At 44.4% G+C, this 1,153,433-nt stretch overlaps 33 protein-coding genes, 10 long non-coding RNA genes, 4 other non-coding genes and 3 pseudogenes across 55 annotated transcripts; 28 read left to right on the forward strand and 22 right to left on the reverse strand.

The window, feature by feature from the left end:
• Positions 1 to 89,628: 89,628 nt before the first annotated feature.
• LOC137312434 (uncharacterized) lies at positions 89,629 to 93,342 on the reverse strand. Its single transcript, XR_010960732.1, has 2 exons — positions 92,928 to 93,342; positions 89,629 to 91,245 (listed from the first exon to the last, which is right to left on the reverse strand). It is a non-coding gene; the product is annotated as an uncharacterized lncRNA (long non-coding RNA).
• Positions 93,343 to 99,637: 6,295 nt separating this feature from the next.
• Positions 99,638 to 104,378, forward strand: LOC137312435 (uncharacterized). The gene is made up of 2 exons (XR_010960733.1): positions 99,638 to 99,815; positions 100,790 to 104,378. It is a non-coding gene; the product is annotated as an uncharacterized lncRNA (long non-coding RNA).
• A 3,609-nt stretch (positions 104,379 to 107,987) lies between these two features.
• On the reverse strand, positions 107,988 to 108,377 carry LOC137312424 (histone H2A.J-like). Its single transcript, XM_067978987.1, has one exon. It carries the CDS (start codon positions 108,375 to 108,377, stop codon positions 107,988 to 107,990), a length of 390 nt encoding a protein of 129 aa, XP_067835088.1.
• Positions 108,378 to 128,922: 20,545 nt separating this feature from the next.
• Positions 128,923 to 129,543, forward strand: LOC137312479 (histone H1-like). Its single transcript, XM_067979023.1, has one exon. The coding sequence runs from the start codon at positions 128,923 to 128,925 to the stop codon at positions 129,541 to 129,543; it is 621 nt and encodes a 206-aa protein (XP_067835124.1).
• Positions 129,544 to 131,666: 2,123 nt separating this feature from the next.
• LOC137312420 (histone H3) lies at positions 131,667 to 132,077 on the forward strand. Its single transcript, XM_067978982.1, has one exon. It carries the CDS (start codon positions 131,667 to 131,669, stop codon positions 132,075 to 132,077), a length of 411 nt encoding a protein of 136 aa, XP_067835083.1.
• A 646-nt stretch (positions 132,078 to 132,723) lies between these two features.
• On the reverse strand, positions 132,724 to 133,113 carry LOC137312421 (histone H2A.J-like). Its single transcript, XM_067978983.1, has one exon. It carries the CDS (start codon positions 133,111 to 133,113, stop codon positions 132,724 to 132,726), a length of 390 nt encoding a protein of 129 aa, XP_067835084.1.
• A 1,023-nt stretch (positions 133,114 to 134,136) lies between these two features.
• On the reverse strand, positions 134,137 to 134,542 carry LOC137312429 (histone H2B 1/2-like). The gene has a single exon (XM_067978993.1). The coding sequence runs from the start codon at positions 134,509 to 134,511 to the stop codon at positions 134,137 to 134,139; it is 375 nt and encodes a 124-aa protein (XP_067835094.1). The 5' UTR covers positions 134,512 to 134,542.
• A 2,210-nt stretch (positions 134,543 to 136,752) lies between these two features.
• Positions 136,753 to 146,130, reverse strand: LOC137312432 (uncharacterized). Its single transcript, XR_010960730.1, has 3 exons — positions 145,893 to 146,130; positions 145,439 to 145,529; positions 136,753 to 139,251 (listed from the first exon to the last, which is right to left on the reverse strand). It is a non-coding gene; the product is annotated as an uncharacterized lncRNA (long non-coding RNA).
• Positions 146,131 to 153,029: 6,899 nt separating this feature from the next.
• Positions 153,030 to 157,814, reverse strand: LOC137312418 (zinc finger protein 271-like). Of its 2 annotated transcripts, none has more exons than XM_067978978.1 (2): positions 157,730 to 157,814; positions 153,030 to 154,638 (listed from the first exon to the last, which is right to left on the reverse strand). In XM_067978978.1, exon 2 carries the CDS (start codon positions 154,277 to 154,279, stop codon positions 153,185 to 153,187), a length of 1,095 nt encoding a protein of 364 aa, XP_067835079.1. In that variant the 5' UTR covers positions 154,280 to 154,638; positions 157,730 to 157,814; the 3' UTR covers positions 153,030 to 153,184. The 2 variants fall into 2 exon arrangements, with proteins under 2 accessions (XP_067835079.1, XP_067835080.1); XM_067978979.1 differs by lacking the exon at positions 157,730 to 157,814 and adding an exon at positions 157,474 to 157,712.
• Positions 157,815 to 158,946: 1,132 nt separating this feature from the next.
• LOC137312480 (histone H2A-like) lies at positions 158,947 to 162,983 on the forward strand. Its single transcript, XM_067979024.1, has 3 exons — positions 158,947 to 158,957; positions 159,956 to 160,064; positions 162,618 to 162,983. Exons 1-3 carry the CDS (start codon positions 158,947 to 158,949, stop codon positions 162,981 to 162,983), a joined length of 486 nt encoding a protein of 161 aa, XP_067835125.1.
• Positions 161,907 to 161,978, reverse strand: trnag-ucc (transfer RNA glycine (anticodon UCC)). Its single transcript has one exon. It is a non-coding gene; the product is annotated as a tRNA-Gly (tRNA).
• A 1,930-nt stretch (positions 162,984 to 164,913) lies between the features above and the next one.
• LOC137312436 (uncharacterized) lies at positions 164,914 to 171,559 on the forward strand. Of its 2 annotated transcripts, XR_010960735.1 has the most exons (4): positions 164,914 to 165,132; positions 165,491 to 165,576; positions 168,722 to 168,784; positions 169,144 to 171,559. It is a non-coding gene; the product is annotated as an uncharacterized lncRNA (long non-coding RNA). The 2 variants fall into 2 exon arrangements; XR_010960734.1 differs by lacking the exon at positions 168,722 to 168,784 and having other exon boundaries at positions 164,916 to 165,132.
• Positions 171,560 to 173,748: 2,189 nt separating this feature from the next.
• Positions 173,749 to 174,385, forward strand: LOC137312426 (histone H2B 1/2-like). Its single transcript, XM_067978989.1, has one exon. It carries the CDS (start codon positions 173,764 to 173,766, stop codon positions 174,136 to 174,138), a length of 375 nt encoding a protein of 124 aa, XP_067835090.1. The 5' UTR covers positions 173,749 to 173,763; the 3' UTR covers positions 174,139 to 174,385.
• Positions 174,386 to 174,933: 548 nt separating this feature from the next.
• Positions 174,934 to 175,323, forward strand: LOC137312422 (histone H2A-like). The gene has a single exon (XM_067978984.1). The coding sequence runs from the start codon at positions 174,934 to 174,936 to the stop codon at positions 175,321 to 175,323; it is 390 nt and encodes a 129-aa protein (XP_067835085.1).
• Positions 175,324 to 175,971: 648 nt separating this feature from the next.
• Positions 175,972 to 176,382, reverse strand: LOC137312419 (histone H3). The gene has a single exon (XM_067978981.1). The coding sequence runs from the start codon at positions 176,380 to 176,382 to the stop codon at positions 175,972 to 175,974; it is 411 nt and encodes a 136-aa protein (XP_067835082.1).
• A 2,221-nt stretch (positions 176,383 to 178,603) lies between these two features.
• LOC137312481 (histone H1-like) lies at positions 178,604 to 179,427 on the reverse strand. The gene has a single exon (XM_067979026.1). It carries the CDS (start codon positions 179,425 to 179,427, stop codon positions 178,792 to 178,794), a length of 636 nt encoding a protein of 211 aa, XP_067835127.1. The 3' UTR covers positions 178,604 to 178,791.
• A 13,355-nt stretch (positions 179,428 to 192,782) lies between these two features.
• On the forward strand, positions 192,783 to 193,294 carry LOC137312427 (histone H2B 1/2-like). The gene has a single exon (XM_067978990.1). It carries the CDS (start codon positions 192,783 to 192,785, stop codon positions 193,155 to 193,157), a length of 375 nt encoding a protein of 124 aa, XP_067835091.1. The 3' UTR covers positions 193,158 to 193,294.
• An 888-nt stretch (positions 193,295 to 194,182) lies between these two features.
• On the forward strand, positions 194,183 to 194,572 carry LOC137312425 (histone H2A-like). The gene has a single exon (XM_067978988.1). It carries the CDS (start codon positions 194,183 to 194,185, stop codon positions 194,570 to 194,572), a length of 390 nt encoding a protein of 129 aa, XP_067835089.1.
• A 6,328-nt stretch (positions 194,573 to 200,900) lies between these two features.
• On the reverse strand, positions 200,901 to 201,290 carry LOC137312482 (histone H2A.J-like). The gene has a single exon (XM_067979027.1). It carries the CDS (start codon positions 201,288 to 201,290, stop codon positions 200,901 to 200,903), a length of 390 nt encoding a protein of 129 aa, XP_067835128.1.
• Positions 201,291 to 201,857: 567 nt separating this feature from the next.
• On the reverse strand, positions 201,858 to 202,755 carry LOC137312428 (histone H2B 1/2-like). Its single transcript, XM_067978991.1, has one exon. It carries the CDS (start codon positions 202,567 to 202,569, stop codon positions 202,195 to 202,197), a length of 375 nt encoding a protein of 124 aa, XP_067835092.1. The 5' UTR covers positions 202,570 to 202,755; the 3' UTR covers positions 201,858 to 202,194.
• A 9,137-nt stretch (positions 202,756 to 211,892) lies between these two features.
• LOC137312483 (histone H2A.J-like) lies at positions 211,893 to 212,331 on the reverse strand (annotated as a pseudogene).
• A 2,871-nt stretch (positions 212,332 to 215,202) lies between these two features.
• LOC137312417 (zinc finger protein 271-like) lies at positions 215,203 to 224,435 on the forward strand. Of its 4 annotated transcripts, XM_067978974.1 has the most exons (3): positions 215,221 to 215,284; positions 216,200 to 216,406; positions 222,833 to 224,435. In XM_067978974.1, exon 3 carries the CDS (start codon positions 223,186 to 223,188, stop codon positions 224,278 to 224,280), a length of 1,095 nt encoding a protein of 364 aa, XP_067835075.1. In that variant the 5' UTR covers positions 215,221 to 215,284; positions 216,200 to 216,406; positions 222,833 to 223,185; the 3' UTR covers positions 224,281 to 224,435. The 4 variants fall into 4 exon arrangements, with proteins under 4 accessions (XP_067835077.1, XP_067835078.1, XP_067835075.1 ...); XM_067978976.1 differs by lacking the exon at positions 216,200 to 216,406 and having other exon boundaries at positions 215,203 to 215,284; XM_067978977.1 differs by lacking the exon at positions 216,200 to 216,406 and having other exon boundaries at positions 215,206 to 215,294.
• Positions 224,436 to 231,057: 6,622 nt separating this feature from the next.
• LOC137312433 (uncharacterized) lies at positions 231,058 to 240,278 on the forward strand. Its single transcript, XR_010960731.1, has 3 exons — positions 231,058 to 231,532; positions 231,896 to 231,986; positions 237,779 to 240,278. It is a non-coding gene; the product is annotated as an uncharacterized lncRNA (long non-coding RNA).
• Positions 240,279 to 242,523: 2,245 nt separating this feature from the next.
• Positions 242,524 to 242,979, forward strand: LOC137312430 (histone H2B 1/2-like). Its single transcript, XM_067978994.1, has one exon. The coding sequence runs from the start codon at positions 242,524 to 242,526 to the stop codon at positions 242,896 to 242,898; it is 375 nt and encodes a 124-aa protein (XP_067835095.1). The 3' UTR covers positions 242,899 to 242,979.
• Positions 242,980 to 243,911: 932 nt separating this feature from the next.
• Positions 243,912 to 244,301, forward strand: LOC137312423 (histone H2A.J). The gene has a single exon (XM_067978986.1). The coding sequence runs from the start codon at positions 243,912 to 243,914 to the stop codon at positions 244,299 to 244,301; it is 390 nt and encodes a 129-aa protein (XP_067835087.1).
• Positions 244,302 to 247,471: 3,170 nt separating this feature from the next.
• On the reverse strand, positions 247,472 to 248,086 carry LOC137312484 (histone H1-like). Its single transcript, XM_067979028.1, has one exon. It carries the CDS (start codon positions 248,084 to 248,086, stop codon positions 247,472 to 247,474), a length of 615 nt encoding a protein of 204 aa, XP_067835129.1.
• Positions 248,087 to 250,321: 2,235 nt separating this feature from the next.
• LOC137312431 (uncharacterized) lies at positions 250,322 to 872,069 on the forward strand. 4 transcript variants are annotated; one of them, XR_010960727.1, is made up of 5 exons: positions 250,322 to 250,805; positions 251,182 to 251,268; positions 255,819 to 255,904; positions 261,459 to 261,545; positions 870,460 to 872,069. It is a non-coding gene; the product is annotated as an uncharacterized lncRNA (long non-coding RNA). The 4 variants fall into 4 exon arrangements; XR_010960729.1 differs by lacking the exon at positions 870,460 to 872,069 and adding an exon at positions 275,211 to 275,232; XR_010960726.1 differs by lacking the exon at positions 870,460 to 872,069 and adding an exon at positions 270,520 to 271,375.
• On the reverse strand, positions 263,036 to 263,857 carry LOC137312648 (histone H2B 1.2-like; annotated as a pseudogene).
• Positions 264,158 to 268,582, reverse strand: LOC137312437 (uncharacterized). The gene is made up of 2 exons (XR_010960736.1): positions 268,494 to 268,582; positions 264,158 to 264,541 (listed from the first exon to the last, which is right to left on the reverse strand). It is a non-coding gene; the product is annotated as an uncharacterized lncRNA (long non-coding RNA).
• Positions 275,282 to 311,592, forward strand: LOC137312457 (leukocyte immunoglobulin-like receptor subfamily A member 2). The gene is made up of 10 exons (XM_067979009.1): positions 275,282 to 275,415; positions 279,093 to 279,210; positions 286,823 to 286,895; positions 288,940 to 289,089; positions 295,567 to 295,599; positions 298,930 to 299,241; positions 300,505 to 300,804; positions 303,618 to 303,917; positions 307,476 to 307,526; positions 311,495 to 311,592. The coding sequence occupies exons 1-10, from the start codon at positions 275,282 to 275,284 to the stop codon at positions 311,590 to 311,592; spliced, it is 1,569 nt and encodes a 522-aa protein (XP_067835110.1).
• LOC137312458 (EEF1A lysine methyltransferase 3-like) lies at positions 460,187 to 469,336 on the reverse strand. Its single transcript, XM_067979010.1, has 3 exons — positions 469,181 to 469,336; positions 464,619 to 464,730; positions 460,187 to 460,584 (listed from the first exon to the last, which is right to left on the reverse strand). The coding sequence occupies exons 1-3, from the start codon at positions 469,334 to 469,336 to the stop codon at positions 460,187 to 460,189; spliced, it is 666 nt and encodes a 221-aa protein (XP_067835111.1).
• Positions 542,886 to 542,957, forward strand: trnaa-ugc (transfer RNA alanine (anticodon UGC)). The gene has a single exon. It is a non-coding gene; the product is annotated as a tRNA-Ala (tRNA).
• On the forward strand, positions 647,665 to 647,736 carry trnaa-ugc (transfer RNA alanine (anticodon UGC)). Its single transcript has one exon. It is a non-coding gene; the product is annotated as a tRNA-Ala (tRNA).
• LOC137312459 (histone H2A-like) lies at positions 675,604 to 676,062 on the forward strand (annotated as a pseudogene).
• On the forward strand, positions 720,477 to 729,520 carry LOC137312460 (EEF1A lysine methyltransferase 3-like). Its single transcript, XM_067979011.1, has 3 exons — positions 720,477 to 720,632; positions 724,904 to 725,015; positions 729,123 to 729,520. The coding sequence occupies exons 1-3, from the start codon at positions 720,477 to 720,479 to the stop codon at positions 729,518 to 729,520; spliced, it is 666 nt and encodes a 221-aa protein (XP_067835112.1).
• Positions 839,749 to 840,384, forward strand: LOC137312461 (histone H1-like). Its single transcript, XM_067979012.1, has one exon. The coding sequence runs from the start codon at positions 839,749 to 839,751 to the stop codon at positions 840,382 to 840,384; it is 636 nt and encodes a 211-aa protein (XP_067835113.1).
• LOC137312528 (histone H4) lies at positions 841,375 to 841,686 on the forward strand. Its single transcript, XM_067979065.1, has one exon. The coding sequence runs from the start codon at positions 841,375 to 841,377 to the stop codon at positions 841,684 to 841,686; it is 312 nt and encodes a 103-aa protein (XP_067835166.1).
• On the reverse strand, positions 849,833 to 850,742 carry LOC137312530 (histone H2B 1/2-like). Its single transcript, XM_067979068.1, has one exon. It carries the CDS (start codon positions 850,462 to 850,464, stop codon positions 850,090 to 850,092), a length of 375 nt encoding a protein of 124 aa, XP_067835169.1. The 5' UTR covers positions 850,465 to 850,742; the 3' UTR covers positions 849,833 to 850,089.
• Positions 852,676 to 859,865, reverse strand: LOC137312626 (uncharacterized). Its single transcript, XR_010960760.1, has 3 exons — positions 859,542 to 859,865; positions 858,920 to 859,005; positions 852,676 to 855,408 (listed from the first exon to the last, which is right to left on the reverse strand). It is a non-coding gene; the product is annotated as an uncharacterized lncRNA (long non-coding RNA).
• On the forward strand, positions 863,133 to 863,204 carry trnag-ucc (transfer RNA glycine (anticodon UCC)). The gene has a single exon. It is a non-coding gene; the product is annotated as a tRNA-Gly (tRNA).
• A 12,079-nt stretch (positions 872,070 to 884,148) lies between the features above and the next one.
• Positions 884,149 to 884,652, forward strand: LOC137312385 (histone H2B 1/2-like). The gene has a single exon (XM_067978955.1). The coding sequence runs from the start codon at positions 884,259 to 884,261 to the stop codon at positions 884,631 to 884,633; it is 375 nt and encodes a 124-aa protein (XP_067835056.1). The 5' UTR covers positions 884,149 to 884,258; the 3' UTR covers positions 884,634 to 884,652.
• An 842-nt stretch (positions 884,653 to 885,494) lies between these two features.
• On the forward strand, positions 885,495 to 886,016 carry LOC137312384 (histone H2A-like). Its single transcript, XM_067978954.1, has one exon. The coding sequence runs from the start codon at positions 885,544 to 885,546 to the stop codon at positions 885,931 to 885,933; it is 390 nt and encodes a 129-aa protein (XP_067835055.1). The 5' UTR covers positions 885,495 to 885,543; the 3' UTR covers positions 885,934 to 886,016.
• Positions 886,017 to 888,556: 2,540 nt separating this feature from the next.
• LOC137312527 (histone H4) lies at positions 888,557 to 888,868 on the reverse strand. Its single transcript, XM_067979064.1, has one exon. The coding sequence runs from the start codon at positions 888,866 to 888,868 to the stop codon at positions 888,557 to 888,559; it is 312 nt and encodes a 103-aa protein (XP_067835165.1).
• A 900-nt stretch (positions 888,869 to 889,768) lies between these two features.
• Positions 889,769 to 890,398, reverse strand: LOC137312485 (histone H1-like). The gene has a single exon (XM_067979029.1). It carries the CDS (start codon positions 890,396 to 890,398, stop codon positions 889,769 to 889,771), a length of 630 nt encoding a protein of 209 aa, XP_067835130.1.
• A 2,950-nt stretch (positions 890,399 to 893,348) lies between these two features.
• LOC137312657 (uncharacterized) lies at positions 893,349 to 898,453 on the forward strand. The gene is made up of 3 exons (XR_010960777.1): positions 893,349 to 893,427; positions 893,791 to 893,877; positions 898,046 to 898,453. It is a non-coding gene; the product is annotated as an uncharacterized lncRNA (long non-coding RNA).
• Positions 898,454 to 903,533: 5,080 nt separating this feature from the next.
• LOC137312440 (histone H2B type 1-B-like) lies at positions 903,534 to 903,981 on the forward strand. The gene has a single exon (XM_067978997.1). The coding sequence runs from the start codon at positions 903,534 to 903,536 to the stop codon at positions 903,906 to 903,908; it is 375 nt and encodes a 124-aa protein (XP_067835098.1). The 3' UTR covers positions 903,909 to 903,981.
• A 3,034-nt stretch (positions 903,982 to 907,015) lies between these two features.
• LOC137312529 (histone H4) lies at positions 907,016 to 907,327 on the forward strand. The gene has a single exon (XM_067979067.1). The coding sequence runs from the start codon at positions 907,016 to 907,018 to the stop codon at positions 907,325 to 907,327; it is 312 nt and encodes a 103-aa protein (XP_067835168.1).
• A 1,174-nt stretch (positions 907,328 to 908,501) lies between these two features.
• On the reverse strand, positions 908,502 to 912,824 carry LOC137312438 (uncharacterized). The gene is made up of 2 exons (XR_010960737.1): positions 912,582 to 912,824; positions 908,502 to 911,934 (listed from the first exon to the last, which is right to left on the reverse strand). It is a non-coding gene; the product is annotated as an uncharacterized lncRNA (long non-coding RNA).
• A 146,347-nt stretch (positions 912,825 to 1,059,171) lies between these two features.
• On the forward strand, positions 1,059,172 to 1,075,264 carry LOC137312486 (probable G-protein coupled receptor 139). The gene is made up of 4 exons (XM_067979030.1): positions 1,059,172 to 1,059,294; positions 1,059,380 to 1,059,556; positions 1,071,674 to 1,071,797; positions 1,074,333 to 1,075,264. The coding sequence occupies exons 1-4, from the start codon at positions 1,059,172 to 1,059,174 to the stop codon at positions 1,075,262 to 1,075,264; spliced, it is 1,356 nt and encodes a 451-aa protein (XP_067835131.1).
• An 18,814-nt stretch (positions 1,075,265 to 1,094,078) lies between these two features.
• LOC137312487 (probable G-protein coupled receptor 139) lies at positions 1,094,079 to 1,097,590 on the reverse strand. The gene is made up of 2 exons (XM_067979031.1): positions 1,097,521 to 1,097,590; positions 1,094,079 to 1,094,977 (listed from the first exon to the last, which is right to left on the reverse strand). Exons 1-2 carry the CDS (start codon positions 1,097,588 to 1,097,590, stop codon positions 1,094,079 to 1,094,081), a joined length of 969 nt encoding a protein of 322 aa, XP_067835132.1.
• Between the last annotated feature and the right edge of the window lie 55,843 nt (positions 1,097,591 to 1,153,433).

The following is a 1,153,433-nucleotide window of genomic DNA, read 5'->3' on the forward strand; positions in this document are numbered from 1 at the left end:
AATTTTTAATTCTTCCCAGCTCGCAGTAAAAATATAACACCGGCAGTGTGTAAACTCTGGAGAGAATTGATGAGGTAACGTTTCAGGAGTGGAACTTGGTCAGAACTCACCTGCTCTCTGCACAGAGGCTGACTGATTATTACAACATTTGATTTTTTTTTCGTGTTTTGCTTAATAGGTTAAATTAGTTCTTGTTAAAGACCGCAGTGTGGATGTCGTTTTCTCAGCTTCACTGGGGGGCAACCCTGGGCTATTAGCGGATTGGTAAGGAACTGCAGGACAAAACGAGCGAATCAAACTTCTCATCAGAATTTGAAAAATTAACTCATTCAACGTTTCATGCTGTAGTTTTTTCCTCAGTAACACGATAAATGGCGAACATTTAATGAAATAAGCGTTAAAATGCTTTTTGATAAAATTTCCACGCTACTTTTACGCGTTAAATACCACACTGGATGAGGCCCAAAATGGAAAATAAACACATTTTACTGGTGTCGGATGAACACAAGTTAACAAAGCATTGGGGTTTATTTCCAGCGGAATATAATCGGAAAGCAGCATTTTTTGTTAAAGTGGTATAGAACCTTGGTTCCACCACATTGAGAGTACTGTGTACAGTTCTGGCCTCCAGATTACAAAAAGGGTATCGAAGCACTGTCGAAAGTGGGAAGAAGATTTGCAAGGATGTCACCAAAACTGAAAGGGTACAACTATCAGAAAAGACTGAACAGGCCGGTCTCTTTTCTCCAGAAAAGAGCTGATCTGATGGAGGTTTTGAAATTATGAAGGGGTTCGATAAGTTCGATAAGAAGTATGTGCTTGTGTGGAGTCCAAAGCTCGGGGCATTAGATAAAATATAGTCACAAATAAACCCATAAGGAATTCAGGAGAGACTTATTTACCCTGATCGTGGTTAAAATACACAACTCGCTGCCACATGGAGTGAGTGAGGCAAATAGCTTAACTGCATTTAAGGGCAAGCTAGATAAGTACACGAAGGAGAAAGGAATAGAAGGACATGTTGATCGCGTGAGATGAAGTAAGGTGGCAGGAGGTTCGTGTGGAGCATAAAGACCGCCATCGATCCGATGGGCTGAATGTCCAATTTCTGAGCTGTTGAAACACCCATGATCCATTTGAATGGCGGAATATGCTCGAAGGGCTGGATGGCCTAATTTTATGTCAGTAAAATTTTATAGAATTCTAAGTGATACAGTCACCGTGGGAATCTCACTCACCTCTTACAGTTATGTGTACAGGGTCACTCAGAGCTGACGTTCGCAGCTTTCTCTTCCCATTTGCTTCATACAAACAGATGTAATTTCCTCCATCGTCATGATCTATATTCGTGAGCGTGAAGGTGACATAATTTCGCCGTGCAGCAGCAAACTGGATATCCGAGTAATTCGCTTCTCCTTGTCTGTATAAGTAAAATGTGGAGCAAGGAAGCTTCTGGGGATTTGTACAGTTAAAGATGACTTTTCCACCCTTCACAGCAATACTAGAATCCACTGATATATTTGGTTTGGGTAGGTCTGTAATTCGAATGGAACAAGTAGTGACAATCGATTCAAATGCAAAGAACAGACGTATTTTTGTGAGCCAAACTGTAGTGCAGAAGGTCCATCAGTCCCGACTAATGTCACCGGATTCCGCACATTGCTGCCAATCGTGCAGCTGAACAATTAATGGTTCAACCAACTTTACAGCATTTTGGTTTACTTTATATTCAGGATCCGAGCGCCAGGGCAGTCATCTCAGGCACGATAGAGTCGACGAAAAGGGAGAGCAGTGGGCGAGGGAAATGCACGATTGGAAAACAGACATCTTGTATTCACTGGAGTTTTGTGTGTGTGAAAATTATAGAAAGAAAAAGGTGGCCTAAAATCTCGAGGGTAGTTTGAAATCCTTCCTTTCACTGGCTTACACTTTGTGATATGTAATTGTACCACTCACCCTGGAATTATCACATACACAATGTAAAAGGCATATTGAACATTGCTCTTCGTAATTAAATATTTTGTACCCTGTGAAACATTTATCAGAAAGTGCGATTTCTTATCATAACTTCCTGTTATGTATCTACTTTAGTTCATGGAACAGCGTTTACTCGACATTTCTCTTCATTATAAGGTCAGAAGTGTGGCTGTTCGCTAATGATTGCACAGTGTTCAGCTCCATTCGCAAATCATCAGATAATGAAGAAGTCCATACCCGCATGCAGCAAGACCCGGCCAACATCAGACTTCGGCTGATAAGTGGCAAGTAACATTCGCACCACACAAGTGCCAAACAATGACCATCTCCAACAAGCGAAAGTCTAACCACCCCTTTGACATTCAGTGGCATTACCATCGCCGAATCCCCGACCATCAACATTTATCGGAAACTCAACTGGACCAACCACATAAATGGTGTGATTATCAGAGTAGATTCGACGCTGGTTATTCTGCGGTAAGTGGCTCACCTACTGATTCCCCAAAGCCTATCTGCTGTAAGGAAATATTGGTTAAGGTATTTAGGGGAACCAGGCGCGAAAGGGTGAATTAGTCAAGGCTTTAAATGAAACTACTGCACCATAACATAGACTGCTTTTAAATTAACGTACTGCAGCTGCAGGCACTAACAGTCATGAAAACCATGTTATTGCAAACTAAGGGATGGACATAACGGCACCCCCACTCCTTCAGACTTACTGGAATGCTGAAGTTAACCAGTTACCTTAAAGGCCTATAGAGGGATTTATCAACTGCAGGGATTGAGGAACATTGTGTTAAAGATAAGGGGCTGGAGGGTGCACAAGACGCAATCCTTTCTTGGCAATTACGTGTTGTCTATACGATTTGGTAAATTAAAGGGAGTATTTTGGAAAAGACCTGATTGGGTGTATGCTCCCGCAGTTCCGTTTATTGGAGTATAATTGTTAGTCTGGGCCTTTGTTAAGTGCAGGGAACAGTATAGAAAGTACAAGGCGGTAAACGAGAACGAGAGTACGTGAAGGAACGAACAGGGAACGAGGTCGCAGCTTCTACCCAAAATAATTCTCAATTGTGTTTTGTAAACTACTGCTGAAACACTGTGATGTATTGATTCTTGCTTGTGCTCAGTAAAGTCACAAGGCTATTAACCATTATTGTGTCAGTCTCGAAGAATTGAGCAGAGAGTCAAATTGACTACACTGCCACCAACAAGGTGGCAGGAGTGTGATGGAATTCTCTTCACTTGCCTGGGCGGGTAGAGCTGCAAATAGACTCAAGAAGCTCGACAGCATCCAGCACAACGCGGACCGCTTGATCGACAGTCCATTCACTACCTCAACCATCCACTCCCTGCATCACTGGTGCACCGTGGCTGCAGTATGTACTATCGACAGGATGGACTGCAGCACCTTCCTAACTCGCGACCTCCACCATCAGTCAAGACAAGTGTAGAATCGCTATGGGAACACCATCACCTCCAAGTTCCCCTCCAAGTCAAACACCCTTCCGAACTCCCTACCAAACAGCACTGCGGGAATACCTTGTCAACATGGACTGCATGGTTCAAGAAGAAGGCTCACCACCACCTTCTCAATGGCTACTATAAATGGGCAATAAACGCCGGCGTTTCAAGCGATACACACATCCTGAAGAATGATCAAAAATTCAAGTCCACAAGCCTGTAACTCATTCATCTGAAATGTGAATCCCCATGGATTAGCAGAGATTTTCACTCTTTTTAATCACGTTTGCAACTCAGATAAATTAGCGGAATTGTGAATGTGGGACAAACGCATTTTCCTTGTTCCATTCATATCCTGGTGTGAATTTTTTGGGCTGTATCCTTTCTTTGGGACTGGAATCCCTGATTTCTTTTGTTTCTTATTTCCGTTTCAGTCAGCTCATGAAATTGTGAATTCCCCTTTTGTAGAATCTCAGTTCCCGATGCAAACACTTCCCTTCAACACAATCGGTATTGAGTTACCAACCTTCCACGACATGTGGCAATTCACAGCTCTTGGCCTTATTTTTCTTTCCATTAATTTTACCACAGACCCGATTTATCTAATGGGCTCTGCATTAGCAAGTTACATATTATCTGGTCCCCTGGCATCTCTCTCGCTACTGAGTTCGAAGGCGGTGGGTATAAGGTCAACTCCAAGACTTTAGTACCTAAGCCACGTTGAATATTGATTGTAGTGGAAGGCCAGGCTGCAGTGTGAAAGTAAACGTTAAATCGAGGCACTACCTGCCCGTTTAGCCGAACAGGAAAGAACCGGTGGGCAACATTTAGCCCTCAACCAATACGGTCAAAATGAATGAACCGATTATTCTCTCATTGCTGTTCGTGTTAACTGGGTACCGCGTTTACAACAGTGACCACACTTCACCGGCTGTGACATGCTTTGGCACATTTTGAAGAAGGAAAAGCCGCTATCTGATTATCTTTCTATTTACACTGCTGATTTCTGGTTAGAAAATACTTGGGGTTACCTAAATATCTGCATGAAATGCTTCGGCCGTCAAATTTCGTCTGAAATTTGTCCTGGTTGGTATCGTAAGATGGGCGATAACTATCGGCAGCCAATTTTACACTCCGCCCAATTTTGCACTCCGCCCAATTTTCATTTCAAGTCACTTCAATGCTGGATAATAGGGGACAATTTCGACTCCCGTATAAGACTAAGTTCACCGCACACATGGATATAAATTAACATCGGAGTTACAGTGAATGCTGATCTCTATAAATGAGACTAATCCCACCCTACACTTGGATATATATTAGCATAGAGGTGACAGTGAGTGCTGGTCTCCAGTAACGATACCATTCTCACCCTACACTTGGATCTATATTAACATTGGGGTGACAGTGAATGCTGGTCTCTCTTAATGGGACTAATCTCACCCTACACTTGGATATATATTAGCATAGGGGTTACAGTGAGTGCGGGTCTTTATTAACGATACTATTCTCACCCTACACTTGGATATATCGTAACATCGGTGTTACAGTGAATGCTATAAATGCTTTCACCGGCAGTAAACGGTCAGCCTATGTGTTCAGGTCTGTTTGTTACAGAGACCATGAGCTGAGCGCCGAGACGTTGAACATGCAACACTGAGACATTTATACAAAGATTATTTTTTGAAAATATAAAGAGCGTTGAACAGATATATTAACAATCTCTCGTCTCCTTCCCTCACCTGCTATAGTGACTGTCACAGCCTCACTCAGCAGGGACCAGAATCGCCTTCTTTTGACGACGGTTCTATATTTGCATTGGTACCGCCCTCCTTGGTTTGAACTGGTAACCGTGAATGTTCCAATGTTGCCCTTGGTGAAGAATTGGCGAGATGTCAGCAGTTGATTATTTCTGTAAAAGTAGATTTTACCGCGATATTCTCTGTTGACGTTGCAGGTAATGGTAACCGTCCCTCCTTTCAAATACACCCCAATCGATTGATCAAGAGACATCCGCGGCCGTGTGATTGGATCTGTGGTAAAATAGATAGAACCAGCAATGAGAAATTGACCTGTTGATATTTTCGTACGCGGGAATGTTGGTATCACAATAACGATTCCGCGATGATCAAGGGAAATGTTACATCGGGGCCTGGGGTTCCACAAAAGAGTAATTCGCGTCTTCATCAGTGGAATGAAATGGATGCGTGACTAAAAAGAAATCAGCTGGGGTTTCTATTTGTAAAATCAGATTTTATCCCAGAAATTGCTCTCTGTGATACAAGCGGAACAAGCGTTGATTTCAATTCCCATTGATGCTGATATAGCAGCATCTCAAACGCAATTAACAAGAGTACACGCCAACGCTAAACTGTGGGAAGTCACATTTCAAATAAAGCTTGGAAATGTTGGTGGGCTAGAATTTTAATTCTCATGTTTCGGTGTGTTTGTTATGCTGTAAAAGTCGGCATTTACTGCCCATCCTTAGGTGCCCTTGAGAAGGTGATCGTCGACCCTCTTCTTGCACCGCTTTAGCCCGAGTGGCAAAGGTACTCCCTCACTGTTGTTAGATAGTGTGTTCCACGATTTTGAATGGCGATATATGTCCAAGTCAGGATGGTGAGTGACTTGGAAGGCAACGGCAGTGATGGTGTTCCCATGCCCCTGCTGCCCTTCTCAGTGATGGAAGTCACGGATTTAAGAGGTGCTGCCGAAATGCAATCAAGTGAGAGATATGGAAAACTACAACATAACTGATTTGAAGTATTCTGCAAAGCAGTATCACGGCGAAAGTCTCAGCAGGCAGTTTCGGTTAACTGTCAGAGAAATTGGTAATATGTCAAGACCAGCCAGTCTGGCGGTACCTCGTGAGGTGACGCTACAGTCGGTGGAGCTAAAAGACTGGCGACGTGCTGTCATTGTGGCATTAAACATTTCGCCCTGCTAGTTCAGATATGTAAGGCATAAAATTGGAAATCATGACCATAGATGTGTAATAACATCACATCACCTCCATTTACACATTAAGGAGGGCGGATGTTGACATTGTGCCTTATCAGGGACCTTGGACCAACGGCTAAAAGGAAGACTCATTTCTGGGATGCAGTTTTTCCTCAGTACTGAACTAAAGGGGACATGTTAACCGGAACCGCCCAGTGGGAATGGGACGGGATCGAACGGCCGGTCATTTTACACTCTGCCCATTAAAGTTAACGGAGGGTAAAATCGGGCGAAGTGTAAAACGGGTGGCCGACCCGAACCTGCCCCCTTTCCCGTCTTTGAGAGTTAGTTAAAAATAACCCTCCATCCCTTCTTGGGAACTGAGCTCAAGACTTGGTTGAGATTGAAGACACAAAATTCTGCCTTAGGCGGTGACATTGCGTCAATGAAAAAGAACATTCGGCGAAGTGTAACATGCTTCTGCATACCCTGGCACCAGTTTTGCGCTACCACTTAAGATGGATTTCATCCCACACTTGGATACAATAACATGGTGGTCAAAGTGACTGCTTCCCTCTGTTGATGCTTTCACAGGCGGCTAGCCTGTGTGTTCTGGACCCATTGTTACAGAGACCCTGTCAAGGGATGAACTCAGAAACACTCTCTACCAATAATAAACACTGTTAAATTGAAAGAAGTATATAATTCTGGAAATACCAAGAATGTTGAATAGACAGCCCTAAAATCTTTGTTCCCATTCACTCACCTGTTATAGTTACCGTCACAGACTCGCTGAGCTGGGATTCTAACCATCTTGTTTTGGCATAGATTCCATACTTGCATTGGTACATCCCTCCTAGGGTTGGACCGGTAACGGTGAAGGTTACAGTATTGTCCTTTGCGAAGAGCTGACGAGACGACAGCAGTTGATTATCTCTGTAAAAGTAGATTTGACCACGACATTCTCCGGCCACGGTGCAGGTTATTGTGACCGTTTCTCCTTCTAAATACACCCCAGTCGGTTGATCAAGTGATATCTCTGGCGGTGTTAGCGGATCTGTGGTAAAATCAATGGAAATAACAATTCGAAATGGAACTGTGTATTTTCATGTACAGTTCAAGATTGGTGACTCAGTAAGGATGGCGGTTTGTTGAAGGGAAGTGTTTGCATAATTTCTGAGATTCCACAAAAAAAGGGAATTCGCGATTTCCTTTCCTCAATCAGTGGAAGTGCGAAAGTAAAGAAATCAGCTGGTGGTTCTATTTCGAAAATCAGCGCTTGGCCCAGAAATTGCTCTTTGCGATACGAGCAGAACACGGAAAATGCATTGATTTGAATTCCCCTGTTCTGTTAATTTAGCCGAGCTGCAAACTCGATTAGAGACAGTGAATGGAGTAGATTTAGATATTGTGCGATTGTGTAAGATGAATGCTAACGGGACGGCATTCAATTTTACATCTCGGCCGATTTGACTGCAATGGGAATGAAAATCGGGAGTGATGTAAAACAGGATTGATGATTCGCTTTCACCCGTTTTACAATATCGCGCAAAATCAAAATCTCCCCCAATGTATCCGCTAAGCCGTGGTGATTCGCTCTTAAAATAAAGGAGTTAAGTGTTGGTGGACTCGAAATTAATTTTAGATAATTGTTTCCGATGTGGGCGTTTCCGCTGCCCATCCCGAGTTGCCTTTGTGAAGATAGTGGTGGGTCTTCTTCATGAGACGCTGCAGCCTGTGTAGTGAGGAGGCTCCCACAATGCTGTTTGGGAGAGAGTCTCAGGATATTGATCCAGCAATAATAATGGAACGGTTATTTAAGTCCAAGTCGGGATGTTGCTTGATAACGTTCCTGTGAAGCGATTCGGGACATTATTACTCCGTTAAAGGCGGTGTATAAATGCAAGTTTTTTTATTGTTGTGAAGCTACGTTCAGCGCAGTTGAGATCTTGGCGATGTGCCATCATTGTGGCATTGAACTGTTCTGTCTGCTAGTTCGGGCATGTAAGGAGTAAAATTGGAAATTAGGAACATAGATGTGTAATAATATCACACAATCTGCTTTTATCCTTCAACAAGGTCTTACGTTGCACTTCATCAGGTGTCTCCTGCCAATGGCTGTCAGGAAGATTCATCTCTGGAATGCAGCATTTCTTCAGTACTCACCAAAATGGGGCAATTTTAACTTAAACCACCCGGCGGAAACAGAGTCGGTTCAGTCGGCCGACGATTTTGCACTTGGCCCGATTTTATGCACCACTAGAATGGTTGGAGGGTAAAATCGAGCGGAGCGTAAAACTGGTGACCAACCTGAATAGGGCTCCAGGTTCGGATAATAACCACCGAAGGATAATTAAAGAGATGGGGCAGGCGCTCTGTGAGCTCCGTGAACCTGTCTTCAGTAGTTCAATAAAGTTAGGGAAAGTTGCCTTAGACTGGAAGTTAGCCCATGTATTTCATGTTTTCAAAAAATGGGTCAAATGAGAGCCAGCGAACAACAGGCCCATCGGCCTGGCATCCATTATCAGGAAAATACTAGAAGGAATCGTAAGAGGTGTCCTTCGTGATCACTGGGAAAGAGAAGGGGCCATTAGACATCTACAACACGGCTTCCTGGAAAGTAAGTCGTGCCTTACAAATTTGATTGAGTTTTTTGAGGATGTTACCAGGGTATTGGATGAGGGAAATCCAGTACGCATTATCTATCTGGATTTTCAGAAAGCCTTTGTTCAGCACTCCTGATATGAAGTTACTTCACAAGATAGGATCTTGTCATATCAGTTGGAATTTGAAACGGTGGATCAGCAATTGGCTCCTGGAGGCAAGTTACAAGTTTGGTTTCCAAGGGATCGCTACTATGCCCGCTACTGTTCACGGTCTTCCTTAATGACCTGGGCAGCGGTGTTGCGATTATGGTCAGTAAGTTTGCAAATAATACAAAATCTGTAAAATGGTTAAGGCAGTACAGGAATGCAATCAACTGAAAAGAGATTTAGATGCGCTTGTGGACTCGGTCACACAATGACAAATGATATTTATTAATAGGACCACAGCTCTTTTTGATATATATATTAATGACCTGGACTTGGGTAAACAGGGTATAATTTAAGATTTTCAGGAGACACGAAAGACAGGAAATGTAGTAAACAATTTGGAGGGTTGTAACAGACTTCAGGAGGTCATAGGCAGACTGGTGAAATGAGCAGACCCATGGCAGATGAAATTTAACGCAGAGAAGTGTGAAGTGATACATTTTGGGAGGAAGAATGAGGAAAGGCAACATAAACTAGATGGTACAATTTTAAAGGGGATGCAGGAAAGGAGAGACCTGGGGATGCACATTAACAAATCTTTCAGAGTGGTAGGACAAGTTGAGATGGCTGCTAAAAAAGCATATGTTTATACTGGGCTTTATTAATAGAGACATAGAGTACAAGAACAAGGAAATTATGCTAAACCTTTCTAAAATACTGGCTAGGCCTCAGTTTGAGTACTATGTTCAATTCTGGGCACCACACATTAGGAAGGATGTCAAAGCCTTCGAGCGGGTAAAGAAGAGTTTTACTAGAATTCTACCAGGGATGAGGGACTTCAGTTATGTGGAGAGATTGGAATAGCTGTGGTTCTTCTCCTTAGATCAGAGAAGGTTAAGAGGAGATTTGAAAGAGGTTTTCAAAATCATGAATGGCTTTGCTGGAGTAAATAAAGAGGAGATGCTTCTATTGGCAGGATGGTCGGTAACCAGAGCACACAGATTTAAGGTGATCGGCAAAGAGCCAGAGCGAGATAAGGAATATTGTTTTACACAGCGAGTTATAAAAATCTACAATGCACTGCCAGAAAGGGCGGTGGAAGCACATTCAATTGTAACATTCAAAATGGAATTAGTTAAATACTTGAAGAGAAAAAAAATATGCGATGGTGAAAGAGCAGAGAATGTGATTAATGGACAGCTCTTTCTAAGAGCCGGGAGAGGGACGATGTACCTACTATGATAAAATGCACGGTGCTCTACCTATTATGATACTATGAACGCAGATCAATGTGATGTCCTGAACGTTCGTACGTCCAACACAGAATAAGCGCATCATTTGCAGGGAACAATACTGAAAGAGGTTGAGAGAGAAAAGTATCTAGGTGTCATTGTATACAGATCACTGAAGGTTAATGACCAATGTAGAGAATCTGTAGCTAAAGCTAAAATGGTATTGGGTTCTGTTAATACCACACAACTCCATATTTGTGGATAAACCTCTCCAAAATAATTCAAGGGCTGAATAGCGTGCCTATTAATAGATTATTCCAGCTTAACAGATTGGGGATGACCAGGGGATATGAAATGAAACTACGCAAGTGTAGAAATAGATAGGATGTCAGGCAGTTCTATTTCCATAGTTTAGTGAGCCCCTGGTGAGGTGGTTGTTGACTCTTTGCACGACATAAAGCAAGCTGGACCGCTTCTTGACTCGGGCAGAAATCGCACCTATATAAGGTAAGTGACTTTATCGATACCATTTGGTCCATGTGATCTCCAGGCTGGTTTCGACCGCCTCACTGGATCAAAGAGGAATTTTTTAGAGTATTTTTCCCTTATCGGCCCTGAATATTCATCTGTTTTTGTCTCTCCCCGGAGATTACACAGCTGCAAGGGCGGGATCGTAATGTTCCAGCCATAATGAATGTGGGTCAGGCATGATGGACCAGCTGGTCTTTCCTGTGTAGGTTCGAATGCTGATAGAGTTTGGTGAATAGACTGGGGGGAGGCTAGTGAGGAGCATAAACATGGACACATAGAAACATAGAAAATAGGAGCAAGAGCAGGCCGTTCGGCCCTTATGACCTATTCCGCCTTTCAAAATGATCATTGCTGATTGTCTAACTCAGTATCCTGTTCCCGATTTTTCCCCATATCCCTTGATCCCTTTAGCATTAAGGCGTATATCTATCTCCTTCTTGAATACATCTAATGAATTGGCCTCCAATGCCTACTGTGATAGAGAATTCCACAGGTTCGCGACGCACTGAGTGAAGAAATTTCTCCTTATCGCTGTTCTAAATGGAATACCCCGTATCCTGAGACTGTGACCCCTGGTTCTGGACTCCACAGCCATCGGGAACATCCTCCCTGCGTCTAGTCTGTCTAGTCCTGTCAGAATTTGGTATGTTTCAATGAGATCACCTCTCATTCTTCTAAACTCTAGTGAATACAGGTCTAGTCGATCCAATCTCTCCTCATACGTCAGTTCTGACATTCCAGGAATCAATCTGGTAAACCTTCGTTGCACTCCCTCCATGGCAAGGACATCCTTCCTCGGATGAGGAGACCAAAACTGCACACAATACTCCAGATGTGGTCTCACCAAGGCCCTGTATAACTGCAGTAAGACATACCTGCTCCTGCACACAATCCTCTTGCAATGAAGGCCATCGCCCATTTCGGCCGAATGTCCTTTCTCTATGCTTTACTTTCTATGTAATTCTATGTCGTTCAATATCATTCCATCTAAGTTGTAAGCTGCCCCTTTTTTGCCTTTGCCAGTTATCCAAAATAACATTATTTGTCTCCTTGTGATCTGAGCCCAAGACTTGGCTGGGATGGAATTCACATAATTCTGCCTTAGTGGGGTATAAATTGATCTTGACTGGTAGCGTGAGTTAATTAGAAAGTTAAATCAGGCAGAGTGTAATATGGGCTGCAATCCGCAACCACACGGTTTGCACTACAGCCGAAGCCAAATATCACCCTACACTTGGATATAGTAAGAAAGGAGTCAATGAGAATGCTTGTTTCTATTAATGTTTTCGGAGGCAGTAAACGGTCAGCCTGTGTGTTCAGGACCCATTGTTACAGGGACCCTGTCAGGAGCTGAGCTCAAGGACCTTCTCTGTGAGTATTAAACACTATTATATCAAAACAATATGAAATTTTGAAAATAACAAGTGTATTGAACAGATATATTAACAATCTCTGTCCCCTTCACTTACGTGCTATAGTGACCGTCACAGCCTTGCTGAACTGGGATTCCAACCACCTTGTTTTGACAGAGGTTCCATATTTGCATTGGTACCGTCCTCCTTGTTTTTTACTGGTAACCGTCAATATTCCAACGTTGTCCTTTGCGAAGAATTGGCGAGAGGACAGCAGTTCATTATTTCTGTAAAAGTAGATTTTACCGCCATATTCTTTGTTCACGGTGCAGGTAATGGTGACCGTCTCTCCTTCTAAATATACGCCAGTCGATTGATCAAGGGATATCTCTGGTGGTATCAGCGGATCTGTGGTAAAATCAATGGAAAGAACAGTTAGGAATGGATCTGAGGATTTTCATGTACAGTGAAAGGTTGATAACTCAATAACGGTTGCGTTGTGTCGAAGGAATTTGTTTGCATCGGGAATAAAATTCTACCAAGGGGGAATTCACGATTTCATTCGCGCAATCAGCGGAATTGCGAAAGTAAAAAAAAAAACCGCCGGGATATCTATTTCCAACATCTGGGTTTCGGCCTGAAATTGCACTCTGGGATACGAGCAAAATAAGGAAAATGTGTTGATTTCAAATTGCAATTTCTGCTGATTTAGCCGAGCTGCAAACCCAATTAAAAAGAACGAATGGGGTAGATTTTGATTTTGTGCGGTGCTGTAAAGCGGGAGATGGCGAGTCAGAAACCCATTTTACATCTCTCCCCATTTGAACAGTGCAAAGTTGGTGATGGCGAGTCGGAAGCCCATTTTACACCTCTCCCCATTTCTATAGTGTAAAGCGGGTGATGGCGAGTCGGAAGTCCATTTTACATCTCTCCCATTTGTACAGTGTAAAGCGGGTAATTACGAGTCGGAAGCCGATTTTACATCTATCCCCATTGGTGCAGTGCACAGCGGGAGATGGCGAGTCAGAAGCACATTTTACATCTATCCCCATTTGTGCAGTGTAAAGCGGGAGATGGCGAGTCAGAAGCCCATTTTATATCTCTCCCCATTTGTATGGTGTAAAGCGGGTGATGGCGAGTCGGAAGTCAATTTTACATCTCTCCCCATTTGTACAGTGTGAAGCGGGTAATTGCGAGTCGCAAGCCCATTTTACATCTCTCCCCATTTGTACAGTGTAAAGCGGGTAATTGCGAGTCGGAAGCCCATTTTACATCTCTCCCCATTTGTACAGTGTAAAGCGGGTGATGGTGAGTCGGAAGCCCATTTTACATCACTCCCATTTGTACAGTGTAAAGCGGGTGATGGTGAGTCGGAAGCCGATTTTACATCTTTCCCCATTTGTACAGTGTAAAGCGGGTGATGGCGAGTCGGAAGCCCATTTTACTTCGTTCCCCATGTGTACAGTGTAAAGCGGGTGATGGCGAGGCGGAAGCCCATTTTACATCTCTCCCCATTTGACTTCAATGGAAATAGAAATAGAGAGTTATGTCAAACGGGATTGCTGATTGGCTTTCACCCGTTTTACTTTGTCGCACAAAGTCTAGATCGACCCCAATATCTCCGTTAAACCGTGGAGACTCGCTTTAAAAATAAATGTTAAATGTTGGTGCAATTGAAATTACTTTTAAAAAATCATTCAATGGGATGTGGGCGTTGCTGGAAAGGCCGCAATTTTGTCCATCATCGGATGCTCTTGACAAGGTGGTGGTGGGCCTTATTCTTTATATGCAGGCTTCTGAAAAGTGAAGGTGCTCCCACAATGATGTCACGTAGGGAGTTCCAGGATTTTGACCCAGCGACCATGAAGGGATGATGATATATGTCCAAGTCAGGATGGTGTGAGACTTGGAGCGGGACTCGAGGGTGATGGTCTTCCCACGCACATGCTGCACTTGTCCATCTTGTTAGTGCAGGTCGCGGGTTTGGGAGGAGCTGCCGGACAGCAATCCAGTCAGAGACATGGAAAGTCGCAATATAATTAAGTTTAAATATTCCGCATTAAGGACTATTTTGAAAATCTCCGCATGCAGATCTAATAGAAAAATGTGAAGCGACAAGGCCAGTCAATCTGAGAGGGTGACGCGACAGTCAGTGGATTTAAAATACTGACGATTTGCTATCATTGTGGCATTAAACTGTTCAGTCTGATAGTTCAGATACATGAGAGATAACACTGGAAATCAGGAAGATGGATGAGCATCAATATCACACAGCCTGCAGTTATCTTTTGAAGTTCTTGTATTCACATCGCTCCTGATCGGGTATCTCGGGCCAACGGCAGAAAGGAGGACTCATCTCTGGAATGTAGAATTCCCTCAGTAATGAGCTAAAATGGGCAATTTTAACCTGACCTTTCCGGAAGGAACGGCACGATTTCAGTCGACGGCTGGTATTAAACTCCGCATAAATCTCAGCTCCATTAAAGAAAATGGAGTTTAAAATTGGGCGAACTGTAAATTAGATGGCTGACCGAAGCGGTCCTTTTATCACCGGGGGGGCCTAAGTAATCAAACCAATTGTTACATTGGGGTCTGACCTCAAGGTTTGTTTGGGGTTGGAGCAAAAAATTGTGACAATGGGGTAGAAACCCGTCTTTGGTGTTGGGCTATTCGGGCGGTAGCGTTTCAGCAGCCCAATGGAAAAAGCAATGGGGTGGAATGTAACACGTGCTGCTGATATATTAACATCTATGTTCCTATTCACTTACCTGCTACAGTTAACCAAACAGCCTCACTGGGATGGGACAGGAATCGTCTTGTTGTGACAGAGGTTCCATATTGGCATTGGTACAGCCCTCCTTGTTTTGTACTGGTAAGCAGCAATGTACCAATATTGTCCTTTGTGAAGAGTTGACGAGAGGACAGTGGTTGATTTTCTTTGTAAAAGTAGACTTGACCGCGATACTCTCTTTTCACGGTGCAGGTAATAGTGACCGTCTCTCCTTCTAAATACACTCCAGTCGATTGATCAAAAGTTATCGCTGGCTTTGTAAGCGGGTCTGTGGTAAAATAAATGGATCGAACAATTAGAAATGGATCTGTGGATTTTCATGTGTCGTGAAAGGTCTGTAACACAATATCGATTGTGCTATGTTCAAGGAAATTGGTTGCATCGGGGACGGAGATTCTACAAATGGGGAATTCGCAACGTCATGAGCGAAAACAAATAGAAATGGGAAAGAAAATAAATTAGCTGGGGTTCTATTTCCAAAATCAGTTTTCGTCCCAGATATTTCTCTCATAAGGTGAGGATAAAGTGATTGAAGTTAAAAACCTGTCCACGTGCTGTCATTGCGGCATTAAATATTTCGCCCTGATAGTTCAGACATACAGGGGATAAAATCGGTCTTTGATGGTAGCGTAAAATGCACGGCAATGTAACGGCAGCCTGTTCCACACTCCTACTTGTATGATAAGGAAAATTGGCCCTGCCTAAAACGTGAGGCCGATTTGCTATGGCCGTTTTTCCGCTACCAGCGAGGATGAATTTCACTTATATTTTCAAGGCGTGAGCGGCCATCAAGTAACATCCGATTATCTTAGAGTGATAGGAATTGAAACTTACCCACTACCGTGAGCTTCACTGTGTCACTTCGCTCTGACATCATCTCCCGCTCTGACACTGTATTTTTATATACACAGAAGTAATCTTCTGAACCGGCCCCCAAATGGTTCGTGATGTCAAAGGTGACAGCGGATTGCGATGACTGGGCTGTGTCCGTTTCGACTGGTGTATTTTGGCCTCTTCTGTACAAATAGAAACTGCTGCCTAAATATGGAGACCGTGATTCACAAGTAACCGTGGCCATTTCTCCTGTCACAAATACTTTATCCCGACGGTTAAGAGATAGTGACGGTTTGAGAGGGTAAGCTGTAAACACAAAAAGGGAACACATTATTGTTAAATACACGAAAACATACGGGACTAATTATAACCTATCCCGCCGCCTTGAAATGTGTTAGTTCGGGCCGGGCACCCGTTTTACAGTTCGCACCATCTGTTAGCACAGATTAGAATCGGTCGGGTGTAAAACGATCGATCCACCCGATCCTGTTAGCTTTCGGCCTCGCTGGAAAGGGCAAAACAGCGTTACGAGACAGCAACTGTACCCATTCCTACATCCGGACTGCAGGTCCAATATTTGAATGTAATTCCTTTCCTTCCTACATTCCGGACTGCAGGTCCAATATTAGAATGTAATTCCATTCCTTCCTACATTCCGGACTGCAGGTCCAATATTAGTATGTAATTCCTTTCCTCCCTACATTCTGATCTGCAGGTCCAATATTAGAATGTAATTCCTTTCCTCCCTACATTCTGATCTGCAGGTCCAATATTAGAATGTAATTCCTTTCCTTCCTACATTCCGGACTGCAGGTCCAATACTAGAATGCAATTCCTTTCCTTCCTACATTCCGGACTGCAGGTCCAATATTAGAATGTAATTCCTTTCCTTCCTACATTCTGATCAGAAGGTCCAATATTAGAATGTAATTCCTTTCCTTCCTACATTCTGATCTGCAGGTCCAATATTAGAATGTGATTCCTTTCCTTCCTACATTCCGGACTGCAGGCCCAATATTAGAATGTAATTCCTATCCTTCCTACATTCTGATCTGCAGCTCCAATATTAGAATGTAATGCCTTTCCTTCCTACACTTCGGACGGCAGGTCCAATATTAGAATGTAATCCCTTTCCTTTCTACATTCCGGACTGCAGGTCCAATACTAGAATGTAATTCCTTTCCTTCCTACTTTCCGGACTGCAGGTCCAATCTCACAATGTAATTCCTTTCCTTCCTACATTCCGGACTGCAGTTCCAATATTAGAATGTAATTCCTTTCCTTTCTACATTCCGGACTGCAGGTCCAATCTTACAATGTAATTCATTTCCTTCCCACATTCCGTACTGCAGGTCCAATATTAGAATGTAATTCCTCTCCTTCCTGCATTCCGGACTGCAAGTCCAATATTAGAATCTAAAAAGTTTCCTTCCTACATTCCGGACTGCAGTTCCAATATTGCAGATACCAAAGTATCTGAAACAAGCACTTAAAGAGGAATAGTTTGAATATTAGAATTTGATATCTTCACGTAAGCGAGAAAAGTCAAACCGTTAACTCCAGTAATGATCTGGTGGGCAGTCGATGCGCAATTGAGCAATGAGATCAAAAGCCATTCGGTTATATTCCTCTCTCGTAATATTAAACGTTCAATTTTGTTGCAGTGAATAGAGCGTGTTTTTAAAAATATATGTTAAGAGCTTGAACAGGCATATTAAAAATCTCTGTTCCATATCACTCACCTGCTATCGTTACCGACACAGCCTCGCTGAGCTGGGACCACAGCCACCTTCTGTTGACGGATCTTCCATATCGGCATTGGTACCGCCCTCCCTGGTTTGTACCTGTTACCGTGAATGTTCCAATGTTGTTCTTTGTGACGATTTGACTAGAGTACAGAATTTCGCTATTTCCGTAAAAGTAGAATACTTCGCCGAGATAGTCCCTCGTCACGGTGCAGGTAATGGTGACTGCCTCTCCTTCCAAATAAACACCAGTCGATTGATCAAGTGATACCTCTGGCAGTGTTAGCGAATCTGTGGTAAATAAATGGAAAGACCAATTAGAAATCGATCTTTGGGTTTACTTGTGCTGTGGAAGTTTAGAAACTCAATATAGATTCTGCTGTTCGATCGGGGACTGAGATGTCAAAAAGGGGAATTCGTGGTCTCATCAGGAGAATGATAGAAAAGTGCGAAATAACAAGAAATAAATCAACTGCGTGTGGTATTTCCAAAGTTGAGTTTTAGCTCAGAAATTGCACCGTGGAAGCGAGTGGAGTCAGGGGAATGCATTAATCTGCAATTCTTATTTCTGATCATTTATCAGAGGAGCAGACTGGATTATACAACAAATACTTGCATAGCGCCTTTATCGTAGTAAAACGTCCGACGGTGCTTCACAGGTGCGATACCAAACAAAATTTGATACCGAACAATATGAGGAGATATTGAGGTCGGTGACCAAAAGCTTGGACAGATAGGTTTTTAGAAGGAGAGAGGGGAAGAGAGGCCGAGAGGTTTCGCGAGGGAATGCCAGCGGTTGGAGCCCAGGCAGCTGAAGGCTTGGCCGCCAATTGTGGAGCAATGAAAATCATGGATGCGGAAGAGGCCAGAATTGGATGAGCGCAGAGATCTCAGGAGGATTGTGGGGCTGGAGGAGATTACGGAAATAGGGAGTGGTGAGGCCATGGAGGGTTTTGAAAACAAGGATGAGAATTTTAAAATCGAAGCGTTGCAGGACCGTAAGCCAATGCAGGTCAGTGAGCACAAGAGGAGATGGGTTTTCGGAAATTGGTGAGAGTTAAGAGAAGTGCAGCAGAGTTTTTTTCATTTGCTCAATTTCGTGGAGGGTAGAAGATGGGAGACCGGCTCGGAGAGCACTGGAAAAGTCGAGTCTAGAGGTAAAAAAGGCAAGGATGAGGGTTTCAGCAGCATATAAACCAAGGGTGGAGATGGGCAATGTTAGGTGGAAGTAGGCACTCTTGGTGATGGAGCGGATATGTGGTCAGAAGCTCATCTTCGCGTCACATCGGACGTCAATTTACATTTTTTCTAATTTGACAGTTTGCAATTAATCCACAGTAAGATTTGTAGATGGCGGTGGGCCTGGCGGTGTCTGCCAGCGGTTACTAATATCGGCGTCACCACCATAACGTGCACATGTAATAACTATTATCAAGTTAACCAGTTCCTTGAGTTTTGCAACGTATACGGCCGGTTGAACTGAGTGAGTGCTGCATTGTCGGAGGTACCGTCGTCTGCACTCTCAGGTGGACGTAAAAGATGGCATGATTTCAAAGAAGAGCAGTGGTGTTCTCTCTGGAGTTCTGTCCACTATTTCTCCCTCAACCAACAGGAGGGGGAAAAAAGCATATTATCTGTCCGTTATCTCATTGTTTTTTGTGGGATCTTCCTATGATCAAATTAGCTGGCGCGTTTCCTACATTACAGCAGTGACTACACTTTAAAACTACGTCATTGGTTGCTAAGCTCTTTAGGACATCCTGAGGTCGTGAAAGGCGCTATATATTAATGCAAGTCTTTCTTTCTTTTCATTTACCTGTAACAGTTATTTCAACAGAGTTGCTGTACTGTGATTGCACCTCTCTTCCTGAAACAGTTTTCGTGTCCCGGCAAGTGTACGATCCTCTGTCCCCATCAGAGATCTGGTCAATGCGGAGCCTGGCCCAACGTCGATCTACATCTGTGCGGGTCAGTAACTCACTGTTTCTGTAGAAAGTGAAAGGGCTCCCGCTGTGGAGCCCGAGACTGGTACATGTTAGAGTGGCCGCATCTCCTTTTATGTACACACCCGACTGTTGGTCCAGAGCAATTCTTGGAATCACAAGAGAATCTGAAACAAAAGTTAAAGATTAATTTTACCTAAGCTACACTTTGCCAGACTTGCACGCATTATGTAGGTGAATATTAATACTTATTAATGCTTTGCTGCCACCAGTATTTATAATAAATGTAAGCCCACAACTCAGAGTTGAGTTGAAAAGAGTCGGTGCGCAGTGAAACTAACCATCAGTTAGATGAGCCTCATCTTTCTCTCCAATCAAAAATCCAGCTGCATTCATTGTAGCAGAGGAAACTCCAGGGTTTGGATCATGGTAAATAGGAACAGGAGTAGGCAATTCAGCATTTCGAGCCTGCTCCGCCATGCAATTGGATCATGGCTGATCTGCACCTCAACCGCATTTGCTCACCTTTAATCCAGCCAGTATTAAAATCTATCCATCTCAGTATTGAAAATTGTATTTGTCCCAGCATGCACAGCCTTTTTGGGGAGGGAGTTCTCGGTTATTACTGGACTTCGTGTGAAAAAGTGCGACCAACGTTCACTCCTAAATGGCTCAGTTCTATTTTTAATATTCTTCTGGATTCCCTGACGAGAGGAAATAGTTTCTGCCTTTCTACCGTATCGAATATCTTTATCGATTGGATAACCCCTGAAATTTCAATTCTCAAGGAAATATCCCTCCAAGGCCAATATATCCTTCCTGAGTTTCGGTGCCCAAAACTGAATGCAGTACTCCAGAGGTGGTCCAGCCAAGGCTGTACACAAATGAAGCATATCTTTCTCCCCATTGTATTACAGTCCCTTTGAGATAAAGGCCAGAGTTCCATTCGCCACTTTGATTGTTCTTTTATGTGTCTACTAGCTTTTATTGATTTATGTAAATAGACACCCATTTTCCACAGTTCCTAGTTTCTCACCAGTTAGAAAATAGTGCAATTCATCTTTCTTGGGTTCTAAGAGGATGATCCCTCACTTGTCCACATTGAACACTCATTTAATCTCTCTTTGCCCACTCATTTAATCTCTCTTTGTCCGTCTGTAAGTTACTGCTCCCATCTGCGCGACTTGTATTTAAAAATTCGGAGGAGTTGATTGGGGAATGTAAAACAAATGGATATAGATAGAGATCAAATGTAAGCGATTTAGTGCAGTGAACAGGAGAAACAATTTTAAACCGAGAGTTGTGAGGCTGGTGATTGACACAGAGACCATGTTAACATTGAACAATAGTTTAGATAAATGGTTGAAGGAAAGGAGGATAAAGGGGTTGTGGAAACAAGATGAGGAATGGGATTAGGTCTACTTCTCTTGTGGGCCAACACGAACTTATTGGGCCTAACAGCGTTTCTCCGTGCTGTAATTTCTCTGTAATTCTATCTGTCTGATATCCTTGTATTCCAACAGAAAATCCGACTGGAGTCAGACAAGCAGCATTGCAGTTGTCTTTTTGATTTTATTTTAATGATCTATGTGAGTGGTGGAAACCGAATCTTGTCAATTATTTCATACAGTCTTCCCATTGGAACAGAAGTAGGCCATTCACCACCTCGACCCTGTTCCGCCACTGAATTAGATAATAGCTGCTCTGTATCTCAACTCCATTGACCTGTCTTGGCTCCATATCGCTTCCCTGATAAAAACCTACCAATCTCTGTTTTGAATTTTTCAATTGATCCAGCTTCTCTCCATCCACCCGGTCAACTCATTTGATCTTTCAAAACATCTCAATTAGATTTAACACTTAATCTTTTATATTCAAGGGACTATAAGCCTAGTCTATGCAATCTGTCCTCATAATTTACCCTTTTCGCCCCGGTATCATTCTGGTGAATCTGCGTTGCACTCCTTCCAAGGCCCATATATTCTTCCAGAGGAGCAGTGCCCAGAGCTAAAAACAATACTCTAAATGTGGTCTGACTGGAGCTCTGCACATCTGTAACATAACTTCCACCGCTTTGTATTCTAGTCCACCTGAGATAAAGGCCAACACTACATTCGCCTTTCAATTAATTTCTGTACCAAGCTTTTATTGATTTCTGTACTTTGAACCCGAAATCTCTCTGCTTTCTAGCTTCTCGCCATTTTTAAAATACTCTGATGGCAAAAGTGGATGACCTCACAGTTTTCCACATTGAACTCCATCTGCCACTGTTTTTGCACACTCACTTAATCTATTAATGTCTCTTTGCAAATTTCTGCTCCAGTCTGCAGCATTTACTGTGCCCCCTAAATTAGTGTCATGATCAAACTTAGATATACAGCTCCCGATTCCTTGATGCAAGTTCTTTATAAATATCGTGAAAAGCTGAGGTCACAGCATAGATCCCTTGGAGGAACCACTAGTCATATCCCGCCAGTTTGAGTATCCCGACATTCTGTCTCCTACCTCCTAACCAATTCCATATCCAAGCCAATAATATGTCTCCTATTCCCTGCATTCCCGTTTTTGTTAACAGTCTCTTATGTGGAAACTTGTCGAATAGAAAAATAACATCCAGAGACATTCCCTTATCGACCACGTTAGTTACCTCCTCAAAAACTCAACTGGGTTCGTTAGACATGACTTACCCATTACATATCCTTGCTGGGTCTCTCTGATCAGCTCAAATTTGTACAATGCTCAGTCACTCTGTCCCTAATAACAGGGTCTAGTAACTTCCCGACAACTGACGCTAGACTAAAAGCTATGGAATTTACTCGTTTATCTCTCCTTCCTTTCCTAAATAATGCAGTGACATTGGCAGTTTGCCAATCCTATGGGACAATTTCTGAGTCGAGATTGCCTCTTGATTATTCCATTCTGTTGATACTGTAGTTAACTGTGTTTCACGCATCATTCCCAGATATGTGTTTGTAAAACAATCAGTTGTTCCTTTCACTATGCAATAAATTATATAATTATTTACTTTCAGTTGTGCAGATTTTACCGACTAAAACGAGACCAATGAAAGTGTAATGTTCGGCCGGGCATCTTCAGCGAATTGGATGTTCCGTTCTGCTTTGTTTCTGTCCATTTAACTTTCCACTCCTTGTAATGTTGCAAAACCACTGCCTCATCTCACTCATCTGTTACCGTTACTTGCATTGAGTCACTGCGGGAGGACCATATCCATTCCCCATTGCACTCATTTTCATCCCTGCACTTGTAATCTCTTGATCATTTCTGCCAGTTGTTGCATTGTTAGACACGGTGCTGGGAATAGAACCTGGCATTAATAGCTTAAATTGTAAAATGTATGATCGCCACCCAGGTAATTTCTGTCTCCACTGCAGTTAATATCGATGATCAAAGAGATAGATATAAGGGAGGCGGGGGGCGGTAAACAACTATGATTTAATGGAAAGCCCAGACATGTGGATCAAGGTAAGCTGCTGGCAAAAGCAGACGGTTCAAGAAGAGAAAATGTGTGATTTGGTGATCAGGGCTACAATGCATCCACGACGGATATTAATGGGTCAGATGGTGGAATGTAAAACCTGGTGAGGAGGCGTCAGTCAGGTTCAAGGTATTGCCATTTTCATTCAAAAAAAAGTACGGTCAAGGCAACCCCTCAATCATCCACATGGATGACAAGGGCTTTATTAGTGAGTGAACCTTCATTCTGGATGGAATGTGTTGGACGGTGATTGATCCGCTGAAGATTCCAATGGTGTAGTCGAGGGTGAGGTGAGTGAGAGAGTGCAGAACATTTTGAAGGGGGAAGAGGAACAGCCATAATTCGCGGTACAAGTGGGAACCAGTGACACAGAAAGGAAAAGAGTTGAGGGCCTGCAGTCAGAGTTTTAGGAGGCACGGGGGAGGATAAAAAGCAGAATCTCAATGGTAGTAATCGTTGGGACCAATAATGGCATTGGAGGGATCTACTCAAGAAGGAGGGGTTGCACCTCAAAAGAGCTCGGACCAATCCCATTGCGGGGAGATTAACTGGAGCTGTGGGTGAGCGTTGAATTTAATTTGGTCGAGGGATGGCACAAGGATGTAACATCGGAGAGCAGAAACAAGATGCACAGAGGAATCGGAGAGGAAAATAGCACTAGAGTAAAGAATAGTTCAAACGTAGAAACATAGGAGCATAGAAACAAAGAAAATCGGAGCAAGAGTCGGCCATTCGGCCCTTCAGGCCTGCTCCGCCATTCAAAATGATCATCGCTGATCGTCTAACTCAGTACCCCGTTCCCTCTCTTTCCCCATATCCCTTGATCCCTTTACCATTAAGAAATATATCTATCTCCTTCTAGAATACATCTAATGAATTGACCTCCACTGCCATCTGCGGTACAGAATTCCACAGGTTCACCACCCTCTGAGTAAAGAAATTTCTCCTCATCTCGGTTCTGAATGGCATACGCCGTATCCGGAGAATGTGGCACTTGGTTCTGGACTCCTCGGCCATCGGGAACATCCTCCCTGCATCTAGTCTGTCTAGTCCTGTTAGAATTTTATATGTTTCGATGGAATCACCTCTCATTCTTCTAAACTGTCGTGAATATACGCCTAGCCGACCCAATCTCTCCTCATACGTTGGTCCTGCCATCCCAGGAACCAGTCTGGTAAACCTTCGCTGCACTCCCTCCATGGCAAGGACATACTTCCTCAATTTAGGAGAACAAAACTGCACACATTACTCAAGATGTGGTCCCACATAGGAGTGATCATACAGGGTGCAAATGCGAATCAGTCTAAGGTGAGTTCGGAGAGAACATAGCATGGTAAATAAAGTTGGTGATTTTCACTGACAAGTCGCCATGTGGGACTATGATATGGTGGCCATAACTGAGATCTGGCTCAAAGAAGGAAGGATTCCGAACTTAATATTCTTGGCTATCAAATAATCAGGAAAGATAGGGATGGAAAGAAGGGTTGAGGGGAGGGATTGTGACGGTATTGAGCAGATAAACTATTATGGTACTGGAAGGAGATGATGTAGTTGAGGGGTGAAATACATAATCTATTTGGTTGGAAGTAAGGAACAATAGCGGAGCTATTACGCTACTGGGATTACACTATTAGCTAACAAAATGTGGGAAGGAGATAGAGGAGCAAATTTTCAGGCAAATTACAGAAACATGCAAGAACTAGCGAGTAATGTGATTAGGGGACATCAATTATCCCAATATAGACTGGGGTAATTACAGTAATAAAGGGCAAAGAGTGGCAGGAATTATTGAAATGTGTGCAAGAGAACTTTATTGATCAGTATGTTTTCAGACAAACGAGCAAGGAAGCAGTGCTGGATCTAATTCTGGTGAATGAATTGGGGCAACTGGAGAATGTGTCAGTGGGGGAGCAGTGGGGAACAGTGATCATAATATCGTCAGGTTTGGAAAATAGTTATGGGAAAATAAAAGGAACAATCAGCATTAAATACTTAACTGGAGGAGGGCTAACTTCAGTGAGTTAAAAATAAATCTGGCCAAGGTAGATTGAAATCAGAAATTGTTCGGCAAAACAGTAATTGCACAATGGGAGGACTTCAAGGAGGAGATGGATCGGATACAGAGTAGGTGTATTCCCACCAGGGGAAATGAAAGGCATCCAAAGCTAGAACTTCCTGGATGACGAAAGATATATCAATTAAAATGAAACGCAAAAGGGAAGTTTATGATAAATGTAAGAGTCATAATATAGTAGAGAACCAAGCTGAAAACAAAAAATGCGGAGGAGATTCATGAAAGGAAATAAGAGGGGCAAAGAGAGAGTATGCGAATAGAGCGGTTAGCATAAAAGGGAATCCAAAAGCATGTTTTAAATAATTACATAGCAGAAGCATAATCAATGTTGGGGTCGGACTGATTGGCACATAACGGGCGGCCTTCTTGTCGAGGCAGGGCGTATTGCTGAGGTAATAAATGAATACTTCGCATCGATTTTCACTGGTGAAGAGGATGTTGTCAATGTAGCAGTAAAGGAGGAGAGAGCAGCGATATGAGATAGGATAAATTTCGATAAAGAGGAGGTATTTAAAAGTTTGGAATTACCCTAAGTCGAAAAGTCACTCGATCCAGATGGGATATGTCTTGGTTAGTGAGGAAAGTAAGGTTGGAAATTGCAGAGGATCTCGCCAAAATCATTCAATCCTCCTTAGATATGGGAGTGATGCAAGAGGACTGGAGGATTGCAAATGTTGCACCATTCTTCAAAAAAGTGGAGAGGGATCAATCCGGCAATCATAGGCCAGTCAGCCTAACGTCGCTGGTGGGAAAACTTTTAAAGACAATAATCTGAGACAAAAATAATTGTTACTTGGAAAATGTATGGGCTAATAAATTACATTACATAGAATGAACAGCAGAGAAACAGGCCATTCGGCCCAACAGGTCCATACCAGCGGTTATGCTCCACACGAGCGTTCTCCTTCCCTCCTTCATCAAACTCTGATGAAAGTTAGCACGGATTGGTTAAAGCAAAATCGTGTTTGACTAATTTAATTGAGTTCGTTGATGAAGTAACGGAGAGGGTTGATGAGGGGAGTGCGGTTGATGCTGTGGATATGGACTTTCAAAAGGCAGTTGCTAAAGTACCACATTGAAGCTTTGTTAGAAATATTGAAGCCCACTGCATTAAAGGTTCGGTAGTAGCGTGGATATAAAATTGGCCCGGGGACAATTGTGAGAGTAGTGGTGAACAGTTCATTGTCAGACTGGAAAGATGTATAGAGTGCTGTTCCCCAGGGGTCGACATTAGGTCCACTGCTCCTTTTGATTATATTAATGACCTATCCTTGGGTATGCAACGTATAATTTCAAAGTTTGCAGATGACGAAACTCGAAAATGTAGTAAATAATGTCGTGGAAAGTAACAGATTAGAGGAGGAGATAGACACGGTGGTGAAATGGGCAGACACATGAGTGATTGCATTTAATGCAGCGAAGTGTAAAGTAATATATTTTGGGAGGAAGAACGAGGAGAGACAATATAAACTAAATGGTACAATTCTAAATGGAGTGCAGCAACAGAGTGACCTGGGGGTATGTGCACAAATCTTTGAATGTGGCAAGATCATTTGAGAATGCCGTTAAAAAAGAGTATGGGGAACTTTGTATTATTAATAGAGGCTTAGATACAAAAGTAAGGACGATATGTTAAACATGTATAAAACACTGGTTAGGTCTCAGCTGAAGTATTGTGTTCAATTCAGGGCACCACGCTTTAGCAAGGATGTCACGGCCTTAAAGAGAATTATTAGAATGGTTCCAGCGGTGAGTACTTCAGTTACGTGGATAGATGGGAGAAGCTGGGATTGTTCTCCTGAGAGTGGGGAATGTTATGGGGAGATTTAATAGAGTTGTTCAAAATCATGAACGGTTTTGAAAGCGGAAATAGGGAGAAACTGTTTTCTATGACAGAAGGGTCAGTATCATAGTATCATAGGAGAATACAACGCAGAAGGAGTCAATTCGGTCCTATTCGGTAATTGCCTCTTCTAATTCTTACTCCCAAAATGTATCATTTCACACTGCTCAGAGTTAACATTCATCTGCCATGTGTCTACCCATTTCACCAGACTGTCTATGTCCTCCTGAAGACTGTTATTATTCTAAACATTGTTCACCACATATCCGAGTTTCGTATCATCTGCAAACATTGAAATTAAATCCAGTATGCCCAAGTCGAGGCCAGTAATATACATCAAAAAGCGGTGGTCCTAATGCCGATCACTGGGGAACAGTACTGTATACTTGCCTCCAGTTGGAAAACCACTGCTCTCTGCTTTCTGCCCCTTCGCCAATTTTGCATCCACGCTTCCACTCTCCCTTTAATCCGATGGGCTTCAATTTTTCTTGCAAGTCTATTATTTGGGGCTTCATCAAATGCGTTTTGAGAGTCCATATGCACATCATCGACCGCATTGCCCTCATCAACCCACTCCGTCATTTCAACAAAGTCACCAGATGACATAGATTTAAGGTGATTAGCAAAACAACCAGAGGCGACATGAGGAAAGATTTCTTATGCATCCAGTTGTTATGATTTGGAATGCGCTGCTTGACAGAGTGATGGTAACCGATTCAACAGTAACTTTCAAAAGGTAATTGGATAAATATTTGAAGGGAAACATTTACAGGGCTATGGGGAAAGAGCAAGGGAGTCGGCACAGGCACGACGAGCCGAATGGCCTCCTTCTGTGCAGTACAACGTTATGATACTATATGGTACCATGAGTCGGACGGGAAGGAGGCTGATGAGATTAGGCGTCAGCAGGCACGCTGGCCATTCGGGTTGCTGCTCCTATGAAGCGAGCGGCAGGGCCTTCGATAGGCTGTTCAGAGAATACCAAGAAAGGCACAAAGGCGGCTGCGGCTTGTTCAAGGTATTCAAACAGGGAACATAGAAAGTAAGAAGGAAGGCGGAGGAGGAGTGATGCTTTGGGTTATTGGACTGAGAGCGGGAGGCACCCAAGAGGAAAAGGGGAAAATAAAGAACACAGAGAAGCAGGAGAGCGATCTGGGGTGGAGACGGATTGAACCTTCAATTCATGCAGCCAATATATGACTGATGCCAAGTGCTGGGATTGGCCAACAAAGCGGAATACAGATTAGGTCGAATGAAGTAATGTTAACGTTAAATGGAGCATTGGTCCGGGCCCACCTAGATTGATGTGTGCAGATGTTTAATTCACACCAGAGAAAGGATCTGGTAAAGCGTCAGTAACACCGACTTCTCCCCTGCTGCCTTCGCAATAACAGCTGCTGAGATGCAGACTTGCATTCCCGCTACCAATAGGACAACACGATCGGTTACAGCAATCAACTTCATTTACATCAAATCAAAATCAATAATGTAGCAGTGTAGAATATTAACTGTTCGATGTCATTATTTTAAGGAGAAATGTCGACACTAACCTTGAGAAACGCTCCGCTGAGTTCCAAAAAACACTAAAAGGAGAAACAATGAATCAGTTATTTGAGTCCGCTCCGTGATGCGCCTCAGCTCTGCGCCACTTCTGAAAAAGCGTCCAGTTTTCCTGGACCTGGATCGGGCCGGCGACTAACAGGCAGCCGATGCGATCCGACTTGTTTTGAGTCCCCGTCAATGTCCAATTTAAACCCCAGAATGACTTCGATATAACCCAGATGAATTTGGCCTTCGCCAGTAACACTCGCTCATAGCGAATCGCAGCCCGTTTTACACCGCGCCGAATGCGCTTTTCCACATCGGGTACATTCCTGCCGTGTGCTGCAAATTTAACATTTGCTTTTTAGAAGAAATAGTGGAAAATATGCTAAACTTCAACCCTCATGAGCATAAATCGTGCATTATCAGAAAAAAAACTGTGACTTTTCATGCCTTTTCACCATTCTTTCTCTGTTCTTTTATTAACGAGGCGACTCGTCCAGGAACACGATGTTAAGGGCGGCACCTATCTGTTTTACCCTTCGGCAGAGCGGATACTTTTCATGTCTGAGCTCAGACACTATTTGTCCGCGAACAATTTGACTCGGGGAGGGTGTGAGCACGGACCCTGATTATGTCCTTAGCGGACATCCACGAATCAACACTTTATAACGGGGCCACGAGTTAACGATCAACAAAGGGCACTCTCTCTGTTTCTGTCTACGCCTTATACCGTTCACTTTTCCCGGAAACTAATACCAGTTGCACTCCCTCACCGTTACCCACCGAGAATTGAGAACAAGCAAGTAACCGCTCCTGTAGCTTTCCAGTCTAAAGGGCTGCACACCAAACTACGAGTTGCTTCTCTCCATTGAGCTGCCGGAGATCGGACAGCGTTGGGCTCAGTCCCAGTCTCCCGCTTACATCTGTCCACTCTGCTGCACCACAGTCAAGGAATCCTGTACTTTTGGTATAAAATAGTTTCACGACTCACCAAACAGCAGTAAAACAGAGACAGTATCCATTTTCTAAGAGGCGCTACGTTGAGACGTGAGAAGTGTAAGGAACGGCGACTCGGTCACTTGTTCGACCTCGCAGCAGAAGGAATCCGGAAGTGTTTAAATCATGAGACCGGAAACAGAGGCTGGAGAAAGTAAGGTGGTCCCCATAATTAAAGCAACAGTACAGAATTTTGTACAACCTGGAATAAAATCTGGATTGGAACTATCGAAGGGTCCAACATGGCAACCTTTCAATATTATACAACGATCACAGGGTGGAGATATTAGAATGGACTGTGAACCCAGAACAACACCGTAAATCACTTGTGATCGATTAGAATTTTTACTCCTCGTGGTCAAGAACTCCAGTGCTGGGAAGGGATCTTTTCCCACTTCAGGCACTCAGTAATAGCAACAAACAACCAAACGCCAGGTGCAGTGCAGTAAAATGCACCAACAAAGTGCCTCAACACAAACCCTATTTCCCAAAACAGCCAACCTGTGGGCTCTTTCTGTGAGATGCTGTTAGAGCAGGGTCATAGTCAGGGTTGTGACCCAGCCGAATAAAATAAATTAGATCATCTAAAACTGATAACTATTTAGTTACGTGGAAGTCTAGTATAATGAATTTACGCGGATATGTTTAACCTGACTCCGATAATTGAGTTGGTTTACAGTTGGTCATACTTATTTGAATTCTACCCTTTTCAATTCGGTCGTGATTGTGTGAGGAAATCACTTAATTGAGGAGACGTTTTGATTGTGTAGCGCCAGTGTCCATAAATGGGTTGTGTCGGTAAAGATCATTTGAATGAGAAACAGGTTTACCTTTGTGCGAAAACATTAGATTCTCGAGCAACAACGAAAGGTAGGTGAACAGATGTCCTTTGTTTAAGAAAATGGAAGCTAGGTTGTAGCTGAGTCGAGATAGTGGAGGAATGCAGGGTAATGCAGGCTGTGGGGTAATGACAATGCACAGCAATACATCCAAAACTCAGTTGCCCGTATCCTGACCCAAACCTCCACCTGCTCAGCCAACACACCCGTGCTCGCTGACCTTCAGTGGCTCTTTGTCCACCAACGCCTCGATTTTAAAATTTTAATCGTCGTGTTGAAATCCCCCCAAGGCCTCGCCTCTCCCTATCCCTGTAATCTCTCCGCGCTTAAGCAACTCCATCTCCCTTCGCCCCAACATTGGCGACGATGTCTTCTGCAGTCTAGGCCCTCAGCTCTTGAATTCGCTCCCCAAACATTTCATTATCTCTGCCTCCATTATTGCACTACTGTTGCACTTATGCTATATTTTAACACTAATATACACGTTACTTTACGTTGGTCACGAAAAGATTTTCATAGTCTTTTCTGCGACAACTGTTAACTAAGGGTTCTTTTTAGACATAAACACATACAGTTTTCTAGACATATTTCAAACAGCTCACTCTATGTACCAACTGTAACACTGTACTAACTGAAAGTAAACCACACTTTAGAAAGGATGTCAAGGCCTTAGATAGGGTTTAGAAGAGATTTACCAGAATGGTAGGAGGGATGAGGGACTTCAGTTATGTGGAGAGACTGGAGAAGCTGGTGTTGTTCTCCGTGGAACAGAAAAGGTAAAGGGGAGATTTGTTAGAGGTGTTCAAGATCATGAACGATTCTGATAGAGTAAATAAGGAGAAACGATTTCCAGTGGCAGAAGGGTCGGTAACCAAAGGACAGAGATTTAAGGTGGTCGAAAAAAGAGCTAGAGGCGACATGAGGAAAAATGTTTTTATGCAGGGAGTTGTAATGATCTGGAATGCACTACCTGAAAGGGCGGTGGAAGCAGATTCAATGGTAACTTTGAGAAGGGAATTCGATAAATGCTTGAAGGGAAAAATACAGGACTATGGGGACAGTGCAGGGGAATGGGGCTAATTGGATGACTCTTTCAAAGAGCCGGCAGAAGCAAAATGGGCCGAATGGCCTCCTTCTATGCTGTACCTACTACGATACTATGAATGAAAGGCGTGTTGTTTGTTAATGATGTGAAGATAAGCTCTATTCATCTGCAGTGAAAAAGTATCAATAGTTGTTACGATTGGAGGTATCGCTAAATCAAACCACACAGAAAGCCTCAACCTTGAAAGTAACTGACCGATCACACTCCCAATCACCAGCTGAAATTTTCTGTTCTTTAGTCTCCATTGACGTATTTCATCTGATGGCTGAATACAATGTTCCCCAGATTGTAAAGACGCTTATTTAAAGAGATTGCAGCATGTTTAGAGGGGTGGTGGTTAGTGAAAGGTATTTTGACAGTTGAACCCAGTTCGCTGAAGGGAAGTGGTAAAATTTACCGAATCATGACGGCCGACGAAAACTGCAACATCGACAGAACATTCAGCATCACAGAGGAATGGCCTTGGATCTGCCCGTCACAATCTTTTGTTCCAGATCTTATCTCGTGTCTGAAATACAAGATTCTGCTACTGTTCTTTATTGTGGGACAGGCAAGAACAGTAACTTGCATTGATGTAGCGCCTTGAATTTAAGAAAATGTCCAACGACACTTCACAGGAGTAGTATTTAGACAACAATTACACAGAACCATGAAGGTGTATAGGGCTGAAGGAGACTGCAGGGATTGGGAGGGGCGAGGCCATGGCGAGATTTGAACCGGAGGATGAGAATTCTAAATTGGAGGAGTTGGTGGTAACTATAGTGAGTACATGGATGATGTGTGAACGGGAGTTGATATGGGTTCGGACACGGGCAGCAGAGTTTTGGATGTATTGGCGTGTATTGTCATTATTTTACAACCTAAATGTTCTGTACAATGAACATAACACGACTTTAGTGGAAATACGATGCAGTGTTTGAATTCAGTTTGACTTATCTCTCACCGTGCCTATTTTAACTCTTGTGGAATCATCCGGAATTTGCGAAAATTGAAAGACCCTATGAGATAATTGGAGGAAATCACTAATAATTAGTTGATTAACTCACACAACTATGTCCTAATTAAAGAGGGTCGGTTTCAACTTATCATTCCCAAATGTAAGCCAACTGAATATCCCTGTCAGATTAAACATACCTGTTTACATTCATTATATTAGACTTCCCTGTGACTAAATTGCTGCCAGTTTCTGGATATTCCGGTTTTTTTAATGGATTGGACCATAAATCTGACAGAGGACCCGGCACTATCAATGTCTCCCTGAAAGAGCCGAAAGTTTGGTTGTTCTGGGAAACAAAAAAAACTGATCGACGCAGTAGGGGGCGCTCTTCAGAGGTTTGGGTTGAGGCACTTGGTTGTTGCATTTGTCTCTGCTGCGCCTGATATTTGAGAGTTTGATGCTGGCACGGAGGTCCTGAAGTGGGAAAAGGCTCATTCGCAGCATTGGAGTTCCTGACCATGATGTGAGCCAAAATTCCATTCCAAGCAAATGATTTACGGTGTTGTTCTGGGTATGTATTCCATTCTAGCCCCTTAATTCTGAATTCACTATGTAAGATTCAAACGTTGCCATGTTGGACCCTTGCAACATTCCAATCCATATGTTATTCCAGGTTGTATAAAACTCAGTGTTGTTGCTTTCATTGTGGAGACCGACTGATTTGCTCCCAGCCTCTTTTTCCGTTCTCAGTCTTTGAATGATTCCGGGTTCCTCTTGAATGGCGGAGCATGTGACTCATTTGCCGTTCCTCACAGTTCTAGGGTGTCAAAGTATTCCTTTTAGAAAATTGATAAATCGCTTTTTTACTGTTGTTTGCTGAGTCGTGAAACAGTTTTACATGAAAAGTATAGGATTCCCGGACTGTGGTGCAGCTGAATGGACAACTGTTAAGCGGGAGAGTGGGACTGAATCTGGTGGTATCCGATATCAGGTCGCTCAGTGGATAAAATCAACTCGTGGTTTGATGTGGAGCCCTCTGAATTTGAAAGCTATCAGAGCGGTTACTTATGTGTGATGAATTCTCAGTGGTAACGGTGAGGGAGTGCAACTCGTGCATGTTTATGGAAAAGGTGAGCGATTGGCGGGGAGAGAGAAGCAGAGAGAGTCGCCGGTGCTTATCGCTACCCCGTGGCTCCGATTGCAAAGTGCCGAGTAGTGGATGTTGGCTGAGGACACTATCAAGTTCCGTGCTCACACCTTCTGTTGTTGAACTGTTCGCGGACAAACAACGTCTGAGCTCAGAGATGGAAAGTGTCCACTCTGCCGAAGGGTAAAAGGCGCCGCCGTTAGAACCGTGTTCCAGGGTGAGTCGCCTTTTTCATAGAAGGAAAATGAAAGAGAGATAAAGCGCACAAGCTTTTTCTGCTAATGCACGATTTAAGATCATGAGGTTTCACCGTTTTTTTTTTACTATTTATAACTCACTGTTAAATGCACTGAACAGGGCAGGAATGGAAAGGAAATCCGGCGCCGTGTAAAACGGGCTGCGACTTCCTATTAACCCATTTTGTTATATCAATGAACCAATTTCATTCCAGTTATGGCGAAGGCATTCTGGGGGTAAAATTAGGCGGGTACATGAAACAGGCGGAATCCAATCGGCTCCAGAGAGCTTTGGGAAATTATGACTAATGCATCTGCAATTTCCCCACCCGTTTCCGTTAATACCCTAGAGTGGAAACAATCAGGTCCGGGAGATTTTATTATTTGTTTGCAGTTATTTATTTATCGGACTGTGTGTATAACAGGACTGAGTGTCCCAGCACTGACTGTGTGCACAATAGGACTGACAGTCCCAGCACTGACTGTGTGTTTAAAAAGACTGATGTGCCTTAGCGCTGACAGTGTGTATAACAGGACTGAGTGTCCCAGCACTGACAGTGTGTATAACAGGACTGAGTGTCCCAGCATTGACTGTGTGAGTAACAGGGCTGAGTGCCCCAGCGCTGACAGTGTGTATAACAGGACTGAGTGTCCCAGCATTGAATGTGTGAGCAACAGGGCTGAGTGCCCCAGCGCTGACAGTATGTATAACAGGACTGAGTGTCCCAGCATTGACTGTGTGAGTAACAGGACTGAGTGTCCCAGCACTGACAGTGTGTATAACAGGACTGAGTGTCCCAGCATTGACTGTGTGAGTAACAGGGCTGAGTGTCCCAGCGCTAACAGTGTGTATAACAGGACTGAGTGTCCCAGCACTGACGGTTCTTAGAATGCACATGGGGTGTGGAGGAGATAAATGGGTGGGGTCGATTCGATGATAGGGTGGAGTGACATGGGTTTGTCAGAAGTGATGAAAAACAGTTGGAGGAGGTTACAGAGATAGGGAGGGGGCGACGACCATGGAGGGTTTTGAACACAAGGATGCGGATTATAAAATCGAGGCATTGCCGGAACGGGAGCCAATGTAGTAACACACGAACAGAAACTTACGGTTCACTGCCCGGCAGACAGGTGGAGAAGACATTGATGTCCGCGGGGGAACAGTCAGGGTCACAGCAGCAGTCGAGTTCACTGACTCCGACAGCCAGGTCACAGGTACAAACGGGAACTGCGAAAGAAGACACACACAGAGATCGTACAACAGAGCACGGACCGTCTCAAAGTCCACCTCCCTCCCTTGTCTGAATCCACGATCGCCGTCTTCTCCATCTCCCAAAATCAATCTGCAGACTGATCCTCCCACTGCTTTCTACTCACCGAATTACAGCTTCCAGATACCCAGCACAACACACTTAATAAAAAATAATAATTATGTGGAGAGAATAGAGAAGCTGAGATTACTCTCTTTAGACCAGAGAAGGTTAAGGGGGGATTGACCAGTGTGGTACCGTGGATGAGGGACTTCAGTTACGTGGAGAGACTGGAGAAGCTGGGATTGTTCTCCTTGGAGCAGAGACAGTAAAGGGGAGATTAAATAGAGGGGTTCAAAATGAGGAGGGGTTTCGATGTATTAGATGGGGAGAAACTGTTGCCACTGGCGAGAGGGTCGGTAACCAGAGGACACAGATTGAAGGGAATTGGGAAAAGAGCCAGAGGGAGATGAGGAGAATGTTTTTAGCCAGCGAGTTGTTCTGATCTGGAATTCATTGCGTGAAAGGGCGGTGGGAACAGTTTCAATAATAACTTTCAAAAGGGAATCGGATCAATCCTTGAAGGGGGGAAATTTGCGGGACTGTGGGGAAAGAGCAGGGGAGTGGGACTGATGGGGTCGCTCTTTCACTGAGCCGGCACGGTCGCGCTGGGCCGAGCGGCCACTTACACAGAGCCGGCACAGGCGCAATGGGCCGTGCGGCCTCTTTCACAGAGCCGGCACAGGCGCGATAGGCCGAGCGGCCTCTCTATGTGCTGTTTGATTCTCGCTCACTTTTGTCTCCGACCCACGGCCCGTTTGACTTGGAGGCGGCAGAGTGACTACCCCCGGAGCCCAGCTGGACATCGGGCGCTGCCAGAGTGGAGATTCACGAGGCCCGCAGGAAGGCGCGAGTAACTCCGCCCGTCTCCCTATTACCACCCCCCCCCCCCGCTCTCTCCTCTCAGCACACTCCCCGGGTGCGGGCCCTCCCTCTGTCGGCCTCGCCTCGCCAAAAGCAGCCCCCGCCCGCCCGCCGGCCCGAGACCGCCATCATCATCCGCCCGGCGCCGTCCTGTTGCTAAGGGAACGCGGCACAGAAAAAGCGCGGCGCATGCGCGGCTTCCCTCGGACCGTAGCGTCACGTACGCGCCGTGACGTCAGCGCGCAAAGGGGAGAAACGCTGTCGCGTGTCGCGTGATGGGAAGAGGGGCGTCGAAGATGAGAGCTGTTCATCAGAGGGCCAGGATATCGCACTCACTGCGCACAGGGTTTGGAGAATTTGTTTGGCATGCATAATGTGCAAGAATGAAATAAAAATAGAAATCTACAAAACAAAGGAATAAACTGCAAATACAATAATCTGAATTTAAAACGGAAATGTCTAAACTCACATGAGGCTGATGGTCTGGGTCCTCCTGCCACTATTAGTCTTCTCTACCTGGGGATTAGGATGAGCAGAATGATTGAATGTAACTTTTTTAATGCAGAGGCTGCTGGATGTATGGAATGCAGCAGCAAGGGAGGCAGTGGGGCCTGATTGTATCAGCAATTTCCAGAAAGATGGCGAAGTACCTGACAGCGATACCTTGGGAGACGACAGCCTCGAAATTTACCGTTATTTTTGGTACATGTGCACTAGTTTTTAGTGATTGCTGTACCGAGACACCTAAGCCCCTTTGCTTCTCTACCGTCCCTAGTTTCTCACCATTAAGAAAATTCTCCTATTTCTCACTTGGTACCAACAATAGAATTACAGAGAATGTACGGAAGGCCGGTGTTTATGCTCCACATGAACCTCCTGTCACCCTTCTTCATCTAACCCTATCAGCATATCTTTCTGTTCCTTGGAATATGACAGCCTCGAAATTGGGGTGTTCAATGTTATTTTTGGTACATGTGCACTAGCTTTCCACTCTTCACCATCCAATAATAACAGACTTTTACTGATTTGTGTACCGACACACCAAAGCCCCTTTGCTCCTCTACAGTCCCTATAGATGCTCTTTGTATTACTCCCCACATCTTTAGTCTGGTCGTATTTACTCTGTTCACTGTCCAATAACAACAGAGGCTGTGAGACTGGAATTTTTTTTGTATTTCAAAATATAGTTTATTTCATAAAATTTTTGGACACACACAGTTCAATGTAAATATCACAGTTACAATTCAAAACAATAGAATAAGAATCGTACGCACTACGGATTCCATTTTTACAATTCAAAACACAGTACATATTTTAGAAGACATGATGTACAATAGAAGGTGAAATGGCCTTACACAGTGACATTTCCCCATAGAGCCTTTGTGTGAGCCGCACCTCGCTTCAGTGTGTCCCACAGCTGCTGGGGGCTGATTCCCTCTCCAACTCCATGGTATAGGGAGTCCTGTCTCTATGGAGGGGGGTTATCAGCTTTTACCTGAATACACGGGTCCATTCGCCTACATTCATGTTAGTGTTTGGCAAACACCGTCTGATGTCGTTCACACACCTGTCGAACCTAAGGGTCAGAGACGTGGAAGGTAATTTCATCTTCTCTGCTTGGCCACTAAACTGAAGGAGCAGAAATTAAAATCGGGCCGGTTCGATAAGGGGCGGATGCTCCGCTCTACCAGTTCAGCCCCCGGCGATGGTGAAAATTTCCCTCCACGTGTTGTGAACTGATGCAGTTTGCACAACGGACCATCTTGTGGGCGTCGAAGATTGATACTCCTGCATAGGTCAGGAAAGATGTGGCCAATTTGAAGCATCATCGCCAGGCGGAAATGGGGTGGATGAGGCTAGTAAATGGTGTCAGGTCAATTAACGCCCCTTTAACACTCTGGTTCCTGCCTCCACCATCGTGGGGAGGGTCCTGAGAAGAGCGGCCGGAGCAACACGCACCTGTTTCCGGTCAGGCCACGTGTAATATGTAAATCAGAGCTTTATGACGTGCACTGGAAACCATTTAATGTTGGGCAAAAATGGGTGGAGGAGCCGCCCTTTCGATGGGTATTGAGTGGTCCAGAACACTGAGAAGTTTATTTTTAACATATATTTTGTGGGGCAAGGAGGAGAAGGAGAGCTTTCCCTTGGCTTGATGCGGCTGTGAGAAATCTTCCGGCCCCTGATCGTCTCGGAAATGTATCAAGAGGTTTCCTTATAGATCTGTGTAACCAGTCCCAGCCTCATGTCCCATTAAACTCCCTGCAGTGAGTAAACATTGCTGCACAGCAGCTCAGAGAGGAAACGATCTCCGGAACTGCCCACTGGAGTTTGAAATTACATTAATATTTTACCAGTTAGTAACGGTCCGGGTGTTGGTCATTATTCTTCTGTTCTGGTCAAAACAAATGTCCCAATGAACAGGACGCTGTCTGACTCTGACAGCTCACCCTCAGTCCATCCCACCGGGCAGTGTGTGTGATGGGAAATAATCATCAACCGAAAAGGAGGATTTGATTTTATTCATTTCAGGATTAAACATTTAATATTGAAATCATATTATTTCCAAACTAAAACAGCAAAACATTTCATGTTAGAATCACATCTTTTATCATTTCACAACACCGCATTTGTCGGGTAAAATATTATTCCTGTCTGGTGTTCACAAATTTATTTGAATTATTGGATTGATATCAGTTACTTTAGTGAACACATTGATGTCAATGGATCGGAAAATCAGTGGCAGTGAATAACGGGCTCAGGATCCGCTACCGTCCGTCTTACACCACCGCCAAACATGAAAATCTACTCTCATTGACGTTTTATATAATTTTGAATGAAATGTAATTAGATGTTTCGATGATTTAACGAATCTAACAATTAGATTCAGTGGGTATTTCACCCCGTTCTTCAGCTCCTCTCTGAATTTAGTCTGTGTCACAGCATAAATACACGTGTTGGTGCAGGAACTGAGAAGTTGAAGCATGAATCCGGCTGACTCAATGTCACTGACCGTATAATACTGGGCGTTTGTTGTATGCAGAGAAATAACATAAAACACGTCTGTGCTCCATAACAATATAAAACTGCCGGATATACTGAAGAGTAAAATGATGGATTTCCTTCGGTTCTGCGTCTCTGGATCCTTGTGATTCCCCACACTGCTGCGGCCCTGGAGTCCTCTGCGGATTCTATTTGCCGCTAAAATGTGCCTGGCGGTCAGAACATTGAACAGAAAAATCAAAATGAACGGGAGGCAAGGAGTTAACACAAGATTAAACAAGTCAAACGCTGCCCATGCGGGTGAAGTGAAAAAGGTCGGTTTCAAGATACAACCCCGGGGTACATTGTCCATTATATATTCCGGATCAAATACAAAGTACCAGGGAATGTTGCGGAAAAAGCTCAGCGCACTCACCACCCCGATAACAACAGCCGCCGTTTTCTCGGTGCAATATTTTGTTTTCAGCTTCTGACAACAAATGGCCCCAAATCGATCAAAGGTGAAAACAACTGTGAACCAGACAGAGGCTGCTGTGTTAATTAAACTCAGTATTTCAATGAGACGGCACACGGGGGTAATGCTCAAGAATGAAACTGGGAAATAAATATCAACAATGCGCCGCATTATGACATCAGTGATAACGACCAGGAGATCGGCCGCCGCCATTCCCACCAGGTAGCGAGTGATACATTTGGAGAGTCCGCACTTTCCTCGGGACAGGATCACAATCGCCATCAAGTTAACTGTAAGAGAGAGAAACGGAAGCAGAGAAATTACTGATCAGACCTGGAGCCAAAGCAGCAGTTTGAGAGGATCTGGGGTAAAATTTCCAGATTTGTTGTTGCTTCAAACGGTGGGAACTGATTCACTGACCTGGGCAGCACCTTCGGGCAGAGAAATGTTTTTAAACACAATTATCAATAATGAATTGGGAAATTGACACAGGAAGTGAATAAAGTGAGCACCGGATCCACTGGAAGGGCCGAGTGAGGGCGCAGTGCCGGTCGGGAAGAGAGAAGGTATTTCAAGGCCGTGAATCCAATGGGTTAAATCAGTATTTGCGCTCCAAATGGATAAGAAAGTGAGCGAAGGGCCGCGAAGATTAGGGGAGAGGGGAAGATGCGGCTAATTTGTTGCTCTGGGTTAAGAGAGCCGACAGTGGCTGGCGCTGAACGGGAAAGACCGAGATCCGTGGTGGTGTGTTTGAGGTTTCAGATCGGATTGGAGGCAGCTGGATGCCGAGCCAGTGAGTGAGATTCGGAGGGCGACAAGGAAAAGGACATGTAGGAGCTGGCGGGGAGTCAGGAGCAGATGATTTGGGAAAACGAATAAACTGATGCAACGGATGAGGAGACAGAGGATTCAATGCAGTGGGAGGAGAGGTTCGGATTCACAGGGAGAGACTGCTGATTGTAAGAGGAAATCTAATCTATAGGTCCCAGTAACACAACGCAAAAAATGAATTCAACCTTTAATTTCTATCGTTATTGGCTTCAGGGAACATTTCGTTGTTTATATAATGTTTTCAATAAATTTACCTTGCACATTCAATTAAAATTTAATTAAAATGCATTGATTGAATTAGCTTAATTCTTTATTGAATTAAGCTGACACATAGCTTCTAGAATTCAGTATCTCAATAATTCAATGCGATAAAGAAATCAATGATGTATTTCTTTATATAGATTCTAATTATATTTATGCATCCAGTCAGTAAACAAGTAAACGGAACATTCACATAAACAAATGTAAGGAATCTTACAACACCAGGTTATAGTCCAAAAGTTTTATTTGAAAACCACAAGCTTTCGGAGGCTTTCTCCTTTGTCAGGTGAGTGTGGGATTCCATGAAATGTACCGCACATATAGTCAGAGAACAATGCCTGGTGATTACAGATAATCTTTCCAACTGCCCGTTATCAAGGCAATCAAAGGAGTGTTCAGACAGAGAGACATTACATAAAGGACCACTGAATATAAAAACGATCAGAACCCAAAGACAGAGAGAGAGAGAGAAACATCAATGTCTCTCTGTCTGAACACTCCTTTGATTGCCTTGATAACGGACAGTTGGAAAGATTATCTGTAACCACTAGGCATTGTTCACTGACTATATATGCAGTACCTTCCATGGAATCCCATACTCACCTGACGAAGGAGAAAGCCTCCGAAAGCTTGTGATTTTCAAATAAAACTGTTGGAATATAACCTGGTGTTGTAAGATTCCTTCAATTTGTCCACCCCAGTCCATCACCGGCATCTCCACATCATTCACATAAACAGACTGAGGACCTCATGGTGATAAACACACAGGGAGAGAGTACAATAAAACTTTCACAACCTGACAACATCCTAGTAACACCGTCAATTCACATTTCCTCTTCAAAATTGTCGTGGAAGTTTCAGCAGTTCATTCCGATGAATTATTCACACCACTGCCGCTCTGCCTCTTCCTCTCTCTCCTCGTTCTGTGTGCGTGTCTTTCTCTCTCTGTCACTTTGTCTCGTTCCTTCTCCCCTCTCTCTCCTTTTCCTTCTCAGTCTCTTTCTCTATCTCTCCTCTCTATCTCTCCGCACTCTCTCTACTCTCTTTCTCAATGCCGCTTTTCACATCCGAGTAAATCCTAACACCCTGGGCCTGCTTTCTCTCCACCAGCCCCGTATTCCAACGATCCTATTCTTAGTGTCAGTTTGTTAAATGGTGAAGCCCCTGTGAAGAGTTTAATGCTTCTACAGATCATTCAATTCTCCACCTGTTCACCGACACTGTTTACTTCATGTACAATGCATGGAATAAACAGAATCAATTGTCTCTTCCGGACACCTCACAATAATTGAAATTCCTTCTCCTGTAATTACAAAGTACAGCGTTAGATGGCGGCATTGTTCAATTAACAAAACGCCAACATGACCGCTGCAACTTATAATCTACAGATAAATCAAAGGGCTCATGATTCCAACAGATAAAGTCCAAACTGATCCAAAATAAACTCAAAACATTGCATTTTACAGTGAATTCATCCACAGTGAAGCAGAGAATGAGATGTGAAAGAATCAGCAGCAAAATCAGTTCAGTCACCAGACCTCCGGCGCTGCGTCAGATATTCATACAATGAAATAATATTTATTAACAGTGATAACCAATAAATACATTGAAATCCTAGTTGAATTGAACCATTTTAATTTGGAGTGAGGACATTGCGCTGCGTCCTTGGAACACAGAGTCCGTGAGATGTCTCATTATCAATCACTGAAAACACATTTATAGAAAAATATTCCAGGACAGGTTGGTTTCACAACATGAAACTGTTAACAACTTCTGATAGTCTGATACCAGCTCTTAGCCCAGACACCTGATTCCAATACATTCAGTACAGAGAATAATCCAGTAACAATGCCAGGGTTGGATAAATACAGTTGACTACAGATATAATGCCATTGCAACCCGACCGAACGTTTAAAAGTTAAAGACATAGCATTATTCCACAATACATTCAGTACAGAGAATAATCCATTAATAATGCCAGCGATGGATCTGCAAAGATCATAACAGATAAAATGCAGCTGCTACAAGACCGACGGTTTTGAAGTTAACGACATATGATTATTCAACAATGTATTCAGTACAGGGAATAATCGAGTCGCAATACCAGCTTTGGATATACAGCATTCATTACAGATATATTGCAGCTCCTACAAGACCGAAAGAGCAGAGACTTTAAACATTCCATCATTCAACTGATAGAACAGAAGAGGTGGCTGTGTAAAACATGGTGGAAGAAAAAAATTGCCAAGTACAGCAGCACAGTTAACAGCGATTTACAATATTCACAGATGAAATAACGGCTTACCTGGAACTCCAATGGCTGCAAGGATAGGATAGTAAAGGCGTTCTATCTGAATTATTACTGGATATCCCATTTCTGTGAGAACCAGTGACTTCTGTTGACCTGCAAACCGCAGCTCCGGCAGGCACGCTGAGCTGATACATTGCAACAAGCTCTGATTTATACAGAGGATAAATCTCCACTGACACGGTTATACCCCTGATCATTGTTATTAGTTACAGTCATTTGAACAAACACATTACATCAGCAGTGTAACCCAGGGATGTAACAGGAACTGGATATTCGTGTTTCTTTACATGTGTCACATGCCTTACCAATCTTTCAATATTCGGACACAGGAAACACTTGTTAAGATGAAACAGATCCCAATCGATAAACTGCTTCACTTCACACCAGGCATACTCACAAACCAATCGGTATTATTGGCTTGTAAAATTCAATCAGTTCAACTTAAATGAAACTAATAATATAAAATAAAGGATATGCAGCACTTCCCCACATCAGCGGATCATTTTGCTAGCCCTAAACAAAATGTCGTCTGCCTGTCCTCCTGTTGTCTAACCTTTTGAGTCTGTGAAAGTTTGTCCTCCCCGGAGAACACTCTGACCCTGATAATTCTATGCAGTACCCATCTTTTGGACGAGGTGATCTCCGCCCCAGCCAGAAACAGGTCCAGCTCTCGCTTGAATGAATTCAGCGAATCGACGTCCACTGCACGAACCGGCAGCCTGTTCCAGAGGTTCACGATCCTCTGGGAAAAGAATCACTTCCTGACATCTAACCTCATCTGGCTTTGTACAACTTAAAATTATGACCCCTGGTCCTCCCTAACCTATTTAGTTGGCACAAACTGTCTTATTCATCTGGATCAAATCACCCCAAATTCTACGCTTCTCTAAAGTCTAGTGTCCGAGGTCTTTTACCCTATCTTGACAACTAAGAGGTTTCAAACTGGGAATTAATCTAGTGGACATCCTCTGCACCCTTTCCAAAGCCTCAATATCATCAACCATGTGGAGAGACCACAACTGCACAAAGTAGTCAACTGAATACTGATCAAGGTCCTGTTCAAAGTCAAAATAATAGGCGTTTTGTTGTAACCAACTGGAGTTCAATGTGGGAAAGTGAGAGCTCATCCACTTTGGACCTAAGAAAAATATATCAGAGTATTTTCTAAATGGCGAGAAGCTAGGAACTGTGGAGGAGCAGAGAGATTTAGGTGTTCAAGTACAGGAATCAATAAAATCTAGCGGATATAGGTAAGAAAATTAATTAAAAAGCCTTTTTCTCAAGAGGGCTGGATACAAGGGGGTGGAAGTTATGTTACAGTTGTACAGCGCTCTGGTGCGACCCCATGTGGAACACTGCGTTCAGTAGTGGGCACCAAAGCTCAGGAAGGACATATTGGCAATTTGAGGGGGTGCAGCGCAGATTCACGAGAAAGATACCGGGGCTAAAGGGTTAAATTATGAGGACAGGTTGCATAGACCAGGCTTGTATTCAATTGAATGTAGAAGATTAAGGGGAGATGGAATTGAGTTGTTTAAGAGCATCAAAGAAAGTGATAGGTTAGATAGACATGAACTATTTCCTCTGCTGGGGTGGTCCAGAACAAGGGGGCATAACCTTACAACTCGAGCTCGGCCTTTCAGGGGTGATGTGAGGAAACACTTGTTCACAAGAAGGGTAGTGGAAATCAGGAAAACTCTCCCCCGAAAAGTTGTTGGGGCTGGGGGTGAATTGAAAATTTGAAAGCTCAGATTGATAGCATTTTGTTAGGCAGGATATTAAGGGTTACAGTACCAACGTGGCAGATGGAGTTAAGATACAGATCAGCCATGATCTAATTGAACGACGAATCAGTCTTGCCGGGCTGAATGGGCTACTCTGGTTCCTCTGTCCCTATGATCCTATGTCCTATAAATGGACCCTGGCACCCTTTTCTCTGTACCTATCACATCATGGCATTGCTCATGAATCAATAGAGCTCTTTATAAACGAAAAAGATTAGTGAAGACAAATGTAGGTCACTTACATTCAGAAAAGGGAGAACTTATAATAGGGAGCAAGGAAATGCCAGAGCAATTAAATAAATACTTTGGTCCTGTCTTCATGGAAGAGGACACACATAACTTGCCAGCAAGGCTAGGGAACGAAGGGGCTAGTGGGAAGGAGGAATGAAACGAAATTAGTATTAGTGAAAAAATAGCGCTCGAAAAATTAATGGGACTGAAAGCCGATAAATCCTCAGGACTTGATAATCTGTTGCAGCCAGAGTACTTAAAGAGGTAGCCATGGAAATAGTGGATGCATTGGTTGTCATCTTCCAAAATTCTATAGATTATGGAATAGTACCTGCAGATTGGAGGATGGCAAATGTAACACCACTATTTAAAAATGGAGGGAGAGAGAAAACAGAGAACTACAGACCGGTTAGTCTAACATCAGCAGTAGAGAAAATGCTCGAGTCTATTATAAAGGATGTGATAACAGGACACAAAGGCAAAGTCAACATGGGTTTATGAAAGGAAAATCGTGTTTGACAAACCTACTGGAGTTTTTTGAGGATTTAACTGGTAGAATAGATTACGGAGAACCAGTGGATGTGGTTTATTTGGATTTTCAGGAGGCCTTTGATAAAGTTGCACATAAGAGGTTCGTGTGAAAATTGAAGTCCATGGGATTGGGGGTAATATGCTGGCATGGATTGAAAATTGGTTAACAGATAGGAAACAGAGAGTAGGAATGAATGGGTCTTTTTCGTGGTGCCACGCAGTGACTAGGGGGGTAACGCAGGGATCAGTGTTCCGGCCCCAGCTATTCACAATATATATCAATGATTTGGATGAGGGAACCAAATGTAATATTTCCAAGTTTGCTGACGATACAAAACTAGGTGGGATCGTGAGTTGTGAGGAGGATGCAAAGAGGCTTCAAGGCGATTTCGACAATTTTGAGTGTGTGGGCAAATACATGGCAATTGCAGTATAATGTGGATAAATGTGAAGTTATTCACTTCGGAAGGAAAAACAGAAAGGCAGAGTATTATTAAAATGGTGATAGATTGGGGAATGTTGATGTACAAAGGGACCTCGGTGTTCTTGTACACCAGTCACTGAAAGCAAAAATGCAGGTGCAGCAAGCAGTTAGGAAGGCAAATGGTATTTTGGCCTTCATTACAAGAGGATTTGAGTACAGGAGCAAGGATGTCTTAATGTAGTTATACAGGGCCTTGGTGAGACCACACCTGGAGTATTGTGTGCAGTTTTGATCTCCTTACCTCAGAAAGGATATACTTGCCATAGAGAGAATTCAGCGAAGGTTCACCAGACTGATCCCTGGGATGGCAGGACTGTCGTACGAGGAGAGATTGTGTCGACTCTGCCTGTATTCACTCGAGTTGAGAAGAATGAGAGGGGATCTCATTGAACCATATATAATTCTGACGGGGATAGACAGACTGGATGCATGGAGGATATTTCCCCTGGCTGGGGGGTCCAGAATGAGGGGTGACAGTCTCAACATACGAGGTAGGACATTTAGGACTGAGATGAGGAGAAATTTCTTCACTCAGAGGGTGATGAAACTGTGGATTTCTCTACCACACAAGGCTGTGGAGGCCAATTCACTGAATATATTTAAGAAGGAGCTAGATAGCTTTCGAGACACAAAAGGCATCAAGGGGTATGGGGAATGAGCAGGAATATGGTATTTAGATAGAGTATTAGCCATAATCATATTGAATGGCGGAGCAGGCTCGAAGGGCAGAATGGCCGACTCCTGCTCCTATTTTCTATGTTTTAATGCTTCTATTTAGAGCCAGTAACGAGCCCATCCCACAACGCATCAATATCCGCCTGAAACAGTCGAGAATCCTGACACTCGTACAAATCACAGTATCATCTGCAAATCCTGCCGCCAACACCTCCATCTGGATCATTAATTAAAATAGTTTAATGCAATGGTCCAAACACCAATCCCGGCGGGACACCACTGTTGAGCGGACTCCAAACAGCTCCAAATCCATCGATAACTACTTTCTGCCAACGGCCTTCTAGTCAGTTCTCAATCCAGCTCAATATTTTACCACTAATATCGGACGCTTCGATCTTGTAGAGAAGCCTCTTGTGTGGTACATTGTCCAAAGTTTATGGAAGTCTAAGTAGAAAGCATCTACTGGGCTTCCCTCATCCACCATGTTAGTGACTTCTTCAAAAAATAAAATCAAATTTGTAAGACATGACCGCCTATTTTTGAAGCCATGTTGGGTGGCCCTACCATGTCCTCCTCTATCTAAATCGTCATAGATTGCATCGCTAACGATTCCCTCAATACTGACGTTAAATTAATGGGTGTTATAGTTACACGGGTCCGTCTTACCTCATTTTTTAAAGATGGGGACTGCATTAAGCTCCTCCCAGTATAAGAACACCATCCCTGAGTGCAGCGAGCTATTCAAGATAGGGAAAAGGGGCTCGTACAACACGAGCCCCATCTCCCTAAGGACTAACGGATGAATATCATCCAGACCGGCTGTCCTAGCTATTTTAAGCTTTGTAATTATTTCTAAAGCAATATATTCATCTATGTTAATATTAACATTTTTATTATTAACATCATTAAAATATGACAGACGAACATCTCCTTCAAGTGTGAAGACCAATGCAAAGTCCTCATTTAATATTTCCGCCTCACTCGGTGAGTCCTTCTTAAACTGTCCTTGATCATCCTTCAATGGCCCCATACAGTCTTTGACAGTTCTCTGACTCTTCACTTAACTGAAAACGCTTTTCCCAAAACATCCACAATTCTCTCCAATTCTCTTTTCCATTATCCTTTTAGCTGATCTAACAGCAGCCTTAGTTTTCTTTTTCTGTTCCCGGTACCTAACTCTGTTCAGTTGAGTATTCGATTCCTTTAGTTTGTAGAAACACTTTAGTTTACATCTTATTTCTCTTTGTTCATGACCAGTCAGCCATCTTGCCTTTTCTTACCAGAATTCCCTTTTTTCGACTTTTGGCACGTATTTATCTTCCACGTTTTTTGTCTTGTTTTAAAAAACTTCCCATTTATAGTCTTCATCGGTTTCATCACCGGTTTCAGTAGTGTTAGCCAATTAACCTGTTCCAAATCTTCTGCCATTTTATTGAATTTTGCCAGAATGAAACTTGGATTGAGCTGGACATTTTCAGTAACTTTCGTTCTGCCAGCCGATCGAAAGCTTATAATATTGTTATGTGGAGATGCCGGTGATGGACTGGGGTTGACAATTGTTAACAATTTTACAACAGCAAGTTATAGTCCAACAATTTTATTTGAAATTCACAAGCTTTCGGAGGCTCCCTCCTTCCTCAGGTGAATGTGGAAATGAAATCCTCGAACCCTTCGCATTCATAAATCACAGAACAATACCTGGTGATTATAGATAATCTTTCCAACTGCCCGTTGCCAGGGCAATCACAGTGTGCAGACAGAGAGGTGTTACCGACAGGGCCACCGAATATACAAACAACCAAAAAAAAACAGAGTGAGAGAGAGGCAGAAACATAGAAACATCCGGAAGGAAGAGAAAGACAGCAAATGACCCGGTATATTAAAAACAGATAACTTTTGTTCGCTGTTAGGGTTACGTGTAGCGTGACATGAACCCAAGATCCCGGTTGAGGCCGTCCTCATGGGTGCGGAACTTGGCTATCAATTTCTGCTCGACGATTTTGCGTTGTCGTGTGTCTCGAAGGCCGCCTTGGAGCACGCTTACCCGAAGGTCGGTGGCTGAATGCCCGTGACTGCTGACGTGATCCCCGACTGGGGGGGGGGGGGGGGGGGGGCGGGAAATCCTCCTCTCTGGCGATTGTTGCGCGGTGTCCGTTCATCCGTTGTCGCAGCGTCTGCATGGTCTCGCCAATGTAACATGCTCTGGGGCATCCTTTCCTGCAACGTATGAGGTAGACAACGTTGGCCGAGTCACAGGAGTATGAACCTTGCACCTGGTTGGTGGTGTCCTCTCGTGTGATGGTGGTATCTGTGTCGATGATCTGGCATATCTTGCAGATGTTACCGTGGCAGTTCTCCTGAAAGCTGGGTAATTTTCTGCGAACGATGGTCTGTTTGAGGTTGGGTGGCTGTTTAAAGGCGAGTAGTGGAGGTGTGGGGATGGCCATAGCGAGGTGGTCGTCGTCATTGGTGACATGGTGAAGGCTGCGGAGAACATGGCGTAGTTTCTCCGCTCCGCGGAAGTACTGGACGACGAAGGGTACTCTGTTGGTTGCGTCCCGAGTTAGTCTTCTGAGGAGGTCTATGCGATTTTTCGCTGTGGCCCGTCGGAACTGTCGATCGATGAGTCGAGCGTCATATCCCGTTCTTACTAGGGCGTCTTTCAGCGTTTGTAGGTGTCCATCGCGTTCCTCCTCGTCTGAGCAGCCCCTGTGTATTCGCAGGGCCTGTCCATAGGGGATGGCCTCTTTGACGTGGTTAGGGTGGGAGCTGGAAAAGTGGAGCATCGTGAGGTTGTCTGTATGCTTGCGGTAGAGTGAGGTGCTGAGGTGCCCGTCTTTGATGGAGATTCGTGTGTCCAAGAAAGAAACCGATTCTGAGGAGTAGTCCATGGTGAGCTTGATGATGGGATGGAACTTGTTGATGTCATCGTGTAGTCTCTTCAGTGATTCTTCGCCATGGGTCCATAGGAAGAAAATGTCGTCGATGTATCTGGTGTATAGCGTTGGTTGGAGTTCCTGTGCAGTGATGAAGTCCTGCTCGAACTTGAGCATGAAAATGTTGGCGTATTGGGGTGAGAGTTTGGTCCCCATGGTTGTTCCGTGTGTTTGGGCAAAGAACTGGTTATCGAAGGTGAAGACATTGTGATCCAGGATGAAGCGGATGAGTTGTAGGATGGCGTCTGGAGATTGGCTGTTGTCGGTGTTGAGTACTGATGCTGTTGCAGCGATGCCGTCATTGTGGGGGATACTGGTGTAGATTGCCGAGACGTCCATCGTGGTGAGATGGACGTCTCGGCACTCTCGCCACTCTCATGAAGACAGTACCAAAGTATTGGTTAATTGCTCTGCCATTTCCTTGTTCCCCATTATAAATTCTCCCCTTTACGACTGTACGGGACCTTTATTTGTCTTCACTTATACTTTTCTTTTTACGTCTTTATAGAAGCTTTACAGCCCACTTTTATGTCCCTTGCAAGTTCACTCTCATACTCTATTTTTCCCCTCTTAATCAATATCTTGGTCCATTTTTGCTGAATTCTAAACTGCTCCCAATCCTCAGTCTTACTGCTTTTTCTTACAACTTTATATGACTCCTCTTTGGATCTAATACTATCCTTAATTTATTTTGTTAGCCAAGGTTGGGCCGCTTTTCATTTTGTGTTTTTGCGGCAGAAAGGATTATATCACTTTTGTAATTCATGCATTCATTCCTTCAATGTTAGCCATTGCCTATCCACCGTCATACCTTTTAATGAAGCTTCCCAATCTATCATAGTCAACTCACTCCTCATACCTTCGTAGTTTCCTGGTTTAGGGCGCTGGTTTCGGATTGGACTACTTCACTTTCCTACTTAATGAAGAATTCTATCATGTTATAGTCACTCTTCCCGAAAGGACCACACGCAACAAGATTATTAATTAACCCCTTCTCATTGCAGAATACACAATCTAGGATAGCCTGTTCCCGAGTTGGCTCCTCACCGTACTGGTCTATAATTCCATCTCGTACACACTCCAGGAATTCATCCTCCACAGTACTATTGCTGATTTGGTTTGGCCAATCCATATGCAAATTAAAGTCGTCCATGATTACTGTAATACCCTTGTTACATGCATCTCCAATTTCCTTTTTGATCCCATCCCCTCCATTACCACTACTGTTTGGAGGCCTATCGACAACTCCCATCAGTGTTTCCTGCCACTTGATGCTGCTTAACTACACCAAGACTGATTCTGCATCTTGATTTTCTGAGCCAATATCTTATCTCACTATTGCTCTGATTTCATCCTTTACCAACAACGCCACACCGCCTTATTATCCTTTTTGCCTGTCCTTCCTAAATATCGAAACCCTTGGATAATCAGCTCCCAGCCTTGGTCACCCTGCAGCCATGTCTGTGCAATTGCAATTATATCGTGTCCGTCTACATCAATTTGCGCTGTTAATTCGTCTACCTTATTATGAATGCTTCGTGCATTCAGATACAGTGCCTTTACACCTGTCTTTTTAAAATTTTGAGACATCTTCACATTTTTTGTCCTATGGCCCTGTTTGTCTTATTACCGTTTTTTCATACACAGACCCTATTTTTAGTGCACTCGTTTGTTTGTACGTACTGTCCCTTCCTGACACAATCTGGTTATCCTTACCCCAATCAGTTTCCTGTACTGCTTCCTTGTCTTTTCCATTTAACATTCTAGATTCCTCTCCACCGGGACACCACCCCCCCCCACCCCCCCCCGCCACCCCCACGATATAATTTAAAGCCCTATCTACAAAATTATGAGGGGCATAGATAGGATGGATACAAAGGAGCTTTTTCCCTTCGTTGAGGGTTCTATAACAATGGGGCATAGATTCAAGGTAAAAGGCGGGAGGTTTAGAGGGGATTTGAGAAAGAACTTTTTCACCCAGAGGGTGATTGGAGTCTGGAACTCACTGCCTGAGGGGGTTGTGGAGGCAGGAACCCTCACAACATTCAAGAAGCATTTGGATGAGCACTTGAAATGCCATAGCATACAAGGCTACGGACGAAATGCTGGAATATGGGATTAGATTAGACTGGGCTTGATGGCCGGCGCGGACATGATAGGCCGAAGGGCCTCTATCCGTGCTGTATAACTCTATGACTCTATCTACCTCCCATTTTTTCGATTGTCTCGAACTCTGGTCCCAGAATGGTTCAGGTGTAATCCGTCCCAATGGAACAGCTCTCTCTTTCCCCATTTCTGGTACCATTGCCCCACGAATCGAAACCCACTTCCCCCACACCAATCTTTGAGCCACGCATTCATCTCTCTGATCCTCTGTTGACCCTTTGCCAATTTGCTCATGTCTCAGGTAATAATCCAGTGATTATTACCTTTCTGGTTCTGCTTTTTCCTTTAGTCCTTAGCTGCTCAAAATCTGTCAGCAGAACCTTTCTCTTAGTCCTACCTATATCTTTGGTACCTACATGGACCACGACAACTGGATACTCCCCCTCGCACTCCAAGTTCTTTGTTAGCCCGGAGGAGATATCCTTAACCATGGCATCGGGTAGGCAACATAGCCTTATGAACTCATGCTCATGCCTGCAGAGAACAGTGTCTATCCTCCCTAACTATAATGTTGCCGACTACAATCACCTTCCTTTTTACTCCCCCTACTTGAAAGGTTTCCTGTAGCACGGTGCCATGGTCAGTTTGCTCGTCCTACCTGCAGCTCACGCACTTGTCTACGAGGGTTGCAACAACCTCGAATCTATTGAACAAGGGCAGGGACTGAGGCTCCTGCAATACTACCTCCTGGATCCCCGTACCTGCCTCACTCGCAGCCACACCCTCCTGTCCCTACCACGTGTCAATTCTAAAGTATTTAATCTAAGGGGTGTGGCTGACTCCTGGAGCAAAAGGTCCAGATATCTTTCTCCCTCCCTGATGTCTCACAACGTCTACAGCTCGGACTCCAGCTCCTAATCTCAGAGCCGAAGTCCCTCGAACCACAGACACTTACCGAAGATGTAGTTGCCCTGGACAAAAATGTCCACAAGATCCCACATATTGCAACAGCAACACATCTCCCGTTCATCCAATATTTTATTTATTTATTGAATTAATTTAATGTTATTCAAATTATTTACCTCGTTTAATTTATTAGATTAATTTAATTAAGCTTGGATTTTTAAAATGTTGTTATCTGCTATATGTTAATTTATAACTTAGCCCACATTCACTAACAATCACGTACCTGCCTCACCTGTAATATCACACTGCAGTTTTCTCTTGTTGCAGGTCTGCTGCTGCTCAGGTCCGCCGCCGCTCTGCAGGAAAAGTTAGGAAAAGCAAAGCAAAAGAGCACCTCCTTCTCCCACTTTACCAAACTCTAGCACTTACCAAACTCTCAAGTTGCTCACTCCGTGCCCGCTCCACTCAGTTCCGGTTGCACTCACAGGCCCCCGTATTTCGACTATTTCTGACTCAGAGCAGTAAGCCCTGCTCTGTTACTGTGTCAGCTAACCATTGAACTAACCACAGCAGCTCTCCAGTCGAAGAGCTTGCTTGTTTGTCTCTGCTTAGCCAAACAGAAACTTAAAAGAATTAAGTTTAAAATTGAACTTAAACAGTTAATCTTATTTAAAAGTTAACAGCATTAATACTAGATTTTAAAAGAGATTAACCCTTAAGCTCCCACACTTACAAAACTCTCAAATTGCTCACTCTGCAGCACTCAAACAGGCAGAAGACATTTTGTTTAGCACAATCAAAACGACCCGCTGATTTGGGGAAGTGTTGCATATACTTTATTTTACTTTAATAGGTACCGTTAAGTCGAAATGATTGAATTTGTGTAGCCAATAATAACAATTGCTTTGTAAGTTTGTTTGATGTAAAATGAAGCAGTTTATCGATTTGGCACTGCGTCATCTTAACAAGAGTTTCCGGTGACCGAATATTGAAAGGTGTTTGAGGCATGTGACACATGTACAGAAACACGACTATCCAGTTCCTGTAACATCCCTGCGTTACACTATCGCATTGTTGGACATTGGATAGTGCAGAAACACGAATATCTAGTTCTATAAGGTGGAACTACTGTTAAATCCCTGGGTTACATTATCGCATTGCCAGTTATTGGACAATGAAGAAGCAAGATTGTCCAGTTCAGTTTATAAGGGGAACTATTGATGCATCCCGGGGTTAAAATGTCATATTTATGTCATAAAGAGGTACTATTTTTATATCCTTGGATTATAGTGTCGTAATGTTAGATGTGGGGCAGTGCAGAAGCAAAAGTATCCAGTTAATTATGAGGCTGAACTTTTGTTACATTAATGTGTTCCACTTTCGAATTGTTAGAACTTGCTGAGTACAGAAACATGAATATCCAGGACAGATTATAAAGGGGAACTATTGGTGCATCCCTGGGTTGGACAGTAGTATTGGTAGATGTTACAAAGTGCAGAAACACGAACATCCAGTTCAGATTGTGGGGGAACTATTGCTCCGTCCCTGGTTCACTCTTTCATGTTGTTAGATATTGGGCAATGCAGAAACATGAATATCAAGTTCAGATTTTAGAGTGGAACTGTTTTTACAGCGTTTGGTTAGACTGTGCTATTTTTTTTATTTGTTCACTGGATGTGGGCGTCTCTGGTGAGGCCAGCATTTATTGCCCATCCCTAATTGCCCTTGAGAAGGTGGTAGTGGGCCGCCTTCTTGAACCGCTGCAGTCCGTGCGGTGAAGGTTCTCCCACAGTGCTGTTAGGAAGGGAGTTCCAGGATTTGACCCAGCGACGATGAAGGAACGGCGATATATTTCCAAGTCGGGATGGTGTGTGACTTGGAGAGGAACGTGCAGGTGGTGTTGTTCCCACGTGCCTGCTGCTCTTGTCCTTCTTGGTGTAGAGGCCACGGGTTTGGGAGATGATGTCGAAGAAGCCTTGGCGAGTTGCTGCAGTGCATCCTGTGGATGGTACACACTGCAGTCACAGTGCGCCGGTGCTGAAGGGAGTGAACGTTTAGGGTGGTGGATGGGGTGCCAATCAAGCGGGTTGCTTTATCCTGGATGCTGTCGAGCTTCTTGAGTCTTGCTGGAGCTGCACTCATCCAGGCAAGTGGATAGTATTTCATCAGACTCCTGACTTGTGCTTTGTAGATGGTGGAAAGGTTTTGGGGAGTCAGGAGGTGAGTCACTCGCCACAGAATGCCAAGCCTCTGACCTGCTCTAACAGCCACACTATTTATGTGGCTGGTCCAGTCAAGGGTGACCCCCAGGATGTTGATGGTGGGGGATTCGGCGACAGTAATGCCGTTGAATGTCAAAGGGAGGTGGTTAGACTCTCTCTTGTTGGATATAGTCATTGCATGGCACTTGTCTGGCGCGAATGTTACTTGCTACTTATCAGCCCAGGCATGGATGTTGTCCAGGTCTTGCTGCATGGGGCACAGGCTGCAACATTATCTGAGGGGTTGCGAATGCAAATGAACACTGGGCAATCATCAGTGAACATTCCCATTTCTGACCTTATGGAGGCAAGGTCATTGATGAAAAAGCTGAGGATGGTTGGGCCGAGGAAACTGCCCTGAGCAACTCCTGCAGCAATGTCCTGGGGCTGAGATGATTGGCCTCGTACAACCACTACCATCTACTTGGTATGACTCCCGCCACTGGAGAGTTTTTCCCCTGATTACCATTGGCTTCAATTTTACAAGGGCTCCTTGGTGCCACACTAGGTCAAATGCTGCTTGATGTCAAGGGCAGTCACTCTCACCTCACCTCTGGAATTCAACGCTTTTGTACATGTTTGGACCAAGGCTGTAATGAGGTCTGGAGCCGAGTGGTCCTGGTGGAAAAGAAACTTAGCATCGGTGAGCAGGTTATTGGTGAGTAAGTGCCGCTTGATAGCACTGTCGACGACACCTTCCATCACTTTGCTGATGATAGAGGATAGACTGATGGGGCGGTAATTGGCCAGATTGGATTTGTCCTGCTTTTTGTGGACAGGACATGCCTGCGCAATTTTCCACATTGTCCGATAGATGCCAGTGTTGTAGCTGGACTGGAACAGCTTGGCTGGAGGCGCGGATAGTTCTGAAGCACAAGTCTTCAGCACTACAGCCGGGATGTTGTCGGTGCCCATCGCCTTTGCTGTATCCAGTGCATTCAGCCGTTTCTTGATATCACGTGGAGTGAATCGAATAGGTTGAAGACTGTCTTCTGTGATGCTGGTGATATCGGCAGGAGATCGAGATGGAACATCTATTCGGCACTTCTGGCTGAAGATGGTTGCAAACGCTTCAGCCTTGTCTTTTGCACTCACGTGCTGGACTCTGCCATCATTGAGGATGGGGATGTTTACAGAGCCTCCGCCTCCCGTTCGTTTTTTAATTGTCCACCACCATTCAGAACTGGATGTGGCTGGCCTGCAGAGCTTTGATCTGATCCTTTGGTTGTGGAATCTTGTTGCTCTGCCTGTAGCATTTTGATTCCGCTGTTTAGCATTCATGTAGTCTTGAGTTGTAGCTTCACCAGGTTGTGGCGTTATTTTTAGGTACGCCTGCTGCTGCTGCTGGCATGCTCTTCTACGCTCCTCATTGAACCAGGGTTGATCCCCTGGCTTGTTCGTAATGGTAGTGTTGTGGGAAAATCACCACTCGGAGTCAGACTTAAAGATTCAACATGCAGTTTATTGGACAAAGTACTTTGGGAGAAGAACTGGACGCTCCGCAGCGTTCGCAACTAACTTCTCAACTTCAAAATGGTTGTCATGCTTTTTTATACCTTTGAAATACAGATTTTCAGTAGCTATTACATCATTAGTCTTTATTAGTGTATACATTAGCACAGCAACCACGGACCTCCAATCATATTAAAACAACTGTTATCACCTTAAGACAGTATGGTCTTTGTCGATTCAGTCTGGTTCTGTAGTTTTTATCAGCTCGTTGTGAAATGTCTTTTGTATTCCCAGACTGTAAGTCAGTTTTTGGAATATACAAACTCAGCACTTTAACTGCCTTTCCCACAGTCACAGAATCCATTTTGTTTAGTAGAGTCCAATTTGTTAGTAGTCAAGTGTTATGTTTAAGCTTTTAATTAGGGTTAGTCTGGTCTGCACAAAGCGCATTTCAGTGTGCTCTTGGGGCAATGACCGCAGCCATGCACACAATAGTCACTTCATCTTTGCCTTTAACCCAACAGCCCAAATTTTACCCTAACAGTAGAGTGAGGAATATGCCGGGCCATGAGGTTACAGATTGTGCTGGAATACAATTCTGCTGCTGCTGATGGCGCCTCGTCGATGCCCAGTTTTGATCTGCGAGATCTGTTCTGAATCTATCCCATTCAGCACGGTGATAGTGCCATACAACACGTTGGATGGTGCCCTCAGTGCGAAGACGGGACTTCGTCTCCACGAGGAGTGTGCGGTGGTCATTCCTACCAATACTTTCATGGACAGATGCATCTGCGACAGATAGATTGGTGAGACGAGGTCAACTAGGTTTTTCCCCTCGTGTTGTTTCGCTCCCCACCTTCTGCAAGCCCAGTCAGGTAGCTATGTCCTTCAGGACTCGGCCAGCTCGGTCAGTAGTGGTGCTACCGAGCCACCCTTGGTGATGGACTTCGAAGTCCCGCACCCAGACTACATTCTGTGCCCTTGTTGCCCTCATTGCTTCCTCCAAGTGGCGCTCAACGTGGAGGAGGACCGATTCATTAGCTGAGGGAGGGCGGTCGGTGGTAATGAGCAGGAGGTTTCCCTGTCCATGTTTGACCTGATGCTATCAGATTTCATGGGGTCCAGAGACAATGTTAACGACTACCAGGGCCACTCCCTCTTGACTGTATATCACTGTACCGCCACCTCTGATTGGTCTGTCCTGCCGGTGGGACAGGCAATACCAAGGGATGGTGATGGAAGAGACTGGGACGTTGGCTGAAAGGTATGATTCTGTGAGTATGGCTATGTCAGGCTGTTGCTTGACTAGCCTGTGGGACAGCTCTCTCAATTTTGGCACAAGTCCCCAGATGTTCGTGAGGTTGACTTTGCAGGGTTGACTGGGCATGGTATGCCTTTGTCGTGTCTGGTGCCTAGTGGTCCGATGCCGGGTGGTCCTTCGGGTTTTATTCTTATTATGACTTTTATTGAGCGAGATTTTACAACTGAGTGGGTTGCTAGACAATTTCAGAGTGCAATTAAGAATCAACCAAATTGCTGTGGGTCTGGAGTCACATGTAGACGAGACCCGGCAAGGACGGCAGGTTTCCATCCCGAAAGGGCATTATTCATAGATATTGGACAGTGCAGAAGCACGAATATCCAGTTCAGATTATGAGAGGGAAACGATTGTTACATTCCTGGATTACACTCTAGTTTTGTTAGATATTGGGCAGTGCAGTTATATGAATATTTAATGACGATAATAAATAGAAACTTTATTTACAGCGATGGGTTACAGTCCCGTATCGTTAGATAAGGAGCAGCACATCGGCCTCCGGAATCATTCATGCACATCAAAAATCTCAATCTAGGAGAAACATACAGCACAGTGGTTTACAGAACAGGGGGAGGCCATTTGGCCCATCATGTCAATGCCAGTTCACGGTTAAAGCAATTCAATCCGTATGTCATGGCAAACTTTCTTCCAAATGCCCTTTATCTTCGATTTCAAATATGTGTTCAATTTTCGCTTAAGTGATGCAATGGTAAAAGTTACAATTCTCTCTATTCTGGTTTTGCCATTCCCTGTTGCAAAGCATTCTATGTTAGAAAAAGAATTTACACTTAAACGATTTGATGATGAGTTGGTATTGGTAACCCCTTGTCACTGATCCTCATCGCCAGAGGATACAGTAATTCTCCATTAATCTATATCTGATCCTCACAACCAGAGGATACAGTAATTCTCTATTACTCTATCACTGATCCTCACAACCAGAGGATACAGTAATTCTCTATTACTCTATCACTGATCCTCACAACCAGAGGATACAGTAATTCTCTATTACTCTATCACTGATCCTCAAACCAGAGGACACAGTATTTCTCTATTACTCTTTCACTGATCCTCACAATTGAGGATATAATAATTCTCTATCAATTTTTCATTGATCCTCATCGCCAGAGAATACAATAATTCTCTATCATTCTATCACTGATCCTCACAACCAGCGGATGCAGTAATTCTCTATTACTCTATCAAACACCTTCATATTTTACAATTTAAGTCTCCTCTTCCCCATTTCCTGGAAATAATCCCAATATTTCAAATCTTTCCTCGTACAGTTTCCCTTCTCTGGCCTCATTCGAGAGAATCTAGTTCGTCCTCTGTGGGTTTAAAGTTGTTTCTATAATGAGGCGCCCAAACTGCACATTATGCTCTGGAACTACGGGCTTTAACGAAGGAGAATAAATGATAAAGTTACATCCTTTTCATCAGCCCCTGTGAGCAGTAAAACGGGTTATAACCAAAGAGAAAGAAGGCAAATAACAAATAAACATTCACCCTATTCACTGTAGCTGGTCTAATCCTAGATAGTGGACTCCCTAAAGGCTGCTTCCGCAGTCCATTTGCCCCACTTTTCACAACAATGCCTTCAGCCATATCCACGTTCCAGAATGCCCTCTATTTCGATGTCTGTAGATTAACCAAGTTACGTTGTTCAAACAAAACAATGTCCGCGAGTAGATGCTCATGTTACTTTATCTCAACAATTCCGTCTATTATATAAATCTCTTTCTGGTACAAGAATATTAGCCCAGGAATTACTTTTGCTCATACAGTGGACAACTAATGAATACATTCCAATGAAAGTCAACAACAACTCGCGTTCACAGACCGCCTTTAATGTAGTAAACATTACCAAGAGGCTTCACGGAGGAGTGAGGAAAAAAGAGCACGAAAGGAATAAGAAGATATCAGGGGGACTGGCGAAAACCTTGGGTAACGAGTGGGTCTATGGAGGGGTAAAAGGAGGAGAAGGAAATGGAGAGACAGAGGGGATCAGGTTGGATTTCGAGAGTCGAATTCAGATGTCTGAAGGAATGGCCACCAATGTTGGGATGAAGAGAGTGGAGGATGATAAAATATAGTAATAACTACTTGTATTTATAAAGCGCATTTAACATAGATAATTAGCCTATGCCGATTTATCAAGGTAGAATCAGAGAAAAAATGGATCCCCGGCTGAAGAAGGAGATATTAGGAGAGATGACAAAAGCATGAAGCAAGAGATGGCTTTCATAGAAGTTCTGAAAGAAGAAACAAACTTGCCTTTATATAGCGCCTTTCAAGACCTCAGGACTCCCTAAACTGCTTTCCAGTCCTTGAAGTACATTTTGAAGTGTAGTCACTAAGGTAACGTAGGAAACGTGCGAGCCAATTTGCCCACAGCCAATTCACAGAAACCCATAAGATAAATGACCAGATCAACGGTTTTAGTCATGTTGGTTGAGGGATAAATATTGCCCAGGATACCAGGGAGAACTCCCCAGCTCTTTTTCGAATATTGTCCTGGGATCTTTTACATCTACAGGAGAAGTCATACGGGCCCTCGGTTTAACGTGTCCTATGAAAGTCAGCACCACCGACACTACAGTGCTCCCTCCGTACCACACGACAGTGTCAGCCTGGATCATGTGTTTGAGTCTCATGGAGTAGGACTTGAACTCACAACCTTCTGACCCAAAAGTGAAACTGCTACCACTGAGCCACATTTGAAAAAGAACAGGGAGATGGACTGGCATAGGGAGGACACTCTGGAGTGTGCATATGGCTCAAGGCACGGCTGTCAAAAGAAGGGCAAATGGGCAGTGGATGCACAAACGGCCAGAGGCGGATAAGTGCACTGTTAGGCAGGGGCTACCGGGCTGAAGACGGATTCAGAAATAGCGAGGGGTGAGGTCCTGGTGGATTTCAGTGTAAAAAACAATAAAATAAACTACATGCTGAGGAGACTGGAAGCCAATGGAGTTCAAAAAGGACTTGGGACTCATGAAACAAAAAGAGAGGGGTGGGGATAGAATCAGTGGCCAGGATGTGGAGATTGTGGAGTCAAAGGTCATGACTTCCCGATTTTTAACTGGAGCAAATTGTGGCTCATCGAAAACAGAAGGTCGGCCTGACAACACAAATGCATTCGAAGGGTCAAGAGAGGCTATGGTTTTGTCAGCGTACATCTGAAAGCTGGTCCACGCCATGGGCAGCATGTAGATGACGAAGAGGAGGGAGCCAAGGATTGAACCTTTAGAGACATCAGGTATAAAGGTGATAGGGTGGGAAGAGAAGCTTCTCCTGGCTATGATCAGATTGGTGAGGAGAAACAAGCGAGTATAGTCCTAACAAAAAAGGCCAATGATCGATGAATGAGGAGGTCACGGTTGGTTTCCTGTAGGTGTGATGAAGAGGGCGGAGATGGGGAGGGGTGGGCCATGGAGGGATTAAACTCCAGGATGAAAATTTTAAATGTTAGGCGAAGGAGAACTGGCAGCCAATGAGGGATGGTGAGGCCGAGCAGGACCTGGTGCTGGTTGGAAGGTGGAGGTTGGATTGCCGGCCAGGAGTGTATTGGAGAATGGAGTCTGGAGGGGACAGATGCATTGATGAGGGTTTTAATGGCAATGGGCTGAGGAAGGAATGGAGTCAAGTGAGGGAAGCACAGGGCCTTTGTGATGGAGGTCAAATCGGGGCATGAGCTCATTTCAGGGTTACACGGGAGCAATTTTATTGGTGCCGTCAACCGATGTAAAATAAATGGGTAACATCTGCAATAAAATAACGGAGCGAGGAATTGCAATGAAGCTCATTCAGTGTCCGCCTCCTAATATCACCCACAGACATTTCTCGGCTGCAATCCTCAACGTGGCCTTTAACTGTCCCCGTGTCAGAGGCTCAAAATTCTTACTTTAACTGGGAAACTACAGGGACAGAGTGAAACGGGTCTGTTTGTGTCCCTGCATTCACTGTGCACGCGTTGAAATCGGTAACATTTAGAAATGAATCGGCAGGAGTGAACATGGTGAATACAATTATATGAAAACTGTAAATGAAGCCGCTCATTGTTGTTAGACCAGTCCTTTCTCAGCACAGTTTTCAGCTTTATTCCTGAGAGAGGTTTCATTAAGATAATTTCCTGGACTTTGAAATGTTTGTGAAATATCCACGTCATTGTTTACATCGGAGTCAAAGCTGCTGATGTAATGTTTTGTTCAGGTGACTGTAACTAATAGCAATGATCAGGGGTATAACCGTGTCAGTGGAGATGTATCCCCTGTATAAATCAGGCTCGTTGAAATGTATCAGCTCAGAATGCCTGTCGGAGCTGCGGTTTTCAGATCACCAGAAGTCACTGCTTCTCACAGAAATGGGATATTCAGTAATAATTCAGATAGAACGCATTTACTATCCTGTCCTTGCAGCCATTGGAGTTCCGGGTAAGCAATTATCTCATCTGCGAATATTATAATTGGTGTTAACTCTGCTGCTGTTCTTGGCAAATAATTTTTCTCCCACCATTCTTTACTCAGTTGCCTGTTAAGTTCTATCAGTTGAACGATGGAATATTTAAAGTCTCTGCTTTTTCAGCCTTGTATGAGTTGCCTATATCTGTAATGCATTTTATTAATCCTACCCTGGCATTTTTCCTGGATTATTCCCTGTATTGAATGTATTGTTGAAATATGGTCTGTCCTTAAGCTCTGATAGTTTGGTCTTGTAGCAGCTGCATTATATCTGTAGTGAACTTTGTTTATCCGACCCTGGCAATGTTATTAACTTATTCTCTGTACTGAATGTATTGGAATCAGGTGTCTGGGCTAAGAGCCGGTATCAGACCATCAGGAGCTGTTAACACTTTCATGTTGTGGAACGAACCTGTCCTGGAATATTGTTCATATATGTGTTTTCAGTGATTGATAATGAGACAGCTCACGGCCTCTGTGTTACAAGGAGGCAGCGCAATGTCCTCCCTCCACAATAAATTAGTTCATTTTAACTTGGATTTCAATGTATTCATTGGTTATCACTGTTACGAAAGATTATTTAATTACCTCTGTATCTGACGCAGCTCCAGAGGTCAGGTTACTGAATTGATTTTGCTGCTGATTCTTTCACATCTCATTCTCTGCTTCACAGTGGATGAATTCACTGTAAAATGCAATGTTTTGATGTTATGTTGCATCAGTTTGCACTTTATCTGTTGGAATCATGAGCCCTTCTATTCACCTGTGGATTATCAGTCGCAGCGGTGATGTTGGCGTTTTGTTAATTGAACAATGCCGCCATCTAACGCTGAATGTTTTAATTACAGTAGAAGGAATTTCAATTATTGTGAGGTGCATCTGGAAGAGGCATTCGACTCTGTTTATTCCATGCATTGTAGATGAAGTGAACAGTGTGGGTGAACAGGTGGAGACTTGGATGATCTGTAGAAACATTAAACTGTTCACAGAAGCTTCACCATTTAACAGACTGACACTGAGAATAGAATCATTGGAACACGGGGCTGGTGAAGGGAAAGCAGGCGCAGGATGTTAGGATTTACTCGGATGTGAAAAGTGGCATCGAGCAAGAGAGTAGAGAGAGTGCGGAGAAATAGAGAGGAGCGATAGAGAACGGGACTGAGACATAGACCGAGAGAAGGGGAGAAGGAGAGCGGCAGCGGTGTGAATAATTCATCGCAATGAAATGCCGGAACTTCTAATACAATTATGAAGAGGAAATGTGACTTCAACGTGTTATTAGGATGTTGTCAGATTGTGAGAGTTTTATTGTACTCACGCCGGGTGTGTTTATCGCTATCAGGTCCTGAGTCTGTTTAGATCAATGTTCCTTTTACTTGTTCACTGACTGAAGAAACAAACAAAACTGAAATGTATTTACCGAATAAAATCAGTGATTTCTTGATCGCATTGAATTATTAGGATAATGTTTTCTAGAAGCTATGTGTCAGCTTAATTCAATAAAAAATTAGGTTAATTTAATAAATGCATTTTAATCTAATTTTAATTGAATGTGCAAAGTTAATTTATTGAATACATTATGTAACCAACGAACTGTTCCCTGACACTAATAACCACAGAAATTAAAGGTTGAATTCATTCATTGCGTTATGTTACTGGGACCTATAGATTAGATTTCAACTAACACTTTGCTGTCGTCTCACCCTTTGAATCCCAGCCTCTCCTCCCGCTGCATCGAATCCTCTTTTAACTTATTGATTGCTTCATTTTATCCGCTTTCCGAAACCATTCGTCCCTCACTCCCATCCAACTCCTACATGTCCTTTTGTTTGTCTCGCTCCCAATCTCACTCACTGGCTCAGCCTCCAGCTGCCTCTTCCAAACAGATCCGAAACCACAAACTCACCGCCGCGGATCTCGGTCTTTCCCGTCTTATGTCAGTCCCTTTCGGCTCTCTTAACTTCGATCAACAAACCAGGGTCACCTCCGTCTGTCTCCTCACCTTCCCGGACCTCGCTCACTTTCCCGTCCATCTGGTGCCCAAATTTGGATTTAACCCGTTGGCTTCCAGCTCAGTAAAACACTTCTCCCTTCCCCACCGGCAATGCGCCCTCACTCGGCCCTTCCATTGGATACAGTACAAACTCTCTGTATCAATTTCTCAATTCATTCTTGATAACTGTGTTTTAAAACACTTCTCTGCTCGAAAGCGCTGCCCAGGTCAGTGAATCAGCTTCCATGTTTGATGCGGCAATAAAGCTGATAAATTCACCTCACATCCTGTCAAACTGCTCCTTTGCCCAGGTCTGATCAGTAATTTCTCTGCTTCCGTTTCTCTCTCTTACAGTTAACTTGGAGGCGATTGTGATCCTGTCCCGAGGAAAGTGCGGACTCTCCAAATGTATCAGTCGCTACCTGGTGGGAATGGCGGCGGCCGATCTCCTGGTCGTTATCACCGATGTCATAATGTGGCGCATTGTTGTTATTTATTTCCAAGTTTCATTCTTGACCATTACCCCCGTGTGCCGTCTCATTGACATCCTGAGATTAGCAGCCACATCGGCCTCTGTCTGGTTCACGGTGATTTTCACCTTTGATCGATTTGTGGCCATTGGTTGTCAGAAGCTGAAAACAAAATATTGCACCGAGAAAACGGCGGCTGCTGTTATCGGGGTGGTGAGTGCGCTGAGCTGTTTACTAAACATTCCCTGGTACTTTGTATTTGACCCGGAATATATAATGGACAATGTACCCCGGGGTTGTGTCTTGAAACCGACCTTCATCACTTCACCCGCATGGGCAGCGTTTGACTCGTTTAATCTTGTGTTCATACCTTGTCTCCCATTCATTCTGATTTTGCTGTTCAATGTTCTCACCGCCAGGAATATTTTAGCGGCCAGTCGAGTCCGCAGGGGACTCCGGGGCCGCAGCAATGGAGAGAATCACAAGGATCCAGAGATGGAGAACCGAAGGAAATCCATCATTTTACTCTTCAGTATATCAGGCAGTTTTATATTGTTATGGAGCACATTCGTTTTTTATTTTATATCTCTGCGTATTACAAATGTCCAGTTCAATACGGTCAGTGACATCGAGTCGGCCGGATTCATGCTTCAACTTCTCAGTTCCTGCACCAACACGTGTATTTATGCTGTGACCCAGACTAAATTCAGAGAGGAGCTGAAGAACGCGGTGAAATACCCAATGAATCTAATTGTTACATTAATTAAATTATAGAAACAACTGAAGAGTTTTCATCCTAAATTAAATAAAATGTCAATGAGAGTAGATTTTCAGGTTTGGTGGTGGTGTGAGACGGGCGGCAGCGGATCCGTCGCCCGTTATTCACCGCGCCTGATTTTACCATCCATTGACATCAATGAGTTCACTAAAGTAACTGATATCAATCCAATAATTTAAATAAATTTCGAAATTCCAGACAGGAATTATATTTTAGACAATAAATGCGGCGTTGTGAAATGATACAAGATGTGATTCTAACATGAAATTGTTTGCTGTTATTAGTCTGGAAATAATATGATTTCAATATTGAATGTTTAATTCTGAAATGAATAAACTCAAATCCTCCTTTTCGATTGATGATTATTTCCCATCACACAAAATGGTGGTGGACAATTAAACAACTAACGGGAGTGGAAGGCTTTGTAAACAACCCCATCCTCAATGATGGCAGAGACCAGGACGTGAATGCAAGAGGCAAGGCTGAAGTTTTTGCATGCTCTCCACTTGCCTAGATGAGTGCACCCAAGAACCTGAACACCATCCAGGACAAAGCCTCCCGCTTGATTGGTAACCCATTCCCCATCCTAAACATTCACTCCCTTCACCACTGGTGCACAGTGGCTGCAGTGTGGACCATCCACAGGATGCACTGCAGCAACTCGCCAAGGATTCTTCGACAGCACCTCCCAAACCCGCGATCTCTACCACCTAGAAGGACAAGGGCAGCCGGCACATGAGAACAACACCACCTGCAAGTTCCCCTCCAAGTCTCACACCATCCCGACTTGGAAATACATCGCCTTTCCTTCATCGTCGCTGGGTCAAAATCCTGGAACTCCCTTCCGAACAGCACTGTGGGAGAACCTTCACCACACGGACTGCAGCGGTTCAAGAAGGCGGATCACCACCACCTTCTCAAGGGCAATTGATGATGGGCAATAAAGGCTGACGTTGCCAGCGACGCCTAAATCCCATAAACGAATAAAGAAAACGAGCACTGCGCGGTGGGTTGGACTGAGGGTGAGCTGTCAGGGTCAAACAGCGTCCTGTTCATTGGGACATTTGTTTTGACCAGAACAGAATAGTGATTGACCAAGACCCGGACCGTTACTAACTGGTAAAATATTAATGTAATTTCCATCTCCAGTGGGGAGTTCTGGAGCTTGTTTCCTCTCTGAGCTGCTGTGCAGCAATGTTTACTCACTGCAGGGTGTTTAATGGGACATGAAGCTGGGCCTGGTTACACAGATCTATGAGGAAACCCCCTGATACATTTCTGAGACGATCAGGGGCCGGGAGATTTCTCACGGCCGCAGCAGGCCAAGGGAAAGCTCTTCTGCCCCTCCTTGCCCACAAAATATAAGTTGAAAAGGAAACTTCTCAGTGTTCTGGATCATTCGATGCCCATCGAAACTGCGGCTTCTCCATCCATTTGTGCCCAACATTAAATTGTGTTCCACTTACGTGATAATGCTCTGATTTACATATTACACGTGGCCTGACCGGAAACAGATAGGTGTTGCTCCGCTAATCTTCTCAGGACACCCCACACGATTGCGGAGGCAGGAACGTCAGCGTTAAAGGAGCGGTAAGTGACCTGACACCATTTAATCGCCTCAACCACCCCATTTCCGACAGGAGGGGATACTTAAAATCGGCCACACCTTTCATGAGCTACGCCCTAGTATCAATCATCGAAGCCCACAAGCTGGTCCATTGTCTCAAAATTCATCTGTTCACAACACTTGGAGGGAAATTTTCACCATCGCTGAGGGCTGAACTGGTAGAGGGGATCACCCGCCCCTTATAGAACCGGCCTGATTTTAATTTCTGCTCCGTCCGTGTACCGCGGAAGCAGTGAAGGTGAAATTATCCCTCTGTCTATGACCCCAAGATTCTACTTATGTGTGAAAGACACCAGACAGTGTCTGCCAAACACTTACATGGATGTCTGCGAATGCATCCGCGTATTTAGTTAAAAGGTGATAACCTACCTTCAATATTACAGGACCCCTATACCGTGGAGGCAAAGAGTGTTTCACTCCCAACAGCTCGGCAACACAGAACGCTGTGCTCCACATGCAGTTCCCCGGGATGCACACCGAGACGGTTATCAACTGCTGCTGGAAGACCATCAACTGGGTGAAGGAAGCCCTTTGGTCCACCCGATACCTGCTAGTCTTCCAGCTGAAGGAGCTGTCCATGACTGAGTGTTGCCAACTGGCACACTCCAAGGTCCAGGAGCACGTGCTGACGGGCACACTGAAGGGAGGTGCGGTCTACGGAAAGGATCTATGTGGAAAGGCCACCGTGTAAGGCCATTTCACCTTGTATTGTCCAGCAGGTATTGGAAGATATTTACTCTGTTTTGAATTGTAATAATGGAGTCGTAGTGTGTACGATCTGTATTGTATTAATTTGATCTGTAACTGTGAAATGTACATTGAACTGTGTGAATGCATAAATTTTATGAAATAAACTATATTTTGAAATATAAAAAAAAATCCAGTCTCACCGTGTTTATTTTTATTGGACAGTGAAGAGTGGACACAGAGCCGGACAGTAAAGATGTGGGTGGAACAAAGAGCATCTATTGCAGGCACAAGGTGAGAAATAGCAGTATTTTCGAAATGGTGAGAAAGTAGGGACTGTAGATGAGCAAAGGGATTTGGTGTCTGGGTGCACTGACCACGAAAAGCTAATGCACATGTCCAAAAATAATTTTATTGATCCCAATTTCTGGTCTGCCATATCCCAAGTTACCACTATCAGGTACTTCGCCGACTCTCTGGAATTCGCTGATACAATCAGGCCCCACTACCTCCCTCGCTGGTCCATTCCATACATCCAGCGCCCTCTGCATTAAAATAGTTACATTCAAGCACTCAGCTCATCCTGTGCCCCAGGTAGAGAAGACTATCGTGGCAGGAGGACCCAGACCATCAGCCATATGTGAGTTTGGACATTTCTAGTTTTAATTCAGATTATTGTATTTACAGTTTTTTACTTTTTCTGTAAATTTCTACTTTTATTTCATTGTTGCAGATTTTGAATTTTTGAACAAATTCTCCAAACCCTGAGCGCAGTGAGTGCTGACTCAGGGCCCTTTGATTGACAGCTCTCACATCCCAACGCCACCCCCCCCCCCCCACCCCACCCTCCTGGGCTGACTCCTCCCATCAAGTGACACGCGGCAGCGTCGTTCCCTTTTGCGCGCTGAAGTCATGACGCGTACGTGCATCCCTGGCCCGAGGGACGCCGCGCATTTGCCACACAATCGCTGTGCCGCCTTCCCTCAGCAACACGCCGGCGCCAGGAGGACGCTCCTATGGGCGGGCGAGAGGGTGACAGAGGGAGGGCCCGCACCCAAGAGTGGCCTGGGCCTAGGGCCTTGGAATGGTGCGGGGAGAGCTGCCCGAGCTGCAGCTCCTCCGACTCCAGGCCCGAGCGGCATGAATGGGGCTGCAACCCCAGGACGAAGGACCGCGACGCCCGGGAAGGAGAGCCCGCGACCCCGGGACGGAGGGACCGCGAGACGAGACAGAGAAACCTCGACCCATGGAAGGAGGGACCGCGACCAGGGACGGAGAGACCGCGACCCTTGGATGTAAGGACCGCGACCCGGGGCCGAGAGGCCGAGACCCCAACTCCAGCCGATGCAAAAAGCACGACTCAGGTCAGGTAAGGAATTCCTCACTACCATTACCAACAAGTCGGGGATCAACCCTGGCTCAATGAGGAGAGTAGAAGAGCATGCCAGGAGCAGCACCAGACGATCCTAAATATGAATTGCAAACTGGTGAAGCGACAACTCAGGACTACATGCATGATTAAACAGCGGAAGCAACTTGCTACAGGTAGAGCTAAGCGATTCCACAACCAACGGATCAAATCAAAACTCTGCAGTCCTGCCACATCCAGTCGCGAACGATGGTGGACAATTAAACAACTAAAGGGAGGAGGAGGCTCAGTGAACAACCCCATCCTCAATGATGGCAGAATCCAGTGCGTGAGTGCAAAAGACAAGGCTGAAGCATTTGCATCCATCTTCAGCCAGAAGTGCCAAGTGGATGATCCATTTCGGCCTCCTCCCGATATCCCCACCATCACAGAAGCCAGTCTTCAGCCAATTCGATTCACTCGACGCGATATCAAGAAACGGCTGGGTGCACTGAATACAACAAAGGCTAATGGCCCAGACAACATCTCGGCTGCAGTGCTGAAGATTTGTGCTCCAGAACTAGCCGCGCCTCAAGCCAAACTGCTCCAGTACAGTTAAAACACTGGCATCTACCCGACAATGTGGAAAATTGCCCAGATATGTCGTGTACACAAAAAGCAGGGCAAATCCAATCCGGCCAATTACCGCCCCATCAGTCTACTCTCAATCATCAGCAAAGTGATGGAAGGTGTCGTCGATAGTGCTATCAAGCGGCACTTACTCACCATAAACCTGCTCACCAAAGCTAAGTTTGGGTTCCGCCAGGACCACTCGGCTCCAGACTCATTACAGCCTTGTTCCACACATGGACAAAAGAGCTGAATTCCAGAGGTGAGGTGAGAGTGACTGCCCTTGACATCAAGGCAGCATTTGACCGAGTGTGGCACCAAGGAGCCCTAGTAAAATTGAAGTCAATGGGAATCAGGTGGAAAACTCTCCAGTGGCTGGTGTCATACCTAGCATAACAGAAGATGGTAGTTGTTTTTGGAGGCCAATCATCTCAGCCCCAGGATATTGTTGCAGGAGTTGCTCAAGGAAGTGTCCTCGGCCCAACCATCGTCAGCTAGTTCATCAACGGCTTTCTCTCCACCGTAAGGTCAGAAATGGGGATGTTCGCTGATAATTGCACAGTGTTCAGTTCCATTCACAACCCCTCATATAATGAAGCACTCCGTGCCCGGATGCAGCACAGCCTGGACAACATCCAGGCTTGGGCTGATAAGTGGCAAGTAACATTCGCGCCAGACAAGTGCCAGGCAATTACCATCTCCAACAAGAGAGAGTCTAACCACCTCCCCTTCACATTCAACGCCATTACCATCGCCGAATCCTCCACCATCAACATCATGGTGGTCACCATTGACCAGAAACTTAACTGAACCAGCCACATAAATACTGTGGCTACAAGAGCAGGTCAGAGGCTGGGTATTCTGCGACGAGTGTTTCACCTGCTGACTCCCGAAAGCCTTTCCACCATCTACAAGGCACAAGTCAGGAGTGTGATGGAATACTCTCCACTTGCCTGGATGAGTGCAGGTCCAACAACACTCAAGAAGCTCGACATCATACAGGACAAAGCAGCCCGCTTGATTGGCACCCCATCCACCACCCTAAACATTCACTCCCTTCACCACTGGTGCACAGTGGCTGCAGTGTGCACCATCCACAGGATGCAATGCAGCAACTCGCCAAGGCTTCTTCGACAGCACCTCACAAACCATCGACCTCTACCACCTAGAAGGACAAGGGCAGCAGGCATATGAGAACAACAACACCTGCACGTTCCCCTCCAAGTCACACACCATCCCGACTTGGAAATATATCGCCGTTCCTTCATCGTCACTGGGTCAAAGTCCTGAAACTCCCTTCCTAACAGCACTGTGGGAGAACCTTCACCACACGGACTGCGGCGATTCAAGAAGGCGGCTCACCACCACCTTCTCAAGGGCAATTGATGATGGGCAATAAATTCTGGCCTCGCCAGCGACGCCCACATCCCATGAACGTGTCTAAAAAATGCCTCTACACAGAACTATCGAGCTCCCACACATTCCCATACAGTTCCAATGCAGACCGAGAAAGCTCCTACAAAGAAACGGAAAGCTCCTACATAGATTCAGACGATCCATACGCAGAACCAGACAGATCCTACACAGACCCAGGCAGCTCCTGCTAAGACCCAGACATCTCCTGAAAAGAACCAGACAGCTCCTACATAGACCATTACCTCTCCTGCACAGACCCAGACAGCACCTACACAAACCCAGACAACTCCTGACATGAACCAGAGAGCTGCTATACGGAAGCAGGCAGTTCTTGCACAGAACCAGACAGATCCTAATTACACCCAGATAGCTCCGACACTAATCAGGACAGTTCGTACATAGGCAATTGAGCGGCTAAACAGACCCAGGCTGCTCCTCGCCAGACCTAGTCAAATCCCACAAAGACCCATTCAGTACCTACACCGACCCAGCCTGCTCCTGCACAGATCTAAGGAACACCCACACAGTCCCAGACAGCTCCTGCACAGAACTATGGAGCTCCCACACAGATCTAGAAAGCTCCGAACTCGACCAACACAGATCCTACACAGGTCTACGTGGCACCAACAAAGACCCAGAAAGCACCTACCCAGACACATACGGATGAAAAGAGTTCCTGCACAGACGCAGATCGAACCAACCCAGGGAGACAACTCCTATCCAGGTACGAACAGCCCTTACACAGACCGTGGGAACTCCGACACAAACCGAGACAGGTCCTACACACACACAGATTGAGCTCCGACGCAGACACAGACAGCTCCTACACAGACCCAGACAGTTCCTGCACAGAACTATGGATCGCCCACACAGACACAGAGAGCTCCTAACGAGACCAACACAGCTCCAGGGTGCACCTACATAGACCCAGACTGGTCCTACCTAGACATAGACAGCAACTACGCAGGTTCGGACAGCTCACATTTTGATCCAGACAGTTCCTACACAGATATACGTGTGTACGTTAGCATAGTAGTTATGTTACTGAACTGGTAATCCAAAGGCCTGGACTAACAATTCGTGAATCGTAAGTTCAAATTCTACCAGAGCGGTTGGCCCGCGATCTCTCCCACCCAGAAGGACAAGAGCAGCAGGTACCTGAGGATAACACCACCTGCACGTTCCCCTCCAAGTCGCACACCATCCCGACTTGGAAATACATCGCCGTTCCTTCATCGTTGCTGTGTAAAAATCCTGGAATTCCCTAACTAATATCACTGTGGGAGAACTTTCACCACATGGACTGCAGCGGTTCCAGAAGATGGTTCACCACCACCTTCTCAAGGTCAATTAGGAATGGGCAATAAATACTGGCCTTGCCAGGGACGCCCACATCCCACGAACGAATAAAAATAAATGTCGAGTTTTTAATATTGAGCCTGAGCTCATGTCAGGCCTTCATGTGGGGGAAACCTGAGAAACAGAGACCTCAATATTAAATGGTTCCAATTGGCTGATAGAACCAAAAGTACTGAAAATTCACAACTCATTCCAGATTTCATTATGGCAAACTTCACTAAAATAACAAAAGATTTGGAACAGGTTAATTGGTTAAAACTATGGGTGGTGATGAAACCGATGTAGAATATAAATGGGAAGTTGTTTTTTTTAAACACGCTGCCACTGTCCCTTTAATCCCATGGGTGACTACTGTTAGATTCATGGGTTACACGATCGTATAATTAGATATTGGGCAGTGCAGAACACGAATATCCAGTTCAGATTATATGGGGAATTATTGTCACATCCCTGGGTTATACTGTGGTATTATTATTTACGTGACAGTTCAGAAACACAAATGTGCAGTTAAATTTAAAACGGAATCAGGTGATGCATCCATGCGTTGCATCGTCGTAATGTTAGAAATTGGACGGTGCAAAAACACGATTATCCTGTTCAGATTATAAGGAGGAACTGTTGTTACATCCCTGGGCGACACTGTAGCATTGTTAGATATTGGGCAATGCAGAAACACGAATATCCCGTTCAAATTATAAGGGGAACTATTGTTATACCCCTGGGTTACACTATCATATTGTTAGATATTGGGCAGTGCAGAAACAGGAATATCCAGCTCATATTACAGGGGGAACTTTTGTTACACCCCCGAGATACTCTCTCGTATTGTTAGACATGGGGAAGTACAGCAACAGGAATATCACGTTCAGATTATTAGGGCAACTTTTGTTCCATAAATGGGCTACACGATCATATTGATAGATATTGGGGGTTGCAGGCACATGAATATCCAATTCAGAAAATAACGGGGAACTATCGTTACATCCATTGTTTTCACTGTCGTATTATTAGAGATGTGACAACGCAGAAGCGAATATCCAGTTCAGATTATACGGGGAACTATTACTACATCCCTGGGTTACATTATCATAGTGTTAGATATTGGGCAGTGCAGAAACATGAATATCCAGTTCAGATCATATAGGGAATTATTAATACAGCAGTAAGTTACACAATCGTTTTGTTAGATATTGGGCAACACATTCAAGCAGGATCATCCAAGCACATCACAAATCTCAATCTTGGAGAAACATGAAGTAAAGTCGTTTTCAGAAGAGGGGGAGGCCATTTGACCCATCGTGTCAGTGCCAGTTCATGGTTAAAGTATTTCAAAACGTATGTCATGGTAAATATTCATCCAAATGCCCTGTCTCTTCATCAATTTGAAACATGTATTCAATTTTCTCATAAATGATACAATGGTAAAAGTTGCAATTGCCTCTTTTCTGTTTTTTTCCATTCCCTGTGGTAAAACATTCCATTCTCCAAAAAAATCTCAGCGTGTAGAATTTACACGTAAACTCTTTCATGATGAGCTGAAATTGATGACCCCTTATCATTGATCCTCACAACCAGAAGATACAGTAATTCTCTATTACTGTATCACTGATCCTCACAACCAGAGGATACAGTAATTCTCTGTTACTCCATCACTGATCCTCACAACCAGAGGATACAGTAATTCTCTATTACTCTATCACTAATCCTCACAACCAGAGGATACAGTAATTCTCTATTACTCTATCACTGATCATCACAAACAGAGGATGCAGTAATTCTCTATTACTCTGTCACTGATCATCACAAACAGAGGATGCAGTCATTCTCTATTCGTCTATCACTGATCCTCACAACCAGAGGATACAGTAATTCTCTATTACTCCATCACTGATCCTCACAACCAGAGGATACAGTAATTCTCTATTACTCTATCACTAATCCTCACAACCAGATGATACAGTAATTCTCTATTACTCTATCACTAATCCTCACAACCGGAGGATACATTAATTCTCTATTACTCTATCACTGATCATCACAACCAGAGGATGCAGTCATTCTCTATTCCTCTATCACTAATCCTCACAAACAGAGGATACAGTAATTCTCTGTTACTCCATCACTGATCCTCACAACCAGAGGATACAGTAATTCTCTATTACTCTATCACTAATCCTCACAACCAGAGGATACAGTAGTTCTCTATTACTCTATCACTGATCATCACAAACAGAGGATGCAGTAATTCTCTATTACTCTGTCACTGATCATCACAAACAGAGGATGCAGTCATTCTCTATTCGTCTATCACTGATCCTCACTACCGGAGGATACAGTAATTCTATATTACTCCATCACTGATCCTCACAACCAGAGGATACAGTAATTCTCTATTACTCTATCACTAATCCTCACAACCAGAGGATACAGTAATTCTCTATTACTCTATCACTAATCCTCACAACCGGAGGATACATTAATTCTCTATTACTCTATCACTGATCATCACAACCAGAGGATGCAGTCATTCTCTATTACTCTATCACTGATCCTCACAGCCAGAGGATACAGTAATTCTCTATTTCTTGTCACTGATCCTCACAATCAGAGGATACACTCAATCTCTATTAGTCTATCACTGATCTTCGCAATCAGAGGATACAGTAATTCTCTATTACTCTGTCACTGATCCTCACAACCAGAGGATACAGTAATTCTCTATTACTCTGTCACTGATCATCACAAACAGAGGATGCAGTCATTCTCTATTACTCTATCACTAATCCTCACAACCAGACGATACAGTAATTCTCTATTACTCTGTCACTGATCATCACAAACAGAGGATACAGTAATTCTCTATTACTCTGTCACTAATCCTCACAACCAGAGGATACAGTAATTCTCTATTACTCTATCACTAATCCTCACAACCAGAGGATACAGTAATTCTCTATTACTCTATCACTGATCCTCACAATCAGAGGATGCAGTCGTTCTCTATTACTCTATCACTGATCCTCACAAACAGAGGATGCAGTCATTCTCTATTACTCTATCACTGATCCTCACAAACAGAGGATGCAGTCATTCTCTATTAGTCTATCACTGATCATCGCAATCAGAGGATACAATCATTCTCTATTACTCTGTCACTGATCCTCACAACCAGAGGATACAGTAATTCTCTATTACTCTGTCACTGATCCTCACAAGCAGAGGATACAGTAATTCTCTATTACTCTGTCACTAATCCTAACAACCAGAAGATACAGTCATTCTCTATTAGTCTATCACTGATCCTCACAACCAGAGGATACAGTAATTCTCTATTACTCTGTCACTGATCCTCACAACCAGAGGATACAGTAATTCTCTATTACTCGATCAAACAACTTCATGGTTTGAAATGTAAATCTCCTCATATCCATTTCCATAGAAAAATTCCCGGAATTTTACATCTTTCCTCATAAACTGCACCTTTCCTGGCCTCATTCGAGAGAATCTATATTGTGCTCTCTGTGGGTTTAATGTTCTTTGTATAATGAGGCTTCACCGAGGAGTGGGTAAAAGCGGGCACGAAGGGCATAAGAAGATATCAGGAGGACTGGCGTAAACCTTGGTCAACGAGTGAGTTTAAGGAGGGTGTAAAAGGAGGAGAAGCAAATGGAGAGACGGAGGGGATAAGGTGGTATTCGAGAGTAGAATTTAGATGCTTGAAGGAATGGCCACCAAAGGTGGGATGAAGAGAGTGGAGGATGGTAAAATATAACTATTTGGATTTATATAGCGGATTTAACATAGATAATTATCTGAAGACCATTTACTGATGTATAATCAGACAAAAATTGACCCCAGACCAAAGAAGGAGATATTAGGAGGGATGTCAAAATCATAAAGCAAGAGATGGCTTTCATGGAAGATCGAAAAGAAGGAAATAACTTACTTTTATATAGGGCCTTTCAAGATCTCAGGACGTTCCAAAGCGCTTTGCAATAAATTAAGTACATTTTGAAGTGCTGTGTCTGTGGTAATGTAAGAAAATGTGGCCGGCTAATTTGCACACTATAAGTTCCCACAAACTGCACTGAGATAAATGACCAGAAAATCAGTTTACAGTAATGTTGGTCGAGGGTTAAATGAAGCCCAAGACACCAGGGAGAACTCCTCTGCCATTTTTCGAATATTGCCGTGGGATCTTTTACCCGAGAGGGCTGATGGGCCCTCGGTTTATCGTGTGCTCTCAAAGTTGGCACCTCCGACAATAAAGTTCGCCCTCAGTACTGGACTGCAGTGTCAGCCTGGATTATGTGTTCAAGTCTCTGATTTGCGACTTGAAATCACAACTTTCCAACCTCAGAAGCGAGACTGCTACCACTGAGACACGGCTGGCGCCTGAAAGAGGGAGAGGGAGATGGAGGGGCATCGGGAGGGAATTCTGGAGCGTGGCTATGGCTGAAGGCACGGCTGTCAAAAGTGGGGCAAATGGGCTGAGGAGGCACAAGCGGCCAGAGGTGGAGGAGCAGAGCATTTGGCAGGGACTGCAGGAGGAGGAGAAAGAGATAGCGAGGCGTGAGGCCCGGGTGGATTTAAGTGCAAGAAAGAATAAAAATGAACTACAGGCTTAGGAGACTGGAAGTCAATGAAGGTCAGTAGGACCTGGATGATTGGTGAGGGACTCACCAATCGGAAAGAGAGGGGTGCGGATGGATCCTGTGGCAAGTATGTGGAGTTCGTGGGGTCAAAGATCATGACTTCCCAATTTTTAACTGGATGAAATTGTGGCTCATCTAAAGCCGAATATCGCTCTGACAACTCAAAGACATTGGATGGGTGAAGAAAGGCGGTGGTTTTGTCAGTGTACATCTGAAAGCTGATCCATGTCTGCGGACAATGTCACCAAAGGGCAGCATGTAGATGAGGAAGAGGAGGGGGCCAAGGATTGAACCTTTAGAGACATCAGAGATAACGGTGATAGGGTGGGAAGAGAAGCTTCTCCTGGCTCTGATCAGATTGGTGAGTGGAACCAAGAGAGAGTGGTCCCACCACCAAAGGCCCAGGATCAATGAATGAGGAGGTCATGGGTGGGTTTCCTGCAGGTGTGGAGGAGTGGGCGGAGATGGGGAGGGGAAGGCCATGCAGGGATTTAAACCACAGGATGAAAATGAATCGTCAGGAGTGAACTTGGTCAATACAATGATATGAAAACTGTAAATGAAGCCGCTCATTTGTTGTTGGACCAGTCCTTTCTGAGCACAGCTTTTAACTTTATTCCTGAGTGAGGTCTCATTAAGACAAGGTTCTGAACTTTGAGATGTTTGTGATATGTCCATGTCATTATTTACACTAAAGACAAAGCTGCAGATGTAATGTGTTTGTTTAGGCGACTGTAACTAACAGCAATGATCAGGGGTATAACCGTGTCAGTGGAGATTTACCCCCTGTATAAATCAGAGCTTGTTGCAATGTATCAGCTCAGAATGCCTGCCGGAACTGCGGTTTTCAGATCAACAGAAGTCACTGCTTCTCACAGAAATGGGATATCCAGTAATGTCCCAGATAGAACGCGTTTACTATCCTGTTCTTGCAGCCATTGGAGTCCCGGGTAAGCCGTTATCTCATCTGCGAATATTGTGAATCGCTGTTAACTATGCTGCTATACTTGGCGAATTATTTTTCTCCCACCATCTTTTAAACAGCCGCCTGTTCTGTTCCATCAGTTGGATGCTGGAATATTGAAAGTTTCTGCTCTTTTGGTTTTGCATTATATCTCTAATGAACTTTTATATCCAACCCTGGCATTGTTAGCAGATTATTCTCTGTACTGAATGTGTTGAATAAAAGTATGTTCTTAACATCTGAAAGTTCGGTCTTGTTGCAGCTGCAGAATATCTGTTATAATTTTGTATATCCAACCCTGGCATTGTTATTGGATTATTCTCTGTACTGAATCTGGTGTCTTGGCTAAGAGCTGGTATCAGACTATCTGGAGCCATTAACTGTTTCATGTTGTGGAACAAACCTGTCATGGAATATTTTTTTCATAAATGTTTTTTCAGTGATTGATAATGAGACAGCTCACGGTGTCAGTGTTACAAGGAGGCAGCGGAATCTCCTCCCTCTTCAATAACATGGTTCAGTTGAACTGGGATTTCAATGTATTTATTGGTTATCACTGTTATGAATTATTATTTTATTTTGTGTATATCCCACGCAGCTCCAGAGGTCTGGATACTGAACTGAATTTGCTGCTGATTCTTTCACATCTCATTCTCTGCTTCACTGTTGAAGAATTCACTGTAAAACGCAATATTTTGAGGTTATGTTATATCAGTTTACACTTTATCTGTTGGTATGATGAGCCCTTCTATTTATCTGTAGATTATAAGCAGCAGCGGTGATGTTGGCGTTTTGTTAATTGAACAATGCCGCCATCTAACGCTGTACTTTATGATTACAGGAGAAGGAATTTCAATTATTGCGGTGAGTTTCTGGAGCATGCATTGTTGATGAAGTGAGCAGTGTAAGTTAACAGGTGGAGACTCGAATGATCTGTAGAAACATTAAACTGTTCACAGAGGATTCACCATTTAACAAAATGACAATAAGAATAGGATCGTTAGAACACGGGGCTGGTGGAGAGAAAGCAGGCGCAGGATGTTAGGATTTACTCGGAAGGGAAAAGGGGCATTGAGAAAGAGAGTCAAGGGAGTGCAGCGAGATAGAGAGGAGCGATAGAGAACGCGACTGAGAAGGAAAACGAGAGGGAGGGGGAGAAGGAACGAGAGAAAGAGAGAGACAGATAAAGACAGAGAGAGAGAGAAAGAGAGCGAGCGGCCGCGTTGTGAAAAAATTATCGGAATGAACTGCTGAAACTTGCAGTACAATTATGCAGAGGAAATGAGACTTGAAGGTGTTATCAGGATGTCGTCAGATTGTGTGAATTTAATTTTACTCGCGCCGGATATTTTTAACCCTATCAGGTCCTCAGTCATTTTATGTGAATGTTCCACTTACTTGTTTAATGACTGAATACATGAACATAATTGAAATGTAATTGAAAAATAAAATCAGCCATTCGTTGATCGTTATGGATTATTCGGATACTGTATTCTAAAAACTATGTGTCAGCTTAATTCAATAAAGAACGAGGCTAATTTATTGAATGTATTTTTATTTAATTTTAAATAAATGTGCAAATTAAATGTATTGACCACGTTATATATAAAACGAGATTTGTTTTACATAACCATAAAAATTAAAGGTTGAATTCCTTACTTGCGTTGTGTTACTGCGACCTATAGATTAGATTTCCTCCAACACTCTGCTGCAGTCTCTCCCTGTGAATCCCAGCCTCTCCTCCCACTGCATTGAATCCTCTGTCTCCTCATCCCTTGCTTCAGTTTATCCGCTTTTCCAAATCATCTGCTCCTCACTCCCCTCCAGCTCCTACATGGAATTTTCATAAGAACAAAAGAACATAAGAAATAGGAGCAGGAGTAGGCCAATCGGACCCTCGAGCCTGCTCTGCCATTCAATAGGATCATGGCTGATCTGATCCTAACCTCAAATTTAAATTCATGTCCAATTTCCTGCCCGCCCCCCGTAACCCCTAATTCCCTTTACTTCTAGGAAACTGTCTATTTCTGTTTTAAATTTATTTAATGATGTAGCTTCCACAGCTTCCTGGGGCAGCAAATTCCACAGACCTACTACCCTCTGAGTGACGAAGTTTCTCCTCATCTCAGTTTTGAAAGAGGAGCTCCTTATTTTAAGATTATGCCCCCTAGTTCTAGTTTCACCCATCCTTGGGAACATCCTTACCGCATCCACCCGATCAAGCCCGTTCACAATCTTATAAGTTTCATTCTTCTGAACTCCAATGAGTAGAGTCCCAATCTACTCAACCTCTCCTCATATGTCCACCCCCTCATCCCCGGGATTAACTGCCTCGAGAGCAAGTATGTAATTTCTTAAGTATGGACACCAAAACTGTATGCAGTATTCCTTGTCTTCCTCCCAATCTCACTCACTGGCTCGGCCTCCAGCTGTATTTTCCAATCCGACCAGAAGCCTCAAACACACCACCGCGGATCTCGTCCTTTCCCGTTTTGTGCCAGCCCGTCAGCTCTCCGAACCCTGAGCAACAAACCAGCAGCACTTACGCCTGTCCCCTCACCTTCCCGGCCCGCGCTCTCTCCCCCCTTCGTCTGGAGCCCAAATCCGTCTTCAATACTTTACATTCCTCCGTAAAACACCTTCTCCCTTCCCCACCGGCACTGCGTCCTCATTCGGCCCTTCCAGTGGATCCGGTGCTCACTTTATTCAATTTCTTTATCAATTTCCCAATTCATTATTGATCAGTGTGTTTAAAAACATTTCTCTGCCCGAAAGCGCTGCCCAGATCAGTGAATCAGTTTCCACCGTTTGAGGCAGCAACGAAGCTGGAAATTTCACCCCTGATCCGGTCAAACTGCTGCTTTGGCTCCAGGTCTGATCAGTAATTATTCTGCTTCCGTTTCTCTCTCCTACAGTTAACTTGGTGGCGATTGTGATCCTGTCCCGAGGAAAGTGCGGACTCTCCAAATGTATCACTCGCTACCTGGTAGGAATGGCGGCGGCCGATCTCCTGGTCGTTACCACTGATGTCCTAATGTGGCGCATTGTTCTTATTTATTTCCCAGTTTCATTCTTGACCATTACCCCCGTGTGCCGTCTCATTGCCAGCCTGAGTTCAGCAGCCATAGCGGCCTCTGTCTGGTTCACAGTGGTTTTCACCTTTGATCGATTTGTGGCCATTTCTTGTCAGAAGCTGAAAACAAAATATTGCACCGAGAAAACGGCGGGTGTTGTTATCGGGGTGGTGAGTGCGCTGAGCTGTTTACTAAACATTCCCTGGTACTTTGCAATTGGCCCGGAATATATAATGGACAATGTACCCCGGGGTTGTGTCTGGAAACCAACCTTTTTCACTTCAACTGCATGGGCAGCGTTTGACTTGTTTAATCTTGTTTAATCTTGTGTTAACGTCTTGTCTCCCATTCATTCTGATTTTGCTGTTCAATGTTCTCACCGCCAGGCACATTTTAACGGCCAGCAGAGTCCGCAGGGGACTCCGGGGCCGCAGCAAAGGAGGGGGTTTGTTCGAGCTGTCAATCAAATGGCCCGGAATCAGCACTCACTGCGTAAAGGGATGAAGATTTTGTTTAAAAATGCTAAATCTGCAAGAATGAATTTAAAATATAAAGCTACAAAAAAGGCAAGAAATTGCAAATACAACAATCTGAATTAAAAACAGAAACGTCCAAATTCATATCAGGCTGATGGCCTGGGTCCTCCTGGGTCCTCCTGGGTCCTCCTGCCACTATTAGTCTTCTCTCCCTCGGACAGAGGATGAGCAGATTGATGTAATGTAACCTTTTTAATGCATAGGGTGCTGGATGCATGGAATGGCCCAGCAAGGGAGGCAATGGGGCCTGATTGTATCAACAAATTCCAGAGAGTTGGCGAATTACCTGATAGCGGTACCTTGGAATATGACAGCCTAGAAATTGGGACTTTAATTAATTTTTCTACATATGCAATAACTTTTAGTGAATGTTGTACCTGGACACCCAAACCCCTTTGCTCCTCTACGGTCATTAGTTTCTCATCATTAAGGAATTAATCCTATTTCTCACCTGGTGCCTGAAGTAGATGCTCTTTGTTTATCTTCCCATATTTTTCCTGTCCGGCTGTATTTCCACAATTCACTGTCCAATGACAACAGACACGATGAGAATGGAACTTTTAAAAAATATTTCAAGACATACTTTATTTCATACAATTTATGGATACAGACAGTTCAATGTAAATATCACAGTTACAATTCAAAATAAGACAATATAGATCGTACACATTACGAATCCATTATTACAATTCAACACACTGTACATATCTTAGAATCATTGAATTATAGAATCATAGAAGTTACAACATGGAAACAGGCCCTTCGGCCCAACATGTCCATGTCGCCCAGTTTATACCACTAAGCTAGTCCCAATTTCCTGCAATTGGCCCATATCCCTCTTTTCCCATCTTACCCATGTAACTGTCCAAATGCTTTTTAAGAGACAAAATTGTACCTGCCTCTACTACTGCCTCTGGCAGCTCGTTCCGGACACTCACCACCCTTTGAGTGAAAAAATTGCCCCTCTGGACCCTTTTGTATCTCTCCCCTCTCACCTTAAATCTATGCACCCTCGTTATAGACTCCCCTACCTTTGGGAAAAGATTTTGACTATCTACCTTATCTATGCCCCTCATTATTTTATAGAGTTCTATAAGATCACCCCTTAACCTCCTACTCTCCAGGGAAAAAAGTCCCAGTCTGTCTAACCTCTCCCTATAAGTCAAACCATCAAGTCCCGGTAGCATCCTAGTAAATCTTTTCTGCATTCTTTCTAGTTTAATAATATCCTTTCTATAATAGGGTGACCAGAACTGTACACAGTATTCCAAGTGTGGCCTCACCAATGCCCTGTACAACTTCAACAAGACATCCCAACGACTGCATTCAATGTTCTGACCAAAGAAACCAAGCATGCCGAATGCCATCTTCACCACCCTATCCACCTGTGACTCCACTTTCAAGGAGCTATGAACCTGTACTCCTCGATCTCTTTGTTCTATAACTCTCCCCAACGCCCTACCATTAACGGAGTAGGTCCTGGCCCGATTCGATCTACCAAAATGCATCACCTCACATTTATCTAAATTAAACTCCATCTGCCATTCATCGGCCCACTGGCCCAATTTATCAAGATCCCGTTGCAATCCTAGATAACCTTCTTCACTGTCCACAATGCCACCAATCTTGGTGTCATCTGCAAACTTACTAACCATGCCTCCTAAATTATCATCCAAATCATTAATATAAATAACAAATAACAGCGGACCCAGCACCGATCCCTGAGGCACACCGCTGGACACAGGCATCCAGTTTGAAAATCAACCCTCTACAACCACCCTCTGTCTTCTGTCGTCAAGCCAACTTTGTATCCAATTGGCTACCTCACCTTGGATCCCATGAGATTTAACCTTATGTAACAACCTACCATGCGGTACCTTGTCAAAGGCTTTGCTGAAGTCCATGTAAACCACGTCTACTGCACAGCCCTCATCTATCTTCTTGGTTACCCCTTCAAAAAACTCAATCAAATTCGTGAGACATGATTTTCCTCTCACAAAACCATGCTGACTGTTCCTAATTAGTCCCTGCCTCTCCAAATGCCTGTAGATCCTGTCCCTCAGAATACCCTCTAACAACTTACCCACTACAGATGTCATGCTCACTGGTCTGTAGTTCCCAGGCTTTTCCCTGCCTCCCTTCTTAAACAAAGGCACAACATTTGCTACCCTCCAATCTTCATACACCTCACCTGTAGCGGTGGATGATTCAAATATCTCTGCTAGGGGACCCGCAATTTCCTCCATAACTTCCCATAACGTCCTGAGATACATTTCATCAGGTCCCGGAGATTTATCTACCTTGATGCGCGTTAATACTTCCAGCACCTCCCTCTCTGTAATATGTGCACTCCTCAAGACATCACTATTTATTTCCCCTAGTTCCCTAACATCCATGCCTTTCTCAACCGTAAATACCGATGTGAAATATTCATTCAGGATCTTACCCATCTCTTGTGGTTCCGCACATAGATGACCTTGTTGATCCTTAAGAGGCCATACTCTCTCCCTAGTTACTCTTTTGCCCTTTATGTATTTGTAGAAGCTCTTTGGATTCTCCTTTGCCTTACCTGCCAAAGCAATCTCATGTCCCCTTTTTGCCCTCCTGATTTCTCACTTAACTCTACTCCATGCTGTACAATACAAAGTGAAATGTCCTTACATGGTGGCCTTGCCCCATACAGACTTTGCGTAGGCTGCATCTCGCTTCAATATGTCCCACAGCACGTACTCTTCGACCATGGTGTGTGCCAGTCAGCAACACTCGGTCGTGGGCAGGTCCTTCAGCAGGAAGACCAGCAGGTATCGGGTGCACCAAAGGGCCTCCTTCACTGAGTTGATGGTCTTCCAGCAGCAGTTGATATCTGTCTCGGTGTGCACCCCAGGGAACTGCCCTTACAACACAGCGGGAATGGGGTGATAGAGGTGTCGGTTACTTATGTAAATCGGAGTAGTATGACGTACGCGGGACACCATTCAATGTTGGTTCCAAATGGGTGGAGGAGCCGCCCTTTCGATGGGCATTGAGTGGTCCAGAATACTGAGAAGTTTGTTCTTAATTTGTAATTTGTGGGGCAAGGAGGAGCCGGAGAGATTTTCCTTGGCCTGCTGCGGCCGTGAGAAATCTCCCGATCCCTGATCGTTTCAGGAATCTATCAGGAGGTTTCCTTCTACTTCTGTGTAAACAGGCCCACCCTCAGGTCCCATTAAACTCCCTGCAGTGAGTAAACATTGCTGCACAGCAGCTCAGAGAGGAAACGATCTCCGGAACGCCCCACTGGAGTTTGAAATTACATTAATATTTTACCAGTTCGTAACGGTCCGGGTGTTGGTCCATTATTATTCTGTTCTGGTCAAAACAAATATCCCAATGAACAGGATGCTGTCTGACCCTGACAGCTCACCCTCAGTCCATCCCACCAGGCAGTGTGTGTGATGGGAAATAATCATCAACCGATAACGAGGATTTGTGTTTATTCATTTCAGGATTAAACGTTTAATATTGAAATTATATTATTTCCAGACTCATAACAGCAAACAATTTCATGTTAGAATCACAGCTTGTATCATTTCACAACACTACATATGTCACGTAAAATATAATTCGTGTCTTGTATTTCCAAATTTATTTGAACTATTGGATTGATATCAGTTACTTTATTGAACTCATTGATGTCAATGGATAGCAAAATCAGGCGCGGCGAAAAGAGGGCGCCCGATCCGCTACCGCCCGTCTTACGCCACCGCCAAACGTGAAAATCCACTCGAACTTGCACTTTATTTAATTTCGGATGAAAAGTCTTGAGACGTTTCTATGAGTTAACTAATGTAACAATTAGATTCAGTGGGTATTTCACTCCGTTTATCAGCTCCTCTCTGAACTTACTCTGGGTCACAGCATAAATACCCGTGTTGGTGCAGGAACTGAGAAGTTGAAGCATGAATGCGGCTGACTCAATGTCACTGGTTATATAGTTCTGGACGTTTGATATACGCACAGAGATAACATAAAAAGCTTCTGCGCTCCATAACAATATAAAACTGCCTGATATGCTGAAGAGTAAAATGATGGATTTCCTTCGGTTCTCCATCTCTGGGTCCCCTAGCAGAGATATTTGAATCATCCACCGCTACAGGTGAGGTGTATGAAGATTGGAGGGTAGCAAATGTTGTGCCTTTGTTTAAGAAGGGAGGCAGGGAAAAGCCTGGGAACTACAGACCAGTGAGCATGACATCTGTAGTGGGTAAGTTGTTAGAGGGTATTCTGAGGGACAGGATCTACAGGCATTTGGAGAGGCAGGGACTAATTAGGAACAGTCAGCATGGTTTTGTGAGAGGAAAATCATGTCTCACGAATTTGATTGAGTTTTTTGAAGGGGTAACCAAGAAGATAGATGAGGGCTGTGCAGTAGACGTGGTTTACATGGACTTCAGCAAAGCCTTTGACAAGGTACCGCATGGTAGGTTGTTACATAAGGTTAAATCTCATGGGATCCAAGGTGAGGTAGCCAATTGGATACAAAGTTGGCTTGACGACAGAAGACAGAGGGTGGTTGTAGAGGGTTGATTTTCAAACTGGATGCCTGTGTCCAGCGGTGTGCCTCAGGGATCGGTGCTGGGTCCGCTGTTATTTGTTATTTATATTAATGATTTGGATGATAATTTAGGAGGCATGGTTAGTAAGTTTGCAGATGACACCAAGATTGGTGGCATTGTGGACAGTGAAGAAGGTTATCTAGGATTGCAACGGGATCTTGATAAATTGGGCCAGTGGGCCGATGAATGGCAGATGGAGTTTAATTTAGATAAATGTGAGGTGATGCATTTTGGTAGATCGAATCGGGCCAGGACCTACTCCGTTAATGGTAGGGCGTTGGGGAGAGTTATAGAACAAAGAGATCGAGGAGTACAGGTTCATAGCTCCTTGAAAGTGGAGTCACAGGTGGATAGGGTGGTGAAGATGGCATTCGGCATGCTTGGTTTCTTTGGTCAGAACATTGAATGCAGTCGTTGGGATGTCTTGTTGAAGTTGTACAGGGCATTGGTGAGGCCACACTTGGAATACTGTGTACAGTTCTGGTCACCCTATTATAGAAAGGATATTATTAAACTAGAAAGAATGCAGAAAAGATTTACTAGGATGCTACCGGGACTTGATGGTTTGACTTATAGGGAGAGGTTAGACAGACTGGGACTTTTTTCCCTGGAGAGTAGGAGGTTAAGGGGTGATCTTATAGAACTCTATAAAATAATGAGGGGCATAGATAAGGTAGATAGTCAAAATCTTTTCCCAAAGGTAGGGGAGTCTATAACGAGGGTGCATAGATTTAAGGTGAGAGGGGAGAGATACAAAAGGGTCCAGAGGGGCAATTTTTTCACTCAAAGGGTGGTGAGTGTCCGGAACGAGCTGCCAGAGGCAGTAGTAGAGGCAGGTACAATTTTGTCTCTTAAAAAGCATTTGGACAGTTACATGGGTAAGATGGGAATAGAGGGATATGGGCCAATTGCAGGAAATTGGGACTAGCTTAGTGGTATAAACTGGGCGACATGGACATGTTGGGCCGAAGGGCCTGTTTCCATGTTGTAACTTCTATGATTCTATAATTCAATGATTCTAAGATATGTACAGTGTGTTGAATTGTAATAATGGATTCGTAATGTGTACGATCTATATTGTCTTATTTTGAATTGTAACTGTGATATTTACATTGAACTGTCTGTATCCATAAATTGTATGAAATAAAGTATGTCTTGAAATATTTTTTAAAAGTTCCATTCTCATCGTGTCTGTTGTCATTGGACAGTGAATTGTGGAAATACAGCCGGACAGGAAAAATATGGGAAGATAAACAAAGAGCATCTACTTCAGGCACCAGGTGAGAAATAGGATTAATTCCTTAATGATGAGAAACTAATGACCGTAGAGGAGCAAAGGGGTTTGGGTGTCCAGGTACAACATTCACTAAAAGTTATTGCATATGTAGAAAAATTAATTAAAGTCCCAATTTCTAGGCTGTCATATTCCAAGGTACCGCTATCAGGTAATTCGCCAACTCTCTGGAATTTGTTGATACAATCAGGCCCCATTGCCTCCCTTGCTGGGCCATTCCATGCATCCAGCACCCTATGCATTAAAAAGGTTACATTACATCAATCTGCTCATCCTCTGTCCGAGGGAGAGAAGACTAATAGTGGCAGGAGGACCCAGGAGGACCCAGGAGGACCCAGGCCATCAGCCTGATATGAATTTGGACGTTTCTGTTTTTAATTCAGATTGTTGTATTTGCAATTTCTTGCCTTTTTTGTAGCTTTATATTTTAAATTCATTCTTGCAGATTTAGCATTTTTAAACAAAATCTTCATCCCTTTACGCAGTGAGTGCTGATTCCGGGCCATTTGATTGACAGCTCGAACAAACCCCCTCCCGGACCCCGGACTGACTCCTCCCATCAAGTGACACGGGTGAGCGTCACTCACCTCCGCGCGTTGACGTCAAGACGCGGTCCTTGATCCGGGGCCAGGAGGAAGATGATGCGGGCCCTCGCCCGCCAAAGGGAGGGCCCGCACCCGGGAATGGCCTGAGATGGGAGAGCGGGCTTGGCGGGAGTCGGGCTGACGGCTCCTGTGCCGGCTCTTTGAAAGAGGCCGCTCGGCCCATCGCGCCTGTGCCGGCTCTGTGAAAGAGGCCGCTCGGCCCATCGCGCCCGTGCCGGCCCTGTGAAAGTGCGATTCGATTAGTCCCACTCCCCTGCTCTTTCCCCACAGTCCCGCAAATTTCTCCCCTTCAAGGATTGACCCGATTCCCTTTTGAAAGTTATTATTGAATCTGATCCCACCGCCCTTTCAGGCAGTGAATTCCAGATCAGAACAACTCGCTGCCGAAAAACATTCTCCTCATCTCCCTCTGCCTCTTTTCCCAATTCCCTTCAATCTGTGCCCTCTGGTTACGGACCCTCCAGCCAGTGGCAACAGTTTCTCCCCATCGACTCCATCAAAACCCCTCCTCATTTTCAACCCCTCGACTGCTGTTGTGACCCTGACTGTTCCTCCGCGGACATCAATGTCTTCTCCACCTGTCTGCCGGGCAGTGACCCGTAAGTTTCTGTTCGTGTGTTACTACACTGGCCCCCGGTCGGCAACGTCTCGATTTTAAGATCCTCATCCTCGTGTTCAAATCCCTCCATGGTCCTCTCCCCTTCCCCATCTCTGTAACCTCCTCCAACCGATTTAATCTCCTCGGACAACCCCATGCCACTCCACCCTATCATAGATTCTACCCCACCCATTTATCTCCGCCCACAGCCCATGTACACTCGACGCACGATCATTGCTGGGACACTCTGCCCTGTCATACACACAGTCAGTGTTGGGACACTCTGTCCTTTCATACACACAGTCAGTGTTGGGACACTCAGTCCTGTCATACACACAGTCAGTGCTGGGACACTCTGTCCTGTCATACACACAGTCAGTGCTGGGACAGTCTGTACTGTCATACACACAGTCAGTGCTGTGACAGTCTGCCCTGCCATACACCCAGTCAGTGCTGTGACATTCTGTCCTGCCATACACACAGTCAGTGCTGGGACACTCTGTCCTGTCATACACACAGTCAGTGCTGGGACAGTCTGTCCTGTCATACACACAGTCAGTGCTGGGACACTCTGTCCTGTCATACACACAGTCAGTGCTGTGACACTCTGTCCTGTCATACACACAGTCAGTGCTGGGACAGTCTGTCCTGCCATACACACAGTCAGTGCTGGAACACTCTGTCCTGTCATACACACAGTCATTGCTGTGACAGTCTGTCCTGCCGTACACACAGTCAGTGCTGGGACAATCTGTCCTGTCATACACACAATCAGTGCTGGGACAGTCTGTCCTGCCATACACACAGTCAGTGCTGGGACACTCTGTCCTGTCATACACACAGTCAGTGCTGGGACAGTCTGTCCTGTCATACACACAGTCAGTGCTGGGACAATCTGTCCTGTCCGACTTGGACGTCTTGTGTATCCATCTTTTAAAAGGTATAGGAACCCAGTTATAAGATGGATTCTACTCACTTCATAATAATCTACAATCAGCTTGTCTTTTCATCAAGATATCAAGCACTAGACACACTGTCTTTAAAGGAACGCTGATTTATTTGACTCTTGTACAGAATACTAAACTCCAGCCTAGTTAAAGGGGTTATTAACATCAGAAACAAACCCCAAGTGTCAGAATGAACATGGTTCAGTCCTGGATGTGATTAACAGCAGCGATAGCAGCAGAATCCAACCCCTGCAGTCACATGTGAACTCGCTGGTGTTTCAGCAGGTGGGATGATTGAGTGAATCCATTCCCACACACAGAGCAGGTGAATGGCCTCTCCCCAGTGTGAATACGTTCGTGTGTGAGCAGATTCCACTTTGTTTTAAAGCTCTTCTCACAGACAGAACATTTCAGGGATCTCTTATCAGTGTGAACAAGTTGATGTTTAATGAGGCTGGATAACTGAGTGAATCCTTTCCCACACAGCGAGCAAGTGAACGGCCTCTCCCCAGTGTGAGTCCTTGGTGTGTCAGCAGTTCTTTTTTTCTCTTAAAGTTCTTCTCACAGTCAGAACATTTGAAAAGTCTCTTATCAGTGTGAACAAGTTGATGTTCAATGAGTTTGGATGAACGAGTGAATCCCTTCCCACACACGGAGCAGGTGAACGGCCTCTCCCAGTGTGAACACGCTGGTGTATCAGTAGGCTGGATGACTGAGTGAATTCCTTCCCACACACGGAGCAGGTGAACGGCCTCTCCCAGTGTGAACACGCTGGTGTATCAGTCGGCTGGATGAACGAGTGAATCCCTTCCCACACACGGAGCAGGTGAACGGCCTCTCCCAGTGTGAACACGCTGGTGTGTCAGCAGATCACTTGTTCCTTTAAAGCTCTTCTCACAGTTGGAACATTTAAAGGGTCTCTTATCAATGTGAACAAGTTGGTGTTCAGTGAGGCTGGGTGACAGAGTGAAACCCGTCCCACACACAGAGCAGGTGAACGGCCTCTCCCCAGTGTGAACTCGTTGGTGTGTTAGCAGATGGGATGACTGGGTGAATCTCTTCCCACACTCAGTGCAGGTGAACGGCCTCTCCCCAGTGTGAGTCCGTTGGTGTGCAAGTAGTTCCGTTTTACTTTTAAAGCTCTTCTCACAGTCAGAACATTTGAAAGGTCTCTTATCAGTGTGAACCAGTTGATGTGTCAGAAGACTGGATGACTGAATGAATCACTTCCCACACATGGAGCAGGTGAACGGCCTCTCCCCGGTGTGACTGCGTCGATGAGTTTCCAGGAGGGACGGGAATCTGAATCCTTTCCCACAGTCCCCACATTTCCACGGTTTCTCCGTGGTTCGGGTGTCCTTGTGTCTCTCCAGGTTGGATGATCAGTTGAAGCCTCGTCCACACACAGAACACGTGTACGGTTTCTCCCCACTGTGAATGGTGCGATGTTTTTTCAGGCTATGTGACTGGTTAAAGCTCTTTCCACAGTCAGTGCACTGGAACACTCTCACTCGGGTGTGTGTGTCTCGGTGTTTTTCCAGTTAAACTGATGTTTGAAATCTCTTCTCAGAGACGGAACAGACAAACATTCCTCCTTCTATATTCAAAGGCAGATGATCTTCAGGTGCTGGTGAATCGAGTGACTGTCAGATCTTGATGTGATGTTTGGTTTGAGTTTCCCATCTGCAAATCCTCCCCTTCTAATACCCTGTAAAAGGAGATGACAAAAGTCCTCACTGTGAATACAGGGAATACAGGATAGAAATTCAGAACAGGCAATTCCAGTTTCTATGCAACATTCTTCCCGCTCATTCCCCCAGACTGTAAATCCCCGCCCCTCACACTCACCCTCCTCCCTCTGCTGAAATCCAAACCCATCGCACCATCTCCAACATTTTTCCTTCTATTTATGTTTTCACTCCCCCTGAAGGTCCTGACTCTGACTGGGTTCAGTTCTACACTCACCGGTTCCCCTCCCTCTCCTCCCCTGAAAGTCCTGACTCCGACTGAGTTCAGTTCTATACTCACTTGTTCCCCTCCCTCTCCTCCCCTGAAGGTCCTGACTCTGACTGGGTTCAGTTCTACACTCACTTGTTCCCCTCCCTCTCCTCCCCTGAAGTGCGTGACTCTGACTGGGTTCAGTTCTACACTCACTGGTTCCCCTCCCTCTCCTCCCCTGATGGTCCTGACTCTGTAGAACTGAACCGAGCCAGAGTCGGAACCTTCGGGGGAGGAGAAGGAGGGGAACCAGTGAGTGTGGAACTAAACCCAGCCACTCACTGGTTCCCCACCCTGTCCTCCACTGAAGGTGCTGACTCTGGCTGGGTGTTTATGCTCTCATCCTCTTTTCTACAATGTGTCGCTCCCTATAGCTGCCTGTCAGTTGTCCATCTGTGATATCTCCCACTTTTGGTGATTTTGGCTCCCTGACCAGTCACCATCTCTCCCTGACCAATCACCATTTCTACTTCAATTATAGACTCTCCCTGACCCGTAACCATTTCTCCTTCATGTACAGATATTCCCTGAGCAGTCATCCTTTCTGCTTCGTTTGCAGACACTCCCTGACCCATCATCATTTATCCTTCATTTAGAGATACTCCCTACCTCGTCACCATTTCTACTCCATTTACAGACACTCCCTGATCAGTCACCTCCTCTCTGCACATCTCCCTCCAGATGTCCTTTCAACTGTGAACAAGGCCCTTGCCATCCACAACCTTATTACTGATGGCTGCATTTAGCAATATAGGAACAAGAGTCAGCCATTCAGCTCCACGAGCCTGTTCCGTCCATCAATTAGGTTATGGCTGATCTGTATCTTAACTCCATCCACCCGCCTTGATACCATAACCCTTAATATCCTTGTCAAACAAAAATATATCAATCTCAGTTTTGAAATTATCAATTGACCCCCAGCCTCAACAGCTTTCAGGGGAAGAGAGTTCCAGATTTCAACTACCCTTTGTGTGAAAAATTGCTTCCTGACTTCACCCCTGAAAGGCCTAGCTCCAATTTGAAGTGATTCCCCTTGTGCTAGACTCCCCCACCAGAGGAAATAGTTTCTCTCTATCTACCCCATAAAATCCTTTAATCTTCTCCAACACCTCAATTAGATCACAGCGTAATCTTGTACATTCAAGACAATACAAGGCTAGTCTATGCATCTGTCCTCATCATTTACAAAAATCATCAGTGCAAGTACAGATTAGAAATGCACAACAGACAGTTCTGGTTTCTCTGGAACATTCTTTCCGCTCTTGCACCTCCTAAGCTGTAAATCCCGCGACCCACACTCTCCCTCCTTGCCTCTATTAAGCTGTAAATTCCCCGTCCAACACACTCTCCCTCCTTGCCCCTATTAAGCTGTATAGCCGCCGTCCCACACACTCCATCCTTGACACGTCCTCGCTGTTTGAAATCCAGATTCATCGCAGCCTCTATTTTTCTCCTTTCTCTCCTGAAGGTGCTGCGTGATGGTGGGGTTCGGGCCCAGTCACTGTTTGCCCTCCAGTACCCGGCCAAGTGGTAATTCTGTACTTGTGAGCCGATATACCGAGCTGTCAGCATTTCTAGCATGGGGAGCAGCACAGCCACCGTCCCTGGCTGATTCTGTCCGGTAACGCGGAGGCCAACGGGAGCAGCTCAACAACAACCTGCATTTACACTGAGCGGAGTCTCAGCAACACCGAGTGGGGCTCGGGGCCCGACAGGCGGCATCCCACGTCCGACCCGCCGCTTCCCGGTTTCTTCTCCAGTTTCCACCGAGTCCGACTCGAGACAAACCACAGGAGCGACGCGCTCCCAAAATACAATGCGGGCCTGGGCAGCATGCGCAGCCTGACCAGGAAATCACCGCGTTGGAGAGATAGAGGGGTTTCTGGGGCGCGGGGGATTGTGGGGCCTGCGGCCGCCATTGCTCGCCGAGTGTCGATCAGTGTTTTATTGCCAAGTTGCGCACAGAACCGTATCGAGAAATAGAGACTGAGGAATTCAGAGCCGTTTTGCTGAACAGACACTCACGGTACAATGTGGAACAGTGTTTCTCAAACTATTTTTCTCGTTATCCAGTGGAAGAAAAACACTTCCCCCAGGGACCCAAAACAATAATATCCTCTGACTGGAGCTTTCATCAAATCCCAAGAAAGGTCAGTCCATGCTCACTCTGCATTTCACTTCAAGTGATAACTAAAATTAGACTTCGACGTTCCTTGAAAAATATTTTAAGTACAGTATAAATACAATAAGAAAACGGTCAGGTTGAGTTGCACTTACTTAATGTGACGGATGGGTCTGCCTGTTGTTCATGATCTCGTTCCAATCTGGATCACAAGATGAAAGCGCTGCACGCATATCAGGTTTCCTCCTCTTGTTTTTATTCTTGTTAAAGTCGAAAATTCCAGTTCGCACATGTAGGTTGTTGTGAACGGCAGCAACAACATAACACTAATCTTACTTAACAGAGCATATTCTTTGAAAGCACTGATCGAAAAAGATGACAAACTGAATGACTTGTGGCGTGTTTTCAGTGCGTATCACAGGTAAGTCGCACCAGCTCGTTTTCTTGCTCAGGCATCAAGTTTAGCTTCTTTATTGATTCAGGATTTTAGAAACCAAAAGGATCTTTCACCTAACGCTTTTCCATCAAATTTTCAAATCCCTCTCCAGGGAAGTAGCGATCAAAATGGTCAGACAGAGCAGCGAGATGTAACTGTATGACACATTTCATTTCATTCGCATTATCTTAATTGATGCTGTTCTCTCCACCCCAGAGAGCTGTGGATGTTCAGTCGTTTAGTGTATTCAATATTGAGTTTGATAGATTTTTGGACCAGGAAATCAAGGGATATGGGGATAGACCGGTAAAGTGGAGATGAGCTTCAAGATCAGCCATGATCTATTGAATGGCGGAGCAGGCTCGAGGGGCCGTATGGCCTACACCTGCTGATATTTCATATGTTCATATCCGACCAGAGATGCAGTACCCAAAACTAAATGAGGTCTAACCAGAGCTCTGTATAACTATGACATAACTTCCATTCCTTTTTATTTCATGTCCATTGAGATAAACATCAAAATACCATTCCCATTTTAACTTATTTTTGCACCTTTTCGTGAATTCTGTACTTGGTCTCATAAATCCCTCTGCTCACCCACAGTTCCTAGTTTCTTCCCATTTAGAAAATACTCTGATCTATCTTTTCATGGTCCAAAGTGGATGACCTCACACTTCCCCACGTTGAACTCCATCTGCCACAGTTTTGCCCACTCACTTAATCTGTCAATGTCCCTTTGCAACTTTCTGCTCCCATCTATAATGCTTACGGTGCCACCTAACTTAGTTTCATCAGCAGACTTGGATATAAGGCTCTCTACATAAGAACATAAGAAATTGGAGGAGGAGTAGGCCATACGGCCCCTCGAGCCTGCTCCGCCATTCAATCAGATGATGGCTGATCTTCGACCTCAACTCCACTTTCCCGCCCGATCCACATATCCCTTGATTCCATTAGCGTCCAAAAATCTATCGATCTCAGCTTTGAAAACATTCAACGACTGAGCATCGACAGCCCTCTGGGGTGGAGAATTCCAAAGATTCACAACCCTTTGAGTGATGAAATTTTTCCTCATGTCGATGCTAAATGGCCAACCCCTTATCTTGATTCTCTGACCTCAAGTTCTTGACTCTCCAGCCAGGGAATCAGCCTCTCCGCATCTACCCTTTCAAGCCGTCGAAAAATTGTATACTTTTCAATGCGATCATCTCTCATTCTTCTAAACTCCAGCGAATACAGGCCAATTTTACACAATATCTCCTCATTGTACAATTGCAGCAAGTCCTCATTACTCTTATATTGCAACACCCTTGCAATAAAAGCTAACATATCATTTGCCTTTCTCACTCTCAGAAGACCCTTGGTAGCTCACTATTTCCAGTATGTTTGTCCTCTATTCCTTCTATAGGGAAAATAAATTAACGTTGAAAAAATTTTGCTATAATTCTAACAGTTTATATTTTTGAAACAATATCCAGCTGAACGCCAACAAATTCGCTGGCAATCTTAATGAAGGATATAAATTAATAAAAACACTGAAATGCGATGGCTGGGAATCGAACCCGAGTCAATTGCTTGGAAGGCAGCTATGTTCACTACTATAGCACCATCGCTGGCAATCAAAGACAAGCAAATTGCTCCGAAACCTCAGACCCTGAACAGACACTGCAGGCTGTTGAATTTTGTTCTTCATTTCAACTGGTTTCTGACGGATCCTTTCTCGCTCTGTTGCAGTTCCCGTTTTCGCCCAGTAGATGTCGCCAACCCCCAATCGACGAAAATTACACAACAGCCATTGATTCTTCACCTGATATCGGACTGAAGAGACAGTCGATACCTGCAATACTTGACCAGTTGGAAATACATTTTCCCGCAGCTCACATCAGCCATTGAGTAAAATTAAATAATTACATTAAATCATTACAGAGACCTGATTACCAGCTGGGCACGAATGGCAGCTTAATATTAAAGTCTATAAGATATTTAGGAAGGACAGGGAAATAGGGAAAGGAGGAGGAGTAGCAATATTACTAAAGGACAATATTACAGCAGTTCAAAGATAGAATGTCAGTGAGGGTGAGCGGGCAGTGTAAACACTCTGAAAGACCCATGGAGAGCAAGGTTCATGTCGTAGATGCAGTATATTTGGATTTTCCGAAGGCCTTTGATAGGTACCGCGTTGGAGACTCATGGCTAAGTTCAGAGCACGCGGAGTCAGGGGACAGGTGGAAGAATGGTTTGCAAGCTGGCAACAAAAAAGAAAACAGAGAATAGAGGTTAAGGGTAGTTACTCAGATTGGCAAAAAGGTGGGAAGTGGATTTCCACAGCGATCGGTGTTGGGACCACTGTTCACAATTTACATTAAAAATTCGGGACTCGAGAATCGGAAGTACAATTTCAAAATTAGTGGACGACAACAAATTGGGGGATATAGTTAATACAAAGGAAGAATGCATCAAAATGCAAGAGAACATTAATAAAGTTGCAGAATGAAGAATAAGGAAGTCACATACTGCTTGGACAATAAGGGAAATAGGGAAAGGAGGAGGAGTAGCAACATTAATAAAGGACAATATTACAGCAGTTCAACGATAGAATGTCAGTGAGGGTGAGCGGGATAGAGGAGCAAATGGATCTAGTGGTACATATATACAAATTACTGAAAGTAGCGACGCAAGTTAATATGGTCATAAAAAGGCAAATCAAACACTAGGATACATTTATAGATGGATAGAATTGAAAAGAAAATAAGTTATGTTAAAATTGTATGGGACCTTGGTTAGACCACACTCGGAGTATTGTGCACAGTTCTGGTCTCCATATTATATAAAGGGCTTAGAAGGTGCAAAAGAAATTCTCATGATTCGAGAAATGAGAGGATATTCTCATTCGGAAAAGCTGAACAGACTGGGGGTGTTTTCTCTAGAAAAGAGAAGGCTGAGGGGTGACCTGATAGAGGTCTTCCGATGGGGTTTCGTAGGGTAGACATCGAGAAAATGTTTCCACTTGCATGGAGTCCAAAACTAGAGGTAATAAATATAAAATAGTCGCTAATAAATCCAATAGGGAATTCAGGAGAAACTGCTTTACCCAAAGAGTGGTTAGAATGTGGAAAATGCTACCAAAAGGAGTAGCTCAGGCAAATAGCACAGGTGCATTTAAGGGGCAGCTCGATTAACACATGAGGAAGGAAGGAATCGAAGGGTATTCTGATGGAGTTAGATGAATTAGGGAGGGAGGAGCCTCGTGTGGAGAATAAACACTGGCATCGACCAGTTGGGCCGAATTGCCTGTTTCTGCGCCGTAGTTCCGAAGTAACTCGATGTAAAGGCTCTTTTCAGAGCCACCCACTGTATCTGTGAAAGTGGTGGTTACTGGCTGAACGGAGACGCTGATATGCTCCTGGTGTGGCTTTGAGCTGCTTTATTCTCGTTGTAGGCGAGGTGAGGAATTAATGGGACTGGAGTCGGGGCACCGACCACAGTCCGGTACTTTAAACGGTGACCTTTAGAACCAGTCCACGCATCACCAAATTTATTTTATTTATTTAAACTACTTGCCATGTTGGGCTCTTAAAGCATCACCAGAACTGCTCGACTAACCTTTCCACATCTGTGGAATTCAGCGCTTGGCTCCGTTTCTCTTCTATTTTGTTGGATCATTTACATCACGCATCAAACTCACTGGGGAATCACTGAGATGTAAATTTGTACAGATACAAATAACAGTGAATTGTCTGGTGCCGAGGAGATCAGACACATTACTCACCTTTCGTCCTGTTAACAAGTAAACCGTGTTTCGAGTCCATCAACCCGCTTTGATTCCATATGGGGGATTAAACAGGGAAAGCGGGCGGGGCCAGAGTAACAGACAGAGCAGATGGCGGACACTGATCTTCCAGCTCCACCTCCAGTTCTCTCCGACAACCGATTTCTAACGATAATCGAACCGAAACACAGCGCTCCGCACAAACACTTACAAACTCGGGCTTCATATTGTAGAATCATAGACTTATAGAAGTTTACAACATGGAAACAGGCCCTTCGGGCCAACATGTCCATGTCGCCCAGTTTATACCACGAAGCTAGTCCCAATTGCCTGCACTTGGCCCATATCGCTCTATACCCATCTTACCCATGTAACTGTCCAAATGCATATTCAAGGATTCCAACACACCCGGAGCTTTTAAATAAGCCACGTTACAATGCAAAGTCAATAATGTTCCTGCCTGAATACATTGCATTCAATAACAATCAACTCGGCTCCTCCACTTCAGTCTGTTTCCCTGTTCTAACTCCCCACATCCCCACCCAGACGGGTTCAGCAGTTTACAAACACCTTACAAACATTTGGAGAGTCTAATGTGTTCCGGTTTGAGTTATGACGCGGAATTTCTCCGCCAGTGTTACCGTCCCACAGAGACTCTCACCCTGAATCTGTCAAAAGATTTTGTCCATGCACTGGGACTGGAGCCGAACACATCCCCAGTTGGAGTGAGGTCTGGCCCGGACATCTCATTCTCTCTCTTTTATATCAGACAGTATCCCACCTTCATGTCCGCACTAGCGAGAGAGAGAGAGACACTGTCAGACTTACACTTCCTATCAGTGTGTTCATATCACGCTCAATAGCAGTATCCAACCTTCACATAAAGCACCAGAGAGAGCGAGAGGGAGAGAGAAGGCGACAGACACGGTGAGAGAGAGAGCGGAGAGATACAGTGCCACAGTATCAGTTGCAGACTGACCTGTAAAGTTCCGTTTTTTTCCAGAAAGATCCCATTGGAGAGACAGACGATGAAATCTCATCTCTCACTGATATTATACCAGAGGCAGACACATTATTAATCCCACCCTCAGTGACAGTGCAGAGAGTATCAAAAACAATGGGCCACATTTAATCTTCTTCTGCCTGTTGCACTATATTCGGTTTTGCAGCTCAAGGTCGTTCGGTATTCCAATCAGTAATCGAGAGTTTTACTCTGATTAAATTAATCTGGGACGGTTGCTGTCAGATATTAATCCTACACCGTCCCAGAAAATGCACCGACTCACTCTTTCCTCCTGCTTTCTCCAAGAATGGTTTGAGAAATCCTCCCTCCAGTTTCTTCCTCAAGCGTCAGTTTTATCAGTAAAAAGTTCAAGAATGAACAGAATAAATAGGCTCATTTCACAGCCCGCCACTTTATCTCTGAAAGGCTCTTTACCATCAAAAGATTCCGAGAGAAACAGCAGGGATGGAAACATCTCGATTAATAGTTAGAGATTGTAAAGTCAGTCTGGATTCCAGCGTTAGGCACTGGTGGAATCCCAACTCTTTCCCATTCTGGTGCCTGTTCCTGCACTGCCTGTGGACCCCATTCCCTCTGACCTTTCCCCCAGCCCCACTTCCTTTGATCAGACTCTGAAAAATTCCAACTGGGGAAAGTTTCCATCGATTTTTATTGGGAATTCAACCAGATACCTGCGCATGCGTGACTCAGTCCCGCCCCCAGCGCTGATTGTTGGCGAGCAGAAGAGCGCATGCGCGATCCCCTCCCCCAGCTCGGCCTGTGGGCGCCATTCCCTCAGTGAGCGGAAGAAGATGGTTCAAAACAGCCGGGAATGGAGAGATCACGGCCCCCGGGGGAAGGGAGCAAAGAGCAGCCTCGTTACAGCAGCTCATCGCTTCGGGACCGTGTCCGCAGATGGGCTCAGAGATCGGCATTGAGTCCGGGGGAAGGTCAGGGGGAGTCCGGGGGTTTGTTTGTAAGAGGCGGAGTGGATCAGGAACTGGTCCCGGAACATTGAGTGAGCGGGGGAAGGGAGAGGTCATTCTCGGGTTGTGTGTGTACAGCGTGTGTCCAGGGTAAGGGAGACAGAATGGGAAGAACCTGCTATTTAAAATCAATGCTGCTTTCTCTCCCCAAACCAGTAGTGAATGGTCCTGGTTTAGGTCCAGTCTCACCCTGTTTATTGTTATTGGACAGTGAAGAGTTGTACCAGAGCCGGACAGTAAGGATGTGGGGAGTTATACAAAGAGCATCTATTGCAGGGATCAGGTGGGAAGTGTGAACGACACATTTTAAACAGCGGCTGTTTGGTTTCGGTTGAACGGTTGAACCCATGGGAGAGGGGATTAGAAACCAGGCCTGTACAAAGGTCCCTGTCCCATCCGGTAGTCCCATTCATGGATCAGTGCAGGGGATGTGTTTTGTTGTGTCTGGATGTGACGAAATTGTTTTAAAACAGCCCAACACACCTGGCACCTTTAGAACCGAGATGAGAAATGTCTTCACTCACTCAGATGGTGGTGAACCTGTGGAATTCGCGACCAGAGGAGGCAGTGGAGGCCTCGTCCTCAGATGTATTCAATAAGAAAATCGTTATATGTTTTAATGCAAAAGGTATTAAGGGATATGGGGTAAAAGCAGGAACGGGATATTGAGTTAGACGATCAGCCATGATCATTTTGAATGGTGGAGCAGGCCCGAAGGGCCGAATGGCCTACTCTTGCTCCTATTTTCTATGTTTCTATGGTGTGCAGAAGCTGCATGCTGCAGTATTGCAGTGGAGTCAGACACTGACACTGTTTGTATCGCTGGTTTTCATTTGTGGATATTCAAAATGATCATTAACAGACCATTAAACTGATCACTTTTGTATTTTCTACCTCACCTGTTCTTGAGTTACAAGAGATACTTTGTCTTTCTACAGGCAAATTTTTGAAGGAGCCAGAAAAAATGTGATTTTCCTCCACCCGAGGCACAAGGAAGAGTGCAGCCAGCTTCTCACACACAGTAGGTACATTATCACACACAGAGCACAGAGACACAGACAGGTCATCAGTTCCTCAGTCTCAGACAGTAGAAGTAGTCAGTCCCACACTGATGCCAAGTACCACAGACACACTTTCAAATAAACAGTCAGAGGAGGAGAGGCAGACGTTGTTTCCATTTCACCCCAACTCAGTACAACTGCCAGGTAGATCCACAAATCCCAGTCCAATATCACACCCACCATCAGATTGAAAGGTAATGTGTCAATTTCACAATAGTGCAGCCTAAGCTAGAAATTAAATCACAGATAGAACTGACACACGGTGCCCGATTGAAAGATACAGCAATAGCCCCAATAATGTAAACCAAGATTCATCTCAAATAATGAGTAGAACTCACACACATTGTGATATTAAAAGATGCAGTATCCATCCAAATTCTGTAACCTGAGATACAAATTACATACAAGTCCAAAACTCACATATAGTATCAGAGTGAGAGATGCTGAAAGATAGTATAACCTGAGAAACAAAATCAGTTACCAGTTCAAAACTCACCCATTTTATGAACCTGAAAGTTACAATTCGATTAGACCCAGAGCAACACATTACATAGAAGTGCTAAAGTCTCATACAGTGACACCCTGAAAGATACAATATCAATTCCATTAGTGCAGACTGAGCTGCACATTGTATAGCAATCCAAAAATCTCAAAGTTTGAGACTGAGATCCAGGATCAATTGCGTTAGTGTTCATTGTGATACAGGTTTAATATTGGTCCAAAGGGCACACAGCTTGTCTCATTAAAACCTGCAACAAGAAATTCGAATGTGCACGGTATTTTCAAAATTAACTACTATGGGGAAAACTATTTATAGGTTTAGATATACACACGATAGAGTTTCAAACACCAAACTGTAAGCTGATCTCCAATTAAAAGACAGATATGGAATTAATCCTGACTTTTGGACTGTTCCAGAAACTGATAGATACAGAATGAATCCCAGATACTCAAACAGTACCAGAAATTGGCAGATACAGAATGAATCCATCACACACAGTACCAGAGGCTGAGAGATACAGAATGAATCCCACACCCACACACAGTACCAGAGACTGACAGATACAGAATGAATCCCACACCCACATACAGCACCAGAGACTGACAGATACAGAATGAATCCCACACCCACATACAGCACCAGAGACTGACAGATACAGAATGAATCCCACACTCACACAGAGTACCATGGAATGACAGGTACAGAATGAATCCCACACTCACACACAGTACCAGAGACTGAAAGATACAGAATGATTCCGACACTCACACACAGCACCAGAGACTGACAGATACAGAATGATTCCGACACGCACACACAGTTCACACAGACTGAGAGATACAGAATGAATCCCACACACACAGACAGTACCAGAGACTGACAGATGCGGAATGAATTCTACACTCAAATAGAGTATCAGAGGCTGACAGATACAGAATGAATCTCACACTCACGCATAACCAGAGACTGAATATATAGAATGAATCCCACACACACAAAGTGCACAAAAGACGACAGATAAATGATTAATCTCACACTCACACACAGTGCCAGAGACTTATAGTTACAGATTCAATTCCGCAAACACTTACAGTACCAGAGACTGAGAAATACAGCATGTATCCCACACTCACACACAGTACCAGATAAAGAATGAATCCCACACTCACATACAGTACCAGATAAAGAATGAATCCCACATTCATATGGAGCACCAGATACAGAATGAATCCCACAATCACATACCGTACCAGATACAGAATGAATCCCAAATTCACATACAGTACCAGATACAGAATGAATCCCACATTCACATACAGTACCAGATACAGAATGAATCCCAAATTCACATACAGTACCAGATACAGAATGAATCCCATATTCACATACAGTACAAGATACAGAATGAATCCCACATTCACACACAGTACCAGATACAGAATGAATCCCACATTCACATACAGTACCAGATACAGAATGAATCCCACATTCACATACAGTACCAGATACAGAATGAATTACACATTCACACACAGTACCAGATACAGAATGAATCCCACACTCACACACAGTCCCAGATACAGAATGAATCCCACACTCACACACAGTACCAGATACAGAATGAATCCCACATTCACATACAGTACAAGATACAGAATAAATCCCACATTCACACACAGTACCAGATACAGAATGAATCCCACATTCACATACAGTACCAGATACAGAATGAATCCCACACTCACATACAGTACCAGATACAGAATGAATCCCACACTCACATACAGTACCAGATACAGAATGAATCCCACATTCACATACAGTACCAGATACAGAATGAATCCCTCACTCACACACATTACCAGATACAGAATGAATCCCACACTCACATACAGTAACAGATACAGAATTAATCCCTCATTCACATACAGTAACAGATACAGAATTAATCCCTCATTCACATACAGCAACAGATACAGAATTAATCCCACACTCACACAGTACCAGATACAGAATTAATCCCACATTCATACACAGTTCCAGATACTGAATGAATCCCACACTCACACACAGTACCAGATAGAGAATGAATCCCACATTCACATACAGTACTAGATACAGAATCAATCCCACATTCTCATACAGTACCAGATACAGAATGAATCCCACTCTCAAATACAATACCAGATACAGAATCAATCCCACATTCTCATACAGTACCAGATACAGAATGACTCTCACACTCACACATAGTACCAGATACAGAATGAATCCCACACTCACACACAGTACTCGAAACTAACAGATGCAGAATAAATTGGCAGAATGAAAGGGCTGCCCGTATAATCTGAACTCGGAGCGGATTTTGGTTGATGCTGTGTCTGAAATTGAATTTGAAAATGTCGGTGAAGAAAACACTTCCTAAGAAGGGCAACAAAAAACGGTGAATAAATCGCCATCAAAGGCAGCAAGAAGCGAAGAAAGTCGAGGAAGGAGAGTTACTCCATCTGCATCTACAAAGTGATGAAGCAGGTTCACCCCGACACCGGCATCTCCTCCAAGGCCATGAGCATCATGAACTCCTTTGTGAACGATATTTTCCAGCGCTTCGCGGGTGAGGCTTCCCGCCTGGCCCATTATAATAAACGCCACACTATTAGCTCCCGGGAGATCCAGACCGCCGTGCGCCTGCTGCTGCCCGGGGAACTGGCCAAACACGCCGTGTCGGAAGGGACAAAGGCGGTGACCAAGAACACCAGCTCCAAGTAAAACTCCACAACGTACTGAAAAAAAACAACGGCTATTTTAAGAGCCGCCCACAGCACTTATGTCGTCAATTTATTCATTCCGATCATCATCCTTTGAATCTGGTGGGGAAATTGAAAGAAAGTCAGTGAAACTCCCCCATTTTAATGTTTGTCTCTGTAGAATATACTGCCCAATAAAGTGAACACGGGTCCGGGATTCGTTCAATTCCCTTTTGCTTTGCTCTCGCTCTCATTCAGATTTACACCGCCCCCGGATTTCCCGTTAACCACCACTTTCAGGGCTGAGAATCAGAATTTAGTTACTTCCTCTTTCTCACTGTGGAGCGCGTCTCTGAAATGATAAATTACTGATCTTAATATCCCGCATATAAGCAACACGTTCCCTGCAGTGTAACAATCCGGAATGAACGCCTTGGGGAAAAGAATCGGCTCATTTTAAGGCTTCGTCAATGATTCCGTTTTCAGGACACACGGTTCCTGTTCAGTCCCTGCAACGGAATCAATCGATAACCTGTGATTTGTTACTTTTACAGGTAGAAGTGAAATTTGGGGTTTAATTCCGAAGTTAGAGACAATATATTTTTGAAACAGGGCCAGGAATTTGGGACGTGTAATACGGAATAACATTATTACAAAGAGATTTTAAGTCTTTGTGTAAAAACGACATGGCCGAGTAAATTCACTTCTTTCATACACTGAAATTGGCGGACTTTTTCAAAATTTAAAAAAATCGGTCAATTGAGGCCACTCATTTGCTCCGTTTCTTAATTTCGTCTCTCCGATTGGTTAAGGAAATTAGTTTTCAAGCAAAGCAACCAAAGAGAAGTAGTCTGTTTACAGCTGGTTTCGACAGTTGGGCCTGTGGTAATTCCAGGTCCCCAATGACTGAGCTCAAACGGTTCAATTTCACAAACCCTCTCAGTATCAGTGTCAGAAGCAACCGTCAGAGGGAAAATCCATATCACAAGCTGGGCCCTTATCACAGCGGCTCAGCTCAACCTGTTCTCCCATGGAAACCCCCGGTCCCACATCACAACATCTGACTGATAAATAGAACCAAAACAGAGCGAATGGAGTGAAGGAACAATTCACTGAGTGGGGAATTCGGCTCGGGGTAAACTCACTTGTAACGTTCCCTGGACAATTCAGTGCACTCAATGAGGGAAATTTTCCTCAGTAACCGGTGCAGCTCGCCGCCGATACCACGTTACGTTACTGTGTGTTCCAGAAAACTCCTTATAATAAAAAAACGAATCCGTAGCCCCATTTAACTCCGCACCAGTTCCCAAGTCATTGCTCTCTCTGTGAGGCCGTGGGTGGCTCTTAGAAGAGCCTTTGTTTTGTGTCCGGTTGGAAATGGTCGAGTCGTTCAGCCACCGAATCCATAGAGAGTGCGGCCCTGCCGTTTCAGAGCGTACACCACATCCATGGCAGTGACCGTCTTGCGCTTGGCGTGTTCAGTGTAGGTGACGGCGTCCCTGATCACATTCTCCAGGAAAACCTTCAGCACCCCGCGGGTTTCCTCGTAGATCAGACCCGAGATCCGCTTGACACCGCCACGGCGAGCCAGGCGGCGGATGGCTGGTTTGGTGATCCCCTGGATGTTATCACGAAGCACTTTACGGTGCCGCTTGGCTCCGCCTTTCCCCAGTCCTTTGCCTCCTTTACCTCTGCCAGACATGATGATTCTTCACTCAGATCGCTGCTGAATGAAAAACCCTCGCCTTTCTTCTGTATTTATAAAGCCCGCCCCGACCTGGTTGAGAAAGGCACATTATCGGAGAGGGCGGGGAAGAGTGTTTGAATGACAGACAGAGCATGAAGTGCGGGAGGGGAGGAGACTGGCTCAGAATGACGGACAAGCGGACGTGCAACTTTTAGCTCCGCCTCCAGCAATTAGTTACCGTCCTTTTTAAAATTTTCACCAGTATCAAATGCGTAACATAAATTCGGACACAATCATTACAGACTCCGGCTCGATATTCAAGGATTGCTCGAAAAAAAAGGCGGAAAATACAATTTAAATTCAATAATTGAGGCACACTACAGTTCCAATACAATCACTATCATAACAGAATCAATCAGTGCCGCTCCGGGACCGTTGGAAGAGGGAGTTTTAGTTTTCAGATTTGTAGCTGACAGGAGGCGCCCAATAGTTCAATAAACATAAATCGGTGTGGAAAGCACTCTATACCTTTCCGTGCTTGGGTCAGTATGGGACTGGATAGAATCAGGCAATGGGATGGATGGAGACTGGTCCTGTGTGGGGACTGGATAGAATCAGGCACTGGGATGGATGGAGAATGATCCTGTGTGGGGACTGGATAGAATCAGGCACTGGGATGGATGGAGACTGGTCCTGTGTGGGGACTGGATAGAATCAGGCACTGGGATGGATGGAGACTGGTCCTGTGTGGGGACTGGATAGATTCAGGTACTGGGATGGATGGAGACTGGTCCTGTGTGGGGACTGGATAGATTCAGGTACTGGGATGGATGGAGACTGGTTCTGTGTGGGGACTGGATAGATTCAGGCACTGGGATGGATGCAGACTGGTCCTGTGTGGGGACTGGATAGATTCAGGCACCGGGATGGATGGAGACTGGTCCTGTGTGGGGACTGGATAGATTCAGGGACCTGGATGGATGGAGACTGGTCCTGTGTGGGGACTGGATAGATTCAGGCACTGGGATGGATGGAGACTGGTCCTGTGTGGGGACTGGATAGATTCAGGGACCTGGATGGATGGAGACTGGTCCTGTGTGGGGACTGGATAGATTCAGGCACCGGGATGGATGCAGACTGGTCCTGTGTGGGGACTGGATAGATTCAGGTACTGGGATGGATGGAGACTGGTCCTGTGAGGGGACTGGATAGATTCAGGTACTGGGATGGATGGAGACTGGTCCTGTGAGGGGACTGGATAGATTCAGGTACTGGGATGGATGGAGACTGGTCCTGTGTGGGGACTGGATAGATTCAGGCACTGGGATGGATGGAGACTGGTCCTGTGTGGGGACTGGATAGATTCAGGGACCTGGATGGATGGAGACTGGTCCTGTGTGGGGACTGGATAGATTCAGGCACCGGGATGGATGCAGACTGGTCCTGTGTGGGGACTGGATAGATTCAGGTACTGGGATGGATGGAGACTGGTCCTGTGAGGGGACTGGATAGATTCAGGTACTGGGATGGATGGAGACTGGTCCCGTGTGGGGACTGGATAGATTCAGGTACTGGGATGGACAGAGACAGTTCCTGTGTGGGGACTGGATTCAAGGACTGAGATGGACAGAGACTTGTCCTTGGCCACTTTGTGAAGCGGAATCATAAAACTTCGCAACCTCAGCGTCCAATTTACCCTGAGATAAGCATCTGACCCCATTTCCGCTCCACCACCAAGACCGCCAACTTCCACCTCCGAAACATCGCGCGTCTACACCCCTGCCTCAGCTGATCTGGTGCTGAAACCCTCATCCACGCCCTTGTTACCTCCAGACTTGGCTCTTCCAATGCTCTCCTGGTCAGCCTCCTATCTGACGCCCTCTGCAAACTTCAACTCCTCCAAAACTCCGTTCCCCTATCCTAACTCCTACCAAGACCCGTTCACCTATCACCCATGTGCTCGGTAACTTACATTACCTCCCATAAGTTTAACCGCTGTAGCGATGTAATATATTAACGTAGACCGTGGATAACTGTAATCAATAGGTCAGTCTCTTCAGACAGTAACCAGCCCTTTCATAGATACAGTGGGTGGCTCTGAAAAGAGCCTTTGGGTTATCAGATTAAATCTTAGCTGCTTTATTTGCTCTTGGTGCTCACAGTGCTGGTTTTCTTCGGCAGCAGCACGGCCTGGATATTAGGCAGCACCCCGCCCTGAGCGATGGTCACCCGTCCCAGAAGCTTGTTGAGCTCCTCGTCGTTGCGGATGGCCAGCTGCAGGTGTCTGGGGATGATACGGGTCTTCTTATTGTCCCGGGCCGCGTTGCCGGCCAGCTCGAGGATTTCAGCCGTCAGATACTCGAGCACAGCAGCCAGATAGACCGGGGCTCCGGCACCCACACGTTCAGCGTAGTTCCCCTTTCGCAGGAGCCTGTGAACACGGCCCACAGGGAACTGCAGTCCGGCCCGGGATGAGCGAGACTTGGCCTTGGCCCGTGCTTTACCGCCGGTTTTTCCTCTTCCAGACATTTCCACAATCTCACAAACACTTTCACAAAGAATGAAGAAATCTTCCCGCACTCGCCCTTCTTGTACCTTCTGGATGAGTGCAGTGGGGGCACTTGTGATTGGTTCATCTGTTCTCAATCTCATTGGTTCAACGAACAGCCAAATGAGAGAGCTGTTTTATTCACCAATCAATAGCCGGCAATGAGAAAAAGGCGGAAAATACCGAACTGAAGCGTTTTATTGAAATTTGAAAAGCCCGCCAATATATTTGTAACACAAGAAGCGGATTAAGTTAATTATGTCGCCTTAAGACAAAGATTTAAAAATCTCTCTCCTTTTACTCTGTTATTCCACATTTCCAGTCACAACTTCCAGAATCTTTTACATTCCGGTTAGAAGTCGCTTCATTCACCGGTCGCTTTCAATCCGGCGGGAATAAAGTCCCATTTTGTAACGGGACAGATCCCAGCTCAATCTTTGTAAAAGTAACAAACCACAGATTGTGGATTGATCCCTGTTCACAGGAGCTGCAGCGCGATCGAAACCGGAGCCGAGACTCCTGGTGTCAGAAGTCGAACAGTGACAGAGCCTTTAGACTATTCTGTAGTCGGTGTGAAGTCCCTTTCATGGTTGTTGCTTTAAAGAGGATTGCGGTTCTGAAAGTGATATTCCCGAATAATGAACAAAAAAACGTGAAAAGGAGAAATAAATGACCTTAAAACGGCTCTGAAGGGGCAGATGCGGGGGAAGGGGCGGAATATGACCGGGAACGAGAGGATCAGGGACACGTTTTTGGTTATTGAAACTAAATAAAACAACGACAGAGATTATACCGGGCAGTGATTATGAGAATCTACCAGATTTCAAGTGAAATTACAAAAGCACAAGTTAGAGAGACAGTGAGTATCAAACTATCGACAGTAAAATGATTCCATAGAGGTGTTGGTACAGTTTTTCAGAGAGACTGTGGGTGGCTCTGAAAAGAGCCTTTGTGTTTATTTTCTTTTCAGTATATTGAGGAGTTTTACTTGGAGCTGGTGTACTTGGTCACCGCTTTTGTCCCTTCCGACACGGCGTGTTTGGCCAGTTCCCCGGGCAGCAGCAGGCGCACGGCGGTCTGGATCTCCCGGGAGCTGATGGTGCGGCGTTTATTATAATGGGCCAGGCGGGAAGCCTCACCCGCGATGCGCTCGAAAATATCGTTCACAAAGGAGTTCATGATGCTCATGGCCTTGGAGGAGATGCCGGTGTCGGGGTGAACCTGCTTCATCACTTTGTAGACGTAGATGGAGTAACTCTCCTTCCTCGACTTTCTCCGCTTCTTGCCGCCCTTGGCTGGTGCTTTACTCAAGGTTTTCTTGGCGCCCTTCTTGGAAGCTGCTTTCTTGTCCTCAGGCATTTTCAAACTCAATTTCAGACTCAGAAATGACCCAAATCCGCTCCGAGCTCGGATTAAATAGGCAGCCCCACAGCCCTATGCTAATAAGGGATGGAGGAAGGCAATGATTGTGATTGGGTCATTCGTAGTGAGGTCACAATAATTAACTGTAACTCTCTGATTGGTTTCTTCAAATATCCAATCAGATTTAATACCTGCCACCAATCACAAACACGCTCACACTGCACATTTGTCCGGTTTCATCAATTTGTTCCGAACTGTTGCAGTTCTGCTTCCGGCCAGTAGATGTCCCCAAACCCCGGGTCATTGAAGTTTGCAGATGAGAGAGGGACAGAAGATAAACTCATTCTTCACATTATATTGTACGGGTGGGATTTCGAAAAACTGGGAATGGAAAACAGTTTGTTCGACAAAACATGAGTTGTAATGCTGTATTAAATGCTTGTAATTAATGTTGAGGGTATAGCTTATACTGAGGAAGACTACGACAAAATACAAGAAGACTTTAATAAGCTTGCTGAAAGGCGGTGTAAATGGCCATTGAATTTCCATATAGAAAGGTGTGAGGTGGTGCATTTTGCTCGGGGGAATAAGGAGGCCAAACACTGCTTTGAAAATAAGAGTCTAAATGGGGTAGAAGAGCAATGGGATTTAGGGGTACAGATTGACAAATCTTTAAAAGTAGCAACACAGGTTGATAAGGCCATGAAATGCAAACACAGAGGTTTATTTCTAGAGGAATATATTTGAAAAGCAGATAAGTTATGTTGAACTGTAATTTTAACTGTCAAACCTTCTGTCAAACTATTAAATCTTCCCTTTCTGAAATCCGTGCTGACTATTCTTTATTATATTTTCGGTTTCTGGATGTTTTTCTGTTGCTTCATTGAGTAAAAGATTCCATGATCATTCCTACCACTGACCTTTAGTTAACTGGTCCACAGTTCCCTGGACTTGTTCTATTTCCTGTTTCAAAATATAAGAATCACATCAACTGTCATCCAGTCCTCTGGCACTATTCCTTTCTGTAATGATTTTTTCTATATATGTAACAATGCCTCTGCTATCTCTTCCTTTGCTTCATTTAATAAGTGCAGATGCAATCCATCAGGATCAGGAGATTAACCACCCTTTCTAACTTAAATGCCTTGATATCTTTATTGACCTCTTCCTCTATATCATATTCACCCTGTTAATCGCCCGGTTAAATACTGAGGGAAAGTAATAATTCAATATTTCTGCCATTTCGCTGACGTTACCTGTGAGTTTATCTTGTCAATCCCTTAGTGGCCCTCAAGATATTCTTATTTTCCTTCTGTTATTTCTGGCTCTGTACAATAATTTACGATTTTTTAAAATATACCTTGATAATTTGATTTCGTGATTCCTGTTTGCTTCCCTAATTGTTTTTGTGACTTCTTCCTAACCTCTTCCTATTCGCTTTTGTCATCCTCTTATTTAATATCTATGAATGAGAAATTCTACCAGCTTGTTGTGTCTGTTCAGGGGCTGATGTTTGGGAACTGTTTATTGTCTTTGATTAAAGTGCCAGTAACCCAAAGGGAGCAATTCAGTCCGAAACTCCACAGAAACGCTCTATTTCTCCCTCCCAGTGAACTAAGGTGCCATGATGGTGAGTATCGCTCCATTCCAAACAATTAATTCCAACAGGTTTGAATCCCAGCACGCTGAATTCAGAAACACCAAGACTGGAACCGAATTTGATGATGTTCAGTGGGATAGTGTTTTCAAAACACAAACGAGTCTAATTTATATAAAAAAGTATTTTTAAAATTCATTTATTTCCCCCATATCGTTGAATTGAACTCTGTTCTTTTGTATTATTATTTGTCCTGATCTGTACAGTGGATACGGGACACAATTGCTCGGATTCAGTGAAATTAATTGATTTTCTGAAGTTTTTCCCTCTGCTGATTCCCGTTCCTTATTTAAATTATGTCGGATTAACCTTTCTGATCTATAGAAGGGTCATAGTCCTGAACCGTTAACCCGAGCTTCCATTCTCCACAGATGGTGCCGGACCTGCTGAGCCTTTCCAGCATTTTCGGTTTGATTTTTTTCTATATTTTATCCCTTTCACTTTTGACGGTCGCCGTTGAAACTTGCAGATTTGCACTCAGTTTTTATTTGTGTTTCAGTTCGGTTTATTTGAATTAATATAAATCGTCTCCTGAGAATTCAGACAGAAATATTGCGCAATGTAGAGTGAAATATAATGGGGCAACTTTCGAATGAGGAAAACAAAAACTTTATTCGAAATCAATTGTCTAATTTTTAACTGACAAAATTAGAAAAAATACGGGAGTAGAAGTTACAGAGAGAAACTATTTCCTCACATTGCACATTGTCCTGAATCTGGAACAACGACAGAGAATGTGAATTTGTTCCACTCAGTTACAGTTCTCACTTATGGCCAGTAGATGTCAGACTGCATGTGAGTGTGGCATTAATTCTATGTCTGTCATTCTCTGGTACTGTATGTGAGTGTGATATTCATTCTGTATCCGTCAGTCTCCAATACAGTCTGTGAGTGTGGTATTCATTCTGTATCTGTCAGTCTCTGGTACTGTGTGTGAGTGTGTGATTCGTTTTGTATCTCTCAATCTCTGGTGCGATCTGTGAGTGTGGGATTCATTCTGTGACTGTCAGTCTCTGGTATTCTATTTCAGTGTGGGATTCATTCTGTAACTCAGTCTCTGGGCAAAGTGCAAGTCTGGATTTGTTCTGTATTCTTATTTCAGGTTAGAGTATGGTACTTGAAACTGTATGTTTAATTCATTAATGTATGCAAATCTTTCGTGCTGCATTAATTTGTAAATATTGATACACTTTTGGATTTTGTTTTAATCAAACAATGTGTGCGAGTTTTGTTGAATGATTACATCTTAATCTCCGTGAAGATAATGTGTATTTCAATCTTTTACTGTGAAATTATTGGACTGGTATTTATTTTGTAGCTCAGTCTGGGCTAATAGAATAATTATTGTATCTTTCAGTCTGACACTGTATGAGATTTTTGGACTGGTATGTAATGTGTGGTTCAGTCTGTACTAATGGAATTCATACTGTACCTTTCAGTCTGATACTGTGTAATATACTTAGACAGGTTTGTAAGGTGTAGTTCAGTCTGCACGAAAGGAATTGATACTGTATCTTTCATTTTGACACTGAATGTGACTTTTGGACTGGTATCTAATGTAGACCTCAGTCTGCACTAATGGGATTGATACTGTATCTTCCATTCTGAAACTGTGTGAGATTTTTGTACTGGTATGTAACGTGTAGGTCAGTCTGTACTAATTAAATCAATACTATTTCTTTCAGTATGGTACTGTACGTGATTTCTGGACAGGTATCTAATGTGAACCTCCGCCTGCAGTAAGGGAATTGATACCCTGCCTTTCAGTTTGATAAATATGATTTTTGGACAGGTGACTAATGTGTACCTCAGTCTAATGGGATTGATACTGTATCTTCCAGTATGATACTTTATGCAAATTTTGGACTGGTATATAATGTGTAGCTCAATCTGCAACAATAGGATTGAAACTGTACATTTCATTCTGACACTATGAGGTTTTTGGACATATATGTGAGTCAAATATGGGTAACATCTGAACTGGTATCTAATTTGTATCTCAGTGTATAATATTGGCATGAATACTGCATCTTTAAACTCATAATGTGGTGTGAATCTCGGGGTACACTATTTTGATTCATTCTGTACCTATCAATCAGTACCATGTGTCAGTTCTATCTGGTATTTAATTTGTAGCTAATTCTGATCTAATGTGAGATTAACACAATGCCTTTCAATCTGATACTGGGTGTGATTTTGGACTGGGAATTATTTATCTGCCAGTCAGCGGTATTGAGTCATTGTGAAACAGAAATTCCGTCAGTCTCTCCTGCTCTGTTTGACTGTTGGATTGGGATCAGTTTGGGATTGACTATTTCTGCTGTGTGAGAATGTGGGATTGATGACCTGTCTGTGTCTCTGTGCTCTGTGAGTGATAATATACTCACAGAGTATATTAAGAAAGATTGGTAGGGTGGTAAATAGCGAGGAGGATAGCCTCAGTCTGCAGGACGATATAGATGGGTTGGTCAGATGGGCGGAACAGTGGCAAATGGAATTTAACCCGGAAAAGTGCGAGGTGATGCACTTTGGAGGGACTAACAAGGCAAGGGAATACACAATGAATGGGAGGACCCTAGGCAAGACAGAGGGTCAGAGGGATCTTGGTGTGCAAGTTCACAGATCCCTGAAGGCGGCGGAACAGGTAGATAAGGTGGTAAAGAAGGCATATGGGATACTTGCCTTTATTAGCCGAGGCATAGAATATAAGAGCAAGGAGGCTATGATGGAGCTGTATAAAACACTGGTTAGGCCACAGCTGGAGTACTGTGTGCAGTTCTGGTCGCCGCACTACAGGAAGGATGTGATCGCTTTGGAGAGGGTGCAGAGGAGATTCACCAGGATGTTACCAGGGCTGGAGCGCTTCAGCTATGAAGAGAGACTGGGAAAATTGGGTTTGTTTCCTTGGAGCAGAGGAGGCTGAGGGGGGACATGATTGAGGTGTACAAAATTATGAGGGGCACAGATAGGATGGATACTAAGGAGCTTTTTCCCTTCGTTGAGGGTTCTATTATAAGTGGACATAGATTCAAGGTAAAAGGCGGGAGGTTTAGAGGGGAATTGAGAAAGAACTTTTTCACCCAGAGGGTGGTTGGAGTCTGGAACTCACTGTCTGAAAGGGTTGTGGAGGCAGGAACCCTCACAACATTCAAGAAGCATTTGGATGAGCACTTGAAATGCCATAGCATACAAGGCTATGGACCAAATGCTGGAATATGGGATTAGAGTAGACAGGGCTGATGGCCGGCGCGGACACGATGGGCCGAAGGGCCTCTATCCGTGCTGTATAACTCTATGACTCTATGACTCTATACATACTGTGTGTGAGAAGGAGCTGGCTGCACTGTTCCTTGTGCCCCGGGTGGAGGAAATATCACACGAATTCTGGGCCCTTCAAGGATTTGCCTGTAGGAAGAAAAATTATCTCTTGTAACTCAAGAACAGGTGAGGTAGAAAATACAAAAGTGATCAATTGAATCTCTCTGTTAATAATCATTGTAATATCCACAAATGAAAACCAGCGATACAAACAGTGTCAGTGTCTGACTCCACTGCAGTACTGCAGCACTCAGCTTCTGCACACCAGGTATGTTGGGCTGTTTTACAACAATTTAGTGACATCCAGACACAACCCAACCCCTGCACTGTTCCATGAATGGGACTACCCGATGGGGCGGAGACCTTTGCACATATCAGATTTCTAATCCCCTCTCCCATGGGACTAACCGTTCAACCAAAACTAAACAGCCGCTGTTAAAAATGTGTCCTTCAAACTTCTCACCTGATGCCTGCCATAGATGCTTTTTTATAACTCTCCATATCCTTACTGTCCGGCTCTGTTTACTGTTCTATAACAAACACTAAAGGTTAATGGGCAGGTTTTAAAAAATCAGATTTAATACCTGCCACCAATCAAAAAACACGCTCACACTGCACATTGTCCGGTTTCAGCAATTTGTTCTGAACTGTTGCAGTTCTGCTTCCGGCCAGTAGATGTCCGCAAACCCCGGGTCATTGAAGTTTGCAGATGAGCGAGGGACAGAAGATAAACTCATTCTTCACATTATATTGCACGAGTGGCATTTAGAAAAACTGGGGATGGAGACGAGCTGCAAGTACATTTTGTTAGAGCAAACACTAGTTGTGATACTGCGTTAAATTCTTGTAATTTGTTTCGGAGATATAGTCAATACTGATCAAGACTGGGACAAAATAAACATGCAGAACGGCCTTGTAAATGGCCATTGAATTTCAATATAGAAAGGTGTGAGGTGATGCATTTCGCCAAGGGGAATAAGGAGGCCACATACTGCATGGAAAATAAGAGTCTAAATGGGGTAGAGGAGCAATGTAAATCATCCTGAGAAATCAGCGAGAAATACTGTGCAATGTACAGTGATATATAATGGGGCAAATTCACAACTATGGAACGAGTGAAACAAAAACTTTATTATGAATCATTGTCTTCATTTTTCACCGTCAAAAAGTGCAAAAATACGACAGTAAAAGTTACAGACAGAAACATCCCTCACATTGCACATTGTCCTGTTTCTGGAACCACGACAGAGAATGTGAATTTGTTGCCTTATTATAGTTGTCGCTTCCCGTCAGTCGAGGTCAGTCTCTGGTACTGGATATGAGACTGGGGTTTATTCTTTATCTGTCAGTCTCTGTAACTGAGTGTGAGCATGGGGTATATTCTGCATCCATCAGTCGCTGGTACTGTCTGTGTGTGGAATACATTCTGTATCTGCCATTCTCTGCTACTTTATCTCAGTGTGGGATTCATTCTGCAATTCAATCTCTGTGACAATGTGCATTCTATACTCTTATTTCAGTTTCCACTATTGTATTGAAACTTTAAAGTATATACATGTCTTCATCGAGCATTTAATTTGTTTACACAGATACACTTTTTGATTTTGTTTAATCAAACAACGTGTGAGAGTTTTGGAGTCGTGTTACATCTTAATCTCTGAACTCTATTGTGAATGATAATATACCTTTCAATCTGTTCACGTTGAAATTACTGGACTGGTGTGCAATGTGTAGTTCAGTCTGCAATAATGGGATTAATTCTGCATCTGAGTCTAACACTTTATGTGATTTTTGGACTGGTATGTAATATGTAGCTCATCACGCACTAAAGGAATTGATACTGTATCGATCATTCTTATACTGTATGAAATTTTTGGACTGGAATGCAATGTATAGCTCAGGCTGCACGAATGAAATTGATAGAGTGTCACATTGAAAGATTCAGTATGAGATTTTTGGACTGGTGAGTAACGTGTAGCTCAGTCTGTGCTAATGGAATTCATATTGTATCTTTGAGTCTGATACGGTATGAGATTCTTGGATTGCTATATAATGTGTGGCTCAGTTTTCACTAATTGAATCGATTCTGTATCTTTCAGTCTAATATTGTATGAGATTGTTGGACTGATATATAATGTTCAGCTCAGGCAGTGCGAATAGAATTTAAATTGTATCTTCCAATCTGATCATTTGTGATTTTTGGACTAGTACGTAATGTGTAGCTCAGTCTGTACCAATGGTATTGATAATGTTTATTTCAGCAAACACGAGTATTTACCACTATATCCAATATGTAGCTCAGTCTGCACCAATAGAATTTAGACTGCATCTTTCAATCTGCCACTATGAGATCTTTGGACTGGTCTGTAAAGTGTAACTCAGTCTGCAGTAATGTGACTGTGACATTCATTCTATATCTGTCGTCTCCAGTACAGTCTGTGAGTGTGGAGATTCATTCTGTATCTGTCAGTCTCTGGTGCTGTGTGTGAGTGTGGGATTTATTCTGTATCTGTCATTCTCTGCTGCATTATCTCAATGTGCAAGTCTGGATTCATTCTGTATTCTTATTTCAGTTTACAGTATCGTATTTGAAACTGTATCTTTAATACTTTAAATTATATACAATTCTTCGTCCAGTGTTTAATTTGTAAATATGGATACACTTTTCAATTTTCTTTAATCAAACAACGTGTGTGAGCTTTGGAGTGTGATTGCATCTTAATCTCTGAACTCTATTGTGAATGATAATGTACCTTTCAATCTGTTCGTGGTGAAATTATTGGATTGGTATGTAATGTATAGCTCAGTCAGCAATAATGGGATTAATTCTGCATCTCAATCTAATATTGTATGAGATTTTTGGACTGGTATGTAATATGTAGCTCAGCCTGCACTAAAGGAATTGATACTGTATCTATCAGTCTGATACTGTATGAGATTTTTGGACTGGAATGTGATGTGTAGCTCATTCTGCACAAATGGAAGTGATACTGAATCTTTCAATCTGATATTCTATGAGATTTTTGGACTCGTCATCTGTGCTAATGGAATTGTTATTGTATCTTTGAGTCTGATAGGGTATGAAATTCTTGGACTGCTATATAATGTGTGGCTCAGTCTGCACTCATGGAATTGATACTGTTTATTTCAGTCGAAGATTTTATGGGATTTTCAGTCTGGTATGTAATGTACAGGTCAGGCAGTGCTAATAGAATTGATACTGTATCTTCCAGTCTGATCATTTATGAGGTTTTTGGACTGGTATATAATGTGTAGCTCAGTCTGAAACAATGGTATTGATACTGTTTATTTCAGTATAATACTCTATGAGTATTTACTAATATTTCTACTATGTAGCTCAGTCTGCACTAATGGAATTCATACCGTCGCTTTCAATCTGACACTATGATATCTTTGAACTGGTATGTAAAATGTAACTCAGTCTCCAGTTGTGTGACTGTGAGATTCATTCTGTGATTGTCAGTTCCTGATACTCTATGTGAATGTGGTATTCATTCTGGATCTATCAGTCTCTGGTACTGTGTGTGAGTTTGGGATTCATTCCATATCTCTCAGTCTCTGATTTTGTATGTGTGAGCGATTCGTTCTGTTCCTGTCAGTCTCTGGTGCTATATGTGAGTGAGACATTCATTCTATACCTATCAATTTCTGAACTGTATGTGAGTGATATAAATTCTGTATCTGTCAGTCTGTGCTACAGTGTGTGAGTGTGGGATTCATTTTGAATCTGTCAGTCGCTGGTACATTGTATGAGTTTGGGATTCATTCTACATATCAGTCTCTGGCACTCTATCGGAGTGAGAGATTCATTCTTTATCTGTATCTAATTTATATCTTCATTTACAGGATGGCGTTCACATCTGTATCTTTAATACTTAAATGTATGAATAATTTTTCCCAGTTTTAATTGGTAGATAATGACATTTTAAAAAATGTAATAAGATAATGTGGGCATCTATTTTTGGACTTCTATTAAATCTACATTGGGAACACAATTGTGAATTTGTGCATCTTCCAATTGATATGGTGACATTTTTGAACTTGTATATAATGTGTAGCTCAGTCTGCATGAAAGAAATGCTGTATATTTCAGTCTGAATCTGTATCAGTTTTGTTGTCGTGGTTTCTAATGTGCAGCTCAGTCTGCACTAATGGAATTGATACTGTATCTTTCAATCTGACACTGAGATTTTTGGACTGGAACGTAATTTATAACTCAGCCTGCACTAATGTAGGTGACTGTGAGATTCACCTTGTATCTCTCAGTCTCTGGTACTGTGTGTGAGTGTGGGATTCATTTTGTATCTGTCAGTCTCGGGTGCTGTGAGTGAGTGTGGGATTCATTCTGTATCTGTCATTCTCTGGTACTGTGTGTGAGTGTGTGATTCATTCTGTGTCTGTCAGTCTCTGCTGCTGTGTGTGAGTTTGCGATTCATACTTTAACTTTCAGTCTCTAGTGCTTTATTAGAATGTGGGATGAACTCGGTATCTGTCTGTCCTTGGTACTGTATGCCTCAGTGGGATTCATTCTGTTTCTGTCATCTCTGGTACCATACTTGAGTATGGGATTCACTCTGTGTCTGGCAACTTCTAGTACTGTATGCGAGTTTGGGATTCCTTCTGCATGTCTGTCTCTGTACTGTATCGGAGTGTGAGATTCATTCTGTTTCTGTCCATAATTATTCTCTCAGATTACATTATGATGTTCAATACTGTAGCTTTAATATGTTCATGTTTGAATAGCTTTTCTCATTATTTAATTGGTAAATATGGATACACTTTCGGATTTGAAGCTGGAGGCTTTAATCAGATAATTTGTGTGCTTTTTGGACTACTATTAAATCTGTAAATCTGTGAGTAATATTGTGAATGATAATTTATCTTTCAAATTGATATGGTGACATTTCTGAATTGGTAAATAATGTGCATCTCAGTCTGTGCTAAGAGAATTGATACTGTATCTTTAAATCCCTTACTGTGAGTATATTATAAACTGATATCGAATTTGTTTCTCTGGTTACACTGTCACAGCATTTCTCAATCTGATATTGTACATGAGTTTCGGCCTTCATTTTGTATTTGAATGATACACTATTCGAATGGATACTGCATGTATTAAACTCACGTGTGTTAGAGAGTTCTGGGCTAGTATTCAATTTGAATCTCGGGATATCTGGTATTTAATTCATGGCTAATGTTGCCCTTTTGTGAAATTGACAATCTGATAGTGTGATTTTGGGCTGGGATTTTTGAATCCACCTGTCAGCGGGACTGAGTTCGGGAGAAATGGAACAGTGTTTTTTTTTAATTCGTTCAAGGGATGTGGGCGTCGCTGGCAAGGCCGGCATTTATTGCCCATCCCAAATTGCCCTTGAGAAGGTGGTGGTGAGCCGCCTTCTTGAACCGCTGCAGTCCGTGTGGTGACGGTTCTCCCACAGTGCTGTTAGGAAGGGAGTTCCAGGATTTTGACCCAGCGACAATGAAGGAACGGCGATATATTTCCAAGTCGGGATGGTGTGTGACTTGGAGGGGAACGTGCAGGTGGTGTTGTTCCCATGCGCCTGCTGCCCTTGTCATTCTAGGTGGTAGAGGTCGCGGGTTTGGGAGGTGCTGTCGAAGAAGCCTTGGCGAGTTGCTGCAGTGCATCCTGTGGATGGTACACACTGCAGCCACAGTGCGCCGGTGGTGAAGGGAGTGAATGTTTAGGGTGGTGGATGGGGTGCCAATCAAGCGGGCTGCTTTATCTTGGATGGTGTCGAGCTTCTTGAGTGTTGTTGGAGCTGCGCTCATCCAGGCAAGTGGAGAGTATTCCATCACACTCCTGAGTTGTGCCTTGTAGATGGTGGAAAGGCTTTGGGGAGTCAGGAGGTGAGTCACTCGCCGCAGAATACCCAGCCTCTGACCTGCTCTCGTAGCCACGGTATTTATATGGCTGGTCCAGTTAAGTTTCTGGTCAATGGTGACCACCAGGATGTTGATGGTGGGGGATTCGGCGATGGTAATGCCGTTGAATGTCAAGGGGAGGTGGTTAGACTCTCTCTTGTTGGAGATGGTCATTGCCTGGCACTTATCTGGCGCGAATGTTACTTGCCACTTATGAGCCCAAGCCTGGATGTTGTCCAGGTCTTGCTGCATGCAGGCTCGGACTGCTTCATTATCTGAGGGGTTGCGAATGGAACTGAACACTGTGCAGTCATCAGCGAACATCCCCATTTCTGACCTTATGATGGAGGGAAGGTCATTGATGAAGCAGCTGAAGATGGTTGGGCCTAGGACACTGCCCTGAGGAACTCCTGCAGCAATGCCCTGGGGCTGAGATGATTGGCCTCCAACAACCACTACCATCTTCCTTTGTGCTAGGTGTGACTCCAGCCACTGGAGAGTTTTCCCCTTGATTCCCATTGACTTCAATTTTACTAGGGCCCCTTGGTGCCACACTCGGTCAAAAGCTGCCTTGATGTCAAGGGCAGTCACGCTCACCTCACCTCTGGAATTCAGCTCTTTTGTCCATGTTTGGACCAAGGCTGTAATGAGGTCTGGAGCCGAGTGGTCCTGGCGGAACCCAAACTGAGCATTGGTGAGCAGGTTATTGGTGAGTAAGTGCCGCTTGATAGCACTGTCGACGACACCTTCCATCACTTTGCTGATGATTGAGAGTAGACTGATGGGGCGGTAATTGGCCGGATTGGATTTGTCCTGCTTTTTGTGGACAGGACATACCTGGGCAATTTTCCACATTGTCGGGTGGATGCCAGTGTTGTAGCTGTACTGGAACAGCTTGGCTAGAGGCGCAGCTAGTTCTGGAGCACAAGTCTACAGCACTACAGCTGGGATGTTGTCGGGGCCCATAGTCTTTGCTGTATCCAGTGCACTCAACCGTTTCTTGATATCACGTGGAGTGAATCGAATTGGCCGAAGACTGGCTTCCGTGATGGTGGGGATATCGGGAGGAGGCTGAGATGGATTATCCACTCGGCACTTCTGGCTGAAGATGGTTGCAGTGTCTGCCTCACCTGCTCTGTTTGACTGTTGGATTGAAAATGTGTCTCTGGAACTTGGGATCAGTGTGGGACTGACTACTTCTGCTGTGTGGGACTGTGGAACTGATGACCTGTCTGTGTCTCTGTGCTCTGCGAGTGAGAATATACCTACTGTGTGTGAGAAGGAGCTGGCTGCACTGTTCCTTTGCCTCGGGTGGAGGAAATTTCACATTCATTCTGGCTCCTTCAAGTATTTGCCTGTAGAAAGAAACGTATCTCTTGTAAATCAAGAACAGGTGATGTAGAAAATGCAGAAGTGATCAGATTAATATCTGTTAATAATAATATTGAATATCCACAAATGAAAATCAGCGATACAAACAGTGTCAGTGTCTGACTCCACTGCAGTACTGCAGCACTCAGCTTCTGCACACCAGGTGTGTTGGGCTGTTTTACAACAGTTTAGTGACATTCAGACAAAACCCAACCCCTGGACTGATCCATGAATGGGACTACCCGATGGGGCGGGGAGCTTTGCACATATCAGATTTCTAATCCCCTCCACCATGGGACTAACCGTTCAACCGAAACAAAACAGCCACTGTTTAAAATGTGTCCTTCAAACTTCTCACCTGATGCCTGCAATAGATACTCTTTGTTTAACTCCCCACATCCTTACTGTCCGGCTCTGTTTCCTCTTCAATAACAAACACTAAAGGTTAATGGTCAGGTTTAAAAAATCAGATTTAATACCTGCCACCAATCACAAACACGCTCACACTGCACATTGTCCGGTTTCAGCAATTTGTTCCGAACTGTTGCAGTTCTGCTTCCGACCAGTAGATGTCCCCAAACCCCAGGTCATTGAAGTTTGCAGATGAGAGAGGGACAGAAGATAAACTCATTCTTCACATTATATTGTACGGGTGGGATTTAGAAAAACTGGGAATGGAGAACATTTTTTCGTTAAAACTTTGGTTGTAATGCTGTATTAAATGATTGTAATTAATTTAGGGGGTGTAGTCAATACTGAGGAAGACTACGACAAAATAAGCTTGCAGAACGGCCGTGTAAATGGCCATTGAATTTCAATATAGAAAGGTGTGTGGTGGTGCATTTTGCAGGGGGAATAAGGAGGCCTCATACTGCATGGAAAATAAGAGTCTAAATGGGGTAAAGGAGCAATGCAAATCGTGTCCTGAGAAATCAGAGAGAAATACTGCGCAATGTACATTCTATGTCTGTCAGTCCCTTGTAATGTGTGTGAGTGTAGGATTCATTCTGTATCTGTCAGACCCTTGTAATGTGTGTGAGTGTAGGATTCATTCTGTATCTGTCAGTCACTGTTACATTGTTTGAGTGCTGTTTTCAATTTGCATGTCAGTCTCTGGCCCTCTATCTGAGTGTGAGATTCATTCTTTATCTGTATGTAATTTGTGTCTCTGTTTCCAGTATGGTGTTCAAAACTCTCTCATTAATACCTCAATGTATCAATAATTTTCCCAGTGTTTAATTGGTAGATAATGATACATTTTAAAATATAATGTTTTCGTTTATAATCAGAGAATGTGGGCACTTTTTGGACTTCGATTAAATCTGTATCGATGGGAAAACAATTGTGAATTAGTTTATCTTCCAAAATGATATGGTGACATTTTTGAACTTGTATATGATGTGTAGCTCAGTCTGCTTGAAAGGTATACTGTATATTTCAGTCTGAATCTTTATCAGTTTTTTGTAGTGCTTTATAATATGTAGATCAGTCTGCACTAATGGAATTGATACTGTATCTTTCAATCTGATACTATGAGATTTTTGGACTGATGTGTAATGTGTAACTCAGACTGCATTAATGTGTGTGACTGTGAGATTCATTCTGTATCTGTCAGTCCCTAGTACTGTCTGTGAGTGTGGGATTCATTCTATATCTGTCAGTCCCTAGTACTGTCTGTGCGTGTGGGATTCATTCTGTATCTGTCAGGCTCTGGTACTGTGGGTGTGTGTGATTCATTCTATATCTGTCAGTCCCTTTTACTGTGTGTGAATGTAGGATTCATTCGGTATCTGTCAGTCACTGTTACATTGTGTGATTGCTGGTTTCATTCTGTGTGTCACTCTCTGGCCCTCTATCTGAGTGTGAGATTCATTCCTTATCTGTATGTAATTTGTATCTCCGTTTACAGTATGGTGTTCAAAACTTTATCTTTAATACCTCAATGAATGCATATTTTTCCCAGTGTTTAATTGGTTGATAATGAAATGCTTTAGAATATATTCAGAGAATGTGGGCACTTTTTGGACTACTATTAAATCTGTATCGATGGGAACACAATTGTGAATTAGTTTATCTTCCAAACTGATATGGTGACATTTTTGAACTTGTATATGATGTGCAGCTCAGTCTGCATGAATGGAATACTGTATATTTCAGTCTGAATCTGCATCAGTTTTTTTAGTGGGAAATAATGTGTAGATCAATCTGCACTAATGGAATTGATACTGTATCTTTCAATCTGATACTTCTTGGACTGGTAAATAATGTTACTCAGCCTGCACTAATGTGTGATTCATTTTGTATCTCTCAGTATCTGGAAAAGTGTGTTAGTGTGGGATTCATTCTGTATCTTGTCAGTCGTGTGTGTGAGTTTGCGATTTAATCGATATATGCAGTCTCTGATACTGTGAGTGTGGGATTTATTCTGTGTCTTTCAGTCTCCAGTCTTGTATGTGGGTGTTGAATTCTTTCTGTATATGCAGCCTCTCAGACTGCATGTTGGTGTGGGATGCATTCTCTATCTGTCAGTCTCTGGTACTTTGTGTGAGTGTGTGATTCATTCTGTATCTCTCAGGCTCTGGTACTGTGTGAATGTGGGAGTCATTATCTTTCTGTCAGTCTCTAGTACTTTATGAGAGTGAGTAATTAACTAGATATCTATCAGCCCTTGGTACTGTATGCCAGTGTGGGATTCATTCTATATCTGTCATCTCTGGTACCATATGTGAGTGTAGGATTCGCTCTGTGTCTGTCAGTCTCCATTATTGTATATGAGTTTGGGATTCCTTCTGCATCTGTAAGTCTCTGGTACTATATCTGAGTGTGAGATTCATTCTGTTTCTGTATGTAATTATTCTCTCAGATTGTATTATGGCATAAAAAATTTTAGCTTTAATATCTTCATGTTTAGATCATATTTCTCATTATTTAATTGGTAAATGTGGATACACTTTAGGATTTGACACTGTAGGTTTTAATCAGATAATTTGTGTGCTTTTTGAACTACTATTAAATCTGTATCTCTGTGAGTACTATTGTGAAAGATAATGTATCTTTCAAATTGATATGGTGACACTTTTCAAATGGCGTATAATGTATAGCTCACTCTGTACTAATAGAATTGATACTGTATCTTTACATCTCACAATATGAGTCCATTATAAACTGATATCTAATTTGTTTCTCAGATTAAACTCTCACAGCATTTTTAATCTGATACTGTACATGAGATTTGGACTCGTATGCAATTTGTATCACATGATACATGCAATATCCATTCGCATAGTGTATCAACTCACATGTGTGTGAGTTCTGGGCGAGTAATCAATTTTGAATCTCAGGGTACATTATTGGGATTCATTCTGCACCTTTAAATCGGGTACCATGTGTGATTTCGATCTGGTATTTAATTCGTAGCTAATGTTGCCCTATTGTGAGATTGATACAGTGCCTTTCAATCTGATAGTGTGATCTTGGACTGGGATTTTTGTATCTACCTGTCAGCGGGACTCAGCTCGGGGGAAATGGAACAGTGTCTGCCTCACCTGCTCTGTTTGACTGTTGGATTGAAAATGTGTCTCTGGATCTTGGGATCAGTGTGGGACTGACGACTTCTGCTGTCTGAGACTGTGGAACTGATGACCTGTCTGTGTCTCTGTGCGCTGTGTGTGATAATGTACTTACTGTGTGGGAGAAGGAGTTGGCTGCACTGTTCCTTGTGCCTCGAGTGGAGGAAACATAACACTGATTCTGGGTCCTTTAGGGATTTGCCTGCAGGAAGAAATTTATCTCTTGTAACTCAAGAACCAGTGAGGTAGAAAATACAAAAGTGTTCGAATTAATATCTATGTTAATGATTATTTTGAATATCCACAAATGAGAACCAGTGATACAAACAGTGTCAGTGTCTGACTCCACTGCAGTACTGCAGTACTCAGCTTCTGCACACCAGATGTGTTGGGCAATTTTACAACGATTTAGTGACATCCAGACACAACCCAACCTCTGCACTGATCCATGAATGGGACGACCCGATGGGGCGGGGACCTTTGCACACGTCAGGTTTCTAATCCCCTCTCCCATGGGACTAACCGTTCAACCGAAATCAAACAGCCGCTGTTTAAAATGTGCCCTTCACACTTCTCACCTGGTGCCTGCAATAGATGCTCTTTGTATAACTCCCCACATCCTTCCTGTCCGGCTCTGTTTCCACTCTTCACTGTCCAATAACAATAAACAGGGTGAGACTGGAACTAAACCAGGAACATTCACTACTGGTTTGGGGAGAGAAAGCAGCAATGATTTTAAATAGTAGGTTCTTCCCATTCTGTCTCCCTTCCCCTGGACACACCCTGTACACACACAGCCCGAGAATGGCCTCTCCCTTCCCCCGCTCACTCCATGTTCCGGGACCAGTTCCTGATCCACTCCGCCTCTTACAAACAGCCCCCGGACTCCCCCTGACCTTCACTCGGACTCAATGCCGATCTCTGAGCCCATCTGCGGACACGGTCCCGGAGCGATGAGCTGCTGTAACGAGGCTGCTCTTTGCTCCCTTCCCCCGGGGGCCGTGATCTCTCCATTCCCGGCTGTTTTAAACCAAATTCTTCCGCTCACTGAGTGAATGGCGCCCACAAGCCGAGCTGGGGGAGGGGAGAGCGCATGCGCTCTTCCGCTCACCAACAACCAGCGCTGGGGGCGGGGCTGAGTCGCGCATGCGCAGCAATCTGGTTTAATTCTCAATACAAAAATCGATGGAAACTTTCCCCAATTGGAATTTTTCAGAGTCTGAGCAAAGGAAGTGGGTCTGGGGGAAAGGTCAGAGGGAATGGGGTCCACAGGCTGTGCAGGAACAGGCACCAGAATGGGAAACAGATGGGATTCCACCAGTGCCTAACGCTGGAATCCAGACTGACTTTACAATCTCTTACTATTAAACTAGATGTTTCCATCCCTGCTGTTTCTCTCGGTATCTTTTGATGGAAAAGAGTCTTTCAGAGATAAAGTGGGCGGCTGTGAAATGAGCCAATGGGTTCTATTCATTCTTGGTCCGTTTACTGATGAAGAAACTTGTGACTCCGTAACTGGAGGCCGGATTCCTCGAACCAATCCTGGAGAAACATGGGAGGAAAGTGGGTGTCGGTGTATTTGCTGGGACCGTGTAGGATTAATATTTGACGGCTACAGTCCCAGTTTATTTCAATCGGAGTGAAGCTCTCGGTCACTGAGAGAAATACAGAAGGGCCCTGAGCTGCAAAATTGCAGAGGGTACAACATGCAAGAGAGGGTTAAATGCGTGACACTGTCCCTGAGAGTGGGATTAATAATGTGTCTGTCTCTGAAATAATATCAGTGAGAGATGAGACTGCATCTTCCGTCACTCCAGCTTGGAATGGCAATTGGAATGGAGAATTTTCCAATTTGTTACTGGGTGAAAACGGGACATTGCAGGTCAGTTTCTCTCTCTCTTATGTACAACATATGAAGGTGGAATACTGCTGCTGAGCGTGATACAGAGAGACTGATGGGAAGCGTATGGCTGATACTCTGCCTGTCTGTATCTCTCTAGCGCTGTACACGAAGGTGGGATACTGTTTGCTGAGTATGAAACGGACACACTGAGAGGAAGTGTGAGAATGATACTTTGTCTGTGTGCCTGTCTCTGTCTGTCTCTTTATCTGTCCGTCTGTATTTCTCTCCCTCCAGCGCTGTACATGAAAGCGGGATAGTGTTATTGAGCGTAATATGAACACCCTGTTGGAAGGTAAAGACTAATTCTGTGTCTGTGAACAGACCTCCGGTGCTGTTGGTGAGACGGTCACTGTCCCTTCTATTATGTATGAGCCGGTCTGACGGTGCATTTATCAGTCTCCAGTCCAATAAGGAAAGGTGGGGAGAAACAGCCTGTAACGGCCTGACACTGGACTGCCTATGAATGTTGAATTTATTCAGCAACTGGCCGTCTCTGGGTGTTGAGAATGGGACGGATAGGACACCAGTTACTGTTGTCTGTCAGTCAGTTTAGGAGGAGGGAGAGAAAGACAGAGAGACTGGAGGAGCCCAGAGAGGAGAATTTGTATTATCGTCTCAACCAAACATATTGCTGAGTGTGAATAATATAATCATGTAAAACCAGATATGGATAATCACATCCACAGCTGTGATTGGCTGCTGCCCCTGAATCTGGGGACCAGACACTGTGAGGAGCGCTGGCCTCAGAGTGTTTAACAGTTACTGAGCTGGGAAACGACAACTCACCTCCGAGAATCTGCAGCACAGGCCGAGCGGTGAGGAAAGCCTGTCACGGGAATTGTCAATCTGGCGAACAGTTTGTCCTGTGAATGTGAAGATGTGAACATTGTGTCAGAGAGAGTGTGTTAAAGGGGCGGATGGGTTAGATTAATGTCACTGTGTTTGTGTGGCCGGACTCATCGCCAGATTTCCGAGTCCCTTTTGAGTAAAATTTTAAAAAATCCCTGTCAAAGGATCGCCCTCCTCCCCTGCCGAGCTCCGAAGTCGAAATTTAAGGTAAAGTTTCAGATCAATTCAAGATTTCAGGTGAAAAACGGAGATCATGTCAGCGATCGGGTGAGAGAGCGCGATCAGTGCAGCAATGAAACGGGTTTAAATCGAAACTGGTGCTTTTAATTCCGGTGAAAGTTTTTCGACAGCAAACATTCCGGTGTGAGATATAGGAAGGGGCTAGTCTGGGACTCTGGAGTGCCCGATTTGAATTGGAATCGGGGAGTTTAAGAGGAGAGAGAAACACAGAGAGGCTGGAGGGGCCGGGAGCTGACAGCAGGATGTCTCCGCCCCGTCCGCTCTGTGCCTTTAAGTTGCTCTGTGCCGCCGCCTCTCGTTTCATTTCTGACCCAGCTCTGACTGTCAGAGAGATTTTCGACAGAGTCCCGGACATGACAGACACTGCAGCCGCCGAAACGGCTCCTCCTGCCGCCTCCGCTCCACCCAAGGCTCCGAATAAGAAGAAGGCGGTTCCCCGACCCAAGACCACCGGTCCTCCGTTGGGCGAACAGATCCTCAAGATTGTGGCGGATTGCAAGGATCGCAAGGGGATATCCCTGGCCGCGATAAAGAAGGTTCTGGCTGCCAAAGGCCTGGATGTGGAGAAGCACCGGTCCCAGATCAAATTAAGTATCAAGAGAAATGTGGAAAAAGGCTCCCTGGTGCAGATCAAGGGCACGGGCGCCTCGGGCTCCTTCAGAGTCGCTAAGAAGGAAACCCAGGCAAAAGTGGGAATGAAGGTGAAGAAACAAGTGACCAAGAAATCTCCCGGAAAGAAACCAGCGGCCAAAAAAGCAGCCGTCAAGAAATTAACGGCCAAGAAACCAGCGGTCAAGAAATCGACCACGAAAAAGGCGGCGAAATCACCAATTAAGAAGAAAGCGGCGGCGAAGAAGCCCAAGACCCCCAAGTCAGTGAAGGCGAAGGCGAAGAAGGTGGAAAAACCGAGGGCGAGGGCCAAGCCCAAGCCGAAGTCAGCAAAGCCTAAGAAAGCAGCGGGCAAAAAGAAGTAAAAAATCAAGTGCAACTTGTGACCATCTGAACCCAACGGCTCTTCTCAGAGCCACCCACGTCTATCAGAAGAGAGCTGATCCCAGAATCAGATGATTCCTGTCCCGGGGCCGGGCTCAGATTTCAGATAGAAATCATTTCAAATAAACCCAGGGTCCTGGTGACTCGCTGACATTCGCTATCCCCGCCCGACCCCCAATGTCTGTAATAAAATAGAGAGAATGGGATGTCCGGGCCGGGCCTCACTGGAACTGGCGTGTGTTCGGCTCCAGTCCCAGTTCATTTTTTTCTCACAGATTCAGGGCGACAGTCCGTAACAGGGTAAAACTGGCGGAGATCGGCAGCGATCACAATTCAAACCCCAACACATGAGATTCTTCAAATCAGCTGGAATAAAGTGTTTATAAACTGCTGAACCCGTCTGGGAGGGAATGTGCGGGGAGATAGAATCGGGTCTGGGACTGAAATGGAAGGAGGCGGGTTGACTTGTTATAGAAGGGACTGTATTTAGGCAGGAATATTACTGACTATTGATTGTAACGGGGCTTATTGAAAAGCTCCGGGATTCTATGAAGCCCGAGTCTGCAAGGGTTTGTGCGGAGCGCTGTGTTTCGGTTCTATTATCGATAAACGGTTTGAAATTGGCGGGTGGAGAAAGCTGGAGGTGGAGCTGGAAGATCAGAGGCCGCTCTCCGCTCTGTCCGTCTCTCTGATTGTCTCCTCCCCTCTCTGTTTAATATCACACTCTGTCTCCTCCCCTCACTGTTTAATATTTATCTCTGTCTCCTCCCCTCCCTCTCTCACCCTGTGTCTGTTTCAGTCAGGTCAGGGCAGGCTGCATAAAAACGGAACCAACATCAGTTTGCTGTTCATTCAGCAGCGATTTGAGTGAAGAATAATCATGTCTGGCAGAGGTAAAGGAGGCAAAGGACTGGGCAAAGGCGGAGCCAAGCGGCACCGGAAAGTGCTTCGTGATAACATCCAGGGGATCACCAAACCAGCCATCCGCCGCCTGGCTCGCCGTGGCGGTGTCAAGCGGATCTCGGGTCTGATCTACGAGGAAACCCGCGGGGTGCTGAAGGTTTTCCTGGAGAATGTGATCAGGGACGCGGTCACCTACACTGAACACGCCAAGCGCAAGACGGTCACTGCCATGGATGTGGTGTACGCTCTGAAACGGCAGGGCCGCACTCTCTATGGATTCGGCGGCTGAACAACTCGACCCTTTCTAACCGGACACAAAACAAAGGCTCTTCTAAGAGCCACCCACCGCCTCACAGAGAGAGCACTGACCTGGGAACGGGGAGAGGAAAGATCTCGGGCTGGGGAATCAGTTTCCGATATTTAATTAGTATGGGGAGATTCCCCAACACTCGGTACAGGGAGATCAGAAACAACGGCCCGGGTTCTCGGCCATCCCGAGAGAAGGAGCGGAATTCCCGGTTTCACGGTATAAATGAACAGGCGGTGATACAGAGTCTTTCCCCAGACATTACCTTCTCCGCTCAGAGTAAAATCCCTCCTCACTCCCTCTCCCGCTGTGTCCTCTCTGCTATGTGTTTATTTCCTGCCCTCATTCAATTATCAGTTCGATGTGAAGTTTCTGTTTGAGGAGCGGTTCACCGGGCCGGAACTGGTGGGATTTTTGAAATTGAAGCTGGAAAGCAATTCCCGTTACGGAAAGCAATGACCGGGGATTTATTCCCGCCCGTTTACAGACAGATCAGAGAATGAACCGGAATGTGAAACAGCCTGAGATTTGAGATGAGGAGAAGGAAATAACGAAGATTATAAAGAGAGAGTTTCTTAAATTGCTGGAGGGAAATGAAATTTTCTTGAAACTGTTATTAGATGCTCTGAAATTGGCGGGCTTTTTGAAATTGAAGATTAATTTCAGCTCAGCCAATTGGGACCCAATACCTCCCGCCGTTTTGGTCTGACTGACAGATCTCGGATCAAACCTGCCAATCACAGTCCCGGGGCAGTCCCTCCTTGTCTGGGGGTGAAACCTCAGCCAATCACAGGCCAGGGGCGGATAGCCTTAGACGCTTTAAAAGGCGGCCCCAGAGCGCACTCCGTATTCACAGTCTCTGTGTCTCAGGTTGTGTTGAGATCTGTTTAGAAAATGGCCAGGACCAAGCAGACAGCGCGCAAATCGACCGGCGGGAAAGCTCCTCGCAAACAGTTGGCGACCAAAGCGGCCAGGAAGAGCGCTCCAGCCACGGGCGGAGTTAAGAAGCCTCATCGCTACAGACCCGGCACTGTGGCTCTGAGGGAGATCCGCCGCTACCAGAAATCCACCGAGCTGCTGATCCGCAAACTGCCCTTCCAGCGTCTGGTGCGAGAGATCGCTCAGGATTTCAAGACAGACCTGCGCTTCCAGAGCTCGGCCGTCATGGCCCTGCAGGAGGCCAGCGAGGCTTATCTGGTGGGGCTGTTTGAGGACACCAACCTGTGCGCCATCCACGCCAAGCGAGTCACCATCATGCCCAAAGACATCCAGCTGGCCCGCCGCATCCGCGGGGAGCGCGCCTAAATCCGACCCGGCTTCAGCACCAAGTGCAACAAAGGCTCTTTTCAGAGCCACCAAATCGGCGATGGAAAGAGCTGTGATCTACTGGGTTGAAATGGCAGGGTCGTGAGAAATTTGCTTAAATGGGAAACGTATAAAGGGGAGGGAGCAGATATCAGACGGACAGGGACAGAATAAATACCTCACTCACATCCAAACACAAATTTCACTCACATTCTTAATTCAGTAATCGCTGATACAATAACAGCACATCAGTCAGCATCCGTTGTACAAATCTGGGTAAAATAACACAGACTGAGCCAGTGTTGTCCGAGGATGGGACGGTAAATAATATTAAGCGTCCCTGGTATTTCTGTATCCCACCCGCCCAGTTGGCAATTCTAACGGTTCTGGTATTTTGTCTCATTCACCAGACAAACTGCAAATTATAATCGATTGGACGTTGGCGATATCTGCGGTCCTGAAGCGAGTACTGCAACAGACCGATATGGATGATTTGTGCATAACAAGTTATTGTTAGTTTCTCGAATCGGAATCAAGTCCTTTTGAAGTTAATTCCTGATCACACAGACAGTGACCAGCCCTTTCATAGATACCGTGGGTGGCTCTGAAAAGAGCCTTTGGGTTATCAGGTTAAATCTTGACCGCTTTACTTGCTCTTGGTGCACACACTGCTGGTTTTCTTCGGCAGCAGCACGGCCTGGATATTAGGCAGCACCCCGCCCTGAGCGATGGTCACCCGTCCCAGCAGCTTGTTGAGCTCCTCGTCGTTGCGGATAGCCAGCTGCAGGTGTCTGGGGATGATGCGGGTTTTCTTATTGTCGCGGGCCGCGTTGCCGGCCAGCTCGAGGATTTCAGCCGTCAGATACTCGAGCACAGCAGCCAAATAGACCGGTGCTCCGGCACCCACACGTTCAGCGTAGTTCCCCTTTCGCAGGAGCCTGTGAACACGGCCCACAGGGAACTGCAGTCCGGCCCGGGATGAGCGAGACTTGGCCTTGGCCCGAGCTTTACCGCCGGTTTTTCCTCTTCCAGACATTTCCACAATCTCACAAACACTTTCACAAAGAATGAAGAAATCTTTCCGCACTCGCCCTTCTTCTCCCTTCTGGAGGAGTGCAGTGGGGGCACTTGTGATTGGTCCATCTATTCTCAATCTCATTGGTTCAACGAACAGCCCAATCAGAGAGCTGTTTATTCACCAATCAATAGCCGAATGAGAAAAGACGGAAAATACCGAACTGAACCGTTTTTTTGAAATTTGAAAAGCCCGCCAATATTTCTGTAACACAAGAATCGGATTTCGTAAATAATGTCGCGAAAGACAAAAATTTAAATATCTCTCTCCTTTTACTCTGTTGTTCCACATTTCCCGTCACAACTTCCAGAACCTTATACATTCCGGTTAAAATCCGGCTTCATTAACCGTTCATGTTCAATCGGGCGGGAATAAAGACCCATTTTGTAACGAGACAGATTCCAGCTCAATCTTTGTGAAAGGAACAAACGACAGATTGTGGATTGATCCCTGTTCGCAGGAGCTGCATCGCGATCGAAACCGGAGCCGGGACTCCTGGTGCAAGGAGTCGAACAGTAACAGATCCTTTAGACTATTCTGTACTCAGTGTGAAGTCTCTTTCAAGGCTGTTGCTTTACAAAGGATTGCGGTTCTGAAAGTGATATTCCCGAATAATGAACAAAGAAACGTGAAAATGAGAAAAAAATGACTGAAGTCGAATCCACCCCCTTAAAACGGCTCTTAATGGGCAGTAGCCGGGAAGGGTCGGAATATGAACGAGAACGAGAGGATCAGTGACACGTTTTTGGTTATTGGGACTAAATAAAAAAGCAACACACAGATTATAACCGGCAGTGATGATGAGAATCTACTAGATTTCAAGAGAAATTAGAAAAGCACAAGAGTTAGAGAAAAACACTTAGTATCAAACATTCTACAGTAAAATGATTCCACACAGAGGGGTCGTTACAGCGTCTTCAGAGAGACTGTGGGTGGCTCTTAAAAGAGCCGTTGTGTTCATTTTTTTCAGTGCATTGTGGAGTTTTACTTGGAGCTGGTGTACTTGGTCACCGCCTTCGTCCCTTCCGATACGGCGTGTTTGGCCAGTTCCCCGGGCAGCAGCAGGCGCACGGCGGTCTGGATCTCCCGGGAGCTGATGGTCGCCCGCTTGTTGTAATGGGCCAGGCGGGAAGCCTCACCCGCGATGCGCTCGAAAATATCGTTCACAAAGGAGTTCATGATGCTCATGGCCTTGGAGGAGATGCCGGTGTCGGGGTGAACCTGCTTCATCACTTTGTAGATGTAGATGGAGTAACTCTCCTTCCTCGACTTTCTCCGCTTCTTGCCGCCCTTGGCTGGTGCTTTACTCAAGGTTTTCTTGGCGCCCTTCTTGGGAGCTGCTTTCTTGTCCTCAGGCATTTTCAAACTCAATTTCAGACCCAGAAATGACCCAAATCCGCTCCGAACTCGGATTAAATAGGCAGCCCCACAGCCCTATGGTAATGAGGGATGGAGGAAGGCATTGATTGTGATTGGGTCATTCGGAGTGATACAACGTCACCTTTTCCATTCACTCTCTGATTGGAGATCTGAAGAAACCAATCAGATTTAATACCTGCCACCAATCACAAACACGCTCACACTGCACATTGTCCGGTTTGAGCAATTTGTTCCGTACTGTTGCAGTTCTGCTTCCGGCCAGTAGATGTCCCCAAACCCCGGGACATTGAAGTTCACAGATGATGGAGGGACAGAAGATAAACTCATTCTTCACATTATGTTGCACGAGTGGGATTTAGAAAAACTGGGAATTGGAAACATTTGGTTGGACCAAATGTTGGTTGCATGCTGTCTTAAATTCTTGTAATTAATTTAGGGTGTATAGTCTATACTGACGAAGAATCCAACAAAATACAAGAAGACTTTAATAAGCTTGATGAAAGGCGGTGTAAATGGCCATTGAATTTCAATGTAGAAAGGTGTGAGATGGTGCATTTTGCTCGGGGGAATAAGGAGGCCTCATACTGCTTGGAAAATAAGAGTCTAAATGTGGTAGAAGAGCGAAGGGATTTCGGGGTACAGATTGACAAATCATTAAAAGTAGCAACACAGGTTGATGAGGCCACAGAAAGCAAACACAGCACTGGGGTTTATTTCTCGAGGAATAGAATTGAAAAGCAGATAAGTTATGTTGAACTGTAATTTAAACTTTCAAACCTTCTGTCAAACTGTTAAACATTCCCTTTCTGAAATCCGTGCTGACTATTCTTTATTATATTTTCGGTTTCTAGATGTTTTTCGATTGCTTCATTGAGTAAAAGATTCCATGATCATTCCTGCCACCGACCTTTTGTTAACTGGCCTATAGTTCCCTGGACTTGTTCTATCTCCTGTTTCAAAATATATGAATCACATTAACTATCATCCTGCCCTTTGGCACTATTCGTTTTTGAGATGATTTTTTTTCTATATATGTAACAGTGCCTCTGCTATCTCTTCCCTTGCTTCATTTAATATGTGCGGATGCAATCCATCTGGACCAGTTTAACCACCCTTTCTAACTTAAATGTCTTGATATCTTTATTGACCTCTTCCTCTATATCATATTTACCCTGTTAATCTGCCTGGTAAATACTGAGGCAAAGTAACAATTCAATATTTCTGCCATTTCGCTGACATTACCTGTGAGTTTATCTTGTGCATCCCTTAGTGGCACTCAAACTATTCTGGTTTTCCTTTTGTTATTTTTGTGTCTGTGGAATAATTTACTATTTCTTTATATATTCCTTGATAATTTGATTTCGTAGTTCCTGTTTGCTTCCCTAATTGTTTTTGTGACTTCTTCCTAACCTCTTCCTATTCGCTTTTGCCATCCTCTTATTTAATATATATGAATGAGAAATTCCACCAGCTTGTTGTGTCTGTTCAGGGGCTGATGATTGGAAACTATTTATTGTCTATGATTAAAGTACCAGATACCCCAAACCCAAACTCCACAGAAACACTCGATTTTTCCCTCCTAGTGAAATATATAATGGTGAGCAGAGCTGCCTTCCAAACAGTTCATTCCAACAGGTTTGAATCCCAGCACGCTGAATTCAGAATCACCAAGACTGGAACCGAATTTGATGATGTTCAGAGGGATAGTGTTTCGAAAACACAAACGGGTCTTATTTATATTAAAAAAAATACTTTGAAAGGTCATTTCTTTCCCCCAAAACTTTGAATTTAACTCTTTCCCTTTGTGTTATTATTTGCACTGATCTGTACAGTGGATACGGGAAACAATTGCCCGGATTCAGTGAAATTAATAGATTTTCTGAAGTTTTTTATCTCTGCTGATTCCCGTCCCTTATTTAAATTATGTCGGATTAACCTTTCTGATCTATTGAAGGGTCATAGTCCTGAACCGTTAACCCGAGCTTCCCTTCTCCACATATGCTGCCGGACCTGCTGAGTCTTTCCAGCATTTTTGGTATTTTTTTCTCTCTATTTCATCCCTTTCACTTTTGACGGTCGCCATTAAAACTTCCAGCTTTGTGCTCAGTTTTTATTTGTGTTTTAGTTCGATTTATTTGAATTAATCTAATTCATGTCCTGAGAAATCAGACAGAAATATTGCGCAATGTAGAGTGAAATATAATGGGGCAAATTCACAACTTTTCAATCAACAAAACAAAAACTTTATTGTGAGTCAGTTGTCTTAATTTTTCACTGTCAAAATATTTTTTAAAAAACAGAGTAGAAGTTACAGAGAGAAACTATTTCCTCACATTGCACTTTGTCCTGTTTCTGTAACGACAGAAAATGTGAATTTGTTCCACTCTGTTAGAGTTCTCGCTTACGGCCAGTCGATGTCAGACTGTATATTCATTCTGTATCTGTCAGCCTCCAGTACTGTCTGTGAGTGTGAGATTAATTCTCTATCTGTCATTCTCTGGTACTGTATGTGAGTGTGGGATTCTTTCTGAATTTGTCAGTCTCTGGTACTTTGTGTGAGTGTGGGATTCATTCTGTATCTGTCAGTCTCTGGTTCTTTGTGTGAGTGTGGGATTCATTCTGAACCTGTCAGTCTCTGGTACTTTGTGTGAGTGTGGGATTAATAGTGAATTTGTCAGTCTCTGGTACTGTGTGTGAGTGTGGGATTCATTCTGTATCTGTCAGTCTCTGGTACTGTGTGTGAGTGTGGGATTCATTCTGTATCTGTCAGTCTCTGGAGCCACCTGTGAGTGTGGGATTCATTCTGTGACTGGAAGTCTCTGGAATTTTATCTCAGTGTGGGATTCATTCTGTAACTCAGTCTCTGGGACAAAGTGCAAGTCTGGATTCGTTCTGTATTCTTATTTCAGGATACAGCATGTTACTTGAAACTGTATCTTTAATTCATTAATGTTTGCACGGTCCTTTGTCTCGCATTATTTTTTAAATATGGATGCACTTCTGTATTTTGTTTCAATCAAACAATGTGTGAGGTTTGGTGTAGGATTACATCTTAATCTCTTGAAAGACTATTGTAAATGATAATGTATATTTCAATATTTTACCGTGAAATTATTGGTCTGGTATTTATTGTGCAGCTCAGTCTGCGCTAATGGAATTGATACTTTATCTTTCAGGCTGACACTTTGTGCTATATTTGGACTGGTATGTCAGGAATAACTCAGTCCGCAATAATGGAATTGATGCCATACCTTTCAGCATGAGTTTGAAGTAATTATTGGAATCGTTTGCAATGTGTAGCTTCGTCTACACTAATAGGATTCAGACTGTATGTTTCAATATGATAATATGTATATACGAATTTTGGACTGCATACAATATGTAGCTGGGTCTGTACTAATGGAATTCGTACTGTGCCTTTCAGTCTAATACCGTGTAATATATTTAGATTGGTTTGTAAGGTGTGGCTCAGTCTGCAATACTGGGATTGATACTGTATCTTTCAGCATGACCCTGAATGTGATTTTTGGACTGTATGTAATGTGTAGCTCAGTCTGCACTAATGGAATTGATAATGCATCTTTCAATCTGATACTGTATGAGAATTTTGGACTGGTAACAAATGTGTACCTCAGTCTGCAGTAATGAAATTGATACTGTATCTTTCATTACGATACTGTATTCGAATTTTGGACCATATATAATGTGTTGCTCAATCTGCACTGTTGGAATTAATACTGTATCTTTCAACCTGTCACTGAGATTTTTAGACCAGTATATGATGTGTCGCTCAGTCTGCACTAATGGGATTGATACTGTATCTTTCAGTCTGATACTGTGTGAGATTTGTATATTGGCATGTAACGTGTGGGTCAGTCTATACGAGTCAAATCGAAACTGTGTCTTTCAGTCTGACACTGAATGTGATTTTTGGACTGGCATCTACTGTGTACCTCAGTCTGCAGTAAAGGAATTGAAACTGTATATTTCAGTACGATACTGCATGTGAATTTTGCACTGGTATATAATGAGCAGCTCAATCTGTATTAATGGAATTGATATTGTATCTTTCAATCTGATACTGTATGAGAATTTTGGACTGGTATCTAATGTGTATCTCAGTCTGCAGTAAAGGAATTGACACTGTACATTTCATTCTGACACTATGAAGTTTGTGGACATATATGTGAGTCAAATATGGGTAACATCTGAACTGGTATCTAATTTGTATCTCAGTGTACACTATTGGCATGAATACTGCATCTTTAAACTCATAATGTGTGTGAGTTGTGGGCTGGTATTTAATTTGAATCTCGGGGTACACTATTGTGATTCATTCTGTATCTATCAATCGGTCCCATGTGTCAGTTCTAACTGGTATTTAATTTGTAGCTAATGCTGAACTAATGTGAGATTAACACAGTGCCTTTCAATCTGATAGTGGGTGTGATTTTGGACTGGGAATTATTTATCTGCCGGTCAGCGGTACTGAGTTGTTTAGAAATGGAAATTCCATCTGTATCTCCTGCTCTGTTTGACTGTTGGATTGGGATCAGTGTGGGATTGACTATTTCTGAAGTGTGAGACTGTGGAACTGATGACTTGTCTGTGTCTCTGTGCTCTGAGTGATAATGTACATACTGTGTGTGAGAAGGAGCTGGCTGCACTGTTCCTTGCGGAGGAAACATCACACTGATTCTGGGTCCTTCAAGTATTTGCCTGTAGAAAGAGAAATTAAGTCTTGTAACTCAAGAACAGGTGAGGTAGAAAATACAAAAGTGATCAATTGAATCTCTCTGTTAATAATCATTGTAATATCCACAAATGAAAACCAGTGATACAAACAGTGTCAGTGTCTGACTCCACTGCAGTACTGCAGCACTCAGCTTCTGCACACCAGGTGTGTTGGGCTGTTTTACAACAATTTAGTGACATCCAGACACAATCCAACACCTTCGCTGATCCATGAATGGGACGACCCGATGGGGCGGGGACCTTTGCACAGGTCAGGCTTCTAATCCCCTCTCCGATGTGGCTAACAGTTCAACCAAAACCACAGAGCCGCTGTTTAAAATGTGTCCTTCATATTTCTCACATGATGCCTGCAATAGATGCTCTTTGTATAACTCCCCACATCCTTACTGTCCGGCTCTGTTTACTGTTCAATCACAAACAGGGCAGGTAGAAAAAAAATCAGATTGAGTACCTGGCACCAATCACAAACACGCTCACACTGCACATTGTCCGGTTTCAGCAATTTGTTCCGAACTGTTGCAGTTCTGATTCCGGCCAGTAGATGTCCCCAAATCCCGGATCATTGAAGTTTATCAGATGAGAGAGGGACAGAAGATCAACTCATTCTTCACATTATATTGCACGAGTGGGATTTAGAAAAACTGGGAATGGAGACGAGCTGTTGGACCAAACACTACTTGCAACGCTGTTTTAAATTCTTGTAATTAATTTCGGGTATATTGTCTATATCGAGGAAGACTACGACAAAATCAGCTTGCAGAACGGCCGTGTAAATGGCCATTGAATTTGCCAGGGGGATTAAGGAGGCCACATACTGCTTGGAAATTAAGAGTCTAAACGGGACAGAGGAGCAATGTAAATCATCCTGAGAAATTAGAGAGAAATACTGCGCAATGTAAGTGAAAAATAATGGTGCAAATTCACAAATATCGAATGAGTAAAACAAAAAAATTATTATGAATCAATTGACTTCATTTTTCACTATCAAAATGTGCAAAAATACGAGAATAAAAGTTACAGACAGAAACTTTCCTCACATTGCAGATTGTCCTGTTTCTGCAACCACGACAGGAAATGTGAATTGGTTCCGCTCTTTTACAGTTCTCGCTTACGTCCAGTAGAAGTCAGTCTCTGGTACTGTGTCTGGTGGGGTTTATTCTGTATCTGTCAGACTCTGTTATTGAGTGTGAGCATGGGGTATATTCTGCATCTGTCAGTTTCAGGTACTATATATAAGTGATGGGTTCATTCTGTATCTGTCAGTCTCTGGTACGTTGGGATTCATTCTGCATCTGTCAGACTCTGTTTTTGAGTTTGAGCATGGGGTATATTCTGCATCTGTCAGTTTCAGGTACTGCATATAAGTGATGGGTTCATTCTGTATCAGTCAGTCTCTGGTACTATGTGTGAGTGTGGAATTAACTCTGCAACTGTCAATCTCTGGTGTTGTATCTGAGTGTGGGATACATTATGTATCTGTCAATCTCTGGTGTTGTATCTGAGTGTGGGATACATTCTGTATCTGCCATTCTCTGCTGCTTTATCTCAGTTTGGGATTCATTCTGTAATTCAGTCTCTGAGACAATGTGCAAGTCTGGATTCATTCTGTATTCTTCTTTCAGTTTACAGCATTGTATTTGAAACTGTATCTTTAACACTTTAAATGATATAGTTCTTCATCGTGTATTTAATCTGTAAATATTAATTTTCTTCAATCAAACAACGTGTGTGAGTTTTGGAGTGGGATCACATCTTAATCTCTGAACTCTATTGTGAATGATAATGTAGCTTTCAATCTGTTCACAGTGAAATTATTGGACTGGTATGTAGTGTGCAGCTCAGTCTGCACTGATGGAATTAATTCTGTATCTGAGTCGAACACTGTATGAGATTTTTGAACTGGTATGCAATATGTAGCTCATCCTGCACTAAAGGAGTGGATACTGTCTCTATCAGTCTGATACTGTATGAGATTTTTGGCCTGGAATGTGAGATGTAGCTCAGTCTGCACTAATGGAAGTGATACTGAATCTTTCAATGTGATATTCTATGAGATTTTTGGACTGGTGTGTCACATGTACCTCAGTCTGTGCTAATGGAATTGATATTGTATCTTTGAGTCTGATAATCTTTGAGATTCTTGGACTGCTATATCATGTGTGTTTCAGTCTGCACTAATGAAATTGATACTGTATCTTTCAGCCTAATATTGTATGAGATTTTCGGACTGATATGTAATGTGTAGTTCAGTCTGTGCTAATAGAATTGATACTGTATCTTCCAGTCATCATTTATGAGATTGTTGGACTGCCATGTAATCTGTGTCTCAGTCTGTGATAATAGAATTGAAACTACATCTTCCAGTCTGATCATTTATGAGGCTTTTGGACTTGTGTGTAACGTGTAGCTCAGTCTGTACCAATGGTATTGATACTGTATGTTTCAGTATAATACTGTATGAGTATTTTGCAATGTATATAAAATGTAGCTCAGTCTGCACTAATGGAATTGATACTGCATCTTTCAATCAGACACGATGAGGTTTTTGGACTGGTATCTGATGTGCAACTCAGTCTGCAGTAACATGACTGTGAGATTAATTCTGTATCTGTCAATCGGTGGTACTGTGTGTGAGTGTGTGATTAATTCTTTATCTCTCAGTCCCTGGTATTGTGTGTGAGTGTGGGATTCATCCTGTATCTGTCATTCTCTGGTACTGTGTGTGAGTGTGGGATTCAGTCTGTATCTGTCAATCTCTGGTACTGTGTGTGGGTGTGGGGTTCATTCTGTATCTGTCAGTCTCTGGTTCTGTGTTTGAGTGTGGGATTCATTCTGTATCTGTCAGTCTCTGGTACTGTGTGCGAGTGTGGGATTCATTCTGTATCTCTCAATCACTGGTACTGTATGTGAGTGTGGGATTAATTGTGTTCCTATCAGTCTCTGGTTGTGTGTGTGTGTGTGTGTGTGTGTGTGTGTGTGTGTGCGCGCGCGCGCGCGCGTGTATGAGTGATTCATTCTGTTTCTGTTTGTATCTGGTGCTGTAAGTGAGTGAGATATTCATTCCATACCTCTTAATTTCTGATACAGTATGTGAGTGATATAAATTCTGTATCTGTCATTCTGTACCACAGTGTGTGAGTGCGGCATTCACTCTGGATCTGCCAGTCACTGGTACATTGTGTGAGCATGGGATTCATTGTACATGTCAGTCTCTGGCACTGTATCTGAGTGTGAGATTCATTCATTATATTTAAGTAAATTGTATCTCCGTTTATTGTACGGCATTCAAAACTGTACTTTAATACCTTAATGTATGAATATTTTCCCCAGTCTTTTATTGGTAGATACTGATACACTTCAAAATGTAATGTTGCAGGTTATAATCAGAGCATGTGGGCACTTTTTGGAATTCTATTAAATCTGTATCGATGGAAACACAATTCTGATTTGGTGTGTCTTCCAAACTGATATGGTGACATTTTTGAACTTGTATATAATGTGTAGCTCAGTCTGTGTGAATGGAATACTGTATATTTCAGTCTGAATCTGTGTCAGTTTTTTTGTAGTGATATGTAATGTGTAGATCAGTCTGCACCAATGGAATTGATAATGTATCTTTCAATCTGACATTATGAGATATTTGGTCTGGTATGTTAAGTGTAAATCAGCCTGCACTAATGTAGGTGACTGTGAGATTCATTTGGGATCTCTCAGTCTCTGGTACTGTGTGTGATTGTGGGATAGATTCTGTATCTGTCACACTCTGGTACTCTATGTGAGTGCGGGATTCACTCTGTATATACCTTCTCTAGTACTGTGTGTGGGATTCATTCTGTATATACCTTCTCTAGTACTGTGTGTGGGATTCATTCTGTATATACCTTCTCTAGTACTGTGTGTGGGATTCACTCTGTATATACCTTCTCTGGTACTGTGTGTGGCATTCAGTCTGTATATACCTTCTCTGGTACTGTGTGTGGAAATTATACTGTATATACCTTCTCTGGTACTGTGTGCAGGATTCACTCTGTATATACCTTCTCTGGTACGATGTGTGGGATTCACTCTGTATATACCTTCTCTGGTACTGTGTGTGGGATTCATTCTGTATATACCTTCTCCAGTATTGTGTGTGGGATTCACGCTGTATATACCTTCTCTGGTACTGTGTGTGGGATTCATTCTGTATATACCTTCTCTCGTACTGTGTGTGGGATTCACTCTGTATATACCTTCTCCAGTACTGTGTGTGGGATTCACGCTGTATATACCTTCTCTAGTACTGTGTGTGGCATTCAGTCTGTATATACCTTCTCTTGTGCTGTGTGTGGGATTCACTCTGTATATACCTTCTCTGGTACTGTGTGTGGAATTCACTCTGTATATACCTTCTCTAGTACTGTGTGTGGGATTCATTCTGTATATACCTTCTCTAGTACTGTGTGTGTGATTCACTCTGTATATACCTTCTCTAGCACTGTGTGTGGGATTCATTCTGTATATACCTTCTCTAGTACTGTGTGTGGGATTCATTCTGTATATACCTTCTCTAGTACTGTGTGTGGGATTCATTCTGTATATACCTTCTCTCGTAATGTGTGTGGGATTCACTCTGTGTATACCTTCTCTGGTACTGTGTGTGGCATTCAGTCTATATATACCTTCTCTGGTACTGTGTGTGGAAATTATACTGTATATACCTTCTCTGGTACTGTGTGCAGGATTCACTCTGTATATACCTTCTCTGGTACTATGTGTGGGATTCACTCTGTATATACCTTCTCTGGTACTGTGTGTGGGATTCACTCTGTATATACCTTCTCTGGTACTGTGTGTGGCATTCATTCTGTACATACCTTCTCTATTACTGTGTGTGGCATTCACTCTGTATATACCTTCTCTATTACTGTGTGTGGGATTCACTCTGTATATACCTTCACTAGAACTGTGTGTGGGATTCACTCTGTATATACCTTCTCCAGTACTGTGTGTGGGATTCACTCTCTATATACCTTCTCCAGTACTGTGTGTGGGATTCATTCTGTATATACCTTCTCTTGTGCTGTGTGTGGGATTCACTCTGTATATACCTTCTCCAGTACTGTGTGTGGGATTCACTCTCTATATACCTTCTCCAGTACTGTGTGTGGGATTCATTCTGTATATACCTTCTCTTGTGCTGTGTGTGGGATTCACTCTGTATATACCTTCTCTAGTACTGTGTGTGGGATTCACTCTGTCTATACCTTCTCTGGTACTGTGTGTGGGATTCACTCTGTATATACCTTCTCTGGTACTGTGTGTGGGTTTCGGTCCATATAAACCTTCTCTAGTGCTGTGTGTGTGTGTTGTATTATTTCCACATATGCAGTTTCTCATACTGGAGGTTAGTTTTGGATTCTTTCTGTATCTCAGTCTCAGGTAGCTTGTGTGAGTGTGGGATTCATACTTTACCTGTCAGTCTCTGGTGCTGTGTGTGAGTGTGGGATTCACTTTTTGTATCTGTCAGTCTCTGGTATTGTATGTGAGTTTGAGATTCCTTCTGCATGTCTCAGTCTCTGGTACGGTATGCGAGTGTGGGATTCATTCTGTGTCTGTAAAATTATTCTCTCTGTTTATATTATAGCGTTCAAAAATTTAGCTTTAATATCTTAATGTTTAAATAGTTTTTCTCATTATTTAATTTGTAAATATGGATGCACTTTCGGATAAGATGCTGGAGGTTTTTAATCAGATAATTTGTGTGCTTTTTGGACTATGATTAAATCTGTATCTCTGAACACAAATTTGTATGATAATGTATCTTTCAAACTGATTTGATAACATTTTTGGACTGCTGTGTAATGTGTATCTCAGTCTGCACTAATAGAATTGATACTGTATCTTTAAATCTCATACCATGAGTGTATTATAAACTGATATCTAATTTGTTTCTCATGTTACGCTGTCACAGCATTTCTCAATCTGTCACTGTATGAGAGTTTTGGACCTGTATGCAATTTGTATCTCATGCTACACTATTCAAATGGATACGACATGTATTAAACTCACATGTGTGTGAGAGTTCTGGTCAAGTATTCAATTTGAATCTCGGGTTATATTATTGCAATTCATTCCGTACCTGTCTGTGTCTCTGTGAATGATAACGTACCTACTGTGTGTGAGGAGGAGCTGGCTGCACTGTTCCTTGTGCCTAGGATGGAGGAAGCATCACATTTATTCTTGGCCCTTCAAGTATTTTTCTGTCAGAAGAAAAAAGTAACTGTTGTAACTCCAGAACCAGTGAGGTAGAAAATACAAAAGTGATAAGTTCAATAGCTCTGTTAATGATAATTATGTAAATCAGCGATACAAAGAGTGTCAGTGTCTGACTCCACTGCAGGACTGCAGCACTCAGCTTCTGCACACCAGGTGTGTTGGGCTGTTTTACAACAATTTAGTGACATCCAGACTCAACCCAACCCCCGCACTGATCTATGAATGGGACTACCCGATGGGGCGGGGACTTTGTACAGGTCAGGTTTCTAATTCCCTCTCCCAGGAGAATAACCTTTCAACAGAAATATAACAGCAGTTGTTTAAATTGTGTCCTTCACACTTCTCACCTGGTGCCTTCAATAGATGCTCTTTGTATAAGTCCACACATCATTACTGTCCGGCTCTGTTTCCACTCTTCACTCTCCAAAAACAACAAACAGGGTGAGACTGGAACAAAACCTGGAACATTCACTACTGGTCTGGAGAGAGAAAGCAGCAATGATTTTAAATAGCAGTTTCTTCCCATTCTGTCTCCCTTCCCCTGGACACACCCTGTACACCCACAGCCCGAGAATGACCTCTCCCTTCCCCCTCTCACTCCATGTTCCGGGACAAGTTCCTGATCCACTCCGCCTCTTACGAAAAGCCCCCGGACTTCCCCTGACCTTCCCCCGGACTCAATGCCGATCTCTGAGCCCATCTGCGGACACGGTCCCGAAGCGATGAGCTGCTGTAACTATGCTGCTCTTTGCTCCCTTCCCCCGGGGGCCGTGATCTCTCCATTCCCGGCTGTTTTAAACCATCCTCTTCCGCTCACTGAGGGAATGGCCCCAATATGCCGAGGAGGGGGAGGGGAGCGCGCATGCGCTCTTCCACTCACCAACAAGCAGCGCGGGGGGCGGGGCTGAGTCACGCATGCGCAGATATCTGGTTTAATTCCCAATACAAAAATCGATGGAAACTTTCCCCAATTGGAATTTTTCAGAGTCTGAGCAAAGGAAGTGGGGCAGGGGGAAAGGTCAGAGGGAATGGGGTCCACAGGCAGTGCAGGAACAGGCACCAGAATGGGAAACAGATGGGATTCCACCAGTGACTAACGCTGGAATCCAGACTGACTTTACAATCTCTAACTATTAAACTAGATGTTTCCATCCCTGCTGTTTCTCTCGGTATCTTTTGATGGTAAAGGGCCTTTCATCGATAAAATGGGCGGGTGTGAAATGAGCCAATGGATTCTGTTCATTCTTGGCCCCATTAACCATTAATTAACGTGTGACTCCGAAACTGGATGCAGGATTTCTCAAAACAATCCTGGAGAAAAATGGGATGAAAGTCGGAGTCCGTGTATTTGCTGGGAGCGTGTAGGATTAATATCTGACAGCAACAGTCCCATATTAATATAATCAGATTGAAACTCTCGGTCACTGAGAGTAATAGCGAACGGCCCTGATCTGCAAAACCGAATGTAGTACAACAGGCAAGAGAGGGTTAAATTCGGCCCACATTGTTTTGGTCACTCTCTGCACTGTCCCTGAGTGTGGGATTAATAGTGTGTCCGTCTCTTGTATATCAGTGAGAGATAAGACTACATCTTCTGTCTCTACAACGGGAATTTCTGGATGAAACGCAACTTTACAAGTCAGTCTGGATCTGATACTGTTGAACTGTGCCTCTCCGCTCGCTCTGTCATAGTATCTGTCTCCCTTTCTCTCTCACTCTCCGGTGCTGTATCTGAAGGTTGGATACTGCTATTGAGCGTGATATGAACATACTGATAGGAAGTGTAAGACTGACGGTGTGTGTCTTGCTTTCTCTCTCGAGTGCTGTTTTTGAAGGTGGAATACTGTCTGATATAAAACAGAGAGAATGGGGTGTCCAGGCCACACCGTAACTGGGGATGTGTTCGGCTCCAGTCCCAGTTCATGGTCATAACCTTTTCACAGATTCAGGGTGAGAGTCTCTGTGAGACGGTAAAACTGGCGGAGAAAATCCGCTTCACAATTCAAACCCCAACACATGAGATTCGACAAATCAGCTGGAATAAGAACTTTGTAAACTGCTAATTAAGAGAGTGGATTTTCCGCTTTGGCGGTGGAGTAAGTCGGCGATAGCGGATCGGGCCCCTATTGTTCACTACGCCTGATTTTACTATCCATTGCCACCAATGAGTTCACTGAAGTAACTGATATCAATCCAATACTTCAAATAAATTTGGAAATAACAGACAGGAATTATATTTTATCCAAAAAATGCTTTTTTGAGAAATAATACAAGATGTGATTCGAACATGAAATGGTTTGCTGTTATTAGTCGGGAAATAATATGATTTCAATATTAAATGTTTAATCCTGTAATGAATAAAATCAAATGCTCCATTTCGGTTGATGATTATTTCCCATCACACACACTGCCTGGTGGGATGGACTGAGGGTGAGCTGTCAGGGTCAGACAGCGTCCTGTTCATTGGGACATTTGTTTTGACCAGAACAGAATAACAATGGACCAACACCCGGACCGTTACTAACTGGTAAAATATTAATGTAATTTCAAACTCCAGTGGGGAGTTCCGGAGATCGTTTCCTCTCTGAGCTGCTATGCAGCAATGTTTACTCACTGCAGGGAGTTTAATGGGACATGAAGCTGGGCCTGGTTACAGAGATCTATAAGGAAACCTCCTGATACATTTCTGAGACGATCAGGGGTCGGGAGATTTCACACGGCCGCGGCAGGCCATGGGAAAGCTCTCCTGCTCCTCCTTGCCCCACAAAATATGAGTTAAAAAGAAACTTCTCAGTGTTCTGGACCACTCAATGCCCATCGAAAGGGCGGCTCCTCCAACCATTTTTAGCCAGCATTAAATGGTTTCCCGTGTACGTCATAATACTCTGATTTACATATTACAATTGGCCAGACCGGAAACAGGTGGGTGTTGCTCGGGCCGCTCTTCTCAGGACATGACCCACGATGGTGGAGGCAGGAACGCCACCGTTAAAGGGGCGGTAATGACCTGACACCATTTACAAGCCTCGACCACCCTATTTCCGCCAGGCGAGGATACTTAAAATCGGCCACACCTTTCCTGACCTACGCCCTAGAATGAATCTTCGAAGCCCACAAGCTGGTCCATTTTCTCAAATTGCATCGGTTCATAACACGTGGAGGGAAATTTTCAGCATCGCTGGGGACTGAACTGGTAGAGCCGATCACCCGCCCCTTACAGAACCGGCCCGATTTTAATTCTTGCTCCGTCAGTTTACCTCCCAAGATGTGAAGGTGAAATTACCCCCTACGTCTCTGACCCCAAGGTTCGACAGGTGTGTGAAAGACATCAGACAGTGTTTGCCAAACACTAACATGAATGTGGGCGAATGGATCCTTGTATTCGGGTAAAACCTGATAACCCACCCAACGGAGACTGGACCCCTATACCGTGGTGTCGAAGAGGAGTTCATCCCCAACAGCTCGGTAACACAGGTCGCTGTCCTCTATGGGCAGTTGTCCAAGATGCACAACGAGACAGATATCAACAGCTGCTGGAAGACCATCAATTCGGTCAAGGAGGCCCTTTGTTCCCCCGAAACTTGCTGGTCTTCCTGCCGAGGGAACTGTCCGCGGCCAAGTGTTGGCCACTGGCACAATCCAAGGTCCAGTATTTCATGCTGAGGTGCAAACTGAAGCGAGGTGCGGCCGACACAAAGGCTTTATTGGGAAAGGCAAACGTGTAAGGCTATCCCACCTTGTATTGTACAGCATGTGTTAGAAGATATTTACTGTGTTTTGACTTGTAATAATGGAATCGTATGATGTGTATTGTATTTGTTTTGAATTGTAATTGTAATATTTACATTGAACTGTGTGTATTCATGAATTTTATGAAATAAAGTATATTTTGAAATATTAAATAAAGTTCCAGTCTCACTATTTCTCTTCTTATTGGACACTGAAGAGTGGAAACCGACCCGAATCGTAAAGATGTTGGAAGTTATGCAAATATCATTTATTGCAGGCATCAGGTGAGAAATAGGGAGTGTTTTCTTCAGGGTGAGAAACTAGGGACTGTGGAGGAGCAGAGGGGTTTGGGTGTCCAGGTACAGCAATCAATAAAAATAAGTGCACAAGTGTAAAAAATGAATGAAAGATCCCAATTTCTAGGCTGTCATATCCCAAGGTAGCGCTATCAGGTACTTTCCCAACTCTGTGGAATTTGCTGATACAATCAGGCCCCACTGCCTCCCTTGCTGGTCCATTCCATACATCCAGCGCACTCTGCATTAAAAAATATAGATTCAAGCATTCTGCTCATCCTGTGCCCCAGGTAGAGAAGACTGAGAGAGGCAGGAGGACCCAGACCATTAGCCTTATGTGACTTTGGACATTTCTGTTTTTAATTCAGCTTATTGAATTTGCAATTTATCCACTTTTTTGTACATTTCTATTTTTATTTTTTGAACAAATTCTCCAAACCCTGTGCGCAGTGAGTGCTGACTCCGGGCCCTTTGATTGACAGCCCTCACCTCCGCCCGCCTTCGTCCTGGGCTGACGCCTCCTATCACGTGACACGCGGCACCGTCTCTCACCTTTGCGCGCTGACATCGCGATGAGCACAGACATCTCCGGCCCGAGGGGCGCCGCGCATGCGCCGCGCGGTCCCTATGCCGCGTTCCTTTAGCAACAGGCGCGTCCCGGGAGGATGATGATGGCGGCCTCGGGTCGGAGGGCGGGCGGCCGCTGCTGTGGGCGGGGTCGAGACCGACAGAGGGAGGGTCGGCATCTGGAAGTGGCCTGGGCCCCGGGGCCTTGGAATGGCGCCGTGAGGCCGGCCCGGGCAACAGCTCCTCCGACTTCAGGCCCGATCGGCGTTAATGGGGTCGCAACCCCCGGGACGGAGGGACCGAGACCCCGGGACGGTAGGACTGAGACCCCGTGATGGAGGGACGGAGACCCCGGGATGGAGGGACCGAGACCCTGGAACGGTGGGACTGAGACCCCGGGACGGAGGGACCGCGACCCCGGGATGGTGGGACCGAGACCCCGGGATGGAGGGACCGAGACCCTGGAACGGTGGGACTGAGACCCCGGGATGGAGGGACCGAGACCCTCGAACGGTGGGACTGAGACCCGGGGATGGAGGGACCGCGACCCCGGGATGGTGGGACCGCGATCCTGGGACAGCGGGGCGTCGACCCCGGGATGGAGGAACTGCGATCCCAGGGATGGAGGGACTGTTACCCCGCGGACGGAGGGAACGCGACCCCGGGAGGGAGGGGCCGTGAACCCGGGATGGAGGGACTGCGACCCCAGGGACGGAGGTACCGCGACCCCAGGGACGGAGGGACCGCGACCCCGGGATGGTGTGACCACGAACCCGCGATGGAGGTATCGTGACCCCTGGAGGGAGGTGGTCCTTGAGACCGTCCATGCTCTGTTGTGAGGCCTCTGTGTGTGTCTTGCTCAGTTCGTGTTCTATTACATTGGCTCCCGGTGTGGCAATGCCTCGACTTTAAAATTGTCATCCTCGTGTTCAAATCCCTCTATGGCCCTCACCCCCTCCCTATCTCTGCAACCTATTCCAGCCCTACAATCCTCGTGTTCAAATCCCTCCATGGCCCTCACCCTCTCCCTATCTCTGTAATCCCCTGCAACCGATTTAATCTCCACCGACAACCGCATGTCTCGCCACCATCATTGCTCGGACTCTCAGTCCTGTATAACACACAGTCAGTGCTGGGACACTCAGTCCTGTTATATACAGAGTCAGTGCTAAGACACTCAGTCCTGTTATAGACACAGTCAGTGCTGGGACATTTAATCCTGTTGTAGACACATTCAGTGTTGGGACACTCAGTCCTGTTATAGACACAGTCAGTGCTGGGACATTCAGTCCTGTTGTAGACACAGTCAGTGGTGGGACACTCAGTCCTGTTATACACACACTCAGTGCTGGGACACTCAGTCCTGTTATACACAGTCAGATAAATAAATAACTGCAAACTAAGAATGAAATCTCCAGGATGTGACGCTTTCCACCCCAGAGTTTTAAAGGAAACAGGTGGGGAAATTGCAGATGCATTCGTCATAATTTCCCAAAGCTCTCCAGACTCAGGAATTGTGCCTTTGGATATGAATGTTGAAAATGTCATTCCGTTTATTTAAGAAAGGAAGGAGGGAGAAACCAGGACAATACAGACCTGTCATTTTAACGTCGGTTGTGGGGAACTAACTGAAATCTATCATGAGAAAAAAAATGAGCTGGTCAAAGAGAGTCAACTTTGATTTGTGAAGGGCAGGTCATATCTGACTAATTTCGTTGGATTTTTTGAGGAAACTAACAAGGTGGACAGGGGATTGTCTATGAAGGTTTTCTATATGGACTTACAGAATGCATTTGAAAAGGTTCAGCACAAGAGATTAATGGAATAAATAAAAGGCACAAAATTGAAAGTGACCTTGTGACTTGGGTTGCAATTGGTTGGGAGGTCGGAGAAAAGAGTAAGGAGAAAGGGAATTTTCTTTGATTGGCGGGATATGACTAGTGGTGTCCCCATGGATCTGTACTGGGTCCTCAGCTTTTCACCATATTTATCAATAACTTGGATGAAGGAATAGAGAGTTGTAGATCCAAGTTTCCAGATGACACTAAGTTATGAGGCACAGTAAGTTGTGTAGATGGGAGCAGAAAGTTACAAAGGGAAATATTAAGTGAATGGACAAACTGTGGCAGATGGAGTTCAATGTGGGGAAGTGTGAGATCATTCACTTTGGATGCAAAAAGGTAACATTGGAGTATTTTCTTAAAGTGAGAGACTGCGAATGGTGAAGGAGCAAAGGGATTTGGGTGTCCATGGACACAAATCACTAAATGCTAGTGCACAGATGCAAAAAGCAACCACAGACTAATGGCATTTATCTCCAGTGTTGGAATACAAAGGGAAGGAAGTGATGCTTCAGTTCTACAGAGCCTTGGTCAGAGCCCATCTGTAGTACTGATCCTCACCAAGGATATATTGGCCTTGGAGGGGGGACAGTGCAAATTCACCACAATGATACTGGGCATTGAAGTGTTCAATTATGAGGACCGGTTGCATAAACTTGGTTTTACATTCCTTTCAGTTTAGTAGTTTGAAGGGTGATCTGATCCAGGGATTTAAAATGATAAAGGGATTAGAAGTGGTAGAAACAGAAACTATTTTCTATGGTGGGGGAATCCAGAACAAGAGGACATAACCTTAAATTTAGAGCTAGGGCTTCTAGGATTGAAATCAGGAAGCTCTTTTTCACACAAGGAGAGTGGAAACCTGCTCAGGCTGATTGAACTGGACCCTGTGATAAAATAGAATTTTATGTCCTGTCAGACTTGGATATCTTGAAGATCCATCTTTTAAAAAGGTGGAGGAGCTCAGTACGAAGATGTATTCCACTCACGTCGTCATATGTCCTCCAACTGTTTCTTTTATCATCGAGATATGAACGTCAAAAACACTGTGTTTAAAAGAAAGCTGATTTATTTGACACTTGTACAGAATACTAAACTGCAGCCCAGTTAAAGGGGGTCATTAACATCAGAAACAAACTCCAACTGTCAGAATGAACGTGGTTTAGTCCTGGATACAGCAATAACAGCAGAATCCAACTCCTGCAGTCACATGTGAACTCGCTGGTGACTCAGCAGGTGGGATGACTGAGTGAATCCCATCCCACACACGGAACAGGTGATCGGCCTCTCCCCAGTGTGAATACGTTCATGTCTCATCAGATCCCATGTTCTTTTAAAGCTCTTCTCACAGTTAGAACATTTAAAGGGTCTCTTATCAGTGTGAACAAGTTGGTGTTCAATGTGGCCGGATGAACAAGTGAATTCCTTCCCACACACGGAGCAGGTGAATGGCCTCTCCCCAGTGTGAACTCGTTGGTGTGTCAGCAGGGTGGATGACTGAGTGAAGCTCTTCCCACACACGGAGCAGGTGAACGGCCTCTCCCCAGTGTGAACTCGCTGGTGTGTCAGCAGGGTGGATGACTGAGCGAATCCCTTCCCGCAAAGGGAGCAGGTGAACGGCCTCTCCTTGATGTGAACTTGCTGATGTCTCAGGAGGTGGGATGATCGAGTGAATCGCTTCCCACACACAGAGCAGGTGAACGGCATCTCCCCAGTGTGGACTCGCTGGTGTGTCAGTAGGCTGGATGACCGAGTAAATCCCTTCCCACACACGGAGCAGGTGAACGGCCTCTCCCCAGTGTGAGTACGTTGGTGTGTCAGCAGATCATTTTTTCTTTTAAAGCTCTTCTCACAGACAGAACATTTAAAAAGACACTTATCAGTGTGAACAAGTTGATGTTCAATGAGGTGGGAAGATTGAGAGAATCCGCTCCCACACACGGAGCAGGTGAACGGCCTCTCCCCAGTGTGAATTCGCTGGTGTGTCAGCAGGTTGGATGACTGAATGAATCCCTTCCCACACACGGAGCAGGTGAACGGCCTCTCCCCACTGTGAATGCGTTGGTGTGTCAGCAGATCACTTTTTCTTTTAAAGCTCTTCTCACAGACAGAACATTTAAAAAGTCTCTTATCAGTGTGAACAAGTTGATGTTCAATGAGGTGGGATGACTGAGTGAATCCCTTCCCACACACGGAGCAGGTGAACGGCCTCTCCCCTGTGTGTCTGTGTCGATGAGTTTCCAGCCGGGACGAGTAACTGAATCCCCTCCCACAATCCCCACATTTCCACGGTTTCTCCATGGTACGGGCGTCCTCGTGTTGCTCCAGGTTGGACGATCAGTACAAGTCTCGTCTGCACAGAGTACATTTGTCTGGTTTCTCCCCACTGTGAATGGTACGATTTTTTTTCAGGCTGTGTAACTGGTTAAAATTCTTTCCACAGTCAGTGCACTGGAACACTCTCACTCGGGTGTGCGTGTCTCGCTGCTATTCCAGTCAGAGTGATGTTTGAAATCTATTCCCACAGATGGAACAGATCAACATTTCTCCTATATTTTAAGGCCGATAATCTTCAGGTGCTGGTGAATAGAGTGACTGTCAGATCTTGACGTGATATTTGGTTTGAGTTTCCCGTCTGCAAATCCTCCCCTTCTAATACCCTGTAAAAGGAGGTAACAAAAGTGCTCACTGTGAATACGGAATAGAAATTCAGAACAGGCAATTCTAGTTTCGATGGAACATTCTACCCGCTCATTCCCCAAGACAGTAAATCCCCGTCCCACACAATCACCCTCCTCCCTCTGCTGAAACCCATATCCATCGCACCACTTCCAACAATTTTCCTTCCATTTAATTTTTCTGTATTTAAGATCCCGACTAGGACTGGTTGCAGTTCCACACTCACATTCCCTCGCCTCTTCTGAAGGTGTTAGTTCTGGCTAGGTTCAGTTCTGCACTCACTGCTCCCAACCCTCTCCTCCCCTGAAGGTGCTGACTCTGGTTGGATTCTGTTCTACACTCACTGGTTCCCCTCTCCTCTCCTGAAGATGCTCACTCTTGCTGTGTGTATATGGTCTGCCCCTCCTTTCGAGACTATGTCCCTCCCTGTAGCTGCCTGTAAGCAGTCCATATGTAATACCTCCCAAATTTTGCGACGGAATCTCCCTGACCATTCACCATTTCTCCTTCATTTCAAGACTATCCCTGACCTATCACAATTTATCCTTTATTTGCAGACAGTCCCTGACCAGTCAGCATTTCAGCTTCATTGACAGACACTCCCTGACCAAACATCATTTCTCCTTCATTTATAAACGCTCCCTGACCCTTCGCCATTGCTCCTTCATTTACAAACTCTCTCTGACCAGTCAGCATTTTCCTTCATTAATAGACGCTCCCTGGCCCATCACTATTTATTCTTCATTTATAGACATTACCTGACCTGTCAACATTTCTCCTGCATTCACAGACACTGCCGGACCAATCACCGTTCCTCCTTCATTTACACACACTCCTTGACCAGTTACCATTTCTTCTTCATTAACAAACGCTGCCTGACAAGTCACCATTTCTCCATCATTTATAGATACTCCCTAACCCGTCACAGTTTCTCCTTCATTTATAGACACTCCCTGACCTGTCACCATGTCCTCTCCCATTTATAGATACTCCCTTACCAGACGCCATTTCACCTGCATTTATAAACGCTCCCTGACCCGTCACCATTCCTCCTTCATTTATCGACACGCCCTGACCTGTCACCATTTCGATTTCATTTATAGACACTCCCTAACCAGACACTACTTTTCCTTCATTTACAGACACTCCCTAATCAGACAATTTTTCCTTCATTTACAGACACTCCCTGACCGATCACCATTTCTTCTTCATTTACAGACATTCACTGTCCCGTCCCCATTACTCTTTCATTTATAGGCACTCCCTGACCCTTCACCGCTTCTCCTTCATATATAGACACTCCCTCACCTGGCACCATTTATCCTTCATTTAGAGACAATCCCTGTCCAGTCACCATTTATCCTTCATTTACAGACACTCCCTAACTAGTCAGCATTTCTCCTTCATTTACAGACACCCCCTGACCTGTCACCAGCTCTCCTTCATTTACAGACACTCCATGACCAGTCACCATTTATCCTTCATTTACGGACACTCCATGACCAGTCACAATTTCTCCTTCATTTAGAGACACTTCCTGACCAATCACTATTTCTCCTTCATTGACAGACGCTCCCTGAACGTCCCCATTTCTACTTCATTTGGACACACTTCCTAACCAATCACCATTTCTCCTTCATTGACAGACGCTCCCTGGCCGTCCCCATTTCTACTTTATTTACAGACACTCCCTGAACAATCACATTTCTCCTTCATTTGCAGACACTCCCTGACCTGTTATCATTTCTGCTTCATTTACTGACACTCCCTGACCAGTCACCTCCTCTCACCGCATCTCCCTCCAGATGTCCGTTCACTTGTGAGCAAGGCCCTTGCCATCCACAATCTTATTGCGGATGGCTGCATTTAGGAACATTGGAACAGGAGTTGGCCATTCAGCCCCACGAGCCGGTTCCGCCATTCAATTAGATCATGGCTGATTTATATCTTAACTTTATCTACCCTACTTAGTATCATAGCCCTTAATACTTTGGCCAAACAAAAATCTATCAATCTCCATTTTCAAATTTACAATTGACCCTCAGCCTCAAAAGCTTTTTGAAGTGAAGAGAGTTCCAGATTTCCACTCCCCTTTGTGTGAAGAATTGCACCCTGACGTCACCCCTCAATGGCCGAGCTCTAATTTTAAGATGATTCCCGCTTGTTCTGGACTCTCCCAGCAGAGGAAATAGTTTATCTCCATCGACTCTATCAAAACCTCTCATCATCTTAAACACCTCAATTCGATCAATCCTGTGCTCATCATTTACATAATTCATCACCATAAGTACAGAATAGAAATTCAGAACACACAGTTTTAGTTTCTATGGAACATTCTTTTCTCCCTTGCCCCTCCTAAGCTGTGAATGCCCCGTCTAACACACTCTCCCTCCTTGCCCCTATTAAGCGGTCAATCCCCGTCCCACACGATCTCCCTCCCTGCCCCTATTAAGCTGTAAATCAACCGTCCCACACTCTCCCTCCTTGCCCCTATTGAGCTGTAAATCCCCCGTCCCACACTCTCTCCATTCTTGCCCCTTTAAAGCTGTAAATCCCCCGTCCCACACACTGTCCCTCCTTGCTCTCATTAAGCTGTAAATCCCCCGTCCCACACTATCCCTCCTTGCCCCAATTAAACTGTGAATTCCCCCATCCCACACACTCTCCCTCCGTGACACTTCCTCGCTGTTTGAAATCCAGATTCATTGCAGGATCTATTTTTCCTCCTTTTCTCTCCTGAAGGTTCTGCGTGATGTTTGGTTTCGGCCCCACTCACTGTTTCCCCTCCAGTACCCGGCCAAGTGGTAATTCTGCACCTGTGAGCCTGTACATCGAGCTGCCGGCGTTTCAACTACGGGGAGCAGCACAGTCACCGTCCCTGGCTGATTCCGTCCGGCAAAGCTGAGGCCAACGGGAGCAGATCAACAACAACCTGCATTTATAATGAGCGGAGTCTCAGCAACACCGAGTGCGGCTCAGGCCCCGAATCAGAGCCGGGGGACCCGGGGGATCGGGCGGGCGGGGGTCCCGGGACTCCATTACACCTATCACCCAGCGCCTGCCCCGTCCTACCCGCCGCTTCACGGTTTATTCTCCGGTTTCCACCAAGTCCGACTCGCGAACAAAGGAAAGGAGCGATGCCTTCCCAGAATGCACGGCGGGCCTGGGGAGCATGCGCAGTCTGAGCGGGAAGTCAGCGCGTTCGAGAGATAGAGGGGTTTCTGGGGCATGGCGGATTGTGGGGCCTCCGGCAGCCATTAGTCTCCATGCGTGGGTCAGTGTTTTATTGCCCGCGTGGCGCACAGAACCGTTTCCCGAAATACAGACTGAGGAATTCAGAGCCGGTTTGCTAAACAGACACTGACCGTACAATGTAGAACATTTATTTTCAATTTTTTTTCTCGTGACTCAGTGGAAGAAAAATACTTTCCCTCGGGACCCAAAACAATAATATCTTCTGACTGGAGTTTTCATGAGATCCCAATAAAGGTCAATACATGCTCGCTCTTCACTTCACTTCAATTAATAAATAAAATTAGACATCGACGTTACTTGAAAAAGATTTTAATTACAGTATAAATACAGTAAATAAAAGATCAGGTTGAGTTTCACTTAAATAATGTGACGAATGGGTCTGCCTGTTGTTCATGACCTCATTCCAATCTGGATCACAAGATGAAAGCTCGACACGCATATCAGGTGCGCTGTTGAGTCGGTTTCTTTCTCTTGTTTTTAACATTCTCAAAGTCGAAAATCCCATTTCGCACATGTAGGCTGTTGTGAATGGCAGCAAAACCGAACACTAATCTTAGTCAACAGAGGATATTCTTTGAAAGCACTGAGGCAAAAAGAAGATACACTGAATGACTTGTGGCGTGTTTTCAGTGTGCTCACATGTGAGTCGCACCAGTTCGTTTTCTTGCTCAGGCATCAAGTTTAGTTTAATTTTCTATTCAGGATTTTCGAAAGCAAAAAGGATCTTTCACCCAACGTTTTTCCTTCAAATTTTCAAATCCATCTGTAGGGAAGTAGCGACTAAAATTGTCAGACAGAGCAGCGAGATGTAACTGTATGACACATTTCCTTTCATTCCCTTTATCTTCATTGAAGCTGTTCTCCGCAATTTGTTGTAACAGCATTGGGAACATGGAATATCTCGGGTGATTACTTTTCAATCGGACTTGCACAGTTTTAATGACTTTTGGAATGTTTCTATTTGTTCACAATGTTGAAACAAATCATTGCCTCTTCCTTGTAACTTCAAATTCAGTTCCTTTAAAATTGAGAACATGTCAGCCAAGTAAGACAACTTCATTAACCAACTGTCATCATAAAATACATTTGCCAAATTAAATGTTTCTCTCCCAGAAAAATGTGAATCTCTTTACTGAGGTCGTAAACCCTTGTAAGCATCCTGCCCCGTTACAGCCATCGTACTTCAGTGTGAAACAGTAAATGAGTAAGCTCAGCTCCCAATTCTGAGCATAACGCTTCAAAAAGCCTGCAGTTCAGTGAACTTCCTTTATTGAAATTAACAATTTTCACTACATCCTTCAGCACTGCGATAAGATCAGGGGGAACAGCCTTGGACGCCAAAGCCTCGTGGTGAATGAAACAGTGATTCTAAACATCATTACCAGCTGCCTCAGATATTCTTCTCACAATTCCGCTATTTCTACCTCTCATATTTGCTGCTCCATCACTTGGAATTTCTTTGCAATTAGCCCAGTCCAATTTGTATTTTCCATCTGCACAGTGATGCAGTGCTTCGAATATCTCTGCTCCTGTTTTATTTGTTGATAAAGTTAGACAAGGCAACCAAAATTCCATAAAGTCTTCTTGCCCGACATATCTCACATAAACTAACAGTGTTGCACAATTTGAAATATCAGCACTTTCGACAAGTTGGATAGCAAAATCCCCGGCTGCTTGGCTTCTAAATGCTCAGCAATAGAACATATTCGCCGAGACATTGTGTTATCACTGAGAGGAATGCTTCTCAATTTTTCAGCAGGCTTCTCGACAAAGATTGTACGCACCATATCCAGAGATGCTGGAAGAATAAGTTTTTCGCAAAATGTATGGGCCATTTTCTCTCTTTCCACACGATATGCGACTAAATATGACACCAGTTGTGCCTTATCATTCAGAGCAGTTGACCGACTAAGAACTTGTGCTGATAACTTTAATCCCCGTTTCTTCCTTTAAAAATATTCAAGCGTGTGATCAACGAGTTCCCCATGTTTTGTCAATAAATGACTTTTTAATTCTGACGAGTTTTAAACTCTTGTTTCCAAGCACCTCGTTACAAAGAACACACTGGGGCTTTCGATCTTTGTTTGCGTTTGCACAATTGATGAAACCACATTTCAAAAAAGCCTCACTATACTGCTTCATCCTCGATGTGGTAGGTGGTTCAGAGGTCGTTCAGACCCGGTCGATATGGCAGAAGAGCGTCCATCATTAATTGAACTTTCTGTTGCAGAAGAACTTCTTTCTCTTCTTACAAAACGATTCATTTTTGGGAAATAAAGTTTGATGATTAAGCCGCCCCCGACTTCTTTCCCCTTGATACTGGACTTACACCAGCACCACATACCGTGACTTTGTCGGCGAGGAAGAGCGTGTCTTGGCTGTTGCTCCGGAAAAACTAATCATAACTGAAAGTGTATTCCACCAGAAAAAGGCCATCGCTCCACAGAATGAAATGACTGCCTCTCATCTTCCTAACGGAAATTACCTGTGAAATGATTGCCTGCCATCTGCCCAACGGAAATTACCTGTGAAATGATTGCCTGCCATCTGCCTAACTGGAAATTACCTGTGAAATGACTGCCTGCCATCTGCCTAACCGGATATTACCTGTTAAATGATTGCCTGCTATTTGCCCAACGGAAATTACCTAATACAGATGTGAAAGTAAACTTCAGTCCAACATTCAACCAATCAATTTCACGCAATCACAAGTTTTGACGACAAGACTGCCTGTGACATATCATCTACTTATGAAATAAATGTTTGCCTCTTTCTTATTTGATGTCCAGTTTTGATTCATTTTATTTTCCTGTGTTTGTATTGTGACCGTACCCATTTAATGGCAGTGAGCTGATATTGTCAATCGGGCTCAGCATTCTCTGGCGAGCAGCTACCGGCCTTATAAGCTCCGCTGATAACCTGATATCTGACGAATTTCCTTTCCATGTCTCATTATATTTATACTTTTCTATTTAGGGTAAAACGAGGGGGCACAATGTTAAAAACAAAGCAATTTGGCAACATACAGGTCTCCCCAGTAAACGCAAGAGCACGCAGAATGAATCTCAATGGAACAAACCTCTTCTCTTTCACTCCCACTGGAAAAAATCCGAAAAGACCAAACCCTTTCCTATTCCCTCCCATTGCATAGAATCCCAAAGAGAAAAACTCCTTCTCATTCCAAGCCATTATAGAGAGTGCGGTGCCCAGAACTGAACACAGTACTCTAAATGAGGACGAACCAGAGCTCTGTATAACTGTGACAAAACTTCCAGTCCTTTTTATTCCCGTTCCCTTGAGCTAAAGATCAAAATTTCATCTCCATTTTAACTTCTTTTTAGTGATTTAGTAATCACTGTTAGTGATTTCTGTACTTGGATCCCCATATGCCTCGATTCCCCGAGAGTGCAAAAATCTATCGATCTCAGCTTTGAATATATTCAACGACTGAGCATCCACAGCCCTCTGGGGTTGAGAATTCCAAAGATTCACAACACTTTCAGTGAAGAAATTCTTCCTAATTTCGATCCGAAATGTCCGGCCCCTTATCTTGAGACTATGACCTCTAGTTCTTGGTTCTCCAGCAGGGTAATCATCCTCTCCTCACCGACCCTGTCAAACCACCTAAGAATTTTATACTTTTCAATGCGATCACCGACCATTCTTCAAAACTCCAGCGAATATAAGCCAATATTACACAATATTTCAACATAGTACAATTGCAGCAAGAATTCCTTCCTCTTATATTCCAACACCCTTGCAATAAAGGCTGACATATCATTTGCCTTCCTCACTCTCATTCGACCCTTGGTAACTCACCATTCCCAGTATGTTTTTCCTCTGTTCCTTCTATAGGGAAAAGAAATGAACATTGAAAACATTTTAATATAATTACAGCGGTTTATATTTTGGAAACAATATCCAGCTGAACTGCATCAAATTCGATTGCAAACTTCCAGTTTCAAAAGGAAGTGAAATAATAAGAATAACTAATTGCGATGGCCGGGAATCGAACCCGAGTCAACTGCTTGGAAGGCAGCTATGCTCACCACTATACCACCATCGCTGACAATTTGCCGCCATAAAATAGTTCCTAAACATTAAACCCTAAACAGACACTGCAGGCTTTTGGATTTTGTCCTTCATTGAAACTGGTTTCTGACGGATCCTTTCTCGCTCTGTTGCAGTTCCCGTTTCCGCCCAGTAGATGTCGCCAACCCCCAATCAATGGAAATTACAGAACAGCCAGTAATTCTTCACCTTTTCTCGGACTGAAGAGACAGTCGATATCTGCAATACTTGACCAGTTGGAAATACATTTTGCCACAGCTCACATCAGCCATTGAGTAAAGTTAAATAGTTATATTAAATCATTACAGAGACCGGACGACCAGCTGGGCACGAGTGGCAGCTTAATATTCAAGCCGATAAGATCTTTTGAAAGGACAGGGAAATAGGGAATGAAGGCAGAGTTGCAATATTAGTAAAGGACAATATTACAGCAGTTGAAAGATGCAATATCAGTGAGGGTGAGCGGGCAGTGTAAACACTCTGAGAGACACCCATCACAAGTGGCCCCACTGTACTCCTCCAGAAGGTATAAGAAGGGCGAGTGGGGGAGGATTTCTTCATTCTTTGTGGAAGTATTTGTGAGATTGTGGAAATGTCTGGAAGATGAAAAACCGGCGGTAAAGCTCGGTCCAAGGCCAAGTCTCGCTCATCCCGGGCCGGACTGCAGTTCCCTTTGGACCGTGTTCACAGCCTCCTGCGAAAGGGGAACTACGTTGAACGTGTGGGTGCCGGAGCCCCGGTCTATCTGGCTGCTTTGTTCGAGCATCTGACGGCTGAAATCCTCGAGCTGGCCGGCAACGCGGCCCGGGACAACAAGAAGACCCGCATCATCCCCAGACAGTTGCAGCTGGCCATTCGTAACGACGAGGAGCTCAACAAGCTGCTGGGACTGGTGACCATCGCTCAGGGCGGGGAGCTGCCTAATATCCAGGCCGTGCTGTTGCCGAAGAAAAGCGCTGGGAGCATCAAGAACAAGCGAAGCGGCCAAAATTTAATCTAATAACAGGACAAGGACAGGACCAATCTTATTAAATCATTTGACTAATTAACAGAAAGAGTAAATAAGGGTGACCTGGTAGATGTAATACATTTGGATTTTCAGAAAGCCTTATGTAAGGTACCGCATTGTGGACTCATGGCAAAGTTTAGTGTCCGTGGAGTCAGGGGACAGGTCGCAGAATGGAAAGCAAGCTGGCGACAAAACAGAAAACAGAGAATAGGGGTTACGGTTAGTTGCTTGGAGTGGCAAAAAGTGGGAAGTGGTTTAACACAGGGATCAGTGCGGGGACCACTGCTGTTCACAATTAACATTAACGATTTGGATTCGGGAATCGGAAGTACAATTTCAAAATTTGACTTTGACACCAAATTGGGGGGTACAGTTAATACAAAGGAAGAATGTGTCAAAATGCAAGAGGACATTAATAAACTTGCAGAATGAAGAATAAGGAGCTCACATATTGTTTGGATAATAAGTCTGAACAGGATAGAGGAGCAAAGGGATCGAGGGGTACAGACACACAAATTACTAAAAGTCGCAACTAAATTAGCTTCGCCAGCGTTACCGTCTGACAAAGACACTCGCCCTGAATCTGTGAAAAGATAATGACCATTAACTTGGACTGATGCCGAACACATCCCCAGTTATAGTGCGGCCCGGCCCGGACATCTCATTCTCTCTGTTTTATATCAGACAGTATCCCACCTTCATGTGAGCACTAGAGAGAGAGAAACAGTATCAGTCTTAGACTTCGTATCAGTGTCTAAATCACGCACAATAGCAATATCCACCTTCAGAAACAGCGCCAGAGAGAGAGAAAGGGAAGCAGACACGGTGAGAGAGACAGAGAGAGCGGTGAGAGAACCGGTAAAGTTCTGTTTTATCCAGAAAGATCGCGTTGGAGAGACAGAAGATGCAATCTCATCTCTCACTGATATTGTACAAGGGACAGAAACACTATTAATCCCACACTCAGGGACAGTGCAGAGAGTGACAAAAACAATAAGCCACATTTAACCCTCTTTTGCCTATTGCACCATCTGAAGTTTTGCAGCTCAAGGCTGTTCGATATTACTCTTAGTGACCGAGAATTTCACTCCGGTTAAATTAATCTGGGTCTGTTGCTGTCAGATATTAATTCTACACGGTCCCAGCAAATACACCAACTCCCACTTTCCTCCCATGTTTCTCCAGGATTGGTCTGAGAAATCCACCCTCCAGTTTCGGAGTCACACGTTCATTTATCAGTAGAGGGGCCAAAAATGAACAGAATCCTTTGGCTCATTCCACAGCCGCCCACTTAATCTATGAAAGGCTCTTTACCATCACAAGATATGGACAGGAACAGCAAGGATGGAAACATCAAGTTTAATAGTTAGAGATTGTAAAGTCAGTCTGGATTCCAGCGTTCGGCACTGGTGGAATCCCATCTGTTTCCCATTCTGGTGCCTGTTCCTGCACTGCCTGTGGACCCCATTCCCTCTGACCTTTCCCCCAGCCCCACTTCCTTTGCTCAGACTCTGAAAAATTCCAATTGGGGAAAGTTTCCATCGATTTTTGTATTGGGAATTAAACCAGATATCTGCGCATGCGTGATTCAGCCCCGCCCCCAGGGCTGCTTGTTGGTGAGCGGAAGAGCGCATGCGCGCTCCCCTCCCCCAGCTCGGCCTGTGGGCGCCATTCCCTCAGTGAGCGGAAGAAGATGGTTTAAAACAGCCGGGAATGGAGAGATTACGGCCCCCGGGGGAAGGGAGCAAAGAGCAGCCTCGTTACAGCAGCTCATCGCTTCGGGACCGTGTCCGCAGATGGGCTCAGAGATCGGCATTGAGTCCGGGGGAAGGTCAGGGGGAGTCCGGGGACTGTTTGTAAGAGGCGGAGTGGATCAGGAACTGGTCCCGGAACATGGAGTGAGCGGGGGAAGGGAGAGGTCATGCTCGGGCTGTTTGTGCACAGGGTGTGTCCAGGGTAAGGGAGACAGAATGGGAAGAAACTGCTATTTAAAATCATTGCTGCGTTCTCTCCCCAAACCAGCAGTGAATGGTCCTGGTTTAGTTCCAGTCTCATCCTGTTTGTTGTTGCTGGACAGTGAAGAGTGGAAACAGAGCCGGACAGTAAGGATGTGGGGAGTTATTCAAAGAGCAGGCACCAGGTGAGAAGTTGAAGGACACATTTTAAACAACGGCTGTTTGCTTTCAGTTGAACGGTTAGTCCCCTGGGTGAGGGGTTTAGAAACCTGACCCGAACATCGGGTCGTCCCATTCATGGACCAGTGCAGTGGTTGGGTTGTGTCTGAATGCCTCTAAATTGTTATAAAACAGCCCAACACACCTGCTCTGCAGAAGCTGAGTGCTGCAGTATTGCAGTGGAGTCAGATACTGATATTGTTTGTATCGCTGATTTTCAATTGTGGATGTTCAAAATAATTATTAACAGATATTAAACTGATCACTTTTGTATTTTCCACCTCACCTGTTCTTGAGTTGCAAGAGATACGTTTCTTTTTCCAGGCAAACCCTTGAAGGAGCCAGATTAAATGTATAATTTCGTCCACCCGAGGCAAAGGAACAGTGCTGCCAACTCCTTCTCACACACAGTATGTATATTAGCACTCACAGAGCACGGAGACACAGACAGCTCATCAGTTCCACAGTCTCAGTCAGCAGAAGTAGTCAGTCCCACACTGATCCCAAAGTTCCAGAGACACATTTTCAATCCAACATTCAAACAGAGCAGGTGAGGCAGACACTGTTCCATTTCTCCCGAACTCAGTCCCGCTGACAGGTCGATACAAAAATCCCAGTCCAAAGTCTCGCTTTCAGATTGTCAATTTCACAAAAGGGCAACATCAGCCATGAATTAAATACCAGATACCCCGAGATTCAAATTGAATACCAGCCCAGAACTCTCACACACACGTGAGTGTAATCATGCAGTATCCATTCGAATAGTGTATCATTCGAATACAAATTGCCAGTCTAAAACTCATGTACAGTATCAGATTGAGAAATGCTGTGACAGTGTAACCTAAGTAACATATTAGATACCAGTTTATAATATACTCATAGTATGAGATTTAAAAATACAGTATCAATTCTATTAGCACAGACTGAGATACACATTACATACCAGTCCAAAAATGTTATAAAATAAAATGTAATAATGCAGTATCAATTCATTTAGTGCAGACTGATCTACACATTATATAGCAATTCAAAAATGTCACCATGTCAGTTTGAAAGATATATTAACATTCACAATATTACTCAAAGAGATATAGATTTAATAGTAGTCCAAAAGCACACAAATTATCTGATTAAAACCTCCAGCATCAAATCCTGAAGTTTATCCAAATTTACCAATTAAATAATGAGAAAAATTATTTAAACATTATGATATTAAAGTACAGTATTGAATACCATAATGTAATCGGAGAAAATAATTAGATACAGATAAAGAATGAATCTCACACTCAGATACAGTACAGAGACACACAGATAAAGAATGAATCCCACATTCACACACAGTACCAGAGATGGCAGATACAGAACGAATCTCATACTCACACACAGTACAAGAAATTGACAGATACAGAATGAATCCCATACTCACATAGATTACCAGGAACAGAATGAATCTCACTCACACAGTACCACAAACTGACAGATACAGAATGAATGTCACAGTCACATTACTGAAGACTGAGTTATACATTGCATACCTGTCCAAAGATCTCATAGTGTCAGATTGAAAGATACTGTATCAATTCCATTAGTTCAGACTGAGTTACATATTAGATATATTGGTAAATACTCATAGAGTATTATACTGAAATATACATTATCAATACCTTTGGTACAGACTGAGCTACACATTACATACTAGTCCAAAAACCTCATAAATGTTCAGACTGGAAGATACAGCTTCAATTCTATTAGCACTGTCTGACCTGTACATTGCATCCCAGACTGAAAAACCCATAAAATATTAGACTGAAAGAGAGATTATCGATTCCATGAGTGCAGACTGAGCCACACATTATATAGCAGTCCAAGAATCTCATAATGTAACAGACTCAAATATACAACATCAAATTCATCAGCACAGACTGAACTATATGATACTCACCAGTCCAAAAATCTCATAGAGTAACAGATTGAATGATTCAATATCACTTCCATTATTGAAGACTGAGCTGCACATCACATTCCAGTCCAAAAATCTCATACAATATCAGACTTAAAGATACAGTATCAATTCCTTTAGTGCAAGATGAGCTACATATTACATACCAGTCCAAAAACCTCATAGTGTTAGACTCAGATATAGACTTAATCCCATTATTGCAGACTGAGCTACACATTACATACCAGTCCAGTAATTTCAACATAAACAGACTGAAAAGTACATTATCATTCATAATAAAGTTCAGAGATTAAGATGTAACATTACTCCAAAACTCACACACGTTGTTTGATTAAAGAAAACCGATAATTGTATCCATATTAACAAATTAAATACTCGAAGAACTGTATATACTTTAAAGTATTAAAAATATAGTTTCAAATCCGATACTGTAATCTGAAATAAGAATACAGAATGAATCCAGACTTGCACATTGTCTCAGAGACTGAATTACAGAATGAATCCCACACTGAGATAAAATAGCAGAAAATGGCAGATACAGAATGTATCCAACACTCACAGACAGTACCAGAGACTGACAGGTACTAGAGATAGACAGATACAGAATGAATCCATCACTTATATGTAGTACCTTCGACTGACAGATGCAGAATATACCCTACGCTCACACTCAGTAGTGGAGACTGATAGATACAGAATGAATCCCAAACTCGCGCACAGTACCAGAGACAGACAGGTAGAGAATAAACCCCATTCTCACACACAGTCCCAGAGACAGACAGACACAGAAGAAACCCCACTCTCATACACAGTACCAGAGACTGACCTCTACTGGACGTAAGCGAGAACTGTAGAAGAGTGGAACAAATTCACATCATCTGTCATGGTGACAGAAACAGGACAATCTGCAATGTGAGGAAAGTCTCTGTCTGTAACAATTATTCTCGCATTTTTGCACATTATGACAGTGAAAAATGAAGACAATTGATTTATAATAAGGTTTTTGTTTTACTCATTCGATAGTTGTGAATTTACCGCATTATATTTCACTGTACATTGCACAGTATTTCTCTCTGGTTTCTCAGGACACGATTTACATTGCTCCTCCACCCAATTTAGACTCTTCTTTTCCAAGCAGTATGTGGCCTCCTTATTCCCCCAAGTGAAACGCACCACCTCGCACCTTTCTATATTGAAATTCAATGGGCATTTACACGGCCGTTCTCCTAGCTTCACAGTCTTCCTCAGAATAGATAATACCCCCTAAATTGATTAGAAGAATTTAACACAGCATTACAAATAGTGTTTGGTCTAACAAAATGTACTTGCAGCACGTCTCCATTACTAGTTTTTCTAAATCTCACTCGTGCAATATAATGTGAAGAATGAGTTTATCTTCTGTCCCTCTCTCATCTGCAAACTTCAATGTCCCGGGGTTTGGGGACATCAACTGGCCGGAAGCAGAACCGCAACAATTCGGTACAAATTGGTGAAACCGGATAATGTGCAGTGTGAACGTGTTTGTGATTGGTGGCAGGAATTAAATCTGATTTTTCATATCTGCCCATTAACCTTTAGTGTTTGTTATTGAACAGTGAACAGAGCCGTACAGTAAGGATATGGGGAGTTATAAAAAGACCATCTATTGCAGGCATCAGGTGAGCTGTTTGAAGGACAAATTTTAAACAGTGGCTGTTTTGTTTCGGTTTTATGGTTAGTCCCATGGGAGAGGGGATTAGAAACCTGACCTGTACAAGGTTCCCGCCCCATGGATCAGTGCAGGGGTTGGGTTGTATCTGGATGTCACTAATTTTTTGTAAAACAGCCCAACACACCTGGTGTGCAGAAGCTGAGTGCTGCAGTACTGCAGTGGAGTCAGACACTGACACTGTTTGTATCACTGGTTTTCTATTTGTAGATATTACAATGATTATTAACAGAGAGATTCAATTGATCACGTTTGTATTTTCTACTTCACCTGTTGTTAAGTTACAAGCGATATTTTTTCTTCCTGCAGGCAAATCCTTGAAGGACCCACAATCAATGTGATGTTGACTCCACCCGAGGCACGTGGAGCAGTCAATGCAGCCAGCTGCTTCTCACACACAGTAGGTACATTAACACTCACAGAGCACAGAGACAAGGATAGGTCACCAGTCCCACAATCTCAGACAGCAGAAATAGCCAGTCGCATACTGATCCCAATCCAACAGTCAAACAGAGCAGGAGAGACAGACGGAATTTCCATTTCACAATGACTCAGTACCGCTGACCGGCAGATAAATAATTCCCAGTCCAAAATCACACCCAGTATCAGATTGAAAGGCACCGTGTCAATCTCACGTTAGTTCAGCCTTAGCTACAAATTAAATACCAGATAGAACTGACACATGGGACTGATTGATAGATACAGAATGAATCACAATAGTGTACCCGAGATTCAAATTAAGTACCAGCCCACAACTCTCACACATTATGAGTTTAAAGATGCAGTATTCATGACCACATTGTACACTGAGATACACATTAGATACCAGTTCAGATGTTACCCAAATTTGACTCACATATTTGTCCAAAAACCTCATAGTGTCAGAATGCAATGTCCATTTCAATTCCTTTACTGCAGACTGAGGTACACATTAGATACCAGTCCAAAATTATCATAAAGTATGAGACTGAAAGATACAGTATCAATCCCATTGGTGCAGACTGAGCTACACGTCACATACAAGTCCAAAAATCTCAGTGTCAGGTTGAAAGATACAGAATCAATTCCATCAGTGCGGATTGAGCTACACATTATATACAAGTCCAAAATTCACATAGAGTCTCGTACTGGAAGATACAGTATCAATCCCATTAGTGCAGGCTGAGGTACACATTAGTTACCTGTCCAAAAATCACATTGTGTCAAACTGAAAGGCACAGTATCAATTCCTTGACTGCAGACAGAGATTCACATTAGATACCTGTCCAAAAATCAAGTACAGTATCATAATGGAATATATAGTATCGATTTGATTAGTACAGACTGATCTACACGTAACATACCAGTAGAAAAACCTCACACGGTATCAGACTGGAAGATACAGTATCAAACCCATTAGTGCAGACTGAGGTTCACATTAGATACCAGTCCAAAAGTGTCAAACTGAAAGATACAGTATCAATTCCATTGGTGCAGAGTGAACGACACCTTACAAACCAGCCTAAATATATGACACAGTATCAGACTGGAAGGTTCAGTATGAATTCCATCAGTGCAGACTGAGCTACACATTACAAACCAGTCCAAAAATCTCTTGCAGTGTCTGACTGAAAGTTAGAGTGTCAATTCCATTTGTACAGACAGAACAACAGATGACATACCAGGTCAAAAATCTCATACAGTGTCAGCCTGAAAGATACAATATCAATTCCATTAGTCCAGACTGAGCTACGCATTAAATACGAGTCCAAAAAATTCACAGCAAAAGATTGACATGTACATTATCTTCAGAGATTAAGATATAATCCTACAACAAAACTCACACACGTTGTTAGATGAAAACAAAATCCAATAGTGTATCCATATTTACAAATTAATGCCAGACAAAAGATTTGTACATATTAATGAATTTAAGAAACAGTTTCAAGCACTATACTGCAACCTGAAATAAGAATGCAGAACGAATCCAGACTTGCACTTTTCCCATAGACTGAGTTACAGGATGAATCCCCCACTGAGATAAAATACCAGAGACTGACAGTCACAGAATGAAACCCACACTCACAGATAGAACCAGAGACTGACAGATACAGAATGAATCCCACATTCACAGACAGTATCAGAGACTGACAGATACAGAATGAATCCCACCCTCACACACAGAACCAGAGACTGACAGATACAGAATGAATCCCACACTCACATATAGTACCAGAGATTGACAGATACAGAATGAATCCCACATTCACAGACAGTACCAGAGACTGACAGATACAGAATGAATCCCACACTCACATTCAGTGCCAGAGACTGACAGATACAGAATGAATCCCAAACTCACACACGGTACCAGAGAATGACAGATACAGAATGAATCCCACACTCACAGACTGTACTGGAGACTGACAGATACAGAATGAATCCCACACTCACAGACTGTACTGGAGACTGACGGATACAGAATTAATCTCACACTCACATACTGACTGACAGACAGAGAATTAATCCCACACTCTCATACAGTCTGACATCTATTGGACATTAGTAAGAACTGTAACAGAGTGGAATAAATTCACATCATCTGTCGTTGTTACAGATTCAGCACAATGTGCAATGTGAGGAAATAGTTTCTCCCCGTAACTTCTACTCTCGTATTTTTTCATATTTTGTCAGTGAAAAATTAGACAATTGATTCATAATAAAGTTTTGTTTTGATCGTTCGAAAGTTGCCCCATTATATTTCCCTCTACATTGCGCAAAATTTCTGTCTGATTTCTTATGACACGATTTATATTAATTCAAATATACCGAACTGCAACACAAATAAAAACTGAGCGCAAATCTGGAAGTTTCAACGGCGACCGTCAAAAGTGAAAGGGATAAAATATAGAAAAAATTAAAACCGAAAATGCTGGAAAGACTCAGCAGGTCCGGCAGCATCTGTGGAGAAGGGAAGCTCGGGTTAACGATTCAGGTCAATGATCCTTCGATAGATCAGAAAGGTTAATCCGACATAATTTAAATAAGGAACGGGAATCAGCAGAGGGAAAAACTTCAGACAATCAATTAATTTCACAGATCCGTGCAATTGTGTCCTTTATCCACCGTACAGATCAGGGCAAATAATAATACAAAGGAACAGTTAAATTCAACGTTATGGTGGAAGAAATGAATTTTAAAATATTTTTTATATAAATTGGACCCGTTTGGAAACATTATCGCTCTGAACATCATCAAATTCGGTTCCAGTCTTGGTGTTTCTGAATTCAGCGTGCTGGGATTCAAACCTGTTGGAATTAACTGCTGGGAAGGCAGCTATACTCACCATTATAGCACCTTATTTCACTTGGATGGAGAAATAGAGAGTTTCTGTGGAATTTCGGACTGAATTGTTCCCTTTGGGTTTCTGGCAGTTTAATCACAGACAATAAATCGTTACAAAAAATCATCCCCTGAACAGACACAACAAGCTGGTGGAATTTCTAATTCATAGATATTAAATAAGGGGATGGCAAAAGCGAATAGGAAGAGGTTAGGAAGAAGTCACAAAAACAATTAGGGAAGCAAACAGGAACCACGAAATCAAATTATCAAGGAATATAAAAAGTAACAGTAAATTATTCTACAGACACAAAAATAACAAAAGGAAAATCAGAATATCTTGAGTGCCACTCAGGGATTCACAAGATAAACTCACAGGTAACGTCAGCGAAATGGCAGAAATATTGAATTATTACTTTCCCTCATTATTTACGCGGGAGATTAACAGGGTGAACATGATATTAAAGGAAGAGGTCAATAGAGATATCAAGACATTTATGTTAAAATGGTGGTAGAACTCCTGGTCCAGATGGATTGCATCCGCACATAGTAAGTGAAGCAAGGGAAGAGATAGCAGAGGCACCGTTACATATATCGGAAAAATCATTACATAAAGGAATAGTGCCAGAGGACTGGATTACAGTTAATGTGATTCTTCTATTTTGAAACAGGAGATAGAACAAATCCAGTTCACCAAACATCGGTGGTAGGAATGATCATGGAATCATTTAATCACTGATGCAACAGAAAAAATCCAGAGACCGAAAATATAATAAAGAATAGTTATCACGGATTTCAGAAAGGGATGGTTTAATAGTTTGGCAGAAGGTTTGACAGTTTAAATCACAGTTCAAAATAACGTATCTGCTTTTAAATTCTATTCCTCGAGAATGTGCTGTGTTTGCTTTTTTATGGTCTGAACAACCTGTGTTGCTACTTTCAATGATTTGTCAAACTGTACCCCTAAATCCCTTTGCTCTTCGACCTCATTTAGACTCGTATTTTCCAATCAGTATGTGGCCTCGTTATTCCCCCAGCAAAATGCACCACCTCACACCTTTCTATATGGAAATTCAATGGCCATTGACACGGACTTTCAGCAAGCTTATTAAACTCTTTTTTTTATTTTTTGCATTTTTCCTCAGTGTAGGCTATACCCCCTAAATTAATTACAAACATTTAATACAGCATTACAACTAATGCTTTGTATAATACAATGTTCTCCATTCCCAGTTTTTCTAAATCCCACTCGTGCAATATAATGTGAAGAATGAGTTTATCTTCTGTCCCTCTCTCATCTGCAAACTTCAATAACCCGGGGTTTGGGGACATCTACTGGCCGGAAGCAGAACTGCAACAGTTCGGAACAAATTGCTCAAACCGGACAATGTGCAGTGTGAGCGTGTTTGTGATTGGTGGCAGGTATTAAATCTGATTGGTTTCTTCAGATATCCAATCAGATCGATAAAGGAAAAATGTTGTGACATCAGTCCCAATCACAATCATTATATTTCCCATCCCTCATTAGCATAGGGCTGTGGGGCTGCCTATTCAATCCGAGCTCGGAGCGGATTTCGGTCATTTCTGAGTTTGAAATTGAGTTTGAAAATGCCTGAGGACAAGAAAGCAGCTCCCAAGAAGGGCGCCAAGAAAACCTTGAGTAAAGTACCAGCCAAGGGCGGCAAGAAGCGGAGAAAGGCGAGGAAGGAAAGTTACTCCATCTACGTCTACAAAGTGATGAAGCAGGTTCATCCCGACACCGGCATCTCCTCAAAGGCCATGAGCATCATGAACTCCTTTGTGAACGATATTTTCGAGCGCATCGCGGGTGAGGCTTCCCGCCTGGCCCATTATAATAAACGCCGCACCATCAGCTCTCGGGAGATCCAGACCGCCGTTCGCCTGCTGCTGCCCGGGGAACTGGCCAAGCACGCCGTGTCGGAAGGGACAAAGGCGGTGACCAAATACACCAGCTCCAAGTAAAACTCCACAATGTACTGAAAAAAATGAACACAAAGGCTCTTTTAAGAGCCACCCACAGTCTCTCTGAAGACGCTGTACCGACACCTCTGGATGGAATCATTTTACGGTAGATAGTTTGACACTAACTGTCTCTCTATAACTTGTCCTTTTGTGATTTCTCTTGATATCGGACAGATTCTCATAATCACTGCCGGGTATAATCTGTGTGTCGATGTTCAATTTACAGCCAATAAACAAAAACGTGTCCCTGAACCTCTCGTTTCAGTTCATTTTCCGCCCGTTCCCCCGCGTCTGACACTTCAGCGCTGTTTCAAGGCGGTGGATTCGAGTTCGGTCATTTCTTTCTCCTTCTCACGTTTGTTTGTTAATTATTCGGGACAAAACGAGGCTTTATTCCCGCCCGATTGAAAGGGAACGGAGAATGAAGCGGTTTGTAACAGATTCTGGAAGTTGTGACGACAAATGTGGAATAACAGAGTAAAAGATGAGATGTTTAAATATTTGTTTTTACGCGACATTATTTACTAAATCCGCTTCTTGTGTTACAAATATATTGGCGGGCTTTTCAAATTTCAAAAAAACGGTTCTGGTCTGTATTTTCCGCCCTTTTCTCATTGCCGGCTATTGAGTGGTGAATGAAACAACCCTCTGATTGGTTTAACGAACAGCTCAATGAGGTTGAGAACACATGGACCAATCACAAGTGCCCCCACTGCAGTCCTCCAGAAAGTATAAGTAGGGCGAGTGCGGGAGGATTTCTTCATTCTTTGTGAAAGTGTTTGTGAGATTGTGGAAATGTCTGGAAGAGGAAAAACCGGCGGGAAAGCTCGGGCCAAGGCCAAGTCTCGCTCATCCCGGGCCGGACTGCAGTTCCCTGTGGGCCGTGTTCACAGGCACCTGCGGAAGGGGAACTACGCTGAACGTGTGGGTGCCGGAGCCCCGGTCTATCTGGCTGCTGTGCTCGAGTATCTGACGGCTGAAATCCTCGAGCTGGCCGGCAACGCGGCCCGCGACAACAAGAAGACCCGCATCATCCCCAGACACCTGCAGCTGGCCATCCGCAACGACGAGGAACTCAACAAGCTTCTGGGAGGGGTGACCATCGCCCAGGGTGGGGTGCTGCCTAATATCCAGGCCGTGCTGCTGCCGAAGAAAACCAGCAATGTGAGCGCCAAGAGCAAGTGAAGCGGACACGATTTGATCTGATAACCCAAAGGCTCTTTTCAGAGCCACCCACTGTATCGGTGAAAGGGCTGGTTACTGTCGAAGCGAGTCATGAATCAATTTAATAGGGACTTGATTCCGATCCGAGAAACTAACAATAACTTGTTCAATACATATGATCCAGATCGGTCTGTTGCAGTACTCGCTTCCGGACAGCAGATGTCGCCAATCTCCCATAGATTGATCATTGCAGATTGTGTGGTGAATGAGACAAAAAATAACAAAATCATCAGAATTGTCAATTGGGCGGGTGGGATACAGAAATACCAGGGACGCATATGATTATTTTCTGTCTCATTCTCGGACAACACTGGCTCAGTCTTGAGTTATTTTGCCCAGATTTGAACAGATGCTGACTGATATGCTGATTATTGTGTCAGCGATTGCTGAATTAAGAATGTGAGTGAAATTTCTTTTTGGATGTGAGTGAGGGAATTATTCTGTCCCTGTCCGTCCCACATATGCTCCCTCCCTTTTATGCATTTCCCATTCAAACAAGTTTCTCAAGGCCATGCGATTTCAACCCAGGCGATAACAGCTCTTTCCATCGCCGATTTGGTGGCTCTGAAAAGAGCCTTTGTTGAACTTGGTGCTGAAGCCGGGTCGGGTTTAGGCGCGCTCCCCGCGGATGCGGCGGGCCAGCTGGATGTCTTTGGGCATGATGGTGACTCGCTTGGCGTGGATAGCGCACAGGTTGGTGTCCTCAAACAGCCCCACCAGGTAAGCCTCGCTGGCCTCCTGCAGGGCCATGACGGCCGAGCTCTGGAAGCGCAGGTCTGTCTTGAAATCCTGAGCGATCTCTCGCACCAGGCGCTGGAAGGGCAGTTTGCGGATCAGCAGTTCGGTGGATTTCTGGTAGCGGCGGATCTCCCTCAGAGCCACAGTGCCGGGTCTGTAGCGATGAGGCTTCTTCACTCCGCCAGTGGCTGGAGCGCTCTTCCTGGCCGCTTTGGTAGCCAACTGTTTGCGAGGGGCTTTCCCGCCAGTCGATTTGCGCGCTGTCTGCTTGGTTCTGGCCATTTTCTCAACAAATCTCAAAACAACCTGAGACCCAGAGAGTGTTAATACGGAGTCAGCTCTGGGGCCGCCTTTTAACGGGTCTAATTTGATCCGCCCCTGGCATGTGATTGGCTGAAGTCCCACACCCTATCAGGGAGGGACCGCCCCGGGACTGTGATTGGCACATTTGAACCGAGCTCTGTCAGTCAGACCGAAACGGCGGGAGGTATTGTGCCCCAATTGGCTGAGCTGAAATTTAACATGAATTTTAAAAGCCCGCCAATTTCAGGTCATCAAATAACAGTTTCAAGAAAATCTCATTTCCCTCAAGCAATTTAAGAATCCCTCTCTTTATAATGTCCATTATTTCCAACTCCTCAGCTCACATCTCAAGCTGTTTCACATTCCGGTTCATTCTCTGATCTGCCTGTGAACGAGCGGGAATTAAGCCCCGGTCATTGTTTTCCTGAACCGGACAAATTCCAGTTTCAATTTCAAAAATCCCGCTAGTTCCAGCCCGGTGAACCGCTCCTCAAACAGAAACTTCACATCGACCTGATAATTGAATGAAACACCGAGCAGAGAGGACACAGCGGGAGAGGTTGTGAGGCGGGATTTTACTCTGAACGGAGAATGTAATGTCTGCGGAAAGACTCTGTATCACCACCTGTTCATTTATACCGTGAAACCGGGAATTCCGCTTTCTCTCGGGATGGCTGATCTCCCTTTACTGAATGTTGGGGAATCTCCCCATCTTAATTAAATATCGGAAACTGCTTCCCCACTCCTAAATCTTTCCTCTCCCCGTTCCCAGGTCAGTGCTCTCTCTGTGAGGCGGTGGGTGGCTCTTAGAAGAGCCTTTGTTTTGTGTTCGGTTAGAAAGGGTCGAGTCGTTCAGCCGCCGAATCCATAGAGAGTGCGGCCCTGCCGTTTCAGAGCGTACACCACATCCATGGCAGTGACCGTCTTGCGCTTGGCGTGTTCAGTGTAGGTGACCGCGTCCCTGATCACATTCTCCAGGAAAACCTTCAGCACCCCGCGGGTTTCCTCGTAGATCAGACCCGAGATCCGCTTGACACCGCCACGGCGAGCCAGGCGGCGGATGGCTGGTTTGGTGATCCCCTGGATGTTATCACGAAGCACTTTCCGGTGCCGCTTGGCTCCGCCTTTGCCCAGTTCTTTGCCTCCTTTACCTCTTGTAAACAATTTTACAACACCAAGTTATAGTCCAGCAATTTTATTTTAAATTCACAAGCTTTCGGAGGCTACCTCCTTCCTCAGGTGAACGATGCGGAAATTCCGCATCGTTCACCTGAGGAAGGAGGTAGCCTCCGAAAGCTTGTGAATTTAAAATAAAATTGCTGGACTATAACTTGGTGTTGTAAAATTGTTTACAATTGTCAACCCCAGTCCATCACCGGCATCTCCACATCCTTTACCTCTGCCAGACATGATGATTCTTCACTGAGATCGCTGCTGAATGAACAGAGAACTTATGCTGGTTCCCTTTTTATGCAGCCTGTCCCGACCTGACTGAAACATTCACAGGATGATAGAGGGAGGGGAGGAGACAAAGTGAGACATTGAACAAAGAGGAGAGGAGACAGAGTGAGATATTAAACAGAGAGGGGAGGAGAGAGTCAGAGTAACGGACAGAGCAGAGAGCGGCGTCTGATCTTCCAGCTCCACCTCCAGCTTTCTCCACCCGCCAATTTCAAACCGTTTATCGATAACTGAACCGAAACACAGCGCTCCGCACATACCCTTATAGACTCGGGCTTCATATTCAAGGATTTCCAGAAACTCGGAGCTTTTAAATAAGCCCCATTACAATTAAGAGTCAGTGATATTCCTGCCCAAATACAGTCCCTTCTATAACATATCTACCCGTCTCCTTCCATTTCAGTGGCAGACCCGATTCTATCTCCCCACACATCCCCTCCCAGACGGGTTCAGCAGTTTACAAACACTTATTCCAGCTGATTTGGAGAATCTCATGTGTTGGGGTTTGAATTGTGATAGCGGCGGATCTCCGCCAGTTTTACCCTGTCACGGACTCTCGCCCTGAATCTGTGAGAAAAATGAACTGGGACTGGAGCCGAACACACGCCAGTTCGAGTGAGGCCCGGCCCGGACATATCGGAAACTGCTTCCCCAGCCCGAGATCGTTCCCAGGTCTGTGAGGCGGTGGGTGGCTCTTGGAAGAGCCTTTGTTTTGTGTTCTCTCTATTTTATTTCAGACAGTGGGGTTGGGGCGTGGGTAGTGAGTCACCAGGACCCTGGGTTTATTTTCAATGATTTCCATCTGAAATCTGAGCCCGGCCCCGGGACAGGAATCATCTGATTCCGGGGTCAGCTCTTTTCTGAGAGACGTGGGTGGCTCTGAGAAGAGCCGTTGGGTTCAGATGTTCACAAGTTGCACTTGATTTTTTACTTCTTTTTGCCCGCTGCTTTCTTTGGCTTTGCTGACTTCGGCTTGGGCTTGGCCCTCGCTTTTTCTACCTTCTTCGCCTTCACCGGCTTGGGGGTCTTGGGCTTCTTAGCCGCCGCTTTCTTCTTAATTGGTGATTTCGCCGCCTTTTTCGTGATCGATTTCTTGGCAACAGGTTTCTTGACCGCTGATTTCTTGGCGGCCGGTTTCTTGGCCGTTAATTTCTTGACGGCTGTTTTTTTGTTCGCTGGTTTCTTTCCGGGAGATTTCTTGGTTACTTGTTTCTTCACCTTCTTTAGCACTTTTGCCTGAGTTTCCTTCTTAGCGACTCTGAAGGAGCCCGAGGCGCCCGTGCCCTTGATCTGCACCAGGGAGCCTTTTTCCACATTTCTCTTGATACTTAATTTAATCTGGGACCGGTGCTTCTCCACATCCAGGCCTTTGGCAGCCAGAACCTTCTTTATCGCGGCCAGAGATATCCCCTTGCGATCCTTGCAATCCGCCACAATCTTGAGGATCTGTTCGCCCAACGGGGGACCGGTGGGTCGGGGAACCGCCTTCTTCTTATTCGGAGCATTGGTTCGAGCGGCGGCGGCGGCAGGAGGAGCCGTTTCGGCGGCTGCAGTGTCTGTCATGTCCGGGACTCTGTCGAAAATCTCTCTGACAGTCAGAGCTGGGTCAGAAATGAAACGAGAGGCGGCGGCACAGAGCAACTTAAAGGCACAGAGCGGACGGGGCGGAGACATCCTGCTGTCAGCTCCCGGACCCTCCAGCCTCTCTGTGTTTCTCTCTCCTCTTAAACTCGTTGGTTACAATTAAAAGCGGGCACTCCAGAGTCCCAGACTAGCCCCTTCCTATATCTCACACCGGAATGTTTGCTGTCGAAAAACTTTCACCGGAATTGAAAGCACCAGTTTCGATTTAAACCCGTTTCATTGCTGCACTGATCGCGCTCTCTCACCCGATCGCTGACACGATCTCCGTTTTTCGTCTGAAATCTTGAATTGATCTGAAACTTTACCATAATTTTTCACTTCGGAGCTCGGCAGGGGAGGAGGGCGATCCTTTGAAAGGGATTTTTTTTAATTTTACTGTAAAGCGACCCGGAAATACGGCGATGTGACCGGCCACACAAACACAGTGACATTAATCTAATCCGCCCGCCCCTTTAACACACTCTCTCTGACACAATGTTCACATCTTCACATTCACAGGACAAACTGGTCGCCAGATTGACAATTCCCGGGACAGGCTTTCCTCCCCGCTCGGCCTGTGCTGCAGATTCTCGGGTGTTAGTTGTAGTTTCCCAGCTCAGTAACTGTTAAACACTCTGAGGCCGGCGCTCCTCACAGTGTCTGGTCCCCAGATTCAGTGGCAGGAGTCAATCACAGCTGTTGGTGTGATAATTCACATCTGGTTTTAAAATATTATACTGTTCGTACACAGAAATATGTTTGGTTAAGACGATAATACAAATTATCCGCTCTGGGCTCTTCCAGTCTCTCTGTGTTTCTCTCTCCTCCTAAACTGACTGACAGACAATAGTAACTGGTGTCCTATCCGTCCCATTCTCAACACCCAGAGACGGCTCGTTACAGAATAAATTCAACACTAACAGGCAGTCCAGTGTCAGGCCGTTCCAGGCTGTTTCTCCCCACCTTTCCTTACTGGACTGGAGACTGATAAATGCAGCGTCAATCCGGCTCATACATAATAGAAGGGACAGTGACTATCTCACCAACAGCACCGGAGGTCTGTTCACAAACACTGAATCAGTCTTTACCTTCCACCAGGGTGTCGATATTAAGCTCAGTAACAGTATTTCGCTTTCATTTACAGCGCTGGAGAGAGAGAAAGACAGACCGACAGATAAACAGACAGACAGAGACACACACACAGACAATGTATCAGTCTCACACTTCCTATCAGTATGTCCGTTTCACGCTCAGTAACAGTATCCCACATTCATATGCTGTGCAAAAGAGAGAGAGAGAAACTGACCTGTAATGTCCAGCATTCACCCAGTAACAAATTGGAAAAAATATTCCATTCCAATTGCTATTCCAAGGTGGAGTGACAGAAGATGCAGTCTCATCTCTCACTAAAATTATTTCAGAGACAGACACATTATTAATCCCATTCTCAGGGACAGTGTCACACATTTAACCCTCTCTTGCATGTTTCACCCTTTGTAATCTTGCAGCTCAGGCCCATTCAGTATTTCTCTCAGTGACCGAGAGTTTCATTCCGATTGAAATAATCTGGGACTGTTGCTGTCAGATGTTAATCCCACACGATCGAAGCCAATATACGGACTGCCACTTTCCTCCGCTGTTTCTCCAGGATTGGTTTGAGAAATCGTCCCTCCAGTTTCGGAGTCACGCGTTGCTTTATCAGTCAGGGAGCCAAGAATGAACAGAACCCATTGGCTCATTTCACAGCCGCCCATTTTATCTATGAAAGGCCGTTTACCATCAAAAGATACCGAGAGAAACAGCAGGGATGGAAACATCGAGTTTAATAGTGAGAGATTGTAAAGTCAGTCTGGATTCCAGCGTTAGGCACTGGTGGAATCCCATCTGTTTCCATTCTGGTGCCTGTTCCTGCACTGCCTGTGGACCCCATTCCCTCTGACCTTTCTGAGAGTGATAATATACATACTGTGTGTGAGAAGGAGTTGGCTGCACTGTTCTTTTATCTCGGGGGGAGGAAACTTCACATTCATTCTGGATCCTTCTCGGATTTGCTCAGACTCTGAAAAATTCCAATTGGGGAAAGTTTCCATCGATTTTTGTATTGGGAATTAAACCAGATATCTGCGCATGCGTGACTCAGCCCCGCCCCCAGCGCTGATTGTTGGTGAGCAGAAGAGCGCATGCGCGCTCCCCTCCCCCAGCTCGGCCTGTGGGCGCCATTCCCTCAGTGAGCGGAAGAAGATGGTTTGAAACAGCCGGGAATGGAGAGATCACGGCCCCCGGGGGAAGGGAGCAAAGAGCAGCCTCGTTACAGCAGCTCATCGCTTCGGGACCGTGTCCGCAGATGGGCTCAGAGATCGGCATTGAGTCCGGGGGAAGGTCAGGGGGAGTCAGGGGTCTGTTTGTAAGAGGCGGAGTGGATCAGGAAATGGTCCCGGAACATGGAGTGAGAGGGGGAAGGGAGAGTTCATTCTCGGGCTGTGTGTGTACAGGGTGTGTCCAGGGGAAGGGAGAGAGAATGGGAAGAACCTGCTATTTAAAATCATTGCTGCTTTCTCTCCCCAAACCAGTAGTGAATGGTCCTGGTTTAGTTCCAGTCTCACCCTGTTTATTGTTATTGGACAGTGAAGAGTGGAAACAGAGCCGGACAGTCAGGATGTGGGGAGTTATACAAAGAGCATCTATTGAAAGCACCAGGTGACAAGTGTGAAGGACACATTTCTAACAGCGGCTGTTTGCTTTCAGTTGAACGGTTAGTCCCATGGGAGAGGGGATTTGAAACCCGACCTGTACAAAGGTCCCTGCCCCATCCGGTAGTCCCACTCATGGATCAGTGCAGGGGTTGCATTTTGTCTGGATGTCACTAAATTGTTCTAAAACAGCCTAACACACCTGGTATGCTGAAGCTGAGTGCTGCAGTACTGCAGTCGAGTCAGACACTGACACTGTATCACTGGTTTTCATTTGTCGAAGCACAAAATAATTATTAACAGAGGTTTTAAACTGATCACTTTTGTATTTTCTACCACACCTGTTATTGAGTAACAAGAGATAATTTTCTTTCTACAGGCAAATCCGAGAAGGATCCAGAATGAATGTGAAGTTTCCTCCCCCCGAGACAAAGGAACAGTGCAGCCAGCTCCTTCTCACACACAGTATGTATATTATCACTCACAGAGACACAGACAGGTCATCAGTTCCACAGTCTCAGACAGCAGAAGTAGTCAGTCCCACACTGATCCCAAGTTCCAGAGACACATTTTCAATCCAACAGTCAAACAGAGCAGGTGAGGCAGACGCTGTTCCATTGCACCCGAACTCAGTCCCGCTGACAGGTAGATACAAAAATCCCAGTCCAAAGTCACACGATCAGATTGTCAATTTCCAAGAAGTGCAGCATTCGCCATGAATTAAAAACCAGATACCCCGAGATTCCAATTGAATACCAGACAAGAAGTCTCACACCCACACGTGAGTTTAATACATGCAGTATCCATTCGAATAGTGTACCATTCGAATACAAATTGCAAGTCCAAAAATCATGTACAATATCAGATTGAGAAATGCTGTGACAGTGTAACCTGAGAAACAAATTAGATACCAGTTTATAATATACTCATAGCATGAGATTTAAAGAGACAGTATCAATTCCTTTACTGCAGGCTGATCGACACAATATATAGCAATTCAAAAATGTCACCATTTCAGTTTGAAAGAAATATTATCATTCACAATAGTACTCACAGAGATACTGATATGATACTAGTCCAAAAAACACAAATCTTCTGATTAAAACCTCCAGCATCAAATCCTAAAGTGTATCCATGTTTACCAATTAAATACTGGGAAAAACTGTTGAAACATTAAGATAGTAAAGCGACAGTATTGAACACCATAATGTAATCTGAGAGAATAATTATATACAGATACAGAATGAATCTCACACTCAGATACAGTACAGAGACACACAAACACAGAATGAATCCCACACTCACATACAGTACTAGGGTTTGCCAGACACAGAGTGAATCCAACACTCAAGTATGGTACTAGAGATGTCAGATACAGAATGTATCCCACACTGAAATACAGTACCAAGGACTGACAGATAGCAAAACCATCCCACACTCTCATAAAGCACTGGAGAATGAGAGATACAAAATAAATCCCAAACTCAAACACAGTACCTGAGATTGGCAGATACAGAATGAAGGCCACACTCACGTACAGTACCAGAGTCTGACAGAGTACAGAATGAATCTCACACTCACACACAGCACCAGAGACTGACAGATACAGAATGAATCCCACACTCACACGCAGTACCTGAGTTTGGCAGATACAGAATAAATCCCACACTCACACACAGTACCAGAGACTGACAGATACAGAATGAATCCCACACTCACACACAGTACCTGAGATTGGCAGATACAGAATGAATCTCACACACAGCACCAGAGACTGACAGATACAGAATGAATCCCACACTCACACACAGTACCAGAGACTGAGAGATACAGAATGAATGCCACACTCACACGCAGTACCTGAGATTGGCAGATACAGAATTAATCTCACACTCACACACAGTACCTGAGACTGACAGATACAGAGTGAATCCCACACTCACACACAGTACCAGAGACTGACAGATACAGTATGAATCTCACACCAACATACATTATGAGAAACTGCATATATGGAAATAATTCAACACCCACACACAGTACTAGAGAATGTATATACAGAATGAATCCCACAGTCAAATAGAGTACCAGAGAGTGACAGTTACAGCATGAATCCCACACTCACAGTCAGTACCAGAGACTGAGAGATACAAAGTGAATCTCACAGTCACCTACATTAGTGCAGGCTGAGTTACACATTACGTACCAGAGCAAAAATCTCACAGTCGCAGATCGAAAGATACCTCATCAATTCCATCAATGCTGGCTTAGTGACACATTACATACCAGTCCAAAAATCTCATAGTGTCAGTTTTAAAGGTGCAGTATCAATTCTATTAGCGCAGACTGAGCTACATATTAGATATATTGGTAAATACTCATGGAGTATTATACTGAAATAAACAGTATCAATACAATTGGTACAGACTGAACTACACATTACATACGAGTCCAAAAAACACATAAATGATTCGACTGGAAAATAGAGTTTCAATTCTATGAGCACTGCCTGAGCTGTACATTACATACCAGACTGGAAATCCCATAAAATATTAGACTAAAAGATGTATTATCGATTTCATGAGTGCAGACTGAGCCACACATTATATAGCAGTCCAAGAATCTCATACCTTATCAGACTCAAAGATACAATATCAATTCCATTAGCACAGACTGAGCTACATGTTACACACCAGTCCAAAAATCTCATACAGTTTAGACTGAGATACAGAATTAATCCCATTATTGCAGAATAAACTAAACATTACATAAGGGTCCAATAATTTCACAGGGAACAGATTGAAAGGTACATTATCATTCACAATAAAGTTCATAGATTAAGATGTAATACTACTCCAAAACTCACACACATAGTTTGATTAAAGAAAATTGAAAAGTGTATCCATATTAACAAATTAAATACTCGATGAAGAACTGTATATAATTTAAACTATTAAATCTACAGTTTCAAAAACGATACTGTAAACTGAAATAAGGACACCGAATGAATCCAGACTTGCACATTGTCTCAGAGACTGAATTACAGAATGAATCCCACACTGAGATAAAGTAGCAGAGAATGGCAGATACAGAATGAATCCCACACACACAGACAGCACTAGAGACTGACAGATACAGAATGAATCCATCACTTATATATAATACCCCTGAGACTGAGAGATGCAGAATATTCCCCATGCTCACACTCAGTACTAGAGAATGACAGATATATAATGAATCCTACAATCACATACAGTATCCGGAACAGAATGAATCTCACTCACGCACAGTACCAGGGACTGACAGATACAGAATGAATCTCTCACTCAAAAAGAACCAGAGACTGACGGATACAGAATGAATGTCACAGTCACATTACTGCTGACTGAGTTACACTTTACAGACCAGTCCAAAGATCTCATAGTATCAGATTTAAAGATAAAGTATAAATTCCATTAGTGCAGACTGAGCTACATATTAGATATATTGGTAAATACTCAGTATTATACAGATATAAATATTATCAATACCATTGGTGCAGACTGAGCTACACATTACATACGAGTCCAAAAATCACATCAATGATCAGACTGAAAGATATAGTTTAAATTCTTCTTGCACCGCCTGAACTAAACATTATATAACAGTCCAACAATCTCATACAATGTTAGACTGAAAGGTACAGTATCGATTTCATTAGTGCAGACTGAGCCACACATTATATAGCAATCCAAGAATCTCATACCTTATCAGACTCAAAGATACAATATCAATTCCATTAGCACAGACTGAACTACATGTTACTCACCAGTCCAAAAACTTCACACAGTATAAGACTGCTAGATACAGTATCAATTCGTTTAGTGCAGGATGAGCTACATATTAGATATCGTGTCCAAAAATCACATGTCGTGTTAGACTCAGATACAGAATTAATCCCATTATTGCAGACTGAGCTACTCATTACATACCAGTCCAACAATTTCACCGGGAACAGATTGAAAGGTACATTATCATTCAAAATACAGTTCAGAGATTAAGATATAATACTACTCCAAAACTCTCACACATTGTTTGAATAAAGAAAATCGAAAAATGTATCCATATTAACAACGTAAATAATCGACGAAGAACTATATATATATAATTTAAAGCATTAAAGATACAGTTTCAAATACGATACTGTAAACTGAAATAAGAACACAGAATGAATCCAGACTTGCACATTGTCTCAGAGACTGAATGACAGAATGAATCCCTCACTGAGATAAAGTAGGAGAGAATGGCAGATACAGAATGAATCCCACACTCACATACAGCACCAGAAAATGACAGATACAGAATTAATCCCACACTCACATAAAGTACCAGAGACTGAAAGATACAGAATGAATCCATCACTTATATATAGTACCTGAGACTGAAAGATGCAGAACATACCCCATGCTCACACTCAGTACCAGAGATTTACAGATACTGAATGAATCCCAAACTCATGCACAGCCCCAGAGACTGACAATGACAGAATCAACCCCACTCTCATGTACAGTGCTAGAGACTGACATCTACTGGCCGTAAGCGAGAACTGTAACGAGGGAACAAATTCACATTAACTGTCGTGGTTACAGAAACAGGATAATGTGCAATGTGATGGAAGTTTCGGTCTGCAACTTTTACTCTCGTGTTTTTGCACTCTTTGACGGTGAAAAATGAAGACAATTGATTCATAATAAAGTTTTTGTTTCACTCATTCGATAGTTGTGAATTTACTCCATTATATTTCACTTTACATTGCGAAGTATTTCTCGCTGATATCTCAGGATGATTTACATTGCACCTCTACCCCATTTAGACTCTTATTTTTCATGCAGTATGTGGCCTCCTTATTCCCCCGAGCGAAATGCACCACCTCACACTTTTCTATATTGAAATTCAATGGCCATTTCCACGGCCGTTCTGCAAGTTTATTTTGTCCCAGTCTTCCTCAATATTGACTATACGCCCGAAATCGATTACAAGAATTTAACACAGCATTACAAGTAGTTTTTGGTCCAAAAAAAATGTACTTGCAGCTCGTCTCCATTGCCAGTTTTTTCTAAATGCCACTCGTGCAATATAATGTGAAGAATGAGTTGATCTTCTGTCCCTCTCTCATCTGCAAACTTCAATGTCCCGGGGTTTGGGGACATCTACTGGCCGAAAGCAGAACTGCAACAGTTCGGAACAAATTGCTGAAACCGGACAATGTGCAGTGTGAGCGTGTTTGTGATTGGTGGCAGGTACTAAATCTGATTTTTTAAACCTGCCCATTAACCTTTAGTGTTTGTTATTGAACAGTAAACAGAGCCGGACAGTAAGGATATGGGGTGTTATACAAAGAGCATCTATTGCAGGCATCAGGTGAGAAGTGTGAAGGTCACATTTTAAACAGCGGCTGTTTTGTTTCGGTTGAACGGTTAGTCCCATGAGAAAGGGGAGTAGAAATCTGATATGTACAAAGGTCCCTGCCCAATCGGGTAGACCCATTCATGGATCAGTGCAGGGGTTGGGTTGTGTCTGGATGTCACAAAATTGTAAAATTGCCCAACACACCTGGTGTGCAGAAGCTGAGTGCTGCAGTACTGCAGTGGAATCAGACACTGACACTGTTTGTATCGCTGTTTTTCCTTTGTGGATATTACAATGATTATTAACAGAGAGATTCAATTGATCACTTTTGCTTTTTTCTACCTCACCTGTTCTTGAGTTACAAGAGACAGTTTTTTTTCCATCAGTCAATTCGTTGAAGGACCCAGAATCAGTGTGATGTTTACTCCACCCGAGGCACAAGGAGCAGTCAGTGCAGCCAGCTCCTTCTCACACACAGTATGTACATTAACACTCAGAGCATAGAGACACAGACAGGTCATCAGTTCCACATTCTCAGATAGCAGAAATGGTCAATACCACGCTGATCCCAATCCAACAGTCAAACAGAGCAGGAGAGACAGACGGAATTTCTATTTCACAATGACTCAGTACCGCTGACTGGCAAATAAATAATTCCCAGTCCAAAATCACATCCAGTTTCAGATTGAAAGGCACTGTTTCAATTCTCACATTATTTCAGCCTTAGCTACAAATTAAATACCAGATAGAACTGACACATGGTACTGATTGATTGATACAGAGTGAATAACAATAGTGTACTCCAAGATTAAAATTAAATACCAGCCCTCAACTCACACACATTTTGAGTTTAAATGTGCAGTATTCATGCCAATAGTGCACCCTGAGATACAAATTAGATACCAATTCAGATGTTACCCATTTTTGATTCACATATATGTTCAAAAAGCTCATGGTGTCAGAATGAAATGTACAGTTTTAATTCCTTTACTGCAGATTGAGGTACACGTTAGGTACCAGTCCAAAATTCTCATACAGTATAAAACTGAAAGATATAGTATTGATTTGATTAGTACAGACTGACGTACACATTACATACCAGTACAAAAATCTCTCACAGTATGAGACTGAAAGATGCAGTATCATCCCATTAGTGCAGACTGAGCTACACATTATATACCAGTCCAAAAATCACATTCAGGGTCAAACTGAAAGCCACAGTATGAATTCCATTACAGCAGACTGAGCTACACATTATATACCAGTTCAAAAAACAGATTCAGGGTCATGCCGAATGATGCAGTATCAATCCCATTAGTGCAGAATGAGTTACACATTACACACCAGTCTAAATATATTCCGCAGCATCAGACTGAAAGATACAGTATCAATTCCATTAGTGCAGACTGAGCTACACATTATATACAGTCCAAAATTCGCATGCAGTGTCGTACTGAAATATACAGTATGAATCCTATTAGTGTGGACTAAGCCACACATTACAAACCAGTCCAAAAATCTCTCTCAGTGTCTGACTGAAAGCTAGAGTTTCAATTCCATTCGTACAGACTGAACGACACAGTACATATCAGTCCAAAAATCACTTCAAGCTCATGCTGAAATGTACAGCATCAATTCCATTAGTGTTGACTGAGCCACACATTGCATACTAGAACAAAAAAAATCACAGTGTCAGATTGACAGAAAACGTATCAATTCCATCAATGCTGAATGAGCTACAAATTACATACAACCCATAAATCTCATACAGTGTCAGACTGAAAGATACTTTATCAATTGCATTAGTGCAGGCTGAGCTACACATTATATATAGTCCAACATTTGCATAGTGTATCCTACTGAAAGATACAGTAACAATTCCTTTACTGCAAACTGAGCTACACATTACCTACCAGTACAAAAATCACATTCTTGGCCATGCTGAAAGATACAGTATCAATCCCATTAGTGCAGACTGAGCTACACCTTACACACCAGTCTAAATATATTACAAGGTAGCAGACTAAAAGGTACAGCATCAATTCCATTAGTGCAGACTAAGCTACACATTACATACCGGTCCAAAAACCTCACACGGTATCGGACTGAAAGATACAGTATCATTCTTATTATAGCTGATTGAGCCCCAGTATCAATTTGATTTGTACAGACTGAGCTACACATTCCATACCAGTTCAAAAACCTCATACTTCATCTTTAAGTCAATTCCATTATAGCTGACTGAGCTACATCTTACAGACTAATCTAAATATATTACACAGAATCAGACTGAAAGATACAGTATCAATTCCATTCGCGCAGACTGAGCTGCACAAGAAATACCAGTCCAATAATTTCACAGTAAAAGATGAAATGTAAATTATCATTTACAATAGTCTTCAGAGATTAAAGTGTAATCCTACACCAAAACTCACACACGTTGTTTGATTAAAAGAAAATCCAAAAGTGTATCCATAATTACAAATTAATGCTAGACAAAAGATTGTGCATACATTAATGAATTAAACATACAGTTTCAAGCAATATACTGTAACATGAAATAAGAATACAGAATGAATCCAGACTTGCACTTTGTCCCAGAGCCGCAGTTACAGAATGAATCCCACACTCACACGCAGTACCAGAGACTGACAAGAATAGAATGAATCCTACATTCACATAAAGCACCAGAGACTGACAGATAAAGAATAAATCCCACACACACACATACACACACACAGTACCAGAGACTGACAGACACAGAATGAATCTCACACTCACATACAGTCCCAGAAACTGACAGAGAATTAATCCCAAACTCACATACAGTCTGACATCTACTGGCTGTAAGGGAGAACTGTAACAGAGTGGAACAAATTCACATCATCTGTCGTTGATACAGATTCAGGACAATGTGCAATGGGAGGAAATAGTTTCTCTCTGTAACTTCTGCTCTCGTATTTCTTCATATTTTGTCAGTGAAAATGAAGACAATTGATTCATAATAAAGTTCTTGTTTTGCTTATTCGAAAGTTGCCCCATCATATTTCACTCTACATTGCGCAATATTTCTGTCTGATTTCTCAGGACACGATTTATATTAATTCAAATAAACAGAACTGAAACACAAATAAAAACTGAGCGCAAATCTGGAAGTTCCAATGACCGTCAAAAGTGAAAGGGATAAAACATAGAAAAAATTAAAACCGAAAATGCTGGAAAGACTCAGCAGGTCCGGCAGCATCTGTGGAGAAGGGAAGCTCGGGTTAACGGTTCAGGTCAATGACCCTTCTATAGATCAGAAAGGTTAATCCGACATAATTTAAATAAGGAACTGGAATCTGCAGAGGGAAAAACTTCAGAAAATCAATTAATTTCACTGAATCCGGGCAATTGTGTTCTGTATCCACTGTACAGATCAGGAGAAATAATAATAAATAGGAACAAAGTTAAATTAGACCCGTTTGTGTTTTGGAAACACGATCCCTCTGAACATCATCAAATTTGATTCCAGTCTTTGTGTTTCTGAATTCAGCGTGCTGGGATTCAAACCTGTTGGAATTAACTGTTTGGAAGGCAGCTATACTCACCATTATAGCGCCTTATTTCACGAGGAGAGAGAAGTAGAGTGTTTCTGTGGAGTTTCACACTGAATTGCGCCCTTTGGTTTTTTGGTACTTTAATCACAGACAATAAATAGTTCCCAAACATCAGCCCCTGAACAGACACAACAAGCTGGTGGAATTTCTCATTCATAGATATTAACTAAAAGGATGACAAAAGCAAATAGGAAGAGGTTAGGAAGAAGTCACAAAAACAATTAGGGAAGAAAACAGGAACCACGAAATCAAATTATCAAGGAATATGAAAAGAAATAATAAATTATTCGACAGACACAAAAATAACAAAATGAAAATCAGAATAGTTTGAGTGCCACTGAGGGATGCACAAGATAAACTAACAGGTAACGTCAGCGAAATAGCAGAAATATTGAATTGTTACTTTGCTCATATTTACCCGGGAGTTTAACAGGGTGAACATAATATTAAAGGAAGAGGTCAATAAAGATATCAAGACATTTAAGTTAGAAAGGGTGGTTAAACTGGTCCTGATGGATTGTATCCGTGCATATTAAATGAAGCAAGGGAAGAGATAGCAGAGGCACTGTTACATATATAGACAAAATCATCACATAGTGGAATAGTGCCAAAGGACTGGATGACAGCTAATGGGATTGTTATATTTTAAAACAGGAGATAGAACAAGTGCAGGGAACTATAGACCAGTTAACGAAAGGTCGGTGGTGGGGATGATCATGGAATCCTTCACTCAATGATGCAGTCGATAAACATCTAGAAACCGAAAATATAATAAGGAATAGTCAGCACGGATTTCAAAAAGGGAAGGTTTAATAGTTTGACAGAAGGTTTGACAGTTTAATTTACAGTTCAACAGAACTTATCTCCTTTTCAATTCTGTTCCTTTAGAAATAAACCTCTGTGTTTGTTTTCTATGACATTGTCAACCTGTGTTGCCACTTTAATGATTTGTCAATCTGTACCCCTAAATTCCTTTGCTCTTCGACCCCATTTAGACTCTTGTTTTCAAAGCAGTGTGTGGCCTCCTTATTCCCCCGAGCAAAATGCACCACGTCACAACTTTCTATATGGAAATTCAATGGCCATTTACACCGCCTTTCAGCAAGTTTATTAAAAGTCTTCTTGAATTTTGTTTGATTCTTCCTCAATATAGGCTATACCCACTAAATAATTACAAGCATTTCACACGACATTACAACAAATGTTTGCTCCAACAAAATGTTCTCCATTCCCAGTTTCTCTGAATCCCACTCGTGCAACATAATGTGAAGAATGAGTTTATCTTCTGTCCCTCTCTCAACTGCAAACTTCAATGTCAGGGGTTTGGGGACATCTACTGGCCGGAAGCAGAACTGCAACAGTTCGGAACAAATTGCTGAAACCGGACAATGTGCAGTGTGAGCGTGTTTGTGATTGGTGGCAGATACTGAATCTGATTGGATATCTGAAGAAACCTATCAGAGAGTGAAAGGAAAAGGTGACGTTTATCACTCCCAATGACCCAATCACAATCATTGCCTTCCACCATCCCTTATTAGCATAGGGTTGTGGGGCTGCCTATTTAATCCGAGCTCGGAGTGGATTTGTGTCATTTCTGGGTCTGAAATTGAGTTTTGAGATGCCTGTGGACATGAAAGCAGCTCCCAAGAAGGGCGCCAAGAAAACCTTGAGTAAAGCACCAGCCAAGGGCGGCAAGAAGCGGAGAAAGTCGAGGAAGGAGAGTTACTCCATTTACGTCTACAAAGTGATGAAGCAGGTTCACCCCGACACCGGCATCTCCTCCAAGGCCATGAGCATCATGAACTCCTTTGTGAACGATATTTTCGAGCGCATCGCGGGTGAGGCTTCCCGCCTGGCCCATTATAATAAACGCCACACCATCAGCTCCCGGGAGATCCAGACCGCTGTGCGCCTGTTGCTGCCCGGAGAACTGGCCAAACACGCCGTGTCGGAAGGGACAAAGGCGGTGACCAAGTACACCAGCTCCAAGTAAAACTCCACAATCAACTGAAAAAAAATAAACACAAAGGCTCTTTCAAGAGCCACCCACAGTCTCTCTGAAGACGCTGTACCGACCCCTCTGTATGGAATCATTTTACTGTAGATAGTTTGATACTAACTGTCTCTCTATAACTCTTGTGCTTTTCTAATTTCTCTTGAAATCTGGAAGATTCTCATAATCACTGCCAGGTATAATCTATGTGTCGCTTTCTATTTAGTTCCAATAACCAAAAACGTGTCCCTGATCCTCTCATTCCCGTTCATATTCCGCCCCTTCCCCCGCGTCTGCCCCTTCATAGCCGTCTTAAGGCGATGGATTAGACTTCATTTCTTTCTCCTTTTCACGTTTGTTTGTTCATTATTCGGGAATATCACTTTGAGAACCGCAATCCTTTGAAATGCAGCAACCCTGAAAGGGACGTCACACCGAGTACAGAAAAGTCGAAAGGCTCTGTCACTGTTCGACTTCTTACACCAGGAGTCTCGGCTCCGGTTTCGATCGCGCTGCAGCTCCAGTGAACAGGGATCAATCCACAATCTGTGGTTTGTTACTTTTACAAAGATTGAGCTGGAATCTGTCCCGTTACAAAATGGGACTTTATTCCCGCCGGATTGAAAGCGAACGATGAAGGGAGCCGGATTTTAAACGGATTGTAAAAGATTCTGGAAGTTGTGACGGCAAATGAGCAATAACAGAGTAAAAGGAGAGAGATTTTTAAATCTTTGTCTTAAGGCGACATTATTTACTAAATCCGCTTCTTGTGTTACAAATATTTTGGCGGGCTTTTCAAATTTCAAAAAAACGGTTCAGTTCGGTATTTTCCGCACTTTTCTCATTGCCGGCTATTGATTGGCGAATAAAACAGCTCTCTGATTGGGCTGTTCGCTAAACCAATGAGATTGACAACAGATTGACCAATTACAAGTGGCCCCACTTTATACCTCCAGAAGGTATAAGAAGGGCGAGTGCGGGAGGATTTATTCATTCTTTGTGAAAGTGTTTGTGAGATTGTGGAAATGTCTGGAAGAGGAAAAACCGGCGGGAAAGCTCGGGCCAAGGCCAAGTCTCGCTCATCCCGGGCCGGACTGCAGTTCCCTGTGGGCCGTGTTCACAGGCTCCTGCGAAAGGGGAACTATGCTGAACGTGTGGGTGCCGGAGCCCCGGTCTATCTGGCTGCTGTGCTCGAGTATCTGACGGCTGAAATCCTCGAGCTGGCCGGCAACGCGGCCCGCGACAATAAGAAGACCCGTATCATCCCCAGACACCTGCAGCTGGCCATCCGCAACGACGAGGAGCTCAACAAGCTGCTGGGACGGGTGACCATCGCTCAGGGCGGGGTGCTGCCGAATATCCAGGCCGTGCTGCTGCCGAAGAAAACCAGCAATGTGAGCTCCAAGAGCAAGTAAATCGGCCGAGATTTAATCTGATAAACCCAAAGGCTCTTTTCAGAGCCACCCACTGTATCTGTGAAAGGGCTGGTTACTGTCTGAAGAGACTGACCTATTGATCACAGTTGTCCCCGGTCCACGTTGATATATTACATCGCTACAGCGGTTGAAGGAATGTGAGCCAATGTAATTCACCGAACACATGGGTGACAGGTGAACGGGAGTTGGAGGGAGTTAGAATAGGCCAACGGAGATTTGGAGGAGTTCATATTTACAGAGCGTGGAAGATCGGAGGCTGACCAGGAGAGCATTGGAATAGCAAAGTCTGGAGGTAACAAGGGAATGGATGAGGGTTTCAGAACCAGATCAGCTGAGGTAGGGGCGGAGACGCGCGATGTTTCAAAGGTGGAATTAGGTCTTGGTGATGGAGCGGTTATGTGGTCGGATGCTCATCTCAGGGTCAGATAGTACACAAAGGTTGCGAACGGTCATATTCCGGCTCACACAGTGGCCAGGGAGAAGTCTCTGTCCATCCCGGTCCCTGAATCTATCCAGTCCCCAAACAGGACCTGGGTCTGCCTATCCCGACCACTGAATCTATCCAGTCCCCACATCGGATCTGCGTCTGTCCATCCCGGTCCCTGAATCTATCCAGTCCCGACACAGGACCTGGGTATGTCCATCCCGGTACCTGAATCTATCCAATTTCACTCTGACTCCAGCTCTAATTCAATTCATAATAGCCACACATGACAAATCTCCATCCATCCCGGTCTCTGAATCTATCCAGTCCTCAATGACCTCAGCTCTAATTAAACTCATTTTACCCACACAGGAACTGTCTCTGTCCATCCCGGTCCCTGAATATATGCAGTCCACACACAGGACCTGGGTCTGTCCATCCAATACCTGAATCTATCCAGTCCCCACACAGGACCTGGGTCTGTCCATCCTGGTCCCTGAATCTATGCAGTCCCCACACAGGACCTGGGTCTGTCCATTCCGTTCCCTGATTCTGTCCAGTTCCCAATGACTTCAGCTCTAATAAACACATTGTACCCACACAGGAACTGTCTCTGTCCATCCCAGGACCTGAATCTATCCAGTCCGCACACAGGATCATTCTCCATTCATCCCAGTGCCTGATTCTATCCAGTCCCATACTGACCCAAGCACGGAAAGGTACAGATTGCCTTCCACACCGATTTATGTTTATTAAACTATTGGGCGCCTCCTGTCAGCTACAAATCTGAAACTAAAACTATCCCTCTTCCAACGGTTCCGTAGCGGCATTGATTGATTTTATTATGATAGTGATTGTGTTGGAACTGTAGTGTGCCTCATTTATTGAATTTAAATTATATATTCCGCCTTTTTTTCTGGAAACCCTTGAATATCATGCCGGAGTCTGTAAGGATTGTGTCTGAATTTGAATTTCCTATTTGATGCTGGTGAAAATTTTATAAAGGACGGTAACTAATTCCTGGAGGCGGAGCTTGAAGTTGCACGTCCGCTTGTCCGTCATTCTGAGCCAGTCTCCTCCCCTCCCGCACTTCATGCTCTGTCTTTCATTCAAAAACTCTTCCCCGGCCTCTCCGATAATGTGCCTTTCTCAACCAGGTCGGGGCGAGCTTTATAAATACAGAAGAAAGGCGAGAGTCTTTCATTCAGCAGCGATCTGAGTGAAGAATCATCATGTCTGGCAGAGGTAAAGGAGGCAAAGGACTGGGCAAAGGCGGAGCCAAGCGGCACCGGAAAGTGCTTCGTGATAACATCCAGGGGATCACCAAACCAGCCATCCGCCGCCTGGCTCGCCGTGGCGGTGTCAAGCGGATCTCGGGTCTGATCTACGAGGAAACCCGCGGGGTGCTGAAGGTTTTCCTGGAGAATGTGATCAGGGACGCAGTCACCTACACTGAACACGCCAAGCGCAAGACGGTCACTGCCATGGATGTGGTGTATGCTCTGAAACGGCAGGGCCGCACTCTCTATGGATTCGGCGGCTGAACAACTCGATCCTTTCTAACCGGACACAAAACAAAGGCTCTTCTAAGAGCCACCCACCGCCTCACAGAGAGAGCACTGACCTGGGAACTGGTGCGGGGTTATATGGGGCTAGGGATTAGTTTTATAATTAAAGAGTTTTCTGTGACACACAGTACGGTGAGGTGGGATCGGCGGCGTGCTGCACCGGTTACTGAGAGGGAACTTTCCCTTATTGAATGCACTGAATTGTCCAGGAAACGTTATAAGTGAGTTTACCCGGAGCTGAATTCCCCCCCCCCCCCCCCCCCCCTCGCTGAAATGCTCCTTCACTCCATTCGCTCTGTTTTGGTTCTATTTATCAGTCAGATGTTGTGATGTGTGACCGGGGGTTTCCATGGGAGAACAGGTTGAGCTGAGCCGCTGTGATAAGGGCCCAGCTTGTGATATGGATTTTCCCTCTGACGGTTGTTTCTGACACTGATACTGAGAGGGTTTGTGAAATTGAACCGTTTGAGCTCAGTCATTGGGGACCTGGAATTACCACAGGCCCAACTGGCAAACCCCGCTCAAAACCGAGACTACTTCTCATTGGTTGCTTTGCTTGAAAACTAATTTCCTTAACCAATCGGAGAGACGACAATAAGAAAACGGAGCAAATTGTTGGCCACAATTGACCGATTTTTTTAAATTTGAAAAAGGCCGCCAATTTCAGTGTATGAAATAAGTGAATTACTCGGACATGTCGTTTTTACACAAAGACTTAAAATCTCTTTGTAATAATGTTATTCCGTATTACACGTCCCAAATTCCGAGCGCTGTTTCAAAAACACATTGTCTATAACTTGCGGAATATAATCCCAATCATAGATTGCTGATATGGACAAATTTCACTTCTACCTGTAAAAATAACAAACTCCAGGTTATCAATTGATTCCGTTGCAGGGACTGAACAGGAACCGTGTGTCCTGAAAACGGAATCATGGACGAAGCCTGAAAATGAGCCAATTCTTTTCTCCAATCGTTCATTCTGGATTGTTACACTGCGGGGAACGTGCTGCTAATATGCGGGATATTAAGATCAGTAATTAATTATTTCAGAGATTGGCTCCACAGTGAGAAAGAGGAAGGAACTAAATTCTGATTCATAGCCCTGAAAGTGGTGGTTCACGGGAAAACCGGGGGCGGTGTAAATCTGAATGAGAGCGAGAGCAAAGCAAAAGGGAATTGAACGGACCCCGGACCCGTGTTCACTTTATTGGGCAGTAAATTCTACAGAGACAAACATTAAAATGGAGTAGTTTCACTGACTTTCTTTCAATTTATCTACCAGATTCAAAGGATGATGACCGAGTAAAGCAGCAATTCTGTATCTGTCAGTCTCTGGTCCCGTATGTGAGTCGGATTCATTCTGAATCTGTCAGTCTCTGGTACTGTGTGTGAGTATCGGATTCATTCTGTATCTGTCAGTCTATGGTACTGTGTGTGAGTGTGGGATTCATTCTGTATCTATCAGACTCTAGTACTGTGTGTGAGTGTGGGATTCATTCTGTATCTATCAGTCTCTGGTACTGTGTGTGAGTGTGGGATTCATTCTGTATCTGTCAGTCTCGGGTACTGTGTGTGAGTGTGGGATTCATTCGAGATCTGTCAGTCTCTGGTACTGTGTGCGAGTGTGGGATTCATTCTGTATCTGTCATTCTCTGGTACTGTGTGTGAGTGTGGGAATCATCCTGTATCTGTCAGTCTCTGGTACTATGTGTGAGTGTGGGTTTCATTCTGTATCTGTCAGTCTCTGGTACTGTATTTGAATGTGGAATTAATTCTAAATCTCTCTGTCTCTTGTCCTGTGTGTGAGTGTGGGGTACATTCTGTATTCGTCAGTTTCTGGTACTGTGTGTGAGAGAGGGATTTATTCTGTATCTGTCAGTCTCTTGGCCTGTGTGTGAATGTTGGATTCATTCTGGATCTGTCCGTCTCTGGTACTGTGTGTGAGTGTGGGATTCATTCTGTATCTGTCAGTTTCTGGTACTGTCTGTGAGTGTGGGATTCATTCTGTATCTGTCAGTCTCTTGGCCTGTGTGTGAGTGTGGGATTCATTCTGGATCTGTCCCTCTCCCGTACTGTGTGTGAGTGTGGGATTCATTCTGTATCTGTCCGTCTCTGGTACTGTATTTGAATGTAGGATTCAATCTAAATCTGTCAGTCTCTTGTCCTGTGTGTGAGTGTGGGGTGCATTCTGTATTTGTTCGTCTCTGGTACTGTGTGTGAATGTGGGATACATTCTGTATCTGTCAGTCTCTGGTACTGTGTGTGAGTGAGGGATTTATTCTGTATCTGTCAGTCTCTGGTACTGTGTGTGAGTGTGGGATTCACTCTGTATCTGTCAGTCTCCAGTACTGTATGTGAGTTTCGGATTCCTTCTGCATGTCAGTCTCTGTACTGTATCTGAGTGTGAGATTCATTCTGTGTCTATATTTATTCTCTCAGATTACATTATGGTGTTCAATATTGTAGCTTTAATATCTCAATGTTTAAATAGTTTTTATCAATATGGATACACTTTAGGATTTGATGCTGGAGGTTTTAATCAGATAATTTGTGTGCTTTTTGGACAACTATTAAATCTGTATCTCTGAGTAATATTGTGAATGATAATGTATCTTTCAAACTGACATTTTTGAATTGGTATATAATGTGCAGATCAGTCTGCATGAAATGAATTGATACTGCATCTTTAATTTTTGTTTTGTAAGATTTTTGGACTTGTGTGTCTGTGATACTGTATCATTAAATCTCTTAACATGAGTATATTATAAACTGGTATCTAATGTGTTTCTCAGGTTATACTGTCACAGCATTTCTCAATCTGATATTGTACATGAGTTTTGGACTTGCAATTTGTATCCGAATGATGCACTATTCGAATGAATAAGGCATGTATTGAACTCACGTGTGTGTGAGAGTTCTGGGCTCGTATTCAATTTGAATCTCGGGGTATCTGGTATTTAATTCACGGCTAATATTGCCATTTTGTGAAATTGACAATCTGAAAACGAGACTTTGGACTGGAATTTTTGTATCTACCTGTCAGCGGGACTGAGTTCGGGAGAAATTGAACAGAGTCTGCCTCACCTCCTCTGTTTGGCTGTTGGATTGAAAATGTGTCTCTGGAACTTGAGATCAGTGTGGGACTGACTACTTCTGCTGTCTGAGACTGTGGAACTGATGAGCTGTCTGTGTCTCTGTGCTCTGAGAGTGATAATGGACATACTGTGTGTGAGAAGGCGCTGGCTGCACTGTTCCTTTGCCTCGGGTGGAGGAAACGTCACATTCACTCTGGCTCGTTCAAGGGTTTGCCTGTAGAAAGAAACGTATCGCATGTAACTCAAGAACAGGTGAGGTAGAAAATACGTAAGTGATCAGTTTAATAACTGTTAACCCATCAACACATCCAGTGGCACATTTGGACAGGGAAACTACTGGCAAACAGGTACAGAATGGTCTGATTCCGGTCCTACACTTTCACGTGAGGCATCTACACCCCCAGTGTCAATCTAACTCGGACATCGATACAGGGAGAGGCTCGGGCACGCGTGCAAAGTACAAGAGATGCAAGTTTTCATTTCCGATATAGTATCAGCTTGGCACTGTTGGAAATATTTTCATCTCTAATGAACCAGACTTGGATCAAATAAAGTTTGTCTATTTTTCCTCTCCAGTTATTGTGACAGAGGCTGTTTCACTGTAACTCGCACGAATAGAACTTAAGTGTTTTCGCTCAGCGCTAGAATCAGAAGCAGTGTAAAACTTAGTGTCACATTCACTGCGGTACTCGTCACTGACACAGGAACAGACTGACAGGGACAGAATAAATCCCTCACTCAGCCAATAATAGACAAATTTCATTCATTGATTCAGCAATCGCTGACACAATAATCAACACATCCGTCACCTTCTGGAGGACAAATCTGGGTATTGGAAGTCAGACCGAGTAAGTGTTCTGGGAGGATGAGACTGTAAATAACACTTACTATAATGGCCGCAACACAATAGAGTGCCTCTTGTTGCCGATGATCAAACTCACCTGTAATTTCTGTATTCCACCCTCCCAGTTCAATGAACTGATTATTTTGTGCCTCATTTCCTATTCAATCTGTAAATTTCAACCTATTGGAGGTTGGCGACATCTACTGTCCAGAAGCGAGTATTGAACAGATCATTTGTATTCAACAACATATCGTTAGTTTCTAACTAAGCGATTTATTATTAAATTAAGCTCTGACTCGCTTCAGCCCTTTCATAGATACAGTGGGTGTCTCTGAAAAGAGCCTTTGGGTTACCAGATTAAATCTTGACCGGTTTACTTGCTCTTGGTGCTCACACTGCTGGTTTTCTTCGGCAGCAGCACGGCCTGGATATTCGGCAGCACCCCGCCCTGAGCGATGGTCACCAGTCCCAGCAGCTTGTTGAGCTCCTCGTCGTTGCGGATGGCCAGCTGCAGGTGTCTGGGGATGATGCGGGTCTTCTTGTTGTCGCGGGCCGCGTTGCCGGCCAGCTCGAGGATTTCAGCCGTCAGATACTCGAGCACAGCAGCCAGATAGACCGGGGCTCCGGCACCCACACGTTCAGCATAGTTCCCCTTTCGCAGGTGCCTGTGAACACGGCCCACAGGGAACTGCAGTCCGGCCCGGGATGAGCGAGACTTGGCCTTGGCCCGAGCTTTACCGCCGGTTTTTCCTCTTCCAGACATTTCCACAATCTCACAAACACTTTCACAAAGAATGAAGAATGACGGCTGTATTAACCCTTTTTATTGACTGAAAGATCATCTGATTGGTTGGGCATTATTATACCTCATTTGCCTATTTCAATAACCAATCAGATAGCTGGAAATTAGATGAGGGCGGGATTTAACGGCCTCAACGGACAGATCAGGAATTTTATGAATTTCAAAAAACCCGCCAGTGTCGTAAAGGACCGGATTTAGATCAATGTCGCCCTGAGCACAAGATTTTAAACCCGTTCAATTTATCTTGTCTTATTCAGCGCTACCCGTCACCAATCGCTGGCGCTGTTTTAAAATCTGCTTTAATTTATGGCTCATTCTATTATCGCTTACAAACTGTACCGGACGGGACTAAAGCCCCATTCACAGCATTCCGTGAAGTGACACGTTTCAATTCAGTCTTTCTGAAAGTGACACGTTATAGTTTGTTCCCTTCTCACAGAGCCGGGAGTGCTTCTATGAAACGAGGGACCCGGACGGAATTCTCATTCTGCCCCTATTCCGCTGTGTTACTGCAAGGGGTGCGTTTGCTTTTAATATGGGGATTTTCACCTCAGACATTAAACATTTCTGAGATTGAATTCATAGAGATAATGGAATTGCTCCCGGGGTCATTCAGGGTGTGTTCGTGGCTGGAATAGTAACGCTTTAAGAACAAAACGAATGGGAAGGAGCGGATCAGAAACTCGCGTTCAGTTTATGGGTCAGAAATTTCAACGGTGCAGTTACAGTATCAGTTTTGGATTGGAATAATATCGCGGTATTAAAAGATACTAAGCAATTATATAGGAAATGCAGCTCTTTCAGAGAGGTTGTGGGTGGCTCTTAAAAGAGCCGTTGTGGTTTTTTTTCAGTACATTGTGGAGTTTTACTTGGAGCTGGTGTACTTGGTCACCGCCTTTGTCCCTTCCGACACAGCGTGCTTGGCCAGTTCCCCGGGCAGCAGCAGGCGCACGGCGGTCTGGATCTCCCGGGAGCTGATGGTCGCCCGCTTGTTGTAATGGGCCAGGCGGGAAGCCTCACCCGCGATGCGCTCGAAAATATCGTTCACAAAGGAGTTCATGATGCCCATGGCCTTGGAGGAGATGCCGGTGTCGGGGTGAACCTGCTTCATCACTTTGTAGATATAGATGGAGTAACTCTCCTTCCTCGACTTTCTCCGCTTCTTGCCGCCCTTGGCTGGTGCTTTACTCAAGGTTTTCTTGGCGCCCTTCTTGGGAGCTGCTTTCTTGTCCTCAGGCATTTTCAAACTCAATTTCAGACCCAGAAATGACCCAAATCCGCACCGAGCTCGGATTAAATAGGCAGCCCCACAACCCTATGGTAATGAGGGATGGGGGAAGGCAATGATTGTGATTGGGTCACTGAGAGTGATGTCGCAATAATTATTCACTGTAACTCTCTGATTGGATACCTGAAGAAACCAATCAGATTTAGAACCTGCCACCAATCACAAACACGCTCACACTGCACATTGTTCGGTTTCAGCAATTTGTTCCGAACTGTTGCAGTTCTGCTTCCGGCCAGTAGATGTCCCCAAACCCCGGGTCAATGAAGTTTGCCGATGAGAGAGGGACAGAAGATAAACTCATTCTTCACAATATCTTGCACGAGTGTGATTTAGAAAAACTGGGAATGGAGACGAGATGCAAATACATTTTGTTAGACCAAGCATTGGCTTTAATGCTGTGTTAAATTCTTGTAATTGATTTTGGGATTATAGCCAATACTTCGACAAAATATACTTGCAGAACGGCCGTGTAAATGTGTATTGAATTTCAATATAGAAAGTTGTGAGCTGGTGCATTTTGTTAGGGGGAATAAAGGAGGCCACATACTGCTTGGAAAATATGATTTTAAATGGGGTAGAGGAGCAATGTAAATCGTGTCCTGAGAAATCAGAGAGAAATACTGCGCAATGTAAGTGAAAAATAACGGGGTAAATTCACAACTATCGAATGAGTGAAACAAAAACTTTATTTTGAATCAATTGTCTTCATTTTGCAATCACAAAACGTGCAAAATTACGAGAGTAGAAGTGACAGACAGAAACTTTCCTCACATTGCACATTGTCCTGTTTCTGCAACCACGACAGATAATGTGAATTTGTTTTCCGCTCTTTCACAGTTCTCGCCTACGTCCAGTAGAGGTCAGTGTCTTGTACTGTGCATGAGAGCGGGATTTCATCTGTATCTGTCAATCTCTGATACTGTGTGTGTGGGATTCATTCTGCATCTGTCATTCTCTGGTACTGAGTATGAGCATGGTATTTATTCTGTATCTCTCAGTCTCTGGCACTACATATGAGTTTAGGATCGTTCTGTATCTGCCAGTCTCTTTCACTGTATATGAGAGAGGGATTAATTCTGTATCTGCCAGTCTCAGGTACTGTGCATAAGTGTGGAATTAACTCTGTTACTGTCAGTCTCTTGTGCTATCTGTGAGTGTGGGATTCATTCTGCATCTGCCATTCTCAGCTACTTTATCTCAGTGTGGCATTCATTCTGTAATTCAGTCCCTGAGACAAAGTGCAAATCTGGATTCACTCTGTATTCTTATTTCAGTTCCTAGTATTTTACTTGAAACTGTATCTTTAATACTTTAAAGTATATGCAGTTTTTCGTCAAGTATTTAATTTGTAAATATGGATATATTTTTCGATTTTCTTTAATCAAACATAGTGTGTGGGTTTTGGAGTAGTGTTTCATCTTAATCTCTAAACTCATATGTGAATGATAATGTACCTTTCAATCTGTTCATGGTGAAATTATTGGACTGGTATGTAATGTGTAGCTCAGATCTGCAATAATGTCTGTGAGTACTGTCTGTGAGTGTGGGATTCATTGTGTTCCTGTCAGTTTCTGGTACTGGGTGTGAGTGAGCTTAATTTTGTATCTGTCAGTCTCTGGTGCTGTATGTGAATGTGGGATTCATTCTGTATCTGTCAGTCTCTGGTACTGTGTGTGAATGTGGGATTCATTCTGTATCTGTCAGTCTCTGGTGCTGTGTGTGAGTGTGGGTTTCATTCTGTATCGATCAGTCTCTGGTATTGCATGTGAGTATGAGATTCATTCTGTGTATGTCAGTCCCTGGTACTGAATGTGAGTGTGGGATTCATTCTGTATCTGTCAGTCCCTGGTACTGAATGTGAGTGTGGGAATCATTCTGTATCTGTCAGTCCCTGGTACTGTGTGTGAGTGTGGGATTCATTCTGTATCTGTCAGTCTCTGGTACAGTCTGTGAGTGTGGGATTCATTCAATATCTGTTAGACCCTGGTATTGTGTGTGAATGAGGGTTTCATTCTGTTCCCCTCAGTGTCAGGCGATATATGTGAGGGAGTCATTCATTCTGCATCTATCATTTTCTAGTACTGTTTGTGAGTGATATGAATGTTGTCTCCGTCAGTCCGTGCTACAGTGTGCGAGTGTGGGTTTCATTCTGTTTTTCAGTCTCTGGTACTGTGGAAGTGTGTGATTCATTCTATCTCTGTCAGTCCCTTGTACTGTGTGTGAGTGTCGGATTCATTCGGTATCTGTCAGTCACTGTTACGTTGTGTGAGTGTAGGATTCATTCTGTATCTGTCAATCACTGGTATATTGTGCGAGTGTGGGTTTCATTCTATTTGTCAGCCTCTGGTACTGTGGGAGTGTGTGATTCATTCCATGTCTGTCAGTCCCTTGTGCTGTGTGTGAGTGTCGGATTCATTCGGTATCTGTCAGTCAATGTTACATTGTTTGAGTGTTGGTTTCAATCTGCATCTCAGTATCTGGCCCTCTATCTGAGTGTGAGATTCATTCTTTATCTGTATGTAATTTGCATCTCCGTTTACACTATGGTGGTCAAAACTATCTTTAATCCCTCAATGTATCAATATTTTTTCCCAGTGTTTAATTGGTAGATAATGATACATTTTAAAATGTAATGTAGGTTATAATCAGAGAATGTGGGCACTTTTTGGACTTCAATTAAATCTGTATCGATGGGAAAACAATTGTGAATTAGTTTATCTACCAAAATGATATGGTGACATTTTTGAACTTTTATATCATGTGGAGCTCAGTCTGCATGAATGGAACACAGTGTATTTCAGTCTGAATCCGTATCAGTTTTTTGTAGTGGTTTATAATGTGTAGATCAGTCTGCACTAATGCAATTGATAATGTATCTTTCAATCTGACACTGTGAGATTTTTGGACTGATAAGTATTGTGTAACTCAGACTGCATTAATGTGTGTGACTGTGAGATTCATTCTGTATCTGTCAGTCCCAAGTACTGTCTGTGAATGTGTGATTCATTCTGTATCTGTCAGGCTCTGGTACTTTGGAAGTATGTGATTCATTCTATATCTGTCAGTCCCTTGTACTGTGTGTGAATGTAGGATTCATTCTGTATCTGTCAGTCACTGTTACATTGTGTGAGCGCTGCTTTCCTTCAGGTTGTCAGTCTCTGGCCCTCTATCTGAGTGTGAGATTCATTCTTTATCTCTATGTAATTTGTATCTCCATTTACAGTATGGTGTTCAAATCTGTATCTTTAATACCTCAATGTATGCATATTTTTCCCAGTGTTTAATTGGCTGATAATGAAATTCTGTAGAATATAGTCAGAGAATGTGTGCACTTTTGAGAATACTATTAAATCTGTATCGATGTGAACACAATTGTGCATTAGTTTATCTTCCAAACTGATAAAGTGACATTTTTGAACTTGTATATGACGTGTAGCTTAGTCTGCATGAATGGAATACTGTATATTTCAGAGTGAATTTGCATCAGTTTTTTGTCGTGGTTTATAATGTGTAGATCAGTCTGCACGAATGGAATTGATACTGTTTCTTTCAATCTGATACTTCTTGGACTGGTAAGTAATGTGTTACTCAGCCTGCACTAATGTGTGATTCATTTTGTATCTCCCAGTCTCTGGAACAGTGTGTGAGTGTGAGATTCATTCTGTATCTTGTCAGTAGTGTGTGTGAGTTTGTGATTTATTCCATATATGCAGTCTCTGATACTGTGAGTGTGGGATTTATTCTATGTCTTTCAGTCTCCAGTCTTGTATGTGGGTGTTGAATTCATTCTATATATGCAGCCTCTCAGACTGCATGTTGGTGTGGGATGCATTCTCTATCTGTCAGTCTCTGGTACTTTGTGTGAGTGTGTGATTCATTCTCTATCTGTCAGACTCTGGTACTGTGTGAATGTGGGTGTCATTATTTATCTGTCAGTCTCTAGTACTTTATGAGAGTGAGTAATTAACCAGATATCTAGCAGTCCTTGGTACTGTATGCCAGTGTGGGATTCAATCTGTATCTGTCATCTCTGGTACCATATGTGAGTGTAGGATTCGCTCTGTGTCTGTCAGTCTCTAGTATTGTATGTGAGTTTGGGATTCCTTCTGCATCTGTCAGTCTCTGGTACTGTATCTCAGTGTGAGATTCATTCTGTATTTGTATGTAATTATTCTCTCAGATTGCATTATTGGGTTCAAAATTGTAGCTTTAATATCTTCATGTTTAGGTCATATTTCTCATTATCTAACTGGTAAATATGGGTACACTTTAGGATTTGACGCTGTAGGTTTTAATCAGATAATTTGTGTTCTTTTTGAACTACTATTAAATCTGTATCTCTGTAAGTACAATTGTGAATGATAATGTACATTTCAAATTGATATGGTGACACTTTTCAAATGGTATTTTATGTGCATCTCAGTCTGCACTAATAGAATTGATACTGTATCTATAAATCTCATACTATGAGTGTATTATAAACTGATATCTAATTTGTTTCTCAGGTTACACTGTCACAGCATTTCTCAATCTGATACTGTACATGAGTTTTGGACTGGTATGGAATTTGTATCACATGATACATGCAATATCCATTCGAATAGTGTATTAAACTCACATGTGTGTGTGAGTTCTGGGCTAGTATTCAATTGGAATCTCAGGGTATATTATTGGGATACATTCTATACCTTCCAATCGGGTGCCATGTGTGATTTCGATCTGTGATTTAATTCGTACCTAATGTTGCCCTATTGTGAGATTGACACAGTGCCTTTCAATCTGATAGTGTGAACTTCGACTGGGATTTTTGTATCTGCCTGTCAACGTGACTCAGCTCGGGGGAAATAGAACAGCGTCTGCCTCACCTGCTCTGTTTGAATGTTGGATTGAAAAAGTGCCGGTGGAACTTGGGATCAGTGTGGGACTGAGTGCTTCTACTGTCTGAGACTGTGGAACTGATGACCTGTCTGTGCCTCTGTGTCTCTGTGCGCTGTGTGTGATAATGTACTTACTGTGTGGGAGAAGGAGTTGGCTGCACTGTTCCTTGTGCCTCGAGTGGAGGAAACATAACACTGATTCTGGGTCCTTCAAGGATTTGCCTGTCGGAAGAAATTTATCTCTTGTAACTCAAGAACCAGTGAGGTAGAAAATACAAAAGTGTTCGAATTAATATCCATGTCAATGATTATTTTGAATATCCACAAATGAAAACCAGTGATACAAACAGTGTCAGTGTCTGACTCCACTGCAGTACTGCAGCACTCAGCTTCTGCACACCACGTGTGTTGGGCAATTTTACAACGATTTAGTGACATCCAGACACAACCCAACCCCTGCACTGATCCATGAATGGGACAACCCGATGGGGCAGGGACCTTTGTGCAGGTCAGGTTTCTAATCCCCTCTCCCATGGGACTTACCGTTCAAATGAAAGCAAACAGCCGTTGTTTAAAATGTGTCCTTCACACTTCTCACCTGGTGCCTGCAATAGATGCTCTTTGTATAACTCCCCGCATCCTTACTGCCCGGCACTGTTTCCACTCTTCACTGTCCAATAACAACAAACAGGGTGAGACTGGAACGAAACCAGGAACATTCACGACTGGTTTGGGGAGAGAAAGCAGCAATGATTTGAAATAGCAGGTTCTTCCCATTCTGTCTCCCTTACCCTGGACACACCCTGTACATACACAGCCCGAGAATGGCCTCTCCCTTCCCCCGCTCACTCCATGTTCCGGGACCAGTTCCTGATCCACTCCGCCTCTTACAAACAGCCCCCGGACTTCCCCTGCCCTTGCTCCGGACTCAATGCCGATCTCTGAGCCCATCTGCGGACACGGTCCCGAAGCGATGAGCTGCTGTAACGAGGCTGCTCTTTGCTCCCTTCCTCCGGAGGCCGTGATCTCTGCAGTCCCGGCTGTTTTGAACGATCTTCTTCCGCTCACTGAGTGAATGGCGCCCACAGGCCGAGCTGGGGGAGGGAACGCGCATGCGCTCTTCTGCTCACCAACAACCAGCCCTGGGGGCGAGGCTGAGCCGCGCATGCGCAGATATCTGGTTTAATTCCCAATGCACAAATCGATGGAAACTTTCCCCAATTTGAATTTTTCAGAGTCTGAGCAAAGGAAGTGGGGCTGGGGGAAAGGTCAGAGGGAATGGGGTCCACAGGCAGTGCAGGAACAGGCACCAGAATGGGAAAGAGATGGGATTCCACCAGTGCCTCACGCTGGAATCCAGACTGACTTTACAATCTCTAACTATTAAACTAGATGTTTCCATCCCTGCTGTTTCTCTCGGTATCTTTTGATGGTAAAGAGCCTTTCATAGATAAAGTGGGCGGGTGATAAATGGCTTTGATTAATTCTTGCACTCTTTACTGATAAAACTGAAGCGTGAGGAAGAAACTGGGTCTTGGGGAGGATTTCTCAAACCAATCCTGGGGAAAAAAGGAGGAAAGAGTGAGTCGATGTGTTTGTTGGGATCGTGTAGGATTAATATCTGACAGCACTGGTCCCAGATTAATTTATTCAGAATGCAACTCTCGATTACTGAGAGTAATACTGAACGTCCCTGAGCTGCAAAACAGAATAAAGTACAACAGGCAAGAGAGGGTTAAATGTGGCCCATTGTTTTTGTCACTCTCTGAACTGAGTGTGGGATTAATAGTGTGTCTGCCTCTGGTGCAATATCAGTGAGAGATGAGAATGCATCTTTTGTCTCTCCAATGGGATCTTTCTGGATAAAACGAAACTTTACAGGTTAGTCTGCAACTGATACTGTGGCACTTTGTCTCTCCGTGTTCTCTCTCACCGTGTCTGTCTCCCTGTCTCCCTCTCTCTGTCTCTCTCTGGTGCTGTATATGAATGTGGGATGCTGTTATTGAGCTTGATATGAACACACTGATAGGAAGTGTACGACTGTCAGTGTGTGTTTGTCTCTCTGTTGTGCTGGACATGAAGGTGGGATACTGTCTGACATAAAACAGAGAGAATGGGTTGTCCGGGCCGGGCCGCAGTGTAACCGGGGATGTGTTCGTCTTCAGTCCCAGTTCATGGTCATTTCTTTTTCACAGATTCAGGGTGAGAGTCTCTGTGAGACGGTACCACTAGCGGAGAAACATCGCGTCTCAACTCAAACCCCAACACATGAGATTCTCGAAATCAGCTAGAATGAAGTGTTTGTAAACTGCTGAACCCGTCCGGGAGGGGATGTGTGGGGAGATAGAATCGGGGGACTCTGGGACTGAAATGGAAGGAGGCGGGTTGACTTGTAATAGAAGGGACTGTATTTAGGCAGGAATATGACTGACTGTTAATTGTAACGGGGCTTATTTAAAAGCTCCGGGTTTCTGGAAATCCTTGAATATGAAGTCCGAGTCTGTAAGGGTTTGTCCAGAGCGCTGTGTTTCGGTTCTATTATCGATAAACGGTTTGAAATTGGCGGGTGGAGAAAGCTGGAGGTGGAGCTGGAAGATCAGAGGCCGCTCTCTGCTCTGTCTGTCACTCTTTCTCCTCCACTCCCGCCCTCTCTGTTTAATCCCTTACATGGAAGCAACGCGGGTAGTTGGACTCTAAACACGGTTGACAAGTCAACAAGACGATAGGCGAGTAATGTTTCTGATCTCCTGGGCATCAGGTAATTCACTGTCATTTGTTTCTGTACAGAGTTACATTTCAGTGATTCCCCAGTGTGTTTGATGCCTTATTTAAATAATCCAACAAAATATAACAGAAACGGAGCGAAGCGCTGAATCCCACAGATGTAGAAAGGTTAGTCGAACAGTTCTGGTGATGCCTTACGAGCCCAGCATGGCAACTATTTGAAATAAATACAAGAAATCTGGTGATGTGTGGGCTGGGGTTCATAAGTCACCCTTTAAAGTACCGGACTGTGGTCGGTTCCCCGACTCCAGTCCCATTAATACCCCATCTCGTCTACACCGAGACAAAAGAAGCTCAAAGTAACACTGGTCGCATGATATCAGCGTCTCCTTCAGTCAGTAACCAGTCTTTTTACACATTCAGTGGGTGGATCTGAACATGAGCCTTTACATCGAGTTACATCGAAACCAAGGTACAGAAACAGGCCATTCGGCCGAATTGGTCTGTGACGGTGTTCATGCTCCACGTGAGCCTCCTCCTTCCTTACTTCATCTAACTCTATCACAACACCCTTCTATTCCTTTCTCCCTCATGTCCTTGTCTATCTTCCCCTTAAATGCCCCTATGTTATTTTCCTCAACGACTCCTTGGGTAGCGAGTTCCACATTCTTCCCAATCTTTGGGTAAAGCAGTTTCTCCTGAATTCCCTATTGGATTTATTAGCGACTATTTTATATTTATTACCTGAAGTGTTGGACTCCCCACAAGTGGAATCATTTTCCCTGCGTCTCCCCTTTCAAACCTTATCATTATCTTAAAGACTTCTATCAGGTCAACCCTCAGCCTTCTCTTTTCTAGTGAAATGAGCCCCAGCCTGTTCAACATTTCCTGATAAGAATATCCTCTCATTTCTGGTATCATCTTTTTGAATCTTTTTTGCACCTTCTCCGATCCCTCTACGTCCTTTCTATAACATGGAGACCAGAACTGTGCATGATACTCCAAGTGTGGTCTAACCAAGGTCCCATACAATTTAACATAACTTCTTTGTTTTCAAATCTATCCCTCTCGAAATGAATCTTAGTGTTTGATTTGTCTTTTATGACCTTATTGAGCTGCGTCGCTACTTCTTGTAATTTTTATATCTGTACCCCTAGATCCATTTGCCACTCTATCCCGTTGTGACTCCTATTACCAAATCAGTGTGTGACCTCCTTATTCTTCATTCTGCAAGTTTATTAATGTCCTCTTGCAATTTGCTACATTCTTCATTTGTATCAAATACATCCCCCAATTAGGTGTCGTCCACAAATTTTGAAATTGTACTTCCGATTCCCGTATCCAAATTGTTGATGTAAATTGTGAAGAACAATGGTCCCAGCAACCGGAACACCACTTCCCACCTTTTGCCAATCTGAGTAGCGACCCTTCACCTCTATTCTCGGTTTTCTGCTTTGTAGCCAGCTGACTATCCATTCTACCACCTGTCCCCTGACTCCACGTCCTCTGAAATTAGTCATGAGTTTACAATGCGGTACCTTATCGAAGGCCTTCGGAAAATCCAAATATATTCAATCTACTGCTTTAAACTTTTATTCACTTTCTGTTCCTTCTTCAAAGATTTCAATAAGGTTGGTCCTGTCCTTTCTGTTATCAGTTTAAATCTTGGCCGCTTTACTTGCTCTTAACGCTGATAATGCTGGTTTTCTTCGGCAGCAGCACGGCCTGGATATCTGGCGATACCCTGAGCGATGGTCACCCGTCCCAGAAGCTTGTTGAGCTCCTCGTCGTTGCGGATGGCCAGCTGCAGGTGTCTGGGGATGATGCGGGTCTTCTTGTTGTCGCGGGCGATGTTGGCGGCCAGCTCGAGGATTTCAGCCGTCAGATACTCGAGCACAGCAACCAGATAGACCGGGGCTCCGGCACGCACATTCAGCGTATTTCTCCTTTCGCAGGAGCATGTGAACACGGTCCACAGGGAACGACAGTACCGGCCCGGGATGAGCGAGGCTTGGCCTTGGCCCGAGCTTTAACGCCGGTTTTTCCTCTTCCAGACATTTCCACAATCTCACAAATACGTTCATGCAGAATAAAGAACTCTCCTGCTCTCGCCCTTCTTATACCTTCTGGAGGAGTACAGTGGGGGCATTTGTAGTGGGTCTCTCTCAGAGTGTTTACACTGTCCGCTCACCCTCACTGATATTCTATCTTTCAACTGCTGTAATATTGTCCTTTATCAATATTGCTGCTCTCCCTCCTTTCCCTACTTCTCTGTCCTTTCTAAAGATCTTATAGACTTGAATATTAAGCAGCCAGTCGTGCCCAGCTGGTAGTCCGGTCTCCGTAATCATTTAATGTAATTATTCAACCTCACGAAATGGGTGATGCGGCCGAAAAACGTGAAGGATTACTGGATAGTGTGTCACTTCCATTGGTTGGGGGGTTTGCGACATCTACTGGGCGGAGACGTGAACTGCAAAAGAGCGAGAAATGGTCAGTCAGAAACCGGTTCAAATAAAGAACAAAATCCAACAGCTTGCAGTGTCTGTTCAGGGTCTGATGTTTATCAACTATTTTATGATGATGGATGGTCAGCGATGGTGGTATATAGGTGAGCATAGTTGCCTTCCAAGAAATTGATTCGGGTTCGATTCCCGGCCATCGCAATTAAGTGTTCTCATTACTTTATTTCGTTCAGAAACTCTTAAGTTTGCAATTGAATTTGATGCAGTTCAGTTGGATATTGTTTCCAAAACATCAACGAGTGTAGTTATAGTAAAATGATTTCAGCCTTCATTTATTTTCCCTATAGAAGGAATAGAGGAAAAACATGCCGGAAATAGTGAGCTGTAAAGGGTCCAATGAGAGTTAGGAAGGCAAATGATATGGTAGCCTTTATTGTAAGGGTTTTGGAATATAAGATTAAGGAGGTCTTGCTGCAATTTCAGTATGAGAAAATATTGTGCAAAATTGGCCTGTATTCTGTGGAGTTTAGAAGAATGAGAGGTGATCTCATTGAAATGTGTAACATTCTTAGACGGCTTGACAGGGTAGATGCTGAGAGTCTGAATCCCCTGGCTGGAGAGTCAAGAACTGGAACTCAGTCACAAGATAAGGGGTCGGCCATTTAGGACCGACATGAGAAAAATTTCTGCACTCAAAGGGTTGTGAATCTTTGGAATTCTCTACCCCAGAGGGCTGTGGATGCTCAGTTGTTGAGCATATTCAAAGCTGAGATCGATAGATTTTTGGACCCGAGGGGAATCAAGGGATATGGGGATCGGGAGGGAAAGTGGAGTTGAGGTCGAAGATCAGCCCTGATCTGATTGAATGGCGGAGTGGGCTCCTGGGGCCGTATGGCCGACACCTGCTCCTATTTCATACGTTCTTATGTAGAGAGCCTTATATCCAAGTGTGCTAATGACACTAAGTTAGGTGGCATAATTAACATTGTAGATAGGAGCAGAAAGTTGCAAAGGGACATTGATAGATTCAGTGAGTGGGTGAAACTGTGGCAGATGGAGTTCAACGTGGGTAAGTGTGAGATCATCCACTTTGGACCATAAAAAGATAGATCAGAGTATTTTCTAAATGCGGAAAATCTAGGAACTGTGAGGGAGGAGAGAGATTTGGGGAACATGTACAGAATTCACTAAAAATGCAAAAAAAAGTTAAAATGGTAATGGAATTTTGATTTTTATCTCAAGGGATCCGGAATAAAAAGGAGTGGAAGTTATGTCACAGTTATACAGAGCTCTGGTTAGACCTCATTTAAAGTAATGTATTCAGTTCAGGGCACCGCACCTCTGGCAGGATAAGAACAGATGAAATATGAGCCGCAGTAGGCCTTACGGCCCCTCGAGCCTGCTCCGCCATTCAATAGATCATGGCTGATTTTCTACCTCCACACCACTTTACTGCCCGATCCCCATATCCCTTGATTTCCTTGTCCAAAAATCTATCAAACTCAATCTTGAATACACTAAACGACTGAACATCCACAACCTCTGGGGTGGAGAAAACAGCATCAATAAAGATAAAGGGAATGAAGTGAAATGTGTCATACAGTTACATCTCGCTGCTCTGTCTGAACATTTTGATCACTACTTCCCTGCAGAGGGATTTGAAAATTTGATGGAGAAGCGTTGGATGAAAGATCCTTTTGCTTTCGAAAATCCTGAATCAATAATGAAGCTAAACTTGATGCTTGAGCAAGAAAACGAGCTGATGCGACTCACCTGTGAGCACACTGAAAACACGCCACAAGTCATTCAGTTTGTCATCTTTTTCGATCAGTGTTTTCAAAGAATATCCTCTGTTAAGTTAGATTAGTGTTCTGTTTTTGCTGCCGTTCAAAACAACCTACATCTCCGAACTGGGATTTTCGACTCTGACAAGGTTAAAAACAAGAGAAAGAAACCCACTCAACAGAGCACCTGATATGCGTGGAGCGCTTTCATCTTGTGATCCAGATTGGAACGAGATCGTGAACAACCGGCGGACCCATCCGCCACATTAAATAAGTGAAACTCAAACTGACCGTTTTATTATTGTACTTAAACTGTATTTAAAATGATTTTCAAGGAACGTCGATGTCTAATTTTAGTTATTACTTGAAGTGAAGTGAAGAGCGAGCATGTATTGACCTTTATTGGGATTTGGTGAAAACTCCAGTCAGAAGGTATTATTGTTTTGGGTCCCTGGGGGAAGAGTTTTTCTTCCACTGGGTCACGAGAAAAAAAGTTTGAAAAACACTGATCTTCATTGTACGGTCAGTGTCTGTTCAGCAAACCGGCTCTGAATTTCTCAGTCTGTATTTCGAGAAATGGTTCTGTGCGCGACGCGGGCAATACAAACGGTGACCGACGCACTGCGACTAATGGCGGCCGGAGGCCCCACAATCCCCCGCGGCCGAGAAACCCCTCTATCTATCCTAGATGCTGATTTTTCCGCTCGGACTGCGCATGCTCCCGTGGCCCGCCGTGCATTCTGGGAACGCATCGCTCCTTTCCTTTGTTCCCGAGTCGGACTCGGTGGAAACGGGAGAAGAAACCGGGAAGTGGCGGGTAGGACGGGGTAGGCGCTGGATGATGGGTGTAATGGAGTCCGGGGACCCCCGCCCGCCCGATCCCCCGGGACCCCCGACTCTGATTCAGGGCCTGATCCGCACTCGATGTTGCTGAGACTCCGCTCAGTGTAAATTCAGGTTGTTGATCTGCTTTCCTTTGGCCTCAGCTTTGCCGGACAGAATCAGCCAGGGACGGTGACTGTGCTGCTCTCCATGGTTGAAATGCCGGCAGCTCGCTGTACAGGCTCACAAGTGCAGAATTACCATTTGGCCGGGTACTGGAGGGCAAACAGTGACTGGGGCCGAAACCCAACATCACGCAGAACCTTCAGGAGCGAAAAGGAGGAAAAATAGATCCTGCGATGAATCTGGATTTCAAATAGCGAGGACATGTCACGGAGGCAGAGTGTGTGGGACGGGGGAATTCATAGCTTAATAGGGGCAAGGAGGGAGAGTGTGTGGGACGGGGGATTTAAGCTTAATTGGGGCAAGGAGGGAGAGTGTGGGACAGGGGTTTTACAGCTTAATGATGGCAAGGAGGGAGAGTGTAGGTCGGGTGATTTACAGCTTAATAGGGGCAAGAATGGATAGTGTGTGGGACGGGGGATTTACAGCTTAATAGGAGCAAGGAGGGAGAGTGTGGGACGGGGGATTTACAGCTTAATAGGGGCAAGGAGGGAGAGTGTCTGGGACGGGGCATTCACAGCTTATGATGGGCAAGGGAGAAAAGAATGTTCCGGGGAAACGAGAACTGTGTGTTCTGAATTTCTATTCTGTATTTATGGTGATGAATTATGTAAATGATGTGCACAGATGCGTCGACTAGGCTTGTATTCTCTTGAATAAACAAGATTAAGGACTGATCTAATTGAGGTGTTTAAGATGATTAGAGGTTTTGATAGAATAGATGGAGATAAACTATTTCCTCTGGTGGGAGAGTCCAGAACAAGGGGGAATCATCTGAAAATTAGAGCTCGGCCATTGAGGGGTGATGGCCGGAAGCAAGTCTTCCGAACTTTTCCCGCAGAGCGGCAGTGGACCTGAGAGTAGAAGATTGAGATTGTGGAATAAAAGCAGCAGCAGACCTGCAACAAGAGACAACTACTGTGCGACATCACAGGTGAGGCAGGAGAGTCCGAGAGGTGAGCCGAGTATAAAAGGGGAGACCTAGAGCGGGAAGAGAGTCTAAGAGTCGAAGGCACGTCATGGCAGCACAGCTCGCACCCGTTATATGCTCCTCCTGCACGATGTGGGAAGTCATGGACACTACCAGTGTCCCTGGCGACCATGTGTGCTGGAAGTGTGTCCAGCTGCAGCTACTGGCTAACCGTCTTTCGGAGCTGGAGCTGCGGGTGGATTCACTGTGGAGCATCCGCGATGCTGAGACTATCGTGGATAGCACGTTCAGTGAGGTGGTCACACCGCAGGTAAAGAAAACGCAGGCAGAAAGGAAATGGGTGACCGCCAGGCAGAGTAAAAGGACTAGGCAGGTAGAGCCGGAGTCCCCTGGGGCCGTCTCCCTCTCAAACAGATATTCTGCTTTGGATACTGTTGAGGGAGATGGCTTATCAGGGGAAAGCAGCAAGAGCCAGGTTCGGGGCACCACGGGTGGCTCTGCTGCACAGGAGGGGAGGAAGAAGAGTGGCAGGGCTTTTGTGATAGGGGATTCAATTGTAAGGGGAACAGATAGGCGTTTCTGCGGCCGCAAACGTGACTCCAGGATGGTATGTTGCCTCCCTGGTGCTAGGGTCAAGGATGTCACCGAGCGGCTACAGGGCATTCTGGAGGGGGAGGGTGAACAGCCAATAGTCGTGGTCCATATTGGTACCAACGACATTGGTAAAAAAAAGGGATGAGGTCCTGCAGGGTGAATTTAAGGAGTTAGGAGATAAATTAAAAAGCAGGACTTCAAAGGTAGTGATCTCAGGATTACTACCGGTGCCACGTGCTAGTGAGTATAGGAACAGGAGAATAGACAGGATGAATGCGTGGCTGCAGGGAAGGTGTAGGAGGGAGGGATTTAGATTCCTGGAACATTGGGACCGGTTCTGGGGAAGGTGGGACCTGTACAAGCGTGACGGGTTAGACCCGAGCAGGACCGGGACCAATGTCCTCGCGGGGGTGTTTGCTAGTGGTGTTGTGGAAGGTTTAAACTTGAGTGGCAGGGGGATGGGAACCTCAGCGGGGAGTCAGAAGGGAATAAAGAAGAGAGCAGCAAGAGAGGGGAAGACCCAGGGGAAATCTACAATACAAATAGTACAAACAGTTGTTCAAGAACAAGTGAAAGGCAAAAGCATACAGCAGCGGAAAGAAAGTGTACTTTAGGCACTTTAGGCACGACAGATAAAATGAAAACTAGAAGGCGTAAGGCGATTAACCCAGCATCAAAGCTGTGGCAGGGGTTTGGGAACCTGAGCAGGGAGACAGAGGAAAGCGTATCAGGAAGCGACAGAAGGTATGGAGTAAAAGCTAAAGTGTTAAAAAAGGAAAAAGCAGGAACTAAGTGTCACAAAACATATTTGAAAGTTTTTTATCTGAATGCACGTAGCATTCGTAACAAAATGGACGAGTTAAAGGCACGAATAACGACGTATGGGTATGATCTTGTGGCCATTACAGAAACATGGCTGCAGGGTGACAACGACTGGGAATTAAATATGCCAGGGTATTTAACAATTAGGAAGGACAGGCAGGAAGGAAGGGGAGGTGGGGTGGCTATGTTAATAAGGGAAGGAATCACTGTAATACAGAGAAAAGATATTGGGACAAAGGATCAGGATAATGAAACAGTTTGGGGAGAGATAAGGAATAATAAGGCGAAAAAAACACTCGTGGGCGCGATATATAGGCCTCCTAATAGTTGCAACTCTGCTGGAAGAAGGGCATGTAATAAGGGAACAGCTATAATTATGGGGGATTTTAACTATCATATTAACTGGACAAATCAATTTGGGCAGGGTAGCCTTGAGGAAGAGTTTATTGAGTGTGTTAGGGATGGATATGTTGAGCAGTATGTAACTGAACCTACAAGGGGGCAAGCAACCTTGGACCTGGTCCTGTGTAATGAGACAGGATTACTTAATAATGTCCTCGTTAAGGATCCCCTTGGAATGAGTGACCACAACATGGTTACATTCCATACGCAATTAGAGGTTGAGAATGTTGGTTCTCAAACAAGCGTACTGGGCTTGAATAAAGGAGACCATGATGGTATGAGAGCGGAATTGATTAAAGTGGACTGGGAAAATGGTTTAAAGGGTAAGACGGTACATGAACAGTGGTGTTCATTTCAGGAGTTATTTTACAACTTTCAAAAAATATATATTCCACTGAGGAAAAAAGGGTGTAAAAGAAATGACAGCCATGCGTGGCTAAGTAAAGAAATTAAGGATAGTATCCGACTAAAAACAAGGACATATAAGGTAGCCAAACTAAGTGGAGGATAGAAGATTGGGAAGTCTTCAAAAGACAGCAAAAAGTAACGAAAGGATTGATTAAGAAAGGGAAGATAGATTATGAAAATAAATTAGCAAAAAATATAAAAACAGATAGCAAGAGTTTCTACACTGATATAAAAAGAAAAAGGGTGGCGAAGGCAAACAGAGGTCCTTTAGAGGATGAGACCGGGAAACATGGAGATGGCAAAAATGCTGAATACATATTTTGTTTCAGTCTTTACGGTAGAGGACACTAAGAATATCCCAACACTGGACAAACAGGGGGCTCTCGGGGGGGAGGAGCTAAATACGATTAAAATCACTAAGGAATTGGTACTCAGTAAATTAATGGGACTCAAGGCGGATAAATCCCCTGGACCTGATGGCTTACATCCAAGGGGCTTGAGGGAAGTGGCAGTAGGGATTGTGGATGCTTTGGTAATAATTTTACAAAATTCTCTGGACTCGGCAAAGGTCCCGGCAGATTGGAAAACTGCTAATGTAACACCCTTATTTAAAAAGGGTATTAGGTAGAAGGCTGGAAATTATAGACCAGTTAGCCTAACATCTGTGGTGGTTAAAATTTTGGAGTCCATTATTAAGGAGACAGTAGCGGAACATTTGGATAAACATAATTTAATAGGACAAAGTCAGCATGGCTTTACGAAGGGGAAGTCACGTCTGACGAATATGCTTGAGTTCTTTGAGGATATAACGTACAGGGTGGATAAAGAGGAACCAGTGGACGGAGTGTATTTGGACTTCCAGAAGGCATTCGACAAGGTGCCACATAAAAGATTATTGCTCAAGATAAAGAATCACTGGATTGGGGGTAATATTCTGGCATGGGTGGAGGATAGGTTATGTAACAGGAAGCAGAGAGTTGGGATAAATGGTGCATTCTCGGACTGGCAACCTGTAGCCAGTGGTGTTCCGCAGGGGTAGGTGCTGGGTCCCCAACTCTTTACAATCGATATTAACGATTTGGAGGAGGGGGCCGAGTGTAACATATCAAAGTTTGCAGATGATACAAAGATGGGAGGGAAAGTAGAGTGTGAGGAGGACATAAAAAACCTACAAGTGGAGAGAGACAGGCTGGGTGAGATATGGCAGATGCAATACAATATTGGAAAATGTGAGGTTATGCACTTTGGCAGGAAAAATCGGAGAGCAAGTTATTATCTTAATGGCGAGAAATTGGAAAGTACTGAAGTACAAAGGGATTTGCCGGTCCCAGTGCAAGAACATCAAAAAGTTAGTCTGCAGGTACAGCAGGTGATCAAGAAGGCCAACGGAATGTTGGCTTTTCTTGTTAGGGGGATAGAATATAAAAACAGGGAGGTATTGCTGCAGTTATATAAGGTATTGGTGAGACCGCACCTGGAATACTGCATACATTTTTGGTCTCCATACTGAAGAAAAGACAAACTTGCTCTCGAGGCAGTACAAAGAAGGTTCACTCGGTTAATCCCGGGGATGAGGGGGCGGACATATGGGGAAAGGTTGAGTAGATTGGGACTCTACTCATTGGAGTTCAGAAGAATGAGGGGCGATCTTATTGAATCATATAAGATTGTGAAGGGGCTTGAACGGGTGGATGCGGTAAGGATGTTCCCAAGGATGGGTGAAACTAGAACTAGGGGGCATAATCTTAGAATAAGGGGCTGCTCTTTCAAAACTGAGATGAGGAGAAACTTCTTCACTCAGAGGGTAGTAGGTCTGTGGAATTTGCTGCCCCAGGAAGCTGTGGAAGCTACATCATTAAATAAATTTAAAACAGAAATGGACAGTTTCCTCGAAGAAAAGGGAATTAGGGGTAACGGGGAGCGGGCAGGAAATTGGACATGAATTTAGATTTGAGGTTAGGATCAGATCAGATCAGCCATGATCTTATTGAATGGCGGAGCAGGCTCGAGGGGCCGATTGGCCGACTCCTGCTCCTATTTCTTATGTTCTTATGTTCTTAAAGGGTAGTGGAAATCTGGAACTCTCTTCACTCCAAAAAGCTGTTGAGGCTGTGGGTCAATTGTAAATTTGAAAATTGAGATTGATAGATTTTTGTTCGGCCAAAGTATTAAGGATTATTATACCAAGGAGGTTAGATAGAGTTAAGATGTAAATCAGCCATGATCTAATTGAATGGCGGAACCGGCTCGTGGGGCTGAATGGCCAACTCCTGTTCCGATGTTCCGAAATGCAGCCATCCGCAATAAGATTGTGGATGGCAAGAGCCTTGCTCACAAGTGAACGGACATCTGGAAGGAGATGCGGTGAGAGGAGGTGACTGGTCAGTGAGTGTCTGCAAATGAAGCAGAAATGATAACCGGTCAGGGAGTGTCTGCAAATGAAGTAGAAATGTGACAGGTCAGGGAGTGTCTGTAAATAAAGTAGAATGGGGACGGTCAGGGAGCGTCTGTCAATGAAGGAAAAATGGTGATTGGTTAGGACGTGTCTCTGAATGAAGTAGAAATGGGGACGTTCAGGGAGCGTCTGTCAATGAAGGAGAAATTGTGACTGGTCATGGAGTGTCCGTAAATGAAGGATAAATGGTGACTGGTCATGGAGTGTCTGTAAATGAAGGAGAACTGGTGACAGGTCAGGGAGTGTCTATAAATGAAGGAGGAATGGGGACGGCCAGGGAGTGTCTTTAAATGAAGGAAAAATGCTGACTAGTTAGGGAGTGTCTGTAAATGAAGGAAAAATGGTGACTGGACAGGGATTGTCTCTAAATGAACGATAAATGTTGCCGGGTGAGGAAGTGTCGACATGTGAATGAGAAACGGTGAAGGGTTAGGGAGTGTCGATAAATGAAAGAGAAATGGGGATGGGTCAGTGAATGTCTGTACATGAAGAAGAAATGGTGATCAGTCAGGGAGTGTCTGCAAATGAAGGAAAAATTGTCTGATTATGGAGTGTCTGTAAATGATGGAAAAATAGTGTCTGGTTAGGGAGTGTCTATAAATGAAATCGAAATGGTGACAGGTCAGGGCGTGTCTATAAATGAAGGAGGAATGGTGACGGGTCAGGGCGTGTTTACAAATGCAGGTGAAATGGCATCTGTTAAGGGAGTATCTATAAATGGGAGAGGACATGGTGACAGGTCAGGGAGTGTCTGTAAATGAAGGAGAAACGGTGACGGGATAGGGAGTATCTATAAATGACGGAGAAATGGTGACAGTTCAGGCAGAGTCTGTAAATGATGGAGAAATGGTGACTTGTCAGGCAGCGTTTGTAAATGACGGAGAAATAGTAACTGGTCAAGGAGTGTCTGTCAATGAAGGAGGAACGGTGATTGGTCCGTGAGTGTCTGTGAATGCAGGAGAAATGTTGACAGGTCAGGTAATGTCTACAAATGAAGAAGAAATAGTGATTGGTTAGGGAGCGTCTATTAATGAAGGAAAATGCTGACTGGTGAGAAAGAGTTTGTAAATGAAGGAGAAATGGCGAAGGTTCAGGGAGCGTCTATAAATGAAGGAGAAGTGGTGTTTGGTCAGGGAGTGTCTGTAAATGAAGGAGAAATATTGACTGGTCAGGGAGATTCCGTCGCCAAATTTGGGAGATATTACATATGGACTGCTTACAGGCAGCTATAGGGAGGGACATAGTGTCGAAATGAGGGGCAGACCAGATACACACAGCAAGAGTGAGCATCTTCAGGAGAGGAGAGGGGAACCAGTGAGTGTCGAACTGAATCCAACCAGAGTCACCACCTTCAGGGGAGGAGAGGGAGGGGAACCAGTGAGTTTAGAACTGAATCCAGCCAGAGTCAGCACCTTCAGGGGAAGAGAGGGTGGGGGAGCAGTGAGTGTAGAACTGAACCTAGCCAGAGCAAGCACCTTCAGTGGAGGAGAGGGAATGGAACCAGTGAGTGTAGAACTGAAACCAGTCCGAGTCGGGATCTTCAAGATAGAAAAATTAAATAGAAGGAAAATTGTTGCAAGTTGTGCGATGGGTTTGCGCTTTAGCAGTCAGAGGAGGGTGAGTGTGCGGGACGGGGATTTACAGTCAGGGGGAATGAGCGAGTAGAATGTTTCATAGAAACTAGAATTACCTGTTCTGAATTTCTATTCCGTATTCACAGTGAGGACTTTTGTTATCTCCTTTTACAGGGTATTAGAAGGGGAGGATTTGCAGACGAGAAACGCAAACCAAACATCACGTCAAGATCTGACTCTATTCACCAGCACCTGAAGATCATCGGCCTTAAAATACAGGAGACATGTTGATCTGTTCCATCTGTGGGAAAAGATTTCAAACATCACTGTGGCTGGAATAGCAGCGAGACACACACACCCGAGTGAGAGTGTTCCAGTGCACTGACTGTGGAAAGAATTTTAACCAGTTACACAGCCTGAAAAAACATCGTACCATTCACAGTGGGGAGAAACCAGACAAATGTTCTCTGTGCAGACGAGACTTGTACTGATCGTCCAACCTGGAGAGACACGAGGACGTCTGCACCATGGAGAAACCGTGGAAATGTGGGGACTGTGGGAGGGGATTCAGTTACTCGTCCCGGCTGGAAACTCATCGACACAGACACACCGGGGAGAGGCCGTTCACCTGCTCCGTTTGTGGGAAGGGATTCACTCAGTCACCCCACCTCATTGAACATCAACTTGTTCACACTGATAAGAGACTTTTAAAATGTTCTGTCTGTGAGAAGAACTTCAAAAGAAAAAGTGATCTGCTGACACACCAACGCATTCACAGTGGGGAGAGGCCGTTCACCTGCTCCGTGTGTGGGAAGGGATTCATTCAGTCATCCAACCTGCTGACACACCAGCGAATTCACACTGGGGAGAGGCCGTTCACCTGCTCCATGTGTGGGAAGGGATTCACTCAGTCATCCCACCTTATTGAACATCAACTTGTTCACACTGATAAGAGACTTTTTAAATGTTCTGTCTGTGAGAAGAACTTCAAAAGAAAAAGTGATCTGCTGAAACACCAACGTACTCACACTGGGGAGAGGCCGTTCATCTGCTCCGTGTGTGGGAAGGGATTTACTCGGTCATCCAGCCTACTGACACACCAGCGAGTCCACACTGGGGAGATGCCGTTCACCTGCTCTGTGTTTGGGAAGCGATTCACTCGATCATCCCACCTCCTGAGACATCAGCAAGTTCACATCGGGGAGAGGCCATTCACCTGCTCCTTGTGCGGGAAGGGATTCGCTCAGTCATCCACCCTGCTGACACACCAGCGAGTTCACACTGGGGAGAGGCCGTTCACCTGCTCCGTGTGTGGGAAGAGCTTCACTCAGTCATCCACCCTGCTAACACACCAACGAGTTCACAGTGGGGAGAGGCCATTCACCTGCTCTGTGTGTGGGAAGGAATTCACTTGTTCATCCGGCCTGATTGAACACCAACTTGTTCACACTGATAAGAGACCCTTTAAATGTTCTAACTGTGAGAAGAGCTTTAAAAGAACATGGGATCTGATGAGACATGAACGTATTCACACCGGGGAGAGGACGATCACCTGTTCCGTGTGTGGAATGCGATTCACTCAGTCATCATACCTGCTGAGTCACCAGCGAGTTCACATGTGACTGCAGGGATTGGATTCTGCTGTTATTGCTGTATCCAGGACTAAACCATGTTCATTCTGACAGTTGGAGTTTGTTTCTGATGTTAATGACCCCCTTTTACTGGGCTGGAGTTTAGTATTCTGTACCACTGTCAAATAAATCAGCTTTCTTTTAAACACAGTGTTTTTGACCTTCATATCTCGTTGATAAAAGAAACAGTTTGAGGACTTATGACGACGTGAGTGCAATACGTCTTAGAACTGAGCTCCTCCACCTTTTTAAAAGATGGATCTACAAGATGTCCAAGTCTGACAGGACATAAAATTCTATTATATCACAGGGTCCACTTCAATCAGCCTGAGCAGGTTTCCACTCTCCTTGTGTGAAAAAGAGCTTCCTGATTTCAATCCTAGACGCCCTAGCTCTAAATTTAAGGCTATGCCCTCTTGTTCTGGATTCCCCCACCAGAGAAAATAGTTTCTTTTTCTACCCTATCGAATCCCTTTATTATTTTATATCCCTGGATCAGATCACTCCTCATACATCTAAACTCAAGGGAATGCAAAACCAAGTTTATGCAACCGGTCCTCATAATTGAACACTTCAAGCCCCAGTATCATTCTGGTGAATCTGCACTGTCCTCCCTCCAAGGCCAATATATCCTTGGTGAGGATCAGTACACCAGATGGGCTCTGACCAAGGCTCTGTAGAACTGAAGCATCACTTCCTTCCCTTTGTATTCCAACACTGGAGATAAATGCCATTTGTCTGTGGTTGCTTTTTGCATCTGTGCACTAGCCTTTAGTGATTTTTGTCCATGGACACCCAAATCCCTTTGCTCCTTTACCATTCCCAGTCTCTCACTTTCAGAAAATACTCCAATGTTTCCTTTTTGCTTCCATATTGAATGATCTCACACTTCCCCACATTGAACTCCATCTGCCACAGTTTGTCCATTCGCTTAAACTTTCCCTTTGTAACTTCCTGCTTCCATCTACACAACTTACTGCACTTCATAACTAAGTGTCATCTGGAAACTTGGACCTATTACTCTCTATTGATTCATCCAAGTTATTGATAAATATGGTGGAAAGCTGAGGCCCCAGTACAGATCCCTGGGGACACCACCAGTCATATCCCGCCAATGAAAGAACATTCCCTTTCTCCTGACTCTTTTCTCCGACCTCCCAACCAATTCCAACCCAAGTCACAAGGTCACTTTCAATTTTGTGCCTTTTATTTATTCTATTCATCTCTTGTGCTGAACCTTTTCAAATGCTTTCTGTAAGTCCATATAGAAAACCTTCATAGACACTCCTCTGTCCACCTTGTTAGATTCCTCAACAAATCCAACTAAATTAGACAGACATGACCTGCCCTTCACGAATCCAAATTGACTCTCTTTGACCAGCTCATTTTGTCTCTCATGATAGGTTTAAGTAAGTTCCCCACAACCGACGTTAAAATGACAAGTCTGTATTGTCCTGGTTTCTCCCTCCCTCCTTTCTTAAATAAACGGAGTGACATGTTCAACATTCATATCCAAAGGCACAATTCCTGAGTCTGGAGAGCTTTGGGAAATTATGATGAATGCATCTGCAATTTCCCCACCTGTTTCCTTTAAAACTCTGGGGTGGAAACCGTCAGGTCCTGGAGATTTCATTCTTAGTTTGCAGTTATTTATTTATCTGACTGTGTATAACAGGACTGAATGTCCCAGCACTGAGTGTGTGTATAACAGGACTGAATGTCCCAGCACTGACTGTGTCTATAACAGGACTGAATGTCCCAGCACTGACTGTGTCCATAACAGGACTGAGTGTCTTAGCACTGACTCTGTATATAACAGGACTGAGTGTCTTAACACTGACTCTTTATATAACAGGACTGAGTGTCCAAGCACTGACTGTGTGTTATACAGGACTGAGAGTCCGAGCACTGAGGGTGGCGAGACATGCGGTTGTCGGTGGAGATTAAATCGGTTGCAGGGGATTACAGAGATCGGGTGGGGGTGAGGGCCATGGAGGGATTTGAACACGAGGATTGTAGGGCTGGAAGAGGTTGCAGAGATAGGGAGGGGGTGAGGGCCATAGAGGGATTTGAAGACGAGAATGAGAATTTTAAAATCGAGGCATTGCCACACCGGGAGCCAATGTAATAGAACACGAACAGAGCAAGACACACACAGAGGTCTCACAACAGAGCATGGACGGTCTCAAGGACCACCTCCCTCCAGGGGTCACGATACCTCCATCGCGGGTTCGTGGTCACACCATCCCGGGGTTGCGGTCCCTCCGTCCCTGGGGTCGTGGTCCCCCCGTCCCTGGGGTCACGGTCCCTCCATCCCGGGTTCACGGCCCCTCCCTCCCGGTGTCGCGGTCCCTCCGTCCGCGGGGTCACAGTCCCCCCATCCCTGGGGTCGCAGTTCCTCCATCCCGGGGTCGACGCCCCGCTGTCCCAGGATCGCGGTCCCACCATCCCGGGGTCGCGGTCCCTCCATCCCCGGGTCTCAGTCCCACCGTTCCAGGGTCTCGGTCCCTCCATCCCGGGGTCTCGGTCCCACCGTCCCGGGTTCGCGGTCCCTCCATCCCGGGGTCTCGGTCCCACCGTCCCGGGGTCGCGGTCCCTCCGTCCCGGGGTCTCAGTCCCACCGTTCCAGTGTCTCGGTCCCTGCATCCCGGGGTCTCGGTCCCACCATCCCGGGGTCGCGGTCCCTCCGTCCCGGGGTCTCAATCCCACCGTTCCAGGGTCTCGGTCCCTCCATCCCGGGGTCTCGGTCCCTCCATCACGGGGTCTCGGTCCCACCGTCCCGGGGTCTCGGTCCCTCCGTCCCGAGGTTTGCGACCCCATGAACGCCAATCGTGCCTGAAGTCGGAGGAGCTGTTGACCGGACCGGCCTCACTGCGCCATTCCAAGGCTCCGGAGCCCAGGCCATTTCCAGATGCGGACCCTCCCTCTGTCGGTCTCGACCCCACCCACAGCAGCGGCCCTCCGACCGCCGACCCGAGGCCGCCATCATAATCCTCCCGGGACGCGCCTGTTGCTAAAGCAACGCGGCACAGGGACCGCGCGGCGTCCCTCGGGCGGAGATGCATGTACGCATCGCGATGTCAGCGCGCAAAGGTGAGAGACGGTACCGCGTGTCACGTGATAGGAGGAGTCAGCCCAGGACGCAGGCGGGCGGAGGTGAGGGCTGTCATTCAAAGGGCCCGGAGTCAGCACTCACTGCGCACAGGGTTTGGAGAATTTGTTCAAAAAAAAGAAATAGAAATGTACAAAAAAGTGGATAATGTCCAAACTCACATAAGGCTAATGGTCTGGGTCCTCCTGTCACTCTCAATCTTCTCTACCTGGGGCACAGAATGAGCAGAATGCTTGAATATATATTTTTTAATGCAGAGGGGGCTGGATGTATGGAATGGACCAGCAAGGGAGGCAGTGGGGCCTGATTGTATCAGCAAATTCCACAGAGTTGGGAAAGTACCTGATAGCGCTACCTTGGGATATGACAGCCTAGAAATTGGGATCTTTCATTCATTTTTTACACTTGTGCACTTATTTTTATTGATTGGTGTACCTGGACACGCAAACCCCTCTGCTCCTCCACAGTCCCTCGTTTCTCACCCTTAAGAAAATACTCCCTATTTCAAACCTGATGCCTGCAATAAATGATATTTGTATAACTTCCAACATCTTTACGATAAGAACTGGAACTTTTTTTTTAATATTTCAAAAAATACTTTATCTCATAAAATTCATGAATAGACACAGTGCAATGTAAATATTACAATTACAATTCAAAACAAATACAATACACATCATACGATTCCATTATTACAAGTCAAAACACATTAAATTTCTTCTAACACATGCTGTACAATACAAGGTGGGATAGCCTTACACGGTTGCCTTTCCCCATAAAGCCTTTGTGTAGGCCGCACCTCGCTTCAGTGTGCACCTCAGCATGAAATACTGGACCTTGGATTGTGCCAGTGGCCAACACTTGGCCGCGGAGAGTTCCCTCGGCTGGTAGACCTGCAGGTTTCGGGGGAACAAAAGGCCTCCTTGACCGAATTGATGGTCTTCCAGCAGCTGTTGATATCTGTCTCGTTGTGCATCTTGGACAACTGCCCATAGAGGACAGCGACCTGTGTTACCGAGCTGTTGGGGATAAACTCCTCTTCGACACCACGGTATAGGGATTCAGTCTCCGTGGAGGGGGTTTTCAGCTTTTACCTGAATACACGGATCCATTCGCCCACATTCATGTTAGTGTTTGGCAAACACTGTCTGATGTCTTTCACACACCTGTCGAACCTTGCGGTCAGAGACGTAGTGGGTAATTTCACCTTCACATCTTGGGCGGTAAACTGACGGAGCAAAAATTAAAATCGGGCCGGTTCTGCAAGGGGCGGGTGAATCGCTCTACCAGTTCAGTTCCCAGTGATGGTGAAAATTTCCCTCCACCTGTTATGAACCGATGCAATTTGAGAAAATGGACCAGCTTGTGGGCTTCGAAGATTGATTCTAGCGCGTAGGTTAGGAAAGGTGTGGCCGATTTTAAGTATCCTCGCCTGGCGGAAATGGGGTGGTCGAGGCTTGTAAATGATATCAGGTTACTTACCGCCCCTTTAACACTGGCGTTCCTGCCTCCACCATCGTTGGGTCATGTCCTGGGAAGAGCGGCCCGAGCAACACCCACCTGTTTCCGGTCAGGCCACGTGTAATATGTAAATCAGATTATTATGACGTACAGGGGAAACCATTTAATGTTGGTTCAAAATGGGTGGAGGAGCCGCCCTTTCGATGGGCATTGAGTGGTCCAGAACACTGAGAAGTTTCTTTTTAACAGATATTTTGTGGGCCAAGGAGGAGCAGGAGAGCTTTCCCTTGGCCTGCTCGAGCCGTGTGAAATCTCCCGCCCCCTGATCGTCTCAGAAATGTATCAGGAGGTTTCCTTATAGATCTCTGTAACCAGGTCCAGCCTCATGTCCCATTAAACTCCCTGTTGTGAGTAAACATTGCTGCACAACAGCTCAGAGAGGAAACGATCTCCGGAACTCCCCACTGGAGTTAGAAATTACATTAATATTTTACCAGTTAGTAACGGTCCGGGTGTTGGTCCGTTATTATTCTGTTCTGGTCAAAACAAATGTCCCAATAAACAGGACGCTGTCTGACCCTGACAGCTCACCCTCAGTCCATCCCACCGGGCAGTGTGTGTGATGGGAAATAATCATCAACCGAAAAGGAGTATTTGATTTTATTCATTACAGGATTAAACATTTAATATTGAAATCATATTATTTCCCGACTAAGAACAGCAAACCATTTCATGTTAGAATCAAATCTTGTATTATTTCTCAAAAAGCATTTGTTGGATAAAATATAATTCCTGTCTGGTATTTCCAAATTTATTTGAAGTATTGGATTGATATCAGTTACTTCAGTGAACTCATTGGTGTCAATGGATCGTAAAATCAGGCGTAGTGAACAATGGGGTCCCAATCCGCTATCGCCGACTTACTCCACCGCCAAAGCGGAAAATCCACTCTCATTCAGCAGTTTACAAAAATCTTATTCCAGCTGATTTGTAGAATCTCATGTGTTGGGGTTTGAATTGTGAAGCGGATTTTCTCCGCCAGTTTTACCGTCTCACAGAGACTCTCACCCTGAATCTGTGAAAAGGTTATGACCATGAACTGGGACTGGAGCCGAACACATCCCCAGTTACGGTGTGGCCTGGACACCCCATTCTCTCTGTTTTATATCAGACAGTATTCCACCTTCAAAAACAGCACTCGAGAGAGAAAGCGAGACACACACTGTCAGTCTTACACTTCCTATCAGTATGTTCATAACACGGTTAATAGCAGTATCCAACCTTCATATACAGCACCGGAGAGTGAGAGAGAAAGGGAGACAGATACTGTGACAGAACGAGCGGAGAGGCACAGTGCAACAGTATCAGTTCCAGACTGACTTGTAAAGTTGCGTTTTATCCAGAAATTCCCGTTGTAGAGACAGAAGATGCAGTCTTGTCTCTCACTGATATACCAGAGACGGACACACTATTCATCCCACACTCAGGGACAGTGCAGAGAGTGACCAAAACAATGTGGGCCGAATTTAACCCTCTCTTGCCTGTTGTACTACATTCGGTTTTGCAGATCAGGGCCGTTCGCTATTACTCTCAGTGACCGAGAGTTTCAATCTGATTATATTAATATGGGACTGTTGCTGTCAGATATTAATCCTACACGCTCCCAGCAAATACACGGACTCCGACTTTCATCCCATTTTTCTCCAGGATTGGTTTGAGAAATCCTGCATCCAGTTTCGGAGTCACACGTTAATTAATGGTTAATGGGGCCAAAAATGAACAGAATCCATGGGCTCTTTTCAAAACGTCCCACTTTATCTATGAAAGACTATTACCATCAAAAGATACCGAGAGAAACAGCAGGGATGGAAACATCGAGTTTAATAGTTAGAGATTGTAAAGTCAGTCTGGATTCCAGCGTTCGGCACTGGTGGAATCCCATCTGTTTCCCATTCTGGTGCCTGTTCCTGCACTGCCTGTGGACCCCATTCCCTCTGACCTTTCCCCCAGTCCCACTTCCTTTGCTCAGACTCTGAAAAATTCCAATTGGAGAAAGTTTCTATCGATTTTTGTATTGGGAATTAAACCAGATATCTGCGCATGCGTGACTCAGCGCCGCCCCCCGCGCTGCTTGTTGGTGAGCGGAAGAGCGCATGCGCGATCCCCTCCCCCTGCTCGGCCTATTGGGGCCATTCCCTCAGTGAGCGGAAGAAGATGGTTTAAAACAGCCGAGAATGGAGTGATCACGGCCCCCGGGGGAAGGGAGCAAAGAGCAGCCTCGTTACAGCAGCTCATCGCTTCGGGACCGTGTCCGCAGATGGACTCAGAGATCGGTATTGAGTCCGGGGGAACGTCAGGGGAAGTCCGGGGGCTTTTCATAAGAGGCGGAATGGATCAGGAACTTGTCCCGGAACATGGAGTGAGAGGGGGAAGGGAGAGGTCATTCTCGGGCTGTGGGTGTGCAGGGTGTGTCCAGGGGAAGGGAGACAGAATGGGAAGAAACTGCTATTTAAAATCATTGCTGCTTTCTCTCCCCAGACCAGTAGTGAATGTTCCAGGTTTAGTTCCAGTCTCACCCTGTTTGTTGTTTTTGGAGAGTGAAGATTGGAAACAGAGTCGGACAGTAATGATGTGTGGACTTATACAAAGAGCATCTATTGAAGGCACCAGGTGAGAAGTGTGAAGGACACAATTTAAACAACTGCTGTTATATTTCTGTTGAAAGGTTATTCTCCTGGGAGAGGGAATTAGAAACCTGACCTGTACAAAGTCCCCGCCCCATCGGGTAGTCCCATTCATGGATCAGTGCAGGGGTTGGGTTGAGTCTGGATGTCACTAAATTGTTGTAAAACAGCCCAACACACCTGGTGTGCAGAAGCTGAGTGCTGCAGTACTGCAGTGGAGTCAGACACTGACACTCTTTGTATCGCTGATTTACATAATTATCATTAACAGAGCTATTAAACTTATCACTTTTGTATTTTCCACCTCACTGGTTCTGGAGTTACAACAGTTACTTTTTTCTTCTGACAGAAAAATACTTGAAGGGCCAAGAATAAATGTGATGCTTCCTCCATCCTAGGCACAAGGAACAGTGCAGCCAGCTCCTCCTCACACACAGTAGGTACGTTATCATTCACGGAGACACAGACAGGTCATCAGTTCCACAGTCTCAGACAGCAGAAGCAGTCAGTCACAAACTGATCCCAATATCCGGAGGCACATTTTCAATCCAACACGGAAACAGAGCAGGTGAGGCAGACGCTGTTTCCATTTCCCCCTAACTCAGTACCACTGACAGGTAGATACAAAAATCCCAGTCCAAAATCATGCTTTAAGATTGTCAATCCCACAGTAGGTTAACAGTAGCTACGAATTAAATACCAGATAGTAATCACACATGGTGCCCGATTGAAAGGTACGGAATGAATTGCAATAATTTAACCCGAGATTCAAATTGAATACTTGACCAGAACTCTCACACACATGTGAGTTTAATGCATGTCGTATCCATTCGAATAGTGTAGCATGAGATACAAATTGCATACTGGTCCAAAACTCTCATCCAGTGTCAGATTGAGAAATGCTGTGACAGCGTAACATGAGAAACAAATTAGATATCAGTTTATAATGCAATCATGGTATGAGATTTAAAGATACAGTATTAATTCTATTAGTGCAGACTGAGATACACATTACACAGCAGTCCAAAAATGTAATCATATCAGTTTGAAAGATACATTATCATTCAAATTTGTGTTCAGAGATACAGATTTAATCATAGTCCAAAAAGCACACAAATTATCTGATTAAAAACCTCCAGCATCTTATCCGAAAGTGCATCCATATTTACAAATTAAATAATGAGAAAAACTATTTAAACATTAAGATATTAAAGCTAAATTATTGAACGCTATAATACAAACAGAGAGAATAATTTTACAGACACAGAATGAATCCCACACTCGCAAACTGTACCAGAGACTGAGACATGCAGAAGGAATCTCAAACTCACATACAATACCAGAGACTGACAGATACAAAAAGTGAATCCCACACTCACACACAGCACCAGAGACTGACAGGTAAAGTATGAATCCCACACTCACACAAGCTACCTGAGACTGAGATACAGAAAGAATCCCAAACTAACCTACAGTATGAGAAACTGCATATGTGGAAATAATACAACACACACACACAGCACTAGAGAAGGTATATACAGACAGAAACCCACACACAGTACCAGAGAAGGTATATACAGAGTGAATCCCACACACAGTACCAGAGAAGGTATATACAGAGTGAATCCCACACACAGTACTAGAGAAGGTATATACAGAGTGAATCCCACACACAGTTCTAGAGAAGGTATATACAGAGTAAATCCCACAGACAGCACGAGAGAAGGTGTATACAGAATGAATCCCACACACAGCACTAGAGAAGGTATATACAGAATGAATCCCACACACAGCACAAGAGAAGGTATATACAGAATGAATCCCACACACAGTACTGGAGAAGGTATATACAGAGTGAATCCCACACACAGTACTGGAGAAGGTATATACAGAGTGAATCCCACACACAGTACTGGAGAAGGTATATACAGAGTGAATCCCACACACAGTAATAGAGAAGGTATATACAGATTGAATCCCACATACAGTAATAGAGAAGGATAATACAGAGTGAATGCCACACACAGTAATAGAATAGGTATGTACAGAATGAATGCCACACATAGTACCAGAGAAGGTATATACAGAGAGAATCCTGCACACAGTACCAGTAAAGGTATATACAGTATAATTTCCACACACAGTACCAGAGAAGGTGTATACAGACTGAATGCCACACACAGTACTAGAGAAGGTATATACAGAGTGAATCCCACACACAGTACTAGAGAAGGTATATACAGAATGAATCCCACACACAGTACTAGAGAAGGTATATACAGAGTGAATCCCACACACAGTACTAGAGAAGGTATATGCAGAGTGAATCCCACTCACAGTACTAGAGAAGGTATATACAGAGTGAATCCCACACACAGTACTAGAGAAGGTATATACAGAGTGAATCCCACACACATTACTAGAGAAGGTATATACAGCATGAATCCCACACACAGTACTAGAGAAGGTATATACAGAGTGAATCCCACACACAGTACTAGAGAAGGTATATACTGAATGAATCCCACTCACAGTACTAGAGAAGGTATATACAGAGTGAATCCTGCACTCACATAGAGTACCAGAGTGTGACAGATACAGAATCTATCCCACAATCACACACAGTACCAGAGACTGAGAGATCCCAAATGAATCTCACAGTCACCTACATTAGTACAGGCTGATTTACACTTAACATACCAGACCAAATATCTCATAATGTCAGATTGAAAGATACATTATCAATTCCATTGGTGCAGACTGATCTACACATTACATATCACTACAAAAAAACTGACACAGATTCAGACTGAAATATACAGTATTCCATTCACACAGACTGAGCTACACATTATATACAAGTTCAAAAATGTCACCATATCAGTTTGGAAGACACACCAAATCACAATTGTGTTTCCATCGATACAGATTTAATAGAATTCCAAAAAGTGCCCACATTCTCTGATTATAACCTGCAACATTACATTTTGAAGTGTATCAGTATCTACCAATAAAAGATTGGGGAACATATTCATACATTAAGGTATTAAAGTACAGTTTTGAATGCCGTACAATAAACGGAGATACAATTTACTTAAATATAATGAATGAATCTCACACTCAGATACAGTGCCAGAGACTGACATGTACAATGAATCCCATGCTCACACAACGTACCAGTGACTGGCAGATCCAGAGTGAATGCCGCACTCACACACTGTGGTACAGACTGACAGATACAGAATTTATATCACTCACATACTGTATCAGAAATTAAGAGGTATGGAATGAATATCTCACTCACTTACAGCACCAGATACAAACAGAAACAGAATGAATCACTCATACACGCGCGCGCGCGCGCACACACACACACACACACACACACACACACAACCAGAGACTGATAGGAACACAATTAATCCCACACTCACATACAGTACCAGTGATTGAGAGATACAGAATGAATCCCACACTCGCACACAGTACCAGAGACTGACAGATACAGAATGAATCCCACACTCAAACACAGAACCAGAGACTGACAGATACAGAATGAACCCCACACCCACACACAGTACCAGAGATTGACAGATACAGACTGAATCCCACACTCACACACAATACCAGGGACTGAGAGATAAAGAATTAATCACACACTCACACACAGTACCACCGATTGACAGACACAGAATTAATCTCACAGTCATGTTACTGCAGACTGAGTTGCACATCAGATACCAGTCCAAAAACCTCATAGTGTCTGATTGAAAGATGCAGTATCAATTCCATTAGTGCAGACTGAGCTACATTTTATATACATTGCAAAATACTCATACAGTATTATACTGAAACATACAGTATCAATACCATTGGTACAGACTGAGCTACACGTTACACACAAGTCCAAAAACCTCATAAATGATCAGACTGGAAGATGTAGTTTCAATTCTATTATCACAGACTGAGACACAGATTACATGGCAGTCCAACAATCTCATAAATGATGACTGGAAGATACAGTATCAATTCTATTAGCACAGACTGAACTACAGATTACATATCAGTCCGAAAATCTCATACAATATTAGGCTGAAAGATACAGTATCAATTTCATTAGTGCAGACTGAACCACACATGATATAGCAGTCCAAGAATCTCAAAGAGTATCAGACTCAAAGATACAATATCAATTCCATTAGCACAGACTGAGGTACATGTGACACACCAGTCCAAAAATCTCATAGAATATCACATTGAAAGATTCAGTATCACTTCCATTAGTGCAGACTGATCTACATCTCACATTCCAGGCCAAAAATCTCATACAGTATCAGACTGATAGAGACAGTATCCACTCCTTTAGTGCAGGATGAGCTACATTTAATACCAGTTCAAAAATCTCATACAGTGTTCGACTCAGATACAGAATTAATTCCATCAGTGCAGACTGAGCTGCACACTACATACCAGTCCAATAATTTCACTGTGAACAGATTGAAAGGTACATTATCATTCACAATAGAGTTCAGAGATTAAGATGTGATCCCACTCCAAAACTCACACACGTTGTTTGATTGAAGAAAATTAATATTTACAGATTAAATACACGATGAAGAACTATATCATTTAAAGTGTTAAAGATACAGTTTCAAATACAATGCTGTAAACTGAAATAAGAATACAGAATGAATCCAGACTTGCACATTGTCTCAGAGACTGAATTACAGAATGAATCCCAAACTGAGATAAAGCAGCAGAGAATGGCAGATACAGAATGTATCCCACACTCAGATGCAACACCAGAGATTTACAGATACAGAATGTATCCCACACTCAGACACAACACCAGAGATTGACAGTTGCAGAGTTAATTCCACACTCACACATAGTACCAGAGACTGACTGATACAGAATGAACCCATCACTTATATGCAGTACCTGAAACTGACAGATGCAGAATATACCCCATGCTCACACTCAAAAACAGAGTCTGACAGATGCAGAATAAACCCCACCAGACACAGTACCAGAGACTGACCTCTACTGGACGTAAGCGAGAACTGTAAAAGAGCGGAACCAATTCACATTTCCTGTCGTGGTTACAGAAACAGGACAATGTGCAATGTGAGGAAAGTTTCTGTCTGTAACTTTTATTCTCGTATTTTTGCACATTTTGATAGTGAAAAATGAAGTCAATTGATTCATAATAATTTTTTTGTTTTACTCATTCGATAGTTGTGAATTTGACCCATTATTTTTCACTTACATTGTGTAGTATTTCTCTCTAATTTCTCAGGATGATTTACATTGCTCCTCTGTCCCGTTTAGACTCTTAATTTCCAAGCAGTATGTGGCCTCCTTAATCCCCCTGGCAAAATGCACCAGCTCACACCTTTCTATATTGAAATTCAATGGCCATTTACACGGCCGTTCTGCAAGCTGATTTTGTCGTAGTCTTCCTCGATATAGACAATATACCCGAAATTAATTACAAGAATTTAAAACAGCGTTGCAAGTAGTGTTTGGTCCAACAGCTCGTCTCCATTCCCAGTTTTTCTAAATCCCACTCGTGCAATATAATGTGAAGAATGAGTTGATCTTCTGTCCCTCTCTCAACTGCAAACTTCAATGATCCGGGATTTGGGGACATCTACTGGCCGGAAGCAGAACTGCAACAGTTCGGAACAAATTGCTGAAACCGGACAATGTGCAGTGTGAGCGTGTTTGTGATTGGTGCCAGGTACTAAATCAGATTTTTTTTCTACCTGCCCTGTTTGTGATTGAACAGTAAACAGAGCCGGACAGTAAGGATGTGGGGAGTTATACAAAGAGCATCTATTGCAGGCATCATGTGAGAAATATGAAGGACACATTTTAAACAGCGGCTCTGTGGTTTTGGTTGAACTGTTAGCCCCATCATGGAGAGGGGATTAGAAGCCTGACCTGTGCAAAGGTCCCCGCCCCATCGGGTCGTCCCATTCATGGATCAGCGAAGGTGTTGGATTGTGTCTGGATGTCACTAAATTGTTGTAAAACAGCCCAACACACCTGGTGTACAGAAGCTGAGTGCTGCAGTACTGCAGTGGAGTCAGACACTGACACTGTTTGTATCACTGGTTTTCATTTGTGGATATTACAATGATTATTAACAGAGAGATTCAATTGATCACTTTTGTATTTTCTACCTCACCTGTTCTTGAGTTATAAGACTTAATTTCTCTTTCTACAGGCAAATACTTGAAGGACCCAGAATCAGTGTGATCTTTCCTCCGCAAGGAACAGTGCAGCCTGCTCCTTCTCACACACAGTATGTACATTATCACTCACAGAGCACAGAGACACAGACAAGTCATCAGTTCCACAGTCTCACACAGCAGAAATAGTCAGTCCCACACTGATCCCAATCCAACAGTCAAACAGAGCAGGAGAGACAGACGGAATTTCCATTTCTAAACAACTCAGTACCGCTGACCGGCAGATAAATAATTCCCAGTCCAAAATCACACCCAGTATCAGATTGAAAGGCATTGTGTTAATCTCACATTAGTTCAGCCTTAGCTACAAATTAAATACCAGTTAGAACTGACACATGGGACCGATTGATAGATACAGAATGAATCACAATAGTGTACCCCGAGATTCAAATTAAATACCAGCCCACAACTCACACACATTATGAGTTTAAAGATGCAGTATTCATGCCAATAGTGTACACTGAGATACAAATTAGATACCAGTTCAGATGTTACCCATATTTGACTCACATATATGTCCACAGACTTCATAGTGTCAGAATGAAATGTACAGTGTCAATTCCTTTACTGCAGACTGAGGTACACATTAGATACCAGTCCAAAATTCTCATACAGTATCAGATTGAAAGATACAATATCAATTCCATTAATACAGATTGAGCTGCTCATTATATACCAGTGCAAAATTCACATGCAGAATCGTACTGAAATATACAGTTTCAATTCCTTTACAGCAGACTGAGGTACACAGTAGATGCCAGTCCAGAAATCACATTCAGTGTCAGACTGAAAGACACAGTTTCGATTTGACTCGTATCGACTGACCCACACGTTACATGCCAGTATACAAATCTCACACAGTATCAGACTGAAAGATACAGTATCAATCCCATGAGTGCAGACTGAGCGACACATCATATACTGGTCTAAAAATCTCAGTGACAGGTTGAAAGATACAGTATTAATTCCAACAGTGCAGATTGAGCGACACATTATATATGGTCCAAAATTCGAATACAGTATCGTAATGAAAGATACAGTATCAATTTCATTACTGCAGACTGAGGTACACATTTGTTACCAGTCCAAAATTCTCATACAGTAACAGATTGAAAGATGCATTATCAATTCCATTAGTGCAGACTGAGCTACACATTACATAGAGTCCAAAAATCACATTCAGGGTCATGCTGAAAGATACAGTATCAATCCCAGTATTGCAGACTGAGCCACACCTTACAAACCAATCAAAATATATTACACGGTATTAGACTGAAAGGCACAGTACGAATTCCATTAGTACAGACCCAGCTACATATTGTATGCAGTCCAAAATTCGTATATACATATTATCATATTGAAACATACAGTCTGAATCCTATTAGTGTAGACGAAGCTACACATTGCAAACGATTCCAATAATTACTTCAAACTCATGCTGAAAGGTATGGCATCAATTCCATTATTGCGGACTGAGTTATTCCTGACATACCAGTCCAAATATAGCACAAAGTGTCAGCCTGAAAGATAAAGTATCAATTCCATTAGCGCAGACTGAGCTACACAATAAATACCAGATCAATAATTTCACGGTAAAATATCGAAATATACATTATCATTTGCAATAGTCTTTCAAGAGATTAAGATGTAATCCTACACCAAACCTCACACATTGTTTGATTGAAACAAAATACAGAAGTGTATCCATATTTAAAAAATAATGCTGGACAAAGGACCGTGCAAACATTAATGAAGTAAAGATACAGTTTCAAGTAACATGCTGTATCCTGAAATAAGAATACAGAACGAATCCAGACTTGCACTTTGTCCCAGAGACTGAGTTACAGAATGAATCCCACACTGAGATAAAATTCCAGAGACTTCCAGTCACAGAATGAATCCAACACTCACAGACAGCACCAGAGACTGACAGATACAGAATGAATCCCACACTCACACACAGTACCAGAGACTGACAAATTCAGAATTGATCCCACACTCACACAAAGTACCGGAGACTGACAAATTCAGTATTAATCCCACACTCACACAAAGTACCAGAGACTGACAGGTACAGAACGAATCCCACACTCACACAAAGTACCAGAGACTGACAGATACAGAATGGATCCCACACTCACACAAAGTACCAGAGACTGACAAATTCAGAATGAATCAAACACTCACATACAGTACCAGAGAATGACAGATAGAGAATTAATCTCACACTCACAGACAGTACTGGAGGCTGACAGATACAGAATGAATATACAGTCTGACATCGACTGGCCGTAAGCGAGACCTCGAACAGAGTGGAACAAATTCACATTGTCTGTCGTTACAGAAACAGGACAAAGTGCAATGTGAGGAAATAGTTTCTCTCTGTAACTTCTACTCTGTTTTTTAAAAATATTTTGACAGTGAAAAATTAAGACAACTGACTCATAATAAAGTTTTTGTTTTGTTGATTCAAAAGTTGTGAATTTGCCCCATTATATTTCACTGTACATTGCGCAATATTTCTGTCTGATTTCTCAGGACATGAATTAGATTAATTCAAATAAATCGAACTAAAACACAAATAAAAACTGAGCACAAAGCTGGAAGTTTTAATGGCGACCGTCAAAAGTGAAAGGGATAAAATAGAGAGAAAAAAATACCAAAAATGCTGGAAAGACTCAGCAGGTCCGGCAGCATATGTGGAGAAGGGAAGCTCGGGTTAACGGTTCAGGACTATGACCCTTCAATAGATCAGAAAGGTTAATCCGGCATAGTTTAAATAAGGGACGGGAATCAGCAGAGAGAAAAAACTTCAGAAAATCTATTAATTTCACTGAATCCGGGCAATTGTTTCCCGTGTCCACTGTACAGATCAGTGTAAATAATAATACAAAGGGAAAGAGTTAAATTCAAAGTTATGGTGGAAAGAAATGACCTTTCAAAGTATTTTAAAAATATAAATAAGACCCGTTTGTGTTTTGGAAACACTATCCCTCTGAACATCATCAAATTCGGTTCCAGTCTTGGTGATTCTGAATTCAGCGTGCTGGGATTCAAACCTGTTGGAATGAACTGTTTGGAAGGGAGCTCTGCTCACCATTATAGCGCCTTATTTCACTAGGAGGGAAAAATCGAGTGTTTCTGTGGAGTTTGGGTTTGGGGTTTCTGGTACTTTAATCATAGACAATAAATAGTTTCCAAACATCCGCCCCTGAACAGACACAAAAAGCTGGTAGAATTTCTCATTCATAGATATTAAATAAGAGGATGGCAAAAGCGAATAGGAAGAGGTTATGAAGAAGTCACAAAAACAATTAGGGAAGCAAACAGCAACTACGAAATCAAATTATCAAGGAATATAAAAAGAAATAGTAAATTATTCCACAGACACAAAAATAACAAAAGGAAAACCAGAATAGTTTGAGTGCCACTAAGGGATGCACAAGATAAACTCACAGGTAATGTCAGCGAAATGGCAGAAATATTGAATTGTTACTTTGCCTCAGTATTTACCAGGGAGATTAACAGGGTAAATATGATATAGAGGAAGAGGTCAATAAAGATATCAAGACATTTAAGTTAGAAAGGGTGGTTAAACTGGTCCAGATGGATTGCATCCGCACGTATTAAATGAAGCAAGGGAAGAGATAGCAGAGGCACTGTTACATATATAGAAAAAAAATCATCACAAAAACGAATAGTGCCAAAGGGCAGGATGATAGTTAATGTGATTCATATATTTTGAAACAGGAGATAGAACAAGTCCAGGGAACTATAGGGCAGTTAACAAAAGGTCGGTGGTAGGAATGATCATGGAATCTTTTACTCAATGAAGCAATCGAAAAACATCTAGAAACCGAAAATATAATAAAGAATAGTCAGCACGGATTTCAGAAAGGGAAGGTTTAACAGTTTGACAGAAGGTTTGAAAGTTTAAATTACAGTTCAACATAACTTATCTGCTTTTCAATTCTATTCCTCCAGAAATATACCCCAGTGCTGTGTTTGCTTTCTGTGGCCTCATCAACCTGTGTTGCTACTTTTAATGATTTGTCAATCTGTACCCCGAAATCCCTTCGCTCTTCTACCACATTTAGACTCTTATTTTCCAAGCAGTATGAGGCCTCCTTATTCCCCCGAGCAAAATGCACCATCTCACACCTTTCTATATTGAAATTCAATGGCCATTTACACCGCCTTTCATCAAGCTTATTAAAGTCTTCTTGTATTTTGTTGGATTCTTCGTCAGTATAGACTATACACCCTAAATTAATTACAAAATTTAATACAGCATGCAACCAACATTTGGTCCAACCAAATGTTTCCAATTCCCAGTTTTTCTAAATCCCACTCGTGCAACATAATGTGAAGAATGAGTTGATCTTCTGTCCCTCTCTCACCTGCAAACTTCAATGTCCCGGGGTTTGGGGACATCTACTGGCCGGAAGCAGAACTGCAACAGTTCGGAATAAATTGCTCAAACCGGACAATGTGCAGTGTGAGCGTGTTTGTGATTGGTGGCAGGTATTAAATCTGATTGGTTTCTTCAGATATCCAATCAGAGAGTGAATGGAAAAGGTGACGTTGTATCACTCCGAATGACCCAATCACAATCAATGCCTTCCTCCATCCGTCATTAGCATCGGGCTGTGGGGCTGCCTATTTAATCCGAGTTCGGAGCGGATTTGGGTCATTCCTGGGTCTGAAATTGAGTTTGAAAATGCCTGAGGACAAGAAAGCAGCTCCCAAGAAGGGCGCCAAGAAAACCTTGAGTAAAGCACCAGCCAAGGGCGGCAAGAAGCGGAGAAAGTCGAGGAAGGAGAGTTACTCCATCTACATCTACAAAGTGATGAAGCAGGTTCACCCCGACACCGGCATCTCCTCCAAGGCCATGAGCATCATGAACTCCTTTGTGAACGATATTTTCGAGCGCATCGCGGGTGAGGCTTCCCGCCTGGCCCATTACAACAAGCGGGCGACCATCAGCTCCCGGGAGATCCAGACCGCCGTGCGCCTGCTGCTGCCCGGGGAACTGGCCAAACACGCCGTATCGGAAGGGACGAAGGCGGTGACCAAGTACACCAGCTCCAAGTAAAACTCCACAATGCACTGAAAAAAATGAACACAAAGGCTCTTTTAAGAGCCACCCACAGTCTCTCTGAAGACGCTGTAACGACCCCTCTGTGTAGAATCATTTTACTGTAGAATGTTTGATACTAACTGTTTTTCTCTAACTCTTGTGCTTTTCTAATTTCTCTTGAAATCTAGTAGATTCTCATCATCACTGCCGGTTATAATCTGTGTGTTGCTTTTTTATTTAGTCCCAATAACCAAAAACGTGTCACTGATCCTCTCGTTCTCGTTCATATTCCGACCCTTCCCGGCTACTGCCCATTAAGAGCCGTTTTAAGGGGGTGGATTAGACTTCAGTCATTTTTTTCTCATTTTCACGTTTGTTTGTTCATTATTCGGGAATATCACTTTCAGAACCGCAATCCTTTGTAAAGCAACAGCCTTGAAAGAGACTTCACACCGAGTACAGAATAGTCTAAAGGATCTGTTACTGTTCGACTCCTTGCACCAGGAGTCCCGGCTCCGGTTTCGATCGCGATGCAGCTCCTGCGAACAGGGATCAATCCACAATCTGTCGTTTGTTCCTTTCACAAAGATTGAGCTGGAATCTGTCTCGTTACAAAATGGGTCTTTATTCCCGCCCGATTGAACATGAACGGTTAATGAAGCCGGATTTTAACCGGAATGTATAAGGTTCTGGAAGTTGTGACGGGAAATGTGGAACAACAGAGTAAAAGGAGAGAGATATTTAAATTTTTGTCTTTCGCGACATTATTTACTAAATCCGATTCTTGTGTTACAGAAATATTGGCGGGCTTTTCAAATTTCAAAAAAACGGTTCAGTTCGGTATTTTCCGTCCTTTTCTCATTCGGTGAATAAACGGCTCTCTGATTGGGCTGTTCGTTGAACCAATGAGATTGAGAACAGATGGACCAATCACAAGTGCCCCCACTGCACTCCTCCAGAAGGTATAAGAAGGGCGAGTGCGGGAGGATTTCTTCATTCTTTGTGAAAGTGTTTGTGAGATTGTGGAAATGTCTGGAAGAGGAAAAACCGGCGGGAAAGCTCGGGCCAAGGCCAAGTCTCGCTCATCCCGGGCCGGACTGCAGTTCCCTGTGGGCCGTGTTCACAGGCTCCTGCGAAAGGGGAACTACGCTGAACGTGTGGGTGCCGGAGCCCCGGTCTATCTGGCTGCTGTGCTCGAGTATCTGACGGCTGAAATCCTCGAGCTGGCCGGCAACGCGGCCCGCGACAATAAGAAAACCCGCATCATCCCCAGACACCTGCAGCTGGCAATCCGCAACGACGAGGAGCTCAACAAGCTGCTGGGACGGGTGACCATCGCTCAGGGCGGGGTGCTGCCTAATATCCAGGCCGTGCTGCTGCCGAAGAAAACCAGCAGTGTGAGCACCAAGAGCAAGTAAAGCGGCCAAGATTTAACCTGATAACCCAAAGGCTCTTTTCAGAGCCACCCACGGTATCTATGAAAGGGCTGGTCACTGTCTGTGGGCTCAGGAATTAACTTCAAAAGGACTTGATTCCGATTCGAGAAACTAACAATAACTTGTTATGCACAAATCATCCATATCGGTCTGTTGCAGTAATCGCTTCCGGACCGCAGATGTCGCCAACCTCCAATCGATTATAATTTGCAGTTTGTCTGGTGAATGAGACAAAATACCAGAACCGTTAGAATTGCCAACTGGGCGGGTGGGATACAGAAATACCAGGGACGCTTAATATTATTTACCGTCCCATCCTCGGACAACACTGGCTCAGTCTGTGTTATTTTACCCAGATTTGTACAACGGATGCTGACTGATGTGCTGTTATTGTATCAGCGATTACTGAATTAAGAATGTGAGTGAAATTTGTGTTTGGATGTGAGTGAGGTATTTATTCTGTCCCTGTCCGTCTAATATCTGCTCCCTCCCCTTTATACGTTTCCCATTTAAGCAAATTTCTCACGACCCTGCCATTTCAACGCAGGAGATCACAGCTCTTTCCATCGCCGATTTGGTGGCTCTGAAAAGAGCCTTTGTTGAACTTGGTGCTGAAGCCGGGTCGGGTTTAGGCGCGCTCCCCGCGGATGCGGCGGGCCAGCTGGATGTCTTTGGGCATGATGGTGACTCGCTTGGCGTGGATGGCGCACAGGTTGGTGTCCTCAAACAGCCCCACCAGGTAAGCCTCGCTGGCCTCCTGCAGGGCCATGACGGCCGAGCTCTGGAAGCGCAGGTCTGTCTTGAAATCCTGAGCGATCTCTCGCACCAGGCGCTGGAAGGGCAGTTTGCGGATCAGCAGCTCGGTGGATTTCTGGTAGCGGCGGATCTCCCTCAGAGCCACAGTGCCGGGTCTGTAGCGATGAGGCTTCTTCACTCCGCCCGTGGCTGGAGCGCTCTTCCGGGCCGCTTTGGTCGCCAACTGTTTGCGAGGAGCTTTCCCGCCGGTCGATTTGCGCGCTGTCTGCTTGGTCCTGGCCATTTTCTAAACCGATCTCAACACAACACAGAGACTGTGAATACGGAGTGCGCTCTGGGGCCGCCTTTTAAAGCGTCTAAGGGTATCCGCCCCTGGCCTGTGATTGGCTGAGGTTTCACCCCCAGACAAGGAGGGACTGCCCCGGGACTGTGATTGGCAGGTTTGATCCGAGATCTTTCAGTCAGACCAAAACGGCGGGAGGTATTGGGTCCCAATTGGCTGAGCTGAAATTAATCTTCAAATTCAAAAAGCCCGCCAATTTCAGAGCATCAAATAACAGTTTCAAGAAAATTTCATTTCCCTCCAGCAATTTATGAATCTCTCTCTTTATAATCTCCGTTATTTCCTTCTCCTCAGCTCAAATCGCAGGCTGTTTCTCATTCCGGTTCATTCTCTGATCTGTCTGTAAACGGGCGGGAATAAATCCCCGGTCATTGCTTTCCGTAACGGGAATTGCTTTCCAGCTTCAATTTCAAAAATCCCGCCAGTTCCGGCCCGGTGAACCGCTCCTCAAACAGAAACTTCACATCGAACTGATAATTGAATGAGGGCAGGAAATAAAGACCGAGCAGAGAGGACACAGCGGGAGAGGGAGTGAGGAGGGATTTTACTCTGAGCGGAGAAGGTAATGTCTGGGGAAAGACTCTGCATCACCGCCTGTTCATTTATACCGTGAAACCGGGAATTCCGCTCCTTCTCTCGGGATGGCCGAGAACCCCGGCCGTTGTTTCTGATCTCCCTGTACCGAGTGTTGGGGAATCTCCCCATACTAATTAAATATCGGAAACTGATTCCCCACCCCGAGATCTTTCCTCTCCCCGTTCCCAGGTCAGTGCTCTCTCTTTGAGGCGGTGGGTGGCTCTGAGAAGAGCCTTTGTTTTGTGTCCGGTTAGAAAGGGTCCAGTTGTTCAGCCGCCGAATCCATAGAGAGTGCGGCCCTGCCGTTTCAGAGCGTACACCACATCCATGGCAGTGACCGTCTTGCGCTTGGCGTGTTCAGTGTAGGTGACCGCGTCCCTGATCACATTCTCCAGGAAAACCTTCAGCACCCCGCGTGTTTCCTCGTAGATCAGACCCGAGATCCGCTTGACACCGCCACGGCGAGCCAGGCGGCGGATGGCTGGTTTGGTGATCCCCTGGATGTTATCACGAAGCACTTTCCGGTGCCGCTTGGCTCCGCCTTTCCCCAGTCCTTTGCCTCCTTTACCTCTGCCAGACATGATTATTCTTCAGTCAAATCGCTGCTGAATGAACAGCAAACTGATGTTGGTTCCGTTTTTATGCAGCCTGCCCTGACCTGACTGAAACAGACACAGGGTGAGAGAGGGAGGGGAGGAGATAGAGATAAATATTAAACAGGGAGGGGAGGAGACAGAGTGTGATATTAAACAGGGAGGGGAGGAGACAATCAGAGAGACGGACAGAGCGGAGAGCGGCCTCTGATCTTCCAGCTCCACCTCCAGCTTTCTCCACCCGCCAATTTCAAACCGTTTATCGATAATAGAACCGAAACACCGCGCTCCGCACAAACCCTGACAGAGTCGGGCTTCATAGAATCCCGGAGCTTTTCAATAAGCCCCGTTACAATCAATAGTCAGTAATATTCCTGCCTAAATACAGTCCCTTCTATAACAAGTCAACCCGCCTCCTTCCATTTCAGTCCCAGACCCGATTCTATCTCCCCGCACATTCCCTCCCAGACGGGTTCAGCAGTTTATAAACACTTTATTCCAGCTGATTTGAAGAATCTCATGTGTTGGGGTTTGAATTGTGATAGCTGCCGATCTCCGCCAGTTTTACCCTGTTACGGACTGTCGCCCTGAATCTGTGAGAAAAAATGAACTGGGACTGGAGCCGAACACACGCCAGTTCCAGTGAGGCCCGGCCCGGACATCCCATTCTCTCTATTTTATTAGACATTGGGGGTCGGGCGGGGATAGCGAATGTCAGCGAGTCACCAGGACCCTGGGTTTATTTGAAATGATTTCTATCTGAAATCTGAGCCCTGCCCCGGGACAGGAATCATCTGATTCCGGGATCAGCTCTTTTCTGAGAGACGTGGGTGGCTCTGAGAAGAGCCGTTGGGTTCAGATGGTCACAAGTTGCACTTGATTTTTTACTTCTTTTTGCCCGCTGCTTTCTTAGGCTTTGCTGACTTCGGCTTGGGCTTGGCCCTCGGTTTTTCCACCTTCTTCGCCTTCGCCTTCACTGGCTTGGGGGTCTTGGGCTTCTTAGCCGCCGCTTTCTTCTTAATTGGTGATTTCGCCGCCTTTTTCGTGGTCGATTTCTTGACCGCTGGTTTCTTGGCCATTAATTTCTTGAGGGCTGTTTTTTTGGTCGCTGGTTTCTTTCCGGGAGATTTCTTGGTCACTTGTTTCTTCACCTTCTTTCCCACTTTTGCCTGGGTTTCCTTCTTAGCGACTCTGAAGGAGCCCGAGGCGCCCGTGCCCTTGATCTGCACCAGGGAGCCTTTTTCCACATTTCTCTTGATACTTAATTTGATCTGGGACCGGTGCTTCTCCACATCCAGGCCTTTGGCAGCCAGAACCTTCTTTATCGCGGCCAGGGATATCCCCTTGCGATCCTTGCAATCCGCCACAATCTTGAGGATCTGTTCGCCCAACGGGGGACCGGTGGTCTTGGGTCGGGGAACCGCCTTCTTCTTCTTCGGAGCCTTGAGTGGAGCGGCGGCGGCACGAGGAGCCGTTTCGGCGGCTGCAGTGTCTGTCATGTCCGGGACTCTGTCGAAAATCTCTCTGACAGTCAGAGCTGGGTCAGAAATGAAACGTAAGGCGGCGGCACAGAGCAACTTAAAGGCACAGAGCGGACGGGGCGGAGACATCCTGCTGTCAGCTCCCGGCCCCTCCAGCCTCTCTGTGTTTCTCTCTCCTCTGAAACTCCCCGATTCCAATTCAAATCGGGCACTCCAGAGTCCCAGACTAGCCCCTTCCTATATCTCACACCGGTATGTTTGCTGTCGAAAAACTTTCACCGGAATTAAAAGCACCAGTTTCGAATGAAACCCGTTTCATTGCTGCACTGATCGCGCTCTCTCACCCGATCGCTGACATGATCTCCGTTTTTCACCTGAAATCTTGAATTGATCTGAAACTTTACCTTAAATTTCCACTTCGGAGCTCGGCAGGGGAGGAGGGCGATCCTTTGACAGGGATTTTTTAAAATTTTACTCAAAAGGGACTCGGAAATCTGGCGATGAGTCCGGCCACACAAACACAGTGACATTAATCTAACCCATCCGCCCCTTTAACACACTCTCTCTGACACAATGTTCACATCTTCACATTCACAGGACAAACTGTTCGCCAGATTGACAATTCCCGTGACAGGCTTTCCTCCCCGCTCGGCCTGTGCTGCAGATTCTCGGAGGTGAGTTGTCGTTTCCCAGCTCAGTAACTGTTAAACACTCTGAGGCCAGCGCTCCTCACAGTGTCTGGTCCCCAGATTCAGGGGCAGCAGCCAATCACAGCTGTGGATGTGATTATCCATATCTGGTTTTACATGATTATATTATTCACACTCAGCAATATGTTTGGTTGAGACGATAATACAAATTATCCGCTCTGGGCTCCTCCAGTCTCTCTGTCTTTCTCTCCCTCCTCCGAAACTGACTGACAGACAACAGTGACTGGTGTCCTATCCGTCCCATTCTCAACACCCAGAGACGGCCAGTTACTGAATAAATTCAACATTCATAGGCAGTCCTGTGTCAGGCCGTTACATGCTGTTTCTCCCCACCTTTCCTTATTGGACTGGAGACTGATAAATGCACCGTCAGACCGGCTCATACATAATAGAAGGGACAGTGACCGTCTCACCAACAGCACCGGAGGTCTGTTCACAAACACAGAATCAGTCTTTACCTTCCAACAGGGTGTTCATATTAAGCTCAATAACACTATCCCGCTTTCATGTACAGCGCTGGAGGGAGAGAAATACAGACGGACAGATAAAGAGACAAAGTATCATTCTCACACTTCCTCTCAGTGTGTCCGTTTCACACTCAGCAAACAGTATCCCACCTTCGTGTACAGCGCCAGAGAGATACAGACAGGCAGAGTATCAGCCATACGCTTCCCATCAGTCTCTCGGTATCACGCTCAGCAGCAGTATTCCACCTTCATATGTTGTACATAAGAGAGAGAGAAACTGTCCCGTTTTCACCCAGTAACAAATTGGAAAATTCTCCATTCCAATTGCCATTCCAAGCTGGAGTGACGGAAGATGCAGTCTCATCTCTCACTGATATTATTTCAGAGACAGACACATTATTAATCCCACTCTCAGGGACAGGGTCACGCATTTAACCCTCTCTTGCATGTTGTACCCTCTGCAATTTTGCAGCTCAGGGCCCTTCTGTATTTCTCTCAGTGACCGAGAGTTTCACTCCGATTGAAATAAACTGGGACTGTAGCCGTCAAATATTAATCCTACACGGTCCCAGCAAATACACCGACTCCCACTTTCCTCCCATGTTTCTCCAGGATTGGTTCGAGGAATCCGGCCTCCAGTTACGGAGTCACAAGTTTCTTTATCAGTAAAGGGACCAAGAATGAACAGAACCAATTGGCTCATTTCACAGCCGCCCACTTTATCTCTGAAAGACTCTTTTCCATCAAAAGATACCGAGAGAAACAGCAGGGATGGAAACATCTAGTTTAATAGTTAGAGATTGTAAAGTAAGTCTGGATTCCAGCGTTAGGCACTGGTGGAATCCCATCTGTTTTCCATTCTGGTGCCTGTTCCTGCACTGCCTGTGGACCCCATTCCCTCTGACCTTTCCCCCAGACCCACTTCCTTTGCTCAGACTCTGAAAAATTCCAATTGGGGAAAGTTTCCATCGATTTTTGTATTGAGAATTAAACCAGACATCTGCGCATGCGCGACTCAGCCCCGCCCCCAGCGCTGGTTGTTGGTGAGCGGAAGAGCGCATGCGCGCTCCCCTCCCCCAGCTCGGCCTGTGGGCGCCATTCCCTCAGTGAGCGGAAGAAGATGGTTTGAAACAGCCGGGAATGGAGAGATCACGGCCCCCGGGGGAAGGGAGCAAAGAACAGCCTCGTTACAGCAGCTCATCGCTTCGGGACCGTGTCCGCAGATGGGCTCAGAGATCGGCATTGAGTCCGGGGGAAGGGCAGGGGGAGTCCGGGGGCTGTTTGTAAGAGGCGGAGTGGATCACGAACTGGTCACGGAACATGGAGTGAGCGGGGGAAGGGAGAGGTCATTCTCGGGCTGTGTCCAGGGTCAGGGGAGAGAATGGGAAGAACCTGCTATTTAAAATCATTGCTGCTTTCTCTCCCCAAACCAGTAGTGAATGTTCCTGGTTTAGTTCCAGTCTCACCCTGTTTATTGTTATTGGACAGTGACGGGTGGAAACAGAGCCGGACAGTAAGGATGTGGGGAGTTATACAAAGAGCATCTGTTGCAGGCACCAGGTGAGAAGTGTGAAGGACACATTTTAAACAGCGGTTGTTTGATTTCGGTTGAACGGTTCGTCCCATGGGAGATGGGATTAGAAACCTGACGTGTTCAAAGGTCCCCGCCCCATCGGGTCGTCCCATTCATGGATCAGTGCAGAGGTTGGGTTGTGTCTGGATGTCACTAAATCGTTGTAAAATTGCCCAACACATCTTGTGTGCAGAAGCTGAGTGCTGCAGTACTGCAGTGGAGTCAGACACTGACACTGTTTGTATCACTGGTTCTCATTTGTGGATATTCAAAATAATCATTGACATGGATATTAATTCGAACACTTTTGTATTTTCTACCTCACTGGTTCTTGAGTTACAAGAGATAAATTTCTTCCTGCAGGCAAATCCTTGATGGATCCAGAATCAGTGTTATGTTTCCTCCACTTGAGGCACAAGGAACAGTGCAGCCAACTCCTTCTCCCACACAGTAAGTACATTATCACACACAGCGCACAGAGACACAGACAGGTCATCAGTTCCACAGTCTCAGACAGTCGAAGCAGTCAGTCCCACACTGATCCCAAGTTCCACAGACACATTTTCAATCTAACAGTCAAACAGAGCAGGTGAGGCAGACACTGTTCCATTTCCCCCGAGCTGAGTCCCGCTGACAGGTAGATACAAAAATCCCAGTCCAAGATCACACTATCAGATGGAAAGGCACTGTATCAATCTCACAATAGGGCAACATTAGCTACGAATTAAATACCAGATCGAAATCACACATGGCACCCGATTTAAAGGTGCAGAATGAATCCCAATAATGTACCCTGAGATTCCAATTGATTACTCGCCCAGAACTCTCACACACATGTGAGTTTATACACTATGCGAATGGATATTGCATGTATCATGTGATACAAATTGCATACGAGTCCAAAACTCATGTACAGTATCAGATTAAAAATGCTGTGAGAGTGTAATCTGAGAAACAAATTAGATATCAGTTTATAATGGACTCATATTGTGAGATGTAAAGATACAGTATCAATTCTATTAGTACAGACTGAGCTATACATTATACGCCATTTGAAAAGTGTCACCATATCAATTTGAAAGATACATTATCTTTCACAATAGTACTCACAGAGATACAGATTTAATAGTAGTTCAAAAAGCACACAAATTATCTGATTAAAACCTACAGTGTCAAATCCTAAAGTGTATCCACATTTACCAATTAAATAATGAGAAATATGATCTAAACATGAAGATATTAAAGCTAAATTTTTTTATGCCATAATGCAATCTGAGAGAATAATTACATACAGATACAGAATGAATCTCACACTCAGATATAGTACCAGAGACTGACAGATGCAGAAGGAATCCCAAACTCACATACAATAATAGACTGACAGACACAGAGCGAATCCTACACTCACATATGGTACCAGAGATGACAGATATAGAATGAATCCCACACTGGCATACAGTACCAAGGGCTGATAGATATCTAGTTAATTACTCACTCTCATAAAGTACTAGAGACTGACAGAAAGATAATGACTCCCACATTCACACAGTACCAGAGCCTGAGAGATACAGAATGAATCATACACTCACACACAGTACCAGAGACTGACAGATAGAGAATGCATCCCAAACCAACATGCAGTCTGAGAGGCTGCATATACAGAAAGAATTCAACACCCACATACAAGACTGGAGACTGAAAGAGACAGAATAAATCCCACACTCACAGTATCAGAGACTGCATATATAGATTAAATCACAAACTCACACACACTACTGACAAGATACAGAATGAATCCCACACTGACAAACTGTTCCAGATACTGAGAGATACAAAATGAATCACACATTAGTGCAGGCTGAGTAACATTATTTACCAGTCCAAGAAGTATCAGATTGAAAGATACAGTATCAATTCCATTAGTGCAGACTGATCTACACATTATATACCACTAAAAAAACTGATGCAGATTCAGACTGAAATATACAGTATTCCATTCATGCAGACTGAGCTACACATCATATACAAGTTCAAAAATGTCACCATATCAGTTTGGAAGATGAACTAATTCACAATTGTGTTCCCATCGATACCGATTTAATAGTAGTCCAAAAAGTGCCCACATTCTCTGACTATATTCTAAAGCATTTCATTATCAACCAATTAAACACTGGGAAAAATATGCATTAATTGAGCTATTAAAGATAAAGTTTTGAACACCATACTGTAAACGGAGATACAAATTACATACAGATAAGGAATGAATCTCACACTCAGATAGAGGGCCAGAGAGTGACACACAGAATGAAACCAGCACTCACACAATGTAACAGAGACTGACAGATACCGAATGAATCCTACATTCACACACAGTAAAAGGGACTGACAGATATAGAATGAATCACACACACCCACAGTACCAGAGCCTGACAGATACAGAATGAATCCCACACGCACAGACAGTACTAGGGACTGTCAGATACAGAATGAATCCCACACTCACAGACAGTACTAGGGACTGACAGATATAGAATGAATCCCACACTCACAGACAGTACTAGGGACTGACAGATACAGAATGAATCTCACAGTCACACACATTAATGCAGTCTGAGTTACACATTACACATCAGTCCAAAAATCTCATAGTGTCAGATTGAAAGATACAGTATCAATTCCATTAGTGCAGACTGATCTACATATTATAAAGCACTACAAAAAACTGATAAAGATTCAGACTGAAATATACAGTATACCTTTCAAGCAGACTGAGCTACACATCATATACAAGTTCAAAAATGTCACCATATCATTTTGGAAGATAAACTAATTCACAATTTTTTTCCCATCGATACAGATTTAATAGAAGTCCAAAAAGTGCCCACATTCTCTGATTATAACCGAAAACATTATATTTTAAAATGTATCATTATCTACCAATTAAACACTGGGAAAAATTATTGATACATTGAGGTATTAATGAGAGAGTTTTGAACACCATACTGTAAACAGAGACACAAATTACATACAGATAAAGAATGAATCTCACACTCAGATAGAGGGCCAGAGACTGACATGCAAATTGAAAACAGCACTCAAACAATGTAACAGTGACTGACAGATACAGAATGAATCCGACACTCACACACATTACAAGGGACTGACAGATACAGAATGAATCCTACACTCACACTCATTACAAGGGACTGACAGATACAGAATGAATCCCACACTCACACACATTACAAGGGACTGACAGACATAGAATGAATCACACACTCCCACGGTACCAGAGACTGACAGATACAGAATGAATCCTAAACTCACACACTGTAGCACAGACTAACAGAGACAAAATTTATATCACTCACAAACAGTACCAGAAATTGATAGATGCAGAATGAAAGTCTCCCTCACATATAGCACCTGACACTGACGGAAACAGACTGAAACGCTCATTCACACAAAATACCAGGGACTAACAGATATTGAATGAATCCCATACTCACACACAGTACCAGAGACTGACAGATACAGAGTTAATTCCACACTTATACACAGTACCTGAGACTGGCAGATACAGAATTAATCCCACTCTCGTATACAGTGCCACAGACTTGCAGATACAGAATGATCCCAAACTCATATGTAGTGCCAGAGACTGAGAGATACAGAATTAACACCATGCTCACACTCAGTACCAGAGACTGGCAGATACAGAATGAATCCCACACTCACACAGTATCAGATATTGACATGCAGAGTAAACCCCGCTCTCACACACAGTACTGGAGACTGACTTCTGCTGGACGTAAGCGAGAACTGTAAAAGAGCGGAACAAATTCACATTTTATGTCGTGGTTACAGAAATCGGACAATGTGCAACGTGAGGAAAGGTTCTCTCTGTAACTTCTACTCCCGTATTTTTGCTCGTTTTGTTATTGAAAAATGATGACAATTGTTTCATAATAAAGTTTTTGTTTCACTCATTCGATAGTTGTGAATTTGCCCCATTATATTTCACTGTACATTGCACAGTATTTCTCTCTGATTTCTCAGGACACGATTTGCATTGCTCCTTTACCACATTTAGACACTTATTTTCCAAGCAGTATGTGGCCTCCTTATTCCCCCTGGCAAAATGCACCAGCTCACACCTTTCTATATTGAAATTCAATGGCCATTTACACGGCCGTTCTGCAAGCTTATTTTGTCGTAGTCTTCCTCAGTATTGACTACACCCCCTAAATTAATTAAAATCATTTAATACAGCATTACAACCAATGTTTTATCGAAAAAATTTTCTCCATTCCCAGTTTTTCTAAATCCCACCCGTACAATATAATGTGAAGAATGAGTTTATCTTCTGTCCCTCTCTCATCTGCAAACTTCAATGACCCGGGGTTTGGGGACATCTACTGGCCGGAAGCAGAACTGCAACAGTTCGGAACAAATTGCTGAAACCGGACAATGTGCAGTGTGAGCGTGTTTGTGATTGGTGGCAGGTATTAAATCTGATTTTTTAAACCTGCCCATTAACCTTTAGTGTTTGTTATTGAAGAGTAAACAGAGCCGGACAGTAAGGATGTGGGGAGTTATACAAAGAGTATCTATTGCAGGCATCAGGTGAGAAGTTTGAAGGACACATTTTAAACAGTGGCTGTTTTGTTTCGGTTGAACGGTTAGTCCCATGGAAGAGGGGATTAGAAATCTGATATGTGCAAAGCTCCCCGCCCCATCGGGTAGTCCCATTCATGGATCAGTCCAGGGGTTGGGTTTTGTCTGAATGTCACTAAACTGTTGTAAAACAGCCCAACACACCTGGTGTGCAGAAGCTGAGTGCTGCAGTACTGCAGTGGAGTCAGACACTGACACTGTTTGTATCGCTGATTTTCATTTGTGGATATTCAATATTATTATTAACAGATATTAATCTGATCACTTCTGCATTTTCTACCTCACCTGTTCTTGATTTACAAGAGATACGTTTCTTTCTACAGTCAAATACTTGAAGGAGCCAGAATGAATGTGAAATTTCCTCCACCCGAGGCAAAGGAACAGTGCAGCCAGCAGCTTCTCACACACAGTAGGTATATTCTCACTCTCAGAGCACAGAGACACAGACAGGTCATCAGTTCCACAGTCCCACACAGCAGAAGTAGTCAGTCCCACACTGATCCCAAGTTCCAGAGTCACATTTTCAATCCAACAGTCAAACAGAGCAGGTGAGGCAGACACTGTTCCATTTCTCCCAAACTCAGTCCCGCTGACAGGTGGATTCAAAAATCCCAGCCCAAAATCACACTATCAGATTGTCAATTTCACAAAAGGGCAACATTAGCCATGAATTAAATACCAGATGTCCCGAGATTCAAATTGAATACTAGCCCAGAACTCTCACACACACGTGAGTTTAATACATGCAGTATCCATTCGAATGGTGTATCATTCAAATACAAAATGAAGGCCGAAACTCATGCACAATATCAGATTGAGAAATGCTGTGACAGTGTAACCAGAGAAACAAATTAGATACCAGTTTATAATATACTCACATTATGAGATTTAAAGATACAGTATCAATTCTATTAGCACAGACTGAGATACACATTATTTACCAATTCAGAAATGTCACCATATCAATTTGAAAGATAAATTATCATTCACAATATTACTCACAGATTTACAGATTTAATAGTAGTCCAAAAAGCACACAAATTATCTGATTAAAGCCTCCAGCTTCAAATCCGAAAGTGTATCCATATTTACCAATTAAATAATGAGAAAAGCTATTCAAGCATTAACATATTAAAGCTACAGTATTGAACATCATAATGTAATCTGAGAGAATAATTATGGATAGAAACAGAATGAATCTCACACTCCGATACAGTACAGAGACAGACATGCAGAAGTAATCCCAAACTCGCATACAGTACTAGAGGTTGCCAGACACAGAGTGAATCCCATACTCAAGTATGGTACCAGAGATGACAGAAACAGAATGAATCCCACTCAGGCATACAGTACCAAGGACAGACAGATACCGAGTTCATCCCAAATTCTAATAAAGCACTAGAGACTGAGAGTTAAAGTATGAATCGCAAACTCACACACAGCAGCAGAGACTGACAGACACAGAATGAATCCCACACTCACACACAGTACCAGAGACTGACAGATACAAAATGAATCCCACACTCACTCACAGCACCTGAGACTGACAGATACAGAATGAATCCCACACTCACTCACAGCACCCGAGACTGACAGATACAAAATGAATCCCACACTCACACACAGTACCAGAGACTGAGAGATACAAGGTGAATCTCACAGTCACCTACATTCGTGCAGGCTGAGTTATAAATTACGTTCCAGTCCAAAAATCTCAGTGTCAGATTGAAAGATACAGTATCAATTCCATTAGTGCAGACTGAGCTGCACATTAGAAACCACGACAACAAAACTGATACAGATTCAGACTGAAATATACAGTATTCCATTCATGCAGACTGAGCTACACATTATATACAAGTTCAAAAATGTCACCATATCAATTGGAAGATGCACAAATTCACAATTGTGTTCCCAATGTAGATTTAATAGAATTCCAAAAATAGATGCCCACATTATCTTATTACATTTTTTAAAATGTCATTATCTACCAATTAAAACTGGGAAAAATTATTCATACATTTCAGTATTAAAGATACAGATGTGAACGCCATCCTGTAAATGAAGATATAAATTAGATACAGATAAAGAATGAATCTCTCACTCCGATAGAGTGCCAGAGACTGATATGTAGAATGAATCCCAAACTCATACAATGTACCAGCGACTGACAGATTCAAAATGAATCCCACACTCACACACTGTAGCACAGACTGACAGATACAGAATTTAAATCACTCACATACAGCATCAGAAATTGATAGATACAGAATGAATGTCTCACTCACATATAGTACCAGAGACTGACAGGAACAGAACGAATCGCTCACACATACAAAATCAGAGACTGAGAGATATGGAATGAATCCCAAACTCACACACAGTACCAGAGACTGATAGATCCAGAATGAATACCACATTCACATAGAGTATCAGGAACTGACAATCACAGAATGAATCTCACAGTCACACTACTGCAGACTGAGTTACATTTTACATACCAGTTCAAAGATATCATAGTGTCAGATTGAAAGCGACGGTATGAATACCATGAGTGCAGACTGAGCTACATAGTAGAAATATTAGTAAATACTCATAGAGTAATATACTGAAATAAACAGTATCAATACCATTCGTTCAGACTGAGCTACACATTATATACCAGTCCAAAAACCTCATAAATGATCAGACTGGAAGATACAGTATCAATTCTATTAGCACTGCCTGACCTGTACATTACATACCAGACTGAAAATCCCATAAAATCTTCGACTGAAATAAACAGTATCAATTCCATGAGTGCAGACTGAGCCACACATTACATCGCAGTCCAAGAATCTCATACCCTATCAAACTCAAAGATACAATAACAATTCCATTAGCACAGATGACGAGTCCAAAAATCTCATAGAATATCAGATTGAAAGATTCAGTATCACTTCCATTTGTGCAGAATGAGCTACACATCACATTCCAGTCCAAAAATCTCATACAGTATCAGACTGATAGATACAGTATCAATTCCTTTAGTGCAGGCTGAGCTACATATTACATACCAGTCCAAAAATCTCATACAATATTAGATTGAGATGCAGAATTAATCCCATTATTGCTGACTGAGCTATACATTACATACCAATCCAATAATTTCACCACGAACAGATTGAAAGGTACATTATCATTCACAACAGAGTTCAGAGATTAAGATGTAATCACACTCCAAAGCTCACACACGTTGTTTGATTAAAGAAAATTGAAAAGTGTATCCATATTTACAAATTAAACACTGGACGAAGAACTGCATATAATTTAAAGTATCAAAGATACAGTTTCAAATACGATACTGTAAACTGAAATAAGAATACAGAATGAATCCAGACTTGCACATTGTCTCAGAGACTGAATTACAGAATTAATCCCACACTGAGATAATGTAGCAGAGACTGACAGATACAGAATAAATCTCACACTCACACACAGCACCAGAGACCTGCAGATACAGAATGAATCCCACACTCACATACAGTACCAGAGACTGACAGATACAGAATTAATCCCACTAACACACAGTACCAGAGACCGACAGATACAGAATGAATCTCCACACTCACAGACTGTACTGGAGACGACAGATATAGAATGAATGTCACAGTCACATTACTGAAGACTGAGTTACACTTTACAGACCAGTCCAAATATCTCATAGTGGCAGATTGAAAGATACAGTCTAAATTCTATTGGTGCAGACTGAGCTACATATAGGATATAGTGGTAAATACTCGTGTTTGCTGAAATAAACATTATCAATACCATTGGTACAGACTGAGCTACACATTACGTACTAGTCCAAAAATCACAAATGATCAGATTGGAAGATACAATTTAAATTCTATTCGCACTGCCTGAGCTGAACATTATATATCAGTCCAACAATCTCATACAATATTAGACTGAAAGATACAGAATCGATTCAATTAGTGAAAACTGAGCCACACATTATATAGCAATCCAAGAATCTCATACCGTATCAGACTCAAAGATACAATATTAATTCCATTAGCACAGACTGAGCTACACGTTACTCACCAGTCCAAAAATCTCATACTGAATCTTTCAATGTGACACTGTATCAATTCCATTCGTGCAGCCTGAGCTATACATTGCATTCCAGTCCAAAAATTTCATACAGTATAAGAATGATAGATACAGTATCAATTACTTTAGTGCAGGATGAGCTACATATTACATACCAGTCCAAAAATCACATACAGTGTTAGACTCAGATGCAGAATTAATCCCATTATTGCAGACTGAAATACACATTACTCACCAGTCCAGTAATTTCAACGTGAACAGATTGAAAGGTATATTATCATTCACAATAGAGTTCAGAGATTAAGATGTAACACGACTCCAAAACTCTCACACGTTGTTTGATTAAAGAAAATCAAAAAGTGTATCTGTGTAAACAAATTAAATGCTCGATGAAGACATGTATATACTTTAAAGTTTCAATACAATAGTGGAAACTGAAATAAGAGTATAGAATGCACATTGTCACAGAGATTGAATTGCAGAATGAATCCCACACTGAGATAAAGTAGCAGAGAATGGCAGATACAGAATGTATCCCACACACAGACAGTACCAGAGACTGACAGATGCAGAATATACCCCATGCTCACACTCAGTTTCAGAGACTGACAGATACAGAATAAACCCCAGTCTCATATCCAGTACCAGAGACTGACCTCGACTGACGGGAAGCGACAACTATAATAAGGCAACGAATTCACATTCTCTGTCGTGGTTCCAGAAACAGGACAATGTGCAATGTGAGGGATGTTTCTGTCTGTAACTTTTACTCTCGTATTTTTGCACTTTTTGACGGTGAAAAATGAAGACAATTGATTCATAATAAAGTTTTTGTTTCACTCGTTCCATAGTTGTGAAATTGCGCCATTATATATCACTGTACATTGCACAGTATTTCTCTCTGATATCTCAGGATGATTTACATTGCTCCTCTACCCCATTTAGACTCTTATTTTCCATGCAGTATGTGGCCTCCTTATTCCCCTTGGCGAAATGCCCCACCTCACACCTTTCTATATTGAAATTCAATGGCCATTTACAAGGCCGTTCTGCATGTTTATTTTGTCCCAGTCTTGATCTGTATTGACTATATCTCCGAAACAAATTACAAGAATTTATCACAGTATCACAACCAGTGTTTGCTCTAACAAAATGTACTTGCAGCTCGTCTCAATCCCCAGTTTTTCTAAATCCCACCCGTGCAATATAATGTGAAGAATGAGTTTATCTTCTGTCCCTCTCTCATCTGCAAACTTCAATGACCCGGGGTTTGGGGACATCTACTGGCCGGAAGCAGAACTGCAACAGTTCGGAACAAATTGCTGAAACCGGACAATGTGCAGTGTGAGCGTGTTTGTGATTGGTGGCAGGTATTAAATCTGATTTTTTTAAACCTGCCCATTAACCTTTAGTGTTTGTTATAGAACAGTAAACAGAGCCGGACAGTAAGGATATGGGGAGTTATACAAAAAGCATCTATTGCAGGCATCAGGTGAGAAGTTTGAAGGACACATTTTAAACAGCGGCTGTTTAGTTTTGGTTGAACGGTTAGTCCCATGGGAGAGGGGATTAGAAATCTGATATGTGCAAAGGTCTCCGCCCCATCGGGTAGTCCCATTCATGGATCAGTGCAGGGGTTGGGCTGTGTGTGGATGTCACTAAATTGTTGTAAAACAGCCCAACTTACCTGGTGTGCAGAAGCTGAGTGCTGCAGTACTGCAGTGGAGTCAGACACTGACACTGTTTGTATCGCTGGTTTTCATTTGTGGATATTACAATGATTATTAACAAAGAGATTCAATTGATCACTTTTGTATTTTCTACCTCAACTGTTCTTGACTTACAAGAGATAATTTTTCTTCCTACAGGCAAATCCTTGAAGGGCCCAGAATTAGTGTGATGTTTCCTCCACCCGGGGCACAAGGAACAGTGCAGCCAGCTCCTTCTCACACACAGTATGTATAGAGTCATAGAGTCATAGAGTTATACAGCACGGATAGAGGCCCTTCGGCCCATCGTGTCCGCGCCGGCCATCAGCCCTGTCTACTCTAATCCCATATTCCAGCATTTGGTCCGTAGCCTTGTATGCTATGGCATTTCAAGTGCTCATCCAAATGCTTCTTGAATGTTGTGAGGGTTCCTGCCTCCACAACCCTTTCACAAAGAATGAATTGTAAACAATTTTACAACACCAAGTTATAGTCCAGCAATTTTATTTTAAATTCACAAGCTTTCGGAGGCTACCTCCTTCCTCAGGTGAACGATGTTCAGATAGCTGGAAATTAGATGAGGGCGGGATTTAACGGCCTCAACGGACAGTTCAGGAATTTTATGAATTTCAAAAAACCCGCCAGTGTCGTAAAGGACCGGATTTAGATCAATGTCGCCCTGAGCACAAGATTTTAAACCCATTCATTTTATCTTGTCTTATTCAGCGCTACCCGTCACATTTCCACATCGTTCACCTGAGGAAGGAGGTAGCCTCCGAAAGCTTGTGAATTTAAAATAAAATTGCTGGACTATAACTTGGTGTTGTAAAATTGTTTACAATTGTCAACCCCAGTCCATCACCGGCATCTCCACATCATGACAAAGAATGAAGAATGACGAATGACGGCTGTATTAACCCTTTTTATTGACTGAAAGATCATCTGATTGGTTGGGCATTATTACACCTCATTTGCCTATTTCAATAACCAATCAGATAGCTGGAAATTAGATGAGGGCGGGATTTAACGGCCTCAACGGACAGATCAGGAATTTTATGAATTTCAAAAAACCCGCCAGTGTCGTAAAGGACCGGATTTAGATCAATGTCGCCCTGAGCACAAGATTTTAAACCCATTCATTTTATCTTGTCTTATTCAGCGCTACCCGTCACCAATCGCTGGCGCTGTTTTAAAATCTGCTTTAATTTATGGCTCATTCTATTATCGCTTACAAACTGTACCGGACGGGACTAAAGCCCCATTCATAGCATTCCGTGAAGGGAAACGTTTCAATTCAGTCTTTATGAAAGTCACACGTTATAGTTTGTTCCTTTCTCACAGAGCCGGGAGTGCTTCTATGAAACGAGGGACCCGGACGGAATTCTCATTCTGCCCCTATTCCGCTGTGTTTCTGCAAGGGGTGCGTTTGCTTTTAATATGGGGATTTTCACCTCAGACATTAAACATTTCTGAGATTGAATTCATAGAGATAATGGAATTGCTCCCGGGGTCATTCAGGGTGTGTTCGTGGCTGGAATAGTAACGCTTTAAGAACAAAACGAATGGGAAGGAGCGGATCAGAAACTCGCGTTCAGTTTATTGGTCAGAAATTTCAACGGTGCAGTTACAGTATCAGTTTTGGATTGGAATAATATCGCGGTATTAAAAAGATACTAAGCAATTATATAGGAACTGCAGCTCTTTCAGAGAGGTTGTGGGTGGCTCTTAAAAGAGCCGTTGTGTTTTTTTTTCAGTACATTGTGGAGTTTCACTTGGAGCTGGTGTACTTGGTCACCGCCTTTGTCCCTTCCGACACAGCGTGCTTGGCCAGTTCCCCGGGCAGCAGCAGGCGCACGGCGGTCTGGATCTCCCGGGAGCTGATGGTCGCCCGCTTGTTTTAATGGGCCAGGCGGGAAGCCTCACCCGCGATGCGCTCGAAAATATCGTTCACAAAGGAGTTCATGATGCCCATGGCCTTGGAAGAGATGCCGGTGTCGGGGTGAACCTGCTTCATCACTTTGTAGATGTAGATGGAGTAACTCTCCTTCCTCGACTTTCTCCGCTTCTTGCCGCCCTTGGCTGGTGCTTTACTCAAGGTTTTCTTGGCGCCCTTCTTGGGAACTGCTTTCTTGTCCTCAGGCATTTTCAAACTCAATTTGAGACTCAGAAATGACCCAAATCCGCTCCGAGCTCGGATTAAATAGGCAGCCGCACAGCCCTATGCTAATGAGGGGTGGGGGAAGGCAATGATTGTGATTGGGTCACTGATAGTGATGTAACAATAATTATTCACTGTAACTCTCTGATTGGATACCTGAAGAAACCAATCAGATTTAGAACCTGCCACCAATCACAAACTCGCTCACACTGCACATTGTTCGGTTTCAGCAATTTGTTCCGAACTGTTGCAGTTCTGGTTCCGGCCAGTAGATGTCCCCAAACCCCGGGTCATTGAAGTTTGCAGATGAGAGAGGGACAGAAGATAAACTCATTCTTCACAATATCTTGCACGAGTGTGATTTAGAAAAACTGGGAATGGAGACGAGATGCAAATACATTTTGTTAGACCAAACATTGGTTTTAATGCTGTGTTAAATTCTTGTAATTGATTTTGGGATTATAGCCAATACTTCGAAAAAATATACTTGCAGAACGGCCGTGTAAATGCGTATTGAATTTCAATATAGAAAGTTGTGAGCTGGTGCATTTTGTTAGGGGGAATAAGGAGGCCACATACTGCTTGGAAAATATGAGTTTAAAAGGGGTAGAGGAGCAATGTAAATCGTGTCCTGAGAAATCAGAGAGAAATGCTGCGCAATGTAAGTGAAAAATAACGGGGTAAATTCACAACTATCGAATGAGTGAAACAAAAACTTTATTTTGAATCAATTGTCTTCATTTTGCAATCACAAAACGTGCAAAATTACGAGAGTAGAAGTGACAGACAGAAACTTTCCTCACATTGCACATTGTCCTGTTTCTGCAACCACGACAGATAATGTGAATTTGTTTTCCGCTCTTTCACAGTTCTCGCCTACGTCCAGTAGAGGTCAGTCTCTTGTACTGTGCATGAGAGCGGGATTTCATCTGTATCTGCCAATCTCTGATACTGTGTGTGTGGGATTCATTCTGCATCTGTCATTATCTGGTACTGAGTATGAGCATGGTATTTATTCTGTATCTCTCAGTCTCTGGCTCTACATATGAGTTTAGGATCGTTCTGTATCTGCCAGTCTCTTTCACTGTATATGAGAGAGGGATTAATTCAGTATCTGCCAGTCTCAGGTACTGTGCATAAGTGTGGAATTAACTCTGTTACTGTCAGTCTCTTGTGCTATCTGTGAGTGTGGGATTCATTCTGCATCTGCCATTCTCAGCTACTTTATCTCAGTGTGGCATTCATTCTGTAATTCAGTCCCTGAGACAAAGTGCAAATCTGGATTCACTCTGTATTCTTATTTCAGTTCCCAGTATTTTACTTGAAACTGTATCTTTAATACTTTAAAGTATATGCAGTTTTTCGTCAAGTATTTAATTTGTAAATATGGATATATTTTTCGATTTTCTTTAATCAAACAAAGTGTGTGGGTTTTGGAGTAGTGTTTCATCTTAATCTCTAAACTCATATGTGAATGATAATGTACCTTTCAATCTGTTCATGGTGAAATTATTGGACTGGTATGTAATGTGTAGCTCAGATCTGCAATAATGTTTGTGAGTACTGTCTGTGAGTGTGGGATTCATTGTGTTCCTGTCAGTTTCTGGTACTGTGTGTGAGTGAGCTTAATTTTGTATCTGTCAGTCTCTGGTGCTGTATGTGGGTGTGGGATTCATTCTGTATCTGTCAGTCTCTCGATCTGGATGTGAGTGTGGGATTCATTCTGTATCTGTCAGTCTCTGGTACTGTGTGTGAATGTGGGATTCATTCTGTATCTGTCAGTCTCTGGTGCTGTGTGTGAGCGTGGGTTTCATTCTGTATCGATCAGTCTCTGGTATTGCATGTGAGTGTGAGATTCATTCTGTGTATGTCAGTCCCTGGTACTGAATGTGAGTGTGGGATTCATTCTGTATCTGTCAGTCCCTGGTACTGAATGTGAGTGTGGGAATCATTCTGTATCTGTCAGTCTCTGGTACAGTATGTGAGTGTGGGATTCATTCAATATCTGTTAGACCCTGGTATTGTGTGTGAATGAGGGTTTCATTCTGTTCCCCTCAGTGTCAGGCGATATATGTGAGGGAGTCATTCATTCTGCATCTATCAATTTCTAGTACTGTTTGTGAGTGATATGAATGTTGTCTCCTTCAGTCCGTGCTACAGTGTGCGAGTGTGGGTTTCATTCTGTTTTTCAGTCTCTGGTACTGTGGAAGTGTGCGATTCATTCTATGTCTGTCAGTCCCTTGTACTGTGTGTGAGTGTCGGATTCATTCGGTATCTGTCAGTCACTGTTACGTTGTGTGAGTGTAGGATTCATTCTGTATCTGTCAATCACTGGTATATTGTGCGAGTGTGGGTTTCATTCTATTTGTCAGCCTCTGGTACTGTGGGAGTGTGTGATTCATTCCATGTCTGTCAGTCCCTTGTACTGTGTGTGAGTGCAGGATTCATTCGGTATCTGTCAGTCAATGTTACATTGTTTGAGTGTTGGTTTCAATCTGCATCTCAGTATCTGGCCCTCTATCTGAGTGTGAGATTCATTCTTTATCTGTATGTAATTTGCATCTCCGTTTACACTATGGTGGTCAAAACTATCTTTAATACCTCAATGTATCAATATTTTTTCCCAGTGTTTAATTGGTAGATAATGATACATTTTAAAATGTAATGTAGGTTATAATCAGAGAATGTGGGCACTTTTTGGACTTCAATTAAATCTGTATCGATGGGAAAACAATTGTGAATTAGTTTATCTACCAAAATGATATGGTGACATTTTTTAACTTTTATATCATGTGGAGCTCAGTCTGCATGAATGGAACACAGTGTATTTCAGTCTGAATCCGTATCAGTTTTTTGTAGTGGTTTATAATGTGTAGATCAGTCTGCACTAATGCAATTGATAATGTATCTTTCAATCTGACACTGTGAGATTTTTGGACTGATAAGTATTGTGTAACTCAGACTGCATTAATGTGTGTGACTGTGAGATTCATTCTGTATCTGTCAGTCCCAAGTACTGTCTGTGAATGTGTGATTCATTCTGTATCTGTCAGGCTCTGGTACTTTGGAAGTATGTGATTCATTCTATATCTGTCAATCCCTTGTACTGTGTGTGAATATAGGATTCATTCTGTATCTGTCAGTCACTGTTACATTGTGTGAGCGCTGCTTTCCTTCAGTTTGTCAGTCTCTGGCCCTCTATCTGAGTGTGAGATTCATTCTTTATCTCTATGTAATTTGTATCTCCATTTACAGTATGGTGTTCAAATCTGTATCTTTAATACCTCAATGTATGCATATTTTCCCCAGTGTTTAATTGGCTGATAATGAAATTCTGTAGAATATAGTCAGAGAATGTGTGCACTTTTGAGAATACTATTAAATCTGTATCGATGTGAACACAATTGTGCATTAGTTTATCTTCCAAACTGATAAAGTGACATTTTTGAACTTGTATATGACGTGTAGCTTAGTCTGCATGAATGGAATACTGTATATTATCAGAGTGAATTTGCATCAGTTTTTTGTCGTGGTTTATAATGTGTAGATCAGTCTGCACTAATGGAATTGATACTGTATCTTTCAATCTGATACTTCTTGGACTGGTAAGTAATGTGTTACTCAGCCTGCACTAATGTGTGATTCATTTTGTATCTCCCAGTCTCTGGAACAGTGTGTGAGTGTGAGATTCATTCTGTATCTTGTCAGTAGTGTGTGTGAGTTTGTGATTTATTCCATATATGCAGTCTCTGATACTGTGAGTGTGGGATTTATTCTATGTCTTTCAGTCTCCAGTCTTGTATGTGGGTGTTGAATTCATTCTATATATGCAGCCTCTCAGACTGCATGTTGGTGTGGGATGCATTCTCTATCTGTCAGTCTCTGGTACTTTGTGTGAGTGTGTGATTCATTCTCTATCTGTCAGACTCTGGTACTGTGTGAATGTGGGTGTCATTAATTATCTGTCAGTCTCTAGTACTTTATGAGAGTGAGTAATTAACCAGATATCTAGCAGTCCTTGGTACTGTATGCCAGTGTGGGATTCAATCTGTATCTGTCATCTCTGGTACCATATGTGAGTGTAGGATTCGCTCTCTGTCTGTCAGTCTCTAGTATTGTATGTGAGTTTGGGATTCCTTCTGCATCTGTCAGTCTCTGGTACTGTATCTGAGTGTGAGATTCATTCTGTATTTGCATGTAATTATTCTCTCAGATTGCCTTATTGCGTTCAAAATTGTAGCTTTAATATCTTCATGTTTAGGTCATATTTCTCATTATTTAACTGGTAAATATGGGTACACTTTAGGATTTGACGCTGTAGGTTTTAATCAGACAATTTGTGTGCTTTTTGAACTACTTTTAAATCTGTATCTCTGAAAGTACAATTGTGAATGATAATGTACATTTCAAATTGATATGGTGACACTTTTCAAATGGTATATAATGTGTATCTCAGTCTGCACTAATAGAATTGATAATGTATCTATAAATCTCATACTATGAGTGTATTATAAACTGATATCTAATTTGTTTCTCAGGTTACACTGTCACAGCATTTCTCAATCTGATACTGTACATGAGTTTTGGACATATATGGAATTTGTATCACATGATACATGCAATATCCATTCGAATAGTGCATTAAACTAACATGTGTGTGTGAGTTCTGGGCTAGTATTCAATTGGAAACTCAGGGTACATTATTGGGTTTCATTCTGTCCCTTCCAATCGGGTGCCATGTGTGATTTCAATCTGTTATTTAATTCGTACCTAATGTTGCCCTATTGTGAGATTGACACAGTGCCTTTCAATCTGATAGTGTGATCTTGGACTGGGATTTTGCATCTGCCTGTCAGCGGGACTCAGCTCGGAGCAAATGGAACAGCGTCTGCCTCACCTGCTCTGTTTGAATGTTGGATTGAAAATGTGTCTGTGATACTTGGGATCAGTGTGGGACTGAGTGCTTCTACTGTCTGAGACTGTGGAACTGATGACCTCTCCTTGTCTCTGTGCGCTGTGTGTGATAATGTACTTACTGTGTGGGAGAAGGAGTTGGCTGCACTGTTCCTTGTGCCTCGAGTGGAGGAAACATAACACTGATTCTGGGTCCTTCAACGATTTCTTTGTAGGTAGAAATTTATCTCTTGTAACTCAAGAACCAATGAGGCAGAAAATACAAAAGTGTTCGAATTAATTTCTATGTTAATGATTATTTTGAATATCCACAAATGAAAATCAGCGATACAAACAGTGTCAGTGTCTGACTCCACTGCAGTACTGCAGCACTCAGCTTCTGCACACCACGTGTGTTGGGCTGTTTTACAACAATTTCGTGACATCCAGACACAACCCAACCCCTGCACTGATCCATGAGTGGCACTACCCGATGGGGCAGGGACCTTTGTACAGGTCAGGTCTCTAATCCCCTCTCCCATGGGACTAACCGTTCAAATGAAACCAAACAGCCGTTGTTTAAAATGTGTCCTTCACACTTCTCACCTGGTGCCTGCAATAGATGCTCTTTGTATAACTCCCCACATCCTTCCTGTCCGGCTCTGTTTCCACCCGTCACTGTCCAATAACAACAAACAGGGTGAGACTGGAACGAAACCAGGAACATTCACTATTGGTTTGGGGAGAGAAAGCAGCAATGATTTTAAATAGCAGGTTCTTCCCATTCTGTCTCCCTTACCCTGGACACACCCTGCACACCTCGAGCCCGAGAATGACCTCTCCCTTCCCCCTCTCACTCCATGTTCCGGGACCAGTTCCTGATCCACTCCGCCTCTTAAAAACAGCCCCCGTACTCCCCCTGACCTTCACTCGGACTCAATGCCGATCTCTGAGCCCATCTGCGGACACGGTCCCGAAGCGATGAGCTGCTGTAACGAGGCTGCTCTCTGCTCCCTTCCCCCGGGGGCCGTGATCTCTCCATTCCCGGCTGTTTTAAACCATCTTATTCCGCTCACTGAGGGAATGGCGCTCACAGGCCGAACTGGGGGAGGGACCGCGCATGCGCTCTTCTGCTCACCAACAAGCAGCCCTGGGGGCGGAGCTGAGTCGCGCATGCGCAGATATCTGGTTTAATTCCCAATACAAAAATCGATGGAAACTTTCCCCAATTGGAATTTTTCAGAGTCTGAGCAAAGGAAGTGGGGCTGGGGGAAAGGTCAGAGGGAATGGGGTCCACAGGCGGTGCAGGAACAGGCACCAGAATGGGAAACAGATGGGATTCCACCAGTGCCTAACGCTGGAATCGTGACTGACTTTCCAATCTCTAACTATGAAACGAGATGTTTCCATCCCTGCTGTTTCTCTCGGTATCTTTTGATTGTAAAGAGCCTTTCAGATACAAAGTGGGCGGCTGTGAAATGGGCCTATGGCTTCGATTCATTCTTGGACTCTTTGCTGATAAAACTGACGCGTGAGGAAGAAATTGGGGGGAGGATTTCTCAAACCAATCCTGGAGAAAGAAGGAAGAAAGGGTGAGTCAGTGTGTTTGTCGGGACCGTGTAGGATTAATATCTGACAGCACCGGTCCCAGATTAATTTAATCAGATTGAAATTCTCGATTGCTGGGAGTAATACCAAACGTCCCTGTGCTGCAAAACAGAAAATAGTACAACAGGCAAGAGAGGGTTAAATGTGGCCCATTGTTTTTATCACTCTCTGCACTGAGTGTGGGATTAATAGTGTGTCTGCCTCTGGTACAATATCAGTGAGAGATGAGATTGCATCTTTTGTCACTCCAATGGGATCTTTCTGGATAAAACGAAACTTTACAGGTCATTCTGCAACTGATACTGTGGCACTTTGTCTCTCTGCTCTCTCGCACCGTATCTGTCGCGCTCTCCCTCTCTCTCTCTCTGGTGCTATATATGAAAGTGGGGTAGTGTTATTGAGCGTGATATGAACACACTGATGGGAAGTGTAAGACTGACGGTGTGTACGTGTGTCTCTCTCTCTGGTGCTGTATATGAAGGTGGGATACTGCTATTGGGAGTGATATGAGCACACTGATAGGAAGTGTAAGACTGACAGTGTGTGTCTCTCTCTCTCTAGTGCTGGACATGAAGGTGCGATATTGTCCGATGTAAAGCAGAGAGAATGAGATGTCCAGGCCGGGCCTCACTGCAACTGGGGATTTGTTCGGTTCCAGTCCCAGTTCATGGTCATAATCTTTTCACAGATTCAGGGAGAGAGTCTCTTTGAGAGGGTAAAACTACGCGTCATAATTCAAAGCACAACACATGAGATTCTCCAAATCAGCTGGAATAAAGTGTTTGTAAACTGCTGAACCCGTCTGGGAGGGATGTGTGCGGAGATGGAATCGGGTCTACCACTGAAATGGAAGGAGGCGGGTTGACTTGTTATAGAAGGGACTCTATTTCGGCAGGAATATTACTGACTGTTAATTGTAACGGGGCTTACTTAAAAGCTCCGGGTATCTGGAAATCCTTGAAAATGAAGCCCGAGTCTGTAAGGTTTTGTGCGGAGCGCTGTGTTTCGGTTCTGTTATCGATAAACGGTTTGAAATTGGCGGATGGAGAAAGCTGGAGGTGGAGCTGGAAGATCAGAGGCCGCTCTCCGCTCTGGCCCTCATTCTGACTCCTCCCCTCCCGCTTTATCAGTTTAATCCCCCAGATGGAACCAAAGCGAGTAGGTGGACTCTAAACACGGTTTACTTGTTAACAGGACGAAAGGCGATTAATGTTTCTGATCTACTGGGCACATGTACATAGTTACATTTCAGTGATTCCCCAGTGTGTTCGATGCGTTATGTTAATAATCCAACAAAATAGAACAGAAACGGAGCGAAGCGCTGAATCCCACAGATGCAGCAAGGTTAGTCGATCAGTTCTGGTGATGCTTTACGAACCCAGCATGGCAAGTAGTTTAAATAAATACAAGAAATCTGGTGATGTGTGGACTTGGGTCTATCGGTCACCGTTTAAAGTACCGGACTGTGGTCGGTGCCCCGACTCCAGTCCCATTAATACCTCATCACGTCTGCAACGAGACAAAAGCAGCTCAAAGCAACACTGGTGTCATGATATCAGCGTCTCCCTTCAGTCAGTAACCAGCCCTTTCACAGATACAGTGGGTGGCTCTGAAAAGAGCCTTTACATCGAGTTACATCGAAACAAAGGCACTGAAACAGGCCATTGGGCCCAACTGGTCTGTGCCGGCGTTTATGCTCCACTCGAGCCTCCTCCCCCCCTAATTTATCTAACTCTGTCAGAATAACCTTCGACTCCTTCCTTCCTCATGTGTTAATCCAGCTTCCCCTTGAATGGATCAGTGCTATTTATCTCAACTACTGCTTGTGGTCGCGTTTTCCACATTCCATCCACTCCTTGGGTAAATCAGTTTCTCCTGAATTCCCTAGTGGATTTATTAGCGACTATTTTATTTTTATTACCTTTAGTTTTGGACTTCCCACAAGTCGAAACATTTTCTCCATATCTAACACATGAAACCCTATCGCAAGACCTCTATCAGGTCACCCCTCAGCCTTCACTTTTCCAGAGAAAACACACCCAGCATTTCCTGATAAGAATATTCTCTCATTTCTCGTATTATGAGAATCGTTTTTGCACCTTCTCCAATCCCTCTCCGTCCTTTCTATAATATGGAGACCAGAATTGTGCACAATACTTCAAGTTTGGTCCAAACAAGTTTCCATACATGTTTAAAATAACTTCTTTGCTTTTCCATTCTATCTCAGAAGAAGTGAATCCTCGTGTTTGAGTTTTCTTTTTGTGACCTTATTGACCTGCGTCGCTACTTCTTGTAATTTGTATATCTTACCACTAGATCCCTTTGCTCCTCTATCCCGTTTAGACTCTTATTATCCAAGCAGTGTGTGATCACCTTATTCTTCAATCTGCAAGTTTATTAATGTCCTCTTCCATTTTGATGCATTCTTCCTTTGTATTAACGATATCCCCCAATTTGGTGTCGTCCACAAATTTTGGAATTGTACTTCCGATTCCCGAATCCAAATCGTTGATGTAAATTGTGATGAACAGTGGTCCCAGCAACTGGAACAACACTTCCCACCTTTTGCCAGTCTGAGTAGCGACCCCTAACCTCTATTTTTAGTTTTCTGTTTTGTAGCGAACTTGCTATCCATTCTGCCACCTGTCCCCTGACTCCACGTGCTCTGAACTTACCCATGAGTCTACAATGCGGTAACTTATCGAAGGCCTTCGGAAAATCCAAATATATTGCATCGACTGCATTAAACTTGTATACACTTTCTATTCCTTCTTCAAAGAATTCAATAAGGTTGGTCCTGTCCTTCGGGTTATCAGATTTACTCTTGGCCGCTTTACTTGCTCTTGGAGCTGACAATGCTGATTTTTTTCGGCAGCAGCACGGCCTGGATATCTGGCAAAACCCTGAGCGTTGGTCACCCCTCCCAACAGCTTGTCGAACTCCTCGTTGTTGCGGATGTCTGGGGATGATGCGGGTCTTCTTGTTGTCGATGGTCGCGTTGCCGGCAGCTCGAGGATTCCAGCCGCCAGATACTCGAGCACAACAGCCAGATAGACCGGGGCTCCGGCACCCATACGTTCAGCATAGTTCCCCTTTCGCAGGAGCCTGTGAACACGGCCCACAGGGAATTAGCGTCCGGCCCGGGATGAGCGAGGCTTGGCCTTGGTCCGAGCTTTACCGCCGGATTTTCCTCTTCCAGACATTTCCACAATCTCACAAATACTTTCATGCAGAATAAAGAAATCTCCAGCACTCGCCCTTCTTATACCTTCTGGGGGAGTACAGTGGGGGCATTTGTGATGTGTCTCTCTCAGAGTGTTTACACTGCCCGCTCACCCTCATTGATATACAATCTTTCAACTGTCCTTGAGCAACATTTCTGCTCCCCCTCCTTTCCCTACTTCTCTGTCCTTTCTAAAGATCTTATAGAGTTGAATATTAAGCAGCCAGTCGTGCCCAGCTGGTAGTCAGGTCTCCGTAATTTAATGTAATTATTTAACCTCACGAAATGGGTGATGCTGCCGATATCAGGAGAAGGATTCCTGGCTGGTGTGTAATTTCCATTGATTGGGGGGTTGGCGACATCTACTGGGCGGATACGGGTACTGCAACAGAGCGAGCAAGGATCCGTCAGAAACCAGTTTAAATGAAGAAAAAATCCAACAGCCTGCAGTGTCTGTTCAGGGTCTGGTGTTTGTCAACTATTTTAATATCGTGCATTGTCAGCGATGGTGGCATAGTGGTGAGCATAACTGCATTCTAAGCAGTTGATTCGGGTTCCATTCCCGGCCATCTTAATTAAGTGTTCATATTAGTTTATTTCCTTCAGAAACTCTTAAGTTTGCAATCCAATTTGATACAGTTCAGTTGGATATTGTTTCCAAAACATAAACGGGTGTAATTATAGTAAAATGATTTCAGCCTTCTTTTCTTTTCACTATAAAAGGAACAGAGGAAAAACATGCTGGAAATAGTGAGCTACAAAGGGTCTAATGAGAGTGAGGAAAGCAAATGATATGGTAGCCTTTATTGTATGGGTGTTGGAATATAAGAGTAAGGAGGTCTTGCTGCAATTGTCGTATGAGGAAATATTGTGTAAAATTGGCCTATATTCTGTCGAGATAGAAGAATGAGAGCTGATATCATTGAAATGTATAACATTCTTAGACGTCTTGACAGGGTAGATGCTGAGAGGCTGATTCCCCTGGCTGGAGAGTCAAGAACTGAAGCTTGTAGTCACAAGATAAGGGGTCGGCCATTTAGGACCGACATGATGAAAAATTTCTTCATTCAAAGGATTGTGAATCTTTGGAATTCTCTACCCCAGAGGAATGTGGATGCTCAGTGTTTGATTATATTCAAATCTGCGATCGATAGATTATTGGAAACTCGGGGCATCAAGGGATATGGGGATCAGGAGGGAAAGTGAAGTTGAGGTCGAAGATCAGCCCTGATCTGATTGAATGGCAGAGAGGGCTCGTGGGGCCGTATGGCCTACTCCTGCTCCTATTTCTTACGTTCTTATGTAGAGAGCCTTATATCCAAGTGTGCTGATGAGACTAAGTTAGGTGGCACAATTAACATTGTAGATGGGAGCAGAAAGCTGCAAAGGGTCATTGATAGATTCAGTGAGTGGGCAAAACTGTGGCAGATGGAGTTCAACGTGGGGACGTATGAGATCATTCACTTTGGATCATAAAAATATAGATTAGAGTATTTTCTAAATGGCAGGAAACCAGGAACTGCGGATGAGCAGTGAAATTTATGGGACCAAGTACAGAATTCACGAAAAGGTGCAAAAAAAATTAAAATGGTAATGGAATTTTGATCATTATCTCAAGAGATCTGGAATAAAAAAAAATGGAAGTTATGTCACAGTTATACAGAGCTCTGGTTAGAGCTTATTTAGATTACTGTGTTCAGTTCTGGGCACCGTACCCCTGGCAGGATAAGAACATAAGAAATATGAGCAGGAATAGGTCATACGGCGCCTCGAGCCTGCTCCGCCAATCAATAGATCATGGCTGATCTTGAACCTCAACTCCACTTTACCGCCCTATCCCCATATCCCTTGATTTCCAAGTCCAAAAATCTATCAAACTCAATCTTGAATACACTCAACGACTGAACATCCACAGCCCTCTGGGGTGGAGAGAACAGCATCAATGAAGATAAAGGGAATGAAGTGAAATGTGTCATACAGTTACATCTCGCTACTCTGTCTGACCATTTTGATCTCTACCTCACTGCAGAGGGATTTGAAAATTTGATGGGAAAGCGTTGGGTGAAAGATCCTTTTGCTTTCGAAAATCCTGAATCAATAATGAAGGTAAACTTGATGTTTGAGCAAGAAAACGAGCTGATGCGACTCACCTGTGAGCACACTGAAAACACGCCACAAGTCATTCAGTTTGTCATCTTTTTCGATCAGTGCTTTCAAAGACTATCCTCTGTTGAGTAAGATTAGTGTTCTGTTGTTGCTGCCGTTCACAACAACCTACATGTGCGAACTGGGATTTTGGACTCTGACAAGGTTCAAAACAAGAGAAAGAAACCGACTCAACAGTGCACCTGATATGCGTGTAGCGCTTTCATCTTGTGATCCAGATTGGATGCGATCATGAACAACAGGCAGACCCACCCGTCACATTAACTAAGTGAAACTCAACCTGACCGTTTTCTTATTGTATTTAAACTGTATTTAAATTGATTTTCAAGGAACGTGGATGTCTAATTTTATTTATTACTCGAAGTGAAGTGAAGAACGAGCATGTATTGACCTTTATTGGGATTTGATGAAAACTCCAGTCAGAAGATATTATTGTTTCGGGTCCCTGGGAAAATCTTTTTCCTCCACTGGGTCGCGAGGAAAACAGTTTGAGAAACACTGTTCTACATTGTAGGATGCTTTGAAGGTCTGGATCGAAGGTCTTGATCAGTTTGTTGAGCTGGTGGGTGTGTTCTTTGGTCGGATCTGCGGGTAACCGTCTGTAGTGTTCCTGGTTGTCCAGTTGTCGGTATGCTTCTTTGCAATAGTCTGTTCTGTTCTGTATGACTATGGCTCCTCCTTTGTCCGCTGGTTTGATGACGATGTTGCGGTTGGTCTTGAGAGCGTTGATGGCGTTGCGTTGTGCTCGGGTGACATTCTGGACTGTCTTCTGAGTGCGGCTGATGAATCTGGCATTGACGCATTTCCTGACAGCTTGAGCATACATGTCCAGCTGAGGGCAGCGACCCTCCGGAGGAGTCCAGTTTGACTCTTTCCTCTTCGGTTGCTGTACCGCGGATCCCTCTGTCTGCTGTTCCGGATCGTCGATTGTCTCATTGGGTTCGCTGCTGAAATCTTGGGGTTTGTGGTAGAATTCCCGGAGCCTCATTCTCCTGATGAATTCCTCTGTGTCCGCCGCGAGACTAGTGGGGTCCATTTTGGTAGTGGGGCAGAAATTGAGCCCTCGGCTGAGAACTTCGATTTCGTCTGGTTGAAGGGTGCGGTCGGATAAATTGACAATAGACTTCCCTGTGGTTGCAACCGTGGTACCAGGGGAAGCTTGGTCGTTGCTGGTGGTGATGCCGAGTTTCTCAAGCTTCCTGCTCTTGGTTTTCATGTAGGCAGCGTAGTTCCGTTGCCTCGTCTGTTTGGCGGTATAACGTAGCTGGTCTGCTGTGTCCTTCGATCCAGACCTTCAAAGCATCCTACGCATTCTCATCCCACGTAATCCCCGCGTGGGAGACTTCTACTGCCTCCCAAAGATACACAAAGCCAACACACCCGGACGTCCCATCGTATCAGGCAACGGAACCCTGTGTGAGAACCTCTCTGGATACATCGAGGGCATCCTGAAACCCATCGTACAGGGAACCCCCAGCTTCTGTCGTGACACTACAGACTTCCTACAAAAACTCAGTACCCACGGACCAGTTGAACCAGGAACACTTCTCACCACGATGGACGTCTCGGCACTATACACCAGTATCCCCCACGATGACGGCATCGCTGCGACAGCATCAATACTCAACACCAACAACAGCCAATCTCCGGAAGCCATCCTACAACTCATCCGCTTCATCCTGGATCACAATGTCTTCACCTTCGATAACCAGTTCTTTACCCAAACACACGGAACAGCCATGGGGACCAAATTCGCACCCCAATACGCCAACATTTTCATGCACAAGTTCGAGCAGGACTTCTTCACTGCACAAGACCTCCAACCAACACTATACACCAGATACATCGACGACATTTTCTTTCTATGGACCCACGGCAAGGAATCACTAAAGAGACTACACGATAACATCAACAAGTTCCATCCCACCATCAAGCTCACCATGGACTACTCCTCAGAATCAGTTTCTTTCTTGGACACACGAATCTCCATCAAAGACGGGCACCTCAGCACCTCACTCTACCGCAAGCCCACGGACAACCTCACGATGCTCCACTTTTCCAGCTTCCACCCTAACCACGTCAAAGAGGCCATCCCCTATGGACAGGCCCTGCGAATACACAGGGTCTGCTCAGACGAGGAGGAACGCGATGGACACCTACAGACGCTGAAAGACGCCCTAGTAAGAACGGGATATGACGCTCGACTCATCGATCGACAGTTCCGACGGGCCACAGCAAAAAATCGCATAGACCTCCTCAGGAGACTAACACGGGACGCAACCAACAGAGTACCCTTTGTCGTCCAGTTCTTCCCCGGAGCGGAGAAACTACGCCATGTTCTCCGCAGCCTTCAACATGTCATCAATGAGGACAAACACCTCGCTATGGCCATCCCCACACCTCCACTACTCGCCTTTAAACAGCCACCCAACCTCAAACAGACCATCGTTCGCAGCAAACTACCTAGCTTTCAAGAGAACAGCGTCCACGACGCCACACAACCCTGCCACGGTAACCTCTGCAAGACATGCCAGATCATCGACACAGATACCACCATCACACGAGATGACACCACCCACCAGGTGCATGGTTCATACTCCTGTGACTCAGCCAACGTTGTCTACCTCATACGTTGCAGGAAAGGATGCCCCAGAGCATGGTACATTGGCGAGACCATGCAGACGCTGCGACAACGGATGAACGGACACCGCGCAACAATCGCCAAACAGGAGGGTTCCCTCCCAGTCGGGGAACACTTCAGCAGTCATGGACATTCATCCACCGACCTTCGGGTAAGCGTACTCCAAGGCGGCCTTCGAGACACACGACAACGCAAAATCGTCGAGCAGAAATTGATAGCCAAGTTCCGCACCCATGAGGACGGCCTCAACCGGGATCTTGGGTTCATGTCACGCTACACGTTACCCCACCAGCGAACAAATGTTATCTGTTTTTAATATAATGGGTCATTTGCTGGCTCTCTCTGCCTTCCGGATGTTTCTGCCTCTCTCTGTGTTTTTTTTTCTCTGTTTTTTTTTCCCTGTTTGTTTTTTTGTTGAATGTGTATTCGGAGGTTCTGCAGGTAACACCTCTCTGTCTGAACACGGTGATTGCCTTGGCAACGGGCAGTTGCAGGGGCAGTCTGTAAACACCATGTATTATTGTTCAATATGTATAAATGCGTAGGCTTCAAGGAGATCTTGAAACATTTGCCTGAGGAAGGAGAAAATCTCCGAAAGCTTGTGAATTTAAAATAAAATTGCTGGACTATAACTTGGTGTTGTAAAATTGTTTACAATTGTCAACCCCAGTCCATCACCGGCATCTCCACATCATGTATTTCACGACACAGTTCTGTTGGGGACGCGGGCACTGACCAACACCCGGCGAGTAATGGCGGCCGCAGGCCCCACAATCCCCCGCGCTACAGAAACCCCTCTGTCTCTACAAGGCGCTCACTTCCTGATCAGACTGCGCATGCTCCTAAGGCTGACTTGCATTCCAGATCGCCTCGGCCCTGTCGTTTGTCGCGAGTCGGACTCGGTCGAAACGGGAGAAGAAACAGGGTAGCGGCGGGTTGTACGGGGGAGGCGTTGGATGAGGGGTTTGATGGATCCCGGGGAGCCCGCCCGCCCGCCCGCCGGGCACCCCGGCTCTGATTCCGGGCCTGAGCCGCACTCAGTCGTGCTGAGACTCCGCTCATTGTAAATGCAGGTTGTTGTTGATCTGTTCCCGTTGCCCTCAGCTTTGCCGGACAGAATCAGCCAGGTTCTGCGGCTGTGCTGCTCCCCATGGTTGAAATGCCGACTGCTCGCTGTGAAGGCTCACAAGTGCAGAATTACCACTTGGCCGGGAACTGGAGGGCAAAGAGTGACTGGGCCCGAACCCCACCATCACTCAGCACCTTCAGGAGAGAAAACTAGAAAAAATAGAGGCTGCGATTAATAAGGATTTCAAATAGAGAGGACCTGTCAAGGAGGGAGAGTGTGTGGGACGGGAGATTAATAGCTGAATGGAGTGATCACGGCCCCCGGGGGAAGGGAGCAAAGAGCAGCCTCGCATAAAGCAGATCATCTCTTTGGGACCGTGTCCGCAGATGGGCTGAGAGATCGGCATTGAGTCCGGGGGAAGGGCAGCGGGAGTCCGGGGGCTGTTTGTAGGAGGCGGAGTGGATCAGGAACTGGTCCCGGAAAATGGATTGAGCGGGGGAAGGGAGAGGTCATTCTCGGGCTGTGTGTGTACAGGGTGTGTCCAGGGTAAGGGAGAGAGAATGGGAAGAATCTGCTATTTAAAATCATTGCTGCTTTCTCTCCCCAAACCAGTAGTGAATGTTCCTGGTTTAGTTCCAGCCTCACCCTGTTTGTTGTTATTGGACAGTGAAGAGTGGAAACAGAGCCGGACAGTAAGGATGTGGGGAGTTATCCAAAGAGCATCTATTGCAGGCACCAGATGAGAAGTGTGAAGGACACATTTTAAACAGCGGCTGTTTGGTTTCGGTTAAACGGTTAGTCCCATGGGAGAGGGGATTAGAAACCAGGCCTGTACAAAAGTCCCCGCCCCTTCGGGTAGTCCCATTTCTCGATCAGTGGAGGGTTTGTTTTGTGTCTGGATGTCATTGTTTAAAAAATCGCCCAACACACCTGGTGTGCAGAAGCTGAGTGCTGCAGTACTGCAGTGGAGTCGGACACTGATATTGTTTGTATCGCTGGTTTTCATTTGTCGATATTCAAAATGATCATTAACAGAGATATTAAACTGATCACTTCTGTATTTTCTACCTCACCTGTTCTTGAGTACTGAGAGATTATTTTATTTCTGCAGGCAAATCCTTGAAGGACCCAGAATAAATGTGATGTTTCCTCCAGCCAAAGCAGAAGGAACAGTGCAGCCAGCTCCTTCTCACACACAGTAGATTCATTATCACTCACAGTGAGCATGGAGTCACAGACAGGTCATCAGTTCCACAGTCTCAGACAGCAGAAGTAGTCAGTCCCACACTGTTCCCAAGTTCCAGAGATACATTTTCAATCCAACTGTCAAACAGAGCAGGTGATGTAGATGCTGTTCCATTTCCCCCAAACTGACAGGGAGATACAAAAATCCCAGTCCAAAATCACACTCTTCGATTGAAAAGCATGCGTCAATCTCTCAATAGGACAACATTAAATACTAGATCGAAATCACACATGGTACCTGATTGAAGAGGGACAGAACGAATCCCAATAATGTACCCTGAGATTCGAATTGAATACTAGCCCAGAACTCACACACAGTATCAGATTGAGAAATGCTGTGTGAGTGTAACCTGAGAAACAAATTAGATACCAGTTTAAAATACACTCATATTATGAGATGTAAAGATACAGTATCAATTCTATTAGTACAGACTGAGATACACATTACATACCAGTCCAAATATCTCATACAGTATTAGATTGAGGGATATAGTATCAATTCCATTATTGTAGACTGAAGTACACATTATAGATACTATACCAGTTCAAAAATGTCACCATATCAGTTAGAAAGATATATTGTCACTCAAAATTGTGCTCACAGAGACACAGATTTAAGAGCAGTCCAAAAAGTGCACACATTATCTGACTAAAACCTACATCATATCCTAAAGTTTATCCATATTTACCAATTAAATCATGAGAAAAACTATGTCAGGATTAAATTATTTAAATTATAGTTTTCAACATCATAATGTAATCTGAGAGAAAAATTACATACAGATATAGAATGAATCCCAAACTCACATATAGTACCAGGGACTGACAGATACAGAATGAATCCCAAACTCACATACAGTACCAGAGGCTGACAGGTACAGAATAAATCCCTCACTCACATATAGTACCACAGACTGACAGATGCAGAATGAATCTCACACTTACACACAGTACCAGAGAGTGACAGATACAGAATGAATTTCATACTCACACAAATTGCCAGAGACTGACAGATACAGAATGAATCCCACACTCACAAGCAATACCAGAGACTGACAGATACAAAATGAATCCCACACTCACATACAGTACCAGAGACTGGCAGATACAGAATGAATCCCACACTCACACACAGTACCACAGACTGAAAGATACAGAATTAATCTCACAGTCACATTACTGCAGACTGAGTTACAACTCTCACATGTGAGTTTAATACATGCAGTATCCATTCGAATAGTGTATCATGAGAGACAAATTGCAGACAAGTCCAAAACTCTCATACAGTATCAGATTGAGAAATGCTGTGACAGTGTAACCTGAGAAACAAATTAGATATCAGTTTCTAATACACTCATAGTATGAGATGTAAAGATACAGTATCAATTCTATTAGTGCAGATTGAGATACACATTACATACCAGTCCAAAAATCTCACAATATTAGACTGAAAGGTATAGTTTCGGTTCCATTAGTACAGACTGAGCTGCACATTATATACCAATTCAAAAATCACCATCAGTTTGAAATATATGTTGTCATTCACAATAGTACTCACAGAGATCCTGATTTTATAGTCGCCCAAAGAGCACACCAATTATCTGATTTAAAAACCTCCAGCACCAACTCCTAAAGTTTATCCATATTTACCAATTAAATAATGAGAAAAACTAATTAAACATTGAGATATTAAAGCTACAGTAGCTATAATGTAATCCGAGAGAATAAATAAAAACGGATACAGATTGAATCTCACACTCATGTATGGTACCACAGTTGACAGATAGAGAATGAATCCCTCACTCTCATAATGTACCAGAGACTGACAGATAAAGTATGAATCCTACACTCACACAGTACCAGAGGCTGAGAGATACAGACTGAATCCCACACTCACATAGAGTATAAGAAACTACATATATATAGAGAGAGAATTCAACACCCATACTCAATACCAGAGACTGTATATAAAGAATGAATCCCATACACATGGAGCAAAAGAAACTGCATTTATATAATTATTCAACAACCAGACACAATACTGGGTAATGTATTTTAAGAATGAATCCCACACGCACATGGAGTGCGAGGGTGTGACAAAAACAGAATGAATCCCACACTCACACACAGTACCGGAGACTGAGAAATACAGAATGAATCCCACACTAACTCACAATACCAGAGACTGACAAAAACACAATGAACCCTGCACTCACAAACAGTACCAGAGATTGTATATTCAGAATGAATCCCACAATCATATATTGTACCAGATTACAGAATCAATCCCACACTAACACGGAGTATGAGAAACTGCATATATAAAGTGAATTCAACACCCACATACAGTACTGGAGACTGGCAGACACAGAATAAATCCCACACTCATACAGTATCAGAGACTGCATATATCGAATGAACTCACAACTCACACACACCACTGACAGATACAGAATGAATCCCACACTCACACACAGTACCAGCAACTGAGAGATACGAAATGAATCTCACAGTTGCCTCCAGTAGTGCAGACTGAGAGATACCAAATGCAGACTCAGTTACACATTATGTACCGGTCCAAAAATCTCTTGGTGTCAGATTGTAAGGTACATCATTAAATCCATTAGTGCAGACTAAGGTACGCATTATATACAACTATAAAAAAACTGATAAAGATTCAGACTGAAATATATATTCTCCATTCATGCAGATTGAGCTAAACATTATATAGAAGTTCAAAAATGTCACCATATCAGTTTGGAAGATACACTAATTCACAATTGTTTTCACATAGATACAGAATTAATAGTCGTTTAAAAAGTGCACACATTATCTAATTATACCCTACGGCATTACATTTAAAAAAGTATCATTATCTACCACTTAAATACTGGGAAAAATATTATTCATTTAGGTATTAAAGATACAGTTTTGAATGCTATACTCTGAACTGAGATACAAATTAGATACAGATAAAGAATGAATCTCATACTCAGACCCAGTGGCAGAGACTGACAGAGAGAATGAATGCCTCACTCACACAATGTACCAGTGACTGATAGATACATAATTTATATCACTCATTACAGTATCAGAGATTGATGGAAACGGAATTAATGTCTCACTCACATACAGCACCAGAGATTGACAGATATGGAATGAATCCCAAATTCACATACAGTGCAAGAGACTGACAGGAACAGAATGAATCTCACAGTCACATTACTTCAGACTGAGTTACACATAACTTGACAATCCAAAAATCTTACAGCATCAGATTGAAAGATACAATATCAATTCCATTAGCACGTACTGAGCTACATGTTACACACCTGTCCAAAATTCTCCCACAGTAACAGACTGGTAGAGACAGTATCAATTCCACCAGTGCAGACTGAGCTACACATCACATCACATTCCGGTCCAAAAATCTTATACAGGATCAAACTGATAGATACAGTAGAAATTCCATTAGTGCAGGATGAACTACATATTACATTGGAGTCCAAAAATCACATACAATGTCAGACTGAGATACAGAATTAATCGCATTATTTTCGACTGAGCTACACATTACATTCCAGTCCAATAATTCCACCATGAACAGATTGAAAGGTACATTATCATTCACAATAGAGTTCAGAGATTAAGATGTAACGCTACGCCAACACTCACATAAGTTCTTTGGAGAAAATCGAAAAGTGAATCCATATTTACAAATAAAACACTCGATGAAAAACTGCATATGACATAAAGTATTAAAGATATAGTTTTCAATAAAATAATGTCAACTGAAAAAGGAATAAAGACTGAATTGCAGAATGAATCCCACACTGAGGTAAAGTACCAGAGACTGACAGATACCGAATAAACCCCAGACTCACACACAGTACCAGAGACTGACAGGTACAGAATAAAGCCCACACTCATATGCAGTATCTGAGACTGACAGATACAGAATAAAATCGAAGCTCGCATATCGCACCAGAGACAACAGATGCAGAATCAACCCCATTCTCATATACAGTATCAGAGACTGACAAAAACAGAATGAATCCCACATTCATGTACAGTACCAGAGACATGCAGATACAGAGTAAACCCCACAATCATACAGTAGCAGTGACGAATACAGAATAAACCCCACTCTCATATACAGTATCAGAGTGACGAATACAGAATAAACCCCAATCTCATATACAGTACCAGAGACTGACAAATACAGAATAAACCCCACATTCATGTACAGTACCAGATACAGACAGTTACAGAGTAAACCGCACAATCATTTACAGTATCAGAGAGTGACGAATACAGAATAAAGCCCACTCTCATATACTGTATCAGAGACAGACAAATACAGAATAAACCCCACACTCATATACATTACCAAAGATTGACAAATGCAGAATACATCCCACATTCATGTACAGTACCAGAGACTGACAGATACAGAATAAACCCCACACTCTGATATACAGTACCAGAGACTGACAGATACAGAGCACACTCCAAACCCATATACAGTATCAGGGACTGACAGATACAGAATAAAACCCAAACTCGCATATAGCACCAGAGACAGACAGATGCAGAATAAACCCCACACTCATTTACAGTACCAGAGACTAACAGATACAGAATAAACCCCACACTCACACACAGTACCAAAGACTGATCGATACAGAATAAACTCCACAATCACATGCAGCACCATAAACAGACAGGTACAGAATACACCACACACTCATGTAGAGTACCAGAGATTGACAGGCACAGAATGAACCTCACACTCACACACAGTACCAGAGACTGAAAAATGCAGAAACACCCCACAATCATATGCAGTACCAGAGACAGACAGATATGGAATCAACCCCACATCATAGACAGTACCAGGTACTGACAGATACAGAATAAACCCCACACTCATCAACAGTACCAGTGACTGGCAGATACAGAGTAAAAACCACATTCATATACAGTACAAGAGACTGACAGATACAGAATAAACCCCAGTCTCATATACAGTATCAGACACTGACAGATACAGAATTATCCCCACTCTCATATCCAGTATCAGAGAATGATAGATACAGAATTAACCTCACACTCACACACAGTATCAGGTACTGTCAGATACAGAATTAAATCCACACTCATATACAGTACCATAGACAGACACAGAATAAACCGTACTCTCAAAAACAGTACCAGAGACTGACAGATACAGAAAAAATCCCACACTCACACACAGCTCCACACACAGACATACACAGAATAAATCCCACACTCATGTGCAGTACCAGAGACTGACAGTTGCAGAGTTAATTCCACACTTATGAACATTCCCGGCTGTTTTCAACCATCTTCTTCCGCTCACTGAGCGAATGGCGCCCACAGGCCGAGCTGGGGGAGGGGAGCGCGCATGCGCTCTTCTGCTCTCCAACAATCCGGGCTGGGGGCGGGGCTGAGCCACGCATGCGCAGATATCTGGTTTAATCCCCAAAACAAAAATCGATGGAAACTTTCCCCAATTGGAAATTTTCAGAGTCTGAGAAAAGGAAGTGGGTCTGCGGGAAAGGTCAGAGGGAATGGGGTCCACAGGCAGTGCAGGAACAGGCACCACAATGGGAAACAGATGGGATTCCACCAGTGCCTAACGCTGGAATCCAGACTGACTTCACAATCTCTAACTATTAAACGAGATGTTTCCATCCCTGCTGTTTCTCTCGGTATCTTTTGATGGTAATGAGTATTTCAGAGTTAAAGTGGGCGGCTGTGAAATTAGACAATCGATTCTGTTCATTCTTGGACTCTTGCCGATAAAACTGACGGGAGAGGAAGAAACTGGAGGGAGGATTTCTCAAACCAATCCTGGAGAAGCATGGGAGGAAAGAGTGAGTCGGTGTGTTTGTTGGGACCGTGTAGGATTAATATCCGACAGCAACAGTCCCAGATTAATTTAATCGGAGTGAAACTCACGGTCACTGAGAGGAACACCGAACGGCCCTGAGCTGCAAAACTGCAGATGGTACAACAGGCAAGAGAGGGTTAAATGTGGCCCATTGTTTTTGTCACTCTCTACACTGTCACTGAGTGTGGGATTAATGGTGTGTTTGCCTCTGGTACAATATCAGTGAGAGATGAGATAGCATCGTCTGTCTCTCCAACGGGATCTTCTGGATGAAACTGAACTTTGCAGGTCAGTTTGAAACTGACACTGTGTATGTCTGTCTGTCACTGGGTCTCCACGGTCTCCCTCTCAACGTGTCGATCGCCCGCTCTCACTCTCTGGTGCTGTGTATCAAGGTGGGATACTGCAATTGAGCCTGATAGGAACACACTGATAGAAAGTGTAAGACTGACAGTGTGTTTGTCTCTCTCTCGCTCTCTATTGCTGGACATGAAGGTGGGATACTCTCCGATATAAAACAGGGAGAATGGAATTTCAGGGCCTCACTGTACCTCGGGATGTTTTCGGCTCCAGTCCCAGTTCATGGTCATAATCTTTTCACAGATTCAGGGCGAGAGTCCCTGTGAGACGGTAACAATGGCAAAGAAAATCCGCGTCATAATTCAAACTCCAACACGTGAGACTCTCCAAATCAGCTGGAATAAAGTGTTTGTGAACTGCTGAACCGGTCTGGGAGGGGATGTGTGGGGAGATGGAATCTGTTCTGGGACTGAAATGGTAGGAGGCGGGTTAATTTCTTATAGAAGGGATTGTATTTATGCAGGAATATTACTGATTGTTAATTGTATCGGGGTTTATTTAAAAGCTCCGGGATTCTGGGAATCCTTGAATATGAAGCCCGAGTCTGTAAGGGTTTGTGCGGAGCGCTGTATTTCGGTTCCATTATCGATAAACGATTTGAATTTGGCGGGTGGAGAAAGCTGGAAGTGGTATTTTCTTTCTCACAGTCGTTACTCGGGCGATATGAGAGATATCGCCCGAGTAACGACTGTGAGAAAGTCTGGGTCCCCAACTCTTTACAATCTATATTAACGATTTGGAGGAGGGGACCGAGTGCAACATATCAAAATTTGCAGATGATACAAAGATGGGAGGGAAAGTAGAGAGTGAGGAGGACATAAAAAACCTGCAAGGGGATATAGACAGGCTGGGTGAGTGGGCGGAGATTTGGCAGATGCAATATAATATTGGAAAATGTGAGGTTATGCACTTTGGCAGGAAAAATCAGAGAGCAAGTTATTTTCTTAATGGCGAGAGACTGGAAAGTACTGCAGTACAAAGGGATCTGGGGGTCCTAGTGCAAGAAAATCAAAAAGTTGGTATGCAGGTGCAGCAGGTGATCAAGAAAGCCAACGGAATGTTGGCTTTTATTGCTAGGGGGATAGAATATAAAAACAAGGAGATATTGCTGCAGTTATATAAGGTATTGGTGAGACCGCACCTGGAATACTGCATACAGTTTTGGTCTCCATACTTAAGAAAAGACATACTTGCTCTCGAGGCAGTACAAAGATGGTTCACTCGGTTAATCCCGGGGATGAGGGGGCGGATATATGAGGAGAGGTTGAGTAGATTGGGACTCTACTCATTGGAGTTCAGAAGAATGAGAGGCGATCTTATTGAAACATATAAGATTGTGAAGGGTCTTGATCGGGTGGATGCAGTAAGGATGTTCCCAAAGATGGGTGAAACTAGAACTAGGGGGCATAATCTTAGAATAAGGGGCTGCTCTTTCAAAACTGAGATGAGGAGAAACTTCTTCACTCAGAGGGTGGTAGGTCTGTGGAATTTGCTGCCCCAGGAAGCTGTGGAAGCTACATCATTAGATAAATTTAAAACAGAAATAGACAGTTTCCTAGAAGTAAAGGGAATTAGGGGTTATGGGGAGCGGGCAGGAAATTGGACATGAAGCTGAGTTCGGATCGGTCAATGCCCTGTGGGTGGCGGAGAGGGCCCAGGGGCTATGTGGCCGGGTCCTGCTCCGACTTCTTGTGTTCTTTAGATTTGTGGTTGGGATCAGATCAGCCATGATCTTATTGAATGGCGGAGCAGGCTCGAGGGGCCGATTGGCCTACTCCTGCTCCAATTTCTTATGTTCTTATGTTCTTAATAAAGCAACTCAATATCAGAGTCACATTGAACATTTCCATCTACATTCATTATACCAGACTTCCGTGGAACTAAATTGCTCGCTGGTTTGGATGTTACAGTTTTATTTTTAACCGTCTGTAATGCAATGCGGACAACACCTCACTAAGCGAGCCCACGGGAGGGCTGTTTTGGGAAATAGAAAAGCATTGATCGATGCAATAGCTCTTCTGAGGTTTGGGTTGAGGCACTTTGTTGTTACATTTTGCTGTCCTTCGCCTGAATTTTGGGTGCTTGATGCTGACACCGAGTGCCTGAAGTGGGTCACGGTCCCTTCCCAGCAATAGAGATCCTGACCATGATGAGAGCAAACGTTCCAACTGAACACAAATGATTTACGGTGTTGTTCTTGGTACACGATCCATTCTAACCCCTTCATCCTGTGATCACCGTCTAATAGTCAAAGGCTGCCATGTTAGATCATTGCAATGTTCCAAACCACATCTTATTTCAGGTTGTGCAAAACTCGGTGCTGTTGCTTTAATTGTGGGGACCAACTCATTTCCACCCAGCCTCTGTATCCGCTCTCAGTCTCTCAACCCTTCCGGGTTTGTCCTTCTGTGAGGTGGATCAAGTGATTCAGTCACCGTTCCTTACAGCTCTCATGTCTCAAAGTAGCACTTCTTCGAAAATGGATACAACCGTCTTTTTACTGCTCTTTGGTGAGTCGTGAAACAATTTTATACCAATTCCCGGTCTGAGTGGGCAACTGTAAGCGGGAGAGTGAGACTGAACCCGGCGGTGTCCGATCTCCGGTATCTCAGTGGATTAATGCAACTCATAATTTTGTGTGGAGCCTTCGACATTGGAAAGCATTCAGAGCGATTGCTTGCTTGTGTTGAATTCTCTGCGGGTAACGGTGAGGGGAGTGTAACGTTGAGGGGACAATCTCTCTTCATATCGGTATTAAAGTATCTCGCATCTAGTTTGTCTTTGACAATTGAATCTCTGAGAATCTGTCTGTTAACTCCTACAGCTTTGACCAACTGTTGGTCATCGGACCTAATATCTAATTTAGCGGCTCGGTGTCACATTTTGTTTGATATCGCTCCTGTGAGGCGCCTTGAGACGGGGTGAAAAGGGATGATATTGGTCTGCCGATTGCCCAGTTACTGTCTACAGTGTAGGAGTAAGATTGATATGAAAGGAAAATTCAAAGATCAACATCCACTGAGTTTGCTGATCTCTATCAAGGGGCGGGGGGAGGGGGATGAGTGGTTGCGGCGACACCATTGGGCTCAGTGCCCCAAAGCCATTGAATGAAATATCGGCCAAGTGTCGCCTTCTCGCATCTTATTGCATCTCGGACGAGCCCTGCTATTTCTGGCGGGGCAGTGGGACTAGCTGGATTGCTCATGCATCGATGCGGCGCGGACTCGATGGGCCGAATGACCTCCTGCCGTGCAGTGACCTTCTCTGATTCTCTGATTCTATGATACTATATGTTCCATGCTTGGAAGTGAGCATGCGCGTTCGGAGGGTGCAATTTCTTCAGGGGTCACCACGGCTGACCTCAGGTCAATCAACCCCTGCACTCAGACATGAGCAGATAATGCGGTGGGGTATTGGAGGGCGGCCCTGAGCAACTCCCTTCGTGAATACACTTCTTTGGGGGAGATAGAGAGAAAAAGGGGAGAAGAAACATTTTAACACATTCAGTGGATAATTTAGTAAATATATTTTTAGCTATTCCGTTGGTGCTGAGACATTGTTCCTTCTGTCAGAGGTTAAGTTCCCCTTTCTTTGAACAAACCCTCCTCTGAGTTGAAACCGCTGTCTTCCGCCATGAAGCCAACTGCTCTTACTGTTCTCTTCAGTACTGGCCATTTTCAGTTTGCTTGCTTATTTTTCATTCTCTATTCCGTCTTGCATCTCGATTTTGGTGGGTGTGTGATATTTATGAGCGTGTGTGTACTGTCTGTACAACTAAATGTTTCTGGTGAATAATTCAGGCGCATTCATCTCTGGGAATTTATTTTAACTCCACTTCCTCCTTCAGTGTGCTAGAATTGACCATGTCACGAAGATATAGATCTACACAGTTGGTGGAGACTAATGTTCCACAATAAACAGAGTGCTGCAGCTGCAAGTTGGGCTCAGCATTAACCCCTTATCTCCAACTTTTCATGCTCTATTGTGTAATTAGACCCAAGGGCACCTATTGATAATTACCATGGATTATTGGAATTATTTACAAATTTACACCTCTCGACAGACCTTATTTAGTTATGGTGGTGAAATGGAGAACAATGGCGCACCATCTAATATGTCCCCTTATTGCTAACTTAGGTGATATTAGGTGTAACATTAAACATCTCCATCTATTTCAAGTGAATTCAATTCAATTTTATTAATAAATGAATACCTGATAATCAGTGTGCTACTGCACCACTATTAGAGGTGGTTTTCAAAGAATTAATTAATTATTCGGTTAAAAGCCTATCAGAAAGATTGCCACAGTGTATTTTCATTCAATATATTTCAACACATTCTTGGTCTGCTACACTGTTCTTTCTGTCAGGGGTTCCCATTTTATTTGAGTGTTGTCCCTAAATAGATCCCCTTAATTATAGCTTCGGAGATGTTCGTTGCAATATTAAATATTTGTATTTATTTTAGGTGTCTTGAATTGTATTTTATTAATAAATGAATGTCAGTGAATATATATTTTACTGCACCTCTAATATTGGTTGCTTTCAAAGAATTAATGAATATAACCATCGGTTGGAAGAAAATCAGAAAGATTGGCACAATGAATTTTCATTCAGTGTGTTTAAGCACATTTCTGTTCTGCTGACTGTCCTTACTGTCAGCGGTTAAACTTCCTCTTTGTCCGAGGTGAAGCGCTTCTGAGCTGAAACCATTGGCTTCCGTTCTAAGTATTTGATGTCACTGTTAAATTCTGCCTTCAATATTTTCAGATTCTTTACTTATTCAGGTTCAATTTACTTCCTCCTTCCATACCGTTCACCCGAATTGTAACATTTGAAACAATGAGGTGATATTAGGTGTAATATTAAACATCTCTATCTATTTCAAGTGAATTCAATTCAATTTTAGTCTTAAATAAATGCCTGATAATCAGTGTGCTACTGCACCACTATTGTATAAGTATCGGTTCCCAGTCAGTTCAAACACCATTCTGTACTAATTATTGAGACGCCACCTCCTCCTTAAGTATGCTGGAGTTCACCATATCACAGATCAGGATCTGCACAGTGTGTGGAGACTAATGTCCTGAAATAAACACAGTGCTGCTGGTGCCCGTTGCTCAGAGAATAATAATGTAAGGTTTTAATCGCGTAGTTGGGGGAGAGACTGTTTCCACTGGCAGGAGGGTCGGCATTCACCTTTTAATCTCCAACTACCACCTTCAAAGATTTGTGTATTTGTATCCCAGGTCTCAATGTTCCTGCATCCAATATGCAATTTGATCATTTCGGTTATATTGCCTCTTCGCACTCTTCTTTCCAAAGTACATCACTTCACACTTCTCTACATTAAATGTCATCTGCCATGTGTTCCCCATTTCACCATTCTACCAATGTCCTCCTGAGCTCTGCCAATATCCTTCTCTCCGCTTACTAAAATTTCAAGTTGACAAGAATCATAGAATCATATATTCTTACAACGTGGAAGGAGGCTTTTCGGCCCGTCGAGTCTATGCTGGCTCCTTGAACAAGCTATCCAATTTAGTAACACACACCAATTATTTTCTCCATAACCCTGCAAATTAGTCCCCTTCAAGTACATGTCCAATTGCCCTTTGAAAGTTCCGATGGAATCTGCTTCCATCACCCTTTCAGGTAGTGTGTTCTAGATCTTCGCAAACCTCTTTATGTAAAATATTCTCCTCATTTCCCTCTAGTTCTTTTGCCAATTATTTGAAATCTGTGATCTCTGGTTACAGACCACTTGCCAGCGGAAACAATTTCACTCTACTTGCTCTATCAAAGCCCTTCATTATTTTGAATACCTCTATTAGATCTGTCTTTACACTTACCTGCTCGAAGGAGAACAACCCCAGCTTCTCCAAACTCTCCACATAACTGAAGTCGCTCATCCCTGGTATCATCCGGGTAAATCTCCTCTTTACAATCTCCAAGACCTTGACATCCTTCCTAAACTGTGGTGCCCAGAGTTGTACACGGCCAATGCCTCGGTCACTTCCTTGCAACCATCATAACCCAAATCTCCTTAATTACTTCAAATCAAATTACTTCTGCGTTCCAACTTTGGAATAAACACTGCCACACTCCCTTTTGCCGAGACTTTGACCCGCCATTTGTCATCATACTTCTGCGGCTGTGTAATTTCTCAACCACTCCCATTCCCCAACTGTTGATGCCCTTGCCCCGAGTAAAACCTTTACTCTCTTCCATCCTGATCGCACCTGCTGGTTTAATTCCAAGGATTGCAGACTTGAGCATATCTGGATCACAACTGGTTTAGCCATCCATCACCAGGTATGGCTGACCCAGAACTAGAACAAGCACAATGTCCTCTCTGAAAACCGCCTGCTACTCCAGGATTACCCTGGGGACCAAAGATAAGCTCCAGCTTCTTTTGTCCACTACAAACAATCTCCATAAATCTCTTGCCCAGCCCTCTCCACATTCACCTCCAACAACAAATACGAGGACCTCGTGAACTTCATGAAGTCTTACAGCACAGAGGAAGGCCATTCGGCTCCTCATGCATATGCCAGCTTTTAAATGAGCTATCAAATTAACCCCATTCTCCTGTTCTTTCACCATCTACATTTTTTTCACTTTTCAAGTTTCTATCCAATTCCCTTTTGAAAGTTACCATTGAATCTGCTTCCACCACCATTTCAGATCATAACAACTTGTGGCATAACAAAATTTATCCTCATCTCCTCTGGTTCTTTTGCCAATTAACTTAATCTGTATCCTCTGGTACCCGACCCTCCTGCCAGTGGAAACAGTTTCTCCCTACTCGATCAAAACCCCTCATAATTTTGAACACCCCAACTGAATCTCCCTGTAACCTTCTCTGCTCTAAGGAGAACAATTCCAGTTTCTCTAGTCTCTCCACGTAACTGAAGTCACTAAGATTAAGACCTACCATTCAGATGCCGCTGCAAAATCCCAAAATTCCCAATATCACCACGCCCAACCTCTCCTAAGCCCCCACCCCCCATCACCCAGCCCTGATCCTGATCCTTTTTCTAGTTTCCTTCCGATCTCCATACATGTACTTTCCGAGCTGAGCTTGCCCATTGGACTCATCTCCTGCTCCCTTGACCTTATTTGGAATAAACAGCTGACTACCCAACTTCCATTCCGGGCCCCAATCCAGCTGAAATTGTGAATGGCCAGTTTCCTGAGGTACTGTGCTCCTCTTGCAAAACTGCCGTGAGACTGTTTGTTTCCTCGGTTTTCTCCCATTCTGTTTGAGCGCTGTGCCGAAATACATCTCCTTATTTATGGCATGGGAGATTTTAGTTGCAATATTATATATTTCTATGTATTTTAAGTGACTTGAATTGAATTTTATTAATAAATCAATGCCCAAGAATTAAATAATGATTTGAAATTAACTTTCCGTTGAAAGCATATCAGAAAGGTTAACACAGTGAATTTACTTTCAATATGTTTAACCTCAGTTTTCCGTTTTATGCATTTGCTCTCACTGCTAACTTCAACCTGATGTTACATCGCATTATATCGAATTTACAGTATGGAAACAGGCCATTCGTCGTAACTAGTCTGTGCCGGCATTCATGCTCCACGCGAGTCTCGCCCCATCCGACATCACCTAACCCTATCAGCATATCCTTCTCCACCTTTATCTCTCATGTACCTATCGAGCTTCCCCTTAACGGCATCTATACTACTCGTCTCAACTCCTCCATGTGGTAGCGAATTCCACATTCTAACCACTCTCTGCGTAGTCCCAATTGGATTTATTGGTGAATATTTATATTTATGGCCCCTGGATTTGGACTCTCTCACAACTGGAAACGTTCTTCTCTCTATCTACCCTGTCAAGCCCTTTCATAATTTTAAAGACCTCTTTCAAGTCACCTCTCAGCCTTCTCTCTTTTAGAGAAAAGATCCCCAGCCTGTTCAATCTTTCCTGATACGTAAAACCACTCAGTTCTGTTGTTATTCTTGTTGATAATTTTTGCACCTTCTCCAGTGCCTCTGCATCCTTTTTATAATATAGATACAAGAACTGTTCACAGTATTCTAAGTGTGGTCTAACCAAGGTTCTATATAAGTTTAACACAACTTCTCTGCTTTTCAGTTCCATTCCTCTTGAAATGAACTCGAGTGCAGTGTTTTCATTTTATGGCTTTGTTCACCTGCGTTACTTTTAATAATTTGCTAATATGATCCCAAGATCCGTTTGTCCCTCTATCCCATTTAGACTCTCAGGAATGTGTGACCTTCTTATTCCACCAACCAAAATATACCACACAATATTTTCAAATTATTTTTAATTAGTCTGCCTTCTAAAGCGATGACACTCACATTGTGATATTCGTGACAGTGAGTTAAGTGTCTGTAAAAGTACCGGTTTCCAGTGGATTCTAACACCATTTACTTCTCATTATTTAGACTCCACGTCCTCCTTCAGCATGCTAGAGTTGACTGTAATACCATGCGATCTGCAAAGATGCACAGTGTTTACCCACACAATCCACCCAGCTGCATTCCTTTTCTTTCAGTGACGGTTTCACTCAGTCACAAAATTGACCTTTTTGCATTTTGAACAAATTTTCACGCTGTTTTGTACCATCAGGCATCTTTTCATACCGGCCATAGATTATTGGAATTATTTACAAACGGACATCTCGATAGAATTTATTCAGTTATTGTGGTGGAATGTAGAACAAAGGGGCTCAATCTTAAAATTAGAGTTAGACGATTTGGAGTGAAAGCAGGAAGTACTTTTTCACACAAAGGTTAATGGAAATCTGCAAAACTCTGCATTTCTGCCTGATTAACTGCTCAAGTTCTGAAGTTGGATTTGAATCAAAATGGGCCAGAATGCCACCAATTCAATCACACTGAGATACATCTATAACACAATGCACAAAAATCAGTCTGTATATGGATCCTCTAAAGGTACTGGTTGTCGTATAACGAATTCATATTTTCTCATTTTAGTGCTTTTTGGGGCTCGGCGGAGCGTTTCTCAAGGTTAGTGTTGAAGTTTTCTCTAAAGTAATGAAATTGAATGTTCTATACAGCTGAATCATTGAGTTTTGTTTTTATGTATGTTAAGTTAGTTGCTGTAACCAATTGTGTTGTGTCATTGGTAGCAGTAATACAGATCTGCATCTCAGCAGCTCTCATTGCGAAGGCACTATGGGATATGTCAGGTTTTCTGACAGTACATCCATACTCTTTCTCTGTCGTGGGATTCAAAACTACACCAAAGTACTCCAGGTGGAATATAAGAACACAGGAACAGGAATAGATCGTTCAGCCCCACGGGCCTATTCCTCCATTCAATTAGATCATGGCTGATCTGTGTCTTAACTCCATTTACCCGCCATGGCTCCGTATCCCTTAATACCTTTGCTTAACAAAAATCTTTTAATCTCGGTTTTTAAATTTTCAATTGACCGCCAGTCTCAACAATTTTTGGGGGGAGAGAGTCCCAGATTTCCACTCCACTTTGTGTGAATAATTGCTTCCTGACTTCACCCCTGAACGGCCGAGCTCCAATTTTAAAGTTATGCCCCCTTGTTCTGGATTCCCCCCAGCTGAGTAAATTGTCGCACTCTATTTTTTTTATTCGTTCATGGGATCTAGGCGTCGCTGGCATTTATTGCCCATCCCCAATTGCCCTCGAGAAGGTGGTGGTGAGCCGCCTTCTTGAACTGCTGCAGTCCTTGTGGTGAAGGTTTTCCCACAGTGCTGTTAGGAAGGGAGTTCCAGGATTTTGACCCAGCGACGATGAAGGAACGGCGATATATTTCCAAGTCGGGATAGCGTTTGACTTGGAGGGGAAAGTGCAGGTGGTGTTGTTCCCATGTGCCTGCTGCCCTCGTCATTCTTGGTGGTAGAGGTCGCGGGTTTGGGAGGTGCTGTCGAAGAAGCCTTGGCGAGTTGCTGCAGTGCATCCTGTGGATGGTACACACTGCAATCACGTTGCGCTGATGGTGAAGGGAGTGAATGTTTACAGTGGTGGATGGGGTGCTAATCAAGCGGGTTGCTTTGTTCTGAATGATGTCGAGCTTCTTGAGTGTTGTTGGAGCTGCACTCATCCAGGCAAGTGGAGTGTATTCCATCACACTCCTGATCTACCCAATCAAATACTTTAATCGTTTTAAACACCTCAATTTGATCACCACTTAATCTTTTACACTCAGCCTGGTCCATGAAACCTGTCCTCATAATTGAACCCTTTTATCCCACGTATCATTCTCGTGAATTTGCACTGTAACCCCTTCAAGGCGAATATATCCTCCCAGAGGCGGAGTTTTCAGAATTTAACGCAATACTCCAGATGCGGTCTATCCAGAGCATTATACAACTATAGCATAAGTTCCACTCCTTTGTAATCCTGCACCCTTGAGATAAATGCTATCATTCAATTAACCTTTTAAATTGTGTTTTGTACCTGTCCTCTAGTTTTTAGTTATTTCCGCATATGAACTCCGAAATCTCTCCAGCCCTCCACAGTTCCTTGCTTCTCACTATTTGGAAAACACACTAATCTATCTGTCTTCGGTCAAAGTGGATGGCTTCACATTCCCCCATATTGAACTCCATCTGCCACAGATTTGCCCACTCACTGAATCTATCAATTTCCCTTTCCAAATTTTTGCTCCCTCCTACACAACTTAATTTCGTCAGCAAACCTGGATATACTACTCCAATACGAATTACCAATTCCTTCATAAAAGTCATTGGTAAATATAGTGAAAAGCTGAGGCCCCAGTCCAGATCCCCGGAAGGCACTACTAGTCACGTCCTACCAATCGGTGCATTTAGCCATTATCCCTCCTCTCTGTCTCCTACCTTTTAACCAATGCCCTACCCATCTCAATAGTTTGCCTCGAATTCTATGCACTTTCGCGGACAAATGCTCGACTGAATGGTAACATCACTTCTTTTGATCTAACCTGTGTTTCGTATTGTAAGCAATTCAAATCACATTTGGCAAGAGCCAAGCATTGCCTGGATGATTTGAATTATAAATCTCTCATCTCCCCCAGATCCCTTTCCTGCTTCTCCGTGATCTGTATTTCCCTCTTGTGTATTCCACCCCTCCCCAACGCCAGTAACTCAATGCATCACAACTCCTCGGCCTTCCTACTCTTTTGCTCTCCCAGGCTTGAATTCCTCGTAAGTCCACAGCTGCCCTCTCTGCCGCTCTTGGCATTCTCCAAACGTCCCATTGAGAGCTCTGTCAATCGTAACTTACGAACAGCATCACCAATACCATCGCCCCGTCCTCTTCTTTTGCTGATCTTCCCACCCACCGCTCCCGCTGAGAGTTAACCTCTAAAACGTCCTTCCCGTCTCACTTACCGCACCGCCCCCCAACCCCGACTCCACTACCCGCTTAGACACTTCAGTGGATCAATCACCACTCCTTCTCATTTACATCCAGAATATCGGTTCACTCGCCAACAAGGCCCTTCTCATCCGTGTGGATGATTGTGGGATTGTGTTGACCTACTAGTTTTGACTGAGATCTGCCTTGTAATGTTGCCATCCAAGCCCCACAATCTATTTCCTGGAAGCCTGTAGGGTACAGTTCTGGGTCCAGGCTGCACTGTTACTGTCTCAGAAACAATGAAATCAGAAACTTATCCTAGTGGCGGATGGATCTTAAGGGCTAATTTTAACCTAATCCGCCTGTCGAGAAACTGACTGGATCGGGCACAAAGCTGGTTGTGCGCCCCGCTCGAGTCAAGGAAAGTAATATAGGGCAGGGTGTTAAACTGGCGTTCCACCCGATCCTGTGGTTTTCCCGCCAGGCGGGTTCGGTTAAAATTAATCCCATGTGAGAGGCAAACAGGCAGCAGCGCCGTGCAACTGATTTGATCCAGGGAGAATTGTCCCTTCACACAGAGCCTGTATCACAGTATCTCTTTGAGAGAGGTGGCTCTTCATACAGAGCCTGCATCACTGTATCTCTTTGAGAGAAGAGTCTCTTCATACAGAGCCTGTATCACTGTATCTCTTTGAGAGAGGTGCCTGTACACACTGTATCTCACTGAGAGAGGGGTCATTTTAACATAACGGGCCGGTGAGAATTGAGTCCAACTCCGATTTTACGGACTGTCCGATTTTACTCTTCTATTGAAGTCAATGTAGAGTAAAAATCGCGCAGGGTGTAAAACGGGCGTCCGACCCGATCTCGTCTATTACACGCCCTGGTTGGTTAGGTTAAAATTAGAGTTAAACAAACGCGAAGAAGAATGTAAAGGCAGCTGAGGCGACACAATATGAGGCCTGAATCAGAATGATTGCACCAAACTTCCCATGAATGAAATCCTTTTTATTCTTCAGTTTCCTTCGTCAAACCGACCCTGTCGATGGATCCAGCATGGTGTGTAATTCTACTGGGAGAAGAAGTTTCACTCACCTGTCACTTCGCTCACAGCAAATGCATTGTTGATTTCTACAGAAATAACGAAAAAACAAAAAACAAAATGTTTGCATATTTCAATGAAGTTAACTATACCGCTAAAACAAAGGATGATGGAGGGTTAAAGGTGAAAGGCAGCATCAGCTACAGGTGTAAATACAAAAAATACTTCGAGAATAACAGCAGCTGGGCATATTCACCACCCAGTGACAACGTGTGGTTAAATTTAACAGGTAAGGGAGGCTCGCCAAAAATCTCTGTGGTCAGTTAAGACTTTTATCTAAATATTGTTGTTAGTGTGCAGCGACAGCAACTGCGGTGTGTAATTGTAAACGGCGAATTCCAGCTGACAGGACGATGTGTAAAATTTGTTTAACAAAACGAATGTTATCTTATCCACGATCACTCCATCTCATTGAGAGGGTCTAGAACATTGTATGTTACTGAGAGAGGTGTCCCTTCACAAAGAGAGTGTATCATTGTATCTCACTGGGAGAGATGTCTCTTCCCACAGAGCCTGTATCGCTCTACCTCTTTGAGAGAGATGTCCCTTCACACACAGAGTGTATCATTGTATCTCACTAGGAGAGATGTCTCTTCACACATTGCCTGTATCGCTTTACCTCTTTGAGAGAGGTGTCCCTTCACACAGAGAGTGTGTCACAGTATCTTATTGAGAGAAGTATCGCTTCACACAGAGCCTGTATCGCTTTACCTCTTTGCGAGAGGTGCCCCTTCAAACATAGTGTATCATCTTATCATATTGAGAGAGGTGTCCCTTGACACAGAGCCTGCATCGCATTTCCTCTTTGAGAGAGGTTTCCCTTTACATAGAGATTGTATCGTTGTATCTCACTGGTAGAGGTGTCTCTTCACACAGAGCCTGTATCACTATTTATTTGAGATACGTGTCCTTTATCACAGAGCCTTACACAGAAACATACAGCACAGAAGGAGGCCATTCGGGCCATCAAGCCTGTGCTAGCTCTTTGAAAGAGCTATCCAATTATTCCCACTCTTTTGCTCTTTGCCCGGTATCCTGCAAATATTTCCTTTTCAAGTATAAATCAATATCATTTGAAAGTTATTATTGAATCTGCTTCCACCGCCCTTTCAGGAAATGGATTCCAGAAGATAACAACTCGCTGCCTAAGATAATGTCTCCTCATCTCCCCTCTTGTTCTTTTGTCAATTATCTTCAATCTGTGCCCTTTGGTTACCGACCCTTCTGCCCGTGGAAACAGTTTCTCCACATCTATTCCATCAAAACACTTCATCATTTTGAACACCTCAATTAAATCTCTCCTCAACCTTCCCTGCTCTAAGGAGAACAGTCCCAGCTTCTCCAATCACTCCGCGTATCTGAAGTCCCTCACCCCTGGTGTCATTCTGGTCAATCTCCTCTGCACACTCTCTCAGGCTAATGTGTTTTTCCTCGATCGATTTGACATATTCAAAACAGTTCTTATTTGCTCGATGTATTCTATTAATTACAGATAAACTGCCAAAGCCCACAGTCTCTATGGATCCGGCCGCTGGTGTCGTGACAGTGGGGGAGAGGGTTCGAATTAACTGCACTGCCAACTATTCCGCCGACAGGTCCCGCTTGTACAGACAAGGTGACACGAATCCCATTGATACACGGGATGTCTCAGGCTCTGAACGATCAATCATCTTCAACATCACAGACCCCGACCCAACTGACGGAGGAGCCTACATCTGTGACTTTGTGAAAACGGTAAAGGAGAAAGAATATATCTCGCCCCGCAGTGACCCGGTGCATTTAACTGTGAAAGGTGAGTCATAGGTTTAACATCATGTAAATGTATATGTGAGCCTTGCAAGCAAAGTAAACTTTGTAACTGAATATTCTACCCAGTGTGACATTCTTCAGTCAGTAAAGATTTTAGAAGCCCAGATTTTAACCTAACTCCATCGGTGGGAACTTCATTGGAGCATCAAATGAGGCGTTTGTCCGACCCGAACGCGCCTCTTCTGTGTATAGTCAATAACGTAATGTAAGAAACACTGCAGCCAATTTGCACACAGCAAGGTCCCACAAGCGGCAATTTGGTCATCACCAGATAATCTGCTGTTAGTGAAGTTGGTGGAGGGATAAATATTGACCGAGGACACCGGAGAGATCTCCCCTGCTCTTCTTCTATTAGTGCCATGGGATCTTTTATGTCCACCTGGGAGGTTTAACGTCTCATCCGAAAGACAGCACCTCCTCCAGTTCAGCGCTCCCGCATTACTGGACTGCAAGTATCAGCCTAGATTATAGGCTCAATTCTCTGGAGTGGGGACTTGAACCCATGACCTTCTCACTCAGAGGCTAGTGAGAGTGCTCCCCACTGAGTCACAGCTGATGTTCTTCAAGTATTCTAAAAGAGGCGGGACGACAGTAAAAGCAAATTAAATCGCCTTATGAAATGTGGCAGGATGAGAGGAACTGAATTATAAACGCACGCTGTGGTAGATTTTCGACCTTACTGCCGGTGACATCCCTTAAATGGAGCGCAAAGAGGAAATTCCAAAGTTGTTTGGCGCGACGCGGCCTCTTCGACATCCAAGATGGCGTCTTGGATGCGCATGCACGTTTCCGGCGTGACGTGCGCCAGATGCCATTTTGGTACATGAGTTAGCGCGGGCGCAGATAACGAACGCTGGAATCATGTAAAGTTGGAAGCAAATGGCTTCAATCAGTGTGCAACGGTGATTTAAAGTGATAGACACCATTTTGGGACTTATCGCTCAACTCAACGCACAGTCTCAACTTCGATCATCTGAATGTGTCTAATAGTACTTGGAGGAACCCCCGCTCCCCCCCCCACCCCACACACACACACACACCGGCGCCATTTAAAGGGACCATGCAGAATTTACAGGTTAGTGTTTAGATTATTGCTTCTGGCTGCCGACACATTGGTAACTGTTTTCGATGTCTGTTACACTTGAATACTAGGATGCAGGGCCATAGCCTAACATTTAGAGCCAGGACGTGCAGGAGTGAAGTTCGGGATTGTTACTATATGCGAGGGGTGGGTGACATTTAGAACGTTCTTCTGCAGACGCAGTTGATGCTAGCTCACTTGTCAATGTTAAATCTGAGATTGATAGATTTCCGTGAATCAAGGGTATTAAGGGATATGGGGCTAAGGCGGGTATATTGAGTTAAGTCACAGGTCCACCGTGATCTCATTGAATGGTGGAACAGGCTCGAGGGGCTAAATGCCACCGCCACTTGATGTCTCTTGATATGCACCACCTTCTCCTGCAAGAAAGCCGGACGTGTGTATGAATGATGTGACTGTCATGGTTGAAAACCTGCCAGTGTGAAATATACCGCGATAATTAAGGATGCTGGAGGGTTAACGCAGAAAGGCAGCAACAGCTATAGGTGTAAATACTCAGAATACTTCGAGAATATCAGCAGCTGGGCATATTCACCACCCAGTGACAACGTGTGTTAAATTTATCAGGTAAGGGAGGCTCGCCTAAAAGCTTTGTGGCCAGTTAAGAATTTTATCTAAATACTGTTGTTAGTGTGTAGCGACAGCGACTGATGTGTGTAATTGTACACGGGGAATTCCAGCTGACAGGAGAATGTGTAAAATGTGTTTGACAAAACGAATCTTATCTTATCCTCGATCACTCTATCTCATTGAGAGAGTCTAGATCACTGTATCTAACTGAGAGAGGTGCCTCTTCACACACAGAGTGTATCATTGTATCTCACTGGGAGAGATGTCTCTTCACACATTGCCTGTATCGCTTTACCTCTTTGAGAGAGGTGTCCCTTCACGCACATAGTGTATCATTGTATCTTTTTTTGAGAGGTATCACTTCACACAGAGCCTGTATCGCTTTTCCTCTTGAGAGAGTTGTCGCTTGACACAGAGAGTGTATCATAGCATCTTATTGAGAGATATGTCCCTTTACACAGAGATTTTATCATTGTATCTCACTGCGAGAGGTGTCTCTTCACACAGAGCCTGCATCACTATTTATTTGAGAGACGTTTCCCTTAACACAGAGCCTTACACAGAATCATACAGCACAGAAGGAGGCCATTAGAGCCATCATGCCTGTGCCAGCTCTTTGAAGGAGCTATCCAATTATTGCCACTCGGCTGCTCTTTGCTGGAAACCTGCATTTTTTTACCATTTCAAGTATATATCAATATCCTTTTGAAAGTTATTATTGAATCTGCTTCCACCGCCCTTTCTAGAAATGGATTCCAGAAGATAACAACTCGCTGCTAAGATAATGTCTCCTCATCTCCCCTCTTGTTCTTTTGTCAATTATCTTAAATCTGTGCCCTCTGGTTACCGACCCTTCTGCCCGTGGAAACAGTTTCTCCCCATCTATTCGATCAAAACCCTTCATCATTCTGAACACCTCAATTAAATCTCTCCTCAACCTTCTCTGCTCTAAGGAGAACAGTCCCAGCTTCCCCAATCTTTCCGCGTAACTGAAGTCCATCATCCCTGGTATCATTCTGGTAAATCTCCTCTGCACCCTCTCTGAGGCTAATGTGTTTTTTACTCGATCGATTTGATACATTCAAAACAATTCTTATTTGCTCAATGTATTCTACTAATTACAGATAAACTGCCAAAGCCCACAGTCTCTATGGACCCGGCCGCTGGTGTCGTGACAGTGGGGGAGAGGGTTCGGATTAACTGCACTGCCAGCTATTCCGCCGACAGGTCCCGCTTTTACAGACAAGGAAACGAGAATCCCATTGATACACGGGAAGTCTCAGGCTCCGAACGATCAATCATCTTCAACATCACAGACCCCGACCCAACTGACGGAGGGGACTACACCTGTGACTTTGTGAAAACGGTAAAGGAGAAAGAATATATCTCGCCCCGCAGTGACCCGGTGCATTTAATTGTGAAAGGTAAGTCAAAGGTTCAACATCATGTAAATGTATATCTGAGCCTTGCAAGCAAAGTAAACTTTGCAACTGAATATTCTACCCAGTGTGACATTCTTCAGTCAGTAAAGATTTTAGAAGCCCAGATTTTAACCTAACCCCATCGGTGGGAACTTCATTGGAGCATCAAATCAGGCGTTTGTCCGACCCAAACCCACCTCTTCTTTATAGAGTCACTGATGTAATGTAAGAAACGCTGCACTCAATTTTCACACAGCAAGGTCCCACAAACAGCAATATGGTCATCACCAGATCATCTGCTGTTAGTGATGTTGGTGGAGGGATAAATATTGACCGAGGACACCGGAGAGATCTCACCTGCTCTTCTTCCAATAGTGCCATGGGATCTTTTATGTCCACCTGGGAGGTTTAACGTCTCATCCGAAAGACAGCACCTCCTGCAGTGCAGCGCTCCCGCATTACTGGACTGCAAATATCAGCCTCGATTTTAGGCTCAAGTCTCTGGAATGGGGACTTGAACCCATGACCTTCTGAGTCAGAGGCAAGTGAGAGTGCTCCCCACTGAGTCACAGCTGATGTTCTTCAAGTATTCTAAAAGAGGCGGGACTACAGTAAATGCAAATCAAATCGCCTTATGAAATGTGGCAGGATGAGAGGAACTGAATTATAATCGCACGCTGTGGTAGATTTTCGTCCTTACTGCCGGTGAGATCCGTTAAATGTGCGCCTGACGCCATTTTGTTGCATGTTTTAGCGCGGGCGCAGATAACGAACGCTGGAATCATGTAAAGTAGGAATAAAATGGCTTGAATCAGTGTGCAACGGTGATTTAAAGTGATAGACACCATTTTGGGACTGATCGCTCAGCTCAAAGTAAAGACTCAACTCCGACCATCTGAACATGTCTAATGGTACCTGGAGGGCCGCCCACCGGCGCCATTTAAAGGGACCATGCAGAATTTACAGGTTAGTGGTTGGATTATTGCTTCAGGCTGCTGAGACATTGGTAACTGTTTTTAGATGTCTGTTACACTTGAATACTAGGATGCAGGAACATAGCCTGACATTTAGAGCCAGGACGTGCAGCAGTGAAGTTAGGAAATGTTTCTATGTGCAAAGGGTGAGTGACATTTAGAACGTTCTTCTGCAGACGCAGTTGATGCTAGGTCACTTGTAAATGTTAAATCTGAGATTGATAGATTTCTGTGAACCAAGGGTATTAAGGGATATGGTGCTAAGCCGGGTATATGGAGTTAAGTCACATGTCCACCATTATCTCATTGAATGGTGGGACAGGCTCGAGGGGCTATATGCCACAGCCACTTTCTGTCTCTTGACATGCGCCACCTTCTCCTGCAAGAAACCGAGACGTGTGTATGGATGATGTGCCTGTCATGGTTGAATAGCTGCCAGTGTGTATGGCCTGTGTGTTGTGGGTGGGCGGATTGAAACAGTGGTAATGTGTAAGGGTAAGAGGAAGCATCTGATTGGAAGAGTTGTATCCTGATGGAAATAGTTTGTTGGTATGTGGGGGATGGGGTGCAGTGTCTGGTGCAGTTGGTAGGAGACGCCATTGAGAGTTGACCTCACTCACCTTGCCCACTCATGTAAAAGCATTGAACTTCTTCCTCCGCTGCGTCAATGTTCATGATTCTTGCGCCTGGCATTGATTTCTTACCCCGTTGCCTAACCCTGTCTTTAAAGGATATGTCTGGAGAGCCTCTTGCCCCCCACACTGAGGTTATAGAATGTCCCTCCTTCTGTCCACCTCTTGCAGCCAAGGCCTCTAGTGCATCAGCTGAGAACCTTGGTGCATGCACTCTCGCAGGCCTGGTAACAACTCAGATCAGCAGATTGGTGAGGTCTGGCGTGTAGATTGGAGGATGTGGGATTTAGTGGCATGCAACCTTTATTCAACATTTTAACATATCTCATCAGTATGTAAACATAGGGATGGGACCTGCATCTGTGTTTTACCTGTGCGATGTCTGAACTCTCATCCTACTCTGAACAGACAGTAGAATGTTATTTTCCGCAAATAACAGATACCAGCCAGCTTCAAGAGATTTATTCGAAACGTCCTCCCTTTAAGAGATTGAGCTCCCTCTGGTGGTGGAAAGTGCAAATTGCATTGATTCCACGTGCAAGGCCAGGAAAGGAACTCTGATTGCAGGTCAGTCCTCAGGTGGGTCGAAACTTGTGTTCCGCCTGCGCAGGGGCCATTGGGCGCGGGGTAAAAGCACATCAGGCTACCTGCGCCCAAAAACGGCACCTATCGAAATTTCCGCCCAGAGTGTGCAATTCACCCGCCAAATTTCCATCTCTAAGCTCAACAACCACCCCCCCCCCGCCCAGAAACTACAGACCATAAACAACCTCGCAAGTGTCGACACCAGCCCACTGCCGATCCATATCTGAGCTCTGATCTCTCTTATAATCCGCCAATAATATCGCGTATTTCGCTGATATTATAAAATGATGTCAATGGAAATTGAAATCAAGACAGTTGTGTACCATGGCCGGCCCATCCGATATCACCCGTTTTGCACTATCCCCAGAAAGTTAAAATAGCCGCTCTGCCCCCTCCATAGATTTTTGTTAACCAACTGCAGCGGTAGTAATGGGCAAAGGGGTAGAAATTTGTCTTGGGATCACGCAAGATCAGCCGCCTGTTCTATGCCCCGTCCAAAGTTTTGGCGCCCAGGAATTTTCTGTCTCTTGTAAACCACTCCTGTATACTGCATCTGGTCAATTGCAGCTACACTCTCGAAATCGAACATTTCTGTCAATCCTGCTTCGATGTGGTCAGTAAAGAGAGTTCGTTGGATTTCCCTGCACAGGGGTCCTTCACTCCTCCGGGGGCAGCTTTCATTTATACAGAGATCGCGAGCGCAACCACGTGGAGGCACAGAATGTGTCCGGCTCTGAGCAGTCAGCCACTTTCACCATCAGTGACACAGCTGGGACAAGGAACTACACCTGTGGCTATGAGAGAAGGGTAAAGCAGGGAATGTATCACTCACCGCGCAGTGATCTGGTGCAGGTAACTGTGAAAGTTGAGTGGTACTTACAACACATTGAAAAAAAGCACTTGCTTTTATATCACATCTTCAACGACCTCGGGCCGTCCCAAAGGACTTTGATGGAATAAACAGGGAGAAACTCTTTCCACCAGTGGGAGGGTCAGTAGCCAGAGAACACAGATTTACGATAACTTGCAAAAGAGCCAGAGGAGGAGATGAGGAGAATTGTTTTTATGCAGCCAGTTGTTATCATCTGGAATACACTGCCTGGAAGGGTGGTGGAAGCAGATTCAATAATAACTTTCAAAAGGGGAAAATTGAATAAATACTTGAAAAGGACAACATTTGTAGGGCTGTGTGGAAAGAGCAGTGCAGTGAGACTAATTGGATAGCTCTTTCAAAGGACAATATTTCAGCTGTGAGGAAAGATTGGATCGGTTGGGGTCATTTTCTTTGGAATAGAGGAGGCTGAGGGGAGATATAATTGAAGTGCATAAAATTTTGAAGGGCCTCACGTTATTATGTTTTGCCATTTCAGAAATTCCTGTTGTGAAACCGCCCACACCGAAAAATCAAAGCTGGAGAAAAGGTACATCCATGTCACATCTCCACAATCCCACTCTCTCTGAAGGTGGGAGGTAGTCTGAGGATCTGTGAGAGAGGGAGTTTTGCATTATTGCTGCGAACCTGACGCGACCTGCACCGCCCTCTGGTGGTCAGAGTAGAAATAACCAACGGTCATGTGTGTATTCACGCAACAACCGCGATTCTGTATGCGGGGGTTTCGGCGCTAGTTGACACTGGTGACAAGTTGATGGAGAATCTAAACAACAGCAACCTGCATTTATGCAGCACCTTTAACGTAGTAAAACGTCCCGAAGCGCTTCACAGGTGTCTTTTCAGGCAACATTTGACACCGAACCTCATAAGGAGATATTAGGACGGGTAACCAAAAGCTGGGTCAAAGGGGTAGGTTTTAAGAGCGTCTCAAAGAAGGAGAGAGCGGTACAGAGACAGAAAGGTTTAGGTTGGCAATTCCAGAGCTTACGGCCTAGGCAGCGGAAGGCGTGGCCGCCAATGGTGGGGCGAAGGAAATCGGCGATGTGCAAGAGGCCAGAATTGAAGGAGCGCAGAGATCATGGAAGGTCATTGAGCTGGAGGAGGTTACAGAGATAGGGATGGGGTGAGGCCATGGAGGGAATTGAAAACCAGAATAAGAATTTTAAAATCGAGGGATTGCCGGATCGGGGGCCAACGTAGGTCAGCGAGCACAGGGGGTGATACGGGGCAGCAGAGTTTTGGATGAGCTCAAGTTAATGGTGGGTGCAAGGTGGGAGTCCGGCCAGGAGAGCAATGGAATAGTAAATTTTGAAATGGTGAAGTGTAATTCATTTATTGTCCTGAGGTCAGTGTACAATTCGATCAGCGTCTGTTACTGAAAGATGGCGAGCTCTGGCATAAGAATCTCTTGCAAATGTTCTGAGTTAGAGCTATTTCGAGTGGCCATTTAAACGTTGCCCGTTTTATACTATCGCATAAATTTAAAAGAGCAAGTGCTCAACTCCCTGGTGCGATGCCTGGAACCCTCAACGTTCGAAATCAGAGACCACAGCACGTAAAATTTCCATTTATAACCAGCATGTTAAAACTTACTAGCCAGCCGTTACAAGTTAATTTCTAATCAGTATGAAATCGCACAGTAATTCAAGTGTTACAACCACAGAGGAACAGGACCAGGCCAGTCAGCTCCTCGAGTCTGCTCTGCCATTCAGATCGTGGCTGATATGCACCTCAACTCCATTCACCCGCCTTTGCTCCACATTCTTTGATACCCTTATCCAACAAAAATCTATTAATCTCAGTTTTGAACCTCCATTTGACCCCCAGCTTCTACGGCCTTTTGGGGGAGAGTGCCAGATTTCCACTCCCATTTGTGTGAAGACGCGTTTACTGATATTGCCGCTGAACGGCCCAGATGTAATTATAAGGTGTTGCCCCCTTGTTCTGGACTCCCCCAGCAGAGGAACTGTATTGCATCATAGAATGGTTACAGCACCGAAGGAGGACATTCAGCCCATCGAGCCCTTGCCAGCTCTTTGTAAGAGCAATCGAGTTAGTCCCATTCCCCCGCTCTTACCCCATAGCCTTGCAATTTTTTCCCTTCAGGTATTTGTGAGAACCTGTATGGGTCCAAGCTCTGCCTGCCTTTTTGTGGAATACGTGTAAAATTCCTTGTTCCATTCCTGCTCAAGTCCCTCCCCTCACCTCTTTTTCCGGTACATTGATGACTGTATCGTTGTCATTTCCTGCTCTCGCCCCTAACTAGAAAATGTCATCAACTTTGCTTCCAATTTCCACCCTTCCTTCGCCTTCACATGGTCCATCTCAAACCCTTCTCTTCCCTTCCTAGACTTTTCTACCTCCATTTCTGGGGTTTGGCTGTCAACCAATATCTACTATAAGACGACTAAATCCCACAACTTACCTTGATTACACTTCCTCCCGCTCCTCTTCCTGTACGGACTCTATTCCCTTTTCCCAGTTTCTCCACCTCCATCACATCTGTTCTGATGATGCCACCTCCCGCAACAGTGCTTCCGATAGGTCTTCCTTTTTCCTCAACCGAGGATTCCCCTCCACTGTAGTTGGCAGGGTCCTCGGCCATGTCCGTCCTATTTACCGCAGTTCAGCGCTCACTCCTTCTCTTCCCTCCCAGAACCATGATAGGGTCTCCCTTGTCCTCACCTTCCACCCCACCAGCCTTCACGTTCAACGGATCATCCTCCGCCATTTCCGTCACCTCCAGCGCGATCCCACGACAAACACGTCTTCCTCTCCCCTCCCTTTTCAGCATTCCGAAGGGGCCGCTCCCTCTGCGACAACCTGGTCAACTCTTCCATTACTCCCAACACCCGCTCTCCTCCCCACAGCACCTTCACGTGTGAGCACAGGAGATGAAACACGCGCCCCTTCACCTCCTTCCTTCCCACTGTCCGCGGCCCCAAACACTTCTTCCAGGTGAAAAAGTGGCTTACTTTTAATTCTTTCGATTTAGTATACTGTATCCGCGGCTCCCAGTGCGGTCTCCTCTACACTGGGGAGACCAAACGCAGACTGGATGATCGCTTTGCTGAACATCTCCGCTCTGTCTGCAAGCATGACCCTGACCTGCCGGTCGCTTGCTATTTTAATTCCCCTTCCCTCTCCTCTCCGTCCTTGGCCTCTTACATTGTTCCAATGAAGCTCAATGGAAGCTCAAGGAATCGCATCTCATCTTTCGATTAGGCAATTTACAACCTTCCGGACTCAACATTGATTTCAATAACTTCAGATCATAACCACTGCTCCCATTTTTTCGGTCAGCCATTGTTGGTAATGATTCTTCTGCTGCCATTTACATCTACTCCTGATCAATCTTTTCTTTCTTAACCTGTCCCATTACCACCTTCCTTACCTTGAACCATCATCCCTTTTGACATTTAATCACTCGTGCCCTCTACTCGATCATAGACCTTCCATTTTGTTCTTTCCTGCCCTCCCCTCCTCTCTCCTCCCTCCCTCCCCCCTTTCCCTGGCTCTGAACTTGCTAAAAAAAAACTTTAACTCTTTCAACATCTTTTGTTCTCCCGCAAGGTCTCCGACCTGAAACGTTAACTGTTTCGTTCTCCACAGATGCTGCCTGACTTGCTGATCTTCTCCAGCATTTTATGTTGTTCTTCAAGTATGTACCCTATTAAATCCTTTAATCATTTTAAACACTTCGATTAGATCACGCCTCAACCTTCTATAACCAAGCGATTCAAAGCCAAGTTTGTTCAACCCGTCCTCATAATTTAACCCTCTAAGCTCCGGTATCATTCTGGCGAATCTGCGCTGCACCCTCTCCAAGGCCAATGTATGCATCCTGAGGTGCAGTGCCCAGGACTGAACACAGTTTTCCGGATGTTGTCTAACTAGACCTCTGTACAGCTGCAACAGCCCTTTTGAGATAAAGACCAATATTCCATTAGCCCTTTTGTTTAATGTTGTACCTGTCCACTTGCTTTTAGTGATTTGTGCCTGATCACAAATTGCTCTGCTCCTCCACAGTTCTTAGTGTCTCTATGTCCCTCGTTTCTAGTTCCTAAAATAGGGTCAGATTCTGTTTGCAGTCCAAAGTAGTAGGTAATGAAAGCTACTAATGGGGTACATATAGATGCAGGTACCTACAGATATTCCAGATGGGGGTCTGCATCTGCGTCAGTATTAATGTTTGGAACTGTCAGCCAGCTGTGTCATGGCACTGCAGGATTTCGACCGGGTAGGAATAGCAAAGATTGGAGTGGAACTCCGTTGTGGGCAGTGGTGCAAAACGGGCGTTAACGCAACGGCCGTCTGTTACAGGCCTAACCAGATATTCAATTATATCTGGACGGTCGTAAACTGGATGGCGGCTGTGAAACCACCACCCGTTTTGCGACAATGCCTAAAAACAATTTTTTTACCCCGTTGTGTAGAGTTTCTCCGTTTTGCAAATTATTATTTCTTTGTCTTTTTTAATATCCCGACTCTCACAAGGCTGGCTGATCAAGATAGTGGCCGGATGTGCCGCAGTGATAACAGTCATCCTGCTCCTAGGACTCGCCTGGTTCTCCCTCCATAAGAAAAGTAAGTGACGGCTTAGATTTCCCCTGATGATCAAATAATGCAAAGATTGAACGTTTCCTGAAAGATAATTAAGGGGGAGATCTCCCCAAGATACTTTAATGTCTCATGTGACACTTCCCAGTCTTGGTGGATTCCACACTTGTTATACCGATCTTGTTGACCTGGCATTGATTGGAACTTGATATAGGGTGGAGCATATAACAGGCAGCAAATGTGACACCGCCTGATTTGCGCTTCAGCCCGAGACAAATTTCTACCCCCCTAATCTTATTCAGGCGCTCGTCACAGCTCTTCTTTACTGCACAGAGGACAGGAAAACAAAACCCCGACAACAACCAACAATTAAGTGACATCTGGAGCTAAACACGATTCTTTTTTCCCCTTGTAGATGCCGTAGCTTCTCGCTCAGGCCACAACGTGAGTATTACATAGAATTATTTGGATTGTGCAGCACAGAAACAGGCCATTCGGTCGAACTGGCCCATGCTGGTATTTATACCCCACACGAGCCCCCTCCCACCCTACTTCACCAAACCCCATCAAAATATTGGTCTATTCCATTCTCCTGCATGTGTTTATCTAACTTCCCCTTAAATATATCTATGCTATTCGCCCCAACTACTCCTCGGGGTAGTGAATTCCACATTCTCACCACTCTCTGGGTAAAGAAGTTTTTCTTGAATTTCCTATTGGATTGATTGGTGACTATCTTATATTTATGGCCCCTTTGAAATTGAACTTCCGATTCCAGAGTCCAAATCAATTATGTATCGTGAACCAACCCGTTACTACACTTGAATCTGTGCTGGGGATTGAAATTTAGGCAAAGTTCTTTCATTAATTTGAAGCAGCAGCAGTCAGCCGCACTGTAACCGGGAGCATTGGAACAAAACTGTTTATGCTAGTTGCAAACATTTAGAAAAGATTTTTTGTACAGCTCTATTATTGGAAAGTAAAGGTTCAAGGGGGAAATTGGATAGGGCCTGTTTCTGGGCGGGAGTAGCACGATCCGCTATAACCCCGCACACAACGGTCCCTGCGCAGGCAGTACGAGATTTTTGTCAGGCCTGAGGACTTCCTTGCAATCTGCGTTGGAAATCAGCGTTGAACGAGGATTCCATGCAATTCGCACTTTCCACCAGCAGGGGGAAGCACCAATCTCTTAAAGGCAGGCTGTCTGTTAGAAATCTCTTAAAGGTAGCTGGTACCTGTTATTTGCTGAATATAACAGCTTGTTGTCTGCAAGGAGTCTGAAAGGAGATCAGACATCGCACACGTAAAGCACAGATGTAGGTCCCATTCCTATTTTTAAGTAGTGATGAGTTATGTTAAAAAATTGAATAAAGGTTGTGCACCACTAAATGCCACATCCTCCAATCTGCATGCCACCGCCTACCAATCTGTCGTTCTGAGACTCCGTGCACCAAGGTTCCCTGCTGATGCACCAGATGCCTTTGTGCAAGAGGTGGACAGAAGGAGGGACATCCTATATCCGCGGCGGGAGGGTGGAGCAAGAGGCCCTCCAGGCAGACACCCAAATGGCAGTGGGAGGCAGTAAGGGATGAAGTCAATGCCAGGCGCGCAGCATCATGAACATGGATGCACAACCGGAAGAAGTACAGTGCTTTTACATGAGTGGTCAACTGACAATTGACGTCTCCTACCAACTACACCACCAGCCTCCTCCATTGCTCCATGCACTACACCCCCCATCACCCGCATACCAACAAACTCTTTCCATCAGAACTCAACCCTCTCAACCTTACACATTACCACCATTGCAAGCCGCCCACCCACAACTCACAGGCCACACACATTGGCAGCTATGCAACCAGGGTAGGCACATCACCCAGACACAGGTCCCGCTTTCTTGAAGGAGAAGCCGGCAGATATCAGGAGGCAACAAGGGACGCTGGCATTTTGCCCGTCGAGCCTGTTCCACCATTCTATCAGATCAGGCTGAACCTGTGACCTAACTCAATATAACCGCCTTAGTCCCATATCCCTTAATACCCTTGGTTCACAGAAATCTATCAATCTCGGATTTAGATTTCTCAATTGTGCTCGCATTAACCGCCGTTTGCAGAAGACTGTGCAAACTTCTCCCACCCTTTCACGTAAAAGCATTTCCTAACTTCATTTCTGCATGTCCTGGCTCCAAATGTTATGCTATGTCCCCTCGTCCTAGTATTCAAGCGGAGCGGACCTCCAAAAACAGTTACAAATGTCTCCGCAGTCAGAAGCAATAATCCAGCAACTAACCTGTGAACCCTACCACGTCCCTTTCAATGACGCCGGTGGGGGGTCCTCCAGGCACTCTATGCACGTTCAGATGGTCGGGGTTTAGACTGTGCGTTGAGTTGAGCGTTAAGCCCCAAAATGGTTTCTGTCACTTTAAATCAGCGTTGTACGCTGATTGAAGCCATTTTCTCCCGACTTTACGTGATTCCAGCGTTCGTTATCTGCGCCTGCGCTAACTCCTATGAAAAAATGGCGTCTGGCACACGTCACGCTGGAAGACGCCATCTTGGATATCGCAGAGGCCGTGTCGCGCTGAAACAACGGGCGCTACACGGCCCAATTTAGCGCCCTGTCTATTTCACACCATCACCTAAAATTAGAAAAGATCCCACCCCTAATAGTAATCATTCTACCCTGCTAATTCATTGAAGGAAAACTCACTCAATACAGCCACAATAGTGGCTCAAACATGTATCCATCTTGCATCTCTGACCGGAACATTTGTATATTTCACATTTCGCAGGATCCGAATGCCGCAGAGCCAGATGTTGTCTATGCTTCTCTGAGGACTGCAGCTTTGAATCGTGGTGGGATTGCTCGCAGTCTCAAGGCCGCGACTCCCACAGCCAACCCGGATGCCTGTGTGTACGCAGTGATGAAGATAAGATCGGGGTTACGAGAGGAAGACCCACCAGATGGCGAGTAACCGAACTCGAATCCACCCAGTGGTTAAAGGATTCAACGAGGCCCAGTCAATATAGGCGCCATTGAGAAGTGAAATCTCATTTCCAATGTTTGAAATTGTTGCCTTACGAGGTTGGACCTATTCCCAAAATATTTCCCTGATTCTTGTTCTCCGCTTTTAGTGTGTGGTTGCCTTTTGTTGGCTTGTTGTGTGACATTCTTATATTAATAAACACAAGTTTTATAACCCGGTGGTAAGTTCATAGAATCATAGAATGATACAGCACGGAAGGTAGCGATTCAATCCACTGTGCCGTTGCCGGTTCTTTGAAAACTCTGTTCCATTTAGGCCACTGCCCTGCCCTTTCCCCATAGCACAGCAACATTTTCCCCTGAAAATCGATTTCAACTTTTTCGATTTTTTTCGTTCCAGCCACACCCAGGAGCACATTAATGCTGAACCCGCCCTGATTGAATCTTTCTGCAGGTCTCAGTGTGTAGGGAAGGGTTCTGTGCTGCCTGAATCATTAAGATGTGGAGATGCCGGTGATGGACTGGGGTTGACAATTGTAAACAATTTTACAACACCAAGTTATAGTCCAGCAATTTTATTTTAAATTCACAAGCTTTCGGAGGCTACCTCCTTCCTCAGGTGAACGATGTGGAAAAATGTTCACCTGAGGAAGGAGGTAGCCTCCGAAAGCTTGTGAATTTAAAATAAAATTGAATCATTAAGGGCCACCTGCAAAACCAGAACCATGGTATTCCAGCCCAGGTAATCAGAATTGATATTTCACAGAGAGGACTAAGAAGATGAAATAAATACTCGTAAGAGTAAGAGTAATATAATAATTACCCAGAAGGTTGGAAAAATATGATAATTACCCTGAAGGTTGGAATAATATGATAATTACACTGCAGGGTTGGAGTAATTTGATAATTACCCTGAAGGGGTGGAGTAATATGATAATTTCCCTGAAGGGGTGGAGTAATACAATAATTATCCTGAAGGGGTGGAGTAATATGATAACTTCCTGAACGGGGTAATGTGATAACTGCACTGTAAGTTTGGAGCAATGTATTTAACCTGAAGAATTGGATTAAAGTAATAATTACCCTAAACGGTTGGAGTAATATGAAAATTACCCTGAAAGTTTGGGGTAATGTGATAAACACTCTGAAAGTTTGGATCAATATGATATTTATCCTGAAGGGTTGGAGTAATATGATAATTACCCTGAAGGGTTGGAGTAATATGATAATTACCCTGAAGGGGTGGAGTAATATGATATTTACCCTGAAGGGTTGGTATATTATGATAATTACCCTGAAAGGGTGGAGTAATATTGTATTTACCCTGAAGGGTTGGTAAAATATGATAATTAAACTGAAGGGGTGGAGTAATCTGATATTTTCCCTGTAGGGCTGGTATAATATGATAAATACACTGCAGGGGTGGAGTAATATGATAATTACACTGCAGGGGTGGAGTAATATGATAATTACACAGAAAGGTTGGAGTAATATGATAATTAACGTGAAGGGGTGGAGTAATATGATAATTACCCTGAAGGGGTGGAGTAATATGATAATTACCCTGAAGGGGTGGAGTAATATGGGGTGCTAAATTGGGCCGTGCAGTGCCCGTTGTTTCGGTGCGACGTGGACTCCCGAACAATCAAGATGGTGTCTTGGCTGAGCACGCACGTTTTCAGCGTGACGTGCCCTGGACGCCATCTTGGAACATAATTTAGCACAGGGGCAGATAACGAACGCTGGAATCATGTAAAGTAAGGAGAAAATACAAACAATCAGTGTGCAACGCTGATTTAAAGTGATAGTCACCATTTTTGCACTTAACGCTCAACTCAACGCACAGTCTTAACCATGACCATCTGAACATGTCTTAAAGTGCATGGAGGACACCCACCAGAGTTATTTAAAGGGACCATGCAGGATTTACAGGTTAGTGGCCGCATTATTGCTTCTGTCTGCCGATATATTTGTAACTGTTTTAGGAGGTCTCCTACACTTGAACGGTCGGACTAGGGAACATAGCCTAACATTTACAGCCAGGACGTGCAGGGATGAAGTTAGGAAATGCTTCTGCACGCAAATGGTGGGAGAAGTTTGGAACACTCTTCTGCAAATGGCAGTTGATACTCGCTCAATTGTGAATTCTAAATGTGAGATTGATAGATTTATCTTCATAAAGGGCATTGAGGCATAGGGGCTAAGGCGGGTATTTGGAATTAGGTCACACGTCCGCCATCATCTCATGGAATGGCGTAACAGGCTCGAAGGGCTAAATGCCACTGCCATTTGCTGCCTCTTGATATGCGCCACCTTTCCTGCAAGAAAGTGGGACGTATGTCTGGGTGATGTGCCTGTCATGGTTGAATAGCTGCCAGTGTGTGTGGCCTGTGAGTTGTGGGTGGGCGGCATGCAATAGTGGTAATGTGTAAGGGTGAGAGGAAGGATCTGATGGGAAGAGATGAGTATTGATGGAAAGAATTTGTTGGTATGTGAGTAAAGAGTAAAGGAGTAGTGCATGGAGCAATGGATGCGGCTAGTGGTGCAGTTGGTAGGAGACGCCATTTGAAAGTTTACCTCACTCACCTTTACCACTCACGTCAAAGCGATTAACTTCTTTCTGCACTGCATCCATATTCATGATGCTGTGCACCTGGCATTGAATTCGTCCCCTCCAGCCTTCCACTGCGTTTTGGACATATGTCTGCAGGTTCTCTTGTCCACTCTCCCGCGGAAATAGGATGTCTCTCGTTCTGTCCACCTCTTGCACCAAGGTCCCTAGTGCATCAGCAGAGAACATCGGTGCACACATTCTCGCAGGTCGGGTACGAACTCGGATCGGCAGATTGGTGAGGTCTGGCATGCAGATTTGAGGATGTGGGATTTAGTGGTGTGGAACCTTTATTCAAGGTTTTACCATAAATTATCTGTCTATAAACATAGGGATGAGACCTGCATCTGTGTTTTACGTGTACGATGTCTGATCTCCGTTCAGAATCCGTGCAGATAGCAGATTGTTATTTTTTTTAGCAAATAACAGGTACCAGCTACCTTTAAGAGATTGTAAGAGACATACTCCCTTTAAGAGATTGGAGCTCCCCCTGCTGGTGTAAGGTGCGAATTGCATTGAATCGACGTGCAAGGCCTGGATTTCAACACAAGTTGATGGTGAGCACTGAGACAGGACGAAGTTCTCTTCCTGCCTGCACAGCGGCCACTGGGTGCGGGTAAATTGCGGATCAAGCTACCCTCGCCCAATAATTGGCCTTATCGAATTTTTCCACCAAGATGATCAGGAAAATAAGGAAGTAAAAAAAGGAAAGGGAGCGGCAGTACTGATTGTGGAGAATATTGTACTGCTGGAGAGAGAGGATGTCCTGGAGGGGTCAAGGACAGAATCTATTTGGTTAGAGTTAAGAAACAATAGAGGCACCATTACGCTACTGGGTGTATTCTATAGGCCACCAACTAGTGGGAAGGGGATAGAGGAACAAATTTGCAGAGAAATTACAGAGAGGTGCAAGAACTATAGAGTAGTGATAATGGGGTCTTCAACTATCCTAATAAAGACTAGGATAGTAATAGTGTAAAGGGCAAAGAGGGGGAGGAATTTCTGAAATGTATTCAGGAGAACTTTCTTGATCTGTATGTTTCTGGTACAACGAGGAAGGAGGCATTACCAGATCTAGTTCTGGGGAATAAAGTGGATCAAGTGGAGCAAGTGTCAATGGGGGGAGCATTTAGAGAAAAGTGATCATACTATCATAAGGTTTAGAATAGTTATGAAAAAGGAAAACGAGCAATCTAGACTAAAAATACGTAACTGGAGGAGGGCCAATTTCAGTGGGTTGAGAACGGATCAGGCCCGGGTAAATTGGAACCAAAGATTGGCAGGCAAAACTGTAATCGAACAATAGGCGGCCGTTGAAGAGGAGATGGGGTACAGTCTAGGTAGGTTCCCATGAGGGGGAAAGGTAGGCCAAACAAATCCAGAGCTCCCAGGATGACGAAAGAGATAGAGAGTAAGATAAAGCGGAAAAAGGGGAAGTATGACAGATATCAGATTGATAATACAAATGAGAACCAGGCTGAATATAGAAAGTACAGAGGAGAAGTGAAAAAAAGCAATGAGGGGCAAAGAGAGAGGAGAAGTGAAAAAACAATGGGGGGGGGGGGGGGGCAAAGAGAGAGCTTGTGAATAGACTGGCGGCCAACATAAAAGGGAATCTGAAAGTCTTCTATAGGCTATTAAAGAGCAAACGGTTAATAAAAGGAGTGGGGTCGATTAAGGACCATAAAGGAGATCTACACGTGGATGCAGAAGGCATTGTTGAGGTGCTAAATGAATACTTTGCATCTGTCATTACTGAGGAAGAAGATGATGCCAAAGACAAAGTTAAAGATAGGTAGTTGAGATACTGGATGGGCTAAACATGTATGAAGAGGAGGTAGAATCATAAAAAAATTACGGCATAGAAGGAGGCCATTGGTCCCATCGTGCCCGCGCCAGCCGAAAACGAGCCACCCAACCTAATCCCACTTTCCATCATTTGGTCCATATCCTTGTAGGTTGTGGCACTTCAGGTGCATATCCACGACAGAAGACAGAGGGTGTTTGTAGAGGGTTGTTTTTCAAACTGGAGGCCTGTGACCAGCGGTGTGCCTCAGGGATCGGTGCTGGGTCCGCTGTTATTTGTTATTTATATTAATGATTTGGATGAGAATTTATGAGGCATGGTTAGTAAGTTTGCAGATGACACCAAGATTGGTGGCATTGTGGACAGTGAAGAAGGTTATCTAGGATTGCAACGGGATCTTGATAAATTGGGCCAGTGGGCCGATGAATGGCATATGGAGTTAAATTTAGATCAATGTGAGGTGATGCATTTCGGTGGATCGAATCGGGCCAGGACCTACTCCGTTAATGGTAGGGCGTTGGGGAGAGTGATAGAACAAAGAGATTTAGGATTACAGGTTCATAGCTCCTTGAAAGTGGAGTCACAGGTGGATAGGGTGGTGAAGGAGGCATTCAGCATGCTTGGTTTCATTGGTCAGAACAATGAATACAGGAGTTGGGATGTCTTGTTGAAGTTGTACAAGACATTAGTAAGGCCACACTTGGAATACTGTGTACAGTTCTGGTCACCCTATTATAGAAAGGATATTATTAAACTAGAAAGAGTGCAGAAAAGATTTACTAGGATGCTACCGGGGCTTGATGGTTTGACTTATAGGGAGAGGTTGGATAGACTGAGACTTTTTTCCCTGGAGAGTAAGAGGTTTAGGGGTGATCTTATAGAAGTCTATAAAATAATGAGGGGCATAGATAAGGTAGAAAGTCAAAATCTTTTCCCAAAGGTCGGGGAGTCTATAACGAGGGGGCATAGATTTAAGGTGAGAGGGGAGAGGTACAAAAGGGTCCAGAGGGGCAATTTTTTCACTCAAAGGGTGGTGAGTGTCTGGAACGAGCTGCCAGAGGCAGTAGTAGAGGCGGGTACAATTTTGTCTTTTAAAAAGCATTTGGACACTAACGTGGGTAAGATGGGTATAGAGGGATATGGGCCAAGTTCAGGCAATTGGGACTAGCTTAGTGGTATAAACTGGGCGACATGGACATGTTGGGCCGAAGGGCTTGTTTTCCATGTTGTGAACTTCTATGATTCTATGATTCTAGGTACTTTTCAAATGTGATTAGTTTTTTTTTTCCTCTGCCACCCTTTCAGGCAGTGATTTACAGACTCCCACAACCCTCTGGGTGAAAAAATATTTCCGCAGCTCTCCTCTAATCCTTCTACCAATCACTCTAAAACTCTGGCCCTGTTGATTGACATCCCTGCTAAGGGAAATAGGTCCTTCCTATTCAGTCTATCTAGGCCCCTTATAATTTTGTACACCTCAACTGAATCACACCTCTGCCTCCTATGTTCCAAAGTAAACAACCCCAGCCTATCCAGTCTTTCCTCAGAGCCACAATTCTCCAGTGTTGGCAACATCCCGGTAAATCTCCCTTTACCCTCTCCAATGCAATTGCATCTTTCCTGTAATATGGTGAACAGGACTGTGCACAATACTCAAGCTGTGGCCTATCTAGTGTTTTATAAATTGCTAGCACAAAGTCCCTGCTCTTATATTCTATGCCTCGGCTAATAAATGAAAGTATTCTGTATGCCTTCTTAAGTACCTTATCTACCTGACCTGCTACCTTCTCTGGACATGCACTCCAACGTCCCTCATTGCCTCTACACCTCTCAGTATTCTCCCATTTATTGTGTATTCCCTTGCCTGTTTGTCCTCCCCAAATGCATTACCTCACACTTCTCCGGATTGAATTCCATTTGCCATTTTCTGCCCACCTGACTAGTCCATTGATATCTTCCAACAGTCTACAGCTTTCCTCCTCACTATCAACCACACGGCCAAATTTTGTATCATCTGCAAGATTTTTAGTCATGCCCCCCACATTTAAGTCCAAATCATTAATATATACCACAAAAATCAAGGGACCTCGTACTCATCCCCGTGGAACGCCACTAGAAACAGCCTTCCAATCACAAAAACACCCGTCGACCATTACCCTTTACTTCCTGTCACTAAGCCAATTTTGGACACAACTTGCCAATTTCCCTTGGATCCCATGGGCTTGTACTTTTTTGACCAGTCTGCTATGTGGGACCTTGTTAAAAGCCTTGCTAAAATCTATGTAGATTATATCAAACGCTTTACCCTCATCGACCCTCCTTGTTACCTCCTCAAAAAATTCAATCAAGTCAGACAGACACGACCTTCCCTTAACAAATCAATGCTGACTGTCATTGATCAGTCCGTGCCTTTCTAAGTGACGGTTTATCCTGTCCCTCAGAATTGATTCCAATAATTTGCCCACCACGGAGTTTAGACTGACTGGCCTGTAATTACTCAGTGTATCCCTCTCCCCCTTTTTAAACAATGGTACAACGTTCGTGGTCCTCCTATCCTCCGGCACCACGCCCGTATGCAGGGAGGATTGGAAAATGATGGTCAGAGCCTGCGTTATTTCCTCCCTGGCTTCTTTTAACAGCCTGTGATACATTTGATCCGGGCCTGGTGATTTATCTATTTTCAAAGATGCCAAACCCCTTAGCAGTTCTTCCCTTACTATGTTTATCCCATCCAATAATTTTCAATCTATAAACGAGAAAGGCCAGCTGTGCTTCAAGTAGATAAGTCACCCAGTCCGGGTGGGATGCAACCTGAAGGAAGTAAGGTTGGAAATTGCGGAGTTACTGGCCATAAACTTCCAATCATCCATAGGTACGGGAGCCGTGCCAGTGGACTGGAGAATTGCAAATGATACACCCGTGTTGAAAAAAGGGTGTAAGGATAAACCCGCAACTTTTGGCCAGTTAGTTTTACCTTGGTGGTGGGGAAGCTTTCAGAAATGATAATGAGGGACAAAATTAGTAGTCACTTGGACAACTGTGGATTAATAAAGGAAATCTAGCAGAATTTGTTAAAGGCAAATTGTGCTTAACTAACTTGATTGAGTTTATTGATGAGGTAACAGAGAGGGTTGATGAGGGCAATGCGGTTGATGTTGTGTACATGGACTTCCAAAAGGCGTTTGATAAAGTGCAGCCTCAGAGGCCACTCACCCAAGTGGTCGGCAGGAAAACTGTTCCACAGGATATAAAAAAAGAAACTGATTCTACTTTCACAAACACTGGATTGTCGCTGTGCAGCGATACGGAGGGCTTCTTAGGGCGAGGAGTAAAGCTAATTTGACAATTTTCTGTTGGTCCTCAGTGAGATTTGTAGATATGGGCCAGGCGGTGTCCGACAGTGATTGCTGATATCGGTGTCACTCTCATAACTTGCTCCTGTAATATTTACTATCAATTTAACCAACTCATATATGAGGAAATAAGGAAATACTATGGCCTATCCCAGCTCCTTCCATTAGTTCTCCCAATCACAGCGTCGGTTCAACTGAGTTTGAAAGTTACCAAATAGATTCAACTTCACTCATTCCCCACGTACATTTATTTGTTTATTCTTCCACCAAACCCGTGTAGAAACTGTTGATTAACTTGGTTCCAGGATGTCCCTTTATCTCATCTGCGTTTGTTAATAATACAGTTGGGTTTTGTGACGGGAGAGTAATGGTACAGGAAGCATAAATTTCAATGGACTGAAGGTCTTTTGTGCTCCTTGCCTTTTCATATTTTGTAAGCCAGTAATTCACTTCATGTTTTAACCCTTCTGATGGCCTCTTAGGATGCCGAAAAACAGCGGAGAAACTGGTGAGAAAATTAAGTGTTGAAATGTCAATTTATCTTTCATCGTTTTACTAAATTGGACAACTAAACACACTCAACCGACTCAAGAGGGAACATTCGGAACAACGTTCGCTCTCTGCATCGTCCTGAATTGTAAATTTTGGACTAGAGCACGCCCCACTCACAAACTCACAAACACACATACACATACACACTCACATATACACACATAGATATACACTCACTAATACACACTCACAAACATACACACTCATGCATACATGTACACGCACAAACATTTACAAATGCACACACACAGATGCACACTCACACGCACGCACAGACACACTCAAACACGCTGACACACCCATACATGCGCAGGTTTTATTTACTTCAATCATTGACCTATTATATGGTATTTATCGCTTAACTTTTTTTCGTTCATACTCCGACTAAGCTTTGGCCTTTTTCTTCTGGGGATCCCACATTACCCACCGCTCAATGCGATAAGAAATTTATTTGGTCACAAACGATTTAATGATGTCACTACACGTGGAAGAGCAGGAAATGATTCCTCAACAATCGCCCGACTCGTCATCAAACCGCTAGTTCCAGGGCAAAAATGACACATCCGAAGGAAAAATCCTGGTCTTGGAACAGCTGGAAAAGCAGGTGCTCCAGGCCGTGCACAGAGCGATATTTCTTCATATAACGCATGATCCATATCGCATTACTAGTGCGGTAACATAATCACTACATTACATAGCTGAAATCGGAAATCCATTCACTGTCTGTCTTCAGAATTTCATTACTTTTGCCATGTAAAATAAAATCAATGAATTCACGGCTTATGTTGTTTGAAGAACTACGGCGCCTCCTAGTGCCCAAAACAGCGAAACCCTTACAATAAGTTCTGTTTTGAATTCGTGCTTCCAGAATTACCTTTGGCGTTTCAAATTATTTTTGATTTAACGAACTGGAATAAACACAAAGTTATTTCTATATTCCCAGTAACATTCTGTGGACGTCCTACTGTATTGAGCAAATCTGCTATAAATCACATACAGTGTCAAATCATTTCTGAAACATTTGGTGAACCTTACCAAGAAGCAACATAAACTTAGATTTTGTATTTTCACCATTAAATCGGCCGTGTAGTTGCGCACTTGGAATGAAGATAGAGTGTAATGTACAGCTGAAGGGGGATAGTGAGAAAGAGATCATTGGAGCCGGGTGCACAGACGTAATTCAGTCCCCATTTCACAGTCTGACAATTTGTCCTTATTCTTATATAATAGCAAGTATGTAGGTACATTTATAAAATTGTTATAGATTTTCAGTAAAGTAGGAACATATTTGTCAATTTGTGCAATAATTCGAGTTGGTGAAAGTATCAGAGATTTTTATGTCCAGGCCGAGAAACTGGTGGATGCAAAATTGAGGTGAAACACCGCCACCACTAGCCAAAGGGTGGAATTACAGAATGCTGAACATTTGCAGGTCTCCCGGGCACAAGGCGCTCGCGCCTCAACAAGAGTTCCAAGTGCCGGGCAAAGCGATGGTCATTACAATTTCACCCATTTCAGTACTATCCAGTGAGACATTTGTATTTGTAAGTCGCCATATGGGGAAAGGTAATCTACGGGAGATGTGCTATCGCCCTCCTGGTACTGAAGTTATTTAAACGCCATTATTGTCGGCGATATTGCAACTTCTGCGCAGCTCGGACACGAATTGCAAACTTGATCGCAGTTCATTAATTTTGCAGGTCAGTTAATGATGGGATTGGGGGATGTCGCGTTTCGCGATATATATCGGACCCCGGCATGTGCTTGGAGGGTGAAAGCGGTACCTTTAGTAAAATAAACCTTCTTATTTACCTGGCACATTAAAGAAGGGATCTTACGGTGGCAAACTTAAAATAGGTTAGGAATATTCATAGGCATCCTTGTTCCATCCTTTACTGCTACTTCTTTTCCCCAGAATATGAATTTTGTTCAGAATAATTTGGTGTAAATAGTGCAGGGTTTCATTTGACGAGAGGACCGTGAGGTGGCCTCCTGCTCCAGACCATTTAATAATTGTGGAGACACATAAATCGGAACTCACTGCCTTGAGAAAGCTCGATTCGATTTTTTTGTGGACAATTGTGAACTGGGACCTGGTGAACGGTCCCACTCAATGTGTCTTTGCCCTTTCAGATACTGGGTGGGAAACTTTGCATTTCCGGTTGTTTTGTTTCTCATCTAATATTTCAAAGACGTTCCAGAAGAATTTATTAAATATAGGTTCTGAAATGCCTTTCCCTGCATTTGTTCTAAGTTGAGTTCCATTTTCTCCGCTCCCCTCCCCCACTAGGGCTACCCTAGAGCTCGTCCAAATGGACACACTCCATTTGTGAACAAAGGTCTTGATTGGCAGAAGACTGTTGCACTATAGGAACAACACGGTCGAGCTTGGTCCTACCATCTCCCATCATCTACACAATTACACTTTTCAGCAGGGATGACAGGACAGTTTTCGGGACCAGGACGTGATGGGGTCGTTTTGCTGCAGTGTAATATTTTTCCATTTCCCACACCAGCCTCTTGTGGCCTGTCAGACTGATTGGTGCTGTTTCTGAATGCCCAATGGGAACTAGATGGAGACTTTGTGCGATCCTTTTTGATCCAGATATTAAAACACAACAAACGCGCTTCTCCGGAGCAACATTCCTTTAAACTAACTGATCTGTAGTCCTGGGTTTATCATTTTTTCCCTCCTGTTTTTCATTGTCAGATGCCAGCAGCAGGTTTAGTAACATGGGAGTGAATCCAATATCATATATTCCCCTTCATTGCATCGCCACTCATCAGAACTGGGTGAGAATTGCTTTTTGTATCAGGAGTCTGAACTGACAATTTGCGATAGTCTCCTGTCTTACAGCAGCGCCCCGTCTCTCCAGGTGGGCCCCAAACGCCCTTCTGTATCAGAATGTGCTCACCTTATATCTTGACATAAAACACGTCTGGACTTTCCCCCACCCCTCTTTGAGCAGAAGGCAGGAGGAGCACAGACAATGCATTTTCCACCTGACATAAACTTAACTCACCAGAACAGAAAGGAGGTGGCCTGGCCCAGGTCATTCGCATTAGGTGAAGATCCTCAGGTGCCCCCTGGCAGGAGCCAGCACCCAGATTGTAACAATTTCTGATCGATTCATTACCAACCACATTGAACAAGGGAGATTGTCCTCTATTTATGACCAGGACATGAATCTCCCAATCACTGCCATCCCGATGTAACCCAAATACCCTTTATTTATTTGCATGCTGATGTTGGCTTCAGACTCTAGCCCACTTCTTCTACTTCCTTGTTTTTCTCTCTGGTCCCTTCTCTGGCCCTTCTGCCCTGTCTCCTCCGCTTCCTGACTCCCAAGCATGCCACCTTTCTCTCTCCCCTCTTGAGCAATTTGCCCCTCAAGCTCTACACCGACTCAACAATACTCCTCTGCTTTCCTGCTCTCCAGCTGCCATTAGACTTGAATGCACCTTGCATGAGCTCACAGCTACCCTATTTGCCTCTATATCTTTCTCATACTTCCTTCTAACAAATCCACTATTATTGTGCCTCTCTTTCTCTCTGTCTCCATCTATTTCTATCTTTCACTCAGTAATGCTGGACTTGCCGCTCTCCCTCTCTCCCTCTCTCTATCTCCCTTTCTCTCATTCTCTCCATCTCACTTTCTCTCCATTTATAAGTTACTCAACCAGTTATATACTTATACGGTTAAAACCTGATTATTTAATGATTTAAACAGTTCACAAAAGCAGCATGCCAATCAAGCAATACATACAATGTTATAAACCAAGGATATCAGCATCAAGGCAGTTGACTGATCAGTTCTTTCGTAGCTCTTGAGGTTGCGCTTTTTGGCTCTCCTTCCTCGAGGCGAAGCTTCTTAACAGAAGCTCCTCCTACTCCAGAAAAGAAGTTGTCCCATAATTATATGATTTGTGCCAATTGGGGTGTGAAGAGAAGTCGCACTTTGGCCACTCACTCACCATTGCACAATGATGACGGTTGACTGGAACACTCAAAAACCGTTTGAACCCAACTTCAACTATCCTAATATAGACTGGGATATCAATAATAATATAAGGGGCAAAGAGGGGGAGGAACTTTCCAAATGTGTTCAGGATAACTTTCTCAACCAGTACGTTTCCGGTTCAACGAGGAAGGAGGCATTGCTGGCCTTTGTTCTAGCGAATCAGTGTCCTATTATAGAAAGGATATTATTAAACTAGAAAGAGTGCAGAAAAGATTTACTAGGATGCGACCGGGACTTGATGGTTTGACTTATAGGGAGAGGTTGGATAGACTGAGACTTTTTTCCCTGGAGAGTAGGAGGTTTAGGGGTGATCTTATAGAAGTCTATAAAATAATGAGGGGCATAGATAAGGTAGATAGTCAAAATCTTTTCCCAAAGGTAGGGGAGTCTATAACGAGGGGGCACAGATTTAAGGTGAGAGGGGAGAGATACAAAAGGGTCCAGAGGGGCAATTTTTTCACTCAAAGGGTGGTGAGTGTCTGGAACGAGCTGCCAGAGGCAATAGTAGAGGCGGGTAAAATTTTGTCTTTTAAAAAGCATTTGGACAGTTACATGGGTAACATGGGTAGAGAGGGATATGGGCCAAGTGCAGTCAATTGGGACTAGCTTAGTGGTATAAACTGGGCGACATGGACATGTTGGGCCGAAGGGCCTGTTTCCATGTTGTGAACTTCTATGATTCTATGATTCTATGAATCAGGCAGGCCAAGTGGAGCATGTTTCAGTGGGGGAGCATTTAGGGAGCAGCGATCATAGTATCATAAGGTTTAGAATAGCCACGGAGAAGGACACGGACAACTCGAAAGGAAAAAGATTGAATTACTTAAACTTCATTTGGTGTAGTGAGAGTGACTGCCCTTGACATCAAGGCAGCAATTGACCGAGTATGGCACCAAGGAACCCGAGTCAAATTGAAGTCAATGGGAATCAGGCGGAATACTCTCCAGTGGCTATTGCAATACCTAGCACTAAGGAAGGCGATAGTGGTTGTTGGAGGCCAATCAGCTCAGCCCCAGGACATTGCTGAAATCGTTCCACAAAGCAGTGACCTAGGCCGAAAAATCTGCAGCTGCTTCATCGAAGAAGTTCTCTCCATCATTAGGTCAGAAATGGGGATGTTCGCTGATAATTGCACAGTGTTCAGTTCCATTCGCAAACCCTCATCTAAAAAAGCAACCAATGCCCACATGCAGCACGACCAGGACAGCATCCAGGCTTGGGCTGATAAGGGGCAAGTAACATTCTCCGCCAGACAAGTGCCAGGCAATCACCATTTCCAACAAGAGAGAGTCTAACCGCCTCCCATTGACAATCAACGCAATTACCGTAGCCGAATCCGCCATCATCAACATTGTGGGGGTCACCATTGACCAGAAACTAAACTGGACCAGCCACATAAATATTGTGGCGACAAGAGCAGGTCAGAGGCTGGGTATTCTGCGGCAAGTGACTCACCTCCTGACTCCACAAAGCCTATCCATCATCTACAAGGCACAAGCCAGGAGTGTGATGGAATACTCTCCACTTGCCTGGATGAGCGCTGCTCCAACAACACTCAAGATGCTCAACACCATCCAGGACAAATCAACCCGCTTGAATGGCACAGCATCCACCACACTAAACATTCAATCCCTTCACCACCGGCGCACCGTAGTTTCAGTGTGTACCATCCACAGGATGCACTGTAGCAACTCGACAAGTCTTCTTCGACATCACCTCCCAAACCCGCGAACTCTACCACCTAGAAGGACAAGAGCAGCAGGCACACGGGAACAGCACTACCTGCACGTTCTCTCCAAGTCACACACCATCCCGACTTGGAAATATATCGCCTCTCCTTCATCATCGCTGGGTCAAAATCCTGGAACTCCCTACCTAACAGCACTGTGGGAGAACCTTGCCCGCAAAGACTGCAGCGGTTCAAGAAGGCGGCTCACCACCACCTTCTCAGGGGCAAGTCGGGATGGGCAATAAATGTCGGCCTCGCCAGCGATGCCCACATCCCATGAACGAATAAAAAAAAAAACACTGACTCCCTGTAACTGGAGATACAATCTAAACTGACCACTAACTCCCCTTTTTTTATTCGTTCAGTACTGTTGGCTAAGAAGCAGCACGGCGGCATTCAAGCTTATCATAAATCTCAATCTACGAGAAACATGAAGATTGGTGGTTTACAGAACAGTGGGAGGCCATTTGGCCCATCGTGCCAGTGCCAGTTTATGGCTAAAGCAATTCAAAATGTATGTCATAGCAAACTTTGACCAAATGCCCTTTATCTTCATAAATTACAAATATGTATTCAATTTTCTCTTAAACGATGCAATAGTAAACGTTGCGATTGTCTATTTTCTGTTTTTTCCATTCCCTGTGGTCAAACATTCCATGCTCCAAAAATCTCTGCATGAAGAATTTAAACTTTATCTCTTTCATGGTGAGCTGAAATTGATTTCCCCTTGTCACTGATCCTCACAACCAGAGGATACAGTAATTCTCTATCACTCTATCACTGATCCTCACAACCAGAGGATACAGTAATTCCCTATTAATCTAAAACTGATCCTCACAACCAGAGGATACAGTAATTCCCTATCACTCTATCACTGATCCTCACAACCAGAGGATACAGTAATTGTTTATTACTCTATCAAATACCATCATTCTCAGTGGAAATACTCCTGGTACTTCAAATATTTCCTCATAGAGTTTCCCTTCCCTGGCCTCATTCGACAGAACCTACATTGTGTACTCCGTGGGTTTAATGTTGTTTCAGAGTACACACGGTGAAATAGGTAACATTAATAAATGAAACGGCAGGAGTGAGCTTAGTTAATACAATAATATGAAAACTTTAAAAGAAGCCGCTCATTGTTGTTGGACCAGTCCATTCTGAGCACAGCTTTTAACTTTAATCCTGAGAGAGGTCTCATTAAGATAATGTCCTGGACTTTGAGATGTTTGTGATATATCCACGTCATTATTTACGTGGAGGCAAAGCTGCTGATGTAATGTGTTTGTTCAAATGACTGTAACTAATAGCAATGATCAGGGGTATAACCGTGTCAGTGGGGATTTATTCCCTGTATAAGTCAGCAATTGTTGCAATGTCCCAGCTCAGATTGCCTGCTGGAGCTGCGGTTTTCAGATCAACAGAAGTCACTGCTTCTCATATAAATGGGATATTCACTAATGTTTCATATAGAACGCATTTACTATCCTGTTCTTGCAGCCGTTGGAGTTCCAGGTAAGCCGTTAACTCACCTGTGAATATTGAAAATCGATGTTAACTGCACTGCTGTACTTGGCAAATTAATTTTCTCCCATCATGTTTTACACAGCCGCCTGTTCTATTCTATCAGTTGGATGTTTAAAATCTCTGATCTTTTGGTTTTGGATTTTTTCTGTTCTGATCTTTGCATATCCAACCCTGGCATTGTTTACTGGATTATTCACTGTACTGAATGTATTGTTGAATGATGGTATGTGCTTAACTTCTAAACGTTCGATCCTGTATCAATTGCATTATATCTGCAGTGAACTTCGTTTATCCAACCCTGGCATTGTTACTGGATTATTCTCTGCACTGAATATATTGATGTGGAGATGCCGGTGATGGACTGGGGTGTACAAATTTAAGGAATCTTACAACACCAGGTTATAGTCCAACAGTTTTAATTGAAAATCACATGCTTTTGGAGCCTTTCTCCTTCGCCAGGTGAGTGTCGGATTCCTTGAAAATATCCGCATATATAGTCAGAGAATATATAGTCAGAATATATAGTCAGATACTATATAGTCAGAATATATAGTCAGAGACTATATAGTCTATGACTATTTACGGCAATTTTCAAGGAATCCGACACTCACCTGACGAAGGAGAAAGCCTCCGAAAGCTTGTGATTTTCAAATAAAACTGTTGGACTATAACCTGATGTTGTAAGATTCCTTAGATCTGCATATGTTGGAATCTGGTGTCTGGGCTAAGATTTCGTATCAGACCGTGAGGAGCTGTTAAGAGTTTCTTGTTGTTGAATTAACCTGTCCTGGGATATTTTTTCATATATCTGCTTTCAATGATTGATAATGAGACAGCTCACGGTCTCAGTGTTAAAGGAGGCAGAGTAATGTCCTCCCTCCCCAGTAATATGGTTCAGTTTAACTGGGATTTCAATCTATTTAATGGTTATCAATGTTATGAAATATTATTTCATTGTGTGTGTATCTGACGCCGCTTCAGAATTCTGGCCACTGAACTGAGTTTGCTGCTGATTCTTTCACATCTCATTCTCTGATTCACTGTGGATGAATTCACTGTAAAATGCAATGTTTTGAAGTAATGTTGTATCAGTTTGCACTTTATCTGTTGGAATCATGTGGGAGACGGAACGAGAGGTAGGGAGATGCAGGGAGAGAGAGCGAGAGAGTGACAGAGAGAATGAGAGCGAAAGCGAGAGAGGAAGAGAGAACGCGGCAGTGTAGTGAATAATTCATTGGAATGAACTGCTGAAACATAGAGTACAATAATGAAGAGGCGATTTGACTTGAAGATGTTATGAGGATGTTGTGAGATTGTGAGTTTAATTTTACTCGCTCCGGATGTGCTTATCGCCAGCAGATCCTCAGTCTGTTTATATGAATATTCCTTTTACTTGTTTCTTGACTGAATACATAAACATAATTGAAATGTATTTAAAGATTAAAATCAGTGATTTCTTGATCACATTGAATTATTAGGACATTGTATTCTAGAAGCTGATGTCAGTATAATTCAAGAAAATCGAGGCTAATTTAATTAATGTATTTTAATTTAATTTTAATTGTATTTTAAAAAGGACATTGATTGAACGCGTTATTATCCCTGACATTAAAGGTTGAATTTATTCATTGGATTGTGTTACTGGGACCTGTAGATGAGATTTCCTCGAATAATCTGCTGCAGTCTCTCCCTGTGAATTGCAGCCTCTCCTCCCACTGCATTGAATCCTCTGTCTCCTCATCCTTTGCTTCTGTTTATCCGCTTTCCCAAACCATCTGCTCCTAACTCCCCTCCAGCTCCAACATGTCCTTTTAATTCCATCACTCCCAATCTCACTCACTGGCTCGGCCTCCAGCTAACTTTTCCAATCCGATCCGAAGCCTCAAAAACATCGTCGCGGATCTCGGTCTTTCCCGTTTTGTGCCGGCCCCTGTCGGCTCCCTTAACCCAGAGCAACAAACCAGCAGCACCTCCCCCTGTCCCCTCACCTTCCCTGAGATCGCTCACTTCCTTGTCCATCTGGAGCCCAAATCTGGATTTAACCCGTTGGATTCCCATTAAAACCATTGTTCCCTTCCCCACAGGCACTGTCCCCCCACTTGACCCTTCCAGTTGATCCAGTGCTCATTTTATTCACTTTCTCTATCAATTTCCCAATTCATTATTGATCATTTTGTTTAAAAACATTTCTCTGTCCGAAAGCGTTGCCCGGGTCAGTGAATCAGTTTCCACCGTTTGATGGAGCGACAAAGCTGGAAATTTCACCCCAGATCCGCTCAAACTGCAGCTTTGGCTCCAGGTCTGATCAGTAATTTATCTGCTTCCATTTCTCTCTCTTACAGTTAACTTGGTGGCGATTGTGATCCTGTCCCGAGGAAAGTGCAGTCTCTCCAAATGTATCACTCACTACCTGGTGGCAATGGCGGCGGCCGATCTCCTGGTCGTTATCACTGATCCGATATTGAGATGGATTGTTTTGATTTATTTCCCAGTTTCATTCCTGCGAATTACTCCCGTGTGTTCTCTCATTGACTTCTTGACTTTTGCAACCACCGAGGTTTCTGTCTGGCTCACAGTCGCTTTCACCTTTGATCGATTTGTGGCCATTTGTTGTCAGAAGCTGAAAAAAAAATATTGCACCGAAAAAACGGCGGCTGCTGTTATCGGAACAGTGAGTGTGCTGAGCTGTTCACTAAACATTCCCTGGTTCTTTGCATATGACCCGGAATATATAATGGACAATATACCCCGGGGTTGTGTCTTCAAACTGAACTTCATCATTTCACCGGCAGGGGCAGCGTTTGTCATGTTTACTATTGTTTCATCTCCTTGTCTCCCATTCATTCTGATTTTGCTGCTCAATGTTCTCACCGCCAGGCACATTTTAGCGGCCAGTAGAGTCCGCCGGAGACTCCGGGGCCGCAGCAATGGAGAGATTCACAAGGATCCAGAGATGGAGAACAGAAGGAAATCCATCATTTTACTCTTCAGTATATCAGGCAGTTTTATATTGTTATGGAGCACACTCGTTTTTTACGTTATCTCTCTGCGTATAACGAACACCCAGTATTATTCGGCCACTGACATTGAGTCAGCCGGATACATGCTTCAGCTTCTCAGTTCCTGCACCAACACATGTATTTATGCTGTGACCCAGGCTAAATTCAGAGAGGAGCTGAAGAACGGGGTGAAATACCCACTGAATCGAATTGTTACATTAGTTAAATCATAGAAACATCTGAAAACATTTCGTAAAAAAATAAAGTCTATTCGAGGAGATTTTCACGTTTGTCGGTGGCATAAGATGGGCGGTCGCAGATCGGCGCCCGTTATTAACCGCGCCTGATTTTACCATCCATTGACATCAATGAGTTCACAAAAGTAACTGATATCAATCCAATACATTTAATAAATTTGGAAATACCAGACAGGAATTATAATTTATCAAACAAATGCAGTGTTGTGAAATGATACAAGATGTAACTCTGACATGAAATTGCTTGCTGTTATTAGTCTGGAAATAATATGATTTCAATATTCAATGTTTCATCCTGAGATGAATAAAATCAAATCATCCTTTTCGGTTGATGATTATTTCCCATCACACACACTGCCCGGTGGGATGGACTGAGGGTGAGCTGTCAGGGTCAGACAGGTTCCTGTTCACTGGGACATTTGTTTTGACCAGAACAGCATAATAATAGTCCAACACCCGGACCGTTACTAACTGGTAAAATATTAATGTAATTTCAAACTCCAGTGGGGAGTTCCGGAGATCGTGTCCTCTCTGACCTGCTGTGCAGCAATGTTTACTCACTGCAGGGAGTTTAACGGGACATGAGGCTGGGCCTGGTTACACAGATCTATATGGAAACCTCGTGATACATTTCCGGGAAGATGAGGTCAAATTCCTTGGTGTCATGCTGAAGGCAGGGTCCCGGTCTGTGGATCAGGATAAAGTCAAGGTTCTCACCTCCTTAGCATGGCCCACCGATGAGAACTCCCTGCACTTGTTTCTGGGTATGACAGGATTTGTCATATTTTATCTCTGACTATACGGAAATTGCTGCTCCACTGTATGGCCGACTTCGGGATGGAGTTAAACAGCAGTGGACAAAGAGCCACACCAACATCAAAACCACCCTAAGACTAGACTTTCTACTGGTCCAATGCTTGCCACCCTCCATTACACAAAGGACTGTGCCCTTTACCCCCTTTCCTCATGAGAGAGTTCCGTCGCCATGCTTGGGCCGGATCATCATGGTAAGACTAATCCCATTAATTTTACTTCGTCTCATCTCCAGTGAACTGAACTAAACTAAATCGAATGAGATAAGCAGGTGATTCCATAGTATTGGGCCCTCTCTAAGTTCCTCCACATAATTGGAAGTCAGAAGGTTAAGGTTTACACCTATCGCAGTCCAGGGCGCTTCCTAACAAAAGGCAGAATTAAAGAGGGATATAAGTCTAGTACCCGAATCACTGATTGGCCGCCTTGTCCACCGAGACCCTCGAGGTTCCACCAGCAGAAAATGTTTGGAGAATTTCTAATAACCCGGATCCAAAAATGTTTACATCTCATAGAAAGTCGCCAGGCTCCAAATTTGACATTCCAAGATATTTATATAAAGGGGTGATTGAAGGGAACTTCAGATGACTGTAAATTAAAACGCTGCAGCTCTCCCTGTTACACCCGCAAGCCGGATCATCAAATGGATCAAGTTTGGGGTTTGATAACATTGGTAGTGACAGTCCCCACATTGAGAAGTTTGGGTCTGGCCACCCTGGCCGAGCAGAAGCAGGACATCCCTTCCAGCTGGACGATACCCACCACCTGTCCCAGGTGGAGAAGTTTGTTATGGGGAAGCATCCGACCACAAAGCCGTCAGACTGCGTTCAACATGGAACGTTCTAAGGTTCCTGCAGGGATCCGATCGGGCAGTTCCCCGACAAGACGGTCGAAACCATTTAGTGGTCCGTCTCGTCACCGGAACTGAGCAACTTGGATGTAACTTGGATGGTGGTGAGATGCGCCCTTCCAGTACAGTTTTACCAGCATCTCAGCATCACCGCCAGCTGCCCTCGAGGCTGCAGCGGGGACGAGTCCGCCGTCCATCTCATGGTGGACGACCCCTTCGTAAAGAAGGTGATGAGAGAAATGCGTTGATATCTGACCCGCTTCATCCCCAACAGCTCGGTAAAATAGGAACATAGGAACAGGAGTTTGCCATTCAGCCCTTCGTGTCTGCTCCGCCATTTGATATGATCATGGCTGATCTGTGATCTAACTCCATATACCAGCCTTTGGCCCATATCCCGTAATACCTTTGGTTGCCAAAAACTATTTATCACAGATTTAAATTTAGCAATTGAGCCCGCATCAATTACCGTTTGCGAACGAGAGTTCCAAACGTCTACCACCCTTTGTGTGTAGAAATGTTTTCGAATCTCACTACTGAAATGTCTGGCTCTAATTTTTAGACTGTGCCCCCTACTCCTAGAATCCCTAATCAGTGGAAATAGTTTCCCTCTATCCACCCTATCTGTTCCCTTAATATCTTATAAACTTCGATCAGATCACCCATTAACCTTCGAAACTCGAGAGAATACAACTCCAATTTGTGTAATCTCTCCTCGTAACTTAACCCTTGAAGTCCGGGTATCATTCTGGTAAACCTACGCTGCACTCCCTCCAAGGCCAATATGTCCTTCCGAAGGTGCGGTGCCCAGAACTGCTCTCAGTACTACAGGTGCGGTCTAACCAGGGTTTTGAAAAGCTGCAGCATAACTTCTGCCCCTTTGTACTCTCGTCCTCTCGATATAAAGGCTAGCATTCCAATAGCTTTATTGATTATTTTCTGCACCTGTTCATGACACTTCAATGATCGATGTACCTGAACCCCAAAGTCCCTTTGGACATCCATTGTTTTTAACTTTTTACCATTTAGAAAGTATCCTGTTCTATCCTTTTTTGATCCAAAGTGGATGACCTCACATTTGTCTAATTGAATTCCATTTGCCACAGTTTTGCCCATTCACGTAATCTATCAATATCCCTTTGTAATTGTATGTTTTCATCTACACTGCTTACAATTCCACCAATCTTTTTGTCATCGGCAACATTAGATATGAGACTTTCTATGTCTTTATCTAAGTCGTTAATAAATATTGTGAATAATTGAGGCCCCAAAACAGATCCCTGCGGGACTCCACCAGTCACATCCTGCCAATATGAGTACCTACCCATCATCCCTCCTCTCTGTCGCCTTTTGCTCAGCCAACGTCCTAATCAAGTCCGTACTTTTGCCTCGATTCCATGGGCTTCTATCTTCGCTAACAGTCTCTTATTTGGGACCTTATCGAATGCCTTCTGGAAGTCCATATAGATAACATCCATTGACATTCCCATCGCCACTACTTTAGTCACCTCTTCAAAAAATTCAATCTGGTTTGTCAGGCACGACCTAGCTTTTGCAAAGCCATGCTGGCTCTCTCTGATTAATTGAAAATTCTCGAGGTGTTAAGTCACCCTATCCTTAATTATAGACTCCAGCATTTTCCCCACAACAGATGTTCGGCTAACTGGTCTATAATTCCCTGGTTTCCCTCTCTCTCCTTTCTTAAAAAGCTGAGTGACATGTGCAATTTTCCAATCCAGATGGACAGTTCTTCAATCTAGAGAACTTCGAAAGATTATAGTTAGGGCATCTGCAATGTACTCAGCTACTTCCTTTAAAACCCTGGGATGGAAACCATCTGGTCCTGGGGATTTGTCACTCTTTAGTGCTATTATTTTCTTCATTACTGTTTTTTTACTTATGTTAATTTTATTGAGTCCCTTTCCAAGATTCAGCATTAGTTTTCCTGGGATTTCTTTTTCTACCGTAATTACTGACTCAAAGTAATTGTTCACCATGTCCGCCATTTCCCATTGTCAATGACAATATCCCCACTTTCAGTTTATAAGGGGCCAACACTGCTCCTGACCACCCTCTTTCCTAATATAACTATAAAAGTTCTTCGTATTGGTTTTGATATCACTTGCAAATTTATTTTTATACTCTCTTTTTGTCGCTTTTGCTATCTGTTTTGTGACCCCTTGTTGATAATTTGTATCTTTCCCATTCGCCAGGATCTGTGCCATTTTTTTGCCTTTTTGTACGCCCTTTCCTTATGTCTTATACTGTCCCTTACCCCTTTAGTTGTCCATGGCTGTTTTTTTGGCAAGTAGAGTTCTTGCCTCTCGGGGATATAAACCGATTTTGTATCACGTTAAATGTTTCTTTAAATATTTCGCACTGATCATCAGTCGTTTTGCCCATCAACAGGTTTGCCCAGTTTACTGTGGACAGTCTCTGTCTCATCCCATTGAAGTCGGCCTTACCCAAGTCTTGAATCTTAGCAGCTGATTCACTTTTTTTCCCTTTCAAACACTACCTTGATCGCTATTGGATAGATGTTCACGTACAGTTAAGCTGTTAACTAAATTTGGTTCATTACTCATTGCTAAATCGAGTATGGCTTGCCCCATTGTTGCCTCTAGGACATACTGCTGTAGAAAACTATCCCGGACACAATCATGAAATTCACTACCTTTCGGACAATTGCTAGTCTGCTTTCCCCAATCTATGTGAAGGTTAAAGTCCCCCATTAAGACCACTTTGCCTTTCTTACACGTTTGTATAATCTCTGCATTTATACAACCGAGCACTTCAGAGTTGCTGCCAGGGGTCCTATACACAACTCCCATTATAGTCTTAGATACTTTTCGAGTTCTCAATTCAACCCATAACGTCTCTGTTGGCTTCTTACCTCTCGTTATATCCTCCTTTATCATTGAAATGATTTCATCTCTAATCACTAATACTACTCCTCCCACTCTTCCATTTTCCCTATCTCTCCTGTAGACCTTATAACCTGGTATATTTAATTCCCAATCTTGACCATCCTGCAGCCGTGTCTCAGTAATAGCTATCATGGCATACCCTCCAATTTGAATTTGTGCCTGAAGTTCATTGAATTTATTCCTTATACTCCGTGTGTTTGTATATAATACTCTCAGTTGGGCCACACACCCTAGCCTGACCTTCAGCGTTGTTGCTGGGTTAATCGCTTTATATTTTATAGTTTTTACTTTATCTGTAGTGCCTAAATGACACTTTTTCCTCCTGCTCTACGCTTTTCCCTTTCACTTGTTCTTGAACAACTATTTTTCCTATTTGTATTGTAAATTTCCCCTGGGTGCTCCCCACTCTTGCTTCTCTCAACTTTACTCTCTTCTGACTCCCCACTCAGGTTCCCATCCCCCTGCCACTCTAGCTTAACCCCCCCTGCAAGGATATTAGTCCCGGATCTGTTGTGGTGCAACCCGTCTGGCTTGTAAAGGTCCCACCTTCCCCAGAATCGGTCCCAATTCCTCAGGAAACTAAATCCATCCCTCCTGTACCAACCCTCAAGCCATGCATTCATCTGATCTATTCTCCTATTACTGTACTCACTAGAACGTGGCACTGGGAGAAATCCTGGGATTACAACCCCTGGGGTCCTGTTTTTAACTTATTTCCTAACTCCTTATATTCTGCTTGCAGTACCTCATCCCTCTTTATACCTACATCGTTGGTACCGACATGTACCACGAACTATGGCTGTTAACCACCCCACTTCAGAATGTCCTGCAACCGCTCAGTGACATCCATGATCCTGGCACCAGGGAGGTAACATACCATCCTGGAATTACGTTTGCGGCCGCAGAAACGCCTGTCAACTCCCCTAACATTAGAATCCCCAATCACTATTGCTCTCTCGACCTTTCTCCTCCCCCCCACCTCCCCACCACTGTACAGCTGAGCCACCCATGGTTCTATGGACTTTACTCTGGCAACACTCCCCAGAGGAACACTCTCCACCACCACTATCCGGAACTGAATACTGGTTGGAGAGTGAAATGCATTCAGGGAACTCCCGAACTAACTGCCTGGTCCTCCTTGTCTGTCTGTCGGTCACCCAGTCCCTCTTTGCCTGCACTTTCAAACTGCACGGTGACCACCATCTGAATCGTGCTATCCACGAAACTCTCAGCCTCGCGGATGCACTGCAGTGACGATAGCTGCTGCTCAAGGTCTGCAACCCGCAGCTCGAGCTCCACCAGCTGACGACACTTCCTGCACATGTGGTTGTCCAGGACACGCAAGCATCCTGGAGTTCCCACATGGCACAGGTTGTGCATTCCACGGGTCTGAGCTGCCTTGCCATGCCTTAATTTATTAGATTAACTTAAACCAAGCAAAAACAAATTAAGCCTTAAATTCTATTATTTTTGGTTATATTACTCTAGTTAAGTAGTTTATGCTTTAATTTTAAACAGCTACCAGTAGTTTTATGCTTCTAGCTTTTACTTCTATTTTCCGCAATTCCCTCACTCAGAGAAAAAAAAAAACTAAAGCTCACCAGCCAATCACCGATCTGCTGTGCGGGTCGGCCTTCGAGCCTGGTCCTTTCGTATTCTCCCAGTCCTGCACTCTCTCCAAGGTCCGCTCCCGCCTGTAGCTCTGTTCCGCGTCCTAGGATGAAGCTCATCAGGTCCTTGGGATTTATCAACTTTCTGTCCCATTAATTTCTCTAAGTACTTTTTGTTGCTAATTCTAGTTCCTCATAGTCACCAGACCGTTGATTCTTCAGTATTTCTGGGGGGACGGGGGGGGGGGGTGTTTGTATCATCTTCCGTGAAGACAGGCACAAAGTATTTGTTTAATTTCTCTGCCATTTCCTTATTCCTCATTATAAATTCTCCTGTCTCTGTCTGTAAGGGACCCAGATTTGCCTTCGCTTGTCTTTTCCTTTTTACATTCCTATAGGAGCTGTTACCGTCCGTTTTTATGTTTCTCGCTAGTTTACTCTCATATTCTACATTCCCTTTCTTTATCAATTTCTAGGTCCTCCTTTGCTGAATTTCAAAATGTTCCCAATCCTCAGGCTTACTGCATATTCTGGCAACTTGATGTGCATCTTTCTTTGATTTAACACTATCTTTAATTTCGCTTGTTAGCAACAGTTTGACCACTTTTCTTGTTGGATTTCTGCGCCTTAAAGGAACATATATTTGTTTTTTTTATTCGTTCGTGAGATGTGGGCGTCGCTGGCAAGGCCGGCATTTCTTGTCCATCCCTAATTGCCCTTCAGAAGGTGGTGGTGAGCCGCCGTCTTTAACCGCTACATTCCGTGTGGTGAAGGTTCTCCCACAGTTTTATTAGGTAGGGAATTTCAAAATTTCACCCAGTGACGATGAAGGAACGGCGATATATTTCCAAGTCTTGATCGTGTGCGACTTGGTGTCGAGCGTGCAGGTGGTGCTGTTCCCATCTGCCTGCTCCCCTTGTCCTTCTAGATGGTAGAGGTCGCGAGTTTGGGAGGTGCTGTTGAAGAAGCTTTGTCGAGTTGTTGCAGTGCATCCTGTTGATGGTACACACGGCAGCCACTGTGCGTCGGTGGCGAAGGGAGTGAATGTTTAGGGTGGTGGATGGAGTGCCAATCAAGCGGGCTGCTTCGTCCTCGATGGTGTCGAACTTCTTGAGTGTTGTTGGAGCTGCACTCATCCATGCAAGTGGAGAGTATTCCGTCACACTCCTGACTTGTGCCTTGTAGATGGTGGAACGGCTTTGGGAGACAGGAGGTGAGTCACTCGCGACAGAATACTCAGTCACTGACTGCTCTTGTCGCCACAGTATTTATATGGCTGGTCCAGTGAAGATTTTGGTCAACGGTGACCCCAACGATGTTGATGCTGGGGGTTTCGGCGATGGCAATGCCTTTGAGTGTCAAGCAGAGGTGGTTAGACTATCTCTTGTTGGAGATGGTCATTGCTTGGCACTTGTCTGGCGCGAATTTTCTTTCCACTGATCAGCCCAAGCCTGGATGTTGTGCTGATCTTGCTGCATGCGGGCACGGACTGCTTCATTATCTGAGGGGTTGCGAATAGAACTGAAGACTGTGCAATCATCAGCGAACAACCCCATTTATGACATTATGATGGGGGGAAGGTTGCTAATTATGCATTAATTCTTTAAATGCGAGCCATTTGCTGTCCACCGTCATACATTTTAATGCAGTTCCCCAATCAACCACAGCCGACTTGCGCCTCATAGCTTCGTAATTTGCTTTGTTTCGATTTTAGACCCTAGTTTTGGATTGAACTTCATCACTTTCAAATCTTAATGAATAATTCTATCATATTATGGTCACTCTTCCCTAAGGGCTCATTTACAACAAGATTATTGATTAACACTTTCTCATTGAACAATACTAGATACCAAATATCCTGTTCCCTCGTTGGTTCCTCAACATACTGATTCAACAAACCATCTCGTATACATTCCTGGACTTTGTCCTCCGCACTATTAGTGCTAATTTGGTTTGGCTAATCTATATGTAGATTAAAGTCCCCCAATATTACTGTATTACCCTTGTTACACGTGTTTCTAATTTCCTGCTTTATACCGTGCCCTACATTACTACTACTTTTCGGTGGCCTATACACAACTCCCACCAATGTGACCTGACTCTTGCTGTTTCTTCGCTCCACCAAAACTGATTCTATATCTTGACCTTCTGTGCCAACAGCACTATTGTACTGATCTCATCCTTTATTAACAGCGCTATCCCACCTCCTTTTCCTTTTTGTCTGTCCTTCCTAAATGTCGAATATCCTTGAATATCCAGTTCCCAGCCTTAGTCACCCTGCAGCCACGTCTCCGTAATGGCAATTAGATCCTCCCCTTTTACTTCTATTTGTGCGGTCAATTCATCTACCTTGTTGTGAATGCTGCGTGCATTCAGATAAAATGCCTTTAATTTTGCCTTTTTAACATTTTTTTCCGATTTTGACCTTATTTGCTGCTGGTCTTTGTTTCCGCTGCCTTCCAATTTCACTTGCTATTTTCTGCCTTCCACTTCCAGCCTTGTTACTCTCCCTTCTGAATCTCTTCACAGGTTTCCACCCTCCTGCCCAGATGGTTTAAATCCTCCCCAGCAGCAGTAACAAACCTCCCCCATTACTCTATCAAACGTCATGATTTAAAATTTTAGTCTCCTCTGCTGTATTTCCGTAGAAATAATCGGGTATCAAATCCGTCCTCATACAGTTTCCCTCGTCTGGCCTCATTTTAGAGAATCTACGTTGTGCTGTCTATGGGTTTAATGTTTTTATTCTGGAGCGTTCAAACTGCTCATTATATTCGTGACATACCAGGTTTAACCAAAGAGAAAATATAATGAAGCTACATCCTTGTCAGCAGCCCCAGAGAGCAGTAAAACGGCTTGGAACCAAAGAGAAAGAAGACAAATAACGAATAAATCTTCACCCTGCTCTCTGTAGCTGGTCTCATCTTAGACAGAGGGCTCACTAAAGTCTGCTTCCACTGTCCATTTGCCCCATTTTTGGAAGCCGTGCCTTCAGCCATTTCCAAGCTCCAGAATGCGCTCAATTTCAATGCGATGTCCGTGGATAATCGGAGTTATGTTGTTCGAAAAATGAGTGTCCACGAGTAGTTGCTAATGTTAATTTATCTCAACAGCTCCGTCCATTGTATAAATCTATTTGTGGTACAAGAATATTAGCCCAGAAATTACTTTGCTCATACTGTGGACAACGAATGAACACATTCCAAAGAAAGTCAACAACAACTCGCATTCACAGACCGCCTTTAATATAATAAACATTCCGAAGGGTCTTCACAGAGGAGTGGGTAAAATCGGGCACTAAAGTAATAAGAAGATATCAGGGGGACTGGCGAAAACCTTGGACAACGCGTGGGTTTAAGAAGGGTCTAAAAGGAGGAGAAGCAAATGGAGAGACTGAGAGGCTGAGGTTGGTTTTCGAGAGTAGAATTTAGATGTTTGAAGGAATGGCCAGCAATGGTGGGATGAAGAGTGTGGAGGGTGATAAAATATAACAATAACTACTTGTATTTATATCGCGCATTTAACATAGATAATTATCACAATCCGCTTTACTTAGGCATAATCAGACAAAAATGGACCCCCCGACAAAGAAAGAGATGTTACGACGGATGACAAAATCATGAAGCAAGAGATGGCTTTCATAGAAGGTCTGAAAGAAGGAAAGAACTTGCCTTTATATAGCGCCTTTCAAGACGTCAGGACGCCCCAAAATGCTTTACAGCAAAGAAGTGCAATTTAAACTGTAGTCACTGTGGTAATGTAGGAAACGTACCAGCCAATTTGTACACAGCAAGCTCATACAAACTGCAATGAGATAAATGACCAGAAAATCGTTTTTTGTAATGTTGATTGAGGGATAAATATTGCCTTGAACACTGGAGCGATTTGCAATGCTCTTTTTCGAATTGTGCTGTGAGATATTTTACATGTACTTGATAGGGTAGTTGTGCCCTCGGTTTAACGTGTCCTGTGTAAGTCGGCAACTCCGACAGTGCACCGGTCGCGAAGGACTGCACTGCAGTATCAGCCTGGATCACGTGTTCAACCCTCTGGAGTGGAATTTGAACTCACAAAATTCTAACCACGTCCGACACCTGAAAGGTGGAGAGGGAAGTGGGAGGCCCTTAAGGAGGGAATTCTGGAGCGTGGATATGGCAGACGGCACTGCTGTCAAAAGTAGAGCAAATGGACTGCAGTTGCACTAGCGGCCAGATGTGGAGGAGCGCAGTGCTTGACAGGGGCTGCAGGACGGAAGGAGTTCACAGAAATAGGTTTGGTGGATTGAAATGTAAGAATGAATAAAAATAAACTACAGGCTTAGGAGACTGGAAGTCAAAGCTGATCAGTAAGGAGTTGGGTAATTGGTGAGAGACTCTTCAGTCAAAAAGAGAAGGGTCGTGATGGACTCTGCGGCCAGGTTGTGGAGACTGCGTTGCCAACGTTCATGACTTCCCAATTTTAATCTGGATTGAAATTGTGACTCTTCTAAAACAGAATATCGTTCTGACAAATCACATGCATTGGAAGAATGAAGAGAGGCGGTGGTTTTGTCAGTGACCATCTGAAAGCTGGTCCATGTCTGCGGACAATGTCACCAAAGGGCAGCATGCAGATAAAGAAGAGGAGGGAGCAAAGGGTTGAACCTTTCGAGACATCAGATATAACGGTGATGGGTTGGAAAGAGAAGCTTCTCCTGGCTGTGATCAGATAGGTGAGTGGAAGCAGGCGAGGGTAGTCCCACCAAAAGAGGCCAATGATCGATGAATGAGGAGGTCGCGTAGGGTTTCCTGTAGGTGTGGAGGGGAGGGCGGATATGGGGAGGGGTGGGCCATGGAGGGATTTAAACCCAAGGATGAACATTTTAAATATTAGGAGATCGGTAACTGGAAGTCAGTGAGGGTCAGTGAGGCGGAGCAGGACCTGGTGCTGGTTGGAAGGTGGAAGTTCAGGCGAGATTTAGCAGCATGGTACCGGGAATGAGGGACTTCAGTTACTTGGAGAGAATGGAGAAGCTGGGATTGTTCTCCTCACAGCAGAGACGTTTAAGGGGAGATTTAACAGAGGGGTTCAAAATGACGAGCGGTTTTGATGGAGTTGATCGGGAGAAACTGTTGCCACTGGCGGGAGGGTCGGTAACCAGAGGACACAGATTGAAGGGAATTGGGAAAAGCGGCAAAGGGAGATGAGGAGGATGTTTTTTGGCAGCGAGTTGTTCTGATCTGGAATTCACTGCCTGAAAGGGCGGTGGGAGCAGATTCAATAATAACTTTCAAAAGGGAATCGGGTCAATCCTTGAAGGGGGATATTTGCAGGACTCTGGGGAAAGAGCAGGGGAGTGGGAGTGGGATCACTCTTTCACAGAGCCATCACAGGCGCGATGGGCCTAGAGGCCTCTTGCTGTGCTGTTTGATTCTCGCTCGCTTTTGGGCTCCGACCCACGGCTCATTTGACTGGGAGGCGGCAGAGTGACTCCCCCCGAGCCCAGCTGGACATCGGGCGCTGCCAGAGTTGAGATTCACGGGCCTGCAGGAGGCCCCAAGTAACTCCACCCGTCTCCCGCCACCCCCCCCCCACCCCGACACCCCGCTCCCCCCTCTCAGACCACTCCCGGGTGCGGGCCCTCCCTCTGTCGGCCTCGCCTGCGCCCGAAGCAGCGCCCGCCCGCCAGCCCGCCGGCCCGAGGTCTCCATCATCATCCTCCCGGCGCCGGCCTGTTGCAAAGGGAACGCGGCACAGGAAAAGCGCGGTACATGCGCGGCGTCCCGAGGGCCGGAGCGTCACGGACGCGTCGTGACGTCAGCGCGCAAAGGGGAGAAACGCTGTCGCGTGCCACGTGAAGGGAGGAGGAGCGGGGGAGGTGAGAGCTGTCAATCAAAGGGCCAGGATTCAGCACTCACTGAGCACAGGGTTTGGAGAATTTGTTTAGAATTCAAAATGTGCAAGAATGAAATAAAAATTGAAATGTGCAAAAAATGGAAAAACCTGCAAATACAATAATCTGAATTTAAAACGGAAATGCCTAAACTCACATAAGGCTGATGGTCTGGGTCCTCCTGTCACTTTTAGTCTTCTCTACCTGAGGCATAGGATGAGCAGAATGCTTGAATGTAACTTTTTTAATGCAGAGGGTGCTGGATGGATGGAATTGACCAGCACGGGAGGCAGTGGGGCTTGATTATATCCGCAAATTCCCGAGAGTTGGCTAAGTACCTGATAGCGATACCTTGGGGTACGACAGCCTCGAAATTTAAAATTATTTTGGTACATGTGCACTAGTTTTTAGTGATTGCTGTACCTAGACAACTAAACCCCTTGGCTCCTCTGGACTCCCTAGTTTCTCACAATTAAGAAAATTCATCTATTTCTCACTTGGTGCCAGCAACAGAATTACATAGAATGTACAGAAGCGCCATGCCGGGGTTTATGCTCTACATGAGCCTCCTGTCACCCTTCTTCATCTAACCCGATCAGCATATCTTTCTATTCTTTGGGCTATGACAGCCTAGAAATTGGGATCTTGAATGTTATTTTTGGTACATGCGCACTCGCTTTCCACTCTTCACCATCCAGTAATAACAGACTTTTATTGATTGATGTACCTGGACATCAAAACCCCTTTGCTGCTCTACAGTCCCGATAGATGCTCTTTGTATTACTCCCCACGTCTTTAGTCTGGCAATATTTACTCATTTCACTGGCCAATAACAACAGAGACGGTGAGACTGGAACATTTTTTTGTATTTCCCAGTAAAATCTCCAGACGCCATCCTACAACTCATCCGATTCATCCTGGATCACAATGTCTTCACCTTCGATAACCAGTTCTTTACCCAAAACACACGGAACAGCCATGGGGACCAAATTCGCACCCCAATACGCCACCATTTTCCTGCACAGGTTCGAGAACGACTTCTTCACTGCCATTAATTTACTGAGGAACAATTCCTTAGTGATTCTAATCGTATTTAGCTCCTCCCCCCCCTAGAGCTCCCTGTTTGTCCAGTGTTGGGATATTATGAGTGTCCTCTAATGTAAAGACTGAAACAAAATATTTGTTCAGCATTTTTGCCATTTCCATGTTTCCCACCATTAATTTCCCGGTCTCATCCTCTAAGGGACCTACGTTTGGCTTAGCCACCCTTTTTTTTTATATAGCTATAGAAACTCTTTCTATCTGTTTTTCTATGTTTTGCCTATTGCATTAACCAATCAGATTATGGGAATCAGAAGAGGGAGGGATTTACCGGCCTCAATCCTCCCACTAAGTTTGGCTACCTTATATGTCCTTGTTTTTAGTCGGATAATGTACCCTCAACGGTCAGGCCAGGTATTTTATGAATTTCAAAAAGCCCGCCAATTTCAGTGTAATAAAGGACCGGATTTAGATCAATGTCACCCTGAGCACAAGATTTTAAACCCGTTCTTTTTATCTTGTCTTATTCAGCCCCACCTGTTCCCAATCGCTGGCTCTGTTTTAAAATCTGCTTTAAATTGTAGGGTTGGCAATTCTATCATCGCTTTCAAACTGTACCGGACTGGAGAAAAGGCCCATTCACAGCATTCCGTGAAGTGACACATTTCAATTTCGTCTTCATAAAAATGTCGCTTTATAGATTGGTCACTTCTGAGAGCCAGGAGCATTTTTGTGAAAAGAGGGACCTGGACGGAGCTCTCATTCTGCCCCTATTCAGCTGTGTTACTGTTAATGTGGGAATTTTCACTTCAGTCATTAAACATTTCGGAGACTGGATTCTTAGAGTTAAAGGAAATACTAAGGGGGTCATTCAGGGGCTGAGAGAGGACAGAATAGTAACGCTGAAAGAGCGAAGCGAAGGGGAAGGAGCGGATCAGATATTCGTGATCAGTTTATCGGTCAGGGATTTCAACGGGGTAGTTTTGGATTGGAATCATATCGCTGTAATAAAATGATCCTTGGCAAGTATATAGGAAATGCAGCTCTTTCAGAGAGTTTGTGGGTGGCTCTTAAAAGAGCCGTTGTGTTTTTTTCAGTACATTGTGGAGTTTTACTTGGAGCTGGTGTACTATTTCTTTTACACCCTTTTTTCCTCAGTGGAATATATATTTTTTGAAAGTTGTAAAATAACTCCTTTAATGAATGTAAGGAATCTTACAACATCAGGTTATAGTCCAACAAATTTATTTTAAAATCACAAGCTTTCGGAGATTATCCCCTTCGTCAGGTGAATGAGTGAAAAGGTTCTCAATTCGCATATCTTATACTAGGTTGGGACAGGATCACACCAATCAAAAGGTGTCGTTCTTATTCAAACAGGCCAGTCACGGAGAACAGCACGTCCCAGTAAAATCTCCAGACGCCATCCTACAACTCATCCGCTTCATCCTGGATCACAATGTCTTCACCTTCGATAACCAGCTCTTTACCCAAAACACACGGAACAGCCATGGGGACCAAATTCGCACCCCAATACGCCACCATTTTCCTGCACAGGTTCGAGAACGACTTCTTCACTGCACAGGACCTCCAACCAACGCTATGCACCAGATACATCGACGACATTTTCTTCCGATGGACCCATGGCGAAGAATCACTGAAGAGACTACACGATAACATCAACAAGTTCCATCTCACCATCAAACTCACCATGGACTACTCCTCAGAATCGGTTTCTTTCTTGGACACACAAATCTCCATCAAAGACGGGCACCTCAGCACCTCACTCTACCGCAAGCCCACGGACAACCTTACGATGCTCCACTTTTCCAGCTTCCACCCCAATCACATCAAAGAGGCCATCCCCTATGGACAGGCCCTACGAATACACAGGGTCTGCTCAGACGAGGAGGAACGCGATGGACACCTCCAGACGCTGAAAGACGCCCTCGTAAGAACGGGATATGACGCTCGACTTGTCGATCGACAGTTCCGACGGGCCACAGCGAAGAATCGCATAGACCTCCTCTGAAGACAAACACGGGACGCAACCAACAGAGTACCCTTCGTCGTCCAGTACTTCCCCGGATCGGAGAAACTACACCATGTTCTAAGCAGCCTTCAACATGTTTTCGATGACGACGAACACCTCGCTAAGGCCATCCCCACGCCTCCACTACTCGCCTTTAAACAGCCACCTAACCTCAAACAAACCATCGTTCGCAGCAAGTTACCCAGTTTTCAGGCGAACAGCACACAACTCTGCCACGGCAACCTCTGCAAGACATGCCAGATCATCGACACGGATACCACCATCACACGAGAGGACACCACCCACCAGATACATGGTTCATACTCCTGTGACTCGGCCAACGTTGTCTACCTCATACGTTGCAGGAAAGGATGCCCCGGAGCATGGCACATTGGCGAGACCATGCAGACACTGCGACAACAGATGAACGGACACCGCGCAACAATCGCCAGACAGGATGGTTCCCTCGCAGTCGGGGAACACTTTAGCAGTCAAGGACATTCAGCCACCGATCTTCGGGTAAGCGTTCTCGAAGGCGGCCTTCGAGACACACGACAACGCAAAATCGTCGAGCAGAAGTTGATAGCCAAGTTCCGCACCCATGAGGACGGCCTCAACCGGGATCTTGGGTTCATGTCACGCTACACGTAACCCCACCAGCAAAAAGGGGAAAAAAAGTTATGTTTTTATATTCTCTCTCTCTCTCTCTGCCATTTGGGTTTCTTTCTGTCTGTCTGTGTAATTGACACAATGTATATCCAGTGTACTGGGACGTGCTGTTCTCCGTGACTGGCATGTTTGAACAACAACGACACCTTTTGATTGGTGTGATGCTGTCCCAGCCTAGTATAAGATATGCGATTTGCGAACCTTTTCACTCATTCACCTAACGAAGGGGATAATCTCCGAAAGCTTGTGATTTTAAAATAAATTTGTTGGACTATAACCTGGTGTTGTAAGATTCCTTACATTTGTCCACCCCAGTCCATCACCGGCATCTCCACATCATCCTCAAATGAACAGCACTGCTCATGTACCGTCTTAAACTTTAATCTATTTTCGCAGTCCACTTTAATCAATTCCGCTCTCATACCATCATAGTCTCCAGTCCGCTTGTTTAAGAACCAACCTTCTCACCCTCTAATTGGATATGGAATGTAACCATGTTATGGTCACTCATTCCAAGGGGATCCTTAACTAGGACATTATTAATTAATCCTGGCTCATTACACAGGACCAGGACAAACATATCAAAGAGTTAACTGCACGGTTCAAAGAGTGATATGTGAGACAAAGGTTTCGAATCATCGGGCACTGGCACCAGTACTCGGGAAAGAGGGAGCTGTTCCATTGGGACGGGTTCCACTTAAGCTGGGCTGGGAGCAGCACCCTTGCGAATGGAACAACTCGGGCTGTCGATAGGGCTTTAAATTAAAAAGGGAGAGTGGTCAGGTGGACGGAAATTCAGAAATCTAATGTGAAAAGGCAAGACAACAAAGCAGTGTCTTGATTTGGGTAAAAATAAGCAGAGTGTGGCAGGAAGCGACAGAGAGTTTAACGGTAATAGTGCATCAGCAAATAAAGACAAAGCCGGAAAAATGGTAAAAAGTCAAAATTAAAGATTATTTATCTGAATGCATGGAGCATTCGTAACAAAATAGACAAATTAGTCATACAAATAGAAATTAAAAGGTTTGATCTAACAGCCATTATAGAGACATGGTTGCAAAGTGACCAAGGTTGGTAACTGAATATCCCATGGTACATGACGTTTAGGAAAGACAGGCAGAATGAAAAAGTAGCCCTAATAATAATGGATGGCATTGGGGCAGTGGTGAGAAAGGATCTTGGCACGGAAGATCAGGGAGTAGAATCAGTATGGGTGGAAATAAGAAATAACAAGGTGCAGAAAGCACTGATGGGTGTAAATTATAGGTTTCCTATTAGTAACTATACCGTTTAACAGAGTATTAATGATGAAAAAATAGGAGCTTGTAACAAAGGTAATGCAGTAATCATGGGGGACTTCAATCTTCATATAGACTGGGCAAATTAAATTGACAAAGGTAGTTTGGAGGATGAGTTCATGGAATGCATTCGAGACGGTTTCCTAGAGCAAAACATCATTGAACCAACCAGGGAACAGGCTATTTTAGATTTTGTATTAAGAGACAGGGTTAATTAGTAATCTCACAGTAAAAGATCCTCTGGGGAAGTGTGATCATAATATTATAGATTTTCACTTTGAGTTTGAGGGTTACGGACTTAAGTCAGAAACTAGAGTTTTAAACTGAAACAAAGCCAATTACATAGGTATCAGGGCGAGCTGGTCAAAGTACATTGGGAAATTAGATTAAAAGGTATGAGGGTTGATTAGTAAAGGCAAACGTTTAAAGAAATATTTCGATGTTCACAACAAATATACATTCCACTGAGAAATAAAAACTCCACGGGAAAAGTGATCCATCCGCAACTAACCAAAGAAGTTAAGGAGAGTACTAGATTTAAAGACGAGGCTTATAAGGTTGCCAAGAAGCATAGTAAACATGAGGATTTGGAGAGTTTTAGAAACCAACAAAGGATTGATAAAACAGGAGAAAGTAGACTGTGAAAGTAAACTAGCAAGAAATACAAAAAATGGACTGTAAGAGCTTCTTTTGAAAAGGAAGAGAGTAGCAAAAGTAAATGTTGGTCCCTTGGAGGCTGAGACAGGAGAAATAATAATGAGGAATCAGGAAATGGCAGAGACGTTAAACAAATATTTTTTATCTGTCTTCACAGTAGAAGATATATAAAGCATACCAGAAATAGTGAGGAACCAAGGGGCTACTGAGAGTGTGGAACTTAAATTAATTAATATAAATAGAGAAAAAGTACTTGAGAAACTAATGGGACCTGATGGCCTACAACCTTGCGTTCGAAAAGAGATAGCTGCAGAAATAGTGGATGCATTGGTTATGATCCTACAAAATTCCCTAGATTCCAGAACGGTCTCAGCGGATTGGAAGTTTGCAAATGTGACCCCGTTATTCAAGAAAGGATGGAGAGAGAAAAGAGGGAACGACAGGCCGTTTTGCCTAATATCAGTCGTCGGGAAAATGCTGGCATCCATTATTAAAGAAGTGGTAACAGGCACGCAGGGCATCATAATCATAACATGGTTAGGCAGAGTCCACATGCTTTTATGCAAGGGCAATCGTGTTTGAAAAAATTATGAGAGTTTTTGAGTACGTAACTAGTGGGGTGGATAAATGGGAACCAGTGGATGTGGTATATTTGGATTTTCAAAAGACATTCGTTGAAGTGCCTCATAAAAGGGGTCATGGGGTTGGGGGTAACACAGTAGCATGGTTGGAGGATTGGTTAACGGAAAAAAGACAAAGAGCATGGATAAACGGGTAATTTTAAGGTTGGCAGGCTGTAACTAGTGGGGTGCCGCTTGGGCCTCAGTTATTTGCAATCTATACTAATGACTTAGATGAAGGGTCCGAGTGTAATTTATCCAAGCTGGCTGACGATGCAAAGCTAGGTTGGAAAGTAAGCTGTGAGGAGGACAAAAAGTGTCTGCAAAGGGATAGAGACAGTGTAAGTGGGTGGGCAAGAAGGTGTCAGATGAAGTACAATATGGGGAAATGTGAGGCTGTTCTCTTTTGTAGGAAGAATAGAAAAACAGAATATTTTTTAAATTGTGAGAAACTATGAAATGTTGGTGTTCAGAGACACTTGGATGTCCTCGTACAAGAAACATAAAAAGTTAGCATGCAAGTACAACATGCAATTAGGAAAGCAAATGGCATGTTGGCCTTTATGACAAGAGGGTTAGGTACAAGAGTAAGAAAGTCTTACTACAATTGTGCACGGCTTTGGTCAGACCTCACCTGGAGTACTGCGTACAGTTTTGGTCTCCTTAACTAAGGAAGGATACACTTGCCTTAGAAGCAGCACAACAAAGGTTCACTCGATTTATTCCTTGGATGAGAAGGTGATCCTATGAGGACACGTTGAATAAAATGTGCATAACTTTCTGGAGTTTCGAAGAATGAAATGTGATCTCATTGAAACATATAAGATTCTGAGGGGGCGTAACAGTGTAGATGATGAGAGGTTGTTTCCCCTGGTTGGAGAGTCTAGAACGAGGGGACGTAGTCGCAGGGTAAGGGCACGCTCATTTATGACTTAGATGAGGAGGAATTTCTTCACTCAGAGAGTTGTGAATCTTTGGAATTCTCTACCTCAGAGGGCTGTGGACGGTCAGTCGTTGATTATGTTCAAGGCTGAGATCGATAGAATTTTGGACTCTCGGGGAATCAAGAGATATGGGGATCGGGCAGGAGAGTGGAGTTGAGGTCGAAGATCTGCCATGATCTTATTGAATGATGGAGCAGGCTCGAGGGGAGGTATGGCCTACTCCTGCTTCTGTTCCTTATTTCTTATTATTCAAATATCGACCCCCATCAACTGCAGCTGTGGCAGATTCTGATGCTTCTCTGGAGCTGTGACAATTCCCTTTGATTCTATCCCTCCTTCTGAACACCTTTGAGGATGAAGAAGCTCTTGATGTTGGTCTTGATCGTTTCCAACCAGTGTACTGTGGTGTCGAAGAGGTGTTTTGCGGTCCTCCAACCTGTGCGATCCCCCTGTTCCTCGATGTTCTCCGGAGTCAAAAGTCTCACGTCCAGCTTCCAGATCCCCCTGCATATCCTCTGGTCCACCTGCGATTGACAATCGGCCAGTTGGAGGCAATGATCAGAGAAGAACACCGGCTGGACGGCGTTGGATCTGACCTTGAGCGTTGGGGACACAAATAGGATGTCTATCCTGGAACGGACGGACACGTCTGGCCTGGACCACGTGTATCTCCATGGTGGTCCATCTGCAGGGATGTTGAAAACGTCGCGAAGCTTTGTGTCTTTCACCACCTCCAACAGGAGTTTGGCACGTGGAATCCAGTATTGCGCCGCCCCTGCTGGATCGCCCAGCTGCAATGGAGATACTGATCGACCTCCAGCCTATCGCTCTTGAGGGCCGGGGCGTAAACATTGACCATTAGGAGCGGGGCGTTCTCATCCTGAACCTCTCCTACGAGCAGTTGGCCCCCCAGCACCTCCTTAACCTCGGTGATGGCGATTCAGCCTCCTCGCAGCAGAATTCCGAGGCCCGAAGAACGACTATCGTTGCCTCCTGACCAGATCGACTGCCCCTGGGTGCACATGCGTGACCACTGCAGGGAGTTGCTGAGGTTCGGCATCCAGCACTCCATCAAGAACTGCAGGTCCCTTTTGAACCTGGACAGTTAGTTCAGGGTGGCAGCACATTGTTTCGTCGATTTAAAAGTATGCACGTTGATTGATGCGATTTGTAAAGCCGTTTTACAAATACAAAAGGGTCAAAATGAAGGTCCTACAATTGAATCAGTCTGTGTTCTACGTTACCCTCCGTTTCCAGATTCTGCATTCGCCTGGTTTGCACAAACTGCTGGACCGTCCTTAGTCTGAGGTACGAGGTCTGCCTTGGGCGATTGTCTGCGCTCGTGGGTCATCAGCGGGGACTCGTGGGGCGATGTGCCCGTGAGATCCACGACCGGATCCGGCTCCTTGTCTCTCGCTGGTTGTTCATTCTCCGCGTTGCCCCAGAGCGGGGTGTTACTGCTCCCGAGTCCCTGGAGCTGGAGCGTGCTGTCTGTGTCACTTCTCCCGGTGGCCCAGAGCTGGGAGTTACTGCTCCAGAGTCCCTGGAGCTGGAGCGTGCTGTCTGTGTCACTTCTCCCGGTGGCCCAGAGCTGGGCATTATTGCTCACGAGCCTCTGGAGCTGGAGCGTGCTGTCTGTTTCGCTTCTCCCGGTACTCCAGTGCTGGGTGTTACAGCTCCCGAGTACCTGGAGCTGGAGCGCGCTTTCTGTGTCACTTCTTACTGTTGTGTTTTGCCGCACCCTTTGATGAAGGCTTGGTCTTCCCCCTTTTTCCTGTTCGTCAGCCGGGGAGCAGCCGCTGTTGTCCGTTGAGGACTCCAAGCGCCTCTTGTCGACGGTCCCACCTTTGGCGTCAGTTCCTCTGCTCCTACGGGACTTCCTCATTTTCATTTCCTGCGTGGTCCATGCTTCCTCCCCACACACCCCTGGTTCACCTTCCATTGGCGCTGTGTGTTTACAGATAGTCTCGGGATTGAGTGTCGGGGTTTGGCTGGGTTCTTCGACGCTCCATTGCGGGTCTTTGTCCTCCTCCTGGTCTTTGGCTCTTTCACATCGAGTCACAGTGGCGGAGGTGGGGCGAGGTCTGGTCTCCTCTGGAATAGTCACAACTGCTGCTCCGTTCCCCTGCATCACCTCGCACCTCGCTGCCTGTGCGTAGCTGTTTCTGCGGTTTGGGCAGGTCTCGTACAGAAGGACAGCGTCTCCTCAAAAGTTGCAGCACGTGTCCTCCTGACAGTCCACTGTGCCTGATGGCTGCCTGTGCAGCAGATCATTACCTTGCAGGATGCCGCCCCGTGCCCGGGTTTGCTGCAAGAGCGACACACTCTGAGCTGCCTTTGGTACGACACATACCCACGACTGGACAAACAGTCTATTTACTCTGCAAGCACTTAGCACTCGACCAAACATGCTATTTGAACAGAGTTTCTACGCACTACAGCAAACAGAACTCATATCCGAAACTTCAGCAATATCTCGCAATCAAAGCAGGATTATTTCTCCAGCAAAATTCTGTGAGTGGAGGAAAGTTACATGATACAAATTAATTATTTCTCCAGCAAAATGCAGTGAGTGGAGGATAGTGACATAATACAAATTGATTATTTCTCCAGCAAAATGGAGAGAGTGGAAGATAGTTATATAATACAAATTGATTGTTTCTCCATCAAAATGCAACGAGTGGAAGATATTTACATAACATCAATTGGTTATTTCTTCAGCAATATTTCCAGCGAGAGCTGGTTGTCTGGGAGAGACAAAGGAGAAAACACGCTTGTCAACTTCAACTGGAGCTCACTTTTGACTGTGACTGTCGCTCATTGGTAAAGCACATGTGCGCAGGTTTGTGTTCCATTCCGGCCATCTTCATTCACTTATGTTTCGAATTTTGGAAAGGTCGTCTTCGACTCGACTCGCCTTTACACATAAGGACAGGCAAGACTTTCTTTACCTCGAGAAAAATCTAATGCTCCTCATAGGATATATTTCAAGAGAAGAGCGCACGCGCCGTTTCAATGGCAGCCAACCCCATCTCGTCAAGATGTTTTCAGTGAAATGATCTTTAAACACAAACCCATATTTGGGACATGTCCTAAGTCCATCTTTAGTGAAATAAGACCCCGTTCTCTCTTCGTCTCATGTTGCCCTCTTCTGAAATTCAAGGACTCAAAATATTCTTGCAGGCCTCTGCTACAATGTGCCTGAGCATTTCTAATCCCGTCCAACTGAATGCTTCCTGACTGATAAGGGCAGTGTTCGAAAACGGGGACCTGAAACAGGAAGGATGGTTATAGTCCAGTCCATGCAAATACTTCTGGAGATAAATCTCATATCTCCACCCCTTCGAACACTCTATCCCGGATGAAAACAAATAACCCTGAATGGATTAAATCCGAGCCTTTGAGAGGCAAAGTCTTGCATCAAATCGTCACAACGCCGTGACATTCGATATCTGCCGATGTCTGCCGATGAGGTCTTAAATTCTTAACACTAACGGATCTCTCCTGCACCTAAGTTTTTCCAGCAAAGTTTGCTCCGCAACTCTGTGAGGCCACTTTTATGTCAAAGAACCACTCTCGGTAATCCTGCACCATCAACACACATTCGGTTACGAAAACCATGTTCACCTGTTTTAAAAGAAGAAAACAGAAAATCCACTTTGGTTCTTCTTGAGAACCGAAGTTGTTAATTGCATAACATGCATTTGTCAGTTCCTGATCTCCTTCCATCAATGTTGAGAAATATCCATTCAAATTAGGAAACCTAAAAATGTAATAATGCCTGATATATGCTTACATTCTGGAATAAAAAAGTTGCTGCTCCGTCAATATTTAGGCAGTGTTAACCTTATAAAAGAAAAAAATCTAAATTAGCTGCCTGTGGAAGGCGTTAACTTCTCTGCAGTGAAAAGAAGGCGGAACCAGATATCATCAGACTCACGCAGCTTGTCCCACGCTGCTTTCACGTCAACTTAAAAAACTTAGCTGAATGAAAAAAAAACTAACTCCATTTTACTTCTCCCCCAACCACCCACCCCATCCATGCCTCTGTGTCGTTAAGCAATAATAGTTTGCACAAAGATCCTAATACAATTAAATTCTGGAAAATAAATATCAGCTTATTTTTGACTTCCAAATTTCAATACATGAGTCGTGAAAGCACAGATTATTTTAAACAAACTTTTTTTTCATCAGGAATTGAAAATCTGTTAAAACAAGCAGAAATCATGAATAACATCACTATTAACTTTAAACATATTGCTGTCAGGGAAGACATCATTTTAGTTCCTACATCTCTTTTTAAAAAGAGTAGGTTGTGCCTATCCTTGTGCCTACTAATTACACTCAACATCAACTACTTATCCAACTGAAATCATTAACTCCTTGGCATTTGTGAGAAATTCAGAAATGCCAGTTGCTTTCAATGTGATAATCTCATGTCGGGAACTAAAGACTCTTACATAATTTACAATAATCAGAATTTCACCGTGGCCACAATAAAACTCTCGTTTTCACTATTTAATAGATTAGTTAACCTCAATATCTCCAATTTAATGCAGCAATATCTTAAACTTCACACAATTCAAAACAGATAATATTATAGAAGTATCACGTGCTTACAAAAACCCAATAAATTACTTCACATTTCGTTTTGTTGTTTCTTCAGTCGCCTTTCCAATTGAGCGTGAAAAGTACTGGATATAGTTGAAGAAAAGTTAGCCTTTGCAGCTGAACAAAATCTTTGTATATTTTTACACTGCAGGCTGTAAAAGAGAGTTTCACCACAACCAGTGGCACCGAAACATTCGCACAGGCTTTTAGAGAAACAGCGCACTGCAAACAAAAAAGCTTTTGTAGCTTGTAACTACAAAAGGGATTGGATCTTCCACTCTCTCCTTTTTTATTATGTGATAAACTAATTTATCCTGGTTTCTCCCAAAGCAATTTGCAATTTCTGTTGTTCGCTAGTTAACCCCATTTTGTACTGAGTCAATGTCTCAAGCTCACAGTCTGTGTCTCACCCAGACCTATTACCTCCTAGACAATTCTTAACAGATTTCTCTGCCCATCACGACGCTTAGATTCTTTACAAAAAGCTTCCCTGATAGTCCCCATGTTTACTGTTAGTATTGGAGAGAAAAACTCATGCTCCCGGCGAAACGGTTTTCCGACCTTCATGGACTGGGTTTAGCACCTTGTCCGTCTGAAGCACTTCGTTTCACTCAATTCGCATTATCTCATGTCAAGGTCCGACGCCGCAGTCGCCAGTTTATAAGATCGATTCAGACTCGACACCAATAGGTTGTGATTAATCCTTTATTGAATATAAGCAAGTTTCAACACACACAATATTTCAGGCCGTAGTATTACTCAGGACAGGATAATAACCTTTAGTCTTGCTTTGCATAGAAGCTGTAACCTTCGGGTGGCTGCTTATTCGTCTCTCTGTCTGTCTGTCTCTCTCTCTTGACGTCCTTTCCTTCCATAAATTGAAATGTAAAACTAGAATTTTTTATACCACTCATTTCATGCAAACTCTCCCTTATAATTATTTCTTATTCACATTCCTTGACCCTCTATCAGAACTGCTCATGGTATGTGCGGACCCAAGACCCTTATATCACGGCATGCCCAAGGCCTAAATATTCTCAACACATTCTCAACACATTCTCAATGTATTCTCAACGCTTTCTCTACACATCCTTATCATATTCTCAACAAATTCTCAACATATTCTCAACACATCCTCATCATAATCTCAACATATTCTCATCATATTCGCAACACATTGTCTACACATTCACAATGTCGCCTGTTATCTTCTGCAAAATGCTTGAACCCTGCAGGGTAAACAGCTTCCAGCATCACCTCGCTCAGTCTGACCTTCTGTATTCTGGGGAAGTTTTAACTCGGCCACTTCATGGTCCTCATCGACTATCCTCCGAATCTCAGCGATCTTATGTTTATAAGCGGGTGCTGTTTATGCATTAAGATGCCTAATGTAAACCTGAGAGGTTTCTATGGTTTATATTTTGAAAACTTCTAATCTAAATGTACGTTCGATATGCTAAAAATGCCTAATCTTACAGCAAGGAGTCTCTTGCCCCTCTCCCACCCGCCGCCTACGGGAAGGTGAATCTTCTGAGGCTCCACAGCATTAAATTGTCCTGGAGCTTGAGTTCATCTCACGGTCGCCTCAGCAGCTCAGCTCATAGCAGCCGCCGACTGATCGGAATGTGTGACGGTGCAATGTCGAGCCAGCAATCACAGTTCTCGTTCCTGTTTGACGCTCTCTCATTCAAACAACTCACTATATGATTCCGAGGCTGGAATTCAGCGGGCAGGGTTTTAGAGGTAAGAATGGGCTGGATGTGAGGCGTGTTTTCATTTTCCAGAGAGTAGTGAGTCTCTGGAATGCATTGCCGTCTGGTGTGGTGGGTGCTGAGTCTTCTGCTGCCTTCTCGATGGATCTCGATCGGTTCTTCACTGGGACAGAAATCGCATCATACAGAAGGTGAGTGGTTTTACAGCTAACCTACACATGTTTAATGTCATGTCCTGGACTGGTTTCGATCGCCTGAAGATGTCGGGAAGGAATTTTCCAGAAATTGGCCCTGTATTTTTTTCTGGTTTGGAACCGCTCCCAGGAGATTACATGATTCCGGTGGGTGGGGCGGGTGGTGTAGGTAGCAAGTGTCCAGTCACAATGCTTCGGGCATGAGGGACATGATTGATGAACTAACTGGTCTTTTCCTGACCGTCATGTCCGTCAGTACCCTCAGCTCGTCAAGGTGTTTTTTGTGAAGTGATCTTGAAACACAAGCTCACACCTGGCCCTCTATAGTGAACTGAGACTCAATGCTCTCCGTGCCTCACCGTGCACTCCTCTGAAGCTGGAGGACTCGAAATGTTCTTGCCGGCCTCTGCTACAATGTGCCTGAGCATTTCCAATCCCGTCCAACCGTAAGCAAAGTGACTGATAACGGGACCGTTCGAAAAATGCTCCCTGAATAGGGAGGATTATTACAGCACTGTTCAAGGAGTTTCTCCCCCCTTTTCCAGCCTTTCTTCTCAACTCCCTCTTTCTCATTAGACTAAGTGCCGAGGCCTGGTTTCTTCCGTTCACCCACAGTTGTATCAGGTCCGCATGCTTTGCAAGTATGAAGTCCCGCGTTCAGTCATTAACATCTCCAAGCAAGTTAGATTTCAAACTTTGATGCAATTATGAAAATATTCTCTGAGACTCGCGTCACTTTGACACACAAGGACAGGAATATCGGAACAGGAGGAGGCCTTTCACCCCCTCGAGGCTGCTCCGCCTTTTGATAAGATCAGGTAAGGCTTTCTTTACCTCGCGAAAAACCTAACGCTCCGCACAGAATATAATTCAATGTTAGCGCGCACACAACGTTTAAATGGCTCCCATCTCAGGTTTGGATAGCGTGTCCAGTGATAGATCATGTCCAGTTTCCCAGATTGGGGAGGAGCAGCAGACAGGCGTTTAGACCACACGAAGGTAAGAATAGTCGGGGTGTTAGCCGGTTCTTCTTTTCCCAGAGAGTACTGAGTCTCTGGAATACATTCCCGGCTGGTGTGGTGGGTGCTGACTCTCTCTCTGCCTTTCGAGGGATCTGGACCGGTTCTTGACTGTGGCAGAAATCGCATCATATAGAAGGTGAGTGATTTTACAGTTAACCTGCACATGGCCAAAGTCATATCCTGGACTGGTTTCGATCGCCTGAGGGGGTCGGGGAGGAACTTTCCAGAAAATCCATTCCTTACTGGCCTTTGATTGTGTTTCTAGTATGTAACCGCTCCCAGGTGATTACATGTTTCCGGTTGGTGGGGCGGGTGGTGTTGGTGGGAAGTGTCTGGTCACGATGCTCCAGACATGTGCGGCAGGATTGCTGAACCAACTGGTCTTTTCCTGCCCGTCATGTCTGTCTGTAACCACAGATCGTCAAGGTGTTTTTAGTGAAGTGATCTTTAAACACAAACCCACACCTGGTCCATCAAGCATGGAGGGAAACGAGCCTCAATGGTGTCTGTTCCTCACCTTTCCCTCCTCTGAAGCTCAAGAATTCGACACATTCTTGCTGGCCTCTGCTACAATGTGTCTGAGCATTTCTAGTCCCGTCCAAACGTCAGCCTCGTGACTGATAACGGGAGCGCTCGAAGTACGGCGACCTGAAACAGAAATAATGGTCAGCAGAGCCCGAGGAGACTCTCCCCCTCTCCCAGACTTCCTTCTCAACAGTTCCTTTCTCATTTCTCTGAGTAGCGGGACCTGGTTTCTTCTGTTCACCCACAGTTGTATCAGGTCCATATACCTCAGGTATAGTTATCAGCTTGGAGTATAAAAGGTGATCCTTTCTAGCCCAGTAAATCCTCGGGACGGCCTTACGAAAGTGAGACTCTCAGTCTTTTTAAACTTGGTCAGAGATCTTCATTATCTTCTGATGTAGCTCAGTGATAGACTACACGCTTCGCGTATATGAGGTCCGGGGTTCTATCTCCAAGTACTTTATGTTTCCAATTTTGAATTCCGGTCAGTCGGCGGCTGCTATGAGCTGAGCTGCTGAGGGGACCGTGAGATGAGGTCCTGCTCCGGGACAATTGAATGTTTCTCTCAGAAGTTGAATCTCGCTTCCCCCTGAAAGCACGATTCGTCTTTCTGTGGGAAATTCTGGTGAAATTTCTTTTTGGAAGTGTTAGATATTGAACCCAGAAATATGTACACGGAAAGCAGGCGCCATACCACCGAGCTACAACCCCGAATCCAATAGACCTATTACCAAGCGTAGAAAGACTGAGTGCTTACTGTCTTAAGACCACCCAATGATTTACTGGGCTGAAAATCATCTCCTCTTGTGCTCCAAGCAGACAACAGCCACGTAGTCCCGTAAGGGTGATTGGACGGGACTAGAAATTCTCAGACACATTGTAGCAGAGACCTGCAAGAATATTTCGCGCCCTTGGGCTTCGTAGGAGAATAATGCGACACGCAGAGACATTGAGTCTCGTTTCACGAAACACAGACGCAGGACATGCCCCAGGTGTGGGTTTGTGTGAAGATCGCTTCATTGAAAGCACCTTGACGAGCGGGGGATGTGGACGAACAAACGGAAATAACGGGCAGTAAAAGACCAGATGGTCCATCAAGCCCGCCCCTCACTCGTGATGGATGGAGCATCATTACTGATACTTACTCCCTCTCCTCCCGCCTGCAGCCATGGAATATCCTGGAAGAGGCAAAAATCCAGGGACTTTAAGGGATAGAATACCCAGGAAAATTGCTCCCCGACCCCCTCAGGTGATCGAAACCAGTCCAGGAGATCACATGGATCAGACGCACGTTAATTGTGAATCCTCTTATCTTTAAATGTTGCGACCTCTGCTCCATCCAAAAACCGATCCAGCTCCCCGGAGAAGGCAGTCAGTGAGTCAGCATTCACCACACCAGCCAGAAACACATTCCAGAGGCTCACTACTCACTGGGAAAAGAAGAACCGCCTCTCCTCATTCTTCCTACCAAAATGCATCACTTCACACTTCTCTGATTATATTTCATCTGCCATGTGTCTTCCCATTTCACCATTCTGTCCATGTCCTCCTGAAGACTGTTACTATCCTCCACATTATTTGCTACATTTCCGCGTTTCGTGTCATCTGCAAACTTTGAAATTATACCTTCTATACCCAAGTCCAAGTCATTAATATATATCAAAAAGAGCAGTGGCCCTAATAGTGACCCCTGTGGAACACCACTGCATACTTCACTCCAGTCTGAAAAACCACCGTTCACCATTACTCTTTGCTTTCTGTCTCCTAACCAATTTGTATCCGCGCTGCCACTGTCCCTTTAATCCTATGGGTGACCATTGTTAGATCCGTGGGTTACACTAACGTGTAGTTAGATATTGGGCAGTCCAGAACACGAATATCCAGTTCAGATTATATGGGGAATTACTGTCACATCCCTGAGTTATACTGCGGTATTATGAGTTATGTGGCAGTCAGAGACACGAATGTACAGTTCAGTTAAAAACGGAATCGGTTGATGCATTCTTGCGTTACACGGTCGTAATGTTAGAAATTGGACATTGCAGAAATATGATTATCCTGTTCAGATTACACGGGGGGACTATTGTTACATCCCTCGGTTGCACTGTCATATTGTGAGATATTGGGTAGTGCAGAAACACGAATATTCAGATTAAAGGGGGAACTATTATTACATCCCTGGGTTGCACTTTCGTATTTTGAGATATTGGATAGTGCAGTAACACAAATATTCAGGCCAAATTAAAGGGGGAGCTATTGTTACATCCCTGGGTTACATTGTAGTATTAATAGACATTGGACAACGTAAAAACATGAATATCCCGTTCAGATTATCAGGAGGAACTATTGTTACATCTCTCGGTTACACTGTCGATTTGTTGGCTATGTTGCAGTGCAGAAACTTGACGATAAAGTTAAGAATACAAACGGGAAATATTGTTGCATAGTTTACATTGTCGTATTGATAGTTATGAGGCAGTGCAGAAACACGAATATCCAGTTCAGATTATAAGTGGGAACTATCGTTACATCCCTGGCCTACGCGATCATATTGTTAGGTAATCGGCGGTGCAGAAACATGAATGTTCAGTTCAGGTTATAAGTGGGAACTATTTTTGCATCTCTGGGTTCCATACGCGTATTGTGAGATATTGGACAGTGCAAAAACACGATCATCTAGCTCAGATTATAAGGGGGAACTATTGTTATATCCCTGGGTTACATTATCGTATTTTTAGATATTAGTCGTTGCATGCACATGAATACCCAGATAATAAGAAGAACTATTGTTACATCCCTTGTTTACACTGTGGTATCGTTAGATATCCGGCAATTCAGAAACACATTATCCAGCTCAGATTATAAGGGGGACTATTGCTACATCCCTGGGTTACACTACCATATTGTTAGATATTCGGCAGTGCAGAAACATGATTATCAAGTTCAGATTAGAAGGGGGAACTATTGTTACATCCTTGGGTTACACTATCATATTGTTAGATACGGGGCAGCACACCGGCCTCCAGGATCATTCAAGCAAATCACAAATCTGAATCTAGGAGAAACATGAAGCAAAGTTGTTTACAGAACAGGGGCCCATCGTGTCAGTGCCTGTTCATGGTTAAAGCAATTTAAAATGTATGCAATGGCAAACTTTCTTCCAAATGCCAGTTGTCTTCAACAATTTCAACTATATATTCAATTTTCTCTTAAATGATGCAATGGTAAAAGTTTTAATTGTCTCTTTTCTGGTTATTCCATTCCTGATGGTAAAACATTCCATGCTCCAAAAAATCTCTGCGTGAAGAATTTAAAATTAAACTATTTCATGGTGAGCTGGAATTGATGACCACTTGTCACTGATCCTCACATCCAAAGGATACAGTAATTCTATATTACTCTATCACTGATCCTCACAACCAGAGGATACAATAATTCTCTATTAGTCTATCACTGATCCTCACAACCAGAGGACACATTAATTCTCTATTACTCTATCACTGATCTTCACAACCAAAGGGTACCTTAATTCTCTATTACTCTATCACTGATCCTCACAACCACAGGATACACTAATTCTCTATTACTCTATCAAACTACTTCATGATTTGCAATTTAAGTCTCCTCTCTTCCATTTCCAAAGGAAAAATCCCGGAATTTCTTTTCATTCGTCACACAGTTTCCCTTCCCTGGCCTCATTCGACAGAATCTACATTGTGCTAACTATGGGTTTAATGCAGTTTCTATACAGTGATAACTGCAGACTGTACTCTGGATCTACGGGCCTTAACCAAAGAGAATCACTCATAAACTACATCATATTAAGAGAGTAGGAATAAATGGGTATTTTGAAACAAAGAGTAGGAATAATTGGGTCTTTTTCGAAGTGGCAGGCCGTGACTCGTGGTGTAGTCCAGGAATCAGTGCTTAGGCCCCAACTATTCACAATATATATCAATGATTTGGATGAGGGAACCAAATGTAATATTTCCAAGTTTGCTGAAGACACAAAAATAGGTAGGATTGTGAGATGTGAGGAGGATGCAAAAAGGCTTCAAGGCGATTTAGGCAAGTTGAATGAATGGGCAAATACATGGCAGATGCAATATAACGTGGATAAATGTGAATTTATCCAATTCGGAAGGAAAAACAGAAAGGCAGATTATTATTTATATCGTGATAAATTGGGAAATATTGATGTACAAAGGGACATGGGAGTCCTTGTACAAAAGTCACTGAAAGCAAGCAGATAGGAAGGCAAATGGTATGTTGGCCTTCATTGCAAGGGGATTTGAGTACAGGAGCAAGGGTGTCTTACTGCTGTTATACAGGTCCTTGGTGAGACTACTCCTGGAGTATTCTATGCAGTTTTGGTTTCCTTACCTAAGAAAGGATATACTTGCCATAGAGGGGATGCAGCGAAGATTCACCATACTCATTTCTGGGATGGCAGGACAGTCGCATGAGGAGAGATTGGGTCGGCTAGGCCTGTATTCGCTATCGTTTCGAAGAATGAGAGGGAATATCATTGAAACGTATAAAGTTCTGACTGGATGCAGGGAGGGTGTTTCCCCTGGCTGAGGGTTCACTGTGTCCGGATACGGGGCAGGACATTTCGGACCGAGATGAGGAGAAATTTCTTCACTCAGAGGCTGGAGAACCTGTGTAATTCTCTACCACAGAATGCTGTGGAGAACAATTCACTGAATATATTAAATAAGTAGCTAGATAGATTTCTGGACACAAAAGGCATCACGGGTTATGGGGAGAGAGCGGGAATATGGTTTTAAAATAGAGGATCAGCCATGATCATATTGAATGGCGGAGCAGGCTCGAAGGGCCGAACGGCCTGCTCCTGCCCCTGTTTTCTATGTTTCTATGTTTCTATTGGCCCGAGCCAGAAGTAAACCAGGTTTTACCAAAGAGAAAAAAAGCAAATAACTAATAAACCTTCACCCTGGTCATTGTAACTGGTCTCATCATACATAGACGACTCCCTAAAGGCTGCCTCCGCAGTCCATTTGTCCCATTTTTGACAGCCCTGCCTTCAGCGATATCCATGCACCAGAATGCCCTCTATTTCACTGTGATGGTTGTAGATAAACCGAGTTATGTTGTTCGAACAAAACAGTGTCCACAAGTAATGGCCAATGTTAATTTATCTCAACAAGTCGGTCTATTATATAAATCTCTTCCTGGTACAAGAATATTAGCCCAGAAATTACTTTTGTTCATTCAGTGGACAACTAATGAAAACATTCCAACGAAAGTCAAAAACAACTCGCATTCACAGACCGCCTTTAATGTAATGAACATTCCCAAGGTGCTTCACGGAGTGGTGGGTAAAAACGGGCACTAAATGAATAAGAAGTTATCGGGAGGACTGGAGAAAACCTGGGTCAACGAGTGGGTTTAAGGAGGGTGTAAAAGGAGGAGAATTAAATGGAGAGACAGAGGTGATAAGGTTGTTTTTTGAAAGTAGTCTTATATGTCTGAAGGAATGGCCATCAATGGTGGGATGAAGAGTGGAGGGTGGTAAAAAAGAGCAATAACTACTTGTATTCGTACAGCGGATTTAACATAGATAAATATTCTAAGGCGATTTACTGAGGTATAATCGGACAAAAATGGACCCCTGGCCAAAGCAGGCGATGTTATGAGAGATGGCAAAACCATGAAGCAAGGGATGTCTTTCATAGAAAGTCCGAAAGAAGGAAAAAACTTGCCTTCATATAGTACCTTTCAATACCTCGGGACATCCCAAAACGCTTTACAGTTAATGAAGTACGTTTTGAAGTTTAGTGACTGTGGTAATGCAGGAAACGTGGCATCCAATTCGCACGCAGCAAGCTCCCACAAACTGCAATGAGATAAAGGTAAAAAACGGGATGAGGTCCTACAAGCTGAATTTAGGGAGTTAGGAGTTAAACTAAAAAGTAGGGCCTCAAAGGTAGTAATCTCAGGATTGCTACCATTGCCACGGGCTAGTCAGAGTAGGAATGACAGGATAGCTTGGATGAATACGTGGCTTGAGAGATGTTGCAAGAGGGAGGGATTCAAATTCCTGGGCCATTGGAACCGGTTCTGGTGAGGTGGGACCAGTACAAATTGGACGGTCTGCATCTGGGCAGGACTGGAACCAATGTCCGAGGGGGATTGTTTGCTAGTGCTGTTGGGGAGGGTTTAAACTAATGTGGCAGGGGGATGGGAACCGATGCAGGAAGTCAGTGGGAAGTAAAGTGGTGACAGAAACAAAAGGCAGTAAGGGAGAGTGTACAAAACATGACCGGACAGATGGTCTGAGAAAGCAGGGCAAAGACGAAGGGAAGTCCAGATTAAACTGCATTTATTTCAATGCAAGAAGTCTGATGGGCAAGGCAGATGAACTCAGGGCATGGATGGGTACATGGGACTGGGATGTTGTAGCTATTAATGAAACATGGCTAAGGGAGGGGCAGGACTGGCAGCTCAATGTTCCAGGGTACAGATGCTATAGGAAAGATAGAGCAGGAGGTAAGAGAGAAGGGGGAGTTGCGTTCTTGATTAGGGAGAACATCACGGCAGTAATGAGAGGGGATATATCCGAGGGTTCGCCAACTGAGTCTATATGGGTAGAACTGAAAAATAAGAAGGGAGAGATCACTTTGATAGGATTGTACTACAGACGCCCATATAGTCAACGGGAAATTGAGGAGCAAATATGTAAGGAGATTACAGAGAGCTGCAAGAAAAATAGGGTGGTAATAGTCGGGGACTTTAACTTTCCCAACATTGACTGGGACAGCCATAGCATGAGGCGCTTGGATGGAGAGAAATTTGTTGAGTGTATTCAGGAGGAATTTCTCATTCAGTATGTGGATGGTCCGACGAGAGAGGGGGCAAAACTTGAACTCCTCTTGGGAAATATGGAAGGACAGGTGACAGAAGTGTTAGTGAGGGATCACTTTGGGACCAGTGTTCATAATTCCATTAGTTTTAGGATAGCTATTGAGAATGATAGGTCTGGCCCAAAAGTTAAAATTCTGAATTGGGGAAAGGCCAATTTTGATGGTATTGGACAGGAACTTTCAGAAGTTGATTGGGAGAGTCTGTTGGCAGGCAAAGGGACGTCTGGTAAGTGGGAGGCTTTCAAAAGTGTGTTAACCAGGGTTCAGGGTAAGCACATTCCTTAAAAAGTGAAGGGCAAGGCTGGTAGAAGTAGGGAACCTTGGATGATTCGGGAGATTCAGGCCCTAGTCAAAAAGAAGAAGGAGGCATATGACATGCATAGGCAGCTGTGATCAAGTGGCTCCCTTGAAGAGTATAGAGATTGTCGGAGTAGAGATAAGAGAGAAATCAGGAGGGCAAAAAGGGGACATGAGATTGCTTTGGCAGATAAGGCAAAGGAGAATCCAAAGAGTTTCTACAAGTACATAAAGGGCAAAAGAGTAACTAGGGAGAGAGTAGGGCCTCTTAAGGATCAACAAGGTTATCTGTGTGCGGAATCACAAGAGATGGGTGAGATCCTGAATGAATATTTCACATCGGTATTTACAGTTGAGAAAGGCATGGATGTTAGGGAACTTGGGGAAATAAATAGTGATGTCTTGAGGAGTGTACATATTCCAGAGAGGGAGGTGCTGGAAGTCTTAACGCGCATCAAGGTAGATAAATCTCCGGGAACTGATGAAATGTATCCCAGGACATTATGGGAGGTTAGGGAGGAAATTTCGGGTCCCCTAGCAGAGATATTTAAATCATCGACAGCTACAGGTGAGGTGCCTGAAGATTGGAGGGTAGCAAATGTTGTGGATTTGTTTAAGAAGGGCGGCAGGGAAAAGCCTGGGAACTACAGACCGGTGAGCCTGACATCTGTAGTGGGTAAGTCGTTCGCGGGTATTCTGTGGGACAGGATCTGCAGGCATTTGGAGAGGCAGGGACTGATTAGGAACAATCAGCATGGCTTTGTGAGAGGAAAATCATGTCTCACGAATTTGATTGAGTTTTTTGAAGGGGTAACCAAGAAGATAGATGAGGGCTGTGCAGTGGACGTGGTCGACATGGACTTCAGCAAAGCCTTTGACAAGATACCGCATGGTAGGTTGTTACATACGGTTAAACCTCACGGGATCCAAAGTGAGGTAGCCAATTGGATACAAAATTGGCTTGACGACAGAAGACAGAAGGTGGTTGTGGAGGGTTGTTTTGCACACTGGAGGCCTGTGACCAGCGGTGTGCCTCAGGGATCGGTGCTGCGTCCGCTGTTATTTGTTATTTATATCAATGATTTGGATGAGAATTTAGCAGGCATGGTTAGTAAGTTTGCAGATGACACCAAGATTCGTGGCATTGTGGACAGTGAAGAATGTTATCTAGGATTGCAACGGGATCTTGATAAATTGGGCCAGTTGGCCGAAGAATGGCAGATGGAGTTTAATTTAGATTAGTGTGAGGTGATGCATTTTGGTAGATCGAATCGGGCCAGGGTCCACACCGTTAATGGTAGGGCGTTGGGGAGAGTTATAGAACAAAGAGATCTCGGAGTACAGATTCATAGCTCCTTGAAAGTGGAGTCACAGGTGGATAGGGTGGCGAAGAAGGCATTCGGCATGCTTGATTTCATTGGTCAGAACATTGAATACAGGAGTTGGGATGTCTTGTTGAAGTTGTACAGGGCATTGGTGAGGCCACACTTGGAATACTGTGTTCAGTTCTGGTCACCCTATTATAGAAAGGGTATTATTAAACTAGAGAGAGTGCAGAAAAGATTTACTAGGATGCTACTGGGACTTGATGATTGGACTTGTAGGGAGAGGTTAGATAGACTGGGACTTTTTTCTGTGGAGAGTAGGAGGTTAAGGGGTGATCTTATAGAAGTCTATAAAATAATGAGGGGCATAAATAAGGTCGATCGTCAAAATCTTTTCCCAAAGGTAGGGTAGTGTATAACGAGGGGCATAGATTTAAGGTGAGAGGGGAGAGATACAAAAGGGCCCAGAGGGGCAATTTTTTCACTCAAAGGGCGGTGAGTGTCTGGAAAGAGCTGCCAGAGGCAGTAATAGAGGCGGGTACAAATTTGTCTTTTAAAAAGCTTTTGGACAGTTACATGGGTAAGATGGGTATAGAGGGATATGGGCCAAGTGCAGGCAATTGGGACTAGCTTAGTGGTATAAACTGGGCGACATGGACATGTTGGGCCGAAGGGCCTGTTTCCATGTTGTAACTTCAATGATTCTATGATTCTATGATTCTAAAGAATAAAAATAAACTGCAGGCTTAGGAGACTGGCTTCCAATAAGGTCAATGAGGATTTGGATGATTAGTGTTGGACTCTCCAATCAAAAAGGGAGGAGTGTGGATGGAATCAGTAGAAAGGATGTCGAGATTGTAAGGTCAAAGATCATGACTTCCCCATTTTTAACTGGCTGAATTCGTGGCTCATCTAAACAGAATGACGCTCTGACAACACAAAGACATTGGAAGGGTCAAGAGAGTCGATGGTTTTTTCAGCGTCCATCTGAAAGCTGGTCCATGTCTGCGGACAAAGTCACCAAAGGGCAGCATGTAGATGAGGAAGAGGAGAGAGCCAAGGATTGAACCCTTTTGATACAGCAGAAATAACGGTGATAGGGAGGGAAGAGAAGCTTCTCCTGGCTCTGATCAGATAGGTGAGTGGAACCAAGTGAGGGCAGTCCCAGCAAAAGAGGCCAATGATCGATGAATGAGGAAGTGACGGGTGGGGTTTCCTGTAGGTGTTGAGGAGAGGGCGGTGATGGGGAGGGGTGGGCCATCGAGGCATTTAAACCCAAGGATGAAAATTTGAAATATCGGGCGATCGGGAACTAGGAGTCAGTGAGCGTCAGTGAGGCCGAGCAGGACCTCGTGCTGCTTGGAATGTGAAGGGTGGGTGGCCGCCAGGAGTAAACTGGAGGAATGGGGTCTGGAGGGGACAGAGGCATTGATGAGGTTTTCAATGGCAATTGGTTCAGGAAGGACTGAAGGCGGGTGGGGGAAGCAGCTTTTACACTGAACCAATTTACTGGAGCCGTCAACCAATGTAAAATAAACGGGTAAACATCTGCAGTAAAATAACGGAGAGAGGAATGGCAATCAAGCTCGTTCAGTGTCCAACCTCTAATATCAACCACAGTCATTTCTCGGCTACAATCCTCAACGTGGCCTTTAATTGTCCCCCTGTCAGAGACTCAAAATTCATATTTTGACTGAGAATCTGCAGGGACAGAGTGAAACGGGTCAGCTTATGCCCCTGGGTTCAGAGAAATCGGTAAAATTTATGAATGAATCGGCAGGAGTGAACATGGTCAATACAATTTTTGAAAAACTATAAATGTAGTCGCTCATTATTGTTGGACCTGTCCTTTCTGAGCACAGCTTTTAACTTTATTCCTGAGAGAGGTCTCATGCTGACAAGTTTCGGGACTTTGAGATGTTTGTGATATATCCACGTCATTATTTACATTGGAGACAAAGCTGCTGATGTAATGTGTTTGTTTAGGCGACTGTAAGTAATAGCAATGATCAGGCGTATAACCGTGTCAGTGGAGATTTAACCTCTGTATAAATCATGAATCGTTGCAATGTATCAGCTCAGAATGCCTGCCGGAGTTGCGGTTTTCAGATCAACAGAAGTCACTGCTTCTCACAGAAATGGAATATCCAGTTATGTTTCTGATAGAACGCATTTACTATCCTGTTCTTGCAGTTATTGGAGTTCCAGGTAAGCCGTTATCTCATCTGTGAATATTGTAAATCGGTGTTAAATGTGCTGCTGTACTTGGCTAATTATTTGTTTCCACCATATTTTACGCAGCCAGCTTTTCTGTTCCATCAGTTGGATGACGGAAAGTTTCAAGTCTCTGCTCTTTTGCTCTTGTAGGAGCTGCATTATATCTGTAATGAACGTTGTATATCCAACCCTGGCACTGTTACTGGACCGTTCTATGTACTGAATATAGTGTTGAATAATGGTATGTCCTTAACTTCAAAACTTTCAGTCTTGTAACAGCTGCATTATATCTGTTATAACCTTTACATATCCAACACAGGCATTGTTACTGGATTGTTCTCTGCACTGAATTGATTGTGGAATAACTGTCTCTCCTTCGGTCCTGTAACAATTGCATTATTTCTGCCGTGAACATTGTTTATCCATCCTGGCATTGTTACTGGATTATTCTGTATACTGAATGCATTGGAATCAGGTGTGTGGGTTAAGAGCTGGCATCAGACCATCAGAAACCCTAACAGTTTCATGTTGTGAAACATATTTCCATGAATGTTTTTTTCAGTGATTGATAATGAGACAGCTCACGATCTCAGTGTTACAAGGAGGCAGCGCAATGTCCTCCCTCCACAATAACATGGTTAAGTTTAACTGGAATTTCAATGTACTTATTGGTTATGACTGTTATGAAATATTTCATTATGTGTGTATCTGTCGCAGCTCCAGATATCTGGCTGCTGAACTGAGTTTGCTGCTGATTCTTTCACATCTCATTCTCTGATTCACTGTGGATGAATTCACTTTAAAATGCAATGTTTTGAGGTTATGTTGGATCAGTTTGCACTTTGTCTTTTGGAATCAGGAGCCTTACTATTCATCTGTAGATTGATGTGGAGATGCCGGTGATGGACTGGGGTTGACAATTGTAAACAATTTTCCAACACCAAGTTGTAGTCCAACAAATTTATTTTAAATTTCACAAGCTTTCGGAGGCTTCCTCCTTCCTCAGGTGAACGGTGTGGAAATGAAATTTTCGAATCCTTCGCATTTGTAAATCACAGAACAATGCCTGGTGATTACTGCCCGTTGCCAAGGCAATCACAGTGAGCAGACAGAGAGGTGTCACCTAAAAGGCCACCGAATATACAAACCCCCCCAAAAAAAAGAGAGAGAGAGAAGGAAGACAGTCAATGACACGTTATATTAAAAACAGATAACATTTGTTCGCTGGTGGGGTTACGTGCAGTGTGACATGAACCCAAGATCCCGGGTGAGGCCGTCCTCATGGGTGCGGAACTTGGCTATCAATTTCTGCTGGACGATTTTGCGTTGTCGTGTGTCTCGAAGGCCGCCTTGGAGTACACTTACCCGTAGGTCGGTGGCTGAATGTCCATGACTGCTGAAGTGTTCCCCGACAGGGAGAGAACCCTCCTGTTTGGCGATTGTTGCGCGGTGTCCATTCATCCGTTGTCGCAGTGTCTGCATGGTCTCGCCAATGTACCATGCTCTGGGGCATCCTTTCCTGCAACGTATGAGGTAGACAACGTTGGCCGAGTCACAGGAGTATGAACCATGCACCTGGTGGGTGGTGTCCTCTCGTGTGATGGTGGTATCTGTGTCGATGATCTGGCATGTCTTGCAGAGGTTACCGTGGCAGGGTTGTGTGGCGTCGTGGACGCTGTTCTCCTGAAAGCTGGGTAATTTGCTGCGAACGATGGTCTGTTTGAGGTTGGGTGGCTGTTTAAAGGCGAGTAGTGGAGGTGTGGGGATGGCCATAGCGAGGTGTTTGTCATCATTGATGACATGTTGAAGGCTGCGGAGAACATGGCGTAGTTTCTCCGCTCCGGGGAAGTACTGGACGACGAAGGGTACTCTGTTGGTTGCGACCCGTGTTAGTCTTCTGAGGAGGTCTACGCGATTTTTCGCTGTGGCCCGTCGGAACTGTCGATCGATGAGTCGAGCATCATATCCCGTTCTTACGAGGGCGTCTTTCAGCGTCTGTAGGTGTCCATCGCGTTCCTCCTCGTCTGAGCAGACCCTGTGTATTCGCAGGGCCTGTCCATAGGGGATGGCCTCTTTGACGTGGTTAGGGTGGAAGCTGGAAAAGTGGAGCATCGTGAGATTGTCCGTGGGCTTGCAGTAGAGTGAGGTGCTGAGGTGCCCGTCTTTGATGGAGATTCGTGTGTCCAAGAAAGAAACTGATTCTGAGGAGTAGTCCATGGTGAGCTTGATGGTGGGATGGAACTTGTTGATGTTATCGTGTCGTCTCTTTCGTGATTCCTCACCGTGGATTATAAGTGGCAGTGGTGATGTTGGCGTTTTGTTAATTGAACAATACCGCCATCTAACGCTGTACTTTATAATTACAGGAGAAGGAATTTCATTCATTGTGAGGTGTGTCCGGAACAGGCATTCGATTCTGTTTATTCCATGCATTGTAGATGAAGTGAACAGTGTGGGTGGACAGGTGGAGACTTGGATGGTCTGAAGAAACATTCACAGAGGCTTCACCATTTAACAAACTAACACTAAGAATAGGATCGTTGGACCCCGGGGCTCGTGAAAAGAAAGCAGGCGCAGGATGTTGGGATTTACTCGGATGTGAAAAGCGGCATTTAGAAAGATAGTAGAGACACTGAGAAGAGTTGGAGAGGAGAGTTAGAGAAAGCCACTTGGATGGAAAACGAAAGGGAGAGGGAGAAGGAACGAGAGGAATAGAGAGAGACAGAGAGAGATACATCGACAATGAGGGAGAGAGAGATCGAGAGAGGCACACACAGAATGGGACACAGGGCGAGAGAGACAGAGCGACAGCGATGTGAATAATTCACCGGAATGAATTACTGAAACTTCCAGTACAAATTATGAAGAGGAAATGTGATTTGAAGGTGTTATTAGGATGTTGTCAGATTGTGAGTGTTTTATTGTACTCGGGTGTGTTTATCGTTATCAGGTCCTCAGTCTGTTTATGTGACTATTCCTTTTACTTGCTTACTGAATGAATAAATAAACAAAACTGAAATGTATTTGAAGAATAAAATCAATGATTTCTTGATCGCATTGAATTATTAGGATGCTGTATTCGAGAAACTTTGTGTCAGCTGCAAAGAACGAGGCAAATTGAATGATTGCATTTCAATTTAATTTTAATTGAATGTGCAAAGTAAATTTATTGGAAACATTATGTAATCAACGAGCTGCTCCCTGACACAATAAACACAAAAAATAAAATTTGAATTCATTAATTGCATTCTGTTACTCGGACCAATAGATTCGATTTCCTCGAACACTCAGCTGCAGTCTCTCCCGGTGAATCTCAGCCTCTCCTCCCACTTAATTGAATTCTCTGCCTCCTTACTCATTCCTTCACTTCATCCACTTTCCCAAACCATGTGCTCCTGGCTCCCCTCCAGCTGTTATGCCATTTCCCTTGTCTCCCTCCCAATCTCACTCACTGGCTCGGCCTCCAGCAGCCTCTTCCAATCCGATCCGAAGCCTCAAACTCACCGCCACGGATGTCATCTTCCCCGTCTTGTGCCAGCCGCTGTCGGCTCTCTTCACCCAGAGCAACAAACCAGCAGCACCTCCACCTGTCCACTCACCTTCCCGGCTCTCGGTCACTTTCCCTTCCATCTGGAACCCAAATTCGGATTTACACTGTTGGATTCAGGATCCGTGAAACCCCTTCTCCCTTCGGCTCTGCGCCCTCTCTCGGCCCTTCCAATGGATCCTGTGCTCACTTTAATCACTTTCTGTATCAATTTCCCAATTCGTTGTTTATAATTGTGTTTAAAAACATATCTCTGTCCGAAAGCGCTGCCCAGGTCAATGAATCAGTTCCCACCATTTGATGCAGCAAAAAAGCTGGAGATTTTACCCCAGATCCTGTCAAACTGCTGCTTTGTCTCCAGGTCTGATCAGTAATTTCTCAGCATCCTTTTCCCTCTCTTACAGTTAACTTGGTGGCGATTGTGATCTTGTCCCGAGGAAAGTGCGGACTCTCCAAATGTATCACGCGCTACCTGGTGGGAATGGCGGCGGCCGATCTCCTGGTCGTTATCACTGATGTTATATTGAGGGTGATTGGTAGGATTTATTTCCCAGTTTCATTCTTGACCATTACCCCCGTGTGCCGTCTTATTGTCATCCTGAGTTTTGCAGCTACAGCGACCTCTGTTTGGTTCACAGTGGTTTTCGCCTTTGATCGATTTGTGGCCATTTCTTGTCAGAAGCTGAAAACAAAATATTGCACAGAGAAAACGGCGGCTGCTGTTATCGGGGTGGTGAGTGCGCTGAGCTGTTCACTGAACATTCCCTTGTACTTTGTGTTTGACCCGGAATATATAATGGACAACGTGACCCGGGGTTGTGTCTTGAAACCGACCTTTTTCACTTCACCCGCTTGGGCAGCGTTTGACTTGTTTAATCTTGTGTTATTGCCTTTTCTCCCATTCATTCTCATTTTGCTGTTCAATGTTCTCACCGCCAGGCACATTATAGCGGCCAGTAGAGTCCGCAGGGGACTCCGGGGACGCAGCAATGGAGATAATCACAAGGATCCGGAGATGGAGAACCGAAAGAAATCCATCATTTTACTCTTCAGTATATCAGGCAGTTTTATATTGTTATGGAGCACATTCGTTTTCGTTGTTATCTATCTGCATATAACAAACGTCCAGTACCATACGGTCAGTGACATGGAGTCAGCCGGATTCATGCTTCAACTTCTCAGTTCCTGCACCAACACGTGTATTTATGCTGTGACCCAGACTAAATTCAGAGAGGAGCTGAAGAACGGGGTGAAATACCTGCTGAATCTCATTGTTACATTAGTTAAATCATAGAAACGTCTCAAGACTTTTCACCCGGAATTACATAAAAAGTCAATGAGAGTGGATTTTCCGGTTTGGCGGTGGTGCAATTCGGCAGTAGCGGATCGGGCGTTCGTTGTTCACTGCGCCTGATTTTACTATCCATTGACATCTATGAGTTCACTATAGTAACTGATATCAATCCAATACTTTAAATAAATTTCGAAATTCCAGACAGGAATTATATTTTACCCGACAAATGCGGTGTTGTGAAATGATACAAGATGTGATTCTAACATGAAGTGGTTTGCTGTTATTAGTCTGGAAATAATATGATTTCAATATGTTTCATCCTGAAATGAATAAAATGAAATCCTCCTTTTCGGTTGATGATTATTTCCCATCACACACACTGCCCGGGGGGATGGACTGAGGGTGAGCTGTCAGGGTCAGACAGCGTCCTGTTCATTGGAACATTTGTTTTGACCAGAACAGAAAAATAATGGACCAACACCCGGCCCGTTACTAACTGGAAAAATATTAATGTAATTTCAAGCACCAGTGGGGAGTTCCGGAGATCGTTTCCTCTCTGAGCTGCTGTGCAGCAATGTTTACTCACTGCAGGGAGTTTAATGGGACATGAGGCTGGACCTGGATACACAGATCTATATGGAAATCTCCGAGGCGATTAGGGGACGGGAGATTTCACACGGCCGCAGCAGGCCAAGGAAAAGCTCTCCTGCTCCTCCTTGTCCCACAATATATAAGTTGAAAAGAAACTTCTCAGTGTTCTGACCCACTCAATGTCCATCGAAAGGGCGGCTCCTCCACCCATTTGTAACCAAAATTCAATGAAGTCCAGTGTACGTCATAATACTCTGATTAACATATGAGAGGTGGCCTGACCGGAAACAGGTGGGTGTTGCTCTGTCCGATCTTCTCAGGACCGTACCCAGGATGGCGGAGGCAGGAACGCTGGCGTTAATGGGGCGGTAAGTGAACTGACACAATTTACAAGCCTCATCCACCCCATTTCCGCCAGGTGGGTATACCTAGAATCGGCCACACCTTTCCTGACCTATGCACTAGTTCAATCTTCGAAGCCCACAAGTTCGTCCCTTGTCTCAAACTGATCAGTTCACAATACGTGGATGGAAGTTTTCACCATCACTGGGGGCTGAACTGGTAGAGCGGATGACCCGCCCCTTATAGAACCGGCCCGATTTTAATTTTTGCTTCATCAGTTTACCGCCCAAGCAGTGAAGGTGAAATTACCCCCTACATCTCTGACCCCAAGTTCGACAAGTGTGTGAAAGACATCAGACAATGTTCGCCAAACACTAACATGAGTGTGGGCGTATGGATTCTTGTATTCCGGCAAAAGCTGATAACCCCCCTCCAGAGAGACAGGATCCCGATACCATGGAGTCGAGGAGGGGATCACCCCCCAACAGCTGTGTGACACACTGAAGCGAGTTCCGGCCTACGCAAAGAGTCCATGGGGAAAGGCCACTGTTTGAGGTCATTTCATCGTCTATTGTACATCATGTCTTCGAAAAAAAATACTGTGTGTTGAATTGTATCAATGGAATCATAGTGTGTACGATCTGCATTGTATTCTTTTTAATTGTATTTGTGATATTTACATTAAACTGTGTGTATCCATAAATTTTATGACATAATCTATATGTTGAAATACCTTTTTGGCTACCAAAGTTATGAAGGGATATTGGCCAAAGGCAGGTATATGGAGTTAGATCACAGATGAGCAATTATCTTATCAAATGGCGGAGCAGGCACGAGGGGCTGAATGGCCTACTCCAGTTTTTTTCCTTTTTTGGTACATTTCTATTTTTATTTCATTCTTGCACATTTTGCATTTTAAACAAGTTGTCCAAACGCTGTGAACAGTGAATGCTGAATCATGGCCCTTTGATTGACAGCGCTCACCTCCCCCTCCCCGCCTCCCATCACGTGACACGTGTCTCTCCCCTTTGCGCGCTGCCGTCACGACGCGTACTTGACGCTCCAGTCCCAGTGTCGCTGCGCATGCCCGCGCGGTCCCTCTGCCGCATTCCCCTCGCAGCAGGCCACCACTGGGAGGATGATGATAGCGGCTTCAGGGCCGCCGGGTGGGCGGGCGCTGTTGGGGGCGCGGGTGAGGCCGAAAGAGGGAGGGCGCGCACGAGGGGTGGCATGAAAGGAGAGTGCGTTGGGGGTGGGGGTGGTGGAGACGGGAGGAGTTACTCGGAGCCTCCTGCGGGCCCCGTGAATCTCCACTCTGGCAGTGCCCGGTGTCCAGCTGGGCTCGGGGGAGTCACTCTGCCGCCTCCCGGTTTAACGGGCCGTGGTTCTGAGCCGAAAAGTGAGCGAGAATCAAACAGCACAGAGAGAGGCAGCTCGGCCCATCGCGCCTGTGCCGGCTCTGTGAAAGAGGCCGCTCAGCCCATCGTGCCTGTGCCGGCTCTGTGAAAGTGCGGTCCGGTTAGTCCCACTCCCCTGCTCTTTCCGCACAATCCCGTAAATTTCCCCCCTTCAAGGATTGACCCGATTTCCATTTGAAAGTTATTATTGAATCTGCTCCCACCGCCCTTTCAGGCAGTGAATTCCAGATCAGAACAACTCGCTGCCGAAAAACATTATCCTCATCTCCCTCTGGCTCTTTTCCCAATTCCCTTTAATCTGTGTCCTCTGGTTACCGACCCTCCGGCCAGTGGCAACAATTTCTCCCCATCGACTCCATCAAAACCCCTCCTCATTTAGAAACCCTCCGTTAATTCTCCGCTTAACCGTCTCTGCTCCAAGGAGAACAATCCCAGCTTCTTCATTCTCTCCCGGTAACTCAAGTCGCTCATCACCGGTACCATTCTGGTAAATCTCCTTGAAGTTCCAATTTCCAACCAGCACCAGGTCTTGCTCGGCCTCACTGACCCTCATTGACTCCCAGTTCCCGATCGCCTAATATTTACAATGCTCATCCTTGGGTTTAAATCCCTCCATGGCCCACCCATCCCCACCTCCGCCCTATCCTCCACACCTACAGGAAACGCTCCGTGACCTCCTCATTCATCGATCATTGGCCTCTTTTGGTGGGACTACCCTCGCCTGGTTCCACTCACCTATCTGATCATGGCCAGGAGAAGATTCTCTTCCCACCGCATCACCGTTATATCTGATGAGTCTAAAAGTTCAATCAATGGCTCCCTCCTTTTCCTCATCGACATGCTTCCCTCTGGTGACAATGTCCGCAGACATGGACCAGCTTTCTGATGGTCGCTGACAAAACCACCACCTCTCTTCATTCTTCCAATCCATGTGTTTTGTCAGAGCGACATTCTGTTTTAGATGAGTCACAATTTCAGTCCAGATTAAAATTGGGAAGTCATAAACTTTGATAACACAGTCTCCACAGCCTGGCCGCAGATTCCATCCCCACCCTTCTCTTTTTGATTGTAGAGTCTCTCACCAATCACCCAAGTTCTTACTGATCTGCTTTAGCTTCCAGTCTCCTGAGCCGGTGGTTTATTTTTATTCTTTCTTACATTTAAATCCACCACATCTATTTCTGTAAACTGCCGTCCTGCAGCCCCTGCCAAGCACTACGCTCCTCCACCTCTGGCCTCTTCCGCAACTGCAGTCCATTTGCTCTACTTTTGACTGCCGTGTCTCTGGAATTCCCTCCTTCAGGCCCTCCCACTTCCCTCTCCCCCATTCAGGTATCAGACGTGGTTACAAGGTTGTGAGTTCAAATTCCACTCCAGAGACTTGAACACGTGATCCAGTTGATCACAGTGGAGCACTGAGGAAGCGGTGCACTGTCGGAGTTGCCGACTTACACAGGACACGTTAAACCGAGGGTCTATCTGCCCTCTCAAGTACATGTATAATATCTCACAGCAATATTCGAAAAAGAGCAGTGCAATTCTCCCAATATTCTGGGCAATATTTATCCCTCAACCAAGATTACAAAAACCGATTATCTGGTCATTTATCTCTTTGCAGTTTGTATGAGCTTGCTGTGCACAAATTGGCTGGTACTTTTCCTACATTACCACAGTGACTACAATTTAAATTGCACTTATTTGCTGCAAAGCATTTTGGGGCGTCCTGAGGTCTTGAAAGGCGCTATATAAAGGCAAGTTCTTTCCTTCTTTCAGACCTTCTGTGAAAGCCATCTCTTGCTTTATGATTTTGTCATCCCTCCTAATATCTCCTTCTTTGGCCGGGGTCCATTTTTGCCGAATTATACCTCAATAAATGGGTTTACGATATTTATCTATGTTAAATGCGCGATATAATACAAGTAGTTATTCTTATATTGTAACATCCTCCACTCTCTTCATCGCCACCATTGGTGGCCATTCCTTCAGACATCTAAATTCTACGCTCGAAAACCAGCCTTATCACCACCTCTCTCCATTTCCTTCTCCTCCTTTTACACCCTCCTTAAACCCAGTCGTTGACCAAGCTATTCGCCAGTCCTCCTGATATCTTCTTATAAATTAAATGCTCGATTTTACCCACTCCTCTGTGAAGACCCTTCGGAATGTTTATTATATTAAAGGCGGTCTGTGAATCCGAGTTGTCGTTGACTTTCATTGGAATATGTTCACTCGTTGTCCACTCTATGAATAAAAGTAATTTATGGTCTAATATTCTTGTCCCACAAATAGAATTATACAATAGACGGAGCTGTTGAGATGAAATAACATTAGCAACTACTCGTGGAGACTGTTTTTTCGAACAACGTAACTCCGATTATCTACGGACATCGCATTGAAAATGAGGGCATTCTGGAGCTTAGATATAGCTGAAGGCACGGCTTCGAAAATTGAGGCAAATCGACAGTGGAGTCAGACTTGAGGGAACCCTCTGTCTAAGATTAGACCAGCTACAGAGATCAGGGTGAAGATTTATTCGTTATTTGTCTTCTTTCTCTTTTATTACAAACCATGTTACTGCTCTCTGGGGCTGATGACAAGGATGTAGCTTCATTATATTTTCTCTTTGTTTAAACCCGGTATGTCCAGAGTATAATGAGCAGATTAAACACCCCATAGTAGAAACAACATTAAACCCATAGAGAGCACAACGTAGATTCTCTCAAATGAGGCCAGACAAGGGAAACAGTCTGAGGACGGATTTGTTATTCGATTATTTCCACGGAAATAGAGCAGAGGAGACTAAAATTTTAAATCATGAAGTTTGATAGAGTAATGCGCGAGGTTAGTTAGTGCTGTTGGGGAGGATTTAAAGTAACTTGGCGGGCGGGGGGGGGGGCGGGGGTTGGGGGGGAAACTGAGAGGAGATTCAGAAAGGAGAGTAAGAAAGCTGGAAATGGAAGGCAGAAAAGTAGCAAGTGAAATTGGAAGGCAGTGGAAACAAAGGCCAGCATCAAATAATGTCAAAATAGGAAAAAATGTTGAAAAGGCAAAATTAAAGGCATTTTATCTGAATGCACGCAGCATTCACAACAAATACTGCCAGAGGCAGTAGTGGAGGCGGGTACAATTTTGTCTTTTAAAAAGCATTTGGACAGTTACATGGGTAAGATGGGTATGGAGGGATATGGGCCAAGTGCAGGCAATTGGGACTAGCTTCGTAGTATAAACAGGGTGACATGGACATGTTGGGCCGAAGGGTCATATTCCATGTTGTAAACTTCTATGATTCTATGATTCTATGATTAAAGGGGAGGATTTAATTGCCATTAAGGAGACGTGGCTGCAGGGTGACCAAGGCTGGGAACTGAATATACAAGGATATTCGACATGTAAGAAGGACAGGCAAAAAGGAAAAGGAGGTGGGATGGCGCTTTTAATAAAGGATGAGATCAGTACAATAGTGCTGATGGCACAGAAGGTCAAGATATAGAATCAGTTTTGGTGGAGCTAAGAAACAGCAAGGGGCAGATCACATTGATGGGAGTTGTTTACAGGCCACCGAAAACTAGTGGTAATGTAGAGCACGGTATCAAGCATGAAATTAGAAACACATGTAACAAGGGTAATACAGTAATATTGGGGGACTTTAATCTACATATAGATTAGGCAAACCAAATTAGCACTAATACTGTGGAGGACGAATTCCTGGAATGTATATGAGATGGTTTTCTAAATCAGTATGTTGAGGAACCAACTAGGGAACAGGCTATTTTATGATAGAATTCTTCATTTAGTTTGAAAGTGATGTAGTTCAATCAAAAACTAGGGTCTTAAATCAAAACAAAACAAAGGAATCTACGAAGCTATGAGGCGCAAGTTGGCTGTGGTTGATTGGGGAACTACATTAAAAGGTATGACAGTAGACAGGCAATGGCTAGCATTTAAAGAATTAATGCATAATTTGCAACCTTCCCTCCATCATAATGTCAGAAATGGGGTTGTTCGCTGATGATTGTTCAGTCTTTAGTTCCATTCGCAACCCCTCAGATAATGAAGCAGTCCGTGCCCGCATGCAGCAAGATCTGGACAACATCCTGGCTTGGGCTCATAAGTGGCAAGTAACATTCGCGCCAGACAAGTGCCAGGCAATGACCATCTCCAAAAAGTGATATTCTAACCACCTCGACTTGACATTCAAAGGCATTAACATCGCCGAATCCCCCAGCATCAACATCCTGGGGGTCACCATTGACCAAAAACTTTACTGGACCAGCCACATAAATACTATGGCTACAAGAGCAGGTCAGGGACTGGAATTCTGCGGCGAGTGACTCACTTCCTGTCTCCAAAAGCCTTTCAACCATCAACGAGGCACAAGTCAGGAGGGTGATGGAATACTCTCCACTTGCCTGGATGTGTGCAGCTCCAACAACACTCAAGAATTTCGACACCATCCAGGACAAAGCAGCCCGCTTGATTGGCACCCCATCCACCACCCTAAACATTCACTCCCTTCACCACCGGCGCACCGTGGCTGCAGTGTGGACCATCCACAGGATGCAATGCAACAGCTCGCCAAGGAGTCTTCAAGAGCACCTCCCAAACCCGCGACCTCTACCACCTAGAAGGACAAGAGGAGCAGGCACATGGGAATAACATCACCTGCACGTTCCCCTCCAAGTCACACACCATCCAGACTTAGAAATATATCGGGGTTCCTTCATCGTCACTTTGTCAAATTCGTGAAATTCCCTACCGAACAGCACTGTGGCAGAACCCTCACCACACGGACTGCAGCGGTTTACGAAGGCGGCTCACCACCACCTTCTCAAGGACAATTATGGATGGGCAATAATTGCTGGACTTGCCAGCGACGTCCACATCCCACGAACGAATAAAAAAAATCAATTATATATTCCTTTAAGGCACATAAAACCCAACAGGAAAAGTGATTAACTGTGGCTAACAAGGGAAATTAACGATAATATTAAATCAAAGAAAGAGGCACACCATGTTGCCAGAAAAAGCAGTAAGCCTGAGGATTGGGAACATTTTGGAATTTAGCAAAGGAGGACTAAGAAATGGATAAAGAAAGGGAAAATAGAATATGAGAGTAAACTAGCGAGAAACATAAAAACGGACTGTAAAAGCATCTATAGGAATGTAAAAAACAAAAGACTGGAGAAGGCAAATCTGGTACCCTTACAGACAGAGACGGGAGAATTTATAATGGGGAAGAAGGAAATGGCAATGGAATTAAACAAATATTTTGCACCTGTCTTCACGGAAGGTGACACAAAAAAAACTATCAGAAATACTGGAGAACCAAGGGTCTGGCTGGACAGAGGAACTGAAATAAATTAGTATTAGTGAAAAAAAATACTGGAGAAATTAATGGGACAGAAAGTTAATAAATCCCAAGGACCTGATGATCTGCATCCCAGGACTTTGAAAGAGGTGGCTATAGAAATAATGAATGCATTGGTTGTCACCTTCCAAAATTCTATCGATTCTGGAACGGTTCCTACAGATTGCAGGGTAGCAATTTAACCGCACTATTTAAGAAAGGATGGAAAGAGAAAGCAGGGAACTACAGACCTATTAGCCTGACATCAGTATTCGGGAAATGCTGGAAGCTATGATAAAGGATGTAATAACCGGGCACTTTGAAAATAATAATATGATTTGGCAGAGTTATCATGGATTTATGAAAGGGAAATCATGATTGACAAAACTATTGGAGTTCTTTGAGGATGTAAATATTAGAATAGATAAGGGGGAACTAGTGGATGTGCTGTATTTGGATTTTCAGAGGGCTTTCGATAAAATCCCACACAGGAGGATGGTGAACAAAGTTAGAGCACATTGAATTGGGGGTGATATACTGGCGTGGATTGAGAATTTGTTAAAAGACAGAGAACAGAGTGTAGGAATAAAGAGGTATTTTTCAGGTCGGCAGGCTGTGACTAGTGGGTTACTGCAGGGATCGGTGCTTGGGCTCCAGCTATTCACAATCTGTATCAATGATTTGGATGAGGGGACCAAATGTATGATTTCCAAGTTTGCTGATGATGCAAAACTCGGTGGGAATGGGAGTTGTGAGGCGGATGCAAAGAGGCTTGAAGGGGATATAGACAGGCTAAGTGAGTGGGAAGAACATGGCAGATGGAATATCACGTGGAAAAATGTGAAGTTATCCACTTTGGTAGGAAGAACAGAAATGTGGAGCATTTTTTACATATTGTGAGTTTGGCAAATGTTTATGTTCAAAGGAACTTTGGTGTCCTTGTGCATGAGTCACTGAAAGCGAACATGCAGGTGAAGCAAGCAATTACAAAGGGAAATGGTATGTTGGCCTTTATTATAAAAGAATTTGAGTACAGGGGTAAAGATGTCTTCCTGCAATTATATTGGGCCTTGGTGAGACCGCACCTGTAATATTGTGTACAATTTTCGTCTACTTACCTAAGAATGCATATACTTGCCATAGAGAGAGTGCAACGAAGGTTCACCAGACTGATTCCTGGGATGGCGGGATTGTCGTATAAGGAGAGCTTGATTAGACGAAGCCTCTATTCAAAAGAGTTTAGAAGAATGAGTGGTGATCTCATTGAAACTTACAAACATTCTTCCAGGGCTCGACAGGGTAGATGCAGGGAGAATGTTTCCCCTGGCTGGGGAGTCTAGAACCAGGGGTCACAGTCTCAGAATAAAGGGTAGGCCAGTTAGGACTGAGATGAAGAGAGATTTCTTCATCAGAGGGTGGTGAATCTTTCGATTTCTCTGCTCCAGAGGGCTGTGGAGGCTCAGTCATTTAGTACATTCAAAACAGAGATTGTTAGATTTCTAGATTTTAAAAGCATCAAGTGATATGGGGATGGTGCAGGAAAATGGCATTGAGGTAGAAGATCAGCCATGTTCTTTTTGAATGACGGAAAAGGCTCGAGGGGCCGGATGCCATTCTCCTGCACCTACTTCTTATGTTCTTATGTAATAGAGAAATACTATATCACCTGGTTGTGAGAATCAGTGACAGAGTAATAGAGAATTGCTGTATCCTCTGATTGTGAAGATCAATGAAAGAGTAATCGAGTATTACTGTATCCTTTGGTTGTGAGGATTAGTGATAGAGAAATAGAGAATTACTGCATCCTCTGGTTGTGAGGTTCAGTGATGGAGTAATAGAGAATTACTGCATCCTCTGGTTGTGAGGATCAGTGATGGAGTAATAGAGAATTACTGTATCCTCTGGTTTTAAAGATCAATGAAAGAGTAATCGAGTATTACTTAATCCTCTGGCTGTGAGGATTAATGATACAGTAATAGAGAATTACTGTATCCTCTAGCTGTGAAGATTAGTGATACAGTAATAGAGAATTACTGTATCCTCTGGTTGTGAGGATCAGTGATAGAATAATAGAGAATTACTTTATTCTTTGGTGGTGAGTATCACTGACACGGAATCATTAATCTCTAATCATCATGAAAGTGTTTAAGTGTAAACTCTTCTCGCAGAGAAATGCTGGAATCTAATCGAGGGGTTCGGGTGGTTTTTATGTAGAATAACGGATACCAAGGAGTACGATATCGACTGGAATCTCATCCTGGGGTTCCCGTTGTTTATATGTGGAACAACGTATACCCAGGAATGAGTTACAGACAGGAATTTAATAAAGGGGTTCGGGTGGTTCATGTATAAAATAACGGAGACCCAGGAGTGAGTTACAGACTGGAATCTAATCAAGGGGTTCGGGTGGTTTATATATAAAATAACGGATACCCACGAGTTAGTGACAGACTCGAATCTAATCAAGGGGTTCGGGTGTTTTTTATATAGAATAACGGATACGCAGGAGTGAGTTACAGACTGGAATCTAATCATGGGGTTCGGGTGGTTTATATATAAAATAACGGATACCCACGAGTGAATTACAGACTGGAATCTAATCATGGGGTTCGGGTCGTTTATATGTAGAATAACGGACACCTGGGAGTGAGTTACAGACAGGATGGATTTCAATGTAGCCAAGTGTGAGGTCATCCACTTTGGACCCAAAAAGGATAGATCAGAATACTTTCTAAATGGTGAAATTCTCGAAACAGTGATGGTCCAAAGAAACTGAGGGGTCAATGTACCTCGTTTATTAAAATGTCATGGACAGGTACAGCAGATAATCAAAACGTTTAATGGAATGCTGGCCTTTGCATCTACAAGACGAGAATACAAGGTGGTATATGTGATGCTACAGCTATACAATGCATTTGTTAGACCACACATGGAAAACCGTCTTCAGGTTTGGGTACTGCACAGTCGGAATGATTTATTGGCGTTGGAGGGAGGGCAGCACAGATTTACTAGAATGATACCTGGACTCCAAGGGTTAAATTACAAGGATAGATTACACAGACGAGGGCTGGATTCATTGGAAATTAGACGATTAAGTGATGATTTGGTCGAAGTTTTCAAAATGTTAAGGGGAACTGATAGGGTAGCTAGAAAAAAACTATTTCCACTGTTTGGGGAGTCTCGAACCACGGGAGATATCCCAATAATTAGAGCCAGGACTTTCAGGAGTGAAGTTACGAAACTCTTCTACCTGCAAAGGGTGGTAGCAGCTTGGAACTCTCTTCTGCCAACGGCAGTTGATCCTAGCTCAATTGTGAATTTTAAACCTGAGATTGATAGATTTTTGTTCACCAAGGGTATTAAGGGATATGGGGCTAAGGCAGGTTTATGGAGTTAGGTCACAGATCAGTCATGATCTTATTGAATAGCGGAACAGGCTGGAGGGACTGAATGCCACTGCCACTCGCTATCTCCTGTGATGCGTCACTTTCTCCTGCAGGAAATCGGGCGTGTGTCGGTGAGTGTCCTGCTCTTTGGGTGCAGAACCTGTCATGGTTGAATAGCTGCCAGTATCTATGACCTGTGAGTTGTGGGTGTGCGGCTTGCAACAGTTGTAATGTGCGAGGGTGAGATGAAGCATCTGATTGGAACAGTTGAGTATTGATTGGAAGAGTTTGTTGGGATGTGGGTGATGGGGATTGTACTGTGTGGAGCAGTGGATACGGCTTGTGGTGCAGTTGGTAGGAGACGCCACTTGACATTTGACCTCACTCACCTTGATCACTCGTGTCAAAGCATTGAACTTCTTCCTGCACTGCAACCATGTTTGTGGTGCTATGCTCCTGGCATGACCTCGTCCGCTACTGCCTCCCCCTGCCTCTTGATCTATGTCTGGAGGTCCTCTTGCTCCCCTACGGATATAGGATGCCCTTCCTTCTGTTCACCTCTTGCACCAAGGCCTGTAGTGCATCAGCAGAGACACTTGGTGCGCGCACTCTCGCAGGCCCGATACAATCTCATATCGGCAGATTGGTGAGGTCTGGTGTGCTGATTGGAGGATGTGGGATTTAGTAGTGCGCAACCTCTATTCAATGTTTTAACCTAAATCAACAGTTTATAAATATAGGGACGAGATCTGCACTTGTGTTTTACGTGTGCAACGTCTGATCCGGGTTCAGAACCCATGCGGACCCGTACCTTTTTGTTTTCAAATAAGAGGTGCAGGCTGCCTTTAAGAAGTGCCAGCATCTCACCCGAGATTGACCCGGCCCTTGCTTGTCAAAAGCGCAGCAAAGGGAGAAAATGTAGAGACGAACTCAGCCGGGGCTGCACGCTGCGCATCAAACAGTTAAATGATCTTGCAGCACCAATCTAACGTGCTGGCTGCGTCGGTACCACCGGCCATTGTATAATCGCGCACTGCCATACCCGCGCCCGGATTCGGTGGTTAACCAATTTAACACCCCAGGAATCCCATTGGAATTCTGAGTTATCTCATTAATGTCCGAAGAAATCACTCCAGCGCACGCTCCTGTTTTGCGTCTCGCCCATGTCCAAGCTCACCCCCAGAATATCTTCGATAGAACTGGGTTAAAATTAGACTTCGGCAGGAACACTCATTGCGAATCGCAGCCCATTTTACATCGCTCCCCATTTTTTTTTGCCCACAGGATACATTCCGACCACGTGCTGTAAATTTAACGTTGCCTTAAAGAACCGAATGTACAAAATATGCGAAACCTCAAACCTCTTTAGCTTAAGTCGTGCATTATCAACAAAACTTTGCTGTATTATTGCCATCTCTACATTGTCCCATTAATTTGTGAAGGAGACGCATCACTGAGCTCAGACGCTGTTTGCCCGCGAACAGTTTGATGCAGAAGGTGTGAGCACGGACCCTGATCGTGTCCTCAGCGGACATCCACCAATCAACACTTTACAACGGGGCCACGAGGTAACGATCAGCAGCAGGCACTCTCTCTCTGCCTGAATCGCTCACCTTTCCTGAAAATTAATACCGGTTGCACTCCCTCAACTTTACCCATTGAGAATTCAGGACAAGGAAATGACTGCTCCTATAGCTTTCCAATCGATAGGGCACAACAACAAACCACGAGTTGCTTTTATTCACTGAGCTTCGGGGGATTGGACACCGCCGGGCTCAGTCCCACCCTCCCGCTTCCATTTGCCTACTCAGTTGCATCACAGACCGGGAATCCAATAATTTTCTCATAAAATTATTTAACAACTTACCAAACAGAAGGAAAACAGCGACTTGATCCATTTTCCAACAGGAACTACCTTGAGATTGAGAACTGTAAGGAATGGCGACTGAATCACTTGATCCACCTCGCAGCAGAGGGATCCTGGAAGTGTTTAAAGCAGAGAGGCTGCGAGAAAGTGAGTTGGTCGCCACAATTAAAGCAACAGCTCTGAGTTTTGTACAACCTGGAACATCATATGGATTGGAAAGTTGCAAGTTTCTTTCAGGACAACCTTTGACTATTCTACGGTGATCACAGCCTGAACGGAGCTCGAATGGACCCACGTCAACACCGTAAATCATTTATGCTTGATTAAAAATTTAACTCTTGTCATGGTCAGGAACTCTAGTGCTATGAAAGGACCTTTTCCCACTTCAGGTTCTCCTGCCAGCGCCCAAACATCAGGCCCCGCACAGCAAAATGCAACAGTAATGTTCCTCAACCCAAACCCTATTTCCCAAGACTGCCATTTTGTGGGCTCTTTCAATGAGATGCTGTTGTCAGTTCTCTGTCCCCGCCGATTTTTAAAAAAAAACTGGATCATGCAAAACCGGTAGCACTTTAGTTACCCGGAAGTCCGGTATAATGAACGTTTGTTCAATCTGACACCGAGTTGGTTCACAGTTGTTTCAAATGATCTGAATTCCACGCTCTTTAATTCGGCCATGGATGTGTGAGCTTATCACCGCATTCAGGAGACGCTTCTGGTTGTGCAGCGTTCGAATTCGGTTAAATTCATTTGGATGAGAAGCAGGTGTTCTTTTGTGGGAAAATTAAAGCTTCTCGAGATAATAAGGAAATTTCGATAAACAGATGTCCTTTGTTGAAGAAATCGAAGCTAAATTACAGCTCAGTCGAGAGAGTCGAGGAATGTGGGAATGGCTTCAGGGTTCCCTTGAGCAGAGATAATCAATAATGACATTGGCAAGAGTTAATTATAAATGTGGCTGAGCGAGTCTCATTGTTTTATAACAAACGTGGAGAAAAGGAGCTCCAACACAACACATCTGCTCTCAAGGTCAATTGCAGAGATAAACAAATACAATTTTCTACACATATTCTAAATAGCTCACTGGGTGTATCAACTGAAAAGACGCTGTAAAGGTTGGAGAAATAAACCTGCACTAAATTCACGAAGAATGCAATGCGTGTTATTTGTGAGTGATGAGAATATGAGCTCTATTCATCTGCAGTGAATCCGTGTTAATAGTTGTTGCAATTGTTCAACTATTTTGGCAATAAGATAGCGATTGGATGCATCGCTAAATCAAACTACAGAGATAGCCTCAGCCTTGAAAGTAACTGACCGATTCCACTCCTTATCATCAGTTGAAACATACTGCTCTTCGTTTTCCATTGACAGATTTCATCTTATGACTCAATACAAATATTCCCCGTTTGTGAAGACGCTTATTAAAAGAGATTACAGCATATGTAGAGGGGTGGCGGTTGTGCAAGTTATGATGATGGTTGAACCCAGTTAGTTGAAGAAATGTGGTAGAATCAACCGAATCATGACTGTCTATCAAAACTGCAACATCGACAGAACATTCAGCATTACAGAGGAATGACGTTGGATCTGCCCATAACAGTCTTTCGTTCCAGAACTTAACTCGTGTCTGAAATGCAAAATTCTGCTCCAGCTTTTTATATTGGAATAGGAAACAACAACAACTTGTATTTATGTATCACCTTGAACGGAGGAAAACGTCCCAAGACACGTCACAGGTGCGTAATTAGATAAACATTGGCGCAGAGCAATTGTAGGAGATATGAGGACGGGTGACTTAAAACTTGGTCAAAGAGGTAGTTTTTAGGGAAAGTCTTAAAGGAGAAGAGTGAGGTGGAGACACGGAGATGTTTCCCAATGGAATTCCAGAGCTTAGGACCGAGATCGCTAAAGACACGGCTGCCAATGGTGGGTCGAAGGGAGAAGGAGATACAAAAAAGGGGAGAATTATTGGACGTTTGTGCTGCTGGAGGAGATTACAGGGTGAGGGAGGGCTTGGCCATGGAGGGATTTGTGGTGCTGGAGGAGATTACAGGGTGAGGGAGGGCTTGGCCATGGAGGGATTTGTGGTGCTGGAGGAGATTACAGGGTGAGGGAGGGCTTGGCCATGGAGGGATTTGTGGTGCTGGAGGAGATTACAGGGTGAGGGAGGGCTTGGCCATGGAGGGATTTGGAACATGAGGAAGAGCATTTCAAAATCGAAGCGTTGGTGGACCGGGAGAAACTGTAGGTCAAGAAAGACAGAGGTGATGATGGGTTAGAATACGGACCACAGAGGTTTGGGTGCGTTAACGTGCATGTCGTTATTTTGCAAACAAGAATTAAAATAAAACTAATTTGGAGGAAATACCCTGCAGTGGTTGTATTCAGCGTGAGTTATCCATCACGCTACCCGCTTTAACACGTGTGGAAGGATCAATAATACTGAAAATGAGGAGGACTTTGAATATGAGACAATTCAAGGAAATCACTAATAATTAGTTGATTAACTCGTGCAAATAAAACCGAATAAAAGAGGTTGGAATCCAAATAATTGTTACCAACTGTAAACCAACTCAATATCAGAGCTGAATTAAACATACCCGGATACATGCATTATACCAGACTTTCATGTAACTGAATTGTTACCAGGTTATGAATGTTAAAATTTACTTCTTAATGGAATGGAACATAAATCTGACAACGAACTGGGCGCGAACAGCATGTCACTGAGAGCGCACAGGACGGCTGTTTTGGGAAATGGAATATCAATAGGGGGCGCTCTTCCTAGTTTTCTGCTTGGCACTTTTCGCATTTTGCTTTGCTGCTCATGACGTTTGAGTGCTTGATGATGACACTGAGTGCCTGAAGTGGGAAATCATCATTTCCCAGCAATGGAGTTCCTGGCAATGACGAAGGCGGAATTTCGAACCAAACGCAAATTATTTAGGCTGTTGACATGGTTACACAGTCCATTCGAGCCCCTTCGTCCTGTGATCACCGTATAATATTCAAAGTTTACCATTTTGGAACTTGTAACGTTGCAATTCATAATTTATTCTGTGTTGTACAAATCTCAGTGTTGTTGCTTTAATTGTGGGAACACCTCACTTCCTCCCAGCCTCTGTTTCCATTCTCATTCGGTAAATACTTCCGGGTTCCTCCTCCTGCGAGTCGGAGCAAGTGACTCAGTCGCTGTTCCTTCTAGTTCACAAGCCTCAAAGTAGCTCTTCATAGAAAATGGATAGAGCAGCCTTTTTATTGCTGTTTGGTGAGTCGTGAAACAATTTTATACCAAAAGTACAGGATTCACGGACTGTGATGCAGCTGAGTGGTCAAATGTAAGCGGGAGAGTGGGACTGAGCCTGGCGGTGTCCGTTCTCCTGGAGCTCAGTGGGTTAAAGCAACTCATAGTTTCATGTGGAGCCGATTATATTGGAAAGCTATGGGATAGGTTACTTGTTTGTGATGCATTGTCAGTGGGTAACGGTGAGGCTGTACAACTGGGACTATTTTTCGGGAAAGTTGGACGATTTCGGGCGGAGAGAGAAGCAGAGAGAGTGGCCTTTGATGATGGTTACCTCCTGGCCCCGTTGTAAAGTGTTGATTAGTGGATGTCCGCTGAGGACGCCATTAGGTTCCGTGTTCACACCTTCTGGAGTCAAACTGTTCGAGAACAAGCAGCGTCTGAGCTCAGACATGAATAGTGTCCACCCTGCGGAGGGTAAAACTGATAGGCGCCGCCCTTAGCACCATGTTACAGGGTGAATCGCCTCCTTCATAAAAGAAAGGGGAAAGATTGGAGAAATGGAAATAAAACACTCAGGTTTTTTTTTCTGATCATGCGAGAGTGAAGTTAATGAGGTTTGAGGTTTCGCATATTTTGTACTAACGTCTCTATAACGCAATGTTAAATTAGCAGCACGGTGCCGGAATGTATCCTGTGCGAAAATGAAAATTGGGCGAGGTGTAAAAGCGACTGTAGTTTGCTATGAGACCGTTTTGATAAAGACTAATATCACCGCAGTTCTATCGACGACATTTTTATGGCGACACTGGATATAGGTGGGGTCGCAAAATAAGCGGGATTGCCTCGGTCGCCTGTTAGACGCTCCTCCAGATACTCAGTTCCATGAAAACTGAAAACGTCTTTCGAAGTGTGGCAGAACTATCGCGCAACAGGGCGTGAGTTCCCCCTACATTAATGAAACAATTCTTATCTACTTCCAGTTGAAAATGGATGGAGAAATGAAATAGTATGGGTGCAGATAAGAAATGACAAGGGGCAAAAAACGCTGGTGACAGTAGTTTCGGCTCCATAACAGTTGTTATACTGTTGGACAGAGTATTGATCAAGAAATAATAGGGGCTTGTAATAAAGCTAATGCAATTATCGTGGAGATTTTAATCTTCATATAGACTGGGGGAAACAAATTGGCAAAGGGAGTTTGGAAGATGAGTTCATGGAATGCATTCCAGACAGTTTCCGAGAACAATATGTTGTGGAACCAAGCAGGGAAAAGGCTATTTTAGGTCTCGTCTTGTCTCATAGTAACGGATCCTCTGAGGAAGAGTGATCATATGATACAATTTCACAATGAGTTCGAGAGCGACGTACTTAAGATGAAATCGAGAGTCTTAAACTAGCAAAGCCAATTATATAGTAATGAGGGTCGAGTTGGCTAAGGTAGACTGGGAAATTCGATTAAAATATATGACAATACATAAGCAATGGCGAACATTGAAAGAAATATTTCATAATTTTCAATAAATATACATTCCATGGAGAAATTAAAACTCACGGGAAAAGTGATCCACCCGTGGCTAACAAAAAAAGTTAAGGAAAGTATTAGATTAAAAGAAGAGGCTTATAGTGTTACCATGAAGAGCAGTAAGCCTGAGGATTGGAAGGGTTTTAGAAACTAGCAAAGGATGACCAAAAAAATTGATAAAGAGTAAACTAGCATGAAATATATAAACAGATTGTGAGATATTCTACAAGTATGTACAAAGGAAGAGAGTAGCGAAAGTAAACATGGGTCCCTTAGAGGCTGAGACAGCAGACATTATAATGGGGAATAAGGAAACGTCAGAGACGTTAAACAGATATTTTGTATCTGTCTTCACAGCAGACGACACAAAAACATACCAGAAATATGGGGGAACCAAGGGTCTAATGAGAGTGAGGAAGTTAAAGTAATTAAGATTAGTAAAGAAAAAAGTACAGGAGAAATTAATTGGACTAAAAGCCGACAAATCTCCTGGACCTGATGGCCTGCATCCTAGCGTTCTAAAAGAGTTGGCTGCAGAGACAGTGGATGCATTGGTTGTGATCTTCCAAAATTCCTTAAATCCTGGAACGGTCCCAGTGGATTGGAAGGTAGCAAATTTAACCCCGCTCTTCAAGAATGGAGGGAGAGATAAAAACAGGGAACTGCAGGCCAGTTAACCTGAGTCGTCGAGGTAATGCTGGGATACAATATTAAGGATGTGGTAACAGGGCACTTAGAAAATCATAATATAATTATGCAAAATCAACATGGTTTCGTGAAAGGGAAATCGTGTTTCACAAATCTATTGGAGTTTTTTTGAGGATGTCCCGAGCAGGATAGCGAAAGGGGAACCGGTGTATGTAGTATATTTGGATTTCCAAAAATCATTCGATAAGGTGCCACACGAAAGGTTTTACACAAGATAAGGGCTTGTGGGCTTGGGCATTAGCATGGGTAGAGAATTGGACAAAGGACAGAAAACGGACAGCAGGAATAAGCGGGTCATTTTCAGGTTGATGCTGGTGGGGTCCCGCAAGAATCAGTGCTGGGGCCTCAGTTATTGAAAATCTATATTAATGACTTAGATGAAGGGACCGAGTGTAATGTATCCAAATTTGCTGATGATACAAATGTAGATGTGAAATTAAGCTGTGAGGAGGACACAAAGAGTCTGCAAAAGGGATATAGACGGTTTAAATGAGTGAGCAAGAAGTTAGTAAATGGAGTATAATGTGGGGAAATGTGAGGCTAATCACTTTGGTTTGAAGAATAAAAAAACAGAATATTTTTAAATAGTAAGAATCGATTAAATGTAGTATTCAGAGGGATTTGGAAGTCCTTGTTCACAAAACACAAAGGTAACGTACAGGTCCAGCAAGCAATTTGAAAGTCAAATTGTACATTAGCTTTTATTGTATGGGGTAGTAGTACAAGAGTAAGGAAGTCTTGCTACAATTGTGCAGGGCTTTGGTGAGACCGCACCTGGAGTACTGTGTACAGTTTTGGTTTCCTGAGAGGCGGTGTATCAAAGGTTCACTAGATTGATTCCTGGGATTAGAGGGCTGTCCTATGAGGAGAGATTGAGTAAAATGGGCCTTTTCTCTCTGGAGTTTAGAAAAATGAGAGGTGATCTCATTGAAACATATAGGATTCTGAGAGGGCTTGACAGGGTCGATGCTGAGAGGCTACTCCTGCTCCTATTTTCTGTGTTTCTATATTTCTAGGCTGTTTTCCCTGGCTGGAGAGTCCAGAACTGGGGACATAGTTTTTCGATAAGGTATCGGCCATTTAGGGCTGAGATGAGAAATTTCTTCACTCAGAGGGTTGTGAATCTTTTGAATTATCTACCCCAGAGAGCTGTGGATGATCAGTCGTTGAATATGTTCAAGGCTGTGATCGATAGATTTTTGGACTCTCGGCGAATCAAGGGATATGGAGATCGGGTGGGAAAGTGGAGTTGAGATCAAAGATGAGCCATGATCTTACTGAATGGCGGAGCAGGCTCGAGGGGCCGTATGGCCTGCTCCTGCTCCGACTTCTTTTGTTCTTAAAGGTTACCTACTTTCCACATCAACAGCCCGACGGGGCCTTTGGTAAATGTTTAATTGGGAAAGCGGGACCTCCGGCAACGTGACACTCCTTCAGGACCACAACTCCTGGAGCGGGAGATGAAAAAAACGGTCCAGAATACCACCAACTCAATTGTACTGAGACATCCGCATAAACCAATGCACGAAAGTCAATCTGCATAATCTAAAGGCGTTATTGTTCATATAACTGATTCATATTTTCTCATTTAGTGATTCATGGGGCTTGGCGGAGCTATTCTCACGGTTAGTGTCGACGTTTTTCCTCTGACGTAATAAAATTGGACAGCTCATGTTCGATACTGAGAAATTACTGAGTCCGCTGATTGTTGTAACCAATCGTGCTGTGATATTGGTAGCGGTAATGTCGGTCGGCATCTCAGCAGCTGTCATTCCGAAGGCATCGTGGGATAATGTCCTTGTTTTCTGACCGTTCCCCCATAACTTTTCTCTGGTGTAAGTTACAAAACCGCACCCCACTCCAGGTGGACCCGGACCAATGCTCTATAGAATGTTAACATTACTTCTTTAGATCTACTTTATATTTCGCTTTGTTTGCAACAAAAATCCCATCATTTGGCACAAGTCAGACATTGGTTGGTTGAGTTGAAGCATCAATCTATCATTAACCCCAGAACTCTTTCCATAGTGTGGTCTGTATTTCCTTCTTGAGTATTTCCCGCTCCTCGCGATTAACCCAAAGCATCACTATGCCTCGGCCTTCGCCCTCGTCTTCTATGGTCCCAGGCTTTAATACACTGAACAACCCCGCAGCCGGCCTTTATACCTCTCTTTGTATTCTCCAAAGGGCCCATCAAAGGCCCTTATGAGCAGCAACAGGAACAGCCCCATCCCCTCTGTGGCTGAACTTCCCATCCAGTGGGACTGCTGACGCCTAATCTCACCAGCCTCCTTCCCGCCCCAATCAACTCGCACCCCGTCCCCCTGCACCGCCCCCCCCCCCCACAAACCGGGCCGTCGGCTCCTCATTTCCTTCCAGAAGGACGGACCACTCAATAACAACACCATTACCATCGGTTTGGAATATTGCCGGATTTTGTTGACCTAATGGCTTTTACTGAGATTTGGCTCACAATGGCGACACCTTGATCCTTAATGAAGCCTCCCACCTGCATGTACATTCCACCATCTACCCACGAACAACAACTTGCATTGACATAGCGCCTTTAAAGTAGCAAAGCGACCCAAGCCGCTTCACTGGAGCGATTATCAGACAACAGATGACACAAATCTATCTTAGTGGATATTCGGACATTCGCAACCCCTCAAATAATGAAGCAGTAGGAGCCCGCATGCAGCAAGACCTGGACAACATCAAGGCTTGGGATCATAAGTGGAAAGTAACATTCGCGCCAGATAAGTGCCAGGCAATGACCATCTCCAACAAGAGAGAGCCTAACCAACTCCACTTGATATTCAACGGCATTACCATCGCCGAATCCCGCACCATCAACATCCTGGGGGTCACCATTGACCAGAAACTAAACTGGACCAGCCAAATTAGTAGTGCAGCTACAAGAGCAGGTCAGAGGCTGGGTATTGTGTGGCGAGTGACTCACCTTCTGATTCCCCAAAGACTTTCCACCATTTACAAGGCACAAGTCAGGAGTGTGATGGAATACTCTCCACTTGCATGGATGAGTGCAGCTCCAACAACACTCAAGGAGCTCGACAACATCCAGGACAAAGCAGCCCGCTTGACTGGCACCCCATCCACCACCCTAAACATTCACTCCCTTCACCACCGGCTCACTGGGGCTGCAGTGTGCACCATCCACAGGATGCACTGCAGCAACTCGCCAAGGCTTCTTCGCCAGCACCTCTCAAACCAGCGATCTCTACACCCAGAAGGACAAGAGCACCAGGCTCATGGGAACAACATCACCTGCACGTTCCCCTCCAAGTCACACACCATCCCGACTTGGAAATATATCGCAGTTTCTTCATCGTCGCTGGGTCAAAATCCTGGAACTCCCTTCCTAGCAGCACTGTGGGAGAACCGTCACCACACGGACTGCAGCGGTTTAAGAAGGCGGCTCACCACCACCTTCTCAAGGGCAATTAGGGATGGGCAATAAATAAAAGGTGATCAGACCCTTGGTCAAATAGGTAGGTTTTAAATAGCACCTTAAGAGCGGGAGAGAGGTTGAGAGGTGGAGTGGCTTATTTAGGAAATGTCACAGCTCAGGGCCTCGACAGGTTGAGGCACGGCCGCCAATGGTGGGCATAAAGAAAGCAGGAATGCACAAGAGGCCAGAATTGGAGTAATGCAGAGTTCGCGGAAGGTTGTAGGGCTGGAGGAGGTTACAGAGACAGGGAAGAGGAAAGCCATGGAGAAATTTGATCACAAGGAAGAAAATTTTAAATTGGAAGCGTTGCTGAACTGGGAGTCAATGCAGGTCAGTGAGCACAGGAGGTTATGGCTGAAGGTGTCTTGGTGCGAGTTAGGAGGATACGGGCAGCAGAGTTTTGGATGAGCTCAAGTTTATGGAGGGTGGAAAGTGGGAGGCCGGCCGAGAGAGCATTGGAATGGTCAAGTCTGGAGGTAACAAAGGCATGAACCGTCGTGGTACCAGTGTAGACACGGAGGGCTGAATCACACACCCCTGTTCCTGTATTCCAACGTTCCTAACCCTGAAATCTCCCCTGTTACAAAGAAAACCACCCCAATGTTTGAACAGACAGAAAGCCAGAACCGGACGGTTGTTCGTCACACTGCCCATCGCAGGGGATTAGCATGTATTGTATATATCTGTTGCGTGCCAGAAAATAAATAATAGGGATTAATATTCATCTTTATAATGTCTGTAATTCTATTAAAGTGTATTGAAAGTAAAAAGCTTTGTTTCAGATCCTCCGGTGACTCCAAGAATTGCATTTTATCAACATTCCGGCGTGTACATAAGAGGAGAGCCGGTCACTCTAACATGTACCAGTCTCGGGGATTATAGCGGTGGCCCGTTCACCTTCTACAGAAACGGCCAGTTATTGATCCGTGCACATCAAGATCAGAGATTTCATTGGCTCCGCATCGATCACATCACAGATGGAGACAGAGGATCGTACACTTGTCGGGATATGGAAACTATTTCAGGAAGAGAGGTGCAATCACAGCCAAGCAACGCTGTTGAAATAACTGTAACAGGTAAATGATGTGTGCCTTCCATTTCCATCAAGTTAACAATTATTTGTTTAAAGTAATGAATCGCCAATGCTGTTGGTAAACAGCCAATTCCCTCCGATTCTGGACACCCAGTCCTCAAAAGCAACATTTTGATCTTGGAATAGAAAATTCTGAATCAGAACGGTTTCACCAATTAAAAAGTAGAATGAATAGATAGTCGCAAAAAGTGCCTTCGGAAGTGCGGGTTATAAAATGTACCGACACGGCAGTTTGCTGTAATGTGGATTTAACTCACTCTCACTTCTTGTGCAAGTTTGCAGGAAATGCTTACATTCCACCAAGCTCTTGTGTCCGGGAGCTGAAGAGGAAAATCCTCTGGGTGATATCAACATTAGTGATGGCTCACCCTCACTGAAAGGGTTTAATTTTAACTTTGGGCGGTGGTGCAAAATGAGCGTCATTGAACTTTCCGCCTTATTAACCCTCCCATTGGCTTCAGAGGCAATGAAAATGACGCGATTAAATCGATATGGCCTAATTTGAACCACTGCCCAAATTTAAAATTGCCCCCAAAATGTTTCTCGTGAATGTACTTCTGTGACACAGGTGGCAGTGTCCTTGTTACAACACAGATTCCTCATCAGTGACACAGGTGGCAAGTGCCCTTGTTACAAAATAGATTCTTCTGCAGTGAGTATAAAAGTTCTCCTCGTCAATCATTAACGAAGATCAGAGTATCAATGAATCTTCCGCTCAAATAACTGAACAGAAGATTAATGTTTCATGTAAAATATCAAAGGGCATAGATTAGCCGAGAAAATAAATTTAAACATGGACTGCGGCTAATTTTAACTTGTGGTGATGGAGTAAAACGGATGATATCGGATCCGCCCCCATTATACACCCCAACTGGTTTTAATTCCTTTGACATAAGTAGATAGGAAATGGAGCGAGGTGTAAAACTGGCGGTCGATCCGATATCGCCCGTTGTAATAACCGGCTGCCCATCCGATATCGCCCGTTTTAATAACCGGCCACCGATCCGATATCGCCCGTTTCTTTTTCTCAAGCCTATGATACCATTTCATATACTGAGGAGCGATATTGTATAATGAATGGAAGACGCTCCAGCCAGTCCAATTTTAAAGCCAAAACTTGATTTTGGAAATTTTACCCGCAGTTGATTCTTTTTGTTCTTTGGCATTTCTGTTTGATTCTCCTGATCAGGTAACAAATTCCACTTTTGTTGAATCTCAGCTCCTGACGCAAACACTTACCTTCAAAACAGCGTAAACATATTGAGTTCCCAATCTCCCACCGCACAAGGAAACGCCACACAACCATTTGTCATTGATGTTTCTCTTTATTTTACCACAGATCCGCTGCCATCACCAGGGATATCTCTTGATCAATGGACTGGGATGTATTTAGAAGGGGAGACGGTCACTGTTACCTGCATCGTGGCCAGTAAATATCACAGTAAAACCTTTATATTTTACCGTAATATGCAGCCGCTGCCCTCTCGTCAAATCTCCATAAAGGACAATATTGGAACATTCACGGCAACCAGTAGAAACCAAGGAGGGCGGTACCAATGTCAATATGGATACTTCATATCTGGAAGGTGGATAGAATCCCCACACAGCGTGGCTGTGTTGGTCACTATAGCAGGTGAGTGGTGGGTCTCAGAAATTGTTAATATGTCCGTTTAAGTTCTTGGTATTATAAAAAATTCATACTTCATTCACTGGAACAAAATGGAACGTATACTATTAGGAGAGAGGAAAATAACAATACATTTTAGTCTCATTGCTCAACTCTTGACACGATGCCTGTGAACATGAGCTCCGAATTGTCCCGCTGGGCTTCTACTTCCAGTAAAAACATTAGTAGAGATAACGGTGTGAAATTCATCTCGAGCGGTAGTGGAAGGCTGGCAATAGAAAATTAATGGCAAAGGAGTTTCAGCGGCCTGTGAAATGTCTGGCCTTGTTTCCACCTGGCAGTGCATGTTAGAATTGCCACTTTAACACAGTAATGAGGGAATGCTGCATTCTGGAGGTGAATCATCCCTTCAGTCCTTCACACCCCACCCCCACCCCCCACCCCCACCCACCACGAGAGACACGATGAGATGAGATGCATTGTGGGACAACCTACACGACATTGCATTGGCTGAAGATGAAGGCCCACCAGCACCTTCTCAAAACTGTTCCCATCAACACTTAACTCTTTCATTTGAAATGCGAATCTCCAGGGTTCAGCGGAGAGGTTCACCCTTTTTAATCGAGTTTGCACCTCGGTTAATTTAGCAGGAATGGGAAGTTACACATCAACGCATTTTCCTTGTTCCACTCCTATCTCTCAGTGGAATTTCAGGTTTAAACCTGGTTTTGGGAAGGGAATCCCCGTCTGATTTATTTTGGTCTCTTTTCCGTTTGATTCCGCTAATAAAATCATCAATTGCCAATTTGTGGAATCTCAGCCCTTGATGTAAACACTTCAATTCAACACAGTGCAATCGACGAGTTACCAACCTTCCGCGACATGAAAATCCAAAGATCCATTTCTCATTGTTCTTGCCATTTACTTTCCCATAGATTCAGTAACAACTCCAAGGATCTCTCTTGATCAACAGACTGGGGTGTATTTAAAAGGAGAGACGGTCATTATTACCTGTACCGTGAACAGAGAGTATCGAGGTGGAACTTTCTACTTTTACAGAAATAATCGACGGCTTTACTCTGATCGAATCTTCACAATGAACAACATTGGAACATTCCCGGTTACCAACAGAAATCAAGGAGGCCGGTACGAATGCCAATATGAAACATTCATCAAAACAAGGCGGTTGTGCTCCCAGCTCAGCGAGGCTGTGAAGATCACCATAACAGGTGGGTGAAGGGGAACAGAGATTGTTAATATGTCTGTTCAAAGTTCTTGATATTTTTTATAAAGCCATACTTGTTTAAACATAACAGTGTTTAATATTCACAGCGAGGTCCTCTGCGCACAGGTCTTTACAGGGTCTCTGTAATAATGGGCATTAAACACACAGACTGATAGATAAAACATTAAGAGACAAGAATACTCTTTGACCCCGACGTTAACATATCCAAGTGTGGCGTAAATATGTCATAGGAGGAATCGCAAAAGGAATGATAAGGTATCAGCAGTCCATCACACACACTGCCCGATTCAGCAGTCCATTATATACTCCGCCCGATTCAACAGTCCATTTTACATTCTGCCCGATTCAGCAGTCCATGATACAATCCGCCCGATCCAGCAGTTCATTATACAATCCGCCCGATCCAACAGTCCATTATACACTCCGCCCGATTCAGCAGTCAATTATAAACTCCAACAGATTCAGCAGTCCATTACACAATTTGCCCGATTCAGCAGTCCATTATACACTCCGCCCGATTCAGCAGTCCAATATACACTCCGCCCGATTCTGAAGTCTATTAAATACACTGCCCGATTCAGCAGTCCATTATAGACTCCACTCGATTCATTATCTGAAGGGTTGCGAATGGAACTGAACACTGTGGAATCATCAGGGAACATCCCCATTACTGACGTTAGGATGGAAGGAAGGTCATTGATGAAGCTACTGAAGATAGTTGGGCCTCGGATACTGCCCTGTGGAACTCCTGCAGCAATGTCCTGTGGCTAAGATGATTGGCCTCGAATGACCATTACCATCTTCCTTTGTGCCAGACATGACTCCAGTCACTGGTGAGTTTTCCCCCTGATTCCCATTTACTTTAATTTGACTAGGGCTCCTTGGTGCCACACTCGGTCAAATGCTGCCTTGATGTCAAGGGCAGTCACTCTCACCTCACCTCTTGAATTCAGCCCTTTTGTCCATGTTTGGACCAAGGCTGTAATGTGGTCTGGAGCCGAGTGGTCCTGGCAGAACCCATACTGAGCATCGGTGAACAGGTTATTGGTGAGTAAGTGCCGCTTGATAGCACTGTCGACGATATCATCTATCACTTTGATGATGTTTGAGAGTAGACTGATGGGGTGGTAATTGGCCGGATTGGATTTGTCCTTTTAGTGGACAGGACATACCTTTCCACATTGCCGAGTGGATGCCAGTGTTGTAGCTGTACTGGAACAGTTTGACTCGAGGCTCATCTGGAGCACAAGACTTCAGCACAACAGCTGGGATGTTGTCGGGGCCCATAGCCTTTGTTGAAGCCAGTGCACTCAGCCGTTTCTTGATACCAGGTGGAGTGCATCGAAGTGGCTTCTGTGATGAAGTGGATATCGGGAGAATGCCGAGATGGATCATCCACTCGGCACTTCTGGCTGAAGATGGTTGCAAACGCTTCAGCCTTGTCTTTTGCACTCACGTGCTGGTCTCTGCTATCATTGAGGATGGGAATGTTGACAGAGCATCCTCCTCCAATTGGTTGTTTAATTTTCCACCACCATTCACGACTGGATGTGGCAGGACTGCAGAGCTTTGCTCTCATCCGTTGGTTGGCACCATATTCAGGTCTATTGCCGTCAATGGGACTGCATATCAGGCGGGTCGAATAACGGGCGGCCAATGCTCACAGCACAAGTTGACAAGTGGAGGGTAATTTAAATCTGATATCACGGAATGCACAGAGGCGGGATGGAGTCGGCCGCCTGTTGCACACTCCGCTCGATGTTGCCATCCACTGACTTTAACGGAATATCTTGTCAGGCAGTTTATAAAATGGGCACCGTTCCAGCCGTGCTTACTGGGCAAAACGTGTTCCCTTTATCTCAATACTGATTGAAAACTGCCTTCCGGAGAAGTTCCTTTCAACCCTCGGTATGAGAGATCTAATATGGCGTGATGTGAACTCAAGACCTTCTCACACAGTAAATGCAGAATGTGTAATATTATTACGCGATTATGTTCCTGATTTCCAATTTTACCTCCTATATGACTGAACTGACAGAGTGCAAAGTTTAATACCACAATGAAAGCACTTTTAATGCCAGGCTTTTAACCCGAACATGTCTACCGTCAAAATCACAAGGCCCCTCCTTGTCACATTAACGATTTCTCAGTCAGATAACCGGAACGGGGTGCCGAGATTTTCACGACGGTCATGTTGTACGGAATGCGTTAACTCAATGACATTGTGGATTTTCATATCTCAAAATGGATTGCATTTCGGCAGCACCTCCCAAATGCTCGTCCTTCGCCACCTGGAAGGACAAGGGCAGAAGGTGCAGGAAAACACCATCACCTGCATGTTCCCCTCCAGGTCAAACACCATCCTGACTGGGACATATATCGCCGTTCTTTCATGTTCGCTGAGTCAAAATCGTGGAACTCCTGAGGTAACAAGGCCCACCATTACCTTCTCAAGGGGAACTAGAGGTGGCCAATAAATACGTCCTTTCCAGCGATCCCACATCCCGAAGAATTACTTTAAACAGCAATTTAGAGATCCTCAGAAATTAACTTTTCTTTTAAAATCGAGGTTCCACTGGCAAACGGAGACATTGGTGCAGATCTTGACTTTGTGCGATAGTATAACATGATAACGAATCTCTCCAGATTTTTATTTAAATTGAACTCGAATCGGGAGACATGTCAATGGGCTGCCGACTCGCAATCATCCATTTTACATTATCACAACAAATCAAAATCTATCCCATTCGCACTCGTTTTAAACCTCGCCTAAATTAGCAGAAACGGAAAATTCAAATCAATGCCTTTCCCTTGTTCCGCTCGTATCCAAGGGGACAATTTCAAGGGTAAAATCTGATTTCGGTAAAAGACCTCCCGCTGATTTCGTTTCTTTCACACTTCAGTTTGATTTCACTAATGAAACAGCGAATTCACCATTTGTGGAAATTCATTCCCCGACGCAAACACTTCCGTTCACTCGTTATTCAGTCACCAAACGTCCACTTTATATGCAGATCCACAATTGCATTTCGAATTGTTCTTTCCATTTATTTTATCACAGATCCGCTAAAAAAGCCAGGGATATCTCTTAATCAACCGACTGGGGTGTATTTAGAAGGAGAGACTGTCGCTATTACCTGCACCGTGAAAGGAGAATATCGCTGTCAAATCTACTTTTACAGAGATAATCAACCACTGTCCTCTCGTCAACTCTTCACAAAGGACAACATTGGTTCATTGCTGGTTACCAATACAACCCAAGGAGGCAGGTACCAATGCCAATATGGAACCTTCATCAAAACAAGGTGGTTAGAATCCCAGCTCAGCGAAGCTGTGACGGTCACTATTGAAGGTGAGTGAAGGGTAAGAGAGATGGTAAATATGTCAATTCAGCGCGCTTGTTATTTATTTTTTTACAGTTGATTCAATGTAACAGTGTTCAATATTCACAGAGAGTCTCTGAACTCAGCTCTTGACAAGATCTCGGTAACAATGGGTCCTGAACACACAGGCTGACCGTTTAATACCTGCGAAAGAATTAATAGAGACAAGCATCCACTTTGACCCCTCTGTTAATATATCTAAGTGTGTGGGTGAAATTTGTGCTCATCCAGCACAGGATGTCGGACAAGCAGTGTGACAAATCAGATAGAGTGGAGGGGTCGAGAGATGTGGTGGTGAGGTGGAGCTGGGTGTCGTCAGTGTACCTGTAGAACCCGACGTTGTGCTTTATGCATGATGTCACGAAGGGGCAGCATGCAGATACACGAGGGACTCTATAAATACCGGTGCGGGAGCGGGAAGATAACCCATTGCAGGTGATTCTCTGGCTATGACTGGAGAGATAAGAATGGAACCAGGCGAGCACAGTGCCACCCAGCTGGGCGTCGGAGGAAAGGCCTTGGAGGAGGATGTTGTGGTCAAATGTGTCAACAGCTGCAGAGAGGTCGAGAAGGATGAGGGGGATAGATTACCATCGTCACAGTCACATAGGATGTCATAGAGTCATAGAGTCAGAGAGTTATACAGCACGGATAGAGGCCCTTCGGCCCATCGTGTCCGCGCCGGCCATCAAGCCCTGTCTGCTCTAATCCCATATTGCAGCATTTGGTCCGTAGCCCTGTATGCTATGGCACTTCAAGTGCTCATCGAAATGCTTCTTGAATGTTGTGAGGGTTCCTACCTCCACAACCCTTTCAGGCAGTGAGTTCCAGACTCCAACCACCCTCTGGGTGAAAAAGTTCTTTCTTAAAGCCCCTCTAAACCTCCCGCCTTTTACTTTGAATCTATGTCCCCTTGTTATAGAACCCTCAACGAAGGGAAAAAGCTCCTTAGTATCCATCCTATCTGTGCCCCTCATAATTTTGTACACCTCAATCATGTCCCCCCTCAGCCTCCTCTGCTCCAAGGAAAACAAACCCAATCTTCCCAGTCTCTCTTCATAGCTGAAGCGCTCCAGCCCGGGTAACATCCTGGTGAATCTCCTCTGCACCCTCTCCAAAGCGATCACATCCTTCCTGTAGTGTGGCGATAAGAACTGCACACAGTACTCCAACTGTGGCCTAATCAGTGTTTTATACAGCTCCATCATAACCTCCTTGCTCTTATATTCTATGCCTTGGCTAATAAAGGCAAGTATCCCACATGCCTTCTTTACCACCTTATCTACCTGTTCCGCCGCCTTCAGGGATCTGTGCACTTGCATACCAAGATCCCTCTGACCGTCTGTCTTTCCTAGGGTCCTCCCATTCATTGTGTATTCCCTTGCCTTGTTAGTCCCTCCAAAGTGCATCACCTCATACTTTCCCGGGTTAAATTCCATTTGCCACTGTTCTGCCCATCTGACCAACCCATCTATATCGTCCTGCAGACTGAGGCTATCCTCCTCGCTATTTACCACCCTACCAATTTTTGTATCATCAGCGAACTTACTGATCATACCTTTTACATTCATATCCAAGTCGTTAATGTAGACCACAAACAGCAAGGGACCCATCACCGATCCCTGTGTTACCCCACTGGCCACAGGCTTCCAGTCACAAAAACAACCTTCGACCATCACCCTCTGCCTTCTGCCACTAAGCCAGTTTTGTATCCAAAGTGCCAAGGCACCCTGGATTCCATGGGCTCTTACCTTCTTGACCAGTTTCCTGTGCGGGACTTTATCGAAGGCCTTACTGAAATCCATGTATACCACATCCACTGCGTTACCCTCATCCACACGCCTAGTCACCCCCTCAAAAAATTCAATCAAATTAGTCAGACATGATCTTCCCTTGACAAAGCCATGTTGACTATCCCTGATTAATCCTTGCTTCTCCAAGTGGAGACTAATTTTGTCCTTCAGAATTTTTTCCAATAATTTTCAGATTTTCCTACCACTGATGTTAGGCTCACTGGCCTGTAGTTCCCTGGTTTTTCCCCACTCCCCTTCTTGAATAATGGTACTACATTAGCGGTTCTCCAGTCCTCTGGCACATCCCCTGTGGCCAGAGAGGTTCTGAATATATGTGTTAGAGCCCCCGAAATCTCCTCCTTTGCCTCACGCAGTAGCCTGGGATACATTTCGTCCGGGCCTGGGGATTTATCCATTTTTAGGCCTGCTAAAACCGCCAATACCTCCTCCCGCTCGATGTTAATATGTTCAAGCATATCACAGTCCCCCTGCCGTATTTCGATGTCCACATCGTCCTTCTCCATAGTGAAAACAGATGCAAAAATTTCATTTAGAACCCCTCCTACATCTGCCGACTCCACACACAGATTACCATTTTTGTCCCTAATGGCCCTATTTTTTCCCTAGTCATCCTCTTACCCTTAATATACTTATAAAACATCTTAGGATTTTCCTTTATTTTGCTCGCCAGTGTTATTTCATGGCCCCTCCTTGATCTCCTAATTTCTTTTTTAAGTATCCCCCTGCACTTTTTGTACTCCTCTAGGGCTTCCTCCGTCTTTAGCCTCTTGTATCTGCCAAAAGCCCTCCTTTTTTCCGAATCCATTCTCGTATATCCCCTGACATCCAAGGTTCCCTGGAGTTCTTGGAACCACCCTTGACCTTTACGGGAACATGTTGCCATTGTATGGTCTCAATCTCCCTTCTGAAAGACTCCCATTGCTCCGATGCGGATTTTCCTACAAGCAGCTGAACCCAGTCCATTTTGGCCAGATCCTGCCTTATCATATTAAAATCAGCCTTCCCCCAATTTAGAACCTTTGTTTCCGGCCCCTCCCTTTCCTTTTCCATGACCACCTTAAATCTCACCGAATTATGGTCACTGTCACCAAAGTGCTCACCAACTAGCACTTCTTCCACTCGGCCGGCCACATTCCCTAGAATTAGGTCCAGTACCGCCCCCTCTCTTGTCGGACTTTCTGCATGCTGGCTCAAAAAGCTCTCCTGGATGCACGTTAAGAATTTTGTACCCTCTAAGCCTTTTACACTCTGAGTATCCCAGTTAATATTGGGGAAGTTGAAATCCCCCACTATTATTACCCTATTATTTGCACAATTTTCTGAGATTTGCCTGCATATCTGTTCCTCTATCTCCCCCTGACTGTTTGGGGGCCTATAGTACACTCCCATCAAAGTGCTTGCCCCCTTTTTGTTTTTAAGCTCCACCCATATGGCCTCGTTAGAGGAACCTGCTAATATATCATCCCTCCTTATGGCAGTAATTGATTCTTTAATTAATATTGCGATCCCCCCTCCTCTTATACCTCCCCCTCTGTCTCGCCTGAAGATTCTGTACCCCGGAATATTGAGCTGCCAGTCTTGCCCCTCGCTCAACCATGTCTCTGTGACAGCAACAATATCATACTCCCATGTGTTTATCAACACCTTCAGTTCATCCACCTTATTCGCAAGACTCCTTGCATTAAAATAGATGCCATCCAGCCTTGCCCTCACATATTTGCCCTGTCTTCCAAGCTGACTTGTTTTTTCTCTATATTTGGCTGCACATCACCCCCTATTGTAGCTCCACTCTGTATCCCATCCCCCTGCCAAGTTAGTTTCACCCCCCCCCCCCCCCCCCGCCAACAGTGCTAGCAAACCTCCCCGCAAGGATATTTGTCCCGCTCTGGTTCAGGTGCAACCCGTCCGACTTGTACAAGTCCCACCTTCCCCAGAAGCAGGCCCAGTGATCCAGGAAACTGAAACACTCCCTCCTGCACCAACTCTTTAGCCACGCATTCATCTGTTCTATCCTCCTATTTCTGTACTCACTAGCCCGTGGCACTGGGAGTAATCCAGAGATTACAACCTTTGAGGTCCTGCTCTTTAATCTGCTACCGAGGATGTAACTTGTGACTTTGATAATGGCCGTGACAGTAATGTGGCAGGGGTGGAAACCTGATTGGAGGGATGCAAACATGGCGTTGCAGGAAAGATGGACACGGATTTGAGAGGCGACAACGAGTTCGAACAAATTGGACAGAAAAGGGAGCTTGGAGATGGGACGGTACTTTGGAAGGATAGATGGGTCAAGGGTGTTTTCTGAGAAGGTGTGTGATGACGGCAGATTTAAAGGGGAGGGGGACAATAGCTGAGGAGAGGGAACCGTTAACAATACCAGCTAACATGAGGGCCAGAAAGAGAAGTTGGGCGGTCGGCGATTTAGTTGGAATAGGGCCGAGAGAGCAAGAGTTGGGTCTCATCGTCAAGGTGAGCGTGGAGACGGCATGAGGGGAGATAAGTGAGAAACTAGAGAAAGATGCGAATTTAGGGCAATGGGCAAACTTGGAGGCAGCTGAACAGATGGTCTCCATTTTAGCGACAATGACGTCCATGTGCTCCTCGCACCTTTCGTTGGAGGTGGAGGGGGGGGGGCGGGGGGGGGGGGGAGAGGGATTTAAGAGCACAGTTTGCAGTGAAGAGAAGCCGGGGTTCACTTTGCATTCAGGATGATGCTGGAATAGTGAATAGTTTTGGCAGAGGAAACCAGGGCCCGATACAATTTTTTTGTGGTCCAGCCATTCCTGGCGATGAATGGCTAAACCAGTTGTACGCCATAAATTTTCATGTCTGTATCCCTTGGACTTAAGGGAGCGGAGATGAGGGCCGGACCAGGGGGACGAATAGGGTTAGAGAGAGTAATGTTTTCAATGGGGGCAAGGGAATCAAAGGGGAAGGTGAGGGTGTTAATGAGCAGATCGGGAGCTGCACAAATGTTGTGATGAATGGAGGGCTAAAGGATAGACAGTTGCGAATTTGAAAGTGCCGTTGTAAGTGACTTGGGGAAGAGTATTTTCAGGGGGAGACACAGAATGAAGTGGGTTTGGGAGGAGTAAGTGAGATGTGGGTGGAGAGGGATATCAGGAAGTGGTCAGCGATGGCCTTATCCACGATTGACATGATGGGAGTAGAGGGGCCACTTGAAATGTCAAGGCCTAGGCGGTAGCCGTGTATATGGGTCGGGGTGTTTATGTGGAGGAAGAGTTTAAGGGAGGATAGGAGGGCAGTGAACTGGGAACTTGATGAGTTGAGATGGAGATTGAAAACTCCGAGTCTCTGATCCCATTCACTGTTGCTAATAAGATTTGCATATCGCCAAAATTAGAATAAAATGGAATTACAAAAACCCACTTTCCTTGTTCCTCTGGTATCCCTGAGTGCAATTTCCGGGCTAAATACTGAATTTGGAAGTAGAACTCCGGGCTGAATTCTTTCATTTCCCAATTCTGCTGATTGCAGTAATGAAATCGCGAATTCCCCACTTGTGGAAATTGAATCCCGAATGAAAACATCTTTTTTCAATACAGAGCAATCGTTTTTGAGTTACCAAACTTCCACGGTACATGAAGCTCCACGATTCCATTTCTAATTGTTCTTTCATTTCATTTCACCAAAGAACCGTTCGCACCGCCAGGGATTTCTCTTGATCAATGGACTGGGGTGTATTTAGAAGGAGAGACAGTCACCATTACCTGCACCGTGAATAGAAAGTACCGTGGGAATATCTACTATTACAAAGAAAATCAACTGCTGTCCTCTCGTCAACTCTTCATAAAAGACAATATTGGAACATTCACGGTTACCGGGACAAACCAAGGAGGACGGTACCAATGCAAATATGGGACCTCCGTTCAAAAAAGGCGATTCTGGTCTCAGCTCAGCGATACTGTGACGGTCACTATAATGGGTGAGTGAACGGGGACAGAGATCGTTAATGAAGTGAAAAAAAATCATCATGAGCGCTCGCTCAAAATGGACGGCATCGCATTGGGGACTGGCCCAAGGTGACACTGAGGTTTTTTTTTGTGCAACCCATAAAGGCGGGAAACAGGTGGGGTCGGGTCAGCCACCCGTTTTACACTCAGCCCGATTTTAACCTCCACTGACTTTAAGAGAGCATAACATTCTGCAGGGTGTAAAATGGACGACTGACTGAAACCGCACCGTAACCGTTTAAAATTCCTGATTTAACGCCGTACTGAGCGAATCCTGCATTCCAGAGTCGGATCTTCATTTCAGTTGTTGGTCCGACACACCCAATAGGATGCAGTGTCAACGTGAAACCTTCTTAAAGGGTGAATTCAGACTGTGTGATAATTTTACACATCTATCTTCCTGATTCCGAATTTTACCCTTATATATCTGAAGCAGCAGATTGTACTCCACAATGGCAGTACATCGCCAGGCTTTTAACTCCGCCGAGTGTAGCGTCGCCTCATGAGGAACCGCCAGACTGGCTGGCCTTTTCACATTACAGATTTCTCTATCAGATACCAAAACTGTTTGCCTAGATGTTCAAAATGATGACGTAATGCAGAATCATTTAATTTAATTACAATGTGGTTTCCGTATCTCTCACTGGATTGTATTTTGACAGCACCTCCTAAACTTGTACCTCCGCCACCTAGAAGGACAAGGGAAGCAGGTGCATGGGAACACCGTCGTCTGCAAGTTCCCCTCCAAGTCACACACCATCCAGACTTGGACCTGCAGTACGGTTCCTTCATAGTCACTGTGTCAAAATCCTGGAACTCACCATCTAACAGTGCTGTGGGAGCACCTTCACCACAGGAATTGCAGTGGTTCAAGAAGGCGGCTCGCCATCGCCTTCTCAAGCGGAACTAATGATGGGAAATACAATGTGGCCTTTCTCGCGATTCACGCACACCAACACATGAGAACAAAACTGATGCCACCAACACATAATTTACTAACTTAAAATGCGAATCTCCATGGTTCAGAGGAGATCTTCACTTTTTAATCGTGTTAGTACCCAGTCTAAATTAGCAGAAATCTGAATGTCCTTGTTTCGTTCGTGTTGCAAAGAACAATACCAGGGTTTAAACCTGAGTTTGTAAATAGAACCCCCAGCTGATTGCCTTTTAGTCGCATTTCCATTGGATTCCTCAAATTAAATCACCGGTTCCCATTTCGTGGAATCTCAGTCCCCGATGTAAACACTTAGAATCATAGAATCATAGAAGTTTACAACACGGAAACAGGCCCTTCGGCCCAACATGTCCATGTAGCCCAGTTGATACCAATAAGCTAGTCCCAATTGCCTGCACTTGGCCCATATCCCTCAATACCCATCTTACCCATGTAACTGTCCAAATGCTTTTTAAAAGACAAAATTGTACCCGCCTCTACTACTGCATCTGGCAGCTCGTTCCAGACACTCACCACCCTTTGAGTGAAAAAATTGCCCCTCTGGAACCTTTTGCATCTCTCCCCTCTCACCTTAAATCGATGTCCCTTCGTTATGGACTCACCTGCCTTTGGGAAAAGAATTTGACTATCTACCTTATCTATGCCCCTCATGCCCCACTTCCCTTCAACACAGCGCAATCGTTAATGAGTTCCCAACCTTCCACCACACATGGAAATCCACAGATCAATTTCTCATTGTTATTTCCATTTATTTTACCGCAGGCCCGCTAACACCACCAAGAATTTCTCTTAATCGATCAACTGGGGTGTATTTAGATGGAGAGACGGTCACCATTACCTGCACAGTGACCGGGGAATATCGCGGTAAAATTTACTTTTACAGAGACAATCAACTGCTGTCCTCTCATGAACTTTTCACAAAGAACAACACTGGAACATTCACGGTTACCGGTGCAAACCAAGAAGGGCGGTACCAATGCAAATATGGAACTTCCGTCAAAAGAAGGCGATTAAAATCGGAGCTCAGCGAGGCTGTGACGGTCACTATACCGGGTTAGTGAATTGGAACAGAGATTCTTCATATCTATTTAACGCCCTTTGAATTTGTCCAAAATCACCCTGGTTTTAATGTAGCAGTGATTAATATTCACAGAGGGTCTCTGCGCTCAGCTCTTGTCTGGGTCTCTTCAACAATGTGTCCTGAACACACAGGTTGACTGTTTACTGTCAGAGAAGCATTCACTTTGACCCCGATGGTAATGTATATCCAAGTGAGGAGTAAAATTAGTCTCATTAATAGAGACCTGCATTCACTGTGACCCCGATGATAATGTATATCCCAGTGAGGAGTAAAATTAGTCTCATTAATAGAGACCTGCATTCACTGTGACCCCGATGTTAATATATATCCGAGTGTGAGGTGAAATTTGCCTTATTAATAGAGACGAGCATTCACTGTAACCCCTATGTTAATATATCCCAGTGAGAGGTGCAATATTTCTCAGGCAGGAGTGCAAAACGGCCCCATTTTGCAACCCATTGAAGTGAGTGGAAAGGAAAATTGGCGGAGCGTAAAATGGGCGGCCCATTTACTGTAACTCCAATCATTGTCTAACCAATAGTCCGGGGCGCAAAATAGAAGGATAATACTTTTAGATAGCGCCTTTGCCTTCAGCAGAATGTGGAGAAGCATTTCACAGCCGGTGAAGTTTTGTCACTGTTGATATCTCGGCAAACGTGGTAACCAGTTCGCACGAACAGCATTGAGAGAATGATCAGTTCATACATTTTGATGGTTTCAGTTGAGGGCTGAATGTTGGCCAGAAAAGCTTTCACTCCCGGCTAAATGAGCAGGCGTTGCCTCGGAGGCCATGCAAGTGGGAGCGGGGAGCGAAAAGGGATGTGGTCGTGATGGGAGATGGTATAGTCGGGGATAGATATTGTTTTCTTCAACCGTGACCGGGAGTCCTGAAGGCTGTGTTGCCTGCCCGGTGCCAAGTTTAAGGGCATCTTCTCCCTGCTGGAGAAGAACTTGGAGGAGAATAGTAAGGATCTCATTGTCGTGGTGCACGCAGGAACCAACGGCATCGGGAGAACGAGGAATGAGGTTCTGCTGAGTGAGTTTGAGGAGCAGAACCTCAAAGGCAATATTCTCTTCATTACCACCTGAGCCATACGCAAATTGACATAGGGACAAAGAGATTAGATGCTTAAATGCGTGGCTGGAAGAGTGGTGTGGGAAGCAGGGTTTTCAATTCATGGGACACTGGCACTGGTAGAGGGGAAAGAGGGAGCTGTTCCGTTGGGATGGACTCCACTTAAATCGGGCTGGGACAATTTTCCTGGCAACTCGAATAACTAGGGCAATGGATAGGGCTTTAAAGTAATATGAAGTGGGGGAGGGGGGTTCAGGTAAGGGTAAATGTATCAGTCTAAAGAGAAAAGTCAAGGCTATAGAGCAGAGTAGCGATTTTTGTAAAAACAAGCAGAGTGTGTCAGGAAGGAAAAGAGAGATTCACAAAGGTAATAGAGCATTAGTGACGAAGGTCACATCAGGGAAAAAAGTAAAATGTTAAAATTAAAGGTGCTATATCTGAATGCATGAAGCATTCGGAACAAGATAGATGAATTAATGGCACAAATAGAGATAAATAGGTTTGATCCAATAGTCATTACTGAGATGTGCTTACAGGGTTGACAAAAGATAGGCAAAATGTGAAAGCAGGAGGGGATGGAGTTGGGGGGCGGTGGCAGTGGTTGGCCCAGGCAATAAAGGATGAAATAAAGGCAGTGGTGAGAAACGATCTTCGGTCAGAAAATCAGTAAGTAGAATCAGTCTGGATGGGGCTAAGAAATAACAAGCGGCAGAAAACACTTGTGGGAGAAGTTCATAGCCACCGCCCCCGCCCCCCCCCCCCCCAAACAATAGTTAGAGTGTTGGACAGAATATAAATCAGGAAAGTAGTGGAGCATGTAACAAGGCCAATGCAATAATCGTGGGGGAGTTTAATCGTCATATAGTCTCGACAAATCAAGTGGAAAAATGAAGTTTGGAAGATGAGTTCATGGAATGGATTCGAGACAGTTTTCTCGATCAATACGCCAAGGAACTAAGTCGAGGACAGGTTACTTTAGATCTAGCGGTTTTTATATTCGTTCATTTGATGTGTGCGGCGTTGGCAAGGCCAGCATTTATTGTCCATCCCTAATTGCCCTTGAGAAGGTGGTGGTGAGCCGCCATCTTGAACCGCTTCAGTCCGTGTGGTGAAGGTTCTTCCACGGTGCTGTTCGGTAGGGAGTTCCAGGATTTTGACCCAGCGACGATGAAGGAACGGCGATATATTTACAAGCCGTGTTGGCGTGTGACTTGGAGGAGAACGTGCAGGTGGTGTTGTTCCCATGTGCCTGCTGCTCTTGCCATTCCAGGTTATAGAGGTCGCGAGTTTGCGAGGTGCTGTGGAAGAAGCCTTCGCGAGTTGCTGCTGTGCATCCTGTGGATGGTACACACTGCAGCCACGGTGCGTCGGTGGTGAAGGGAATGAATATTTAGGGTGGTGGATGGGGTGCCATTCAAGCGGGCTGCTTTGTCCTGGATGGTGTCGAGCTTCTTGAGTGTCGTTGGAGCTGCACTCATCCAGGTAAGTGGAGGGTATTCCATCACACTCCTGACTTGTGCCTTATAGATTGCATAAGAAGACAGGTTTAAGTAACAATCTTATAGTTAGGATCATAATATGATGGAATTTTGTGTGGATTTTGAGAATGATGTAGTTAAGTCGGAAACTAGTGTCTAAAATTTAAACAAGGCCAATTATGTAGGTATGAGGGGCAAGTTGGATAAGGTAGATTGGAAAATTGGTTAAAAGATATGATGGTAATAAGCAATGGTGAGCATTTAAAGAAATAATTCGTAATTCTCCACATTATATTGAGGAATAAAAATCAACTGGAAAAGGTAACCAACCGTGGCTAACGAGAGAGTTTCAGGATAGTGTTAGATTTTTAAAAAGAGGCTTAAAATGTTGCCAGAAAGATTAGTAAGCCTGAGGTTTGGGACGGTTTTAGAAATCAGCAAAGAATGACCAAGAAATTAATAAAGAGTGAGAAAATTGAATGTGAGAGCAAGCAAGCAAGAAAAATAAAAAACAGATTTTAAGAGCTTTTAGAAATATTTAAAAAGGAAGAGATTAGCGAAAGTAAACGTGTGTCCCCTTGAGGCAGAGAAAGGAGAAATTAAAACGGGGAATAAGGAAATAGCAAAGACGTTAAACAAATATGTTGTATCTGCCTTCAGAGCAGAAGACACAAAAACATATCGGAAACAATGTGGAACCAAGGGGCTAATGAGAGTGGGGAACTTAAAGTAATTAAGATTAGTAAAGAAAAAGTGCTGGAGAAATTAATGGTAATAAAATCTGACAAATCTCCAAGACCTGTTGGCCCATATCCTGGAGTTTCAAAAGAGGTGGCTCCTGGAATAGTGGGTGCACTGGTTTGGTTCATCCAGGATTCCCCAGAATCCAGAACGGTCCCCGTGGATTAGAAGGCAGCAAATGTTATTCAAGAAAGGAGGGAAGATAGAAAACAAGGAACTGCAGGCCTATTAGCTTGACATCAGTAGTCGGGAAAATGCTCACATCTCTTATTAATGCCGTACTAACAGGGCACTTAGAGAATCATAATGTGATTAACCGGAATCAACACGGTTTTATGAAATCATAGAATCATAGAATCATAGAAGTTACAACATGGAAACAGGCCCTTCGGCTCAACATGTCCATGTCGCCAAGTTTATACCACTAAGCTAGTCCCAATTTCCTGCACTTGGCCCATATCCCTCAAAACCCATCTTACCCATGTAACTGTCCAAATGCTTTTTAAAAGACAAAATTTTACTCGCCTCCACTACTGCCTCTGGCAGCTCGTTCCTTGACATTCACCACCCTTTGAGTGAAAAAATTGCCCCTCTGGACCCTTTTGTATCTCTCACCTCTCACCTTAAATCTGTGCCCCCTCGTTATAGACTCCCCTACCTTTGGGAAAAGATTTTGACTATCTACCTTATCTATGCCCCTCATTATTTTATAGACTTCTATAAGATCACCGCTAAACCTCCTGCTCTCCAGGGAAAAAAGTCCCAGTCCGTCTAACCTCTCCCTATAAGTCAAACCATCAAGTCCCGGTAGCATCCTTGTAAATCTTTTCTGCACTCTTTCTAGTTTAATGATATCCTTTCTATAATAGTGTGACCAGAACTGTACACAGTACTCCAAGTGTGGACTCACCAATGCCCTGTACAACTTCAACAAGACATCCCAACTCTTGCATTCAATGTTCTGACCAATGAAACCAAGCATGCCGAATGCCTGCTTCACCACTCTATCCACCTGTTACTCCACTTTCAAGGAGCTATGAACCTGTACTCCGAGATCTCTTTGTTCTATAACTCTCCCCAACGCCCTACCATTAACGGAGTAGGTCCTGGCCAGATTCGATCTACCAAAATGCATCACCTCACATTTTTCTAAATTAAACTCCATCTGCCATTCATCGGCCCACTGGCCCAATTTATCAAGATCCCGTTGCAATCCCAGATAACCTTCTTCACTGTCCACAATGCCACCAATCTTGGTGTTATCTGCAAACTTACTAACCATGCCTCCTAAATTCTCATCCAAATCATTAATATAAATAACAAATGACAGCGGACCCAGCACCGATCCCTGAGGCACACCGCTGGATACAGGCCTCCAGTTTGTAAAACAACCCTCTGCAACCACACTCTGTCTTCTGTCGTCAAGCCAATTTTGTATCCAATTGGCTACCTCACCTTGGATCCAATGAGATTTAACCTTAGCTAACAACCTAACATGCGGTACCTTCTCAAAGGCTTTGCTGAAGTCCATGTATACCACGTCTTTTGCACAGCCCTCATCTATCTTCTTGGTTACCCCTTCAAAAAACTCAATCAAATTCGTGAGACATGATTTTCCTCTCACAAAACCATGCTGACTGTTCCTAATTAGTCCCTGCCTCTCCAAATGCCTGTAGATCATGTCCCTCAGAATAACCTCTAAAAACTTACCCACTACAGATGTCAGGCTCACCGGTCTGTAGTTCCCAGGCTTTTCCCTGCCGCCCTTCTTCAACAAGGGCACAACATTTGCTACCCTCCAATCTTCAGGCACCTCACCTGTAGCGGTGGATGATTAACATATCTCTGCTAGGGGACCCGCAATTTCCTCCCTAACCTCCCATAACATCCTGGGATATATTTCATCAGGTCCCGGAGAGTTATCTACCTTGATGCGCGTTTAGACTTCCAGCACCTCCCTCTCTATAAAATGTACACTCCTCAAGACATCACTATTTATTTCCCAAAGTTCCCTAACATCCATGCCTTTCTCAACCGTAAATACCGATGTGAAATATTCATTCAGGATCTCACCCATCTCTTGTGGTTCCGCAAGGGAAATCATGTTTAACAATCTACTGGTTATTTGAGGGCGTAACTAGCAAGGTACATGAAGGGAACCAGTGGATTCAGTATATTTGGATTTTCAAAAAGCCTACGATGAGATGCCAGATAAATGGTTGTTACACAAGATTAAGGCTCATGGGATTGGGAGTAACATATGCATGGACTGAGGATTGGATAACGGACAGGAAACAGAGATTAGGAATAAAAGATTCATTTTCCTGTTGGCATGCCACATGTAACTAGTGGGATGCCACAAGGATCAATGCGAGGGACTCATTTCTTACACCCTGTAAGTGGTGGAGAGGCTTTGGGGAATCAGGAGGTGAGTCACTCGCCGCAGAGTACGCAGCCTCTGATCTGCTCTCGTCGCCATAGCATCTATGTTGCTGGCCCAGTTGAGTGTCTGGTAAATGTCGATCCCAAAGACGTTGATGGTCGGGGATTCGGCAAAGGTAATCGGATGGAATGTTAAAGAGATGGTTGATCCGCTCTTGTTGGAGCTCTTGTGCCATATTTTTATTGCGAAAATCTCCACAATCGAAAAAAATCAGTGAATGAAAGTTGTCTGTTTTACAAATGTCCATTCTGCTCACCCACTACTCCCCGTTGTTCGTTTATTGAACAGTGCCTGAGACAACTGCCAGGGTACTCGGATACTGAATATGAAGCTTACCCAAGTGTTGAAAAGTTGGTTAACCTCATCCATGAAATGTTCAGCCGCAGGACTGGCCGCAATGTGTGGAGTTTGGTGGCATTACTCTGGACTGTTGTACCCAGTTGTCTGACAGTTTGTTGCATTGAAATCGATCGTCACTGCTTGTTCCTTTCGAATTACAGGTCTATCCAAACCAAATATATCAGTGGATTCTAGTCTTGTTGTGAAGGGTGCAAACGTCACCTTTATCTGTACAAACCCCCGGGACCTTCCTGGCTTCACATTTCACTTGTACAGATTCGGAGAAGCGAATTACTCGGATATCCAAACTGCTGCTGCACGGAACAATTCTGTCAACTTCACCATCACGATGATGGATCACGCCGATGGAGGAAAATACACCTGTCTGTATAAAGGGGATGTGAGGGGAAGGCTGCTCACGTCGGCTCAGAGTGACCCTGTACATATAACTGTAAAAGGTGAGTGAGATTCACACTGTGACTCTGTTCATCCGACCACAGGAAAAAAAGTGTTTGTTTTTCATTTTTAATCTGCTTCAGGTGTTGCATTTAACGCTTAAAATGGCGTGTAAATTACCCCCAAAAGGCCCTCTAACGCTTATTTCATTAAATATTCGCTATTTATCATGTTACTGAAGAAGGAACTAAAGCACCAACGTTCATTGGTTTTATTTCTCTCATTCCGATGAACAGTTTAATTCTCTAGTTGTGTTCTGTAGTGCCTTACCGATCATGTAATAGTCCAGGTTCACTCCCAGGCAAGCTGAGAAAAGAATAACGTCCACGCTACGATCTGTAACAAAAGGTAATTTAACCTTGTAAGATAAAGACAAACAAACTGCAGATGCTGCAAACATACAGTACGTCAGTCAGCGTCTGTGGAGAGAGCAGGTGAGTTCTGACCAAGGTCAGCGCCTGAAACGTCACCTCATATGTTCTCTCCGCAGTTTTGCAGGTTTGACCAATTGATTTACTAGAATGATTCCAGGGATGAGTGACCTTAGTTACTTGGATAACTGGGGTTGTTCTCCTTCGTTCAGAGACGGTTGCGAGAATATTTGATACAGGTATTCAAAATCATGAAGGGTCTAGGCAGAGTTGATGGACAGAAACTGTTCCCTTTGGCGGAAGGGTCAAAATCCAGAGGACATAAATTTAAGGTTATTGGCAAAAGAAACAAAGGTGACATGAGGAAAAACTTTTTCACACAGCGATTGTTTGGGATCTGGAATGCACTGCCCGAGGGGGTGGTGGAGGCAGATTCAATCATGGCCGTCAAAAGGGAACTGGATAAGTACATGAAAGGAAAAAAAAAATGCAGTGCTGCTGGGGTAGGGCGGGGGAGTGGGACTAGCTGGATTGCTCTTGCATAGAGCCAGCACGGATTCGATGGGTCGAATGGCCTCTTTCCGTGCTGTAATCTTTCTAATATTCTATGATTCGATGATCATTTCAAAGTTTACAGAATTAAACTTATTAATTTCCATCCCACCAGTGTTTATTTTTGTTGTTAGCTGGAAAGAATTAAATACTTACCTGTTCACAGTTCCAGTTATTATCGAAGGAAGGAATCAATGAATAAATCAGGCAATTAATTAATCGAGCAATGAAAATTGAGCGTTGAGCAGTGTCACGTTTTCCAGGTGGATAATGATTTCACCATGTGACAAAACATTGCCGACCTCATTTCGGATTCCTTGATTTTGTGGCATTGCTTTTATACGTAACATTTATCAGAATTAAAGACAGGTGAAGAGACAGACTTGGAGTATCAGAGACTTAGGCACGAAACGGTGCAAACCAAGAAATCACTAAAATAAAATGATCACTCGGGTTGGAAACACTGCGTCATCTCAACCTTTTATCTTTTACATCTATTTTGAACTCACCCCGGATTCCACAGCAACCTTGTGCCTATGTTTTGTTTCATTATGCCGCAGATTATTTATTTCGTGTCGAAGCTATTGGTTAACTATGTTGCACTCTGTTCCTTTTTATCATTTAGATAAATCCTCTGGGTTGGAGGCAGCTGTTGGCTCTGTTGTGGTTCTGATTTTCATCCTTACTCTGTTGGGTGTTTGCTTCTGGAAAAAAAGAAAGGTAAGTTAAACATGTATTATCTGTTCATTCATCTAGCGCTGGACAACTAATCTCGGACTGTAACTGTAAGGAGATCATGGACAGAAAGGCGAAGTTGGAAATGACCGAAATCTTCGCAGACCTGATGCTCATCCTGTCCAGCCAGTGCAGAACATCATCATTAAAGCCCACAGAATGTTGAACGACACAACCTAAAACAGCAGAATACAAGTCAGAGAAGGTGCTGATCAAACTGTACTGTACAGTACCGTTCCCTGTGCGACACCCGAGTCCACTCTTCCATCGCCCCTAACACCCACTCTCCTCCCCACGGCACCTGCCCGTGTGAGCGCAGGAGATGCAACACCTGTCCCTTCACCTCCTCCCTTCCCACCATCCAAGGTCCCAAACACACCTTCCAGGTTAAACAGTGGTTTCCTTGTAATTCTCCCAAGTTAGTATACCGTATCCGCTGCACACAACGCGGTCTCATCTCCACTGGGGAGATCAAACACATGCTGGATGATCGCTTTTCTGAACACCTCCGCTCTTTCTGCAAGCGTGACCCTGACCTGCTGGTCGCTTGCCATTTTAGTTCCCCTTCCCACTCTGACCTCTCTGTCCTCGGCCTCTTACACTGTTCCAAGGAAGCTCAGCGTGAGCTTGAGGAACAGCACCTCATTTTTCATTTAGGCACTTTACAATCTTCCGGACTCAACATTGATTTCAATAACTTCAGATCATAACCAATGTTCCCATTTTTGGTCAGCTAGTGCTGGGAATGATTCTTCTGATGCAATTTTCAGCTACTCCTGATTAGTCTGTTGCTTCTTAACATGTCCCATTACCACCTTCCTTACCTTACACCATCATCCCCTTTGTCATTTAATCACTCCTGCCCTCCACCCGATCACAGACCTTCCTTTTTGTTCTTTCCTCCCCCGCACCCACCTTCCTGCACCCCTTTCCCTGGCTCAGTACTTGCTCAAAAACTTAAATCTTTTAACATCTTCCAGTTCTGACGAAAGGTCTCCGACCGGAAACGTTAATTTTGTTTCTTTCTCCACAGTTGCTGCCTGATTTGCTGAGCTTCTCCTGACTTTTCTGTTTTTATTGCAGATTTCCAGCATCAGCATTATTTTGCTTTTAATGTACTGTAGTCTGCTCTGACATCACTCTGAGCACTCCTGCCAAGCTCTAACATTGACTAAACTCCTTCCTACCCCAGTCTTCCCTCCCACCGCTAACCCTGTGAACTCTGCCAGCGGATCAACGATTACCGTCCCTCCAGAATTTCCGTTCACTTGCAAACAAGGCCTTTGCCATCCCTGATCTTATTAAGGATGTTGTATCGATACCATGGACTTGCCGGTAACTTCGATCATGGCTGATGACAACTTCCCCCTTACTGAAGCCTCCCCGTCTGTCTCTACCTTCTACCAGCTGCCCCACCCAAACCGCTGCGGTTGCGGTGTGACACGTATAACCAAATAACACCTTAGTCTGTGCCGCGACTCCTCGGTCAACTTCTCCTCATTTGAGCACATATGCCCCAGGTTAAATTTCCTTGACAGTTTTCGTCCCTCAGCTTCTACACTGAACGACTTCTCCTCCTCGGTGACTTCAACCCGCATCTCAGCTCACCCTGCTGTCTCTTCTCTGAGTTATGTGACCAACTGTTCTCACTTAACCTTTCCCTAATATAAATTATTTATGGGATTTGGGCGTCGCTGTCAAGGCCAGCATTTATTGCCTGTTTGCCCTTGAGAAGGTGGTGGTGAGCCGCCTTCTTGAACCGCTGAAGTCCGTGTAGTGGAGGTTCTCCCACGGTGCTGTTAGGTCGGGAGTTCCAGGATTTTGACCCAGTAAGGTTGAAGGAATGGCGATATATTTCCAAGTCGGGATGGTGTGTGACTCAGAGGAGAAAGTGCAGGTCGTGTTATTCCCATGTGCCTGCTGCTCTTATCCTTCTAGGTGATCGAGGTCGCGGATTTGGGAGGTGCTGTCGAAGAAACCTTGGCGAGTTGCTGCACTTGTATGTAGAATTACATCGTATTTACAGCACCGGAAAAGGCCATTCGGTCCACCAGGTATATGCCCCTAATTTTGCTCAACACATACCGCTCACTAGTCACACCCCCTGCCGCCTTCCAACCCACTTCCTCCTGTGTCATCCTCTGCAAAAAAACTATGCCCTCAGTCACTTATAACGGCACTTTCAAACTCCCAACTGTGTATCCTTTGGCCCTCCAGTCGCCACCATACTTCTGCAGCTTCAATCACACGCTGGCCTCCACCTTTTATGCCCTATTCCCCAGTAAAACTCCTAACTCCTCACACACTGGTCGATTCCCGTGGTAGGGCCCCTATCTTTGTTTCCATAAATGCAAGGGACACAGATTAAAACGCTTATGGCGAACAACCGTTCTCGCCATTGATCACTGACCTGGGTGGATCACAGAAAGCATTATCGGGCCCTGCAATCCTCTGCCAAAACTGCTCATTACTCCTGGGAAGTCCTGGAGTGCAAAAATAATCCTCAGCTCTTTTTGTCCACGAAACCGTCCCCTTAACCCCTCTCACTGTCCCCTCCACTCAAGTGCCAACAACAAGTGAAAGTGGCTCATGGACTTTCTGTCTCCTTAAAACCCTCTTCCCCGCCCGCTCCGCTCTCACCGCCAACAACAAGTGAGATGGGCCCATGTACTTCCTGCCTCCTTAAACCCCTCTCCCTGTCACCTCCATTCTCACCAGCAACAATTTGAGGGAATCCTGGACTTCCTGTCTCCTTAAACTCCTCTCCCCTGCCCTCTGCACTCTCACCGCCAACAACAAGCGTGAGGGACTCATGGACTTCCTGTCTCCTTAAACCCGACTCTCTTTCTCCCTCTACTCTCACCACCAATTACAAGGGAGAGGGGCTCATGGACTTCCTGTCTCCTTAAACACTTCTCCTCTGCCCCCTTCACTCTCACCACCAACAAGAAGTAAGAGGGGCTCATGGACTTCCTGTCTCCTCAAACCCTTCTCCTCTGCCCCCTTCACTCTCACCACCAACAAGAAGTAAGAGGGGCTCACGGACTTCCTGTCTCCTTAAACCCTTCTCCTCTGTCCCCTTCACTCTCACCACCAACAAGAAGTAAGAGGGGCTCATGGACTTCCTGTCTCCTTAAACCCTTCTCCTCTGCCCCCTTCACTCTCACCACCAACAAGAAGTAAGAGGGGCTCATGGACTTCCTGTCTCCTTAAACCCCTCTCCCCTGCCCCCTCCACTCTCACCACCAACAAGAAGTGAGAGGGGCTCATGGACTTCCTGCTTCCTTAAACCCCTCTCCTCTGTCCCCTCCACTCTCATCATCAACAAGAAGTGAGAGGGACTCATGGACTTCCTGTTTCCTTAAACCCCTCTCCTCTGCCCCCTCCACTCTCATCATCAACAAGAAGTAAGAGGGGCTCATGGACTTCCTGTTTCCTTAAACTCCTCTCCTCTGCCCCCTCCACTCTCATCATCAACAAGTGAGAGGAGCTCATGGACTTTCTGTCTCCTTGAACCATTCTCTTCTGCCCCCTCCACTTTCACACCCAACAACAAGTGAGAGGGGCTTATGGATTTTCTATCTCCTTAAACCCCTCTTCTCCACCCCCAACACTCTCAACACCAACAACAAGTGAGTGGAGCTCGAGGAGTACCTTGTCTGCAAGACTGAGACCATCCGTTCAGCTGCTTCTGTCGAGTCTCTCCTTCCCCTTGTTCAACAAGCCAAACTGCCCCCAAAGCTCCACCTGCTATAGCACTGAACTTTCATCTTCATCTATTGTCTGCTCTCTCCTCTTCTCCCCTTTCTGAGCTCCTCTTTTCCATCAGACCCACTCCTGATCTCTCGACCCAATTCCCAATAAACTGCTGACCACCCAACTTTCCTTCCTGGCCTCTATGCCAGATGATACTGTAAACGTTTCACTTTCCTCAGATTTTGTCTTCTCCCTTTCAAATCTGCCGACATCACCCCTCCTCAATGCTCACCCTTGACCCCACTACCCTTGCAAACTACCGCCCAATTTCCAACCTTTCTTTCCTCTCCGAAATCCTTAAACGTGTTGTTGCCTCCCTAATGCGGGCCCATCTTGCCTGCAACTCAATATTTGAACCTTTCCAATCTGGTTTCCACTCCTGACACAGGATTGAAACGGCCATAAAACATGTCACAAATAACATTCAACCTGACTGTGACGGTGATGCATTGATCGTTCCTCATCCTCCTCGACCTCTCTGCAGCCTTTGACACGATTGACCACAACACCCTTTTCCAACGCCTCTCTTCCGCTGTCCAGCTGGGCGGGACTGCCCTCGTCTGGTTCCTCTCTAATCAATTCAGTCGTTGACCGGAGAAGAGCCTGCAATGACTGCTCTTCATGCCCCTGCACCATTACGTCTGGACACCCCAAGCATATATCCTTCGTCACCTCCTATTTCTCATCTGCATGCTGCCCCTCGATGACATCATCCAAAACAACTGCGTCAGATTCTACAAATATGCTGGCGAAAAACAGCTCTACCTCACAACCACCTCTCTCAACCACTCCATTACCTCTGTGTTGTCAAACTTCTTGTTTGGATGAGCCATTGTCCTTGGCCCCCTGCACAAACTTCGTTCCCTACAAACCGATTCCATCCCTTCCCTCGCCTCTGTCTCTCGCTGGTTTGCAAGCAACCATGCTGCGCTCTTTGACCCTGAGCTGAGCATCTCACCCAATGGCAGCTCCATACAATGACTGCCTATTTCCATCTCCGTAATATTGCCTGTCTTATCCCCTACCTCCGCGCATCTGCTGTTAAAAACCTGGTCCATGCTTTTGTTATCTTCAGAATCAATTATTTCAATGCTCTCCTGGCCAGCCTCCCGCCTTCCACCCTCCATAAAATTAAACTTAATGTCTCTGCCCTCCTAACAGTTGCATCTTGTGCACCCCCCACTTCCTTCGAACCACCACTGGCGGCCGGAATTCCCTCCCTAAACCTGACCGCCTCCACCGGTCATTGGAGAGCAATATCGGGTGGCGAGTAAACCAGCCATCCTATCCGAACCCGCCCGGCGGCTTAGGTTAAAATTATACTGTTTGGGTTTGTTCATAATACAGTTGAATGTTGTGACGGGACAGTTATGGTACTGGAGGGAATCGTTTCCATGGCCCGAAGACCATTTTTGCTCCTTGACTTTTCTCGTGTTCCTATTTTGTAAGCCAGTAATGAGGTCCAAATTTCTAAAAGTTCGTCTTTCCTCTCAGGGAAGTGGAGAAGCAGCGGAGAAATGAGGTGAGAATATTAGCAGTTGATTTGTCAATTTTATCATTCATTATTTTGCTAAATTGGACCACAAACCCAACTGAAATAACATCCAGACGCAAACTGTTAGACGAGGGGTTTTCTTACTGATCATCTGCTCCTCAAAATAATAGAGTCCGTAGCATTCAATGTTCGGTGCTACTGATTTAGTCAGCATTCAATAATTACTATTAACAATAATTAAACATCCACTTAACAACAGCATTTACGGCAAAACCTTGTGAGCTTTTAGCCGGAGAATCCGAACTAAACACGTTAAAGTTTCAAGCTCGGGATTTTCAGGGTTGCTCAGACCTTAATCGAATTCCAAAGTATCTGTTCCATCATCCACATTTTATAGGCCTTTTCCAACCATTCTATGTGACAATTGTCATGTTTTATAGTTACATTACATAGTTATCATTCAACACTGATTTGATTGTCCTGTACTTGCAGCCATAGATCCAAACCCCCTAACTTGGTACACTGCCTAACTTTCCTGGTCTAGGATTTGCTCAGGCAGGTTTTCAATTTCAAGTGAAGCGTCGATGCCTTCATAATAAAGCCGGGGGTGGGGGAAGGTTCTCCCTGTTCTGTGTCTGTGCAATAACTTTAGTTTTAAAGCGGTATCTTAACATAGACCGGTAAAACCCCCAACCTGTTCCCTTTCCCATTCAATAACAATCGACTGAAATACTCACACAGGCACACACGAATACACAAATGCACAAATACACACAAACACACACACACACACACAGATACACATGTATACAAAGACACACAGACAACACACACATAGACATAAACGCACCAAAACACCCACAGACACACAGATACACAAACACACATTCACGCTCAAACACTCACACTCAAACTCTCGTTCATACACACAGACACAAATACGCACAAGAACACATAAACAAATATTCACACGATCAAATACTCTCACACACACACTCACCCATTCACAATAAAGCACATACACCATAACACAAGCACTCACACACGGAAAAAGCACTCTCTCTCACACACACAGACACAGACACAAGCACTCTCACACAAACACACACACACAAATATTCTCACACTCAAACACTCTCTGACACAGACACACACCCACCAACACTCTCACATTCTCACACAAGAACACACAATAACACAAGGCACACACATAGAATCACTCATACACATAAACATCGACACACGTCGACACATACATAGACGTATACACACCCAATCACACAGACACACGGGCACACATCCAAACAAAATGCACACGCACAGTTGCACAGACACAACACCCAAATAAGCAGAAGCCAATTTGAACAAAGCAATGACTTACAAACAACAACGAGATAAGGAACCAAACATTCAGTTTCAGCAATAAATGTCGGCCAGCATCTCGGGTAAACTCTATTGCCTATTTCAAATAGTACCTTGAAATATTTTACGTCTAATTGAGAGGTCAGAGAGGGCCACAGTTTAAAGTCTCATCCTGAACATAGCATTTCAAACAGTGCAGCATTCCCTCTACTAAAGTGTCAGCCTAAATGTTATGCTCCAGTTTCTGGACTGGAGTTAAAACCCACGACTTCCGGATTTCGAACCAAGATTGGTTCTGATTTAGTCGGGGTAACCTCTTCCTGAGGGACAACTGCATTGTGGGAACTTCCGACCTCCAGAAGTGTCATTCAAACTTCTCCCCTGTGCTCCTGATAATGTAAAGGATCGCATTGGCACCATTCATTGAAAAACAGGGGAGCTGTCCCAGTGTCCTGGGCAATGTTTATTCCGCAACCAACAACAGTAAAACAGATTAGTTGGGCATTTGTCTCATTGCTGACTATGGGATCTTGCTGTGGGCAAATTGTCTCATGCATCTCCTTACATTACTACAGCGGCTCCGCTGCAAAAATACTTCATTGGTTGTAAAGTGCTTTGGGACGCCATGGGGTTGTGAAAGTCGCTATATCAATGCAAATTCTTTCTTTCTTTCCGTCATAAAACTATCATCATGGATGAATATATATTAATATTCAAAAGTGAACGGTGATACAGTGAAGCAATCATTGTGACCATACAGCAACTCTGCACTTGACACATTACCGCTACCTTTGTGATATTCCTAAAATATCAAGCCGCACATCTACTCCTCTTCCTTATGGACACCTTGGCCATTCCATCCATTTCCTGGAAGAAGGGAGCAATTGGGAAGGGAAGCCCTGCGAAGGAGGCTCATTCACTTCCTAGTGGACAGTGAAAGATCCATTGCTGGTTGCCAAGGACCAGATACTCCCCATTCTTGGCGGCGGAGATTGTATCCCATTCATATGGTGATTTCATAAAACTTCCTCTGGAGGAGAGACCAACCATAGAAAGAAAACTCTTTAATAAAAGAGGAAACGGTTTTAAGTAATAAAAGGCAGTGCATTATTTTCTTTGCTTTGTTTCATTTAGACGCTGGCCTTAACCTACTAACACAGCAAAAGAAAGACGGTGTAAGTTACAAATCGCCCTGGCGGTTTATTTCTTGCCTTTGATATTGTCTTTCTTCGTGCTCTTTGCTCCTCCTGGAAAGATGTATCGAAATATTTTGTCGCATTCTCTCAGGATCTTCTTGTGCTTTTTAACATCACAATTATCTTGTCCTGTAAGTTAATATCTATCGCACCAAATCTATTTTCAATCATATCTCAATGTGTCCTAAAACGGCAAACAAAAAGTATGTAATGAGAGCGCATTAAACGGATCTGAGTTTGCCTCAGCGGGCTGAACGATTAATTCCCATTCGAACAGGAATCTTTGAGCTGTGCGCTTTAGGGTTACGTCCCTATAGGAAATGAAGCAAAATAACAGAGATTAGTTGGGAGGATTGTGGCTGCACATGTGTAAACATACTACTATTTAGACAGTATACAGCAGTGACGGATTAGCTTTAGGTTTAAGTGTGGAACACGGAGAACATTATTGTGTATACAAGACAATATTCTATTTCCCCACTGACCCAGTGTCCGGTTTGCATGTCTTGCACCAGACATCTGTTTATCCCGTCTGGAATGTCAATTTGCCCTTTTTCTTTGCTGTACCTATCGGAAAATGCTACTGGCTTTTTTGATTTTGCAGAGGCATAAAACGCGCGATATGGATTCGGCCGCCCATTGTACACCCCTCCCGATTTTCCTCTCCATCGATGTAATTCCAGCATCTCCTATTTCTATACTGCAGCTCACGAATCTCTCCTTGTTTTAAAAAAAAACAGCATTAACTTGAGCTGATAACTTCATCTGAAAATATAACAGTTAGCAGGCAGTCAAAATCATTTAGATTGGCGCAATATTTCCCATTAACGATCGCCCACTGGAAAAAAAACATTTTGGAATTTTGCCCGTCTGCTGCCGTTCATCTGCCAATAGAATTTCGCCGATCTCTCACCAAATTTTAAGCCGATCGATTAAATGCCTGACCAATTGCACTGTTCATTTCAGGGCCAGCGAGACACCTTCCAAACCGTAGATGAGGACTCCAGTATCGACACAATGGTGAAGGTTTAGAACATTTATCTGTCTCCCGGGCATAATGCACCGTCCCCAACCCATGAACAAGAGTGCCAGTGCCGAACAACGCGATGTTCTTGAGCATTTCACCAATTTCTATATTATCAAGAGAGATTTTGTGTTTCTATATCGCCATCGAGAGAAATGTAACCTCGGGGAGATATGCTATCTCCCTCCTGGTATTTAGTTTACTTCAAATGTCATTTAAACGACACTTTTGGTGGATGAATTGTTTTTTTCTGCACATCCCGGTCCTGAATCACAAACTTGGTCCCCAGTCGATGAATTAGAAAAAATGAGGTGCCACCCTGGTGAAGGTACAACACAGGACGACATGCATTCTAAAGAGCAGTAGCAACATGTTATAGACAGAGCTAATCGAACCCACAAAAAAACGGATCAGATCAAAGCTCTGCAGTCCTTCCACATCCAGTCATGAATGGTGGTGGACAATTAAACAACGAACGGGAAGAGAAGCCTTCGTGAGCATCCCATCCTCAATGATGGGGGAGTCCAGCAAATGAGTGCAAAAGACAAGGCTGAAGCGTTTGCAACCATCTTCAGACAGAAGTGCCGAGTGGATGATCCATCTTGGCCTCCTCCGGAGATCTCCACCATGACAGAAGCCAGTCTTAGTCAATTCGATTCACTCCACGTGTTATCAAGAAACGGCTCAGTGCACTGGATACAACAAAGGCTATGGGACCCGAAAACATACCAGCTGTAGTGCTGAAGACTTGTGCTCCAGAACTAGCTGCGCCTCCAGCCAAACTGTTCCAGTACAGCTACAACACTGGCATCTACCCGACAATGTGGAAAATTGCCCAGGTATGCCCTGTCCACAAAAAGCAGGACAAATCAAATCCAGCCTATTACCGCCCTATGAGTCCACTCCCAATCATCAACATGGTGATGGAAGGTGTCGTCGACAGTGCTATCAAGCGGCACTTACTCACCAATATCCTTCTCACTGACGCTCAGTTTGGGTTCTGCCAGGACCAGTCGGCTCCAGACCTCATTACAGTCTTGGTCCAAACATGGACAAAAGAGATGATTTCCAGAGGTGAGGTGAGAGTGACTGCACTTTCCATCAAGGCAGCATTTGACCAAGTGTGGCATCAAGGAGCCCGAGTTAAATTTGCGGCAATGAGAATCGGGGGAAACATCTCCAGTTGCTGGAGTCATACCTAGCTCAAAGAAAGATGGCAGTGGTTTTTGGAGGCCAATCATCTCAGCCCCAGGACATTGCGGCAGGCATTCCTCAGGGCAGTGTCCTAGGCCCAACGATCTTCAGCTGCTTCATCAATGACTTTCCCGTCCATCGTATGGTCAGAAGTGGGGATGTTCGCTGATGATTGTACACTGTTCAGTTCCATTCGCAGCACCACATATAATGAAGTAGTCCGTGCCTGCAAGCAGCAAGACTTGGACAACATCCAGGCTTGGGCTGAAATTATGCAAATAACATTCACGTCAGACAAGTGCCTGTCAACAAGAGAGAGTCTAATAACCTCCACTTGACCATCAACATCCTGTGGGTCAGCAATGACAAGAAACATAACTGGACCAGCCACATAAGTGCAGTGGCTATAAGAGCAGGTCGGAGGCTGGGTATTCTGCGACGAGTGGCTCACCTCCTGACTCCCCAAAGACTTTCGAACATCTACAAGGCACATGTCAGAAGTTTGATGGAATACTCTCCACTTACCTGGATGAGAGCAGCTCCAAGAACACTCAAGAAGCTCAACATCATCCAGAACAAAGCAGTAAGCTTGATTGGCATCCCATCCAACACCCTAAACATTCACTCCCTCCAACACTGGTGCACTGTGGCTGCAGTGCGTACCATCTAGAAGATGCACTGCAGCAACTCGCCAAGGCTTCTTCAAAAACGCCACCCAAACCCACAAACTCTACCACCGAGAAGGACAAGGAGAGGAGGCGCATAGGAACAACACCACCTGCACGTCCCCCTCCAAGTCACAAACAATCCCGACTTGGAAATATATCGCCGTTTCTTCATCGTCGCAGTGTCAAAATCCTGGAACTCCCTTCCCAACAACAATGTGGGAGAACCTTCACCGCACGGACTGCAGCGGTTCAAGAAGATGGCTCATCACCATCTTCTCAATGTCAGTTAGGGATGGGCAATAAATGCTGGCCTCGCCACCGACGCCGACCTCCATGAATGAATAAAGAAACCTTCATGAATTAAAATCTCAGCCTTCTCGACTCTATTTCAGTGGAAATAATCCCGGTATTACAAATCTTTCGCCATACAGTTTTCCTTCGCTGGCCTCATTCCAGAGAATCTATATTGTGCTTTCTGTGGGTTTAATGTTGTTTCTGTAATGGGGCGTCCAAACTGCTCACTGTGCTCTTGTCAGCAGCCCGAGAAAGCAGTAAAACGGGATGTAAACAAAGAGAAAAAAGGCAAATAACGAATAGACCTTCATCCTAGTCACTGTAGCTGGTTTCATCTTCGATAGATAATTCCGTAAAGGCAGGCTCCGCTGTCCATTTGCCCCACTTTTCACAGCCGTGCCTTCACCCATATCCACGCTCCAGAATGCGGTCTATTTCAATGCGATGGCTGCAGGTAAGCCGAGTTATGTTCTTCGAACAAAACAGTGTCCACGAGTAGTTACCAATGTTGATTTATCTTAACAATTCCGTCTATTACATAAAACACTTTCCGGTACAAGTATATTGAGCCCAGAAATTACTTTTGCTCATCCAGTGGACAAACAATGAACACATTCCAATGAACGTCAACAAAGACTCGCATTCACTTACCGACTTTAATGTAATAAACATTCCCAAGAGGTTGCAATGAGCAGCGGGTAACAACGGGCACTAAAACATTAAAAAGATATCAAGAGGACTGGCGAAAATCTTGGACAAATAGTGGGTATAGGGAGGGTGTAAAAGGAGGATAAGTAAATGGAGAGACTGAGGGGATAGGTTTGGTTTAAAGAGAGTAGAGTTGAGATGTCTGAAGGAATGGCCACCAATGGTGGGATGAAAAGAGTAAAGAATGGTAAAATATAACAATAACTACTTGTATTTATACAGCGGATACAACATTGATAAATATGGTAAGGCGATTTACTGAGGTATAATCAGACAAGCATGGAACCCCGGCCACAGAAGGAGATAATTGGAGGGATGACCAAACCATAAAGCGAAAGATGGCGTTGATGGAATGTCTGAAAGAAGGAATGAACTTGCCTCTGTAAAGCGCCTTTCAGGACCCCAGGAGGTCCCAAAACGCTTTACAATCAATGAAGTGCATTTTGAAGTGGATTCACTTTGGTAATCTAGGAAGAACGCAAGCAAATTCCCACAAACTGGAATGAGATGAATGACCAGGAGATCGGTTTTGGTAATGTTGGTTGTGGGCTAAATATTGCCCAAGACACTGGGAGAAAGCCCCTGCTCTTCTCGAATATTGTCCTTGGGTCTTTTACATCTACTTGAGAAGGCAGATGGACCCTCGGTTTAACGTACCTTACAAAAGCCAGTCTCTCCGACAGCACAGTGTTCCCTCAGTACTGCACTGCAGTGTCAGCCTGGATTATGTGCTCAAATCGCTGGAGTGAGAATTGAACTCACAACCTTCTAACTCAGAAGCAAGACGACAACCATTGAGCCACGACTGAGGCCTGAAAGGCGTAGAGGGAGATGGAGGGGCAAAGGGAGGACATTCTGGAGCGAGGATATGGCTGAAGGCACGGCTGTGAGACGGATAGCAAATGGACTAATGTTGCACAAGCGGCCAGAGGTGGAGGAGCGGAATGTTTGGCCTGGGCTGCAGTGGCTGCAGGTTTGGAGGAGGCTACAGGGATAGCAAGGGGTGAGGTCCTGGTGGATTTACGTGTAAGAAAAAGTAAAATATACAACAGGCTCTGGAGGCTGGAAGCCACTGTCGGTCAGTAAGGACTTGAATGATTGTTGAGGGACTCACCAACCAAAATGAGAGGGGTGGAGATGGAATCCAGTTGTGGAGATGGAATCGGTGGCCGAGATTGTGGGGTCAAAGATCATGACGTCCCAATTTTTAACTGGATGAAATTGTCACTCATCTAAAACAGAATGTTGCTTTGACAACACAAATATATTGGAAGGGTCAAGAGAGGCGGTGATTTTGTCAGCGTGCATCTGAAAGTTGATCCATATCTGCACACAATATCACCAAAGGGCAGCATGGAGATGAGGAAGAGGAAACCAAGGATTGAACCTTTAGAGACATCAGATATAACGGTGATAGGGTGGGAAGAAAAGCTTCTCCTGGTTTTGATCAGAGAGGTGAGTTGATCAAGCGAGCGCATTCCCGCCAAAAGAGGCCAATGATCGATGAATGAGGAGTTCACGGGTGTGTTTCCTGCAGGTGTGGAGGAGCGGGCGGAGATGGGGAGAGTTGGGCCAGGAAGGGATTAAAACCGCGGGATGAAAACTTTAAATGTGAAGCGATCAGGAACTGGGTGTCAGTGAGTGTCAGTGAAGCCGAGCAGGACCTGATGCTGTTTGGAAGGTCGGCCAGGAGTGAACGGAGGAATGGAGCCGAGAGGGGACGAGGCATTGATCAGGGTTTCAATGGCAATAGGCTGAGGAAGGAATGGAGGCGAGCGAGGGAAGCTCGGGGCCATTGTGATAGAGGTCGAATCGGGTCATGAGCTCAGCTCGGGGTTACACGGGAGCAATTTTACTGGAGCCGTCAACCAATGGATAATAAACGGGTAAACATCTGCAGTAAAATAACGGAGAGAGGAATAGCAATGAAGCTCGTTCAATGTCCGTCCCCTCATATCACACAGTCATTTCTCGGCTGCAGCCCTGAACGTCGTCTTTAACTGTCCACGTATCAGAGACTCAAAGTTCATAATTTAACCGGGAAGCTGCAGGAACAGAGTGAAACGAGTCTGCTTGTGTTCCTGGATTCAGAGTACACGCGGTGAAATCGGTAATATTTATAAATGAATCGGCAGGAGTGAACATGGTCAATACAATTATATAAAAACCAGAAATATAGCCGTTCATTGTTGTTGGACCAGTCCTTTCTGAGCACAGCTTTTAACTTTATTCCGAAGAGAGGTCTCATTAAGACAAGGTTCTGAACTTGGAGATGTTTGTGATATATCCACGTCATCATTTACACTGAAGACAAAGCTGCTGATGAAAAGTGTTTGTTCAGGTGACTGTAACTAATATCAATGGTCAGGGGTATAACCGTGTCAGTGGAGATTTACTCCCTGTATAAATCAGAGTTCCTTGCAATGTATCAGCTCAGAGTGCCAACCGGAGTTGCGGTTTTCAGATCAACAGAAATCACTGCTTCTCACAGAAATGGGATATCCAGTAATCTATCAGATAGAAAACATTTATTATCCTGTTCTTGCAGCCGTCGGAGTTTCGGGTAAGCCGTTGTCTCAGCTGTTAATGGTGTAAATCGGTGTTCTGTTCTGCTGTACGGGGCACTTTTTTTCTCCCATCATGTTTTACACAGCCGCCTGTTCTGTTCTATCAGTTGATGGAATGTCCTAATTCTCTGCTCTTTCAGACTTGTAGCAGCTGCATTATAACTATAATGTACCTTGTATATCCAACACTGGCATTGTTACTAAATTATTCTCTGTACTGAATATATTCGAATCAGGTGTCCGTGCTAAGAGTTGGTCTCAGAGCTGTTAACAGTTTCATGTTGCGGAACGAAGCTGTCCTGGAATATTTTTTCATCATAGTGTTTTCAGTGATTAATAATATGAAAGCTCACGGTCTCAGTGTTACAAGGAGGCAGCACACTGTCCTCCCTCTTGAATAACATGGTCCAGTTTAACTGTGATTTCAATGTTTTTATTGGTTATCACTGTTATGAAATATTATTTCATTGTGTGTGTATCTGACGCCGCTTCAGAATTCTGGCTACTGAACTGAGTTTGCTGATGATTCTTTCACATCTTATTCTCTGATTCACTGTGGACGAATTCACTGTAAAATGCAATGTTTAGGAGTTATGTTTTATCAGTTTGCACTTTACCTTTTCGAAGCAGGAGCCCTTCTATTTCTATGTAGATTATAAGTAGCAGGGGTGATGTTGCCGTTTTTTTTAATTGTACAATGCCGCCATCTATAACGCTGTACTATATAATTACAAGAGAAGGAATTTTAATTATTGTGAAGTGTGTCTGGAAGAGGCATTCGATTCTGTTTATTCCATGCATTGTAGATGAAGCGAACAGTGCAGATGAACAGATGGAGACTTGGATGATCTGTTGGAACATTAAACTATTCACAGAGCCTTTAACATATAACAAACTGACATTAAGAATAGGATCTTTGGAACACGGGGCTGGTAAAGAGAAAGCAGGCGCTGGATGTTAGGATTTACTCGGGTGTGAAAAGGAGCATTTCGAAAGAGAGACGAGAGAGCGCGGAGAGATAGAGCCGAGCGATAGAGTACGCGATTGAGAAGGAAAACCAGAGGGAGACGGGAGAAGGAAAGGGAGAGTAGAAAACTAGAGACAGAGAGAGAGAGCGAGAGAGAGACAGAGAGATCGGGAGCAGCAGCGAGATGAACAATTCTTCGGAATGAGCTGCTGAAACTTCCAGAACAATTATGAAGAGGAAATGTGAATTGAAGGTGTTCTCAGATAGTGAGAGTTTTATTGTACTCGCGCCACGTGTTTTTATTGCTATCAGGTCCTCAGTCTGTTTATGTGAATGTTCCTTTTACTTATTTACTGACTAAATAAATAAACATAATTTAAATATATTTGAAGAAAATACGTTGTCTTTTTTTGATCACATTGATTTATTAGGGGATTGTATTCCAAAAGCTATGTGACAGTTTAAATCAATAAAGAATGAGGAAAATTCTATTAATACATTTTAATTTAATTTTAATTGAATGTGCAAACTAAATTTATTGAAAACATTTTATACCCAACGACCAGAAAAAAATCCATAGAAAGGAACTGTTAAATTTATTAATTGAGTTGTGTTACTGGGACCTACAGATTAGATTTCATCGAACACCATCCTGCAGTCTCGCCCTGTGATTCCCAGCCTCTGCTCCCGTTGCATTGAATCCTCTGCTCCTCATCCGTTGCTTCAGTTTATCCGCTTCCGCAAACCATCTGCTCCTGACTCCCCTTCATCTCCTTCATGTCCTTTTCTTTGTTTCCCTCCCAACCTGACTCACTGGCTCGGTCTCCAGCTGCACCTCCCCTTCTACGACCTTCCCGACCTTCTCGCTCTTTCCCGTCCATCTGGAGCTCAAATCCGGATTTAACCCATTGGATTGCCGGTGCGGAAAACCCCCTTCTCCCTTCCCCACCGGCACTGCGCCCTCACTCAGCCCTTCCAGTGGATCCGGTGCTCCCTTTATTCACTTTCTATATCAATTTCCCAATTCATTATTGATAATTGTCTTTTTTTTAACATTTCTCTGTCCGATAACGCTGCCCAGGTCAATGAATCAGTTTCCACCGTTTGATGCAGCAACAAAGCTGGAAATTTCACCCCAGATCCTGTCAAATTGCTGCTTTGGCTCCAGGTCTGATCAGTAATTTCTCTGCTTCCGTTTCTCTTTCCTACAGTTAACTTGGTGGCGATTGTGATCCTGTCCCGAGGAAAGTGCGGACTCACCAAATGTATCACCCGCTACCTGCTGGGAATGGCAGCGGCCGATCTCCTAGTCGTTATCACTGATGTCATATTGAGGTGCATTCGTGAGATTTATTTCCCGGTTTCGTTCCTGGACATTACTCCCGTGTGTCGTATCGTTACCTTCCTGATTTTTGCCACCACGGTGATTTCTGTCTGGCTCACTGTCGCTTTCACCTTTGATCGATTTGTGGCCATTTGTTGTGAGAAGCTGGAAACAAAATATTGCACCGAGAAAACGGCAGCTGTGGTTCTGGGAACAGTGAGTGTGCTGGGCTGTTTGGAGAGTCTCCCCTGGTACTTTACACTTAAACCCGGGTATATAATTGATAACGTTCACTGGTTTTGTGTGACTAAACAGGTCTTCTATACTTCCCCCGCATGGGCCGCATATGACATGTTTCACCGCATTTTAACCCCTTGTCTCCCGTTCTGTTTGATTTTGCTGCCCAATGTTCTGACGGTCAGACGTATTTTAGTGTCCGCACAAGTCCGCAGGGGACTCAGGGTCCGCAGCAATGGAGAGAATCACAAGGATCCAGAGATGGAGAACCGAAAGAAATCCATAATTTTACTCTTCAGTATTTCGGGCAGCTTTATATTGTTATGGGTGACGCAGGTTGTATTAACCATCTATCAGCGAATTACAAACATTTATTCTAACTCCCCCAATGAGCCGCTTTATATCACAGAATCCACAGGAGGAATGCTGCAGCTTCTCAGTTCCTGCACAAACACGTGTATTTATGTCCTGACCCAGACTAAATTCAGAGAGGAGCTGAAGAACGCGGCGAAATATGCACTGATTCTAATTGTTATTTTTTTTAAATTATAGAAAGAGCTGAAGGGTTTCAAAAATTAAAACTAAATCCCAATTAATATTTTATCCCCTACACTTCCCAATTGGACGGAAAGTACATTTTATATTTGCAGCACCGAGCCCGGATATGATCTGCAATCAGATTCTGATATTTTATTTTATTGATAACCTGACCTATTGAGATAGGACTTGTTCTGAAGACGACACATGAATTATTGCTCAAAAAGGCGGCACTAAAGAGCTCAACTGAACTACAACTAAATGGCCGCCCTGCACCTACAGCAAAATGGGCAAACCTGGCAATCACAGTCACTGTTCTGGGTCTGATCAGATTGGGTGCACTGTACATAAATGGAGAAACAGAGGGGCCGAGATAGACAGACACATAGATATACAGACAACAAGTTTACGTTATGGGACCAGGAGACCGTGAGTCACATGGGGCACAAGGAGGGGGGAGGTGAGATAGACTGTGAGAGTGTGGTCGACTGGTTAAGTTATTGGATCAGGAGAGCCTGAGACACACGCGGCACAAGGGGCGGGTGAAAGAGACTGTGTCAGTGGTCCCTGGGTTACGTTATTGGACCAGGAGAGCCCAAGTCACACGGGCTCAGGGGGACGGGGGAATAGGCTGTGTGGGTTGGTCCCTGGGTTACGGGGTTACGTTACTGGACCAGGAGACACGTGGGGCACAGGGGGAGGGGGAGTAGGGCTGTGAGGGCCGTGCCTGGCTAATGATATTGGACCAGGAGATACAGGGGGAGATTGGCTGCGAGGGGGATCCCTTGTTTACAATGTAGGACCAGTGACAATGAGACACACACACACATACAGTCAGTACAGTCAAGAGACACTTGTCCCTTATACACACATTGATGTTGAATTGAGCTGAGCTGTGCCACAAATGAATATTGTAAACAATTTTACAACACCAAGTTATAGTCCAGCAATTTTATTTTAAATTCACAAGCTTTCGGAGATTTTCTCCTTCCTCAGGCAAATGTTTCAAGAGCTCCTTGAAGCCTACGCATTTATACATATAGAACAATACATGGTGTTTACAGACTGCCCCTGCAACTGCCCGTTGCCAAGGCAATCACCGTGTTCAGACAGAGAGGTGTCACCTGCAGAACCCCCGAATACACATTCAACAAAAAAACAAACAGGGAAAAAAAACAGAGAAAAAAAACACAGAGAGAGGCAGAAACATCCGGAAGGCAGAGAGAGCCAGCAAATGACCCATTATATTAAAAACAGATAACATTTGTTCGCTGGTGGGGTAACGTGTAGCGTGACATGAACCCAAGATCCCGGTTGAGGCCGTCCTCATGGGTGCGGAACTTGGCTATCAATTTCTGCTCGACGATTTTGCGTTGTCGTGTGTCTCGAAGGCCGCCTTGGAGTACGCTTACCCGAAGGTCGGTGGATGAATGTCCATGACTGCTGAAGTGTTCCCCGACTGGGAGGGAACCCTCCTGTTTGGCGATTGTTGCGCGGTGTCCGTTCATCCGTTGTCGCAGCGTCTGCATGGTCTCGCCAATGTACCATGCTCTGGGGCATCCTTTCCTGCAACGTATGAGGTAGACAACGTTGGCCGAGTCACAGGAGTATGAACCATGCACCTGGTGGGTGGTGTCCTCTCGTGTGATGGTGGTATCTGTGTCGATGATCTGGCATGTCTTGCAGAGGTTACCGTGGCAGGGTTGTGTGGCGTCGTGGACGCTGTTCTCTTGAAAGCTAGGTAGTTTGCTGCGAACGATGGTCTGTTTGAGGTTGGGTGGCTGTTTAAAGGCGAGTAGTGGAGGTGTGGGGATGGCCATAGCGAGGTGTTTGTCCTCATTGATGACATGTTGAAGGCTGCGGAGAACATGGCGTAGTTTCTCCGCTCCGGGGAAGTACTGGACGACAAAGGGTACTCTGTTGGTTGCGTCCCGTGTTAGTCTCCTGAGGAGGTCTATGCGATTTTTTGCTGTGGCCCGTCGGAACTGTCGATCGATGAGTCGAGCGTCATATCCCGTTCTTACTAGGGCGTCTTTCAGCGTCTGTAGGTGTCCATCGCGTTCCTCCTCGTCTGAGCAGACCCTGTGTATTCGCAGGGCCTGTCCATAGGGGATGGCCTCTTTGACGTGGTTAGGGTGGAAGCTGGAAAAGTGGAGCATCGTGAGGTTGTCCGTGGGCTTGCGGTAGAGTGAGGTGCTGAGGTGGGATGGAGATTCGTGTGTCCAAGAAAGAAACTGATTCTGAGGAGTAGTCCATGGTGAGCTTGATGGTGGGATGGAACTTGTTGATGTTATCGTGTAGTCTCTTTAGTGATTCCTTGCCGTGGGTCCATAGAAAGAAAATGTCGTCGATGTATCTGGTGTATAGTGTTGGTTGGAGGTCTTGTGCAGTGAAGAAGTCCTGCTCGAACTTGTGCATGAAAATGTTGGCGTATTGGGGTGCGAATTTGGTCCCCATGGCTGTTCCGTGTGTTTGGAAACAGTGTTTGGAAACAGTGGAAAGGATATCCAAGAAGATCGCGCATTTAGACACAGACATCAAGTTTTTACAGAGCTGCAAGAAAGCAGACAAGATCCCGAAAGGACTCCAGATCACGAACCCACTCAAGTCCACATACAACTCGGATTACGCTGAGAGACTCTGCGGCGGACCTCTCGCACACTCCGCAACCATCTCATACACCAACTCTACAGCAGACGCCACAACCTCGAAACCAAGATAGAGTCCATACTCTCAACCTGTACTCAGGACACAGCAGACCAGCTACGTTATACCGCCAAACAGACGAGGCAACGGAACTACGCTGCCTACATGAAAACCAAGAGCAGGAAGCTTGAGAAACTCGGCATCACCACCAGCAACGACCAAGCTTCCCCTGGTACCACGGTTGCAACCACAGGGAAGTCTATTGTCAATTTATCCGACCACACCCTTCAACCAGACGAAATCGAAGTTCTCAGCCGAGGGCTCAATTTCTGCCCCACTACCAAAATGGACCCCACTAGTCTCGCGGCGGACACAGAGGAATTCATCAGGAGAATGAGGCTCCGGGAATTCTACCACAAACCCCAAGATTTCAGCAGCGAACCCAATGAGACAATCGACGATCCGGAACAGCAGACAGAGGGATCCGCGGTACAGCAACCGAAGAGGAAAGAGTCAAACTGGACTCCTCCGGAGGGTCGCTGCCCTCAGCTGGACATGTATGCTCAAGCTGTCAGGAAATGCGTCAATGCCAGATTCATCAGCCGCACTCAGAAGACAGTCCAGAATGTCACCCGAGCACAACGCAACGCCATCAACGCTCTCAAGACCAACCGCAACATCGTCATCAAACCAGCGGACAAAGGAGGAGCCATAGTCATACAGAACAGAACAGACTATTGCAAAGAAGCATACCGACAACTGGACAACCAGGAACACTACAGACGGTTACCCGCAGATCCGACCAAAGAACACACCCACCAGCTCAACAAACTGATCAAGACCTTCGATCCAGACCTTCAAAGCATCCTACGCATTCTCATCCCACGTAATCCCCGCGTGGGAGACTTCTACTGCCTCCCAAAGATACACAAAGCCAACACACCCGGACGTCCCATCGTATCAGGCAACGGAACCCTGTGTGAGAACCTCTCTGGATACATCGAGGGCATCCTGAAACCCATCGTACAGGGAACCCCCAGCTTCTGTCGTGACACTACAGACTTCCTACAAAAACTCAGTACCCACGGACCAGTTGAACCAGGAACACTTCTCACCACGATGGACGTCTCGGCACTATACACCAGTATCCCCCACGATGACGGCATCGCTGCGACAGCATCAATACTCAACACCAACAACAGCCAATCTCCGGAAGCCATCCTACAACTCATCCGCTTCATCCTGGATCACAATGTCTTCACCTTCGATAACCACTTCTTTACCCAAACACACGGAACAGCCATGGGGACCAAATTCGCACCCCAATACGCCAACATTTTCATGCACAAGTTCGAGCAGGACTTCTTCACTGCACAAGACCTCCAACCAACACTATACACCAGATACATCGACGACATTTTCTTTCTATGGACCCACGGCAAGGAATCACTAAAGAGACTACACGATAACATCAACAAGTTCCATCCCACCATCAAGCTCACCATGGACTACTCCTCAGAATCAGTTTCTTTCTTGGACACACGAATCTCCATCCCACCTCAGCACCTCACTCTACCGCAAGCCCACGGACAACCTCACGATGCTCCACTTTTCCAGCTTCCACCCTAACCACGTCAAAGAGGCCATCCCCTATGGACAGGCCCTGCGAATACACAGGGTCTGCTCAGACGAGGAGGAACGCGATGGACACCTACAGACGCTGAAAGACGCCCTAGTAAGAACGGGATATGACGCTCGACTCATCGATCGACAGTTCCGACGGGCCACAGCAAAAAATCGCATAGACCTCCTCAGGAGACTAACACGGGACGCAACCAACAGAGTACCCTTTGTCGTCCAGTACTTCCCCGGAGCGGAGAAACTACGCCATGTTCTCCGCAGCCTTCAACATGTCATCAATGAGGACAAACACCTCGCTATGGCCATCCCCACACCTCCACTACTCGCCTTTAAACAGCCACCCAACCTCAAACAGACCATCGTTCGCAGCAAACTACCTAGCTTTCAAGAGAACAGCGTCCACGACGCCACACAACCCTGCCACGGTAACCTCTGCAAGACATGCCAGATCATCGACACAGATACCACCATCACACGAGAGGACACCACCCACCAGGTGCATGGTTCATACTCCTGTGACTCGGCCAACGTTGTCTACCTCATACGTTGCAGGAAAGGATGCCCCAGAGCATGGTACATTGGCGAGACCATGCAGACGCTGCGACAACGGATGAACGGACACCGCGCAACAATCGCCAAACAGGAGGGTTCCCTCCCATCGGGGAACACTTCAGCAGTCATGGACATTCATCCACCGACCTTCGGGTAAGCGTACTCCAAGGCGGCCTTCGAGACACAAGACAACGCAAAATCGTCGAGCAGAAATTGATAGCCAAGTTCCGCACCCATGAGGACGGCCTCAACCGGGATCTTGGGTTCATGTCACGCTACACGTTACCCCACCAGCGAACAAATGTTATCTGTTTTTAATATAATGGGTCATTTGCTGGCTCTCTCTGCCTTCCGGATGTTTCTGCCTCTCTCTGTGTTTTTTTTCTCTGTTTTTTTTCCCTGTTTGTTTTTTTGTTGAATGTGTATTCGGGGGTTCTGCAGGTGACACCTCTCTGTCTGAACACGGTGATTGCCTTGGCAACGGGCAGTTGCAGGGGCAGTCTGTAAACACCATGTATTGTTCTATATGTATAAATGCGTAGGCTTCAAGGAGCTCTTGAAACATTTGCCTGAGGAAGGAGAAAATCTCCGAAAGCTTGTGAATTTAAAATAAAATTGCTGGACTATAACTTGGTGTTGTAAAATTGTTTACATTTGTCAACCCCAGTCCATCACCGGCATCTCCACATCACAAATGAATATGGAATTGAAATATCAAATTCAATTCAGTTCGCTCCAAAGCTAAACAATTTTGCTTCAATATACCTTGTCAGAAGAGGATAGAATGGAAGAGAGAGAGAGAGAGAGAGATTGAAAGAGGCTGATAGATAGAGAGGGAGAGGAGGAGAGAGAGTGAGTGAGAGAGGATGATAGAGAGAAAGAGAATGAGAAATACTGACAGAGAGAAACAGAGATAGAATGACAATGAGGCAGAGAGAATGAGAGAGAGAAGGAGAATGAGACAGAGAGAGAGAAGTAAACTCAGAGAATCAAGGATAGAGAGTATTAAACAGATACAGACAGAGGGAGACATAGTTTGGGAGAGAGGTGTTGTTTGGGTGGATTAAAAAGGAGAATGTAAAGCATATGCGTCGTGTTTGCATTTGTTTACACCAGTAATCGCAGTTCAATCCGGGCGGAATCGTCCGAATCAGGTCAAAAGATTGGGGGAATTTTAAACGTCAGTGAGTTACACCAAAACCACTTACATTGATAGTTTCAGCCATCTTTTACGCAGGTTGAAGGTTCAATTTTCCGGGATCAGGTCCCGCCCACAGAACTGACTAGATCCCCAGGTCACCATTGCCAGATTCCACCGATCGCGTCGGTTCAGGAAGCTACTCAAATTCTACTCGTTTTCTTAGTCACACAGACATTAGTGGGCGCGTTTTAAAATGTTCTTCACATCAAAAAATGTTGATTTACCACGAAATTGACCAGTGTACATCAATGAAACAAGTAAATGGTTCAATGTAGTTTTTCAACATTGGAGTTGGGATGTCTTGTTGAAGTTGTACAAGACATTAGTAAGGCCACACTTGGAATACTGTGTACAGTTCTGGTCACCCTATTATAGAAAGGATATTATTATACTAGAAAGATTGCAGAAAAGATTTACTGGGATGCTACCGGGACTTGGTGGTTTGACTTATAGGGAGAGGTTAGATAGACTGGGACTTTTATCCCTGGAGAGTAGGAGGTTAAGGGGTGATCTTATAGAAGTCTATAAAACAATGAGGGGCATAGATAAGGTAGATAGTCAAAATCTTTTCCCAAAGGTAGGGGAGTCTATAACGAGGGGGCATAGATTTAAGGTGAGAGGGCAGAGATACAAAAGGGTCCAGAGAGGCAATTTTTTCACTCAAAGGGTGGTGAGTGCCTGGACCGAGCTGACAGAGGCAGTAGTAGAGGCGGGTACAATTTTATCTTTTAAAAAGCATTTGGACAGTTACATGGGTAAGATGGGTATCGAGGGATATGGGCCAAGTGCAGGCAATTGGGACTAGCTTAGTGGCATAAACTGGGCGACATGGACATGGTGGGCCGAAGGGCCTGTTTCCATGTTGTAAACTTCTATGACTCGATCACTCAACGTCATTTTCAGTGATTATAAACCAGGTTACTCACAGGTGGAGGACTGTAAACACGAATTAAATAATTATTATTGGTGACCAACCTTAATTTTCGCTGTATTAATAAAACTTAACCAGGTTACCACTATTAAATATATCAAAACATACTTTTTAATGGAAAAAAATGTTTAAAAATGATTCCGTTCTATTACGCTGCCCGATTACGTTGGTTTATTGAATATTGTATGTTTATAGTGATGCAAATGAATTTTATTGGAAATTTGAAAGGCCCTGATCCCAGGTCTGTGCTGATTCCCTGATAGTTTTCTGGGTGAAGGTCGTGATCCCTGGTCTGCCCTGATTCACTGATAGTTTACTGGGTGAAGGCACTAATCCCTGGCCTTTGCTCATTCCCGGATCGTTTACTGGGTGAAGGCTATGATCCTCCTGGTTTGTAATGATTTTCTGATGTTTTACTGGCTAAAGTCCCTAATCCCTGGTTTGTAATGAGTATCTGATGGTTTACTGGCTAAATGTTACCGTCTGTGCCAATCTTCTCTGTTAACAAATACTTGTGAATACTTGTAGTAAGCAGAATACGGTCGGCTTCTTCCAAATAGAAGCAAGTATCTCCTTTATTTAGAACAGTTCAACAAACAGGGTACAATGATTGGTAGATATTCGTTCTTTAATTCCAGCCTGGATACAGTACAGTAGAGACAGCTCCTTTATTATTGTACCAAAACTGAAAACTAACAGCAAGAACCGGTCTTTTGCAGATAAAAATGGTTACACTCACTGCATCCAGTACCCGAATATTACAATGAAACATGACAATATCCAATGCAACAATTGTTGATTCAATGTTACAGAGGTGGAAATAGGAGGTCCTGATGAAGGAGCGGAATTTGTATGTCTCTCTGTCTCTGTGTCGCTCTGTCTCTGTTTCATTGCCCCTCTCACTATCTCTGTCTCTCTCTCTCTCTCTCTATCTCCCTCTCTGTTTCTCTCAGTCTCTATTTCTGTCCTCTTTCATTTAATTGATGGATTCCCAGCCCTCTAGGACTGTCCCGGAGGTTCCAGAAATGAAAGATTAATCTCCTGAACAATGATGAGAGCAAAGATCCTGGTGCAAAATCATAGGAGCGTTAAAAACAATGTTTTTAAAAATTACTTTGAACACTTTTTTATATTAGTGATAAAAATAGTAGAGAAAAAAGGCTGTTTGACTGGGTGATGGATGAACGGGACTTGGCGCAAGCCAAATTACGGGCAGCAGGTCTTTTGGATGAGCTGGAGTTTATAGAGGCTGAAAGAAGGGAGGCCGACCAGGAGAGCATTGCAATTTTGGAATCATGATTTGACAAAGACATGGATGAAGGTTTCAGCAGCAGATAAGCTGATGCAGGGGCGGAGACGGGTGATGTTACGGAGGTGGTAGTAGTCGGTCTTGGCGATAGAGCGGATACGATATGCCTCTATGTTTCCCTGTCAATCTCTCTGTCTATGTGCCTCTGTCACTGTCTCTTTCTCAGTGCAGCACTGAGGGACTGCTGCTCTGCTGGTGCAGCGGTCCTTCACATGAGGCCCCGTCTGTCCTCTCAGGTGGATGTGAAAGATCGCTTGGCAATATTTCGAAGAAGAGCAGGGCAGTTCTCCTCGATTTGTTCGCTATATATTGAAATAATTGTGAATCAAGAGGTGAAAGGGAGGGAGGAACTTAATACATTTACAACCAGCAGGAATGGGTTTTGAAAAAATTATTAGAACTAAAAGCTGACAAGTCCGCAAGTCCTGATGGACTTCATCCGAGGGTCTTAAAAGAAGTGGCTGCAGAGGTAATAGATGCATTGGTATTAATTTTCCCAAATTCCATAGATTATGGAAGGGTCCCAACAGATTTGAAAATAGCAAATGTAAATCCTCTATTCAAGAAAGGAGGGGACAGAAAGCCGGAAAGTATAGGCCGGTTAGCTTAACGTTTGACATAGGAAACATGCTAGAATCTATCAAATTGGATGTTACAGCAGGGCACTTCAAAAATCTCCATGCAGTCAGGCAGCGTCAACGCGGCTTTGTGAAAGGGAAATCGTGTTTGACTAATTTATTAGAGTTCTTTGGGGAAGTATCCAGCAAAGCGGATGAAGGGAATCCTGTGGATGTGGTGTCATTGGATTTCAAGAAGGCTTTTGACGAGGTGCCACATCAAAGGCTACTGCACAAAATAAGAGCTCACGGTGTAGGAGAACATAAGAACATAAGAAAGTAAGAAATAGGAGCAGGAGGAGGCCAATCGGCCCCTCGAGCCTGCTCCGCCATTCAATAAGATCATGGCTGATCTGATCCTAAACTCAAATTTTAATTCATGTCCAATTTCCTGCCCGCTCCCCGTAACCCCTAATTCCCTTTACTTCCAGGAAACTGTCGATTTCTGCTTTAAATTTATTTAATGATGTAGCTTCCACAGCTTCCTGGGGCAGCAAATTCCACAGACTTACTACCCTCTGAGTGAAGAAGTTTCTCCTCATATCTGTTTTGAAAGAGCAGCCCCTTATTCTAAGATTATGCCCCCTAGTTCTCGTTTCACCCATCCTTGGGAACATCCTTACCGCATCCACCCGATCAAGCCCCTTCACAATCTTATATGTTTCAATAAGATCGCCTCTCATTTTTCTGAACTCCAATGAGTAGATCCCAATCTACTCAACCTCTCCTCATATGTCCGCCCCCTCATCCCCGGGATTAACCGAGTGAACCTTCTTTATACAACCTCGAGAGCAAGTATGTCTTTTCTTAAGTATGGACACCAAAACTGTATGCAGTATTCCAGGTACGGTCTCACCAATACCTGATATAACTGCAGCAATACCTCCTTTTTTTTATATTCTATCCCCCTAGCAACAAAAGCCATCAATCCGTTGGGCCTTCTTGATCACCTGCTGCACCTGCAAACTAACCTTTTGATTTTCCTGCACTAGGACCCCCAGATCCCTTTGTACTGCAGTACTTTCCGGTTTCTCGCCATTAAGATAATAACTTGCTCTCTGATTTTTTCTGCCAAAGTGCAGAACCGCACATTTTCCAATATTGTATTGCATCTGCCAAATCTCCGCCCACTCACCCAGCCTGTCGATATCCCCCTGTACGTTATTTATGTCCTCCTCACTCTCCACTTTCCCTACCATCTTTGTATCATCTGCAAACTTTGATATGTTACACTCGGTCCCCTCCTCCAAATCGTTAATATAGATTGTAAAGAGTTGGGGATTCAGAACCGACCCCTGCGGAACACCACTGGCTACTGGTTGCCAGTCCGAGAATGAACCACTTATCCCAACTCTCTGCTTCCTGTCAGATAACCAATCCTCCAACCATGCCAGAATATTACCCCCAATCCAGTGATTCTTTATCTTGAGCAATAATCTTTTATGTGGCACCTTGTCGAATGCCTTCTGGAAGTCTAAATACACTACGTCCACTGGTTCCCCTTTATACACCCTGTACGTTATGTCCTCAAAGAACTCAAGCAAATTTGTCAGACATGACTTCCCCTTCGTAAAGCTATGCTGGCTTTGTCCTATTAAATTATGTTTATCCAAATGTTCCGCTACTGAGGTAGGAGGTAACATATTCGCATGAATAATGGATTGGCTTGCTAACAGGAAACAAAGAGTGGGAATAAAGGGGTCATTTTTAATTTGTTCATGGGATGTTGGGGTCGCTGGCAAGGCCAACATTTATTGCCCATCCCTTATTGCCCTTGAGAAGGTGGCGTTGAGCCGCCTTCTTGAACCGCTGCAGTCTGTGTGGTGAAGGTTCTCCCACAGTGCTGTTTGATAGGGAGTTCCAGGATTTTGACCCAGTGACGATGAAGGAACGGCGTTGTATTTCCAAGTCGGGATGGTGTGTGACTTGTACGGGAACGTGCAGGTGGTGTTGTTCCCTTGTGCCTGCTCCCCTTGTCCTTCTTCGTGGGAGAGGTCGCGGGTTTGGGAGGTGCTTTCGAAGAAGCCTTGGCGAGTTCCTGCAGTGTATCTTGTGGATAGTGCACTCTGCATCCACGGTGTGCTGGTGGTGAAGGGAGTGAATTTTTAGGGTGGTGGATGGGATGCCAGTCATGCAGGCTGCTTTGTCCTGAATGGTGTCGAGCATCTTGAGCATTGTTGGAGCTGCACTCATCCAGGCAAGTGGAAAGTATTCCATCACACTCCTGACTTGTGTCTTGTAGATGGTGGAAAGGCTTTGGGGAGTCAGGAGGTGAGTCAGTCAACGCAGAATACCCAGCCTCTGACCTGGTCTTGTCGCCACAGTATTTATGTGGCTTGTCCAGTTAAGTTTCTCGTCAATGGTGACCCCCCAGTATGTTGATGGTGGGGTATTCGGCGATGGTAATGCCGTTGAATGTTAAGGAGAGGTGGTTGGACTCTCTTTCTTGTTGGAGATGGTCATTGCTTGGCACTTGTTTGGCGCGAATGTTACTTGTCACTTATCAGCCCAAGCCTGCATGTTGTCTTCATTATCTGATGGGTTGTGAATGGAACTGAACACTGCGGAATCATCAGCAAACATCCCCATTTCTGACTTTATGCTGGAGGGAGGGTCATTGATGAAGCAGCTGAAGATGGTTCGGCCGAGGACACTGCCCTGGGGAACTCCTGCAGCAATGTCCTGGGGCTGAGATGATTGGCCTCCAACAACCACTGCCTTCTTCCTTCGTGCTATGTCCGACTCCAGCCACTGGAGAGTTTTCCCCGTGATTCGCATTGACTTCCATTTTACTCGTGCTTCTCGGTGCCACACTCGGTCAAATGCTGCCTTGATGTCAAGGGCCGTCACTCTCACCTCACCTCTGGAATTCAGCTCTTTTGCCCATGTTTGGACCACGCCTGTAATCAGGTCTGGAGCCGAGTGCTCCTGGCAGAACCCAAACTGAGCATCGGTGTGCAGGTTATTGGTGAGTAAATGCCGCTTGACAGCACTGTCGACGGCACCTTCCATCACTTTGCTGATGATTGAGATTAGACTGATGGGGCATTAATTGGCAGGATTGGATTTATCCTGCTTTTTGTGGACAGGACATACCTCTGCAATTTTCCACATTGTCAGGTTGATACCAATATTGTAGCTGTTCTTGAACAGTTTGTCTAGAGGCGCGGCTACTTCTGGAGCACAAGTCTTCAGCACTACAGTCGGAATGTTGCCGGGCGCATAGTCTTTGCTGTATCCATTTCACTCAGCCCTTTCTTGATGTCACCTGGAGTGAATCGAATTGGCTGAAGACTCGCTTTTGTGATGGTGGGGAGCACCCGCTTATAAACATAAGATCGATGGGAATCGGAGGATAGTCGCTGAGGATCATGAAATGGGTGAGTTAAAACTTATCCAGAATACAGAAGGTCAGACTGAGCGAGGTGATGATGGAAGCTGTTTACATTGCAGGTTTCAAGCATTTTGCTGAAGATAATAGGCGACGTTGAGAATAAATTGAGAATATGTAGACCTTGGGCATGTCGAAATATCGCAGTCTTGGGTCCGCACATATCATGAGCAGTTCTGACAGAGGTCAAGGAATATGAATAAGAAATAAAGATAAGGGAGAGATTGCATGAAATGAGCGATATAAAGAATTCTAGTTTAACACTTGTATTTATGAAAGCACAGGACGATGTGTGTGTGTGTGAGAGAGAGAGAGAGAGAGAGAGACGGATAAGCAGCCACCCGAGGGTTACAGTTTATATCCAAAGCAAGACGAACGGTTATTATCGTGTCCTTCTTTGTAATAATATTGCCCGAAACATTGTGTGTTGATACTTGCTTATATTCGATAAAGGATTAATCCCAACCTTTTGGTGTCGAGTCTGAATCAAACTTATAAACTGGCGACTGCGGCGTCAGACCTTGACCTGCGATAATATGGATTGAGTGAAACTAAGTGCCTCGGACGGACAAGGTGCTGAACCCAGTCCATTAAGTTAGGAAAACTGTTTCAGCGGGAGCATGAGCTTTCCCTCCAATACAACAGTAACAATGGAGACAATCAGGGGAGCTTTTTGAAAAGAAGCTGAGCGCTGTGGTGGGCAGAGAAGTATGTTATGAATTGTCTCGGAGATAACAGGTTTGGGTCAGGGCAAAAACTGTGAGCTTGAGACTTCGAATCAGTACAGAATGGGGTTAAGTAGCGAATATTGGTTTGTGAGAAAAAGGGGAAATTAATTTATCATATACTGAAGAAGGAGAGTGGGGAAGATCAAATCCCTTTTCTAGTTACAAGCTTCGAAAGTTATTTTGTTTGCAGCGGTCTGTTACTTTAAAAGCCTGTGTGAATGTTTTGGTGCCACTGGCTGTGGCGACACACTCTTTTTCAGCTTGTCGTGCAAGAATGTTACAAAGATTTTGTTTAGCTGTGAAGGGTAACTTTTTCTTCAGTTATATTCATTACTTTTTACTCTCAATTTGAAAGGGGCCTGAAGAAACAACAAAAAGAAAGATGAAAAAATGTATTATGTTTTTGTAAGCACGTGCTATTTTGATAATTGTATCTGTTCCGATTTAAGTTAAGTTCAAGATATTGCTGAATTAAATTGGAGCTATTCAGGTAAACTAATCAATTAAATTGTGACAACCAGACTTTTATTTTGCCTACGGTGAAATTGTGATTATTGTAAATTCGGTGAGAGCTTTTTGTTCCAGACATGAGATTATCACATGAATGAAATTGGCATTTTTGAATTTCTCACAAATGTCAAGGACTTAATGATTTGAGGTGGATAAGGTTGAGTGTAATTATTAGACACAAGTGCAGGCACAACCTACTTTTCTTAATATGAGATGGATGAACTAAAATGCTGTCTTCCTTGACAGGAATGTGTTTAAAGATAATATTGATATTATTAATGATTTCTGCTTGTTTTAACAGATTTTCAATTCCTAAAGAAGCAAAAGTTTGGTAAAAACATTTCAGTTCTTTCACAGCTCATGTTTTGAAAATTGGAAGTCGAAAAGAAGCTGATATTTATTTTCCACGATTTAATAGCATTTGGATATTTATGCAAGTTATTCTTGCTTCACGGCACAAAGACTATTTTTTTTTTTGGGGGGGGGGATACAATTGAGTTTGTTTCTTTTTCATTCAGAAACATTTTTAATTTGATGTGAAAGTAGCGTGACGCAAGCTTCGTGAGTCTGATGATATCTGGGTCCACCTTCTTGTTCTTCACTGCCGAGAAGTTAATCCCTTCCTCAGGCAGCTGATTTAGATTTGTTTCCTAGTATAATATTAACTCTGCGTAAATATTCACGAAGCAAAAAACTTTTCTATTGCAGAATGTAAACATATATCAGGCATTATTATATTTTTGAGTTTCTTCATTTGAGTGGCTATTTCCCCACGTTCTTGGAAGGAAATCAGGAATTGACAAATGCACGTTATGCAATGAACCCCTTGGGATCTCAAAAACAGCAACAGTGGATTTTCTGTTTTCTTCTGTCAGAACAGGTGACCATGGTTTTCGGAACCGATTGTGTGTTGATGGTGCAGGATTACCGAGAGTAGTTCTTTGACATAAAATGGCCTCAGAGAGTTAAGGAGCAACGTTTTTTGCAAAAAAGTCGATGCATGAGGAGATCCAGCAGTGTTAAGAATTTAAGACCTTGTCTGCAGACAGCGGCAGATATTGAATGTCACAGCTTTGTGATAATTTGTTCCAACACTTTGCCTCTCAAAGGCTCGGCTTTAACCTATTAATGGTTATTTGTTATCATCCGAGATAGAGAGTTCGAGGGGGTGGAGATATGAGAGTTATCTCCAAAAGTAATTGGAAGCACTGATGGACGACAACCATCCTTCCTGTTTCAGGTGCCCGTTTATCGAACGGTCCGCTCATCTATCACGAAGCCGACAGTTGGAAGGGATTAGAATGCTCAGGCACATTGTAGCAGAGGCCAGCAAGGATGTTTCAGTCTTTAAACTTCGTCGGAGGGAAACGTCAGGCGTCGAGATCATTGAGTCTCATTTCACTAAAGACGGATGCAGGAAATGACCCAAGTGTGGGTTTATGTTTAAAGATCGTTTCACTGAAAACATCTGGACGAGCTGGGGTTGGGAGCCATTGAAACGGTACATGCTCTCTTCCATTGAATTGTATATTATGCGGAGCATTAGATTTTTCTGAGTTAAAGAAAGTCTTTCCTGTCTTTGTGTAAAGGTAAGGCGAGTCCAAAAGGACCTTCGAATCATAGAATCATAGAATGTTTAAAACACAGAACGAGGTCATTCGGCCCAACGAGTCCGTGGCGGTTCTCTTCAAGAGCAATCCAGCGAGTCCCACTCCCCCGCCGTTTTCCCCGTAGCCCTGCATTTTTTCCCTTCAAGTATTTGCGCAATTCCCTTTTGAAAGCCACGATTTAATCTGCCTCCACCACCCTCTCTGGCAGCGCATTACGTAAGATTAACACTCGCTGCGTAAAAAAAGTATTTCCTCCTGTCGCCTTTTGTTCTTTTGCCAATCACCTTAAATCTGTGTCCTTCGTTTCTCCACCCTTCTGCCAATGGAAACAGTTTTTCTCTATCTACTCTGTCTACACCCCTCAATGATTTTGAACATCGCTATCAAATCTCCTCTCAGCCCTCTCTGCTCCAAGGAGACCAACCCCAGCTTTTCCAGTCTATCCACGTAACTAAAGTCCCTCATCCCTGAAACCATTCCAGTAAATCTTTTCTGCACCCTCTCTGAAGCCTTCGCATCCGTCCTAAATTCTGGTGCCCAGAGTTGGACACAGTGCTCCAGTTTTGGCCAAATCAGCGTTATATAAAAGTTCAACATAACTTCCATACTTTTGTACTCTGTGCCTCTATTTTTCAAGCCCAAGATCCCATATGCTCTATTAACCGCTTTCTCAACCTGTCCTGCCACTTTCAAAGAGTTGTGCACATACACCCCCAGATCTCTCTGTTCCTGCACCCCCTTTAGAATTGTACCCTTTAGTTTATATTGCCCCTTCTCGTTCTTCCTTCCAAAATGTATAATTTCGCACTTCTCTTCATCAAATTTCATCTGCTATGTATCCGCCCTTTCAAACAGCCTGATTGTGTCCTCTTAAAGTCTATCACTATCCTCCTTGCTGCTCAGTACACTTCCAAGGTTTGTTTCATCTGCAAAGTTTGAAATTGTGTCCTATACACGCAAGTCCAAGTCATTAATATATACCATGAAAAGCAGTGTTCCAAGCACCGACCCCTCTGGAACACCACTGTTTGCCTTCCACTAGTCCGAAAAAACAACCGTTCACCACTATTCTCTTTTTCATGTCATTTAGCCAATTTCATATCGGGCATTGCCCCTTTTATTCCATGGGCTTCAATTTTGCGGCTAAGCCTATTTTGTGGCACTTTATCAATCACATTTTGAAAGTCCATATAAACAACATCAACATCATTACCCTCATCGACCCTCCCTGTTACCTCGTCAAAAAACTCAATGAAGATAGTTTAGCCGGTTTTCCTTCAACAAATTCGTGCTGTCTTTTCTTTTTTAATCCGCGCTTGTACAAGTGACTATTAATTTTGTCCCGGAATTTAATTGCTAACAGTTTTCCCACCACTGAGGTTAAACTGACTGGTCTGTAGTTGCCGGGCTTATCCTCAAAAACTTCTTTGAACAAGGGTGTAACATTTCCAACTCTCCAGTCCTGAGGCACCACCCCTTATCTACGGATGTTTGGAAGATTATGGCCAGTACCTCTACAATTTCCACCCTTACTTCCCTCATCAACCTACGAAGCATTCCATCCGAACCGGGTGTCTTTTCTACTCTAAGCACAGCCAGCCTTTCGAGTACCTTCTCTTTATCAATTTTAGCCCATCCAGTATCTCAACGACCTCCTCTTTTACTCTGACTTATGTTGTGTCTCCTTCCTTGTTACAGACAGATGCAAAGTACTCATTTAGTATCTCAGCCATGCATTCTGCCTCCATGCATAGATCTTCTTTTTGGTCTTTAATCGGCCCCACCTCTCCTCTTCCGACCGGTTAACTATTTATCTGCCAATGGAAGACTTTTGGATTCCCTTTTATGTTGGCCGCAGTCTATTCTCATACTCTCTCTTTACACCTTTCATTTCCTTTTTCACTTCCCCTCTCTACTTTCTAGATTCAGCCTAGTTCTCACATGTGTTATAAACCAGACATCTGTCATACACCCCCTTTTGCTGCTTCATCTTATTCTCTATCTCTTTCTTCATCCAGGGAGCTCTGGCTTTTGTTGCCCTACCTTTTCCTGCGTGAGAATGAACCTAGGCTATACCCGAACCATATCCTCCCTTAAGGCTCCCCATTGTTCGATTACAGTTTTGCCTGCCGATGTTTGATTCCAAATTAGACGGGCCATATCCGTTCTCAACCCGCTGAATTTGGCCGACCTCCAATTAAGTATTTTTATTTTGGATTGCTCCCCGTTCTTTTCCGTAACTAATCTAAACCTTAAGATATCATGATGTGGAGATGGCGGTGATGGACTGGGGTTGACAATTGTAAACAATTTTACAACAGCAAGTTATAGTCCAACGATTTTTATTTGAAATCTACAAGCTTTCGGAGGCTTGTAGATTTTAAATAAAAATCGTTGGACTATTACTTGGTGTTGTAAAATTTTTTACAATTAAGATAACATGATCGCTGTTCCCGAAATGATCCCCCATTGAGGCTTGATAAACTTGACCCAATACCCAGTAATGTTTTGGATAAAACGCAATAACTACCCTGTTTTTGCATCCGTTGGTGTTCCGGATAAGCAATTATCTCATCCGTTAATGATGTAAATCGGTTTTAACTTTGCTGCTGAACTTTGCAATTTTCTTCTCCCATCATCTTTTACAGAGCCGCCTGTTCTGTTCTACCAGTTTATCTGGTGCATAAACTTGCTACGCTTTTGGTCTTGTGGCAGCTGCATTATATATGCAATGAACTATGTGTATCCAGCCCTGAGAATGTTATTGGCTAATTCTCTGTACTAAATACCCTCAAATCAGATGATTGGGCTAAGGCGTGGCATCATACCACGAGGAGCTCTTAAATGTACCATGTTGTGGAACTAACCTGTCCTGAAATATATTGTAGAGGGTTGTTTTTCAAACTGGAGGCCTGTGTCCAGCGGTGTGCCTCAGGGATCGGTGCTGGGTCCGCTGTTATTTGTTATTTATATTAATGATTTGGATGAGAATTTAGGAGGCATAAGTTTGCAGATGACACCAAGATTGGTGGCATTGTGGACAGTGAAGAAGGTTATCTAGGATTGCAAAGGGATCTTGATAAATTGGGCCAGTGGGCCGATGAATGGCAGATGGAGTTTAATTTAGATAATTGTGAGGTGATGCATTTTGGTAGATCGAATCGGGCCAGGACCTACTCCGTTAATGGTGGAGCGTTGGGGAGAGTTATATAACAAAGAGATCTAGGAGTACAGGTTCATAGCTCCTTGAAAGTGGAGTCACAGGTGGATAGGGTGTTGAAGAAGGCATTCAGCATGCTTGGTTTCATTGGTCATAACATTGAATACAGGAGTTGGGATGTCTTGTTCAAGTTGTACAAGACATTAGTAAGGCCACATTTGGAATACTGTGTACAGTTCTGGTCACCCTATTATAGAAAGGATATTATTAAACTAGAAAGAGTGCAGAAAAAAATTACTAGGATGCTACCGGGACTTGATGGTTTGACTTATAGGGAGACGTTAGATAGACTGGGACTTTTTTCCCTGGAGAGTAGGAGGTTAAGGGGTGATCTTATCGAAGTCTATAAAATAATGAGGGGCATAGATAAGGTAGATAGTTGAAATCTTTTCCCAAAGGTAGGGGAGTCTATAACGAGGGGGCATAGATTTAAGGTGAGAGGGGAGAGATACAAAAGGTTCCAGAGGGGCAATTTTTTCACTCAAAGGGTGGTGAGTGTCTGGAACGAGTTGCCAGAGGCAGCAGTAGAGGCGGGTACAATTTTGTCTTTTATAAAGAATTTGGACAGTTACATGGGTAAGATGGGTATCGAGGGATATGGGCCAAGTGCAGGCAATTGGGACTAGCTTAGTGGTATAAACTGGGCGACATGGACATGTTGGGCCGAAGTGCCTGTTTCCATGTTGTAACTTCTATGATTCTATGATTCTATGAATATGTTTTCAGTGATTCATCCCGAGACAGCTCACGGTTTCAGTATTACAACGAGTCAGTGCATTGTTCTTTCTCCCCAATGACATGGTTCAGTTGAACTGAGATTTCAAAGTATTTATTGGTTATCACTGTTATGAAATATTATTTCATTGTGCGTGTACCTGCCACAGCTTTAGATGTCTGGCCACTGAACTGAGATTCCTGCTGACTCTTTCACATAGTATCGCAGTATCATAGTAGGTACAGCACAGGAGGAAACTATTTGGCCCAACTTGCCTGTTCGGCTTTTTGAAAGAGCTATCAAATTAGTCCAATTCCCCTGCTCTTCCCATATCGCCTTGTAATTTTTTTTCCTCAAGTATTTATCTAATTCCCTTTAAAAAGTTAAGATTGAATATGCACCCACCACATTTACAGAAAGTGCATTCCAGATCGTTACAACTCGCTGCATAAAAAAATGATTCCTCATGTCGACTCTGGCTCTTTTGCCGATCACCTTAAATCTTTGTCCTCTGATGACCGACCCGTCTACCACTGGAAGCAATTTCTCCTTATTGACTCAATCAAAACCATTCATTATCTTGAACACTTCGAACAAATCTCCAGTCGACCTAGTCAGTTCTGAGGAGAACAATCCCAGCTTCTCCAGTTTCTCCACATAACGGGACTCCCTCATTCCTGGGACAATTCTAGTTACCCTCTTCTCCAACCTCTCTGAGGCCTTGACACCCTTTCTGAGGTTCCGTGCCCCGAATTGAACACAGTATTCAAGCTAAGGCCCAACCAATGATTTATAAAGGATGAGGATATCTTCCTTCCTTTTGTACTATCTGTCTCCAGCTGTACCATCCTGTACCTAACTGCACTTCCCCCAGATGTACTATCCTGTACCAAGCCGTACAGTCTCCAGCTGTACTATTCTATGCCTAGCTGTACTGCCCCCAGCTGCACTATCCTATACCCAGCTGTATTGCCTCCAGCTGTACTATCCTGTATCTAGCTGTTCTGCCTCCAGATGTACTATCCTGTACCTAGCTGTACTGTCTCCAGCTGTACTATTCTGTGCCCAGCTGTATTGCCTCCAGCTGTACTATCCTGTATCTCGCTGTTCTGCCTCCAGCTGTACTAGCCTGTGCCTACCTGTATTGCCTGCAGCTGCACTATCCTGTATCTCGCTGTACTGCCTCCAGCTGTACAATACTGCCTCCAAACAAAAGGAGGACCAGGTGTCACAGTGTGACAGATACCCTCCCGCACCAGGGTTAAAATCGTTTCGGGGTAGGGAACTATGTCAGTTACGTGTGTCTCGCTCGTACCCTGCTAAAACTGAGCTAAGTCCCCATTAATGAATCTTTTTGTAAATGTGTTGGTTCTTTATATATTGACGTTCACTGCAAAATGCGGCAAAGGGAATAATTCGAACCAGAGAACTTCACAAGTTTTCTTTTTTTATATATTCATTCTCATGGTGTGGGCGTCGCTGACAAGGCCAGAATCTGTTGCCCCTCCCTTGTTGCCCTTGAGAAAGTGGTGGTGAGCCTTCTTCTTGAACGGCTGCAGTCCGAGTATCCCACTAAGCTGTTAGGGAGGGAGGGCCGAAGTATTGATCTCGTAATATACTCTCTACTGCACAACATTACGGCAGTCTTCAACTGGGTCAATTTAAACGAGCTTCCGTTGATGCAATCATCACACAAACGTGAATGTAGTGGGAGAGCAACACTTCAGGAGGGGAAAAGTGTAGGTCCTGTGATGTGTTCTGCAGTGCTAGACTGAAGTTAGATACAGGGTGAAGCTGACTCGAAAGAGGGTTCCTAACCCGAAACTCTAACCCTCCCTGCCAATATTACTCCAGTCAGATAACAGTGGCATTAATAGGATTCGCGTTTTGGTCAGGCCTCCGACTTGGGCTCGGGTGAGGGATTGGCTCGGACTATAACGTCAGGATTAGGGTTAGGGTTTCAGGTTTAGGTTTAGGGTTTCAGTAAGGGTGTCAGGGTTATGGTGTTAGAGTAAATGGGAATCCCAATCCCTCTATCTCTGCAACCTCCTCCTACATCATCCAGTCCTCTTACTCTTGCCTGTTGTGCCCTTCTCCCCCTCGCGTCTTCCCATTATGAGACGTTTAACTGCCTCCACCCTATTCTCTGGAATTTCCTCCTTAATAAGCGCCAGGAACTTTTTTGGTCACTTTGTACAGGTTGATTTCATTTTCTGGGACACTGTGAACAATTTCGGAGTTAAAATGCTGTGGAATGAGCTTCTCGTGAAAATTCATGGCTCCCATGAACTCACGCATCTTCGAGCAGATGTAAATGATAGTGTTTTGGTTGCTCAGATGTTGTAGGGTCTTTAGCAGTAAGTGGTATTCACGTTTCTTGTAGACGATATCGGATCCCAGGATGATGTCGTAGTCTGTTGGAAATTGATAATGGTTTATACCCCACGAGAGAGCAGAGACTTTTGACCGCTGGATAATTGAAGAGGGGACATTGTTGGCCACGTTTAGTTCTATTTGATTCAGAACTTCTGGTTTGTCTGTCAAGGTCACATCTCCACCTGCCAGAAGAATGTTAAAGAGCAATGACGTATCTTCACTTATTGCTTCCCTATGACACCAACCTGTAAATGGTAAATGTGGGCAAAAGGGATTCGGGGCAAAGCAGATTAACACAGCAAAGGCTGTTAAATGTAATGATGAACTTGTGCAGTGTCACAGCATTGCTCAGCGACTCCATCAGCACAGCGGTTATTTCACTGGATTTAGTAATCCAAAACTGTGAACTAAAAATCCAGCAACTTGAGTTCAAATCCAACCACGAAAATTTGATTTCAATTCAAAAATGTCAACGTGAAATGGGCGATATTGACTTTCTGCCATAGCGTAAAACCGGTGACAACGAGTTTGTCGCCTGTTGAACATTCCTCCCGATTTTTATTTTTAGCTATCACACGTTTCAAACTGCCGGTCGAAGTCAATATCCGCCCCAAAGTGACCATAAAATTATCCGATTATCGCAAAAACCCAATAGGTTCACTAATGTCCTTCAGTGAAGGAAACCTGCCGTCCTTAACCAATCTCGTTTGTGTGTGACTCCAGTCCAACACCAATGTGGTTGGTGCATCACTGCGCTCTCGTGTGGCCTTGTGAGCCACGCCGCGGTATCAAAATAAGGATAAAGCTGCTACCTCGGCATCGAAATTGGAAACAAAAAGGCACACCCAGTCCAGTTGACCTTGCAAGTTCCTCCTCGCTATCAATCGGGGACTGTTGTCAAATTCGGGAGAGCTGCCTCACAAACTAGTCAAGCAACGGTCTGACATAGTCAAAGAATCAAACCTGTCCTCACTCCGAGGAAACCCTCCATCGTGTCGTGTGGCACCTCCACCCTGCTGAGTGGGATAGATTAATAACAAATCTCGCACCTCAAAACCGGGCACTCATGAGGCAGCATGGGCCCTAAGCAGCAGCATAATGGAATGCCACAACAATCTTGTTACCGCAGGGCCCGACATATCCCTCACTTCTCCATCACCATCAAGCTGGGTGACCAAATCTGTTTCAATGAGGAATGCAGAAGAGCATGCCTGGAGCGGCACCGAGCGTATTTGAAAATCAGCTGCCAACTTGGTGAAGCTGCAGCAAAGGATTACCATGCATTATAAACAGTTAGAGCACCATACATTGTGAACAGTGAGAGCACCATGATTTCTAAACAGCGAGAGGAGCATGCATTATAAACAGCGAGAGCAGCATGCATTATAAACAGCTAGAGCACCATGCATTATAAACAGTGAGAGCACCATGCATTAGAAAGAGTGAGAGCACCAGGCATTATTAAAAGTGGGAGCACCATGCATTATAAACAGTGAGAGCACCATGCATTATAAACAGTGAGAGCACCATGCATTATAAACAGAGGGAGCACCATGCTTTGCACAGAGTACAGCAATCCCCAAACCAAACAATCAGGTTAAAGCTCTGAAATCCGGTCACATCAAGTCGCGAATGGTGGTCGCAAATTCAGCAACTAACAGGAGAAGGAGGCTCGGTGAAGATTCTCATCCTCAACAAGAGCGCAGTCCAGCACATGGGAACATAAGGACATAAGAAATAGGTGCAGGAGTAGGCCATACGGCCCCTCGAGGCTGCTCCCTCATTCGATAAGATCACGGCTGCTCTTCGAACTCCACTCCACTTTCCCGCCCGATTCCCATATCCCTTGATTCCCTGAATGCAAAAAAAAAGTTTGATGCGCTTGCAACAATCTCCAGTCAGAAGTGCCAAGTGGATGATCATTCTCAGCCTCTTCCTGAGGTCCCCATCCTCACAGATACCAGTCTTCAGCCAATTACATTCACTCCACGTGATAACAATAAATGTCTGAGTTGATGGACATGGCAAAGGCTCCCGGCTGTCGTGTTGAAGACCTGTGCTCCAAAATAAGCGGTGGCCGACCTGAGCTGTTCCAGTCGGAACTGTCATCTATCCGACTAAAAAGTGGAAAATTGCCCAGGTATGAACTGTCCACAAAAAGCGGGACAAATCCAATCCGGCCAATTATCGCTCCATCAGCCTACTCTCAATCATCGCCAAAGTGATGGAAGATGTCGAGAGTGCTATCAAGCGGCACTTACTAACCAATAACCTGCTCACCGATGCTCAGTTTGGGTTCCGCCAGGACCACTCGGCTCCAGACCTCATGACAGCCTTGGTCCAAACATGGAAAAGAATCCTGAATTCCAGAGGTGAGGTGAGACTGACTGCCCTTGACATCAAGGCAGCATTTGTCCGAGTGTGGCACGAAGGAGCCCTCGTAAAACTGCCGTCAATTGTAATCAGTGGGGAAACTCTCAAGTGGCTGGAGTCATACCTGGTGCAAAGGTACATGAGAGTGTTTGTTGGAGGCCAATCATCTCAGCCCGAGGACATCGCTGGGCAGTGACCAAGCCCCAACTATCTTCAGCTGCTACATTAATGACCTTCCCTCCATCACAAGGTCACAAGTGGGGCTGTTCGATTATGATAATGATAAGGACATAATGTTTATTTCCTTCAGTAATTCCTCAGGTAACGCCGCAGAATACACGGCCTCCGACCTGCTCTTGCAGCCACACTATTTATGTGACTGGTCCAGTTAAGTTTCTGGTCAATGGTGACCCCCAGGATGATGATGGTGGGGGATTCGGCGATGGTAATGTCGTTTGATGTAAATGGGAATTGGTTAGATTCTGTCTTGTTGGAGATGGTTATTGCCTGGCTCTTGTCTGGCGCGAATGTTACTTGCTACATAACAGCCAAACCTGCATATTGTCCAGGTTGTGCTGTATGCGGGCACGGACTGCTTCATTATTTTATTCTAAAGCATGCTTACTGTTTTATGGAATATAATTTGGCCATCAGTTGGGTGCTGGAAACGTGACTGGAGCTCACAAGGACTCAAAAACATGATCAAAAGCTACAGCTTCCGCGTTTAATATCTGATCAGAGTCCAGATGTTCAGGATGTTGAGCAAATATTACATTGAATATAACCAGGCCATTTCTGATAGGTATCTAGTTCTCAGCTCATCAGCTCAAGGAGAAATGTGATCAAATGTTTCACTTTTTCATTTTCTGGAATTTTACGTTTACTCGATTTTCACAGATCAACAGCAGTTCAATTGAGATCCCGCTCCCTGATGGGAGGAGGGACTTTCTCCATAATGGCAGGTGGAGCGGCTGAGTCCAGAAAGCTGCGACTTTTCTGAGGCATCATTCTTATTACCTGAGGTAAGGGTCCTGTGCTTTGAAAGCATTCTCTATCAAACAGAACAAAACTGGAGGTGAAGAACTGTCAACCCTGGTTAGGCCGCACCTGGAGTTCTGTGAGCAGTTCTGGGCACCGCACCTTCGGAAGGACATATTGGCCTTGGTGGGAGTGCAGCGTAGGTTTACTAGAATGATACCCGGACTTCAAAGTTTAAGTTACGAGGAGAGATTACACAAATTGGGGTAGTATTCTCTCGAGTTTCGAAGGTTAAGGGGTAATCTGATCGAAGTTTATAAGATATTAAGGGGAACAGATAGGGTGGATAGAGAGAAACTATTTCCGCTGGTTGGGGGTTTTAGGAGTCGGGGGCGCAGTGTAAAAATTAGAGCCAGACCTTTCAGGAGCGAGATTAGAAAACATTTCTACACACAAAGGGTTGTAGAAGTTTGGAACTCCCTTCCGCAAACGGCAATTGATACTAGCTCAATTGCTAAATTTAAATCTGAGATAGATAGCTTTTTGGCAACCAAATGTATTAAGGGATATGGGCCAAAGGCAGGTATATGGAGTTAGATCACAGATCAGCCATGATCTCATCAAATGGCGGAGCAGGCACGAGTGGCTGAATGGCCTACGCCTGTTCCTATGTTCCTAACAGTAAGGACCTCAAAAGAAGATCAGACTGCAGCGTTCACAAAACATGCATATGACTGGGGGTTTAATCACCCCAATGACCAGTCTTTGTCATGGTCCTTCTCATTCTCTAGCCGTCCTATTCCATTACAGTTCATCGCGCTCCCTCACACATGCAAAGTGCTATCGCTTGGAAAGTTTAACTCACCCAGCAGGATTGCAAGAATCCCCACGATCCCAGTGCCCGACCCCAATTCAATCATCTTCTTCCCAGAAAAACTGATTTTCTCTTTCTCAAAGAACCGGCAGAGAACGAGGCCCTGAAACAAAATATGGTATTAACGTTAGAATTCGTTCAGCTGCAACTTTCTGTATCCAAGTTCACACTACAAGGCAGGTTGCAAGGAAGGGTGCAAGGGAGGGAGCATGTGTCGGAGCAAGGGAGGGTGCAAGGATAGGTGCAAGGGAAGGTGCAAGATAGTGAACAAGGTAGGGTGCAAGGGAGAGAGCAAGCGTGGATACAAGGGTGGGAGCATGGGAGGGTGCAGGGATCAGTGCAAGGGAAGGTGCAAGGGAGGTAGCAAGGGTGAGTGCAAGGGAGGGTGCAAGGGAGAGAGCAAGCGTGGATGCAACGGTGCGAGCATGGGAGGGTGCAGGGATCAGTGCAAGGGAACGTGCAAGGGAAGGTGCAATGGTGCGAGCATGGGAGGGTGCAGGGATCAGTGCAAGCGAAGGTGCAAGGGAAGGTGCAAGGGAGGCAGCAAGGGAGGGCGCAAGGGAGGGTGCAAGCCAGTAAGTAATTCCAAGGAATATATAAATCTAGTACTTAGTTCCAAGGAAGATATAAAAATCTGAACATCGTGTTGTGATGGTTATAAACTCAATATTTGGTGTCAAGAATAGGGCATACCCCGCGCATGGTGTCAATGATGGTGTATACACCGGGAATGTTGTCAAAGATGGTGGATACACCGCGCATGGTGCTAAGGATTGTGTATACTCAAGGGCAATTGGGGATGGGCAATAAATACTGGCCTGGTCAGCGACGCCCACATCCCATGAAGAAATAAAAAAAATACCTCGTGCACGGTGCTAACAATCGTGTATATACCGTACAAGGTGCCAAGGATAGTGGATACACAGTGTAGGGTATCAAGGATGGTGGATACCCAGTGTCGGGTACCAAGGATGGTGGATACCCAGTGTAGGGTGTCAAGGATGGTGGATACCCAATGTAGGGTGTAAAGGATGGTGGATACCCAGTGTAGGGGATCAAGGATGATGGATACCCAGCGTAGGGGATCAGGGATGGTGGATACCCATTGTAGGGTGTCAAGGATGGTGGATACCCAATGCAGGGGATCAGGGATGGTGGATACCAAGTGCAGGGGATCAAGGATGGAGGATACACAGTGTAGGGGATCAAGTATCGTGGATAACCAGTATAGGGTGTCAAGGATGGTGGATACCCAGTGTAGGGTGTCAAATATCGTGGATAACCAGTATAGGGTGTCAAGGATGGTGGATACCCAGTGTAGGGTGTCAAGGATGGTGGATACCCAGTGTAGGGTGTCAAGGATGGTGGATACCCAGTGTAGGGGATCAAGTATCGTGGATAACCAGTATAGGGTGTCAAGGATGGTGGATACCCAGTGTACGGTGTCAAGGATGGTGGATAACCAGTATAGGGCATCAAGGATGATGGATACCCAGTGTAGGTGATCAAGGATGGTGGATACCCAGTGTAGGGGATCAGGGATGGTGGATACCCAGTGTAGAGTGTCAAGGATGGTGGATTCCCAGTGCAGGGGATCAAGGAGGGTTTAAACATAATACATGGTGCTGGTGGAGTATTAATCCCATATCGATTGCATGGAGGATACATCATTCAGTACTTTGTGCCAGCTAGGGTATAAACCGAGTACATGACGATAACGACGGCATAAACCCAGGGTATGGTGAATTGGAACGTATAAACCCAAGACATGATACAAGAAGGTTATATACCCATTACATTGTGTCAGGGAGGAGGAAAACCCGGTAAATATGGCCTGGAGGGTAAAAACAATTTAATGGTGCCATGGATGCTATGAAGACAGAATATGGTGCCATGGATGGTATGAAGACAGAACATGGTGCCATGGATGGTATGAAGACAGAACATGGTGCCATGGATGGTGTGAAGACAGAACATGGTGCCATGGATGTTATATATTAGGTGTAGAGTAGTTATGGAAAGAGACATTGATCAATCAAAGGTGAAGATGCTGAGGGGTAATTCCAGTGAGTTGAAAAGGGATCCGGCCCATGTTGAATGCAAACAAAGACTGGCTGTAAAAACAGTAAATAAGCAATGCGAGGCCTTCAAGGAGAAGCTAGTTCGGGCGCAAACGAAACACATTCCGATGAGGGAGTTAGGAAGGGCATCCAGTGCTGGAGCTCACTGGATAATTGAAAATATAGAGAGTAAAACGAAACAGAGAAAGGAGGCTTATGACCAATGTCAGGACCATAATACATTAGAAAATGAGGCAGAATACATAAAGTACAGAGGAGAACTGAAAAAGGAAATAATACGGGCGAAGAGAGTGTACGAGAAAATAGTGGCAGATAACATAAAAGGGAACAGTAAAGTCTTTTATGAACAGACAATTACCAAAAGGACAGTCAAAGGAAGGGTGGGGCCAATTAGCGACAAAAGAACGAACTCATTGTGGAGTCGCGGCTTGGGTACGAAATGAAAACTTTGCATCAACATTCACAAAAAAAGAGGATGCTGCCAATGTCCCAGCAAAGGAAGAGATAGTAGAGGATGCACTAAAAAGGTTGGCAGTACTCAAAGTAGAAAAGCCACGCGGTCCAGGTGGGTTGCATCCTAGGTTGTTGTGGGTAGTATGGGTGGAAATAGCAAAGGTTATAGCCACAATCTTTCAATCCTCCTTGGATATGGGGATGGTGCCAGAGGACTGACTGGTTGCAAATGTTATTCTCCTGTTCAAAAAAGGGGAGAAGGATAAACCTGGTAACTACTGGCCAGTCAGCCTAACGTCGGTGGTGGGGAAACTTTTGGAGACAATAATCTTGGACAAAATTAATTGTCACATGGAAAAACATGTTTTAATAAATAACGGTCTGCACGGATTTCTTAAAGGCAAATCGTATTTGATAAACTTGATTGAGTTATTTGATGAAGTAACTAATAGGGTTGATGGTTTTCGTGCAGTTGTGTTTGTTGACATGAATTTTCAAAGTACCACGTTGCAGATGAGTTAGCAACATTGATGCCCATGGGATTAACAGGACAGGGGCAGCGTGGATATGAAATTGGCAAAGAGACAGAAAGCAGAGTGTAGTTGTGAACGGTTATTTCTCAGGCTGGATGTGTTCTCCAGGGGTCGGTATTTACACCATTGATCTTTTTGATATGCATTAATGAACTGGACTTGTGTATAGAGGGTATAATTTCAAAGTTTGCAGATGACACGAAACTCGGAAATGTAGTAAACAATGTGGAGGCTAAGAACAGACTTCAGGAGACCAGACACACAAGGGAAATGGGCAGACAAATGGAAGATGAAATTTAACGCAGAGAACTGACTGTGAAATGATACATTTTGATCGGAATAATAAGAGACATTATAAACAAAATGTTACCATTTTGAAGGGGGTACAGGAACAGAACGAACTCGGGTTGTACGTACACAAATATTTGAAGGTGGCAAGACAAGTTGGGAAGGCTGTTAAAAAAGCATACGGGACCCTTGATTTATAAAATAGGCACAGAATACAAAAGGAAGGAAGTGACGCTAAACCTTTATAAATCATTGGAGAGGCCGCAGCAGGAGTATTGTGTCTCATCCTGAGCACCACGTTAGGGAGAATGTCAAGGCTTTAGGGACAGTGCAGTGTCGATTTGGTAGAATGGTACCAGGGGTGCGGGACTTCAGTTAAGTGGGGAGACTGGAGAAGCTGGGGTTGTTCTATTAGACCAGAGAAGTTTAAGATGAGATTTAAAAGATGTGTTCAAATTCACGAACGGTATTGATAGAGTAAAAGTGTAAAAAGGGGTTCATGCGGTTGGGGGTTATATATTAGCACAGATAGAGGATAGGTTAACGGACAGAAAACAGAGAGTCGTGATAAACGGGTCATATTCAGGTTGGCAGGCTGTAACTAGTGCGGTGCCGCAAGGATCCCTGCTTGGGCCTCAGCTTTTTACACTCTATATTAATGAATTAGTTGAGAGGACCGAGTGTAATGTATCCAAGTTTGCTGACGATACAAAGATACGTGGGAAAGTAAACTGTGACGAGGATCCAAAGAGTCTGCTCAGGGTTGTAGACAGGGTAAGTGAGTGGGCAGGCAGATAATTAATTGGAGACATGACATGTGGTGAGTGGAGCAGGTTTGGGAGGAACAGGTGACTTTGGACCTATGGTTCCCAAAGCTCTCCACCACTGGAGGGTTTTCCTCGCCTCATGTCTGGGTCTGTTGGAGACTAATTCATTCGGTTTGATTGCTATTATTTGTCTGCAACTCGGTTCTCACTGTGTCATGTGACTACCAGGAAAGGAGACGGCGAACAATAATCTTTCTTCTAGCAATTCCGATGTTCTTATGCATGTTCGTCTGCAAAACCAATTCATCAAGTCGGGCTTCCTCAACATGGCGGGGGTGGGGGTGTTGGCGGTTGCTGTCGTGGAAGGAAGAATCTCTGAGTTTGGTTTCTCTCTATCAGATCCAAGCATTTACTCCAAACATTGGACTTACAGCTTCCCAGATTATTGATGGTACCACTAATTTATTGCTGGAGACCCTAGTGATTCTCAAAGTGTGCCCGCAAAACTGATAGCGACTTTCGAGTTTGTTGCTGTCCTCCGTGGAGTCGGGGCTGCTGAAATGCTTCTTTTCCTGCTGTGTTTCCATTATCCTCTCTGAGCTCACTCTGTACTGCTTTGATCCTTGTTGAGCCACTGCAGTCTCCAGGTAGGTTTTGTCCAGGGGTCTGGATGTGAGCCTGTCTCGGTTTCAGCTTTCGGTGCGTGCAGTCCGCTTGTCCGACAGTGGATAAAACAATACAAACTCTGATCTGGAAACACAATAAACTTTAATTAATTAGCATCCCTTCTCTCACCTCTTCCCCAACAAATTTGATAATAACACATTAACGCAATATTCAAAAGTTTCTGAAAGTTCCTCATTAAGAAAGGGAACAAATAAAGTCAGTATGCAGAGAGCCGAAACTGTGGGCCTTTATCTGAAGGCAGGGACGGTGTTTGCCTTACACTGCGACTGTTGTTTTAGTGAAGTTACTCCCTTTGATCCAGAGCTGCTCAGCTTACAAACCTGGCAGAAGAGCTTTTGTTGCGAGCCGTGGTATCATCGACCCAACCTCGGCCGGGTTGGTGAGCAGCCTTTCTCTGCCGCCCACTCTTGACCAGTTTCATGTTCTTCACCTGTCTCACCAGCTGCACCGTTCAGTAACTGCCTTTTCCCACTGTGGTGGTGACAGTCACTGCTCCATGCTGCTCACTGCCAGCGGGACGATGTGATAGGCCGCTGACTCTCGGCGCTTTGTTGCGCAGTGTCTTTATTCATTTCTTATCTGACTCGAGTTACAACGAATCGATGGGGAACAGCCTAGATTCCAAACACTTTTGAATATTGTGTTAATGTGTTATTATCAAATTTGTTGGTGAAGAGGCGAGAGAAGGGAGACTAATTAATTAAAGTTTATTGTGTTTCCAGCTCAGGTACCGGCAAGCCCTCAGTGATCAGCTAATTAACGTAACTGGATCTGCTCAGGGCTCCGTGTAATTGCACGGCCCAAAAGCTGCACTGTTTTAAGGTCAGCAACATTTCAAATTATCATCAGCACAGAGCACCGAAAACTGATGCCTTTGACCCGGACGGTTGAATTGTTTTTTTATTTTAAAATGAACATGGAAATCAATTTATTTGCCAACAACTAACTGCAAATATTCAATTATCCGCCTTCCGGTTACTTTCTACCAACCGGAAAACTGTTTCCAAACTGTGCCCTGTCGGAGTGCTTGGAAATCCCTGGTTTAACAAAGCACCACCTGGAGGATGGGGCAATGATTCTTTGTGCTTCGGAAGCCTGTCGATCGTTACCCTCATTTCTGTAGTAAGAAGATCCCTAAATATCAGGTAATTCAGCAATTGAAAAAGATTCATTCTTGGATTGAGAATTGGCAATTCACAGACTGAAAGCACATTAGAGCAGGAGGAGGCCATTTAATCCCCTCGAGCCTGTTCTGCCATTCAATGAGATCATGGCTGGTCTGTAACCTAACTCCATATACCCGCCTGAGCCCCATATCCCTTAATACTCTTGGTTAACAAAAATCTATCAATCTTAGAAATAAAATTAACAATTGAGCTTCCATCTACTGCCTTTGTTGAAGAGAGTTCCAAACTTCCACCACCCTTTGCGTGCAGAAGTGTTTCCTAATCTCACTCCTGGAAGTTTTGGCTTTAATTTTAGGCTATGTCTAACCCTAACCCTAACCCAAACCCACCCAGCGGAAATCGTTTCTCTCTATCGACCCTATCAGTTCCCATTAATATCTTGAAAACTTCGATTAGGTCACCCCTTACACTTCTAAATTCCAGGGAATGCAACCTTAGTTTGTGTAATGTCTCCTCGTAATATAACACTTGGAGTCCAGATATCATTCCAGTAAATCAAAAGCAAAATACTTCGAAAGCTGGAAATCTGAAATAGAAACAAAAAGTGCTGGAGAAGCTCAGCAAGTCAGACCATAGCTGTGGAGAATGAAAAGTGTCAACGTTTCAGGTCGAAGACCTTTCGCCCGAACTCATTCTAGCAAATCTGCGCTGCACTCCCTCGAAGGCCAATATATACTTCCTGAGGTGTGGTGCCCAGAACTGAACACAGTACACCAGGTGAGGTCTAATCTGGGTTTTTTTTCTAGCTGTAGCATAATTCTACCCCCTTGTTTTCTATTGCTCTCGATATAAAGGCCAGCATTCCATTAGATTTTTGATTATTTTCTGTACCTCTCCATGACATTTTAATGATCTATGTGCATGGACCCCTAAGTTTCTTTGGACCTCCACTGTTTCGAGCTTTTCACCATTTAGAAAGTACACTGATGAACCCTGTTTTCGTCCAAAGTGGATGACCTCACACATGCCTACAATGAAATCCACTTGCCACAGTTTTGCCCATTCACTTAGTCTGTTACTATCTTTCTGGAATGTTATGTTCCCATCTACACTGCTTAAAATGCTGCCTATCTTTTTGTCATTGGCAAACATGGATATATGGATCTCTATCCCGTTATCAAAGTCATTAATAAATCCAGTGAATAGTTGAGGCCCAAAAACAGATCCCTATGTGACACCACTAGTCACATCCTGACAATTTGAGCCATTATCCCTACTCTGTTTCGTCCCGCTCAGCCAATTTCCTAACCATGTCAATAATTTGCCTTCAATTCCATGAGCTTCAAGTTTAGTTAATAGTCTCTTATGAGCGACTTTATCTAATGCCTTCTGGAAGTCCATATAATCAATATCCACAGACATTCCGCTGTCCTCTACTTTAGTAACCTCTTCAAAAAATTCAATCAGGTTCGTCAGGCATGACCTACCCTTTACAAATCAACGCTGGCTCTCCCTGGTCAGCTGAAAATTTTCAAGGTGTTCAGTCACTCTATCCTTAATGTGGAGATGCCGGTGATGGACTGGGGTTGACAACTGTAAACAATTTTACAACCCCAAGTTACAGTCCAACAAATTGTTGGACTATAACTTGGTGTTGTAAAATTGTTTACAACTCTATCCTTAATTATAGACTCCAGAGGAGGAGAGAGGGGGAATTAGAGGGGGAATTGGTGGATTAAGAAGAGAAAGAGATTGAGAGAAGAGAACCGGGAGGATGAGAGAGAGAGAGAGAGTGAGAGAGGGGAACCAGCCATATAAAAGGGAGGAGGAGAATTAGAGAGGGGAGAGGGATGGATAAAGGGGAGAGAGGAAAGACGAGAGGGGAACTAGATGCATGAAGGGGAGAGGGAGAATCGGAGAGGAGCACAGGAGGATAATGGGGAGAGAGAGAATGATAGAGAGAATGAAAGAGGGGAACCCGGCATATAAATTGAGAGGGAGAATGGGAGTGGAGGCCCAGAAGAATAAAGATGAGAGAGAGAATAAGAGTAGAACCGAGGGATAAAGGAGAGAGAGAATGAAATGAAAACCGAGTGAGAAAGGGGAGTGAGAAAGAATGAAAGGAGAACCGATTGATAAAGGAGTCGGAGAGAGAATAGGAGACGGCCATGCAATCATAAAGAGGGAATGAACATGAGTGAAACTATAGTTTCCTGGGAGCTGCTCCCGCTCCACCACGGTAACTTCAGCGTAAGTGCGGCCAAAACTCCATTTACCTTTGTAAATATAAGTGCATTTTTGACAAAGTTACAGCGACGGAGCTAAAGCAGCTCTGAGGGTGTGTTTCAAACTCAGATTTGCCATTCGTAACACGCAGCAGCCCAAATTCTGTAACTGCACAAGAAATTGATTTAAAATTAAACAGAACTTTGCCTTCAAATTCTGCATTATAATCCTTCATATTTCTAAAGAAAACTGCTTCATGACGAGCAGAAAATTTAACCTCGGGCTTTACAGAGCCAATGTAGCAGCTCTAAGGAGAAAGCAAAACAGTGAGCGGAAGCAGCAAAGGCTACTGCTACCGACAAATTTACAAATGGAGCTAGAAAACTTACTTCACAAATTCTCAGTGCTCCTCAGTGATGTTGAACCTTTTTCAGTAATTATTACCTGAGGCTGCCAATGATTTCTCGCCAGTAGCTCCCACTGAGCATTGCCTCCCGTTTTAACTGGTCACAGTCTCGTCAGATTGCCACACCCTGACATGTTCCCTCCTGCTGTGACATTGGGATGAGATGTATCAGCTGGTCGGCGGGTTAGGAGGATTCCTTGGGATGGTGACCTCCATTCACTTGGTGTCCTGCACTGGGACATCCAGTACTTCCTGTGCTATACTGGGTTGAGATGGCTCAGTGGCGGTGTTCCATTCCATCAATAGTCACTTCTTGTATTTCTGCTCATTGGGGGAAGTTGTTATCAGCTCTGACCTCCCCTTATTACATATAAAAAACTCCATCAGCGATCATCCCTGTCCATCCCATCTATAGGTGGTGCTTTGAGACCTCTCTGCAGCTCAGTAACATCCGTGTCTCCTTCATTACCTCATCAACTCACTCCATATTTACTCGGTTTTTTTTGAAGGAGATACTCGGGTAATTTGTGTGAGAGTCTGTTCCATACAGTCTTTACTTTTCAGTGACAATCAGTTCAGCTCCTGTGTTCCTGCTCATCATAACTTAGAGCCCTAAACCCTGGAATCATTCTTGGACTCCTCCTCAACCTTGTCCATTGCGTCATTGGAAATACCAATGGCGAGAACTGGAGACAATGTTCCAAATGATTCGTCACGACAGATCTATCAAAGGTTCGAATGACGTGTTTCAATGCACGTCCTTGAGATACATCCCGCATTTGAGCAACATTGTCCCTGGTGTAGCACTGCTTCAGTCAGAGGTCAGAGAGTCCTGTGGATGTATCGGCTGCTGTACAATAGTAAATGAGCTTCACAGTCCCGTGTGCCAGAGGCAAATGCTGCTGGGAACAGAAGGCAAAATGAGATACTAAAGAGGAGGTCTTCAGCTCAGGCTACATACGAACTACACAGGAAGAGGGGCTGCACTGAAACTACATACGGTGAGGGGCTACAGTGGAACTACACATGAAGAGGGTGCATAGTGGTAAAACATGGAGAGGGTGTACAGTGGAACTACATTTGTAGAGGGGCTACAGTGGAATTACATAGAGAGGGCTTCCAGCGGAACTACATGAGGCGAAGGGCTACTGCGGCACTACATAGATATAGGAGTTACAGTTGAACTATATAGGGAGAAGGTGTACATCGTAACTACATAGGGTGAGGGGCTACAGGTGAAATACATATGGAGAGGGGCTACCGTGGAATTACATATGGAGAGGGGCTACAGTGGAGCTACATAGAGAGAGAGGATACAGTGGAAATACGTAAGGGGAGGGGCTACAGTGGAAATCCATAGGAAGAGGGACTAAATTGGAATTAGAAAGGGAGAGGGACGACAGTGGAATTAGATAGGGAGAGGGGCTACAGTGGAATTAAATAGGGAGAGGGGCTAAAGTGGAATTACATAGGGAGTGGGACTAAAGTGGAATTAAAAAGGGAGAGGAGCTGCAGTGGAATTACATAGGGAGAGGAGCTACAGTGGAATTACATAGGGAGAGGAGCTACAGTGGAATTACGTAGGGAGAGGAGCGACAGTGGAATTACATAGGGAGAGGAGCGACAGTGGAATTACATAGGGAGAGGAGCGACAGTGGACCTACATAAGAGGAGTGGCTGCATAGGAATTACATTGGCAGAGGGACTACGTTTGAACTGCATAAGTGGGGTGAGGGGCGAAATTGGAGCGACATCGGGAGAATGCTAATAACGTAACTACATCGGGAAAGGGGCTATCAGCATCAGTTGTCGGGAATTTACTAGATTCTACAATTAAGAATAGAGTGTCTCAACACCGTGAACATTTCCAGCTGATCAGAGAGAGCCAGCGTGGATTACTAAAGGGTAAAGGATTTACCTGATGAACCTGACCGAATTTTTTGAAGAGGTGACTAATGTAGTGGAGAAGGGAATTTCTACGGATTTTTTTTAATTCGTTCATGGGAGGTGGGTGTCGCTGGCGAGGCCAACATTTATTGCCCATCTCTAATTGCCCTGGAGAAGTTGGTGGTCAGCTGCATTCTTGAACCGCTGAAGTCCGTGTGGTGATGGTTGTCCCACAGTGCTGTTCGGGAGGGAGTTGCAGGAATTCGACTCAGCGACGATGCTGGAACGGCGATAAGTTCCCAGTCGGGATGGTGTGTGATTTGGAGGGGAACGTGCAGGTGGTGTTGTTCCCATGTGCCTGCTGCCCTTATCCTTCTAGATGGTACACACTGCAGCCACATTGCGCCGGTGGTGAAGGGAGTGAATGTTTCGGGGGGTGGATGGGGTGCCAATCAAGCGGGCTGCTTTATCCTGGATGGTGTCGAGCTTCTTGAGTGTTGTTGGAGCTGCACTCATCCAGGCAAGTGGAGAGTATCACATCACACTCCTGACTTGTGCTTTGTAGATGGTGGAAAGTCTTTGGAGAGTCACGAGGTGAGTCACTCGCCTCTGAATGCTGAGACTCTGACCTGCTCTTGTAGCCACAGTATTTATGTGGCTGGTCCAGTTAAGTTTCTGGTCAATGATGACATCCAGGATGTTGATGGTGGGGGATTCGGCGATGGTAATGCCGTTGAATTTCATGGAGAGGTGGTTACACTCTCTCTTGTTGGTGATCGTCATTGCCTGGCACATTTCTGGCGCGAATATTGCTTGCCATTTATCAGCCCAAGTCTGGATGTTGTCCAGATCTTGCTGCATGCGGGCAAGGACTGCTTCATTATCTGAGTGGTGGGGAATGGAATACATTCCAACAGCCTGCTGTGTCTGTTCAAGCTCTGATGTTTGGGAACTATTTTATGATTATTGATGATCACCAATGGTGGTATAGTGCCGATTGTAAACAATTTTACAACACCAAGTTATAGTCCAGCAATTTTATTTTAAATTCACAAGCTTTCGGAGACTTCCTCCTTCCTCAGGTAAATGTTTCAGGACCTCCTGAAATAGTGCCGCTTGGAATGCAGCTATGCTCGGCACTATACAGGACCTCCTGTATAGTGCCGAGCATAGCTGCATTCCAAGTGGTTGACCCTGGTTTGTTTCCAGGCTATCGCAATTCAGTATTCGCATTAATCCACTTCCTCTGAAACTCTAAGTTTGGAATCGATTTCGATGCAGTTAACTGGACATTGTTTCCAAAACATAAACGAGTATAATTATAGTAAAATGTTTTCAATGTTCATTTATTTTCCCTATGGAACGAATAGAGGAAAAACATACTCGAAATAGTGATTCACCAAGATTCCAATGAGAGTGAGGAATGCAAATGATATGTTAGCCTTTATCGCAAGTGTGTTGGAATATAAGAGTAAGGGGGTCTTTGTGCAATTGGACGATGAGGAGATATTGTGTAAGATTTGCCTATATTCTGTGGAATTTAGAAGAATGAGAGGTGATCGCATTGAAACGTATAAAATTCTTAGACGGCTTGACAGGCTGAGAGGCTGATTCCTCTTGTTGGAGAGTCAAGAACTAGAGGTCATAGTCTCAAGATAAGGGGTCGGACATTTAGGACCGATATGAGGAAAATTTTTTGAACTCAAACGGTTGAGAATCTTTCGAATTCTCTACCCCAGAGGACAGTGGATGCTCAGTCGTTGAGTTGTATTCAAAGCTGAGATCGATAGATTTTTGGACTCCAGGGGAATGAAGGGATATGGGGATGGGGCGGGAAAGTGGAGTTGAGGTCGAAGACCAGCCCTGATCTACTGAATGGCGGAGCAGGCTCGAGTGCTCGTATGGCCGACTCCTGCTCCTATTTCTTCTGTTCTTATGTGAAGAACCTTATATCCCAGTGTGCTGGCCACACTAGTTTAGGTGGCACAGTAAGCGTTATAGATGGGAGCAGAAAGTAGCAAAGGTACATTGATAGATTAAGTGAGTGGGCAAATCTGTGGCTGATGGAAGTCAAGGTGAGAAAGCGTGAGGTTATCCAATTTGGAACTTAAAAAGATAGATCAGAGTGTTTTCTACATGGCAAGAAGCTAGGAACTGTGGGGGAGGAAAGAAATTTAGGGGTCCAAGTACAGTGATTACTAAATCACTAAACAAAAGTTAAAATGGAGATGAAATTTTGATCTTCATCTCAAGGGAACTGGAATAAAAAGGAGTGGAAGTTATGTCACAGTTATACAGAGCTCTGGTTAGACCTCATTTAGAGCACGGTGTTCACTTCTGGGCACCGCACTCTCTATAATGGCTTGGAATGATGAAGGGTTTTTTCTCTTTGGGATTCTATGCAATGGGAGGGAATAGGATTTTGTCTTTAAGGATTTTTTCCAGTGCGAGTGAATGAGAAGGGATTTGTTCCATTGGGATTCCTTCTGAGTGCTCTTGCGTTTACTGGGGAGACCTGCATGTTGCCAAATTGCCTTGTGTTTCAATTTGTGCACCCTCGTTTGAACCCTAAAAAGAAAAGTATAAATGTAGTGGAACATGGAAAGGAAATTCGTCAGAAATCAGGTTACCAGCGACGCTTAACAGGGCAGGTAGCTGCTCGCCAGAGAATGCTGAGCCCGATTGGCAATATCAGCTCACTGTCATTAAATGGGTACGGTCAAAGCACAAACCCAGGAAAATCAAATGAAGCATAACTGGACATCAAACAAGAAACGGGCAAACATTTATTTCATAAAGAGATGATATGTCACAGGGAGTTTTGTGTTCAGAACTTGTGATTGCGTGACATTGATCGGTTGAATGTTGGACTGAAGTTTAGATTCACGTTTTTCTTTGGTAATTTCCGTTGGGCAGATGACAGGCAGTCATTTCATTCTGTGGAGCGATGGTCTTGTTCCAGTGGAATAGTCTTCCTGTCATGTTTAGTTTTTCCGAGCATCAACCAGGACGTGCTCTTCCTCGCCGCCAAAGCCATGGTGAGTGGTGTTGGTCTGGTCCCAGTATCAGGAGGAAAGGAGTCAGGAGCGGCTTAACCTTCAAACTTTATCCCCAAAAATGGATCGTTTTGTAATAAGAGAAAGTTCGGAAACACAGTTATCAAACCCATCTACTTCCGACAAAGAAAAAAAAAACATGTGTCAGTACGTCATCTTCAACAGAAAGTTCGAGTAATGGCGGACAAACTTCTGCCATGTCGAGCTGGTCTGAACCACGGACTAAGAAGGAAACCAAATGGTGGGCGAGGCAGTATAGTGAGGCTTTTTAAAAATGTGTTTTGATCAATTGTGCAAACGCAAAGAAAGATCCAAAGCCCCAGTGTGTTCTTTGCAGCGAGGTGCTTGGAAACAAGTGTTTAAAACTCGTCAAAATTAAAAAGACATTTAGAAACAAAACATGGGGAACTCGTTGATCACCCGCTTGAATATTTTCAAAGGAAGCAACGGGAATTAAAGTTATCAGCACAAGTTCGTAGTCGGTCAACTGCTCTGAATGATAAGAAAAAACGGGCGTCATATTTGGTCGCATACCGCGTGGCAAAAGACAAAATGGCCCATAGAGTTTTCGAAAAACTTATTCTTTCACAATCTCAGGATATGCTGCCTACAATCTTCGACGAGAAGCCTGCTGAAAAATTGAGAAGCATTCCTCTCAGTGATAACACAATGTCTCGGCGTATATGTTCTATTGCTGACCATTTGGAAGCCAAGCTTTTTCCTTGGTTCCAGTGAGCCGGGGATTTTGCTGTCCAACCTGACGAGGGTGCTGATATTTCAAATTGTGCAACACTGTTAGTTTCTGTGAGATATGTCGGGCAAGATGACTTTATGGAAGGTTTGCTGTGTTGTCTAACTTTACCAACAAATACAGGAGCACAGATATTCGAAGCACTGCATGCCTGTGTAGATGGAAAACACAAATTAGACTCGGAATTCCAAGTGATGGTGCAGCAAATATGACAGGTAGCAATAGCGGAGTTGTGAGAAGAATATCTGAGGCAGCTGGTAATGATGGTTAGAATCAATGTTTCATTCACCAGGAAGCTTTGGCGTCCAAGGGTAATCCCCCTGATCTTATGGCAGTCCTGAAGGAAGTAGTGAAAATTGTTAATTTCATTCAAGGAAGCTCAGTGAACTGCAGTCTTTTTGCTTAGAAATGGGAGCGATGCTCATTTACTCGTTTACTGCTTCACACTGTTACAACACATTGAGGAGAACAGCATCAATGAAGAAAAAGGGAATGAAATGAAATGTGTCGTACAGTTACATCTCGCTGCTATGTCTGACCATTTTTTTTATTCGTTCATGGGATGTGGGCGTCGCTGGCGAGGCCAGCATTTATTGCCCATCCCTAATTGCCCTAGAGAAGGTGGTGGTGAGCCGCCTTCTTGAACCGCTGCAGTCCGTGTGGTGACGGTTCTCCCACAGTGCTGTTAGGAAGGGAGTTCCAGGATTTTGACCCAGCGACATTGAAGCAACGGCGATATATTTCCAAGTCGGGATGGTGTGTGACTTGGAGGGGAACGTGCAGGTGGTGTTGTTCCCATGCGCCTGCTGCTCTTGTCCTTCTAGCTGGTAGAGGTCGCGGGTTTGGGAGGTGCTTTCGAAGAAGCCTTGGCGAGTTGCTGCAGTGCATCCTGTGGATGGTGCACACTGGAGCCACAGTGCTCCGGTGGTGAAGGGAGTGAATGTTTAGGGTGAAGGATGGGGTGCCAATCAAGCGGGCTGCTTTATCTTGGATGGTGTCGAGCTTCTTGAGTGTTGATGGAGCTGCACTCATCCAGGCAAGTGGAGAGTATTCCATCACACTCCTGACTTGTGCGTTGTAGATGGTGGAAAGTCTTTGGGGAGTCAGGAGGTGAGTCACTCGCCGCAGAATACCCAGCCTCTGACCTGCTCTCGTAGCCACAGTATTTATATGGCTGGTCCATTCAGTTTCTAGTCAATAGTGACCCCCAGGATGTTGATGGTGGGGGATTCGGCGATGGTAATGCCGTTGAATGTCAAGGGGAGGTGGTTAGACTCTCTCTTGTTGGAGATGGTCATTGCCTGGCACTTATCTGGCGCGAATGTTACTTGCCACTTATGAGCCCAAGCCTGAATGTTGTCCAGGTCTTGCTGCATGCGGGCTCGGAATGCATGCAGCAAGACCTGCAGAGGGATTTGAAAATTTGAAGAAAAAGCGTTGGGTGAAAGATCCTTTTGCTTTCGAAAATCCTGAATCAATAATGAAGCTAAACTTGACGGCTGAGGAAGAAAACGAGCTGATGCGACTCACCTGTGAGCACACTGAAAACACGCCAGAAGTCATTCAGTTTGTCATCGTTTTTGGATCCGTGCTTTCAACGATTATCCACTGTTAAGTAAGATTAGTGTTCTGTTGTTGCTGCCGTTCACAACAGCCTACATGTGCGAACTGGGATTTTCAACTCTGAGAAGGTTAAAAACAAGAGAACGAAACCGACTCAACAGCGCACCTGACGTGCGTGGAGCGCTTTCATCTCGTGATCCAGATTGGAACGAGATCATGAACAACAGTCACATTAAGTAAGTGAAACTCAACCTGTTCTTTTTTTAAATTGTATTTGCACTGTATTTAAAATGTTTTTCAACTAAAGTCGTTGTCTAATTTTAGTTATTACTTGAAGGGAAATGAAGAACTAGCATACATTGATCTTTATTTGGGATTTGATAAAAACTAAAGTCAGAAGATATTCTTGTTTTGGATCGCGAGGGGAAGTGTTTTTCTTCCACTGAGTCAAGAAAAAAAATGTTTGAGGAACACTGTTCTAAATTGTACGGTCAGTGTCTGTTCAGCAAACCGGATCTGAATTCCTCAGTCTGTATTTCTGGACACGGATCTGTGCCCGACGCGGGCAATAAAACACTGAACAACACCCGGCGACTAATGACGGCCGCAGGCCCCACAATCCCCAGCGCCCCAGAAACCCCTCTATCTCTCCAAGGCGAAGATGTACCGATCAGACTGCGCATTCTCACCAAGCCCGCCCTCCATTCTGGGAGCGCCTCTGTCGTGTCGTTTGTCGAGAGTAGGACTCCGTGGAAACGGGAGCAGAAACCGGAAAGTGGTGGGTAGGACGAGGGAGGAGCTGGATGAAGGGTTTAATGGAGCCCGGCCACCCTCCGGCCCGATCGAGCGCCGGACTCCCCGGCTCGGATTCGAGGCCTGAGCCGGTGTTGCTAAGACAAAGCTCCGCCCCGCTGTGTCCGGGACCCGCACCGCGCATGCTCCGACCATAATCGCTTCTCGCGCCTGCGCACTGCACCCCTTCTAAAGTAGATGGACCGTATTCTACCTCGCGGGCCATTCTGGTTAACGATATCCGCCATTTTGAAAGCCTCTCGTTGATATTTCTGCGAAGCGGTTCAGAAGAGCGAGGTTTATCCAATCAAAAGCAAAATACTGGAGTTGATAAAACTCTGAATTAAAAATAGAAAATGATGGAAATGCTCAACAAGTCAGGCAGCATCCGTGGAGAAAGAAACAGAGTTAACTTTTCAGGTCAGAACTAGGGTTTCGTCAGATGTTGAAGATTCAAGTTTTTCAGCAAGGACTGAGCCAGACATAGTGTGTGTGGTGGGGGGAGGGGGAGGGAAAGAACAAATGGGACGGTCTTTGATAGGGTGGAGGGCCGGAGTGATAAAATGAGAAAAGAGGAGGAGAGAGATGGGAACCAGAGAGTGTCGAGCAGAATCCAGCCAGAGTCAGCACCTTGAAGGAAGAGAGAAAACTTAAATGGAAGGAAAAATTTTGGAGACGGTGCGATAGGCTTGGATTTCAGCAGAGGGAGGAGGGTCAGTGTGTGGGACGGGGATTTACACTCTGGAGGAATGAGCAAGAAGAATGTTCCATCGAAACAAGAATTCCGAACTCTGAATTTCTATCCTGTATTCACAGTGAGGACTTCTTTAAACTCCTTTTACAGGGTATGAGCAGGGGAGAATTTGCAGACGAGAAATTCAAACCAAACATCACGTCAAGATCTGACAGTTACCCGATTCACCAGCACCTGAAGATCATCGGCCTTTAAATATAGAAGGAGAAATGTTTGTCTGTTCTGTCTGTGGCAAAAGATTTCAAACATCAATGTAACTGGAAAAGCACCGAGACGCACACACCCGAGTGAGAGTGTTCCAGTGCACTGACTGTGGAAAGAGCTTTAACCAGTTACACTGCCTGAAAAAAACATCGCACCATTCACAGCGGGTAGAAACCGTACACGTGTTCTGTGTGTGAACGAGGCTTCAACTGATCGTCCAACCTGGAGAGACACAAGTACACCCGCACCATGGAGAAACCGTGGAAATGTGGGGACTGTGGGAAGGGATTCAGTTCCCCGTCCCGGCTGGAAACTCATCGACGCAGTCACACTGGGGAGAGGCCGTTCCCCTTCTCCGTGTGTGGGAAGGGATTCACTCAATCATCTGGCCTATTGGAACACCAGCGTATTGAAACTGGGAAGAGACCTTTTCAATGTTCTAACTGTGAGAAGAGCTTTTAATATAAAAGGATCTACTAACACACCAACGCACTTACACTCGGGAGACGCCGTTCACCTGCTCCGTGTGTGGGAGGGGATTCACACAAATTTCCAGCCGACTGAAACACCAGCGTATGCAGACTGCTTTGAGGATGTTCACCTGCTCCGTGTGTGGGAAGGGATTCACACAAATTTCCAGCCTGCTGAAACACCTGCGTATGCAGACTGCTTTGAGGCTGTTCACCTGCTCCGTGTGTTGGAAGGGATTCACTCAGTCATCCCACTTGCTGAAACACCAGCGAGTTCACACCTGGGAGAGGCCGTTCACCTGCTCAGTGTGTGGGAAGGGATTAACTCAGTCATCCCACCTCATTGAACACCAACTTGGTCACACTGATAAGAGACCCTTTAGATGTTCTGACTGTGAGAAGAGCTTTAAAAGAACGGGGGATCTGCTGAGACACGAACCTACTCACCGTGGGGAGAGGCCGCTCACCTGCTCCGTGTGTGGGATGGCATTCACTCGGTCATTCCACCTGCTGAGGCACCAGTGAGTTCACATGTGACTGCAGGGGTTGGATTCTGCTGTTACTGCTGCTGTTAATCACGTCCAGGACTGAACCATGTTCATTCCGACAGTTGTGGTTTGTTTCTGATTTTATTACCCCTTTAACTGGTCTGGAGTTTAGTATTCTGTACAAGTGTCAAATAAATCAGCTTTCTTTAAAACGCAGTGTTTCTGGTCCTTGATGTCTCGAAGATAAGACAAGCTGATTGAGGACACATGATGAAGTTAGTGGAATCCATCTTAGAACTGAGTTCCTCCACCTTTTTAAAAGATGGATCTACAAGATGTCCAAGGCTGACAGGACAGAGAATTCAATTATATCACAGGGTCCACTTCAATCAGCCGGAGCAGATTGTGTGAAAAAGAGTTTCCTGATTTCACTCCAAGACACCCAAGCTCTAAATTTAAGGTTATGTCCTCTTGTTCTGGATTCCCCCACAAGAGAAAATAGTTTCTATTTCTGCCCTATCAAATACCTTTATAATATTAAATATCTGGATCAGATGACTCCTCAACCTTCTAATCTCATGGGAATGCAAACCAAGTTCATGCAACCGGTCCTCATAATCAAACCCTTCTAGCTCCAGTTTCTTTCTGGTGAATCTGCACTGTTCCCCCTCCAAGGCCAATATATCCTTGGTGAGGATCAGTACTCCAGATGAGCTCTGACCAAGGATCTATAGAACTGAAGCATCACTTCCTCCCTTTGTATTCCAGCCCTCGAGATAAAGGCGAATATTCCATTAGTCTGTGATTACTTTTTGTATCTGTGCATTAGCTTTTAGTGATATGTGTACATTGACACCCAAACCCGTTGCTCCTCCACAGTTCCCAGTCTCTCACTTTAAGAAAATATTCCAATGTTTCCTTCTTGCATCCAAAGTGAATGAGCTCACACTTCCCCACGTTTGAACTCCATCTGCCACAGTTTGCCCATTCACTTAAACATTCTCTTTTATAACTTCCTGCTCCCATCTACACCACTTACTGTACCTCCTAACTTAGTGTCATCTGGAAACTTGGATCTACAACTCGCTATTCCTTCATCCAATTTATTGATAAATATGGTGAAAAGCTGAGGCACCAGTACAGATCCCTGGGGATACCACTTGTCACATCCCGCTAATCAATCAACGTTCCCTTAATCCCGACTCTCTTCTCCAATCTCCCAACCAATTCCAACCCAAGTCACAAGGTCACTTTCAATTTTGTGCATTTTATGTATTCGATTAATCTCTTGTGCTGACCCTTATCAAATGCCTTCTGGAAGTTCACATAAACAACATCCATAGACGCTTCCCTGTCCAACTTGTTAGTTATATCAAAAAATACAAATAGATTAGTCAGACATGACCGGCCCTTCAAAAAGCCATTTTGACACTCTTTTATCAGCACAGACTTGTTCAAGTGCTCAATAATTTTGCATCTGTAATTACCCCACCTGTTTCCTTTAATACTCTTGGATAGAAACCATCAGGCCTGGAGATTTTATTCTTTGTTTACAGTTATTTATTTATCTGACTGTGTGTAACAGGACTGAGTGTCCCAGCACTGACTGTGTGTATAACAGGACTGAGTGTCCCTGCATTGACAGTGTGTATAACAGGACTGAGTGTCCCTGCATTGAAAGCATGTGTAAAAGGACTGAGTCTCCCAGCACTGACTGTGTGTATATCAGGAATGAGTGTCCATGCATTGACTGTGTGTACAACAGGACTGAGTGTCCCAGCACTTACTGTGTGTATAACAGGACTGAGAGTCCCAGCACTTACTGTGTGTATAACAGGACTGAGAGTCCCAGCACTGACTGTGTGTATAACAGGACTGAGTGTCCCTGCATTGACAGTGTGTATAACAGGACTGAGTGTCCCTGCATTGACAGTGTGTATAACAGGACTGAGTGTCCCTGCATTGAAGGCATGTGTAAAAGGACTGAGTCTCCCAGCACTGACTGTGTATATCAGGAATGAGTGTCCCTGCATTGACTGTGTGTATAACAGGACTGAGTGTCCCAGCACTGACTGTGTGTATAACAGGACTGAGAGTCCCAGCACTGACTGTGTATAACAGGACTGAGTGTCCCTGCATTGACAGTGTGTATAACAGGACTGAGTGTCCCAGCACTGACTGTGTGTATATCTGGAATGAGTGTCCCAGCATTGACTGTGTGTATAACAGGACTGAGTGTCCCTGCATTGACAGCATGTGTAAAAGGACTGAATCTCCCAACACTGACAGTGTGTATAATCAGGAATGAGTGTCCCAGCACGGACTGTGTGTATAACAGGACTGAGTGTCCCAGCATCGACTGTGTGTATAACAGGAGTGACTCTCCCAGCACTGACTGAGCGTAAAGTATACATGCGCTGCAGGAGGATATAAATGGGTGGGGTAGAATCCACGTTTTTTTTTTATTTGTTCATGGGATGTGGGCGTCGCTGGCGAGGCCGGCATTTATTGCCCATCCCTAATTGCCCTTGAGAAGCTGGTGGTGAGCCAGGGGAGAGTGCATGGGATGGAGAGACATACAGTTGTCAGGGGAGAATAAATCGTTTGGAAGAGGTTACAGAGATAGGAATGGGGGCGAAATTGTGGTGCGATTTGAACACGTGGATGAGGATTTTAAAATCGAGGCGGTGCCCGACCGGGAGCCAATGTAGTAACACACAAACAGAAACTTACGGTTCACTGCCCGGCAGACAGGTGGAGAAGACATTGATGTCCGCGGAGTAACAGTTTGGGTCACAGCAGCAGTCGAGTTCACAGAATCCACCAGTCAGGCCACAGGTACAAATGGGAACGGCTGCAACAAGACAAACACACAGAGATCTTACAACAGAGCACGGACGGTCTCAAAGACCACCTCCCTCCCTTGTCTGAATCCATGATCGCCGTCTTCTCCATCTCCCAAAATCAATCTGCAGACTTATCCTCCCACTGCTTTCTACTCACCGAATTACAGCTTCCAGATACCCAGCACAACCCACTTAATAAAAAAATAATAATTATGTGGAGAGAATAGAGAAGCTGGGATTACTTTCTTTGGAGCAGAGAAGGTTCAGTAGGAGATTTACCAGATTGGTACGGGGGATGAGGGAATTCAGTTACGGAGAGAGGCTGGAGAAGCTGGGATTGTTCTCCTCAGCGCAGAGATGGTTAAGGGGAGATTTAATAGAGGGGTTGAAAATGAGGAGGGGTTTTGATGGAGTCGATGGGGAGAAACTGTTACCACTGGCGGGAGGTTCGATAACCAGAGGACACAGATTGAAGGGAATTGGGAAAAGAGCCAGAGGGAGATGAGGAGAATGTTTTCAGGCAGCGAGTTGTCCTGATCTGGAATTCACTGCCTGAAAGGGCGGTGGGAGCAGATTAAATAATAACTTTCAAAAGGGAATCGGGTCAATCCTTGAAGGGGGGAAATTTGCGGGACTGTGGGGAAAGAGCAGGGGGAGTGCGACTAATTGGATCGGTTTTTCCCAGGGCCGGCACAGGCGCCATGGGCCGAGCGGCCTCTTTCACAGAGCCGGCACAGGCGCGATGGACATGGCGGCCTCGCTCTGTGCTGTTTGATTCTCGCTCACTTTTCGGCTCCGACCCACAGCCCGTTTGACTGGGAGGCGGCAGAGTGACTCCCCCGCCCACCCCCACCGCCCGAACCTAGCTCGACACCGGGCTCTGCCAGAGTGGAGATTCACGGGGCACGGAGGAGTAACTCCGCCCGTCTCTCCTCTCAGGTCACTCCAGGGTGCGGACCCTCCCTCTGTTGGCCTCGCCCCCCGCCCACAGCATCGCCCTCCCGCCGGCCCGAGGCCGCCAACATCATCCTCCCGGCTTCGGCCTGTTGCGAAGCGAACGCGGCACTGCGACCGCGCGGCTCATGCGTGGCGTCCCTCGGGCCGGAGCGGCACGTACGCGTCGTGACGTCAGCGGGCTAAGGTGAGTGACGCTGCCGCGTGTCAAGTGATGGGAGGTGTCAGCCAAGGAGGCGAGCGGGGCTGGGGAGGTGAGAGCTGTCAATCAAAGGGCCCGGAGACAACACTCACCGCGCACAGGGTTTGGAGAATTTGTTTAAAAATGCAAAATCTGCAAGAATGAAATCAAAATAGCAATGTAGAAAAAAAGGGAAAAATTATAAATGAAAAATACGGAATAAAAAGCAGAAATGTGCAAACTCACATAAGGCTGATGGTCAGGGTCCTCCTGCCACTATTCGTCTTCTCTACCTGGGGCATAGGATAAGCAGAATGATTGAATGAACCTTTTTAATGCAGGGGGTGCTGAATGTATGGAATGGACCAGCAAGGGAGGCATTGGGGCCTGATTACAGCAGCGAATTCCTGAGAGTTGGCTTAGTACCTGATAGTGGTACCTTCGGATATGACAGCCTAGAAATTGGGATCTTCAAAATTATTTTTGTACATATGCACGAGTTTTTAGTGATTGGTGTCCCTGGACACCCAAACCGCTTTGCTCCTCGACAGTTTATTGTTTCCCACTTTGAAGAAAATACTCTTATTTCTCACCTGGTGCCTTCAATAGATGTTCTTTGTATATCTCGCCACATCTTTTCTGTCCGGCTATATTTCCAATCCTCACTGTCCAATAATAACAGACACGGTGAGACCGGAACATTTTTTTAATATTTCAAAATATAGTTTATTTCATAAAATTTATGGATACACACAGTTCAATGTAAATATCAGAGTTACAATTCAAAACAATACAATACAGATCGTACACACTGTGATTCCGTTATTACAATTCAAAACACTGTGCATATCTTCTAATACATGCTGTACAATACAAGGTGAAATGGCCTTACACGGTGGCCTTTCCCCATATAGCCTTTGCATAGGCCACACCTCGCTTCAATGTGTCCCACAGCACTTACTCCTGGACCTTGGAATGTGCCAGTCGGCAACACTCGGTCGTGGACAGCTCCTTCAGCTGGAAGACCAGCTGGTTTCTGGCGGACCAAAGGGCCTCCTTCAACGAGTTGCTGAGCTACCAGCAGCAGTTGATATCTGTCTCAGTTTGGTTACCGGAAACCAGCCCGTAGAGCACAGCGTCCTGGGTCACCGAGCTGTTGGGGATTAACCGGGACAGACACCAACGCATCTGTCTCCACACATTCTGCAGGGAGGGGCAGCCCTCCACGAAATAGAGGATGGTTTCGCCCCGCTGCAGCCTTGAGGGCAGCTCACGTTGGTGCTGAGATGCTGTGTGCAGTTAAGACCGCACTGGGAGGGCCCTTCTCATCACCATCCAGGGTACATCTTGGTGCCTGTTGGTCAGTTCCGGCGATGCGACGTTCCAGTAAATGGTGTCGACCGTCTGTTCGATGAACTGGCCGACCGGATCTACACACCCCTTTCCCTGCAGGACACTTTAAACGATCCGTGCCGTCCACTGTTTGATGGCCCTGTGGTCAAAACGGTTCACTTCACGACAGGTGGTGGGGTACAGTCCAGCTGCACGAGACATCTTGCATCTGCTCGGCCAGCGTGACCAGACCCATCCTTCTCAGTGTGGGTACTGTCATTACCATTGGTATCAAACCCCAAACTTGCTCCATTTGATTACACGGCTTGTGGGTGTAACAGGCAGAGCTGCAGCTTTTCAATTTATACTCATCTGAAGTTCCATTTAACCACCCCGTTATATAACTATCTTGGCTCAAATTTGGAATCTAACTACTTTCTATGAGATTTAAACCTTTTCGGATCGGGGTCAGTAAAAATTCTCCGAACATCATCTGCTGCTGGGACCTCGAGGGTCTCGGTGGACAAGGCGGCCAATCAGTGATTCGGGCAAGAGACACATTTCCCTCTTTAATTCGGCCTTTTGTTAGGAAGAGCCCTCGACTGTGATGTGAACCTTAACCTTGTGACCTCCAATGATGTGGAGGAACGGAGAGAGGGCGCAATACAATGGAAGTACCTGCCTCTCTCATTCTGTGTAGTTCAGCTCAGCTCCTTGGAGAGGAGTCGATCAAAAATTAATGCGATTGGTCTTCACATTATGGAAGCGCCCAAGTATTGCGACGGAATTCTGTTATCAGGAAAGGGGGTAAAGGGCACATTCATTTGTATAATGGGGGGCGGAATCATCGGACTAGTAACAAGCCTAGTCTTAAGGGTGGTGATGATGTTGGTGTGGCGCTCTGCCCACTACCGTTCAACTCCCTCCCAGAGTAGGCCATGCAGGGGAGCAGCAATTTCTGTATCGTCAGAGATAAAATCCCCACACAATCCTGTCCCAGAAACAAGTGCAGGGAGGTCTCTTCGGTGGGCCGTGGTAAGGAGGTGACAACCTTGACTTTATCCTGGTCCACAGACCGGGACCCTGCCTCTCGGATGACACCAAGGAACGTGATCTGAGGTTTTATCAACAGCGGCTTAGTGACATTGACTTAAATCCAGAAGACTCCAGTCGACGGAAAACCTCACTCAGCATTCGCAGGTGCTCTTCCCGTGTCTCGGTCTGTATTAGGATTTCATCCGCATATTGGATGACAGCCCGGGGATTTACAGCCCTATCAAAGCTCCTTCCATGTCAGCAGGGAAAATAGCGGGGCTGTTGTGGGAACCTTGAGGGAGGACGGTCCAAGTATACTGCTGTCCTTCGAAAGTAAAGGCGAATGTATATGTGAATCGGGGTGGAGCGGGAGATTCCATAATCCTTCGAGATATCTCTCACCGAATACCAGTGAGCCCGATGGAACGTTCGAGATATCTATCACTGAATACCAGTGAGACGGATGGACCGTTCGAGATATCCCTCACCGTATCCCAATGAGACCGATGGACCGTTCGAGATATCTCTCACCGAATACCAGTGAGACCAATGGACCGTTCGAGATATCTCTCATCGAATACAAGTGGGACCGATGAACCGTTCGAGATATCTCTCACCGAAAACCAGTGAGACCGATGGACCATTCGAGATATCTCTCACCGAGTACCAGTGAGGCCGATGGACCATTCGAGATATCTCTCACCGAATACCAGTGAGGCCGATGGACCATTCGAGATATCTCTCACCGAATACCAGTGAGGCCGATGGACCATTCGAGATATCTCTCACCGAATACCAGTGAGACTGATGGACCATTCGAGATATCTCTCACCGAATACCAGTGAGGCCGATGGACCATACGAGTTATCTCTCACCGAATACCAGTGGGACCGATGGACTGTTGAAGATTTCTCTCAGCTAATACCAGTGAGACCAATGGACCGTTCGAGATATCTGTCAGCGAATACCAGTGAGACCGATGGACCATTCGAGATATCTCTCACCGAATACCAGTGCGACCAATGGCTAACTTCTCTGGGTACGAGGCCATAATATGAATCATTGTTGGGGAATATTTGTTTAATTACCTTGAATTGCCAATAATTAACTGTTGCTCACCAAGAGCCATTTGATTTCCACATGAGCTGCAGAGCAGATTTACCATGTGACAGACCACAAATTTCCAGAACAACGCTGGTGCTCTAAATTTGTTATTATCACTCATAAGCGCTCCACTGCCTCTCTCAGATAGGAGTCCTGTTTCTGTGGAGGTGTTTATCGCCTTTTAGCTGAATACACGGATCCATTGGCCCTCATTTATGTTAGTGTTTGGCAAAAACAGTCTGATGTCTTTCACGCTCGGAGTCAGCGGTCAGAGGTGTAGGGGGTAATTTCACCTTCACTGCTTGGACGGTAAACTGACTGAGCAGTAATTAAAATCGGGCCGGTTCTATAAGGGGCGGGTGATGTGCTCCTCCAGTTCAGCCCCCAGCGCTGATGAAAATTTCCCTCCACGTGTTGTGAACCGGTGCAGTTTGAGACAATGGAGCAGTTTGTGGGCTTCGAAGATTGATACTAGGGCGTAGGCCAGGAAAGGTTTAACCGAATTTAATTATTCCCCCTGGCTGAAATTGGGTGGTAGAAGCTAGTAAATGGTGTCAGGTCACTTACTGCACCTTTAAACTGGCGTTCCTGCCTCCACCATTGTGGGGAGAGTCCTGAGAAGAGCGGCCTTTGCAACATCCACCTGTTTCCGGTCAGGCCACGTTTAATATGTAAATCAGAGTATTATGACGTACACGGGACACCATTTAATGTTGGTTACAACTGGGTGGAGGAGCCGCCCTTTCGATGGGCATTGAGTGGTGCAGAACACTGAGAAGTTTCTTTATAACTCATATTTCGTGGGACAAGGAGGAGCAGGAGAGCTTTGTCTTGTCCTGCTGCGGCCTTGAGAAATTTCCCAACCCCTGATCTACTCCGAAATGTATCAGAAAGTTTCCTTACAGATCTGTGTAACCTGGCCCAGCCTCATGTCCCATGAAACTCCCTGCAGTGAGTCAACATTGCTGCCCAGCAGTTTAGAGATGAAACGATGTCCGGAAATCCCCAATGGAGTTTAAAAGTACATTAATATGTTACCAGTTAGTGACGGTCCGTGTGTTGGTACATATTTATTCTGTTCTGGTCAAAAAAATGTCCCAATGAACAGGACGCTGTCTGACCCTGGCAGATCACCCTCAGTCCATCCCACCGGGCAGTGTGTGTGATGGGAAATAATCATCAACCGAAATGGAGGATTTGATTTTATTCATTGCAGGATTAAACATTTAATATTGAAAACATATTATTTCCAGACTAATAACAGCAAACCATTTCATGTTAGAATCACATCTTGTATCATTTCACAACACCGCATTTGTCGAACAAAATATAATTCCTGCTTGGTATTTCCAAATGCATTGAAAGTATTGGATTGATATCTGTTACTTTAGTGAACTCATTGATTTTAATGGCTGGTAAAATCAGGCGCGGTGAATAACTGGCGTCCGATCCGCTCCCGCCCATCTTACTCCACCGCCAAATGTGAAAATCTACTTTAATTGAGTCTATTTAATTTCAGATGAAAAGTCTTGAGACTTTCTGTGATTTAACGTATGTAACAATTAGATTCAGTGGGTATTTCAGCCCGTTCTTCAGCTCCTTCCTAAATTTAGTCTGGGTCACAGCATAAATACACGTGTTGGTGCAGGAACTGAAAACTTGAAGCATGAATCCAGATGACTCAATGTCACTGGCAGTGTAGTATTGGGTGTTTGTTATACGCAGAGAGATAAAATAAAAAATGAATGTGCTCCATAACAATAAAGAACTGCCTGATATACTGAAGAGTAAAATGATGGATTTCCTTCGGTTCTCCATCTCTGGATCCTTGTGATTCTCTCCATTGCTGTGGCCCCGGAGTCCCCGGCGGACTCGACTGGCCGCTAAAATGTGCCTGGCGGTGAGAACATTGAACAGCAAAATCAGAATGAATGGGAGACAAGACATTAACACAAGATTAAACAAGTCAAACGCTGCCCATGAAGGTGAAGTGAAAAAGGTCGTTTTCCAGACACAACCCCGGGATACATTGTCCATTATATATTCCGGGCCAAGTACAAAGTACCAGGGAATGTTTAGTAAACAGCTCAGCGCACTCACCACCCCGATAACAACTGCTGCCGTTTTCTTGGTGCAATATTTTGTTTTCAGCTTCTGACAACAAATGGACACAAATCGATCAAAGGTGAAAGCGACTGTGAACCAGACAGAGGCCGCTATGGCTGCAAAACTCAGGGTGACAATTATGCAACACGCCGCGGTAATGGCCAAGAATGAAACTGGGAAATAAATATTAACAATTCGCCACATTATGACGTCGGTGATAACGACCAGGAGATCGGCCGCCGCCATTCCCACCAGGTAGCGAGTGATACATTTGGAGAGTCCGCACTTTCCTCGGGACAGGATCACAATCGCCACCAAGTTAACTACAGGAGAAAGAAACAGAAGCAGAGAAATTACTGATCAGGTCTGGAGCCAAAGCAGCAGTTTGACAGGATCCGGGATAAAATTTCCAGCTTTGTTCTGAATCAAACGTTAGAAACTGATGCACTGACATGGGCAGCGCTTTTAAACACAGTTATCAATAATGAACTAGGAAATTGATGCAGAAAGTGAGTGAAGTGAGAACCGGATCCACTGGATGGACTGAGTGAGGGCGCAGTGCCGGTGGGCAAGGGATAAGGTTTATACCGACCGGGAATCGAATGGGTTAAATCCGGATTTGGCTCAAGATGAACGGGAAAATGATCGATGGCCGGGAAGGTGAGTGGACAGAGGGAGTTGATCTGGGTGAATAGAGTCGACAGGTCCGGCACAAGATGGGAAGGGCCGAGATCTGGTGTGTTTGAGGCTTCGGATCGGATTGGAAGAGGCAGCAGGAGGCTGAGCCAGTGAGTGGGATTGGGAGGGAGACAAGGAAAAGGACATGCAGGAGCTTGAGGGCAGTCAGGAGCAGATGATTTGGGAAAGTGGATGAACTGATGCAACGGTTGAGGAGACAGAGGCTTCAATGCAGTGGGAGGAGAGGCTGGGATTCACAGGGAGAGACTGCAACAGAGTGTTAGAGGAAATCTAATTTATAGGTCCCAGTAACACAATCCAATTAATAAATGAAACATTTCATGTCAATGGTCGTTTGGTATAAAATGTGTTCAATAAATTTAATTTACACACTCAATTAAAATTAAATCAAAATATATTATTTGAAATGGCCTCATTCTTTATCAAATTAAGCTGACACATAGCTTGTAGAATACAATTCATTAATAATTCAATGGGATCGAGAAATCACTGATTTTATTCTTTAAATACATTTCACCAATGTTTATGAATCCAATCAGTAAACAAGTAAAAGGCACATTCACATAAACAGACTGAGGACCGGATAGTGATAAACACACCCGGTGCGAGTACAATAAAACTCTCACAATCTGACAAAATCCTAATAATACCTTCCAGTTACATTTTCTCTTCATAATTGTACATAATTTCACACCACTGCTGCTCTCCCTTTCCCGCTCTCATTTTCCGAGTGTGTCTTTCTCTCTGTCTCTCTCTCTCTCTCTGTCTCTCTCTCTCTCATATCATCACTCCTCTCTCTTGTTTTCCGTCTCTGTCCCGTTCTCTATCGCTCCTCTCTATCCTTCCGCACTCTCTCTACTCTCTTTTTCAATGCCCCTTTTCACATCCCAGTAAATCCTAACATCCTGCGACTGCTTTCTCTTCACCAGCCCCGTGTTCCAACGATCCTAAACTTAGTGTCAGTTTGTTAAATGTTGAAGCCTCTGTGAACAGTTTAATATTTCTACAGATCACCCAAGTCTCCACCTGTTCACCGACACTGTTCACTTCATCTACAATGCATGGAATAAACAGAATCGAATGCCTCTTCCAGACACACCTCACAATAATTGAAATTCCTTCTCCTGTAATTACAAAGTACAGCGTTAGATGGCGGCATTGTTCAATTAACAAAACACCAACATCACTGCTGCTACTTATAATCTACAGATAAATAGAAGGGCTCAACATTCCAACAACTGAAGTGAAAACTGATACAACATAACCTCAAAACATTGCATTTTACAGTGAATTCATCCACAGTGAATCAGAGAATGAGATGTGAAAGAATCAGCAGCAAACTCAGTTCAGTAACCAGACCTCAGGAGCTGCGTCAGATACACATACAATGAAATAATATGTCTTCACATTGATAACCAATAAATACATTGAAATCGCAGTTAAACTGAACCATGTTGTCGGGGAGGGAGGACATTCCGCTGCCTCCTTGTAACATTGAGACCGTGAGATGTCTCATTATCAAACACTGAAAACACATATATGAAATAATACTCCAGGCCAGGTTAGTTCCACAACATGAAACTGTTAACAGCTCCTGATGGTCTGAGACCAACTCTTAGCACAGACACCTGATTTCAATGCATTCAGTCCAAAGAATAATCCAGTAACAATGCCAGGGTTGGATAAACAAATATCAATACAGGTATGATTCAATTGCTACATAACCGAACGTTTAAAAGTTAAGGACACACCATTGTTCAACAATTCATTCAGCACAGGGAATTATCCAGTAACAATATACTTGGATAAACAAAATATATTCCAGAAAAAATGCTTCTTCGACAAGACTGAAAGAGCAGAGACATTAAACATCCCATCATTCAACTAATAGAACAGAACAGGCGGTTGTGTAAAACATGATGGGAAAAAAATAATTTACCAATACAGCAGCACAGTTAACACCGGTTTATAATATTCACATATGATATAACGGCTTACCCGGAACTCCAATGACTGCAAGAACAGGATAGTAAATGCGTTCTATCTGAAACATTACTAGATATCCCATTTCTGTGAGAAGCTCTGACTTTTGTTGATCTGAAAACCGCAGCTCCGGCAGGCACTCTGAGCTGATACATTGCAACAAGCCCTGATTTATACAGGGGATAAATCGCCACTGACACGGTTATACCCCTGATCATTGCTATTAGTTACAGGCCCTTGAACAAACACATTTCATCAGCAGCTTTGACTCCGATGTAAATGATGACATGGATATATCACAAACATATCAAAGTCCAGGACATTATCTTAATGAGACCTCACTCAGGAATAAAGTTACAAGCTGTGCTCAGAAAGGACTGGTCCAACAACAATGAGCGGCTTCATTTACAGTTTTCATATAATTGTATTGACCATGTTCACTCCTGCCGATACATTTTTTACATTTTACCGATTTCGCTGCGTGTACACTGAATCCAGGGACACAAGCAGACCCGTTTCACTCTGTTCCTCCAGTTTCCCAGTTAAAATATGAATTTTGAATCTCTGACACGGGGACAGTTAAAGGCCACGTTGAGGATTACAGCCGAGAAATGACTGTGGGTGATATTAGGAAGAGCTTCATTGCTATTCCTCTCTCCGTTATTTTGCTGCAGATGTTTACCCATTTATTTTGCATTGGTTGACTGCTTCAATAAAATTGGTCCCGTCTAACCCCGAGCCGAGCTCATGACCCGATTTGACGTCCATCACAAAGGCCCCGAGCTTCGCTCACTCGCCTCCATTCCTTCCTCAACCCATTGCCATTGAAACCCTGATCAAAGTCTTTGACCCTCCAGATTCCATTCCTCCGGTTCACTGCTGGCTGATAACCCACACCTTCGAACCAGCAACACGTCCTGCTCGGCCTCACTGACCCTCACTGATTCCCAGTTCCCGGTCGCCTAACATTTAACATTTTCATCCTGGGGTTTAAATCTCTCCATGGCCCGCTCCTCCCCATCTCCAACCTCTCCTACACACCTGCAGGAAACTCACCCTTCACCTCCCCATTCATCGATCATTGCCCTCTTTTGGTGGGAATACCCTAGCTTGGTTCCACTCACCTATCTGATCATAGCCAGGAGAAGCTTCTCTTCCGACCCTGTCACCGTTATATCTGATGTTTCTAAAGCTTCAATCATTGGCTCCCTGTTCTTCCTCATCTACATGCTGCCCTTTGGTGACATTGACCACAGACATGGACCAGTTTTCAGATGGACGCTGACAAAACCACCGCCTCTCTTGACCATTCCAATTCATTGTGTTGTCCGATCGACATTCTGTTTTAAAAGGAGCACAATTTCCTACAGTTAAAGATTGGGAAGTCATGATCTTTGACCCAACAATCTCCACATCATTGCTACTGATTCCATCCCCACCCCTCTCTTTTTGATTAATGAGTCCCTCACCAATCACCAAGTCCTTACTGACCAGCACTGGCTTCCAGTCTCCTAAGCCTGTAGTTTATTTTTATTCTTTATTACACTGAAATCCACCAGGGCCTCAACCTCCATATCTCTATCACCTCCACCAGCCCGGCAGCCCCTGCATAAAATTCAATTCATCCGTCTCTGACCGCCTGTGCATCCACTGTCCATTTGCCCTGCATTTGACAGCCGTGCCTTCTGCCATATCCACACTCCAAAGTGCACTCCCCATGTCCCTCCATCTCCCTCTCCCCTTTTGAACTGTCAGCCGTGGTTAAGTGGTAGCAGTCTCGCTCTTGAGTCTGACGGTTGTGATTTCAATTTCACTCGAGAGAATTGAGCACATAATCCAGGCTGACACTGCATTGCAGCACTGAGGGAGCGCTGCACTGTCGGAGGTGCTGACTTTAATAGGGTCCGTTAAACCGAGGGCCCATCTGCCCTCTCAGGTAGATGTAAAAGATCCCACGGCAATGTTCAAAAAAAAGCAGGGAAGTTCTTCCCGGTGTCCTGGGCAATATTTATCCCTCAACCAACATTACTAAAACCGATTTTCTGCTCATTAATCACATTGCAGTTTGTGAAAACTTGCTGTGGACAAATTTTCTGCCACATTTCGTACATTTTCACCATGACTGAACTTCAAAATGTGCTTCATTTACTATAATGCGTTTTGGGCCTCCTCAGGTCTTGAAAGGCGCTATGTAAAGGCAAGTTTTTTCTATCTCTCAGACCCTGCATGGAAACTATCTCTTGCTTCAAGCTGATGTCATCCCTCCTAATATGTCTTTCTTCAGCAGGGGGCCCATATTTGTCTGATTATAGCTCACGAAATCGGCATAGGATATTTATCTATGTTAAATCCGCTATTTAAATACAAGTAGTTATTGTTATATTTTACCATCCTCCACTTTCTTCATCCCACCTAAAGTGACCATTCCTTCAGGCATCTAAATCCTACTCTCGAAAACCAACCTTATCCCCTCCGTCTAACCATTTCCTTTTCCTCCTTTTATACCCACTTTAAACTCCCTCGTTGACCAAGGATGTCGCCACTCCTCCTGATATCTTCTTGTTCCTTTAGTGCCCGTTTTTACCCACTCTTCCGTGAATCCCCTTGGGAATGTTTATTACATTAAAGGCGGTCTGTGAATGCGAGTTGTTGTTGACTTTCATTGGAATGTGTTCATTAGTTGTCCACTGTATGAGCAAAAGTAATTTCAGGCTAATATTATTGTACCTGAAAGAGATTTATATAATAAACGGATTGTTGAGATAAATTAACATTGACAACTACTCGTGAACACTGTTTTGTTCCAACAACGTAACTCGGTTTATCTACAGACAGCGCATTGAAATAGAGGGCATTCTGGAGCGTGGATATGGCTCAAAGCACGGCTGTCAAACGTGGGGAAAATAGACTGAGTGACTACCATCAGGGAGTCTTCTTTCCAAGATGAGATCACCTACAGTGACCAAGGTGAAGGTTTATAAATTATTTGCCTTTTTTTCTCTTTGTTTATAACCCGTTTTACTGCTCTCTCGAGCTGATGAATAGGGTGAAGTTTTACCATTTATTTTGTTTGGTTTACGCCTGTTGTTCCACAGTATAGTGTGCTGTTTGGATTCCCCATTATAGAAACAGCATTAAACCCACAGAGTGCACAATATAGATTCTTTCGAATGACGCCAGGGAAGGGAAACTGTATGAAGAAAGATTTGAAATACCGGGATTATTTCCACGGAAATAGAGAAGAGGAGATTTAAATTTTAAATATGAAGGCTTTTGATAGAGAAATAGAGAATTACTGTATCCTCGGGTTGTGAGGATCAGTGATCGAGAAATAGAGAATTACTGTATCCTCTGGTTGTGAGGATCAGTAATAGAGAAATAGAGAATTACTGTATCCTCTGGTTGTGAGGATCAGTAATAGAGAAATAGATAATTACTGTATCCTCGGGTTGTGAGGATGAGTGATAGAGTAATAGAGAATTACTGTATCCTCTGGTTGTGAGGATCAGTAATAGAGAAATAGAGAATTACTTTATCCTCTGGTTGTGAGGATCAGTAATAGAGAAATAGAGAATTACTGTATTCTCTGGTTGTGAGGATCAGTAATAGAGAAATAGAGAATTACTGTATCCTCGGGTTGTGAGGATCAGTAATAGAGAAATAGAGAAGTACTGTATCCTCGGGTTGTGAGGATCAGTGAAAGAGTAATAAAGAATTATTGTATCCTCTGGTTGTGCGGATCAGTAATAGAGAAATAGAGAATTACTGTATCCTCGGGTTGTGAGGATCAGTGATAGAGTAATAGAGAATTACTGTATCCTCGGGTTGTGAGGATCAGTAATAGAGAAATAGAGAATTACTGTATCCTCGGGTAGTGAGGATCAGTGATCGATTGATCGAGAATTATTGTATCCTCTGATAGTAAGGATCAGTGATAGAGCAGTAATAGATTAATTGAGAATTATTGCATCCTCAGGTTGTTTGGATCAGTGACAAGGGGTCATCAAGGGGTCATCAATTTCAGCTCATCATGTAATAGTGTAAGAGTAAATTCTTCATGCAGAGATTTTTTGGAACATGGAATGTTTTACCACAGGGAATGGAAAAACCAGAAAAGAGGCAATTGCAACTTTTACCATTGCATCATTTAAGAGAAAATTCAATACATATTTGAAATTGATGAAGATAAAAGACATTTGGAAGATAGTTTGCCATGGCATACGTTTTGAATTGTTTTAGCTATTAACTGGCGCTGACACGATGGGCCAAAGAGACTCCCCCTGTTCTGTAAACATCTTCGCTTCACGTTTCTCTTAGATTGACATTAGTGATGTGTTTGAAAGATCCTGGAGGACGGTGTGTGGCACTGCCCCGTGTCTAACAATATGACAGTGTAAACCAGAGATGTAACAATAATTCCGCCTTATAATCTAAACTGGATATTCATGTTTCTGCACTGTCCAAAATCTCACAATACTACAGTGTAACCCAGGGATGCAACAATAGTTCCGCTTTTTTAATCTGAACAGGATATTCCTGTTTCTGCACTGCCGCATACCTAACAATACGATACTGTAACCCAGAAAAAGAAATACAGGCATGCATTTATACAGCGCCTTTCGTGACCTCGGGACATCCCAAAATGCATTGCAGCCAATGCAGCACTCTTGAAGTGCAGTCACTGTTTTAATGTAGGAAACGAGGCAGCCAATTTTCCCACAAGGTCCGACAAACAGTAATATGATAATGACCAAATCATTTGTTTTTAAGCTGTTGGTTGAGGGATAAATATGAGCCAGGACACCAGAACTCCCCTGCTCTTCTTCGAAATAGTGCCATGGGATTTTTGCGTCCACTTAGGGGGCAGACAGGGCCTCAATTTAACGTCTTATCCGAAAGACGGCACCTTCGACAGTGCAGCACACCTTCTGACTGGAGTGTCAGCTTGCATTTTGTACTCAAGTCTCTAGAATGGGACTTAAAGCCACAACGTTCTGATTCAGGGGCGAGATTGCTATCAAATGAGCCACGGCTGATAACGGGGATGTGAAAATAGTTCCGCCTGTAATCATAACCGGATATTCATTTTTCTGCACTGCCCCAAATCTAACAATATGACACTTGAACTCAGGGATGTAACAGTAGTTTCCTCTGATAATCGGAATTGGCAATTCGTGTTTATGCATTGCCCAATATCGAACAATGAGATACTGTAACCAAGGGATATAAAAGGAACTGGATATTCCTGTTTCTGCACATGTGTCTCACGCCTCACCAATCTTTCAATATTTGGACACAGGAAACACTTGTTAAGATGAAGCTGCTCCCAATCGATAAACTGCTTCATTTCACAGCAAAAAACCTCACAAACCAATCGGTATTATTGTCTTCACAAATTCAATCAGTAGGGCTTAACTGTACCTAATAATATAAAATAAGGTATATGCAGCACTTCCCCACATCAGCGAGCCGTTTGATGGACCTCAACAAAGTGTCTTCTGACTTTCCTCCTCTTGTCTAACCTTCTGAGTCTGTGAAAGCTTGTCCTCCACGGAGATCACTCTGATAATTCTATGCAGTACCTACCTTTTGGACCAGGTGATGTCCACCCCAGACAGAAACAGGTCCAGCTCTCGCATGAAGGAATTCAGCGAATCGACGTCACTGCACGAGCCGGCAACCTGTTCCAGAGGTTCATTTTTCTCTGTGAAAAGAAACACTTCCTGCCATCTAAATTGATCTAGCTTTGCACAACTTAAAAATGTGACCCTTGGTCCTCCCTAACCTATTTAGTTGGCACAAGATAACTTTACTCGTGCACAATCTATTCCCTCCATCATCTTATACACCTTGATCAAATCACTCCTAAGTCTACACTTCTGTAAAGTGCAGAGTCCCAGCTCCTTTAGCCTATCTTGACAACTAGGATGCTTTAAACTGGGAATTAGTCTCATGGCCCTCCTCTGTACATTTTCCAAAGCCTCAATATCACCCATTATGGGTCGAGAGCAAAACTGGACAAATTATTCAAAGCGAGGCCTGACCATGGTCTTGTAAATGGACAAAATAATAGGTGTTGTTTTGTAATCAATTGGAGTTCAATGTTGGAAAGTGTGAGGTCATCCACTTTGAACTTAAGAAAGATTGATCAGGGTATTTTCTAAATGGCGAGAAGTTAGGCACTGTGGAGGAGCAGAGAGGTTTAGGGGTCCAAGTACAGGAATCAATAAAAGCTAGTGGACAGGTTCAAAGGATAATTTAAAAAGCTAATGGAATTTTGAGCATTTATCTCAAGAGGACTGGAATACAAGGGGGTGGAAGTTATGTTACAGCTGTACAGAACTCTGGTGACACCCCATCTGGAGTACTGCATTCAGTAATGGGCACCGCACCTCAGGAAGGATATATTGGGCTTGGAGGGGTGCAGTGCAGATTGACCAGGCTGATACCGGTGCTAAAAGGGTTTAATTATGAGGAAACGTTGCCTAGACCATGCTTGTATTCCCTTGACCACAGAAGATTAAGGAGTGACCCAATCGAGGTGTTTAAGGTGATTAAAGGATTTGATAGGGTTGATAGAAAGAATTTATTTCCTCTGGTGGGGAGTCCAGAACAAGGGAGCATAACCTTAAAATTAGAGCGAGGCCGTGCATTGCTGATGTCAGGAAGCAATTCTTCACACAAAGGGTTGTGGAAATCGAGAACAATCTCCCCCAAAAAGCTGTTGAGGCTGCGGTTCAATTAACAATTGCAAAATTGAGATTGATAGAATTTTGTTAGCCAAGGATGTTAAGGGTTACAAAACCAAAGTTGGTAAAAGGAGGTAAGATACAGATCATGCATGGTCCATTCGAATGGTGGAACAGGCTGGCGGGGCTGTATGGCCTACTCCTATTCCTATGTTCCGATATCACCATGTCCAATAAATGGACCCAAGCACCCTATTCGCTTTAGGTATCGCAGCACTGCATTTCTCATTAACTTTGAGAGCTCAATCACTAAAAACATTCATAGAATAGAATCATAGAAGTTTACAACATGGAAACAGGCCCTTCGGCCCAACATGTCCATGTCGCCCAGTTTATACCACTAAGCTAGTCACAGTTGCCTGCACTTGGCCCATATCCCTCCATACCCATCTTACCCATGTAACTGTCCAAATGCTTTTTAAAAAACAAAATTGTACCCGCCTCTACTACTGCCTCTGGCAGCTCCTTCCAGACACTCACCACCCTTTGATTGAAAAAATTGCCCCTCTGGACCCTTTTGTACCTCGCCCCTCTCATTTTAAATCTATGCCCCCTCGTTATAGACTCCCCTACCTTTGGGAATATATTTTGACTATCTACCTTATCGATGCCCCTCATTATTTTGTAGACTTCTATAAGATCACCCCTAAAACTCCTACTCTCCAGGGAAAAAAGTCTCAGTCTATCCAACCTATCCCGATAAGTCAAACCATCAAGTCCCGGTAGCATCCTAGTAAATCTTTTCTGCACTCTTTCTAGTTTAATAATGTCCTTTCTATAATAGGGTGACCAGAACTGTACACAGTATTCCAAGTGTGGCCTAACTAATGTCTTGTACAACTTCAACAAGACATCCCAACTCCTGTATTCAATGTTCTGACCAATGAAACCAAGCATGCTGAATGCCTTCTTCACCACCCTATCCACCTGTGATTCCACTTTCAAGGAGCTATGAACCTGTACTCCTAGATCTCTTTGTTCTATAACTCTCCCCAACGCCCTACCATAAACGAAGTAGGTCCTGGCCCGATTCGATCTACCAAAATGCATCACCTCACATTGATCTAAATTAAACTCCATCTGCCATTCATCGGCCCACTGGCCCAATTTATCAAGATCCCGTTGCAATCCTAGATAACTTTCTTCACTGTCCACAATGCAACCAATCTTGCTGTCATCTGCAAACTTACTAACTATGCCTCCTAAATTCTCATCCAAATCATTAATATAAACAACAAATAACAGCGGACCCAGCACCGATCCCTGAGGCACACCGCTGGTCACAGGCCTCCAGTTTGAAAAACAACCCTCCACAACCACCCTCTGTCTTCTGCCGTCAATCAAATTTTGTATCCAATTGGCTACCTCACCTTGGATCCCGTGAGATTTAACCTTATGTAACAACCTACCATGCGGTACCTTGTCAAAGGCTTTGCTAAAGTCCATGTAGACCACGTCTACTGCACAGCCCTCATCTATCTTCCTGGTTACCCCTTCGAAAAACTCAATCAATTTTGTGACACTTGATTTTTCACTCACAAAACCATGCTGACTGTTCCTAATCAGTCCCTGCCTCTCCAAATGCCCGGAGATCCTGTCTCTCAGAATAACTTCAAACAACTTACCCACGACAGATGTCAGGCTCACCGGTCTGTAGTTCCCAGGCTTTTCCCTGCCGCCCTTCTTAAACAAAGGCACAACATTTGCTACCCTCTAATCTTCAGGCACCTCACCTGTCGCTGTCGATGATTCAAATATCTCTGCCAGGGGACGCGCAAATTCCTCCCTAACCTCCCATAACGTCCTGGGATACATTTCATCAGGTCCCGGAGATTAATCTACCTTGATGCGCGTTAAGACTTCCAGCACCTCCCTCTCTGTAATATGTACTCTCCTCAAGACATCAATATTTATTTCCCCAAGTTCCCTAACATCCATGTCTTTCTCAACCGTAAATACCGATGCGAAATATTCATTTAGGATCTCAACCATCTCTTGTGGTTCCGCACATGGATGACCTTGTTGATCCTTATGAGGCCCCACTCTCTCCCTCGTTACTCTTTTGCCCTTTATGTATTTGTGGAAGCTCTTTGGATTCACCTTTGCCTTATCTGCCAAAGCAATCTTATGTCCTCTTTTTGCCCTCTTGATTTCTCTCCTAACTCTACTCCGGCAATCACTACACTCTTCAAGGGATCCACTTGATCCCACCTGCCTATGCATGTCATATGCCTTCTTCTTCTTTCAGACTCGGGCCTCAATCTCCCGAGTCATCCAAGGTTCTCTACTTCTACCAGCCTTGCCCTTCACTTTATAAGGAATGTGCTTACTCTGCACGCTGGTTAACACACTTTTGAAAGCCTCCCACTGACCAGACGTCCCTTTGCCTGCCAATAGATTTTCCCAATCAACTTCGGAAAGTTCCTGTCTAATACCATCAAAATTGGCCTTTCCCCAATTTAGAATTTTAACTTTTGGGCCAGACCTATCCTTCTCCAAAGCTATCTTAAAACTAATGGAATTATGATCACTGGTCCCAAAGTGATCCCTCACTAACACTTCTGTCACCTGCCCTTCCTTATTTCCCAAGAGGAGGTCAAGTTTCTAGTCGGGCCATCCACATACTGAATGAGAAATTCCTCCTGAATACACTCAACATATTTCTCTCCATCCAAGCCCCTAATGCTATGGCTGTCCCAGTCAATGTTGGAAAGTTAAAGTCCCCAACTATTACCACCCTATTTTTCTTGCAACTGTCTGTAATCTCCTGACATATTTGCTCCTCAATTTCCCGTTGACTATTTGGGGGTCTGTAGTACAATCCTATCAAGATGATCTCTCCCTTCTTATTTTTCAGTTCTACCCATATAGACTCAGTGGGCGAACCCTCGGATATATCCTCTCTCACTACTGCCTTGATGTTCTCCCTAATCAAGAACGCAACTCCCCCTTCTCTCTTACATCCTGCTCTATCTTTCCTATAGCATCTGTACCCTGGAACATTGAGCTGCCAGTCCTGCCCCTCCCTTAGCCATTTTTCAGTAATAGCTATAACATCCTAGTCCCATGTACCTACCCATGCCCTGAGTTCATCTACCTTGCCCATCAGACTTCTTGCATTGAAATAAATGCAGTTTAATCTAGTCTTCCCTTGGTCTTTGCCCTGCTTTCTCAGACCATTTGTCCGGTCATGTTTTGTACATTCTCCCTTACTGCCTTTTGTTTCTGTCACCACTTTACTTCCCACTGACTTCCTCCATCGGTTCCCATCCCTCTGCCACTTTAGTTTGAACCCTCCCCAACAGCACTAGCAAACACTCCCCCAAGGACATTGGTTCCAGTCCTGCCCAGATGCAGACAGTCCAATTTGTACTGGTCCCACCTCCCCCAGAACCGTTTCCAATGTCCCAGGAATTTGAATCTCTCAAGCCACGTATTCATCCCAGCTATCCTGTCATTCCTACTCTGACTAGCCCGTGGCACTGGTAGCAATCCTGAGATTACTACCTTTGAGGTCCTACTTTTTAGTTTAACTCCTAACTCCCTAAATTCAGCTTGTAGGACCTCCTCCTGTTTTTTTAACTATATTGTTGGTACCTATATGCACCACGACAACTGGCTGTTCACCCTCCCCTCCAGAATGTCCTGCAGCCGCTCCGAGACATCCCTGACCCTTGAAGCAGGGAGGCAACATACCATCCTGGAGTCTCGGTTGCGTCCGCAGAAACGCCTGTCTATTCCCCTTACAATCGAGTCCCCTATCACTATAGTTCTGCCACTCTTTTTCCTGCCCTCCTGTGCAGCAGAGCCAGCCACGGTGCCATGAAACTAGCTGCTGCCACCTTCCCCTGGTGAGCCATCACCCCCAACAGTATCCAAAACGGCATAACTGTTTGAGAGGGGGATGGCCACAGGGGACCCCTGCACTACCTGCCTGCACCTCTTACTCTGCCTGGTGGTCACCCATTCGCTTCCTGCCTGTACTCCCTTTACCTGCGGTGTGACCAACTCGCTAAACGTGCTATCCACGAGTTTCTCTGCATCGCGGATGCGCCACAGTGAATCCACCCGCAGCTCCAGCTCCGAGATACGATCAGTCAGTAGCTGCAGGTGGACACACTTCCTGCACACATGGTCGGCAGGGACACTAGTAGTGTCCATGACTTCCCACATCGTGCAGGAGGGGCATATCATGGGTGCGAGGTCTGCTGCCATAACTTGCCTTAGCTTCGTTACCCATTTTAAATTACGTTGAAATTAGAAAATGTTAACTATACTAGGGACCTCGGTTCACTAAAAAAAAACACGACCTGCTATAAAACCTGCAGATCTTCCCTTTCTTATTAGTTTACTGACAGTAAAATGGTAGAAATACTCACCTGAACCTACTCACCAATCAGCTCCGGTCACACCAATCACCAACCCGCTTCACCTGTGACGTCACTCTTTGAATTTTATCGGAACGCGGTCGTTCCACTCCCGCTCTCTCTGTGCGCTGTTTTTATCCTCCCTCCGCTCTCACTGTTTCCCGCCGCTCCGGAGAACTCCCGCTCTCTCTGTGCGCTGTTTTTATCCTCCCTCCGCTCTCACTGTTTCCCGCCGCTCCGGAGAACTCCCGCTCTCTCTGTGCGCTGTTTTTATCCTCGCTCCGCTCTCACTGTTTCCCGCCGCTCCGGAGAACTCCCGCTCTCTCTGTGCGCTGTTTTTATCCTCGCTCCGCTCTCACTGTTTCCCGCCGCTCCGGTGAACTCCCGCTCTCGCTGTGCGCTGTTTTTATCCTCGCTCCGCTCTCACTGTTACCCGCCGCTCCGGTGAACTCTCGCTGTGCGCTGTTTTTATCCTCGCTCCGCACTCACTGTTTCCCGCTGCTCCGGTGAACTCCCGCTCTCGCTGTGCGCTGTTTTTATCCTCGCTCCACTCTCACTGTTTCCCGCCGCTCCGGTGAACTCCCGCTCTCGCTGTGCGCTGTTTTTTATCCTCGCTCCGCTCTCACTGTTTCCCGCCGCTCCGGTGAACTCCCGCTCTCGCTGTGCGCTGTTTTTATCCTCGCTCCGCTCTCACTGTTCCCCGCCGCTCCAGTGAACTCCCGCTCTCGCTGTGCGCTGTTTTTATCCTCGCTCCGCTCTCACTGTTTACCACCGCTCCGGTGAACTCCCGCTCTCGCTGTGCGTTGTTTTTATCCTCGCTCCGCTCTCACTGTTTACCACCGCTCCGGTGAACTCTCGCTCTCTCTGTGCGCTGTTTTTATCCTCGCTCCGCTCTCACTGTTTACCACCGCTCCGGTGAACTCCCGCTCTCTCTGTGCGCTGTTTTTATCCTCGCTCCGCTCTCACTGTTACCCGCCGCTCCGGTGAACTCCCGCTCTCGCTGTGCGCTGTTTTTATCCTCGCTCCGCTCTCACTGTTTACCACCGCTCCGGTGAACTCTCGCTCTCTCTGTGCGCTGTTTTTATCCTCCCTCCGCTCTCACTGTTTACCACCGCTCCGGTGAACTCTCGCTCTCTCTGTGCGCTGTTTTTATCCTCGCTCCGCTCTCACTGTTTCCCGCCGCTCCGGTGAACTCCCGCTCTCGCTGTGCGCTGTTTTTATCCTCGCTCCGCTCTCACTGTTACCCGCCGCTCCGGTGAACTCTCGCTGTGCGCTGTTTTTATCCTCGCTCCGCTCTCACTGTTTCCCGCTGCTCCGGTGAACTCCCGCTCTCGCTGTGCGCTGTTTTTTATCCTCGCTCCACTCTCACTGTTTCCCGCCGCTCCGGTGAACTCCCGCTCTCGCTGTGCGCTGTTTTTATCCTCGCTCCGCTCTCACTGTTCCCCGCCGCTCCAGTGAACTCCCGCTCTCGCTGTGCGCTGTTTTTATCCTCGCTCCGCTCTCACTGTTTACCACCGCTCCGGTGAACTCCCGCTCTCTCTGTGCGCTGTTTTTATCCTCGCTCCGCTCTCACTGTTACCCGCCGCTCCGGTGAACTCCCGCTCTCGCTGTGCGCTGTTTTTATCCTCGCTCCGCTCTCACTGATTCCCGCCGCTCCGGTGAACTCTCGCTCTCTCTGTGCGCTGTTTTTATCCTCGCTCCGCTCTCACTGTTTACCACCGCTCCGGTGAACTCCCGCTCTCTCTGTGCGCTGTTTTTATCCTCGCTCCGCTCTCACTGTTTACCACCGCTCCGGTGAACTCCCGCTCTCGCTGTGCGCTGTTTTTATCCTCCCTCCGCTCTCACTGTTTCCCGCCGCTCCGGAGAACTCCCGCTCTCGCTGTGCGCTGTTTTTATCCTCGCTCCGCTCTCACTGTTCCCCGCCGCTCCAGTGAACTCCCGCTCTCGCTGTGCGCTGTTTTTATCCTCGCTCCGCTCTCACTGTTTACCACCGCTCCGGTGAACTCTCGCTCTCTCTGTGCGCTGTTTTTATCCTCGCTCCGCTCTCACTGTTACCCGCCGCTCCGGTGAACTCTCGCTCTCGCTGTGCGCTGTTTTTATCCTCGCTCCGCTCTCACTGTTTCCCGCCGCTCCGGTGAACTCCCGCTCTCGCTGTGCGCTGTTTTTATCCTCGCTCCGCTCTCACTGTTTCCCGCCGCTCCGGTGAACTCCCGCTCTCGCTGTGCGCTGTTTTTATCCTCGCTCCGCTCTCACTGTTTCCCGCCGCTCCGGTGAACTCCCGCTCTCGCTGTGCGCTGTTTTTTATCCTCGCTCCGCTCTCACTGTTTCCCGCCGCTCCGGTGATCTCCCGCTCTCGCTGTGCGCTGTTTTTATCCTCGCTCCGCTCTCACTGTTTCCCGCCGCTCCGGTGATCTCCCGCTCTCGCTGTGCGCTGTTTTTATCCTCGCTCCGCACTCACTGTTTCCAGCCGCTCCGGTGAACTCCCGCTCTCGCGATTTCTTTCTCCAGCTGCAAAAGTGATTTTCCCTGAAATGTGTATGTATGTTCATCACTCATCCTTCCCAAATGCATAAAACTGCACTTTTCCAAAGTATCTAAACATCTAAGATTATAGACTAGACTAATATCATTAGCCCATCACGAGCACAATACTCCAACGCATCAAGATCTGCCTGAAACAGTCGAAAATCGTCTACAGTCCTGACACTCGCACAAATCTTAGTATCATCTGCAAATCGTGCCCTCAACACCTACATCTAGATCATTAATTATAATAGTAAAGAGCAATGGTACTAACACCGAACCCTGCGGGACACCACTGGTGACCGTTCTGCAAACAGATCCAAATCCATCCATAAATATTTTCTTCCTCCGACCCCCAGCGGGTTCTCAATCCAGCTCAACATATTACCACTAATATCGGATGCCTCGATCTTCTACAGAAGCATCTTGTGCCATAACTTGTCAAAATCTTTTTGGATGTCTATTAAACATTATCTACTGGGCTTTCCACATCCCCAACTTGGTGACTTCTTCAAAAAATACAAACAAATTTGTAATAAATGACCACATTTTTTCAAGCTACGTTGGGTGCCCTTAATATGACCTTCCCTATCTAGGTTGTCATAATTAACATCCCTAAAGATCTCGTGAAGCATGTTCTCAAATATTGTCGTCAAAAAGTTATCTGAGTCCGTCTTATCAATTTTTTAAAGATGGGGACTTTTTAACCTTGTTCCAGTTTAAGGAAACCATCCCAGAGCTATGAAAGACAAGGACAAGGGACTCGCACAGCACTTGTGTCACGTCTATATGGACTCTAGGTTGGACATCACCCGGATCGCCTACCCTAGCTAGCTGAAGCTTCCTAATTCTATCTAAAACAATATGTTCATCTATGTTAATATTAACAGTTTAATTATTAACAACATCATTAAATTCTTATAGTCGAACATTGTCTTCAAGAGTGAAGACCAATGCAAAGTGTTCATTTCATATTTCCGCCATACCCCGTGAATCCGTCGTATCCCGTCCCTGATCATCATTCAATGACCCAATACAATTTTTAAAGGTTCTCTGACTCTTCACATAACTGAAAATACTTTTCCCAAAACATCAACAATTCTCTATGATCCTCTTTTGAATTATCCTTTTCGTGGACCGAATAGCAGCCTTAGATTTCTTCATCTGTTCCCGATACCTAAACTCTGTTTAGTTGACTATTCGGTTTCATCACCATCCAGTAGTGTTAGCCAATTAACCTGCTCCAATTCTTCTGCCATTTTCGTGAAGTTTGCCAGAATGAAATCTGGAATGAGTTGTACATTTTCAGTACCTTTGGTTCTAAATCCTGTATGACCCCTTTAAATAGCGCAGGTGGGGGGTTCTCCAGGCACTCTAAGACACGTTCAGATAGTCGGGGTTAAGACTGTGCGTTGAGTTGAGCGTTACGTCCCAAAATGGTGTCTATGTTTTTAAATCAGCGTTGTCCACTGATTGAAGCCATTTTCTCCGTACTTTACATAATCCCAGTATTCGTTATCTGCACCTGCTCTAACTGTTATACCAAAATGGCCTCTGGCGCACGTCACGCTGGAAACGTCCGTGCCCATCCAAGACGCCATCTTGGATATCGAAGAGGCCGTGTCGCGCTGAAACAATGGGTGCTACACGGCAGAATTTAACGCCCGCCCTGTCGCGCCGAAACAACGGTGGCTACACTGCCCAATCTAGCGCCCGAGATGTTTTGCTACATTTGGTGAGCCTACATCTAGAATACTGTGTGCAGTTTTTGTTTCCTTATTTAAGAAAGGACACAATTGCTTTTGAGACGGTTCAGAGAAGGTTCACTCGACTGAGTCCTGGGATGAGGGGGTTGTCTTATGAAGAAAGGTTGGACAGGTTGGGCCTGAATACAGTGGAGGTTAGAAGAATGAGAAGTGATCTTATTGAAACATGTGAGACCCTGAGGGGACTAGAAGGGGTACATGCTGAAAGAATGTTTCCCTTTGTGGGAGAGGATAGAACTAGGTGCCACAGTTTAAAAATAAGGGGAGTCCAGATGAGGAGATTTTTTTTTTCTCTCAGAGGGTCGTGAGCCTGTGGAACTCCCTACCCAGAGAGCGGTGGAGGCAGGGTCATTGAATATTTTTAAGGCTGAGTTAGATAGATTCCTGATTAACAAGGGAGTCAAAGGTTATAGTATGTAGATAGGAAAGTAGGGTTGAGGTCACATTCAGATCAGGCATGATATTGTCAAATGGCAGAGCTGGCTCGATGGCCGAATGGCCTACACCTGCTATTAATTCATATGTTCGTATGCATAATCAAGCAATATGGAATCAGGCAATGGGGAATTAGACAATATGAAATCAAGCAATAATGAATTAGGCAATGCGGAATTAGACAATTACATTTCAAGCAATAATGAATTCGGCAATGGGGAATTAGACAATTGAATAACAAGCAGTAATGAATCACGCAATCGGGAATTAGAGAATTGAAAATCAAGCAATAATGAATCAGGCATTGGGGAATTAAACAATTGATAATTAAGCCATAATGTATCAGGCAATTGGGAAGTACACAAGTTAAAATCAGTCAAAAATGAAACAGAAAATGGGGAATTAGACAAGTAAAAATCAAGCAATGAAGTATCAGGGAATGTGGAATTAGACAACTGAAAATCAGGCAAAAATAAATCAGGCAATGGGGAAATAGACAACTGAAAATCAAGCAATAATTAATCAGCCACCCGGGAATTCGACAATATTAAATCAAGCAATAGTGAATCTGACACAGGGGAATTAGTCAATTGAAATCGAGCAAAAAATGAATCAGGCAATGGAGAATTAGATATTTTAAAATCAGACAAAAATGAATCATGAAATGTGCAAACAGACAATTGAAAATCCGGCAATAATGATTCCAGCAATGGGGAATTAGGCAACTGAAAGTCAGTCAATAATGAATCAGGCAATCGGGAATTAGACAAATGAAAATGTTGAAGTGGCAAGTGAAAATCAGACAATTGTAAATGTAGCAATAATGATTCACACATCGGGAAGTTAGACAAAATAAAATCAAACATTCATGCATCAGATACCCGGGAATTTCGCAATTCAAAATCAAGCAAAAATGAAAAAGGCAAAGGGGAGATAGAGAATCGAAACCAGGCAATAATGAATCAGACAATGTGAATTAGAAAATTCAAAATCAAGCAATAAGGAAACTGACAAAGGGGAATAAGACAATTGAAAATCAAGCAATAATGATTCACACACCGGGGAAAATGACAATATAAAATCAAGCAATAATGAATCAGACACAGGGGAAATGGATAATTGAAAATCAGGCAATAATGTAGCAGGCAATGGGGAAATAGTAAATTAAAAATCAAGCAATGGTAAAGAAAGCAATGGGGAATGAGACAATTGAAAATCAAGCAATAATGAATCAGCCAATGGGAGTTAGACAATTGAAAATCAAGCAATAATGAATCAGACAATGGAAATTAGACAATTGAAAATCGTAGCAAAAATGTATCAGGATTTGGGTATTAGACAATTGACTATAAAGCAATAATTTATCAGGCAATCGGGAATTAGAGAATTGAAAATGAAGCAATACACAATTAGACAACGTGGAAAGAGAAAATTGAAAATTAAGCAATAATCAATAAGGCAATGGGGAATTAGACAATTGGAAATTAAGAAATAACTAATCAGGCATCGGGGAATTAGACAATTGAAAATCTCCAGTAATGTATCAGGCAATGGGGAATAAGACCATTTAAAATCAGGCAAAATAGAAACAGGCAATCGCGAATGAGACAATTGACACTCCAGCAAAAATGAATCAGGCAATCGGAATTAGACAATTGAAAATCCAGCAAAAATGAATCAGTCAATCGGAATTGGACAATTGAAAATCAAGCAATAATAACGCAAGCAATCGATAATTAGACAACTGAAAATCAGCCAATAATGAATCAGGCAATGGGGAATTATACAATTGGAAATTAAGAAATAACTAATCAGGCAATGGGAAATTAGAGAATTGAAAATCAAGCAGTAGTGAATCAGGCAATGGGGAATAAGATGTATAAAATTAAGCAATAATGAATCAGGCAATGGGGAATTAGACAATTGGAAGTCAAGTAGTAATGAATCAGGCAATAGGGAATTTGACAATTTAAAATCAAACAATAATGAATCAGGCAACGGGGTATTACACAATTTAAAATCAGTCAATAATGAATCAGGCAATGTGGAATTAGGCAATCGAAAATCAAGCAATAATAAATTAGGCAATGGGACATTCGACAATTGAAAATCAAACATTAATTAATCAGGCAATGGGGAATTAGACAATTGAAAATCAAACAATGATGATTCAGACACGGGGAATTAGACTATAAAATGAAGCAATACTGATTCAGACACAGGGTAATTGGTGAATTGAAAATCAAGCAATAATGAATCAGGCAAAAGGGATTTAGACAATATAAAATCAAGCAATAATGAATCTGACACAGGGGAATTAGTCAATTGTAAATCAAGCAATAATGAATCGGACATTGCTGAAATAGTCAAATGAAAATCAAGTAGCAGTGAATCAATTAGTCAATTGAATATCAAGCATAAATGAAGCAGACAATGTGGCATTAGACAACTGAAAGTCAAGCAATAATGAATCAGGCATTGGGGAATTAGACAATAGAAAATCAGTCAATAATGAATTACGCAATGGGGAATGAGAGAATTGAAAATCAAACAATAATGAATTGGACATTGGGGAAATAAGCAAAGCAAATTCAAGCAACAATGAATCAGACAATTCCGAATTGGGCAATTGAATATCAAGCAATAATGAATCAGGCAATCTGGAAATAGCGAACTGAAAATGAAGCAAGAATCAATTTCGGAATGGGAAAAATAATGAACCAGGCAACGGGGAATTAGACAGTATAAAATCAGTCAATTGAAAATCATGATGTGGAGATGCCGGTGATGGACTGGGGTGGACAAATGTAAGTAGTCTTACAACACCAGGTTATAGTCCAACAGCATTATTTGAAATCACAAGCTTTCGGAGGCTTCCTCCTTCAAGAAGTAATGAATCAGACAATTGTGATTGGTCAATTGAATATCAAACAGCATTGAATCGGGTAAAGGGAAATGACACAATTTAAATCAGTCAATAATGAATCAGACAGTGGGAAATTAGACAATTGAAAGTCAAGCACTATTGTATCTGGCATTGGGGAAATTGAAAATTTAAAATGAAGCAATAATGAATCTGAAAATGGGGGATTCGATAATTGAATACCAAGCAATAATGTATCAGGCAATCGGGAAGTAGAGAATTGCAAATGAAGATATAATCTGCTAGGCTATGGGGAAAAAGACAATTGAAAATCAAGTAATAATGAATCAGTCAATGGGGTATAAAACAATTGAAAAGCAAGCAATAATGATTCACACGCTGGGGAATTAGACAATATAAAATCAAGCAATAATGAATCAGACACTGTGGAATTCGACGATTGAAAATCAAGCAATAATGAAGCAGACAATGGGGAAATAACGAATTCAGAACCAGGCAATAGTGAATCAGGCAATGGGGAATTAGACAATTGAAAATTAGGCAATAATGAAGCAGGTAATCGGCAATTAGACAATTGAAATTCCAGAAATCTTGAATCAGAAAATGGGGAATGAAGCAATTGAAAATCAAGCAATAATGATTAAGGCACCGGGGAGTTAGACAATTGAAAATCAAACAATAATAATTCTGACAATGAGAATTAGATAAATGAAAACCAAGCAATAATGAATCAGACACCAGGGAATAACACATTTGAAAATCAAGCAATAATGAATCAGGCAAAGTGGAATTAGACAATTGAAAATCAAGCAATAATGAATCAGGCAATGGGTATAAAATAATTGAAATTCAAGCAATAATGATTCAGAAGCCGGCGAATTACACAATATAAAATCAAGCAATAATGAAACTGATACAGAGGCATTAGTCAACCAACAACCAAACAATAATGAATCAGACACTGTGGAATGACACAATTTAAAAACAGTCAATAATGTTAATATAAAGTTCTATATTGTACATTCAAAGTCTGTTCAGCAAACCGTCTCTGAATTCCTCAGTCTGTATTTCTTGACACGGTTCCATGAGCGACGCGGCGATAAAACACTGATCGACAAATGGCTGCCGTAGGCAGCACAATCCCCCGCGCCCCAGAAACCCCTTTATCTCACCAAGGCGCAGATTTCTCTGTCAGAATGCGCATGGTCCCCAGGCCTGCCCTGCATTCTGAGAGCGCGTCTCTCCTGTCGTTTGTCGCGAGTCCGAATCGGTGGAAACAGGAGAAGAAACCGGGAAGTGGCGGGTAGGGCGTGGGAGGCTTTGGGTGATGGGTTTACTTGTGCCCGGGGCCCCCCGGCTCTAATTTGGGGCCTGAGCCGCATTCGGTGTTGTTAAGACTCCGCTCAGTGTAAATGCAGGTTGTTGTTGATCTGCTACTGCTGGCCTCAGCTTTGCCGGACAGAATCAGCCAGGGACGGCGGCTGTGCTGCTCTCCATGGTCTAAATGCCGGCAGCTCGCTGTATAAGCTCTCAAGTGCAGAATTACCACTTGGCCGAGTACTGGAGGAAAAACAGTGATTGGGCCCGAACCCCACCATCACGCATCACCTTCAGGAGAGAAAGGGAGAAAAATCAGAGGCTGCGATGAATCTGGATTTCAAACAGCGACGACGTGTCAAAGAGGGAGAGTGTGTGGGACGGGGGGTTACAGCTTAGTAGGGCCAAGGAGGGAGAGTGTGTGGAACGCGGGATTTACAGCTTAATCGGGGCAAGGAGGGAGAGTGTGTGGGACGGGGCATTTGCAGCTTAGGAACGGCAAGGGAGAAAATATTGTTCCAGAGTAACTAGAATTGTCTGTTCTGAATTTCTGCCCTGTACTTACAGTGATCACTTATGTAAATGATGAGGACAGATTGCATAGACAAGGCTTGTGTCCTCTTGAATATACAAGATTAAGGGGTGATCTAATTGAGGTGTTTAAGCTGATTAAAGGATTTGATAGGGGAGATAGAGAGAAACTATTTCCTCTGGTGGGAAAGTCCAGAACAAGGGAATCATCTTAAACTTAGAGCTAGGTTTTGAGGGGTGACGTCAGGAAGCAATTCTTCACACAAAGGGGAGTGGAAATCTGGAACTCTCTTCACTCCAAAAAGCTGATGAAGCTGGGGGTCAATTGTAAATGTGAAAATTGAGATTGATCGATTTTTGTTTTGCCGGAGTATTAAGGGTTATGGTACCACGGAAGGTGGATAGAGTTAAGATATAAATCAGCCATGATCTAATTGAATGACGGAACAGGCTCGTGGGGCTGAATGGCCAACTCCTCTGCCTATATTCCAAAGTGCAACCATCCGCAATAAATTTGTGGATGGCAAGAGCCTTGTTCAAAAGTGATCGGACATCTGGAGGGAGATGCGAAGAGAGGAGTTGACTGGTCAGGGAGTGTCCGTAAATTATGCCGAAATGTTGACCGGTGAGGGAGTCCCTAAAAATGAAGGAGAACACGAAACGGTCAGGGAGTGTCTGCAAATGATGGAGAAATGGTGATTGGTCAGGGAGTGTTTGTTAATGATGAAGAACTCGTAATTGGTCAGGGAGTATCTGCAAATGAAGGTGAAATGGTTTATCGTAAATGAGTGCCAAGAAATGGGAGAAGACATGTTGACAGGTCAGGGAGTGTCTATTTATGAAGGAGAAATGGTGACGGGCTAGAGAGTGTCTGTAAATGAAGGAGAAATGGTGGCGGTCAGGGAGTGTCTTTCAATGATGGAGAAATGGTGACTTGTCAGGCAGTGTCCATAAATGATGGAGATACGGTGTTTGTTCAGAGAGTGTCTGTAAATCAAGGAGAAATGGTGATGGGTCAGGGAGCGTCTATTAATGAAGGAAAACTGGTGAAGTGTCAGGCAGAGTTTGTAAATGAAGGAGAAATGGTGTTTGATTAGGGAGTGTCTATCAATGAAGAAAAAATGGTGACGTGTAAGGGAGTGTCTGTAAATCAAGGAGAAATGGTGATGGGTCAGGGAGCGTCTATTAATGCACGAAAAATTCTGACGGGTCAGGGAGACTTTGGAAATGAAGGAGAAATGGTGTTTGGTCAGGGAGTGTCTGTGAATGAAGGAGAAATGGTGACTGCTCAGGGAGTGTCTGTAAATGAGGGATAAATTGTGATGGGTCAGGGAGTGTCTGTAAATTAAGGAGAAATTATGATTGGTCAGGTAGTGTCTGCAACTGAAGGAGAAATTGTGATTGGTCAGGGATAGACTTTAAATGAAGGAGAAATGGTGACTGGTCAGGGAGAGTCCGTCACCAAAATTGGGAGATATCACAGATGGACTGCTTACAGGCAGCAATACGGACGGAGCTCGTGTCGAAATGAAGGGAAGAGCATATATGTACCCAGCCAGAGTCAGCATCTTCACGAGAGGAGAGGGAGGTGAACCAGTGAGTGCAGAAATGAACCCAGTCAGAGTCAGGACCTTCAGGGGAGAGAGAAAACTTAAATAGAAGGAAAAAATTTGGAAGTGGTGCGATGGGTTTGGGTTTCAGCAGAGAGAGAAGGGAGAATGTGTGTGACAAGGATTTAGAGTCTGGGGGAATGAGCAGGTAGAATGTTCCATGGAAACTAGAATTGCTTGTTCTGAATTTATTTCCTGTATTCCTTGTATTCACAGTGAGGACTTTTATTATCTCCTTTTACAGGGTATTAGAAGGGGAGGATTTGCAGACGGGAAACTCAAACCAAACATCACGTCAAGATTTGACAGTCACTCAATTCACCAGTACCTGAAGATTATCGGCCTTTGAATATAAAAGGAGAAATGTTTGTCTGTTCTATCTGTTGAAAAAGATTTCAAACATCACTATGACTGGAATAGCAGCGAGACACACACACGAGTGAGAGTGTTCCAGTGCACTGACTGTGGAAAGAGCTTTAACCAGTTACACAGCCTGAAAGAAACACCGCACCATTCACAGCGGGGAGAAACCGTACATGTGTTCTCTGTGTAGTCGAGACTTCTATTGATCGTCCAACCTGGAGAGACACGAGGACACCCGCACCACGGAGAAACCGTGGAAATGTGGGGACTGTGGGAAGGAATTCAGTTCCTCTTCCCGGCTGGAAAGTCATCCACGTAGACGCACTGGGGAGAGGCTGTTCACCTGCACTGAGTGTGGGAAGAGATTCACTGAGTCATCCAACCTGCTGACACACCAGCGAGTTCACACTGGGGAAACGCCGTTCACCTGCTCCGTGTGTGGGAAGGGATTCACCCAGTAATCCCATCTCATTGAACATCAACTTGTTCACACTGATAAGTGTCTTTTTAAATGTTCTGCCTGTAAGAAGAATCTTAAAAGAAAAAGTCATCTGCTGACATACCAACGCACGCACACTGGGGAGAGGCCGTTCATCTGTTCCGTGTGTGGGAAGGGATTCACTCGGTCATCCAGCCTACTGATACACCAGCGAGACCACACTGGGGAGAGGCCGTTCACCTGCTCCGTGTGTGGGAAGAGTTTCACTCGATCATCCCACCTGCTGAGACACCACCAAGTTCACATTGGGGAGAGGCCGTTCACCTGCTCCCTGTGCGGGAAGGGATTCGCTCAGTCATCCACCCTACCGACACACCAACGAGTTCACACTGGGGAGAGGCCATTCACCTGCTCCGCTTGTGGGAAGAAATTCACTTGTTTATCCAGCAACATTGCACATCAACTTGTTCACACTGATAAGAGACCCATTAAATGTTCTAACTGTGAGAAGAGCTTTAAAAGATCATTGGATCTGCTGAGACATGAACGTATTCACACCGGGGAGAGGCCGATCACCTGCTCCGTGTGTGGGATGGGATTCACTCAATCATCCCACCTGCTGAGTCACCAGCGAGTTCACATGTGACTGCAGGGGTTGGATTCTGCTGCTTTTGATGATGTTAATCACATCCAGGACTGAACCATGTTCATTCGTACAGTCGGGGTTTGTTTTTGATGTTAATAACCCCTTTAACTGGGCTGGAGTTTAATATTCTGTACAAGTTTCAAAAAAAATCAGCTTTCTTTTAAAGACAGTGATTCTGGTCTTTGATATCTCTATGATAGGAAAAGCAGTTTGAGGATTCATGATGAAGTGAGTGGAATCCATCTTATACCTGAGTTCCTTTTTAAAAGATGGATCGACAAGATATCCAAGTCTGACAGGACAGAACATTCTATTCTATCACAGGGTCCACTTCAATCAGCCTGAGCAGATTTCCACTACTCTTGTGTGAAAAAGAGCTTCCTGATTTCACTCCTAGAAGCCCTTGCTCTAAATTTAAGGTTATGCCCTCTTGTTCTGGATTCACCGACCAGAGAACATAGTTTCTATTTCTACCCGATCGAATCCCTTTATCATTTTAAATCCCTGGATCAAATCACCCCTCAACCTTCTAAACTCAAGGGAATGCAAACTAAGTTTATGTAACCGGTCCTCATAATTGAACCCTTCAAGCCCCAGTATCATTCTGGTGAATCTGCACTGTCCCCCCTCCAAGGACAATATATCCTTGGTGAGGATCAGTACTCCAGATGGGCTCTGACCAAGGCTCTGTGGAACTGAAGCATCCCTTCCTCCCCTTTGTATTCCAGCCCTCGAGAAATGGCCAACATTCCATTAGTCTGTGATTACCTCTTGTTTCTGTGCACTAGCTTTTACTGATTTCTGTCGATGGACACCCAAATCCCTTTGCTCCCCTACCGTTCCCAGCCTCTCACTTTAAGAAATTACTCCAATGTATCATTCTTGTATCCAAAGTCACACTTCCCCACATTGAACTCCATCTGTCACAGTTTCCCCATTCACTTAAACTCTCCCTTTGTAACTTTCTGCTCCCATCTGCACAACTTTATTGTGTCTCCTTGCTTAGTGTCATCTGGAAACTTTGATCCATAGCTCTCAATTCCTTCTTTCAAGTTATTGATAAATATGGTGAAAAGCTGAGGCCTCAGTACAGACCCCTGGGGACATCACTTGTCACATCCCGCCAATCAAAGAACGTTCCCTTTATCTCTGCTCTCTTCTCCGACCTCCCAAACAATTCCAACCCATTTCACAAGGTAACTTTCAATTTTCTGCACTTTTATTTATTCTATTAGTCCCTTGTGATGAACCTTATCAAATGCCTTCTGGAAGTCCATATCGACAACATCCATAGACAATCCCCTGTCCAACTTGTTCGTGACTTCAAAAAATCCAACTAGATTAGTCAGACATGATCTGCCCTTCACAAATCCATGTTGACTCTTTGACCAGCTCAGAATTGTTCAAGTGTTCCATCATTTTGTCTCTGATGGTAGATTCCAGTAACTTCTCCACAACTGACCTTAAACTGACAGGTCTATTTTTGTTTCTGGTTTCTCCCTCCCTCGTTTCTTAAATAACGGAGTGACATTCTCAATTCTCATCTCCAAAGGCACAATTCCTGAGTCGAGAGAGCATTGGGAAATTATGACTAATGCATCTGTAATTTCCCCACCTGTTTCCTTTAATATCCTGGAGTGGAAACCATCAGTTACTGGAGATTTCATTCCTTGTTTGCAGTTATTTATTTATCTATTTCCAGAGCTAAAATACTCCCCTTTAATATTAATCATTGATTATCAGATGCCTTTAATCTGTATTCTTTTAGTTACCGATTTTTGCTCACGTCAGTATAATTCATCTCTTTCTTTCTCTTAGTGAGGTCAGTAATTTCTTTAATCCAAAACGCAGATTCCACAGTCTAGGTTCCGTTGGTTAACTCGAAGTTTTCTCCACCAACACTGGAAAAGGAAGATCGACTGCAGGTGTCTGCTGGGGAGATCACATGATGAGGGATCAGGGGGAATCACACGGGGAGGAACCGGGGAGGTCGCACTCCGACGCGGGGAGGGATCGGGGAGGTCACTCGACCAAAGGTGGGGAGACGGGATGGTCGCACGACCACGCGTGGAGGGAACGGAGAGGTCGCACGGCCACGGGGGGAGGAGGATACCGGGGAGTTCGCAAGACCATGCAGGGAGGGACCGGGGAGGTCGCACGATCTCACGACGGGGGTGGGGGAGAATCGGGGAGCTCGCACGATCAAGTGGCGGGGTCGGGGGGGGGGGGACCGTGGAGATCACACGATCACACGGGGTCGGGGAACCGGGGAGGTCGCACGATCACACAGGGGGGTGGGGAGAACCGGAGATTTCGCACGATCTCACGGCGGGGGTGGGGGGAACCGCAGAGGTCGCACGACCATGGGGGAAGGGACGGGGAGTTCGCAAGATCACACGTTGGGGGGTGGACCGGGAAGCTCACACGGGGACCGGGAGCGGGGAGGTCACACGACCACGTGGGACCGTGGAAGTCACACGACCAGGGGGAACCGGGGAGGTCACGCGACCACGGGAAAACAGGGAGGTCACACGACCATTGGGGACCGGGGAGATCACGCGACCACGGGGGACCGGGCAGGTCACTGGACGAGGGACAGCGAGATTATATGAAGTAATGGAGAGATAACACGATGAGGTGCAGGAGGGATGAAATGACGAGGCAAATGGGAGGTCACATTAAGAGATACTGGCGAGATCACATGATGTGGAATCGGGGAGATCACATGACGAGGAACTGCGGCGATCACATGATGGGGAACTGGAGTGATCACGTAACGGGGAACGAGCGCGATCACCTGAAGAAGGACTGAGGAGATCAAAAGGCATGGTCCCAGTCAGAAGACAGTTTGGGTCCCTGGGAGAAGTGTTTTTCTTCGACTGGGTCACGAGAAAAAAAGTTTGAAAAACACTGGGGAAGAGAATGCATGGGGTGTGGGAGGTGTTTAAATGGAGAGGTGGAGTCCACGACAGGTTAGAGTGTACATGGGCTGTCGGAGGAGATGAAATCGGTGCGAAGATTCCAGAATAGGGGAGATTGTACATGGGCTGTGGGAGGTGATTGAATGAGTGCGTGAACTATAGGATAGGGTAGAGTGCATATGGGCAGTAGGAGGAGATTAAATGGGTGGGTAGAGTCCATGATAGGGGAGAGAGTACTTGGGCTGTGGGAGGAGATTAAATGGTGGGCAGAGTCCTTGATGGGGACGCGGGGGGGGGAGGGGGTTGTACATGGGTTGTGGGAGGTGATTTACATCAAGGTACTTCGAACCGACATCACTGAATAAGGACTTCCGGCCCATCTGGTGCTTACAGGCATTTACAGCCAACTCCCGGGTACAGGTCATCCCTCTGTCGGCCTCGCCCCAGCCCACAGCAGCGCCCGCCCCCCCCCCCCCTGCCCGAGGCCGCCATCATCATCCTCCCGGCGGCGGCCTGTTCCGAAAGGAACGCGGCACGGGGACCGCGCGGCGCATGCATGGCGGCCCTCTGGCAGGAGCGGAACGTACATGTCGTGACGTCAGTGGGCAAAGGGGTGAGACACTGCAGCGTGTCTCGTGATGGGAGGAGTTAGCCCAGGAGAAGGTTGGGGGGCGGAGCTGAGAGCTGTCAATCAAAGGGCCCGGAGTCAGCACTCACTGACACAGGGTTTGGAGAATTTGTTTAAAAATGCAAAATCTGTAAGTATGAAATAAAAATAGAAATGTGCAAAAAAGAGGAAAAAATTGCAAATGCAATAATCTGAATTAAAAACAGAAATGTTCAAACTCACATAAGGCTGATGGTCTGGGTCCTCCTGCCACAAATAGTCTTCTGTACTTGGGGCATAGGATGAGCAGAATGCTTGAATGTAACTTTATTAATGCAGAAGGTGCTGGACGTATGTAATGGACCAGCAAGTGAGGCAGTGGGGCCTGATTGTATCAGCAAATTCCAGGGAGTTGTCTAAGTACATGATAGCGGTACGTTGGGATATGGCAGTCCAGAAATTGGGATTTGCTTTTGTACATGTGCACTAACTGTTAGTGATTGGTGTATCTGAGCACTCAAATACCTTTGCTCCTCCACAGTCCCTAGTTTCTCACAAGAAAGGAAATACTCATATTTCTCACCTGGTGCTCGCAATCGATGCTCTTTGTACGGCTCCCCACATCTTTACTGTCCGCCGATGTTTCCACTGTTCACTGTCCAATAACAGACATGGTGAGACTAGAATATGTTTTTAACATTTCAAAATATGCTTTATTTCATAAAATTCATGGATCCACACAGTTCAATGTAAATATCACACATACAATTCAAAACAACAAAATACAGATCATACACACTACGAGTCAATCATTACAGTTGAAAACACAGAACATATCTTCTAACACATGCTGTACAGTCAAGGTAAAATTGCCTTACACGGTGGCCTTTCCCCATAGAGCCTTTGCACAGGCCGCATCTCGCATCATTGCGTCCCACAGCACATTATCGTGGACCTTAGAGCGTGTCAGTTGGCAATCCTCGTTCGTGGACAGCAAATGTCGGGCGGACCAAAGGGCCTCTTTCACCGAGTTGATTGCTTCCAGCAGTCGTTGATATGTGTCTCGGTGTGCGTCCCAGGGAACTGCCCGGAGAGCACAATGGCCTGTGTTACCGAGCTGTTGGGGGTATAGGCGTCCTGTCGGTATGGAGGGGAGTTAAAACCTTTTACCCGAGTACACCGATCCATTCATGTATGTATTTGGCAAACACTGTCTGATGTCTTTCACACCCCTGTCGAACCTTGGGGTCAGAGACATGGGGCGAATTTCACCTTCACTGCTTGGGCGGTAAATTAACCGAGCAGAAATTAAAATCTGGCCCGTTCTGTAAGAGGCGGGTGATCTGCTCTACCAGTTCATCCACCAGCGATGGTGAAAATTCCCCTCCACTTGATGTGAACCGGTGTAGTTGGAGACAATGGACCAGCTTGTGGGCTTCGAAGATTGTTACTAGGGCGGAGGTCAGGAAAGGTGTGGCCGATTTTAAGTATCCCCGCCTGGCGGAAATGGGGTGGTAGAGGCTAGTAAATGGTGTCAGGTAACTTACCGCCCCTTTAACACTGGCATTCCTGCCTCCACCATCGTGGGTAGCGTCCTGAGAAGAGCGGCCGGAGCAACACCCACCTGTTGTAATATGTAAATCACATTATTATGATGTACGCAGACACCATTTAATGTTGGGCACAAATGGATGGAGGAGCTGCCCTTTCGATGGGCATTGAGTGGTCCAGAACACTGAGAAGTTTCTTTTTAACATATATTTTGTGTGGCGAGGAGGAGCAGGAGAGCTTTCCCTTCGCCTGCTGCGGCCGTGAGAAATCTCCCGGCCCCTGATCGTCTCAGAAATGTATCAGGAGGTTTCCTTATAGATCTGTGTAACCAGGCCCAGCCTCATGTCCCATTAAACTCCCTGCAGTGAGTAAACATTGCTGCACAGCAGCTCAGAGAGGAAACGACCTCCGGAACTTCCCACTGGAGTTTGAAATTACATTAATATTTTCCCAGTTAGTAACGGTCCAGTGTTGGTCCATTATTTTTCTGTTCTGGTCAAAACAAATGTCCCAACGAACAGGACGCTGTCTGACCCTGACAGCTCAACCTCAGTCCATCCCACCGGGCAGTGTGTGTGATGGAAAATAATCATCAACCGAAAAAGAGGTTGATTTGATTCTTCTCATGATTAAACATTTAATATTGAAATCATATTATTTCCAGACTAATAACAGCAAACCATTTCATGTTAGAATCACATCTTGTATCATTTCACAACACCGCATTTGTCGGGTAAAATATAATTCCTGTCTGGTATTTCCAAATTTATTTGAAGTATTGGATTGATATCAGTTACTTTAGTGACCTCATTGATGTCAATGGATAGTAAAATCAGGCGCCGTGAATAACGGGCGCCCGATCCGCTACCGCCCATCTTACACCGCTGCCAAACGTGAGAATCTCTCCAATCGACTTTTTATTTAATTTCTGATGAAAAGTCTTGAGATGTTTCTATGATTTAACTAATGTAACAAATAGATTCAGTGGATATTTCACCCCGTTCTTCAGCTCCTCTCTGAATTTAGTCTGGGTCACAGCATAAATACACGTGTTGGTGCAGGAACTGAGAAGTTGAAGCATGAATCCGGCTGACTCAAGGTCACTGACCGTATAGTACTGGGTGTTTGTTATACGCAGAGAGATAAAATAAAAAATGAATGTGCTCCATAACAATATAAAACTGCCTGATATACTGAAGAGTAAAATGATGGATTTCCTTCGGTTCTCAATCTCTGGATCCTTGTAATTCTCTCCATTGCTGCGTCCCCGGAGTCCCCGGCGGGCTCGACTGGCCACTAAAATGTGCCTGGCGGTGAGAACATTGAACAGCAAAATCAGAATGAATGGGAGACAAGGCATTAAAACAAGATTAAACAAGTCAAAGGCTTCCCATGCGGGTGAAGTGAAAAAGGCCGTTTTCCAGACACAACCCCGGGGTACATTGTCCATTATATATTCCGGGCCAAATACAAAGTACCAAGGAATGTTTAATAAACAGCTCAGCGCACTCACCACCCCGATAACAACAGCCGCCGTTTTCTCGGTGCAATATTTTGTTTTCAGCTTCTGACAACAAATGGCCACAAATCGATCAAAGGTGAAAACGACTGTGAACCAGACAGAGGCCGCTGTGGCTGGTACACTCAGGATGACAATGAGACGGCACACGGGGGTAATGGTCAAGAATGAAGCTGGGAAATAAATATCAGCAATGCGCATCATTATGACATCGGTGATAACGACCAGGAGATCGGCCGCCGCCATTCCCACCAGGTAGTGAGTGATACATTTGGAGAGTCCGCACTTTCCTCGGGACAGGATCACAATCGCCACCAAGTTAACTGTAAGAGAGAGAAAATGAAGCAGAGAAATTACTGATCAGCCCTGGAGACAAAGCAGCATTTTTACAGGATCTGGGGTGAAATTTCCAGCTTTGTTGCTGCATCAAATGTTGGAAACTGGTTAACAGACCTGGGCAGCGATTTTGGGCACAGAAATGTTTTTAAACACAATTGTCAGTAATCAATTGGGAAATTGATACAGAAAGTAAGTAAAGTGAGCATCGCATTACCTGGAACAGCCGAATGAGGGCGCAGTTCCAGCTGGAAAGGGAAAACTGGCTTCACTGTACTGATTAAATCCGGATTTGACTTCCAGACAGAAGGGAAATTGATCCATGGTCGAGAAGGGCAACGGGAAAATGCATCTGGTTTGTTGCTCTGGGTGAAGAGAGACGACAGGGGCTGGCCCAAAACGGGAAAGACCGAGGTCCGCCACGGTGAGTTTTCAATTTCGGATCGGACTGGAAGAGGCAGCTGGAGACCAAGCCAGTGAGTGAGATTGGGAGGGTGAACAAAAAGGACATGTCGGAGGTGGAGGGGAGTCAGCAGCATATGGTTTGGAAAACGGATAAACTGAAGCAAAGGGGTGAGGAGTCAGAGGATTCAATGCAGTGGGACCAGAGGCAAGGATTCACAGGGAGAGACTGCAGCAGAGTGTTCGAGAAAATCTAATCTATAGGTCCCAGTAACACAATCCAATTACTAAATTCAACCATTATTTTTTTGTGATTATTGTATGCACGATCTCTGCTCTCTTTCTCAAATCCGCTTTTCACATCCGAGTAAATCCTAACATCCTGAGCCTGCTTTCTCTTCACCAGCCCCGTGTTCCAACGAGCGTGTTCTTAATGTCAGTTTGATAAATGGTGAAGTCTCTGTGAATAGTTTAATGTTTCTACAGATCATTCAATTCTCCACCTGTTCACCTACACTGTTCACTTCATCTACAATGCATGGAATAAACAGAATCGAATGCCTCTTCCAGAAAAACCTCAAAATAAATTAAATTCCGATACCTGTAATTAAAAGTACAGATGGCGGCATTGTTCAATTAAGGAAACGCCAAAACCACCGCTACAGATAAATAGAAGGGCTCATGATTCCAACAGATAAAGCGGAAACTGATACAACATAACCTCAAAACTTTGCATTTTACAATGAATTCATCCACAATGAATCAGAGAATGCGATGTGAAAGTCAGCAGCAAACTCAGTTTAGTAAACAGACATTTGATGCGGCGTCAGATATACACAGAATGAAATAATATTTCATAACAGTGATAACCAATAAATACATTGAAATCCCAGTTAAACTGAACCATGTTATTGGGGAGGGAGAACATTGCGCTGCCGCTGCCTCCTTGTAACTTGAGACGGTGAGCTGTCTCATTATCAATCATTGAAAATACATTGATGAAAAAATATCCCAGGACTGGTTAGTTCCACAACATGAAACTGTTAACAGCTCCTGATGGTCTGATACCAGCTCCTAGCCGAGACACCTGATTCCAGTACATTCAGTATAGAGAATAATCCAGTAACAATGCCAAGTTTGGATTTCCAAGATCGTAACACATGTAATGCAGCTGCTACAAGACCAAAAGAGCAGAGACTTAAGACAGTCGATCAAGTGAAAGAACAGTGCAGTCCACCGTGTAATACATGATGGGAGAAAAAAAGTGCTAAGGATAGCAGCAAAGTTAATACCGATTTAAACCACGAACAGCTGAGATAATGGCTTACCTGGAACTACAACGGCTGCAAGAACAGGATAATAAATACATTCTATCTGATACATTGCTGAATATCCCATTTCTGTGTTAAGCAATGATTTCTTTGGACTGGAAACCGCAGCTCCGGCTGGCAGTCTGTGCGGATTTATTAGAGCGATCCCTGATTTATACAGGAGATAAATCTCCACTGGCACGGTTATACCCCTGATCATTGGGATTACTTACAGTCATTTGAACAAACACATTACATCAACAGCTTTGTCTCCGATGTAAATGATGACGTGGATATATCACAAACATCTCAAAGTTCAGAACCTTGACTTAATACGACCATGCTCAGGAATAAAGTTAAAACCTGTGCTCAGAAAGGACTGGTCCAACAACAATAAGCGGCTTAATTTACAGTTTTCTTATAATTGTATTGGCCATTTTCGCTTCTGTCGATTCATTCACAAATTTTACCGATGTCTCCACATTGTGCATTGAATCCAGGGACACAAGCAAACCCGTTTCACTCTGTTCCTCCAGTTTCCCAGATACAATATGAATTTTGAGTCTGTGACACGAAGGCAGCCTTTAAAAGGCATACCATCCTTTCAGGCAGTGCTTAGCAATCCGATGTGTGAAAAATACTCTCCTCATTTCCCCTCTAGTAGTTTTGCCAATTATTATAAACCTATGACCTCTGGTTACCAATCCAGTTGCCAGAGTAAGCGGTTTCCCCTATTTGCTCTATACAAACCCCTCATTATATCGAACACTTCTATTAGGTCTCCCCTTAAACTTCTCTGATCTAAGGAGAACAATCCCAGCTTCTCCAATCCCTCCACATAACTGAAGTCCCTCATCCCCGGCATCACCCTGGTAATTCTTCTCTATACCCTGGCGAAGGCCTTGACATCTTTCTTAAACTGTGGTGACCAGTGTTGTGCAGAATACTCCAGCTAAGGCCTAATCAATCTTTTGTAAAGGCTTAGCATGACTTCCCTATTTGTGTATTCAATGTCCCTATTTAAAACCCATGTATCCCATATGCTTGCTTAACCGCCGTATCAACTTGCACTGCCACTTTCAAAGATTTGTGAATATGCACCCCAGGTCTGCTCATCCACCACCCTCAAAATAGTACATTGAGTTACATCGAAACTACAGCACAGAAACAGACCATTCGGCCCAATTGATTTATGCCAGCCTTTATGCTCCACACGAGCCTCCTCCCTCTCTTAATCTAACCCGATCAGTATACGCTATTCCTTTCTCCCTCTTGTGCTTTTCCAGCTTCCCCTTTAATGCATCTACATTATTTGCCTCAACGACTCCATGTGATAGCGTATGCCACATTCTTACCACTCTTTGGGTGAAGAAATTTCTCCTGAATTCCCTATTAGATTTATTAGTGACGATCTTATATTTATGACCTCTAATTTTGGACTCCCTCACAAGTGGAAACATTTTCTCCACGTCTACCCTACAAAACCCTATCATTAACTTAAAGACCTCTGTCAGGTCCCCCCTCAGTCTTCTCTTTTCTAGAGGAAAGAGATCCATCCTGTTCAGCCTTTCCTGATCAAGATAACCTCTCAGTTCTGGTATAATCATTGTGAATCATTGTTGCACCCTCGCTGTGCTTCCTATAATATGGAGACCAGACTGTGCACAATAATCTAAGTGCGGTCTAACCAAGGCTCCGCACAAGTTTAACATAATTATTTGCTTATCAATTCGATCCCTCTAGAATTGCACCACGCTGCTTAGGAAACATCGGAATCATAGGAACATAGGAACAGGAGTAGGTCATTCAGTCCCTCGTGCCTGCTCCGCCATTTGATAAGATAATTACTGATCTGTGATCTAACTCCATATACCTGCCTTTGGCCCATATCCCTTAATACCTTTGGTTGCCAAAAAGCTATCTATCTCACATTTAAATTTAGCAATTGAGCTGGTATCAATTGCCGTTTGCGGAAGAGAGTTCCAAACTTCTACAACCCTTTGTGTGTAGAAATGTTTTCTAATCTCGCTCCTGAAATGTCTGGCTCTAACTTTTAGACTGTGCCCCCTACTCCTAAAATCCCCAACCAGCGGAAATAGTTTCTCTCTATCCACCCTATCTGTTCCCCTTAATATCTTATACAATTCGATCAGATCACCCCTTAACCTTCTAAACTCGAGACAATTCAAACCCAATTTGTGTAATCTCTCCTCGTAACTTCACCCTTGAAGTCCGGATATCATTCTAGTTGTAATCCCTCCTTTGTTAACCTGCATCACTACTTTTATTGATTTGTGTATCTGTAGCCCAATATTTTATTAAAATTGCAAGCTCTTCTGTATTTCATAAAATTTAAGAAGACACACATTTCAATGTAAATGTCACAATTACCGTCCAAAGCAATAAGATACAGATCGTACACACTGTGACCTCATTATTACAAATCAAAACACACTACGTAACTTCTAATGCATCCTGCACAATACAAGGTGAAATGACCGTACACGGTGTCCTTTCCCCATGGAGCCTTTCCGTAGGCCGCACCTCGCTTCACTGCGTCCCGCACCACCTCATCCTGGACCGTGGAGAGTGCCAGTCGGCAACACTCGGTCATGGACAGCTCCTTCAGCTGGAGGACCAGCAGGTTTCGGGCGGACCAAAGGGTCTCCTTCACCGAGTTGATGGTTTCCAGCAGTAGTTCAAATCTGTCTCGTGTGCGTCCCGGGTAGCAGCTGTAGAGCACAGTGTCCTGTTTTACTGAGGTGTTGGGGATGAACCGGGACAGATACCAACGCATCTCTCGCCACAAATTCTGCACAAAGGGGCAGCCCACAAGGACATGGACGATGGCCTCCTCCTCGCCGCAGCCTCAAGGGCAGCTTGCTGTGGTGCTGTGATTACCTCAGCGTTGGACGGAACACACTGGGAGAGCCTTTCTCACCACCATCCAGGCGACATCCTGGCGCCTGTTGGTCACTTCTAGCGACCAGACGATCTGCCAAATGGCATCGACCGTCTGGTCGGGGAACTGCCAGATCGGATCCATTCTTTCCTTTACTTGCAGGACTCCCACAATGTCCCGTGTTGACCACAGTCTGACGGCCTTGTGGGCTTCAGGAACCTCCCCGCCTGGTCCAGCTGGACGGAACGTCTTGCGACTGCTCGGCGAACGTGGCCAGACCCAGCCTTCTCAGTGTGGTGGACTGGTAGGAACTCAGCACGTAGTGACCCTTAGTATTTGCGTACTGGGGATCTACACATATCCCGAGGCAGCCACACAAAAGTGTCCATCAGCATCAGAGCGGCGTTGGGGACTCCATGCCCTATTTGCCTGGGGGCTCGTACATGGGCTCCCTGCGGACATGTTCTACCCTGGACCTCCAGACAAAGTGGAGGATAGCTCTGGTGACTGTGACGGCGGATCAGCAGGGAACGGGCCAAACCCTGGCCACGTAGAGCAACACCGCGAGTATCTGACACCTTGTCACCAGGTTCCTGCCAGATATGGAGAGGGAGCGCCCCACCCACATACCAAGCTTCTGTTTAGTGTTGGCGACCCGCTCCTCCTAGTTCTTGGTGCTGGTCAGGGGTCCCTCGAACCATAGCCCCAGCACAATCAGGTAGTCGGACCTGACGGTGAGGTGGAAAAGGGACCGGGCCTCCCACCTGCCAAAGAACAAGGCCTCACTCTTACTTCGTTCACTCTGGCACCCGAGGCCAGTTCAAAAAGGTAGCAGACGCCCATCAGCCTGTGTACCGACCGCTGATCGGAGCAGAAAACGGTGACATCGTCCATGTACAGGGAAGCTTTAATCTGAGAGCCTCCACTGGCTGGAATCGTCAACCTGTGTCCTTCCTGATGGATGTGGCAAACGGCTTCATACAATATACGAACAAGTCCGTGGAGAGAGAACAACCCTGCCTGACTCTCGATCTGATCAGAAAGCTCTCTGACTCCCACCCGTTGATTAGGACTGCGCTATTGATGTCCACGTAGAGCAGTCGAATCCAATTGCTGGTTTCCTCCCCAAAATCCATCATGTACGTCTGCGATATTCTGTCGAAGGCCTTCGGCTGGTCCAGGCTGATGAGGCAGGTGTTCAACCCCCTGTCCTGCAGGAAGGCGATCGTATCCCTGGGCGGCGCAAGGCTATCAGTGATCTTCATGCCGGGTTTAGTGCAGGTCTGATCCGGGTTGTTCTCCTGTTCCAGAGCAGACTCGATCCTGTTGGCGATGACATTGGACAGAATCTTGCACTCGACATTTAGGAACGGAATGGGTTGCCAATTTTTGTGAATTCCCTTTGTCTCTCTCTCGCTTTCTGAACACCTTTGAGGATGAAAAACCTCTTGATGTTGGCCTTGATCATTTCTCACCGGTGCACCATGGAGTTGAAGAAGGGTTTCATGGTCCTCCAACCTGTGTAAACCCTCTTTAGTTGCTCGATGCTCTCCGGGGTCAACAGTCCCACGTTCAGCTTCCATATCTCCCTGCCCACCCTCTGGTCCTCCTGCGATTGGCAGTCGGCCAGTAGGAGGCAGTGGTGAGAGAGGAACACCGGCTGGACGTCGATGGATCTGACCTTGAGGGTTGGGGACACAAATAGAAAGTCTATCCTGGACCGGACGGATCCGCCCGGACAGGACAAAGTGTATCTCCGTGGTGGTCCATCTGCAGGGATGCTGAAAACGTCGCGAAGCTTCGTGTCTTTCACCACCTGCAACAGGAGTTTGGACGTGGAATCCAGTATTGCGCCACCCCTCCTGGATCGCCCAGCTGCAATGGAGATGCTGAATGACCTCCAGCCTATCGCTCTTGAGGGCCGGGGCGTTAACATTGATCAGTAGGAGCGGGGGGCCGGGGGGGTGGGGTTAGACAGAACCTCTGCTACGAGCAGGTGGCCCCGCACCACCTCTTTAACTCAGTGATGGCGAATTGGCCTCCTCGCAGCAGAACCCCCAGGCCTGAGGAACGATTATCGTTGCCTCCTGACCAGACCGACTGCGCCTGGGTCCACATGCGTGACCACTGCCAGCAGTGTCCGAGGTCCAACCATCGTCGGCTGCTTCATCAATGACCTTCCCTCCATCATAAGGTCAGAAATGGGGATGTTCGCTGATGACTGCACAGTGTTCAGTTCCATTCGCAACCCCTCAAATAATGAAGCAGCCCGAGCCCGCATGCAGCAAGACCTGGACAACATCCAGGCTTGCGCTCATAAGTGGCAAGTAACATTCGCGCCAGATAAGTGCAAGGCAATGACAATCTCCAACAAGAGAGAGTCTAACCACCTACCCCTGACATTCAACGGCATTACCATCACCGAATCCCCCACCATCAACATCCTGGGGGTCACCATTGACCAGAAACTTAACTGGACCAGCCATATAAATACTGTGGCTAAGAGAGCAGGTCAGAGGCTGGGTATTTTTCGGCGAGTGTCTCACCTCCTGACTCCCCAAAGCCTTTCCACCATCTACAAGGCACAAGTCAGGAGTGTGATGGAATACTCTCCACTTGCCTGGATGAGTGCAGCTCCAACAACACTCAAGAAGCTCGACACCATCCAAGATAAAGCAGCCCGCTTGATTGGCACCCCATACACCACACTAAACATTCACTCCCTTCACCACCGGCGCACTGTGGCTGCAGTGTGTACCATCCACAGGATGCACTGCAGCAACTCGCCAAGGCTTCTTCGACAGCACCTCCGAAACCCGCGACCTCAACCACCTAGAAGGACAAGAGCAGCAGGCACATGGGAACAACACCACCTGCACGTTCCCCTCCAAGTCACACACCATCCCGACTTGGAAATATATCGCCGTTCCTTCATCGTCGCTGGGTCAAAATCCTGGAATTCCCTTCCTAACAGCACTGTGGGAGAACCGTCACCACACAGACTGCAGCGGTTCAAGAAGGCGGCTCACCACCACCTTCTCAAGTGCAATTAGGGATGGGCAATAAATGCCGGCCTCGCCAGCGACGCCCACATCCCGTGAACGAATAAAACAAAAAGTTGCTGAGGTTCGGAATCCCGCACTCTTGCAAGTACAGCAGGTTCCACTTGACCCTGGACAGTTAGTTCAGAGTTGCAGCACATTGCTTAGTTGATTTAATACTATGCACGATGAATGATGCGATTTGTAAAGCCATATTAAACATACAAAAGGGCCAAAATTAAGATAGTGTAATTGCATCCGTCCGTGTTCCACGTTACCCTCCGTTTCCATGCCTTGGTCCAGATTCTGCATTCGCGTGGTGAGCACAAACTGCTGGACCGTGCTTAGTCTGAGATACGACGTCTGTCGTCCCTTGTGGGATTGTCTGCGCTCGGGGGTCATCAGCGGGGTCTCGTGGGGCGATTTCACCGTGAGATCCAGGACCGGCTCCGGCTCCAAGGCTATCGCTGGTTGTTCGTTCTCTGTGTCGCTTCTCCCGGCGCCTCAGAGCGGGGTGTTACTGCTTCCGAATCCCTATAGCTGGAGCGGGCTGCCTGTGTCACTTCTCCCGGTGCCCCAGAGCGAGATATTTCTGCTCCCGAGTCCCTGGAGCTGGAGCGCGCTGTCTGTGTCACTTCTCACTGTTACGTTTTGCCGCTACCTTTGATGAAGATGGGGTCTTCCCCCTTTTTTCTTTTCCTCAGTCGAGGAGCAGCCGCTGTTGTCCGTTCAGGACTCTAAGCGCCTCTTGCTGCCGGTCCCACCTTTGGCGTCAGTTCCTCTCCGCAAATGTTGCAGCAATTGGCCTCCTGACACTCCATTGTCTGGTGGCTCTCCATGCAGCAGATCACTGCTTTGCAGGGGGCCGCCCCGTGCCCGGGTTTGCTGCCAGAGCGGCACACTCTGGGCTTCCCTTGGTACAACACATACACACGACTGGAGAACCAGTTCATTTACGCTGCAAGCACCAAGCACTACAGCAGACATGCTATTTGAACAGCGTTCCTACGCACGACAGCAAAAAGATCTCATGACCGAAATTACAGCAATGTCTCCAAGTCAAAGCAGGATTATTTCTGCAGCAAGGTTCTGTGAGTAGAGGAAAGTTACATAATACAAATTGATTATTTCTCCAGTAAAATGCAGTGAGTGGAGGATAGTTACATAATAAAACTGATTATTTGTCCAGCAAAATGCAACGAGTCGAGAATAGTTAAATAATACAAATTGATTATATCTCCAGCAAAATGCAGTGAGTGGAGGATAGTTACATAATATAAATTTACCATTTCTTCAGCAATATTTCAAGCGAGTGCTGGATCTTTTTCTGCCAGGGTTGGAGATCAGCCCATGCAAAAGGGAGGCAATGCATAAAATGATCAAGGCCAGAATGATCTCCTGGTCTAGTTTCGATCTCCTAAAGTGGTCAGTAAATAAATTCTCACATTCTCCACAATTGGCATGGGTTTTTTTCCCCCTGCTGCAGGAGATCGCATGGTTTTGGGTGGAGTGGAGATTGGAAATAGTGTGAATCACAAAGTATGATAATTGCATGAGACGGGCTGGATCGACCAGAGGGTCTTTTCCTGTCTGTCATTGTTCATATGTTTGTATGTTTGTAAAATGCGATGTGGGGAGGATAGTTACACAATACAAATTATGTGCGTAAAATCAATGCCAATGACTTACAGTAATGCTTGGCAGGGGAATTAACCAATCATCTCCATTCTTGCCGGGAATAGTGGCGTCACAACAGGCAGCCCGAAATAAACTGTGAATTTCAGCTATGAGCGGGGTTGAGTGATGTTGGCCAATTGTCGATCTAAAATAAGATTCAAGCTGCATCGGCCGGGAATTGAACCCGCGTCACTCGTGTGTGAAACAAGAAGTCAACGACTGAACCACCAATCCTTCGCTGGAGAGTATTTTGAGCTGCTTATGTCTCCAACCAGCAGCTGTGAGAGTTGCTTGTCTGGGAGAGACAAAGGAGAAATACACGCTTGTTAACTTCAGTTGGAGCTCACTTTTGACTGTGACTGTAGTTCAGTGGTAAAGCGCATGTGCGCAGGCTTGTGTTCCATTCCGGCCATCTGCATTCACTGATGTTGAGAATTTTGAAAAGATCCTCTTCGACTCGCCTCGCCTTTACAAACAAGGACAGGCAAGACTTTCTTTACCTCGAGAAAAATCTAATGCTCCGCATAGGATACAATTCAATAGAAGAGCGCACGCGCCGTTTCAACGGCCACTAACCCCATCTCGTCAAGATGCTTTCAGTGAAACGATCTTGAAACACTAACCCATATTTGGGACATGTCCTCAGTCCGTCTTTAGTGAAATGAGACCCAGTTCTCTCTTCGTCTCATGTTGCCCTCTTCTGAAATTCAAGCACTCAAAATATTCTTGAAGGCTTCTGCTACAATGAGCCTGAGCATTTCTAATCCCGTCCAACTGACTGCTTCCTGACTGATAAGGGCAGCCTTCGAAAACGGGCACCTGAAACATGAAGGATGGTTGTAGTACGACAGGGCTTGCAATTACTTTTGGAGATAAGTCTAACATCTCCACCCCCTCGAACACTCTGAATGGGTTAAATCCGAACCTTTAAGAGGAAAAGTTTTGCATCAAATCTTCACAACGCTGTGACATTCGATATCTGCCGATGTCTGCCGATGAGGTCTTAAATTCTTAACACTTCTGGATCTCCTCCTGCACCTATGTTTTTCCAGCTAAGGTGGCTCCGCAACTCTGTGAGGCCACTTCTTTGTCAAAGAACTACTCTCGGTAATCCTGCACCATCAACACACATTCGGTTCCGAAAGCCATGTTCAACTGTTTTAAAAGAAGAAAACAGAAAATCCACTGTGGTTGTTCTTGAGAACTCAAGAGGTGAATTGCATAACATGCATTTGTCAATTCCTGATTTCCTTCCATCAACGTGGGGAAATATCCATGCAAATTAAGAAACTTAAACATGCCTGATATATGTTTACATTCTGCAATATAAAAGTTGCTGCTCCGTGAATATTTCGGCAGAGTTAATCTGATACCAGAAAAAATCTAAATCAGCTGCCTGTGGAAGTGATTAACTTCTCTGCAGTGAAAAGAAGGCGGATCCAGATATCACCCGACTCACGCAGCTTGCGTCACGCTGCTTTCAAATCAACTGAAAAAAACTGAGCTGAATGAAAAAGAATCAAATTCAATTTTACTTCTCCCCCGACCCCCAACCATTGTGCCATTAAGCAATAATAACTTGCACAAAGATACAAACACAATTAAATTCTGGAAAATAAATGTTAGCTTATTTTTGACTTCCAATTTCCAATACATGAGCCGTGAAAGCACAGACTTTTTTTGACCAAACTTTTTTTCCTTAGGAATTAAAAATCTGCTAAAACAAGCCGAAATCGTTAGTAACATCACGATTAACTTGAAACATATTCCTGACAGGGAAGACAACATTTTCGTTCATACATCTCTTTTCAAAAAGAGTGGGTTGTACCTGCCCTTGTGCCTACTAATTACACTCAATACTAACTCCTTATCCACCTTAAATAATTAATACCTTGGCATTTGTCAGAAATTCAAAAATGCCAATTGCTTTTAATGTGATAATCTCATGTCTGGAACGAAAGACTCTCACATAATTTACAATAATCAGAATTTCACCGTGGCACCAATAAAATTCTGGTTTTCATAATTTAATAGATTAGTTAATCTCAGTATCTCCAAATTAGTTCAGCAATATCTTAAACTTAACACAATAAAACAGATAATATTATCGGAAACACGTGCTTACAAAAACCCAATAAGTTACTTTACCTTTCTTTTTTGTTTCTTCAGTCGCCTTTCCAATTGAGCTTAAACATATAATTGAAGAAAAGTTAGCCTTCGCAGCTAAACAAAATCTTTGTACCATTCTTACACTGCAGGCTGAAAAAGAGAGTGTCACCACAGCCAGTGGCACCGAAACATTCACACAGGCTTTTAAAGAAACAGTGCACTGCAAACGAAATAACTTTTGTCGCTTGTAACTACAAAAGGGATTGGATCGTCTCCTCTCTCCTTCTTTAATATAAGTTGTATGTGGACTCACTCAAGTCCACATACAACTCGGATTACGCTGAGAGACTCTGCCGCCGTATCTCTCGCACACTCCGCAACCATCTCATACACCAACTCTACAGCAGACGCCAAAACCTCGAAACCAAGATAGAGTCCATACTCTCAACCTGTACTCAGGACACAGCAGACCAGCTACGTTATACCGCCAAACAGACGAGGCAACGGAACTACGCTGCCTACATGAAAACCAAGAGCAGGAAGCTTGAGAAACTCGGCATCACCACCAGCAACGACCAAGCTTCCCCTGGTACCACGGTTGCAACCACAGGGAAGTCTATTGTCAATTTATCCGACCACACCCTTCAACCAGACGAAATCGAAGTTCTCAGCCGAGGGCTCAATTTCTGCCCCACTACCAAAATGGACCCCACTAGTCTCGCGGCGGACACAGAGGAATTCATCAGGAGAATGAGGCTCCGGGAATTCTACCACAAACCCCAAGATTTCAGCAGCGAACCCAATGAGACAATCGACGATCCGGAACAGCAGACAGAGGGATCCGCGGTACAGCAACCGAAGAGGAAAGAGTCAAACTGGACTCCTCCGGAGGGGCGCTGCCCTCAGCTGGACATGTATGCTCAAGCTGTCAGGAAATGCGTCAATGCCAGATTCATCAGCCGCACTCAGAAGACAGTCCAGAATGTCACCCGAGCACAACGCAACGCCATCAACGCTCTCAAGACCAACCGCAACATCGTCATCAAACCAGCGGACAAAGGAGGAGCCATAGTCATACAGAACAGAACAGACTATTGCAAAGAAGCATACCGACAACTGGACAACCAGGAACACTACAGACGGTTACCCGCAGATCCGACCAAATAACACACCCACCAGCTCAACAAACTGATCAAGACCTTCGATCCAGACCTTCAAAGCATCCTACGCATTCTCATCCCACGTACTCCCCGCGTGGGAGACTTCTACTGCCTCCCAAAGATACACAAAGCCAACACACCCGGACGTTCTATCGTATCAGGCAACGGAACCCTGTGTGAGAACCTCTCTGGATACATCGAGGGCATCCTGAAACCCATCGTACAGGGAACCCCCAGCTTCTGTCGCGACACTACAGACTTCCTACAAAAACTCAGTACCCACGGACCAGTTGAACCAGGAACACTTCTCACCACGATGGACGTCTCGGCACTCTACACCAGTATCCCCCACGATGACGGCATCGCTGCGACAGCATCAATACTCAACACCAACAACAGCCAATCTCCGGAAGCCATCCTACAACTCATCCGCTTCATCCTGGATCACAATGTCTTCACCTTCGATAACCAGTTCTTTACCCAAACACACGGAACAGCCATGGGGACCAAATTCGCACCCCAATACGCCAACATTTTCATGCACAAGTTCGAGCAGGACTTCTTCACTGCACAGGACCTCCAACCAACACTATACACCAGATATATCGACGACATTTTCTTGCTATGGACCCACGGCAAGGAATCACTAAAGAGACTACACAATAACATCAACAAGTTCCATCCAACCATCAAGCTCACCATGGACTACTCCTCAGAATCAGTTTCTTTCTTGGACACACGAATCTCCATCAAAGACGGGCACCTCAGCACCTCACTCTACCGCAAGCCCACGGACAACCTCACGATGCTCCACTTTTCCAGCTTCCACTCTAACCACGTCAAAGAGGCCATCCCCTATGGACAGGCCCTGCGAATACACAGGGTCTGCTCAGACGATGAGGAATGCGATGGACACCTACAGACGCTGAAAGACGCCCTAGTAAGAACGGGATATGACGCTCGACTCATCGATCGACAGTTCCGACGGGCCACAGCAAAAAATCGCATAGACCTCCTCAGGAGACTAACACGGGACTCAACCAACAGAGTACCCTTTGTCGTCCAGTACTTCCCCGGAGCGGAGAAACTACGCCATGTTCTCCGCAGCCTTCAACATGTCATCAATGAGGACAAACACCTCGCTATGGCCATCCCCACACCTCCACTACTCGCCTTTAAACAGCCACCCAACCTCAAACAGACCATCGTTCGCACCAAATTACCTAGCTTTCAAGAGAACAGCGTCCACGACGCCACACAACCCTGCCAGATCATCGACACAGATACCACCATCACACGAGAGGACACCACCCACCAGGTGCATGGTTCATACTCCTGTGACTCGGCCAACGTTGTCTACCTCATACGTTGCAGGAAAGGATGCCCCAGAGCATGGTACATTGGCGAGACCATGCAGACGCTGCGACAACGGATGAACGGACACCGCGCAACAATCGCCAAACAGGAGGGTTCCCTCCCAGTCGGGGAACACTTCAGCAGTCATGGACATTCATCCACCGACCTTCGGGTAAGCGTACTCCAAGGCGGCCTTCGAGACACACGACAACGCAAAATCGTCGAGCAGAAATTGATAGCCAAGTTTCGCACCCATGAGGACGGCCTCAACCGGGATCTTGGGTTCATGTCACGCTACACGTTACCCCACCAGCGAACAAATGTTATCTGTTTTTAATATAATGGGTCATTTGCTGGCTCTCTCTGCCTTCCGGATGTTTCTGCCTCTCTCTGTTTTTCTTCTCTGTTTTTTTTCCCTGTTTGTTTTTTTGTTGAATGTGTATTCGGGGGTTCTGCAGGTGACACCTCTCTGTCTGAACACGGTGATTGCCTTGGCAACGGGCAGTTGCAGGGGCAGTCTGTAAACACCATGTATTGTTCTATATGTCTAAATGCGTAGGCTTCAAGGAGATCCTGAACATTTAACTGAGGAAGGAGGAAGTCTCCGAAAGCTTGTGAATTTAAAATAAAATTGCTGGACTATAACTTGGTGTTGTAAAATTGTTTACAATCTTTAATATATGATAAACTAATTTATCCTGTTTTCTCCCAAACCAATTTTCAATTTCTGTTGTTCGCTACTTAAACCCATTTTGTACTGAGACAATGTCTCAAGCTCACACTCTGTCTCTCAACCTCCTGTTACCTCCTGGACAATTCTTAACAGACTTCTCTGCCCATCACGATGCTCAGATTCTTTCAAAAAGCTTCCATGATAGTCCCCATGGTTACTGTTATTATTGGAGGGAAAAACTCATGCTCCCGCCGAAACGGTTTTCCGACCTTAACGGACTGGGTTCAGCACCTCGTCCGTCCGAGGCATTTAGTTTCATTCAATTCACATTATCTCATGTCAATGTCCGACGCCGCAGTCGCCAGTTTATAAGATCGATTCAGACTCGACACCAATAGGTTGCGATTAATCCTTTATTGGATAGAAGCAAGTATCAACACACCCAATGTTTGAGGCCATAGTATTACTAAGAAGGACACGATACTAACCTTCAGTCTTGCTTTGGATAGAAGCTGTAACCCTCGGGTGGCTGCTTATCTGTCTCTCTCTCTCTCTCTCGCCTTCCTGTCCTTCTATAAATTCAAATGTAGAACAAGAATTGTTTATACCGCTCATTTCATGCAAACTCTCCTTTATCTTTATTTGTTATTCACTCTCCTTGACACCCCCACCCCCCATCCCCATCAGAACTGCTCATGATAAGTGCGGACCTAAGACCCCTATATCTCAACATGCCCAACGTCTACATATTCTCAACACATTCTCTACATATTCTCTACATATTCTAAACACATTCTCAACACATTCTTAACATATTCCCCACACATTCTCTATTGAATCTCTATACTTTCTCAATTTCGCCGATAATCTTCTGCAAAATGCTTGAACCCTGCAATGTAAACAGTTTCCAGCATCACCTCGCTCAGTCTGATCTTCTGTATTCTGGGTAAGTTTTAACTCGGCCATTTCATGATCCTCAGCGACTATCCTCCGATTCCCAGCGACCGAATGTTTAAAAGCGGGTGCTGTTTATGTCTTAAGTTGCCTTATGTAAACGTGATTGGTTTCTATGGTTAATATTTTGAAAACTCCTAATCTAAGTGTACGCTCTATATGCTGAAAATGCCTCATCTTACACCAAGGAGTCTCTTCCTCCTCTCGCACCCGCCGCCCACGGAAAGATGAATCTTCTGAGACTCCTCAGCATTAAATTGTCCTGGAGCAAGACTTCGTCTCACGGCCCCCTCAACAGCTCAGCTCATTGCAGGCCCCGACTGACCGGAATGTGTGACGGTGCAATGTCGAGCGAGCAATCCCAGTTCTCGTTCCTGTTTGACGCTCTGTCATTCATACAACTCACTTTATGATTCAGAGGCTGGAATTCAGCGGAAATGCGTTTAGACTACACAGAGGTAAGAATAGGCTGGATGTTAGGCGGTTCTTCATTTCCCAGAGAGTAGTGAGCCTCTGGAATGCATTGCCGGCTGATGTGGTGGACACTGAGTCCTTCTCGACGGATCGGGATTGTTTTTTGAATGGGACAGAGATCGCATCATATGGAAGGTGAGTGGTTTTACAGTTAACCTCCGCCTGCTCAGTGTCATGTCCTGGACTGGTTTCGATCGCCTGAAGATGTCGGGGAGGAATTTTCCAGAAATTGGCCCTGTATTTTTATCTGGTTTGTCACTGCTCCCAGGAGATTACATGTTTCCGGTGGGTGGGGCGGGTGGTGTCGGTAGGAAGTGTCCGGTCACGATGCTCCAGGCATGTGGGTCAGGATTGATGAACCACCTGGTCTTTTCCTGACCATCATGTCCGTCAGTAACCTCAGATCGTCAAGGTGTTTTTTGTGAATTGATCTTTAAACACAAACTCACACCTGGCCCTCGATAGTGAAATGAGACTTAATGCTCTCCATGCCTCACCTTGCCATTCTTGCCTGCCTCTGCTACAATGTGCCTGAGCATTTCTAGTCCCGTCCAACCGTAAGCAAAGTGACTGATAACGGCAGCGTTCGAAAAATGTGCCCTCATATCGGAAGGATGGTTACAGCAAGGCCAAAGGAGTCTCTCCCCCTCTCCCAGCATTTCTTCTCAACGCCCCTTTTCTCATTGCTCTGAGTGCCGAGGCCTGGTTTCTTCTGTTCACCCATAATTATATCAGATCCGCAAACTTCATGTTTAATTGTCTGGTTGGAGCAGAAAAGGAGACGAATTGAAGCACCCAAAAAAAACTTATGTGGCCTCATAAAATGAAGGAGATCAGCACTTCGTTGGCATTCCTTCCTATCCGGGGATGTAGCTCAGTGGTAGAGCGCGTGCTTTGCATGTATGAGGTCCTGGGTTCAATCCCCAGCATCTCCAAAGCTATTTTTTTCACCAGAATTACACACAGAACGGCGAATCTTGATTGCGGTGAGCCGCGAATTCTCACCTCTGAGGCTCCACAAACATTCAATTTCCCCTGAGCAGGATTGCAGCTCATGGTCTGCTCAGCAGCTCAGTTCAGAGCAGCCGCCGACTGATCGGAATGTGTGACGGTGCAATGTCCAGCGAGCCGTTCGAAGAACGGCGACCTGAAACAGAAATCTTGGTCGGCACAGCCCGAGGAGACTCACCTCTCTCCCAGAGTTTCTTCGCAACGCTCCCTTTCTCATTTCTCTGAGTAACGAGACCTGGTTTCTTCTGTTCACCCAGCGGGCACGGTAGCATAATGGACTTGTAATCCAGAGGTCCTAGATTAATAATCAGGAATCATGACTTCAAATCCCGCCACGGCAGCTGGGGAATTAAATTTCAATGAATTAAAAATTGAATTAATTCGTAAAATCTGGAATTAAGAAACTACTATTAGGTCCGCATACCTCAGGTATCTCCTATGCTTAAAAGAGGAAATGCTTTTCAGCACAGTAAATCCTCGGGTGGCCTTAGGAAAGTGAGACTCAGTCCTTTTACACTTGGTTGGAGGTCGTTATTATCTGGTGATGTCGCTCAGATGATAAACCGCATGCTTCGCATGTATGAGGTCTCAGGTTCTATGCCCAAACACTTTACGTTTTGAATTCTGGTCAGTCGGCGGCTGTTATGAGCTGAGCTACTGAGGTGACCGTGAGATAAAGTACTGCTTCGGGACAATTGAATGTTTGACTCAGAAGTTGGAACTCGCTTCCCTCTGAAAGCACGATTCGTCTTTCTGTGGGATATTCTGGTTAAAATAAATGGTGGAGGTGTTAGATATTTAGCCCAGAAATATTTACACGCAAAGCAGGCGCGATACCACAGAGCTACAATCCCGAATCCAATAGACCTATAACCAAGGGTAGAAGGACTGGGTGCTTACTGTCTTAGGACCACTCAATGATTTACTCGGTTTAAAATCATCTCCTCTTGTGCTTCAAGCGGACAACAGCCACGTAGTCACGTAGCGGAAGGTTGGACGGGACTAGAAATTCTCAGGCACATTGTAGCAGAGGCCTGCAATAATATTTCGAGCCCTTGAGCTTCAGAGGAGAATAACGTGAGTCGCAAAGACATTGAGTCCCGTTTCACTAAAGACAGACGCAGGACATGCCACAGTTGTGGGTGTGTGTGAAGATCGCTTCATTGAAAACACCTTGACGAGCGGGGGATGTGGACGAACAAACGGATATGACGGGCAGTAAAAGACGAGCTGGTCCATCAAGCCTGCCCCTCACTGGTGGTGGCTGGAGCATCATTATTGACACTTACTCCTCCTCCCCCGCCCGCAGCCATGGAATCTCCTGGGAGAGGCAAAGGTCCTGAGAAAAATCCAGGGCCTTTAAGGGATAGAATACACTGGAAAATTCCCAACCCCCGCCCCGACCCCTTCAGGTAATCGAAGCCTGCCCATGAGATCACATAGATTGTACCTAGGTTAACTCTAAATCCTCTTACCCTTTATATGTTGTGACCTCTGCCCCAGCCAAAAACGGGTCAAGCTTCCTGGAGAAGGCAGACAGAGAGTCAGCACCCACCACACCAGCCAGCAACGCAATCCAGAGGCTCGCTACTCACTGGGAAAAGAAGAACCGCCAAACATCCAGCCTATTCCGACCTCCGCGTAGTCTAACCTCTTGTCAAAATGGAATAATTTCTCACTGGGCCCGCAATCCAGCCCTGGGTTCGGAACCATTGATAAGGAGCGTGCGCTCTTCCATTGAATGCTATCCTGTGCCGAGCATTTAGTTTTTCTCGAGGTGACGAATGTCTTGTCTGTCCTTGTGTTTAAAGGTGGGGCGAGTCCAAGAGGATGTTTTCACAATTCTATTCAAAATTTGAAACATAAATAGTGATCAGGATAGTAGCAGCCTTCAGGAGGACATCGACAGACTGACGAAATGGGCAGACACTTGGCAGTTGCAATTTAATGTGGATAAGTGTGAAATGATTCACTTTAGGAGGAACCACATGTAGAAGCAGTAGAATCGAAATGGTACTATTTTGATGGGGTGCAAGAGCAGAGGGATCTGGGGGTGCACATTTACAACTGTTTGAAGGTGACAGGGCAAGTTGATAAGGCGGTTTAGAAAGCGAATGTGACAATGGGCTTTATAAATAGGGACATGGAACACAAAAACAAGGAAGTCACGTTGAACTTTTACAAATCACTGGAAAGCCGTCAGCTGGAGTATTGTGAACAATTCTTGGCACCACATTTTAGGAAGGATGTCAAGGTATTGGAGAGGGTACAGAGGAGGTTTACTGGGATGATACCAGGGATGAGGGACTTCAATTATGTGGAGAGATTGAAGAATCTAGGATTGTTCTCCTTCGAGCAGTGAAGGTTATGGGGAGACCTAATAGAGGTATTCAAAATAATAAGGCGTTTTGGTAGAGCAATTAAGGAGAAACTGTATCCACTGGCAAGTGGGTGGGTAACTCTGGATTGAGAGCTAGCTGGAAGAACATAGGCTGAAAATAGTTATAGATGGATTTGGATCTGTTTGGAGACCGGTCACCAGTGGTGTCCCGCAGGGATCCGTGTTAGGACCATCGCTCTTTGCTATTTTTATTAATGATTTAGATGTAGGTGTTGGGGGCACGATTTGCAGATGATACTCAGATTTGTACGAGTGTCAGGCCTGTAGACGATTCTCGACTGTTTCAGGTGGATCTTGACGTGTTGGAGGATTGGGCTCCTGACTGGTTCTAAATAGAGCATTGAACTCAATTTATACACAAGCTCCCTATTCTCTTTACCTATCACATCGCGGCACATATGAGCAGTGCGGTGATGTGATAGGTAAAGAGAATAGGGAGCTGGGGTCTATTTGTAGGGCATAGGAACCAGATTGGACCATTCAGCCGCACGGGCCTGTTCCGCCATTCAATTACATCATGGCTGATCTGTATCTTAACTCCATCGACCTACATTGGTTCCAAAACTCTGAATACCCCTGCCTAACAAAATTCTATAAATCTCAGCTCTGAAAGTTTCAATTGACCTCCATCGTCAACAGCGTTCGGGATTTCCACGACCTTTCTTGTGAAGAAGTGTTTCCTCACATCACTCTGAGCAGTCTAGTTCTAATTTTAAGGTTATGCCCCCTTGTTCTGGAATCCCCCACCCTGAGGATGTAATGCATGTCTATGTACCCTATTACATCCATTAATCATCTTCAACATCTCAATTAGATCTCCACTTATTATTCTATATTAAAGGCAATACAAAATCGCTTATGCAACCTCGTCATTTAATCCTTTGAGTCACGGTATCATTCGAGTGAATTTGCCCCGCTCCCCCTCCAATGCCAATATATCCTTCCTGAGTTTCGGTGCCCATTACTGAATGCAGTCTCCAGATGGGGTTTCACTCGAGCTCTGTCCAGCTGTGACATAACTTCCACCCCCTTGTATTCCAGTCCCCTTGAGATAAAGGTCAACATTCCATGAGCCTTTTAAATTATTTTTTGTTGCCCCCCTCCACTAGCTTTTATTGATTCCTGGACGAGTACCCCAAAATCTCTCTGCTCATCCACAGTTCCTAGCTTCTCGCCATTTAGAAAATACCCTTATATATTTTCTTAGTTCCAACGTGGATGACCTCACACTTTCGCAAAATTGAACTCCAATTGATTATAAAACAACACCTATTATTTTGTCGTTGGACAAGACCTTGGTCAGGCCTCAGTTTGAATAATTTGTCCAGTTTTGGTCTCCTCACATGGTGAGTGATATTGAGGCAATGGAAATGGTGCAGAGGAGGGCTACTAGATTAATTCCCAGTTTGAAGTATCTTACTTGTCAAGATAGGCTAAAAGAGCTGGGAATCTACACTTCAGGGAAGTGTGGACTTCGGGGTGATTTGATCGAGGTGTATAAGATGATGAAGGGAACATATTGTGCTCGAGTAGACAGTTCGTGCCAACTAAATAGGTTCGGGAGGACCAGAGATCACAATGTTAAGCTGTACAAAGCAAGATCGAGGTTAGATTTCAGGAAGTGATTCTTTTACTGGAGAATACTGAATCTCTGGAACAGACTCCCGGCTCGTGAAGTGGACGTCGATTCGCTGAATTCCTTCAAGCGAGAGCAGGACCTGTTTCTGGCTGAGGTGGAGGTCACCTGGTCCAAAAAAGTAGGTACTGCACAGAATTATCAGGACCAGAGTGATCTTCGGGGAGGGATAAGCTTTCACAGACTCAGAAGGTTAGATAACAGAAAGAACATAGGAACATAGGAACAGGAGTAAGCCATTCAGCCCCTCGTGCCTGCTCCGCCATTTCATAAGATCATGGCTGATCTGTAATCTAACTCCATATACCTACCTTTGGCCCATATCCCTTAATACCTTTCGTTGCCAAAAAGCTATCTATCTCACATTTAAATTTAGCAATTCAGCTAGTATCAATTGCCGTTTGCGGAAGAGAGTTCCAAACTTCTACAACCCTTTGTGTGCAGAAATGTTTTCTAATCTCGCTCCTGAAAGGTCTGGCTCTAATTTTTACACTGTGCCACCTACTCCTAAAATCCCCAACCAGCGGAAATAGTTTCTCTCTATCCACCCTATCCTTTCCCCTTCATGTCTTATAAACTTTGATCAGATCACCCCTTAACCTTCGAAACTCTGGAGAAAACAACCCCAATATGTGTAATCTCTCCTCGTAACTTAACACTTGAAGTCCGGGTATCATTCTAGTAAATCTACGCTGCACTCCCTCCAAGGCCAATATGTCCTTCCGAAGGTGCGGTGCCCAGAACTGCTCACAGTACTCCAGGTGCGGTCTAACCAGGGTTTTGTATAGCTGCAGCATAACTTCTGCCCCCTTGTCCTCTCGTCGTCTAGATATAAAGTCCAACATTCCATTTGCCTTCTTGGTTATTTTCTGCACCTGTTCATGACACTTCAATGATCTATGTACCTGAACCCCTAAGTCCCTTTGGACAGCCACTGTTTTTAACTTTTTACCATTTAGAAAGTACCCTGTTCTATTCTTATTTGATCCAAAGTGGATGACCTCACATTTGTCTGCATGGAATTCCATTTGCCACAGTTTTGACCATCCACCTAATCTATCAATATCGCTTTGTAATTTTATGTTTTCATCTACACTGCTTGCAATGCCACCAATCTTTGTGTCAGAAGATATTTTGTTGAGGTCAATCAAAACGACCCGCTGATGAGGAGAAGTGCTGCATATACTTGATTTTATATTGACAGCTACAGTCAAGCCGAACTGATTGAATTGGTGAAGCCGATAATACCGATTGGTTCGTGAGTTTGCTTGGTATGAAACGAAGCAGTTTATCGATTGGGATCAGCTTCATCTTAACAAATGTTTCCTGTGTCCGAATATTGAAAGATTGGTGAGACATGTGGCAGAAACACGAATATCTAGTCCAGATTTTAAGGGTGAACTATTATTACATCTCGGGGTTACACTATTACATTGTTAGATATTGGATAGAGCAGAAACAATTATATCCAGTTCCGATTATCAGGGGGGAACTATTGTTACATCCTTGTGTTACACTGTCGTATTGATTGATATTGGACAGTGCGGAAAAATAAATACACTGTTCAGATAAAAAGGGAAATTATTCTCACATCCCTGGTTTACACTGTCTTATTTTTCGATAAAGGGCAGCCCAGAAACAAGAATATGCAGTTGAATTTAAAACGGGAAACATTGATGCATCCCTCGGGTAAAGTGTAGTAACGATAGATACGGGGCAGTTAATAAACATGAATATTCAGTTCAGATTATCCAGGGAAATATTGTCAGATCCTTGGGTTAAGCTATCGTATTATTGGATATTGCGCAATGCAGGCACACGAATATCCAGTTCCAATTGGAAGGGGGAACAATTGTTAGATCCTTCGGTTATAGTACCGTATTATTAGATATTGGACAGTGCAGAAACATGAATATCCGGTTCAGATTATAAGGGGGAACTTTAGTTATATCCCTGAGTTGCAGTACCGTATTGTTAGATATGGGGCAGCACATCGGCCTCTCTGATCATTCAAGCAATTAAAAACGTATGCCATGGCAAATATTTTCCAAATGACCTTTATCTTCATCAATTTCAAATACGAATTCAATTTTCTCTTAAACGAGGCAATGGTTAAAGTTGCAATTGTCCCTTTTCTGCCTTTTCCATTCCTTTTGGTAAAACATTCCATGCTCCAAAAAATCTCTGCGTGAAGAATTTACACTTAAACTCTTCCACGATGAGCTGAAATTGATGACCCCCTTGTCACTGATCCTCACAACCAGAGGATACAGTAAATCTCTATTACTCTATCACTGATCCTCACAACCAGAGGATACTGTAATTCTCTATTACTCTATCATTGATCCTCACAACCAGAGGGTACACTAATTCTCTATTACTCTAACAAACACCTTCATATTTAAAATTTAAATTTCCTGTCTTTTTCTGTGGAAATAATCCCAGTATTTCAAATCTTTCCTCATATAGTTTCCCTTCCCTGGCCTCGTTCGAGAGAATCTACATTGTGCTCTTTGTGGGTTTAAAGTTGTTTCTATAAGAGGGCGTCGAAACTGCAGTCTGTCCTCTGGAACTACGGGCTTTAACCAAAGAGAAAAAATACTAAAGCTTCATCCTCGTCTTCAGCCCGATAGAGCGGTAAAACGGGACATAACCAAAGAGAAAAAAAAACAAATAAATAATAAACATTCATCCCATTCATTGTAACTGGTCTCATCTTAGATAGAGGACTTCCTAAAGGCTGCCCCCGAAGTCCATCTGCCCCACTTTTGGCAGCCGTGCCTTCAGCCTTATCCACGCTCCAGAATGCCCTCTATTTCAATGTGATGTCTGTAGATAAACCGAGTTATGTTGCTCAAACATAACAGTGATCATGAGTAGTTGCCAATGTTAATTTATCTCAACAAGTCCACCTATTATATAAATCTCTTTCTGGTACAAGAATGTTAGCCCAGAAATTATTTTTGCTCATACAGTGGACAACTAATGAACACATCCCAATGAAAGTCAACAACAACTTGAATTCACAGACCGCCTTTAATATAATAAACATTCCCAAGGGGCTTCACGGAGGAGTGGGTAAAAACGGGCACTAAAGAAATAAGAAGGTATCATGAAGACTGGCGGAAACCTTGGTCAATGAGTGGGTTTAAGCAGGGTGCAAAAGGAGGAGAAGTAAATGGAGGGACGGAGGGGTTAAGGTTGGTTTTCGAGAGCAGATGTCTGAGGAACGGCCAACAATGGTGGGATGAAGTGAGTGGAGGATGATAAAATATAACAATAACTACTTGTATTTATATAGCGGATTTAACATAGATAAATATCCTAAGCGGATTTACTGAGGTATAATCAGACAACAATGGACCCCCAGCCAAAGAAGGAGATATTAAGGGAATGACAAAATCATGAAGCAAGAGGTGGCTTTCATGGAGGGTCTGAAAGAAGGAATGAACTTGCTTTTATATAGCGCCTTGAAAGATCTCAAGACGTCCCAAAACGCTTTCCAATCAAAGAAGCACAAATAGAAGTGTCGTGACTGTGGTAGTGCAGGAAAATGGCTCCAGTCAATTTGCACACAGCAATCTCCCTCAAACTGCAGTGAGGATAAATGACCAGAAAATCGGTATTAGCAATGTTGGTTGAGGGATAAACATTGCCCAGGACACCAGGGAGAACTCCCCTGCTGTTTTGCGAATATTGCCGTGGGATCTTTTACATCTACTCGAGAGGGCAGATGGGCCCTCGGCTTAACGTGTGCTATGAAAGTCGGCACCTCCGACAGTGTAGTTCTCCCTCAGTACTGTACTGCAGTGTCAGCCTGGATTATGTGTTCAAGTCTCTGAGGTGACACTTGAACTCAACACTTTCTAATTCAGAAGCTGAGACTGCTGTCTCAGAGCCACGGCTGACGCCTGAAAGGGGGAGAGGGAGATGGAGGTGCATTCGAAGGGAATTCTGGAGCGTGGATATGGCTGAATGCATGACTATCAAAAGTAGCGCAAATGGACAGAGGAGGCAAAAGCGGCCAGAGTGTTTGGCAGGGGCTGCAGTGCCGGTGGAAGTTACAGAGATATCGAGGGGTGAGGCCCTGGTGGAATTAAGTTCAAGAAAGAATCAAATTAAACTACAGGTTTTGGATATTGGAAGGCACTGCAGGTCAATCAGGTCTTGGGTGATTGGTGAGGGACTCAACAATCAAAAAGAAAGGGGTGAGGATGGACCATTTGGCAAGGATGTGGGGATTGTGGGCTCAAAGATCATGATTTCCCAATTTTTAACTGGATGAAATCGTGGCTAAACTTAAACAACATCGTTCTGAGAAAACAAAGACATTGGAAGTTTGAAGAGAGGCGGTGGTTTTGTCAGCGTACAGCTGAAAGCTGGTCCATGTCTGCAGACAATGTCACCAAAGGGCAGCATGTAGATGAGGAAGAGGAGGGAGCCAAGGATTGAAACTTTAGAGACAGCAGATATAACGGTGATAGGGAGGGAATAGAAGCTTCTCGTGGCTATGATTAGATAGGTGAGTGGAACCAAGCGAGGGTAGTCCAACCGAAAGAGGCCAGTGATCGCTGATTGAGGAGGGAGGTGTGGAGGAGAGGCCGGAGATGGGGAGGGGTGGGCCATGGAGGGATTTAAAAACCAGGATGAACAATTTAAATATTAGGTGATGGGGAACTGGGAGTCAGTGAGGGTCAATGAGCTGTGCCAGGACCTGGTGCTGGTTGGAAGATCGAGGATGAGTGGCCGGCCGGGAGAGCATTGGAGGAATGGAGTCTGGAGGAGACAGAGGCATTGGTGAGGGTTTCAATGACAATGGGCTGAGGAAGGAATGGAGGCCGGTGAGGGAAGCAAGGGCCCTTTGTGGTGGAGGTCAAATCGGGTCATGAGCTCAGCTCCGGGTTACAGGGGGTCAGTTTTAATGGAGCCGTCAACCAATGTAAAATAAACGGGGTAACATCTGCAGTAAAAGAACGGAGAGAGGAATGACAATGAAGCTCGTTCAGTGTCCGACCCCTAATATCACTCACAGTCATTTCTCGTCTGCAATCCTCAACATGGCCATTGACTGTCCCGTGTCAGAGACTCAAAATTCATACTTTAACTGGTGAACTGCAGGAACAGAGTGAAATGGGTCTGCTTGTGTCCCTGGATTCAATGTACACGCGGTGAATTCAGTAAAATTTTAAATGAATCGGCAGGAGTGAACATGGGAACATGGGAACCGATGCAGGAAGTCAGTGGGAAGTAAAGTGGTGACAGAAACAAAAGGCAGTGAGGGAGAGTGTACAAAACATGACCGGACAGATGGTCTGAGAAAGCAGGGCAAAGACCAAGGGAAGTCTAGATTAAACTGCATTTATTTCAATGCAAGAAGTCTGATGGGCAATGTAGATGAACTCAGGGCATGGATGGGTACATGGGACTGGGGTGTTATAGCTATTACTGAAACATGGCTAAGGGAGAGGCAGGACTGGCAGCTCAATGTTCCAGGGTACAGATGCTATAGGAAAGATAGAGCAGGAGGTAAGAGAGGAGGGGGAGTTGCGTTCTCGATAAGGGAGAACATCACGGCAGTAGTGAGAGAGGATATATCCGAGGGTTCGCCCACGGAGTCAATATGGGTAGAACTGAAAAATAAGAAGGGAGAGATCACCTTGATAGGATTGTACTACAGACCCCCAAATAGTCAACGAGAAATTGAGAAGCAAATATGTAAGGAGATTACAGATAGCTGCAAGAAAAATAGGGTGGTAATAGTAGGGGACTTTAACTTTCCCAACATTGACTGGGACAGCCATAGCATTAGGGGCTTGGATGGAGAGAAATTTGTTGAGTGTATTCAGGAGGAATTTCTCATTCAGTATGTGAATGGCCCGACTAGAGAGGGGGCAAAACTTGACCTCCTCTTGGGAAATAAGGAAGGGCAGGTGACAGAAGTGTTAGTGAGGGAACACTTTGGGACCAGTGATCATAATTCCATTAGTTTTAAGATAGCTATGGAGAATGATAGGTCTGGCCCAAAAGTTAAAATTCTAAATTGGGGAAAGGCCAATTTTGGTGGAATTAGACAGGAACTTTCAGAAGTTGATTGGGAGAGTCTGTTGGCAGGCAAAGGAACGTCTGGAAAGTGGGAGGCTTTCAAATTGTGTTAACCAGGGTTCAGAGTAAGCACATTCCTTATAAAGTGAAGGGCAAGGCTGGTAGAAGTAGGGAACGTTGGATGACTCGAGAGATTGAGGCCCTAGTCAGAAAGAAGAAGGAGGCATATGACATGCATAGGCAGCTGGGATCAAGTGGATCCCTTGAAGTGTATAGTGATTGCTGCAGTAGAGTTAAGAGAGAAATCAGGAGGGCTAAAAGGGGACATGAGATTGCTTTGGCAGATAAGGTAAAGGTGAATCCAAAGAGCTTCTACAAATACATAAAGGGCAAAAGAGTAACTAGGGAGAGAGTAGGGCCACTTAAGGATCAACAAGGTCATCTATGTGCGGAACCACAAGAGATGGGTGAGATCCTAAATGAATATTTCGCATCGGTACTTACGGTTGAGAAAGGCATGGAAGTGAGGGAACTTGGGGAAATAAATAGTGATGTCTTGAGGAGTGTATATATTACAGAAAGGGAGGCGCTGGAAGTCTTAACGCGCATCAAGGTAGATAAATCTCCGGGACCTGATGAAATGTATCCCAGGACGGTATGAGAGGTTAGGGAGGAAATAGCGGGTCCCCGAGCAGGGATATTTGAATCATCGACAGCTACAGGTGAGTTGCCTGAAGATTGGAGGGTAGCAAATGTTGTACCTTTGTTTAAGAAGGGCGGCAGGGAAAAGCCTGGGAACTATAGACCGGTGAGCCTGACATCTGTAGTGGGTAAGTTGTTGGAGGGTATTCTGATAGACAGGATCTACGGACATTTGGAGAGGCAGGGACTGATTCGGAACAGTCAGCATGGTTTTGTTTGTGGAAAATCATGTCTCACGAATTTGATTGAGTTTTTTGAAGGGGTAACCAAGAAGATAGATGAGGGCTGTGCAGTAGACGTGGTCTACATGGACTTTAGCAAAGCCTTTGACAAGGTACCGCATGGTCGGTTGTTACATAAGGTTAAATCTCACGGGATCCAAGGTGAGGTAGCCAATTGGATACAAAATTGGCTTGACGACAGAAGACAGAGGGTGGTTGTAGAGGGTTGTTTTTCAAACTGGAGGCCTGTGACCAGCGGTGTGCCTCAGGGATCGGTGCTGGGTCCGCTGTTATTTGTTATTTATATTAATGATTTGGATGAGAATTTAGGAGTCATGGTTAGTAAGTTTGCAGATGACACCAAGATTGGTGGCATTGTGGACAGTGAAGAAGGTTATCTAGGATTGCAACGGGATCTTGATAAATTGGGCCTGTGTGCCGATGAATGGCAGACGGAGTTTAATTTAGATAAATGTGAGGTGATGCATTTTGGTGGATCAAATCGGGCCAGGACCCACTCCGTTAATGGTAGGGCGTTGGAGAGAGTTATAGAACAAAGAGATCGAGGAGTACAGGTTCATAGCTCCTTGAAAGTGGAGTCACACGTGGATAGGGTGGTGAAGAAGGCATTCAGTATGCTTGGTTTCATTGGTCAGAACATTGAATGCAGGAGTTTAGGCCACACTTGAAATACTGTGTACAGTTCTGGTCACCCTATTATAGAAAGGATATTATTAAACTAGAAAGAGTGCAGAAAATATTTACTAGGATGCTACCGGGACTTGATGGTTTGACTTATAGGGAGAGGTTGGATAGACTGAGACTTTTTTCCCTGGAGAGTAGGAGGTTTAGGGGTGATCATATAGAAGTCTATAAAATAATGAGGGGCATAGATAAGATAGATAGTCAAAATCTTTTCCAAAATGTAGGGGAGTCTATAACGAGGGGGCATAGATTTAAGGTGAGAGGGGAGAGATACAAAAGGATCCAGAGGGGCTATTTTTTCACTCAAAGGGTGGTGAGTGTCTGGAACGAGCTGTCACAGGCAGGAGTAGAGGCGGGTACAAATTTGTCTTTTGAAAAGCATTTGAACAGTTGCATGGTTAAGATGGGTATAGAGGGATATGGGCCAAGTGCAGGCAATTGGAACTAGCTTAGTTGTATAAACTGGGCGACATGGACATGTTGGGCCGATGGGCCTGTTTCCATGTTGTGAACTTCTATGGTCAATACAATTATATGAAAACTGTAAATGAAGCCGCTCATTGTTGTTGGGCTTTCTGAGCAATGTTTCCAAATTATTCCTGAGAGAGGTCTCATTAAGATAATGCCCTGGACTTTGAGATGTTTGTGATATAACCACGTTATTATTTACATTGGAGACAAAGCTGCTGATGTAATGTGTTTGTTCAGGTGACTGTAACTAATAGCAATGATCAGGGGTATAACCGTGTCAGTGGAGATTTATCCCCTGTATAAATCAGGGCTTGTTGCAATGCATCAGCTCAGAGTCCCTGCCAGAGCTGCCGTTTTCAGTTCAACAGAAGTCACTGCTTCTCACAGAAATGGGATATTCAGTAATGTTTCAGATAGAACGCGTTTACTATCCAGTTATTTCAGCCATTGGAGTTTCTGGTAAGCCGTTAACTCACCTGTGAATACTATAAATCGGTGTTAACTCTGCTGCTGTACTTGCTAAATAATTTTACTCCCACATGTTGTACGCAGCTGCATGTTCTGTTCTATCAGTTGGATGATGGATTGTGGACTCTTGCGGTCTTGTCGGTGCTGCATTATATCTGTAATGAACTTTATATATTCAACCCTGGCATTGTTATTGGATAATTCACTGTACTGAGTGTATTGTGGAATAAAGGTTCGTCTATAACTTCTAAACTTTCGTTCCTGCAACAATTGCGTTATGTTTGTCGTGAACTTTGTTTATCCGACCCTGGTATTGTTATTAGATTATTCTCTGTACTGAATGTATTGGAATCAGGTGTCTCGGCTAAGAGCTGTTATCAGTCAATCAGGACCTGTATACAATTTTATGTGGTGCAAACGACCTCTCCTGGAATATTTTTCATCACTGTGTTTTCAGTGATTCATAATGAGACATCTCACGGTCTCAGTGTTACAAGGAGACAGCGCAATGTCCTCCCTCCACAATAACATTGTTCAGTTTAACTGGAATTTCAATGTGTTTATTGGTTTCCATTGTTTTGAAATATTTGATTATGTTTGACTCTGACGCAGCCCCAGATACCTAGCAATTGAACTGAGCTTGTTGCTGATTCTTTCACATCTCATTCTCTGCTTCACTGTGGATGAATTCACTGTAAAATGCAATGTTTTGAGGATATGTTGTATCAGTTTGCACTTTACCTGTCGGAATTATGAGCTCTTCTATTAATCTGTAGATTACAAGTAGCAGCGGTGATGTTGGAGTTTTGTTAATTGAACATCTAATTCAGTACTTTATAATTACAGGAGAAGGAATTTCAATTATTGTGAGGTTTGTCTGGAAGATGCATTCCATTCTGTTTTCCATGCATTGTAGATGAAATGAACAGTGTAGGTGAACAAGTCGAGACTTGAATGGCCTGTAGAAACATTAAACTATTCACAGAGGCTTCAACATTTAACAAACTGACACTGAGAATAGGATCGTTGGAACACGGGGCTGGTGAAGAGAAAGCAGGCGCTGGATGTTAGGATTTACTCGGATGTGAAAAGAGTCATTGAGAAAGAGTAGAGACAGTGAGGAGAAATAGAGAGGAGCGATGGAGGACGCGACTGAGAAGGAAAACGAGAGGAAGACGGGAGAAGGAACGCGAGAATAGAGAGACGGAGGGAGGAAGGTTGTGGTATGAATAATTCATTGGAATGAAATGTTGAAACTTCCAGTACAATTAGGAAGAGGAAATGTGACTTGAATGTGTGATTAGGATGTTGTCAGATTGTGAGAGTTTTATTGTACTCTCGCCGGGTGTGTTTATCTCTATCGGGTCCTCAGTCTGTTTATGTGAATGTTCTTTTTACATATTTATTGACTGAATAAATACAGTTAATAGACTCAGTCATTTCGTGATGGTAATGGATTATTAAGATATTGTATTCGAAAAGCTATGTCTCAGCTTACTTCATTAAAGTACGAGGTTGATTTAATAAATACATATTGATTAATTGTAATTGAATGTACAAAGTATATTTATTGAACACATTTCATAACTAACACAGGATACCAAACATCAATAACCACAGAAATGAACTTTTGAATTTATTAATTGTGTTTTGTTGCTGTGACTTATAAATTGGGTTTTCTTTAACACTCTCCTGCAGTCTCTTCCTGTGAATCCCAGACTCTCCTCCCACTCTATTGTATCCTCTGACTCCTCATCCGTTGTCTCAGTTTATCCGCTTTCCCAAACCATCTGCTCCTGAATCCCCGCCAGCTCAAACATATCCTTTTCCTTGTCTCCCTCCCAATCTCACACAATGGCTCAGCCTCCAACCTCTTCCAATCCGATCCGAAGCCTCACACTCACCGCCGTGGACCTCGCTCTTTCCGGGTTTGTGCCAGCCATTGTCGGCTCTCTTAACCCAGAGCAACAAACCAGCAGCACCTCCCCCTGTCCACTTGCCTTCACGCGCTTCGATCACTTCCCCATCCATCTGGAGCTCAAAACCAGAAGGAATCCGTTGCATTCCAGCTCAGGAAAACGCCTTATCCCGTCCCCACCGGCACTGCACCATTACTCGGCCCTTCAAGTGGATGCGATCCTCACTTCATTCACTTTCTACATGAATTTCCCAAATCATTACTTGCAATTGTGTTTAAAAACATTTCTCTGCTCGAAAGCGTTGCCCAGGTCAGTTCAACAGTTTCCACCGTTTGATGCAGCAAAAATGCTGGAAATTTCACCCCAGATCCTCTCAAACTGCTGCTTTGGCTCCAGGTCTGATCAGTAATTTCTCTGCTTCCTTTTCTCTCTCTTGCAGTGAACCTGGTGGCGATTGTGATCCTGTCCCGAGGAAAGTGCGGACTCTCCAAATGTATCACTCGCTACCTGGTGGGAATGGCAGCGGCCGATCTCCTGGTCGTTATGACTGATGTCATAATGTGGCGCATTGTTATTATTTATTTCCCAGTTTCATTTTTGACCATTACCCCCGTGTGCCGTCTCATTCTCACCCTGAGCTTTGCAGCCACAGTGGCCTCTGTTTGGTTCACAGTTGTTTTCACCTTTGATCGATTTGTGGCCATTTGTTGTCAAAAGCTGAAAACAAAATATTGCACAGAGAAAACGGCGGCTGCTGTTATCGGGGTGGTGAGTGCACTGAGCTGTTTACTAAACATTCCCTGGTACTTTGTATTTGACCCGGAATATATAATGGACAATGTACCGCGGGGTTGTGTCTGGAAACTGAGTCTTTTCACTTCACCCGCATGGGCAGCGTTTGACTTGTTTAATCTTGTGTTAACTCCTTGTCTCCCATTCATTCTGATTTTGCTGTTCAATGTTCTCACCGCCAGGCACATTTTAGCGGCCATTAGAATCCGCAGGGGATTCCGGGGCCGCAGCAATGGAGAGAATCACAAAGATCCAGAGATGGAGAACCGAAGGAAATCTATCATTTTACTCTTCAGTATATCAGGCAGTTTTATATTGTTATGGAGCACAGAAGTTTTTTATGTTATCGCTCTGTATATAACAAATGCCCAGTACTATACGGAGAGTGATATTGAGTCAGCCGGATTCATGCTTCAACTTCTCAGTTCCTGCACCAACACGTGTATTTATGTCCTGACCCAGACTAAATTCAGAGAGGAGCTGAAGAACGGTGTGAAATACCCGCTGAATCTCATTCTTACATTAGTTAAATCATAGAAACATCTGAAGACCTTTCATCCGAAATTAAATTGAAAAAGTCAATCAGAGTAGATTTTCAGGTTTGGTGGTGGGGTAAGACGGGCGGCAGCCGATTGGGCGCCCGTTATTCACCGCGCCTGATTTTACTATCCATTGACATCAATGAGTTCAATGAAGTAACTGATATCAATCAAATAATTCAGATAAATTTCGGAACTACCAGACAGGAATTATATTTTATCCGACAAATGTGGTGTTGTGAAATGATACACGATGTGAATCTAACATGAAATTGTTTGCTGTTATTAATCTGGAAATGATATGATTTCAATATTAAATTTTTAATCCCGAAATGAATAAAATCAAATCCTCCTTTTCGGTTGATGCTTATTTCCCATCACACACACTGCCCGGTGGGATGGACTGAGGGTGAGCTGTCAGGGTCAGACAGCGTCCTTTTCAGTGGGACATTTGTTTTGACCAGAACAGAATAATAATGGACCAACACCCGGACCGTTAGTAACAGGTAAAATATTAAGGTAATTTCAAACTCCAGTGGGGTATTCCGGAGATCGTTTCCTCTCTGAGCTGCTGCGCAGCAATGTTTACTCACTGCAGGGAGTTTAATGGGACATGAAGCTGGGCCTGTTTACACAGATCTGTCAGGAAACCTTCTGATACATTTCTGAGACGATCAGGGGCGGGAGATTTCTCACGGCCGCAGCAGGCCAAGGGAATGGTCTCCTGCTCCTCCTCGCCCAGCAAAACATAAGTTAAAAAGAAACTTCTCAGTGTTCTGGACCACACAATTCCCATTGAAAGTGCGGCTCTTCCATCCATTTGTAACCAGCATTAAATGGTGTCCCACGTACGTCATAATACTGTGATTAACATATTACACGTGGCCTGACCGGAAACGCGTGGGTGTTGCTCCGGCCGCTCTTCGGACCCCACCCACGATGGTGGAGGCAGGAACGCCAACGTTTAAGGGGCGGTAAGTGAACTGACACCATTTACTCGCCGCGACCATCCCATTTCCGCCATACAGGGATATTTAAATCGGCCACTCCTTTCCTGACCTGCGCCCTAGTATCAATCTTCAAAGCACACAAGCTGGTCCATTGTCTCAAACTGCACCGGTTCACAACACGAGGAGGAATATTTTCACCATCGCTGGGGGCTGAACTGGTAATTCGGATCACCCGCCCCTTATAGATCCGGCCCGATTTTAATGTATGCTCCGTCAGTTTACCGCCCAAGCAATGAAGGTGAAATTACCCTCTACGTCTCTGACCCCAAGGTTCGACAGGTGTGTGAAAGACATCAGACAGTGATTGCCAAACACTAACATGAATGTGGGCGAACGGATCCGTCTCTGAACGAGCTGCCAGAGGCAGTAGTAGTGGAGGCGGGTACAATTTTGTCTTTTAAAAAGCATTTGGACAGTTACATGGGTAAGATGGCTAAAGAGCGATATGGGCCAAGTGCAGGCAATTGGGACTAGCTTCGTGGTATAAACTGGGCGACATGGACATGTTGGACCGACGGGCCTGTTTCCATGTTGTAAACTTCTATGATTCAATGATTCTATGATTCTATTCAGTTAAAAGCTGATAACCCCCCTCCATAGAGACAAGACACCTTTACCATGTAGTCGAAGAGGGGTTCATCCCCGAACAGCTGTGGGACACAATTAAACGAGGTGCGGCTTACACAAAGGCTCTATGGGGAAAGGCCACTGTGTAAGACTATTTCACCTTGTATTGTATATCATGTCTTAGAAAATATGTACTGTGTGTTGAATTGCAAAAATGGAATCGTAATGTGTACGATCCGTATTTTATTGTTTTGAATTGTAACTGTGATATTTACATTGAACTGTGTGTATCCATAAATGTTATGAAATAAAATATATTTTGAAATACAAAAAAAACGTTCCAATCTCACTGTCTCTGTTGTTATTGGATAATGAAGAGAGTAAATACTGCCAGACTAAAGATGTGGGGAATAACACAAAGAGCATCTATAGGGACTCTAGAGGAGCAAAGGGGTTTTGGTGTCAGGGTACACCAATCAATAAAAGTCTGTTATTATTGGATGGTGAAGAGTGGAAAGTTAGTGCACATGTACCAACAATAACATTGAAGATCGCAATTCCTAGGCTGTCATATCCCAAGGAAGAGAAAGATATGCTGATAGGGTTAGATGAAGATGGGTGACAGGAGGCTCATGTCGAGCATAAACCCCGCAATGAACCTTCTTTACATTCTATATAATTCTATTGCTGGCACCAGGTAAGAAATAGGAGAATTTTCTTAATGATGAGAAATTGGGGACTGTACATGAGCAACGGGGCTTAGGTGTCTTGGTACAGCAATCACTAAAAACTAGTGCGCATGTGCCAAAAATAATTTTAAATTTCGAGGCTGTCGTATCCCAAGGTATCGCTATCAGTTACTTAGCCAACTCTCTGGAATTTGCTGATACAATCAGGCCCCACTGCCTCTCTTGCTGGTCCATTCCATCCATCCAGCAACCTCTGCACTAAAAACGTTACATTCAAGCATTCTGCTCATCCTATGCCCCAGGTGGAGAAGACGGATAGTGGCAGGAGGACCCAGACCATCAGCCCCATGTGAATTCAGACATTTCTGTTTTAAATTCAGCTTACTGTATTTGCAGTTTTATTTTTCTTTTTTGCGACATTTCTAATTTTATTTCATTCTTGCACATATTGCATTTTAAATAAATTCTCCAAACCCAATGCGCAGTGAGTGCTGATTCCGGGTCCTTTGATTGACAGCTCTCTCCTCCCCCCGACTCCTGGGCTGAAACGTTCCAACACGTGACATTCTGAAGCGTCACCTGCCTTTGCACGCTGACGTCACGAGGCGTACAAGCAACTCAGATCAGAGGGATGCCGCACATGCGCCGCGCGGTTCCTGTGCCGCGTTCCCTGAGCAACAGGTCAGCGCCGTTAAGATGATGTCGGGCGGGCGATGTTGTGGGCGGGGGCGAGGCCGACGGAGGGAGGGCCCGCATCCGGGAGTGGCCTGAGAGGGGAGATTTTGCGGGGGGAGGGGTGACAGGGGAAGTTACTCGGGGCCTCCAGGGGGCCCGTGAATCTCCACTCTGGCAGCGCCTGGTGTCGAGCTGGGCTCGGGGGGAGTTACTCTGCCGCCTCCCAGTCAAACGGGCCGTGGGTCGGAGCCCAAAAGTGAGCGAGAATCAAACAGCACAGAAAGAGGCCGCTCGGCCTATCGCGGCTGTGCAGGCACCGTGAAAGAGGCAGCTCGGCCCATCGCGCCTGTGCCGGCACCGTGAAAGAGTCAGCTCGGCCCATCGCGCCTGTGCCGGCTCAGTGAAAGAGGCTGCTCGGCCCATCGCTCCTGCGCCGGCTCAGTGAAAGAGCGAGCCAATTAATCCCACTCCCCTGATCTTGCCCCACAGTTCCGCAAAAGTCCTCCCTTCAAGGATTGATCCATTTCCCTTTTGAAAGTTATCATTGAGTCTGCTCCCACCGCCCTTTCAGGCAGTGAATTCTAGGTCAGAGCAACTCGCTGCCTAAAAACATTCTCCTCATCTCCCTCTGGCTCTTTTCCCAATTCCCTTCAATCTGTGTCCTCTGGTTACCGACCCTCCCGCCAGAGGCAACAGTTTCTCCCCATCGTCTCCATCCAAACCCCTCCTCATCATGAACCCCTCTATTAAATCTCCCCTTAACCGTCTCTGCTCTAAGGAGAACAATACCAGCTTTTCCAGTCTCTCCCGGTAATTGAAATCCCTCATCCCCGGTACCATTCTGGTAAATCTCCACCTGAACCTTCTCTGCTCCAAAGAGAGTAATGCCAGCTTCTCTATCCTCTCCACATAATTATTATTTTTTATTAAGTGGGTGGTGCTGGATATCTGGAAGCTGTAATTCGGTGAGTAGAAAGCAGTGGGAGGATAAGTCTGAAGATTGATTTTGGGAGATGGAGAAGACGGCGATCGTGGATTCAGACAAGGGACGGAGGTGGTCTTTGAGACCGTCCGTGCTCTGTTGTATGATCTCTCTGTGTGTCTCTTGCTCCATCCGTTCCCGTTTGTACCTGTGACCTGACTGGCGAAGTCTGTGAACTCGAATTCTGCTGTGACCCTGACTGTTCCTCCGCGGACATCAATGTCTTCTCCACCTGTCTGCCGGGCAGTGAACCGTAAGTTTCTGTTCGTGTGTTACTACGTTGGCTCCCGGTCCGGCAACGCCTCGATTTTAAAACCTTATTCTCGTGTTCAAATGCTTCCGTTATCTCACCAACTCCCCCGCCCCCCGCTATCTCTGTAACCTCCTCCAAACGATTTAATCTCCACCGACAACCCCATGTGACTCCACCCTATCATGGATTCTACCCCACCCATTTATCTCCTCCCACAGCCCATACACACTGGAAGAACAGTCAGTGCTGGGACACTCAGTCCTCTTATGTACACAGTCAGTGCTGGGACACTCAGTCCTGTTATACACACAGTCGGTGCTGGGACAGTCAGTCATGTTTTACACACAGTCAGTGCTGGGACACTCAGTCCTGTTATTTTCACAATCAGTGCTGGGACATTCAGTCCTGTGGCGACAGGAGCAGGTCAGAGGCTGGGAATTCTGCGGTGATTGACTCACATTGACTCCCCAAAGCCTTTCCAACATCTACAAGGCACAAGTCAGTAGTGTGATGGAATACTCTCCACTTGCCTGGATGAGTGCAGCTCCAACAACACTCAAGAAGCTGGACACCATCCAGGACAAAGCAGCCCGCTTGATTGGCACCCCATCCACCACCCTAAAAATTCACTCCATTCACCACCGGCGCACAGTGGCTGCAGTGTGTACCATCCACAGGATGCACTGCAGAAACTCGCCAAGATTTCTCCGAAAGCACTTCCCAAACCTGCGACCTTTACCACCTGGAAGGACAAGAGCAGCAGGCACATTGGAACAACACCACCTGCTCGAGGCCCAAGTCACACACCATCCCGACTTGGAAATATATTGCTGTTCCTTCATCGTCTCTGGGTCTAAATCCTGGAACTCCCTTCCATATTAGCACTGTTGGAGAACCGTCATCAAACGGAATGCAGCGGTTCTAGAAGGCGGCTCACCACCACCTTCTCAAGGGCAATTAGGGATGGGCAATAAATGCTGGCTTTGCCAGCGACGCCCACATCCCATCATCGAATAAAGAGAAACAAACACACAGTCAGTGCTGGAACACTCAGTCCTGTTATACAATTGTAAACAATTTTACAACACCAAGATATAGTCCAAAAAAATTGTTTTAAATTCCACAAGCTTTCGGAGGCTTCCTCCTTCCTCAGGTGAATCGTGTCGAAATGACATTTTCGAATCCTTCGCATTTGAAAATCACAGAACAATGCCTGGTGATTACTGCCCGTTGCCAAGGCAATCACAGTGAGCAGACAGAAAGGTGTCACCTAAAAGGCCACCGAATATACAAACCCCCCAAAAAAAGAGAGAGAGAGAAGGAAGACAGTCAATGACCCGTTATATTAAAAACAGATAACATTTGTTCGCTGGTGGGGTAACGTGTAGCGTGACATGAACCCAAGATCCCGGTTGAGGCCGTCCTCATGGGTGCGGAACTTGGCTATCAATTTCTGTTCGACGATTTTGCGTTGTCGTGTGTCGCGAAGGCCGCCTTGGAGTACGCTTACCCGAAGGTCGGTGGCTGAATGTCCACGACTGCTGAAGTGTTCCCCGATATGGAGAGAACCCTCATGTTTGGCAATTGTTGTGCGGTGTCCGTTCATCCGTTGTCGCAGCGTCTGCATGGTCTCGCCAATGTACCATGCTCTGGGGCATCCTTTCCTGCAACGTACGAGGTAGACAACGTTGGCCGAGTCACAGGAGTATGAACCATGCACCTGGTGGGTGGTGTCCTCTCGTGTGATGGTGGTATCTGTGTCGATGATCTGGCATGTCTTGCAGAGGTTACCGTGGCAGGGTTGTGTGGTGTCGTGGACGCTGTTCTCCTGAAAGCTGGGTAATTTGCTGCGAACGATGGTCTGTTTGAGGTTGGGTGGCTGTTTAAAGGCGAGTAGTGGAGGTCTGGGGATGGCCATAGCGAGGTGTTCGTCATCATTGATGACATGTTGAAGGCTGCGGAGAACATGGTGTAGTTTCTCCGCTCCCGGGAAGTACTGGACGACGAAGGGTACTCTGTTGGTTGCATCACGTGTTAGTCTTCTGCGGAGGTCTCCGCGATTTTTCGCTGTGGCCCGTCGGAACTGTCGATCGATGAGTCGAGCGTCATATCCCGTTCTTACTATTGCGTCTTTCAGCGTCTGTAGGTGTCCATCGCGTTCCTCCTCGTCTGAGCAGACCCTGTGTATTCGCAGGGCCTGTCCACAGGGGATGGCCTCTTTGACGTGGTTGGGGTGGAAGCTGGAAAAGTGGAGCATCGTGAGGTTGTCCGTGGGCTTGCGGTAGAGTGAGGTGCTGAGGTGCCCGTCTTTGATGGAGATTCGTGTGTCCAAGAAAGAATCTGATTCTGAGGAGTTGTCCATGGTGAGCTTGATGGTGGGTTGGAACTTGTTGATGTTATCGTGCAGTCTCTTTAGTGATTCCTCACCGTGGGTCCATAGAAAGAAAATGTCATCGATGTATCTGGTGTATAGTGTTGTTTGGAGGTCCTGTGCAGTGAAGAAGTCGTGCTCGAACTTGTGCATGAAAATGTTGGCGTATTGGGTTGCGAATTTGGTCCCCATGGCTGTTCCGTGTGTTTGGGTAAAGAACTGGTTATTGAAGGTGAAGACATTGTGTTCCAGGATAAAGCGGATGAGTTGTAGGATAGCGTCTGGAGATTGACTGTTGTTGGTGTTGAGTATAGATGCTGTCGCAGCGATGCCGTCATCGTGGGGGATACTGGTGTAGAGTGCCGAGACGTCCATCGTGGTGAGAAGTGTTCCTGGTTCAACTGGTCCGTGGGTACTGAGTTTTTGTAGGAACTCTGTAGTGTCGCGACAGAAGCTGGGGATTCCCTGTACGATGGGTTTCAGGATGCCCTCGATGTATCCAGAGAGGTTCTCACACAGGGTTCCGTTGCCTGATACGATAGGACGTCCGGGTGTGTTGGCTTTGTGTAGCTTTGGGAGGCAGTAGAAGTCTCCCACGCGGGGAGTACGTGTGATGAGAGTGCGTAGGATGCTTTGAAGGTCTGGATCGAAGGTCTTGATTAGTTTGTTGAGCTGGTGGGTGTGTTCTTTGGTCGGATCTGCGGGTAACCGTCTGTAGTGTTCCTGGTTGTCCAGTTGTCGGTATGCTTCTTTGCAATAGTCCGTTCTGTTCTGTATGACTATGGCTCCTCCTTTGTCCGCTGGTTTGATGACGATGTTGCGGTTGGTCTTGAGAGCGTTGATGGCGTTGCGTTGTGCTCGGGTGACATTCTGGACTGTCTTCTGAGTGCGGCTGATGAATCTGGCATTGACGCATCTCCTGACAGCTTGAGCATCCATGACCAGCTGAGGGCAGCGACCCTCCGGAGGAGTCCAGTTTGACTCTTTCCTCTTCGGTTGCTGTACCGCAGATCCCTCTGTCTGCTGTTCCGGATCGTCGATTGTCTCATTGGGTTCGCTGCTGAAATCTTGGGGTTTGTGGTAGAATTCCCGGAGCCTCATTCTCCTGATGAATTCCTCTGTGTCCGCCGCGAGACTAGTGGGGTCCATTTTGGAAGTGGGGCAGAAATTGAGCCCTCGGCTGAGGACTTCGATTTCGTCTGGTTGAAGGGTGTGGTCGGACAAATTGACGATAGACTTCCCTGTGGTTGCAACCGTGGTACCAGGGGAAGCTTGGTCGTTGCTGGTGGTGATGCCGAGTTTCTCAAGCTTCCTGCTCTTGGTTTTCATGTCGGCAGCGTAGTTCCGTTGCCTCGTCTTTTTGACGGTGTATCGTAGCTGGTCTGCTGTGTCCTGAGTACACGTTGAGATTATGGACTCTATCTTGGTTTCGATTTTGTGGCGTCTGCTGTAGAGTTGGTGTATGAGATGGTTGTGGAGTGTGCGAGAGGTACGGCGGCAGAGTCTCTCAGCGTAATCCGAGTTGTATGTGGACCTGAGTGGGTTCGTGATCTGGAGTCCATTCGGGATCTTGTCTGCTTTCTTGCAGCTCTGTAAAAACTTGATGTCTGTGTCTAAATGCGCGATCTTCTTGGATATCCGTTCCACTGTGAGCCGGCAGTTTGTGGTGTCGATGGTAGCCATGATGTGGAGATGCCGGTGATGGACTGGGGTTGACAATTGTAAACAATTTTACAACATCAAGTTATAGTCCAGCAATTTTATTTTAAATTCACAAGCTTTCGGAGGCTACCTCCTTCCTCAGGTGAACGATGTGGAAATGAAATCCTCGAAATGAAATCGCATTTATAATTCACAGAACAATGCTAGGTGATTGCAGACAGTTTTTTTAACTGCCCGTTGCCAAGGCAATCAGTGTGCAGAAAGACAGGTGTTACCTGCAAGGTCTCAGAATATACAAATCACCAAAAAAAAACAACAACAAAAAACAGAGATAGAGAGGTAGAAACATAGAAAAGACAGCAACTGACCCGTTATATCAAAAACAGATAACATTTGTTCGCTGGTGGGGTAACGTGTAGCGTGACATGAACCCAAGATCCCGGTTGAGGCCGTCCTCATGGGTGCGGAACTTGGCTATCAATTTCTGCTCGACGATTTTGCGTTGTCGTGTGTCTCGAAGGCCGCCTTGGAGTACACTTACCCGTAGGTCGGTGGATGAATGTCCATGACTGCTGAAGTGTTCCCCGACTGGGAGGGAACCCTCCTGTTTGGCGATTGTTGCGCGGTGTCCGTTCATCCGTTGTCGCAGCGTCTGCATGGTCTCGCCAATGTACCATGCTCTGGGACATCCTTACCTGCAACGTATGAGGTAGACAACGTTGGCCGAGTCACAGGAGTATGAACCATGCACCTGGTGGGTGGTGTCCTCTCGTGTGATGGTGGTATCTGTGTCGATGATCTGGCATGTCTTGCAGAGGTTACCGTGGCAGGGTTGTGTGTTGTCGTGGACGCTGTTCTCTTGAAAGCTAGGTAATTTGCTGCGAACGATGGCTAAATATTCTGAGACCTGGCAGGTAACACCTGTCTGTCTGCACACTGATTGCCTTGGCAACGGGCAGTTGAAAAAACTGTCTGTAATCACCAAGCATTGTTCTGTGAATTATAAATGCGATTTCACTGCAGGGAGTTTAATGGGACATGAGGCTGGGCCTGTTTACACAGATCTATAAGGAATCCTCCTGATACATGTTCGAGATCATCAGTGTCCGCGAGATTTCTCGCTGCCGCAGCAGGCCAAGTGAAAACTCTCCTGCTCCTGCTTGCCCCACAAACTATAAGTTAAAAATAAACTTCTCAGTGTTCTGGAGTCTTCCACCCATTTGTGCCCAACATTAAATGGTGTCCCGTGTACATCATAATACTCTGATTTACATATTACGCGTGGCCTGACCGGAAACAGGTCGGTGTTGCTCCGGCCGCTCTTCTCAGGACCTTACCCACGTTGGCGGATGCAGGAACGCCCGTGTTAAACGGGCGGTAATTAACTAAAACCATTTACTATCCTCATCCACCCTATTTCAGGCAGGCGAGGATACTTAAAATCGGCCAAACCTTTCCTGACTACGCCCTGATATCAATCTTCGAAGACCACAAGCTGGTCCATTGTCTCAAACTGCACCGGTTCACAACACGTTGAGGGAATTTTTTAACATCGCTTGGGGGCTGAACTGGTGGAGCGGATCACCCGGCCCTTACAGAACCGGCCCCATTATAATTTCTGCTCCGTCAGTTTACCGCCCAAGCAGTGAAGGTGAAATTACCCCCTCCGTCTCTGACCCCAAGTTTGGACAGGTGTGTTAAAGACATCAGACAGTGTTTGCCAAACACTAACATAAATATGGGCGAATAGATCCGTGTATTCAGTGAAAAGTTGATAACCCCCCTCCACAGAGACAGGACTCCAATCTGAGAGAGGCAGTGGAGAGCTTATGAACGATAATAACATGTTCAGAGCACCAGGGGTGTTCAGGAGAATTATGGTCTGTCAGATGATAGCTCTGCTCTGCGGCTCATGTGCAAACCAAACAGCTCTTGGTGAGCAACATGAAATTACACGTAATTAAACAAATATACTCCAACAATGAGTCTTATTGTGGCCTCATACCCAGAGATGTTAGTCAAGCTGATCCATCGGTCTGACTGACATTCGGTGAGAGTTATCTCAAATGGTCCATCGGTCTCACTGATTTTTCGGTGAGAGATATCTCGAATAGTCAATCGGTCTCACTGGTATTCAGTGATAGATATCTCGAAAGGGTTCTGGAATCTCCCGCTCCACCCCGATTCACAGTACAAATTCGCCTTTACTTTCGAAGGACAGCAGCATACTTGGACCCTCCTCTCTCAAGGTTCCCAGAACAGGCCCGCTATTTTCCCTGCGCATATGAAAGCAGCTTTGACAGGGCTGTGAATCCCCGGGCTGTGATCCAATATGTGGATGTAATCCTACTACATACCGAGACACGGGAAGATCACCTGCGAATGGTGAGTGAGGTTTTCCATCGACTGGAGTCCTCTGGACTTAAGTTCAATGTTACTAAGCTGCAGTTGATGAAACCTCAGTTCACGTTCCTTGTTGTTATTTTAGAGGCAGGGTCCCGGTCTGTGGACCAGGATAAAGTCAAGGTTATCAACTCCTTACCACGGTCCACCGATGTGACCTCCCTGCACTTGTTTCTGGGTATGACAGGATTGTGTGGGGATTTTATCTCTGACTATAGAGAAATTGCTGCTCCCCTGTATGGCCTACTTCGGGAGGGAATTGAATGCCAGTTGACAGAGAGGCACATCAACATCATCACCGCCCTTAATACTAGACTTGTTACTGGTCCGATGCTTGCCTCCCCCATTATACAAAGGACTGTGCCCTTCCCCATTTCCCCATCAGAGAGTTCTGTCGCCATGCTTGTGCCGGTCCATCATGATGAGACTAATCCCATTAATTTTACATCGACTCGTCGACAGGGAGCTGAGCGAAATTGCACAAAATGAGAGAGGCAGTGTTTCCACTGTATTGCGCCCTCTCTAAGTCCCTCCACATCATTCGAGGTCAGAAGGTTAAGGTTTACACCCATCACAGTCCAGGGCTTTCCTGACAAAAGACCGAATTGAGGAGGGAAATGTGTCTAGTGCCCGAATCGCTGATTGGCCGCCTTGTCCACCGAAACCCTCGAGGTCCCACCAGCAGAAGATGTAAGGAGAATTTTTTTACTAACCCGGATCCAAAAAGGTTTAAATCTCACAGAAAGTAGTCAAATTCCAAATTTGAGCCAAGATATTTATATAAAGGGGTAGTGCAAGGGAACTTCAGATGAGTGTAAATTGATACGCTGCAACTCTGCCTGTTACATCCACAAGCCGTGTAGTCAAATGGAGCAAGTTTGTGGTTTGATTCCAATGGAAGTTGCAGTCCCCTCACTGAGAAGGTTGGGTCTGGCCACGCTGGCCGAGCAGATGCAGGATGTCTCGTCCGGTTGGACAGTACCCCACCACGTGTCGTGAAGTGAACCCTTTCGATCACAAGGCCATCAAACAGTGGACGGCACGGAACGTTTTGAGTGTCCTGCAGGGAAAGGGGGGGTAGTCGGGGTCGATCCGGTCAGTCAGTTCCCCGACCAGACGGTCGAATCCATTTAGTGGAACGTCTCATCGCCGGAACTGACCAACAGGCACCAGGATGTAGCCTGGATGGTGGTGAGAAGGGTCCTCCCAGTGTGGTCTGTCCTGCACACAGCATCTCAGTGCCACCGTCAGCTGCCCTCGAGGTTGCAGCGGGGAGAGACCATCGTCTCTCTCCTGGGGGACTGCCCCTCCCTGCAGAATGTGTGGAGAGAGATGCGTTGGTATCTGTCCCTGTTCATCTCCAACATCTCGGTGACTCAGGACGCTGTGCTCTACGGGCTGTTTTCCACGATGCAAACTGAGACAGATATCAACTGCTGCTGGTAGATCATCAATTCGGTGAAGGAGGCCCTTTGGTCCGCCAGAACGCAGCTGATTTTCCAGCTGAAGGAGCTGTCGACGACCGAGTGTTGACGACTGGCACATTCCAAGGTCCAGGACTAAGTGTTGTGGGGTACATTGAAGCGAGGTGCGGCCTGTGCAAAGGCTCTTTGGGGAAAGGCCACCGTGTAAGGCCATTTCACCTTTTATTGTACAGCATGTATTCGAAGATATGTACTGTGTTTTGAATTGTAATAATGGAGTCGTAGCGTGTACGATCTGTATTGTATAGTTTTGAATTGTAACTGTGATATTTACATTGAAATGTGTGTATCCATAAATTTTATGAAATAAACGATATTGTGAAATATAAAAAAAACTGTTCCTGTCTCACCATGTCTGTTTTTATTGGACAGTGAAGAGTGGAAATATAGCCGTACAGGAAAAATGTGGGGAGATATGCAAAGAGCATCTATTGCAGGCACCAGGTGAGAAATCGGAGTCTTTCCTTCATAGTGGGAAACTATAAACTGTAGAGGAGCAAAGGGGTTTGGGTGTCCAGGTGTACCAATCACTAAAAATTATTTTACATGAAACAAAATAATTTTGAAGATCCCAATTTCTAGGCTGTCATATCCCACGGTACCGCTATCAGGTACTTATGCAACTCTCTGGAAGTTGCTGCTACAATCAGGCCTCGCTGCCTCCCTCGCTGGTCCATTCCATATGTTCATCACCCTCTGCGTTAACAAATGTACATTCAAGCATTCTGCTCATCCTATGCCCCAGGTAGAGAAGACTCATCGTGGCGGGAGGACCCAGACCATCAGCCTTATGTGAGTTTGGACATTTCTGCTTTTAATTCCGAATTTTGCATTTATTCTTTTTTCTTTTTTTTGTTCAATTCTATTTTGATTTCATTCTTGCAGATTTTACATTTTTACACAAATTCTTCAAACCCTGTGCGCGGTGAGTGCCAACTCCTGGTCCTTTGATGGACAGCTCTCACCTCCACCTTGTACCCCCGCCCCCCACACGGAGATGTTCCTGGGCTGACTCCTCCCATCACGTGACACACGGCAGCGTCACTCACATCTGCGTGCTGACGTCATGACGCGTTCCGGCCCGAGGGACGTAGCGCATGCGCCGCGCGATCTCGGTGCCGCGTTCCCTTCGCAACAGGCCGGCGCCGGGAGGATGATGATGGCGGCCTCAGGCCGGCGGGCGGGCGCTGCTGTGAACGGGGGCGAGGGGAGATCGGGGGGTGCTGTTTGTGGGGGAGGTGGGCGGGAGACGGGGGAGTTAATCGGGGCCTCCTGCGGGCCCCGTGAATCTCCACTCTGGCAGAGCCCGGTCTCCAGCTGGGCTCTGGGAGAAGTCACTCTGCCGCCTCCCAGTTAAACGGGCCGTATGTCAGATCCTAAATGTGAGCGAGAATCAAACAGCACAGAAAGAGGCCGCTTGGCCCATCGCGCCTGTGCCTGCTCTGTTAAAGATGCCGCTCGGCCCATCGCGCCTGTGCCTGCCATTTGAAAGAGGCCGCTCGGCCCATCGTGTCTGTGCCGGCCCTGTGAACAAGCGATCCGATCAGTCCCACTCCCCCCTGCTCTTCCCCCACAATCCCGCCAATTTCCCCTTCAAGGGTTGACCCGATTCCATTTTGAAAGTTATTATTGAATCTGCTCCCACCACCCATTCAGGCAGTGAATTCCAGATCAGAACAACTCGCTGCCTAAACACATTCTCCTCATCTCCCTCAGGCTCTTTTCCCAATTCCCTTCAATCTGTATCCTCTGGTTACCGACCCTCCCGTCAGTGGTAACAGTTTCTCGCCATCGACTCCATCAAAATCACTCCTAATTTTGAACCCCTCTATTAAATCTCCGCTTACCCTTATCTGCTCTGAGGAGAAAAACCCAGCTTCTCCATTCTCTCCCGGTAAATGAAATCCCTAATCACCAGTACCATTCTGTTAAATCTCCCCAGAAGGTTCTCTGCTCCAAAGAGAGTAATATACTCTGTACGCCTCATTGTTATTATTTATTAACTGTGTTGTGCTGGGTTTCTGAAAGCTGTAATTCGGTGAGTAGAAAGCAGTGGGAGGATAAGTCTGCAGATTGATTTTGGGAGATGGTGAAGACGGCGATCGTGGCTTCAGACAGACGAGGGAGGTGGCCTTTGAGACCGTCCGTGCTCTGTTGTAAGATCGCTGTGTGTGTGTCTTTTTCCAGCCGTTCCCATTTGTACCTCTGACCTGACTGGCAGAGTCTGTGAACTCGACTGCTGCTGTGAACCTGACTGTTCCCCCGCGGACATCAATGTCTTCTCCACCTGTCTGCCGGGCAGTGAACCGTAAGTTTCTGTTCGTGTGTTACTTCATTGGCTCCCGATCGGGCAACGTCTCGATTTTAAAATTCTCATCCTTGTGTTCGAATCCATCCACGGCCTCGCCCTCTCCCTATCTCTGTAACTTCCTTCAACTGAATTATTCTCCTCTGATAAACCCATGTCACTCCACCCTATCATGGATTCGACCTCAACCATTTAACAAGTCCCACAGCCCGTGTCCACTCTAAGAACAGTCAGTGCGGGACAGGCAGTCCTGTTGTACACACATTCAGTGTTGGGACAGTAAGTCCTGATATACACACAGACAGTGCTGGGACACTCAGACTGGTTATATACACAGTCAGTGCTGGGACACTCAGTTCTGATAGACACACAGACAGTCCTGGGACACTCAGTCCTATTATACATACAGTCATTGCTGGGACACTCAGTCCTGTTATACACACAGTCAGTGCTGCGACACTCAGTGCTGTTATACACATAGCCAGTGCTTTGACACTCAGTCCTGTTATACACACAGTCAGTGCTGCGACACTCATTCCTGTTACACGCTGTCATTGGTGGAACACTCAGTCCTGTTACACACAGTCAGTGCTGGGGCACTCAGTCCCGTTATATACACAGTCAGTGCTGAGACAATCAGTCCTATTATACACACTGTCAGAGCTGAGACACTCAGTCCTGTTGTACAGAGTCAGTTCCGGGACACTCAGCCGTCTTATACACACAGTCAGTGCTGGGACACTCAGTCCTATCATACACACTGTCAGAGCTGAGACACTCAGTCCTGTAATATACACAGTCAGTGCTGGGACACTCAGTCCTGTAATATACACAGTCAGTGCTGGGACACTCAGTCTTATTATACACACTATCAGAGCTGAGACACTCAGTCCTGTAATATACACAGTCAGTGCTGGGACACTCAGTCCTGTTAAACACACAGTCCGATAAATAAATAACTGCAAACAAAGAATTAAATCTCCAGGACCTGATGATTTCCATCCCAGGGTATGAAAGGAAACGGGTGGGGAAATTGCAACGCATTCATCATAATTTCCCAAAGCTCTCTGTAGCCTATCGGATTCCGCCTGTTTCAGGTCCCCGCCTAATTGTACCCCCCGAATGCCTTCGCCATAACTGGAGTGAAATTGGTTCACTAATGTCAGAAAACAGGTTAATAGCAAGTCGTAGCCTGTTTTACACCGCGCCGGATTTCCTTTACATTCCTGTTCTGTTCTGTAAATTTAACAGTGTGTTATAGAACTGATAGTAAAAAAATAAACGGTGAAATCTCCTGATCTTAAATCGTGCATTAGCAGAAAAAGCTTGTGCGCTTTATCTCCATTTCTCCATTCTTTCCCCTTCCTTTTAGGAAGGAGGCGACTCAACCTGTAACACGGTTTTAAGGGCGGCGCCTATCTATTTTACCCTTCGGCAGAATAGACACTTTCCATGTGTGAGCTCAGGCGCTGTTTGTCCGCGAACACTTTGACAACAGAAGGTTTGAGCACGGAAACTAATCGTGTTCTCAGCGGACATCCACTCATCAGCAATTTACAACCGGGACCAGGCGATAACGATCAGCAGCGGCCACTCTCTCTGCTTCTCTCTCTCCGCCCGAATCGCTCGCCTTTCCGGCAAACATGCTCCAGTTGCACTCCCTCACCGTTACCCACTGAGAATCCGTCACAAACAAGTAACCGCTCTGAGAGCTTTCCAATTCAGAGGGCTCCACATCAAACCACGAGTTGATTTAATCCACTGAGCTACCGGATATCGGATAGCGCAGGGCTCAGTCTCACTCTCCCGCTAACAGTTGCTCATTCACCTGCACCACAGTACTGGAATCCTGTACTTTTGGTGTAAAATTGTTACACGACTCAGCAAACAACAGTACAAAAGCGACTTTATCCATTTCCTAATAGGAATACTTTGAGACTCGAGGACTGTGAGGAACGACGAACCAGTCACTCGCTCCTCCACGCAAGAGGAGGAACCCGGAAGCATTTAAAGAATGAGAACGGAAAAAGAGACTGGGAGAAAATCAGTCGGTCCCCACAATGAAAGTAACAGCACTGAGTGTTGTACAACCTGGAATAACACGTGGATTGGAACGTTGCAAGGGTCCAACATGGCAACGTTTGAATCTGATATAGTGAACTGAGAATTAAGGGGCTAGAATGGACGGCATACCCTGAACAACACCGTAAAACATTTGCGTTTAATTCGAATGTTGGCTCACATCATGGTCAGGAACTCCAATGCTGTGAAGGAGCCTTTTCCCACTTCAGGCGTTCCGTGCCAGCATCAAGCACTCAAATATCAGGCGCAGCACAGACAAATGCAACAACCAAGTGACTCAACCCAAACCTCAGAAGAGCGCCCCCTACTGTGTCGATCATTTTATTCTGTTTCCCAAAACAACTAACCTTGAGGCTCTTTCAGGGAGACATTGTTCGCGCCTGGTCCTTTCTCAGATTGATGTTCCAGTCGATTTAAAAGAAACTGGAATATTCAGAAAATAGCAGCAATTTAGTCACACGGAAGTCCGGTATAATGAGTGTGCACAGGTATGTTTAATCTGACAGGGATATTCAGTTGGCTTACAGTTGGGAATGATTAGTTGAAAACTACCCTCTTTAATTATAACATGGTTGTATGAGTTAATGAACTAATTATTAGTGATTTCTTCCAATTATCTCGTACGGTCCTTCACTTTTCCCAAATTCGGGATCATTCCACGCGAGTTAAAATAAGCACCGTGAGAGATAACTCACCCTGAATTCAAGCACTGCATCGGATTTCCACTAAAGTCGTTTTATTTTAATTGTACAGATCATTTAGATTGTAAAATAATGACAATGCCCGCCAATACTTCAAAAACTCTGCTGCCTGTATCCTACCCCGTACCAACTCCCGTTCGCAAATCACCCCTGTGCTCCCTGTAGTTTCGCTTGGTCCACCAGCTCCTCGATTTTAGAATTCTCATCCTCCGGTTCAAATCCCTCTATGGCCTCGTCCCTCCCCATACCTGTAATCTTCTTCAGCCGCATACACATCCATGGTTCTTTGCAAATTTTGTCCAAATACTACTCCTGTCAAGTGTCTGGGGATGTTTTCTTAAATTCAAGGTGCTACATCAATGCAAGTTATTGTTATTGCCTGTCCCACTATAAAGAGCAGTCGCAGAATTTTGTATTTGAGACACGAGATAAGATCTGGAACAAAAGATTGTGATGGGCAAATCCAAGGCCATTCCTCTGTAATGTTGAATGTTCTGTCGATGTTGCAGTTTTCGTCGGCCGTCATGATTCATTTAATTTTACCACTTCCCTTCAGCGAACTGGGCTGAACTGTCACAATACCTTTCACTAACCACCACCCTTCTACATATGCTCCAATCTCTTCAAATAAGCGTCTTTGCAATCTGGGGAACATTGTATTCAGACATCAGATGAAATACGTCAATGGGCACAAAAGAACAGAACGTTTCAACTGGTGATTGGGAGTGTGATCGGTCAGTTACTTTCAAGGTTGAGGCTTTCTGTGTGGTTTGATTAAGCGATACCTCCAATCGCTTTCTCACTGCCGAAATAGTTGAACAATTGTAACAACTATTGATACGTTTTCACTGCAGATAAATGGAGCTTATATTCACATTATTAACAAATAACACACATTGCAGCCACAGTATCATGGTAGGTAGAGCATAGGAGGAGGCCATTCGGCCAATCGTGCCTGTGCCGGCTCTTTGATAGAGCAATCCAATTAGTCCCATTCCCCTGCTCATACACCATAGTCCTATATTTTTTCCCATCACGTGTTTATCTAATTCCCTTTTGAATGCTACGATTGAATCTACTTCCACCGCCCCTTCAGGCTGTGAATTCCAGATCATTACAACTCGCTGCTTAAAAAAATGTTTCCTCATGTCGCCACTGGCTCTTTTGCGGACTACCTTAAATCTGTGTCCTTTGGTTCCGACCCTTCTGCCACTAGAAATAGTTTTTCCTTATTTACTCAATCAAAACCGTTCATGGTCTTGAACACCTCTATCAAATCTCCCTTTAATCTTCTCTGTTCTAAGGAGAACAACGCCAGCTTTTCCAGTCTCTCCACATAACTGAAGTCCCTCATCCCTGGTACCATTCCAGTAAATCTCTTCTGCACACTCCCTCTGGCCTTGGCATTCTTCCTAAAGTGTGTTGCACTTTCAGTTAGTACATCTAGTGAGCTGTTTGGAATATGTCTAGAAAACTCAATTTGTATATGTCTGAAATGAATCCTTACTTAACAGTTGTGCCAGAAAAGACGATAAAAATGTTTTCGTGGCCAACGTAAAATAACATGTATATTAATTTTAAAACAGAGTATAGGTTCAACAGTAGTGCACCTATGGAGGTAGAGAGACTGAAACGTTTGAGAAGCGAATTCAAGAGCTGAGGGCCGAGACTGCAGAAGAAACAGTCGCCAATGTCGGGGCGGATGGAGATGGAGTTGCTTAAGAGCGGAGATATTAGAGGGAGAGGGAGGGGCAAGGCCTTGGAGGGATTTCAACACGAAGCTAAAAAAATTTTAATCGAGGCGTTGGAGGACAAGGAGCCACTGTAGGTCAGCGCGCACGGGTGTGTTGGGTGAGCAGGTGCAGCTATGGGTCAGGATACGAGAAACAGGGTTTTGGGTGCATTGGTGTGCGTTGTTCTTACCGTACAACTTTCCTGCATTCCTCTACTATCTCGACTCAGCTACAATTTAAATTCCATTTTCTTCAACAAAGGCCATCCGTTCACCTACATTTCGTCGTTGCTCGAGAAGCTACTGTATTCCCTCAAAAGTAAACCTGTTTCTCATCCCAGTAAGTCTTTACCAACACAACCCAATTATGAACACTGGTGCAACACAAGCAAAGCGTGTCCTCAATTAAGTGATTCGCTCACACAACCACGACCGAAATGAAGAGGGGAGAATTAAAATACTTATAACCAACTGCAAACCAACTCAATTATCGGAGTCAGGTGGAACATATCCGTGTAAATTCATTATACTAGACTTCCACGTAACTAAATAGCTACCAGTTTTGGATGATTTGGTTTATTTTAATCGGCTGGGTCGCAACCCTAATTACGACCCTGCTCTGACAGCATCTCACTGAAAGAGCCCACACGATGGCTGTTTTGGGAAATAGGGTTTGTGTGGAGACACTTTATTGTTGCCTTTTACTGTGCTGCACCTGACGTTTGGGTGTTTGATGCTGACACTGAGTGCCTGAAGTGGGAAAAGATCCCTTCCCAGCACTGGGGTTCTTGACCATGATGAGTAAAAATTCTAATCGATCACAAGTGATTTACGGTGTTGTTCTGGGTTCACAGTCCATTCTAATTTGTCCATCCTGTGATCGTCGTATACTATTCAAAGGTTTCCATGTTGGACACTTGCAGAGTTCCAATCCAGATTTTATTCCAGGTTGTACAAAATTCTGTACTGTTGCTTTAATTATGGGGACCACCTTACTTTCTCCAGCCTCTGTTTCCGGTCTCATGATTTAAACACTTCCGGATTCCTCCTGCTGCGAGGTGGAACAAGTGACCGAGTCGTCGTTCTTTGCACTTCTCACGTCTCAACGTCACGCCTCTTAGAAAATGGATACTGTCTCTGTTTTACTGCTGTTTGGTGAGTCGTGAAACTATTTTACACCAAAAGTACAGGATTCCTGGACTGTGGTGCAGCGGAGTGGACAGATGTAAGCGGGTGACTGGGACTGAGCCCATCGCTTCCGATCTCCGGTAGCTAAATGGAGAAAAGCAACACGTTGTTTGGTGTGCAGCCCTTTAGACTCGAAAGCTACAGGAGCGGTTACTTGCTTGTGCTCAATTCTCGGTGGGGAACGGTGAGGGAGTGCAACTGGTATTAGTTTCCGGGAAAAGTGAACGATTTAAGGCGGAGACAGAAACAGAGAGAGTGTCCGTTGTTGATCGTTAACTCGTGGCCCCGTTATAAAGTGTTGATTAGTGGATGTCCGCTGAGGACACGATCAGGGTCCGTGCTCACACCCTCCCGAGTCAAATTGTTCGCGGACAAATAGTGTCTGAGCTCAGACATGAAAAGTATCCGCTCTGCCGAAGGGTAAAACAGATAGGTACCGCCCTTAAAATCGTGTTCCTGGACATGTGGCCTCCTTCGTAAAAGAAAAGTCGCAGATTTTTTCTGATAATGCCTGATTTAAACTCATGAGGAATGAAGTTTAACATATTTTCCACTCTCGCTTCGAAAGAGCAAATGTTAAATTTGCAGCACACGGCAGGAATGTACCCTGTGCGGAAAAGCACATTGTGCGCGGTGTAAAACGGGCTGCGATTCGCTATGAGCGAGTGTTACTAGCGAAGGCCAAATTCATCTGGGTTATATCGAAGTCATTCTGGGGTTTAAATTGGACATGGACGGGGACTCAAAACAAGTAGGATCGCATCGGCTGCCTGTTAGTCGCCGGCCCGATCCAGGTCCAGGAAAACTGGACGGTTCTTCAGAAGTGGCGCAGAGCTGAGCTTCATCACGGAGCGGACTCAAATAACTGATTCATTGTTTCTCCTTTTAGTGTTTTTTGGAACTCAGCGGGGCGTTTCTCAAGGTTCGTGTCGACATTTCTCCTCAAAATAATGACATCGAACAGTTAATGTTCTACACTGCTACATTATTGATTTTGATTTGATGTAAATGAAGTTGATTGCTATAACCGATCGCGTTGTCCGATTGGTAGCTGGAATGCAAGTCTGCATCTCAGCAGCTGTTATTGCGAAGGCAGCAGGGGAGAAGTCGGTGTTACTGACGGTTCACCAGATCCTTTCTCTGGTGTGAATTAAACATCTGCACACATCAATCCAGGTGGGCCCGGACCAATGTTCCATTTAATGTTAACATTACTTCTTTAGACCTAATCTGTATTCCGCTTTGTAAACAAATCCCAGCACTTGGCATCAGTCATACATTGGCTGCATGAATTGAAGGTTCAATCCGTCCCCACCCCAGATCGCTCTCCTGATTCTCTGTGTTCTTTATTTTCCCCTTTCCCTATTGGGTACTTCCCGCTCCCACTCCAATAACCCAAAGCATCGCTACTCCTCCGACTTCCTTCTTACTTTCTATGTTCCCAGTTTGAATACCTTGAACAAGCCGCAGCCGCCTTTGTGCCTTACTTGGTATTCTCTGAACAGCCTACGAAGGCCCTGCCGCTCGCTTCATAGGAGCAGCAACCCGAATGGCCAGCGTGCCTGCTGACGCCTAATCTCATCAGCCTCCTTCCCGTCCCACTCATGGTACCATACAGCATCATAACGTTGCACTGCACAGAAGGAGGCCATTCTGGTCATCGTGCCTGTGCCGACGACCTTGCCCTTTCCCCATAGCCCTGTAAATGTTTCCCTTCAAATATTTATCCAATTACCTTTTGAAAGTTACTATTGAATCGGTTACCACGACTCTATCAAGCAGCGCATTCCAAATCATAACAACTGGCTGCATAAGAAATCTTTCCTCATGTCGCCTCTGGTTGTTTTGCCAATCACCTTAAATCTATGTCTTCTGGTGACTTTGTTGAAATGACGGAGAGGGTTGATGAGGGTAATGCAGTCGATGATGTGCATATGGACTCTCAAAACGCATTTGATGAAGCCCCAAATAATAGACTTGCAAGAAAAATTAAAGCCCATAGGATTAAAGGGAGAGTGGAAGCGTGGATGCAAAATTGGCGAAGGGGCAGAAAGCAGAGAGCAGTGGTTTTCAAACTGGAGGAAAGTATACAGTACTCTTCTCCAGTGATCGGCATTAGGACCACGGCTTTTTTGATGTATATTACTGGCCTCGACTTGGGCATACTGGATTTAATTTCAATGTTTGCAGATGATACGAAACTCGGATATGTGGTGAACAATGTTGAGAATAATAACAGTCTTCAGGAGGACATAGACAGTCTGGTGAAATGGGTAGACACATGGCAGATGAATGTTAACTCTGAGCAGTGTGAACTGATACATTTTGGGAGTAAGAATTAGAAGAGGCAATTACCGAATTGGACCGAATTGACTCCTTCTGCGTTGTATTCTCCTATGATACTATGATACTGACCCTTCTGTCATAGGAAACAGTTTCTCCCTATTTACGCTTTCAAAACCGTTCATGATTTTGAACAACTTTATTAAATCTCACCATAACCTTCTCCACTCTCAGGAGAACAATCCCAGCTTCTCCCATCTATCCGCGTAACTGAAGAACTCATCCCTGGAACCATTCTAATAATTCTCTTTAAGGCCGTGACATCCTTGCTAAAGCGTGGTGCACTGAATTGAACACAATACTTCAGCTGAGACCTAACCAGTGTTTTATAAATGTTTAACATATCGTCCTTACTTTTGTATCTAAGCCTCTATTAATAATACAAAGTTCCCCATACTCTTTTTTAACGGCATTCTCAAATGATCCTGCCACATTCAAAGATTTGTGTACATACCCCCAGGTCACTCTGTTGCTGGACTCCATTTAGAATTGTACCATTTAGTTTATATTGTCTCTCCTCGTTCTTCCTCCCAAAATATATTACTTTACACTTCGCTGCATTAAATGCAATCACTCATGTGTCTGCCCATTTCACCAACGTGTCTATCTCCTCCTCTAATCTGTTACTTTCCACGACATTATTTACTCCTTTTTCGAGTTTCGTCATCTGCAAACTTTGAAATTATACGTTGCATACCCAAGGATAGATCATTAATGTAATCAAAAGGAGCAGTGGACCTAATGTCGACCCCTGGGGAACAGCACTCTGTGCATCCTTCCAGTCTGACAATGAACTGTTCACCACTACTCTCACAATTGACCCCGGGCCAATTTTATATCCACGCTGCTACCGAACCTTTAATGCAGTGGGCTTTAATATTTCTAACAAAGCTTCAATGTGGTACTTTAGCAACTGCCTTTTGAAAGTCCATATCCACAGCATCAACCGCACTCCTCTCATCAACCCTCTCCGTTACTTCATCAACGAACTCAATTAAATTAGTCAAACACGATTTTGCTTTAACCAATCCGTGCTAACTTTCATCAGAGTTTGATGAAGGAGGGAAGGAGAACGCTCGTGTGGAGCATAACCGCTGGTATGGACCTGTTGGGCCGAATGGCCTGTTTCTCTGCTGTTCATTCTATATAATGTAATTTATTAGCCCATACATTTTCCAAGTAACAATTATTTTTGTCTCAGATTATTGTCTTTAAAAGTTTTCCCACCAGCGACGTTAGGCTGACTGGCCTATGATTGCCGGATTGATCCCTCTCCACTTTTTTGAAGAATGGTGCAACATTTGCAATCCTCCAGTCCTCTTGTATCACTCCCATATCCAAGGAGGATTGAATGATTTTGGCGAGATCCTCTGCAATTTCCAACCTTACTTTCCTCACTAACCAAGACACATCCCATCTGGATCGAGTGACTTTTCGACTTAGGGTAATTCCAAACTTTTGAATACCTCCTCTTTATCGAAATTTATCCTATCTCATATCGCTGCTCTCTCCTCCTTTAATGCTACATTGACAACATCCTCTTCACCAGTGAAAATCGATGCGAAGTATTCATTTATTACCTCAGCAATACGCCCTGCCTCGACAAGAAGGCCGCCCGTTATGTGCCAATCAGTCCGACCCCAACATTCATTATGCTTCTGCTATGTAATTAATTAAAACATGCTTTTGGATTCCCTTTTATGCTAACCGCTCTATTCGCATACTCTCTCTTTGCCCCTCTTATTTCCTTTCATGAATCTCCTCCGCATTTTTTGTTTTCAGCTTTTTTCTCTACTATATTATGACTCTTACATTTATCATAAACTTCCCTTTTGCGTTTCATTTTAATTGATGTATCTTTCGTCATCCAGGAAGTTCTAGCTTTGGATGCCTTTCATTTCCCCTTGTGGGAATATACCTACCCTTTATCCGATCTATCTCCTCCTTCAAGTCCTCCCATTGTGCAATTACTGTTTTGCCGAACAATTTCTGATTCCAATCTACCTTGGCCAGATTTCTTTTTAACTCACTGAAGTTAGCCCTCCTCCAGTTAAGTATTTAATGCTGATTGTTCCTTTTATTTTCCCATAACTATTTTCCAAACCTGACGATATTATGATCACTGTTCCCCACTGCTCCCCCACTGACACATTCTCCAGTTGCCCCAATTCATTCACCAGAATTAGATCCAGCACTGCTTCCTTGCTCGTTTGTCTGAAAACATACTGATCAATAAAGTTCTCTTGCATACATTTCAATAATTCCTGCCACTCTTTGCCCTGTATTACTGTAATTATCCCAGTCTGTATTGGGATAATTGATGTCCCCTAAACACACTACTCGCTAGTTATTGCATGTTTCTGTAATTTGCCTGAAAATTTGCTCCTCTATCTCCTTCCCACATTTTGTTAGCTAATAGTGTAATCCCAGTAGCGTAATAGCTCCTCTTTTGTTCCTTACTTCCAACCAAATAGGTTATGTATTTCACCCCTCAACTACATCATCTCCTTCCAGTACCATAACAGTTTATCTGCTCAATACCGTCACAATCCCTCCCCCCAACCCTTCTTTCCATCCCTATCTTTCCTGATTACTTGATAGCCAAGAATATTAAGTTCGGAATCCTTCCTTCTTTGAGCCAGATCTCAGTTATGGCCACCATATCATAGTCCCACATGGCGACTTGTCAGTGAAAATCACCAACTTTATTTACCATGCTATGTTCTCTCCGAACTCACCTTAGACTGATTCGCATTTGCCCCCTGTATGATCACTCCTATGTGGGACCACATCTTGAGTAATGTGTGCAGTTTTGTTCTCCTAAATTGAGGAAGTATGTCCTTGCCATGGAGGGAGTGCAGCGATGGTTTACCAGACTGGTTCCTGGGATGGCAGGACCAACGTATGAGGAGAGATTGGGTCGGCTAGGCCTATATTCACGACAGTTTAGAAGAATGAGAGGTGATCCCATCGAAACATATAAAATTCTAACAGGACTAGACAGACTAGATGCAGGGAGGATGTTCCCGATGGCCGAGGAGTCCAGAACCAAGTGCCACATTCTCCGGATACGGCGTATGCCATTTAGAACCGAGATGAGGAGAAATTTCTTCACTCAGAGGGTGGTGAACCTGTGGAATTCTGTACAGCAGATGGCAGTGGAGGTCAATTCATTAGATGTATTCTAGAAGGAGATAGATATATTTCTTAATGGTAAAGGGATCAAGGGATATGGGGAAAGAGAGGGAACGGGGTACTGAGTTAGACGATCAGCGATGATCATTTTGAATGGCGGAGCAGGCCTGAAGGGCCGAATGGCCGACTCTTGCTCCTATTTTCTTTGTTTCTATGCTCCTATGTTTCTACGTTTGAACTATTCTTTACTCCAGTGCTATTTGCCTCTCCCATTCCTCAGTGCATCTTGTTTCTGCTCTCCGATGTTACATCCTTGTGCCATCCCTCGACCAAATTAAATTCAACGCTCACCCACAGCACTAGTTAATCTCCCCGCAAGGGGATTGGTCCGAGCTCTTTTGAGGTGCAACCCCTCCTTCTTGAGTAGATCCCTCCAATGCCATTATTGGTCCCAACGATTACTACCATTGAGATTCTGCTTTTTATCCTCCCCCGTGCCTCCTAAAACTCTGACTGCAGGCCCTCAACTCTTTTCCTTTCTATGTCACTGGTTCCCACTTGTACCGCGAATTATGGCTGTTCCTCTTCCCCCTTCAAAATGTTCTGCACTCTCTCACTCACCTCACCCTCGACTACACCATTGGAATCTTCAGCGGATCAATCACCGTCCAACTCATTCCATCCAGAATGAAGGTTCACTCACTAATAAAGCCCTTGTCATTCATGTGGATGATTGAGGGGTTGCCTTGACCGTACTTTTTTTTGAATGAAAATGGCAATACCTTGAACCTGACTGACGCCTCCTCACCATCTGAGCCATTAATATCCGTCGTGGATGCATTGTAGCCCTGATCACCAAATCACACATTTTCTCTTCTTGAACCGTCTGCTTTTGCCAGCAGCTTACCTTGATCCACATGTCTGGGCTTTCCATTAAATCATAGTTGTGTACCGCCCCCCGCCTCCCTTAGATCTATCTCTTTGATCATTGATATTAACTGCAGTGGAGACAGAAATTACCTGGGTGGCGATCATACATTTTACAATTTAAGCTATTAATGCCAGGTTCTATTCCCAGCACCGTGTCTAACAATGCAACAACTGGCAGAAATGATCAAAGAGCTTACAAGTGCAGGGATGAAAATGAGTGCAATGGGGAATGATATGGTCCTCCCGCAGTGACTCAATGCAAGTAACGGTAACAGATGAGATAGATGAGGCAGTGGTTTTGCAACATCACAAGGAGTGGAAAGTTAAATGGACAGAAACAAAGCAGAACGGAACATCCAATTCGCTGAAGATGCCTGGCCGAACATTACACTTTCATTGGTCTCGTTTTAGTCGGTAAAATCTGCACAACTGAAAGTAAATAATTATATAATTTATTGCATAGTGAAAGGAACAACTGATTGTTTTACAAACACATATCTGGGAATGATGCGTGAAACACAGTTAACTACAGTATCAACAGAATGGAATAATCAAGAGGCAATCTCGACTCAGAAATTGTCCCATAGGATTGGCAAACTGCCAATGTCACTGCATTATTTAGGAAAGGAAGGAGAGATAAACGAGGAAATTCCATAGCTATTAGTCTAGCGTCAGTTGTCGGGAAGTTACTAGACCCTGTTATTAGGGACAGAGTGACTGAGCATTGTACAAATGTGAGCTGATCAGAGAGACCCAGCAAGGATATGTAATGGGTAAGTCATGTCCAACTAACCCAGTTGAGTTTTTGAGGAGGTAACTAACGTGGTAGATAAGGGAATGTCTCTGGATGTTATTTTTCTATTCGACAAGTTTCTACATAAGTGACTGTTAACAAAAATGGGAATGCAGGGAATAGGAGACATATTATTGGCTTAGATATGGAATTGGTTAGGAGGTAGGAGACAGAATGTCGGGATACTCAAACTGGCGGGATATGACTCGTGGTTCCTCCAAGGGATCTATGCTGTGACCTCAGCTTTTCACGATATTTATAAAGAACTTGCATCAAGGAATAGAGAGCTGTATATCTAAGTTTGATCATGACACTAATTTAGGGGGCACAGTAAATGCTGCTGACTGGAGCAGAAATTTGCAAAGAGACATTAATAGATTAAGTGAGTGGGCAAAAAGAGTGGCAGATGGAGTTCAATGTGGAAAACTGTGAGGTCATCCACTTTTGCCATCAGAGTATTTTCAAAATGGCGAGATGCTAGAAAGCAGAGAGATTTCGGGTTCAAAGTACAGAAATCAATAAAAGCTAGTACAGAAATTAATTGAAAGGCTAATGTAGTGTTGGCCTTTATCTCAGGTGGACTAGAATACAAAGCGGTGGAAGTTATGTTACAGATGTGCAGAGCTCCAGTCAGACCACATTTAGAGTATTGTTTTTAGCTCTGGGCACTGCTCCTCTGGAGGAATATATTGGCCTTGGAAGGGGTGCAACGCAGATTCACCAGAATGATACCGGGGTGAAAAGGGTAAATTATGAGGACAGATTGCATAGACTAGGCTTATAGTCTCTTGATTATAAAAGATTAAGTGGTAAATCTAATTGCGATGTTTTGAAAGATCAAATGAGTTGACCGGGTAGATGGAGAGAAGCTGGATCAATTGAAAAATTCAAAACAGAGATTGGTAGGTTTTTATCAGGTAAGCGATATGGAGCCAAGACAGGTCAATGGAGTTGAGATACAGAGCAGCTATTATCTAATTCAGTGGCGGAACAGGGTCGAGGTGGTGAATGGCCTACTTCTGTTCCAATGGGAAGACTTGACAAGATTCGGTTTCCACCACTCACATAGATCATTAAAATAAAATCAAAAAGACAACTGCAATGCTGCTTGTCTGACTCCAGTCGGATTTTCTGTTGGAATACAAGGATGTCAGACAGATAGAATTACAGAGAAATTACAACACGGAGAAACGCTGTTAGGCCCAATAAGTTCGTGTTGGCCCACAAGAGAAGTAGACCTAATCCCATTCCTCACCTTGTTTCCACAACCCCTTTATCCTCCTTTCCTTCAACCATTTATCTAAACTATTGTTCAATGTTAACATGGTCTCTGTGTCAATCACCAGCCTCACAACTCTCGGTTTAAAATTGTTTCTCCTGTTCACTGCACTAAATCGCTTTCATTTGATCTATATCTATATCCATTTGTTTTACATTCCCCAATCAACTCCTCCGAATTTTTAAATACAATTCGCGCAGATGGGAGCAGTAACTTACAGACAAAGAGAGATTAAATGAGTGGGCAAAGAGAGATTAAATGAGTGTTCAATGTGGACAAGTGAGGGATAATCCTCTTAGAACCCAAGAAAGATGAATTGCACTATTTTCTAACTGGTGAGAAACTAGGAACTGTGGAAAATGGGTGTCTATTTACATAAATCAATAAAAGCTCGTAGACACATAAAAAAACAATCAAAGTGGCGAATGGAACTCTGGCCTTTATCTCAAAGGGACTGGAATACAATGGGGAGAAAGATATGCTTCATTTGTGTACAGCCTTGGCTCGACCACCTCTGGAGTACTGCATTCAGTTTTGGGCACCGAAACTCAGGAAGGATATATTGGCCTTGGAGGGGGTTCATCATAGATTCATCAGAATGATACCGAGGCTTACAGGATTAAATAATATATTGAAAGGTAGCCTTAAATTAGCTTATATTTCCTTGAGTCTTGAAATTTCAGGGGTTATCCAATCGATAAAGATATTCGATAGGGTAGAAAGGCAGAAACTATTTCCTCTCGTCAGGGAATCCAGAAGAACATTAAAATTAGAACTGAGACATTTAGGAGTGAACGTAGGTCGCACTTTTCCCACAAAGTCTGGTAATAACCGAGAACTCCCTCCCCAAAAAGGCTGTGCATGCTGGGACAAATACAATTTTCAATACTGAGATGGATAGATTTTAATACTGGCCGGATTAAACGTGAGCGAATGAGGTTGAGGTGCAGATCAGCCATGATCCAATTGCATGGCGGAGCAGGCTCGAAATGCTGAATTGCCTACTCCTGTTCCTATTTTCCATGATCCTAACCCTGGAGTTTCCTCTGCTACAATGAATGCAGCTGGATTTTTGATTGGAGAGAAAGATGAGGGTCATCTAACTGATGGTTAGTTTCACTGCGCACCGACTCTTTTCAACTCAACTCTGAGTTGTGGGCTTACATTTATTATAAATACTGGTGGCAGCAAAGCATTAATAAGTATTAATATTCACCTACATAATGCGTGCAAGTCTGGCAAAGTGTAGCTTAGGTAAAATTAATCTTTAACTTTTGTTTCAGATTCTCTTTTGATTCCAAGAATTGCTCTGGACCAACATTCGGGTGTGTACATAAAAGGAGATGCGGCCACTCTAACATGTACCAGTCTCGGGCTCCACAGCGGTAGCCCTTTCACTTTCTACAGAAACAGTGAGTTACTGACCCGCACAGATGTAGATCGACGTTGGGCCAGGCTCCGCATTGACCAGATCACTGATGGGGACAGAGGATCGTACACTTGCCGGGACACGAAAACTGTTTCAGGAAGAGAGGTGCAATCACAGTACAGCAACTCTGTTGAAATAACTGTTACAGGTAAATGAAAAGAAAGAAAGACTTGCATTAATATATAGCGCATTTCACGACCTCAGGATGTCCTAAAAAGCTTAGCAACCAATGACGTACTTTTAAAGTGTAGTCACTGCTGTAATGTAGGAAACGCGCCAGCTAATTTGCTCATAGGAAGATCCCACAAAAACCAATGAGATAACGGACAGATAATATGCTTTTTTCCCCCTCCTGTTGGTTGAGGGACAAATAGTGGACAGAACTCCAGGGAGAACACCACTGCTCTTCTTTGAAATCATGCCATCTTTTACGTCCACCTGAGAATGCAGACGACGGTACCTCCGACAATGCAGCACTCACTCAGTTCAACCGGCCGTATACGTTGCAAAACTCAAGGAACTGGTTAACTTGATAATAGTTATTACATGTGCACGTTATGGTGGTGACGCCGATATTAGTAACCGCTGGCAGACACCGCCAGGCCCACCGCCATCTACAAATCTTACTGTGGATTAATTGCAAACTGTCAAATTAGAAAAAAATTAAATTGACGTCCGATGTGACGCGAAGATGAGCTTCTGACCACATATCCGCTCCATCACCAAGAGTGCCTACTTCCACCTAACATTGCCCATCTCCACCCTTGGTTTATATGCTGCTGAAACCCTCATCCTTGCCTTTGTTACCTCTAGACTCGACTTTTCCAGTGCTCTCCGAGCCGGTCTCCCATCTTCTACCCTCCACGAAATTGAGCAAATGAAAAAAACTCTGCTGCACTTCTCTTAACTCTCACCAATTCCCGAAAACCCATCTCCTCTTGTGCTCACTGACCTGCATTGGCTTACGGTCCTGCAACGCTTCGATTTTAAAATTCTCATCCTTGTTTTCAAAACCCTCCATGGCCTCACCACTCCCTATTTCCGTAATCTCCTCCAGCCCCACAATCCTCCTGAGATCTCTGCGCTCATCCAATTCTGGCCTCTTCCGCATCGATGATTTTCATTGCTCCACAATTGGCGGCCAAGCCTTCAGCTGCCTGGGCTCCAACCGCTGGCATTCCCTCGCGAAACCTCTCGGCCTCTCTTCCCCTCTCTCCTTCTAAAAACCTATCTGTCCAAGCTTTTGGTCACCGACCTCAATATCTCCTCATATTGTTCGGTATCAAATTTTGTTTGGTATCGCATCTGTGAAGCACCGTCGGACGTTTTACTACGATAAAGGCGCTATGCAAGTATTTGTTGTATAATCCAGTCTGCTCCTCTGATAAATGATCAGAAATAAGAATTGCAGATTAATGCATTCCCCTGACTCCACTCGCTTTCCACGGTGCAATTTCTGAGCTAAAACTTAACTTTGGAAATATCACACGCAGTTGATTTATTTCTTGTTATTTCGCACTTTTCTATCATTCTCCTGATGAGACCACGAATTCCCCTTTTTGACATCTCAGTCCCCGATCGAACGCTTCCCTTCAAACAGCAGAATCTATATTGAGTTTCTAAACTTCCACAGCACAAGTAAACCCAATTGGTCTTTCCATTTATTTCCCACAGATTCGCTAACACCGCCAGAGGTATCACTTGATCAATCGACTGGTGTGTATTTGGAAGGAGAGGCAGTCACCATTACCTGCACCGTGACGAGGGACTATCTCGGCGAAGTATTCTACTTTTACGGAAATAGCGAAATTCTGTACTCTAGTCAAATCGTCACAAAGAACAACATTGGAACATTCACGGTAACAGGTACAAACCAGGGAGGGCGGTACCAATGCCGATATGGAAGATCCGTCAACAGAAGGTGGCTGTGGTCCCAGCTCAGCGAGGCTGTGTCGGTAACGATAGCAGGTGAGTGATATGGAACAGAGATTTTTAATATGCCTTTTCAAGCTCTTAACATATATTTTTAAAAACACGCTCTATTCACTGCAACAAAATTGAACGATTAATATTACGAGACAGGAATATAACCGAATGGCTTTTGATCTCATTGCTCAATTGCGCATCGACTGCCCACCAGATCATTACTGGAGTTAACGGTTTGACTTTTCTCGCTTACGTGAAGATATCAAATTCTAATATTCAAACTATTCCTCTTTAAGTGCTTGTTTCAGATACTTTGGTATCTCCAATATTGGACCTGCAGTCCGGAATGTAGGAAGGAAACGTTTTAGATTCTAATATTGGACTTGCAGTCCGGAATGCAGGAAGGAGAGGAATTACATTCTAATATTGGACCTGCAGTACGGAATGTGGGAAGGAAAGGAATTACATTGTAAGATTGGACCTGCAGTCCAGAATGTAGAAAGGAAAGGAATTACATTCTAATATTGGAACTGCAGTCCGGAATGTAGGAAGAAAAGGAATTACATTGTGAGATTGGACCTGCAGTCCGGAATGTAGAAAGGAAAGGGATTACATTCTAATATTGGAACTGCAGTCCGGAATGGAGGAAGGAAAGGAATTACATTGTGAGATTGGACCTGCAGTCCGGAAAGTAGGAAGGAAAGGAATTACATTCTAGTATTGTACCTGCAGTCCGGAATATAGAAAGGAAAGGGATTACATTCTAATATTGGAACTGCAGTCCGGAATGTAGGAAGGAAAGGAATTACATTCTAATATTGGAACTGCAGTCCGGAATGTAGGAAGGAAAGGCATTACATTCTAATATTGGAGCTGCAGATCAGAATGTCGGAAGGAAAGGAATTACATTCTAATATTGGACCTGCAGTCCGGAATGTCGGAAGGAAAGGAATTACATTCTAATATTGGACCTGCAGATCAGAATGTAGGAAGGAAAGGAATTACATTCTAATATTGGAACTGCAGTCCGGAATGTCGGAAGGAAAGGAATTACATTCTAATATTGGAACTGCAGTCCGGAATGTGGGAAGGAAAGGAATTACATTCTAATATTGGACCTGCAGATCAGAATGTAGGAAGGAAAGGAATTACATTCTAATATTGGACCTGCAGATCAGAATGTAGGAAGGAAAGGAATTACATTCTAATATTGGACCTGCAGTCCGGAACGTAGGAAGGAAAGGAATTACATTCTAATATTGGACCTGCAGTCCGGAATGTAGGAAGGAAAGGAATTACATTCTAATATTGGACCTGCAGCCCGGAATGTAGGAATGGGTACAGTTGCTGTCTCGTAACGCTGTTTTGTCCTTTCCAGCCAGGCCGAATGCTAACAGGATCGGGTGGATCGATCGTTTTACACCCGACCGATTCTAATCTGTGCTAAAAGATGGTGCGAACTGTAAAACGGGTGCCCGGCCCGAACTAACCCATTTCAAGGCGGCGGGATAGGTTATAATTAGTCCCGTATGTTTTCGTGTATTTAATATTAATGTGTTCCCTTTTTGTGTTTACAGCTTACCCTCTCAAACCGTCACTAGCTCTTAACCGTCGGGATGAAGTATTTGTGACAGGAGAAATGGCCACGGTTACTTGTGAATCACGGTCTCCATATTTAGGCAGCAGTTTCTATTTGTACAGAAGAGGCCAAAATACACCAGTCGAAACGGACACAGCCCAGTCATCGCAATCCGCTGTCACCTTTGACATCACGAACTATTTGGGGGCCGCTTCAGAAGATTACTTCTGTGTGTATAAAAATACAGTGTCAGAGCGGGAGATCATCTCAGAGCGAAGTGATACAGTGAAGGTCACGATAGTGGGTAAGTTTCAATTCCTATCACTCTAAGATAATCGGATGTTACATGATGGCCGCTCACGCCTTGAAAATATACGTGAAATTCATCCTCGCTGGTAGCGGAAAAACGGCCATAGCATATCGGCCTCACGTTTTAGGCAGGGCCAATTTTCCTTATCATATAAGTAGGAGTGTGAAACAGGCTGCCGTTACATTGCCGTCCATTTTACGCTACCATCAAAGACCGATTTTATCCCCTACATGTCTGAACTATCAGGGCGAAATATTTAATGCCGCAATGACAGCACGTGGACAGGTTTTTAACTTCAATCACTTTATCCTCACCTTATGAGAGAAATATCTGGGACGAAAACTGATTTTGGAAATAGAACCCCAGCTAATTTATTTTCTTTCCCATTTCTATTTGTTTTCGCTCATGACGTTGCGAATTCCCGATTTGTAGAATCTCCGTCCCCGATGCAACCAATTTCATTGAACACAGCACAATCGATATTGTGTAACAGACCTTTCACTACACTTGAAAATCCACAGATCCATTTCTAATTGTTCGATCCATTTATTTTACCACAGACCCGCTAACAACGCCAGCGATAACTTTTGATCAATCGACTGGAGTGTATTTAGAAGGAGAGACGGTCACTATTACCTGCACCGTGAAAAGAGAGTATCGCGGTCAAGTCTACTTTTACAAAGAAAATCAACCACTGTCCTCTCGTCAACTCTTCACAAAGGACAACATTGGTACATTGCTGCTTACCAGTACAAAACAAGGAGGGCTGTACCAATGCCAATATGGAACCTCTGTCACAACAAGACGATTCCTATCCCAGCCCAGTGAGGCTGTTTGGTTAACTGTAGCAGGTAAGTGAATAGGAACATAGATGTTAATATATCAGCAGCACGTGTCACATTCCACCCTATTGCTTTTTCCATTGGGCTGCTGAAACGCTACCGCCCGAATAGCCCAACACCAAAGACGGGTTTCTACCCCATTGTCACAATTTTTTGCTCCAACCCCAAACAACCCTTGAGGTCAGACCCCAAGGTAACAATTGGTTTGATTACTTAGGCCCCCCCGATGGTAAAAGGACCGCTTCGGTCAGCCATCTAATTTACAGTTCGCCCAATTTTAAACTCCATTTTCTTTAATGGAGCTGAGATTTATGCGGAGTGTAATACCAGCCGTCGACTGAAATCGTGCCGTTCCTTCCGGAAAGGTCAGGTTAAAATTGCCCATTTTAGCTCATTACTGAGGGAATTCTACATTCCAGAGATGAGTCCTCCTTTCAGCCGTTAGCCCGAGATACCCGATCAGGAGCGATGTGAACACAAGAACTTCAAAAGATAACTGCAGGCTGTGTGATATTGATGCTCATCCATCTTCCTGATTTCCAGTGTTATCTCTTATGTATCTGAACTATCAGACTGAACAGTTTAATGCCACAATTATAGTATATCGTCAGTATTTTAACTCCACTGACTGTCGCGTCACCCTCTCAGATTGACTGGCCTTGTCGCTTCACATTTTTCTGTTAGATCTGCATGCGGAGATTTTCAAAATAGTCCTTAATGCGGAATATTTAAACTTAATTCTATTGCGACTTTCCATGTCTCTGACTGGATTGCTGTCCGGCAGCTCCTCCCAAACCCGCGACCTGCACTAACAAGATGGACAAGTGCAGCGTGTGCGTGGGAACACCATCACCCTCGAGTCCCGCTCCAAGTCTCACACCATCCTGACTTGGACATATATCATCATCCCTGCATGGTCGCTGGGTCAAAATCCTGGAACTCCCTACGTGACATCATTGTGGGAGCACCTTCACTTTTCAGAAGCCTGCATATAAAGAATAAGTCCCACCACCACTTTGTCAAGAGCATCCGATGATGGACAAAATTGCGGCATTTCCAGCAACGCCTACATCCCGTTGAATGATTTTTTAAACGTAATTTCAATTGCACCAACATTTAACATTTATTTTTAAAGCGAGTCTCCACGGTTTAACGGAGATATTGGGGTCGATCTAGACTTTGTGCGACAAATTAAAACGGGTGAAAGCCAATCAGCAATCCCGTTTGACATAACTCTCTATTTCTATTTCCATTGAAGTCAAATGGGGAGAGATGTAAAATGGGCTTCCGACTCGCCATCACCCGCTTTACACTGTACACATGGGGAAAGATGTAAAATGGGCTTCCGACTCGCCATCACTCGTTTTACACTGTACAAATGGGAGAGATGTAAAATGGGCTTCCGACTCGCCATCACTCGTTTTACACTGTACAAATGGGAGAGATGTAAAATGCGCTTCCGACTTGCCATCACCCGCTTTACACTGTACAAATGGGGAGAGATGTAAAATGGGCTTCCGACTCGCAATTACCCGCTTTACACTGTACAAATGGGGAGAGATGTAAAATGGGCTTCCGACTCGCAATTACCCGCTTCACACTGTACAAATGGGGAAAGATGTAAAATGGACTTCCGACTCGCAATTACCCGCTTTGCACTGTACAAATGGGGAGAGATGTAAAATGGGCTTCCGAATCGCCATCACCCGCTTTACACTGTACAAATGGGGAGAGATGTAAAATGGGCTTCCGACTCGCAATTACCCGCTTTACACTGTACAAATGGGGAGAGATGTAAAATGGGCTTTCGACTCGCCATCACCCGCTTTACACCATACAAATGGGGAGAGATATAAAATGGGCTTCTGACTCGCCATCTCCCGCTTTACACTGCACAAATGGGGATAGATGTAAAATGTGCTTCTGACTCGCCTTCTCCCGCTGCACACTGTACCAATGGGGATAGATGTAAAATCGGCATCCGACTCGTAATTACCCGCTTTACACTGTACAAATGGGAGAGATGTAAAATGGGCTTCCGACTCGCCATCACCCGCTTTACACTATAGAAATGGGGAGAGGTGTAAAATGGGCTTCCGACTCGCCATCACCAACTTTGCACTGTACAAATGGGGAGAGATGTAAAATGGGTTTCTGACTGGCCATCTCCCGCTTTACAGCACCGCACAAAATCAAAATCTACCCCATTCGTTCTATTTAATTGGGTTTGCAGCTCGGCTAACTCAGCAGAAATTGCAATTTGAAATCAACACATTTTCCTTGTTTTGCTCGTATCCCAGAGTGCAATTTCAGGCCGAAACCCAGATGTTGGAAATAGATATCCCGGCGGTTTTTTTTTTTACTTTCGCAATTCCGCTGATTGCGCTAATGAAATCGTGAATTCCCCCTTGGTAGAATTTTATTCCCGATGCAAACAAATTCCTTCGACACAACGCAACCGTTATTGAGTTATCAACCTTTCACTGTGCATGAAAATCCTCAGATCCATTCCTAACTGTTCTTTCCATTGATTTTACCACAGATCCGCTGATACCACCAGAGATATCTCTTGATCAATCGACTGGCGTATATTTAGAAGGAGAGACGGTCACCATTACCTGCACCGTGAACAAAGAATATGGCGGTAAAATCTACTTTTACAGAAATAATGAACTGCTGTCCTCTTGCCAATTCTTCGCAAAGGACAACGTTGGAATATTGACGGTTACCAGTAAAAAGCAAGGAGGACGGTACCAATGCAAATATGGAACTTCTGTCAAAACAAGGTGGTTGGAATCCCAGTTCAGCAAGGCTGTGACGGTCACTATAGCACGTAAGTGAAGGGGACAGAGATTGTTAATATATCTGTTCAATACACTTGTTATTTTCAAAATTTCATATTGTTTTGATATAATAGTGTTTAATACTCACAGAGAAGGTCCTTGAGCTCAGCTCCTGACAGGGTCCCTGTAACAATGGGTCCTGAACACACAGGCTGACCGTTTACTGCCTCCGAAAACATTAATAGAAACAAGCATTCTCATTGATTCCTTTCTTACTATATCCAAGTGTAGGGTGATATTTGGCTTCGGCTGTAGTGCAAACCGTGTGGTTGCGGATTGCAGCCCGTATTACACTCTGCCTGATTTAACTTTCTAATTAACTCACGCTACCAGTCAAGACCAATTTATACCCCACTAAGGCAGAATTATGTGAATTCCATCCCAGCCAAGTCTTGGGCTCAGATCACAAGGAGACAAATATTGTTATTTTGGATAACTGGCAAAGGCAAAAAAGGGGCAGCTTACAACTTGGATAGAATGATATTGAACGACATATAATTACATAGAAAGTAAAGCATAGAGAAAGGACATTCGGCCGAAATGGGCGATGGCCTTCATTGCAAGAGGATTGTCTACAGGAGCAGGTATGTCTTACTGCAGTTATACAGGGCCTTGGTGAGACCACATCTGGAGTATTGTGTGCAGTTTTGTTCTCCTCATCCGAGGAAGGATGTCCTTGCCATGGAGGGAGTGCAACGAAGGTTTATCAGATTGATTCCTGGAATGGCAGGACTGACGTATGAGGAGAGATTGGATCGACTAGACCGGTATTCACTAGAGTTTGGAAGAATGAGAGGTGATCTCATTGAAACATACCAAATTCTGACAGGACTAGACAGACTAGACGCAGGGAGGATGTTCCCGATGGCTGTGGATTCCAGAACCAGGGGTCACAGTCTCAGGATACGGGGTATTCCATTTAGAACAGCGATAAGGAGAAATTTCTTCACTCAGTGCGTCGCGAACCTGTGGAATTCTCTATCACAGTAGGCATTGGAGACCAATTCATTAGATGTATTCAAGAAGGATATAGATATACGCCTTAATGCTAAAGGGATCAAGGGATATGGGGAAAAATCGGGAACAGGATACTGAGTTAGACAATCAGCAATGATCATTTTGAAAGGCGGAATAGGTCATAAGGGCCGAACGGCCTGCTCTTGATCCTATTTTCTATGTTTCTATGTGTCCATGTTTATGCTCCTCACTAGCCTCCCCCCAGTCTATTCACCTAACTCTATCAGCATTCGAACCTACACAGGAAAGACCAGCTGGTCCATTCTGCCTGACCCACATTCATTATGGCTGGAACATTACGACCCCGCCCTTGCAGCTGTATCATCTCCGGGGAGAGACAAAAACAGATGAATATTCAGGGCCGATAAGGGAAAAATACTCTAAAACATTCCTCTTTGATCCAGTGAGGCGGTCGAAACCAGCCAGGAGATCACATGGACCAAATGGTATCTATAAAGTCACTTACCTTATATAGGTGCGATTTCTGCCCGAGTCAAGAAGCGGTCCAGCTTGCTTTATGTCGTGCAAAGAGTCAACAACCACCTCACCAGGGGCTCACTAAACTATGGAAAAAGAACTGCCTGACATCCTATCTATTTCTACACTTGCGTAGTTTCATTTCATATCCCCAATCTGTTAAGCTGGAATAATCTATCAATAGGCACGCTATTCAGCCCTTGATTTATTTTGGAGAGGTTTATCCACAAATATGGAGTTGTGTGGTATTAACAGAACCCAATACCATTTTAGCTTTAGCTACAGATTCTCTGCATTGGTCATTAACCTTCAGTGATCTGTGTACAATGACACCTAGATACTTTTCTCTCTCAACCTCTTTCAGTATTGTTCCCTGCAAATGATGCGTTTATTCTGTGTTGGACGTACGAACGTGCAGGACATCACATTGATCTCCGTTCATAGTATCATAGTAGGTAGAGCACCGTGCATTTTATCATAGTAGGTACATCGTCCCTCTCCCGGCTCTTAGAAAGAGCTGTCTATTAATCACATTCCCTGCTCTTTCACCATCGCATATTTTTTTTCTCTTCAAGTATTTAACTAATTCCATTTTGAATGTTACAATTGAATGTGCTTCCACCGCCCTTTCTGGCAGTGCATTGTAGATTTTTATAACTCGCTGTGTAAAACAATATTCCTCATCTCGCTCTGGCTCTTTGCCGATCACCTTAAATCTGTGTGCTCTGGTTACCGACCATCCTGCCAATAGAAGCATTTCCTCTTTATTTACTCTAGCAAATCCATTCATGATTTTGAAAACCCCTTTCAAATCTCCTCTTAACCTCCTCTGATCTAAGGAGAAGAACCACAGCTGTTCCAATCTCTCCACATAACTGAAGTCCCTCATCCCTGGTAGCATTCTAGTAAAACTCTTCTTTACCCTCTCGAAGGCTTTGACATCCTTCCTAATGTGTGGTGCCCAGAATTGAACATAGTACTCAAACTGAGGCCTAGCCAGTATTTTAGAAAGGTTTAGCATAATTTCCTTGTTCTTGTACTCTATGTCTCTATTAATAAAGCCCAGTATAAACATATGCTTTTTTAGCAGCCATCTCAACTTGTCCTACCACTCTGAAAGATTTGTTAATGTGCATCCCCAGGTCTCTCCTTTCCTGCATCCCCTTTAAAATTGTACCATCTAGTTTATGTTGCCTTTCCTCATTCTTCCTCCCAAAATGTTTCACTTCACACTTCTCTGCGTTAAATTTCATCTGCCATGGGTCTGCTCATTTCACCAGTCTGCCTATGACCTCCTGAAGTCTGTTACAACCCTCCAAATTGTTTACTACATTTCCTGTCTTTCGTGTCTCCTGAAAATCTTAAATTATACCCTGTTTACCCAAGTCCAGGTCATTAATATATATATCAAAAAGAGCTTTGGTCCTATTAATAAATATCATTTGTCATGGTGTGACCTAGTCCACAAGCGCATCTAAATCTATTTGCAGTTGATTGCATTCCTGTACTGCCTTAACCATTTTACAGATTTTGTATTATTTGCAAACATACTGACCATAATCACAACACCGCTGCCCAGGTCATTAAGGAAGACCGTGAACAGTAGCGGGCATAGTAGCGATCCCTTGGAAACAAAACTTGTAACTTGCCTCCAGGAGCCAATTGCTGATCCACCGTATCAAATTCCTACTGATATGACAAGATCTTATCTTATGAAGTAACTTCATATCAGGAGTGCTGAACAAAGGCTTTCTGAAAGTCCAGATAGATAATGCGTACTGGATTTCCCTCATCCAATACCCTGGTAACATCCTCAAAAAACTCAATCAAATTTGTAAGGCACGACTTACTTTCCAGGAAGCCGTGTTGTAGATGTCTAATGGCCCCTTCTCTTTCCCAGTGATCACGAAGGGCACCTCTTACGATTCCTTCTAGCATTTTCCTGATTTGACCCCTTTTTTGAAAACATGAACTACATGGGCTAACTTCCAGTCTAAGGCAACTTTCCCTAACTTTATTGAACTACTGAAGACAGGTTCACGGAGCTCACAGAGCGCCTGCCCCATCTCTTTAATTATCCTTCGGTGGTTATTATCCGAACCTGGAGCCCTATTCAGGTTGGTCACCAGTTTTACGCTCCGCTCGATTTTACCCTCCAACCATTCTAGTGGTGCATAAAATCGGGCCAAGTGCAAAATCGTCGGCCGACTGAACCCACTCTGTTTCCGCCGGGTGGTTTAAGTTAAAATTGCCCCATTTTGGTCAGTACTGATGAAATGCTGCATTCCAGAGATGAATCTTTCTAACAGCCATTGGCAGGAGACACCTGATGAAGTGCAACGTAAGACCTTGTTGAAGGATAAAAGCAGATTGTGTGATATTATTACACATCTATGTTCCTAATTTCCAATTTTACTCCTTACATGCCCGAACTAGCAGACAGAACAGTTCAATGCCACAATGATGGCACATCGCCAAGATTTCAACTGCGCTGAACGTAGCGTCACAACAATAACAAAAACTTGCATTTATACACCGCCTTTAACTTAGTAATAATGTCCCGAATCGCTTCACAGGAACGTTATCAAGCAACATCCCGACTTGGACTTATATAACCGTTCCATTATTATTGCTGGATCAATATCCTGAGACTCTCTCCCAAACAGCATTGTGGGAGCCTCCTCACTACACCGGCTGCAGCGTCTCATGAAGAAGACCCACCACTATCTTCACAAAGGCAACTCGGGATGGGCAGCGGAAACGCCCACATCGGAATCAATTATATAAAATTAATTTCGAGTCCACCAACACTTAACTCCTTTATTTTAAGAGCGAATCACCACGGTTTAGCGGATACATTGGGGGAGATTTTGATTTTGCGCGATATTGTAAAACGGGTGAAAGCGAATCATCAATCCTGCTTTACATCACTCCCGATTTTCATTCCCATTGCAGTCAAATCGGCGGAGATGTAAAATTGGATGCCGTCCCGTTAGCATTCATCTTACACTATCGCATAAAATCTAAATCTACTCCATTCACTGTCTCTAATCGAGTTTGCAGCTCGGCTAAATTAACAGAACAGGGGAATTCAAATCAATGCATTTTCCGTGTTCTGCTCGTATCGCAAAGAGCAATTTCTGGGCCAAGCGCTGATTTTCGAAATAGAACCACCAGCTGATTTCTTTACTTTCGCACTTCCACTGATTGAGGAAAGGAAATCGCGAATTCCCTTTTTTTGTGGAATCTCAGAAATTATGTAAACCCTTCCCTTCAACAAACCGCCATCCTTACTGAGTCACCATTCTTGAACTGTACATGAAAATACACAGTTCCATTTCGAATTGTTATTTCCATTGATTTTACCACAGATCCGCGAACACCGCCAGATATATCACTTGATCAACCGACTGGGGTGTATTTTGAAGGAGAAACGGTCACCATAACCTGCACCGTGGCCGGAGAATGTCGTGGTCAAATCTACTTTTACAGAGATAATCAACTGCTGTGGTCTCGTCAGCTCTTCGCAAAGGACAATACTGTAACCTTCACCATTACCGGTCCAACCCTCGGAGGGATGTACCAATGCAAGTATGGAATCTATGCCAAAACAAGATGGTTAGAATCCCAGCTCAGCGAGTCTGTGACGGTAACTATAACAGGTGAGTGAAAGGGAACAAAGATTTTAGGGCAGTCTATTCAACATTCTTGGTATTTCCAGAACTTTATACTTCTTTCAATGTAACAGTGTTTATTATTGGCAGAGAGTGTTTCTGAGTTCATCCCTTGACAGGGTCTCTGTAGCAATGGGTCCTGAACACACAGGCGAGCCGCCTGTGAAGGCATCAACAGAGGGAAGCAGTCACTTTGACCCCCATGTTATTGTATCCAAGTGTGGGATGAAATCCATCTTAAGTGGTAGCGCAAAACTGGTGCCAGGGTATGCAGAAGCATGTTACACTTCGCCGAATGTTCTTTTTCATTGACGCAATGTCACCGCCCAAGGCAGAATTTTGTGTCTTCAATCTCAACCAAGTCTTGAGCTCAGTCCCCAAGAAGGGATGGAGGGTTATTTTTAACTAACTCTCAAAGACGGGAAAGGGGGCAGGTTCGAGTCGGCCACCCGTTTTACACTTCGCCCGATTTTACCCTCCGTTAACTTTTATGGGCAGACTGTAAAATGGCCGGCCGCTCGATCCCGTCCCATTCCCACTGGGCGGTTCCGGTTAACATGTCCCCTTTAGTTCAGTACTGAGGAAAAACTGCATCCCAGAAATGAGTCTTCCTTTCAGCCGTTGGTCCAAGGTCCCTGATAAGGCACAATGTCATCATACGCCCTCCTTAATGTGTAAATGGAGGTGATGTGATGTTATTACACATCTATGGTCATGATTTCCAATTTTATGCCTTACATATCTGAAGTAGCAGGGCGAAATGTTTAATGCCACAATGACAGCACGTCGCCAGTCTTTTAGCTCCACCGACTGTAGCGTCACCTCACGAGGTACCGCCAGACTGGCTGGTCTTGACATATTACCAATTTCTCTGATAGTTAACCGAAACTGCCTGCTGAGACTTTCACCGTGATACTGCTTTGCAGAATACTTCAAATCAGTTATGTTGTAGTTTTCCATATCTCTCACTTGATTGCATTTCGGCAGCACCTCTTAAATCCGTGACTTCCACCACCGAGAAGGGCAGCAGGGGCATGGGAACACCATCACTGCCGTTGCCTTCCAAGTCACTCACCATCCTGACTTGGACATATATCGCCATTCAAAATCGTGGAACACACTATCTAACAACAGTGAGGGAGTACCTTTGCCACTCGGGCTAAAGCGGTGCAAGAAGAGGGTCGACGATCACCTTCTCAAGGGCACCTAAGGATGGGCAGTAAATGCCGACTTTTGCAGCATAACACACACACCGAAACATGAGAATCAAAATTCTAGCCCACAACATTTCCAAGCTTTATTTGAAATGTGACTTCCCACAGTTTAGCGTTGGCGTGTACTCTTGTTAATTGCGTTTGAGATGCTGCTATATCAGCATCAATGGGAATTGAAATCAACGCTTGTTCCGCTTGTATCACAGAGAGCAATTTCTGGGATAAAATTTGATTTTACAAATAGAAACCCCAGCTGATTTCTTTTTAGTCACGCATCCATTTCATTCCACTGGTGAAGTCGCGAATTACTCTTTTGTGGAACCCCAGGCCCCGATGTAACATTTCCCTTGATCATAGCGGAATCGTTACTGTGATACCAACATTCCCGCGCACAAAAATATCAACAGGTCAATTTCTCATTGCTGGTTCTATCTATTTTACCACAGATCCAATCACACGGCCGCGGATGTCTCTTGATCAATCGATTGGGGTGTATTTGAAAGGAGGGACGGTTACCATTACCTGCAACGTCAACAGAGAATATCGCGGTAAAATCTACTTTTACAGAAATAATCAACTGCTGACATCTCGCCAATTCTTCACCAAGGGCAACATTGGAACATTCACGGTTACCAGTTCAAACCAAGGAGGGCGGTACCAATGCAAATATAGAACCGTCGTCAAAAGAAGGCGATTCTGGTCCCCGCTGAGTGAGGCTGTGACAGTCACTATAGCAGGTGAGGGAAGGAGAGGAGAGATTGTTAATATATCTGTTCAACGCTCTTTATATTTTCAAAAAATAAACTTTGTATAAATTTCTCAGTGTTGCATGTTCAACGTCTCGGCGCTCAGCTCATGGTCTCTGTAACAAACGGACCTGAACACATAGGCTGACCGTTTACTGCCGGTGAAAGCATTTATAGCATTCACTGTAACACCGATGTTACGATATATCCAAGTGTAGGGTGAGAATAGTATCGTTAATAGAGACCCGCACTCACTGTAACCCCTATGCTAATATATATCCAAGTGTAGGGTGAGATTAGTCCCATTAATAGAGACCAGCATTCACTGTCACCCCAATGTTAATATAGATCCAAGTGCAGGGTGAGAATGGTATCGTTACTCGAGACCAGCACTCACTGTCACCTCTATGCTAATATATATCCAAGTGTAGGGTGGGATTAGTCTCATTTATAGAGATCAGCATTCACTGTAACTCCGATGTTAATTTATATCCATGTGTGCGGTGAACTTAGTCTTATACGGGAGTCGAAATTGTCCCCTATTATCCAGCATTGAAGTGACTTGAAATGAAAATTGGGCGGAGTGCAAAATTGGGCGGAGTGTAAAATTGGCTGCCGATAGTTATCGCCCATCTTACGATACCAACCAGGACAAATTTCAGACGAAATTTGACGGCCGAAGCATTTCATGCAGATATTTAGGTAACTCCAAGTATTTTCTAACCAGAAATCAGCAGTGTAAATAGAAAGATAATCAGATAGCGGCTTTTCCTTCTTCAAAATGTGCCAAAGCATGTCACAGCCGGTGAAGTGTGGTCACTGTTGTAAACGCGGTACCCAGTTAACACGAACAGCAATGAGAGAATAATCGGTTCATTCATTTTGACCGTATTGGTTGAGGGCTAAATGTTGCCCACCGGTTCTTTCCTGTTCGGCTAAACGGGCAGGTAGTGCCTCGATTTAACGTTTACTTTCACACTGCAGCCTGGCCTTCCACTACAATCAATATTCAACGTGGCTTTAGTACTAAAGTCTTGGAGTTGACCTTATACCCACCGCCTTCGAACTCAGTAGCGAGAGAGATGCCAGGGGACCAGATAATATGTAACTTGCTAATGCAGAGCCCATTAGATAAACCGGGTCTGTGGTAAAATTAATGGAAAGAAAAATAAGGCCAAGAGCTGTGAATTGCCACATGTCGTGGAAGGTTGGTAACTCAATACCGATTGTGTTGAAGGGAAGTGTTTGCATCGGGAACTGAGATTCTACAAAAGGGGAATTCACAATTTCATGAGCTGACTGAAACGGAAATAAGAAACAAAAGAAATCAGGGATTCCAGTCCCAAAGAAAGGATACAGCCCAAAAAATTCACACCAGGATATGAATGGAACAAGGAAAATGCGTTTGTCCCACATTCACAATTCCGCTAATTTATCTGAGTTGCAAACGTGATTAAAAAGAGTGAAAATCTCTGCTAATCCATGGGGATTCACATTTCAGATGAATGAGTTACAGGCTTGTGGACTTGAATTTTTGATCATTCTTCAGGATGTGTGTATCGCTTGAAACGCCGGCGTTTATTGCCCATTTATAGTAGCCATTGAGAAGGTGGTGGTGAGCCTTCTTCTTGAACCATGCAGTCCATGTTGACAAGGTATTCCCGCAGTGCTGTTAGGTAGGGAGTTCGGAAGGGTGTTTGACTTGGAGGGGAACTTGGAGGTGATGGTGTTCCCACAGCGATTCTACACTTGTCTTGACTGATGGTGGAGGTCGCGAGTTAGGAAGGTGCTGCAGTCTATCCTGTAGATCGTAAATACTGCAGCCACGGTGCACCAGTGATGCAGGGAGTGGATGGTTGAGGTAGTGAATGGACTGCCGATCAAGCGGTCCGCGTTGTGCTGGATGCTGTCGAGCTTCTTGAGTCTATTTGCAGCTGTACCCGCCCAGGCAAGTGAAGAGAATTCCATCACACTCCTGCCACCTTGTTGGTGGCAGTGTAGTCAATTTGACTCTCTGCTCAATTCTTCGAGACTGACACCATAATGGTTAATAGCAATGTGACTTTACTGAGTACAAGCAAGAATCAATACATCACAGTGGTTCAGCAGTAGTTTACAAAACACAATTGAGAATTGTATTACCCCGTTTTCCTTTGGGTCGAAGCTGCGACCTCGTTCCCTGTTTGTTCATTCACGTACTCTCGTTCTCGTTTACCGCCTTGTACTTTCTATACTGTTCCCTACACTTAACAAAGGCCCAGACTAACAATTATACTCCAATAAACGGAACTGCGGGAACATACACCCAATCAGGTCTTTTCCAAAATACTCCCTTTAATTTACCAAATCGTCTCGACAACACGTAATTTCCAAGAAAGGATTGCGTCTTGTGCACCCTCCAGCCCCTTATCTTTAACACAATGTTCCTCAATCCCTGCAGTTGATAAATCCCTCTCTAGGCCTTTAAGGTAACTAGTTAACTTCAGCATTCCAGTCAGCCTGAAGGAGTTGGGGTGCCGTTAAGTCCCTCCCTTAGTTTGAAATGACATGGTTTTGATGAATGTTAGTGCCTGCAGCTGCAGTACGTTAATTTAAAAGCAATCTATGTTATGGTGCAGTAGTTTCAGTTAAAGCCTTGACTAATTAACCCTTTCGCGCCTGGTTCCCCATAATACCTTAACCAATATTTCCTTACAGCAGATAGGCTTTTGGGGATCAAGAGGTGAGCCACTTACTGCAGAATACCCAGCGTCGAATCTACTCTGATAATCACAGCATTTATGTGGTTGGTCCAGTTGAGTTTCCGATCAATGGCGACCTCTCAGATGTTGATGGTCGGGGATTCGGCGATGGTCATGCCATTGAATGTCAAAGGGGTGGTTCGTCTTTCGCTTGTTGGAGATGGTCATTGATTGGCACTTGTGTGGTGCGAATGTTACTTTCCACTTATCAGCCGAAGTCTGATGTTGGCCGGGTCTTGCAGCATGCGGGTATGGACTTCTTCATTATCTGATGATTTGCGAATGGAGCTGAACACTGTGCAATCATTAGCGAACAGCCACACTTCTGACCTCATAATGAAGAGAAATGTCGAGTAAACGATGTTCCATGAACTAAAGTAGATACATAACAGGAAGTTTTGATAAGAAATCGCACTTTCTGATCAATGTTTCACAGGGTACAAAATATTTAATTACGAATAGCAATGTTCAATCGGCCTTTTAAATTGTGTCTGTGATAATTCCAGGGTGAGTGGTACAATTGCATATCACAAAGTGCAAGCCAGTGAAAGGAAGGATTTCAAACTACCCTCGAGATTTTAGGCCACCTTTTTCTTTCTATAATTTTCACACACACAAATCTCCAGTGAATACAAGTTGTCGGTTTTCCAATCGTGCATTTCCCTCGCCCACTGCTCTCCCTTTTCGTCTACTGTATCGTGCCTGTGATGACTGCACGGGCGCTCGGATGCTGAATATAAAGTAAACCAAAATGCTATAAAGTTGGTTGAACCATTAATTGTTCAGCTGCACGATTGGCAGCAATGTGCGGAATCCGGTGAAATTATTCAGGACTGCTGTACCTGGTGCATTACAGTTTGGCTCACAAAAATACGTTTGCTCATTGCATTTCAATCGATTGTCACTAATTTTTCCATTCGAATTACAGACCTACCCAAACCAAATATATCAGTGGATTCTAGTATTGCTGTGAAAGGTGGAAAAGTCATCTTTAACTGTACAAATCGCCAGAAGCTTCCTTGCTCCACATTTTACTTATACAGACATGGAGAAGCGAATTACTCGGATATCCAGTTTGCTGCTGCACGGCGAAATTATGTCACCTTCACGCTCACGAATATAGATCATGACGATGGAGGAAACTATATCTGTTTGTATGAAGCAAATGGGAAGAGAAAGCTGCGAACGTCAGCTCTGAGTGACCCTGTACATATAACTGTAAGAGGTGAGTGAGATTGGCACGGTGACTGTATCACTTCGAATTCTATCGAATTTTACTAACATGGAATGAAGCCATCCAGTCCCTCGAGCGTATTCCGCCATTCAAATGGATCATGGGTGTTTTAACAGCTCACAAAATGGACATTCAGCCCATCGAATCGATGGCGGTCTTTATGCTCCACACGAGCCTCTTTCCACGTTACTTCATCTCACGCTATAAACATGTCCTTCTATTCCTTTCTCCTTCGTGTACTCATCTAGCTTGCCCTTAAATGCAGTGATGCTATTTGCCTCACTCACTCCATGTGGCAGCGAGATGTGCATTCTAACCACGATCAGGGTAAAGATGTCTCTCCTGAATTCCTTATTTGGTTTATTTGTGGCTATATTGTATTTACGTCCCCGAGCTTTGGACTCCGCACAAGTACAAACTTCTTATCGACCTTATCGAACCCCTTCATAATTTTAAAACCTCCATCAGATCAGCTCTTTTCTAGAGAAAAGCCACCCGGCCTGTTCAGTCTTTCCTGATAGTTGTACCCTCTCAGTTTTGGTGACATCCTCGTAAATCTTCTTCCCACTTTCGACAGTGCTTCTATACCGTTTTAGTAATCTGGAGGCCAGAACTGTACACAGTACTCTAAATGTGGTCGAACCAAGGTTCTCTACCAGTTTAACAAAAAATTCTGCTTTCCGATTCTATTCCGCTAGAAATAAACCCCAGTGCTTTGTTAACTTGTGTTCATCCGACACCAGTAAAATGTGTTTATTTTCCAATTTAGGCCTGATCCAGTGTGGTATTTAACGCGTAAAAGTGGCGTGGAAATTATATCAAAAAACATTGTAACGCTTATTTCATTAAATGTTCGCCATTTATCGTGTTACTCAGGAAAAAAACTACAGCATAAAACGTTGAATGATTTAATTTTTCAAATTCTGATGAGAAGTTAAATTCGCTCGGTTTGTCCTGTCGTTCCTTACCAATCCGCTAACAGTCCAGGGTTGCCCCCCAGTCAAGCTGAGAAAATAACATTCACGCTACGGTCTTCAACAAGAACTAATTTAACCTAGTCAGCAAAACACGACAAAAACAATCAAATGCTGTAATAATCGGTCAGCCTCTGTGCAGAGAACAGGTGAGTTCTGACCAAGGTCCACTCCTGAAACGTCACCGCATCAATCCTCTCCGCACATGCGCAGTTTAGACCCAATGCTGATTCTCGAGCTGACAGAATTGAATTGATTAATTTCCACACTGCCGGTGTGATATTTTTACCGTGAGCTGGGAAGAATTAAAAATTCACCTGGTCCCAGGTCCACTATTATTATCCAACGAAGGAATCAATGAATATATGAGGCTTTTAATTAATGGGCTAATGACAATTGAGCTTTGATCCGTGTCCCCGTTTCTCACCCGGATGTCGAACGTTTGCCGAGCTCATGACCGATTCCCTGATTTTGGAGCCTTGCATTAATGTGGGACATTTATCGGGGTAAAAGTGACGAGAGGAGCCACTTCCACTCAACTGGATATTTGGCGTGCGGTATAACTGGCGGCAAAAGGGACTGCACCAGTTTCGCTTCCCCCGCCAAGTCCAATTACGCCTCCGGCGAGTATTGGAAACACACCTTCATCTCAACCATTTTTTCCCCTTCAGAAATTCACTCCGCATTCTGAAACATCCGCTGCCTATTATGTTCTTTGTTAAATAGCAAATTATTTATTTCGTGAATAACCTTTGGGCTAACTTGGTTCTACTTTGCCCCTTTATATCATTTAGATGAATCCGTTGCGCTGGAGGCTGGTGTTGGCTCTGCTGTGGTTCTGATGCTCATCCTTGCTCTGTTGGTTGTGTGCTTCTGGAAGAGAGGTAGGTTAAACAATATATAATATCAGTTCATTACAAATACACGGACTGAGCTAATTATCCTCTCTCTTCCCCACTACTAACCATCTCCTCCAACCATCTATCATTCGACTCCTAACCTCGGGCTGTAAATGTAAGGAGATCATGGACTGAAAGATGAAATGTCTCAGGACGAAGTTAACACTCGTATGAGGGGGCATTGTCGCAGGATAAGGGATCGGCCATTTAAGACTGAGATGAGGATGAATTTCTTCAGTCAGAGGGTTGTGAATCTTTGCCATTCTCTATCTCAGATTGTTGAGGATGCTGCGTCGTTGTTATATTCAAGGCTGCGATAGATAGATTTTTGAACAGTAGGGTCATCAAGGGATATGGGGATGGGGCGGGAAAGTGGAGTTGAGGTCGAAAGTCAGCCACGATCTGATTGAATGGCGGAGCAGGCTCGAGAGGCCCTATGGCCTACTCCTGCTCCTCTCTTTTATTTTCTTATATTCTTAAATTGACTTAAATTCTTAGCAGACCCGGCGCTCAACCTGTCTAACCAGTGCAGAGCAGCGATCAATCAATCCAACAGAATCTTGAACTACACATCCCAAAACAATGGAATACAAGTCAGAAAAGGTCCTAATTAAACTGTACTGGGCTCTGACCGGACCATCCATGGCCTCATTAAAAGGATTGCATCGAAATCATGGCTTTAACGATAACGTGGTTGATGAGCGATGACACCTTCCTCCTCACTAAAGCCTCCCCCTTGTGGTTGTAATTTTCACCACCTGCCCCGCCCAAACCGCTGTGGTGGCGGTGTTGCCCTTCACAGAATCACACCTTGTTCTCTCCACATTGTCGTCCGGCACCTTCTCCTCCTTTAAGCACCTCATTTTGTTCCACCCCTCTCACATCTCCCATAAAATCCTTGTTCTCTACCTCCCACACATGCCCCACGCCAAGTTTCTCACCTAGAATAAATTACTGGTTTTGCCCCTCTGTCTCTGCACTGAACAACTTGTCATCCTGGCTGACGTCAAACCCTATCTTAACTCACCTTGCTCTCTCTTCTCTGAGTTCAGTGCTCTCCTGTCCTCACATAAGAAAATAAGAATGTATGAAACAGAAGCAGCAGTAGGCCGTACCGCCCCTCGAGCCTACTCCGCCATTCAATAAGACCATGGCTAATCTTGGACCTCAACTCCACTTTCACGCCCGATCCTAATAGCCCTTGATTCCTTTAGTCTCTAAAAATCTATCGATCTCAGTCTTGAATATAATCAACGACTGAGCATCCACAGCACTCTGGGCGGTAAAGAATTCCAAAGATTCCCAACCCTTTAAGTGGCCTTGTAAAATCGAGATCTGGTGGCTGGGATGAAATCTGATCTCTGATACAGAAAGTGAAAGGAAGAATGAACGGTCGTCAAACAGAAACCAAAGCAGACTGCTCGCCCAACATTGCACCGGGACCCATTCCGGCAGTAGACGTTACTGTCCCAAACTTCGTAAGCCGAACTGTTCAGGGGAGAGTGAGATTAAGTCCTGCTCCGGTCATATTAAATGATTATACAGCGGTGAAGCTGCAGGAGAGCGGCTCAAGGAAGGAATCCGCAGCTCTCAGAAAGCATCGCTCGTCTTTCTTTGGTTAATTCTTGTGTAGAAGTGCTTGAAGATTCAAGGGATTGAACGTGGGATCTGATATACGGGAATCATGTGATTTCCCACTGACCTACATTCTCTAATGTCATAATGCCTCAACCAAGCCGAAAAATGTTCGCCAAATTTTCGTCAGGATGCCCAATGCTTTCTTGCAGTTATATCTGCGTTCCAGGCTTACAACAGCCTCTGAAAGGACGCGGGGCCCGATACAACTCTGCATGGTCGGAGGAAACAAAGTCTCCTTACACAGAGTAATGATAATGGGGCATTGAGAATAAAGTCTGGGAGTGGGGGAGAGTGTCCTCGGGCTGAGACTTTCTCCATCCTTCCTGTTACAAGTCGCCGTTCTTCGAACGCTCCCATTATCACTCACGTGGCTTACGGTTGGATGTGGACGACAACTGCTTATGCACATTGTAAGAGAGGCCTGCAAGAATGTTTCAAGTCCTTGAGGTGCAGAGGAGGGCAACGTGTGACGCAGAGAGCATTGTGTCTCATGTCACTGAAGAGGAACTCGGGATATGTCCCAGCTTTGATCTTGCGTTTAAGGATCGCTTCACTATAACACCGTGACACGCTGGTATTAGGAGCCATTGAATTGGCTCTTCCACTCCTCCATTTAGTTAATTTTTCTGACAAACGTTTTTGCTGTGTTGAAGTGTTGGCGAACCTTCTTTGCAAGAATGCGACGAGTACAAGAGGATCATTTCATGATTGCATACAAGATTTAAAATATAGATTGTTTAGAAATGCCGGGAACCGAACTCGCTACCTCAACACATGCGCTGTGCTACTGAGCTACATGGCCATTGACAAAATGTTGCTCTTTTGGAAGAAAACAAGTGTATTTTCCGCTTTGTATATCCCACAAAACCAGCTGTCCAGCGGTTCGGTGCGCTCAAAATTTCAACTTCGGTTTGACTTCGCAGAGTTTCAGTTGCTCTTTGCTTTGAACTTAACAAAAAAAGTCTGAGTCAAGTCGAATGCTGAGGCTTAGTGACGGTTCTGTAATCCGTTCCCTGAATCAGAAAGTGTGATCGACGAATTTCAGAGCGTCAATCAGAAACAAAAGCTGTGACTGTTCGCTTGACATTGCCACGTCACACATTCCCGTCAGTCAGCGGCTGCTCTGAGTTGCTGAGGGGACCGTGAGATGAAGTCCTGCTCCGGGACAATTGAATGTTTGTGGAGACTTAGATTTTGAACCTCGCTGCCTTCATAAAGCAGCATTCGACTTCCTGTGAACAATTCTTGTGCAAAAAGGTTCTTGTGGAGGTGCTGGTAAATGAATGCAGTACATCATGCAAGTGAAGCACACACAGAATTGAACCGCGTCACTGGTGAGAATTCTACCACTGAACCACCAATGCACCATACTTGATGGCAGCTGTTCCTGGCTCTCCAACAGGAAGCGGTGACAATTTCTACTGGAGCAGCAATTTACCATCTGACTGGAAAAGGATCGATTCAATTTTTGCACCAAATGTAGCAGCAGACCTCGAGAAAAACAAATAGTGAAAAGGGTATATTAGAAACACCAGTAACTCTACGAAGTCGCTAAAATCGATCCAAATTGGTTTGAACCCAGGATCTCTTCACTATAGACAGGAGCTTTGACCAGCTAAGCGACGGCGCCAGGTCAGCCATCGTAAACTAAAATGCAATCACCAAGCTCTAATCATTCATTAAGACTCCCAATGAATCTCTAAACCTTTTGTTTGAACTCAACCCCCGACATACCCGGTCATATGTACTTGTGTGTTGCCCTCTATCTCAGTTAGAGTGCGGCATTCAATCTGTCAAACAATTTCTTCAGGCTCATCGCTTCATCGGCTCCCCGTCCACCAGGTTAAACATCCACTCACTCCACCATCGGCGCACCGTAGCTACAATGTGTGCTATCTGCACGATTCACTAAGGCTTCCTAGACAGCACGAACCAAACAAGCGAACACCTCCATTATCTAGAAGGACAAGGGCAGCATCACTGCCGAGTTCCCCTCCAGGTCACAGGCCACACTGACTTGCTGAGATATCGCGCTTCCTTTGACGACGCTCGGTTAATATCTTGGAACTCGCTACCTAACAGCTCTGTGGAAGCATCTTCACCACACGGACTGCAGCGGTTCAAGAAGAAAGCCCACCACCACCTTCTCATGAGCAACTCGTGATGGGCAATACATTCCTGCCTTCCCAGCGACACCAACATCCCAAGAATGAATTTAAAAACACTCGGTAGACAGCCGTGACTATTTCTACTGAATCCGCAAAAAGGCAATTAGAATATTGACAAACGCACGCTGAGCAGGTTAATCCGTTCCGGCGCTCTCCAGAATAGCCACAATGGATTTTCTCTATGTTATTGCAGATTTTCGGGACTTCCTCAATGGTGGTGGCGCAGGATTACCGAGAGTATTTCTTTTACATGGAAGTAGCTCCATGGAGTTAAAGGAGCAGCCTTTTGCTGAAAACATGTTGGGGCAAAGAGCAGATCCAGCATTGTTCAGAATTTCTATTCAGATCTGTGGACATCAGAAGAATATTATCAAATGTCCCTGCGTGGTGACAAGTTGGACTAAGACTTCGCCTGTTTCGGTTTTAACCCCTTCAATGTCCTTTCTCAGCTTCCACGACAGAATGCCTGAGGGGTTGTCATGGGAGTTACCTCCAAAAGTAGCTGCAAACACTGTTCTCTCTGCTGTAAAACCACTAAGCCTGGGCACCATTGGTTTCGAAAAACAGAATATATTGACGTGATTTGCTGTTCAAGCATTCGAGAAGGGTAAAACTTTACCTGAACGTTTCCCTTTTCAGAACTGGGTTAATAAAATGTTATTAATAAAAAGAGCCCAGTCTGGTTGGTTCTTTCACAAGACTGTGGATAAAAGATGATTGCAACAGAGGAAGAAATGTTGTTTTCCATGTCAGTCAGCTGAAATTCAAATTGATAAGACAGACAAAACTTGGGAATAAAATAACCGAGAGGAGAGAGGTTAATTGGATATAATTACTGAGCACTCGAACCGTTCTGGCGTTAGGGCCCAGGGACCAATTCTCAGGACTTCAACAGAGAGACAGCTGAAATAATTGAACATTGGCAAGTCCTGTCAGTCCAACAGTACTAGCCGAGTCTGAACCTAATCCTCGTGTTGAGTGTGTGTGTGTGTGTGGGGGGTGGGGGGGGGGAGGGGTGGTGGGGAGGGGTGTTGTTGGGAGCGGAGGGGTACTGTTGTGTTAAAGATAACTCATATCCCATATCTTCCAGGCAGGACGGCCCTCTGGAATCGGTAAGATCATGAAGAGATAAAATGGACTCACGTTTAATGATGAATCATGTATTGGATGGTAAATTTCCTCCATGGCTCATGAATGAGATGGCAAGATTGTATAATTGGACTTCTAAATTGGATGAGAGGAGGTAACTACGGTATAAGGTAACAAAATGAAAATTATACCACACAATGTGGTCTAAGCCCTTGGTGATAATGGATTAATTTCAGGAACTCGGACTGAAGTTGTTATGGAAAAGATGTCTGAGTACACTCACTAGTAATATGAATCACCTGGGCACAATTCACCACAAGATATCAATATTGTATCAATGCACAATCTGGTGAATGTCAGGGAAGTGTAGTTAAGCATAGTTAGTGGATAGCTTTCTTTCGGAGAAGGTTATCTTCTTGCCTATACGTCACAATGCGAAGATATATTTTATAGCCGAGCCACGAACATGCAGGAGGTGAGCAAAGAGCTCCAGACATCCCGGATCTTTCAAAAAGATATACTGGAAGCTCAGGATTGGTTTGTATCTGATGCCACGGGTGGCATGACCTTGGGATAATGCTGTGTGAGCACATGTGATATGGTGCGAGTGAGGCAACTAGTTTGCGGTTTGCATGAAGGAGACCTACTGAAGAATGGGTCCCAGACATGTTCATTCATGCTGACAACACAATAGTTAATGTACCTCAGGAGAAGTAAAGGGTATATTACTGATTAAAATATTTTACTTAAGGCTCTGACACGTACTTCACAGTGGACCCGACCTTCTATATTAAGGTTAATCAAAGAACCAGGATGGGGTTAAACGCACTGGTACCGATCAGAGGGATGGGAATGCATGTGGAGAAAGATATAAAATTGGAAATTGGAAATTCAACCTCAACCCCCAAAATTGAAATTAAAATGATCTGCAATATGAATAACAGTAACAGAATACTTTTAGGTGCATGTCATGAATTTTCGATACATGGAAGTATCAAGGGCGAAGTTTTGAACCAAGTTCAATGTACAATGATATTCATCATATTGTTCATATATCATGTACAACTAATGGGTAGTCATATATGACAGTAATGAAATAATGTCCAGTGTTGGTCTTAAATACTCTAAAGCAAACACCACGGGGGTGGGGGGAGGGGTGGTGTTCGAGGGAACTGTAAGGAAAGCTTTAATCGGACTGATTAAAGCGTGCTAATGCAGTACTCACAACGCTTGTTCTTGATATGGTGGTAATGTTAGCTTTTAGACATTGTTAAGAAGGGAAATATGATTCTTATATTGTAAAATCTTACGTGTGGAAGTATACAGTAATCCTAAAGTTATAACCATCTGCTTAATGAAGAAGATGATAGGAGATCTGGGTAAGAATGAGTCACTAACTTCAGCAGCACAGGACAGGCTGAAAAGTTCCCTTTGTACCAAAGAAAGAGAGAAGAATTTAATCAGCAGAAGGAAGGCTTTGAACCCTTACTCAAGATAAGCAGCGAGCTGAGAATGAGAACAGCCTAGATCTGGAAAGTTAGTGAGTGTACGTCAAGTAAAAGGAGTTAGAAATAGCGATGTTTTGAAGGCTGTTATTTTCACCCATGTCACTAATGTACTGCAGCTGCAAGGACAGAACATAATCAAACCAGTGTTTAATGATATATAATCAAAGACACCTGTTGATATAACTGTGTAATGTCAATACATACGACTTGTCAGGTCGAAAGGGTGAGAGAAAGGTATTAAAGAGGGAATTGGAACAGATACTTTCAAATTCGATTGAGGTCTGATCAGACTGTTTGCATTATTCGTATACATTGCAGTTCTCTAGCTAAAACTTGCAAAGTTTGTGTTGTATGTGCTGCTCTTAAGTGTATGTTTAATTATTATATGCTTAATAAATCGGTGACATCTGGCATTCAATGTTGCGAACCATACTGATTTGAGGAGTAATTTATAAGTTAGAACAAACACATTTACTCTCCTCGAACAATATCTCTTAATCTGCTCTCTTAATCAGCCATTTGGTACCTTGTCAAAGGTTTTTCTAAAATACATCTACTCTGTATCCATTGCATTTCCGACATTTACCATGTCGGTTACCTCCTCAAAGAATTCTCCGAGGTTTGTCAAGCACGATTTTTCATTTGAAACGTATGCTGTTGCTCATACAGTGGACAACCAATAAACGCATTGCCATGAATGTTAACAACAACTTGCATTGACAGAGCTCCTTTACTGTAATAATAATTATCAAGCGGATTCATAGCGTCTCTATGTTTCTATTATTAAATGTTTCACATTGACAGGATGGCACCCTGTGTCCAGTGTACATTATTATTAAATGTTTCATATTAACCAGATGTGACCCAGTGCCCAGCCTGCATTATTATGAATGGTTTTACATTGACCAGATGTGACCCAGTGTCCAGTGTGCATTATTATTATAAGTTTCAGATTGACCAGATTCGTCCCAGTGTCGAATGTGCATTATTACGAAATGTTATACGTTGAACTGATGTGACCCAGTGCCCAGTATTCATTATTAATTAATGTTACACATTGAGTAGATGTGACACAGTGTGCAATGTGCATTGTTATTAACTGTGGCACATTGGCCAGATGTGACCCATTGTCCTATGTGCATTATTGGTAACTGTTTCACATTGACCAGATGTGACCCAGTGTCCAGTGTGCAATTTTAGTAAATGTTTCAATTTGACCAGATGTGATGCAGTGTCCAGTCTGCATTAATATGCAATGTTTCATACTGTCCAGAGATGGCCCAGTGTCCAATACGCATTATTACAAAATGCTTCACATTGACAAGCTGTGGCGCAGTGTCCAGTGCACATTTTTATTAATAAATGTTTCTAATTGACCAGATGTGATCCAGTATCCAGTTTACATTATTATTAAATATTTCACATTAACAAGAGGTGACCCAGCATCCAGTGCACATTATTATCAGATGATCCACATTAAACAGGTGTGCCCCAGTGCGAAATATGCAATGCTACTAAATGCTTCACTTTGACCAGGTTTGGTCCAGTGTCAAAGTTATCATTGCTACTAAATGCTTCACTTTGACCAGATATGGCCCAGTGTGCATGTTATCATTCAATGCTTATCATTGACAAAATGTGGCAACGTCTCCAGTGTACATTATTATTAAATGATTCACGTTGACCAGATGTGCTACAGTGTCCAGTGTGCGTTATGAAATGTTATACATTGACCAGATGTGGCCGAACGTCCAATCTGCATTATTATTAAAAGTTTCACATTGACCAGATGTGACCCACTGTCCAGTGTGCAATTTTAGTAAATGTTTCACGTTAACCAGATATGACCCAGTATCCAGTGTTAAATGTTTCACATTGACAAGAGGTGACGCAGTGTCTGGTGTGCATTATTCGTCAATGTTTCTCATTGATCAAATGTGGTATCGTGTCCAATATACATGATTTTTAAATGTTACATGTTCACAATCTTGCCCAGTGTCCAGTATCCATTATTATTAAATATTTCTGATGGACCAGATGAGTTACAGTGTACATAGTGCATTGCTATTAAATGCTCCACATTGACCATATGCGACCCAGTGTCCAAGGCGCATTGTTACGATATATTTCACATTGACCAGATGTGACCCAGTGTCCAAGGCGCATTGGTACGATATATTTCACATTGACCAGATGTGACCCAGCTTCCAGTGTACATTATTATTAAAACATGATTCAAGTTCACCAGATGTGCCCCATTGTCAAGTGTGTAACCCCCCTGGATGCTTCACATTGTTCAGAGGTGACCCACGATCTAGTGTGCATTATTAAATGTTAAATGATGTGATGCAATGTCCAGTGTGCATTAATATTCAATGCTTCACATTGCATCATTATTAATAAATGTATCTCGTTGACCAGATGTGGTCGAGTGTCCAGTGTGCATTATAATTAAATGTTACACGTTGACCAGATCAGGTCCAGTATCCAGTGTGCATTATTATTAAATGTTACACGTTGACCATATCAGATCCAGTATCCAGTGTGCATTATAATTAAATGTTACACGTTGACCAGATCAGGTCCAGTATCCAGTGTGCATTATTATTAAATGATACACGTTGACCAGATCAGGTCCAGTATCCATTGTGCATTATTATTAAATGTTCACGTTGACCAGATATGACCCAGTGACCAGCGTGCATTATTATTAGATGTTTCACAAAGGCCACATAAGCGCAAGTCTCCAATGTGAATTATTGGTAAATGTTTCAGATTGACCAAATGTGGCTCAATGTCAATTGTTCATTGTTATTAAATGTTTCTCATTGACCAGATAAGGTCTAGTGTGCATTATTATTAAATGCTTCACTCTGACCAGATGCTTTTTTATTGAACACATTTTTAAAATTTTGTTGTATTTTAATTATAATGTATTCTACTAAAAAGCAGTGCGAGCCCCAGACTCTCGCTGATATTTTAATTGCATGTACCTCAGTGGGATTAAAGTTGCATAACCCCATCAGTAAACTGGCTAACTTCCCATGTCTCGCTTTCATGCTGTGAACACATTACCAATTGCCAACTAATTCACATTAAAATCAAACTTGCCCTCTTCTGCTTATCAGTAGAATTGGCCAATTACCTCTCAAGACGTTCAGTCGCTTTCTTCCCATCACCTACCAGCCTGGTGTTATAAAATAGAAGAGGGCTGTAAATCTACAAAGCCTGCTGCAGCTTTATGTCAGTTGTCCGTTATTTACATACTCTGCCATTCAGTGTAAACAGATATTTCACCCCGTTCCTCAGCTCCTCTCTGAATTTCCTCAGTGTCAGTCCATAGATACACGTGTTGGCGCAGGAGCTGAGAAGCTGCAGCATGTATCTCGTTTGCTGATTGATGTATATCGGGTTAGTGTAGTATATGGCTGTATAATTGTAGTTCTTCACCCGCCAACTTAAGGAATGTACAACATACGTGGCCCAGAGTAGAATGAAATTGCCGGATAGAGTGAAGAGCAAAATCATGGATTTCTTTCGGTTCTCGGTCTCTGGGTCATTGTGATTATCGACGTTCCTCAGGATTGTCCTGCGGACTATATTGGACATTATAATGTGTTTGGCGGTGAGAACATTGAAAAACAGAATGAAAAAGATGGGCAGTAAAGGGGTTAAAATGCTGTCGAAAAACTCGTACGCTGCCCACCAGGGCGAGGTATGATAGGCAGCCGTTAAAATGCAGAAATACGGGACGCCATTAATTATAAATTGGGGTTGGTGCACAAAGTAAAAGGGGATGCTCCTCAAACAGCCTAGCATACACACGGTCCCTCCAACAAGGCTCGCCATCCTTTGGGTACAAAACTTTGGTTTGAGATTCTGACAGCAAATGGCTACAAAGCGATCGACGGTGAAAGCGACCGTGAACCAAACCGAACAGTCCAGGGCCGCAATCTTCGTCACAACTTTCAGGGCACATATTGGAGTGATGAACAAAACATTTACTGGCACGTAAATGTTGTTAATTCGCTTCATAATGACTTCAATGATCACCACCGTTAGATCGGCCGCTGCCATTCCCACCAGGTAGCGAGTGATACATTTGGAGAGACCGCATTTGCCTCGGGACAGGATCACAATCGCTACCAAGTTAACTGTAAGAGAGAGAGAGAGATAAAGGGAATTATCACCGCACTCGTTACAAAATAGATCACTCGGAGAGTTAGAGAGAATCCATGACGTGGTTGCTTAGAGGGGCAGAGGTAAATCCGAGCGGAGCTGGAAAATAAAACAACGCAGAGCTGGCAGAGTGTTTTTTTTTAATTTAAGAGAGATTGATCGAAGGGAAGGGGTTCATCCTGTGACATTGTTGCAAAATCCCTGGTCTCATTTTCCTTTTTTGTCCATTTCTACCGCCGCCGACTTAAGTTTCCTCTGATCTTTTCTCAACTATGCCACTGCTTTTCTTGATATATATTAATGACTTGGTCTTGGGTGTAGAGGTCACAATTTCCAAGTTTGCAGATGACACAAAACTTGGAACTGCTGTGAACAGTGAGGAGGATAGGGATAGACTTCAAGGTGGTTTATATAGGCTGGTGGTGTGGGCGTGACACGTGGCAGATGAAATTTAACACTGAAAACTGCGGGGTGATACATTTCAGTAGGAAGAATGAGGCGAGGCAATATGAACTAAAGGGCACAATTCTAAAAGGGGTTCAGGAACAGAGAGGTCCAGGGGCATATGCACAAATCATTGAAGGTGGCAGGGCAGGTTGAGAAAGTGGTTAAAAAGCATATGGGAATCTGAGTTTATAAATAAAGACATAGGGTACGAAAGCAAAGAAGTCATGTTGAACCTTTATAAAACACTGGTTCGGCCACAACTGGAGTATTGTGTCCAGTTCTGGGCACCGCACTTTAGTAAAGATGTGAAGACCTTAGAGATGGTGCAGAAGAGATTTACGAGAATCATTCCTCGGAATGAAGGACTTTAATTACGTGGATAGACTGGAGAGGCTGGGGTTGTTCTCCATGGAACAGGGAAGGTTGAGAGGAATTTTGATAAAGGCATTCAAAATCATGAAGGGTCTGGGCTGAGTAGATCGAGAGAAACTGTTCCCATTGTCGGAAGTGTCATGAACTAGAGGACATTGATTTAAGATAATTGTCAAAAGAACCAAAGGCCACTTGAGGAAAAAAACCTTTTTACTCAGCGAGTGTTCATGATCTGGAATGCACTGCGTTAGGAGATGGTGAATGCAGATTCAATCATGGCCTTTAAATGTAACTGGATAAGTACTTGAAAGGAAAACATTTGCGGAGCTACAGTGATTGGGCGGGGGAGTGGGCTAGCTGGATTGCTCTTGCATAGAGCCGGCATGGACTCGATGGGCCCAATAGCCACCTTCCGTGCTGTAACCTTTCTCTGATTCTATGATTTTACTCCATTTATCAGTTCCCGACTCTCTCTGAGCCTCAATCAATGGTGTCTCATTCCCCAGCTCTGTTGGAATGCTGAGATCCCAAACACACTGATGGAGGTTTACAATCGCCAGTCAGCGATTTATTTCCCCAGTGATTGGGAAAATCTCGGATTGGCGAGTGTTGAACCTGCGTTACTCAACACGCACAGATTCCGTTTACACAATGTCCATTTCCATTTAAATTGCAATCCTTATGCAGACTATTCACATTTTACACAAATCCACCTGCAGTAAACAATGGGGAGGATAGTAACAGATTTCTGGAGGACAGAGATAGACTAGTGAAATGGGCAGACACATGGCAGATCAAATGTAACGCAGACAAGTGTGAGGTAATGCATTTGGTCGGAAGAATGAGGAGAGGTAATGTAAACTTAATGGTACAATTCTGAAGTGGGTTCAGGAACAGAGACCTGGGATGTACATACACAAATCTTTGAAGATGGCTGGACAAGTCGAGAAGGCTGTTAAAAATCATTTGTGATCCTTGGCTTTCGTAATAGAGGCATGAAGTACAAAAGCACAGAAATTATCCTCAACCTTTATAAAACACTGGTTAGGCCTCAGCTGGAGTATCGTGTTCAATTCAGGACACTACCCTTTAGGAAGGATGTCAAGGCCTTAGAGAGGATGCTGCAGAGGGATGAGAGACTTCAGTTATGTCGAGAGACTGGAGAAGCTGGGGTTGTTCTCCTTCGAACAGAGAAGGTTAAGGGGAGACTTGATAGAGGTGTTCAAAGTCATGAACGGTTTTAAGAGAGTAAAACAGGAGAAACTGTTTCCAGTGGCACAAGTGTCGGTAACCAGAGGGCACAGTTTTAAGGTGATCGGCAAAAGAGCCAGAGGGGACTTGAGGAAACATTTTTTTATGCAGCGAGTTTTAATGATCTGGAATGTTCCGCCTGAAAGGGCGGTGGGATCAGAGTCAATGGTAATTTTCAAAAGGGAATTGGATAAATACTTGAAGGGAAAACATTTCGAGGCTCTGGGGAAAGAGCCGGGGAATGGGACTAATTGGAAACTCGTTCAAAGAGCTGGCAAAGGCAAGATGGTCCGAATGGCCTCCTTCTATGCTCTGCTTAATATGTTACTAAGATACGATGATACCTGTTTCAGTTGTACCGTTTGTTCAGAAACCAAACAATGACCTGCAAAGTGTTGCCGTGCTGAATGTCTCCTTCCTCAACAATCAGTGGAGACGCCCTTTGTTGTCCGTCTAATCATATTTTATGGCATTTATTGTAGATAAATCTCCCATTGCTTGGCCATCCCATCTGGTTTAAAAAGTTAATGTTATGGTTGCAAGATTGAAGCACACTGATCACAAAGCGTTACCAAACATCCAATAGATTTGGTGCACAGGTGACCTCTGGGCACCGCGCTCACCATCAAAGAGGCCACTTTCACAAGTCTCAGACAGGGCGTGTTAAACTAAATGGTCCGGGACTATCTCTGTAACTAAACTGGAACAAAAGGCAGTCAACCATCATAGACCAAAGAAACATTCATTAATATTGGGCAAGTCGTCAACTTTTGACGTTGGCAAAGATTGTTTTGAATCAATGTAATGACTGTAGTCAATTCACTGTCAGCAGCACCGAACCACCATTATGTGGGACCTTGAACCCTGTGAATTCGTAGACAATTATCTGGACTAAGCTGATTATTTATCGGTTTAAAAATGCTTCCTTTGTCCTTGCATGTTAACATGATATTTCTGGCAATAAAAAGGACAATTTAAAACTTCAACACAGACAACGTTTACGCTTTATCACAGCCCGACTAAGTTTTATATTTTGTCTGATGCCAGCGTCTATTCGAGAAAAGGAATTCTCCAGCACACAGTACTGGGGAATAACCTGCCTTTACTTCTCAGGTTGAAAATTCAAAGCCGTTCATAATTTCAAACATGAAATCCTATTAAGTAGACAAAAAAAGACTGTACAATGAACGGAATAGGCGATTATGTCACAATCACGTCAAGTCACATTATCATAGAATCATAGAACGATACAACACAGAAGGAGGCCGTTCGGCCAATTGTGTCTGTGCCAGCTCGTTGAAAGAGTAATCCAAATAGTCTTGATTTATGTATCTGTCTCTTTCTCTCTGTTTTTATCTCTCTCTCTCTCTTTCTCGCTCTCTCTTTCTCTCTATCCATCTCTCTGACAAACACACTCTCTTCATATTTGTCTCTCTCTTACATTAATCCGTGTTATATATGCATTGTATCAATCAAAATATATCCAGGCCAATATGTTACAGGGTAGGACTAGCAATTAGAGCAGTAAGAGTTAAACTGGTTTACACGATGACTAGTTTATTTCCTTACCCGTAATACCAACGGCTGCAAGAACGGGGTAGTAAATACGTTCTATCTTAAAGATGACTGGATAGTCCATGTTCAGTGTGAAGGAGCGATGTCTGCAGCGTTGGACACGAGGCTCTGATGAAAGGTACCAATTCGGTCGAAGGATCTCTCACTGATACCAGCGGGGATCCTCCTCCGGGATAATTACCTGGAGAGCACCATCAGAGATATTGGTCGCAGTCAGTTAAACAAACAAATGTAATCAACCATTCTCCCCAAAGCTTCATTATGTTACACAATCTATTTAAAGGGATCTTTCAAAGCACTTACAAATTTCTTTGGAATTTCAGAAAACAACGGTTCTCCTGTAGTCCTGGGACTGAGCCGGGCAAACAGCCTCATTAACAGGCCTCAGTGTATTTAGTACATGTGCAGACCATCACTTAGAGAGCCATCCTTAAAGAATCTAAACTCAGAACAATGTGTACGGCACCGAGGGATCTGAAGGTCACCCACGGGAGTTTAACTTTATAAATACAATCGAGAATTTGAGCTGCGAACAAAAGGAGAGCTAATGTCCGTGCTATTTCATCGGGTTTTACTATTGAAAGTCTCAATCGTAGGCAGATGGTATCACGGGGAAATAAGGAGTTATTTACATGTTCGATGTTTATTCATATGAGGAGGAAACGTGCTAAGCAAACCTTTTCAGTTGTTACAGAAATATTAAAGATTTCACAGACACTCAGAATACCAATAACAGGCTTCTTTGGGTGAAATGGTATGGTCACACTCGTGTCTGAAGCATCACGAAAAAACTCTGAATGGCCTGGCAAGTTACAGCCTTATCAACTTGACCTGCCACCTTCAAAGATGTGTTTATGTATGTGCACCCACGGGCCTCTGTTCATGCACCTCCAATAAAAATGTCGTATTTCGTTTAAAGTCCCTCTCCTCATTTGTCCTCCTATTTCACCGGTCTGTCTATGTCCTCCTGAAGTTTGTTACTATCCTCCACATTACTACATTTCCGAGTTTCTTGTCATCTGCAAACTTTGAAAGTATGCCCTCTATACCCAAGTCCAAGTCATCAACATATATCAAAAAGAGCAGTGGTCCTAATACTGACCCCTGGGGAACACCACTGTATACTTCCCTCCAGTCTGAAAAACAAACATCACCGTACTGTCTGCTTTCTGTCCCTTAGCCAATTTGGTATCCATGCTGCCATTGTCTCTTTAATCTCAGGGGCTTCAATTTTTCGATCAAGCCTATTATGTTATCAAACGCCTTTTGAAAGCCCACATACAAAACACCAATTGCAATACCTTCATCAATCCTCTAAGTTATTTCTTCGAAGAAATAAGTCAATTTGTCAGACACGATTTGCCTTTCATTTTGGTGTCAAATTAGATGTTTGGTCCAAAATCGAGATCAGGTCGAGCAAGCCATTGTGTTTACATCCTTTGGCTCAGCTTGAGGCGGCATGCAGAGAGTTTGATGCAATTGATCGAATTGCTGCTGAGAGGTAAAGAGGATGGGTTAATGCTTGCTGAAATTCGGCTGGAATAAGTTGAGCTCGTAACAGTATTGAAATCTGGAAGGAAACCTCACAATTTAGGTACAAATTATGGATCAAAAATTGAGGTAGCGAGGTAAAGTTGCGTGTCATTGGTCTATATGTGACAGCTGACCACTTGCGTCATCGAAGGTCGCATGAGGATTGTGAAGCGGAGAGGAACAAGAATTCATCAATTCTGTACATTGAAGTTTAACAGAGGGAATGCCATTAACAGCAATGTGGTGTGAGTCAGGAAAGAGCAGAACCTGGGGAGAGCAATGCACAGGAGTTGGAGAAGGACGGTGTGCCGAATGGTGCGGTGAGTGGCAGAGTTGTCGATGAGGACGAGGAGAGATTCATAACCCAGGATGTAATCATTCAGGTTATCCTTTGTGACTTTGCCCAGTGCAGTCTCAGCAATGTAGACGGGAGAGAAGCCATTTATGAGAAACTCGAATGAAACCTGAGGACAGAGCTTTCATCGCAATTACAAACCAATACGCATTTCAGGACTTAGAGGAGGAATGGAAGGTGGTGATAGGGCAGTAATTGTCATGGAAACTAGGAACCATAGAAATGTAAAGCACAGATGGAATAAGTGCAGTCAATTGCGGCCTGCTTGGCTAAAGCAATTCAAAACTAACCCCAGTCCTCTGCATTCTCTCCATAGCCCTTTATATTACGATCTTTAAAATTATCTTCCTATATTTCAAGTGGAGAAATATAGTGCGCTGAGGGTTGACGATCTGAGGAGGGAGTGATCACAGTGGTTCTGAAGGAAGCTGCTGTGCTGGTTGATAGTGATAGTATCAGGAAACATGTGAAAGAGAAGCAGAATTTGAATCATCAGTGGCTTGGGCTGTCGGAAATCGAGGGAACAGATCGTGGGCCGAAGGATGGAGGAAGGCAGAACAGAAACTGCGTAGAGTGAGAATAGTGAGGACACAGTTAGATTGAGTGGGGGGGCTTGGAGGTAAGGGAGGTGGAAAGGTAAAGGGCAAGAAACAGGGGGCAGTTGGAGTTACGCAGATAGTTTTTATTTTGGACACACGAAGGCCCATGAATTGCTCAAACACCATCCACATCCAACGCCTCTACTCCACTCCCCATTTCAGCAAAAAACTCAATCTCGTTGCTTAAACAAGATTTGCCTTTAACAAGTCCGTGCTGGCTTTACTTAATTAATCCACACTTGTCCAAGTAACTGTTAATTTTGTCCAGAATTTTCATTTCTAAAAGTATTCCCACAACCGAGGTTAAACTGACTGGCCTATAAACATAGAAAATAGGAGCAGGAGCAAACCATTCGGCCCTTCGAGCCTTCTCCGCCATTCAATATGATCATGGCTGATCCTCGTCTCATTCATACAAGTCCTACCCCGTGTCCTGAATCTGTGACACCTCGTTCTAGACCCCCCAGCCAGGGGAAACATCCTCCCTGTCTAGCCCGGTCTGAATTTTATACGTTTCAATGAGATCCCCTCTCTTTCTTCTAAACTCTATTGAATACAGGCCGAGGCGACCGAATGTCTCCTCATACGACAGTCCTACCCTCCAAGGATTCAGTCTGGTGAACCTTCGCTGCACTCCCTCTATGACAAATATGTCCTTTCTTAGAGAAGGAGAAAAAACTCCAGGTGTGGTCTCACCAAGGCACTGTATAACTGCAGTAATACATCCTTGCTCCTGTACTCAAATCCTTTTGCAATGAATGCCAACATACCATTTGGCTTCCTAACTGCTTGCTGCACCTGCACGTTTGCTTTTACTGACTGGTGTACACGGACACCCAGGTCCCTTTGTACATCATCATTTCCCAATCTATCACTATTTAAATAAAACTCTGTCTTTTTGTTTTTCCTTCCGAAGTGAATAACTTGACATTTTTCCAAGTTATACTGCGTCTGCCATTTATTTACCCACTCACTCAACTTGTCTAAATCGCCTTGAAGCCTCTTTGCATCCTTCTCACAACTCACAATCCCACTTAGTTTTGTGTCGTCAGCAAACTTGAAAATATTGCATTTGGTTCCCTCATCCAAATCCTTGATACATATTGTGAATAGCTGGGACCCAAGCACTGATCATGCGGTACCCGACTAATCACCGCCTGCCACCACGAAAAGACCCATTTATTCACACTCTCTGTTTCCTGTCTGTTAACCAATTTTCAATCCAGGGCAGTATATTACCACCAATCCCATGTGCTTTAGGTTTGCACAATAACCTCTTATGTGAGACTCCATCAAAGGCCTTCTGAAAATTCAAATACAACACATCCACTGGTTCTCCCTTATCTATTCTACCAGTTACATCCTCAAAAAAACTCTAGTATATTTGTCAAACAAGATTTCCCTTTCGTAAATCCATGTTGACATTGACTAATCCCGTTGATATTTTCTAAGTGTCCTGTTATAACATCCCTTATAATAAACTCTTGTATTTTCCCTACTTCTGATGTTAGGCTAACCGGTCTGTGGTTCCCTGTTCTGTCTCTCCCTACTTTTTTAAATAGTGGGGTTACATTTGCCACCCTCCAATCTGCAGGAACTGTTCCATAATATATAGAATTTTGGAAGATGACAACCAATGCATCAACTATTTCCATGGCTACCTCTTTAGGCCTCTGGGATGCACATCATCAGGCTCTGGGGATTTATCGGCTTTAAGTCCATTAATTGCTCCAGCACTATTTTTTTAAGAATACTAATTTGCTTTAATTTCAACTTCTCACTCGTCCCTTGGTTCGCTACCATTTCTGGGAAGTTATTTGTGTCCTCTTGCGTGAAGACAGAACCGAAGTATTTGTTTAATTGCTCTGCCATTTCCTTGTCCCCCATTATAAATTCTCCCGTTTCTGAATGTTAGGGATCTGCATTTGTCTTCACTAATCTTCTTTTCTATTTACATACTTGTAGAAGCTTTTACAGCCCACTTTTATGTTCCTTGCAAGTTTATTCTCATACTCTATTATTCCCCTCTTAATCAATCACTTGGTCCTTTTTTGCTGAATTCTAATCTGCTCCCAATCCTAAGGCTTGCTACTTTTTCTGGCAACGTTATATGACTCCTCTTTCGATCTAATACTATCCTTAATTTATTTTGTTAGCCATGGTTGCGCCGCTTTCCTTTTGTGTTTTTGCGCCTTTAATGCTGGCCATTGCCTATCCACCGTCATGCCTTTTAATGAAGCTTCCCAATCTATCATAGCCAACTCACTCCTCATACCTTCTTTGTGTCCTTTGTTTAGATTTAGGACCCTAGTTTCGGATTGGACTACTTCACTTTCCATCTCAATAAAGAATTATGTCATGTTATGGTCACTCTTCCCTAAATGACCCGCACAACAAGGTTATTAATTAAGCCCTTCTAATTGCACAATACCCAATCTAGGGTAGCCTGTTCCCTGGTTGGCTCCTCAACGTACTGGTCAAAAAAAAACATATTATACACACTCCAGGCATTCATCCTCCACAGTATTATTGCTAATTTGTTTCGGCCTGTCTATTTGTAGTACCTTTGTTACATGCATCTCTAATTTCCTTAAATTGCCATCCCTTCCATTACCACTATCTGTTTGGAGGCCTATAGACAACTCCCACCAGTGTTTTCGGCCCCATGGTGCTTTTTAACTCCACCCAGACTGATTCTGCATCTTGATTTTCTGAGCCAATATCCTTTCTCACTATTGCTCTGATTTCATTCTTTACTGACAACGCCACCCCACCTCCTTTTATTTTTTGTCTGTCCTTCCTAATTATGGAATACCCTTGGATATTCAGCTCCCAGCCTTGGTCACCATGTAACCATGTCTCTGCAATTGCAATTATATCGTATCCGTTTACATCCATTTGCGCTGTTAATTCGTCTACCGCATTACGAATGCTTCGTGCATTCAGATACAGTGCCTTTAGATTTGTCTTTGTAACATTTTTAGACATTTTGACATTTTTTTGTAAATGGCCTTATTTGACTTGTTACCATTTTTCTTACCGGGACCAGATTTTTTAGTGCACCCTTTTGTTTATACGCCCTGTCCCTTCCTGACACAATCTGGTTATCCTTACCTCTATCACTTCCCTGCACTGCTTCTTTGTCTTTTCCCTTTAGCATTCTAGATTTCTCTCCACCGGGACCTTCCCCCACCCTTATTTAGTTTAAAGCCTTCTCTTCCTCCCTAGTTATTCGATTCGCTGGAAGACTGGTCCCAGCGTGGTTCAGGTTTAGTCCGTCCCAACGGAACCAGCTCTCTCTTTCCCCAGTACTGGTGTCAGTGCCCCACGAATCGAAACCCACTTCTCCCAAACCAATCTTTGAGCCACGCATTCATCTCTCCGATCCTATTGACTCGATGCCAATTTGCTCGTGGCTCACGTAATAATCTGGAGATTATTATCTTTGTGATTGTGCTTTTCAATTTCGTCTCTAGCTGCTAAAACTCTCTCAGCAGAACCTTTTTCTTAGCCCTACCTATGTCGATGGTACCTATTTGGACCACGACAACTGGCTCCTCCCCCTCCCACTCCAAGTTCTTCTCCAGCCTCGGGGAGATGTCCGTAACCCTGGCACCTGGTAGGAATTTCGGAACTCACCCATGCTATGAAAATGAGAGACACAGTATTAATTACATTATATTTGCCAGAGCTACACGTTAGATACCAGTCCAAAAATCCCATACGGTGTCAGAATGAAACATATAAGATCTGTTCCATTAGTGCAGACTGGGCTACACATTACATACCAGCCCCAAAATCTCATACAGTGTCAGATTGAAAGACACAGTATCAGTTCCATCAATGCATACTGAACTACACGTTACATACTAATCCAAAAACGTCATATGATGTCAGATTGAAAGATATAGTATCAATTCCACCAGTGCAATCTGAGCTACACATTTCATACCAGTCCAAAGAAATCACCTATTCGGATTGAAAGATACATTATCATTCACATTCGTGTTCTCTATTTAATACTAGTCCAAAATTCAAACACATTGTCTGAGTAAAACGTAGTGCACCAAACCCAAAAGTTTATCCATGATTACAAATTAAATAATAGACGAAAAACTATTATACATTAAGATATGGAAGATGCAATTTCAAACACCATATTGTAACCTGAGATGCAAATTAAGTACAGATATAGAATGAATCCCACACTTCCACAACGTAGCAGAGACTGACAGTTACAGAACGAATCCCACACTCACACACAGTACCAGAGGTTGATAGATGGAGAATGAATCTCAATCACACACAGTATCAGAGATTGACAAATATAGAATAAAACCCACATTCACATACAGCTCCGGAGACTGACAAATGCAAAATGAATCCCACACTCACACACAGTGCCAGAGACTGACAGAGACAGAATGGATCAAACACTGGCATTCAGTGCCAGAGATTGACAGATTCAGATTGAATCCCACACTCACACAAAGTGCCAGAGACCGACAGATCCAGAATGAATCTCAGTCACATATAGCACCAGAGACTGAAAGACATAGGATGAAGCCAACACTCGCCCACAGTGCCAAAGATTGACACAAACAGAATGAATCCCACATTCACACACAGCACCAGAGACTGACAAATACACAATGAACCCCACACTGACGTACAGTACGAAAGACTGACAAACACAAAATGAATCCCATATTCACACACAGTACCAGAAACTGAGAGATGCAAATTGAATCCAACGCTCACATACAGTGTCAGAGACCGACAGATCCAGAATGAAACCCTCACTCGCACACAGTATCAGAGGCTGATAGATACAGAATAAATCTCACTCACACACAGTACCACACACAGTAGAGTCTGTACTAACATTAATTCAGAAATGAAATAATAATCTCTGAATCAGTAATTTTTTACCCAAAACCCTGTAACAAGAGAGACATGGAGAAAAAATACTGTAAATTAGTTACAAAGATTTAATACAATATAAACTCTGGCGTTTTGCCTAACAAAATGTTGTTATAGCTCGTCTGCATTGCTCGTATTTCTAAATTCAACAATGGTCCTATCCAACAGGTACAATGTGCTTTCTACTCGTGAGTTTAAGGATTTTAGCTGGAAAGACTGAGCAGGTCCGGCAGCATTTGTGAGAAGGAAACTCTGGTTGACGGTTCAGGTCTATGTCCCTTCTATATGCATGAACGGTTAATCCGACCTTCCTCATAGCCCTTCAAAATTTTCATTTTTCAGTATTTATGCAATGCCTCTTTGAAAGTAACCATTGAAACTTCTGCCAATTATCTTAGATCTGTGTTATCTGGTTGCCAACCCTCCCGCCATTCGAAACAGTTTCTGCCTATCTACTCTATCAAAACGCCTCATAATTTTGAACCCCTCTACTAAATCTACCCTTAACCGTCTCCGCTCCAAGGAGAACAATCCCAGCTTCTCCAGTCTCTCCAATTGGCTGAAGCCTTTCATTCTTGATATCATTATTAAGGTTTAGGAAGAAAGGTATATATTTCTCCTCTGGTTTGTCAAAAACCAGCGTCTTCAATCTGGTGACATTAATGATGGTTGCCCATCAGTTTAACGTTTCTTGCACCAGCTGCTGAGTGGTCGTGACAGAACTGTCTCTTTATATCAAATCCACGTACCTGAAGGCTATACGAGTGATTGTGTAACCGTCTGCAATTTATTCCTCAATGGCCTGAGCTACAGGCCTGGATCCATTGTGTTATTCAATGGCCTGAGCTACACGCCTGGATCCAGTGTGTTGTTCAATTGCCTGAGCTACACGCCTGGATCCAGTGTGTTATTCAATGACCTGAGTTACACGCCTGGATCCAGTGTGTTATTCAATGGCCTGAGCTACACTCCTGGATCCAGTGTGTTACTCAATGTCCTGAGCTACACGCCTGGATCCAGTGTGTTACTGAATGGTCTGAACTTCACGCCTGGATCCAGTGTGTTATTCAATGACCTGAGTTACACGCCTGGATCCAGTGTGTTATTCAATGACCTGAGTTACACGCCTGGATCCAGTGTGTTATTCAATGGTCTGAACTTCACGCCTGGATCCAGTGTGTTATTCAATGACCTGAGTTACACGCCTGGATCCAATGTGTTATCCAATGGCCTGAGCTGCACGCCTGGATCCAGTGTGTTATTGAATGGCCTGAGCTACACGCCTGGATCCAGAAAGATGGGACACCGGCCAGGTGAACATTGGAATAGTCGATTCTAGAGTTAACAAAGGCATGGATAAGGGTTTCAGCAGCAGATGGATTGAGGCAGGGGTGGAGACTGAGATCGATAAAACATTGAAATAAGATAAATGCAAAATGGAATAGCGAATAGATTCTCCACTTCACAACATTGAAGTCCATTAGCTCCTCAAGCACAAAATAAGAAAATGCTGAATGAGCTGTAAGACTCGGAATACAATCCGGTCGTACTTTTTATTGCTTCACTAATTTAACAATCAGACGAAATGGATATTTCACCAGGCTCTTCAGCTCTTCTCTGAATTTAGTTTGGATTACTGCATAAATACACGTATTAGTGCAGGAACTGAAAAGAAGAAGCATATATCCCAGCTCTCGTGAGATATGTATAGGGTTATGCGGATATATGATGTGAAATGTGCCTGTAATTTGGAAATACACAGAGTTTATGACGTATGGTGTCCACAACAGTATAAAACTGCCTGAAACAGTGCACAGCAGAATGATGGATTTTCTTCGGTTCTCCATCTCAGGATCATTGTTATTATCACCGCTACTGCTGTACCTGAGACTCCTGCGAATTTTACTGGTGACTAAAATGTGTTTGATGGTCAAAATATTGAGGAGCAGAATCACAAAAAATGGAATAAATGGAATTAAAATTGTATCAATCCAGTCAAATGTTATCCATTCGCGTGATGTATAATACTTTGATATTAAATTGCAATGCCACGGCACATTTTCAAGTATATAACTGGGTTCATAAGCAAAGCACCAGGGAATGCTTTTTACAGCGATCAACAAGCAAATTGTTACGATAAATGTAGTTTTCTCGGTGCAATAGTTTGATTTCAGGTTCACACAGCAAATGGCCAGAAATCGATCGAAAGTGAAGGCGACAGTTAACCAGACAGAGCTGTCTCTAGCGGCACGAGACAGGGCCACAATGATACTACAAGCAGGGAAAATGGACAACAATGAATCCGGGAAATATATCCCACGAATCCTCCTTAATATCGGATCAGTGATAACGACTAGCAAATCTCCCACTGCCATAGCTAACAGGTATCGGGAGATGCGTTGAGATAGACCGCACTTTCCTCGAGATAAGATCACAATGGCGAGTAGGTTAACTGTAATGAAGATAAAGAAATAAAGGCATTTTCATGCAACTCACTGCAAAACTATCAGTTTGACACAGTCCTGTTTCTGCATTAATTAATGGATAGGATCCCTTCAGCTGCACAGCTCGACCTTGTAAAGACCGTGCTCAATTACAAGGAAGATAATAACATCAAGCTATCTTCCATAAAATAGAAATATTACTGTAATTAAAATAATGCTATTGGAGTATTTTCTTTATCAAATCTTCCTCTTATGAATTCATATCTGCACATTTATAATGGGAACTGCCAGCGAAAACTTGCAGCACTGTAATTACTCCCTTCCACCACTTGTGCTGCTGCAGTCTCTCGGATTTTCATCGGCCGGCGCCACGCTCCGTGCTGCAGACAGTGATATTTCCAACTGACTCTATTTCTCTACTCTCAAATTGTCCAATGTTTTGACATTTCACGACATTTGCTTTGAATGAAGAATTAAATTAATTTATTCTAAATGTGTTATCACTAATATTGCAGAATATCAAACACCTTGACTTTTGGTCTTTTAATATCGTCAGTGATAATTTCGATGTCATTGGCGTTGATAGCAGGCTCTAGGTGGTATGGATTATTACTCCATTTATCTGAAATTTCCCTCTCGTTTCTAACTGAGGCATTAACCTGTTTCTTTGAAATGAAGAGGTTGCATTGGTAAATCGGCGGTTCGAAGCCCATTTCAATTTCGATGCCGTTATAAAACTGACAGAAAAATGACATGAAGTAAATGGCGAAAACATAGAATGTATCTATCATTGAACTGATATCAATATATAACAATCACATCAATCAAAAATTACATTTTGAGATACATCACGAGAGCAGCTCTGAGGTGAAATGTATATCTATTCAATTAATACTTACGTATACGAGCTTACCAAGAACACCGACGGCTGCGAGAAGCGGATAATATATATATTCTATCTGAATAATGATGGGATATCGCATTTTCTGCTGAAGCTGTGTCATCGTTAACGTGGGAGGCAGAATCTCTCGTTGTTGTTCTGAAGTGATGCCGTGCGTGGATCCCTGATTTATACAGCGGCGACACTCCACTGAGACGTGAGCCGACGTCACCCTGTTGCCAGTTGCAGTCAATGAAGAAGTACCAATGACGGAAATCGCTTTCATTCTATTGGTTGTTGCGCAACAGATTTTTTAAAAATGATATTACCCAGGGAAAATGCTGCCACACGAGGACTTAGATTTCTGACACTTAAATAATTACATTTAAAGATTGGTAAAACTCGAGATCACACTTGACATCGAGGACAGGTAAACTGAATCGGCAATTTGCAGGATAAAGTGTACCCAATACAATGGAAATGTGAGAGGCTGGAGACGAAATTTAAATCCTTGGCTGCCTTGTCAACACAATTGTGTTTTAAAAACATATTTGTTAGTCCATATGCACTCGCTTGACTCTCAGTCCTTGTTGATCTGAGTGATTAGCAAGAATACAGACACTGACAGGCCATAGATACAAATTTCTGTCAAAACAGTACACACGTAGGGACTACTGCCAGATAATGAGCGATTATAATAATACAGGCAGCAAGATATGGAGCCTCTGACACAGTAACACATATTGTCAGAAAGGGAGCCACCAATGCCAAATTTGACAATTTAAAACAAATGTTTGAATGCTTTTATAAAACATCAACAGAGGAATGTTAAATGAATGGGTAAGGCGTTCATTCATTATCTCCAAACATCGTTTCTAGTCTGAAGTGTGAATGTGACAAGTTCAAGGATAAAACTTCAATAATGATGGTCACGTTCCTTTTAAGGTGAAATGAAGGGAAATTACTGTACAGTGTGACAAATCAGGATTAGTCACAAAGGACTAATATATAAAAGGACATTTTATTGAGTCGCACAACAAAGTGAAAACATCAGCATAAAGAAGGAAATTGGACGATACAGATAGAATACGGATTATATAAGTGAGATCATTAGCACGGAAATAATATGACAATGCCGGCATCAGTACAACAAATATCATAGGAAGAAGGATATAATGGATGAACATCAACAGTGTCCACTTCAAAAATAATTCACTGGCTGTTTAACTCTCAGTTGTGTTCTGTGGTTACGAAAGGCACGGTACCATTGCAAGCTCGGACTTCCTTTAGTGGATATGTGAGGGGCAAATGTAAAATGGGAAATGGCATTAGGAGCGCGATGATATAAAGTGGAAAACACTTCGAGGTGGACCACACAAGGAGATTGGTTTGATAACGTATCCCAGCTGTGATGACATCTCGCTCAAAGTTAGATGAAAAACTACTGACTTCCTCGTCATCACTTTTCTCACAGTTTTTGTTCACCATATAAAACAGTATGTGCATGTTTATAATGGGATTTGGTATGTAAACGTCTCGTCATGTAGTTGTAATGTCCTACCACCAAGCTCGACAAATCGTTGGAAATACGTCCTGAAAATTGGGAGCATTCGCCATTTTTTCAGCAACTGAAATTCTTAACATGCAAAATAAAGGCGTAAACATTTTTAAAAAGTGCAACAAATAAGCAAATTCCACAATAACATGAATAAATTAATGCTTCAAAATATCTTCCATTCCTTATAACGCCCGTTCTTCTTTGCTTGAAGTTCTCTTCAAGTCCTAGGCTGGTAATTGATATTTTTGCTCAGAATTGTGCAGTCTGACCATTATTAATTTCCAAGGGTTCAACAGTACCGTTTAGTCAGTTTCTGGTTTCCTGTTTTAAAAACTATTGATGACATGTTGAAAGAAACATTTCAAAGCTTTATTGTAATAAAAGTTACCGTGAAGCTCTTAAAGCTCTAAAAGAAAGGCAGCATGGTGGTTATGTTCCTCTACTAGTAATCTGTGCTGCCTGGACTAATAATCCAGAGAACGTGAGTTCAAATTCCACAATGGCAGTTTGTGAATTTAAGTTCAGTTGAACATTTTGGAAATAAAAATCTGATGTCAATTAATGTGACTATGAAGCAGTGGGCTTGTCAGGAAACCTGCCAACTTATCAAGATAAGCTCAAAGAGCTGGGACTCTACATTTTAAAGATGCATAGACATAGGGGTGATCAGGTTGATGTTTGTAAGATGATGCAGGGAATAGATTGTGTTCAAGTTGACAGTTTGTTCCAATTAAATCGGTGAAGGAGGGCGAGGGATCACAATTTTATGTTGTATAAGGCCAGCTCTAGGTTCAATGTCAGGACTCAGGAGGTGGTTCTTTCCCCAGAGAATAGTGAACCTCTGGAACGGGCTGCCGGCTCGTGCGGTGGACGCCAATTTGATGAATTTCTTTAAGAAAGAGCTGGACCTGTTTCTGGCTTGGCGAGGTGGTGCGGGGCGGTGGGGGATCTGCTCTTCCAAAAGTTTGGTAAAGTAATGCAAAGAATTACTAGGGCCAGAGTGATCTCCTGGATTAATTTCGATCGCCAAAGAGGATTGGAGAGGAATTTCCCACATTTTCCCCCCAAATTGTCCCGTGTTTTTATATGTTTTGTCTCCTTTCCCAGGAGATAACATTGTTTTTGGGGAGTCGGGGAGTGTATATATTGTGACACACAAGGTATCAAAATTGTGTAGGACAGGCTGGATGGACCAAAGGGTCCTTTCCTGTCCGTCATTGTTCATATGTTCTTAGTTTTGTACGTCTTTACCGATTCTGGCCTAATGTGACGCCAGTCCCGCTCCAATGTTGTTGATCCTAGCTGCCCTATGAAGTGCCTTGGCATACCATTCCTTTTTATCAAACCACTAATCAGCGATCATGAATGTTGCCCATCATCACCTTGGGGCAATTATGGATAGGCAATCAATGCAGGCCATGCCAGCGAAACCCACATCCTGAGAACGATAAAAGTGTGAGTATGTGGGGTGAGATGGGGCTCTGGGTTTGGTGTCTCCGTGTAGGAAGCGAGAAGGAAGGTCAACGTTCGACTTGAACAGATTTCTTACTCGTTCAATAAATTCCGGGATGTGTAGAGAATTGTGGCGTATGGTAAAAACAATCAGGCAACCAATAGGAGGAGGAGGCTCCATAAACATTCTGATACTCAGCCATGCTGGAGCTCAATACGTCCGTGTCAGAGACAAGTTAGGAACACAGTGAGTAGTAGAGATGGGAGCAGGAAGTTACATAGCGACATAAACAGATTAAGTGATTGGGTAAAACTGTGGTAGAAGGGGTTCAATGTGAAGAGGTGTGAGGTCATACACTTTGGATCGAAGAAAGACAAATCATAACATTTTCTTAATGGAGAGAGATTATCAGTTGTTGAGGAGCAAAGGGGTTTGGGTGTCCAGTTGCACAAATACCAAAAGCCAGTGCACAGATAAAAAAGTTATCAAAAAGGCAAATGGAATATTGGCCTTTATCTCAAGAGGGTAGGAATACAGAGAAGAGAAAGTTATGCTTCAGTTGTACAGAGCGTTGGTCAGACTCGATCTGAAGTTTTGGGCACCACACCTTGAAATTATACATTAGTGTTGGAGGGGGGAATAACACGGATTCGACAGAATAATATCAGTGTTTACAAGGGTAAAATTATGAGGACAGGTTGCAAGAACTTAATTTGTATTGTCTTGAGTCCATAAAGTTGATGGTTGATCTAATCGAGGTGTTTAAAATGATAAAGGAGTACGATAGGGCAGAGCGATAGAAACACTGATACATCGAAACTATTTCCTCTGTTGGGCGAATCAAGACCGAGGGGACATAAGCTTAATATGAGAGGAAGGCCATGCATTGTGAAATCAGGAAACACTTTTTCACACAAAGGGTAGTTAACATCTGGAGTTGTCTCCCCAAAAGATTGTGGATGCTTGGACAATTGGAACTTTCAAGGCTGAGGTAGAGAGAGTTTTATTAGGTAAGAGTATGAATGGATGTGCAGTAATGGCGGATAAATGGAGTTGGGGTGCAGATCAGCCATGATTTAACTGAATAGTGGAACAAGCTGGAGGAGCTGAACGGTCTAATCCTGTTCCTATGTTGCTGAGGCTGACGTTCCAGGAGGTATCTGCAACAAAAAAGTAACCAGTGCATGGTGAAATTTGGTTTCTACCTGACCTCTCCACTATCATATATGACAACGTGCGTCATACACAGTTTACTCAGAGAATGAAGTAGTCCCTGCCTGCATGCAGCAAGGCTTGGGCCGATCTATTGCAAGCAGCATTCACACAAGACAAAGGCCAGGCAATGGCCATCTCCAAAAAGATGGAATCTAATCAGCTCCCCTTGACAATTCACTGTCGGGCGCAGAAGTAAACCCAGTACTTAAAGTTGACCTCTTTTGAAATCTGTAATTATTATTCGTCATCAAATTTTCGGTTTCCAGTTGTGTTCTATTGCATTTTTCAGTAAAGCTTCCGATGTCTTTGCTACCACCGCCGTTAGACAAACTGCTCTATAGTTGTGCGGATTTGTTCTATCTACCTTTCTGAATATAGGAATAACATTACCTGTCTTCTGGAAATTTTACTCTTTGCTATGGACTGTATATATATTTATATATATATATATATATATATATATATATATATATGTGTGTGTGTGTGTGTGTAAAACTGCCTCTGCGATCTCTTCACTAGTTTCTTTGAGTATGCAATGATTTGGGATACGGGATTTAATCCTCTCTAAGTTTGTCTACTTTATCAATTATTTAACTGTCTTGATCTCCTTTTTTGATCTCTTACTCTAACGTCATGTTAATGTCCCTGATAAAAAATCAAGTAAAGTAACTGTTCAGTCTTTCTGCCTTTTCAATGACATTACCTGTGAGTTCATCTTGTGCATCCCATGCATATCTTAATATTCCGTTTCATATTCATCTGTATATAGAACACTTTACTATTTCTTTTAATATTCGCCCACAATTTCATTTCATTATTCCTCTTTTCCTTCCTAGTTATTTCTTTAATCTTCCTTTCTCAGGTCTTTGTATTCCATTTCGTCATACTCTCCTTTATTATCTATAAACTAACTGAGATTCAATGTTACCCTTATTTCTTTATTCATCCACGGTCTAATTATTGGCTTTTTTTTCTCCATATTTTAGCCGAATCAATTTCTGCAGAACTCTATTTACCATATTTTAAAATATTTCCCATTGCTGTTCTAGCTCTTTGTCTCTTAATATTTTTTTTCCAGTTTACCTTCCCTCGTTCCATTATCGTCCCTTCACAATTAGCTTTTTTTTTACAATCTATTATTTTGGCCTTAGTCATACTTAGGTATCCCTCAATCATTATTTTAAACCTATTTATATTATCATCGATATTGCCTAGATGCTCCCCTACGCTTAATTCTCTATCTGGTCCATTTAATTTCCCATTACTAGATCGACAAGTGATTCCTCTCATGTTCGGCTTCTTACATATTGGGTATGAAAGGAGTCCCGAACAAACTGTAAAGACTCCATTCCCTTTCCCTCCGTTCACTACCGCTTCTTGTTAGTTTAATTCGGGGTAGTTGAAATCTCCCATAATTGCTATTCTATGCTGTTTACTTATTTCATAGATTTGCCTACCTATTCCTCCCTCCATCTCCCTTCATCTGTTCGCTGGTCTGTAGTGTACCCCTATTGGCGTAATCGACCCTTATCATTTTTCTTAATCCATATGGATTCTGTTCCTATCTTAATGATAGTTATGTCCTGTTTTTCTACTGTCATTATGTTATCCCGAATTAGTAGCGCTACTCCACCCCCATCTTCCTTCCCGATCCTTTCTAAATATGTTGTATCCTGCAATATTTAACTGAAATCATGTTCTTTATGCAATCATGTTTCAGATATCTCGACTAGACGTGGTACATCTACACGAATTATTGCCTCCTGTTCCCCATTTTGTTTCGGATTTTGTATAAATTATTGTACAGTCAATTTAATTTGATTTTATTCATTGTTCCTCTCGCTTTATTTTGATAGTTATGTTATACTTATTTTCTATAAGTGTACCTGATCCCTGACCGTTTATGTTTCACTTATTCCTTTCCTTAGCCTGACCTTTACTCTCATCTCTTATACCTTTAATTTTCAACCAACTGTTACTTCTATCAGATCCCTACCCCCATCTTACGAGTTTGTAGTCGTATCTGCAGCCCTATTTATCCATTCCGCTGGGACCTTGGCCCCATTCCGGTTCAGGTGGAGCCCGTTCCACCAGTGCAGCTCCTACCTGCACCAGTACTCATACCAGTGCCCCATGAAATGGAACCCCTCCTTCCCACTGCAATCTTTCCACCACGCATTCACCTTCCTGATCTGTGTCTCCCGATGCCAATTAGTACGTGACCCGGCTGGTAATCCTAAGATTACCACATGTGAGGTCCTGCTTTTAATTTACTTTCTATCTCTTTATACTCCCTTAGCTGGATCTCCCCCCTCCCCGCACCCTATTATTATCTTTGTCATTGTTGTCCTAATATGGATGACGACACTGGATCTTGCCCCCCCCCCCCTTTCTAGGTTGCTCTCCAGTTCCTTCAAAATATCCTTTACCCTGGAATCAAATAGGCAACACACCCTCCTGTACTCACGGTTGTGACTGTAGAGAATACCTTCTTTCGCCCATGAATTCAACCTTTCTATTTCTATTTTGCTCCCCCCTCCCCCACAACGGACTGCCTCCTGCTCCATGTTGCCATGTTTAGCATTCTGAGCATCCTAGCTCCAGTCTGCATGCATATCCTCATAGGTAGCAAGTACGTTGTACCTGTTGGATATGACCAGTTTCTGTGGCACCTCATTCTCTGCTACCCCTAGGTTCCCCCTACCCTGCTGACTTACAGTCACACTCTCCCCTTCCTGGTCCTGTGCTTTCCTCTGAGATGTGACTCTGCTCTGGAGAAATCTATTCAGATATTCCTCCCCTTCCCTTATGTGTCGAAGTGTCTCTAACTCACACTCCAGCTCAAAAACTCTGAGCCGGAGTGACTCAAGCCAGAGACATTTCCTGCAGATATGGCAATCTGAGACAGTCTCGCTGCCAACATATTCTCACATGATGCAGTCCCGACACACTGCCTGTGGCGTTACTTCTAATATTTATTTTTTATTGTCAGCAGTAATTTAATTCAAGGACTAATATGATCACTTGGTGTCCAGATTATAATTCGTAGATGGATTTAGTTTGATTTAAAATTGCTTAGTAATTAATTACACTGATTATTTAGTAATTAGTTCTTTATTGATTTACCCTGTTAAAATAAAAACTTAACATCTTAAAAAAGGTAATTGAATGGATTAAAAAGTTGTAATTAAAATTAAAATTGTGCACAGAGCTGAACCCATCCCAAAACCAGCACTGTTAGGGGACATTGGTTGCTTGCGCGTGCAGTATACATCGATTTTATCCTTGCCCTCTTGGCGGGGACTGATTCGTGTCGGCCGCCCGCGTTTCACCACGCCTGATTTTACAAATGAAATGAGCAGAATGTTAAATGGGGGTCAACCTGATCCCGTCAGTTTCCCGTTGAGCGGGATAGGTGAGAAATAAGTGAAACTTGCCGCTGTTCATTACACTGAGACTACCAGCAAATTGAGAAGTTGGAAAGTTTTGACCATCTCCTTGTGAGTCTGAACAGTATGAACTTCAACATTTTGATGTCCTCAGCGAGACTCCAGCATTATGGTACAGGGGACTTATCTTTGCCTGTTCGGATATCAACACAAATGCTGCTTTACTTCAAATTGAGGAACTTAAGTGAACGACCAGGACTCCGAATACTTGATTGAGTTTTTTGATGAGGTAACAGAGAGGGTTGATGAGGTCAATGCGGTTGATGTGGTGTACATGGACTTTCAAACGGCGTTTGTTAAAGTGCCACATAATTGGCTTCTCATCAAAATTGAAGCCCGTGGAATAAAGGGGGGCAGTAACAGCATGGAGACAAATTGGCTGAGGGACAGGAAATAGAGAGTAATGGTGAACAGCTGTTTTTCGGAATGGAGTGGAGTGTGTAGTGGTTTTTCCCAGGGGTAGGTACTCGGACCACTGCTTTTTTGTATATATTAATGATTTGAACATGGGTGTACAGGGTACAATTTCAAGATTTGGAGATGACATAAAACGAGAAAGATGGGTATAGAGGGATATGGGCCAAGTCCAGGCAATTGGGACTAGCGTAGTGATATAAACTGGGCGACATGGACATGTTGGGCCGAAGGGCCTGTTTCCATGTTGTAAACTTCTATGATTCTATTGCTTGACGGCTCCAGTAAAATTGGTCCCGTGTAACCTCGAGCTGAGCTGATGACCCGATTTGACCTCTATCAGAGGGCCACGTGCTTCCCTCACTCATTTCCATTTCTTACTCAGCCCATTGCCATTTAAACCCTCATCAATGCCTCTGTCCCCTCCAGACACCATTCCTCCAGTTCACTCCTGGCTGGCCACCTTCCAACCAGCACCAGGTCCTGCCCGTCCTCACTGACTCTCACTGACTCCCAGTTTCGGATCGCCTAATAATTAACATCTTCATCCTGGGGTTTAAATCCTTTCATGGCCCACCCCTCCCCATCTACGCCCTCTCCTCTACACCGTTCGGAATCTCACCCGTGACCTCCTCATTCATCGATCGTTAGCCTCTTTTGGTGGAACTACCCTCACTTGGTTCCACTCACCAATCTGATCATAGCCAGGAGAAGCTTCTCTTCCCATCCTATCACCGTTATATCTGATGTCTCTGAATGTTCGAGCCTTTGCTCTCTCCTCTTCCTCATCAACATGCTGCCCTTTGGTGACATTGTCCGCAGACATGGACCAGTTTTCAGATATACGCTGACTAAACAATCGCCTCTCTTGACACTTCCAATGCCTTTGTGTTGTCAGAGTGATATTCAGTTTTAGATGATCCACGATTTAATCCAGTTAAAAATGGGGAAGTCATGATCTTTGACCCCACAATCTCCAAATCCTTGCCACGGATTCTATCCAAACCCCTCTTTTTTTGATTAATGAGTCCCTCGCCAATCACCCAAGTCCTTACTGATATGCATTGGCTTCCAGTCTCCTAAGCCTTTCGTTTATTTTTATTCTTTCTTGCACTTAAATCCACCAGAGCCTCGACCCCAGCCCCTAATCTCTGTAATCTCCTCCAGCCCAACAGCCCCTCCCAAACACTCAGCTCCTCAACCTCTGGCCGCTTGTGCATCCGCAATCCATTTGCCCTACTTTTGGCAGCCGTGCCTTCAGCCATATCCACGCTCCAGAATCCCCTCCCTATGACCCTTCATCTCCAAGGCCTTGACATCTTTTCTAAAGTGTGGTGCCCAGAATTGTAAACAAAACTCCAGCTGAGGTCGAATCAATGATTTGTAACGTTTCAGCGTGACTTCCTTGTGTTTGTATTCAGTGCCCCTTTATACAAAGCCAAGTTTAAGTCTATTCGTTTTCTTAACCGCCTTATCAACTTGCGCTGTCGCCTTCAAGATTTGTGACTATGCACCCCCTGGTCCCTCTGCTCATTCACCACCTCAAAATAGTAACATTGGGATTCTACTGCGTCAAAATGAGGTTCCTCCAAAAGTGAATCAATTCACACTTATCCGCATTAAATTGCAACTGCCATGTGTCTGCCCATTTCGTCAATCTGTCTATGTCCTCCTGAAGTCTGTTACTACCCTGTTCACTATTTGTGCTTCGAATTTTGGACACAATTGTGAAAATATGCTCTTGGACTCGCCTCACCTGAAAGCACAAGGACAGCAAAGACTCGTTACCTCGAGAAAAACCTAATGCTCAATGGAAGAGCGCACGCACCGTATCAATGGTTCCGAACCCAGGGCCGGATTGCGGGCCCAGTCAGAGATTATTCCACTTTGATAGATTGGGGAGGACCTGGGACAAGTGTTTCGACTCCGCAAAGGCAGGAATAGGCTGGAGGTTAGGCGGTTCTTCTTTTCCCGGTGAGTAGTGATCCTCTGGAATGCGTTGCTGGCTGGTGTGGTGGGGACTGACTCTCTGTCTGCCTTCTCCAGGGAGTTGGACCGGTTTTTGGCTGGGGCAGAGGTCGCAACATATAAAAGGTAAGAGGATTTATAGTTAACGTACGTACAATCCATGTGATCTCCTGGACTGGTTTCGATCATCTGAGGAGGTCGGGGAGGAATTTTCCAGTGTATTCTATCCCTTAAAGGCCCTGGATGTTTCTCACATTCTTTGCCTCTCCCAGGAGATTCCATGGCTGCGGGCGGGGGGAGAGGGAGTAAGTGTCAGTATGATGCTCCAACCATCACGAGTGAGGGGCAGGCTTGATGGACCAACTGGTCTTTTACTGCCCGTCATTTCCGTTTGTTCGTCCACATCCCCCGCTCCTCAAGGTGTTTTCAATGAAGCGATCTTCACACAAACCCTCACCTGGGGCATGTCCTGCGTCTATCTTTAGTGAAACGAGACTCAGTGGACTCTGCAGCTCACGTTATTCTCCTCTGAAGCTCAAGGGCTCGAAATATTCTCATGACCTCTGCTACAATGTGTCTGACAATTTCTAGTCCCGTCCAACCGTCCGCTATGGGATATCATTACTGTTGTCTGCTTGAAGCACAAGAGGAGATGATTTTAAGCACAGTAAATCATTGGGTGGTCTTAACACAGTAAACACTCAGTCCTTCTACACTTGGTTACATGTCTATTGGATTCGGGGTTGTCGCTCAGTGGTTTAGCGCCTGCTTTTCATGTATATATTTCTGGGCTCAATATCTAACACCTCCAAAATTGTTATTTCACCAAAATGTCCCACAGAATGACGAATCGTGCTTTCAGAGGGAAGCGAGTTACAACTTCTGAGACAAACATTCAATTGTTCCGGAAAAGGACTTCATCTCACGGTCCCCTCAGCAGCTCAGCTCACAGCAGCCGCTGACTGACCGGAATTCAAATCATAAAGTCGTTGGGAAAGAACCAGAGACCTCATACACGCGAAACATGCGGTCTATCACTGAGCTGAAATAGCCAGATAATAACGACCTCTAACCAAGTGTAAAATGACTGAGTGCCTCATTTTCCTAAGTCCACCCGAGGACTGACTGGACTGATAAGCATCTCCTTTTTTAATCATTGGAGACAACTATACCTGAGGTTTGCGGACCTGATACAGATGTAGTTGAACAGAAGAAACGAGGTCTCGCCACTCAGAGAAATGAGAAGGGGAGCGTTGTGAAGAAAGTCTGCGAGAGGGGCAGAGTCTCCTCGGGCCGTGCTGAACATTATTTATGTTTCAGGTCGCCGTTCTTCGAACGCCTCGCTGGACATTGCACCGTCATACATTGTGATCAGTCGGCGGTTGCTATGAGCTGAGGTGCTGAGGAGACCATGAGATGAAATCCTGCTCAGGGGCAATTTAATGCTTGTGGAGCCTCAGAGGTTGGAATTCGCGACACTCCGAAATCAAGATTCGCCTTTTTGTGGGTAATTCAGGTGAAAAATATTTTTGGAGGTGCTGGGTACTAAACCAAGGACCTCATACATGCAAAGCGCTCGACCACTGAGCTAAATCCCCAGGCAGCAGCGACTCTCAACGAAGGACTGATCTACTTCAATTTATGAGGCCACACAAGGTTTTTCTGGGCTTCAATTCATCTCCTTTTCTACTCCAACCAGACAATTAAACATTAAGTTTGCGGACCTGATATAACTGTGGGCGAACGGAAGAAACCAGGCCTCGGCACTCAGAGTAATGAGAAAGGGGGCGTTACGAAGAAAGGCTGGGAGAGGGGGAGGGCCTCCTTTGTCTATGCCGTAATCAACCTTCCTACTTCAGGGCACATTTTTCGAACGCTCCCGTTTTCAGTCACTTTGCTTACGAATGGACGGGACTAGGAATGTTCCGGCACAATGTAGCAGAGGCCGGCAATAATATTTCGAGTCCCTGAGCTTCAGAGGATGGCAACGTGAGGCGGGGAGAGCATTGGGTCTCATTTCACTATAGACGGACGCAGGCCCTGCCCCAGGTGCGGTTTTGTGTTTAAAGATCACTTCACTAAAAACACCTTGACGAGCTGGGGTTACAGACGGACATGACGGGCAGGAAAAGGGCAGTTGGTTCATCAATCCTGCCCCACATGACCGGAGCATCGTCACTGGACACTTCCTACCTACACAACCCGCCCCACCCACCGGAAACATGTAATCTCCTGGGAGCGGCGAAAAAAAAAAGAAAAAAAATCCAAGGCCAATAAGGAAGGGAAATTCTGGGAAATTCCTGCTCGACTCCATCAGGCGATCGAAGCGAGTTCAGTGGATCACACCGATTATGTTTAGGTTAACTGTAAAACCACTCACCTTCGATATGATGCGATCCCTGCCCCAGTCAGAAACCGGTCCAGATCCCTTGAGATGGCCGAGAGAGAGTCAGCACCCACTGCACCAGCCGGCAATGCATTCCAGGTGCTCAGTACTCTCTGGGAAAAGAAGAACCTCCCAACATCAAGACTATTCTTACCTCTGTGTGCTCCAAACGCCTGTCCGCTGCTTCCGCCCAGTTGTGAAACTGGAAATAATCTTTCACTGGGCACACCCACCACAGGTCGCCTCATAATGTGAGGACAATCAGTTCTTCTTTCCTTGGTTAGTATAGTGCGCAATCTGGGGATGTAGCTCAGTGGTAGAGCGCATGTTTCGCATGGATGAGGTCCTGGGTTCAATCGACGTCATCTTCAAACATATTTTTTCACGAGAATTACGCACAGAATGGCGAATCGCGCTTTCTGAGGGCAGCAAGTTCCAACTTCTGAGGCTCCACAAGCATTAAATTATCCCGGAGCAGGACTTCATCTCACGGTCCCCTCAGCAGCTCAGCTCATCGCAGCCGCCGACTGACCGGAATGTGTGACAGTGCAATGTCGAGCGAGCAGTCACAGCTCTTGTTTGACGCTGTGTCATTCATCCATCTCACTTTATGATTCAAAGGTTGGATGTCAGCCTCGTCACTGACTATTGGCAATTGTATTTTATATTTCCGCTCACTTATTTTTGGAAAGTTCCAAGTAAAGTGGAGCAGAAACCCCGTGAACTGAAGCAGAGGTTGAACATTGTGAGCACGTGTGACGACTGGGCATCTCGTTGTCCGGGAGAGACGGAGCAGAAATCCCACTTGTTTATTACTAAAGTGGATTAAGTTTTGCCGAGGGGATGTAGCTCAGTGGTAGAGCGCATGCTTTGCATGTATGAGGTCCCGGGTTCGATCCCCGGCATCTCCAAATGTTTTATTTTTAAAATTTTGTAAAAATCCTCTTTTCCTCACCTCACCTTCACACACAAGGACAGGAAACGGTTTCTTTACCTCGAGAAAAACCAAATGCTCTGCACACGATAAAATTCAATGGAAGCACGCACGCGCCTTTGAAATGGCTCCCGTCGTGGGGCCGAATTGAGTGCGAAGTGATTAAAGCATAGAAAATAGGATCACGAGTCTGCTATTCCGCCCTTCGAGCCTACTCCGCCATTCAATAGGATCATGGCTGATCCTCTATCTCAATACCATATTTCCGCTCTCTCCCCATACCCCTTGATGCCTTGTGTGTGTAGAAATCTCTCTGTCTGCTTCTTAAATATATTTAGTGACTTCGCCTCCACAGCCTTCTGTGGTACAGAATTCCACAGGTTCACCACCATCCAGTTTCACAGATTGGGGAGGAGCAGCTGACAGGCGTTCAGACCACACAGAGGTAAAAATATTCTTAATGTTAGGCGGTTCTTCTTTTCCCAGAGAGTACTGAGTCTCTGGAATGCATTCCCGGCTGGTGTGGTAGGTGCTGACTCTCTCTCTGCCTTCTCGAGGGATCTGGACCGGTTCTTGACTGGGACAGAGATCGCATCATATAGAAGGTGAATTGTTTTACAGTTAACCTACACATGGTCAGTGTGATCCACTGAACTCGATTCGATCGCCTGAGGGAGTCGGGGAGGAATTTCCCAGATTTCGCCCTCATTATCGGCTTTTGATTGTTTTTCTGAATTGTAATCGCTTCCAGGAGATTACATGTTTCCGGTGGGTTGGGCGGGTTTTGTAGGTAGGAAGTGTCCAGTCACGATGCTCCAGGCATGTGGGGCAGGATTGATGAACCAACTGGTCTTTTCCTGCCCGTCATGTCCATCTGTAACCCCAGATGGTCAAGGTGTTTTAGTGAAGTGACCTTTAAACTCAAACCCACACCTGGGAAAGTTCTGCGTCCGTCTATAGTGAAATGAGACTCAATTCTCTCTGTGCCTCACGTTGCCCTCCTCAGAAGCTCAAGGACTCGAAATATTCTTTCCGGCCTCTGCTACAATGTGCCTGAGCATTTCTAGTCTCGTCCAACCGTAAGCAAAGTGACTGATAACGGTGCGTTCGAAAATTGCGCCCTGAAATTTGAAGGATGGTTACAGCACAGCCCATGGAGGCTCTCCCCACCTCCCAGGCTTACTTCTCAACGCCCCCTTTCTAATTAATCTGAAGCTTTGAGTATATCAGGTCCGCATACCTCAGGTATAGTTGTCTGTTTGGAGTACAAAAGAGGTGTTTTTCAGCCCAGCAAATCCTCGGATGGCCTTAGGAATGTGAGGCTCTCAGTCCTTTTATACTTGGTTTGAGGTCATCATTATCTGGTGGTGGAGCTCAGTGATAGACCGCCTGCTCTGCTTATATGAGGTCCCGGGTTCTATCTCCAAGCACTTTATGGTTCGCATTTTGAATTCCGGTCAGTCGGCAGCTGGAATGATCGGAGCTGCTGAGGTGACCGTGAGATGAAGTCCTGCTCCGGAACAATTGAATATTTGTCTCAAAAGTTGGAATTCGCTTCCCTCTGAAAGCACGATTCGTCTTTCTGTGGGACATTCTGGTGAAAATAAATGCTGGAGTTGTTAGATATTGAACCCAGAAATATATACACGCAAAGCAGGCGCTATACCACTGAGCTACAACCCCGAATCCAATGGACCTATAACCAAGGGTAGAAAGACTGAGTGCCTACTGTATTAAGACAATCCGATGATTTACTGGGCTTAAAATCATCTCCTCTTGTGCTTCAAGCAGACAACAACCGTATAGTCCCGTAGCGGACGGTTGGACGGGACTCGAAATTCTCAGACACATTGTAGTGGAGGCCCGCAAGAATTTTTGGCGCCCTTGAGCTTCAGAGGAGAATAATGTGAGGAGCAGAGACATTGAGTCTCGTTTCACTAAAGACAGACGTAGGACATGGCCCAGGTGTGGGTTTGTGTGAAGATCGCTTCATTGAAAACACCTTGACGAGCTGGGGATGTGGACGAACATACGGAAATGATGGGCAGTAAAAGACCAGCTGGTCCATTAAGCCTGCCCCTCACTCGTGATGGCTGGAGCATCATTACTGACACTTACTCCCCCTTACGACGCCGTCAGCCTTGGACTCTCCTGGGAGAGGCAAAGATCCTGAGAAAAATCCAGTGCCTTTAATGGATAGAATAGCCAGGAAAATTCCTCCCCGACCCCCTCCGGTGATCGAAACCAGTCCAGGAGATCACATGGATCGTCCGTACACTAACTGTAAATCCTCTTACCTTTTATATGTTGTGACCTCTGCCCCAGCCCAAAACCGGTCCAGCTCCCTACCGAAGGCAAAGAGAGAGTCAGCACCCACCAGACCAGCCAGCAACGCATTCCAAAGGCTCACTACTCACTGGGAAAAGAAGAACAGCCTAACATCCAGTCTATTCCTACCTCTGCTGACTCTAAACTCTTGTCCCAGGTCCTCCCCAATTTGTCAAAGTGGAATAATCTCTGACTGGGCCCGCAATCCATTCCTGGGTTCGGAACCATTGATACGGTGCGTGCGCTCTTCCATTGAATGCCATCCTGTGCAGAGCATTAGGTTTTTCTCGAGGTAACGGAAGTCTTGCTTGTCCTTGTGTTTAATGGTGAGGCGAGTCCAAGAGGGTCTTTTCACAATTGTATCCAAAATTCGAAACATGAATAGTAAACAGGATAGTAGACGACTTCAGGCGGAAATGCACAGACTGACAAAAAGCAGTTGCAACTTAATGCGGATAAGTGTGAATTGATGCACTTTAGGAGGAACTACGTGTGGAGGCAGTAGAATCTAAATGGTACTATTCTGAAGGGGTGGAAGAGCTAAGGGATCTGGAGCTGCATATTTACAAATCTTTGAAGGTGACAGGGCAAGTTGATAAGGCGGTTAAGAAAGCTGAAGGGACACTTGGCTTTGTAAATCGGAGCTTTGAATAAAACGCAAGGAAGTCACCCTGAACCTTTATAAAACACTGGTTAGGCCTCAGCTGGACTATTGTGTACAATTCTGGGCACCACACTTTAGGAAGGATGTCATGGCCTTGGAGAGGGTACAGTGGAGGTTTACCAGGAATGAGGGACTTTAGTTACGTGGAGAGATTGGAGAATCTGTGATTGTTCTCCTTACAGCAGAGAGGATTAAGGGGAGACCTAATACAGATATTCACAATAATAAGGGGTTTTGGTAGAGCAAACAAAGATAAAATCCTTCCACTGGCAAGTGGGTCGGCAACCAGCGGTCAGAGAATTGAAATAATTGGTAAAAGAACTAGAGGGGAAATGAGGAGAAATGTTTTCCCATCCTTGCTGTAAAAAAACAAGCTGGTGGAACTATTCACTCTCTCCTTTCCCTCTCTCTCTTCCCCATGGTTCAAACAAACTGAAGCTGAAGCTTCTGAAGTTTACGACAATTTTCCACAGACTTTCACGGCCCAGCTCGGCAGCCGCTTTAAATTTAACCTCACCTCTTATCTCAGCAAAAGTACATCGTCTAAGTTCAGCTTCTAAACAATTTGAAGCAATAACAAAACCTTTCGAACTTGCTAAATCTACCCATAATGCTGTCTTGGACAGTCAAGTCCAATCGTTCAGTGTTCCATCCAAACTCTGCTCCTTTAGCAAGTCAAAAATTCATATTGAAAAGTCCAAATCCTTCACCGGGTAATCATATATTTAATCAAGTGTTTAATACTGATCCTGAGCTCGTATCAGGCCTCCATGTGGGGGAACGCCTGTGCAACACTGACCATAATACTATAAGATTTCGATTGGCTGGTAGAACCAAAGGTACTGAAAATTTACAACTTATTCCAGATTTCATTATAGCAAACTTCACTAAAATGGTAGAAGATTTCGAACAGGTTAATTGGCTAAAACTACTGGGTGGTGATGAAACCGATATAGAATATCAATGGGACGTTTTTTAAAACAAGATAAAAAATGTGGAAGACCAAAGTCTAAAACGTAAGTGTAGTAAGAAAAGGTAAGGTGGCTGACTGGTCACGGACAAAGATAAATAAGATATTATCAAAACTAAAGGTACCTATTACTCAACTAAACAGAGTTCGGTGCCGGGAACAGAGAAAGAGAACTAAGGCTGCTATTAGATCAGCTAAAGCGATAATGGAAAAGAGGATCGGAGAGAATTGTGGATGTTTTGGAAAAAAGCTTTTTCAGTTGTTTGAAGAGTCAGTGAACTGTCAAAGATTGTATTGGGCCATTGAAATATGATAAAGGACAGGTGCGAAGGACTCACGGGGTATGGTTGAAATATTAAATGAGGACTTTGCATCGGCCTTCACAAGACTGTAAGAATTTAATGATGTTAATTGTCAAACTGTTAAAATTAACATAGATTAACATATTGTTTTAGATAGAATTAAGAAGCTTAAAATAGCTGGGGCAGCTGGTTTGGATGATATCCACCGAGAGTCCTTGGGGAGATGGGGCAGTTGCTGAGTGACTCCCTTATCCTTGTCTTTAATAGTTCGCTGCACTCTGGGACGGTTTCTTTAGACTGGAAGGAGTCTAAAAAGACACCATGTTTAAAAAAAATGGATAAGACGAACTCGGATAACTGTTTGACGACAATATAAGAGAATATGCTTCAGGAGATCATTAGGGATGCAATCTATTACTACTTTGATGGAGAAGAACAAATTAAGGGCACCCAATATTCCTTCAAAAAAGGCGGTCATGTCTTCTAAATTTGATTGTATTTTTTGAAGAAATCACCAAGATGGTGGATGAGGGGAGCCCAGTAAACTCTCTTTACTTAGATTTCCAAGAAGCTTTTGACAAGGTACTGCACAAGATGCTTCTCTACAAATCGAAGTTTCCGCTATTAGTGGTAATATATTGAGCTGGATTGAGAACTGGCTGGAAGGCTGTAGGCAGAAAGTAGTTATAGATGGATTTGGATCTGTTTGGAGACCGGCCACCCGCAGGGATGAGTGTTATGACCATTGATCTTTACTATTTTTTTATTAAAGATCGTGATGTGTATGTTGGGGCAGGATTTGCAGATGAGACGAAGAATTATACGAGTGTCAGGACTTTAGACGAATCTCGACTCCTTCAGGTGGATCTTGTATTGGGGGATTGAGCTCGTGACTGGCTCTAAATAGAGCATAGAGCTCCAAAGATTCATGAGCAAAGCTGTGATGTGAAAGGTAAAGAGAATAGGGAGCTGGGGTCTATTTATACGACATAGGAACAGAGCAGCTAGAGTAGGCCATTCAGCCATCCGAAACTGTCCGGCCATTCAATTAGATGATGGCTGATCTGCATCTTAACTCCATCTACCCGCATTGGTTCAATAACCCTTAATACCCTTGCTTAACAAAATGCTATCAATCTCAGTTTTGAAATTTCCAATTGACCCCCAGCCTCAACAGTTTTTTGGGGAGAGTGTTCCTGATTTCCACTATCCTTCTCGTGAAGAAGTGTTTCTTCACATCACCCCTGAATGCCCTAGCTCTAATTTTAAGGTTATGACCCATTGTTCTGGAGAATCGCACCAGAGGAAATAGTTCATGTGTATCTATCCTTTAATCATCTTAAACACCTCAATTTAATTTCCCCTAAATTTCCAACATTCAAGGGAATATTGGTCTGGTCTATGCAGTATGACCTCATAATTTAATTATTTTAGTCACGGTGATATTCTAGTGAATATACGCTGCACCCCCTCCAACGCCGATATATCCTTCCTGCGGTTCAGTGCCCAGAATTGAAAGCAATATCTCCAGATGAGGTCTCACCAGACCTCTGCACAACTGTAACATAACTTCCATTCCCTTGTATCCCAGCACCTCTGAGAGAAAGGCCAACATTCTTTTAGCCTTCTTAATTATTTTTGCACCTGTGCACAAGATTTTATTGATTCCTGTACTTGGACCCCTAAATCTCTCTGCTCCTCCACAGTTCCGAGCTTCTAGCCATTTAAAAAATACTCTGATCAATCTTTCTCAGGTCCAAGGTGGATGACCTCACAGTTTCCCACGTTGAACTCCAATTGATTACAAAAGAACACCTACTATTGTGTCCTTGTACAAGACCTTGGTCAGGAATCAGTTTGAATACTTTGTCCAATTTTGGTCTCCCCACATGGTGGGTGATATTGAGGCTTTGGAAAGGGTGCAGAGGCGGGCCACAAGGTTAATTCCCAGCTTGAAGCATCTTAGTTTTAAAGATAAGCTAAAAGAACTGGGACTCTAGACTATAAAGAAGCGTCGACGTAGGGGTGATTTGATCGAGGTGTATAAGATGATGAAGGGAATAGATTGTGCTCGAGTGGACAATTTATGCCAACTAAATAGGTTAGGGAGGACCAGAGGTCATAATTTTAAGTTGTACAAAGCCAGATCGAGGTTCGATGTCTGGAATTGATTCTTTTCCAAGCGTATCGTGAACCTCTGGAACAGGCTGCCGGCTCGTGCAATGGACGCCGATTCAAGCGAGAGATGGACTTGTTTCGGGTTGTGGCGGTGATCACCTCTTCCAGAAGGTAGGTACTGCACAGAATTATCAGAGCCAGAGTGATCTCCGAGGAGGACAAGATTTCACAGACTCAGAAGGTTAGACAACAGGAAGGCACAGAAAAGACATTTTGTTTACGTCAATCAAAACGACCCACTGATGTGGGGAGGCACTGCATATACTTCATGTTATATTATTAGGTGCTGTTAAGTCGTAAGTGAAACCAATAATACCGATTGGTTTGTGAGTTTACTTGGTGTAAAATGAAGCAATTTATCGAATGGGATCAGCTTCATCTTAACAAGTGTTTCCGGTGTCCGAATATTGAAAGGTTGGTGAGGCATGTGACGCATGTACAGAGACTCGAATATCCAGTTCCTGGTGTATTCCTGGGTTACACTATCGCAAAGTTAGATATTGGACAGTGCAGAAACACGAATGTCCAGTTCCTGGTGTATTCCTGGTTTACATTATCGCATTGTTAGATATTGTAGAGTGCAGAAAGACGAATATCCAGTTCCTGGTGTATTCCTGGGTTACACTATCGCATTGTTAGATATTGGAGAGTGCAGAAAGACGAATATCCAGTTCCTGGTGTATTCCTGGGTTACACTATCGCATTGTTAGATATTGGAGAGTGCAGAAACACGAATATCCAGTTCCTGGTGTATTCCTGGGTTACACTATCGCATTGTTAGATATTGGAGAGTGCAGAAACACGAATATCCAGTTCAGATTATCAGGGGGAACTATTTTTACCTCCCTGGGTTACACTATCATATTGTGAGACATTTGGCAGTGCAGAATATGAATATACAGTTCTGATTATAAGCGGAACTATTATTACATCCGCTGTACCAGCCGTGGCTCAGTTGCTAGCCCTCTTGCTTCTACGTCAAGAAAGTTGTAGCTTCAAATCCCACTCTAGAAACATGAGTGCAAAATGCAAGTTGACACCCCAGTGCAGTACTGAGGGAGTGATACACTGTTGCAGACAGTGAGACTTTAAAGCGAGGCCCTGTCTGCCCTCTCAGGTGGGTGTAAAAGATGCAATTGCACGATTTCACCGAAGACCATTGGCGTTCTCGACCATTTGTTCCCTCAACCAATTCCTGTAAAACAAATGATGTGATCATTATCATATTGCTGTTTGTGGGACCTTGCTGTGTACAAATTGGCTGCCACGTTTCCGACTTCACAACAGTGACTACACTTCAAGCGTACTTCATTGGCAGTAATGCGCTTTGGGGCATGCCGAGGTCGTGAAAGGCGCTATAAAAATGCATGTCTTTACTTCTTTTTCGGGGTTACAGTACCGTATTGTTAGATATTGGGCAGTGCAGAATCATGAATATAAAGTTTAGATTATCGGTGGAGCTATTGTTACATCAGTGGGTTACACTGCCGTATTGTTACATATTTTGCAGTGCAGAAACTTGAATATAGAGTTAAGATTATAAAAGGGAACTGTTTTTACATCAGTGAATTTCACTGTCGTATTGTTAGATATGGGGCTGTCCAGAAACACGAATATCCAGTTCAGATTACAACGGGAACTATTGTTGCATCCCTGGGTTACACTTTCATATTGATCGATATTGGGCAGTGACACACACCGTCCTCCAGGATCATTCAAGTACATCACTAATCTCAGTCTAGAATAAACGTGAAGCGTAGACGTTGAGAGAAAGGGGCGAGGCCATTTGGCATGCAGGTACAGCAAGCAATTAGGAAAGCAAATCGAATCTAGGCCTTTATTTCAAGGGGGTTGGAGTACAAAAGTAAGGAAGTCGTACTACAACTGTACATGGCTTTGGTGAGCCCGGACCTGGAGTACTGTGTATAGTTTTGATCTCCTTATCCAACCAAGTATTTTCTTGCCTTAGATGCGGTGCAGTGAAGATTCACTAGATTAATGCCTATGTCACTGATCCTCACAAGCAGAGGTTACAGTAATTCTCTATTACTCTATTACTGATCCTCACAAGCAGAGAATACAGTAATTCTCTATTATTCTATTACTGATCCTCACAACCAGAGGATTCAGTAATTCTCTATTACTCGATCAAACACCTCCATCATTTAAAATTTAAGTCTCCTGTTTACTATTTCCGTAGAAATAATCCCGGAATTTCAAATCTTTTCAGTTACAGTTTCCCTTCCCTGGCCTCATTCGAGATAATTTACATTGTGCTCTCTGTGGCTTCAAAGTTGTTTCTATAATGGGTTGTCAAAACTGGGTGCTATGCTCTGGAACTTTAATCAAATATAGCTACATCATAGTCATCAGCCCGAGAGAGCAGTCACACCAATTATAACCAAAGACAAAATGACAAATAACTAATAAACTTTATCCTCGTCACTGCAGCTGGTCTCATCTTAGATAGCGGACTCCCTAATGGCTTCCTCCCCAGTTCTCACAGTTGTACAAACCTGTTTCAATGCGATGTCTGTAGATAAACGAGTTATGTTGTTCGAACGAAACAATGTCCACGTGTACTTACCAATGTTAATTTATATCAATAGATCCGTCTATTATGTACATCTCTCTCTAGTACCAGAATATTAGCCCAGAAATTACTTTTGCTCATACAGTGGACAACTAATGAACACATTCGAATGAAAGTAAACAATAACTCGCATTCATAGACCCCCTTTAATGTAATAAACATTCCCAAGGTGCTTCACGGAGTAGTGGGTAAAAACGGTAACTAAAGGAATAAGAAAGTATTAGGAGGACTGGCGAAAACCTTGGTCAAAGAGTAGGTTTAAGGAGGGTGTCAAAGGAGAAGAAGCAAATGGAGAGACGGAGGTAATAAGGTTGGTTTTCGAGAATAGGATTTAGATATCTGAAGGAGTGGCACAAATGGTGGGATGAAGAGAGTGGAGGATGGTAAAATATAACAATCACTACTTGTATTCATATAGCGAATTTAACATAGATAAATATCCTAAGGCGATTTACTGACGTGTAATCAGACAAAAATGGACCTCCGGCCAAAGAAGGAGATATTAGGAGGGATGACAAAATCATGAAGCAAGAGATGGGTTCATAGAAGGTCTGAAAGAAGGAATCAACGTGCCTTTATATGGCGCCTTTCAATATCTCAGAACGCCCCAAAACGCTTTACAGTCAATGAAGTGCAATTTGAAATGTAGTCACTGTGGTAATGTAGGAAACGTAGCATCCAATTTTCACACAGCAAGATCCCACAAACTGTAATGAGATAAATGACCAGAAAATCGGTTTTAATAACGATGATTGATGGATAAATATTGCCCAGTATACCACGGAGAACTCCCCTGCCCTTTTTCGAATATTGCCGTGAGATATTTTACATTTACTTGAGAGTTCAGATGGGGCCTCGGTTTAAAATGTCTAATTAAGTCGGCAACTCCGACAGTACCCTGCTCCCTCAGAACTGAACTGCAGTATCAGCCTGGCTTACGTGTTAAAGTCTCTGGAGTAGATTTGAACTCACAACCTCCTAAATACGACTAACACCTGAAAGGGGAAGAGGGCACTGAGGACCTTAACGAGGGCATTCTGGAGCGTGGATATTGCTGAAGGCATGGTTGTCAAAAGTAGGGCAAATGGACTGCGGTTGCACAAGAGGCCACAGGTGAAGGAGCGGACAGCTTGGCAGAGGCTGCAGCGCTGGAGGAAGTTACCGAGATTGGGAGGGGTGAGGCCCTGGTGGATTTAAGTGTGAGGAAGAATAAAAATAAACAACAGGCTTAGGAGAGTGGAAGCGAAAGCAGATGTGTCAGGACTTGGGTGATTGGTAAGAGACTCATCAATCAAAAAGAGACGGGTGGGGATGGACTCTGCAGGCAGGATGTGGAGACTGTGGGGTCAAAGTTCATGACTTCCCAATTTGAATCTGGTCTGAAATTGTGAATTATCTAAAACAGAATATCATTCTGACAAAATAAATGCATTGGAAGGGTAAAGAGAGGCGATGGTTTTGTCAGCGTACATCTGAAAGCCGGACAGTGACTGCGGACAAGGTCACCAAAGGGCAGCATGCAAATGAGGAAGAGAAGGGAGCCAAGGACCTTTAGACACATCAGATATAACGGTGATAGGATGGGAAGAGAAGCTTCTCCTGGCTATGATCAGATAAATGAGTGGAACCAAGCGAGGGTAGTCTCACCAAAAGAGGCCAATGATCGATCAATGAGGAGGTCACAGGTGGGTTTCTTGTAGGTGTGGAGGAGATGGTGGAGCTAGGGAGCGTGGGCCATGGAGGTATTTAAACCGCCGGATGAAAAATGTAATTGTTAGGCCATGGGGAACTAGGTGCCAGTGAGGGTCAGTGAGGCCTAGCACGACCTGGTGCTGGTTGGAAGGTGGTGGTTGGGTGACCAGCCAGGAGTGCTTTGGACGAATGGAGTCTGGGGGGGACAAAGGCATTGCTGAGGGTTTGAAAGGCAATGGGCTGAGGAACGAATGAAGGCGAGTGATGGAGGCACGGAGCCTTTGTGATGGAGGTTAAATCGGGTCATGAGCTCAGCTCGGGGTTCCACGGGACCAATTTTACTGGAGCAGTCCACCAATGTAAAGTAAACAGGTAAACATCTGCAGTAAAATAACGAAAAGTGGAATGGCAATGAAACTCGTTCAGTGTCCGACCCCGAATATCACCCACAGACATTTCTCGGCTGCAATCCTCAACGTGACCTTTATCTACCCCCGTGTCAGAGACTCAATATTCATATCTTACCATGGAAACTGCAGGAACAGAGTGAAACGGGTCTGCTTTTGTCTCCGGATTCAATGTACACGCGGAGAAATCGGTAATATGTATAAATGAATCGGCAGGAGTGAACATGGTCAATACAATTGTATGAAAACTTTAAATGAAGCCACTCATTGTTGTTTGACCAGTTCTTTCTGAGCGCAGCTTTTAACTTTATTCCTGAGAGAGATCTAATTAAGATGATGCCTTGGATTTTGAGATGTTTGGGATATATCCATGTCTTTGGAGACAAAGCTGCTGATGTAATGTGTTTGTTCAAGTGACTGTTACTAATAGCAATGATCAGGGGTATAACCGTGTCAGAGGAGATTGAGCCCCTGCATAAATCAGGGCTGGTTGCCATCTGTCAGCTCGGAGTGCCTGCCAGAGCTGCGGTTTTCAGATCACCAAAAGTCACTGCTTCTCACGGAAATGGGATATCCAGTAATGGTTCAGATAGAACGTATTTACTATCCTGTTCTTGCAGTCATTGGAGTTCCAGGTAAACCTGTGAACACTGTAAATCAGTGTTGCTGTACTTGGCTAATTATTTTTTCTCCCACCATGTTTTACCCAGCCACCTTTTCTGTTCTATTAGTTGAACGATGGATTGCTTAAAGTGTCTGCTCTTTCAATCTTGTAGGAGCTGCATTATATCTGTAATGAAGTTATTGGATTATTCCCTGTACTGAATGTATTGTTGAATAATGGTATCTCCTTAACTTCAAAACGACCAGTCTTGTAGCAACTGCATTATATCTGTTGTCATCATTGCATATCCAATCCTGACATTATTAATGGTTTATTCACTTCAATGAATTTATTGTGGAATAATGGTTCATCCATAACTTCAAATCTTTCGGTCCTGCAGCAATTGCATTGTATCTGTAGTGAACATTGTTTATCCAAACCTGACATTTTTACTGGATTATTCTCTGTACTGAATGTATTGGGATCAGTTGTCTGGGCTAAGAGCTAGTATCAGAACATCAGGAGCTGCTAACTGTTTCATGATGTGGAACTAACCTGTCCTGAAATGCTTTTTCCATAAATGTGTTTTCAGTGATTGATATTGCGACAGCTCACGGTTTCAGTGTTACAAGAAGGCAGCGCAATGTCCTCCCTCCACAATAACATGGTTCATTTTAACTGGGATTTCAATGTATTTATTGGTTATCACTGTTGTGACATAATCTTTCGTTCTGTATGTATTTGACGCCGCATCAGATGCCTGCCTATTGAAGCGCGTTTGCTGCTGATTCTTCCACATCTCATTCTCTGCTTCACTGTGGATGAATTCACTGCAAATGCAATGTTTTGAGGTTATGTTCTATCAGTTTGCACTTTATCTTTTGGAATCAAGAGCTTTTCAATTTATCTGTGGAATATAAGTAGCAGCGATGATTTTGGCGTTTTGTTAATAGAACAATGTCGCCATTTAACGCTGTCCTTTGTAATTACAGGGGAAGGAATTTCAATTATAATGAGCTGTCTGGATGAGGTATTGGATACTTTCTATTCCATGCACTGCAAATGAAGTGAACAGTCCAGGTGAACAGGTGGAGAATTGGATGATCTGCAGCAACATTGAACTATTCACAGATACTTCACCATTTTAACACATTGACACGAAGAATACGTTCGTTTGAACACGGGGCTGGTGGAGAGAAAGCAGACGAAGGATGTTAGGATTTACTCGGATTTGAACTGGCGCATTGTTAAAGAGAGTAGAGACAGTGCTGACAGATAAAGAGGAGTGATGGAGAAAGAAAATGAGATGCAAAACGAGAGCGAGGGGGAGAAGGAACGCGAGAAAGAGAGAGACAGAGATGCATACACACACACACACCGATCGGAAGCCTCATGCTAACCGACTCGGATCTCGGTCTTGTCAGTTTTGTGCCGGCACCTGTCGGCTCTCTTAACCCAGAGTAACAAAGCAGCAGCACCTCCCCCTGTCCCCTCACCTTCCCGGCCCTCGCTCACTTTCTCCTCCATCTGGAGCCCAAATCCGGATTTAACCCGTTGGATACCCGCTCAGAAAAAAACCCTTGTCCCGTCTCCAACGGTAATGCGCCCATACTCGGACATTCCAGTTGATCCAGTTTTCACTTTATTCACTTTCTGTATTAAATTCCGAAGTAATTATTGATAATTGTGTTTTAAAATATTTCTCTGCCCGAAAGCGCTGCCCAGGTCAGTGAAACAGTTTCCAGGTTTCATGCAGCAACAAAGCTTGAAATTTTACCCCAGATCCTGTCACACTGGTGCTTTGGCTCCAGGTCTAATTAGTAATTTCTCTGCTTCCGTTTCTCTCTCTTACAGTTAACTTGGTGGCGATTGTGATCCTGTCCCGAGGAAAGTGCGGACTCTCCAAATGTATCACTCGCTATCTGGTGGGAATGGCGGCGGCCGATCTCCTGGTCGTTATTACCAATGTAGTAATGTGGCGCATTGTTGAGACTTATTTCCCAGTTTCATTCTTGAACATTACACCCGTGTGCCGTCTCATTGTCACCCTGAGTTTTGCAGCCACATCGGCCTCTATCTGGTTCACAGTGGTTTTCACCTTTGATCGATTTGTGGCCATTAGTTGTCAGAAGCTGAAAACAAAATATTGCACAGAGAAAACGGCAGCTGTTGTTATCGGGGTGGTGAGTGCGCTGAGCTGTTTACTAAACATTCCCTGGTACTTTGTATTTGACCCGGAATATATAATGGACAATGTACCCCGGGGTTGTGTCTTCAAACCGACCTTTTTCACTTCACCCGCTTGGGCAACTTTTGACTTGTTTAATCTTGTGTTAATGCCTTGTGTCCCATTCATTCTGATTTTGCTGTTCAATGTTCTCACCGCCAGGCACATTTTAGCGGCCAGTAGAGTCCGCAGGGGACTCCGGAGCCGCAGCAATGGAGAGAATCACAAGGATCCAGAGATGGAGAACCGAAGGAAATCCATCATTTTACTCTTCAGTATATCAGGCAGTTTTATATTGTTATGGAGCGCATTAGTTTTTCATTTTATCTCTCCACGTATCACAAACGCCCAACACTACACGGTCACGGACATTGAGTCAGCCGGATTCATGCTTCAGCTTCTCAGTTCCTGCACCAACACGTGTATTTATGCTGTGACCCAGACTAAATTCAGAGAGGAGCTGAAGAACGGGGTGAAATACCCACTGAATCTAATTGTTACATTCGTTAAATCATAGAAACGTCTCAAGACGTTTCATCCGAAATTAAATAAAGATTCAATAATAGTAGATTTTCCGGTTTGGCGGTGATGTAAGACGGGCGGCAGCTGATCGGCTGCCTGTTATTTACGACGCCTGATTTTACTATCCATTGACATCAATGAGTTCACTAAAGTAACTGATATCAATCCAATACTTTTAATAAATTTGGAAATTGCAGACAGGAATTATATTTTACTCGACAAATGCGGTGTTGTGAAATGATACAAGATGTGATTCTAACATGAAACTATTTGCTGTGATTAGTCTGGAAATAATATGATTTCAATATTAAATGTTTAATCCTGAAATGAATAAAATCAAATCCTCCTTTTCGGTTGATGATTATTTCCCATCACACACACTGCCCGGGGGATGGACTGAGGGTGAGCTGTCAGGGTCAGACAGCGTCCTGTTCATTGGGACATTTGTTTTGACCAGAACAGAATAATAATGGACCAACACCCGGACCGTTACTAACTGGTAAAATATGAATGTAATTTCAAACTCCACTGGCGAGTTACGGAGATCCTATCCTCTCTGAGCTGCTGTGCAGCAATATTTACTCACTGCAGGGAGTTTAATGGGACATGAGGCTGGGCCTGTTTACACAGATCTATGACGAAAACTCCTGATACATTTATGAGACGATCAGAGGGCGGGAGATTTCACACGGCCGCAGCAGGCCAAGGGAAATCTCTCCTGCTGCTCCTTGCCCCACAAAATATGAGTTAAAAAGAAACTTCTCAGTGTTCTGGACCACTCAACGCCCATCGAAAGGGCGGCTCCTCCAACCATTTGTGCCCAACATTAAATGCTGTCCCGTGTATGTCATCATACTCTGATTGACATATTTCACGTGGCCTGACCGGAAACAGGTGGGTGTTGCTCTGGCCGCTCTTCTCAGGACCCTCAAAACGATGGTGGGGGCAGGAACGCCAGCGTTAAAGGGGCGATAAGTGACCTGACACCATTTACTAGCCTCATCCACCCAATTTCCGCCAGGTGGGATACTTAAAGTCGGCCACATCTTTCCTGACCTCCGCCCTAGAATAAATCTTCGAAGCCCACAAGCTGGTCCATTTTCTCAAACTGCATCGGTTCATAACACGTGGAGGGAAATTTTCACCATTGCTGGGGACTGAACTGGTAGAGCGGATCACCCGCCCCTTATAGAACAGGCCCGATTTTAATTTCTGCTCCGTCAGTTTACCGCCCAAGCAGTTAAGGTGAAATTACGCCCAACGTCTCTGACCCCAAGGTTTGTTCGATGTGTCAAGACATCAGACAGTGTTTGCCAAACAAGAACATGAATGTGGGCTAATGGATCCGTATATTCGGGTAAAAGGTGATAACCCCCCTCCACTGAGACGGGACCCCTACACCGTGGAGTCAAAGAGGAGTTCATCTCCAACAGCTCGTTAACACAGGACGCTGTGCTCTATGGGCAATTGTCTAAGATGCACACTGTGACAGATATCAACTGCTGCTGGAAGACCATCAATTCGGTCAAGGAGACCCTTTGTTCCCCCGAAACCTGCTCGCCTTCCAAGGTAAGGAACTGTCCGCTGCTCAGTGTTGGCCACTGGCACAATCCAAGGTCCAGTATTTCATGCTTCGGTGCACACTGAAGCGAGGTGCGGCCTACACAAAGGCTTTATGGGGAAAGGCAACCGTGTACGGCGATCCCACCTTGTATTGTACAGCATGTATTAGAAGATATGTACTTTGTTTTGACTTGTAATAATGGAATCGTGTGATGTAAAGTATATTTTGAAATTTAAAAAAAAAATGCAGCCTCACTATGTCTCTTCTGATTGGACACTGAAGAGTGGAAACAGACCCGAATCGTAAAGATGTGGAAAGTTATACAAATATAATTTATTGCAGGCATCAGGTGAGAAATAGGGAGTAATAATGGCGAGAAACTAGGCACTGCAGAGGAGCAGAGGGGTTTTGGTGTCCAGGTACAGCAATCAATAAAAATAAGTGCACAAGTGTAAAAAATGAATGAAAGATCCCATTTTCGAGGCTTTCATATCCCACGGTAGCGCTATCAGGTACTGAGCCAACTCTCTGGAATTTGCTGCTAAAATCAGGCCCCACTGCCTCCCTTGCTGGTCCATTCCATACATCCAGCAACCACTGCATTAAAAAAATTATATTCAAGCATTCTGCTCATCCTGTGCCCCAGGTAGAGAAGCATAATAGAGGCAGAAGGACCCAAACCATTAGTCTTATGTGACTTTGGACGTTTCTGTTTTTAATTCAGCTGATTGAATTTGCAATTTTTTCACTTCTTTGTACGTTTCTATTTTTATTTTTAAACAAATTCTCCAAACCCTGTGCGCAGTGAGTGCTGACTCCGGGCTCTTTGATTGACAGCTCTCACTTCCGCTCACCTTCGTCCTGGGCTGACTCCTCCTATCACGTGACACGCGGCACCGTCTTTCACCTTTGCGCGCTGACATCGCGATGCGAATTTGCATCTCCGGCCGCGCGGTCCCGGTGCCGCTTTCCCTTAGCAACAGGCGCGTGCCGGGAGGATGATGATGGCGGCCTCTGGTCGGCGGGCGGGCGGCCGCTGGTGTGGGCGGGGTGGAGACCGACAGAGGGAGGGTCCGCACCTGGAAGTGGCCTGTGCCCCGGGTCCGAGCAATGGCGCAGTGAGAGCGGCCCGAGCTACAGCTCCTCCGACTTCAGGCCTGAGCGGCGTTAATGGGTTCGCAACCCCCGTGGACGGAGGGACCGACACCCCAGAACGGAGGGACCGAGACACTGGGACGGAGGGACCGAGACCCCGGGACAGTGGGACCGCGATCCTGGGATAGCGGGACGTCGACCCCGGGATGGAGGGACCGCGACCCCAGGGACGTAGGGACTGCGACCCCGGGTTGGTGGGACCGTAACCCCGGAAGGAAGGGACCGCGACCCTGGGACAGAGGGACCATGACCACAGGATGCAGGGGCCGGAACCTCGGGATGGAGGGACCGCGACCCCAGGCACGGAGGGACCGCGACCCCAGGGATGAAGGGACCGCGACCACAGGGATGGAGGGACCGTGACCCTAAGGATGGAGGGACCGTGACCCTGGGGACGGTGGGACCGCGACCACAGGAGGGAGGGACCGCGACCCCAGGACGGAGGTGCTGCGATCCTGGGAGGGAGGGGCCGCGATCCGTGGAGGGTGGGGCCATGACCCCCCCATGCAGGGACCGCGACCCCAGGGACGGAGGGACCGCGACCCTGGGACGGAGGGACCGCGACCCCGGGACGGAGGGACCGTGTCCCCGGAAGGGAGGTGGTCTTTGAGACCGTCCATGCTCTGTTGTGAGATCTCTGTCTGTGTCTTGTTCCGTTCGTGTGTTATTACATTGGCTCCCGGCATGGCAATGCCTCGATTTTAAAATTCTCATCCTCGTGTTCAAATCCCTCCATGGCCCTCACCCCCTCCCTATCTCTGTAACCTCCTCCAACCAATTTAATCTCCACCGACAACCCCATGTCTCGCCACCCTGTAATAGATTCGACCCCACCCATATACTTCCTCCTGCACCCATGTGCACCCTACGCTCAGTGCTCGGTCGCTTAGTCCTGAAAAAACACATAGTCAGTGCTGGGACACTCAGTCCTGTTATATACAGAGTCAGTGCTGGGACACTCAGTCCTCTTATAGACACACTCAGTGCTGGGACACTCAGTCCTGTTATACACACATTCAGTGCTGGGACACTCAGTCCTGTCATACACAGTCAGATAAATAAATAACTGCAAACTAAGAATGAAATCTCCAGGACCTGACGGTTTCCATCCCAGGGTATTAAAGGAAACAGGTGAGGGAATTACAGATGCATTCTTCATAATTTCGCAAAGCTCTCTGGACTCGGGAATTGTGCCTTTGGATATGAATGTTGAAAATGTCACTCCGTTTATTTAAGAAAAGAGGCAGGGAGAAGCCAGGAAAATACAGACCTGTCATTTTAACATCGGTTGTGGGGAACTTACTGAAATCTATCATGAGAGACAAAATGAGCTGGTCAAAGAGAGTCAACTTGGATTTCTGAAGGGCAGGTCATGTCTGACTAATTTAGTTGGATTTGTTGAGGAAACTGACAAGGTGGACAGGGGAGTGTCTATGAACGTTTTCTATATGGACTTACAGAATGCATTTGATAAGGTTCAGCACAAGAGATTAATAGAATAAATAAAATGCACAGAATTGAAAGTGACCTTGTGACTTGGGTTGGAATTGGTTGGGAGGTCGGAGAAAAGAGTAGGGAGAAAGGGAATGTTCTTTCATTGGCGGGATATGACTAGTGGTGTCCCCAGGGATCTGTACTGGGGCCTCAGCTTTTCACCATATTTATCAATAACTTGGATGAAGCAATAGAGAGTTATAGGTCCAAGTTTCCAGATGAAACTAAGTTCTGAGGCACAGTAAGTTGTGTAGATGGAAGCAGGAAGTTACAAAGGGAAAGTTTAAGTGAATGGACAAACTGTGGCAGATGGAGTTCAATGTGGGGAAGTGTGAGATCATTCACTTCGGATGCAAAAAGGAAACATTGGAGTGTTTTCTTAAAGTGAGAGATTGGGAATGGTGGAGGAGCAAAGGGATTTGGGTGTCCATGGACACAAATCACTAAAGGCTAGTGCACAGATACAAAAAGCAATCAGAGACTAATGGTCTTTATCTCCAGGGCTGGAATACAAAGCGAGGAAGTGATGCTTCAGTTCTACAGAGCCTTGGTCAGAGCCCATCTGGAGTACTGATCCTCACCATGGATATATTGGCCTTGGAGGGGGGATAGTGCAGATTCACCAGAATGATACTGGGGCTTGAAGTGTTCAATTATGAGGACCGGTTGCATAAACTTGGTTTTGCATTCCCTTGAGTTTAGAAGTTTGAGGAGTGATCTGATCGAGGGATTTAAAATAATAAAGGGATTCGATATGGTAGGAATAGAAACTATTTTCTCTCGTGGGGGAATCCTTCACATGAGGACTTAAACTTAAATTTAGAGATAGGGCGTCTAGGATTGAAATCAGGAAGCTCTTTTTCACACAAGGGTAGTGGAAATCTGCTCAGGCTGATTGAAGTGGACCCTGTGATATAATTAAATTTTCTGTCCTGTCAGACTTGGACATCTTGTAGATGCATCTTTTAAAAAGGTGGAGGAGCTCAGTTCCAAGACGTATTTCACTCACTTCGTCATAAGTCCTCAAACTGTTTCTTTTATCATCGAGATCTGAAGGACTAGAAACACTGTGTTTATAAGAAAGCTGATTCATTTGACACTTGTACAGAATACTAAACTCTAGCCCAGTTAAACATAAGAACATAAGAACATAAGAAATAGGAGCAGGAGTAGGCCAATCGGCCCCTCGAGCCTGCTCCGCCATTCAATAAGATCATGGCTGATCTGATCCTAACCTCAAATCTAAAGAACAAAAGAAGTAGGAGCAGGACCCGGCCACTCAGCCCCTGGGCCCGCTCCGCCACCCACAGGGCCTTGACCGATCCGAACTCAGCTTTATGTCCAATTTCCGGCCCGCTCCCCAGAACCCCTCATTCCCTTTACTTCGAGGAAACTGTCTATTTCTGTTTTTAATTTGTTTAGTGATGTAGCTTCCACAGCTTCCTGGGGCAGCAAATTCCACAAACGGACTACATTCTGAGTGAAGAAGTTTCTCCTCATTTCAGTTTTGAAAGAGCAGCCCCTTATTCTAAGATTATGCCCCCTAGTTCTAGTTTCACCCATCCTTTGGAACATCCTTACCACATCCACCCGATCAAGCCCCTTCACAATCTTATATATTTCAAGAAGATCGCCTCTCATGTTCTGAACTCCAATGAGTAGAGTTCCAATCTACTCAACCTCTCCTCATATGTCCACCCCCTCATCCCCGGGATTAACCGAGTGAACCTTCTTTGTACTGCCTCGAGAGCAATTAGGTATTTTCTGAAGTATGGACACCAAAACTGTATGCAGTATTCCAGGTGCGGTCTCACCAATACCTTATATAACTGCAGCAATACATCCCGGTTTTGATATTCCATCCTCCGAGCAATAAAAGCCAACATTCCGTTGGCCTTCTTGATCACCTGCTGCATCTGCATACTAACTTTTTGATTTTTTTTGCACTAGGACTCCCAGATCCCTTTGGACTGCAGTACTTTCCAGTTTCTCGCCATTGAGATAATAACTTGCTCTCTGATTTTTCCTAGCAAAGTGCAGGGGTCGTTAACATCAGAAACATTAAAGGGAGTCATTAATATCAGAAACAAACTCCAACCGTCAGAATGAACGTGGTTTAGTCCTGGATGCAGCAATAACAGCAGAATCCAACTCCTGCAGTCACATGTGAACTCGCTGGTGACTCAGCAGGTGGGATGACTGAGTGAATCCCATTCCACACACGGAACAGGTGATCGGCCTCTTCCCAGTGTGAATACGTTCATGTCTCATGAGATCCCACGTTCTTTTAAAGCTCTTCTCACAGTTAGAACATTTAAAGTGTCTCTTATCAGTGTGAACAAGTTGATGTTCAATGTGGCTGGATGAACAAGTGAATTCCTTCCCACACACAGAGCAGGTGAATGGCCTCTCCCCAGTGTGAACTCGTTGGTGTGTCAGCAGGGTGGATGACTGAGTAAAGCTCTTCCCACACACGGAGCAGGTGAACGGCCTCTCCCCACTGTGGACTCGCTGGTGTGTCAGCAGGGTGGATGACTGAGCGAATCCCTTCCCGCACAGGGAGCAGGTGAACGGCCTCTCCTTGATGTGAACTTTCTGATGTCTCAGGAGGTGGGATGATCGAGTGAATCGCTTCCCACACACAGAGCAGGTGAACGGCCTCTCCCCAGTGTGGACTCGCTGGTGTGTCAGTAGGCTGGATGACCGAGTAAATCCCTTCCCACACACGGAGCAGGTGAACGGCCTCTCCCCAGTGTGAGTACGTTGGTGTGTCAGCAGATCACTTTTTCTTTTAAAGCTCTTCTCACAGACAGAACATTTAAAAAGACTCTTATCAGTGTGAACAAGTTGATGTTCAATGAGGTGGGAAGATTGAGTGAATCCGCTCCCACACACGGAGCGGGTGAACGGCCTCTCCCCAGTGTGAATTCGCTGGTGTGTCAGCAGGTTGGATGACTGAATGAATCCCTTCCCACACACGGAGCAGGTGAACGGCCTCTCCCCACTGTGAATCATTTGGTGTGTCAGCAGATCACTTTTTCATTTAAAGCTCTTCTCACAGACAGAACATTAAAAAAGTCTCTTATCAGTGTGAACAAGTTGATGTTCAATGAGGTGGGATGACTGAGTGAATCCCTTCCCAAACACAGAGAGGTGAACTGCCTCTCCCCAGTGTGTCTGTGTCGATGAGTTTCCAGCCGGGACGAGTAACTGAATCCTTTCCCACAGTCCCCACATTTCCACGGTTTCTCCATGGTGCGGGTGTCCTCGTGTCTCTCCAGATTGGCCGATCAGTACAAGTCTCGTCTGCACAGAGAACATTTGTCTGGTTTCTCCCCACTGTGAATGGTACAATGTTTTTTCAGGCTGTGTAACTGGTTAAAATTCTTTCCACTGTCAGTGCACTGGAACACTCTCACTCGGGTGTGTGTGTCTCGCTGCTATTCCAGTCACAGTGATGTTTGAAATCTTTTCCCACAGATGGAACAGATCAACATTTCTCCTGTATTTTAAGGCCGATAATCTTCAGGGGCTGGTGAATAGAGTGACTGTCAGATCTTGACGCGATGTTTGGTTTGAGTTTCTCTTCTGCAAATCCTCCCCTTCTAATACCCTGTAAAAGGAGATAACAAAAGTCCTCACTGTGAATACGGGATAGAAATTCAGAACAGGCAATTCTAGTTTATATGGAACATTCTACCCGCTCATTCCCCCAGACTATAAATCCCCGTCCCACACACTCACCCTCTTCCCTCTGCTGAAACCCAAACCCATCGCACCAATTCCAACAATTTTCCTTCTATTTAATTGTTCTCTCTTGAAGATCCCAACTCGGACTAGGTTCAGTTCTACACTCACTGGTTCCCCTCCCTCTCCTCCCCTGAAGGTGCTGACGTTGGTTGGATTCAGTTCCACACTCACTGGTTCCCCTCTCCTCTCCTGAAGATGCTCACTCTTGCTGTGTGTATATGGTCTGCCCCTCATTTCGACACTATGTCCCTCCCGAAAGCTGCCTGTAAGCAGTCCATCTGTAATATCTCCCAAATTTGGCGACAGAATCTTCCTGACCAGTCACCATTTCTCCTTCAATTAAAGACTATCACTGACGTATCACAATTTCTCCTTAATTTGCAGACACTCCCTGACCAAACACCATTTCTCCTTCATTTATCGACGCTCCCTGACCCTTCGCCATTTCTCCTTCATTTACAAACTCTCTCTGACCAGTCAGCATTTTCCTTCATTAATAGACTCTCCCTGACCCACCACTATTTCTTCTTCAGTTTAAGACATTACCTGACCTGTCAACATTTCTCCTGCATTCACAGACACTCCTTGACCAGTTACCATTTCTCCTTCATTTACAGACACTCCCAGAACAAACACCATTTCTCCTTCATTTACAAACGCTGCCGGACAAGTCACCATTTCTCCATCATTTACAGACTCTGCCAGAACTGTCACCATTTCTCCTTCATTTATAGATACTCCCTAACCCGTCACCGTTTCTCCTTCATTTATAGACACTCCCTGACCTGTCATCATGTCCTCTCCCATTTATAGATACTCCCTTACCTGACGCCATTTCATCTGCATTTATAAACACTCCCTGACCCGTGACTATTCCTCCCTCATTTATCGACACGCCCTGACCTGTCACCATTTTGCTTTCATTTATCGAAACTCCCTAACCAGACACTACTTTTCGTTCATTTACAGACACTCCCCAATCAGACAATTTTTCCTTAATTTACAGACACTCCCTGACGGATCACCATTTATTATTCATTTGCAGACATTCCCTGACACATCCCCATTTTCTCTTTCATTTATAGACACTCCCTCACCCGGCACCATTTATCATTCATTTCGAGACAATCCCTGTCCAGTCACCATTTACCCATAATTTACAGACGCTCCCTAAGCAGTCACCATTCCTCCTTCATTTATAGACACTCCCTGACCTGTCACCATTTCTCGTTCATTTCCAGACACTCCATGACCAGTCACCATGTCTCCTTCATTTAGAGACACTCCCTGACCAATCACCATTTCTCCTTCATTGACAGACGCTCCCTGACCGTCCCCATTTCTACTTTCTTTACAGACATTCCCTCACCTATCACATTTCTCCTTCATTTACAGACACTCCCTGACCGATTATCATTTCTGCTTCATTTAAAGACACTCCCTGACCAGTCACCTCCTCTGTCCGCATCTCCCTCCAGGTGCACGTTCACTTGTGAGCAAGGCCCTTGCCATCCGCAATCTTATTGCGGATGGCTGCATTGAGGACAAAGGAACAGGAGTTGGCCATTCAGCCCCACGAGCCTGTTCCGCCATTCAATTAGATCATGACTGATTTATATCGAAACTCTATCTACCCTCCTTGGTATCATAACCCTTAATATTCTGGCCAAACAAAAATCTGTCAATCTCAATTTTCAAATTTACAATTGACCGTCAACTTCAACAGCTTTTTGGATTGAAGAGAGATCCAGATTTCCACTGTGTGAAGAATTGCTTCCTTACATCACCTCTCAATGGCCGAGCTCTAATTTTAAGATGATTCCCCCTTGTTCTGGACTCTCCCACCAGAGGAAATAGATTATCTCCATCTACTGTGTCAAAACCTCTAATTATCTTAAACACCTCATTTAGATCAGTCCTTAATCTTGTATATTCAAGAGAATACAAGCCTAGTCTACGCATCTGTGCTCATTATTTACATAATTCATCACCATAAGTACAGGATAGAAATTCAGAACAGACAGTTTTAGTTTCTCTGGAACATTCTTTTCTCCCTTGCCCTTGCTAAGCTGTGAATGCCCTGTCTAACACACTCTCCCTCCTTGCCCTTATTAAGCTGTAAATCCCCCGTCCCACACTCTCCCTCCTTGCCCCTATTCAGCTGTAAATGCCCTGTCCCACACTCTCCCTCCTTGCCCCGTTTAAGCTGTAAATCCCCCGTCCCACACACTCTTCCTCCTTGCCCCTATTAAGCTGCGAATTCCCCCGTACCACACACTCTCCCTCCGTGACACGTCCTCGCTGTTTGAAATCCAGATTCATCGCAGGATCTATTTTTCCTCCTTTTCTCTCCTGAAGGTTCTGCGTGATGTTGGGTTTCGGCCCCAGTCACTGATTGCCCTCCAGCAAGTGACAATTCTGCACCTGTGAGCCTATACAGCGAGCTGCCGGCATTTCAACCATGGGGAGCAGCACAGTCACCGTCCCTGACTGATTCTGTCCGGCAAAGCTGAGGCCAACGGGAGTAGATCAACAACAACTTGCATTTACACTGAGCGGAGTCTCAGCAACACCGAGTGTGGCTCAGGCCCCGAATCAGAGCCGGGGGACCCGGGGGATAGGGCGGCCGGGGGGCCCGGACTCCATTACACCCATCACCCAGCGCCTACCCCATCCGACCCGCCGTTTCCCGGTTTCTTCTGTTTCCACCGAGTCCGACTCGCGAACAAAGGAAAGGAGCGAGCCATTCCCAGAATGCACGGCGGGCCTGGAGAGCATGCGCAGTCTGAGCGGAAAATCTGCACCTTCGAGAGATCGAGGGGTTTCTGGGGCGCGGGGGATTGTGGGTCTTCCGGCCGCCATTAGTCGCAGTGCGTCGGTCAGTGTTTTTATTGCCCGCGTCGCGCACAGAACCGTTTCTCGAAATACAGACTGAGGAATTCAGAGCCGGTTTGCAAAACAGACACTGACCGTATAATGAGGAACAGTGATTTTCAAACTTTTTTTCTCGTGACCCAGTGGAAGAAAAACACTTCCCCCAGGGACCCAAAACAATAATATCTTCTGACTGGAGTTTTCATCAAATCCCAATAAAGGTCAATACATGCTCGCTCTTCACTTCACTTCAAGTAATAACTAAAATTTGACATCGACGTTCCTTGAAAATCATTTCAAGTACAGTTTAAGTACAATAATAAAACGGTCAGGTTGAGTTTCACTTATTTAATGTGGCGGATGGGTCCGCCTGTTCTTCATGATCTCGTACCAATCTGGATCACAGGATGAAAGCGCTCCACGCATATCAGGTGCGCTCTTGAGTCGGTTTCTTTCTTTTGTTTTTAAACTTGTCAGAGTCGAAAATCCCAGTTCGTAGATGTAGGTTGTTGTGAACGGCAGCAAAAACAGAACACTAATCTTACTTAACAGAGGATATTCTTTGAAAACACTGATCGAAAAACATGACAAACTGAGTGACTTGTGGCGTGCTTTCAATGTGCTCACAGGTGAGTCGCACCAGCTCGCTTTCTTGCTCAAGCATCAAGTTTAGCTTCATTATTGATTCAGGATTTTCGAAAGCAAAAGGATCTTTCATCCAACGCTTATCCACCAAATTTTCAAATCGCTCTGCAGGGAAGTAGCGATCAAAATGGTCAGACAGAGCAGCGAGATGTAGCTGTACGACATATTTAATTTCATTCCCTTTATCTTCATTGATGCTGTTCTCGCCATCCCAGAGGGTTGTGGATGCTCAGTCGTTTAGTGTATCCAAGATTGAGTTTGATAGATTTTTGGACAAGGAAATCAAGGGATATGGGGATAGGACAGTATGGTGGAGATGAGGTTCAAGATCAGCCATGATCTTTGAATGGTGGAGCAGGCTCGAGGGGCCGTAAGGCCTACTCCTGCTCCTATTTCTTATGTTCTTATCCTGCCAGAGGTGCGGTGGCCAGAACTGAACACAGTACTCTAAATGAGGACTAACCAGAGCTCTGTATAACTGTGACATAACTTCCACTCCTTTTTATTCCAGATCCCTTGAGATGAAGATCAAAATCCCATTATCATTTTCACTTTTTTTTGCATCTTTTATTGAATTCTGTACTTGGTCCCACAATTTTCTCTGCTCCTCCGCAGTTCCTAGTTTCTCCCCTGTAACATTCAATCAGATCTGGTCGGATCTTCGACCTCAACTCGACTTTCCGCCCGATCCCCATATGCCTTGATTGCCCTAGATTCCAAAAAGCTTTGATTATACTCAACGAAAAAGCATCCATAGCCCTCTGGGGTAGAGAATTCCAAAGATTCACAACCCTTTGAGTGAAGAAATGTTTTCCTCATATCGGTCTTAAATGGCCGACCCCTTATCTTGAGGCCTTGGGCTCCAGTTCTTGACTTTCCAGCCAGGGGAATCAGCCTCTCAGCATCTACCCTGTCAAGCCGTCTAAGAATGCAATACATTTCAATGAGATCACCTCTCATTCTTCTAAACTCCACAGAATATAGGCCAATTTTACACAATATTTCTTCATAGTACAATTGCAGCAAGAAATCCTTACTCTTATATTCCAACAAACTTGCAATTGAGACTGACATTTCATTTGCCTTCCTCACTCTCATTAGACCCTTTGTAGCTCACTATTTCCAGCATGTTTCTCTCTATTTCTTCGATATGGAAAAGAAATGAACTTTGAAAACATTTTACTATAATTGCACCCGTTTATGTTTTGGAAACAATATCCAACTGAACAGCATCAAATTCGATTGCAAACTTATAGTTTCTGAAGGAAATAAACTAATAAGTACAATTAATTGCGATGGCTGGGAAGTGAATCCAGGTCAATTGCTTGGAAGGCAGTTATGCTCACCACTATACCACCATCGCTAACAAGTCCTGATAATAAAATAGTTCCTGAACATCAGACCCTAAACAGACACTGCAGGCTGTTGGATTTTTTTCTTCATTGGAACTGGTTTCTGACGGATCCTTTCCAGCTCTGTTGCAGTTCCCGTTTCCGCCCAGTAGATGTCACCAAACCCCAATCAAAGAAATTACACACTATCCAGTGATCCTTCACCTGAAATCGACCGCATCACCCATTTAGTGAGGTTAAATAATTACATTAAATGATTACGGAGACTTGAGTACCAGCTAGGCACGAATGGCTGCTCAATATTCAAGTCTATAAGATCTTTAGAAAGGACAGAGAAGTAGGAAAAGGAAGGGGAGCAGCCATATTGCTGCAGGACAATCTTACAGCATTTGAAAGATAGAATATCAGTGAAGGTGAGCGGGCAGTGTAAACACTCTGAGAGAGAACAATCACAAATGCCTCCACTGTAATCCTCCAGAAGGTATAAGAAGGGCGAGTGCGGGTGGATTTCTTCAGTCTTTGTGAAAGTATTTGTGAGATTGTGTAAATGTTTGGAAGAAGAAAAACCGGCGGTAAAGCTCGGGCCAAGGCCAAGTCTCGCTCATCCGGAGCCTGACTGCAGTTCCCTGTCAGCCGTTTTCACAGGCTCCTGCGAAAGGGGAACTATGCTGAACGTGTGGGTGCCGGAGTCCCGGTCGATCTGGCGGCTGTGCTCGAGTATCGTACTGCTGAAATCGTGGAGCTGGCCGGCAACGCGGCCCGGGACAACAAGAGGACCCGCATCATCCCCAGAAACCTGCAGGTGACCATCCGCAATAACGAGGAGCTCAATAAGCTGCTGGGACGGGTGACCATCGCTCAGGGCGGGGTGCTGCCTAATATCCAGGCCGTGCTGCTCCCGAAGAAAAGCCCTGGAGCATCAAGAAAAGTGGAGCGGCCCAGATTTAATCTAATAACAGGACAAGGACAGGACCAAACGTAATAAATCTTTTGAAGAAGGAACAGAAAGTTAGACAAGGTTCATGTAGTAGATGTGATATATTTGGATTTTCCGAAGGCTCTCGATAATGTACCGCATTCTGGACTCATGGGTAAGTTCAGAGTACATGAAGTCAGGGGACAGGTGGTAGAATGGATAGTAAGTTGGCGACAAAACAGAAAACCGAGAATAGAGGTTAAGGGTAGTTACTCAGACTGGCAAAAGGTGGGAAGTGGTGTTCCACAGGGATCGGTGCTGGGACCACTGTTGTTCACAATTTACAATAATGATTTGGATTCTGGAATCGGAAGTACAATTTCAAAATTTGCCGATAACATCAAATTGGGGGATGTATTTAATACAAAGGAAGAATATGTCAAAATGCAAGAGGACATTGATAAACTTGCAGAATGAAGAATAAGGAGATCATACACTGCTTGGATAATAAAAGTCTAAACGGGATAGAGGAGCAAATGGATCTCGTGGTACAGATATACAAATTTCAAAAAGTAGTGACGCTGGTGAATAAGATCATAAAAAGGCAAATCAAACACTAGGATTCATTTATAGAGGGATATAATTGAAAAGCAAAGAAGTTATGTTAAACTTGTATGGAATCTTGGTTCGACCACATTTGGAATACTGAGAACAGTTCTGGTCTCCATATTATAGACATAAGTTCATTGTAAAAGACGCAAACAAGATTCACAAGGATGATACCAGAAATGGGAGGATATTCTTATCAGGAAAGGCCGAACAGACTGGGTATCGTTTCACGAGAAAAGGGAAGACTGAGGGTTAACCTGATAGAGGTCTTTAAGATAATGATTGGGTTTGTTAGGATAGACGCAGAGAAAATATTTCCACTTGTGGGGAGTCCAAACCTTCAGGTAATAAATATAAAATATTCGCTAATAAATCAAATAGGGAATTTAGGAGAAACTGCTTCACCTCGAGAATGGATAGAATGTGGAACTCGCAACTACAAGGAATAGTTGAGGCAAATAACATAGGTGCATTTAAGGGGAAGATAGATCAGCACATGAGGGAGAAAGGAATAGAAGGATATGCCGATAGGGTTAGGTGAAGTAAGGAAGGAGGAGGCTCGTGAGCAGCATAAACGCCGACATGGACCAGTTGGGCCGAATGGCCTGTTTCTGTGCTGCAGTTTCAATGTAACTCCGTGCAAAGGCTCTTTTTCGAGCCACGCACTGAATCTGTGAAAGGGCTGGTTACTGACTGAAGGGAGACGCTGCTATCATGCGACCAGTGTTGCGTTGAGCTATTTTTGTCTCGTTGCATGCGAGATGAGGTATTAATGAGACTGGAGTCGGGCACCGACCACAGTTCGGTACTTTAAACGTTGACCTATAGACCCAGCCCACACATCACCAGATTTCTTGTATTTATTTAAACTACTTGCCATGCTGGGCTCGTAAAGTATCAGCAGAACTGCTCGACTAACCTTTCGACATTTGTGGAATTCACCGCTTAGTTCCGATTATGTTCGATTTTGTTGGATTATTTAATTAACGCATCAAACAAACTGGTGAATCACTGAAATATAACTTAGTTAAAAAAACAATGAACAGTGAATTGCCTGGTGCCCAGGAGATCAGAAATATTACTCGCTTTTCGTCCTGATAACAAGTAAACCGTGTTTACAGTCCACCTACCCGCTTTGGTTCCAAATGGGGGATTAAACAGAGAAAGCGGGAGGGAAGGAGTGACTGAGAGAGCAGAGAGCGGCCTCCGATCTTCCAGCCCCACCTCCAGCTTTCTCCGCCCGCCAGTTTCAAATCGTTTATTGATAATGGAACCGAAACACAGCGGCCCGCACAAACCCTTACAGACTCGGGCTTCATATTCATGGATTCCCAGAAATCCGGAGCTTTTAAATAAGACCCGTTCAAAATTAACAGTCAGTACTATTCCTGCCCAAAACACGGTCCCTTCTATAACAAGTCAACCTGCCTCCTTCCATTTCAGTCCCAGACCCGATTCTATCTTCCCACACATCCCCTCCCAAACGGGTTCAGCAGTTTACAAACACTTTATTCCAGCTGATTTCGAGAATCTCACTTGTTGGGGTTTGAGTTGTGACGCGGATTGTCTCCGCCAGCTCTCGCCCTGAATCTGTGAAAAGAAAATGACCATGAACTGGGACTGGGGCCGAACACATCCCCAGTTACAGTGAGGCCCGGACACTCCATTCTCTCCGATTTATATCAGGCAGGCTCCCACTTTCATGTCCAGCACTCGAGAAAGTGCGAGACACACACTGTCAGTCTTACACTTCCTATCAGTGTGTTCATGTCACGCTCAATAGCAGTATCCCACCTTCATATACAGCACCAGAGAGTTAGAGAGAAAGGGAGACAGATATGGTGACAGGGCGAGCGGAGATGCACAGTGCCACAATATCAGTTGCAGACTGACATGTGAAGTTCCGCTTCATCCAGAAAATCCCGTTGGAGAGACAGAAGATGCAATCTCATCTCTCACTGTTATACCAGAGACGGGCACATTATTAATCCCAAACTCAGGGACAGTGCAGAGAGCGACAAAAACAATGTGGGCCGAATTTAACCCCCTCTTGCCTGTTGTACTATATTCGGTTTTGCAGATCAGGGCCGTTCGCTCTTACTTGCAGTGACTGAGAGTTTCACTCTGATTATACTAATCTGGGACTGTTGCTGTCAGATATTAATACAAATGCACGGATATCGACTTTCCTCCCATGTTTCTCCAGGATTGGTTTGAGAAATCCTGCCTCCAGTTTCGGAGTCACACATTACTTAATCGGAAAAGGGGCCAAGAATGAACCGAACCAATTGGATCATTTCAAAATGTCAGACTGTATCTATGAATCCCCCACAGTCAACATCCTGGGGGTCACCATTGACCAGAAACTTAACTGGACCAGCCACGTAAATACCGTGGCTACAAGAGCAGGTCAGAGGCTGGGTATTTTGCTGCGAGTGACTCACCTCCTGACTCCCCAAATACTTTCCACCATCTACAAGGCACAATTCAGGAGTGTGATGGAATACTCTCCACTTGCCTGGATGAGCGCAGCTCCAACAACACTCAAGGAGCTCGATAACAACGAGGACAAAGCAGCCCGCTTGATTGGCACCCCATTCATCACCGGAAACATTCACTCCCTTCACCACCGGCGCAATTTCGCTGCAGTGTGTACCATCCACAGAATGCACTGCAGCAACTCGCCAACGCTTCTTCGATAGCACCTCCCAAACCAGAACCCTCTACCACCTAGATGGACAAGGGCAGCCGGCGCATAGGAACAACACCACCTGCACGTTCCCCTTCAAGTCACACACCATCCCGACTTGGAAATATATCGCCGTTCCTTCAACGTAGCTGGGTCAAAATCCTGGAACTCCCTTCCTAACTGCACTGTGGGAGAACCTTCACCACACGGACTGCAGCGGTTCAAGAAGGCGGCTCACCACCACCTTTTCAAGGGCAATTAGGGATGGGCAATAAATACTGGCCTCGCCAGCGACGCCCACATCCCATGAACGAATCAAAAAAAAAATCCTGATTTCCTTCCATCAACGTGGGGAAATATCCACTCAAATTAGAACCTTAAAAACTTTACGATGTTTACATTCAGCAATATAGAAGTTGTTGCTCATTGAATATTGCAGCAAAATTAATGTTATACTCGAAAAAAATAAATTTCAACTGCCTGAGGAAGGGGTTAACTTCTATGCAGTGCAAAGAAGGCGGACACGGATATCGGCAGACTCACGCTGCTTGCGTCACGCAGCTTTCATATCAACTTAAAAAATGTTGCGGAATGAAAAAGAAACAAACTCAATTTTGTTTCACCTCCCCCCAAACTCTTTGTGTGGTGAAGCAATAAGAACTTGCACAAAGATCCTAAAATAATTAAATGCTGGAAAATAAATTTCAGCACCTTTTCGAATTCCAATTTTCAAAACATGAGCTGTGAAAGCCCAGATTTTGTTTTTTTTACCAAACTTTTGTTTCTTTAGGAATTGAAAATCTGTTAAAACAAGCAGAAATCATTAATATTCCTTGACCGCCTATCAGAACTGCTGGTGGTCTGTGCGGACACAAGACGCCGATATCTCGACATTCCCAAGGTCTACATATTCTCAACATATTCTCTACATATTCTCTACATATTATAGAATCATAGAATCATAGAAGTTTACAACATGGTAACAGGCCCTTCGGCCCAACATGTCCATGTCGCCCAGTTTATACCACTAAGCTAGTCCCAGTTGCCTGCACTTGGCTAATATCCCTCTATACCCATCTTACCCATGTAACTGTCCAAATGCTTTTTAAAAGAAAAAATTGTACCCGCCTCTACTACTGCCTCTGGCAGCTCGTTCCAGACACTCACCACCCTTTGAGTGAAAGAATTGCCCCTCTGGACCCTTTTGTATCTCTCCCCTCTCACCTTAAATCTATGCCCCCTGGTGATAGACTCCCCTACCTTTGGGAAAAGATTTTGACTATCAACGTTATCTTTGCCCCTCATTATTTTATAGACTTCTATAAGATCACCCCTAAATCTCCTACTCTTCAGGGAAAAAAGTCTCAGTCTATCCAACCTCTCCCTATAAGTCAAACCATCAAGTCCCGGTAGCATCCTAGTAAATCTTTTCTGCACCCTTTCTATTTTAATAATATCCTTTCTATAATAGGGTGACCAGAACTGTACACAGTATTCCAAGTGTGGCCTAACTAATGTCTTGTACAACTTCAACAAGACATCCCAACTCCTGTATTCAATGTTCTGACCAATGAAACCAAGCATGCTGAATGCCTTCTTCACCACCCTATCCACCTGTGACTCCACTTTCAAGGAGCTATGAACCAGTACTCCTAGATCTCTTTGTTCTATAACTCTCCCCAACGCCCGACCATGAACGGAGCAGGTCCTGGCCCGATTTGATCTACCAAAATGCATCACCTCACATATGCATCACAAAATGCATCACAAAATGCATCACCTCTATATATTCTCAACACATTCAAAAAGTCACCTATTATCTTCTGCAAAATATTTGAACCCGGCTATGGATGCAGCTTCCAGCATCAACTCGCTCAGTCTGACCTTCTGGGGAAGTTTTCACTCGGCCATTTCATGATCCTCAGCGACTATCCTCCGATTCCCAGCGATCTGATGATTATAAGCCGGTGCTGTTTATGCATTAAGATGCGTAATGTAAAGGTGAGTGGTTTCTATGGTTTATTTGTTGAAAACTTCTAATCTAAATGTAGGCTTTATGTGTTAAAAATGCCTAATCTTATACCAATGAGCCTCTTGCCCATTTCCCAGCCGTTTCCCACGAAAAGGTGAATCTTCTGAGGCATCACAGGCGTCTCACTATGATTCAGAGGTTGGATTTCAGCACAGTAACTGACCATTAGCATTTTTTTTTATTTCCGCAGACTTTTTTATGGAAAGTTTAAAATAAAGTGGAGCAGAAACCCCGTGAACTGAAGCAGAGGTTGAACATTGTGAACAGGCGGGACCGCTGGGCATCTCGATGTCCTGGTGAGATGGAGCAGAAAGCTTTCTTCCTTACTTCTAAAGTGCCCACTTGTTCATTTTTTAACCACATTTATCGACGTGGGGATGTTACTCAGTGGAAGAGCGCGTGCTTTGTATGTATGTATACCCGGTTTCAATCCCTGGCATCTCGAAACAAGTTAAATGTCTAATTTTTGATTCAACTGTGAAAATATCCTCTGAGACTCGCCTCACCTTTGAACACAAGGACAGGCAAGGTTTTCTTTCCCTTGCGAAAATCTGAACGGTCTGCACAGAATATCTCTGCTGCTGCAATCAGTAGCCAGTGGTGTTCCACAGGGGTAGGTGGTGGTTGCCAACTCTTTACAATCTATATTAACAATTTGGAGGAGGGGACCGAGTGTAACATATCAAAGTTTGCAGATTATACAAAGATGGGAGGGAAAGTAGAGAGTGAGGAGGACATAAAAAACCTGCAAGGGGATATAAACAGGCTGGGTGAGTGCGCGGAGATTTGGCAGATGCAATACAATATTGGAAAATGTGAGGTTATGCACTTTGGAGGAAAAATAAGCGAGCAAGTTATTTTCTTAATGGCGAGAAACTGGAAAGTACTGCAATCCAAAGGGATCTGGGGGTCCAAGTGCATGAAAATCAAAAATTAGTGTGCAGGTGCAGCAGGTGATCAAGAAGGCCAACGGAATGTTGGCTTTTATTGCTCGTGGATACAATATAAAAACAGGGAGGTATTGCTGCAGGTATATCAGATATTGGTGAGACTGCACCTGGAATACTGCTTACAGTTTTGGTGTCCATACCTAAGAAAAGACATACTTGCTATGGGGACAGTACAAAGAAGATTCACTCGGTTAATCCCGGGGATGAGGGGGTTGACATATGAGGAGAGGTTGAGTAGATTGGGATTATACTCATTGGAGTTCAGAAGAATGAGAGGCGATCTTATTGAAACATATAAGATTGTGAAGGGGCTTGATCGGGTGGATGCAGTAAGGATGTTCCCAAGGATGGGTGAAACTAGAACTACGGGGCATAATCTTAGAATAAGGGGCTGCTCTTTCAAAACTGAGATGAGGAGAAACTTCTTCACTCAGAGGGTAGTAGGTCTGTGGAATTTGCTGCCCCATGAAGCTGTGGAAACTACATCATTATATAAATTTAAAACAGAAATAGACAGTTTCCGAGAAGTAAAGGGAATTCGGGGTGATGGGGAGCAGGCAGGAAATTGGACATGAATTTAGATTTGAGGACAGGATTCGATCAGCCATGATCTTATTGAATGGCGGAGCAGGTTCGAGGCGACGATTGGCCTACTCCTGATCCTATTTCTTATGGTCTTATTAATATAATTAAATGGTAGCGCGCCCACAACGTTTCAATGGCTCCCATCTCAGGGTTGGACAGCGTGCCCAGTGATAGATTATTTCCAGTTTCACAGACTGGGCGGAAGCAGCGGACAGGCGTTTGGAGCACACAGAGGTAAGAATAGTCTTGATGTTGGGAGGTTCTTCTTTTCCCAGAGAGTACTGAGCACCTGGAATGCATTCCCGGCTGGTGTAGTGGGTGCTGACTCTCTCTCCGTCTTCTCGAGGGATCTGGACCGGTTCTTGACTGGGGCAGAGATCGCATCATGTCGAAGGTGAGTGGTTTTACACTTAACCTACACATGGTCAATGTCATCCATTGAACATCGAGTCGATCACCTGAGGGAGTCGAGGAGGAATTTCCCAGCATTTCCCCTCCTTATTGGTCCTGGAATTCCTTTCTGGTTTTTAATCGCTCCCAGGAGAGTACATGTTTCCGGTGGGTGGGGCGGGTGCGGTAGGTACGACGTGTCCATTCACGATGCTCCAGTCATGTGGAACAGGTTTAATGAACCAACTGTCTTTTCCTGCCCGTCATGTCCGTCTGTAACCCCAGCTCGTCAAGGTGTTTTTAGTGAAGCGATCTTTACACACAAAACCACACCTGGGGCAGGGCTTGCGTCCGTCTCCAGTGAAATGAGACTCAATTCTCTCTGTGCCTCACCTTGCCCTCCTCTGAAGCTCAGGGACTCGAAATATTCTTGCCGGCCTCTGCTACAATGTGCCGGAGCATTTCTAGTTGCGTCCAACCGTCAGTCTCGTAACTGATAACGGGAGCGTTCGGAAAATTACGCCGTGAAATAGTAAGGATGGTTGCAGCACAGCCCGAGGAGTCTCTCCCCTTCTCCCACCCTTTCTTCTCAACGCGCCCTTTCTCATTACTCTGAGTGCCGAGGCCTGGTTTCTTCCGTTCACCCACAGTTGCATCAGGTCCGCACACTCCATGTTTAATTGTCTGGTTGGAGCAGAAAAGGAGATGATTTTAAGCCCAGTATACAGAGAGTCAGCACCCACCACACCAGCCGGCAATGCATTCCAGAGACTCACTACTCTCTGGGAAATGAAGAACCGCCTAACATCCAGACTATTTTTACTTCTGTGCAGACTAAACGCCTGTTCCCTGCTCCTCCCCAATCTTTGAAACTGGAAACAATCTGAAACTGTGCGCGCCCACCATCGGTGGCCTCGTACAATGAGAACAATTAGTTCTTCTTTACTTGGTTAGCGGTCACTGTAATCTAGGGATGCAACTCAATGTGGTACAGCGAGTGCTTTGCATGTATGAGATCCTTAGTTTAATCCCCAGCATGTCCATTTTTTTTCCACCAGAATTAAGCAGGGAAAGGTGAATGACGCTTTATGAGCGCAGCGAATTCCAACTTCTGAGGCTCCACAAGCATTAAATTGTCCCGGAGCAGGACTTCATCTCAAGGTCCCCTCAGCAACTCAGCTCAGAGCAGCCGCCGACTGACCGGAATGTGTAACGGTGCAATGTCGAGCGAGCAGTCCCAGCTCTTGTTCCTGTCTGACTCTCTGTCATTCTTCCATCTCACTTTCTGATTCAGAGGTTGGATTTCAGCCTCGTCACTGACCATTAGCAATTATATTTTTTTATTTCCGCAGACTTTTTTTCTTGGAAAGTTCAAAGCAAAGAGGAGCTGAAACCCCGTGAACTGAAGCAGAGGTTGAACATTGTGAGCACTTGGGACCGCTGGGCATCTCGATGTCCTGGAGAGACGGAGCAGAAAGCTCACTTCTTTACTTCGAAAGTGCCTGCTTGTTTAGTTCTGAAGTGCCTATTGCTCCGTGGGGATGTCGCTCAGTGTAAGATCGCATGCAATCCCGGGTTCAATCCTTGGTATCTCCAAACATGTTAGATTTCACACTTTTGATTCAATTGTGAAAATATCCTATGAGGCTCGCCTCACCTTTAAACACAAGGATAGGAATATAGGAACAGGAGTAGGCCATTCAGCCCCTCGAGCCTGCTCCGCCATTTGATAAGATCAGGCAAGAGTTTCTTTACCTCGCGAAAAACCTAACGCCCCGCACAGAACATAATTTAATGGTAGCGCGCCCACAAACGTTTAAATGTCTCCCATCTCAGGGTTGGACAGCGTGCCCAGTGATTGATTATTTCCAGTTTCACAGATTGTGGAGGAGCAGTGGACTGGCGTTCAGACCACACGGAGGAAAGAATAGTCTGGATGTTGTGAGTTTCTTCTTCTCCTGGAGAGTACTGACTCTCTGTAATGCATTCCCGGCTTGTGTGGTGGGTGTTGACCCTCTCTCTCTGCCTTCTCGAGGAATCTGGGTCGGTTCTTGACTGGGGCTGAGATCTCATCACATGGAAGGTGAGTGGTTTTACAGTTAACCTGTCCATGACCAATGTCATATCCTGGACTGGTTTCAATCGCCTGACGGGGTATTGGAGGAACTTTCCAGAATTTTCCTTCCTTATTGGCCCTGGATTTTTTTCTGGTTTGTAACCGCTCCCAGGAGATTACATGTTTCCGGTGGGTGGGGCGGGTGGTGTCGGTAGGAGGTGTCCAGTCACGATGCACGAGGCATGTGGGGCAGGATTGATGAACCAACTTGTATTTTCCTGCCCGTCATGTCCGTCTGTAACCCCAGATCGTCAAGGTGTTTTTAGTGAAGTGATCTTTAAACACAAAATCACACCTGGGCCAAGTCCTGCGTTCGTCTATCGTGAAATGAGACGCAATGCTGTCAGTGTCTCACGTTATCCTCTTCTGAAGTTCAAGAACCCGAAATATTCCTGCCCGGCCTCTGCTACCATGTGCCTGAGCGTATCTAGTCCCGTCCACCCGTAAGCCTCGTGACTGATAACGGGAGCTTTCGAAGAACGGCGAACTGAAACAGAAATAATGGTGCACATAGCCGGAGGAGACTCTCCCCCTCTCCCTGACTGTCTTCTCATTTCTCTGAGTGCCGAGAGCTGGTTTCTTCTGTTCGCCCACAGTTGAATCAGATCCGCTTACCTCAGGTATAGTTGTCTGCTTGGCGTACAAAAGGAGATGCTTTTCAGCCCATTAAATCCTTGGGGTGGCCTTATGAAAGTGAGACACTCAGTCTTTTTATACTTGGTTAGAGGTCTTCATTGTCTAGTGATGTAGCTCAGTGATAGACCGCATACTCCGCGTGTATGAGGTCCCGGGTTCTATCTTCAACCAATTTATCTCTCGAATTTTGAATTCCAGTCAGTCGGCGGCTGCTATGAGCTGAGCTGCTGAGGGGACCTTGAGATGAAGTCCTGCTCCAGGACAATTGAATGTTTGTCTTAGAAGTTGGATCTCGCTTCCCTCTGAAAGCACGATTCGTCTTTCTGTGGGACATTCTGGTTAAAAAGAAGTGTTGGAAGCGTTAGATATTGAACCACGCAAAGCAGGCGCTATACCACTGAGCTGCAACACGGAATCCAATAAACATCTTCCCAAGGGTAGAAGATTATCCTCGCTGGCAAAAAACAAGTTGGTGGAACTTTTCACTCTCTCCCAATTTGAAGCACTAATGAAAGCTTTCGAACCTGCTCAATCTTCCCAGAATACAGACTTCAACAATCAAGTTCTGTATTGATCCAAACTCTGCAAGTGAAAGATCCATATTGAAAATTCCAAAATCCTTCAAGGGGTAATCATATATTTAATCGAATGTTTAATACTGAGCCTGAGCTCGTATCACGCCTCCATGTGGGGGAACACCTGGGCAAGAGTGATCACAATATTATAAGTTTTCGATTGGCTGGTAGAAACAAAGGTCCTGAAAATGTACAACTGATTCCAGATTTAATTGTAGCAAACTTCACTAAAATGGCAGAAGATTTAGAACAGGTTAATTGGCTAAAACTATTGGATGGTGATGAAACCGATGTGGAATATAAATGCGAAGTTTTTTAAAACAAGATAAAAAATGTGGAAGACAAATATGTGCACAAAGTCTAAAAAGGGAGTGTGGTAAGAAAAGGCAAGGTGGCTGACTGGTCACGGACAAAGAGAAATAAGATATAAACAAAAGGATTTCTACAAACTAAAGGCGTCTAAGACTCAACTAAACAGAGTTAGGTACCGGGAACAGATAAAGAAAACGAAGGCTGCTGTTCGATCAGCGAAGGGGATAATGGAAAATCCGAACCTAGAGAATTGTGAATGTTTTCGGGAAAGCGTTTACAATTATGTGAAGAGTGAGAGAACTGTCGAAGACTCTATTGGGCCATTGAGGGATGATCAAGGACAGGTTACGAAGGACTCACGGGGTATGGTGGCAATGTTCATTGTGAACTTTGCGTCGGTTTTCACCCTTGAAGACGATGCTCGACTGTAAGAATTTCATGATGTTTTTGAAAATATTAACTTCGATGAACATAGTGTTTTAGAAATAATTACGAAGCTTAAAAGAGCGAGGGTAGCCAGTCCGAATAATATGCACCCAAGAGTCTTTATGGAGATTGGGCAGATGCTGTGCAAATCCCTAGTCCTTGTCTTTAATAGCTCGCTGCAATTTGGGACGGTTTCTGTACACTGGAAGGAGGCTAAAAAGTCCCCAATATTTAAAAAAGTAGTTAAGACGGACCCGGGTAAGGGTTTGACCACAGTCCGAGGGAATCTGCTTCAGGGGGTCTTTCGGGATGCAATGAATGACTACTCAGATAGAGAAGGACATATTAGGTGCACCCACCATGACTTCAAATAAAAGTGATCATGTCTTACAAAGTTGATTGTATTTTTTCAAGAAGTCACCAAGATGCTGGATGTTGGAAGCCCAGTAAACGCTCTTTACTTAGACTTCCAAAGAGCTTTTGACAAGGTACCGCGCAAGAGGGTTCTCTGCAAGTTCGAAGCCTCCGATATCAGTGGTAATATATTGAGCTGGATTGAGAACTGGCTGGAAGGTCATAGGCAGAAAGTAATTTTAGATGGATTTGGAGCTGTTTGGAGACCGCTCACCAGTGGTGTCCCTCAGGGATCGGTTTTAGGACCATTGATCTTTACTATTATTATTAATAATCTAGATGTAGATGTTGCAGGTACGATTTGCAGATGATACTAGGATTTGTGCGAGTGTGAGGTCTGTAGACAATTCTCGATTGCTTCAGGCAGATCTTGATGCGTTGGGGGATTGAGCTCGTCACTGGCTCCAAATGGAGCATAGAGTTTTAAAGGTTCATGAGAAATGCCGCGATGTGATAGGTAAAGAGAATAAGGAGCTAGGGTCTAATTATAGGAACATAGAAACAGATGAACCAGAGTAGACCATTCAGCCTCAAGAGCCTGTTCCGCAATTCAATCAGATCATGTCTGATTTGTACCTTAACTCCATCTACCAACATTTTTGCCATAACCCTTAATACCCTTGCCTAACAAAATTCTATCAAACTTAGTTTTGAAATTTTCAGTTGACCCCCAGCTTCAACAGCTTTTTGGGGAGAGAGTTCCAGATTCCCACTACCCTTCTTGTGAAGAAGTGTTTCCTCACATCACCCCGGAATGGCCATGCTCTAATTTTTATGCCGCCTTGTTCTGGACTCCCCCACCTGAGGAAATAGTTCCTGCCTATCTACCCTATCACATCCTTATATCATCTCAAACACCTCAGTTATATCTTCCCTTAATTTCCGATATTCAATGGAATACAAGCCTGGTCTATGCAACCTGTCCACATACTTTAACCGCTTTAGCCACAGTATCATTCGAATGAATCTGCGCTGCACCCCCTGCAGGGTCAATATATCCTTCCTGAGGTGCGGTGCCCAGAACTGAATGCAGTACTCCAGATGGGGTCTCAGCAGAGTTCTGTGCAGCTGTACCATAACTTCCATCCCCTTGCATCCCAGCCACTTTGAGATAAAGGCCAGCATTCCATTAGTCTTTTTAATTATATTTTGTACCTGTCCGCTAGATTTTATTGATTCCTGTACTTGGACCCCTAAATCTCACTCTTTCTCCACAGTTCCGAGCTTCTCGCCATTTAGAAAATACTTTGATCAATCTTTCTTAGGTCCGAAGTGGATGATCTCACACTTTCCCGCTTTGAACTCCAATTGATTACAAAACGACACCTACTATTTTGTCCTTGTGCAAGACCGTCATCAGGCCTCAGTTTGAATACTTTGTCCAGTTTTGGTTAACCCTTACTGAGTAATACTGAGGCTTTGGAAAGATTGCAGAAGAGAGCAAGCAGATCAATTCCCTGTTTGAAGCATCTTAGTTGTCAAGATAGGTTAAAAGAGCTGGGACTCTGCACTTTAGAGAAGCGGCGACTTAGGGGTGATTTGATCGAGGTGTATAAGATAATGAAGGGAATAGATTGTGCTCGGGGAGACAGTTTGTGCCAACTAAATATGTTAGGAAGGACCATGGGTCACCATTATAAGCTGTACAAAATCAGATCTAGGTTAAGTGTCAGGAAGTGATTCTTTTCCCAGAGAATAGTGAACCTCTGGAACAGACTGCCGGTTCGTGCAGTGGACGCCGATTCGCTGAATTCCTTCAAGCAAGAGCTGGACCTGCTTCTGACTGCGGTGGAGATCACCTCGTCCAAAAGGTTGGTACTGCATAGAATTATCAGGTACAGTATGATCTCCTGGGAGGACAAACTTTCACAGACTGAGAAGGTTGGACAACAGGAGGACAGACAGAAGGTATTTTGTTTAGGTCAATCAAAACGGGCTGCTGATGTGGGTAAGTGCTGCGTATACTTTATTTTGTATTAATATGTGCAGTTATGTCGTACTGATTGAATTTGTGAAGCCAATAACTCCGATTGGTTTGTGAGTTTGCTTGGTGTGAAATGAAACAGTTTCTCGATTGGGATCAGCTTCATCTTAACAAGTATTTCCTGTCTGGGAATATTGAAAGATTGGTGAGGCGTGTGACACATGTACAGAAACATGAATATCCATTTCAGATTAAAAGGGCGAACTATTCATGTATCCCTGGGTTACAGTATTATAATGTTAGATATTGGACAGTCAAGAAAGAAGAATGTCCAATTCAGATTATAAGGGGCACTATTGATGCATCCCGGGGTTACAATGTCATATTGTTAGATAAAGGGCAATGCAGAAACACGAATATATAGTTTACATTATAAAGAGGACCGACTGCTGCATCCCTGGTCATGCTGTCGTGTTGTACGATATGGGGCAGTGCAGAAACACGAATATCTAGTTAATTATAAGGAAGAACTTTTGTCATATTCCTCTGTTACTGTTTGGTATTGTTAGAAATTGGAGGCTCCAGAAAAATGAATGTCCAGGACAGGTTATAAAGGGAACTATGGATGTATCCTTGGTTTACGCTGTCACATTATTATTTATTGAGCAGTGCAGAAACACGAATATAGAGTTAAGATTTAAAAAGTGGAACTTTTGTTACATCCCTGGGTTACACTATCGTATTGCCAGATATGGACCAGTGCAGAAACAGAAATATCCTGATCAGATTCAAGCGGAATGATTGATGCATTCCTGGGTTACATGATCGTATTGTTAAATATTGGACAGTGCAGAAACACAGTTATTCAATTAAGATTAAAAAGGGGAACGATTGTTACATCCCTGGTTTACACTGTCGCATTGTTAGATATTAGACAGTGCCGAAACATGATTATCTTATACAGATTATACGGGGGAACGACTGTTAGATCATTGCGTTACACTGTCGTATTGTGGGATTTTTTTTTTATTCGTTCACGGGATGTGGGTGTCGCTGGCAAGGCCGGCATTTATTGCCCATCCCTAATTGCCCTCGAGAAGGTGGTGGTGAGCCGCCTTCTTGAACCGCTGCAGTCCGTGTGGTGACGGTTCTCCCACAGTGCTGTTAGGAAGGGAGTTCCAGGATTTTGACCCAGCGACAATGAAGGAACGGCGATATATTTCCAAGTCGGGATGGTGTGTGACTTGGAGGGGAACGTGCAGGTGGTGTTGTTCCCATGCGCCTGCTGCCCTTGTCCTTCTAGGTGGTAGAGGTCGCGGGTTTGGGAGGTGCTGTCGAAGAAGCCTTGGCGAGTTGCTGCAGTGCATCCTGTGGATGGTGCACACTGCAGCCACAGTGCGCCGGTGGTGAAGGGAGTGAATGTTTAGGGTGGTGGATGGGGTGCCAATCAAGCGGGCTGCTTTATCTTGGATGGTGTCGAGCTTCTTGAGTGTTGTTGGAGCTGCACTCATCCAGGCAAGTGGAGAGTATTCCATCACACTCCTGACTTGTGCCTTGTAGATTGTGGAAAGGCTTTGGGGGAGTCAGGAGGTGAGTCACTCGCCGCAGAATACCCTGCCTCTGACCTGCTCTCGTAGCCACGGTATTTATATGGCTGGTCCAGTTAAGTTTCTGGTCAATGGTGACCCCCAGGATGTTGATGGTAGGGGATTCGGCGATGGTAATGCCGTTGAATGTCAAGGGGAGGTGGTTAGACTCTCTCTTGTTGGAGATGGTCATTGCCTGGCACTTGTCTGGCGCGAATGTTACTTGCCACTTATGAGCCCAAGCCTGGATGTTGTCCAGGTCTTGCTGCATGCAGGCTCGGACTGCTTCATTATCTGAGGGGTTGCGAATGGAACTGAACACTGTGCAGTCATCAGCGAACATCCCCATTTCTGACCTTATGATGGAGGGAAGGTCACTGATGAAGCAGCTGAAGATGGTTGGGCCTAGGACACTGCCCTGAGGAACTCCTGCAGTAATGCCCTGCGGCTGAGATGCTTGGCCTCCAACAACCACTACCATCTTCCTTTGTGCTAGGTATGACTCCAGCCACTGGAGAGTTTTCCCCCTGATTCCCATTGACTTCAATTTTACTAGGGCTCCTTGGTGCCACACTCGGTCAAATGCTGCCTTGATGTCAAGGGCAGTCACTCTCACCTCACAGTGAGAGTGACTGCCCTTGACATCAGTGCAGAAATATGACTATCCAGTCCAGATTATTACGGGAAACTATTGTTACATCCACGAGTTACACTGTCGGATTGTTAGATATTGGGCAGTGCGGACACATTATTATCCAGTTCAATTTATAATGGGGAATTACTGTTACATCCCTGGGTTACAAAACCATATTGTTAGATCTTGGACAGTGCAGAAACATGAATATCCAGTTCAGATTAGAAGGAGGAACTATTGATATATCCATGTGTTACAGTACCATATTGTTAGATACGGGGCAGCATATTAGCCTCCGGAATCATTCAAGCACATCACAAATCTCAATCGAAATGAACCATGAAGCTTAGTGCTTTACAGAACAGGATGAGGCCAGTTGGCGCAACATTTCAATGCCAGTTCATGATTGAAGCAATTGAGAACGTAAGCCATGGTAAACTTTCTTCGAAATGCCCTATATCTTCATCAATTTCAAATATTAAATTCAATCTTCTCTTAAATGATGCAACGGTAAACGTTGCAATTGACTCTATTTTTGTTTTTGCATTCAATGCGGTAAAGCATCCCATAGTCCAACAAATATCTGCGTGAAGAATTTACACCTAATCCCTTTCATGATGAGCTGGAATTGATGACCCCTTGTCACTAATGCTCACAACCAAAGGATTCAATCATTCTTTATGACTCTGTCACTGATCCTCACAACCAGAGGATACAGTAATTCTCTATTACTCTATCACTGATCCTCACAAACAGAGGATACAGTAATTCTTTATTTCTGTATCAAACACCTTCATGGTTTGAAATTTAAGTCTCCTCTTCTCCATTTTCATTTTAAAAAATCCCGGCATTTTACATCTTCCCTTTTTCCAGTTTCCTTTCCCTGACCTCATTCGAGAGAATCTAGATTGTGCTTTCTATGGGTTTAATGTTGTTTCTGTAATGGGCTTCCAAACTGCACACTATACTCTGGAACTACGGGCTTTAACCAAAGAGAATAAATAATAAAACTTCATCCTAGTCATCAGCCCGAGAGAGCAGGAAAACGGGTTATAACCCAAAAGAAAAAAGACATATAATTCATACATCTTGATCGTGTTCACTGTAGTTGGCCTAATTTTCGATAATGGGCCCCCTCAAGGCTGTCTCCGCTGTCTATTTGCCCCACTTTTGCCAGCCGTGCCTTCAGCCATACCCACTCTCCAGAATACCCTTTATTTCAGTGTGATGTCTGTTGATAAACCAAGTTATGTTGGTCGAACAGAACAGTGTCCACAAGTACGAGCTAATGTTAATTTATCTCAACAAATTACTTTTGCTCATACAGTGGACAACGAATGAACACATTCCAATGAAAGTCAACAATAACGCGCATTCACAGATCGCCTTTAATGTAATAAACATTCCCAAAGGAAGGGGGTAAAAAGAGGAGAAGCAAATGAAGGAACGGAGGGGATAAGGTTGGTTTTCGAGAGTAGAATTTAGAGGATTTAACATAGATAAATATCCTCAGCCGCTTTTCTGTGGTGTGATCAGATAAAAATGGACCCCTGTCCAAAGAAGGAGATATTAGGAGGGATGATAAAATTGTGAAGCAAGAGGTGGCTTTCACGGAAGATCAGAAATAAGAAATGAACTTGCCTTTCCATTGCGCTTTTCAAGACCCCAGGACGTCCCAAGATGCTTTGCATTCAATGCAGCACATTTGAAATGCAGGAAAATGGCTGAAAATTGCAGACCGCAAGCTCCCACAAACTGCAATGAGTAAAATGACCAGAAAATCGGTTTTAATAATGTTGGTTGAGGGATAAATACTGTTGAGGATAGAGGGGAGAATTGTCCTGCCCTTTTTTGAATATTGCAGTTGGATATTTATTATCTGCTTGAGAAAAGAGATGGACCCTCGGTTCCCAATGTGCGCTACAGAAAGACAGCACCTCTAACAGTACAGTACTCCCTCCATACTGCACTGTTACATGAGGCTGGGTTGCCTCTGGAGTGGGATTCGAACTCGCGACTTTCGAACATCAGAATCGAGACTTCTACCACTGAGCCACCACTGATACCTGAAAGGAGAGAAGGCGATGGAGAGGCAGCGATATGATGACATCTGAAAGGTGGTCCATGTCTGTGCACAATGTCACCAAAGGGCAGAATGTAGGTGAGGAAGAGGAGGAAGCCAAGGGTTGAACCATTGGAGACAGCAGAGATAACGGTGATTGGGTGGGAAAAGAAAATTCTCCTGGCTATGATCAGGAAAGTGAGTGGAACCAAGCAAGGGTGGTCCCACCAAAAGGTGAGTTTCCTGTAGGTGTGGAGGAGAGGGTGGAGATGGGGAGGGGGGGGGCAACGGAGGGATTTATCCCCAGGATGACCATTTAAAATGTTTGGTGATCGGGACTTGCGAGTCAGTGAGGGTCAGTGAGGCCGAGCAGGACCTGACGCTGGTTGGAAGGTGGAGGTTGGGTGACCAGCGAGGATTGCATTAGAGGAACGGAGCCTGGAGGGTAAAGAGGCATTAATGAGGGTTTCAATGGCAATGGGCTGAGGAAAGAATGGAGGCGAGTGAAGGAAGCAGGGTTTACATGGGGCCAATTTTACTGGAGCCGTCAACAAATCTAAAACAAAAGGGTAAACATCTGCAGTAAAATAACGGAGAGAGGAATGACAATGAAGCTCGTTCAGTGTCCGACCCCTAATATCACGCACACGTCATTTCTCGACTGCAATCCTCAACGTGCCCTTTCACTGTCCCCGTGTCAGAGACTCAATATTCAAATTTCAATTGGGAAACTACAGGAAGAGAGTGAAACGGGTCTGCTTCTGCCCCTGGATTCGGAGTACACGCGGAGAAATCGTTAAAATTTATAAATGAATCGGCAGGAGTGAACATGCTCAATACAATTATATGAAAACTGTAAATGAAGCCGCTCATTGTTGTTGGACCAGTTCTTTCTGAGCACAGCTTTTAACTTTATTCCTGAGAGAGGTTTCATCAAGATAATGTCCTTGACTTTGAGATGTTTGTGTTATATCCACGACATTACTTACACTGGAGACAACGCTGCTGATGTAATGTGTTTGTTCAAGGGACTGTAACAAACAGCAATGATCAGGGCTGTAACCGTGTCAGTGGAGATTTATCCCCTGTATAAATCAGGCTCGTTACAATGTATCAGCTCAGAGTGCCTGCCGGAGCTGCGGTTTACAGATCAAGAGAAGTAATTGCTGCTCACCGAAATGGGATATCCAGTACTGTCTCAGATAGAACGAATTTACTATCCTGTTCTTGCAGCCATTGGAATTCCTGGTAATCCGTTATCTTATCTGTGAATATTGTCAATCGGTGTTAACTGTGCTGCTGTTCCTGGAAAATTATTTTTCTCCCACCATGTTTCATGCGGCCACCTGTTCTGTTGTATCAGTTGGATGCTGGAATATTAAAAGTCTCTGCTCTTTTTGTTTTGCATTATATCTATAATGAACTTTGTATATCCAACCCTGGCGTTGTTACTGGATAATTCTCTGAAAGCACTGTTGAGTAATGATATATCTTTAACTTCTGAACGTTCGGTCTTGTAGCAGCCGCAGAATATCTGTTATGATCTTTGCATAACCAAGTCTGTCATTGTGATTAGATTATTCGCTGCACTGAATGTATTTGCTCAATAATGTTATGACCTTAACTTGTAAACGTTCGGTCGTTTGGCAACTGCATTATATCTGTCGCAATTATTTTTATCCAACCCTGGCATTGTAACTGGATTATTCTCTGTATTGAATGTATTGGAATCAGGTGTCAGGGCTAAGAGCTGGTATCAAACCATCAGAAGCTGATAAAATTCTCATGTTGTGGACCTAACCTGACCTGGAAATATTTACACAAATGGGTTTTCAGTGATTGATAGAGACAGCTCATGGTCTCAGTGTTACAAGGAGGCAGCGCAATGTCCTCCCTCCCCAATAATATGGTTCAATGTAACTGGGATTTCAATGTATTTGTTAGTTATCAATGTTACGAAATGTTATTCCATTATGTGTTTATCTGACTCGGCTCCAGAGTTCTGGATACTGAATTGAGTTTGTTGCTGATTCTTTCGCATCTCATTATCTGCTTCACTGTGGATGAATTCACTGTAAAATGCAATGTTTTGAGGTTATGTTGTATCAGTTTGCACTTTATCTGTTGGAATCTTGAGCCCTTCCATTTATCTGTAGATTATAAACAGCAGCGGTGACGTTGGCGTTTTGTTAATTGAACAATGCCGCCATCTAACGCTTTATTTATAATTAAAGGAGAAGGAATTTCAATCGTTGTGAGGTGTGTCTGGAAGAGGCATTCGATTCTGTTTATTCCTTGCATTGTAGATGAAGTGAACAGTATAGGTGAACAGTTGGAGACTTGGATGATCTGTAGAATCATTAAACTATTCACAGAGACTTCACCACTTAACAAACTGACACTAAGAATAAGATTGTTGGAACACGGGGCTGGTGAAGAGAGAGCAGGCGCAGGTTGCTAGGATTTACTCGAGTGTGAAAAGGGGCATTGTGAAACAGAGTAGAGAGAGTGCAGAGAGATAGAGAGAAGCGATAGAGAACGATAACGACAAGGAAAACGAGAGTGAGATGGAGAAAGAACGAGAGAAAGAGTGAGACAGAGAGAGTGACAGAGAGAGACACACACTCAGAACGAGAGTGGTTCGAGAGAGAGCGGCAGCAGTGTGAATAATTCATTGGAATGAACTGCTGAAACTTCCAGTACAATTATGAAGAGGAAATGTGACTTGAAGGTGTTATTAGGATGTTGTCAGATTGTGAGAGTTTCATTCTACTCGAGCCAGGTGTGTTTATCGCTCTCAGCTCCTCAGTCTGTTTATGTGAATTTTCCTTTTACCTGTTTACATACAGAATAAATAAACATAATTGAAATGTATTTAAAGAATAATATCAGTGATTTATTGATCGCATTGAATTATTAGGATAATGCATTCTGGAAGCTATGTGTCAGCTTAATTCAATAAAGAATTAGGCGAATTCAATGAATGCATTTTAATTTCATTTTAATTGAATATGCAAAGTAAATTCATTGAGCACATTATGTAATGAATAATCACAAAAAATAAAAGTTGAATTCATTAATTTGCGTTGTGTAACTGGAACCTATAGATTAGATTTCCTCGAACACTTTACTGCAGTCTCTTCCTGTGAATCCAAGACTCTCCTCCCACTGTATTGAATCCTTTGTCTCTTCATCCGTTGCTTCAGTTTATCCGCATTCCCAAATAATCTGTTCTGCCTTCCCTCCAGCTCCAAATGTCCTTTTCCTTGGCTCCCTCCCAATCTCACTCACTGGTGCGGCCTCCAACTGCATCTTCGAATCCGATCCGAAGCCTCAAACACAACGCCGCGGATCTCGGTCTTAAACGCCATATTCCAGCCCTCTTCACCGAGAACAACAAGCCAGCAGTTCCCTCATCTTCCCGGCCCTCGCTCATTTCCCCGTTCATCGGGAGCCCAAATCCGGATTTAATCCGCTGGATTCCCGGTGTGCAAAACAACTTTTCTCTTCCCCACCGGCACTGCGCCCTCACTCGGCCCTTCCAGTCGATCCGCTCATCACTTTATTCACTTTCTCTGTCAATTTCCGAATTCATTATTGGTCATTGTGTTTTAAAACATTCCTCTGTCGGAAAGCACTGTCCAGGTCAGTCAACCAGTTCACACCGTTTGATGCACCAACAAAGCTGGAAATTTCACCACAGATCCTGTCAAACTGTTGCTTTGACTCCAGGTCTGATCAGTAATTTCTCTGCTTCCTTTTCTCTCTCTTACAGTTAACCTGGTGGCGATTGTGATCCTATCCCGAGGAAAATGCGGACTCTCCAAATGTATCACTCGCTACCTGGTGGGAATGGCAGCGGCCGATCTCCTGGTCGTTATCAGTGCTGTCATAATGTGGCGCATCGTTGAGATTTATTTCCCAGTTTCATTCTTGACCATTACCCCCGTGTGCCGTCTCATTGTCATCCTGACTTTTGCAACCACAGCGGCCTCTATCTGGTTCACAGTGGTTTTCACCTTTGATCGATTTGTGGCCATTAGTTGTGAAAAGCTGAAAACAAAATATTGCACCGAGAAAACGGCGGCTGCTGTTACCGGGGTGGTGAGTGCCCTGAGCTGTTTACTAAACATTCCCTGGTACTTTGTAATTGGCCCGGAATATATAATGGACAATGTACACCGGGGTTGTGTCTGGAAACCGAGCTTTTTCACTTCGCCCGCATGGGCAGCGTTTGACTTTTTAAATCTTGTGTTAATGCCTTGTCTCCCATTCATTCTGATTTTGCTGTTCAATGTTCTCACCGCCAGGCACATTTTAGTTGCCAGTAGAGTCCGCAGGGGACTCCGGAGCAAAAGCAATGGAGAGACTCACAAGGATCCAGAGATGGAGAACCGAAGGAAATCCATCATTTTACTCTTCAGTTTATCAGGCAGTTTTATATTGTTATGGAGCACATTTGTTATTTATTTTATATCTCTGCGTATAACAAACGCCCAGTCCTATCCAGCCAGTGACATTGAGTCAGCCGGATTCATGCTTCAACTTCTCAGTTCCTGCACCAACACGTGTATTTATGCTGTGACCCAGACTAAATTCAGAGAGGAGCTGAAGAACGGGTTGAAATACCCAATTAATATAATTTTACATTATTTAAATCATGGATACGTCTCAAGACTTTTCATCCGAAATTAAATAAAGTTTCAATTACAGTTCATTTTCACGTTTGGGGGTGGTGTAAGGCGGGCGGTATCGGATCGTGCGCCCGTTATTCACCACGCCTGATTTTACTATCCATTACCAACAATGAGTTCACTAAAGTAACTGATATCAAATCAATACTTTAAATTTTTTGCTGTTATTAGTCTGAAAATAAAATGGTTTCAATGTTAAATGTTTAATCCTGAAATGAATAAAATCAAATCCTCCTTTTCAGTTGAAGATTATTTCCCATCACACACACTGCCCGGTGGGATGGACTGAGGGTGAGCTGTCAGGGTCAGACAGCGTCCTGTTCATTGGGACATGTGTTTTGACCAGAACAGAATAATAATGGACCAACACCAGGTCGCTTACTAACTGGCAAAATATTAATGTAATTTCAAACTCCAGTGGGGAGTTCCGGAGATCGTTTCCTCTCTGAGCTGCTGTGCAGCAATGTTTACTCACTGCAGGGAGTTTAATGGGACATGAGGCTGGACCTGGTTACACAGATCTATGAGGAAACCTCCTGATACATTTCTGAGACGATCGGGGGCCTGGAGATTTCTCACGGCCGCAGCAGGCCAAGGGAAATCTCTCCTATTCCTCCTTGCCCCACAAAATATCAGTTAAAAATAAACTTCTTAGTGTTGTGGACCACTCAATGCCCATCGAAAGGGCGGCTTCTCCACCCATTTGTAACCAACATTAAATGGTGTCCCGTGTACTTCATAATACTCTGATTTACATATTACACGTGGCCTGACCGGAAACAGGTGGGTGTTGCTCCGGCCGCTCTCCTCAGGACCCTACGCACGATGGCGGAGGCAGGAACGCCACCGTTAAAGGAGCGGTTAATGACCTGGCACCATTTACTAGCCTCTTCCACCCCATTTCCGCCAGGCGAGGATACTTAAAATCGGCCACACCTTTCCTGACCTACGACATAGAATCAATCTTCGAAGCCCACAAGCTGGTTCATTGTCTCAAACTGCACCGGTTCAGAACACGTGGAGGGACATTTTCACCAGCGCTGGGGGCTGTGCTGGTAGAGCGGATCACACGCCCATTATAAAACGGGCCCGATTTTAATTTCTGCTCAGTCAGTTTACCGTCCAAGCAGTGAAGGTAATATTACCCCCGACACCTCTGATCCCTTACTCCGAGCGTGAAAGACAACAGACAGTTTTTGCCAAACACTAACATAAATGAGGGCCAATGCATCCGTGTATTCAGGTAAAAGGCGATAAACACCTCCACAGAGACAGGACTCCTATCTGAGAGAGGCAGTGGAGAGCTTGTGAGTGATAACAAGTTGAGAGCACCAGGGTTGTTCTGGAAATTTGTGGTCTGTCACAGGGAAAATCTGCTCTGCAGCTCATGTAGAAATCTAATGGTTCTTGGTGACCAACAGTTAATTAAAGGCAATTCTAGGCAATTAAACAAATAATCCCCAACAATGAGTCATATTATGGCCTCGTATCCAGAGAAGTTAGCCATTGATCGCTCTGATATCTCGAACGGCCCATCGGTCTCATTGGTATTCGGTGAGAGACATCTGGAATGGTCCATCCGTCTCACTGGTATTCGTTGCGAGATATCTCGAATGTTCCATCGGTCCCACTGGTATTCGGTGAGAGATATCTCGAATGTTCCATCGGTCCCAGTGGTATTCAGTGAGAGATATCCCGAACGGTCCATCGGTCTCACTCGTATTCGGTGAGAGAAATCTCCAACAGGTTCTGGAATCCCCTGCTCCACCCCGGTTCACAGTATAAATTCACCTTTTCTTTCGAATGACAGCAGTACGCTTGGACCATCCTCCCTCAAGGTTCCCACCACAATCCCTGCTCATATGAAAGGAGCTTTGACAGGGCCGTGAATCCACAAGCTGTCATCCAATATGTGGATGAAATCCTAATACAGACCGAGACACAGGAAGAGCACCTGCGAATGGTGAGTGAGGTTTTCCATCGACTACAGTCTTCTGGATTTAAGTTAATGTTACTGAGCCGCTGTTGATAAAACCTCAGGTCAAGTTCATTGGTGTCATCTTCGAGGCCGGGTCCCGCTCTGTGGACCAGGATAAAGTCAAGGTTATCACCTCCTTACCACGGGCCACCGATGAGACCTCCCTGCACTTGTTTCTGGGACAGAATTGTGTGGGGATTTTATCTCTGACTATACAGAAATTGCTGCTCCCCTGTCTGGCCAACTCTGGGGGGGTGTTGAACGGCAGTGGACAGAGAGGCACACCAACATCATCACGACCCTTAAGACTCGACTTGTTACTGGTCCGATGCTTGCCGCCCCCATTATACAAAGCCCTGTGCCCTTTACCCTCTTTCCTGATCACAGAGTTCCGTCGCCATGCTTGGGCGTTTCCATAATGTTAAGACCAATCGCATTAATTTTTCATCGACTCCTCTCCAAGGAGCTGAGCTAAACTACACAGAATGAGAGAGGCAGGTACTTCCATTGTATTGAGCTCTCTCTAAGTTCCTCCATATCATTGGAGGTCACAAGGTTAAGGTTTACATCACAGTCGAGGGCTCTTCCTAACAAAAGGCCGAATTAAAGAGGGAAATGTGTCTCTTGCCCGAATCGCTGATTGGCCTCCTTGTTCACCGAGACCCTCGAGGTCCCAACAGCAGACGATGTTCGGAGAATTTTTACTGACCCGGATCCGAAAAGTTTTAAATCTCATAAAAAATCGTCAGATTCCAAATTTGAGTCAAGATAGTTCGAAAATGGGGTGGTTCAAGGGAACTTCAGATGAGTGTAATTTGAAAAGCTGCAGCTCTGCCTGTTACACCCACAAGCCGTGTAATCAAATGGAGCAAGTTTGGGGTTTGATACCAATGGTAGTGACAGTCCCCACACTGAGAAGGATGGGTCTGGTCACGCTGGCTGAGCAGATGCAAGAAGTCTCGTGCAGCTGGACCGTACCCCACCACCTGTCCTGAAGTGAACCGTGTTGACCACAAGGCCATCAAACAGTGGACGGCACGGATCGTTTAAAGTGTCCTGCAGGGAAAGGGGTGTGTAGATCCGGTCGGCCAGTTCCCCGACCAGACGGTCGACACCATTTACTGGAACGTCGTATCGCCGGAACTGACCAACAGGCGCCAAGATGTACCCTGGATGGTGATGAGAAGGGCCCTCCCAATGCGGTCTTAACTGCACACAGCATCTCAGCACCAACGTGAGCTGCCCTCAAGGCTGCAGCGGGGCGAAACCATCCTCTATTTCGTGGAGGGCTGCCCCTCCCTGCAGAATGTGTGGAGACAGATGCGTTGGTGTCTGTCCCGGTTAATCCCCAACAGCTCGGTGACCCAGGACGCTGTGCTCTACGGGCTGGTTTCCGGTAACCAAACTGAGACAGATATCAACTGCTGCTGGTAGCTCATCAACTCGTTGAAGGAGGCCCTTTGGTCCGCCAGAAACCAGCTGGTCTTCCAGCTGAAGGAGCTGTCCACGACCGAGTGTTGCCGACTGGCACATTCCAAGGTCCAGGATTAAGTGCTGTGGGACACATTGAAGCGAGGTGTGGCCTATGCAAAGGCTATATGGGGAAAGGCCACCGTGTAAGGCCATTTCACCTTGTATTGTACAGCATGTATTTGAAGATATGCACAGTGTTTTGAATTGTAATAACGGAATCACAGTGTGTACGATCTGTATTGTATTGTTTTGAATTGTAACTCTGATATTTACATTGAACTGTGTGTATCCATAAATTTTATGAAATAAACTATATTTTGAAATATTAAAAAAATGTTCCGGTCTCACCGTGTCTGTTATTATTGGTCAGTGAGGATTGGAAATATAGCCGGACAGTAAAGATGTGGCGAGATATACAAAGAACATCTATTGAAGGCACCAGGTGAGAAATAAGAGTATTTTCTTCAAAGTGGGAAACAATAAACTGTCGAGGAGCAAAGCGGTTTGGGTGTCCAGGGACACCAATCACTAAAAACTCGTGCATATGTACAAAAATAATTTTGAAGATCCCAATTTCTAGGCTGTCATGTCCGAAGGTACCACTATCAGGTACTTCGCCAACTCTCAGGAATTCGCTGCTGTAATCAGGCCCCAATGCCTCCCTTGCTGGTCCATTCCATACATTCAGCACCCCCTGCATTAAAGAGGTTAATTCAATCATTCTGCTTATCCTATGCCCCTGGTAGAGAAGACGAATAGTGGCAGGAGGACCCTGACCATCAGCCTTATGTGAGTTTGCACATTTCTGCTTTTTATTCCGTATTTTTCATTTGTAATTTTTCCCTTTTTTTCTACATTGCTATTTTGATTTCATTCTTGCAGATTTTGCATTTTTAAACAAATTCTCCAAACCCTGTGCGCGGTGAGTGTTGACTCTGGGCCCTTTGATTGACAGCTCTCACCTCCCCAGCCACGCTCGCCTCCTGGGCTGACACCTCCCATCACTTGACACGCGGCAGCGTCACTCACCTTAGCCCGCTGACGTCACGACGCGTACGTGCCGCTCCGGCCCGAGGGACGCCACGCATGAGCCGCGCGGTCGCTGTGCCGCGTTCGCTTCGCAACAGGCCGAAGCCGGGAGGATGATGGTGGCGGCCTCGGGCCGGCGGGAGGGCTATGCTGTGGGCGGGGGGCGAGGCCAACAGAGGGAGGGTCCGCACCCTGGAGTGACCTGAGAGGAGAGACGGGCGGAGTTACTCCTCCGTGCCCCGTGAATCTCCACTCTGGCAGAGCCCGGTGTCGAGCTAGGTTCGGGCGGTGGGGGTGGGCGGGGGAGTCACTCTGCCGCCTCCCAGTCAAACGGGCCGTGGGTCGGAGCCGAAAAGTGAGCGAGAATCAAACAGCACAGAGCGAGGCCGCCATGTCCATCGCGCCTGTGCCGGCTCTGTGAAAGAGGCCGCTCGGCCCATGGCGCCTGTGCCGGCCCTGGGAAAAACCGATCCAATTAGTCGCACTCCCCCTGCTCTTTACCCACAGTCCCGCAAATTTCCCCCCTTCAAGGATTGACCCGATTCCCTTTTGAAAGTTATTATTTAATCTGCTCCCACCGCCCTTTCAGGCAGTGAATTCCAGATCAGGACAACTCGCTGCCTGAAAACATTCTCCTCATCTCCCTCTGGCTCTTTTCCCAATTCCCTTCAATCTGTGTCCTCTGGTTATCGAACCTCCCGCCAGTGGTAACAGTTTCTCCCCATCGACTCCATCAAAACCCCTCCTCATTTTCAACCCCTCTATTAAATCTCCCCTTAACCATCTCTGCGCTGAGGAGAACAATCCCAGCTTCTCCAGCCTCTCTCCGTAACTGAATTCCCTCATCCCCCGTACCAATCTGGTAAATCTCCTACTGAACCTTCTCTGCTCCAAAGACAGTAATCCCAGCTTCTCTATTCTCTCCACATAATTATTATTTTTTTATTAAGTGGGTTGTGCTGGGTATCTGGAAGCTGTAATTCGGTGAGTAGAAAGCAGTGGGAGGATAAGTCTGCAGATTGATTTTGGGAGATGGAGAAGACGGCGATCATGGATTCAGACAAGGGAGGGAGGTGGTCTTTGAGACCGTCCGTGCTCTGTTGTAAGATCTCTGTGTGTTTGTCTTGTTGCAGCCGTTCCCATTTGTACCTGTGGCCTGACTGGTGGATTCTGTGAACTCGACTGCTGCTGTGACCCTGACTGTTACTCCGCGGACATCAATGTCTTCTCCACCTGTCTGCCGGGCAGTGATCCGTAAGTTTCTGTTTGTGTGTTACTACATTGGCTCCCGGTCGGGCACCGCCTCGATTTTAAAATCCTCATCCACGTGTTCAAATCGCACCACAATTTCGCCCCCATTCCTATCTCTGTAACCTCTTCCAAACGATTTATTCTCCCCTGACAACTGTATGTCTCTCCATCCCATGCACTCTCCCCTGGCTCACCACCAGCTTCTCAAGGGCAATTAGGGATGGGCAATAAATGCCGGCCTCGCCAGCGACGCCCACATCCCATGAACGAATAAAAAAAAAACGTGGATTCTACCCCACCCATTTATATCCTCCTGCAGCGCATGTATACTTTACGCTCAGTCAGTGCTGGGAGAGTCACTCCTGTTATACACACAGTCGATGCTGGGACACTCAGTCCTGTTATACACACAGTCAATGCAGGGACACTCATTCCTGATATACACAGTCAGTGCTGGGAGACTCAGTCCTTTTACACATGCCTTCAATGCAGGGACACTCAGTCCTGTTATACACACTGTCAATGCAGGGACACTCAGTCCTGTTATACACAGTCAGTGCTGGGACTCTCAGTCCTGTTATACACACAGTAAGTGCTGGGACACTCAGTCCTGTTGTACACACAGTCAATGCAGGGACACTCATTCCTGATATACACACAGTCAGTGCTGGGAGACTCAGTCCTTTTACACATGCTTTCAATGCAGGGACACTCAGTCCTGTTATACACACTGTCAATGCAGGGACACTCAGTCCTGTTATACACACAGTCAGTGCTGGGACACTCAGTCCTGTTACACACAGTCAGATAAATAAATAACTGTAAACAAAGAATAAAATCTCCAGGCCTGATGGTTTCTATCCAAGAGTATTAAAGGAAACAGGTGGGGTAATTACAGATGCAAAATTATTGAGCACTTGAACAAGTCTGTGCTGATAAAAGAGTGTCAAAATGGCTTTTTGAAGGGCCGGTCATGTCTGACTAATCTATTTGTATTTTTTGATATAACTAACAAGTTGGACAGGGAAGCGTCTATGGATGTTGTTTATGTGAACTTCCAGAAGGCATTTGATAAGGGTCAGCACAAGAGATTAATCGAATACATAAAATGCACAAAATTGAAAGTGACCTTGTGACTTGGGTTGGAATTGGTTGGGAGATTGGAGAAGAGAGTCGGGATTAAGGGAACGTTGATTGATTAGCGGGATGTGACAAGTGGTATCCCCAGGGATCTGTACTGGTGCCTCAGCTTTTCACCATATTTATCAATAAATTGGATGAAGGAATAGCGAGTTGTAGATCCAAGTTTCCAGATGACACTAAGTTAGGAGGTACAGTAAGTGGTGTAGATGGGAGCAGGAAGTTATAAAAGAGAATGTTTAAGTGAATGGGCAAACTGTGGCAGATGGAGTTCAAACGTGGGGAAGTGTGAGCTCATTCACTTTGGATGCAAGAAGGAAACATTGGAATATTTTCTTAAAGTGAGAGACTGGGAACTGTGGAGGAGCAACGGGTTTGGGTGTCAATGTACACATATCACTAAAAGCTAATGCACAGATACAAAAAGTAATCACAGACTAATGGAATATTCGCCTTTATCTCGAGGGCTGGAATACAAAGGGAGGAAGTGATGCTTCAGTTCTATAGATCCTTGGTCAGAGCTCATCTGGAGTACTGATCCTCACCAAGGATATATTGGCCTTGGAGGGGGAACAGTGCAGATTCACCAGAAAGAAACTGGAGCTAGAAGGGTTTGATTATGAGGACCGGTTGCATGAACTTGGTTTGCATTCCCATGAGATTAGAAGGTTGAGGAGTCATCTGATCCAGATATTTAATATTATAAAGGTATTTGATAGGGCAGAAATAGAAACTATTTTCTCTTGTGGGGGAATCCAGAACAAGAGGACATAACCTTAAATTTAGAGCTTGGGTGTCTTGGAGTGAAATCAGGAAACTCTTTTTCACACAATCTGCTCCGGCTGATTGAAGTGGACCCTGTGATATAATAAAATTCTCTGTCCTGTCAGCCTTGGACATCTTGTAGATCCATCTTTTAAAAAGGTGGAGGAGCTCAGTTCTAAAATGGATTCCACTAACTTCATCATGTGTCCTCAATCAGCTTGTCTTATCTTCGAGACATCAAGGACCAGAAACACTGCGTTTTAAAGAAAGCTGTTTTATTTGACACTTGTACAGAATACTAAACTCCAGACCAGTTAAAGGGGTAATTAAAATCAGAAACAAACCACAACTGTCGGAATGAACATGGTTCAGTCCTGGACGTGATTAACAGAAGCAGTAACAGCAGAATCCAACCCCTGCAGTCACATGTGAACTCACTGGTGCCTCAGCAGGTGGAATGACCGAGTGAATGCCATCCCACACACGGAGCAGGTGAGCGGCCTCTCCCCAGTGTGAGTAGGTTCGTGGCTCAGCAGATCCCCCGTTCTTTTAAAGCTCTTCTCACAGTCAGAACATCTAAAGGGTCTCTTATCAGTGTGACCAAGTTGGTGTTCAATGAGGTGGGATGACTGAGTTAATCCCTTCCCACACACTGAGCAGGTGAACGGCCTCTCCCAGGTGTGAACTCGCTGGTGTTTCAGCAAGTGGGATGACTGAGTGAATCCCTTCCAACACACGGAGCAGGTGAACAGCCTCAAAGCAGTCTGCATACGCAGGTGTTTCAGCAGGCTGGAAATTTGTGTGAATCCCTTCCCACACACGGAGCAGGTGAACATCCTCAAAGCAGTCTGCATACGCTGGTGTTTCAGTCGGCTGGAAATTTGTGTGAATCCCCTCCCACACACGGAGCAGGTGAACGGCGTCTCCCGAGTGTAAGTGCGTTGGTGTGTTAGTAGATCCTTTTATATTAAAAGCTCTTCTCACAGTTAGAACATTGAAAAGGTCTCTTCCCAGTTTCAATACGCTGGTGTTCCAATAGACCAGATGATTGAGTGACTCCCTTCCCACACGCGGAGAAGGGGAACGGCCTCTCCCCAGTGTGACTGCGTCGATGAGTTTCCAGCCGGGACGGGGAACTGAATCCCTTCCCACAGTCCCCACATTTCCACGGTTTCTCCATGGTGCGGGTGTACTTGTGTCTCTCCAGGTTGGACGATCAGTTGAAGCCTCGTTCACACACAGAACACGTGTACGGTTTCTGCCCGCTGTGAATGGTGCGATGTTTTTTTCAGGCAGTGTAACTGGTTAAAGCTCTTTCCACAGTCAGTGCACTGGAACACTCTCACTCGGGTGTGTGCGTCTCGGTGCTTTTCCAGTTACATTGATGTTTGAAATCTTTTGCCACAGACAGAACAGACAAACATTTCTCCTTCGATATTTAAAGGCCGATGATCTTCAGGTGCTGGTGAATCGGGTAACTGTCAGATCTTGACGTGATGTTTGGTTTGAATTTCTCGTCTGCAAATTCTCCCCTGCTCATACCCTGTAAAAGGAGTTTAAAGAAGTCCTCACTGTGAATACAGGATAGAAATTCAGAGTTCGGAATTCTTGTTTCGATGGAACATTCTTCTTGCTCATTCCTCCAGAGTGTAAATCCCCGTCCCACACACTGACCCTCCTCCCTCTGCTGAAATCCAAGCCTATCGCACCGTCTCCAAAATTTTTCCTTCCATTTAAGTTTTCTCTCTTCCTTCAAGGTGCTGACTCTGGCTGGATTCTGCTCGACACTCTCTGGTTCCCATCTCTCTCCTCCTCTTTTCTCATTTTATCACTCCGGCCCTCCACCCTATCAAAGACCGTCCCATTTGTTCTTTCCCTCCCCCTCCCCCCACCACACACACTATGTCTGGCTCAGTCCTTGCTTAAAAACTTGAATCTTCAACATCTGACGAAACCCTAGTTCTGACCTGAAAAGTTAACTCTGTTTCTTTCTCCACGGATGCTGCCTGACTTGTTGAGCATTTCCATCATTTTCTGTTTTTAATTCAGAGTTTTATCAACTCCAGTATTTTGCTTTTGATTGGATAAACCTCGCTCTTCTGAACCGCGTCGCAGAAATATCAACGAGAGGCTTTCAAAATGGCGGATATCGTTAACCAGAATGGCCCGCGAGGTAGAATACGGTCCATCTACTTTAGAAGGGGTGCAGTGCGCAGGCGCGAGAAGCGATTATGGTCGGAGCATGCGCGGTGCGGGTCCCGGACACAGCGGGGCGGAGCTTTGTCTTAGCAACTCTGGCTCAGGCCTCGAATCCGAGCCGGGGAGTCCGGCGCTCGATCGGGCCGGAGGGTGGCCGGGCTCCATTAAACCCTTCATCCAGCTCCTCCCTCGTCCTACCCACCACTTTCCGGTTTCTGCTCCCGTTTCCACAGAGTCCTACTCTCGACAAACGACACGACAGAGGCGCTCCCAGAATGGAGGGCGGGCTTGGTGAGAATGCGCAGTCTGATCGGTCCATCTTCGCCTTGGAGAGATAGAGGGGTTTCTGGGGCGCTGGGGATTGTGGGGCCTGCGGCCGTCATTAGTCGCCGGGTGTTGTTCAGTGTTTTATTGCCCGCGTCGGGCACAGATCCGTGTCCAGAAATACAGACTGAGGAATTCAGATCCGGTTTGCTGAACAGACACTGACCGTACAATTTAGAACAGTGTTCCTCAAACATTTTTTTTCTTGACTCAGTGGAAGAAAAACACTTCCCCTCGCGATCCAAAACAAGAATATCTTCTGACTTTAGTTTTTATCAAATCCCAAATAAAGATCAATGTATGCTAGTTCTTCATTTCCCTTCAAGTAATAACTAAAATTAGACAACGACTTTAGTTGAAAAACATTTTAAATACAGTGCAAATACAATTTAAAAAAAGAACAGGTTGAGTTTCACTTACTTAATGTGACTGTTGTTCATGATCTCGTTCCAATCTGGAACACGAGATGAAAGCGCTCCACGCACGTCAGGTGCGCTGTTGAGTCGGTTTCGTTCTCTTGTTTTTAACCTTCTCAGAGTTGAAAATCCCAGTTCGCACATGTAGGCTGTTGTGAACGGCAGCAACAACAGAACACTAATCTTACTTAACAGTGGATAATCGTTGAAAGCACGGATCCAAAAACGATGACAAACTGAATGACTTCTGGCGTGTTTTCAGTGTGCTCACAGGTGAGTCGCATCAGCTCGTTTTCTTCCTCAGCCGTCAAGTTTAGCTTCATTATTGATTCAGGATTTTCGAAAGCAAAAGGATCTTTCACCCAACGCTTTTTCTTCAAATTTTCAAATCCCTCTGCAGGTCTTGCTGCATGCATTCCGAGCCCGCATGCAGCAAGACCTGGACAACATTCAGGCTTGGGCTCATAAGTGGCAAGTAACATTCGCGCCAGATAAGTGCCAGGCAATGACCATCTCCAACAAGAGAGAGTCTAACCACCTCCCCTTGACATTCAACGGCATTACCATCGCCGAATCCCCCACCATCAACATCCTGGGGGTCACTATTGACTAGAAACTGAATGGACCAGCCATATAAATACTGTGGCTACGAGAGCAGGTCAGAGGCTGGGTATTCTGCGGCGAGTGACTCACCTCCTGACTCCCCAAAGACTTTCCACCATCTACAACGCACAAGTCAGGAGTGTGATGGAATACTCTCCACTTGCCTGGATGAGTGCAGCTCCATCAACACTCAAGAAGCTCGACACCATCCAAGATAAAGCAGCCCGCTTGATTGGCACCCCATCCATCACCCTAAACATTCACTCCCTTCACCACTGGAGCACTGTGGCTCCAGTGTGCACCATCCACAGGATGCACTGCAGCAACTCGCCAAGGCTTCTTCGAAAGCACCTCCCAAACCCGCGACCTCTACCAGCTAGAAGGACAAGAGCAGCAGGCGCATGGGAACAACACCACCTGCACGTTCCTCTCCAAGTCACACACCATCCCGACTTGGAAATATATCGCCGTTGCTTCAATGTCGCTGGGTCAAAATCCTGGAACTCCCTTCCTAACAGCACTGTGGGAGAACCGTCACCACACGGACTGCAGCGGTTCAAGAAGGCGGCTCACCACCACCTTCTCTAGGGCAATTAGGGATGGGCAATAAATGCTGGCCTCGCCAGCGACGCCCACATCCCATGAACGAATAAAAAAAATGGTCAGACATAGCAGCGAGATGTAACTGTACGACACATTTCATTTCATTCCCTTTTTCTTCATTGATGCTGTTCTCCTCAATGTGTTGTAACAGTGTGAAGCAGTAAACGAGTAAATGAGCATCGCTCCCATTTCTAAGCAAAAAGACTGCAGTTCACTGAGCTTCCTTGAATGAAATTAACAATTTTCACTACTTCCTTCAGGACTGCCATAAGATCAGGGGGATTACCCTTGGACGCCAAAGCTTCCTGGTGAATGAAACATTGATTCTAACCATCATTACCAGCTGCCTCAGATATTCTTCTCACAACTCCGCTATTGCTACCTGTCATATTTGCTGCACCATCACTTGGAATTCCGAGTCTAATTTGTGTTTTCCATCTACACAGGCATGCAGTGCTTCGAATATCTGTGCTCCTGTATTTGTTGGTAAAGTTAGACAACACAGCAAACCTTCCATAAAGTCATCTTGCCCGACATATCTCACAGAAACTAACAGTGTTGCACAATTTGAAATATCAGCACCCTCGTCAGGTTGGACAGCAAAATCCCCGGCTCACTGGAACCAAGTAAAAAGCTTGGCTTCCAAATGGTCAGCAATAGAACATATTCGCCGAGACATTGTGTTATCACTGAGAGGAATGCTTCTCAATTTTTCAGCAGGCTTCTCGTCGAAGATTGTAGGCAGCATATCCTGAGATTGTGAAAGAATAAGTTTTTCGAAAACTCTATGGGCCATTTTGTCTTTTGCCACGCGGTATGCGACCAAATATGACGCCCGTTTTTTCTTATCATTCAGAGCAGTTGACCGACTACGAACTTGTGCTGATAACTTTAATTCCCGTTGCTTCCTTTGAAAATATTCAAGCGGGTGATCAACGAGTTCCCCATGTTTTGTTTCTAAATGTCTTTTTAATTTTGACGAGTTTTAAACACTTGTTTCCAAGCACCTCGCTGCAAAGAACACACTGGGGCTTTGGATCTTTCTTTGCGTTTGCACAATTGATCAAAACACATTTTTAAAAAGCCTCACTATACTGCCTCGCCCACCATTTGGTTTCCTTCTTAGTCCGTGGTTCAGACCAGCTCGACATGGCAGAAGTTTGTCCGCCATTACTCGAACTTTCTGTTGAAGATGACGTACTGACACATGTTTTTTTTTTCTTTGTCGGAAGTAGATGGGTTTGATAACTGTGTTTCCGAACTTTCTCTTATTACAAAACGATCCATTTTTGGGGACTAAAGTTTGAAGGTTAAGCCGCTCCTGACTCCTTTCCTCCTGATACTGGGACCAGACCAACACCACTCACCATGGCTTTGGCGGCGAGGAAGAGCACGTCCTGGTTGATGCTCGGAAAAACTAAACATGACAGGAAGACTATTCCACTGGAACAAGACCATCGCTCCACAGAATGAAATGACTGCCTGTCATCTGCCCAACGGAAATTACCAAAGAAAAACGTGAATCTAAACTTCAGTCCAACATTCAACCGATCAATGTCACGCAATCACAAGTTCTGAACACAAAACTCCCTGTGACATATCATCTCTTTATGAAATAAATGTTTGCCCGTTTCTTGTTTGATGTCCAGTTATGCTTCATTTGATTTTCCTGGGTTTGTGCTTTGACCGTACCCATTTAATGACAGTGAGCTGATATTGCCAATCGGGCTCCACATTCTCTGGCGAGCAGCTACCTGCCCTGTTAAGCGTCGCTGGTAACCTGATTTCTGACGAATTTCCTTTCCATGTTCCACTACATTTATACTTTTCTTTTTAGGGTTCAAGCGAGGGTGCACAAATTGAAACACAAGGCAATTTGGCAACATGCAGGTCTCCCCAGTAAACGCAAGAGCACTCAGAAGGAATCCCAATGGAACAAATCCCTTCTCATTCACTCGCACTGGAAAAAATCCTTAAAGACAAAATCCTATTCCCTCCCATTGCATAGAATCCCAAAGAGAAAAAACCCTTCATCATTCCAAGCCATTATAGAGAGTGCGGTGCCCAGAAGTGAACACCGTGCTCTAAATGAGGTCTAACCAGAGCTCTGTATCACTGTGACATAACTTCCACTCCTTTTTATTCCAGTTCCCTTGAGATGAAGATCAAAATTTCATCTCCATTTTAACTTTTGTTTAGTGATTTAGTAATCACTGTACTTGGACCCCTAAATTTCTTTCCTCCCCCACAGTTCCTAGCTTCTTGCCATGTAGAAAACACTCAGATCTATCTTTTTAAGTTCCAAATTGGATAACCTCACGCTTTCTCACCTTGACTTCCATCAGCCACAGATTTGCCCACTCACTTAATCTATCAATGTACCTTTGCTACTTTCTGCTCCCATCTATAACGCTTACTGTGCCACCTAAACTAGTGTGGCCAGCACACTGGGATATAAGGTTCTTCACATAAGAACAGAAGAAATAGGAGCAGGAGTCGGCCATACGAGCACTCGAGCCTGCTCCGCCATTCAGTAGATCAGGGCTGGTCTTCGACCTCAACTCCACTTTCCCGCCCCATCCCCATATCCCTTCATTCCCCTGGAGTCCAAAAATCTATCGATCTCAGCTTTGAATACAACTCAACGACTGAGCATCCACTGTCCTCTGGGGGAGAGAATTCGAAAGATTCTCAACCGTTTGAGTTCAAAAAATTTTCCTCATATCGGTCCTAAATGTCCGACCCCTTATCTTGAGACTATGACCTCTAGTTCTTGACTCTCCAACAAGAGGAATCAGCCTCTCAGCCTGTCAAGCCGTCCAAGAATTTTATACGTTTCAATGCGATCACCTCTCATTCTTCTAAATTCCACAGAATATAGGCAAATCTTACACAATATCTCCTCATCGTCCAATTGCACAAAGACCCCCTTACTCTTATATTCCAACACACTTGCGATAAAGGCTAACATATCATTTGCATTCCTCACTCTCATTGGAATCTTGGTGAATCACTATTTCGAGTATGTTTTTCCTCTATTCGTTCCATAGGGAAAATAAATGAACATTGAAAACATTTTACTATAATTATACTCGTTTATGTTTTGGAAACAATGTCCAGTTAACTGCATCAAAATCGATTCCAAACTTAGAGTTTCAGAGGAAGTGGATTAATGCGAATACTGAATTGCGATAGCCTGGAAACAAACCAGGGTCAACCACTTGGAATGCAGCTATGCTCGGCACTATACAGGAGGTCCTGTATAGTGCCGAGCATAGCTGCATTCCAAGCGGCACTATTTCAGGAGGTCCTGAAACATTTACCTGAGGAAGGAGGAAGTCTCCGAAAGCTTGTGAATTTAAAATAAAATTGCTGGACTATAACTTGGTGTTGTAAAATTGTTTACAATCGGCACTATACCACCATTGGTGATCATCAATAATCATAAAATAGTTCCCAAACATCAGACCTTGAACAGACACAGCAGGCTGTTGGAATGTATTCCATTCCCCACCACTCAGATAATGAAGCAGTCCTTGCCCGCATGCAGCAAGATCTGGACAACATCCAGACTTGGGCTGATAAATGGCAAGCAATATTCGCGCCAGAAATGTGCCAGGCAATGACGATCACCAAAAAGAGAGAGTGTAACCACCTCTCCATGAAATTCAACGGCATTACCATCGCCGAATCCCCCACCATCAACATCCTGGATGTCATAATTGACCAGAAACTTAACTGGACCAGCCACATAAATACTGTGGCTACAAGAGCAGGTCAGAGTCTCAGCATTCAGAGGCGAGTGACTCACCTCGTGACTCTCCAAAGACTTTCCACCATCTACAAAGCACAAGTCAGGAGTGTGATGTGATACTCTCCACTTGTTTGGATGAGTGCAGCTCCAACAACACTCAAGAAGCTCGACACCATCCAGGATAAAGCAGCCCGCTTGATTGGCACCCCATCCACCCCCCGAAACATTCACTCCCTTCACCACCGGCGCAATGTGGCTGCAGTGTGTACCATCTAGAAGGATAAGGGCAGCAGGCACATGGGAACAACACCACCTGCACGTTCCCCTCCAAATCACACACCATCCCGACTGGGAACTTATCGCCGTTCCAGCATCGTCGCTGAGTCGAATTCCTGCAACTCCCTCCCGAACAGCACTGTGGGACAACCATCACCACACGGACTTCAGCGGTTCAAGAATGCAGCTGACCACCACCTTCTCCAGGGCAATTAGAGATGGGCAATAAATGTTGGCCTCGCCAGCGACACCCACCTCCCATGAACGAATTAAAAAAAATCCGTAGAAATTCCCTTCTCCACTACATTAGTCACCTCTTCAAAAAATTCGATCAGGTTCATCAGGCAAATCCTTTACCCTTTAGTAATCCACGCTGGCTCTCTCTGATCAGCTGGAAATGTTCACGGTGTTGAGACACTCTATTCTTAATTGTAGAATCTAGTAAATTCCCGACAACTGATGCTGATAGCCCCTTTCCCGATGTAGTTACGTTATTAGCATTCTCCCTATGTCGCTCCAATTTCGCCCCTCACCCCACTTATGCAGTTCAAACGTAGTCCCTCTGCCAATGTAATTCCTATGCAGCCACTCCTCTTATGTAGGTCCACTGTCGCTCCTCTCCCTATGTAATTCCACTGTCGCTCCTCTCCCTATGTAATTCCACTGTCGCTCCTCTCCCTACGTAATTCCACTGTAGCTCCTCTCCCTATGTAATTCCACTGTAGCTCCTCTCCCTATTTAATTCCACTGTAGCCCCTCTCCCTATCTAATTCCACTGTCGTCCCTCTCCCTTTCTAATTCCAATTTAGTCCCTCTTCCTATGGATTTCCACTGTAGCCCCTCCCCTTACGTATTTCCACTGTATCCTCTCTCTGTATGTAGCTCCACTGTAGCCCCTCTCCATATGTAATTCCACGGTAGCCCCTCTCCATATGTATTTCACCTGTAGCCCCTCACCCTATGTAGTTACGATGTACACCTTCTCCCTATATAGTTCAACTGTAACTCCTATATCTATGTAGTGCCGCAGTAGCCCTTCGCCTCATGTAGTTCCGCTGGAAGCCCTCTCTATGTAATTCCACTGTAGCCCCTCTACAAATGTAGTTCCACTGTACACCCTCTCCATGTTTTACCACTATGCACCCACTTCATGTGTAGTTCCACTGTAGCCCCTCACCGTATGTAGTTTCAGTGCAGCCCCTCTTCCTGTGTAGTTCGTATGTAGCCTGAGCTGAAGACCTCCTCTTTAGTATCTCATTTTGCCTTCTGTTCCCAGCAGCATTTGCCTCTGGCACACGGGACTGTGAAGCTCATTTACTATTGTACAGCAGCCGATACATCCACAGGACTCTCTGACCTCTGACTGAAGCAATGCTACACCAGGGACAATGTTGCTCAAATGCGGGATGTATCTCAAGGACGTGCATTGAAACACGTCATTCGAACCTTTGATAGATCTGTCGTGACGAAGCATTTGGAACATTGTCTCCAGTTCTCGCCATTGGTATTTCCAATGACGCAATGGACAAGGTTGAGGAGGAGTCCAAGAATGATTCCAGGGTTTAGGGCTCTAAGTTATGATGAGCAGGAACACAGGAGCTGAACTGATTGTCACTGAAAAGTAAAGACTGTATGGAACAGACTCTCACACAAATTACCCGAGTATCTCCTTCAAAAAAAACCGAGTAAATATGGAGTGAGTTGATGAGGTAATGAAGGAGACACGGATGTTACTGAGCTGCAGAGAGGTCTCAAAGCACCACCTATAGATGGGATGGCCAGGGATGATCGCTGATGGAGTTTTTTATATGTAATAAGGGGAGGTCAGAGCTGATAACAACTTCCCCCAATGAGCAGAAATACAAGAAGTGACTATTGATGGAATGGAACACCGCCACTGAGCCATCTCAACCCAGTATAGCACAGGAAGTACTGGATGTCCCAGTGCAGGACACCAAGTGAATGGAGGTCACCATCCCAAGGAATCCTCCTAACCCGCCGACCAGCTGATACATCTCATCCCAATGTCACAGCAGGAGGGAACATGTCAGGGTGTGGCAATCTGACGAGACTGTGACCAGTTAAAACGGGAGGCAATGCTCAGTGGGAGCTACTGGCGAGAAATCATTGGCAGCCTCAGGTAATAATTACTGAAAAAGGTTCAACATCACTGAGGAGCACTGAGAATTTGTGAAGTAAGTTTTCTAGCTCCATTTGTAAATTTGTCGGTAGCAGTAGCCTTTGCTGCTTCCGCTCACTGTTTTGCTTTCTCCTTAGAGCTGCTACATTGGCTCTGTAAAGCCCGAGGTTAAATTTTCTGCTCGTCATGAAGCAGTTTTCTTTAGAAATATGAAGGATTATAATGCAGAATTTGAAGGCAAAGTTCTGTTTAATTTTAAATCAATTTCTTGTGCAGTTACAGAATTTGGGCTGCTGCGTGTTACGAATGGCAAATCTGAGTTTGAAACACACCCTCAGAGCTGCTTTAGCTCCGTCGCTGTAACTTTGTCAAAAATGCACTTATATTTACAAAGGTAAATGGAGTTTTGGCCGCACTTACGCTGAAGTTACCGTGGTGGAGCGGGAGCAGCGCCCAGGAAACTATAGTTTCACTCATGTTCATTCCCTCTTTATGATTGCATGGCCGTCTCCTATTCTCTCTCCGACTCCTTTATCAATCGGTTCTCCTTTCATTCTTTCTCACTCCCCTTTCTCACTCGGTTTTCATTTCATTCTCTCTCTCCTTTATCCCTCGGTTCTACTCTTATTCTCTCTCTCATCTTTATTCTTCTGGGCCTCCACTCCCATTCTCCCTCTCAATTTATATGCCGGGTTCCCCTCTTTCATTCTCTCTATCATTCTCTCTCTCCCCATTATCCTCCTGTGCTCCTCTCCGATTCTCCCTCTCCCCTTCATGCATCTAGTTCCCCTCTCGTCTTTCCTCTCTCCCCTTTATCCATCCCTCTCCCCTCTCCAATTCTCCACCTCCCTTTTATATGGCTGGTTCCCCTCTCTCACTCTCTCTCTCTCTCTCATCCTCCCGGTTCTCTTCTCTCAATCTCTTTCTCTTCTTAATCCACCAATTCCCCCTCTAATTCCCCCTCTCTCCTCCTCTGGAGTCTATAATTAAGGATAGAGTTGTAAACAATTTTACAACACCAAGTTATAGTCCAACAATTTGTTGGACTATAACTTGGGGTTGTAAAATTGTTTACAGTTGTCAACCCCAGTCCATCACCGGCATCTCCACATTAAGGATAGAGTGACTGAACACCTTGAAAATTTTCAGCTGACCAGGGAGAGCCAGCGTTGATTTGTAAAGGGTAGGTCATGCCTGACGAACCTGATTGAATTTTTTGAAGAGGTTACTAAAGTAGAGGACAGCGGAATGTCTATGGATATTGATTATATGGACTTCCAGAAGGCATTAGATAAAGTCGCTCATAAGAGACTATTAACTAAACTTGAAGCTCATGGAATTGAAGGCAAATTATTGACATGGTTAGGAAATTGGCTGAGCGGGACGAAACAGAGTAGGGATAATGGCTCAAATTGGCAGGATGTGACTAGTGGTGTCACATAGGTATCTGTTTTTGGGCCTCAACTATTCACTGGATTTATTAATGACTTTGATAACGGGATAGAGATCCATATATCCATGTTTGCCAATGACAAAAAGATAGGCAGCATTTTAAGCAGTGTAGATGGGAACATAACATTCCAGAAAGATAGTAACAGACTAAGTGAATGGGCAAAACTGTGGCAAGTGGATTTCATTGTAGGCATGTGTGAGGTCATCCACTTTGGACGAAAACAGGGTTCATCAGTGTACTTTCTAAATGGTGAAAAGCTCGAAACAGTGGAGGTCCAAAGAAACTTAGGGGTCCATGCACATAGATCATTAAAATGTCATGGAGAGGTACAGAAAATAATCAAAAATCTAATGGAATGCTGGCCTTTATATCGAGAGCAATAGAAAACAAGGGGGTAGAATTATGCTACAGCTAGAAAAAAACCCCAGATTAGACCTCACCTGGTGTACTGTGTTCAGTTCTGGGCACCACACCTCAGGAAGTATATATTGGCCTTCGAGGGAGTGCAGCGCAGATTTGCTAGAATGAGTTCGGGCGAAAGGTCTTCGACCTGAAACGTTGACACTTTTCATTCTCCACAGCTATGGTCTGACTTGCTGAGCTTCTCCAGCACTTTTTGTTTCTATTTCAGATTTCCAGCTTTCGAAGTATTTTGCTTTTGATTTACTGGAATGATATCTGGACTCCAAGTGTTATATTACGAGGAGACATTACACAAACTAGGGTTGCATTCCCTGGAATTTAGAAGTGTAAGGGGTGACCTAATCGAAGTTTTCAAGATATTAATGGGAACTGATAGGGTCGATAGAGAGAAACGATTTCCGCTGGGTGGGTTTGGGTTAGGGTTAGGGTGAGACATCGCCTAAAATTAAAGCCAAAACTTCCAGGAGTGAGATTAGGAAACACTTCTGCACGCAAAGGGTGGTGGAAGTTTGGAACTCTCTTCAACAAAGGCAGTAGATGGAAGCTCAATTGTTAATTTTATTTCTAAGATTGATAGATTTTTGTTAACCAAGAGTATTAAGGGATATGGGGCTAAGGCGGGTATATGGAGTTAGGTTACAGACCAGCCATGATCTCATTGAATGGCAGAACAGGCTCGAGGGGATTAAATGGCCTCCTCCTGCTCGAATGTGCTTTCAGTCTGTGCATTGCCAATTCTCAATCCAAGAATGAATCTTTTTCAATTGCTGAATTACCTGATATTTTGGGATCTTCTTACTACAGAAATGAGGGTAACGATCGACAGGCTTCCGAAGCACAAAGAATCATTGCCCCATCCTCCAGGTGGTGCTTTGTTAAACCAGGGATTTCCAAGCACTCCGACAGGGCACAGTTTGGAAAGTTTTCCGGTTGGTAGAAAGTAACCCGAAGGCGGATAATTGAATATTTGCAGTTAGTTGTTGGCAAATAAATTGATTTCCATGTTCATTTTAAAATAAAAAAACAATTCAACCGTCCGGGTCAAAGGCATCAGTTTTAGGTGCTCTGTGCTGATGATAATTTGAAATGTTGCTGACCTTAAAACAGTGCAGCTTTTGGGCCGTGCAATTACACGGAGCCCTGAGCAGATCCAGTTACGTTAATTAGCTGATCACTGAGGGCTTGCCGGTACCTGAGCTGGAAACACAATAAACTTTAATTAATTAGTCTCCCTTCTCTCGCCTCTTCACCAACAAATTTGATAATAACACATTAACACAATATTCAAAAGTGTTTGGAATCTCGGCTGTTCCCCATCGATTCGTTGTAACTCGAGTCAGATAAGAAATGAATAAAGACACTGCGCAACAAAGCGCCGAGAGTCAGCGGCCGATCACACAGTCCCGCTGGCAGTGAGCAGCATGGAGCAGTGACTGTCACCACCACAGTGGGAAAAGGCAGTTACTGAACGGTGCAGCTGGTGAGACAGGTGAAGAACATGAAACTGGTCAAGAGTGGGCGGCAGAGAAAGGCTGCTCACCAACCCGGCCGAGGTTGGGTCGATGATACCACGGCTCGCAACAAAAGCTCTTCTGCCAGGTTTGTAAGCTGAGCAGCTCTGGATCAAAGGGAGTAACTTCACTAAAACAACAGTCGCAGTGTAAGGCAAACACCGTCCCTGCCTTCAGATAAAGGCCCACAGTTTCGGCTCTCTGCATACTGACTTTATTTGTTCACTTTCTTAATGAGGAACTTTCAGAAACTTTTGAATATTGTGTTAATGTGTTATTATCAAATTTGTTGGGGAAGAGGTGAGAGAAGGGATGCTAATTAATTAAAGTTTATTGTGTTTCCAGATCAGAGTTTGTATTGTTTTATCCACTGTCGGACAAGCGGACTGCACGCACCGAAAGCTGAAACCGAGACAGGCTCACATCCAGACCCCTGGACAAAACCTACCTGGAGACTGCAGTGGCTCAACAAGGATCAAAGCAGTACAGAGTGAGCTCAGAGAGGATAATGGAAACACAGCAGGAAAAGAAGCATTTCAGCAGCCCCGACTCCACGGAGGACAGCAACAAACTCGAAAGTCGCTATCAGTTTTGCGGGCACACTTTGAGAATCACTAGGGTCTCCAGCAATAAATTAGTGGTACCATCAATAATCTGGGAAGCTGTAAGTCCAATGTTTGGAGTAAATGCTTGGATCTGATAGAGAGAAACCAAACTCAGAGATTCTTCCTTCCACGACAGCAACCGACAACACCCCCACCCCCGCCATGTTGAGGAAGCCCGACTTGATGAATTGGTTTTGCAGACGAACATGCATAAGAACATCGGAATTGCTAGAAGAAAGATTATTGTTCGCCGTCTCCTTTCCTGGTAGTCACATGACACAGTGAGAACCGAGTTGTAGACAAATAATAGCAATCAAACCGAATGAATTAGTCTCCAACAGACCCAGACATGAGGCGAGGAAAACCCTCCAGTGGTGGAGAGCTTTGGGAACCATAGGTCCAAAGTCACCTGTTCCTCCCAAACCTGCTCCACTCACCACATGTCATGTCTCCAATTAATCATCTGCCTGCCCACTCACTTAACCTGTCTGTAACCCTGAGCAGACTCTTTGGATCCTCGTCACAGTTTACTTTCCCACGTATCTTTGTATCGTCAGCAAACTTGGATACATTACACTCGGTCCTCTCATCTAATTCATTAATATAGAGTGTAAAAAGCTGAGGCCCAAGCAGGGATCCTTGCGGCACCGCACTAGTTACAGCCTGCCAACCTGAATATGACCCGTTTATCACGACTCTCTGTTTTCTGTCCGTTAACCAATCCTCTATCTATGCTAATATATAACCCCCAACCCCATGAACCCCTTTTTACTATTTTACTCTATCAAAACCGTTCGTGAATTTGAACACATCTTTTAAATCTCATCTTAAACTTCTCTGGTCTAATAGAACAACCCCAGCTTCTCCAGTCTCCCCACTTAACTGAAGTCCCGCACCCCTGGTACCATTCTCCCAAATCTACACTGCACTGTCCCTAAAGCCTTGACAATCTCCCTAACGTGGTGCCCAGGATTAGACACAATACTCCTGCTGCGGCCTCACCAATGATTTATAAAGGTTTAGCGTCACTTCCTTCCTTTTGTATTCTGTGCCTATTTTATAAATCAAGGGTCCCGTATGCTTTTTTAACAGCCTTCCCAACTTGTCTTGCCACCTTCAAATATTTGTGTTAGTACAACCCGAGTTCCTTCTGTTCCTGTACCCCCTTCAAAATGGTAACATTTTGTTTATATTGTCTCTTCTTATTATTCCGATCAAAATGTATCATTGCACAGTCAGTTCTCTGCGTTAAATTTCATCTTCCATTTGTCTGCCCATTTCCCTTGTGTGTCTGGTCTCCTGAAGTCTGTTCTTAGCCTCCACATTGTTTACTACATTTCCGAGTTTCGTGTCATCTGCAAACTTTGAAATTATACACTCTATACACAAGTCCAGTTCATTAATGCATATCAAAAAGATCAATGGTGTAAATACCGACCCCTGGAGAACACATCCAGCCTGAGAAATAATCGTTCACAACTACACTCTGCTTTCTGTCTCTTTGCCAATTTCATATCCACGCTGCCCCTGTCCTGTTAATCCCATGGGCATCAATGTTGCTAACTCATCTGCAACGTGGTACTTTGAAAATTCATGTCAACAAACACAACTGCACGAAAACCATCAACCCTATTAGTTACTTCATCAAATAACTCAATCAAGTTTATCAAACACGATTTGCCTTTAAGAAATCCGTGCTGACCGTTATTTATTAAAACATGTTTTTCCAAGTGACAATTAATTTTGTCCAAGATTATTGTCTCCAAAAGTTTCCCCACCACCGACGTTAGGCTGACTGGCCTGTAGTTACCAGTTTATCCTTCTCCCCTTTTTTGAACAGGAGAATAACATTTGCAACCAGTCAGTCCTCTGGCACCATCCCCATATCCAAGGAGGATTGAAAGATTGTGGCTATAATCTTTGCTATTTCCACCCTGACTACCCACAACAACCTAGGATGCATCCCACCTGGACCGCGTGGCTTTTCTACTTTGAGTACTGCCAACCTTTTTAGTGCATCCTCTACTATCTCTTCCTTTGCTGGGACATTGGCAGCATCCTCTTTTTTTGTGAATGTAGATGCAATGTTTTCATTTCATACCCAAGCCGCGACTCCACAATGAGTTCGTTCTTTTGTCGCTAATTGGCCCCACCCTTCCTTTGAATGTCCTTTTGGTAATTGTCTGTTTATAAAAGACTTTACTGTTCCCTTTTATGTTATCTGCCACTATTTTCTCGTACACTCTCTTCGCCCGTATTATTTCCTTTTTCAGTTCTCCTCTGTACTTTATGTATTCTGCTTCATTTTCTAATGTATTATGGTCCTGACATTGGTCATAAGCCTCCTTTCTCTGTTTCGTTTTACTCTCTATATTTCAATTATTCAGTGAGCTCCAGCACTGGATGCCCTTCCTAACTCCCTCATAGGAATGTGTTTCGTTTGCGCCCGAACTAGCTTCTCCTTGAAGGCCTCGCATTGCTTATTTACTGTTTTTACAGCCAGTCTTTGTTTGCATTCAACATGGGCCGGATCCCTTTTCAACTCACTGGAATTACCCCTCAGCATCTTCACCTTTGATTGATCCCTGTCTCTTTCCATAACTACTCTACACCTAATATATAACATCCATGGCACCATGTTCTGTCTTCATACCATCCATGGCACCATGTTCTGTCTTCATACCATCCATGGCACAATGTTCTGTCTTCATAGCATCCATGGCACCATTAAATTGTTTTTACCCTCCAGGCCATATTTACCGGGTTTTCCTCCTCCCTCACACAATGTAATGGGTATATAACCTTCTTGTATCATGTCTTGGGTTTATACGTTCCAATTCACCATACCCTGGGTTTATGCCGTCGTTATCGTCATGTACTCGGTTTATATCCTATCTGGCACAAAGTACTGAATGATGTATCATCCATGCAATCGATATGGGGTTAATACTCCACCAGCACCATGTATTATGTTTAAACCCTCCTTGATCCCCTGCACTGGGAATCCACCATCCTTGACACTCTACATTGGGTATCCACCATCCCTGATCCCCTACACTGGGTATCCACCATCCTTGATCACCTACACTGGGTATCCATCATCCTTGATCCCCTACACTGGGTATCCACCATCCTTGACACCCTACACTGGGTATCCACCATCCTTGACACCCTACACTGGGTATCCACCATCCTTGACACCCTATACTGGTTATCCACGATACTTGATCCCCTACACTGGGTATCCTCCATCCTTGATCCCCTGCACTTGGTATCCACCATCCCTGATCCCCTGCATTGGGTATCCACCATCCTTGACACCCTACAATGGGTATCCACCATCCCTGATCCCCTACGCTGGGTATCCATCATCCTTGATCCCCTACACTCGGTATCCACCATCCTTTACACCCTACATTGGGTATCCACCATCCTTGACACCCTACACTGGGTATCCACCATCCTTGGTACCCGACACTGGGTATCCACCATCCTTGATACCCTACACTGTGTATCCACCATCCTTGGCACCTTGTGCGGTATATACACGATTGTTAGCACCGTGCACGAGGTATTTTTTTTATTTCTTCATGGGATGTGGGCGTCGCTGAGCAGGCCAGTATTTATTGCCCATCCCCAATTGCCCTTGAGTATACACAATCCTTAGCACCATGCGCGGTGTATCCACCATCTTTGACACCATTCCCGGTGTATACACCATCATTGACACCATGTGCATGGTATGCGCCATTCTTGACATCAAATGTTGAGTTTATACCCATCACAACACGATGTTCAGATTTTTATATCTTCCTTGGAACTAAGTACTAGATTTATATCTTCCTAAGAATTACTTACTGGCTTGCACCCTCCCTTGCTCCCTCCCTTGCTCCCTCCCTTGCACCTTCCCTTGCACCTTCCCTTGCACTGATCCCTGCACCCTCCCATGCTCGCACCCTTGCACCTTCCCTTGCACCTTCCCTTGCACTGATCCCTGCACCCTCCCATGATCGCACCCTTGCATCCACGCTTGCTCTCTCCCTTGCACCCTCCCTTGCACCCACCCTTGCTCCCTCCGTTGCACCTTCCCTTGCACTGATCCCTGCAACCTCCCATGCTCCCACCCTTGTATCCACGCTTGCTCTCTCCCTTGCACCTTCCCTTGTTCACTATCTTGCACCTTCCCTTGCACCTATCCTTGCACTCTCCCTTGCTCCGACACATGCTCCCTCCCTTGCACCCTCCCTTGCAACCTCCCTTGTAGTGTGAACTTGGATTCAGAAAGTTGCAGGTGAACGAATTCTAACGTTAATGCCATATTTTGTTTCAGGGCCTCGTTCTCTGCCGGTTCTTTGAGAAAGAGAAAATCAGTTTTTCTGGGAAGAAGATGATTGAATTGGGGTCGGGCACTGGGATCGTGGGGATTCTTGCAATCCTGCTGGGTGAGTTAAACTTTCCAAGCGATAGCACTTTGCATGTGTGAGGTTGAGCGATGAACTGTAATGGAATAGGACGGCTATATAATGAGAAGGACCATGACAGTGACTGGTCATTGGGGTGATTAAACCCCCAGTAATATGCACGTTTTGTGAACGCTGCAGTCTGTTCTTCTTTTGAGGTCTTTACTGTTAGGAACATAGGAACAGGAGTCGGCCATGCAGCCCCTCGTGCCTGCTCCGCCATTTGATAAGATCATGGCTGATCTGTGATCTAACTCCATATACCTGCCTTTGGCCCATATCCCTTAATACCTTTGGTTGCCAAAAAGCTATCTAACTCAGATTTAAATATAGCAATTGAGCTGGTATCAATTGCCGTTTGCGGAAGAGAGTTCCAAACTTCTACAACCCTTTGTGTGTAGAAATGTTTTCTAATCTCGCTCCTGAAAGGTCTGGCTCTAATTTTTAAACTGCGCCTCCGACTCCTAAAATCCCCAACCAGCGGAAATAGTTTCTCTCTATCCACCCTATCTGTTCCCCTTAATATCTTATAAACTTCGATCAGATTACCCCTTAACCTTCGAAACTCGAGAGAATACAACCCTAATTTGTGTAATCTCTCCTCGTAACTTAACCCTTGAAGTCCGGGTATCATTCTCGTAAACCTACGCTGCACTCCCACCAAGGCCAATATGTCCTTCCGAAGGTGCGGTGCCCAGAACTGCTCACAGAACTCCAGGTGCGGCCTAACCAGGGTTGACAGTTCTTCACCTCCAGTTTTGTTCTGTTTGATCGAGAATGCTTTCAAAGCACAGGACCCTCACCTCAGGCAATAAGAATGATGCCTCAGAAAATTCGCAGCTTTCCAGACTCAGCCGCTCCACCTGCCATAATGGAGAAAGTCCCTCCTCCCATCGGGGAGCGGGATCTCAATTGAACTGCTGTTGATCTGTGAAAATCGAGTAAGCGTAAAATTCCAGAAAATGACAAAGTGAAACATTTGATCACATTTCTCCTTGAGCTGATGAGCTGAGAACTAGATACCGATCAGAAATGGCCTGGTTATATTCAATGTAATATTTGCACAACATCCTGAACATCTCGACTCTGATCAGATATTAAACGGGGAAGCTGCAGCTTTTGATCATGTTTTTGAGTCCTTGTGAGCTCCAGTCACGTGCCCAGCACCCAACTGATGGCCAAATTATATTCCAAAAAACACTAAGCATGCTTTGGAATAAAATAATGAAGCAGTCCGTGCCCGCATAAAGCACAACCTGGACAATATGCAGGCTTGGCTGTTATGCAGCCAGTAACATTCGTGCCAGACAAGAGCCAGGCAATAACGATCTCCAACAAGACAGAATCTAACCAATTCCCATTTACATCAAACGACATTACCATCGCCGAATCCCCCACCATCATCATCCTGGTGGTTACCATTGACCAGAAACTTAACTGGACCAGCCACATAAATAGTGTGGCTGCAAGAGCAGGTCAGAGGCCGTGTATTCTGCGGCATTGCCTGAGGAATTACTGAAGGAAATGAACATTGTGTCCCTATCATTATCATTAGCGAACAGCCCCACTTGTGACCTTGTGATGGAGGGAAGGTCATTCATGTAGCAGCTGAAGATCGTTGGGGCTTGATCACTGCCCAGCGATGTCCTGCGGCTGAGATGATTGGCCTCCAACAAACACTCTCATGTACCTTTGCACCAGGTATGACTCCAGCCACTTGAGAGTTTCCCCACTGATTACAATTGACGGCAGTTTTACGAGGGCTCCTTCGTGCCACACTCGGACAAATGCTGCCTTGATGTCAAGGGCAGTCAGTCTCATCTCACCTCTGGAATTCAGGATTCTTTTCCATATATGGACCAAGGTTGTCATGAGGTCTGGAGCCGAGTGGTCCTGGCGGATCCCAAACTGAGCATCGGTGAGCAGGTTATTGGTTAGTAAGTGCCGCTTGATAGCACTGTCGACATCTTCCATCACTTTGGCGATGATTGAGAGTAGGCTGATGGAGCGGTAATTGGCCGGATTGGATTTGTCCCGCTTTTTGTCGACAGTTCATACCTGGGCAATTTTCCATTTTTTAGTCGGATAGATGACAGTTCCGACTGGTACAGCTCAGGTCGGGGCACAGCTTATTCTGGAGCACAGGTCTTCAACACTGCAGCCGTGAGCCTTTGCCATGTCCATGAACTCAGCCATTTATTGTTATCACGTGGAGTGAATGGAATTGGCTGAAGACTGGTATCTGTGAGGATGGGGACCTCAGGAAGAGGCTGAGAATGATAATCCACTTGGCACTTCTGGCTGCAGATTGTTGCAAGCGCATCAAACTTTTTTTTGCATTCAGGGAATCAAGAGATATTGGAATCGGGCGGGAAAGTGGAGTGGAGTTCGAAGAGCAGCCGTGATCTTATCGAATGAGGGAGCAGGCTCGAGGGGCCGTATGGCCTACTCCTGCTCCTATTTCTTATGTTCTCATGTTCCCATGTGCTGGGCTGCGCTCTTGTTGAGGATGAGAATGTTCACTGAGCCTCCTTCTCCTGTTGGTTGCTTAATTTGCGACCACCATTCGCGACTTGATGTGACCGGATTTCGGAGCTTTAACCTGGTTGTTTGGTTTGGGGATTGCTGAACTCTGTGCACAGCATGGTGCTCCCTCTGTTTATAATGCATGGTGCTCCCTCTGTTTATAATGCATGGTGCTCCCTCTGTTTATAATGCATGGTGCTCTCACTGTTTATAATGCATGGTGCTCTCACTGTTTATAATACATGGTGCTCCCACTTTTAATAATGCCTGGTGCTCTCACTCTTTATAATGCATGGTGCTCTCACTGTTTATAATGCATGGTGCTCTCGCTGTTTATAATGCATGCTGCTCTCGCTGTTTATAATGCATGCTCCTCTCCCTGCATAGAAATCATGGTGCTCTCACTGTTCATAATGTATGGTGCTCTAACTGTTTATAATGCATGGTAATCCTTTGCTGCAGCTTCACCAAGTTGGCAGCTGATTTTCAAATACGCTCGGTGCCGCTCCAGGCATGCTCTTCTACATTCCTCATTGAAACAGATTTGGTCACCCAGCTTGATTGTGATGGAGAAGTGAGGGATATCTCGGGCCCTGCGATGACAAGATTGTTGTGGCATTCCATTATGCTGCTGCTTAGTGCCCATGGTGCCTCATAAGTGCCCGGTTTTGAGCTGCGAGATTTGTTATTAATCTATCCCACTCAGCAGGGCGGAGGTGCCACACGACACGATGGAGGGTTTCCTCAGAGTGAGGACAGGTCTGATTCTTTGTATATGTCAGACCGTTGCTTGACTAGTTTGTGAGGCAGCTCTCCCGACTTTGACAAGAGTCCCCAATTGATAGCGAGGAGGAACTTGCAAGGTCAGCTGGGCTTGGTGTGCCTTTTTCTGTCCGAATTTGATGCCTGGGTCGCAGCTTTATCCTTATTTTGATACCGCGGCGTGGCTCACGGCCACACGAGAGGGCAGTAAAGCATCAACCACATTGGTGTTGGACTGGAGTCACACACAAACCAGATTGGTGAAGGACGGCAGGTTTCCTTCACTAAAGGACGTTAGTTAACCTATTGTTTTTTTGCGACAATCGGATAGATTCATGGTCACTTTGGGGCGGATGTTGACTTCGAGCGGCAGTTTAAAACGTGTGATAGCTAAAAATAGAAATCGGGAGGAATGTTCAACGGGCGACAAACTCGTTGTCACCGGTTTTACGCGATGGCAGAAAGTCAATATCGCCCCTTTTGCTGATACCAGCTTTTTATATTGACATTTATGAATTGAAAATCAAAATCTCAAACTGCCGTGGTTGGATTTGAACTCAGGTTACTGGATTTTTATTCCGCAGTTTTGGAATACTAAACCAGTGAAATAACCGCTGTGCTAATGGAATCGCTGAGCAATGCTGTGACACTGCACAAGTTCATCATTATGGTTCACAGCCTTTGCTGTGTTAATCTGCTTTGCCCCGAATCCCTTTTGCCCAAATTTACCATTTACATGTTGGGGTCATAGGGAAGCAATAAGTGAAGATACGTCATTGCTCTTTTACATTCTTCTGGCAGGTGGAGATGTGACCTTGACAGACAAACCAGAAGTTCTGAATCAAATAGAACTAAACGTGGCCAACAATGTCCCATCTTCAATTATCCAGCGGTCAAAAGTCTCTGCTCTCTCGTGGGGTGTAAACCATGATCAATTTCCAACAGACTACGACATCATCCTGGGATCCGATATCGTCTACAAGAAACGTGAATACCACTTACTGCTCAAGACCCTACAACATCTGAGCAACCAAAACACTATCATTTACATCTGCTCGAGGATGCGTGAGGTCATGGGAGCCATGAATTTTCACGAGGAGCTCATTCCACAGCATTTTAACTCCGAAATTGTTCACAGTGTTCCAGAAATAGAAATCAACCTGTACAAAGTGATCAAAAAAGTTCCTGTCGCTTATTAAGGAGGAAATTCCATAGAATCGGGTGGAGGCAGTTGAAGGTCTCATAATTGGAAGAAGCGAGGGGGAGAAGGGCACAACAGGCAAGAGTCAGAGGACTGAATGATTTTTAAGGAGGTTGCAGAGATAGAGGAATTGGGATTTCCATTTACTCTAACACCCTAACCCTGACACTCTTACCCTAAACCCTAACCCTAAACCTGACACCCGAACCCTAATCCTGACTTTATAGCCCGAGCCAAACCCTAACCCTATACTAGTCCCAGCCCTAACCAAAACCCGAATCCTATTAATGCCACTGTAATCTGACGAGAGGTTGTCAGGGAGGGTTGGAGTTTAGGGTTAGGAACCCTCTATAGAGTCAGCTTCACCCTGTATCTAACTTCAGTCAAGCACTGCAGAACACATCACAAGACCTACACTTTCCCCCTCCTGAAGTGTTGCTCTCCCACCACATACACGTTTGTGGAATGATTGCATCAACGTAAGCTCCTTTGAATTGACCCAGTTGAAGACTGCGGTGATGTTGTGCAGCAGAGAATATATTGCGAGATGAATACTTCGGCACTCCCTACCTAACAGCTTAGTGGGATACACGGACTTCAGCCGTTCAAGAAGAAGGCTCACCACCACTTTCCCAAGGGCAACTTGGGAGGGGCAACAGATTCTGGCCTTGTCAGCGACGCCCACACCCTGATAATGAATATATAAAAAGAGAAAACTTGTGATGTTCTCTGGTTCGAATTATTCCCTTTGTCGCATTTTGCAGTGAACTTAAAAAAATAAAGAACAAACACTTTTACAAAAAGATTCATTCACGGGGACTTAGCTCAGTTTTTGCGGAATACCAGCTCGACACAGGTAACTGACATAGCTCCCGACCTCCAACCGATTTCAACCCTGGTGCGGGAGGGTATCTGACACACTGTGACACCTGGTCCTCCTTTGGCTGGAGGCAAGATATTACAGCTGGAGGCAGTACAGCTAGATACAGGATAGTACAGCTGCGGCAGTACAGCTAGATACAGGATAGTACAGCTGGGGGAAGTACAGCTAGGTACAGAATAGTACAGCTGGGGGCAGTACAGCTAGATACAGGATAGTACAGCTGGGGGCAGTACAGCTAGGTACAGAACAGTACATCTGGGGGAAGTACAGCTCGGTACAGAATAGTACAGCTGGGGGCAGTACAGCTCGGTACAGAATAGTACAGCTGGGGGCAGTACAGCTCGGTACAGAATAGTACAGCTGGGGGCAGTACAGCTAGGTACAGAACAGTACATCTGGGGGAAGTACAGCTAGGTACAGGATAGTACAGCTGGGGCAGTACAGCTCGGTACGGGATAGTATATCTGGGGGAAGTACAGCTAGGTAGAGGATAGTACAGCTGGAGGCAGACAGTACAAAAGCAAAGAAGTTATCCTAATCCTTTATAACTCGTTGGTTAGGCCTCAGCTTGAATATTGTGTTCAATTCGGAGCACGGTACCTCAGAAAGGATGTCAAGGCCTTAGAGAGGTTGCGGAAGAGGTTTACTGGAATTGTACCACGAATGAGGGAGTCCCGTTATGTGGAGAGACTGGAGAAGCTGGGATTGTTCTCCTTCGAACTGACAAGGTCGAGTGGAGATTTGTTAGAAGTGTTCAAGATCATGCATGGTTATGATTGAGTAAATAAGGAGAAACTCCTTCCAGTGGTCGACGGGTCGGTCATCAGAGGATAATGATTTAAGGCGATCGGCAAAAGAGCCAGAGTCGACATGAGGAAACAATTTTTATGCAGCGAGTTGTTACGATCTGGAATGCACTTTCTGTAAATGTGGTAGGTGCATATTCAATATTAACTTTTTAAAGGGACTTAGATAAATACTTGAGGCCAAAAAATTACAGGGCTATGGGGGAAGAGCAGGAGAATTGGACTAATTTGATAGCTCTTTCAAAAAGCCGCACAGGCACGTTCGGCCAAATAGCTTCCTCCTGTGCTGTACCTCCTATGATACTGTGATACTATGTGAAAGAGTCAGCAGGAATCTCAGTTCAGTGGCCAGACATCTAAAGCTGTGGCAGGAACACACACAATGAAATAATATTTCATAACAGTGATAACCAATAAATACTTTGAAATCCCAGTTCAACTGAACCATGTTATTTGGGAGAAAGGACACTGCACTGACTCCTTGTAAAACTGAGACCGTGAACTGTCTCGGTATCAATCACTGAAAACACATTCATGAAAATATATTCCAGGACAGGTTAGTTCCACAACATGAAACTGTTAACAGCTCTTCGTGGTATGATGCCACGCCTTAGCCCAATTATCTGATTTCAATATATTTGGTACAGATAATTAGCCAGTAACATTCTCAGGGCTGGATACATCGTTTATTGCAGATATAATGCAGCTGCCACAAGGCCAAAAGCGTACCATGTTTACACACGATATCAACTGGTAGAACACAACAGGTGGCTCTGTAAAAGATGATGGGAGAAAAAAATTGTAAATTTCAGCAGCAGAGTTAAAACTGATTTACACCATTAACGGATGAGATAATTGCTTATCCGGAACACCAACGGATGCAAGAACAGGGTATTTAATGCGTTTTACCCAAAACATTGATGAATATTGGGTCAAGTGGATCAAGCATCATTAGGGGAACATTTAGGGAATAGTGATCATAATATCATAGGGTTTAGATTAGTTACGGAAAAGGACGAGGAGCAATCCAGAATAAAAATACTAAATTGGAGGTAGGCCAAATTCAGTGTGTTGAGAACGGATATGGCCCGGGTAAATTGGAATCAAAGATTGGCAGTCAAAACTGTAATCGAACAATGGGGGGCCTTTAGGGAGGATATGGTTCGGGTATTTTCTAGGTTCATTCTCACGCGGGGAAAGGTAGGGCAACAAAAGCCAGAGCTCCCTGGATGACGAAAGAGATAGAGATTAAGATGAAGCAGCAAAATGGGGTGTATGACAGATGTCTGGTTGATGACACAAGTGAGAACTGGGCTGAATCGAGAAAGTAGAGAGGGAAAGTGAAAAAGGAAATAAAAGTGGTAAAGAGAGAGAATGAGAATAGACTGGTGGCCAACGTAAAAGGGAATCCAAAAGTCTTCGATGGGCAGATAAATAGTAAACGGGTAGGAAGAGGAGAGGTGGGGCCGATTAAAGACAAAAAGAAGATCTATGCATGGAGGCAGAGTGCAAGGCTGAGACACGAAATTAGTACTTTGCATCTGTCTGTAACAAGGAAGAAGATGCAACAAAAGTCAGAGTAAAAGAGGAGGTCGTTGAGATACTGGATGGGCTAAAAATTGATAAATAGAAAGTACGAGAAAGGCAGGCTGTACTTAGAGTAGAAAAGACACCCGGTTTTTATCAAATTTTTATGTCTCCTCTTTGGATCTAATTTTTTTTTGTAAGCCACGGTTGAGCCACCTTTCTTGTTTTATTTTTGCGCCAGACATGGATGAATAATTGTTGTAATTCCTGCACATGTTCTTTAAATATTGTCCACTGTCATCCCTTTTCGTAAAGCTCCCCAATCTATCATAGCCAACTCGCACCTCATTCTTTCGTAATTTCCTCTATTTAGATTCAGGATCCTAGTTACGGATTCAACTACTTCACTCTCCATCTTAATGAGGAATTGTATCATGTTATGGTCGCTCTTCCCTAAGGGACCCCGCACAACATGATTGTTAGTTAATCCTTTCTCATTGCACAATGCCCAGTCTAGGATCACCTGTTCTCCAGTTGGTTCCTCAACGTATTGGTCTGGAAAACCATCACGTACACACTCCAGGAATTCCTCCCCGACAGTATTAATGCTAATTTGGTTTGACCAATCTATATTTAGATTAATGTCACCCATGATTATAGTTGTACCCTTCTTGCATATGTCTCTAATTTCCTGTTTCGTGTCCTCCTCTACATCTCCACTACTGTTTGGGGACAGATAGACACCCCCCACCAACGTTTTCTGCCCCCTGGTGTTTCTTCGCTCCATCCATACAGATTCGACATCGTGATTTTCCGAGCCAATATCCTTCCTCAATATTGCATTGATTTCCTCCTTTACTAACAACGCAACCCCACCTCCATTCCCTTTTTGACTGTCCTTCCTAAATATTGAATACACCTGGATGTTCAGTTCCCATCCTTGGTCACCCTGCAGCAATGTCTCTGTAATCACAACTATATCATAACCGTTAATATCTATCTGAGCTGTTAATTCATCTACTTTATTGTGAATGCTCCGCGCAGTAAGACGCAATGCCTTTAGACTTGTCCTTTTATGATTACTAGTCATTTTAATTTTATTTTGCTCTATGGCCCCATTTGTTTCTCGCCCTTGTTTTCTCTGCCTTCCAATATTGCTTCTTCCCTTTCTGCCTTTTGTTTCTATCCTTGTTTCCCACTCCTCTGTCTCCCTGCTCAGGTTCCCATCCCCCGGCCATTCTAGTTTAAACCTTCCCCAACAACACTAGTAAACACCCCCGCGAGCACATCGGTCCCGGTACTGCTCGGGTGTAACCGGTCCCACTTGTACAGGTCCCACCTTCCCCAGAACCGGTCCCAAAGTCCCAGGAATCTAAGTCCCACCTTCCTACACCCCATCACTGCAGCCACGCATTCATCTGGTCTATTCTCCTGTTCTTATACTCACTAGCACGTGGCACTTGTAGTAGTTCTGAGATCACTACCTTTGAGGTCCTGCTTTTTAATTCATCTCCTAACTCCTTAAATTTACCTTGCAGGACCTCATCTTTTTTTTTTTTGCCTATGTCATTAGTACCGATATGGACCACGAGTACTGGCTGTTCACCCTCCCCCTCCAGAATGCCCTGCCGCTGCTCCGTGACATCCTTGACCTTAGCAACAGGGAGGCAACATACCATACTGGAGTCACGTTTGCGGCAGCAGAAAAGCCTATCTGTTCCCCTTACAATTGAATCCCCTATCATTATAGCCCTGCCACTCTTATTCCGCCCCTCCTGTGCAGCAGAGCCACCCGTGCTGCCACGAACTTGGCTCTTGCTGCTTTCCCCTTATAAGCAATCTCACCCAACAGTATCCAAAGCGATATATCTGTTTGAGAGGGTGACGGCCCAAGGTGACTCCTGCGCTACCTACCTATTCCTTCTGCTCTTCCTGGCAGTCACCCATTTATTTTCTTCCCGCATAATCTTTTCCTGTGGTGTGACCACCTCACTGAACGTGCGATCCACGATAATCTCAGCATCGCGGATGCTCCACAGTGAATCCACCAGCAGCTCCAGCTCCAAAATACGGTTAATCAGTATCACCCTCTCTCACTGTCACTCATTCTCTCCGTCTCTCTCTATCATCCTTTCTCAGTCTCTCTCACTCTATTTACTTCTAACGAGCTATATAGATGCAAAATTGTGAAGCTCTGGAGCAAACTGAATTGAATTTGATATTTTAATTCCATATTCATTTGTGGCACAGTGCAGCTCAATTCAACATCATTGTTTTTACAAGGGACACGTATCTCATAACTGTGCATTCCGTGTGTGTGTGTGTGTGTGTGTCTCAGTTTCACTGGTCCAATAATGTAACCAATCCCCCTCGAAGACAGTCTTCACCTCCCTCTGTGCCCCATGTCTCTCAGTGTCTCCTGGTCCAATAACATAACCCATTCACCCCCTTGTCAACCTGTATCCACCTTCACCTCTGCGATATATGTCTCATGCTCTCCTGGACCAATAACGTCACCCAAGGACCCCCTCCCCTGACAGTCTTAATCACTCTCCCCCTTTGCCAGTGTGTCTTAGGCTCTCCTGGAACAACAACATAACCCAGGGACCACCCGCACAGTCTGTGGCACCCTCCCCTCTTGCCCCGTGCGCCTTTGGCTCTCCAGGTCCAATAAGGTAACCCAGGAACCCCCCCCCCCCCCCACCACAGTCTATCACCCCCTCCCCCTGTGCCCCGTCTGTCTCAGGCTCTCCTGGTCCAATAACGTAATCCAGGGACCACCCTCACAATCTGTCTCCCCAGCCCCCCGTTTGCCCGTTGTGCCTCCTGGTCCCATGATGAAAACCCTGTCAGCTCTCACTCTGTCTGTATATCTCACACATTCTGTCTCTCCGTTTATATCGAGTTCACCCATTCTGATCCGGCCCACAGCAGTGACTGTGATTGCCAGTTTTGCCCATTTCCTGTCGGTGCAGGGCGGCCATTTAGTTGAAGTCCAGCTGAGCTCTTTAGTGCCGCCTTTTTGAGTAGAAATTCATGCGTCACCTGCAGAGCGAGCCCTGCCTCAATCGGTCAGATTATCAATAAAATATATCAGAATTAGATTTAAGATAATTTCCGGGCTCCGTGCTGCTAATATAAAATGTACTTACCGTCCAGTGTGAAGTGTAGGGGATAGAATATGAAATGGGGTTTAGTTCTAGTGTTTGAAACCCTTCAGCTCTTTCTATAATTTAACTAATTTAACAATTAGAATCAGTGGGTATTTCACCGCGTTCTTCAGCTCCTCTCTGAATTTATTCTGGGTCAGGACATAAATACACGTGTTTGTGCAGCAACTGAGAAGTTGCAGCATTCCTGCAGTGTGTACCGTGATATAAAGAGGGTCAGTGGGGGAGAAGTAATAATCATAACTGTTTGTAATTCGCTGATAGAAGTAAAATACAACCAGTGTCACCCATAACAATATAAAACTGCCCGATATACTGAAGAGTAAAATGATGGACATTTTTCGCTTCTCCATCTCTGGATCCTTGTGATTCTCTCCATTGCTTCTGCCCCGGAGTCCCCTGCGGACTCGGCTGGACACTAAAATATGTCTGACCGTCAAACCATTGAACAGCAAAATCAGACAGAACGGGACACAAGGGGTTAAAATGCGGTGAAACAACTCAAATGCGACCCATGCGGGAGAAGTATCGAAGCTCGGTTTAAGCACACAAAACCAGGGAACATTATCAATTATAAATAGAGGTTCAAATGTAAAGTACCAGGGGAGACTCTCCAAACAGCCCAGCACACTCACTGTTCCCAGAACCACAGCCGCCGTTTTCTCGGTGCAATATTTTGTTTTAAGCTTCTCACAACAAATGGTCACAAATCGATCAAAGCTGAAAGCGACTGTGAACCAGACAGAGGCCGTTGTGGTTGCAAAAATCAGGAATGCAACGAGACAACACACGGGAGTAATTTTGATGAATGAAAGTGGGAAATAAATCCTGTGAATCTGCCTCAATATCACATCAGTGATAACGACCAGGAGATCGGCCACTGCCATTCCCACCAGGTAGCGAGTGATACATTTGGAGAGACCGCACTTTCCTCCGGACAGGATCACAATCGCCATCAAGTTAACTATAGGAGAGAGAAAAAGAAGCAGAGAAATTACTGATCAGACCTGGAGTCAAAGCAGCAGCTTGAGAGGATCTGGGGTGAAATTTCCAGCTTTGTTGCTACATCGAAGAGTGGAAAGTGATTCATTGGCCTGGGCAGCGCTTTCGGGCAGAGAAATGTTTTAAAACACAATGATCAATAATTAATAGGGAAATCGATACACAAAGTGAATAAACTGAGCACCAGATCCTCTGGAAGTTCTAAGTGAAGGCACGGTGCCGGTGAGGAAGGAGAAGGGCTTTTACCCAGCGGGAATCCAGCGGATTAAAACCGGATTTGGGCTCCAGATGGACGTGGCAAGAGTGCGAACGGTAGGAAGGTGAGGGAACAGCGGGAGGTGTTGCTGGTTTGTTGCTCTGAGTTAGAAGAGCCGACAGGGGCTGGCACTACACGGGGAAGGGCAGCTGGAGACCGAGCCTGTGAGTGAGATTGGGAGGGAGACAAGGAAAAAGACATGTAGGAGCTGGAGGGGAGTTAGCAGCAGCTGGTTTAGGAAAGCCGATAAACTGAAGCAACGGGTGAGGAGAAAGAGGATTCCATGCAGTTGGAGGAGGTGCTGGGATTCAAAGGGAGAGACTGCAGCAGAGTGTTAGAGGGAATCGAATCCATAGGTCCCGCTAACACAATCCAATCAATGATTTCTGTGGTTATTTTTGTCAAATGTTTTCAATTTATTTACTTTACACATTCAATTAAAATTAAATTAACATGCATTTATAAGTCAGCCTCGTTCTTTATTGAATTAAGCTGACACACAGCTTTTAGAATACAGTATCCGAATAATTCATAACGGTCAAGAAATGACTGAGTCTATTCTTTAAATACATTTCAATTATGTTTATTTATTCAGTCAGTAAATAAGTAAAAGGAACATTTATTTAACCAGACTGAGGACCTCATAGCGATAAACACACCCGGCGTGAAAACTCTCACAATCTGACAACATCCTAATATCACCTTCAAGTCACATTTCTTCTCAATATTTGGACTGAAAGTTCACCCCGGTGCTGCTTTCTCCCTGTGTCTCTGTGTCTCCCTCCTTTTGTGCGTATCTCTCTGTCTCTGTCTTTCTCTCCCAGTTTATCTTTCTTTCTCTAGTTCTCTCTCTCTGCCTCTCTGTGTGTCTCTCTGCGTGTCTCTCTGTCATTCTCCCTTCCATTCTGGCGTTAATTGTCTCCATCCCTCTCGTTTTCCTCTTCAGTCTTTCTCTATCGTTCTTTTCTATCTCTCTGCATTCTCTACTCTATTTCTCAATGCCCCTTTTCACATCCGATTCAATCCGAACATTCTGCGCCTGCTTTCTCTTCACCAGCCCCGTGTTCCAACGATCATATTCTTAGTGTCAGTTTGTTAAATAGTGAAGCCTCTCTCAACAGTTTAATGTTTCTACAGATCATCCAAATCTCCACCTGTTCACCTACACTGTTTACTTCATCTACAATGCGTGGAATAAACAGAATCAAATCCCTCTTCCAGGCACAACTTACAATAATTGAAATTCCTTCTCCTGTAATTATGAAGCACCGCGTTGGATGGCGGCATTGTTCAATTGACAAAACGCCAACATCACCGCTGCCACTTATAATCTACAGATAAATAGAAGGACCATGATTCGAAAGGAAACTGTACAAACTGACACAACATAAACTCAAAACTTTGCATTTTACAGTGAATTCACCCACAGTGAATCAGAGAAAGAGATGTGGAGTAATCAGCAGCAAACTCAGTTCAGTGGACAGACATCTGATTCGGCGTCAGATACACAAGTAATGACATAATATTTCGTAACAATGACAACCAATAAATACATTGAAATCCCAGTTAAAATGAACCATGTTGTCGGGGAGGGATGACATTGCGCTGCCTCCTTGTAACACTGAGACCGTGAGCTGTCTCATTGACAATCACTGAAAACACATTGATGAAAAAATATTCCAGGACAGGTTCGATCCACAACATGAAACTGTTAACAGCTCCTGATGGTCTGAAACCAGCTCTAAGCCCAGATCCCTGATTCCCATACGTTCACTACAGAGAATAATCCAGTTACAATACCAGGGTTGGATATAAAAAGTACATTAAAGATACAATGCAATTGCTGCAAGACCGAATGTTTAGAAGTTAAGGACATACCATTATTCAACAGTACATTTAGTGCGCAGAATAATCCAGCAGCACTGACAGGGTTGCATTACAAAGATGATAGCGGATATCATGCAGCTGTGACAAGACTGAAAGAGCCGAGACAGGACATTCCATCAACTGATAAAACAGAACAGGCAGCTGTGTAAAGCCTGATGGGAGAAATAAAATACCAAAAACGGTAGCACAACTAACATCGATTTACACCATAAACAGCTGAGATAATGGCTTACCAGAAATTCCAACGGCTGCAAGAACCGGATAATAAATTTCTTGTATCTGGTACATTCCTGGATATCCCATTTCTGTGAGAAGCGCTGACTGCTGTTGGCCTGGAAACCACAGCTCCAGCAGGCACTGAGAGCTCATTCATTTCAATGAGCCCTAATTTATACAGGGGCTGAGTCTCCACTGACACGGTTATATCCCTGATCATTGCTATTGGTTACAATCATTGAACAAACACATTACATCAGCAGCTTTGCCTCCTTTGTAAAGAATGACGTGGATATATCAGAAACATCTCAAAGTCCAGGACATTATCTTCATCAGACTTCTCTCAGGAATAAAGTTATAAACTGTGCTCATACAGGACTGATCCAACAATAATGACTTCATTTACAGTTTTCATCTAATTGTATTAACCATGTTCACTCCTGCTGATTCCTTTATAATTTATAACGATTTCTCCGCAGTGCACACTGAATCCAAGGCCACAAACAAATCCGCTTCATGCTGCTTCTGCAGTATTCCAGTTAAAATATGAATTTTGAGTTTCTTACAGAAGGACTTTTAAAGGGCAGGTTCAGGATTGTAGCTCAGAAATGGGGTGATATCAGGGGTCGAACACTGAACGAGCTTCATTGCCATTCCTCTCTCCGTTATTTTACTGCAGATGTTTCCCGTTTATTTTACGTTTGATTCATGGCTCCAGTAAAATTAGCCCCGTGTAACTGAGCTGAGCTCGTGAACCGACTTGACCTCCGTCATAAAGACTCCGTGCTTCCCTCACCCGCCTTCATTCCTTCCTCAGCCCATTGGCATTGAAACCCACGTCTATGCCTCTGTCCCCTCCAGCCACCATTGCTGCAGTTCACTCCAGGCCGGCCATCCATCCTCCACCTTTCGACCCGCACCAGGTCCTGCTCGGCCTCACTGACCCTCACTGATTCCCACTTCCCCATCATCTTACAATTAAAATTCTCAATCTTGGGTTTAATTCCCACCAAGGCGCACCGCTCCACCCCACCCCCCCGCCCCCCAAACCCGCCGCTACACACATAAAATTATAGAATCATATCGAACAGAAGGAGACCATTCTACCCATCGTGCCTGTGCTGGCTCTTTAAAAGAAATATCCAATTAGCCGCAATACCCAGCTCTTTCCCGATTGCCCTGCAGATTTCCCCATTCACCGACCGCAAACCCACCCATGACCTCCTTATTCATCTGACCTTGGCCTCTTTTGGTGGGACTACCCTCACTATGTCCCACACTCTTATCTGATCATTGCCAGGATAAACGTATCTTCCCACCCTATCACCGTTAACTCTGATGTCTCAAAAGTTCAATCCTTGGCGACCTCCTCTTCCTCATCTACATGTTGTGCTTTGGTGACATTGTCCACAGACATGGACCAGCGTTAGATGTACGCTGACAAAACCACGGCCTCTCTTGACCCTTCCAAAGTCTTTGTGTTGTCAGACTCATCTGCTAGAAACATAGAAAATAGGAGCAGGAGTAGACCATTCGGCCCTTCGAGCCTGCTACGCCATTCAATATAATCATGGCTGATCCTCTATCTCAATACCATATTCCCGGTCTCTTCCCATACCCCTTGATGCCTTTCGTATCTAGAAATCTATCTAGCTCATATATTCAGTGATATGGCCTCCACCGACTTCCATGGTAGAGAATTGCACAGGTTCACCACTCTCTGAGTGCAGAAATTTCTCCCCATCTCAGTCCTAAATACCTACCCCGTAGCCAGTGATTGTGAATCCTCGTTCGGGACCTTCCAGCCATGAGAAACTTCCTCCCTGCATCCAGTCTGTCTCGCCCTGTCAGAATGTTATATGTTTCAATGATATCCCCTCTCATTCTTCTAAACTCGAGTGAATACAGGCCGAGTCGACCCAATCTCTCCTCATGTGATAGTCCTTCCATCCCAGGGATCAGTCTGGTGAACCTTCACTGCACTCCCTCCATGGCAACTATATCCTTCCCGAGGAAAGGAGTCTAAAACTGCACACAATGCTCCAGGTGTGGTCTCACCGAGGCCCTGTAAAACTGCACTAAGACATCCTTGCTCCTGTACTCACATCCTCTTGCATTGAAGGCCAACATACCATTTGCCCTCCGAACTGCATGCCACAGCTGTATGTTTGCTTGCAGTTACTCGTGTACAAGATCACCCAGGTCACTTTGTACATCATAATTCCCCAATCTATCACCATTTAATTAATACTCCACCTTTCTGTTTTTCCTTCCGAAGTGGATAACTTGAAATTTATCCACATTATACTGCATGTGCATGCATTTGCCCATTCACTCAACTTGTCTAAATCGTCTTGAAGCCTCTTTGCATTCTCCTCACAAATCACGATCCCACCTAGCTTTGTTTCGTCAGCAAACCTGGAAATATTACATTTCGTTCACTCAACCAAGTCCATATATATTGTGAATAGCCGGTGCCCAAGCACCGGTCCCTGCGGTACCCCACTAGTCACTGCCTGCCACCCCGAATGCGATCCACTTATTAGTACTCTCTGCTTCCTGTCTGTTAAACAATTTTCAATCCGTACCAGTATATTACCACCAATCCCATGTGCTTTAATATTGCACACTGACCTCTGATGTGGGACTTTAACCGAAGGCATTCTGAAAATACAAATAAACCATTTCCACTGTTTCTCCCTTATCTATTCCACCAGTTACAGCCACAAAAAACTCCAGTAGGTTTGTCAGACATGATTTCCATTTCATAAATCGATGTTTACTTTGTCTAATCCCGTTGATATTTTCTAAATGTCCTGTTATCACATATTTTATAATGGACGCTAGCACTTTCCCTGCTACTGATGTGAGGTTAACTGGTCTGGAGTTCCCTGTTTTCTCTCTCCCTTCTTTTTGAAATAGTGGGGTTACATTTGCCACTCTCAAATCTGCAGGAACTGTTCCATATTCTTTGAATTTTGGAAGATGGCAACGAATGCATCCACGCTTTCCATGGCTACCTCTTCTGGTAGTCTGGGATGCAGATTATCAGATCCTGGGGATTTATCGGCCTTCAGTCCCATTTATTTCTCCAGCACTACTTTTTTACTAATACTAATAACCTTTAATTTCTCCTTCTCACTGGACCATTGGTTCCCTAGCATTTCTGGGAAGTTATTTGTGTCCTCTTCCGTCAAGACAGAACCAAAGTATTTGTTTAATTGCTCTGCCATTTCCCTGTTCCCCATTATAAATTCTCCCGTTCCTGACTGTAAGGGACCTACATTTGTCTTCACGAATCTTTTTCTTTTTACATACTTATAAATTCCACTTTAATGTTCCTTGCAAGTTTACTCTCATACTCTATTCCCCCCCCCCCCCCACCTAATCAATCTCTTGGTCCTTTTTTGCTAAATTCTAAACTGGTCCCTATCCTCAGGCTTGCTACTTTTTCCGGCAACTTTATATGACTGCTCTTTGGATTCAATACTCTACTTAATTTCTTTCGTTAGCTATGGTTTGGCCGCATTTATAGTGTTTTTGCGCCAGAAAGGAACGTATAATTGTTGCAATTCGTTCCTTAAATGTTAGTCATTACCTATCCAACATCATGCCTTTTAATGAAGCTTCCCAATCTATCATTGCAACTCACAACTCATACCTTCGTAGTTTCCTTTGTTTAGATTTAGGACCCTAGTTTCGGTTTGGACTACTTCACTTTCCATCTTAATGAAGAATTCTATCATGTTATAGTCACTCTTCCCTAAAGGACCCCGCAGAACATGATTATTAATTAACCCCTTCTTATTGCACAATACCAAATCTAGGATAGCCTATTACCTGGATAACCTTTCTTAGATGAGCCACAATTTCTTCCAGTTAAAAATTGGGAAGTCAAGATCTTTGGTCCCACAATCTCGACATCCTTGCCGCTGATTGCATCCCCTTCCTGGGCTTTTGTTTGAGGCTAATCCAGACTGTTCGTAACTTCGACATCCTATTCAACAACCAGCTGAGCTTCTGACTCCCTATCCTCTCCATTGCAAAGACCGTCTACTCCCGTGTCCGTAATAATAGCCGTCCCACCCTTCCGTTCATCCCTGCCCTGCCATCTGTTACTGACAACCTCAGGCATGCCTTTGTAACAGCTCTGGTAAACACACACGGGCTGTACAGTACCAGACTGGAGTCAGTCGTTCCCTTTCACCTTGTGTATAGTGTACATGTACAGGAGTTGACACTGAGACACACACGGACTGTACATTATCAGACGCGAGAATCATTCTCATTTACTTTCTGTGTACTGTAGATCTACAGGAGCTGACAATGAGAAACACGAGGCGTACAGTACCAGACGGGAGTGAATCATTCCCTTTTACCCACTGTGTACTGTCCATGTGCAGGAGCTGCCACCGAGACACACAGGGGCCGTACAGTACCAGACAGGAGTGAATCGTTCCCTTTTACAAGCTTGGTGCTGTACATATACAGGAGCTGACACTGGGGCACGCACTAATCGTACCGTAAAGGAAGAACTGAATCGTTCTCATTTACTTTTACATAGAATCACATAAAATGTACAGCACAGAAACAGGCCATTCCCGTGTTTATGCTCCACATGAGATTCCTCCCTCCTCACTTCATCTCACCCTATCAACATATCCTTCCATCACTTTCTCCCTGATGTGTTTATCCAGCTTCCCCTTGAATGCATCTATGATAGTCGACTCAATTGTTCCTTGTGGTAGTGAATTCCACATTCTAACCACTCTCTGGTTAAAAAAGTTTCTCTTGAATTCCCTATTGGATTTATAAGTGACTATCTTATATTTATGGCCCCGAGCGCTGATCTCCCCGGCAAGTGGAAACATTTTATCGAAGTCTACCCGATCAAAACCTTTCATCATCTTAAAGACCTCTTTTAGTTCACCCCTCAGTTTTCTCTTTTCGAGAGAAAAGAACCTCAGCCTGCTCAAACTTTCCTGATAAATGTACATGTACAGTGAGACACACAGGGGCCATACAGTACCAGGCGGGAGTGAATCGTTCCTTTTGCACGCTGTGTTTACTGTATGTGCACTGGAAATGACATTGGGACATACATGAGTGGTACAGTACCAGACGGGAGTGAATGGTTCCATTTTACATGCTTTGTACTGTACATGTACAGGAGCTGATAATGAGGCACACGGGCCAGACGGGAATGAATCGCTCCCATTTTACCCACTCTGTGCTGTGCATATACAGGAGCTGGCAGTGAAACACACACGGGCCGCACATCACCAGACAGGAGTGAATCATTCCCTTGTATCCGCTGTGTGTTGTACATACGTCAGAGCCGACACTCAGTCACCGTTTGTCTCCCTCGCTCTCTCTCTCTCTCTTTCTCTGGCTCCTGTCTCTGTTCCCATATTTCAACTTGTCTCTCTCCCTCTTTCAATTGTTCTTTCGTTCTCTGTGTTATCTCTCCCAAAATTTCTTGATTGAAACGTACCCTGAAATATTTCATTCTCATTATTTAAAATAACAACACATCACATTTCTAAGGCATTTTAAAATGTTAAACATTCCAGCATTTTGGAACTCCCTGTTAACTATAGAGAGACAGGAGATGGGATTGTTCAATGGAGATTGACGATTTGTTCAATTCAATAGGGTGAGAATTAGATTGTGTCCCTCACATCTACACAGGATTGAAGCTGTTCACAGTATACAGCCTGAGATGATGAAATGGTTGAACAATGTCAGCGAAACTTCAAACTGACAAAATACATAAAAGAACAGGAGTTGGGAGAATATACAAAACCTGAGGCTCCGACCAGAGCGGAAGGAAGGTGTCAGCACCCTTCCAGTTCGACATCAATTATGCCTTTGGAGCAGATTCTGTTTAACTTTAGTTATTTAAATGTCGTCGCCGGGCAATGTGGGATTCGTCGGGGTCCCTGGGATGCTTGGGCCACAGGAGGAGGCGAGATGGGCTGCGAGGGGAACCCGTGTGCTTGGGCTCCAGGGGGGAGTGAGCGATAGGCTGCGAGGGGACCCCGGGTGCCTCGGCCTCAAGGGGAGGAGAGATACGCAGTGAGGGTTCCCTGGGGTGCTTGTGCCACAGTGGGAGGTGGAGACAGGCTCTGAGAGGCCTCTTGGGTGCTTGGGCCAGAGGGGTAGGGAGACACAGGCTGAGAGACGACCCCGGGGTGTCTGGGGCCACACGGGGTGGAGAAACAGGCTGCGAGGGGACAACGGGTGCTTGGGCCACAAGGGGAGAGGAGACAGGCTGCGACTGTTCCCTGGGGTGTTTGGGCCAGAACGGGAAGGGAAGACAGGCTGTGAGGAGAGCCAGGTTTGATGGGCCACAGTGAAAATGGGAGACAGGCTGAGAAATGACCCCGGGGTGCTTTGGCCACAAGGGGAGGGGAGACAAGCTGTGAGAGGACATTGGGTGCTTCGGACACAGGGGAATGGAGACAGGCTGCGAGAGGCCCTTGGGTTACATTATGCGCTCAGTGACACTGAGACACACACACACGTTGATAATCAGTCACACATGTCCCGTGTATGTGCTGACCCATTTGTGACACTTTTGTTCCATCAAATCAAACATTCCTAAATATGACAGCGAGTCCCTGCGTATCATTTTCTTTTAATCCACGGTGTACTGTACATGTATAGGAGCTGACACTGAGACACACATGGGCCGTGCAGTACCAGTCAGGAGTGAATCGTTCCCTTTTATCCACGGTGTACTGTACATGTGCAGGAGCTGACACTGACACACTCAGGCCGTACAGTATCAGACAGGAGTGAATCGTTCCCTTTTATCCACGGTGTACTGTGCATGTGCAGGAGCTGACTGACACACACGAGCCGTACAGCATCAGACAGGAGTGTTTATTAAATTTTGCTGTGGGATTACTGGGTCACTGAGGGGTATTGGGTCCCTCTGGAGTTACTGGGTCACTACGGGGTTACTGGCTCACTGTGGGGTTACTGTATCTCTGTGAGGTTACTGAATCACTGCGGGGTTATTGGGTCACTGTGGGGTTACTGTATCACTGCGGGGTTATTGGTTCACTGTGGGGTTACTGAATCACTGCGGGGTTATTGGGTCACTGTGGGGTTACTGAATCACTGCGTGGTTATTGGGTCACTGTGGGGTTATTGGGTCACTTTGAGGTTACTGTGTCAGTGGAGGGTTATTGGGTCATTGTGGGGTTATTGTGTCACTGTGTTGTTACTGGTTAACTCTGGGGTGACTGTATCACTGTGGTGTTATTGGGTCACTTTGAAGTTGCTGTATCACTGCGGTGTTATTGGGTCACTGTGGAGTTACTGAGTTACTGTGGTGTTATTGGGTCACTTGTAGGATACTGTGTCACTGCAGGGTTATTGGGTCATTGTGGGGTAATTGGGTTACTGTTTGGTTGCTGGGTCACTCTGGGGTTACAGGGTCATTCTGGGGTGACTGGGTCACCGAGGGGTGACTGGGTAAATCTGGGGTTACTTGGTCACTGTGGGGTTACTGAGTCACTGTTGGGTTGCTGGGTCACTGTGCGGTTACTGGGTTATTGTGGGGTTACTCAGTCACTGTTGGGTTACTGAGTCACCGTCGGGTTACTGGGTCACTGTGGGGTTACATTGTCACTGTAGGATTACTGGGTCACTCTGGGGTTACTGGGTCACTGTTGACTTACTGGGTCATTGTGGGGGTACCGAGTCACTGTTGGGTGACGTGGTCACTGTGGGGTTACTGTGTCACTGTGGGGTTACTGGGTAACTTTAGGATTACTGTGTCACTGTGGGGTTACTGGGTAACTTTAGGATTACTGAGTCACTGTGGGGTTACTGGGTCACTTTAGGATTACTGTGTCAGTGTGGGGTTACTGGGTCACTTTAGGATTACTGTGTCAGTGTGGGGTTACTGGGTAACTTTAGGATTACTGTGTCACTGTGGGGTTACTGGGTCACTTTAGGATTACTGTGTCAGTGTGGGGTTACTGGGTCACTTTAGGATTACTGAGTCACTGTGGGGTTACTGGGTTACTTTAGGATTACTGAGTCACTGTGGGGTTACTGGGTAACTTTAGGATTACTGTGTCACTGTGGGGTTACTGGGTAACTTTAGGATTACTGAGTCACTGTGGGGTTACTGGGTAACTTTAGGATTACTGAGTCACTGTGGGGTTACTGGGTGATGATAATCTGTTCCCATTCGATTTGTGGTCCTTGAATTTTTTGCTGATCGTCCAATGTAACTTGTGTATCTCTCTCTGCAGCTCCCCCTCCATCTCACTCGACATCTCCATCACTCTCCATGTACCTTTCCCTCCATCTCACTGTACATCTCCATCACTCTCTCTGCAACTCTCGCTCCATCTCTCTCAACATCTCCATCACTCTCGATGGACCTCTGCCTCCACCTCTCTCTACATCAGCATCTCTCTCAATGTACCTCTAACTACATCTCATTCTGCATCTCCATCACCCTCTAAATACCTCTGCCTCCATCTCTCTCTGCACCTCCATCTCTCTCTCTCTGCACCTCTCACTCCTTCACTCGACATCTCCGTTTCCCTCTCTGTACCTCACTCTGTTTATCTTTATTTCTCCACCTCTCGCTCTGTGCTTTTCATTATTTTTGTTTCTTTCTGCAAATCTGTAGTTCTGTATTTTTTAATCTCTGTCTCGACATCTCTCTCTCTCTCTCTCTCTCTCTCTCCATCTCTCTTTCAGTCTTCCAGTTTCTGTATCTCTGTATCTCAGTTTCTCTCTGGTTCTCTGTGGATCTGGGTGAGATGAGATAGGAGAATTGAAGATTTTTTATTGAAATGGGGGAGACAGGCAGTGAGGGAGGAGCATGTGTTATATTCTGGTAACAATGACACTGAGACGCACAAAATCTATATATTTAGAGACATGTGTCCTGTGTGTATACATTGGAGTTAAATTTCCACTGGGATTCTCCCGGTAGTCCAAAGCAACCTGTATGTTTATCCCTCTCCAGCTCCATCTCTCTCTCTACATTTCCATTTCTTCTAGTCTCTACCTCTTCTTGCATCTCTCTACCTTTCCATCTCTCTCTCTGCATCTTTATATTTAATTCTGCATCTATCTCTATTCATATCTCCGTATTTCTACAATTCTTTACATCTCTTTATCTCTCTATTTCTTCATATCTCTTTATCTATCCTGTCTCTCTGCATCATTGTACCACTCTCTTTTTATGTATCTCTTTCTTTATGTCTCTATACCTCTCTCTATAAATGCAGCTCTCTTTTTATGTTTCTCTCTTTCTAATAAGGTCTATTTCTCTTTATTTCTCTCTACCTCTCTCTTTATATGTATTTCTCCCTTTGTATCTCTGTATCTCACTCTCTATATGTAACTCTCTTTTTATGTTTCTCTCTTTCTAATAATTTCTATCTCTCTTTTTATTTCTGTACTTCTCTACTTATATGTATTTCTCTCTTTATATCTCTGTACCTCTGTCTTAATGTGTAGATCTCTATTTATATTGATCTCTCGACATTTCTGTTTCTTCTCTATATTACTTTCTAACTCTCTTTACATCACTTTGTATTTTTACTCTCTGCATTTTTATCCGTCTCGCTTTTTATTTCTTTCTGCCCTTTTTAAATCTCTTTCTGTCTGCACATCTCTCTCTCTCTGTTTCTGAATATCTCTGCCTTCTGGTTTCAGTCTGTGTGTGTGTGTGTGTGTGTGTGTGTGTGTGTGTGTGTATGTGTGTGTGTGTGTGTGTGTGTGTGTTGATCTCCCTTGCTGATATTCTCTCTCTATCTCTGCCTTTCTGTCCCTCTGTTTTCTGTTTCTCAGTCCCTCTCACTGTGGGCAGATGTTGACTGTGTGCGATAGTGTAAATTGGGTGACAGCAAATCAGGAGCCTCTTTTACATCTCTCCTGAGGTTTTTCCCATTAATGTTAAAATGGGGAGAGATGTAAACCCTCGCGATCACCCAGTTTACACTATCGCATGAAATCACAATCTACCCAGTGTTTATTCCTATCACTACATATCTGCTCCCCTCACTGTCTCTCCTCTCTCTCTGTATCTCCCCCTCTTCTGGATGAGTTGAGGTTCAGATCACCTGTGATGTAACTGATTTACGGAACAGGCTCGAGAGACTGAATGGCCTCCTCCTGTTACAATGTCAGCCATGTTTGTGTCTCTCTGTCCTTGTCTCTGTTCATAGAATCTTTGAAATTTAAGGCGCAGAAGTAGGCCATTCGGTATATCGTGTCCTTGCCGGTCGAAAATGAGTTATCCAGCCAAATCCCACTTTCCAGCTCTTGGTCCGTAGCCCGGTAGGTTATGGCACATCAAGTTCACATCCAAGTCCCCTTACAATCCCATCACGGTTTGTCAACTACCACCCTTTCAGGCAATGAGTTCCAGACACCCACCACACTCTGGGTGAAAACAATTCTCCTCAACTCCCATCTAATCATTCTACCCATCACTTTAAATCTATGGCCCCTGGTATTGACCTCTCTGCTAAGGGAAATAGGTCATTCCTATCAACTATAACTAGATCCCTCATAAACTTATACACATCAATCAAATATCTCCTCAGCCTCCTCTATTCCAAAGAAACAACCCCAGCTTATCCAATCTTTCCTCAAAGCTAATGTTCTTCTGTTCTTGCAACATCCTCACAAATCTCCTCTGTACCCTCTCCATTGCAAACATATATTTCCTGTAATGTGGTGACCAGAACTGTACGCAGTACTGTACCTGTGGTCGAATTAGTGTGTTATACAAATTTACAATAACCTCCCTGTTCTTATATTCTATGCCTCAGCTAATAAATGAAAGTATCCTGTATGACATCTTAACCACCTTATCTACCTGTCCTGCTGCCTCAGGGATCTGTGGACATGCACTCCAAGTTCCTTCTGTTCCTCTACAACTCTCAGCATCCCACCATGTATTTTGTATTCCCTTGCCTTGTTTGCCCTCCCCAAATGCATTATCTCACACTTCTCCAGATTGAATTGCATTTGCCACTTTTCTGCCCACCCGACCAGTCCATTGATATCTTTCTGCAGACAACAGCTTCCTTCCTCGCTATCAAACACACGGCCAATGTTTGTATCATACGCAAACTTCTTAATCATGCTCCCTACATTTAAGTCTAAATCATTTGAATATGCCACCAAAGCAAGGGTACTATTACTGAGCGCTGCGGAACCCTACTGGAATCTACTTCCATTGACAAAAACACCTTTTGCTTCGTGCCATTGAGACAATTTTGGATCCAATTTGCCACTTTCCATTGGATCCCATGGGCTTTTACTTTTCTCACCAATCTGCGATGTGGGACCTTGTCAATAGCATTGCTAAAATCCATGTAAACTCCATCCAGCGCGCTAACCTCATCGACCCTCCTTGTTACCTCCTCAAACGAAAGATCAGTCACGTTAGTGAGACACGAGCTTCTCTTAATAAATCCATGCGGACTCTCCCCGATTAATCCGTGCCTTTCTAAATGATGATTAACACTGCCTCTCAGAACTTTTTTCAGTAATTTGCCCACCATCGACATTAGACTGACGTGCCTGTAATTACTTGTTCCAACCCTTTTTCCCTTCTTAAACAATGGTACAACGTTAGCAGTCCTCCAGTCATCCGGCTCCACGTCTGCAGCTAGAGAAGATTGGAACATGATGGTCAGAGCCTTCACTATTTCGTCCCTTGCTTCCCTTAACAGCCGAGGGTACATTTCACCCTGACCTGCGGTTTATCGACTTGCAAAGATGCTAAACCCCTTAATATTTAATCTCTTATTAGGTTTATCCAAACAATGATTCGCACTCCTCCTCCTAAACTACAATGTCTGCATCGCCTCCTTCTTTCGTGGAGACAGACGCAAAGTATTCGTTAAGAACCATACCCACGTCTCCCGCCTCCAAACACAGGTCGCCTTTTTGTTCTAATAGGCCATGCTCTTTCCTTAGTTATCTTCTTGCTCTTTATGTATTTAGAAAATATCATTGGATTTTCCTTGATTTTACTTGCCAATATTTTTTCATGTCCCTCTTTGCGTTCCTAATTTCCTTTTTAACTTCACCCCTGCACTTTCTATGCACCTCCAGGCTTTCTGGAGTATTGAGATCTCGGTATCTGACATAAACTGCCTCATTTGCCTTATCCTACCCTGTATGTTCCTTGACATGCAGGGGGCTCTTGATTTGGGAGTCCCACCTTTTGACGTTGTGCGAACAAATTTACACTGAAACCTCACTATCTCATCCTTGAATGTCTCCCACTGCTCTGACACTGATTTACCTTCAAGTAGCTGTTTCCAGTTTTCCAAACCATGTCTCAGCATAGCGATATCGGCCTCTCCCCAATTGAGAACTTTTACTCCTGACCTATCTTTGTCCTTTTCCATAACTACTATATATCTAGAGTCATAGATTCATAGAGTCATAGAGTTATACAGCATGGATAGAGGTCCTTCGGCCCATCCTGTCCGCGCCGGCCATCAGCTCTGTCTACTCTAATCCCATATTCCAGCATTTGGTCCGTAGCCTTGTATGCTATGGCATTTCAAGTGCTCATCCAAATGCTTCTTGAATGTTGTGAGGGTTCCTGCCTCCACAACCCTTTCAAGCAGTGAGTTCCAGACTCCAACCACCCTCTGGGTGAAAAAGTTCTTTCTCAAATCCCCTCTAAACCTCCCGCCTTTTACCTTGAATCTATGTCCCCTTGTTATAGAACCCTCAACGAAGGGAAAAAGCTCCTTAGTATCCATCCTATCTGTGCCCCTCATAATTTTGGACACCTCAATCATGTCCCCCCTCAGCCTCCTCTGCTCCAAGGAAAACAAACCCAATCTTCCCAGTCTCTCTTCATAGCTGAAGCGCTCCAGCCCTGGTAACATCCTGGTGAATCTCCTCTGCACTCTCTCCAAAGCGATCACATCCTTCCTGTAGTGTGGCGACCAGAACTGCACACAGTACTCCAGCTGTGGCCTAACCAGTGTTTTATACAGCTCCATCATAACCTCCTTGCTCTTATATTCTATGCCTCGGCTAATAAAGGCAAGTATCCCATATGCCTTCTTTACCACCTTATCTACCTGTTCCGCCGCCTTCAGGGATCTGTGAACTTGCACACCAAGATCCCTCTGACCGTCTGTCTTGCCTAGGGTCCTCCAATTCATTGTGTTTCCCTTGCCTTGTTAGTCCCTCCAAAGTGCATCACCTCGCACTTTTCCGGGTTAAATTCCATTTGCCACTGTTCCGCCCATCCGATCAACCCATCTATATCGTCCTGCAGACTGAGGCTATCCTCCTCGCTATTTACCACCCTACCAATTTTTGTATCATCAGCGAACTTACTGATCATACCTTTTACATTCATATCCATGTCATTAATGTAGACCACAAACAGCAAGGGACCCAGCACCGATCCCTGTGGTACCCCACTGGCCACAGGCTTCCAGTCACAAAAACAACCTTCGACCATCACCCTCTGCCTTCTGCCACTAAGCCAGTTTTGTATCCAAAGTGACAAGGCACCCTGGATTCCATGGGCTCGTACCTTCTTGACCAGTCTCCTGTGGGGGACTTTATCGAAGGCCTTACTGAAATCCATATATACCACATCCACTGCGTTACCCTCATCCACACGCCAAGTCACCCCCTCAAAAAATTCAATCAAATTAGTCAGAAATGATCTTCCCTTGACAAAGCCATGTTGACTATCCCTGATTAATCCTTGCTTCTCCAAGTGGAGACTAATTTTGTCCTTCAGAATTTTTTCCAATAATTTTCCTACCACTGATGTTAGGCTCACTGGCCTGTAGTTCCCCGGTTTTTCCCTACTCCCCTTCTTGAATAATGGTATTACATTAGCGGTTCTCCAGTCCTCTGGCACATCCCCTGTGGGCAGAGAGGTTCTGAATATATGTGTCAGAGCCCCCGCAATCTGCTCCTTTGCCTCACACAGTAACTAAACTATGATCACTACCACAAAAATGCTATCTCACTGATACACCTTTCACCTGCCCAGCTTCATTTTCTAAAACTAAATCCAGAACTGCCCCTCTCTTATTGGGTTTGCGACAAACTGGCTCAAGAATCATCCCCGGAATGCAATTATTCAATTCTCTGCCCTCTATACCTTTTACACTGATTCTATCCCAGTTAACATTCGGGGACTTGAAATCCCCTACCATTACTACCCTATTGTTTTTGCAATTCTCAGAAATGTGTCTGCTTATTTGCTCTTCGAACTCCCTCTGATGTTTGCGGGGTCTATAGTTCACTTCCAGAATTCTGATTGCCCATTTTTTGTTTTTTGTTCCACCCATATGGCCTCATTTGATGATCGTGGTGACATATCATCCCTCATCAGAGCTGTAATTGCTTCCTTAACCAATTTTTATCCTTTTTATCCATTTTTATCCTTTTTTAACACCACCTCTATTTCTGTTCTCTTATCTTTCTCCGTTCATGGGTAAGGGACACCTAACTTGGGTTTGTGATTTCCTGTAGTGATGGGAGGAACACCTTTCTGCAGTGAGGGATATGTCTGGGACTTGGATCCTCCTGTGTGTAAAGGTGTGTCTCTTTATTGCTGCCTGCCTATATATCTCTTACTCTGAGTCAACCCCTCAATTTGTCCATTTAGATTGTCCTCAACTCTTTTGGTTTCTCTCTGTAACTCCCTGATCTCTGTCTCTCTCGATCCGCATCTTCAGGCTTCTGTCTCCCTCTCCATTAACGAGGGAGATCCATTTTGTCTTAGAAGCAAGAGAGCCATTTTGTGTTAGGTGCAAGACATCCATTATGTTAAATTCCAGCAGTGCTCCATTTGGTCCATTTCATTTCCAGATAAATTTGTGGTGAGATTAGTCCACGGCCAGAAGAGATCCAGGGCGGTGATTTTTAAACCTTTTAAACTTTGTCAGGATGAGCATAACACAGAGGGTGGAGATTACACATAGGGAGAATATAACCCAACATGGAATATAACACAGATTGTGAGATTAAAAAGATGGGGAGATTACACACAATGGGAGGTTGCACATTGTGGGAGATTACACAGCATTCAATATTACACACTGGGGAATATGAGGGTGGATATTACACAGAAGCGGAGGTTATACAAAGAGGAATATTACACGGATGGTATTTGACATCAGACGGTAATATTACACAGAGGGCGAGATTACACGGAGTGTGAGATTACGCAGAGAGGGGGAGATTACCTAGAGGGGGAGATTACACAGAGGGAAGATTCTACAGGAGGGAGGTTATGCGAGGAGGAATATTACACGTGGAGGGGGGATATTACAAAGAGCATGGTGATTACACATAGGGGAATATTACACTGTAGGGCAGATTATACAGATGGGGAAATTACACAGAGTGTGAAGATTACACAGATGGAGGATATTGATATGTATCTTTCTTTTTATCTGTTTATCTCGTTCTATAAAACTCTATCTCTCTTTGTATCTCTGTAACTCTCTCTTTATGTGTATGTCTCTGTATATCTTCCAATTTTCTCTGCATCACTTTATATATCTCTCTCTCCATCTTTTTAATCTCTGCATCTTTATCCGTCCCGCTTTGTACATCTATGCATTTGTTTCTGCCTTTCCTTTATCTCTATCCAAATCGCTCTCTCTCTCTCTCTCTCTCTCTTTGCGAATATCCCTGCCTAGTATCACAGTTTCTCTCTCCCTCTGGTGATCTCCCTCGCTGTTATTCTCTCTGTTTCTCTTCTTTTCTATCCTTCTGTTTTATGTTTCTCGATCGCACTCACTTGAGGTAGATGTTGACTTTGTGCAATTGTGTAAAGTGGGTGACAGCTAATCGGGAGCCCGTTTCACATCTCTCCCGAGTTTATTTCCCATTGATGCAAAAATGGGGAGAGATGTAAAACCTCGCTATCATCCGGTTTACACTTACTCATAAAATGAAAATCTACCAATTTTTATTCCTCTCTCAACATATCTGCTCCACTCACTGACTCTGCATGTCTCTCTCTCCATCTCTCTCGCTCTCTGTAACGCTCCCTCTTGTGGGTGAGTTGAGGTACAGATCAGCCACGATCTGACTGATTGGCGGAACATGCTCGAGAGACTGAATATCCTTCTTCAATTCCTATCTCGCCCATGTTTTGTGTATCTCTGCCCTCTTCTCTGTTTTTTTTATCTTGGGTGTCCAGGGCACAATTTCAAAATTTGCAGATGACACAAAACTTGGAATGGTAGTGAACGGTGAGGAGGATGGTGATAGTCTTCAAGAGGATATGGACAGGCTGGTGGAATGGGCGGACATGTGGCAGATAAATTTAACGCAGAAAAGTGTGAAGTGAAACATTTCTGAGGATGAGCGAGGGGAGGCAATATTTAACGAAAGGGTACAATTCTAAAAGGGATGTAGGACGGAGAGATCTGAGGTTAGATGTACCCACATTGAAGGTGGCAGCGCAGGTTGAGAAAGCGGTTAAGAAAACATACCGGATCCTGAGCTTTATAAATAGAGGCGTAGAGTACAAAAGCAAGGAGGTTATGATGAACATTTATAAAACACAAGTGGAGTATTGTGACCAGTTCTGGGCACCGCACTTTAGGAAGGTTGTGAAGGCCGTAGAGAGGGTGCAGAAGAGATTTACGAGAATGATTCCAGGGATGAGGGACTTCGGTTACTTGAATTGACTGGAGAAGCTTGGATTGTTCTCCTTCGAGCAGAGAAGGTTGACCGGAGATTTGATCGAGGTATTCAAAATCATGAAGGGTCTAGATAAAGTAAATAGAGTGAATCTGTTCCCATTGGAGGAAGGGTCAAGAACCAGAGGACATAGATTTAAGGTGAAGGCGACATTAGAAAAAAAACTTTTTTACACAGCGAGTGACTGTCATCTGGAATGCACTGCGTGAGGGGATGGCGGAAGTTGATTCAATCGGGGCTTTCAAAAGGGAATTGTGTAACTGGATAAGCACGCGAAGGGAAAAAGATTTGCAGGACTGCGGGAATAGGGCGGGGGAGTGGAACTGGCTGGAATGCCCATGCAGAAAGCCAGCAAGTACTCGACGGGCCGAAAGGCGTCCTTCAATGTTGTAACCATTCTATGATTCTATGATTCTAAGATTTAAATGAAATAGAGTAACAGAAATAGAGACTGCGAGAGACAGAGACAAAGGCAATGAGACACAGACAGAGAGCGAGTTAAAGAGAGAGAGAGACAGAGAAGGAGGCAAAGACAGGCAGACCGAGAGAGAGAGGGAGAGAGACAGAGAGAGAGAGAGACGGTGAGAGAGAGAGAGACAGAGAGAGAGGGAGAGAGAGAGAGAGAGGGACAAAAAGTGAGAGAGAGACTCAGAAAATTCAGTAAACTATCAGTGAATCAGCACAGACCGGGGATCAGGGCCTTTACCCAGTAAACTATCAGTGAATCAGCACAGACCGGGGATCAGGGCCTTTACCCAGTAAACTATCAGTGAATCAGCACGTACCGGGGATCAGGGCCGTTACCGATAAACTATCAGAGAATCAGCACAGACCGGGGATCAGGGCCTTTACCCCGTAAACTATCAGAGAATCAGCACAGACCGGGGATCAGGGCCTTTACCCAGTAAACTATCAGAGAATCAGCACAGACCAGGGATCAGGGCCTTTACCCAGTAAACTATCAGAGAATCAACAAAGACCAGGGATCAGGGCCTTTACCCAGTAAACTATCAGAGAATCAACAAAGACCAGGGATCAGGGCCTTTACCCAGTAAACTATCAGAGAATCATCAAACACCAGGGATCGGGGCCTTTACCCACTAAAGTATCAGTGAATCAGCATCGACCAGGGATCAGGGCCTTTACCCAATAAACTATCAGAGAATAAGCTCAGACCGGGGATAAGGGCCTTTACCCAGGAAACTATCAGAGAATCAACAAAGACCAGGGATCAGGGCCTTTACCCAGTAAACTATCAGAGAATCAGCACAAGCCAGGGATCAGGGCCTTTACCCAGTAAACTATCAGAGAATCAGCACAAGCCAGGGATCAGGGCCTTTCAAATTTCAGCTAAAATACATTTGCATCATCATTAGCATATAATCTTCAATAAACCAACGTAATCGGGCAGCGTAATAGAACGTAATCATTTTTTTCCATTACAAAGTATTTCTTGATGTATTTAGGAGTGGTAACCTGGTGAAGTTTTATTCTAAAAACTAAAAATGAGGTTGATCGACAAGAATAAGCATAATTAGCGTTTCGAGTCCTCTGCCTGTGAGTAACCTGGTTTTTCGTCACTGAAAATGAATTTAAACAGCTATATTGAACGATACACTTGTTTCATTAATGTACACTAGTCAGTTTCTTAGTTAATTAATATTTTTTTTATGTGATGAGCATTTAAAACCGTGCCCACTCATGCCTGGGTGCCAGAGAAAACGAGTAGAATGTGAAGAGGTTCCTGAACCAGCGCAGTCGGTGGAATCTCGCAATGTCGACCTGGAGATCTGGTCAGTTCTGTGGGTGGGACCTGATCCCGAACAATTGAATCTTCAACCAGCGTAAAAGATGGCTGAAAATACCAACCTAATGGTTTTAGGTGTAACTCACTGACGTTTAAAACTCCCCCAATCTTTTGCCCTGAACCTGACGATTCCGCTTGGATTGAACACGACCCCCTATACTTTACATTCTCCAATTTAATCTACCCAAACAACACCTCTCTCCCAAACTATCTCTCTCCCTGCCTGTATCTGTTCATTCTCTCTATGCCTGATTCTCCCTGTTTGGTTCTCTCTCTCTGTCTCATTCTCTTTCTCTCTCTGATTCTGCCGGCCTCATTTTCTTTCGGTTTCTGTTTCTGTCTGTCTCTCTGTCACATTCTCACTCTGTCTCTCTATCTCTATCACCCTCTCTCGTTCTCTGTCATTCTCTCACTATTACCCTCTCTCACTCTCTCTCTCATTCTCTCCCTATTACCTTCTCTCACTCTCTCTCATTCTCTCTCCGTCTATCTCTCAACCACCCTCTCTCACTCTATATCACCCTCTCTCACCCTCTCTCATTCTCTCTGTATCACCCTCTCTCGCCCTTTCTCATAGTGTCTCTTTCTATCACCCTCTCTCTCTCTCTCTCATTCTATATCACCCGCTCTCACCCTCTCTCATTCTCCCTGTATCACCCTCTCTCATACTCTCTCTTTCTATCGCCTTCTCACTTTCTCTCATTCTTTCTCTCTCTATCACCATTTCTCATCCTCTCTCTCTCTCTCTTTCTAGCCACTTCTAACATGGCATATTGACGCATAATTGTGAAGGTCTGGAACGAACTCATTTGAATTTGATATATAATCCCATATCCATTTATGTCACAGCTCAGCTCAGTTCAACATCAAGCATGTAAAGGGACATATGTCTCCAGGCTGTACAGTCTATGTGCCTCGTGTGCCTCAGTGTTACCGAACTCATAACGGCACATTGGGGTCCCCCTCACCGCCTGTCTCCGCCTCCCCTTGTGCCCCATGTGTCTCAGGCACTACTGGTCTTATAACGGAACCAGGGATCCCCCCTCACAGCCTGTCTCATCTCCCCCCTGTGCACCATGTGTGTCTGGCTCTCCTGCTCCAATAATGTCACCCTGTCGCCTGTCTTTCTGTCTGTCTGTCTCTCTGTCTACCTCTTTCATTCTGTCTCTCCATTGATGTAGAGTGCACCCATTCTGATCCGACCCACAGCAGTGACTGTGATTGCCAGGTTTTCCCATTTTGCTCTCGGTGCAGGGCGGTCACTTAGTTGAAGTCCGGCTGAGCTCTTTACTGCCGCCACTTTGAGCAACAATTTATGTGTAGTCTGCAGAACAAACTCTGCCCTCAATAGGTCAGATTATCAAAAAAGTAGAATATCAAAATCAGATTTAAGGTCATTTCCGGGCTCAGCGCTGCAAATATAAAATGTACTTACCGTCCAGTGGGAAGTGTAGGGGATAGAATATGAAATGGGATTTAGTTCTAGTGCTTGAAACCCTTCAGCTCTTTCTATAATTTACCTAATTTAACAATTAGAATCAGTGGGTATTTCACCGCGTTCTTCAGCTCCTCTCTGAATTTACTCTGGGTCAGGACATAAATACACGTGTTTGTGCAGGAACTGAGAAGCTGCAGCATTCCTGCTGTGTGTTCTGTGATATAAATAGGGTCAGTGGGGGAGTAATAATAATAACTTTTTGTAATTCGCTGATAGATGTAAAATACAACCTGTGTCACCCATAACAATATAAAACTGCCCGATAGACTGAAGAGTAAAATGATGGATTTCTTTCCGTTCTCCATCTCTGGATCCTTGTGATACTCTCCATTGCTTCTGCCCCGGAGTCCCCTGCTGACTCGGCTGGACACTAAAATACGTCTGACAGTCAGAACATTGAGCAGCAAAATGAGACAGAACTGGACACAAGGAGTTAAAATACGGTGAAACATATCAAATGCGGCCCATACGGGGGAAGTACTGAAGCTCGGTTTAGTCACACAAAACCAGAGAACATTATCAATTATATATTCGGGTTTATATATGAAGCACCAGGGGAGACTCTCTAAACAGCTCAGCACACTTACTGTTCCCAGAACCACAGCCGCCGTTTTCTCGGTGCAATATTTTGTTTTCAGCTTCTCACAACAAATGGCCACAAATCGATCAAAGGTGAAAGCGACTGTGAGCCTGACAGAAACCTCAGTGGTTGCAAAAATCAGGAAGGTAACGAGACTACACAATGGAGTAATGGACAGGAAGGAAAACGGGAAATACAGCTCACGAATCCACCTCAATAACGGATCGGTGATAACGACCAGGAGATCGGCGGCCGCCATTCCCACCAGGTAGCGAGTGATACATTTGGAGAGTCCGCACTTTCCTCGGGACAGGATCACAATCGCCACCAAGTTAGCTGTAAGAGGGAGAAACGAAAACAGAGAAATTACTGATCAGACCTGGAGTCAAAGCAGCGACTTGAGAGGTTCTGGGGTGAAATTATCATCTTTGTTGCTGCATGGAAGGGTAGAAAGTGATTCATTTACCTCGGCAGCGTTTTCGGGCAAAGAGACTTTTCTAAACGCAATGTTCAATAATGAATTGGGAAATCGATAAAGAAAGTGAATAAAGTAAGCGCCGCATCCATTGGAAGGTCTGAGTGAGGGCGCAGTGCCGGTGGGGAAGGGAGAAGGGGTTTTACCGAACAGGAATCCAGCGGAATTAAGCCGGATTTGGGCTCCAGACTGACAGGGAAGAGAGCGAAGGGTCAGGAAGGTGAGGGGGCAGGGGGAGGTGTAACTGATTTGTTGCTCTGGGACAAGAGAGCCGAAAGGAGCTGGCACTAAACGGAGGAAGGCAGCTGGAGACCGAGCCAGTGAGTGCGATTAGGAGGGAGACAGGGAAAAGGACATGTAGGAGCTGGAGGGGATTAAGGAGCAGCTGCTTTGGGAAAGCGGATTATCTGAAGCAACGGGTGTGGAGACAAAGGATTCAATGCAGTGGGAGGAGAGGCTGGGATTCACAGGGAGAGACTGCAGCAGAGTGTTCGAGGAAATCTTATCTATAGCACGCATTAACACAAACAAATCAAAAAATTCAACGATTGATTTCTGTGGTTATTGGTGTCAAGAAACAGCTCGTTGGGTATAAAATGAGTTCAATAAATTTACTATGCACATTCAATTATAATTTACTTAATGCATTAAAGAAATCAGCCTCATTCTATATTGAATTAAGCTGACAAATATCATTTAGAATACAATATCTTAATAATTCATAACGGTCAAAAAATGACTGAGTCTATTCTTCAATTAAATTTCAATTATGTTTATTTATTCAGTCAGTAAATAAGTAAAAGGAACATTCGCTTAACCAGACTGAGGACCTGATAGCGGTAAACATACCCGGCGGGAGTACAATAAAACTCTGACAATCTGACAACAACCTGAAAACACCTCAATTCACATTTCCTTTGAATATTTGTACTGAAAGCGTCAGCAGTTCATTCTGATTAATTGTCCACTCCGGTCTTGGTCTCCCTGTCTCTATGTGTCTCTCTCGCCATGTGTCTCCCTATCTCTCTCTCTGTCACTCTCCCCTCACTTTCCCTGTCTAAATATCTCTGTCTTTCTCTCCCTCTCTATTTCTGTGTCTCATTTGATAAGATCATGGCTGATATGTGATCTAACTCCATATACCTGCCTTTGGCCCGTATACCCTTAATACTTTTGATTGCCAAAAAACTATCCATCTCAGATTTAAATTTAGCAATTGAGCTAGTGTCAATTGCCGTTTGCGGAAGAGAGTTCCAAACTTCTACCATCCTTAGAATGTTTTCTAATCTCGCTCCTGAAAGGTCTGGCTCTAATTTTTGGACTGTGCCCCCTCCTCCTGGAATCTCCAACCAGCGGAAATAGTTTGTCTATCCACCCGATCTGTTCCTCTTAATATCTTATAAACTTCGATCAGATCACCCCTTAACCTTCGAAACTCCAGAGAATACAACCCCAATTTGTGTCATTTCCCCTCGTAACTTAACCCGTGAACTCCAGGTATCATTCTAGTAAACCTACGCTGCACTCTCTCCAAGGCAATATGTCCTTCCGAAGGTGCGGTGCCCAGAACTGCTCACAGTACTCCAGGTGGGGTCTAACCAGGTTTTGTATAGCTGCAGCATAACTTCTGCCCTCTTGTACTCTAGTCCTCTAGATATAAAGGCCAGCATTCCATTAGCCTTACTGATTATTTTATGATCAAGTCTCTCTTTCATTTTATGTGTGAGACTCTATACCTCTGTCTCATCCTACCTCCCTCTGTGTGTCTGCCCCTCTCGCTCTGTGTCTCTTGCTCCTTCTTTATCTTTTTCGCGTTCATTCTGCCCCACCTTCTCTCTGTTTCTTTTTCCCTTTCTCCCACTCTCTGTATTTCCCTGTGTCCCTCTCACTCTCTCTCTCTCCCTCTTTCTCAGGTTCCTTCGCTCCATCGCGCTTGTTTTCATTCTCAGTCTCTTCCTCTATTGCTTTTTCTCATTCTCTCCTTTCTCCCTATTCTGTTCATCAATGCCCCTTTTCACATCCGATTCAATCCGAACATCCAGCACCTGCATTCTGTTCACCAGCCACGTATTCCAACGATCCTATTCTCAGTGTCAGTTTATTAAATGGTGAAGCCTCTGTGAACAGTTTAATGTTTCTACAGATCATCCAAATCTCCACCTGTTCACCTACACTGTTCACTTCATCCACAATGCATGGAATAAACAGAATCGAATGCCTCTCCCAGATACACCTCACATTAATTGAAATTTCTTCTCCTGTAATTAAAAGGTACAGCGTTAGATAGCGGCATTGTTCAATTAGTAAAACACCAACATCACCGCTGCTGCTTATAATCTGCAGAAAAATAGAATGGCTCCTGATTCCAAAGTGCAAGCTGATAAAACAACACCAAAACAAAGCCTTTCCACCATCTACAAGGCACAAGTCAGGAGTGTGATGGAATTCTCTCCACTTGCCTGGATGAGTGCAGCGCCAACCACACTCAAGAAGCTCGACACCATCCAAGATAAAGCAGCCCGCTTGATTGGCACCCCATCCACCACCCTAAACATTCACTCCCTTCACCACCGGCGCACTGTGGCTGCAGTGTGTGCCATCCACAGGATGCACTGCAGCAACTCGCCAAGGCATCTTCGACAGCAAATCCCAAACCCGCGACCTCTACGACCTAGAAGGACAAGAGCAGCAGGCGCATGGGAACAACACCACCTGCACGTTCCCCTCCAAGTCACACACCATCCCGACTTGGAAATATATCGCCGTTCCTTCATTGTCGCTGGGTCAAAATCCTGGAACTCCCTTCCTAACAGCACTGTGGGAGAAACGTCACCACACGGACTGCAGCGGTTCAAGAAGGCGGCTCACCACCACCTTCTCAAGGGCAATTTGGGATGGGCAATAAATGCTGGCCTCGCCAGCGATGCCCACATCCCGTGAACGAATAAAAAAAAATACAGTGAATTCATCCACAGTGAATCAGAGAATGAGATGTGAAAGAATCAGCAGCAAACTCAGTTGAGTATCCAGACATCAGAAGCGGCGTCAGATACACACACAATGAAATCATCTTTCAAAACAGTGATAACCAATAAATATATTGGAATACCAGCTAAACGAAACCCTATCATTGGCAAGGGAGGACATTGTGCTGCCTCCTTGTCACAATAAGACAGTCCGCCATCTCATAAGAACATCAGACATCGGAACAGTAGTATGCCATTCGGCCCCTCGAGCCAACTCCGCCATTCAATAAGATCATGGCTAATCTTCCACATCAACTCCACCTTCGCTCCCGATCCCCATATCCCTTGATTTCCCTAGAATCCAAAAATAGATCCATCTCAATATTGAATATATTCAATGACTCAGAATCCACAGCCCTCTGGGGTAGAGAATTCCAAAGATTCACAACCCTCTGCGTGAAGAAATTCCTCCTCATCTCAGTCTTGAATGGCCGACCCCGTATCCTATGATTCGGCCCCCTATTTCTAGATTCTCTAGCCAGGGGAAACAATTTCTCAGCACCTATCCTGTCAAGCCCCCTCATAATGTTTCAATAAGATCTCGTCTCATTCTTCTAAACTCGATGGAGTATAGACCCATTCTACTCAAACTCTCTTCATTGGACAACACTTTCATCCCTGGAATTAATCTAGTCAACATTTTTTTTTACGGTCTACAATGCAAGTATATCCTTCTTTAGATAAGAAGATTAAAACTGTATGCAGTACTCCAAGTTAGGTCTCACCAATGCCATGTACAACTGTGGTAAGGCATTCTTACACGTGTACTCCAACCCCCTTGCATTAAAGGTCAACATGCCATTTGCGTTCCCAATCACGTGCTGAACCTGCATTCTAACAATTTGTGTTTCTTGTACGAGGACACTCAAGTCTCTCTGAACACCAACATTTAATAGATTCTCACCATTGAAAAAAAAATCACTTTTTCTATTCTTCCTACCAAAGTGAATAACCTCACACTTCCCCACATTATACTCCATCTGCCATCTTCTTGCCCATTCACTTAGTTTGTCTATATCCCTTTGTAGACTCTTTGTGCCCTCATCACAGCTTACTTTCCCACCTAGCATTGTATCATCTGCAAATTGGATACATTACACTCGGCCCCTTCATCTAAGTCATTAATATAGATTGCAAATAGCTGAGGTCCAAGCACCAATCCATGCGGCACCCCACAAGTTACAGCCTGCCAACCTGAAAATAACCAGTTTATCCCCACTGTTTGTTTTCTATCCGTTAACCAATCCTCTGTCAATGCTAATATGTTACCTCCAAACCCATTAGCCCTTACGTTGTGTCACAAACTTTTATTTGACTTTTGAAAATCCAATTATACTATATCCACTGGTTCTCCTTTATCTACTCTGCTGGTTACATCCTCAAAAAACTCCAATAATTCTTTTTAAACACGATTCCCTTGCACAAAACCATGTGGACTCTGGCTAATCACATTAGGATTTTCTTATTTTCCTTTTACCACATCCTTAATAATGGATTCCAGCATTTTTCCGACGACCGACATCAGGCTAACTGCTCTGCAGTTCCCTTTTTTCTATCTCCCTCCCTTCTTGAATAGAGGGGTAATATTTTTTCCTTCCAATCCACTGGGACGGTTCCAGAATCGAGAGAATTTTGGATGATCATAACCAACACATCCACTAACTCTGCAGCCACCTCTTTTAGAACCCTAGGACGTAGGCCATCAGCTCCGGGGGATTTGTGAGCTTCTCGTCCCATTAGTTTTTCTAGCACTTTTTCTCTAGTGATATTAAGTGTTTTAAGTTCTTTACTTTCTTTTAACCTTTGTTTCCCCAATATTTTTGGTACAATTTTTGAGTCTTCCACTGTAAAGACAGATACAAAATAATTGTTTTTCGCATCTGCCATTTCCTGATTCCCCATTATAATTTATCCTATCTCAGCCTCTAATGGCTCAACGTTTACTATTGCTTGCAAGTTTACTTTCATATTCAATTTTCTCCCTTTTTATCAACTTTTGGTCGTCCTTTGTTGGTTTCAAATGCTCACCCAATCCCCAGGCTTATTACTCGTCTTGGCAACATTAGAAAATTCTTCTTTTAATTTAATACTGCCCTTGACCTCTTTAGTTAGCCACGGGTCTCATTTTCAATCACCGAAAACACAGTGAAGAAAAAAATATGTCAGGGCAGGTTAGTTCCACAAAATGAAACTGTTAACAGCTCCTGATGGTCTGATACCAGATCTTAGCCCAGACACCTGATTCCAAGACATCCAGTACAGGGAATAACCCAGTGTCAATGACAGGGTTGGATTTCCAATGTACATCACAGGTATAATGCAATTGCTGCAAGACCGAAAGTTTAGAAGATAGATAAGGACGTACCATTATTCAACAATACATTCAGTGAAGAGAATAATCCAGCAACAATCGCAAGGTTGGATATACAAACTACATTACGTATACATTGTAACTCCTCCAAGACGGAAAGAGCAGAGACAAGACATCCCATCAACTGATACTACAGAACAGGTGGCTGTGTAAAGCATGATGGGTGAAAAAGGTGTCAAGTGCAGCAGCACAGTTAATATCGATTTACACCATTAACAGCTGAGAAAACGGCGTCCCAGAACTCCAACGGCTGCAAGAACAGGATAATAAATGCGTTGTTTCTGATAGGTTATGGGATATTCCATTTCTGTGAGAAGCACTGACTTCTTTTGGCCTGGAAACCACAACTCCGGCAGATACTGTGAGATGATTCATTCCAACGAGCCCTGATTTATGCAGGGGATAAGTCTCCATTGGCAAGGTAATACCCCTGATCATTACATTATTTTTACAATCATTTGAACAAACACATTAAATCAGCAGCATTGACTCGAATGTAAATAATGACGTGGATATAAAACGGTACCTCAAAGTCCAGGACATTAGCTTAATCAGGCCTCTCTCAGGAATAAAGTTACAAGCTGTGCTCATACAGGACCCTGAAGGCGGCGGAACAGGTAGATAAGGTGGTAAAGAAGGCATATGGGATACTTGCCTTTATTAGCCGAGGCATAGAATATAAGAGCAAGGAGGTTATGATGGAGCTGTATAAAACACTGGTTAGGCCACAGCTGGAGTACTGTGTGCAGTTCTGGTCGCCACACTACAGGAAGGATGTGATCGCTTTGGAGAGGGTGCAGAGGAGATTCACCAGGATGTTACCAGGGCTGGAGCGCTTCAGCTATGAAGAGAGACTGGGAAGATTGGATCTGTTTTCCTTGGAGCAGAGGAGGCTGAGTGGGGACATGATTGAGGTGTACAAAATTATGAGGGGCACAGATAGGATGGATACTAAGGAGCTTTTTCCCTTCGTTGAGGGTTCTATAACAAGGGGGCATAGATTCAAGGTAAAAGGCCGGAGGTTTAGAGGGGATTTGAGAAAGAACTTTTTCACCCAGAGGGTGGTTGGAGTCTGGAACTCACTGCCTGAAAGGGTTGTGGAGGCAGGAACCCTCACAGCATTCAAGAAGCATTTGGATGAGCACTTGAAATGCCATAGCATACAAGGCTACGGACCAAATGCTGGAATATGGGATTAGAGTAGACAGGGCTGATGGCCGGCGCGGACACGATGGGCCGAAGGGCCTCTATCCGTGCTGTATGACTCTATGACTCTCTATGACTCTAGGACTGATCCAACAACAATGAACGGCTTCATTTACAGTTTTATCGAACTACATTGTACATGTTCACTTCTGCCGACTCATTTATAACTCATATCAATTTCTCCGCAGTGTACACTGAATCCAGGGACACAAACAGACCCATTTCACTCTGTTCCTGCAGTTTCCCAGTTAAAATATTAATTTTGAGTCTCTGACAGAAGGACAGCAGGATTGTAGCCGAGAAATGACTGTGGGTGATATTAGGGGTCGGACACTGAACGAGCTTCATTGCCATTCCTCGCTCCGTTGTTTTATTGCAGATGTTTCCCGATTTGTTCTAGATTTGACTCATGGCTCCAATAAAATTGGCCACGTGTAACTGAGCTAAGCTCACAGCCCAATTTTATTTCTGTCATAAAGGCCCTGTACTTCTCTGACCCAACTTCATTCCTTCCTCAGCTCAGTGCCATTGAAACTCTCAGTCTTCCTCTGCCCCTCCAGACTCTGTTTCTCCAGTCCACTCCAGGCCGGCCATCCATCCTCCACTTTCCTGCTCGGCCTCACTGACCCTCACTGACGCCCACTTCCACATCGCCTTACATTCAACATTTTCATATTTGGGCTTAAATCCCTCCATGGCTCATCACTCCGCATCCCCCTCCCCTCATCTACACAAAAATGATAGAAGCACAGAAGGACGCCATTCGACCCATCCTGCCTGTGCTGGCCCTTTGAAAGAGCTACACAATTAGCCACAGTGGCCTGCTCTTCCCCGATCGACCTGCAAATTTCCCCTTACAGCGACAGCAAACCCACCCATGACTTCATCATTCATCAGTCACTGGCCTATTTAGTTGGGATTACCTCAATAGTTTATATTCAACTATCTGATCATAACCAGGAGAATCTTCTCTTCCCTCCTTATCATCTTTATCTCTGATGCATTTAAGTGTTCAATCTTTGGCTCCCTCCTCTTCCTCATCTACATGCTGCCCTTTGGTGACACTGTCTGCAGATATGGACCAGCTTTCAAATGTACGCTGACAAAACCATCGCCTCTCTTGGCCCTTCCAATGTCGTTGTGTTGTAAGACCCATATCCTGTTGTAGATGAGCTGCTATTTCCTCCAGTTACAATTGAGAAGTCATGATCTTTGTTCCCTCAATCTCGACATCCTTGCCGCTGATTTCACCCCATCCCGGGATTTTGTCTGAGGCTGGTCCTGACCGTTCGTAACTTTCACGTGCTATTCAACTCCGAGCTGAGCTTCTGAACCCCTCTCCTCTTTATCGCAAGGACCGTCTACTCCTGTGTCCATAATAATGCCTGTCCGACCTCTCTACACTTCTGCTGCTGAAAACCTCACACAGGCCTTTGTAAGCTCTCCGGTAAACTCACACGAGCCACTCATTACCAGACTGAAGTCATTCATTACATTTTAGCTGATGTGTACTGTACATGCAGAGGAGCTGAAACTGACACATACACGGTTACTACAGTATGCATAAAAACATAAGAAATATGCGCAGGAGCAGGCCACACGGCCATTCGAACCTGTTCCGCCATTAAATGAGCTCATGGCTATTCTTCTACTTCAAATCCATTTCCCACCCAATTCCCAAAACCCTTGATTTTTAGATTCCAAAAATGTATCGATCTCAGCTTTGAATGTACTCAATACTCAGCATCCACGGTATTCTGGGGTAGAGAATTCCAAAGATTCACAACCATCTAAGTGAAGAAATTCCTCCTCATCTCAGTCTTAAATGGCCGACCACTTAACCCGAGGCCATGCCCCATAGTTCTAGACGCTCCACCCAGGGTAAACAAGCTCTCCGCGTTTACCCTGTCAAGACCCGTAACAACTTTATATGCTTCAATTAGATCACCTTTCATTCTTCTAAATTCCAGATAGTATAGGCCCATTCTACTCAATCTCTCCTCATACGACATCCCTCTCATCCCAAGAATCAATTTAGTGAACCTTTGTTGCACCGGCTCTAAGGCAAATACATTCTTCCTTGAATAAGGAGACCAAAGCTATACACAGTACTCCAGGTGAGGTCTCACAAAAGCCCTGTATAATTGTAGTAAGTCTTCCTTACACCTACCCCCTTTGCAATAAAGGCCAACATGCAATTTGCCTTCCTATTTGATTGCTGTACCTTCATGCTAACGTTTTGTGTTTCGTGTACGAGGACATCCAAATCTCTCTGAACACCAACATTTAATACTTTCTCACTATTTAAAAAATATTCTGTTTTTCTATTCTTCCTCCAAAAGTGAATAACCTCACATTTCCCCACATTACATTCCATCTGACACCTTCTTGCCAACTCACTTAACCTTTATATCTCTTTGTAGACTCCTTATGTCCTCCTGACAACTTGCTTTCCTACCTAGCTTTGTATCGTCACCAAATTTGGATACATTACACTCTGTCCCTTCATCTAAGACGTTAATATAGATTGTTAATAGCTGAGGCCAAAGCACCGATCCGTAAGGCACACCACTACTTATAACCTGCCAACCTGAAAATGACCAGTTTATCCCTACTCTCTGTTTTCTCTCCGGTAACCAATCCTCTATCCATGCTGATATATTACCCCCAAACCCATGAGTCCTTATCTTGTGCAAATACATTTTTATGTGACACCTTATTGAATGCCTTTTGAAAATCCAGATATAATACATCCACTGGTCTGACTGTGTCTCTTAGGGGTTATTGGGTCACTGTGGGTTTACTGGGTCACTGAGGGATCACTGGATCACTGTGCGGTTACTGGGTCACTGTAGGGTGTCTGGGTCACTGTAGGGTGTCTGGGTCACTTTGGGATTACTGGTTCACTGTGGAGATACAAAGATGGGGAAATTACACAGGTATTGAATATGTATATATATTTTTATCTGTTCCTTTCGTTCTCTAAATCTCTGTATCTCTCTTTATGAGTAACTCTCTCTCTATGAATAGTTCCCTCTTGATATGTCCATCTCTCTTTATGTCTTCATATACATACACATACACACAGATATATATATATATATGTATATAGTACCTTCTGTGACTTTATCCATCACGCTTGACACATCTGTGTATCTCATGATGCCTTTCTTTTTCAATCTTTCCGTCTACAAACCTCCCTCACTCTTTGTGAATATCTCTGCCACCTTGAATCAGTTTCAACCTCTCCTTCCGATCTCCCTCGGTTTATCTCTGCCTTTCTGTCCCTTTGTTTTCCGTTTCTCAGTCCGTTTCACTGGGGGTAGTTGTTGACTTTGTGCAATAGTGTAAAGCGGGTGACAGCGAATCGAGAGCCAGTTTTACGTCTCTCCCGAGTTTTTTTCCCATTAATGTAATAATGAGGATAGATGGAAAACATTTCTATTAACCGGCTAACATGATTGCATAAAGTCAAAATCTAGCCCAATGTTTATTCTATTCTCTGCACATAGGTTAATAGGGGTGAGTCAACAGTAAGTAAATTAATAATAATCGAGTATTTAAAGTGCGTTTAGAGGTAAAGAAAATAGGTTGATGAACAGAGGGGCAGATTGCACGGCGGGGGAGATTACATAGAAGGGGAATATTACGCCGAGAGGAACATCACACGCAATGAGGTGGATTATTACACGGCGGAAAACATGGGATTCGAGACAGAGTGATCGGTTGCACACAATGGATTGATGCCTGCTCACAGTTGTAGCTGATCTGATGCATCGTGTCCATAGCCTACTAGTGCTCAGCGTGAGTCATTGGTTGCGGTACTTGCCTGCATCACATGCAAGGTTTGGGATGGTTCAGGAGAGAAGTGAGCAGGTTCAGTTGCAGCGACAGTGCTGTTCAACAAACAATGCCATGCCAGAGAGAAAATCCAACTATTCGAGGGATGAGGCCTGGTAGTTCATGGCGGAGAAGCTAAAGATGCCAGTGGTACCACCTGAGAAGGTGGCTGGAATATCCCAGAAATGTGCTCGCAGTCTTGAATTTTCCCACCCATTCATTCTGACAGTTAGGAAGCCGCAGAGCAGCGAGCGCATAAGTCATAAGCCCAGTTACTGGGTTTTGGATTGCTGTGTTGGAAGATTTGGCCAGATTGAGACAGTGGCATGAAAACAAGTCCCCTCAGCAGGGGCCATACTTCCAGCCCACTTGCAGGACATTAATCCACAACCATTTCAACATGAAGACCATTGTAACCAAGCAGATGTGTAACAGCTGTAACACTTACCGCTGTATGGGTCAACTCCCAGGTGGCCACCCATACTGGACAAGGTGCATTTTCACAGAAATGTACTGGAAGCTGGTGGCGATTGGTATCTCCAGTCTCTTGTTAATAGTTGCCACTGTGTGTGACGATGTCTTCGACAAGTGGCTGCCAGTCGCGTGCAAGAAGAGAGTTGATATTCACTGAAATCTGAGCCCTTCGCTAAGGTTAGATAAGGGTGGCAGGGCAGGTGGTTCGTCGTAACTGCAGTATGTGGAGACCAGTGAGATTCTGAGCAAAGCAGCCACATATGCGATAAGTGTCCGAAACTCGAGGAATTTCGGCTCCGAGTTGTTGAGCTGCAGTGTGAGCTGCACACATTGCGATGCATCAGGGATGGGGGAGAGTTATCTGGACACTTTGATCCAGGAGGCAGTCACACCCCTTAGGATAAGTAGCAGTTGCCAGTTGGTGAGTGGTCACGGACATGAAGGGTGTGACTGCGAGTCAGAAGGTGTGGGGACACAGGATGAAGTGATGGAGAATCCTAAGCCCTTGACATTGTCCAACAGGTACGAGATAATTGCTATCCGTATAGATGTGAACAAGGATTGCAGGCAGGTTGGTAAACTGACCACGGCACAGTGATACCGGTGGACATTCAAGTGGGGAGAGTAAAAAGGAATGTGGTACTGGTAGGGGACAGTACAGTCAGGGGGCATAGATACGGTTCTCTGCAGCCTCGATCACGAGTCCAGAAGGCCGTGTTCCCTGCCCGGTGTCAGGGTTAAGGATATCGCCTCGCAGAACTTGCAGCATAACGGGGAGGATCCAGTTGTCGTGGTCCATGTTGGAACCAACGAATTAGGTAGAACGAGGAATGAGTTTCAGCTGAGGGAGTTTGAAGAGTTCGGGACCAAATTAAAAAGCAGAACCTCAAAAGTAATAATCTCTGGAATACTGCCTGAGCCATTACCTGAGCAAATTGACATAGGGTCAAACATATCAGAGCTTTAAATGCGTGGCTGAAAAAGTGGTGTGGGCGACAGGGGTTTAGATTCATGGGGCATTGGCACCAGTACCAGGAGTGAGAAAGGATCTTCGCTTGGAAGATCAGGAATTAGAATCAGGATGGAGATAAGAAACAATAAGGAGAAGAAAACACTGGTGGAAGCAGTTATTGGAGCCCCTTACAGGTGCTAAACCATTGCACAGAGTATTAATCAAGGAACAATAGGAGCTTGTAACAATGGTAATGTTATAATCGTGGGAGACTTTAATCTTCATGTAGACTGGACAAATCAAATTGGCAAAGGTCGTCCGGATGACGAGTTCATAGAATGCATTCGAGGCAGTTTCCTAGAAAAGTACTTCGTGGAACCAACCAGGGGATAGGCTATTTTGGATGTTGTTTTGTGTAATGAGTCTGGGTTAATTAGTAATCTCTTGGTAAAGAATCCTGTGGGGAAGAGTGATCATAATATGATCGAATTTCACATTGAGTTTCGAAGTGATATAATTCAGTCAGAAGCTGGAGTATTAAACTTAAATGAAGCCAACTCCATAGGAATGAGGGGGGAGTTAGAAACATAGAACCATAGAAAAGGTACAGCACAGAAGGGGGCCATTCGGCCCATCGTGTCTGCGCTGGCTCGAAGAGCAACCAGATGCCGATTCCAATCCCACCTTCCAGCACCTGGTCCGTAGCCCTGTCGCTTACAGCAATTTAGGTGCAGGTCCAGTACTTTTTAAATGAGTTGAGGGTCCCTGCCTCGACAACCAATTCGTGCAGCGAATTCCATACACCCACCACCCTCTGGGTGAAAAAGTTTTTCCTCATGTCACCTCTATTCCTTCCACCAATCAGCTTAAATCTATGCCCTCTAGTTATTGAACTCTCCGCTAGGGGAAACACGTACTTCCTGTCTGCTCTATCTGGGCCCTTCATAATTTTGTACACCTCAATCAAGTCTCCCCTCAGCCGCCTCTGCTCCAAGAAAAACAACCCCAGCCGATCCAATCTCTCCTCGTAGCTGCAATTTTCAAGCCCTGGCAACATTCTTGTCAATCATCTGTGCACTCTCTCCAGAGCAATTACGTCCTTCCTGTAATGTGGTGACCAGAACTGCGCACAATACTCCAGCTGTGGCCTTACCAGCGTCTTTTTCAATTCCATTATTACATCCCTGCTTTTGTATTCTATACCTCGGCTAATAACGGAGAGCATTCCGTAAGCCTTCTTCACAACCTTATCTACCTTTACTGCCACCTTCAGGGACGTGTGCACATGCACTCCAAGATCTCTCACTTCCTCTACCCCTCTCAATATATTCCCATTTACTGCGTATTTCCTTTTACGCTTTGCCCTCCCTAAGTGCATTACCTCAGACTTCTCCGGGTTGAACTTCATTTGCCACTTTTCGGCCCACTCCACCATCCCATTGATATCTTTTTGGAGTCGACAGCTATCCTCTTCACTATCAATTGCATTTGCCAATCATGTCGCCAACATTGAAGTCCAAATCATTAATATATGCCACAAACGGCAAGGGACCCAACACTGAACCCTCTGGCACACCACTGGAAACAGATTTCCATTCGTAAAGACATCCATCGATTTTTACCCTTTGTTACCTGTTACTGCGCCAATTTTGGATCCAATTCGCCACACCTCCCTGTATCCAATGGGCTTTTACCTTTCTGACCAGTCTGCCATGTGGGACCTTGTCAAATGCCTTACTAAAATCCATGCAGACAACATCCACTGCATTACCCTCATCATTCCTCCTTGTCATTTCCTCAAATCATTCAATCAGATTTGAAAGACATGACCTTCCCTGGACAAATCCATGCTGACTATCCCTGATTAAAACATGCCTTTCCAAGTGACAGTTTATCCTATCTCTTAGTATTGATTCTAATAGTTTGCCCACCACCGAGGTAAGACTGATTGGCCTATAATTGTTCGGCCTTTCCCTCGTACATTTTTAAACAATGGTACTACGTTTGCAGTCTTCCAGTCCTCCGGTACCTCCCCTGTATCTAGTGAGGATTGGAAAATGATCCTCAGAGCATCCGCTGTTTCCTCCCTGGCTTCCGTTAATAGCCTTGGAAACAATCCATCCAGCCCTGGTGACTTGTCAACTTTCAAGGATTCCAGTCCCTCTAGTATTTCCTTTCTCGTTACGTTTACCTTATCCAATATTTCCCACCTCTCCTCTTTAACTACTATGTCCGGATCATCACTTTCCTTTGTGAATACGGAGACAAAATAATCATTTAAAACACTACCCACATTCTCTGCTTCTTCACACAAGCTACCCTTATCATCCCTGATAGATCCCACCTTTTCCTTAGCTAGTCTCTTGTTCTTAATGTATTGATAAAACATCTTTGGGTTTTCTTTAATATTACTAGCTAATATTTTCTCATGCCCTCTCTTTGCTTTCCTCATTTCCTTTTTAACGTCATCCCTGTACTTTCTATACTCCGCTAGGCTTTCTGCAGTACTTAATTTGCTGTGAGTCATAAGCTTTCTTTTTCTGTTTTATCTTGCCCTGTATACTTCTAGACAACCAGGGGGCTCTAAATTTGGCAGTGACACCCTTTTTCTTTGAGGGGACGTGTCTCCATGTGCCCGTAGAATTTCACTTTTTAGTGCCTCCCCTGGCTTGCCACTGATTTCTCCTCAATTAGTTATGTCCAGTCCACTTCTGCCAAATCACCTCTTAGTTCTGTAAAATTTGCCTTCCCCCAAATTAAAACGTTTACTCCTAATTTAACTCTGTCCTTTTCCATAATAATGCTAAAACTGACTGAATTGTGGTCAACAACCCCCATATGGTCACCCGCTGTCAATTCACCCACTTTCCCATCTTCATTTCCCAGGACTAAATCTGGAATTGCATCCCCTCTTGTTGGGCTTTTCACGTATTGGCTAAAAAAAGTTCTCCTGGACACTGATCAATAATTTTGCGCCCTCTGTGCCCCTCACACTGTTTGAATCCCACTTGATGTTCGGGTAGTTGAAGTCCCCGACTATTTTTGCCCTCTTATTTTTGCAGTCAGAAATTTGCCCACATATTTGTTCTTCTATCTCCCTTTCGCTATTCGGGGGTCTATAGTATACGCCTAGTAGTGTGACTGCCCCTTTTTTATTTCTTAGCTCAACCCATATGGCCTCGATTGATGATCCATTTAGCATATCATCCCTTCTCACAAGTGTAATTGATTCTTTAACCAATAATGCTAACGCCCCTCCCATTTTATCACACACTCTATACTGCCATAAAAAAACTCTTTCCAGGGACATTGAGCTGACAATTATCCCGCTCTTTAAGCCCGGTTTCCATTATAGCAATGATATCATGCTGCCGTGTGTATATCTGTGCCCTTAGCTCATATGTTTTGTTTGTAATATTCCTTGCATTGAAGTATACACCCTTCAACTCCGTCAATTTCCTCTGCTGAACACGAATTAACCTTTGCTTCTTTTGTCTATCTGAGTTGCTAACTACGTCACTGTTAGGGTAAAATTTGGGCTGTTGGGTTAAAGGGAAAGATGAAGTGACTATTGTGTGCATGGCTGCGGTCATTGCCCCAAGACCACACTGAAATGCGCTTTGTGCAGACCAGACTAACCCTAATTAAAAGCTTAAACATAACACTTGACTACTAACAAAATGGACTGTACTAAACAAAATGGATACTGTGACTGTGGGAAAGACAGGTAAAGTGCAGAGTTTGTATATTCCGAAAACTGACTTACAGTCTGGGAATACAAAAGACATTTCACAACGAGCTGATAAAAACTACAGAACCAGACTGAATAGACAAAGACCATACTGTCTTAAGGTGATAATAGTTGTTTTAATATGATTGGAGGTCCGTGGTTGCTGTGCTAATGTGTACACTAATAAAGACTAATGATGTAATAGCTACTGAAAATCTGTATTTCAAAGGTATAAAAAAGCATGACAACCATTTTGAAGTTGAGAAGGTAGTTGCGAACGCTGCGGAGCGTCCAGTTCTTCTCCCAAAGTACTTTGTCCAATAAACTGCATGTTGAATCTTTAAGTCTGACTCCGAGTGGTGATTTTCCCACAACAAATTGGCGTAGTCGGCAGGGTCTCACTGCTGGTGAGCTGATCGGTTGGCCTCTATCAGCGAACTGGAGTAGAGATTATTGAACTGTGGGAGTCAGACTGAGCCAACAGTGCAGTTAAAAACGTGGGGTAAGTTAAGAGAATTCATGGGACTGTTGGGTATAAACAGGAACTGGTTGCTTGTGCTGATCCGGTATCAAACTCTGTAGTGGCGAACAAACGCAGAGATTAGAGCATAAGTTAGAGCTTAAGTTAATTTACGATGTGTACTATCTGATCATATTAACCTGGAGCCGAACTCCATGCGAGGAAGCACATGACCAAACCGGTAATTGTGGCCGTGAGTATTTAGTTGCAACTGAAAGTAAAATCTGGAGTGGAGTTCGGGCTGGGATTTCAGAAAGTTTCAGAAAGTTTGGGAGGAAAAAGTAAGTCTGGTGAGACCGGCAGTGCCCGGTGATTAGAGGTCGGCAGTGCCCGACAAGACCGACAGTGATCGATGATTAGATCCGGCTGAGTTCCGGGGCCAGGATCCGAAAGTTTGAGAGAAAAGAAAATCCGGTGAGAGACCGGAACCCGAAATATTTAGAGAAAAGAAAATCCGGTAAGAGACCGGAACCCGAAAGATTGAGAGAAAAGAAAACCCGGTGGGTAGACCGGGACCCGAAGGATATAGCGAGATCAGGACACAGCAATTAAAGATGACAATTGAACAACCTAGATGGGGACCTGCGGGTTCCCTTATTGAGAAGAATATGACAGACAGACGCTCGTTGATTAAGCAGATGCAAAAGGATGGTTGAGATATTTCTCAGACCTTAGAACAACAGAGAAAGTGGATAGATGGGGAAAAGAAGGATAGAACAAAAAAGGCAGGAGTATTACTAGTCCACCAACTAGCTGGACTAATAGGACAAGTAGGCACCTCCTCTAGAAAGTGGAGCGAAGATAAGGATAAAATAAGGGAATTCGAAAAAAAAATCAATTAAAATGTTTAAAAGACAGAGACCCGGAAAAGAAAGGGTGTACTGTCTCTTTAAAAAGCCTGTCCTTGTTGTGAGTGTTTTTTTTCGGTGTTGTGGGCCACGCCCCCTTCTTACTGCGTCTTACGTGTTTTCTTCTTTTGTGTGTGTTTTGTCTTGTGCTTAATTCTGAGATTGCTGAATTAAAATTGGAGTTATTGAGGTTAAGTCACCTATTAAATCCTGATTCTTATAAAATGTGAGCATGTCAAATTCCAGACATGGGATCTTCTAAAAATTGGCATTTTGAATTTTTATCTTGTGATTGGCTGTGGTTAAAAAAAAAGGTTAAAAAAAAATAACGGGACAGATATAAAAAAGCTGTCTGGTATCACCGTGATCGGAAACGTTGGAAAGCTGGAACAGCTCGGAGAGTTGGTCACAATCATACCCACTAAATGTATGTAAAAAAAAAAATGAATTGGAAATCTATAGTTGTGTATGACGAGCAAATTTCAAAACTTACGAAGACTAACTATAAACTAAAATGTACGATGGGAGATGTTGTTTCCCGGTATGAATTTTTTTTTAAAAGAATTTATGTGAAAATTACGTTGACGTATGCTTAGAAAAGTTTAACCTTCCCAAGGACACAGATATCTGTTTCCAATTCACCAAGACAAAATGAGGTTTCAATTGTAAAGAAAGATAAAGTGCAGATTTAAAGAATTACAAGTTACAATTGCAGGATGATCTCTAGTTATAATTTAAACTGATCTTCGAAGCATTTTGTGCTATTGTGATTGATTAAACACTATGATTAAAATAAATCTCAAAAAATAGTGTGAGAAAGATAAAGTGAAAGCAATCCACAAATGTGAGAAGTGAAAAAAAAATTCAGTCAAAGCTGTGTGAAGTTAATTTCAACCCCTTCCATCCCAAGAAGCCAGACTGTCATGCCAAGCAGTTCAAACAGATAGAAATGACCCAACCCAGTCGGTTGAGAACTGTCTGAGGCTTGCCCAGAACACAGGTTGAACATGAGGTAACAATTGGTATAGGTTATATTATTAAAGTTGACCCAATTACTCGGAAATGCCAAAGGCACCCAGACAATGCTACAGTGGAAAAAATTGATAAGAAAGGAATGTAAAACAAATCATATGAAGAGAAAGCATAGGTTAGACAATTGGAAGTCCATTAGTTGAGCTATGTACTGACAGAGCGTACTAAACGCCTATCAGTTTTACCCCGCCACAGTATGATAAGGAACTTCGACAAGTTCGGGGGCTATTCACGAATAATAGATAGAATACAAATCTGACCATCGAGGGGAGACGTTCCCTGACAAATTATATAACTCGCATTGAGAATGCTAAGAAAATTCAACAATTATATCAACACCTCCAAACTCAAGTGTTAAAACAAAGCGAGACATGGAATAGAGGTGGACATCGTAAAAGAGATAGACAAATATGGAGACCTAAAGGTCTGTGATAAGTCATTGATTTGGACATCTTGAAAACACGGGGATTAGGACTTGGAGTTGGGAATTCCAGTCTGCAGTCCGACGTACATCTGTATGTGGGAGAGGCAGTGTTTATTTCAGACAGGCTGCGTGCTCCAGAGAGAGAGAGAGAGAGAGAGAGAGAAAGAGACAAGGCAATTTCTCTCTCCTGTTTTGTTTTCTCATTTGGTTTCGGGTAAAGGGATTATTCCTTTGGACAAAATAAATAATAAATGAAGTTTTGACAAATTAACCCCTTGGGCTCTCAAGAAGAGCCGCAATGGATTTTCTGTGTTTCTTTCAAAACAGGTGACCCTGGTTTTTGGGACCACATGAGTGTTGATGTTGCAGGATGACCAAGAGTAATTACAAAGTTACGATGCAACCTTTGCTGGACAAATTTGGTGCATGAAACGATCCAGTGATGTTAAAGATTTAAGACTTTAGCTGCAGACATCAGCAGATACCAAATGTCACAGCGTGGTGATATCAACCTGATTCACTTCCTTTGAAAACATTTTGATTTGTTTTGTTTTAACCCATTTATTGTCTTCTGAGACAGAGTGCTCGAGGTGGGAAAATATGGGAGTTACATCCAAAAAAAAAATTATGAGTACTTCATCTCTACTATAAAACCACAAAGCCTGGACATAATTTGTTTCTGAAATTGGAATTGATAAGAAAAATTTATATGAGGAGAAAAATTTACCGGTAATTTCAGGGGATAATCAAATTATATATTAAAATAAAAGAAGTCCAGTCTAAATGGTTCCTATTGAATGCTGTGTATCAAGAATTCTTTTCGGGAGGGAAGAAAATTTTACATTCACAAGTCCTGTCAGTCCAACAATACTGCTCTCAAGTTGGGATAATTGTGAAATGATAGAAGGGACTCGGGCACAATGTAGTGGGATATTTTGGGAAATGAAAAGCGTTCAAGAAGAAATTACGTAAAATAAATAAATTTTGGGATATTGGAGCTAACTGTAAATATTGTATCGGACAGTAACATTGATTTGGCAATATTAGATCAAAAGGTCAGAGATTTAGGGCCTCGCATTAAAGATATATTTAAAAATAAATGAAAATACAGATAAGGAATTGTCTAAGGATCAAATACTGATCATACATTTGCACAGGATAGCTACAGTGCTAGAAACACATGCCCGAACGATTAATAAATTAATAAAAGACGAATATAATGTATCTTAGCAGGCGGCTGCTAATAACATCTGCAGTATATATGGTAACTGCATTGTGGAACAGACACGAGAGAACCTAGCCCAGATAGAGGCAGGGGAAGTACCCTTATGAATAACGAATCAACAAACTGAGGGTGAGCCTGACCTGTGGGCATGATGGAGGTGGTTCCTCCAACCGGCTGTTACCAAACAAGAACATCACCGCTTGCCAATTCAGGGCAATGGAGCGAGTGTACCCCACTCAAGTGGAGTGTAAACCTGACGGAGGAGGGCTCCTAGGGTTGGTACTAGTAATACTGGTGATGGCACCCGAAACCCAGGGACGAGAGGTGTAACAAGAATATTGGGGTAATGAAGGACGGAATGCACATATCCCATCACAATATGTTACAATATGCTGAAAAAAAAATTAAAGGGAGTTTGGCTGGAACAAAATTGAAGGGATGTGTTACTTGACATGCTGTGACTGTATGTCCACATAGTGTTGGACACAGCCCAGAAGCACAGGGTGAGATAATTTACAACAAAAATGCGTATGTGCCGCACCAACAGCCGAATAGCATAAAGATAGGGCACTTTGCACCCAAAATCTGTAACATTTAACCTGTGAGTTACGGGTTAGGCATACGCACAGAACATCACAGAAGATAAATACCCGAAAGGCTGTGTATTAAGTGTCGGACCAATGTTCCATGGACTTTATCGGTATTGGTCTCAATGATTATTAAGCCATAATCATGACCAAAAGGGGGGTCTGTTAGGGTAAAATTTGGGCTGTTGGGTTAAAGGCAAAGATGAAGTGACTATTGTGTGCATGGCTGCGGTCATTGCCCCAAGAGCACACTGAAATGCGCTTTGTGCAGACCAGACTAACCCTAATTAAAAGCTTAAACATAACACGTGCCTACTAACAAAATGGACTCCACTAAACAAAATGGATTCTGTGACTGTGGGAAAGACAGTTAAAGTGCTGAGTTTGTATATTCCGAAAACTGACTTACAGTCTGGGAATACAAAAGACATTTCACAACGAACTGATAAAAACTACAGAACCAGACTGAATAGACAAAGACCATACTGTCTTAAGGTGATAACAGTTGTTTTAATATGATTGGAGTTCCGTGGTTGCTGTGCTAATGTATACACTAATAAAGACTAATGATGTAATAGCTACTGAAAATCTGTATTTCAAAGGTATAAAAAAGCATGACAACCATTTTGAAGTTGAGAAGTTAGTTGCGAACGCTGCGGAGCGTCCAGTTCTTCTCCCAAAGTACTTTGTCCAATAAACTGCATGTTGAATCTTTAAGTCTGACTCCGAGTGGTGATTTTCCCACAACAGTCACTAACTGCTTTTCTACTTCCCGTTTCCTGTTCTGAATTTGTCCGATCTGTACCTGACCTTTGGTTCCCATCCCCCTGCCATACTAGTTTTAATCCTCCACAACAGAACTAGCTAATGACCCCGCGAGGATATTGGTCCCTGTTCTGCTGGGGTGCAACCCGTCCAGCTTGTACAGGTCCCGCCTTTCCCAGAATCGTTCCCAATGCCTCAGGAATTTAAACCCCTCCCTCCAACACCATCTTTCAAGCCGTGCATTCATCTGGTCTATTCTCCTATTTCTGCTCTCGCTAGCACGTAGCACTGGGAGTAATCCTGAGATTACGACCTTAGAGGTCCTGCTTTTTAATGTATTTCCTAACTCCATATATTCTGCTTGCAGGACCTCATCCTTTTTTTAAAAAAACGTTTTTGTTGGTACCGATATGGACCACGACCTCTGGCTGTTCACCCTCCCCCTTCAGAATGTCCTGCAGCCGCTCCGCGACACCCTTGACCCTCGCACCAGGGAGGTGACATACCATCCTGGAGTCACGTCTGCGGCCGCAGAAACGCCTATCTGTTCCCCTTACGATGGAATCCCCAATCACTATTGCTCTCCCATTCTTTTTCCTCCCCTTTTGTGCAGCTGAGACACTGGTGTTGACACGGTCTTGGCTCTTGATGCATTCCCCTGATAAGCCATCTCCTCAAACAATATCGAAAGCGGAATATCTGTTTGAAAGAGAGATGGCCACAGGGTCTCCTGCTCTCATTGCCTCGTCCTTTTACTCTGCCTTGCGCTCACCCATTTCCTTTCTGACTGCGTAATCTTTATCTGCAGTGTGACGACCTCACTGAACGTGCTATCCACGATAATCTCACATCACGGATGCTCCACAGTGAATCCACCCGCAGCCCCAGCTCCGAAATGCGGTTAGAAAGTCGCTGCAGCTGGACATACTCCCTGCACAGATGGTCGCCAGGGACACCGGTAGTGCCCATCACTTCCCACATAGCGCAGGAGCATATCACGTGTGCGAGCTCTGCTCGTTAAGCTCGTTAGTTATTGAGTTTACTCCTTTAAATTACTCCTAATTTAGAGAATGTTAACTACACTAGGGACCTTGATTCACTTGCTATAACTAAATTAAGTTGCGTTTTTTAAAGTTTAGTTTTACGCAATGAGTTGCTTCGCCCACAGTGCGAAGAAAGAAGAATACAGAAAAGATTCTCACCACCGACCTGCCTTACCTGCGACGTCACACTGCAGTTTTGTGTTGTTGTTGCTGTGGCCCGCTCTCGGTTCGCTCCTCTCCGCTCTGATGACTAATCAAATGCACCTCACCCCTGACTGCACCAAATCGTCAATTATAGACTCTGTCGAAACCAAACTCCGTCGATGGCGATGGCTGTTGCTGCTCCATGCTCCCTCACTCCCGTGCATTAGGAAAACCTTTCTTAATCTATGCTCGCGAGAATACCAGTCACCTGAGTGAGCCCTGCTGACAGTAGATTACCAGTTCTAACAAGTCACCTAATTAACTAGGTGACCAACTGTCACTTCAAGCTGCTTGTTTACCACTAACTGAAAACTGCAAGTTAAGATTAAATTTAAGGTAAATGCTTGATGCCAAACTTAATGAAATTTTAGATGAAGGTCAACCCTTAAAAATCCCCTCACTCACCAAATTCCCAATCACAGTCTCTGTTGAAACCAGACTCCGTCGATAGCCGTTACCCCGTGCTCTCTGATTGATACAAATCACGTGAGTCTCATCGGGTGCAGCCTGCGGTGAATGTCTCGGTCCTTCCCGTCTGGAGAGAAAGCTTCTTGTCCAATGATTGATTAGAAAGGAGAAATAAGGTGCACAGAGCACTGGGAGAGACAAGTAGCATTAGAATAAAGAATAGTTCAGAAATAGCAGGGACCAGGCAGGGGGCAAATGTGGGGCTGTCTTAGATGACATTGGAATGCATGTCCATAAATGGGCGTAGCTTGGGAAATAATGTCGGTGAGCTGCAGGCTCAAGTCCAGATGGCACTATGATATAGTGGCAATAACAGAGACCTGGCTCAAGGTGGGGGAGGATTGGGAAGGGGACGTACTTAATATTCCTGGCTAGAAGGTATTCAGGAAAGATAGGGATGGAAAGAAAGGAGAGGGTGGCAGTATTAATCAAATAAAGTATTATAGCACTGGAAAGGGATGATGTAGTTGATGGGGCCAAAGACAGAATCTATTATCTGGTGCAGAAATTAAATCCGGGACAAAATAAATTGGCACTTGGAAAAGTATGGCCTAACAAATGAAAGTCGGGACGGATTTGTTGAAGTAAAATCGCGTTTGACTAAATTGATTGAATTCATTGATGAAGTAACGTAAGGATTGATGAGAGTAGTGCGGTTGATGTGTATGTGGACTTTCTAAAGGCATTTGATAAAGTACCACTTGTTAGCAAAATCAGAGCCCATGGCATTAAATAGACAGTGGCAGCGTGGATATAAAATTCGCTAAGGTACATAAAGCAGAGAATAATGGTAAAGAGTTGTTTTTCAGACAGGAGAGAAGTAAACAGTGGTGATCCCCAGGAGTCAGCATGAGGACCATTGCTCTTTTTGATATATGTTAATGACCTGGGCTTGGGTACAGAGGGTATAATTTCAAAGTTTGCCGATGACACGAAACTCGGAAATGTAGTGAACAATGTGGAGGATAGTAACGGACTTCAGGAGGACACAGACAGACTTCTGAAATGGGAGGACACACGGCAGATGAAATTTAATGCAGAGAAGTGTGAAATGATGCATGTTGGTACGAAGAATGAGGAGAGGCAATATAAAGTAAATGGTACAATTGTAAAGGGGGTGCAGGAACAGAGAGATTTGTGGGGGTGCACACACACAAATCTTTGAAGGTGGCAGGACATGTTGAGAAGTCGGTTAAAAAGCCTATTAGATCCTGGGATTTATTAAGCATGGAAGTTATGCTAAATCTTTGTAAAATAACGGTTAGACCTCAGCTGGAGTATTGTGTTCAATTCTGGGCACCATGCTTTAGGAAAGGATGTCAAGGTCTCAGAGAGGGTGTCGAAGAGATTTACCAAATTAGTGCCAGGGATGAGGGACTTCAGTTTCGTGGGGAGATGGAGAAGCTGGCGTTGTTCTCCTTGGAACAGAGAAGGTTAAGGGGAGATTTGAGAGAGGTGTTCAAAATCATGAACGGTTTTGACAGAGTAAACAAGGGGAAACTATTTCCAGTTGCAGAACGGTCGGTTACCAGAGACACGGATTTAAGGTGATTGCCGAAAGAGCCAGAGGGGAGATGAGAAAACATTTTTTTTTTACGCAGCCAGTTGCGATGCTCTGGAATGCACTGGAAGCAGATACAATGGTAACTTTCAAAAGAGAATTGAATAAATATTTGAAGGAAAAATAATCCAGGGCTATGGGGAAAGAGCGGTGCAGTGGAACTAATTGGTAACTCTTTAAGAGAGCTGGCATAGACACGATGGACCGAATGGCCTCCTCTTCTGCTGTACCTACTATAATACTGTGATACAATGATTCCTCCTCCCAAAATTGATCTTTCTTGATCTACTCGTTGCGATATTTTGACAAACATATCCTAAGGGTGGAGGGAGAGAGAGAAAAGGAATTGATTAAGAAACAAAGCAAGGTATTAAAAACAAGAAGAAACAGCCCAGGGCTCCCTCACCCTCACTCTCTCCGTTACTCGGGCAATCTCTCAGCCACAACATTGACAAACAAATCCCATTTACAAACCAGAAGATCTACAGAGGATAGCGAAAAGTTGGGAGAGACAGAAAGATACTTAGGACAGACTGAAGAGCACAGGCTGACTGAGAAATTCTCCCCACCCCCCGAGAGAAAGGTGGAAGGGTTTGGGATGGGACACACCGCCCAGCCATCCTCTCCCATGTGAACTCCTTGCTTGAGCCTTTGACGTGTTGGGATGAATCGCAATCTACTCCCTTGCGTGCCTGTCCATTGTGATGTTAATCCATAGATAGCCCAGGCCAGGACTGGTTTGACCAGGAGACATGTTGGAATGAGGCACATTCAAATGACCTCGTTTGCTGATTTGAAACCATTACAGTCTGTCTACCCTCCCCCTGTGGCCCAAACACCACAGGATCCCATTGCAGCATGTCACCCCCTCCCAATGTGGCCCAAGAACCCCGGGTCCATTCACAACCTGTCTCCTCATTCCCCTGAGGCCCAAACACCACAGGGGCCCCTCGCACATCCCATAAAAAGAATCTGCTCCAAAGACACCATTGATTCAGACTGGAATTGGTGTTGACACAGGTTTTGTGTCTTCTCCCATCTCTTCCTTTCTGTATTTTGTCATTTTGAAGTTTTTCAGACATTTTTTAACGATATCCCATTTGGTACTTTCCGGCCTGTGTATATCTCAGTGTCAGCTCCTTTGCATGTACAGTGCACAGTGGGTACGATTCACTCCCGTCTTCTAATCTATGGATAGTGTGTGCCTCAGTTTCAGCTCCTGTATATGGACAGTACACCGAAAGAAAATGGGAATGGTTCACTCCTTACTGGCGAGTCGAATAACTAGGATGGCAGATCGGGCTTTAAACTAATGAAAGAGGGGGCAGGGTTCAGATAAGGGTAAATTGATAAGTCTAAAGAGAATAGTCAAGGCTGTATATCAGAGTAGCGATTTTGGTAATAACAAGCAGAGTGTGTTCGGAAGTGACAGCGAGTTTAACAAAGGTAACACGGCTTTAGAATAGAATCACAGAAATTTACGGCAAATAGGAAGCCATTCGGTCCATCATGTCTGTGCCAACCGAAAAAGAGCTAGCAGGATAATAATTCCACTTTCCGGCTCTTGGTCCGCAGCCTTTTAGCTTATGGCACTTCAAGTGCATTTCCAAGTTATTTTAAATGCGATGAGGTTTCCAACTCGTCCACTCCTTCAGGCAGTGAGTTCCAGACTCCCAACACACTTTGGGTGAAAAACATTCTCCTCAACTGCTCTCTAATCTTTCTACCAATAACTTTAAGTCTATACCCCTGGTTATTGAGCTCTCTGCTAAGGGAAACAGGTCCTTCCTATCCACTCTCTCGAGGTCCCTCATCGTTTTGCTCACATCAATTAAATCTCCCAATAGCCTCCAATGTTCCAAAGAAAACAACCCTAGCCTATCCAATCATTCCTCAAAGCTAAAACTCTCCAGTCCTGGCAACATCCTTGTAAATCTCCTTTGTACCACCTCGAGTGCAATCTCATCTTTCCTATAAAGTGGTGACCAGAACTGTAGGCGGTACTCAAGCTGCGGCCTAACTACTGTTTTATAATCTTGAGCATAACCTCCCTGCTCTTACTTTCTATGTCTCTGCTAATAAAGGGAAGTATCCGGTATGTCTTCTTAACTGCCTTATCTACCTGTCCTGCTATCTTCAGGATCTGTGGACATGCACTCCAATGTCCCTCTGTCCCTCTTCACCTCTCAGTATCCTTCCATTTATTGTGTACTCCCTTGCCTTGTTTGCCTTCCCCAAATGCATTACCTCAGACGTCTCTGGATGGAATTCCATTTGCCACTTTTCTGCCAACCGGACCAGTCCATTGATGTCTTCCTGCAGTCTACAGGTTTCTTCCTCACTATGAACCACACGGCCAATTTTTGTTTCATCTAAAACTTCTTAATCATGCTGCCGACATTAAGTCTAAATCATTGATGTATACCAAAAAAGCAAGCGACCTAGTAATGAGCCCTGCGGAACCCCACTGGAAACAGCCTTCCAGTCACAAAAAGACCCGTCGACCATTGCCCTTTGCTCCCTTCCACTGAGCCAATTTTGGATCCAACTTCCCACTTTCCCTTGGATTCCATGGGCTTTTACTTTTATGAACAGTGTGCCATGTGGAAACTTGTCAAAAGCCTTGCTAAAATTCATGTAGACTACTTCAAAAACACGACCCTCATCAACCTTCCTTGTTGCCTCCTCAAAAAATGCAATGAAGTTAGTCAGACAGATCTTCCATTACAAGTCCATGCCTACAGTCCTTGATTAATCCGTGCCTTTCTAAATGTCGATTAATGTATCCATCAGAATTTTTTCCAATAATTTGCCCACCACCGAGGTTATAGTGACTGGCCTATAATTACACGGTTTCTTCCCTGCTCCCTTTATAATCAATGGTGCAACGTCAGCAGCTCTCCAGTCCCACAGCACCACACCTGTAGCCAGAGAGGATTGGAAAATGATGGTCAGAGCCTCCGCTGTTTCGTCCTTAGTTTCTCTTAACAGCCTGGGATACATTTGATCCGGGCCTGGCGATTTACCTAATTTCAAAGATGCTAAACCCCTTAATATTTCCTTTATCACTATGTTTATCCCATCTAATGTTTCACAATCCTCCTCCTTAACTTCAATGTCTGCATCGTCCCCCGGTTTTTGAAGACAGACGCAAAGTATTCCTTAAGAACCATACCCAGGTCTTTTGCCGCCACACACAGGATACCTTTTTGGTGTCTAGTCGGCCGTAACCTTTCCTTAGTCATCCTCATGTTCTTTATGTATTTTTTAAACATCCTTGGGTTTTCCTTGATTTTACTTGACAATACATTTTTCCCGTGCCTTCCCTTTGCTTCCTTAATTTCCTTTCTAATTTAGTTACTGCACTATCTGTACTCCTCTTGGCTTTCTTGCAGTGTTGAGCTCTCGTTATCTGACATGAGCTTCCATTTTTTGCCTTAACCTACCCTGTATGCTCTTTGACATCCAGGGGGCTCTTGGCTTGGGGGTGCCACCCTTTTACTTGGTGGGAACATATTTGCTCTGAACCCTCCTTATCTCCCCCTTCAATGCCTCCCACTGCTCAGACACTTATTTACCTTCAAGTAGCTGTTTCCAGTCCACTTTTGCCAAATCATATCTCAGTTAAGTAAAATTGGCCTTTCCCCATTGAGAACTTTTTTTCCTGTTCCATCTTTGTCCTTATCCATAAATACGCTAAATCTAACTGAATTATGATCACTACCACGAAAATGCTCTCCCACTGATACTGCTTCCACCTGCCCAGCTTCATTCCCTAAAACGAAGTCCAGAACTGCCCCCTTTCTTGTCCAGCTTGCTACATACTGGGGAAAAAAGTTCTCCTGAATGCAATTTAAGAGTTCTGCCCCCTGTATACCTGTTGCACTGATTCCTCCCAGTTAATATTAGTGACTAAGGCCATATCAAGGAAAAATAGTAAAAAGTTAAAATTAAAGCCGCTATATCTGAATGCACGAAGCATTCGCAACAAGATAGATGAATTAATGGTGACCAAGGAACTAAATATTCCAGGGCACTTGACTTTTCGACAAGATATGCGAAATGGAAAAGGAGTGGGCGTGTGGGTGGGGGGGGGGTGCGGGGGGAGGTGGGGTGGTGGTAGTCCTGATAATAAAAGATGAGATGAAGTCAGTCTTGAGAAAGGACCTTAACTCAGAAAATCAGGATGTAGAATCAGTATTTTTAGAGCTAAGAAATTACAAGGGGCATAAAACACGGGTGGGCGTAGTTTCTCACACCTTAACAGTTATAGTATTATACAAAGTATGCATCTGCACATTGGAGGTGCATGTAACAAGGGCAATGCAATAATCGTGTGGAACTTTAACCCTCATATAGACTGGGAAAACCAAATTGGCAAACGTAATTTGGATGACTAGTTGATGGAATGCAATCAAGACAATTTTCTAGGACAATATATCGAGGGATCAACTAGGCGACAGGCTATTTTACATTTAGCATTGTGGAATGAGACAGGGTTAATTAGTATTCTTGTCGTAAAGGATCCTCTGGTGAAGAGTGATCATAATATGATAGAATTTCATATAGTGTTAGGACGTCGTGTATTTAAGTCCGAAACTATGGTCTTAAATTTAAACAAGAACAATTCTATAGGCATCAGGGGTGAGTTGGCGAAGGTAGATTCGGAAAGAATATTGAAGAGCAATGGTGAATATTTAAAGAAATAATTCATAATCCTCAACGAATATACATTCCCTTGAGGAATATAAACTCCACAGTAAAGTGATCCAAACGTGGCTAACTAGAAAATTCAAGGGTAGTTTTCGATTCAAAGAAGAGGCTTACAATGTTGCCAAAAAAGACTAGTAAGCTTGAGGATTGGGAGGATTTTAGAAATCATCAAAGGATGACAATGAAATTGATGAAGAGGAAGAAAATTGAAAATGAGTGTAAACTAGCAAGATATATAAAAACAGATTGTAAGAGCTATTACAAGCATGCAAAAAGGAAGAGATTGGCGAACGGAAACGTGGGTCCCTTAGAGGCAGAGACAGGATCGTGTATGAAGAGGAATAAAGAAATGGCAGAGACGTTAATCAAATACTTTTATCTGACTTCACAGTAGAAGACACAAAAAACATAACGAAAATATTTGGGAATCAAGGCTCTAATGAGGGTGAAGAACTTAAATTAATTAAGATTAGTAAAGAAAAAGTACTGGAGAAGTTAATGGGGCTAAAAACCAACAGAACTCTTGGACCTGATGGCCCCTATATCCTAGCGTATTAACAGATATGGCTGCAGTGATAGTGGATGCATTGTTTTTGATCTGAAATCAGTTGTAGGAAAAATGCTGGATTCTATTATAAGGACGTAGTAATGGGGCACTTAGAAAATCATAAAATAATTCGGCAGCGTCAACACAGTTTTATGAAAGGTGTTTGAAAAATCGATTGGAGTTTTGTTAGGGTGTAACTAGCTGAGTAAATAAGGGGGAACCAATGAATGTATATTTCGATTTCCTAAAGGCATGCGATAAGGTGCCACAGAAGATTAGGGCTCATGGGCTTGGGGGTAATATATCAGCATGGATTGAGGATTGGTTTAACGGACAGAAAAGAGAGGGTCGGAATAAATTGGTCATTTTCGGGTGGCAGGTTGTAACTAGTGGGATGCCGCAACGATCAGTGCATGGGCCTCAACTGTTTACAATATATATCAATGACTTAAATGAGGGCACCGAGTGTAATGTTTCCAAATTTGGTGATGATACAAAGCTAGGGGGTAAGTAAGCTGTGAGGAGGACGCTAAGAGACTGCAAAGGGATAGATAGCGGTTAAGTGAGTGGGCAAGAAGTTGGCAGCTGGAGAATAAGATGAAAAACAGTGAAATTATCCACTTTATAGGAAGAATAGAAAAACGGAATCGTTTTTAAAAGGCTAGAGACTGAGAAATGTTGATGTTCAGACGGATTTAGGTGTACTTGCACACGAACCACAGAAAATTATTATGCAGTCTCAGCAAACAATTTGGAAATGAAATGTTGTGTTAGTCTGTGTTGCAAGAGTTTCGGAGTATGAGAGTAAGGAAGACATGCTGCCATGATATAGGGTCTGGTGAGACCACATCTGGAGTACTGTGCACAGTTTTGTTCTCCTAATCTAAAGAAGGATATACTTGACTTAGAGTGGTGGAATAAAGGTTCACTGGATTAATTCCTGGGATGAAAAGGTTGTCCTATGAGGGGAGATTGTGTAGAATGGGCCTATAGTCTCTCGAGTTTAGAAGAGTGAAAGATGATCTCATTGAAACATAGAAGATTCATAGAGGGCTTGACAGGGTCGGTGCTGAGAGGCTGTTTCCCCTTTCTGGAGAGTCGAGAACTCGGGGTCATCGTCTCAAGATAAAGGGTCGGCCATTTAGGGCCAAGATATGGAAATATTTCTTCACTCAGAGGGTAGTGAATCTTTTGAATTCTCTGCCGCAGAGAGCTGAGGATGCTCCGTTGTTGACTGAGATCAATAGATTTTGGGGCACGAAGGGAATCAAGGGATATCGGGTTGGGGCGGGAAGGTGGAGTTGAGGTTGAAGATAAGCCATGATCTTATAGAATGGTGGAGTAAATTGAGGGGCCATACGGCCTACTCCTGCTCCTATTCTTATATTCTTATGTTCGTATGAGAGAGAGAGAGAAAGAGAAACAGAAATGGACCGGTGCAAACTTGGATCGGTGGATTGGTCGGGTCTGGCTTTCAGATTGGGTGATATGGGATGCAGTTTTGAGAAACCCTTATTCAATATTTTAAAACAAAACACAGTTTTCAAACACAACACGATCTGCATTTGTGTTTTACTTCTGCAACTTCTGACCTGACAGATGCAATTTAATGCAGATAAGTGTGAAGTGATGCACTTTGAGAGGAACAACACGGAGAGGCCGCATAATCCAAATGGTACTATTTTGAGTGAGGTGAAAGAGCCGAGGGACTTCGGGGAGGCGGCGGGAGAAAATATTCATAAATCTTTGAAGGTGGCAGTGCAAGTTGATAAGTCGGCTAAGAAAGCAAATGGGATACTTGGCTTTTTAAATAGGGACATTGAATACAAAAACAAGGAAATCATGTTTGACATTTACAAAATACAGGTGATGTCTCAGCTTGGAGTGTTGTAGTCAATTCTGGGCACCACACTTCAGGAAGGATTCAAAGGTCTTGGAGCGGGTACAGATGAGATTTACAAACATACCAGGGGTGAGGGACTTCATTCATGTGAAGAGATTGGAGAAGCTGGGATTTTTCACCTTACAGCAGAGAAAGTTAAGGGGAGCTTTAATAGAGGTGTTTAAAAAAATGAAGGTTATTGATAGAGCCAATAGGGAGAAATTGTTTCCTCTGGCAGGCGGGTCGGTATCCAGAGGTCATAGATTTAAAAGAATTGGCAAAAGAATTAAAGCGGAAATGAGGAGAAATGTTTTCACACAGAGGGTTGTTAAGATCCATAACTCATTACCTGAAAGAGTAGTGAAAGCAGATTCGATACGAACTTTCAAAAGGCGATTGGACATGTACTTCACAAGGATTAATTTGCATGGTTATGGGGAAAAAGCTGGGGTGTAGGATTGAATGGGATAGCTCTTTTGAAGAGCCGGCACAGGCACGGCGGGCTAAATGGCCTCCTTCTGTGTTGCATGATTCTATCATTCAATGATTTTGTGTATTTCGTGGTCCTCTCTACAGTGTGTGTCTTTCCCAGTGAGGAGAGGTACTCTGTAAAAATGTCCCAGTGCTGTGTTAACACATAATGGTGCCTAAGAACAAAGTCAAAATTGAGGTCAGCGCTTGAATCAAAATCGCTGTATTTACATTAAAATAAAATGTCTCTCTCAGTCTGTATCTCCTTCTCTGAACTCTACGGCCATGTGTGTCTCAGTGTCAGTTCCTGTACATGTAGGGTAGACATTAGGTAAAAGGGAACGATTCATTCCTGTCATCACTGTACATCTCCTCTCTGTCTCAGTGTCAGCCCCTGTACTGGAGCCGCACATAGCGGGTTAAAGGGATCGATTCACTCCCTGCTGGTAATATGTGTGTTTACCGGAGACACTACAAAGGCATGTCTGAGGGTTTCAGCAGCAGATGGGCAGGGCGGTGGGACGGTCATTATTACCGGCACGGAAGTCGGTGGGCTTTGCAATGGATAGGATAGGGGATCAGACGCACAGCTCGGGGTTGAATCGGACATCGAAGTTACGAACAGTTAGGATTAGCCTCAGACAAAAGCCCGGGATGGGAATGCAATCAGTGCAAGGAAGTGGAGATCGTGAGACCATGTATCATGACTTTCGAATTGCAACTGTCTCATTTAAAACCGGATGTCGGCCTGACAACACAAAGACATTGGAAGGGTCAAGAGAGGTGTTGGTTTTGTCATCATGCAGCTGAAGCTGATCCATCTCTGCGGACAATGTCACCAAAGGACAACATGTAGATGAGGAAGAGGAGGGCGCCAAGGATTGAAACTTTAGAGACATCAGAGATTACAGTGATAGGGTGGGAAGAGAAGCTTCTCCTGCCTATGATCAGATAGGTGAGTGGAACCAAGCGAGGGTAGTTCCACCCAAAGAGGCCAGTGTCAGATGAATGAGGAGGTCACGGGTGTGTTTACAGCAGGTGTATGGGGAAATTTGCATGGCTATGGGGCAAGAGCAGGGGCATGCGATTAATTGGACATCTCTTTCAAAGAGCCAGCACAGGGACGATAGGTCGAATGGCCTTCTGTGCATTATGATTCTATCATTTTATATGTCGGGGGGGGGGGGGGTGGGGGTGGGGGGCGGAGGGGAGTGCGGATGACTGGGCCATGGAAGGATTTAAACTCAAGACTGAGAATTTCAATTGTAAGGCGATGTGCAACTGAGAGACAGTGAGGTTCAGTGATGGCAAACAGGACCTGGTACAGGTCCGAAGATGGAGAATGGGTGCCCGGCCAGAAGTGAACTGGAGGAATGGAGTCTGGAGGGGACAGAGGCATGGATGAGGGTTTCAATGGCAATGGGCTGAGGAAGGAATAAAGGCGAGTGAGGGAAGCACGGGGCTCAAATCGGGTCATGAGCTTCACTCAGTTACACGGGACCAATGTTAGGGAGCCATGAACCACATGTCGAATAAACGGGGAAACATCTGCAATAAAGCAACGGAGAGAGGAATGGAAATGAAGCTCGTTCAGTGTCCGACCCCTAATATCACCCACTGTCATTTCTCGGCTAAAATACTGAACCTGCCAGTTAATTCTGTCAGAGACTCAAAATTAATATTTTAACTGGGAAACTGCAGGAACAGATTGAAATGGGTCTGCTGTGTCCGTGGATTCAGTGTAAACTGCGGTGAAATTGGTTTAAATTGAAATGAATAGGTAAGAATGAATATGGTGAACACAATTAGATGAAGACTGTAAATGAAGCAGCTCATTATTGTTGGATCAGTCCTGAATGAGCACAGCTTGTAACTTTATTCCTGAGAGAGATCTGCTTTATTAATGTCCTTGACTTTCATGTGTTTCTGTTACAACCACGTCATTATTTACACCGGAGTCAAAGCAGCTGATTTAATGTGTTTGTTCAAATGACTGTAACTGTAAAGCAATGATCAGGGGTATAACCGTGTCAGTGGAGAATTATTCCCTCTATATATCAGGGATCGGTGGAATGAATCAGCTAACAGTAGCTTCCCGAGCTGTGGTTTCCAGGCCAACAGAAGTCAGTGCTTCTCACAGAAATGGGATATTCAGTAATCTATCAGATACAACTCATTTATTATCCTATTCTTGCAGCCGTTGGAGTTCTAGGTAAGCCGTTATCTCAGCTGTTAATGGTGTAAATCAGTGTTAACTGTGCCGCTGTACTTGGCACTTTTTTCACCCATCAAGTTTAACACAGCCACCTGTTTTCTTCTATCAGCTGAAGGAATGTCTTGTCTCTGCTCTTTCTGTCTTGCAGGAGTTACATTTGTTTATGTAACGTACATTTTATATCCAATCCTGCGATCGATGCTGGATTATTCTCTGTTCCGAATGCATTATTGAATAATGGTATGTCATTAATTTCTAAACCTTCGGTCTTGCAGCAATTGCATTATATCTGGAATGAAATCTGTACATCCAACCCTGGCAGTGTTACTGGATTAGTCCCTGTATTGAATATATGGAAATCAGGTGTCTGGGCTATGAGCTGGTATCAGACCACCAGAAGCTGTTAAACAGTTTCATGTTGTGGAACTAATCTGTCCTGAAATATTTTTTCAATCAATGTGTTTTCAGTGATTGATAATGAGACAGCTCACTGTCTCAGTGTTACAAGGAGGCAGTGCAATGTCCTCCCTCCCCAATCACATAGCTCAGTTTAACTGGGATTTCAATGTATTTATTGATTATCAGTGTTATGAAAGATTATTTGATTGTGTGTGTATCTGACGCCGCTTCAGATGTCTGGCTGCTGAACTGAGTTTGCTGCTTATCCTTTCACATCTTCTTCTCTGATTCACTGTGGATGAATTCACTGTAAAATGCAATGCTTTGAGATTATTTTGCATGAGTTTGCACTTTATCTGTTGGACTCAAGAGCCATTCTATTTATCTGTGGGTTTTTTGCAGCAGCGGTGATGTTGGCGTTTTGTTAATTGAACAATGCCGCCAACTAACGTTCTACTTTGTAATTACAGGAGAAAGAATTTCAATTATTGTGAGGTTTGTCTGGAAGAGGCATTGGATTCTGTTTATTCCATGCATTGTAGACGAAGTGAACAGTGTAGGTGAACAGGTGGATACCTGGATGTTCTGTAAAAACATTAAACAATTCACAGAGGCTTCACCATTTATCAAACTGACATTCAGAATAGAATCGTTGGAACACGGGAATGTTGAACAGAGTGCAGGCGCAGGATGTTAATATTGAATCGGATGTGAAAAGGGGCATTGACAAGGGGAGTAGGGAGTGAGGAGAGATAGAGAGAAGAGATAGAGAGAGGCCGAGAAGGAAAACGAGAGGGGGAGAGAAGAAACGTGAGAAAGAGAAATTGAGAGTGAGAGATACACAGGGAGACACAGAGACAGGGAGAGAGAGAGACTGAAAGAGAGAGAGAGACTGAAAGAGAGAGAGAGAGAGAGAGAGAGAGAGAGACAGAGAGAGAGAGACAGAGACAGACAGACAGGGTGAAAGAGAGAGAGAGCAGCAGCGGGCTGAACACTTAATCGGAATGAACTGCTGAAACTTCCAGCACAAGTATTTGGAGGAAATAAGACTTGAAGGAGCTATTAGGATGTTGTCAGATTGTGAGAGTTGTATTCTGCTCTCTCCAGGTGTGTTTATCGCTATCAGGTCCTCAATCTCTTTAGATGAATGTTCTTTTTTCTTATTTACAAACATAAATATATAACATAAACATATATAAATAAACATGATTGAAATGTATTTAAATAATAGACTCAGTCATTTCATGACCGTTATGAATTATTTGGATATGTATTCTAAAAGCTATGTGCCAGCTTAAATCAATATAGAATGAGACTGCATTCTTTAATGCATTAATTTAATATTAATTGAATGTGCAAATTAAATTTATGAGCACATTTTATCTGCAAGGAGCTATTTCCTGACACCAATAACCACAGAAACCAATGGTTGAATTTATTGATTGGATTGTGTTACTGGGACCTACAGATTAGATTTCCTCCATCACTTTGGTGCTGTCTCTCCCTGTGAATCCCAGCCACCCCTCCCACTGTATTGAATCCTCTGACTCCTGATCCGTTGCTTCAGTTTATTCTCTTCCACAAACCATCTGCTCCTGATTCCCCTCCAGCTCCTACATGTCCTTTTCCTTGACTCCCTCCAATCTCACTCACTGGCTCAGTCACCAACTGCCTTTCGTCGTTTACCCAGCCCCGTCGGCTCTCTTAACCGAGAGCAACAAACCAGCTGCACCTCCCCCTGTCCCCTCATCATCCCGGCCCTTCGCTTTCTTTCACCATCCATCTGGAGCCCAAATCCGGCTTTAACCCTTTGGATTCCCGCTCAGTAAAACACCTTCTCCCTTCCCAACCGGCACTGCTTCCACACACGGCACTTCCAGTGGATCCGGTGCTCACTTTATTCACTTTCCTTATCGATTTCCCAATTCATTATTGATCATTGTGTTTAAAAACATTTCTCTGCCCGGAAGTGCTGCCCAGGTCAATGAATCACTTTCCACCCTTCGAGGCAGCAACAAAGACTGAAATTTTATCCCAGATCCTCTCAAACTGCTACTTTGGCTCCAGGTTTGTTCAGTAATTTCTCTGCTTCCTTTTCTCTCTCTTACAGTTAACTTGGTGGCGATCGTGATCCTGTCCCGAGGAAAGTGCGGACTCTCCAAATGTATCAGTCGCTACCTGGTGGGAATGGCAGCGGCCGATCTCCTGGTCGTTATCACTGATGTGATACTGAGGCGGATTAATGCCTTTTATTTCCCAGTTTTATTCCTGGACATTACTCACGTGTGTAGTCTCATTAATTTCCTGGTTTTTGCAACCACCGAGATTTCTGTCTGGCTCACAGTCACTTTCACCTTTGATCGATTTGTGGCCCTTTGTTGTGAGAAGCTGAAAACAAAATATTGCACCGAGAAAACGGCGGCTGTGGTTCTGGGAACAGTGAGTGTGCTGAGCTGTTTAGAGAGTCTCCCCAGGTACTTTATATATAAACCTAAATATATGATTAATAATGTTCCCTGGTTTTGCTTGATTAAAGCAAGCTTCAAGACTTCCCCCGCATGGGCCGCATATGACATGTTTCACCGCCTTTTAACCCCATGTGTCCCGGTCTTTCTGATTTTGCTCTTCAATGCTCTGACGGTCAGACGTATTTTAGTGTCCAGTCGAGTCCGCAGGGGACTCCGGGGCCGCAGCAATGGAGAGAATCAGAAGGATCCAGAGATGGAGAACCGAAAGAAATCCATCATTTTACTCTTCAGTATATCTGGCAGTTTTATATTGTTATGGGTGACACAGGTTGTATTTTACATCTATCAGCGAATTACAAACCGCTATTCTAACTCCTACACTGACACTCTTTATATCACAGAACGCACAGCAGGAATGCTGCAGATTCTCAGTTGCTGCACAAACACGTGTATTTATGTCCTGACCCAGAGTAAATTCAGAGAGGAGCTGAAGAACGGGGTGAAATACCCACTGATTCTAATTGTTAAATTACTTAAATTATAGAAAGAGCTGAAGGGTTTCAAGCACTAGAACTAAATCCCATTTCAAATTCTGTCCCCTACACTTCCCATTGGATGGTAAGTACATTTTATATTAGCAGCACCGAGCCCGCAAATGATCTTAAATCTGATTTTGAAATATTTTATTGATAATCTGACCTATTGTGGCAAGTCTTGTCCTGCAGACGACACATGAATTGTTGCTCAACAAGGCGGCACTAAAGAGCTCAGCTGGACTTCAACTAAATAGCCGCCTTGAAACTACAGGAAAATGGGCAAAGGTGGCAATCATAGTCACTGCTGTGGGTCGGATCCGAATGGGTGCACTCTACATAAGTGAAGAGACGGAATTGCGGAGATAGACAGACAGACAGGCAGACAAACGACAGTTAGGTTCTGGGACCAGAAAACCCTGAGACACATGGGGCACAGGGGGAAGGGGTGACAGGCTGCGAGTGGACCCCTGGTTTAGGTTATCTGACCAGGAGAGCCTGAAAAACATGGCGCACTGATAAAAGGTAAGACAGGCGGTAGAGTGGGAGCCCTAAGTAACGTTATTGGACCAGGAGTGTCTGATACAGATGGGGCACTCCTGGAGAGGGGGAGACAGGATTTGAGGGGGACCCCTTTCTTACGTTATCGGACCAGTGACACTGCGGCACACACAAACATACACACACATACACACACACACAAACATACACACACACACACAAAATGTACTCTTAGGAGACACGTGTGCCTTGTACACGCATTGATGTTGAATTGAGCTGAGCTGTGCAACGAATGAATATGGGTTTAAATATCAAATTCAAATCAGTTTGTTCCAGAGCTTCACAATTTTGATTCAAGACACTTTGTCAGAAGCAGACAGAATGAGTGAAAGTGAGAGAGGGTGAGAGAGAGAGAGAGAATGAGGCAGAGAGGCAGAGAGAAACAGAGAGATTAGGACAGATACAGACAGAGAGAGAGATAGTGTGGGAGAGAGGGTTTATTGGGTAGATTAAAAAGGAGAAGGTTAAATTGGGGTCGAGTTTGCAACTGTTTACACCTATGGTATCAGTTCAATCCGGGTGGAATTGGCCGAATCAGGGAACAGATCCGGGGAATTTTAAACGTCAGTGAGTTGCACACAAAAACACTTACGTTGATATTTTCAGCCATCTTTTACATTGGTTGAAGATTCAGATGTCCGGGATCAGGTCCCGCCCACAGAACTGACCAGATCCCCTGGTCGACATTGCGAGATTCCACCTGTTCTGCTGGTTCGGGAAGCCCTTCAAATTGTACTCGTTTTCTTAGGCACTCAGATAATAATGGGCACGTTTTAAAGGTTGCTCACTTCAAAAAAATATTAATTTACTAAGACATTGACTAGTGTACATCAATGAAACAAGTAAATGATTCAATATCGTTGTTTAAAGTCATTTTCAGTGATTATAAACCAGGTTACTCACAGGTGGAGGAAAGGAAATTATTATTTAAAATGCTAATTTTTGTGATAAGCCCCATTTTTAGCTGTACTAATAAAACTGCACCAGTTTACTACTCCTAAATACATCAAGGAATACTTTTTAATGGAAATAAATTAAAATAAATGATTACTTTCTATTACACTGCCTGATTACGCTGGTTAATTGAAGATTATACCTTTGCGATTATGCAAAAGAAATTCAACGGAAATTTGAAAGGGTCTGATTCCTGCTGTGTGCTGATTCTCTGAGGATTACTGGAACCCTGTCTATGGTGATTCCCGGATCGTGATTCTCTCTCTCTTAGTCTTTCTTTCTGCCCCTCACTTTCGTTTAATTCTTGCTGCCCCCAATCGCTTCCTTCCTCCCTCTAGGATTACGAGCCCTCAAGTCTTGTCCTGGGGTCTCGAGGAATGAAGGATTAAGCTCCTGGACACTGCCGTGAGCAAAAAGCCGGGAGAAAAATCAATGGAACGTCAAAAATTACTTTGAACACTTTTGTTTATTAATGAGGCTGTTTGACCGGGTGATGGGTGAAAGGGACTTGTTGCGACTTAGGTTACGGGCAGCAGGAGTTTCGGATGAGCTGGAGTTTCGGAGGGTGAAAGATGGGAAACCGGCCTGGAGAGCATTGGAACAGTGGAGTCTGGAAGAGACAAAGGGATGGATGAGGGGGACAACTGGGTTACGTTTTGGGACCAATGACACTGACACACACACACACACACACACACTGTACAGTCAGGAGGCAAGCGTCGCTTTTACTGACATTGAGGCTGAATTGAGCTGAGCTTTGCCACAAGTGAATAGGCAATTAAAATATCAAATTCAAATCAGTTCGCTTCAGAACTTCCCCATGTGGCTGAGTGGTTGAATTATAATACGATTTCACATCAGGGCCCACAATAGATTCTGAATTTCCAGCTATTTCGTTCTGTCTGTGCAGCTTTTTCAAAATAAAACATAAAACTAAGGAAATATTTTAAGGCTTTTTTCACATTTGGGCAAATTGGGTGCTCCCTGCCAGTTTTTTAAAAATTCGTTCACGGGATGTGGGCGTCGCTGGCGAGGCCAGCATTTATTACCCAACCCTAATTGCCCTCGAGAAGGCTTTCAATTTCAGTTAAAACCACACACAGGTCACATTGTCAGCCGTGGCTCAGTGAGCAGCACTCTCGCCTCTGAATTAGCCAATTGTGGGTTTATAATCCCACTCCAGAGACTTGCGTACAAAATCTAGGCTGACAGTCCTCGTGAGGAACTGAGGGAGTGCTGCACCGTCAGAGGTTCCGTCCTCAGATGAGACGTTAAATTGAGGCCACTTCTGCTTTCTCAGGTGGACCTAAAAGTTTCCATGGCATTATGTTGAAGAAGAACAGGGAGTTCTCCCCGATGCCCTGGTCCATATTTATCGCTCAAACAACATTACTAAAACACGGACGATCTAGTCATTATCACATTGCTGTTTTTGGGGTCTTGCTGTGCGCAATTTGGCAAGATTCCACAAACAGCGGTGTGATAAAGACCAGATCATCTGTGTTTTACATCTATCTTTCCTACAGTACTACAGTGACTACACCTGATCAGTACTTCATTGGCTGTAAAACTCTTTGTGGTCGTGAAAGGAGCTGCATAAATGCGATTCTTTCTAACTTTGCAGTCGCCCCAATTCAAAATCACGGCAGATGTTAAATGGGGACAAGGATTGAGCTTAAATTTTTAGAATCGATGAAATGGATGTCAGTTGTCAAGGTGACTTTATGAAGCTTTCTGCTAGTCAAACGTACGTTTACGAATGCATATTCTGTTCTCACTGTTGGTAATAAGTTAAAAAGCTGTCGGAAATGCACACAAAATCTGGACTTCTTTGTCTTTCACTCTCTCTCTCTCTGTCTCTGTCTCTCTATGCCTCTCTCTCTCTCTGTGTCTCTCTCTGTATCTGTCTCACGCTTTCTTTCTCTGTCTCTCTGTCCATCTCTCTGCCTCTTTGTATCTCTGTGTGTGTGTCTCTCGCTTTCTCTCTCTCTCTGCCTCTCTGTCTGTCCCTCTCTTTCATTTAATTCTTGCTGCCCCGATCGCATCCTTCCCAGCTCTAACATTCCCAGTCCTCTAGAAGTTTCCCGGTAGCTCCAAGAATGAAAAAAATAATCTCCTGGACACTGTTGCGAGCAAAAATCCGGGAGAAAAATCATAGGAACGTTAAAAAATGATTAAAATATTACTTTGAACACTTTTGTTAACAAATGATAAAAATATTGGAGAAAAAGAAGGCTGTTTGACCGGGTGATGGGTGAACGGGACTTAGTGCGAGTTAGGATACGGGCAACAGGAGAGCATTGGAATAGTGAGTCTGGAGGTGACGAAGGCATTGACGATGGTTTCAGCAGCTGGTGAGCTGAGACAGGGGCGGAAACGTGCGATGTTACGGAGGTGGGACGAGGCGGTCTTGGTGATGGAGCGGATAAGATATATCACTGTATATTTCTGTATCTCTGTTTCCATCTCTCACTGTCCCTCTCTCTCTGTCTCTCTCTCTCTCTCCCGCTCTGTCTGTTGGTCTATTTCTCTCTCAATCCCGTTCTCTGTTTCTCTCTCGGTCTCTCTCTCTCTCGATGTCTCTCTATCTCTCAGGAGGAGTTTCGGATGTGCTGCAGCTTACAGGGGTTGAAGATGGGAGGCCGGCCAGGAGAGCTTTGGAATAGTGGAGTGTCGAGGTGACAAAGGCTTGGATGAGGGTTTCAGCAGCAGATAAGCTGAGGTAAGGGCAGAGACAGGCGATGTTACGGCGCTGGAAGTATGCGGTCTTGGTAATGGAGCGAATTTGGTACGCCTCTCTGTCTCTCTCTCTCTGGCTCTTTCTCTCTCTGCCTCGTTGTCTCTGTGTTTCTCTCTCTCTTTCTGTCTCTCTCTCTCTCTGTCTATCTAACCCTGTCTCTATTTCTCTCTATCTCTCTGTGCCTGTCTGTCTCTCTCGATATCTCTTTCTCTCTGTTTGTCTCTCTCTCCCTCTATGTCTCTGTTTCACTCTCACTGTCTCTCTCTGCTCTCTCTCTCTGCCTCTCTAACCCTCTCTCTATTTCTGTCTATCTCTCTGTGCCTGTCTGTCTCTCTCGATTTATCTTTCTCTTTGTTTGTCTCTCTCTCTCCCTTTATGTCTGTTTCACTCTCACTGCCTCTCTCTCTCTCTGCTCTCTCTCTCTCTCTCTGTCCATCTCCAGGTCTGTCTCGGCGGCTCCAGGAATTACAAATTTATGTCCTGGACACGGTTGCGAGGAAAAATCAGGGAGGCAAATCTTCGGAACGTTAAAAATTGATTTTTTTTTGAACAATTACTTCGAATAATAGAATAATAGGATCATAGAATGATTACAGCATAGAAGTAGGTTATTGGGCCCGTCGAGCCCGTGCTGGCTCTGTGCACGAGCTCTCCAGCTACTCTCACTCATCTATCCGTTCCCCATAGCCCTGCAACTTATTTTTCCTTCAAACAATTGTCCAATTCCCTTTTGAAAGCCACTATTGAATCCGCCTCCCCCACAACCTCAGTCAGTGCATTCCAGATTCTAACCACTCGCTGTTTAAAAAAAGTTTTTCCTCCTGTCGCCTTGGGTTCTTTTACAAATCATCTTAAATCTGTGTCCTCTGGTTCTTGACACTTCCTCCAATGGGAACAGATTCTCTCTATCTTCTCTGTCGAGATCCTTCATGATTTTGAATACCTCTATTAGATCTCCTCTCAACCTTCTCTGCTCGAAGGAGAACAACCCCAGCTTCTCCAGTCTATCGGAATTCCTTCAGGCCTGGAATCATTCTAGTAAATCTTTTCTGTAACATCTCTAAGGCCTTCACGTCCTTACTAAAGTGCAGTGCCGAGAATTCGACACAATACTGCAGTTGCGGCCGAACCAATGTTTTATAAAGGTTCATCATAACTTCGTTGTTTTTGTACTCTATGACTCTATTTATAAAGCCCATGGTCCCGTATGCTTTTTAAATGCTTTCCCAACCTGCCCTGCCACCTTCAACGATTTGCACACATATACCTCCAGGTTTCTCTACCCCTGCACTCCCTTTAGAATTGTACCATTTAGTTTACATTGCCTCTCCTCGTTCTTCCTACCTAATTGAATCACTTCGCACTTTTCTGCGTTAAATTTCATCTCCCATGTGTCCGCCCATTCGACCAACATGTCTGTGTCCTCTTGAAGTCTATCAATATCCTCCTTACTATTCACTACAAATCCAAGTTTTGTGTCATCTGCAAATGTTGAAATTGTGCCCTGTACACCCAAGTCAAAGTCATTAATATATCAATAAAAGATAGTGGTCTTACTACCCACCTCAGGGGAACAACACTGTAGACCTTCTTCCAGTGAGAAGAACAACTGTTCACTACACTCTGTTTCCTGTCACTTCGCCTATTTCGTATCCATGCCACCACTGCCCCGTTTATTCCATGGGCTTCAACTTTGATGACAAGCCTATTAAGTGCCATTTTATCAAACACATTTTGAAAGTCCATATACACAACATCAATCACATTGCCCTCATCTACCCTCTCTGTTACCTCATCAAATAAAACAATCAAGCTGGTTAAACACGATTTGCCTTTGCAAATCCGTGCTGGCTTTAGTTAATCCATACTTGTCCACACTTGTCCATCTGATTGTCCATTTTGTCCCTGATTATCCTTTCCAGATATTTTCTTACAACCGAGGTTAAACTTACTGGCCGCTGGTTGCCGCGTTTAACCTTACACCCTTTTTTTAACAAGGATGTAACAATTGCAATTCTGCAGTCCTCTGGCACCACCTCCGTATCTAAGGACGATTGGAAAATTATGGCCAGTACCTCCGAAATTTCAAACCTTATTTCCCTCAGCAACCTAGAATGCATCCCATTCGGACAGGGTGGCTTATCTACTTTAGGTACAGCCAGGCTTTCTAGTACCTCCTCTTTGTCATTTTTTAGCCCATCCATTAACTAAGCTACCTCCTCTTTTACTGTGAATTTGACAGCATCTTCTTCCTTGCTAAAGACAGATGCAAAACATTCATTTAGTACCCCAGCCATGCCCTCTGCCTCCATGTGCAGATCTCCTCTTTGGTCCATAATTGGCCCCACCCCTCCTCTTACTACCTGTTTACTATTTATACGCCTATAGAAAACTTCTGGATTTCATTTAATGATATTTACCAGTCTATTCTCATATTCTCTCTTTGCCGCTCTTATTTCCTTTTTCTCTTACCCTCTGAACTTTCTATATTGAGCCTGATTCTCACTTGTATTTATGAACCTAACATTCCCTTTTTCTGCTTCACCTTACTCTCTATCTCTTTCGTCATTCAGGGAGCTGTGCTTTGGTTGTCCTACCTTTCCCCTCGTGGAAATGTACCCAGACTGTACCCGACCTATCTCCTCTGACAAAGGCCGCCCTTTGATCGATCACTGATTTGCCTGCCTATCTTTGATTCCACGTTACCCGGGCCAGATCCATTCTCAACCCACTGGGTTGGTGCTTACAATTAAGTACTTTTACTGTAGAGTGCTCCTTGTCCTTTTCCAAAGCTAATCTAAACCTTATGATACTATGATCACTGTTCCTTTGAACACTTCTGTTAGTGATAAAAGTATTGGAGAAAACAAAGGCTGTTCGACCGGGGTGATGGATGAATCGGGCAGCAGGGGTTTCGGATGAGTGGCAGTTTACAGAGGGTGGAAGATGAGAGTTCGGCTGGAGAGCGTTGGAATAGTGGAATCTGGAGGTGACAAAGGCAGGAATGAGTGTTTCAATAGCAGAGCTGCCAGAGGCAGTAGTAGAGGCGGGTACAATTTTGTCTTTTAAAAAGCATTTAGACAGTTACATGGGTAAGATGGGTATAGAGGGATATGGGCCAAGTGCAGGAAATTGGGACTAGCTTAGTGGTATAAACTGGGCGACATGGACATGTTGGGCCGAAGGGCCTGTTTCCATGTTGTAACTTCTATGATTCTATGATTCTATAAGCTGAGGCAGGGGCAGAGAAGGGCGATGTTTTGGAGATTGAATTAGGGGACTTGGTGATAGAACGGATATGATGTGTCGTTCTATCTCTCATTCTGTCTCTGTCTCTCCCTCTCTGTCTCTCTCTGTCTCTCTATGCCTGTATCTCGGACTGTCTCTCTCTCTGCCTCTCTCTCTCTCCGTCCCTCGCTCTCTTTCTCTTTCTGTCTATCTATCACTTTGCCTCTCACGCTCTCTCTCTCTGTTTGCATCACACACACTCTCTCTCCCTCACTGTCTCTGTCTCTCTTGCTCTCGAACTCGCCCTTTCGCTCGCTCTTTCTCACTGTCTCTCTCTCTAACTCTCTCTCTGTCTCTCTCTGTCTCACTCCATTACTGTCCCAGAAGCTCCAGGAATGAACGTTTAATATGCTGGACACTGCTGCGAGCTAAAATCCCGGAGAAAAATCATAGGAACGTAAACAAAAAGGATTTGAAAACATACTTTGTACATTTTTGTTTATTAGTGATAAAAATATTGGATAAAAAACACGTTTGACCGGGTGATTGGTGAATGCGATTGGTGCGAGTTAGTTTCCGGCAGCAAGAGTTGGTGTTTACGGAGGGTGGAAGATGGGAGGCCGGCCAGGAGAGCATTCGAATAGTGGAGTCTGGAGGTGAAAAAGGCATGGATGGGGGGGATTCCTGTGTTATGTTATGGAACCAGTGACACTGAGGCACACACGCAGAGACTGTTCAGTCAGGAAGCGCGTGTCCCTTGTACAGATATTGGGATTGAATTGAGCTGTGCTATGCCACAAATGAATTTCCGAATACAATAATAAATTCAAATCCGTTCACTCCAAAGGTTCCCCATGTGTCTGTGTGGTTGCCTTACAATACAATTTCACAACAGGGCCCAAAATGGCTTCTGAATTAACAGCTGTTTCTTTCTGAGTTTTAGGTGCACTTGTTCAAAAATAAAACTTAAAACTAAGAAAACATTTTAAGGCTGTTTTCAGCATTTGTGTAAATTGCAAGTGCTTTTAATTTCAAATAAAACTCTACATATGTTACATTGTCAGCCGTGGCTCAGTGGGTGTCACACTTGCCTCTGAATTAGAAAGTTGTGGGCTGAAGTCCCACTCCCAAGATTTGAGCACAAAAATCTAGGCTGACACTCCCGGTTCTGTACTGATGGAGTTCTGCACTGTCGAACGTTCCATCCTTCAGATGAGACGTTAAACCGAGGCCACATCTGTCCTGTCAGGTGGACGTATAAGATCCCGTGGCACTATTTTTAAGAAGAGCAGGGGAGTTCTCCCGGATGTCCTGACCCATATTTATCCACTGTGATTTGAGCCACATCAAATATTTTGCACCGAGCATGTGCCTTGTTGTCGGGCATGCGCACATGATGTTGAGCCGCAACGGCGCGCGTGGTGTTGAGCCCACCGCCGCGCATGGTCCATCGTGCCGCGCAGACACGCCATGTTCGAACGTCAGCCATCGTAGTAGCTGCCATTGGTAAGCCGTGCCTGGAGGGAGACCGAGTCTGCTGAAGGAACTTTGACCGATGCCTTGCTGGACCAACCGAGCCTACCAGGGGAAGCAAGAACCCCTTTGCTGCCTTGCTGGACTGACCGAGCCTGCGAGGGAACGTTGACGGGGGAACCTTTGACCCGTTTGATACCATGCTGGACTCACCGAAGTTGTTCAATGCTCTGCGGCATAAAGCTAAGTGGATCTTTGTGGTATCTTTGGATGTGCTTTGCTTTTTAATTGTTGATTGCTGGTTCAATATCAGTGAGTTCATAGTAGTTGCGCTTTAACGTTCTTGTTGATTGCTGCTTTAATCACGGTTGTATTTTGTGAGTTCATAGTAGTTGCGTGAGCTACCAGTAGAATCGCTTCAACCGCTGTAGCGATTCGTAGATTCTTATCGTTGCACGTTAACATCAGACGTGCTTCGAGATAGCATCATCAACGACTGCATGAATCATAGTAGTCAGGTTCGTGCTTGCTCGATGTGGCCTCACATTTTCCTTTGCTGCATTAACCCTGATGAGCACCGTATTTTTAGCCAATTGAAGAATCCTTCAGGTCTCCCCTCTGTGAAAGTCCGTGGGTACGGTTAACATCACTGTGTGAAAGTCTGTGAGTATAGTTCGCTACATACCGCTTATTGTGTTCAGTGCATTTGATATGATCCATGCAAAACTGCCTGCCTGTTACTTTGTTTCTTGCGTTTGTCTCCACGTGTTATGCCCTGTGCCTTTTGTCTGGAGCACGTAAAGCTGCAGCACATTGTGTAAGGCCCATGTGCTCCCATTTGTCCACCGAGCTTCTCACCATGAGCTCCCCTTTGCCCATTGTACAACGAACTTCTAACCATGAGCTCCCCTTTGCCCATTGTACAACGAGCTTCCCACCATGTGCTCCCCTTTGCCCATTGTACAACGAGCTTCCCACCATGAGCTCCCCTTTGCCCATTGTACAACGAGCTTACAACCATGAGCTCCCCTTTGCCCATTGTACAACGATACTCCAACCATGAGCTCCCCTTTGCCCATTGTACAAAGAGATTCCAACCATGAGCTCCCCTTTGCCCATTGTCCACCGAGCTTCTCACCATGTGCTCCCCTTTGCCCATTGTACAACGAGCTTCTCACCATGAGCTCCCCTTTGGCCACCTGACAACAAGCTTCTCACCATGTGCTCACCTTTGGCCACCTTACAACGAGCTTCTCACCATGAGTTTCCCTTTGGCCACCTTACAACGAGCTTCTCACCATGAGCTCCCCGTTGCCCATTGTACAACGAGCTTCTCACCATCTGCTCCCCTTTGGCCACCTGACAACAAGCTTCTCACCATGTGCTCCCTTTTGGCCACCTTACAACGAGCTTCTCACCATCTGCTCCCCTTTGTCGGTGTATCCATTTCATTTGTAGTATAACTATGAGAGCTGTGTTTTCTTACTTGCAGGTGCAGGAACCACGGACAATGTTCCTCCTTTGTGCATTTATTTGGCGCATCTGGACCTAGATTTATCATTTCACAAGCGAAAGACATTGGGGTTTGAGGCCTGGAAGGTGCAAATTTTCTGACCATCTGTAATTTTGCAGTGATCAAGAATTTAGGGAGCTAGGTAGCAGATTAAAGAGCAGGACCCCAAAGGTTGTAATCTCTGGATTAATCCCAGTGCCACGGGCTAGTGAGTATAGAAATAGGAGGATAGAACAGATGAATGCGTGGCGAAAGAGTTGGTGCAGGAGGGAGGGTTTCAGTTTCCTGGATCACTGGGCCTGCTTCTGGGGAAGGTCGGACTTGTACAAGTCGGACGGGTTGCACCTGAACCAGAGCGGGACAAATATCCTTGCGGGGAGGTTTGCTAGCACTGTTGGGGGGGTTTAAACTAACTTGGTAGGGGGATGGGATACAGAGTGGAGCTACAATAGGGGGTGATGTGCAGCCAAATATAGAGAAAAAAACAAGTCAGCTTGGAAGACAGGGCAAATATGTGAGGGCAAGGCTGGATGGCATCTATTTTAATGCAAGGAGTCTTGCGAATAAGGTGGATGAACTGGAGGTGTTGATAAACACATGGGAGTATGATATTGTTGCTGTCACAGAGACATGGTTGAGGGAGGGGCAAGACTGGCAGCTCAATATTCCGGGGTACAGAATCTTCAGGCGAGACAGAGGGGGAGGTATAAGAGGAGGGGGGGGTCGCAATATTAATTAAAGAATCAATTACTGCCATAAGGAGGGATGATATATTAGCAGGTTCCTCTAATGAGGCCATATGGGTGGAGCTTAAAAACAAAAAGGGGGTAAGTACTTTGATTGGAGTGTACTATAGGCCCCCAAACAGTGAGGGGGAGATAGAGGAACAGATATGTAGGAAAATCTCAGAAAATTGTGCAAATAATAGGGTAATAATAGTGGGGGATTTCAACTTCCCCAATATTAACTGGGATACTCAGAGTGTAAAAGGCTTAGAGGGTACAAAATTCTTAACGTGCATCCAGGAGAGCTTTTTGAGCCAGCATGTAGAAAGTCCGACAAGAGAGGGGGCGGTACTGGACCTAATTCTAGGGAATGTGGCCGGCCAAGTGGAAGAAGTGCTCGTCGGTGAGCACTTTGGTGACAGTGACCATAATTCAGTGAGATTTAAGGTGGTCATGGAAAAGGACAGGGAGGGGCCGGAAATAAATGTTCTAAATTGGGGGAAGGCCGATTTTAATAGGATAAGGCAGGATCTGGCCAAAATGGACTGGGATCAGCTGCTTGTAGGAAAATCCGCATCGGAGCAATGGGAGTCTTTCAGAAGGGAGATTGAGACCATACAATGGCAACATGTTCCCGTAAAGGTCAAGCGTGGTTCCAAGAACTCCAGGGAACCTTGGATGTCAGGGGATATACGAGAATGGATTCGGAAAAAAAGGAGGGCTTTTGGCAGATACAAAAGGCTAAAGACGGAGGAAGCCCTAGAGGAGTACAAAAAGTGCAGGGGGATATTTAAAAAAGAAATTAGGAGATCAAGGAGGGGCCATGAAATAACACTGGCGAGCAAAATAAAGGAAAATCCTAAGATGTTTTATAAGTATATTATGGGTAAGAGGATGACTAGGGAAAAAAATAGGGCCCATTCGGGACAAAAATGGCAATCTGTGTTTGGAGCCGGCAGATGTAGGAGGGGTTCTAAATGAATTTTTTGCATCTGTTTTCACTATGGAGAAGGACGATGTCGACATAGAAATACGGCAGGGGGACTGTGATATCCTCGAACATATTAACATCGAGCGGGAGGAGGTATTGGCGGTTTTAGCAGGCCTAAAAATGGATAAATCCCCAGGCCGGACGAAATGTATCCCAGGCTACGGTGTGAGGCAAAGGAGGAGATTGCGGGGGCTCTGACACATATATTCAGAACCTCTCTGGCCACAGGGGATGTGCCAGAGGGCTGGAGAACCGCTAATGTAATACCATTATTCAAGAAGGGGAGTAGGGAAAAACCGGGGAACTACAGGCCAGTGAGCCTAACATCAGTGGTAGGAAAATTATTGGAAAAAATTCTGAAGGACAAAATTAGTCTCCACTTGGAGAAGCAAGGATTAATCAGGGATAGTCAACATGGCTTTGTCAAGGGAAGATCATGTCTGACTAATTTGATTGAATTTTTTGAGGGGGTGACTAGGCGTGTGGATGAGGGTAACGCAGTGGATGTGGTATACATGGATTTCAGTAAGGCCTTCGATAAAGTCCCCCACAGGAGACTGGTCAAGAAGGTACGAGCCCATGGAATCCAGTGTGCCTTGGCACTTTGGATACAAAACTGGCTTAGTGGCAGAAGGCAGAGGGTGATGGTCGAAGGTTGTTTTTGTGACTGGAAGCCTGTGGCCAGTGGGGTACCACAGGGATCGGTGCTGGGTCCCTTGCTGTTTGTGGTCTACATTAATGACTTGGATATGAATGTAAAAGGTATGATCAGTAAGTTCGCTGCTGATACAAAGATTGGTAGGGTGGTAAATAGTGAGGAGGATAGCCTCAGTCTGCAGCACGATATCGATGGGTTGGTCAGATGGGCGGAACAGTGGCAAATGGAATTTAACCCGGAAAAGTGCGAGGTGATGCACTTTGGAGGGACTAACAAGGCAAGGGAATACACAATGAATGGGAGGACCCTCGGCAAGGCAGAGGGTCAGAGGGATCTTGGTGTGCAAGTTCACAGATCCCTGAAGGCGGCGGAACAGGTAGATAAGGTGGTAAAGAAGGCATATGGGATACTTGCCTTTATTAGCCGAGGCATAGACTATAAGAGCAAGGAGGTTATGATGGAGCTGTATAAAACACTGGTTAGGCCACAGCTGGAGTACTGTGTGCAGTTCTGGTCGCCACACTACAGGAAGGATGTGATCGCTTTGGAGAGGGTGCAGAGGAGATTTATCAGGATGTTACCAGGGCTGGAGCGCTTCAGCTATGAAGAGAGACTGGGAAGATTGGGTTTGTTTTCCTTGGAGCAGAGGAGGCAGAGGGGGGACATGATTGAGGTGTACAAAATTAAGAGGGGCACAGATAGGATGGATACTAAGGAGCTTTTTCCCTTCGTTGAGGGTTCTATAACAAGGGGACATAGATTCAAGGTAAAAGGCGGGAGGTTTAGAGGGGATTTGAGAAAGAACTTTTTCACCCAGAGGGTGGTTGGAATCTGGAACTCACTGCCTGAAAGGGTTGTGGAGGCAGGAACCCTCACAACATTCAAGAAGCATTTGGATGAGTACTTGAAATGCCATAGCATACAAGGCTACGGACCAAATGCTGGAATATGGGATTAGAGTAGACAGGGCTGATGGCCGGCGCGGACACGATGGGCCGAAGGGCCTCTATCCGTGCTGTATGACTCTATGACTCTATGAATCTATGACCGGATTTCAGAGCTTTAACCTGATTGTTTGGTTTGGGGATTGCTGAACCCTGTGCACAGCATGGTGCTCCCACTGTTGAGAATACATGGTGCTCTCACTGTATATAATGCATGGTGCTCTCACTGTTGAGAATACATGGTGCTCTCACTGCATATAATGCATGGTGCTCTCACTGTTTATAATACATGGTGCTCTCACTGATATAATGCCTGGTGCTCTCACTCTTTATATTGCATGGTGCTCCAACTGTTTATAATGCCTGGTGCTCTCACTGTTCATAATGTATGGTGCTCTCACTGTTTATTATGCCTGGTGCTTTCATTGTTTATAATGCATGGTGCTCTCACTCTTTATAATGCATGGTGCTCTCACTGTTTATAATGCATGGTGCTCGAACTGTTTATAATGCATGGTAATCCTTTGCTGTGTCTTCACCAATTTGGCACCTGATATTCAGATAAGCCTGGTGCCGCTCCAGGCATGCTCTTCTACATTCCACATTGAAACAGATTTAGTCACCTAGCTTGATGGCGAGTGAGAAGTGAGGGATATGTCGGCCCTGCGGTGACAAGATTGTTGTGCCATTCCATTATGCTGCTGCTTAGGGCCCATGGCGCCTCATGAGTGCCTGCTTTTGTGCTGCTAGATTTGTTATTAATCTATCCCGCTCAGCATGGTGGTAGTGCCACACGACACGATGGAGGGTTTCCTCAGTGTGAGGACAGGTCTGATTCTCAGAGTATGTCAGACCGTTGCTTGACTAGTTTGTGAGGCAGCTCTCCCGACTTTGACAACAGTCCCCAATTGATAGCGAGGAGGACCTTGCAAGGTCAACTGGGCTGGGTGTGCCTTTTTCTGACCCAATTCGATGCCTGGGTCGCAGCTTTATCCTTATTTTGATATTGCGGCATAGCTCACGGCCACACGAGAGGGCAGTAAAGCATCAACCACATTGGTGTGAGACTGGAGTCACACACAGGCCAGATAGTTTCAGGACGGCAGGTTTTCTTCCCTAAAGGACATGAGTGAACCTATTGGGTTTTTGCGACAATCGGATAGTTTCATGGTCACTTTGGGGCGGATATTGACTTCAAGCGGCAGTTTGAAACGTGTGAAAGCTAAAAATAAAAAAACGGGAGGAATGTTCAACGGGCGACAAACTCGTTGTCACCGGTTTTACGATGTTGCAGAAAGTCAATATCGCCCCTTTTACTGATACCAGCTTTTTATGTTGACATTTTCGAATTAAAATCAAAATCTCAAACTGCCGTGGTTGGATTTGAGCTCAAGTTGCTGGATTTTTATTCCGCAGTTCTGAATTACTAAATCCAGTGAAATAACCGCTGTGCTAATGGAATCGCTGATCAATACTGTGACACTGCACAAGTTCATCATTATATTTCACAGCCTTTGCTGTCTTCATCTGGTTTGCCCCGAATCCCTTTTGCCCACATTTACCATTTACAGGTTGGTGTCATAGGGAAGCAATAAGTGAAGATACGTCATTGCTCTTTTACATTCTTCTGGCAGGTGGAGATGTGACCTTGACAGACAAACCAGATATTCTGAATCAAATAGAACTTAACGTGGCCAACAATGTCCCCTCTTCAATTATCCAGCGGTCAAAAGTCTCTGCTCTCTCGTGGGGTGTAAACCATGATCAATTTCCGACAGACTACGATATCATCCTGGGATCCGATATCGTCTACAAGAAACGTGAATTCCACTTACTGCTCAAGACCCTACAACATCTGAGCAACCAAAACACTATCATTTACATCTGCTCGAGGATGCGTGAGTACATGGGAGCCATGAATTTTCACGAGAAGCTCATTCCACAGCATTTTAACTCCGAAATTGTTCACAGTGTCCCAGAAAATGAAATCAACCTGTACAAAGTGACCAAAAAAGTTCCTGGCGCTTATTAAGGAGGAAATTCCAGAGAATATGGTGGAGGCAGTTCAAGGTCTCATAATGGGAAGAAGCGAGGGGGAGAAGGGCACAACAGGCAAGAGTCAGTGGACTGAATGATGTTGAAGGAGGTTGCAGAGATAGAGGGATTGGGATTTCCATTTACTCCAACACCATAACCCTGACACTCTTAACCTAAACCCTAACCCTAAACCTGACACCCAAACCCTAATCCTGACGTTATAGCCCGAGCCAATCCCTAACCCGAGCCCGAGTCCGAGCCCTAACCAAAACCCCGATTCTATTAATTCCATTATAATCTGACTGGAGTAAGGTTGGCTGGGAGGGTTAGAGTTTAGGTTTAGGAACCCTCCACAGAGTCAGCTTCACCCTGTATCTAACGTCAGTCTCGCACTGCAGAACACAGCACAAGACCTACACGATTCCCCTGCTTAGTGTTGCTCTCCCACCACATTCACGTTTGTGTGGTGATTGCATCAACCTAAGCACGTTTGAATTGAACCAGTTGAAGACTGCGGTGATGTTGTGCAGCAGAGAATATATTAAGAGATCAAAACTTTGGCCCTCCCTACCTAACAGCTTAGTGGGATACACGGACTGGAGCCGTTCAAGAAGAAGGCTCACCACCACTTTCTCAAGGGCATCCAGGGAGGGGCAACAGATTCTGGCCTTGTCAGCGACGCCCACACCCTGATAATGAATATATAAAAAAAGAAATCGTGTGATGTTCTCTGGTTCGAATTATTCCCTTTGCCGCATTTTGCAGTGAACTTCAATATGTGAAGAACGAACGCTTTTACAAAAAGATTCATTCATGGGGACTTAGCTCAGTGTTAGCGGGGTACCAGCAAGACACACGTAACTGACATAGCTCCCTACCTCCAACCGATTTGAACCCTGGTGCGGGAGGGTATCTGACACACTGTGACACCTGGTCCTCCGTTGGCTGGAGGCAAGATAGTACAGCTGGAGGCAGTACAGCTAGAAATAGGATAGTGCAGCTGGAGGCAATACAGCTAGGCAAAGGCTAGTACAGCTGGAGGCAGTAAAGCTAGGAATAGGATAGTACAGCAAGGGGCAATACAGCTAGGTATAGAATAGTACAGCTGGAGGCTGTACGGCTAGGCACATGATAGTACATCTGGGGGAAGTACAGCTAGGTACAGGATAGTACAGCCGGGGGCAGTGCAGCTAGTACAGGATAGTACAGCTGGAGGCAGTACGGCTCGGTACAGGATAGTACATCTGGGGATGTACAGCTAGGTGCAGGATAGTACAGCTGGGGGCAGTCCAGCTAGGTACAACATAGTACAGCTGGGGGCAGTACAGCGAGGTACAGGATCGTACAGCTGGGGTAAGTACAGCTCGGTACAGGATAGTACAGCTGGGGGCAGTATACCTCGGTACAGGATAGTACAGCTGGGGGAAGTGCAGCTAGATACAGGATAGTACAGCTGGGGGCAGTACAGCGAGGTACAGGATAGTACAGCTGGGGGCAGTACAGCTAGGTACAGGATAGTACAGCTGGGGGCAGTACAGCTAGGTACAGGATAGTACAGCGGGGGGCAGTACAGCTAGGTACAGGATAGTACATCTGGGGGAAGTACAGCTAGGTACAGGATAAAACAGCTGGGGGCAGTACAGCTAGGTACAGGATAAAACAGCTGGGGGCAGTACAGCTAGGTACAGGATAGTACAGCTGGGGGCAGTACAGCTAGGTACAGGATAGTACATCTGGGGGAAGTACAGCTAGGTACAGGATAAAACAGCTGGGGGCAGTACAGCTAGGTACAGGATAGTACAGCTCGGGGCAGTACAGCTAGGTACAGGATAGTGCGTCTGGGGGAAGTACAGCTAGGTACATGATAGTACAGCTGGGGGCAGTACAGCTCGGTACAGGATAGTACATCTGGGGGAAGTAGAGCTAGGTAGAGGATAGTCCAGCTGGAGGCAGACAGTACAAAAGCAAGGAAGGTCTCCTTATCCTTTATCAATCATTGGTTAGGCCTCAGCTTGAATATTGTGTTCTATTCGGGGCATGGTACCTCAGAAAGGATGTCAAGGCCTTAGAGAAGTTGCAGAAGAGGTTTACTAGAATTGTACCAGGAATGAGGGAGTCTCGTTATGTGGAGAGACTGGAGAAGCTGGGATTGTTCTCCTTAGAACTGACAAGGTCGAATGGTGATTTGTTAGAAATGTTCAAGATAATGAATGGTTTTGATTGAGTAAATAAGGAGAAACTGCTTAAAGTGGTAGAAGGGTCGGTCATCAGAGGGCAAAGATTTAAGGTGATCGGCAAAAGAGCCAGAGGCGACATGAGGAAACAATTTTATGCAGCGAGTTGTAATGATCTGGAATGCACCGTTTGACACGGTGGTGGGTGCATATTCAATATTAACTTTTTAAAGGGACTTAGATAAATACTTGAAGGGAAAAAAATACAGGACTATGGGGGAAGAGCAGGGGAATTGGACTAATTTGATAGCTCTTTCAAAAAGCCGCACAGGCACGTTGGGCCAAATAGCTTCTTCCTGTGCTGTACCTACTATGATACTGTGAGACTATGTGAAAGAGTCAGCAGGAATCTCAGTTCAGTGGCCAGACATCTAAAGCTGTGGCAGGTGCAAACACAATGAAATAATATTTCATAACAGTGATAACCAATAAATACTTTGAAATCCCAGTTCAATTGAACCATGTTATTGGGGAGAAAGGACACTGCACTGACTCCTTGTAATACTGAGACCGTGAGCTGTGTCGGTATCAATCACTGAAAACACATTCATGAAAATATATGCCATGACAGGTTAGTTCCACAAGCTTGTGGTATGATGCCACGCCTTAGCACAATCATCTGATTTCAATATATTTAGAACAGAGAATTCGCCAGTAACATTCTCAGGGGTGGATACACATAGTTTATTGCAGATATAATGCAGCTGCTACAAGACCAGAAGCGTTTACACACTCCATCAACTGATAGAACAGAACAGGCGGCTTTGTAAAAGATGATGGAAGAATAAAATTGCAAAGTTCAGCAGCAGAGTTAAAACCGATTTACACCATTAACGGATGAGATAATTGCTTATCCGGAGCATCAACGGATGCAAGAACAGGGTAGTTAATGCGTTTTATCCAAAACATTACTGGATATTGGGTCAAGTAGATCAAGCATCAATAGGGGAACATTTAGGGAACAGTGATCAAAATTTCATAAGGTTTAGATTAGTTACGGAAAAGGACGAGGAGCAATCCAGAATAAAAATACTTAATTGGAGGTCGGTCAAATTCAGTGGGTTGAGAACGGATATGGCCCGCGTAAATTGGAAACAAAGATTAGCAGCAAAACTGTAATCGAACAATGGGGGGCCTTTAGGGAGGATATGGTTCGGGTATAGTCTAGGTTCATTCTAACGCGGGGAAAGGTAGGGCAACAAAAGCCAGAGCTCCCTGGATGAAAAAAGAGATAGAGACTAAGATGAAGCTGCAAAAGTGGGTGCATGATAGATGTCTGGTTGATAACACAAGTGAGAACTAGGCTGAATCTAGAAAGTAGGGAGGGGAAGTGAAAAAGGAAATAAAAGGGGTAAAGGGAGAGTATGAAAATAGACTGGCGGCCAACATAAAAGGGAATCCAAAAGACTTCGAAAGGCAGATAAATAGTAAACGGGTAGGAAGAGGAAAGGTGGGCCGATTAAAGACCAAAAAGAAGATCTATGCATGGAGGCAGAGTGCATGGCTGAGAAACTAAATGAGTACTTTACATCTGTCTGTAACAAGGAAGAAGATGCAACAAAAGTCAGAGTAAAAGAAGAGGTCGTTGAGATAGTGGATGGGCTAAAAATTGATGAAGAGAAGGTACTAGAAAGGCTAACTGTACTTAGAGTAGAAAAGACACCCGGTTCGGATGGGATGCATCGTAGGTTGCTGAGGGAAGTAAGGGTGGGAATTGTAGAGGTACTGGCCATAATCTTGCAAACCTCCTTCGATACGGGGGTGGTGCGTGAGGACTGGAGAATTGCAAATGTTACACCCTTGGTCAAAGAAAGCTGTGAGGATAAACCCGGCAACTACAGACCAGTCAGTTTAACCTCAGTGGTGAGAAAACTGTTAGAAGCGAAAATCCGGGATAACATTAATAGTCTCTTGTACAAGTGTGGATTAATAAATAAAAGACAGCACGGATTTGTTAAAGGAAAATCGGCCAAACTATCTTCATTGAGTTTTTTGACGAGTTGACAGGGAGGGTCGATGAGGGTAATGATGTTGATGTTGTTTATATGGACTTCCAAAACGTGCTTGATAAAGTGCCACAAAATAGGCTTAGCAGCAAAATTGAAGTCCATGGAATAAAAGGAGCAATGGCAGCATCGATATGAAATTGACGAAATGACAGGAAAAAGAGAGTCGTGGTGAACAGTTGTTTTTTCGGACTAGTGGAAGGCACACAGTGGTGTTCCACGGGGATCGGTGCTCGGACCACTGCGTTTCTTGGTATATATTAATGACTTGCAGTTGGGTGTATAGGGCACAATTTCAAACTTTGCAGATGACACAAACCTTGGAAGTGTACTGAGCAGTAAGGAGGATAGTGATAGACTTTAAGAGGACACAATCAGGCTGGTGGAATGGGCGGATACATTGCAGATGAAATTTAATGCAGAGAAGTGAGAAATGATACATTTTGGAAGGAAGAACGAGAAGGGGCTATATAAACTAAAGGGTACAATTCTAAAGGGGGTGCAGGAACAGAGAGATCTGGGGGGTATATGTGCATAAATCTTTGAAGGTGGCAGGACAGGTTGAGAAAGCCATTAATAAAGCATATGGAATCTTGGGCTTGAAAATAGAGGCATAGAGTACAAAAGTATGGAAGTTATGTTGAACTTTTATAAAACACTGATTTGGCCAAAACTGGAGCACTGTGTCCAACTCTGGGCACCACACTTTTGGACGGATGTGAAGGCCTCAGAGAGGGTGCAGAAAAGATTTACTGGAATGGTTTCAGGGATGAGGGACTTGAGTGACGTGAATAGACTGGAAAAGCTGGGGTCGGTCTCCTTGGAACAGAGAGGGCTGAGAGGAGATTTGATAGCGGTGTTCAAAATCATGAGGGGTGTAGACAGAGTAGATAGAGATAAACTGTTTCCATTGGCAGAAGGGTCGAGAAAAGAAGGACACAGATTTAAGGTGATTGGCAAAAGAACCAACTCATTCTCAACATATTCTCAACACATTCTCTATATATTCTCAACATATTCTCAACGTAGCCTATTATCTCCTGTAAAATGCTTGAACCCTGCAGTGTGAAGAGCTTCCAGCATCACCTCGCTCAGTCTGACTAACTGTATTCTGGGTAAGTTTTAACTCGGCCATTTCATGATCCTCAGCGACTATCCTCCGATTCCCAGCGATCTTATGTTTATAAGCGGGTGCTCTTTATGCATTAAGGTGCCGAATGTAAACGTTAGTGGTTTCTATGCTTTATATTTTGAAATCACCTCATCTAAATGTACGCTTTATATGTTAGAAATGCCTAATCTTATACCAAGGAGTCTCTTGACTCTCTCCCAGTCGTCGCCCATGGAAAGATGAATCTTCTGAAGCTCCAGAGCATTAAATTTTCCCGGAGCGGGACTTCATCACACGGTGTCCTCAACAGCTCAGCTCATAGCAGCCCCCGACTGATCGGAATGTGTGACGGTGCAACGTCGAGCGAGCAGTCACAGCTCTTGTTCCTGTTTGATCCTCTGTCATTCAGACAACTCACTTTATGATTCAAACGTTAGAATTTAGCAGACAGGCGTTTCGACAACACAGATATATGAATAATCTGCATATTTAGCGGTTCTTCCTTTGCCAGAGAGTATTGAGCCTGTGGAGTGCATTGCCGGCAGGTGTGGTGGGTGCTGACTCTCTCTGTCTGCCTTCTCCAGGGATCTGGATCGGTTCTTGACTGGGGCAGCGATCGCATCATATAGAAGGTGAGTGGTTTTACAGTTCACCTACGCATGGTCAATGTCGTGTCCTGGACTGGTTTCGATCGCCTGAAAGTGTCGGGGAGCAATTTTTCACAATTCGCCCTCCTTATCGGCCTTTGATGTTTTTTTCAGGTTTGTAACCGGTCCCAGGAGATTAGATGTTTCCGGTGGGTGGGGCGGGTGGTGTCGATAGGAAGTGTCCAGTCACGATGCTCCGCGCATGTGGGACAGGATTGATGAACCAGCTGGTCTTTTCCTCACCATCATGTCTGTCTGTAACCTCAGCTCGTCAAGGTGTTTTTAGTGAAGTGATTTTAAACAACAATCCGCACCTGGGGCAATTCCTGTGTCCGTCCATCGTGAAATGAGGCTCAATGCTCTCCATGCCTCACGTTCTCCTCCACTGAAGCTGGAGGACTCGAAATATTCTTGCCGGCCTCTGCTTCAATGTGCCTGTTGTAAACAATTTTACAACACCAAGTTATAGTCCAGCAATTTTATTTTAAATTCACAAGCTTTCGGAGGCTACCTCCTTCCTCAGGTGAACGATGTGGAAATGAAGTCCTCGAAATGAAGTCGCATTTATAATTCACAGAACAATGCTTGGTGATAACAGACAGTTTTTTCAACTGCCCGTTGCCAAGGCAATCAGTGTGCAGACAGACAGGTGTTACCTGCCAGGTCTCAGAATATACAAATCACCAAAAAAAACAACAAACAAAAAAAAACAGAGATAGAGAGGTAGAAACATAGAAAAGACAGCAACTGACCCGTTATATTAAAAACAGATAACATTTGTTTGCTGGTGGGGTAACGTGTAGCGTGACATGAACCCAAGATCCCGGTTGAGGCCGTCCTCATGGGTGCGGAACTTGGCTATCAATTTCTGCTCGACGATTTTGCGTTGTCGTGTATCTCGAAGGCCGCCTTGGAGTACGCTTACCCGAAGGTCGGTGGATGAATGTCCTTGACTGCTGAAGTGTTCCCCGACTGGGAGGGAACCCTCCTGTTTGGCGATTGTTGCGCGGTGTCCGTTCATCCGTTGTCGCAGCGTCTGCATGGTCTCGCCAATGTACCATGCTCTGGGGCATCCTTTCCTGCAACGTATGAGGTAGACAACGTTGGCCGAGTCACAGGAGTATGAACCATGCACCTGGTGGGTGGTGTCCTCTCGTGTGATGGTGGTATCTGTGTCGATGATCTGGCATGTCTTGCAGAGGTTACCGTGACAGGGTTGTGTGGTGTCGTGGACGCTGTTCTCCTGAAAGCTGGGTAGTTTGCTGCGAACGATGGTCTGTTTGAGGTTGGGTGGCTGTTTAAAGGCGAGTAGTGGAGGTGTTGGGATGGCCATAGCGAGGTGTTCGTCGTCATTGATGACATGTTGAAGGCTGCGGAGAACATGGCGTAGTTTCTCCGCTCCGGGGAAGTACTGGACGACGAAGGGTACTCTGTTGGTTGCGTCCCGTGTTAGTCTCCTGAGGAGGTCTATGCGATTTTTTGCTGTGGCCCGTCGGAACTGTCGATCGACGAGTCGAGCGTCATATCCCGTTCTTACTAGGGCGTCTTTCAGCGTCTGTAGGTGTCCATCGCGTTCCTCCTCGTCTGAGCAGACCCTGTGTATTCGCAGGGCCTGTCCATAGGGGATGGCCTCTTTGACGTGGTTAGGGTGGAAGCTGGAAAAATGGAGCATCGTGAGGTTGTCCGTTGGCTCGCGGTAGAGTGAGGTGCTGAGGTTCATCAGCCGCTCTCAGAAGACAGTCCAGAATGTCACCCGAGCACAACGCAACGCCATCAACGCTCTCAAGACCAACCGCAACATCGTCATCAAACCAGCGGACAAAGGAGGAGCCATAGTCATACAGAACAGAACAGACTATTGCAAAGAAGCATACCGACAACTGGACAACCAGGAACACTACAGACGGTTACCCGCAGATCCGACCAAAGAACACACCCACCAGCTCAACAAACTGATCAAGACCTTCGATCCAGACCTTCAAAGCATCCTACGCATTCTCATCCCACGTAATCCCCGCGTGGGAGACTTCTACTGCCTCCCAAAGATACACAAAGCCAACACACCCGGACGTCCAATCGTATCAGGCAACGGAACCCTGTGTGAGAACCTCTCTGGACACATCGAGGGCATCCTGAAACCCATCGTACAGGGAACCCCCAGCTTCTGTCGCGACACTACAGACTTCCTACAAAAACTCAGTACCCACGGACCAGTTGAACCAGGAACACTTCTCACCACGATGGACGTCTCGGCACTATACACCAGTATCCCCCACGATGACGGCATCGCTGCGACAGCATCAATACTCAACACCAACAACAGCCAATCTCCGGAAGCCATCCTACAACTCATCCGCTTCATCCTGGATCACAATGTCTTCACCTTCGATAACCAGTTCTTTACCCAAACACATGGAACAGCCATGGGGACCAAATTCGCACCCCAATACGCCAACATTTTCATGCACAAGTTCGAGCAGGACTTCTTCACTGCACAAGACCTCCAACCAACACTATACACCAGATACATCGACGACATTTTCTTTCTATGGACCCACGGCAAGGAATCACTAAAGAGACTACACGATAACATCAACAAGTTCCATCCCACCATCAAGCTCACCATGGACTACTCCTCAGAATCAGTTTCTTTCTTGGACACACGAATCTCCATCAAAGACGGGCACCTCAGCACCTCACTCTACCGCAAGCACACGGACAACCTCACGATGCTCCACTTTTCCAGCTTCCACCCTAACCACGTCAAAGAGGCCATCCCCTATGGACAGGCCCTGCGAATACACAGGGTCTGCTCAGACGAGGAGGAACGCGATGGACACCTACAGACGCTGAAAGACGCCCTAGTAAGAACGGGATATGACGCTCGACTCATCGATCGACAGTTCCGATGGGCCACAGCAAAACATCGCATAGACCTCCTCAGGAGACTAACACGGGACGCAACCAACAGAGTACCCTTTGTCGTCCAGTACTTCCCCGGAGCGGAGAAACTACGCCATGTTCTCCGCAGCCTTCAACATGTCATCAATGAGGACAAACACCTCGCTATGGCCATCCCCACACCTCCACTACTCGCCTTTAAACAGCCACCCAACCTCAAACAGACCATCGTTCGCAGCAAATTACCTAGCTTTCAAGAGAACAGCGTCCACGACGCCACACAACCCTGCCACGGTAACCTCTGCAAGACATGCCAGATCATCGACACAGATACCACCATCACACGAGAGGACACCACCCACCAGGTGCATGGTTCATACTCCTGTGACTCGGCCAACGTTGTCTACCTCATACGTTGCAGGAAAGGATGCCCCAGAGCATGGTGCATTGGCGAGACCATGCAGACGCTGCGACAACGGATGAACGGACACCGCGCAACAATCGCCAAACAGGAGGGTTCCCTCCCAGTCGGGGAACACTTCAGCAGTCATGGACATTCATCCACCGACCTTCGGGTAAGCGTACTCCAAGGCGGCCTTCGAGACACACGACAACGCAAAATCGTCGAGCAGAAATTGATAGCCAAGTTCCGCACCCATGAGGACGGCCTCAACCGGGATCTTGGGTTCATGTCACGCTACACGTTACCCCACCAGCGAACAAATGTTATCTGTTTTTAATATAATGGGTCATTTGCTGGCTCTGTCTGCCTTCCGGATGTTTCTGCCTCTCTCTGTTTTTTTTCTCTGTTTTTTTTTCCCTGTTTGTTTTTTTGTTGAATGTGTATTCGGGGGTTCTGCAGGTGACACCTCTCTGTCTGAACACGGTGATTGCCTTGGCAACGGGCAGTTGCAGGGGCAGTCTGTAAACACCATGTATTGTTCTATATGTATAAATGCGTAGGCTTCAAGGAGGTCCTGAAACATTTACCTGAGGAAGCTTGTGAATTTAAAATAAAATTGCTGGACTATAACTTGGTGTTGTAAAATTGTTTACTATGGTAATGAGGGATGGTGGAAGGCAATGATTGTGATTGGGTCATTGGGAGTGACAAACGTCACCTTTTCCTTTCACTCTCTGATAGGTTTCTTCAGATATCCAATCAGATTCAGTATCTGCCACCAATCACAAACACGCTCACACTGCACATTGTCCGGTTTCAGCAATTTGTTCCGAACTGTTGCAGTTCTGCTTCCGGCCAGTAGATGTCCCCAAACCCCTGACATTGAAGTTTGCAGATGAGAGAGGGACAGAAGATAAACTCATTCTTCACATTATATTGCACGAGTGGGATTCAGAGAAACTGGGAATGGAGAACATTTTGTTGGAGCAAACATTTGTTGTAATGTCGTGTGAAATGCTTGTAATTATTTAGTGGGTATAGCCTATACTGAGGAAGAATCCAACAAAATTCAAGAAGACTTTAATAAACTTGCTGAAAGGCGTTGAAAATGGCCATTGAATTTCCAGATAGAAAGTTGTGACGTGGTGCATTTTGCTCGGGGGAATAAGGAGGCCACACACTGCTTGGAAAATAAGAGTCTAAATGGGGTCGAAGAGCAAAGGGATTTAGGGGTACAGATTGACAAATCATTAAAGTTGGAACTCAGGTTGATAATGTCATAGAAAACAAACACAGAGGTTTATTTCTAAAGGAACAGAATTGAAAAGGAGATAAGTTCTGTTGAACTGTAATTTAAACTGTCAAACCTTCTGTCAAACTATTAAACCTTCCCTTTCTGAAATCCGTGCTGACTATTCTTTATTATATTTTCGGTTTCTAGATGTTTATCTACTGCATCATTGAGTAAAGGATTCCATGATCATCCCCACCACCGACCTTTCGTTAACTGGTCTATAGTTCCCTGCACTTGTTCTATCTCCTGTTTTAAAATATAACAATCCCATTAGCTGTCATCCAGTCCTTTGGCACTATTGCACTTTGTGATGATTTTGTCGATATATGTAACAGTGCCTCTGCTATCTCTTCCCTTGCTTCATTTAATATGCACGGATACAATCCATCAGGACCAGTTTAACCACCCTTTCTAACTTAAATGTCTTGATATCTTTATTGACCTCTTCCTTTAATATCATGTTCACCCTGTTAATCTCCCGGGTAAATACTGAGCAAAGTAATAATTCAATATTTCTGCCATTTCGCTGACGTTACCTGTGAGTTTATCTTGTGCATCCCTTAGTGGCACTCAAACTATTCTGATTTTCATTTTGTTATTTTTGTGTCTGTCGAATAATTTATTATTTCTTTTCATATTCCTTGATAATTTGATTTCGTGATTCCTGTTTTCTTCCGTAATTGTTTTTGTGACTTCTTCCTAACCTCTTCCTATTTGCTTTTGTCATCCTTTTATTTAATATCTATGAATGAGAAATTCCACCAGCTTGTTGTGTCTGATCAGGGGCTGATGTTTGGGAACTATTTATTGTCTGTGATTAAAGTACCAAAAACCCAAAGGGCGCAATTCAGTGTGAAACTCCACAGAAACACTCTACTTCTCTCTCCTCGTGAAATAAGGCGCTATGATGGTGAGTAGAGCTGCCTTCCAAACAGTTAATTCCAACAGGTTTGAATCCCAGCACGCTGAATTCAGAAACATCAAGACTGGAATCAAATTTGATGATGTTCAGAGGGATAGTGTTTCCAAAACACAAACGGGTCTAATTTATATTCAAAAAATATTTTAAAAATTCATTTATTTCCCCCATAACGTTGAATTTAACTTTGTTCCTTTGTATTATTATTTCTCCTAATCTGTACAGTGGATACAGGACACAATTGCCCGGATTCAGTGAAATTAATTGATTTTCTGAAGTTTTTCCCTCTGCAGATTCCAGTTCCTTATTTAAATTATGTCGGATTAACCTTTCTGATCTATAGAAGGGTCATTGACCTGAACCGTAAACCCGAGCTTCCCTTCTCCACAGATGCTGCCGGACCTGCTGAGTCTTTCCAGCATTTTCGGTTTTAATTTTTTCTATGTTTTATCCCTTTCACTTTTGACGGTCATTGGAACTTCCAGATTTGCGCTCAGTTTTTATTTGTGTTTCAGTTCGGTTTATTTGAATTAATATAAATCGTGTCCTGAGAAATCAGACAGAAATATTGCGCAATGTAGAGTGAAACATAATGGGGCAACTTTCGAATGAGCAAAGCAAGAACATTATTATGAATCAATTGTCTTCATTTTCACTGACAAAATATGAAAAATTACGAGAGCAGAAGTTACAGAGAGAAACTATTTCCTCCCGTTGCACATTGTCCTGAATCTGTATCAACGACAGATAATGTGAATTTGTTCCACTCTGTTACAGTTCTCCCTTACAGCCAGTCGATATCAGAATGTATGTGAGTTTGGGATTAATTCTCTGTCAGTTTCTGGGACTGTATTGAGTGTGAGATTCATTCTGTGTCTGTCAGTCTCCGGTACTGTGTGTGTGTATTTGTGTGTGTGGGATTTATTCTTTATCTGTCAGTCTCTGGTGCTTTATGTGAATGTAGGATTCATTCTATTCTTGTCAGTCTCTGGTACTGCGTGTGAGTGTGGGATTCATTGTGTAACTCCGTCTCTGGGACAAAGTGCAAGTCTGGATTCGTTCTGTATTCTTATTTCATGTTACAGTATATTGCTTGAAACTGTATGTTTAATGCATTAATGTATGCACAATCTTTTGTCTAGCATTAATTTGTAATTATGGATAAACTTTTGGATTTTGTTTTAATCAAACAACGTGTGTGAGTTTTGGTGTAGGATTACACTTTAATCTCTGAAGACTATTGTAAATGATAATTTACATTTCATCTTTTACTGTGAAATTATTGGACTGGTATTTCTTGTGCAGCTCAGTCTGCGCTAATGGAATTGATACTGTATCTTTCAGTCTGATTCTGTGTAATATATTTAGATTAGTCTGTAAGGTGTAGCTCAGTCAGCTATAATGGAATTGATACAGTAACAGACTTAAAGATGAAGTATGAGGTTTTTGAACTGGTATGGAATGTGTAGCTCAGTCTGTACAAATCAAATTGATACTGGGGCTCAATCAGCTATAATAAGAATGATACTGTATCTTTCAGTCCGATACCGTGTGAGGTTTTTGGACCGGTATGTAATGTGTAGCTTAGTCTGCACTAATGGAATTGATGCTGTACCTTTTAGTCTGCTACTGTGTAATATATTTAGACTGGTGTGTAAGGTGTAGCTCAGTCTGCACTAATGGGATTGATACTGTATCTTTCAGCATCGCCAAGAATGTGATTTTTGGACTGGTAGGTAATGTGTAGCTCAGTTTGCAGTAAAGGAATTGTTACTGTATCTTTCAGTAGGATACACTATGCAAATTTTGGACTATATATAATGTGTAGCTCAGCCTGCACTAATGCAATTGATAAAGTATCTTTCAGTCTGACACTGTATGAGATTTATGGGTTGTATGTAATTTGTTGCTCATTCAGCATTGATGGAATTGATACGTTTTCTGTCAATCTGAAACTGTGATTTTTTTTTGTTCTGGTATGCAATGTGTGGTTCAGTCAACACTAATGGAATTGATGCTGTACATTTCAGCATGATCTTGAAGTGATTTTTGGACTGATATGTAATGTGTAGTTCAGTCTGTACGAATGGAATTGACACTCTAGCTTTCAGTCAGACACTGAGAGAGATTTTTGGACTGGTTTGTAATGTGTGGCTCAGTCCACACTAATAGGATTCATACTGTATATTTCAGTACGACACTGCATGCGAATTTTGGACTGTATATAATGTGTAGCTCAGTCTGCACTAATGGAATTGATACTGTATCTTTCAGTCTGATGCTGCGGAATATATTTAGACTGGTGTGTAATGTGTAACTCATTCTGCACTAATGGGATTGATACTGCATCATTCGGCATGACCCTGAATCTGTTTTTTGAACTGGTATATAATGTGTAGCTCAGTCTGCTTTAATGGAATTCATACTGTGCCTTTCAGTTTGACCCTGAATGTGATTTTTGGACTGGTATATAATGTGTAGCTCAATCTGCACTAATGGGATGATACTGCATCTTACAGTCTCATACTGTGAGAGATTTTTGTGCTGGTATGTAACGTGTACGTCAGTCTGTACTAATCAAATCAATACTATATCTTTCAGTTTTATACTGTATGAGAATTTTGGACTGGTATCTAACCTGTACCTCAATCTGCAGTAAAGGAATTAAAACTGTACATTTCATTCTGACACCATGAGGTTTTTGAACATACATGTGAGTCAAATATGGCTAACATCTGAATTGGTATCTAATTTGTATCTCAGGGTGCACTATTGGCATGAATACTGCACCTTTAAACTCAAAATGTGTGTGAATTGAGGGCTGGTATTTAATTTTAATCTTGGAGTACACTATTGTTATTCACTCTGTATCTATCAATCAGTACCATGTGTCAGTTCTATCTGGTATTTAATTTGTAGCTAAGGCTGAAATAATGTGAGAATTGAAACAGTGCCTTTCAATCTGAAACTGGGTGTGATTTTGGACTGGGAATTATTTATTTGCCAGTCAGCGGTACTGAGTCATTGTGAAATAGAAATTCCGTCTGTCTCTCCTGCTCTGTTTGACTGTTGGATTGGGATCAGTGTGGTATTGACCATTTCTGCTATCTGAGAATGTGGAACTGATGATCTGTCTGTGTCTCTGTGCTCTGAGTGTTAATGTACATACTGTGTGTGAGAAGGAGCTGGCTGCACTGATTGCTCCTTGTGCCTCGGGTGGAGTAAACATCACACTGATTCTGGGTCCTTCAACGAATTGACTGATGGAAAAAAAACTGTCTCTTGTAACTCAAGAACAGGTGGGGTAGAAAAAAACAAAAGTGATCAATTTAATCTCTCTGTTAATAATCATTGTAATATCCACAAATGAAAAACAGCGATACAAACAGTGTCAGTGTCTGATTCCACTGCAGTACTGCAGCACTCAGCTTCTGCACACCAGGTGTGTTGGGCAATTTTACAATTTAGTGACATCCAGACACAACCCAACCCCTGCACTGATCCATGAATGGGTCTACCCGATTGGGCAGGGACCTTTGTACATATCAGATTTCTACTCCCCTTTCTCATGGGACTAACCGTTCAACCGAAACAAAACAGCCGCTGTTTAAAATGTGACCTTCACACTTCTCACCTGATGCCTGCAATAGATGCTCTTTGTATAACTCCCCATATCCTTACTGTCCGGCTCTGTTTACTGTTCAATAACAAACACTAAAGGTTAATGGGCAGGTTTAAAAAATCAGATTTAGTACCTGCCACCAATCACAAACACGCTCACACTGCACATTGTCCGGTTTCAGCAATTTGTTCCGAACTGTTGCAGTTCTGCTTTCGGCCAGTAGATGTCCCCAAACCCCGGGACATTGAAGTTTGCAGATGAGAGAGGGACAGAAGATAAACTCATTCTTCACATGATATTGCACGAGTGGGATTTAGAAAAAATGGAGACGAGCTGCAAGTACATTTTTTTTGGACCAAAAACTACTTGTAATGCTGTGTTAAATTCTTGTAATCGATTTAGGGCGTGTAGTCAATATTGAGGAAGACTGGGACAAAATAAACTTGCAGAACGGCCGTGCAAATGGCCATTGAATTTCAATATAGAAAAGTGTGAGGTGGTGCATTTCGCTCGGGGGAATAAGGAGGCCACATAATGCATGGAAAATAAGAGTCTAAATGGGGTAGAGGAGCAATGTAAATCATCCTGAGATATCAGCGAGAAATACTTCGCAATGTAAAGCGAAATACAATGGGGTAAATTCACAACTATCGAATGAGTGAAACAAAAACTTTATTATGAATCAATTGTCTTCATTTTTCACCGTCAAAAAGTGCAAAAATACGAGAGTAAAAGTTGCAGACCGAAACTTCCATCACATTGCACATTATCCTGTTTCTGTGACCACGACAGATAATGTGAATTTGTTCCCTCATTACAGTACTCGCTTACGGCCAGTAGATGTCAGTCTCTAGCACTGTACATGAGAGTGGGGTTGATTCTGTCATTGTCAGTCTCTGGTACTGTGCGTGAGTTTGGGATTCATTCAGTATCTGTCAATCTCTGGTACTGAGTGTGAGCATGGGGTATGTTCTGCATCTTTCAGTCTCAGGTACTATATATAAGTGATGGATTCATTCTGTATCTGTCAGTCTCTGGTACTTTATATGAGTGTGGGATTATTTCTGTATCTGTCATTTTCTGGTGCTGTATGTGAGTGTGGGATTCATTCTGTATCTGCCATTCTCTGCTACTTTATCTCAGTGTGGGATTCATTCTGTCATTCAGTCTCTGAGACAATGTGCAAGTCTGGATTCATTCTGTATTCTTATTTCAGTTTACAGTATCGTATTTGAAACTGTATCTTTAATGCTTTAAATTATATATAGTTCTTCGTCGATTATTTACGTTGTTAATATGGATACATTTTTCGATTTTCTTTATTCAAACAATGTGTGAGAGTTTTGGAGCAGTATTATATCTTAATCTCTGAACTGTATTGTGAATGATAATGTACGTTTCAATCTGTTCCCGGTGAAATTATTGGACTGGTATGTAATGAGTAGCTCAGTCTGCAATAATGGGATTAATTCTGTATCTGAGTCTAACACGACATGTGATTTTTGGACACGATATGTAATATGTAGCTCATCCTGCACTAAAGGAATTGATACTGTATCTATCAGTCTTATACTGTATGAAGTTTTTGGACTGGTGAGTAACATGTAGTTCAGTCTGTGCTAATGGAATTGATATTATATCTTTGAGTCTGATAAGGTATGAGATTCTTGGATTGCTATATAATGTGTGGCTCAGACTGCACTAATGAAATCGATACTGTACCTTTCAGTCTAACATTGTATGAGATTGTTGGACTGTTATATAATGTTTAGCTCAGGCGGTGCTAAAAGAATTTAAACTATATCTTTCAGTCTGATCATTTATGTGATTTTTGGACTCGTATGTAATGTGTAGCTCAGTCTGCACCAATGGTATTGATAATATTTATATCTGTATAATACTGAGTATTTACCAATATATCTAATATGTAGCTCAGTCTGCACTAATGGAATTTATACTTTATCTTTCAATCTGATACTATGAGATCTTTGGACTGGTCTGTAAAGTGTAACTCAGTCTGCAGTAATGTGACTGTGACATTCATTCTGTATCCGTCAGTCTCTGGTACTTTTTGAGTGAGAGATTCATTCTGTATCTGTCGGTCCCTGGTACTGTGCGCGAGTGAGATTCATTCTGTTCCGGATACTGTATGTGAGTGTAGGATTCATTCTATATCTGTCAGTCTCTGGTACTGAGTGTGAGCATGGGGTATATTCTGCATCTCTCAGTCTCAGGGGTATTACATATAAGTGATGGATTCATTCTGTATCTGTCAGTCTCTGGTGCTATCTGTGTGTGTGGGATTCATTCTGTATCTGCCATTCTCTGCTACTTTATCTCAGTGTGGGATTCATTCTGTAATTCAGTCTCTGAGACAATGTGCAAGTCTGGATTCATTCTGTATTCTTATTTCAGTTTACAGTATCGTATTTGAAACTGTATCTTTAATGCTTTAAATTATATATAGTTCTTCGTCGATTATTTACGTTGTTAATATGGATACATTTTTCGATTTTCTTTATTCAAACAATGTGTGAGAGTTTTGGAGCAGTATTATATCTTAATCTCTGAACTGTATTGTGAATGATAATGTACGTTTCAATCTGTTCCCGGTGAAATTATTGGACTGGTATGTAATGAGTAGCTCAGTCTGCAATAATGGGATTAATTCTGTATCTGAGTCTAACACGACATGTGATTTTTGGACACGATATGTAATATGTAGCTCATCCTGCACTAAAGGAATTGATACTGTATCTATCAGTCTTATACTGTATGAAGTTTTTGGACTGGTGAGTAACATGTAGTTCAGTCTGTGCTAATGGAATTGATATTATGTCTTTGAGTCTGATAAGGTATGAGATTCTTGGATTGCTATATAATGTGTGGCTCAGTCTGCACTAATGAAATCGATACTGTACCTTTCAGTCTAACATTGTATGAGATTGTTGGACTGTTATATAATGTTTAGCTCAGGCGGTGCTAAAAGAATTTAAACTATATCTTTCAGTCTGATCATTTATGTGATTTTTGGACTCGTATGTAATGTGTAGCTCAGTCTGCACCAATGGTATTGATAATATTTATATCTGTATAATACTGAGTATTTACCAATATATCTAATATGTAGCTCAGTCTGCACTAATGGAATTTATACTTTATCTTTCAATCTGATACTATGAGATCTTTGGACTGGTCTGTAAAGTGTAACTCAGTCTGCAGTAATGTGACTGTGACATTCATTCTGTATCCGTCAGTCTCTGGTACTTTTTGAGTGAGAGATTCATTCTGTATCTGTCGGTCCCTGGTACTGTGCGCGAGTGAGATTCATTCTGTTCCGGATACTGTATGTGAGTGTAGGATTCATTCTATATCTGTCAGTCTCTGGTACTGAGTGTGAGCATGGGGTATATTCTGCATCTCTCAGTCTCAGGGGTATTACATATAAGTGATGCATTCATTCTGTATCTGTCAGTCTCTGGTGCTATCTGTGTGTGTGGGATTCATTCTGTATCTGCCATTCTCTGCTACTTTATCTCAGTGTGGGATTCATTCTGTAATTCTGTCTCTGAGACAATGTGCAAGTCTGGATTCATTCTGTATTCTTATTTCAGTTTACAGTATCGTATTTGAAACTGTATCTTTAATGCTTTAAATTATATATAGTTCTTCGTCGATTATTTACGTTGTTAATATGGATACATTTTTCGATTTTCTTTATTCAAACAATGTGTGAGAGTTTTGGAGCAGTATTATATCTTAATCTCTGAACTGTATTGTGAATGATAATGTACGTTTCAATCTGTTCCCGGTGAAATTATTGGACTGGTATGTAATGAGTAGCTCAGTCTGCAATAATGGGATTAATTCTGTATCTGAGTCTAACACGACATGTGATTTTTGGACACGATATGTAATATGTAGCTCATCCTGCACTAAAGGAATTGATACTGTATCTATCAGTCTTATACTGTATGAAGTTTTTGGACTGGTGAGTAACATGTAGTTCAGTCTGTGCTAATGGAATTGATATTATGTCTTTGAGTCTGATAAGTTATGAGATTCTTGGATTGCTATATAATGTGTGGCTCAGTCTGCACTAATGAAATCGATACTGTACCTTTCAGTCTAACATTGTATGAGATTGTTGGACTGTTATATAATGTTTAGCTCAGGCGGTGCTAAAAGAATTTAAACTATATCTTTCAGTCTGATCATTTATGTGATTTTTGGACTCGTATGTAATGTGTAGCTCAGTCTGCACCAATGGTATTGATAATATTTATATCTGTATAATACTGAGTATTTACCAATATATCTAATATGTAGCTCAGTCTGCACTAAAGGAATTGATACTGTATCTATCAGTCTTATACTGTATGAAGTTTTTGGACTGGTGAGTAACATGTAGTTCAGTCTGTGCTAATGGAATTGATATTATGTCTTTGAGTCTGATAAGTTATGAGATTCTTGGATTGCTATATAATGTGTGGCTCAGTCTGCACTAATGAAATCGATACTGTACCTTTCAGTCTAACATTGTATGAGATTGTTGGACTGTTATATAATGTTTAGCTCAGGCGGTGCTAAAAGAATTTAAACTATATCTTTCAGTCTGATCATTTATGTGATTTTTGGACTCGTATGTAATGTGTAGCTCAGTCTGCACCAATGGTATTGATAATATTTATATCTGTATAATACTGAGTATTTACCAATATATCTAATATGTAGCTCAGTCTGCACTAATGGAATTTATACTTTATCTTTCAATCTGATACTATGAGATCTTTGGACTGGTCTGTAAAGTGTAACTCAGTCTGCAGTAATGTGACTGTGACATTCATTCTGTATCCGTCAGTCTCTGGTACTTTTTGAGTGAGAGATTCATTCTGTATCTGTCAGTCCCTGGTACTGTGCGCGAGTGAGATTCATTCTGTTCCGGATACTGTATGTGAGTGTAGGATTCATTCTATATCTGTCAGTCTCTGGTACTGAGTGTGAGCATGGGGTATATTCTGCATCTCTCAGTCTCAGGGGTATTACATATAAGTGATGGATTCATTCTGTATCTGTCAGTCTCTGGTGCTATCTGTGTGTGTGGGATTCATTCTGTATCTGCCATTCTCTGCTACTTTATCTCAGTGTGGGATTCATTCTGTAATTCAGTCTCTGAGACAATGTGCAAGTCTGGATTCATTCGGTGTTCTTATTTCAGTTTACAGTATCGTTTTTGAAACTGTAGATTTAATACTTTAAATTATATACAGTTATTCATCGAGTATTTAATTTGTTAATATGGATGCACTTTTCAATTTTCTTTAATCAAACAATGTGTGTGAGTTTTGGAGTAGTATTACATCTTAATCTATGAACTTTATTGTGAATGATAATGTACCTTTCAATCTGTTCCCGGTGAAATTATTGGACCCTTATGTAATGTTTAGTTTATTCTGCAATAATGGGATTAATTCTGTATCTCAGTCTAAACTGTATGAGATTTTTGGACTGGTGTGTAACATGTAGCTCTGTCTGTGCTAATGCAATTGATATTGTATCTTTGAGTCTGATAAGGTATGAGATTCTTGGACTGCTATATAATGTGTGGCTCAGTCTGCACTCATGAAATCGATACTACATCTTTTAGTCTAATATTTTATGGGATTTCCAGTCTGGTATGTAATGTACAGATCAGGCACTGCTAATAGAATTGAAACTCTATTTTCCAGTCTGATCATTTATGAGGTTTTTGGACTCGTATGTAATGTGTAGTTCATTCTGTACCAATGGTATTGATACTGTTTATTTCAGTATAATACTCCATGAGTATTTACCAATATATCTAATATGTAGCTCAGTCTGCGCTAATAGAATTGATACTGCACCTTTAAATCTGACACTATGAGATTTTTGGACTGGTATGTAATGTGTAACTAAGACAGCATTGATGGAATTGATGAGGTATCTTTCGATCTGCGACTGTGAGATTTTAGCTCTGGTACGTAATGTGTAACTCAGCCTGCACTAATGTAGGTGACTCTGAGATTCATTTTGTATCTCTCAGTCTCTGGTACTGACTGTGAGTGTGGGATTCATGCTGTAACTGTCACTCTCTGGTACTCTATTTGACTGTGGGATTCATTCTGCATTTCCATTCTCTAGTACTGTGTGTGGGTGTTGAATTATTTCCATATATCCAGTTTCTCATAATGTATGTTGGTGTGAGATTCATACTGTATCTGTCAGTCTCTGGTACTGTGTGTGAGTGTGAGATTAATTCTGTATCTGCCAATCTCAGGTACTGCATGTGAGTGTGGCATTCATTCTGTATCTCTCAGTCTCTGGCACTGTGTGTGAGTGTGGGATTCATTCTGTATCTGTCAGTCTCTGGTGCTGTGTGTGAGATTCATTCTGCATCTGCCAATCTCAGGTACTGTGTGCGAGTGTGGGATTCATTCTGTATCTGTCAGTCTCTGGTATTGTGTATGAGTGTGAGATTCATTCTGTATCTGCCAAACTCAGGTACTGTGTGTGAGATTCATTCTGTATCTGCCAATCTCAGGTACTGTGTGTGAGTGTGGGATTCAGTCTGTATCTGTCAGTCTCGAGTACTGTGTGTGAGTGTGAGATTCATTCTGTACTCTGTCAGACTGTGGTACTGTACGTGAGTGTGGTCTTCATTCTGTATCTGCCAATCTCAGGTACTGTGTTTGAGTTTGGGATTTATTTTGTATCTCTCAGTCTCAAGTGCTTTATGAGAGTGTGGGATGGTTTTGCTATCTGACAGTCCTTGGTACTGTATGTCAGTGTGTGATACATTCTGTATCTGACATCTCTAGCACCATACTTGAGTGTTGGATTCAATCTGTGTCTGGCAAACTCTAGTACTGTCTGTGAGTGTGGGATTCATTCTGTGTTTGTGTGTCTCTGTACTGTATCTGAGTGTGAGATTCATTCTGTATCTGTATATAATTATTCTCTCAGATTACATTATGGTGTTCAATACTCTAGCTTTACGATCTTAATGTTTAAACAGTTTTTTCCCAGTATTTAATTGGTAAACATGGATACACTTTAGGATTTGATGCTGGAGGTTTTAATCAGAAGATTTGTGTTTTTTGGACGAGTATCATATCAGTATCTCTGTGAGCACTATTGTGAATGATAATATTTCTTTCAAACTGATATGGTGACATTTTTGAATTGGTATATAATGTGTCGATCAGCCTGCAGTAAAGGAATTGATACTGTATCTTTAAATCTCATGCTATGAGTATATTATAAACTGGTATCTAATTTGTTTCTCAGGTTACACTGTCACAGCATTTCTCAATCTGATATTGTACATGATTTTTGGACTTGCAATTTGTATTCGAATGGTACACTATTCGAATGGATACTGCATGTATTAAACTCCCGTGTGGGTGTGAGGGTTCTGGGCTAGTATTCAATTGGAATCTCGGGGTATCTGGTTTTTAATTCATGGCGAATGCTGCACTTCTTGGAAATTGACAATCTGATAGTGTGATCTTGGACTGGGATTTTTGTATCTTCCTGTCAGCGGGACTGAGTTCGGGTGCAATGGAACAGCGTCTGCCTCACCTGCTCTGTTTGACTGTTGGATTGAAAATGTGTCTCTGGAACTTGAGATCAGTGTGGAACTGACTACTTCTGCTGTCTGAGACTGTGGAACTGATGACCTGTCTGTGTCTCTGTGCTCTGAGAGTGATAATATACCTACTGTGTGAGAGAAGGAGTTGGCTGCACTGTTCCTTTGTCTCGGGGGGAGGAAACTTCACATTCATTCTGGATCATTCTCGGATTTGCCTGTAGAAAGAAAATTATCTCTTGTTACTCAATAACAGGTGAGGTAGAAAATACAAAAGTGATCAGTTTAATAGCTCTGTTAATAATTATTTTGTGCTTCGACAAATGAAAACCAGTGATACAGTGTCAGTGTCTGACTCGACTGCAGTACTGCAGCACTCAGCTTCAGCATACCAGGTGTGTTAGGCTGTTTTAGAACAATTTAGTGACATCCAGACAAAATGCAACCCCTGCACTGATCCATGAATGGGACTACCCTATGGGGCAGGGCCCTTTGTACAGGTCGGGTTTCTAATCCCCTCTCCCATGGGACTAACCGTTCAACAGAAAGCAAAGAGCCGCTGTTTGAAATGTGTCCTTCACACTTCTCACCTGGTGCTTTCAATAGATGCTCTTTGTATAACTCCCCACATCCTTACTGTCCGGCTCTGTTTCCACTCTTCACTGTCCAATAACAATAAACAGGGTGAGACTGGAACTAAACCAGGAACATTCACTACTGGTTTGGGGAGAGAAAACAGCAATGATTTTAAATAGCAGGTTCTTCCCATTCTCTCTCTCTTCCCCTGGACACACCCTGTACACACACAGCCCGAGAATGACCTCTCCCTTCCCCCGCTCACTCCATGTTCCGGGACCAGATCCTGATCCACTCCGCCTCTTACAAACAGACTCCCCTGCCCTTACCCTGGACTCAATGCCGATCTCTGAGCCCATCTGCGGACACGGTCCCGAAGCGATGAGCTGCTGTAACGAGGCTGCTCTTTGCTCCCTTCCCCCGGGGGCCGTGATCTCTCCATTCCCGGCTGTTTTAAACCATCTTCTTCCGCTCACTGAGGGAATGGCGCCCACAGGCTGAGCTGGGGGAGGGGAGCGCGCATGCGCTCTTCTGCTCATCAACAATCAGCGTTGGGGGCGGGGCTGGGTCACGCATGCGCAGATATCTGTTTTAATTCCCAATACAAAAATCGATGGAAACTTTCCCCAATTGGAATTTTTCAGAGTCTGAGCAAATCCGAGAAGGATCCAGAATGAATGTGAAGTTTCCTCCCCCCGAGACAAAGGAACAGTGCAGCCAACTCCTTCTCACACACAGTATGTATATTATCACTCTCAGAAAGGTCAGAGGGAATGGGGTCCACAGGCAGTGCAGGAACAGGCACCAGAATGGAAACAGATGGGATTCCACCAGTGCCTAACGCTGGAATCCAGACTGACTTTACAATCTCTCACTATTAAACTCGATGTTTCCATCCCTGCTGTTTCTCTCGGTATCTTTTGATGGTAAAAGGCCTTTCATTGATAAAATGGGCGGCTGTGAAATGAGCCAATGGGTTCTGTTCATTCTTGGCTCCCTGACTGATAAAGCAACGCGTGACTCCGAAACTGGAGGGAGGATTTCTCAAACCAATCCTGGAGAAACAGCGGAGGAAAGTGGGAGTCCGTATATTTGCTGCGACCGTGTGGGATTAACATCTGACAGCAACAGTCCCAGATTATTTCAATCGGAATGAAACTCTCGGTCACTGAGGGAAATACTGAATGGGCCTGAGCTGCAAGATTACAAAGGGTGAAACATGCAAGAGAGGGTTAAATGTGTGACACTGTCCCTGAGAATGGGATTAATAATGTGTCTGTCTCTGAAATAATTTTAGTGAGAGATGAGACTGCATCTTCTGTCACTCCACCTTGGAATAGCAATTGGAATGGAGAATTTTTCCAATTTGTTACTGGGTGAAAACTGGACATTCCAGGTCAGTTTCTCTCTCTCTCTTTTGCACAGCATATGAATGTGGGATACTGTTATTGAGTGTGAAACGGACATACTGATAGGAAGTGTGAGACTGATACATTGTCTGTGTGTGTGTCTCTGTCTGTCTGTTTATCTGTCGGTCTGTCTTTCTCTCTCTCCAGCGCTGTAAATGAAAGCGAAATACTGTTACTGAGCTTAATATCGACACCCTGATGGAAGGTAAAGACTTATTCAGTGTTTGTGAACAGACCTCTGGTGCTGTTGGTGAGACGGTCACTGTCCCTTCTATTATGTATGAGCCGGATTGACGGTGCATTTATCAGTCTCCAGTCCAATAAGGAAAGGTGGGGAGAAACAGCCTGGAACGGCCTGACACTGGACTGCCTGTTAGTGTTGAATTTATTCTGTAACTAGCCGTCTCTGGGTGTTGAGAATGGGACGGATAGGACACCAGTTACTATTGTCTGTCAGTCAGTTTAGGAGGAGAGAGAAACACAGAGAGACTGGAAGAGCCCAGAGCGGATAATTTGTATTATCGTCTTAACGAAACATATTTCTGTGTACGAACAGTATAATATTTTAAAACCAGATGTGAATTATCACACCAACAGCTGTGAATGTCTCCTGCCCCTGAATCTGGGGACCAGACACTGTGAGGATTGCCGGCCTCAGAGTGTTCAACAGTCACTGAGCTGGGAAACTACAACTAAACCCCGAGAATCTGCAGCACAGGTCGAGCGGGGAGGAAAGCCTGTCCCGGGAATTGTCAATCTGGCGACCAGTTTGTCCTGTGAATGTGAAGATGTGAACATTGTGTCAGAGAGAGTGTGCTAAACGGGCGGGCGGGTTAGATTAATGTCACTGTGTTTGTGTGGCCGGTCACATCGCCGGATTTCCGGGTCGCTTTTCAGTAAAATTTTAAAAAATCCCTTTCGAAGGATCGCACTCCTCCCCTGCCGAGCTCCGAAGTGAAAAATTAAGGTAAGGTTTGAGTTCAATTCAAGATTTCAGACGAAAAACGGAGATCCTGTCAGCGATCGGGTGAGAGAGCGCGATCAGTGCAGCAATGAAACGGGTTTAAATTGAAACTGGTGCTTTCAATTCCGGTGAAAGTTTTTCGACAGCAAACATTCCGGTGTTAGATATAGGAAGGGGCGAGTCTGGGACTCTGGAGTGCCCGCTTTTAATTGTAACCGGCGAGTTTAAGAGGAGAGAGAAACACAGAGAGGCTGGAGGGGCCGGGAGCTGACAGCAGGATGTCTCCGCCCCGTCCGCTCTGTGCCTTTAAGTTGCTCTGTGCCGCCGCCTCTCGTTTCATTTCTGACCCAGCTCTGACTGTCAGAGAGATTTTCTTCAGAGTCCCGGACATGACAGACACTGCAGCCGCCGAAACGGCTCCTCCTGCCGCCGCCGCCGCTCAAACCAATGCTCCGAATAAGAAGAAGGCGGTTCCCCGACCCACCGGTCCCCCGTTGGGCGAACAGATCCTCAAGATTGTGGCGGATTGCAAGGATCGCAAGGGGATATCCCTGGCCGCGATAAAGAAGGTTCTGGCTGCCAAAGGCCTGGATGTGGAGAAGCACCGGTCCCAGATTAAATTAAGTATCAAGAGAAATGTGGAAAAAGGCTCCCTGGTGCAGATCAAGGGCACGGGCGCCTCGGGCTCCTTCAGAGTCGCTAAGAAGGAAACTCAGGCAAAAGTGGTAAAGAAGGTGAAGAAACAAGTGACCAAGAAATCTCCCGGAAAGAAACCAGCGACCAAAAAAACAGCCGTCAAGAAATTAACGGCCAAGAAACCGGCCGCCAAGAAATCAGCGGTCAAGAAACCTGTTGCCAAGAAATCGACCACGAAAAAGGCGGCGAAATCACCAATTAAGAAGAAAGCGGCGGCAAAGAAGCCCAAGACCCCCAAGCCGGTGAAGGCGAAGAAGGTAGAAAAAGCGAGGGCCAAGCCCAAGCCGAAGTCAGCAAAGCCCAAGAAAGCAGCGGGCAAAAAGAAGTAAAAAATCAAGTGCAACTTGTGAACATCTGAATCCAACGGCTCTTCTCAGAGCCACCCACGTCTCTCAGAAAAGAGCTGACCCCGGAATCAGATGATTCCTGTCCCGGGGCCGGGCTCAGATTTCAGATGGAAATCATTGAAAATAAACCCAGGGTCCTGGTGACTCACTACCCACGCCCCAACCCCACTGTCTGAAATAAAATAGAGAGAACACAAAACAAAGGCTCTTCCAAGAGCCACCCACCGCCTCACAGACCTGGGAACGGGGAGAGGAAAGATCTAGGGCTGGGGAAGCAGTTTCCGATATGTCCGGGCCGGGCCTCACTCGAACTGGCGTGTGTTCGGCTCCAGTCCCAGTTCATTTTTCTCACAGATTCAGGGCGAGAGTCCGTGACAGGGTAAAACTGACGGAGATCCGCCGCTATCACAATTAAAACCCCAACACATGAGATTCTCCAAATCAGCTGGAATAAGTGTTTGTAAACTGCTGAACCGGTCTGGGAGGGGATGTGTGGGGAGATAGAATCGGGTCTGCCACTGAAATGGAAGGAGACGGGTAGATATGTTATAGAAGGGACTGTATTTGGGCAGGAATATTACTGACTCTTAATTGTAATGGGGCTTATTCAAAAGCTCCGAGTTTCTGGAAATCCTTGAATATGAAGCCCGAGTCTATAAGGGTTTTTGCGGAGCGCTGTGTTTCGGTTCAGTTATCGATAAACGGTTTGAAATTGGCGGGTGGAGAAAGCTGGAGGTGGAGCTGGAAGATCAGAGGCCGCTCTCTGCTCTGTCCGTTACTCTGACTCTCTCCTCCCCTCTCTGTTTAATATCTCACTCTGTCTCCTCCCCTCTCTGTTCAATGTCTCACTTTGTCTCCTCCCCTCCCTCTATCATCCTGTGAATGTTTCAGTCAGGTCGGGACAGGCTGCATAAAAAGGGAACCAGGATAAGTTCGCTGTTCATTCAGCAGCGATCTGAGTGAAGAATCATCATGTCTGGCAGAGGTAAAGGAGGCAAAGGACTGGGGAAAGGCGGAGCCAAGCGGCACCGTAAAGTGCTTCGTGATAACATCCAGGGGATCACCAAACCAGCCATCCGCCGCCTGGCTCGCCGTGGCGGTGTCAAGCGGATCTCGGGTCTGATCTACGAGGAAACCCGCGGGGTGCTGAAGGTTTTCCTGGAGAATGTGATCAGGGACGCGGTCACCTACACTGAACACGCCAAGCGCAAGACGGTCACTGCCATGGATGTGGTGTACGCTCTGAAACGGCAGGGCCGCACTCTCTATGGATTCGGCGGCTGAACGACTCGACCCTTTCTAACCGAACACAAAACAAAGGCTCTTCTAAGAGCCACCCACCGCCTCACAGAGAGAGCACTGACCTGGGAACGGGGAGAGGAAAGATTTAGGAGTGGGGAAGCAGTTTCCGATATTTAATTAAGATGGGGAGATTCCCCAACATTCAGTAAAGGGAGATCAGCCATCCCGAGAGAAAGCGGAATTCCCGGTTTCACGGTATAAATGAACAGGTGGTGATACAGAGTCTTTCCGCAGACATTACATTCTCCGTTCAGAGTAAAATCCCGCCTCACAAACTCTCCCGCTGTGTCCTCTCTGCTCGGTGTTGCATTCAATTATCAGGTCGATGTGAAGTTTCTGTTTGAGGAGCGGTTCACCGGGCTGGAACTAGCGGGATTTTTTGAAATTGAAGCTGGACTTTGTCCCGTTCAGGAAAACAATGACCGGGGCTTAATTCCCGCCCGTTTACAGGCAGATCAGAGAATGAACCGGAATGTGAAACAGCTTGAGATTTGAGCTGAGGAGTTGGAAATAATGGAGATTATAAAGAGAGGGATTCTTAAATTGCTTGAGGGAAATGAGATTTTCTTGAAACTGTTATTTGATGACCTGAAATTGGCGGGCATTTTGAAATTCATGTTTCGTTTCAGCTCAGCCAATTGGGCACAATACCTCCCGCCGTTTCGGTCTGACAGAGCTCGGTTCAAATCTACCAATCACAGTCCCGGGGCGGTCCCTCCCTGACAGGGTGTGGGACTTCAGCCAATCACATGCCAGGGGCGGATCAAATTAGACCCTTTAAAAGGCGGCCCCAGTGCGCATTTTGTATTAAGAGTCTGTGTGTCTCGGGTTGTGTTGCGATCTGTTCAGAAAATGGCCAGGACCAAGCAGACAGCGCGCAAATCGACTGGCGGGAAAGCCCCTCGCAAACAGTTGGCTACCAAAGCGGCCAGGAAGAGCGCTCCAGCCACGGGCGGAGTGAAGAAGCCTCATCGCTACAGACCCGGCACTGTGGCTCTGAGGGAGATCCGCCGCTACCAGAAATCCACCGAGCTGCTGATCCGCAAACTGCCCTTCCAGCGCCTGGTGCGAGAGATCGCTCAGGACTTCAAGACAGACCTGCGCTTCCAGAGCTCGGCCGTCATGGCCCTGCAGGAGGCCAGCGAGGCTTACCTGGTGGGGCTGTTTGAGGACACCAACCTGTGCGCCATCCACGCCAAGCGAGTCACCATCATGCCCAAAGACATCCAGCTGGCCCGCCGCATCCGCGGGGAGCGCGCCTAAACCCGACCCGACTTCAGCACCAAGTGCAACAAAGGCTCTTTTCAGAGCCACCAAATAGGCGATGGAAAGAGCTGTGATCGCCTGGGTTGAAATCGCATGGCTGTGAGAAACTTGTTTGAATGGGAAATGCATAAAAGGGAGGGAGCAGATGTGGGACGGACAGGGACAGAATAATTCCCTCACTCACATCCAAAAAGAAATTGCACTCACATTCTTAATTCACCAATCGCTTACACAATAATCAGCATATCAGTCAGCATCTGTTGTACAAATCTGGGAAAAATAACTCAGACTGAGCCAGTGTTGTCCGAGAATGAGACAGAAAATAATGATATGCGTCCCTGGTATTTCTGTATCCCACCCGCCCAATTGACAATTCTGACGATTTTGTTATTTTTTGTCTCATTCACCATACAATCTGCAATGATCAATCTATGGGAGATTGGCGACATCTGCTGTCCAGAAGCGAGTACTGCAGCAGACCGATCTGGATCATATGTATTGAACAAGTTATTGTTAGTTTCTCGGATCGGAATCAAGTCCCAATTAAATTGATTCCTGACTCGCTTCGACAGTAACCAGCCCTTTCACCGATACAGTGGGTGGCTCTGAAAAGAGCCTTTGGGTTATCAGATCAAATCGTGTCCGCTTTACTTGCTCTTGGCGCTCACATTGCTGGTTTTCTTCGGCAGCAGCACGGCCTGGATATTAGGCAGCACCCCACCCTGGGCGATGGTCACCCCTCCCAGAAGCTTGTTGAGTTCCTCGTCGTTGCGGATGGCCAGCTGCAGGTGTCTGGGGATGATGCGGGTCTTCTTGTTGTCGCGGGCCGCGTTGCCGGCCAGCTCGAGGAATTCAGACGTCAGATCCTCGAGCACAGCAGCCAGATAGACCGGGGCTCCGGCACCCACACGTTCAGCATAGTTCCCTTTCCGCAGGTGCCTGTGAACACGGTCCACGGGGAACTGCAGTCCGGCCCGGGATGAGCGAGACTTGGCCTTGGCCCGAGCTTTCCCGCCGGTTTTTCCTCTTCCAGACATTTCAACAATCTCACAAACACTTTCACAAAGAATGAATGACCGGGGATACAATGATCAATTTCAGGTCATCAAATAACAGTTTCATGAAAATCTCATTTCCCTCAAGCAATTTAAGAACCCCCTCTCTTTATAATCTCCATTATTTCCAACTCCTCAGCTCAAATCTCAAGCTGTTTCACATTCCGGTTCATTCTCTGATCTGCCTGTAAACGGGCGGGAATTAAGCCGCGGTCATTGTTTTCCACATAGAATCATAGAAGTTACAACATGGAAACAGGCCCTTCGGCCCAACATATCCATGTCACCCAGTTTATACCACTAAGCTCGTCCCAATTGCCTGCACTTGGCCCATATCCCTCTATACCCATCTTACCCATTTAACTGTCCAAATGCTTTTTAAAAGACAAAATTGTACCCGCCTCCACTACTGCCTCTGGCAGCTCGTTCCAGACACTCACCACCCTTTGAGTGAAAAAATTGCCCCTCTGGACCCTTTTTTATCTCTCCCCTCTCACCTTAAATCTATGCCCCCTCGTTATGGACTCCCCTACGTTTGGGAAAAGATTTTGACTATCTACCTTATCTATGCCACTCATTATTTTATAGACTTCGATAAGATCACCCCTTAACCTCCTACTCTCCAGGGGAAAAAGTCCCAGTCTGTCTAACCTCTCCCTGTAAGTCAAACCATCTAGTCCCGGTAGCATCCTAGTAAATCTTTTCTGCACTCTTTCTAGTTTAATAATGTCCTTTCTATAATAGGGTGACCAGAACTGTACACAGTACTCCAAGTGTGGCCTCACCAATGCCCTGTACAACTTCAACAAGACATCCCAACTCCTGCATTCAATGTTCTGCCCAATGAAACCAAGCATGCTGAATGCCTTCTTCACCACCCTATCCACCTGTGACTCCACTTTCAAGGAGCTATGAGTCTGTACTCCCAGATCTCTTTGTTCTATAACTCTCTCCAATGCCCTACCATTAACGGAGTAGGTCCTGGCCCGATTCGATCTACCAAAATGCATCACCTCACATTTATCTAAATTAAACTCCATCTGCCATTCATCGGCCCACTGGCCCAATTTATCAAGATCCCGTTGCAATCCTAGATAACCTTCTTCACTGTCCACAATGCCACCAATCTTGGTGTCATCTGCAAACTTACTAACCATGCCTCCTAAATTCTCATCCAAATCATTAATATAAATAACAAATAACAGCGGACCCAGCACCGATCCCTGAGGCACACCGCTGGACACAGGCATCCAGTTTGAAAAACAACCCTCTACAACCACCCTCTGTCTTCTGTCGTTAAGCCAATTTTGTATCCAATTGGCTACCTCACCTTGGATCCCATGAGATTTAACCTTATGTAACAACCTACCTTGCGGTACCTTGTCAAATGCTTTGCTGAAGTCCATGTAGACCACGTCTACTGCACAGCCCTCATCTATCTTCTTGGTTACCCCTTCAAAAAACTCAATCAAATTCGTGAGACATGATTTTCCTCTCACAAAACCATGCTGACTGTTCCTAATTAGTCCCTGCCTCTCCAAATGCCTGTAGATCCTGTCCCTCAGAATACCCTCTAACAACTTACCCACTACAGATGTCAGGCTCACTGGTCTGTCGTTCCCAGGCTTTTCCCTGCCGCCCTTCTTAAACAAAGGCACAACATTTGCTACCCTCCAATCTTCAGGCACCTCACCTGTAGCGGTGGATGATTCAAATATCTCTGCTAGGGGACCCGCAATTTCCTCCCTAACCTCCCATAACGTCCTGGGATACATTTCATCAGGTCCCGGAGATTTATCTACCTTGATGCGCGTTAAGACTTCCAGCACCTCCCTCTCTGTAATATGTACACTCCTCAAGACATCACTATTTATTTCCCCAAGTTCCCTAACATCCATGCCTTTCTCAACCGTAAATACCGATGTGAAATATTCATTCAGGATCTCACCCATCTCTTGTGGTTCCGCACATAGATGACCTTGTTGATCCTTAAGAGGCCCTACTCGCTCCCTAGTTACCCTTTTGCCCTTTATGTATTTGTAGAAGCTCTTTGGATTCACCTTTGCCTGATCTGCCAAAGCAATCTCATATCCCCTTTTTGCCCTCCTGATTTCTCTCTTAACTCTACTCCGGCAATCTCTATACTCTTCAAGGGATCCACTTGATCCCAGCTGCCTCTGCATGTCATATGCCTCCTTCTTCTTTTTGACTAGTGCCTCAATCTCCCGAGTCATCCAAGGTTCCCTACTTCTACCAGCCTTGCCCTTCACTTTATAAGGAATGTGCTTACCCTGAACCCTGGTTAACACACTTTTGAAAGCCTCCCACTTAACAGACGTCCCTTTGACTGCCAACAGACTCTCCCAATCAACTTCTGAAAGTTCCTGTCTAATACCATCAAAATTGGCCTTTCCCCAATTTAGAATTTTAACTTTTGGGCCAGACCTATCCTTCTCCATAGCTATCTTAAAACTAATGGAATTATGATCACTGGTCCCAAAGTGATCCCTCACTAACACTTCTGTCACCTGCCCTTCCTTATTTCCCAAGAGGAGGTCAAGTTTTGCCCCCTCTCTAGTCGGGACATCCACATACTGAATGAGAAATTCCTCCTGAATACACTCAACAAATTTCTCTCCATCCAAGCCCCTAATGCTATGGCTGTCCCAGTCAATGTTGGGAAAGTTAAAGTCCCCTACTATTACCACCCTATTTTTCTTGCAGCTGTCTGTAATCTCCTTACATATTTGCTCCTCAATTTCCCGTTGACTATTTGGGGGTCTGTAGTACAATCCTATCAAAGTGATCTCTCCCTTCTTATTTTTCAGTTCTACCCATATAGACTCAGTGGGAGAACCCCTGGATATATCCCCTCTCACTACTGCCGTGATGTTCTCCCTAATCTAGAACGCAACTCCCCCTCCTCTCTTACCTCCTGCTCTATCTTTCCTATAGCATCTGTACCCTGGAACATTGAGCTGCAAGTCCTGCCCCTCCCTTAGCCATGTTTCAGTAATAGCTATAACATCCCAGTCCCATGTACCCATCCATGCCCTGAGTTCATCTGCCTTGCCCATCAGACTTCTTGCATTGAAATAAATGCAGTTTAATCTAGACTTCCCTTGGTCTTTACCCTGCTTTCTCAGACCATCTGTCCGGTCATGTTCTGTACACTCTCCCTTACTGCCTTTTGTTTCTGTCACCACTTTATTTCCATCTGACTTCGTGCATCGGTTCCCATCCCCCTGCCACATTAGTTTAAACCCTCCCCAACAGCACTGGCAAACACTCCCCCTAGGACATTGGTTCCAGTCCTGCCCAGATGCAGACCGTCCAATTTGTACTGGTCCCACCTCCCCCAGAACCGGTTCCAATGGCCCAGGAATTTGAATCCCTCCCTCTTGCACCATCTCTCAAGCCACGTATTCATCTTAGCTATCCTGTCATTCCTACTCTGACTAACCCGTGGCACTGGTAGCAATCCTGAGATTACTACCTTTGAGGTCCTACTCTTTAGTTTAACTCCTAACTCCCTAAATTCAGCTTGTAGGACCTCATCCTGTTTTTTACCTATATCGTTGGTGCCTATATGCACCACGACAACTGGCTGTTCACCCTCCCCCTCCAGAATGTCCTGCAGCCGCTCCGAGACATCCTTGACCCTTGCACCAGGGAGGCAACATACCATCCTGGAGTCTCGGTTGCGTCCGCAGAAACGCCTGTCTATTCCCCTTACAATCGAGTCCCCTATCACTATAGCTCTGCCACTCTTTTTCCTGCCCTCCTGTGCAGCAGAGCCAGCCACGGTGCCATGAACCTGGCCACTGCCACCTTCCCCTGGTGAGCCATCTCCCCCAACTGTATCCAAAACGGTATACCTGTTTTGGAGGGAGATGACCGCAGGGGACCCCTGCACTGCCTTCCTACTCTTCCTCTGTCTGTTGGTCACCCATTCACTATCTCCCTCAGTAATTTTTATCTGCGGTGTGACCAACTCACTGAACGTGCTATCCACGACTTTCTCAGCATCGCGGATGCTCCAAAGTGAGTCCATCCGCAGCTCCAGAGCCGTCAAGCGGTCAAACAATAGCTGCAGCTGGACACTCTTCCCGCAGGTGAAGGAATCAGGGATACAGGAAGGAGCCCTGAATTCCCACATCCCACAAGAGGAACATGACACGGCCCTGGGATCTCCTGCCATGACGTAACCCTTAAATTAGCTTAAGAACAACTACAATGTCAAGAGAAAAAAAAAGGAAAGAAAAACTGCTTACCACTCCCTTTAAGGAGTTTACTCCTTTAAATTGTTCTCAATTTAGAGAATGTTAACTACACTAGGGACCTTGATTCACTAAAAAATAAACGCTACTTCCTATAAGACCAGCAGACCTTCCCTTTCCTTTTACTTCAGTTACTGTAGATAAGGAGAAATACTCACCTGAACCTACTCACCAATCAGGTGCCTCCCCTGTGTCGCGTCCCGATCTGATTCCTGACGTCACTTCGAACTCGGTCGCAGCTCCGCTCGGCTCCTCTCAGCGCTCTGAAATCCCGCCTTTTATCGGACGCTCCCTCCGCTCCGCTCGGCTCCTCTCAGCTGTTCTCAGCGCTCTGAAATCCCGCCTTTTATCGGATGCTCCCTCCGCTCGGCTCGGCTCCTCTCAGCTGTTCTCAGCGCTCTGAAATCCCGCCTTTTATCGGACGCTCCCTCCGCTCGGCTCGGCTCCTCTCAGCGCTCTGAAATCCCGCCTTTTATCGGACGCTCCCTCCGCTCCGCTCGGCTCCTCTCAGCTGTTCTCAGCGCTCTGAAATCCCGCCTTTTATCGGACGCTCCCTCCGCTCGGCTCGGCTCCTCTCAGCTGTTCTCAGCGCTCTGAAATCCCGCCTTTTATCGGATGCTCCCTCCGCTCGGCTCGGCTCCTCTCAGCTGTTCTCAGCGCTCTGAAATCCCGCCTTTTATCGGACGCTCCCTCCGCTCCACTCCTCTCAGCTGCAGTCAGGGCTCTGAAATCCCGCCTTTTATCGGACGCTCCCTCCGCTCGGATCCTCTCAGCTCCTCTCAGCTGTTCTCAGCTCTCTAAAAAATCCCGCCTTTTATCCGATGCTCCCTCCGCTCGGCTCGGCTCCTCTCAGCTGTTCTCAGCGCTCTGAAATCCCGCCTTTTATCGGACGCTCCCTCCGCTCGGCTCGGCTCCTCACATCGTTCACCTGAGGAAGGAGGTAGCCTCCGAAAGCTTGTGAATTTAAAATAAAATTGCTGCACTATAACTTGGTGTTGTAAAATTGTTTACAAAGAATGAAGAAATCCTCCCGCACTCGCCCTTCTTATACTTTCTGGACGACTGCAGTGGGGGCACTTGTGATTGGTCCATGTGTTCTCAACCTCATTGAGCTGTTCGTTAAACCAATCAGAGGGCTGTTTTATTCACCAATCAATAGCCGGCAATGAGAAAAGGGCGGAAAATACCGACCAGAACCGTTTTTTTGAAATTTGAAAAGCCCGCCAATATATTTGTAACACAAGAAGCGGATTTAGTAAATAATTTCGCGTAAAAGCAAATATTTAGACATCTCATCTTTTACTCTGTTATTCCACATTTCTCGTCACAACTTCCAGAATCTGTTTCAACCCGCTTCATTCTCCGTTCCCTTTCAATCGGGCCGGAAAAAGCCTCATTTTGTCCCGAATAATTAACAAACAAACGTGAGAAGGAGAAAGAAATGACCGAACTCGAATCCAGCGCCTGAAAACGGCTCTGAAAGGTCAGACGCGGGGGAAGGGGCGGAAAATGAACTGAAATGAGAGGTTCAGGGACACGTTTTTGTTTATTGGCTGTAAATTGAACATCGACACACAGATTATACCCGGCAGTTATTGTGAGAATCTTCCCGATATCAAGAGAAATCACAAAAGGACAAGTTATAGAGAGACAGTTAGTGTCAAACTATCTTATCTACCGTAAAATGATTCCATCCAGAGGTATCGGTACAGCGTCTTCAGAGAGACTGTGGGTGGCTCTTAAAAGAGCCTTTGTGTTTATTTTTTTCAGTATATTGTGGAGTTTTACTTGGAGCTGGTGTATTTGGTCACCGCCTTTGTCCCTTCCGACACGGCGTGCTTGGCCAGTTCCCCGGGCAGCAGCAGGCGGACGGCAGTCTGGATCTCCCGAGAGCTGATGGTGCGGCGTTTATTATAATGGGCCAGGCGGGAAGCCTCTCCCGCGATGCGCTCGAAAATATCGTTCACAAAGGAGTTCATGATGCTCATGGCCTTGGAGGAGATGCCGGTGTCGGGGTGAACCTGCTTCATCACTTTGTAGACGTAGATGGAGTAACTCTCCTTCCTCGCCTTTCTCCGCTTCTTGCCGCCCTTGGCTGGTGCTTTACTCAAGGTTTTCTTGGCGCCCTTCTTGGGAGCAGCTTTCTTGTCCTCAGGCATTTTCAAAATCAATTTCAGACTCAGAAATGACCCAAATCCGCTCCGAGCTCGGATTAAATAGGCAGCCCCACAGCCCTATGCTAATGAGGGATGAGGGAAGGCAATGATTGTGATTGGGACTGATGTCACAATATTTTTCCTTTATCAATTTGATTGGACATCTGAAGAAACCAATCAGATTTAATACGTGCCACCTATCACAAACACGCTCACACTGCACATTGTCCGGTTTCAGAAATTTGTTCCGAACTGTTGCAATTCTGCTTCCGGCCAGTAGATGTCCCCAAACCCCGAGTCAATGAAGTTTGCAGATGAGAGAGGGACAGAAGATAAACTCATTCTTCACATTATATTGCACGGGTGGGATTCGTAAAAACTGTGAATGGTGAACATTTTATTGGACAAAGCATTAGTTGAAATGCTGTATTCAATGTTTGTAATTAATTTAGTGGGTATAGCTTATACTGAGGAAAAATACAACAACATAAAAAAAGAGTTTAATAAGCTTGCTGAAAGGCTTGTAAATGGGCATTGAATTTCCATATTGAAAGGTGTGAGGTGGTGCATTTCGCTCGGGGGAATAAGGAGGCCACATCCTGCTTGGAAAATAAAAGTCTAAATGGGGTGGAAGAGCAACGGGATTTAGGGGTATAGATTGACAAATCATTAAAAGTAGCAACACAGGTTGATAAGACCATAAAAATCAAACACAGCACATTCTAGAGGAATAGAATTGAAAAGCAGATAAGTTATGTTGAACTGAAATTTAAACTGTCAAACCTTCTGCCAAACTATTAAACCTTCCCTTTCTGAAATCCGTGCTGACTATTCTTTATTATATTTTTGGTTTCTAGATGTTTTTCTATTGCATCATTGAGTAAAAGATTCCATGATCATTCCTACCACCGACCTTTAGATAACTGGTCTTTAGTTCCCTGGATTTGATCTATCTCCTGTTTCAAAATATAAGAATCACATTAACTGTCATCCAGTCCTCTGGCACTATTCCTTTCTGTAATGATTTTTCCTATATATGTAACAGTGCCTCTGCTATCTCTTCCCTTGTTTCATTTAATATGTGCGGATGCAATCCATCTGGACCAGGAGTTCTACCACCCTTTCTAACTTAAATGCCTTGATATCTTTATTGACCTCTTCCTCTAATATCAGATTCACCCTGTTAATCTCCCGGGTAAATAGTGAGGGAAAGTAATAATTCAATATTTGTGGCATTTCGGTGACGTTACCTGTGAGTTTATCTTGTGAATCCCTTAGTGGCCCTCAAGATATTCTGATTTTCCTTTTGTTATTTTTTGTGTCTGTGGAATAATTTACTTTTACTTTTTATATTCCTTGATAATTTGATTTCGTGGTTCCTGTTTTCTTCCCTAATTGTTTTTGTGACTTCTTCCTAACCTCTTCCGATTCGCTTTTGCCATCACATTATTTAATATCTATGAATGAGAAATTCCACCAGCTTGTTGTGTCTGTTCAGGGGCTGATGTTTTGTAACGATTTATTGTCTGTGATTAAAGTGCCAGAAACCCAGTCCGAAATTCCACAGAAACACACTATTTCTCTCTCCTCGTGAAATAAGGCGCTATAATGGTGAGTATAGATGCCTTCCAAACAGTTAATTCCAACAGGTTTGAATCCTAGCACGCTGAATTCAGAAACACCAAGACTGGAACCGAATTTGATGATGTTCAGAGCGATAATGTTTCCAAACGGGTCTAATTTATATAAAAAAATACTTCTAAAATTCATTTTTTCCCTCATAACGATGAATTTAACTCTGTTCCTTTGTATTGTTATTTGCCCTGATCTGTACTGTGGATACAGGACACAATTGCCCGGATTAGTGAAATTAATTGATTTTCTGAAGTTTTTCCCTCTGCCGATTCCCGTTCCTTATTTAAATTATGTCGGATTAACCTTTCTGATCTATAGAAGGGTCATTGACCTGAACCGTTAACCCGAGCTTCCCTTTTCCACAGATGCTGCCGGACCTGCTGAGTCTTTCCAGCATTTTCGGTTTTCATTTTTTCTATATTTTATCCCTTTCACTTTTGACGGTCGCCATTGAAACTTCCAGATTTGCGCTCGGTTTTTATTTTTGTTTCAGTTCGGTTTATTTGAATTAATATAAATCGTGTCCTGAGAAATCGGACAGAAATATTGAGCAATGTATACTGAAATATGCTGGGGCAATTTTCAAACGATCAAAACAAAAACTTTATTAAGAATCAATTGTCTAATTTTTCACTGACAAAATATGAAAAAATACGAGAGTAGAAGTTACAGAGAGAAATTATTTCCTCACATTGCACATTGTCCTGAATCTGTAACAACGAAGATAATGTGAATTTGTTCCACTATGTTACAGTTCTCACTTATGGCCAGTAGATGTCAGACTGTATGAGAGTGTGGGATTAATTCTGTCTGTCAGTCAGCATTTGAGTGTGATATTCATTCTTTATCGGTCAGTCTCCAGTACAGTCTGTGAGTGCGGGATTCATTCTGTATCTGTCACTCTCTGGTGCTATCTGTGAGTGTGATATTAATTCTGTATCCGTCAGTCTCCAGTACAGTCTGTGAGTGTGGGATTCATTCTGTATCTGTCAGTCTCTGGTGCTATCTGTGAGTGTGGGATTAATTCTGTATCTGTCAGTCTCTGGTACCGTGTGTGAGTGTGGGATTCATTCTGTATCTGTCAGTCTCTGGTACTGTGTGTGAGTGTGGGATTCATTCTGTATCTGCCAAACTCAGGTACTGCAGGTGAGTGTGGGTTTCATTCTGTATCTGTCAGACTCTGGTACTGTATGTGAGTGTGAGATTCATTCTGTATCTGTCATTCTCTGGTACTGTATGTGAGTGTGAGATTCATTCTGTATCTGTCACTCTCTGGTACTTTGTGTGAGTGTGGGATTCATTCTGTATCTGTCAGTCTCTGATACTGTCTGTGAATTTGAGATACATTCTGTATCTGTCAGTCTCTGGTACTGTGTGTGAGTGTGGGATTCAATCTGTATCTGTTAGACTCTGGTACCTTATGTGAGTGTGAGATTCATTCTGTATCTGTCAATCTCTGGTTCTATCTGTGAGTGTGGGATTCAATCTGTGACTGTCAGTCTCTGGTATTTTATCTCAGTTGGGGATTCATTCCGTAACTCAATCACTGGGCAAATTGCAAGTCTGGATTCGTTCTGTAGTCTTATTTCATGTTACAGTATGGTGCTTGAAACTGTTTCTTTAATTCATTAACGTAAACAAATCTTTTGTGTGGCATTAATTTGTAAATATGGATACACTTTTGGATTTTATTTCAATCTAACAACGTGTGTGAATTTTGTTGTAGGATTACATCTTCATCTCTGAAGATAATGTACATTTCAATCTTATACTGTGAAATTATTGCACTGCCATTTATTGTGTAGCTCAGTCTGGGCGAATGGAATTGATATTGTATCTTTCAGTCTGACACTGTATGAGATTTTTAGACTGGTATGTAATCTGTGGTTCTGTCTGTACTAATGGAATTGACACTCTAACTTTCAGTCAGACACTGCAAGAGATTTTTGGACTGGTTTGTAATGTGTAGCTTTGTCTACACTAATAGGTTTCATACTGTATGTTTTAGTATGATAATGTATGAGATTTTTGGACGGTATATAATGTGTAGTTCAGTCTGCACTAATGGAATTCATACTGTACCTTCCAGTCTGATACTGTGTAATATATTTAGGCTGGTTTGTAAGGTGTCGTTCACTCTTCACTAATGGAATTGATACTGTATCTTTCAGTTTGACACTGAATGTGACTTTTGGACTGGTATCTAATGTGAACCTCAGTCTGCACTAATGGGATTGATACTGTATCTTGCAGTCTGATACCGTGTGAGATTTTTGTACTGGTATATTGCTTGTAGATCAGTCTGTACTAATCAAATCGATAGTTTATACCTCAGTATGATACTGTACGTGATTTTTAGACAAGTATCTAATGTAAACCTCTGTCTGCAGTAAAGGAATTGATACTGTGCCTTTCAGTTTGATACAATGAGATTTTTGGACAGGTAACTAATGTGTACCTCAGCCTGCACTAATGGGATTGATACTGTATCTTCCAGTACGAGACTCTATGTGAATTTTGGACTGGTATATAATGTGTAGCTCAATCTGCACTGATGGAATTGATTCTGTATTTTTCAACCTGACACTGAGATTTTTGGACTGGTATGTGACGTGTAGCTCAGTCTGCACTAATGGGATTGATACTGTATCTTTCAGTCTCATACTATATGAGAATTTTGGACTGGTATCTAATGTGTACCTCAGTCTGCAGTAAAGGAATTGAAATGGACATTTCATTCTGACACTATGAGGTTTTTGGACAAATATGTGAGTCAAATTTGGGTAACATCTGAACTGGTATCTAATGTGTATCTCAGTGTACAATGTGGTCATGAATACTGCATCTTTAAACTCATAATGTGTGTGAGTTGTGGGCTGGTATTTAATTTGAATCTCGGGGTACACTATTGTGATTCATTCTGTACCTATCAATCGGTCCCATGTGTCAGGTCCATCTGGGATTTAATTTGTAGCTAAGGCTGAACTAATGTGAGATTGACACAGTGCCTTTCAATCTGATAGTGGGTGTGATTTTGGACTGGGAATTATTTATCTGCCGGTCAGCGGTACTGAGTTGTTGTGAAATGGAAATTCCGTCTGTCTCTCCTGCTCTGTTTGACTGTTGGATTGGGATCAGTGTGGGACTGACTATTTCTGCTGTCTGAGACTGTGGGACTGGTGACCTGTCTGTGTCTCTGTGCTTTGTGAGTGATAATGTACCTACTGTGTGTGAGAAGGAGCTGGCTGCACTGCTCCTTGTGCCTCGGGTGGAGTAAACATCAGACTGATTCTGGGTCCTTCAAGGATTTGCCTGGAGGAAGAAAAAATATCGCTTGTAACTTAACAACAGGTGAAGTAGAAAATACAAAAGTGATCAATTGAATCTCTCTGTTAATAATCACGATAACATCCACAAATGGAAACCAGCGATACAAACAGTGTCAGTGTCTGACTCCACGACAGTACTGCATCACTCAGCTTCTGCACACCAGGTGTGTTGGGCTGTTTTACAACAATTTAATGACATGCAGACACAACCCAACCCCTGCACTGATCCATGAATGGGAGTACCCGATGGGGCGGGGACCTTTGTACAGGTCATGTTTCTAATCCCCTCTCCCATGGGACTAACAATTAAACCGAAACAATACAGCCACTATTAAAAATGTGGCCTTCAAACTTCTCACCTGATGCCTGCAATAGGTGCTCTTTTTATAACTCCCCATATCCTTATTGTCCGGTTCTGTTCACTGTTCAATAACAAACACTAAAATTTAATGGGCAGGTATGAAAAATCAGATTTTATTGCTGCCACCAATTGCAAACACGCTCACACTGCACATTATCCGGTTTCAACAATTTGGACCTAAATGTTGCAGTTCTGCTTCTGGCCAGTAGATGTCTCCAAACCCCGCGACATTGAAGTTTGCAGATGAGAGAGGGACAGAAGATAAACTCATTCTTCACATTGTATTGCACGAGTGAGATTTAGAAAGACTAGTAATGGAGACGTGCTGCAAGTACATTTTGTTAGACCAAACACTATTTGTAATGCTGTGTTAAATTCTTCGAATTAATTTAGGGTTATTGTCGATACTGAGGAAGAATGTGACAAAATAAACTTACAGAACGGCCGTGTAAATGGCCATTGAATTTCAATATAGAAATGTGTGAGGTGGTGCGTTTCACTTGGGGGAATAAGGAGGCCACATACTGCATGGAAAAGAAGAGTCTAAACGGGGTAGAGGAGCAATGTAAATCGTGTCCTGAGAAATCAGAGAGAAATACTGTGCAATGTAAAGTGAAATATAATGGGGCAAATTCACAACTATCGAATGAGTAAAACAATACCTTATTATGAATCAATTGTCTTCATTTTTCACTGTCATAATATGCAAAAATACGAGAGTAATAGTTGCAGACGGAGACTTTCCTCACATTGCATTGTCCTGTTTCTGTAACCATGACAAATGATGTGAATTTGTCCCCCTCTTTTACAGTTCTCGCTTACGTCCAGTAGAGGTCAGTCTCAGGTACTGTGTACGAGAGTGGGGTTTATTCTCTGTCTGCCTGTCTCTGGGACTGTGCATGAGAGTGGGGTTTATTCTCTACATGTCTGACTCTGGTACTGTGCGTGAGTTTGGGATTCATTCTGTATCTATCAGTCTCCACTACTGAGTGTGAGCGTAGGGTATATTCTGCATCTGTCAGTCGAAGGTACTGTATATAAGTGATGGATTCATTCTGTATCTGTCTTTCTCAAGCACCTGTCAGTCTCTGGTACTATCTGTGAGTGTTGGATACATTATGTATCTGCCATTTTCTGCTATTTTATCTCAGTGTGGGATTCATTCTGTAATTCAGTATCTGAGAAAATGTGCAAGTCTGTATTCATTCTTTATTCTTATTTCAGATTACAGTATCGGAATTTGAAACTGTATTTTTAATACTTTAAAGTACATACAGTTCTTCGAGTATTTAATTTATTAATATGGATACACTTTTCGATTTTCTTTAATCAAACAACGGGTGTGAGTTTTGGAGTTGTGTTACATCTTAATCTCTGAACTCTATTGTGAATGATAATGTACTTTTCAGTCTGTTTATGTTGAAATCAATGGAATGGTATGTAATGTGTAGATCAGTCTGCAATAATGGGATTAAGTCTGTATCTGAGTCTAACACTGTATGAGATTTTTGGACTGGTATGTAATATGTAGCTCATCCTGAACTAAAGGAATTGATACTGTATCTATCAGTCTGATATTGTATGAGATTTTTGGACTGGAATGTGATGTGTAGCTCAGTCTTCAATAATGGAAGTGATATTGAATCATTCAATCTGATACTCTATGAGATTTTTGGACTGGTGAGTAACATATAGTTCAGTCTGTGCTAATGAATTTGATGTTGTATCTTTGAGTCTGATACATTATGAGATTCATGGACTGCTATATAATGTGTGGCTCAGTCTGCACTCATGGAATCGATAATCTCTCTTTCAGTCTAATATTTTATGGGATTTTCAGTCTGGGATGTAATCTACAGGTCAGGCAGTGCTAATCGTATTGAAGCCGTATATTCCAGTCTGATCATTTATGAGGTTTTTGGACTAGTATATATTGTGTAGCTCAGTCTGTACCAAAGGTATTGATAATGTTTATTTCAGTATAATACTCTATGAGTATTTACCAATATATCTAATATGTAGCTCAGTCTGCACTAATGGAATTGATACAGTATCTTTCAATCTGACACTTTGAGATCTTTGGACTGGTATGCAATGTGTAACTCAGTCTGCAGTAATGTGACTGTGACATTCATTCTGTATCTGTCAGTTTGTGGTACTGTGTGTGAGTGAGATTCATTCTGTATCTGTCATCTCTGGTACTGTGTGTGTACGTGGGATTCATTCTGTATCTGTGCGTCTCTGTACTGTATCTGAGTGTGAGATTCATTCTGTATCTGTATGTAATTATTTTCTCCGATTACATTATGGTATTCAATACTGTACTTTAATATCATAATGTTTAAATAATTTTTCTCATTATTTAATTGGTAAATTTGGATAAACTTCAGGATTTGATGCTGGAGGTTTTAATCAGATAATTTGTGTGCTTTTGGACTACTATTAAATCTGTATCTCTGTGAGTAATATTGTGAATGATAATATATCTTTCAAACTGACATGTTGACATTTTTGAATTGCTATATAATGTGTAGATCAGTCTGCACTAAAGGAATTGATACTGCATTATTAAATTTTATTTTATAACATTTTTGGACTGGTATGTAATGTGTATCTCAGTCTGTGCTAATAGAATTGATAATGTATCTTTAAATCTCATACTATGAGTATATTATAAACTGGTATCTAATTTGTTTCTCAGGTTACACTGTCACCGCATTTCTCAATCTGATACTGTACATGAGTTTTGGACTGGCAATTTGTATTCGAATGGTACACTATTCGAATGGATGCTGCATGTATTAAACTCACGTGTGTGTGAGAGTTCTGAACCAGTATTCAATTGGAATCTCGGGGTATCTGGTATTTAATTCATGGCTAATGTTGCCCTTTTGTGAAATTGACAATCTGAAAGCGAGACTTTGGACTGGGATTTTTGTATCTACCTGTCAGCGGGACTGAGTTCGGGAGAAATGGAACAGTGTCTGCCTCACCTGCTCTGTTTGACTGTTGGATTGAAAATTTGTCTCTGGAACTTTGGGATCAGTGTGGGACTGACTACTTCTGCTGTCTGAGACTGTGGAACTGATGAGCTGTCTGTGTCTCCGTTCTCTGTGAGTGATAATATACATACTGTGTGTGATAAGGAGTTGGCAGCACTGTTCCTTTGCCTCGGGTGGACGAAATTTCACATTTGTTCTGGCTCCTTCAAGGGTTTGCCTGTAAAAAGAAACGTATCTGTTGTAACTCAAGAACAGGTGAGGTGGAAAATACAAAACTGATCAGTTTAATATCTGTTAATAATTATTTTGAATATCCAAAAATGGAAACCAGCGATACAAACAGTATCAGTATCTGACTCCACTGCAGTACTGCAGCACTCAGCTTCTGCGCACCAGGTGTGTTGGGCTGCTTTATAACAATTTAGAGAAGTCCAGACACAACCCAACCCCTGCACTGATCCATGAATGGGACGACGTGATGTGCGGGTCAGGTTACCAATCTCCTCACCCAGGGGACTAACCGTTCAACTGAAACCAAACAGCCGTTGTTTAAAATGTGTCCTTCACACTTCTCAACTGAGGCCTGCAATAATATGCTCTTTGTATAACTCCCCACATCCTTACTGTCCGGCTCTATTTCCACTCTTCACTGTCCAATAACAACAAACAGGGTGAGGCTGGAACTAAACCAGGAACATTCACTGCTGGTTTGGGGAGAGAAAGCATCAATGATTTTAAATAGTAGGTTCTTACCATTCTGTCTCCCTTCCCCTGGACACACGCTGTACACACACAGCCCGAGAATGACCTCTCCCTTCCCCCGCTCACTCCATGTTCCGGGACCAGTTCCTGATCCACTCCGCCTCTTACAAAACAGCCCCCGGACTCCCCCTGCCCTTTCCCCGGATTCAATGCCGATCTCTGAGCCCATCTGCGGACACGGTCCCGATGCGATGAGCTGCTGTAACGAGGCTGCTCTTTGCTCCCTTCCTCCGGGGGCCGTGATATCTCCATTCCCGGCTGTTTTAAACCATCTTCTTCCTCTCACTGAGGGAATGGCGCCCACAGGCCGAGCTGGGGGAGGGGAGAGCGCATGCGCTCTTCTGCTCACCAACAACCAGCGCTGGGGGCTGGGCTGAATCACGCATGCGCAGATATCTGGTATAATTCACAATACAAAAATCGATGGAAACTTTCCCCAATTGGAATTTTTCAGAGTCTGAGCAAAGGAAGTGGGGCTGTGGGAGAGGTCAGAGGGAATGGGGTCCACAGGCAGTGCAGGAACAGGCACCAGAATGGGAAACAGATGGGATTCCACCAGTGCATAACGCTGGAATCCAGACTGACTTTACAATCTCTAACTATTAAACGAGATGTTTCCATCCCTGCTGTTCCTGTCAATATCTTTTGATGGTAAAGAGCCTTTCATAGATAAAGTGGGCGGCTGTGGAATGAGCCAAAGGATCCAGTTCAATTTTGGCCCCTCTGCTGATAAATAAACGTGTGACTCCGAAACTGGAGGGAGGATTTCTCAAACCAATCCTGGAGAAATATGGGAGGAAAGTGGGAGTTGGTGTATTTTCTGAGACCGTGTAGGATTAATATCTAACAGCAACAGACCCAGATTAATTTAACCGGAGTGAAATTCTCGGTCACTAAGAGTAATATCGAACAGCCTTGAGCTGCAGAACTTCAGATGGTACAACAGGCAAAAGAGGGTTCAATGTGGCCCATTGTTTTTGTCACTCTGCACTGTCCCTGAGTGTGGGATTAATAGTGTGTCTGTCCCTTGTATAATATCAGTGAGAGATTAGATTGCATCTTCTGTCCCTCCAACGCGATCTTTCTGCATAAAACGGAACTTTACCGGTCAGTCTGGAACTAATACTGTTTACGTCTGTCTGTCACTGTGTCTCACCGCTCTCTGTCTCTCTCACCGTGTCTGCCTCCCTCTCTCTCGCTGGTGCTGAATATGAAGGTGGATATTGCTATTGTGCGTGATTTAGACACTGATAGGAGTGTAAGACTGATACTGTTTCTCTCTCTCCAGTGCTGGACATGAAGGTGGGATACTATCTGATATAAAACAGGGAGAAGGAGATGTCCGGGCCGGGCCGCACTGTAACTGGGGATGTGTTCGGCTTCAGTCCCAGTTCATGGTCATTATCTTTTCACAGATTGAGGGCGAGTGTCTTTGTCAGACGGTAACGCTGGCGAAGCTACTTTTAGTTGCCACTTTTAGTAATTTGTGTATCTGTAGCTCTCGATCCCATTGCTCCTCTATCCTGTTTAGACTTATTATCCAAACAATATGTGAGCTCCTTATTCTTCATTCTGCAAGTTTATTAATGTCCTATTGCATTTTGACACATTCTTCCCTTGTATTAACTGTACCCCCCAATTTGGTATCATCGTCAAATTTTGAAATTGTACTTCTGATTCCCGAATCCAAATCGTTAATGTTAATTGTGAACAGCCGTGGTCCCAGCACTGATCCCTGTGTTAAACCACTTCCCACTTTTTGCCACTCTAAGCAGCTAACCGTAACCCCTATTCTCTGTTTTCTGTTTTGTCGCCAGCTTGCTATCCATTCCGCTACCTGTCCCCTGACTCCACGTACACTGAACTTTAACATGATTCTACAATGCGGTACCTGATATAAGGCTATCTGAAAATCCAAATGTATTACATCTACCAGGTTACCCTTATTTACTCTTACTGTTAATTAGTTATAGAGTTATAGAGTTATACAGCACGGATAGAGGCCCTTCGGCCCATCGTGTCCGCGCCGGCCATCAGCCCTGTCTACTCTAATCCCATATTCCAGCATTTGGTCCGTAGCCTTGTATGCTATGGCATTTCAAGTGCTCATCCAAATGCTTCTTGAATGTTATGAGGGTTCCTGCCTCCACAACCCTTTCAGGCAGTGAGTTCCAGACTCCAACCACCCTCTGGGTGAAAAAGTTCTTTCTCAAATCCCCTCTAAACCTCCCGCCTTTTATCTTGAATCTATGTCCCTTGTTATAGAACCCTCAACGAAGGGAAAAAGCTCCTTAGTATCCATCCTATCTGTGCCCCTCATAATTTTGTACACCTCAATCATGTCCCCCCTCAGCCTCCTCTGCTCCAAGGAAAACAAACCCAATCTTCCCAGTCTCTCTTCATAGCTGAAGCGCTCCAGCCCTGGTAACATCCTGGTTAATCTCCTCTGCACCCTCTCCAAAGCGATCACATCCTTCCTGTAGTGTGGCGACCAGAACAGCACACAGTACTCCAGCTGTGGCCTAACCAGTGTTTTATGCAGCTCCATCATAGTCAAAGGATTTAATAAGATTGGTCCTGACCTTGTCCTGTTATTAGATTGAATTTTGGACGCTTCACTTCTTTTTGATGCTCACAGCGCTTTTCTTCGGCAACAGCACGGCCTGGATATTAGGCAGCACCCCGCCCTGAGCGATGGTCACCAGTCCCATCAGCTTGTTGAGCTCCTCGTCGTTGCGGATGGCCATCTGCAGCTGTCTGGGGATGATGCGGGTCTTTTTGTTGTCCGGGGCCTCGTTGCCGGCCAGCTCGAGGATTTCAGCCGTCAGATGCTCGAACAAAGCAGCCAGATAGACCGGAGCTCCGGCACCCACACGTTCAGCGTAGTTCCCCTTTCGCAGGAGCCTGTGAACACGGCCCACTGCGAACCGCAGTCCGGACCGGGATGAGCGAGACTTGGCCTTGGACCGAGCTTTACCGCCGGTTTTTCCTCTTCCAGACATTTCGACAATACTTTCACAAAGATTTAAGAAATCCTCCCCCACTCGCCCTTCTTATACCTTCTGGAGGAGTACAGTGGGGCCACTTGTGATGGCTCTCTCTCAGAGTGTTTACACTGCCCGCTCACCCTCACTGATATTGTATCTTTCAACTGCTGTAATATTGTCCTTTAGTAATATTGCTACTCTGCCTTCATTCCCTATTTCCCTGTCCTTTCTGAAAGGCTTGAATATTAAGCTGCCACTCGTGCCCAGCTGGTCGTCCGGTCTCTGTAATGATTTAATGTAACTATTTAACTTTACTCAATGGCTGATGTGAGCTGCGGCAAAATGTATTTCCAACTGTTCAAGTATTGCAGGTATCGACTGTCTCTTCAGTCCGAGAAAAGGTGAAGAATTACTGGCTGTTCTGTAATTTCCATTGATTGGGGGTTGGCGGCATCTACTGGGCGGAAACGGGAACTGCAACAGAGCGAGAAAGGATCCGTCAGAAACCAGTTCAAATGAAGGACAAAAGCCAAAAGCCTGCAGTGTCTGTTTAGGGTCTAATGTTTAGGAACTATTTTATGGCGGCAGATTGTCAGCGATGGTGGTATAGTGGTGAGCATAGCTGCCTTCCAAGCAGTTGACCCGGGTTCGATTCCCGGCCATCGCAATTAATTCACTTCCTTTTGAAACTAGAAGTTTGTCATCGAATTTGATGCAGTTCAGCTGGATATTGTTTCCAAAATATAAACCGCTGTAATTATATTAAAATGTTTTCAATGTTCATTTCTTTTCCCTATAGAAGGAACAGAGGAAAAACATACTGGGAATGGTGAGTTACCAAGGTTCTAATGAGAGTGAGGAAGGCAAATGATATGTCAGCCTTTATTGCAAGGGTGTTGGAATATAAGAGTAAGGAGGTCTTGCTGCAATTGTACTATGTTGAAATATTGTGTAATATTGGCTTATATTCGCTGGAGTTTAGAAGAATGGTAGGTGATCGCATTGAAACGTATAAAATTCTTAGGCGGTTTCACAGTGTAGGTGAGGAGAGGCTGATTACCCTGCTGGAGAATTAAAACTAGAGGTCATAGTCTCAAGATAAGGGGCCCGCCATTTAGGATCGAAATTAGGGAGAATTTCTTCACTGAAAGTGTTGTGAATCTTTGGAATTCTCAACCCAAGAGGGCTGTGGATGCTCAGTCGTTGAATATATTCAAAGCTGAGATCGATAGATTTTTGCACTCTAGGGGAATCAAGGCATATGGGGATCCAAGTACAGAAATCACCAACAGTGATTACTAAATCACTAAAAAGAACTTAAAATGGAGATTAAATTTTGATCTTTATCTCAAGGGAACGGAAATAAAAATGAGTGGAAGTTATATCACAGTTATACAGAGCTCTGTTTAGTCCTCATTTAGAGTATTGTGTTCAGTTCTGGGCACCGCACTCTCTATAATGGTTTGGAATGAGAAGGAGTTTTTTCTCTTTGGGATTCAATGCAATGGGAGGGAATAGGAAAGGGTTTGGTCTTTTCGGATTTTTTCCAGTGGGAGTGAAAGAGAAGAGGTTTGTTCCATTGAGATTCATTCTGCGTGCTCTTGCGCTTACTGGGGAGACCTGTATGTTGCCAAATTGCTTTGTTTTTAACATTGTGCCCCCTCGTTTTAACCTAAATAGAAAAGTATAAATATAATGAAATATGGAAAGGAAATTCTTCAGATATCAGGTTATCAGCGGAGCTTATAAGGCCGGTAGCTGCTCGCCAGAGAATGCTGAGCCCGATTGACAATATCAGCTCACTGCCATTAAATGGGTACGGTCACAATACAAACCCAGGAAAATAAAATCAATCAAAACTGGACATCAAATAAGAAAAGGGCAAACATTTATTTCATAAGTAGATGATATGTCACATGCAGTCTTGTCGTCAAAACTTGTGATTGCGTGAAATTGATTGGTTGAATGTTGGACTGAAATTTACTTTCACCTCTGTATTCGGTAGTTTCCGTTGGGCAAATAGCAGGCAATCATTTCACAGGTAATATCCGGTTAGGCAGATGGCAGGCAGTCATTTCACAGGTAATTTTCGTTGGGCAGATGGCAGGCAATCATTTCACAGGTAATTTCCGTTAGGAAGATGGCAGGCAGTCATTTCATTCTGTGGAGCGATGGCCTTTTTCTAGTGGAATACACTTTCAGTTATGTTTACTTTTTCCGAGCAACTGCAAGGACACGCTCTTCCTCGCCTCCAAGCCACGGTTTGTGGTGCTGGTGTAAGTCCAGTATCAAGGGGAAAGGAGTCGGGGGCGTCTTAATCATCAAACTTTATTTCCCCAAAATTAATCGTTTTGTAAGAAGAGAAAGAAGTTCTTCTGCAACAGAAAGTTCAATTAATGATGGACGCACTTCTGCCATATCGACCGGGTCTGAACCACCTCTGAACCACCTACCACATCGAGGATGAATCAGTATCGTGAGGCTTTTTTGAAATGTGGTTTCATCAATTGTGCAAACGCAAACCAAGATCGAAAGCCCCAGTGTGTTAATTTTAGCGAGGTGCTTGGAAACAAGAGTTTAAAACTCGTCAAAATTAAAAAGTCATTTATTGACAAAACATGGGGAACTCGTTGATCACACGCTTGAATATTTTTAAAGGAAGAAACAGGGATTAAAGTTATCAGCACAAGTTCTTAGTCTGTCAACTGCTCTGAATGATAAGGCACAACTGGTGTCATATTTAGTCGCATATCGTGTGGAAAAAGAGAAAATGGCCCATACAGTTGGCGAAAAACTTATTCTTCCAGCATCTCTGGATATGGTGCGGACAATCGTTGTCGAGAAGCCTGCTGAAAAATTGAGAACCATTCCTCTCAGTGATAACACAATGTCTCGGCGAATATGTTCTATTGCTGACCATTTAGAAGCCAAGCTTATTACTAGGTTACAGTCAGCCGGGGATTTTGCTATCCAACTTGTCGAAAGTACTGATATTTCAAATTGTGCAACACTGTTAGTTTCTGTGAGATATGTCGGGCAAGATGACTTAATGGAAGTTTTGTTGTGTTGTCTAACTTTACCAACAAATAAAACAGGAGCAGAGATATTCGAAGCACTGCATGACTGTGTAGATGGAAAATACAAATTGGACTGGGCTAATTGCAAAGAAATTCCAAGTGATTGTGCAGCAAATATGACAGGTAGAAATAGCGGAGTTGTGAGATGAATATCTGAGGCAGCTGGTAATGATGGTTGGAATCACTGTTTCATTCACCACGAGGCTTTGGAGCACAAGGCTGTTCCCCCTGATCTTATGGCAGTACTGTAGGAAGTAGTGAAAATTGTTAATTTCATTAAAGGAAGCTCACTGTACTGCAGGCTTTTTGAAGCATTATGCTCAGAAATCGGAGCTGAGCTTACTCATTTAATGTTTCACACTGAAGTACGATGGCTGTCACGGGGCAGGGTGCTTACAAGGGTTTACGACCTCAGGAAAGAGATTCACATTTTTCTGGTAGAGAAACATTTAATTTTGCAAATGTATTTTATGATGACAGTTGGTTAATGAAGTTGTCTTACCTGGCTGACATGTTCTCAATTTTAAAGGAACTGAATATGAAGTTACAAGGAAGAGGCAATGATTTGTTTCGACATTGTGAACAGATAAAAAAACATTCCAGAAGTCATTAGAACTGTGGCAAGCCCGACTGAAAAGTAATCACCCGAGATATTCCATGTTCCAAACACTGTTACAACACATTGAGGAGAACAGCACCAATGAAGGTAAAGTGAATGAAATGAAATGAAATGAAATGTGTCATACAGTTACGTCTCGCTGCTCTGTCTGACAATTTTTGTCGCGACTTCTCTGCAGAGGGATTTGAAAATTTGAAGGAAAATCCTGAATAGAAAATTAAACTAAACTTGATGCCTGAGCAAGAAAACGAGCTGGTGCGACTCACCTGTGAGCACACTGAAAACACGCCACAAGTCATTCAGTGTGTCTTCTTTTTGGCTCAGTGCTTTCAAAGAATATCCTCTGTTGACTAAGATTAGTGTTCTGTTTTGCTGCCATTCGCAACAGCCGACATGTGCGAACTGGGATTTTCGACTTTAAGAATGTTAAAAACAAGAGAAAGAAACCGAGTCAACAGCGCACCTGATATGAATGTCGAGCTTTCATCTTGTGATCCAGATTGGAATGAGGTCATGAACAACAGGCAGACCCATCCGTCACATTATTTAAGTGAAACTCAACCTGATCTTTTATTTACTGTATTTATACTGTAATTAAAATGTTTTTCAAGTAACGTCGATGTCTAATTTTATTTATTACTTGAAGTGAAGTGAAGAGCGAGCATGCATTGACCTTTATTGGGATTTGATGAAAACTCCAGTCAGAAGATATTATTTTTTGGGTCCCTGGGGGAAGTGTTTTTCTTCCACTGAGTCACGAGAAAAAAAATTGAAAATAAATGTTCTACATTGTACGGTCAGTGTCTGTTTAGCAAACCGGCTCTGAATTCCTCAGTCTGTATTTCGAGAAACGGTTCTGTGCGCGACGCGGGCAATAAACACTAACCGACGCATGGAGACTAATGGCTGCCGGAGGCCCCACAATCCGCATTGCCCCAGAAACCCCTCTATCTCTCGAACGCGCTGACTTCCCGCTCAGACTGCGCATGCTCCCCAGGCCCGCCGTGCATTCTGGGAAGGCATCGTTCCTTTCCTTTGTTCGCGAGTCCGACTCGGTGGAAACGGGAGAAAAAAACGGGAAGCGGCGGGTAGGACGGGGGAGGCGCTGGGTGATGGGTGTAAAGGAGTCCCGGGACTCCCGCCCGCCCGATCCCCCGGGTCTCCCGGCTCTGATTCGGGGCCTGAGCCGCACTCGGTGTTGCTGAGACTCCGCTCAGTGTAAATGCAGGTTGTTGTTGATCTGCTCCCGTTGGCCTCAGCTTTGCCGGACGGAATCAGCCAGGGACGGTGACTGTGCTTCTCCCCACAGTTGAAACGCCCGCAGCTCGCTGCACAGGCTCACAGGTGCAGAATTACCACTTGGCCGGGTACTGGAGGGTAAACTGTGACTGGGCTCGAAACCCAACATCACGCAGAACCTTCAGGAGAGAAAGGGAGGAAAAATAGATCCTGCGATGAATCTGGATTTCAAACAGCGAGGAAGTGTCACGGAGGGATAGTGTGTGGGATGGGGGAATTCAGAGTTTAATTGGGGCAAGGAGGGATAGTGTGGGACGGGGGATTTACAGCTTAATGAGAGCAACGAGGGAGAGTGTGTGGGACGGGGGATTTACAGCTTGATAGGGGCAGGGAGGGAGATTGTGTGGGATGGGAATTTACAGCTTAATAGGGGCAAGGAGGGAGAGTGTGGGACGGGTGATTTACAGCTTGATAGGGGCAGGGAGGGAGATTGTGTGGGATGGGGATTTACAGCTTAATAGGGGCAAGGAGGGTGAGTGTGTTAGACGGATTCACAGCTTAGGAGGGGCAAGGGAGAAAAGACTGTTCCAGAGAAACTAGAACTGTGTGTTCTGAATTTCTATCCTGTACTTATGGTGATGAATTATGTAAATGATGAGCACAGATGCGTAGACTAGGCTTGTATTCTCTTGAATAAACAATATTTAGGATTGATCTAATTGAGGTGTTTAAGATGATTAAAGGTTTTGATAGAGTAGATGGAGATAAACTATTTCCTCTGGTGGGAGAGTCCAGAAAAAGCGGGAATCATCTTAAAATGAGAGCTCGGCCATTGAGGGGTGACGTCAGGAAGTAATTCTTCAAACAAAGGGGAGTGGAAATCTGGAACTCTCTTCACTCCAAAAAGCTGTTGAGGCTGGGGGTCAATTGTAAATTTGAAAATTGAGATTGATAGATTTGTGCTGGCCAAAGTATTAAGGGCTATGATACGAAGTAGGGTAGATAGAGTTAAGATATAAATCAGCCATGATCTAATTGAATGGCGGAACCGGCTCGTGGGGCTGAATGGCCAACTCCTGTTCCTATGTTCCTAAATGCAGCCATCCGTAATAAGTTTGTGGATGGCAAGAGCCTTGCTCACAAGTGAACGGACATCTGGAGGGAGATGCGGTGAGAGGAGGTGACTGGTCAGGGAGTGTCTGTAAAAGAATGCAGAAATGATAACCGGTCAGGGAGTGTCTGCAAATGATGGAGAAATGTGATTAGTCAGGGAGTGTCTGTCAATTAAGTAGAAATGGGGACAGTCAGGGAGCGTCTGTCAATGAAGGAGAAATGGTGATTGGTTAGGAAGTGTGTCTGAATGAAGGAGAAATGGGGACGTTCAGGGAGCGTCTGTCAATGAAGGAGAAACAGTGATTGATCAGGAAGTGTCTCGAAATGAAGGAGAAATTGTGACTGGTCATGGAGTGTCCGTAAATGAAGGATAAATGGTGATTGGTCATGGAGTGTCTGCAAATGAAGGAGAACTGGTGACAGGTCAGGGGGTGTCTGTAAATGAAGGAGAAATGCTGACTAGTTCGGGAGTGTCTGTAAATAAAGGATAAATGGTGACTGGACAGGGATTGTCTGCAAATGAAGGATAAATGGTGCCGGGTGAGGGAGTGTCGATATATGAAGGAGAAGCGGTGAAGGGTCAGGGAGTGTCTATAAATGAAAGAGAAATGGGGACGGGACAGTGAATGTTTGTGAATGAAGATGAAATGGTGATCGGTCAGGGATTGTCTGTAAATGAAGGAAAATTTGTCTGATTAGGGAGTGTCTGTAAATGAAGGAAACATAGTGTCTGGTTAGGGAGTGTCTATCAATGAAATCGAAATGGTGACGGGTCAGGGCGCGGCTATAAATGAAGGAGGAATGGTGACGGGTCAGGGAGTGTTTATAAATGCAGGTGAAATGGCGTCTGGTATGGGAGTATCTATAAATGGGGGAGGACATGGTGACAGGTCAGGGAGTGTCTATAAATGAAGGAGAAACGGTGACGGGACAGGGAGTATCTATAAATGACGGAGAAATGGTGACAGTTCAAGCAGAGTCTGTAAATGATGGAGAAATGGTGACTTGTCAGGCAGCGTTTGTTAATGAAGGAGAAATAGTAACTGGTCAAGGAGTGTCTGTCAATGAAGGAGGAATGGTGCTTGGTCCGGGAGTGTCTGTGAATACAGGAGAAATGTTGACAGGTCAGGTAATGTCTACAAATGAAGAAGAAATAGTGATGGGCCAGGGAGCGTCTATTAATGAAGGAAAATGCTGACTGGTCAGAGAGTGTTTTTTAATGAAGGAGAAATGGTGTTTGCTCAGGGAGTGTCTGTCAATGAAGGTGAAATGCTGACTGGTCAGGGACTGTCTGCAAATAAAGGAGAAATTGTGATAGGTCAGGGATAGTTTTTAAATGAAGGAGAAATGGTGACTGGTCAGAAAGATTCCGTCGCCAAATTTGGGAGCTATTACATATGGACTGCTTACAGGCAGCTATAGGGAGGGACATAATGTCGAAATGAGGGGCAGACCTTATACACACAGCAAGAGTGAGCATCTTCAGGAGAGGAGAGGGGAACCAGTGAGTGTAGAACAGAATCCAACCAGAGTCAGCACCTTCAGGGGAGGAGATGGTTTGGAGCAGTGAGTGTAGAACTGAACCTAGCCAGAACTAGCACCTTCAGGGGTGGAGAGGGAATGGAACCAGTGAATGTAGAACTGAAACCAGTCCTAGTCGGGATCTTCAAGACAGAAAAATTAAATAGAAGGAAAATTGTTGGAAGTGGTGCGATGGGTTTGGGTTTCAGCAGAGGGAGGAGGGTGAGTGTGTGGGACGGGGATTTACAGTCTGGAGGAATGAGCGGGTAGAATGTTCCATAGAAACTGGAATTGCCTGTTCTGAATTTCTATCCCGTATTCACAGTGAGGACTTTTGTTATCTCCTTTCACAGGGTATTAGAAGGGGAGGATTTGCAGACGAGAAACTCAAACCAAACATCACGTCAAGATCTGACAGTCACTCTATTCACCAGCACCTGAAGATTATTGGCCTTAAAATATAGGAGAAATGTTGATCTGTTCCATCTGTGGGAAAAGATTTCAAACATCACTGTGACTGGAATAGCAGCGAGACACACACACCCGAATGAGAGTGTTCCAGTGCACTGACTGTGGAAAGAATTTTAACCAGTTACACAGCCTGAAAAAACATCGTACCATTCACAGTGGGGAGAAACCAGACAAATGTTCTCTGTGCAGACGAGACTTGTACTGATCGTCCAAACTGGAGAGACACGAGGACGCCCGCACCATGGAGAAACGGTGGAAATGTGGGGACTGTGGGAGGGGATTCAATTTCTCGTCCTGGCTGGAAACTCATCGACACAGACACACTGGGGAGAGGCCGTTCACCTGCTCCGTGTGTGGGAAGGGATTCATTCAGTCATTCCACCTCATTGAACATCAACTTGTTCACACTGATAAGAGACTTTTTAAATGTTCTGTCTGTGAGAAGAGCTTTAAAAGAAAAAGTGATCTGCTGACACACCAAATGATTCACAGTGGGGAGAGGCCGTTCACCTGCTCCGTGTGTGGGAAGGGATTCATTCAGTCATCCAACCGGCTGACACACCAGCGAATTCACACTGGGGAGAGGCCGTTCACCTGCTCCGTGTGTGGGAGCGGATTCACTCAATCTTCCCACCTCATTGAACATCAACTTGTTCACACTGATAAGAGTCTTTTTAAATGTTCTGACTGTGAGAAGAGCTTCAAAAGAAAAAGTGATCTGCTGACACACCAACGTACTCACACTGGGGAGAGGCCGTTCATCTGCTCCGTGTGTGGGAAGTGATTTACTCGGTCATCCAGCCTCCTGACACACCAGCGAGTCCACACTGGGGAGATGCCGTTCACCTGCTCCGTGTGTGGGAAGCGATTCACTCGATCATCCCACCTCCTGAGACATCAGCAAGTTCACATCGGGGAGCGGCCGTTCACCTGCTCCCTGTGCGGGAAGGGATTCGCTCAGTCATCCACCCTGCTGACACACCAGCGAGTTCACACTGGGGAGATGCCGTTCACCTGCTCCGTGTGTGGGAAGAGCTTTACTCAGTCATCCACCCTGCTGACACACCAACGAGTTCACACTGGGGAGAGGCCATTCACCTGCTCTGTGTGTGGGAAGGAATTCACTTGTTCATCCGGCCTCATTGAACACCAACTTGTTCACACTGATAAGAGACCCTTTAAATGTCCAAACTGTGAGAAGAGCTTTAAAAGAACATGGGATCTGATGAGACATGAACGTATTCACATTGAGGAGATTCCGATCACCTGTTCCGTGTGTGGGATGGGATTCACTCAGTCATCCCACCTGCTGAGTCACCAGCGAGTTCACATGTGACTGCAGGAGTTGGATTCTTCTGTTATTGCTGTATCCAGGACTAAACCACGTTCATTCTGACAGTTGGAAGTTTGTTTCTGATGTTAATGACTCCCTTTAACTGGGCTGGAGTTTAGTATTCTGTACAAATGTCAAATAAATCAGCTTTCTTTTAAACACAGTGTTTTTGACCTTCATATCTCGATGATAAAAGAAACAGTTAGAGGACTTATGACGACGTGAGTGGAATACGTCTTAGAACTGAGCTCCTCCACCTTTTTAAAATATGGATCTTCAAGACATCCAAGTCTGACAGGACATAAAATTCTATTATATCACAGGGTCCACTTCAATCAGCCTGAGCAGGTTTCCACTCTCCTTGTGTGAAAAAGAGATTCCTGATTTCAATCCTAGACGCCCTAGCTCTAAATTTAAGGTTATGTCCTCTTGTTCTGGATTCCCCCACCAGAGAAAATAGTTTCTATTTCTACCTTATCGAATCCCTTTATTATTTTAAATCCCTGGTTCAGATCACTCCTCATACTTCCAAACTCAAGGGAATGCAAAACCAAATTTATGCAACCGGTCCTCATAATTGAACACTTCAAGTCCCAGTATCATTCTGGTGAATCTGCACTGTCCCCCCTCCAAGGCCAATATATCCTTGGTGAGGATCAGTGCACCAGATGGGCTCTGACCAAGGCTCTGTAGAACTGAAGCATCACTTCCTTCCCTTTGTATTCCAACACTGGAGATAAATGCCATTTGTCTGTGGTTGCTTTTTGCATCTGTGCACTAGCCTTTAGTGATTTGTGTCCATGGACACCCAAATCCTTTTGCTCCTTCACCATTCCCAGTCTCTCACTTTCAGAAAATACTCCAATGTTTCCTTTTTGCATCCATATTGAATGATCTCACACTTCCCCAATTTGAACTCCATCTGTCACAGTTTGTCCATTCGCTTAAACTTTCCCTTTGTAACTTCCTGCTTCCATCTACACAACTTACTGAACTTCATAACTAAATGTCATCTGGAAACTTGGACCTATTACTCTCTATTGCTTCATCCAAGTTATTGATAAATATGGTGAAAAGCTGAGGCCCCAGTACAGATCCCTGGGACACCACTAGTCATATCCCGCCAATGAAAGAACGTTCCCTTTCTCCTTACTCTTTTCTCCGACCTCCCAACCAATTCCAACCCAAGTCACAAGGTCACTTTCAATTTTGTACCTTTTATTTATTCTATTAATCTCTTGTGCTGAACCTTTGCAAATGCATTCTGTAAGTCCATATAGAAAACCTTCATAGATACTCCCCTGTCCACCTTGTTAGATTCCTCAACAAATCCAACTAAATTAGTCAGACATGACCTGCTCTTCACGAATCCAACTTGACTCTCTTTGACCAGCTCCTTTTTTCTCTCATGATAGGTTTAAGTAAGTTCCCCACAACCGATGTTAAAATGACAAGTCTGTATTGTGCTGGTTTCTCCCTCCCTCCTTTCTTAACTAAACGGAGTGACATGTTCAACATTCATATCCAAAGGCACAATTCCTGAGTCTGGAGAGCTTTGGGAAATTATGATGAATGCATCTGCAATTTCCCCACCTGTTTCCTTTAAAACTCTGGGGTGGAAACCGTCAGGTCCTGGAGATTTCATTCTTAGTTTGCAGTTATTTATTTATCTGACTATGTATAACAGGACTGAGTGTCCCAGCTCTGAGTGTGTGTATAACAGGACTGAGTGTCCCAGCACTGACTGTGTCGATAACAGCACTGAGTGCCTCAGCACTGACTCTCGATAGGGAGAGGGAGATTGTCATGGAGGGATTTGAACACGAGGATGAGAATTTTAAAATCGAGGCATTGCCACACCGGGAGCCAATGTAATGGAACACGAACAGAACAAGACACACACGGAGGTCTCACAACAGAGCATGGACGGTCTGAAAGACCACCTCCCTCCCGGGGTCACGATACCTCCATCCCGGGTTCGTGGTCACACCATCCCGGGGTCGCGGTCCCTCCGTCTCAGGGGTCGCGGTCCCTCCATCCCAGGTTCACGGCCCCTCCCTCCCGGGATCGCGGTACCTCCCTCCCGGGGTCGCAGCACCTCCGTCCCGGGGTCAGTATCCCACTGTACCAGGATCGCGGTCCCCACCTTCCCTGGGTCGCGGTCCCACCGTCCCGGGGTCGCAGTCCCTCCGTCCCTGGGGTCGCATCCCTCCATCCCGGGGTCGACGCCCCGCTGTCCCAGGATCGAGGTCCGACCATCCCGGGGTCGCGTTCCCTCCGTCCCGGGGTCTCAGTCCCACCGTTCCAGGGTCTCGGTCCCTGCATCCCATGGTCTCGGTCCCACCGTCCCGGGCTGTCGGTCCCTCCGTCCCGGGCTTTGCAACCCCATTAACGCCGTTCGGGCCTGAAGTCGGAGGAGCTGTTGCTCGGACCGCCCTCACTGCGCCATTCCAAGTCCCCGGGGCCCAGGCCATTTCCAGGTGCGGACCCTCCCTCTGTCGGTCTCGACCCCGCCCACAGCAGCGGCCGCCCGCACTCCGACCGGAGGCTGCCATCATCATCCTCCCGGCAGGCGCCTGTTGCTAAGGGAACGCGGCAAAGGGACCGCGCGGCGTCCCTCGGGCCGGAGATGCATGTCCGCATCGCGATGTCAGCGCGCAAAGGTGAGAGACGGTGCCGCGTGTCACGTGATAGGAGGACTCAGCCCAGGACGCAGGCGGGCAGAGGTGAGAGCTGTCAATCAAAGGGCCCGGAGTCAGCACTCACTGCGCACAGGGTTTGGAGAATTAGTTTAAAAAATAAAAATAGAAATGTACAAAAAAAGTGGATAAATTGCAAATTCAACAATCTGAATTAAAAACAGAAATGTCCAAACTCACATAAGGCTGATGGTTTGGGTTCTCCTGCCACTCTCAGTCTTCTCTACCTGGGGCACAGGATGAGCAGAATGCTTGAATCTATATTTTTTAATGCAGAGTGCGCTGGATGTATGGAATGGACCAGCAAGGGAGGCAGTGGGGCCTGATTGTATCAGCAAATTCCACAGAGTTGGGAAAGTACCTGATAGCGCTACCTTGGGATATGACAGCCTAGAAATTGGGATCTTTCATTCATTTTTTACACTTGTGCACTTATTTTTATTGATTGGTGTACCTGGACACCCAAACCCCTCTGCTCCTCCACAGTCCCTAGTTTCTCACCCTTAAGAAAATACTCCCTATTTCTCACCTGATGCCTGCAATAAATGATATTTGTATAACTTCCAACATCTTTACGTGGAGATGCCGGTGATGGACTGGGGTTGACAATTGTAAACAATTTTACAACACCAAGTTATAGTCCAGCAATTTTATTTTAAATTCACAAGCTTTCGGAGGCTTCCTCCTTCCTCAGGTAAATGTTCAGGAGCTCCTCGAAGCCTACGCATTTATACATATAGAACAATACATGGTGTTTACAGAATGCCCCTGGAACTGCCCGTTGCCAAGGCAATCACCGTGTTCAGACAGAGAGGTGTCACCTGCAGAACCCCCGAATACACAGTTGAATGCACGGTTGAATACACGGTTGAATGTGTATTCGGGGGTTCTGCAGGTGACACCTCTCTGTCTGAACACGGTGATTGCCTTGGCAACGGGCAGTTCCAGGGGCATTCTGTAAACACCTTGTATTGTTCTATATGTATAAATGCGTAGGCTTCGAGGAGCTCCTGAACATTTACCTGAGGAAGGAGGAAGCCTCCGAAAGCTTGTGAATTTAAAATAAAATTGCTGGACTATAACTTGGTGTTGTAAAATTGTTTACAAACATCTTTACGATTCGGGTCTGTTTCCACTCTTCAGTGTCCAATAAGAAGAGACATAGTGAGACTAGAACTTTATTTAATATTTCAAAATATACTTTATTTCATAAAATTCATGAATAGACACAGTTCAATGTAAATATTACAATTACAATTCAAAACAAATACAATACACATCATACGATTCCATTATTACAAGTCAAAACACAGTAAATATCTTCTAACACATGCTGTACATTACAAGGTGGGATAGCGTTACACGGTTGCCTTTCCCCATAAAGCCTTTGTGTAGGCCGCACCTCGCTTCAGTGTGCACCTCAGCATGAAATACTGGACCTTGGATTCTGCTAGTGGCCAACACTTGGCCGCGGACAGTTCCCTCGGCTGGAAGACCTGCTGGTTTCGGGGGAACAAAGGGCCTCCCTGACCGAATTGATGGTCTTCCAGCAGCTGTTGATATCTGTCTCGTTGTGCATCTTGGACAACTGCCCATAGAGGACAGCGACCTGTGTTACCGAGCTGTTGGGATGAACTCCTCTTCGACACCACGGTGTAGGGGTTCATTCTCCGTGGATGAGGTTATCACCTTTTACCTGAATACGCGGATCCATTCGCACACATTCATGTTAGTGTTCGGCAAACACTGTCTGATGTCTTTCACACACCTTTCGAACCTTGGGGTCAGAGACGTAGGGGGTATTTTCACCTTCACATCTTGGGCGGTAAACTGACTGAGCAAAAATTAAAATCTGGCCGGTTCTATAAGGGGCGGGTGATCGGCTCTACCAGTTCAGTTCCCAGCGATGGTGAAAATTTCCCTCCACGTGTTATGAACCGATGCAATTTGAGAAAATGGACCAGCTTGTGGGCTTCGAAGATTGATTCTAGCGCGGAGGTCAGGAATGGTGTGGCCGATTTTAAGTATACTCGCCTGGCAGAAATGGGGTGGTCGAGGCGAGTAAATGGTATCAGGTCACTTACCGCCCCTTTAACACTGGCGTTCCTGCCTCCACCATCGTGGGTCGTGTCCTGAGAAGAGCGGCCCGAGCAACACCCACCTGTTTCCGGTCAGGCCACTTGTAATATGTAAATCAGATTATTATGACGTACAGGGGAAACCATTTAATGTTGGTGAAAAATCGGTGGAGGAGCCGCCCTTTAGATGGGCATTGAGTGGTCGAGAAAACTGAGAAGTTTCTTTTTAACTCATATTTTGTGAGGCAAGGAGCAGCAGGAGAGCTTTCCCTTGGCCTGCTGCGGCCGTGTGAAATCTCCCGCCCTCTGATCGTCTCAGAAATGTATCAGGAGGTTTCCTTCTCGATCTGTGCAACGAGGCCCAGCCTCATGTCTCATTAAACTCCCTGCAGTGAGTAAACATTGCTGCACAGCAGCTCAGAGAGGAAACGATCTCCGGAACTCCCCACTGGAGTTAGAAATTACAAGAATATTTTATGAGTTATTCTGTTCTGGTCAAAACAAATGTCCCAATGAACAGGACGCTGTCTGACCCTGACAGCTCACCCTCAGTCCATCCCAGCGGGCAGTGTGTGTGATGGGGAATAATCATCAACCGAAATGGAGCATTTGATTTTATTCATTACAGGATTAAACATTTAATATTGAAATCATATTATTTCCCGACTAATAACAGCAAACCTTTTCATGTTAGAATCAAATCTTGTATTATTTCTCAAAAAGCATTTGTTGGATAAAATATAATTCCTGTCTGCTATTTCCAAATTTATTTGAAGTATTGGATTGATATCAGTTACTTCAGTGAACTCATTGGTGTCAATGGATAGTAAAATCAGGCGTAGTGAACAATGGGGGCCCGATCCGCTATCGCCGACTTACTCCACCGCCAAAGCGGAAAATCCACTCTCTTAATTAGCAGTTTAAAAAATTCTTATTCCAGCTGATTTGTAGAATCGCATGTGTTGGGGTTTGAATTGTGAAGCGGATTTTCTCCGCCAGTTTTACCGTCTCACAGAGACTCTCACCCTGAATCTGTGAAAAGGTTATGACCATGAACTGGGACTGGAGCCGAACACATCCCCAGTTACGGTGTGGCCTGGACACCCCATTCTCTCTGTTTTATATCAGACAGTATTCCACCTTCAAAAACAGCACTCGAGAGAGAAAGCAAGACACACACTGTCAGTCTTACACTTCCTATCAGTATGTTCATATCACGCTCAATAGCAGTATCCAACCTTCATATACAGCACCAGAGAGTGAGAGAGAAAGGGAGACAGATACTGTGACAGAGCGAGCGGAGAGGCACAGTGCAACAGTATCAGTTCCAGACTGACTTGTAAAGTTGCGTTTTATCCAGAAATTCCCGTTGTAGAGACAGAAGATGCAGTCTTGTCTCTCACTGATATACCAGAGACGGACACACCATTAATCCCACACTCAGGGACAGTGCAGAGAGTGACAAAAACAATGTGGGCCGAATTTAACCCTCTCTTGCCTGTTGTACTACATTCGGTTTTGCAGATCAGGGCCGTTCGCTATTACTCTCAGTGACCGAGAGTTTCACTCTGATTATATTAATACATCATATATTAATAATGGACTGTTGCTGTCAGATATTAATCCTACACGCTCCCAGCAAATACACGGACTCCGACTTTCCTCCCATTTTTCTCCAGGATTGGTTTGAGAATTCCTGCATCCAGTTTCGGAGTCACACGTTACTTAATGGGTAAAGGGGCCAAGTATGAACAGAATCCATTGGTTCATTTCAAAATGTCCCACTTTATCTATGAAAGACTATTTTCCATCAAAAGATACCGAGAGAAACAGCAGGGATGAAAACATCTCGTTTAATAGTTAGAGATTGTAAAGTCAGTCTGAATTCCAGCGTTAGTCACTGGTGGAATCCCATCTGTTTCCCATTCTGGTGCCTGTTCCTGCACTGCCTGTGGACCCCATTCCCTCTGACCTTTCCCTCAGCCCCACTTCCTTTGCTCAGACTCTGAAAAATTCCAATTGGGGAAAGTTTCCATCGATTTGTGCATTGGGAATTAAACCAGATATCTGCGCATGCGTGACTCAGCCCCGCCCCCAGCGCTGATTGTTGGTGAGCAGAAGAGCGCATGCGCGCTCCCCTCCCCCAGCTCGGCCTGTGGGCGCCATTCCCTCAGTGAGCGGAAGAAGATGGTTTGAAACAGCCGGGAATGGAGAGATCACGGCCCCCGGGGGAAGGGAGCAAAGAGCAGCCTCGTTACAGCAGCTCATCGCTTCGGGACCGTGTCCGCAGATGGGCTCAGAGATCGGCATTGAGTCCGGGGGAAGGTCCGGGGGCTGTTTGTAAGAGGCGGAGTGGATCAGGAACTGGTCCCGGAACATGGAGTGAGCGGGGGAAGGGAGAGGTCATTCTCGGGCTGTGTGTGTACAGGGTGTGTCCAGGGTCAGGGAGTCAGAATGAGAAGAACCTGCTATTTAAAATCATTGCTGCTTGCTCTCGCCAGACCAGTAGGGAATGTTCCTGGTTTAGGTCCAGTCTCACCCTGTTTATTGTGATTCGACAGTGAAGAGTGGAACGGAGCCGGACAGTAAGGATGTGGGGAGTTATGCAAAGAGCATCTATTGCAGGCACCAGGTGAGAAGTGTGAAGGACACATTTTAAACAGCGGCTGTTTTGTTTCGGTTGAACGGTTAGTCCCATGTGAGAGGGGAGTGGAAATCTGACCTGCACAAAGGACCGTGCCACATCGGGTAGTGCCATTTATGGTTGTGTTGTGTCTGGATGTCACTAAATTGTTGTAAAACAGCCCACCACTCGTGGTGTGCAGAAGCTGAATGCTGCAGTACTGCAGTGGAGTCAGATACTGACACTGTTTGTGTTGCTGGTTTTGTGGATAATCAAAATAATCATTAACAAAGATATTAATTCGAACACTTTTGTATTTCCTACCTCACTGGTTCTTGAGTTACAAGAGAAAAATTTCTTCCTACAGGCAAATCCTTGAAGGACCCAGAATCAGTGTTATGTTTCCTCCACTCGAGGCACAAGGAACAGTGCAGCCAACTCCTTCTCCCACACAGTAAGTACATTATCACACACAGCGCACAGAGACACAGACAGGTCATCAGTTCCATAGTCTCAGACAGTAGAAGCACTGACCCAAGTTCCACAGACACATTTTCAATCCAACATTCAAACAAAGCAGGTGAGGCAGACACTGTTCCATTTCCCCCGAGCTGAGTCCCGCTGACAGGTAGATACAGAAATCCCAGTCCAATATCACACTATCAGATTGAAAGGCACTGTGTCAATCTCACAATAGGGCAACATCAGCTACGAATTGAATACCAGATCGAAATCACACATGGTACTCGATTGAAAGGGACAGAATGAAACCCAATAATTTACCCTGAGATTCCAATTGAATAATTGCCCAGAATTCACACACTCACGTGAGTTTAATACACTGTTCGAATGGATATTGCATGTATCATGTGATACAAATTGCATACGTGTCCAAAACTCATGTACAGTATCAGATTGAGAAATGCTGTGAGAGTGTAACCTGAGAAACAAATTAGATATCAGTTTATAATACACTCATAGTATGAGATTTATAGATACAGTATCAATTCTATTAGTACAGACTGAGCTACACATTATACACCATTTGAAAAGTGTCACGAAATCAATTTGAAAGATACATTATCATTCACAACAGTACTCACAGAGATACAGATTTAATAGTAGCTCAAAAAGCAGACAAATTATGTGATTAAAACCTACAGCGTCAAATCCTACAGAGGACCCATATATACCAGTTAATGAGAAATAAGATCTAAACATGAAGATATTAAAGGTACAATTTTGAACGCCATAATGCAATCTTAGAGAATAATTACATACAGATACAGAATGAATCTCACACTCAGGTACAGTACCAGAGACTGACAGATGCAGAAGGAATCCCAAACTCACATACAATACTAGAGACTGACAGACACAGAGTGAATCCCACACTCACATATGGTACCAGAGATGACAGATACAGAATGAATCCCACACTGACACACTGTTCCAGAGACTGAGAGATACAAAATGAATCACACATTAGTGCAGGCTGAGTAACATTACTTACCAGTTAAAGAAGTATCAGATTGAAAGATACAGTATCAATTACATTATTGCAGACTGATCTGCACGTTATAAACCACTACAAAAAACTGATGCAAATTCACTCTGAAATATACAGTATTCCATTGATGCAGACTGAGCTGCACGTCATATATAAGTTCAAAAATGTCAACATATCAGTTTGGAAGATAAACTAATGCACAATTGTGTTCACATCGATACAGATTTAATAGTAGTCCGAAAAGTGCCCACATTCTCTGATTATATTCTACAGCATTTCATTATCAACCAATTAAACACTGGGGAAAATATGCACAAATTGAGGTATTAAAGATACAGTTTTGAACACCATACTGAAAACGGAGAGACTAATTACATACAGATAAAGAATGAATCACATATTCAGATAGAGGGCCAGAGACTGACACACAGAATGAAACCAGCACTCACACAATATAACAGTGACTGACAAATACCGAATGAATCCTACATTCACACACAGTACAAGGGACTAACAAATATAGAATGAATCACACACTCCCACAATACCAGAGCCTGACAGATACAGAATGAATCTCATACTCACAGACAGTACTAGGGACTGACAGATACAGAATGAATCCCACACTCACACACAGTACTGGGGACTGACAGATACGGAATGAATCTCACAGTCACACACATTTATGCAGTCTGAGTTACACATTACATATCAGTCCAAAAATCTCATAGTGTCAGATTGAAAGATACAGTATCAATTCCATTAGTGCAGACTGATCTACACATTATAAACCACTACAAAAAACTGATACCAATTCAGACTGAAATACACAGTATTCCTTTCATGCAGACTGACCTACACATTATATACAAGGTCAAAAAAGTCACCATATCATTTTGGAAGATAAACTAATTCACAATACAGATTTAATAGAAGTCCAAAAAGGTCCACATTCTCTGATTATAACCAACAACATTACATTTTAAAATGTATCATTATCAACCATTGAAACACTGGGAAAAATATTGATACATTGAGGTATTACAAATAGAGTTTTGAACAACATACTGTAAACGAAGATACAAATTACATATAGATAATGAATGAATCTCACACTCAGATGAAGGGCCAGAGACTGACACACAGAGTGAAATCAGCACTCACACAACCTAACAGTGAATGACAGATACCGAATGATTCCTGCACTCACACACTGTAGCACAGACTGAAAGAGACAAAATTTATATCACTCACATACAGTACCAGAAATTGATGGATGCAGAATGAATGACTCCCTCACATATAGCAGCTGAGACTGACGGGAACAGAATGAAACCCTCATTCGCACACAATACCAGAGACTGATAGATACAGAATGAATCCCACACCCACATACAGATACAGAATGAATCCCACACCCACGTACAGTAACAGAGACTGATAGATACAGAATGAATCCCAATCCCACGTACATTACCAGAGACTGACAGATACAGAATGAATCCCACACTCATACACATTACCAGAGACTGACAGATACAGGATGATTCCCACACTCATACACAGTACCAGAGACTGACAGATACAGGATGATTCCCACACTCACACACAGTACCAGAGACTGACAGATACAGGGTGATTCCCACACTCACACACAGTACCAGAGACTGACAGATACAGGGTGATTCCCACACTCACACACAGTACCAGAGACTGATAGATACAGAATGAATCCCACACCCACATACAGATACAGAATGAATCCCACACCCACGTACAGTAACAGAGACTGACAGATACAGAATTAATCCCACACTCACACACAGTACCAGAGACTGACAGATGCAGAATGAATTCCACACTCATACACAGTACCAGAGACTGACAGATGCAGAATGAATCCAACACTCACACACAGTACCAGAAACTGAGTGATACAGAATAAATCCCACACTCATACACAGAACCAGAAACTGACAGGAACACAATGAATCCCACACTCACACACAGACATTATTGCAGATCTGAGCTACATATTACACACCAGTCCAATAATTTCACAATGAACATATTAAAAGGTACATTATCATTCACAATATCGTTCAGAGATTAAGATGTAACAAAAGTCCAAAACTCACACACGTTGTTTGATTGAAGAAAATCGAAAAATATATCCATGGTTACAAATTAAATACTTGACGAAAAACTGCTTATACTTTAAAGTATTAAGGCTGCAGTTTGAAGTAAAATAGTGGGAACTGAAATAAGAATACAGAATGAATCCAGATTTGCACTTTGTCTCAGGGATTGAATTACAGAATGAATGCCACACTGAGATAAATTAGCATATAATGGCAGATACAGAATGAATCCCACACTCACAGACAGGACCAGAGACTGACAGATACAGAAAGAATCTCACACTCACAAACAGAGACTGACAGATACAAAATGAATATCACACTCACACACAGTATCAGAGATTGACAGATACAGATTAAATCCCGCTCTCATACAGAGTACTAGAGACTGGCCTCTACTGGACGTAGGCGAGAACTGTAAAAGAGCGGAACAAATTCACATTATCTGTCGTGGTGACAGTGACAGGACAATGTGCAAGATGAAAAAAAGTTTCAGTCTGCAATTTCTACTCTCATATTTTTGCACGTTTTCTTATTGGAAAATGAAGACAATTAATTCATAACAAAGTTTTTGTTTTACTCATTCGATAGTTGTGAATTTACCCCCTTATTTTTGCACTTACGTTGCACAGTATTTCTCTCTGATTTCTCAGGACACGATTTACATTGCTCCTCTACCCCATTTAGACTCGTATTTCCCAAGCAGTATGTGGCCTCCTTATTCCCCCTAACAAAATTAATCAGATCACAACTTTCTATATTTAAATTCAATGCACATTGACACGACCGTTCTGCAAGCTGATTTTGTCGCAGTCTTCCTCAGTATTGACTATAGTCCCGAAATCAATTACAATAATTTAACACAGCATTACAACTAACGTATGGTCTAAAAAAAATGTGCTTGCATCTCATCTCCATTCCAAGTTTTTCCAAATCTCACTCGTGCAATATAATGTGAAGAATGAGTTCATATTCTGTCCCTCTCTCATCTGCAAACTTCAATGTCCCGGGGTTTGGGGACATCTACTGGCCGAAAGCAGAATTGCAACAGTTCGGAACAAATTGCTGAAACCGGACAATGTGCAGTGTGATTGGTGGCAGGTATGAAATCCGATTGGTTTCTTCAGGTATCCAATCAGAGAGTTACAGTGAATAATTATTGTTACGTCATTCCCAGTGACCCAATCATGATCATTGCCTTCCCCATCCCTCATTAGCATAGGGCTGTGGGGCTGCCTATTTAAGTCGAACTTGGAGCGGATTTGGGTCATTTCTGTTTCTGAAATTGAGTTTGAAAATGCCTGAGGACAAGAAAGCAGCTCCCAAGAAGGGCGCCAAGAAAACCTTGAGCAAAGCACCAGCCAAGGGCGGCAAGAAGCGGAGAAAGTCGAGGAAGGAGAGTTACTCCATCTACGTCTACAAAGTGATGAAGCAGGTTCACCCCGACACCGGCATCTCCTCCAAGGCCATGAGCATCATGAACTCCTTTGTGAACGATATTTTCGAGCGCATCGCGGGTGAGGCTTCCCGCCTGGCCCATTACAACAAGCGGGCGACCATCAGCTCCCGGGAGATCCAAACCGCGGTGCGCCTGCTGCTGCCCGGGGAACTGGCCAAGCACGCTGTGTCGGAAGGGACAAAGGCGGTGACCAAGTACACCAGCTCCAAGTAAAACTCCACAATGTACTGAAAAAAAAAACAACGGCTCTTTTAAGAGCCACCCACAACCTCTCTGAAAGTGCTGCATTTCTTATATATTTTCTTAGTATCTTTTTAATACCGCGATATTGTTCCAATCCAATACTGATACTGTAACTACGCCATTGAAATTTCTGACACATGAACTGAACGCGAGTTTATGATCCGCTCCTTCCCATTCGCTTTGTTCTAAAAGCGTTATTATTCCAGCCACGAACACACCCTGAATGACCACCTTAGCAGTGCTATTATCTCTTTGAATTCAGTCTCCGAAATGTTTACCAACTGATGTGAAAATCCCCATATTAACAGCAACCACACCCCTTGCAGTAAAACAGCGGAGTAGGGGCAGAATGAGAACTCCGTCCGGGTCCCTCTTTTCACAGAAGCACACCCGGCTCTGTGAGAAGGGACCAATCTATAACGTGTCACTTTTATAAAGATTAAATTGAAATGTGTCCCTTCACGGAATGCTGTGAATGGGGATTTAGTCCAGTCCGATACTGTTTGAAAGCGATGACAGAATGAGCTATAATTTAAAGCAGGTTTTAAAATAGCGCCAGCGATTGGTGACGTGTAGCGCTGAATAAGACAAGGTAAAAAGAACGGGTTTAAAATCTTGTGCTCAGGGCGACATTGATCTAAATCCGGTGGTTTACTGGACTGAAATTGGCGGGCTTTTTGAAATTCATAAAATTCCTGGTCTGACCGTTGAGGCCGATAAATCTCGCCCTCTTCTGTTTCTCAGCTATCTGATTGGTTAATGAAATATGCAAATGAGGTGTATTAGAGAACAACAAATCAGATGATCTTTCAGTCCATAAGAAGGGCAAATACAGCAGTCATTCTTCATTCTTTGTGAAAGTGTTTGTGAGATTTTGGAAATGTCTGGAAGAGGAAAAACCGGCGGGAAAGCTCGGGCCAAGGCCAAGTCTCGCTCATCCCGGGCAGGACTGCAGTTCCCTGTGGGCCGTGTTCACAGGCTCCTGCGAAAGGGGAACTACGCTGAACGTGTGGGTGCCGGAGCCCCGGTCTATCTGGCTGCTGTGCTCGAGTATCTGACGGCTGAAATCCTCGAGCTGGCCGGCAACGCGGCCCGCGACAACAAGAAGACCCGCATCATCCCCAGACACCTGCAGCTGGCCATCCGCAACGACGAGGAGCTCAACAAGCTGCTGGGGCGGGTGACCATCGCCCAGGGCGGGGTGCTGCCTAATATCCAGGCCGTGCTGCTGCCGAAGAAAACCAGCACTGTGAGCTCCAAGAGCAAGTAAAGCGGCCAAGAATTAATCTGATAACACAAAGGCTCTTTTCAGAGCCACCCACTGTATCTATGAAAGGGCTGGATACTGTTTGAACGGAGTCAGAAATTAATTTAATAATAAACAATCTGTTTCAGATCTGGTGATTTCACGTTCCTTGATTCCGATTCTGGATCTAACTGCCTCCCGTTAGTTCCAAACTAACGATCGCTTGTTAAATACAAATGATCTGTTTCAGTACTCGCCAACCTCCAATAGGTTGAAATATACAGATTGTATGGAAAATGAGACAAATAATCAGTTCATTAAACTGGGCGGGTGGGATACAGAAATAACTGGTGAGTTTGATCATCGGCAACAAGAGGCACTCTATTGTGTTCGAGCAATTATTTTAAGTGTTATTTACAGTCTCATCCTCCCACAACACTTACTCGGTCTGACTTCCATTACCCAGAAGGTGACGGATGTGTTGATTATTGTGTCAGCGATTGCTGAATCAATGATTGAAATCTGTCTGTTACTAGATGAGAGTGAGAGATTTATTCTGTCCCTGTCAGTCTGACGAGTACCGCAGTGAATGTGACACTAAGTTTCACACTGCTTCTGATTCTAGCGCTGAAAGAAAACACTTTGGTTCTATTATTGCGAGTTACAGTGAAACAGCCTCTGTCACTACAGCTGGAGAGGGACAATAGTCAAACTCCATTTGATCCGAGACTGGTTCTTTAGAGATTAAAGTATTTCCAACAGAGCCAAGCTGACACTATATCGGAAATGAGAACTTGCATCTCTTGTACTTTGGACGCTGCACGATCCTCTCCCTGTATATATGTCCGAGTTAGATTGACACTGGGGGTGCAGATACCTGATGTGAAAGAGTAGGATCGAATTCAGCCGTTTCTGTACCTGTTTACCAGTAATTTCACTGTCCAAATGTGGCACTGGATGTGATGATGGGACTCAGTCTGCGCAGTGAGTGGAATTCACCTCCCTCCAATCCTGGGTGTGATGTGTGGAAATTAAACTGTGTCGTTTTCAAATACCTGCTGTTGGTTAGTCTGGAATTGTCACCCTTGTCTGTTTGTGTATGTTTAACACTGCTACTGTACCTGCCCAGAACTTCACAGATCAGCTCTACTCCGAACTATCTCCCATGTTATAACCGGCTATGATATGGACAGTTTATAAATGCTAGTCGTGCCCCGCTTGACATCCGCTACTTCCCTTCATGAATTTCCCGTGTAATTATTTTTTAAATCTGCACTGTCGCACCATTTCAACCCAGGAGATCACAGCTCTTTCCATCGCCGATTTGGTGGCTCTGAAAAGAGCCTTTGTTGCACTTGGTGCTGAAGCCGGGTCGGGTTCAGGCGCGCTCCCCGCGGATGCGGCGGGCCAGCTGGATGTCTTTGGGCATGATGGTGACTCGCTTGGCGTGGATGGCGCACAGGTTGGTGTCCTCAAACAGCCCCACCAGGTAAGCCTCGCTGGCCTCCTGCAGGGCCATGACGGCCGAGCTCTGGAAGCGCAGGTCTGTCTTGAAATCCTGAGCGATCTCTCGCACCAGGCGCTGGAAGGGCAGTTTGCGGATCAGCAGCTCGGTGGATTTCTGGTAGCGGCGGATCTCCCTCAGAGCCACAGTGCCGGGTCTGTAGCGATGAGGCTTCTTCACTCCGCCCGTGGCTGGAGCGCTCTTCCTGGCCGCTTTGGTCGCCAACTGTTTGCGAGGAGCTTTCCCGCCGGTCGATTTACGCGCTGTCTGCTTGGTCCTGGCCATTTTCTGAACAGATCACAAAACAACCTGAGACACACAGACTGTTAATACGGAGTGCTCTCTGGGGCCGCCTTTTAAATGGTCTAAGGGAATCCGCCCCTGGCCTGCGATTGGCTGAAGTCCCACATCCTGTCAGGGATGGACAGCCCCGGGCCTGTGATTGGCTGGTTTGAACCGAGCTTTCACAGTCAGACCGAAACGGTGGGAGGTATTGGGCCCCCTTGGCTGAGCTGAAATCAATCATCAATTTCAAAAAGCCCGCCAATTTCAGAGCATCAAATAACAGTTTCAAGAAAATCTAATTTCCCTCCAGCAATTTAAAAATCCCACTGTTTATAATCTCCATTATTTCCCACTCCTCAGCTCAAATCTCAGGCTGTTTCACATTCCGGTTCATTCTCTGATCTGTCTGCAAACGGGACAAAGTCAGCTTCAATTTCAAAAATCCCGCCAGTTCCGGCCCGGTGAACCGGTCCTCACATCGAACTGATAATTGAATGAGGGCAGGAAATAAACACCGAGCAGAGAGGACACAGCGGGAGAGGGAGTGAGGAGGGATTTTACTCCGCACGGAGAATGTAATATCTGGGGAAAGACTCTGTATCACCGCCTGTACATTTATACCGTGAAATCGGGAATTCCGCTCCTTCTCTCGGGATGGCCGAGAACCCCGGCCGTTGTTTCTGATCTCCCTGTACCGAGTGTTGGGGAATCTCCCCATACTAATTAAATATCGGAAACTGCTTCCCCACCCCGAGATCTTTCCTCTCCCCGTTCCCAGGTCAGTGCTCTCTCTGTGAGGCGGTGGGTGGCTCTTAGAAGAGCCTTTGTTTTGTGTCCGGTTAGAAAGGGTCGAGTTGTTCAGCCGCCGAATCCATAGAGAGTGCGGCCCTGCCGTTTCAGAGCGTACACCACATCCATGGCAGTGACCGTCTTGCGCTTGGCGTGTTCAGTGTAGGTGACCGCGTCCCTGATCACATTCTCCAGGAAAACCTTCAGCACCCCTCGGGTTTCCTCGTAAATCAGACCCGAGATCCGCTTGACACCGCCACGCCGAGCCAGGCGGCGGATGGCTGGTTTGGTGATCCCCTGGATGTTATCACGAAGCACTTTCCGGTGCCGCTTGGCTCCTCCTTTGCCCAGTCCTTTGCCTCCTTTACCTCTGCCAGACATGATGATTCTTCACTCAGATCGCTGCTGAATGAACAGCTAACTTATAATGCTTCTATTTTTATGCATCCTACCCCGACCTGACTGAAACATGCACAGGGTGAGAGAGGGAGGGGAGGAGACAGAGTGAAATATTAAACAGAGAGGGGAGGAGACAGAGTGAGATATTAAACAGAGAGGGGAGGAGAGAGTCAGAATGATGGACAGAGGGTTAGAGCGGCCTCTGATCTTCCAGCTCCACCTCCAGCTTTCTCCACCCGCCAATTTCAAACCGTTTTTCGATAATAGAACCGAAACACAACGCTCCGCACAAACCCTTACAGACTCGGGCTTCATATTCAAGGATTCCCAGAAACCCGCAGCTTTTAAATAAGCCACGTTACAATTAACAGTCAGTAATATTCCTCCCTTCTCTTACAAGTCAACCCGCCTCCTCCCATTTCAGTCCTAGACCCGATTCTATCTCCCCACACATCCCCTCCCAGACGGGTTCAGCAGTTTACAAACACTTTATTCCAGCTGATTTGAAGAATCTCATGTGTTCAGGTTTGAATTGTGATAGCGGCGGATCTCCGCCAGTTTTACCCTGTCACGGACTCTCGCCCTGAATCTGTGAGAAAAAATGAACTGAGACTGGAGCCGAACACACGCCGGTTACAGTGAGGCCCGGCCCGGACATCCCATTCTCTCTATTTTATTTTAGACAGTGGGGGAGGGGCGGGGGGAGCGAATATAAGCCAGTCACCAGGACCCTGGGTCCATTTGGAATGATTTCTATCTGAAATCTGAGCCCGGCCCCGGGACAGGAATCATCTGATTCCCGGATCAGCTCTTTTCTGAGAGACGTGGGTGGCTCTGAGAAGAGCCGTTGGGTTCAGATGGTCAAAAGTTGCACTTGATTTTTTACTTCTTTTTGCCCGCTGCTTTCTTCGGCTTTGCTGACTTCGGTTTGGGCTTGGCCCTCGGTTTTTCCACCTTCTTCGCCTTCGCCTTCAATGGTTTGGGGGTCTTGGGCTTCTTCGCCGCCGCTTTTTTCTTAATTGGTGATTTCGCCGCCTTTTTCGTGGTCGATTTCTTGGCGGCTGTTTTCTTGGCGGTTAATTTCTTGGCCGTTAATTTCTTGAGGGCTGTTTTTTTGGCCGCTGGTTTCTTTCCTGGAGATTTCTTGGTCACTTGTTTCTTCACCTTCTTTACCACTTTTGCCTGGGTTTCCTTCTTAGCGACTCTGAAGGAGCCCGAGGCGCCCGTGCCCTTGATCTGCACCAGGGAGCCTTTTTCCACATTTCTCTTGATACTTAATTTGATCTGGGACCTGTGCTTCTCCACATCCAGGCCTTTGGTAGCCAGAACCTTCTTTATCGCGGCCAGGGATATCCCCTTGCGATCCTTGCAATTCGCCGCAATCTTGAGGATCTGTTCGCCCAACGGGGGACCGGCTGTCTTGTGTCGGGGAATCGCCTTCTTCTTCGGAGCATTGGTTTGAGCGGCGGCGGCGGCAGAAGGTGCCTTTTCGGCGGCTGCAGTGTCTGTCATGTCCGGGACTCAGTCGAAAATCTCTCTGACAGTCAGAGCTGGGTCAGAAATGAAACGAGAGGCGGCGGCACAGAGCAACTTAAAGGCACAGAGCGGACGGGGCGGAGACATCCTGCTGTCAGCTCCAGGCCCCTCCAGCCTCTCTGTGTTTCTCTCCCCTCTTAAACTTCCCGATTCCAATTAAAATCAGGCATTCCAGAGTCCCAGACTAGCCCCTTCCTATCTCTAACACCGGAATGTTTGCTGTCGTAAAACTTTCACCCGAATTAAAAGCACCAATTTCGATATAAACCCGTTTCATTGATGCACTGATCGCGCTCTCTCACCCGATCGCTGACATGATCTCGGTTTTTCGGCTAAATCTTGAATTGAACTAAAACTTATCCTTAAATTTCCACTTCGGAACTCGGCAGGCGAGGAGGGCGATCGCTTAACGGTGATTTTTTTTGAAGTTAACTCAAAAGGGTCTCGGAAATCCGGCGATGAGACCGGCCACACAAACACAGTGACATTAATCTAACCCGTCCGCCCCTTGAACACACTCTCTCTGACACAACGTTCACATCTTCACATTCACAGGACAAACTGGTCGCCAGATTGACAATTCCCGAGACAGGCTTTCCTCCCCGCTCGGCCTGTGCTGCCGATTCTCGGGGGTTAGTTGCAGTTTCCCAGCTCAGTATCTGTTAAACACTCTGTGGCCGGCGCTCCTCACAATGTCTGGTCCCCAGATTCAGGGGCAGGAGCCAATCACAGCTGTGGATGTGATAATTCACATCTGGTTTTACATTATTAGATTGTTCGCACACAGGGATATGTGTGGTTTTGACGATAATAATAATTTTCCGCTCTTGGCTCCTCCAGTCTCTCTGTGTTTCTCTCTCCTCCTAAACTGACTGACAGACAATAGTAACTAATGTCCGATCCATCCCATTCTCAACACCCAGAGACGGCTCGTTACTGAATAAATTCAACACTCAAAGGCAGTCCAGTTACAGGCTGTTTCTCTCCATCTTTCTTTACAGGATTGGAGACAGTTAAGTGCACCGTCAGACCGGCTCATAAAGGACAGAGACGGTTTGAACAACACCACACAGACACAGAATCAGTCTTTCATTTTTTTTCAGTGTGTCCATATTACGCTCAGTAACAGTATCCCGCCTTCATGTACAGAACTAGAGAGAGAGAAAGACAGACAGAGACACACAGGCAGACAGGCATAGTATCCGTCTCACACTTCTCATCGGTGTGTCAGTTTCACACATCAGAAACAGTATCCCACCTTCACGGACAGCGCTCGAGAGAGAGTGATACAGAGAGAGACACAGACAGACACAGTATCAGTCTCACACTTCCCATCATTGTGTCCGTTTCACAAACAATAAACAGCATCACACCTTCACGTACAGCGCTAGAGAGAGAGATGCAGACAGGCACAGTATCAGCCTTACGGTTCCTTTCAGTGTGTCTGTACCACGCTCAAGATCAGTATCCCACCTCCATTTACAGTACAAAAGAGAGAAAGAGAAACTGACCTGTAATTGCCTGTTTTCATCCAATAACAAATCAGGAGATATTCCATTCCAATTGCTAACCAAAGTGGAGTGACAGAAGTTGCAGTCTCATTTCTCACTGATATTATTTCGGAGACAGACACATTATTCATCCCTCTCTCGGGGACAGAGTCACACATTTAACCCTCTCTTCCATTTTGTACCCTCAGCAATCTTGCAGCTCAGTATTACTCTCAGCAGCCGAGAGTTTCACTCCGATTAAAATAAACTGGGACTGTTGCCGTTAGATATTATTCCTACACGGTCCCAGCAAATACACCGACTCCCACTTTCCTCCTATATTTTTCCATGATGTGGAGATGCCGGTGATGGACTGGGGTTGACAATTGTAAATAATTTTACAACACCAAGTTATAGTCCAGCAATTTTATTTTAAATATGTTACATTTGCCTGAGGAAGGAGAAAATCTCCGAAAGCTTGTGAATTTAAAATAAAATTGCTGGACTATAACTTGGTGTTGTAAAATTGTTTACAATTATATTTTTCCAGGAATGGTTTGAGGAATCCTCCCTCCTGTTTCGGAGTTACACGATCTATTATCAGTGCAGAGTCCAAGAATGAACAGAACCCATTGGCTCATTCCACAGCCGTCCACTTTATCTCTGAAAGACTCTTTACCATCAAAAGATACCGAGAAAAACAGCAGGGATGGAAACATCTAGTTTAATAGTCAGAGATTGTAAAGTCAGTCTGGATTCCAGCGTTAGGCACAGGTGGAATCCCATCTGTTTTCCATTCTGGTGCCTTTTCCTGCACTGCCTGAGGACCCCATTCCCTCTGACCTTTCCCCCAGACCCACTTCCTTTGCTCAGACTCTGAAAAATTCCAATTGGGGAAAGTTTCCATCGATTTTTGTATTGGGAATTAAAACAGATATCTGCGCATGCGTGACTCAGCCCCGCCCCCATAGCTGATAATTGGTGAGCAGAAGAGCGCATGCGCGATCCCCTCCCCCAGCTCGGCCTGTGGGCGACATTCCCTCAGTGAGCGGAAGAAGATGGTTTAAAACAGCCGGGAATGGAGAGATCACGGCCCCCGGGGGAAGGGAGCAAAGAGCAGCCTCGTTACAGCAGCTCATCGCTTCGGGACCGTGTCCGCAGATGGGCTCAGAGATCGGCATTGAGTCCGGGGGAAGGGCAGGGGGAGTCCGGGGACTGTTTTGTAAGAGGCGGAGTGGATCAGGAACTGGTCCCGGAACATGGAGTGAGAGGGGGAAGGGAGAGGTCATTCTCGGGCTGTGTTTGTGCAGGATGTGTCCAGGGTAAGGGAGACAGAATGGGAAGAAACTGCTATTTAAAATCATTGCTGCTTTCTCTCCCCAAACCAGTAGTGAATGGTCCTGGTTTCGTTCCAGTCTCACCCTGTTTATTGTTATTGGACAGTGAAGAGTGGAACCAGAGCCGGACAGTGAGGATGTGGGGAGTTATACAAAGAGCGTCTGTTGCAGTCACCAGGTGAGAAGTGTGAAGGACACAATTTAAACAACGGCTGTTTGCTTTCGGTTGAATGTTTCGTCCTCTGGGAGAGGGGATTAGAAACCTGACGTGTGCATAGGTCCCCGCCCCATCGGGTCGTCCCATTCATGGATCAGTGCAGAGGTTGGGTTGTGTCTGGATGTCACTAAATTGTTCTAAAACAGCCCAACACACCTGGTATGCAGAAGCTGAGTGCTTCATTACTGCAGTGGATTCAGACACTGACACTGTTTGTATGGCTGGTTTTCATAATGATCATTAACAGAGAGATTAAACTGATCACCTTTGTATTATCTTCCTCTCTGGTTCTGGAGTTACAACAGTTACTTTTTCTTCCAACAGGCAAATAATTGAAGGGCCAAGAATAAATGTGATGTTTCCTCCACCCGAGGCACAAGGAACAGTGCAGCCAGCTCCTTCTCACACACGGTAGGTACATTATCACTCACAGAGCACAGAGACACAGACAGGTCATCAGTTCCACAGTCACAGGCATCACAATTATTCAGTCTCAGACTGATCCCAAGATTCGGAGACACATTTTCAATCCAAGAGGGAAACAGAGCAGTTGAGGCAGACGCTTTTTCCATTTCGCCCTAACTCAGTATCTACTAGTATCTACCCGAAAAGGTAGATACAAAAAACCCAGTCCAAAGTCACGCTTTCAGATTGTCAATCTCACAGTAGAGGAACATTAGCTACGAATTAAATATCAGACAGAAATCACACATGAAATCCAATGGAAAGGTACAGAATGAATCCCAATAATGTACCCCGAGATTCAAATTGAATACTGGCCCAGAATTCTCACACACGTATGAGTTTAATACATGTAGTTTCGATTCGAATAGTGCATCATGAGATATAAATTGCATACCAGTCCAAAACTCTCAGACAAACAATTGGATTGAGAAATGCTGTGACAGCATAACATGAGAAACAAATTAGATACCAGTTTATAATACACTCATTTTGAGATTTAAAGATACAGTTTCAATTCTATTAGCACCGACTGAATTACACATTACATACCAGTCCAAACATATCACCACATCAGTTTGAAAGATACATTATCATTCAAATTTGTGTTCACAGAGATACCAATTTAATCATAGTCCAAAAAGCGCACAAATTATCTGATTGAAATCTTCCAGCATCAAATCCTAAAGTGTATCCATATTTTCCATTTAAATAATGACAAAAACTATTTAAACATTAAGATATTAAAGCTACAGCATTGAATGCAATAATATAATCTGAGAGAAAATTATAGGCAGATACAGAATGAATCTCACACTCACATAACGTACCAGAGACTGACAGATGCAGAAGGAATCCCAATCTCTCACACAGTACCAAAGACTGACAGATACAGAATGAATCCCACACTCACATACAGTGACAAGGACTGACAGATACCGAGTTCATCCCACACACTCATAAAGCGCAAGAGACTTACAGATAAAGTATGAATCCCACACTCATACAAGCGACCTGATACTGAGATTCAGAATGAATCCCAAACTAACATACAGTATGAGAAACTGAATATATGGAAATAAATCAACACACACGCACAGTACCAGCGAAGGTGTATACAGAATGAAACCCACACTCGCAGACAGTACCAGGAACTGACAGGAACAGACTGAATCTCACTCACACACAGTAACAGAGACTGACATATACAGAATGAATCCCACACTCACACACAGTACCAGAGACTGGCAGGAACAGACTGAATCTCACTCACACACAGTAACAGAGACTGACATATACAGAATGAATCCCACACTCACATACAATACCAGAGATTGACAGATACCGAATGAAACCCACACTCACAGACAATACCAGAGACGAACATATACAGAATGAAACCCACACTCACAGACAGTACCAGAGACTGGCAGGAACATAATGAATTCCACACTCACACACAGTACCTTGGACATACATATACAGAATGAATCCCACACTCACACACATTACCAGGATTTGAGAAATACGGAAGGAATCCCACAATCACGCAGTGCCAGAGACTGACAGATACACAATGAAGCACACACACACACACACACAGTACCAGAGAGTGACCCAAGGTACAGAATGAATTCTACATTCACACACAGTACCAGGGAATGACAGATACAGAATGAATCACACACACACACACACACACACACACACTCACACAGTACCACCGATTGACAGATACAGAATGAATCTCACAGTCATGTTACTGCAGACTGAGTTGCACATCACATACCAATCCAAAAATCTCAGTGTCAGATTGAAAGATCTGGTGCAGACTGAGTTACATATTATATACATTGCTAAATATTCATACAGTATTATAATGAAAAATACAGTATCAATACCATTGGTACAGACGGAGCTACACATTACATACCAGTCGAAAAATCTCATACAATGTTAGACTGAAAGATACAGTAGCAATTTCATTAGTGCAGACTGAGCCACACAATATAGAGCAGTCCACGAATCTATTACCATATCAGACTCAAAGATATAATATCAATTCCATTAGCACAGACTGAGCTACATGTTACATACGAGTCCAAAAATCTGATGCAGTATCACATTGAAAGATTCAGTATCACTTCCATTAGTGCAGACTGAGCTACACCTCACATTCCAGTCCAAAAATCTCATACAATATCAGACTGATGGATACAGTATCAATTCCTTTATTCCAGGATGAGCTACATATTACTCACCAGTCCAAAAATATCATACAGTGTTAGACTCAAATACAGGCTTAATCCCATTATTGCAGAATGAGCTACACATTACATACCAGTCCAGTAATTTCACCATGAACAGAATGAAAGGTACATTATCATTCACAATAGAGTTCAGAGATTAAGATGTAATCCCACTCCAAAACTCATAAACGTTGTTTGATTAAAGAAAATCGAAAAGTGTATCCATATTTACAAATTAAATACTCGACAAAGAACTGTATATGATTTAAAGTATTAAAGTTACAGTTTCAAATACGATACTGTAAACTGAAATAAGAATACAGAATGAATCCAGACTTGTACATTGTTTCAGAGACTGAATTACAGAATGAATCCCACACTGAGATAAAGTTGCAGAGAATGGCAGATACAGAATGTATCCCACACTCACAGAAAGCACCAGAGACTGACAGATACTGAATGTATCCCACACTCACATACAGCACCAGAGACTGACAGATAGAGAATGAATCCATCACTTATATACAGTACCTGAGACTGACAGATGCAGAATATACCCCATGCTCACACTCAGTACTTGAGACTGATAGATACAAAATGAATCCCAAACTCACGCACAGTACCAGAGACGGACAGATACAGAATAAACACCACTCTCACATACAATACCAGAGACTGACCTCTACTGGACGTAAGCGAGAACTGTAAAAGAGAGGAACAAATTCACATGATCTGTCGTTACAGAAACAGTACAATCTGCAATGTGAGGAAAGTTTCTGTCTGTAACTTCTATCTCGTATTTTTGCGCATTTTGACAGTGAAAAATGAAGACAATTCATTCATAATAAAGTTTTTGTTTTACTCATTCGATAGTTGTGATTTTGCCCCATTATATTTCACTGTACATTGCGCAGTATTTCTCTCTGATTTCTCAGGACACGATTTACATTGCTCCTCTACCCCATTTAGATTCTTATTTTCCAAGCAGTACGTGGCCTCCTTATTCCCCCTGGCAAAATGTAGCACCTCACACTTTTCTATATTGAAATTGAATGGACATTTGCACGGCCGTTCAGCAAGCTGATTTTGTCACAGTCATCCTCAGTATAGACAATACTCCCGAAATTTAACACAGCATTACAAGTAGTGTTTGATCCAACAAAATGTACTTGTAGCTCGTCTCCATTCCAGTTTTTCTAAATCCCACTCGTGCAATATAATGTGAAGAATGAGTTTATCTTCTGTCCCTCTCTCTTCCATAAACTTCAATGACCCGGGGTTTGGGGACATCTACTGGCCGGATGCAGAACTGCAACAGTTCGGAACAAATTGCTGAAACCGGACAATGTGCAGTGTGAGCGTGTTTTTGATTGGTGGCAGGATTCAAATCTGATTTTTTTTAACCTGCCCATTAACCTTTATTGTTTGTTATTGAAAAGCAAATAGTGCCGGAAAGTAAGGATATGGGGAGTTAGACAGAGAGCATCCATTGGAGGCATCAGGTGAAAAGTGTGACGGACACATTTTAAACAGCGGCTGTTATGTTTCGGTTGAACGGATAGTCCCATGGGAGAGGCGATTAGAAAGCTGACCTGTACAAAGGTCCCTGCCCCATCGGGTAGTCCCATTCATGGATCAGTGCAGGGGTTGGGTTGTGTCTAGATTTCAATAAATTGTTGTAAAATAACCCAATACCCCTGGTGTGCAGAAGCTGAGTGCTGCAGTGCAGTCAGACACTGACACTGTTTGTATCGCTGGTTTTCATTTGTGGATATTACAATGATTACTAACAGAGATTCAATTGATCACTTTTGTATTTTCTACCTCACCTGTTCTTGAGTTACAAGAGATACTTTCTCTTTCTACAGTCAAATCCTTGAAAGACCCAGAATCAGTGTGATGTTACCTCCACCCGAGGCACAAGGAACAGTGCAGCCAGCTCTTTCTCACACACAGTATGTACATTATCAAAAACAAAGCACAGAGACACAGACAAGTCATCAGACCCACAGTCTCAGACAGCAGAAATAGTCAATCCCACACTGATCCCAATCCAACAGTCAAACAGAGCAGGAGAGACAGACGGAATTTCCATTTCACAACAACTCAGTACCGCTGACCGAAGTTAATTAATTCCCAGTCCAAAATCACACCCACTATCAGATTGAAAGGCACTGTGTTAATCTCACATTAGTTCAGCCTTAGCTACAAATTAAATACCCGATAGAACTGACACATGGTACCGATTGTTATGTACAGAATGAATCCCAATAGTGTACCCCAAGATTCAAATTAAATACCAGCCCACAACTCACACACATTATGAGTTTAAAGATGCAGTATTCATGCCAATAGTGTACACTGAGATACAAATTAGATAGCAGTTCAGATGTTACCCATGTTTGACTCACATATTTGTCCAAAAAAACCTCATAGTATCAGAATGAAATGTACAGTTTCAATTCCTTTACTGCAGACTGAGCTACACATTAGATACCAATCCAAAATTCTCATAGCGTATCAGAATGAAAGACACAGTATCCATTCCATTAATGCAGACTGAGCTACACATCACATGCCAGTCCAAAAATCTCAGTGTCAGATTGAAAGATACAGTATCAATTCCATCAGGACAGAGTGAAATGCACATTAGATACCTGTCACTGACATTCACTTTCAAACTGAAAGATACAGTTTCGATTTGATTGGTACTGACTGAGCTAAACGATACATACCAGTATACAAATCTCACACAGTAGCAGACTGAAAGATACAGTATCAATCTCATTAGTGTGGACTGAGCGACACATTAAATACCTGTCCAAAAATCACATTCAGTGTCAAACTGAAAGGCAGAGTATCAATATCTTTACTGCATTCTGAGCAACACATTGAATATGATTTCTGGACTGGTATACAGTGTCAGGTTGAAACATACACTATCAATTCCATTAGTGCAGATTGAGCTACACATTAGATATCTTGCAAAATTTGAATACAGTAACGTACTGGAAGATACAATCTCAATTTGTTTACTGTAGACAGAGGTACACATTAGATACCTGTCCAAAAATCTCATACAGTATCAGACTGAATGAGATAGAATCAATTCTATTAGTGCAGACTGAGCGACACATTGCATACCAGTTCAAATAAAAATCAGTGCCAGCTTGAAAGATACAGACTCAATTTCATTTGTGCAGGCTGAGCAACACAATGTATACAGTCCAAAAAAAACATTCAGGGTCATGCTGAAAGATACAATATGAATCCCAGTCGTGCAGACTGAGCTACACATTATATACAGTCCAAAAATCACATTCAGTATCAAACTGAAAGGCATAGTTTCACTTCCATTAGTGCAGACTGAGCTACATATTGTATACAGTCCAAAATTCGTATGTTTATTATCATTCTGAAACATACAGTATGAATCCTATTAGTGTAGACGAAGCTACACATTATATACCAGTCCAATAATCTCTTCAAGCTGATGCTGAAAGTACGGCATCAATTCCATGAGCGCAGACTGATTTATTCCTTAAACACCAGTCCAAGTATAGCACACAGTGTCAGCCTGAAAGATACAGTATCAATCCCATTAATGCAGACTGAGCTACACCTTACATCCACATCCGAAAATCACACAGTGTCAGCTTGAAAGATAAAGTATCAATTCCACCAGCCCAGACTGAGCTACTTAATAAATACCAGTCCAATAATTTCATTGTAATAGATTGAAATGTACATTATCATTTACAATGGTCTTCACAGAGATTAAGATGTAATCCTACACCAAAACTCACACATTGTTTGATTAAAACAAAATCCATAAGTGTATCCATATTTACAAATTAACGCAAGACGAAGGACTGTGCATACGTTAATGTATTAAAGATACAGTTTCAAGCAACACACTTTAACCTGATATAAGAATACAGAAGGAATCTAGACTTGCATTTTGTCCCAGAGACTGAGTAACAGAATGAATCCCACACTGAGCTAAAATATCAGACTGACAGTCACAGAATGAATCCCACACTCACAGATAGAACCAGAGACTGACAGACAAAGAATGAATCCCACACTCACACACAGTACCAGAGACTGACAGATTCAGAATGAGTCCCACATTCACACACACAGTACCAGAGACTGATATATTCAGAATGAATCCCACACTCACACACAGTACCAGAGACTGACATATTCAGAATGAATCACACACTCACACACAGTACCAGAGGCTGACAGATACAGAATGAATCCCACACTCACACACAGTACCAGAGACTGACATATTCAGAATGAATCCCACACTCACACACAGTACCAGAGGCTGACAGATACAGAATGAATCCCACACTCACACACAGTACCAGAGACTGACATATTCAGAATGAATCCCACACTCACACACAGTACCAGAGACTGACATATTCAGAATGAATCCCACACTCACACACAGTACCAGAGGCTGACAGCTACAGAATGAATCCCACACTCACACACAGTACCAGAGACACACATATAGAGAATGAATCCCACACTCACACACTGTACCAGAGACTGATATATACAGAATGAATCCCACACTCACATGCAGTACCAGAGACTGACAGATACAAAATGAATCTCACACTCTCACACTGTACCAGAGACTGACAGAGACAGAATGAATCCCAAACTCACACACAGTACCAGAGGCTGACAGATACAGAATGAATCCCACACTCACAGACTGTACTGGAGACTGAGAGATTCACAATGAATTCCACACTCACACACAGTACCAGACACTGACGGATAGAGAATTAATCTCACACTCACATACAGTACCAGTAACTGACGGATAGAGAATTAATCTCACACTCACATACAGTACTGGAGACTGACAGATACAGAATGAATATAGAGTCTGACATCTACTGGCCGTAAGGGAGAACTGTAGCAGATTGGAACAAATTCACATCATTGTGACAGAAACAGGACAAAGTGCAATGTGAGGAAATAGTTTCTCTCTGTAACTTCTACTCTCGTATTTTTTCATATTTCACATTGAAAAATGAAGACAATTGATTCATAATAAAGTTTTTGTTTCGCTCATTGAAAAGTTATCAATTTCCACATTATATTTCACTCGACATTGCGCAATATTTCTTTCTGATTTCTCAGGACACGATTTAGATTAATTCAAATAAATCGAAATAAAACACAAATAAAAACTGAGCACAAAGCTGGAAGTTTTAATGGCGACCGTCAAAAGTGAAAGGGATAAAATATAGAAAAAAATAAAAATGAAACTGCTGGAGAGATTCAGCAGGTCCGGCAGCATCTGTGGAGAATTGAATCTCGGGTTAACGGTTCAGGACTATGACCCTTCTATAGTTCAGAACGTTTAATCCGATATAACTTAAATAAGGAACGGGAATCAGCAGAGGGAAAAACTTCAGAAAATCAATTAATTTCACTGAATGTGGGCAATTGTGTCTCGTATCCACGATACAGGTCAGGACAAATAATAATACCAAGGGACAAAGTTAAATTCAACGTTATGGGGGCAGAAATGAATTCTAAAAGTATTTTTTATATAAATTAGACCCGTTTGGAAAAATTATCGCTCTGAACATCATCAAATTCGGTTCCAGACTTGGTGTTTCTGAATTCAGCGTGCTGGGATTCAAACCTGTTGGAATTAACTGTTTGGAAGGCAGCTATACTCACCATTATAGCGCCTTATTTCACTCGGAGGTAGAAATAGTGTGTTTCTGTGGAATTTCGGACTGAATTGCTCCCTTTGGGTTTCTGGCATTTTAATCAAAGACAATAAATAGTTCCCAAACATCAGCCCCTGAACAGACAAAACAAGCTGGTGGAATTTCTCATTCATAGATATTAAAAAACAGGATGACAAAAGCGTTAGGAAGAGGTTTGGAAGAAGTCACAAAAACAATTAGGGAAGCAAACAGGAACCACGAAATCAAATTATCAAGGAATGTAAAAATAAATAGTAAATTATTCTACAGACACAAAAATAACAGAAAGAATATCAGAATATCTTGAGTGCCACTCAGGGATTCACAAGATAAACTCACAGGTAATGTCAGCGAAATGGCAGAAATATTGAATTATTACTTTGCCTCAGTATTTACCCGGGAGATTAACAGGGTGAATTTCATATTAGAGGAAGAGGTCAATAAAGATATCAAGACATTTAAGTGGAAAGGGTGGTTAAACTCTGGTCCAGTTGGATTACATCCGCACATATTAAGTGAAGCAAAGGAAGAGATAGCAGAGGCACTGTTACATATATAGGAAAAAAATAATCACAAAAAGGAATAATACCAGAGGGCTAGATGAAAGTTAATAGCATTCTTATGACTTAAAACAGGAGATAGAACAAGTCCGGGGAACTATAGACCAGTTAACTAAAGGTCGGTGGTAGGAATAATCATGGAATCTTTTACTCAACAAAGCAATAGAAAAACATCTAGAAACCGAAAATATAATAAAGAATAGTTAGCACGGATTTCAGAAAGGGAAGGTTTAACAGTTTGACAGAAGGTATGAAAGTTTAAATTACAGTGCAACATAACTTATCTGCTTTTCAATTCTATTCCTCTAGAAATAAACCTCTGTGTTTTCTTTCTATGGCCTTATCAACCTGTGTTGCTACTTTTAATGATTTGTCAATCTGTACCCCTAAACCCCTTTGCTCTTCTACCCCATTTAGAATCGTATTTTCCAAGCAGTACGTGGCCTCCTTATTCCCCCGAGCAAAATGCACCACCTCACAACTTTCTTTATGGAAATTCAATGGCCATTTACATCGCCTTTCAGCAAGCTTATTGAAGTCTTCTTGAATTTTGTTAGATTCTTCCTCACTATAGGCTGTACACCCTAAATTAATTACAAGCATTTAATACAGCATTACAACGAATGTTTGGTCTAACAAAATGTTCTCCATTCGGAGTTTTTCGAAATCCCACTCTTGCAATATAATGTGAAGAATGAGTTTATCTTCTGTCCCTCTCTCATCTGCAAACTTCAATGACCCGGGGTTTGGGGACATCTACTGGCCGGAAGCAGAACTGCAACAGTTCGGAACAAATTGCTGAAACCGGACAACGTGAAGTGTGAGCGTGTTTGTGATTGGTGGCAGCTATTAAATCAGATTGGATATCTGAAGAAACCAATCAGAGAGTGAAAGGAAACGTTGACAGAGCATCACTCCCAATGAGCCAATCACAACATGCCTTCCCCCATCCCTCATTACCATAGGGCTGTCGGGCTGCCGATTTAACCCGAGCTCGGAGCAGATTTGAATCATTTCTGAGTCTGAAATTGAGTTTGAAAATGCCTGAGGACAAGAAAGCAGCTCCCAAGAAGGGCGCCAAGAAAAACTTGAGTAAAGCACCAGCCAAGCGCGGCAAGAAGCGGAGAAAGTCGAGGAAGGAGAGTTACTCCATCTACGTCTACAAAGTGATGAAGCAGGTTCACCCCGACACCGGCATCTCCTCCAAGGCCATGAGCATCATGAACTCCTTTGTGAACGATATTTTCGAGCGCATCGCGAGTGAGGCTTCCCGCCTGGCCCATTATAATAAACGCCACACCATCAGCTCCCGGGAGATCCAGACCGCCGTGCGCCTGCTGCTGCCCGGGGAACTGGCCAAACACGCCGTGTCGGAAGGGACAAAGGCGGTGACCAAATACACCAGCTCCAAGTAAAACTCCACAATCAACTGAAAAAGAAACTTAAACAAAAAGGCTCTTTTAAGAGCCACCCACAGTCTCTCTGAAGACGCTGTACCGACACTTCTGCATGGACTCATTTTACTGTCGATAGTTTGATACTAACTGTCTCTATATAACTTCTGCTTTTGTAATTTCTCTTGAAATCTGGAAGATTCTCATAATCACTGCCAGGTATAATCTGTGCGTCGCTTTTTATTTATTCCCAAGAACAAAAATCGTGTCCCTGATCCTCTCATTCCCGTTCATATTCCGCCCCTTCCTCCGCATCTGCCCCTTCAGAGCCGTCTTAAGGCGGTGGATTAGAGTTCAGTCATTTCTTTCTCCTTTTCACGTTTATTTGTTCATTATTCCGGAATATCACTTTCAGAACCGCAATCCTTTGAAATGCAGCAACGCTGAAAGGGACTTCACACCGAGTACAGAATAGTCTAAAGACTCTATAACTGTTCGACTTCTTACACCAGGAGTCTCGGCTCCGGTTTCGATCGCGCTGCAGCTCCTGTGAACAGGGATCAATCCACAATCCGTGGTTTGTTACTATTACAAAGATTGAGCTGGAATCTGTCCCGTTACAAAATGGGGCTTTATTCCCGCCGGATTGAAAGCGAACGGAGAATGAAGCGACTTCTAACTGGAATGTAAAAGATTCTGGAAGTTGTGACGGAAAACGTGGAATAACAGAGTAAAAGGAGAGAGATTTTTAAACCTTTGTCTTTACGCGACATTATTTACTAAATCCGCTTCTGGTGTTACAAATATATTGGCGGGCTTTCCAAATTTCAAAAAAACGGTTCAGTTCGGTATTTTCCGCCTTTTTCGCATTGCCGGCTATTGATTGGTGAATAAAACGTCTCTCTGATTGGACTGTTCGTTGAACCAATGAGAGTGAGGACAGATGGACCAATCACAATTGTCCCCACTGTACTCCTCCAGAAGGTACAAGAAGGGCGAGTGCGGGAGGATTTCTTCATTCTTTGCGAAAGTGTTTGTGAGATTGTGGAAATGTCTGGAAGAGGAAAAACCGGCGGTAAAACTCGGGCCAAGGCCAAGTCTCGCTCATCCCGGGCCGGACTGCAGTTCCCTGTGGGCCGTGTTCACAGGCTCCTGCGAAAGGGGAACTACGCTGAACGTGTGGGTGCCGGAGCCCCGGTATATCTGGCTGCTGTGCTCGAGTATCTGACGGCTGAAATCCTCGAGTTGGCCGGCAACGCGGCCCGCGACAATAAGAAGACCCGTATCATCCCCAGACACCTGCAGCTGGCCATCCGCAACGACGAGGAGCTCAACAAGCTGCTGGGACGGGTGACCATCGCTCAGGGCGGGGTGCTGCCGAATATCCAGGCCGTGCTGCTGCCGAAGAAAACCAGCAATGTGAGCTCCAAGAGCAAGTAAATCGGCCAAGATTTAATCTGATAAAACCAAAGGCTCTTTTCAGAGCCACCCACTGTATCTGTGAAAGGGCTGGTTACTGTCTGAAGAGACTGACCTATTGATCACAGGTGTCCCCGGTCTACGTTAATATATTACATTACTACAGCGGTTAAAGTAATGGGAGCCAATGTAAGTCACCGAGCACATGGGTGACAGGTGAACGGGAGTTGGTGGGAGTTCGAATAGGGCAACGGAGATTTGGAGAAATTCATGTTCACAGAGGGCGGAAGATCGGAGGCTGACCAGGAGAGCATTGGAATAGCAAAGTCTGGAGGTATCAAGGGAATGGATGAGGGTTTCAGCACCAGAGGAGCTGAGGCAGGGGCGGAGACGCGCGATGTTTCAAAGGTGGAATTAGGTCTTGGTGATGGAGCGGATATGTGGTCGGACGCTCATCTCAGGGTCAGATTGGACACAAAGGTTACGAACGGTCATATTTCGGACCACACAGTGACCAGGGACTAGTCTCTGTCCATCCCGGTCCCGGAATCTATCCAGTCCGCACACAGGACCTGGGTCTGTCCATCCCGGTCCCTGAATCTATCCAGTCCTCACACAGGACCTGGGTCTGTCCATCCCGGTCCCTGAATCTATCCAGTCTCGATACAGGACCTGGGTCTGTCCATCCAGGCCCCTGAATCTATCCAGTCCCCATACAGGATCTGGGTCTGTCTATCCCATTCCCTGAATCTATCCAATCCCTCGACAGGACCTGGGTCTGTCCATCCCGGTCCCTGAATCTATCCAGTTTCACACTGACTCCAGCTCTAATTCAATTCATAATAGCCACACATGACCAATCTCCATCCATCCATGTCCATGAATCTAACCAGTCCCACGGAAGATCTGTCACCATCCCGGTCCCTGAATCTATCCAGTCCCCACACAGGACCTGGGTCTGTCCATCCAATACCAGAATCTATCCAGTCCCCACACAAGACCTGGGTCTGTTCATTCGGTTCCCTGAATCTGTCCAGTTCCCAATGTTTTCAGCTCTAATAAACACATTGTACCCACACAGGAACTGTCTCTGTCCATCCCAGGACCTGAATCTATCCAGTCGCCACACAGGATCATTCTCCATTCATCCCAGTGCCTGATTCTATCCAGTCCCATACTGACCCAAGCACGGAAAGGTACAGATTGCCTTCAACACCGATTGATGTTTATTGAACTATTGGGCGCCTCCTGTCAGCTACAAATCTGAAAACTAAAACTCCCTCTTCCAACGGTTCCGTCGCGGCACTGATTGATTCTGTTACGATGGAGATTGTATTGGATCTGTAGTGGGACTCATTTATTCAATTTAAATTTTACTTTCCGCCTTTTTTTCCGAGATATCCTTGAATATTAAGCCGGAGTCTGTAAGGATTGTGTCTGAATTTATGTTCCGCATTTGTTGCTGGTGAAAATTTTAGACAGAACGGTAACTAATTCCTGGAGGCGGAGCTTGAAGTTCCACGTCCGCTTGTCCGTCATTCTGAGCCAGTCTCCTCCCCTCCCGCACTTCATGCTCTGTCTGTCATTCAAACACTCCTCCCCGGCCTCTCCGATAATGTGCCTTTCTCAACCAGGTCGGGGCGGGCTGCATAAATAGAGAAGAAAGGCGAGAGTTTTTCATTCAGGGGCGGTTTGAGTGAAGAATCATCATGTCTGGGAGAGGTAAAGGAGGCAAAGGACTGGGCAAAGGCGGAGCCAAGCGGCACCGGAAAGTGCTTCGTGATAACATCCAGGGGATCACCAAACCAGCCATCCGACGCCTGGCTCGCCGTGGCGGTGTCAAGCGGATCTCGGGTCTGATCTACGAGGAAACCCGCGGGGTGCTGAAGGTTTTCCTGGAGAATGTGATCAGGGACGCGGTCACCTATACTGAACACGCCAAGCGCAAGACGGTCACTGCCATGGATGTGGTGTACGCTCTGAAACGGCAGGGCCGCACTCTCTATGGATTCGGCGGCTGAACGACTCGACCATTTCCAACCGGACACAAACCAAAGGCTCTTCTAAGAGCCACCCACCGCCTCACAGAGAGAGCACTGACCTGGGAACTGGTGCGGGATATATGGGGCTTGGGAATAGTTTTATTATTATGAGGAGTTTTCTGGAACACACAGTAACGTAACGTGGGATCGGCGGCGAGCTGCACCGGTTACTGAGAGGAACATTTCCCTCATTGAGTGCACTGAATTATCCAGGGAACGTTACAAGTGAGTTTACCCCGAGCTGAATTCCCCACTCAGTAAAATGTTCCTTCACTCCATTCGCTCTGTTTTGGTTCTATTTATCAGTCAGATGTTGTGATGTGGGACCGGGGGTTTCCATGGGAGAACAGGTTGAGCTGAGCCGCTGTGATAAGGGCCCAGCTTGTGATATGGATTTTCCCTCTGACGGTTGTTTCTGACACTGATACTGAGAGGGTTTGTGAAATTGAACCGTTTGAGCTCAGTCATTGGGGACCTGGAATTACCACAGGCCCAACTCAAAGTCCGCTGAAAACTGAGACTACCTCTCATTGGTTGCTTTGCTTGAAAACTAATTTTCTTAACCAATCGGAGAGACGACAATAAGAAAACGGAGCAAATGAGTGGCCTCAATTGACCGATTTTTTTAAATTTGAAAAAGGCCGCCAATTTCAGTGTATGAAATAAGTGAATTACTCGGACATGTCGTTTTTACACAAAGACTTAAAATCTCTTTGTAATAATGTTATTCCGTATTACACGTCCCAAATTCCTTGCGCTGTTTCAAAAATATATTGTCTTCTAACTTGCGGAATAAAACCCAAATGTCACTTCTACCTGTAAAAGTAACAAATCACAGGTTATCGATTGATTCCGTTGCAGGGACTGAACAGGAACCGTGTGTCCTGAAAACGGAATCATTGACGAAGCCTTAAAATGAGCCGATTCTTTTCCCCAAGGCGTTCATTCCGGATTGTTACACTGCAGGGAACGTGTTGCTTATATGCGCGATATTAAGATCAGTAATTAATTATTTCAGAGACTCGCTCCACAGTGAGAAAGAGGAAGTAACTAAATTCTGATTCTCAGCCCTGAAAGTGGTGGTTAACGGGAAAACCGGGGGCGGTGCAAATCTGAATGAGAGCGAGAGCAAAGCAAAAGGGAATTGAACGAATCGCGGACCCGTGTTCACTTTATTGGGCAGTAAATTCTGCAGAGACAAACATTAAAATGGGGGAGTTTCACTGACTTTCTTTCAATTTCCCCACCAGATTCAAAGGATGATGATCGAAATGAATAAATTGACGACATAAGTGCTGTGGGCGGCTCTTAAAATAGCCGTTGTTTTTTTTCAGTACGTTGTGGAGTTTTACTTGGAGCTGGTGTTCTTGGTCACCGCCTTTGTCCCTTCCGACACGGCGTGTTTGGCCAGTTCCCCGGGCAGCAGCAGGCGCACGGCGGTCTGGATCTCCCGGGAGCTGATGGTGTGGCGTTTATTATAATGGGCCAGGCGGGAAGCCTCACCCGCGAAGCGCTCGAAAATATCGTTCACAAAGGAGTTCATGATGCTCATGGCCTTGGAGGAGATGCCGGTGTCGGGGTGAACCTGCTTCATCACTTTGTAGATGTAGATGGAGTAACTCTCCTTCCTCGACTTTCTTCGCTTCTTGCTGCCTTTGATGGCGATTTATTCACCGTTTTTTGTTGACCTTCTTAGGAAGTGTTTTCTTCACCGACATTTTCAAATTCAATTTCAGACACAGCATCAACCAAAATCCGCTCCGAGTTCAGATTATACGGGCAGCCCTTTCGTTCTGCCAATTCATTCTGCATCTGTTAGTTTCGAGTACTGTGTGTGAGTGTGGGATTCATTCTGTATCTGGTACTGTATGTGAATGTGGGATTCATTCTGTATCTAGTACTGTGTGTGAGTGTGGGATTCATTCTGTATCTGGTACTGTATGTGAATGTGGGATTCATTCTGTATCTGGTACTGTGTGAGTGTGAGAGTCATTCTGTATCTGGTACTGTGTGTGAGTGTGGGAGTCATTCTGTATCTGGTACTGTGTGTGAATGTGGGAGACATTCTGTATCTGGAATTGGATTTGAGAGTGGGATTCATTCTGTATCTGGTACTGTATGAGAATGTGGGATTGATTCTGTATCTAGTACTGTATGTGAATGTGGGATTCATTCTCTATCTGCTACTGTGTGTGAGTGTGGGATTCATTCAGTATCTGGAACTGTGTATGAGTGTGGGATTCATTCAGTATCTAGTAATGTGTGTGAGTGAGGGATTCATTCTGTATCTGGTACTGTATGTGAATGAGGGATTAATTCTCTATCTGTTACTGTATGTGAGTGTGGGATTCATTCTGTATCTAGTAATGTGTGTGAGTGAGGGATTCATTCTGTATCTGGTACTGTATGTGAATGTGGGATTCATTCTGTATCTGGTACTGTATGTGAGTGTGGGATTCATTCTGTATCTGGTACTGTATGTGAATGTGGGTTTCATTCTGTATCTGTACTGTATGTGAATGTGGGATTCATTCTGTATCTGGTACTGTATGTGAATGTGGGATTCATTCTGTATCTGGGACTGTGTGTGAATGTGTAATTCATTCTGTATCTGGTACTGTATGTGAATGTGGGATTCATTCTGTATCTGGTACTGTGTGTGAATGTGGGATTCATTCTGTATCTGGTACTGTATGTGAATGTGGAATTCATTCTGTATCTGGTACTGTGTGTGAATGTGGGATTCATTCTGTATCTTGTACTGTATGTGAATATGGGATTCATTCTGTATCTGGTACTGTATGTGAATATGGGATTCATTCTGTATCTGGTACTGTATGTGAATTTGGGATTCATTCTGTATCTGGGACTGTGTGTGAATGTGTGATTCATTCTGTATCTGGTACTGTATGTGAATATGGGATTCATTCTGTATCTGGTACTGTATGTGAATGTGTGATTCATTCTGTATCTGGTACTGTATGTGAATATGGGATTCATTCTGTATCTGGTACTGTGTGTGAGTGTGGGATTCATTCTGTATCTGGGACTGTATGTGAATATGGGATTCATTCTGTATCTTTCAGTCTCTGGTACTGTGTGTGAGTGTGGGATTCATTCTGTATCTGTCAGTCTCTGGTGCTGTGTGTGAGTGTCGGAATCATTCTGTATCTTTCAGTCTCTGGTACTGTGTGTGAGTGTGGGATTCATTCTGTACCTGTCATTCCATGGTACTCTGTGTGAGTTTGGGATTCATTCTGTATCTGTCAGTCTCTGGTGCTGTATGTGGGTGTGGGATTCATTCTGTATCTGTCAGTCTCTGGTGCTGTATGTGGGTGTGGGATTCATTCTGTATCTGTCAGTCTCTGGTGCTGTATGTGAGTGTGGGATTCATTCTGTATCTATCAGTCTCTGGTACTGTGTGTGGGTGTGGGATTCATTCTGTATCTCTCAGCCTCTGGTACTGTGTGTGATGGATTCATTCTGTATCTGCCAATCTCTGGTACTGTTTGAGTATCTGGGATTCATTCTGTATCTATCAGTTTCTGGAACAGTCCAAAAGTCAGGATTAATTCCATATCTGTCTTTAAATTGGAGATCAGCTTACAGTTTGGTGTTTGAATCTCTATCTTGTGTATATCTAAACCTATAAATAGTTTTCCCCATAGTAGTTAATTTTGAAAATATCGTGCACATTCGAATTTCTTGTTGCAGGTTTTAATGTGACAAGCTGTGTGCCCTTTGGACCAATATTAAACCTGTATCACAATGAACACTAACGCAATTGATCCTGGATCTCAGTCTCAAACTTTGAGATTTTTGGATTGCTATACAATGTGCAGCTCAGTCTGCACTCATGGAATTGATATTGTATCTTTCAGGGTGTCACTGTATGAGACTTTAGCACTTCTATGTAATGTGTTGCTCTGGGTCTAATCGAATTGTAACTTTCAGGTTCATAAAATGGGTGAGTTTTGAACTGGTAACTGATTTTGTTTCTCAGGTTATACTATCTTTCAGCATCTCTCACTCTGATACTATATGTGAGTTTTGGACTTGTATGTAATTTGTATCTCAGATTACAGAATTTGGATGGATACTGCATCTTTTAATATCACAATGTGTGTGAGTTATACTCATTATTTGAGATGAATCTTGGTTTACATTATTGGGGCTATTGCTGTATCTTTCAATCGGGCACCATGTATCAGTTCTATCTGTGATTTAATTTCGAGCTTAGGCTGCACTATTGTGAAATTGACACATTACCTTTCAATCTGATGGTGGGTGTGATAATGGACTGGGATTTGTGGATCTACCTGGCAGTTGTACTGAGTTGGGGTGAAATGGAAACAACGTCTGCCTCTCCTCCTCTGACTGTTTATTTGAAAGTGTGTCTGTGGTACTTGGCATCAGTGTGGGACTGACTACTTCTACTGTCTGAGACTGAGGAACTGATGACCTGTCTGTGTCTCTGTGCTCTGTGTGTGATAATGTACCTACTGTGTGTGAGAAGTTGGCTGCACTCTTCCTTGTGCCTCGGGTGGAGGAAAATCACATTTTTTCTGGCTCCTTCAAAAATTTGCCTGTAGAAAGAAAAAGTATCTCTTGTAACTCAAGAACAGGTGAGGTAGAAAATACAAAAGTGATCAGTTTAATGGTCTGTTAATGATCATTTTGAATATCCACAAATGAAAACCAGCGATACAAACAGTATCAGTGTCTGACTCCACTGAAGCACGCAGCTTCTGCACACCATAGAAACATAGAAAATAGGAGCAAGAGCAGGCCATTCGGCCCTTCGGGCCTGCTCCACCATTCAAAATGATCATGGCTGATCGCCTAACTCAGTATCCTGTTCCTGCTTTTCCCCCATATCCCTTGATACCTTTGGCATTCAAAAATGTATCGATTTTCTTATTGAATACATCTAATGACGAGGCCTCCACTGCCTTCTCTGGTGGCGAATTCCACAGGTTCATCACCATCTGAGTGAGTGAAGACATTTCTCCTCTCGGTTCTAAAGGTGCCAGATGTGTTGGGCTGTTTTAAAACAATTTCGTCACATCCAGACACAACACAACACAACATCTGCACTGATCCATGAATGGGACTACCGGATGGGACAGGGACCTTTGTACAGGCCTGGTTTCTAATCCCCTCTCCCATGGGATCGACCGTTCAACCGAAACCAAACAGCCGCTGTTTAAAATGTGTCGTTCACACTTCTCACCTGATCCCTGCAATCGATGCTCTTTGTATAACTCCCCACATCCTTACTGTCCGGCTCTGTTTCCACTCTTCACTGTCCAATAACAATCAACAAGGTGAGACTGGAACTAAACCAGGACCATTCACTACTGGTTTGGGGAGAGAATGCAGCAATGATTTTAAATAGCAGGTTCTTCCCATTCTGTCTCCCTTCCCCTGGACACACCCTGTACACACACAACCCGAGAATGACCTCTCCCTTCCCCCGCTCACTCCATGTTCCGGGACCAGTTCGTGATCCACTCCGCCTCTTACAAACAGCCCCCGGACTCCCCCTGCCCTTCCCCCGGACTCAATGCCGATCTCTGCGCCCATCTGCGGACACGGTCCCGAAGCGATGAGCTGCTGTAACGAGGCTGCTCTTTGCTCCCTTCCCCCGGGGGCCGTGATCTCTCCATTCCCGGCTGTTTTAAACCATCTTCTTCCGCTCACTGAGGGAATGGCGCCCACAGGCCGAGCTGGGGGAGGGGAGCGCGCATGCGCTCTTCTGCTCACCAACAATCAGCGCTGGGGGCGGGGCTGAGTCGCGCATGCGCAGATATCTGGTTTAATTCTCAATAAAAATCGATGGAAACTTTCCCCAATTGGAATTTTTCAGAGTCTGATCAAAGGAAGTGGGTCTGGGGGAAAGGTCAGAGGGAATGGGGTCCACAGGCAGTGCAGGAACAGGCACCAGAATGGGAAAGAGTTGGGATTCCACCAGTGCCGAACGCTGGAATCCAGACTGACTTTACAATCTCTAACTATTAAACGAGATGTTTCCATCCCTGCTGTTTCTCTCGGAATCTTTTGATGGTAAAGAGCCTTTCAGAGATAAAGTGGGCGGCTGTGAAATGAGCCAATGTATTCTGTTCATTCTTGAACTTTTTACTGATAAAACTGACGCTTGAGGAAGAAACTGGAGGGAGGATTTCTCAAACCATTCCTGGAGAAAGCAGGAGGAAAGAGTGAGTCGGTGCATTTTCTGGGACGGTGTAGGATTAATATCTGACAGCAACCGTCCCAGATTAATTTAATCAGAGTAAAACTCTCGATTACTGATTGGAATACCGAACGACCTTGAGCTGCAAAACCGAATATAGTGCAACAGGCAGAAGAAGATTAAATTGGCCCATTGTTTTTGACACTCTCTGCAATGTCACTGAGGGTGGGATTAATAATGTGTCTGTCTCTGGTATAATATCAGTGAGAGATGAGATTTCATCGTCTGTCTCTCCAATGGGATCTTTCTGGAAAAAAACGGAACTTTACAGGTCAGTCTGCAACTGATACTGTGGCACTGTGTCTCTCCGCTCTCTCACTCACCGTGTCTGTCGCCCTCTCTCTCCCTCTCGCTCTCTCTGGCGCTTTATGTGAAGGTTGGATACTGCTATTGAGCGTGATATGAACACACTGATAGGAAGTGTAAGTCTGACAGTGTCTCTCTCTCTCTCGCTAGTACGGACATGAAGGTGGGATACTGTCTGATATAAAAGAGAGAGAATGAGATGTCCGGGCCAGACATCACTCCAACTGGGGATGTGTTCGGCTCCAGTCCCAGTGCATGGTCAAAATCTTTTCACAGATTCAGGGTGAGAGTCTCTGTGGGACGGTAACACTGGCGGAGAAATTCCGCGTCATAACTCAAACCGGAACACATTAGACTCTCCAAATGTTTGTAAGGTGTTTGTAAACTGCTGAACACGTCTGGGTGGGGATGTGGGGAGTTAGAACAGGGAAACAGACTGAAGTGGAGGAGCCGAGTTGATTGTTATTGAATGCAATGTATTCAGGCAGGAACATTACTGACTTTGCATTGTAACGTGGCTTATTTAAAAGCTCCGGGTGTGTTGGAATCCTTGAATATGCATTTGGACAGTTACATGGGTAAGATGGGTATAGAGCGATATGGGCCAAGTGCAGGCAATTGGGACTAGCTTCGTGGTATAAACTGGGCGACATGGACATGTTGGCCCGAAGGGCCTGTTTCCATATTGTAAACTTCTATAAGTCTATGATTCTACAATATGAAGCCCGAGTTTGTAAGGGTTTGTGCGGAGCGCTGTGTTTCGGTTCGATTATCGTTAGAAATCAGTTGTCGGAGAGAACTGGAGGTGGAGCTGGAAGATCAGAGTCCGCCATCTGCTCTGTCTGTTACTCTGGCCCCGCCCGCTTTCCCTGTTTAATCCCCCATATGGAATCAAAGCGGGCTGGTGGACTCGAAACACGGTTTACTTGTTAACAGGACGAAAGGTGAGTAATGTGTCTGATCTCCTCGGCACCAGACAATTCACTGTTATTTGTATCTGTACAAATTTACATCTCAGTGATTCCCCAGTGAGTTTGATGCGTGATGTAAATGATCCAACAAAATAGAAGAGAAACAGAGCCAAGCGCTGAATTCCACAGATGTGGAAAGGTTAGTCGAGCAGTTCTGGTGATGCTTTAAGAGCCCAACATGGCAAGTAGTTTAAATAAATAAAATAAATTTGGTGATGTGTGGACTGGGGTCTACAGGTCACCGTTTAAAGTACCGGACTGTGGTCGGTGCCCCGACTCCAGTCCCATTAATACCTCACCTCGCCTACAACGAGAATAAAGCAGCTCAAAGCCACACCAGGAGCATATCAGCGTCTCCGTTCAGCCAGTAACCACCACTTTCACAGATACAGTGGGTGGCTCTGAAAAGAGCCTTTACATCGAGTTACTTCGGAACTACGGCGCAGAAACAGGCAATTCGGCCCAACTGGTCGATGCCAGTGTTTATTCTCCACACGAGGCTGCTCCCTCCCTAATTCATCTCACTCGATCAGAATACGCTTCGATTCCTTCCTTCCTCATGTGTTAATCGAGCTGCCCCTTAAATGCACCTGTGCTATTTGCCTGAGCTACTGCTTGTGGTAGCATTTTCCACATTCTAACCACTCTTTGGGTAAAGCAGTTTCTCCTGAATTCCCTATTGGATTTATTAGCGACTATTTTATATTTATTACCTCTAGTTTTGGACTCCACGCAAGTGGAAACATTTTCTCGATGTCTACCCTACGAAACCCCATCGGAAGACCTCGATCAGGTCACCCCTCAGCCTTCTCTTTTCTAGAGAAAACACCCCCAGTCTGTTCAGCTTTTCCGAATGAGAATATCCTCTCATTTCTCGTATCATGAGAATTTTTTTGCACCTTCGATGTCCTTTATATAACATGGAGACCAGAACTGTGCACAGTACTCCAAGTGTGGTCTAACCAAGGTCACATACAATTTTAACATAACTTCATTGCTTTTCAATTCTATCCCTCTAGAAATGAATCCTAGTGTTTGATTTGCCTTTTTATGACCGTATTAACTTGAGTCGCTACTTTCAGTAATTTGTATATATGTACCACTAAATCCATTTGCTCCTCTATCCCGCTCACCCTCACTGACATTCTATCGTTGAACTGCTGTAATATTGTCCTTTAGTAATGTTGCTACTCCTCCTCCTTTCCCTATTTCCCTTATTATCCAAGCCGTATGTGACCTCCTTATTCTTCATTCTGCAACTTTGTAAATGTTCTCTTGCATTTTGATGCATTCTTCCTTTGTATTAACTATATCCCCCAATTTGTTGTCGTCCACTAATTTTGAAATTGTACTTCCGATTCTCGTGTCCCGAATTTTTAATGTAAATTGTGAACAACAGTGGTCCCAACACCGACCGCTGTGGAAATCCACTTCCCACCTGTTTGCCAATCTGAGTAACTACCCTTAACCTCTATTCTCTGTTTTCTGTTTTGTTGCCAGCTTGCAAACCATTCTTCCACCTGTCCCCTGACTCCGCGTGCACTGAACTTAGCCACGAGTCTCCAACGCGGTACCTATCAAAGGCCTTCGGAAAATCCAAATATACTGCATCTACGACATGAACCTTGCTCTCCATGGGTCTTTCAGTGTGTTTACACTGCCCGCTCACCCTCACTGACATTCTATCTTTGAACTGCTGTAATATTGTCCTTTAGTAATATTGCTACTCCTCCTCCTTTCCCTATTTCCCTGTCCTTTCTAAATATCTTATAGACTTGAATATTAAGCTGCCATTCGTGCCCAACTGGTAATCAGGTCTCTGTAATGATTTAATGTAATTATTTAATTTTACTCAATGGCTGATGTGAGCTGCGGGAAAATGTATTTCCAGCTGGTCAAGTATTGCAGGTATCGGCTGTCTCTTCAGTCCGATGTCAGGTGAAGAATCAATGTCTGTTGTGTAATTTCCATTGATTGGGGGTTGGCGTCATCTACTGGGCGAAAACGGGAACTGCAACAGAGCGAGAAAGGATCCGTCAGAAACCAGTTCAAATGAAGGACAAAATTCAACAGCCTGCAGTGTCTGTTCAGGGTCTGAGGTTTCGGAGCAATTTGCTTGTCTTTGATTGCCAGCGATGGTGGTATAGTAGTGAACATAGCTGCCTTCCAAGCAATTGACTCGGGTTCGATTCCCAGCCATCGCATTTCAGTGTTTTTATTAATTTATATCCTTCATTAAGATTGCCAGCGAATTTGTTGTCGTTCAGCTGGATATTGTTTCTAAACATAAACTGTTATAATTATAGCAAAATGTTTTCAACGTTAATTTCTTTTCCCTATAGAAGGAATAGAGGACAAACATACTGGAAATAGTGAGCTACCAAGGGTCTTCTGAGAGTGAGAAAGGCAAATGATATGTTAGCTTTTATTGCAAGGGTGTTGCAATATAAGAGTAATGAGGACTTGCTGCAATTGTACAATGAGGAGATATTGTGTAAAATTGGCCTGTATTCGCTGGAGTTTAGAAGAATGAGAGATGATCGCATTGAAAAGTATACAATTTTTCGACGGCTTGAAAGGGTAGATGCGGAGAGGCTGATTCCCTGGCTGGAGAGTCAAGAACTTGAGGTCAGAGAATCAAGATAAGGGGTTGGCCATTTAGCATCGACATGAGGAAAAATTTCATCACTCAAAGGTTTGTGAATCTTTGGAATTCTCCACCCCAGAGGGTTGTGGATGCTCAGTCGTTGAATGTTTTCAAAGCTGAGATCGATAGATTTTTGGACGCTAATGGAATCAAGGAATATGTGGATCAGGCGGGAAAGTGGAGTTGAGGTCGAAGATCAGCCATCATCTGATTGAATGGCGGAGCAGGCTCGAGGGGCCGTATGGCCTACTCCTCCTCCTATTTCTTATGTTCTTATGTAGAGAGCATTATATACAAGTCTGCTGATGAAACTAAGTTAGGTGGCACCGTAAACATTATAGATGGGAGCAGAAAGTTGCAAAGGGACATTGACAGATTAAGTGAGTGAGCAAAACTGTGGCAGATGGAGTTCAACTTGGGGAAGTGTGAGGTCATCCACTTTGGACCATGAAAAGATAGATCAGAGTATTTTCTAAATGGGAAGAAACTAGGAACTGTGGGTGAGCAGAGGGATTTATGAGACCAAGTACAGAATTCACGAAAAGGTGCAAAAATAAGTTAAAATGGGAATGGTATTTTGATGTTTATCTCAAGGGACATGAAATAAAAAGGAATGGAAGTTATGTCACAGTTATACAGAGCTCTGGTTAGACCTCATTCAGTTTTGGGTACTGCATCTCTGGGAGGATATGAACATATGAAATATGAGCAGGTGTAGACCATACGGCCCCTCGAGCCTGCTCCGCCATTCAATAGATCATGGCTGATCTTGAAGCTCATCTCCACTTTACCGGTCTATCCCCATATCCCTTGATTTCATGGTTCAAAAATCTATCAAACTCAATATTGAATACACTAAACGACTGAACATCCACAGCTCTCTGGGATGGAGAGAACAGCATCAATAAAGCGAATGAAATGAAATATGTCATACAGTTACATCTCGCTGCTCTGTCTGACCATTTTGATCGCTACTTCCCTGGAGAGGGATTTGAAAATTTGATGGAAAAGCGTTGGATGAAAGATCCTTTTGGTTTCTAAAATCCTGAATCAATAAAGAAGCTAAACTTGATGCCTGAGCAAGAAAACGAGCTGGTGCGACTTACCTGTGATACGCACTGAAAACACGCCACAAGTCATTCAGTTTGTCATCTTTTTCGATCAGTGCTTTCAAAGAATATGCTCTGTTAAGTAAGATTAGTGTTATGTTGTTGCTGCCGTTCACAACAACCTACATGTGCGAACTGGAATTTTCGACTTTAACAAGAATAAAAACAAAAGCAAGAAACCTGATATGCGTGCAGCGCTTTCATCTTGTGATCCAGATTGGAACGCGATCATGAACAACAGGCAGACCCATCCGTCACATTAAGTAAGTGCAACTCAACCTGACCGTTTTCTTATTGTATTTATACTGTACTTAAAATGTTTTTCAAGGAACGTCGAAGTCTAATTTTAGTTATTACTTGAAGTGAAATGCAGAGTGAGCATGGACTGACCTTTATTGGGATTTGATGAAAGCTCCAGTCAGAGGATATTATTGTTTTGGGTCCCTGGGGGAAGTGTTTTTCTTCCACTGGATAACGAGAAAAATAGTTTGAGAAACACTGTTCTACATTGTACCGTGAGTGTCTGTTCAGCAAAACGGCTCTGAATTCCTCAGTCTCTATTTCTCGATACGGTTCTGTGCGCAACTTGGGCAATAAAACACTGATCGACACCCGGCGAGCAATGGCGGCCGCAGGCCCCACAATCCCCCGCGCCTCAGAAACCCCTCTATCTCTCCAACGCGGTGATTTCCTGGTCAGGCTGCGCATGCTACCCAGGCCCGCATTGTATTTTGGGAGCGCGTCGCTCCTGTGGTTTGTCTCGAGTCGGACTCGGTGGAAACTGGAGAAGAAACTGGGAATCGGCGGGTCGGACGGGGGATGCCGCCTGTCGGGCCCCGAGCCCCACTCGGTGTTGCTGAGACTCCGCTCAGTGTAAATGCAGGTTGTTGTTGAGCTGCTCCCGTTGGCCTCCGCGTTACCGGACAGAATCAGCCAGGGACGGTGGCTGTGCTGCTCCCCATGGTAGAAATGCTGACAGCTCGGTATATCGGCTCACAAGTACAGAATTACCACTTGGCCGGGTACTGGAGGGCAAACAGTGACTGGGCCCGAACCCCACCATCACGCAGCACCTTCAGGAGAGAATGGGAGAAAAATTGAGGCTGCGATGAATCTGGATTTCAAACAGCGAGGACGTGTCAAGGATGGAATGTGTGGAACGGGGGCTTTCCAGCTTAATAGGGGCAAGGAGGGAGAGTGTGTTGGACGGGGAATTTACAGCTTAATAGAGGCAAGGAGGGAGAGTTTGGCTCGCGGGATTTACAGCTTAGGAGGTGCAAGAGCGTTGTTCCAGAGAAACCAGAACTGTCTGTTGTGAATTTCTAACCTGTACTTACAGTGATGATTTTTGTAAATGATGAGGACAGATGCATAGACTAGCCTTGTATTGTCTTGAATGTACAAGATTACGCTGTGATCTAATTGAGGTGTTGGAGAAGATTAAAGGATTTTATGGGGTAGATAGAGAGAAACTATTTCCTCTGGTGGGGGAGTCTAGAACAAGGGGGAATCACCTTCAAATTAGAGCTGGGCCTTTCAGGGGTGAAGTCAGGAAGCAATTTTTCACACAAGGGGTAGTTGAAATCTGGAACTCTCTCCCCCTGAAAGCTGTTGAGGCTGGGGGTCAATTGATAATTTCAAAACTGAGATTGATATATTTTTGTTTGACAAGGATATTAAGGGTTATGGTATCAAGGCGGGTGGATGGAGTTAAGATACAGATCAGCCATAACCTAATTGAAGGACGGAACAGGCTCGTGGAGCTGAATGGCTGACTCTTGTTCCTATATTGCTAAATGCAGCCATCAGTAATAAGGTTGTGGATGGCAAGGGCCTTGTTCACAGTTGAATGGACATCTGGAGGGAGATGAGCAGAGAGGAGGTGACTGATCAGGGAGTGTCTGTAAATGAAGTAGAAATGGTGACGAGGTAGGGAGTGTCTCTAAATGAAGGATAAATGATGATGGGTCAGAGAGTGTCTGCAAACGAAGCAGAAAGGATGACTGGTCAGGGAATATCTGTAAATGAAGGAGAAATGGTTACGGGTCAGGGAGAGTCTATAATTGAAGTAGAAATGGTGATTGGTCAGGGAGAGATGGTGACTGGTCAGGGAGCCAAAATCACCAAAAGTGGGAGATATCACAGATGGACAACTGACAGGCAGCTATAGGGAGCGACGTATTGTAGAAAAGAGGATGAGAGCATAAACACCCAGCCAGAGTCAGCACCTTCAGTGGAGGACAGGGTGGGGAACCAGTGAGTGGCTGGGTTTAGTTCCACACTCACTGGTTCCCCTCCTTCTCCTCCCCCGAAGGTTCCGAATCTGGCTAGGTTCAGTTCTACAGAGTCAGGACCTTCAGGGGAGGAGAGGGAGGGGAACCAGTGAGTGTAGAACTGAACCCAGTCAGAGTCACGCACTTCAGGGGAGGAGAGGGAGGGGAACAAGTGAGTGTAGAACTGAACCCAGTCAGAGTCAGGACCTTCAGGGGAGGAGAGGGAGGGGAACAAGTGAGTATAGAACTGAACTCAGTCGGAGTCAGGACTTTCAGGGGAGGAGAGGGAGGGGAACCGGTGAGTGTAGAACTGAACCCAGTCAGAGTCAGGACCTTCAGGGGGAGTGAAAACATAAATAGAAGGAAAAATGTTGGAGATGGTGCGATGGGTTTGGATTTCAGCAGAGGGAGGAGGGTGATTGTGAGGGGCAGGGATTTACAGTCTGGGGGAATGAGCGGGAAGAATGTTCCATAGAAACTGGAATTGCCTGTTCTGAATTTCTATCCTGTATTCCCAGTATTCACAGTGAGGACTTTCTTCATCTCCTTTTACAGGGTATTAGAAGGGGAGGATTTGCAGATGGGAAACTCAAACCAAACATCACATCAAGATCTGACAGTCACTCGATTCACCAGCACCTGAAGATCATCTGCCTTTGAATATAGAAGGAGGAATGTTTGTCTGTTCCGTCTCTGAGAAGAGATTTCAAACATCAGTGTAACTGGAAAAACACCGAGACACACACACCCGAGTGAGAGTGTTCCAGTGCACTGACTGTGGAAAGAGCTTTAACCAGTTACACAGCCTGAAAAAAACATCGCACCATTCACAGTGGGGAGAAACCGTACACGTGTTCTGTGTGTGGACGAGGCTTCAACTGATCATCCAACCTGGAGAGACACAAGGACACCCGGACCACGGAGAAACCGTGGAAATGTGGGGATTGTGGGAAAGGATTCAGATTCCCGTCCCTTCTGGAAACTCATCGACGCAGTCACACCGGGGAGAGGCCGTTCACCTGCTCCATGTGTGGGAAGTGATTCATTCAGTCATCCAGTCTTCTGACACATCAACTGGTTCACACTGATAAGAGACCCTTCAAATGTTCTGACTGTGAGAAGAGCTTTAAAAGTAAAACGGAACTACTTGCACACCAAGGGACTCACACTGGGGAGAGGCCGTTCACCTGCACTGAGTGTGGGAAGAGATTCACCCAGTCATCCCATCTGCTAACACACCAACGAGTTCACACTGGGGAGAGGCCGTTCACCTGCTCTGTGTGTGGGACGGGTTTCACTCTGTCACCCAGCCTCACTGAACACCAACTTGTTCACATTGATAAGAGACCCTTTAAATGTTCTAACTGTGAGAAGAGCTTTAAAGGAACAAGTGATCTGCTGACACACCAGCGTGTTCACACTGGGAGAGGCCGATCACCTGCTCCGTGTGTGGGAAGGAATTCACTCAGTCATCCAGCCTACTGATGCACCAGCGTGTTCACACTGGGAGAGGCCGTTCACCTGCTCCGTGTGTGGGAAGGGATTCACTCGTTCATCCAAACTCATTGAACATCAACTTGTTTACACTGATAAGAGACTTTTCAAATGTTCTGACTGTGAGAAGAGCTTTAAGAGAAAAAAAGAACTGCTGACACACCAACGGACTCACACTGGGGAGAGGCCGTTCATTGCTCGCTGTGTGGCAACGGATTCACTCAGTTATCCAGCCTCATTAAACATCAACTTGTTCACACTGATAAGAGATCCCTGAAATGTTCTGTCTGTGAGAAGAGCTTTAAAACAAAGTGGAATCTGCTCACACACGAACGTATTCACACTGGGGAGAGGCCATTCACCTGCTCTGTGTGTGGGAATGGATTCAATCAATCATCCCACCTGCTGAAACACCAGCGAGTTCACATGTGACTGCAGGGGTTGGATTCTGCTGCTATCGCTGCTGTGAATCACATCCAGGACTGAACCATGTTCATTCTGACACTTGGGGTTTGTTTCTGATGTTAATAACCCCTTTAACTAGGCTGGAGTTTAGTATTCTTTACAAGAGTCAAATAAATCATCGTTCCTTTAAAGACAGTGTGTCTAGTGCTTGATATCTTGATGATAAGACAAGCTGATTGTAGATTATTATGAAGTGAGTAGAATCCATCTTATAACTGGGTTCCTATACCTTTTAAAAGATGGATACACAAGACGTCCAAGTCGGACAGGACAGACTGTCACAGCACTGACTGTGTGTATGGCAGGACAGACTGTCCCAGCACTGACTGTGTGTATGACAGGACAGAGTGTCCCAGCACTGACTGTGTGTATGACAGGACAGAGTGTCCCAACACTGACTGTGTGTATGAAAGGACAGAGTGTCCCAACACTGAGTGTGTGTTTGACAGGACAGAGTGTCCCAGCACTGAATGTGTGTATGACAGGACTGAGTGTCCCAGCACTGACTGTGTGTATGACAGGACAGAGTGTCCCAACACTGACTGTGTGTATGAAAGGACAGAGTGTCCCAACACTGAGTGTGTGTTTGACAGGACAGAGTGTCCCAGCACTGACTGTGTGTATGACAGGGCAGAGTGTCCCAGCAATGATCGTGTGTAGAGTGTACATGGGCTGTGGGCGGAGATAAATGTGTGGGGTAGAATCCATGATAGGGTGGAGTGGCATGGGGTTGTCGGAGGAGATTACATCGGTTGGAGGAGGTTACAGAGATAGGGAAGGGGAGAGGAACATGGAGGGTTTTGAACACGAGGATGAGGATCTCAAAATCGAGACGTTGCCGACCGGGGGCCAGTGTAGTAACACACGAACAGAAACTTACGGGTCACTGCCGGGCAAACAGGTGGAGAAGACATTGATGTCCGCGGAGGAACAGTCAGGGTCACAGCAGCAGTCGAGGGGTTGAAAATGAGGAGGGGTTTTGATGGAGTCGATGGGGAGAAACTGTTGCCACTGGCTGGAGGGTCCGTAACCAGAGGGCACAGATTGAAGGGAATTGGGAAAAGAGCCAGAGGGAGATGAGGAGAATGTTTTTCGGCAGTGAGTTGTTCTGAGCTGGAATTCACTGCCTGAAAGGGCGGTGGAAGCAGATTCAATAATAACTTTCAAAAGGGAATCGGGTCAATCCTTGAAGGGGGGAAATTTGCGGGACTGTGGGGAAAGAGCGGGGGAGTGGGACTAATCGAATCGCAATTTCACAGGGCCGGCACGGGCGCGATGGGCCGAGCGGCCTCTTTCGCAGAGCCGACACAGGCGCGATGGGCCGAGCGGCCTCTTGCACAGAGCCGGCACAGGCGCGATGAGCCGAGCGGCCTCTTTCTCAGAGCCAGCACCGGAGCCGTCAGCCCGACCCCCGCCAAGCCCGCTCTCCCATCTCAGGCCACTCTCGGGTGCGGGCCCTCCCTTTGTCGGGCGAGGACCCGCAACATCATCCTCCTGGCCCCGGCACAAGGACCGCGTCTTGACGTCAACGCGCTAAGGTGAGTGACGCTGACGCGTGTCACTTGATGGGAGGAGTCAGCCCGGGGTCCGGGACGGGGGTGGTGAGAGCTGTCAATCAAAGGGCCCGGAGTCAGCACTCACTGCGCAAAGGGTTTGAAGAATTTGTTTAAAAATGCAAAATCTGCAATAATGAAATTAAAATATAAAGGTACAAGAAAGGGAAGAAATTTCAAGTACAACAATCTGAATTAAAAACAGAAACGTCCAAATTCATATCAGGCTGATGGCCTGGGTCCTCCTGGGTCCTCCTGTGTCCTCCTGTCACTATTAGTCTTCTCTCCCTCGGGCATAGGATGAGCAGAATGATTGAATGTAACCTTTTTAATGCAGAGTGTGCTGGATGCATGGAATGGTCCAGCAAGGGAGGCAATGGGGCCTGATTGTATCAACAAATTCCAGAGAGTTGGCGAAGTACCTGATAGCGATACCTTGAGTTATGACAGCCTAGAAATTGGGACCATTATTTTTTTTTACATGTGCAATAACTTTTAGTGATTGGTGTACCTGGACACCCAAACCCCTTTGCTCCTCTCCAGTCCCTAGTTTCTCATCATTAAGGCATTAATCCTATTTCTCACCTGGTGCCTGAAGTAGATGCTCTTTGTTTATCTCCCCATATTTGTACTGTCCGGCTGTATCTCCACCATTCACTGTCTAATAACATCAGACACGTTGAGACTGGAACTTTTAAAAATATACTTTATTTCATAACATTTATGAATACAGGCAGTTCAATGCAAATATCACAGTTACAATTCAAAATAATACAATACAGCTCGTACACACTACGATTCAATTATTACAATTCAACACACGGTACATAGCTTCTAATACATGCTGTACAATACAAAGTGAAATGTCCTTGCACGGTGGCCTTGCCCCATACAGCCTTTGAGAAGGCTGCTCCTCGCTTCAGTGTGTCCCACAGCACGGACTCCTGGACCATGGTGTGTGCCAGTCAGCAACAATCGGTCGTGGGCAGGTCCTTCTGCTGGAAGACCAGCAAGTATCGGGTGGACCAAAGGGCCTCCTTCACTGAGTTGATGATCTTCCAGCAGCAGTTGATATCTGTCGCGGTGTGCGTCCCGGGGAACTGCCCTTACAGCACAGCGGAAATGGGGTGATGGAGGTGTTAGGTTACTCACGTAAATCGGAGTAGTATGACGTACGCGGGACACTATTCAATGTTGGTTACAAATGGGTGGAGGAGCCGCCCTTTCGATGGGAATTGAGTGGTGCAGAACACTGAGAAGTTTTATTTTAACTGATATTTTGTGGGTCAAGGAGCAGCAGGAGAGCTTTCCCTTGACTTGCTGCGATCGCGCGAAATCCCCTGTCCCCTGATAATCTCGGAAACGTATCAGGCGGTTTCCGTATAGATCTGTGCAACCAGGTCCAGCCTCATGTCCCATTAAACTCCCTGCAGTGAGTAAACATTGCTGCATAGCAGCTCAGAGAGGAAACGATCTCCGAAACGCCCCACTGGAGTTTGAAATTACATTAATATTTTACCAGCTGGTAACGGTCCGGGTGTTGGTCCATTATTATTCTGTTCTGGTCAAAACAAATGTCCCAATGAACAGGGCGCTGTCTGACCCTGGCAGCTCACCCTCAGTCCATCCCACCGGGCAGTGTGTGTGATGGGAAATAATCATCAACCGAAAAGGAGGATTTGAGTTTATTCAATTCAGGATTAAACATTGAATATTGAAATCATATTATTTCCAGACTAATAACAGCAATCCATTTCATGTTAGAATCACATCTTGTATCATTTCACAACACTGCATATGTCGCGTAAAATATAATTCCTTTCTAATATTTCCAAATTTATTTGAACTATTGGATTGAAATCAGTTACTTTAGTGAATTCATTGATGTCAATAGATAGTAAAATCAGGGGCGGCGAAAAACGGGCGCCCGATCCGCTACCGCCCGTCTTACGCCACCGCCAAATGTAAAAAAATATACTCCAACTGACACTTTATTTAATTTTGAATGAAAAGTCTTGAGACGTTTCTATGATTTAACTATTCTAACAATTATATTCAGTGGGTATTTCACCCCGTTTATCAGCTCCTCTCTGAATTTAGTCTGGGTCACAGCATAAATACACGTGTTGGTGCAGGAACTGAGAAGTTGAAGCATGAATGCGGCTGACTCAATGTCACTGGTCATATAGTTCTGGACGTTTGTGAAACGCACAGAGATAACATAAAAAGCTTCTGTGCTCCATAACAATATAAAACTGCCTGATATACTGAAGAGTAAAATGATGGATTTCCTTCGATTCTCCATCTCTGGATCCTTGTGATTCTCTCCATTGCTGCGGCCCCGGAGTCCCCTGCGGAGTCTACTGGCCGCTAATATGTGCCTGGCGGTGAGAACATTGAACAGCAAAATCAGAATGAATGGGAGACAAGGCACTAACACAAGATGAAACAAGTCAAACGCTGCCCATGCAGTTGAAGTGAAGAAGGTTGGTTTCAAGACACAACCCCGGGCTACATTGTCCATTGTATATTCCGGGCCAATTACAAAGTACCAGGGAATGTTTAGGAAACAGCTCAGCGCACTCACCACCCCGATAACAACAGCCACCGTTTTCTCGGTGCAATATTTTGTTTTCAGCTTCTGACAACAAATGGCCACAAATCGATCAAAGGTGAAAACCACTGTGAACCAGACCGAGGCCGTTGTGGCTGCTAAACTCAGGCTGGCAATGAGACGGCACACGGGGGTAATGGTCAAGAATGAAACTTGGAAATAAATAACAACAATGCGCCACATTAGGACATCAGTGATAACGACCAGGAGATCGGCCGCCGCCATTCCCACCAGGTAACGAGTGATACATTTGGAGAGTCCGCACTTTCCTCGGGACAGGATCGCAATCGCCACCAAGTTAACTGTAAGAGAGAGAAACGGAAGCAGAGAAATTACTGATCAGACCTGGAGCCAAAGCAGCAGTTTGACAGGATCTGGGGTGAAATTTCTAGCTTTGTCGCTGCATCAAACGTTGGAAACTGATTCACTGACCTGGGCAGCGCTTTCGGGCAGAGAAATGTTTTTAAATACAATGATCAAGAATGAATTGGGAAATTGATAAGGAAATTGAATAAAGTGAGCACCGGATGCACTGGAAGGGCCGAATGAGGGCGCAGTGCCGGTGGGGAAGGGAGAAGGTGTTTTACGGAGGAATGCAACGTATTGAAGACGGAGTTGGGCTCCAGACGAAGGGGGGAGAGAGCGCGGGCCGGGAAGGTGAGGGGACAGGGATAAGTGCTGCTGGTTTGTTGCTCTGGGGTCAGAGAGCTGACAGGGGGTGGCACAAAACGGGAAAGCCCGATATCCGCGGCGGTGTGTTTCAGGCTTCTGTTCGGATTGGAAAAGACAGCTGGAGGCTGAGCCAGAGAGTGAGATTGGGAGGAAGACAAGGAAAAATACATGTAGGAGCTGGAGGGGAGTGAGTAGCAGATGATTTGGGAAAGCGGTTAAACTGAATCAACGGATGAGGAGACAGAGGATTCAATGCAGTGGGAGGAGAGACTGTGATTCACAGGGAGAGACTGGAGGAGGGTGTTCGAGGGAATTAATGAATTCAACCTTTAATTTTTATGTTTATCTAAACAAAAATCTCGGTTTTTTTATATAACGCGGTCAATAAATTTACTTTGCACATTCAATTATAATTAAATTAAAAGGCATTAATTAAATTAGCCTCGTTCTTTATTGAATTAAGTTGACACACAATTTTTAGAATACAGTATCCTAATAATCCAATAGGATCAACAAATGGCTGATTTTATTCTTTAATTACATTTCAATTATGTTCATGTATTCAGTCATTAAACAAGTAAGTGGAACATTCACATAAACAGACTGAGGACCTGATAGGGTTAAAAACATCCGGCACGAGTACAATAAAATTCACACATCTATCGACGACATCCTAATAACACCTTCAAGTCTCATTTCCTCTGCATAATTGTACTGCAAATTTCAGCAGTTCATTCCGATATATAATTCACAACGCTGCCGCTCTCTCTCTCTCTCTTTATCTGTCTCTCTCTTTCGTTCCTTCTCCCCCTCCCTCTCGTTTTCCTTCTCAGTCGCGTTGTCTATCGCTCCTCTCTATCTCTCTGCACTCTCTCGACTCTCTTTCTCAATGCCCCTTTTCCCATCCGAGTAAATCCGAACATCCTGCGCCTGCTTTCTCTCCACCAGTCCCGTGTTCCAACGATCATATTCTTCGTGTCCGTTTGTTAAATGGTGAATCCTCTGTGAACAGTTTAATGTTTCTACAGATCATCCAAGTCTCCACCTGTTCACCCACACTGTTCACTTCATCTACAACGCATGTTCCAGAAACACATCGCAAGAATTGAAATTCCTTCTCCTGCAATCATAAAGTACAGCGTTAGATGGCGGCATTGTTCAATGAACAAAACGCCAACATCACCGCTGCTGCTGAAAATCTACAGATAAATAGAAGGGCTCCTGATTCCAACAGATGAAGTGCAAACTGATACAACATAACCTCAAAACATTGCATATTAAAGTGAATTCATCCACAATGGAACAGAGAATGAGATGTGAAAGAATCAGCAGCAAACTCAGTTCAGTAGCCAGACCTCTGGAGATGCGTGAGATACACACATAATGAAATAATATTTCATAACAGTGACAACCAATAAATACATTGAAATCCCATTTAAACTGAGCCATGTTATTGAAGAGGTAGGACATTGCGCTGCCTCCTTGTAACACTAAGACCGTGAGCTGTCTCATTATCAATCACTGAAAACACATTTTTGAAAAAATATTCCATGGCAGGTTCGTTCAACAACATGAAACAATTAATGGCTCCTGATGGTCTGATACCAGCTCTTAGCCCAGACACCTGATTCCAATGCATTCAGTGCAGAGAATAATCCAGTAACAATGCCAGCGTTGGATATAAAACGTTCATTAGATAAATAATGCAAAACCAAAAGAGCAGAGATTTTAAATGTTCCAGCATCCAACTGATGGAACAGAACAGGCGGTTGTGTAAAACATGGTGGGAGGAAAATAATTAGCCAATTAAAGCAGCACATTTAACAGCGATTTACAATATTCACAGATGAGATAACGGCTTACTCGGGACTCCAATGGATGCAAGAACAGGATAGTAAACGCGCTCTATCTGGGACATTATTGGATATCCCATTTCTGAGAGAAGCAATGACTTCTGTTGATCTGAAAACCGCAGTTCCGGCAGGCATTCGGAGCTGACACATTGCAACAAGCTCTGATTTATACAGGGGGTAAATCCCCACTGACACGGTTATACCCCTGATCATTGCTGTTAGTTACAGTCTCCAAAACAAACACATTACATCTACAGCTTTGTCTTCAGTGTAAATAATGACGTGGATATATCGCAAACATCTCAATGTTCAGAATCATGTCTTAATGAGACCTCTCCCAGTAATAAAGTTAAAAGCTGTGCTCAGAAAGGACTGGTCCAACAACAAAGAGCGGCTTCATTTACAGTTTTCCTATCATTGTATTGACCATGTTCACTCCTGACGATTCATTTTCATCCTGTGGTTTAAATCCCTGCATGGCCTTCCCCTCCCCATCTCCGCCCACTCCTCCACACCTACGGGAAACCCACCCATGACCTTCTCATTCATCGATCCTGGGCCTCTGGTGGTGGGACCACTCTCTCTCGGTTCCACTCACCAATCTGATCAGAGCCAGGAGAAGCTTCTCTTCCCACCCTATCACCGTTATATCTGATGTCTCTAAAGGTTCAATCCTTGGCCCCCTCCTCTTCCTCATCCACATGCTGCCCTTTGGTGACATTGTCCGCAGACATGGATCAGCTTTCAGATGTACACTGACAAAAGCACCGCATGTCTTCACCCATCCAATGTCTTTGAGTTGTCAAAGCGATATTCGGCTTTAGATGAGCCACAATTTTATCCAGTTAAAAATTGGGAAGTCATGATCTTTGACCCCACGAACTCCACATACTTGCCACAGGGTCCATCCGCACCCCTCTCTTTCCGATTGGTGAGTCCCTCACCAATCATCCAGGTCCTACTGACCTTCATTGACTTCCAGTCTCGTAAACCTGCAGTTCATTTTTATTCTTTCTTGCACTTAAATCCACCCGGGCCTCACGCCTCGCTATCTCTTTCACCTCCTCCTGCAGTCCCTGCCAAATACTCTGCTCCTCCACCTCTGGCCGCTTGTGCCTCCTCAGCCCATTTGCCCCACTTTGACAGCCGTGCCTTCAGCCACAGCCACGCTCCAGAATTCCCTCCCGATGCCCCTCCATCTCCCTCTCCCTCATTCAGGCGCCAGCCATGTCTCAGTGGTAGCAGTCCAGCTTCTGAGGTTAGAAAGTTGTGAATTCAAGTCCCACCTCAGAGACTTGAACACATAATCCAGGCTGACACTGCAGTCCAGTACTCAGGGCGAACTGTATTGTCGGAGGTGCCAACTTTCAGAGCACACGTTAAACCGAGGGCCCATCTGCCGTCTCGTGTAAAAGATCCCACGGCAATATTCGAAAAATAGCAGAGGAGTTCTCCCTGGTGTCTTGGGCTTTATTTAACCCTCGACCAACATTACCGTAAACTGATTTTCTGGTCATTTATCTCAGTGCAGTTTGTGGGAACTTTCCTTGTGCAAATTAGCGGGCCACATTTTCTTACATTACCACAGTCACTGCACTTCAAAATGTACTTCATTTATTGCAAAGCGCTTTGGAATGTCCTGAGATCTTGAAAGGCGCTATATAAAAGTAAGTTATTTCCTTCTTTTCGATCTTCCATGAAAGCCATCTCTTGCTTTATGATTTTGACATCCCTCCTAATACCTCCTTCTTTGGTCTTGGGTCAATTTTTATCTGATTATACATCAGTAAATGGTCTTACGATATTTATCGATGTTAAATCCGCTATATAAATCCGAGTAGTTATATTTTACCACCCTCCACTCTCTTAATCCCATCTTTGGTGACCATTCCTTCAGGCATCTAAATTCTACACTCGAAAACCACCTTATCCCCTCCGTCTCTCCATTTGCTTCTCCTCCTTTTACAACCTCCTTAAACTCAATCGTTAACCAAGGTTTTGCCAGTCCTCCTTTTACCCACTCCTCAGTGAAGCCTCATTGTACAAACAACATTAAAGTCACAGAGAGCACAATGTGGATTCTCTGGAATGAGGCCAGGAAAGGTGCACTGTATGAGGAAATATGTAAAATTCCGGGAATTTTTCTATGGAAATGGATATGAGGAGATTTAAATTTCAAAACATGAAGTTGTTTGATCGAGTAATAGAGAATTACTGTATTCTCTGTTTGTGAGAATCAGTGATAGAGTAATAGAAAATTACTGTAACCTCTGGTTGTGAGGATCCGTGATCGAGTAATAGAGAATCATTGTATCCTCTGGTTTTGAGGATCAGTGATAGAGTAATAGAGGATTAATTAATAATATCCTAGTTAAGGATCACCTGGGAATGAGTGACCATAACATGGTTACATTCAATATCCAATTAGAGGGTGAGAATGTTGGTTCTCAAACAAGCGTACTGAGCTTCAATAAAGGAGACTATGATGGTATGAGAGCGGACTTGATTAAAGTGGACTGGGAAAGTAGATTAAAGGGTAAGACGGTAGATGAGCAGTGGTGTTTATTTAATGAGTTATTTTACAACTTTCAAAAAATATATATTCCACTGAGGAAAAAAGGGTATTAAAGAAATGACAGCCATGCGTGGCTAAGTAAAGAAATTAAGGATAGTATCCGACTAAAAACAAGGACATATAAGGTAGCCAAACTTAGTGGGAGGATAGAAGATTGGGAAGTCTTCAAAAGACAGCAAAAAGTAACTAAAGGATTGATTAAGAAAGGGAAGATAGATTATGAAAATAAATTAGCAAAAAATATAAAAACAGATAGCAAGAGTTTCTACAGTTACATAAAAAGAAAAAGGGTGGCTAAGGCAAACATAGTTCCCTTAGAGGATGAGACCGGGAAATTAATGGTGGGAAACATGGAGATGGCAAAAATTCAGAACAAATATTTTGTTTCAGTCTTTACAGCAGAGGACACTAAGAATATCCCAACACTGGACAAACAGGGGGCTCTGGGGGCGGGGAGAAGCTAAATACAATTAAAATCACTAAGGAATTGGTAATCAGTAAATTAATTGAACTCAAGGCGGATAAATCCCCTGGACCTGATGGCTTACATCCGAGGGTCTTGAGGGAAGTGGCAGTAGGGATTGTGGATGCTTTGGTAATAATTTTCCAAAATTCTCTGGACTCGGCAAAGGTCCCGGCAGATTGGAAAACTGTTAATGTAACACCCTTATTTAAAAAGGGTAGTAGGCAGAAGGCTGGAAATTATAGACCAGTTAGCCTAACGCCCGTGGTGGGTAAAATTTTGGAGTCTATTATTAAGGAGACAGTAGCAGAACATTTGGATAAACATAATTTAACAGGACAAAGTCAGCACGGCTTTATGAAGGAGAAGTCATGTCTGACAAATTTGCTTGAGTACTTTGAGGACATAACGTAAAGGGTGGATAAAGGGGAACCAGTGGACGTAGTGTATTTAGACTTCCAGAAGGCATTCGACAAGGTGCCACATAAAAGATTATTGCTCAAGATAAAGAATCACTGGATTGGGGGTAATATTCTGGCATGGGTGGAGGATTGGTTATTTAACAGGAAGCAGAAAGTTGGGATAAATGGTTCATTCTCGGACTGACAACCAGGAGCCAGTGGTGTACCGCAGGGGTCGGTGCTGGGTCCCCAACTCTTTACAATCTATATTAACGATTTGGAGGAGGGGACCGAGTGTAACATATCAAAGTTTGCAGATGATACAAAGATGGGAGGGAAAGTAGAGAGTGAGGAGGACAAAAAAACCTACAAAGAGATATAGACAGGCTGGGTGAGTGGGCGGAGATTTGGCAGATGCAACACAATGTTAGAAAATGTGAGGTTATGCACTTTGGCAGGAAAAATCAGAGACCGAGTTATTATCTTAATGGCGAGAAACTGGAAAGTACTGCAGTACAAAGGGATCTGGGGGTCCAAGTGCAAGAAAATCAAAAAGTTAGTATGCAGGTGCAGCAGGTGATCAAGAAGGCCAACGGAATGTTGGCTTTTATTGCTCGGGGGATAGAATATAAAAACAGGGAGGTATTGCTGCAGTTATATAAGGTATTGATGAGACCGCACCTGGAATACTGCATACAGTTTTGGTGTCCATACTTAAGAAAAGATATACTTGCTCTCGAGGCAGTACAAAGAAGGTTCACTCGGTTAATCCCGGGGATGAGGTGGTAGACATATGAGGAGAGGTTGAGTAGATTGGGACTCTACTCATTGGATTTCAGAAGAATGAGGGGCGATCTTATTGAAACATATAAGATTGTGAAGGGGCTTGATCGGGTGGATGCAGTAAGGATGTTCCCAAGGATGGGTGAAACTAGAACTAGGGGGCATGATCTTAGAATAAGGGGCTGCTCTTTGAAAACTGAGATGAGGAGAAACTTCTTCACTCAGAGGGTAGTAGGTCTGTGGAATTTGCTGCCCCAGGAAGCTGTGGAAGCTACATCATTAAATAAATTTAAAACAGAAATAGACAGTTTCCTCGAAGTAAAGTGAAGTAGGGTTTACGGGGAGCGGGCAGGAAATTGGACATGAATTTAAATTTGAGGTTAGGATCAGATCTGCCATGATCTTATTGAATGGCGGAGCAAGCTCGAGGGGCCGATTGGCCGACTCCTGCTCCATTTTCTTATGTTCTTATTATGTTCTTATGTTCCTCTGGTTGTGAGGATCAGTGATAGAGTAACAGAGAATTACTGTATCCTCTGGTTGTGAGGATCAGTGATAGATTAAAGAGAATTACTGCATCCTCTGGTTGTGATGATCAGTGATAGAGTAATATGGAATTACTGTATCCTCTGGTTGTGAGGACCAGTGATATAGTAATTGAGAATTACTGTATCCTCCGATTGTGAGGATCAATGATAAACTAGTAGAGAATTACTGTATCTTCTGGTTGTGAGGATCAGTGTTAGAGTAATACAGAATCACTGTATCCTTTGGTTGTGAGGATCAATGATAAACTAACAGAGAATTACTGTATCTTCTGATTGTGAGGATCAGTGACAGAGTAATACAGAATCCCTGTATCATCTGGTTGTGAGGATCAATGATAAGGGGTCATCAATTTCAGCTCATCATGAAAGAGTTTACGTGTAAATTGTTCACGCTGAGATTTTTTTGGAGAATGGAACGTTTTACCACAGGGAATGGAAAAAACAGAAAAGTGGCAATTGCAACTTTTACCATTGTATCATTTATGAGAAAATTGAATACATGTTTCAAATTGATGAAGAGACAGGGCATTTGGAGGAATATTAACCATGATATACGTTTTGAATTGCTTTAACCATGAACTGGCACTGATACGATCGGTCAAATGGCCTCCCCTTCTTCTCCAAACCACTATACTTCATGTTTCTCCTAGATTGATATTTATGATGTGCTTGGATGATCCTGCTTGAATGTGTTGCCCAATATCTAACAAAATGATTGTGTAACGTACGGCTGTAACAATAATTCCCCATATAATCTGAACTGGATATTCATGTTTCTGCACTGCCCAATATCTAACACTTTGATAATGTAACCCAGGGATGTTGCAATAGTTCCCCTTATAATCTGAACTGGATATTCGCTTCTGCGTTGTCACATCTCTAATAACACGACAGTGAAAACAATGGATGTAACGATAGTTCCCCGTTATTTTCTGAACTGGATATTCATGTGCCTGAAACCCCCAATATCTATCAATATGATAGTGTAGCCCATTGATGTAACAAAAGTTGCCGTAATAATCTGAACGTGATATTCCTGTTGCTGTACTTCCCCATGTCTAACAATACGAGAGAGTAACTCGGGGGTATAACAATAGTTCCCCCTGTAATATGAGCTGGATATTCCTGTTTCTGCATTGCCCAATATCTAACAATATGACAGTGTAACCCAGGGGTATAACAATAGTTCCCCTTATCATTTGAACGGGATATTCGTGTTTCTGCATTGCTCAATATCTAACAATGCTACAGTGTCACCCAGGGATGTAACAACAGTTCCTCCTTATAATCTGAACAGGATAATCGTGTTTTTGCACCGTCCAATTTCTAACATTACGACGTTGTAACGCAAGGATGTATCACCTGATTCCGTTTTAAATTTAACTGAACATTTGTGTTTCTGAACTGCCACGTAATTAATAATAACACAGTATAACCCAGGGATGTGACAATAATTCCCCATATAATCTGAACTGGATATTCGTGTTCTGCACTGCCCAATATCTAACTATACGATCGTGTAACCCATGAATCTAACAGTCGTCACCCATGGGATTAAAGGGACAGTGGCAGCGTGTTTTAAAAACTTCCCATTTATATTCGACATCGGTTTCATCACCACCCATAGTTTTAAACAATTAACCTGTTCCAAATCTTTTGTTATTTTAGTGAAGTTTGCCATAATGAAATCTGGAATGAGTTGTGAATTTTCAGTACTTTGGCTCTATCATCCAATTGGAACCATTTAATATTGAGGTCACTGTTTCTCAGGTTTCTTTTTATTCGTTCGTGGGATGTGGGCGTCACTGGCAAGGCCAGTATTTATTGCCCATTCCTAATTGATCTTGAGAAGGTGGTGGTGAACCATCTTCTGGAACCGCTGCAGTCCATGTGGTGAAAGTTCTCCCACAGTGATATTAGTTGGGGAATTCCAGGATTTTGACACAGCAACGATGAAGGAACGGCGATGTATTTCCAAGTCGGGATGGTGTGTGACTTGTAGGGGAACGTGCAGGTGGTGTTATCCTTCTGGGTGGGAGAGATCGCGGGCCAACCGCTCTGGTAGAATTTGAACTTACGATTCACGAATTGTTAGTCCAGGCCTTTGGATTACCAGTTCAGTAACATAACCACTATGCTAACGTACACACGTATATCTGTGTTGGAACTGTCTGGATCAATATGTGAGCTGTCCGAACCTGCGTAGTTGCTGTCTATGTCTAGGTAGGACCAGTCTGGGTCTATGTAGGTGCACCCTGGACCTGTGTTGGTCTCGTTAGGAGCTCTCTGTGTCTGTGTGGGCGATCCATAGTTCTGTGCAGGAACTGTCTGGGCCTGTGTAGGAGCTGTCTGTGTCTGCGTAGGAGCTCAATCTGTGTGTGTGTACGACCTGTCTCGGTTTGTGTCGGAGTTCCCACGGTCTGTGTAAGGGCTGTTCGGACCTGGATAGGAGTTGTCTCCCTGGGTTGGTTCTATCTGCGTCTGTGCAGGAACTCTTTTCATCTGTATGTGTCTGGGTAGGTGCTTTCTGGGTCTTGGTTGGTGCCACGTAGACCTGTGTAGGATCTGTGTTGGTCGAGTTCGGAGCTTTCTAGATCTGTGTGGGAGCTCCATCGTTCTGTGCAGGAGCTGTCTGGGACTGTGTGGGTGTTCCTTAGATCTGTGCAGGAGCAGTCCAGGTCGGTGTAGGTGCTGAATGGGTCTTTGTGGGATTTGACGAGGTCTGGCGAGGAGCAGCCTGGGTCTGTATAGCCGCTCAATGGCCTATGTACGAACTGTCCTGGTTAGTGTCGGAGCTATCTGGGTCTAATTAGGATCTGTCTGGTTCTGTGCAAGAACTGCCTGCGTCCGTGTAGCAGCTCTCTGGTTCATGTCAGGAGTTGTCTGGGTTTGTGTAGCTGCTGTCTGGGTCTGTGCAGGAGAGGTAATGGTCCATGTAGGAGCTGTCTGGTTCTTTTCAGGAGATGTCTGGGTCTTAGCAGGAGCTGCCTGGGTCTGTGTAGGATCCGTCTGGTTCTGCGTATGGACCGTCTGAATCTGTGTAGGAGCTGTCCGTTTCTTTGTAGGAGCTTTCTCGGTCTGCATTGGAACTGTATGGGAATGTGTGGGAGCTCGATAGTTCTGTGTATAGGCATTTTTTGGACACGTTCATGGGATGTGGGCGTCGCTGGCGAGGCCAGAATTTATTGCCCATCCCTAATTGCCCTTGAGAAGGTGGTGGTGAGCCGCCTTCTTGAATCGCCGCAGTCCGTGTGGTGAAGGTTATCCCACAGTGCTGTTAGGAAGGGAGTTTCAGGACTTTGACCCAGAGACGATGATGGAACGGCGATATAATTCCAAGTCGGGATGGTGTGTGACTTGGAGGGGAACGTGCAGGTGTTGTTGTTCTCATATGCCTGCTGCCCTTGTCCTTCTAGGTGGTAGAGGTCGAGGGTTTGGGAGGTGCTGTCGAAGAAGCCTTGGCGAGTTGCTGCAGTGCATCCTGTGGATGGTGCACACTGCAGCCACAGTGCGCCGGTGGTGAAGGGAGTGAATGTTTAGGGTGGTGGATGGGGTGCCAATCAAGCGGGCTGCTTTGTCCTGTATGGTGTCGAGCTTCTTGAGTGTTGTTGGACCTGCACTCATCCAGGCAAGTGGAGAGTATTCCATCACACTCCTGACTTGTGCCTTGTAGATGGTGGAAAGGCTTTGGGGAGTCAGGAGGTGAGTCACTCGTCGCAGAATACCCAGCCTCTGACCTGCTCTTGTCACCACAGTATTTATGTGGCTGGTTCAGTTAAGTTTCTGGTCAATGGTGACCCCCAGGATGTTGATGGTGGGGGATTCGGCGATGGTAATGCCGTTGACTGTCAAGGGGAGGTGGTTAGACTCTCTCTTGTTGGAGATGGTAATTGCCTGGCACTTGTCTGGCGCGAATGTTACTTGCCACTTATCAGCCCAAGCCTGGATGTTGTCCAGGCCGTGCTGCATCCGGGCACGGAGTGCTTCATTATGTGAGGGGTTGTGAATGGAACTGAACACTGTGCAGTCATCAGCGAACATCCCCATTTCTGACCTTACGGTGGAGAGAAAGCCGTTGATGAACTAGCTGACGATGGTTGGGCCTAGGACACTGCCCTGAGCAACTCCTGCAACAATATCCTGGGGCTGAGATGATTGGCCTCCAAAAACAACTACCATCTTCCGTTATGCTAGGTATGACACCAGCCACTGGAGAGTTTTCCCCCTGATTCCCATTGACTTCAATTTTACTAGGGCTCCTTGGTGCCACACTCGGTCAAATGCTGCCTTGATGTCAAGGGCAGTCACTCTCACCTCACCTCTGGAATTCAGCTCTTTTGTCCATGTTTGGAACAAGGCTGTAATGAGTCTGGAGCCGAGTGGTCCTGGCGGAACCCAAACTTAGCTTTGGTGAGCAGGTTATTGGTGAGTAAGTGCCGCTTGATAGCACTGTCGATGAAACCTTCCTTCACTTTGCTGATGATTCAGAGTAGACTGATGGGGCGGTAATTGGCCGGATTGGATTTGCCCTGCTTTTTGTGTACACGACATATCTGGGCAATTTTCCACATTGTCGGGTAGATGCCAGTGTTTTAACTGTGCTGGAGCAGTTTGGCGAGAGGCGCGGCTAGTTCAGGAGCACAAATCTTCAGCACTGCAGCCGAGATGTTGTCGGGGCCATTAGCCTTTGTTGTATCCAGTGCACCCAGCCGTTTCTTGATATCGCGTGGAGTGAATCGAATTGGCTGAAGACTGGCTTCTGTGATGGTGGGGATATCGGGAGGAGGCCGAAATGGATCATCCACTTGGCACTTCTGGCTGAAGATGGATGCAAATGCTTCAGCCTTGTCTTTTGCACTCACGCACTGGATTCTGCCATCATTGAGGATGGGGTCGTTTACTGAGCCTCCTCCTCCCTTTAGTTGTTTAATTGTCCACCATCGTTCGCGACTGGATGTGGCAGGACTGCAGAGTTTTGATTTGATCCGTTGTTTGTGGAATCGCTTAGCTCTACCTGTAGCAAGTTGCTTCCGCTGTTTAATCATGCATGTAGTCCTGAGTTGTCGCTTCACCAGTTTGCAATTCATATTTAGGATCGTCTGGTGCTGCTCCTGGCATGCTCTTCGACACTCCTCATTGAACCAGGGTTGATCCCCGGCTTGTTGGTAATGGTAGTGAGGAATTCCTTACCTGACCTGAGTCGTGCTTTTTGCATCGGCTGGAGTTGGGGTCTCGGCCCCTCGGCCCCGGTTCGCGGTCCTTACATCCAAGGGTCGCGGTCTCTCCGTCCCGGGTCGCGGTCCCTCCGTCCAGGGGTCGAGGTTTCTCTGTCTCGTCTCGCGGTCCCTCCGTCCCGGAGTCGCGGGCTCTCCTTCCCGGGCGTCGCGGTCCTTCGTCCTGGGGTTGCAGCCCCATTCATGCCGCTCGGGCCTGGAGTCGGAGGAGCTGCAGCTCGGGCAGCTCTCACCGCGCCATTCCAAGGCCCTAGGCCCAGGCCACTCTTGGGTGCGGGCCCTCCCTCTGTCACCCTCTCGCCCGCCCATCGGAGCGTCCTCCCGGCGCCGGCGTGTTACTGAGGGAAGGCGGCACAGCGATTGTGCGGCAAATGCGCGGCGTCCCTCGGGCCAGGGATGCACGTACGCGTCATGACTTCAGCGCGCAAAAGGGAACGACGCTGCCGCGTGTCACTTGATGGGAGGAGTCAGCCCAGGAGGGTGGGGTGGGGGGGGGGGCGTTGGGATGTGAGAGCTGTCAATCAAAGGGCTCTGAGTCAGCACTCACTGCGCTCAGGGTTTGGAGAATTTGTTCAAAAATTCAAAATCTGCAAGAATGAAATAAAAGTAGAAATTTACAGAAAAAGGGAAAAATTGTAAATACAATAATCTGAATTAAAACTGGAAATTTCCAAACTCACATATGGCTGATGGTCTGTGTCCTCCTGCCACTATAGTCTTCTCTACCTGGGGCACAGGATGAGCTGAGTGCTTGAATGTAACTATTTTAATGCAGAGGGCGCTGGATGTATGGAATGGACCAGCGAGGGAGGCAGTGGGGCCTGATTGTATCAGCAAATTCCAGAGAGTCGGCGAAGTACCTGATCGTGGTAACTTGGGATATGGCAGACCAGAAATTGGGATCAATAAAATTATTTTTGGACATGTGCATTAGCTTTTCGTGGTCAGTGTACCTAGACACCAAACCCCTTTGCTCATCTACAGTCCCTACTTTCTCACCATTTGGAAAATACTGCTATTTCTCACCTTGTGCCTGCAATAGATGCTCTTTGTTCCACCCACATCTTTACTGTCCGGCTCTGTGTCCACTCTTCACTGTCCAATAAAAATAAACACGGTGAGACTGGATTTTTTTTTTATATTTCAAAATATAGTTTATTTCAAAGAATTTATGCATTCACACAGTTCAATGTACATTTCACAGTTACAGATCAAATTAATACAATACAGATCGTACACACTACGACTCCATTATTACAATTCAAAACAGAGTAAATATCTTCTAATACCTGCTGGACAATACAAGGTGAAATGGCCTTACACGGTGGCCTTTCCCCATAGATCCTTTCCGTAGACCGCACCTCCCTTCAGTGTGCCCGTCAGTCCGTGCTCCTGGACCTTGGAGTGTGCCAGTTGGCAACACTCAGTCATGGACAGCTACTTCAGCTGGAAGACCAGCAGGTATCGGGTGGACCAAAGGGCTTCCTTCACCCAGTTGATGGTCTTCCAGCAGCAGTTGATAACCGTCTCGGTGTGCATCCCGGGGAACTGCATGTGGAGCACAGCGTCCTGTGTTGCCGAGCTGTTGGGAGTGAAAAACTCTTTGCCTCCACGGTATAGGGGTCCTGTAATATTGAAGGTAGGTTATCACCTTTTAACTAAATACGCGGATGCATTCGCACACATCCATGTAAGTGTTTGGCAAACACTGTCTGATGTCTTTCACACACAAGTAGAATCTTGGGGTCAGAGACAGAGGGATAAATTCACCTTCACTGCTTCCGCGGTACACGGACGGAGCAGAAATTAAAATCGGTCCGGTTCTATAAGGGGCGGGTGATCCGCTCGACCAGTTCAGCCCTCAGCGATGGTGAAAATTTCCCTCCAAGTGTTGTGAACAGATGAATTTTGAGACAATGGACCAGCTTGTGGGCTTCGATGACTGATACTAGGGCGTAGCTCATGAAAGGTGTGGCCGATTTTAAGTATCCCCTCCTGTCGGAAATGGGGTGGTTGAGGCGATTAAATGGTGTCAGGTCACTTACCGCTCCTTTAACGCTGACGTTCCTCCCTCCGCAATGGTGTGGGGTGTCCTGAGAAGATTAGCGGAGCAACACCTATCTGTTTCCGGTCAGGCCACGTGTAATATATAAATCAGAGCATAATGACGTAAGTGGAACACAATTTAATGTTGGGCACAAATGGATGGAGGAGCGGCAGTTTCGATGGGCATCGAATGATCCAGAACACTGAGAAGTTTCCTTTTCAACTTATATTTTGTGGGCAAGGAGGGGCAGAAGATCTTTCCCTTGGCCTGCTGCGGCCGTGAGAAATCTCCCGGCCCCTGATCGTCTCTGAAATGTATCAGGGGGTTTCCTCATCGATCTGTGTAACCAGGACCAGCTTCATGTCCCATTAAACACCCTGCAGTGAGCAAACATTGCTGCACAGCAGCTCAGAGATGAAACAAGCTCCAGAACTCCCCACTGGAGATGGAAATTACATTAATATTATACCAGTTAGTAACGGTCCGGGTGTTGGTCAATCACTATTCTGTTCTGGTCAAAACAAATGTCCCAATGAACAGGACGCTGTTTGACCCTGACAGCTCACCCTCAGTCCAACCCACCGCGCAGTGCTCGTTTTCTTTATTCGTTTATGGGATGTCGGCGTCGCTGGCAACTTCAGCCTTTATTGCCCATCATCAATTGCCCTTGAGAAGGTGGTGGTGATCCGCCTTCTTGAACCGCTGCAGTCCGTGTGGTGACGGTTCTCCCACAGTGCTGTTAGGAAGGGAGTTCCAGGATTTTGACCCAGCGACGATGAAGGAAAGGCGATGTATTTCCAAGTCGGGAAGGTGTGAGACTTGGAGGGGAACGTGCAGGTGGTGTTGTTCTCATGTGACCGGCTGCCCTTGTCCTTCTAGGTGGTAGAGATCGCGGGTTTGGGAGGTGCTGTCGAAGAAGCCTTGGCGAGTTGCTGCAGTGCATCCTGTGGATGGTACACTCTGCAGCCACTGTGCACCAGTGGTGAAGGGAGTGAATGTTTAGGATGCGGAATGGGTTGCCAATCAAGCGGGAGGCTTTGTCCTGGATGGTGTTCAGGTTCTTGGGTGCACTCATCTCGGCAAGTGGAGAGCATGCAAAAACTTCAGCCTTGCCTCTTGCATTCACGTCCTGGTCTCTGCCATCATTGAGGATGGGGTTTTTTACAAAGCCTTCCACTCCCATTAGTTGTTTAATTGTCCACCACCATTTCGTGTGATGGGAAATAATCATCAATCGAAAAAGAGGATTTGAGTTTATTCATTTCAGAATTAAACATTTAATATTGAAATCATATTATTTCCAGACTAATAACAGCAAACAATTTCATGTTAGAATCACATCTTGTATCATTTCACAACGCCGCATTTATTGTCTAAAATATAATTCCTTTCTGGAATTTCGAAATTTATTTAAATTATTGGATTGATATCAGTTACTTTCGTGAACTCATTGATGTCAATGGATGGTAAAATCAGGCGCGGTGAATAACGGGCGACGGATCCGCTGCCGCCCGTCTCACACCACCACCAAACCTGAAAATCTACTCTCATTGACATTTTATTTAATTTAGGATGAAAACTCTTCAGTTGTTTCTAAAATTTAATTAATGTAACAATTAGATTCATTGGGTATTTCACCGCGTTCTTCAGCTCGTCTCTGAATTTAGTCTGGGTCACAGCATAAATACACGTGTTGGTGCAGGAACTGAGAAGTTGAAGCATGAATCCGGCTGACTCGATATCACTGACCGTATAGAACTGGACATTTGTAATACGCAGATATATAAAATAAAAAAGGAATGTGCTTCATAACAATATAAAACTGCCTGATATACTGAAGAGTAAAATGATGGATTTCCTTCGGTTCTCCATCTCTGGATCCTTGTGATTCTCTCCATTGCTGCGGCACCGGAGTCCCCTGCGGACTCCACTGGCCGCTAAAATGTTCCTGGCGGTGAGAACTTTGAACAGCAAAATCAGAATGAATGGGAGACAAGGTATGAACACAAGATTAAACGAGTCAAACGCTGCCCATGAGGGTGAAGTGATGAAGGTCGGTTTCAAGACACAACCCCGGGGTACATTGTCCATTATATATTCCGGGTCAAATGCAAAGTACCAGGGAATGTTTAGTAAACAGCTCAGCGCACTCACCACCCCGATAACAGCAGCCGCCGTTTTCTCGGTGCAATATTTTGTTTTCAGCTTCTGACAACCAATGGCCACAAATCGATCAAAGGTGAAAATCACCGTGAACCAGACAGAGGCCGATGTGGCTGCTAATCTCAGGATGTCAATGAGACGGCACACGGGGGTAATGGTCAAGAAAGAAACTGGGAAATATATAACAACAATGCGCCACATTATGACATCGGTGATAACGACCAGGAGATCGGCCGCCGCCATTCCCACCAGGGAGCGACTGATACATTTGGAGAGTCCGCACTTTCCTCGGGACAGGATCACAATCGCCACCAAGTTAACTGTAAGAGAGAGAAACGGAAGCAGAGAAATTACTGATCAGACCTGGGCAAAGGAGCAGTTTGACAGGATGTGAGGTGTATTTATCAGCTTTATTGCTGCATCAAACATGGAAGCTGATTCACTGACCTGGGCAGCGCTTTCGAACAGAGACGTGTTTTAGAACACAGTTATCAATAATGAATTGAGAAATTGATACAGAGAGTTTGTACTGTATCCAATGGAAGGGCCGAGTGAGGGCGCATTGCCGGTGGGGAAGTGAGAAGTGTTTTACTGAGCTGGAAGCCAACGGGTTAAATCCACATTTGGGCACCAGATGGACGGGAAAGTGAGCGAGGTCCGGGAGGGTGAGGAGACAGACGGAGGTGACCCTGGTTTGTTGATCGAAGTTAAGAGAGCCGACAGGGACTGACATAAGACGGGAAAGACCGAGATCCGCGGCGGTGAGTTTGAGGTTTCGGATCTGATTGGAAGAGGCAGCTGGCGGCTGAGCCAGTGAGTGAGATTGGGAGCGAGACAAACAAAAGGACATGTCGGAGTTGGATGGGAGTGAGGAACGAATGGTTTTGGAAAGCGGATAAAATGAAGCAATCAATTATTGAAAAGTGGATTCGATGCAGTGGGAGGAGAGGCTGGGATTCAAAGGGAGAGACGACAGCAAAGTGTGAGATGAAATCTAATCTATAGGTCCCAGTAACATAACGCAATTAATGAATTCAACCTTTAATTTCTGTGGTTATTAGTGTCAGTATATCAGGCAGTTTTATATTGTTATGGAGCACAGACGTTTTTTATGTTATCTCTCTGCATACAACAAACGCACAGTATTATACGGTCAGTGACATTGAGTCAGCCGGATTCATGCTTCAACTTCTCAGTTCCTGCACCGCCCCTGATTTTACGATCCATTGACATCAATGTGTTCACTAAAGTAACTGATATCAATCCAATAATTCAAATAAATTTGTAAACACCAGACAGGAATAATATTTTACCCGACAAATGCGGTGTTGTGAAATGATAAAGAAGTGATGTTTTGCTGTTTTAGTTTGGAAATAATATGATTTCAATTTTAAATGTTTAATCCTGAAATGAATAAAATCAAATCCTCCTTTTCGGTTGATGATTATTTCCCATCACACACACTGCCCGGTGGGATGGACTGAGGGTGAGCTGTCAGAGTCAGACAGCGTCCTCTTCACTGGGACATTTGTTTTGACCAGAACAGAAGAATAATGGAACAACACCCGGACCGTTGCTAACTGGCAAAATATTAATGTAATTTCAAACTCCAGTGGGCAGTTCCGGAGATCGTTTCCTCTCTGAGCTCTGTGCAGCAATGTTTACTCACTGCAGGGAGTTTAATGGGACATGATGCTGGGACTGGTTGCACAGATCTATAAGGAAACCTCCTGATACATTTCTGGGACGATCAGGGGCCGGGAGATTTCTCACAGCCACGGGAAAGCTCTCCTTCTCCTCCTTGCCCCACAAAACATACTTTAAAAATAAACTTCTCAGTGTTCTGGACCACTCAATACCCATCGAAAGGGCGGCTCCCCCACCCATTTTTGCCCAACATTAAATGATTTCCAGTGCACGTCATAAAGCTCTGATTTACATATTACACGTGGTCTGACCGGAAACAGGTGCGTGTTGCTCCGGCCGCTCTTCTCAGGACCCTCCCCACGATGGTGGAGGCAGGAACCAGAGTGTTAAAGGGGCATTAATTGACCTGACACCATTTACTAGCCTCATCCACCCCATTTCCGCCAGGCGATGATGCTTCAAATTGGCCACATCTTCGACGCCCACAAGCTGGTCCGTTGTGCAAACTGCATCAGTTCACAACACGTGGGTGGAAAATTTCACCATCGCCGGGGGCTGAACTGGTAGAGCGGATCATCTGCCCCTTATCGAACCGGCCCGATTTTAATTTCTGCTCGTTCAGTTTACTGCCCAAGCAGAGAAGATGAAATTACCTTCCACGTCTCTGACCCTAAAGTTCGACAGGTGTGTGAACGACATCAGACGGTGTTTGCCAAACACTAACATGAATGTAGGCGAATGGACCCGTGTATTCAGGTAAAAGCTGATAACCCCCCTCCATAGAGACAGGACTCCCTATACCATGGAGTCGGAGAGGGGATCAGCCCCCAGCAGCTGTGGGACACACTGAAGCGAGGTGCGGCTCACACAAAGGCTCTATGGGGAAATGTCACTGTGTAAGGCCATTTCACCTTCTATTGTACATCATGTCTTCTAAAATATGTACTGTGTTTTGAATTGTAAAAATGGAATCCGTAGTGCGTACGATTCTTATTGTATTGTTTTGAATTGTAACTGTGATATTTACATTGAACTGTGTGTGTCCAAAAATTTTATGAAATAAACTATATTTTGAAATACAAAAGAAATTCCAGTCTCGCCGTCTCTGTTGTTATTGGACAGTGAACAGAGTAAATACGACCAGACTAAAGATGTGGGGAGTAATACAAGGAGCATCTATAGGGACTGTAGAGGAGCAAAGGGGCTTTGGTGTGTCGGTACACAAATCAGTAAAAGTCAGTTATTATTGGATGGTGAAGAGTGGAAAGCGAGTGCACATGTACCAAAAATAACATTGAACACCCCAATTTCGAGGCTGTCATATTCCAAGGAACAGAAATATATGCTGATAGGGTTAGATGAAGAAGGGTGACAGGAGGTTCATGTAGAGCATAAACACCGGCCTTCCGTACATTCTCTGTAATTCTATTGTTGGTACCAAGTGAGAAATAGGAGAATTTTCTTAATGGTGAGAAACTAGGGACTGTAGAGAAGCAAAGGGGCTTAGGTGTCTCGGTACAGCAATCACTAAAAACTAGTGCACATGTACCAAAAATAATGTTAAATTTCGAGGCTGTCGTATCCCAAGGTATCGCTATTAGGTACTTCGCCATCTTTTTGGAATTTGCTGATACAATCAGGCCCCACTGCCTCCCTTGCTGCTCCATTCCATCCATTCAGCACCCTCTGCATTAAAAAAGTTACATTCAATCATTCTGCTCATCCGAATCCCCAGGTAGAGAAGACTTAATATTGGCAGGAGGACCCAGACCATCAGCCTTATGTGAGTTTAGACATTTCCGTTTTGAATTCAGATTATTGTATTTGCAGTTTATTCCTTTTTTTGTCGATTTCTATATTTATTTCATTCTTGCACATTATGCATTCCAAAGAAATTCTCCAAACCCTGTGCGCAGTAAGTGCGATATGCTGGCCCTTTGATGAAGAGCTCTCACCTTCTCCGCCCCTCTTCCCATCACGTGACAGGCGACAGCGTTTCTCCCCTTTGCGCGCTGACGTCACGGCGCGTACGTGACGCTACGGTCCGAGGGACGCCGCGCATGCGCCGCGCTTTTTCTGTGCCGCGTTCCCTTAGCAACAGGACGGCGCCGGGCGGATGATGATGGCGGTCTCCGGCCGGCCGGCGGGCGGGGACTGCTTTGGGCGGGGCGAGGCCGACAGAGGGAGGGCCCGCACCCGGGGAGTGTGCTGAGAGGCGAGAGCGGGGGGGGGGGGGTGGGGGGGTGGTGGGGTGGTAATGGGGAGACGGGCGGAGTTACTCGCGCCTTCCTGCGGGCCCCGTGAATCTCCACTCTGGCAGCGCCCGGTGTCCAGCTGGGCTCGGGGGGCAGTCACTCTGCCGCCTCCAAGTCAAACGGGCCGTGGGTCGGAGACAAAAGTGAGCGAGATTCAAACAGCACATAGAGAGGCCGCTCGGCCTATCGCGCCTGTGCCGGCTCTGTGAAAGATGCCGCTCGGCCCATTGCGCCTGTGCCGGCTCTGTGTAAGTGGCCGCTCGGCCCAGCGCGACCGTGCCGGCTCAGTGAAAGAGCGATCCCATTAGTCCCACTCCCCTGCTCTTTCCCCACAGTCCCGCAAATTTCCCCCCTTCAAGGATTGATCCGATTCCCTTTTGAAAGTTATTATTGAAACTGTTCCCACCGCCCTTTTACGCAATGAATTCCAGATCAGAACAACTCGCTGGCTAAAAACATTCTCCTCACCTCCCTCTGGCTCTTTTCCCAATTCCCTTCAATCTGTGTCCTCTGGTTACCGACCCTCTCGCCAGTGGCAACAGTTTCTCCCCATCTAATACATCGAAACCCCTCCTCATTTTGAACCCCTCTATTTAATCTCCCCTTTACTGTCTCTGTCCAAGGAGAACAATTCCAGCTTCTCCAGTCTCTCCACGTAACTGAAGTCCCTCATCCACGGTACCACACTGGTCAATCCCCCCTTAACCTTCTCTGGTCTAAAGAGAGTAATCTCAGCTTCTCTATTCTCTACACATAATTATTATTTTTTATTAAGTGGGTTGTGCTGGGTATCTGGAAGCTGTAATTCGGTGAGTAGAAAGCAGTGGGAGGATAAGTCTGCAGATTGATTTTGGGAGATGGAGAAGACGGCGATCGTGGATTCAGACAAGGGAGGGAGGTGGTCTTTGAGACTGCCCGTGCTTTGTTGTACGATCTCTGTGTGTGTCTTCTTTCGCAGTTCCCATTTGTACTTGTGACCTGGCTGTCGGAGTCAGTGAACTCGACTGCTGCTGTGACCCTGACTGTTCCTTCGCGCACATCAATGTCTTCTCCACCTGTCTGCGGGGCAGTGAACCGTAAGTTTCTGTTCGTGTGTTACTACATTGGCTCCCGTTCTGGCAATGCCTCGATTTTATAATCCGCATCCTTGTGTTCAAAACCCTCCATGGTCGTCGCCCCCTCCCTATCTCTGTAACCTCCTCCAACTGTTTTTCATCACTTCTGACAACCCCATGTCACTCCACCCTATCATCGAATCGACCCCACCCATTTATCTCCTCCACACCCCATGTGCATTCTCAGAACCGTCAGTGCTGGGACATTCATTCCTGTTATACACACTGTTAGCGCTGGGACACTCAGCCCTGTTACTCACACAGTCAATGCTGGGACATTCATTCCTGTTATACACACTGTCAGTGGTGGGAAACTCAGTCCTGTTACTCACACAGTCAATGCTGGGACACTCAGTCCTGTTATACACACTGTTAGCGCTGGGACACTCAGCCCTGTTACTCACACAATCAATGCTGGGACACTCAGTCCTGTTACTCACACAGTCAATGCTGGGACACTCAGTCCTGTTACTCACACAGTCAATGCTGGGACCCTCAGCCCTGTTACTCACACAGTCAATGCTGGGACACTCAGTCCTGTTATGCACACTGTCAGCGCTGGGGCACTAGCCCTGTTACTCACACAGTCAATGCTGGGACACTCAGTCCTGTTATACACACTGTCAGTGCTGGGACACTCAGTCCTGTTACTCACACAGTCAATGCTGGGACACTCAGTCCTGTTATACACACTGTCAGTGCTGGGACACTCAGTCCTGTTGTGCACACTGTCAGTGCTGGGACACTCAGTCCTGTTGTGCACACTGTCAGTGCTGGGACACTCATTCCTGTTGTGCACACTGTCAGTGCTGGGGCACTCAGCCCTGTTACTCACACAGTCAATGCTGGGACACTCAGTCCTGTTATACACACTGTCAGTGCTGGGACACTCAGTCCTGTTACTCACACAGTCAATGCTGGTGCACTCAGCCCTGTTACTCACACAGTCAATGCTGGGACATTCAGTCCTGTTATACACACTGTCAGTGCTGGGACACTCAGTCCTGTTACTCACACAGTCAATGCTGGGACACTCAGTCCTGTTATACACACAGTCAATGCTGGGACACTCAGTCCTGTTATACACACTGTCAGTGCTGGGACACTCTGTCCTGTTGTGCATACTGTCAGTGCTGGGACACTCAATCCTGTTGTGCACACTGTCAGTGCTGGGACACTCAGTCCTGTTATACACACTGTCAGTGCTGGGACACTCAGTCCTGTTGTGCACACAGTCAATGCTGGGACACTCAGTCCTGTTATACACACTGTCAGTGCTGGGACACTCAGTCCTGTTATACACACTGTCAGTGCTGGGACACTCAGTCCTGTTATACACACAGTCAATGCTGGGACACCCAGTTCTGTTTTCACACTGTCAGCGCTAAGGCACATCAGTCTTGTTATACACACAGTCAGTGCTGGGACGGTCAGTCCTATTGTGCACAAATAATAAAATCTCCAAGACCTGATTGTTTCCACTCTAGGGTATTAAAGAAAACGGGTGGGGAAATTGCAGATGCATTAGTCATAATTTCCCAAAGCTCTCTGGAGCCGATAGGATTCCGCCTGTTTCATGTCCCCGCCTAATTTTACCCCCAGAATGCCTTCGCCATAACTGGAATGAAATTGGTTCATTGATATAACAAAATGGGTTAATAGGAAGTCGCAGCCCGTTTTACACCGCGCCGGATTTCCTTTCCATTCCTGCCCTGTTCAGTGCATTTAACAGTGAGTTATAAATAGTAAAAAAAAACGGTGAAACCTCATGATCTTAAATCGTGCATTAGCAGAAAAAGCTTGTGCGCTTTATCTCTCTTTCCTCTTCCTTCTATGAAAAAGGCGACTCACCCTGGAACACGGTTCTAACGGCGGCGCCTTTTCCCCTTCGGCAGAGTGGACACCTTCCATCTCTGAGCTCAGACGTTGTTTGTCCGCGAACAGTTTAACAACAGAAGGTGTGAGCACGGAACTTGATAGTGTCCTCAGCCAACATCCACTACTCAGCACTTTACAATCGGAGCCACGGGGTAGCGATAAGCACCGGCGACTCTCTCTGCTTCTCTCTCCCCGCTAATCGCTCACCTTTTACATAAACATGCACGAGTTGCACTCCCTCACCGTTACCACTGAGAATTCATCACACATAAGTAACCGCTCTGATAGCTTTCCAATTCAGAGGGCTCCACATCAAACCACGAGTTGATTTTATCCACTTCTCTCCCAGATATCGGATACCGCCAGATTCAGTCCCACTCTCCCGCTTAACAGTTGTCCATTCAGCTGCACCACAGTCCGGGAATCCTATACTTTTCATGTAAAACTGTTTCACGATTCAGCAAACAACAGTAAAAAAGCGATTTATCAATTTTCTGAAAGGAATACTTTGACACCCTAGAACTGTGAGGAACGGCAAATGAGTCACATGCTCCGCCACTCAAGAGGAACCCGGAATCATTCAAAGACTGAGAACGGAAAAAGAGGCTGGGAGCAAATCAGTCGGTCTCCACAATGAAGGCAACAACACTGAGTTTTATACAACCTGGAATAACATATGGATTGGAATGTTGCAAGGGTCCCACATGGCAACGTTTGAATCTTACATAGTGAATTCAGAATTAAGGGGCTAGAATGGAATACATACCCAGAACAACACCGTAAATCATTTGCTTGGAATAGAATTTTGGCTCACATCATGGTCAGGGACTCCAATGCTGGGAATGAGCCTTTTCCCACTTCAGGTCCTCCGTGCCAGCATCAAACACTCAAATATCAGGCGCAGCAGAGACAAATGCAATAACCAAGTGCCTCAACCCAAACCTCTGAAGAGCGCCCCCTACTGCGTCGATCAGTTTTTTTTTGTTTCCCAGAACAACCAAACTTTCGGCTCTTTCAGGGAGACATTGAGAGTGCCGGGTCCTCTGTCAGATTTATGGTCTAATCCATTAAAAAGAAACCGGAATATCCAGAAACTGGCAGCAATTTAGTCACAGGGAAGTCTGGTATAATGAATGTAAACAGGTATGTTTAATCTGACAGGGATATTCAGTTGGCTTACATTTGGGAATGATAAGTTGAAACCTACCCTCTTTAATAAGGACATAGTTGTGTGAGTTAATCAACTAATTATTAGTGATTTCCTCCAATTATCTCATAGGGTCTTTCAGTTTTCGCAAATTCCGGATCATTCCACAAGAGTTAAAATAGGCACGGTGAGAGATAAGTCACACTGAATTCAAACACTGCATCGTATTTCCACTAAAGTCGTGTTATGTTCATTGTACAGAACATTTAGGTTGTAAAATAATGACAATGCACGCCAATACATCCAAAACTCTGCTGCCCGTGTCCTAACCCATATCAACTCCCGTTCACACATCATCCATGTACTCACTATAGTTACCACCAACTCCTCCAATTTAGAATTCTCATCATCCGGTTCAAATCCCGCCATGGCCTCGTCCCTCCCAATCCCTGCAGTCTCCTTCAGCCCTATACACCTTCATGGTTCTGTGTAATTGTTGTCTAAATACTACTCCTGTGAAGTGTCGTGGGACATTTTCTTAAATTCAAGGCGCTACATCAATGCAAGTTATTGTTCTTGCCTGTCCCACAATAAAGAACAGTAGCAGAATCTTGTATTTCAGACACGAGATAAGATCTGGAACAAAAGATTGTGACGGGCAGATCCAAGGCCATTCCTCTGTGATGCTGAATGTTCTGTCGATGTTGCAGTTTTCGTCGGCCGTCATGATTCGGTAAATTTTACCACTTCCCTTCAGCGAACTGGGTTCAACTGTCAAAATACCTTTCACTAACCACCACCCCTCTAAACATGCTGCAATCTCTTTAAATAAGCGTCTTTACAATCTGGGGAACATTGTATTCAGCCATCAGATGAAATACGTCAATGGAGACTAAAGAACAGAAAATTTCAGCTGGTGATTGCGAGTGTGATCGGTCAGTTACTTTCAAGGTTGAGGCTTTCGTTGTGGTTTGATTCAGCGATACCTCCAATCGCAACAACTATTGATACTTTTTCACTGCAGATGAATAGAGCTTATCTTCACATCATTAACAAACAACACGCCTTTCATTCATAGTATCCTAGTAGGTACAGCATAGAAGGAGGCCATTCGGCCCATTTTGCTTCTGCCGGCTCTTTGAAAGAGACATCCAATTAGCCCCATTCCCCTGCACTGTCCCCATAGTCCTGTATTTTTACCCTTCAAGCATTTATCGAATTCCCTTCTCAAAGTTACCATTGAATCTGCTTCCACCGCCCTTTCAGGTAGTGCATTCCAGATCATTACAACTCCCTGCATAAAAACATTTTTCCTCATGTCGCCTCTAGCTCTTTTTTCGACCACCTTAAATCTCTGTCCTTTGGTTACCGACCCTTCTGCCACTGGAAATCGTTTCTCCTTATTTACTCTATCAGAACCGTTCATGATCTTGAACACCTCTAACAAATCTCCCCTTTACCTTTTCTGTTCCACGGAGAACAACGCCAGCTTCTCCAGTCTCTCCACATAACTGAAGTCCCTCATCCCTCCTACCATTCTGGTAAATCTCTTCTAAACCCTATCTAAGGCCTTGACATCCTTTCTAAAGTGTGGTTTACTTTCAGTTAGTACAGTGTTACAGTTGGTACATAGAGTGAGCTGTTTGAAATATGTCTAGAAAACTGTATGTGTTTATGTCTAAAAAGAACCCTTAGTTAACAGTTGTGCCAGAAAAGACTATGAAAATCTTTTCGTGACCAACGTAAAGTAACGTGTATATTAGTGTTAAAATATAGCATAAGTGCAACAGTAGTGCAATAATGGAGGCAGAGGTAATGAAATGTTTGGGGAGCGAAGTCAAGAGCTGAGGGCCTAGACTGCAGAAGACATCGTCGCCAATGTTGGGGCGAAGGGAGATGGAGTTGCTTAAGCGCGGAGAGATTACAGGGATAGGGAGAGGCGAGGCCTTGGGGGGATTTCAACACGTCGATTAAAATTTTAAAATCGAGGCGTTGGTGGACAAAGAGCCACTGCAGGTCAGCGAGCACGGGTGTGTTGGCTGAGCAGGTGGAGGTTTGGGTCAGGATACGGGCAACAGAGTTTTGGATGCATTGGTGTGCATTGTCATTACCCCACAGCCTGCATTACCCTGCATTCCTCCACTATCTCGACTCAGCTACAACCTAGCTTCCATTTTCTTAAACAAAGGACATCTGTTCACCTACCTTTCGTTGTTGCTCGAGAAGCTAATGTTTTCGCACAAAGGTAAACCTGTTTCTCATTCAAATAATCTTTACCGACACAACCCATTTATGGACACTGGCGCTACACAATCAAAACGTCTCCTTAATTAAGTGATTTCCTCACACAATCACGACCGAATTGAAAAGGGTCGAATTCAAATAAGTATGACCAACTGTAAACCAACTCAATTATCGGAGTCAGGTTAACCATACCCGCGTAAATTCATTATACTAGACTTCCACGTAACTAAATAGCTATCAGTTTTAGATGATCTAATTTATTTTATTCGGCTGGGTCACAACCCTGACTATGACCCTGCTCCAACAGCATCTCACAGAAAGAGCCCACAGGATCGCTGTTTTGGGAAATAGGGATTGTGTTGAGGCACTTTGTTGTTGCATTTTACTGCACTGCACCTGGCGTTTAGTTGTTTGTTGCTATTACTGAGTGCCTGAAGTGGGAAAAGATCCCTTCCCAGCACTGGAGTTCTTGACCATGAGGAGTAAACATTCTAATCGATCACAAGTGATTTACGGTGTTGTTCTGGGTTCACAGTCCATTCTAATCTCTCCACCCTGTGATCGTTGTATAATATTGAAAGGTTGCCATGTTGGACCCTTCTATAGTTCCAATCCAGATTTTGTTCCAGGTTGTACAAAATTCTGTACTGTTGCTTTAATTATGGGGACAACCTTACTTTCTCCAGCCTCTGTTTCCGGTCTCATGATATAAACACTTCCGGATTCCTCCTGCTGCGAGGTCGAACAAGTGACCGAGTCGCCGTTCCTCACACTTCTCACGTCTCAACGTAGCGCCTCTTAGAAAATGGATACTGTCTCTGTTTTACTGCTGTTTGGTGAGTCGTGAAACTATTTTATACCAAAAGTACAGGATTCCTTGACTGTGGTGCAGCGGAGTGGACAGATGTAAGCGGGAGACTGGGACTGAGCCCAACGCTGTCCGATCTCCGGCAGCTCAATGGAGAGAAGCAACTCGTAGTTTGGTGTGCAGCCCTTTAGACTGGAAAGCTACAGGAGCGGTTATTTGCTTGTGCTCAATTCTCGGTGGGTAACGGTGAGGGAGTGCAACTGGTATTAGTTTCCGGGAAAAGTGAACGGTATAAGGCGGAGACAGAAACAGAGAGAGTGCCCTTTGTTGATCGTTAACTCGTGGCCCCGTTATAAAGTGTTGATTCGTGGATGTCCGCTGAGGACACGATCAGGGTCCGTGCTCACACCCTCCCGAGTCAAATTGTTCGCGGACAAATAGTGTCTGAGCTCAGACATGAATAGTGTCCGCTCTGCCGAAGGGTAAAACAGATCGGTGCCGCCCTTAACATCGTGTTCCAGGAAGTGTGCCCTCCTTCGTAAAATAAAAGTCGCAGTTTTTTTCTGATAATGCCTGATTTAAACTCATGAGGATTGAAGTTTAACATATTTTCCACTACCGCTTCTATGAAGCAAATGTTAAATTTGCAGCACAGGGCAGGAATGTACCCGATGTGGAAAAGCGCATTCGGCGCGGTGTAAAACGGGCTGCGATTCGCTATGAGCGAGTGTTACTGGAGAAGGCCAAATTCATCTGGGTTATATCGAAGTCATTCTGGGGTTTAAATTGGACATGGACGGGGACTGAAAACAAGTCGGATCGCATCGGCTGCCTGTTAGTCGCCGGCCCGATCCAGGTCCAGGAAAACTGGACGCTTCTTCAGAAGTGGCGCAGAGCTGAAGTGCATCACGGAGCGGACTCAAATAACTGATTCATTGTGTCTCCTTTTAGTGTTTTTTGGAACTGAGCGGAGCGTTTCTCAAGGTTAGTGTCGACATTTCTCTTTAAAATAATGACATCGAACAGGTGATGTTCTACACTGCTACATTATTGATTTTGATTTGATGTAAATGAAGTTGATTGCTGCAGCCGATCGTGTTGTCCTATTGGTAGCGCTAATGCAAGTCTGCATCTCAGCAGTTGTCATTGCGAAGGCAGCAGGGGAGAAGTCGGGGTTACTGACGGTTCACCCAGATCCTTTCTCTTGTGTGAATTAAACAACTGCACACATCAATCCAGGTGGGCCCGGACCAATGCGCCATTTAATAAGAACATAAGAACATAAGAAATAGGACCAGGAGTCGGCCAATCGGCCCCTCGAGCCTGCTCCGTCATTAAATAAGATCATGATTGATCTGATCCTAATCTCAAATCTAAATTCTTGTCCAATTTCCTGCCCGCTCCCTGTAACCCCTAATTCCCTTTACTTCTAGGAAACTGCCTACTTATGTTTTAAGTTTATTTAATGATGAAGCTTCCACAGCTTCCTGGGGCAGCAAATTCCACAGACCTACTACCCTCTGAGTGAAGAAGTTTCTCCTCATCTCAGTTTTGAAAGAGCAGCCCCTTATTCTAAGATTATGCCCCCTAGCTCTAGTTTCACCCATCCTTGGGAACATCCATACCGCATCCACCCGATCAAGCCCCTTCACAATCTTATATGTTTCAATAAGATCGCCTCTCATTCTTCTCAACTCCAGTGAGTAGAGTCCCAATCTACTCAACCTCTCCTCATATGTCCGCCCCCTCATCCCCGGGATTAACCAAGTGAACCTTCTTTGTACTGCCTCGAGAGCAAGTTTATCTTTTCTTAAGTATGGACACCAAAACTGTATGCAGTATTCCAGGTGCGGTCTCACCAATACCTTATACAACTGCAGCAATACCTCCCTGTTTTTATATTCTATCCCCCTAGCAATAAAAGCCAACATTCCGTTGGCCTTCTTGAACACCTGCTGCACCTGCATACTAACTTTTTGATTTTCTTGCACTGGGATCCCCAGATCCCGTTGTACTGCAGTACTTTCCAGTTTCTCGACATTAAGATGATAACTTGCTCTCTGATTTTTCCTGCCAAAGCGCATAACCTCACATTTTCCAATATTGTATTGCATCTGCCAAATCTCCGCCCACTCACCCAGCCTGTCTATATCCCCCTGTAGGTTTCTTGTGTCCTCCTCACTCTTCACTTTCCCTCCCATCATTGTATCATCTGCAAACTTTGATATGTTACACTCGGTCCCCTCCTCCAAATCGTTAATGTAGGTTGTAAAGAGTTGGGGACCCAGCACCGACCCCTGCGGAACACCACTGGCTACTGGTTGCCAGTCCGAGAATGAATCATTCATCCAAACTCTCTACTTCCTGTTAGATAACCAATCCTCCACCCATGCCAGAATATTACCCTCAACCCAGTGATTCTTTATCTTGAGCAATTATATTTGATGTGGCACCCTATCGAATGCCTTCTCGAAGTCTAAATAAACTACGTCCACTGGTTACCCTTTATCCACCCTGTACGTTATGTCCTCAAAGAACTCAAGCAAATTTGTCAGACATGACTTCCCCTTCGTAAAGCCATGCTGACTTTGACCTATTAAATTATGTTTATCCAAATGTTCTGCTACTGTCTCCTTAATAATAGACTCCAAAATTTTACCCACCACAGATGTTAGTCTAACTGGTCTATACTTTCCAGCCTTCTGCCTACTACCCTTTTTAAATAAGGGTGTTACATTAGCAGTTTTCCAATCTGCCGGGACCTTTGCCGAGTCCAGAGAATTTTGGAAAATTATTACCAAAGCATCCACAATCCCGACTGCCACTTCCCTCAAGACCCTAGGATGCAAGCCATCAGGCCCAGGGGATTTATCCGCCTTGAGTCCCATTAATTTACTGAATACCAATTCCCGAGTGATTTTAATCGTATTTAGCTCCTCCCCCCGCCAAGAGCCCCCTGTTTGTCCAGTGTTGGGATATTCTTCGTGCCCTCTACCGTAAAGACTGAAACAAAATATTTGTTTAGCATTCTTGCCATCTCCATGTTTCCCACCATTCATTTCCCTGTCTCATCCTCTGAGGGACCGAAGTTTGCCTTAGCCACCCTTTTTCTTTTTATCTAACTGTAGAAACTCTTGCTATCTGTTTTTATATTTTTTGCGAATTTATTTTCATAATCTATCTTCCCTTTCTTAACCAATCCTTTCGTTACTTTTTGCTGTCTTTTGAAGACTTACTAATCTTCTCTCCTCCCACTAAGTTTGGCTACCTTATATGTCATTGTTTTTATTCGGGTACTATCCTTATTTTTTTTACTTTGCCACGGATGGCTGTCATTTCTTTTACACCCTTTTGTTAACGTTACTTCTTTAGATCAAACCTGTATTCCGCTTTGTTAGCAAATCCCAGCATTTGGCATCAGTCATACATTGGCTGCATGAATTGAAGGATCAATCTGTCCCCACCCCAGATCGCTCTCCTGCTTCTCTGTGTTCTTTATTTTCCCCTTTTCCTCTTTGGTGCCTCCCGCTCCCACTCCAATAACCCAAAGCATCACCACTCCTCCGCCTTCCTTCTTACTTTCTATGCTCCCAGTTTGAATAACTTGAACAAGCCGCAGCCGGCCTTTGTGCCTTTCTTGGTGTTCTCTGCACTGCCTAACGAAGGCCCTGCCTCTCGCTTCATAGGAGCAGCAACCCGAATGGCCAGCGTGTCTGCTGAGGCCTCATCTCACCAGCCAACTTCCCGTCCGACTCATGGTACCATATAGCATCATAACGTTGTACTGCACAGAAGGAGGCCATTCGGCTCGTCGTGCCTGTGCCGACGACCTTGCGCTTTCCCCATAGCCCTGTAAATGTTTCCCTTCAAATATTGAATCGGTTACCATCACTCTGTCAAGCAACGCATTCCAAATCATAACAACTGGCTGCATAAGAAATCTTTCCTCATGTCGCCTCTGGTTGTTTTGCCAATCACCTTAAATCTATGTCGTCTGGTGACTTTGATGAAATGACGGAGAGGGTTGATGAGGGCAATGCGGTCGATGTTGTGCATATGGACTTTCAAAAGGCATTTGATGAAGCACCAAATAATAGACTTGCAAGAAAAATTGAAGCCCATGGGATTCAATGGAGAGTGGAAGCGTGGTTGTAAAATTGGCTAAGGGACAGAAAGCAAAGAGTAGTGGTTTTCAAACTGGAGGGAAGTCGACAGTACTGTTCCCTAGTGATCGGCATTAGAACCACGGCTCTTTTTGATATATATTACTGGCCTCGACTTGGGCATACGGAGTATAATTTCAAAGTTTTCAGATGATACGAAACTCGGACATGTGGCAAACAATGTTCAGAATAATATCAGACTTCAGGAGGACATAGACACTCTGGTGAAATGGGTAGACACATGGCAGATGAAATTTAACTCTGAGCAGTGTGAAGTGATATATTTTGGGAGTCAGAATTAGAAGAGGCAATTACCGAATTGGACCGAATTGACTCCTTCTGCGTTGTACTCTACTGTGATATTATGATACTGACCCTTTTGTCACAGGAAACAGTTTCTCACTATTTACGCTTTCAAAACCGTTCATGATTTTGAACAACTCTATTAAATCACCCCTTAACCTTCTCTACTCGAAGGAGAACAATCCCAGCTTCTCCAATCTATCCGTGTAACTGAAGTACTCACCCCTGGATCCATTCTAATAATTCTCTTTTGTACCCTCTCTAAGGCCGTGTCATCCTTGCTAAAGTGTGGTGCCCTGAATTGAACAGAATACTTTAGCTGAGACCTAACCAGTGTTTTAGCATATCGTCCTTACTTTTGTATCTAAGCCTCTATTAATAAAGCCAAGTTTCCCATACTCTTTTTGAACGGTATTCTCAAATGATCCTTCCACATTCAAAGATTTGTGTACATACCCCCCAGGTCACTCTGTTCCTGCACTCCATTTAGAATTGTACCATTTAGTTTGTATTGCCTCTCCTCGTTTTTCCGACCAAAATGTATTACTTTACACTTCGCTGCATTAAATTAAATCAACCATGTGTCTGTCCATTTCACCACGATGTCTATGTCCTCCTCTAATCTGTTACTTTCCTCGACATGATTTACTACATTTCCGAGTTTCGTGTCATCTGTAAACTTTGAAATTATACGCTGCATACCCAAGTCTAGGTCATTAATATAATCAAAAGGAGCAGTGGACCTAATGTCAACCCCTGGGGAACATTACTCTGTGCATCCTTCCAGTCTGACAATGATCCGTTCACCATTGCTCTCACAATTGTCCCCGGGCCAATTTTATATCCACGCTGCGACCGAACCTATAATGCTAATATTGCTAACAAATCTACAATGTGGTACTTTAGCAACTGCCTTTTGAAGGTCCATATACACAGCATCAACCGCACTCCCCTCATCAACCCTCTCCGCTACTTCATCAACAGAATCAATGAAATTAGTCAAACATGATTTTGCTTTAACCAATCCGTGCTGACTTTCATTCGAGTTTGATGAAGTAGGGAAGGAGAAGGCTCGTGTGGAGCATAATCGCCGGTATGGACCTGTTGGGCCGAATGGCCTGTTTCTCTGCTGTACATTCTATGTAATTCGATGTAATGTAATTTATTAGCCCATAATTTTCCAAGTGACAATTATTTTTGTCTCAGACTATTGTCTTTAAATGTTTTCCCACCAGCGACGTTAGGCTGACTGGCCGATGATTGCCGGATTGATCCCTCTTCACTTTTTTGAAGAATTGTTTAACATTTGCAATCCTCCAGTCCTCTTGCACCACTCCCATAACTAAGGAGGATTGAAAGATTTTGGCGAGATCCTCTGCAATTTCCATCCTTACTTTCCTCAGTAACCAAGACACATCCCATCTGGACCGGGTGACTGTTCTACTTTGGGTCATTCCAAACTTTTACGCACCTCCTCTTTATCTATATTTATCCTATCTCATATCGCTGCTATCTCCTCCTTTATTGCTACATTGACAATATCCTCTTCACTAGTGACAATCAATGCGAAGTATTCATTTATTACCTCAGCAATCGCCCCTGCCTCGACAAGAAGGTCGCCCTTTATGTGCCAATCAGTCCTACCCTAACATTGATTATGCTTCTACCATGTAAATATCAATAAAATGCTTTTGGATTCCCTTCTATGCTCACGGCTCTATTCGCATACTCTCTCTTTGCCCCTCTTATTTCCTTTCATGAATCTCCTCCGCAATTTTTTGTTTTCAGCTTGGTTCTCTGCTATATTATGACTCTTACATTTACCATAAACGTCCCTTTTCTGTTTCATTTTAATTGATGTATCTTTCGTCATCCAGGAAGTTCCAGATTTGGATGCCTTTCATTTCCCCTGGTGGGAATATATCTACTCTGTATCCGATCCATCTCCTCCTTGAAGGCCTCCCATTGTGCAATTACTGTTTTGCCGAACAATTTCTGATTCCAATCTAACTTGGCCAGATCCCTTTTTAACTCAATGAAGTTAGCCGTCCTCCGGTTAAGTATCTCAATGCTCATCGTTCCTTTTATTTTTCCAAAACTATTTTCCAAACCTGATTATATTATGATCACTGTTCCCCGCTGCTCCCCACTGACACATTCTCCACTTGCCCCACTTCATTCCCCAGAATTAGATCCAGCACTGTTTCCTTCCTCGTTGGTCCGAAAACATACTGATCAATAAAGTTCTCTTGCACACATTTCAATAATTCCTGCCGCTCTTTGCCCTTTGTTACTGTACCTATCCCAGACTATATTGGGATAATTGATGTCCCCTGCTCAAACTACTCTCTAGTTCTTGCATCTTTCTGTAATTTGCCTGAAAATTTGCTCCTCTATCTTCTTCCCACATTTTGTTAGCTTATAGTATACTCCCAGTAGCGTAATAGCTCCCGTATTGTTCCTTAATTCCAACCAAATAGATTATGTCTTTTACCCATCAACTACATCATCCCCTTCCAGTACCATAATAGTTTATCTGATCAATACTGTCACAACCCCGCCCCCCACCCCTTCTTTCCATCCGTATCGTTCCTGATTACTTTATAGCCAAGAATATTAAGTTGTCAATCCTTCCTTCTTTGAGCCAGATCTCAGTTATGGCCACCATATCATAGTCCCATATGCGACTTGTGCGTGAAAATCACAAACTTTATTTACCATGCAATGTGCTGTCCAAACTCACCTGAGACTGATTCGCATTTGCCCCCTGTCTGATCACTCCTATGTGGGACCAAATCTGGAGTAATGTGTGCAGTTTTGGTCTCCATAATTGAGGAACTATGCCCTTGCCATGGAGTGAGTGCAACGAAGGTTTACCAGATTGGTTCCTGGGATGGCAGGACTAACGTATGAGGAGAGATTGGGTCGACTAGGCCTATATTCACTCGCGTTTAGAAGAATGATAGGTGATCTAATCGAAAGATAAAATTCCAACAGGACTGGACAGACTAGATGCAGGGAGGATGTTCCCGGTGGCTGGAGAGTCCTGAACCAAGGGCCACATTCTCAGGATACAGAGTATGCCATTTAGAACCGAGATGAGGAGAAATTTCTTCACTCAGAGGGTGGTGAACATGTGGAATTCTGTACCACAGAATGCAGTGGAGGTCAATTCATTCGATGTATTCAAGAAGGAGATGGATATATTTCTTAATGCTAAAGGGATCAAGTAATATTGGGGAACAGACGGAACAGGGTACTGAGTTGGACGATCAGCCATGATCATTTTGAAAGTCAGAGCAGGCCTGAAGGGCCGAATGGCCTACTCTTCCTCCTATTTTCTTTGTTTCTATTCTCCTATGTTTCTCCGTCTGAACTATTCTTTACTCTAGTGCTATTTGCCTCTCCCATTCCTCTGTGCATCTTGTTTCTGCTCTCCGATGTTTCATCCTTGTGCCATCCCTCGACCAAATTAAATTAAACGCTCACCCACAGCACTAGTTAAGCTCCCCGCAAGGGGATTGGTCCGAGGTCTTTTGAGGTGCAACCCCTCCATCTTGAGCAGATCCCTCCTATGCCATTATTGCTCCCAACGCCCCAGGAATCTGATGGCCTCACTCCACCACCATTGTTCCAGACACGCATTAACCTGTCTCATCCAATTGCTCCTCTACTCGCTAATGGCTGGCACTGGGCGTAATCCAGAGATTACTACCATTGAGGTTCTGCTTTTTAACTTCCTCCGTACCTCCTAAAATTCTGACTGCAGGCCCTCAACTCTTTTCCTTTCTATGTCACTGGTTCCCACTAGGACCGCGAATTATGGCTGTTCCTCTTCCCCCTTCAAAATGTTCTGCCCTCTCTCACTCACCTCACCCTCGGCTACACCACTTGACTCTTCAGTTGATCAATCACCGTCCAACTCATTCCATCCAGAATGAAGGTTCACTCACTAATAAAGCCCTTGTCATCCATGTGGATGATTGTGGGGTTGCCTTGACCTTAATTATTTTTGAATGAGAATGGCAATACCTTGAACCTGACTGACGCCTCCTCACCAGGTTTTACATTCCACCATCTGACCCATTAAAACCGTCGTGGATGCATTGTAGCCCTGATCACCAAATCACACATTTTATCTTCTTGAACCGTCTGCTTTTGCCAGCAGCTTACCTTGACCCACATGTCTGGGCTTTCCATTAAATCATAGTTGTGTACCGCCCCCCGCCTCCCTTATATCTATCTCTTTGATCATCGATATTAACTGCAGTGGAGACAGAAATTACCTTGGTGGCGATCATACATTTTACAGTTTAAGCTATTAATACCAGGTTCTACTCCCAGCACCGTGTCTAACAATGCAACAACTGGCAGAAATGATCAAAGAGATTACTAGTGCAGGGATGAAAATTAGTGCAATGGGGAATGGATATGGTCCTCCCGCAGTGACTCAATGCAAGTAACGGTAACAGATGAGTCAGATGAGGCAGTGGTTTTGCAACATTACAAGGAGTGGAAAGTTAAATGGACAGAAACAAAGCAGAACGGAACATCCAATTCGCTGAAGATGCCCGGCCGAACATTACACTTTCATTGGTCTCGTTTTAGTCGGTAAAATCTGCACAACTGAAAGTAAATAATTATATAGTTTATTGCATAGTGAAAGGAACAACTGATTGTTTTACAAACACATATCTGGGAATGATGCGTGAAACACAGTTAACTACAGTACCAACAGAATGGAATAATCAAGAGGCAATCTCGACTCAGAAATTGTCCCATAGGATTGGCAAACTGCCAATGTCACTGCATTATTTAGGAAAGGTAGGAGAGATAAACGAGGAAATTCCATAGCTATTAGTCTAGCGTCAGTTGTCGGGAAGTTACTAGACCCTGTTATTAGGGACAGAGTGACTGAGCATTGTACAAATTTGAGCTGATCAGAGAGACCCAGCAAGGATATGTAATGGGTAAGTCATGTCAAACTAACCCAGTTGAGTTTTTGAGGAGGTAACTAACGTGGTAGATAAGGGAATGTCTCTGGATGTTATTTTTCTATTCGACAAGTTTCTACATAAGAGACTGTTAACAAAAATGGGAATGCAGGGAATTGGAGACATATTATTGGCTTGGATATGGAATTGGGTAGGAGGTAGGAGACAGAATGTCGGGATACTCAAACTGGCGGGATATGACTCGTGGTTCCTCCAGGGGATCTATGCTGTGACCTCAGCTTTTCACGATATTTATAAAGAACTTGCATCAAGGAATAGAGAGCTGTATTTCTAAGTTTGATCATGACACTAATTTAGGGGGCACAGTAAATGCTGCAGACTGGAGCAGAAATTTGCAAAGAGACATTAATAGATTAAGTGAGTGGGCAAAAACAGTGGCAGATGGAGTTCAATGTGGAAAACTGTGAGGTCATCCACTTTTGCCAACAGACTATTTTCAAAATGGCGAGAAGCTAGAAAGCAGAGAGATTTCGGGTTCAAAGTACAGAAATCAATAAAAGCTTGGTACAGAAATTAATTGAAAGGCTAATGTAATGTTGGCCTGTATCTCAAGTGGACTAGAATACAAAGCGGTGGAAGTTATGTTACAGATGTGCAGAGCTCCAGTCAGACCACATTTAGAGTATTGTTTTTAGCTCTGGGCACTGCACCTCTGGAAGAATATATTGGCCTTGGAAGGGGTGCAACGCAGATTCACCAGAATGATACCGGGGTGAAAAGGGTAAATTATGAGGACAGATTGCATAGACTCGGCTTATAGTCCCTTGAATATAAAAGATTAAGTGGTAAATCTAATTGAGATGTTTTGAAAGATCAAATGAGTTGACCGGGTAGATGGAGAGAAGCTGGATCAATTGAAAAATTCAAAACAGAGATTGGTAGGTTTTTATCAGGTAAGCGATATGGAGCCAAGACAGGTCAATGGAGTTGAGATACAGAGCAGCTATTATCTAATTCAGTGGCGGAACAGGGTCGAGGTGGTGAATGGCCTACTTCTGTTCTAATGGGAAGACTGTATGAAATAATTGACAAGATTCGGTTTCCACCACTCACATAGATCATTAAAATAAAATCAAAAAGACAACTGCAATGCTGCTTGTCTGACTCCAGTCGGATTTTCTGTTGTAATACAAGGATGTCAGATAGATAGAATTACAGAGAAATTACAACACGGAGAAACGCTGTTAGGCCCAATAAGTTCGTGTTGGCCCACAAGAGAAGTAGACCTAATCCCATTCCTCACCTTGTTTCCACAACCCTTTTATCCTCCTTTCCTTCAACCATTTATCTAAACTATTGTTCAATGTTAACATGGTCTCTGTGTCAATCACCAGCCTCACAACTCTCGGTTTAAAATTGTTTCTCCTGTTCACTGCACTAAATCGCTTACATTTGATCTCTATCTATATCCATTTGTTTTACATTCCCCAATCAACTCCTCCGAATTTTTAAATACAAGTAGCGCAGATGGGAGCAGTAACTTACAGACGGACAAAGAGAGATTAAATGAGTGGGCAAAGAGAGATTAAATGAGTGTTCAATGTGGACAAGTGAGGGATCATCCTCTTAGAACCCAAGAAAGATGAATTGCAGTATTTTCTAACTGGTGAGAAACTAGGAACGGTGGAAAATGGGTGTCCATTTACATAAATCAATAAAAGCTCGTAGACACATAAAAAAACAATCAAAGTGGCGAATGGAACTCTGGCCTTTATCTCAAAGGGACTGGAATACAATGGGGAGAAAGATATGCTTCATTTGTGCACAGCCTTGGCTGGACCATCTCTGGAGTACTGCATTCAGTTTTGGGCACCGAAACTCAGGAAGGATATATTGGCCTTGGAGGGGGTTCATCATAGATTCATCAGAATGATACCGAGGCTTACAGGATTAAATAATATATTGAAAGGTAGCCTTAAATTAGCTTATATTTCCTTGAGTATTGAAATTTCAGGGGTTATCCAATCGATAAAGATATTCGATACGGTAGAAAGGCAGAAACTATTTCCTCTCGTCAGGGAATCCAGAAGAATATTAAAATTAGAACTGAGACATTTAGGAGTGAACGTAGGTCGCACTTTTTCACACGAAGTCCAGTAATAACCGAGAACTCCCTCCCCAAAAAGGCTGTGCATGCTGGGACAAATACAATTTTCAATACTGAGATGGATAGATTTTAATACTGGCTGGATTAAAGGTGAGCAAATGCGGTTGAGGTGCAGATCAGCCATGATCCAATTGCATGGCGGAGCAGGGTCGAAATGCTGAATTGCCGACTCCTGTTCCTATTTACAATGATCCAAACCCTGGATTTTCCTCTGCTACAATGAATGCAGCTGGATTTTTGATTGGAGAGAAAGATGAGGCTCATCTAACTGATGGTTAGTTTCACTGCGCACCGACTCTTTTCAACTCAACTCTGAGTTGTGGGCTTACATTTATTATAAATACTGGTGGCAGCAAAGCATTAATAAGTATTAATATTCACCTACATAATGCGTGCAAGTCTGGCAAAGTGTAGCTTAGGTAAAATTAATCTTTAACTTTTGTTTCAGATTCTCTTGTGATTCCAAGAATTGCTCTGGACCAACATTCGGGTGTGTACCTAAAAGGAGATGCGGCCACTCTAACATGTACCAGTCTCGGGCTCCACAGCGGTAGCCCTTTCACTTTCTACAGAAACAGTGAGTTACTGACCCGCACCGATGTAGATCGACGTTGGGCCAGGCTCCGCATTGACCAGATCTCTGATGGGGACAAAGGATCGTATACTTGCCGGGACACGAAAACTGTTTCAGGAAGAGAGGTGCAATCACAGTACAGCAACTCTGTTGAAATAACTGTTACAGGTAAATGAAAAGAAAGAAAGACTTGCATTAATATATAGCGCCTTTCACGACCTCAGGATGTCCTAAAGAGCTTAGCAACCAATGACGTAATTTTAAAGTGTAGTCACTGCTGTAATGTAGGAAACGCGCCAGCTAATTTGCTCATAGGAAGATCCCACAAAAACCAATGAGATAACGGACAGATAATATGCTTTTTTCCCCCTCCTGTTGGTTGAGGGATAAATAGTGGACAGAACTCCAGGGAGAACACCACTGCTCTTCTTTGAAATCATGCCATCTTTTACGTCCACCTGAGAGTGCAGACGACGGTACCTCCGACAATGCAGCACTCACTCAGTTCAACCGGCCGTATACGTTGCAAAACTCAAGGAACTGGTTAACTTGATAATAGTTATTACATGTGCACGTTATGGTGGTGACGCCGATATTAGTAACCGCTGGCAGACACCGCCAGGCCCACCGCCATCTACAAATCTTACTGTGGATTAATTGCAAACTGTCAAATTAGAAAAAATGTAAATTGACGTCCGATGTGACGCGAAGATGAGCTTCTGACCACATATCCGCTCCATCACCAAGAGTGCCTACTTCCACCTAACATTGCCCATCTCCACCCTTGGTTTATATGCTGCTGAAACCCTCATCCTTGCCTTTTTTACCTCTAGACTCGACTTTTCCAGTGCTCTCCGAGCCGGTCTCCCATCTTCTACCCTCCACGAAATTGAGCAAATGAAAAAAACTCTGCTGCACTTCTCTTAACTCTCACCAATTCCCGAAAACCCATCTCCTCTTGTGCTCACTGACCTGCATTGGCTTACGGTCCTGCAACGCTTCGATTTTAAAATTCTCATCCTTGTTTTCAAAACCCTCCATGGCCTCACCACTCCCTATTTCCGTAATCTCCTCCAGCCCCACAATCCTCCTGAGATCTCTGCGCTCATCCAATTCTGGCCTCTTCCGCATCCATGATTTTCATTGCTCCACAATTGGCGCCCAAGCGTTCAGCTGCCTGGGCTCCAACCGCTGTATTCCCTCGCGAAACCTCTCGGCCTCTCTTCCCCTCTCTCCTTCTAAAAACCTATCTGTCCAAGCTTTTGGTCACCGACCTCAATATCTCCTCATATTGTTCGGTATCAAATTTTGTTTGGTATCGCACCTGTGAAGCACCGTCGGACGTTTTACTACGATAAAGGCGCTATGCAAGTATTTGTTGTATAATCCAGTCTGCTCCTCTGATAAATGATCAGAAATAAGAATTGCAGATTAATGCATTCCCCTGACTCCACTCGCTTTCCACGGTGCAATTTCTGAGCTAAAACTCAACTTTGGAAATACCACACGCAGTTGATTAATTTCTTGTTATTTCGCACTTTTCTATCATTCTCCTGATGAGACCACGAATTCCCCTTTTTGACATCTCAGTCCCCGATCGAACAGCAGAATCTATATTGAGTTTCTAAACTTCCACAGCACAAGTAAACCCAAAGATCGATTTCTAATTGGTCTTTCCATTTATTTACCACAGATTCGCTAACACCGCCAGAGGTATCACTTGATCAATCGACTGGTGTGTATTTGGAAGGAGAGGCAGTCACCATTACCTGCACCGTGACGAGGGACTATCTCGGCGAAGTATTCTACTTTTACGGAAATAGCGAAATTCTGTACTCTAGTCAAATCGTCACAAAGAACAACATTGGAACATTCACGGTAACAGGTACAAACCAGGGAGGGCGGTACCAATGCCGATATGGAAGATCCGTCAACAGAAGGTGGCTGTGGTCCCAGCTCAGCGAGGCTGTGTCGGTAACGATAGCAGGTGAGTGATATTGAACAGAGATTTTTAATATGCCTGTTCAAGCTCTTAACATATATTTTTCAAAACACGCTCTATTCACTGCAACAAAATTGAACGTTTAATATTACGAGAGAGGAATATAACCGAATGGCTTTTGATCTCATTGCTCAATTGCGCATCGACTGCCCACCAGATCATTACTGGAGTTAACGGTTTGACTTTTCTCGCTTACGTGAAGATATCAAATTCTAATATTCAAACTATTCCTCTTTAAGTGCTTGTTTCAGATACTTTGGTATCTCCAATATTGGACCTGCAGTCCGGAATGTAGGAAGGAAACGTTTTAGATTCTAATATTGGACTTGCAGTCCGGAATGCAGGAAGGAGAGGAAATACATTCCAATATTGGTCCTGCAGTACGGAATGTGGGAAGGAAATGAATTACATTGTAAGATTGGACCTGCAGTCCGGAATGTAGAAAGGAAAGGAATTACATTCTAATATTGGAACTGCAGTCCGGAATGTAGGAAGGAAAGGAATTACATTGTGAGATTGGACCTGCAGTCCGGAAAGTAGGAAGGAAAGGAATTACATTCTAGTATTGGACCTGCAGTCCGGAATGTAGAAAGGAAAGGGATTACATTCTAATATTGGAACTGCCGTCCGAAGTGTAGGAAGGAAAGGCATTACATTCTAATATTGGAGCTGCAGATCAGAATGTAGGAAGGAAAGGAATTACATTCTAATATTGGGCCTGCAGTCCGGAATGTAGGAAGGAAAGGAATTACATTCTAATATTGGACCTGCAGATCAGAATGTAGGAAGGAAAGGAATTACATTCTAATATTGGACCTGCAGTCCGGAATGTCGGTAGGAAAGGCATTACATTCTAATATTGGAGCTGCAGCTCAGAATGTAGGAAGGAAAGGAAATACATTCTAATATTGGGCCTGCATTCCGGAATGTAGGAAGGAAAGGAATTACATTCTAATATTGGACCTGCAGATCAGAATGTAGGAAGGAAAGGAATTACATTCTAATATTGGACCTGCAGTCCGGAATGTAGGAAGGAAAGGAATTACATTGTAATATTGGACCTGCAGTCCGGAATGTAGGAAGGAAAGGAATTACATTCTAATATTGGACCTGCAGTCCGGAATGTAGGAAGGAAAGGAATTACATTCTAGTATTGGACCTGCAGTCCGGAATGTAGGAAGGAAAGGAATTACATTCTAATATTGGACCTGCAGATCAGAATGTAGGAAGGAAAGGAATTACATTCTAATATTGGACCTGCAGTCCGGAACGTAGGAAGGAAAGTAATTACATTCTAATATTGGACCTGCAGTCCGGAATGTAGGAAGGAAAGGAATTACATTCTAATATTGGACCTGCAGTCCGGAATGTAGGAAGGAAAGGAATTATATTCTAATATTGGACCTGCAGTCCGGATGTAGGAATGAGTACAGTTGCTGTCTCGTAACGCTGTTTTGCCCTTTCCAGCCAGGCCGAAAGCTAACAGGATCGGGTGGATCGATCGTTTTACACCCGACCGATTCTAATCTGTGCTAACAGATGGTGCGAACTGTAAAACGGGTGCCCGGCCCGAACTAACCCATTTCAAGGCGGCGGGATAGGTTATAATTAGTCCCGTATGTTTTCCTGTAATTAACATTAATGTGTTACCTTTTTGTGTTTACAGCTTACCCTCTCAAACCGTCACTATCTCTTAACCGTCGGGATAAAGTATTTGTGACAGGAGAAGTGGCCACGGTTACTTGTGAATCACGGTCTCCATATTTAGGCAGCAGTTTCTATTTGTACAGAAGAGGCCAAAATACACCAGTCGAAACGGACACAGCCCAGTCATCGCAATCCGCTGTCACCTTTGACATCACGAACCATTTGGGGGCCGGTTCAGAAGATTACTTCTGTGTATATAAAAATACAGTGTCAGAGCGGGAGATGATGTCAGAGCGAAGTGATACAGTGAAGGTCACGGTAGTGGGTAAGTTTCAATTCCTATCACTCTAAGATAATCGGATGTTACTTGATGGCCGCTCACGCCTTGAAAATATACGTGAAATTCATCCTCGCTGGTAGCGGAAAAACGGCCATAGCAAATCGGCCTCACGTTTTAGGCAGGGCCAATTTTCCTTATCATATAAGTAGGAGTGTGGAACAGGCTGCCGTTACATTGCCGTCCATTTTACGCTACCATCAAAGACCGATTTTATCCCCTACATGTCTGAACTATCAGGGCGAAATATTTAATGCGGCAATGACAGCACGTGGACAGGTTTTTAACTTCAATCACTTTATCCTCACCTTATGAGAGAAATATCTGGGACGAAAACTGATTTTGGAAATAGAACCCCAGCTAATTTATTTTCTTTCCCATTTCTATTTGTTTTCGCTCATGACGTTGCGAATTCCCCATTTGTAGAATCTCCGTCCCCGATGCAACCAATTTCCTTGAACACAGTAAAATCGATATTGTGTAACAGACCTTTCACTACACATGAAAATCCACAGATCCATTTCTAATTGTTCGATCCATTTATTTTACCACAGACCCGCTTACAAAGCCAGCGATAACTTTTGATCAATCGACTGGAGTGTATTTAGAAGGAGAGACGGTCACTATGACCTGCACCGTGAAAAGAGAGTATCGCGGTCAAGTCTACTTTTACAAAGAAAATCAACCACTGTCCTCTCGTCAACTCTTCACAAAGGACAATATTGGTACATTGCTGCTTACCAGTACAAAACAAGGAGGGCTGTACCAATGCCAATATGGAACCTCTGTCACAACAAGACGATTCCTGTCCCAGCCCAGTGAGGCTGTTTGGTTAACTGTAGCAGGTAAGTGAATAGGAACATAGATGTTAATATATCAGCAGCACGTGTTACATTCCACCCTATTGCTTTTTCCACTGGGCTGCTGAAACGCTACCGCCCGAATAGCCCAACACCAAAGACGGGTTTCTACCCCATTGTCACAATTTTTTGCTCCAACCCCAAACAAACCTTGAGGTCAGACCCCAAGGTAACAATTGGTTTGATTACTTAGGCCCCCCCGGTGGTAAAAGGACCGCTTCGGTCAGCCATCTAATTTACAGTTCGCCCAATTTTAAACTCCATTTTCTTTAATGGAGCTGAGATTTATGCGGAGTTTAATACCAGCCGTCGACTGAAATCGTGCCGTTCCTTCCGGAAAGGTCAGGTTAAAATTGCCCATTTTAGCTCATTACTGAGGGAATTCTACATTCCAGAGATGAGTCCTCCTTTCAGCCGTTGGCCCGAGATACCCGATCAGGAGCGATGTGAACACAAGAACTTCAAAAGATAACTGCAGGCTGTGTGATATTGATGCTCATCCATCTTCCTGATTTCCAGTGTTATCTCTCATGTATCTGAACTATCAGACTGAACAGTTTAATGCCAAAATGATAGCAAATCGTCAGTATTTTAAATCCACTGACTGTCGCGTCACCCTCTCAGATTGACTGGCCTTGTCGCTTTACATTTTTCTATTAGATCTGCATGCGGAGATTTTCAAAATAGTCCTTAATGCGGAATATTTAAACTTAATTCTATTGCGACTTTCCATGTCTCTGACTGGATTGCTGTCCGGCAGCTCCTCCCAAACCCGCGACCTGCACTAACAAGATGGACAAGTGCAGCATGTGCGTGGGAACACCATCACCCTCGAGTCCCGCTCCAAGTCTCACACCATCCTGACTTGGACATATATCATCATCCCTTCATGGTCGCTGGGTCAAAATCCTGGAACTCCCTACGTGACATCATTGTGGGAGCACCTTCACTTTTCAGAAGCCTGCATATAAAGAATAAGACCCACCACCACTTTGTCAAGAGCATCCGATGATGGACAAAATTGCGGCCTTTCCAGCAACGCCCACATCCCATTGAATGATTTTTTAAAAGTAATTTCAATTGCACCAACATTTAACATTTATTTTTAAAGCGAGTCTCCACGGTTTAACGGAGATATTGGGGTCGATCTAGACTTTGTGCGACAAAGTAAAACGGGTGAAAGCCAATCAGCAATCCCGTTTGACAGAACTCTCTATTTCTATTTCCATTGAAGTCAAATGGGGAGAGATGTAAAATGGGCTTCCGCCTCGCCATCACCCGCTTTACACTGTACACATGGGGAACGAAGTAAAATGGGCTTCCGACTCGCCATCACCCGCTTTACACTGTACAAATGGGGAAAGATGGAAAATGGGCTTCCGACTCGCCATCACTCGTTTTACACTGTACAAATGGGAGAGATGGAAAATGGGCTTCCGACTCGCCATCACCCGCTTTACACTGTACAAATGGGGAGAGATGTAAAATGGGCTTCCGACTCGCAATTACCCGCTTTACACTGTACAAATGGGGAGAGATGTAAAATGGGCTTCCGACTCGCAATTACCCGCTTTACACTGCACAAATGGGGAGAGATGTAAAATGGGCTTTCGACTCGCCATCACCCGCTTTACACCATACAAATGGGGAGAGATATAAAATGGGCTTCTGACTCGCCATCTCCCGCTTTACACTGCACAAATGGGGATAGATGTAAAATGTGCTTCTGACTCGCCATCTCCCGCTGTGCACTGCACAAATGGGGATAGATGTAAAATCGGCTTCCGACTCGTAATTACCCGCTTTACACTGTACAAATGGGAGAGATGTAAAATGGGCTTCCGACTCGCCATCACCGCTTTACACTATAGAAATGGGGAGAGGTGTAAAATGGGCTTCCGACTCGCCATCACCAACTTTGCACTGTTCAAATGGGGAGAGATGTAAAATGGGTTTCTGACTCGCCATCTCCCGCTTTACAGCACCGCACAAAATCAAAATCTACCCCATTCGTTCTTTTTAATTGGGTTTGCAGCTCGGCTAAATCAGCAGAAATTGCAATTTGAATTCAACACATTTTCCTTGTTTTGCTCGTATCCCAGAGTGCAATTTCAGGCCTAAACCCAGATGTTGGAAATAGATATCCCGCCGATTTTTTTTTTTACTTTCGCAATTTCGCTGATTGCGCGAATGAAATCGTGAATTCCCCCTTGGTAGAATTTTATTCTCGATGCAAACAAATTCCTTCGACACAACGCAACCGTTATTGAGTTATCAACCTTTCACTGTACATGAAAATCCTCAGATCCATTCCTAACTGTTCTTTCCATTGATTTTACCACAGATCCGCTGATACCACCAGAGATATCTCTTGATCAATCGACTGGGGTATATTTAGAAGGAGAGACGGTCGCTATTACCTGCACCGTGAACAAAGAATATGGCGATAAAATCTACTTTTACAGAAATAATGAACTGCTGTCCTCTCGCCAATTCTTCGCAAAGGACAACGTTGGAATATTGACGGTTACCAGTAAAAAACAAGGAGGACGGTACCAATGCAAATATGGAACCTCTGTCAAAACAAGGTGGTTGGAATCCCAGTTCAGCAAGGCTGTGACGGTCACTATAGCACGTAAGTGAAGGGGACAGAGATTGTTAATATATCTGTTCAATACACTTGTTATTTTCAAAATTTCATATTGTTTTGATATAATAGTGTTTAATACTCACAGAGAAGGTCCTTGAGCTCAGCTCCTGACAGGATCCCTGTAACAATGGGTCCTGAACACACATCCTGACCGTTTACTGCCTCCGAAAACATTAATAGAAACAAGCATTCTCATTGACTCCTTTCTTACTATATCCAAGTGTAGGGTGATATTTGGCTTCGGCTGTAGTGCAAACCGTGTGGTTGCGGATTGCAGCCCATATTACACTCTGCCTGATTTAACTTTCTAATTAACTCACGCTACCAGTCAAGACCAATTTATACCCGACTAAGGCAGAATTATGTGAATTCCATCCCAGCCAAGTCTTGGGCTCAGATCACAAGGAGACAAATATTGTTATTTTGGATAACTGGTAAAGGCAAAAAAGGGGCAGCTTACAACTTAGATAGAATGATATTGAACGACATAGAATTACATAGAAAGTAAAGCATAGAGAAAGGACATTCGGCCGAAATGGGCGATGGCCTTCATTGCAAGAGGATTGTGTGCAGGAGCAGGTATGTCTTACTGCAGTTATACAGGGCCTTGGTGAGACCACATCTGGAGTATTGTGTGCAGTTTTGTTCTCCTCATCCGAGGAAGGATGTCCTTGCCATGGAGGGAGTGCAACGAAGGTTTATCAGATTGATTCCTGGAATGGCAGGACTGACGTATGAGGAGAGATTGGATCGACTAGACCGGTATTCACTCGAGTTTGGAAGAATGAGAGGTGATCTCATTGAAACATACCAAATTCTGACAGGACTAGACAGACTAGACGCAGGGAGGATGTTCCCGATGGCTGTGGATTCCAGAACCAGGGGTCACAGTCTCAGGATACGGGGTATTCCATTTAGAACAGCGATAAGGAGAAATTTCTTCACTCAGTGCGTCGCGAACCTGTGGAATTCTCTATCACAGTAGGCATTGGAGACCAATTCATTAGATGTATTCAAGAAGGAGATAAATATACGCCTTAATGCTAAAGGGATCAAGGGATCTGGGGAAAAATTGGGAACAGGATACTGAGTTAGACAATCAGCAATGATCATTTTGAAAGGCGGAATAGGTCATAAGGGCCGAACGGCCTGATCTTGCTCCTATTTTCTATGTTTCTATGTGTCCTATTTTCTATGTTTATGCTCCTCACGAGCCTCCCCCCAGTCTATTCACCTAACTCTATCTGGTCCATCTTGCCTGACCCACATTCATTATGGCTGGAACATTACGATCCCGCCCTTGCAGCTGTGTCATCTCCGGGGAGAGACAAAAACAGATGAATATTCAGGGCCGATAAGGGAAAAATACTCTAAAAAATTCCCCTTTGATCCAGTGAGGCGGTCGAAACCAGACAGGAGATCACATGGAACAAATGGTATCTATAAAGTCACTTACCTTATATAGGTGCGATTTCTGCCCGAGTCAAGAAGCGGTCCAGCTTGCTTTATGTCGTGCAAAGAGTCAACAACCACCTCACCAGGGGCTCACTAAACTATGGAAAAAGAACTGCCTGACATCCTATCTATTTCTACACTTGCGTAGTTTCATTTCATATCCCCAATCTGTTAAGCTGGAATAATCTATCAATAGGCACGCTATTCAGCCCTTGATTTATTTTGGAGAGGTTTATCCACAAATATGGAGTTGTGTGGTATTAACAGAACCCAATACCATTTTAGCTTTAGCTACAGATTCTCTACATTGGTCATCAACCTTCAGTGATCTGTGTACAATGACACCTAGATACTTTTCTCTCTCAACCTATTTCAGTATTGTTCCCTGCAAATGATGCGCTTATTCTGTGTTGGACGTACGAACGTGCAGGACATCACATTGATCTCCGTTCATAGTATCATAGTAGGTAGAGCACCGTGCATTTTATCATAGTAGGTACATCGTCCCTCTCCCGGCTCTTAGAAAGAGCTGTCCATTAATCACATTCCCTGCTCTTTCACCATCGCATATTTTTTTCTCTTCAAGTATTTAACTAATTCCATTTTGAATGTTACAATTGAATGTGCTTCCACCGCCCTTTCAGGCAGTGCATTGTAGATTTTTATAACTCGCTGTGTAAAACAATATTCCTCATCTCGCTCTGGCTCTTTGCCGATCACCTTAAATCTGTGTGCTCTGGTTACCGACCATCCTGCCAATAGAAGCATTTCCTCTTTATTTACTCTAGCAAAGCCATTCATGAATTTGAAAACCTCTTTCAAATCTCCTCTTAACCTTCTCTGATCTAAGGAGAAGAACCACAGCTATTCCAATCTCTCCACATAACTGAAGTCCCTCATCCCTGGTAGCATTCTAGTAAAACTCTTCTTTACCCTCTCTTAGGCTTTGACATCCTTCCTAATGTGTGGTGCCCAGAATTGAACATAGTACTCAAACTGAGGCCTAGCCAGTATTTTAGAAAGGTTTAGCATAATTTCCTTGTTCTTGAACTCTATGTCTCTATTAATAAAGCCCAGTATAAACATATGCTTTTTTAGCAGCCATCTCAACTTGTCCTACCACTCTGAAAGATTTGTTAATGTGCATCCCCAGGTCTCTCCTTTCCTGCATCCCCTTTAAAATTGTACCATCTAGTTTATGTTGCCTTTCCTCATTCTTCCTCCCAAAATGTATCACTTCACACTTCTCTGCGTTAAATTTCATCTGCCATGGGTCTGCTCATTTCACCAGTCTGCCTATGACCTCCTGAAGTCTGTTACAACCCTCCAAATTGTTTACTACATTTCCTATCTTTCGTGTCTCCTGAAAATCTTAAATTATACCCTGTTTACCCAAGTCCAGGTCATTGATATATATATCAAAAAGAGCTGTGGTCCTATTAATAAATATCATTTGTCATTGTGTGACCGAGTCCACAAGCGCATCTAAATCTCTTTTCAGTTGATTGCATTCCTGTACTGCCTTAACCATTTTACAGATTTTGTATTATTTGCAAACTTACTGACCATAATCGCAACACCGCTGCCCAGGTCATTAAGGAAGACCGTGAACAGTAGCGGGCATAGTAGCGATCCCTTGGAAACCAAACTTGTAACTTGCCTCCAGGAGCCAATTGCTGATCCACCGTATCAAATTCCAACTGATATGACAAGATCCTATCTTGTGAAGTAACTTCATATCAGGAGTGCTGAACAAAGGCTTTCTGAAAATCCAGATAGATAATGCGTACTGGATTTCCCTCATCCAATACCCTGGTAACATCCTCAAAAAACTCAATCAAATTTGTAAGGCACGACTTACTTTCCAGGAAGCCGTGTTGTAGATGTCTAATGGCCCCTTCTCTTTCCCAGTGATCACGAAGGACACCTCTTACGATTCCTTCTAGTATTTTCCTGATAATGGATGTCAGGCCGATGGGCCTGTTGTTCGCTGGCTCTCATTTGACCCATTTTTTGTAAACATGAACTACATGGGCTAACTTCCAATCTAAGGCAACTTTCCCTAACTTTATTGAACTACTGAAGACAGGTTCACGGAGCTCACAGAGCGCCTGCCCCATCTCTTTAATTATCCTTCGGTGGTTATTATCCGAACCTGGAGCCCTTTTCAGGTTGGTCACCAGTTTTACGCTCCGCTCGATTTTACCCTCCAACCATTCTAGTGGTGCATAAAATCGGGCCAAGTGCAAAATCGTCGGCCGACTGAACCCACTCTGTTTCCGCCGGGTGGTTTAAGTTAAAATTGCCCCATTTTGGTGAGTACTGATGAAATGCTGCATTCCAGAGATGAATCTTCCTGACAGCCATTGGCAGGAGACACCTGATGAAGTGCAACGTAAGACCTTGTTGAAGGATAAAAGCAGATTGTGTGATATTATTACACATCTATGTTCCTAATTTCCAATTTTACTCCTTACATGCCCGAACTAGCAGACAGAACAGTTCAATGCCACAATGATGGCACATCGCCAAGATCTCAACTGCGCTGAACGTAGCGTCACAACAATAACAAAAACTTGCATTTATACACCGCCTTTAACGGAGTAATAATGTCCCGAATCGCTTCACAGGAACGTTATCAAGCAACATCCCGACTTGGACTTATATAACCGTTCCATTATTATTGCTGGATCAATATCCTGAGACTCTCTCCCAAACAGCATTGTGGGAGTCTCCTCACTACACAGGCTGCAGCGACTCATTAAGAAGACCCACCACTATCTTCACAAAGGCAACTCGGGATGGGCAGCGGAAACGCCCACATCGGAAACAATTATATAAAATTAATTTCGAGTCCACCAACACTTAACTCCTTTATTTTAAGAGCGAATCACGACGGCTTAGCGGATACATTGGGGGAGATTTTGATTTTGCGCGATATTGTAAAACGGGTGAAAGCGAATCATCAATCCTGTTTTACATCACTCCCGATTTTCATTCCCATTGCAGTCAAATCGGCCGAGATGTAAAATTGAATGCCGTCCCGTTAGCATTCATCTTACACTAACGCACAAAATCTAAATCTACTCCATTCACTGTCTCTAATCGAGTTTGCAGCTCGGCTAAATTAACAGAACAGGGGAATTCAAATCAATGCATTTTCCGTGTTCTGCTCGTATCGCAAAGAGCAATTTCTGGGCCAAGCGCTGATTTTCGAAATAGAACCACCAGCTGATTTCTTTACTTTCGCACTTCCACTGATTGAGGAAAGGAAATCGCGAATTCCCTTTTTTTGTGGAATCTCAGAAATTATGCAAACACTTCCCTTCAACAAACCGCCATCCTTACTGAGTCACCAATGTTGAACTGTACATGAAAATACACAGTTCCATTTCGAATTGTTATTTCCATTGATTTTACCACAGATCCGCTAACACCGCCAGAGATATCACTTGATCAACCGACTGGGGTGTATTTAGAAGGAGAAACGGTCACCATAACCTGCACTGTGGCCGGAGAATGTCGTGGTCAAATCTACATTTACAGAGATAATCAAGTGCTGTGGTCTCGTCAGCTCTTCGCAAAGGACAATACTGTAACCTTCACCGTTACCGGTCCAACCCGAGGAGGGATGTACCAATGCAAGTATGGAATCTATGCCAAAACAAGATGGTTAGAATCCCAGCTTAGCGAGTCTGTGACGGTAACTATAACAGGTGAGTGAATGGGAACAAAGATTTTAGGGCAGTCTATTCAACATTCTTGGTATTTCCAGAATTATATACTTCTTTCAATGTAACAGTGTTTATTATTGGCAGAGAGTGTTTCTGAGTTCATCCCTTGACAGGGTCTCTGTAACAATGGGTCCAGAACACACAGGCTAGCCGCCTGTGAAAGCATCAACAGAGGGAAGCAGTCACTTTGACCCCCATGTTATTGTATCCAAGTGTGGGATGAAATCCATCTTAAGTGGTAGCGCAAAACTGGTGCCAGGGTATGCAGAAGCATGTTACACTTCGCCGAATGTTCTTTTTCATTGACGCAATGTCACCGCCTAAGGCAGAATTTTGTGTCTTCAATCTCAACCAAGTCTTGAGCTCAGTTCCCAAGAAGGGAAGGAGGGTTATTTTTAACTAACTCTCAAAGACGGCAAAGGGGGCAGGTTCGGGTCGGCCACCCGTTTTACACTTCGCCCGATTTTACCCTCCGTTAACTTTAATGGGCAGAGTGTAAAATGGCCGGCCGTTCGATCCCGTCCCATTCCCACTGGGCGGTTCCGGTTAACATGTCCCCTTTAGTTCAGTACTGAGGAAAAACTGCATCCCAGAAATGAGTCTTCCTTTCAGCCGTTGGTCCAAAATCCCTGATAAGGCACAATGTCAACATACGCCCTCCTTAATGTGTAAATGGAGGTGATGTGATGTTATTACACATCTATGGTCATGATTTCCAATTTTATGCCTTACATATCTGAACTAGCAGGGCGAAATGTTTAATGCCACAATGACAGCACGTCGCCAGTCTTTTAGCTCCACCGACTGTAGCGTCACCTCACGAGGTACCGCCAGACTGGCTGGTCTTGACATATTACCAATTTCGCTGACAGTTAACCGAAACTGCCTGCTGAGACTTTCACCGTGATACTGCTTTGCAGAATACTTCAAATCAGTTATGCTGTAGTTTTCCATATCTCTCACTTGATTGCATTTCGGCAGCACCTCTTAAATCCGTGACTTCCACCACCGAGAAGGGCAGCAGGGGCATGGGAACACCATCACTGCCGTTGCCTTCCAAGTCACTCACCATCCTGACTTAGACAAATATCGCCATTCCTTCATTGTTGCTGGTTCAAAATCGTGGAACACACTATCGAACAACAGTGAGGGAGTACCTTTGCCACTCGGGCTAAAGCGGTGCAAGAAGAGGGTCGACGATCACCTTCTCAAGGGCACCTAAGGATGGGCAGTAAATGCCGACTTTTGCAGCATAACAAACACACCGAAACATGAGAATTAAAATTCTAGCCCACCAACATTTCCAAGCTTTATTTGAAATGTGACTTCCCACAGTTTAGCGTTGGCGTGTACTCTTGTTAATTGCGTTTGAGATGCTGCTATATCAGCATCAATGGGAATTGAAATCAACGCTTGTTCCGCTTGTATCACAGAGAGCAATTTCTGGGATAAAATGTGATTTTACAAATAGAAACCCCAGCTGATTTCTTTTTAGTCACGCATCCATTTCATTCCACTGATGAAGTCGCGAATTACTCTTTTGTGGAACCCCAGGCCCCGATGTAACATTTCCCTTGATCATAGCGGAATCGTTACTGTGATACCAACATTCCCGCGCACGAAAATATCAACAGGTCAATTTCTCATTGCTGGTTCTATCTATTTTACCACAGATCCAATCACACGGCCGCGGATGTCTCTTGATCAATCGATTGGGGTGTATTTGAAAGGAGGGACGGTTACCATTACCTGCAACGTCAACAGAGAATATCGCGGTAAAATCTACTTTTACAGAAATAATCAACTGCTGACATCTCGCCAATTCTTCACCAAGGGCAACATTGGAACATTCACGGTTACCAGTTCAAACCAAGGAGGGCGGTACCAATGCAAATATAGAACCGTCGTCAAAAGAAGGCGATTCTGGTCCCCGCTGAGTGAGGCTGTGACAGTCACTATAGCAGGTGAGGGAAGGAGAGGAGAGATTGTTAATATATCTGTTCAACGCTCTTTATATTTTCAAAAAATAATCTTTGTATAAATATCTCAGTGTTGCATGTTCAACGTCTCGGCGCTCAGCTCATGGTCTCTGTAACAAACGGACCTGAACACATAGGCTGACCGTTTACTGCCGGTGAAAGCATTTATAGCAGTCACTGTAACACCGATGTTACGATATATCCAAGTGTAGGGTGAGAATAGTATCGTTAATAGAGACCCGCACTCACTGTAACCCCTATGCTAATATATATCCAAGTGTAGGGTGAGATTAGTCCCATTAATAGAGACCAGCATTCACTGTCACCCCAATGTTAATCTAGATCCAAGTGTAGGGTGAGAATAGTATCGTTACTGGAGACCAGCACTCACTGTAACCTCTATGCTAATATATATCCAAGTGTAGGGTGGGATTAGTCTCATTTATAGAGATCAGCATTCACTGTAACTCCGATGTTAATTTATATCTATGTGTGCGGTGAACTTAGCCTTATACGGGAGTCGAAATTGTCCCCTATTATCCAGCATTGAAGTGACTTGAAATGAAAATTGGGCGGAGTGCAAAATTGGGCGGAGTGTAAAATTGGCTGCCGATAGTTATCGCCCATCTTACGATACCAACCAGGGCAAATTTCAGACGAAATTTGACGGCCGAAGCATTTCATGCAGATATTTAGGTAACCCCAAGTATTTTCTAACCAGAAATCAGCAGTGTAAATAGAAAGATAATCAGATAGCGGCTTTTGCTTCTTCAAAATGTGCCAAAGCATGTCACAGCCGGTGAAGTGTGGTCACTGTTGTAAACGCGGTACCCAGTTAACACGAACAGCAATGAGAGAATAATCGGTTCATTCATTTTGACCGTATTGGTTGAGGGCTAAATGTTGCCCACCGGTTCTTTCCTGTTCTGCTAAACGGGCAGGTAGTGCCTCGATTTAACGTTTACTTTCACACTGCAGCCTGGCCTTCCACTACAATCAATATTCAACGTGGCTTAGGTACTAACGTCTTGGAGTTGACCTTATACCCACCGCCTTCGAACTCAGTAGCGAGAGAGATGCCAGGGGAACAGATAATATATAACTTGCTAATGCAGAGCCCATTAGATAAACCGAGTCTGTGGTAAAATTAATGGAAAGAAAAATAAGGCCAAGAGCTGTGAATTGCCACATGTCGTGGAAGGTTGGTAACTCAATACCGATTGTGTTGAAGGGAAGTGTTTGCATTGGGAACTGAGATTCTACAAAAGGGGAATTCACAATTTCATGAGCTGACTGAAACGGAAATAAGAAACAAAAGAAATCAGGGATTCCAGTCCCAAAGAAAGGATACAGCCCAAAAAATTCACACCAGGATATGAATGGAACAAGGAAAATGCGTTTGTCCCACATTCACAATTCCGCTAATTTATCTGAGTTGCAAACGTGATTTAAAAGAGTGAAAATCTCTGCTAATCCATGGGGATTCACATTTCAGATGAATGAGTTACAGGCTTGTGGACTTGAATTTTTGATCATTCTTCAGGATGTGTGTATCGCTTGAAACGCCGGCGTTTATTGCCCATTTATAGTAGCCATTGAGAAGGTGGTGGTGAGCCTTCTTCTTGAACCATGCAGTCCATGTTGACAAGGTATTCCCGCAGTGCTGTTAGGGAGGGAGTTCGGAAGGGTGTTTGACTTGGAGGGGAACTTGGAGGTGATGGTGTTCCCATAGCGATTCGACACTTGTCTTGACTGATGGTGGAGGTCGCGAGTTAGGAAGGTGCTGCAGTCTATCCTGTCGATAGTACATACTGCAGCCACGGTGCACCAGTGATGCAGGGAGTGGATGGTTGAGGTAGTGAATGGACTGCCGATCAAGCGGTCCGCGTTGTGCTGTCGAGCTTCTTGCGTCTATTTGCAGCTGTACCCGCCCAGGCAAGTGAAGAGAATTCCATCACACTCCTGCCACCTTGTTGGTGGCAGTGTAGTCAATTTGACTCTCTGCTCAATTCTTCGAGACTGACACCATAATGGTTAATAGCCATGTGACTTTACTGAGTACAAGCAAGAATCAATACATCACAGTGTTTCAGCAGTCGTTTACAAAACACAATTGAGAATTGTATTACCCCGTTGTCCTTTGGGTAGAAGCTGCGACCTCGTTCCCTGTTCGTTCCTTCACGTACTCTCGTTCTCGTTTACCGCCTTGTACTTTCTATACTATTCCCTGCACTTAACAAAAGCCCAGACTAACAATTATACTCCAATAAACGGAACTGCGGGAACATACACCCAATCAGGTCTTTTCCAAAATACTCCCTTTAATTTACCAAATCGTCTCGACAACACGTAATTTCCAAGAAAGGATTGCGTCTTGTGCACCCTCCAGCCCCTTATCTTTAACACAATGTTCCTCAATCCCTGCAGTTGATAAATCCCTCTCTAGGCCTTTAAGGTAACTCGTTAACTTCAGCATTCCAGTAAGCCTGAAGGAGTTGGGGTGCCGTTAAGTCCCTCCCTTAGTTTGAAATGACATGGTTTTGATAATTTTTAGTGCCTGCAGCTGCAGTACGTTAATTTAAAAGCAATCTATGTTATGGTGCAGTAGTTTCAGTTAAAGCCTTGACTAATTAACCCTTTCGCGCCTGGTTCCCCATAATACCTTAACCAATATTTCCTTACAGCAGATAGGCTTTGGGGAATCAAGAGGTGAGCCACTTACTGCAGAATACCCAGCGTCGAATCTACTCTGATAATCACACCATTTATGTGGTTGGTCCAGTTGAGTTTCCGATCAATGGCGACCTCTCAGATGTTGATGGTCGGGGATTCGGCGATGGTAATGTCATTGAATGTCAAAGGGGTGGTTAGACTTTCGCTTGTTGGAGATGGTCTTTGATTGGCACTTGTGTGGTGCGAATGTTACTTTCCACTTATCAGCCGAAGTCTGATGTTGGCCGGGTCTTGCAGCATGCGGATATGGACTTCTTCATTATCTGATGATTTGCGAATGGAGCTGAACACTGTGCAATCATTAGCGAACAGCCACACTTCTGAACTTATAATGAAGAGAAATGTCGAGTAAACGCTGTTCCATGAACTAAAGTAGATACATAACAGGAAGTTATGATAAGAAATCGCACTTTCTGATAAATGTTTCACAGGGTACAAAATATTTAATTACGAATAGCAATGTTCAATAGGCCTTTTAAATTGTGTCTGTGATAATTCCAGTGTGAGTGGTACAATTACATATCACAAAGTGTAAGCCAGTGAAGGGAAGGATTTCAAAATACCCTCGAGATTTTAGGCCATCTTTTTCTTTCTATAATTTTCACACACACAAATCTCCAGTGAATACAAGTTGTCTGTTTTCCAATCGTGCATTTCCCTCGCCCACTGCTCTCCCTTTTCGTCTACTGTATCGTGCCTGAGATGACTGCACGGGCGCTCGGATGCTGAATATAAAGTAAACCAAAATGCTATAAAGTTGGTTGAACCATTAATTGTTCAGCTGCACGATTGGCAGCAATGTGCGGAATCCGGTGAAATTATTCAGGACTGCTGTACCTGGTGCATTACAGTTTGGCTCACAAAAATACGTTTGCTCATTGCATTTCAATCGATTGTCACTACTTGTTCCATTCGAATTACAGACCTACCCAAACCAAATATATCAGTGGATTCTAGTATTGCTGTGAAAGGTGGAAAAGTCATCTTTAACTGCACAAATCGCCAGAAGCTTCCTTGCTCCACATTTTACTTATACAGACATGGGGAAGCGAATTACTCGGATATCCAGTTTGCTGCTGCACGGCGAAATTATGTCACCTTCACGCTCACGAATATAGATCATGACGATGGAGGAAACTACATATGTTTGTATGAAGCAAATGGGGAGAGAAAGCTGCAAACGTCAGCTCTGAGTGACCCTGTACACATAACTGTAAGAGGTGAGTGAGATTGGCACGGTGACTGTATCACTTCGAATTCTATCGAATTTTACTAACATGGAATTAAGCCATCCATTCCCTCAAGCATATTCCGCCATTCAAATGGATCATGGGTGTTTTTACAGCTCACAAAATGGACATTCAGCCCATCGGATCGATGGCGGTCTTTATGCTCCACACGAGCCTCTTTCCACGTTACTTCATCTCACGCTATAAACATGTCCTTCTTTTCCTTTCTCCTTCGTGTACTCATCTAGCTTGCCCTTAAATGCAGTTATGCTATTTGCCTCACTCACTCCATGTGGCAGCGAGATGCGCATTCTAACCACGATCAGGGTAAAGATGTCTCTCCTGAATTCCTTATTGGGTTTATTTGTGGCTATATTGTATTTACGTCCCCGAGCTTTGGACTCCGCACAAGTACAAACTTCTTATCGACCTTATCGAACCCCTTCATAATTTTAAAACCTCCATCAGATCAGCTCTTTTCTCGAGAAAAGAGACCCGGCCTGTTCAGTCTTTCCTGATAGTTGTACCCTCTCAGTTTTGGTGACATCCTCCTAAATCTTCTTCCCACTTTCGACAGTGCTTCTATACTTTTATGTATTCTGGAGGCCAGAACTGTACACAGTATTCTAAATGTGGTCGAACCAAGGTTCTATACCAGTTTAACAAAAAAATCTGCTTTCCGATTCTATTCCGCTGGAAATAAACCCCAGTGCTTTGTTAACTTGTGTTCATCCGACACCAGTAAAATGTGTTTATTTTCCATTTTAGGCCTGATCCAGTGTGGCGTAAAAGTGGCGTGGAAATTATATCAAAAAGCATTGTAACGCTTATTTCATTAAATGTTCGCCATTTATCGTGTTACTGAGGAAAAAACTACAGCATAAAACGTTGAATGATTTAATTTTTCAAATTCTGATGAGAAGTTAAATTCGCTCGGTTTGTCCTGTCGTTCCTTACCAATCCGCGAACAGTCCAGGGTTGCCCCCCGGTGAAGCTGAGAAAATAACATCCACGCTACGGTCTTTAACAAGAACTAATTTAACCTAGTCAGCAAAACACGATAAAAACAATCAAATGCTGTAATAATCGGTCAGCCTCTGTGCAGAGAACAGGTGAGTTCTGACCAAGATCCACTCCTGAAACGTCACCGCATCAATCCTCTCCGCACATGCGCAGTTTAGACCCAATGCTGATTCTCGAGTTAACAGAATTAAATTGATTAATTTCCACACTGCCGGTGTGATATTTTTACCGTGAGCTGGGAAGAATTAAAAATTCACCTGGTCCCAGGTCCACTATTATTATCCAACGAAGGAATCAATGAATATATGAGGCTTTTAATTAATGGGCTAATGACAATTGAGCTTTGATCCGTGTCCCCGTTTCTCACCCGGATGTCGAACCATTGCCGAGCTCATTACCGATTCCCTGATTTTGGAGCCTTGCATTAATGTGGGACATTTATAGGGGTAAAAGTGACGAGAGGAGCCACTTCCACTCAACTGGATATTTGGCGTGCGGTATAACTGGCGGCAAAAGGGACTGCACCAGTTTCGCTTCCCCCGCCAAGTCCAATTACGCCTCCGGCGAGTGTTGGAAACACACCTTCATCTCAACCATTTTTTCCCCTTCAGAAATTCACTCCGCATTATGAAACATCCGCTGCCTATTATGTTCTTTGTTAAATAGCAAATTATTTATTTCGTGAATAATCTTTGGGCTAACTTGGTTCTACTTTGCCCCTTTATATCATTTAGATGAATCCGTTGCGCTGGAGGCTCGTGTTGGCTCTGCTGTGGTTCTGATGCTCATCCTTGCTCTGTTGGTTGTGTGCTTCTGGAAGAGAGGTAGGTTAAACAATATATAATATCAGTTCATTACAAATACACGGACTGAGCTAATTATCCTCTCTCTTCCCCACTACTAACCATCTCCTCCAACCATCTATCATTGGACTCCTAACCTCGGGCTGTAAATGTAAGGAGATCATGGACTGAAAGATGAAATGTCTAAGGACGAAGTTAACACTCGTATGAGGGGCCATTGTCGCAGGATAAGGGATCGGCCATTTAAGACTGAGATGAGGATGAATTTCTTCAGTCAGAGGGTTGTGAATCTTTGGCATTCTCTATCTCAGAGGGTTGAGGATGCTGCGTCGTTGTTATATTCAAGGCTGCGATAGATAGATTTTTGAACAGTAGGGTCATCAAGGGATATGGGGATGGGGCGGGAAAGTGGAGTTGAGGTCGAAAGTCAGCCACGATCTGATTGAATGGCGGAGCAGGCTCGAGAGGCCCTATGGCCTACTCCTGCTCCTCTCTTTTATTTTCTTATCTTCTTAAATGGACTTAAATTCTTAGCAGACCCGGCGCTCAACCTGTCTAACCAGTGCAGAGCAGCGATCAATAAATCCAACAGAATCTTGAACTACACATCCCAAAACAATGGAATACAAGTCAGAAAAGGTCCTAATTAAACTGTACTGGGCTCTGACCGGACCATCCATGGCCTCATTAAAAGGATTGCATCGAAATCATGGCTTTAACGATAACGTGGTTGATGAGCGATGACACCTTCCTCCTTACTAAAGCCCCCCTTGTGGTTGTAATTTTCACCACCTGCCCCGCCCAAACCGCTGTGGTGGCGGTGTTGCCCTTCACCGAATCACACCTTGTTCTCTCCACATTGTCGTCCGGCACCTTCTCCTCCTTTAAGCACCTCACTTTGTTCCACCCCTCTCACATCTCCTATAAAATCCTTGTTCTCTACCTCCCACACATGCCCCACGCCAAGTTTCTCACCCAGAATAAATTACTGGTTTTGCCCCTCTGTCTCTGCACTGAACAACTTGTCATCCTGGCTGACGTCAAACCCTATCTTAACTCACCTTGCTCTCTCTTCTCTGAGTTCAGTGCTCTCCTGTCCTCACATAAGGAAATAAGAATGTATGAAATAGAAGCAGCAGTGGGCCGTACCGCCCCTCGAGCCTACTCCGCCCTTCAATAAGACCATGGCTAATCTTGGACCTCAACTCCACTTTCCCGCCCGATCCTAATAGCCCTTGATTGCTTTAGTCTCTAAAAATCTATCGATCTCAGTCTTGAATATAATCAACGACTGAGCATCCACAGCCCTCTGGGGGGTAAAGAATTCCAAAGATTCCCAACCCTTTAAGTGGCCTTGTAAAATCGAGATCTGGTGGCTGGGGTGAAATCTGATCTCTGATACAGAAAGTGAAAGGAAGAATGAACGGTCGTCAAACAGAAACCAAAGCAGACTGCTCGCCCAACATTGCACCGGGACCCATTCCGGCAGTAGACGTTATTGTCCCAAGCTGCGTAAGCCGAACTGTTCAGGGGAGAGTGAGATTAAGTCCTGCTCCGGTCATATTAAATTATTATACAGCGGTGAAGCTGCAGGAGAGCGGCTCAAGGAAGGAATCCGCAGCTCTCAGAAAGCATCGCTCGTCTTTCTTTGGTTAATTCTTGTGTAGAAGTGCTTGAAGATTCAAGGGATTGAACGTGGGATCTGATACACGGGAATCATGTGATTTCCCACTGACCTACATTCTCTCATGTCATAATGCCTCAACCAAGCCGATAAATGTTCGCCAAATTTTCGTTAGGTTCCCCAATGCTTTCTAGCTGTTATATCTGCGTTCCAGGCTTACAACATCCTCTGAAAAGACGCGGGGCCCGATACAACTCTGCATGGTCGGAGGAAACAAAGTCTCCTTACACAGAGTAATGATAATGGGGCATTGAGAATAAGTCTGGGAATGGGGGAGAGTGTCCTCGGGCTGAGACTTTCTCCATCCTTCCTGTTACAAGTCGCCGTTCTTCGAACGCTCCCATTATCACTCACGTGGCTTACGGTTGGATGTGGACGACATCTGCTTATGCACATTGTAAGAGAGGCCTGCAAGAATGTTTCAAGTCCTTGAGGTGCAGAGGAGGGCAACGTGTGACGCAGAGAGCATTGTGTCTCATGTCACTGAAGAGGAACTCGGGACATGTCCCAGGTTTGATCTTGCGTTTAAGGATCGCTTCACTATAACACCTTGACACGCTGGTATTAGGAGCCATTGAATTGGCTCTTCCACTCCTCCATTTAGTTAATTTTTCTGACAAACGTTTTTGCTGTGTTGAAGTGTTGGCGATCCTTCTTTGTAAGAATGCGACGAGTTCAAGAGGATCATTTCATGATTGCATCCAAGATTTAAAATATAGATTGTTTAGAAATGCCGGGAACCGAACTCGCGACCTCAACACATGCGCTGTACTACTGAGCTACATGCCCATTGACAAAATGTTGCTCTTTTGGAAGAAAACAATTGTATTTTCCGCTTTGTATATCCCACAAAACCAGCTGTCCAGCGGTTCGGTGCGCTCAAAATTTCAACTTCGGTTTGACTTCGCAGAGTTTCAGTTGCTCTTTGCTTTGAACTTAGCAAAAAAAGTCTGAGTCAAGTCGAATGCTGAGGCTTAGTGACGGTTCTGTAATCCGTTCCCTGAATCAGAAAATTGTAAACAATTTTACAACACGAAGTTATAGTCCAGCAATTTTATTTTAACTTCACAAGCTTTCGGAGGCTTCCTCCTTCCTCAGGTAAATGCAACATTTACCTGAGGAAGGAGGAAGCCTCCGAAAGCTTGTGAAGTTAAAATAAAATTGCTGGACTATAACTTGGTGTTGTAAAATTGTTTACAATTGTCAACCCCAGTCCATCACCGGCATCTCCACATCCTGAATCAGAAAGTGTGATGGACGAATTTCAGAGCGTCAATCAGAAACAAAAGCTGTGACTGTTCGCTTGACATTGCCACGTCACACATTCCCGTCAGTCAGCGGCTGCTCTGAGTTGCTGAGGGGATCGTGAGATGAAGTCCTGCTCCGGGACAATTGAATGTTTGTGGAGACTTAGAATTTGAACCTCGCTGCCTTCAGAAAGCAGCATTCGACTTCCTGTGAACAATTCTTGTGCAAAAAGGTTCTTGTGGAGGTGCTGGTAAATGAATACAGTACATCATGCAAGTGAAGCACACACAGAATTGAACCCGCGTCACTGGTGAGAATTCTACCACTGAACCACCAATGCACCATACTTAATGGCAGCTGTTCCTGGCTCTCCAACATGAAGCGGTGACAATTTCTACTGGAGCAGCAATTTATCATCTGACTGGAAAAGGATCGATTCAATTTTTGCACCAAATGTAGCAGCAGACCTCGAGAAAAACAAATAGTGAAAAGGGTATATTAGAAACACCAGTCACTCTACGAAGTCGCTAAAATCGATCCAAATTGGTTTGAACCCAGGATCTCTTCACTATGGACAGGAGCTTTGACCAGCTAAGCGACGGCGCCAGGTCAGCCATCGTAAACTAAAATGCAATCACCAAGCTGTAATCATTCATTAAGACTCCCAATGAGTCTCTAAACCTTTTGTTTGAACTCAACCCCCGACATACCCGGTCATATGTACTTGTGTGTTGCCCTCTATCTCAGTTAGAGTGCGGCATTCAATCTGTCAAAAAGTTTATTCAGGCTCATCGCTTCATCGGCTCCCCGTCCACCAGGTTAAACATCCACTCACTCCACCATCGGCGCACCGTAGCTACAATGTGTGCTATCTGCACGATTCACTAAGGCTTCCTCGACAGCACGAACCAAACAAGCGAACACCTCCATTATTTAGAAGGACAAGGGCAGCATCACTGCCGAGTTCCCCTCCAGGTCACAGGCCACACTGACTTGCTGAGATATCGCGCTTCCTTTGACGACGCTCGGTTAATATCTTGGAACTCGCTACCAAACAGCTCTGTGGAAGCATCTTCACCACACGGACTGCAGCGGTTCAAGAAGAAAGCCCACCACCACCTTCTCATGAGCAACTCGTGATGGACAATACATTCCTGCCTTCCCAGCGACACCAACATCCCAAGAATGAATTTAAAAACACTCAGTAGACAGCTGTGACTATTTCTACTGAATCCGCAAAAAGGCAATTAGAATATTGACAAACGCACGCTGAGCAGGTTAATCCGTTCCGGCGCACTCCAGAATAGCCACAATGGATTTTCTCTATGTTATTGCAGATTTTCGGGACTTCCTCAATGGTGGTGGCGCAGGATTACCGAGAGTATTTCTTTTACATGGAAGTAGCTCCATGGAGTTAAAGGAGCAGCCTTTTGCTGAAAACATGTTGGGGCAAGGAGCAGATCCAGCAATGTTCAGAATTTCCATTCAGATCTGTGGACATCAGAAGAATATTATCAAATGTCCCTGCGTGGTGACAAGTTGGACTAAGACTTCGCCTGTTTCGGTTTTAACCCCTTCAATGTCCTTTCTCAGCTTCCACGACAGAATGCCTGAGGGGGTGTCATGGGAGTTACCTCCAAAAGTAGCTGCAAACACTCTTCTCTCTGCTGTAAAACCACTAAGCCTGGGCACCATTGGTTTCGAAAAACAGAATATATTGACGTGATTTGCTGTTCAAGCAGTCGAGAAGGGTAAAACTTTACCTGACCGTTTCCCTTTTCAGAACTGGGTTAATAAAATGTTATTAATAAAAAGAGCACAGTCTGGTTGGTTCTTTCACAAGACTGTGGATAAAAGATGATTGCAACAGCGGAAGAAATGTTGTTTTCCATGTCAGTCAGCGGAAATTCAAATTGATAAGACAGACAAAAGTTGGGAATAAAATAACCGAGAGGAGAGAGGTTAATTGGATATAATTACTGAGCACTCGAACCGTTCTGGCGTTAGGACCCAGGGACCAATTCTCAGGACTTCAACAGAGAGACAGCTGAAATAATTGAACATTGGCAAGTCCTGTCAGTCCAACAGTAGTAGCCGAGTCTGAACCGAATCCTAGTGTTGAGTGTGTGTGTGTGGGGGGGTGGGAGGGGTGGTGGGGAGGGGGGTTGTTGGGAGCGGAGGGGTACTGTTGTGGTAACGATAACTCATATCCCATATCTTCCAGGCAGGACGGCCCTCTGGAATCGGTAAGATCATGAAGAGATAAAATGGACTCAGGTTTAATGATGAATAATGTATTGGATGGTAAATTTCCTCCATGGCTCATGAATGAGATGGCAAGATTGTATAATTGGACTTCTAAATTGGATGAGAGGAGGTAACTACGGTATAAGGTAACAAAATGAAAATTATACCACACAATGTGATCTAAGCCCTTGGTGATAATGGATTAATGTCAGGAACTCGGACTGAAGTTGTTATGGAAAAGATGTCTGAGTACACTCACTAGTAATATGAATCACCTGGGCACAATTCACCACAATATATCAATATTGTATCAATGCACAATCTGGTGAATGTCAGGAAAGTGTAGTTAAGCATAGTTAGTGGATAGCTTTCTTTCGGAGAAGGTGATCTCCTTGCCTATACGTCACAATGCGAAGATATATTTTATAGCCGAGCCACGAACATGCAGGAGGTGAGCAAAGAGCTCCAGACATCCCGGATCTTTCAAAAAGATATACTGGAAGCTCAGGATTGGTTTGTATCTGATGCCACGGGTGGCATGACCTTGGGATAATGCTGTGTGAGCACATGTGATATGGTGCGAGTGAGGCAACTAGTTTGCGGTTTGCATGAAGGAGACCTACTGAAGAATGGGTCCCAGACATGTTCATTCATGCTGACAAAACAATAGTTAATGTACCTCAGGAGAAGTAGAGGGTATATTACTGATTAAAATATTTTACTTAAGGCTCTGACACGGACTTCACAGTGGACCCGACCTTCTATATTAAGGTTAATCAAAGAACCAGGATGGGGTTAAACGCACTGGTACCGATCAGAGGGATGGGAATGCATGTGGAGAAAGATATAAAATTGGAAATTGGAAATTCAACCTCAACCCCCAAAATTGAAATTAAAATGATCTGCAATATGAATAACAGTAACAGAATACTTTTAGGTGCATGTCATGAATTTTCGATACATGGAAGTATCAAGGGCGAAGTTTTGAACCAAGTTCAATGTACAATGATATTCATCATATTGTTCATATATCATGTACAACTAATGGGTAGTCATATATGACAGTAATGAAATAATGTCCAGTGTTGGTCTTAAATACTCTAAAGCAAACACCACGGGGGTGGGGGGAGGGGTGGTGTTGGAGGGAACTGTAAGGAAAGCTTTAATCGGACTGATTAAAGCGTGCTAATGCAGTACTCCCAACGCTTGTTCTTGATATGGTGGTAATGTTAGCTTTTAGACATTGTTAAGAAGGGAAATATGATTCTTATATTGTAAAATCTTACGTGTGGAAGTATACAGTAATCCTAAAGTTATAACCATCTGCTTAATGAAGAAGGTGATAGGAGATCTGGGTAAGAATGAGTCACTAACTTCAGCAGCAGAGGACAGGCTGAAAAGTTCCCTTTGTACCAAAGAAAGAGAGAAGAATTTAATCATCAGAAGGAAGGCTTTGAACCCTTACTCAAGATAAGCAGCGAGCTGAGAATGAGCATAGCCTGGATCTGGAAAGTTAGTGAGTGTACGTCAAGTAAAAAGAGTTAGAAATAGCGATGTTTTGAAGGCTGTTATTTTCACCCATGTCACTAATGTAACACGGACCTGCAGCTGCAAGGACAGAACATAATCAAACCAGTGTTTAATGATATATAATCAAAGACACCTGTTGATATAACTGTGTAATATCAATACATACGACTTGTCAGGTAGAAAGGGTGAGAGAAAGGTATTAAAGAGGGTATTGGAACAGATACTTTCAAATTCGATTGAGGTCTGATCAGACTGTTTGCATTATTCGTATACATTGCAGTTCTCTCGCTAAAACTTGCAAAGTTTGTGTTGTATGTGCTGCTCTTAAGTGTATGTTTAATTATTATATGCTTAATAAATCGGTGACATCTGGCATTCAATGTTGCGAACCATACTGATTTGAGGAGTAATTTATAAGTTAGAACAAACACATTTACTCTCCTCGAACAATATCTCTTAATCTGCTCTCTTAATCAGCCATTTGGTACCTTGTCAAAGGTTTTTCTAAAATACATCTACTCTGTATCCATTGCATTTCCGACATTTACCATGTCGGTTACCTCCTCAAAGAATTCTCCGAGGTTTGTCAAGCACGATTTTTCATTTGAAACGTATGCTGTTGCTCACACAGTGGACAACCAACAAACACATTGCCATGAATGTTAACAACAACTTGCATTGACAGAGCTCCTTTACTGTAATAATAATTATCAAGCGGATTCATAGCGTCTCTATGTTTCTATTATTAAATGTTTCACATTGATCAGATGGCACCCTGTGTCCAGTGTACATTATTATTAAATGTTTCATATTAACCAGATGTGACCCAGTGCCCAGCCTGCATTATTATGAATGGTTTTACATTGACCAGATGTGACCCAGTGTCCAGTGTGCATTATTATTATAAGTTTCAGATTGACCAGATTCGTCCCAGTGTCGAATGTGCATTATTACGAAATGTTATACGTTGAACTGATGTGACCCAGTGCCCAGTATTCATTATTAATTAATGCTACACATTGAGTAGATGTGACACAGTGTGCAATGTGCATTGTTATTAACTGTGGCACATTGGCCAGATGTGACCCATTGTCCTATGTGCATTACTGGTAACTGTTTCACATTGGCCAGATGTGACCCATTGTCCTATGTGCATCACTGGTAACTGTTTCACATTGACCAGATGTGACCCAGTATCCAGTGTGCAATTTTAGTAAATGTTTCACTTTGACCAGATGTGATGCAGTGTCCAGTCTGCATTAATATTCAATGTTTCATACTGTCCAGAGATGGCCCAGTGTCCAATACGCATTATTACTAAATGCTTCACAATGACAAGCTGTGGCGCAGTGTCCAGTGCACATTATTATTAATAAATGTTTCTAATTGACCAGATGTGATCCAGTATCCAGTTTACATTATTATTAAATATTTCACATTAACAAGAGGTGACCCAGCATCCAGTGCACATTATTATCAGATGATCCACATTAACCAGGTGTGCCCCAGTGCCAAATATGCAATGCTACTAAATGCTTCACTTTGACCAGATTTGGTCCAGTGTCAAAGTTATCATTGCTACTAAATGCTTCACTTTGACCAGATTTGCCCAGTGTCAAAGTTATCATTACTTATAAATGCTTCACTTTGACCAGATATGGCCCAGTGTGCATGTTATCATTCAATGCTTATCATTGACAAAATGTGGCAACGTCTCCAGTGTACATTATTATTAAATGATTCACGTTGACCAGATGTGCTACAGTGTCCAGTGTGCGTTATGAAATGTTATACATTGACCAGATGTGGCCGAACGTCCAATCTGCATTATTATTAAAAGTTTCACATTGACCAGATGTGACCCACTGTCCAGTGTGCAATTTTAGTAAATGTTTCACTTTAACCAGATATGACCCAGTATCCAGTGTTAAATGTTTCACATTGACAAGAGGTGACGCAGTGTCTGGTGTGCATTATTCTTCAAAGTTTCTCATTGATCAAATGTGGTATCGTGTCCAATATACATGATTTTTAAATTTTACATGTTCACAATCTTGCCCAGTGTCCAGTATCCATTATTATTAAATATTTCTGATGGACCAGATGAGTTACAGTGTACATAGTGCATTGCTATTAAATGCTCCACATTGACCATATGCGACCCAGTGTCCAAGGCGCATTGGTACGATATATTTCACATTGACCAGATGTGACCCAGCTTCCAGTGTACATTATTATTAAAACATGATTCAAGTTCACCAGATGTGCCCCATTGTCCAGTGTGTATCCCCCCTGGATGCTTCACATTGTTCAGAGGTGACCCACGATCTAGTGTGCATTATTAAATGTTAAATGATGTGATGCAATGTCCAGTGTGGATTAATATTCAATGCTTCACATTGCATCATTATTAATAAATGTATCTCGTTGACCAGATGTGGTCCAGTGTCCAGTGTGCATTATAATTAAATGTTACACGTTGACCAGATCAGGTCCAGTATCCAGTGTGCATTATTATTAAATGTTACACGTTGACCAGATCAGGTCCAGTATCCAGTGTGCATTATTATTAAATGTTACACGTTGACCAGATCAGATCCAGTATCCAGTGTGCATTATTATTAAATGTTACACGTTGACCAGATCAGGTCCAGTATCCAGTGTGCTTTATTATTAAATGTTCACGTTGACCAGATATGACCCAGTGACCAGCGTGCATTATTATTAGATGTTTCACAAAGGCCACATAAGCGCAAGTCTCCAATGTGAATTATTGGTAAATGTTTCAGATTGACCAAATGTGGCTCAATGTCAATTATTCATTGCTATTAAATGTTTCTCATTGACCAGATAAGGTCCAGTGGGCATTATTATTAAATGCTTCACTCTGACCAGATGCTTTTTTATTGAACACATTTTTAAAATTTTGTTGTATTTTATTTATAATGTATTCTACTAAAAAGCAGTGCGAGCCCCAGACTCTCGCTGATATTTTAATTGCATGTACCTCAGTTGGATTAAAGTTGCATAACCCCATCAGTCAACTGGCTAACTTCCCATGTCTCGCTTTCATGCTGTGAACACATTACCAATTGCCAACTAATTCACATTAAAATCAAACTTGCCCTCTTCTGCTTATCAGTAGAATTGGCCAATTACCTCTCAAGACGTCCAGTCGCTTTCTTCCCATCACCTACCAGCCTGGTGTTATAAAATAGAAGAGGGCTGTAAATCTACAAAGCCTGCTGCAGCTTTATGTCAGTTGTCCGTTATTTACATACTCTGCCATTCAGTGTAAACAGATATTTCACCCCGTTCCTCAGCTCCTCTCTGAATTTCCTCAGTGTCAGTCCATAGATACACGTGTTGTTGCAGGAGCTGAGAAGCTGCAGCATGTATCCCGTTTGCTGATTGATGTATATCGGGTTAGTGTAGTATCTGTCTGTATAATTGTAGTTCTTCACCCGCCAACTTAAGGAATGTACAACATACGTGGCCCAGAGTAGAATGAAATTGCCGGATAGAGTGAAGAGCGAAATCATGGATTTCTTTCGGTTCTCGGTCTCTGGGTCATTGTGATTATCGACGTTCCTCAGGAGTGTCCTGCGGACTATATTGGACATTATAATGTGTTTGGCGGTGAGAACATTGAAAAACAGAATGAAAAAGATGGGCAGTAAAGGGGTTAAAATGCTGTCGAAAAACTCGTACGCTGCCCACCAGGGCGAGGTATGATAGGCAGCCGTTAAAATGCAGAAATACGGGACGCCATTAATTATAAATTGGGGTTGGTACACAAAGTAAAAGGGGATGCTCCTCAAACAGCCTAGCATACACACGGTCCCTGCAACAAGGCTCGCCATCCTTTGGGTACAAAACTTTGGTTTGAGATTCTGACAGCAAATGGCTACAAAGCGATCGACGGTGAAAGCGACCGTGAACCAGACCGAACAGTCCAGGGCCGCAATCTTCGTCACAAGTTTCAGGGCACATATTGGAGTGATGAACAAAACATTTACTGGCACGTAAATGTTGTTAATTCGCTTCATAATGACTTCAATGATCACCACCGTTAGATCGGCGGCTGCCATTCCCACCAGGTAGCGAGTGATACATTTGGAGAGACCGCATTTGCCTCGGGACAGGATCACAATCGCTACCAAGTTAACTGTAAGAGAGAGAGAGAGATAAAGGGAATTATCACCACACTCGGTACAAAATAGATCACTCGGAGAGTTAGAGAGAATCCATGACGTGGTTGCTTAGAGGGGCAGAGGTAAATCCGAGCGGAGCTGGAAAATAAAACAACGCAGAGCTGGCAGAGTGTTTTTTTTTTAATTTAAGAGAGATTGATCAAAGGGAAGGGGTTCATCCTGTGACATTGTTGCAAAATCCCTGGTCTCATTTTCCTTTTTAGTCCATTTCTACCGCCGCCGACTTAAGTTTCCTCTGATCTTTTCTCAACTATGCCACTGCTTTTCTTGATATATATTAATGACTTGGTCTTGGGTGTAGAGGTCACAATTTCCAAGTTTGCAGATGAAACAAAACTTGGAACTGCTGTGAACAGTGAGGAGGATAGGGATAGACTTCAAGGTGGTTTATATCGGCTGGTGGCGTGGGCGTGACACGTGGCAGATGAAATTTAACACTGAAAACTGCGGGGTGATACATTTCAGTCGGAAGAATGAGGCGAGGCAATATGAACTAAAGGGCACAATTCTAAAAGGGGTTCAGGAACAGAGAGGTCTAGGGGCATATGCACAAATCATTGAAGGTGGCAGGGCAGGTTGAGAAAGTGGTTAAAAAGCATATGGGAATCTGAGTTTATAAATAAAGACATAGGGTACGAAAGCAAAGAAGTCATGTTGAACCTTTATAAAACACTGGTTCGGCCACAACTGGAGTATTGTGTCCAGTTCTGGGCACCGCACTTTAGGAAAGATGTGAAGACCTTAGAGATGGTGCAGAAGAGATTTACTAGAATCATTCCTCGGAATGAAGGACTTTAATTACGTGGATAGACTGGAGAGGCTGGGGTTGTTCTCCATGGAACAGGGAAGGTTGAGAGGAATTTTGATAAAGGCATTCAAAATCATGAAGGGTCTGGGCAGAGTAGATCGAGAGAAACTGTTCCCATTGTCGGAAGTGTCATGAACTAGAGGACATTGATTTAAGATAATTGTCAAAAGAACCAAAGGCCACTTGAGGAAAAAACCTTTTTACTCAGCGAGAGTTCATGATCTGGAATGCACTGCGTTAGGAGATGGTGAAGGCAGATTCAATCATGGCCTTTAAATGTAACTGGATAAGTACTTGAAAAGAAAACATTTGCAGAGCTACAGTGATTGGGCGGGGGAGTGGGCTAGCTGGATTGCTCTTGCATAGAGCCGGCATGGACTCGATGGGCCCAATAGCCACCTTCCGTGCTGTAACCTTTCTCTGATTCTATGATTTTACTCCATTTATCAGTTCCCGACTCTCTCTGAGCCTCAATCAATGGTGTATCATTCCCCAGCTCCGTTGGCTGCTGAGATCCCAAACACACTGATGGAGGTTTACAATCGCCAGTCAGCGATTTATTTCCCCAGTGATTGGGAAAATCTCGGATTGGCGAGTGTTGAACCTGCGTTACTCAACACGCACAGATTCAGTTCACACAATGTCCATTTCCATTTAAATTGCAATCCTTATGCAGACTATTCACATTTTACACAAATCCACCTGCAGTAAACAATGGGGAGGATAGTAACAGACTTCTGGAGGACAGAGATGGACTGGTGAAATGGGCAGACACATGGCAGATCAAATGTAACGCAGGCAAGTGTGAGGTAATGCATTTGGTCGGAAGAATGAGGAGAGGTAATGCAAACTTAATGGTACAATTCTGAAGGGGGTTCAGGAACAGAGACCTGGGATGTACATACACAAATCTTTGAAGATGGCTGGACAAGTCGAGAAGGCTGTTAATAATCATTTGGGATCCTTGGCTTTCGTAATAGAGGCATGAAGTACAAAAGCACAGAAATTATCCTCAACCTTTATAAAACACTGGTTAGGCCTCAGCTGGAGTATCGTGTTCAATTCTGGACACTACCCTTTAGGAAGGATGTCAAGGCCTTAGAGAGGATGCTGCAGAGGGATGAGAGACTTCAGTTATGTAGAGAGACTGGAGAAGCTGGGGTTGTTCTCCTTCGAACAGAGAAGGTTAAGTGGAGACTTGATAGAGGTGTTCAAAATCATGAACTGTTTTAAGAGAGTAAATCAGGAGAAACTGTTTCCAGTGGCACAAGGGTCTGTAACCAGGGGGCACAGTTTTAAATTGATCGGCAAAAGAGCCAGAGGGGACATGAGGAAACATTTTTTATGCAGCGAGTTTTAATGATCTGGAATGCTCTGCCTGAAAGGGCGGTGGGATCAGATTCAATGGTAATTTTCAAAAGGGAATTGGATAAATACTTGAAGGGAAAACATTTAGAGGCTATGGGGAAAGAGCCGGGGAATGGGACTAATTGGAAACTCGTTCAAAGAGCCGGCACAGGCAAGATGGTCCGAATGGCCTTCTCCTGTGCTCTGCCTAATATGTTACAATGATAATATGATAACTGTTTCAGTTGTACCGTTTTGTTCAGAAACCAAACAATGACCTGCAAAGTGTTGCCGTGCTGAATGTTTCCTTCATCAACAATCAGTGGAGACGCCCTTTGTTGTCCGTCTAATCATATTTTATTGTCGATAAATCTCCCATTGCTTGGCCATCCCATCTAGTTTAAAAAGTTAATTTTATGGTTGCAAGATTGAAGCACACTGATCACAAAGCGTTACCAATAGATTTGGTACATAGGTGACCTCTGGGCACCGCGCTCACCATCAAAGAGGCCACTTTCACAAGTCTCAGACAGGGCCTGTTAACCTAGATGGCCCGGGACTATCTCTGCGACCAAACAGGAACAAAAGGCAGTCAACCATCATAGACCAAAAAAACATTCATTGATATTGAGCAAGTCGTCAACTTTTGACATTGGCAAAGATTGTTTTGAATCAATGTAATGACTGTAGTCGATTCACTATCAGCAGCACCGAACCACCATAATGTGGGACCTTGAACCTTGTGAACTCGTAGACAATTATCTGGACTAAGCTGATTATTTATCGGTTTAAAAATGCTTCCTTTGTCCTTGCGTGTTAACATGATATTTCTGGCAATAAAAAGGACAATTTAAAACTTGAACACAGACAACGATTACGTTTTCTCACAGCCCGATTAAGTTTTATATTCTGTCTAATGCCAGCGTCTATTCGAGATAAGGAATTCTCCAGCACACAGTACTGGGGAATTATCTGCCATTATTTCTCAGGTTGAAAATTCAAAGCAGTTCATTATTTCAAACATGAAATCCTATCAAGTAGACAACAAAAATACTGTACAATGAACGGATTAGGCGATTATGTCACAAACATATCAAGACACATGATCATAGAATCATAGAACGATACAACATAGAAGGAGGCCGTTCGGCCAATTTTGTCTGTGCCAGCTCTTTGAAACATTGATCCAATTAGTATTGATTTATGTATCTATCTCTTTCTCCCTGTTTTTATCTCTCTCTCTCTCTCTCGCTCTCTCTTTCTCTCTATTTATCTCTCTGACAAACACACTCTCTTCATATTTGTCTCTCTCTTACATTAATCCGTGTTATATATGTATTGTTTCAATCAAAACATATCCAGGCCAATAAGTTACAGGGTCGGACTAGCAATTGGAGCCGTAAGAGTTACACTGGTTTACACGATGACTAGTTCTATTCCCTTACCCGTAATACCAACGGCAGCAAGAACGGGATAGTAAATACGTTCTATCTCAAAGATGACTGGATAGTCCATGTTCAGTGTGAAGGAGCGATGTCTGCAGCGTTGGACACGAGGCTCTGACTGAAAGGTACCAATTCGGTCAAAGGATCTCTTACTGATACCAGCGGGGATCCTCCGGGATAATTACCTGGAGAGCACCATCAGAAACATTAGTCGCATTCAGTTAAACAAACAGATTTAATCAAAGCTTCATTATGTCAGAGAATCTATTTAAAGGGATCTTTCAAAACACTTACAAATTTCTTTGGAATTTCTTCAGAAAACAACGGTTCTCCTGTAGCCCTGGGACTAGCCGGGCAAACTGCCTCATTAACATGACTCCGTGTATTTAGTACATGTACAGACCCATCACTTCGATAGCCATCCTTAAAGAATTCAAACTCAGAACGGTGTGTAAGGTCCCGAGGGATCTGAAGATCACCAACTGGAGTTTAACTTAATAAATACAATCGAGAATTTGAGCTGCGAACATGAGGAGAGCTAATGTTCGTGCTATTTCATAGGGTTTTACTATTGAAAGTCACAATCGAAGTTAGATGGGATCAAGGGGAAATAAGGAGTTATTTCATGTTCGAAGTTTATTCATATCAGGAAATCAGGAGGAAACGTACGAAGCAAACCTTTTCAGTTGTTACAGGAATATTAAAGATTTCACAGACACTGAGAATACCATGAACAGGCTTCTTTGTATACAATGGTATGGTAACACTCGTGTCTGCAGCATCACGAAAAACTCTGAATGGCCTGGCAAGTTACAGTTTCAGGGCTCTGGACCAGTGAAGTTGAAGATGTCACACAAGCCCAACAAATTACCATGACGGCCTATGCAAAAAAAAATCTGAAAGTGCAGTTCGTAACTCTCATAACTGGAATCCGGTAGCAGCGAACTGATAGGCGGCAGAAACATATCACAGTTGAAGAAGTCAAATGCATAATGCCAATCGTCATAATTCTAGCCAATCAGATTTGAAACGAGTCGCTGCTGGAACTGCATTTCTCAGCTGGTGTGAGTACAGGCCCTTGAACCTGCAGAAGTCTCGATGTGAGTTTATCACAAACCAGAAAATGTTCCCTCCATCCTTTCAGTCCACTCTCGAATTTTCCATGCTCCCACCGCTCCCTCTCATCCTCAGGATAGCTCCTACCAAACCTCTAACATCTGGGGATTAGTTTCAGAATTGGACCGAACTGAGGAAAGGAGGTATCTTTGGACTTTGTTTAACACCTTTGTCCAGCAGTTAGGAAGGACTGGGATAAATAAAGAGAAGTTGTGAGTGAAGGGTGAGAACTGGTGAGGGACTCGCATCTTCTCCTCTCCAGGCAAAACAACCCGTTACTGGATTGCGTTTGACACCAAGAAAGAAAACCTACCTGATCAAACAATCAAAGAATCATAGAGTACATGAGGAAGCCGTTCGGCCCATCATGCATGTGCCTTCTTTTGGAAGAGCTATCCTATTAATACACCTCCCCATTCTCTTACCGCATAGCGCTATAGATTTCTCCTCTTCAAGTACATATACCCGATTCTCGATTGAAAGTTACCATTGAATCTGCTTCCACTGCTCTTTCAGGCAATGCATTCCAAATCATTACAACTCACTGCGCAAAATATTGTCTGCTCATCTCTCCTCTGGTCCTTTTGCCAATTATCTTCAATCTGTGCCATTTGGTTATCGACCCTCCTGCCACTGGAAACAGTTTGTCCCTAATTACTCTTTCAAAACCCTTCATAATTTTCAACACCTCTATTAAATCCACCTCTAACGCTGTCTGCTCTCAGGAGATCAATCCCAGCTTCTCTAGTCTCCCCACAAAATTGAAGTCCCTCACCCTTGGTACAAATCTGGTAAATCTCCTCTGCATCCTCCCCAAGGCCTTGACATATTCCTGAACTATGCTGCACAGAATTGTGTACAATACTCCAGGGGAGGTCTAACCAGTGATTTATAAAGGTTTACCATAACTTCCTTGCTTTTGCATTCTATGCTTCTACGATACAGCCAAGGATCCCCTGTGCTTTTTTTAAACAGCCTTGTCAACTTGACCTGTAACCTTCAAAGATGTGTTTATGTATGTGCACCCACGGGCCTCTGTTCATGCACCTCCAATAAAAATGTAATATTTCGTTTATAGTGCCTCTCCTCATTCGCCCTCCCATTTCACCAGTCTGTCTATGTCTTCCTGAAGTTTGTTACTAAGCTCCACATTGCTACATTTCCGAGTTTCATGTCATCTGCAAACTTTGAAAGTATACCCTCCATACCCAAGTCCAAGTCATCAATATATATCAAAAAGAGCAGTGGTCCTAATACTGACCACTGGGGAACACCACTGTATACTTCCCTGCAGTCTGAAAAACAAGCGTTCACCATACTGTCTGCTTTCTGTCCTTAGCCAATTTGGTATCCATGCTGTCATTGTCTCTTTATTCTCAAGGGCTTCAATTTTTCTAACAAGCCTATTATGTTATCAAACGCCTTTTGAAAGTCCATATACACAATATCAACTGCAATACCTTCATCAATCCTCTAAGTTATTTCTTCGAAGAAATAAGTCAATTTGTCAGACACGATTTGCCTTTCATTTTGGTGTCAAATTCGATGTTTGGTCGAAAACCGAGATCAGGTCGAGCAAGCCATCGTATTAAGATCCATTGGCTCAGCTTGAGGCGGCATGCAGAGAGTTTGATGCAATTGAACGAATTGCTGCCGAGAGGTAAAGAGGATGGGTTAACGCTTGCTGAAATTCGGCTGGAATAATTTGAGCTCGTAACAGTATCAAATCTGGGAGGAAACCTCACAATGTAGGTGCAAATTATGGATGAAAAGTGGTGGGAGCGAGGTAAAGTTGCGTATCATTGACCTATATGTGACAGCTGACCACTTGCGTCATCGAAGGTAGCATGAGGATTGTGAAGCGGAGAGGAACAAGAATTCATCAATTCTGTAGATTGTAGTTTAACAGAGGGAATGCCATGAACAGCAATGTTGTGTGAGTCAGGAAAGAGCAGCACCTGGGTAGAGCAGTGCACAGGAGTTGGAGAAGGATGATGTGCCGAATGGTGCGGTGAGTGGCAGAGATGTCGACGAGGACGAGGAGAGATTCGTAACTCAGGTTGTAATCACCCAGATTATCGTTTGTGACTTTGACCAGTGCAGTCTCAGCAATGTGGACGGGACAGAAGCCACTTCAGAGAAACTCGAATAAAACCTTGGGACAGAGCTTTCAGCGCAATTACAAACCAATACGCATTTCAGGACTTAGAGGAGGAATGGGAGGTGGTGATAGGGCAGTAATTGCCATGGAAACTAGTAACCATAGAATTGTAAAGCACAGATGGAGTAATTTCAGCCCATTGTGGCCTGGTTGGCTCTTTGCTAAAGCAATTCATAACTGACCCCAGTCCTCTGCGTTCTCTTCATAGCCCCGTATACTAAGATCTTTAAAATGTTCTTCCTATGTTTCAAGTGGAGAAATAGTGTACGCTGAGGGTTGACTACCTGAGGAGGGGGTGATCACAATGATTCTGAAGGAAGCTGTTGTGCTGGGTGATTGTGATAGTGTCAGGAAATATGTGAAAGAGAAGCTGAATGGGCTTCATGAATAAAGTGGTGAGCTGAAGGATGGAGGAAGACAGAACAGAAACGGCGTAGAGTAAGAATAGTGAGGACACAGTAAGATGCATTGGGAGGGTTGGGAGCTTAGGGAGTTGGAAAGGTAAATGGCAAGGAACAGGGGGAAGTTGAAGTTACGCAGATAGTTTTGATTTTGGACACACGAAGGCCCATGAATTGCTCAAATAACATCCACCCCCAACGCCTCTCCTCAAATCCCCAATTCAGCAAAAAACTCAAGCTCATTGCTGAAACAAGATTTGCCTTTAGCAAATGCGTGCTGTCTTTAATTAATTAATCCACACTTGTCCAAATAACTGTTAATTTTGTCCCGAATTTTCATTTCTAAAAGTTTTCCCACCACCGAGATTAAACTGACTGACCTAGAAACATAGAAAATAGGACCAGGAGCAAACCATTCGGCCCTTCGAGCCTTCTCCGTCATTCAATATGATCATGGCTGATCCTCATCACAGTCCTAAATGGACTACCCCGTGTCTTGAGACTGTGACATCTCGTTCCAGACCTCCCAGCAAGGGGAAACATCCTCCCTGCACCCAGTCTGTCCAGCCCGGTCAGAATTTTATACGTTTCAATGAGAACACCTCTCATTCTTCTAAACTCCAGTGAATACAGGCCTGGTTAACCGAATCTCTCCTCATACGACACTCCTACCATCCCAGGAATCAGTCTGGTGAACCTTCGCTGCACTCCATCTATGACAAGTATATCCTTTCTTAGGGAAGGAGACCAAAACTGCACACAATACTCCAGGTGTGGTCTCACCAAGGCCCTGCATAACTGCAGTGAGACATCTTTACTCCTTTACTCAAATCCTCTTGCTTTGAAGGCCAACATACCATTTGCCTTCCTAACTGCTTGCTGCACCTGCATGTTTGCTTTTAGTGACTGGTGGACAAGGACAACCAGGTGCCTTTTTACATCAACATTTCCCAATCTATCACCATTTAAATAATACTCTGCCTTTTTGTTTTTCCTTTCGAAGTTAATAACTTGACATCCATCCAAGTAATATTGCATCTGCTGTGTATTTACCCATTCACTCAACTTGTCTCTGTCGCCTTGAAGCCTCTTTGCATCCTCCTCACAACTCACAATCCCACATAGTTTTGTGTCGTCAGCAAACTTGAAAATATTAAATTTCGGTCCCGTCATCCAAATCATTGATATATATTGTGAATAGTTGGGACCCAATCACCGATCACTGCGGTACCCCACTAGTCACCGCCTGCCACCACAAACAGACCCATTTATTCACACTCTCTGTTTCCTATCTGTTAACCAATTTTCAATCCATGCCAGTATATTACCCCAATCCCATGTGCTTTAAGTTTGCACACTAACCTCTTATGTGAGACACAATCAAAGGCCATCTGAAAATCCAAATACACCACGTCCACTGGTTCTCCTTTATCTATTCCAGCAGTTACATCCTCAAAAAAACTCTAGTATATTTGTCAAACACGATTTCCCTTTCGTAAATCCAAGTTGACTTTGTCTAATCCCGTTGATATTTTCTAAGTGTCCTGTAATAACATCCCTTATAATAAACTCTTGTATTTTCCCTACTACTGATGTTAGGCTAACTGGTCTGTAGTTCCCTGTTTTCTCTCTACCTCCTTTTTTAAATAGTGGGGTTACATTTACCACCCTGCAATCTGAAGGAACTGTTCCATAATCTATAGAATTTTGGAAGATGACAACCAATGCATCAACTATTTCCATGGCTACATCTTTAGCACTCTGGGATGCAGATTATCAGGCCCTGGGGATTTATCGGCTGTCAGTCCATTAATTTCTCCAGCATTTTTTTTTACTAATACTAATTTCCTTTAATTCCTCCTTCTCACTCGTCCCTTGGTTCGCAACCATTTCTGGAAAGCTATTTGTGTCCTCTTGCGTGAAGACAGAACCAAAGTATTTGTTTAATTGCTCTGCAATTTCCTCGTCCCCCATTATAAATTCTCTTGTTTTTGAATGTAAGGGACCTACATTTGTCTTCACTAATCATTTTCTTTTTACATACTTGTACAGTCCACTTTTATGTTACTTGCAAGTTTACTCTCATACTCTATTTTTCCCCTCTTAATCAATCTCTTGTTCCTTTTTTGCTGAATTCTAATCTTCTCCCAATCCTCAGGCTTTCCATTTTTTTTGGCAACGTTATATGACTCCTCTTTCGATCTAATACCATCCTTAATTTCTTTTGTTAGCCTTGGTTGGGCCGCGTTTCCTTTTGTGCTTTTTCGCCTTAAATGCTGGCCATTGCCTCTCCACCGTCAGGCCTTTTAATGAAGCTTCCCAATCTATCATAGCCAACTCACTCCTCATACCTTCTTAGTTTCCTTTGTTTAGATTTAGGACCCTAGTTTCGGATTGGACTACTTCACTTTCCATCTCAATGAAGAATTCTATCATGTTCTGGTCACGCTTTCCTAAATGACCAGAACAACAAGGTTAGTAATTAAGCCCTTCTAATTGCACAATACCCAATCGAGGGTTGCCTGTTCCCTGGTTTGCTTCCCAACTTACTGGTCTAAAAAAACATCTTATAGAAACCCCAGGCATTCATCCCCCACAGTATTATTGCTAATTTGTTTCGGCCTGTCTATATGTAGTACCCTTGTTACATGCATCTCTAATTCCCTGTAAATTGCCGTCCCTTCCATTACCACTACTGTTTGGAAGCCTAGAGACAACTCCCACCAGTGTTTTCTGCCCCATGGTGCTCCTTAACTCCACCCAGACTGATTCTGCATCTTGATTTTCTGAACCAATATCCTTTCTCACGATTGCTCTGATTTCATTCTTTACTAACAACGCCACCCCACCTCCTTTTCTTTTTTGCCTGTCCTTCCTAATTCTGGAATACCCTTGGATATTCAGCTCCCAGCCTTGGTCACCATGGAACCATGTCTCTGTAATTGCAATTGTATCGTATCCGTTTACATCTATTTGTGCTTTTAATTAATCTACCTTATTACGAATGCTTCGTTCATTCAGATACAGTGCCTTTAGATTTGTCTTTTTAACATTTTTAGACATTTGGACATTTTTATGTGCATGGCCTTATTTGTTTTGTGACCATTTTTTCTTACCCGGACCCTATTTGTTCGTGCACTCTTTTGTTTATACGCTCTTTCCCTTCGTGACACAATCTGGTTAACCTTAAACCAATCACTTCCCTGCACTGCTTCTTTGCCTTTTCCCTTTATCATTCTAGATTTGTCTACACCAAGACCCTCCCCTACCCTTATTTAGTTTAAAGCCTTCTCTTCCTCCCTAGTTATTCGATTCGTTGGAACTCTGGTCCCAGCGTGGTTCAGGGTTAGTCCGTCCCAACGGAACCAGCTCTCTCTTTCCCCAGTACTGGTGCCTGTGCCTTACGAATCGAAACCCACTTCTCCCACACCAATCTTTGAGCCACGCATTCATCTGTCTGATCCTATTGAATCTATGCCAATTTGCTCGTGGCTCAGTTAATAATCTAGAGATTATTACCTTTGTGGTTCTGCTTTTTAATTTCGTCCCGAGCTGCTCAAACTCTCTCAGCAGATCCTTTCTCTTATTCCTACCTATGTCGATGGTACCTCTGTGGACCACGACAACTGGATCCTCCCCCTCCCATTCCAAGTTCTTCTCTAGCCTAGGGGAGATGTCCTTAACCCTGGCACCTGGTAGGAATTTCCGAACTCACCCATGCTATGAAAATGAGAGACACAGTATTAATTACATTATAGTTGCCAGAGCTACACGTTAGATACCAGTCCAAAAATCCCATAGAGTGTCAGAATGAAAGATATAAGATATGTTCCATTTGTGCAGAATGGGCTACGCATTACATATCAGCCCCAAAATTCATACAGTGTCACATTGAAAGACACAGTATCAGTTCCATCAGTGCATCCTGAACTACATGATAAATACTAGTCCAAAAATGTCATACGATGTCAGATTGAAAGATACAGTATCAATTCCACTAGTGCAGACTGAGCTACACATTTCATACCAGTTCAATGAAATCACCTATTCGAATTGAAAGATACATTATCATTTACATTACTGTTCTCTATTTAGTACTCGTCCAAAACTCAAACACATTATCTGAGTAAAACGTAGTGCAACAAATCCAAAAGTTGATCCATATTTATAAATTAAATAATAGACGAAATACTGTTATACTTTAAGATATGGACGATGCAATTTCAAACACCATATTGTAACCTGAGATGAAACTTAAGTACAGATGGAGAATGAATCCTACACTTCCACACCGTTCCAGAGACTGACAGTTACTGAACGAATCCCACACTCACAAACAGTACCAGAGGTTGATAGATGGAGAATGAATCTCAATCACACACAGTATCAGAGATTGACAAATATAGAATAAAACTCACACTCACATACAGCTCTAGAGACTGGCAGAAACAGAATGAAACCCACACTGAAATACAGTGCCAGAGACTGATAAATGCAAAATGAATCCCACACTCACACACAGTGCCAGAGACTGACAGATACAGAATGGATCAAACACTCGCATTCAGTGCCAGAGATTGACAGATACAGAATGAATCCCACACTCACACAAAGTACCAGATACCGACAGATACAGAATGAATCTCAGTCACATACAGTACCAGAGTCTGACAGACATAGGATGAAGCCAACGCTCGCCCACAGTACCAAAGATTGACACAAACAGAATGAAACCCACATTCACGCACAGCACCAGAGACTGACAAATACACATTGAACCTCACACTGACGTACAGTACGAAAGACTGACAGACACAGAATGAATCCCATATTAACACCAGTACCATAAACTGACAGATGCAAATTGAATCCAACGCTCACATACAGTGGCAGAGACCGACAGATCCAGAATGAAACCCTCACTCACTCACAGTATCAGAGGCTGATAGATAAAGAATAAATCTCACTCACACACAGTACCACACACAATACAGTCAGGACTAACATTAATTCAGAAATGAAATAATAATCTCTGAATCAGTATTTTTTTACCCAAAACCATGTAACAAGAGAGACATGGAGAAAAATACTGTAAATTAGTTACAAAGATTTAATACAATATAAAAATTGGCGTTTTGCCGAACAAAATGTTGTTATAGCTCGTCTTCTTTGCTGGTATTTCTAAATTCAACAATGGTCCTATCCAACAGGTACAATGTGCTTTCTACGCGTGAGGTTAAGGATTTTAGCTGGAAAGATTGAGCAGGTCCGGCAGCATGTGTGAGATGGAAACTCGGGTTAAAGGTTCAGGTCTATGAACCTTCTATAGGCCTGAACGGTTAATCCGACCTTCCCCATCGCCCTTCAAAATTTTCCCTTTTCAGTATTTATGCAATTCCTCTTTGAAAGTTCCCATTGAAACTTCTGCCAATTATCTTAAATCTGTGTCCTCTGGTTAACAACCCTCCCGCCAGTCGAAACAGTTTCTCCCTATCTACTCTATCAAAACGCCTAATAATTTTGAACCCCTCTACTAAATCTACCCTTAACCGTCTCCGCTCCAAGGAGAACAATCCCAGCTTCTCCAGTCTCTCCAAGTGACTGAAGTCTTTCATCCTTGATATCATTCTTAAGATTTAGGAAGAAAGGAATATATGTTTACTCATTTATAGAAAACTAGCGTCTTCAATCTGGTGACATTAATGGTGGTTGCCATTAGTTTAACGTTTCTTGCACCAGCTTGTGAGTGGTCGTGACAGAACTGCCTCTTTATATCAAATGCACGTACCTGAAGGCTATGCGAGTGATTGTGTAACCGTCTGCAATTGAATCCTTCCTGCATGTTATTCAATGGCCTGAGCTACACGTCTGGATCCAGTGTGTTATTGAATGGCCTGAGCTACACGTCTGGATCCAGTGTGTTATTCAATGGCCTGAGCTACACGCCTGGATCCAGTGTGTTATTGAATGTTCTGAGTTACACGCCTGGATCCAGTGTGTTATTGAATGGCCTGAGCTACACGGCTGGATCCAGTGTGTTATTGAATGGCCTGAGCTACACGGCTGGATCCAGTGTGTTATTAAATGGCCTGAGTTACACGCCTGGATCCAGTGTGTTATTGAATGTTCTGAGTTACACGCCTGGATCCAGTGTGTTATTGAATGTTCTGAGTTACACGCCTGGATCCAGTGTGTTATTGAATGGCCTGAGTTACACGCCTGGATCCAGTGTGTTATTGAATGGCCTGACCTACAGGTCTGGATCCAGGAAGATGGGACACCGGCGAAGTGAGCATTGGAATAGTCGATTCGAGAGTTAACAAAGGCATGGATAAGGGTTTCAGCAGCAGATGGATTGAGGCAGGGGTGGAGACAGGGATAGATAAAACATTGAAATAAGATAAATGCAAAATGGAATAGCGAATAGATTCTCCACTTCACAAAATTGAAGTCCATTAGCTCCACAAGCACAAAATAAGAAAATGCCGAATGAGCTGAAGCCTAGGAATAAAATCCAGTCGTACTTTTTAATGCTTCACTAATTTAACAATCAGACGAAATGGATATTTCACCAGGTTCTTCAGCTCTTCTCTGAATTTAGTTTGGATTACTGCATAAATACACGTATTAGTGCATGAACTGAAAAGAAGAAGCATATATCCCAGCTCTCGTGAGATATGTATAGGGTTATGCGCATATATGATGTAAAATGTGCCTGTAATTTGGAAATACACGGAGTTTACGACGTATGGTGTCCACAACAGTATAAAACTGCCTGAAACAGTGCACAGCAGAATGATGGATTTTCTTCGGTTCTCCATCTCAGGATCACTGTGATTATCGCCGCTGCTGCTGTACCTGAGACTCCTGCGAATTTTACTGGTGACTAAAATGTGTTTGATGGTCAAAAGATTGAGGAGCAGAATCACAAAAAATGGAATAAATGGAATTAAAATGGTCTCAATCCAGTCAAATGTAATCCATTCGCGTGATGTATAATACTTTGATATTAATTTGCAAAGCCATTGCACATTTTCAAGTATATAACTGGGTTCATAAGCAAAGCACCAGGGAATGCTTTTTAAAGAGATCAACAAGCAAATTGTTACCATTACGATAAATGTCGTTTTCTCGGTGCAACAGTTTGATTTCAGCTTCACACAGCAAATGGCCACAAATCGATCGAAAGTGAAGGCGACAGTTAACCAGACAGAGCTATCTCTAGCGGCACGAGACAGGGCCACAATGATACTACAAACAGGGAAAATGGACAACAATGATTCCGGGAAATATATCACACGAATCCTTCTTAATATCGGATCAGTGATAACGACTAGCAAATCTCCCACTGCCATAGCTAACAGGTATCGAGAGATGCGTTGGGATAGACAGCACTTTCCTCGAGATAAGATCACAATGGCGAGTACGTTAACTGTAATGAAGAGAAAGAAATAAAAGCATTTTCATGCAACTGACTGCAAAACCATCATTTTGACCCAGTTCTGTTCCTGCATTAATTAATGAATAGGATCCTTTCACCAGCACAGCTCGTCCTTGTAAAGAAGGTGCTCAATTACAAGGAAAATAATAACATCAAGCTATCTTCCATAAACTAGAAATATTACTGTAATTAAAATATTGCTATTGGAGTATTTTCTTTGTCAAATCTTCCTCTTATGAATTCATATCTCCATATTTATAATGGGAACTGCCTGCGAAAACTTGCAGCACTGTAATTACTCCCTTCCACCACTTGTGCTGCTGCAGTCCCTCGGATTTTCATCGGCCGGCGCCACGCTCCGTGCTGCAGAGAGCGATGATCCAACTGACTCGATTTCTCTACCCTCAAATTTTTCAATGTTTTGACATTTCACGACAAATAATATTGTTTGACCTTTACTTTGAATGAAGAATTAATTAATTTATTCCAAATGTGTTATGACAAATATTGCAGAATATCAAACACCTTGACTTTTGGTCTTTTAATATCGTCACTGATAATTTCGAAGTCATTGGCGTTGACAGCAGGCTCTGTGCGGTATGGATTATTACTCCATTTTTCTGAAATTTGCCTCTCGTTTCTAACTGAGGCATTAACCTGTTCCTTTGAAATGAAGAGGTTTCATATCAATAGGTTAATCGACGGTTAGAAGCCCATTTCAATTTCGATGCCGCTACAAAACTGATAGAAAAATGACATGAAGTAAATGGCGAAAATATAGAATGTATCTATCGTTGAACTGATATCAATATATAACAATCACATCAATCAAAAATGACATTTTGAGATACATCACGAGAGCAGCTCTGAGGTGAAATGTATATCTATTCAATTAATACTTACGTATACGAGCTTACCAAGAACACCGACGGCTGCGAGAAGCGGATAATATATATATTCGATCTGAATAATGACGGGATATCGCATTTTCTGCTGAAGCTGTGTCATCGTTAACGTGGGAGGCAGAATCTCTCGTTGTTCTGAAGTGATGCCGTGCGTGGATCCCTGATTTATACAGGGGGACACTCCACTGAGACGTGAGCCTACGTCACCCTGTTGTCAGTTGCAGTCAATGAAGAAGTACCAATTACTGAAATCGCTTTCATTCTATTGGTTGTTACGCAAAAGATTTGTTTTTAAATGATATTACCGAGGGAAAATGCTGCCACACGAGTACTTGGATTTCTGACACTTAAATAATTACATTTAAAGATTGCTATAAAAGTCTAGATCACACTTGACAACGAGGACAGGTAAACTGAATCGGCAATTTGCAGGATAAAGTGTACACAATACAAATGGAAATGTGAGAGGCTGGAGGGGAAATTGAAATCCTTTGCGACCTTGTCAACACAATTGTGTTGTAAAAATATATTTGTTAGTCCATGAGCACTCGCTTGACTCTCAGTCCTTGTTGATCTGAGCGATTCGCAAGAATACAGACACTGACAAGCCATAGATACAAGTTTCTATCAAAACAGAACACAAGTAGGGACTACTGCCAGATAATGACCCATTTTCACATTACAGGCAGCGAGATATGGAGCCTCTGACACAGTACAGGCAAAACATATTGTCAGAATGGGAGCCACCAATGCCACATTTGACAATTTAAAACAAATGTTTGAATGCTTTTATAAAATATCAACAGAGGAATGTTAAATGAATGGGTAAGGCGTTCATTCATTATCTCCAAACATCGTTTCTAGTCTGAAGTGTGAATGTGACAAGTTCAAGGATAAAAGTTCAATAATGAGGGTCACGTTCCTTTTAAGGTGAAATGAAGGGAAATTACTGGACAGTATGACAAATCAGGATTAGTCACAAAGGACTAATATATAAAAGGACATTTTATTGAGTCGCACAACATAGTGAAAACATCAGCATAAAGAAGGAAATTGGACGATACAGATAGAATACGGATTATATAAGTGAGATCATTAGCACGGAAATAATATGACAATGCCGGCATCAGTACAACAAATATCATAGGAAGAAGGATATAATGGCTGAACATCAACAGTGTCCACTTCAAAAATAATTCACTGGCTGTTTAACTCTCAGTTGTGTTCTGTGGTTACGAAAGGCACGGTACCATTGCAAGCTCGGACTTCCTTTAGTGGATATGTGAGGGGTAAATGTAAAATGGGAAATGGCATTAGGAGCGCGATGACATAAAGTGGAAAACACTTCGAGGTGGACCACACAAGGAGATTGGTTTGATAACGTATCCCAGCTGTGATGACACCTCGCTCAAAGTTAGATGGAAAACTACTGACTTCCTCGTCATCACTTTTTTTCACAGTTTTTGTTCACCATATAAAACAGTATGTGCATGTTTATAATGGGATTTGGTATGTAAACGTCTCGTCATGTAGTTGTAATGTCCTTCCACCAAGCTCGACAAATCGTTGGAAATACGTCCTGAAAATTGGGAGCATTCGCCATTTTTTCAGCAACTGAAATTCTTAACATGCAAAATAAAGGCGTAAACATTTTTTAAAAGTGCAACAAATAAGCAAATTCCACAATAACATGAAGAAATTAATGCTTCAAAATATCTTCCATGCCTTATAACGCCCGTTCTTCTTTGCTTGAAGTTCTCTTCAAGTCCTAGGCTGGTAATTGATATTTTTGCTCAGAATTGTGCAGTCTGACCATCATTAATTTCCAAGGGTTCAACAGTACCGTTTAGTCAGTTTCTGGTTTCCTGTTTTAAAAGCTATTGATGACATGTTGAAAGAAACATTTCAAAGCTTTATTGTAATAAAAGTTACCGTGAAGCTCTTAAAGCTCTTAAAGAAAGGCAGCATTTTGGTTTTGTTCCTCTGCTAGTAATCTAGCTGCCTGGACTAATAATCCAGAGAACGTGAGTTCAAATTCCACAATGGCAGTTTGTGAATTTAAGTTCAGTTAAACATTTTGGAAATAAAAATCTGATATCAATTAATGTGACTATGAAGCAGTCGGCTTGTCATAAAAACCCAAACTGGTTCACTGTTGTCCTTTAGGAAAGGAAACCTGCCAACTTATCAAGATAAGCTCAAAGAGCTGGGACTCTACATTTTAAAGATGCATAGACATCGGGGTGATCAGGTTGAGGTTTGTGAGATGATGCAGGGAATAGATTGTGTTCAAGTTGACACTTTGTTCCAATTAAATCGGTGAGGGAGTGCGAGGGATCACAATTTTAAGTTGTATAAGGCCAGCTCTAGGTTCGATGTCAGGACTCAGGAGGTGGTTCTTTCCCCAGAGAATAGTGAACCTCTGGAACGGGCTGCCGGCTCGTGCGATGGACGCCAATTTGATGAATTTCTTTAAGAAAGAGCTGGACCTGTTTCTGGCTCGGGGGGTGGGGTGGGGGCGGCGGTGGTGGATCTGCTCTTCCAAAAGCTAGGTAAAGTAATGCAAAGAATTACTAGGGCCAGAGTGATCTCCTGGGTTTCGATCGCCAAAGAGGATTGGAGAGGAATTTCCCACATTTTTCCCCCAAATTGTCCCGGGTTTTTATGTTTTATCTCCTTTCCCAGGAGATAACATTTTTTGGGGGGAGTCGGGGAGTGTATATATTGTGACACACAAGGTAGCACAATTGTGTGTGACAGGCTGGATGGACCAGAGGGTCCTTTCCTGTCCGTCATTGTCCATATGTTCTTAGTTTTGTACGTCTTTACCGATTCTGGCCTAATGTGATGCCAGTCCCGCTCCAACGTTGTTGATCCTAGCTGCCCTATCAAGTGCCTTGGCATGCCATTCCGTTTTATCAAACCACTAATCAGCGATTATGAATGTTGCCCATCATCACCTTGGGGCAATTATGGATAGGCAATCAATGCAGGCCATGCTAGCGAAACCCACATCCTGAGAACGATAAAAATGTGAGTATGTGGGGTAAGATGGGGCGCTGGGTTTGGTGTCTCCGTGTCGGAAGCGAGAAGGAAGGTCAATGTTCTAATTGAACAGATTTCTTACTCGTTGAATAAATTCCGGGATGTGTAGAGAATTGTGGCGTATGGTAAAAACAATCAGGCAACCAATAGGAGGAGGAGGCTCCATAAACATTCTGATCCTCAGCCATACTGGAGCTCAATACGTCCGTGTGAGAGACAAGTTAGGAACACAGTGAGTGATATAGATGGGAGCAGGAAGTTACATAGCGACATAAACAGATTAAGATTAAGTGATTGGGTAAAACTGTGGTAGAAGGGGTTCAATGTGAGGAAGTGTGAGGTCATACACTTTGGATCGAAGAAAGACAAATCATAATATTTTCTTAATGGAGAGAGATTATCAGTTGTTGAGGAGCAAAGGGGTTTGGGTATCCAGTTGCACAAATACTAAAAGCCAGTGCACAGGTAAAAAAGTTATCAAAAAGGCAAATGGAATATTGGCCTTTATCTCAAGAGGGTATGAATACAGAGAAGAGAAAGTTATGCTTCAGTTGTACAGAGCGTTGGTCAGACTCGATCTGGAGTTTTGGGAACCACACCTTAAAATTACACATTAGTCTTGGAGGTGGGAATGACAAGGATTCGACAGAATAATATCAGAGTTCAAAAGGGTAAAATTATGAGGACAGGTTGCATGAACTTAATTTGTATTCTCTTGAGTCCATAAAGTTGATGGTTGATCTAATCGAGGTGTTTAAAATGATAAAGGAGTACGATAGGGTAGAGCGATAGAAACACTGACACATCAAAACTATTTCCACTGGTGGGCGAATCAAGACCATGGGGACATAAGCTTAATATAAGAGCAAGGTCATGCATTGTGAAAACAGGAAACACTTTTTCACACAAAGGGTAGTTAACATCTGGAGTTCTCTCCCCCAAAAGATTGTGGATGCTTGGACAATTGGAGCTTTCAAGGCTGAGGTGGAGAGAGTTTTATTAGGTAAGGGTATGAATGGATGAGCAGTAATGGCGGATAAATGGAGTTGGAGTGCAGATCAGCCATGATTTAACTGAATAGTGGAACAAGCTGGAGGAGCTGAACGGTCCAATTCTGTTCCTATGTTGCTGAGGCTGACGTGCTAGGAAGCATCTGCAACAAAAAGTACCCAGTGCATGGTGAAATTTGGTTTCTACCTGACCTCTCCACTATCATAGATGGCAACGTGCGTCATACACAGTTTATTCAGAGAATGAAGTAGTCCCTGCCTGCATGCAGCAAGGCTTGGGCCGATCCATTGCAAGCAGCTTTCACACAAGACAAGGGCCAGGCAATGGCCATCTCCAAAAAAGATGGAATCTAATCAGCTCCCATTGACAATTCACTGTTGGGCACAGAAGTAAACCCAGTACTTAAAGTTGACCTCTTTTGAAATCTGTAATGACTATTCGTTATCAAATTTTCGGTTTCCAGTTGTTTTCTATTGCATTCTTGAGTAAAGGTTCCAATATCTTTGCTACCACCGCCGTTAGGCAAACTGCTCTATAGTTCTCTGGATTTGTTCTATCCCCCTTTCTGAGTATCGGAATAACATTAGCTGTCTTCTGGCATTAATCGCTTTGCTTTGGACTACATATATATATATATATATATATATATTATATATATATATATATATATGTGTGTGTATGTATAATATATATTATATATATATATATATATGTAAAAAATGCCTCTGCTATCTCTTCACTAGTTTCTTTGAGTAGGCAATGATTTTGGATACGGGATTTAATCCTCTCTAAGTTTGTCTACTTTATCAATTATTTAACTGTCTTGATCTCCTTTTTGATCTCTTCTTCTAATGTCATGTTTATGTCCCTGGTAAAAAAAAATCAAGTAAAGTAACTATTCAGTCTTTCTGCCTTTTCACTGACATTACCTGTGAGTTCATCTTGTGCATCCCTTAGTGGCCCTATCCCTATCTTAATATTCCGTTTCATATTCATCTGTATATAGAATACTTTACTATTTCTTTTAATATTCGTCCACAATTTCATTTCATTATTCCTCTTTTCCTTCCCAGTTGTTCCTTTATTCTTCTTTTCTAAGGTCATTGTATTCCATTTAGTCACACTCTCCTTTATTATCTATAAACTAACTGTATGCGTTTTTACCGAGATTCATTGTTACCCTTATTTCTTTATTCATCCACGGTCTCATTATTGGCGAGTATTTTTTTCCATATTTTAGCCGAATCAATTTCTGCAGAACTTTATTCACCATATTTTAAAATATTTCCCATTGCTGTTCTACCTCTTTGCATCTTAATATTTTTTTCCAGTTTACCTTCCCTCGTTCCATTATCGTCCCTTCACAATTAGCTTATTTTACAATCGATTACTTTGGAATTTGTCCTACTTACGTATCCCTCAATCATTATTTGAAACCTATTTATATTATCATCGATATTGCCCAGATGCTCCCCTACGCTTAAATCTCTATATGGTCCATTTAATTTCACATTACTAGATCCACTATTGATTCCTCTCTTGTCAGGCTTCGTACATATTGGGTAAGAAAGGAGTCCCGAACAAACTGCAAAGACTCCATTTCCTTTCCCTCCTTTCACTATCGCTTCTTGCTAGTTTTACTCGGGGTAGTTGAAATCTCCCATAATTGCTATTCTATGATGTTTACTTATTTCATATATTTGCCGAGTTATTCCTCCCTCCATCTCCCTTCATCTGTTCGGTGGTCTGTAGTGTACCCCTATTAGCGTAGTCGACCCTTTCTTATCATTTTTCTTAATCCATATGGATTCTATTCCTATCTTAATGATAGTTATGTCCTGTTTTTCTACTGTCATCATGTTATCCCGATTTAGTAGAGCTACTGCACTCCCATCTTCCTTCCCTATCCTTTCTAAATATATTATATCCTGCAATATTTAACTGCAAATCATGTTCTTTATGCAACCATGTTTCAGATATCTCTACAACACGTCGTTCATCTCCACCAATTATTGCCTCCTGTGCCCAATTTTGTTTCGGATGCTGTGTAAATTGTTGTACAGTCAATTTAATTTGATTTTATTCATTGTTCCTCTCGCTTTATTTTGATATTTATGTTATACTTATGTTCTATAACTTTATCTGATCCCTGACCGTTTATGTTTCACTTATTCCTTTCCTTAGTCTGGCCTTTACTCTCATCTCTTATACATTTAATCTTCAACCAACTGTTACTTCTATCAGATCCCTACCCCCATCTTACGAGTTTGTAGTCGTATCTGCAGCCCTATTTATCCATTCCGCTGGGACCTTGGCCCCATTCCGGTTCAGGTGGAGCCCGTTCCACCAGTGCAGCTCCATCCTGCACCAGTACTCATACCAGTGCCCCATGAAATGGAACCCCTCCTTCCCACTGCAATCTTTCCACCACGCGTTCACCTTCCTGATCTATGCCAATTAGTACGTGACCCGTCTAGTAATCCTAAGATTACCACATGTGAGTTCCTGCTTTTAATTTACTTTCTATCTCTTTATCCCCCCTTAGCAGGATCTCCCCCTCCCCGCACCCTATTATTACATTTGTCATTGTTGCCCTAATATGAAACACGACACTGGATCTTGCCCCTCCCTTTCTAGGTTGCTCTCTAGTTCCTTCGAAATATCCTTTACCCTGGAACCAAATAGGCAACACACCCTCCTAGACTCACGGTTGTGACTGTAGAGAATACCTTCTTTCGCCCATGAAGTCAACCTTTCAATTTCTATTTTGCTCCACCCTCCCCCACAAAGGACTGCCTCCTGCACCATGTTGCCATGTCTAGCATTCTGAGCATCCTAGCTCCAGTCTGCATCCTTATCCTCATAGGTAGCAAGTACGTTGTACCTGTTGGATATGACCAGTGTCTGTGGCACCTCACTCTCTGCTACCCCTAGGTTCCCCCTACCCTGCTGACTTACAGTCACATTCTCCCCTTCCTGGGCCTGAGCTTTCTTCTGAGACGTGACTGTGCTCTGTAGAAAGCTATCCAGATATTCCTCCCCCTCTGTTATGTGTCGAAGTGTCTCTAACTCACACTCCAGCTCAAAAACTCTGAGCCGGAGTGACTCAAGCCAGAGACATTTCCTGCAGATATGGCAATCTGAGACAGTCTCGCTGCCAACAAATTCTCACATTATTCATTCCCGGCACACTGCCTGTGGCGTTACTTCTAATATTTATTATTTATTGTTAGCAGTAAATCAATTCAAGGACTAATATGATCACTTGGCGTCCAGATTATAATTAGTGGATGGATTTAGTTTGATTTCAAATTGCTTAGTAAATAATTACTCTGAATATTTAGGAATTAATTCTTTATAGATTTACCCTTTTAAAATCCTCTTAACATCTTAAAAAAGGTAATTGAACAGATTAAAAAGCTGTAATTAAAATTAAAAATGTGCACAGAGCTGAACCCATCCCATAACCATCACTGTTGGGGGACATTGGTTGCTTGCGCCTGCAGTATGCCCCGATTTTAACCTTACCCTCTTGGCGGGGACTGATTCGTGTCGGCCGCCCGCGTTACACCCCGCCTGATTGTACAATTGATTTCAATAATGAAATGGGCAGAATGTTAAGTGGGGGTCAACCCGATCCCGTCAGTTTCCCGTTGAGCGGGATCGGTGAAAAATAAGTGAAACTTGCCGCTGTTCATTATACTGAGGTTACCAGCAAATTGAGAAGTTGGAACGTTTTGACCATCTCCTTGTGAGTCTGAACAGTATGAACTTCAACATTTTGATGTCCTCAGCGAGACTACAGCATTATTGTCCAGGGGACTTATCTTTGCCTGTTCGGATATCAACACAAATGCTGCTTTACTTCAAATTGAGGAACGACCAGGACTCCGAATACTGGGTATGACCGTGTTGATGAGGTCAATAAAGATGAAGCAGAAAAATGGGGAGTATGACAGATGTCAGGTTGATAATTCAAGTGAGAACCAGGCTGAATACAGAAAGCACCGAGGAGAAGTGAAAAAGAAAATGAATGGGACCAAGCGGGAGTGTGAGAATAGACTGGCGGCTAACATAAAAGGGAATCCAAAAGTCTTCTATAGGCATATAAATAGTGAAGAGTTTGTAAGAGGAGGGATGGGCAGTTTAGGGACCAAACATTAGATCTACGCACGGAGGCAGAGGGCATGGCTGAGGTAATAAATGAGTAATTTGCCTCTGTGTTTACCAAGGAAGAAGATGCTGCCAAAGTCAAAGGGAAATAGGAGGTAGTTGAGAAACTGGATGGGCTAAAAATTGATAAAGAGAGGTAGTAAGAAGGTTGATGTACTTAATGTAGGTAAATCACCCGGTCCAGATGGGATGCACCCTATGGTGCTGAGGTAAGTAAGGGTGGAATTTGCGGAGGTACTGGCCATAATCTTCCAATCCTCCTTCGATACGGGTTGGTGCCAGAGGACTAGAGAATTGCAAATGTTACACCCTTGTTCAAAATAGGGTGTAAGTCCAGTCACTTTAACTTCGGTGATGGGGAAGCTTTTAGGAACGATAATCCGGGACAAAATTAATAGTCACTTGGACAAGCGTGGATTAATAAAGGAAAGGCAGCACGGATTTGTTAAAGGCAAATCGTGTTTAACTAACTTGATTGAGTTTTTTGATGAGGTAACAGAGAGGGTTGATGAGATCAATGCGGTTGATGTAGTGTATATGGACTTTCAAACGGCGTTTGATAAAATGCCACATAATAGGTTTCTCATCAAGATTGAAGCCCGTGGAATAAAGGGGGCAGTAACAGCATGGAGACAAATTGGCTAAGGGACAGGAAATAGAGAGTAATGGTGAACAGTTGTTTTTCGGACTGGAGTGGGGTGTGTAGTGGTTCTTCCCAGGGGTAGGTACGAGGACCACTGCTTTTTTGCATATATTAATGACTTGAACATGGGTGTACAGGATACAATTTCAAGATTTGGAGATGACATAAAACTAGAAAGTGTAGTAAACAGTGAGAAGGATAGTGATGGACTTCAAGAGGATAGAGACAGGCTGGTGGCTTGGGCGGACACATACCAGTGAGGCTGATGGACCGTTCGAGATATCTCTCACCGAATACCAGTGAGATCAATGGACCATGCGTGATATCTCTCACCGAATAACAGTGGGACAGATGGACCGTTCGAGATATCTCTCATTGAATAACAATGAGACCGATGGATCAGCTTGACTAACATCGATGGGTATGAGGCCACAATTGCACTCGTTTTTGGATTATATTGGTTTAATTGCCTGTGACTATCTCTTGCTCACCAAGAACCGTTTGATTTGCTCAAGAGCCGCACAGCAGAGTTACCATCTGACAGACCATAATTTCCTTGAACATCACTGGTGCTCTAAACTTGTTATTATCGCTCACAAGCTCTCCACCGCCTCTCTCTGAAAGGGGTCCTGAGTCTGTGAAGGGTTCTCGCCTTTCACCTGAATACACGGACCCATTTTCCACATTTATGTCAGTGTATGGCAAACACTGTCTGGTCTTTCACGCACCTGTCGAGCCTTGGGGTCAGAGACGTAGGGTAATTTCAACTTCACTGATTGGGGGGTAAACTGACGGAGCGGAAAATAAAATCGGTCCGGTTCTATAAGGGGCGGGTGATCCGCTCTACGAATTCAGTCCACAGCGATGGTGAAAATTTCCCTCCACGTGTTGTGAACCCGTGAAGTTTGAGACAATGGACCAGCTGGTGGGCTTCGAAGATTGATACTCGGGCGGAGGTCAGGAAAGGAGTTGCCATTTTAATTATCCCTGCCTTGCAGAAATGGGGTGACAGAGGCTAATCAATGGTGTCAGGTCACTTACCGCCACTTTGAAGGTGGCGTTCCTGCCTCCGCCATCGAGGGTCGGGTCCTGAGAAGAGCGGCTTGTCCAACCTGTTTCCGGTCAGGTTACGTGTAATACGTAAATCGGAGTATTATGACGTACGTAGGGCACCATTTAATGTTGGGCACAAATGGATGGAGGAGCCGCCCTTTATATGGGCATTGAGTGGTCCAGAACACTGAGAAGTTTTTTTTTAACTTATGTTTTGTCGGACAAGGAGGAACAGGATAGCTTTCCCTTGGCCTTCTGCGGCCGTGAGAAATCTCGCCGCCCCCTGATAATCTCGAAAATGTATCAGGAGGTTGCATTATAGATCTGTGTAACCAGGTCCAGCCTCAAGTCCCATTAAACGCCCTGCAGTGAGTAAACATTGCTGCACAGCAGCTCAGAGAGGAAACGAACTCTGGAACTCCCCACTGGAGTTTGAAATTACATTAATATTTTACTAGTTAGTAACGGACCGGGTGTTGGTCCATTATTATTCTGTTCTGGTCAAAACAAATGTCCCAATGAACAGGACGCTGTCTGACTCTGACAGCTCACCCTCAGTCCATCCCACCGGGCAGTGTGTGTGATAGGAAAGAATCATCAACCGAAAAGGAGGATTTGATTTTATTCATTTCAGGATTAAACATTTAACACTGAAATCATATTATTTCCAGACTAATAATCACACCTTGTAACATTTCAAAAAACCGCATTTGTCGGGTAAAATATAATTACTGTCTGGTATTTCCAAATTCATTTTGAGATTGATATCAGTTACTTTAGTGCACTCATTGATGTCAATGGATTATAAAATCAGGCGCGGTGAATAACGAGCCCCCGATCCGCTATCGCCCGTCTTACGTGAAAATCTACTCTAATTGACTTTTTATTTAATTTCGAAGAAAAGTCTTCAGGTCATTCTATGATTTAGCTAATGTAACAATTACATTTAGTGGGTATTTCAACCCGTTCTTCAGCTCCTCTCTGAATTTAGTCTGGGTCACAGCATAAATGCACGTGTTGGTGCAGCAACTGAGAAGTTGAAGCATGAATCCGACTGGCTCAATATCACTGGCCGTATAGGACTGGGAGTTTGTTATATGCGGAGAGATAACATAAAAAACTCCAGTGCTCCATAACAATATAAAACTGCCTGATATACTGAAGAGTAAAATGATGGATTTCCTTCGGTTCTCCATCTCTGCATCTTTGTGATTCTCAACATTGCTGTGCCCTCGGAGTCCCCTGCGGACTCTACTGGCCGCTAAAATGTGCCTGGCGGTGAGAACATTGAACAGTAAAATCAGAATGAATGGGAGACAAGGAGTTAACGCAAGATTAAACAAGTCAAACGCTGCCCATGCGGGTGAAGTGAAAAGTGTCGATTTCAAGACACAACCCCGGGGTACATTGTCCATTATATATTCCGGGTCGAATACAAAGTACCATGGAATGTTTAGTAAACAGCTCAGCGCACTCACCACCCCAATAACAGCAGCCGCCGTTTTCTCGGTGCAATATTTTGTTTTCAGCTTCTGACAACAAATGGCCACAAATCGATCAAAGGTGAAAACCACTGTGAACCAGACAGAGGCCGCCATAACTGCAAACTTCATGGTGGCAAAGAGACGGCACACGGGGGTAATGGTCAAGAATGAAACTGGGAAATAAATCTCAACAACGCGCTTCAATATGACATCGGTGATAACGACCAGGAGATCGGCCGCCGCCATTCCCACCAGGTACTGAGTGATACATTTGGAGAGACCGCACTTCCCTCGGGACAAGATCACAATCGCCACCAAGTTAACTGTAAGAGAGAGAAACGGAAATAGAGGAATTACTGATCAGACCTGGAGCCAAAGCAGCAGTTTGAGAGAATCTGCGATGAAATTTCCAGCTTTTTTGCTGCATCAAACGATGGAAACTGATTCACTGCTTTCGGGCAGAGAGATGTTTTTAAACAGACTGATCAATAATGAATTTGGAAATTGAGACAGAAAGTGAATCAAGTTAGCACCGGATTGGAAGAGGCAACTGGATGCGGATACAGTGAGTGGAATTTGGGAGGGAGACAAGGAAAAGGAAATGTAGGAGCTGGAATGGAGTCAGGAGCAGATGGTTTGGGAAAGCGGATCAACTGAAGCAACGGCTGAAGAGACAGAGGATTCAATGCGGTGGGAGGAAAGACCAGGATTCACAGAGAGAGACGTCAGCGGAGTTTTGGAGGAAATCTAATCTGTAGGTCCCAGTAATACAACACAATTAATGAATTCTAACTTTCGTGTCAGGGAACTTAACGTGTTCAATAAATTGACTTTGCAAATTCAATTAAAATTAAATTAAAATGCATTAATTAAATTCGCCTCCTTTTTATTGAATTATGCTGGCACCAGCTAATAGAACACAATATCCTAATAATTCAATGCCATCTAGTAATTACTGATTTTATTCTTTAAATTCATTTCAATTATGTTTATATATTCAGTCAGTAGACAAGAAAAGGAATATTCACATAAACAGGCTGAGGACCCGAGAGTAATAAACACACCCGGAGCGAATACAATAAAATTTACAAACTGACAACATCCTAATAACACCTTCAAGTCGCATTTCCCCTTCGTAATTTTACTGCAAGTTTCAGCAGTTCATTCCGATTAATTATTTACAATACTGCCACTCTCTCTCGCCGCCCCCTCTTTCTCATTCTGTGTCTGTTTATCTCTCTATCTCTCCCTCTCTATCCATCTCTTTCTCTCGCTCTCTTCACTTTGTCTGTCTGTCTGTCTCTCCCTCTAGCTCTCTCTTCCTCGTTTTTTTCCATTTTGTTTCACTGTCTCTTTCTCTCTCTATTTTCCTACATTTCCCTCTGTCGGTGTGTGTGTCTGTTTCTCTTTGTCTGTCTGCCTGTCTGTCGCTCTCCCTCAGTCTTTCCCTCCCTCTGTATCTCTCTGTCTCTCCGCCTCTCTGTTTTCTCTCACTTTCTCTCGCTCTCTCTGTCTGTCTGTCTGTCTCTCTCTCTCTCTTGATCTCTCAGGTGAAGTCCAGCTGAACTGTTCAGTGCCACCTTTTCAAGCAACATTTCATGTATCGTCTGCAGAGCCTCAATAGCTCAGATTATCGAAAAAATATCATATCAGATTGAAGATCATTTCAGGGCTCTGTGCTGCTAATATAAATTGTAATTTCCGTCACCTGGGAAGTATAGGGGATGGAGTACGAAATGGACAGTAGTTCTAGCCTCCAGCTCTTTCTATAATTTAACTAATCTAACAATTAGATTGAATGGATATTTCACCGCGTTCTTCAACTCCTCTCTGAATTTAGTCTGGGTCAAGACATAAATACATGTGTTTGTGCAGGAACTGAGAAGCTGCAGCATAAATGATATCTCTTCTGTGATAAAATTATGATGTGGAGATGCCGGTGATGGACTGGGGTGGACAAATGTAAGGAATCTTACATTAAAGTTCCGCACCCATGAGGACGGCCTCAACCGGGATCTAGGGTTCATGTCACGCTACACGTAACCCCACCAGCAAAAAGGGGGAAAAAATTTATATGTTTTTTAAAATTCTCTCTCTCTCTCTCTCTGCCATTTTGAGTTTCTTTCTGCCTGCCTGTGTAAAAGACACAATGTATATCGAGTGTACTGGGACGTGCTGTTCTCCGTGACTGGCCTGTTTGAATAACAACGACACCTTTTGATTGGTGTGATGCTGTCCCAACATCGTATAAGATATTCGATTTGAGAACCTTTTCATTCATTCATCTGACGAAGGAGATAATCTCCGAAAGCTTGTGATTTTGTGATAAAATTAGAGTCAGTGGCGGAAGTATAATACTGAATGTTTGCAATTCGTGCAAAAATATTATACACAACCTTCGTCAACCATAACAATATAAAACTGCCCGATATACTGAAAAGTAAAATGATGGATTTTTTTCGGTTCTCCATCTCTGGATCCTTGTGATTCTCTCCATTGCTGCGGTTCCGGAGTCCCCTCCGAACTCTACTGGCTGCTAAAATACGTCTGATGGTCAGAACATTGACCAGTAAAACCAGAAAGAACGGGACACAAGGGGTTAAAATGTAGTTAAACAACTCAAATGCGGCCCATACGGGTGAAGTAAAGAAGTACGGTTCAGTGATACAATACCAGGGAACATTATAAATTATAGTTCCAGGTTTATATATAAAGTACCAGGGGAGACTCTCTAAACAGCTCAGCACACTCACTGTTCCCAGAACCATAGCCGCCGTTTTCTCGGTGCAATATTTTGTTTTCAGCTTCTCACAACAAATGGCCACAAATCGATCAAAGGTGAAAGCGACTGTGAGCCAGACTGAAGCCTCCGTGCTTGCAAAAATCAGGAAGGGAATGAGTCGACACACATGAGTAATGTGCAGGAATGAAACCGGGAAATAAATTCCACCAACCCTCCCAAATATAACATCGGTGATAACGACCAGGAGATCGGCCGCTGCCATTCCCACCAGGTAACGACTGATACATTTGGAGAGACCGCACTTTCCTCGGGACAGGATCACAATCGCCACCACATTAACTGCAAGAGAGAGAAACGGAAGCAGTGAAATTACTGATCAGAACTGGAGTCAAAGCAGCAGTTTGAGAGGATCTGGGATGAAATTTCCAGCTTTGTTCCTGCATCAAACGATGGAAACTGATCCACTGATCTCGGCAGCGCTTTCGAGCAGAGAGTTGTTTTTAAACACAATTATCAATAATGAATTGGGAAATCGATACAGAAACTGAATAAAGTGACCACCGGATCCACTGGAAGGGCCGAGTGAGGGCGCAGTGCCGTTGGGGAAGGGAGATGGGGTTCGAATGAGCTGGAATCCAGCCGATTAAATCCGGATTTGGGCTCCAAGCGGATGGGAAAGAGAGAGAAGGTCGGGAAGATCGGACAGTGGGAGGTGCAGCTGGTTTGTTGCTCCCGGTTAAGAGAGACGACAGGGGCTGCCACAAGATGGGAAAGGCAGCTGGAGACCGAGCCAGTGAATGCGATTGGGAGGGAGAAAAGCTGCTGGAGGGGAGTCAGGAGCAGATGGTTTGGGAATGCAGATAAACTGAAGCAACGGATGAGGAGACAGAGGATTAAATGCAGTGGGATGTGAGGCTGGGATTCACAGGGAGAGACTGCAGGAAGTTGTTAGCGGAAGTCCAATCTATAGGTCCCAGTAACACAACTCAATTAATAAATTCAACAGTTCATTTCTATGGTTTTTGGAGTTAGGGAACTGGGCGCTGGGTATAAAATGAGTTCAATAAATTTACTTTGCACATTCAATTAAAATTACATTAAAATATAGTAACTAAATTAGCCTCGTTCTTTAGTAAATTAAGCTGACACATAGCTTTTAGAATACAGTATTCTAATAATTCGATACGATAAATTACGTATATTTATTCAGTCAGTGAATAAGTAAAAGGAATATTCACAGAAACAGACTGAGGACCTGATAGCGATAAACACTCCCGCAGCGAGTATAATAAAACTCTCACAATCTAACAACATCCTAATAACACCTTCAAGTCACATTTCCTCTTCATAATTGTACTGGAAATTTCAGCACTTTATTCCGGTGAATTATTCACACAGCTGCTGCTCTCTCTCTCCCTCCGTCTGTCCCTCCCTCTCTGTCTCTCGCTTTCTCCTCTAACGTTCCTTCTCCGGTCTCCCTCTCGATTTCCTTCTCAGTCGCGTTCTCTATCACTCCTCTCTATCTCTCCGATCTGTCTATACTCTCTTTCTCAATGCCCCTTTTCACTTCCGAGTAATTCCTAACATACTGCGCCTGCTTTCTCTTCACCAGCCCCGTGTTCCAACGATCCTATTCTTCGTGACAATGTGTTAAATTTTCAAGCCTCTGTGAACAGGTTAATGTTTCTACAGATCATCCAAGTCTCCACCAGTTCACCTACACTGTTCACTTCATCTACAACGCATGCAATAAACAGAATCGAATGCCTCTTCCAGACACATCTCACAATAATTGAAATAACTTCTCCTGTAATTACAAAGTACAGCGTTAGATGGCGACATTGTTTAATTAACAAAACGCCAACATCACCGCTGCTGCTCATAATCTACAGATACGGAGAAGGGCTCGTGATTCCAACAGTTAAAGTGCAAACTGAAACAACATAACCTCAAAACATTGTATTTTACGGTGAATTCATCCACAGTGAATCAGAGAATGAAATTTGAAAGAATCTGCAGCAAACTCAGTTCAGTGACCAGACCTCTGGAGCTGTGTCAGATACACACATAATGAAATAATATTTCATAACAGTGATAACCAATAAATACATTGAAATCCCACTTAAACTGAACCATGTTATTGTAAGTGAAGACATTGCGCTGCCTCCTTTTAACACTGAGACCGTGAGCTGTCTCATGATCAATCACTGAAAGCATATTGAAGAAAAAACATTCCAGGATGAGTTAGTTCCACAACCTCTCTCGTTCTGGTTCCCATTTTCTCTGTCTCTCTCGCTCTCTCGTCCCGATTCACCCCCTCTCTGGTTCTGTGTATTTGTCTTTCTCTATCTCTTCTTGCCTCTCCCTTACTCCCGTTCCGTCTCCACCTCACTTGTTTTCCTTCTCAGTCGCGTTCTCTATCGCTCCTCTCTATCTCTCCGCACTGTCTCTACTCTCTTTCTCAATGCCCCTTTTCATATCCGAGTAAATCCGAACATCCTGCGCCTGCTTTCTCTTCACCAGCCCGGTGTTCCAACAATTCTATTCTTCGTGACAGTTTTAAAAATGTTGAACCCTCTGTGAATAGTTTAATGTTCCTACAGATCATCCAAGTCTCCACCTGTTCACCTACACTGTTCACTTCAACTACAAAGCATAGAATAAACAGAATCGAATGCCTCTTCCAGACACATCTCACAAAAATTGAATTTCCTTCTCCTGTAATTGTAAAGTACAGCGATAGATGGCGGCATTGTTCAATTAACAAAACGCCAACATCACCACTGCTTAGAATCTCGAGATGAATACATGGGCCAATGATTCCAACAAATAAAGTGCAAACTGAAAAAACATTACCTCAAAACATTGCATTTAACAGTGAATTCATCCACAGTGAAGCAGGGAATGAGATGTGAAAGAATCAGCAGCAAACTCAGTTCAGTAACCAGACGTCTGGTACACACACAATGAAATAATACTTCATCACAGTGATAACCAATCAATACATTGAAACCCCAGTTAAACTGTTATTGTGGAGGGAGGAAATTGCGCTGCCTCCTTGTAAAACTGAGACCGTGAGCTGTCTCATTTTCAATCACTGAAAGCAGATTTATGAAAAAAATGTCCAAGACAGAGTTGTTCCACAACATGAAACTGATAATAGCTCCTGATGGTCTGGTGCCAGCTCTTAGCCCAGACACCTGATTCCAATACAATCACTACAGAGAATAATCCAGTAACAATGCCAGGTTTGGATAAACAACGGTCCCTTCAGATATAACTCAATTGCTACTAGACCCGAACGTTTGAAGTTGAGGACATACCAATGTTTAACAATGCATTTAGTACAATGAATAATCCAGTAACAGTGTCAGGGTTGGATATACAAAGTTGATTACAGATATAATGCAGTTCCTACAAGACTGAAATAGCAGAGACTTTAAATATTCCATCATTCAAATGATAGAATAGAACAGGCGGCTGTGCAAGACATGGTGGGAGAAAAATAATTTTCCAAGTACAGCAGCACAGTTAACACTGGTTTATATTATTCACAGATGAGACAACGGCTTACCCGGAACTCCAATAACTGCAAGAACAGGATAATAAACGCGTTCTATCTGAAGCATTAATGGATATCCCATTTCTGTGAGAAGCAGTGACTTCTGTTGATCTGAAAACCGCAGTTCCGGCAGGCACTTTGAGCTGATACATTTCAATGATCCTGATTTATACAGAGGATAAATCTCCTTTGACACGGTTATACCCCTGATCATTACTATTACCTACAGTCACCTGAACAAACACATTACATCAACAGTTTCGTCTCCAATGTAAATAATGACGTGGATGTATGACAAACATCTCAAAGTTCAGAACCTTGTCTTAATGAGACATCTCTCAGGAATAAAGTTAAAAGCTGTGCTCAGAAAGGACTGGTCCAACAACAATGGGCGACTTCATTTACAGTTTTCATATAATTGTATTGACCATGTTCACTCCTGCCGATTCATTTATAAATTTTACCGATTTCTCTGCTTGTCCACTGAATCCAGGGACAAAAGCAGACCCGTTTCACTCTGTTCCTGCAGTTTCCCAGTTAAAATATGAATATTAATTCTCTGACACGGGGATAGTTAAAGGCCACGTTGAGGATTGGAGCCGAGAAAAGACTGTGGGTGATATTAGGGGGCGGACACTGAACGAGATTCATTGCCATTCCTCTCTGTTATTTTACTGCAGATACTTACCCGTTTAATTTACATTGGTTGACGGCTCCAGTAAAATCGGTCCCGTGTAACCGCGAGCTGAGCTGATGACCCGATTTGACCTCCATCAGAAAGGCCCCGTGCTTCCCTCACTCATCTCCATTTCTTACTCAGCCCATTGCGATTTAAACCCTCATCAATGCCTCTGTCCCCTCCAGACCCCATTCCTCCAGTTCACTCCTGGCTGGCCACCTTCCAACCAGCACCAGGTCCTGCCCGTCCTCACTGACTCTCACTGACTCCCAGTTTCGGATCGCCTAATATTTATCATCTTCATCCTGGGGTTTAAATCCTTCCATGGTCCACCCCTCCCCATCTCCGATCTCTCCTCCACACCTATAGGAATCTCACCCGTGAACTCCTCATTCATCGATCATTAGCCTCTTTTGGTGGGACTTCCCTCACTTGGTTCCACTCACCAATCTGATCATAGCCAGGAGAAGCTTCTCTTCCCACCCTATCACCGTTATATCTGATGTTTCTAAAGGTTCAAGCCTTTGCTCCCTCCTCTTCCTCATCTACATGCTGCCCTTTGGTGACATTATCCGCAGACATGGACCAGTTTTCAGATATACGCTGACAAAACAACCGCCTCTTTTGACACTTCCAATGTCTTTGTGTTGTCAGAGTGATATTCTGTTTTAGATGAGCCACGATTTAATCCAGTTACAAATGGGGAAGTCATGAGCTTTGAACCCACAATCTCCAAATCCTTGCCACGGATTCTATCCCCACCCCTCATTTTTTGATTAATGAGTCCCTCGCCAATCACCCAAGTCCTTAGTGACATGCATTGGCTTGCAGTCTCCTAAGCCTTTCGTTTATTTTTAGTCTTTCTTACACTTAAATCCACCAGAGCCTCGACCCCAGCCCCTAATCTCTGTAATCTCCTCCAGCCCCACAGCCCCTCCCAAACACTCAGCTCCTCAACCCCTGGCCGCTTGTGTATCCGCAGTCCATTTGCCCTACTTTTGGCAGCCGTGCCTTCAGCCAGATCCAGCTCCAGAATCCCCTCCCTATGATCCATCATCTCCAAGGCCTTGACATCTTTCCTAAAGTGTGGTGCCCAGAATTGTAAACAAAACTCCAGCTGAGGTCGAACCAATGATTTGTAACGTTTCAGCGAGACTTCCTTGTGTTTGTATTTAGTGCCCCTATTTACAAAGCCAAGTGTCCTATTCGTTTCCTTAACCGCCTTATCAACTTGCCCTGTCGCCTTCAAGATTTGTGACTCTGCACCCACAGATCCCTCTGCTCTTGAACCCCCTCAAAATAGTAACATTTAGATTCTACTGCGTCAACATGAGGTTCCTCCAAAAGTGAATCAATTCATACTTATCCGCATTAAATTGCAACTGCCATGTGTCTGCCCATTTCGTCAATCTGTCTATGTCCTCCTGAAGTCTGCTACTACCCTGCTAACTATTAATGCTTCGAATTTTGTATACAATTGTGAAAAGATGCTCTTGGACTCGCCTCACCTTAAAGCACAAGGACAGACAAGACTCGTTACCTCATGAAAAACCTAATGCTCAGCACAGGATAGCATTCAATGGAAGAGCTCACGCACCATATCAATGGTTCCGAACCCAGGGCGGGATTACGGGCCCAGTCAGAGATTATTCCACTTTGACAGATTGGGGAGGACCTGGGACAAGAGTTTCGACTACGCGGAGGTAGGAATAGGCTGGAGGTTAGGCGGTTCTTCTTTTTCCAGTGAGTAGTGAGCCTCTGGAATGCGTTGCTGGCTGGTGTGGTGGGGGCTGACTCTCTGTCTGCCTTCGGTAGGGAGCTGGGCCGGTTTTAAGCTGGGGCACAGGTCACAACATATAAGAGGTAAGAGGATTTACAGTTAGTGTACGTACGATCCATGTGATCTCCTGGACTGGTTTCGATCACCTGAGAGGGCAGGGGAAGAATTTTCCAGGGTATTCTATCCATTAAAGGCCATGCATTTTTCTCAGGATCTTTTCCTCTCCCAGGAGATTACACGGCTGCGGGCGGGGGGAAGGGAAGTAAGTGTCAGTTATGTTGCTCCAGCCATCACGAGTGAGGAGCAGGCTTGATGGACCACCAGGTATTTTACTGCCCATCATTTCCGTACATCCCCAGCCAATCAAGATGTTTTCAGTGAAGCGATCTTCACACAAACCCACACCTAGGGCTTGTCCTACGTCTGTCTTTAGTGAGACGAGATTCAGTGTCACTGCATCTCACATTATTCTCCTCTGAAGCTAAAGGACGCGAAATATTCTTGCTGGCCTCTACAACAATGTGTCTGAGAATTTCTAGTCCCGTTGTTTCTTGCTGTTGTCTGCTTGAAGCTCAAGAGCAGAAGATTATAAGCCCAGTAAATCATTGGGTGGTCTTAAGACAATAAGCACTCAGTCTTTCTACGCTTGGTTATAGGTCTATTGGAGTCGGGATTGTAGCTCACTGATATAGCGCCTGCTTTGCGTGTACATATTTCTGCGTTCAATATCTAACACCTCCAACATTGATTTTCACCAGAATGTCCCACAGAAAGAGGAATCGTGCTTTCAGAGGGAAGCGAGTTCCAACATTTGAAACAAACATTCAATTGTCACGGAGTACGACTTAATCTCACGGTCCCCTCAGCAGCTCAGTTCATAACAGCCGCCGACTGACTGGAATTCAAAATTCGAACCATTACGTGCTTGGAGATAGAACCCGGGAGGTCATACACGCGAAGCATGCGGTCTTTCACTGATTTACATCACCAGATAATGAAGACCTCTAACCAGTGTATAGAAAGGCTGAGTACCTCACTTTCCTAAGGCCACCGCGAAGATTTACTAGGCTGAAAAGCTTTTCGTTTTGTACACCAAGCAGACAAGTATACCTGAGGTATGCGGACCTGATATACTCAGAGACTCAGAGTAATGAGACAGGGGGCGTTGAGAAGAAATGCTGGGAGATGGGAGAGGCTCCTTGGGCTGTACTGTAACCCTCCTCCCTATTTCAGGGCGCATTTATCGAACGCTCCCGTTATCAGTCACTTTGCTTACGGTTGGACGGGACTTGAAATGTTCAGGCACATTGTAGCAGAGGCCGGCATGAATATTTCGAGTCCTTGAGCTTCAGAGGAGGGCAACGTGAGGCGGGGAGAACTTTGAGTCTCATTTCACCAGAGACGGACGCAGGACTTGCCCAGGTGTAGGTTTGTGTTTAAAGATCACTTCACTAAAATCAACTTGACGGTCTAGGGTTACAGACGGATATGACGGGCAGGAAAAGAGTAGGTTCATCATTCCTGCCCCACATGCCTGGAGCATCGTGACTAGACACTTCCTACATACACCACCCGCCCCACCCACCGGAAACATGTAATCTCATGGGAGCGGTTGAAAACTAGAAAAACAATCAAAGGCCGATAAGGAGGGCGAATTCTGGGAAATTCCTCCCCGACTTCCTCAGGCGATCGAATCGAGTTCAATGGATCACATTGACCGTGCGTAGGTTAACTGTAAAACCACTCACCTTTTATATGATGCGCTGTTTGCCCCAGTCAAGAACCGGTCCAGATCCCTCGAGAACCGCGGAGAGAGAGTCAGCACCCACCACATCGGCCGGCAATGCATTCCAGAGACTCAGTACTCTCTGGAAAAAGAAAAACCGCCGAACATCCAGACTATTCTTACCTCTCTGTGGTCTAAACGCCTGTCAGCTGCTCCTCTCCAAACTGCGAAACTGGAAATAATCAATTTCTTCACTCAGATAGTGGTGAACCTGTGGAATTCTGCACACAGAAGGCTGTCGAGGCCAAGTCGCTGACTATATTTAAGAAGGAGATAGAGAGATGTCTACATATGGAAGGCCTCAACGGGTCTGCGGAGAGAGCAGGAATATGGCATTGGGATGGAGGATCAGCCATGATCATATTGAATGGCGGAGCAGGCTCGAACGGCCGAATGGCCGACTCGTGATCCTATTTTCTCTGTTATTATAGAGTCATAGAGTCATAGAGTTATACAGCACGGATAGAGGCCCTTCGGCCCATCGTGTCCGCGCCGGCCATCAGCCGGTTCATTATCACTGTGCACGCTGTCTCGCCCCGGGATGGGAGCCATTTCAAAGGCGCGTGCGTGCTTCCATTGAATTTTATAGTGTGCAGAACGTTCAGCTTTTCTCGATATGAAGAAACCCTTTCCTGTCCTTGTTCGTAAAGGCGAGGTGAGGACAAGAGGGTCTTTTCAAAATTCGAAATATAAAGCGTTCGGAGATACCGGGGATTGAACCCCGGACCTCATACATGCGCTCTACCACTGAGCTACATCATCACACAAAAAGCCCCTCCACTTTAGATTAAAAAGTGGGCTTTCCGCTCTGTCTCTCCCGGACAACGAGATGCCCAGTCGTTCCACGTGCTCACAATGTTCAACCTCTGCTTCAGTTCACGGGGTTTCTACTCCTCTTTACTTTGAACTTTCCAAAAAAAGTCAGCGGAAATAAAAAAAAGTACAATCGCTAATGGTCAATTACTGTGCTGAAATCCAACCTCTGAATCATGAAGTGAGATGGATGAATGATTCGGTTTCAAACAAGAGCTGTGACTGCTCGCTCGAAATTGCACTGTCATGCATTCTGGTCAGTTGGCAGTTACAATGAGCTGAGCTATTGAGGGGACCATCAGACGAAGGCCTGCTCAGGAGCAATTTATTGCTTGTGGAATCTATGAAGTTGGAACTCGCTGCGCTCAGCTTTCGGTGAACAATTCTGACGAAGACATATTTTTGCAGATGCTGGGAATTGAAAGCTGGATCTCATACATGCTAGGCATGCGCTCTACCACTGAGCTACATCCCCACATAGCACAAACAGCTCTATAAGGAAAGAAGGACTGATTGTTAGACCACCCAAGGTGGGTCTGCTAGTTGATAGATTATTTCCAGTTCCACAGATTGGAGAGCAGCAGGGAACAGGCGTTCAGACCACACAGAGGTAAGAATAGTCTGGTTATTAGGCGGTTCATCATTTCCCAGAGAGTAGTGAGTCTCGGGAATGCATTGCCGGCTGGTGTGGTGGGTGCTGACTCTTTGTATACTGCGCTTAAAATCATATCATTTTCTGCTCCAACCAGACAATTAAAGATGAAGTATGCGGACCTGATACAACTGTGGGTGAACGGAAGAAACCAGACCTCAGCACTTAGTCTAATGAGAAAGGGGGAGTTGAGAAGAACGGCCGGGAAAGGAGGGAGAGACTCTTTGGGTTGTGCTGTAATCATCCTTCCTATTTCAGGACACATTTTTCGAACGCTCCCGTTATCAGTCAGTTTGCTTACGGTTGGACGAGACCAGAAATGCTCAGGCACATTGTAGCAGAGGTCGGCAATAATATTTCTACACCTTCTGCTGCAGAGGAGGGCAAGGTGAGGCGCGGAAAGCATTGAGTCTCATTTCACTAGAGAGGGCCAGGTGTGAGTTTGTGTTTAAAGATCACTTCGCAAAAAAACACCTTGACGAGCTGAGGTTACTGACGGACATGATGGTCAGGAAAAGACCAGTTGGTTCACCAATCCTGTCCCACATGCCCGGAGCATCGTGACTGGACACTTCCTACATACACCACCCGCCCCATCCACCGGAAACATGTAATCACCTGGGAGCGACTACAAACCAGAAAAAAATACAGGGCCAATTTCTGGATAATTCCTCCATGACACCTGCAGGCGATCGAAACCAATCCAGGACATCGTAGGTTATCTATAAAACCACTCACTTTCTGTATGATGCGATATCTGTCCCAGTCAAGAACCGATCCAGATCTATCGAGAAGGCAGAGAGACAATGAACACCCACCACACCAGCCGAGAATGCATTCCAGAGGCTCACTACTTTCTGCAAAATGAAAAACCGCCTAACATCCAGACTATTCTTACCTCTGTGTACTCTAAACGCCGGTTCGCTGAATTCCAGCCTCTGAATCATAAAAGGGGTTGTATGAATGACAGAGCGTCAAACAGGAACAAGAGTTGGAACTGCTCGCTCGACATTGAACCATCACACATTCCGGTCAGTCGGCAGCTGCTATGAGCTGAGCTGCTGAGGGAACCATGAGATGAAGTCCTTCTCCGGGCCAATTTAATGCTGTGTAGACTCAGAAGATCCATCTTTCCGTGGGCGGCGGGTGGGAGAGGAGGAAGAGACTCCTTGGTGTAAGATTAGGCATTTTCAGCATATCGAGCGTACATTTAGTTTCGGAGTTTTCAAAATATAAACCATAGAAACCACTCACGTTTACATTCGGCATCTTAATGCATAAACATCACCCGCGTATAAACATAAGATCGCTGGGAATCGGAGGATAGTCGCTGACGATCATGAAATGGCCGAGTTAAAACTTACCCAGAATACAGAAGGTCAGACTGAGCGAGGTGATGCTGGAAGCTGTTTACATTGCAGGGTTCAAGCATTTTTCAGAAGATAATAGGCGACATTGTGAATGTTTTGCGACTATGTAGAGAATGTGTTGATAATATGTTGAGAATGTGTTGAGAATATGTAGACCTTGGGCGTGTCGAGATATCGGGGTCTTGCGTCCGCACATACCATGAACAGTTCTGATAGGGGGGGTCAAGGAATGTGAATAACAAATAAAGATAAGGGAGAGTTGTCATGAAATGAGCGGTATATAGAATTCTAGTTTTACATTTGAATTTATAGAAGGACAAGACGGCGAGAGAAAGAGAGATGGAGACGGATAAGCCGTGTTACAGCTTCTATCCAAAGCAGGACGAAAGGTTAGTGTTATTTCCTTCTGAGTAATACTATGGCCTTAAACATTGTGTGTGTTGATACTTGTTTTTATTCAATAAAGGATTAATCGCAACCTATTGGTGAAGAGTCTGAATCGATCTTATAATCTGACGACTGCGGCGTCGGACCTTGACATGAGATAATGTGGATTGAGTGAAAGTAAATGCCTCGGACAGACAAAGTGCTGAACCCAGTCCGTTAAGGTTGGAAAACCGTTTCAGCGGGAGCATGAGTTTTTCCCTCCAATACGAACAGTAACATTGGGGACTATCAGGGAAGCTTTTTGAAAAGAATTTGAGCGTCGTGATGGGCAGAGAAGTCTGTTAAGAATTGTCCAGGAGGTACCAGGTTTGGGTGAGACACAGACTGTGAGCTTGAGACATTGACTCAATACAAAATGGGGTTAAGTAGCGAACAACATAAATTGAAAATTGGTTTGGGAGAAAACACGATAAATTAGTTTATCATATAATAAAGGAGAGAGGGGAAGATCCAATCCATTTTGTAGTTACAAGCTACAAAAGTACTTTTGTTTGCAGCGCCCTGTTTCTTTTAAAGCCTGTGTGAATGTTTCGGTGCCACTGGCTGTGGGGAAACCCTCTATTTCAGCCTGCAAGGTGAGAATGTTGCAAAGATTTTGTTTAGCTGCGAAGGCTAACTTTTCTTCAATTATATTCAGTACTTTTTATGCTCAATTGGAAAGGTGACTGAAAAAACATTAAAAAGAAAGATAAAGTAATTTATTGGGTTTTTGTAAGCACGTGCGATTTATATAATACTATCTTTTTTGAATTGTGTTCAGTTTAAGATATTGCTCAATTAATTTGGAGATATTGAGATGAACTAATCGATTAAATTGTGAAAAACAGACTTCTATTGTGGCCACGGTGAAATTCTGATTATTGTAAATTATGTGAGAATCTTTAGTTCCCGACTTGAGATTATCACATTAAAAGCAATTTGCATTTTTGAATTTCTTACAAATGCCGAGGAATTAATGATTTGAGGTGGATAAGGAGTTAATGTTGAGTGTAATTAGTAGGCACAAGGGCAGGCACAATCTACTCTTTTTAAAAAAGGGATGTATGAACTAAAATGCTGTCTTCCCTGACAGGAATATGTTTAAAGTTAATAGTGATTTTATGAATGTTTTCTGCTTGTTTTAACTGATTTTCAATTCCTAAGGAAAAAAGGTTTGGATCACAAAAATGTCTGTGCTTTCACGGCTCATGCATTGAAAATTGGAAGTAAAAAATAAGCTAACATTTATTTTCTAGAATTTAATTGCATTAGGATCTTTGTGCACGTTATTATTGCTTAACGGCACAAAGGTCTGTTGGGGGTCGAAGTAAAATGCAGTTAGGTTATTTTACATTCAGCTAAGTTTTTTAAGTTGATGTGAAAACAGCATGACGCAAGCTGCGTGAGTCTGATGATATCTGGTTCCGCATTCTTTTCGCTGCAGAGAAGTTAACCCCTTCCACAGGCAGCTGATTTAGATTTTTTTCGACTATAATATTAACTCTGCCTAAATATTCACTGAGCAGCAACTTTTCTATTGCAGAATGTAAACATATATCAGGCATTATTACATTTAAGTTTCTTAATTTGATTGGATATTTCCCCACTTTGATGGAAGGAAATCAGGAATTGACAAATGCATGTTATACAATTCACTCCTTGAGTTCTCAAGAACAACCACAGTGGATTTTCTGTTTTCTTCTTTTAAAACAGGTGAACATGGTTTTCGGAACCGAATGTGTGTTGATGGTGCAGGATTACCGAGATTAGTTCTTTGACATAAAAGTGGCCTCACAGAGTTACGGAGCAACCTTTGCTGAAAAAATGTAGGTACAGGAGGAGATCCAGGAGTGTTAAGAATTTAAGACCTCATCGGCAGACATCGGCAGATACCGAATGTTAAAGCGTTGTGACGATTTGTTGCAAGACTTTGCCTCTCAATGGCTCGGATTTAACCCATTCAGAGTTATTTATTATCATCCGGGATAGAGTGTTCGAGGGGGTCGAGATATGAGAGTTATCTCCAAAAGTAATTGCAAGCACTGCTGGACTTTAACCATCCTTCATGTTTCAGGTCCCCGTTTTCGAACGCTGCCCTTATCAGTCAGGAAACAGTCAGTTGGACGGGATTAGAAATACACAGGCGCATTGTAGCAGAAGCCTTCAAGAATATTTTGAGTGCTTGAATTTCAGAAGAGGGCAGCATGAGACGAAGAGAGAACTGGGTCTCATTTCACTAAAGACGGACTTAGGACATGTCCCCAATATGGGTTTGTGTTTCAAGATCGTTTCACTGAAAACATCTTGGCGAGATGGGGTTGGCGGCCATTGAAACGGTGCATGCGCTCTTCTATTTAATTGTATCCTATGCGGAGCATTAGATTTTTTTCGAGGCAAAGAAAGTCTTGCCTGTCCTTGTTTGTAAAGGCGACCCGAGTCTAAGAGGATCTTTTCAAAATTCGAAACATAAGTGAATGGAGATGGCCGGAATAGAACACAAACCTGTGCACGTGCGCTTTCGCACTGAGTTGCAGTCACAGTCAAAAGTGAGTTGAAGTTAACAAGCTTGTTTTCTCCTTTGTTTCTCCCATACAACCAGCACACACTGCTGCTTGTTGAAGATATAAAAAGCTCTAGTGCCCTTGAATAAAGCATTGTTGGTTCAGTGGTTGAATTCTTGCTGCCTACGCGAATGATCCGGGTTCGATTCTCAGCTGATGTGGATTGAATTTTATTTTAGATCTATAATTGGCCAACATCACTCAATCCAGCTAAAAGCTAAAATTCACATTTTATTTAGGGCTGCCGATAGTGACGCCACTACTCCCGGCAAGAATGGAAATGATTGGCTAATTCTCTTGGCAATCTTTACTGTAAGTGACTGGGATTGATTTTACGCACATAATTTATATTGTGTGACTGTCCTCCCCACATCGTATTTTACAAACATACAAACATGGGAACAATGACAGACAGGAAAAGACCCTTTGGTCAATCCAGCCTGTCTCGTGCAATTATCATACTTTCTGTTCACATTATATGCACTCCCAACCCCACCCAAAACCATGCGATATCCTGTGGCAGGGGAAAAAACAGGTCAAAACCCATGCCAATTGGAGGGAATCTGGGAATTTCCTCTCTAAACCCCTCGGAGATAGAAACTAGACCAGGAGAATATTCTGGCCCTGATAATTTTATGCATTGCCTACTTTTTGAATGTGGTGGTCTCCATCCCTGGCAGAAACACGTCCAGCACTCCCTTGAAATATTGCTGAATAAATGATATTTTTTTATTATGTAACGATCCTGGTATTCTGAGAGACAGGATCTACGGGCATTTGGAGAGGCAGGGACTGATTAGGGACAGTCAGCATGGTTTTGTGAGAGGAAAATCATGTCTAACAAATTTGATAGAGTTTTTTGAAGGGGTAACCAAGAGGATAGATGAGGGCTGTGCAGTAGACGTGGTCTACATGGACTTTAGCAAAGCCTTTGACAAGGTACTGCATCGTAGGTTGTTACATAAGGTTAGATCTCACGGGATCCAAGGTGAGGTAGCCAATTGGATACAAAATTGGATTGACGACAGAAGACAGAGGGTGGTTGTAGAGGGTTGTTTTTCAAACTGGAGGCCTGTGACCAGCGGTGTGCCTCTGGGATCGGTGCTGGGTCCGCTGTTATTTGTTATTTATATTAATGATTTGGATGAGAATTTAGGAGGCATGGTTAGTAAGTTTGCAGATGACACCAAGATTGGTGGCATTGTGGACAGTGAAGAAGGTTATCTAGGATTGCAACGGGGTTTTGATAAATTGGGCCAGTGGGCCGATGAATGACAGATGGAGTTTAATTTAGATAAATGTGAGGTGATGCATTTTGGTAGATCGAATCGTGCCAGGACCTTCTCCGTTAATGGTAGGGCGTTGGGGAGAGTTATAGTACAAAGAGATCTAGGAGTACAGGTTCATAGTTCCTTGAAAGTGGAGTCACAGGTGGATAGGATGGTGAAGAAGTCATTCAGCATGCTTGGTTTCATTCGTCAGAACATTGAATACAGGAGTTGGGATGTCTTGTTGAAATTGTACAAGACAGTAGTAAGGCCACACTTGGAATACTGTGTACAGTTCTGGTCACCCTATTATAGAAAGGATATTATTAAACTGGAAAGAGTGCAGAAAAGATTCACTAGGCTGCTACCGGGACTTGATGGTTTGACTTATAGGGAGAGGTTGGATAGGCTGAGACTTTTTTTCCCTGGAGAGTAGGAGGTTTAGGTGTGATCTTATATAAGTCTATAAAATAATGAGGGGCATAGATAAGGTCGATAGTCAAAATCTTTTCCCAAATGTAGGGGAGTCTATAACGAGGGGGCATAGATTTAAGGTGAGCGGGGAGAGACGCAAAAGGGTCCAGAGGAGCAACTTTTTCACTCAAAGGGTGGTGAGTGTCTGGAACGAGCTGCCAGAGGCAGTAGTAGAGGCGGGTACAATTTTGTATTTTAAAAAGCATTTGCACAGTTACATGGGTAAGATGGGTATAGAGGGCCAAGAGCAGGCAGCTGGGACCAACTTAGTGGTATAAACTGGGCGACATGGACATGTTGGGCCGAAGGGCCTGTTTCCATGTTGTAAACTTCTATGATATCTATGATATTCTCCATTCACAGAATCTTGCTGGAGAAATAATCGTGCTTTGATTGGGAGATATTGCTGTCGTTTCGGTCATGAGTTCTGTTTGCTGCAGTGCGTAGAAACTCTGTACAAATAGCATGTCTGCTGTCGTGCTTAGTGTTTGCTGAGTAAATAGATGGTTTCTCTCGTCGTGGGTATGTATTGTACCAAGGAGAGCGAAGAGTGTGTCGCTCTTGCAGTAAACCCGGCCACGGGGTGGCCTCCTGCAAGGCAGTGATCTGCTGCATGGAGAGCAACCATCTACTGGACTGTGATGAGGCCAATTGCTGCAACTTTTGCGGAGAGGCTGTTCATCTGTGCAAGACCTGTCCAAACCGCAGACACAGCTACGCACAGGCAGTGAGGGGCGAGGTGATGAAGGACCAGAGAGCAGCAGTCACGACTGCTCCAGAGGAAGCCAGTCCTCTCTCCCAACGCTGTGGACCCCCGTAAATGAGCCAAAGACCAGGAGGAGGACAAAGATCAACAAGGGAGCATCGAGGAAACTGGCCAAAAAGTCGACACTCAACCCGAGACTATCCATGAGGCCAAAGAGCTAATAGAAGGTGAAGCAGGGCACGGTGGAATAGGGGGGGGGGGCATGTCGGGGGTAAGGAAGGATGGACCATCCAGGAAAATAAAAATGAGGAAGTCCAGTTGGAGCAAAGGTGGGACCGGCATCAAAAGGCACTTAGAGTCCTCTGGAACAGTAAAAGCCAGCACTGGGGCACAGGGAGAAGTGACACAGACAGCACGCTCCAGCTCCAGGGACTCGGGAGAAGTAACACCCCGCTCTGGGGCACCGGGAGAAACGACGCAAAGAACGAACTACCAGCGAGATCCAAGCAGGCGAATCCGGTCTTGGATCTCACGGTGACATCGCTCCACGAGACCCCACTGATGAGCAACGAGCCCAGACAATCTCCCGAGAGAGGACAGACCTCATACCTCAGACTAAGGACGGTCCAGCAGTTTGTGCACACCGCACAAATGCAGAATCCGGACCAAGAGATGGAAACGGAGGGGAACGTAAGAACACGGACTGATGCAATTGTAGGATCTTAATTTTGTCCCTTTTGTATTTTTAAAACGGCTTTACAAATCGCATCAATCAACGTGCATAGTGTTAAATCGACTCGGCAATGTGCTGCAACCCTGAACTAACTGTCCAGGGCCAAGAGGGACCTTTGTACTTGCAGGAGCGCGGGATGCAGAACCTCAGCAACTACCGGCAGTGCTCACTCATGTGGAACCAGGGTCAGTCGATCTGGTCGAGAGGCAACGAAAATCTTTCCTCGGTCCTGGGAATTCTACTGCGAGATGGCCAATTCAACCATCACCGAGGTTAAGGAGTTGGCGGGGGGGGGCAGCTGCTCGCAGCAGACGTTCTCTATAAGAAAACCCCGGTCCGACTGATCAACGTGTACGCCCTGGTCCTCAGGAGCGAGAGGCTAGATATCTTTCAGCATCTCCCGATGCGACTAGCGACCTCCAGGCCAGTCCTTCTCGCCGGAGACTCCAATTGCATCATCGATGCTGCTGGACGATCCAGCAGGAGCAGCACAATATCGGACACCACTTTCAAACTCCTGATGGAGGCAGTGAAAGACGCAAAGCATCGCAACATCTTCATCAACCCTGCAGACGGAGCACCCCGTCAATACACCTGGTCCAGTCGGGACGGGTCCGTCCGTTCCAAGATGAACTTCCTATTTGTGTCAAGGTCAGAGCTTGGCATTTGTATATTGGGGCTTTACACATATCCCGAGGAAACCACACACAAAATTGGCCATCAGGATCACAGCGGCGTTGGAGACACTCTTCCCCACTTTGCCTGGGGGCTTGTACATGATCTTCCTGCGGAAGTGTTCTACCTTGGAACTCCAGACAAAGTGGAAGATAGCTCTGGTGACTATGACGGCGGATTGGCAGGTAATGGGCCAGACCCTGGCCACGTAGAGCAAAACTGCGAGTATTTGACACCTTATCACTAGGTTCCTGCCGGTTATGGAGAGGGGGCGCCCCACCAACATACCAAGCTTTGTCGTGGCTTGCTCAAGGTCAGATCCACCGACGTCCATCCGGTGTTCCTCTCTCACCACTGCCTCCTACTGGCTGAATGTCAATCGCAGGAGGACCAGAGGGCGGGCAGTGGGACCTGGAATCTGAATGTGAGACTCTTGACCCCAGAAAACATCGAGGATCTAAAGAGCGATTACACAGGTTGGAGGACCTTGAAGCCCCTCATGGACGCAACGGTGCACTGGTGGGAAGAAATCGAGGCCAACATCAAGAGCTTCTTCATCCTCAAAGATGTTCAAAAGGGGAGAGAGAGACTACAAGATTCTGTCCAAGGTCATCGCCAACAGGCTCGAGTCTTCTCTGGAGCTGGTGAACCACTCGGATCAGACGTGTAGTGTACCCGGCAGGATGATCTCTGATAGCCTTGCGCTGCTTAGGGATTCGATCGCCAACATGCAGGATATGGGGATGACCACTTGCCTCGTCAGCCTGAACTAGGAGAAGGCCTTCGACAGAATATTCCACACGTACATGATGGACGTGCTCTCCAACATGAGTTTTGTGGAGGGAATTTGCGATTTGATCCGACTGCTCTCTGCGGACATCTGTAGCGCAGTCCTAATCAATAGATGGGAATTGAAGAGCGTTCCAATCAGACCTGGAGTCAGGCAGGGCTGCCCTCTCTCCGTTGTCTTGTCCGTGTGTTGCATCGAACCTTTTGCCACGTCCATCGGGATGGTCGCAGATATCAAGGGGGTTATGATCCCATGCAGCGGAGGCTCCCAGGCTAAGGCTTCCCTGTGCATGGACCATGTCACCTTCTTCTGCTCCGACCTGCAGTCGTTTCACAGACTGATGGGCTTCTGCGACCGTTTCGATCTGGCCTCGGGGGCTAGAGTGAACCACAGTAAGAGTGAGCCCATATTCCTTGGCAGGTGGGATGTCCGGTCCTTTGTCCCTTCACCGTCAGGCCCGACTACCTGAAGGTACTGGGGATCCGGTTCGGGGGACCCCTGGCCTGCAAAAAGAACTGGGAGGAGCTGGTCGCCAAGGCCAAACAGAAGCTTGGAAAGTGAGTGGGGCGCTCCCTCTCCATAACCGGCAGGAACCAGGTGATAAGATGTGAGTTTGTGTTGCTCCACGTGGTCAGGATCTGCCCCATTCCCCGCCGATCCGCCACACAGTCACCATAACTATCTTCCACTTCGTCTGGAGGTCCAAGGTTGAATGCGTCTGCAGGGACACCGTGTACAAGCTCCCAGACAAAGGGGGGAAGGGAGTCCCCAAAGCCGCTCTGACCCTAATGGCCACTTTTGTATGCGGCTGCCTCATGATGTGCTTTGAGCCACAGTACGGAACACCACGTGTCACTACGTGTTGAGTTTCTACCTGTCCATAAGAACATAAGAAATTTGAGCAGGAGTAGGCCATACGGCCCCTCGAGCCAGCTCCGCCATTAAATAGATCATGGCTGATCTTCGACTTCAACTCCACTTTCCCGCCCGATTCAAATATCCCTTGATTCCCCTGGTGTCCAAAAGTCTATCGATCTCAGCCTTGAACATATTCAATGATGCAGCGTCCACCACCCTCTGGGGTAGAGAATTCCAAAAATTGACAACACTGTGTGTGAAGAAATTCCTCTTCATCTCAGTCTTAAATGGCCGACACTTTATCCTGAGATTGTGCCCCCTCGTTCTAGACTCTCTAGCCAGGGAAAACAATCTCTCACATCTAACCTGTCAAGCCCACTTTTAATCTTTCTTGTCAAGCCCACTTTTAAAACACTTTTAATGTTTCTTTGAGATCACCTCTCATTCTTCTAAACTCCAGAGAGAATAGGCCCATTCTACTCAACCTCTCCTCATGGAACAAGCCTCTCATCCCAGGAATCAATCTAGTGAACGTTCGTTGCACCGCCTCCAAAGCAAGTGTATCCTTCCGTAGATAAGGAGACCAAAACTGTACACAGTTCTCCAGGTGAGGTTTCACAAAAGCCCTGTACAATTGTAGTAAGACTTCCTTACTCATGTTCTCCAACCTCCTTGCAATAAAGGCCAACATGCCATTTGATTTCCTAATTGCCTGCTGCAACTGCACACAAACTTTTTGTGCTTCTTGTACAAGATGACCCAAGTATCTCTTAACACCAACATTTAATAGTTTCTCACTTTTAAAAAATATTTTGTTTTTCGATTCTTCCTACCAAAGTGAATAACCTCACATTTCATCACATTATACTCCATCTCCCGCCTTCTCGCCCACTCACCTAACCTGTCTGTATCCGCTTGCAGACTCTTTGCGTCTTCCTCACGGTTTAATTTCCCATCTAACTTTGTATCGTCAGTAAACTTGGATACATTACACTCGGTCTCTTCATATATGTCATTAATATAGATTGTAAATAACTGAGGCCCAAGCACTGATCCTTGCGGTACCACACGAGTTACAGCCTGCCAAACCGAGAATGACCCAACGCACTGTGAAGGCTGGATCTGGCCGAACATATGCAGCACGTCCGTCCAGCTGGACCGTACCCCACCACCTGTTCCTGAGGAGGAATCCCTTCGACCATCAGATGGTGGTTAGTACGGAACGTTCCAGGAGTCCTGCAAGGAATGGAGAGTGCGGATCCGATCGTGCAATTCCCCGACCAGACGGTCGATGCGGTTTTCGTAGAACGTCTCATTGCCAGAACTGACCAACAGGCACCAGGATGTAGCCTGGATGTTGGTGTGAAGGCCTTCCCAGTGCAGTCCTTCCAAAACTCACGGAATCTCAGCACCACCGGACCTACCATCGAGGCTGCAGCGGGGACGAGACCGTTGTCCACCTCCTGATGGACTACCCTCCCTGCAGAATGTGTGGAGAGAGATGCGTTGGTATCTGTCCGGGTGAATTCCCAACACTTCAGTAACACTGGACGCTGTGCTCTACGGGATGCACACCAAGACAGATATCAACTGCTGCTGGAAGACCATCAACTCGGTGAAAGAGGCCCTTTGGTCCCGCCAAAACCTGCTGGTCTTCCAGCTGAACGAGCTGTCCACGACTGAGTGCTGCCGACTGACACAGTCCAAGGTCCAGGAATACGTGCTGAGGGATGTAATGAAGCGAGGTGCGGCCTACGTAAAGGCTCTATGGGGAAAGGCCACCCTTTAAGGCAATTTCACCAAGCATTGTACAGAATGTATTAGAAGATATATACTGTGTTTTGAATTGTAATAATGAGGTCATAGTGTGTACGATCTGTATTGTATTGTTGTCGACGATAATCGTGACATTTACATTGAAGTGTGTATCCTTAAATTTTATGAAATAAAGTATATTTTGAAATGTCAATAAAATCTTGGGGTACAAATGTACCTATCACTTAAAGTAGCGATGCAGGTTCAAAAATGTAAATCAAGCACTGTGGTTCAAATCTAGAGGGATAGAAATGATAAGAAAATAAGTTACGTTAAACTTGTATGGAGCCTTGGTTAGGCCACACTTGGAGTATTGTGCACAGTCTGGTCTCCATATTATAAAAAGGATATAAAGGCAATGGAGAGGGTGCAAAACAGATTCACGAGGACGATACCAGAACGGAGAGGACATCCTTATCAGGAAAGGCTGAACAGACTGGGACTCTTTTTGTCTGGAAAAGGGAAGACTGAGGGGTGACCTGATAGAGGTCTTTAAGATTATGATATGGTTTGGTGGGGTAGACGTAGAGAAAATGTTTCCACTTGTGAGGGAGTCCAAAATTTGAGGGAATAAATAATAGATAGTCACTAATAAATCGATAGGGAATTCAGATAAAACTTATTTAACCAGACTGCTAAGAATTTGGAACGCGCTACCACAATGAGTAGTTGAAGCAAATAACGTCGATGCATTTAAGGGGAAGCTCGATAAGCACAAGAGGGAGAAAGGAATAGGGCATTCTGATTGGGTTAGATAAAGTATGGAGGGAAGAGGCTCGTACGGAGCACAAATGCTGGCATAAATCAGTTGGGCAGAATGGCCTGCTTCTGTGCTTAATTTCGAAGTAACTCCATGTAACTCAACGTACTAATTTGAAGGTGGTATAAGAGCAGAGGGAACTGGTGGCGCATATTAACAAATCTTTGATGGTGGCAGGGCAAGTTGATAAGGCGGTTAAGCAAGATATGGGATGCATGGGTTTTTAAAGAGGGGCATAGATTGCACAAATAGTGAAGTCATGTTAAATCTTTACCAAAGAATGGTTAGGCCTCAGCTGGAGTATTGTGTACAACACTGGGCACCACAATTTAATAAGGATGTCAAGGCATTGGAGAGGGTACAGAGGAGATTTACCGGGGTGCTGCCAGGGATCAGGGATTTCAGTTATTTGGAGAGATTGGAGAAGCTGGGATTGTTCTCCTTAGATCAGAGAATGTTAAGCTGAGACCATTAGTGGTGTTCAAAATAATGAGGGATTTTAGGAGAGCAAATAGTGGAAGCTGCATACTCTGGCAACTAGATTGATAACCAGACATAAGTTTAAAATAATTGGCAAAACAGCAAGAGGGGAAATGAGGAGAATATTTTTCACAAAGAGGGTTGTTAAGCACTGCCTGAAAGGATGAATTCCCTATAGAGACTGTCTTCGGGTCAGAGACTCAAAATTCATACTTTAGAGTCACAGAGTCATAGAGTTATACAGCACGGATAGAGGCCCTTCGGCCCATCGTGTCCGCGCCGGCCATCAAGCCCAGTCTAATCTAATCCCATATTACAGCATTTGGTCCGTAGCCTTGTATGCTATGGCATTTCAAGTGCTCATCCAAATGCTTCTTGAATGTTGTGAGGGTTCCTGCCTCCACAACCCTCTCAGGCAGTGAGTTCCAGACTCCAACCACCCTCTGGGTGAAAAAGTTCTTTCTCAAATCCCCTCTAAACCTCCCGCCTTTTACCTTGAATCTATGCACCCTTGTTATAGAAACCTCAACGAAGGGAAAAAGTTCCTTAGTATCCATCCTATCTGTACCCCTCATAATTTTGTACAACTCAATCATGTCCCCCCTCAGCCTCCTCTGCTCCAAGGAAAACAAACCCAATCTTCCCAGTCTCTCTTCATAGCTGAAGCGCTCCAGCCCTGGTAACATCCTGGTGAATCTACTCTGCACCCTCTCCAAAGCGATCACATCCTTCCTGTAGTGCGGCGACCAGAACTGCACACAGTACTCCAGCTGTGGCCTAACCAGTGTTTTATACAGCTCCATCATAACCTCCTTGTTCTTATATTCTCTGCCTCGGCTAATAAAGGCAAGTATCCCATATGCCTTCTTTACCACCTTATCTACCTGTTCCGCCGCCTTCAGGGATCTGTGAACTTGCACACCAAGATCCCTCTGACCGTCTGACTTGCCTAGGGTCTTCCCATTCATTGCGTATTCCCTTGCCTTATTAGTCCCTCCAAAGTGCATCACCTCGCACTTTTCCGGGTTAAATTCCATTTGCCACTGTTCCGCCCACCTGACCAACTCATCTATATCGTCCTGCAGACTGAGGCGATCCTCCTCGCTATTTACCACCCTACCAATTTTTGTATCATCAGCGAACTTACTGATCATACCTTTTACATTCATATCCAAGTCGTTAATGTAGACCACAAACAGCAAGGGCCCCAGCACAGATCCCTGTGGTACCCCACTGGCCACAGGCTTCCAGTCACAAAAACAACCTTCGACCATCACCCTCTGCCTTCTGCCACTAAGCCAGTTTTGTATCCAAAGTGCCAAGGCACCCTGGACTCCATGGGCTCGTACATCCTTGACCACTCTCCTGTGCGGGCCTATATCGAAGGCCTTACTGAAATCCATGTATACCACATCCACTGCGTTACCCTCATCCACACGCCTAGTCACCCCCTCATAAAATTCAATCAAATTAGTCAGACATGATCTTCCCTTGACAAAGCCATGTTGACTATCCCTGATTAATCCTTGCTTCTCCAAGTGGAGACTAATTTTGTCCTTCAGAATTTTTTCCAATTATTTTCCTACCACTGATGTTAGGCTCACTGGCCTGTAGTTCCCCGGATTTTCCCTACTCCCCTTCTTGAATAATGGTACTACATTAGCGGTTCTCCAGTCCTCTGGCACATCCCCTGTAGCCAGAGAGGTTCTTAATTGGGAAACTGCAGGAACAGAGGGAAACGGGTCTCCTTGTGCCCTCGACTCAATGCACAATATGCAGAAATCTGTAAAATGTATAAATGAATCGGTAGGAGTGATCATGGTCAATGCAATTATATGAAAACTGTAAGTGATGCCGCTCATTGTTGTTGGACCAGTCCTTTCTGAGCACAGCTTTTAACTTTATTCCTGAGAGAGGTCTCATTAAGACAAGGTTCTGAAGATTGAGATGTTTTGATATATCCACGTCATCATTTACATGGAGGCAAAGCTGCTGATGTAATGTGTTTGATCAAATGGCTGTAACTAATAGCAATGATCAGGGGTATAACCGTGTCAGTGGAGATTTACCCTCTGTATAAGTCAGCGATCGCTGTAATGAATCATCTCAGACTGCCTGACGGAGCTGCAGTTTCCAGGCCAACAGAAGTCATTGCTTCTCAAAAAAATGGGATATTCAGTAATGTATCAGATAGAATGTATTTATTATCCTGTTCTTGCAGCGGTTGGAGTTCCAGGTAAGCCATTATCTCAGATGTTCATGGTGTAAATTGGTATTAACTCTGCTGCTGTAATTGGCACTATTTTATCTCCCATCATGTTACATAGTGGACTGTTCTGTTCTATCGGTTGATCGACTGTCCTCAGTCTCTGCTCTTTTGGTCTTGTAGCAGCTGCATTATACGCGTTATGATCTTGTATATCGAACGTTGGCATTGTTACTGAATTATTCTCTGTCCTGAATGTATTGGAATCAGGTGTCTGGGCTAAGAGCTGGTATCAAACCATCAGGAGCTGTTAACAGTTTCATGTTGTGGAACTAACCTCTCCTGGAATATTTTTTCATAAATGTGTTTTCAGTGATTGATAATGAGACAGCTCACGGTCTCGGTGTTACAAAGTGTCCTCCCTCCCCGATAACATGGTACAGTTTAACAGGGATTTCAATGTATTTATTGGTTATCAATGTTATGAAAGATGATTCCATTGTGTGTTTATCTGACGCCGTTTCAGATGTCAAGCTACTGAACTGAGTTTGTTGCTGATTCTTTCACATCTCATTCTCTGATTCACTCTGGTTCAATTCACTGTGAAATGCAATGTTTTGAGGTTATGTTGTATCAGTTTGCACTTTATCTGTTGGAATCATGAGCCCTTCTATTTATTGTTTGATTATCAGCAGCAGCGGTGATGTTGGCGTTTTGTTAATTGAACAATGCCGCCATCTAACGCTGTACTTTATAATTACAGGAGAAGGAATTTCGATTATTGTGAGGTGTGTCTGGAAGAGGCATTCGATTCTGTTTATTCCATGCATTTTGGATGAAGTGAACAGTGCAGGTGAACAGGTGGAGAATGGGATGATCTGAAGAAACATTAAACTATTCACAGGGGGTTCACCATTTAACAGACTGGCACTGAGAGTAGGATTGTTGGAGCACGGGGCTGGTGAAGAGAAAGCAGGCGCAGGATGTTAGAATTATTCGGATCTGAAAAGGGGCATTGAGAAATAGAGTAGAGGCAGTGCGGAGAGATAGAGAGGAGCGATAGAGAACGCGAATGAGAAGGAAAACGAGATGGCTGGGAGGAGGAACGAGAAAAACAGAGAGACAGAGAATGAGAGCAAGAGAGAGGGCGGAGTAAGCGGCAGCGGTGTGAATAATTAACCGGAATGAACTGCTGAAACTTCCAGTACAATTGTTTCGAGGAAATGTGACTTGAAGGATATTGTCAGATTGTGAGAGTTTTATTGTAATCTCTCCGGGTGTGTTTATCGCTGTCAGGTCCTCAGTCTGTTTATTTGAATGTTCCTTTTAGTTGTTCACTGACTGAATAAATAAACATAATTGAAATGTATTTAAAGAATAAATTCAGTGATTTCTTGATCGCATTGAATTAATAGGATACTGTATTCTAGAAGCTATGTGCCAGCTTAATTCAATAAAGTACTTTATTTTAACTTAATTTAACTTTAATCAACGAGCTGTTCCCTGACACCAATAACCCCAGAAATTAATGGTTCAACTCATTAATTGCGTTGTGTTAATGGGACCTATAGATTAAATTGCCTCTATCATTCTGCTGCAGCCTCTCCTCCCACTGCTTTGAATCCTCTCTTTCCTCCCCGTTGCTTCATTTATCCGCTTTCCTCAACCAACTGCTTCTGACTCTCCTCCACCTCCAAAATGTCCTTTTCCCTGTCTCCCTCCCAATCTCACTCACTGGGTCGGCCTCCAGCTGACTCTTCGAATCCGATTCGATGCTTAAAACATAACGCCGCGGAACTTGGATTTCCCGTTTTAGAACTAGAGAATAATAGAAAATTCAGGGCACAGAAGGAAGCCATTCGGACCATCGTGTCCGTGCCGGCCGAAAATGAGCCACCCAGCAGAAACCACTTTCCAGCACATGATCCGTAGTTCACGTTACTTCAGGTGCACATCCAGGTACTTGTTTAATGAGATGAGGGTTTCTGCCTCTAACACCCTTTCAGGCAGTGAATTCCAGACCCCGACCATCCTCTGGGTGCCGGCCCCTTTCGGTTCTCTTAAACCAGAGCAACAAACCAACAGCACCTCCCGCTATCTCCTCACCTTCCCGGCATTCGTTCACTTTCCCGTGTATCTGGAGCCCAACTCCGGATTTGACCCGTTGGTTCCCGGTCAGTAAAACCCCTTCTCCCTTGTCCACCGGCACTGTGTCCTCACTCAGCTCTTCCGGTGGATCCGGTGCTCACTTTATTCACCTTCTGCATCAATTTCCTAATTCATTATTGATAATTGTGTTTAAAAACATTTCTCTGACTGAAAGCGCTGCCCAGGTCAATAAATCACTTCCGTGAATGAATTCGAAACGTTTGATGCAGCAACAAAGCTGGAAATTTCACCCCAGATCCTGTCAAATTGCTGATTTGGTTCCAGGTCTGATCAGTAATTTCTCTGCTTCCTTTTCTCTCTCTTACAGTTAACTTGGTGGCGATTGTGATCCTGTCCCGAGGAAAGTGCGGACTCTCCAAATGTATCACTCGCTACCTGGTGGGAATGGCGGCGGCCGATCTCCTGGTCGTTATCTCTGATCCGATATTGGGGTGGATTGGTCTGATTTATTTCCCAAATTCATTCCTGAGAATTACTCCTGTGTGTTGTCTCATTTACTTCTTGGGTTTTGCAACCACAGCGGCCTCCGTCTGGTTCACAGTGGTATTCACCTTTGATCGATTTGTGGCCATTAGTTGTCAGAAACTGAAAACAAAATATTGCACCGAGAAAACGGCGGCTGCTGTTATCGGGGTGGTGAGTGCGCTGAGCTGTTTCCTAAACATTCCTTTGTATTTTGTATATGACCCGGAATATATAATAGACAACGTACCTCGGGGTTGTGTCTGGAAACCGACCTTTTTCACTTCACCCGCATGGACAGCGTTTGATGTGTTTAGTCTTGTCTTAATGCCTTGTCTCCCATTCATTTTGATTTTGCTGTTCAATGTTCTCACCGCCAGGCACATTTTAGCGGCCAGTCGAGTCCGCGGAGGACTCCGGGGCCGCTGCAATGGAGAGGATCAAAAGGATCCGGAGATGGAGAACCGAAGGAAATCCATCATTTTACTCTTCAGTTTATCAGGCAGTTTTATATTTTTATGGAGCACACTCATTTTTTTATGCTCTTTCGTTGCGGATAACAAACGTCCAGTACTATACGGCCAGTGTTATTCAGTCAGCCGGACTCATGCTTCAACTTCTCAGTTCCTGCACCAACACGTGTATTTATGCTGTGACACAGACTAAATTTAGGGAGGAGCTGAAGAACGGGGTGAAATATCCACTGAATCTAATTGTTACATTAGTTAAATCATAGAAACATCTGAAGATTTTTGATCCGAAATTAAATAAAGTCATTTGGAGTAGATTTTCACTTTTAGCGGTGTCGTGCGACGGGCGCTAGCGGATCGGGCGCCCATTATTCACCGCGCCTGATTTTACTATTCATTGACATCAATGAGTTCACTAAAGTTTCTTATATCAATCTAATAATTCCTCATGACCCGTTGGTCGACACCTGAGGGTTCCAAAAGCGGTGGCTGCAGAGAGTGGATGCATTGCTAATGATCTTCCAAATTTCCCTAGATTTTAGAACGACCAAAGTGGATTGGAAGGTGTAACATAAGGGTGAACTGTATGACATATCACAAGTGTTGTCAGCAGCTGAACGTGTTTACATCGCGCAAGACGCCTCAAGGCCACCAGCTGTTTGACCTGGCCGTCCGCCACAAGGACACTTGTTTACGCCCCAGTATTACAATCGGGGACTTTCCAGACTGGGAGGACTTCACGAGGATTGGGAGTTCATACTGTGCCTTGGAAAACTACAGGCTCAATTGCCAGCCCTCGAGCTCATGGGGTCCCTAACGGGCAGAAGGTCGTGAGTTTGTGATTGATTGTTTGTTTGTCTGTTACAGTACTTGTATGTTATTAGTGTTACAATAAAGTAGTACCTTTTACTTTCGCCTGTCTACTACATTGTCTGTGATCTCGGACCTGCGCTTAAAACAAAGCACTACATTTGGCATAGTCGGCAGGATCTGGTCAATATATTCAGACGAAAGGGAAAGACGGCGGAAGCCGAAACCTATGCTATCCCAGGGTGAGGTACCACAGCCGGCTGGGAAAAAGTCGCCAACCGCTTGGCTAGTATTACTGCCCCGCTCTATTGGGATAAAAGTTTGGAATATAATCATAAGGGCATTCCCTTTGCTGTGTCCGACCTATTGGAGGAAGCGGGCTTCCCTAGAAAAAGGGGAGCACAGAGCAAGTGGGTCGGATACTCTTGAACTGCCTCCGTAAGGCAGAGCGAGAGATCGAAGAACTAAGGAAGGAGAGAGAGCAAAACCTAGTAACCATAGCACCAGGCGAGAAACAGAACTGTGCTTTGACCGAAGCCATTCGGACGGCACAGGTACGTGCAAACTGGGCGGAAAGCAAGCAAACCGCCCTGGCCTGTCGATGGACGACAGTCCCAGAAAAGAAACGTGTGAAAAAGAGAAACAAGCGAATAGATCCCGCAAAGGTGCGCACCCTTTGTGGGTCCAGTGGTTTTGACCCGGACACCTGGGGTGGGGACATCTGGGTGTCCGATTCTGATACGGACTCGGACACAGGGTGGACGGACACAGAAGCCGACCCTGTGGTCCGTCCGCTGCACACCCGCAAAATGAAACAACAGGGACCGCCGGGGCACAGGCAGACGGTCAGGGATTTCACCCACAGTGAATTAAGTGAAATGGGGGATCGGTATTGACAAAAACCTGGTGAAAGTTTGGGGGCCATGGTTGGTGCGTCTATGGGACCCAGGCGCTCAGGACGGCGACGTCACGGACCAAGAATTAAAACAGCTTGGTGCCCTGTCAACAGACCCCACCATGAAGGTGAACCTCCGGAACACCCAGGGGCACGGCTCCATGCATCATTGGGTGATACTGGCGGTCCAAAACAAGCATAACAGTGCTATGCATTGGATCGATGATAACACACCCTTGCACTCCATGCAAGACGGGGCGTCCCGTTTGCGAGAGATGGCGGCGCAAACCGGCATCTCCAGTGCCCAATATCAGGGACCAGACCAGGAGCTCCTGACGGTTGGTATGCGGAACCAACTCCTACAAAGTGGACCGTACCACCTACGGGGAGCCCTGCTTGCCTTGCTCAGGCCGGCCATAGGGCAACGTATAGGAGCGGTGGTGTTACTGTTGCAACAGTTAGGTAACGTGAATGATACAGGGATAAGACAAGAGGGAGTGCGGGCACAAACGGCAAGAGAGCAGGGAAATCAAGAAGACAGGAAGAGTCACGGTCTAATGGAAATGTATTCAGGAAGGAAATGTTCACTGCCTTTTTAAAAGCCGGTTTCGAGAAGGCAGCCATAGACGGGATCCCCACCAGTGCCATGTACACATTGGACAGACAACACTGTAAGGATCAAAGTAAATCACAGATACGACAAGCTTCATCCGATGGAGAGAAGCACACCCCTCGCCCGCCGGACGAAGCGCACCCAGACCCGCCAACCCGTTTGCTCCCACATATACCCTGTATCCCACTCCGGACGAAATGGAGCATATGCGGCGGGTTAGTAATCCCCTCACGTATGGGTGTGGCCGGGCCTCCCCTGACCGGTCTCATGCTGTCACAGTGAGGAGTTTCAGAACGGGAGACCTGGGGCCGCATGTGCCAATCGTCATTTATTGGCGACACAATAATAAACTGTATGGTATGGCTTTAATGGACACCGCGGCCGAGGTGTCCATTACACACGGGAACCGAAAAAAACATTCGTGTACGAGCATGATTATCAATGGCTTCGGCGGAGCAGAAACCAGAGCCGTTCGAGCACACGTACACATAGCCGTGGCTGTCGGACTGCCTCGGCTCGTGCCTGTCCTCATATCCAATGTCAAAGAAAATATTATTGGCATGGACCTGTTACAAGGGTGACACGTCAATACTCCAGTGGGCCGCTTCTCCTTTGGGATAAGACGTGCGAATGTCACGGTAGGAGCGGCCAAATCGGATCAGTGATCATCCCACTGCTCACGCAGGTGATTAACATAAAGCAATATCGGATACCGGGTTGGCAGGCAGCCATGACAGAGACGATGGAGGGCCTCTTGACAGCAGGTATCACCCAAAAATAGCCCCATATGGCCAGTCACGAAACCGGACGGCAGCTGGCGCATGACCATTGATTACAGCATGTTAAAGAAAGCGGCGCCCCCCACTCGCCAGTGCCGTCCCTGATATTGTCACAGCAGTAGAACGCCTCTCAGAAGGCGAACAAAGTTGGTATGCTGTTATCGATTTGCTAACGCCTTCTTCTCCATACCGATCAGTTTGCCTTTTCATGGGCGGGTCGCCAGTATACGTTCACCCGCTTGCCCCAAGGTGATCGACATAGTCCCACGCTGTGTCACGGCCTGATCGCACGTGACTTAGTTCGCTACCCATTGGCTCCGGACATTGAGGTAGCACATTACATTGATGATATCCTAATACGGGAACACTCGAAGAAGCGGTCAAAGAAGCCCTCCGCGTTATGATCGAACACTTATCTGAACGAGAGTGGGCTGTCAGCACCAAGAAATTACAGGGACCCAGTCAGAGTGTGATTTTTCTGGGCAACCAGTGGGTAAAAGGAGAACGGGTGATACCCGAAGCGGTACGGAGCAAAATAGCAGCCCTAGCACCCCCCAGTAACAAGGGGATGGCGCAAAGGTTTATCGGGTTGTTGGGTTTTGGCGCAGGCACATAACCACCTAACCACCCTGCTACAACCCATCAACGCCTGCACGCGGAAGAAGTCGGTCTTCCAATGGGGCCCCAAACAACAAACAGTCTTTGAAGCAGCTAAAGAGGCCGTGGCACAAGCCCTACCCCTGGTGCCGAGAGTAGATGGAACACCCATGGAACTCCAGGTGTCGGTAGTAGAACTCGCAGCCGTTTGGAGCTTGTGGCAGAGTCAGTCAGGAAGACAAGCCCCACTGAGATTTTGGTCTCGCAAATTACCAGAGGCCGCCCAATGATAAACCCACTTTGAAAACGAGCTTTTGGCGTGCTATTGGGCACTTGTTGAAACTGAAAGCATTTTTGGCAGTGACAAGGTGGTCCTTCGACCGAATTACCAATTCAAATGTGGGTCCTCTCTGAGCAGACGTCTCATAAGGTAGGAAAGGCCCAACAAAGCTCCATAATGAAATGGAAATGGTACATTAGTGATAGAGCCACAAAAGGCAAGGAAGGGGTATCTCGCCTCCACGAACTGGTACAGGCATACCCAGGACAAGAAGAGAATGTACCAGCACCCCTTCCTTTGGTCCGCTCTCCGATCACGTGGGACACACCAGATGAACTACTCACCGCAGAAGAAAAGCCACATGCTTGGTTTACAGATGGATCGGCGACGTATCAAGGGGGGTCCCGACGATGGAAGGCGGTAGCAACTACGCCATGTTCTTCGCAGCCTTCAACATGCCATCGATGACGACGAACACCTCGCTAAGGCCATCCCCACGCCTCCACTACTCGCCTTCAAACAGCCACCCAACCTCAAACGGACCATCGTTCGCAGCAAATTACCCAGTTTTCAGGAGAACAGCGTCCACGACACCACACAACCCTGCCACGGCAACGTCTGCAAGACATGCCAGATCATCGACACAGATACCACCATCACAGGAGAGGACACCACCCACCAGGTGCATGGTTCATACTCCTGTGAATCGGCCAAAGTTGTCTACCTCATACGATGCAGGAATGGATGCCCCGGAGTATGGTACATTGGTCGGACACTCAACGAGCTCCATTGCCATTCCTCTCTCTGTTAATTTAATGCAGATGTTTACCCGTTTATATTACACTGGTTGACGGCGCCAGTAAAATTGCTCCCGTGTATCCACGAGCTGAGCTCATAACTCGATTTGACCTCCATCACAAAGGCCCGGTGCTTCCCTCACTCGCCTCCATTCCTTCCTCAGCTCATTGCCATTGAAACCCTCATCAATGCCTCTGACCAACTAGACTCCATTCCTCCAATGCACTCCTGGCCAGCCACCCAACCTCCACCTTCCAACCAGCACCAGTTCCTGTTATGCCTCACTGACCCTCGCTGACACCTCATTCCCGATCGCCTAACATTTAAAAAGTTCATCCTGGGGTTTAAATCCTTCCATGGCCCACCCCTCCCCATCTCTGCCCTCTCCTCCACATCTACAGGAAACCTACCCGCGACCTCCTCATTTGTTGATCTTTGTCCTCTTATGGTGGGACTACCCTCGCTTGGTTCCACTCACCTATCTGATCACAGCCAGGAGAAGCTCCGCTTCCCACCGTTATATCTGATGTCTCTAAAAGTTCAATCCTTGGCTGCATCTTCTTCCTCATGGACATGCTTCCCCTTGGTGACACTGTCCGCAGACATGGACCAGCTTTTAGATATATGCTGACAAAGACACTGCCTCTCTTTACCCTTCTAATGTTTTTCTGACATTCGATTTTTGATAAGCCACAATTTCCTCCAGTTTAAAATTAGGAAGTCCTGACCTTTGACCCCCAATCTCCACAACCTGCCCATCCTCACCCTTCGCTTGCTGACCTGAATTGGCTTCCATTCTTCAAAGCTTGTAGTTTATTTTTATTCTTTCTTACACTTAAATCCACGAGGCCCTCATCCCTCTCTATCTCTGTCGCCTCCTCCAGTCCTGGAGCCCATGCCAAACACTCTGCTCCTCCACCTTTGGCTGCTTGTGCATCCGCAGTCCATTTGCCCTACTTTTGACAGACTTGTCTTCAGCCACATCCACGACCCAGAATTCCCTACCTATGCCCATTCACCTCCCTCTCCCTCTTTCGGGCGTCAACCATGCCTCAGTGGAGCAGTCTCGCTTCTGAGTTAGAAGGTTGGGAGTTTTAGTCCCACTCCGGAGACTTGAACACATAATCTAGGCTGACGCTACTTTGCGGTGCTGAGGCTGACCTGTACTGTCGGAGATACCGACTTTCATCCGACACGTTAAACCGAGGGCCCACTTACCCTCTCAGGCAGATGTAAAAGATCCCACGGCAACATTCGAAAAAGTGCAGGGGTGTTCTCCTCGGTGTCCTGGGCAATATATATCCCTCAAACGACATCACTAATACCGATTTTCTCATTTCAGTTTGTGGGAGCTTGCTGGGTGCAAATTGGCTGGCGCGTTTCCTACATTACCACAATGATTAAAAGATTTGACAGGGTATTTAGGGGGAAACTGTTTCAGCTGGTGGGAGAGTCCAGAAAATTGAGGCATAACCTTAAAATTAGAGCTAGGGGTGATGCCAGGAAGCACTTCTTCACACAAAGGGTAATAGAAATCTGGAACTGTCTCCCTCAGAGAGCTGTTGAGGCTGGAGGTCAATTGAAAATTTCAAAACGGAGTTTGATAATATTTAGTTGGGTAAGGGTATTCAGGGTTATGAAGCCAAGACGGGTAATTGGAGTTAATGTTCAGATCAGCCATGATCTGTTTGAATGTTGGAACAGTCTCAAGGGGCTGAATGGCCTCCTCCCGTTCCTATGTCCTAACGGAGACCGCCACCGAGGTCCCGTGCGAACGCTATTCGGAATATTTTGGGATAGAAATTCATCGTTGGCTGGAGTTCCTAACGAGTGAGATCGGATCGACAGCCCGTTGTACACCTCGCCCGATATTCAGGGTGTGATCAGATTGACTCCCTGTTTTACACCTGGCCCGATATTCATAGTGTGATCAGATCAACCACCCGTTTTCCACTGTCCCGATATTCAGGGTGTGATCGGATTGACTCCCCATTTTACATCTGGTCCGTTATTCAGCATGTGATCGGATCAACTCCCCGTTTTACACCTGGCCCGATATTCAGGGTGTGAACGGATTGACCGCTCATTCTACACCTTGCCCGATATTCAGGGTGCGATTGGATCGACTGCCCTTTTGACAATTGGACCAATATTCAGGGCGTGATCAGAATGACCATCCGTTATACACCTGGCCCGATATTCAGGGTGAGACCGGATCAGCGCCTGTTTTGCACCTGGCCCGATATTCAGGGTGTGATGAGATCAACTCCCCATTTTACACCTGGCCCAATATTCAGGCTGTGATCAGATCGAACGCCCGTTTTACACCTGGTCCGATATTCAGGGTGTGATCGGATGAACCACCCATTTTATAGCTGACCCGATATCCTGTTCTATTGAAACCCAAAACAAATGTAAACACCAATATGTTTAAATGGTGGACTCTTGTAGAATCATAGAATCAAAGAAAACTTGCGGCACAGATAGAGGCCATTCGGCCCATCGTGTCATCGCCGGCTGAAGAATGAGCCACCAAGCCTCATCTCACTTTCTCGCATTTGGTCCGTAGCCCTGCAGGTCACGGCTCTTCAGGTTCATATCCAGTTATTTTTAAAATGAGTTGGGGGTTTCTGCCTCTACCACCCTTTCAGACAGTGTGTTCCAGACCCCCACCAACCTCTGGGTGAAAACATTTTTCCTCATTTCCACACTAGTCCTTCTACCAATCACTTTAAATCTATACCCTCTGGTTACTGACCCATCCGTTATTTGAAATAGGTCCTGCATATCCCACTCCATCCAGGCCCCTCGTAATTTTGTCCACCTCAATCAAATAACCCCTCAGCCTCCTCTGTTCCAAGGAAAACAACCTCAGCCTATCCAATCTGTCATCACAGCTAAAATTCTCCACTCCTGGCAACATTCTCGTAAATCGCCTCTGCTCCTCTCGAGTGCAATTACATCCTTCCTGTAATGTGGTGACCAGAACTGTGCGCAGTACTCAAGCTGTGGCCGAACTAGTGTGTTATACAGTTCAAGCATAACATCTCTGCTTTTATATTCTATGCCTCGTCTAATAAAGGAAAGCATTACGTATGCCTTCTCAACCACCTTATCTACCTGTCCAGCTACCTTCAGGGATCTGTGGACATGCACTCCAAGTTCACTCTGTCCCTCTTCATCTCTCAGTATCGTACCATTTATTGTGTACTCCCTTGCCTTGTTTGCCCTCCACAAATGCACTGCCTAACACTCCTCTGGATTGAATTCCATTTGCCAATTTTCTGCCCACCTGACCAGTCCATTGATACCTTCCTGCAGTCTACAGATTTCTTCCTCACTATCAACCACACGTCTAATTTTTGTATCAACTGCAAACTTCTTAATCATGCCGTCGACATTAAGTCTAAATCATTGATGTATATCACAAAAAGCAAGGGACCTAGTACTGAGCCCTGCGGAACCCCACTGGAAACAGTCTTCCAGTCACAAAAAGACCCGTCGACCATTTCACTTTGCTTCCTGCCACTGAGCCAATTTTGGATCCAACTTGCCACTTTCCCTTCGATCCAATGGGTTTTTACATTTCTGATCAGTCTGCCATGTGGAACCTTGCCTTGCTAAAATCCATGTAGAATACATCAAACGCACTACCTTCATCAACCTTCCTTGTTACCTCCTCAAAAAATGCAATGAAGTTAGCCAGACAAATCTTCCTTTACAAATCCATGCTGACGGTCCTTGATTAATCCGTGCCTTCTAAATGACGATTTATATATCCATCAGAACTTTTTTCCAATAATTTGCCCATCACCGAGGTTAGGGTGACTGGCCTCGAATTCATCATTTTTTTCCTTCTCCATTTATAAACAACGGTGCAACGTCAGCAGCCCTCCAGTCCCCAGCACCACACCTGTAGACAAAGAGGATTGGTAAATGATGGGCAGAGCCTCCGCTATTTCCTCCTTTGTTTCTCTAAACAGCCTGGGATAAATTTCATCTGGGTCTGGCGATTTACCTCCTTAAAACGATACTAAGCCCCTTAATATTTCCTTTCTCACTATATTTATCGCATCCAATATAAAACAATCCTCCTCCTTAACTACAATGTCTGCATCGACCGCCTGTTTTGTGAAGACAGACGCAAAGTGTTCCTTAAGAACCATACCCACGTCTTTTGCCCCCACAGACAGGATACCTTTTTGTTGACTAATTGGCCCTATTCTTTCCTTAATCATCCTCTTGCTCTTAATGTATTTATAAAACAACCTTGTGATTTCCTTGATTTCACTCGCGAATACATTTTTCCCTTGCATTCCCTTTGCTTCCTTAATTTCCTTTCTAATTTCACCCCTGCACTCTCGATACTCCTCTCGGCTTTTTGCAGTTTTGAACTCTCGTTATCTGACATAAGCTTCACTTTTTTGCCTTATCCTACCCTGTATGCTTCTTGAAATTCAGGAGGCTGTTTGTTTGGGAGTGTCATCCTTTTACTTTGTGCGAACATATTTGCTCTGAACCCTCCTTATCTCCCACTTAAATGCCTCCCAATACTCTGACACTGATTTATCTTCAAATACCTGTTTCCAGTCCACTTTTGCTAAATCACATCTCAGCTTAGTAAAATTGTCCTTTCTCCTTTCAGAACATTTATTCCTTTTCCATCTTTGTCCTTATCCATAAATACGCTAAATCTAACTGAAAAAGACCACGACCACGAAAATGGTCTCCCACTGATACTCCTTCCACCTGCCCAGCTTCATTCCCTAAAACTAAGTCCAGAACTGCCCCCTCTCTTGTCCAGCTTGCTACATACTGGTAAAAAAAGTTCTCCTGAATGCAATTTAAGAAATTGGTACCCTCTATACCTGTTGCACTGATTCCTCCCATTCAATATTACTGACTAAGGTCACATCAGGGAAAAAGAATAAAAAGTTATAATTAAAGCCGCTATATTTAAATGCACGAAATATTCACAACAAGATAGATGAATTGATGTTGCAAATAGAGATAAATGGGTTTGATCTGGTAGTAGTCATTGCTGAGTCATGGTTGCAGGGTGACCAAGGTTGGGAATTTAATATGCCAGAGCACTTGACTTTTCAATAAGATAGGCGAAATGGAAAAGGAGTGGGTGCTGGGGGGGTTGTGTAAGCCTTCAAAATAAAGGATGAGATAAAGGCAGGAGTGAGAAAGGAACTTAGTTCAGAAAATCAAGATGTAGAATCAGTGTTTTTAGAGCTAAGAAATAACAAGGGGCAGAATTATTGGTGGGAGTAGTTTGTAGACACCCTAGCAGTTATTGTATTACACAGAGTATAATTCTGCAAATTGGAGGAGCATATAACAAGGGTAATGCAATAATCGTGTGGGACTTTAATCCTCATATAGACTGGAAAACCAAATTGGCAAACCTAATTTGGAGCACGAGTTCTTGGAATGCATTCAAGACAGTTTTCTGGACCAATATATCGAGGAACAAAGTAATATACAAAATAGGAGCAGGGGTAGGCCATTCGGACCCTCGAGCCTGCTCCACCATTCAATATGATCATAGCTAATCCTCTATCTCAATACCATATTCCCGCTCTCTTCCCATACCCCTTGATGCCTTTTGTGTCAAGAAATCTATCCAGCTCCTTCTTAAATGTATCCAGTGAATTGGCCTCCACAGCCTCCTGTGGTAGAGATTTCCACAGGTTCACCACCCTCTGATTGAAGAAATTTCTCCTCATCTCTGTCCTAAATCTCCTACTCCATATCCTGAGACTGTGACCCCTCGTTCTGGACCCCCCCGGCCAGGGGAAACATCCTTCCTGCTAATCCCTGCCTCCCTGAACCAACTAGGGGACAGGCTATTTTAGATTTTGTATTGTGAAATGAGACAGGGTTAATTAGTAATCTTACAGTAAATGATCCTCTGGGGAAGAGTGATCGTAATATGATAGAATGTCATATTGTGTTTGGGAGCCATGAATTTCAGTCCAATACAATGGTCTTAAATTTAAATAAGGCCAATTATATAGGCATCGGCGTGAGTTGGCTAAGGTGGATTCGGAAATGAGATGAAAAGATATGAATATTGATGAGCAATGATGAATATTTAAAGGATTAATTCATAATCCTCGACGAATATACATTCCCTTGAGGAATATAAACTCCACGGTAAAGTGATCCACACGTGGCTCATTGGAGAAATTAACGGTAACTTTTGATTAAAAGAAGAGGCTTACAATATTGCCAAAAAGTTTCGTAAGCCCGAGGATTGGGGTTTTTTTTAGAAATCAGCAAAGGATGACCAAGAAATTGATAAAGAGAAAGAAAATTGAATATTTGAGTAAACTAGCAAGATATATGAAAACAGATTGTAAGAGCTGTTAGAAGCATGTAAAGAGGAAGAGTTCGGCGAAATTATATGTGGGCCTCTTAGAGGAAGAGACAGGAGACTGTATGATGGGGTGTAATGAAATGGCAGAGACCTTAAACAAATATTTGTATCTGTCTTCTCAGTCGAAGGCACAAGAAACACACCGAAAACATTAGGAACCAAGGGGCTAATAAGGGTGAAGAACTTAGAGTATTTAAGATTTGTAAAGAAAAAGTACTGGATAAATTAATGGGACTAACAACCAACAAATCCCTTTGACCTGATAGCCTACATCCCAGGGTTTTAAAAGAGATGGCTGCAGTGTTTATGATCTTCCAGAATTTCGTAGATTCTAGAACGGTCCCGGTGGATTGGAAGGTAGCAAACGTAAACCCGCCATGAAAGAAAGGAAGGAGAGAGAAAAAAGGGAACGATAGAGCCATTAGCCTGACAACTGTAGTTGGTAAAATGCTGGATTCTGTTATAGGGACGTAGTAACGGGCACTTAGAAAATCACAACATGATTAGGCAGCGTCAACACGGTTTTCTGAAAGGTGTTTGACAAATCTATTGGAGTTTTGTGAGGGTGTACCTAGCAGGGTAGATATGGGGAATCAATGGATGTATATTTCGATTTTCAAAAAAGCATTCGATAAATGCCACACAAGAGGTCGTTACATAAGATTAGAGCTCATGGGATTGGGGGTAATATATTATCTTGGATTGAGGATTGGTTTAACCGACAGAAAACAGAGAGGAGGAATAAACTGGTCATTTTCGGTGGCAGGTTGTAACTAGTGGGTTGCCGAAAGGATCAGTGCTTGGGCCTCAACTGTTTACAATATATATCAATGACTTAAATGAGGGGACCGAATATAATGCACTCAAGTTTGGTGATGAAACAATGCAAGGTGGGAAAGTAAGCTGTGAGATGGACGCTAAGAGGCTGCAAATGGATATATAGCGGTTAAGTGAGTTGGCGAGAAGTTGGCAGCTGGAGAATAATGTGAAAAACAATGAAATTATCCACTTTAGTAATAAGGATAGGAAAATGGGATAGTTTTAAAAGGCGAGAGACGAAGAAATGTTGGTATTCCGAAGGATTTAGGTGTCCTTGCATACGAATCACAGGAAGTTAACATGCAGGCACAGCAAACAATTTGGAAAGCAAATGGTATGTTAGTCTATGATGCAAGGTAGTTGGAGTATGAGAGTAAGTAGGAAATCCTGCAATGATACAGGGCTCTGGTGAGACCGCATCGGGAGTACTGTGAACAGTTTTGGTCTCCTCATCTAAGGAAGGATATACTTGCCTTAGAGTGGTAGAATGAAGGTTCACTGGATTGATTCCTGGGATGAAAACGTTGTCCTTTGAGTGGAGATTGAGTAGAATGGGCCTATAGTCTCTGGATTTTAGACGAATAAGTAGTGATCTCATTGAAACATAAAAGTTTCTGAGGGGAATTGACACGGTAGAGGCTGAGAGGCTGTTTCCCCCTGGCTTGGAGAGTCTAGTCTCAAAATAAAGGGTCGGCCATTCAGGGCCAAGATAAGGAAAGATTTTTTCACTCAGAGGGGAGTGAATCTTTGGAATTTTCTACCCCAGAGGGTTGACGATGCTCCGTTGTTGACTGAGATCAATAGATTTTTGGGCACGAAAGGAATCAAGGGATGTGGGGATTGTGCGGGAAAGTGGAGTTGAGTTAGAAGATCAGCCATGATCTTATTGAATAGTGGAGAAGGCTTGAGGGGCCCTACAGCCTACTCCTGCAACTATTCTTATGTTCTTATGTTCGTATGGGAGAGAGAGAGAGAGAGAGAGAAAGAGAAACAGAATTGGACTGGTACAAACTCGGATCGGTAGATTAGTCGGGTCTGGCTTTCTGATTGGGTGATGTGGGGTGTAGTTTTGAGAAATCTTTTTTCAAAATTTTAAAATAAAACACCAGTTTTTAAACACAACACTATCTTCATTTGTGTTTTACTTCTGCTATTTCTGACCTGGCAGATGCAATTTAATGCAGGTTAGTGTGAAGTGATGCACTTTGAGAGGAATAACACAGAGAGGCGGTACAATCCACATGGTACTATTTTAACTGTGGTGGAAGAGCAGAGGGACCTCGGGTGTCGGGGGTGGCGGGGGGGGGGGGGGGTGGAGAATGTATACCTAAATCTTTGAAGGTGGCAGTGCAAGTTGACAAGGCGGCTAAGAAAGCATGTGGGATACTTGGCTTTGTAAATAGCGACATTGAATACAAAAACAAGGAATTCATGCTGGACATTTTCAAAATACAGGTTAGGCATCAGCTGGAGTATTGTAGTCAATTCTGGGCACAACACTTTAGGAAGGATTCCAAGGTCTTGGAGAGAGTGCAGATGCGATTTACCAAGATATCAGGGATGAGGGACTTCATTTATGTGGAGAGATTGGAGAAGCTGGGATTGTTCTCCTTTCAGCAGAGAAGGTTAAGGGGAGATTTAATAGAGGTGTTCAAAATAATGAAAGGTTTTGATAGAGCCAATAGGGAGAAATTGTTTCCTCTGGCAAATGGCTCGGTAACCAGAGGTCATAGATTTCAAATAATTGGCAAAAGAACTAGAGCAGAAATTAGGAGAAATGTTTTCACGCAGGTGGTTGTTAAGATCTATAACGCATTACCTGAAAGTGTAGTGAGAGCAGATTCGATAGGAACTTTCAAAAGGCGATTGGACATGTATTTGTCGAGGATTAATTTGCAGGGTAACCGGGACAAAGTTGGGGTGTAGGATTGAATGGGATATCTCTTTTGAAGAGCCGGCACAGGCACAGTGGGCTGAATGGCCTCCTCCTGTGCTGTACGATTCTATCATTCAATGATTTTGTGTATTTCGTGGTACTCTGTACAGTGTATGTCTTTCTCAGTGAGGAGTAGTAATGTGTAATAAAAGTCCCAGTGCTTTGTTCACACTAAATGGTGGCTCTGAAGAAACTCAAAATTGAGTTCCGCACTTGAATCAAAATCGCTGCATTTACATTAAAATAAAATGTCTCTCTCAGTCTGTATCTCCTTCGGTGTCCTCTACGGCCGTGTGTGTATCAGCGTCAGCTCCAGCACATGTACATTAAACAGTGGGTAAAAGGGAAGGATTCATTCTTGTCATCACTGCACATCTCATCTCTTTCTCAGTGCCAGCTCCTGTACTGGAGCTGTACACAGCGGGTTAAAGGGATCGATTCACTGCCTGCTGGTAATGTGTGTGTTTACCGGAGACACTAAAAAGGCATGTCTGAGGGTTTCAGCAGCAGATGGGCAGGGCGGGTGGAACGGTCATTATTATGGGCGCGGAAGTAGGTGATCTTTGTGATGGAGAGGATAGGTCAGCTCGGGGTTGAATCGGACATCGAAGATAAGAACAGTCGTGATTAGCCTCAGACAAAAGCCCGGGATGGGGATGCAATCAGTGAAAGGATGTGGAGATTGTGAGACCAAAGATCATGACTTCCGAATGGTTACTAGCTGAAATTGTGTCTCATTTAAAACAGGATGTCGGCCTGACAACACAAATATATTGGAAGGGTCAAGAGAGGCGTTGGTTTTGTCAACATGCAGCTGAAAGCTGATCCATCTCTGTGGACTATGTGACCATAGGGCAGCATGTGGATGAGGAAGAGGAGGGAGCCAAGGATTGAACATTTAGAGTCATCAGATATAACGGTGATAGGGTGGGAAGAGAAGCTTCTCCTGGCTCTGATCAGATAGGAGATTGGAACCAAGTGAGGGTAGTCCCACCCAAATAGCCAGAGTCAGATGAATGAGGAGGTCACGGGTGAGGTCAATGCAGGTGTTTGGGGACAATTGCAGGGCTATGGAACAAGAGTAGGGGTACGCGATTAATTAGACATCTCTTTCGAAGAGCCATCACAGGCACGATGGGTCGAATGACCTTCTGTGCAGCATGATTCTGTCATGTTATGTGTCGGGGGGAGGGGGTGGGTGGACGGGAGTACGGATGGGTGGGCCATGGAAACATTTCAACCCAAGACTGAGAATTTCAACTGTAAGGCGATGTGGAACTGAGAGACAGTGAGGTTCCGTGATGTCAAACAGGAACTGGTGCAGGTCCGAAGGTGGAGAATGGGTGCCCGGCCAGAAGTGAACTGGAGGAATGGAGTCTGCGGGAACAGAGGCATGGATGAGGGTTTCAATGGCAATGGGCTGAGGAAGGAATGAATGCGGGTGAGGGAAGCACAGGGATCAAATCGGGTCATGAGCTCAGCTCAGTTGCACGGAACCAATTTTACTGGAGCCATGAATCAAATGTAGAATAAACGGGGAAACATCTGCAGTAAAACAATGGAGAGAGGAATGGCAATGAAGCTCGTTCAGTGTCCGTCCCCTAATATCACCAACAGTCATTTATCGGCTACAATCCTGAAAATGACCGTTAACTCTGTCAGAGACTCAAAATTCATATTTTAAATGGGAAACTGCAGGGCAGAGAGAAATGGTGTGTTTGTGTTCTTGGATTCAGTTTAACTGCGGTGAAATCGGTAACATTTAGAAATGAATGGGCAGGACTGAACATGGCCAATGCAATTATATGAAAACTGTAAATGAAGTCGCTAATTGTTGTTGGATCAGTCCTGTATGAGCACAGCTTGTAAATTTATTTCTGAGAGTGGTCTGATTAAGTAATGCCCTGGATTTTGAGATGTTTCTGTTATATCCACGTAATTCTTTACATCGGATTCAAAGCTGCTGATGGAATGTGTTTGTTCAAGGGACTGTAACTGTAAAGCAATGATCAGGGGTATAACCGTGTCCGTGGAGACTTATCCTCTGTATAAATTAGGGGTCGTTGGAATGAATCATCTCACAGCACCTGCCGGAGCTCTCGTTTCCAGGCCAAAAGAAGTCACTGATTCTCACTGAAATGGGATATCCAGTGATATATCAGATAGAAGATATTTATTATCCTGTTCTTGCGGCCCTTGGAGTTTCGGGTAAGCCGTTATCTCAGCTGTTAATGGTGTAAATCGGCGTTAACTGTGCTGCTGTCCTGGGCACTTCATTTCTCCCTGTGTGTTTTACAAAGCTGCCTGTTCTGTTCTATCAATTGACGGAATGTCCTGTCTCAGCTTTTTCGGTCTTGTTGGAGTTACATTATATATGTAGTGTACTTTGAATATTCTTCCCTGGGATTGTTGATGGATTATTCTTTGTACTGAATGTTTTGTTGAATAATGGAATGTCCTTATCTTCTAAATGTTCAGCCTTGCAGCAATTGCATTATATCTGTAATGAAATTTGTATATCCAGCCCTGGCATTGTCACTTGATTATTGTGCTGATTATACTGGAATCAGGTGTCTGGGCTGATAGCTGGTATCAGATCATCAGGAGCTATTAACAGTTTCGTGCTGTGGAACTAACCTGTCCTGGGCTATTTTTCTATAAATGTGTTTTCAGTGATTGATGATAAGACGGCTCACGTTACAAGGAGTCAGCGCAATGTCCTCCCTCCGCAATAACATGGTTCAGTTTAACTGGTATTTCAATGTATTTATTGGTTATCACTGTTATGAAAGATTATTTCATTGTGTGTGTATCTGACGCATCTCCAGAGGTCTGGCTACTGAACTGAGTTTTTTGCTGATTCTTTCACATCTCATTCTCTGCTTCACCGTGCATGAATTCACTGTAAAATGCAATGTTTTTGAGGTTATGTTGTATCAGTTTACACTGTATTTGATGGAATGAGGAGCCTTTCTAGTTATCTGTAAGATCAGAAGATAAGAAAATAAGATGAGAAGCAGCGGTGATGTTGGTGTTTTGTTAATTGAACAATGCCGCCATCTAACGCTGTACTTTATAATTACAGGAGAAGGAATTTCAATTATTGTGAGGTGAGTCTGGAACAGGCATTCGATTCTGTTTATTCCATGCATTGTAGATGAAACGAACAGTGTAGGTGAACAGGTGGATACTTGGTTGATCTGTAAAAACATTAAACTGTTCACTGAGGTTTCACCATTTAATAAACTGACAATGAGTATCGAATCGTTGGAACACGGGGCTGGTGAAGAGAATGTAGGCGCAGGTTGTTAGGATAGAATCGGAAGGAAAAGGGGGCATTGAGAAATAGAGTAGAGACTGTACGGAGAGATAGAGAGGAGAGATAGAGGAAGGGACTGAGAAGGAAAACGAGAGGGAAGGGAGAAAAGAAACGCGAGGAAGAGAGAGTGCGAGAAACACAGGGGGAGGGTGAAAGGGAGAGACTCGGAAAGAGAGAGAGACCAAGGGAAAGAAACAGAGTGAGAGAGAGGTGAGAGACAGGGAGAGAGGCACAGTGAGATGGACAGAGAGAGATACAGCGAGAGACACGTGGAGAGGGGAGAGACAGAGAGAGAGGGAGAGACAGAAAACGAGAGAAAGAAGCAGCAGAGTAAACAATTTTCGGAATGAACTGTTGAAACTTTCAGTACAATTATGAAGAGGAAAAGTGAATTGAAGGTGTTATTAGGATGTTGTCAGATTGTGAGAGTTTTATTGTACTCCCGCCGGGTGGGTTTATCACTATTAGGTCCTCAGTCTGTTTAGGTGAATATTCCTTTTACTTATTTGCTGAATAAATAAACACGAATTGAAACGTATTTAAAGAATAGACTCATTCATTTTTTGACTGTTATGAATTATTACGATATTGCATCCTGAAAGCTGTCTGTCAGATTAATCCAATAAACAACGATGCTGATTTAATAAATACATTGTAATTTAAATTTAATTGAATGTGCAAAGTAAATTTATTGAACCCATTTTTACGGTTCCCTGACACCAATAACCACAGAAATCAATGGTTGAATTTATTGATTGGATTGTGTTACTGGGACCGAGAGATTAGATTTCCTCTAACACTTTGCTGCAGTCTCTCCCTGTGAATCCCAGCCCCTCCTCCGACTGCATTGAATCCTCTCTATCCTCATCCGTTGCTTCAGTTGATCCGCTTTCACAAACCATCTGCTCCTGACTCCCCTCCAGCTCCGACATATCCTTTTCCTTGTCTCCCTCCTTATCTCACTTACTGGGTCGGGCTCCAGCTGCCATTCCCGTTTAGTGCCAACCCCTGTCGGCTCTCTTAACCCGGAGGAAGAAACCAGCTGCACCTTCTCCGTCCGCTCAACTTCCCGACACTTCGCTTTCGTTCCAAGTTTGTCTGGAGCCCAAATCCGGCGTTAATCCGCTGGAATCCCGTTCGGTAAAACCCCTTCTCTTTCCCCACTGGTACTATGCCCTCGCTCAGCCCTTCCAACAAATCTGGTGCTCACCTTATTCACTTTCTGTATCGATTTCCCAATTCATTATTGATCATTGTGTTAAAAAATATCTCTCTGCCCGAAAGCGGTTCCCAGGTCAGTGAATCACTTTCCACCCATCGATGCAGCAACAAAGCTGGAAATTTCACTCGAGATCATCTCAAAATGCTGCTTTGACTCCAGGTCTGAAAAGTAATGTCTCTGCTTCCTTTCCTCTATCTTACAGTTAACTTGGCGGCGATTGTGATCCTGTCTCGTGGAAAGTGCGGACTCTCCAAATGTATCACTCGATACCTGGTGGGAATGGCAGCGGCCGATCTTCTGGTCGTTATCTCTGATCCGATATTGAGGGGGATTTGTGCGATTTATTTCCCAGGCTCATTCCTGGACGTTACTCCCGTGTGTAGTCTCGTTAACTTCTTGGTTTTTGCAACCACCGAGTTTTCCGTCTGGCTCACAGTCGCTTTCCCCTTTGATCGATTTGTGGCCATTTGTTGTGAGAAGCTGAAAACCAAATATTGTACCGAGAAAACGGCGGTTGTGGTTCTGGGAACAGTGAGTGTGCTGAGCTGTTCAGAGAGTCTCCCCTGGTACTTCTTGTATGAACCTGCATTTGTAATTGATAATGTTCACTGGTTTTGTGTGTATAAACCGAGCTTCAATACTTCCCCCGTATGGGCCGCATTTGAGTTTTTTCACCGCATTTTAACCCCTTGTGTCCCGTTCTTTCTGATTTTGCTGCTCAATGTTCTGACGGTCAGACGTATTTTAGTGTCCAGCCGAGTCCGCAGGGGACTCCGGGGCCGCAGCAATGGAGAGAATCACAAGGATCCAGAGATGGAGAACCGCAAGAAATCCATCATTTTACTCTTCAGTATATCGGGCAGTTTTATATTGTTATGGGTGACACAGGTTGTATTTTACATCTATCAGCGAATTACAAGTAGTTATTCTTACTCCTCCCCCACTGACCCCCGTTATATCACAGAACGCACAGCAGGAATTTTGCAGCTTCTCAGTTCCTGCACAAACACGTGTATTTATGTCCTGACCCAGACTAAATTCAGAGAGGAGCTGAAGAACGCGGTAAAATACCCACTGATTCTAATTGTTAAATTCGTCAAATTATTGGAAGAGCTGAAGAGTTTCAAGCACTAGAACTAAATCCCATTTGATATTCTATCCCCTACACTTCCCAATGGACGGGAAGTACATATTATATTAGCAGCACCGAGCCCGGAAATGATCTTAAAACTGATTCTGATATATTTTATTGATAACCTGTCCTATTGAGGCAGGGATTGTTCTGCAGACGATGCATGAATTGTTGCTCAAAGACAGCATTAAAGAGATCAGCTGGACTTCAAATGAATGGCCGCCCTGCACCTAAAGCAAAATGGGCAAACCTGGCAATCACTGTCACTGCTGTGGGGCAGATCAGAATGTGTGCACTCTGCATGAATGGAGATACAGAATGACAGAGAAACACAGACAGACAGACGGAAAGAGAGATGACAGTGTTACTTTTTGAGACCAGGAGACCCTGTGACACGCAGAGCACAGGGGAAGGGTGATACAATTTATGCAGCGGTCCGTGGGTTACTTTATTGGACAAGGAGAGCCTGAGACACATGGAGCGGAGGCGGATGGAGGACAGGCTGTGGGGGGACCCCTGAGTTACGTTATGGGTCCGGTGGTACAGAGACGCACGGGGCACAGAGGAGGGGGGAGCCAGGCTGTGAACATGACCCCTTGGTTACTTATTGAGACCAGTGACACTGACACACGCGCGCGCGCGCACGCGCGCACACACACACACAGTACAGTCAACTGACAGTTGTCCCTTATACACATATTGATGTTGAATTGAGCTGAGCTGTGACACAAATGAACATTGGATTAAAATATTAAATTCAAATTAGTTTGCTTCAGAGCTTCAAAATTTTGCTTGTCAGAAGTTATAGAATGGGAGCGAGTGAGAGAGGGTGATAGAGAGAGAGGGAGAGAATGAATGAGAGTGAGCGACGGTGATAGAGAGAGAGAGAGAGAGACAAACAAAGAGAATGAGAGCCTGTGAAAGAGATTGACAGAGAGAGAGAATGAGACAGAGAGTGAAAGAGAAACAATATCGGTTCGATCCGGGCAGAATTGGCCGAACCAGGGCAAAAGATCGGGGGAATTTTAAACGTCAGTGAGTTGCACCCAAAACCACTTAAATGGTATTTTCAGCAAACTTTTACATTGGTTGAAGATTCAATTGTCCAGGATCAGGTTCTGCCCATCGAACTGACCAATTCTCCAGGTCGACATTGCGAGATCCAACAGATTGTGCTGGTTCGGGAAGCGCTTCACATTGTGTTCGTTTTCTTTGGCACTCAGGCATCAGTGGGCACGGTTTAAAATGTACTTCCCATCAAATAATATTAATTTACTAAGTAATTGACTGGTGTACATCAACTAAAGAAATTAATTGTTCAATATGGTTGTTTAAAGTCATTTTGAGTGATTATAAACCAGGTTGCTCACAGGTGGACGACTGGAAACTCTTTTGGAAATGCTTATTTTTGGTGTAAAAACACATTTTTAGCTGTATTCATAAAACTGCACAGGTTACCACTCTTAAATATATCAAGGAATAATTTTAATGTAAAGAAAATAAAATATGTAATTAAGTTCTCTTGCTCTGCCCGATTGTGCTGGTTGATTGAAGATTATACGTTTGTGAATATGCAAATAAATTGTAAAAGGCCCTGATCCCCGATTTGTGCTGATTCGCCTTATAGTTTACGGGGTAAAGACCTGATCCCTGGTTTTTGCTGATTCACCAGTTAGTTTACTGGGTAAAGGCCCTTTATCGCTGATTTGGGCTGATTCGCCTGACGGTTTACTGGGGAAAGGCCCTGATCCCTGTTTTTTGCTGATTCCTTGAGGGATTACTGGATAAAGGCCCTGATCCCTGCTCCGTGCTGATTCCCTGATAGTTCACTGGGTAAAGGCCTTGATACCTGGTCCGTGCTGATTCCCTGATAGTTCACTGGGTAAAGGCCTTGATCCCTGGCCTGTGCTGATTCCCTGATGGCTTACTGGATAAAGGTACTGATCTCTGAGTCTCTCTCTCTCTCTCTCTGTGTCTCTCTCTCTTTGTCCCTCTCTGTCTCTGACTCTCTCTCACTCTCTGTCTGTCTGTCTGTCTGCCTCTCTCTCACTGTCTCTCTCTGTCTCTCGGTATGTCTATCTATGCCTCTCTCTCTCTCTCTCTCTCTCGCTCGCTCTCACTTTCTGTCTCATTGTCTCTGTCTCTGCCTCCCTCTCTCTATGACTCTCTATCTCCCCCTTTGTCTCCCTATCTCTGTTTCTCTCAGTCTTTATTTATGTCCGGCTCTTTCATTTAATTCTTATAATCATGGAATCATAGAATGGTTACAACATGGAAGGAGACCATTCGGCCCTTCGCGTACTTGCTGGCTCTCAGCAAGAGCAATCCAAATACTCCCACTCCCCCGCCCTATCCACGTAGCCCTGATTTTTTTTCCCTTCAAGTACTTATCCAATTCCCATTTGAAAGCCCCGATCGAATCCAATGCCAGATCTTTGAAGGGAAATCAAGTGAGTCCCACTCCCTCGCTTGTTCCCCGTAACCCTGTAATTATTTTCGCTTCAAGTATTTATCCAATTACATTTTGAAATCCACGACTGAATCTGCTTCCACTGGCCTTTCATGCAGTGCTTTCCAGATCATAACTACTCGCTGCATATTTTTTTTCCTCATGTCGCCTTTGGTTCTTTTACAAGTCACCTTAAATCTATGTACTCTGGTTCTTCACCCTTCTGCCAATGGGAACAGTTTCACTCTTTCTACTCTGCCGAGACACTTCATGATATTGAATACCTCTATCAAATCTCCTCTCAACCTTCTCTGCTCTAATGAGAACAGCTCCAGTTTCTCCAGTCTATCCACGTAACCGAAGTCCCCCATTCCTGGAATCATTCCAGTAAATGTCTTCTGCACCCTCTCGAAGGCCGTCACAGCTTTACTAAAATGCGATGCCCATACCTGGACACGATACTCCAGTTGTGGCCAAACCAGTGTTTTATAAAGGTTCGTCATTGATTGCTTGCTTTTGTACTCTATAGCTCTATTTAAAAGCTCAGGATCCCGTATGTTTTCTTAACCGCTTTCTCAACCTGCTCTGCCACCTTCAATGTTTTGTGCACATACACCCCAGATCTCTCCGTTCCTACACCCCTTTTACAATTGTACCATATATTTTATATTGCCTCCCTTCGTTCTTCCTCTGAAATGTATCACTTCACAGACTGCGTTACATTTCATCTGCCACATGCCCGCCCATTCCATCAACCTGTCTATATCCTCTTGAAGTCTATCACTATCCTCCTCACTGTTTACGACCCTGCCATGTTTCGTGTCGTCTGCAAATTTCGAAATTGAGCCTTGTGCACCCAAGTCCAAGTCATTAAAATATCCCAAAAAAAGAAGCAGTCCTCGTACTGATCCCTGGAGAACACAAACGTATACGACCCTCCAGTCCGAAAAACAAACGTTCACGATTTCTCTCTGTTTCCTAATACCTAGCCAATTTCGGATTCATGCTGCCATTGCCCCTTTTATTCCATGGGGTTCAACTTTGATGACAAGCTTATTATGCGACACTTTGTCAAACGCCTTTTGGAAGTCCATATCCACCACATTAAAAGCATTGCCCTCATCTACCCTCTCTGCTACCTCATCCAAAAACTCAATCAATTCTTGCTGCCGCCGATCGCCTTCATCCACGCTTTAGAAGTGTTCCCAACCATCCAGGACTGTCCCGGAGGCTCCAGGAATAAAAGATTAATCTCCTGGACACTGCTGCGTGAACAAATCAGGGAGATAAATCATTGCTCTTTAAAAAAATACTTTGAAAACTTTTGTTAATTAGTGATTAAAATATTGGAGAAAAAAAGGCTGTTTGACTGGGTGATGGGTGATTGGGACTTGGTGCGAGTTGGGATCGGACAAAATGAGTTTCGGTTGAGCTGGAGTTTACGGAAGGTGGCAGATGGGAGACCGGCCAGTAGTGCATTGGAATAGTAGAGTCTGTAGGTGACAAAGGCAAGAATGAGGGTTTCAGCAGCAGATGAGATGAAGCAGGGGCAGAGATGGGCGTTGTTCCGGAGGTGGAAGTCGGCGGTCTTGGCGATGGAGAGCACATGATATGCATCTCTGCCTCTGTCTCTCTGTCTCTATCTCTCTCAGTACAGTACTCAGGGTGGCACCGTCCTTCAGATTAGACGTTAAAGCGAGGCCCCGGAAAAGATCCCACAGCATGATTTCAAAGAAGAGCGGGGCAGTTCTCAGAAGAACATAAGAACATATGAAATAGGAGCAGGAATAAGACAATCGGCCACTCGAGCCGGCTGATCTGATCCTAACCTCAAATCTAAAGAACACAAGAAGTGGGAGCAGGACCCGGCCACTGAGCTCATGGGCCCGCTCCGCCACCCACAGGGCCTAGACCGATCCGAACTCAGCTTCATGTCCAATTTCCTGCCAGCTCCCCGTAACGCCTAATTCCCTTTACTTCTAGGAAACTGTCTATTTTTGTTTTACATTTTTTTATTGATGTAGCTTCCACAGCTTCCTGGGGCAGCATTTCCACAGACCTACTACCCTCTGAGTGAAGAAGTTTCTCCTCATCTCAGTTTTGAAAGAGCAGCCCCTTATTCTAAGATTGTGCCCCCTAGTTTTAGTTTCACCCATCCTTGGGAACATCTTTACCGCATCCACCCTATCAAGCCCCTTCACAATCTTATATGTTTCAATAAGATCGCCTCTCATTCTTCTGAGCTCCAATGATTTGAGTCGCAATCTACTCAACCTCTCCTCATATGTCCACTCCATCATCCCCGGGATTAACCGAGTGAACCTTCTTTGTACTGCCTCGAGAGCAAGTATGTCTTTTCTTAAGTATGGACACCAAAACTGTATGCAGTATTCCAGGTGCGGTCTCACCAATACCTTATATAACTGCAGCAATACCTCCCTGTTTTTATATTCTATCCCACTAGCAATAAAAGCCAACATTCCGTTGGCCTTCTTGATCACCTGCTGCACCTGCATACTAACTTTTTGATTTTCTTGCACGAGAAACCCCAGATCCCTTTGTACTGCAGTACTTTCCAGTTTCTCGCCATTAAGATAATAACTTGCTCTATGATTTTTCCTGCCAAAGTGCATAACCTCACATTTTCCAATGTTGTATTGCATCTGCATCATCTCCACCCACTCACCCAGCCTGTCTATATCCCCTTGTAGGTTTTTTTGTCATGCTCACTCTCTACTTTCCCTCCCATCTTTGTATCATCTGCAAACTTTGATATGTTACACTCGGTCCCCTCCTCCAAATCGTTTATATAGATTGTAAAGAGTTGGGGACCCAGCACCGACCCCTGCGGAACACCACTGGCTACTGGTTGCTAGTCCGAGAATTAACCATTTATCCCAACTCTCTGCTTCCTGTTAGATAACCAATCCTCCACCAATGCCAGAATATTACCCCCAATCCAGTGATTCTTTATCTTGAGCAATAATCTTTTTGGTGGCACCTTGTCGAATGCCTTCTGGAAGTCTAAATACACTACGTCCACTGGTTCCCCTTTATCCACCCTGTACGTTATGTCCTCAAAGAACTCAAGCAAATTTGTCAGGCATGACTTCCCCTTCATAAAGCCATGCTGACGTTCTCCTATTAAGTTATGTTTATCTAAATGTTTATCTAAATGTTCAGTTACTGTCTCCTTAATAATAGACTCCAAAATTTTCAACGCCACAAATGTTAGGCTAACTGGTCTATAAATTCCAGCCTTCTGCCGACGACCCTTAGCAGTTTTCCTATCTGCCGGGACATTTGCTGAGTCCAGAGAATTTTGGAAAATTATTACCAAAGCATACACAATCCCTACTGCCACTTCCATCAAGACCCTAAGATGTAAGCCATCAGGTCCAGGGGATTTATCCGCCTTGAGCCCCATTATTTTACTGAGTACCAATTCCTTCGTGATTTTAATCGTATTTAGCTCAACCCGCCCCCCCCCCCACCCTCGTGCCACCTGTTTGTGCAGTGTTGGGATATTCTTGGTGTCCTCTACCGTAAATACTGAAACAAAATATTTGTTCAGCATTTTTGCATTCTCCATGTTTCCCACCATTAAATTTCCGGTCTTATCCTCTAAGGGACCTACGTTTGCCTTAGCCACCCTTTTTCTTTTTATATAACTGTAGAAACTCTTGCTATCTGTTGTTATATTTTTTGCTCGTTTTTATTCATAATCTATCTTCCCTTTCTTAATCAATCCTTTAGTTACTTTTTGCTGTCTTTTGAAGACTTTCCAATCTTCTATCCTCCCACTATATTTGGCTACCTTATATGTCCTTGTTTTTAGTCCGATACTATCCTTAATTTCTCTACTTCGCCACGGATGGCGGTCATTTCTTTTACACCCTTTTTTCCTTAATGGAACATAATTTTTTTGAAAGTTGTAAAATAACTCCATAAATGAACACCACTGCTCATGTACCGTCATACCCTTTAATCTATCTTCCCAGACCATTTTAATCAATTCCGCTCTCATACCATCATAGTCTCCTTTATTCAAGCTCAGTCCGCTTGTTTGAGAACCAACCTTCTCACCCTCTAATTGGATATGGAATTTAACCATGTTATGGTCACTCATTCCAAGGGGATCCTTAACTAGGACATTATTAATTAGTCCTGGCTCATTACACAGGACCAGGTCCAATGTTGCTTGCCCCCTTGTAGGATTAGTTACATACTGCTCAAGAAATCCATCCCGAATACACTCAATAAACTCTTCCTCAAGGCTGCCCTGCCCAATTTGATTTGTCCAGTTAATATGATCGTTAAAATCCCCCATAATTATCACTGTTCCCTTATTACACGCCCAGACTATTTCCTGATTAATACTTCTTCCAGCAGAGTTGGAACTATTAGGAGGCCTGTATACTACGCCCACTACTGTTTTTACCCCTTATTATTCCTTGTCTCTACCCAAACTGTTTCATTATCCTGAACATTTGTCCCAATATCATTTCACTGTATTACAGTGATTCCTTCCTATATTAACAGAGCCACCCCACCTCCCCTTCATTCCTGCCTGTCCTTCCTGATTGTTAAATACCCTGGCATATTTAATTGCCAGTCGTTGTCACCCTGCAGCAATGTTTCTGTAATGGCCACAAGATCATACCCATTCGTAGTTATTTGTGCCGTTAACTCGTCAAATTTGTTGCGAATGCTACGTACATTCAGATAAAGAACTTTCAAATATGTTTTGTGATACTTAGTTCCTGCTTTTTCCTTTTTTAACACTTTACCTTTTACTCCATACCTTCTGTCCCTTCCTGGCACGCTTTCCTCTGCCTCTCTGCTCAGGTTCCCAAGCCCCTGCCAATTTAGTTTAAACCCTCCCCAACAGCACTAGCAAACACTCCCCCTAGGACAGCGGTCCCGGCCCTTCCCAGGTGCAGACCGTCCGGTTTGTACTGGTCCCACCTCCCCCAGAACCGGTTCCAATTTGAATCCCTCCTCCTTGCACCACTCCTCTCGCCACGTTTTCATTTGAAATATCCTGCTATTTCTACTCTGACTAGCACGTGGGACTGATGGCAATCTCCTCGCTGTCCTGGCTATATTTACCCAACAACCAATATTTAATGATTATCTACACAGATTATCTGGTCATCACCACATTGATGTTTGTGGGATCTTGCTGTGCGCAATTTGGCTGCCGCCTTTCTTATATTTCAACAGTGACTACGCTTCAAAAGTACTTCATCGGCTGTAAAACGCTTTGGAATATCCAGAGGTCATGAAAGGCGATCTATAAATGTGAATCATTCTTTCCTTGCACTCACCGCAAGTCAAAATCAGGACAGATGTTTACTGGGGACAAAGTGAGCCAAACTTTTTAGATTCGATGAAATTGATATTTAGATTTCCAAGTGTGAAGTTCACTTTATGAAGCTTTGGCCTCGGTTACAATCTCTCAATGGTTCCACAATTTCATCTGAAGGTCACGTTCTCTCCACACATAACCCACAAATAGATTGATATACATTGTGTTATTTTTGAAAAGTTGCTCTTGCAACGGACTAAGGGAGGAACTTGGGCCCGATCAGATGATGATTTTCTGGCATTGCTCGGCTGGTGGCGATTGGGTCCACAGCAATCCTGCCGTGCCCACCATCTTCTCTAACTTATATTTTTGTATTGCTGGAAACAGCATGCAATGGGTTAACTCCGAACACCACACAAAGTTTGCGTCTGACGAGATCGACACCATTTGTATTCCCGAATCGGAAGTACAATTTCAAAATGTTGCGGGTGACATTAAATTGGGAGGTGTGGTTAATACTGAGGAGGGCTGCGACAAAATACAGGAAGACGTTCAGAAACTTGCAGAATGGGCTTGTAAATGGCAAATGAATTTCAATGTGAGGCGGTACATCTTGGTAGAATGAATAGGAAGGCCACATATTCCTTGGAAAGAAAGAGTCAAATGGGGAAGAGGAGCCATGGGAAAAAGGGGAACAAATAAGAAATCAATAAAGTAGCAACACAAGTTAGCAAAGTCATTTTAAAAAGCAAATCAAGTTCTGGGGTTCATTTCTATGGGGATTGAATTGAAATCAGGGAAATCGTGTTCAACTTGTATTGAACCTTGGTTAGACTACACTTGCAGCATTGTGAATGGTTCTTGTCGCCAAATTATAAAGAGTATATAGATGCTCTGGAGAAGGTTCAAAAAGATTTACAAGGATGATACCACAACTGAAAGGTTGGGCCATTCAAATCCCACACGTTGTTTTTTGCTGATTTGAAACCTTTCCACTCTCTTAAATCTTTGAGGAGAATATTACTGCAGGTTGAAATAGTAATAAACACTGATCCCACTTGCCCCACTGCCCCGGAAACAACTCACACAAGCCCCTTTCATAGGGCTCGTGGGCAACGAACAGGCCCCAGTGACAGAGATCGATTCCAGACACAGCTCACCCCCAACACCCACACACAGGGGCTGGAAGGAGTACAGTGTGGACATGGGACACACTCCTTCTACACACAGAATGTACAATCGGGAGACACATGTCCGTGTATGTAAAAGGAACAATTCACCCCCTCCTGGCAATATACGTGTGTCTCAGTGTCAGCTCCTGTACATTTACAGCACACAGTGGGTAAAAGGGAAAGTTTCCCTGAGAGATTGCAATGTTCAGTGTAACGGTTATTGAGAGGTTCAGTCCCTAAACTGGTTGAGTTTTGAGAGTCACTTTTCACGTTAAAGCGTTTAGTTCAGGTTAGGGAGGTGGGTACAATCCGTGTTAGGGACATATTCGCCCTGTGAAATGCTGAATTTTAATCATAATAAAGAGCTTTTGAATTAATAGGGCACAAGGTTTAACTGCACTGGGCTGGATTGTTTGTTTTTCTCACTCATTCACTCTGTCTCTCTCTGTGTAAACACCCTGAGGCAGTGAAACTGTCATTGACAAAGTGTTCAACGAAATAAAATCATCAGACCTGGGGAATATACTAAAAACTGGGCTGGAAATGAACCTCGCTCCTCCAATAGGGCTGGGAAAAGGGGGAAATCAACACGCATTCTCGATCTGGATCTACTGTGTCTTTGTAGCAAGTTCTTGTTAAATTTGTCCTTCAAATGTATTCGCCGGGCAGTGTGGCATGTGTCAGGAGACCCTGAGACACACGGGACACCTGGTCTCATAACATAACTCATGTATATAGAGTGATATTAATTCCTGATTATTCCTGTCTCTCACTCCATGTCCAAATTTATATAGTCATAGATATAAATATATTCATTTATATACATTGATAATAATCCTTGATTATTGCCCTCTCCCACTCACTGCCCCAGTTTACACATTTAGAGATAGATTCATGTATAAACATTTATAGCAATCGCTGATTCTTTCTCTCACACTGTCCCAGTTAATATATTTATTGACATATATATTCATGTATACACATTGATATTGATCCCTTATTATTCCCTCTATCTTACTGCCCCAGGTTATATGTTTATGGATATAGATATGTTCACGTATATACATTTATATTAATGCCTGTTTATTCCCCTCTCTCACTGTCCCATTTTATATATTGACAGGTATATATTGATGGAGATACATTTATGTTAATCCCTGATTAATCCCCCTCTGCCTCTGTCTCAGCATATATATTTATAGCTTTGATACATTCATGTATATACATTTACATTAATCCCTGATTATTCCCCCTCTCTCACTCACTGACCCAGTTTATATATTAGTTGATAAATATTGATGGAGATGCATTGATTTTGATATCTGATGGTGTATGTTGATCTTTATTGCCTGTTTTCGGTCTCGTCCCACCTCCCTCGCTCCCCTTGCCGCAACTTGGGCTCAGACGCTGACCTTTCACCCCCGCGTCCAAACATGCCCAATGGCACTTCAGAGGTCAGCCTCCGACCGGAAACTGCCGGGGTGAAGATTGAAGTGGCTGGCGGTCTGCTGATCCTGGGGCGTCTGCTTTAAGTGTCCGGTGTGGATATGCCTCAACGCCTCTGCAGTTCCAGTTCCGTCCCAGCTCCCGCAACGTGGATTGGCTGAGATTGGAATTAGCAGATGTGGAGCATGCATTTTACTTCGTGCTTTTCTCTTTTATTTAGTACCTTGTTTTCGTTCTAATTTGTTCAGTGTTTGAGACCCCCAATGAATTCCCATTCGTGTTCTTTTTTTAATTTTAGTTTTGACAAACAGCTCTAAAAAAATAACAGGTGTCCTGATCACTGCTGTTTGTGGGATCTTAATGTGCGCAATTTGGCTGCCGCATTTCCCTTCATTACAACAGTGACTGCACTGCAAAAGCACTTCATTGGCTGTAAAGCTCATTGGGGCGTCCTGAGGTCATGAAAGGCGAAATAGAATATTGGTTCTTTTCCTTCTTTATTTCACTGTCCATATTTCCCTGGTGCTGATCTTCCCCACTTTTTACATTTGTTCATTAACTGATTTACTAGGATGATACAAGAATTGAGAGTTTATACCTATCACGAAAGATAGAACAGGCTGAGGGTCTTGTCTCTAAAAAAGAGAATGCAGAGGTAGACAGATTGAAGACAGAGATAGAGAGAGAGAGAGAGAGAGAGGAACAGGGAGAGAGATAGAGACATGGAGATAAAGAGAGAGGTCAAGAGAGATCGATACCTACAGAAAGGGACAGACAGAGACATTGGTAAAGAGAGAGAAAGACAGAGGGAGAGAGAGACAGACAGACAGAGGGAGAGAGACAGAGACAAAGAGTCAAATCATATCTGCTATATCACCAAGACTGCCTACTTCCATCTCTGTAACATCGCCTGTCTCCACTCCTGCCTCAGCTCATATGCTGCTGAAATCCTCATCCATGCCTTTGTCACCTCCAGACTCCACAATTCTAAAGCTATCTTGGCCAGCGACCCATCTTCCAGCCTCAGTGAACTACAGCTCATCCGAAACTCCTGCTGCCCACATTATAACTCCCACCAAGTCCCGTTCACCCAACACCCGGTCAAACAGCATTTTTCACGAATACTTTTATCAGTAATAAACAAAAGTGTTCAAAGAATTTTTTTTAAAGTTGCTGTGATTTTTCACCCGAATTTTCACAGCAATGTCCAGGAGATTAATCCATCATTCCCAATGCGTCCGAGACAGTCCTCGAGAGACACAGAACGAGAGTGACAGAGGGAGAGAGAGATAATGAGAGGTGTAGAAGTCCAGAATTTGAGTGCATTTCCGACAGATTTTCAACTTATTACCAGCAGTGAGAGCAGATTATTTATTGGTAAACTTAATTGTCGACCAGCAGAAAGCTTCATAAAGTGACCCTCACAACTGGAAATCTACATATCCATTGAATCGAATCAATAAGTTTGTGGCACTTTGTCCTGATTTCGACTTGGGGTGAATGTAAAGAAAGACAGACTCGCATGTAATGTAAACAGTGCCTTTCACGACCTCAGGACATCCCAAACGTTTTACAGCTAACGAAATACTTTTGAAGTGTGGTCACTGTTGTAACGTAGGAAAGGCGGCAGCAAAGTTGCGCACAGCAAGATCCCACAAACAGCAAAATGATCATGACCAGATCATCTGTGATATTTTTGATGTTGATTGCGGGAAATATATGGGTCAGGACATCAGGGAGAAATCTCTGCTCTTCTTCGAAATTGTGCCATGGGAACTTTTACGTCTAATTGAGAGGGCAGACGGGGCCTCGGTTTATTATCTCATCTGAAAGACGGAGCCTCCGACAGTGCAGTGCTGAGGGAGCACTGAGAATGTCACCATAGACTTTATGCTCAAGTCTCATGGAGTGGGACTTAAAACCACAACTTTCTAATGCAGCGGAGATAGTGCTGCCCACTAAGCCACGGCTGACAATGTAGCATATGTAGGGTCTGAATTGAAATTAAAAGCACTCGCAGGGAGCGCCGTGCAGCACCCATAGAATCATAGAATCATAGAAGTTACAACATGGAAACAGGCCCTTCGGCCCAACATGTCCATGTCGCCCAGTTTATACCACTAATCTAGTCCCAATTGCCTGCACTTGGCCCATATCCATCTATACCCATCTTACCCATGTAACTGTCCAAATGCTTTTTAAAAGACAAAATTGTACCCGCCTCTACTACTGCCTCTGGCAGCTCGTTCCAGACACTCACCACCCTTTGAGTGAAAAAATTGCCCCTCTGGAACCTTTTGTATCTCTCCCCTCTCACCTTAAATCTATGCCCCCTCGTTATAGACTCCCCTACCTTTGGGAAAAGATTTTGACTATCGACCTTATCTATGCCCCTCATTATTTTATAGACTTCTATAAGATCACCCCTTAACCTCCTACTCTCCAGGGAAAAAAGTCCCAGTCTGTCTAACCTCTCCCTGTAAGTCAAACCATCAAGTCCCGGTAGCATCCTAGTAAATCTTTTCTGCACTCTTTCTAGTTTAATAATATCCTTTCTATAATAGGGTGACCAGAACTGTACACAGTACTCCAAGTGTGGCCTCACCAATGCCCTGTACAACTTCAACAAGACATCCCAACTCCTGCATTCAATGTTCTGACCAATGAAACCAAGCATGCCGAATGCCTTCTTCACCACCCTATCCACCTGTGACTCCACTTTCAAGGAGCTATGAATCTGTACTCCAAGATCTCTTTGTTCTATAACTCTCCCCAACGCCCTACCATTAACGGAGTAGGTCCTGGCCCGATTCGATCTACCAAAATGCATCACCTCACATTTATCTAAATTAAACTCCATCTGCCATTCATCGGCCCACTCGCCCAATTGATCAAGATACCGTTGCAATCCCAGATAACCTTCTTCACTGTCCACAATGCCACCAATCTTGGTGTCATCTGCAAACTTGCTAACCATGCCTCCTAAATTCTCATCCAAATCATTAATATAAATAACAAATAACAGCGGACCCAGCACCGATCCCTGAGGCACACCGCTGGACACAGGCATCCAGTTTGAAAAACAACCCTCTACAACCACCCTCTGTCTTCTGTCGTCAAGCCAATTTTGTATCCAATTGGCTACCTCACCTTGGATCCCATGAGATTTAACCTTATGTAACAACCTACCATGCGGTGCCTTGTCAAATGCTTTGCTGAAGTCCATGTAGACCACGTCTACTGCACAGCCCTCATCTATCTTCTTGGTTACCCCTTCAAAAAACTCAATCAAATTCGTGAGACATGATTTTCCTCTCACAAAACCATGGTGACTGTTCCTAATTAGTCCCTGCCTCTCCAAATGCCTGTAGATCCTGTCCCTCAGAATACCCTCTAACAACTTACCCACTACAGATGTCAGGCTCACTGGTCTGTAGTTCCCAGGCTTTTCCCTGCCGCCCTTCTTAAACAAAGGCACAACATTTGCTACCCTCCAATCTTCAGGCACCTCACCTGTAGCGGTGGATGATTCAAATATCTCTGCTAGGGGACCCGCAATTTCCTCCCTAACCTCCCATTACGTCCTGGGATACATTTCATCAGGTCCCGCAGATTTATCTACCTTGATGCGCGTTAAGACTTCCAGCACCTCCCTCTCTGTAATATGTACATTCCTCAAGACATCACTATTTATTTCCCCAAGTTCCCTAACATCCATGCCTTTCTCAACCGTAAATACCGATGTGAAATATTCATTCAGGATCTCACCCATTTCTTGTGGTTCCGCACATAGATGACCTTGTTGATCCTTAAGAGGCCCTACTCTCTCCCTAGTTACCCTTTTGCCCTTCATGTATTTGTAGAAGCTCTTTGGATTCACCTTTGCCTGATCTGCCAAAGCAATCTCATATCCCCTTTTTGCCCTCCTGATTTCTCTCTTAACTCTACTCCGGCAATCTCTATACTCTTCAAGGGATCCACTTGATCCCAGCTGCCTATGCATGTCATATGCCTCCTTCTTCTTTTTGACTAGTGCCTCAATCTCCCGAGTCATCCAAGGTTCCCTACTTCTACCAGCCTTGCCCTTCACTTTATAAGGAATGTGCTTACCCTGAACCCTGGTTAACACACTTTTGAAAGCCTCCCACTTACCAGACGTCCCTTTGCCTGCCAACAGACTCTCCCAATCAACTTCTGAAAGTTCCTGTCTAATACCATCAAAATTGGCCTTTCCCCAATTTAGAATTTTAACTTTTGGGCCAGACCTATCCTTCTCCATAGCTATCTTAAAACTAATGGCAAACCCAGTTTGCCCAAATGTGAAAAAAGCCTTGAAATATTTCCCTAGTTTCAAATTTTATTTTTAAAAAGGTGCACCAACAACTCAGAAAGAAGTACCTGTTAATTCAAAAGCCATTTTGTGCCCTTATGTGAAATTGTATTGTAATAAAAGCACACAGACACATGCGGAAGGTTTGGAGCGAACTGATTTGAATTTGATATTTTAATCGCATCTTCATTTGTGGCACAGCCCAGCTCAATTCAACCCCAATGTCTGTACAAACGACACGTGGCTCTTGGCTGTAGAAGTCAGTGTGTGCATGTGTGTGTGTGTGTCTCAGTGTCACTGGTCCCATAACGTAACCCAAGGTCGCCTGACACATCCCACACTGAATGGCGACTACATTTAATGAATTAAAATTAAACAGAACTTGTCACAAAGACAAAACAGATCGAGAGCTTGAATGTGTGTTGAACCCTTCCTTCTCTCTGCTCTGTCAGCGGGGGCGGGGGGGGGGGCGGGGGGTGCAGGGAGGGGGTCGCTCATTTGAAGCTCAGATTTTTGTATATTCCACATGTCTGAAGTGTTTGTTTCGTTGAACAGTTTGTCAGAGAGTTTCACCGCCTCAGGGAGTTTACAGAGAGAGAGAAAAAACAGCTCCCATATTGCTCTGAAAGAACAATCCAGCGCAAGATTGTTTCAAAAATACAATCCAGTCCAAGTTAGTTAAACCTTGTCCCCTATTAATCCAAACGAACCATATTGTGATCAACATTCAGTATTTTACAGGGAGAGTATGTTCCGGACATGGATTGTACCCACCTCCCTAAACTAAACTCAACTCTTTACTGTAAAATGTTTCTGTCAAAACTCAGCCGGTTTAGTGACTGATCCCTCAAATAGCTGTTACATTAAATATTGCAATCTCTCAGTGAATCGTTCATTTTACCCGCCGTATACTGTACATGTGTACATGTACAGGAGATGACACTGAGACACACACGGGCCGAACAGTACCAGCGGGAGTGAATCGTTCTCTTTTACATGCAGGGATACGTGTCTCCTGATTGTGGTGTGTGTGTGTGTGTGTGTGTGTGTGTGCGTGTGTGTGAGTTTGGAGGGAGTGCTTGTATTGTATAAAAATGCCGTAATATTCCCCACAAGGATTTAAGAGAGTGGAAAGCTTTCAAATCAGGGAAGAAAAAGTGTGTGGCATGTGAGAGGTGCAAACTTTCAGTTCTGGTATAATCCTTATAAATCTTTTTGGAACCTTCTCCAGAGTTTCTATATCATTTTTATAATATGGAGACTAGAACCGTTGACAGTTCTCCAAGTGTGGTCTAACAAAGGCTCTAGTTATGTTTAATATAATGTTCCAGCTTTTCAGTTCTATTCCATAATCTTCCATACTCGAAGCCCAGTCGATGCAACCTGTATTCACAATTTAACATTTAAGACCCAGTATCATTCTGGTGAATCTGATCTGCACCCCCTCCAAGGCCAATATATCCTTTCTGAGGTGCAGTGCCCAGAACTGAACACAATATCTCCAGGTGGGATATAAATAAACTTTGATCTGAGATACTGACATAAAAAGGGCTGGAGGATTTGATAGAGCGAAACTGTTTCCTGGGCTGTGTGTGTACAGGGTCTGTCCAGGGTGAGGGAGACAGAATGGGGAGAACCTGCTATTTAAAATCATTGCTGTTTTCTCTCCCCAAACCAGTTGTAAATGTTCCTGGTTCAGTTCTAACCTCACCCTGTTTGTTGTTATTGGACATTGAACAGTGGAAACAGAGCCGGACAGTAAAGATGTGGGGAGTTAAACAAAGAGCATCTATTGCAGGCATCAGGTGAGAAATAGGAATCTTTTCTTCATGGTGAGAAACTAGGGATTGGAAAGGAGTAATGAGCTTTGAGTGTCCAGGTACAGTAATCACTAAAAGCTGATGCACCTGTATCAAAAATAATTCGAAAGATCCTAATTTCTAGGCTGCCATATCCCAAGGTTCCGCTCTCAGGTACTTAACCAACTCTCTGGAATTTGCTGATACAATCAGGCCCCATTGCTTCCCTCGCTGGTCCATTCCAAATATCCAGCACCCCGTTCATTAAAAAAGTTCCATTCAAGCGTTCTGCTCACCCTGTTCCCATTGACCAGATGTGCTACAGTGTGCACTCTGCATTGTTATTAAATGTTTCACATTGACCAGATGTGACCCAGTGTCCAGTGTGCATTATTAAATGTTTCACGTTGACCAGGTGCGACCCAGTGTCCAATGCGCATTATTACTAAATGTTTCAAATTGACAAGATGTGGACCTGTGTCCAAGGCGCATTAATGTTAATACATATTTCTCATTATCCAAATGTGATCCAGTGTGCATTGTTATTATTAAATGTTTCATATTCGCCAGATGTTATCATGTTTCCAGTGTGCATTGTTATTATGTCATGTTTCACACTGACCAGAGGTGACGCAGTTTCCAGTTTGCATTTTTACGAAATGCTTCACATTGGCAAGATGTGTTCCAGTATCCAGTGCACATTATTATAAAATGTTTCACACTGACCAGATGTGGTCCAATGTTCATTGTACATGTTTATAAATGCTTTGCATTGACCGGAAGTGACCCAGCAGCCAGTGCACATAACTATTAAATGTTTCGCATTGACTATATATAGTCCTGTGTCCAATGTGCATTGATATTAAATGTATCTGGTTGACCAGATGTGGCCAAGTGTCCTGTGAACATTATTAATAAATGCTTCACATCAGCCAGATGTTGTCCAGTGTCCAATGCGACTTATTATTAACTGCTTCACAATGACCAGATGTGCCCCAATGTCCAATCTGCATTATTATTAAATGTTTCAGATTGATCAGAAGTGACCCAGTATCCAGCGTAGATTATTATCAAATGTTTTACATTGACCAGATGTGCCTCAGCGACCAGTGTGCATTACTACTAAATGTTTCAAATTGACCAAGGGTGACCGAGTATCCAATGTGCCTTATTATTAAATGCTTCCCATTGACGAGGTGTGCATCAGGGTCAGGTGTGCATTATTATTAAATACTCCACGTTGACTAGATGTGACCCAGTGTCCAGTATGCATTATTATTTAATGCTCCACATTAACCAGATGTGCCCCCTTTCCATTGCACATTATTGCCAAATACTTCACATGAACCAGATGGCAGCCAGTGTCCAATGTACGTTATTATTAATTGTTTCATATTGACCAGATGTGGTTCAGCGTTCAGTGTACATTATTATTAATTGTTTCATATTGACCAGATGTGGTCCAGCGTTCAGTGTACATTAGTATTCTGTGCTTGACATTGACCACATGTGGTCCAGTGTTTAGTTAGAATTATTATTAAATGCTTCACAGTGACAAGATGTGGCCTACTGTCTAGTGCACATTATTAGTAAATGCTTCACAGTGACGAAATGTGGTCCAGTGTCAATCATTATTGATTGCTTCAGAGTGACCAAATTTGGTAGAGTGTCCAGTGCACATTATTACTAAATGCGACGCATTAACCAGCAGTTGGTGCATTGTCCAGTTCGTATTATTATTAGTAAATGGTTCACATTGACCAAAGATGACCTATTGTTCAATGTACATTATTATTAAATGCTTCACATTGAGGGGATGTAGCCCATTTTCCATTGTACATTATTAATATTAAATGCTTTCCAGTGATCAGATATGATCTCGTGTCAGGTGGCCATTAATATTAAATGCTTCACATTGACCAGATGCTTTTTATTGTAGACATTTTTTTTATTTTGTTGTGTCTTAGTTAATGTGTTAATGTATTCTACTGAAAAGCAGTGCGACTCAAAGACCCGCGCTGATATTTTAATAGCCTGTGCCTCAGTGGGATTAATGTTGCATAACCCCATCAGTCAACTGGCTAACTTCCCATGTCTCGCTTTCATGTTGTGAACACCTTAGCCCTTGCCAAGTAATTCATATTGAAATCCAACATGCCTTCTTCTGCCTATTGGTAGAAATGGCCAATTACCTCTCAAGACATCCAGTCTCCTTCTTCCAATCACCTGCCAGCGTGGTGTTATAAAATAGAAGAGGGGACTGGGTTGTAAATTTACAAATGCTGCTGCAGTTTTTTGTCAGTTGTTTGTTATTTACATAATTTCCCATTCAGTGTGAACAGATATTTCACCCCATTCTTCAGCTCGTCTCTAAATTTCCTCAGTGTCAGTCCATAGATACACGTGTTGGTGCAGGAGCTGAGAAGCTGCAGCATGTATCCCGTTTGCTGATTGATGTATATTGGGTTACTGTAATATTTGTCTGTATAATTGTAGTTTTTCAACCGGCAACTTAAGGAATGTACAACATACGTGGCCCAGAGTAGAATGAAATTGCCGGATAGAGTGAAGAGTAAAATCATGGATTTCTTTCGGTTCTCGGTCTCTGGATCATTGTGATTATCGACATTCCTCAGGAGTGCCCTGCGGACTATATTGGACATTATAATATTTTTGACGGTGAGAGCATTGAATAACAGGATGAAGAAGATGGGCAGTAAAGGGGTTAAAATGCTGTCGAACCACTCGGACGCCGCCCACAAGGGCGAGGTGTGATAGGCATAGGTTAAAATACAAAAATACGGGACATTGTTAATTATAAGTTGGGGTTCGTACACAAAGTAAAAGGGAATGCTCCTCAAACAGCCCAGCACACACACTGTCCCCACAACCAGGCTCGCCGTCCTCTGGGAACAAAACTTTGGTTTGAGATTCTGACAGCAAATGGCGACGAAGCGATCGAAGGTGAAAGCGACCTTGAACCAAACCGAGCAGTCCAGTGCCGCAATCTTCATGACAAGTTTCAGGGCGCATATGGGAGTGATGAACAAGAAATTTAGGGGCAAGTAAATGTTGTTAATTCGCTTCAGTATGACTTCAATGATCACCACCGTTAGATCGGCCGCTGCCATGGCAACCAGGTAGCGAGTGATACATTTGGAGAGTCCGCACTTTCCTCGGGACAGGATCACAATCGCCACCAAGTTAACTGTCAGAGAAAATAAAGGAAACTATTAGCAGATTCAGTACAAAATAGATTGCTCGGAGAGTTAGGGAATCTACGGCGTGGCGGCTTCGAGGGGGAGAGGAAATTCGGAGTGGAGCTCGAAAATAATTTAACGCAGAGTTGGTGGAGTGTTTTAATTTTCTTAAAGAGAGATCAATCGAATGAAAGGGGTTCAATCAAGTGACATTCTTACAAAATCCTAGGTCTCATTTTCCTTTTTTGTCCATTTCTGCCCCCATCTACTGAAGTTCCCTTCGCTCCATTCATCAGTTCCCGTCTCAATCTGAGCCTCAATCAATGATGACTCATTTCCCAGCTCTGTTGGATACTGAGATCCCAAACACACTGACTGCATATACACTCGCCAGCGCGCGATTTATTTCCCCAATAATTAGGGAAATCTAGGATTGGCGAGTGTTGAAACCATATTACTCATCATGTACAGATTCCATTGACACAATGTCCAGAGCTTTTTATTTAAATTGCAATCCTAATATAGAGTATTAATGTTTTACGCAAATCCACCTGTAGTAAGCAATATGAAAGATAGTAACAGACTTCTGGAGGACAGAGATAGACTGGTGAAATGGGCAGACATATGGCCGATCAAATTAAATGCAGAGGAGTGTGAGGTGATGCATTTTTGTAGGAAGAATAAGGAGAGGCAATATAAACTAAACGGTACAATTTTAAAGAGGGTGGAGGAACAGAGACCTGGGGGTGCACAAACTCAAGTCTTTGAAGGCGGCAGGACAAGTCGAGAAGGCTCATAAAGAAGCATATGGGATCCCGGCTTTATTAACAGAGGCTTAGAGTACAAAAACAAGGAAATTGTGCTAAATCTTTATGAAACGTTGGTTAGGCCTCAGCTGGAGTATTGTGTTCAATTCTGGGCACCATCCTTTAGGAAGGATGTCAAGGCCTTAGAGAGGTTGTAGAAGAAATGTACTAGAATGCTGGAGGACTTCAGTTGTGTGGAGAGACTGGAGAAACTGGGATTGTTCTCCTCAGAACAGAGAATATGAAGGCGAGCTTTGATAGAGATGTTCAAAATCATAAACGGTTTTAAGAGAGTAAATAATGAGAAGCTGTTTCCAGTGGCACAAGGGTCGGTAACCAGAGAACACTGCTTTAAGGTGATCGGCAAAAGAACCAGAGGCGGCTTGAGGAAACATTTTTTTTACTCAGCGAGTAGTAATGATCTGGAATGCATTGCCTGAAAGGGCGGTGGGATCAGATTCAATACTAATTTCTAAAGGGAATTGCATAAATATTTGAAGGAAATACATTTAGAGGCTATGGGGAAAGAAGCGGGCAATGGGACTAATTGGAAAACTCGTTGAAAGAGCCGGCACAGGCACGATGGGCCGAATGGCCTCCACCCGTGCTGTGCCTACGATGTTACTATGATACTATGATGCCTGTTTCAGTTGTACCGTTTTTGTTCAGAAACCAAACAATGATCTGCAAAGTGTTGCCGTGCTGAATGTCTCCTTCATCAACAATCAGTGGAGATATCCTTTGTTGTCTGTCTAATCATATTTTATTAAATTTATTGTAGATAAATCTCCCATGGCTTGGCCATCCCATCTAGTTTAAACAGCTAATTTTCTAGTTGCAAGACTGAAGCACACTGACCACAGGGCGCTAGCTAACATCCAATAGAATTGCTACATAGGTGACCTCTGGGCAACGCGCTCACTGTCAAAAAGGCCACGGTCCTATCTAATTCTCACAAGTCTCAGACAGGGCGTGTTAACCCTGGATAGTCCGGGACTATCTCTGCAAATAAAGTGGAACAAAAGGCAGTCAATTATCACAGACCAAAGAACCATTCATTTATATTGATCAAATAGTCAACTTTTGGCATTGGCAAAGATTGTTTTGAATCAATGTAATGACTGTGATCAATTCACTATCAGCAGCACCAAACCATCGTTTTGTGGGACCTTGATCCTTGTGAACTCGTATGTTTTCTCACAGCCCGACTAAGTTTTATATTCTGTTTTATGCCAGCGTCTATTCGAGATAAGGAATTCTCCATCACACAGTGCAGGGGAATAAATTGCCATTATTTCTTGTGTTGAAAATTCAAAACAGTTCATAATTTCAATCATGAAGTCCTATTAAGTAGGCAACAAAAATACTGTACAATGAACGGAATAGGCGATTATATCACAAACATATCAAGAAAAATAATCATAGAATCATAGAATGATACAGCACAGAAGGAGGCCTTTCGGCCCATTGTGCCTCTGCCAGCTCTTTGAAAGAGCGATCCAATTAGTCTTGTTGTACGTATTTATCTCTTTCTCTCTGTTTTTATCTCTCGCTCTCTCTTTCTCTCTATTTATCTCTCTGACAAACACACTCTCTCTATATTTGTCTCTCTCTATGTTAATCCGTGTTATGTATGTATTGCATCAATCAAAACGTACCAAGACCAATATGTTACAGAGCAAGACCAGCGAATAGAGCAGTAACAGTTACATTGGTTTACACGATGACTAGTTCTATTTCCTTACCCGTAATACCAACGGCTGCAAGAACGGGATAGTAAATACGTTCTATCTCAAAGATGACTGGATCGTCCATGTTCAGTGTGAAGGAGCGATGTCTGCAGCGTTGGACACGAGGCTGTGACTGAAAAGTGTCTATTCGGTCAAAGGATCCCTTACTTATACCAGAGGGGATCCTCCTCCGGGACAGTTAGATGGAACGCACCATCAGAGATGTTAGTCACATTCAGTTGAACAAACAGATTTAATCAACCATTCTCCCCAAAGCTTCATTATGTAACAGAATCTATTTAAATCGATATTTCAAAACACTTACTAATTTCTTTGGAATTTCTTCAGAAAACAACGGTTCTCCTTTAGCCCTGGGACTGAGCCGGACAAACGGCCTCAATAACAGGACTCAGTGTATTTATTACATGTGCAGACCCATCACTTCGATCGTCATCTTTAAAGAATCTAAACTCAGAACGGTGTGTACGGCACCGAGGGATCTGAAGGCCACCCACGGGAGTTTAACTTTATAAATACAATCGAGAATTTGAGTTGCGAACATGAGGAGAGCTGATGTCCGTTCTATTTCATAGGGTTTTACTATTGAAAGTCACAATTGGAGGCAGATGGGATCAAGTGGATTAAGGAGTTATTTCCATGTTCGAAGTTTATTCATTTCGGTAAATCATGAGGAAACACACTACCAATCCTTTTCAGTTTTTACAGAAATATTAAAGATTTCACAGACACTCAGAATACCATTAACAGGTTTCTTTGGATACAATGGTATGGTAACACTCGTGTCTGTAGCATCACCAAAAACTCTGAATGGCCTGGCAAGTTACAGTGTCAGGGCTCTGGACCAGTGAAGTAGAAGATGATACACAAGCCCACCAAATTACCATGACGGCCTATGCTAAAAATAATGAAAGTGCAGTTCCTAACCCTCATAACTGGAATCCGGTAGCAGCCAACTGATATGCGCAGAAACATATCACAGTTAAAGATGTCTAAGGCATAATATCAATCGTCATAATTCTGGCCAATCAGACTTGAAAAGAGTCACTGCTGGAACTGCATTTCTCAGCTGGTCTCAATACAGGCCCTTGAACCTGCAGAAGTCTCGCTGTGAGTTTATCATAAACCACAAACTGTTCCTTCCATCTTTTCAGTCTAGTCTTGAACTTTCCGTGCTCCCACCACTCCCTCCCATCCTCAGGATAGCTCCCACTCAACGTCGAACATCTGGGGATTAGTTTCAGAATTGGACCGAACTGAGCGAAAGGAGGTATCTTTGGACAGCAGTTGGGAATGTCTGTGGTAAATAAAGAGAAGTTGTGAGTGAAGGGTGAGAACTGGTGAAGGACTCGCATTTCCTCCTCTCAAAACAAAACAACCCGTTACAGGATTGCGTTTGACACCAAGAAATAAAACCTACCTGATCAAAGACTCAAAGAATCATAGAGTACATGAGGAAGCCGTTCGGCCCATCATGCATGTGCCTTCTCTTTGGAAGAGCTATCCTATTAATACACCTCCCCATTTTTTTATCGCATAGCGCTATAGATTTCTCCTGTTCAGGTACATATACCCTATTCTCTATTGAAAGTTACTGTTGAATCTGCTTCCACTGCTCTTTCAGGCAATGCATTCTAAATCATTATAACTCACTGCGCAAAAAAAATGTCTCCTCATCTCTCCTCTGGTCCTTTTGCCAATTATGTTCAATCTGTGCCCTTTGGTTACCGACTCTCCTGCCACAGGAAACAGTTTATCTTTATTTACTCTTTCAAAACCCTTCATAATTTGAACACCTCTATGACATCCCCCTGTAACGCTGTCTGCTCTCAGGAGATCAATCCCAGATTCTCTCGTCTCCACATAAAATTGAAATCCCTCACCCTTGGTACAAATCTGGTTAATCTCCTCTGCATCTTCCCCAAGGCCTTGACATCTTTCCTGAACTATGCTGCCCAGAATTGTGTACAATACTCCAGGGGAGGCCGAACCAGTGATTTATAAAGATTTACCATAACTTGCTTGCTTTTGAACTCCACGCCTCCACTATACAGGCAAGGATCCCCTATGCTTTATGTAATAGCCTTATCAACTTGACCTGCAACCTTCAAAGATGTGTTTATGTATATGCAACCATAGGTCTCTCTGTTCAGGCAACTCCAATAAAAATGTACTCTTTCGTTTATAGTGCCTCTCCTCATTCGTCCTCCCATTTCACCAGTCTGTCTATGTCCTCCTGAATTTGTTACTATCCTCCACATTACAACATCTCCGAGTTTCATGTCATCTACAAACTTTGAAAGTATACCCTCCATACCCAAGTCCAAATCATTAATAGATATCAAAAAGAGCATTGGTCCTGATACTGACCCCTGGGGAACACCACTGTATACTTCCGTCCAGTCTGAAAAACAAGCGTTCACCACACTGTCTGCTTTCTGTCCCTCAGCCAATTTGGTATCCGTGCTGCCATTGTCTCTTTAATCTCACGGGATTCAATTTTTCTAACAAGCCTATTATGTTATCAAACGCCTTTTGAAAGTCCATATACACAACATCAATTGCAACACGTTCATCAACCCTCCAAGTTATTTCGTCGAAGAACTAAGTCAATTGTCAGACATGATTTGCCTTTCATTTTGGTGTCAAATTAGATGTTTGGTCCAAAACCGAGATCAGGTCGAGCAAGCCATCGTCTTAACATCCCCTGGCTCAGCATGAGGCGGCATGCAGAGAGTTTAATGCAATTGATCGAATTGCTGCTGAGAGGTAAAGGGGATGGGTTAACACTTGCTGAAATTCGTCTGGAATAAGTTGAGCTCGTAACAGTATTGAAATCTGGGAGGAAACCTCCCAGTGTAGGTACAGATTATGGATCAATAGTGGAGGTAGCGAGGTAAAGTTGCATGTCATTGGCCAATATCGGATAGCTGACCACTTGCTTTATCGAAGGTAGAATAAGGATTGTGAAGCAGAGAGGAACAAGAATTCATCAATTCGGTACATTGAAGTTTAACAGAGCGAATGCCATTAACAGCAAAGTGGTGTGAGTCAGGAAAGAGCAGAACCTGGGCAGAGCAGTGCAGAGGAGTTGGAGAAGGACGGTGTGCCGAATGGTGCGGCGAGCGGCAGAGATGTCGATGAGGACGAGGAGAGATTCATAACCCAGGTTGTAATCATTCCGGTTATCCTTTGTGACTTTGACCAGTGCAGTCTCAGCAATGTGGACGGGACAGAAGCCGATTCAGAGAAACTCGAATAAAACCTAGGGACAGAGATTTCAGCGCAATTACAAACCAATATGCAATTCAGGACTTGGAGGAGGAATGGAAGGTGGTGATCGGGCAGTAATTGCCATGGAAACTAGGAACCATAGAATTGTCAAGCACAGATGTAGTAATTTCAGCCCATTGTGGCCTGGTTGGCTCTTTGCTGAAGCATTTCAGAACTAACCGCAGTCCTCTGCGTTCTCTTCATAGCCCCGTATATTAAGATCTTTAAAATTATCTTCCTCTGTTTCAAGTGTAGAAATAGGGTGCGCTGAGGGTTGACGACCTGAGGAGGGGGTGATCACAATGATTCTGAAGGAAGCTGCTGTGCTGGGTGATAGTGATAACGTCAGGAAACATGTGAAAGAGAAGCTGAATTTGAATCATCCGTGGCGTGGGTTGTAGGAGATCGAGGGAACAGTTCGTGGGCTTCATGAACAAGGTGGTGAGCTGAAGGATGGAGGAAGGCAGAACAGAAACTGCTTAGAATAAGAATAGTGAGGACACAGTTAGATGAAGTGGGAGGGCTGGGAGCTTAGGAAGGTGGAAAGGTAAAGGGCAAGAAACAGGGTGCAGTTGGAGTTACGCAGATAGTTTTGATTTTGGACACACGAAGCCCATGAATTGCTCAAACAACATTCACATCTAACGCCTCTCCTCCACTCCCCAATTCAGCAAAAAACTCAATCTCGTTGCTTAAACAAGATTTGCCTTTAACGAATCCTTGCTGGCTTTACTTAATTAATCCACACTTGTCCAAGTAACTGTTAATTTTGTCCCGAATTTTCAGTTCTAAAAGTTTTCCTACAACCGAGGTTAAACTGACTGGCCTAGAAACATAGAAAATAGCAGCAGGAGCAAACCATTCGGCCCTTCGAGCCTTCTCCGCCATTCATTTTGATCATGGCTGATCCTCATCTCAGTCATAAATGTCCTACCCCGTGTCCTGAGACTGTGACACCTTGTTCGAGACCACCCACCCCCTCACCCCCCGCCAGGGGAAACATTCTCCCTGCACCCAGTCTGTCTAGCCCGATCAGAATTTTATACGTTTCAATGAGATCCCCTCGCATTCTTCTAGACTCTAGTGAATACAGGCCTAGTCGACCGAATCTCTCCTCATACGACACTTCTACCATCCCAGGAATCAGTCTGGTGAACCTTCGCTGCACTCAGACTATGACAAGTATATCCTTTCTTGGGGAAAGAGAACAAAACTGCACACGATACTCCAGGTGTGGTCTCACCAAGACCCTGCATAAATGCAGTAAGACATCCTTACTTCTTTACTCAAATCCACTTACATTGAATGCCAATATACCATTTGCCTTCCTAACTGCTTGCTGCACCTGCATGTTTGCATTTAGTGACTGGTGGACAAGGACAACCAGGTCCCTTTTTACATCAACATTTTCCAATCTATCACTATTTAAATAATACTCTGCCTTTTTGTTTTTCCTTCCAAAGTGAATAATTTGACATTTATCCACGTTATACTGCATCTGCCCTGTATTTACCCATTTACTCAACTTATCTAAATCGCCTAGAAGCCTCTTTGCATCCTCCTCGCAACTCACAATCCCACTTAGTTTTGTGTCGTCAGCAAACTTGAAAATATTGCATTTGGTTCCCTCATCCAAATCATTGATACATATTGTGAATAGCTGGGACCCAATCACTGATCGCTGCGGTACACCACTAGACACCGCCTGCCACCCCAAGAAGAGCCATTTATTCACACTCTCTGTTTCCTGTCTGTTAACCAATTTTCAATCCATGCCAGTATATTACTCCAATCCCATGTGCTTTTAATTTGCACACTAACCTCTTATGTGAGACTCTATCAAAGAGCTTCTGAATATCCAAATACACCACGTCCACTGGTTCTCCCTTATCTATTCTACCAGCTACATCCTCAAAAAAACTCTAGTATATTTATGAAACACGATTTCCCTTTCGTAAATCCATGTTGACTTTGTCTAATCCCGTTGATATTTTCGAAGTGTCCTGTTATAACATCCCATATTATAAACTCTTGTATTTTCACTGCTCCTGATGTTAGGCTAACCGGTCTGTAGTTCCCTTTTTTCTCTCTCCCTCCTTTTTTAAATAATGGGGTTACATTTGCCAGCCTCCAGTCTGTAGGAACTGTTCCATAATCTATAGAATTTTGGAAGATGACAACCAATGCACACACTATTTCCATGGCTACCCATTTATTATTCTGCAATGCAGATTATCAGGCCCGAGGGATTTAATGGCTTTCAGTCCATTAATTTCTCCAGCACAATTTTTCCACTGATACTAATGTCCTTTAATTTCTCCTGCTCCCTAGTCCCTTGGTTCACTACCATTTCTGGGAAGCTATTTGTGTCGTCTTGTGTGAAGACAGATCCGAAGAATTTGTTTAATTGCTCTGCCATTTCCTTGTCCCCCATTATAAATTCTCCCGTTTCTGACTCTAAGGGACCTACATTTGTGTTCAATAATCATTTTCTTTTTACATACTTGGAGAAGCTTTCACAGCCCACTTTTTTGTTCCTTGCAAGTTTACTCTCATACATAAGAACATAAGAACATAAGAAATTGGAGCAGGAGTAGGCCAATCGGCCCCTCGAGCCTGCTCCGCCATTCAATAAGATCATGGCTGATCTGATCCCAACCACAAATCTAAAGAACACAAGAAGTCGGAGCAGGACCCGGCCACATAGCCCCTGGGCCCTCTCCGCCACCCACAGGGCATTGACCGATCCGAACTCAGCTTCATGTCCAATTTCCTGCCCGCTCCCCATAACCCCTAATTCCCTTTACTTCTAGGAAACTGTCGATTTCTGTTTTAAATTTATCTAATGATGTAGCTTCAACAGCTTCCTGGGGCAGCAAATTCCACAGACCTACCACCCTCTGAGTGAAGAAGTTTCTCCTCATCTCAGTTTTGAAAGAGCAGCCCCTTATTCTAAGATTATGCCCCCTAGTTCTAGTTTCACCCATCTTTGGGAACATCCTTACCGCATCCACCCGATCAAGACCCTTCACAATCTTATATGTTTCAATAAGATCGCCTCTCATTCTTCTGAACTCCAATGAGTAGAGTCCCAATCTACTCAACCTCTCCTCATATGTCCGCCCCCTCATCCCCGGGATTAACCGAGTGAACCTTCTTTGTACTGCCTCGAGAGCAAGTATGTCTTTTCTTAAGTATGGAGACCAAAACTGTATGCAGTATTCCAGGTGCGGTCTCACCAATACCTTATATAACTGCAGCAATACCTCCTTGTTTTTATATTCTATCCCCCTAGCAATAAAAGCCAACATTCCGTTGGCTTTCTTGATCACTTGCTGCACCTGCATACCAACTTTTTGATTTTCTTGCACTAGGACCCCCAGATCCCTTTGTACTGCAGTACTTTCCAGTCTCTCACCATTAAGAAAATAACTTGCTCTCTGATTTTTCCTGCCAAAGTGCATAACCTCACATTTTCCAATATTATATTGCTTCTGCCAAATCTCCGCCCACTCACCCAGCCTGTCTATATCCCCTTGCAGGTTTTTTATGTCCTCCTCACTCTCTACTTTCCCTCCCATCTTTGTATCATCTGCAAATTTTGATATGTTGCAATCGGTCCCCTCCTCCAAATCGTTAATATAGATTGTAAAGAGTTGGGGACCCAGCACCGACCCCTGTGGAACACCACTGGTTACTGGTTGCCAGTCCGAAAATGAACCATTTATCCCAACTCTCTGCTTCCTGTTCGATAACCAATCCTCCACCCATGCCAGAATATTACCCCCAATCCCGTGATTTTTTATCTTAAGTAATAATCTTTTATGTGGCACCTTGTCGAATGCCTTCTGGAAGTCTAAATACACTACGTCCACTGGTTCCCCTTTATCCACCCTATACGTTATATCCTCGAAGAACTCAAGCAAATTTGTCAGACATGACTTCCCCTTCATAAAGCCATGCTGACTTTGTCCTATTAAATTATGCTTATCTAAATGTTCCGTTACTGTCTCCTTAATAATAGACTCCAAAATTTTACCCACCACAGATGTTAAGCTAACTGGCCTATAATTTCCAGCCTTCTGCCTACTACCCTTTTTAAATAACGGTGTTACATTAGCAGTTTTCCAATCTGCCGGGACCTCTCCTGAGTCCAGGGAATTTTGGAAAACTATCACCAAAGCATCCACAATCCCTACTGCCACTTCCCTCAAGACCCTAGGATGGAAGCCATCAGGTCCAGGGGATTTATCCGCCTTGAGTCCCATTATTTTACTGAGTACCATCTCTTGAGTGATTTTAATCGTATTTAGCTCCTCCCCCCCGAGAGTCCCCTGTTTTTCCAGTGTTGGGATATTCTTAGTGTCCTCTACTGTAAAGACTGAAACAAAATATTTGTTCAGCATTTTTGCCATCTCCATGTTTCCCACCATTAATTTCCCGGTCTCATCCTCTAAGGGACCTATGTTTGCCTTAGCCACCCTTTTTCTTTTTATATAACTGTAGAAACTCTTGCTATCTGTTTTTATATTTTTTGCTAATTTCTTTTCATAATCTAACTTCCCTTTCTTAATCAATCCTTTAGTTACTTTTTGCTGTCTTTTGAAGAATTCCCAATCTTCTATCCTCCCACTAAGTTTGGCTACCTTATATGTCCTTGTTTTTAGTCGGATACTATCCTTGATTTCTTTACTTAGCCACGGATGGCTGTCATTTCTTTTACACCCTTTTTTCCTCAGTGGAATATATTTATTTTGAAAGTTGTAAAATAACTCCCTAAATGAACACCACTGCTCATGTACCGTCTTACCCTTTAATCTATTTTCCCAGTCCACTTTAATCAATTCCGCTCTCATGCCATCATAGTCTCCTTTATTCAAGCTCAGTACGCTTGTTTGAGAATCAACCTTCTCACCCTCTAATTGGATATGGAATTCAACCATGTTGTGGTCGCTCGTTCCAAGGGGATCCTTAACTAGGACATTATTAATTAATCCTGACTCATTACACAGGACCAGGTCCAAGGTTGCCTGCCCCCTTGTAGGTTCAGTTACATACTGCTCAAGAAATCCATCCCTGATGCACTCAATGAACTCGTCCTCAAGGCTGCTCTGCCCAATTTGATTTGTCCAGTTAATATGATAATTAAAATCCCCCATAATTATGGCTGTTCCCTTATTACATGCCCCGACTATCTCCTGATTAATACTTCTTCCAGCAGAGTTGCAACTATTAGGAGGCCTATATACTACGCCCACTAATGTTTTTTTTCCCTTATTATTCCTTATCTCCACCCAAACTGTTTCATTATCTTGATGCTTTGTCCCAATATCATTTCTCTGTATTACAGTGATTCCTTCCTTTATTAACATAGCCACCCCACCTCCCCTTCCTTCCTGCCTGTCCTTCCTGATTGTTAAATACCCTGGCATATTTAATTCCCAGTCGTTGTCACCCTGCAGCCATGTTTCTGTAATGGCCACAAGATCATACCCATACGTAGTTATTTGTGCCGTTAACTCGTCCATTTTATTACGAATGCTACGTGCATTCAGATAAAGAACTTTCAAATCTGTTTTGTGACGCTTAGTTCCTGCTTTTTCCTTTTTTAACACTTTACCTATTACTCCATACCTTCTGTCCCTTCCTGTTACGCTTTCCTCTCTCTCCCTGCTCAGGTTCCCAACCCCCTGCCACTTTAGTTTAAACCCTCCCCAACAGCACTAGCAAACACTCCTCCTAGGACAGCGGTCCCGGCCCTGCCCAGGTGCAGACCGTCCGGTTTGTACTGGTCCCACCTCCCCCAGAACCGTTTCCAGTGTCCCAGGAATTTGAATCCCTCCCCCTTGTACCATTCCTCTAGCCACGTATTCATTTGAAATATCCTCCTATTTCTACTCTGACTAGCACGTGGCACTGGCAGCAATCCTGAGATTACTACCTTTGAGGTCCTATTTTTTAATTTACCTCCTAACTCCCTATATTCTGCTTTTAGGACCTCATCCCCTTTTTTACCTATATCGTTGGTGCCTATGTGCACCACGACAGCTGGCTGTTCGCCCTCCCCCTCCAAAATGTACTGTAGCCGCTCCGAGACATCCTTGATCCTTGCACCAGGGAGGCAACACACCATCCTGGAGTCTCGGTTGCGGCCGCAGAAACGCCTGTCTATTCCCCTTACAATTGAGTCCCCTATCACTATAGCTCTGCCACTCTTTTTCCTCCCAGCCTGTGCAGCAGAGCTACCCGTGGTGCCAGGAAGTTGGTTGCTGCTGCCTTCCCCTGATAAGTCATCCCCCCCAACAGCATCCAAAGTTACTCTAGTATTCCCCTCTTAATGAATCTCGTGGTCCTTTTTTGCTGAATTTTAAACTGCTCCCAATCCTCAGGCTTGCTACTTTTTCTGGCAAAGTTATATGACTCCTCTTTGCATGTAATACTGTTATTAATTTCTTTTGTTAGCCATGGTTGGGCCACTTTTCCTTTTGCGTTTTTGCGCCCTAAATACTGGCCATTGCCTATCCACCGTCATGCCTTTTAATGAATCTTCCCAATCTATCATAGCTAACTCACTCCTCATACCGTCTTAGTTTCCATTGTTTAGATTTAGGACCCTATTTTCTGATTGGACTACTTCACTTTCCATCTCAATGTAGAATTCTATCATGTTATGTTCACTCTTCCCTAAATGACCCGCACAACAAGGTTATTAATTAAGCCCTTCTAATTGCACAATACCCAATCTAGGGTAGCCTGTTCCCTGGTTGTGTCCCCAACGTATTGGTCTAAAAAAACATATTATAGAAACTCCAGGCATTCATCCTCCACAGTATTATTGCTAATTTGTTTCGGCCTGTCTAAATGTAGTACCCTTGTTACATGCATCTCTAATTCCTTGTAAATTGCCGTCACTTACATTACCACTACTGTTTGGAGGCCTATAGACAACTCCCACCAGTGTTTTCTGCCACTTGGTGCTTCTTAACTCCACCCAGACAGATTGTACATCTTGATTTTTTGAGCCAATATCCTTTCTCACTATTGCTCTTATTTCATCCTTTACGAACAACGCCACCCCACCTCCTTTTCCCTTTTGCCTGTCCTTCCGAAATATCGAATACCCTTGGATAACCAGCTCCCAGCCTTGGTCATACTGCAGCCATGTCTCCGTAATCGGAATTATATCATATCCGTTCACAATTATTTGCGCTATTATTTCGTCTACCTTATTACGAATGCTTCGTTCGTACAGATAGCGTGCCTTTAGATTTTCTTTTTTACATTTTAAATATCTTACCATTTTTTTGAACGATGGCCCTATTTGTCTCATTCCCATTTTTTCTTACCCGGGCCCTATTTGTTCGTGCACTCTTTTGTTACTACGCTCTGTCCCTTCCTAACACAATCTGGTTATCCTTACCCCAATCACTTTCCTGCACTGCTTCCTCGTCTTTCTTCTTTAGCATTCTCGATTTCTCTCCACCGGGATCCTTCCCCCTCACGCCCCCACCTCGCCTTGTTTAGATTAAAGTCCGATCTACCTTCCTAGTTATTCGATTCGCTGGAACTCTGGTCTCAGCATGGTTCAGGTGAAGTTGGTGCCAACGGAACAGCTCTCTCTTTCACCACTACTGGTGCCAGTGCCCCACGAATAGAAACCCAATTCTCTCACACCAATCTTTGAGCCACGCATTCATCTCTCTGATTTTATTTACACTGTGCCAATTTGCTTGTGGCTCAGGTAATAATCCAGAGATTATTACCTTTGTGTTTCTGCCTTTTAGTTTAGACCCTAGCTGCTCAAATTCTCTCAGCAGAACCTTTTTCTTCGTCCAACTTATGTCGTTGATGCATACGTGGACCACGACAATTGGATCCTCCCCCTCCCACTCCAAGTTCTTCTCCAGCCCGGAGGAGATGTCCTTAATCCTGGCACAGGGTCGGTAACATAGCCTGATGGACTCATGCTCCTGACTGCAGGGAACAGTGTCTATCCCCCTAAATATACTGTCACCTACTACTAACCCCTTCCTTTATACTCCTTCCACTTGAACGGCTTCCTGTAACACGGTGCTGTGGTCAGTTTGCTCGTCCTCCCCGCAATCCCCGCACTTGTCCACAAGGGTTGCAAGAACCTCAAATCTATTGAACAAGTGTAGTGACTGAGGCTCCTTCAATACTACATCCTGGATCCCCGTACCTGCCTCACTCGAGGTCACTCCTTCCTGTGCCTGACCACGTATCCATTCTAAAGTATTTCATCTGAGGGGTGTGGCTGCCTCCTGAGCAAAAGTTCCAGGTAGCTTTCTCCCTCCCTGACGTCTCGCAATGTCTTCAGCTCGGCCTCCAGCTCCTCAACTCGGAGCCAAAGTTCCTCGAGCCTCAGACAATTGCTACAGATGTAGTGGCCCTGGACAAAAATGTCCACAAGCTCCCACATAATGCAGCAGCAACAAATCTCCTGTTCTCCCATGATTTTATTTATTTATTTAATTAATTTAGTGTAAATCAAATTATTTACGCCGTTTAATTTATTAGATTAATTAAGTTAAGTTTAGGTTATAAAATTTAGTTATATGCCACATGTTAACCTAAAACTTAGCCCACAGTCACTGCCAATCATTTACCTGCATCAACTGAGACGTCACATTGCCGTTTTCTCTTGTTGCAGGTCTGCTGCTGCTCAGGTCCGCCGCCGCTCTGCGGAACAAGTTAGGAAAAGCAAAGGTAAAGGAGCACCTCCTTCCCCCACTTCACCGAACTCCCACACTTCCCAAACTCTCAAGTTGCTCACTCCGTGCCCGCTCCACTCAGTGCCGGTTGCGCTCACAGGCCCCTGTATTTCCACTGCTTGTGACTCAGATGAGTCAGCCCTGTTGTGCTACTGTTTCAAGAACCAGTTTAATCTACCGAACCAATTAACAAACTACAGAAGCTCACCAGTCGGAGAGCTTGCTTGTTTGTCTCTGCTCAAGCTTGACAGAAGTTTGCAAATTTAAAGTTTAAAATTGAACTTAAATTGTTGATATTACTTAAAAGGTAATTGCAATTCACAATAAATTTTAAAAGAAATTAACCCTTAAATTCCCACACTTACCAAACTCTCATGTTGCTCACTCGGTGCCCGCTGCACTCATTTACAATACACAGTATATAAAAGGGAATGATTCACGGACATTCTCTGTTATACCTCGGAGTGTTTGATTTGATAGATAAAAGTGACACAAATGGGTAAGCACTTGATTGTTGAATAATGTAACTGAAGGGCCGCTCACAGCCTGTCCTCTGGTCATCAGCCTCAGAGAGCAGGCAAAGGGATACAACAAAAGAGAAAAAAAAGAAAAAAAACATTAAATACCTTCATCCTAGTGACTGCAACTGGTCTCAACTTAAAAAGAAAACTGCCTAAAGACGGCCTTACAGTTGTACAAACCGATTTCATTGCGATGTCTGCAGATTTCTTTTTATTCGTTCATGGGATGTGGGCGTCGCTGGCAAGGCTAGCATTTATTGCCCATCCCTAATTGCCCTTGTGAAGGCGGTGGTGAGCCGCCTTCTTCAACAGCTGCAGTCCGTGTGGTGAAGGTTCTCCCACAGTGCTGTTTGGAAGGGAGTTCCATGATTTTGACAAAGCGACGATGAAGGAACCGCGATACATTTCCAAGTCGGGATGGTGTGTGACTTGGTGGGGAACGTGCAGCTGGTGTTGTTCCCATGTGCCTGCTGCTCTTGACCTTGTAGGTGGTAGAGGTCGCGGGTTTGGGAGGAGCTGTCGAAGAAGCCTTGGCGAGTTGCTGCAGTGCATCCTGTTGATGGTCCAAACTGCAGCCATTGTGCGCCGGTGGTGAAGTGAGTGAATGTTTAGGGCGTTGAATGGGGTGCCAATCAAGCGGGCTGCTTTGTCCTGGATGGTGTCGAGATTCTTGAGTGTTCTTGGAGCTGCACTCATCCAGGCAAGTGGAAAGTATTCCATCGCACTCCTGACTTGTGCCTTGTTGATGGTGGAAAGGATTTTGGGAGTCAGGGGGTGAGTCGTTCGTCGCAGAATACCGAGCCTCTGACCTGCTCTTGTAGCCAGTGTATTTATATGGCTGATCCAGTTAGGCTTCTGTTCAATGGTGACACCCAGGATGTTGATGGTGGTGGATTCGGCGATGGTAATACCGTTGAATGTCACGGGGAGGTGGTTAGACTCTCTCTTGTTGCAGATGGTCATTGCCTGGCACTTGTCTGGCTCGAATGTTACTTGCCACTTACCAGCCCAAACCTGGATGTTGTCCAGGTCTTGCTGCATGCGGGCACTGACTGCTTCATTATTTGAGTGGTTGCGAAAAGAACTGAACACTGTGCAACCATGAGCGAACATCCCCAATTCTGACATTATGATGGAGGGAAGATCAATGATGAAGCAGATGAAGGTGGTTGGGCCTAGGGCACTGCCCTGAGGAACTCCTGCAGCAATGTCCTGGGACTGAGATGATTGGCCTCCTTCAACCATTAGCACCTTCCTTTGTGCTAGATACAACTCTAGTCACTGGAGAGTTTTCCCCCGATTCCCTTTTACTTCAATTTTACTCGGGCTCCTTGGTACCATACTCGGTCAAATGCTGCTTTGATGTCAAGGGCAATCAATCTCATCTCACCTCTGGAATTCTGCTCTTTTGTCCATGTTTGGACCAATGAGATAAACCAAGTTTTGATTTTCATTAAAAAAAGGTTCAAGAATACTTGCCAGTGTTACTTTATCTCAACAATTCCGTCTATTATGCAAACCTTTTTCTGGTACAAGAATATTCGCCCAGAAATTACTTTTGCTCAAAAAATGGAAAACGAATGAACACATTCCAATGAAAGTCAACAACAACTGGTATTCACAGGCCGTCTTTAATCTAATAAGCTCAGCTGTAAAATCTCGCCAAAAAAAGTCATAATAAGAATAAAAGCGGATGGACCACCCGCCATCGGATCACTGGGCACCGGACAAGACTAAGGCAAACCAAGCCCAGTCGACCATGCAAATTCCTCATCACTCACATCTGGACACTTGTGCCAAAATTGGGAGAGCTGTCCCACAGACTAGTCAATCAACACCCTGACATAGCAATACTCGCAGAATAATACTTTCAGCCAATGTCCCACACTCCTCCATCACCATCCCTGGGTATGTCCTGTCCCACCGGCAGGACAGAACGACCAGAGGTGGCGGTGCAGTGATACACCGTCAGGAGGGAGTGGGCCTTGCAGTCCTCAACATTGATTCTGGACCCCATGAAATCTAATGGCATCAGGTCAAACATGGGCAAGGAAACCTCCTGCTGATTACACCCTACCATCCTTCCTCAGCTGATGAATCAGTCCTCCTGCATGTTGATCACCACTTGGAAGAAGCACTGAGGGTAGCAAGGGCACAGAAAGTACTCAGGGTTGGGGACTTCAATGTCCATCACCAAGAGTGGCTCGGTAGCACCACTACGGACCGAACTGGCCGAGTTCTGAAGGACAAAGCTGCCAGACTGGGCCTGCGGCAGGTGGTGAGCGAACCAACACGAGGGAAAAAGCGACTTGAACTTGTCCTCACCAAACTACCTGTCGCAGATGCATCTGTCCATGAAAGTATTGGTAGGAGTGACCACCGCACAGTCCTCTTCCAGCACAATCTGTAACCTCATGGACCGGCATATTCCTCACAGTACCATTACCGACAAGCCCGGGGATGAACCCTGGGTCAATGAGGAGTGTAGAAGAGCATGCCTGGAGCAGCACCAGGCGTACCTAAAAAAAATGAGGTTCTAACCTCATGCATGCGAAACAGCGGAAGCAACATGCTATAGACAGAGTTAAGCGATTCCACAACCAACGGATCAGATCAAAGCTATGCAGTCCTGCCACATCCAGTCGTGAATGGTGGATGACAATTAAACAACTAAAGGGAGGAGGAGGCTCTGTTAACAACCCCATCCTCAATGATGGCAGAGCCCAGCACGTGAGTGCAAAAGAGAAGGATGACACGTTTGCAACCATCTTCAGCCAGAAGTAGAGAGTGGATCATCCATCTCGGCCTCCTCTAGAAATCCCCACCATCACAGAAGCCAGTCTTCACCCAATTCGATTCACTCCACGTGATATCAAGAAACGGCTGAGTGCACTGGACACAGCAAAGGCTATGGGACCCGAAAACATCACGGTGGTGATGCCGAAGAATTGCACTCCAGAACCAGCCGCGCCTCTGAGGTATCCACACGACAATTGTGAAATTTGCCCAGGTATCATGTCCACAAAAAGCAGGACAAATCCAATCCGGTCAATTACCCCCCATCAGTCCACTCTCAATCATCAGCAAAGTGATGGAAGGTGCCGTCGACAGTGCTATCAAGCGGGACTTACTCACCAATAACCTGCTCACTGATGCTCAGTTTGGTTTCCGTCAGGGCCACTCGACTCCAGTCCTCATTACATCCTTGGTCCAAACATGGACAAAAGAGTTGATTTCCAGAGGTGAGGTGAGAGTGACTGCCCCTGACAACAAGGTAGCATTTGACCGAGAGTTGCACCAAGGAACCCGAGTAAATGTGAAGTCAATGGGAATGAGGGGGGAAACACTCCTGTGGCTGGAATCATACCTAGCACAAAGGAAGATGGTAGTGGTTGTTCGAGGCCAATCATCTCAGCCCCAGGACATTGCTGCAGGAGTTCCTCAGGGCAGTGTCCTCGGCCCAACCATCTTTAGCTGCTTCATCAATGAACTTCCCTCCATCATAAGATCAGAAATTGGAATGTTCGCTGATGATTGCACAGTGTTCAGTTCCATTCGCAAACCCTCAGATAATGAAGCAGTCCGAGCCCGCATGCAGCACGACCTGGACAACATCCAGGCTTTGGGCTCATATGTGGCAAGTAACATTCGCGCCAAACAAGTGCCAGGCAATGAACATCTCCAACAAGAGAGAGTCTAAACAGCTCCCCTTGACATTCAACGGCATTACCATCGCCGAATCCCCCACCATCAACATCCTGGTGGTCACCATTGAACAGCAACTTAACTGGACCAACCATATAAATACTGTGGCTACAAGACCAGGTCAGAGGCTGGGTATTCTGCGGCGAGTGACTCACCTCCTGACTCCCCAAAGGCTTGCCACCATCTATAAACACGAATCAGGAGTGTGATGTAATAATCTACAATTGCCTGGATGAGTGCAGCTCCAACAACACTCAAAAAGCTCGACACCATCCAGGACAAAGCAGTCCACTTGATTGGCACCCCAACCACCACCCTAAACATTCACTCCCTTCACCACCCACGCACTGTGCCTGCAATGTGTACCATCCACAGGATGCACCGCAGCAACTCGCCAAGGATTCTTCGTCGGCAGCTCGCAAACCCACGACCTCTACCACCTACAAGGTCTAAAGGGCAGCAGGCACATGGGCACAAAACCACCTGCACGTTCCCCTCCAAGTCAAACACCATCCCGACTTGGAAATATATCGCCGTTCCTTCATCGTCGCTGGGTCAAAATCCTGGAACTCCATTCCTAACAGCTCTGTGGGAGAACCTTCACCACACGGACTGCAGCGTTCAAGAAGGTGGCTCACCACGACCTTCTAATGGGCAATTAAGGATGGACAATAAATGCCGGCCTCGCCAGCGACGCCCACATCCCATGAACGAAAAAAAACGTTCCCATTTGGCTTCACGGAGGATTGAGGGAAGACGGGCACAAAAGGAATAAAAAGATATCAGGAGGACTGGCGAAACCCTTGGTCAAAGAATGGATTTAAGGAGGGTGTGAAAGGATGAGGTGTAAATGGAGAGACGGAGGCGATGAGTTTGATTTTCGAGAGTAGAATTTAGATGTCTGCTGGAATGGCCGCCAATGGTGGGATGAAGAGAGTGGAGTATGGCAAAATATAACAACAACTATTTGCATTTCTGTAGCCTCTTTAAAGACCACAGGACATACTAAAACGCTTTACATTCAATGAAGTACATTTTGAAGTGTTGTCACTGTGGTAATGTAGGAAACGCTGAAGCCAATTTACACAGAGCAAGGTCCCACAAACAGTGACGAGGTAAATGACCAGAAAATCGGTTTTACTGATGATGGTTGAGGGATCAATATTGGTATCGTGGAGAACACTATTACACCGACCTGAGGGGACAGATGGGCCCTCGGTTTAACTTTTCCTCTGAAAGTTGGCACCTCTGACAGTACAGCACTCCCTCAGTACCGACCTTCCTGCAGCAGAGTGCTCCCTCAGTATTGAACCTCCGACAGTACAGCACTACCTCAGCACTGACCCTCCAACAGTACAGCACTCCCTCAGTACTGACCCTCCGACAGTACAGCACGACCTCAGCACTGACCCTCCAACAGTGCAGCGCTCGCTCAGCACTGACCCTCCAAACATGTAGCGCTCCATCAGTACTGACCCTTCCATAGTACAGCATTCCCTCAGTACTGTCCCTCCAACAGTGCAGCGCTCCCTCAGCACTGACCCTCCAAACATGTAGCGCTCCCTCAGTACTGACCCTCCCATAGTACAGCACTCCCTCAGTACTGACCCTCCAACAGTGCAGCGCTCCCTCAGCACTGACCCTCCAAACATGCAGCGCTCCCTCAGTACTGACCCTCCCATAGTACAACACTCCCTCAGTACTGACCCTCCAACAGTGCAGCGCTCCCTCAGCACTGACTCTCCAACAATGTAGCGCTCCCTCAGTACTGACCTCCGATAGTACAGCACTCCCTCAGTACTGACCCTCGAACAGTTCAGCACACACTCAGCACTGACCCTCTGACAGTACAGCACTCCATCAGTACTGAATCTCTGACAGTTCAGCACTCACGCAGTACTGATCCTCTAACAGTACAGCACTCCCTCAATACTGACCTTCCCACAGTACAGCACTCCCTTAGTTCTGACCCTACTACAATACAGCGTTCTCTCAGTACTGACACTGCAACAGGGCAGCGCTCCGTCAATACTGACCCTCCCAGATTTCAGCAACCCCTCAGTATTAAATCTTCGACACAACAGCGATCTCTGAGTACTGACGTTCCTGCAGTGTTGCGCCACCTCAGTACTGCACTGCAGTGTCAGCCTGGATTTCGTGCTCAAGTTTCTGGACTCTGACTCGAAATCACAACCTTATGACTCAGAGGGGAGACAGCTATCACTGACCCACGTTTGACAGCTGAAAGGAGGATGGGAGATGGAGGGACTTAGGGAGGGCATTCTCCGCCGTGGATAAAGCTGAAGGCACGGCTGCCAAAGTCGGGCAAAGGGACTGCAGACGCACTAACGACCAGAGGTGGAGGGGCAGAGTGTTTGGGAGGGGCTGTAGGGCTGGAGGAGGTTACAAAGATTTGGAGGGGTGACATCTTGATGCATTTATTTGTGAGAAATCATAAAAATAAACTATAGGCTAAGGAGACGGGAATCCAATGCAGGTCAGTAAGGGATTGGGTGATTGGTGAGGGACTCACCAATCAAAAAGAGAGGGTTTGGAGATGGAATGCGTGGCATGGATGTGGAGAATGTAGGACTAAAGATCAGGACATCCCAATTTTTAACTCGAGTCACAGAATCTATTCCTCCAGTTCACTCCTTGCCGGCCACCCATCCTCCACCTTCCAACCCGCACCAGGTCCTCCTCGGCCTCACTGACTCTTACTGACTCCCAGTACCCCATCGCCTTGAATTTCAAATTCTCTTTGGTTAAAATCCCTCCATGGCCCACCCCTTTGCATCCCTTTCCTCCACTGCCCACCGCAACCCGCCCCCCAACTCTCCAAGCATAAAATGATCGATTCACACAGCACAGAAGGAAAACACAATGGAGATTGTTGCTCGTCTGAAACAGGATGTCGGTCTCACACCACAAACACATTGGAAGGGTCAAGAGAGGTAGTGGTTTTGTTAGCGTACATCTGAAAGCTGGTCGAAATCTGTGGTCAATGTCACCAAAGGGCAGCATGCAGATGAGGAAGAGGAGGGAGCCAAGGATTGGATCTTCAGATACATGGGATATAACGGTGTTCGGGTTGGAAGAGAAGCTTCTCCTGGCTATGATCGGATAGGTAAGTGGAATCAAGAGAGGGTAGTCCCACCAAAAGAGGCCAGTGATCGATGAATGAGGAGGTCACGGGTGGATTTGCTGTGGATTTAAGGGACAAGAGCAGGGGAGTGCAGCTAATTGGATATTTCTTTCAAAGAGGCCGCACAGGTACAATGCCTGAATGGCCTCTTTCTGTGGTCTGTGATTCTATCATTTTAGCTGTGGAGAGGTGAGGGGTGGGCAGTGGAGGGACGGGATTCAGAGGATTCGACCATGGAGGGATTTGAAACAGATAAATATAATTTTAAATCTATTGCAATGAGGCGATGGGGAACTGGAAGTCAGTGAGGGGCATTGAGAGCGAGCAGGACCTGGTGCGGTTCGGAAGGTTTGGATTGGTTGCTGCCCAGTAGTGAAATGGAGGAATGGAGTCTGAAGGGGTAGAGGCATGGATGAGGGTTTCAATGGAATTGAGCTGAGGGAGGAATGAAGGCGGGTGATGGAAGCACGGGGCCTTTGTGATGGAGGTCATATCGGGTCATGAGCTCAGCTCAGTTACACGGAGCCTACTTTACTGGAGCCATGAATAAAATGTCGGACAAATATCTGCAGTAAAACAGTGGAGAGAGGAAAGACAATGGAGCTCGTTCAGTGTCCGTCCCCTTATATCACCCACAGTCATTTCTAGGCTTCAATCCTGAACCTGTCTTTAACTGTCCTCGTGCCAGAGACTCAAAATTCATATTTTAACTGGGAAACTGCAGGAACAGAGTGAAACGGGTCTCTTTGTGTCCCTGGATTCAGTGTACAATGCGGAGAAATCGGTAACATTGATTAATGAATCGGCAGGAGTGAACATGATCAATAGAATTATATGAAAACTGCAAATGAAGCCGCTCATTGTTGTTGGATCGGTCCTTTCACAGCACAGCACGTAACTTTATTCCTGAGAGATGTCCGATTAAGATAATGTCCTGGACTTTGAGGCGTTTCTGTTATATCCACGTCATTATTGTGCATTGTAGTCAAAGCTGTTGATGTAATGTGTTTGTTCAAGTTACTGTAATTAATAACAATGATCAGGGGTCTAATCGTGTCAGTGGAGATTTAATCCTGTATAAATCAAGGGTCATTGGAATGAATCAGTAAACAGTATCAGCCGGAGCTGCAGATTATAGGCGAACGCAAGTCAGTGCTTCTCGCAGAAATGGGACATCTATTAATTCGTCAGATATAACGCATTTATTATCCTGTTCTTGCAGCCTTTGGAGTTTTGGGTAAGCCGTTATCTCAGCTGTTAATAGGGTAAATCGCTATTATTTGTGCTGCTGTACTTTGCATTTTATGCCTCCCCGTGTGTTTCACAAAATTGCCTGTTCTGTTCTATCAGTTGATGGTATGTCCGAAGTCTCTGCTCTTTTTCTCCTGTAGCAGGTGCATTATATCTGCAATTAACTTGGTCTGTCCAACACTGGCATTGTTACTGGATTATTCATTGTACTGAATGTATTGTTGAATAATGGTGTGTCCTTAACTTCTAAATGTTCGGTCTTGCACAGTTGCTTTATATCTGTAGTATACTTTGAATGTCCAACGCTGGAATTGTCACTGAACTATTCTCTGCACTGAATGTATGGGAATCTGGTGTCTGGGCTAAGAGCTGGTATCAGACCACCAGAAGCAAAAAAGTTTCATGTTGTGGAAATAACCTGTCCTGGAATATTTTTTTCATCAATGTGTTTTCAGTGATTGATAATGAGGCAGCTCACGGTCTCAGTGTTAGAAGGAGGAAGCGCAATGTCCTCCCTCCACGATAACATGGTTCAGTTTAACTGTGATTTCAATACATTTATTGGTTATCACTATTATGAAATATTATTTCATTGTGTGTGTATCTGACGCTGCTTCAGATGTCTAATCACTGAACTGAGTTTGCTGCTGATTCTTTCACATCTCATTCTCTGATTCACTGTGGATGAATTCACAGTAAAATGCAATGTTTTGAGGTTATGTTGGATCAGTTTGCACTTCATCTGTTGGAATCGTGAGTCCTTCTATGTATCTGTAGATTGGGAGATTTTCCACACCGTTCACCTGAGGAAGGAGGAAGCCTCCGAAAGCTTGTGGAATTTAAAATAAATTTGTTGGACTCTAACTTGGTGTTGTAAAATTGTTTACAATTATCTGTAGATTATAAGCAGCAGCGGTGATGTTGGCGTTTTGTTAATTGAACAATGCCGCCATCTAACGCTGTACTTTATAATTACAGGTGAGGAATTTCAATTATTGTGAGGTTTCTGCCTTGCAGTGTGGAGGAAGTAAACAGTGTAGGTAAACAGATGGAGACTTGGATGATCTGTAGAAACATTAAACTATTCACAGCGGCTTCACCATTTAATAAACTGACACTGAGAATCGAAACTTTGGAACACGGGGCTGGTGAACAGAATGCAGCTGCAGGACGTTAGGATTGAATCGGATGTGAAAAAGGGCATTGAGAAAGTGAGTAGCGAGGGCGGAGAGATAGCGAGGAGAGACAGAGAAAGAGACTGAGAAGAAAAACAAGAGGGTGGGAGAGAAGGAACCCTAGAAGAAAGAAAGGGAGCGAGAGAGGCACAGAGAGAGGGAGCGACAGAGAGAGAGAAGATGAAAGACAGATGGAAGCCGAGAGAGAGGGAGAGGGACAGAGAGGGAGACAGTGAGACAGAGAGACAGAGGGATACACACGGGAAGAGACAGAAATAAAGTCGCATCGGGAGTTTGAAAGAGAGACACAGAAATAGAGAGAGGGAGAGAGACAGAGACAGAGAGAGGGTAGAGAGAGAGATAGAGTGATACACACAGAGAGACACATGGAGATCGACACACACATAGAGAGAGGGAGAGAGAGAAGAGGGAGAGACAGAGATAGAGAGACAGAGACAGAGAGAGACACAGAGAGAGAGAAAGAGAGAGAGAGAGAAAGCAGCAGCGGGGCGTGCAATTAATCGGAATGAACTGCTGAAACTTCCAGTCCAATTATGAAGAGGAAATGTGACTTGAAGGTGTTATTAGGATGTTGTCAGATTGTGAGAGTTTCATTGTACTCTCGCCGGATGTGTTTATCACTATCAGGTCCTCAGTCTGTTAATTTGAATGTTCCTTTTACTTATTCACTGAATGAATAAATAAACATAATTGAAATGTAATTAAAGAATAGATTCAGTCATTTCTGGACAGCCATGAATTATTAGGATATTGTATTCTAAAAAGTATGTGTCAGCTTAATTCAATAAAGAACGAGAATGATTTAATTAATTTTATTATAATTTTAATTGAATGAGCAAAGTAAATTTATTCAACACATTTTATGCCCAACAAGCTGATCATTGACGCCCATAACCACAGAGATCATTTTTTGAATTTATTAATTGGATTGTGTTACTGGGACTTATCAATTAGATGTCCTCTAAAACTCTGCTGCAGTCTCTCCCTGTGAATCCCAGCCTCTCCTCCCAATGCATTGAATCCTCTGTCTCCCCATCTGCTGTTTCAGTTGATCCGCTTTCATAAACCAACTGCTCCTGACTCCCCTCCAGCTCCAACATGTCCATTTCCTTGTCTTCCTCACAATCTCACTCACTGGCTCGGTCTCCAGCTGCCTTTCTCCGTTTAGTGCCAGCTCCTGTCGGCTCGCTGAACACAGAGCAACAAACCAGCTGCATCTGCACCTGTCCCCGTGCCTTCCCGAACTTCTCTCTTTTCCCCGTCCATCTGGAGCCCAAATCCGGCTTTAATCCGCTTGATTCCCGTTCGGTGAAAAGCCTTCGACTTCGCCACCGGCATGCGCCCTCACTCAGCCCTTCCAGTGGATCCGGTGCTCACTTTATTCACTTTCTATATCGATTCCCCAATTATTTATTGATCATTGTGTTTAAAAACATCTCTCTGCCGTAAAGCGATGCCCAGGTCAATGAATCACTTTTCACCCTTTGGTGCAGCAACAAAGCTGAACATTTGACCCGAGATCCTCTCAAATTGCTGCTTTGGCTCGAGGTCCGATCAGTAATTTCTCTGCTTCCTTTTCTCTCTCTTACAGTTAACTTGGTGGCGATTGTGATCCTGTCCCGAGGAAAGTGCGGTCTCTCCAAATGTATCAGTCGCTACCTGGTGGGAATGGCAGTGGCCGATCTCCTTGTCGTTATCACTGATTCGATATTGAGGTGGATTCGTTGGATGTATTTCCAGGGTTCATTCCTGGACATTACTCCCGTGTGTCGACTCATTACCTTCCTGGTTTTTGCAATCACCGAGGTTTCTGTTTGGTTCACAGTCGATTTCACCTTTGATCGATTTGTGGCCATTTGTTGTGAGAAGCTGAAAACAAAATATTGCACCGAGAAAACGGCGGCTGTGGTTCTGGGAACAGTGACTGTGCTGAGCTTTTTGGAGAGTCTCCCCTGGTACTTTGCATATGAACCTGCAATTATAATTGATAATGTTCCCTGGCTTTGTGTGCTTAAACCGAGCTTCCATGCTTCCACCGCATGGGCCGCATATTACATGTTTCATCGCATTTTAACCCCTTGTGTCCCGTTCCTTCTGATTTTGCTGCTCAATGTTCTGACCATCAGACGTATTTTAGTGTCCAGTCGAATTCGCAGGGGACTCCGGGGCCGAAGCAATGGAGAGAATCACAAGGATCCAGAGATGGAGAACCGAAAGAAATCCATAATTTTACTCTTCAGTATATCGGGCAGTTTTATATTGTTATGGGTGACACTGGTTGTAATTAATGTCTATCGGCGAATCACAAACATAGATTTTTACCCCTCCACTAGTCCTGTTTTTATCACAAAACGCATAGCAGGAATGCTGCAGCTCCTCAGTTCCTGCACAAACACGTGCATTTATGTCCTGACTCAGAATAAATTCAGAGAGGAGCTGACGAACGGATTGAAATACCCACTGAATCTAATTGTTAAATTAGTTAAATTGTAGAAAGAGCTGAAGGGTTTCAAGCAATAGAACTAAATCCCATTTCATATTCTGTCCCCTACACTTCCCACTGGATGGAAAGTACATGCTTTCCGAACAGCACCGAACCCGGAAACAATCTTTAACCTGATTCTGATCTATTTCATTGATAACATTGGCATTAAGGGCAATGACCACCCTTGACCCACAGTAAAATGGGCAAACCTGGCAATCACAGTCACGACTGTGGGCCTGATCAGAATGGGTGCGCTCTACATAAATGGAGAGGTGGAATGGCAGAGATAGACAGATAGACAAACAGACAGACGACAGGGTGACGTTTTTGGACCACGAGACCCTGAGACACATGGCGAGGGGGAAACAGGGTGCTTGGGGGATCGCTGGGTTACTTTATTGGACCAGGAGACACAGAGACACGTGGCGACGGGGAGATAGGCTGTGAGAAGGATCCCTGGGTTACTTTATGGGACCAGTGATACTGAGACACTCGGAGGCATAGCGGAAGGGGAGACAGGCTGCGAGCGTAACCCCGTGGTTAAGTTATGGAACCAATGAAACTGAGACACACACAAACACAAACACACACACACACAGACTGATCAGTCAGGAGACACGTGTCCTTGTCTTGACAATGGCGTTGAATTGACCTGAGCTATGCCACAAATGAATATGGGATTAAAATATCATATTCAAATCAGTTTGCTCGAAATCTTCACAATTTTGCTTCAAGATACCTTGTCAGAAGAAGATAAAATGAAAGAGAGCGAGAGAGGGTGATAGAGAGAGAGAGAGAGAGAATGAGATAGAGAGACAGTGAGAAGCAGCGATAGGATGAACTTGAGGCATGGAGCATGGAGCATGAGAGAGAATGAGATTGAGACAGTGAGAGACAGAGAATGAAACAAAGAGAATCAAGCAGAGAGAGAATGAGACATACAGACAGAGAGAGCGAGATAGTGTGAGAGAGAGGGGATTTTCGGGTAGATTGAAAGGGAGAATGTAAAATATAGGGGTCGAATTTGTGTTTGTTTACACCAGTAATATCAGTTCATTCCGGGTGGAATCGGCCTAACCTGGGCAAAAGAACGTGGGAATTTTAAACGTCCATGAGTTACGCCCAAAACCACTTCCGTTGTTATTTTCAGCCATGTTTTACGCTGGTTCAAGATTTAATTGTCCGGGATCAGGTTCTGCCCGCAGAACTGACCAGATCCCCAGACCGGCATTGTAAGATTCCACCGATTGCGCTGTATCAGGAAGCTCTTCAAATTGTGCTCATTTTCATTGGCACACAGGCATTAGTGGCCACGTTTTAGAAGATTCTTCACATCAAAGAATATTTAACTTGCTAAAATATTGACTAGTTTACATCAATGAATCAAGTAAATGGTTCAATATAGTTATTTAAAATCATTATAAACCACGTTACTCACTGGTGGAGGACTGGAAATTCTTATTAAAATGCTTATTTTGGTGATAAACCCCTTTTTTGTTGCATTAATAAAACTGCACCAGGTTACCACTCTTAAATACATCAAGGAATAGTTTTTAATGAGAAGAAAATAAATGAAATGATTACTTTATATTACGATGCCCGAATACGCTAGTTTATTTAAGACTATACGTTTCTGCATTTGCAATTGATTTTCATTTAACATTTGAAAGGGTCCCCGGTCTATGCTGATTCTCTGATAGTTTACTGGGCAAAGGCCCTGATCCCAGGTCTGTGCTGATTCTCTGATAGTTTACTGGGTAAAGGACCTGATCCCTGGTCTATGCTGATTCTCTGATAGTTTACTGGGCAAAGGCACTGATCCCAGGTCTGTGCTGATTCTCTGATAGTTTACTGGGTAAAGGCCCTAATCCCAGGTCTGTGCTGATTCACTGATAGTTTACTGGGCAAAGGCCCTGATCCCAGGTCTATGCTGATTCACTGATAGTTTACTGGGTAAAGACCCTGATCCCAGGTCTGTGCTGATTCTCTGATAGTTCACTGGTTAAAGGCACTGATCTCTGGTCTGTGCTGATTCTCTGATAGTTTACTGGGGAAATGTGAACCAATGTGTCAGTCTTTTATATTATCAAATACTTGTGAATACTGATAGCAAGCAGAATAAAGTAGTCTTCTTCCAATTAAAAAAAAGTCTCTCCTTCATTGAGAGCAGTTCAACACACACTGTACAATGAAAGGTGGATATGCGTTCTTTAATTGCAGCCTGACTCTGGATACAGTGCAGTAGGAACAGATCCTTCAGCATTGTACCGAAACTAAAAACTAACACCAAAAAGCGTTCACGTTTGGAGATCAAAACATTGTTACACTCAATACATTCAGTACCCGAATGTTACAGAGAAACATAGAAAATAGAAGCAGGAGTGGGCCATTCGACCCTTCGCCCCGCTTCGCCTTTCAATACGATCATGGCTGATCTTCTATCTCAATATCCTATTCCCGCTTTCCCCCCATACCCCTTGATGCCTTTTGTGTCAAGAAATCTATGTATCCCCTTCTTAAATATATTCAGTGACTTGGCCTCTGCAGCCTTCTTTGGTGGAGAATTCCACTCTCTGAGTAAAGAAATTTCTCCTCATCTCAGTCCTAAATGGCTTACCCCTTATTCTGAGACTGTGACCCCTGGTTCCAGACTCCCCAGCCAGGGGAAACATCCTCCTTGCACCTACCCTGTCGAGCCCTGCAACAATTTTGTAAGTTTCAATGAGATCACCTCTCATTATTCTAAACTCTAGTGCATATAGGCCTAGTCGACCCAATCTACCCTTTCCGTCTATCCCGCCATCCCAGGAATCAGTCTGCTTCACCATTGTTGCACTCCGTCTATGGCAAGTATATCCTTTCTTAGGGAAGGAGACCAAAGTTGTACACAATACTCCATGTGCGGTCCCACCAAGGCCCTGTATAATTGCATTTAGACATCTTTACTTTTCTACTCAAATGCTCTTGTAATACCATTTCCCTCCCTAATTGCTTGCTGCACCTGCATGTTAGCTTTCAGTGACTCATGTGCAAGGACTCCCAGGTCTCTTTGAACATCAACATTTCTCAATCTCTCACCATTTAAAAACACCCTGTATTTCTGTTTTCCGACCAAAGAGGATAAATTCACATTTGTCCACATTCTATTCCATCTGCCATGTTCTTGCCCACTCACTTAGCCTATCTACGTCCCCTTGAAGCACCTTTGCATCCTCCTCCAAACTCACATTCCCACCCAGTTTTGTGTCATCAGCAAACTTGGAAATATTACATTTGGTCCCCTCATCCAAATCATTGATAGAGACTGTGAATAGCTGGAGCCCAAGCAGCAATCCCTGCGGTCCCCCACTAGTCACATTCTGCCAATCTGAGAAAGACCCATTTATTCCAACTCTCCGTTTTCTGTCTGTGAACATTTCTCAACCCATACCTGTATATTACCTCAAATTCCATGTGCTCTAACTTTGTTGACCAACATCCTGTGTGGGACCTTATCGAAAGCATTCTGAAAATCAAAATACATCTCATCCACTGGTTCCCCCTTATCATTACTGCTAGTTACATCCTCAAAGAACTCCAATAGGTTTGTCAAACATGATTTCCCTTTCCTAAATCCATGTCATAGAATCATAGAAAATTTACGGCACAGAAGGAGGCCATTGGGCCCATCGTGTCTGGGCCGGCTGAGAAACGAGTCACCCAGCCTAATTCCACTTTCCCGCATTTGGTCCGTCGCCCTGCAGATCACGGATCTTCAGATGCACATCCAGGTATGTTTATAATGAGTTGAGGGTTTCTGCCTGCACCACCTTCTCAGGCAGTGAATTCCAGACCCCCATCACCCTCTGGGTGAAAAAAATCCTCAGTTTCGCTCTAATCCTTCTACCAATCACTTTAAATCTATGCCCCTGGTTATTGACCCCTCCGCTAAGGGAAATAGGTCCTTCCTATTCACTCTATCTAGGACCTTCATAATTTTGTACACCTCAATCAAATCACCCCTCAGCCTCCTCTGTTCTGAAGAAAAAAAACCCAGCCTATCCAACCTGTCATCGTAACTAAAATTTTCCAGTCCTGGCAACATCCCCGTAACTCTCCTCTGTACCCTCTCCAGTGCGATTACATCCTTCCTGTAATATGGTGACCAGGACTGTGCGCAGCACTCAACCTGTGGCCTAACTAGTGTTTTATACAGTTCCAGCACAACAACCATGCTTTTATATTCTATGCCTCGGCTAATAAAGGAAAGCATTCCATATGCCTTCTAAACGACCTTCTCTACCTGTCCTGCTACCTTCACGGATCTGTGGACATGAACTCCAAGGTCCCTCACTTCGTCTGCACCTCTCAGTATCCCCTCATTTATTGTGTATTCCCTTGCCTTGTATGCTCTCCCAAATGCATTACCTCACACTTCTCCGGATTGAACTCCATTTGCCATTTTTCTGCCCATCTGACCAGTCCATTGATATTTTCCTGCAGTCAAAAGCTTTCCACCTCACTATCAACCACATGACCGATCTTTGTGTCATCTGCAAATTTCTTATTCATGCCCCCTATTTTTATGCCTTACCACCATCTACAAGGCACAGCTCAAGAGTGTAATGGAATACTCTCCACTTGCCTGGATAAGTGCAGCTCCAACAACACTCAAGAAGCTCGACACCATCCAGGACAAAGCAGCCCGCCTGATTGGCATCCCATCCACCACCCTAAACATTCACTCCCTTATCCAACGGCTCACAGTGGCTGCATTGTGTACCATTCACACGATGCACTGCAGCAATTCGCCAAGGCTTCTTCGACAGCACCTCCAAGACCCGCGACCTCTCCCACCTAGAAGGACAAGGTCAGCAGGAACATGGGAACAACACCACCTGCACGATCCCCTCCAAGTCACAAACCATCCCGACTTGGAAATATATCGCCGTTCCTTCATCGTCGCTGGGTCAAAATCCTGGAACTCGCTGCCTAACAGCACTGTGGGAGAGCCTTAACACACGGACTGAAGCGGTTCAAGAAGGCAGATGAACACTAACTCTCAAGGGCAATTAGGGATGGGCAATAAATGTTGGCCTCGCCAGCGACACCCACATCCCATGAAAGAATCAAAAAAAAGTCCAACCCGTTAATGTAAACCACAAAAGGCAAAGGTCGTAGTACCTAACTCTGCGGCACCCCACAGGAAACAGCCGTCTCGTCACAAAAACACCCATCGACCATTACTCTTTGCTTCCTGCCACTGAGCCAATTTTAGATCCAATTTGCCACATTCCCTTGGATCCCAGGGCCTTTACTTTTTGACCAATCTGTCATGTAAGACCTTGTCAAAAGCCTTGCTAAAATCCATGTCGACTACATCAATTGCGTTAGCCTCATCAATCCTCCTTGTCACCTCCTCTAAAAATTCAATTAAGTTAGTCAGACACGACCTCCCCTTAACCGACTGTCCCCGTGCTTAACCCCGTGCTGACTGTCCTTGAGTCGTCCGCGCCTTTCTAAGTGACAGTTTATCCTGTCCCTCAGATTGATTTCAATAATTTCCTCACCACGGAGGTTAGGCTGACTGGCCTGCAATTACTCGGTCTATCCTTCGCTCCCTTTAAAAAAAATTATACAACGTTAACAGTCCTCCAATCCTCCGGCACTACGCCTGTATCCAGTAAAATTTTGAAAATTATTGTTAAAACCTCATGAATCGAAAGCCCTCCCCCTTGAACCGCCTTTGCAGCCATGCATTCATCTGATCTATCCTCCTATTTCTATTCTCGCTTGCGCGTGGCACTGGAAGCAATCCAGAGATTACTACCTTTGAGTTCCTCTGCCAAATCCTATTATTATTTTCTAAGTGTCCTGTTATCATATTCTTTATAATAGATTCTAGCATTTTCCTTACTACTGTTGTCAGGCTAACAGTTCTGTAGTTCCCTGTTTTCTCTCTCCCTCCTTTCTTAAATAGTAGGGTTACATTTACTACCCTCCAATCTGCAGGATCCGTTCCAGAATCTATAGAATTTTGGAAGATGACAACCAATGCATCCTTTATCTCTATAGACTCCTCTTTCAAAACCCTGGGATTAAATCATTAGGTCCTTGCGATTTATCGACTTTCAGTCCCATTAATTTCTCTTGTACTATTTTTTTTACGAATTCTAATTTCTTTCAGTTCCTCATTCTTGTTAGACCCATGTTTCGCCAATGTTTCTGGGAGGTCTTTTTGTGTCTTCTTCCGTGAAGACAGTCACAAAGTATTTGTTTAATTTCTCTGCCATTTCCTTATTCTCCATTATAAATTCTCCCGTCTCTGTCTATAAGGGACTCTCATTTGCCTTCACCGGCCTTTTCCTTTGTACATACCTATAGAAGCTTTTACAGTCCGTTTTTATGTTTCTCGCAAGTTTACTCTCATATTCTATTTTCCCTTTCTTTATCAATTTCTTGGTCCGCCTTTGCTGAATTCTAAAATGCTCCCAATCCTCAGGCTTACTGCTTTTTCTGGCAACTTTACACGCCTCTTCCTTTGATTTCATACTATCTTTAATTTCTCTTGCTAGCCACGTTTGGACCACTTTTCCTGTTTGGTTTTTTTGCCTTAAAGGAATGTATATTTGCTGCAAATTATTTTTTAATTCTTCAACGCTAGCCATTGCCTGTCTCCCGTCATACCTTTCAATGGAGTTCCCCAATCAACCACAGCCAACTTGCGCCTCATACCGTCGTAGTTTCCTTTGTTTCGATTTAAGATTCTAGTTTCGGATTGAAATACATCACTTTCAAACTTAAATACCTACATAATACATACACAGACCCAGACAGCACCTGCACAGGCCCAGACAACTCCGACACTGACGCAGGGAACCCCTACACAGACCCAGACAGCTCCGACACAGGCCGAGTGAGCTCCATCACCGACCCAGACAGCTTCTACACAAAGTCAGAAAGCTCGTACACAGACACATGGAACTCCTACACAGACACAGGCAGCTCCTACGGAGACTTCTCAACAGATCTGGACAGATCGAACACATACCCAGACAGCTCCAATACAGACCTGGACAGCTCGTACACAGAAGCAGGCAGCTCCTACACAGATCCACGACGCTCTTATTCTGTCCCAGACCCTCTTAAACATGCCCAGGCATCTCCTACGCAGACCCAGACTCTCCTACACGGACCCAGGCAGACGCAGACGCAGACCCAGCACAGAAGCAGACAGAATCTACACAGACCAAAGCATCTCATTCACAGGCCAAGAAAGTTCCTTCCCAGAAGCAGGCAGCTCCTACAGAGATCCAGGTAGCTCCTACACAGATCTAGGAAGTCAAAACACACACCCAGGCCGTTCCTGCTCAGACCCAGACATCACAAAAAAACACACATGGAGCACCTACACAGGCGCAGACAGCTCCTCCACAGATCGAGGCAGCTCATACACAGTTCCAGACAACTCATGCCAAGACAAAGATAATAGCTTGACAGACCCAGACACCACCGACACATGACCAGACAGCTCCCATACAGTCCCATACAGCTGTGACACAGACACGGACTGTTCCCGCACAGACACAGAGAGCTCCTACACTTAACCTGACAGCTTCTATACAGACCCACACAGCTCGTACAAAAAACTGGCAGCTCCTACACAGACCCAGCCAGCTCCTACACAGAACAAGGCAGCTCCTACACAGAACCCGGCAGCTCCTACACAGACCCAGACAGCACACACACAGACCCAGACACTACCTACACAGACCCAGACAGCACCTACAAAGAACCATCTCTTATACAGAGCCAGATCATTCCTGCACTAACGCAAAAAGTTCCCACACAGACCCGGACAGCTCATACATGGTCCATTGAGAGGTTAAACTTACCGAGACAGCTCCTTGCCAGACCCAGTCAACCCCCTCACAGATCCATTCAGCACCTACGCAGATCCAGACAACACCTACACTGACCTATTGGATACCCAAACAGACTCAGACAGCTCCTGCACAGACCTATGGAACACCCACACAGATGCAGACAACTCGTGACGAGACCGACACAGATCCTACAAAGGTTCAGGGAACACCTACAAAGACCCAGACTGCTCCTACCCAGACACAGTCAGCAACTACACAGAACGGAACAGCTCTTATACAAATCCAGACAGTTCCTCCACAGTCGCACACAGCGCCAACCCAGTCTGACAGATGCCACGTACACCCGAACAGCTGCTGCACAGACCCAGTGAACTCCGACACAGACCCAGGCAGGACCCACACAGATCGATGGAGCCCTTACGAAGATCCAGACAGCTTCTAGACATACCCAGACAGCTCCTACATAGACCCAGACAGCTCCTACATAGAACCAGACAGCTCCTACACAGGCCCAGACAGCTCCTACAGAGAAGCAGACAGTTCCTACAGAGACCAAGACAGCTCCTACAGAGACTCAGACAGTTACTACACAGACCCAGACAGCTCCTACACAGACCCAGACAGCTCCAAAACGGTCCCAGTCAGTTCCTGCACAGACTCAGGCATCACCTGCAGAGATCCATGGCAGCACCTGCACAGACCCAGGCAACACCTGCACAGACCCAATCAGTTCCTGCACAGACTCAGGCATCACCTGCACAGACCCAGGCAGACATGGAAAGACCCAGGCAGCACCTGCGCAGACCCAGGCAACACCTGCGCAGACCCAGGCAACACCTGCACAGACCCAGGAAGAACCTGCACAGACACAGGCAGCAACTTCAGACACAGGTGACGAACCGGATTCTTTCCCCTCAGTCTGGTTCAGCAAGAACTGATTCGAGTACACCGTAAAGTTCAAACAACTTTAATAGCAGATCTTAGTCTGTAGCTTCAATTCAGATTCCTGAGAGAATCCGAACGATTCTAACAGAATAAGGAGACAAAGACAAAGACAAAGACTCATACCTTTATACAAATCCATAGAGGTTGGAACATCATTAATACAAGAGTCAACACCAATCATAAGCCGGGCACAGGTTGCCATGCGGGGTTACATTATTTCCGGCCAATCATAGACAATCCATGTGCTGACCAGGTTGCTGTTAGACATCAAAGGGGATACTTCCTCACTTTCCAACTTGGAATGTTCTTCCCTGTTCCTTCTGTTCCTTATCTCCCAACCTGGAATGTCTTTCAACTTTGGCTAAGCTCGTTCCCTATATTGATCTGCCATAAACATGGAGACATTCAGACCAGTCCTTGACTCACATCAAAGACCTATCATTGATAAGACAATGCAGGCCTGCTGACTAAGCAAACATATGGCCCAGCAGGAGGGCCAGGCCACTTGTATCAATCTCAGTTACTAACTAATTAACCCTTTCTAACCATTTTGCATTCTGCTTCTTTGCCACGTAGGCATTTTAATATTTTACTAAAAACTGACCACGTAGGGATTCTCATTCCCCCTTTTTATCATTTAATGATAACCAACCCTTGTTCACTCATCAGTTCTGCCTAAGCAGAGTCTCATACACGAATTTGTTCCATTGCCGCCTTACAGCAGATTTTAACGCAAGCAACGATCAGGCCAAAAGTAAGTGTTGCTACCATTAGAATAACTAATCCATGCATCAAGTACGATCCCCATGAGCCACTGAGAAGCCTTTCTAACCAACCTTCTCCCAGGGTTTGGTGTAATTTTGTTACGGCTTTCTGTATATGCTCAACCAGATTAGTTATATTTTCCGAGTTATCTGGTATGTAGGTGCAGCATTCTGATCCAATCAGTGCACAGGTTCCCCCTTTTGCGGCTAACAGGTAGTCTAAAGCCATGCGATTCTGCAAGGCCATTGTCCGAATGGCTATCATTTCTGCATTTGTATCCTTCAGTGCCACTGCGGTGTCATTAGCTACTTCTTCTAATACCGAAGCCATATGCCGAATGTCCTTAATTGTCCTGGCTACCCCATACCCAGGGAACAAAATAGCGAAATATCGCTCCGTTTCTGTAATTTCCCTTTTAGACTTATATTGGTAATGATCCGATAGGGAAGGCAAGTGATGAACATGGGGTACTACATATCCTAAATAACAGGACCCGATCCAGTTCTGAGGCAACCATGGGTATGCCTTATGGCCGCATATGAAATACGTACCATTATATGCAGTTAAATTTCCCTTTTTAGCCATATATATAAGAGGCTGAGATTCAAGGTGATTCCACAGCAACCCACTGGTTTTATTAAGCGTTGGGGCCCATTGGCCATGGAACATGCCCTGGGTAGTCAGGTTGACTATGGGCGGTAGCCAATAGTGGGTGGTGCTGCAATCACTATGTCCCATAAAAGGGCCATTATTTGGGGCATTCTTATCCCAACATACCGTCCCGTTTGGTCTAGACGTATTGGTCAAGAGCAAGAACGGGGGCTTATGGGCTTGATTGTAATTAGGCTGGTACCATCCTCTAAACTCATTAAGACTATACCCCGCTGATGCCCATTCTATTGTTTCCGGGGTTCCTATCGCATTTCCCGAATTGTTTCGTCCAATGACCCATTCCGCAGATTCATGGGACATAAAGGGAATCGGCTTTAAAGGGATACCTCCCTTGGAATGGATAGGAATGTGAGAACACACCCAACAGCTAGAGATACCCTGCCGTTTGGCATACACATAACTCATGTACAGGAAGGTGTTAACGTGCAGTTCGCGCTTTTGGAGTTGGAGATCTCTCTTTCGTCTCTGTAGCAGAGAACCCCCTAATCTTGGATAGTTAAAAATCTCTATGGGGGCTAACCCATTACGCTTTCTCCCTTGGTTAAATCTCAGGTACCGATCGCACCTCTGTGTATCTCTCTCTTGTTCACACAACTCAGAGGTCTTTTCCCCTTCACGTTTACAAACATAATCATATTTGCACTCAGTCCAATAACAAGGTATTCCACCATGCGATATTCCAAACTCTATCGAGCGGTGGGGCTGCCTCAGGAGCCCGGCACATCCATCTATCCGGGTGATGTTCCACCTTCCGAATCCGTCTGGGTCATTATCGTTGCATCGAAGTACGTCTCCTTTGCATAAGTGGTGTATGCGCTTAGGCTGGTCCCGTCGACATGTTCTCACTTTGGTTACTCCCAGGGTCAGCAAGAGTTCAAGGCAGAAGATCCAAGGGAAGACTTTCATAACTGGTCACGATACCTATATAGGGAAGATTACTTAGAAGAAAAGAAAAGTTAGCATTTTAAGTTTGAGACGTGGGACTGATAGTTTTACAGTGGTGGAGGTGAACCCAAGCACTCTTCCCCTCTACCTTCACAGCGGTAGGGGTGGTGAGTAGAACCTGATAGGGCCCCTCCCAACGAGGTTCCAGTCCTTTCCTTGCCCAATTCCTGATTAACACGTACGTTCCCGGTTCAATTTTAGATGGACTGGCGATAGGAGGAAGTTCGATGTAGGCAGCTCGTACCCGAGAGTGGAGGCTTCTCAATGCCTTAGTTAATGACAAAATATCGTTAGTCATTTCTGTCGTCATGTGGTGAAAGTGGACAGTTTTCGGAACGTTTTGATTCCACGGGGTCTTGAGGGGTCTCCCGTATATAATTTCAGCAGGACTTAACGGAGTAGTACGTATCTGAAATAAGGCTTTTGGAAGAAGTTTAAGCAAAGTAGTACCAGTCTCTGCCTGCAGTTTAGCCAGTTTAGTTTTCAAAGTCTGATTAGCTCGTTCGACCAACCCAGCGGCCTGTGGCCTGTAGGCACAGTGTAACTGTTGTTTAATGCCCATTTGGGTGCAGAATTCCTTGTTCACCTGACCCACGAAATGAGGGCCGTTATCTGAACTCAATTGATTTGGGATTCCGTATCTAGGGATGATCTCTTTCATCAGAACTTTTACAACAGTGGAGGCTTTGTTATCTGTTGTCGGATAGGCCTCTATCCATTTACTAAATACATCAACAATAACTAGGACGTATTTATAACCCTGACATCTTTCCAACTCAATGTAGTCCATCTGGAGGGTCTCAAAGGGACCTTCCGGCAAAGGGGTCTTTCCCCATTCGCAAGGCACTCCCTTCCCAGGGTTGTATTGTTGACAAATGAGACAGCGACTGCTGATGCTCTGAGCTAGGGCTTGCAACCTAGGATGCCACCAAGTGGCCAGCAGCGTACCACTAACAGCTTTGGCACCACAATGAGTTGCAAAGTGTACACATTCAATAACCCATACTGCTAATTTATCTGACATACAGGTCTGCCCCACAGGGGTAACCCATAATTTAGATACACAGTCATAAGTACAACCAAGTTGTTTCCACAATTGTTTATCACAGTCAGGAGCGGCCTCCTGTAATTTAATGACGTCTTGGATGGTTGGCATTGGCTTTTCAGAGGGAGACTTGCTCTGTTTTGCGCTTTTAGTCTGACTCATCATTCTAGGGACAGCCACCCTCTGTGTCTGGGACACTTCCTTAGCTTCCTGATCAGCATATCTATTCCCTATATCTACTGGGGTCTGTCCTGTCGTGTGGGCGGGGCATTTTATAACAGAGATCTGTCTTGGTAGCATAAGGGCTTGTAACAAATCTGAAACTAACTTCTGATGGGAAATCTGCGTACCTACAGAAGTCAGAAACCCTCTGTTTTTCCATAACTGTCCAAAGTCGTGAACTACCCCGAAAGCATATCTCGAATCTGTATAGACATTAACCCTTTGGTCTTTCCCGAGGACACAAGCTCTTATCAATGCAAACAGCTCCGCTTGCTGGGCAGAATATGGAAACTCAAAAGCAGCAGATTCGACATTTTTACCGTCCTGGTCCACTATTGCATATCCAGAAAGTTTCTCTCCAAAGGAACCAATAGAGGCACTCCCATCCACGTACATAGTTATGTCCGGATCTTTTATTGGGACATCAGATAGATCATCTCTGACAGAAGTGTCTTCCTTAATTAAAGATAAACAATCATGTCCTGGATCAGTCTGTTCCATGGGTGGTTCTGTGAGAAAACATGCTGGGTTGATAGTAGTACAATGTTTAAATCGCAGTCTAGGATTATTAAGCAGATATATCTCATACTTATTCTGTCGAGCCATGGTAAGATGTTGAGTCTGCAGCTGTCCTAATAATGCAGTTACCGAGTGTGAACTGTATACAGTAATGTCCTGTTGTAAAGTCAGATTAGCCGCCGACTGTAGGCTATTGTAAATGGCCGTTAAAATCTGAGTACAAACTGGATGTCCTAGTGCTACTGGATCTAACTTCGAAGAGTAGTACGCCACCGGTCTATGCTTGTCGCCATGTTTTTGAGTCAAAACAGCAGTCGAGCAATCAGCGAAGATAGTACAGTACAACTGAAATGGTCTGTCATACAAGGGTCTCCCCAATGCGGGTGCTTGTGACAAAGCTTCCTTTAATCTCTCAAATGCTCCCAAGGCATCAGAATCTAGTTGAAATTCACCCTCTATGCTGGTGTATGGCGTTAATAATTTAGTGTCCAAAGCAATGTTAGGGATCCACTGTCTGCAATAGTTTACCATTCCCATCCACTGCCGTACCTCCTTTGCAGTGCGAGGTACAGGGAATTGACAGATTGGTTCAATCCTGCTTCTTTCTAGGCTCCGCTCGGTTGCTGAGAGCATAACTCCAAGAAACTTAACCCTCTGTTGGCCCACCAGTACTTTCGACTGGGATACTATGTACCCTAGCGAGGATAAGTGATTTAGCAATTGGGCAGTGTCTTTTCGGTTACTCTGCTCATCAGGGCTGGCTATCAACAGATCATCCACATACTGGACTAGCGCAGACCCTTGTTTCAAAGTCAATGTCTGTAATTGTTCCTGTAAGCATCTAGAAAATAATGTTGGGGAGTTAACAAAGCCTTGTGGCAGTCGGGTCCAAGTATATTGCTGTCCCTTGTAAGTGAAGGCAAAAAGGTACTGACTTGATGGGTCTAGCGGTAAGGCGAAAAAGGCGTGTTGAAGATCGAATACTCAAAGACTTTGGCTGTTGCAGGAACTTCAGCCAGAATATGAGCTGGATTGGGCACTAGGGCGTGCAGTGGCTGTACAATGGCATTGATTGATCGCAAATCCTGTACTAATCTGTACTGGTCTGGCTTGCCTGGCTTTGGAACTGCCAGTATCGGCGTGTTACACGGGGACTGACATTTAATCAAAATCCCTTGTTTTAACAACCCAGCGATCAATTTGTCAATGCTTGGTATCGCCTGTTGCTTTAGTGGATATTGTCGAATAGAGGGTAATACAACATTTTCCTGCAGGGCAATATGAATAGGAATCATTTTAACGCATCCTACCTGTGTGGGATCCTCCGCCCACACTTGCGGATTGACATATTCTGGTTTTTCATTGCCCACATGGTGGCGCAATTGTGCCCTGTTAACTCTTGGTGTCTGGTAAAACAGAATAGTCCGGCCGCATGACAGGGTCTGTTTCTGTCGATTATTTGAATCAGCTTGTTCGACTGTCTGTTTTATCATGGGTCCTAAATCTTTCGCATGGTACGGGTAATTCACCTCCCAGTTGATATGTGGGGCTCCCTTTATTTCAAAGGGTCCTGGGTCCCATCCTATTGTTTTTGAAGCACCCCGAGTGATGTAACCTGTAACAGGTGCTTCCTTCCACAACTCTGAGGGGATCTCAACATACTCTGCTCTCCCTTCTGGTCCTGTAACCATAGCCCGGCGAATAACCTCCCATTCCGTTCCTATATAGCTTCGGTAAAAGTCCTCCAATTCCTTATTTCTCCCACTCATATCGTAGGCCAAGGTTACATGAAGGGAACCCTCATCTTCGAAGTCTAGAGACCACCATTGTGGGGTGATGGAAACATAACACTGCATTTTTGGAGCCCATGGTTTCACAATCAGTCCTTCGTCCCCGCATTCAATGCTCAGGCGGAATGCACATAGCAAGTCTCGAGCCATGAGGTTACAGTCTAGTCCACTTGTAATTACAAATTGGTGTTTCACTGACTCATTTCCAAATTGTACTTCCACTGGTTCAGATATCGGGTATTGGCTCACTTGTCCCTGAAAACCAGACAGACTCTGTTTTTCCCCGGACTCAGGGAGATTGAGCTCCGATCGGACAGATGACATGGTTGCTCCGGTGTCTACTAAGAATGTATGTGGGTTTCCTTTAATCATCAGTGACAAAACGGGCTCCTTCTCTGACTGGATCCCGTTTACCACAAGGTTAGCTAGTCAATACTGGGGGAACGGATTTTTTTGGGAAAAGTCCGTATATCTTCCTCGTCCTCGATTCCCTTGCCAACCTCCTCTTCGCTGCCCTTGCATATGGCCCCCTCTTCCCTGTCTACGGGAGGGACATTCCTTGCTCCAGTGGCCTAGCTGACCACAATTGAAACAGGCATCTGACCCTGTTTGTCTCCCTCCTCCTCTTTTCCCTTCAAAATTACGTCTCGGAGGAACGTAGGGTGGGCCATAGTTAGGGACGGTTGGTCCGTTAGGGTGTGTATCGTACCCATACCCTTCTCCGTTAACCCATCCTGGAACACAATACTGAGGCTCCATCTGATATCCTGTTCTGTCTGAGGTGCGTTTCGGCCCTTCCTTTTTCACCACATACTCAGTTTTAACTCTAACTTGGGCCTGACCTTCCTGGTGCTTATTATCCATCCAGTAGTATTTTGCTGCCCTATTCATCTGGCTGGAAGTATTCTCTGACCAGTCCATATTATTAGTCCTAATTGCTTGAGAAACCGGAATCGGTAGGCAGTTCAGTAGCATAGCGCAGTACTGTGGTGAGTCTCTTCCCTCACGGTACGCTGTGTCTCCTGATTGATTCCGGTATACTTCCGAGAATCTTTCCAAATATTCATCTGCTCCTTCTCCCTTTTTAGGCCTGGTGTCTAAGATCTTAGTTATGTCAATTGGTTTTTGTAGAGTAGCACTAAGGGCACCCAAAAGACGCTCCTGGCGCTCAACATCATTGTTTGGTATCTGTGCTACCAATGCGACATGAGTCCGGACATTCAATTGGTCCAGGAATTTGGTATGTTCAGCATGGGTTAAAACTTGCTGTATTAGCGACCATAAGTCCCTTGATTCTGCATTATAGACAGAAACGGTAGTCTTAAGGAATTCTATAAATGCGGTAGGTGACTTTCTCCTATCCGGCACCCCGGTTAGAATGGCCATTATCTCGTTAGGTTTCCATGGACAGTACACATCTATCGTTCGGGAGTTGCCGGCTACTCCAACATTGGCTGGGTTTGGGTCAAAAGTAGGATTAGGCATCGGCCTCATTGGTAACTGACGAGGGGTCGGCTCATCCCTAGCTAGTGTCTCAGTAGTACGTTCTAAGTTTAGTGATGGCAAGTCGTCTCCTGACTCTTCAGTTTCTGCGTCTCTCAGTCCCTGACTGTCCAATCTCTGATCTCTCTGCTGACTTAAACTAAGTGGGCTGACTGAGAATTTAAATGTTGGAGCCAATAATTCCCTAGTTTTACTTCTAGTACGGGAAGCAACCGGGGAGACAGTTTGAGGCATTATCACAGGGGTTTGAACAGTCTGTACCGTAGGCACTGAAGAATAGATATTACTGTACTCAGGAGGGGCACTAGGACCCTGGGGATCTGCACGGGACCTACAATTCCACTCATCCAAATCATCATCGTCTCCCCCAGCCAAGGCAAGGCCAATCATTGGATTACATAATCCACTTTTCTCAACCAGTTTGGGCTCGCCCGAAGTCTTTTCAGACCTCTTTTTAGAGCACTTTTCATGAGCACATTCTCCTTTTAGGACCTCTACGGACTTGACCACCCCTCCTTCAGTGAGTCCTATCCCTAACTTCAACGCATTATCCTGCCAACTTGCTAATAACGAAGCTTCTTTCAGTTCTTGACAGTACTGTCTCCATAAAGCAATTAAATCTTTGGTTACTTTATTTCCGTTATTTTTCCAAATTAATTCCTGTGCTTTTATGGCAGTATCTAGGTCCTTAATTCCTCCCAATGGCCATTGACCATTCCCCAGTTTTTTATTCAACCCGCCTGACAATTGTCTAAATTGTTTTGCCTTGTCCGGATATTTTTCACACAAAGTCTGTAAGGCACTCTCTGGTTCTGCAGAGGTATCCAGACAACTACCCATTCCATGTCCCGTTTTCCTTTACTCTTAGTCAACTAATTAATACCACCGTATTTGAACAGAATTCAAAGATGGACCTGACTCCTTGTGCCTCACAATCCCAAGTGCCTTTGGTCTCTACGCCCACTTCAGGGTCCTGACCTTCGCGTGGGGGATCTCCCCTCTTAACAACCGGTCGAAGGCTGCGCGTTGAGACAGGCACTTCCTCCCTTAGTCGATCAGAACAAGCAATCAGTTCCTGTTTATACCCACTCCCCAGGGACTCGAAGTTCCTGTTTATACCCAATCACCAGGAACTCGAACCCTAACTCTCAGTGATAATTTTAATCACTGACTCAAGATTCTGGTTTATATCCAATCACCAAGAACGCGAACTCTAACTCTCAGTGATAATTTTAATCACTGACTCAAGATTCTAGTTCGATCACTGACCCGACGTTCTAGTTCGATCACTGACCTACCGCTAACAAGTTATTCCCTCAGTCCCTGTACTGACCCTCAGTGATATTTAACCATTTACCTCTTTCTGCTATTTCTGTGTATTCGCCAGACTGACCTGAATCTCGTAAGAACGCCACACGAGTGTTAGCGATTGGACGATTCGTCTTCAGACTTAACAGATTTAGGAAAGCCGATATAGTAAAGAAAAGTTTACTCACACCGGGCGCGCCCTTTCCGTCCTCTGTGTCCAAGACAAACCGCCTCTTACTCCGCGAACTCTCGGTGAACGACCGTTGAAATCCCCGTAAAGGCCACCAAATGACGAACCGGATTCTTTCCCCTCAGTCTGGTTCAGCAAGAACTGATTCGAGTACACCGTAAAGTTCAAACAACTTTAATAGCAGATCTTAGTCTGTAGCTTCAATTCAGATTCCTGAGAGAATCCGAACGATTCTAACAGAATAAGGAGACAAAGACAAAGACAAAGACTCATACCTTTATACAAATCCATAGAGGTTGGAACATCATTAATACAAGAGTCAACACCAATCATAAGCCGGGCACAGGTTGCCATGCGGGGTTACATTATTTCCGGCCAATCATAGACAATCCATGTGCTGACCATGTTGCTATTAGACATCAAAGGGGATACTTCCTCACTTTCCAACTTGGAATGTTCTTCCCTGTTCCTTCTGTTCCTTATCTCCCAACCTGGAATGTCTTTCAACTTTGGCTAAGCTCGTTACCTATATTGATCTGCCATAAACATGGAGACATTCAGACCAGTCCTTGACTCACATCAAAGACCTATCATTGATAAGACAATGCAGGCCTGCTGACTAAGCAAACATATGGCCCAGCAGGAGGGCCAGGCCACCTGTATCAATCTCAGTTACTAACTAATTAACCCTTTCTAACCATTTTGCATTCTGCTTCTTTGCCACGTAGGCATTTTAATATTTTACTAAAAACTTACCACGTAGGGATTCTCACAATCCCATGTGCTTTTAATTTGCACACTAACCTCTTATGTGAGACTCTATCAAAGGCCTTCTGAACATCCAAATACACCACGTCCACTGGTTCTCCCTTATCTATTCTACCAGCTACATCCTCAAAAAAACTCTAGTATATTTATGAAACACGATTTCCCTTTCGTAAATCCATGTTGACTTTGTCTAATCCCGTTGATATTTTCTAAGTGTCCTGTTATAACATCCCATATAATAAACTCTTGTATTTTCACTACTCCTGATGTTTTGCTAACCGGTCTGTAGTTCCCTGTTTTCTCTCTCCCTCCTTTTTTAAATAATGGGGTTACATTTGCCAGCCTCCAATCTGTAGGAACTGTTCCATAATCTAGAGAATTTTGGAAGATGACAACCAATGCACACACTATTTCCATGGCTACCCATTTATTATTCTGGAATGCAGATTATCAGGCCCTAGGGATTTAATGGCTTTCAGTCCATTATTTTCTCCAGCACAATTTTTCTACTGATACTAATTTCCTTTAATTTCTCCTTCTCACTAGTCCCTTGGTTCACTACCATTTCTGGGAAGCTATTTGTGTCGTCTTGTGTGAAGACAGATCCGAAGAATTTGTTTAATTGCTCTGCCATTTCCTTGTCCCCCATTATAAATTCTCCCGTTTCTGACTGTAAGGGACCTACATTTGTCTTCACTAATCATTTTCTTTTTACATACTTGGAGAAGCTTTCACAGCCCACTTTTTTGTTCCTTGCAAGTTTACTCTCATACTCTAGTATTCCCCTCTTAATGAATCTCGTGGTCCTTTTTTGCTGAAGTTTAAACTGCTCCCAATCCTCAGGCCTGCTACTTTTTCTGGCAAAGTTATATGACTCCTCTTTGGATGTAATACTATCATTAATTTCTTTTGTTAGCCATGGTTGGGCCACTTTTCCTTTTGCGTTTTTGCGCCCTAAATGCTGGCCATTGCCTATCCACCGTCATGCCTTTTAATGAATCTTCCCAATCTATCATAGCTAACTCACTCCTCATACCTTCTTAGTTTCCTTTGTTTAGATTTAGGACCCTAGTTTCGGATTGGACTACTTCACTTTCCATCTCAATGAAGAATTCTATCATGTTATGTTCACTCTTCCCTAAATGACCCGCACAACAAGGTTTTAATTAAGCCCTTCTAATTGCACAATACCCAATCCAGGGTAGCCTGTTCCCTGGTTGTCTCCTCAACGTATTGGTCTAAAAAAACATATTATGGAAACTCCAGGCATTCATCCTCCACAGTATTATTGCTAATTTGTTTCGGCCTGTCTAAATGTAGTACCCTTGTTACATGCATCTCTAATTCCCTGCAAATTGCCGTCACTTACATTACCACTACTGTTTGGAGGCCTACAGACAACTCCCACCAGTGTTTTCTGCCACTTGGTGCTTCTTAACTCCACCCAGACAGATTGTACATCTTGCTTTATTGAGCCAATATCCTTTCTCACTATTGCTCTTATTTCATCCTTTACGAACAACGCCACCCCACCTCCTTTTCCCTTTTGCCTGTCCTTCCGAAATATCGAATACCCTTGGATAACCAGCTCCCAGCCTTGGTCATACTGCAGCCATGTCTCCGTAATCGGAATTATATCATATCCGTTCACAATTATTTGCGCTATTATTTCGTCTACCTTATTACGAATGCTTCGTTCGTACAGATAGCGTGCCTTTAGATTTTCTTTTTTACATTTTAAATATCTTACCATTTTTTTGAACGATGGCCCTATTTGTCTCATTCCCATTTTTTCTTACGCGGACCCTATTTGTTCGTGCACTCTTTTGTTACTACGCTCTGTCCCTTCCTAACACAATCTGGTTATCCTTACCCCAATCACTTTCCTGCACTGCTTCCTCGTCTTTCTTCTTTAGCATTCTCGATTTCTCTCCACCGGGATCCTTCCCCCTCACGCCCGCACCTCGTCTTGTTTAGATTAAAGTCCGATCTACCTTCCTAGTTATTCGATTCGCTGGAACTCTGGTCTCAGCATGGTTTAGGTGAAGTAGGTCCCAACGGAACAGCTCTCTCTTTCACCAGTATTGGTGCCAGTGCCCCAGGAATAGAAACCCAATTCTCTCACACCAATCTTTGAGCCACGCATTCATCTCTCTGATTTTATTTACCCTGTGCAAATTTGCTTGTGGCTCAGGTCATAATTCAGAGATTATTACCTTTGTGTTTCTGCCTTTAAGTTTAGACCCGAGCTGCTCAAATTCTCTCAGCAGAACCTTTTTCTTCGTCCAACTTATGTCGTTGATGCATACGTGGACCACGACAATTGGATCCTCCCCCTCCCACTCCAAGTTCTTCTCCAGCCCGGAGGAGATGTCCTTAATCCTGGCACAGGGTCGGTAACACAGCCTGATGGACTCATGCTCCTGACTGCAGGGAACAGTGTCTATCCCCCAAAATATACTGTCACCTACTACTAACCCCTTCCTTTATACTCCCTCCACTTGAACGGCTTCCTGTAACACGGTGCCATGGTCAGTTTGCTCGTCCTCCCCGCAATCCCCGCACTTGTCCACAAGGGTTGCAAGAACCTCAAATCTATTGAACAAGTGTAGGGACTGAGGCTCCTTCAATACTACCTCCTGGATCCCCGTACCTGCCTCACTCGAGGTCACTCCTTCCTGTGCCTGACCACGTATCCTTTCTAAAGTATTTCATCTGAGGGGTGTGGCTGCCTCCTGAGCAAAAGTTCCAGGTAGCTTTCTCCCTCCCTGACGTCTCGCAATGTCTTCAGCTCGGCCTCCAGCTCCTCAACTCGGAGCCAAAGTTCCTCGAGCCTCGGACAATTGCTACAGATGTAGTGGCCCTGGACAAAAATGTCCACAAGCTCCCACATAATGCACCAGCAACAAATCTCCTGTTCTCCCATGATTTTATTTATTTATTTATTTAATTAATTTAGTGTAAATCAAATTATTTACCCCGTTCAATTTATTCGATTAATTAAGTTAAGTTTAGGTTATAAAATTTAGTTATATGCCATTTGTTAACCTAAAACTTAGCCCACAGTCACTGCCAATCATTTACCTGCCTCAACTGAGACGTCACATTGCCGTTTTCTCTTGTTGCAGATCTGCTGCTGCTCAGGTTCGCCGCCGCTCTGCGGAACAAGTTAGGAAAAGCAAAGGCAAAGGAGCACCTCCTTCCCCCACTTCACCGAACTCCCACACTTCCCAAACTCTCAAGTTGCTCACTCCGTGCCCGCTCCACTCAGTGCCGGTTGCGCTCACAGGCCCATGTATTTCCACTGCTTGTGACTCAGATGAGTCAGCCCTGTTGTGCTACTGTTTCAAGAACCAGTTTAATCTCGCAAACCAATTAACAAACTACAGAAGCTCACCAGTCGGAGAGCTTGCTTGTTTGTCTCTGCTCAAGCTTGACAGAAGTTTACAAATTTAAAGTTTAAAATTGAACTTAAATTGTTGATATTACTTAAAAGGTAATTGCAATTAACAATAAATTTTAAAAGAGATTAACCCTTAAATTCCCACACTTACCAAACTCTCATGTTGCTCACTCGGTGCCCGCTGCACTCATTTACAATACACAGTGGATAAAAGGGAATGATTCACGGACATTCTCTGTTATACCTCGGAGTGTTTGATTTGATCGAAAAAAGTGACACACATGATTGTTGAATAATGTAACTGAAGGGCCGCTCACAGCCTGTCCCCTGGTCATCAGCCTCAGAGAGCAGGCAAAGGGATACAACAAAAGAGAAAAAAAAAGACAAAAACCTTAAATACCTTCATCCTAGTTACTGCAACTGGTCTCAACTTAAAAAGAAAACTCACTAAAGACTGCCTCACAGTTGTACAAACCGATTTCATTGCGATGTCTGCAGATTTCTTTTTATTCGTTCATGGGATGTGGGCGTCGCTGGCAAGGCTAGCATTTATTGCCCATCACTAATTGCCCTTGAGAAGGCGGTGGTGAGCCGCCTTCTTCAACAGCTGCAGTCCGTGTGGTGAAGGTTCTCCCACAGTGCTGTTAGGAAGGGAGTTCCATGATTTTGACAAAGCGACGATGAAGGAACGGCGATACATTTCCAAGTCGGGATGGTGTGTGACTTGTTGGGGAACGTGCAGCTGGTGTTGTTCCCAGGTGCCTGCTGCTCTTGACCTTGTAGGTGGTAGAGGTCGCTGGTTTGGGAGGAGCTGTGGAAGAAGCCTTGGCGAGTTGCTGCAGTGCATCCTGTGGATGGTCCAAACTGCAGCCATTGTGCGCCGGTGGTGAAGGGAGTGAATGTTTAGGGCGGTGGATGGGGTGCCAATCAAGCGGGCTGCTTTGTCCTGGATGGTGTCGAGCTTCTTGAGTTTTCTTGGAGATGCACTCATCCAGGCAAGTGGAAAGTATTCCATCGCACTCCTGACTTGTGCCTTGTTGACGGTGGAAAGGATTTTGGGAGTCAGGGGGTGAGTCGTCCGTCGCAGAATACCGAGCCTCTGACCTGCTATTGTAGCCAGTGTATTTATATGGCTGATCCAGTTCGGCTTCTGGTCAATGGTGACACCCAGGATGTTGATGGTGGTGGATTCGGCGATGGTAATACCGTTGAATGTCATGGGGAGGTGGTTAGACTCTCTCTTGTTGCAGATGGTCATTGCCTGGCACTTGTCTGGCTCGAATGTTACTTGCCACTTACCAGCCCAAACCTGGATGCTGTCCAGGTCTTGCTGCATGCGGGCACTGACTGCTTCATTATTTGAGTGGTTGCGAATAGAACTGAACACTGTGCAGTCATTAGCGAACATCCCCAATTCTGACATTATGATGGAGGGAAGGTCAATGATGAAGCAGATGAAGATGGTTGGGTCAAGGACACTGCCCTGAGGAACTCCTGCAGCAATGTCCTGGGGCTGAGATGATTGGCCTCCTTCAACCATTAGCACCTTCCTTTGTGCTAGATACAACTCTAGTCACTGGAGAGTTTTCCCCCGATTCCCTTTTACTTCAAATTTACGAGGGCTCCTTGGTGCCATACTCGGTCAAATGCTGCTTTGATGTCAAGGGCAATCAATCGCATCTCACCTCTGGAATTCTGCTCTTTTGTCCATGTTTGGACCAATGAGATAAACCAAGTTTTGATTTTCATTAAAAAAAAGGTTCAAGAGTACTTGCCAGTGTTACTTTATCTCAACAATTCCGTCTATTATGCAAACCTTTTTCTGGTACAAGAATATTAGCCCAGAAATTACTTTTGCTCAAAAAATGGAAAACGAATGAACACATTACAATGAAAGTCAACAACAACTGGTATTCACAGGCCGTCTTTAATGTAATAAGCTCAGCTGTAAAATCTCGCCAAAAAAAGTCATAATAAGAATAAAAGCGGATGGACCACCCGCCATCGGATCACTGGGCACCGGACAAGACTAAGGCAAACCAAGCCCAGTCGACCATGCAAAGTCCTCCTCACTAACATCTGGACATTTGTGCCAAAATTGGGAGTGCTGTCCCACAGATTAGTCTATCAACAGCCTGACATAGCAATACTCGCAGAATAATACTTTCAGCCAATGTCCCACACTCCTCCATCACCATCCCTGGGTTTGTCCTGTCCTACCGGCAGGACTGCCCGACCAGAGGTTGCGATACAGTGATACACCGTCAGGAGGGAGTGGGCCTTGCAGTCCTCAACATTGATTCTGGACCCCATGAAATCTAATGGCATCAGGTCAAACATGGTCAAGGAAACCTCCTGCTGATTACACCCTACCATCCTTCCTCAGCTGATGAATCAGTCCTCCTGCATGTTGATCACCACTTGGAAGAAGCACTGAGGGTAGCAAGGGCACAGAAAGTACTCAGGGTTGGGGACTTCAATGTCCATCACCAAGAGTGGCTCGGTAGCACCACTACGGACCGAACTGGCCGAGTTCTGAAGGACATAGCTGCCAGACTGGGCCTGCGGCAGGTGGTGAGCGAACCAACACGAGGGAAAAGCGACTTGAGCTTGTCCTCACCAAACTACCTGTCGCAGATGCATCTGTCCATGAAAGTATTGGCAGGAGTGACCACCGCACAGTCCTCTTGGAGACGAAGTCCCGTCTTCGCACTGAGGATATCATCCAACGTGTTGTGTGGCACTAACACCATGCTAAGTGGGATAGGTTCAGAACAGATCTAGCAGCTCAAAACTAGGCATCCATGAGGTGCTGTGGGCTACCAGCATCAGTAGAATTGTATTCCAGCACAATCTGTAACCTCATGGACCGGCATATTCCTCACAGTACCATTACCGACAAGCCCGGGGATGAACCCTGGGTCAATGAGGAGTGTAGAAGAGCATGCCTGGAGCAGCACCAGGCGTACCTAAAAAAATGAGGTGCTAACCTCATGCATGCGAAACAGCGGAAGCAACATGCTATAGACAGAGTTAAGCGATTCCACAACCAACGGATCAGATCAAAGCTATGCAGTCCTGCCACATCCAGTCGTGAATGGTGACTGACAATTAAACAACTGAAGGGAGGAGGAGGCTCTGTTAACAACCCCATCCTCAATGATGGCAGAGCCCAGCACGTGAGTGCAAAAGAGAAGGATGACACGTTTGCAACCATCTTCAGCCAGAAGTACCGAGTGGATGATCCATCTCGGCCTCCTCCAGAAATCCCCACCATCACAGAAGCCAGTCTTCATCCAATTCGATTCACTCCACGTGATATCAAGAAACGGCTGAGTGCACTGGACACAGCAAAGGATATGGGCCCCGAAAACATCACGGTGGTGATGCCGAAGAATTGCACTGCAGAACCAGCCGCGCCTCTTGTCAAGCTGTTCCAGTACAACTACAACTTCGGTGTCCACACGACAATTTTGAAATTTGCCCAGGTATCCTGTCCACAAAAAGCAGGACAAATCCAATCCGGTCAATTACCCCCCATCAGTCCACTCTCAATCATCAGCAAAGTGATGGAAGGTGCCGACAACAGTGCTATCAAGCGGCACTGACTCACCAATAACCTGCTCACCGATGCTCAGTTTGGTTTCCGTCAGGGCCACTCGACTCCAGTCCTCATTACATCCTTGGTCCAAACATGGACAAAAGAGTTGAATTCCAGAGGTGAGGTGAGAGTGACTGCCCCTGACAACAATGTAGCATTCGACCGAGAGTGGCACCAAGGAACCCGAGTAAATTTGAAGTCAATGGGAATGAGGGGGGAAACACTCCTCTGGCTGGAATCATACGAAGCACAAAGGAAGATGGTAGTGGTTGTTAGAGGCCAATCATCTCAGCCCCAGGACATTGCTGCAGGAGTTCTTCAGGGCAGTGTCCGAGGCCCAAACATCTTCAGCTGCTTCATCAATGACCTTCCCTCCATCATAAGATCAGAAATTGGAATGTTCGCTGATGATTGCACAGTGTTCAGTTCCATTCGCAAACCCTCAGATAATGAAGCAGTCCGAGCCCGCATTCAGCACGACCTGGACAACATCCAGGCTTTGGGCTGATATGTGGCAAGTAACATTCGCGCCAAACAAGTGCCAGGCAATGAACATCTCCAACAAGAGAGAGTCTGAACACCTCCCCTTGACATTCAACGGCATTACCATCGCCGAATCCCCCACCATCAACATCCTGGTGGTCACCATTGAACAGCAACTTAACTGGACCAACCATATAAATACTGTGGCTACAAGACCAGGTCAGAGGCTGGGTATTCTGCGGCGAGTGACTCACCTCCTGACTCCCCAAAGGCTTGCCACCATCTATAAACACGAGTCAGGAGTGTGATGTAACAATCTACAATTGCCTGGATGAGTGCAGCTCCAACAACACTCAAAAAGCTCGACACCATCCAGGACAAAGCAGTCCACTTGATTGGCACCCCATCCACCACCCTAAACATTCACTCCCTTCACCACCCGCGCACTGTGCCTGCAGTGTGTACCATCCACAGGATGCACCGCAGCAACTCGCCAAGGATTCTTCGTCGGCAGCTCGCAAACCCACGACCTCTACCACCTACAAGGTCTAAGGGGCAGCAGGCACATGGGCACAAAACCACCTGCACGTTCCCCTCCAAGTCAAACACCATCCCGACTTGGAAATATATCGCCGTTCCTTCATCGTCGCTGGGTCAAAATCCTGGAACTCCATTCCTAACAGCTCTGTGGGAGAACCTTCACCACACGGACTGCAGCGTTCAAGAAGGTGGCTCACCACCACCTTCAAATGGGCAATTAAGGATGGTCAATAAATGGCGGCCTCGCCAGCGACGCCCACATCCCATGAACGAAAAAAAAACGTTCCCATTTGGCTTCACGGAGGATTGAGGGAAGACGGGCACAAAAGGAATAAAAAGATATCAGGAGGACTGGCGAAAACCTTGGTCAAAGAATGGATTTAAGGAGGGTGTGAAAGGATGAGGTGTAAATGGAGAGACGGAGGCGATGAGTTTGATTTTCGAGAGTAGAATTTAGATGTCTGCTGGAATGGCCGCCAATGGTGGGATGAAGAGAGTGGAGTATGGCAAAATATAACAACAACTATTTGCATTTCTGTAGCCTCTTTAAAGACCACAGGACATCCTAAAACGCTTTACATTCAATGAAGTACATTTTGAAGTGTAGTCACTGTGGTAATGTAGGAAACGCTGAAGCCAATTTAAACAGAGCAAGGTCCCACAAACAGTGATGAGGTAAATGACCAGAAAATCGGTTTTACTGATGATGGTTGAGGGATAAATATTGGTATCGTGGAGAACACTATTACACCGACCTGAGGGGACAGATGGGCCCTCGGTTTAACTTTTCCTCTGAAAGTTGGCACCTCTGACAGTACAGTACTCCCTCAGTACCGACCTTCCTGCAGCAGAGTGATCCCTCAGTATTGAACCTCCGACAGTACAGCACCACCTCATCACTGACCCTCCAACAGTACAGCACTCCCTCAGTGCTGACCCTCCGACAGTACAGCACTACCTCAGCACTGACCCTCCAACAGTACAGCACTCCCTCAGTACTGACCCTCCGACAGTACAGCACGACCTCAGCACTGACCCTCCAACAGTGCAGCGCTCGCTCAGCACTGACCCTCCAAACATGTAGCGCTCCCTCAGTACTGACCCTTCCATAGTACAGCATTCCCTCAGTACTGACCCTCCAACAGTGCAGCGCTCCCTCAGCACTGACCCTCCAAACATGTAGCGCTCCCTCAGTACTGACCCTCCCATAGTACAGCACTCCCTCAGTACTGACCCTCCAACAGTGCAGCGCTCCCTCAGCACTGACCCTCCAACAATGTAGCGCTCCCTCAGTACTGACCTCCGATAGTACAGCACTCCCTCAGTACTGACCCTCTGACAGTTCAGCACACCCTCAGCACTGACCCTCTGACAGTACAGCACTCCATCAGTACTGACTCTCTGACAGTTCAGCACTCACGCAGTACTGATCCTCTAACAGTACAGCACTCCCTCAATACTGACCTTCCCACAGGACAGCACTCCCTTAGTTCTGACCCTACTACAATACAGCGTTCTCTCAGTACTGACACTGCAACAGGGCAGCGCTCCGTCAATACTGACCCTCCCAGATTTCAGCACCCCCTCAGTATTAAATCTTCGACACAACAGCGATCTCTGAGTACTGACGTGCCTGCAGTGTTGCGCTACCTCAGTACTGCACTGCAGTGTCAGCCTGGATTTCGTGCTCAAGTTTCTGGACTCTGACTCGAAATCACAACCTTATGAATCAGAGGGGAGACAGCTATCACTGACCCACGTTTGACAGCTGAAAGGAGGATGGGAGATGGAGGGACTTAGGGAGGGCATTCTTCGCCGTGGATATAGCTGAAGGCACGGCTGCCAAAGTCGGGCAAAGCAGACGCACTAACGACCAGAGGTGGAGGGGCAGAGTGTTTGGGAGGGGCTGTAGGGCTGGAGGAGGTTACAAAGATTTGGAGGGGTGACATCTTGATGCATTTAATTGTGAGAAATCATAAAAATAAACTATAGGCTAAGGAGACGGGAATCCAATGCAGGTCAGTAAGGGCTTGGGTGATTGGTGAGGGACTCACCAATCAAAAAGAGAGGGTTTGGAGATGGAATGCGTGGCATGGATGTGGAGAATGTAGGACTAAAGATCATGACATCCCAATTTTTAACTCGAGTCACAGAATCTATTCCTCCAGTTCACTCTTGCCGGCCACCCATCCTCCACCTTCCAACCCGCACCAGGTCCTCCTCGGCCTCACTGACTCTTACTGACTCCCAGTACCCCATCGCCTTGAATTTCAAATTCTCTTTGGTTAAAATCCCTCCATGGCCCACCCCTTTGCATCCCTTTCCTCCACTGCCCACCGCCACCCGCCCCCGAACTCTCCAAGCATAAAATGATCGAATCACACAGCACAGAAGGAGAACACAATGGAGATTGTTGCTCATCTGAAACAGGATGTCGGTCTCACACCACAAACACATTGGAAGGGTCAAGAGAGGTAGTGGTTTTGTTAGCGTACATCTGAAAGCTGGTCGAAATCTGTGGTCAATGTCACCAAAGGGCAGCATGCAGATGAGGAAGAGGAGGGAGCCAAGGATTGGATCTTCAGATACATGGGATATAACGGTGTTAGGGTTGGAAGAGAAGCTTCTCCTGGCTATGATCGGATAGGTAAGTGGAATCAAGAGAGGGTAGTCCCACCAAAAGAGGCCAGTGATCGATGAATGAGGAGGTCACGGGTGGATTTGCTGTGGATTTAAGGGACAAGAGCAGGGGAGTGCAGCTAATTGGATAGTTCTTTCAAAGAGGCCGCACAGGTACAATGCCTGAATGGCCTCTTTCTGTGTTCTGTGATTCTATCATTTTAGCTGTGGAGAGGTGAGGGGTGGGCAGTGGATTGACGGGATTCGGAGGGTTCGACCATGGAGGGATTTGAAACAGAGAAATATAATTTTAAATCTATTGCAATGAGGCGATGGGGAACTGGAAGTCAGTGAGGGGCATTGAGAGCGAGCAGGACCTGGTGCGGTTCGGAAGGTTTGGATTGGTTGCTGCCCAGTAGTGAAATGGAGGAATGGAGTCTGAAGGGGTAGAGGCATGGATAAGGGTTTCAATGGAATTGAGCTGAGGGAGGAATGAAGGCGGGTGATGGAAGCACGGGGCCTTTGTGATGGAGGTCATATCGGGTCATGAGCTCAGCTCAGTTACACGTAGCCTACTTTACTGGAGCCATGAATAAAATGTCGGACAAATATCTGCAGTAAAACAGTGGAGAGAGGAAAGACAATGGAGCTCGTTCAGTGTCCGTCCCCTTATATCACCCACAGTCATTTCTAGGCTTCAATCCTGAACCTGTCTTTAACTGTCCTCGTGCCAGAGACTCAAAATTCATATTTTAACTGGGAAACTGCAGGAACAGAGTGAAACGGGTCTCTTTGTGTCCCTGGATTCAGTGTACAATGCGGAGAAATCGGTAACATTGATTAATGAATCGGCAGGAGTGAACATGATCAATAGAATTGTATGAAAACTGCAAATGAAGCCGCTCATTGTTGTTGGATCGGTCCTTTCAGAGCACAGCACGTAACTTTATTCCTGAGAGATGTCCGATTAAGATAATGTCCTGGACTTTGAGGCGTTTCTGTTATATCCACGTCATTATTGTGCATTGTAGTCAAAGCTGTTGATGTAATGTGTTTGTTCAAGTTACTGTAATTAATAACAATGATCAGGGGTCTAATCGTGTCAGTGGAGATTTAATCCTGTATAAATCAAGGGTCATTGGAATGAATCAGTAAACAGTGTCAGCCGGAGCTGCAGATTATAGGCGAACGCAAGTCAGTGCTTCTCGCAGAAATGGGACATCTATTAATTCGTCAGATAGAACGCATTTATTATCCTGTTCTTGCAGCCTTTGGAGTTTTGGGTAAGCCGTTATCTCAGCTGTTAATAGGGTAAATCGCTATTATTTGTGCTGCTGTACTTTGCATTTTATGCCTCCCCGTGTGTTTCACAAAATTGCCTGTTCTGTTCTATCAGTTGATGGTATGTCCGAAGTCTCTGCTCTTTTTCTCTTGTAGCAGGTGCATTATATCTGCAATTAACTTGGTCTGTCCAAAACTGGCATTGTTACTGGATTATTCATTGTACTGAATGTATTGTTGAATAATGGTGTGTCCTTAACTTCTAAATGTTCGGTCTTGCACAGTTGCTTTATATCTGTAGTATACTTTGAATGTCCAACGCTGGAATTGTCACTGAACTATTCTCTGCACTGAATGTATGGGAATCTGGTGTCTGGGCTAAGAGCTGGTATCAGACCACCAGAAGCAAAAAAGTTTCATGTTGTGGAAATAACCTGTCCTGGAATATTTTTTTCATCAATGTGTTTTCAGTGATTGATAATGAGGCAGCTCACGGTCTCAGTGTTAGAAGGAGGAAGCGCAATGTCCTCCCTCCACGATAACATGGTTCAGTTTAACTGTGATTTCAATACATTTATTGGTTATCACTATTATGAAATATTATTTCATTGTGTGTGTATCTGACGCCGCTTCAGATGTCTAATCACTGAACTGAGTTTGCTGCTGATTCTTTCACATCTCATTCTCTGATTCACTGTGGATGAATTCACAGTAAAATGCAATGTTTTGAGGTTATGTTGGATCAGTTTGCACTTTATCTGTTGGAATCGTGAGTCCTTCTATGTATCTGTAGATTGGGAGATTTTCCACACCGTTCACCTGAGGAAGGAGGAAGCCTCCGAAAGCTTGTGGAATTTAGAATAAATTTGTTGGACTATAACTTGGTGTTGTAAAATTGTTTACAATTATCTGTAGATTATAAGCAGCAGCGGTGATGTTGGCGTTTTGTTAATTGAACAATGCCGCCATCTAACGCTGTACTTTATAATTACAAGTGAGGAATTTCAATTGTTGTGAGGTTTCTGCCTTGCAGTGTGGAGGAAGTAAACAGTGTAGGTAAACAGATGGAGACTTGGATGATCTGTAGAAACATTAAACTATTCACAGCGGCTTCACCATTTAATAAACTGACACTGAG

Source organism: Heptranchias perlo, unplaced genomic scaffold, assembly GCF_035084215.1.
Source record: "Heptranchias perlo isolate sHepPer1 unplaced genomic scaffold, sHepPer1.hap1 HAP1_SCAFFOLD_43, whole genome shotgun sequence".
NCBI classification, from domain to species: domain Eukaryota; kingdom Metazoa; phylum Chordata; class Chondrichthyes; order Hexanchiformes; family Hexanchidae; genus Heptranchias; species Heptranchias perlo.

What these genes read in the sequence shown, in the direction of transcription:
- LOC137312428 (XM_067978991.1), bottom strand. Translation starts at nt 202,569, where the DNA reads ATGCCTGAGGACAAGAAAGCAGCTCCCAAGAAGGGCGCCAAGAAAACC.
- LOC137312486 (XM_067979030.1), top strand. Translation starts at nt 1,059,172, where the DNA reads ATGATCGAACACTTATCTGAACGAGAGTGGGCTGTCAGCACCAAGAAA. An exon ending in AACGGGTGATACCCGAAGCG is followed by an intron (nt 1,059,295 to 1,059,379) that starts GTACGGAGCAAA and finishes GTTTTGGCGCAG; the next exon opens with GCACATAACCACCTAACCAC. An exon ending in TGCGGCCCTTGGAGTTTCGG is followed by an intron (nt 1,071,798 to 1,074,332) that starts GTAAGCCGTTAT and finishes TCTATCTTACAG; the next exon opens with TTAACTTGGCGGCGATTGTG.
- LOC137312420 (XM_067978982.1), top strand. Translation starts at nt 131,667, where the DNA reads ATGGCCAGGACCAAGCAGACAGCGCGCAAATCGACCGGCGGGAAAGCT.
- LOC137312458 (XM_067979010.1), bottom strand. Translation starts at nt 469,336, where the DNA reads ATGGAAACACAGCAGGAAAAGAAGCATTTCAGCAGCCCCGACTCCACG. An exon ending in CATCAATAATCTGGGAAGCT is followed by an intron (nt 464,731 to 469,180) that starts GTAAGTCCAATG and finishes ATTTTGTTTCAG; the next exon opens with GGCCTCGTTCTCTGCCGGTT. An exon ending in GATTCTTGCAATCCTGCTGG is followed by an intron (nt 460,585 to 464,618) that starts GTGAGTTAAACT and finishes TTCTTCTGGCAG; the next exon opens with GTGGAGATGTGACCTTGACA.
- LOC137312419 (XM_067978981.1), bottom strand. Translation starts at nt 176,382, where the DNA reads ATGGCCAGAACCAAGCAGACAGCGCGCAAATCGACTGGCGGGAAAGCC.
- LOC137312417 (XM_067978976.1), top strand. Translation starts at nt 223,186, where the DNA reads ATGGAGAAACCGTGGAAATGTGGGGACTGTGGGAGGGGATTCAGTTAC.
- LOC137312425 (XM_067978988.1), top strand. Translation starts at nt 194,183, where the DNA reads ATGTCTGGAAGAGGAAAAACCGGCGGGAAAGCTCGGGCCAAGGCCAAG.
- LOC137312479 (XM_067979023.1), top strand. Translation starts at nt 128,923, where the DNA reads ATGACAGACACTGCAGCCGCCGAAACGGCTCCTCCTGCCGCCTCCGCT.
- LOC137312418 (XM_067978978.1), bottom strand. Translation starts at nt 154,279, where the DNA reads ATGGAGAAACCGTGGAAATGTGGGGATTGTGGGAGGGGATTCAGTTAC.
- LOC137312530 (XM_067979068.1), bottom strand. Translation starts at nt 850,464, where the DNA reads ATGCCTGAGGACAAGAAAGCTGCTCCCAAGAAGGGCGCCAAGAAAACC.
- LOC137312426 (XM_067978989.1), top strand. Translation starts at nt 173,764, where the DNA reads ATGCCTGAGGACAAGAAAGCAGCTCCCAAGAAGGGCGCCAAGAAAACC.
- LOC137312457 (XM_067979009.1), top strand. Translation starts at nt 275,282, where the DNA reads ATGAAGGTAAACTTGATGTTTGAGCAAGAAAACGAGCTGATGCGACTC. An exon ending in CGTCTTTTTACTGCTCTTTG is followed by an intron (nt 289,090 to 295,566) that starts GTGAGTCGTGAA and finishes TTCTCATTTTAG; the next exon opens with TGCTTTTTGGGGCTCGGCGG. An exon ending in AAATCAAAGCTGGAGAAAAG is followed by an intron (nt 307,527 to 311,494) that starts GTACATCCATGT and finishes GACTCTCACAAG; the next exon opens with GCTGGCTGATCAAGATAGTG.
- LOC137312484 (XM_067979028.1), bottom strand. Translation starts at nt 248,086, where the DNA reads ATGACAGACACTGCAGCCGCCGAAACGGCTCCTCGTGCCGCCGCCGCT.
- LOC137312485 (XM_067979029.1), bottom strand. Translation starts at nt 890,398, where the DNA reads ATGACAGACACTGCAGCCGCCGAAAAGGCACCTTCTGCCGCCGCCGCC.
- LOC137312430 (XM_067978994.1), top strand. Translation starts at nt 242,524, where the DNA reads ATGCCTGAGGACAAGAAAGCAGCTCCCAAGAAGGGCGCCAAGAAAACC.
- LOC137312385 (XM_067978955.1), top strand. Translation starts at nt 884,259, where the DNA reads ATGCCTGAGGACAAGAAAGCAGCTCCCAAGAAGGGCGCCAAGAAAACC.
- LOC137312529 (XM_067979067.1), top strand. Translation starts at nt 907,016, where the DNA reads ATGTCTGGGAGAGGTAAAGGAGGCAAAGGACTGGGCAAAGGCGGAGCC.
- LOC137312423 (XM_067978986.1), top strand. Translation starts at nt 243,912, where the DNA reads ATGTCTGGAAGAGGAAAAACCGGCGGGAAAGCTCGGGCCAAGGCCAAG.
- LOC137312527 (XM_067979064.1), bottom strand. Translation starts at nt 888,868, where the DNA reads ATGTCTGGCAGAGGTAAAGGAGGCAAAGGACTGGGCAAAGGAGGAGCC.
- LOC137312421 (XM_067978983.1), bottom strand. Translation starts at nt 133,113, where the DNA reads ATGTCTGGAAGAGGAAAAACCGGCGGTAAAGCTCGGGCCAAGGCCAAG.
- LOC137312487 (XM_067979031.1), bottom strand. Translation starts at nt 1,097,590, where the DNA reads ATGGACGATCCAGTCATCTTTGAGATAGAACGTATTTACTATCCCGTT. An exon ending in TGCAGCCGTTGGTATTACGG is followed by an intron (nt 1,094,978 to 1,097,520) that starts GTAAGGAAATAG and finishes TTTCTCTGACAG; the next exon opens with TTAACTTGGTGGCGATTGTG.
- LOC137312427 (XM_067978990.1), top strand. Translation starts at nt 192,783, where the DNA reads ATGCCTGTGGACATGAAAGCAGCTCCCAAGAAGGGCGCCAAGAAAACC.
- LOC137312384 (XM_067978954.1), top strand. Translation starts at nt 885,544, where the DNA reads ATGTCTGGAAGAGGAAAAACCGGCGGGAAAGCTCGGGCCAAGGCCAAG.
- LOC137312528 (XM_067979065.1), top strand. Translation starts at nt 841,375, where the DNA reads ATGTCTGGCAGAGGTAAAGGAGGCAAAGGACTGGGGAAAGGCGGAGCC.
- LOC137312461 (XM_067979012.1), top strand. Translation starts at nt 839,749, where the DNA reads ATGACAGACACTGCAGCCGCCGAAACGGCTCCTCCTGCCGCCGCCGCC.
- LOC137312482 (XM_067979027.1), bottom strand. Translation starts at nt 201,290, where the DNA reads ATGTCTGGAAGAGGAAAAACCGGCGGTAAAGCTCGGGCCAAGGCCAAG.
- LOC137312440 (XM_067978997.1), top strand. Translation starts at nt 903,534, where the DNA reads ATGCCTGAGGACAAGAAAGCAGCTCCCAAGAAGGGCGCCAAGAAAAAC.
- LOC137312481 (XM_067979026.1), bottom strand. Translation starts at nt 179,427, where the DNA reads ATGACAGACACTGCAGCCGCCGAAACGGCTCCTCCTGCCGCCGCCGCC.
- LOC137312429 (XM_067978993.1), bottom strand. Translation starts at nt 134,511, where the DNA reads ATGCCTGAGGACAAGAAAGCAGCTCCCAAGAAGGGCGCCAAGAAAACC.
- LOC137312480 (XM_067979024.1), top strand. An exon ending in ACTGCTTCATCCTCGATGTG is followed by an intron (nt 160,065 to 162,617) that starts GTAGGTGGTTCA and finishes GCTCGGTCCAAG; the next exon opens with GCCAAGTCTCGCTCATCCCG.
- LOC137312424 (XM_067978987.1), bottom strand. Translation starts at nt 108,377, where the DNA reads ATGTCTGGAAGAGGAAAAACCGGCGGTAAAGCACGGGCCAAGGCCAAG.
- LOC137312460 (XM_067979011.1), top strand. Translation starts at nt 720,477, where the DNA reads ATGGAAACACAGCAGGAAAAGAAGCATTTCAGCAGCCCCGACTCCACG. An exon ending in CATCAATAATCTGGGAAGCT is followed by an intron (nt 720,633 to 724,903) that starts GTAAGTCCAATG and finishes ATTTTGTTTCAG; the next exon opens with GGCCTCGTTCTCTGCCGGTT. An exon ending in GATTCTTGCAATCCTGCTGG is followed by an intron (nt 725,016 to 729,122) that starts GTGAGTTAAACT and finishes TTCTTCTGGCAG; the next exon opens with GTGGAGATGTGACCTTGACA.
- LOC137312422 (XM_067978984.1), top strand. Translation starts at nt 174,934, where the DNA reads ATGTCTGGAAGAGGAAAAACCGGCGGGAAAGCTCGGGCCAAGGCCAAG.